Source organism: Episyrphus balteatus, chromosome 1 (genome assembly GCF_945859705.1).
Source record: "Episyrphus balteatus chromosome 1, idEpiBalt1.1, whole genome shotgun sequence".
NCBI lineage: Eukaryota > Metazoa > Arthropoda > Insecta > Diptera > Syrphidae > Episyrphus > Episyrphus balteatus.
In genome coordinates, this window is record NC_079134.1 from 104,779,504 (window position 1) to 105,754,503 (window position 975,000).

The 975,000-nt window shown below is 32.1% G+C and overlaps 9 protein-coding genes, 6 long non-coding RNA genes and 1 pseudogene across 26 annotated transcripts in view; 6 read left to right on the top strand and 10 right to left on the bottom strand.

Annotated features, from left to right (window-relative positions):
• The first annotated feature begins 6 nt into the window (after nucleotides 1–6).
• LOC129907423 (5'-nucleotidase-like) lies at nucleotides 7–896 on the top strand. Its single transcript, XM_055983632.1, has 2 exons — nucleotides 7–223; nucleotides 281–896. The coding sequence occupies exons 1-2, from the start codon at nucleotides 145–147 to the stop codon at nucleotides 832–834; spliced, it is 633 nt and encodes a 210-aa protein (XP_055839607.1). The 5' UTR covers nucleotides 7–144; the 3' UTR covers nucleotides 835–896.
• An 11,459-nt stretch (nucleotides 897–12,355) lies between these two features.
• Nucleotides 12,356–14,956, bottom strand: LOC129907421 (uncharacterized). The gene is made up of 3 exons (XM_055983626.1): nucleotides 14,829–14,956; nucleotides 13,095–13,242; nucleotides 12,356–13,039 (listed from the first exon to the last, which is right to left on the bottom strand). Exons 2-3 carry the CDS (start codon nucleotides 13,216–13,218, stop codon nucleotides 12,438–12,440), a joined length of 726 nt encoding a protein of 241 aa, XP_055839601.1. The 5' UTR covers nucleotides 13,219–13,242; nucleotides 14,829–14,956; the 3' UTR covers nucleotides 12,356–12,437.
• Nucleotides 14,957–70,915: 55,959 nt separating this feature from the next.
• On the bottom strand, nucleotides 70,916–73,576 carry LOC129909444 (ubiquitin carboxyl-terminal hydrolase 35-like; annotated as a pseudogene).
• Nucleotides 73,577–78,481: 4,905 nt separating this feature from the next.
• Nucleotides 78,482–79,081, top strand: LOC129907128 (uncharacterized). Its single transcript, XR_008770970.1, has 2 exons — nucleotides 78,482–78,772; nucleotides 78,832–79,081. It is a non-coding gene; the product is annotated as an uncharacterized LOC129907128 (long non-coding RNA).
• An 11,483-nt stretch (nucleotides 79,082–90,564) lies between these two features.
• LOC129907125 (uncharacterized) lies at nucleotides 90,565–92,634 on the bottom strand. The gene is made up of 3 exons (XR_008770967.1): nucleotides 91,599–92,634; nucleotides 91,468–91,541; nucleotides 90,565–91,392 (listed from the first exon to the last, which is right to left on the bottom strand). It is a non-coding gene; the product is annotated as an uncharacterized LOC129907125 (long non-coding RNA).
• Nucleotides 92,635–107,008: 14,374 nt separating this feature from the next.
• Nucleotides 107,009–600,740, top strand: LOC129907124 (ecdysone receptor). Of its 6 annotated transcripts, none has more exons than XM_055983195.1 (8): nucleotides 107,009–107,651; nucleotides 193,650–193,787; nucleotides 340,259–340,909; nucleotides 340,978–341,150; nucleotides 589,976–590,457; nucleotides 590,527–590,673; nucleotides 590,730–590,882; nucleotides 599,418–600,740. In XM_055983195.1, exons 3-8 carry the CDS (start codon nucleotides 340,410–340,412, stop codon nucleotides 600,102–600,104), a joined length of 2,142 nt encoding a protein of 713 aa, XP_055839170.1. In that variant the 5' UTR covers nucleotides 107,009–107,651; nucleotides 193,650–193,787; nucleotides 340,259–340,409; the 3' UTR covers nucleotides 600,105–600,740. The 6 variants fall into 6 exon arrangements, with proteins under 6 accessions (XP_055839170.1, XP_055839172.1, XP_055839173.1 ...); XM_055983197.1 differs by lacking the exon at nucleotides 107,009–107,651 and adding an exon at nucleotides 187,498–187,635; XM_055983198.1 differs by lacking the exon at nucleotides 107,009–107,651 and adding an exon at nucleotides 188,117–188,137.
• LOC129907127 (uncharacterized) lies at nucleotides 109,662–111,685 on the bottom strand. Its single transcript, XR_008770969.1, has 3 exons — nucleotides 111,584–111,685; nucleotides 111,111–111,506; nucleotides 109,662–109,753 (listed from the first exon to the last, which is right to left on the bottom strand). It is a non-coding gene; the product is annotated as an uncharacterized LOC129907127 (long non-coding RNA).
• On the bottom strand, nucleotides 491,690–610,586 carry LOC129907129 (uncharacterized). The gene is made up of 2 exons (XR_008770971.1): nucleotides 608,812–610,586; nucleotides 491,690–491,822 (listed from the first exon to the last, which is right to left on the bottom strand). It is a non-coding gene; the product is annotated as an uncharacterized LOC129907129 (long non-coding RNA).
• On the bottom strand, nucleotides 535,508–536,073 carry LOC129907126 (uncharacterized). The gene is made up of 2 exons (XR_008770968.1): nucleotides 535,807–536,073; nucleotides 535,508–535,734 (listed from the first exon to the last, which is right to left on the bottom strand). It is a non-coding gene; the product is annotated as an uncharacterized LOC129907126 (long non-coding RNA).
• A 6,862-nt stretch (nucleotides 610,587–617,448) lies between the features above and the next one.
• Nucleotides 617,449–760,719, bottom strand: LOC129906452 (pleckstrin homology domain-containing family M member 1). Its single transcript, XM_055982241.1, has 8 exons — nucleotides 759,924–760,719; nucleotides 759,664–759,851; nucleotides 676,498–676,809; nucleotides 675,776–676,441; nucleotides 675,530–675,705; nucleotides 618,093–618,261; nucleotides 617,687–618,040; nucleotides 617,449–617,636 (listed from the first exon to the last, which is right to left on the bottom strand). The coding sequence occupies exons 1-8, from the start codon at nucleotides 760,045–760,047 to the stop codon at nucleotides 617,511–617,513; spliced, it is 2,115 nt and encodes a 704-aa protein (XP_055838216.1). The 5' UTR covers nucleotides 760,048–760,719; the 3' UTR covers nucleotides 617,449–617,510.
• LOC129906454 (uncharacterized) lies at nucleotides 632,899–635,004 on the top strand. The gene is made up of 3 exons (XM_055982243.1): nucleotides 632,899–634,685; nucleotides 634,783–634,852; nucleotides 634,911–635,004. Exon 1 carries the CDS (start codon nucleotides 633,527–633,529, stop codon nucleotides 634,661–634,663), a length of 1,137 nt encoding a protein of 378 aa, XP_055838218.1. The 5' UTR covers nucleotides 632,899–633,526; the 3' UTR covers nucleotides 634,664–634,685; nucleotides 634,783–634,852; nucleotides 634,911–635,004.
• On the top strand, nucleotides 658,828–661,308 carry LOC129906453 (uncharacterized). The gene is made up of 2 exons (XM_055982242.1): nucleotides 658,828–659,788; nucleotides 660,020–661,308. The coding sequence occupies exons 1-2, from the start codon at nucleotides 659,080–659,082 to the stop codon at nucleotides 661,183–661,185; spliced, it is 1,875 nt and encodes a 624-aa protein (XP_055838217.1). The 5' UTR covers nucleotides 658,828–659,079; the 3' UTR covers nucleotides 661,186–661,308.
• Nucleotides 672,304–673,788, top strand: LOC129906456 (uncharacterized). Its single transcript, XR_008770789.1, has 2 exons — nucleotides 672,304–672,371; nucleotides 672,440–673,788. It is a non-coding gene; the product is annotated as an uncharacterized LOC129906456 (long non-coding RNA).
• Nucleotides 760,720–770,287: 9,568 nt separating the features above from the next.
• On the bottom strand, nucleotides 770,288–778,495 carry LOC129909458 (uncharacterized). Its single transcript, XM_055986541.1, has 6 exons — nucleotides 778,076–778,495; nucleotides 777,895–778,004; nucleotides 774,040–774,270; nucleotides 773,834–773,981; nucleotides 773,692–773,767; nucleotides 770,288–770,291 (listed from the first exon to the last, which is right to left on the bottom strand). Exons 1-6 carry the CDS (start codon nucleotides 778,329–778,331, stop codon nucleotides 770,288–770,290), a joined length of 825 nt encoding a protein of 274 aa, XP_055842516.1. The 5' UTR covers nucleotides 778,332–778,495.
• Nucleotides 778,496–799,667: 21,172 nt separating this feature from the next.
• Nucleotides 799,668–800,174, bottom strand: LOC129909464 (uncharacterized protein K02A2.6-like). Its single transcript, XM_055986547.1, has one exon. The coding sequence runs from the start codon at nucleotides 800,172–800,174 to the stop codon at nucleotides 799,668–799,670; it is 507 nt and encodes a 168-aa protein (XP_055842522.1).
• A 26,316-nt stretch (nucleotides 800,175–826,490) lies between these two features.
• The window catches only part of LOC129906451 (probable phospholipid-transporting ATPase IA), a 371,220-nt gene continuing 222,710 nt past the window's right edge, over nucleotides 826,491–975,000 (bottom strand). For 6 of the 7 annotated variants that reach the window (XM_055982238.1, XM_055982234.1, XM_055982236.1 and 3 more), the window contains 4 exons: nucleotides 958,673–958,926; nucleotides 958,515–958,613; nucleotides 827,098–827,180; nucleotides 826,491–826,914 (listed from right to left, as the gene is read on the bottom strand). In XM_055982238.1, the coding sequence (XP_055838213.1) occupies nucleotides 826,817–826,914; nucleotides 827,098–827,180; nucleotides 958,515–958,613; nucleotides 958,673–958,926 (534 nt within the window). In that variant the 3' untranslated portion in view covers nucleotides 826,491–826,816. Of the gene's footprint in view, nucleotides 826,915–827,097; nucleotides 827,181–906,381; nucleotides 906,581–958,514; nucleotides 958,614–958,672; nucleotides 958,927–975,000 lie in introns of those variants that run through there. The other variant, XM_055982237.1, reaches the window with a different exon arrangement.

The window sequence follows — 975,000 nt, forward strand, 5'->3', positions numbered from 1 at the left end:
ATCCTGGATTTGCTGAATTTATATCGCCCTAACATAACAGCACTTGAAAACGATATTATTGGATATACAAAAGTGAGACTTGAAGGAAGTGCTTCAGTATGTCGTGTAGCCGAATGTAATCTTGGAAATGTTATTGCTGATAGCATGGTGTTTGCAAGAACAGCTCAAGACGAAGGTGGAAAGTTTTGGACTGATGCCGCGATAGGTTTTGTCCAGGGTGGTGGTAATTTTGTTGTTTTACTTCTAATTACTTTCAAGATTATTTTAATTTTTTTTTAAGGTATACGCACCTCAATTGAAAAGCGGTCTGATGGAGCAATAACCGAGAACGATGTCCTCACGGTACTACCTTTTAAAAATGATATTTACATGACCAAAGTTTCCGGTAAAACAATTCGTAACGCCCTCGAGCATTCAGCTGAAATATTCGACAAAGATTCAAATGGAGGTTTCCTGCAAGTGTCTGGTATCCGAGTCGTGTATAATTTAACAAATCCAGTAGGGAAACGTGTACAGAGCGTAGAAGCTCTTTGTGCAGAATGTGAAGTTCCTATGTATTCGAAATTAGATGATGTGAAAATGTATAATATTATAATAAGTAAATTTCTTCTGGACGGCGGTGACGGGCACAAGCTTAATGAGAATAATGGATCCAACCAAAGGCTGCCATATGTTGATAGTAAGACTTTATCTGAATATATCAAAGCCCGTCAGATAATCTACCAAGGAATAGATGGAAGAATTACATGGGTTGAGCAGAACTCTGGCATAAACTTAAGTAGTTCTCTTTTAACTATATTAGTTGCGTTTGTGATAAAACGGTTACTTAATTAACTCGTACTTCAATGTTTTTAGTATATTAACTAATAAAATTATGCATTAGGAAAGCACATAAACCCATTTGAATTTTTTTTTTTATAGCAAATTACACTGGTCAACAAAATTAAACTTTTTTTTTGTTACAGAAACCAAGGTATACTTTTCTATAGGTTTTTGTGTCAAAATTTGAAAGCGATTGGCAAAGAACTTTTCGAGATTTTCTATTAAAAGCAAATAAACATGAGATATATGTACCGCATACACGTTGATTTCAACTTAAGATTTCTCGAAGAAGAGAAGAGATTTAAACGGATTTAGAAAGACAAAATTTAGTTCTTTTAGAAACCGTTACAATAACCTCGAAAACCGATAAAAAGCGGTATTTTCGTTTTTCTAACGGGGGATTATCTCAAAAACGTGATGTGATAGAATTGTTCTGACTTCGGATTCGATCTCAACGCTCAAAAAACCTATAGAAAAGTATATCGTGGTGTCTGTAACAAAAACCTTGTTGACCAGTGTTATTATTCACCCCTAAACCCCTATTATTGAATTCGACGAATGGGAAAAAGTGACAGCTTCAATCATTTGCGAATATTTTGCTATTACTAAATTCGACAAAAGAAAGGTGAACGAATGTCATGTCAAGTCATGTGCTGTAGACGCGAGTAGTCGCTTATTTTGTTGCTCCGGCTAAAACCAGTAAAATCCTAATTTTCCTTGTCTATTTTTTAAGAAACGCGAGTTTTTTTTACTCATAGTGTCGTTTATTATTGGTAATTCATACTAAAAAATTCTGCAGCCTAAGTCATAATAATTAAAAGTGAAAAATTAATTATAAATGCACACGTTTCTCTAAAACTCTGCCCTGCTCCCTGCATAATCGTCAAGATCTGCTCTCTCTTTAGTGAGCCTGGTGCAAGCAACTCTTAATAAAAAAGGAACTCTTAATAAAAAAAAAAAAAAAAAAAGACTAATAACTCTTAAATTAAATCATCTTCGTAAGTGTTTCTCCCACCATCTGTTATCATGAGCCCCACTGGTGCTGTGACACGGTCACAAGATAAAAGTTCATCTTCATCTGCTCATGTAACCAATGACACTACACCGAAAAGTTCGAAAAATGACATCACATTGCATTCGCTCGATTCTTTTAAAAATCAATTGACAAAACAAATTCTTCTTCTTCAACGCAAACTAACTGATGATCTAGAAAAAACCCGTTCTGAATTAATCACCAAGATTGAAGAGATTAAAGTAAGCCTGGAACAAAGATTTTCTTTAATTGAAGGTACCATCTCTACATTAAGCTCTCGGGTCGATACCATTGAGAGCCAGCTGAATAGTAAGTTGTATGAACAAAACACTCACATACTTGCTCTTGAGAATCAGCTTACTTTTATGGCGAAGAAAGAGATAGCGTCTGATATGGTTTTGGTTGGTGTCCCAAAATTGCCAAATGAGAATCTAAAATCTATTTTTGAAGATTTCTGCAAAACAATTAGCTGCAAGCCACCTCTCATAAACCAAGTTTTCCGCGCTGTCAAAAAAGAGTCAATCAACTTGAGTAATCCACACAACAAAACCATTAAAGAATCTCCTTCACCTATTATCATTAAACTCTCGAGCTGTTTAGAAAGAGATGTCGTCATGATATCATCATCTAATTACCGCAAGATGAAAAACAGAGAACTACGCTTGAGTGACTTTGGAATATCATCTACTCAACGAGACACTAGCTGCTATTTAAACGAAAGCTTGATTAAAAAATCTCGTCTTCTTCTCCAAAGTGCAATTGGACTCAAGCGAAAACAACAACTTTCCTCCGCTTACACAAATTGTGGTAATGTTTACATTAAGAAGTTCCCCACCAGCGCTAGTCACTTAATAACATGCTTAGACGATCTACATACTGCTGCAGCTGCGACATCATAAATTAAGCTTTATCTACTCTTATGATTTTTCATTTGTTTTACGTTTCTTTTTACTTGCGATATAGGTAGGTACTATAGGGCAAGTTTAGGATTCGTAAAAAAAAATCGAACTCGAGATAACAATTTTACATGACATTACGATGATGGAGAATGCCAAAAGAGTGGGTCCGGCAATTCTGTCTGTCTGTCTGTCTGTCTGTCTGTCTGTCTGTCTGTCTGTCTGTCTGTCCGTCTGTCTCTATCTGGAGCTGCAGCCTAAACGAGTGAAGTGATTTTCTTCAAACTTGGTAGTTAGCAGTTTTTGGTGATTCCCTAGAGGGGAAATTGAAATTTTTTTTTATGACCAAAACTAACGGTACCTGCCGTATAATGGAAATACAAAAGTTAATTTTTTTCAAAAACGGCTCTAACGATTTTTATTAAAATTTTTGTGTGTAGTACTACACATAAGAGCCAACTTTTTAAATAAAAACAATATTTTTTGTACCGTTATTAACGGTACCTGTCATAGAACGGTTTTTTTCGTTTCTGAATATCTCGTACAACATTAACCCGATTTAAATGAAAATTTTTATACAAAAGTGTGTAAGTAAAGATAATATTAAAATTTTAGAAAATTTTCAAAAAACGCATTTTTGGTTTTTTAAAAAATATTTCAAAATTTTTTTTTGAAAAATCAATTTTTTGAAAACGGATCAATGAAAAATTTTGAAATTTAGTTTTTATGTGTAAATATATTATTTCTTCAAAATGGCATACCAACTTTTTTTTTGAAAAATGTTAAAAAAATTTTATATATAAAAAATTATTTTTTTAAAAAACGGCTCCTACAATTTTCGAAAAAATTTTTCTAAAAATACCTTTTTATACAAGAAATAAAATGGCATATTTGTTTTTCTTTTTAAGATAATTTAAAACGGAGTTTAATTAATTATAAAAACAGATTTAATTTTTGTATACTATGAAATTTCTTCAAAATATCAAATTTTAAATTTCTTGAATAAAAAGCTTTAACATTATAGTTACTTTAAGCATAAGAGCAAGTACGTGCGACCCCAGTCGTGCAATTTATTTCTATTCCTTTGATTTTTGCATATAATTAAACATTTCTTTTAATTTTTTTTATTCTTGTGCACTATATGTTACTTACTCTTTCAATCTATTACTTTTATTTGATTTTTTATTTTTATTAAATAATTATTTCATAAATATATCAATATACTACTTTTTCATCTCTTTAAAAATAATTTTTCTTTTTTATATCCTATAATTTGTTTCGTAATGATAGGGTTACCAATACCATTGGTGGTGGTATTGTTATATACTGTAAAGCTTCACTTAAAGCAAAGGTAAAAGGTCGTTGGTAAGTCTTTAAATACGAACGTTGAATATCTGATACTTGAAATTTTTGATTGTAACATCAAATGTCTGGTTGCGTGTGGTTACAATCCGCAAAGAGTTTGCTCACCTGAACCGTTTATTTCTTATTTATCTGAAATTTCACCTCAATATAACAACGTTATTGTTTGCGGAGATTTTAATCGTAACCTTCTGGTTGTTGATTCATACTCTCACCAAATCAAAGATCTCATATGCTCAAATGGCCTGTATTCGTAATCGTATGTATTCGTTACTAAAATGCGGGTGTTTGCTTCAGTAACGAGTAACGAAACGTTACTTTCTAAACAGTATCGTTACTCGCATGTTTCGTTACTGGGTACTGAAGTAACGAAACCTACGAGATACGAAACATACGAGTAACGACCCCATTCCAATTTCAATACTAAATCATCCGATATATGAGATACGAAACGAAGTGATACACTCAATTTGGCGCATTTAGCATCTCGTATCGATATCGTTACCGTAGTCGGAATGCTAACTCCAGATAATTATCTGGAGATTACTTTTGTCTCGATAAAAACAGTAGTTCCAAGGTATAGTTGAGTTATCGATAATAATTTATACAGAAATATCAAAAGACCCGTTTTAGTATTTTCTCTGTGTGGCCGAAATACATATACCCATGCGCCATGCCGCAACCAATGTGTTTATGACCTTTTTGTTAATGGTCTTGAAATGTAGCTTAAGAATGTACAAAAGTGTTTTGGTTTTTGAAAAAATTTGTTAATTTTCAGTGCAAAATTTTCAACTGAAAAAAAAAGCCGAGAAAACGAGGTTTGAAAATCACTGTCAATAGAAAAAAAAATTTAAAATTGTTCGACATGGTTGTATTGAAGTGTTAATATTCCGGGATCTGCGCGGTGTTCTTTTGAAATAAAGGTCTCTAAAGAATTGTGATAAGATTACTGAACGGATATAAAAAAAAAATAAATTTCCACGTTTGATTAAAAAAAAATCGAAAAAAATCAGTATAGCTACCTTCAAACTCTTATAACATGAGAACGCCGCATCTTAAATTAATGCTTATGGCTTTAAAATGTAGCTTAGATTATACAAAATGTTTTTGTTTTTTTTTCAAACAAATTTTTTTTTCACTCTTATACCAACGTACGAAAGATAGTTAAAATACCAAACATACGAAACGTATCAAATACATGAAATATACGAAAAGTACGAAACGTACGAAGCATGCGAAAGTAACGAAAGTAACGAAACATACGAAACATGCGAAACATACGAAACATACGAAATATACGAAAAATACGAAGCATACGAAAGTAACGAGTAACGATATTATTGATGCGGGTACTAGTATCAAAAGTAACGTATACATGCGGGTACTCATTTTGTCGTTACTTTTACAGCCCTAGTCGATTGTAAATACATCTGTACCAACATGCTTTAGGCCGAACTCACGGCCAAGTCTGCTCGATCTTTTCATTGTTTCCGACCGTCTCTATTTTACTTTACGATCAAATTTCTTTGGATGTAGTTTCCGAACATGGTCTGCTTTTTTGTACCTTTAACATAGATTTCTCCCATTCTAACAATCCAACAGCTTTTTAATATAAAGATTTATCTTCGGTGGATCTCATTGCTCTCCAAGACAAATCTAATCAAACTTCGTGGCAACTTTGTAGATCGTTTGCTGACCCAAATGAAAAGTTAGAATGCTTGCAGATGCTTATTGGATATCTCTATAATGAAACTGTGCCCACGAAGACTGTATTGATACGCAATACGTGCCCATGGTAAACTGTGGAGGTAATTAATGTTATTAAAACAAGAAATCACTTGTATTCAAAATGGAAACGCAATCCTTCTGCTAACAATTGGGATAGATACAAACAAGCCCGGAATCTGGCAACTCGTACTGTTCGTCTTTCTAAGCAAAGATTTTACTCCTAAAAACTAAGTACTTCTTTACCTTCAAAAATTCTTTGGCGTAATCTTCGCGAATTAAGTTTGGCTGATAAATCTAACATAGGGTTGGGGTCGAAATTCTGTATGGGCCAAAATTCGGATTCCAAAATTCTGTATTCCCAAATTCTGTATTTTAAAATTCTTTAAATTTAAAATTCTGTGTTTTAAAATTCTGTAAATACAAAATTTTGTATTCTAAAATTCTGTAAACACAAAATTCTGGATTTCAAAATTCTGTATTCCAAAATTCTGTACTCCAAAATTCTGTGATATAAAATTTTTGAGAAAAATGAAATTCAAGCCAGCAGAACATGAACATTTCGGAAAACTTATCGGAAAATGGAGCGCTTAATTCAAATTAGTCGAACATTTAATTATCTATGTCCAATTTTTTCGAAAAAGTGGAATTTTTTGAAAAAAAAAAACAAATTCAAGTTAGTAGAATATGAATTTGTATGGAAAATGAAAATATTTTTTTTTTTTAATGGAAAATCTCGGAAATTTTTTTCGAAAATTGGGTACTTAACTCAAAGCACTTAATTATTCAAGATAATTTCAAAAAAAAAAAAAATTTTCGAAGATCACAGAAATATTGGAATTTTTGTTTGGCACCTAAATATTAAACCAAACCCGAATTTTTTGCAAACAGTTTAAGGCATTTTCTGGTAATTGCTCTGCTTACTTTAAATCGAGTTAGCAGAACATTAAGTTTTTCCAAAAGTAGGGGAGCACTTGATATAATTTTGGGGTACTTGCTCTGCTTACTTGAGGGACATGTTTTAATATATACAGAATTTTGGTCATACAGAATTTTTGAATACAGAATAACGACCCGTTCCCGTTTTAATATGTAGAGATTTAGAATTACAGAATTTTTAAAAGCAGAATAATGGATTTGCAGAATTTTGAAAAACAGAATTTTGGATTTACAGAATTTTGAAATACAGAATAATAGAAAAGTAGAATAATGGAATACAGAATTATGTTCATACAGAATTTTTTCTTCAGATACAGAATTTTGGTCATACAGAATTTTTGAATACAGAATAACGACCCGTTCCCTCTAACATAACCTGTGATATTGACTTAAATGAACTTAACAATTCATTTCTGTCTAGTGAAATCTCAACAAACACTTTTGATTTTGAAACGATGCCCCCATCTACTTTCGAATTCCAAGCCGAGTTTGAAACAGTTTCAGAGGTTGAAATTTTCAATACTACTATGGCGCTTCGATCAAATGCTATTGGTGAAGATGGAGAACCTCTGAAATTCATAAAAATGATATTGCCTCACGTAATTAGTCATGTATAATGACTTCAACTTTCCCGTTGTCATGGAAACTTGCAAGGGTTATTCCCATAGCCAAAAAATCCTCTGCAAACACAGCCAATGATTTCGTCCGATCAGTATTCTTCCCTATCTATCAAAAGTTTTTGAGAAGGTTTTAGCAAGGCAAATACAAAATTATCTGTCTTCAAATTCCCTTTTAAGTCCACTACAATCGGGATTCAGAGCTGGCCATAGTTGTTCCACCGCTATGGTACACATTCTGGACGAAATTAGACGAGAATTTGACCAAAAATGTATAAACTTACTTTGCCTTCTTGACTTCTCAAAAGCCTTTGATAGAGTTAATCATTCCGTTCTTTGTTGGACATTACTTTGGCTTAAGTGAAAGGGCTGTACAACTTATTGCCAGTTTTCTGATGGATAGGTTTCAAAGAGTTGTGGTAGGGGACAATTGCTCTAATGTTAGGGCACTGGTTCAAGGTGTTCCTCAAGGCTCAATCCTTGGCCCCATTCTTTTCTGCCTGTATATTAATGACCTACCATCAGTTTGCAACTATGCATCTATCCACCTCTATGCTGACGATGTCCAACTGTACTATTCGAAACCCTTTTCTGAATTAGATGAGCTTGTTGCCAATCTGAATAAAGACTTATCATCTATTAACAAATGGGCTTTAATCAATGGGCTTAAATTAAACCCTACTAAATGCCAGGCAATCCCTATTTCCAACCGAACTTTTGAACTTTCTTCTGTACCTAACATTATTCTGTCAGATTCAAGGATAGAGCTGGTTGAAACTGTAAAAAGTCTTGGCTTTGTCATAAATCGTAATTTATCTTGTTACAACCATATTAACACGGTGGTTGGGAGAATTTATACTTGTCTTCGGAGATTATGGATTTCCGCTAGTTTCACAACTACCTTAATTCATCTCGGCTATTTTTCATAAATGCGGTCAAAATTTGGAATTCCTTGCCTCAAAACATTAAGCGGATATCAAACTCTGGAAAATTTAAAAATGAGCTGTTGAATTTTTATGCATCTCAATGAAAAAAAAAAAACCCTTCGATTTATCTTTCATTCTCCTGATTCTTCTCCTATCTTCTTTTTTCCCCCTTCACTTTCTTTTTCTTTTTTTATATAATTGTAATTGATTGAGTAAGATTATTATTAATTAATATTTTTTTCGTTTTCTATGATTTATAAATTTATTTCTTTTTAATAATACTGTACTATAAAAGACTTTGTCTTAATGTATACCACTTCAAATTTAATAAACTTAAACTTAAACTATGTCGATAACAGGCCATGCACGACCGACATTCTGTTCAACTTATTTGATATTACTGAATTCGCAGATCATTCGCACTCAATATCTACAATTTGTTTCATTTCACATTCGCGCCAGTTTTGCCACGAATCGGCAGTTGTTTTTAAACAAAACAAAGAAAACAACGCCAGTTTTGCTACGAATGGGCAGAATTTTTTTTCAATAAACACAAAACAAAAAAAAAAACAAAACATGAAAAGTGGAAAAACGTAATTTTAAATTTATCATTACAATAATTAAGTGATTATTTAACATTTTTTTAAGAAAACGTACAGGAAATTGGGAGCAATTAATCCTTTCGAACCCAAGCTATGAAAATCAATATTAAAAAATGTTTTTTTCAGTATTATGATGTCAAAGGCATCACAACTAAGAAATATGAATAGCAAAAAGTTATTTTCGAAAATAAAAAATAGCATAACTAATGTCTTACTCTCATGTTACGTGTACAATGTATTTAATGGAATATTTTTTACGAATTTTGAAATTATACAGTCCGTAACATCATCTGTTTTTTGTACTTTTTAGATTCGAACATCTTGTAATTTTATCTGAGCAGCAAGTATACACTACTGTGTCAGGGATAAAGATTTCTTGAAGTTTACGGTTATTTTTTAGAACTATTTTTTGAATGTCAAAAACTAGACGTTTTTTTTTGTAACATCAAAATAGCCTCACCCCATTTATTTTAGCGAAACCGTAAGTTATTTGATATTTTTTTTAAGAAAAAAAATTTTTTATTATTTTACGAAGTTAAACAACTAATTTCAAAGCTTCTATCGCCCCTTTTTTGTCAGAAAAACGACTATTCAAAGAATAATCAAGAAATTTCAACAGATCTGATGAAACGTTATCCTATGGGGCTTGGCTGCCATCTTTTGACGTCTTTTTCTTTAGATATAGCTTTCTTAATTCATAAACGGTCCATTTTAGTTGATTTCACACATTTACCGTTACATTTGAAGCTATAGGAACAAGATTGCCAACTTAGTTTTTTAAACTTTGTCTTTCTTTCCACGTTTTTATCCATAATTTGTAAGAAACGGGGCGGTATCCTTCTAAAAAATGATTTGAAGGACTACGTAAAAAAGTAAAAAGACTTGTGGCATTCGAGGACTGCCGCGGTTAAGCTATTGCATTGCATTTTTGATCAACTTATGCAATTATAATTTGTTTACCTACACTACACAAAACCAATTATATTTTGTATTTACCTATCAATTCTTATAAAACAACAAGGTCACATTTGAAAACATGCATACACTACACACAATCTCATAAACTTCTCCAGACAAAAAAAATAAGAATAAGAAAACACAAGAATACTTTTTCTCTTCTGATTTTATATCGCAATCGCAATGTCAGCTATTACATGAAGCCTCAAGAGGCGCGACTCTTTTTAAATATAATGAGTGCAAAAGAGAAAAAAGATGAAAGAAAAAATTATCCGACCAGAGAGTCGTGGGTCGTGAATCCGAGACTCTTTTTTGACGTTTCTTTTTCCACTTTTTCTTTTATCAATATTCCCTCCCATTTTTTTTTTTGTTTTGGTGCAATATTTTTAAAGATATTTTTTTTTATAATTTCAATTCAATTAAATAGTGTGGAATTTTAGCAGGTAAGTCCACATTTTGTTTTTTATTTATTAATTTCAATTAATTTTTGTTTTTTAGAGAATTTTAGAAAAGATAAAAACATGTCCAAGGATATTGCATGGAGCAAATCCTTAACATTAGACCTGATAAGCCAATATGAGATGCGACAAAATTTATATGTTACAACCCACCCCGACTACATAAACAGAATAAAAAAAGCAGATGGGTTTGAAGAGATCCTAAACTCATTAAAAAAAAGTGAACCAAAAATGACACTTGCAGCTGTGAAAAGAAAGCTGCACACCCTCCGCAATCAATTTTTAAGAGATTTGCGGAGGGTGGAGGGCAGCAAAAAGAGCGGTGCAGGTGTGGAAGACGTGGAGGAACCGAAGCTGTGGTGCTATGACCAGCTGTCGTTTTTAAAATCGCACTGCTCCATAAGACAATCTACATCTAATATAGAAGAGGTAAGAGAATTTGTGTACATATCTGTTATATCCTAATATTATTTTATTTTAGACTCCTACTGAGGACACAAACCAAAACCCTCAAGATAGGGAGGAAGTTTCAAATTCTAAAAGAAAGGTAATAATCGTATTATTTGTTATTTGCTTTTAACCCTCTCTCTAGGTCAAGTGGTTCAGTCGGGTGAGTCAACAATATTTTGTAATAGTTCCTGTTTCCCTACTAGTAGCAACAAATTGAACACTTTTTTGACTTCCACGACTAAACTACTTGACCTAGAGATATGGTCTATACGTTTCTATATTCTATTTCAATCTTGAAGAGAAAACACCAATATATTATTTTCTTCAAATCAGACTCACCTCTTACGGTTGTCAATTACACAGCCACACAAAAAAAAGTTCTGATCTAAGAGTGCGACTACGTTAATTACACTGGTGTAACAAAACTTTTTTTTGTTGCAGAAACGAAGGTATACTTTTCTAGAGGTTTTTTGTGCGTTGGTCTCGAATCTGAAGTCAAAAAAACTCTCACATCACGTTTTTGAGATAATCCTTTTTCTCACAAGTAATTATTTAGTATAGACACGGTCACGCTTTGCTGTATCTTACCGCGATTCACTACCTTCGTCAATATAAAAACTTACTGAGAAAAATATACCTTTTTTTTTTGAAAAAAAAAAAAACAATATAAAAACTTACAGGAATGAAACGTTTTGTCAAAATTTGAAACCGATTGGTAAAGAACTTTTCGAAATTTGTTATTAAAATCAAATAAACATGCTATAATACCAAACACGTTGATTTCAACCTAAGATTTCTCGAAGAAGAAAAGAGATATTTAAGAGATTTAAACGGATTTAGAAAGATAAAATTTAATTCTTTTAGAAACCCTTACAAATTTATTAAAAAAAAATAACCAAACGCTAAGAAATAACCTCGAAACCCCGATTTTCTTACAGAATTATCTCAAAAACGTGATGTGAGAGTTTTTTTTACTTCGGATTCGAGCTCAACACACGAGAAACCTTTAGAAAAATATATCTTTGTGTCTGTAAGAAAAACCTTGTTGACCAGTGTTATATGAGTCATTATATTTAAAAAGTGGTCCACGTAAAAAAAACATTAAGCTAACATTCAGTAACCGAAATTGAAGGAATTATCTTTTCTAAACAAAATATGCAGCCAATAGATGTTTTAGTAACTCCATTTTTATATTTGACAAAAATGTGACTTACACCATTTCCAAATATAACGACTCATATGGTTTTCGGGTCGCTGAAACCAAGTTCGAAGTCTATTTTGATAGTCTCACCCCAAGGTCAGAACATTTTTTTCTGCGTGCCCTGTGACAGCCAAAAATAGTGCTGACATGGGGATGCCACTATGTAAATAATATAATCATTAAGAATGATTATATGCGAATTGCTAAATAAATTAAGATTGTAATGGCAAAATTGTAATACTTACCAATTATCAAGGTTGATAAATAAATAAATTTGATGTTTAGAACTATATTTTTAAGTAATGGTTTTCTTATTAAATAAAAACTAAAAAAAGTAAAGCTTCTTTCATTATGTGTTTATTTTATTAACAAAAAAAATTAAAGCTACTTACATTATGTGTTTATTTTATAAATAAAAAAATTAAAGCTTCTTACATTATGTGTTTGTTTTATTGAATTGATTGCCAAGGCACTTGTCCTTCTTCGACAAAATAATCGGCAAATTTTTGTCGAATTTCTTCGGCCGCTCCTTTGCGAGGATTTTCGGGCATATCTGCATTTTGTGATGATGATTTTGTGCTGGTTTCTGTAACGTGAACATCCAAGCAGTTGCGGCTTATTAAAAAGTTGTGTAAAACACAACAAGCTTTGGTCACTGCTTCTACATTCTCTACTCTAAGATCAATTTTCGTCTGAAATATCCTAAAACGACTCGCAAGTAAACCAAATGCATGTTCTACCACATGTCTTGCCCTTGAAAGGCGTACATTAAAAATTCTTTTTTTTTGACATTTGGTTGCAAATGGATAAGGCTTCATTAAATGCTTTTGCAAAGGAAAAGCGTCATCTCCTACGATGACATACGGAAGTATCCTTCCATTTCCAACTGTTTTATCATCTGGGAAACGGTTACTTGCGTCGTCGATAACATTCTTTAAACTGCTTTGTAGCAAAACACCTGCATCGTTCGCTCTTCCGTTGCATCCTATGTCAACAAAAGTAAATCTGCAGTTTGCATCAACCAAAGCAAGTAAGATGATGCTGTTGGAACCTGTATTTACAAAAAATAAAGATAAATGTATTTACTTTAGAGTTTTTAGTATTACCTTTATAATTGTGATAGTATGCACCATCTTTGCGGAGGCTCTTAAAAACTATATGTTTGCCATCGAGGGCACCTAGGCAGTTTGGGAATTGCCAGCGAATGGCAAAATCGTCGGCTATTTTCATCCAATCGGTTTTGGTTGACGGAAACTTAAAGAAAGAAAAGAAATTTAATTAATGGTTAAAAATAATAATTTCTTTATTCCAGAAAAACTCCCCCATTAAAACAACAAAGAGAATAGAAAAGTTAGACTCCCTTTTGAAGTCCAAATTTGAATCCAAATCTCCCTACGCCTGGCTTGGAAAACAAGTCTGTTTCGAAATTGACAGAATGAGGCACGAAGACCTTCAGAGAAAGGCTGCGTGGGAGATTCAAAAGGTTTTACGAGAATGCTCTGAAGAAGATTGCAAAAGAGAGCACCCTAGCACGTCTGGAGGAAAAACAACCTCACCTCCAGCAAATGAAAAAAATCTTGAATCCTCGGAGAATTTAACTGTAGGATCTCCATGTCCATCAGTTCAATCTGATAGCAGTTTATACATTCAAGATTTGTTGGAAGAGTCAGAGGTTCTGTTAGAACAATCAATGGAGTTTTATGAACCCGAAGATATATCTGCAAGCAATCCATGTGCAAAAAGTTTTTAGGCAACCGGTTTAGGTCGCTCATCATTTTTACTTAAATGTACATATATATTCTTTATATTTAAAAGCTTTGTGTGCATGTAGTATGATTAAAATTATGTGTAAAAGCTTTTTGTAACTTTTTTTATTCTTTCGTGTTTTTTCTTATCTGATTTGAATTGTTTAATTGTTTGTTTATATTAAAGTCATGAATTGAGTTATGTTCTGGTATGTAATTGTGAGTCATGAATTGAGTTATGTTCTGGTATGTAATTGTGTCTAGTGTTTTCGTTTCTTCTCATTTATATTTAAGTTATGTTTTTACTTAAAACAAAAAATATATACCTATTTTATTCTCTGTATGGCATTGAATGATGAAATAAGTAGTGTTGTTTTTATTTTGTTTCTGTTTTAATTTTGTTTTTGTTTTTGTTTTTATTATGTTTTATGTATTTCAAATGTGAATTGAATTATGTTGGAATGTTTTGTTATGTTAAATGTTATGTTCTTACTCAAAAACAAAAAATATATATTTTATTCTTTGTATGGCATTGAATGATGAAATAAGTAGTATTGTTTTTATTTTGTTTCTGCTCAGAGTGTCCATCTTAATAATATGAAGAAAAACAAAAAAAACAGAAAATCGATTTAACTGTTTGGGCTTATATTATGTCGTTTGCTATTTGCTTTTGAGGTTTTTATGTAAAAATCTCAGATTTTCTACTGCAAATAGAATATGTATGTAATTGTGTACGAAATCTGTGCGTATAAGAAACCTTTTTAAAATAAAACAACAACAAATGTTCAGAAAAATATCAAACAGAAGAGTGTGTGTGAAAGTGCGTGCGCTTGTATGCGTGAATCTTGATAAAAATCTAGATTCAGATTTTTGAATCTCAGATTCATTTTTTTGAATCTCAAGCCGCAAATAGATCATGAAATCTGAGATTTTCCACTTTTTCCCCTCTTCACCCCCTCTTTCAGCTGTCAGATTCACAAATCTGATTCTGAATCTCGTCAATAGAAAACGACATTAGCTTAAATATAGTTAAAATAACTAATGAAATACAAAATAGTATTTAGTTGCATTCAATAAATAAATTAAAAGATTTACTTTTAAATACTGGCTTTTTAAGTTTTTCCATATGGCTCTGCACACTTCTGGGACACAATACGTCAAAAAAGATTGTGACAATCTTGTCTGGTAATCAGTGCTTTTGTAGCTCTCGCCAGTTGCTAGATACCTCAAAGTTGCCGCTAACTTTTCAGCCGGTGGAATCGCGTCTCGCATGACAGTATTTTGTTTAACTATGTCGTTTTCCACCATTGACAAAAGAATTTTGAATGTTGCCTCATCCATCCTTAAGTAATTTACAAAAGACGCCCTGTCATTAAGAAGCAATTCCTTGGTTAGAAAATTAAATGAGCCTAGCTCCCCAGTCCTTAATTTTCTCCATGGCTTAATCCACATTTTTTTCGTCTTTTTTTTTTTTTGTTTCTTCTGATGCATCCTTGCACAAGCTAACGATTGTTTGTACAATTGCTTCGTCTCCACTGCTATCTGTGTCCATCAAATTCAAAGCCATTTCTGCACAATCGACCAACATGTTAAGTTCATTTAGATTCATTTTTGTTGATTTCTTTGCGCTAAAAAAAATATTAAACCAAAAAAATCAGAAAAACCAACAAATATCACCTTCTATCAAAGGAGAATGGGCAAATTTGTATGGAACGTGGTCGTTACGCGGCCAAAAATGAATTTGTTATTTTTTGATGTATTTAAGTCTTACAAATATTGTGCAGTTATTGCAAGTTTTATCATTGTGACGTACTTCACAAACGCATAAAATGCATTTTTGCGTTTAACACTTTATATAGATTGTCGCAGTGTTGAAATTTTAATTTGCTTTTTCAGTGCAAAATATGGTGCACTGTCATTTTCCCTGAGTCTGAAGACCTTAATCTTGAATATCCAACCAATAAAACCTAAAATAAAAGCTTTTTAAAACAACAATTTCCAGTCCATTTGAGAATTTTTTTAGTTTCAATCTTAAAAACTCTCGAACGAAAACTTGTAGTATTGCTGCCTTCAAAAGCATATATTTTGATTTTTATTGGTCGGATGTTGAATATTAATGTCTTCAGACTGAAGGAAAATGACACATTAACATATTTTATATTTGTTCAAACATTATGAACATAACAAATCTATAGATAACCCAATGTGTATGTGAAATAAAGATAAGACAGATTACCCTAAGCATACACTGACGGTTATCTACAGATAAATTACATAAGTAAGAATAGATAGATAAGAACATAGACATTAAGAATAGAAGATAAGACTAGAAAATTGTATATATATAGTAGGAACGTAGTGAAATAAATTTAGTATTCATTCGACTTACAACCGAGTTTTACTCAATCATTTGGTCCTTCGAGCTATATTAAAAATTTTCCCCCACCAGTGGTAAGAGATTTTTTATAAAACGAACGAGTGAAGTTTAGCGTTATCAGAGCTACAAATACTGATAAAGTAAAATTAGCGTTGTCAGAGCTACAAATACTGACAAGTACCAAAAAAAAAAAAAATATATAAAGTGAAAATTAGCGTTGTCAGAGCTACAAATACTGACAAGTAAAAAAAAAAAAATCATAAAAAGTAAAAAAAAAACAAATTCAACAATGTCATCAGAGCATTTAAAAGTAATTGAAAAACAGGTTGAAATATTAAAAAACCTTGAAAAGTTATTAAAAGATGGAGAAAGTGTAACAACACGCAGCAAAAACCAAGAAATTCTTGTCTATACTGAAAAGAATCTTCAAGCATTCAAGGAAAATGACAAGCTACTTCATAAGCTTGGTATTATTGATGTTCCCTATTTTAAGGAACAATGGATGAAAGGAGCAGAGAACTACTTTCAGAAAATTCAAAATTTGCTGAAAAACAAAGATCTGGACAGTGTAGAACAAGGCACAAGCGAAGCAATGTTAGCTAGCAAAATAGCAGAAATAAAAACTGTTAATCAGCAGCTAGCCACTGGACTAGACTTGCAGCAAAAACAAATGAATGAGATCATGATGAAAACAATAACAAATCATGAAACTCAAATAGATTTAACGAAATTACGTACAATAATGGAAAGTTTAAAAAAAACAATAGACGAGGCGAAACTTGAGGCAATTTCCCATCCTCATACAAAAAACATATGGATTGGAAAATTGAAACGGTGGAATGACCGACTGCAAGTTGAGCTGTCTAAGATGAATCCAATACAAGAAGAGGAATTCAGAGAAGAAAATTATATAATCGAGTTGGAAGAAGATCTGAAATTACTTCTTTTCAAGTTGGAAGAAAATCATGAGAGCATAAAATCTGATCCATATGCAAATGTATTAACACAAAGTCCAAAAATTGAACTGCCTAAATTCGATGGAAAAATTGAAGAGTGGAAGATATTTTCCGACCTCTTCATAGATTTGGTTCACAATAAGAATAATGTGCCAGATTCTGTGAAATTAAATCACTTGCGATCGTGTATAACCGGTGATGCTCGAACTTCTATTGCTAGCCTAATACAAGGATCTTCGGCAAACTATAATGAAGCATGGAAGACTCTCGTCAGAAGGTACGAAAATAAAAGAATCAACTTCTCCACGCAATTGAATTACTTGCTGGACATGCCAATGATGAACGCTACATCACCTTCTAATGTTAAAAAGCTTCACGATGCAGCAAAGGAATGTATTTACATCATCACATCGACAATAGGCAAACATAACAATGAAAACGATGAAATATTTGCTCACCTACTCCTTCGCAAATTTGACAAGGAGGGCTTACAATTATATGAGCAACACATCAAAAAACCAAGCCAAATACAAAAACTGGAGGATGTTATGGACTTCCTTGAGCAATTATTTCAAACCCTTGAATCTCAACATCAAACAATGACTCGAAACAAAGAATACAAAAAACAAAGTGGAAATTCTCAATCAGACAGAAGAGAGTGGAACTGTGATTTCTGCATGCAGAGTGGTCATCGAATTTATTATTGTGAGAAATTTTTAAACGCCGAGATTCCCAATCGTTTAGCATATGTACGCAATAAGCAAATATGCAGTATATGTCTTAAACACAGTGTAGAAACCAAATGCTTCTCTCAAATAAAATGTAAGAAGTGTAATAAATCACATAACACTCTACTACACAACGAAAACTACCAAACGAAGAAAAGGGTCGAGGGAAATCAATACAAAAAATTGAGCCCCTCAGACAACAACAATAAAAAAGAAAAATCATTATCATCCCTGATGGTAAAGAAGATAGAGAGTCCAATGGTAATATTAGCTACAGCACAGATATCAGCCACATCGTCAAATGGTGAAACATGTCTATTTCGGGCATTGATTGATCAAGGTTCTCAGATATCAATGATATCTGAGGAAGCAGCGCAGATCCTCTCCTTGCCAAGGAAAAGAATAAGTACAGAATTAACTGGACTCTCAGATGCAGCAGTGGGTACATCAAAATCAAGAGTGTATTTAGAGATAAGACCAAGATTTATGAGCAACAACAAAATGCAAGCAGAGTTTTTGGTATTACCAACCCTTATAAAACCACTACCTGACGAATCATTTGAATTTAATAAAAATGAGTGGGAAAATTATATTCTGGCAGATCCAAACCTGAATACAAAAGATCGTATTGACATTATCATCGGAAGTGACTTATATCCAAAGTTAATTGAAGAAGGAGTAAGGAAGCACAATGGCATCGTGGCACAAAATACGATTTTCGGGTGGGTAGTTTCCGGCTCACTACACGAGAAACGACAATGTGGCAAAATCATGTCAGCGGTTACTTCATCGATGGAGAGGTTCTGGGAGATAGAAGAAATAGAAAAAGATAATGAAATATCAGAAAACGACATCTGCATGCAAGCATTTGCAGAAACAACAAAAAGAGATACGGATGGCAGATATGTAGTTATGTTGCCACTAAGAACAGATATAGAGCTTGGAGAATCTAGAAAACAAGCTTTAGCTAGATTCTTACAGTTTGAGAAAAAGATTAATAACAAAATAAAAATCGACTACATACAGTTTATGCGAGAATACGAAAACCTGGGCCACATGGTCAAGGTAGACAAACAACACGAAAATATGGGTAAATACTATCTACCGCACCATGCAGTTGTGAAAGATACAAGCCTAACAACAAAAACAAGAGTTGTATTCGATGCCTCAGCGAAGACGTCCAACGGATACAGCCTTAATGACGCAATGATGATTGGCCCTAGACTGCAAAACAATATCTTTGACATCATCATCAAATGGAGGCAATGGAAATTTGTAGTTACGGCAGATATCGAGAAAATGTACAGACAGATAAACATAGCTGAAGAACATCAAGATTATCATCGAATATTTTGGAGAGAACAACCAAAAGACAAGATAAGAGAATATAAACTGACAACAGTTACGTATGGAACAGCAGCAGCTCCATTCTTAGCTGTCCGAACATTGCAAGAAGTCGCAAACCAATGCAAAGACAAAGACAAAAGAATAAAAGAAATCATAAGAGAAGAATTTTACGTTGACGACTTAATGACAGGTGCCAACAACGAAGACGAATGCAGATACATAATAAGAGCAGTAAGTGAAAATCTTTCAAATGCTGGTTTTCAATTACGAAAATGGTCTTCAAACAATCAAAATTTGCTGACTGGCATAATGTCGAATGATGAGCAAAAAATAATTAATGTCAAAGAAGGCGACACTATGAAAACATTGGGACTTCACTGGGATCCAGATCAAGATGAGTTCCGATTTGTTATAGATTCATCTAAATTGAGCATTTCAAAAACCAAAAGAAATGTGTTATCAAATATTGCAAAAATATTCGATCCTATTGGATGGCTTGCTCCAGTTACGATAAGAGCGAAAATATTCATACAAAGATTGTGGCAATCAAACTATGACTGGGATGATGAACTTGATGAAATCATGAAGGCAGAATGGATGACCTTTCAACAAAACTTACAAGAAATCAAATTAATTAAAATCCCACGATGGATATTTAATGACGAAGCAGGTCCAATAGAAATACATGGATTTGCGGATGCTTCAGAAAAAGCATATGCAGCTGTCATATATGTTAAAACAAATATGACAATTAAAATACTAACAGCCAAAACCAAGGTGGCACCCATCAAAAATAAAAAAACTCTTCCCAAATTAGAGTTATGTGCAGCTCAACTACTTGCAAGGTTACTCAATAAGATAAAAAAGTATTTCTCAAATGATACAAAATACTATGGGTGGAGTGATTCCACTATTACTCTGTGGTGGATAAAAAACAACAAGAGCAAAGAAAAGTTTATACGAAGCAGAGTAGCTGACATCAAGAGTCTAATGGATAAAATCGAATGGCTGCATTTAAATTCGAAAGACAACCCAGCCGATGTTGCATCACGTGGCATATGCCCTTCAAAAATTGCTGCACACGAACTATGGTGGACAGGTCCGCAGTGGCTGAAACAATCAAAACATCATTGGCCGCAACAGCAACACTTGGCACCATCAACAGATTTAAGAACGATGTCAACATTACAATGCAAGAAACATTTTGTATCGAATTTAATCGAACGATTATCGAACATCAACAAAATTGAGAAAAGTGTTGCATATGTGCTTCGTTTTATTCGGTGGTTTCGATACAAACAAATAACGCCAGGATCAATAACTGTATCCGAACTGTCACAGGCGAGAATTTTAATCATCAAACAACAGCAAAAAATTCAATTTTGCAATGAATTACAAAAAATTGAAAACAAAAAGGATATTCCTTTGAGCAGCAAAATAATTCAAATGAAACCTTACCTAGATGATGAAGGAATCTTAAGAGTGGGTGGAAGGCTTAAGTATGCAAGGTTACCTTTGAACCAGAAACACCCAATAATACTGGATAAATGTAAACTAGCCAGTTTAATTGTCAAAGAAGCACATGCAGCTACACTACATGGTGGAAATTCGGTGATGGAAGCATATATTAAAAGAAGATACTACATAATTGGTATCAAAACACTAATAAGAAGATGTTGTCGTAGTTGTCCGATTTGTATTCGATACAACAGTAGCGGTGCGAACCAAATAATGGGAGATCTACCAAAGCAAAGAACTACAGTTTCTCCACCATTTCTACATGTTGGGGTCGACTATGCTGGACCAATATTGATGCGAACATCAAGAGGTCGAGGACAGAAAGCGTACAAGGGCTACATAGCAGTTTTTGTATGCATGGCTACTAAGGCCATTCATTTAGAACCAGTGAGTGACCTTACAACAGAAGCATTCAGGGCAGCTCTAAGAAGATTTTTTGCAAGACGTGGCAAAAGTGCTCATATATATTCAGACAATGGGTCTAATTTCATTGGAGCGAATCGATGTTTAGACCAAGAATTCAAGAACGCCATCAAAAACAACGCGTCACTCGCTTCAAGGTTAGCTGAAGACAAGGTGGAATGGCATTTCATCCCACCCGCAAGTCCTCACTTTGGAGGGCTTTGGGAAGCAGCCGTCAAATCAATGAAACACCATTTAAAACGAATAATGGGAGAATCTAAATTAACATTTGAAGAGATGACAACATTGCTATGTCAGATAGAAGCAATATTAAACTCACGTCCCTTATGTGCGATGGGTAATGACATAGACAGCATTGATGTATTATCACCTGGACATTTTTTGGTGGGACGTCCTTTATTGGATTCCCCTGAATCAGGAGAACTTGAAAAAATTGGGTCCCTAGATCGCTGGAAACTGGTGCAAAAATTAAAACGAGACTTTTGGCAAAAATGGAAGGACGAATACTTGGTGTCTCTTCAAAAACGTACCAAGTGGAAGTCTGAAAAGAAGAATCTGGAGGAAGGTGCAATCGTTATTATAAAAAACGAAAATACCCAACCATCGAGGTGGCCCATGGGACGCGTTGTTGAAGTCCACAAAGGGTCAGACGGCAATGTACGAGTCGTTACACTAAGAACAAAGGACGGACTCTACAAAAGACCAATACATAAATTATGTCCACTCGAGACTTCTGAAGAAGAATCGGAGAGTAAAATTTCACAGCAAACATGCCAGCTCACCCGTTTAAAAGAATATAATGGATCAAAAAACACACAAGTTAATGGAATTAAATTTTTGATGTTGATGTTATTAGTATTAATTGCATTTGGACGAGCAAAGAGTTCAACAACCAATATGAGCACAACACCTGATATGACAATTAAAAATTTAGACGAAAATGTGGGAATTTACTTAGACCCAATCGGAAAAATGGATGTGGTGGCATCAAAATGGAGACTTGTAGTTTACTACGATTTAGATTCATATATTGAAGAAACCAATAATATTTCAAGCTACATAACTAAACTACAAGACAAGTGTTCAAAAATGTTCTACTTCAGCGAGCAGTGCAGTTTAATAACAGCAAACTTAAAGAGAAGATATGAAGTACTGTCTGAAAATAACAAACTATTAATAATAACCAACAGGGTAAAAAGAGCTCCACTTGAATTTGTTGGTTCACTCTACCACATTTTATTCGGTATTATGGACAGTGATGACAGAGAATCCTTAGAAGAAAACATGAAAAATCTTTTGGACAACCAGCATGAACTGGATGGCTTAAACAAGAGGCAAACATCACTGGTAAATGCTACAGTAAATGTTTTAAAGAAAACGACAGACGAAGTAAACGATCAATTTGTAAGAATCAATGGTCAAATTAATGAAATACGCAATACGACACTTCAAGCTCATAATGCATACAAAGCAGGAATGATATTTCAGTTAGCAGCAATGCAACTTGATGCAATGTTAAGTGAATGCAATGATGTGCAAATGGCAGTTATAAGCATCCTCATTGATGTTAATAATCACCATATAAATCCGTTGTTATTAAAACCATCCCAACTACAAGAAGAGATTCACAAGATTCGGAATAAAATCTTAGGGAAGTTTCGTTTACCTGGTGATGGTACAAAAAATGGATTAAAGGAAACATTTCGCCAAATGAAAGCGAGGGGATTCATACTTGGCCGGCGTTTAGTAATAGACGCGGAGATTCCACTACTTCACTCAGAAGCATCGGATGTTTTTCGGGTAATTGACGTGCCAATACGTCAGGGAGATATTATTGTGACACCAAAAATATACACCGAAATACTTGTCTTCAACTTCCAATTAGACGCATACAATCTAATGAGTCAGGCACAACTAAATCTCTGTCTAAAAAACGAAGAAACGCACTATATTTGCCATGGTAATTGGCCATGGAAAACTGCAGCAGATGGATCATGTGAGATATCACCAATAAAGAAAGCAAAAACAGCAAGCTGTCATTTTGAACGAGTTGGTCAGCAAGACAAATGGATTCAGTTGACTAAACCAAATACATGGTTGTTTAAACAATTTACGACCACGGCTATTCATATAAGCTGTGGAAATTCTGAGCACAAATTGGTTAAGCTTCCAGCACAAGGGCTTCTAACATTAAGGCCACAATGCACGGTTAGATACAACGGAGGTTTCCTTACTTCACCGCAACAAGTTAAGTCTGAAACCATCAGCCATTTCGAGGAACAGACGATATGGACGAAGGCACTGGACGAAGTTGCAGAGGAAAGAATTAAACCTATACAGGCAACTATAATAAACAACAAGAATGAACTACTCAAAATTCAACGAGACTTGGAAAGGTTCAAGAGGGAAAACATTCACCTTAAGGGCTTGGACCTTCACCACATAAGCGGTCACAGCGGATTTATATTAAGTTGCATTTTGGTTATTATTTTAGTAATCTATATAGTACGAGGCATAATATTCAGGAAAAGAATTTTAGCCCTTTCTGTTGGCCCGCAGAATGTTCAAACATTATGAACATAACAAATCTATAGATAACCCAATGTGTATGTGAAATAAAGATAAGACAGATTACCCTAAGCATACACTGACGGTTATCTACAGATAAATTACATAAGTAAGAATAGATAGATAAGAACATAGACATTAAGAATAGAAGATAAGACTAGAAAATTGTATATATATAGTAGGAACGTAGTGAAATAAATTTAGTATTCATTCGACTTACAACCGAGTTTTACTCATTCAATATTTAAAACAAAAATATAATTAAATTTATTCTTCACATATCATTTGATACCAATTTCATTATGGCCGCCGAACGTTCAAAATGCCCATTCTCTTTCTTTCCAACTATCATAGTCCTGAAGAAGAACGTAAACACGTTCGAAACGTGGACGAAGATTGTAGAATCAATAAAGACCTAAATGATGTAATATTTTAAGAAAAAGGTCACGAAGATAGAAATTATCATTCTCTTTTTAAATACCTATTTAAACTCTCAATAAATTGTATTCATTTTCTTTATGACTAGCTGAATTCAATGGTGAAGCTGTAGCTGTGGTTTGTAGCGCAGGTTGACGAATTTTAAACTCCGCTGCAGCCGCTTTTGTCGGGTTTTCCCTCAAAAAAAAATGTTGATAGTACTACAAGGTACAGCTGCATTTGCACCATAGTGTTCAGCCAGTCAAACTATATTTAATATATATAATATACATATATATGGGTTTCATGGGTCTCCCTTTGGTGTAAGATTAATTTTATACAAAATAATTTTGTCCAGCATTACACCAAACTCAATGACATATCACTGGTTGTGTTGGAATTTGTACGTAGATAGAGGTCTGTTCATCACAGTGCCAAGAACTATGCCGAGATAGTCAAACTTGGTGGTTTGAAAATAATTTTTTGGCACAATCCGATGAATAGATCTGTGCACTAAGTGCCCAGCTACGCCCTAAGCCATACCGATTGATGTATAATATGGTCATATGTTTGATCACAAGAAATGGGTGAAGCCCCATCCACATGACCAAGATAGCAGCAGGAACCTATAGATCGGTCAATGCGCATTACCCTGTCATATGGTTTAGCATGTTTAATTTGTCCAACCAACGACTTTTGACCTTCGGGTGGGTTTTTTGATGTCATAAGCAACTTGTTTCTAAATTATTGCTCACAGAACGTATATTAGTTAATACTTAATCATTTCTCAGTCGAAAAGGGTGTTGCTGACTTTAAGCACTTGATAGACTTTTCGACATCCTTAGAATAACAATCAATTCTAGAACTTGAAAGATTAAAATAATAGGTTCAGAAAAATGTAATTGGATGATTTTTAAATGAATTTAGGTAGTCATTATGCATTCCTTCAAGAAATCGAAGAGCCCAGCTGATCTGACTGCTTCCAAGAGCAACTCAATCTTTTGAGGAAAACAACATCCAATGGCAATGGTATAAGCAATAAGCACCTTTATTTTATGAATTGATGTTCAATTTACCTTTTTAATTTATTTTTACAATTTTTAATAATGATTTTAATTTAGTTTTATCTGAATTTTGGATTTAACACGAGTATACTTTTATAAATTTTCTAGAAATAATTTTGTTTGACGTTTATTTTCTCGCGGAGAAACTTTGAAATAAAAAATCACAGCGAATTTTAAATCAAAGAGAAATGTCAAATTTGAGTCCATGACTCAAGAGGCATCGTGTAATAGTACGCGCCTCACAGAATGATAATCAAAAGAAAATTCAAAAAAAGAGTCGCGCCTCTTGAGGCTTCATGTAATAGCCGACAATGCAATGCTTTACTCGTTCACAAATCACAAAAAGTTGAAAAAGAAACAGAAGAATGGGAAGAGAAAAGAAAATACAGAATTTTTTTTGCTCCTGATTTATGGTCTTCTTCCTTACTCCTCTCTTTGTTGTCTAACACAATTAATATAACCCTCTCTGCCTGAAACAAAATCATTCACACAAACAGCTGCTTGCTTGCTCTCGTTCGTCTCCATCCATGCAAGCTTCGTACAATCGTACCATATACATATACATACACATACCATACACGTTTAGCGAATAACCTAAGTGTGTGGTGTAGTAATTTTTCGTTACGAAATTTCTTGGTTCGCTCCTCATGCCAGGCCTGCGTTAAAATCTATGCAATAGCTTACAAAAAAATTTTAATTGCAATGCCCTAACCAGGACTTCAACTTGGTACTCTCGCCCGCTGACCAAGTACCTTTCCACCAGACCATTGTCTGTGACCATTGTGAAATCAGATGTAAAATTATATAAGTCCGCTATTACACGAAGCCTCAAGATGCTTGAATCGTTTTTCGAATTTTCTTTTGATAATCATTCTGAGTGTATTTCTTTATTTTTTCGGGATAAGGAATAGAAAAGACCTCCCGCGGCGAGACAAATAGTTTATCCAGAATATCCAGAACGCAAAAATAAAGAAACAGAAATAGCATAAAAAGAATGTCAGTCAGCTGTTCAACCATATTTTTTAATTAAAACACAAACACATATAAGATCATTTTGTATTATTTCTTATATTTCCACGAATAAGGCCGTGTGTGAATTGCGTTAAGTAGTAAAATTAAGTAAAATTTTTGACACTATTGGGGTGAATAAAAAATTTCAAATTGTTTAATATTTTTCTCTGCCTCTTGTCTGCCTCTTTTCTGCCATGAAACAAGTTTTTAATAAAAAAAAAAAAACAAAACAAAACCATCTACAAAAAAAATTTAACTCAAATTTAACCAGGTCCCAGACCCCAATAAATTTTTAACAGCTGAAAATTTTTTATTCACCTCAATAGTGTCAAAAATTTACACGATGTTAATTATTTAACGCAATTCACACACGGCCTAAGATGGAGAAATAAAAACAATTAGAATCAAAATTTTTGTATTAATAAATTATATTTTCCTACAATTTTAATTTATTTATGTGCAAGAATTGTTTCAAAGCGCATTTTAATTTTGTTTTTGTTGAAAAACTGACAGCTTCTCACTACCTACACACAACAATAGGTGTGTTTTTTATTACAACCGGTCTTAACTAGACAAAAAAAACGCAGTCTGGGCTAAGCAATTTACATGTTAAATACAACAACACCTTAGCCCCTTGGGCTTAGTTGTTTAGCCCGGAGATTTCTCTGGGCTTAACTTTTTGAAGAGTTTTAAATCCGTGCTACCAAACAAATTTTTCATAAATTGTTTAGAATTTTTTTAAAAACGTGAAAACTCACGTTTGGAAGGACAAAATGTATTAAAACAGTTTTGCTAGCATACATTTTTGTATCTCTTTGTAAAACATACATGAAAAATACAAGAAAATGACGAAAGCAAAAAATATGACAACTCTAAATTTTTGTTGTGTCTGCTGTTTTCGGAACATTCAATATACAGTGCTGCCAAGATTTCAGGTTAAGCCCCGAGGCGTTTTTTTTGTCCAGTTAAGACCGGTGGTAATAAAAAACACACCTAATGAGTTATTATTTTCTTTGCAAAATCACAAAATATATTATGTGCATATTCCTTATTATTACATTATGAATACAAAACTCCCATTTTTATACTTTTATTAAGTAAATAAATTTTGTTTACAGCAACAAGACTTGCTGTATGAAATGTATAAAAAGTTCACACAAAATGTATTAAAATGATGTATGATAAATTTCTATGAAACAGTATCATACAACATTGGAATACTTCCAGTCGCATGGTATAAAAAGAGAAGGTATGATCATTAGAAAAAACTCAGTATCGAGAACTGTCAAAACTTAAAAAATGGCTACTTAAGGTTTTGACAGTTCCCATTGAAATTGTTGTTGTAAACAAATTTGTCTTGGAAATTGTTGTTGCTTTTGACTTTGCCAAATATTAAACGTCAAAACCATATTACCCCATTTTGTAAGATGGCGGCTCTAATGATCATACCTTGTCTTTTTATACCATGTTCCAGTCGATTCTCCGTTCATACACTGATGTATGACAGTTCTTCATACAACATTTCTATAAAACAGATGTTTGTAATGTATTATCTATGAAATAGGCCCCAGGTCTGATTTGGTACAAAAAGAATGCATTCCAAATATTCCGGAATACATAAAGAAACAATCAAAAGTTTATCCGAAAAATTCCGAGGAATAAAGAAACGAAATAGGCGTGTTCCACGTTTTTGGAATATTCGGAAAAAATAAAATAACACACTCTCTGTGAGGCGCGTACTATTACACGATGCCTCTTGAGCCAAGGACTCAAATTTGACATTTCTCTTTTGATTTAAAATTTGTTGTTGTTGTATAACGCCAAGAAGCAAAAAGAAATAAAAGGAAATAAAAGGAAATGTTTAAAAAAGAAAAAGTGGAAAAAGAAACGTCAAAAAAGGGTCTCAGAATTTCTACCCACGACTCTCCGGTCGGATAATTTTTTGCTTTATATTTTTATTCTCTTTTGCACTCATTAGTTTTGAAAAGAGGGGCGCCTCTTGAGGAACTATCAACATTTAAACCATTGTTTTTGAAAGTACAGGGTTTTCCAATAAGAGGTGTTATTTTGAATAGCCCGCTATTTCGGTAGCTGTCACTTTTGAAGCTGTCATTTTTTGACATTTGACAAGTAGAAACTACGCCATTAATAAAAATGAAACAATGTACGCTTCAACAACGCATTAAAATTATTAAAATTCACTATAAAAATTTCATCGAAAAATCATCTTGACTGATGAGGCCCATTTCCACCTCGGTGGCTACGTCACCAAGCAAAACTGTCGCATCTGGGGCTCGGAAAACCCAAGAGTTATTGTTGAAAAGCGTCTCCATCCTCAACGCGTGACTGTTTGGTGCGGTTTATGGTCCGGCGGTGTCATTGGACCTTACTTTTTCGAAAATGAGGCTGGAGCAACAGTTACGGTCAATGGATTGCGCTATCGAGAGATGATTAATGATTTTTTATGGCCGGAATTGGATGGTATTGATCTGGACAACGTTTACTTTCAACAAGACGGCGCTACGTGCCACACAAGCAATGAAACCATTGATCTTTTACGGGAAAAGTTTCCGAACCGTGTTATCTCTCGAAGAGGTGATCACAATTGGCCACCGAGATCTTGTGGTTTAACAGCTTGCGACTTCTTCCTTTGGGGCCACGTGAAAGATAAGGTCTACGCCGACAGCCCAGCGTCGATTCAAGACCTCAAAGATGGAATTCGTGAGGCTATCGAGGACATAGGGCAACCACTTTGCGATTTGGTTATGGAAAATTTCATGAAAAGGATATATGGCCCTGTAAGCGTGGTCGTGGCGGCCATTTGTGTTCCATTATTCACGGCATACCTTTCTCTTTATAATGAAATAAACATCCGATCATTTATCTTAAAAAATGCCATTTTTCTTTGAATATCAAAATAACACCTCTTATTGGAAAACCCTTAAGTATAAGACCATGTAAATTAGGGGTATTTATGAAAACAAAAACTAAAAAGTCCGATTTAAAGATCGGCTGGCATCTGAATCGTAATTTCAATCCAGCTCTAGATGGAGGAATCGAATTGAAATAGAATCGAAAACACAGTTTTCTCCTAAATATTTTGACAGTAAAATAGAAAAATCGTGGAGAGTACGATAACTAAGGCGGCAAGAATTGATAACGGTATTTTGTAGAGGAGTTCAATACAATCATTTTTTATCTTCCCCCGTTTAGGCGGTAGGGGCAATTTTCTAAAATATGACGAAAAATAAAAAAAAAATTTTAAAAATTACGGCAACACTTACAGTTATAAATGATACCTTTTTCAAAAGCCAGAAAAGGTAATTTTCTTATTTTTAATTTTCTCAAAAACTAGAAGGCATAGAAGCATATGGTTTTCAGTACTTGATTAGAAATTAATAAAGGCAGCTTATTTCATCTTTTAATTTCATATTTAATGTCACAGTGGTGGTAAAAATGGTATTCAATGTGTTTTTTCAAACTTTTTTCACAAATTTTGACTTTGAAATTTGTAACATGAGTAAAGTCATACCAAAAAAATCGTTTTCTAAAATCAAAAATTTTTTTCTTAGATTATACCTACCCAAGAATCATCTCTCAAAATATTCTTATCTCATCCCGGAACACCCTGTATATGTATGTTTTCGATTCTATTCAGCTCCCCGATTCGGATTTGAGCGTGAAACCCGGATTCTATTTGGATTCAAATCGCCTTATAAACGAGGTAACTGAAAACAAAAAATATTCGTGCGAATATCAACTCGAAAAGCCGAACATGAAGGAACTATACAAATTAATCCAGTAATTTTAGGTTTTATCTGCGGAAAAATTCCTACTGGGCTGAATTTTTGTATAGACCTTCGTTACGGCGTCGTTATGAAGATGTGAAAAACCGATATTGATATCGCGCCGGCGTTAGAAGTTATAGAGGTCAAAAGGTCACGAAAATCAGTTTTCGGATATATCTCGCGGCTTGTTGGAGGTCAATAAAGGTCTGTAGAAAAATTGTTTGTCATTAAATTATCTACAAATATTTCCTTACGCATTTTTCTGTAAAACCAACCGTTTTCGGATTAGAGCGATTTCAAGCGTAGACAAAATACTTGATACATAATAATAGGTTTGTTTTATTTAAGAGTGAATAATTTTGTATTTCAATACTGAAAAATACATATGTAATCTCTTTTGCTTTTTATTAATACGTTTTTATAAGTTTCACTTGTGATCGATTTTCAAACTTACTTACTAACAAAATACATATCAAACTAACTGATAAAATCTATGTGATAAAATCTTAGCAGTAAATTTTGACCCTCAGGTCAAAATTACCTTCTCTGAGACATTTGGTCTCAGGGTAAAGGCATTTGAAGAGCAAAACACCCCCAATCAATCTTAGACGACTTCTAAGAGTCATATCGAAACTATGAACAAATTTATGTGGTTTGAATGACGACGTTATAATATAGTCTCTTTCTCAGCGCTCTACTCCGAAAACTGTTGATGTTACAGAAAAATGCATAAGGCAATATTTGTAGATAATTTTATGGCGAACAATTTTTCCATAGACCTTTATTGACCTCCGAACAAAAAGTCGCGTGATATATCCGAAAAACTGATTTTCGTGACCTTTTGACCTCTATAACTTCTATCGCCGCCGCACAGTGTGGCCAATCACGAATCTAGCTGGACAAAATTAATAACTCGCGTTAAATCGACTTTTTTTCTAAACAATTTTAAACAAATGAATGTGAATAGATAAAATTCTATAAAAAAGAAATATTTTTTAAAAAGAAATCTATAATTTCTGCAAAAAGTGGGTGTGATGTAGAAAATGTACTTTTATAGTATTTGAACTTATGTTTCCATAAACATATTCTACGATTGGATATACTTAATTATTTAAAAAAACGCTTGAAAAATCTCAATAAATAAAAACCCTATTGCTATTCACGAAAAAAGAGAGGCAGAATAATTAGTTTTTATTAAGAAATAGAACTTTTACACACGTTTTTGACAGGTGACATACATGATTTATTTTCTCAATATCATGCTTTAAATTAAAATTTTAGCAATGATTTTAATTAGATATGTTTCACAATCATACAAAATGGCATCACCTTTAAAAATATCTGCAGATAATTTAAAAGAGTAACTCCTTTTTGTGCAATGCAAACTTGAAACATAAGGGCCAATTAAAAACAGCTGTGTTTATATTACCTTCGATGTTTTTCAAGCTAATAATTCTCTAAATTTCTTCGTGACCCTATTTCTGGCCTTTTACACTTGCTTGCTTTTTGCATTGAACTTGTTTAAGATGTTCCAACAGAAAAGCATCATTCATCAATGATAATGCCTCATAAGTTGAAAATTCCAGTGGTTTAGTGGTTCCAGAGGATCAGAACTTAATCTTTTATACATTTTGATCCTTCACTCAAAGAAAATTTCGATAAATCCTTTACGGTTTTATTGGAATATGCTTTTTCATTTTTGCGGAGAGCGATTCTACTGATTTTAACTTTATCCTAATGCATAGGTGCACTTGGAAGACTTTTAACCTTCCGTTTCTTATATTTTTCCCGTTTTTTAATTTTTAAAAATTCTTTTCTACTTTTGTTTCACTATCTACTGTTTTTGTTTATTTAGTTACCACATAATATTGGTCAAGTAAAATGAAATTCATGTTTAAAGAACGGTCCAATGTGTTTTCCACCTTTTTTGTCTTTTTTTTCGCTTAACTTGAAACACAAAACTTTTATATATGTTTTTAATTTTTGTTTATCGTCAAAAATGTTCCAAAGATGATACCTATTCATTAAAAGATAACAAAAAACTGTCTTTTCGATCTTATTTGGCAGTTTTGACACATTTTTCGAAAATTTGTTTTTTTTTTGAAAATCTTGACTTCATTTTGAAAAGTGAAAAAAGTTGTATGGCGGTCGAGAAAACGCGAGACATGTAACTAGCTAATCTTAATGACAACACTCCACAAAACATTAATTAATTAATTTCAGACCGGAAAAATGCGAAAAAACTTCCTAGCCTTCTTACAGAATTTATTTTTTTTAAATAGTTGCAATGGTAATTATTAAATAAAAATTATAATACTTTACCTCCAAATGTAGATTAACAATAAAAAAAAAACAATTACAACAAAAAAAGTACCACAGCGTTTTTAATCGGCAACCAAACTCAAGCGAAAAATAGAATACTTTGTATTATCTCCATCCAACTGTTGACAAGAACCAACTTTCAAGTTTAGCTTACGCTAATACGAGATGAAAACAAAAAAACAAAACATGAATTACAGTTACCCATTGTATTGAGAAGCTCAACTCATGATTTAAAATCATGTGGCTAAACTTTTTTTTTCTATTTTGTCCAGTCAGATTGGCGAATTACCACACTGTGCGCCGCACTGTTGTCCAAAATGACTTATCTCGTTGCAAAAATCATAACTTTTGAACGGATTGAGGTAGCGGTACAGTTTTTTTGAAGGAAATTTCCAGGGCTGTTACACCAATGAATTTCAAGAAAATTGTTTTACAGGGTGTTTAGGAATCATCGGCCGAAAACCGATTTTCTTAAAAAAAAAATATTTAAATTAAAATTGGTATGCCATTTTGTAGAAATCACTAATTCACATCTAAAAAAAGTTCAGATTACACTTTTCCATGATATTACGATTATAGAGAATGCCAAAAAAGTTGGTCCCGGAAGTCCGTCTGTCTGTCTGTCTGTATAAGGATCTACAGCCTAAACGGATGGACCGATTGACTTCAAATTTGGTATGTAGCATTTTTTGGAGACCCTCCAGAGGGGTTTTTGGAATTAATTTTTTTGGGCCAAAAATAACGGTACTTGTCATACACCAATTTCAGTAAAGCTGTAATTGCTCAAAAACGGCTCCAACGATTTTGTTTAAAAAATTCAAATGTAAGTTTGAAAACAAGGTCTATCTTCTAATGAAAAATATTTTTTTGGAAAATCATTATTAACGGTACCTGCCATAGAACGGTTTTTTTTTAAATCCGATATTCTCCGAAACGGCTTATTCGATTTCAACGAAACTTTTTTTGAAGAAGCACTTATATAACTCAAATATAGGCCAAAAATAAAATTTAAAAAAAAATAATTTTTGGATTTTTAAAAAAATTTTGAAATTTTTTTTTGAAAAATAAAATTTTCGAAAACGGGACATTGTATTTTTTTGAAATTTTGTTTTTAGATGTGGATTAGTGATTTCTACAAAATGGCATACCAATTTTAATTTAAACATTTTTTTTAAAGAAAATCTGTTCCTTCTGCCTTCATTTTTTTTTCAAAGTACAAAATCTCGGCAGTGCGCAAGCATGCGCAGCTAAATATTTTTATTTTGGATCAACAATTGATTGGTACACATACCCTATTCGGCTTAATGCATGGAACCGAATGGATTTTTTACGGTACCTGCCATAAAACCGTTTTTTTTCAAATCCGATATTCTCCGAAACGGCTTATTCGATTTCAACGAAACTTTTTGTGAAGAAGCACTAATATAACTCAAATATAAGCCAAAAATAAAATTTAAAAAAAAATAAATTTTGGATTTTTAAAAAAATTTTGAAATTTTTGTTTGAAAAATAAAATTTTCGAAAACGGGACATTGTATTTTTGAAATTTTGTTTTTAAATGTGGATTAGTGATTTCTACAAAATGGCATACCAATTTTAATTTAAACTTTTTTTTTAAAGAAAATCTGTTTTTGGCCGATGATTCCGAAACACCCTGTGAAATAATTTTATTGAAATTCATTGGTATAACAGCCCTAGAAATGTCCTTCAAATAAAAAAAAAATTGTACCGCTAACTCAATCCGTTCAAAAGTTATGATTTTTGCAACGAGATAAGTCATTTTGGACAACCGTGCGCCGGTGCGATATCAATGTCAATTTTATAGATCTTCATATCAACGCCGTAACGAAGGTCTATACCAAAATCGAGTCCTATAGGAATTTTTCCGCAGATTAGGGTAAAAAATGCCTAAAATTACTGGGCTAAATATACTATACTCATACTCCCTAAAAAAATACAATATCAACAAAAGACATTAAACTACATTAAGGGAGAGAGATATGTTCCCTCTCGTTTTGTTTCTCGTTCCTCTTGTTTTGTGTCTGTGGCTACATAGTCGGAACGAGGGACATGTTTAAATTCATTTTGTGAAACTAGTGGAATTGTGTCCAAGTGCGGAACTAGTTCCAGGAACTATTTGGCTCTGGAACTACCCATCTCTATTATGTAGTTCATTCCCTTAAGGCTAGACCACACCGGAGGGTACATGCGGTAGCGGTACGGGTACTTGTATGAAAAAAATTCCAAACTGACACATCAACGTTCAGATGTGTGTCGTTACCGCTACCCGTACCGCTACCGCATACCTTCCGGTGTGGACAAGCCGTTAGCGGTACGGGTAATTGTATGAAACGATTTCCACAGCTGAATATTGTTGTTCCAGTTTGGAATTTTTTTCATACGATTACCCGTACCGCTACCGCATATACCCTTCGGTGTGGCCAAACCTTTTAAGGCTTGGCCACATATTGTATACATATTTGTATTACAACAATTCCACATCTTAACGTTGAAGTGTCAGTTTGGAATTTTTCACACAGGTACCCGTACCGCTATCGCATATGCCCTCCGGTGTGGTCTAGCCTTAAGTCTTGACCACACCGGGTATGCGATAGCAGTTCGGGTAATTGTACGAACAAAATTACAAGCTGGAACATCAATATTCAGATGTGCAATTTTTAACATACAAGTGTACCGCTACCTAATACCTTCCGATGTGGTCAAGTCTTTAAGGATATAAAAAATTGTATGTGGGAATTTGTTCATGGCTTCTGTTTTAGGTTTGTTAAATGTGGGGTTAGTTTTGTTTGGATTTTCCAACTGGCCCTAAAACGATCGAAATGCAAACAAACGCGATTCACATCAACAATTTGTGGATTTATTTTGTTTTTTTTTTTTTATATTTCACAATGACAGATGATAAAAGTTTTAGTTCTGTTTGCTTTGTTTTTCGTTTCGAAGTTTCATAACTGAATTTTATAAAAGATCGAACTTCTGAATACCATATAATTATTATAAAAGTACTTTTATGTGTATGTCTTTTATAACAGAAAATTCATAAAACAATTAACGTATTGCAAGGTTTTATTAAGGCTCGCAATAAAACTTAATTCGTTTATTTAATTTCCACTTTTTCTTTCCGTACAAATAAAAACACACTTACCCTGTGCAGGGACGGGTTAGAATATTCCCGCAGCGTCTCCCCGCTTGTCGTAAAAGGGGACTAAAGGAGTAAATTCACCTAGGTCACAAACAACCGACACTTAACACCTTTAAACTTTCCCAAAAGTGTGCATGCCATTCCCAGGGCTGGCACGACTGGAGATCACCGGTGCTGTTAAAAAGAGATCGAATACAAAACTGGAGCACGCGTCGAAACAAAACAACACAACAACAACAACAAACACGTTTCGCAAGATTTTGTGAGCTGGAGCATTATGGAAGAACTCGTCCAAGGAAATGACCCTACCCCGCCAGGCACTACCATTATTACACATGGTACTGATCCTGGACCGAGCAGCAATGGTCGGTCAGAGCTAGACGGATTCCAGGGGCTAGCAAAGTAATGCCGTAGATTTATCAAAATCTGAGAGTTGCGAGTTGGAACGTTGGGAGTATGACAGGTCGAAGTTTCGAGCTGGAAGAGATAAAGATTAGAAGGCGAGTAGACATCTTGTGTGTCCAAGAAACGAAATAGCGTAACACGGGAAATAGAGCTCGTTTCTTGGATACAAGGACACAAAATTACAAGATGTTCTACTATGGAACGGAAAAGGGTAAGAACGGAATCGGAATCATCCTTACAAAAGACCTCTTAGGCAGCATATTGTCCATTTCGAAATCCAGTGTCCGTTTGATGTCCCTTAAATTGGTGATTTAAGGAAAGTTGTGGAATATTGTCACTGCATATGCTCCCCAAATTGGATGTGAGCAGGTGGAAAAAGATGCATTTTGGCTAGATTTTCACAACCTACTTAAGGACATCCCAAAGGAAGAGTTTTTGTTCGTGGGCGGAGATTTAAACGGAAATGTCGGGAAGACAAACGAAGACTACGAAGATTGCTATGGAGGCCTCGGATACGGCATCAGGAACTCTCCTAGTGAAGACATCCTGAGCTCGTGCAAAACATACGGTCTTATCGTATTAAATACCATGTTCATAAACAAAGCCGACACCTGGTCACTTACAGCAGTTGTTGAAATGAGACCCAGATTGATTACCATTTGGTATCTAGTTTCATGAAACCTTGGGTCAAGGATTGTAAAGTGATACTGGGAGAAGCGATCGCCAACCAACACCGTCTCCTACTGACAGAATTTTTTTATGGAGACAGTGAACGACAACAAACCGACAAAGACTTTTGGGAAGATCAAATGGTATTATCTGGATAAGGAAAAAGGCGAAGCTTATATTTCGAATATGCAAAACTATCTGTATAACAACACCAATATATTTCGAAATGAAGAGAGTACAGCACAAAGTATGTGGGATCTCCTACAGCGAACTTGCCTAGAAAAAGCCAAAACACTTAAGGGTTTCAAAAGGACAAAACAAACAAGGCAAAGAAACATGGTGGTGGAATGATGGAGCTAAAGCGGTTATAAGTAAAAAGAAAATGGCTTTCAAAGCTTGGTCGAAGTGCCCCTCTAATAATACAGAGCAAAAGTCACGCCTCGAAGTGGAATATAGAAACTGCAAGAAAGAAACGAAGAAGAAATGTGCTCAAATTCAAGCTAAGAATACGAAAGAACTATATCAGGAGCTAGATGAAATTTCTACCTCGACTGCTGTTTAGTTAGGCCTAAAAACCCCTGGTACAAGCAAATGCAAAAACACCAGCATTCAGTTGCCCTCAGAAATGGAACAATACAAAACCGGGAGGCATGCCGCCGATTTCTGAGGTCAACCCGACGAACCCCACAGGTGGATCACTAGTGTGAAGCAGATATGTGGGATAGTTATGATCCCCTCGACATCGAGATCATAACAGCGCCGAGCAAAGGAAAAAGAAGACAAATAAAAACATACATACTTTACTTCAAATCAATTTACCTTTATTATTCGCTCAAATAAACTATTTAAATCAGTTTATTTACTACTAACAATAGTACGATGTTTTTAAGTTGGAAGTATAAAATGAACTGATTTATTTATTTAAATTTTAAAATATAAACATTTGACAATATCAATTATATATACAAAGTTAACCAAGTTAATATTAATAACAAGTAATAAGGCTAAATCACAACTCCCATCCTAAGATGCTACATACAATATACAAAACAATATAATATATACATCGATAAGATTGCTGTCCAACACGTTCTTCGACTGATGCTTTTTGCCATTATGCTTAGTTTGGATCCGAAAAATCACGAACAAACACTTGTTCACCAATTGAAATCAAATTTTCAATACATTTATCTAATTAAGGCCACCACACGTAAGAACATGCTGAAGTTTTAGTTTTAACAATGCCTAAATGAGAACGATGTAACTCTAACAAAACTTTGTTACGCAGTTTCTGAGGAATAACTACTCTGTAACCCCATAAAATACATCCATACTCAACTGAAAGCTCATTTTTCCTATTCCGAAATGAAATAAAATTTTGCCCTTCCAGTGATTCAACACAGCCACATTGAATAGCTTCACAGAGCTTGGATAAAATGGGATCACGTCGAGTTTCCTTTGCAATTAACTTAAAATTTAAGTTTAAATCGTTATTTGCATTTATATAATTAACGTAAGAAAATTCATATACACCTTCAGAAGATACACTTTGTTGCGGCAATCTAGAAAGGTGATCGGCGGGATTCAAAGAACCTTTAATGTGGCGCAAAGTGCAATGAAAGCCGGATAGAATAAACGCCCATCTTTGCATTTTTGCGGCCGCCATAACAGGTAACCCTTTTTTTCTCTAAAGATAGCAAGAAGTGGCTTATGATCTGTTTCTAGAATAAAGTGGTTTCCCAATAAAAATTGCCGTAGTTTTGTTATGCAAAAAACAATAGCCAGCGCTTCCTTATGAATAGTACTGTAGCCTTTTTCAGTCATACTCAAAGCGCGTGAAACAAACGCAATAGATCTTCGAGAACCATCCCCATAATGGGATAAAATAACTCCCAAAGCAACATTCGAAGCATCGGTTGATAAAATAATTGGGAACCCGTCAAAAGTGTGAAAACAAAAAGTATTCACGACTTTTAGTATTAGGTAGGAAAGTATGAAACAATAAATGTATTCAAGGAAAAAAGTATGCGCGACAAAAGTTCGAAAAATGGAAAACTATTATTTTGACCGGGTTTTGAGCTGGCAACAATTACAAAGAGAAAAGAGAATTTGCGAAAACAAAATTGGCGGTGGACAATTCTGATTGGTCAAGAAGGAAGAAATAGACGAATTTATTGTTAGATAGGGCTGGGGTCTCAGAAAAAAAGAGAGTATACAGAAATATTTATTCATAAGGATAGGAGGTCTAAATTTAATTTTCAGTCTCGCAGGTCGCAGCTGCGATGAGCAAGGCAAGAACAAAAGTGTGAATAAATAGACGAATTTATTGTTAGATAGGGCTGGGGTCTCAGAAAAAAAGAGAGTATACCTACAGAAATATTTATTCATAAGGATAGGAGGTCTAAATTTAATTTTCAGTCTCGCAGGTCGCAGCTGCGATGAGCGAGGCAAGAACAAAAGTGTGAATAAATAGATGAATTTATTGTTAGATAGGGCTGGGGTCTCAGAAAAAAAGAGAGTATACCTACAGAAATATTTATTCATAAGGATAGGAGGTCTAAATTTAATTTTCAGTCTCGCAGCTGCGATGAGCGAGGCAAGAACCAAAGTGTGAATAAATAGATGAATTTATTGTTAGATAGGGCTGGGGTCTCAGAAAAAAAGAGAGTATACCTACAGAAATATTTATTCATAAGGATAGGAGGTCTAAATTTAATTTTCAGTCTCGCAGCTGCGATGAGCGAGGCAAGAACCAAAGTGTGAATAAATAGATGAATTTATTGTTAGATAGGGCTGGGGTCTCAGAAAAAAAGAGAGTATACAAAAATATTTATTCATTTAATTTTCAGTCCCGCAGCTGCGATGAGGGAGGCAAGATTAAGAGTGCGCTCGATTATTTTTTTTTAATTAGGGAGAGTGGTGTTTTTGTATGGAAGGTGGACGTCCCGCGGCCAATATATTGTTATAGGCCAGTCATTATGTCGTAAAAAACGGCTTAGAAATGCAAAATGACCGAGAAAGCTAAATTTTGGATATGTTGTAGTGGATGCTTAAAAAAGCTTAACTTGAAGTTTTCGACCAAGATTTCCTATGAGCTTTTTCCGCCACTTTGAAAAAAAGGATAAAATTGGTTTTTTGACAATAACTCGGCTATCCGACGAGATACGAAAATTTTACAATAAGTTTTTTTGTAGCTTTTACCATGTTCTACAATTCATGGATACATATTTTTTGCGTATCATGAACCGTTTTCGAGATATCGATTAAAAAAGTCAAAAATTTGGGACATGCCATTTGTTTTTTGACATTATCTATTTTTGTGTGATGAATATCGAAAAAATTATTAACATAAAATTTGTAGACCATACTCAGACCTACAATTTTGTATTTTTAGTTTTTTTTTTGGACAAAAATTACGACTTCCAGCTGGCCGCAAGGTCGTTAAGTTCGCGCCCACCGCCAAGAAAGCCGCTCGTTCGGTTGTAAAAAAAACAATCATTCATGTTTTTTTTAATGTTTATATTATTATATCATTAACACATGCATACATATGTATGTATTTATTTAATAAATAATGAGAAGAAAATAGTAATGGTTTCTTTTAACCCCAATTTTATTAACCCAAATTTTGTAAGTACATATACCGGCTTTTTGTGTTGAGTGTGCATTTTGTAATTTGTTTCAATCTCTATATTATTTAGTTTATCAAAATTGCAATTAGATCAGTGTCAATAACTTTTGAAAATAAAAAAATTATTAGCAGCATATGGCTGGTTGGAAAATTTAGGATAAATGGATAAATGAAAGGGAAAAAATAAATTGCCCACAAACTAGTTGGTAGAAAGGGGTATCTTCGTATCTCGTCAGATAGCCGAGTTACTGTCAAAAAACCAATTTTATCCTTTTTTTCAAAGTGGCGGAAAAAGCTCATAGGAAATCTTGGTCGAAAACTTCAAGTTAAGCTTTTTTAAGCATCCCCTACAACATATCCAAAATTTAGCTTTCTCGGTCATTTTGCATTTATAAGCCGTTTTTTACGACATAATGACTGGCCTATAACAATATATTGGCCGCGGGACGTCCACCTTCCATACAAATACTCCACTCTCCCTAATTAAAAAAAAATAATCGAGCGCACTCTTAATCTTGCCTCCCTCATCGCAGCTGCGGGACTGAAAATTAAATGAATAAATATTTTTGTATACTCTCTTTTTTTCTGAGACCCCAGCCCTATTTAACAATAAATTCGTCTATTTATTCTTTCTTGACCAATCAGAATTGTCCATCGCCACATTTGTTTTCGCAAATTCTCATTTCTCTTTGTAACTTTTGCCAGTCAAAATAATAATTTTCAATTTTCGAACTTTTGTCGCGCATACTTTTTTCCTTGAATACTTTTATGTGTTCATACTTTCCTACCTTATAAAAGTCCAGAATACTTTTTGTTTTCACACTTTTGTTCTTGCCTCGCTCATCGCAGCTGCGACCTGCGAGACTGAAAATTAAATTTAGACCTCCTATCCTTATGAATAAATATTTCTGTAGGTATACTCTCTTTTTTTCTGAGACCCCAGCCCTATCTAACAATAAATTCGTCTATTTATTCACACTTTTGTTCTTGCCTTGCTCATCGCAGCTGCGACCTGCGAGACTGAAAATTAAATTTAGACCTCCTATCCTTATGAATAAATATTTCTGTATACTCTCTTTTTTTCTGAGACCCCAGCCCTATCTAACAATAAATTCGTCTATTGTCCACCGCCAATTTTGTTTTCGCAAATTCTCTTTTCTCTTTGTAATTGTTGCCAGCTCAAAACCCGGTCAAAATAATAGTTTTCCATTTTTCGAACTTTTGTCGCGCATACTTTTTTCCTTGAATACATTTATTGTTTCATACTTTCCTACCTAATACTAAAAGTCGTGAATACTTTTTGTTTTCACACTTTTGTTACGGATTCAAAATAATTTGTTGTTTAGCATCAAAATGTGCTAATGTCTGATCAGACGTTACTTCTTGCTTAAGATTTTCGTAAGCATCTTGACATGAATTTGTCCATTTAAATTTTACATTTTTTCTAAGTAATTCATTGAAAGGAGTCATTTTGTGTGCGAAATTATTAATGAATTTGAAATAATAATTCAACATTCCCACAAAAGTCTTAATTCTGACAAATTTTGTGGCACAGGAGCATCTAAAATAGCTGAAACTTTTTTGTTATTTTTCTTTAATCCATTTCGGTCTATTACAAAACCTAAATATGAAATCTCTTTTTGAAAGAAAACACATTTCCATGCATTTAGACGCAACCCTAAAAATTTTAACTTTGTCAAAACTAGTTCTAATGTTTTTGCATGTTTATGAAAATCTTTTCCTGTAATTATAATTTCATCAATATAATTAACTACTTTGGGAATAGCTCGCAAAACTTTTTCTAAAGTCTTTTGAAATATAGCTGCCGCAGGTTTTATGCCCATATGAGTAATCCATGCACATTGAAAGAAAACACATTTACATGCATTTAGACGCAACCCTAAAAATTTTAACTTTGTCAAAACTAGTTCTAATGTTTTTGCATGTTTATGAAATTCTTTTCCTGTAATTATAATTTCATCAATATAATTAACTACTTTGGGAATAGCTCGCAAAACGTTTTCTAAAGTCTTTTGAAATATAGCTGCCGCAGGTTTTATGCCCATATGAGTAATCCATGCACATGACAACTGCGAAGATTCATCTAAAACTAGTTGATTGTACGCATTTGACAAGTCTAATTTTGAAAATAATTCACCCTGTAGACAAGAAAATAACTCGTCAATCCGAGGAGAAAGAGACCGATACCGAATAAAGACATAAAATCACGACCCAAAATTGGTGGGCCACTAGTATTAGTAATTACTAACCTTATACTATGTTTCCACCTACGCTAAATCCGAGATTTAGCTAAGTAGATTTAGAATAAATCTCGAGATTTATTTTAAATCTACTTCGCTTTATCTTAGATTTGGGTTTAGCTACCCTAAATATAATATTTTCAGCTACTTTCAATCCGAGATTTACAATAAAACTCGAGATTTATGCTAAATCTACTTAGCTAAATCTCGGATTTAGCGTAGGTGGAAACATAGTATTAGTTTACATGACTTGTTCCGGAATCCTATCGATGCAATAAACTCTCCAATTACTTCAATGCAATCACCATTGTAAGCACAGAAAGCATCAAGGCATGGCTTTAAAGTTGAATGATCAAAGTACTTGTAAAACATTGTTTTAGGAATTAGTGAACCAGCAGCGCCTGTGTCCAAAACGAAATCGAGCATCTGGTTTTGACCATTCATTCTTATTTTTGTTCCTTTGTTGTTTCTTATTAAGATAGTTAAGGCTTAACTACATACACCACTTATTGGAAAAGTACAAAAGTGAAAATATTTTTTTTCTGGCTAGCGCAATTGTTTTGTGAAAATTGTTTTTTAGACCAAAAAATAAGCTTTCTGCATCATTTGTTTTAATTGTTCATCCCAAAAAACTATACAAAAATGCATTTGAAAATTTTCACTTTTGTACTTTTTCACTTTTTGAGCCAATGTAGTTAAGCCTTTAATCTCATTTTCTTGGTGTACATTAACCAGCGCCAAAACTTTAGCTTCAACAGTCAATGCCTTTTTTAAAGCTGAAGCGAGTGTAATTTTCTCATCTTCTTCCCACAGACGTTCAAAAATGTTACCATCGAATCCGGTAATGAATTTATTTAAGACAAAATCATCTAACTGTGATCCAAATTTGCAATCCATTGCTAACTTTGTTAAGCGAGCATACCAATTGCTTCACCATCCGCTTTCCTTGCATCGAAAAATTTTCTTCGCTCTCGGAAAATAATGATTGGAGAAGAATAATGTTGATCCAATAGCTCACAAAGATCATCATATTTCTTTGCCACCGGATCGCATAATTCTCTCAACAATCCATATGCTTCTAAACCAACAGTACCTAGTTCTAAGCAATACAGAAGTTTTAATGCGATCTTCTTCACATGAAGATTCTACAAAATGTGAATCCAAAACTTCTCGCCAATTACGCCAGTTATCCAACCCAGGCCTATATTCTCTTATTCCAGAAGCCATAGAAATAGTGGTGGTTGTATTTTTTGGTACTTTTGGAGGCATTATATATTATATAATAAGGCTAAGCAATTTACATGTTAAATGCAACAAAACTTTAGCCCCTTGGGCTTAATTGTTAAGCACGGAGATTTCTCTGGGTTTAACTTTTTGAACAGTCTTAAATCTGTGCTACCAAATTTATTTTTTCATAAATTTGTTTACAAACGTGAAAACTAACGTTTGGAATGATAAAATGTATTAAACTATTTCTGCTAGCATAGGGGAAAGGTGCTAACAGTGAGACAATTCATTTTTCTCTTTTCTGAAAGCAAGCACAGTAACGCTAGTTTGGGCCAAAACGTTTATTTCCTCATCTGCGTCTTTTAATTTTGTTCCGATTAAATTAAAGTTGTCCATTTTCCTACACCAGAAAATATCACACAAAATCAGGTGGAAGTAGTTTTTGGAGTGTTATGAAAAGAGTGTATAACACAAAAAAATCAGGTTAATGGACATAACTTTTTTTTACAGATGTACTATATTTATATGTTCTTTCATAAAAAAATATCATGTACTTAGAATTCCCTCTCGTTTTTGTACTTTTTTATTTTTCCGAAATATGACAAAAAGTAAACAGTGAGACATTTTTAAAAAGCAAACAGTGAGACACAGATTTTAAAAAAATCTATGATTTTAACTTGATTTCAATATGATTTGGTGGTGTTTTTTCTTTCGGCTTTTTTGTATATTTTTTTTTTTTCAAGAAATGGGTTAAAGTAACATAAATTAATTAATTATAGGTGTGTTTTTTTGTTTATCTGTATAGATTTTGTGCAAAAAAACGACATCGGGATTTTTGAAATCCGTCCAAATGTTTGGCACCACTGTACATCATACACTTGGGCAGCTGTCAGTCAAAAAAGTGCCGTGCTCATGTTTTTTTTTTATTCCGTAGTGGTATGGCCATTACACATTGGATTCAAAAAATTATTATTTTTAACAAAAAACCAAAAATGATTTTTATATTCTTAACTACATTGGCTCAAAAAGTGAAAAAGTACAAAAGTGAAAATTTTCAAACTTATTTTTGTATAGTTCTTCGGGCTGGGAAATTAAAACAAATGATGCAGAAAGCCTATTTTTGGTTTAAAAACAATCTGTATACTCTTTTTCACAAAAAAATTGCGCTAGCCAGAAAAAAAATATTTTCACCTTTGTACTTTTTCAAAAAGTGGTGTATGTAGTTACCCAGCAAACGCAGAACTACAGAAAAAAACCGGTGAAATATGTACGTAAAAGAAGTACTTCTTTTCCACTGAAAAAAGATAGGAGCTCGGGAAAAAACTCAGTTATATACTTTCTGTATATAAGAATACGTGAAGCAGCTATCTCTTTCTTGCATGCAAGATGAAATAAATTTCCCCTCCAGACAAATGTACTTCAAAAGTGCATCAGCGAAGCACTTCTGGAAGTTGTTCTGATGTACATTTTCCAGTACTTTTTTACCTACAGAAAATGCACTGAAACTTGTACTTTTTGATTGCACTATCATATTTCATATTTATTTATTTAGCTACAAAATATATTCTTAGCCTATTTACAGTTTTTCATTCAATTACATTTTTTAACAATATTTTTAGATTGTTTGAATTATTATTAAAATTTATATAATCGCTATAATTATTTAAATCGACACATGCTGCAAAGAGGGGTTCATGCTGACCATATACAGTTCTGTTAAATCTTAAATTTAAAAGCTCATAATTTCGAAAAGATCTACTTGGGACATTTATGTTGATTTTACACAATAATTCACTTGAGTTAACTTTATTTGTCAATAAATTAAACACAAATAGGACATTTATAATGGTTCTTCTTTTACTTAAAGTATCAAGATCTATTAATTTTAAACGATGTGTATAAGGAGGTAGGTTAACATCTCTGTTCCAAGGTAGATTTCGAAGCGCAAACAGTAAAAACTTTTTCTGAATAGATTCGATCCGATTTACATTTGAAGTGTAACGTGGACACCATACACTGCTGCAATATTCAAGTCCAGATCTCACAAGAGCACAGTATAAAGTTTTAAGTATTTGTGGGTCGTTAAAATCTATTGCCCACCGTCGTATGCAACCAAGTTTACGATTTTCATTGTTTATTAAATAGTCACAATGGTTTTTGAAAGTTTATTTAGCATCCAAAATAACGCCAAGATCACAAAAATAACTGACACGTTCTAATGATTTATCAGCAATGGTATAATTCATTATCAAAGGAGAAAGCTTACGAGTAAAGGTCATAACTTTACATTTTGATAAATTTAAAGACATATCATTTATATTGCACCAATTAAAAAGTTTATTTAAGTCACTTTGGAGAAAATGTGCATCTTCATGGCTCTTGAAAGAATGGAATAATTTTGTATCATCGGCAGACATAAGAATCTTTGAACGAGTTATTACATTACACATGTCGTTTATAAATAACACAAATAATGGAGGACCAATGTGACTGCCTTGAGGGACACCAGAATAGACATTTATAATTTTAGACATTTTATTCTTAAACAGTACATATTGAGTTCTTTCTGAAAGATACGCTTTCAGCCACACGAGGAACCAGTTGGGAAAGCCTATACGGGCTAATTTCTTCAGTAATATCGAATGGTTAACACGATCAAACGCTTTGGAGAAATCTAAGTATATAACATCAGTTTGAAAACCATCCTGATTTTTATCACAGTTTCCGAGCAGAAATACATTAAGTTTGTGGTTGTAGATTTTCCTTCTGTGAAGCCATGCTGATAAGGAGAAATTAATTGATTGCAGTTACTTTTTAAGAGGTCACACATGATGTTTTCAAACATTTTTGGGATACAAGACAGTTTAGCAATACCTCTGTAATTTTCAATATTGAATTTATTTCCTTTTTTGTGCAAGGGTAAAATAAATGAAGATTTCCAGATAAACCGGAAAAACTGATTTTTGTATAGATAAATTAAATAAATAACACAATGGGCGTACAAGAACAGACATAAATTTTTTCACTATACAGGAAGGAATTTCGTCAGGACCGTAGAACATTGAGTTTTTCATTTTTAAAATATAATCTTTTATCACAGTTTCACTTATTATAGGGACGGAAAAATTCAGTTGAGGGTAATATTGCACATTGTTATTTAAGGTATCACAGTTCTTATTATCACAAGAATCAGGTAATTTGTAAACGTGTTGAAAGAAGTCAGCAAACATATCCCAGATTGTATCAGTCTCACTAGAAGTGTTATCACAGAAGTTCATTGTAGCTGGAAATTTGGATTCTTTCCTCTCAGTTTTTACAAAATTCCAAAATGACTTGGGATTTTCCGAAATCTGATGTTGAATTCTACTCACATAATTCATGTATGCAGATTTTATTTTTAATTGGAGATCCCATTTTTTTAAGTTTACATAAAAGGCAGCACAACAAGCATTTACATCAGGGTTCACAAACATATTTTCCCAATCATATGATTGAAAAAGATTTAAAAACAGAGGCTCGTTTACATTTTTGAAGTCAAGCTTACAGGATTTTTCCAAAGAAGTTATTTCAGGTGAATCAGTAAACACTAGATCCAAAGATTTCTCATTATTATTTGTTATAAAATTAATTTGAACAATACCGTTAACACAACATTCATCGACAAAGGAATAACAATCTTCATTCAGAGTTTCAGGTAAAACAGGAATAAGAAAAGAGCCGGCTTCGGGGTCAGGAATCCAGTTAACTTTTGGCATATTAAAATCACCTAAAATAAATAATACCGCGTCGGAAGATTGTTTGATAGCATGTGAAATCGATTCCGCGTGCTTTTTATATATTTCAGAAGATGATTTGGGTGGGATATAAGAACAAGTAAACAAAAACGGTTTTCCATGGATGGTGGTTTTTACACTGATGAACTCTATATCTGTATACAAAGCAGTTATTTCAATAGATTGAAGGGAAGATTTAAGGGCAATGAGAACACCCCCGCCTTCGCTCTTATCACTCGTTTGAGCACTTCGATCTTTGCGAAACACAGTATAGTCACTACACAAGATATTATTATCACCAACAGTATCATTCAGCCATGTTTCGGTTAAAACTAAGGCATCATATTCAATATTAAAGGATTTAAGATACAATTCGTTCAGTTTAGATTTCATTCCACTTGTATTATGGTAGTAAATAGACAGAGTTTTGAGGTTTTTTGAATTATTAACTGTGATACAAAGTTTTTCAGGATCAACAGTGTTTCGCGGGCCGCGTGGACGAACTCGCGAACAACTGTATTTTCAGGCCACATTTTAGGATTTACAACTAAATCAAACAGATTACGAGGCGTTTTAACTTTAAATGAAGCAATTTCCCTTTCATATTTAAATTTAAACTTCGTACATGTTATTTCATTTAAATTTTCGATTTTTGTAAAAGCTTTTATGTAATTTACAATATCATCTTCAGTCGTCGATGCATCAAATCGCGAAAGGAAAATAGTTTTAGGTTTGGGAATAAGCTTTAAAATACGTCCATTTCCCCAGCCCGGACCTATCGCAAATTTAAAAAAAAAAAGTATGCCAAAGTTTTGTACAGTTTTGTACAACCAAAGCCGAGTTTTGTACAAGCTTACAACGAAAGTTATAGCCAATTGAAAGTACCGGGCTGGGGAAACGTTTCCTCAGCCCGGACATTTTTTAAAATTGTATCAAAATTAAAAAAAAAAAAAAATTCTAAAATTATCTACGAGTTTTGTACAGTTTTGTACAACAAAAATCGAGTTTTGTACAAATAATTAGAGCTAATTTAAGTTTACACTGGGTACATACGTACCAAGCCAGCGTTATCCAAAACTTACAAAACTTAAATGCAAATTCCATCAAAGAGTTATGTACAGTATTGTACAGATAAAATGGTACATCTAATTTAATTGCTGATATCAATATTAATTAAATTGAATCGTTCTTAATTAATAACAAAAATCTACATTGTGTGTCCTTGAAACCTAATTAGAATATTACATACAGATTTCCGAAAAGTATACTACTATTTTTCACTTATGAACTTATGATTAAATCACCCAAAGGTATGCAACGCACTATTTCAAAAAGTCTCCCAAAATTTGTAAGAATTTCTAAGGCGGAAAAATGTAACTTCCAAAGGTATGCAAGTTATTTAAAATCAATGAAGTAGGAATTTCATCATTTCTTAAAAAAAAACACCCTTTCACTCAAGATAATTTTGTACCTACACTTTTTAGATTCTTAATTCTTATACCAACCAAAACATTTACACAAAGTTTTAAAAATTAATAAAATTTAAGTCAGCTGTTATGATACCTTCCTCACACACAACTTAACCCATCAAAAAAACACCCTTTCACCAAAAATAATTTTAAGAACTTTATGAATCCTTTGTCCCTGCTTTATCTTAAACCTTCATCCCGAATTTCATCAGTGTAGCATGTTCTTCCAATGGGTTTCGGTTATATTTTACCTGTTGAAGTAAAAAAACAGTCACCCTTGTTTTCAATCGGCTATAACTTTATTTTATGTCATTAGAATCAGCATCAAAAAATACCTTGAAAACATGTGTCATATGATGATATTCCACAAAAATTTTTTTTCAGTATATTTTTGACCTTCACCCCCTCCCTCTTGTCCGCGAAAAAACACCCTTTCACCCAACTTTTTTTATAGACTTTTTTTGTACTTGGTTCTTATCCTAAAAGCAAACTTTTTGCCAAGTTTCATGAGTGTAACAGTTTTTTTTTATTTCTTGATTTAATGTACTATTTTACCTGTACCATTTATCTGTACAATACTGTACATAACTTTTTGATGGAATTTGCATTTAAGTTTTGTAAGTTTTGGATAACGCTGGCTTGGTACGTATGTACCCAGTGTAAACTTAAATTAGCTCTAATTATTTGTACAAAACTCGATTTTTGTTGTACAAAACTGTACAAAACTCGTAGATAATTTTAGAATTTTTTTTTTTTTAATTTTGATACAATTTTAAAAAATGTCCGGGCTGAGGAAACGTTTCCCCAGCCCGGTACTTTCAATTGGCTATAACTTTCGTTGTAAGCTTGTACAAAACTCGGCTTTGGTTGTACAAAACTGTACAAAACTTGTACAAAAGTTTGGCATACTTTTTTTTTAAATTTGCGATAGGTCCGGGCTGGGGAAATGGACGTCTTTAAAATAGGTGGTATAACGTTTGACACGTTTGTTTCAGTTTCCATCGGGGTAGTGGCAACAGTTTCAGAAACTGCTTCAGGCAAATCGGGAAGCGGGGTAACCGGTCCGTTTGTTGAACCTTCCAGACTGTCAGCTTCTATGTTCTGCTTCTTGCTTGAAGGCCCTGATTGCATAACTGCTTTCCTTTTGGCACCTCGAGTAAGAGGCGGCGTAGGTTTCAGCAAACTTTCCACTGTAGTCTTTACCTCATTTATAAGATTTTTAAGTTCCAAAAGTTGGGATGAGTTATTGTCAACCTTGGAATAAAGAGATACAGACTTACCAAAATTACAACGATCACAAAAATAATGCAAATTTGTATGAGCGCTAAATATTTCGAAGATTGAGACTTCCATTTTAGCACATGTTAGATGATATGAGGCACCGCACACCCCACTACATGCAATGGATTGTTCGTTCTTCAAAATAACTTCCGAGCACATTAAACAATTTGCCATTTTATTGTTTTAAGGTTTTATAAAAAATAGACAAAATATTGATTTTATTTTTTATATTTTCAGTTTCAATTTTACCGACTGTACTGTATTGTGATTTAAACAATTTTGCGCACCTTAAAGTATGCAATATAATTTGTTCTTGGTAAGATGTAGTTTCACGAATAGCACCAAAATGTATATTATAATAAATGCACCAAACTGTTGCTGAATTTAGAGAAGTTGCAAAATGTCATACTCTAATAAAATATTAATTCACTTCGAATTCTTGGCACAAAAATGTTTTTATTAATTTAGAACTATTCACTGAATAACAAATTCAAAACACTTTAACTAGGTTAGGTTAGGTAGTAGTGGCTGTCAGGCAATTTACCCGACACACTTAGACCCTTATGGATCCATTGTGATACCACAAAAGACTAGCAAGTTGGGACTCACTAGCCGAACCACTCGGTGCTTCTTATGAATGAAGATAGACTTTTAACGTCCGTTTTCACTAGATCGCTAGTGTATTCGTAGAAGAATTCTCCTAGATGGAGTTTTCTTCTATTAGAGAGAGCAGGGCAGGTGCACAGAAGATGTTGAACTGTTTCCTCTTCTTCTTCATCCATGCAACTTCTGCAGAAATCGTTAGAGAACACGCCCATTCTTTTTGCGTGTCTACCTATTAGACAGTGTCCTAAGGACACCTATGGTGGAGCTAATATGCATTCTGTTTAAATTTAACAAACCCTTTGAACGTTTCAAGTCTATACAAGGACATATTTGTTTAGTTGCTAGGCAAGTATTACTCTGAGTCCATCTGAGGTTGGTTTTCTTTAAAGCGTCCTGCTTTAGCATAAGTTTGCATGTAGCGATAGGTGTTCCTATATTGTTCCTTTCTGGTTGGAGAGGAGTAATTGTTCCTAGTTTGGCAAGTTCGTCTGCCCTGCAGTTGCCTGGGATGTCTCTATGTCCCGGCACCCATACGAGGTGAATGTTAAACTGCTCACCCAAGTAACAATTTAGCTTTCATAAGGGTCAATGCAAGCTATTTTTTGACTTGTTTAAGAAGAAGGACAAGTCTTATGTAAATCATTTTGGAGCACATTACCGAATTTTCCCAAGACCTTCGTCCACAGGCAATCCACAAGCTAATAGCTTGTGACGAACAGCGTAAAACTACCTTATGCAGGCCTTTTTACAAAACAATGAAACATTTAAGGGAAGCTATAGCTTCGCTAAGGAAACTATCATTTGCATTGGATGTTATAATAAGGCCTTATGGAGGTTGTTATAAGTTGTTAGATTTATGAATAAAAAAAAAACATTTTATTGAATTTTTTTCTATTTTGTTTTTTCTTCTTTTTTTGCCATGTCAATGCTTTTCCTGTCGTTCTGAAATGGGAAGAATTTTATTTTAATTGAAAAAGAACACATTTTTTTTTAATTTCACAAATGGCCCTGCCATGAATCGATCCCACGTACCTCTGCATACCAAGCCAGCACCTTACCAGTAGACCATACTCGAATATTAAAGATGAGTGGCAAAAAGGGAGCTAATTGAAACCTCACATAAAAATGCAATGTTTTTTTCTAAAGTGTTACAAACATTGCATATCTGCAGGATAAAAGCTTTGCATACTTATTGGTGAAAAACATTGCATACTTGAGAGATGAAAACATTGCATACTTACAAGAACCTCTTGGAACAGGTCTTATGAAAGCCTTCTGTCACTTGAAAATAGAAGGCTTCTTTAGAACGGTTCAAACAGCTCTTATAAAGGTCTTCTTTAATTTATATTTACAAGGCTTCTTCTAAACATTTCCAGATAACCTTAAAAAGACCTCCTATTTTTCCAAAATGGTTGATTTGCGTAAGTAAGCCTTAAACTAAACTTATACAAACTATAGCTTGCCGAATCGAAGAAAATGGACCTTATGCAAGTAAAATTGTTACTTGGGCAGACATCTCCCTTAGAGATGTTTGACAGTCGAGGACCGTGATTGAGTTTGTAGAGACAGAGGCAAGAGATTTAATGGCTGCTTGACTGTCCGAGAAGATCCGAATATCCGTGTTGGATATTACGTTTTCTCTGAGCCAAGAGAGAACATCCTTAATCGCCAGAATTTCTGCTTGGAACACGCTACATTGGTCAGGTAAGCGGAAGAAGAGACTGAGATTCAGTTTTTCCGAAAATATGCCACTTCCTACACCTTCGTTGGTTTTTGAACCATCAGTATAGAAGTGTAAAGAGTCATTATCCAGAGTACTAAGGTTCTCCCATTCAGTTCTGGAGGGAATGGAGTTCTGGAAATTATTATCGAACACCAGTTGAGGTAAGGTATAGTCTAGACGATCCGGAAGGAATCCGAAGTTGTTTAAAATGTTTGTGTGGCCAATATGATTACTGGTCCACTGAGAGGTTGCTTTTAGACGAGTAGCTGAGCTAGCTGCTACTTGTTTGCTGAAGATGTCTAGGGGTGTGAGATTTAGAAGTATGTCTAGGGCGTCAGAAGGAGTTGACCTCAGCGCACCGCTTATGCACATACTTGCTGACCTTTGGACTTTGATAAGCTTGTTTAAGTTTATCGTTTTGTCCAGTGCGGTCCACCAAACTACCATCCCATATGTAATGATTGGTCTTATGACCGATGTGTACAGCCAGTGTGCAATGTTAGGAGAAAATCCCCATTTGCCACCAATGGCTTTTTTGCATGAAAAGAGTGCCACATTGGCTTTTTTAACTCTTTCTTCAATATTGAGCTTCTAGGTCAGTCCTAGATATTTAGCTTGATCGGATAGAGTAAGTGTTACCTCTTTAATTGTAGGGAGTTTGAAGTCTGGAATCTTGTATTTCCTCGTGAAGAGGACAAGATCCGTTTTGTGGGGATTAATATCCAATCCACATCCTCTAGCCCAGTGAATTAGCTTGTTTAAAGCTGTTTGTAGAAGTTCTGCAAGTGTCTGTGGGTATTTGCCCAGCAGTTCGTTGACTACTAAGTTCCATAGGAGAGGCGATAAGACCCCTCCTTGAGGGGTCCCTCTGTTGGCTGCTCTACGGGTTTTGAAGTTTCCCAACTCTGAACTGATAATCCTGCTACTAAGCATGATTTCTATCATGTTCTTAAGCGGGTCTACTATTTTGAGATTGTCAAGAGCATTCATGATTGCTGAGTTCCTGACATTATTGAAAGCACCCTCTATGTCTAAAAAGGCGACAAGAGTGTACTCTTTGTAGTGTAGAGAGTATTCAATGGTGCTTACCAGAGAATGGAGAGCAGTTTCCACCGATTTCCCTTTACTGTAGGCATGTTGTGCCTTAGAGATCAGACATGGTTCAATTTCCTGTCTTAGATGGATATCTATCATTCTTTCTAGAGTTTTAAGCAGAAAGGATGATAGACTAATAGGTCTTAAATCTTTTGGAGTGACATGAGAGCATTTTCCCGCCTTTGGTATAAAAACCACCTTTGCATCTTTCCAGGCCTTTGGAATATACGAGAAGCTTATGAGCTTATCATTATAATTTCCAACTTTCGTAGTATGATATCTGAGACGTGTTGTAATTAAGAGGGTATGATACCATCTGGCCCAGGTGATTTGTATGGATGGAAGCTATTTATTGCCCATATTAGTCTATCCTTGGAAATAAGATCTTTGCTAATTTGATAAAATTGGTTGGGTCGGTGACCAATGTCACTTATTGAGTTCGAGCTACCAGGGAAATGAGTGTCTAGTAGCAAGTTTAGCGATTCCTCATAGGAGCTAGTCCAATCGCCATTTGAGTCTTTTAGGGAGCTCGGCATGGTTGGATTAGTTGAAAGGATTTTTCTAAGTCTAGATGCCTCAGAGGAATCTTCAATTTTACTACAGAAGTTCCTCCAGGAGGATCTTTTACTTTTCCGTAGTTGTTTCTTGTATCTTTTTAGAGAAACTTTATACAGGTCCCAGTCTAATGGGTTCCTTGTTTGTTTAGCCCTATTGAAAGCCTTTCTACAGTCTTTCCTGAGCGGTTCTAGCTCTTTGTTCCACCAGTGCGGTTTTTTCTTTCCTCTTATTATGGTAAGGGGACAAGAGTTAGCCATGGAATTGTTTAGAGCTTTGGTGAGATCGTTGACTTTGAAGTCAAGATCATCTGTATTAGAAGGGAAAATATTGTCCTGATTATCGTAGCAGGTAGTAAAAACACTTTAACTAGGAACGAAAAAATGTTTAACAAAAACAAAAGTCAATAATTTTACAAATTACGTGTTATACAATTATAGGAAAAAATTAATCAAAATAGACACGATTTTTTCAATGCTAACACTCACAACAGAATTGCCAACAGTTTTAAAGTCCTTATTTGGAGCACTTTCATGGGTTTATATCCGTATTGCTAAAATCCATATTTTAATTTCATCTGAAAATAAAAAAATCTTCAAAACAAACAAACGATTCTTTTAAACAACTATTATTTAATATTTTATTGGAAAAACACAAAATAGTTTTTTTTTGAAAACAAAATACAAAAATACAAAAAATATAAGCCTTAAGACCATGACCATTAACATTGATTTTCTCCGCTTTTTTTGTTGTTGTTGATATTTTTAGATATTTCTGTATAAAATACCCATAACACATCAAATAAAGTACCTTGGCACTACTGTTTTTATCGAGAGAAAGTAAAATCTGGATAATTATCTGGATTTTTCAAAAATCTATACGGATAAGGTTTTTATTTTTTTTAACACGTAAATTGTTTTGATTTCAAATATCTCGATCACCTTAGCACCTCACTGGACGAGTCACGACCAGGGATGGGACTTTTTGAAAAAAATGTCGAAGTAGATTTGAACAAAAATAACGCAGTAGATTCATTTTTATCGCAGTAGATTTTTATATTTGTATAAAATTTCATAAAAATTAACACAAACTCAACATTTATTTCTTTTTAAGAAAATATAACAAAAACAGAAGAAAAGACAAATGTAAGCATTAACTGCAATCAGAAATACGATCAAACAAAAATAATATGTTCATAACATTTAAACATGAGATTCACGTGAACCCGAAACATTTTTGTTCGCATAGAAATTAAAAATATATTGTAATTTTCCCCCGAATGGAGTTAATATTTTCGGCAAAACTAGTTCCTTGTGCGTCACTAAAATTTTAGTAAGAAAAGACCTGTCAAAAAAAAAAGTTCAAACTACGGGGAGTTTTCTGAACGTGAACAACTTTCCGCACGGGTAAAAGTAAAATTGAAAAATTGAATTTTTTCGGGTGAAATCTTGTTCACATGAAAATCGCTGATTTATTTTAAAACAAAAAGTGCAGAAGATTTTATTTAAAGGCTGTAGATTTGTTTCTTGAAAAAAATGCAGTAGATCTACTGCAATTGCAGCAAAAATTCAATTTTTCAATTTAACTTTTACCCGTGCGGAAAGTTGTTCACGTTCAGAAAACTCCCCGTAGTTTGAACTTTTTTTTTCAGGTAATGAGTGAGGCAGTCGACAGGTCTTTTCTAACTAAAATTTTAGTGACGCACAAGGAACTAGTTTTGCCGAAAATATAAATTCCATTCGGGGGAAAATTACAATATATTTTTAATTTCTGTGCGAACAAAAATGTTTCGGGTTCACGTGAATCTCATGTTTAAATGTTATGAACATATTATTTTTGTTTGATCGTATTTCTGATTGCAGTCAATGCTTACATTTGTCTTTTCTTCTGTTTTTGTTATATTTTCTTAAAAAGAAATCAATGTTGAGTTTTTGTTAATTTTTATGAATTTTTATACAAATATAAAAATCTACTGCGATAAAAATGAATCTACTGCGTTATTTTTGTTCAAATCTACTTCGACATTTTTTTCAAAAAGTCCCATCCCTGTGTGTGAGTAAAACGGTGTGTCCAAATGGAGAAAGCGCCATTGTTATTTGTTGCAGTTTTTCGCTTGTCGTGAATCGTCATAAATATTAAAACCCTGTTAATAAATTGGAATATTTTAACATTTTGTGTTTTTCGTAGGAACTCTTCTTCTCCGGCAAACCAACGCGTAAAACCACCACCAGCATTAAACAGCAACAATTGCTTTCATCAATTTGTCGTACAAAAATTGTGAAAATAGATATTTCTGTTTGTTTGTGAAAATAAAGTGAAACATTTTTGTAGTGAAAATCGAAAAAAAAACAAATAAATCGCGTTCTGTTTTTGGGTTGCAAATGGCTTCAAATAACCCTCAAAGCAAGAAAACCGAGCTCAGAAAAGACATTCCGACCTGAAAACGCGAAATACGAGGAAAAACGAGGTTGCACTCACACACTTGCAGCTTTTCGTGTATTGACAAATAAAAAGTAATTTTTTACATAAAGTATTTTATTTTCAAAGGAATTACAACAATAAATTTAAAATTTCTTTGGACAAAGTCGCTTTTTGATTTTTTAAAAATTTCTTTCGTTAGAAAGCAATGCCCAAGTAACAATTTTACTTGCATAAGGTTCATTTTGTTCGATTCGACAAGCTTTAGTTTGTATACGGTTAGTTTAAGGCTTACTTACGCAAGTCATCCATTTTGGAAAGAAAGGAGGTCTCCTTAAGGCTATCTAGAAGTGTTAAGAAGAAGCCTTGTAAATATCAGTTAAAGAAGACTTTTATAAGACCTGTTTGAACCGTTCTAAAGAAGCCTTGTATTTTCAAGTGACAGAAGGCTTTCACAAGACCTGTTCCAAGAGGTTCTTGTAAGTATGTAATGTTTTCACCTCTCAAGCATGCAATGTTTTTCACCAATAAGTATACAAAGCTTTTATCCTGCAGATATGCAATGTTTGTAACACTTTAGAAAAAAAAACATTGCATTTTTATGTGAGGTTTCAATTAGCTCCCTTTTTGCCACTCATCTTTAATATACGAGTATGGTCTACTGGCAAGGTGCTGGTTTGGTATGCGGAGGTACGTGGGATCGATTCCTGGCGGGCCATTTGTGAAATAAAAAAAAATGTGTTCTTTTTCAATTAAAATAAAATTCTTCCCATTTCAGAACGACAGGAAAAGCATTGTCATGGCCAAAAAAGAAGAATAATCATTTTCAGCAAAAAAACAAAACCGACTTCCATGGTTTTATGGTTTTTAAAATAGTTCCTATGGCTAAAAGTGAACGAAATTGAAATTGACCACACTGCAGCCACTAGCTTTCCAATACAAAAAGAATTATCAAAATTGGTTCAATCAGTCCAAAGTTATGCGGTAACAAACATAAAAAAAAAAAAAACAAAAAAAAAAAAAAATACAGACGAATTGAATACCTCCTCCTTTTTGGAAGTGGGTAAAAAACAAAATAGAAAAAAATTCAATAAAATCTTTTTTTTATTCATAAATTCAACATCTTATACCTAACAGCTTCCATAAGGCCTTATTATAACATCCAATGCAAATGATAGTTTCCTTAGCGAAGCTATAGCTTCCCTAAAATGTTTCATTGTTTTGTAAAAAGGCCTGCATAAGGTCGTTTTACGCTGTTCGTCACAAGCTATTAGCTTGTGGATTGCCTGTGGAGGAAGGTCTTGCGGAAATTTGGTAATGTGTGCCAAAATGATTTGCATAAGACTTGTCCTTCTTCTTAAACAAGTAAAAGAATAGCTTGCATTGACCCTTATGAAAGCTTAATTGTTACTTGGGTGGGTCTGAAGCAGGGCCGGTTTTAGGGGGGGGGGGGCAGCCTGGGCCGTCGCTCAGAGGCGCAAGCACTGAGGGGCGCCGTAGGCGCCCCGAACTTTTACAAAAGTTTTATAAATAACGAAGTCTATCCAATCGATGTTTTATTTATTTTTACTTTCACAAAGGCGCCCCAATTTTTTTCTATTTTACTTTTTCAACGGCGCTCGTATTGTTTGTTTTAAACTTTTTGAAGAATGAAGGCGCCCCCAGTTTTGAGTTAATTTGTTTGGCTTCCGGAAGGACAATGGTGTCCAAAATCTTCGTTCATCTTTGAAAAACAAGGCGCCCCAATTTCTTTTGAAAGACTAAAGCAATCTTAATATTCCTCCAACCAATTTAATTTTTGCAAAGGCGCCCCTACACGGAGAGAAAATAAGGCATGTACCACCTTATTTCTGGTACCTTTAACTATAATGTAAAGTTAATATAGGGATGACTCCCCAATAAGATCAAATTTACCTTACTGTTCTAGTAAATTCGTAGCTTCTGATTTACTTTACAGTAAAGCTTTTTTTATTATGAATTTCAAACAAAAATTACTAGAAGTAAGGTACATATTTTACCTTACTTTAAGGCTGAAAATACTTCTTTTTAAAGTAAGTTGAACTCGTGTGGAAGGTAAATAATGAATGAGGAAATAAAGTCAATTTCATACTTTTAATGTTAGTTTCCTAAAGAAGTTATTGTAATGCATGAATCTACCAATATTATAATAAAATAAAAGTACTAATAATAACAATTATTGAAAAACATAACTTAGGTAACACGTATTTCCCCCTCTAAACCATTTAGTACGAAGTAAGTGAGCGTGAGCTAGTTATCTTTTTCAATAGTTATTATCACTTTTATTTTATTACAATATTGGTAGATTCTTGCATTACAATTTTCTTCAGGAAACTATTATTAATAATATGAAATTACCTTAATTTGTTAAGAATATCCCAGCCGCAATTACGGAGAAAACGATGCAAAAGATAAGACAGAAAATAGGTACTGAAAGAAAAAATTATATTTTCCAAAAGAAAAAAAAAAAACACATGATGATGTAAAATTCTGGTGTAAGACTTCGTTCCAGAAATCGAAGATTAAATCCTCTTTTATTGAATCCTTGAAACAGTGCTCCTCCATTAGGCATTTCATGTTAAAACTCGTCGACATGAAAAGAATCATTTCCATTGGAAGCTTAAAGAAAACAATTATTGTTTGTTTTTGTTAATGGTTTAATTTATTAAAAAATTTTCACATAACTACAAATTATAAAAACAAATGGAAAATACACTTACTTTTTCTAGAATTATTCCGCACTCAACTATGTTAAACAAAAAAACACACAAAGGGAAAACGAAATGGCGCACTTTTAAATGTCACCAAGAGTCTTTTTTTTTGTATCTAGGACACTGTTCTGTAAGATAAAACTTGCAAAATCCACCCAGAAACACTTAAATAGTTTTAACTAGAATTTTAAAGTAAAAAAAGTGATACAATGTTTTAGTTGAAAATATATTTTACCTTACATAAAGAAAATATTACTACAGGTAAAGTTTGTACTACTTTATTCTGTTCACCATAGTTTTCTTGTCAAAATAACTTTACGGAGCCAAGAAATGTTCAAAACGTAAGGTAAATTTTACTTAAAATCTAGGGCTTTTTACTTTAATTTCCTTACTAGTCATATGGAGTATAAAATACTAGATTCATTTTTCTCCGTGTATATATAAAACACTAAATCATAGCTGGTAATATCCAGGCTGTAATAATGAATAAAGAAACAGAAGGAAAACAGACAGAAACCCGAAATTAAAAGTCCAGGAAGCCCAAAATCCAGAACACCCTAAATTCCGAAAACCAAAAAACCCGAAACTCCAAAATCCCGAAAACCCAAAATCCAGAAAGGCCAAAAATTGACAGCTTCTCCATTTCTCATAAAAAACTACGTTTGTGTGTGAGAATAAAAGAATAGATCTGTTCGTTGTTCCCTCCTCCAGGGCACTCAAGTCATGTCAATTAACTGTCAAAAAAATCAGAGTTTCTCGGGTTTTCACTTTACATCGAACGCCTTTAGTTTCATCAGCGAACATCGAACACAGAGGAAATAACTCTGGTTGAAAAAGGAGCTACAAAAAACGCTTGACAACGAATTCGGAGCGACCCAGAGTGCCCTAGAGCTCACAACGAACAAACCTAATACTTATAAAGGTATGTCGTTTTCGATTGGCCGTCCGGAAGCGTCCGGAATCATTCAGAAGCCTGCTACAAGTTTTTTATTCTCCTACTGAAAAAAAAAACAAAAAAAATTATTTGATTTTTCACCAATACAGATATTAAGATTCAGAATTGGGTCGAAGTGATTCAAACTTTTTTATTGGATTTCAGAATGAGTGAATCATTGAGTGATTCCAATCGAAAACGACATTAATGTACCTAGTTGAAAAAGTTTTTGAAAAAATATTGTACCTACTCTTTAAATGTGTTTAAACAAAAAAGTCAGAAATAAAGGTAAACTTGTCAATTGAGCTTAAATGACATGAATATTTAATTTTTTTTAAAGTTAACCTTATGTACTTTAATAAACTGCACATTGTCAATAAATGCATTAACAAGTATATGAGTGGTAAGACATAATCTGCTATTGCTTTTTTCGTGATTTTAAAAATTGTTTTTAAATGAATTTTTTTTTTAGAGGTGCCACTTGAAATCTTGCCCAGGGGCGCCGGTAGTGCTTTAACCGGCACTGGTCTGAAGCACAGTACACATAATAAGGTAATATATTCCGAACGTTGTCAAAATTTGTTTGTCAAAAATGGGCACCAATCTGTCAGGTCGGCCTTTAATTTTTATATTTCAATGGCAGTAAACAGGAAATTTGTTTTTGTTTTAATTTATAAAATGTCATTTAAAAATATTATAAATTGAAAAATAACATATTTTCTTCGTGTTTCATCGCGGAAAATGGTAAATAATTGTTTAAAAATTAGTGGTGTGCGTGGTTTATCGGTTTTTGTGCGTTTTTCGTCGGTATTTTAAACAATTAAGAATTCGGTAGCTGACATTGGTCGCCAAAGTGTCATGTTTTGACAATCTGGCGACCAATGTCAGTTCGGAATATATTACCTTTTTATGTGAACTGTGGGTCTGAAGCTATAGTAATTAGGCTATTGATTATGTAGTTTAGAAAGGAACTAAGACGTTCACGGGTTTTTATTGCAGGAATCGTTCAATGGGTTATAAGAGAAGATAAAACCGCGGAGTGCTATTAAATGAGAGGGTGGAAACTGAAGATAGGGGTGCAAAAGCCCCTTTTTTGGTTTTTTCAATATACCTCGTAAACCAAGCAAAATTTTGATATATTGCACATAAAACTTTTTGTAGAGAATTAAATTTCCTATTGGAATAATGTTTTTTAAAAATTGAAAAAAAAAATTTCCATACCAAAATAGTCGAAACAGTCATAAAAAATATATCAAAAAAATCAATTTTTTGAGTTTTTTTGCTTGTTTACTTGTACATTTTTTTGGGTTGAGATAGACATAAACGTTGCTCCAAACAAAAAAAGAAGATTAAATTTCCTTCAAAATGCTGTACTCACTATATTTTTTCATTGAAAATTAACCGAAGTATGGCTATTTTAATCTATCTTTTTTTCGCATTTTTAGTTTTACTCAAGTAAAATAGAAACATTTGAGGGGAAAGTACGATAACTTAAGCACCAAGAACTGATAATAAGATTTTGTAGAGGGGTTAAATACAATTATTGTTTACTATGGGAGGGGGGGTCAATGTCCCCCCGTTTTGGCGGGAGGGGCAATTTTCTAAAAAAAAAACTTAAAATAAAAAAAAAAAATATTAAAAAACAACGGCAACACTTACAGTTTTGATTGATACTTTTTTCAAAAGCTAGAACTATAAACTTAATATTAATTTTAAAATGAAGTGATTTTAATGAATTGTTTTTGAAATACCCGATTTTAAAGTCAAAACTTGTGAAAAAAAAGTTTACAAACACATTGAGTACAATTTTCACAAAGACTGTGGACCTCAATACGAAATTGATCGACAAAGTAAACTGACTTAATTGATTTCTTATCAAATCATGAAAATCATAATGTTCCTATGCCTTCTACTTTTTGAGAAAATTGAAAAATAGACAAAATACTTTTTTTATCGAAATCACTCGTTTATTTCAAAAACAATTGATTAAAATAACTTCATTTTAAAATTAATATTAAGTTTATAATTCTAGCTTTTGAAAAAAGTATCAATCAAAACTGTAAGTGTTGCCGTTGTTTTTTAATAATTTTGTTTTAGAAAATTGCCCCTCCCGCCAAAAGGGGGGGACATTGACCCCCCTCCCATAGTAAACAATAATTGTATTTAACCCCTCTACAAAATCTTATTATCAGTTCTTGGTGCTTAAGTTATCGTACTTTCCCCTCAAATGTTTCTATTTTACTTGAGTAAAACTAAAAATGCGAAAAAAAGATAGATTAAAATAGCCATACTTCGGTTAATTTTCAATGAAAAAATATAGTGAGTACAGCATTTTGAAGGAAATTTAATCTTCTTTTTTTGTTTGGAGCAACGTTTATGTCTATCTCAACCCAAAAAAAATGTACAAGTAAACAAGCAAAAAAACTCAAAAAATTGATTTTTTTGATATATTTTTTATGACTGTTTCGACTATTTTGGTATGGAAATTTTTTTTTCAATTTTTAAAAAACATTATTCCAATAGGAAATTTAATTCTCTACAAAAAGTTTTATGTGCAATATATCAAAATTTTGCTTGGTTTACGAGGTATATTGAAAAAACCAAAAAAGGGGCTTTTGCACCCCTATCTTCAGTTTCCACCCTCTCATTTAATAGCACTCCGCGGTTTTATCTTCTCTTATAACCCATTGAACGATTCCTGCAATAAAAACCCGTGAACGTCTTAGTTCCTTATTACCCTGTTTTTTTCGACATAATCAATAGCCTAAATAGTCTATTTAACAAATCGAAAAAAAAAATATTCAAAAAACTATTTAAATTCAACAACTAATTATTAATGAAAAATCTTAATGACACCTAATTGTCCCGTTACCATAGATAAATACTGCATTAAAAATAAACAATTTGATTAACCTTGAAATTTGGACTTATGATCTATGGGAGGAACCACTGTGCTCTGACCTGTATGCTGTATCTCCAGAAAATAATTGTAAATATTTGTGTTTGTGAAAGTTAAATAAAATAAAACAATTTCAGTGAAAAAAAAATAAATCTTGTTCTTTTTTTGGTCGCAAATGCGAAACGTCATTTCTTTTTTTGTTCCTTTTTCTGGTAGGTTTTCGCTGTTCCGACTCAGGTACGACTTCGGTGATTATAATTTCCATACTAATTTGAGCCGCCGCACAGTGGTGCCATTGGTCGTTTTTGGCGTCAAAATTCATTTGCACTGCCATTTCTGGACGAAAAGTTATGAAATTTGGTACAATCAATGATAATAGTATGGAGAATCAGAAAAAGGTGCCAAATTTTTTTTATTCAAAATCGCGGCTCCAAAATGGCGGTAAGAATGGGCGTTAAAATAGAATTTTTATTTTCAAAACAGTATATAAGCTAGAAATTGGGCTAAATTCATAACAAAAAGGTGTCAGATCTTAGATTTAGGATTCATAGATTCATATTCTTTAAGAAAAATTCAAAAATTTTAAAAACAAAGTCCAAAAAATGCAAAATTAGTAAAACACACTTTAAGACCCCTTATTACGCTATTTCATGGATTATTTTTTTTTAAATTAGCACAATTTTGAGATCTCTTCTATTGAGAAAATATAACTGAGAATTTATTTTTTCTGTGAACAAAAATATACTTTTCTAATAGATTTTAATGTTCTAAATTCAAATCGGAAGTCGAAAAAAATCTATGACGTCACGTTTTTGAGATATAAGTAGTTCAAATTTAATTTTTATCTAAGAAACGTGACGTCATACATTTTTTTTTACTTCAGATTTGAATTTAGAACATTAAAATCTATTAGAAAAGTATATTTTTGTTCACAGAAAAAAATAAATTCTCAGTTTTATTGAACATTGAAACTTTTCATTATATCATGATTTCTAATATTTACTTAAAAACATAGTTGGCAACCATATAACCGCAATATTTTCAATTTTCTTATGAAACATAAATAGAAGAGATCTCAAAATTGTGCTAATTTAAAAAAACAATCCATGAAATAGCGTAATAAGGGGTCTTAAAGTGTGTTTTACTAATTTTGCATTTTTTGGACTTTGTTTTTAAAATTTTTTAATTTTTCTTAAATTTCTATGAATCCTAAATCTAAGATCTGACACCTTTTTGTTATGAATTTAGCCCAATTTCTAGCTTATATACTGTTTTGAAAATAAAAATTCTATTTTAATGCCCATTCTTTCCGCCATTTTGGAGCCGCCATTTTGAATAAAAAAAAGTTGGCAGATTTTTCTGATTCTCCATACTATTACACTGGTTTACAAGGGTTTTGTTGCCGACACAAAAATATACTTTTCTGAAAGTTTTTGGTGTGCTGAACTCGAATCCGAAGTCAGAAATCACTAGTCAGCTCCCGTTTTTGAGACATTACCGTTAGAAAATGCGAAAAACCGTTTTTTTGAGTTCTTCGGACCTTTATCTTTTGTATAATTGTAATATTGTTTGAGCATATTAAGTAACGGTTTATATAAGAAATGTTTTCCATCTTTCGATACCTGTTTAAATCTTGTCAATATCTTTTGTATTGCCCGAGATATCTTAAATTGAAGTAAGTGGGTTTGGCTTCACATAAATCATAAAGAATGACGTTATAAAATTTTTAAAAATACCAAACAACTGAGGATATCTCGGGCAGTAAAAAAGATATCGGAAAGATTTAGACAGATTAAAAAAGGTGGAAAATAGTTCATATAAAAACCGTTACTAAATATGCTCCAACAATTTTCCTTATATAAAAGAATAAGGTCCGAAGTACTACATTTTCTAACGGTAATATTTCAAAAACGAGAGCTGATTAATTTTTTTGGACTTCAGATTCGAGTTCAGTACACGGAAAACCTTCAGAAAAGTATATTTTTGTTTCGGCAACAAAAAAAAAGTTTAATTTTGTTAACCAGTGTTATCATTGAGTGTACCAAATTTCATAACTTTTCGTCCAGAAATGGCCTTGCAAATGAATTTTTACGCCAAAAACGACCAATGGCACCACTGTGCGCCGTGGGACCCGTTTCGTAGTTGAGGTCGGACTCACTTCGGAGCCGATTCGGACCGAGGTCGGACTCGTTCGCTTGAAGCGAACATACGTCATTCCTTTTTTTCGATTCATTTTGTGATCCGACTCAGCTACGAGCTCGACTCAGTTTTCTCGGAATGAAAAATTCACCACACAAATAGGTACATACTAATTTGAGCCGCCGAGGAGCCCGATGCGAGGTGCCGATTCGAACCCAGTTCGGACTCGTTTCCTTGTAGGGCTAATCTTAGATTAGGAGTTTCCAAAATCTGCTTCTACACGAAGACGCAAAGTTCAAGATGCACATAAGAGCAAGGGAAAAAGAAAGTTCGAAAAAAAGGGAAGGAAGGTTTTCTACTCTGTGAGTGTTCGGTCGAAAACTTTGAGACTCATTTTGACGTTTCCTTTTGATCTTGTTCTTTTTTTCTGTTTTGCTTTATTTGATTTCGTCGATCACGCAGAGTTCGCTTCGTCGGATGTATATTAGCCGTTTTTTATTATCCCACTTAATCCATAGTACACATAAAGGTATAACTACATTGGCTCAAAAAGTGAAAAAGTACAAAAGTGAAAATTTTTAAATGCATTTTCGTGTTGTTTTTCGGGCTGGAAAATTAAAACTAATGATGCAGAAACCTTATTTTTTGGTCTAAAAAACAATTTGTATATTCTTTTTCACAAAGCAATTGCGCTAGCCAGAAAAAAAATATTTTCACTTTTGTACTTTTTCAAAAAGTGGTGTATGTAGTTAAGCCTTAATAAGGTAATTTCTTACGAACGTTGTCAAATTTTGTTTGTCAAAAATGGGCACCAATCTGTCAGGTCGGCCTTTAATTTTTATATTTCAATCGCAGTTTACAGGAAATTTGTTTTTGTTTTAATGTATAAACTGTCATTTGAATAAATTTATAAATTAAAAAATAACAAATTTTCTTCGCGGAAAATGGTGACTAACGGCCATATTATTTACTCTGGGCCTTACCAATAATGAATCGCTAAACACACGTTTAAGTATCGTCGGGTTTAATTTTACCGTCGCGTTAAATTGGGTGTATACTAATAATCAAAATAAACACGCGTTTGTGCCTGGCTACACGGTGATTTTTCAATCGCCTAAGCAGTGAGTTTGTAGGCAAAGAGGGATGAAGAGTGAAGGGGGAAAATGCTCACGAAGGGAACTGAATTTTCTGAGGGCAGTACAGTTCCATTGCTAAAATTTTCCTCTTTTTGACGTTTGTTCCTAGAAAATGTAAATGTGGAACGTGATTGGGCACAACAGTGTGTAGCCACCGTATGTGATTTTTCAATCGATTAAAAAATCACTGTGTAGCCAGGCACTTTAACTAATTGTGCTTCTATTACCAAATCTATTACATTTGTTGTCAAAATGACATAATTGAAGTGACATTTTTTGCACGTAATGTAATAATGAACAAAAATATAACTACAAAATACCTACATACCTTCATATATTTTTATTTTGGTTGTAAAAGTTAAAAAATGGAGCCCAAGCAAGGAGGCCAAAAGTGCATAAAAAAAATGTTCATCTATCGTGAAGTACGACGATAGACTGACTCAATACAATGGTGTAGTTGAGGCTGTAGCTTGTAGTACTGCCAAAATTTTACTGAGGGAAAGAACAACAAAAGTTGGCAGCAGCTGATCAAAAAGTTGAGAATGGGTGCGTTCACGTACGCACAGATACCCTATCCAAGATACCTAAGTATCCGATACGTTTGTGAACACGAATCAGCTGTTCATCAAATCTCCCATAAGATACACGAGAATCCAGAAATTTTTAGGATACCTTTGGATTTTTTTGCTTGTCAACACAGCTGATCGATCAGCTGAGATTTTATATGGGATTACAACAACACAAAGGTATCCGGATACCCTTGGATCGGTACGTGAACGCACCCAATTATTCAACTTGCGCTACAAGCTACAGCCACAGCTACACCATTGTATTCAGGGGGTTAGTTTTCTTTTTCAGCCTTTTCTGAAAGTAATGAATATTATTAATAAAAAAGATAAATATTTATAAACAAATAAATTTTTCCATTTACTTATTTAATAAATTGCCGCCAATATTATAAATTTTTCTCAACAGCTTGACTTGACAAATGTTTTTTTTTTCTTGCTGACAAATGACAGTACAAACCGTGCGTTTACATTTAACCGCGCGTTTATAGTTCAGTTTCCCAACTATAAAATTAACGTGGCGTTAACCCTTAACCTGACTATTAAATTGGTTATTGGTATGGAGAAATATTTAACGCTCAGTTAAATATTTAACTGAGCTTTAAATTTGATTATTGGTAAGGCCCTCTGGATTTTGTTTGGATTAAAGTTAATTTTAATACTATGTTTCCACCTACGCTAAATCCGAGATTTAGCTAAGTAGATTTAGAATAAATCTCGAGATTTATTTTAAATTCACTTCGCTAAATCTCAGATTTGGGTTCAGCTACCCTAAATCTAAGATTTTCAACTACTTTCAATCCGAGATAATAGTATAATACTAGGGGTATTCACGATCTGGTGCAACAGGCCTAGTAAAAGTGTAAAATTTTATTTTTTTACAATAGATCGTGAACGCACCTCTTCATATCTATAGTAAATATTCAATGGAATCCATGATATGATTTATATCAGCTTTACTCTTTTTTTTTTACGGAGTTGTCTTTCCACCGATGCTTCTTCTTTTTTTCAATTTTTTTATAATTTCATTCTTTTTTGTGTTCGGGTTAATTTATTTTCACAAATTACATCAAAAGAAACAAAATAAAAAAGAATAAGAATAAAAAAGATAAACTGTTCATCATGGGCGACACGCGACGGCGAGCTTCCATCTGCCAAAAAAATTTTACACCATTGTATTTTTATTTTGCAATAGGGTTAGGGTATAGCAAAAGTGCAAGACCATTGTAAAATTTCAATCCATATATTTTGTTGTTGTAGTGTTGTAAGATTTTACACTTTTGCACTTTTGCAATGATACTAGACCAGTTGCATCGGATCGTGAATACCCCTACTATGTTTCCACCTACGCTAACAGGGCTATTCTGAAGTTGTGATGCTCACAAGTCACAATTTTTTGTGAGGTTTCTTATGAGGTTGTCACAATTTGGTATTCTGCGGAAAACCTCATAAGAAACAACAAATTCACCACTATAGAGGTGAGTTTCTTTTTTGACAGCCAGCTGATTTGTCAAACAAATTAAAAATTTTAATTGAAAACAGTTTATTTTATCTTGTCGTGTATGTGATTTTTCAATTGTTAATTTTAAATAAAATCGTCAGTAAAGTTAATATTGGCTTCTTAAAAAGCATTCTAGTAGCACGTACGTCCAATTTCATAGAAGAAAAATCCTAAGATTCCAGCTCCCAATCATATGATGTAAGTGGTAGCAAAATGGAAGGATTTCTGCGAAGTGAGAACCAACATATAGAATGATACTACCTGAAACAAACCACGTTCATTTCGATCTTCAAGAGTTATGAAAAGGTAAGTCAGAGAGATCAAAAACAAAAAAATAAAAAATATTCGCAGCCCGATGACATCGTCAAAGAAGGACAACCAGGACGTGGTCAGAAAGGACAAGCGTGTAAAGAAACAGTTTATAGGTACATATACATTCTTTTAAATGAGACTGGCATACTAAAATCCTCAACATTTCCCTATTAGGTTCCACAGACGGTGGAGTTGTGGCTGCAGATCCAAGGAATAAAAACAAATGGCAATAAGACAGTTTATTTGAGTGCCTCCGATACAAAATGACGAATTCGAAAAACATAATGACAATGGGAATCATCGATGATCGTCGATTGCCAACACTTTATACTTATTTTTTGTTTTTTTTTTTTAAGAACTGTGCCTACGTTCTGTAACTCTCGCATCGAGAAATTTCTCGCATGAAACACGCAAATCGGAACAAAAATAATGTGAATCGACACAAAAATCATTTTCTCACATTCGTTTGTTTCTATAAACAAAATTTTCTCGCCTTGAAACATTTCTGAATGAAAATGCTTGACAGACTGGAAAAATGTGAATAAAACTGTGTCTGTAAGAAAATAATCGAGAAAATTTCTCGATTGAACTGCCAAAATTTCTCACAAGCAAAAAGGATGCGAGAATTGAAAAAAAATTGATAATCTTGCATTAAATGTGAGATGTTACTACTGAAAATGTGTTCACGTTAATTTATTTTTGTGTCCCTTAAATTTTCAAAATAAAAAAAAAGAATATTAAAGAAAATAAAATGCACGACTGGGGCCGCACGTACTTGCTCTTGCAGTTCAAAGCACTTTTATGTTAGCTTACTTGTAGATTATAAGAGCTGCCTCTATATACATTTTTAAGAAATTTGGTTGGGGAAAAAATAAAATTTAGTTTTTATTTGACTTGACTTTTTTGAGAATAACTAAAACGGCAGTTTTACTGCAATTACTTCGAATATTACGTATGCAAAATTTTATCAAAATCATTAGAGCCATTTTTGAGAAAATTGCAATAACTCCATAATGATGTACGGGAAGAGCCGACATCCGCGATTTAAAAAATCGTAAAGACCATATTTCCACTATCCGCATTTTTTGAGAAAAACTAAAAACGCAGTTATGTTAGAACTATATACAGCATTACGTGTGTTAAATTTAATCAAAATCGTTAGAGCCGTTTTCGAGAAAATTGCAATAACTCGAAAATTTTGTATGGGAGGTATACGTTCTAAGCGAGATATTAAAAAACAAAAAAAAACCAACCTTGGAAATTACGAAAAAAACATCCATACCAAATTTCAAAAAAATCCGTCCACCCGTTTAGGCTGTAGCCACTTGTACAGATGGACGCACCGACGCACAGACGCACAGACGCACAGACCGACGGACGTCATGACGAAACCCACTTTTTTGGACTTCTCCATCATCGTAATGTTAGTTTTGATTAAAACCTCGATTTTTTTTTTTGACACGAAACCAATACTTGCCCTATAGAGCAAGTAAAAATGAAAAATTTTCATGACCTAACCGTGACTTGAACTCGGTACCCTCCACTCGCCGACCGAATGCTCTTCCTTCGGACTACCGAGCCTTGGGATATTTAATGTAAAGGCTTGGCCACACCGGAGGGTACGCGGTAGAGGTACGGGTAACGGTACGGGTACTTGTATGAAAAAAATTCCAAACTGACACATCAACGTTCGGGTGTGGAATTTTTTTAATACAAATATCGTTGCCGCTACCCGTACCGCTACCGCGTACCCTCCGGTGTGGCCAAGCCTTAAAACAATGTCCATATGACCTTTTATGGCCAAAGGTAAAAATATTTTCCCTTTTTTTGACAGTTTCCAATATATTCCAATGGAATAAAAAACTTACAGGGTTGCTTCTCACATCGAGATACAGACACAGGTTATTTTTCCAAATAGAGAAACGTTTGGAATTTTTGTTTCAAAATTTTTCGATGCGAGAAGTTCTCGACTGAGTTATAGAACGTAGGCACAGGTTGATCTATTTTTTTTTTTTTTTGTTTAATTTACTTTCTTGTTTGTTTTCTAAGCAACTACTATATAATTATAGTATGGTGTATATTATAAATTCCATTTTTTGTTTTTCTGTTGATATATTTGAATAAAACTGAAAAAAAAAACGAACAAAAAACAATGAAAATATTAGAGCAAAAAATTTAAAAAAAAAAAACAAAAAAAAAATACATCATAATCAATTAGGAAGGGGATTCTAGGGTGTATTCGGAGGTATTAGATTGTTAAGCTCGGCAATTTTGTATTGATTGACAACATCGTCGTTGAACTTGTACCACTTGTTGTTGCCATCTGATGCATAAGTGTAATAATGTCCCGCTTCCATGCTGCATCCGGAATGAACAACTCCAGCATAGAGATCATAGTGGACCGAAGCAATTTCGGTTAAGGTTTCAGCTGAGCACACCTTGACGGATACATTCTCATTGTGGAAGACCTTGTGCATGAGTTTGCCCGCCATATTATGATTGCTTTGATCATATTTGAAGTGCTTTAGTGTTAATATCAAGTTCTTTGGTGCACTTAATGACGTTAATTAAGCGTTCGGCATCGGAGAGTTTCTTGCAGCGTTCACAAAAGTACTGATTGTCACCGTGAAGTTTTTCCGACGAACAATAATAATCAATCAGATCCCGGACGGTTTAATTCGATGCACAATCATTTTTGACTTCGGGAAATAATAATTGTAGGTCGCGGAAGCTGTCAATGTTTGTGCTTTGCCAGCTGCAAGTCAAGCATTTATAGGTTGTTGGCAATTTGCCAATGAATGTCTTCTCGATTGTGGTCGAGGATCGTTCAATTTGTTGCTGCTGCTGCGACTATGTCTGTTGCAGTTGCTTCTGTGTTGTTGTTAATGATGACGATGATGATGGAGCATCATCAGGCTCTTGTTCGTGCAAAATGTCGAGCAAATAGCCAAGGAACTCTGAGCTATCTTGTTGCAGTCCTGGAGTGAATCCTGGTGGACGCGTTGCATCCAATACTCTTGATGGAGTTAATTCAAATCGAGATGAATGTAACATTAGGCGTGTTTTTTCTACAACTCAGTAGCTACTCATTTTTTTATTTTAATCGAAAAACAATAAAAACAAATACTTACTTGTGTAATTGTTATTATTGTTTTGCGAATAAAATGAAAAATGAGTAGCTACTGAGTAATAGAAAAAACACGCCTATTAATGCAATTAGCTTTTGAATCTTCATAAACAGTGGTGATTTGCTGCTCGACAGCAATATTCTGAATTCTTTGGTCATAGCTAGTGCTTGGACAACGCTGTTCATATAACAAGTGTTACCAAGATTAACTAAACCCACTTTTGCATTGGAATTCATCATAGAACGATGGTTGTCGACTATTTGCTCTATGAGCATTTAGATAGTCGTAAGATGGGGTAAATTCGGCCAAAGCTTCCACCACAGGCTTATAAAGGTCATCGTATCCCGGGAAAGTTGCCATCAATGCTGTCGTCAAATCCACCAGCATTTGCAAACACTTTCTAGTATCATCAGAGTATTTTTCTGCTTGCTTCTTAAGCTGACTAACAACTGCAGGAATCCATGGAACAACCTTATGGAAAACATCTGGTTTATTTTTGGTGTGTTCCAAAATAAGAAACACAATTTCCATGATCATTGGGCGTAGAACTGGCATCATCAGAGTTCTGAAAAGTTTTTCAATATTCTCCAAAGCTACATCATTCAGCAAATCAAATTTTCCTGATCTTTGAGACCACTCCAAATGGCCAGAATCCAGAGATTCAAATTCTGACAGAAATTCAACATCTTCCATTCACAAAGAAGCTTCATAGTCTTGCGAATTGTGGTATCAGACAAGTTATTCGTGAGCAGTTTCTACACTGCCTCATGGACCATATCCTCGGTAAAAAGCTGAAAGACTATGGCAATCGCACACGGCTGCAATCAGTTTATAGACAATGTAAAAGTAATGATGCGTAATGGCTTGATGTTCGTCATTGAATTTGGCAAAGTACTCTCCGACCTTGACGATGTCTTCCTTGAATCGTTTCAGATCTTCTTGATTGGGATTTGGTACTTGGGCAAGCAATCGGATTAGTTCCCGATTGATGCGGGAAATATCAAAATTGCAGTTTCCTCTGCTCTGCTCTGCCGTGATTATGTTAATGTTATTGAGGATGCTCGTAAGATCTGGGGTCTCATTAGAAATCTTTCTAGAGCCAGAGTTGAGGGAACTGCTGCAACCGGTGGCAGTATTGCTGCCACTAGTACCACCGGGATTTATACCTTTTTGTGTGGTTGTCGAGGATGATGATTGGGATGTTGATTTACTTGTGCCAGATGCTCCTGGCGTTCCATTACCATGTGTTATTTTGCTAACAGCCATTGCTTGCAGGGATGTTCGGTTTGATTGGGAGGAGGTTGCAATAACTTCTTCCGAAGGAGAGATACAGGCACTTGAGCGGCGAGCTGCAGTTCGCTTTCGAGCAGTGACAGCGTCGTCGCTGACGGCCGCACTAGGTTTTCTTTTCCGCGAAAGCTGGCCAATGATTACATACAACAGACAGAAGGCAATTGCTAATTTATTTTTGAAGCAACGAAGCAACAAACAAAGAAAATTTTATTGTGAAGATTTGTTGTTGTCTGTCCGACGAGAGCACCTTTGTCTTTTTAGATTTTCGAAATAAATGAAAATTGCGTTGCAACAACGACAACGACGACAAAGACAAGCTAATTGGGAGAGTTCCATGAGAAATTTCAAGTATTTGATTTTTATTTTTTTTTTGCTCAATTTTTTTTCTATAGGTAGACACAAGAGACGCACACTTCAATACATAGAGCATAGAGGAAGGAATACCTAGAGAGCCGACTCGTACCCCCCTTGCCTAAAACACCCGCAAATTTAATTTCAGATAATCTCTCTTATTTTTCTCTTTTTTTCGTATCTGTGAATACGTGTGAAAGGTACAATTCGTTTAATACCTTCCTTTCACCAGTAGATGTCCTCACAAATTTTGAATTTAAACATGATTTTGGTTTGTACATGAACTTGAATAGCTCAAATAGCTCACTCCAGACACATAAATATGTACAGAAATAAAAAAAAAGGTTCGTGTTTTGAATTTATTATATTATTTTTTTATGAATTTATTTCCTACTGAGCACTTAAATTGTTTTTAAGTGTTTTGAGCTCAACTCCACAGTTGAATGTGTTGGTGCCATTTAAAATGCACGGGAAAACTACCACATATAAGCACTGTGGAGTTTTTCCTCTCATTGCAGCTTGTAGGGTGGAAGAGAAAAACCAACCGAAGTCGCGTCTCTAGGTATTCCTTCCTCTATGACATAGAGGAAGGAATACCTAGAGACGCGACTTCGGTTGGTTTTTCTCTTCCACCCTACAAGCTGCAATGCATAGAGCATAGAGGAAGGAATACCTAGAGACGCGACTTCGGTTGGTTTTTCTCTTCCACCCTACAAGCTGCAATGAGAGGAAAAACTCCACAGTGCTTATATGTGGTAGTTTTCCCGTGCATTTTAAATGGCACCAACACATTCAACTGTGGAGTTGAGCTCAAAACACTTAAAAACAATTTAAGTGCTCAGTAGGAAATAAATTCATAAAAAAATAATATAATAAATTCAAAACACGAACCTTTTTTTTTATTTCTGTATACATATGTATTGAAAGGTGGGTGTCTGGAGTGAGCTATTTGAGCTATTTGAGCTATTCAAGTTCATGTACAAACCAAAATCATGTTTAAATTCAAAATTTGTGAGGACATCTACTGGTGAAAGGAAGGTATTAAACGAATTGTACTCATTGTATATATATTTCTATAGTATTATCAATCCATGAAAATACTTTAGCGACATCTTTTGGTAGATCTGCACTTCAATTTTCTGCATAAGGTTCAAACATAAAATAACCTAGCGATCCCAGCGGTGGTGACGCAAAACAGAAAATTCTACTTCATGAGAGTACTATAAGAATATATATACAATGTTGTACTTTTCACACGTATTCACAGATAGGAAAACAAGAGAAAAATAAGAGAGATTATCTGAAATGAAATTTGCGGGTGTTTTAGGTAAGGGGGGTACGAGTCGGCTCTCTAGGTATTCCTTCCTCTATGGCATAGAGGAAGGAATACCTAGAGACGCGACTTCGGTTGGTTTTTCTCTTCCACCCTACAAGCTGCAATGAGAGGAAAAACTCCACAGTGCTTATATGTGGTAGTTTTCCCGTGCATTTTAAATGGCACCAACACATTCAACTGTGGAGTTGAGCTCAAAACACTTAAAAACAATTTAAGTGCTCAGTAGGAAATAAATTCATAAAAAAATAATATAATAAATTCAAAACACGAACCTTTTTTTTTATTTCAGTACATATTTATGTGTCTGAAGTGAGCTATTTGAGCTATTCAAGTTCATGTACAAACCAAAATCATGTTTAAATTCAAAATTTGTGAGGACATCTACTGGTGAAAGGAAGGTATTAAACGAATTGTACCTTTCACACGTATTCACAGATACGAAAAAAAGAGAAAAATAAGAGAGATTATCTGAAATTAAATTTGCGGGTGTTTTAGGCAAGGGGGGTACGAGTCGGCTCTCTAGGTATTCCTTCCTCTATGCTTCAATATGAGAAGAACGAAGAAGAAGAAGCTTGTCTGCTGACAATTGGAATTTTTTTTTCTTTTGCTTTTATTTTGATTGATGATGTGTTTTCGAATGCTGAGGTGCGTTCTTTTTCTAACAATAGTTAACTATTCGGAATTTCGCTCATCTGTCAGTACCAAAAGAACAAAAGAAAATAGAAAAAAATATCTCCTAAACTGGGTGAAGATCAAAACAAACCAAATTTTTCAAGGATGCGCGCAATTTTAAAGAACTGTTGTTTGTAAAAAAAACTCATACAAATCGATTTCAAGTGTTTTTTTTGGTAGTAACGTTCTACTACAACTTAATTAAGTGTCTAAAAATCGAAAAAATTACGGAATTTAAAATATATTTCTATGCTGTATTTTTTGCTTTTTTGTTTTGTTGGTTTGTTTTTGCTGGTTTGTTTTGATTTTCGCCGAGTTTAAAACGTCAAAATGGTAACTGTAAATAGAAAGAGAAGACAAGGACAAATGTTCGAACTTCCCTATTGTTAACTATCGTTAACTTTTGTCGTTCCTAAACTACAAAAAAATTACGATTTGTAACTATTTGACAGATGAACATCGTTCCTAAACTCGTTTTGAAGTGTCAAATAGTTGCAAATCGTAACTATTTCCAACTCACCTCCATGATGGGAGTTGAACCCTCATGAGATTGTTGATGTGTCAAAGTATATGTTTTGTTTACAAAACAAACTCAAAGATTTTTTTCTTTTGGAAATAAGCGGAAAAAATGAAAATAAAAAGAAAGTTTTGTAATTTTTTGATGAAAGATAATTTATTTTGAATAAAAAACAAAATTTTTTTTATAATAATGGAAATAAATGTATTCTCAAAAGAAATGTAGCTGGTGGTTTGACAGTCTAACAATCTCTAACAATAAATCGTTCCTAAATGATTTGTAAAAAATCCAACGATTTCTAACAATGACACTTCAACAATAATTTTTGACATAACAACGATCGTTGACTATAAGTCTGTTCAGCGAGGATTTTTCTAGATCAGAACAGGACAGAGGTGCGTTCTTTTTCTAACAATAGTTAACTATTGTTAACTATCGTTAACTTTTGTCGTTCCTAAACTACAAAATAGTTACGATTTGTAACTATTTGACAGATGAACATCGTTCCTTAACTCGTTTTGAAGTGTCAAATAGTTACAAATCGTAACTATTTCCAACTCACCTCCATGATATGAGTTGAACACTCATGAGCGTTGTTGATGTGTCAAAGTGGATGTTTTGTTTACAAAACCAACTCAAAGATTTTTTTCGTTGCAAATAAGCGGAAAAAAATGAAAATAAAAACAGAGTTTTGTAATTTTATGATAATAGAAAATTTATTTTGACTAAAAAAATATGATTTTGTTATAATTATGCAAATAAAAATATTCTCAAACCAATTTTTTTTTTGTGGTTTGACAGTTTAACAATAACTAAAAATAAATCGTTCCTAAACGATTTGTAAAAAACCCAACAATTTCTAACAATGACACATCAACAATATTTTTTGACATAACAACCATAGTTGAGTATTGTTAGAAAAAGAACGCACCTCAGCACAGCACAGTTTCGTGAGAAACGTCAGATCAAGTTAGAACAGTCATTTAAACGTCAGTTGTCAAAATAAAAAAAAAAATACAAATTGTAAATTATATGAATTTTTTGCTTATCGGTTCTCGTTAGTTTTATATATTTTTTGAGTTTTTACTGCGGAAAATATAATTAAAAAATGTTTTTAGTTAGAAAAACCACGAGCACCCGAGAAATATTCGCACAATTAAATCAAAACAAAAACAAAAAATGACAGCTTTGCTTTTGACACTTCTCACGCATCTGTTCTAACCTGATCTGACTCAAAACCAAGAACAGAAAATCCTGTTCTAAACTGTTCTAGTTTTGTCAATGAACAGGAAACTAGAACAGTTCAGCACAGAAAAAATCTCAATGAACAGCAAAAAGCTGTACTTTTCTGCCTAGAACAGTCCAGCACAACGTCAGTGAACAGACTTTATTGTTAGAAAAAGAACGCACCTCTGGAGTTTTTAAAGGCTTGGCCACACCGGAGGGTACGCGGTAGCGGTACGGGTAGCGGCAACGATATTTGTATTAAAAAAATTCCACACCCGAACGTTGATGTGTCAGTTTGGAATTTTTTCCATACAAATACCCGTACCGTATATCCAGCTTTGATATAGGATCTTGCATAACTTCGACATTACCTTCACTGAATCGATGACCAAATGCTTTGAAATTAAAAAGAAAAAGAATAAATTACTGAATCGAAGTGATTTTTACTGGCTTACTTTTGATAATTCTACAGCGATGTGGGATCCTACATCCATACCAACTTTATCAGCTAATAGCCTGTTTTCACTACACCCCAAATGAGGTAATTTAGCAAATTACCAAAAAAGTGTTTTCACTACAAATTATCTCATTTGGACTGACAAGAAGTGTCAACACTGAAGTATGAATTTAGATTTGACAGTTTTTTGTCGACACTCAATGGATAAAAAATTTTTTTTATTTACCGACGCGAAGTACACAATTGAAATTTAATTTTACCGCTATGATTTTTTTTTTAGGTTGACGTTTCGTAAAATGTCATAATTGTGACCTATTCACAATGAAGGTTTATGAGCGTTCAGGCGATTTGACTTAATTTCCATGCTAATTTCGTTGAAATGAGATGATAATTATCTCATTTCAAATTTGAAATTTGTATGGGAAATTATCTCATTTCGAACCTCATTTCGCAAATTTGATCGAAATCATCTCATTTGCTCTAGTGAAAACAGGCTATAAGGTTGCAGCTCCGACAGGAAATCCAAATGTTTTGCTTGATCCTCTTGAAGAAACCTACGATTTTTAATTAATGATATGGTCATTTCTTGAGCTCCTCCAGCTCTCTTTCGGTCTCAAGCATAAATCATTAGGCGGTGATTAAAAATATCGCTGTCCAAAGTAATAGCCTGTTTTCACTACACCCCAAATGAGGTAATTTAGCAAATTACCAAAAAAGTGTTTTCACTACAAATTATCTCATTTGAACTGACAAGAAGTGTCAACCCTGAAATGTGACATTTGTTGAAATTAGTGAATAAAAAAAATAAAAATAAAAAAAAACAAATTGAAAATTTTTCAAAAGCAAAACAAATATGAAAAATGGAAAATAATATTATTATAATATGCTCAGCCCCTAAGATTAATAATTTTACAAGCGCAAAAACCATAGAAAGCTAAGGAAGAGGGTTAGACGAAAAGGCCGACGGAAATGGAAGTGACTTAAAATGGATATTTTTCGACTATTTGGTCAGGGACCCAAATGATCAATCCAAAGCAGTTCTGGATAAAGGTTAGTATTTCTTTTCTCAAACTTACCACATTTAAACAATACATATTAAATTCTTCCAGCTTTTTACGATCTCGAGGCCAACATTGTGGTTTTTTTTACCCTACAGTTTGAAACAAGAGAAAACATTTCACAGTGCACCAGTGGCTGCAAAGTGTAGTTTTGACATGCATTTTAAATGGTAGCATCGTAACATATCTAACTATTCGCTGGAACGAACACAAATTGTGTTTCCCTTCGTGTGGTGTCCAAATAGTGGCCAAAATGTATCAAAGAAATCTCTTAATAAACACAATAGAGTATTAATTTTTATTCAAATGTTCACTTTTATAAAGCATCATTGGGGGTGGACACATTTGCATCATCATAACCGGCAGCAGAGGATTGAATTAGGTTGCATATTCGACTGTAAATGGAGGTCCAGATTTTCTTTTCAGCTGAGAATTGATAAAGCTTTGATGCACATTTGATTGCTGAGGAGGAGCCAATACTATAGACTAGTTAGCCGCTGGTTTAAGTCCAATTTTCTCCTTTTCCTTGCCGGGAAGGACGCCTTTTACCTGAAAACGCACGTCAATAAAACCCTTTTTCAATTAAATCAAACTCCTTACCTTATGCATTTGATTTTTAAATGTTATATTGTTCTTGGTAGAATACGGATTGTGGGACTTCATGTGGGACAGCTTGCAAGTGGGAACAGTCTCATGGGCTTGGGGCATCATCGTAGTCGGATTCAATTTTCATTAATTTTAGAATTAATAAAGACGCGACGTATCTTTGGCACGATATCGGATAGGTTCGACTTCTATTTAATGTGCTCGGCCACGTCTAGCTTTTTTGGCAAAATTTAATGAAGTATTAGTTTTTTTCAATGTTTTCTTTTTGTAATTTTATTTTTATTTGCCGAACCGACGCCAAATAAACAAATTGAAATTATTTTACCGTAATGTTTTTTTTTTTTTGACTGACGTTTCATGATTGTGACCTATTCACAATGAAGTTTTATGTGCGTTCAGGCGATTTGACTTAATTTCCTAGCTAATTTCGTCGAAATGAGATGATAATTATCTCATTTCAAATTTGAAATTTGTATGGGAAATTATCTCATTTCGAACCTCATTTCGCAAATTTGATCGAAATCATCTCATTTGCTCTAGTGAAAACAGGCTATAACACCGACGCCGACGAAAGCCATGTCGCAAATATTCATCGTGACTTCTGAGAAACTATCTTCAGATCCAACCAACATCCAATATGGCAGACGTTTGGGGCACATTCATTGGGATAAGTCTTCTTGAAATTGCTTATGGATTGCAATAAGATGCAACAAAACATGGTCTAATTGCATTTTTGTTGAATCACAAATAAAAAAAAAATTTATTTGTTCTCAAGATGTTTTATGGAAATGAAAAATTTCGAAACTCTAGTAAATTGTGAGTTGTGACCCGCTCTGAAGGAGATCACAATTTTAACAATTTTTATGAGGCTCACAAGTTGTGAGGAAATGCCAGAATACGAAAAACCTCACAAAATCAAACTCACCACACCTTATGAGGTTTTTGTGACTGTGAGGTTTTCGCCAGAATACGAAAAAGTCACAAAATCGAGTTCATCTCGAGTTATGAGGTTATTGTGACTTGTGAGGCATCAGTGAGGTTACCCAGAATAGGGCTGTAAATCTCGGATTATTCTAGCGAAAACCTCACAGTCACAAGAACCTCATAAGGTGAGGTGAGTTTCTTTTTGTGAGGTTTTTCGAATTCTGGCGTACCCTCACAAATTGTGAGCATCATAAAAATTATCAAAATTGTGATCTCCTTCAGAGGAGGTCACAACTCACAAATTTCTGGAGTTTAAAGGGCCCGACCCATAGAATCCGTTGCGTCCGTTGCGTCAATCAATCCGTTGAAGTTGACGGATGGGACGGAAAGGGGTGACCTTGCTTTTTGACAGTTCACTTCAAATTTCTTGGTTTGTTCGATTTTTTTTCGCTGAATGTGCACTAAGGAAGTTCTAATGCAAGAAATTTTTAACTATTATTGTGTTTCTTTTTTTTAATTAAATAAAATGCACGACTAGATTTCCTGTAGGTACTTGCTCTTCAGTTAAAAAGAATTTTTTATAACAAATTATGAGTTGTAGGTATGACTTTGGCATAGTAAAATTGAACTCTACAACAGAATTTGAGTATTTAATTGATATAATTTATTAGATATATCATTAAATGTTAATTTTATTACATTTTCTTCACAAAGAAACAATTATAGTTCACAATTCATAAAATCGGAGAATGAAAGAACACAGTTCTTAGTTCTGAAATTCCCCGGCGTGCACTCAGAAACAGAAAATCGAACTGGTCTATTGTTGAAAACCAATGTCAAAGCATGGTATAAAAAGACAAGGTATGATCATTAGAGCCGCCATCTTACAAAATGGGGTAATAATGTTTTGACGTTTGGCATTTGGCAATGTCAAAAGCAACAACAATTTCCAAGACAAATTTGTTTGCAACAACAATTTCAATGGGCTGGGCTGTCAAAACCTTAAGTAGCCATAAGTTTTGACAGTTCTCGATACTGAGTTTTTTCTAATGATCATACCTTCTCTTCTTATACCATGATGTCAAAGGATACGACGGATGAAAAAGTAGAAAGTTGGGCTACTTCTTCCGTCGAATCTGTCCGTCTCCGTCCGATCCGTCGCTTATGGGTCGCTTCCCATAAGAACGTGTGTATTTTATCGAGCTGTCAGTCAAAAACTTCGACGCAACGGATTCTATGGGTCGGGCCCTTAACATGATACAGTTGCATTCTTTCAGCTTAGTCATTGCAATCAACAGCACAAACCTAAAAATCTATTAGCAATTCCAAGAAGTCTAACTCAGGGAAAAAAAATGTTTTTGAAATTAAAAAAAATATTTATTGCAAATAAAAAAAAAAATGCATTTGAAATTAAAAAAAATATTTATTGCAACTAAAAATATTTTGCAAAAAAATTTATTGCAAATGAAAAAAAATTGCATTTAAAATATAATTTTTATTGCAAATATAAAATAAAAAAAAATATTTTGCATTGAAAAAAAAATCAATGCAAAACGTGTGCATTTAATATTTGTTTTTAATACCTACTCGTCGAATTTCTTACAAATTTGGTTATTTGACCAAGAAGTCAAATTTGTAAGAAAGTCTACGAGTATTAAAAAAAAAGTATTACATATTATTTGTTAAAAAAAAAAACAAATTTAACCGTTGTTCTTCTGGTAAATTTCCTAAATAATAAGATACCACAAATTGTAAGTGAAAATAGCCATTTCTTAGTCATAATGTCTAAAATACAGCAGAACTAATTCGAAACCTTTATGTGAAGTTTCAACTTTGAAGACCATCAGCAGTAGGGCTGTAAAGGTAACGACAAAATGAGTACCCGCATGTATACGTTACTTTTGATACTTTCGTATGCTTCGTATATTTCGTATGCTTCGTGTGTTTCGTATGTTTCGCATGTTTCGTATGTTTCGTTACTTTCGCATGCTTCGTACTTTTCGTATATTTCATGTATTTTATACGTTTCGTATGTTTGGTATTTTAAGTATTGTAACGATGAATTACCGAACTACTTTTAAGATAAAAGTCTGAACACACTACCTGCTACAGTAAAGGTAGAAATGTGAACGGACCTTTAGTAATTAAGAAACTACCCTCTGAACGCATCCAAAGAAATTCCCTCGACTGCTGAATATCCCAAAATATCCCACTGGACTGGAAGTATGAAGCGCCCCCTCTTGGAAAGGAAGCTTCGAGAAGCAAAGACGAGAACCTTCGAAGACATTCTCGAATTCCGAATTTCAGGTATAAAAGGGCAGCGTGGACACCGACCGGAGACAGTTTAATCTTGAATGTGAAAGAGTACAGTACAAAGTGTTGGAAATTGTTAGTAGTAAATAAAGTGATTGAAAAGTGTGTTTGTTTGAGCGAATAATAAAAGTAAATTGATTTGAAATAAAGTGTGTTCTTATTTGAACGGAAAGATAAGTGGAAGTTAAAATAAACGAAATAAGTTTTATTGTGAACCCGGAATAAAACGTTACATTGGTGTCAGAAAAGTGGAATAAAACTTATTTATTTGTGCGAATCAGATAATTTCGCGAATAAAATAAAAAGTGCGCGTGTGTTTTAACAATAAAAAAAAAAAAAAAAAAAAAAAAAAAAAAAAAAAAAAAAAAAAAAAGTTTAAAACATTTTGAAATAAGTAAAAGTGCTCGCGTTAAAAAAAAAAAAAAAAAAAAAAAAAAAAAGTTAAAATGGGTAAGACATTAAATCAGTTAAGTTTGACTGAGCTGAAGGCGGAATTAACTAAGCGAGGTCTTCCTACTGCTGGATCGAAAAATGACCTCATTATTCGTCTGCAGGATCATTTAACCCAGATAAACGAAAATTTGGACACATTTCAATTCGAAATTGAAATGACAGAAGAACAAGTAAGTAATACTTCCGATATGTCGTCCATGGTGGCTGTTCTCCTTGCCAAATTGGAAGAGCAACGTAATGAACAGAAGGATGAACAGAAAAATCTTCTTGAACAAATTGAGACACAACGCAAGGAACAGAGAGAACAATTAGAAAAACAACAGAGTAGTGTTCTCGAGAAAATTGAGGCACAACGTACCGAGCAAAAGAACCTTCTAGATGAACAGAAAACCCTCATCGAAGGTAAGCTTGATACGATCGAGAACAAGTTTGTTGCTCTTGATGCTTCCATAAAAGACGTTGCAAAACAATCTCAAGAAAAAATTGAGAAAGTTGAAGAAAAACTCGAGCAAGTAGATGGAAAATTCGAGAAAGTGGATGAAAAATTTGAAAGAATAGAAGTTAAAATCCAAAGTTTTACCGAAGAACTTGACAAAGTTCGGAAAATTAAGATTCGAGAAAGTTCTGCTGAGTATCCAAAGAAGAAGGAGATGCATCCACCAACCTTTGATGGACAAAGTTCTTGGTCAATCTACAAGAAACAGTTTGAGGCAGCTGCCACAACCAATGGCTGGGATGACGAAGACAAATGCATAGCGCTGACTCTTGCTCTTAGAGGTCCTGCTGCTGAGTTATTACAAACTTTACCACCAGAGAAGAATGGTAACTTTAACGCTCTTGTTCAGGTAATTGAAAAACGCTTTGGAGATGGCCATATGCAAGAAGTCTTCCGCGTCCAACTGAATACAAGAGTCCAGAAAAGAGGAGAAACTCTGCAACAACTCCAAGCTGATATTGAAAGGTTGGCTCATCTGGCATATCCGAAAGCAGGAGACGATATTATCAGTCAGTTTGCGACAGAAGCCTTTATTCGTGCTGTATCTGATACAAATCTCCAGCGAGCGATTCGGACAGCCGGAAAACATTCCCTTCCTGAAGCATTAGCGTTCGCACTAACTATGGAAGCAGCAGAACAGGCTTCTCAAGGCGTTCATCGGGTAAGAGAAGTTGCAGTGGAGGAATGCTCTTGTCAAAAACTCGCATTCCAAAGAAACCAGCGAGACGGAGCTGCTCGATGCTGGAACTGTAACAAGACCGGACATCTCCAGCGGCAGTGCAGATTGCCACCAAGAAGAACTGCTTGCCAACACTGTGGAAACAGGAATATTGCCCAACAACAGGTAAGCGATACAACCAACACTCATCCTCAACTTGATTCCCATTCGGGAAACGAGTAAGAACCAACTTCGAGGGGCAGAAGCTGGTTTCTGGTATCGATGGCCCCAGAACCACAATTCAAGTCTCACAGACTAAACGAGACAACAAAAGTCTGACAGTAGAGGCAACCATAAATAACAACCAACACGTGGCTACAATTGACACCGGTGCCACTGCCTCTATTGTACGAAGAGACTTGGTGAAGATGACGTGGCTACATAACACCAACAGCTACCGTCTGAAGACCGCCACAGGAGAAGCAGCAAGGGTGTACGGTGAAGTTCGTCTTACGATCCGTATGGCAGAACTAGAGTTTTCGCATGTGTTTTTGGTGGCAGATATATGTGACGAGTGCATCATTGGAATCGACTTTATGAAGGAGCATGGAATCATTTTGGATATCGGTAATCAAGTCCTGAAATACAGAAATGTGGAGATCCCAATGGTCTATGGCAACGAAAATTCAACAACAATTAGAACTGTCATCAAAGAAGATATGTGCTTGCCTCCTTCTTCAGAAGTTTTTGTGTGGACGAAGTTAAAGGGGAACTGTGGAAGCCATCGATACCTCATGGTCGAACCAGAAGTTGAGCAAAGTTCCGAAAACATCTTCATCGGGAAGACTCTTGTGGCACCAAAGAACAACATGGTACCTGTACGGATACTTAACATCAAACCGTACCCAATCAAGCTTAAGAAAGGAGAAGTTGTTGGGCAATGTGAATCTGTGTCCGCAATAACTAAGATCAATGAGATGGACATACAGATGACTATGAACTCTGAGAAACTAAAGACTCAAATTCTCAAATCAGACAACTTGAGTCAACATCAGCTTAATGTTGCTGGAAGGCTTCTTCATGAATATGCTGATATCTTCTCTTCACCCAGCGGGCAATACGGCCGAACACAACTGGTGCAGCACCGAATCGATACAGGAGACGCTAGGCCGATTCGTCAACCAGCAAGACGTCTCCCCTTGGCCAAACAAGGTGAAGTTGAAGAAATGATATCGATAATGAAGAAAGACGGGCTGATCGAAAATTCCAAAAGCCCTTGGGCATCACCGGTAGTTCTCGTCAAAAAGAAGGATGGAAGCACTCGATTTTGTGTCGACTACCGCAGACTGAATGATGTGACGAAGAAAGACAGCTACCCACTGCCAAGAATCAGCGATACTCTAGATGCAATGGAAGGAGCACAATGGTTTTCGACTTTGGACTTGAAGAGTGGCTACTGGCAGGTAGAAATCCATCCAGAAGATCGAGAAAAGACGGCTTTCTCCACAGGAAATGGTCTGTGGCAGTTCAAAGTCATGCCGTTTGGGCTATGTAATGCCCCAGCTACTTTTGAGCGCTTAATGGAGTGCGTTTTAAATGGATTAACCTGGAAATCTTGCCTAGTCTATTTGGATGATGTCATCGTTTACGGGAAAACATTTGATGACCATTGTGAAAACCTAAGGGCTGTATTCCAGAGGCTACGAGAAGCACATCTTAAGTTAAATCCAAAGAAATGTGCACTTTTCAAGACCGAGGTTAAATATTTGGGGCATATCATCTCATCCCAAGGAGTAATGACTGATCCAGAAAAAGTTGACACTGTGAAGAATTGGCCAACCCCTCAGGACAAGCATCAACTTCGGAGTTTCCTCGGTCTGGCAACGTACTATCGACGGTTCGTGAAGGATTTTGCGAGAATCGCCAAAAGCTTGCACCAGCTTACGGAGAAGGGTAAACCCTTTAAATGGTCAGGTGAGTGTGAGAAAAGCTTTCAGGAACTGAAGCTACGGTTATGTGAAGCTCCTGTGTTGGCCTATCCGACTCCAGGCAAACAATTCATCATTGACGCAGATGCAAGTAATGTTGGAGTTGGTGCTGTTTTATCGCAAGTTCATGACGGAGAAGAAAAGGTCGTTGCCTATTTCAGCAAGGTACTCTCGAAACAAGAAAGAAACTATTGCGTGACCAGAAGGGAACTTCTAGCTCTGGTATTGGCAACAAAGCACTTCCATAAGTACATCTATGGACAGAAGTTCCTTCTTCGCACAGATCATGGTGCACTAAATTGGCTTTTGAACTTCAAAAATCCAGAGGGTCAAGTAGCAAGATGGATCGAGATACTCCAGACGTATCAATGTCAGATTCAACATCGAAGAGGAAAGCTACATTCAAATGCAGACGCATTATCTCGGCGCCCGTGCAAGCAAGACTGCAAGCATTGCACACGGCTAGAGGAAAAGGAAGTTGTCGCTGTAAGAAGAACGAGAGCTGATCCCATTTGCGGCTGGAGTAATGAAGAACTCAGGATGGCCCAACAGGAAGATTCGGACATCGAACCCATCCTTGCATGGAAGGAACATGAAGAGAAACCAGAATGGGCCGACATCTCCGACCGAAGCCCCAATCTCAAAGCATATTGGGCACAATGGGACTCACTTCATGTGCAAGAAGGGTTACTCAGGCGTAAGTGGGAATCCGCAGATGGTAAATCTTATGTAATGCAACTAATCGTACCTCAGTCAAAGGTTAATGATGTTCTCCGAGAGATGCACGAGGGAACTTCTGGAGGCCATTTAGGCATCAACAAGACGCTGGAAAAGGTACGCCAGCAATTCTACTGGTTACGTATGAGAGAAGACGTTGAAAAGTGGTGCCGAAAATGTGATACTTGTGCCGCTAGCAAAGGACCAGCTAGAAAAATGCAAAGCAAGATGCATCAGTACAATGTGGGCACACCTTTTGAGAGGATTGCAATAGACGTGGCAGGTCCTTTTCCCGAAACCAACAAAGGAAACCGGTATATCCTCGTAGTGATGGATTACTTCAGCAAGTGGCCTGAGGCATTTGCCATCCCAAACCAGGAAACCAAAACAGTTGTGGATAAGATTGTCTTTCATTGGGTGAGCAGGTTCGGAGTACCCATGGAACTTCATTCCGACCAAGGAAGGAACTTCGAATCTAAGATTTTTCAAGAGGTTTGCTCACTCCTTGGCATCAAGAAGACGCGAACAACACCGCTTCATCCACAATCTGATGGGATGGTTGAGCGATTTAACAGGACACTTAAAGAACACCTGTCAAAAGTAGTCAACGATAATCAACGAGACTGGGATCGACATATTCCATTATTCTTGATGGCTTATAGAAGTGCAACACATAGTTCCACTGGACATACACCATCGGAAGTCCTTTTTGGTTCTACAATACGGCTGCCAAGTGAGATAAAATTCGGATGTGTTCCAAATGAGCCACAGGAAATAGATGAGTATGTTGATAACCTGAAAGAAACACTGGCTGACATTCACCAACGGACAAGGACAAATATAAAAGCGTCTAGTGACAGGATGAAAACAAGATATGACGCGCGAGCGACAGCAACAGGGTTTCAAGAAGGAGAACTTGTGTGGTTTTACAATCCCCACCGACAAAAGGGACTATCACCGAAGCTACAACAAAACTGGGAAGGCCCTTACACAGTAATAACCAGAATCAACGACGTGGTTTACCGTATACAGAGAGGGGTAAGAGGCAAATTAAAGGTAGTTCATTGTGACCGTTTACATCGTTATAATGGTGAAAGAAGCAATGGAGTTGTTCGGGACGAACAATCCTAAGAGGGGGGCAATGTAACGATGAATTACCGAACTACTTTTAAGATAAAAGTCTGAACACACTACCTGCTACAGTAAAGGTAGAAATGTGAACGGACCTTTAGTAATTAAGAAACTACCCTCTGAACGCATCCAAAGAAATTCCCTCGACTGCTGAATATCCCAAAATATCCCACTGGACTGGAAGTATGAAGCGCCCCCTCTTGGAAAGGAAGCTTCGAGAAGCAAAGACGAGAACCTTCGAAGACATTCTCGAATTCCGAATTTCAGGTATAAAAGGGCAGCGTGGACACCGACCGGAGACAGTTTAATCTTGAATGTGAAAGAGTACAGTACAAAGTGTTGGAAATTGTTAGTAGTAAATAAAGTGATTGAAAAGTGTGTTTGTTTGAGCGAATAATAAAAGTAAATTGATTTGAAATAAAGTGTGTTCTTATTTGAACGGAAAGATAAGTGGAAGTTAAAATAAACGAAATAAGTTTTATTGTGAACCCGGAATAAAACGTTACAGTATGTTTCGTACGTTGGTATAAGAGTGAAAAAAATTTTTTTTGAAAAAAACCAAAAACAATTTGTATAACCTAAGCTACATTTTAAAGCCATAAACATTAATTTAAGTTGCGGCGTTCTCATGTTATAAGAGTTTGAAGGTAGCTATACTGATTTTTTTTTCGATTTTTTTTAATCAAACGTGGAAACTTTTTTTTATTTTTTTCTATTTTTTCGACAAAACTTTGGTAATTTTTTGTTTATATCCGTTCTGTAATCTTATCACAATTCTTTAGAGACCTTTATTTCAAAAGAACATGGCGCAGATCTCGGAATATTAGCACTTCAATACAACCATGTCCAACAATTTTTCATTTTTTTTCTATTGACAGTGATTTTCAAACCTCGTTTTCTCGGTTTTTTTTTTAGTTGAAAACTTTGCTCTGAATATTAACAAATTTTTTCAAAAACCAAAACACTTTTGTACATTCTTAAGCTACATTTCAAGACCATTAACAAAAAGGTCATAAACACATTGGTTTCGGCATGGGTATATTTCGGCCACATAGAGAAAATACTAAAACGTCTCTTTTAATACTTCTGTATTATTATCGATAACTCAACTATACCTTAACACTACTGTTTTTATCGAGACAAAAGTAAACTCCAGATAATTATCTGGAGTTAGCATTCCGACTACGGTAATGATATCAATACGAGATGCTAAATGCGCCAAATTGAGTGGATCACTTCGTTTCGTATCTCATATATCGGATGATTTAGTATTGAAATTGGAATGGGGTCGTTACTCGTACGTTTCGTATCTCGTATGTTTCGTTACTTCAGTACCCAGTAACGAAACATGCGAGTAACGATACTGTCTAGAAAGTAACGTTTCGTTACTCGTTACTGAAGCAAATACCCGCATTTTAGTAACGAATACATACGATTTGCTACAGCTCTAATCAGCAGTAAAAATGACCTTAAATATGCGACAATAGTTCATGAAAGCTGGACAAAACTATCGAGTCTGATCTCCTCACACCTAACAACACGAACATCAAAATTGTTTCTAACATAAACATTCGTATCATGAATGTAGACCAGAATAGTCTAATGTGGCCTAAGAGATTTGCCTGGGCAGTGAAAAATAATCCCACAAGAAATTGGACACAGCACATGGTGCTCTCTGTATCTATACTATATCATTCCATCAAGAAATGTAAGATGGTTGTTCTATCTTTGGTTTGTTTTAGAGCTCTTGAAACCCGGGTACCCGAAGACCCACCCGGGTACTCGGGTACTCGAATACCCGGGTATTACCCGGGTAGCACCCGAGTACCCGAAATACCCGAGTACCCGGGTCCTTAAAATACTCGGGTACCCGGGTACCCGAGTACCCGAGTGTTTTCAACAGCTCGTGTAACCAAGTAAATTCGCGTAAAACAAGACTTTTTTTTTATGTTTTTTTTTATTTTACTATAATTTATTAACCTGGTTGACACTTTTTGGGAATTTGTTTGGCATTTAAAGCGATTCCTGGTTAAACCAAAGTACAAAGATATGACCAATTTGGTCATGTACCAATTTTACCTATGATATAAAATTGCTTCATAAAAGTTCCCATTTTAAAAGTGCCAGTCCTATATTTTTCATTATAGTTATCAACTTACAAAGCCAAACAATCTCCTAAAAAGTGTCAACTAGGTTAATAAATTATAGCTAAATAAGAAAAAACAAAAAAAACTAAATTTTTTATTTGCGTATCTACTTGGTTACACGAGCTGTTGAATATACTCGGGTACTCGGGTACCCGGGTACCCGAGTATTTTTAGGACCCGGGTACTCGGGTATTACGGGTACCCGGGTACCCGGGTACTACCCGGGTAATACCCGGGTATTTGGGTACCCGGGTACCCGGGTAGCATTGGACCCGGGTATTACCCGGGTAGAATCAAGAGCCCTAGTTTGTTTTATTTTATAACGTTATCTTTTTTTAATCAAAACCCGAAAAAACCTTAAATCATTTATATGTTCTTCCATTTCCTCAACCAACTCTAGTTCAAATGACTGGCAACAAATTCAAAAAAATATTCTTGACGAGGTAATGAAGAACGCATCTAGTGACTTCCAACCTACATCCTTGTGTACGAGTAATTTGTTTGATTAGATGCACTTCCTAAAAAAAATAAAGCTGAAAGCTTTCACTTAATGAAATCTGTGGGGTGCAGACAACAATTAATAATTATTTTGGATCTAGTTTTTGTGTATTTGCCATTCAGTTTATAATAAATTTAATTAGTCGATATAATTAATATGTAATAATAAAATATATTCACAATTGTCAACATGAGAAAGTATTGCTCTTCTAAAGACAAACCAGCTGCTTGCCAGGTAGAGCAAGCGGCTAAAACTGTTTGTAAAAAAAAATGTTGAAACAATTTTAAACACTTCATACACCTGTTAACTATCGATAAAGCTGCATCTCTACTTGGCCAGCCGATCTGACATCTTCCGATGCAGACGCTGTGCAGGCCTCCTCAATAACTAAAACTTTGGAGCAATTTGAACAGACCTCACTAATCACTGTGAGTAAACTGATTTCAAGAAGCTCTTTCGCTGGCAAGAATTGAAAACGAGGACTTCAGTGCTTTCTGCGACACGAGCAAGTTGGTGGCAATCGGCGATCATCGATGACTCCCATTGTCATTACGTTTTTCAAATTCGTCGGTTTTCATCGAAGACACTCGAATAAACCGAGAAGAAATCAAATGAGTTGTCTTATTGCCAATTGTTTTCATTCCGTTGATCTGCAGCCATAACTCCACCGTCTGTGAAACCTAATAGGGAAATGCTGGGGATTTTAGTATGGCCAGTCTCATTTAGAACAAAAGAATGTACATATACATATGTACCTGTTAACTGTTTTTTTACACGCTCGCCCTTTCTTCTCACGTCCTGGTCCTCCTTCTTTGACGATGTCATCGGGCTGCGAATAAGTGAATTGTATTAGGTATATTCTTTGTTTTTGATAACTCTGACTTACCTTTTCATTACTTGAAGGTCAATATGAACGTGGTTCTTGATTTTTTCGGCTAGTTTCATTCCGTATGTTGGTTCTCAATTCGCAGAAATCCTTCCACTTTGCTACCACTTACATCATAACATTGGGAGATGGAATCTTAGCATTTTCCTTCTGTAAAATTGGACGTACGCGTTGCTAGGATGCTTTTTAAGAAGTCAATGTTCACTTCAGTGACAATTTTATTAAAAATTAACAATAAAAAAATCAAGTACACGACAAGATAAAACAAACTTTTTTCAATTAAAATTTTTAATTTGTTTGAAAAATCAGCTGGCTGTCAAAAAAGAAACTCACCTCTATAGTGGTGAATTTGCTGTGAGGTTTCTTATGAGGTTTTCCGCAGAATACCAAATTGTGACAACCTCATAAGAAACCTGACAAAAATAACCTCACAAAAAATTGTGACTTGTGAGCATCACTACACCAGAATAGCCCTGTTAGCTCAGTAGATTTAGAATAAATCTCGAGATACTTCGCTTAATCTCAGATTTGGGTTCAGCTACCCTAACGGCCATATTATTCACTCTGGATTTAGTTTGGATTTAAGATAATTTTAAATCCAACCCATTAAATCTGAATTTCATAAATCCAAGGATTTAATTTTTTGTTCATATTATTCACTCAAAAATAATTATGTGATTATTCAATAAATTTTGTATAATTTGCATTTATCTTTATTTTTCCTTCACAAAATACTTGACAAAACAACTGAAGACTGTGAAAATGAATTTTACATCTGGATTTATAAAGTTAAACAGACCTCCAGAGACCAGTTTAAATTTGTTTGGATTTAACGAGATTGGATTTAAAAAATTGGATTTAAGATTGGATTTAAGTAGTGAATATTATGGATTAGGATTTATTTTTGACATTTGACATTGTTTAAATCCAGATGTATTTTTTAAACTAGTGAATAATATGGCCGTAAATCTATAGGGGTATTCACGATCTGGTGCAACAGGTCTAGTAAAAGTGTAAAATTTTATTTTCTTACAATAGATCGTGAACGCACCTCTTCTTATCTATAGTAAAATGAACAAAACCATAGCGGGGATATACGCTAAACGGTCGGTAGAAGTCACGGCTACCGGCTTCGGCTTTGCCTCAAGGTCTCAATATCGTGAGGAGAAGTCGCCAGTGACAAAATTGTCCCATATTTACTTTTTATTTATTATTTTCCTGCTTATGTATCTAAATCATTTTCTTTATTCTTTTTCTTTTTTCCTTTTTTGTTTTCTTTTCTTTTTATTTTTTTCCAAGATACATCAAAAACAAGCAGCGCGAAGAATTTAAAATGAACAACAAAGCAAACATAAGCAATCACGAGCTAACCGAAGAGGAAGAGTACAATCTCCTCCATCCTTTCGAGAAACTCGACATGGAAGATGGAGCTAGCGCGATTGACGTCGACGATGACGTCAGTGAGTTCTCCTCAATCGCGAGCTCCAATTTTTCGAATTCGTCCAGACGGAGCAGAATCTCAAACTGCAAAAGGACGATCCAAAGGCTGGGCACACTGGACTGGAGCCAGATGTCCGATAAAGAAAGGATCAGGCTACACAACGCTCGGGCCTTTATGGACAGGGAGGGATTGGGGAAAGCTAGTCTTACCAAACCCCCCCTCTTCTAAAAGTCCGAGCAAGAAGACCGAGATGGGACCTCCTACTCCCCATGTTTCAAAACAAGGGAAGGGGAAAATCCCATCGACGTCTAGTGCCAAGACTCCGTTATTGGCAGACGGGCTATCGTCCAAAGAGGGTCTGATAGTGCGGACACACGTCGTTGTGCCGAGCGTCTCATCAGCCAAAACAATCGTAACACCTAGTGGTACGATTGACCAAGCGGGTGAGAAAGACTCAACTGACTAGGGTAAGGATAAGAGGGGGTGCAAGGATAACTTGGTAGGCCAATGCCCACAGGATATCCAAAACACTTCCTCGGAATCTAAACCCGCAAACCGCACTCTCAACACCAAGGGTAAGGACAATATGGGGTGCAAGGATAATTTGGTAGGCCATAGCCCACAGGTTATCCAAGACACTTCCATGGAATCCAAACCCGAAAACTGTACGTTCAGCACTACGGTTAAGGATAAAGGGGGGTGCGAAGACAACTTGGTAGGCCAATGCCCACAGGTTGTCCAAAACACCTCCACTGAATCTGAACCCGTAGACCTGACGAACAACACGGTAAACAGCCTAGCTACGGTCATCAACAAAAGGACCAGACAGCGAAAGGCTAAAGCGATCAGCGAAATGGAGTTACGCCGCCGTCAGAATCGCAACGCTGAAAAGATTGTCCGTCGCTTTGCCAAAAGGACTCCAGAGTCCCTTACGGCAAAAGAGCGAATCGCACTGGACAAATCTCAACAGCGTTTTGCGTGCAGCGGCAGAGCAAGGAATCGAAGACGCAACTAGCTCCTCTTAAAGAACCAGGAATGAGACTGATTCACCAACCAACTCTTCGCCTAACAAGACGAAGAAGAAGTTCAAGACCTCCCGGGCTAGCGCCAAAGGCCACCAAGTCGCTATAGCTGACTATGGTAAGCCCACACGCAAGCTGACTGAGGATGAATGACATCTCCTTGAACTAAGAATCCTGGAAGAAGTCAATGAGGCTATCGTCAAGAGCTGGACAGTTCCACTCTTCGGTAACCTTAAGACTGTCCACGGTTTCAAGGTGATGGTCTGTGAGAACGACGTGACTCTCGAATGGCTCCGGGAGTTCATACGAAAAACGTCAGCTCCATGGCAAGGCGCCGAATTACGTCTCATTGACGTAAAGGAGATAAAGGATCTCAACAGACCTCTTGGTAAGCTGTTGGTCAAAGGCCCGACCCTTCCCAGCGAACGGCTTGAGAGATACATCCTATCTTTGAATAGTGATCTCTTGAGCAAAGAGTGGGAAGTGGTCAAGAATGAAAGAACAAATGATGGCACCGAAGTGGTGGTAAGATTGAGCCACAAATCTTTACCACTCCTGAGGAAGGCTGACTTCAAGGTACGCGTTGGAATCACTAGGTGCAAACTTAGGTTGATTCGCAACGATAGAAAACAGGTTAGTAAAGCGATGAACTTAAACTTTATTATATAAATGGAATTGAAAATCTTACAAATCAATCTTCACCATAGTAAAGCCGCAACCGCTAACCTTGTCTACCTCATGGAGAGTAGACAATACGACGTAGCCCTGATACAGGAACCCTGGGTTGTAAGAGGGAATATCAAGGGTCTACAATCTAAAGAACTACAGCTGTACAAGTCAAATCTTGACAGTCAAAATAGTAACCCTAGAACATGCATAGTAGCTAAGAAACAGTTTAATCTTTTTCTTCTAACTACTTACAGCAACACTGACCAGACCACGGTAAGATTGGAGCGAGATGGGCTCCCAATGCTCATCCTCTCGTCTACTTCTATGCCGTATGACGGTACAGTAGGACCACCAGCAGATATCACTGAAACGTTGGTATCTTTTGCAAGTAAGAATAAATTTGATATTATTTTAGGTTGTGATTCTAACTCACACCATATGCAATGGGGTAGCACTGATACTAATACCAGGGGCGAGTCCCTTTTTGAATTTATTATCGAGAAAAACTTGCTCGTAGCTAATAGAGGCAACACCCCAACTTTTCGTCGCCTCAATAAAATAATGTCGTATGTTACATTCGGCTACTTTTGGGAAAACGCAATCAAAGTTCAGAATTTTTTTTCTCGAAAACTGTACGGTGAACTTTTTTAAAAATATCATGGTATATACAGAAAACATTTGCCTATTGAATTGCGTTAGAATTATTTCAATATTCCAATCCAGAAACAAATAATAGTCAATTTTGTCCAATATGCCGTTGTCGTATGTAACGTTTTCACAGAAAAAATTTGATAGTCAAACACATACGACAAATTCATGACACATACGACAAAAAATAAACAAAGTTTAATCCTACACTTGTTTACGACATACGACATTTTCGATGCGAAAAAAAAGCACATAGAACAAGGTTTTTTCTTTTTAAACGGTTTACGTTAATTTATTATTTTAAAGTAGAGCAACTTAACTCTTAATTCTTAAAATATATTTTTTTTTTGTTTAAACAAAAGAAAAAAACTTAAAATAAAATTTAATTCACAGAAAAAGTATTATTTTTATGCCATTCCATTCGCATTTTTAGGACATTTTCACGCTTATTATCCAGTCTATCTCGTTGAAGAAGCAATCTTTTTTCTTGAAACTTGGTAGGTCTTAAGGGCACATTATAAAGTTGAAGTTCTAGAAGTTTCAAGAAAAACGAAATCAAAATAGCTAAATTATTAACAGACAAAGACGGTAACGGAGAAGATTTGTACGCGTCTTCTCCGTTACCGCTTTATCTGTGAATAATTTGGCTACTTTAAATTAGTTTTTCGTGAAACTTCTAGAACATCAACTTTATCATGAGCCTTTAACACCTACCAAGTTTCAAGAAAAAAGGTTGCTTCTTCAACGAGATAGACTGAAAACAAAGTCAATGTTTGTGTCTTCTCCGTGTGGAATGGCCGTTCTTAAAATACCTATACTTTTTTTGTCCAAACAGAAAAAAACTTAAATCACATTTAGTTCATAGAAAAAATAAAACATTTTTATGTTATTTTTGAACAATTTTTAGAATTAGAATGGTAGATTCCGATCGTTGGGTTGATTATTTTTAGATGTGGATGGAGTATGGACATAAGAATATCATGTGCAGCTTCATAAAAATTTCGGAGGGCCGAGTTTTCATTTTGATTTTCTAACTTTTTTTTTTTTTTTTTTTTTGTCCGTGGGTAGGTGTTGAAATCTTCAAAAGATTCTATGAGGCCCGGAAAACGCGTGCTCATAGATATGTGGGACTTTTAACCACTAAAACCACCTCCTCCTCCCGATTGCAACTAAGTTCAGATGGAACTTATCTAGCAATTTATCTTTCTCGAAGTTAAGTTACGTGTTGTAGGTAACTTTCCGATGAAAGTTCCTACTGATGATATTTAAAAATAAATAAATAACATTCGTTTTAAATTAAATCATTTAAGTAATGGTTTAAATTTTGTTATCAAAAAAATACTTTAAAGGAAGTTAAACAAATAAAATCTCTAAAACATTTAAATTAATATTAATCAATGCCGATATTTTGAAATAAAGGAATTAAATTGAAAAATTTCACTGTACCAAATCGGAAGGTTTAGTCCTTCGCAAACGTCGTACTAAGTTTGTCTCGTCGAGTATTTCTAGTATTGTTCTATTAGTATGTTCGACTAACCGTTTTCGATGTTTTTGGGCAAACGTTTTTATTTCTTCGCGAACCGTGGGGATTCCAAGATCCCTGTGAAGATCTTCGTTTCTTATATACCACTTTTCTAACTGGTACGTGGGATCGCCGTTATCTTCATCGTCTGCTGAAAAGTCCTTGTCACTGGATTCAGAGCACTCATTGGCAGAACCTAATGGATCGACATCGAGGAATTCATCATCCAATATTTCGTTGCTCATGCTAAATAAAATAAAATCATAAAACCACTTTTTAAGCATTTAGTATGCATTATCATATTACGCATAAAGCACCTCCGATAAACTTGGCGCAGGTGACTCGTCAGCCCTGTTCGACATCTTGATTGCGACTGAAATTACACTCGTCTGTGTATTTCCTTATGGGACATACGACAAACGTTTACCGAAATTCCAGTAAAATATTGTCGTATGTGTAGCAAAAATAGCACATACTACAATTATTTACCGAACGAAGAAAACACATATTTTGTATGAAAAAATTGTAGTATGTGATAATTTTTGTCGTATGTGCACGTTTTCAGTGCACTTACGACAAATAGATACTGAAAATGTTTGTAAACCTACACATACGACAAAATGCATACTGATTATCTCGGAAACGAAGACAGATATCGAAAAACGGATTTCACAGAATGAAAGAGAAAAAATCAATTAGCAAAACTGCATTCAAATCTCAAAACCTCAATTTTGCACATACGACAATATTTTATTGAGGCGACGTTTTGTTACAAAAACACGGGAAGAAGTTCTTGATATCACCTTGACGAGTAATTCAGATACTTGCCAATTAGAACAATGGAAGGTTTTAGATGAAATCTCTTTTTCCGACCATCGCTTAATAGAATTCTACGTCCCTGATGCTGCCCGGCACATTAAACCTTTTAGGAATAATAGGCGTACCGATTGGCATGTCTTCAATAGGGAATTAGTAAAAAACATTAGTCACTTAAACAATGACAATAACCTAGACACAAATAGTCTTGATAAACTGACAGAGGAATTCACAGGAATTCTACGCGATGCATTGGACAAAAGCTGTCCTCTCATTGCCGCTGCGAAGAAAAACAACAAACCACCCTGGTGGACTGTTGAGCTCACTAGCACAAGAAAAGAAACAAGAAAACTGTTCAACCTTGCTAAACGCACTAGAACAGAAAGTGACTGGGAATCTTATAAAACCAGTCAGAGAAAGTTCAAGACAGAAACTCAACGAGCCAAACGTAGCTCTTGGAGAAACTTCTGTAGTACTATCGAATGTACTAACCATTCGGCGAGACTAAGGAGAATTCTCTCCAAGACGAATACTTCTATAGGGTCCCTAAAGGGGCCTGATAATCGATGGACAGAATCCTGTCAAGACAGTCTAAAACTCCTGGTGGAAGCCCACTTCCCAGGTTGTAACTCTGAATTGGACAATGATTCCACAAACTCTTTGCACTCAATATGTGAAATTCCTAGAGAAATTATTACGAAAGAAAAGTTGATCTGGGCTATCAACTCTTTCTCTCCTTATAAATCTCCAGGCCTAGACGGCGTCTTCCCCTTGATGCTGCAAAAAAGTAGTGAATTCATTGTTCCATACTTGATCACAATATTCCAAAATAGCCTACAATTGGGGTATGTACCTAAAATATGGCGTGAAGTCAAAGTTGTCTTTATACCAAAAGCTGGCAAATCCAGTTACACAGAACCCAAAGATTTCAGACCTATCAATCTAACTTCTTTTACACTCAAAACACTTGAAAGGTTAATCGATATACATATCCGCAGTTATTTAATACCGGATACTATATCACCCTTTCAGCATGCATACACAAAAGGTAGAAGTGTAGAGACAGCTTTACACTGTGCAGTCAGAACGATAGAAAAGAAGGAGCATTCAATAATGTTCACAATAGTGCAATTGAAAAAGCACTCACTGATCTTAAAATAGAAGGCACGGTCATAAAATGGATCGTGTGCATGTTAAAAAACAGACAAATAAATAGTGAATTAGGTGGGTCACATATAAAAATGTACGCATCTAGAGGAACCCCACAAGGGGGTATTCTATCACCTCTTCTCTGGATTTTGGTGATGAATGAGATCCTCATCAAATTGAAAAACAGCGGCGTCAAGGTTATAGCCTACGCAGATGATCTAGCTCTTCTAGCGACAGGTAAATACCTAACCACTGTAAGCGAACAATTAGAAAGCGCATTATCCCAGGTCAGTAACTGGACCAGGAGATGCGGTCTTAAAGTAAACCCCCTTAAAACAGAACTGGTACTTTTCACAAACAGAAGGAAAATTCCTCCTTTTGCAGTGCCAAAAATTGATGGCACCCCACTTAAGATTTCGGATAAAGCGAAATATCTCGGAGTGATCTTGGATAAGAAACCTAACTGGGGTCCTAAACATTCAAGAAAGATATAAGAAAGCCACGTTTGCACTCTACTCATGTAATAGAATTCTTGGCAGAAACTGGGGACCAAATCCTAAAATAATCATGTGGATGTATACCGCCATTGTCAGACCCATTCTGACTTATGGCAGTTTAGTCTGGTGGCAAGCTCTAGAGAAATCCACGAACTTGAAGACCCTAACCAAAGTACAAAGAGCAGCTTGCATTAGTACTACGGGGGTGATGAGGTCCACTCCAACCGCGGGTCTGGAAGCAATCCTTAATCTCACTCCCTTAGATCTATTTGTACAAGAATTGGCAGCGAACAGCGCCCTACGACTCAGTCAAACCAACATTTGGAATACTAGTCAAAACGGCCATACTACGATCCTTTCTAACTACGTTGGCTACAACGTTAGTACAGATTACATGACCCCCTACTTAGACTTTAACAAGTCCTTTAATGTCAGTTTCCCTAACAGACAAGATTGGGAAAACAGTATACCTTTCTCAAATGAGTCGACTATCGCCATCTTTACCGATGGTTCGAAAATGAACACTGGGGTTGGTGCAGGTTTTTACTCAGAAAACCTCAACCTTGCCAGTTCTTTCAGGCTCCCCGATCACAGCAGTGTCTTCCAAGCCGAGATATTGGCAGTGAAAAATGCTGCTAAACAAATATCCATGATGGCGATATCACCTGCTGACATCACCTTTTTCATTGATAGCCAAGCGGCAATAAAAGCGATTTCTGCCACCTTAATCAAGTCTAAGCTTGTTTCTTGCTGTCGCGAAGAGCTTAGGGTTCTTGGTATGCAGCATAATGTAAGACTCTGCTGGGTTCCCGGCCACAGTGATCATGGGCGTAGCTATAGATTTTATCTAGGGTGGGCCATATGTTATCATCGACCTGAAGCCATAACCATGATTGTGCAATTTTTTTTTTACTAGGTCTATATAAGGCAAGTATTGGTTTCGTGTCGAAAAAAAAATTTGAGGTGTTAATCAAAACCAACATTACGATGGTGGAGAATTAAGAAAAAGTGGATCTAGAAATTCTGTCCTTGCGTCTGTACTTCCATCTGTACACATTTCCACCATAAACCAGTGCACTGATTTCCTTCAAATTTGGTACAGATGATTTTTATAGAATTCTTAAAGTTGTTTTTTTTTTTTTTTGTTCTTTTTCTACCTTTATTAGAAAGTGTACCCCCATACAAATTCTTCAAGTTATATACCAAATAACTGAAAAACGGCTCTAACGATTTTGATTAAACTTTGCAGGCGTAAAACTGCATTTTTAGTTTTTCTCAAAAAAGTCTAATAACAAAAAAAATTATTTAACAAAACTGAATGTCCGCTCTTCCCCAACATCAACAAAATTCCTTTATATAAAGGAAGCCCTTAAAATCTGTAAACTAACATAAGTGTTAGTTTACAGCAACTACGTGACACAGTCGTGCATTTTATTTACTTTGCTCCTTTATATTGGCAAATAATTCGCCACTCTCTGTTGTTTTTAATAACTTAAAACTTGCCAAAAGTTTATTTTTAATAATATATTCGATCGGTAAATGTGTTGTTTTAAATAATAGTGGTATAACTCATTTTTTTTTTTTTTTGAAAAATGTGTGTTTTTTGCTCAATGGTATCGTATTTTGTTAATATCTTTTAATATAGAAAGGAATCAACTCCAAATACGCAATATATTTTTGATAGTTAGGTACTGGTTTTTCTTTTTATATTTTGTAGTGTAATATGGTATTCCGTTTTTTAAAAGCTTGTTATATGGAAATGCAATTGGATGGAGTTACATCACTTTTATTTTGAGCGACACAAAAGTTGCGATTGGCTTTAAAAACTGACCTTACCAAGTTTTCAATGTTATTTGCTTTATTTTTTGTTTAGGGTTCTCTTGAAACTTAAGTCATAAGTGTAAGTACATATCGCACCCACAGTGCAAAAGAGCGATAAGTCAAAAAATGACATTTTTGAGATAATGATGAGGAAATGTTGCTTTTTAAATTACCTTTCTTTTGAAGGGCTTGTTGTTAACGTAAACGAAAAGATTATGACTGTTTTTATTATTAGTTATTGAAAAAAATACTCAGAAAATTCTGCAAAAAATTTATTCTCTGAAAATAAAAATTTAACGGGCTCCTAGAGCAGGATAAATTTTTGACAACTGAAATTATCCTTTCACCTCAAAAGTGTCAAAAATATATTCTCGGCTTAGTATTTAACCCGATTCACAAACGGTCTAAGGCCGTGTGTGAATTGCGTTAAATATTTTTGACACTATTGAGGTTAATAAAAAAAATTTCAGCTGTATGGATTATTATTGTTTAGAATTTTGTCTGCCTTTTTCTGCCATGATACTCCTTTTTAAAAAAAAAAAAAAAACAAAACAAAAGCATCTGCAAAAAAAATTTAACTCAAATTTAACCAGGTGCCAGAGCCCAATAAATTTTTTAACAGTTGAAAATTTTTTAGTAACCTAGTGTCAAAAATTTTACATGCTGTTAACTATTTAACGCAATTCACACACGGCCTTAATTGAAAAAGCTAATTATTGAATACGACCTTTTAGACTGCTCATATAAACGGGGTATTTATACATATCGCTGACTAAGAAAATTATACATAAACACAAGGCTGGTTCAAAAAAATCGATTTTTTTTTTTTTTATTTTATACTCCTATAGATTGCCAGACATCTCTAGAATATACTCACCAAATATGAAATCATTGTATTAATGGAAAGGTCCTTCGTTTCGCAATTTTCCATTTTTTATATTAACCTTCTACTAAAAAAAATCATGTTTTTTAAATCGGCTTTTTAGCAGGTTTCTTTACATATTCTTGTAGGAAATTGAACGCTCTACAAAAAAGGCCTTGGACACCATTTTCGTTTATCTAACCGTTTAAAAGATATTTGACGTCCAAAAATCTTAATTTTGTAAAAAATAAAATTTAATTAAAAATTAATTTTAATTAAAAAATTAATTAAATTATTAAACATACATACAGCCCTATAATTCTCAGCAAGCGATATTAAAAAAAATGTTAGTTGGAGCTAATACCAGACTAAAAGTTCCGTAGAACTGTCGGTTTTTCTAGGGTGGGCCAATGATTTTCTAGGGTGGGCCTGGCCCACCCAGGACCCCCCCTTCCTACGCGCATGACAGTGATGTGTTCGGAAACGAAAAAGCGGATGAGCTTGCAAGGGAGGGCTCAATGCTTGATCCCTCTCTCATAGACCTTAACATTAGAATCCCACAATGTGAAATAAGGCGAAATATCGTCAACAAGATTTCACAAAAAACCAACGATAGATGGAACCTCCTAGAAACCTGCGGTCACACCAGGAAAATATGGCCGAACTTCGACGAGAAAAAATCAAATAAGATCTTACTACTTAGTAAGCCTTCTTTAAGATCCCTAATAGGCGTCTTAACGGGTCATAACCTACTGGGATACCACAAAAAGAAAATGGGGCTTTGTACGGATGATCTATGCAGAGGCTGCGGTAATGAGGACGAACAGGAAAACACTGTTCACTTCCTCTGTCACTGCCCAGCACTCTGTCGCACTAGGAAAAAATTCTTAGGGCCAGTTGTACAAATTGAGGGTTCACCCACGGATCAGCTGAACTCGAGTTAACTCTTGAACCAGGTTCAACTTTGAGTGGGTTGTACAGTTGTGGATCAAGTGAGAGTCAGCTGAACCCCAGTTCAGGTTTATATACAAGAAAATTTTACTATATATATACCTAATGTCACTGTCAATTGTCCTTATTTTATAAAGCACAAAGTTCGTGAAAATGTTTCGTCCATCTATCAATTGTGATTTTTAATAAAATTCACAAAAATAAAGCATTATTTTGTTGAAAATAATCTTTTGCCGCTCCAAATGGCGGCCGGACCTTTATCAAGTGGACTAATCAGGACGAGGAGGATTCTTGGGTGGTTGTTGTATTTGTGTTTTGTTATGTTTTGTTTTATTTTATTTGAGAAAATTGTATAATCATTTATAAACATAAATTAAGTATTAAAAAATACAAATAAAAGTGGTAAAAGCTTTGTTATTATTTTATTTATTATTTACCATCACAAACTCATCCTAAACAAATAAAAAAATAAAACACTCCAATCATTTTGGAAAACCATATTAATTTCCACCACCTATTATCTGAACTGTCAAAAAATTCAGATTAAAGTGAGAAAGCAATACTTTTTCCACTAAAAATCACCTGATCCATGGTTGAACCACTGCTAACCCACCAATATCGGTGGGTAACTTCTGATCTTGGTTCAGCAGTGGGTTAAGACCTGAACCTCGATTGTACAACACTGCAAATGAGTTGAACCGAGTTCAAACGTTGATCCGAGGATGAACCATGTTTGTACAACTGGCCCTTAGGAAACTACTTCTTTAATGAATTAGAAGAACTAGCGGAACTCTCAGGCAATAGCCTATTGAACTTTGTCAAGTCCTCCAAATGGCTCGAACAACCATAGCATTCATAGGTTAACACTTTTTTCATGAAGTTACAATACTTCAGGGTATCACAAGGGATCTACATTGATCTAAGTGTGACGGTAACAATATCAACTGTCAGCCCACATAACATAACCTAACCTAACCTATAGTAAATATTGAATGGAATCCATGATATGATTTATATCAGCTTCACTCTTTTTTTTACGGAGTTGTCTTTCCACCGATGCTTCTTCTTTTTTTTCAATTTTTTTATAATTTCATTCTTTGTTGTGTTCGGGTTAATTTATTTTCACAAATTACATAAAAAAAAAACAAAATAAAAAAGAATAGGAATAAAAAAGATAAACTGTTCATCATGGGCGACACGCGACGGCGAGCTGCCATCTGTCAAAAAAATTTTACACCATTGTATTTTTATTTTGCAATAGGGTTAGGGTATAGCAAAAGTGCAAGACCATTGTAAAATTTCAATCCATATATTTTGTTGTTGTAGTGTTGCAAGATTTTACACTTTTGCACTTTTGCAATGATACAAGACCAGTTGCATCGGATCGTGAATACCCCTTATGATTTTCACCTACTTTCAATCCGAGATTTATACTACGTTTCCACCTACGCTAAATCCGAGATTTAGCTAAGTAGATTTAGAATAAATCTCGAGATTTATTCTAAATCTACTTCGCTTAATCACGGATTTGGGTTCACCTACCCTAAATCCATGATGTTCAACCACTTTCAGCCCGAGATTTAGAATAAATCTCGAGTTTTTTGCTAAATCTACTTAGCTAAATCTCGGATTTAGCGTAGGTGGAAACATAGTATTAGAATAAAACTCGAGATTTATGCTAATACTTCGTTTCCACCTACCCTAAATCTGAGATTAGCTAAGTAGATTTAGAATAAATCTCGAGATTTATTCTAAATCTCGGATTTAAAGTAGGTGAATATCTTGGATTTAGGGTAGGTGAGCCCAAATCCGTGAATAAACGAAGTAGATTTAAAATAAATCCCGAGATTTATTCTAAATCTACTTAGCTAACTCTCGGATTTAGGGTAGGTGGAAACGTAGTATAAATCTGCTTAGCTAAATCCCGTATTTTGGTTAGGTGCAAACGTAGTATAAAGTTAAACAGACCTCCAGAGAGCAGTTTAAATTTGTTTGGATTTAACGAGATTTGATTTAAAAATTGGATTTAAGATTGGATTTAAGTAGTGAATATTATGGAATTGGATTTATTTTGACATTTGACATTGTTTACATCCAGATGTATTTTTTAAATAATATGGCCGTGATTGTTAAAAAATTAGTGGTGTGCGTGGTTTTTCGGTTTTTGTGCGTTTTTCTTCGATAAATAAAAAAAATAAGAATTACGGTAACTGACATTGGTCGCCAAATTGTCATGTTTTTACAATTTGGCGACCAATGTAAGTTTGAAGATATTACCTTTTTATGTGTACTCTGACTTGATCCATATAGATCATCAATTAACACGTATTACAACACCTACATGAGATCTTGAATTTCATCATGATCACGATTAAGTCAGCTATTACACGAAGCCTCAAGAGGCTTGACTCTTTTTTCGAATTTTCTTTTGATAATCATTCTGTGAGGCCCGTACTATTACACGATACCTCTTGAGTCAAAGACTCAAATTTGACATTTCTCTTTTGATTTAAGTATTGTTGTTGTTGTATTCCACCAAGAAGCAAAAATAAATGAAAGGGAATGTTGAAAAAAGAAAGAGTGGAAAAAGAACAGTCAAAAAAGAGTCTCAGAAATTTGGCCGACGACTCTCCGATCGGATAATTTTTTGTTTTATCTTCTTTCTGTTTGAAAAGAGGCGCGCCTCTTGAGGCTTCATGTAATAGCTGACTAAGATAATTTCTGCGCCTTGCATCTTCGTGTAGAAGCAGACAAATGGAGCAATAGCTGCGTTCCTTTGGAATAATTTATCTACTTTTTAGTACTTAAAACTACTTTGAACTACTTTGCTATATTGAAAAAGTAGTTCAAAGTAGATTTAAGTACTAAAAAGTAAATAAATATTTCCAAAGGAACGCAGCTTATAATAACTGAACTCCGTTTTCTTGCTTGAAGAACTCTTATCTGCTTCTACTTCGCACCATTTTGACTTTTTCTAGTTGTCAATGGTTTCAAAATTCCTCTTAATGCGACAACTGCCCTTCAAGCAAGAAAACGGAGTCCAGAAAAGACAGTCCGACCTCCGACGGAGAAAAGCGGGGTTGCACTCACACACTTGCAACTTTTTGTGTATGAACACAAAGTGGAAGGAGAAATCGTGGTGAAAAGTGAGAAATGGAAAAAAAAGTGAAACAGACATAGCCAACAAGAGCAAAAGCGTCATTTTGTTATGTTTCGTTGAAGTGTATAGTCGCGTCGTGTCTCGTGTCGTTGTTATTATAATATTAGTATAATTATAAACAATTATATCAAATTATAAACAATATGGAAACAAAAAAAGGTATGTTGTATATATCGCTCAAAGTGTTTGGATTAAATTGATGTGTTTCTGTTTGTGTTGTAGATGTAATCTCTAATGATGAAGAATAAGGCAGAAGGTGAAGCATGCGATTGGACATCTAAAGAAACACCCACGCAACAACAAATAAAATAAAATGAAAAAAATGTATTGTATTTTATATTGTATATATTGTGAAAATTTCGTTTGCCAAAATTAAATAAAAAAAAACAGTTTCAGTGAAAAAAAAAATAAATCTTGTTCTTTTTTGGTCGCAAATGCGAAACGTCATCCTTTTTTTGTTCCTCTTTCTAGTAGGTTTTCGCTGCTCCGACTCAGGTCCGCCTTCGGCTCCATTTTCTCGGAATGGAGATTTTCACCACACCAATACATATGCAATCGACTTCGCGGTGATTATAATTTCCATACTAATTTGAGCCGCCTTCGGACCAGTTTCTGATCCGAAGTCGGACTCAGCTCCGCCTCAGGCGGAGCGGATTCGGACCGAGGTCGGACCTGTTTGCTTGAAGGGATTGATATACAAATAGTTTAAGCTTCAGGAAAATTCCACTAGATATCACTTATTTATTTTTGTTTCTACAAAACGAAAGCAGTAAAACAAAATACTGGATAAAATTTCGACCAAAAGCAAAACGTCAATTTTTGTATTTAAAAAGCTACGAATGCCGTGTATACAAGCTTGTATTTTTGTTATTCTCAATTGAAGAAAAAACAACTCAATATTTTTTTGTGTTCTAATAAAAAAAATAAATCTGATTTCAATATATTCATTTGCAATGAAATTTGTAATAGTTTTATGTAATGGCTTAATGATTTCGAACCAATAATTCAATGAAAAAAAAAAAGATATTTTCTACGTAAAACGAATAAAATAAATGGTAGAAGAATTTAATTAATATTTTTGGTGAAAAAATGTCGAATTATAAGGCGTAGTCGTAGCGTAGTCCAATCTTCGATGAGCGAAGGCATCAAAATACATGATAGTAAAAATAAAAATGCATCTTCGGTTACGTGATTAAATAATTTCTAATTGGAAGCAACTAATCCGAATTTTCTACCATACAACTATCATTTCGTCACATCGCGTTTCGTCACCCTTATAATCAATCCTCTTTGTCGATAATTTGCCATCTTGTTCTAGGCTAGCGTTTTTGAAACGCTTTATTCGGAATTTGTATACTGACCTAACACAATCCCTGCGAATAAATCCAGTAAAGTAGACGACCATTTAACTTGATAAGCGGTCAATGAACTGGTGATGCATGTAAATCATAATTGCATATTGTAAAGTAACTGTTTTCTTTTGCCACTGAAATAGGTAAGTTTGTTTTACATTTCTATGTGATCAATAAATCAATAATCTCTCCAACTAGCTTTAGATTTCATGATTATTATTTGAATGGTAAATATTTATTTGAGGGAAATGTAAAAAAAAATGTCAAAGTAGATGAGACAAATAATCTTTCTTCAAACTGAATTGAGACAGTTTTAGTCGAAGCTGTTAGGTGCGCAAGTAAGGCCGTGTGCGAATTGCGTTAAAATGTTGGTTTAAATATGACGTTTGGTTAAAATTTGACACTAGCATGGTGAATAAAATAGGTTAAAATTTACCCAGCTGCGGAGACGGGTAAAATTTGACACTAGTGGTTAAAATTTGACGTTTCTCAAGATAGAAAGATCAAGATTGATTTGAAATTATTTCTATTATAATGCGTTGATATTTTAAGAAATGTTAAAAGTATTAATACAAAGTAGTTCCTCAAATTAATATTCATCTTGAAAAATTGAAAATCTACTAATTGTTGTTTGTTTTTTATTTTTTATATTTCTATTTTGTTGGCAGCTGGTGAACTACGAATTAGTGTTAGAAGACTGAATTAATAAATTTCTTTTTGATCATAATGAAATAGGAATTTATCGATAAAATAAAAAAAAAGTATGTGAAATTGAGAATTTCTTACATTTTCATACTAGAATATTTAACTTGATATATTTTCAACTGGGTTTTGTTAAAAAAATAGTTAATTGAATATAAGAAAAACCATTTTTGAGGGTAATTTTGTTTTATCTTGAGGGAATTTTATTCAAAGTAGTACCAAGAAAAAAGTCCCATTTAATACATTTTAACCCAATTCGCACAGCAAAAAAATAAATTTGATCCCTTTTTTAACCAAACGTCAAATTTTAATCGTGATAGAAATTTTAACCAACATTTTAACGCAATTCGCACACGGCCTAAGTTTTCAATTTTTTTTTGGTATTGTCACTAATAAACAAATTAAAAAAAAGTAGTGCTAAGTGCTCTAAATTATTATTAATCCTACATTCAGCGAACCAAAACTGAGAAAATACTTTCTTTTACTTTAAATATTTATGCAATTGATTTTCAAAGCAAAAATAGATTTGAAAAAATTAATGCATCCTGGTTTTATACTGTAACTTTTTGGGGCGCGATAACTGCAGGGTTAAAAGAGTCTAGCAACATAAGACCGAGATTTTGTATGCTATAGGTTCACCAATTTTGGCTTATGAATCATTCCCATTGCATGTAATCGCCAGGAAATAACTTGTGGGTAAATTCAAATGCGATTATAAGATATCTTAGAAGTACAAAATAATCAATCAAAAATTTTCCGACGTTTCGACATGGATAATTTATGACCACGAGAAGTTTATGTAAATTAAGAACAATATTGGACCAAGTACTGAGCCTTGTGGCACTCCTATATTTAGAAATTTGAAGTCACTTCTAGTATTATTAATTTTAACTCGTAGAGCTCTATTTTCGAGGTAGGATATAAACCAATCACTCATAAAGCTCCTTATACCAACATTTTCCAGTTTAGATAACATAATTTCATGGTTTACCATGTCAAAAGCTTTAGTGATATCGACAAAAAAAACCAGCTGTAAACTTTTTTTTATCTTAGTTAATAAGAGTATCGGAGCAAAATTTCAGAAGAGCGTCTTCCGTAGATTACCCTTTCTGAAATTCAAATTGAAGGGAGCTAAAAAAGTTGTTTCGATTTAAGAAATGTATAAGTCTTTTTTTAATACATTTTTCAAAAATTTTACTTATTGAAGATAGGATTGAAATTGGTCTATAATTGCTTACTTCTTTCGCTGATTTTTTTTTAAAATAGGAACAATATCGGCAATCTTTTAAGCATCCGGAAATTTTCCTGAGAAGATGCTCCGGTTAAATTAATAAGCCAAAACATCAACTAAGAAACACGCAACTTCTTTCAATATGTTATTTGAAATACCATCAGCTCCACAGGTCTTTGAACTTTTCAGAGAACCAATACTTTTTAAAAGTTCAAATGCAGTTATTTTTTCATAAAAAAATGTGCTTTGGTTCAAGGGATCTCCACGAATACAAATCGAACTGCAAGAGGCACAGGAGGAACGAAAAGAAAACTGCAAGGAATCAGAAACATTAGCAAAGTAATCAATAAATTTATTCACAATAGTATTATTATTAGACACCAAATCTTCACCAATTTTTATATTAATATCCTTATTGTTAGAAATGGGTTTATTAAGAAGACTTAACTAATTTCCATTCATTTTTAATGTTCCCCTTAGCCCGCTCAAATTGGTTACCATAAAATTTGTCTCTACACAATGGAATTTCTTTTCTGAGTTGAGAACACATATCTTTATATTGTTTAGTTAAATTAAGATTTAGCGGATGTTTTGCAGATTTAATTCTTAGTTTGTTTTTTAGATTAATTTTGTTCAAAATATAGTTGTTGACCCATGGCTTTATTTTTTTCCGTTTATTTCTGTATATGACAACATTACTGCATTGGACAATGTGATTTTTTAAAGTATCAGAAAAAATATCAAAAGCCTTGGAGATATTACTCTCCAAGTAAACCGACTGCCACTCTTCAAACGAAAGTTTTCTTTTCAATTTATGAAAATCGATTTTTGTTACATCAAAACTTGTAACCGGAGTTAGGGTTTCAAAATTACTGGGGGAACTCATCAAAACCCCCGTCATGGCGTGGTCAGTTATACCTAAATTAAACACGCATTTTTCAATTGTGTCCAAAGAATAGTTAGAAAAACGGCCATATATGTGATCTAAGCATTTACCTGAAACCGGTCTTGTTGGTTCGTTTATAAAAGAAGCTAAGCCATGGGATGCGAGTAAAGACAAATATGCAGAAACAGCATCAGAATCTTCAAAAAATATCTATGTTTAAAACTCCCACAACAACAAAATCTCTTTTATCTACTTTAAAAGTAAGCTTTAATATGTCGGCGCTCAAAAAATCTATCTCAGTTGACACACATTCATAATTTTCCTTAACAAAACAACCTACACCTCCAGCACAGTAGTCATCATTCGTTTTAGCAAAAAAGTTAAAACCAGGCAAAGAATAATCATTTTTCTCAAACTCATATATCCAAATCTCAGAAACACACAAAAAATCAGGGAAACACGCAAATGAATTTAGGTGGGAAACAAGGTAGGCGAAATTCTCACGCAAAATTCTAATATTCTGGTGAATTAAAAGAAATTTGTTTGAGCAATACGATTTAGAAGTAAAAACTTGTTCACAATTATTATTAGAAATTATAAGATTAAAGGTAGGAACATCATCATTATTTAATTCAAAAGTTGGATTCATTATAAAAAGTGTTACAAAATATTATCAAGGTCTTCAAAAGACCTTATTGGGATGGGATCACTACCTTCAATCTTTTTCATAAAAATTCTATTTTTTTTAATCCATATATATTTATATGATTTCTCCTTCTTTACCGCCTTCGCTTTCATCAACAATGCATGAGTAAACTTAGTGAGTGCATCGTTAATGTAGATTTCCCTCCTTCCACTGCTGGTGGTGCTGCTGCTATCTACCCCCAAGAGTATAGCCTTTGTTTGCGTATCGATTTCTCCTTCATAATTCGATGTTTAAGAGATAGATCCAATAGCTGAATGAAGATAATGGGTTTGCTCTCTTTATTTCGATCGGTCATTTCTCTGCCTCTCTTTTGCTTGACATAACATTTGCTTACATCACTCTGTTTTACTTCAACTCCCAACGCATCTTGGAAGAAATTTAATGCAACGCTCTTAGAGTTGTTATCGTTGATGTTGCTTAATCCCGTGATTTCCATACAGTTAGCTAATTGACTTTGTTGTTGCCAATGCAATCTGTTTTCCAAATTTTAGATTTTAAACTATTATATTCGCGATTACACATATTTATTTTATTAAATTAACGGACTTACCGCGATTTTATTTTTATTCAAATTAATTGAAAATTTATTCCCGACGTTTCGACTAGATTCCACTTGTCGTGGTCACGGGTGGAATCTAGTCGAAACGTCGGGAATAAATTTTCAATTAATTTGAATAAAAATAAAATCGCGGTAAGTCCGTTAATTTAATAAAATAAATATGTTTTCCAAATGTTGAACTTTTGATTTTAATATTTCATTCTCTTTTGTCAAAGCTGTTAGAGAAGTAAGAAACTCTTTGTTTACCGCTTCAAGGTTATAAATTTTTTTATAAATCATCTGCAGCGTATACACATTTTCTTCTGAATCATGATTTTGGTTGACATTATCAGATTCTGTCACATTAGCCGACTGTGTAAGATCTTTTGTAGGAGACACATTCACATCACTCATCGAGCTTCCATAGTCATATTTTGCTCAACGTCGCCGTCGGGCTGATGAACAGAGAGTCGTCTTTTTGCAAGGCACCTCTTACATCGAAATGATTTATTGTAAGATTTCATGAATTCAATTTCTTCTTGCATAACACCAACACAAGCACCATGATATGTCCACTTGCAATCACTGCACAAGACTCGCAAGTTATCATTCTTTAATATTTTCTTAGAACACTCAGTGCAATTCATAATTCAAAGAAAAAAATTATCAAAATTAGCTCCACGAGATGTGCACCCCACGACACTCAGAGAGGTCTATTGTGCCGCCAAGTAAAACTGGAAGTTATTTATAACAGTACGGTCTCCAGGTTGATACCTTTTATGTATTTAATTATTTAGTGTATTTCAAGAGAGGTAGATCTTTTACTGCTTCCTGGTGCTGGCCAGGTATCTCTGTCGTTGGTTGGTGCTTCGCAGTTGCCCAGTATGTTTCTGGTGCCTATGCTGCCGTGCTAAGCTAAAAGGGCGCATATCCATTTTTGTAGTTTTGAGATAAATGAATTTTAGTGTTTCTAGATTTCGCACCCTTAAATTAATTTTTTTCCAAAATTTTAAAAAATGATATATTCTTTTAAAAAAATGTATTATTTTATGGCATTCATGATTTTATTCTATGTTGTGTATTTTAAGAGAAAATGGACATACGCTTTTTTGGTAAAACACATTTTGCTTAGTAAAACACATAAGATGTGCAATGCCGTGCTAAGTAAAAAGGGCGCATATCCACTTTTGTAGTTTTTAGTAAATTGAATTTTATTGTTGTATTTATTGATCATGCAATCTCTTGGGATGTCAAGTAGGTCTCTCTCTGAGACTTATACTTTTGCCCGTAATAGTTTTCTCCTTGGCAGTACTACCTTTTGCTTCATGTAAAGATTTTTTTTTGTATCCGTGGGTAGGTGTTGAAATCTTCAAAAGATTCTATGAGCCCGGAAAACGCGTGCTCATAGATATGTGGGACTCTTACCACACTAAAACCACCTCCTCCTCCCGATTGCAACTAAGTTCAGATGAAATTTATCTAGCAATTTATATTTTAGCCCAGGGAAATTAGTAAATTAAATCGCATTTTTTGAGGGACAAAATTTTTTTCATGGAATGGGTTCGGGTGGTTGTCCTTATCATAAAATTCAATTTGTTGGGATAATTGGAGGTTGGGAACAGCCGCCATCTTGGAAAAGAGATTGGTATCGTTTTTATTGAATAGCTCCATTGTTATTCATTTTAACAAAAAAATGACAAAGGTAAGACTTATTAACAATAAAATTATCTAAAAAATGATATAAAAAACAATTCCGTGAGTTGATTAAATAAAATTTTATAGTTGGTCAAAGTGCGGGTTTGTATCGCAAGGTTGGGACAAAATGACATTTGTTCATATATCTGACGAACTTTTGATTTGTCTGGATAATTCTTCAAGAATGAATTATAGTACTTATAATTACCTATAAAATGAGCCCACAATCGTTATTCTAACCATCGTATTGTAGAAGTAATCTAACTCCGAAACTCTCCATGTATTAGTCAAAAGTGAGAAAAAAGCTAGTTTTTTGCTAGTAGGCCGAGAAAATTTTGGGAGTAGAGGTATAACCAAAATATAAGTACGTAGTTTTGCAGCCATATGCGTGTAAGTGTCGATTTCAAAGGTCTGACAACTCTAATTTTGTGCTTTATACGGTTTTTGGGGGGTTAAATAACGTACCTAAGTTTTCCAGTTAATGTGAATGGGCTAAATTTATACTAATTGTAATTATAAATATACAAGCTGATGCTCTATTATTTTTCCTAAATCTGGACACTTCAATCTCGGCGATCGGGTTAATAGTCTATTTAATAGACCCGAGCTCCAGAGCAAAAATAGAACAAATTCGTTCAAGACTTTTTATTGGCGATTATGATTCCTTGGCATACAAGAATACTCCAGCCAAAAGTGCTACTAAATCCGTTGGTGCATTTCTGAGAAAACGGCAACACTGGTCGGTTTTCAGTTTTTTTGATTTAACTCGAAAACCAAGCCTGACTTTGAAATGGTTCAAAGACACTTTTCATAGCAAATTAAATTTTCTGTCAAGTTAAGATGGTTAAAAAATTTTAAAAATTATTTTTGACTAAAATTCTAACCTAAAATCAAAGAAAAAAAAGTTAAAAAATTGACAATTTTATTTTTTTTTACTAAATCAAGGGGCATTTTGTGTATGTAGCCGGGACGTCCAAACTTTGTACTAATGAAATAAAGTAGAGGTAAAATCCTTTGATAATATGCAATTTTTAATTTTTTTTGTCAAGAAACAACTTAAATGTACCTATTCAAAAATTAGCACTTTTTCTAAATTTTTGACTTTTTTAGTTAAAAGCAAGTTTTTAAAACTTGATAAAATCGTATTAATTGGTAACTTTTAGACTTTTAAAGTAAACATACTTCGAGGGATTGATTTAATATAAACTAAATATGACAAACAAAAAAATTTATTTGCATCCTTATGGCCTTTTGTGCAATTTTGTGTATGTGCATTTTTATAAATTCGGGTCGAATGGATGGACGGGGAGCCATTAGCTTTGGTCTATTGCATAGAAGAACATTTAATACCAACTCTTTTACTGTTTTCAATGGCCTGAAAAACAATTCTGGTAAAATCCGCGACCAACGAAAAGTTTCTCTTGAAAAACGAAAAAAAAACTCTAATGAGTTTGAAACAAAATAGTTCAGGCATAGTAGTAAATCAAATTGCACTTTTCGCGGGACAAATTTTTTTCATGGAACGTGTTTAGGTGAATGTCCTTATCGTAAAAGTGACTTTTTTGGGATGATAAGATATCGGGAACAGCCGCCATCTTGGAAAAGAGGTCGGTGCCGTTTTTATTTTATAACTCCATTTTTACTCATTTTAACCAAAAATGTCCGAGGATAAACTTTTTATCAATTAGATTATCTAAAAAATGATATACAAATGAATTCCGTGAGTTAGTTAAATTCAATTTTATAGTCGGTCAAAGTCCGGGTTCTTCTCGCAAGGTTAAGACAATATGACATTTTTTCAAATATCTGAAGAACTTTTGATTTGTTTGGGATTTTCTTAAAGAATGAATTATAGCACTTTTAATTACCTATGGAAATGAGCCCTTTATCGTTGCTGTAACCAACATAATGTATAAGCCATCTTACGTCGAAGTCCACATGCTACTATCCAAAAGTGAGAAAATAACAAGTTTTCTTCTATTAGACCGAGCAAATTTTTGAAGTGGAGGTATAACCAAAATATAAGTAAACAGTTTTTTAAATATATTCGTCTAAATATTGAATTCAAAGTTTGAAATCCTTAATGTTAACCTTTATATGGTTTTCGAGGTTTTAAATGAAGTGAATTTTCCAATTAATGTGAATAAGCTAAAGTGACACTATTTCTAAATATATGAACTGATGCCCTGTCATTTTTACATAACATGAACACCTCAATCTCAGCATTACGATAAGTATAACTCAAGATATGAGGTGTGTAAGCCGTTATGTTTTCGAGACTATTGTGTTTAATTTTTGATTGTTTATTTGAACTATTGAAATCCCAAATATGTTCAGTTAAGAAATCGTATATCATGACTTCGACGTTTGGTTGCTTCTACAATGTGATGGTTACAAAAACAATAAAGGGTTCATTTCATAGATAATTAAAAGTGCTATAATTCATTCTTTAAGAAAATCCCAAACAAATCAAAAGTTCTTCAGATATTTGAAAAAATGTCATATTGTCTTAACCTTGCGAGAAGAACCCGGACTTTGACCGACTATAAAATTGAATTTAACTAACTCACGGAATTCATTTGTATATCATTTTTTAGATAATCTAATTGATAAAAAGTTTATCCTCGGACATTTTTGGTTAAAATGAGTAAAAATGGAGTTATAAAATAAAAACGGCACCGACCTCTTTTCCAAGATGGCGGCTGTTCCCGATATCTTATCATCCCAAAAAAGTCACTTTTACGATAAGGACATTCACCTAAACACGTTCCATGAAAAAAATTTGTCCCGCGAAAAGTGCAATTTGATTTACTACTATGCCTGAACTATTTTGTTTCAAACTCATTAGAGTTTTTTTTTCGTTTTTCAAGAGAAACTTTTCGTTGGTCGCGGATTTTACCAGAATTGTTTTTCAGGCCATTGAAAACAGTAAAAGAGTTGGTATTAAATGTTCTTCTATGCAATAGACCAAAGCTAATGGCTCCCGTCCATCCATTCGACCCGAATTTATAAAAATGCACATACACAAAATTGCACAAAAGGCCATAAGGATGCAAATAAATTTTTTTGTTTGTCATATTTAGTTTATATTAAATCAATCCCTCGAAGTATGTTTACTTTAAAAGTCTAAAAGTTACCAATTAATACGATTTTATCAAGTTTTAAAAACTTGCTTTTAACTAAAAAAGTCAAAAATTTAGAAAAAGTGCTAATTTTTGAATAGGTACATTTAAGTTGTTTCTTGACAAAAAAAATTAAAAATTGCATATTATCAAAGGATTTTACCTCTACTTTATTTCATTAGTACAAAGTTTGGACGTCCCGGCTACATACACAAAATGCCCCTTGATTTAGTAAAAAAAAATAAAATTGTCAATTTTTTAACTTTTTTTTCTTTGATTTTAGGTTAGAATTTTAGTCAAAAATAATTTTTAAAATTTTTTAACCATCTTAACTTGACAGAAAATTTAATTTGCTATGAAAAGTGTCTTTGAACCATTTCAAAGTCAGGCTTGGTTTTCGAGTTAAATCAAAAAAACTGAAAACCGACCAGTGTTGCCGTTTTCTCAGAAATGCACCAACGGATTTAGTAGCACTTTTGGCTGGAGTATTCTTGTATGCCAAGGAATCATAATCGCCAATAAAAAGTCTTGAACGAATTTGTTCCATCCAAAAGGGTCTATTCAATAGACTATAATAGAACTCACGAAAGTTCTTACTGATGATTATTTTAAAAAGGTAAATAACATTTTTTTTAAAATTAAATCATTGAAGTAATGGTTCAAATTTTGTTATAAAAAAAATATTTTATAGGAAATTAAACAAATAAAATCTCTAAAATATTGAAAATTTATATTAATCAATGCAGATATTTTCAAATAAAGGAATTAAATTGAAAAATTTCAATGTACCAAATCGGAAGGTTTAGTCCTTCGCAAACGTCGTACTAAGTTTGTCTCGTCCAGAATTTCTAGTATTGTTTTATGCTTTTGAGCAAACGTTTTTATTTCTTCGTGAACCGTTGGGATTCCTAGATCCCTGTGAAGATCTTCGTTTCTTATAAACCACGGTGCACTAACAAATGATCTTAATAATTTATTTTCAAAAGTTTTATTATCTGTTTAAATTTGTGTCGCGGGTACAACCCCAGACAGGCTTAAGTATCTGCTTGTAAACTAATAATTTGTTTTCGATACTAATAGTCCGGTCAAATTAGACTAAAATAAGGGGGTGAGGTTACATTAATTCCCAGCAAGCTGAAATTTGGTAGGATTGTTGGAAACACCATCATAAATTAAATCTAAAAAGTTCTCATCGATTCGAGACCTGGAAAAAAATTTACTTGGGGTCAAAGGTCACAAAAACTGGTTTTTCACGATTTTCAACAAAATGTCCCCTTAGATGAGAATATTTTTAAGAAAGTTGGCCACCTAGGTTTCCATAGATTTATTTATACCACAGGAGTTTAAAAATTTTCATAAAATACTTTTTTTACATTTTGCATCGAAAAACAGAATTCAAATTTTTTTTTAAGCAAAGTGTGCAACAGCTACGAAATTTTTAAAGTGTTTATGTACTCATCCAATTATTGTAGAAAATTATAAAAAAATAAAAAAAAAAAAATTCATTCATTCGTGGTTGTAGTGAACGAAAACATAAGATGATAAAATTTAAAATACACTGAACGAAAAAAAGCCAATATTTTATGAACTGGTTGTGATAGAACTTTTTTCTATCTGGTTTTAGAACAGTCTTAAGTGTAGCTATCAGCCGTTTTAGGGTTGTCCATTCTCTATCGAACACCCTGTATATATTCAGACCTATTTTAAACAAAAATTCCCAGGGAAATGGTTTCGGGAGGAGGGCCCCAATCGGATAAATGGTGAAAATTTTCATTTTTTTTTGCTTTTCCCATATTCTTAACCATCGAAGAAAGAAATTCAAGCTTAAAAAATAATGAAATTTCAAGAACTTTTCAGTTGGGAGTTCTTTTTTCAGAATAGGCCTGATTATGACAACTCCAACTCAACTTCAACTTTTTGAACCGTTATACCTAAGAAACGGTAAGTCTTAGCAAATAAAGTGTCATGACACTTTTTATATACAGGGTGTCCCAAAAGTAATGGATCAAACGAAATATGCTGATAGGCCAACTTAAGGGCTCTCAGAATTTGGTAACTTGTTCATCCCAAATCCTTACGGTTTTCGATTTAATGCAGTTATTGTGAAATAGCGAAAAATCCCGACTTTGCATCAGTATTTTGCTTCCTCCGCCCATAATTGATTTTTGTTTTTTACAATTCTTCCACTAAAACATTGCCTAATAATAGGAAATAATTAATTAATCAAAATATTTTTTATTTCATACGCCATTTTGCTGCAAATTAATTAACAGTTTCATGTTTTATAAAAACTCAATTTCTTACTTTTTTTTCAGAGCAGCATCCCGAAAAAAATTTGTATGGTTTGATACTGGTTTATTATTTTAAAAACTTGCCGTGTTATTGCAGTTTTCAAAAATGTATAAAAATTTCCAAAGTTGGAATTAGAACGAAAGATATTACAATTTAAATGCAACAAAACAGGGCTTTTCAGAAAAAAATAACAAAGAAAAATAAACACATTTTCTCGACTGTTGTTTGTTTATTTCTTTTTGAATTAAAGTCTCGACTTTTGTTTGTTATTTTTCTCTGAAAAGCCCTGTTTTGTTGCATTTAAATTGTAATATCTTTCGTTCTAATTCCAACTTTGGAAATTTTTATACATTTTTGAAAACTGCAATAACACGGCAAGTTTTTAAAATAATAAACCAGTATCAAACCATACAAATTTTTTTCGGGATGCTGCTCTGAAAAAAAAGTAAGAAATTGAGTTTTTATAAAACATGAAACTGTTAATTAATTTGCAGCAAAATGGCGTATGAAATAAAAAATATTTTGATTAATTAATTATTTCCTATTATTAGGCAATGTTTTAGTGGAAGAATTGTAAAAAACAAAAATCAATTATGGGCGGAGGAAGCAAAATACTGATGCAAAGTCGGGATTTTTCGCTATTTCACAATAACTGCATTAAATCGAAAACCGTAAGGATTTGGGATGAACAAGTTACCAAATTCTGAGAGCCCTTAAGTTGGCCTATCAGCATATTTCGTTTGATCCATTACTTTTGGGACACCCTGTATAATGATCTGGTCTACAATTCTTGCATGGAAAATTTTTTGATAAGTCTTACCATTTTGCTGAAAATCGTGAAAAACCAGTTTTTGTGACCTTTGACCCCAAGTAAATTTTTTTCCAGGTCTCGGATCGATGAGGACTTTTTAGATTTAATTTATGATAGTGTTTCCAACAGTCCTGCCAAATTTCAGCTTGCTGGTAATTAATGTAACCTCGGATGTCTAAATTGACCGGACTATAAGGGTCATATGCATAAAAAATAGTAAATGCTTTTACTTGAAAAATTGAAAAGTATGAACGATTTTTAACCACATTTTGTGCATATCAAACCTAGTTTATATTTATTTATTTCATACTGCTAGTATTTACTATTTTTTATGCAAACGGGCCTAAGTCTAGAATGTTGTCCGAGCAACCAGTACATTTCTCTTAATTTCATATTTAACTGAACACATTTATAGGTGATAATGGGTCGCACCATCATGGAATACATCTGTCTAAGGATATTAAGTTGCACCCCCAAGATTTATGAGAGTACCCTCTTAGTACTTATTTTTACACTTTTTCTGATATTGTGTTCCCTCACTCCTCAGAGTGGATTGAGGGAGAACGACCAAGTGTTTATTCCAGAGAAGTTCAGTTTACTGTCTACCGTTATACCTAAATATTTGACCTCTAACTTTAATTCTATGACCTTGTCAGTAAACTGAACAGGCTTAATATGAAGCAAAAGACTTTCTTGTAAAAGACCACTCACTTGTAGTCCTCTTTGGATGATATCGCAAAGGATCTCGTTGAACTTCTCGAAGGCTGTTGTAACAATGTCATCTGCAAGTAGAAGAAAACGAATACCCTGGGATGTTAGATTTTCCAGTAATTCATATACTACAAGACTCCACAGTAGAGGCCTCATGTTTTAATGATTTTTTATGGAAGGTACTTTAGATATCGGTTGAGAAATGAAAAGAAAAGTTTATATGTATTTCATTAGAAATCAGAATTATGAATGAACATTTAATTTTGTGAAATCTATGTATAACAACTAAATTTCAACACTCCCACTAAAATTAATGCCTGCTGATCTGAAGCTTTTAAAATTTGTTTCTTGTCTTTAGAGACTGCTTTTGTGAGAGCATCAACTTTTCGATGGAATATGAAGTTCTTATAAAGTAAAAAGTTATAATATGAGAAAGCCTTTTTCTTCAAGTTCTTCCTTCAGTTGTTTGAACCACAGTGCTTGTTGAGTTGCATTATTTAGCGAAATATATTGGCTTCTGTTGAGAGCAACGGTAAATTGTCTTCTTGTTGCTCACGATATAGCATCCCTTTGGTATAAAAAAAATTTCGGCTTACTGAACGTCTATCATTCGCATCTGAAGCCCAAACCTTGAATAGTTGATTTTAATTTTTTTTTTTAAATCAGCTAACAATATAAAGTCTCAAAAATTGCGTATCGAAGAGAAGACTCTGAGCGTATGCTTACTATTTAATTTCGAGATAACTTTTGAGCCTCTACCATCGATTATATAAATACCCTATTTTTATCCTTTAAAGACTTTTAAAGCCCAAAAAGTTATGTTCAAATTAAAAAATAAGATCATATTAAAAGGTACTTGTTAATACGCAACTTTTGATACCGCTTTCGATGAAATAGGAGCAAAAACAAAAATCATCATAAAATGACGGGACATCCTAATGTATAGGGCCCATTGTTTAGGTGGAAGGCAAAATAGATAAATTTTCATAGCTTAAAATACTTAAGAATACCATACAACCATATTTCTCGTTAGAAGATTGTATATTCACGCACAACAATGACCTCAAAAATAATACAAGATTGGTTTTCTACGAAAAAATCGATGTTTGTATCTGGTCAGCATATAGTCACGTGGATTTATATTCACAGAACATTTATGGAATTCAAAAATTTAGAAGATCTTTGGGACGGAATCAAAGAAGCCGGGTACTCTACTTCACAAAATAGTCAACTAATAAAGAACTAACTTGGAAATACATATTAATTTTTTTGGAAATTGTTAGAATTTTGGCTTAGAAGTGATTATAATTTAAAAAAAAATTTAATTGAAATAGTTTGTCCTGTGACCACCCTACGTTTAGGAGATACATATTCAAAAAACAATTTTTTTACTGAAAAATTCAAAGTCCCGTAAAATTAAATTTTTTTTAAATTCTAATTTCTGTCGTTTGTCCACTTCGAGTTCTTTGCTTATACAAAAATTCGTCGTTTGTCCACTCTACGTTTAGGAGATATTTAAAAAAACAAAATGTTGTATACATTGTTGAAAAGGTCTAAGTATCTTTTATCCAAAACTTTTTTTTTTTAATATTATTATATATTATTATATATTAAAGGTCCAAAAACACGTTATTTGCCCTTAACTCGGAAGTAGGGAATTTTTAAATACCGTTTCGTAATCAGTGCAACTAGCTCTACAAAACGTGATAGGCATCCGCCTTTGAGTGCACCACAGTGTAATTTTATTCAGCACTTGGTATTACTTCCTCTAAATCATATAACAACTTGGGGTCGTCTGTTCTGTTTTGAGGGTCATGTTGTAAAATATTTTCCCACTCTTCCTTAACGGCAGTTATCAGCTGATAGGATTTCTTGGAGATGCATTTCGTCCCAAACTCGTCTTATATTCTATTGAGTTTGAATCCGGATTTGTGGTTGGTCAGTCGAAAGTTGGTATAACAATATCTTGAAGTCATTGCGAATCCGCGCTAGCACTATAAGCTCATGCCTTGCTTACAATGCATCAGAATAAACTACTGATGTTCGATATCAGATACGGCCTTAACTTAGGTTTAGAAAAGCTCACTTACTCCGAAAGTAAGTGTGAAAAAATTATAACCCACCTCTTAAAGGTTCGCGGGTTGAAAGACAAATTCATCAAGTCTCTCCCCAAATCTTCTCCATAAACATTTCAATACATCCCTTGAATTTAATATGACTCTTGGTCATTTGGGAAAAGAACCATTATACTGAGGTATAAAGTAATAATAAGTTTTTCTGTAGAGTAAATAGGGTGTGTGTTAAACTTGGACATGAGTGTATTTCCAAAACTTAATTTATATTGTAAATACAGACCTGCAGCAGAACTCTCCATTTAATTTTTTTAGTTACGGTATCACATATTGAATTACACTTACCATGGTGGAAAAGGTGCTGCACTTTGATCCATGTGTATTTTGTACAGATGCCGCGAATATAGTAGCCTTTTCGGTATTCGGCTTATTTTTTGATATTCGGCAGAATATCGAATATCAAATCGAGTATAAAAGAAACTTATTTACTACTAAAACATATTTTCTTTTTATTCCAAAATTGTTATTTAAGTATTTAAGTTTTACTTAATGCATGTTTTGGTGAATAAAAACTAACTTTTCAGCTTTCATTGGTGGCAAATGAATACTTTTATTTTTTTAAACAATTCCAGCTCCTGGAAATATTCTCACACTCGTAAATAAAAAAAAAATATGATACTGACCTGTTGTAAGACAATTAATAAGAACAATCGACTCGTTTTAAAGCTTACAATCAACTGACTTTATTTCAGTGTGTTCTGTTCAACCGTTATACAGCGGTGCAATATTATATATATAGCAAAATAAAATTCAATGGTATATAGAGAAATAAAAATACAATTGTATAATAGTTGACAATAAGGCAAGTCATAACGCGGCAAAAGCCTCGAAGTTGTTGAAATCACTATTCGTGGCATCTCTAGTATAAAGGAGTTTTACCCTACAAAAGGTCCGGTAGTTCTAAATTTTTGATATGTTGTTAGGTATGGTTAGTAGATAAAAAAACCAAATTTCCACAACCACGCCCCCTCCGCCCCCTTCAGCATCACCGAAAAACCATAGAAATGTTTTTGGATTTTGCAATATTTTCAGTTTCTTGTCACTTAACAGTGCTATAACTCTTTAACAATTGACTTTTACGCAAAAGTCTTCATAATCAATCTTATAGACAATTTAATTACCTAAAATAAAATGTAAACCACTTTGATTTGTGAATCAAATAACCGAGTTAGGGCTAAAATAGTAAAAAATTATTTTTGATAGTTTTCGACACTTTTTGAATTAAGGCCCCAACCCATAGAATCCGTTGCGTCCGTTCCGTCGATCCATCCGTTGAAGTTGAAGGATGGGACAGAAAGGGGTGACCCATAGAATACGTCGTATGACGGATTGCTTTTTGACTGCTCACTTCAAATTCCAAGGTGTGTTCGATATTTTATCGCTGAATGTGCACTTAGGAAGTTTTGATTCAAGAAATCTCTAACTATTATTGTTGTTCTTTTTTTTTAATAAAATAAAATGCACGGCTAGATTTCCTGTAGGTACTTGCTCTTCAGTTAAAAATAATTTTTATAACAAATTATGAGTTATAGGTATGACTTTGGCATAGTAAAATTGAACTCTACAATCGAATTTTATTATTTAATTGATACAATGGTCGGAAAAAGTATTTTGACAAAATGAACATTTTTCTAACTGATGAGAATAATCTGTAACGGTTAAACATTAAATAAGGAAGTTGACGGTTATTTATTAAGTATATTATGGTGAATCTCATGATGGTCAATGTCAGCCATGTAGTTGGTATTATGCTTCGAGGCTGCATTTTTTGTATAAAAAGTACTAATTTTTGAGGGAAAAAAGTATTTTGTCAAACGTTCTTTTTCAACGTTGGTATGGTAAGGTAATGCATTTTACGAGTTTCAAGCACGTATTAAACTGACAGACTTATTAAGGCTCCGATTTGTAAAAAATTGAGCAAAACTTCGGAACTTAACATTGAAATTAGTGCATCTTCTTCTTGCAAGTCATAATTTCGGTGTGTCTGTTAAAAAATCTGTGGAGAACTGAATTTATCGCGGGAAACTAAAAATTACCAAATATGAAGACACAAAAGTATAATTATACAATTATACTATTAAAAATTTACCATAAATGGACAAAAAATTAAAAAAAATGCACTAAAAAAAATAGACGCATTTTGAAGAATTCACTTTAAATCGGGGATTGACTCCAAAAAGTCTGAATTCGGAAATGCCATTCTTTCATCAAAAACTTTGTTAGCAAAAGTACCCTTTGAATTGAGCTCGAAGAAGAAAATTTTACCATGTTTATGGGAAAATAATACAGCATTTAGCTCATAAAACCGAAATTGAAAAAAACTGAAAAAATGTTGAAAAAATTTGTTTTTAAACTACTAAAATAAATATCATCACTGAATACCATAACAAAGAAAAAAAAAGTCGATCAGATTCCTGCGCCTACGAACACTTGCAAAAGTTATATAGAATACCAAGTGATGTAGGTAGGTACATAGATGCGCAGAAAGATAGAAAGATTCAACACTGAATATCATACCATTTTTTTCTTCATAAATAATTTAATTTTCGAAAAAGAGTAAAATAAGGACCACCCTAATATACAACTATCAATCGATAGTTGATACAAATTTAATTTTAATATCTTATTACTTACGGGTGATTAGAAAATTGATAATAGAACAGTCAAATCCTGTTTGCCTAAGAAGTATGGAGAAGGTTAAAAGGTTGAGAGTAGTCAAAGCAGCTGCAGGCACAGTTTTGAAAGTCATTCGGTCTAAAGTTTACAATACAGATGAGTACCCATCCTTTTTTTTTGAAACTGTAATACTGAAGAATAAGAGTGGATAGATGGAAAAGGAAATGTTTGGCCTTATCCCATGCTGTTATAGCTGCTGCTCGTCCCCGATCCTTCCTTTCCCTCTTCTAACAAGTGTATGTACGCACATGTACTCGGAAGGTCCTAAGCTTCTCATTGATATGATTACACCCCTTGGCTTTTCATTAAGTCGCCACGAGGCGCAGCTACTTGAAGTCATGCAACCACAACCACCCCTGATTCAACTCCAACGTACGGATGCTTATCAAAAGATAAAAGTTGTATTCATGAAAATGAATTCCCTATAAAAAGGTTTTTGTCTAAAAATTAAAAATTAGGAAGTTATAGCGCTGTAAACAGGTAAGAAACTGAAAATAAAGAAAATCGGAAATTGTAACTTTTTTGAAAAATTCTTAGTTTGGTGGATATTGGATGTGCAAGTTGTAGAAAATTTTGTGTTCTTACGATTTTGCACATTAATTTTTCACATTTAAATGACCAGAAGGAAGCTATGGGCATAAAACTGAAAAAATGCAGAATTGGTTTTTGGAGTATGGTTAAGGGCGGAGGGGCGTGGCTATGAATTTTTTTTTCAATCTACCATTAAAACCTGATTTAAAAGAACCACCTGACCTTTTGTGGGAATACTTTTTTACTATTTTAGCCCTAACTCGGTTATTTGATTCACAAAATCAAAGTGGTTTACATTTTATTTTAGGTAATTAAATTGTCTATAAGATTGATTATGAAGACTTTTGCGTAAAAGTCAATTGTTAAAGAGTTATAGCACTGTTCAGTGACAAGAAACTGAAAATATTACAAAATCCAAAATTTTATGTTTTTGGAAGCTTCATTTCATAACTTCGTTGTTTTTGGTTGTATAAAAATACCACCAAGGTCATTTTCGTAGAAAATTATGTTTTCTACAAGTCTACCTTTAACTTCTTTTGAATAAAATGCACCAGAAGAAAGTAATGGGCATAAAAGTGAAAAAAGTGCCAGATTTCTATGGTTTTTCGGTGATGCTGAAGGGGGCGGAGGGGGTGTGGTTGTGGAAATTTAGTTTTTTTTATCTACTAACGATACCTAACAACATATCAAAAATTTAGAACTACCGGACCTTTTGTAGGGTAACACCCTTTTTTTTAGATTCATTTATTGGACTATAATTTCAAACTGCAACTATCAATCCAAACTTAAAGAAACAATGAGGAAGGTTAGGTTAGGTTAGTTAAATAGGGTAGTGCACAGCTAAGCTGCAGCATACACGAGGGCCTATTGGTCCATTGTGATTCCCTTTTATTTAAAAAATCGCATTGATGTTTCTAACTGTTCATCGGTTTACAAAAACTGGCTCATTTACGAACCATCCTGTACTCTCAATGAATTTTCGCATGTTAGCCATTGACACTTGCGCTAGATCGTCTAGTTCTCCTACGAACCTTTTTCCGAAGTAATTGAGTCGGTTTGTTTGGAGGTTTGGACAATCGCAGAGCAGGTGTTTAATGGACTCTATTTCCTCTTCATCTTGACAGCTTCTGCTGAAATCAGGTGCAAACACACCCATTCTAATAACCATTGTACCAATGGCACAATGACCCGTTAGTACACCTATCAAGATTCTAATGTTCTTTTTACTCAGGGATAAAATATACCGAGTTCCTTTTTCGTTGATTTTAGGCCATAAACTTCTAGAGATAATACAATCGTCCCTAGTTTTCCAGGTGTTATTGATTTTTTCTTTAGTCATTAGGTCTATTTTCCTTTTGAGCACACCGATAGGGATATCTGGTCCCCTTACTAATTGGGTGCTGTTATCTTCTTTTGACGCTGACCCTAACCTAGCTAGTTCATCCACTATTTCATTCCCTTCTATATTGCTATGCCCAGGAACCCAGCAGAGTTTTACTTGGTTAGTGTAGCAAATGCTATTGATTTTCTTTCTGCAGTTTTAAACCGCTTTGGATCTTATCGTCTCACTGGCTAAAGCTTTGATAGCAGCCTGGCTGTCCACGAAGAATGTTATCTCCGAGGAGATTAGTTTTTCTTTGTGAACCAATTCTGCCGCTTTTTCTATAGCAAAAATTTCAGCTTGAAACACACTGCAATCGTCTGGGAGTCTATATGATTCTCTAATATTGAGAGGTTTACAGAACACCCCAGCTCCTGTTCCTGATTCCATTTTTGAACCGTCAGTGTAGAAGGGGAATCCTTCTTCGCTGATAAGCGAATTGGAATCCCACCCCTCTCTTTCTGGTATAAAAATGGAGAAATTTTTATTGAAATCTACTAAAGGTAGAATGTAATCTGTAGTCTCATTCAAACCCGGATCTGTGTCGCATCTTTGCATCCCTATACACGCTAATCTCTGTACTTTGTTAAGGTTCTTGAGATAGCTTGATTTTTCAGCAGCTTCCCACCATACGATAGAACCATAGGTAAGTATGGGGCGAATAATCGCCGTATATACATCCATTGGATGACTTGAGGTCGCATATCCCATCGTGCACCAAAGGTTTTTTTGCATGTGTAGAAAGCGCATAGTGCTTTTTTCATTCATTCCTCAGTGTTACGTTTCCATGTTAGCTTGGAATCAAGGATTACTCCAAGATATTTAGCTTCTTTGGAAAGAGTCAGAGGAATATCATCAAGTTTAAGAGGATTAAAATCCCCTAGATTCCTTTTCTTCTAGTTCCGATTTTGTGGGGTTAACCACAAGACCATTTCGGGCTGCCCATGAAGATATTTCTTTGAGTACGTGTTCCATAATATCTCCGACGGTGGTAAGAAACTTACCTGTTATCAGAACTACTATGTCATCAGCGTAAGCTACTATTTTAATACCTTGGTTTTTGAGTTTTGTGAGAATTTTGTTAACCACAAGGATCCAAAAGAGAGGCGAAAGAACCCCTCCTTGTGGCGTACCTCTTGTAACTGTTTTCTCTACCGTACTATTTCCCATTTGTGAGTTAATGATTCTGCCATTTAACATAGTATGAATCCAATCTACTATGACAGAATCTACTCCAATATCGACTGGACAGTATTTAATTGATTCTGTGTTAACGTTGTTAAACGCTCCTTCGATATCTAAAAATGCTGCTAGTGTATGTTCTTTGTTTTCAAGACTTTTCTCAATATGCGAAACTACCTCATGCAGTGCAGTTTCCACTGACCTGCCTTTAAGGTAAGCGTGTTGGTAGTTGCATAAGTTGTTAGAATTGAGAAGTTCCCTACTTAGGCTATTGATTATGTCGAAAAAAACAGGGTAATAAGGAACTAAGACGTTCACGGGTTTTTATTGCAGGAATCGTTCAATGGGTTATAAAAGAAGATAAAACCGCGGAGTGCTATTAAATGAGAGGGTGGAAACTGAAGATAGGATTGCAAAAGCCCCCTTTTTGGTTTTTTCAATATACCTCGTAAACCAAGCAAAATTTTGATATATTGCACATAAAACTTTTTTGTGGAGAATTAAATTTCCTATTGGAATAATGTTTTTTAAAAATTTAAAAACAAAATTTCCATACCAAAATAGTCGAAACAATCATAAAAAAAATATCAAAAAAATCGATTTTTTGAGTTTTTTTACTTTTTTACTTGCACGTTTTTTTTTGGGTTGAGATAGACATAAACGCTGCCCCAAAGAAAAAAAAGAAGATTAGATTTCCTTCAAAATGCTGTACTCACTAGATTTTTTCATTGAAAATTAACCGAAGTATGGCCATTTTAATCTATCTTTTTTTCGCATTTTTAGTTTTACTCAAGTAAAACAGAAACATTTGAGGGGAAAGTACGATAACTTAAGCACCAAGAACTGATAACGAGATTTTGTAGAGGGGTTAAATACAATCATTGTTTAATATGGGAGGGAGGGTCAATGTCCCCCCTCCTGAGTACAGAATTTTGAAGGAAATTTAATCTTCTTTTTTTCTTTGGAGCAACGCTTATGTCTATCTCAACCCAAAAAAAAATGTACAAGTAAAAAAGCAAAAAAACTCAAAAAATCGATTTTTTTGATATTTTTTTTTATGATTGTTTCGACTATTTTGGTATGGAAATTTTTAAAAAACATTGTTCCAATAGTAAATTTAATTCTCTACAAAAAGTTTTATGTGCAATATATCAACATTTTGCTTGGTTTACGAGGTATATTGAAAAAACCAAAAAGGGGGCTTTTGCACCCCTATCTTCAGTTTCCACCCTCTCATTTAATAGCACTCCGCGGTTTTATCTTCTTTTATAACCCATTGAACGATTCCTGCAATAAAAACCCGTGAACGTCTTAGTTCCTTTCTAAACTACATAATCAATAGCCTAAATATGCAGCTCAATGATTCTCTCCAGTGTTTTAAGGAGGGACGAGGAGAGACTTATTGGTCTATAATCTTTTGCGGTTGAGTGTGTCGGTTTTCCTGCTTTTGGAATAAAGACCAATTTAACCTTTCTGCAACTCATAGGGACGTATCTAAGTTTAATACAACTAATGAAGATAACCCTAAGCCATGGTGTTATTACATTTAAAGCGTGTTGAAGAAGAGCTGGGATTATCTCATCTGGTCCCGCAGATTTGTAGGGTTTAAACGAGTTGATTGCCCAGATAATCTTCTGCTCTGTAATAATCTGTTCTATGTTTGATTCTTGGTTTGTGGATTCAAGCAAGTTTGATTGCGTGAATCCAGATTTATCAGGATTTTAACAGCCAGGAAAGTGTGTTTCCATAAAGAGTTCAAGTGTTTCTTGGCTCGAGTTCGACCATGATCCGTCAGAATGCTTAATGTAACCCGGTGCCGTGGGGTTAAGAGCAAGGACTTTACGAAGCCTAGCCGCCTCACTTGTGTTCTCAATGGATTCGCAGTGCCTAGCCCATGAATCTTTTTTAGCCTTCCTCAGTTCCTTGGTGTAAAGTTTAAGTTCGGCTCTATATGAATTCATGTCTTTCTCTAATTTGCTCATTTTTGCTCTATTGAAAAGTTTTCTGACCTCTGTTCTACGTTTCTTTAGCTCACTATTCCACAATAGTGGGTTAGTGGGTTTTGTGCAACGGGATAGGGGACAGTGTTTTTCAAAAGAAGTTTTCATTTTACTAGTAAGGTTTTGGACAGTAGTATCGATGGCTGCTGTATTTGAGAGCGTATTTTCTCTTGGTGGGTCGATACGCTCCATCAGCCAATTTGTGTACTTTATCCAATTTGTTCTAGTTGGGTTTCTGTAAGGTTTGATATCTATTAAATTCCTGTCTAGGGTGAAGAGTATCCTAAAGTGATCCGAGAAGGATTCCTCTGGTGATACTCTCCAATCTCCTATTGAAATTTGCTCATTTATGCTCATTAGAGTCAGATCTAGAATTTCTTCTCTGTTTTTGTTTCGAAATGTTGGGTGATTACCCCTATTGCATATCGTCATATTGGAACAAAGAATGTATTCAAAAATTGACTCACCTCTTTTATTGATATCATTACCACCCCATTGTGTATGATGGGCGTTGGCATCACATCCCATCACCAAAGGTGTTCTATTTACCGTGGAATAGTCCACAAGCTCCCGGACTGTTTTTGATGGTGGGTTCTCCTCTTCGTATGGCATGTACGTTGACGTTAAGATGAAGTTGCCTTCCTTGGATTCAACGCTGATTGCCGCATTATCGTTGTTGCTTTACCTAGATAAAAAGAAAGCATTAATCGACTTTTTCGCTAAAATACAACTTCTTACTTTACCTACTTCAGACGTGGAATGAAAAAGGTTGTAGTATTTTGACCTCAATCCATTTACCTGGTTCTAACAGATCCATGGTTCTTGGATCAAGGCCACATCCACGTTCTTTTCAGACATGAAGAGCATTAGGTCGTGAGTCGCTGCTTTAGCGTGATGCAAGTTGATTTGCACCACCAGCAGCTTTTGGCTCCCCTTTGCTATCATGCCTTCTTACCTTTACGGTGCCAATATCGTACTTCAACACGTCTCCTTTCGTTTTTAGTAGGAGGTCAGATTTCTCGTCCACCGCGAACGAGAGGTCTTTCCCTACCCAGCTATGGCCCACCTTAGATTTGATGAGCTTGCACTCCCCTACGGGTATTTCCGTGTTTTGTCCTTTTAGCAGTCTGATTATGTCCGCGTCCTCTTGAGTTGCAGGAGGTGGGATCCATACATTGATCTGCTGGCGAAGTGGTAGAGCTGTCACGGGAATGATTTCAAGAAACGCCCCTTCCCACAGTACGCCACATTTGGCGATTATGCTGGAAAGGAAATCTTTTGATTTCTGATCAACGCAGCAGACCACTTTAACTCCTTTTCGCCATCCAGCGCCATCGAAGGTATAGTTCGCAGGACCATCGTTTTCGGGTAACGCCATCTTCGCTTTAAGGATCTCGTTTTCCATAAGTAGCCAATGTTCCGTCGAGATTTTCCCATCAGGGTTGTCCCGACTTATTATGGCCACTTCTAGATCGATCGGGGTGGTGTCAAAGCTGCTGGTTTTCAATTTCTTGACACCTTCAGTTTCAGTTCCTTCCTCCGACCTGTCTCTTTTTGATGCTATTGGCTTCGTCCTTGTAGGGTTGCCTCCTTGTGCTTTGCTTTTCGTAGCAGTAGAGGGCAATATCTTACTGGCCGTCGCCAGTAAGATGCGCTATTTTGAGCATCAGAGTTAGTACCAGCCTGTTCACAGTCTACCTTTTTGGGGTTCGACCTAGATGTTGCAGCATTAACTCCTTTGCTCTCAGACTTTTTGGTTTCCTTTTCCTGAGAGGGGTCTACGGGTGTAGTGGCAATCTCTGCCTTACGTTCATAGGCCCTTATCTGCTTTTTGTGCTTTTTGAGGAAAGCCTTATCTCTTGCACTAAGAGTAGAAGGATCCTTGCTTTGTGTGGCTCTTACGAATCTCTTCGAACATCTGTAGCTCCTGCGGTTACTCGATTCCTTGAGGTGTTCAGCAGACTTTAGCTTGATGTCTCGGATCTACCAGTAGCTCATCCTCGGTTTGACTACCTATAGAAGGAGGTCCGTCCGAGTTATCCAGACCTGCGATCGTTAGCTGATCAAGGTCAGGAAGGAGGTCCACTGATAAAATGACAGCCTTTTGTCTTTTAAGCTCTTGCTTTTCGTTGTTTACATTTGTCACTGGCGACTTATCTTTTTGCGAAGCCAAGCCCTCGCCGACGGCCGTGACTTCTGCCGACACTTGAGTGTATATCCCCACTCGATTTTTATTATCCTGTAAACTTTTATTATCCATGATTATTATTAGATAAACATCCCTGCGTTTTTTTGGTTTTCTTGGTTGTAAGCCTCTGCAACTGGATTGCTGGAGAGTCAAACGTAAGCCCACCCGCCGCGACAAAACCTCGGGGGGAACAATGAGGAAGGAAATCTATGTTCTCAATAACACCCGCCCTATTTTGATTAAAGAGTTATTATATTCTCGATACCAACATATCTTATCGACTGTCATAGTTGAAACCAGTTGAAGTTTGTTCTAACCTATAACATGTGTGTTTAGTTCGTTGTGAATAGTTCCATCGATAAAGTGACATTGGAACATCTGAAGGTCGTTTTTTTTTCAAACGAACAGTAAAACTTCTAAAGCAAACATCCCCTCTTTAAAAATGGTTTCCTCAATCTTTTGAAGAGAGTCCTGATGAATATAAAATGCATTGAAGTCCTTCATATCGTTCATAATCAATTCGACCTTTGATAGAGGGTAGTCTTTTCTTTGTGCTCTTTTACTCGTTTATGTTATTGAGCATAAATGTGAATAAAAATAAGATCTATAATACATTTATTCAAAATAAGTATTTTCTGTAACCACTCCCCCTATAAAAGAACAGAAAAGAAAAGAAATGAAAGTCATTTGTACAACTACAAAACATCTCAATATTGCGTTCAAATATAATACGATGGTATGCAATTCAATTTATGCTAGCACATTCATTGGGCAGTGGATTTATACTGCATAAACCACCGATTCGTGTATAAGAATTTCATAATATTGAGTCCAGAGCAAATATGTACAAATATATTAAAACAATATTCTTCGAATCGATCTAAATGAAATGAAATACTAAAAGTATTGACTGAAAGAAACATACATAAGTGCATTGTTCTTTTAATAATTTTGCATAGTCTAGTCACATTTGAAAATAAATAATATGTATAATAACTTGATTTGTTCGTATGTTCGTATTATTAAAACATATTTGAAGTTCAATTCCAAAGAAGAGATGAAGGTTCCTTTACAAAGACTACGAGTATAAGTGATGAAAATCCTGAATTTCCATTGATATTAATTATGTTTGATATGCAATTGATTTTGACTTTTTCTAGCCTACATAAGTAGCAGAAATAATTATAGTAGTTAGCTCAGTAAAATTTTGAAGGTAAACAAAAGCAAGTGACTGCTAAGGATAAACAATTTTTTTTTATACAAATATAATAAAAACCGCTTTTAAAGCAGAATTATAAAGAGTCCAAGCTTAAATTTGCTAGAAATCACATGCCATGGACCAGTGGATAAAATCTCGACGGTCCTGAATTTTAACTTTTGCTGGCGTGATTAAACCATTAAGAAGTACAATGAGACTCTTATGAAAACTCATTTTTCTATACGAGGATAAGCTTAAGGGGTAATAACACTTTGTAGCCACGAAATCGTTTCACCATTTTCATCAGTGTATAATACAAAGGAGAAACATTATTTTCTTTTGGAGTTTGTTTAGTTTTTTTAAGTATATCAATAGGTAACAGAATAGGCTAATGTTAAAATTTGTAATGATGTGAAATTTTGTAAATAGCGGTTTGTAAATAGGATGATGGCAAAATCCTGTGCTCCCATCGGGCGACCAACTAACTCCCACAGTTTTTAACCAATTAGTGCACTTGTCATACTCCTACTTCCAAGTCCATTTTCTCCAAATTCTCATGAAAAATACTTAATTTTTTGTCACTTTTGGCTCTCTCCTCGACCAAAGGCTTCCTTCCTGATCGTTTAAGGTAACCATACTTGTCACCTTTGTAAATTAAATTATCAGTTACGCAATCGGATCTTTCCAATCCTCTAGATATTTCCCAGTTGGACTGCCGCACGGTTGTCCAAAATGACTTATCTCGTTGCAAAAATCATAACTTTTGAACGCATTGAGTTAGCGGTACACTTTTTTTTTTATTTGAAGGACATTTCTAGGGCCAATTAATTTCAATAAAATTATTTCTCAGGGTGTTTCGGAATCATCGGCCAAAAACAGATTTTCTTTAAAAAAAAAGTTTAAATTAAAATTGGTATGCCATTTTGTAGAAATCACTAATCCACATCTAAAAACAAAATTTCAAAAAAAATACAATGTCCCGTTTTCGAAAATTTTATTTTTCAAAAAAAAATTTCAAAATTTTTTTAAAAATCCAAAAATTATTTTTTTTTTAAATTTTATTTTTGGCCTATATTTGAGTTATATAAGTGCTTCTTCACAAAAAGTTTCGTTGAAATCGAATAAGCCGTTTCGGAGAATATCGGATTTGAAAAAAACGGTTTTATGGCAGGTACCGTAAAAAATCCATTCGGTTCCATGCATTAAGCCGAATAGGGTATGTGTACCAATCAATTGTTGATCCAAAATAAAAAATATTTAGCTGCGCATGCTTGCGCACTGCCGAGATTTTGTACTTTGAAAAAAAATGAAGGCAGAAGGAACAGATTTTCTTTAAACAAAATGTTTAAAGTAAAATCGGTATGCCATTTTGTAGAAATCACTAATCCACATCTAAAAACAAAATTTCAAAAAAATACAATGTCCGGTTTTCGAAAATTTTATTTTTCAAAATTTTTTTAAAAATCCAAAAATTATTTTTTTTGAAATTTTATTTTTGGCCTATATTTGAGTTATATAAGTGCTTCTTCAAAAAAAGTTTCGTTAAAATCGAATAAGCCGTTTCGGAGAATATCGGATTTAAAAAAAACCGTTCTATGGCAGGTACCGTTAATAATGATTTTCCAAAAAAATTTTTTCATTAGAAGATAGACCTTGTTTTCAAACTTACATTTGAATTTTTTAAACAAAATCGTTGGAGCCGTTTTTGAGCAATTACAGCTTTACTGAAATTGGTGTATGACAAGTACCGTTATTTTTGGCCCAAAAAAATTAATTCCAAAAACCCCTCTGGAGGATCTCCAAAAAATGCTACATACCAAATTTGAAGTCAATCGGTCCATCCGTTTAGGCTGTAGATCCTTATACAGACAGACAGACAGACGGACTTCCGGGACCAACTTTTTTGGCATTCTCTATAATCGTAATATCATGGAAAAGTGTAATCTGAACTTTTTTTAGATGTGAATTAGTGATTTCTACAAAATGGCATACCAATTTTAATTTAAATATTTTTTTTTTAAGAAAATCGGTTTTCGGCCGATGATTCCTAAACACCCTGTAAAACAATTTTCTTGAAATTCATTGGTGTAACAGCCCTGGAAATTTCCTTCAAATTAAAAAAAAAACTGTACCGCTACCTCAATCCGTTCAAAAGTTATGATATTTGCAACGAGATAAGTCATTTTGGACAACAGTGTGCCGCTCTTCATGGTAAGCCTTGAGTTTGCCGGGTCTGCAGACCCGGAAAAAATAACTGTTATATTTTATTCTAATGAATTAAATAAAAATTTATGGTTGGAATTAATCTCTTTTATATTTGTCTCCTTATTCATAAAAGAAATAAAAAATAATATTCTTTACATATCTTAAAAAGAATCAAATAAAGTTGTAAAGTTTCGCGGAGTGAGACCATAATCCTGTTGCAAACAATGTAAGGTACAGTTTAGCAAGAACTCTTATAATAGATTTTCCATTCTTTATATGCAACTTTAAAATTTTTAACCAAACAGGTATAATTGTAATGGGCCAAACCAAAAAAATCAATTAAGGGCGAATGTTTCAATAGTCAGTTAAACAGTCAGTTAGTACTTATTCCCCAGATAGAGAAAAAAAATTTTCAACAGTCATATATAGCCTATTCCTTCAATAAAACATTTAATAGAGGAATAAAACTATCTGCTTCTTTCAGAGACGAATAATCCCAATAAAAATATTGTGTCAATTGTCAAAGCTGTTTTGAAGAAAAAATCGGTACAAAATACAGCGGAACACAAGAAAACAAAAACAATTATGAATAAGAATGACGTTTAATTCGTTTCGTTAACTTTCGGTGCGCTCTGAACCGCACGGCATGAGTAAAATTCTCAGAATAAAATGAAAACAACATGGATGCAAGGGGGATGGAACAATTAAATCAATTTTCACTAAATAAAAATGTGTTAAACAAATTGTGGATTAAATAAAAATAGTAAAATAAATTTTACTATTTCTTGGGCTATAGGTCCTTTTTGTATTTCCTAATGCTTAGTTCGTACCAGTCGACGTTTCAAGTGTGAATATACCCTTCTTCAGGACTCAATAAATATCATATAACTTTAAACGAGCTAAAATTGTTTATATATACATATGTATAAAATTGGTATCTCGGAAACGGCTCTAACGATTTCGATGAAATTTTCAGGGTTTGTTCTTCTAAGCAAGGGAACAACTTTTATAAAAATCCGCTCACTGCCACGCCTACTTTTCTCATATACAAGTTTTTTAGGTAGCTTCTTTAAAGATTTAGATGAAATTTTCAGGATTTGTTTCTTTAGGCGAGTAAAATGTTTTGGAAGAACTTTTAAAAAAATTCGCTCACTGCCACGCCCACTTTTCTCATACATAAGTTTTTTCGGAAACTACTTCAAAGTACTTACTTAGGTCTTATTGAAAACTGTGTATACCATATTAACGAAGATTTGAATGCAATTCTGGAATGGTCCAATAGGTGCGGTCTTGTCCTTAACCCCTCGAAAACGAAGTGCCTTGTCATCTCTAAGAAGATGCTTGATTTAACATACTTTCCTACAGTGCTTTTAAATAATATTCCCGTGGAGTTTGTTCATAAGGCGAAAAACTTAGGAGTTTGTTTTAATCGGACTTTAACTTGGAATGACCATATAAATGCTGCAGTAGGGAAGGCGTATGGTGCCTTAAGAACATTATTCGTCACAATAAAGTTTACGCCCATATAAACCAGAAAGATGCTAGCCAAAACATTAGTAGTTCCAATCCTAACTTATGGATGTAAAGTTTATTGCAGTTTGGACTCCGTGTCTCTAAGTAAACTCAACGTTGTGTTCTATGTACAATATTGCTCGTTACGTCTTTGGACTGCAAAGATATGACCATGTTTCCAACTACAGTAAAAGTTTGTATGGCATGAATTTCACCGATCTGTTGAAATTTAAAACACTGACCATGTTGTTTAAAATAATTCATTACAAGCAATTACCTGGGCTCTTCGACAATATTCAGTATTTGTCATCAAATAGAACCAACCTTATCTCTATTCCTCGATTTACTTGTCTTACATCTGAGCGACAGTTCTTTATTGGCGCGGCTCGCGTTTGGAATTTGCTTCCACGCGAATTAAGAAGAACTGAAAATATTTCAGACAAAGTTAAATAAGTACTTAACAACTTATTAAGTTGAACCAGTTTATGTTGCAAATCATTAAAATTGTACCTTTTTATGTTCTCAAATCATTAAAAATTGATATGTGTAGTTAAAATTGCTTTTCTCTTCTTCTCTTCTCTCTTTTCTATTTTTTCTCTCTCTCTCTTTCTATTTTCTCTTTTTATTATTGCTTTTTTTTCTAAGTTTTGATTTTTTTTTTTAATAATAATGTTAATTTAATTGTAAAATTTTCCAATTCACAAGGCTTAATTAACTAAAAGATGTATAATCTTAATATTAAGTTATATTTTAATTCAATAAATACAAAAACAAAAGAATACTTTAAGGATTTCGATGAAATTTTGAGGTTTTGTTTCTCTATTGTTTTATGGTAGGTAGGTATATTAGTTTTTTCGACGGAAACGCATTTAACGACTTCAATAACCTTTTAAGGGTTTGTTCTTCTAAGGTCTAAGCGATTCAAAAATGGAAGTAATTTTTAAAAATCTGCGAATTTTTTTTTACACATTGTGAAGTGAAAATTTATTCAATTAAAATACGTTAGTACGCTTTGCATAAGCCTAAATTTAGTAAAAAATGAGAAATATCAATTAGAAACCAAAAACGAAAAAACACATTTTTTTATAAATAAATTTGTTAAAAACAATATTTATTGTAAAAATTATATTAAACTTTTAGGTTAATGCAATGGTCAACGAGTTGACGCGTAGTTTCCACTTAATATGTCAAGTCGATAGGTGTATTACTCTTTTTAAACAAAAAAAAAAAAAAATAAACATAATAATACAAAATTCCACAGGGATTTCCCCCTTTATTTGTTCTTCTTCGTAAATCAAGAAAGGAGATCACATTATTTTTCTTAAATGTGTTTGATTTTTCTACTCAAAAATTAATTCTCTAATGAATAAAAATAGTTAATGATGGTAGCTTATATATTGAGTTTTACCAAAGATTATAGAATACAAAGATGTCGCATCCCATACAAGTTATCGAAACCAAAAATTAGAAGTGTCGTATGCGATCAACATGTTGCTAGCTGCAAAATGTTGCGAGAGCGACGGAATTCCTTAAAAAAATAGAATCTCTTTCGTTGTATTTCTTCTGTTTTTTTATTTTGTTTTGCTTCTTACGGCAACGGTGCCGATGACGATCACTGTGGTGGAGTTTTTTTTTTCTTACTTTTTGCCAGTTCTTCTACCCAGATCTTCCCTCTTGTGAGAGGATTTTTTGCATTCCCGTTTTTTCCTTTTTTTAGATTATTTTTTTTTAATATGAAGACTTTAAGAATTATATATTTTGTAGAATATTTTTGAGCCGAGGGTGGTTTCGGCTTTTTATTTTTTTGTTCTCTTTTTTATAAGATGACAACGCACAGGTGCATTGGTTTCAGGTGTGTCTGTGTATGTATCTTTTTTTTTCATTTGCTACGGCAATCGTCCTTGAAATTGTTTTTTTTTGTGTGGTGGAGGATAATTATATAAATTTTTGTTCTTGTTTGATTGCGTCTGGCAAAATCTTTTCTTTTGTAAGGATTTTCTTCATTCCAGTTTTTTTTTTCCTTTTTTAGATATTTGTATATTTTCGTGTTGAAGATTTTGTGGAATATCTTTTTGCCAAGGGTAGGTTTTGTTTTTATTTTTTGAGCTCTTTTAGTGCTATTGCACAGATGCATTGCTTTCAGGTGTACACACATAGACTAGCTCAAAAAATTAAAGGAACAACAAAAAAAAACTGTGATTTTTTAGTGATTTTCGATAGGCTGTACTATCGTAGGTATTATGACAAAACAAAAACATGTGAAAGCTATATTCTTCTTATTTAGTGATTTTAGTACCTACCAAATGTTTTATTTCAAAAGGTAAAATAGCTAAATCATACCTAGGAACTGTGTAAAAACCAAAATTTTTCAATTTTTTTTGTTTTTGTTTTTTTTTTTCTAAGAAAGTGGGAAAATTTTTATTTATAAAATGATTTATTACTATTACAGGTAAAATAAGCTTTAAAAAAAAATTGTTACACTCATGAAACTTTGCAAAAAGTTTGCTTTTGGGATAAGGACCAAGGACAAAAAAGTCTATAAAAAAAAGTTGGGTGGAAGGGTGTTTTTTCGCGAACAAAAGGAAGGTCAAAAATATACTGAAAAAAGTTTATAAGGCCTTTTTTGTAGAGCGTTCAATTTCCTACAAGAATATGAAATGAAATTTGCTAAAAAGTCAATTAATAAAAAAATTATTTTTTTTTAGTAGAAGCTTGATGTAAAAATGGAAAATTGCAAAGCGGAGGACCTTCCCATTAATATAAAGAGCTCATATTTGGTGTGTATATTCTAGAGGGGTCTAGCAATCGATTTTTCGGAGTACCAAATCAAAAAAAAAAATTTCGACTTTTTTGACCCACCCTAATCATCATATTTATTAAATATTTAAAATTAAAATAGATTTACTGTTTTATATTGTATTTTTATTTTTATTTTTAAAAATATGTCTTGCATTAAATTTTAGGTTAAAATTTATGATAAAAAAGTAGCGGAAAGGTGCGAACAGTCAGACACTTTTTTTTAAATTGTTATGTTTCAGAAAGCTTCTAAGCTATCTTAACCAAACTTTGAAGACATTTTAAGGCATATTTTATCATTATATTGCAACGAAAGTTATAATTATAGAATGAATGAGAGCATCACATTAAACTAAAATGTAGAAAAGGTCAAAACGTCTCACTGTTTGCAAAAGGTGTGATCAGTGAGATAGGCTAAGAACAGTGAGACGGACGAATAAAACAGAAACAAATCTCCCAAAAGGTCAAATAAGTAAGTAAACTTATATAACTATGTTGTTTTAACCCATTTCTTCAAAAAAGTTACAAGAAAACAGAAAAAATTAACAAAAGGAAAAACACTACAAAATCAAACTGAAACCTTTTTCATTTCATAGATTTCTGTAAATGTACATATGTCTCACATAGCTTAATCATTTTAACTGTTCAAAAACAAAATTTTACATTTTTTTAATTTTATTTTTCTCTTAAAAATTGGGGATTTGTTTTCTGATAAAATGATGATTAATTTTACAAAGACTATTTATTTAGCATTGTTTCAAACTTTTAAGATATTTTTTAGACTGCAAAATCAGTCATCAAACCAAAAGCCAACTCTTGACTTTTACTATCAATACCTCAGCAACGGATCACTTTACAGAAAATTCAAATATACATTTAAAAACTTTATTCAATTTTCTACTTTATTTTTTATTTAAAATTATTACTAGTCCAGGGAAATTAGTAAATTAAATCGCATTTTTCGCGGGACAAAATTTTTTTCATGGAATGTGTTCGGGTGGTTGTCCTTATCATAAAAGTCAATTTGTTGGGATAATTGGAGGTTGGGAACAGCCGCCATCTTGGAAAAGAGATTGGTATCGTTTTTATTGAATAGCTCCATTGTTATTCATTTTAACAAAAAACTGACAAAGGTAAGACTTATTAACAATAAAATTATCTAAAAAATCATATACAAAACAATTCCGTCAGTTGATTAAATAAAATTTTATAGTTGGTCAAAGTGCGTGTTTGTATCGCAAGGTTGGGGCAAAATGACATTTGTTCATATAGCTGACGAACTTTTGATTTGTTTGGATAATTCTTCAAAAATGAATTATAGTATTTATAATTATCTATAAAATGAGACCACAATCGGTATTGTAACCGATTGTGGTCTCGGTATTGTAACTCCGAAACTCTCCATGTACTAGTCAAAAGTGAGAAAAAAGCTAGTTTTTTGCTAGTAGGCCGAACAAATTTTGGGAGTAGAGGTACAACCAAAATATAAGTACGCAGTTTTGCAGCCATACGCGTCTTAATATCGATTTCAAATGTCTGACAACTCTAATTTTGTGCTTTATACGGTTTTCGGGGGGTTAAATAACTTAAGTTTTCCACTTAATGTGAATGGGCTAAATTTATACTATTTCCAATTATAAATATAAAAGCTTATGCTCTATCATTTTTCCTAAATCTGGACACCTCAATCTCTGCGATCGGGTTAATAGAACTCACGATATAAGGTTTTTTAACTAACCATATCACGATTTTCAATTCAAATAGGTAAACAAACAAAATATAAACAAAAAAACCTCTAAAACATAATCGCATCAACGGCTTATATCTTGAGTTCTATTGGTCACATCCTCAAGATTGGGGTGTCTAGATTTAGGAAAAATAATAATACACCAGCTTGTATATTTTTAATTTCAAAAAGTATAAATTTAGCCCATTCACGTTAAGTGGAAAACTTAAGTTATTTAACCCCCCGAAAACCGTATAAAGCACAAAATTAGAGTTGTCAGACATTTGAAATCGATATTAAGACACGTATGGCTGCAAAACTGCGTACTTATATTTTGGTTGTACCTCTACTCCCAAAATTTGTTCGGCCTACTAGCAAATAACTAGCTTTTTTCTCACTTTTGACTAGTACATGGAGAGTTTCGGAGTTAGATTACTTCTACAATATGATGGTTACAATAACGATTGTGGTCTCATTTTATAGATAATTATAAATACTATAATTCATTTTTGAAGAATTATCCAAACAAATCAAAAGTTCGTCAGATATATGAACAAATGTCATTTTGCCCCAACCTTGCGATACAAACACGCACTTTGACCAACTATAAAATTTTATTTAATCAATTGACGAAATTGTTTTGTATATGATTTTTCAGATAATTTTATTGTTAATAAGTCTTACCTTTGTCAGTTTTTGTTAAAATGAATAACAATAAAAACGATACCAACCTCTTTTCCAAGATGGCGGTTGTTCCCAACCTCCAGTTATCCCAACAAATTGACTTTTATGATAAGGAAAACCACCCGCACACATTCCATGAAAAAAATTTGTCCCGCAAAAAATGCGATTTCATGCCCATATTTTGACTAATTTCCCTGAGCTATACTATTTTTGGATAGTTTTCCTTATTTTGAAAATTATTGATTTATTATTGCTTTTTTTTCTAAGTTTTGATTTTTTTTTTTAATAATAATGTTAATTTAATTGTAAAATTTTCCAATTCACAAGGCTTAATTAACTAAAAGATGTATAATCTTAATATTAAGTTATATTTTAATTCAATAAATACAAAAACAAAAGAATACTTTAAGGATTTCGATGAAATTTTGAGGTTTTGTTTCTCTATTGTTTTATGGTAGGTAGGTATATTAGTTTTTTCGACGGAAACGCATTTAACGACTTCAATAACCTTTTAAGGGTTTGTTCTTCTAAGGTCTAAGCGATTCAAAAATGGAAGTAATTTTTAAAAATCTGCGAATTTTTTTTTACACATTGTGAAGTGAAAATTTATTCAATTAAAATACGTTAGTACGCTTTGCATAAGCCTAAATTTAGTAAAAAATGAGAAATATCAATTAGAAACCAAAAACGAAAAAACACATTTTTTTATAAATAAATTTGTTAAAAACAATATTTATTGTAAAAATTATATTAAACTTTTAGGTTAATGCAATGGTCAACGAGTTGACGCGTAGTTTCCACTTAATATGTCAAGTCGATAGGTGTATTACTCTTTTTAAACAAAAAAAAAAAAAAATAAACATAATAATACAAAATTCCACAGGGATTTCCCCCTTTATTTGTTCTTCTTCGTAAATCAAGAAAGGAGATCACATTATTTTTCTTAAATGTGTTTGATTTTTCTACTCAAAAATTAATTCTCTAATGAATAAAAATAGTTAATGATGGTAGCTTATATATTGAGTTTTACCAAAGATTATAGAATACAAAGATGTCGCATCCCATACAAGTTATCGAAACCAAAAATTAGAAGTGTCGTATGCGATCAACATGTTGCTAGCTGCAAAATGTTGCGAGAGCGACGGAATTCCTTAAAAAAATAGAATCTCTTTCGTTGTATTTCTTCTGTTTTTTTATTTTGTTTTGCTTCTTACGGCAACGGTGCCGATGACGATCACTGTGGTGGAGTTTTTTTTTTCTTACTTTTTGCCAGTTCTTCTACCCAGATCTTCCCTCTTGTGAGAGGATTTTTTGCATTCCCGTTTTTTCCTTTTTTTAGATTATTTTTTTTTAATATGAAGACTTTAAGAATTATATATTTTGTAGAATATTTTTGAGCCGAGGGTGGTTTCTGCTTTTTATTTTTTTGTTCTCTTTTTTATAAGATGACAACGCACAGGTGCATTGGTTTCAGGTGTGTCTGTGTATGTATCTTTTTTTTTCATTTGCTACGGCAATCGTCCTTGAAATTGTTTTTTTTTGTGTGGTGGAGGATAATTATATAAATTTTTGTTCTTGTTTGATTGCGTCTGGCAAAATCTTTTCTTTTGTAAGGATTTTCTTCATTCCAGTTTTTTTTTTCCTTTTTTAGATATTTGTATATTTTCGTGTTGAAGATTTTGTGGAATATCTTTTTGCCAAGGGTAGGTTTTGTTTTTATTTTTTGAGCTCTTTTAGTGCTATTGCACAGATGCATTGCTTTCAGGTGTACACACATAGACTAGCTCAAAAAATTAAAGGAACAACAAAAAAAAACTGTGATTTTTTAGTGATTTTCGATAGGCTGTACTATCGTAGGTATTATGACAAAACAAAAACATGTGAAAGCTATATTCTTCTTATTTAGTGATTTTAGTACCTACCAAATGTTTTATTTCAAAAGGTAAAATAGCTAAATCATACCTAGGAACTGTGTAAAAACCAAAATTTTTCAATTTTTTTTGTTTTTGTTTTTTTTTTTCTAAGAAAGTGGGAAAATTTTTATTTATAAAATGATTTATTACTATTACAGGTAAAATAAGCTTTAAAAAAAAATTGCTTTTGGGATAAGGACCAAGGACAAAAAAGTCTATAAAAAAAAGTTGGGTGGAAGGGTGTTTTTTCGCGAACAAAAGGAAGGTCAAAAATATACTGAAAAAAGTTTATAAGGCCTTTTTTGTAGAGCGTTCAATTTCCTACAAGAATATGAAATGAAATTTGCTAAAAAGTCAATTAATAAAAAAATTATTTTTTTTTAGTAGAAGCTTGATGTAAAAATGGAAAATTGCAAAGCGGAGGACCTTCCCATTAATATAAAGAGCTCATATTTGGTGTGTATATTCTAGAGGGGTCTAGCAATCGATTTTTCGGAGTACCAAATCAAAAAAAAAAATTTCGACTTTTTTGACCCACCCTAATCATCATATTTATTAAATATTTAAAATTAAAATAGATTTACTGTTTTATATTGTATTTTTATTTTTATTTTTAAAAATATGTCTTGCATTAAATTTTAGGTTAAAATTTATGATAAAAAAGTAGCGGAAAGGTGCGAACAGTCAGACACTTTTTTTTAAATTGTTATGTTTCAGAAAGCTTCTAAGCTATCTTAACCAAACTTTGAAGACATTTTAAGGCATATTTTATCATTATATTGCAACGAAAGTTATAATTATAGAATGAATGAGAGCATCACATTAAACTAAAATGTAGAAAAGGTCAAAACGTCTCACTGTTTGCAAAAGGTGTGATCAGTGAGATAGGCTAAGAACAGTGAGACGGACGAATAAAACAGAAACAAATCTCCCAAAAGGTCAAATAAGTAAGTAAACTTATATAACTATGTTGTTTTAACCCATTTCTTCAAAAAAGTTACAAGAAAACAGAAAAAATTAACAAAAGGAAAAACACTACAAAATCAAACTGAAACCTTTTTCATTTCATAGATTTCTGTAAATGTACATATGTCTCACATAGCTTAATCATTTTAACTGTTCAAAAACAAAATTTTACATTTTTTTAATTTTATTTTTCTCTTAAAAATTGGGGATTTGTTTTCTGATAAAATGATGATTAATTTTACAAAGACTATTTATTTAGCATTGTTTCAAACTTTTAAGATATTTTTTAGACTGCAAAATCAGTCATCAAACCAAAAGCCAACTCTTGACTTTTACTATCAATACCTCAGCAACGGATCACTTTACAGAAAATTCAAATATACATTTAAAAACTTTATTCAATTTTCTACTTTATTTTTTATTTAAAATTATTACTAGTCCAGGGAAATTAGTAAATTAAATCGCATTTTTCGCGGGACAAAATTTTTTTCATGGAATGTGTTCGGGTGGTTGTCCTTATCATAAAAGTCAATTTGTTGGGATAATTGGAGGTTGGGAACAGCCGCCATCTTGGAAAAGAGATTGGTATCGTTTTTATTGAATAGCTCCATTGTTATTCATTTTAACAAAAAACTGACAAAGGTAAGACTTATTAACAATAAAATTATCTAAAAAATCATATACAAAACAATTCCGTCAGTTGATTAAATAAAATTTTATAGTTGGTCAAAGTGCGTGTTTGTATCGCAAGGTTGGGGCAAAATGACATTTGTTCATATAGCTGACGAACTTTTGATTTGTTTGGATAATTCTTCAAAAATGAATTATAGTATTTATAATTATCTATAAAATGAGACCACAATCGGTATTGTAACCGATTGTGGTCTCGGTATTGTAACTCCGAAACTCTCCATGTACTAGTCAAAAGTGAGAAAAAAGCTAGTTTTTTGCTAGTAGGCCGAACAAATTTTGGGAGTAGAGGTACAACCAAAATATAAGTACGCAGTTTTGCAGCCATACGCGTCTTAATATCGATTTCAAATGTCTGACAACTCTAATTTTGTGCTTTATACGGTTTTCGGGGGGTTAAATAACTTAAGTTTTCCACTTAATGTGAATGGGCTAAATTTATACTATTTCCAATTATAAATATAAAAGCTTATGCTCTATCATTTTTCCTAAATCTGGACACCTCAATCTCTGCGATCGGGTTAATAGAACTCACGATATAAGGTTTTTTAACTAACCATATCACGATTTTCAATTCAAATAGGTAAACAAACAAAATATAAACAAAAAAACCTCTAAAACATAATCGCATCAACGGCTTATATCTTGAGTTCTATTGGTCACATCCTCAAGATTGGGGTGTCTAGATTTAGGAAAAATAATAATACACCAGCTTGTATATTTTTAATTTCAAAAAGTATAAATTTAGCCCATTCACGTTAAGTGGAAAACTTAAGTTATTTAACCCCCCGAAAACCGTATAAAGCACAAAATTAGAGTTGTCAGACATTTGAAATCGATATTAAGACACGTATGGCTGCAAAACTGCGTACTTATATTTTGGTTGTACCTCTACTCCCAAAATTTGTTCGGCCTACTAGCAAATAACTAGCTTTTTTCTCACTTTTGACTAGTACATGGAGAGTTTCGGAGTTAGATTACTTCTACAATATGATGGTTACAATAACGATTGTGGTCTCATTTTATAGATAATTATAAATACTATAATTCATTTTTGAAGAATTATCCAAACAAATCAAAAGTTCGTCAGATATATGAACAAATGTCATTTTGCCCCAACCTTGCGATACAAACACGCACTTTGACCAACTATAAAATTTTATTTAATCAATTGACGAAATTGTTTTGTATATGATTTTTCAGATAATTTTATTGTTAATAAGTCTTACCTTTGTCAGTTTTTGTTAAAATGAATAACAATAAAAACGATACCAACCTCTTTTCCAAGATGGCGGTTGTTCCCAACCTCCAGTTATCCCAACAAATTGACTTTTATGATAAGGAAAACCACCCGCACACATTCCATGAAAAAAATTTGTCCCGCAAAAAATGCGATTTCATGCCCATATTTTGACTAATTTCCCTGAGCTATACTATTTTTGGATAGTTTTCCTTATTTTGAAAATTATTGATTTCTCATTGGTTTATGTAGAGTTTAAACCTTAAACGATATTTATTAATACAAAAAAAAAAAAACAATATGTAAATAATTAGTTTTTCCATTATCGTCATTTAATTTTATTGCAATAATTGGCAAATATGTACATTATTTTATTACTTTTTATTTATTGACGTGATAACGTCTTATAAATCGATGAACCAGGGTAGCCATTTTCTTCGGTTCCACTTGAAATTTTTAGCAGTGCGGCAAAAATTTCAATTAAAAATTAAAAATCAATTGACCTAATTTGGAAAAAAAGATTAAAAATCAAAGTAACACCAAAGTTAAATAAAAATCTTTCGAATTCTGATAGTTTTAATTTTTGTATTATTGTAACAAGATAATTTTATTCAAAATCTATGGATGAGTTATAAGGGCATGACCATTTTTGTAACGATCAATATTTTCGACTGTTTTTGTTACTTTTTTTGTTCTTGCCTAAAACTTGAAAAGCAAATCGAATTTGAAAATTTTTACTGAGTAGTTTTTTTGTAGATAGTTAAATTTCTATCGATATGCATCCTTTTAAAAACTTTTACAATTAAAACATTGTAAAATACTAAAGAAAAACTATTCAAAGAAGAGATAAAAACGACATTTTTGACGTTTTTACTGAATAGTCTATTTTTATACTTTGAGCATTTAAAGAGATTGAACATGTAAAGGACAAAAGAAGGTACTTTATTTTTCGACACAATGGTCACAAAAATTTAATACAGCTAAAATTTAATACTTCCAAAATCTAGTGTTTTTGGTCTTTTGACTATTAATTGAACAAGGCAATCGAATTTTTCTGCCTTGTTCGATTTCACTAGTCAAAAATTTTTTGTTATAGAAATCAATGTAGGTATATTTTTCTAATGTTTTTTTGTGCGCTGGGCTCGAATCCGAAGTCAGAAAAACTCTATAACATCATATTATAGAGATATTACCATTACAAAACATCACAAAAATAGTGTTTTGGGCGTTCAAAATTCAATATCTCAAAAACTTTGCACGTAGAGCTATTTTAATGCTAGATTCAAATTAAGAGTGTCAAAGGCCATTAGAAGAATATAGTTTGGTTTCTATGGAATTTTATTTTACGCCAATATTACTGTCATTTACGGAATAATCGATCTTAAAAATGTTTTTTTTTTCAACTTATCTCAATATTTTCTAAAACAAAAGTTTAATTTTTCCACACAATCTTAAATAAAAGGTTTTTATCTAAATGACTGCATTCCAAACTTTTATAAGGTAGGTATAGAATTTTATTCAATATTTTTGAGGCTATAGGTATACAATCTACCTACAACTTTTGCATTTAACTTTTTTCGATAGGAGGTCTACTTTTGACAGAAATTGTAAAAAAAACACGATTTTCGACACCCACCGCACTTTTTGGCCCATCCACCCTCTTTCCCCAAATTTGTTTGGGGGCAGTTTATTTTTCCCCTTTTATACATATACCATTTATCCTAAATTTTCCAACCACCCATGTGCTGCTAATAATTTTTTTATTTTCAAAATTTACTACTACTTTCACAAAAAAATCAAAGAAAAATTTCCATTTTGGTACCTACCTACGTACATTAAATAATTTTTGATACCTTTCCTACCCTTACCACCCGCACTTAAAAACTTTTTAATACCTTTCCTACCCATACCATCCGCACTAACTACTTTTTTAAACCTTTCCTACCCTTACGATCCGCACTAAATAACTCCTTCAATACCTTTTCTTCCCTTCCAAAGTAAAAATACCAAAGCTCACAACAAACCAAGAAAATATGTATACCTATTTCAACAAAAAAAATTCAAATTGCAATTCCAAGGAAGATTGCCGTAGCAAACGAAAAAAAATATCTACGCATTATGTGTGTACACCTGAAAGCGATGCGCCTGTGCATCACGATCATACAGAAAGAGAAAACAAAATTGTAAATAAAAATCAAAACAGAAAACTACCCTCGATTTTTGTAAAAAGTCTTCAACGCAAAGTTTACAAAAAAAAATCAAAACAAGGGAAAAAACTACAAAATAAATAAAATCCCTGGAATAGGAAATACTTCAGCAGAAGAACAAAGACAAAAAGACAAAAAAATACCATCACCTCTGCCACAAGGAGCATTCGCTTCTTCATAAAACAACACATAAGAACAAAAAAAGAAATAAACCGAAGAAGGTCAAACGTCAAAGTAATTTTTTTAAGAGATTCCAATTTTTTAAGGAATTCACGTACCACCCGAAAAATTTGGGGTTCCGATAATTTGTATGGGATGCGACATCTTTGTATTCTATAATCTTTGGTTTTACTAATCGGATGGTCAGCGTTGATGTTTTCAGACTTAGGAATATTAACAGATATATTTTGTATTCGAAACGTAAAAAAAAACTGGATAGTAAATTTAAAATGTCGCTTTTTGTAACCCACGTTAACTTAGAATGCCGCGAAAAAAAACTTGTCAGGCATTCGAATCTGGAAACAGTAAGCATACTTATAAAATTGAAAACTCAAATCCACTCCAAGTATACTTAGGCGCATTTCATATTTAAAGTCCCCATTAAAAATTAGTAATCTGTCAAATTGCATACAAATTTTAAAATTTCCTTTTTTAAATGGTGACCTTAAATTTATGGAGTGTGAGTAAATTGGGCCTTAAAGTTATAAAATTTAAAGATTCCGAGCAAAGCTCGGTCACCCAAGTACTTTCTTTAAAATAACAACCAAATACTAAATATTAATACTTACTATATTTAAAAAACTTTACAACCTCTTAAGGTTTCTCAACAATTGTTATATAGTCCAGTAATTTTAGGTTTTATCTGCGGAAAAATTCCTACTGGGCTCGATTTTGGTATAGACCTTCGTTACGGCGTTGTTATGAAGATGTGAAAAATCGACATTGATATCGCGTCCGCGTTAGAAGTTATAGAGGTCAAAAGGTCACGAAAATCAGTTTTTCGCATATATCTCGTGACCTGTTGCTCGGAGGTCAATAGGGGCCTATAGAAAATCTGTTCGTCATAAAATTATGTACAAATATTGGCTTATGCATTTTTCGGTAAATCCAACCGATTTCGGACTATATTATAATAATCCAGTCAAATAAGGGTTTAACCTCGGAATGAATGTTAGTAGACATTTTTTTTGCTCAATATCTTCCTTTTGCCATTCTATAACATATCTCAAAAGTCTAGAAAAATCTCATGTCCGCTTGTCGCGATTTCAAGGTCAAATCGCGAAATGGAGATTTTCAAAATTAGCAAAAATAGGCTATGGTATTATATACACATATGATACATGATTTCAAGGTATTTTTTAATGCTGATTCCAAAAAATCTAAAATTAAGACAATCTGACGTCTCTGGAAAAAGTTATACCTGTTTTTCATCTGTCAACTCAGATTATTATAACAGTTGCAAACTTACTGCCGAAAAACCCTTAAAAGTTATGGTAGACGAACCAAATTTTGCATGAAGATTTAAGAATCCATCATTATTTAAAATCAAAACAATCCCTTACAAAAAATATATATACCTACGAAATAATGGTATTTTTTGATGGAGGGGCAAATTTTAGGATATGCACTAAAGAAGATTCTTGTTCATCTTAGGAATAAGTGCAAATAGGCTAATTTTTTCATTTTAATCTGGTTGGAAAACATTTACTTTAAATGATCACATTCAAAATTTCTCGTTAAAAATTTTTTTAATATTTTATTTCGGTTTTTGAAATTATTAGCTGTTTTCGTAGTTTTTGCTTTCACCTATCACACAATTTTAAATGCAGTTTTATTGGTTTTTAATTCTTTTCAAATATAGCATTCAAAAATTTGTGAATAAGTCAAAAATTTCAATTTTTGAAATTTTTTTTTGAAATTTTTGCCTTTTTTATAATAAATAAATATTGTTAAATACTTTACCCTTTCTTGTTTGTAATTTTTTTGATGTAATTTTTTAGGTGAATAATTTTTAAACAAAATTCAATAAAAATATTGTAAACATATCTTTTGTAGTTCGAGAAAAATAAATTTAAACGTATAAAAACGGCAAAAATTTCAAAAAAAAATTTCAAAAATTGAAATTTTTGATTTATTCACAAATTTTTGAATGCAACATTTGAAAAGAATTAAAAACCAATAAAACTGCATTTAAAATTGTGTGATAGGTGAAAGCAAAAACTACGAAAACAGCTAATAATTTCAAAAACCGAAATAAAATATTAAAAAAAATTTTAACGAGAAATTTTGAATGTGATCTTTTAAAGTAAATGTTTTCCAACCAGAATTATCAAACATTAAAAAAAAATATGATTTAATTTGAGAGAAAAAAAATTTTATGTATGAGTTAAAAATTTCCCATACAAATTTGTATGGGGAAAGTATGACCCTAGAGGCACGGGTTAATGACCTCCAAAAAATTTTTTTTTGCTAAATTCCCCTTATTTAGGCCCTAAGCTTTCGATCTAGGGGGTGTCTCCCCCGAAAACATCACTTTGGGAAATAACGGACACCCTAGTATACATATAAAAATGTAAACTTTTCTTATTAATTTTTTAAAATCTGCACCTTATTTTCAAACCAAGAAAATTAGGTCTTGCGGACATGAGATTTTTTTAGATTTTTAAGGGTAATTAAAGAATATCCAAACAAAGATTAAAATGAAAAAATTATCCTATTTGCACTTATTCCTAAGATGAACAAGAATCTTCTTTAGTGCATATCCTAAAATTTGCCCCTCCATCAAAAAATACCATTATTTCGTAGGTATATATATTTTTTGTAAGGGATTGTTTTGATTTTAAATAATGATGGATTCTTAAATCTTCATGCAAAATTTGGTTCGTCTACCATAACTTTTAAGGGTTTTTCGGCAGTAAGTTTGCAACTGTTATAATAATATGAGTTGACAGATGAAAAACAGGTATAACTTTTTCCAGAGACGTCAGATTGTCTTAATTTTAGATTTTTTGGAATCAGCATTAAAAAAATACCTTGAAATCATGTATCATATGTGTATATAAAACCATAGCCTATTTTTGCTAATTTTGAAAATCTCCATTTCGCGATTTGACCTTGAAATCGCGACAAGCGGACATGAGATTTTTCTAGACTTTTGAGATATGTTATAGAATGGCAAAAGGAAGATATTGAGCAAAAAAAATTTCTACTAACATTCATTCCGAGATTTACCCCTTTTTTCTCCTTATTTGACTGTATTATAACGTAGTCATTCAAACTACATAAATTTGTTCAAAGTTTCGATATGACTCTTAGAAGTAGTCTCAGATTGATTTGGGGTGTTTTGACCCTCAAATGTTTTTACCCTGAGACGTTTTGGTAATTTTGACCTGAGGGTCAAAATTAATTGCTAAGATTTTATTAAATAGTTAGTTAGTAGCTAAGTAACTTAGTTAGTTAGTTAGTTAGTTAGTAAGTTAGTTAGTAAGTTAGTTAGTAAGTTAGTAAGTTAGTTAGTAAGTTAGTTAGTAAGTTAGTTTGAATATCGATTACAAGTGAAACTTATAAAAACGTATTAATAAAGAGGAAAAGAGATTACACATGTATTTTTCAGTATTCAAATACTGAATTATTCACTCTTAAATAAAACAAACCTATTATTACGTATCATGTATTATGCCCACGCTTGAAACAGCTCTATTCCGAAAACGGTTGGATTAACAGAAAAATGCATAAGGCAATACTTGTAGATAATTTTATGACGAACAGATTTTCCATAGGCCCCTATTGACCTCCGAGCAACAGGTCACGAGATATGTATATGCGAAAAACTGATTTTCGTGACCTTTTGACCTCTATAACTTCTAACGCGGACGCGATATTAATGTCGATTTTTCACAACAACGCCGTAACGAAGGTCTATACCAAAATCGAGCCCAGTAGGAATTTTTCCGCAGATTGGGGTAAAAAATGCCTAAAATTACTGGGCTAATATTCAACTTCTTGTCTTTTTTTATATGGTATATTATTTTAAAATTCAATAACAGAAGTCTTGAAAAAGTCGTTTCGTATCATTCAAATTCAAAAATTTTTTGTTTGAATTACATAAACAAATCTTATCTAAAAATTCAAGTTAAAAAAGAGACAAAACTTAATCTAAATATATCTTTGCACAAACTGACTATAAATACTGCTGAGTCCGTCACAATATGACCTTCTATTTACAGTATTATCTGTATCTAAAATATGTAACATTTCTAGTAACATCGTTTTACTATAATGTTTCTCTGTCTGTAAAATGTCTTCGGGAAGGTATTGATGGATCTTCTGGCAGCAGTCTGATATGTAGGTTTAATGATGTTAAAAGTGTTTTAGGACAGTTACCATAAATGAATAAATCATAGTCAATTTTACTTAAAACTAACATTTTTGTGATAGAAGATTAAATGTTAATATGTACACTACTTTTTTTTACTACTTAAGTACTTAAATATATAAGTCCTAAGTTACTTGGCACATGACCAGCAGTCACCGGATGAGGTACGCAGACTGAAGCCAATACATCAAAGTCTAGCCTACTCATTAGGTGTGACGCAAAAGCACGTCATACACTATAGGACTTTGCACATGAGCTACGAACTACGAACTGCGAACTGTGGATGGTCGCATATTTTGACATATCTTTCACATATTTCAATTCGCAGACAGCGACGAATTGTCAATTGGGTTCAAGAGTAATTTTGAGGTTAAGTCGGTACAAGTTGGTACAAGAGTAATTTTGAGGTTAAGTCGCGCGCGAACAATTTATTCGTTGTAGTGTGGATGGTATGTGGAACGCGAATAGAGTTTGACAATTCGTAGCAACCAAACTGCAATTCGTAACTACCAAATTGTTTTTACAAATTTTTCTTATTTTAGCAAACAAAATGCAAATTTTAGTATTCTAACATTAGTATCAATTGGTTTCTTATAATTTGAATCATTTTTTGTTTGAAATTGAGTCGTAGAAATGTGTTGAATCTCGTTTGTTCGTCCATTCGTTCATTCGTTGGTCGCTCTCATGTGCAAAGTCCTTATGGGGTAATTCAGAGATCAACGAACGAGGTGAGTCTTTGTTTGATTATATGTTCTTGGATGACACTATTGAAGTTCATGATTATTTATTGGTCCTAGGTGATTTTAATCTTCCTAATCTGTCGTGGTCAAAGTCCGAGGATGATTCACATTTTATTGCAACTAACGCAACAACCGAAAAAGAAACTTTATTCACTGATAAATCTGTCTGATTGCGGTTTACTTCAGATTAGCGATATAAAAAATAACTTGAATAGACAACTGGATCTTATCTTCTCCAATGATGCTCATAACTGCATCGTAAAGGAAAGAAGCCTTATTCTCTCAACTATTGACCTGTATCGTCCACCACTATGCTTAAGCTTTGCCTATGAACATTGTAACTCGGAAGTAGAGTCTGGAAAACAATATTATTTTATTCCGGAAGGCTAACTTTAACAAACTGAATGAGCTTCTAAGTAACATAAATTTTGATCTTATTTTAAATAGAGTCAACGATAGTATCGATAGTTTAACCACCAATTTTTACGTAGCCATTTTTGAATGTTTTTACCAGTCAGTACCGTATTCACAAAAGAAAAATATGTCTTCATCACCCCATGGTATTCAAAGGAGCTTCGTTCTCTACGCAACTCCCGAAACGCTCTATGGAAAAAATATATAAGATCTAGATCATACATGAATTTTCGAGCCTTTCAAAACTTCTCTACGATGACTACATCAAACAAATGCAATTTGATATAAATTCAAACCCTAAGCGTTTTTGGCAATTTATTAATCTAAAAAGAAAGTCAGATGGTTATCCTAATACCTTAAATTATTTAAATCACTCTTCTAGTGATTCTAAAGTTATAACTAATTTATTTGCCAATTTTTTCAGCCTTGCGTTTTCTGATAGTAGCTTTGTGCCTGATAGTAACTAATTCGCCTACATGAATAATTGTAATTAATATTAATGTTCAAGACGTGATCCAAAAAATTAATAAACTTAAGGATGATTTCTCATCGGGTCGTTATGGCTTACCCTCGATTGTACTAAAAAACTGTGTAGCCCATTTAGCCTCACTTATTGCCACTCTGTTTCAAAAATCCATATCTCTATGGTTTTTTCCATTAATCTGGAAGGATTCATTCATCATCCCTATTCACAAAAAGGGGTGCAAAGGTGATATTGCTAATTATAGACCAATTACCAAATTATCGTGCATCCCAAAACTTTTTGAAAGTATTATCTCCGACACACTAGGTATATTTTAATTGTAAATTATTATTTTCAGCCAGACAACACGGGTTTCTGAAAGTCAAGTCTACGACCACTAATTTAAGAGGTAATAACACTTTGTAAGCACGAAATCGAGTGCCATTTTCATCAGCGTATAAAAAAAGGAGAGATATTATTTTCTTTTGGATTTTGTTTAGTTTGTTTAAGTATATCCATAGGACCATAGGTAACAGAATAGGCTACGGTGAACATTTTTAATGATGTGAAGTTTTGTTAATGGCGGCGGCGTAGTTCAGGATGGTCGCAACACTCTGTGCTCCAATCCAAACATCCTGAACACGCCGCCATTTACAAAATTTCACATCATTAAAAATTTTCACCTTAGCCTATTCTGTTACCTATGGATATACTTAAACAAACTAAACAGACTCCAAAAGAAAATTATGTTTCTCCTTTGTATTATACACTGATGAAAATGGTAAAACGATTTCGTGTCTATAAAGTGTTATTACCCCTTAACCGAGTTTGTATCGTACACTTTGAAATCATTAGAAAATAAAAACGAAGTTGATGTCATTGCTACAGACTTAAGCAAGGCGTTTGATAGAATATCACATAAAATTATATCGTCTAAACTTAAAGCTCTAGGATTTCCTCCCGGTTTTATTTAATGGATGAATTCATACCTATATAATCATAAATATCAATTCCTTTTTAGATTTTTAATCTCAGATCTATTCATTGCAAAGTCGGGCGTCCCACATAGAAGTCGTTTAGGCCCTATATTATTTTTATTTTGACAATCAATGACGTAGAATCAGTCACTACGTACGTAGATGATATGAAAATCTTTAGGACAATTTCATCGTCAAACGACCCTTTGCTTTTGCAAATTGATTTAGACAATTTCTTTGTTTGGTGTCAGAAAAATAACTTAGATCTTAATGTTGAAAAATGCCAAACAATCACATATTCCCGTAAACGATTCCGCCCTCCACCACGTGACTATTTTATCAATGAATGTATTGTTTCAAGAGTAACAACCATTAAGGATTTGGGTGCAATTTGTGATAATGAACTTAACTTTAGATCCCACTATGACAATATAGTATCCAGGGCTAATTCTGCTTTAGGTTTCGTCAAGCGCTGGTCTAAAGTTTTTTCTGATCCTTACGTTACGAAATCACTTTAAACCACATTTGTGAGGCCTTTACTTGAATATGCTAGCCAAGTCTGGTCCCCTTATCACCAAGTCCACATCAAGAGAATTGAAGCAGTACAGCGTAGATTCCTCCGTTTTGCCTTAAGAGGACTTCCGTGGGTTGACAATTTAAACTTGCCCCCGTATCAAGAACTTTTGCGACTCATTAACTTACAATCTTTAGAAAAACGTCGCGATGTTATTTTCATACACCAAATTTTATGTACATCCAAAAGATAAATCGATGAGAAGAAATACTCCAGTCAAAGCGTCGGAAAAAAGGGCCTACACTGAGGGAAAAAATAAATTGAAGTTGAAACGTCGTTGTTTCAAAGTTGAACTACTTTGATTTATGTGACTTTAAGATACGGAACCATCAAAAATTAACCTAATTTCCACGTTGATTTTAAAATGTCCATCTTCAACGCAAAATCATTCCGAATAATAGTTAAATCAATGTGGTGTTCATTGATTTCACGTTGTTTTATGGTGGCTTTTCCTTCAGTGTAACCTTGCGCACAGAGGCACTATCAGTTTTTATTTCATGGATCGATAGGGGTATATTAAAAAGGCTTAACCCCAATTTCTCACCACCTGACTAAACTAACAATTTTACTTCCACAAGGGTCTAACGAAGCTGTTACGATTTTTGAAATATTGCTTGTATACGACCATAGAGAAGCCCATTTGGCCCACCCGAGAAGCTTGATAAGTTTTAGAAGAGTCATATGCAAGTTAATTGGAGAGACTCAAAACATGTGTTTAATGCCTTATAGAAACAAGCAACATTCAAGATTTGAAAAGTGTATTACTGCTACAGGCTTTTAATTTTATTTAGAAGCTCTGAGCAGACTTGTCGAAGGCTTGTGAAAGTCTAAGCGAGGTATATTCCAAATAGAATAAAGAAAAAAATATTTTTTTTTTCATTTTAATTTTTTATATTTTAATTTTTTTATTTTTTTTTTCATTTTCTTGTTTGTTTTTCCATCCAGGCAAAGTTTTCTTCTGAAATTAAATGTCCAAACACAATTATATTCAGAAAAAAACTTCTTTACTTACTTGACGCATTTAACGGGATTTGAACCTCGTACGTCCTGATTGATAGTCCGGTACCGTACCCATCAAGCTACCTAGGTATATACTAAAAGAGTTTCAAATTTAAACTAGTTGAAACCAGAGCTTCCTTAGGGCTTCGATTTAATTTCCTGATAAGATGCACTTTAAGAATATGGTGACCATTTGTGGTTTTTTTCATAGGTATTACTTTTGGTTATTTTTTTTTTAATGTCTTGTAAAAAAATATTTAGTAAAACTTAATAATATTATACTGATTGCCATCACCCGGATGCCGTCAAACCGTATTTTTCTTAAAAATTAGAGAATTAGCTTTGTTTTGACCTTAGATTAAACATCTAAAATGTCCATTTTATATTCGAATAAGTAGAGAAGATTAAAATCTTGTTTTTCTTTCATAAATCATCTTTAATATCACTATTTTAAACCAATTACCGATATAAAAAGATTCACTTTTTCATTTATTTATGTATAACAATGAATAAGAAAACCAAAAATGGTCACAATAATCGCGCTTATCCAAATATTTCTTATTCTCACGTGTTTGTTTGACAGTTTAAAAAATTTAGCTTGTACTCACTTTCACAGGGCTTCTAAAAATAAAATTAGCGAACCTAACTTCGCTTAGGCAAAATCATAAAACTAAATGCTTTTTCAATGTTTTGCTTGTGATTAAAGGGCTTCTACAAATATAAATAGATAACCCTTAACTTCTCTAAGGCAAACATATAAAACTAAAAGCTTTTCGCGCATGCTACTCCAGTCAAAGCGTCATTTGACCTTGCGCTGAGAGGCACTGTCATTATTTATTTCATGGATTGATAGGGGTATATTTAAAAGGCTTAAACCCAATTTATCACCACCTGATCATTCTTTTTAGCGGAGTTATTCACAAAAATGCATTTTTTGGGATAATTTACTTCTAAGCTAATATCTTTGCTCCAGATTGTCGTAGAAAAAATAAACATACATTCTCTTCCTTATAATATTTTCTATCGTTATATGTAATTTCATTGTATTTGAGTGAGTAAATATAAAATGGCAGCCATTTAAAGTCAAATTCTTGTTGTTAAAAAACACATTTTTGTCATTATTTCGAAAAAAGCTTATATCACGATTGACATTTTTCTAACCATGTTCATGTCCTGCATTTTAAAGAAAAAATGAGCTCTTTATCACCAAAGATGGCCTTGCAATTGATAAATGAACGCATGCAAAACCGGTGCGAAAACACCCAAAAATATCGTTTTTTGGGAATAACTCGACTTCAGAATGTCCTAAAGCAATGAATTGTTTGTTACAACATTTTCTATCAATTTAGTGCACATTCTTTTTGTTGAAACAAATAAAAAATAAGTAATATTAAGTCAAAGTCGTTTTTTGTTTAGCAAACTCTTGCCTTATTATTTTGCAAACGGTGCAAGTATTGGCTATTAAAATAAAATATTATTGTAGTCCTTTAAATTATCTACAATTTAAAAAAAAAATTAGCACTCTACGACCCACAGGAGCCGAGAAATTAATTTTTTAAAAAAGGTCCAAATGACCAACGAAAAAACATAAGACAAATTCTCTTATAACAAGAAACAATGAAAACAACCCCTCTCACTGAGAACTAGTATTCGAATCATAAACAAGGGACATTTTTTGAATTTTCTTACGTATTAATACTCCAGTCAAAGCGTCGGAAAAAAGGGCCTCACCTTGCGCAGAGAGGCACTGTCAGTTTTTATTTAATGGATCGATAGGGGTATATTTAAAAGGCTTAAACCCAATTTCTCACCACCTGATCATTCTTTTTAGCGGAGTTATTCACAAAAATGCATTTTTTGGGATATTTTACTTCTAAGCTAATATCTTTGCTCCAGATTGTCGTAGACCAAAAAATAAACATACATTCTCTTCCTTATAATATTTTCAATCGTTGTATGTAATTTCATTGTATTTGAGTGAGTAAATACAAAATGGCAGCCATTTAAAGTCAAATTCTTGCTGTTAAAAAACACATTTTTTTCATTATTTCGAAAAAAGCTTATATCATGATTGACATTTTTCTAATTTATTTTGTAGCCCTATTCATGTCCTGCATTTTACAGAAAAAATCAGCTCTTTATCACCAAAGATGGCCGAGCAATTGATAAATGAACGCATGCAAAACCGGTGCGAAAACACCCAAAAATATCGTTTTTTGGGAATAACTCGGATTCAGAGTGTCCTGCGACAAAAAATAAAACTATTAATTGTTCGTTACAACATTTTCTATCGATTTGGTGCACATTATTTTTGTTGAAACAAATATAAAATAAGTTATATTAAGTCAAAGACGTTTTTTGTTTAGCAAACTTTTGCCTTATTATTTTATAAACAGTGCAAGTATTTGCTAACAAAATAAAATACTGTTGTAGCCCTTTAAATTATCTACAATTTAAAAAAAAAATTAGCTCTCTACGACCCACACGAGCCGAGAAATTAATTTTTTAAAAAAGTTCCAAATGCCCAACGAAAAACATGAGACAAATCCTCTTATAACAAGAAACAATGAAAACAACCCCTCTCACTGAGAACTAGTATTCGACTTATAAACAAGGGAAATTTTTTTAAATTTTCTTACGGAATGATGCTTTCTTAAAATTATAATAACTCGGCTCGTGTGGGTCGTAGAGAGCTAATTTTTTTTAAATTGTAGATAATTTAAAGGGCTACAACAGTATTTTATTTTGTTAGCAAATACTTGCACTGTTTATAAAATAATAAGGCAAAAGTTTGCTAAACAAAAAAACGTCTTTGACTTAATATAACTTATTTTATATTTGTTTCAACAAAAATAATGTGCACCAAATCGATAGAAAATGTTGTAACGAACAATTATTAATAGTTTTATTTTTTGTCGTAGGACACTCTGAAGCCGAGTTATTCCCAAAAAACGATATTTTTGGGTGTTTTCGCAGCGGTTTTGCATGCGTTCATTTATCAATTGCTCGGCCATCTTTGGTGATAAAGAGCTGATTTTTTCTGTAAAATGCAGGACATGAATAGGGCTACAAAATAAATTAGAAAAATGTTAATCATGATATAAGCTTTTTTCGAAATAATGAAAAAAATGTGTTTTTTAACAGCAAGAATTTGACTTTAAATGGCTGCCATTTTGTATTTACTCACTCAAATACAATGAAATTACATACAACGATTGAAAATATTATAAGGAAGAGAATGTATGTTTATTTTTTGGTCTACGACCTCTCTGCGCAAGGTGAGGCCTTTTTTTCCGACGCTTTGACTGGAGTATGCGCCTGAAATTGAATTTCTAAGTTAGAAAAATGTCAATCATGATGTAAGCTTTTTTCCAACTTTTGGGTCTTTTGGGTCTAACAGTCCGATTAATCAGTTGATTAATATTTTCAATAAACATTATAACTTAATTGACTCTGTTAACGTAAATTTGAAATCAAAACAGTTTAAAATTAGATTTTTCGTTAATTTTGTAAATTAGAAATTTAATTGTGTTATCTTTTTTTTTTTTTTTATACATACATTCATTTTTTATTATTATTGTTATTTATATTTATTTATATTTGAGGCTATGAGAACAATAGTGGCGTAAGCCACAAAGAGGAAGTTTTGAGCTACGAGTGATTTAAGATACAAGATTTTTCAAAACAACACTTTTTTGAGTGCCATCTAGTTCTGAGTGTATCTAGCTCCATAAATCTATTTTTGTAATAAAGTAGATATATTAAGAGACCAAGTTTTTATGAAAAACTCATTTTTAAAAAAACCGGTTACGCCACTATTGCTCTCATAGCCTCATTTATAATTACCTGTAACGTTAGGATTTTAACGTGCTCAATAAATCAATAAATCAAATGATAAAAATGTGTTTTAACACCAAGAATTTGACTTTAAATGGCTGCCATTTTGTATTTACTCACTCAAATACAATGAAATTACATACAACGATAGAAAATATTATAATATTTTTCGTCATTTGCCCAACTTCGACATCATTTTAAAGCAAATGTTTTCAGAACAACATCCTGTTTTAAAAATATATTCTTAAATAATATTTATTTCCAAATAAAACGAGGTATTTTTTATGAAAATCAGTTCTAAATTGGCTTAGAAAAAAATTTTACGATTTCAAACCAGATACAGAAATTCGAACGTTTAGGCACCGAACAAAAAAATGTTTTGTTTTGGCACGTAGCACAGTGTGCAATTTTACATATCTAGTGGAACTTTATTAAATGGAAGAAATAAAAGGCAGACCACACCATCGCGTTTCTCCAACTTGCTTAACTGCCTTAATGGTGTACTTTAGAGCGTTGAATCCAAGTTCTGTCGAGTTGAATCGGGCGGTAAAATACATTTGTAGCGTCCACAAAACAAGAAACATGATCTAAAGTACATACACCATTAAGGGGTAATATCACCTTGTAAACCATGAAATCGAGCGGCATATTCATCACCGTATAAAACAAAGAAGAAATATTATTTTCTTTTGGTGTTTGTTTAGTTTAATTAAGTATATTAATAGGTAACAGAATAGGCTAATGTTAAATTTTTTAATGATGTGAAATTTTTTAAATGGCGGTGTAGTCCAGGATGATAGTAAAATCCTGTGCTCCCATCGGGCGACCAACTAACTCCTACAATTTTTAACCGATTGGGCTGAAATTTTGTGTGGAGCTTAAAAATACTATTCTCTAGTGAAGTACGTAGGATTTTTTGAAATATTGAAATTTAACGATTTTATGGTCTTTTTTCAACGAATTTTGTTTTTTGGAATGAAATAATTTTTTTCAAACTAATGCCATTTCTTTAAAAATTAATATTTCAAAAAAATCCTACGTACTTCACTAGAGAATAGTATTTTTAAGCTCCACACAAAATTTCAGCCCAATCGGTTAAAAATTGTAGGAGTTAGTTGGTCGCCCGATGGGAGCACAGGATTTTACTATCATCCTGGACTACACCGCCATTTAAAAAATTTCACATCATTAAAAAATTTAACATTAGCCTATTCTGTTACCTATTAATATACTTTATTAAACTAAACAAACACCAAAAGAAAATAATATTTCTTCTTTGTTTTATACGCTAATGAAAATGACGCTCGATTTCGTGGTTTACAAGGTGATATTACCCCTTAAGGCAGTTAAGCAAGTTGGTGAAAACGCGATGGTGTGGTCTGCCTTTTTTTGCCACGGTGTTGGTCCAATACTGAAGATTAAACCCCAAAATGGACCAGAATTTGTACAAAGATATTATCCTGAACCATTTCACGTTAGCGTTACATATGCCGAAGAAAATTCGCCCCTTTTATGGCGCTTTATGCACGAAAATGACCCTGAGCACACTTCAAAATTAGCGAAAAGTGCCTTAGAGGTCAATATAGTAAATGTTTTAAAGTCGCCTGCTCAATCAGCCGATCTAAAACCGATAGAAAATGTATGGAATGACGTGAAGGAACGCATTGAAAAACAAAAACCGAAAATTTTAACAGATTTGAGGCAAGAGATACACAATGCTTGCTATTCAATACCTGAGCAACACTGTGAGGCCTAAGTAGAGAGCTTGCCAAGAAAACTCAATTCGGTTTTAAAGAATAAAGGATTTCCAACAAATTATTTAAAAAAATATAGTTCTAGTAACGCTAAGTATCATAAACAAGCAATTTTATTGAAATGTGCTAATTGCATGGCCACACAAAAATGGATGCTTTTAGAATTTTTTTCATATATTTCTTTCAGATATTAAAATTATAAGATTTTTTTTTGGGGAAAATATACTTATATGTGTAAGTAATGTTATTAACAGAAAAATGAACACATGGAAATAGAAACAAGTTTTCTAAATATAATTTAATTTTTTCTTCTATGAGTGTGCTAATTCTTTGTCCAACACTGTATATCTGAAAATCAATAAGGCACTTGTAGAAATACATATTTAATATAATTAAACTGGTTTTCATAGCAAAAATTAAGTGTACTTGGAAAATTAAAAGAGAAAAACGAAAGTAATCAAATAAGCGTGATTTTTCGTAAAAGTACATTTAAGTAAAAAAAATCGCACAGGGGCATAAGTCCCGATTTTATTTTCGGAATTTATGTCCCACTTTACTAGAATCCAATTCGTGACTTAGGTATGTCCCTCACTACTGAGACATAAGTCCCAAAAAAACAATTTCGGCACTCATTTCCCACATGAATTTTTTTTTTATTTTTGCGTATAAGTACCTTCAGAGACAAGTTAATATGTACATGTACACTGCTGATGAACCGAAATAGTAGAACCGGTCTTGATTTATTTTTGTCGGTAGTACGAAGTCCAATGCAAAGCACAATTACAAGATGTTGAAAAAAAAAAAGAAGTTGGCAAACTTAATGGTTAGTCGAAATAGCATCGTGATTCGTGACAAAATAAGATCATGGAAATTGAAAGTCTTTTCGAAAATATTTTTGATATGTATTCTTTTTGATTTGATAACAGGGTGAAGTGGAAAAACTTTTGCTAACATGAGAATCTATTTAATTTGTACAACCCAAACGCGGTTGTACAAATTAAATAGATTCCGTTTTTCCGCTTCGCGTTTGCCAAATTATAACACTTCACTAACATACAAACATTTGCGTATGCCTGGCGATCTAACATTACCTAAGCAGAGGAACGAACTTGCGTGAGCGGTCCACTAAGGATATTTAAAGTCGCCAATGTCGGCGTCTTTTTAACTAACCGAAACCTTGCCTGCCTCGCTTCGCGGGTTCTCAGTATTTTAAATTCCTTTTAGGGTTCTCTGTCCCGCTCACATAACTTCGTTGCTCCGCTAAGGGTATGTAAAGTCACCAGGAAGGCGCCAATAACAACACTTTTTTACCTAAACTGTGCCTTGTCCCGTGGATGTTAATTCCAAATTAAATGGAACTAACATCCAATTGGGTTAGTTCCGCGCGTGTTACACTCTTTTCAGTTTCTTGAAAACCGGATTTCGAAATGAACTGCTGATTTTCCAGATTCTGTAAAAAGTCGAATTAAAAACTCGCGACTCTTTTTATTCTTATTTAACTTCTTCTTGGTGAAATGGGAATTAAGTTAACATTCAGAGCGAACGAAAACCACACGTTTTTTTAGGAATTAGATTCCCACCTAGCATGGGAACTTACTCCACTTTACTAAAATGGGTTTCGTTCCCACTGAGTGGGAACTAACTACATCAGTGGACTTAGTTCCCGTAGACTTAGTTCCTTGCACCTAACATTGTTCATATTCCAGGAACTTGTATTTTCTCAATTTGTTTTTTTTTTGTTTGCAATTTTCGCGGATGTTTCCCAATTTTATATATAGACATGAATTTAAAAAAAAGAATTTCGACTTTTAATAAAATTTTCAACACACCAAACTAACTTGCTCTTATGGTGAAACTTGATTAGAATGCCATACTTTTGTATTTAAAAATTTTAATTTAGGTAATGATATCAATAAAAGAGGTGAGTCAATTTTTGAATACATTCTTTGTTCTAACATGACGATATGCAATAGGGGTAATCACCCAACATTTCGAAACAAAAACAGAGAAGAAATTCTAGATCTGACGCTTTCAAATACATCAGCCATCGATACTACTGTTCCAAACCTTACTAAAATGAAAACTGCTTTTGAAAAACACTGTCCTCTATCCCGTTGCACAAAGCCCACTAACCCACCATGGTGGAATAGTGAGTAAAAGAAATGTGGAACAGAGGTCAGAAAACTTTTCAATAGAGCAAAAATGAGCAAATTAGAGAAAGACATGAATTCATATAGAGCCGAACTTAACCTTTACACCAAAGAACTGAGGAAGGCTAAAAAAGATTCATGGGCTAGGCACTGTGAATCCATTGAGAACACAATATAAATATTGAAATTTAACGATTTTATGGTCTTTTTTCAACGAATTTTGTTTTTTGGAATGAAATAATTTTTTTCAAACTAATGCCATTTCTTTAAAAATTAATATTTCAAAAAAATCCTACGTACTTCACTAGAGAATAGTATTTTTAAGCTCCACACAAAATTTCAGCCCAATCGGTTAAAAATTGTAGGAGTTAGTTGGTCGCCCGATGGGAGCACAGGATTTTACTATCATCCTGGACTACACCGCCATTTAAAAAATTTCACATCATTAAAAAATTTAACATTAGCCTATTCTGTTACCTATTAATATACTTTATTAAACTAAACAAACACCAAAAGAAAATAATATTTCTTCTTTGTTTTATACGCTAATGAAAATGACGCTCGATTTCGTGGTTTACAAGGTGATATTACCCCTTAAGGCAGTTAAGCAAGTTGGTGAAAACGCGATGGTGTGGTCTGCCTTTTTTTGCCACGGTGTTGGTCCAATACTGAAGATTAAACCCCAAAATGGACCAGAATTTGTACAAAGATATTATCCTGAACCATTTCACGTTAGCGTTACATATGCCGAAGAAAATTCGCCCCTTTTATGGCGCTTTATGCACGAAAATGACCCTGAGCACACTTCAAAATTAGCGAAAAGTGCCTTAGAGGTCAATATAGTAAATGTTTTAAAGTCGCCTGCTCAATCAGCCGATCTAAAACCGATAGAAAATGTATGGAATGACGTGAAGGAACGCATTGAAAAACAAAAACCGAAAATTTTAACAGATTTGAGGCAAGAGATACACAATGCTTGCTATTCAATACCTGAGCAACACTGTGAGGCCTAAGTAGAGAGCTTGCCAAGAAAACTCAATTCGGTTTTAAAGAATAAAGGATTTCCAACAAATTATTTAAAAAAATATAGTTCTAGTAACGCTAAGTATCATAAACAAGCAATTTTATTGAAATGTGCTAATTGCATGGCCACACAAAAATGGATGCTTTTAGAATTTTTTTCATATATTTCTTTCAGATATTAAAATTATAAGATTTTTTTTTGGGGAAAATATACTTATATGTGTAAGTAATGTTATTAACAGAAAAATGAACACATGGAAATAGAAACAAGTTTTCTAAATATAATTTAATTTTTTCTTCTATGAGTGTGCTAATTCTTTGTCCAACACTGTATATCTGAAAATCAATAAGGCACTTGTAGAAATACATATTTAATATAATTAAACTGGTTTTCATAGCAAAAATTAAGTGTACTTGGAAAATTAAAAGAGAAAAACGAAAGTAATCAAATAAGCGTGATTTTTCGTAAAAGTACATTTAAGTAAAAAAAATCGCACAGGGGCATAAGTCCCGATTTTATTTTCGGAATTTATGTCCCACTTTACTAGAATCCAATTCGTGACTTAGGTATGTCCCTCACTACTGAGACATAAGTCCCAAAAAAACAATTTCGGCACTCATTTCCCACATGAATTTTTTTTTTATTTTTGCGTATAAGTACCTTCAGAGACAAGTTAATATGTACATGTACACTGCTGATGAACCGAAATAGTAGAACCGGTCTTGATTTATTTTTGTCGGTAGTACGAAGTCCAATGCAAAGCACAATTACAAGATGTTGAAAAAAAAAAGAAGTTGGCAAACTTAATGGTTAGTCGAAATAGCATCGTGATTCGTGACAAAATAAGATCATGGAAATTGAAAGTCTTTTCGAAAATATTTTTGATATGTATTCTTTTTGATTTGATAACAGGGTGAAGTGGAAAAACTTTTGCTAACATGAGAATCTATTTAATTTGTACAACCCAAACGCGGTTGTACAAATTAAATAGATTCCGTTTTTCCGCTTCGCGTTTGCCAAATTATAACACTTCACTAACATACAAACATTTGCGTATGCCTGGCGATCTAACATTACCTAAGCAGAGGAACGAACTTGCGTGAGCGGTCCACTAAGGATATTTAAAGTCGCCAATGTCGGCGTCTTTTTAACTAACCGAAACCTTGCCTGCCTCGCTTCGCGGGTTCTCAGTATTTTAAATTCCTTTTAGGGTTCTCTGTCCCGCTCACATAACTTCGTTGCTCCGCTAAGGGTATGTAAAGTCACCAGGAAGGCGCCAATAACAACACTTTTTTACCTAAACTGTGCCTTGTCCCGTGGATGTTAATTCCAAATTAAATGGAACTAACATCCAATTGGGTTAGTTCCGCGCGTGTTACACTCTTTTCAGTTTCTTGAAAACCGGATTTCGAAATGAACTGCTGATTTTCCAGATTCTGTAAAAAGTCGAATTAAAAACTCGCGACTCTTTTTATTCTTATTTAACTTCTTCTTGGTGAAATGGGAATTAAGTTAACATTCAGAGCGAACGAAAACCACACGTTTTTTTAGGAATTAGATTCCCACCTAGCATGGGAACTTACTCCACTTTACTAAAATGGGTTTCGTTCCCACTGAGTGGGAACTAACTACATCAGTGGACTTAGTTCCCGTAGACTTAGTTCCTTGCACCTAACATTGTTCATATTCCAGGAACTTGTATTTTCTCAATTTGTTTTTTTTTTTTTTTGCAATTTTCGCGGATGTTTCCCAATTTTATATATAGACATGAATTTAAAAAAAAGAATTTCGACTTTTAATAAAATTTTCAACACACCAAACTAACTTGCTCTTATGGTGAAACTTGATTAGAATGCCATACTTTTGTATTTAAAAATTTTAATTTAGGTAATGATATCAATAAAAGAGGTGAGTCAATTTTTGAATACATTCTTTGTTCTAACATGACGATATGCAATAGGGGTAATCACCCAACATTTCGAAACAAAAACAGAGAAGAAATTCTAGATCTGACGCTTTCAAATACATCAGCCATCGATACTACTGTTCCAAACCTTACTAAAATGAAAACTGCTTTTGAAAAACACTGTCCTCTATCCCGTTGCACAAAGCCCACTAACCCACCATGGTGGAATAGTGAGTAAAAGAAATGTGGAACAGAGGTCAGAAAACTTTTCAATAGAGCAAAAATGAGCAAATTAGAGAAAGACATGAATTCATATAGAGCCGAACTTAACCTTTACACCAAAGAACTGAGGAAGGCTAAAAAAGATTCATGGGCTAGGCACTGTGAATCCATTGAGAACACAAGGCTTCGTAAAGTCCTTGCTCCTTGAGTTGGAGAAAGGTTTAAGTGTTCTTTATTCCAAAAGCAGGAAAACCGACACAATCTACCGCAAAAGATTAAGACCAATAAGTCTCTCCTCGTTCCTCCTTAAAACACTTGAGAAAATCATTGATCTGCATATTAGGGAACTTCTCAATTCTAACAACTTATGCAACTACCAACACGCTTACCTTAAAGGCAGGTCAGTGGAAACTGCACTGCATGAGGTAGTTTCGCATATTGAGAAAAGTCTTGAAAACAAAGAACATACACTAGCAGCATTTTTAGATATCGAAGGAGCGTTTAACAACGTTAACAAGAATCAATTAATTACTGTCCAGTCGATATTGGAGTAGATTCTGTCATAGTAGATTGATTCATACGATGTTAAATGGCAGAATCATTAACTCACAAATGGGAAATAGCACGGTAGAGAAAACAGTTACCTACAAGAGGTACGCCACAAGGAGGGGTTCCTTTTAGGGTTCTCTGTCCCGCTCACATAACTTCGTTGCTCCGCTAAGGGTATGTAAAGTCACCAGGAAGGCGCCAATAACAACACTTTTTTAACTAAACTGTGCCTTGTCCCGTGGATGTTAATTCCAAATTAAATGGAACTAACATCCAATTGGGTTAGTTCCGTGCGTGTTACACTCTTTTCAGTTTCTTGAAAACCGGATTTCGAAATGAACTGCTGATTTTCCAGATTCTGTAAAAAGTCGAATTAAAAACTCGCGACTCTTTTTATTCTTATTTAACTTCTTCTTGGTGAAATGGGAATTAAGTTAACATTCAGAGCGAACGAAAACCACACGTTTTTTTAGGAATTAGATTCCCACCTAGCATGGGAACTTACTCCACTTTACTAAAATGGGTTTCGTTCCCACTGAGTGGGAACTAACTACATCAGTGGACTTAGTTCCCGTAGACTTAGTTCCCTGCACCTAACATTGTTCATATTCCAGGAACTTGTATTTTCTCAATTTGTTTTTTTTTTTTTTTGCAATTTTCGCGGATGTTTCCCAATTTTATATATAGACATGAATTTAAAAAAAAGAATTTCGACTTTTAATAAAATTTTCAACACACCAAACTAACTTGCTCTTATGGTGAAACTTGATTAGAATGCCATACTTTTGTATTTAAAAATTTTAATTTAGGTAATGATATCAATAAAAGAGGTGAGTCAATTTTTGAATACATTCTTTGTTCTAACATGACGATATGCAATAGGGGTAATCACCCAACATTTCGAAACAAAAACAGAGAAGAAATTCTAGATCTGACGCTTTCAAATACATCAGCCATCGATACTACTGTTCAAAACCTTACTAAAATGAAAACTGCTTTTGAAAAACACTGTCCTCTATTCCGTTGCACAAAGCTCACTAACCCACCATGGTGGAATAGTGAGTAAAAGAAATGTGGAACAGAGGTCAGAAAACTTTTCAATGGAGCAAAAATGAGCAAATTAGAGAAAGACATGAATTCATATAGAGCCGAACTTAACCTTTACACCAAAGAACTGAGGAAGGCTAAAAAAGATTCATGGGCTAGGCACTGCGAATCCATTGAGAACACAAGTGAGGCGGAAAGGCTTCGTAAAGTCCTTGCTCCTTGAGTTGGAGAAAGGTTTAAGTGTTCTTTATTCCAAAAGCAAGAAAACCGACAACCGCAAAAGATTATAGACCAATAAGTCTCTCCTCGTTCCTCCTTAAAACACTTGAGAAAATCATTGATCTGCATATTAGGGAACTTCTCAATTCTAACAACTTATGCAACTACCAACACGCTTACCTTAAAGGCAGGTCAGTGGAAACTGCACTGCATGAGGTAGTTTCGCATATTGAGAAAAGTCTTGAAAACAAAGGACATACACTAGCAGTATTTTTAGATATCGAAGGAGCGTTTAACAACGTTAACAAGAATCAATAAATACTGTCCAGTCGATATTGGAGTAGATTCTGTCATAGTAGATTGGATTCATACGATGTTAAATGGCAGAATCATTAACTCACAAATGGGAAATAGCACGGTAGAGAAAACAGTTACCTTCAAGAGGTACGCCACAAGGAGGGGTTCTTTCGCCTCTCCTTTAGATCCTTGTGGTTAACAAAATTCTCACAAAACTCAAAAACCAAGGTATTAAAATAGTAGAATACGCTGATGACATTGTAGTTCTGATAACAGGTAAGTTTCTTACCACCGTCGGAGATATTATGGAACACGTACTCAAAGAAATATCTTCATGGGCAGCCCGGAAGATTTTAATCCTCTTAAACTTGATGATATTCCTCTGACTCTTTCCAAAGAAGCTAAATATCTTGGAGTAATCCTTGATTCCAAGCTAACATGGAAACGTAACACTGAGGAATGAATGAAAAAAGCACTATGCGCTTTCTACACATGCAAAAAAACCTTTGGTGCCCGATGGGATATGCGACCTCAAGTCATCCAATGAAAGTATATACGGCGATTATTCGCCCCATACTTACCTATGGTTCTATCGTATGGTGGGAAGCTGCTGAAAAATCAAGCTATCTCAAGAACCTTAACAAAGTACAGAGATTAGCGTGTATAGGGATTACAGGGGCACAAAGGTCTACGCCACAAGCAGGGTTGGAAATAATTTTAGACATCCCGGTGTTAGACGAGTTCATAAGATGCACGGCAGCTAAAAGAGCACTTCAATTAAAAGAATTGGGCTATTGGAGGCAAAACACTTATGGTCATGGGTCTATCATGCAAAGATGCGTTTGAATGAGACTACAGATTACATTTTACCTTTAGTAGATTTCAATAAAAATTTCTCCATTTTTATACCAGAAAGAGAGGGGTGGGATTCCAATTCGCTTATCAGCGAAGAAGGATTCCCCTTCTACACTGACGGTTCAAAAATGGAATCAGGAACAGGAGTTGGGGTGTTCTGTAAACCTCTCAATATTAGAGAATCATATAGACTCCCAGACGATTGCAGTGTGTTTCAAGCTGAAATTTTTGCTATAGAAAAAGCGGCAGAATTGGTTCACAAAGAAAAACTAATCTCCTCGGAGATAACATTCTTTGTGGACAGCCAGGCTGCTATCAAAGCTTTAGCCAGTGAGACGATAAGATCCAAAGCGGTTTTAAACTGCAGAAAGAAAATCAATAGCATTTGCTACACTAACCAAGTAAAACTCTGCTGGGTTCCTGGGCATAGCAATATAGAAGGGAATGAAATAGTGGATGAACTAGCTAGGTTAGGGTCAGCATCAAAAGAGGATAGCAGCACCTAATTAGTAAGGGAACAAATATTCCTATCGGTGTGCTCAAAAGGAAAATAGACCTAATGACGAAGGAAAAAATCAATAACACCTGGAAAACTAGGGACGATTGTATTATCTCTAGAAGTTTATGGCCTAAAATCAACGAAAAAGGAACTCGGTATATTTTATCCCTGGGTTAAAGTAATATTGGAATCTTGAAAGGTGTACTAACGGGTCATTGTGCCATTGGTACAATGGCTATTAGAATGGGTGTATTTGCACTTGATTTCTGCAGAAGCTGTCAAGATGTAGAGGAAATAGAGTGCATTAAACACCTGCTCTGCGATTGCCCAAACCTCCAATCAAAGCGACTCCGTTACTTCGGAAAAAGGTTCGTAGGAGAACTGGACGATCTATCGCAGGTGCCAATGGATAACATGAGAAAATTCATTGAAAGTACAGGATGGTTCGTAAATGAGCCAGTTTTTGTAAACCGATGAACAGTTTAGGAACATCAATGCGATTTTTTAAATAAAAGGGGATCACAATGGACCAATAGGCCCCCGTGTATGCTGCAGTTTAGCTGTGCACTACCATATTTACCTAACCTATATGTTTCTATGCCTCCTAGGTTTTGAGAAAATCAGAATTTATTTTTTGTTATTTTTCAATTTTCTCAAAACCTAGAAAGCATAGAAACATATAGTTACATATTTATTCAACACGTTAAATACTAACGCAGTAATTTCTTATATTATTTATAACATTATGTACCTACATTAAATATACTTATAAATACTTGAATCTATTTTATAAATTTAATTGTAATGGATGAAGAACATATTCTTAAAATGATGCACATATTTTATTATTTTTTGTTCTATGGTATATGAAACATCCACACAAAATTTTATCAGTCTACCACTTTTTTTCAAGGAGTACCTACTTGCTAATATTCTGACTCTTTTTCTTTAAATAAAAGACAATTCTTAAAGAGTCCAATAACTTTTTACATGATGGACGAGACATTTTGGAACTGATTTCATTCGACCGGGCGTTAGAAAATACACCGAAATCATGTATCATAATAATACAAATGTTTCATTGCCTATACTATGATATGCAATAATTCGAGTGCAATACAGAACTTTGATATCTACCCTTCCGAATGGAACACAAGGTGGCCCAAAATCTCAAAATATCTCTTATATTGAGTACTTCCAATGATGTTAATTTCATGCTTTTATCACAAAGTGCACGATTTTGCCGCTTAGCCGCCCAACTAAAAATAAAAAAAACATTAATGAAAGTGAATATTCGTTATAAATATAATAATGGTGATATTATTTTCTCTATTATAGGTGATTAAATTGTTTTATTAATTTTTTCCTAAACTATGTGAAGTAAAATCTTATTTGCGATCAAATTTTCTCAGTAATTCATACACTTTCCTTCTAAACAACACAAAGTGCCTTTAAATTAGTACAAATTAAGAGGTTTTTTATGATATTTTTTAATAATTTGGAATGAGAAACAGATAAAAAATAGATATGATAAATTGATATAATCCCGAGTAAAAATAGAAATTAAATTTTTAAAGAAAAAAATCTTGAGCGCCGCACCACCGCTGCACCACCGCCGTTTGCAGGAATTTTCGCCGCATCCACCGCTGCACCACGACTTTAGCACGTCCGCACTATTTCATTTTGAATGAAAAATTTGGTGGACGACCGCCGCACCACGACTGCAGCACGTCCGCACTATTTCATTTTGTATGAAAAATTCGCCGCACCATGATACATAATTTTGGAATTTTGAAAAAAAAAAAAAACTACCGACGGAGAAGGAGATTCGACCCGAGCACTTTCAATTAGAAGTCCAACGCTTTAACCACTCGACCACCAAGTCATGTTTGCATCCCGAGTAAAAATAGAAATTGAATTTTTAAAGAAAAAATCTTGAATTTTCGCTGCACCCACCGCCGCACCACGACTGCAGCACGTCCGCACTATTTCATTTTGTATGAAAAATTCGCCGCACCATGATACATAATTTTGGAATTTTGAAAAATAAAAAAAAAAAACTACCGACGAGAAGGAGATTCAAACCCGAGCACTTTCAATTAGAAGACCAACGCTTTAACCACTCGACCACCAAGTCATGTTTGCATGAACTGGCAATTTGTTACTTAAGGCAAAATAACATTGAAGACGACCTAAACATTTTTATAAGTAACAGAATAGAATTTTTTTCATACAAAATTAAATAGTAAGGACGTGCTGCAGTCGTGGTCCGGGGGTCGTGCACCGAATTTTTCATTCAAAATGAAATAGTGCGGACGTGCTGCAGTCGTGGTGCGGCGGCGTTGGTACAGCGATTTTTTTTTCATTTTTTCAAAATGAAACGGTGCGGACGTGCTGCAGCGGTGGTGCGGCGGTTTAGAAATTTTTGATCATAGTGCGGACGTGCTGCAGCGTAGGTGTGGCGGTTAAAAAGTTTCATCAAAATTTTTTTATGAAAACTCTTTATTCTTGCTTTCTATCCCAAAATCAATGTTTTTACCAAATTTCATTAGGGTGACCCATCATTTTTGTTTTCACTCAAAAAAACACCCTGTTAACCATAATATTTTTATAGACACTTTAGATTCTTGTTTCTTATCTTAAAAGTAACATAATTGCTAAATTTCAATAGGGTACCACTAATATTACTCTAGTATTACACACTTTTTCAAATATACCCATATTTTCTTTACTTCTAAAAAAAAAACACCCTTTCACATAATACAAATTTATAGACTTACATTATTCGTAATTCCCATTGGAAAGAGAACATATTTAATGAATTTCGTAAGGGTAACATTCATACCATTGATTTTATCGGACTTATCGCGCATTTTTCCCTATTTCCCAAAAAACACCCTTTAACCTAAAATATTTGTATAGACTGTTCGGGTTCTTGGTTTCTGTTATAAATGAAACATTTTTACCAAATTTCATTGGTGTAACAATTTTTTCCTAGATTTTGTGGTATTAATTCCGAATTTCATCATTTCTTAAAAAAAACACCCTTTCACTCAAAATAATTTTGTACACTTTATAGATTCTTAATTCTTATACCAACTAAAACATTTACACCAAGTTTTAAAAATTAATAAAATTTAAGTCAGCTGTTATGATACCTTCCTCACACACAACTTTACCCATCAAAAAAACACCCTTTCACCAAAAATAATTTTAAGAACTTTGTGAATCCCTTGTCCCTGCTTTATCTAAATTTATGTTAAACCTTCATCCCGAATTTCATCAGTGTAGCATGCTTTTCCCATGGGTTTCGGTTATATTTTACCTGTTGAAGTAAAAAAACAAGCACCCTTGTTTTCAATCGGCTATAACTTCTCTTAGAGCAATCGTGTTGACTTTATTTTTATGTCATTAGATTCAGCATCAAAAAATATCTTGAAAACATGTGTCATATGATGATATTCGACAAACAATTTTTTTCAGTATATTTTTGACCTTCGCCCCCTCCCTCTTGTCCGCGAAAAAACACCCTTCCACCCAACTTTTTTTATAGACTTTTTTTGTACTTGGTTCTTATCCCAAAAGCAAACTTTTTGCCAAGTTTCATGAGTGTAACAATTTTTTTTTTATTTCTTGATTTTATGTACTATTTTACCTGTACTATATGCAAACACATTGTTTGTCTACGAGTAACGAGTATACTCAGCGGAAGCTTTAATTGTCCATAAAAATGTGTATAAATTTCTAACTTAATTGCATTTTCTTATCAAAACAGAAGAATCCTTGTTATTGTCATGCTTCGTGTTTAATTAAAAATTTTAACATTACAATTTATGACCAACCTTGAAGAAATTAAGGTGATCTAACTTTGCGTTTCCTCCTTTAAGAAATAAATATCAACCGAACTATAATAAATTTCTGTGCTCGATTTCAATTTTGAGTGATTTATTTGGATTGTCTGTCAAACTAAAATGAAAAAGCTTCATTTTTCCTCTGTCTTACTGCCTTTCATTAGAGATCAATACTTATGAACATCTACATCTACATCTGCTTTTATAAATTTTTCAACGTATAAAGGAATGTTTATCGTTCTATTTCTTTTTTAAACAAAATGGTTTAATTATCAAGATTCCTTATTATCCTTCATTTCTTCGCTATATTAGGTTAATTGAGGACAAGCACGCTCTGTTTCACTTTGGGATGCAATAAATAAATACAATAAATACATATACAAAGAGCTCTTTTAGCAAGTTATACTTTTGTTGACAAATAGTTCGCAACTGCAATTCGGACTCAAAATACTAAAGTACACCATTATAGAAACTAAACCCATCATTTTCCACAAAAATATCGGTACGACTTTGGCCCCCATTTTGTTTTGAACAGTTTTGCGACTATCGCTTGTAGTTCGGATAGTTTTGGTGTTAGAGAAAAATTTTATGAGACAAAGTTGTGGTAAATTTTATTTGCCACAAAATATGTAATAGCTTTTTACTTTACACGAAATAAAAAGAAAGGTTGGCCTAAAAACTCCTGGTACAAGCAAATGCAAAAACACCAGCATTTAGCTGGCCTCAGAAATGGAACAATACAAAACCGGGAGGCTTGCCGCCGATCTCTGAGGTCAACCTGGCGAACCCCACAGGTGGATCACTAGTGTGAAGCAGATATGTGGGATAGTTATGATCCCCTCGACATCGAGATCATAACAGCGCCGAGCAAAGGAAGAAGAAGAAGAACTGTTTACTTTAAAACTTACCATTTAGGAATTATAATAAATGTCGTAAAATGCTATGCTCACTTTTTTTTATTCACCAATAAATTTTTTTTAACTTTTATGAAACAATTTTTTCAGTTATAAAATTTGAAGAACACAAAAAGAAAAAAAAATTCTGACCTGGGGATGCGACTATGTTAATCATATGTTTTTATGGCAGTACTTGAATGAAAAATCACTGAAAATTCTTCCAAAAATGGGGTACTTAACTCAAATCAGCCAAGCACTTAATTTCTCCATTCGAATGAAATCGAAAAAAGTGTAATTTTTTGAAAAAAAAAAACTAAATTCAATTTAGCAAAACACGAATTTGTATGGAAAATGACAATTTTTTTTTAATGGAAAATCTCGGAAAATGGGGTACTTACGAGTAATTCATTTCTTTTCAAAATCGGAAATTTTTTGGAAATCTGTTTTTGGTTTCGTAAAGCACTTAATGAGCACCTAAATTTTATACCAAATCTAATTTTTCTACGAACAGTTTAAGTCATTTTTTGGTTATTGCTCTACTTTAAATCAAGTTACCAGAACATTATTTTTTTCCAAAAGTAGTGGAGCACTTAATTTAATTTTGGGGCACTTAATTAGCACTAAAAGATCTAATAACAAAACTTATGTTCTGCTGACCTTGCTCTGCTAACTTGAGGGACATCATACTTTCCCCATACAAATTTGTAGGTATGGGAAATTTGTAACTTTTGCATACCTACATTTTTTTTCTGTCGAGGTGAATCATATACATATTTTTAAAATGTTTGTTGATTGTGGTAGGAAAGTGGTTCCTTTAAAAGATCACATTCAAAATTTACGGTTATAAAATGTTTTTATATTTTATTTCGATTTTTGAAATTATTAGCTGTTTTTGTAGTTTTGTGCTTTCTGAATTGGGCTTAATTTTTGACGTCCTCGTCGTCATCACCGCACACAGGAATGTTTGGAGTAAAAACCTGGAGAAAAGTCGATTTTCTGAAATTCAAAATTAACAGCTAAAAGTTTGGCAAAGCGAGTGCTTAATACACAATATGCTGAACTTTTTTATTTGTTTTGAGACCGTGTCTTGTTATAAAATGAATTCAAAGTTAACTGTTGCATCTACTCCATTTTTATTAAAATGCGTACTACTTTGGTGTTTTTCAATATGTGATATGGAAATGCTGTGACAGAAATCTAAAAAAAAATACCTAAATGGAGAATTTATTTAGAATGCTTCACTTATGTATTTACGATTTTAATTAAGTTTTCTTGTTTTCTATTTCAATTCGGCCTTAGAAACTTCTTATTTTTGTAAAGTCATTTATTTAACTTAAATGAATTTGTTTTAGTACACCCGTTATTCTGCAATGCTTTGAGTTTTATTTATTAGTTTATACATACAGGGTGTCACAAAAGTAATGGATCAACAGAAAAACCATGTTTTGTTGAATTCAAATTGTAATATTTTTCGATCTTCAACTTTGAAAACTCGAAAGAATTTGATTTTGCTGATACCAAAGTGATTAAAAGTAAGTCATTTACATTTGCAAAAATTTGGTGCTGAATTTCATCTCAAAAGTTCAATCGCTCAGAACAGAAAAACTGTTCGATGAATAAAATTGTAACTTTGGAACTTTGCAGATTTATTAGAGGTAAATTCTTTGGCGCCGGGTACAAAGGTGTTAAGTCAGAAAATGTTGTTTTGAGGAAAATGAAATTGAAGTTTCAATTTTTGTTTGTAAATCTGAATATTATTATTTTTAAAAGTAATGATGCAGAAACATCATTTATAAGATCTATTTTAATATCCATATGCTGTTGACCAGAAAATGATCGTTTTTAAAAAAAATTTGTGTTGACTTAACACTTTAGAGCCATTTAGTCTTCAAAAATAAACTTGGTCCAAAGGTGTTAAGTCAAGAAAAATCTTTGTTAACATTGATAACAAGGTTTAATTTATAAAAGAAAGTTGGAAATATTAATGTGATTAATTACCAAATGTGAAAATTCTTTTTGAATTAATATAATACAGTAGAAAAATCGCTTTTCGTTTTTTTTTTTCTTCCTCTTGGCTTAACGCTTTAGGATCAATTTTTTTATTTAAAAATTAAAAATGAAAGCAAAAACAAAGGAGTTAAGCCAACTTACGCCCTTGGTACCGTACAATTTAAAGAATTTTTGACTTAAACCCTTTGTACCGAATCATTTCTAACGGAAGGAGATACTCTAGAGCTATGGCGATAGGACCAAACGCAAGAGAAAAAAAAAACTGACTGAAGTCCAATAAAAATCTGAAAATCGATTTTTTTGACTCAACCCCTTTGTACCCGGCATCAAAAAATTAAGCTTCAATAATAAGGCTCAGTTAAATCTTATCACCCATATCAATATCGGTAAATTTTCTAGAAAAAAAAACCGTAAAAAGGCCTTTGTGTGTATGATAGTTTTCTTAATTAAGCAATTGTTTTTGAAATAATCGATTTCAAAGTAAAAAATAGGCGAAAAAAATGTTTAAAAACTCATTAATTACTATTTTTGTCCAGACTGTGAATTTTAGTAAAAAATTGGCTCATGCTGAAAACTGCCTTAATTGATTCCTTATCAAACAGTGAAAACTATATATTTCTATGCCTTCTAGGTTTTGAGAAAATTGAAAAATAATTTTATCAGATTTTATTTTTATTTTTTGTTATTTTTCAATTTTCTCAAAACGTAAAAAGCATAGAAACATACAGTTATACCACTATGTAGAACTTAGGGCTTTACGTTTCACTTATATATTTAAGTTTCGTTTCAGCAAATGGGCCTTATTGTATTTGGTCGTAGGTAGGTATATATATATTAGGGTGGGTCAAAATACAATTTTTTGGATTTTCAAAAAGGCTCAGCGATTAAAAGGTGCTTAATGGTTCGGTTAGCTTATAAGTAAAATTTCATTTCATTATTTTAAGCCTAAGTGCCTCCGGATTGTGGTTTCATTTTTGAAAAAAGCTGATTTTTGCCTAAAAACCACATACGCTTTGCTTAATTTATTATTATCTCATTTCTTATACAAGCTTATTCAAGGGGATGTGCCAAAAAGCTTAAGCGTGTAGGTTGGGTCGGGACAAGAAAAAAAATCGTTTTGGAGGGGGTTAATATTCGCCCCCGTTTAGCCAACAGGGGCAATTTTCTAAAAAAATGATTTAATTAGGAAAAAATATTATTAAAAATCAACCGTTATACCTACAACAACATGTTATACCTTTTTGTTGAGCCCAAAATCTCTTTTTTATTTTGCTTTCAAATAAAGCTGTTTTATAAAACAATTTTTGAAAAATTAATTTTCAAAATCAAAATTATGAAAAAAAAAATTTTTTAATTTGCGAACTATTTTTTTTTCAAAATTTTATGTGATTAAGTACTATTTAAGTTTTCAAAATTCAATGCTCTTATTTATTTTCAAGCAAAAACAGAAAACCAGATGCAAAAATGTTTTGTCGTTTTTGAGAAATTAAAAAAAAAAACCAAAACTACATTTTTCAAAGACTTGTTAATTAATTTATGAAACATTATATACTTCATTTATTATTTTTAAGGCAATACTACGCCTCCAAGGCAGAAAATCTGAAGTTTGAATATGTTTCCTTTGCATTAACTACAATTCTACCAAGTTTCAAGATTTTAGGGTATTCAGAAGTATACTTTTTAATAATTGATATTAATTCTACCAAAATGAATGCAAAATCTCAATTTTTCGATTTTTTTTCTTTGTATGTACTTCAAGATCCATGACCATAACAAGTTTCTATGAAAACTAGAAGTTTGCCATAATTTTTATCATTTGTTAGTTAGTATGTTATCAGCTACTCTTTTTGCAATTTTTAAAGGCCTTTTTCTCAGAAACTACTAATCCTACGTAGCTGAAAGTTTTTGAGGATCTTGATTTGGACTATGTTAACAAATAAAACGAGTTTGAAATGTTTGACATTATTGAAACAAAAGTTAGAATGGTTCGAAAACGGCCTGAGTTGTTTCCTAAGGGTGTAGGACCAAAGTTCATAGAGAACTTGGCTGGGCAACCGGAGACAGAAGATAAAGTCTGATTATAACCAAACTTTATATTACTGTTCTATTTACAGTTTAGCACCTTTTCATTATTGTGTCCGTAAAAAAATCAGCAAAAAAAATGTCTCCATACATTTGTGACCCAGCCTAATATATATGTACATCGCACTAGTATTACAAGACTGTTGTAACTCAAAAACAAATTTCTCGCTGAGTTACCGAAAAAATCTTTATATACAAACTGTTCCAAATTATAAAAAAATAATTTTTTTATCAAGTTCCTTTATAAAAATAGTGCAATTAACTATTCAGCAATTACATATTTAAACAAAAGCAATTTTAAAGTTCAAGTGACCTAAACTCCAAAGCGTTTCGACCAGGTAAAATAAAAATAATTTTAATTATATTTTTCTTCGTTATAGCCTAATATACAGTTCTTTTTGATAAAAAAAGTTTTGAAAAAAAATTTCTTCTCTTGAAAAAAGTCTGTGGTGAACAGATGACAATTGTAAGTTTTTTCCGCAAAGACAATGGGATGCACATTGTTTTGCGAGAAAAAAAAATCGTGGTGAGAATACATTTTTTTTCTATTTTGGTTTACAAAAAATATTGTGTTTTTACAAAAAAATATTGTGTTCTTACAAAAATATTTTTTTTTTTTGAAAAAATCTAAAAAAAAATCTCTCCCATAAGAAATGCATTTTTTTTTTTTAGAAGAAGAACTGTATGCTTTGCTTATAACAACAAAACCTACGAACAATTATTTTGGCCAGGTTTCTAATAAAAATACTTCTATGTGTGGCGCCAAATAGTTTTTTAAGCTGCAAAACAAAAAAGTTATTAGTTTTAAATACATTTATAAAGTCTTGCAATTACATACATACTTCCAACATGCGTTGTCTTTTCAATTTTATTTTTGGTTAATGAACCATTACCGATTTTAATGAACTAACGTGAAATAAGTTAAAAAATATTCGTTTTCCCAAAATATTTTCTTATTATGTTGTATTGCTTTCTCTTATTTCTTTGTTTATTCCCAGTTTTTGTCCATTTATTAAAAAAATCACAAAATCAACTTATCAGTGTGTCCTCTGAAGATACAAATGTCATTTGCCCCAACCTTGTGAGACAAACCCTCACACTGAGGGAAAAATCTACTTAAAATCAACGAAAACCACGTTGATTCAACTATTTTTCGGAATGATTTTGCGTTGATGACGAAAATTTTAAAATCAAAGTAGAACATCGTTAGTTTAAAGTGGTTTACCGTCTTAAAACATCTTCAAATCAAAGTTGTTTCAACTTTACAAAAAGCATCAATTTATAAAAAAAAAAAAAAGAAAAAATGGGCTGCTGGGGATCGAACCTACAACTCTTGGGTTACTAGGCGAATGCTTTACCAACGTGCTATCTCACTGTTGAAAATTAGAGTGATTAAATGCAACAAAAGCTGAAGTCCGACAAAAATAAAAAAATTTCTTACGTTGTTTCAATTTTATTTTGAAGAAGTTTCATGTTAATTTTTTCAACATTAAATCAACTTTGAACATTTTACATTTTACGTTGCGTTTTTTCTCTCAGTGCACTTTGACCACCTATAAAATTTTATTTAATCAACACACGGAGTCTTGTATATCATTTTTTAGATAATTTTATTGTTATAAGTCTTGCGTTTGTCATTTTTTGTTAAAATGAATAACAATGGAACTATTCAATATGAACGATACCAATAACCAATCACTTTTTCAAAATGGAGGCTGCTCCCGACCTCCAATCATCCCAACAAATTGACTTTTATGATAAGGACAAACACCCGAACACGTTGCACGAGAAAATCCGATTTCATGCCCATGTTTTGACTTATTTGCCTGAGCTATAGCTATAGCAAAAGTCCCGTGACGTGCCAATGAAATTTTAGATTCGGAATCAGAACATACAAATCTTTAAGGGTTCAAACTCTTTATTTTCGTTGCCGACCAGTGATAGTTAACTCAATTCAAAGTTCAAAAACGAACTTAAGTCTATTTTTTTAATGTATTTATTCCAAGCAATGAAAAAAATAATTTCAAAGCCAAAATTAGAAAAAATAGAATAATATAATAATAAATAAAAAAAAAAAAAAAAACCTTTTTCAAGTACAAAAGAAGAAATAGTAAAATTAATTGCCCCTATTGATTTCTTTAAAAAACCCAAGGAAGCAATTTCATGCGACACGGTCTTGCACTTTATTACAGTAGTCATCTGTGCTTGACCATGATGATGTTGTTCTTGTTAAAACCTTCCTTGTCTCGACACCCTAACCGCCACAATCGTCTCAACTTCACAGGTTGCAATAAAAAAAAAACTGACTCGACGCATCGTAGTAATACTGAACAATAATTTGAACTGCAAATCGTGTGTGGACTTACGCTCGCGCTTCTTTTGGCATTCTGCTACAACTCATTTTACTGCTGATGTTGGTAAGCTGCAAACTGCAATAAATCAAGAATGCAGCAAGTGCATATACGAAAAAAAAACATTGTCATTTTTCTCCCTGCGACCGACATGGTTTCATGAAACTGAAGGCGAAACCATTTACACCTACTTCATTATTTTCATCATTTCGTTGTTGTTTCTTTTGTCGGAGTTATCATAGCTTTATTGTAGGGGTACAAAAAGACATCCTCAAAATAGAAACACTGGCGAAAAACATTGAAAGCAGAAATTAACTATTCCAAATAGTTCAGTCAATGAGGAAGAATCTGAATTTTGACGTTAGCTACAACGAAAAAAAAAACCAATATCAATTTAACATTTTTTAAATATCAAATTAACATTTTTTAAATATCAGCAAAAAATGCTCTATAAAATGCGTTTTATGATAATTAAAATATCAAAACAATATTTTTATTGTCAGGATGATATTTAAATATCACATTTTTGAAAATTTTTTGATAGTTTATTTTAATTTTTTCATATCAATTTCTCATTCCAAATAATTGAAAAATATTAAATAAAAAAACTCTTATTGTGTACTAGTTTAAAGGCGCTTTGTGTTTTTTCGAAGGAAAATGTATGATTTACTGACAAAATTTGATCGGCAATAAGATTTTACTTTTTTTTTTTTTTTATAATAAGCGCGCACTAAAGGGATTAATGTACCCTTAATATGGTGAACACAGTACGAGCATTAGGAAAATAGGGAGGGGTTTGAAAGGAGATACCGATGAACATTAGTTTTGAAGTTCTGAGTTTTCAAATGGGATGGGAAAACAGAGGCGGGTAACGCGTTCCACATTCGTGAAGTGCGGCTGAAGAAAGAATCTCTGTATTTGACGGTACGTCCGAAGTTGGACTCTAGGGTAAACTGATGAGCATTCCTTGAAGCGCGAGTATTACGGTTGAATTGTTTCAGGGGAGGAATGCAACTAGCTATTTCATCGGAGCACTGCTTATAAAAATAACTATAGAACAACGTGAGACATGAGACGTTACGACGGTGCTCGAGAGACGTAATTGTATCAGTTATTGATCTATCACCTATCATTTTTATAGCTCTATTTTGTATTCTATCCAAGAAACTCAAAGAGGTTATTGGAGCACCTGCCCAGATGTGGGAGTTATATTCAAGCTTTGGACGAATGTACGCCTTATAAATAATTGCTAGATCAGACGGGGAGAAAAACTTCTTGCATCTTCGGAGGAAACCTAAACATTTCACAGCGGATTTAGCGGTGTCAAATATGTGTTCATTCCACAGGAGGTGGTTTGTAATGCACATACCGAGGATGGAAAGCTTTTCGGTTTCTTCGATGCAAGTACCACTCATGGATAGTGGCATGGGAGACATGTTCCGCTTTAATGATAATAAGCAGCATTGAGTTTTGGAAGCATTAAATTCTACGCGATTTCTTATTCCCCATTGGACAATGCTATTAAGATCAAAATTTAATGAGATTATCATATTTAGCCGTTCAAGATCCACTTCCGAAGAACTTGGGCGAGAATCAGGAAACGAATATGAAAAACTGAGGGTACTATCATCTGCAAAACAGTTGAGTGGATTAGAAGTTTCAGACAGGAGATCATTTATAAAAATGAGAAAGAGAGTCGGAGACAGAACGGAGCCCTGTGGCACACCAGCATTTATTTTGTGGGTTTCAGACTTGAATCCATCCAATACGACTTGTATTGAACGGTTCGAAAGGTAATTTCTAATCCAACGAAGAAGAGATTCATCGACGCCAAAAGCACGCATTTTCGAAAGAAGAGCTTGATGCCAAACTCTATCAAATGCCTTTGAAATATCAAGTGCAACAATCTTACTTTCTCCAAAACGATGTAAAGATTTGTTCCACTGCTCGGTGAGATAAACTATCAGATCACCAGTGAACCTGTTGCTACGAAATCCGTACTGTCATTAAGAAGCTTCCGTTCCTCAAGAAATTTCTTAAGTTGAAAGTTAATCAACGTTTCCATGACCTTGGAAAGAAGGGACGTAAGTGCGATCGGTCGGTAGTTTGAGGGTGAGGAAGATTCGCCTTTTTTAGGGATAGGCTGGACAAATGCTGTTCTCCATCCACTCGGAAAGAGACCTGTAGAGTAGGACAGATGGAAAAGCTTACGCAGTGGTTTTGCCAGCGTGGAAGAACACCTCTTCAGAACGATGGGGGGGATACTATCCGGGCCAGCGGATTTGTGTATGTCAAGATCTTTAAGAACTCTTGCTACTGTACGAGTGCGAAAGAAGATTTGTCCCATGAATCCGTTTACGCGCTCAAGTACTGGCGGCGTCATGACACTATCAGGCAGTGTTGAGTTGGCAGCGAACTGCCTCGCAAGTAGGTTAGCTTTGTCAACAGAGCTAACAAATGGAAGGAGTGTCATTGAAGACGAGCGTTGGAACCGACGACGAGGTAGTGTTGCGAATATTTTTTACAAATGACCAAAAATTTTTACTACCTTTGGGACATTGTAGTATTTTTTGCCTTAATTCTTGATCATGCAAAAATTTGGTTCGTCGAATATGGGCGTTGCTGGCCTTTCTAGCTTGTTTGAACTTTTTTCGGTTTTCCTCAGTGGGATTGGCTTTATAACATCGAAAGCTTGCCTCTTTAACCCTGATAACCTCTTTGCAGCTCGAATCAAACCATGCATTCTCTTCCGGTTTGATTGTTTTAACCCTATTCGGGATAAAATTTCTCATTCCGGAGAGAATTAAATTTGTCATCATATCAGCACTGGAATCAACGTCACTATCGAGGAAGCATAGCGACCAGTTAAAGTTTTTGAAGAATTCGTTGAGTCCCTCCCAGTTGGCTTTCTCGTATTGCCAGACGGTTCTTCTTGGTGCTTTAACTTTTACTTCACATAGTTTGGGAGAAAATAACAAAACAATTACCTATATCACCTATAATAGAAAAAATAATATCACCACTATTTTATAAAGAATATTCACTTTCAGCAATGTTTTGTTTGATTTTAAAATAATTAAAATAATAAAAAAGAAAAAGAAATAAATATCATTAAAATAAACTGAAACGTAAAATCTAGTCAATATTGACATTTTAATTGTCAAAGTGAAATTTTCACCATCCACCTAAAATTAAAAAATGTCAAAATGATATGATAATCATATCAAAATTGATATTTTAATTGTTGGACGACTTTTGTCACTCAAAAATGTTAATTTGTTAGCTGTTGTTATCAAATTTTTATTTTTTCGGTGTAAGTTTGGATCCAGAATTGAAGAGCATTTCTGCGTTAATTGGTCTTGTGGGGCTTCTGCCATTTTGAAAAACGCGTACGTCTCAATATCTGGAGAACGACTTGTCACATAGGACTTTTCTGATTGGAAGTACACAGAACTATTTATATTTCTCTGATACATAATTTTCCTTTAAGAGTTATACTTTCAGCGTTAGAGCACCGCAAAGTATCTCAAAAAACATAAAAAACCTCACCACTTACGGTGCTGAAGCTCTGAAAAAATTAATTTCATAAAAAAATGACGTGCTAATGAAAAAGAGATAATTATGTTTCCAATCGGAAAAGTCCTTACTTATTTTCTGTGCTACAAGTCGTTCTCGAGATATTGAGACATACGCGTTTTTCAAAACGGTGAAAGCTCCACAAGACCAATTAATACCATAAGTGAGATTAATGCCCCTCTTCAATGCTGCTTGCAAATTTTGCTGACTTCAAACTTTTTTCATATCCCCTGCATTTGCCTCCTCATTGACTGAACTAATAAAAAGCATCATGGGTGAGGTGGACGTGGAGGTATCTCTTTGGAAGAGGGTATAGCTAGCGTTAATTCACAAACTCTAGCAGAAGTCCAAGCAAGAAATTGCTAGTCTTAGTCTCTCTTTGTCGGTCGACGAGCGAGCTTGGTTGAGTGCGTCTTTAAGGATTTAACGGAGTTATGTTTACAACAAATGTTTACTGACCATGTTCGTTATGTCTTTGCACTATTCGCCGGTTCTCACAGATAGAAGGAGCTTTCGTTTTCTTGTGAAATAAATAAAAAGTAAATATATAACATAGGAATCTCCCTTCCGACGCAGTTTCTATGAAAACGTTCACTGCACTCATTAAATTTGTGCATACATAAACATAAGCACAAACTCAGAAGTGTGTTTTTTTATTTCGGGGTTTCCTTCGTCTTAATACATTAAAAGTTGCAGTGTGGTTTTCTCATTGAGTTTTCTTCTTATTCTTTATTTTCTTCCTATTCATGATACCAGCCAAAAATCAATCCAAACGTGTCGGTCGTTGAGAGAATTTATTTGAACTTGGGGTATTTAGTTGTTAAAAAGTTACAAAAACAATGAATACATATTAAATGAATAAAGAAAGGTTAAATAAAATAGAAGTAGAAATAATAAAAAACATGAATTCAAAGTAAAATTAGCTCCAAATTGTTCTTTTTGTTTGGCCTATTTACGTCTCTTTAGGATGTACTCATGTATTACTTAGAAACAATTATGCGATGGATAATGTGCGTGCTAATTTAGACGTTTAATACACCGGTAAGTGTTTATAAGGAACTTTTAGCCTTAACACTTTGTCCAACCATAGGTTATTATTGTACTTCAAGATACATAAATCTTATAAATAAGTATAAATGATAGTACCAAGGTTTTAGGCTAATACGCTAGATTTTTAATAACAAAAATAATATTTTAATTTACAAATATCGAATATTGTTTATAGTGGAGCAACTTAAGGTAAAAAGATGGAAATATTAGGGAACCCGGCAGAACAGCTCCGATTTTGATGATCTTTTTTTTCAATCATCAGTAATCAAAAATACTTGAAAATACTTTGACCTCTATAGGTTAAAAATTGCCGGTATGTATTGATTTTTTAAATTTAATTGAAGATTTTTGGGATCAAAAAATTTTTGTTTTGCTTAAATTGTCTATAAAAAAGTAAAGAAAAAAAAAATACATTGGAGTGAGGGACAGTCTTTCATCGTTGAAGCGGATAAATGCAATTTTCTCACAAATTGACCTCAAACACAAAAAAAAATTATTTGACCACAACGGCAACACAATATTTAAACTACAACATTTAAACATACATTTTTAAAAAGCTATTACTATTTGTAAAATTAAAATTAAGTTAATTGAATGCAGCGTTTTTGAAAAACTATCACAGAGAAAAAAACCCAAGGAAAAATCAAAGTAAAAAATTGATGTTTTTTAAAATAATGATTCTCAACCTTATACTTTTTTTCAATTTGATTTGTACTGGTTTCGTTTTAAAATGACATGAATTATACTTTTTTAGATCTGAACAAGGGAAGAATAAGTTGTTTTAGTTTTGATTCAACATGAAACACGGTATTTACACTTAAAACAAAACAAAAAGATTTCCCTTTGAATTGAAAATCAATTTTACTACTCCAGTAAAAGCGTCAAAATAAAGGGCCTAACCTTGCGCACAGGGGCACTGTCAGTTTTTATTTCATGGATCGATAGGGGTATATTTAAAAAGTTTAAACCCAATTTCTCACCACCTGATCATTCTTTTTAGCGGAGTTATTCACAAAAATGCATTTTTTGGGATATTTTACTTCTAAGCTAATATCTTTGCTCCAGTTTGTCGTAGACCAAAAAATAAACATACATTCTCTTCCTTATAATATTTTCTATCGTTGTATGTAATTTTATTGTATTAAAGTGAGTTACTACAAAATGGCAGCCAGTTTAAGGCAAATTCTAGTTGTTAAAAAACACATTTTGGTTTTTATTCCGGAAAAAGCTTATATTATGGTTAACATTTTTATTTTTAGCCTCTTTTGTAGCCCTCTTTATTACCTGCATTTTAAAGAAAAAATGAAATCTTTATCACTAAAGTTGGTCGAGCAATCGATAAATGAACGCAAGTAAGACCGGTGCGAAAACACCCAAAAATATCGTTTTTTGATAACAACTCGGCTTCAGGATGTCCTACGGCAAAAAATAAAGTTACAACGTTACAACATTTTCTATCCATTTAGTGCATATTCTTTTTGTTTAAACAAATAAAAAATAAATAATATTAAGTCGAAATCGTTTTTTAGTTTAGCAAACTCTTGCCTTATTATTTTGCAAACGGTGCAAGTATTGGCTAACAAAATGAAATACTATTGTAGTCCTTTAAATTATGTATTGAAAAAAAATTAGCTCTCTACGACCCACACCAGCCGAGAAATTAATTTTTTAAAAAAGTTCTAAATGACCAACGAAAAACATAAGACAAATTCTCTTATAGCAAGAAACAATGAAAACAACCCCTTTCACTGAGAACTAGTATTCGACTTATAAAAAAGGGAAATTTTTTTGAATTTTCTTATGGATTAATGCCTTCTTAAATATATGTGCCCTTGATTATGAAAGTGGATTAAGTCACTTTTTGCATTGTTTAAAGAAAAACTTAAGTAATAATTTTCTTATAACGATTTAATTATATTTCTTTTATGAAATCACTAGAGGAGCAATAAAGAAGTTTATTTACTGCAATTTCGGGTTCAAATAAACTTTACCCCTTAAATAATAATTATTTTTAGGCTAGATTTGATGCCATTTTTAGGAGTGACTTAGTCCACTTTCATAATTAAGGGCACATATATGTATAATAATGTATTTACCCAAGTTAAATTTAGGGGCGCTCATGAAACATTGATGCAAAACTTTTCCATTTTGCGATGTGGTATACTTTACGCTGTTCCATGAATACCCTAGTATTTATTAATTACACTTATAGTTCAAAAAACCGACAGAAGGCTCTCATATCCAGTGGCGGATTTAGGAGAAGGCTGAGTAGGCTCAAGCCCAGGGCGGCAAATTTGGAGACCGATTTTTTTTTTATCTCATAGAAATCAAAAAGATGTTCTCCAGCAGGTGGCCGGCACTGGCATAGAGGAATAGGTAGTTGACTTCAGAGCCGGCATCGTGGGTTTGAGCCCAAAGGTCGGCTCAGAAATTTTTTTCTAAATCGCCAGCTGTGAAGCCACCTGTTTTATAACATGATACAATTTTGAACTATTTTCAAAGTCAAAAATTGTGAAAAAATTTGACTGGCCTTCTTCGAGAGTTCTCAGGATTTAAACTATACTTTTTGGGTCCTCTGTCCCGCTCACGCAACTTCGTTGCTCCGCTTAGGGTATTTAAAGTCGCCAGGCAGACGCCAATGTCAAAAGCGTTTTAATTAAAAGTCAGCTTCCCCTTAGGGTATGTAAAGTCGTCTGGCAGGCCCCAATGTCAGCAGTTTTTTCGGTAAACAGTACCTTGCCTGGCACGCTTCGAGGTTTCTCAGGCAGGCAGGCCCCAATGTCAGCAGTTTTTTCGGTAAACAGTACCTTGCCTGGCACGCTTCGAGGTTTCTCAGGATTTAAACTTTACTTTTTGGGTCCTCTGTCCCGCTAACGCAACTTCGTTGCTCCGCTTAGGGTATTTAAAGTCGCCAGGCAGACGCCAATGTCAAAAGCGTTTTAATTAAAAGTCAGCTTCGTGAAGCCAGAACTGCGACCTCAAAATTTTTGAACCAAATTTGTCTAATTCGTTTGTCCACCCAAAATTTTCGTTTGTCCACCCTTCAAAAAAATTTTAGAGCAAATTCTTTTTTTTTATAGGAAGTCTGAAAAATGAAAAATTGTCTAGAACTCTCAAATTTTGAGATAGAAGAACCAACTGCAATCGTTTGTCCACCTCGAGTTCTATATACATACCAAATATTATCGTTTTTCCATCCTCCGTTTAGGAGCAATTCCATAAACAAATTTTGCACTGAAAAATTGAAATTTACCTAAAATCCCCAAAGATCAATTTTTATCAAAAATTCAAACTGCTGTCGTTTGTCCACCTCGAGTTCTTTACGTATACCGAAAATCATCGTTTGTCCACCCTCTGTTTAGGAGATATTCCAAAAAGAATTTTTTTATAGCAACTCTCAAAAAAGTACGCATACATCACAGTGTACCTCTACTGAAAATTAAAAAGTCCTCAAAAATTATTATTTTTCAAAAATTCAAACGGCAATCGTTTGTCCACCTCGAGAAATGTATACAAACAAAAAATCATCGTTTGTCCACCCTACGTTTAGGAGATATTCAAAAAACAAAATTTGCACTGAAAATTTCAAGGTCCCAAAAAATCTCCAAAACTTGACTTTTTTCAAAATTTCAAATTTCTGTCGTTTGTCCACTACGAGTTCTTCACGTATACCAAAAATCGTCGTTTGTCCACCCTACGTTTAAAAGATATTCAAAAAACAAAATTTGTACTGAAAATTTCAAAGTCACATAAAATCTCCAAAAATTGACTTTTTTCAAAATTTCAAATTTCTGTCGTTTGTTCACCTCGAGTTCTATACGTATACCAAAAATCGTCGTTTATCCACGCTACGTTTAAAAGATATTCAAAAAACAAAATTTGTACTGAAAATTTCAAAGTAGGGCGGACAAACGACGATTTTTGGTATACGTATAGAACTCGAGGTGGACAAACGACAAAAATTTGAAATTTTGATAAAAGTCAATTTTTGGAGATTTTTTAGGACTTCGAAATTTTCAGTACAAATTTTGTTTTTTGAATACCCTATAAACGTAGGGTGGACAAACGACGATTTTTGGTATACGTATAGAACTTGAGGTGGACAAACGACAGAAATTTGAAGTTTTGAAAAAAGTCAATTTTTTGAGATTTTTTGGGACTTTGAAATTTTCAGTACAAATTTTGTTTTTTGAATATCTTTTAAACGTAGGGTGGACAAACGACGATTTTTGGTATACGTGAAGAATTCGTAGTGGACAAACGACAGAAATTTGAAATTTTGAAAAAAGTCAATTTTTGGATATTTTTTGGGACTTAGAAATTTTCAGTACAAATTTTGTTTATTTTGAATATCTTTTAAACGTAGGGCGGACAAACGATGATTTCTGGTATATGTATAGAACTCGAGGTGGACAAACGACAGAAATTTAAACAAACGACGATTTTTGGTATACGTGAAGAACTCAAGGTGGAAAAACGACAGAAATTTGAAATTTTGAAAAAAGTCAATTTTTGGAGATTTTTTGGGACTTTGAAATTTTCAGTACAAATTTTGTTGTTTGAATATCTTTTAAACGTAGAGTGGAAAAACGATGATTTTTTGTTTTGCCGTTTGAATTTTTGAAAAATAATAATAATTTTTGAGGACTTTTTAATTTTCAGTAGAGGTACACTGTGGTGTATGCGTACTGTTTTGAGAGTTGCTATAAAAAAAGTCTTTTTGGAATATCTCCTAAACAGAGGGTGGACAAATGATGATTTTTGGTATACGTAAAGAACTCGAGGTGGACAAACGACAGCAGTTTGAATTTTTGATAAAAATTGATTTTTGGGGATTTTAGGTAAATTTCAATTTTTCAGTGCAAAATTTGTTTTTGGAATTGCTCCTAAACGGAAGGTGGAAAAACGATAATATTTGGTATGTATATAGAACTCGAGGTGGACAAACGATTGCAGTTGGTTCTTCTATCTCAAAATTTGAGCGTTCTAGACAATTTTTCATTTTTCAGACTTCCTATAAAAAAAAAGAATTTGCTCTAAAATTTTTTTGAAGGGTGGACAAACGAAAATTTTGGGTGGACAAACATGGGCAAACGGTGGACAAACGAATTAGACAAATTTGGTTCAAAAATTTTGAGGTCGCAGTTCTGGCTTCACGGAGCCTTAAAAGTCCCCTTCGCAAGAAAAGGAACTAAACCCCCCATTGACAATAACATCATTAAAACATCATCAATTTTCTCAAAAAACTAGACGGCATAGGAACATATGGTTTTCAGGATTAGAAATCATTTTAGGCAGTTTATTTTATAAGAAAATTTTGTATTGAAATTCACAGTCCTTGCAAAAATTGTATCAAAGGTGATTTTTCAACTTTTTTTCCCCAAATTTTGACTTTGAAATCGATTATTTCAAAAACTATACACTACTTCAAAATTCTCTTGGTTTAGCTTTTATTTCTTTTGAGAAATTTTTAAACTTAATTACACTTTTCTTTTGATTTCAGAAATACATTAAGCGGTTCCGTCAGATATGTAGACATTTCAAAGGGAGCTAATACAGCATAATGTATAGTACGGAATCTACAGCACCAGCTCAAAACTTTTAAATCAACATTAATAGGAGCACTATTTAAAATAAACTGGTGAGTGAAAATACAAATATATCTATCAGCAAAGGTGTTTATATTTTTTAAAATTTAGGATTTGGTTGTTTCGCATAAAGATAACAGTCGAATGTGGTATATGGCCAAAGCTAGTATTTTAGTTTTGAAATAATTTCGCAAAGTATGTACTGTAAAGATTAGGTTGGTCCACGCTTACACGGCAAAAACAAAATTTTTAAAACGTGGTCCGTACCATTCGTTTGGTTTCAAATCATATTCCATAGTATTATACTGTTGAATTTTCAGCTTCCTATCTTAGGGTAAGGTGGTATAAGAGTGCGCATTTTAGACAGAACACCAAATAAACCAATAACAAAAAGATTTAACTACTTTTTTATATATAGTTTTTAGTTTATAATCAAACGAAAAAAACTTAAAACTGGTAACAAAAATGTATTTATTCAATAGTAAAAAACAAAATACGACATTAGGTCATTTGCGCACTCTTATACATACTATTGTGTAAGAGTGCGCGGCTTAGTTTGTAAGAGTTCGCAGCTGCGTACAGGTTAAAGTTCGCACAAAAGTCGCAAATAAAACTGCCTATCATTAAATAAACAGAGTATTTTTCAACCCATCACTCCTTGCATGAGGAACAATCAATTTAGTTTTCGATTAATGGTTCCGCGAAAATTTCAATATTTCGTAGTTACTTTCATTCGCTTGTTTTTTGTAAAACTTGTACTTGGTTTCTTTTTGGTTGGAATTGCTTTTTCTAGCTGCTGTTTGCTGGTATATGGACAAATGCATGTTATTTTGAAGCCTTGGATAGCATTTATTGCTCTTATAACCCGCGCACTCTTATACATCATCATGGTGCGCACTCTTACACGTTCAGACATGTAATCGAAGAATATATATGTATTTCACAATGCACTTTATGGCCTATCTTACGTGTTCCTCAAATGTTTCTTTTTGTCGACTTTTCAATTTCCCATACTTTGTTTATTGTTATTTTTTGTTGTTAAGCGGAAAATTTAATTTGTTTGGCAAGAAAAATTGGAAAAAAAGTGCTAAAAAACTTAAACTTAATTAGCACCTCTGTTTACAAACAAATTTGCATGAAATTTTGACAGCAGATCAAACTCATTTAGATCTTTCCAAAATAACTGCATTCAGTCTTATATTCCCTTTCAAACCGTAGAAAATCGCTTTGCGCACTCTTACCAACCGCGCACTCTTATACCATCCTACCCTATATAGAAGAGGGTGCTGATCAATATTAAAAAATATTGCTGCCTATGTAATCAATTTATATTGAAGGTTTTGAATAAACAACAGCAACTTGTGTATGTTGTGTTACCACCTGTTTGTAACAGTAGTCAAAATCAAGAATCTAAGTGGACAAAATTATTTTTTGTTTTTAATTGAGAACTTTTATTGTTTTTATTAAAATTTAACTATTTGTTTAAACATTTTTCGAAAATATAATATTATTAAGGAAATTTTTTTTGAAATATCATATATTTAACCTTTGAATAAGAAAAGCCGCATTTCTTGTCCGATTTACAATTCATACAAGATCAAGCATCTGACTTTGCCTTTTAACGTGCTTAAATTTCTTCCACAGTTGAAAAAAATTCATTTTCGACACACGGGGTTGGTCTGGGAAAATATGTCATAACTTTATAATAGGCAAAGAAAGGCACATAAAACTTGGTACACGGACTGATTACTACACAATTTACAATACGACATAAATTTTACCACGCCACAAACTCTCGACAGCTCCAAAAGCTTAGACAAAAACCGATCAAATTTAAAATTTCATACAATTGCAAGTGTATTACAAATAAAATCACTAAAAATATATTAACACATTTTATATATAGTTAAACTATTTTATTTTACTGTACTTATGCTCAACATCAAATTCCATTTTTTATTATTACATAATTTGTTTTAAATTCACATAAGAGCCAACTTTTGAAATAAAAATAATATTTTTTGTACCGTTATTAACGGTACCTGCCATAGAACGGTTTTTTTTGGTTTCTGAATATCTCGTACAAGATTAACCCAATTTCAAAGAAAATTTTTACACAAAAGCGTTTAGATAAAGGTAATATTAAAATTTTAGAAAATTTTCAAAAAAAAAATAATTTTTGGATTTTTAAAAAATATTTCGATTATTTTTTTCGTTTTTATGTGTAAAAATTGTTTCTTCGAAATAGCATACCAACTTTTTTTTTTGAAAAATATTAGAAATTTTGTATCAATACAAAAATATTTTTTAAAAAACGGCTCTAACGATTTTTGAAATTTTTTTTCTAAAAATACCTGTTTATATTAGTAATATAATGGCATACTTGGTTTTTTGTAAAAAATAACTTAAAACGGTGTTCAATTAATACTCCAGTCAAAACGTCGGAAAAAAGGGCCTCACCCTTTTAGTATAAAATAATAAGACAAGAGTTTGTTAAACAAAAAAACGTCTTTGACTTAATATTACTTATTTTGTATTTGTTTCAACAAAAATAATGTGCACCAAATGGGTAGAAAATGTTATAGCAAACAATTAATAGCTTTATTTTTTGTCGTAGGACGTAGGACATTCTGAAGCCGAGTTATTCCCAAAAAACGATAGTTTTGGGTGGTTTCGCACCGGTTTTTCGTGCGTTTATTTATCAATTGCTCGGTCATCTTTGATGATAAAGAGTTAATTTTTTCTGTAAAATGTAAAATTAACAGGGCTACAAAATAGGTCAGAAAAATGTTAACCATAAAATAAACTTTTTTCGAAATAAAAACGAAAATGTGTTTTTTAACAACTAGAATTTGATTTTAACTGGCTGCCATTTTTTAGTAACTCACTTTAATACAATGAAATTACATACAACGATAGAAAATATTATAAGGAAGAGAATGTATTTTCATTTTTTGGTCTACGACATAGCAAAGATATTAGCTTGGAAGTAAAATATCGCAAAAAATGCATTTTTGTAAATAACTCCGCTAAAAAGAATGATCAGGTGGTGAGAAATTGGGTTTAAGCCTTTTAAATATACCCCTACCGATCCATTAAATAAAAACTAACAGTGCCTCTGCGCGCAAGGTCGAATGATGATTTGACTGGAGTATAATTATAAAAACAGATTTTATTTTTTTACACTCCTTATGAAATTTCTTAAAAATATCAAATTTTAAAATTTCTTAATTTTCTTGAATAAAAAGCTTTAACATAAGAGTTACTTTTAACATAAGAGCAAGTACGTGCGACCACAGTCGTGCATTTTATTTTTTTACGAATGCATAACTTGATATACAGGGTGTCCCGGGATGAGATAAGAAGACTTTGAGGGATGATTCTTGGGTATATTCTAACTAACAATTCTAAAATTGTTCTACAGTAACTCTCTATCTGCAAAGTTGATACCCTTTAGCGATGATTTAAGAAAACGCTTACTTTGGTATGCCTTTACTCCGTTAATACTTATGATAAAAACTTCATTAATGCCTTGATTTTTAGAAGAAATGCTATTCTTTGTACATGATTTTAAAAAATGTTAAAATTTTTTTTAGTTGATATTAATTTTTAAATGGAATTATTTTTTTCTTACCCATGATAATTTTTGAATTTGCGGCCGATTTTCTTCGATAAATGGTTTATAAACATAGTGTTTTATAAGTTTATTCTTATGAAGGAAACAATAATGAACAAAAATGTTGTTTACAAGTTTGCCAGAAAACTCATAGATTTTATGATATTTAGAAAAACCAGGTAAAATCTCTAAAAAATGTGTTTTTTGCTATAGTCAAAAATTACGAATTAAAAATTTATTTTTGTAGTTTAAGTTTAAAATTTTAGAAAACGGGACATTGTATTTATTTGAAATTTTGTTTTTAGATGTTGATTATAGGCCAGTCATTATGTCGGAAAAAACGGCTTAGAAATGCAAAATGACCGAGAAAGCTAAATTTTGGATATGTTGTAGAGGATGCTTAAGAAAGCTTAACTTGAAGTTTTCGACCAAGATTTCCTATGAGCTTTTTCCGCCATTTTGAAAAAAAGGATAAAATTGGTTTTTTGACAATAACTCGGCTATCTGACGAGATGCGAAAATTTTACAAGGAGCTTTTTTGTAGCTTTTAACGAGTTCTACAATTCATGCATACACATTTTTTGTGTATCATGAAAAAATTTAGGACATGCCATTTGTTTTTTGACATAATCTATTTTTGGGTGATGAATATCGAAAAAATTATTAAAATAAAATTTGTAGACCACATTCAGACCTACAATGTCGTATTTTTATATTTTTTTTTTGGACAAAAATTACGACTTCCAGCCGGCCGCAAAGTCGTTTAGTCCGCACCCACCGCCAAGCAAGCCGCCCGTTCGGTTGTAAAAAAAAACAATCATTCATGTTTTTTTTAATGCTTATATTATTATATCAGTAACACATACATAAAAATGTATGTACTTATTTAATAAATAATGAGAAGAAGATGGTAATGGTTTTTTTGTAACCCCAATTTTGTAAATACAGTATACCGGCTTTTTGTGTTGATTGTGCATTTTGTAATTTGCTTCAATCTCTATATTATTTAGGTAGTTCATCAAAATTGCAATTATATCAGTGCCAATAATTTTTAAAAATAAAAAAAATTATTAGCAGCATATGGGTGGTTGGAAAATTAAGGATAAATGGTTTATGAAAGAGGAAAAATAAATTACCCACAAACTAATTGGTGGAAAAGGGTGGATGGGCGAAAAAGTGGGGTTGGTGCCAAAAATCGTGTTTTTTTACGATTTGTGTCGTAGAGTAGACCTCCTATCGAAAAAAGTTAAATGCAAAAGTTGTGTATAATAAAAGTGTCATAACTTTTACTCAAACCATTTTTTTTATATAATCTCAAAAATATTGATAAAATGAAAAAAATACGATATTTTTATTTTTTATTTTTATCTTTTACCAAAATGGTTTGATTTTAACAAATCTTGGTTAAAAATTACTTTGTTATGTTTTATATCTATGTTTTTTGAGCAAAAAGTTAATGTTTGGATTTTTGACGAATTTAATTTGAAAAAATAGCTTATTTTTCAATCCAAAAAGTTTTTGATTTTTGAAAAGCTTGGAATGCAGTTACTTAGATTAAAACCTTTTATTTAAGATTGTATGGAAGAACTATACTTTTGATTTAGAAAATATTGAGAAAAATTGAAAAAAAAAAAAAAAAACATTTTTAAGATCGATTTTTCCGTAAATGACAGTAATAATGGCGAGAAATAAATTTCCATAGAAACCAAATTATACTTTTCTAATGGCCTTTGACCTTCTTAATTTCAATCGAGCATTAGAATAGCATATTGAATTTTGAACGTTCAAAACACAATTTTTGTGATGTATTGGCATGGTAATATCTCAACGTGATGTGATAGAATTTTTCTGACTAAAGATTCGAGCTCAGCATACAAAAAATCATTAGAAAAATATACTTTGATTTCTAAAAAAAAAACTTTTTGACTAGTGAAATCGAACAAGGCATTCACCCACCCCCTTTCCCCCAATTAGTTTGTGGGTAATTTATTTTTCCTCTTTCATATACCATTTATCCTTAATTTTCCAACCACCCATATGCTGCTAATAATTTTTTTTATTTTTAAAAATTATTGGCACTGATCTAATTGCAATTTTGATGAACTACCTAAATAATATAGAGATTGAAGCAAATTACAAAATGCACAATCAACACAAAAAGCCGGTATACTGTATTTACAAAATTGGGGTTACAAAAAAACCATTACCATCTTCTTCTCATTATTTATTAAATAAGTAGGTACATACATTTTTATGTATGTGTTACTGATATAATAATATAAACATTAAAAATAAATTGCACGACTGGGGTCGCACGTACTTGCTCTTATGCTTAAAGTAACTATAATGTTAAAGCTTTTTATTCAAGAAATTTAAAATTTGATATTTTGAAGAAATTTCATAAGTAGTATAAAAAAATTAAATCTGTTTTTATAATTAATAAAACTCCGTTTTAAAATATCTTAAAAAAAAAAAAACAAATATGCCATTTTATTTCTCGTATAAAAAGGTATTTAAAAAAAAAAAATTGAAAATTGTAGGAGCCGTTTTTTAAAAAAATAATTTTTTATATATAAAATTTTTTTAACATTTTTCAAAAAAAAGTTGGTATGCCATTTTGAAGAAATAATTAATTTACACATAAAAACTAAATTTCAAAATTTTTCATTGATCCGTTTTCAAAAAATTGATTTTTCAAAAAAAAATTTTGAAATATTTTTTAAAAAACCAAAAATGCGTTTTTTGAAAATTTTCTAAAATTTTAATATTATCTTTACTTACACACTTTTGTATAAAAATTTTCATTTAAATCGGGTTAATTTTGTACGAGATATTCAGAAACGAAAAAAACCGTTCTATGGCAGGTACCGTTAATAACGGTACAAAAAATATTTTTTTTATTTAAAAAGTTGGCCCTTATGTGTAGTACTACACACAAACATTTTAATCAAAATCGTTAGAGCTGTTTTTGAAAAAAAATTACTTTTCTATTTCCGTTATATGGCAGGTACCGTTAGTTTTGGTCATAAAAAAAATTTCAATTTCCCCTCTAGGGAATCACCAAAAACTGCTAACTACCAAGTTTGAAGAAAATCACTTCACTGGTTTAGGCTGCAGCTCCAGATAGAGACAGACAGACAGAACTGCCGGACCCACTTTTTTGGCATTCTCCATCATCGTAATGTCATGTAAAATTGTTATCTCGAGTTCGATTTTTTTTACGAATCCTAAACTTTCCCTATAGTACCTATATCGCAAGTAAAAAACATGAATGATTGTTTTTTTTTTACAACCGAACGGGCGGCTTGCTTGGCGGTGGGTGCGGACTAAACGACTTTGCGGCCGGCTGGAAGTCGTAATTTTTGTCCAAAAAAAAATATAAAAATACGACATTGTAGGTCTGAATGTGGTCTACAAATTTTATTTTAATAATTTTTTCGATATTCATCACATAAAAATAGATTATGTCAAAAAACAAATGGCATGTCCTAAATTTTTCACTTTTTTAATCGATATCTCGAAAACGGTTCATGATACACAAAAAATGTGTATACATGAATTGTAGAACTCGTTAAAAGCTACAAAAAAGCTCTCGCATCTCGTCAGATAGCCGAGTTATTGTCAAAAAACCAATTTTATCCTTTTTTTCAAAATGGCGGAAAAAGCTCATAGGAAATCTTGGTCGAAAACTTCAAGTTAAGCTTTTTTAAGCATCCTCTACAACATATCCAAAATTTAGCTTTCTCGGTCATTTTGCATTTCCAAATGTATATAATGACTGGCCTATTAGTGATTCCTCCAAAATGGCATTCCAATTTTATTTTAAAACTTTTTTTCCAAACAATTATTTTTAAAAAATTAATTTTTTTAAAAAACGGCTCTAACGATTTTTAATTTTTTTTTCTTAAAATGCATCTTAATACATATATCAATCAAAACTGCACTTGTTTTGGAGGGCAATTTGTTTTATTTTTTTTTTAAACCAGCTGTTATCTACGATCAGATGCACAATATAAAACAAAATATTACGAAAAAATTTACAAATTATACAAAAAATCAAAAAAGAAAATAATTTATTTAAAGCATTGATTAACAATTATGACTGTGGAGCGATATAATGTTATGAGAATGGCTTAAAAACTTGCTGAGATATTCATAGATTACCGCGTAAAGTCTGTAAAAACGGTTTTTTGTAAATAAAAAAAGGAGGGTACAAAAAATATAACAAAATAACAATCAGACATGACATAACAATGATGGAGAATGCCAAAAAGGTGGGTCTAGCTACAGTGTGTAGTATAACACATAAGAGCCAACTTTTGAAATAAAAAAATGTTTGTAACGTTATTAACGGTACCTGACATATAACGTTCTTTCACACATATTTTGAGATTTAAAAAGTATTTTAATTTTTTTTTTTGAAAAATCAATGTTTTGAAAACGGGTTGATGAATTTTTTGGAAATTTCGTTTTTATGTGTTGAATAACATTTTTTTTAAATAGCATACGAACTTTTTTTTGAAAAATTTTTGAAAATGTTTATATATAAAAAATTATAAAAAAAAACGGCTTTAATGATTTTCAAATTTTTTTTCTAAAAATTCCTTTTTATACAAGAAATCAAATGGCATATTTGGTTTAATGTAAAAAGTCATTCAGAACGGTGCACATAGGAGTATTTGCTGTAAAAACCTGGTCATAAGTCGATTTTCTGAAAATCAAAATTGACACCAAAAAGTTTGGCAAAGTGGGTGCAAAATAAACCTGTGTCAATATGCTGCACTCATTTTTTTGTTTTTCGATCGTGTCTTGTTAAAAAATGAGTTCAAAGTTAACTGTTACATCTACCTCATTTTTATTTGAATTCGAAGTATTTTGGTAAGTGTTATTCTATATGCGATATCGGAGTGTTGTGATAGAAATCTAAAAAAATTTAAATGGAGAATTCTTCTTCAGTTATTTATTAACGATATTAATAAAGTTTTGAAAATGTTAGATGGTTTTTTCTATTTTAATTCGGGCTTAGAACTAGTATCTAAAAACTTGATATTTTTGATAAGTTATTATTTGAACTTTAATGATTTTGTTTTAGTATACCCCGTTATTCTGCGATGAATTGAAACTTATGAGTTAGTTTATATATTCTTTAACACAATGCAACAAAAATTGGGTGCTCTTAGGTGCTCTTTAGAGAATCGAGGGTCAATTAGTTTTTCACTTTCTGATAGAAAATACTCCTTACTTTATGCAACGTTTTTTATTTTTAAATTAAATTTACTGATGTTATTAGTGTATTTTATTTTGGGTGATCTTAATTAAGGTTGGGGAAGAGAGAAAAGAAACTGAGAATTGTGTATTAGGGATGAGGAAAAAAATTTGGGAAAAATAATGTCGACAGGCGGAGTACAGGCCATTAATCAATTTTTTTAGTTTTTGGTAAAAAAATAAAAATAACAAAAACTAGGTTTATATTGTATTTTCTTGTAGGAATACTCATTTTAAACAGAAATAATAACAAAAACCACGAAAAATAATTATGGCCAGGTTTTTGATGACAATACTCCTATGTGCGGTGCTTAATTACATTATTAAAAAAACAGATTTTACTTTTCTTTACATTATTTATGGAATTCTTTAACGAATCAAATTTTAAATTTCCCTAATTTTCCTCAGTAAAAAGCTTTAACATTAGAGTTACTTTTTATTTTATTTTATTTTTCTTTGCATCCAGTGAGACGTTTTCTGGGTTATAAGAAGTCTTCTCTTCGGGTAAGGCTAGTTGGTACTAATCGGTGAATTTTGATTGCAAATTGTGTAACTTCGTTACAAAGAAAAGAGTGAAATAGAAATATATTTCTATTTCTTTCGAAATTTTAAAGTACATAATATATGTAGGTGCCTATGTTTTAATTTTGACCACTCTCAGGGAACGATATTAAAAGGAAAATCGGCATCAATGCCTAGGTGCGCTTTATGTCTCTATTTTGGTTCAATTAATAGCTTTTGTTTTTTATTTGATTCCATTGCAAAAAAGTACACACAAATGAAATTGTGTGTACACCGTAAAGACCTTGCATCAAAAATGTGTTGATATTCTACCCTAACAAAATGTATTCCAACAAAATGTTTTCAAGGTTTCACTTCATAGCTGGAATGTGACGAGCATAGAGGAATAATATGTATATTCAAACAAAAAACCACAAAATCTATCATTTAAAAACAAAGGTGTGAGCATTGTCATTGTAAAATATATTTTTTCTTTATTTTTAACATAACTTTATGTCTGTAAAACCGCATTTGTTTTTTTTTTTTGTCATCGTCAAATAAACTTTTTACTAGTATGATTTCATACTCATACGAATGTGGTAAGAACTTTTAAATAAGTAATTTTCATTCGACCAAAGACAGTCTAAAGCACCGAACATATTAAGATTCACGATGTCGGATGCTGATTCATCCGCCGGTACCTGTTTCTAAAAAAATAAGTTTGGCAGCTAGCACCTAACCGTTGTTTTCCATTAAAAGTTGAACCTGTCAAAGAAAAAAAAAAATTAAACCATTTTAAACAATGTTACAAAGTGGCAATATTCCACAAGGTTAAAAGTATATTCGAACACGAGTTTTTAAAAACAGCGATACCAAAACTAACAACCAAAAAATACTCGAGCAGAGTTTATTATACTTTATATCTGATTGCAAAGTACGAAAAGGACTTTATTTAAATTTTGCAATTTGACTTCAAAATTAAAAGCACATGTAGGTATGTTTCTTTCATACGTATTGGACCGTTGTATGACATTTAATTTTTGACGGGGTTCTTAGATCTCTCCTTTGAACATGGAAATAAGAACTGTGTGAATCATGTTCTAGTTTTTGAGAGATTATGTTTTTAACATACCTATATGCTTCCTAGGGTCTTCGTACTTCTAATTCGATCAAACTTTGTAACTCCTGCTATCATACGAAGCATCTTCATCAGCTACCGTTAATTTACTCTCGTACTTTCTGTACATTGTCCATTTTTGCTGAACCCAAAACTATCGTAGAGCCGTGCATTCAGATAAAATGTATTTTTCGCCATTTCATCCATTTGATACGTCATCACAAATATCTTCACTATTATCATGCTTGGGCCTGTGTGAATAAGCCTGTGTGGATCAGAAAATGGAAAGCTAGGTTAGGTAGTATTGGTTGTCGGGCAAAGTACCCGACACACTTAGACCCTTATGGATCCATTGTGATACCACTAAAGACTAGCAAGTTAGAAACTCATTAGCCGAACCAATCTGAGCTTCTTATGATTAAGGATAGACTTTTTACGTCCGTTTTTACTAGGTCGCTAGTGTCCTCGTAGATGAATTTCCTAGATGGAGTTTTCTTCTATTAGAGCAGGGCAGGTGGTTAGAAGATGTTGAACAGTTTCCTCTTCTTCTTCATCCATGCAACTTCTGCAGAAATCATTAGAGAACACGCCCATTCTTTGTGCGTGTCTACCTATTAGACAGTGTCATGTAAGAACACCTATGGTGAAGCTAATATGCATTCTGTTTAAATTCAACAATCCCTTTGAACGTTTCAAGTCTATACAATAGTCTATTGAATAAACCCTTTTGAATGGAACAAATTCGTTTAAGAGTTTTTATTGCTGATTATGATTCCTTGGCATAAAAGAATACTCCAGCCAAAAGTGCTACTAAATCCATTGGTGGATTTCTGAGAAAACGGCAACACTGGTCGGTTTTCAGTTTTTTTTTTTTATTTAACTCGAAAACCAAGCCTAGCTTTGAAATGGTTCAAGGACACTTTTCATAGCAAATTAAATTTTCTGTCAAGTTAAGATGGTTAAAAAATTTTTAAAATTATTTTTGACTTAAATTCTAACCTAAAATCAAAGAAAAAAAAGTAAAAAAATTGACGATTTAATTTTTTTTTACTAAATCAAAGGGCATTTTGTGTATGTAGGGTACGTCCAAACTTTGTACTAATGAAATAAAGTAGAGGTAAAATCCTTTGATAAAATGCAATTTTTTTTGTCACGAAACAACTTGAATGTACCTATTCAAAAGTTAGCACTTTTTCTAAATTTTGGACTTTTTTAGTTTAAAGCAAGTTTTTAAAACTCGATAAAATTGTATTAATTGGTAACTTTTAGACTTTTAAAGTAAACAGACTTCGATGGATTGATTTAATATAAACTAAATATGACAAACAAAAAAAATTATTATTTGTTATTTATTTATTTGTATGTCTTTATCGTAAAAGTCAATTTGTTGGGATGATAGGACATCGGGAACAGCCGCCATCTTGGAAAAGAGGTCGGTGCCGTTTTTATGTCAAAGCTCCATTTTTACTCATAAAAATCAAAAATGTCCAAGTACAGACTTATTCACACTAAGATAATCTAAAAAATGATATACAAATGTCTCGCATATACGGCAAAATAACATTTTTTCAAATATCTGAAGAACTTTTGATTTGTTTGGATTTTCTTCAAGATTGAATTATAGCACTTTTAATTATAATTAAAAGATAATTATCTATAAAATGAGCCCTTAATTGCTTTATTGCTTGTGATACTTAGCTTATATTTCTTCAATCCCTCGCGGTCTGTTTACTTTAAAAGTCTAGAACTCACCAATTATTACCTTTTTATCGAATTTCAAAATTTGGCTTTCAACACAGAAAGTCAAAAATATAGAAAAAGTGCAAATTTTTGAAAAAGTACAATCCTGTCGTTTCTTGACAAAAAAAAATTATTATTATCAAAGGATTTTACCTCTACTTTATTTGACTAATACAATGTTTGGACCTACCGGCTTCATACACGAAATGCCCCTTTTTTTCATTGATTTAGGTTAGAATTTTGGTTAAAAATAATTTTTAACCATCTTAACTTGATAGAAAATTTAATTTCGTATGAAAGGGTCTCAGAATCTTTTCAAAGTAAGGCTTGGTTTTCGAGTTAAATAAAAAAAACTGAAAACCGTCCAGTGTAGCGTTTTCTCAGAAATGCACCAAGTAGCACTTTTGGATGGAGTACTGAAAAATTCAAAGTCCTCTAAAATCCCCAAAAATTACTCTTCTTCAAAATTTCAAATTTCTGCCGTTTGTCCACTTCGAGTTCTTCACGTAGGTACCTATATCAAAAGTCGTTGTTTGTCTATCCTAAGTTTCAAAGATATTTAAAAATCAAAATTTGTACTGAAAAATTCAAAGTCCCCTAAAATCCCCTCTTTTTCAAAATTTCAAATTTCTGTCGTTTGTCCTCCTCGAGTTCTTCACGTATACCAAAAATCGTCGTTTGTCCACCCTACGTTTAAAAGATATTAAAAAAACAAAATTTGTACTGAAAAATTCAAAGTCCCATAAATCCCTAAACATTTTTTTCCAAAAATGTTAGCACTTATTCTTATTCAAAAAATTTATAACTCTTACACACATTTAATGCAGTACCGAAAAAAATTATAGAAACAAACAAAATTCGTGATTTTCTTTTAGTGATTTTCGATAAGCTGTGTTTCTGAGTAAAAAATAATCGCATGAAGACAGAACAAAAAGCATGCGAAAGCTTTATTTTTTTTTGTTTTACAGTTTAAGAGTTTAATAATTTATTTTAAATGGTGTAATAGAATAATCATTAAAGTATCCCAAAACCAAAATTTTTCAATATTTTGTTCTTGTTTTTCTCTATGGGAAGTGGGAAGTGGTAAAATTTTTTTTTGATAAAATTATTATTTTTTGAAAGGCTATTATATTAATTTAGGTTGAAGTTTTTATTTATTTGACTGTTCTACATTTTTTTAAAGACTGCATTATCAGTCACCAAACAATAAACCAAACTCTTGATTTTAACTATCCGTACCTAAACAACGGATCTTTTTTTTTTTTAAAAATAAGTCTTCATTAAAAAAATGTTGTTACAGAAAAATTTTAAATTTTCAAACAAATTTTTGGCTTTTCGTGGACAAACGATTGACGTTTGAATTATTGAAAAAAAAGTAATTTTTGAGGATTTTGAAATTTTCGTCTCGTAATTTCGTATGCGTAATTTTTTTTAGATATTTCAGTACAAATTTTGTTTTTTGAATATCTCTTAAACGTAGGGTGGACAAACGACGATTTTTGAAAACGTATAGAACTGAGGTGGACAAACGACAGAAATTTGAAATTTTGAAAAGGTGTAAATTTTTGGGGTTTTATGGGACTTTGAATTTTTCAGTAAAAATTTTGTTTTTTAAATATCTCCTGAACGTAGAGTGGACAAACGATTTCCGTTTGAATTTTTGAAAAAAAAGTAATTTTTGGGGACTTTTTAATATTCAGTAGAGGTACACTGTGGTGTATGCGTCCTTTTTTGAGAGTTGCTATAGGTACAAAATTTTTTTTATATTAAAAAAAAAAACTGTATATTTTTATATGCTTGCCTTTATGAAAAATCTAATTTAAAAATTACTGAGTGGTTCGACTTGAATAAAATGAAATCAGCTTAAATCGTTCGGAATGACGGAATGGTGTGTTCAAGAAGTGATATACATAACTTGTTTTCACAGATCACAGAAAACACGTTACTAAAATTCAATTCTAAATAGAAGTTCCTACATTTTTTAATAAAACTAAAAGGAGTAGATAAGAGGCATATTTTTACAACAAATTACATTTCTAGTTTTTTTTTGTTGAGTCTTAAAATAAAAACGTAAAATTTTTTATTTTACATCCTGAGCAGCCGCCCCCAAAAAAAGCGAATATCATAACGTTCCAATTCGACCGCGAAGTAAGAAGAAAGGTAGGTTCCAAAAATTTGTTGGTATAAACAAAAGAAAAATAGCACCATTTTAATTAATTTTGCCGCCGCCCGCCGCCGCGCCGGTCCGGTAGCGCTGCTTTCCGAGTTAAATCCGACGAACCCTAAAGGCGGATCACTCATTTGAAACAGATAGGTGGAATAGCTATGATCCCCTCGTCATCGAGGTCACAAGAAAAAAAATATAATTATATACATAATTACAACACATAGCATGCATGCTTGCTCCCGGCATGCTATTTTACAACTTCATAGAAAGGTTCTTTTGAAAAAAATAAAAAGCTCGTTTAAAGTTACAGCATAAGTGACATACCTAAAGCGACAAGAAATATCTTTCAACATAGAATACAAATTACCTTCGTCGCGGTATTGCTTTTACACTTCCATGTATTCTGGAATTTAATCTCTAACCACGTGAAATTGAAAACACAACATTTGGTATATCTCGAGACTATGTGGAAAAGAAATACCCCAGAAAATGACTAGCTATGATTAATGATTAATTTTGTTTGATAACTGAATTTCAATTTCCTTACTTCATTTCAATAACATCTATTTGTGTTTTTACGCACCAATAGTATCATCACCAAAGAAAGCAAAAACCAGTAACATCAGATCATGGGCGGGGTCAGTCATTTGCAACGACAGCAAACTGAAGTGCATAGACGACCGACGTTACGAGCATTAGATACAAAGTAAAGCACGCACACTTTTATATTTTTCATGGTTAACGGGCTTAAATTCTTTTTATAATTATTTTTTTTTTTATCAAGAAAAAATATTCTTGTGGTGCATGTGATAAAAAAATACACAAATTTATATTTTACAATTATAATTGGAAAAACGACCGTGGATCGATTTATAGAAGGAGGTGTATCGATGAGAAAACAACAAATTGAAAAACAACACTTCAGATATTTGTGTTTTCAGGGAGGGTCAGATTGACTTGTTTTTAGCCTATTAGCACTTATTCCAAAATTGTACCAAGATGTTTTTTAGTGCATATCCCAAAATTTACCGTTTTCTCAAAAAATACCATTTTTTATTGATTTTTAAAACTGAAAGGTTAGTTGTTTGGTTAATAATTCGTTCAGAAAGCTGCATCACGGGAAGCATTTCAGACACCATGCTCTCTTTCGAACCTGCTATAAAAGGCCGTGATTGCCAACACTCGATCTCTTTGGTGTTCTAAGTTTTGTAAGGAAGACTTGGCTCGGTGGGGGTTCATATCAACCCAATAAAAAAAAAGAAATCCTTTTTACTTTTTTTTTTTAAATAATTGCTTCATAAAACGTTATATTGTTCACTTAAAAGTACCTTAGTCTAAAAAGAATAAAAAAGTAACAAGAAAATAAAAACCGTAGCCCAAGACCACCGACGCGCAACCTCATTAAAGAAAATAAAAATCCTACAAAAGTAAAAACATCACCAGAGCACCTCTTAATTTAACCCCCACACCATGATACAGAGAAATTTAATCAAAATTAAAAGTTGACTCATAAAAATCAAAAATTACATGCACCAAAAATCTCGTTTGGTCTTAAAATTGCATGCTCCAAAATACCTCTCTGGCCCTCAAAATTGCATGCGCCAAATATCATCCTGTTCTTAAAAAAAGTTGCATGCTTGAAATCTGCAAACAAGTCCTATTCCGAGAATGTATTGACCTCCAATTCTCCTCATCGATACTAATACTGAGACATCCCATCACCATCCTGCATCCAGATCATCATCATAGTTTATCTACACCAATTGTGTCAAAAGTATGTATTAAATTCCATTTTTTTATATGCTAATAGTGTATTATCTATACATATTCTTATTTTTGTTATGGTAACTCAAATTATTCAATGTAAAAGTGTACATAGATTTTGCAATATCTTACTTTGCTTCTCATTATTTAATTTTGTTAAACTCACCTCTATAAAAATAAAAGAAAAAAATAAATACAAACCTAAATTACAAGAGTAAATAGAAAAAAAAATATCCTTACCCAAGTGAATCTGTTTAAATTGTGTGAACGTTCATGTTTTATTTTAATTTAAAGCTAAAGAGAATACCCATCAATCTCTGGGGCGGTGCACCACCTCTGGCAAGTTTTTTTTATATACACTCCTTTTCATCAGAATACGTACACAACTTTTTAAATGTTCATTAATCGTTTGTCCCCAATAATGGTGCGTGACCTAACAAGGCTTTATTGTTTTTTGATAGTTTAAGATGTTAGGAAAAGCAAAGGCTAAAATTATTTTAAAATGGACCATAACTTTCCCACTTTTTTTCTTGTAAAGTATTTTTTGAGGAAAAATTAACTTATTTTTTTCTTCATCAGAATAGGTACACCCTTGTTATCTTTAATGTTTCTGTGGATTTCGGGCAAATTTACCATTAAAACAAATAACTGGACTGTCCTTATTGTAATTTAATAATCATACTACCATTTTGAACACGGGTGGATTAAAATCGCTAAATTTTGGCGAAAACACCTTAAGAAATAAAACAAACAATGAAGGATCCACCAGTACTGTTATGGTAAAAAAAAATTACGAATTGTGAATATGTTCTATCCAGACTTCAGATGCAAACATTCTGGGGGTAAAAAAATGAATGGTGGAAAAAAAGGCAAAAAAAAATACTCTTAACGAGTAAATTTTTACATGTGCTACCAGTTTTGTTGGACTAACAACAAGAATAAAAGTGAAAAACAGTTGTTATTTGTAACTTTAGTATAGTAAATAGAATGGTCATTAGTCCCAATCTTCTAAAATGGCTGAATTTTGAAAAGACACCATCACTAAACCAAGAACAGATTTGTATGCGTTTAAGGTTTTTGAAATCCCTTACCACAGGAACAGCTGAGTGGTATTTCTTGTTATTTTTGGATCAACGTACATTTAATTTTGTTTAACATTCTGCGAAAGGAGAATCCATTTTGAGACCAACTTCATTGTAAAAAAAGAAGTTTCCAGGCATGGAAGAAAGTAATCTACTACGATAGTACAAATAATAAATTTCAAACGTGAAATTATTTGTAAATGAATATTCAAGAAGCTTTTCCTCAATTCTCTAGTATTTGTGAACCAGTATACTGAATTTTTCAACAGGACCGCGCCTCCTACCACAAAAGATGCCCTGTTAAATATTGGGAGGAAGTGCAAATTTAGGAAGTACTTCAGTATCTGCCATAGAATTATACCCTGAACCTTGTTGAAAATGTTTGGAAATAGCTAGCCCGTACTGATAATATTTGTGATGGTCGATTTTAAGACAAAAATATTTCCTAACCCACCATTTAACAATTTAGGGAAGAGATTGAGATAGATTTTGCTGATTCTGCTAACATCTTAAACAATGACTTCACATCAAAAAATTATTGTTTTTCCTACACTGTAAGGAAAAAACGAATACTGAACATTTGAAAAGTTCAGTACCTATTCTGATGAAAAGGAGGGTATATTGATTGAATATCGTAATAAAATAATTGAACGCCGCACAGAGGAGTATTCGACTCCAAAATCCGGTCATAAGTGAAAAAGAAATCGCTTTCGACCCGTTATTTTTTGGTTTTCGCATTCCTCAATACCCATGATAACTAAAACCGGTTTCAAATAATAACTGTTAACCCCCTAATCTCCAAGATCGTAGTCCAAAACTAGTCGATTTTATAAGATCTCGCCACAAAAGCTTATTTTGTTTTCTAATCATTAACACTGCAGTCTGTTTTTTATTGTGATTTGTGGTAATATTGTGAAAAATTTTTGATGCATGTCCAAGGTCAAGGTTTGTTCTTTATGTTAATACAGAAATGTCCATATATTTTATTGAAAATATATTAAAAATTGAGATGACAAGAGTGCATAGAAAAACGTGAAAATTTATGTAATTTTCTTTAGAAAAAAAAAGTGTTTTTGGTATGATCGGGCAAAATTTTTCTTTATTTAACTGTACATCTTTGTCAAATCATGCACATTAAAAAAATTTCCACATGTTTCCATGTTTTTTTTTTAATGGTGGTTTTTAGTCTTGAGGTATTTTTAGTCAAATTGCCTTTTGTTGCTTAAAAAAACTACTTATTTTCAAATTTTTGTTTTCTTTAACCTGAAGTATTAACAATATTTAAAATATGTAAAAATTAGTGTATTAAATAAAATTGAAAAAAAATTACTTAATTAATTTTTTTTTTAACTAACTCGAAAATTTTTTCAGTGTAACTTTTTAATGCAAAGAAAAAAAGAAAAATATTAAAAATACTTTTGACCGGATTTTGAGGTCGAATACTCTCTGCGCCGCACGGTTGTCCAAAATGAATTATCGCGTTGCAAAAATCATAACTTTTGAACGGATTGAGGTAGCGGTACAATTTTTTTTTTTTTTTGATTTGAAGGAAATTTCCAGGGCTGTTACACCAATGAATTTCAAGAAAACTGTTTCACAGGGTGTTTAGGAATCATCGGTCAAAAACAGATTTTCTTAAAAAAAAATGTTTAAATTAAAATTGGTAGGGGAAAGCGGGGCATATCGGGCCTCCGGGGTATAATGGGCCCCCCTCTTATTTCTTGTTTGAATAAAGTTGCAACTCCGATTTTGCATCAGTCCTTTTCAAATTATCTGTGGTGATACGGGGGAATCTCTTTATTGAGTGAAAATGTAGTGAATAAAAATAGTTTTTCAACTGAGTTGATGATTCTGAATCAAAGTAAAATGCGTGGTTTTAGGCTATGAGTGCATTTTAAGTTTAATTTTTCTCATTTAACAATAAAGTAAGTTTATTTGTTTTATCTTTATCTATAGTCGAGTCAAATTAGACATAAAATTTGTAAAATCTCGGAATCCAGGGAAAGTCGATGCATCTGAAAAACGAGTATTGGGCTGCATTATAAAAGGGTCAAATAAGAAAGTTAAAAAAAAAAATTTCACCGCTCTCGATTACAACAGTTTTTATGGACCGTTAACTGTCATTCCGTATGCAAGCGTCAATCGGAATTGCTGTCTCATTTTAGATTTTGATCAAACTTTGTAGGGATGTTCTCTAGGACTGTAAGGAAGCAAATCCATGATGATTTAATTTTAAGTTGCGTGGTTTCCCCGCTACCCGCATTCGAACTTTTTCAGAAGGTCATTTTTATGTTATTATAGCTTTGCGTCTACTAAAGATATCTTTTTGTTTGAAACGCCATTTTAAAGCTTAAGAGTAGTAATTTTTGAATATATATTAAAAAATTACGTAATAATTATCCCTGAATTAAAAATAATTTTGCTGATTTTTCATGGTTTTTGACTGGCTACAGAACCTTGGATATGTAGGAAGCTTATACTTACCAAATATTAAATATAGATATTTTTCAACAAAATAAATCTAAAATGAACTCGATGGCTGTACTCCTTTAAGTTTAAGGTTTTGAGTTTTTTGAAAAAATATTTTTTTATACTATGATTTTCTACGATTTGACTAAAGATAGAAACATGAAACTAACAGTGTGTTAAGTTGAAACTTTTAACTTTAAGTCCTCTAAATTTTTTTTTTTTTTTTTTTTTTGTCCGTGGGTAGGTGTTGAAATCTTCAAAAGATTCTATGAGGACCGGAAAACGCGTGCTCATAGATATGTGGGACTCTTAACCACTAAAACCACCTCCTCCTCCCGATTGCAACTAAGTTCAGATGGAACTTATCTAGCAATTTATCTTTCTCGAAGTTAAGTTACGTGTTGTAGGTAACTTTCCGATGAAAGTTCCTACTGATGATATTTAAAAATAAATAAATAACTTTTGTTTTAAATTAAATCTTTAAGTAATGGTTTAAATTTTTGTTATCAAAAAAATATTTTAAAGGAAGTTAAATAAATAAAATCTCTAAAACATTTAAATTTATATTAATCAATGCCGATATTTCGAAATAAAGGAATTAAATTGAAAAATTTCACTGAACCAAATCGGAAGGTTTAGTCCTTCGCAAACGTCGTACTAAGTTTGTCTCGTCGAGAATTTCTAGTATTGTTCTATTAGTATGTTCGACTAACCGTTTTCGATGTTTTTGGGCAAACGTTTTTATTTCTTCGCGAACCGTGGGGATTCCAAGATCCCTGTGAAGATCTTCGTTTCTTATATACCACGGCGCATTTACAAATGATCTTAATAATTTATTTTCAAAAGTTTGTAATCTATTTAAATTTGTATCGCGTGTACAACCCCAGAGTTGAATACCGTATGTCCAGACAGGCTTTAGTACCTGCTTGTAAACTAATAATTTGTTTTCGATACTTAAGCTATGATTACACGGTCAACGAAATCGGTCAACGCGTTGACTCTCTGACGTAAAAATGACGTCACAATCTGTCCCAAGAGTGTCACGCCGTGTGATCGTCAACGAAAACTGCTGTCATTGCGTTGACGGGTACGATGACAATCGCGTTGACACACATTTTTGGGTCAACGCATTGACTATTTTCGATGACAGTGTAATCTCTCTGTCAATGCCATTGGGACGCGTTGACAGGGTTTTAGGACTGGGTGTCATCGCAATGACCCTGTCCCAGCGTTGACGCGGCAGAATTTAATACCGTGTCATTGTTTCAGATTGACATTGTTTTTTGTATAGAAATGTGATGAAAGTTGGATGGGGAAAATATTTTGTGGGGCGATTTTTTGAATGGAGTACCGTTTTGGGGGAAGAAGGGTTCCATTTCACCTTTTTGTTATTTTTTTTTACAAAAAAAAAACCAAAAACTATATGTATATTCCAAACTACATTTGAAGGTGGCCAAATCGTTTTTTTCGATTTTTTTTTAAATCAAATGTCGAAACTTTTTAAATTTTTTTTTCTAATTTTTCGACAAAACTTTGGTAATTTTACATTTAGCAATCATTTAAGACTTTCATCTTAAGAGAGCTTTTTTCAAATCTCATTTTCTTTGATTCTTTTTTTTTAAATATTTTTGGAAGATTAAAATTTTTGTTTTGTGTCAAACAGTGTGATCAACAAAGTCTTGCGAGTCAATGCATTGACACTGCTAAGTAAACGTCACGTTGACACACCTGCCCGTCAACGTAATTTAGGACAACATTGACGCAATAGTGTCAATCGTGTGATAGTCAATATTTTATGCATTGACACTGTGAACGTTGACGGTGAGATGACAGAGAGAATATGGATTTTTTCTTGACGTCAGAGAGTCAACGCGTTGACCGTGTAATCATAGCTTTAGTCTAGAATGTTGTCCTAGCAACCAGTACATTTCTCTCAATTTCATATTTAATTGATCACATTTATTTTTAACATGCGCTTTCCATTTTAATTTCGCGTCGAGAGTCATCCCGAGATATTTTGCCTCATTTGCAAATGGGACTTGAGTAGTATTAATAAAAACAGGTAGTCTATTTATTTTCTTATATGTAAAGTCCACGTGGACTGACTTAAATTCGTTAAGCGCTATTCGCCACGTTTTTGTCCATTCATTGACATTGTTAATGTACTCATCCAATTATTGTAGAAAATTATAAAAAAAAGAAATAAATAAAATTCATTCATTCGTGGTTGTAGTGAACGAAAACATAAGATGATAAAATTTAAAATACACTGAACGAAAAAAAGTCCATATTTTATGAACTGGTTGCGATAGAACTTTTTTCTATCTGTTTTTAGAACAATCATAAGTGTAGCTATAAGCCGTTTTAGGGTTGTCCATTCTCTATTGCACACACTGTATATTTTCAGACATATTCTAAACAAAAATTCCCAGGGAAATGGTTTCGGGAGAAGGGCCCCAATCGGAAAAACGGCGAAAATTTCCATTTTTTTTGGTTTCCCCATATTCTTAACAGTTGAGGAACGAAATTCAAGCTAAAAATAATGAAATTTCAGGAACTTTTCAGTTAGGAGTTTTTTTTTCAGGAATAGGATTATGACGATTACAACTAAACTTCAACTTTTTGAATCGTTATACCTAAGAAACGGTGGGTCTTAGGAAAAAAAGTGTCATGACACTTTTTATATATAATAATCTGGTCTACAATTCTTGCATTGAATATTTTTTGATAAAATCGTGAAAAACCAGTTTTTGTGACCTTTTGACCCCTATAACTCTTAACGCGGACACGATATCAATGTCGATTTTTCACATCTTCATAACAAAGCCGTCATTAAGCTGTACACCAAGATTCAGTCCAGTAGGAATTTTTCCGCAGATTGGGCTTAAAAATGACTAAAATGACTGGGCTAATACTTTTCTAGAGGTTTTTCATGGCCTCCGTTTTTTTGAAATATTACCGTTATAAAATGCTAAAAAACGTCATTTTGGCTGTTTTCGAGGTTCTGTTTTTATGTGGAGTAATTCATTATAAACAAATTTGTAACAGTGATTATAAGAACAGATATTCTTCTTTCAAAAACTGTTTAAATTTTCTCGATATTCCTTTTGTTGTTCGAGATATCTTAAGTTTCAGTTAATAAGCCAAAGAGCAACTAAACTTAATCTAAAGTTTGTCACTGGTCACAGAATTTTTGCCACACCAAAGGGAGCGAGTCAAAATTCTGACTTCAAAATTCTGGTTTACAAAATTCTGTTTTTTTTCTTCAAGAAAATTCTATTTTTCAAAATTCTGCTATTTTTCTATTCTGTCTTTCAAAATTCTGCTAGCATTTTTTTTAGCAAAAAAAAAATCTGCTTTTTTTATAGCATTATGTTTACTATATAAAAATACACCTCATTAATGTTCTTTTAGTTTGATACCTTCCTAATTGTTTGCTGTTTAACCAACACACATAATTTTCAAACTGCCTAGAGTACTGGGGCCAAAACGTCGCATCCGTTGACGAAACCTCAAGCGTACGAAAGATAATTTCGTGATACATTAAACGAGCACAGCGATTGGGATGACGGCATAGGTTAGAAAACAGAACGAAATTTTTGGTAGAATGTACAACTGCATAGGCCAAAACATAATTGGTGACAAATTTGACTTTGTCGACCCCTATGCGAGGATGGCCGAGTGGTCTGAGGCGCCTGACTCAAAAAAAAATGTTGCCTTCTAAAGATATGGGAGCGTAAATGACATGGGTTCGAATCCCACTTTTGACAAGAATTTTTTTTTTTTAAGAGTTTTATTATTTTTTTGGCTAATCACGTCGTTTTAGTTATAAAATCAAATTTTTTTTCCATATAATTCTAATTTGAGGAATTATTTTTTTCTTAAATCATTGGGGGTTGGTGCTGGTGAACTCTTTTGGTGAAATTTTATTTTGTTAATATATGCCCTAATGTATGTTTTCGTGATTTCAAACAGTTTGATTATTTTTAAAATAAGATATTTTTATATTTTCATTACTTTTTTAACCCATTAACAATTTGTTCGAAAGCTCGTTAACGTATGCGACGATTCTCTTAATTCTAATGCCTTTCGGCCTTATAACTATTTTAATACTAATATTTGAATGGTTTTTATTTTTCACCAAGAAATAATTTTAAAAAAAACTTGGTATCATATCATTTTTTTTTTAATTTTAAAACTTACAAACTAATTAAAACTACTTAAAACTACTTAAAACTACTTAAAACTACTTAAAACTACTTAAAACTACTTAAAACTACTTAAAACTACTTAAACTACTTAAAACTACTTAAAAAACTAGAACAGCCACAGCAAGCAATTTTTGATTTTTTTGTATTTTTTTTGCCACCCCGACTGTCCCTACTTAAAACTAAACACCTTAAACTATGTAAGCCGGCCAAGGCATAAAAAACGAAGACCACTTTTACCTATACATGAAAACTATTACTAAGCCACCAAAACTGGTTCTCCTGCTTTACCCTATCTCTTCGGTCCCGATCGGACACAGTCCTACTGAACCGAAGACGCCCTTCTCCGCCTAATGCGAGGATGTCCCTGTCACACAGCAGTCGCCTGTCCACGGTTCTTCGCCCGACGTGGTAGATTAGTGGAACTGCCAATCTATCCTGTACAAGCCCCCGACTATCTTAATAGAGGAATGCCTCAGGCGGAATATAGCCGCTTAAAAACACTCTTGAAGTATTCGTCGTTAGGGTAGTAAGCCCCAAAAATGTAGCTATTTGAAGAGGCCATCGCTCTTGAAACGTGGCCACGAACAAGCTTCAGCATAAAGTTATCAATTCTATTTATGTTGGCCCTATTGTATAAAACCTCATTGGAATAGTAATGCGTGTAATCAGATTCGGGTGTTCTGTGCAGACCAAGGCAACGTCTAAGGCACTGCCTCTCAAACACCCGTAACTTTTCCATTTGAGATGGAGCAACGTTGAACCACACAGGGCATCCATAGACAATCATCGGCCCTATGAGGGCCATGTAGCAAATCACCTTAACCCTGGTGTCAAGCCGACTGCTATAAAACAGCCGTTTCGTCAGGGCAAAAGCACTTCCAGTCATCACAATATCGCTGAATTTTGTCAAAGTCACGTTGCAAGAGAATTCTGATGACTTCAACTTTTGGAGCTGTTCTGTACGCAATTAGATCGTCGGCATACGCAATTGCCTGAGTTAGACTTCCTATCAGATCGCTGGTGTAAATACTAAAGAGAATCGGTGAGTTCACCGCTCCCTGTTGAAGACCATTTTTAATATTAAAAACTCCAGTAGAAGTTACATTTTCACTTTTGACAACAAACGTTCTACCATTGAGCATGTCATAAAGCATATATAAAAGTGGTTTACTTATACCAAGTCTTGTTAATTAAAAAAATAATGCAGGTGGCCATGGCACAGAGGAATAAGTAGATGACTTCAGAGCCAGACATCGTGGGTTCGAGCCCAACGGTCGGCTCAGAAGTTTTTTCTAAATCGCCAGCTTAACTGAAGCCACCTGTGCGATAATATGAGACAATTTTCAACTATGTCTCCTCCTCTGTGCCACGTAGTTCTATGTTATATGTTCTTTCTTAGTGTCTATCTGTCTCTTTCTTGTGTCATTGTCTTGTGTTGTCTCAGCCAAATGGTCTCAGTTGCCCGTGCTGTTAAATGTCTGTACTTCGTACATTTATGTGCGTTGTACATTGTATATAGTAATAGTAATAGTAAATTTGTATCGCGTGTACAACCCCAGAGTTGAATACCGTATGTCCAGACAGGCTTTAGTACCTGCTTGTAAACTAATAATTTGTTTTCGATACTTAGTCTAGAATGTTGTCCTAGCAACCAGTACATTTCTCTCAATTTCATATTTAATTGATCACATTTATTTTTAACATGCGCTTTCCATTTTAATTTCGCGTCGAGAGTCATCCCGAGATATTTTGCCTCATTTGCAAATGGGACTTGAGTAGTATTAATAAAAACAGGTAGTCTATTTATTTTCTTATATGTAAAGTCCACGTGGACTGACTTAAATTCGTTAAGCGCTATTCGCCACGTTTTTGTCCATTCATTGACATTGTTAAGAGCATTTTGCAATTTACTTGTCGACTCGTTGATTGTTTTGCCTACTGCAAGTATTGCGGTATCATCAGCAAAAGTAGCTACAATTGTGTTTTCTGTTTGAGGTATATCGCGTGTGAATAGAAGGTACAAAATAGGACCTAAAACACTACCTTGTGGTACCCCAGCCACTATTTCCCTAAAGTCTGAGTAATCATTTCCGTGTCTGACGCGGAAAATTCTGTTCTCTAGATATTCTCTAAGAATTGTAAGGAGTCCTTCAGGTAGGACTTGTCTTAACTTGAGTTTGAGGCCCTCGTGCCATACTTTGTCAAAAGCTTGAGATACATCTAAAAAGACCGCTGAACAAATTTTCTTTTCTTCGAGAGCTCTCTCAATGACATCGGTGATTCTATGCACTTGATCTATCGTCGAGTAGTCTATTTAATAGACCCGAGCTCCAGAGCAAAAATAGAACAAATTCGTTCAAGACTTTTTATTGGCGATTATGATTCCTTGGCATACAAGAATACTCCAGCCAAAAGTGCTACTAAATCCGTTGGTGCATTTCTGAGAAAACGGCAACACTGGTCGGTTTTCAGTTTTTTTGATTTAACTCGAAAACCAAGCCTGACTTTGAAATGGTTCAAAGACACTTTTCATAGCAAATTAAATTTTCTGTCAAGTTAAGATGGTTAATAAATTTTAAAAATTATTTTTGACTTAAATTCTAACCTAAAATCAATGAAAAAAAAGTTAAAAAATTGACAATTTTATTTTTTCTTACTAAATCAAGGGGCATTTTGTGTATGTAGCCGGGACGTCCAAACTTTGTACTAATGAAATAAAGTAGAGGTAAAATCCTTTGATAATATGCAATTTTAATTTTTTTTTGTCAAGAAACAACTTAAATGTACCTATTCAAAAACTAGCACTTTTTCTAAATTTCTGACTTTTTTAGTTAAAAGCAAGTTTTTAAAACTCGATAAAATCGTATTAATTGGTAACTTTTTGACTTTTAAAGTAAACATACTTCGAAGGATTGATTTAATATAAACTAAATATGGCAAACAAAAAAATTTATTTGCATCCTTATGGCCTTTTGTGCAATTTTGTGTATGTGCATTTTTATAAATACGGGTTGAATGGATGGACGGAGAGTCATTAGCTTTGGTCTATTGCATAGAAGAACATTTAATACCAACTCTTTTACTGTTTTCAATGGCCTGAAAAACAATTCTTGAAAAATCTGCGACCAACGAAAAGTTTCTCTTGAAAAACGAAAACAATACTCTAATGAGTTTGAAACAAAATAGCTCAGGCAAATTAGTAAATCCAATTGCACTTTTCGCGGGATAAATTTTTTTCATGGAACGTGTTTAGGTGAATGTCCTTATAGTAAAAGTGAATTTTTTGGGATGATAAGATATCGGGAACAGCCGCCATCTTGGAAAAGAGGTCGGTGCCGTTTTTATTTTATAACTCCATTTTTACTCATTTAAACCAAAAATGTCCAAGGATAGACTTATTATAAATTAAATTATCTAAAAAATGATATACAAATGAATTCCGTGAACTAGTTAAATTCAATTTTATAGTCGGTCAAAGTCCAGGTTCTTCTCGCAAGGTTAAGACAATATGACATTTTTTCAAATATCCGAAGAACTTTTTATTTGTTTGGGATTTTCTTAAAGAATGAATTATAGCACTTTTAAATATCTATAAAATGAGCCCTTTCTCGTAACTGTAACCAACATAATGTATGAGCCACCTAACGTCGAAGTTCACATTCTACTAGTCAAAAGTGAGAAAATAACAAGTTTTCTTCTATTAGATCGAGCAAATTTTTGAAATGGAGGCATAACCAAAATATAAGTAGTTTTTTAACTATATTCGTCTAAATATTGAATTCAAAGTTTGAAATCTTTAATGTTAACCTTTATATGGTTTTCGAGGTTTTAAATGAAGTGAATTTTCCAATTAATGTGAATAAGCTAAAGTGACATTATTTATAATTCTAAATATAAGAACTGATGCCCTGTCATTTTTCCTAAACATGAACACCTCAATCTCAGCATTACGATAAGTATAACTCAAGATATGAGGCGTGTAAGCCGTTATGTTTTCGAGACTATTGTGTTTAATTTTTGATTGTTTATTTGAACTATTGAAATGTTCAGTTAAAAAATCGTATATCATGACTTCGACGTTTGGTTGCTTCTGCAATGTGATGGTTACAAAAACAATAAAGGGTTCATTTCATCGATAATTAAAAGTGCTATAATTCATTCTTTAAGAAAATCCCAAACAAATAAAAAGTTCTTCAGATATTTGGAAAAATGTCCTATTGTCTTAACCTTGCGAGAAGAACCTGGACTTTGACCGACTATAAAATTGAATTTAACTAGTTCACGGAATTCATTTGTATATCATTTTTTAGATAATTTAATTTATAATAAGTCTATCCTTGGACATTTTTGGTTTAAATGAGTAAAAATGGAGTTATAAAATAAAAACGGCACCGACCTCTTTTCCAAGATGGCGGCTGTTCCCGATATCTTATCATCCCAAAAAATTCACTTTTACTATAAGGACATTCACCTAAACACGTTCCATGAAAAAAATTTATCCCGCGAAAAGTGCAATTGGATTTACTAATTTGCCTGAGCTATTTTGTTTCAAACTCATTAGAGTATTGTTTTCGTTTTTCAAGAGAAACTTTTCGTTGGTCGCAGATTTTTCAAGAATTGTTTTTCAGGCCATTGAAAACAGTAAAAGAGTTGGTATTAAATGTTCTTCTATGCAATAGACCAAAGCTAATGACTCTCCGTCCATCCATTCAACCCGTATTTATAAAAATGCACATACACAAAATTGCACAAAAGGCCATAAGGATGCAAATAAATTTTTTTGTTTGCCATATTTAGTTTATATTAAATCAATCCTTCGAAGTATGTTTACTTTAAAAGTCAAAAAGTTACCAATTAATACGATTTTATCGAGTTTTAAAAACTTGCTTTTAACTAAAAAAGTCAGAAATTTAGAAAAAGTGCTAATTTTTGAATAGGTACATTTAAGTTGTTTCTTGACAAAAAAAAAATTAAAATTGCATATTATCAAAGGATTTTACCTCTACTTTATTTCATTAGTACAAAGTTTGGACGTCCCGGCTACATACACAAAATGCCCCTTGATTTAGTAAGAAAAAATAAAATTGTCAATTTTTTAACTTTTTTTTCATTGATTTTAGGTTAGAATTTAAGTCAAAAATAATTTTTTAAATTTATTAACCATCTTAACTTGACAGAAAATTTAATTTGCTATGAAAAGTGTCTTTGAACCATTTCAAAGTCAGGCTTGGTTTTCGAGTTAAATCAAAAAAACTGAAAACCGACCAGTGTTGCCGTTTTCTCAGAAATGCACCAACGGATTTAGTAGCACTTTTGGCTGGAGTATTCTTGTATGGCAAGGAATCATAATCAGCAATAAAAACTCTTGAACGAATTTGTTCCATCCAAAAGGGTCTATTCAATAGACTAGAGTGCTTGTTTCTAAAACCGAACTGGTGTTCAGGTATAAGACCTTTTTCTTCTATTATTGGCTGAAGTCGCTGCAAAAATATTCTCTCGAAAACCTTCGATACTACAGGAAGCAGTGAAATGGGTCTGTATGATTTCTTTTCGTGTGATGGTTTGCCAGGTTTCAAGATCATTATTACTTCTGCGACTTTCCATTGATTTGGAATGTATTCTAACCTTAAAGTGGCATTCATTATATAGAGGAGATTTATTAAACCTTTCCGTGGGAGCATTTTAAGAATTTCCGCTGTAATTAAGTCGTATCCGGGTGCTTTTTTTGGCTTTAGCTTCTTAATTTCTTTGTTTAATTCGGCGAGTGTAACATTTCTTGTGATAAAGCTTTCACTTGACGTTAAATTCATATTTATACTATCATTCAATGCTTGCCCATTGAATGGTTTGAATGTGTCCTCTAGGTAATCAGCGAAAACGTTTGCTTTCTCTTTGTCGCTTCTTGCCCATGCATTTTGGTCTTTCATAATCGAAGGTGCTGGAAGCTTAGGTTTTTTCGTGGCTTTTATAGCTTTCCATAGAGAGTAGTTAGATTCTTTACCTGCCGTCAAATTTTCAAGGTAATTTTTAGCTTCGCGGTTCTTGAAATCTGATTTCATTTTTTTAAGCAAATTACTTAAGCGATTTGAATTAGATTTGTGTTGAGGAGCACGAGTTTGTTGCCATTTTTTACGCGCTTTTCGCTTTTCTTTAAGTACGTCTTTTATCTCTTGGGGATATTTAGCATATTTGTACCCTGAAATTTCTCTTTGGCAAGGGGTATTGTTCCATGCGGCTTTTTGAACAACATGCACAAAATTATCTACCGCTTTCTCAAGCTCAAGAGGTGTCTGTAGTGATACCCTTAATTCAACATTATCCTCAATATCTTTCTTAAAGCCTTCCCAGTTAGTTTTTTGCCGTTTGTTAGTCTAGGTGGCATTTCAACTTTAACAAGACTTTCGCTGATTGTGAGTATAACGGGAGAGTGGTCTGAAAAAAGATCAAAGCATTCCGTTATTTTAATTCGATTTGACGGTATTCCCCTGACTATAAAGTAATCAATCAGGTCAGGTATTTTCGAGGTATCTGCCGGCCAATAAGTTGGTTTCCCAGTAGAATGAAAGTCACAATTGTTCTCCATACCGGCTTCGTATAAATCTCGGCCTTTTTCAGATATACATCTAGAACCCCAAAACGTATGCTTTACATTAAAGTCGCCGCCGATAATTAAAGTTGGTCTAAGTAATTTTAGCAAGTTTGAAAATTCATTTTTATCAATTTTGTACCGCGGAGGGCAGTATATAGATGAGATATTAAGTACATTATGCTTAGTTTCAACTTGCACACTTATAAGTTGCATCGATTCAAGCTCAAGCTTAAGACCTGTCGAGTGTTTAACAAAATCTTTTATGTATAATGATGCTCCGCCTCTTGCTTTGTTCGACGGATGAATTGCGTGGTAATCTAGAAAACCATTTATATTGAAATTTGATTCTTTTTTAACATGGGTTTCTGATATCAGACAAATGTCAATATCTTTTTCCCGCATAACCATTTCTAATTCTCCAAGTCTTTGCCATAATCCGTTGGCGTTCCATGTTATAATTTTAAGCTTTTCCATCATTTATATTTTGAATAGTGTTGGATAAAATAAAATCTTCGAGTTTAGAAAGCCTTTCAGACATAAATTTGTTAAGTTTTAACTGATCCTCAAATTTTGACAAAATTATAGCCAAGCATTGAGAGAATGCGACAGGTTCGGAATTATTTTTGATTACGGGTGAAGCCGCCATTTCAGCGTATGAGTTTCCATTACGTTTCTTTGGAGACGTGTTTGATGTTGTTGGCGTTTGATTTTCTTTACCAGTGGCGGGTTTTGTTGTATTTACCCTTTTAGGGGTCTTAGAAGTTTCGTTCTTTGTGGGTTTTCTTTGGGCATGAATTTTTTCTCGGCGTTTTTGTAGCTCTTTAGCTACTTCACAGCCTCTATAACTTGCCGGGTGACTTCCGTTGCAATTTATGCACTTCGCTGGACTCTTGCTATTTCCGGTGCAATCTGCGGTTAAGTGTTTTCCCGCGCATTTAACACACCTAGGTTCTTTTTTACAATAAGTTTGTGTGTGGTTGAACCCTTGACAGCGTCTACACTGAGGAACTTGTTTTGTATGTTTTTTTAGAGGTTCGATCTTAACTACGAGGCTAAGTATTCTTTTGATTTTGTAGATTTCATCTAGTTTTTCTGTTTTATCGAACGTGAGTATAAATAGTGGAAGACCACGTTGTACCACGACTGTTTCTTTATCTTTTTGTTGTCTTTCTTTCTTTACTATGTTTTCCGCATCTAAGATCTTGTAATTCTTTTCTTTAAGATCATTAATTATGTCGGTTTTTTGACATGAAGAGTGTAAGCCCCTCACCACGACGCGTAGAGGTCTTTCCGACTTGTTTTCATATGTGTACCTCTAAATAAAATTGTGTTATTTTCATATCTTCTTAGTGTACCGCTTGTTTGAAAATTCGCAAAAATGCTAAAAAGCCAAAAAAAAACCCTACTTAAGGCTATGATTGCACTATGTTTGGCATAAGATAGAAGCATGAAATCAATAGTATATTTAGTTCGTACTCTTAGCTTAACACACTGTAAGTTTCACATTTCTTCGTTTAGTCAAATCGTAGAAAATGACAGTTTAAAAATTAGCTTTTTTAAAATACTCAATACTTTGAACTTAAAATTTTTACATAAGGAGTACAGCCATCGAGTTCATTTTAGATTTATTTTGTTGAAAAATATCTATATTTAATATTTGGTAAGTAAAAGCTTCCTACATATAATAGCCAAGGTTCTGTAGCCAGTCAAAAACCATGAAAAATCAGCAAAATTACCAGTTTTTCAAAAATTATTTTTAATTCAGGGATAATTATTACGTAATTTTTTAATATATATTCAAAAATGACTACTCTTAAGCTTTAAAATGGCGTTTCAAACAAAAAGATATCTTTAGTAGACGCAAAGCTATAATTACATAAAAATGACCTTCTGAAAAAGTTCGAATGCGGGTAGCGGGGAAACCACGCAACTTAAAATTAAATCATCATGGATTTGCTTCCTTACAGTCCTAGAGAACATCCCTACAAAGTTTGATCAAAATCTAAAATGAGACAGCAATTCCGATTGACGCTTGCATACGGAATGACAGTTAACGGTCCATAAAAACTGTTGTAATCGAGAGCGGTGAAATTTTTTTTTTTAACTTTCTTATTTGACCCTTTTATAATGCAGCCCTATACTCGTTTTTCAGATGCATCGACTTTCCCTGGATTCCGAGGTATAAAGCTAATTTGACTCCACTCCTAGTTATTTCATTTAATTAAGTTACTTGACACAAAATATAGAAAACTTTTTAAAGAAATAAGAGATGTGGCATAATGGGCATGGGTTCCCATTGAGACTGAAACTCCAAACTTCGCTCGTCGCAAAAATAAAAAAGATAAGGAAAATAGAATTTTCGGAAGGCTTAGAAGATGAAAAATGTCTTTATTGTGGACATTTGTATTTCGAATCAAGAGAAGGGTGGGTGTCATGCAGAGCCTACGGAAAGTGGGCCCATTGCTCTTGTGTGCCGTCGAGGAGGATAAAGATGATGGATCGAGTCATATTTGCAGACGTTTCAGTTACATCATTAACCTAATTCCCACCGAAGAGCGCTTATAGCCAGCACCGTCTTGCGACCATTTGCCAACACAAAACTGTTTTATCCGGCTCATCACTTAGTGCAGTGTTAGTAGTTAGTAAGCAAATAATAACTACAAAAAACGTACACTAAGAAAAAAACATTGAATTCAACATTAGATAAAACAAACATTAAAGAAATACAAACAAAATAATTACTTGAGCAACAAAAAAGACATAAAAATAAACACAAACATTTATGAGCGTGGTACACTGGTTTTTAAGACAGTTTTTAATCTATTTTTATTAAAGTTTAAATCAAAAAGGTTCTAATTTAAGTTTAGAAGTTTACACATGCGTGTTAAAGGTTCATGCAAGCCACATGCGCGTTAAAGGTTCATGCAAGCCATAATTTGTTCGGTGTGGTGGAATATTCATTAAATCCAAGCATCGGAGGCTATAAGCACCCCCTCGATAGTTAAAACCAAGAGAATTAAGTGAATTTGGTGCATCAATTACGCCTGTGATTAACTGGTGAATGAAGATTATGTCATTGTTAACCCTCCTTTGAGCCAAAGTTTGAATCTGAAGGAGATTAATCCGATATTCATAAGGAGGAAGATTATAAGAATCAGACCATGGCAGTCCTTTTAAGGCGAAACGAATGAAATTACGTTGTACTGATTCCAGTCTTACATTATGGGTCTCGTAAAAAGGAGTCCAGACTTGCGATGCGTACTCAAGGTGGGGGCGTACTAAACAATTGTAGAGGGAAAGAGTCACATAAGGATCTTGAAATTTTTTTGACCAACGCTTCACAAAACCTAGCATAGAGAAGGCCTTATTCACGATGACGTTGATATGGCCGGAAAAATCAAGATTATAACTAAAATTAACCCCTAGGTCCTTAAAGCTCTGAACACGCTGTAATTTGTATTGGGATATTTTATATTCATACAAACTAGGAGCACGTTTTTTGGAAAAATTCATTGTCTGACATTTTATTAGATTCAAAACTAAGCTATTCTTACTACAACATATAGAAAAATGATTAATGTCCTCTTGCAGAAGCCTCCGATCATTAACCGATTTGATACTTTTATAAATTTTCATGTCATCTGCAAAAATGAGAATTTCGCTATGGTGAATACAAAATGGGGCATCATTTATAGCTAGAATAAAAAAAGAGGTCCTAAATGACTTCCTTGTGCCCATTATGCCCCATGCAAGGGGCATAATGGGTTATTCAAGAAATTTTTTTATTTTAATACAAATTGAACAGTTTTTAATTTATTTATTTTATATCTCCTTAATTTATGAAGTACCTAAATGTTCATTTAATGAACTAAATTCTTTGGAACAAAATTATAATTTTTTTTATATTTTTTTATGTTTTAACTAAGCGTTTACGTGGGTGAAGTTATTCCAAAGTAAGCGTTTTCTCAAGGCTTTATTTTTTTCAAAGTACAAAATCTCGGCAGTGCGCAAGCATGCGCAGCTAAATATTTTTATTTTGGCTCAACAATTGGTTGGTACACATACCCTATTCGTCTTAATGCATGGACTCGAATGGATTATTAACGGTACCGCACATAGAACCTTTTTTTTTTTAATCCGATATTCTCCAACAAAATTATAATTTTTTTTGTATGTTTTTTGTTGTGTTAACTAAGCGTTTACGTGGGTCAAGGTATGCCAAAGTAAGCGTTTTCTCAAGCCTTTATTTTTTTCAAAGTACAAAATCTCGGCAGTGCGCAAGCATGCGCAGCTAAATATTTTTATTTTGACTCAACAATTGGTTGTTACACATACCCTATTCGGCTTAATGCATGGACTCAAATGGATTATTAACGGTACCTGCAATAGAACGGTTTTTTTTTTTTAAATATTCGATTTCAACAAAACTTTTTGTGAAGAAGCACTTATATAACCCAAATATAAGCCAAAAATAAAATTAAAAAAAAAATTTTTTTTTGAAAAATAAAATTTTCGAAAACGGGACATTGTATTTTTTTGAAATTTTGTTTTTAGATGTGGATTAGTGATTTCTACAAAATGGCATACCAGTTTTAATTTAAACATTTTTTTTTAGGACGATCTTTTTTCGGCCGATGATTCCTAAACACCCTGTGAAACAATTTTCTTGAAATTCATTGGTGTAACAGCCTTGGAAGATTCCTTTAAATTAGAAAAAAAAATTGTACCGCTACCTCAATCCGTTCAAAAGTTATGATTTTTGCAACGAGATAAGTCATTTTGGACAACCGTGCGCCGCGTCAATAGCACTAATATAAAAAAATACAATACAATTCACATTTAAATAGTAATCGAAACGGTTGATATATTCGCTAAACTACACTTAAGCTAATCTCCTACCTAGATTTGTAGTGCTGATTAAGTCTAGTTCATTGAATTTGGTTTAAAAATAAAAAAAAACATAATCTATGTTGCGCTCGGGATTTGAACCACCGACTATTTTTGATAGTTATGAATAAATTAATATTGAATTTTTCGTAACTAACACTGTGTTACAAAATAAAAATCATGTCAATTACTTTGGAAATGACCTAGCAGAGGTTGTAGGTATTACTGAGTATTATCGTCAAAAAACCGTTTTACAATGTTTTCAAATTTCAACGATTTTTTACTCAGCCATTTTTTTACAGTTCTAAACAGATGAGTACTTGTTCTTTTTGAAAATATTTTTTTTATTATGCTCAAACTCCTAATTGGGTGTAAATTCTACGGACTGAATATAAAAGTACAACATTTTTTCACACAACGGAGACCATTTTAAGCTTCATTTTGTGTTTTGGAAAACAGTTAGAGTTTGTGGATGTTATGGTATTTTTAACTCGAAAAAGAAATTTCAATTTTTTGCAAAAAATTTTCATGATTTTTTGAAATCTTATCAAAATTTTGAGGGTGTTTGGGGAAAATTGACTTCAGATTCGGATTCAGCACGTCAAAATACATAAAGAAAGGCAGGTCCGGTCAAAAATTATTGACACTTTTTTTTTGGCTTGTGTTGTCATGGGCAAGAAAATATGAACAGTATTTAAAATACGTATATATCTGAGCAACCAAAATCGATATCAAAATTTTTTAAACGTAGTTACAAAGAATAACATTTTTTCTAAAAATTAAGACCATTTGAGATTCAGCACATAAAATCTACACCCAATTTGGTGTTTGAGCATAATAAAAAAATATTTTCAAAAAGAACAAGTAGGTACTCCTCTGTTTAGGTTAGGTTAGGTAGTAGTGGTTGTCAGGCAAATTACCCGACAAACTTATAGTCGGAGAGGCGACCGTCGAGTTACTTAGCTCATAAGGTTAGAGGTTAAAATTAGTGTCAAATGAAAGATAAGTTGATACTGAAAATAAAAAAATAGGGTTGCCACTTTTAAAATGTGAACTTCCATATAGCAACCCTATTTTAAAGGAAAAATTGTCACAAATGTGGCAACCGCATCCAAATGAAAACAACACTGACAAAAATCTTCTTTGAACAAAACAGTATAACTTTTTATGCACTAGAAAGCTAAACTATACATCATATTTTAGATAATACTCTCTTCTATCTAAAAAATGTCGGGTGCCACCTCGCAAATGCACACAAGTACTCGGCAACCCTACTCAAATGCTGAAAAAGGCAAAAATCACTTGTTTTTTGGCCAAAGTGTATAATATACACTAAAATACATCATGTATTTAACAGCCTTTAACTCTATCAAATATTATACACTTTGGGCAAAAAAAAGTGATTTTTGCGTTTTTAAGCATTTGAGTAGGGTTACCGAGTACTTCTGTGCATTTGCGGGGTGGCACCCGACATTTTTTAGATAGAAGAGAGTCTAAGCTAAACATGATGCATTTTATACCCTTTAACTCTATCAAATATTATACACTTTGGCCAAAAAATAAGTGATTTTTGCTTTTTTTTAGCATTTATAGGAATACCCGAATAGCACAGATGGGTTTTAATTTAGCAGATGTAACTCCAGTTAAACAATCTAATTGTTTTCCATTAATTTCAGAAACATATTCTTATACAATATTGTAACCCGAACAGCCGCATTTCCCCTCTTGATTTGCAACAAATTTGTGGCAATTTTGTTATTTCTTGGTCTTATTTGTGTTTTCTGAACTAAAAACTGTTTCATGAAAGTTAACCTAATAAGTGTGCAACTAAGAATGAAGTCGAACATCAGCTTTACTTATGTTGTAGATATGTTAAAGAAAGTAGTGACTTTTATTATCTTTGTTAGGATTTGTTATAATTAAATGAAGTGTTTGTTTTCGAAAACATCTAAAAAGTTTCCCAAAAGTTATTATTCTAATTCTCATAAAATGTCTATGTCTTTTGATGTTATAAAAAAGATAAAAGTCTAAAGTACTAAATCAATATAATACGTATAATAATTATGATTGAAAATGAAAGTTTTAGTCGTTTATGAACGGAAATTGTAATGCGATTACTATTTTTATCATAAAGATTAATGTTTTGCCTCTATAAAATTCACGCGCCACATAAATTATTGAAATTAGAGAAATAAATTGAAAATTAACAAATAATAATTTTTTGTATTTAGGGATAAAAGTTGGAAAAACACTGGGTAATGTTAGAAAATGGAATAAACATCCCTTTCCACTGAAATTTAATATGAAACAGCAACAAGAATATGAAAAATCATTTTAAAATTCATCACGTTAAATCATTTCGAATTTTGATGGAAGTCAAAATGGCGCAACAAGCGAGAAGAAACCAATCTAAAACAAGAGAATTTCAAATTAAAACTTTCATGTTATTAAACATATAACTTGAACAAAATAGAAACTTAATGTTGTAAAACAATCCCTTTCAACCATTTAACAATTTTGGTGAAACAGAGAAATATGCTAGTTTATAGTTTATACTTTGTCAGGCTTGCCATGGGTATTTTTTGTTTACATTTTTCCTATTTTCCACTTTAAGTGTGTTTTTATTTTAAGTCACATTAAACCTTCAAATGCTAATTGCCATCTTTTTTAAAAACACAATAAATATGAAATTAATAAAAAACAAAATGGCTGCAATCACTTTCGATTAAAAAAACATCTGACTTTCTAGGCATCTATTGAAATATGGAACGAATTGTTAAAAAAATATCAAAATTAGATATGACTTTTATATGTGAAAATTTAATTTTTAATTATGTTGGTATTTGTAATAATATTAAAATATTTTTGTTTTTCCATCCAGAAATCTACAATTTTTGTTTTCTGGCCTGTAAATTTGTTTTATTGTCTTAGGCAACTCTGGCATATAATAACATTTCGTTTTGCTTCCATGGATTTACAACTAAGTACTACAACTAGCATCATCTGTCAAAATGGAATTAACAAAAACTATAATTCGGAGCTCCAGAAACATAACTATAATATCATTTGGAACTCGTTGTTGTTTCAACTTCAATACATAAAAAAATGTTGTAATTCTAGTTCTATATTTGTTAAACCAAACTTTCAAAAACTTAAGTGTAATAAATCTCTTGAACGAAAAACAAAACAGTTGAGCTACAGTCAGTGTCGGTAAAAAGTTAACAGTTTACATTTAAAATTCTTTTTTGCCTAGATTTGTCCATTAATTTTATTTTAATAGTTTGGAAGTTTTATTCATGTGTTCCTACTTAATGATTTTTTTAACATTAAACCGGTTAAATATTTGTATGAAAACGTGCTAAATGATTTCGCATGATAATAATTATTATTATAATAGTCTTAGATTTGAGAGGAATTGCTCTGCAATATGTTTTTTTTAATGTTTTGAACAAATATGATAAAATAAATTCATATAATATAATAATATATTATGTGAAACTTTCATTAGACGCTGACTGTATATCTTATGTCGTTTTCTTTCACTCTATTAAGGAGTACTCTAAATTTTTACTCCTTTTTCTGGAGTGAAAGAACATAATGAGAGTAATTTTGTTTTATGTAATTGTGTGTGTGACAAGGCAAAAATGGATAATTTCCTTGAAAAAAATAGTGATAACCGGCCTAGGGAAAAATTTGTAAAAACTAAAAAAAAATTCGCAGTAGTTAATATTTTTTCTACTTCCAAGGGGGCTATTACCTCATGCAAATGCTTTATGGTATATTTTGATTTCGAATATTAGGGTTTTTCATGAAACTCCTCCCATACTCGCCCATACAAAACTATCTGAAAAGTAAAGTATTTTTTAGAAGACGCCAATTTGACAGCTATTTTCTTTAGTTTTATTTTGTTCTTGTTTTCGTATGTATCTTTATTAAAAAAAAGCACCAAAATATACAAAGAAACAACTCCAGTGGCTATGCGCAACGAAAACATTTGAATAAATTAAAAAAGTTACTATACACGCAAATAATACACAACCGACGAAGCAGACTCTGCGACTGACGAAATCAAATAAAGCAAAACAGCAAAAAAAAAAAAGAACAAGATCAAAGAGAAACGTCAAAAAGAGTCACAAAATTTTTTACCGGAGACTCACGATAGAAATTCTTCCTTCCCTTTTTTTGGAATTTTCTTTCTCCCTTGCTGTTACATATATGCGTCTCGCGCTTTGCGTCTTCGTGTAGAAGCAAACTTAGTTTTACTTTTGGTATATTTTTCATTATTCTTCTGATCGGTTTTTTCAGCCTAATTGACACACATGGTATAAAAAGACAAGGTATGATCATTAGAGCCGCCATCTTAGAAAATGGGGTAATAAGGTTTTGACGTTTGGCATTTGGCAAAGTCAAAAGCAACAACAATTTCCAAGACAAATTTGTTTACAACAACAATTTCAATGGGCTGGGCTGTCAAAACCTTAAGTAGCCATAAGTTTTGACAGTTCTCGATACTGAGTTTTTTCTAATGATCATACCTTCTCTTTTTATACCATGATTGACACACACCCTTAGTTTGATTTTATAATTGTAAAATAAAAATATCCCATCAACGCAGAAAAAAAATGGGATTTTTTTTGTTATATGGCACAGGATTTTTTTTTTATTGATGAAGAACACTGGCTGAAATTTTTTTTTTATTCGGTTTTCAATTTCATTTTGGAAAAAGTGAAGAATTAACGAAAAAATGGAAGAAATATATATGGCGGAATATAATAAAGTAGAAAATATATTCATAATGGTTGTTTCTGTTAATAACAAAAGAGTTTGAAAGAAAAATTTTTCGCATTTTTCATTTTTCAAACAAAATTTTAAAATGTCAAACTTCAAATTCATAAGTGTGTGTGCAAATCGGTGTAAATCTGACTAAAAATGTGGAGTAAATCCGGGGTACTCCGTAGTACTAAAATTACTCCGGAGTAATTTTTTTTTTACACTTTTGTGGCTTCAAAGAACACAAAACCTTCAAAAGTGCAAAAATAAGTACTAAAAGGGTACTCTCATTGGAGTGAAAGAAAACGACATTAATGTTGTAGATGAAAAAAAAATGGTTCCTTGACAGTTTGGTTTCACCAAACTGTTAATAAACCAGAATAAAACAAAAAACACTGGGTAAAGAAGAAGACAACAAAACATAGAATCGACTGAGTTACATTGATGTTTGATTCTTGTATCTGAAAACTTTTCTTAGTTTGACATTTGCTAAGCAAAACTATTGAAAAACCAGCATAAAACAGAAACATCCCTGAATGACAAAGATACAAAATCATATTTACTATTAAGTTACATTGATGTTTGAATGTTATATTTGAATCAGTTCTTGATTTGGCATATGTTTAATCAAACTATTGGTAAACAAAAACAAAATAAATACCTACATTTAAACATGAAATTGTATACACTACATATTATGTTATAACAACGATTAAGTGCTTAATTCTATGACCGTTTATTTGTTGTATGTTGGTTGTTTTGTTTCATTAAACTGTGGAACAATAACTAAAATAAAACAAAAACACCACTTAAGAAGGGATATGCCTGTATACTAGGGTGGATCGATTTTGTTTTTAATATTTTGATATAAACCATTGATAGAATGTTATCAAAAAGGTATGTCTAACTGAGTGAAAAATAAAAAAAAAAAAAACAATCAACTTTTAAATACTTTTTTGTTAACAAATACCTTAACTAATTATGGAAATGGAGAGCTAAACAATTCATGTTTTTCAATTCATAACGCATTTGTTCAGATTTTTCCTAGAGTGAGAATTAAAAGTCAAATATAAATTTTTTTTCATATTTTACACTCAGTGACAACTTTTTATAAATGACCGAAGTCCAAAAAAAAAAAAACTTAAGTTAAATCGACCCACCCTAACGCTCAATAAGGAAGTTCAAGTATATTTGTTTAATATAGACATCGAATAAAATGTAGATTGTAAAGGAAAATAAAAAAGTTAGTGCTTTCTTAAAAATTGTATTGTTGGTACAAAAAATGATTTTAATTTGTCTTTTACCAACTACTTGAACCATTCCAATGTTATTTAAATATTTTGTTCCATCCTTAAATATTCTAATTAGTATCATAGTTTGAGTGATGTTGTTAAATCGTTTTTTATGTATTTAAAATTATTCAAAACTAAAGATTTTAATTGAGTTACTCACTTGTTATAAGAGAATGCTGCATAAAGGTTTTATCAACATTTTAGTTGAAAGAAACCAAAATCGAAATTGAATAAGAGTAATTATAACTTTTTACCAACTTTTAACTTGGAGACTTGTTTATAATATCTAAACAACATCTGATTTTTTAAAGAAACAAGTTTGAACTTAATTAAAACCTATAAACAGCATTTCGAATAAAAAAGTTTCAAACAATTTTTTGGGTACAAAAATAAAACTGAGTTACAACGGCATTCGTTTCAGATAACCTCAGTATGATACAAATGCAACAAAAATCTTGTTGCAAATCGTATTTTGTGCTATTCGGGTAGGGTTGCCGAGTACTTGTGTGCATTTGCCAGGTGGCAACCGACATTTTTTAGATAGAAGAGAGTCTAAGCTAAACATGATGTATTTTATAGCCTTTAACTCTATCAAATATTATACACTTTGGCCAAAAAACAAGTGATTTTTGCGTTTTTTAGCATTTGAGTGGGGTTGCCGAGTACTTGTGTGCATTTGCGAGGTGGCACCCGACATTTTTAAGATAGAAGAGAGTATTATCTAAAATATGGTGTATAGTTTAGCTTTCTAGTGCATAAAAAGTTATACTGTTTCGTTCAAAGAAGATTTTTGTCAGTGTTATTTTCATTTGGATGCGGTTGCCACATTTGTAGGGTTACGTTCTTTATATTATTTTATTATTTTTTTTTTTACTAGTTTGACTTTCGTTTGACATTTCAAAAATTTGTTTGTCTGGCCAAACAACAAAGATATGAATGTATTATTTATATGAAAATTTTTCCTTTAAAATAGGGTTGCCACATGGAAGTTCCCATTTTAGAAGTAGCAGCCCTATTTTTTTATTTTCAGTATCAACTTATCTTTCATTTGACACTAATTTTAACCTCTAACTCGACGGTCGCTTGGACTATTAGACCCTTATGGATCCATTATGATACCACAAAAGACTAGCAAGTTGGAACTCACTAGCCGAACAACAAAGAGCTTCCACTCGGATCTTCTTATGACGTCCGTTTTCACTAGATCGCTAGTGTATTCGTAGAAGAATTCATCAGGGGGCTCAAGCTCAAATAATTTGTTTGGTATTTTGACGTCGAATTACATCACCGTTAAATTTTGCAAAACTTCTTATGCAATCACGTCGTATTTTATTGTCTTGAGTATATTATTTTTTTCAAAAATAATATTTTTCTCATAGATATTGGAAATACAAATTTTTTATATCTCAATATCTTAGTGGTCAACATAACTAATAATTTATTTGTTAATGCTTTTGATTTGTATTAAAAAAGGAAAAAGGAAAAAAATATATATTTCGGATTAAACATCAAAAGAATTTCATTAAAAATTAGTTCTTGAGACTTTTACCTTCTGCATTTCACTTTTTGAGCATTCACTTGCGTTGCCGATAGTGAAATTTGGTTTTCTACATTTTTTCGCTCATTTAGATTTTCTGATCGAATTCAATTCGCTTTGTTTCTGCTCTTGAACTTGGTATCTTTTTCAATGAATCTCCAATTTTTGGACAAAATATTATCAAAATTAATACAAAATACATAAAACACATGAGGCATGAAATATCATAATTCATCCCTTTTTTTGGATAGATAGGTACACTGGGAATGGCGTACTGAATCTGTGTTTACAGGCTAATTCGCTTTACACTTTACCTAACTCATTATTCTTTTAAAATTTGCAATAATATCACCCAAGTTCTGCATTTCATTTATTTAATTTGTCTTGCAAAATGTATCATCTTATTTTTTCTTTTAAATTCTGCTACTTTTTTCATTAAAATTGTCAGTTAAATTGCATCCATTGCAGCAGTAATTTCACTTAAGAAACAATATAAAAATGGATGATCCTTCAGTTTTGAAAGTTCGAAGTTTTCGAAATCGATCGAAATGTAGAACATTATATTTCATGCCACGTGAAATTGAAAATTGATTTTAATTCAGTTTTGGTCGAGTTGCGGAACATGGGCGTTTAAATCGAAAATTGTGGTGAGTAAAAAAACTAGACGTGATAGGAATAAATCTGTTTTAATTCAGCACAAATGACAAAGTCCTCAATTCCAAAACGAAATAAAGTGTTTTTTTAAGTATGACTCAAAACCTTGCTGTTTGTGTAAAATGTTTGGGATGCAAAAACTTGGAAAAATAGCTACTTTGAATGTGAAAGGAGGAGACAGTAGTACGAAGTTGTCGGGAGCAGTAAAATGCTACTATACCACTTTCAGTACCGCAGCACAGCGCTTTTCTTTCGATCAAAGATGAATAAAAAAAGAGACAAATTTGACGTACATTTACCTTATCAAAAATTTTTGAAAAATTTTCCAGCCTCCCCCCCCCCCCCCGGGCTTTGGCTTTGATGTTATTCAGGTGAAGTTTCGGATAAATTTCGTTTGTTCGTTGTCGGTGTTTCGGGGCTAGGATTCATGCATGTGCGATATCTATAAAAATCTCGTACTTATGACTAACGCTTACGTAGTTTTGATAATAAGAATGTAAATGCTGGTTTTCTTGTTCTTTTGTGAGTAGGTATTTACAAATTTTTTTGGAAATTATTTACTATGTAAACTTAAAACTTTTGCACAGCACTTAAAATAATCAACTTGTTTGACAGATCGTCAACCATCACCTCCACCTACCATGGGCGTAGCTAGAGATTTTGTCTAAGGTGGGCCAGCAGATGATATCGTCCACCTGAAGCCATAACCATGAATGTGCAATTTTTACTTGCTATATATGGCAAGTATTGGTTTCGTGTCGAAAAAAAAATTCTCACAATTCTGTTCGTGCGTCCCCACCCATGAACTTAATTTTCTTATCAATTTTTCGTTTCTTATTCGGAGCAGTTACATAATTGTGGTATTCTCTTACTTTCTGGGTCATATACTTTGTTCCGGCTAACTTAGAAATATATTGTAGAATTGTTTGTACTGCTGAATGTGTTTCAAAGTCAACTAGGTAATTCTTCTTATCACCTCTTCGAATTCTTAAAATTCTTACATTTTCAAAGCTTTCGTGAATTCAGGGATACTTCTACAAAGCCTCTATATATCATTTTTATCCATTGACTCGTATCGAATATTAGGTAGATCCACATCAGGATGTTTCCTTTTCATCAATCGTCTGGATACCACGTGAATACCCATGTTTTATTATATACTACATACATGCAGCTTTTTTCTTAGAGTACATACATATGTACCTATTTGGTTGGGTTTTTGGGACCGTTACCAAAAATCAACTAAGATGAGAATATTGCGTGTTATGAATACTGTCTGCAAACACGCAGACTACTAGGAGAACGTAACAAAGAAAAATCGATTGAACCAGACAGACCTTCCTCAACCCAAATTTTATTTTCCATTTTTCCAACCACCCAACGCCCACGTGCCTCGAGTTCACGGTTTATGGCCGATAGTCGTCTGTTCTTTGATGGTGACTCATTAATATCTCAAAGAGAGCAAACAAAGTGAGAGCGGCAAAAAAAAATAAACCGAAGGTACAACAACTATAAAACTTAGTAATGAGGCAGACATTTCTTGCTGTTGTCGTCGTAACTTGACAAGAAAAACAGAATTATTGCTAGTGTATGGACCAGGTTCTATCTGTATTGTGAAAGTTTGGATATAAAGTTTGGAAAATTCCCTAAATATTGCATCCCTAACTGATCTAAAACAATATTTTGTTCGAGGAACTTTGTGAGACGAAAAGGTATCAAGCAAATAAAGCAAGAACAACGTTTCCTCTTAGTTAGGGATTTTTTTGTTGGTTGATGAATGAACATTTTGTACGCCTATTGAGTTGTTTAGTATGTCAATTTTATGTATACTCAAAACTCAACAAACCCCTGTCTCTATATCTAAATGTCCGCGCAGTGCAAATTGCGTAGGTATAATACAGAAAAAAATATAATCTACACGTCGCGTCGATAAAGTATGTATATAGGCCAGACATTGGTTGATAGGAACAAGGTCTTTCACCTGGAATATTTAAATTAGCTTTTAGCTGCTCAGAACATTTTCGTTAACTCCGATAAAAAAGAGCAAGGGCAAGGACAATGTCGAATTGGCGAGTAGGGAGAACAATTCCAATAAGAATGTTCTGAACACAAGCAGCTATGTAATAATGTGACTCCCCATTTGTCATGCGATATAAATACATATTTACACGTATTTTGCGTTTATTGTGTCTATATTGCTCTGTATGTTAAAATAAAAAAACATATATTAAATACAAGAACATAAACGAAACTTATCGTCTGATTGTAGAAGAATTAATGTAGGGGAGAGTGGGGCTAAAAGTAACAGGGGTAAGAATTTACAGCTAAAAGAAAACGATGCTCCTTTCAATATTAAGAAAAGCGTAAAGGAGAAAAATGCTCAACTTTTCCATATCTACCTTTTTTTTTTTTTTTTTTTTTGACGGGAGGAAATCTTCAAAAGACACTTGGCAGTATTCGACACCAAGTAGTGTGGGACTTTTAACCACTAAAACCACCTCTTTATCAGGACCAATCTTGAGAGATCGACATCAGATTTTTCTTTCTTAACTTTGTAAAATCACTTTGGGGGAAGTTTAAACTTTTAATACTTTCCCATGTTTTTTTAGACCATAAGCTCATGAGGCTTGGTTCTTCTTAATCTCCGAACATGGTTTCTTGTATTCAAGACGAACACCATTTCAGAATTGGTATGACATTGCAGTCTCTGATTATGGGATACAGCGTATTTTTTAACAACTTCTGAAACCGTTTCTATTTGTAAGTCACGATGTAGATCGCTATTTCTTATGTACCAGGGTGCATTAACTATTCCACGAAGGACTTTGTTTTGGAATTTTTGGATGATTTCGGTATTTGTTTTCTTTGTACAGCCCCATAATTGGATACCATAGGTCCAAACAGGCTTTAGTACTTGATTATACAGCATTATTTTGTTTTGGGTTGATAAATCAGAGTTGTTACCAAGTAACCAGTACATTTTTCTATATTTCAAGTTTAGTTCTTCTCTTTTCTTTTTGATGTGCTCTTTCCACTTTAGCTTTGCATCCAAAGTCATTCCAAGGTATTTGGCCGTATTGGCGTAAGGTACAGCTTGATTATTAATGAATATTGGAATATTGTTTATCTTTTTATTTGTAAAGTTTATATGTGAAGATTTTGTTTCATTGAGTTTGATACGCCATTTTTCGGTCCAATCTCTGACTGTGTCGACGGCATATTGCAGCTTTACTGCTCCCCTAGAGACACATTTGTCGGGTACCAAAATTGCGGTATCATCTGCAAAAGTAGCCATTATGGTGTGATTCCCAACTGGGATATCCCTTGTGTATAGTAAATACAGGGTAGGACCTAGGACACTTCCTTGTGGTACACCGGCTTCTATTTTCTTCAATTCCGAATATTCTTGATCGTACCTTACTCTAAACAATCGGTCTGAGATGTACGATTTTAATATTTCATAGTACTGTCTGGGAAGATCCCTTTGCAGTTTGTACTCAAGTCCCTCATGCCAAACCTTGTCAAAGGCTTGAGCAACATCTAAGAAAATAGCTGAACAGACTTGTTTTTCTTCTAATGCTTTTTCTATTACATCCGTTATTCTATGAACTTGGTCTATCGTGGAATGTTTATTTCTAAAGCCAAACTGATGATTTGGGATTAACCTTCTTTATTCTATAATTTTGCTAAGTCTCTTCAGAAGCAGTTTTTTAAGCGATATTGGTCTGTAAGACGTCACTTCTGTAGGTGGCTTACCTTGCTTGGGTATGACAATAACTTCAGCAATTTTCCAATGGTGTGGGACATACCGTTGCTTAAGGCATGCATTTATTATATATTGGAGTTTTATGAAGGCTTTCAAAGGCATTTCTTTCATAACCTGAGCAGTAATAAGATCGTAACCTGGTGATTTTTTATTTGATAGTTGATGTAAACACATACTTTTTACTTCTTTTAATCTTACAATTGGTATTTCACTTTCATCTATCTTATCAACAAGCTGTAAGCTATTTTCAGCCGCGTTTGTTGGGTATGGCTTAAAAACATTCGCAAGATGCTCCGCGAAAAGGTTAGCTTTTTCTTTTGGGTTACCGATCCATTTCCCATCTTGAGATTTCAAGGGAGAGTTTAGTAACTGCGGTCTTTTCAGGCGCTTGGCTGCTTTCCATAGCGAAAAATCGGTTGAAGCATCAGTCGTTAAATTCTTTAGGAATGTACTGAGTGAATCATTTTTGAATTTATAAATTTGTTTTTTAAGATTGTTGCTTATACGGTTAAACGTTGTTTTATCATCTGGAAATCTAGTATTTTGCCATTTTCTTCGAGCTCTTCTTTTCTCTATTATCAACTCTCTTATCTCTAAAGGATATTTTATTCCACTTTGTCTTCTATTAGAAAATGTTGGAGTACTTTCTTCAGCGGCCTGTTGCACATCAGCAATAAATTGTTCCACTTCATGGTCAATTTGCTCGATTGTATCCATGGGAGATCTTAAATTTATAAAACTTAAAAGCCTTTCTCTAAAATCACTCCAGTTTTGTTTTCTTATTTACAAGCTTTGGATTACTTTTTTCTATTACTTCCGATTCACTTAGTGATAGAATCACTGGAGTATGATCTGATGACAAGTCATAATTACCTTCGACACTAATGTGATTTCGTTTGATTCCTTTAGCTACGAAAAAGTCAATAAGGTCTGGTATTTTGTTAGTATCGGAAGGCCAGTAAGTAGGCGACCTGGAGGAATAGAATTCGCAATTGTATTTACGGCCTGCTTGGAAAAGTCTTTTGCCTTTAGTTGATATAAGTCTTGAACCCCAATGGGTGTGTTTCGCATTGAAGTCTCCACCAACAAGAAAGTTATGCCCCAGAAGATTTAATAGATCTGTATAGTCATCTTCTGTCGGGGAGCGCCTTGGTGGGCAGTATATAGCTGCTATCTTAAACTCTTTCTTTTTCATACCAATACTAATAGTTGTTACTTGCATATTTTCATTAGTAAGCTTGGTTTCTTCATAATGTTTTAAGCTTTCTTTTATAAGAATCGCCGATCCACCTCTTGCCTTGTCAGCTGGATGTGGAGCGTGGTAACATGAATAGTTTTCTATTACATTATCTAGACTTTGTCCATTGGAGAAGTGAGTTTCGGACACCAGGCAAATATCTATATGTTCTAGATCTAAAAAGATTTTTTATTCGGATAAGTGTTGTAAAAGACCGTTTGCATTCCATGTAGCGATTTTAAGTGTTCTGTCCATCATTGTTTTTTAAGAGCGACTTTTTCGCTTAACTGTTTGATATTCAAATCCTGTTTATCAATTCTTTGAAGAATGAGGTGTAGCATTTCTTTTATGGAAGTCTCTTCATTCTTCCGCACATTTTTTAGAATCTGAGAATAGGCTTTATTTTCATCGCTTTTACTTTGAACAGCTTTTTTAGGCGGTTCATTCTTAGTATTGTTTTCAGCAGTTAAATCGGTATTTACTACGTTTCTGGGTTTGTCTCTAGCAGATGTATTTTTGCTTCTGAACTCTTGGAATTTTTTGGCAACTGGGCAGCCTCTATAGCTTGCCGGGTGATTACCCTGGCAGTTCACACATTTTGCTTTCTGATCTTTGCTCATCGGACAATTTTTAGTTGCATGTTTTCCTTCGCACTTTACACAAGCAAACTCACGGTTGCAGTATTTTTGGGTATGACCAAAAGCTTGGCAACGTTTGCACTGCGGAACAACTTTAGATTTTCGGAGCGGTTCAATTTTAACAGCTATGCCCAAGATTGATCTTACTTTATAAATCTCCTCGATACTTTGTTTACTGTCAAAAGTTAGCATGAATAAAGGTAGTAACCTCTTACTTGTCGTCGATTCTCCAGAGGAGTTTTTAATTGTCTCGTTCTTAAATAGATTGACTGCATCAAGGGCTTGAAAGCCTTTTTCTACAAGATCATCCACTACTTCCTCGGGAGAGCACGATGAATGAAGACCTCTGGCTACTACTTTTGTTGGCCTTGTAGCTTTGTTCTCGTATGAGTGCCATTGAATTTTGTGTTTGCTCAGTTCTTCAGTGACAGATCTATACTCGTCGGCTTCTTCGACTATGACTTTCCAGTTGTCTTTGTTGTACGATGTGTATCTGCAAATCCTGGAAATCCTGAGATCATAATTGGTGGTGGTGTAATTTTTTTGCTGCCTTTAGCGTGAGATTTTGATTTAGCATCAGCTACCGCATTATTCACTTTTTTAGTTTCTGTAATCAACTCTTTATTATTTACAGCTTCAGAGCTTTTCTGATTTCTTAAACAAATCTCGGGACTACCTGTTGCTTTACGTTTCTTTGTGATACGCTTATTTTTCTTTTTCTCAGTTTCGAACAAGAGTTCTTCTTCATCAGTTTGATATTCAGGTTCCATATATCTTGGACTTAACTGAAGCGTGGACTCTGCATCTTTCTTGCTAATCAAGGAAACTTTCTCTTCGAGTTTTTTCACTTGCAGCTGAAGACTTTGAACTAGAACTTCAAGTTGTTTTCTTGCTGCTATTTCAATTTGCCATTCTTCAAAGTAGTTCTTTGATTTTGATTGGTCTATCTCTTTGTCTTCGATGGAACTCTGTTGATCTGTAATGTCGATCTCTTCATTTTTCTTGGTCCCTTTTTCTCTGATGTGTTTAACATCGATAGTATTGTTTGGAGTTGTCGGTGATGTAACCCCTAAAGTAAATTTGTTTGGGGGAGTTCTTTGCATCTTTGAACTCCGTCTCTCAATATTTATAAGCAATAATTGGTCCTCCCCAGAATCCATAGGACCGACCTCTAAAGAGAGTGGATTTACCAGTTTAACTGGATTGTCACCTGGGGTATTTAATCTATTCGTTTTGTTCATTGCCATAATTTTTTTTTTAACTTTGTTTTCGTACCATAAATAGGTCAGTTACTTCTATCCATAGTTTATATTCAGCCGCCCCACAGGGTACAGACGCTGACCAGTGTGCCGCACAATATGTGTCAGACGCTCTTGGATTTAATTGTGAGCTGGTGCATTCAGAGCGATATTTCTGTTCTTTTGCTCCTAGTTCCTGAAAAGATAACTCAGGTGACTCAGCTCGTGGATCGAAAGGATCCAACGCTCGTCGTTAGTTGGATATCCAGCGGGCACCGCGAGGAGGTGACGATGCGATTTTGCCACGCCATGCGATTTTGCCACGCCATATCTACCGGCACATTTTCTTCAGTTGAGATAAGATGACAGGGTGAGAAGTTATACTAGCGGTGCCCAAAAAAAGCATGTTTTTAGCTTTTTAAGCTATTGCATAGATTTTAACGCAGGCCTGGCATGGGGAGCTAACCAAGAAAAAACGTAACGAAAAATTAGTACATTTATGATGGTATGTGTGTATATGCATATGATACGATTGTACGAAGCTTGCATGGATGTGTGAATGGTTTTGGTTCAGCCAGAGAGGGTTATATAAATTGTGTTAGACAACAAAAAGAGGAGTAAGGAAGAAGACCATACATTGTTCTGTATTTTCTTTTCTTTTGTTTTCTCTTCCCATTCTTCTCTTTCTTGATCAACTTTTTGTGATTTGTGAAGGAGTAAAGCGTTGGATTGCGCTTGCGATATTAAATCAGAAGAGGAGAGAAAAAGTATTCTTGTGTTTTCTTATTTTTTTATCTGGAGAAGTTTATGACATGAGATTGTGTGTATGCATGTTGTTTTCAAATGTGACCTTGTTGTTGTATATGAATTGATAGGTAGATACAAAATATAATCATTTGTTTTGTGTAGTGTAGGTAAACAAATTATAATTGCATAAGTTGATAAAAAATGCAATGCAATAGCTTTACCGCGGCAGTCCTCGAGTGCCACAAGTCTTTTTTTTTTAATTTTATTTTTGGACTACCTTTTAACCCGAAAAAGATAGAGTACTAAGTGTTTTTTTGTTATATGCATTTGTGTTTTGGCTCTCATTGCGTGTATATGTTATGTCTATATTAGTTTCGCTTTTTATTCAAATTGATTTTGTGTGAAAAATTTCATGCTGGGGCTAGTTGTAACGTTTTTTCGGGGCAAGTTGTAACATGCAAAAACCTACCTATAGATCTGTTCACTTAGGTATTTATGTTTGCATAAACTGTGACTCAGATTAATATTAATTTTAATTCGTATTCATTCGACTTTATTTTACTTTTTACACGTGAATTGTGATTTTTCGTTTATCTTATTATTATTTATTTTGCATTACAACGAATGCTGCTTGTTATCAACTAATGCAAACTAATTTTTTGAATAAGTACCAGAGTTAAACCTTGCTCGGTTTGGAGCATATTTATTCAACTTTCAGGGAAGAAAAATTTACTTTAACGTTCAACGTAACGATTTTTTTCGACTTACCCCACTTTTTTTTAACTACATAAAATTTTTTTACCTACTATAACCAACAACCCTGGATATGAATGCTTGTAAATGAATTTGTATTTTTTTTTGGAATTGCAAACACATTTTGAACCAACACCTGAATTTATAAAGCTTATAAATCAATTTATGAATTCAATTAATTTTAATTTAAGACTTTACTCAAATCTTCTCCGAAATCTTGGATTTAATCCTTTTTTTTCAAATCTGCACCAACATTTCATGACTGAGGTTTGTTTTTATTATTACTAATTAAAATAAATAAATATAAACAAATAAAGGTATTTTTTTTCTTATTTTACGTTCTTGATACAACCTACGCCGGTATGTGTTACACTTTGTCCCGTATGTGGGGTAGGTTGAAACAACCGTTAGGTTTTGAAAAAAAATTGTGATTGATCTTGCAGCTAAAATGTGGTTCTTTTATTTAAAAAAGGTTGGGTTTTCTTATTTTCAAATTTGTAGGAGTACCATCAGTTTTAGTAAAAAGTGTTACATTTGGCCCCCCTCTCCCGTACAACGATTGAATAGTTACAAATATAAGTAGACACCCTGCAAAACGGCCGCTATGTATTCCCTAAGCGTTAGTATCGTGTCCCATTAAAAATTTTTAATCTGTAAGATCGCATACCTTTAAATTTTTAAATTTCCCTCTTTAAATGGCGACTTGAAATTTAATGAAGTGTTGAAAAAATGGGCCTAAATGGCCCATTAAAAAGAAATTTTTAAAGAAGGTTAAAAAAATGATTAGTTGGGGCGCAACCCTATAGTATAGTTCATGGTAAAACTTTTTAAAGTTCTCAGCTAACAGAAAATTACCGATTTGGCTAAATTTTGATTCTTGCGTGGTCTATAAAATAGATTCAAATTGATCCAGCAATAAAACAGTCTTGGATTTTAGCCAAAGTAGATAGCAATTGACACACGCCCTTAGATTGAAGCGCCTGAAGGACCTAAATGTACCTATAGACACTGTTGCAACTAAGCAAATAAAAATTCCAAAATAAAGACAGTTCAATGTTTGTTTTATAAGAATTTGAATACCTACACCGAAAAAAAAATTGATAATAACAGCTATCAAATTAACATTTTTGAGTGAAAAAGTCATCCAACAATTAAAATATTAATTTTGATATGATTATCATATTATAATGTCATTTTTTAATTTTAGGTTGATAATGAAAGTTTCACTTTGGCAATTGAAATATCAATATTTACTAGATTTTACGTTTCAGTTTATCATAATGATATTTCTATCTTTTTTATCAATTTAAGCACTTTCCTTCTTCTTTCTTTAAAATGCTGTTTCTTTCTTCTTTTTTTTATTAATTTAAGTATTTCCTTGCTTTTTTATTTAAAATGAAACAAAAAATTATAGCCGGGACCAATCGGTTTTTATGTCCTGAACACCTAGGTGATTCTTATGTTTACAGAATGTTTCTACATGAAATTAAGGTTCCGAAAAGTCCACGGTGCCTGGTCATATCCTGCCGAAAGACCATGGAACCGTAGCGTGGCACAGAGGAGTATTCGATCCCAAAATCCGGTCATAAGTGAAAAAAAAATCGCATTCGATACCCATGCTAACTAAAACCTGTTTCAAATAATAACTGTTGACCCTCTAATCCCCAAGATCTTAGTCTAAATCTAGTCGGTTAAATAAGCTCACGCCACAAAAGCTTATTTTGTTTTCTAATCATTAAGACTGCAGTCTGTTTTTCATTGTGATTTGTGATAATTGTGAAAAATTTTTGATGCTTGTCCAAGGTCAAGGTATGTACTTTATGTTAATACAGAAATTTGCATATATTTTGTTGAAAATATATTAAAAATTGAGATAACAAGAGTACATAGAAAACCGTGAAAATTTATGTAATTTTCGGTAGAAAAAAAGTGTTTTTGTTATAGTCTCGGGTACGATCGGGCAAACATTTTTCTTTTATATTTAACTGTACATCTTTGTCATCTCATGCACATACAAAAAATTTCCCCATGTTTCCACCTTTTTTTCAATAGGGGTTTTTAGTCTTGAGGTATTTTTAATCAAATTGCCTTTTGTTGCTTAAAAAAACTACTTACAGTAGCGTGCAAAAAAAATGCAAACAATAAAAACATTTGCATTTTTTTGCTCGTCTAAAAACGCATGTTTAGGTAGACTTTTGACCAAATAATGGTTTCGGAGTAAAATATTCCACAAATTGACTCTGTTTAATGAAAATAAAACAGTTTTAATATGCCAAATTTGGTAACTTAGTTCTTGTTCAAAACTCTTTAAACCTTTTTCGTTTGCATTTTTTTTGCTCGCTACTGTATTTTCAAATTTTTGTTTTCTTTGACCAGAAATACATATTAACAATATCTAAAAATTTCATGTGAAATTTTTTTTCAGTGTAACTTTTTAATGCATTATGAGTTATAAAATAATATTTTAGACCAATTCCAATAAAAAAAAACATTAAAAATATTTTTGACCGGATTTTGAGGTCCTCTGTGTGTCGATCAAAGTGGCGGAGTGCACCGTTTTTCAAGCTGATAAAAGATAATAAAAAAGTATAATCACAATAAATTTCCACCCACTGACACGCCTACTTTTGAAATTATTTATGTACAAATATAAAAATCACGTTTTCAAACCTAAAAAGTTTAATTTTTATAGAATATTTTGTATAAACGGTTTAATGTAATTGTTTACCAAATAATTTGTCACCAAAATATGTTTCATATGTGTTGTCAAAACAAAATCTTGCCGGAAGACCATCGAATCTTCGATGAAAGCATAAAAGCGCACATTTGTTGATACTTTTTGGGAAGTCGTATTGAACCTTTAAAAACTAAAGTATTGAACCTAATTCGATAAATTTTAACTAATAAATGACAGTATAGAGCATCGTCACAAAAAATTTCAACCCACTGACACACTTTTTGAAATAAACCTCATCTTATAAAAATTCTTACTTAAAAATAGTTTCAATAGTGGGTCATAATAAGAATAAAAATATTAATATCAATTTTTACTTTACAGGACCAAAAACTTTAAGCTGTTTTGACGTAAATCTTTTTGTGCCACCATTTTTTTAAGAAATCTTCAATAGAGTGTGTTTGAGTCACTCGCTTTTTGAGGTTGTGGTGGTCATAGTCATTTCAAAATGCACTTCTAATATGCGGCACGAATGAGTTGAAAACCATAATAAGCTTAAAATAATAGTTTAACTGTCGCAGGTCAACGCAAATTCGATTATTGTAAATTCAGTTTTGGTCTATTTTATTTGATTTTCTTTTGTTTTGTTATAAACAAAACATATAGTCTAAGATCCTGCCTAGGACGACCTACCCTCATCGTTATACCAGTTGAGAGTTATATTTTCTTAACGGTAGTGTCTAAAGAAACAGTTTGCACATGGGTTGCCTGGCGAAACACAGTGGGGCAGAAATACCTTATGAACGGCAATAATTATAAATGTTTTTGTGAATTAAAATAAAATATATACTTTTCGAAAGGTTTTTGATGTGTTGAGTTCAAATTCAAGACTACATAATTTTTTAGTCAATTAGTCACTTGAAAATGCAACTTTTTTTTACCGACAGATGGCGCTCCTATCTACTAAAGATAATTCGAGTATGCTGACCACGATGGCGTCCTTAGTTTTCCAAAGTTGGCTCAGTTAAGAAAGATTTTGGCCTTTGAAATTTTATGTTTTAAGCCCGAAATCATGGAAAAGACCCATGTATATTTGGCATTTATTGATTTTTTATCGACGCAGAGTGGCCCGTTTTGACTTTTTTGATTGAAAAATTAATATCTTCTAAGCAAATATTGAAGGAAATTTCCAAGGCTATGAAAATTGTGAGTTTCCAAAAAAAAAACTTTACAGGGTGTTTCAGAATTTGGTGTTAAAGTAAGAAGTTTTAGATAAGGTGATAAACACTATGGTATATTGATATACAATCGTCAAAAATCAATTTCTGAAGTAATCTGAGTTAGGTGACACAGTGGGGAAAAAGGAAAGGAACCAATTCGAGTGAAACAGTGGGGAGAAAAGTATTTTTTTTGTTTTTTATTTTTATGCAATTTTTTTATTTTTCTTTATAGAAGAGTACATTTATAATGTATTTCAGTGATATATTACAAGTCAAATAGTGGAAAAAGATAAAAGTAACAAATTAAACATAAAAAACACTAGATTTCTTTAAAACTATCATCAAGTCCGGGGTAATTTGTAATAAACTCATCATTTCTGGAGCGTATTGTTCTTGCAGATCTTTTTGGGTTCTTACATGCCTTAAGGAAGAAATAGGTGTATCCGATGAGGTTGCAAGCATGTTAAATAGGTCTTCATTCTGCCGAATCCTTGAAACTTTGCACGTGTTTTGATATCTGTACTTCTTGTGGTCTTTAACTTTGCACTCCTGGGCTTCTTCTGACAGTTCTCCAAGTGGAAGTGATTGATATTCGATGATATTTTGACTATGGACCCTTATTTTGTGAAGAGTAGGCGTGAGTAGTTTTTCAGGATACTTTTTTTAGAAGCTCTGCTGTTCTCTTAGTATACTCTCCAAATTTAACTGCATGCACTACTTCCCTGCAATTCAAAACATTAAGTAGGTATTATTTTCAGCATCATAATAACTTCTCCATTGACTCCAGTTATTCGAGCGGTTGCATCTGATTGTTCTCCTTGAAGTGTTTCCATTATTAGTATTTCCATAGCCTTTCTTTGGTTCATCCCCATCAAGTCCAAGCTCTTCTCGAAAACGCGTTTGGATCGCTTGTTTTCTTCTCTTTTCCATCTCCTTGGTCCCAATATATTCATAAAAAATCATGTTATTGAAATCCACCACTTACAAAACAAAGAACTCTAATTTTCCAAGATTTTATTTTCACACATGAAAAAAAATGTCGAAAAAATGACTGACCTTATCAAATTAAATCGCTCTAGCTCAGTTGGATGCAAAATGACGCAGCTGAGCTTTTGGATTTTTATTAAGAAATATATAAGGATTTTGAATCAGCTGAGCTTGGTAGGAATCTTTTTTTTCTATGCAATTTGAAGTCGAAAAAGTGTGCAAAAAACAGTGTTTCAAAAAACATTAAATTAAACAATTAAAAAATAAATTTTTAATTTTTTTTTAATTTTTGGTTTAAATATTTACACAGCATTTGAAAAAAAAAATAAAAATCAAAACGTTTTAGAAGCCCTCTTCCTAGTTTTAACACTCAAAGCTAAGAAAAAAAATAAAAAAACAGATTTTTTTTTTCATAGTAAAAAATTATTAACTTTGACTTGCTCTATAAGGCACGCCAATAACCCAAATAAAAATTTTTTTTTGAATACTCGAGCTCCAACCATTAGTGAATCCAGTGATCTAAAAGTTTTTCATTATCGACCCACCCGAAAAATGAATATTGCAAGCACTTTTGTCTAAATGGGCCACTGTGCGACGTTTATAGATCAAATATATGGTCTTTTAGTAGAATTACAGTTTGCAGAAGTTATTTTATCAGTAAAATGACTATTTTGAAATTTTTAAACATACATGTTTGAAAAAAAAATCTTTTCTCTCTGTAAAAAAAAACTTCATATTCTTTTCTTCAAAGTTTATTATTTCACTTTTATATATTATGGCCAGTAAAATGACACTATTTTAATGTTATTTCCTACAAAAAATTAATATCAATCATAAGAGGTTAGGACACTAAAAGTGCTGAAAAAAAAAGGTTTTTATTTTTTTTAATCAAACGAAATGTGGTAGCGAAAAAGTGCTGAGGTACATGATATATTGTTAGGCAGGTAATGATTAAAGAATCATAAGAAAACAAAATAGCGTCCTTACAGTGATTCCGAGTAAGCGCCTTTGTAAAAGAAAACTATCTAGCTCAACGGCACACAGCGCAGCTCAAGCAGTTTTGAACATTTTGACTTAAAATTTAGTACAAATATTTAAAACATTACTTCGCATTGAAATACGTACCTACGGGATTTTTCAAATATTCAAATTTCAGAATTTGGAACGTATTTGAATTCGCAAGTAGGTTTTTTTTTACTCAAAAAAGCAACCTTCAATTGCTTATCAAGTTTGATCTATTAAATGAATCAAAAAATTCGTACCTACATTTTTCCCCGCGGAATATCTATAGTGTTTTTTTAAGATTTGTCATAAATTTTAAGTGAACATATTAAAAAATTACAGAGATTCTCTTTAGAGACACTATTTTGTGATGTTTGTTTATATAGTTTTTGTAGTTACACTCAAATACCTGGCCTGACAGCATTAAGGGAATTTTTTCAACACCTTGATTGGCCTAACCCCATTAAATAAAATTTAAAAAAAATTGCACTTAAATCTATATAGATTGTATGAAATTTTGATGATTTTTTGTATAGGAAATAACATTAAAATAGTGTCATTTTATTGGCCATAAGATATAAAAGTGAAATAATAAAATTTGAAGAAAAACTTGGGTCGAATTACGGCACACGATTACGATCATACGACAACGTTTTGTTTATTGCTCTCTCTTTTTAATCAGTAGAAAAAAATAAGGACGCATAGCAACCATGCGGTAACGAACGTATGCCGTAGTTTAACCCCTGAGTAGAATATGAAGTTTTTTTCACAAAAAGAAAAGAGTTTTTTGTCAAACATGTACGTTTAAAAGTTTCAAAATAGTCATTTTACTGATAAAATATAATCTGCAAACTTTAATTCTACTAAAAGACCATATATTTGATCTATAAACGTCGATACAAAATCAATAAATGCCAAATATATATGGGTCTTTTCGATAATTTCGGGCTTAAAACAGAAAATTTCAATGGCCAAAATCTTTCTTAACTGAGCCAACTTTGAAAAACTAAGGAGCCATCGTGTTCAGCATACTCGAATTATATTTAGTAGATGGGAGCGCCATCTGTCAGTTTTTTGAACTAGCACAGTATTATTCATAAAGAGTTGAAGTTTTTCAAGGATTTGAACAGCATCATTTTGATTGAAGATAAAGCAGATTTAATAATTTAAACAAAAAAGTTAAGAAAAATGTTTTGCATGTACATATCGCACCCTCAGTGCAAAAGAGCGATAAGTCAAAAAATGACAGTTTTGAGATAATGATGAAGAAATGTTGCTTTTTAAATTACCTACCTTTCTTTTGAAGGGCTTGTTGTTAACGTAAACGAAAAATTCGAAAGATTATGACTGATTTTATCCAATTCCTACTATATTAAAAGTCAAACTCTTTCCTAATTTAAACAATTTTAAAAAATAAATTTATTAAAACTACAAAATAAACATAATGGTTCTTGTAATAGAGCTTTGACATTATGGAAATTGCTGTCCCATGGAAAGATATAGGGAAAAGTTTAGAGTCAGTATGTATTTTGCAGAAGCGTTTTCTCGAAATGAACTTTTTTGAGTCCTCGCTCTTTTGCACTGAGGGTGCGATATATACATATGTTATTGTATACGCAGGGTGTCCCAAAAGTTAACGTCGAAACGAAAACGGTAGATAGGGTAGGTGGTGACAGTTATCAGGAAAATAATAAAAAAAATCGCAGCCATATATTTTGTAAGTTATGGGCATTTGAATAAAAGTCGAAAAAATGGTCACCCTGTGACGGTTTTTTATGTGCCGTGACTACAAATCTTAATTTTTCTCATTTTTTTTCTTTTGTTACGGAACCTTGAATAACCCTGCTACCAAATGCATTCAAAAATTTTTACTCAGCTGCATCAGTTTTAAAGAAAATTTCACTTTTTTGACCAACTAAGTACTAAAAAATTGTGTATGGCTCTAATTCAATGAACCGTAGGGTAAAAAAAATGCACTACAATGTTTCGGCAAGTCACCTTAAAAGTTGGTGTGTTCAATTCTCTCAATAATATTTATTTTCTTAAGAAATCCGACTTTTTTATTAAGTATTTTTTCCATATTATTTTAGTTTTGTACCCTTTCAGAACCTTCCAGAATACAAAAAATAACCTAATAAAAAAGTTGGATTTCTTAAGAAAATAAGTTATTTAAGGATTATTTTCTAAAACTTTGGGCCTCGAATATCTTTTAAACGGTTAGATAAACAAATAGTGTGTAAGTCCGTTTTGGTAGAGCGTTCAATTTCCTACAAGAATATGTAAAGAAATTTTGTAAATGTCGATTGAAAAAAATTGGAAAATTGCGAGGCGGAGGATATTTTAGAGATGTCTAGCAATCGATTTTTCGAAATATTTCTATTAAAAATGTCTCAACATCTTCATTTTTGCCAATACTTTTAAATTTACTATTGAAAACGATTTCGCAGAGTTCCTGCCTTTTGCAGGAGCAGGAGAAATTCCAATGTGAGACCTTAAATATGATGAAACTAAGTAAATCGAACCATACTTAGGAACACAAAAAAATTAAAAAAAAAATATTTTAGGCAAACATTCCGTATTTTTTACTCAGTTTCGAGAAAAGAAGATATTAAACTAAGATTTTTATTTTAAATTCTGTCGGAATGTTTGCCTAAAAAAGTACCGAAATTTAAAAAAAATTTGACTTTCTATCGTTGAATTATTTTTGTTTTTTTTTAATTTTACTTAACAATCGAGTGAAAACTAATGATATCACTGTGCAAGTCGAAATTCTTGACAGGCGCGCGAATAACTGTTTCGCTCTATTTCGGACCCTAGAAATCCATTGGCATCATTAGTTTTTCGATTTATCGGTACGACTTCGAACAAAATTTTTTTTGAAAGTTTTTTTTTCAATTATTTTGAGAGTTTCCCACTGTTTTTAGTCATTTTTCCAAAACCAAAAACAATATTAATTGCTAATAATTCTGGTCAAACGTTATTTGCAACCAGACATTATAAACAATTTTGAACAATTTATTTGAAAATTTAGTGATTTTTTTTTAAATTAAAAAAAACGCAATTTTTTACATTGTTTATCGTTTTTTCGCTGTTTTTGTTCTCTTTTGCACAGATACATTGCATGTTTTCCATTAAAAATTAATTTAACTGTTGATTTAGTGTTGGTCAAACTTCGATAGTCTATCGATAGCATCGATAACAAAAAAATATCGAATATATCAATACTTCACAAAACTATCGATAGTTTCAATACTTCCAAACAAGGCTACCGATATTATCGATACTTTTTTTCTCAAAACTATCGATACAATTGATAATGGAAACTATCGATATCTACCAAACACTATGTTAATTCGTTGTTTATATCCAATGTCAGACGAAAACTTAACTTGTAGTTCAAATTGTGTTTAATTAATTTCAAAGCTATCGATAATATCGGTAGCCTTGTGGTAAAATAATTTGGAAGTATTGAAACTATCGATAGTTTTGTGAAGTATCGATATACTCGATATTTTTTTGTTATCGATGCTATCGATAGACTGTAGAAGTTTAACCAACACTAAATCAACAGTTAAATTAATTTTTAATGTAAAACATGCAATGTTTTTGTGCAAAAGAGAACAAAAACAGCGAAAAAACGATAAACAATGTAAAAAATGTCGATTTTTATTAATTAAAAAAAAAAACTTAATTTTCAAATAAATTGTTCAAAATTGTTTATAATGTCTTTCTACTGGTAGCAAATAACGTTTGACCAGAATTATTAGCAATATAAATATTGTTTTTGGTTGAAAAATAACTAAAAAAAGTGGAATATTCTCAAAATAATTGAAAATCTTTCAAAAAAAATTTTGTTCGAAGTCGTACCGATAAATCGAAAAACCAATGACGCCAATCGATTTGTCGGGTCCGAAATAGGGCGAAACAGTTAATCGCGCACCTGTCTCAAAAATTTTTTTCAAAAAACTTGCACAGTGTATTTAAAAAATATACCTGGATTAACAAAATCTGTGCAAAAAAAATGTATTCTAAATTGATTTTCACTATAATAATGGACGAAACTTACCTATATGATTGAATTTCGCACAGGCCACAATTTTAGCTAAACTTTCAACTTTGATGCCGAACTGTAAAGTGATAGAAACAATATTAAAAAAAAGCTACTGAATCATGTGAAGCATATTATCAGCTAATCAGCAGAACAGTTATTTTTATTGAAATTTGTTACATATAAAAAAAATGACTTTTCGCCGCTCTTGCCTATAGAGCTGCCTCACAGTGCGACATCCTGTCAAGGCATAGGGTTGCCACGCTTCAAAGTTCATTTGTTAGGCATATGGTTGCCACGCTTCAAAGTTCATTTGTTGAGTTTTTTCGACAACGCACGCTGGGGAAATTTGTATGGGAGTGCGGAAAAAACTCAATAAAAACTGAACCACTGAATCGATTTGGATGAAATTTTCAGAAATGACAGCTTAAGTCGTAAGAAATCATTATTATTCATTTACACCCACTGCCACGCCCTTTTAAAAATTTTGTAAGAGTAATAAAGGATCCAGATATTGTTCCTAGAAAATTTAAAAACTGCTATTTACAATTTACTTGTACGCAAAGCATTTTTTTATTTGTTTATGTTATTGGAACCACCTTACCTTAAATACATTAAATGGAAACGAATAACTCGAATTATACTGTTATCTATTATACTGTTGTCTAGGTCCACGTCCACGCAAAATGAAAAACCCGAATTTAGTTTAAAAATACTCAAAAAACCACTTCTCTCATATTTATACAATTTAAAATATATTGGCATCACAAATTTTTCAAGAGTTTATTCTGTTAAGAGAGCCATTACTCACCTAAATGACTCTGATTCTTCTTAGTAAAGGCGGGGCGAAGGATTCAGATGATCTGTATTTTTCAATAATAATGTCAATTTAAATCTATTCTGTGACATTCCATGAGCTTTCTGCTTAGATCTTCGTATGAAATGCTAAAAACTGCCATTATTATAAAACATTCAAGCTACATACCTATGTATAACGAAAATTCATTTTTCTGAAGCAAGGTCAGAAAATCAAATGTAGGTAATTTCATTGAAGTAGATTTATAAAAAAAAAGTGTTGCGAATTAATTTCACTTTCTCCATTTGACTTTTCGGATAAGGATCTCTAGCAGTTAAAAAAATAAAAATTTGACAAAAAGGAGATTTTCAATTTTCACGAAAACTGGAAGACATAGAAACATATGGTTTTCAGTGTTTGGTAAGGAATCAATTAAGGCAGTTTTCTTCATCATTCAATTTCGTTTTCAAATCCCCAGTCTTGACAAAAATAGTATTGGATGTGTTTTTTTTAACTTTTTTTTTTCAAAAGAACTTAATTTAAAAGCTCGAATTAAGCGTAATATTCTGGCTTTTAAAAAAGGTACTATTTATAACTGTAAGTTCTACCATTGATTTTTAATATATTCTTTTTGTTATTTTATGTAATTTTTAAGAAAATCATTTTTGCGACCAAATGAAGTTTTCAATTGCCAATAAAAAACGCAGTGGCACCTGGTGGCACCCAAATTTGGCTTCTATCGAAAGGTAATTTTATAAGGAAAATGTTTTTAATAGTCTCTAACTGTAGGCAAGTGTAGGTAAAATTATATATACAAAACAACAACAACTTGTCCCTTTATAAAGCTCTAAAAAGTAAACTACAAGTCCGATTTTAGTAATTCTTTCTGATTTTGATTCAGATTTTATTCTAGAATTTAGAAATACTATAGAAAATGTTCTCCGAGGTACTTAAAATTTTAATTCTAATTCCAAGTACAGTTAATTTTTTTGATGCAAACCAGCTTAATTATATTAATTATGTATGTAAGAATCTAAAAAAGTCATTTTCAATTTGTAAAAAATGTGATTTACGATTTTTAAAAAGATCAAAAAATTGGTTTTTGCCCTATGAACCTGAACAAAAAAAAAAAAAATTAATGGTTTCGCACACCAAAAAAAGTAAACGAATTCTGACACAAAATACATCAACGGAGATTTTAAGCCAAAAACACGATGGATACACCAGGATACATTTTTAAAACGCTGAAGAATCCAACACCATTTCAATACAATGAAAACGACTGCTCTGTGTCGTGTCTAAAACTGAACTGTTTTATTTAAGTAAAACTAAACTACATTACAGCTATTTCTTATATCTAATACAAATATTTCTTAACCTATCTTATCTCTATTTGAATAGGGATATCGACTGTATGACGCGCTGCATCCCTTGTAGACACAACATGCTGCTTCCAGATGTGAGTCATAAACCCAATCTATGCATTCTTTTATTGTGGTATACAAAGGATCAGCACGGCACACATAGTCTATCTATCCCTACTCAATGAAAGCTACCTGCGCATATGTATAATCTTAACTAGATAATTCAACATACTCCCGCCATTGACATCATTGCAAATGTGTCAATTTAAGTGATGAGTGCAGGCCTGTAGCAATACCGTTGTGGGAACTCGGCAGTGGTGTTTTGGTAGGATTCGAATTATTTTGATGATGTTGGATGTTGCTTCATTACTTTCTCAAAGGTATCTCAACGTGTGAAATTCGAAGCAAATAAATCTCCAAACAATCTTGTTCTGCCAAGCGTCTACCAGTATCTTCAAAGCTGCACATGAGACGTTCTGCCATTCTATTATAATTTAATTTCAAGGGGGCATTTTGATGTCTTCAGATGCTGTCTTACGAGAAATTTAGACTCCGTGAGTCCCAGCAGTTTCTCCTTCTGACTTCATTAAACTAGTGAACAGCTAACAAGTGAACTCCAGGTTGCTTGCTTCATGTTGAAGATTTTGTTGCAGGATTTAAACAGTCGACAAGAGCTTGTCCCTTATCTATATCTGTGATTTTTCATCCTTTCGTCAAAACCTTGATATATACCGAATATGGTTGTTCAAGAATGGTTTTATTGAAGTAAATAGGTGCAATATCGAAGGTCATGAATTACTTGAATGGTTATTCTTCCTTTCCTTGTAATCGCAGGTATCTTCCAGTTTCCAATCATGCACAAAATAATCGAATCGACCACGAACCATTTTTTTAGATTTTCCAAGTCCTTTGTTCTTGTAGATGCTTTCTGAATACGTCACTGCTTTTGGTTTTGAATATGCTTATGAGGTAGGTACTCGAAAAACTTACAATTATGTATATACAAGAATACATTTTTATATTGGCATAATAATGGTTAAAGAAATAAAAACAAAACTAATACGAATTATTTGAAATTTAAGTATAATTATTTAACCAATCTATTTTCTTTTTTAAATATTTAGAAACAATTTATTGAAGGTTAAAGTGAATTAATTTGAATTCTTACATTAATTTTTGTTACGACATACATATTGAAATATTAATAGATTTTAATTTAAAATGTATTTGTATTAGGGATGGGAAAAACCGGCCGGTTTAAACCGGTTTCGGTTTTTTTGCTTCGGTCAACCGGTTTTTTTCGGTTTTTTTGTCCTCACGGTTTAAACCGGTTTTTACAAAAAAACCGAAAAACCGAAAAAAAACCGACTGAAAAAAAACGTCCAACAAAAAAAAGATCCGACGAGACAAAAAAGTGATAACCCTCAAAACATTCATTCCATCTCTCAACTTACCATATAATTATAAATTTTCATTCATATTCGGTTTAACAAATTTGGAAATTTATCGTTTTAGTTAAAAGCTTTGTTAATCTATTGACGGCTTTAAGTTTCCACCATTAAAAATTCATTAAATTCACTCTGCTTTAGTTAAAGTCTTTCTTTTAATGGAAACTTTAAATTTAAAACTCCATTAGAAATATGGCAGGGTTATTTTTTGAAAAATTAAACTGTCAAAAGCTACATTTTTGTCAAATAAAATATATTTAAATTTGAAGATTTGAAGGATAAACAATATAAAAACACAAAAATGATGACCCGTAACAGAAGGTGTTACAATTAGGATTACGCAGCATCTCAACCCTGATTAGTTTCACTAGTCGTGAAGATATTCTCTGCGCTATGTGAAGTGGATAAGAAATGAATTAATTTCTTTGAATTTTGTGTCTATTAAAAATCTCAAATAAAGTGTTGTCCATTAACCCTCATACCCATAAATTTAAAAGTTTATATACCATACTGGCGAGAGAAAAATGCCAGTAGTGACCAAAACCTGAAGCAATTCATTCCTATAACGTACATGTCGTTGAACTAAAAAAACACAAAAACGACTTTTTTTGTAAACCAAAATTACCAATTACCAAACGTTGGTCTTATGAAATTGATTGAACACATTTTTACCATCCCATTTTTCCATATTCATGCATGTTTTATTCATTTGTAATTGTTAACTTACACTGAAACTTTGTTTAATAAAATAATAAATGAAATGACATTTGACGCTAATGGAGAGTGAATAAATAGAAATCCTGTTTAAAACCTTCGTTTGCTCTAAAAATCCCTCTTAAAAGGTCGTATTTGGTGTTTTAACTAAAACGACTTTTAAATTTAATGCTCAATTAGTTAATGATGCCAAACTTCAAAAAAATCCTTAAAAGAGACTGAATTAAACGAATTTGGTTTTAAATTTTGAAATTCCCTTTTTTAATGGTGATTTAAGTTTAATGGAGAGTCAATAAATTGGCCCTTATAACAAAATCAAACTAAAAAAAGCTTTGCTCAGGGATTTTCTTCGAAAAGTTTTTTTTTTTGGTTGACAATTTAGGTTTAATTTTGTCTTTTTATAAATCAAGCAAAAAAACCGGAAACCGGTTTTTCCAAAAACCGGTTTATTGGCCCGGTTTAAAACCGGTCGGTTTAAATGAAAGGAAAAAAACCGGAAAAACCGAAAACCGGTTTTTGTACTAACAACCGCCATCCCTAATTTGTATTTTAGACTCAATAAATGAACATTGCAATGTGAGAATGTACTTATGTTATAAAAAGTTTGATTACTCTTGTCATTAATATGCTTTTCTTTATAAACTTACAAAAAAGTAGATTTTGCATAGTTAATTTGTTCAATGTTTACAAAATATTTTAACTAACGATTTCTACAATTGATACAAGGTATTCCCTAGGAAAAGGACGAGCAACGTAAATCGAATTTGTCGAAATCCCATTGCTTGTCCTTGCGTCTAGTTCTTGATAACGGCCAATTTTGCCAAAGATCTTTTTTGATACCCTGCCACTTTCCCAGCGCATAGGTATATATTTTCCTTTTTGGAATTTGAGAATTTTTATAAAAAATAAACAACAAAGTGCAGTTTATTGTGTATGAAATGCTCTTTTTAAGACAATTCAATTTTGTTCTTTTAAATTTTAAATAAATTTGAAAATATTTGTTTCTTTTAAATTTCGAAACAAATTCAAAATGTCTGGTTTGATTCATTTGATTCATAGGACCTGGAAAGAGAAATTTATTAGAATATCTTTTTAAATAGAGATTAATTTTCGCTAAATTTAATTTCTCCAATTGTTGCGATTCCTGAACGGTTCCTTTCTTATTGTAAAATACCTTGCAGCTTCGAACATATTCAGAGAATTCTGAACCACTCAAGATCTTTCTTTGTTCTAATTTAGAACTTGTCAAATTTAAATGTAATGCCGTTTCAGAATCACTACGAATTGATTTTAGTCCTTCATTTGAACTAGTATCGAAGCTTGGTTCATCTTCTACTAAGGCAGAATTAACAGGTATTTCATTGAATTCTCTGCTTCTTATGTCAGGTTCAACAATTACTGGACCACTTACTATCCTATCATTTTCTAAATTCGAATGTATAGGAATCGTGTCATTTAAAAATATATCCAGTTCTGTTTTACCAGAACTTAATTCATTGCGAAATGGTAAGTTTTGTACCCTTTGATCACTCAGGATCATATCGCGTTTCTCTTCATGAGAATCTATTTCGTTATACATTATTGAGTTTTCTATAACTCTGGAGCTGTTGAAAATCCCACTTCCATTTTTTTCTTTGAAAATTATATTGTCATCCACCATTGAACCAGCATGGATCACATCATGTACCTTTTTGTCAGATAATTTGTTGTGAGTTGGATTTTTTGTTACTGCTAGTCCACTCACGTCAAGTTCTTCTTCATAAGAACTTACCTCATCCAAATATAAGGCCTTTTCTTTCACCGTATGATCACTCAGAATCACATCAACTTTAGTGTTTTCAGAAATCAGCTTATTTTTATGGAGTAAGGTGCTGTGATTGCCGAGACAAATTGCACAGCCACGCTCGTGACAATCCTTACGTGAATGTTTACCTTTTAAACATTTTAAGCACAATTTGTTCGTCAGAATTTTTCTCCATTTTTCCCTCATACTCAAATTATTAAATTTATGGCATTGATGTGTGGAATGAAAGGATTTACATCCCATAATGCAATTAAAAACTGAATTTACAGATGCCTTTATAATAGGCTTCTTAACATTATGACCTGTTATAACTGGCCTTGTAATTGGAGTTTCCTCTAAGGGAATCCGTTTTGTGTGCTCTTCTACAATATGTAGATTATTAGCACATGGAGTTTCGAATGAAAATCTCCTGTTTTCTGCTTCATTTTGAAGCTTATTACATCTTCTCAGGTTAAAGTCATTATCACTGATAGAATTCGTTATGGTAGATTCCTCTCGAACTTCTTCCGATAGGCTAACTTTTGGATTACCAAACGTAAAGTTTACATACGACGAATCTTTAGTAGAACTAATGTCAATGGAAGAGTTTTTTATTAAAGGAGTCTTTTCCTTTTCAAATTTAAATTTACGATTCCCCAAGTCATAGTCAGAAGCATATGAACTTTGAGTGAAACGTTTTTCAGTCCGTTTCCAAGAGGAGCCTTCCTCTCGAACATTCGAAAGGTTCACCTCTGGTGTACCAAAACAAAATTTAGGCGGAGAAGTGACGGAAGGTTTTTCAAATGAAAATTTCTCATCAATTCTTCCAATTCTAAAATTTTTAAATGAACAGTCTCCATTTGAAGTGTTGTTCATTAAATTGCTATGTTCTATACATAAAGATACATAGACTTTTGTGAGTTCGCCCTCATCGCCAAAATTTTTGTAGTAAGCTACAAACGATTGTTGGGCCAAGGTTTTAGACACCTTGAGTGAGTCGGGTGTCTTGACTTCAGCTTTGAAGTCCTCTAAGGCAGCTTTGAATGACTGAAGTCTTGATTGTAAACTTCTAATTTCATCCATCTCTGCCTCAGTTGGATTTCAAATGAAGGGTAAGTAAATAATTTTAAATTTTTAACTGTCTGGAACTTACCAATTGAATATTCCTTATGAATATCCTCCCATATAAATTCCACAGTACAGCAACTAAAAAGAATTTACCTTAGCACGATACACGTATTCAAATTAATCACTTTGGGGTCACCATGAAGAATCCAACACCATTTCAATACAATGAAAACGACTGCTCTGTGTCGTGTCTAAAACTGAACTGTTTTATTTAAGTAAAACTAAACTACATTACAGCTATTTCTTATATCTAATACAAATATTTCTTAACCTATCTTATCTCTATTTGAATAGGGATATCGACTGTATGACGCGCTGCATCCCTTGTAGACACAACATGCTGCTTCCAGATGTGAGTCATAAACCCAATCTATGCATTCTTTTATTGTGGTATACAAAGGATCAGCACGGCACACATAGTCTATCTATCCCTACTCAATGAAAGCTACCTGCGCATATGTATAATCTTAACTAGATAATTCAACAAACGCTTTACAAAGTTAAACAACAAAAAAAAACGGGTTGGGTTCGATATCCCGCTTTTTATATTCCCGTTTTTTAAAATCCCGCTTTTAAAATCCCGTTTTTCATTATCCTGCTTTTTATAATCCCGTTTTTTATTATCCCGATTTTGCAAGCAAAGCTAGTTGTTTCATTTTAAAAAATCGCGCGATTTTTTAAAATAAAACAACTAGTTTTGCTTGCAAAATCGGGATACTAAAACAAATTAAAAAATTAGACATTGTTTTCAACGCATTTAATTAAAACCTTTAACAAAAAATATAATATATAAAAAAAATAAGAAAAAGTAAGGAATGTGATAGTAAAAAGAAATCAATTAACAAACTAATATTTACTTTAAAGTTTCAGAAGAACAATTAAATCGTGATAATCCCATAGATTAATAATAACATAAAATGATCACAACACCTTAAATTGAGTTCACAAGTAAAAGAAATTTCATTTAAATATATTTCAACTTATATTTGGATGCATTTCAACAATTTTGATATTTAAATAAATGAAATTTCTTTTACTTGTGAACTCAATTTAAGGCTTTAATCATTTTATGTTTTTATAAAAGAAATACCGTTTTCATAATGTGTTGAAGGTACACTAATTGAAGGATTACACTAGTTGAAGGATTACTAATTTTTTGTTTATTTCTCATGATTTTTTTATTTGTGAATTAAGCAAGTATTTTGTAAAAAAATCGGGATTTTCGGGATTTGACGGGATTTTAAAATGCGGGATTTCAGAAAACGGGATTTAAAAAAGCGGTATTTTAGTAAACGGGATTTTGAAACTTTTTTTTCTGGATTTTCGAAAAACGGGATTTTAAAAAGCGGGATTCCGATACGCTCCCAAAAAAAACAACACTCTTTAGGTCTTCACACAAATTATTTTTATTTTTTTTAGTTTTTAGTGCACACAAAAATTTACTTACCTTAAATATTTCTTAAATGTTACTTAAAATAAAAAAAAAATTAATTTAAACAACTATTATTTTACTTAACCACGCTGTTATCAAAGTGACACAAGAAGAGCAAGGAGCTTTAAATTTTTTTTCTCTTGAACCAAGCTAATGTTTGTGAATCTGTGGAACGGTAAATACAATTGTTTTCTTGTTGTTTTTTTGCTATTCTATTGTCTGAGGTTTTACCTTTCATATGATACCAATTTTGTTGGATTTGGGAGACATATATTTTTCATTAAAGTACAGCTAGATTGCGAAAATTGAACACTGTGCGCCAAAAAGAACAAATTTCTATCGCAACTAGTTTATAAAATATTAGCTTTTTTCGTTCAGTGTATTTTAAATTTCATCATTTTACGTTTTCGTTCACCACAACCACGAATGAAATTTGTTTTTTTTTTATAATTTTCTACAATAATTGACTAAAATCATGAGCATTTAAAAATGTTCATAGCTGTTGCACTTTTTCTTTGAAAAAATATTGAAATTCGTTTTTCGATGCAAAATGTAAAAAAAATATTTTATGAAAAATTTCGTAGCACAGTGGCCCCTTTTGACTTTTTTGCTTGCAAAATTAATATCTTCTAAACAAATAAAGATATCGCCACATTTTTTTTTTTTATTGAAGGAAATTTCCAAGGCTATGAAAATTGTGAGTTTCAAAAAAACTTTACAGGGTGTTTCAGAATTTGGTGTTAAAGTAAGAAGTTTTAGATAAGGTGATAAACACTATGGCATATTGATATACAATCGTCAAAATCAATTTCTGAAGTAATCTGAGTGAAGTGACTCAGTGGGGAAAAAGGAAAAGAACCAATTCGAGTGAAACAGTGCGGAAAAAAGTATTTTTTTTTTTTTTTAACTTATATGCATTTTTTTATTTTTCTTTATACAAGAGTACATTTATAGTGTATTTCAGTGATATTTTACAAGTCAAATAGTGGAAAAGGGTAAAAGTAACAAATTAACATATAAACAACACTAGATTTCTTGAAAACTATCATCTAAGTCCGGGGAAATTTGTAATAAACTCATCATTTCTGGAGAGTATTGTTCTTTCAGATCTTTTTGGGTTCTTACATGCCTTAAGGAAGAAATAAGTGGATCCGATGAGGTTGCAAGCATGTTAAATAGGTCTTCATTCCGCCGAATCCTTGAAACTTTGCACGTGTTTTGATATCTGTACTTCTTGTAGTCTTTATTTTTGCACTCTTGGGCTTCTTCTGACAGTTCTCCAAGTGGTAGTGATTGATATTCGATGATATTTTGACTATGCACCAATATTTTGTGAAGAGTAGGTGTGAGTAGTTTTTCAGGATAATTTTGTTTTAGAAGCTCTGCTGTTCTCTTAGTATACTCTCCAAATTTAACTGCAGTTACTACTTCCCTGCAATTCAAAACATTCAGTATTATTTTCAGCCTCATAATAACTTCTTCATTGACAGTTATTCGAGCGGTTGCATCTGATTGTTCACTGCTCTTTTATACTTTAAATGATAATTTCATCTTAGTATTTCATCTTTTTATACCTTAAAAATAAATACCAGCACCAAAAAATATTCTAATCGTTTTATTACTTATAATTTTATGACGTCCCATGAAAACTACCTGTCTGTAGAAATTACCGGATTAACGAATTAGAAAATTCGTTAATCCGGTAAAAAGCTCTAATCAAATTAAAGTACCGGAATGGAATTTAATGATGTTAATTAAAAGTTTTTATTAGAGGTTTAAAAGAAATAAGCTATAAAACCCTTTCATACAAATTAGGTAGTAAATATACATAGAATATGTTTTTCCTTTTAAATAAAAGTCATGTTATTGAAATCCATCACATACAAAACAAAGAACTCTAATTTTCCAAAATTTTATTTTAACACATGAGAAAAAAAAGTCGAAAAAATGACTGACTTTATCAATTCAAATCGCTCTAGCTCAGTTGGATGCAAAATGACGCAGCTGAGCTTTTGGATTTTTATTAAGAAATATATGTATAAGGATTTTGAATCAGCTGAGCTTGGTTTGATTACGTAGGAATCTTTTTTTTCTATGCAATTTAAGTCGAAAAAGTGTGCAAAAAACGGTGTTTAAAAAACATTAAATTAAACAACTAAAAAATAAATTTTTTATTTTTTTTTTTTCAATTGTTGGTTTAAATAATTACACAGCATATGAAAAAAAATAAAAATCAAACGTTTTAGAAGTCCTCTTCCTAGTTTAAACACTCAAAGTTAAGAAAAAAAATAAAAAAACACATTTTTTTTTCATAATAAAAAATTATTAACTTTGACCTGCTCTATAAGGCACACCAATAACCCAAATTGAAATTTTTTTCGAATACTCGAGCTCCAAACATTTGTGAATGCACTGATCTAAAAAGTTTTTCATTATAGACCCACCCGAAAAATGAATATTGCAAGCACTTTTGCCTAAATGGGCCACTGTTAAAAATGGGCGTCCAAAAGGAATTGCAGAATGGTTAAAGTTTTTATCAAATCTAGAGTTACTAGGAAGTTATTTGTTCCAGAGTGCAAAAAAAGCCTATTAATTTAATACATTATTTTAAGTGTAGGGTCTTAAGTTTTTCACATTGCTGCCACAAATGCATGGATTCCATCAGTTTTTTTAATCAGTCATATTTTACATTTTAATTCTTTTAATACATAACCATTAAAAAAATGTAATAACTTTTGAATAGTGGCTATAGAGGCTCCGTGAAGAACCAGAACTGCGACCTCAAAATTTTTGAACCAAATTTGTCTAATTCGTTTGTCCACCGTTTGTCCATGTTTGTCCACCCAAAATTTTCGTTTGTCCACCCTTCAAAAAAATTTTAGAGCAAATTCTTTTTTTTTTATAGGAAGTCTGAAAAATGAAAAATCGTCTAAAACGCTCAAAATATAAAACCAACTGCAATCGTTTGTCCACCTCGAGTTCTATATTCATACCAAATATTATCGTTTTTCCACCCCCCGTTTAGCAGCATTTTAAAAAACAAATTTTGCACTGAAAAATTAAAACTCCCCTAAAATCCCCAAAAATCAATTTTTATCAAAAATTCGAACTGCTGTCCACCTCGAGAAATGGATACAAACAAAAAATCGTCGTTTGTCAAAATCGTCGTTTGTCCACCCTACGTTTAGGAGATATTCAAAAAACAAAATTTGTACTGAAAATTTCAAAGTCCCATAAAATCTCCAAAAATTGATTTTTTTCAAAATTTCAAATTTCAGTCGTTTGTCCACCTCGAGTTCTACACGCATAATAAAAATCGTTGTTTGTCCACCCTACGTTTAAAAGATATTCAAAAAACAAAATTTGTACTGAAAATTTCAAAGTCCCATAAAATCTCCAAAAATTGACTTTTTTCAAAATTTCAAATTTCTGTCGTTTGTCCACCTCGAGTTCTTCACGTATGCCAAAAGCCGTCGTTTGTCCATCCTACGTTTAAAAGATATTCAAAAAACAAAATTTGTTCTGAAAATTTCAAAGTCCCAAAAAATCTCAAAAAATTGACTTTTTTCAATATTTCAAATTTCTGTCGTTTGTCCACCTCTCATTTTATTCGATCGGGCGTTAGACAATACCTCGAAATCATGTATCATATTAATACAAATGTTTCATTGCCTATACTGTGAAATGCAACAAATCGAGTGCAACACAGAAAAAGTCTTATATCTACCCTTCCGGATGGAATACAAGGTGGCCCAATATCTCCAAATAACTCTTATATTGAGTACTACCAATGATATAAATTTCATGCTTTTATCACAAAGTGCACAATACGCTTTTATAATGCAAAGCCGCCTCACTTATAAGATAAAGGATAAAATTTCACAAAGACAAAATTATTTTATTAATGCTCTATATTCTATGAGATTGTTAACATTCTGAGTAACTTTTACCATAACAGCAAAAACGTACATATGTTATTTTTAAGTACAGTAGCGAACAAAAAAAAAAAATACAAACAATAAAAACATTTGCATTTTTTTGCTCGTCTAAAAACGCATATTTAGATAGACTTTTGACCAAATAATGGCTTTGGAGTAAAATATTCCACAAATTGCCTCTGTTAAATGAAAATAAAACAGTTTCAATATGCCTACTTAGTTCTTGTTGAAAACTCTTTAAACCTCTTTCATTTGCATTTTTTTGCTCGCTACTGTATTTCAGCCAATTTTATATTTTCATTCCAACACACCAGTTAGATAAGGAAGTAAGTGAATTTTATTAGTTCGTTTACATATACATTATTTTAGCTTATGGAAACAGTTACCTAAAAACTAAATCGCTGCAATGTTTATTAAGGTACTTTTAAACTCAAACATTTTTGTAAAAATATATACCTACTACCTACCTATAAAAATTAAAAAAATTCAATACGTTAGATAGTGAACAAATAAAATGTTTTACATTGTTAGAAATATGAAATGTGGTTTGTTTTGAAAAATAAGGCCAAATAAACTTATAATTTGATAACCTTTCCACATTAAACGATGTCCCCTTTTTTCTGCATTTCATTTTCATTCCACAAATCTTAGGAGACAATTTTAGTTGTGTTTTGCACTTCAATAAGCAATAACAGGTAGGCAGGAAGGTTAGAAAATCTAAGTAAAACATTTTTCTAACCCCATCTCCAAACTAATATCATTAAATTGCACGTTTTTCTCTTGAATTAAATTTTCTGTACTATGAAGGTAGGAACCTACCTGAAATTTCAGAAAAACCCACGCAAAAGCCTGAACATAAAATAGCAACAATAATTCACCCGCTAGGAGAACTTTGTTAGACAACAGAACATTATGTTCTACGGTGCAGCCTGACAGTATACCTACAAACGAATACAACAAAAGTTTCCGTCAAAACAAAATATTCCACCTAACCATTTCTCTCTGCGTTTGGGCTTACGTCCCGCTAAATCGAAGATATTTTCACATAAGAGTCCTACTCTAATACAAGCAAATGATCATTGGCACATCACATTCGTTTCGTGTTTTTCGCCATTTCGTTTAAAACAGCGCCAGCCTCATCGTCATCCTTTACTTCACCATCCGGCGGCCGATATCCCATCCGACCCCATCACACTTCCCGCACTGTCTAAGGCAAGTTGAATGACATAAAACATCGACTGACCTTCAACTCCAAGACTGAACTTAGAAAATGAATAATTTTTATTTTACATGCGCACATACATACACCCAAATATTGTTGTTGTGTAAGTGCGCGCATCCGCCTGTCATTGAAGTACATATGAAACGACCACACCGTTGCCACACACAAACTTAAAAATCAGCCAGGCACAACGACAACCACTTGCCCTGGCTCTTACCTATCGTCCCCAACGACCATTAGTCGTCAAAAACAAGTTTAATGATAAAAAAAACGTCTGTGCTCAGTTTATATGCACAAAGCGCCGACGTCGTTGTCGTTTGCTGTTTCATCACGTCACATTCATTGGCATCGAAAATAAAGCTTTAAAAGCAACCACCTCTATGCCACCCCAACACAACACCCAATATTGACTGGTTGAGTTTCCTACTACAAATGTCTATGTCTCCAATATCTAACGAAAGTATCCCCTTTTCTATCAGAGTATAGATATGTTGATGTTCTCATGTCATGAAAAGGGAAAAGCTCTGGCTAGAGTGACTCGATTGAGTTTCGTAAATTGAAAAACAAGCTATTGAAAAGGAAAGCTTGTCCGTTCAAATGTCCCTGCTGGGAGAGTAAAAGTGAGACAAATATTTATATCATTTTTTTTGGGAGATAGATGACTACTTAATCTTAACGATATATCGAGAAGTAAAGAAAGAGATCAATGCAATCTTTGATTTTTTAATGCCTCGCATTGAAAACTCATACCTACCTTCCCCTGCACTCAAAAACATAACATAAACAAGATGAGTGTACGCGTACGTTAACGCGCATTAGAACTCATAATTATTTTCGTGTAAGATTAAAATAAATTCATACTTTCAAAAATTTAATTTCTATTGCTATTCTGCACCCATTTTATAAAGATTTTCCATAGTTCAGTCAATGTTTTGACGCAGTATTGCAAGTAGATCTAAGTATAAAAATATCAGCTTTCGTAAACATTACGCTGTCGTTTTTTTTCGAACAACGCGTAACTCTTAATAATAATCAGCCCTATCGAGGTATCCGTTCGGAGAAAGTTTTTTTCGATTTGTTCGAAATCGGAGAATTTTCTATCGAGGTATCCGTTCCGATTGACATATCGGAGAATCTTCCGATGAAACATGGCGCCTATCAACGCATTGCGATGAAGTGTGTTCAACAAACATTTTTTGATAACAAAATTTCAAAAAAATTCAATGTCCCGTTTTCGAAAATTTGATTTTTCAAACAAATTTTTTTTTTAATCCAAAAATTATTTTTTTCAAAATTTTATTTTTGGCATATATTTAAAATATATAAATGTTTTTGTATAAAAAATTTCGTTGAAATACAATAGGCCGTTTTGCAGATAATCCGATTTGAAAAAAGCGGTCCTATGGCAGGTACCGTTAATAATGATTTTCAAAGAATTTTTTTTTCTTCAAAAGATCGTTGGAGCCGTTTTCGTGAAATTAAACTTTTCCGAAATTTTTGTATGACCGTACCGTTATTTTTGGTCCAAAAAAATTAATTCCAAAAACCCCTCTGGAGAGTCTCCAAAAACTGCTACATAGCAAGTTTGGAGTCAATCGATCCATCCATTTAGGCTCTAGTTCCTTATACAGACAGACAGACTGACAGACAGACAGACGGACTTCCGGGACCCACTTTTTTGGCATTCTCTATCATCGTAATGTCATGGAAAAATTTTATCTCAACTTTTTTTTTGTACGAATGCATAACTTGATATAGTACCTATATCGCAAGTAAAAAATAGTGATAATTAAGAAGACTTGAGCATCACAAGGGTTTTTATTTATTGAATAAATCGCACTGACACATGTGTCAAATGAATGCGATTGTATACTTTATTTTTTTGTTTAGAAGTGGATACCTTGAAAGATATGAAAGTTCCGATCGGAACGTGGTTATCGTTTCGGAACTTTCTCCGAACGGATACCTCGATAGGGCTGAATAACTCGAGAACGACTTATCGCATACACAAATTTCCGAGGACCTTTCTGATTGGAAATGTAATTATCTTTCTCTCTTCAATATATAATTTTCTTATTGGATTTATTCTTGCATAGCAACAGTGAGGCAAATTGTTTGCTTTTTTAACACTATCAGATCATAGCCAAAGAGCGCTTATAGCAAGCACCGTCTTGCGACCATTTTCTAACACAAAACTGTGTTATCCGGCTCATCATTTACTGCAACGCTAGTAGTTAGTAAGCAAATAATAACTACAAAACGTACTTTTTAATGTTTTGTATTGTTGTGTGCTAGGTTATTGTGGTGCTCTTACTTTGAATGTATAATGCTTATAAGGGATCCATAAAAACAAAATGTGCTATCGTTGTTAAAAATTTTAATTAAAAATCGTCTTCAATACCTCCTACAAACATTGTTGACCTCACATTTTTTTTTATCTTATGTACTTGACTCCTCATTGTCTGAGCCAGGGATGTTATGAATATTCGCATCCGCATATGCGGAGCATCCGCATTTATTTGAGCATCTGCAAAAATCAATGCGTTTTTAATGCGGATGCAAACAAGTTACGATGAAAAAGAAATCGCCTGAAGTAGGCGAATGGCGCGTGTCAATTAGACTCACACCGGAGACTGAGGAAAAGATTAAATAAGACATTATGATGATAACAGACTCTGAGAATGACCTTTTCAGTATGTTTTATAGCCAATCCCAAAGGTGCTAAGACGATGAGAATGATAAATTCCCAGGAAAAGTATGAGGAACAACCAGAACTAGGGACATCAAGTTTCATAAGAATGACCTGCCTGAAGAACGACCTCACTATTTTGTTATATTTGGCAAGTGTGGAGAGTCAGAAAATGCTATAAAATGGTAGCACGGACACTGTCCTCAAAAAGTGTTCATCGAGAAGGCTTTAAAAATTTATAACCGATATCACGACGATTTGACACTCTATTACTTATACTTATACTTATACTTATACTTATACTTATACTTATACTTATACTTATACTTATACTTATACTTATACTTATACTTATACTTATACTTATACTTATACTTATACTTATACTTATACTTATACTTATACTTATACTTATACTTATACTTATACTTATACTTATACTTATACTTATACTTATACTTATACTTATACTTATACTTATACTTATACTTATACTTATACTTATACTTATACTTATACTTATACTTATACTTATACTTATACTTATACTTATACTTATACTTATACTTATACTTATACTTATACTTATACTTATACTTATACTTATACTTATACTTATACTTATACTTATACTTATACTTATACTTATACTTATACTTATACTTATACTTATACTTATACTTATACTTATACTTATACTTATACTTATACTTATACTTATACTTATACTTATACTTATACTTATACTTATACTTATACTTATACTTATACTTATACTTATACTTATACTTATACTTATACTTATACTTATACTTATACTTATACTTATACTTATACTTATACTTATACTTATACTTATACTTATACTTATACTTATACTTATACTTATACTTATACTTATACTTATACTTATACTTATACTTATACTTATACTTATACTTATACTTATACTTATACTTATACTTATACTTATACTTATACTTATACTTATACTTATACTTATACTTATACTTATACTTATACTTATACTTATACTTATACTTATACTTATACTTATACTTATACTTATACTTATACTTATACTTATACTTATACTTATACTTATACTTATACTTATACTTATACTTATACTTATACTTATACTTATACTTATACTTATACTTATACTTATACTTATACTTATACTTATACTTATACTTATACTTATACTTATACTTATACTTATACTTATACTTATACTTATACTTATACTTATACTTATACTTATACTTATACTTATACTTATACTTATACTTATACTTATACTTATACTTATACTTATACTTATACTTATACTTATACTTATACTTATACTTATACTTATACTTATACTTATACTTATACTTATACTTATACTTATACTTATACTTATACTTATACTTATACTTATACTTATACTTATACTTATACTTATACTTATACTTATACTTATACTTATACTTATACTTATACTTATACTTATACTTATACTTATACTTATACTTATACTTATACTTATACTTATACTTATACTTATACTTGTGTAGATCAGAATCAAAACCCATTATATCCACTTTTCAAAAAAAATGACTTAGGTATGAGGTTTTGTTTCTATTATTCAAATACATACGTTGCGCCCAAGTTTGAGTCTCTAATTACATTTTTTGGAACAGAAATCAGACCACAAAGTTAGAGGTTAATTTCAAAACCCATTTTATCCACTTGAGTTTTTGTTTCAAAACCCATTATATCCAAACAATTTTATTCGCATCAAAATCCATTATATCCATTCAAAATATTATTTCTAAAATAAATTTGAAATTCAAAAACCATTTTATCCTTGGGATGAGATTAGATGGGAATATCCGAATATTTATACGGATTTTTGAAAAAAAAAATGTTCGGCATTTAGGATTGAATTTATTTGTTCAAGAAAGTAGGCGTAGTTAAAAAAAAGGAAATAAAGTTTTCTCGTTTTTAATTGAGTTTTTTTAATGCCATATTTTCATATTTTGGTCTGAAATTCAGAGGTGATTCTCAAAATCCATTCTATCCATATTTGTTTTGGGTATAACTCTAAAACTAAAACCCTCAGATCACGATTTCTGGACTTAAACTGTAGGGAATCCTAATTGAATCAATCCTGCATTTAAAAAAGTACTAAAAAATGTTTCGTTTACGAGATACAAGTTTTTCTCGATTTACTCGAAATCAAAAAAAGTGGATAAAATGGGTTTTGATTCTGATCCACACACTTATACTTATACTTATACTTATACTTATACTTATACTTATACTTATACTTATACTTATACTTATACTTATACTTATACTTATACTTATACTTATACTTATACTTATACTTATACTTATACTTATACTTATACTTATACTTATACTTATACTTATACTTATACTTATACTTATACTTATACTTATACTTATACTTATACTTATACTTATACTTATACTTATACTTATACTTATACTTATACTTATACTTATACTTATACTTATACTTATACTTATACTTATACTTATACTTATACTTATACTTATACTTATACTTATACTTATACTTATACTTATACTTATACTTATACTTATACTTATACTTATACTTATACTTATACTTATACTTATACTTATACTTATACTTATACTTATACTTATACTTATACTTATACTTATACTTATACTTATACTTATACTTATACTTATACTTATACTTATACTTATACTTATACTTATACTTATACTTATACTTATACTTATACTTATACTTATACTTATACTTATACTTATACTTATACTTATACTTATACTTATACTTATACTTATACTTATACTTATACTTATACTTATACTTATACTTATACTTATACTTATACTTATACTTATACTTATACTTATACTTATACTTATACTTATACTTATACTTATACTTATACTTATACTTATACTTATACTTATACTTATACTTATACTTATACTTATACTTATACTTATACTTATACTTATACTTATACTTATACTTATACTTATACTTATACTTATACTTATACTTATACTTATACTTATACTTATACTTATACTTATACTTATACTTATACTTATACTTATACTTATACTTATACTTATACTTATACTTATACTTATACTTATACTTATACTTATACTTATACTTATACTTATACTTATACTTATACTTATACTTATACTTATACTTATACTTATACTTATACTTATACTTATACTTATACTTATACTTATACTTATACTTATACTTATACTTATACTTATACTTATACTTATACTTATACTTATACTTATACTTATACTTATACTTATACTTATACTTATACTTATACTTATACTTATACTTATACTTATACTTATACTTATACTTATACTTATACTTATACTTATACTTATACTTATACTTATACTTATACTTATACTTATACTTATACTTATACTTATACTTATACTTATACTTATACTTATACTTATACTTATACTTATACTTATACTTATACTTATACTTATACTTATACTTATACTTATACTTATACTTATACTTATACTTATACTTATACTTATACTTATACTTATACTTATACTTATACTTATACTTATACTTATACTTATACTTATACTTATACTTATACTTATACTTATACTTATACTTATACTTATACTTATACTTATACTTATACTTATACTTATACTTATACTTATACTTATACTTATACTTATACTTATACTTATACTTATACTTATACTTATACTTATACTTATACTTATACTTATACTTATACTTATACTTATACTTATACTTATACTTATACTTATACTTATACTTATACTTATACTTATACTTATACTTATACTTATACTTATACTTATACTTATACTTATACTTATACTTATACTTATACTTATACTTATACTTATACTTATACTTATACTTATACTTATAAATATCAGAACATGCAGTAACAACATCAATAAGGTTAGGTTAGGTAGCAGTGGTTGTCAGGCAAGTTACCCGACACACTTAGACCCTTATGGATCCATTGTGATACCACAAAAGACTAGCAAGTTGGAACTCACTAGCCGAACCACTCGGAGCTTCTTATGAATGAAGATAGACTTTTAACATCCGTTTTCACTAGATCGCTAGTGTATTCATAGAAGAATTCTCCTAGATGGAGTTTTCTTCTACTAGAGAGAGCAGGGCAGGTGCACAGAAGATGTTGAACAGTTTCCTCTTCTTCTTCATCCATGCAACTTCTGCAGAAATCGTTAGAGAACATGCCCATTCTTTTTGCGTGTCTACCTATTAAACAGTGTCCTGTAAGAACACCTATGGTAGAGCTTATATGCATTCTGTTTAAATTCAACAAACACTTTGAACGTTTCAAGTCTATACAAGGCCATATTTGTTTAGTAGCTATACTCTGTCCGATAAAAATTGGCAGTACAGGGAAGATAGTGCATTTGCATCTCACTCTGCTTCACGCCTTCTGGATATGTCTATCACATAAAAAAGCTCACACAGCGATGCCGTATTATCCGAAACAAATGTTTCGAAAAGGTACCAGCGTTACCATTTTATCGGTAAAATTTCACAAAAACGAAAAAAAAATTAATTTTTCGTTTAACACCAAAATAACAAAACAAAAAATTCACTCATTTAAAACACAGCCCGACCCCAAGCAAGGGTAAACTATTTTTCCTGTTGAAATGTTAAAATGCATGTCAAAATGTTGACATTAACTGTTTTCCTTCATACACAAAATAAAAAACAAACAGCCACCAACACCACGACAACACATAATGCTTTTTTTCATTTTAAAAGCTTGAAAAATCATTAATCCTGAAAGCTCTTTCAGAAAAATAATAGAAAAAGGAGTAGTTTATGAAGGAAGTTTACCAATGGTAACTCTTATGTATTGTAAATACTTTTAATAAAAAAGTTTTATCATTGAGTTTCATTCTGCCACAGATCGTGTGGCAGATCGGTCATAGGGGGGTGTACTTCGCTTAGTAAGGAAATTACAACAACAATGCCATGGCGCGTCTGTGGTTTTCTTGTGTGTTTCAGGGGCATATTTTTCGTGAATTGCTTTTTGGCAGTCGTTAGGTCCCACTGATTTTGAAAAAGCTCTCCCATAAGGCCTGTACTGCCAATTTTTATCGGACAGAGTATAGGCAAGTATTACTCTGAGTCCATCTGAGGTTGGTTTTCTTTAAAGCGTCCTGCCTTAGCATAAGTTTACATGTAGCGATAGGTGTTCCTTTATTGTTCCTTTCTGGTTTTAGAGGAGTGATTGTTCCTTGGTTGGCAAGTTCGTCTGCCTGCAATTGCCTGGAATATCACTATGTCCCGGCACCCATACGAGGTGAATGTTAAACTGCTCAGACATCTCCCTTAGAGATACAGTCGAGGACCGTGATTGAATTTGTACTGACAGAGGCAAGAGATTTAATAGCTGCTTGGCTGTCCGAGAAGATCCGAATATCCGTGTTGTATGTTACGTTTTCTCTGAGCCAAGAAAGAACCTCCTCAATCGCCAGAATTTCTGCTTGGAACACGCTACATTGGTTTGGTAGGCGGAAGAAAAGACTGAGATCAGTTTTTCCGAGAATATACCACTTCCTACACCTTCGTTGGTTTTTGAACCGTCAGTGTAGAAGTGTAAAGAGTCATTGTCCAGAGTGCTAAGGTCCTCCCATTCAGTTCTGGAGGGAATAGAGTTCTGGAAATTATTATGGAACACCAATTGAGGCGTGGTATAGTCTAAACGATCCGGAATGAATCCGAAGTTGTTTAGAATGTTAGTGTGGCCAATATGATTACTGGTCCACTGAAGAGTCGCTTTTAGACGAGTAGCTGAGCTTGCTGCTACTTGTTTGCTGAAAATGTCTAGGGGTGTGAGATTTAGTAGTATGTCGCGTCGAGGGCATCAGAAGGGGTTGACCTTAGCGCACCGCTTATGCACATACTAGCTGACCTTTGGACTTTGATGAGCTTGTTTAAGTTTATCGCTTTGTCCAGTGCAGTCCACCAAACTACCATCCCGGCCTATATGTATAGCCAGTGTGCAATGTTAGGAGAAAAGCCCCATTTGCCACCAATGGCTTTTTTACATGAAAAGAGTGTTTTCTTCACCCTTTCTTCAATATTGAGCTTCCAGGTAAGTTTTTTATCAAAAATGTATAAGTGTTACATCGTTAATTATAGGAAGTTTGAAGTCTGGAATCTTGTATTTCCTCGTGAAGAGGACAAGTTCCGTTTTGTGGGCATTAATATCCAATCCACATCCTCTAGCCCAGTGAATTAGCTTGTTTAAAGCTGTTTGTAGCAGTTCTGCAAGTGTCATCCGCGTAGGCTATAACCTTAAAATCTTCTCCTTCTAGGTCTAGCAGCAGTTCGTTGACTACCAAGTTCCATAGGAGATGTGATAAGACCCCTCCCTGAAAAGGGGTCTTATCACCACACTGTGTGATGAGCATTAGCATCACTACAAATTAGGAGATCTACTTTTTAGCTCGCTGCTGCTGCGATCATTCGCCCAAGTGTCTCTCCCGGAGGCGGCCCACAATCATGGCCTAGATAAGCGGACGTAATCCAATACCTTCCATTGGCGGTCTGTTAGCGGTTGTGACAGGCATGGAAAAGTCGATACAATTGTATCGAATTCGATACAAATGAGTTTGCTCGAGTACAAAAATATAATTCGTTTAAATTCGATACAATTATTTTGCATCAATCTAAGATTTAAAAAAAGAGGAAACCGAAAGTTTAAAAAAAACGAGAGATCTATTTGTTTAAGTTTTAATTGAATTCCAGATTTTTTGAATTAAAATAAATGTTGCAATTTGAGTGTAGTGATTTGTTTTTTTGAAAATATTTATAAAACTGATCAAGTTGTTCTATTTTTCGACATTCATCAGCAAATATTGAAAATGTTGTTTGAATCTGAGACTTATCAAGTCGAAATGCAAAAACTGAATTCACTATCTTATAAATTCAGAAAAAAAAACGAAAACAATTTTCAAAGTATGTAAAGCATTAAGCCCGGAGTCCTGCAGACTTTTAAATGGAATAGTCATGTTAGTGTAGATTAAAGTTCGTGAACTTCAAAGAAAACACGTTTGTCTTTATGCTGGAAATGTGTTCACATTATATCTTTTTAAAAAGTTGTGGTAATTACCGAGTATTTCAAGTCTGTAAAACTAATTTTAAGTTCAAAAGTGAGTCATTACATAAAAACAACAATTATTGCACTTTTAATTTAGGTCTCCACGATTTTTGCATTTTTTTTTTTTTCAATTTTTTTAATACATAGTGTTTTGTGAATAAGTACTTTTCCCCATATTTATCTATACCGCAATTAAATAAAAATTTCAATTTTACGCAGAAAATGTATCTTAATGGAAAATTTAAGAGTTTTTGCAAATGAAACATTTTGATTAAATTTTATTTTATTAATTACTCGCGTGAAAAATATATTTCAATACAATTATACCCATTTTAGTACAATACAAATGAAATTTTCGGTACAATTGAAAAATTTCATTTTCCATCCCTGGGTTGTGATATCACGATCGCTGTAATTAGGTAGTAAAAATATTGTTAGTGTTTTCTTTGCTAGTATGCAGGATCTAGGCTCACCTTTATCCGTCACATACAGCAGAGAATAATCTTTCGTCCCGAGGCCTCTCACCAAGGATTTTACAATCAATATCAATAAAGAAGCAGCAAATTTTCACAAAGTAAAAAGAACCTGTGCATCGTGATGACAACGTTTCGTATCTAAACAGTCTTATCTCGAAAGAATTATCAATCAAAAGAAATAATGACTGGATAAAAACGCAAAACCATTCTGGAACATTGTGATAATTATAAAAAACAAACACAGACAGGTTTCTAAAAACAGATACAAACGTTTATTATTCGGATGTGGAAAAGACAAATGCCCTTGCTCTAAGTTTTTCGCAAAACCATACTGTCTCACAAAACCTTGGTGATGTGGCGACAAATAATTTAGTAGATGCTTCAATTGATAATTTTAATTAAATAGTTGTTACATCGCCCAACAATTTTCCCGCAACACAAGGTGAAGTTTCATCAATTGTTCGCGAATTAAAAATTAGAAAAACTGGTAGTCTTGACCAAATAAAATATCTTTATTTAAAAAAGTTTATTTAAAGAAGTTACCAAGAGTAGGAATAGCGTTTCCTACTTTCGTGTTAAATGCCTCCCTTAAATTGCTTGGAAGGTAGATAAAGTTATTCCAATTTTAAAAGCAGGAAAGCCAGCTGTGAGGGCTGAAAATTACAGGCCGATAAGTTTACTCAGTAATATTAGCAAAATATACGAAAGACTTTTAAAAGAAAAAATGCTCAAAATCATATCAGATAATAGATTATATCTTGACGAGCAATTCGGGTTTGGGCTATGTCATAGCACCTCCCATCAAGTGCTCCGAATTTGCACACTTGTTAAAAGTAATCGCGTGGAAGGAAGGTTTACTGGAAAGCTTTCGATTCTGTTTCGTACAATGCCATGGTTTATAAAATGTTTTTATTAAATTTTCCGATTTATTTATGTAAAATTGTAGAAAGTTTTCTGTTAAGTAGATGTTTTAAAGTGCATGTCAATATGGTGTATTTAAAAAAGAAAAAGAAAAGCTTGTTATCTTCCAAGCAACCAACTTCATATCTTAGCGAAAACTGTTCCTTGGGAGGACCAAGTAAAATATCTAGGTATCCATTTGGATTCCAAATTTACATTTAATCAGCACATAACTCAAACAATACAAAAAAGTCAAAATTGCCACTAAAATGTTCAAAAAACCGGTTTTTACCCTAACTCCAGATTTTGGGGGTATACAAATTTAACAAAGCTAGAATTTTTTCAATGGGTGAAGGTTCAAAAAACCGTTTTTAGCCCCTAACTCCAGATTTTGGGGGTGTTATAGACTTTTTAAATACCGTTTCGTTATCTCTACAAAATGTGATAGGTCTCCGCTCGCGTAAATTTTTTTTTAATCTAACCATTTGAAAGATATTTGAGGTCAAAGTTAAACAAAAATATAAAAACTTTTTTTACTTTTCAAAATTTTCTACTTCACTGAAAAGTCATTATTATTAAATTAGTAAGATGGATTATTGTAAGGGCTTAAATGTTCTACAAAAAAGTCCTTAGCATCAAATTGGTTGCTTTAACCGTTTAGAAGATATTCGCATCCAAACCAATGTCCACTGATTTCAATAGTTTTCTTATGGTCCCTATGCATTGCGACTTGGATGCGAATATAAATATAAATCGCAAATTCCGTACCAAAGTAATGAGTATTCAACACTTTGGCTGCTTGATAATGGAATCGCTCAAAGATCTCCAATTTCGGTTAAACTGTTCATAACAGCAGTTAACACAGTCAGTACGATAACATTAACTTGACAAAAGAAGCTTTAATAAAATTTTTTTACAAAATAACAGAATGGGCTGAGACATCGGGTGCAAAAATCTCAACGCAAAAAAGCCACCAACTCCATCAGCAGGGTTCATTCCAAGTGAACTTGAAATGAGGTACATACGTGCGATCACTTTAGCAATACTCGATGGTCTTCCAATTTTCGGGAACTGCCGAAAAACTAAGCTATGTAAACTTAAAGCCCCATATTCTTCAGCACTCAGAACTGCACTACACTGAGGGAAAAAACGCAACTTAAAATGTAATATGTTCAACGTTGATTGAATGTTGAAAAAATTAACATGAAACATTTTTTAATTAAAACCGAATTTTTTTTATTTTTGTGGGACTTCAGCTTTTGTTGCATTTAATCACCCTTATTTCCAACAGTGAGATAGCACGTTGCTAAAGCATTCGCCTACTTCAGCGATATTTTGATGACTGGAAGTTGAAAATCAACTTTCAGAAATCAGAAACGATTCTATTTAGGACTTCCTTAGCTAAGGCCTCAAGGGATACGCGAAGGAACTGACGGAAGCTGACGATTGCTGCTGAGTAAAAGTGTAGTAAAGTACCTTGGCATCTGACTCTATCAATATCTATATTCAAAAGACATACCTATGGATGATGCTCTAGCCGGGGCGAGGGGAGCCTTTCCCCTGACGAAACGGCTGTTTTATAGCATTCGTTATGACACCAGGGTTAAGGTGATTTGCTACATGATGATTGTCTATAGATGCCCTGTGTGGTTCAACGTTGCTCCATCTCAAATGGGAAAGATTCGGGTCTTTGAAAGGCAGTGTCTTAGACGTTGCCTTGGTCTGCACAGAACACCAGAATCTGATTACACGCATTGCTATCCCAACGAGGTTCTATACAATGGGCCAGCATAAATAGAATTGATGTTTTGAAGCTTGTTCGTAGCCACCTTGCAAGAGCGATGGCCTCTTCAAATAGCTAAATTTTTGGGGCTCACTACCCTAACGAAGAATACTTCAAGAGTGTGTGCTTAAGCGGTTTTGTCTTTGTTGCCTTGGCCGTCTTACATTGTTTTAGGTGTTTAGTAGGGACAGTCGAGGTGGCACAAAAAAAATAAAAATACAAAACATTAAAAAAATATAAAATGGCTTGTTGTGGCATTCCTAGTTTTTAAGTAGTTTTAAGAAGTTTCAAGTAGTTTAAGTACTTTAAGTAGTTTTTATTAGTTTGCAAGTATTAAAATAAACAAAAAATTATCAAAATCCAAGATTTTTTATGAATTATTTCTTGGAAAAAATAAAAACTTGTAATACTATTTGAATTAAATTAGCTTTAAGGTCGAAAGGCATTAGTATTAAGAAAAATGAAGTATAACTTAGGCTGCCCATATAGGGCCAGTAAGTTAGTTGTGAGTAATTGATAAGTTTGTTTTTATGAATTTTTGAATCCAAGATTTTTTATGAATTATTTCTTGGAAAAAATAAAAACTTGTAATATTATTTGAATTAAATCAGCTTTAAGGTCGAAAGGCATTAGTATAGGGCCCGTAAGTTAGTTGTGAGTAATTGATAAGTGGGTTTTTATGAATTTTTGTCTAGCTTAATGATAGTTTTAAGATGATGAAAAATAACCTAGTAATTCAAGAGTTGTAGGTTCGATCCCCTGCGGCTGCCAATTTTTTCTTTTTTTTTTTTGTATAAATGCAAAAGCGTCTTTCACTCACAGTGAAACGTTAAACCAAACCCAAATTTGAACACGTTATCCAAATTTCAAACGATCTGGAACTTGAACCTAATTAAAATAAAACCAGGGACCAAATCATCGCTTCCCTTCACGAAACCTCAAGTGTCCGAAAGACAATTACGTGATAAGTTAAACAAGCACAGCCATTGGGATGACGGCATACGTTAGCAAAAAGAACGTAATTTTTGGTATCTGCATAAGTTATATTGTGTGGCAAATTTGACCTCCTCCACTCTTATGTGAGGATGGCCGAGTGGTTTAAAGCGCCTGACGCAAGAAGCAATGTTCCCTTCAGAAAAGATATGGGAGCGTAAAATCGCGTGGGTTCGAGTCCCACTTTTTTTTTTATTTTTTATATACTACATTTTACGTTTTATTAAATTTTTTGCTGAGCAGCTCTAATCACGTCTTTTTGATTTTAAAATCTAACTTTTTACTTTCCATATTATTCTAATTCGAGGAATTCTTTTTCGTTAAATCAATGGTCTGCAATGGGGGTGCTAGTGTTTTAAGATACCCAGAAGGAGATGGGAAACTTCTGACGCCATACTGGTTTGCTTACAAGCTCTGATTGATACTTTTGGCTTAGTATGCGTGAAAAGTTTCGTGTCGAAAAAAAAATTGGGGTTTTAATGAAAACCAACATTACGATGATGGAGAATTCCAAAAAAGTGGGTCTCGCAATTCCGTCCGTGCGTCTGTGCGTCTGTACGTCCATCTGTACACATTTCCACAGCCTAAACGGGTGGACGGATTTTCTACAAATTTGGTACAGATGGTTTTTATGGAATTTGCAGACGTAATATTTCAAGCATTTGCATTTTTAGTTTTTCTCAAAAAAGTCAAAAAAGTGTACCTCCCATACAAATTTTTCAAAATTTTGCCCTAAATGTCGGCTCTTCCCCAACATCAACAAAATTTCTTTAAATTTATGTAGAGGCAGCTTTAAAATCTACAAGTAAACTAACATAATAGTGTTTTAAACTGCAAGAGCAAGTACGTGCGACCCCAGTCGTGCATTTTATTTTCTTTACTATTTTACCCACTTTTTGCAAAAAATTATATATCTCTTTTTAAAAACCTTTCGTTTTTAGTCAAAACAGTAAAAAAGTCGATTTATCGCGAAATATTATTTTTGTTCCGCAAGATTCGTGATCTACCACAGCGTGCGACACGGTTGATACTGGTCTAGTTAATACCGATACAGGATAGCTAAAAAGATGATTTTTCGATTTGTTTTACACACCACACTATTGCGTACTGCTGTCGCACTTAAATACGGTAATATTTGATGTGTGCGCACAGATTTTGTGCCAGGTGCAGGGACTGTAAAGTAAATTCAAAACTTTTGAATTTTGTGTGTCGGTGCTTCGAACTTCGATCGTTGCGTTTCTTCATAAAGCTTCTTATTCATTATGCGTGTCATCCGCGCGCATCATGTTTATGCGCGGCAAATTTGACAGTTCGAAACGTGTAACCAATAGTTGTCTACTGCGGCAGCCGCCCGCGGCAGTCGACAGTTAGCAGTTTGGCACATTGATTTTAAGTTTCGCGAAAGAACCAGTTTCGCGAAAGAACATCGAGCAGCAGCTACCTTTACCAAATAATCAAGAAAAATAAAACATCCAAAAAGGTAAAACATACCATTTTCAAAAACTGCTTAACAGTTTGACATTTTTCCGCGCATTAAAAATCCATTTCGAATGGATCATCGCGCGGCATGTTCGAGATGCCGCACGGTTGTCCAAAATGACTTATCTCGTTGCAAAAATCATAACTTTTGAACGGATTGAGTTAGCGGTACAATTTTTTTTTTTATTTGAAGGACATTTCTAGGGCTGTTATACCAATGAATTTCAATAAAATTATTTCACAGGGTGTTTCGGAATCATCGGCCAAAAACAGATTTTCTTTAAAAAAAAAGTTTAAATTAAAATTGGTATGCCATTTTGTAGAAATCACTAATCCACATTTAAAAACAAAATTTCAAAAAAATACAATGTCCCGTTTTCGAAAATTTTATTTTTCAAAAAAAAATTTCAAAATTTTTTTAAAAATCCAAAAATTATTTTTTTTGAAATTTTATTTTTGGCTTATATTTGAGTTATATAAGTGCTTCTTCACAAAAAGTTTCGTTGAAATCGAATAAGCCGTTTTGGAGAATATCGGATTTGAAAAAAAAACGGTTTTATGGCAGGTACCGTAAAAAATCCATTCGGTTCCATTCATTAAGCCGAATAGGGTATGTGTACCAATCAATTGTTGATTCAAAATAAAAATATTTAGCTGCGCATGCTTGCGCACTGCCGAGATTTTGTACTTTGAAAAAAAATGAAGGCAGAAGGAACAGATTTTCTTTAAAAAAAATGTTTAAATTAAAATTGGTATATCATTTTGTAGAAATCACTAATCCACATCTAAAAACAAAATTTCAAAAAAATACAATGTCCCGTTTTCGAAAATTTTATTTTTCAAAAAAAAATTTCAAAATTTTTTTAAAAATCCAAAAATTATTTTTTTTGAAATTTTATTTTTGGCTTATATTTGAGTTATATAAGTGCTTCTTCAAAAACAGTTTCGTTGAAATCGAATAAGCCGTTTCGGAGAATATCGGATTTAAAAAAAACCGTTCTATGGCAGGTACCGTTAATAATGATTTTCCAAAAAAATTTTTTTCATTAGAAGATAGACCTTGTTTTCAAACTTACATTTGAATTTTTTAAACAAAATCGTTGGAGCCGTTTTTGAGCAATTACAGCTTTACTGAAATTGGTGTATGACAAGTACCGTTATTTTTGGCCCAAAAAAATTAATTCCAAAAACACCTCTGGAGGGTCTCCAAAAAATGCTACATACCAAATTTGAAGTCAATCGGTCCATCCGTTTAGGATGTAGATCCTTATACAGACAGACAGACAGACGGACTTCCGGGACCAACTTTTTTGGCATTCTCTATAATCGTAATATCATGGAAAAGTGTAATCTGAACTTTTTTTAGATGTGAATTAGTGATTTCTACAAAATGGCATACCAATTTTAATTTAAATATTTTTTTTTTTAAGAAAATCGGTTTTCGGCCGATGATTCCTAAACACCCTGTAAAACAATTTTCTTGAAATTCATTGGTGTAACAGCCCTGGAAATTTCCTTCAAATTAAAAAAAAAACTGTACCGCTACCTCAATCCGTTCAAAAGTTATGATTTTTGCAACGAGATAAGTCATTTTGGACAACAGTGTGCCGCTCATGGCAACCAGGTATTCATACTGCGTGGCTGCCGCGCAGCACAATGTTCGTTGGCTTGCCGCGCATAAAGCGGCCCATAGACACAACACTTGTGTGCACACCGGTGTACTGAAAACGGTGTTGCATCTCGCCACACCAAATTGTACACACAAGAAATCTCAAAGAGGAAAAATCAGCAGTATTCGCAATCACGAATCGACATTTTACAGAAAAAACTTCCGACGCTCCGCACTCAACAACATAGTAATTGTGTGCGCGCCCCATAAACATCACACCGATTGAGACATCGACACAAAAAAATCAAAATCTTTTGATTTTACTCGCTCCGTGTCTGACACCGAAAATTGGTGTTCAATCCAGCCCACACACAGCACACATTTCCGCACACCGACACAAGTGTGCACACAAGTGTGGTGTCTATGGGCCGCTTAATGAATACACGGCTTATGTTGTGAATGGGAAATTTTTAAAATTAAAATTGAAAAAAGGATAGCAAACGGAAAAAAGAAAAAGGGTTGGTTACCTAATGTATTTTCATTGCTTGCAGTTTTTCACTAAGAAAACTTTTTGTCAGATTTTTCTTTCTTTGGAAGAATTTTCTTTTCGACGTTGCAAGAACTCTTGCAACAGCATTGAGGTAGGCACCTTCGCCGCTATCGAAGACGTTATCGCTAATGGTTGGTATAGCTTACCATCAGTTTATAAGTGTGCACTTAGCTACTACTTTCGATTTCATGATCTATTTTTACTTTTTAAAATTAGATTTACTGTTGAACAAACATGATTTCTGTTTGCTTTGTTAGTAGGTATGCACCTACCTACTCGTATCTATTTCTCGTTTTTATTCTTTGCACACCCCTATTTATCTCTTGTCAAGGAGGGAGCTACAAATGTATATAATTATATTCATTTAGAATGGTCTCTTCTCTGCATGCTTGCATATTACTAAAGTGAACTATTCTTTGGCATATTAGACAAGAAAAAAAATCTGAAGCTTTTCCAGTGTACCCTACCTTTCTTATTGACCTTTTGATGATGCGCCCTAAAATCTGAAAAAAAAAACAGAATTCCCTAGAATATCGATGCAAACAAAATGCTGAACAGTACACTTCCCCTCAAATTGCATGGTAACCAAACAGAGTCAAACATAAAAAAATAGAAACATATGTACTTATTGCTAAATATACATAGGTAGGTAGGTACCTATAAGTTCTTTCGAAGTTAAATTGAGACAAAAAAAATAAACCCAAGTAGAAATTCAAATAAAAGTTTCGTTTTTTAACATTCAGTTGTGTATTCTACTATTTTTATATCTTTTTGTTCTCAAGTGAGATGCGAGCTACGACTTCCCCGAACTCCACTTCTTTGCATATCTAAAGTTTGTCTGTCGTTGCGCATATACCTACAGAGCAGGCCAGCAATGCTTTTTTCGCTTGTTCTCTGCTCATGTCTGCGGCCGTATGCCATATCATATCGAAACAGAAACGAAACAGAAACACCATTGGAGAATGCACCGCAGAGTACAATACCAAAGAAAAAGCTTTTCAGTACCACTTGCGAATTGGTCGACGAGTAAACAATTTCGCGCCCGCTGTTAAAAAGAATAAACCTACCTAACCTTATATGAACGAGACAAGTTTTGATTAAAAAAACTCATAAATCTCATTAAATAAAATCGGCTAGAATCGAAGAATGTAATAAATGCATTTCACAGATACAAATATTAAACCGGTCAAACTTGCAATATTTACAAACAAAAAATAATACAAAATCTTTAGAAAGAGAATATAAATATAAATAAAAAAAATTATTCCCACTCTCCTATGTACTGCTGCTCATTAGAATTCGGATTCAGTTGCATTCACCGCGAATTTTGAGAAACTGTAAGAGAGAAGAGCTCTATTCTGTATTCTGAACAGGAATGGATTTTTGTATTCTTTCTTTTTTATTTGCTTTGTACTTCTTGTGACCGACGTTGCGGACGAAACCGCATAGGCTTATACATAGTTTGTATAGATATTTGTATTTCGTAGATATATTTTATTTTTTGCTATTGCAAAATTTACATCTCTCTCTCTATGGTAAGCTTTGGATGATTATGGGGCAGAAACTCGCTCTCTCGCCTGCAATGTCTTTTTTCTTTTTTCGGTTCAAGAATAAAACGGATTTTTCCTTGGTTATTATCGCCGCGTTTAATAGGACACACGAGGAGCAGACAAAATTTCCAGCTATTGAAAGTGTATTTTGACAGATCGGTCGTCTGTCCATAATAAAACTAAAACTAAAACATTATAATTCAGTAAAAATAGCACAATTAACATTTCTTTTGCCCTGTAAAATATTATAATTGCGTTTATTTGAAGAATCTGGTTGATACCTATGTACACTGCTATGTATCGTATATAAATGTGCGTTTTGTTGCACTGAGGCAGACGCTGCACTGATGCAGACGCAGATTTGTGCCCCAATTTAGAAAATACTGCAATTTTCAACAAAAAAAATAAAAAAAATAAATAAATAACATAATGTACGGAATTAAGTGCATCTGAATAAACTCAGTTCGGTTTGATCTTTTGTTTAGTTTCAAAACGTTCTCGAACACTAACCATCGACCTATTATATTGTGAAATGATGATTTAGTTTTAATAAAACAAAAAAAAGTAAACCATCTTTATTTTCCTCTACTAAAACAGAAACATTGAATGAGTACTGTGCTACTATGTGTGAACGGGTTTTTTATATTATGACACAGGTCAGTGTCGCGTAGTCTATGTATGCATATTTTTCCTCAAACCACCACCAACACATCTATATGAATATTTTTTCTTCAGTCATTTTGATTGTGTGAAGTGAATTCAGGCCTTCATTTGAAAAAAAGATTTTAAAAATATTGTAATGATCACTAGGGAGAGAAAAGCAAAGTAACCTATCTCTAGCCCGAACTTCAAGCTAAGCTATAACCAAACAACAGCAGCAACAATAAAAATACTTGCAGAGTTTGAGATATTATTATGTCTGCACACTATTCACACTAATGCAGTGCGATGAAAAGACATATGCGCTTTGGAATGTATTAGTGGAAGCAGCGTGAATGATGTTCATGTTCAGTGAAAAGTGAGTCTATATTCCTCTGTCTATCACATAGATATTTATATGTGCAATTGTAACTGGTGCATGCAGATTTTCAAATGCAAGTAAAAGTATTATTTGTGTGTGATGTTTAACTTTGGCAATATAGACAGAATTAATACACGTGCAAAAGATAAAATGATATAGGTACACTATTTATGTAAAGTGTGAGAAACGAACTTATTTAACAACTTTTTTTTTGCAAAAAAAAAAGAGCACCGACTGACCGTTTTTCTGTGGTCTAGGTACCTATCTTTACCTACCTAATTCTGTTGACTCGGTTGCGGTTATTGTAGACAGTACAAAGAGTGGAAGCAATTGAGAAGAAAGAACAAAATCTTAACATCACATAAGACGAGTAGGTACATACAGATTGAAAGAAGAATCTTGCACCAACCCATAGTCATTGCCAACTGTTTGATGTTGTGGAATATAATATGTAGGTACGAAAGCAACCATCTTGCAAAAACAAAAATGAAGTAAAGTAAATTGAACCAACACTCGTATTCAACTTGACCCAGTCAATTTTACATGGATTCACACACATAAAACAATACTAAGATGTAAATAACATATAAAGGCCAGCGCGACATTTTTGTTAGGTGTAAGTGAACATACCTACTATAAGGGCAAGGTACGGATTCGTAATAAATTTTCGATTTTTAATCCGACAGCAATTGCTGGTTGCTGCTTTGGATGACATATCGCCTCACATCAGTCATACGAGAGAGTATGAGCCTCACCAACAATCAAATTTAAAGCTCACTTAAATATTTAACTAAATTCCACATATTTAACCATACCAGTTATCAATTTAGGCCGTGTGTGAATTGGGTTAAATATTTAACCTCTGTTAAATTTTTGACACTATTGAGGTGAATAAAACAATTTTCAGCCGTATGGCTTATTTTTTAATATTTTTCTCTGCCTAACCTAACATTAACCTAAATTTAACCGGGTTCAAGAGCCCATTAAATTTTTAACAGGTGAAAATTTTGTATTCACCTCAATAGTGTCAAAAATTACACAGAGGTTAAATATTTAATCCAATTCACGTACGGCCTCAGTAGTCAAATTAAAGGCTATTTTTAGTTGGGAAACTCAACTTTAAAATTTAACCGAGCGTTAGTCGACTATTAAATTTGCTATGTGTATGTAGAATTTAGTTAAATATTTAAGAGGGTCTTAAATTTGATTATTGGTAAGGCCCCATGTGTAATGCTATCCACATATCGTCCCCTTTCTGCGTTAACCGAGTGACTGCGTTAACTTTCTGCTTTGACCACTTAACTATACACAAATAACACCGGCACACAAAAAAAAAAGTGTCATGAACCAGAAACCAGACCTATCTTTCTATATGTTTTGGGCACGCTGAATCCGAATTTGAAGTCCGTTTGGCACCATCACCCTCCAGTTTTGAGCTGTGAGTGCATTTTGTTTGAATTTTTATGACTTTTTTGGAGTTTTTTGCATTTTTCTCAAAACTGAAGGGTGACCGGGCAAAACGGACTTGAAAATCGGATTCAGCGGTCCCAAAAACATATAGAAAGATAGGTCTGCTTCCTGGTACATGAAACTTTTTTTTTTGTGTGCCGGGTATGACAGCGACATGTCGCGACAGTGCTAGCACACAAAAAAAAAAGTTGTATGAACCAGAAACCAGACCTATCTTTCTATATGTTTTTGGGACCGCTGAATCCGAATTTCAAGTCCGTTTTGCCCGGTCACCCTCCAGTTTTGAGAAAAGTGTAAAAAAGACCCCAAAAACTACCTTTTTTTTTTAGTTTTTTGCATATTACTCAAAACTGGAGGGTGACAGGGCCAAACGGACTTGAAATTCGGATTCAGCGGGTCCAAAAACATATAGAAAGATAGGTCTGGTTTCTGGTTCATGATTTTTTTTTTTTTGTGTGCCGGTGTAATCATCTGCTACTTTTTGCCAATTTGAGTTTTATAGAGATTTTTATAAAAAGTTTTATTTAAAATGCTGGTTGGTTCTCAAATGTTATTTGAATTGATTCTAAAAGTACAGATGAAACGAATAATTTATCAATTACCTACATATATCAAGTAATTCTAGAGAAAGGTCAAGAAAAAATAAACAAAAAATGTCTTAAGCTGCGGAGGACACAAGCACAGTTTATCTTTCAACAGCTTTGGTTTGTGAAATACTTAGAGACGATATCATCAAAGCAGTAACAGACGCTATTCCTGTAAGAATTAAAAGGATCCAATCATATTAGAGAAGCAAACGCATAAGTCCTTTTGGATCTCTTCTTATTTAGCCTTCTTGTTAAGCTATTAACCTTGCAAAAAAAAACAGTTCCATACCAAGCTGAAATCATTGAAACATCTGCAAAAGCCGCGTCTTTCTACTTAAATCATACTTATATAATATATATCATATACAGGGTGGCTGACGAATATCGCTTCGCTACATTGAAAAACTCAAATAACTTTTTTTTCAGTGTATGGATTTCATTTTTTCTTTTATTCATGTTAAAGCTCATTAAATTGTATTTAATATAGCCTAATAAGTTTAAAAAAAAAAGGGATTTTAAATGCCTCCCCTTCTCATTGATACATGTGAGGCGCCTTAAAAAAAGTTGTTCATGGGAGATATGGGACAGGAATAACCGCAAATGTTTCTCGAATATATTGTTTTAGTTCATTCAAGTTTGTTGTTTTTGCTTTAAGGCCTTCCTGTTTACAATAACCTCACAAGAAAAAGTCGGATGCAGTAAGGTCAAGCGATTTTGGGGCCAACGGAATGGTATGATCCTGGATATGAGCTTATCGGGAAATTTTCATAGCAATTCTGCCAAAACATTATCCCTTATCTATAAGGCATTTTTGGTAAATCTAAAAACCAATCTGTAAAATAAAAAAAAATTAACCAGTAGAAAAAAACTTATTAAACTTATTATCATTTTTAAGGAATTGGCTTTCATCAGCCACCCATAAGCGTTCAAATTTCGTCAAGTAAAAATTGATAGTTGAAGTTAGTTTGTTGTCGTGATATTTTTAATTTATCAATTATTAAAAGGCAATGGGTGATACGGTTATACTTAAAAAAGTAATAGGTACAAAAAGAAGATTTTCAATTCTCATTTCGTGCACATCAGAAACAGTGATGCCAGATTTTATCAGCTCCCACGACTTTGATGGAAAATGCCCTTTTCGCCCACAAATTTCCTGAAAAAAGCCCAAAATGATGCTTACAAAATTATTTATTAGAAAATAAAACCTAAAAAGTGTACATTTTGCAAAATAAAACAAAACGTAGGTACTTGCTCTTATGCTAAAAGTTACTCTAATGTTAAAGCGTTTTATTCAAGAAAATTAGGGACAATTTAAAATTTGATATTTTCAAGAAATTTCATAAGTAGTGTAGTGTCTGTTTTTATAATAGAATAACGTTTTAAATGATCTTTTACAACAAACCAAGTATGCCATTTTATTTATTATATAAAAAGTTATTTTTAGAAAAAAAAATTAAAAATCGTTAGAGCCGTTTTTAACCCTGGATGGTTATGCATATTTAACGCACACTAAAGTTATCCTTCGTCGAATCGACGAAGCCCATCTTAACACCTACGCTCTACTCAAACTATAGTGAATTTGATTCTGAAATTTCGCATTAAAACCTTTCAACATATTTTCTAATCAAAAAATCAGATTTTGTGCAGATATCATAATGTTTTATTCACTAAAAGTTAATATTATTTTGGGATGTTTTTAGGGAAATTTCAAAATTTGAAAAATGTGTTCGTCGATTCGACGAAGCATAACCATCCAGGGTTAAAAAAATAATTTTTATATATAAAAATTTCCTAAAATTTTTCAACAAAAAATGGATATGTCATTTTGAATAAAGAATTAATTTACACATAAAAACGAAATTTCAAAATTTTTCACCCACCTGTTTTCAAAAAATTGATTTTTCGAAAAAAAAATTTGAAATATTTTTTTAAAAATCAAAAATGTGTTTTTTTTTTTTAATTTTCTTAAATTTTAATATTACTTTTACTTAAACACTTTTGCATAAAAATTTTCGTTGAAATCGGGTAAGTCTTGTGCGAGACATTGAGAAACCAAAAAAAAAACGTTCTATGGTAGATAGCGGTAATAACGGTACAAAAAATATTTTTTTTATTTAAAAAGTTGCCTTTTATGTGTAATACTACACACAAAAATGTAATCGTTAGAGCCGTTTTCGAAAAAAATTAGCTTTTCTATTTCCGTTATATGACAGGTACCGTTAGTTTTTGTCCTCTAGGGAATCACCCAAAACTGTTAACTACCAAGTTTGAAGAAAATAATTAAGGCGGTTGCTCGAATTACACACAGACAGACAGACAGAATTGCCGGACCCACTTTTTTGGCATTCTCCATCATCGTAATGTCATGTAAAATTGTTATCTCGAGTTCGATTTTTTTTCCGAATCCTTAACTTGTCCTATAGTACCTATATAACAAGTAAAAATTAAAATTAGTGTTTTAGTTTTATTTAATTCATTTTTCTTTAAATTTAAATTATGTTTGTGTGTTTTAATCTGGGCCATTCCATTTTCACTTTTAGATCATTTTGACGTTTGTTATCCAGTTTATCCAGTTTATTTGGTGGGTTTTAAAGGCTCATGATAAAGTTGAGATTCTAGAAGTTTCACGACCAACTGACAAAATGCTCGACTGGGTCGCACGAACTTGCTCTGAGAGTTCTAGTTGCTTAAATTTTTAAGACTTTTTATAGAAACTTGGGAAATTTTTAAAATAAAATTTGTATACCATTTTGAAGAAATCACTAATCAACATCTAAAACCAAAATTTAAAAGAATTCAATATCTCGTTTTCGAAAATTCGATTTTTCAAGTCCAAAAATTAATATTTTCTAAATTTAATTTTTTACCTATGTACATTAAAATTGTATAAATGCTTGTTTACAAAAAAACTTCATTGAAATCGAATTAGAAGTTTCGCAGAAAGCGGATTTAAAAAAAATGGTAGGTATCGTTAATAATGATTTTCCAAAAAAATATTTTTCAATTAGAGATAGACCTTGTCTTGAATCTTACATTTGAATTTTTATTTTATTAAAATCGTTGGACCCGTTTTCGAGAATAACTTCAATAAAATCGGTATATGACAAGTAACGTTATTTTTGGTGCAGACTGAAAGACTGACAGACCTACAGACTGACAGATTAACAGACTGAAAAGCTGACAGTACCTAGATATAAAGTACCTATATCGCAAGTAAAAAGGAACATAATGTAGATATAATACATTACCTTGCAATACTATTAGGCCCAAATGAAAAAATACATCTTATTGGTGCATACTGCTCAATTTTTTAATGTTTTTGTTGAAGTATCCTACATTTTTTTTCTAATTTACTTATAATTGTCATGTAGATATGGATTAACTTAAAAAATTTACAAAAAATCATGCATTTTGATAAAAAATAACGTACAAAAGGGGATAAGGTCTAAAAGACATTTTCTTTGAAATTCATGCCTGGAAGATTACCAAACCGGTCTAAAACTTCGAGGAAAAACGTGAAATAACATAAAATTATTACCTTTCTGGCAAGAATCCCATCCAGCATAAATATTGAAGCTTCGAACCGCGATCCTATTCCGAATTAGTAGAATCAAAACATTCCCAACTTCCTTTTGTATTGGCCCTTCGTTATTGTGTTTTCCACAATTCCGATGGAACCTAATCTTTTTCCTAAGTTAGCTGAATAGCCCATAAAGATAGGAGATGAGATACTCGTCTGTTCTCTTAGGAAAGAAAAAATGACCACAAATCTAAGAACATAATATGCTGACCAGACGAACAGAGATTCTATATTTATGCAACATGGGGTTCTTGCCAGAAAGGTAAGAATGTCACATTATTCCCCGATGAAAAAATTTAAGTAGGTATTATAGGCTAGTGATTATGTCTTTCAGAAAGTAACTAAGACGTTCACGGGTTTTTAGTGCAGGAATCGTTCAATAGGTTATAAATGAAAATAAAACCGTGGAGTGCTATTAAATAAGAGGGTGGAAATTGAAGATAGGGGTGCAAAAGCCCCCTTTTTGGTTTTTTTTCAATATATCTCGTAAACAAAGCAACATTTTGGTATATGTATTTGTTTCTTAAATTTTTTCGGCTCTTCCCGTATATCCTCTTAATGGTTTCCAATTTTGCTGAAAATGTATTTAAAAATAATCCCTAAACTATTAAAAGATAAATATTATTCGATTCATATTTTCCTCAATATTTTTAATTTTGAATCTCAACCAAAAGTCACAAATTTATATTTTATTCCAAAAGCTGCTCAAAACACAAAAACTTTCCAAAATGTGTTAATCATTTCTTACTGAACTGATTCCGAATACGATAGGCGTTTTTTTTTGGCAACACTATCAGATCAGCAGTAGGATTTCCCAAATATCAAAACAGAACGAAAATGTATATGCAAGCAAGACAGAGGGAAGTGTAAACTTATACACTACATCAATATTCAGTCCGCAGTTTGATTAGCTTCTACTCCTATAGGCAACTGCGTGTTGTTTTTTGTAATGCATGTAAACGCTAACTGCAGGTGCGGATAGCATTGCCAAAAAAACACAGCTAATGTTATAATAAATAAATTTACTGCTTGAATGTCAAATACGTGATAAATAACTGCTCGATATATTAAGAAATAAAATGATTGATCTAGTTCCCGGCCACCTTTCGGAAAATCGTTATAACTAAGGATTTCGTAGGGTTTATTCCAAAATTTTGCTCTTATGCTGTTCTCTTATATGTTAGAACAGCATACGAGTGAAAATTTGTAATAAAAAACTTTGAAATCAATAGTTACAACGATTTTCCGAAAGGTGGCCGGTTACTGGAGACGGCCGCAAATAGGCAACTCTACCTTTCTTGGCTGCGTTACTAACTAGGATACATATTACATACGTACATGGTAACAAGGGGCAAACTCATGCAATTTGTTTGTCTACCTGGATGTATGTACATACTCGTACCAGCTGCAACCCCATCAGACAGACAAATTGGTTAATTCAAAAATCAAAAGGAAATCTTTCACGCTCTCTCTCTCTCTCTCCATTTTTTTTTTAAATAATTATTACTCTTTTGAATTTTATCTTTGTCGCTCTTTAATATCTCTCTCTCCTATATTATATTATATGGACGTGACCTGACCTATTCAATATTGTTGGAAGTAAACAAGGACAATGTGTCGTCTGTAGACATCATCAAACCATCGCATTTGTGGCATAACCACTCTTCGCCCAAGTACGCATATCACAGACAGGCTTATGTATACAACTTTTTGAATTGATTTTTTTTTTTTTTTCATTTCAAAAAAAAAAAAACTTGCGAAGAGAGAAAGATACGAATTGTAGGAGTTCTCTCACTATCGTGCTTTTTCAAGTTTAAACTTGCTGCATATGTATGTGCATCCCTTATGTACATACATATGTATACAGGGTATCTTAGAAGTAATGATCTAAACGAATTGTGTTCAACTTGATTCTAGGCCTGATTTGATAAAAAATGTTGAGTTCCTTATTAAATAAATATGAAATTTCGATTATTTAACGTATTTTTAAGACTTTGAATTTTCGCCTATTAGTGGAGTCAAATTAGATTTATACCTCGGAGTCCAGGGAAAGTCGATGAATCTGTAAAACAAGTATAGGGCTGCATTATTAAAAGGTCAAATAAGAAAGTTAAAAAAAAAAATTTCACCGCTCTCGATTACAACAATTTTTATGGACCGTTTACTGTTTGAAAGCGTTCAATCGGAATTGCTGTACCATTTTAGATTTTGCTCAAACTTTGTAGGGATGTTCTTTAGGACTGTAAGGAAGCAAATCCATGATAATTTAATTTTAAGTTGCGTGGTTTCCCCGCTACCCGCATTTGAACTTTTGGAAAACGTGATTTTCATGTTACCATAAGTTTGCGTCTATTGAAGATATCTTTTTGTTTGAAACGGCATTTTAAAGCTTAAGAATAGTAATTTTTGAATAAATATTAAAAAATTACGTTTTAAATATCTCCGAATTAAAAACAATTTTTGAAAAATTGAGAATTTTACTGATTTGTCATGGTTTTTGACTGGCTCCAGAACCTTGGCTACTATATGTAGGAGGCTTTAACTTACCAAATATTAAATATAGATATTTTTCAACAAAATAAATCTTAAATCAACTCGATATCTTCAATAGACGCAAAACTATAGTAACATGAAAATGACGTTTTGCAAAAGTTCAAACAGGGGTAGCGGAGGAACCACGCAACTTAAAATTAAATCATCATTGATTTGCTTCCTTACAGTCCTTAAGAACATCCCTACAAAGTTTGAGCAAAATCTAAAATGAGGCAGCAGTTCCAATTAAACGCTTTCATACGGAATGACAGTAAACGTTCCTTAAAAATTGTTGTAATCGAGAGCGGTGAAATTTTTTTTAACTTTCTTATTTGACCTTTTAATAATGCAGCCCTATACTAGTTTTACAGATTCATTGACTTTCCCAGGATTCCGAGATTTTACCAATTTTATGTTTAATTTGACTCGACTATATAAAGTTTTTCAATTATTTTTGTTTCCTTTTTATTTTTTTAGTACGAAACATTTTCTTCTCTTTCTTATTCGTCTGGGATCTAGAATAAAACGTAGTGCTGCGGTGCTGTGGAAGGTAATATAGTAGCATTTTAATGTTCTCGACAGCTTCGTGCTACTGTCTGCTAACATTTAAACTACTATTTTTTCAAAATTCTTGTATCCCATGAGTGTGAACTTAGCGAAGCACTTTTCGCAAATCGGATTGGGAGTAGTTTATGATTTTGTTTTTATTTTTTAATTTAATTAATTAGTTACGGCAAATTTGATTTTGGTGCTCCGGTAGTTTTTGTTTTATAGGGTGCTTCACTAAGTTCATATGAACTTAGCGAAGCCCCCCTGAATAGAATCAAATCTAGGTCCATATTTTGTTGCTAATTATTTACGGAAATTTAAATTTTTCGCTCAGTTCGTATAAACTTTGAAAAGCCCCCCCTGGATTGAATCCAAACTAGATCCATATTTTGTTGTTAATTAGTTACGTAAATTTTACTGTTTTGCTCCGTTAGTTTTGGAAATATTGAAATTTTTCGCTCAGTTCGTCTGAACTTAGCGAAGCAACCGCCCTGGATCGAATCCAGGTCCTTATTTTGTTGGTAATTTGTTGCTAATTAGTTACGGCAATTTTTTTTTTGTTCCGTTAGTTTTGGAGATATTGAAATTTTTCGCTCATTTCGTATGAACTTACCGAAGCACCCTCCTGGATCGAATCCGTCGCTCTGTCTAGAGTTTTGTGTTCTGTCTTGAAAGCCTGGTACGCTGCTCGCGCTAAGTTTTAGCTCCCATACAAATTACCGAAAAATTTTATATGAGCTAAAATGGATCCCAAACAAATTATCGATAACTTGTATGGGAATTTTATCTCGGCTAAAATTTAGCGCGAACAGCGTACCAGGCTTAATAGTTCGTTAAAATATGGTGTATTTTTGCCAGAATGGAAAACGTCCTTCGTTACTCCTATTCACTAATGTGGTCCAAAACAGGAAATAACAAACAACCGACCCATAAGTAAATTGTCCTCAATACCTACCTAAATTATTTGAAAAAATTGTTTGCGATAAATTGAATTTTTTATTAAAAGAAACCATATCCCCGTACCAGCACGGTTTTATATCCGGTAGATCAACTTCCACTAACCTATCCATTTTCTCCATTCATGATGCCAAGACCATTCTGTGGCATACCAGCAAGTACTGCAAAGTATTACATAAATAAATGGCTAAGAGATATGGCTAATCATTACTGGGCACATACGGAAGGTAACAGACAAGCCAAAAAAAGTATACCAAACATCTCCCACGCCAGAACGAAACAACTGCTCACACTCACCAGACCAGGAGTCAGATTAGCATAACCACAGGCTACCTTACTGGACACTGCTCAGTAAAAAAACACCTCAAGACCATGGGCATTACACAAGACGATGATGCCTGCAAAATGTGTAACTGTAACGAAGACGAAGAAACAGCAGAACACATACTGTGTCACTGTAATTGCTGAATCAATACATGTCGACGTCACCTCGGAGGGTATTATCTCGTAGTGGAAAACATCGCCGCTAGTACACCCAAAAACATACTAAGTTTTCTCAGCTCAGGATTTCTACGTGAACTTTAAAAAAGAGGAAATTAATCCCACCTCGAATTAATCCCACCTCTCAATCTTAATCTTAAGTAAAAGATCAAAAGTGTTTGAAAATTAACAGCCTTTTATGTTTTTGTACTTAGATCTAAAAAGGTAGGGCCGATTTTGTTGCACCTGCGATCGCACTTTGAACCCTTCCTAGTGACGATTTACTTATTAAATTTAAATTTTATAGCTAAATAAAAAAAAAGAGTGCCTGTACGGATGTACACGCAACTGAAGTTATACTTCTCATTTGATATTTTTATTATTTTTGTTTTATATTATTATTAATAATCAAAGAGCGTATTTTTCTAACAATCTCAGCTTATGGTATTCTTAGGAAATTTTTTTGATGCTATCTCCGTACCTTAACCCAAGACAATCTGACTTCCCTGAATATAGTTATGCATGAAAAAATCTTTATAATTGGAAATTACCAATTTCCGGGGCTAAATTTTTGAGAAAAAAATTTAATTTTATCTACGATTGATGGCTTTTATATCAATAAAAGTTTAGTTTTAGTCTATGTTGTTTTCTTTTCCTTTTATTTATGAGTATTTACGTTTTTGTTTTTGTTTTTTTTTTGTGGCAACTTGGCACATGCAACTTACCACATGCAACTTGTCACATGCAACTTGTAACATGCAACTTGCCACATGCAACTTGCCACTTGCAACTTGCAACAAGCAGGAAAACCGACAAACTCAACAGCAAAAGATTATAAACCAATAAGTCTCTCTCCTCATTCCTCCTTAAGAAACTGGAGAGAATCATTGACCTGCATATTAGGGAACTTCTCAATTCTAACAACTTATGCAATTACCAACACGCTTACCTAAAAGGCAGGTCAGTGGAAACTGCAATGCATGAGGTAGTTTCGCATATTGAGAAAAGGCTTGAAAACAAATATTTATAGATATCGAAGGAGCGTTTAACAACGTTAACAAAGAATCAATTTTGTCAATATTGGAGTTGATTCTGTCATACATAGTAGATTTAATTCATACTATATTAAATGGCAGAATCATTAACTCACAAATGGGAAATAGTACTGTAGAGAAAACAGTTACAAGAGGTACAAGGCCACAAGGAGGGGTTCTTTCGCCTCTCCTTTGGATCCTTGTGGCTAACAAAATTCTCACAAAACTCAAAAACCAAGGTATTAAAATAGTAGCTTACGCTGATGACATAGTAGTTCTGATAACAGGTAAGTTTCTTACCACCCTCGGAGATATTATGGAACACGTACTCAAGGAAATATCTTCATGGGCAGCCCAAAATGGTCTTGGGGTTAACCCCACTAAAACGAAACTAGTTCTGTTCACGAAAAAAGGAAGCTAGGGGATTTTAATCCTCCTAACTTGATGATATTCTCTGACTCTTTCCAAAGAAGCTAAATATCTTGAGTAATCCTAGATTCCAAGCTATCATGGAAGCGAAACACCGAGGAAATAATGAAAAAGTACTATGAGCTTTCTACACATGCAAAAAAACCTTTGGTGCACGATGCACATATGCTTTTCTTCATCGACAAGGTAATTAATGCTGGAATTAAGTATTTTAACTGTTAATTTCAATGAAAACATTTTTTTTCCGAAACTTATTTTTGATCAAACAAAAAGTCTCAAGCATGGACCCAAATGGTTTGATAAAACGCTTATAAATGGAGTTTTACTAATGGATTCGCCAACAAAAAGGTCTTAAAATGTAGGTTTTTCTAATTCAAGAAGTTAAATTAAAAAAAAAAAACCTAAAATATGGATGCATGAAACAAAGTAAGCATTTTAAAACCTAAAACGTTTAAAAGGGGCAAAAGTGTCGAAGTTGCACTTAGTTCCAATTTTTTTTTACAGATTCAATTTGATACGAATTTAACCTTTAGAATTAAATTTTATCACGCAATAATGTGAAATAGTATAACTTTTCTTCTTACCAACACAGAAATACAATATTTTTATGTTTAATTTATAAAATTCAACATATCACTATTTTATTTTTATAGTAATATACCATTTAGATACAGCATCTAGTAGACAGCTTCATATCTTTTTATCAATATTGCATAAAAACTTTTTTCTATAGCCACATAAAAAAAGTACTTAACTAAGCACTGTCGCTGCATTATAATGACATTTTATTTTATTTTTGGGTTGAAAACTCTGAACTCTAGAGTGCTGCTGTTAGTCACCTGGAGTGGTAATCAATTTTAAAACTATAAGACAATGCTAAGTAAGTTATCTAATTTTAGTAGAAAGTTGAATTTTTACTTTTGGATCAGTTTAAAATTTCGTGTTTTGTCCGCCTAAACTCACTAAATACCCCTATGTGCGATGAGGTATGCGACCTCAAGTCATCCAATGGATGTATACGGCGATTATTCGCCCCATACTTACCTATGGTTCTATCGTATGGTGGGAAGCTGTTGAAAAATCAAGCTTTCTCAAGAACCTTAACAAAGTACAGAGATTAGCGTGTATAGGGATTACAGGGGCACAAAGGTCTACGCCACAAGCAGGATTGGAAATAATTTTAGACATTTCGGTCCTAGACAAGTTCATAAGATGCACGGCAGCTAAAAGCGCACTTCGATTAAAAGAATTGGGCTACTGGAGGCAAAACACTTATGGTCATGGGTCTATCATGCAAAGATACGACAAAGATCCGGGTTTGAATGAGACTACAGATTACATTCCACCTTTAGTAGATTTCAATAAAAATTTCTCCATTTTAATACCTGAAAGAAAGGGGTGGGATTCCAATTCGCTTATCAGCGAACAAGGATTCCCCTTCTACACTGACGGTTCAAAAATGGAATCAGGAACAGGAGCTAGGTTGTTTTGTAAACCTCTCAATATTACAGAATCATATAAACTCCCAGACGATTGCAGTGTGTTTCAAGCTGAAATTTTTGCTATAGAAAAAGCGGCAGAATTCGTACACAAAGAAAAACTAATCTCCTCGGAGATAACATTCTTTGTGGACAGCCAGGCTGCTATCAAAGCTTTAGCCAGTGAGACGATAAGATCCAAATAGGTTTTAAACTGCAGAAAGAAAATCAATAGCATTTGCTACACTAACCAAGTAAAACTCTGCTGGGTTCCTGGGCATAGCAATATAGAAGAGAATGAAATAGTGGATGAACTAGCTAGGTTAGGGTCAGCATCAAAAGAGGATAGCAGCACCCAATTAGTAAAGGGACCAGACATCCCAATCGGTGTGCTCAAAAGGAAAATAGACCAAATGACTAAAGAACAAATCAATAACACCTGGAAAACTACACTGAGGGAAAAAACGCAACGTAAAATGTAAAATTTTCAACGTTGATTTAATGTTGAAAAAATTAACATGAAACTTCTTCAAAATAAAACAACGTAAAGAAACGTAACGTAAGAAATTTTTTTATTTCTGTCGAACTTCAGCTTTTCTTGCATTTTATCACTCTAGTTTTCAACAGTGAGATAGCACGTTGGTAAAGCATTCACCTAGTAACCCAAGAGTTTTAGGTTCGATCCCCAGCGGCTGCTCATTTTTTTTTTTTTTTAATAAATTGATGCTTTTTTTTAAGTTGAAACAACTTTGATTTAAAAATGTTTTATAGCGGTAAACCGCTTTAAACTAACGATATTCTACTTTGATTTTAAAATTTTCGTCTTCAACGCAAAATCATTCCGAAAAATAGTTGAATCAACGTGGTTTTTGTTGATTTTAAGTTGTTTTTTCCTTCAGTGTAGGGACGATTGTATTATCTCTAAAAGTGTATGGCCTAAAATCAACGAAAAAGGAACTCGTTATATTTTATCCCCGAGTAAAAAGAATATTAGGGTCTTGATTGGTGTACTAACGGGTCATTGTGCCTTGATTGTTGTTTATTCAATACGTTAAATACTAACGTTAAAAATTACAAAAAAAATACTTAAAAACTAAATTTAAATACAACAAAATTTTTTGCCATTGGTACAATGGCTATTAAAATGGGTGTATTTGCACCTGATTTCTGCAAAAGCTGTCAAGATGAAGAGGAAATAGAGTCCATTAAACACCTGTTCTGCGAATGTCCAAACCTCCAAACAAACCGACTCCGTTACTTCGGAATTAGGTTCGTAGGAGAACTAGACGATCTAGCGCAGGTGCCAATTGTTAACATGAGAAAATTCATTGAAAGTACAAAATGGTTCGTAACTGAGCCAGTTTTTGTAAACCGATGAACAGTTTAGGAACATCAATGCGATTTTTAAATAAAAGGGGATCACAATGAACCAATAGGCCCCCGTGTATGCTGCAGCTTAGCTGTACACTACCCTATTTACCTAACCTAACCTAACTTAACACACGCTACTTGCCATATGCAACTTCCCACATGCAACTTGCCACATGCAACTTGCCAATTCCAGCTTGCCACATGCAACTTGCCACATGCAACTTGCCACATGCTACTTGCCACACGCAACTTGCCAAATTTTGCATACTGAATGCCACATGCCTCGTGCTACTTGCCACATGCCACATGCACTTGCACCATGATTCATGCCACATGGTAATTGCACCATGAAATATGCAACTTGGGACCTGAAACATGCAACTTGCCACGTGTTGTGTGTTTTTTTACCGTACTGCGGCGTACCGCATTTTTCCACTGAGCTAAAATGCGGTTTTCGCAAAAAAACTTCCAAAACCACCACCAAAACTCACGTTTTACCTACTACCTTTACATTTTTGCCCTAGCAGATTTGTTCGCAAAACACAAGTTTTATATAAAACCACTTAAAACCTGAAAAGTGAAACAATTCAGGGGCCTATTTCATAGATAATACATTACATACATTGTATGATATTGACAGTTCTGATGTATTATTTCTGTTTCATATAAATGTTGTATGAAGAACTGTCATACATCAGTGTATGAACGGAGAATCGACTGGAAGTATTCCAATGTTGTATGATACTGTTTCATAGAAATTTATCATACATCATTTTAATACATTTTGTGTGAACTTTTCATACATTTCATACAGCAAGTCTTTTTGCTATAAACAAAATTTATTTACTTAATAAAAGTATTGAAATGCTATTTTTTTGTTCATAATTTAATCATAAAGAATATCCACATATTATATTTTGTGTTTTTGCAAAGAAAACAATAATTCATTGTCTTTTCTTGTTTTATTTTTAAATATTATGACACGCAAGTTTCTGCTACTTTTCGTTTTGGTTAGTCAGTAAAAAAAATTCCTACACTTCAACGAAACCTAACCTCACAATTCATTCAAACGAAATGTCAAAATAAATACATCAACTACAACAGAATAGATATTATACATTACTTCCAATGAAATCTGTGAAACAAAAAATTGTATGTAATGTAAAATGTATTAAAAAAATTTTAATGAATGATGTATGTAATGTATGTGATGTATTATCTATGAAATAGGGCCCAGCTCTCAATAACGGTGTACTAAGAATGAATTTGGGTGAACTAAAACTATCTCTGTGCTTGTCTTTCTAAAAAGAGCACACGAAACAAGAATAAGATGTTGTCTGATGACTTGAACTATGACGTTTGGAAGAAAAGGTCATGAAATTAACTAAGTTTATTTATTGTACTAGAGTTTATTTATTGTTTATGTTCTATTAAATGTTCTCTTTATACAATGGTTGGAAAAAGTATTTTGACAAAATGAACATTTTTCTTACTGATGAGAATAATCTGTAACGGTTAAACATAAAATAAGGAAGTTGACGGTTATTTAATGAGTATATTATGGTGAATCTCATGATGGTCAATGTCAGTCAAATAGTTGGTATTATGCTTCGAAGCTGCATTTTTTGTTTAAAAACTGCTAATTTTTGAGGGAAAAAAGTATTTTGACAAACGCTCTTTTTCAATGTTGGTGAGGTAAGGTAATGCATTTTACAAGTTTCAAGAACGTAAAAAACTGACAAACTTGTTAAGGCTCCGATTTGTAAAAAAGTGGGAAAACGGCGGAACTAAACATTGAATTTAGTGCATCTTCTGCTGCAAGTTATAATTTCGTTGTGTCTGTTAAAAAAAAAAACCTGTGGAGAACTGAATTTATCGCGGGAATCTATAAACTACCAAATATTAAAACACAAAAATATAATTATACTATGCAAAATTTACCACGAATGGACAAAAAATGAAAAAATGTACTAAAAAAAAAGACGCATTTTGAGGAATTCACTTTAAATCGCGGACTGAGTCCTAAATCCCTGAATTTGGAAATGCCATTCTTTCATCAAAAACTTTGTTAGCAAAAGTTCCCTTTGCAGGAAGCTCGAAGAAGATAATTTTGCCATATTTATGGAAAGATAAAACAGCATTTACGTCATAATACAAAAATTAAAAAAAAAATTGGATTCTCAAAGGGATATGTTGTTGTGCTTTTCGCTTCTGGAACAAACTTGACCAAATTTTTACGGAGCTTTAACAGTTCCTTTGCTTTTAATGGATCATTGAGATAGAAATTTGTGGGAATGTGGTCCATAAAACTTTGTTTTTGAACGAAAGAAGCATACCAATATGTTTCTTTGAGAACTCAGTTTTTTTCAATTTTTGTTTAATGAGATAAATACTGTACTATCTTCCCATAAATAATGCAAAACTGTCTTCCTCGAGCTTCCTGCAAAGGGAACTTTTGCTAACAAAGTTTTTGATGAAAGAATGGCATTTCCAAATTCAGGGATTTTGGACTCAGTCCGCGATTTAAAGTGAATTCCTCAAAATGCGTCTGTTTTTTTTAGTGCATTTTTTCATTTTTTGTCCATTCGTGGTAAATTTTGCATAGTATAATTATATTTTAGTATTATTATATTGTATTATTATTATTTGCTTCCTGCAAAGGGAACTTTTGCTAACAAAGTTTTTGATGAAAGAATTGCATTTCCAAATTCAGGGATTTTGGACTCAGTCCGCGATTTAAAGTGAATTCCTCAAAATGCGTCTTTTTTTTAGTGCATTTTTTCATTTTTTGTCCATTCGTGGTAAATTTTGCATAGTATAATTATATTTTTGTTTTTTAATATTTGGTAGTTTATAGATTCCCGCGATAAATTCAGTTCTCCACAGGTTTTTTTTAACAGACACACCGAAATTATGACTTGCAGCAGAAGATGCACTAAATTCAATGTTAAGTTCCGCCGTTTTCCCACTTTTTTACAAATCGGAGCCTTAACAAGTCTGTCAGTTTTTTACGTTCTTGAAACTTGTAAAATGCATTACCTCACCTCACCAACATTGAAAAAGAACGCTTGTCAAAATACTTTTTTCCCTCAAAAATTAGCACTTTTTATACAAAAAATGCAGCTTCGAAGCATAATACCAACTATTTGACTGACATTGACCATCATGAGATTCACCATAATATACTCATTAAATAACCGTAAACCGTCAACTTCCTTATTTTATGTTTAACCGTTACAGATTATTCTCATTAGTAAGAAAAATGTTCATTTTGTCAAAATACTTTTTCCGGATGTTGTATCTACTATTTAATAGGAAACAATAGACATCGTTTAAAAAAGTATGTTTTTTACTTTGTTTGCGATTAATTTGGAGGACAATGAGGTGTTGCAGAATTAATTATAACTAAAAACGTCAAACGAAAACCCGAAAATTTCCGGTGGGAACGCATTTCAAATTTTCAAAATTTTTATGTTGAAAACCGCGTTTTGAGTTTGTTGGAAAAGGCTATAAAGTACTCACAACTCTTACGTTGAAACGACAGCCCTGCTGCCCAATTGTCTCGGAGATGGCGATCGCGTCATAATTCCTTTGACACTCTTGTCAAAAACAAATTTTTAATACCCACCGTCCCATAAGAAGAATAACTTCAATAAACAGGTTTATGTATAAATATGTATCCCCTAGCATAATTAAAATATCTTAGTACTTGTTTGTAATTTGTAAATAAGCTTCAATTACCTAAGTATCAGTGGCGAGGCGTGAATGATTTCAAATGGTAAGTCGAATAAAAATTAGTCACCAAGAAATTCAATTCCAAATTTTTAATATATTTCTGCGTTTCAAGCCATGAAATTAAGCAATTCAAACCAATTGTCAAAAACATAAGATATATGTATACATACCTATTTTTTTTTTTTTTTAATAAAGTTTCCATTAAAAAGTGTGCAAAGTTCTACGTTTTTCTTTCATAAAACTCTGCAAGAACTTTTTCTTAAAAGTCAAGTCTACTTTTAGTAATTAGAATTTAGAAGAAGTTTTTTTCTACCTATAAATATAAGTGCTAGATCAATGCTAGATCTTCTATGCATGAAATCGCCTTAGAATTATAAAGATCTCTCGACGCCGCCGACAGAAGCAACAATTATCTAGGTGTATACAAAACTTTAAGTAAGAGCGTCCTTTAACTACAATTTTGTTATCTTCATAAAACTAAACTGATTAAAATTATTTGAATCCTCTAAGAAAAAATAATACCTATAAAGTTACAAAATAGAGCTTGAACAAAACCATACTTTTCTAAAGAATTTTCCCGAAGTGAAAATTGCATTGGACCGTCACGTTTTTGAAATACTTGAATATTAACTGGTAGAAAACGTTATTTTTCGGTACTTATTTAGAAAACTAATTCTTGAATGTCAAAAAGTCATACTCGTATTTTATTGTATAAAATATATTTATATCTTTTCAAAGATTATTGCAAATAAAAATTTATATTTAAAAATCTTAGAAGTTAGCAAATGACAATTTGTGACTTCTGAATTCAGAACACTAAATTAAAATAAATCGCATAGCAAAGTTCTTGCTCTCGACTTTTTTGTTAGTCGAACAATCATATTAAATTCATAATCAAAACAACAATTCTTACTATCTAAAAACTTTTCACAATTTTTGCATCATCTAAATTTTTATTATTTTCAAAATTTCACTGCGTTCTGCTTGGGACTTGCTGAATTCAATTGGGGCAGTTGTGCCACTTTATGGAAATTGCATTTATTTTATGCACTTTCTGCCAACAAAAATGCCTTATGACATTAAATATAACATCCACGCATATTTCTGATCATAGTGGAAACCTTTGACACAGCAGCCCAGTGCGTGGAGAGATACATAAAAATTCAGATAATAAGTCGAAAAGGAGCGTGTTATTTTCTTGTTCTATACCTTTTATATTTTCCTAACTGATTTTCTTCAAATAAAACTTACCTCACCCACAACCTGCGCAACATAATTTGGCTCATCAGCTCAGCGATTGCAAGATACACACATATTCCCCAAATAAGTCGGAGGAAACCGTCTTATTCTACCTTTTTTTCTTCCTATGAAAAATGAAACCTACCTCAAGCAGACACTGACATGCGCACTGAGCATTCATTAACCCAGAGCGAAAATTATGAGAGATACATAAAAATTCACCAAAAAGTAAGACGAAGAATATCGTCTTATTTTCTTCCATAAGAAAGCGTGTATTAAACAGAGAGGTCACAAGGGCAGTAATAAGTAAATGAAAAAAGAGGAAAAAAAAACAAATTTGTTCTATTGTTTATAAGACGGCATTTTTCGGGTTACCTTTTTTTTGCTCTAGTTTTGTGTTTGTTTATGGAGTGAGTTGAAAAGCAGATAGGTGTGTAGAGTAGAACTGAAAGAAGAGTATTTGAAATAATGTTGACAGTGTGTGCAGATGTTGATTGAAATTATATTCATGTTGCCAGAAGTTAATGTTGTTGAATTTGAGAATTTCAAAAGGTAAGACGGAAATAATCGAGTTATATGAACCCTTCGCCACTGCTAAGTATAAATGTTGCACCCGCGATAAAAAAGTACCCACAGGTAAAAAAGTACCTACATAAAATAAACAAACAACAAAATTCGATATGAAGCTTTTAGTAGAGTAACTAAAGCAAATTATTAGGGAACCCGGCCGAACAGCTCTGATTTTGACGATTTTTTTTTCAAACGTAGGTAATTAAAAATACTTTAAAGTCTATAGATTAAAATTGTCGATGTTGCCGTATTGATTTTAAAATTAACATAAAAATTTTCTTGAACAAAACCATTTTTTTTTGGTTTAATTTCAAAAAACAAATGATAGCAAAAGATTCTCTAGGTAATTTAAGGAAAAAAATATAAGAATCTTTCATCGTTTAAGCGATAAATGCAATTTTCTTACAATCTGACTTCAAACACAAAAAAAATATTTTGAAAACAACGGCAACACCTACAATATTTTAAAATACATTTTTAAAAAGCCAGAAGCTCATACTTATCTCTTAAATTTAAATCCACTAAATTTAATAAAGAGTTTTTGAAAAAATGGTCCTCAAACTCAGAATTAAAAACAAAAATGTTATTAAAAAAATTTTTAAATGACTTTTTTCCAAACTTTTTCTAATAAAATATGAATTTATTTTACAAACAATTTTGGCCATAAATATTATCAGTTGAATTCCGAAGCAGAAAAGGTAATATATATCACACTTTTGAAAAAAAAAAAAATTAAAAATTACTTCAATTTCAATGGTTTTTTTTTGATAAAACTAAATTTTTGCATCGAATTAATTAATTTTCTCAAAGACTTTGGTAAATAAGAACTCTAAATTTTTGCTATTTAACTTTCAACATTAAGGGTTATTAAATGAATAAAAAATAATTTTATGTTAAGATTTTAAACTGTGAAAAAAAATAAGATCAATTTTTTTTCAAAACTTTTATTAAAAAAAATTCTTCGAAAATGAGTTAAAATACCATTCTTTCAAAAGCCCTTAATTCAATTAACTTAATTTTAATTTTACAAATATGACTAGGCTTCTAGCTTTTTAAAAATGTATATTTAAATATTGTAGGTGTTGCCGTTGTGTTCAAATATTTTTTTTTGTGTTTGAAGTCAATTAATAAAAAAAATTACATCTATCGCTTGAACGATGGAAGATTGTCCCTCACTCCTATATATTTTTTTTCCTTGAATTTCCTAGACAATCTTTAGGCATCAAATTAATATGAAATTTAAGAAAAATTTTTGAAAAAAAAAATTATTTTCTTCACAAAAATCTTTAATTAAATTTAAAAATTCAAAACGGCAACATCGGCAATTTTTAATCTATAGACTTTAAAGTATTTTTAATTACCGATGTTAGAAAAAAAAAGATCATCACAATCTAAGCTGTTCGGGCGGGTTCCCTAATGTTGCCAATTTTTGAGCTTTAGTTACTCCATTTTTTTCGAGATAAAGCAGGGACAAGGGATCATAAATTTTATAAAAATATATTTGGTGAAAAGGTGATTTTTTGATGGGTTAAGTTATGTGTGAGAAAGGTATCGTAACAGCTGACATACATTTTATTAATTTTTTAAACTTGGTGATAAGTACAGGTTAAATAGGCATTTAAAAGAAAAAAAATTGTTACACTCATGAAACTAGGCAAAAAGTTTGCTTTTGGGATAAGAACCAAGTACAAAAAAGGTCTATAAAAAAAAGTTGGGTGGAAGGGTGTTTTTTCGGGGACAAGAGGGAGGGGTTGAAGGTCAAAAATATACTGAACAAAATTGTTTGTCGAATATCATCATATGACACATGGCTTTTTGTGACCAGTTGCAGATTTTACTGTCTCTTCGAAAAAAAACACCCTTTCACCAAATTTTTTTTATAAAAACTCTTTATTCTTGCTTTCTATCCCAAAATCAATGTTTTAACCAAATTTCATTAGGGTGACCCATCATTTTTGTTTCCACTCAAAAAAACACCCTTTTAACCATGATATTTTCATAGACACTTTAGATTCTTGTTTCTTATCTTAAAAGTAACATAATTGCTAAATTTCAAAAGGGTACCACTAATATTACTCTAGTATTACACACTTTTTCAAATATACACATATTTTCTTTACTTTTAAAAAAACACCCTTTCACATAAAAAAAATGTATAGACTTACATTATTCGTAATTTCCATTGGAAATAGAACATATTTAATGAATTTCGTAAGGGTACCATTTATACCATTGATTTTATCGGACTTATCGCGGATTTTTCTCTATTTTCCAAAAAAAACACCCTTTAACCTTAAATATTTGTATAGACTTTTTGGGTTCTTGGTTTCTGTTATAAATGAAACATTTTTACCAAATTTCATTGGTGTAACAATTTCATTGGTGTAACAATTTTTTCCTAGTTTTTGTAGTACTAATTTCGAATTCCATCATTTCTTAAAAAAAAAACACCCTTTCACTGAAGATAATTTTGTACATTTTTTAGATTCTTAATTCTTATACCAACCAAAACATTTACATCAAGTTTTAAAAATTAATAAAATTTAAGTCAACTGTTATGATACCTTCCTCACACACAACTTAACCCATTAAAAAAACACCCTTTCACCAAAAATAATTTTAAGAACTTTATGAATCCTTTGTCCCTGCTTTATCTAAAACCTTCATCCCGAATTTCATCAGTGTAGTATGTTTTTTCCATGGGTTTCGGTTAAATTTTACCTGTTGAAGTCAAACAAAACAAGCACCCACGTGCATTTCCCCAGCCCGGACCTATCGCACAATTAAAAATAAAGTATGCAGAAGTTGTACAAGTTTTGTACAGTTTTGTACAACCAAAGCCGAGTTTTGTACAAGCTTACAACGAAAGTTATAGGCAAGTGAAAGTACCGGGCTGGGGAAACGTTTCCCCAGCCCGGACATTTTTCAAAATTGAAAACAAAATAAAAAAAAAGTATGCAGAAGTTTTGTACAAGTTTTGTACAGGTTTGTACAACCAAATTCAAGTTTTGTACAAGCTTACAACGAAAGTTATAGCCAAGTGAAAGTACCGGGCTGGGGAAACGTTTCCCCAGCTCGGAAATTTCTCAAAATTAAACAAAAAAAAATTTTTTTTAATTCTACAATTATCTACGAGTTTTGTACAGTTTTGTACAACAAAAATCGAGTTTTGTACAAGCTTTGTTAAATAATTAGAGCTTATTTTAGTTTACACTAAGTACACTACGTACCTAGCCAGCTATACAGTGTGATGCAGGAGTAATGTGCCAAAAAGGTAGAGCGTGTAGGTAAGATTGAGACATGAAAAAAACTGTATGGGAGGGGGGTCTATTCCCCCTCGTTTAGCCGGGAGGGGCAATTTAAAAAAAAAATTGATTTATTTTGGAAAAAAAATTATTAAAAATCAACGGTTTTACTTACAATAACGTGCTATGCCTTTTTGTAAAGTCTTTTAAAAAAAATTTAAAGAAAGCCATTTTATGGAACAGTTTTTGAAAAATTAATTTTCAAAATCAAAATTTTGAAAAAAAAAATTCGAAAAAAAATTTCAAACTAATTTTTTTCAAAATTTTATAAAATTAAGTACTAATTTAGTTTTTAAAATTCAATGCTCTTATTTATTTTTAAACAAAAACAGAAAACCGAATTCAAAAATATCTTGTCATTTTCGAGAAATTAACAAAAAACCAAAACTACTTTTTCATAAAAAACCTTTTTATTTTCTGTTTTTACGTGGCTGGACTTGTTGATAAATTAATTTATGAAACATTAACCATTCGCCAACTATTTTTTAAACATTCAGACTTAAATAAGGATACCATAAAGTGATACAGTATTGGATTAACCCTGAATTGATCAAATTTTTTCATTGATAACACCTGAAAACTTACCTGAGAATTTTTCTTACTATGTCTGGAGTGCTCGCCGCCCATGGATTCTAGCTTTAAGGGTTTTTAGGCAATAAAATTGTTTTATTTGAATGAAAAACAATGAAATAATACTTGCGCAAGCAGTTCAAAATAAAAAAAAGGACCTTTAAAATCATATTCTTTGATTTTTAAAGGTTTCAAGAGAATCATTTTTTCCTAGATAACATTGGAATTCTTTTCCTTCGTATTTGCCTTTTCTTATCATCGATTTATCTTTTGGATTTACATTAGTATTTGTTATTCAAGTTTTACTAAGAAATTGCGATTTTATTGCCTTAAAGCTTTTAAGGCGGGCACCCCAGACATAAAGCTTTTAGGGCGGCGAGCACCCCAGACATAGTAAGAAAAATTCTCAGGTAAGTTTTCAGGTGTTATCAATGAAAAAATTTGATCAATTCAGGGTTAATCCAATACTGTATCACTTTATTGTATCCTTCCTTATTTAAGTCTGAATGTTTAAAAAATAATTGGCGAATGGTTAATGTTTCATAAATTAATTTATCAACAAGTCCAGCCACGTAAAAACAGAAAATAAAGAGGTTTTTTATGAAAAAGTAGTTTTGGTTTTTTGTTAATTTCTCGAAAATGACAAGATATTTTTGAATTCGGCTTTCTATTTTTGTTTCAAAATAAATAAGAGCATTGAATTTTAAAAACTAAATTAGTACTTAATTTTATAAAATTTTGAAAAAAATTAGTTTGAAATTTTTTTTCGAATTTTTTTTTTTTCAAAATTTTGATTTTGAAAATTAATTTTTCAAAAACTGTTCCATAAAATGGCTTTCTTTAAATTTTTTTTAAAAAACTAGGGTTTTGACTTTACAAAAAGGCATAGCACGTTATTGTAAGTAAAACCGTTGATTTTTAATAATTTTTTTTGCCAAAATAAATCAATTTTTTTTTTTTAATTGCCCCTCCCGGCTAAACGAGGGGGAATAGACCCCCCCTCCCATACAGTTTTTTTTCTTGTCTCAATCTTACCTACACGCTCTACCTTTTTGGCACATTACTCCTGCATCACACTGTATAGCTGGCTAGGTACGTAGTGTACTTAGTGTAAACTAAAATAAGCTCTAATTATTTAACAAAGCTTGTACAAAACTCAATTTTTGTTGTACAAAACTGTACAAAACTCGTAGATAATTGTAGAATTAAAAAAAATTTTTTTTGTTTAATTTTGAGAAATGTCCGGGCTGGGGAAACGTTTCCCCAGCCCGGTACTTTCACTTGGCTATAACTTTCGTTGTAAGCTTGTACAAAACTTGAATTTGGTTGTACAAAACTATACAAAACTTGTACAAAACTTCTGCATACTTTTTTTTATTTTGTTTTCAATTTTGAAACATGTCCGGGCTGGGGAAACGTTTCCCCAGCCCGGTACTTTCACTTGCCTATAACTTTCGTTGTAAGCTTGTACAAAACTCGGCTTTGGTTGTACAAAACTGTACAAAACTTGTACAAAACTTCTGCATACTTTATTTTTAATTGTGCGATAGGTCCGGGCTGGGAAAATGCACGTCAAGCACCCTTGTTTTCAATCGGCTATAACTTTTAGAGCAATCGTATTGAGTTTATTTTTATGGCATTAGAATCAGCATCAAAAAATACTTTGAAAACATGTGTCATATGATGATATTCGACAAACAATTTTGTTCAGTATATATTTGACCTCACCCCCTCCTCCTCCCTCTTGTCCGCGAAAAAACACCCTTCCACCCAACTTTTTTTATAGACTTTTTTTGGGTGCCTATTATTTAGCCTTTTTTAATTCGATATCTGTTATTGGCACAATTTTTTCTGATTAGTTCGCCATCCTTTATTTGGATTTTCGTTTACTTCGTATTTCGATCACTTCGCCTTGTGTCTTCTTGATTTTTATTTATTTCGCATTTTCATAACAAGTGCAATGAGTTGTTTCGTCAAGGTTCATTTCGCTGTTAGTTTATTTTGGCATCTGGTTATTCCGTCTTCAGTTTTGTGGATTGTTTTGGGGTTTGAAGACTTTTGGATTAAAGATAAGCAAATCCTTATAATATAAGAGATCTGTTACCTTAAATTGTAACGAATTCGTTGTTTTTTTTTCTTTTTTGGGAATTTTTAAATTTAACAGGCACTCAAAATGACGCGAATTATTCGCTAGCATTTGTTTCGCCATTTTTTTTGTGGATGTTGTTGTAGCCTTATGGCGTTAAAATTCGCCCTAAGGCTATTAACATCCACAAAAAAATGGGCGAAACAAATGGTGGCGAAATAATTAAAGTCCAAGTGAACTAAAGGCAACTTAATTCCAAAACGAAATATTGAAAAAACGAAGTAATCAATAAAAAAATAAACTAAAAACGAAGTCATAAGAAAACGGAGTTTAAGTTTGTCGAAATAAGGAAAAACGAAATAAATAAAAAACTAAACAACAAAAATACGAAACAATAAACTAGCGAATCGACTTAGACGAAACAACCAAAAACCGAAATAAGAAAAGCTAAACAAACCATACCCACTTTTTTTGTACTTGGTTCTTATCCCAAAAGCTATTTTACCTGTACTAGATAATGTTTCAATTCTATTAAGAGCTAAGAATCTAAAAAGTCTACAAAACTATCTTGAGTAAAAGGGTGTTTTTTTAAAAGAAATGATGAAATTCGGAATAAGTACCACATAAACTGGAACAAAAATGTTATACCAACGAAAATTGGTACATATCGATACCTTCCTGTAAGATTGTATTAAGTGACATTTTTTTCCAAAAAGACTTTTTGATGTGGAAATATACTATGAGTTCAGCGCAACGTTTTGGTACCATTTTGGTTGTTCTATCATGTATTGTATACAAATGAAACTAGAGAGAAAATAAAACTGTGCAACCCATACATTTCCTCACAAAAAAATTTAGTTTTTTGCGTTTCCTGAACAATTTTAGACATGTCGCTTAATACATTCTTACGGGAAGGTATCGATATGTTTTATTTATTACAGAAACCGAGAATCTAAGTATTCTATACAAAATATAATTCCTATGGGAATTACAAATAAATTATGTGTATAAATTTTTTTTTTTCATCGAAAGGGTGTTTTTTTAAGGTGTAGAGAAAATATGGGAATAATGGAAAAAGTGAGTAATAATATAGGTACAGTATTGAAATTTAGCAATTATGTTCCTTTTGAGATAAGAATCAAGAACCTAAATCTGTAATTTGCAATTGGGTTTACGAAAGGTATAGCTTTATTTCCAAATTATGTAAATTTTTTTAAAATGGCCCTCCCTTCTATACGAGGGGGAAAATACCCCCCTCCCATACGATTTTTTCTTGTCTCGATCCAACCGACACGCTCTAGCGTTTTGGGACGTTCCTCCTGAATCACCCTGTAAACACAACACCCACCCTAAATTTCAAAATTTGATGTGCAAGATTAATTTGAAAATGACATCTCTAAACATTGGAAACATTTCTTGTAGGCTGTTACTGATACAGACTCTCTTAAAGCGTAGTCTGTCATACATATATTCGCTTCCAATAAACTTGAGTGATATTTAACCATGTGCATGTGCAACTGCCTCTTTGAAAAAGTCATATGTATCTGTTGTTCAAATGTTTAGTACATCGACAAACTATACCAAGACTGGAAACTTTCGTACGTCTCATCTCTCAAAACCGATTTGTTTACAGTGTTGTCTGTTAATGGGGGACAGGGTGGCAAGATGGGGTGGTGGGGTAGATGGGGTACCTAGCAAAATTCACAGTTCAAATTGATCAGTCACGGTCGTTCATTCATAATTCGATGCGCCGCCGTTATACTTGTTAGTCGCCCGGTGGTTAGTGATTCACAAGTGCGTGTGCGTAAGCTCGAAATAAATTAAAAAAAGTGTTTTGCAGCAAATTGCTTATTAAATTTTCTTAGGGTTTGACGCGTGACTGTTTGTTGTTTAATAACGTTAACTGGTGAGATGTTGCTGTGATTTACGCTAAAACTAACCTATAAGGCATTGTGTTTCCTTAAGATAGTAGGCTGTTTAAAAAAAAAAAAATTGTTGTTATAAAATGGATCTGCAGCCAAGATGGGGCACCCATACCCCATCTTGCCCCAATGAGAATAATTTAGTTCTTATTTGTTTTCCTTAAAAATGAGTATTCAAAGAAGAATAGCCGATGAACGAAAATAGCAAAACGACGAAGAGTCTCATCATTTAGAGATGAAAGTGAAGAAGATGAGGAGAAATTATATTCCGTTCCCATTAAAGGATACCCTGCTCATGATGTGCAAGATGGGTTCATAATAGTTGTGCGGGAATAGATGATGATTGTGACGAGGGCACCCATATCTGCGAATTCTGTCAGCTCAAATAATCATCATAGATAGATAGATATTTTTTATTATAACACAATTTTTGTTTACATATTGTGGTTTTAGCACAGCTTGTACAGAGATATGATAATTTTTTGATCTTACTACTGGAAAATTTTATTGAAAGTGAATTGGCAATAGTGTAAAAATTTAATTACATTGAAGAAAAACTAGTGAGGCGGCTTAGCAACAAAATCGTGCACTTTGTGATAAAAGAATGAAATTTATATCATTGGTAGTACTCAATATAAGAGTTATTTTGAGATATTGGGCCACCTTGTATTACATCCAGGAGGGTAGATACAAAAGCTTTTCTGTGCTACACCCGCATTGTTGCATATCATAGTATAGTTAATGAAACCTTTTTATTAAGGGGTTATATCTAGTTGTAAGTGCAAAAAAACCTTCTTTTTTATGGATTTTTTTGTGAAGTGGCATTTAATTATATAAACAAAAAGAATACATATCCATATAGAAAATTTAATGTATTAAAAGAATTCGCTGTGTATTTAAAAAAATATTGGGTTCCGTTTTTTTTTGTAGTAGGTAGATCTCCTAGACGACTTCCAAAAAAAAGGTGTCTGACTGTGAGCAAAATTTCTCAAATAAATAAACTGCACAATTATTTTTCATTATACTTTTACCTATGCACCTCACTCCTTCAAAACATTAATTTGTATGAAAATTCAATGAAAAATAAAAGCAAGCTCTTTGAGTTTGTCATTAAAATTAAATATGCGATGGTAAATATAATAAGTTTGTTTTTTATTTTTGATCTTCATAGTATTTATAACATTTGTATGCAGTTCAAAATAAATTTCCCATGTGGTGCAATAATACCATTTCAAAAGTGTTCTTTCTCACTAAAAAAAAACACCCTTTAACCCGAAATATTTTGGTGGACATAATTTATTATTTTTTTTCTATGGTATATGAAACGTCTTTACAAAATTTTATTAGCCTACCACTTTTTTTCAAAGAGCAATTGGTAATATTCTGATTCTTGCTCTTTAAGTAAAAGACTATTCATAAAGAGTCCAATAACTTTTTACATGATGGTCGAGACATTTTAGTATTAATTTTAATCGATCGGGCGTTAAGAAATACCTCGAAATCATGTATCATATTAATAAAATTGTTTTATTATTTATACTATGATATGCAATAAATCAAGTTCAACACAGAAAAACTCTTGCATCTACCCTTTCAGGTGGAATATAAGGTGGCCCAATATCTCAAAATAACTCTTATATTGAGTAAATATAAATTTCATTCTTTTATCACAAAGTGCACAATGGAGCTCTTTTTTAATGCTAAGCCGCCTCACTAATAGGCAAAAACCTTCATGTAAGAATGAATAAATATCATCATTATCTGTGATTATTCTAATCAGCACATCTTACCTAAGGGGGTACCCCATCTTACCGGCACCATGGGGCAAGACGGGACGAAAAACTTTTTTTCGTATTTTAATTTTTTGTGTTTTACCAAAAGTTCCTAATGACACCAGATATTAGAATAATAGTAACAGTAACAGTTAATAAAAAAAATAAATTTGATTAAGTACCCCATCTTGCCCCGACTTCCCCTATACAGTGCGCTGCAAAACTCTCTACTTTTTATGAAAAAAAATAATTCTTCAATGGGTTTTATAAATAAAATTACAAAAAATCATAAAATTTTTCTGTGCAAAACCTATGCAACTTTGTATGTACGTTAAGTTATTAAAACTCAATAAGGATACAACCACAATTTGAAATCATGCATTAAACAGTCATCTAAAATTACAGGCCATACAACGTCTCCTTCCATACAAAAACAGTTGAAACAGTTGCATATGTTTTGCACAGCACTGAATGTGAAAGCCACCCTGTGATAAATGACGTTAACACGCACTCATAGATAGATTCACTACACCTCGCAGTATGTAGGCAAAAATGTTCCCGACGCGAGGACTGAGGTTTGTCATAGTTTTCAATGAATCGGATATCTCTACTTTTGAAAACACTTCTCTTGATTGGTACCGACATCCTGAACGCTTTCGAATTTTTTGCGTAACCAACAAGAATACCCTCATCAGATTAGCAGCCAAACTTGCCGAGATTCATGTTCTTCTTCAAAACGTAGGCTTTGGATTGGTTCGTCTCTTTCAGAAAAGCCACATTAGGTTTACTCTTACTCCATAGCTCTTGGTAAAGGGTAGTTGAGTTGGGAGTCGTACGAAATCCCCAAAAAAAAAATATCACCATGGGACCAAATCTATAATCCAACTTGCATATATCTCCAAGAGAAAATCTCCATGGACAAAATCTCCATAGAAACATTTTTTTTTTTGCCAAAATCTCCAAATCTCCAATGTCCAGTTTCTACTACTAACGCCGCACTGTTGTCCAAAAAGGAAGTTGTCGAATTAGGGGAAGTACGTCCAAATGACATACACGGACAATATGACATACCACCCTAACTTGAAATGTGAGCTCCGTGAAGCCAGAACTGCGACCTCAAAAATTTTGAACGAAATTTATCTAATTCGCTTGTCCACCCAAAATTTTCGTTTGTCCACCCTTCAAAAAAATTTTAGAGCAAATTCTTTTTTTTTTTATTAGAAGTCTGAAAAATGAAAAATAAAGCTCAAATTTTGAGATAGACGTATAAAACCAACTGCAATCGTTTGTCCACCTCGAGTTTCATATGCATACCAAATATTATCGTTCCCCCCCCCCCCCCCCCCCGTTTAGGAGCAATTCAAAAAACAAATTTTGACCTGAAAAATTGAAATTCTCCTAAAATCCCCAAAAATAAAATTTTATCAAAAATTCAAACTGCTGTCGTTTGTCAACCTCGTTTGTTCTTTACGTACAGTAGCGAGCAAAAAAAATGCAAACGAAAAAGGTTTAAAGAGTTTTGAACAAGAACTAAGTTACCAAATTTGGCATATTAAAACTGTTTTATTTTCATTAAACAGAGTCAATTTGTGGAATATTTTACTCCGAAACCATTATTTGGTCAAAAGTCTACCTAAACATGCGTTTTTAGACGAGCAAAAAAATGCAAATGTTTTTATTGTTTGCATTTTTTTTGCACGCTACTGTATACCAAAAATCATCGTTTGCCCACCCTACGTTTGTGAGATATTCCAAAAAGAATTTTTTTATAGCAACTCTCAAAAAAGTACGCATACACCACAGTGTACCTCTACTAAAAATTAAAAAGTCCTCAAAAATTCAAATGGCAATCGTTTGTCCACTTCGAGAAATGTATACAAACAAAAAATCATCGTTTGTCCACCCTACGTTTAGGAGCTACTCAAAAAACAAAATTTGTACTGAAAAATTCAAAGTCCCCTAAAATCCCCAAAAATTACTTTTTTTCAAAAATTCAAATTTCTGTCGTTTGTCCACCTCGAGTTCATTGCGTATACCAAAAAGTCGTTTGTCCACCCTACGTTTAGAAGATATTCAAAAAACAAAATTTGTACTGAAAAATTCAGTCCCATAAAATCCCCAAAAATAATTTTACAAAAATTGTAGCACTTGTTCTTATTCAAACAACTAAGCACTCTACTTGGTCAGTAGGTTAACTTTAACTAATTATATGAGAAAAAAGCATCCAAAAATGTATGAAAAGCCAAAAATTTGTTTGACAATTTTTAATTTTTCTTATTTTTTTTTTTTTAAGAAAATTAAATGATTGTTTCAAATTTATCTTTGCATTTTTTATAAAGTGATCCTTTGTTGAGGAATGAAAAGTTTAATTCAAGAGTATGAATTTTTGTTTGATGACTGATATTGCAGTCTTAAAAAACAAATAAGCTGAATGATAATCAAATAATAATCTTTTTATAAAAAAATTTCCCACTTCCTTAAGAGAAAAATAAGATAAAGAAAAATTTGGAAAATTTTGATATTGGAATAGTTCTATTTCTATTTCACCATTCGAAATTTTTGAAAAGATTATTTTTCATTGAGAAACAGCTTATCAAAAATCACTAAAAAACGAATCAATTTTGTTTGTTCCTTAATTTTTTTGGGCTACTGTATTTAGTTAATATAAATAGTTTAAATTAGTCTGGTAAATTTGTTATTTGAATAATAATTAGTGCTAAAATTTATGTAAACAAATTTTTTGGGTTTTTTGTAATTTTTAGTAGGTATACTGTGGTGGGGACTTTGAAATTTTCAGTACAAATTTTGTTTTTTGAATATCTCCAAAACGTAGGGTGGACAAACGATGATTTTTTGTTTGTATCCAGTTTTCGATTGCCGTTTGAATTTTTGAAAAAAAAATAATTTTTGAGGATTTTGAAATTTTCACTGTGGTGTATGCGTAATATTTTTTTTCGATTTTTCAGTACAAAATTTGTTTTTTGAATATCTTCTAAACGTAGGGTGGACAAACGACGATTTTTGGCATACGTGAAGAACTCAAGGTGAAAAAACGACAGAAATTTGAATTTTTGAAAAAAAAAAATAAATTTTTGGAGATTTTATGGGACTTTGAATTTTTCAGTGCAAATTTTGTTTTTTAAATATCTTTTAAACGTAGGTTGGACAAACAACGATTTTTGGTATACGTCAAGAACTCGAGGTGGACAAACGACAGAAATTTGAAATTTTGAAAAAATCAATTTTTGGAGATTTTATGGGACTTTGAATTTTTCAGTACAAATTTTGTTTTTTGAATATCTCCTGAACGTAGGGTGGACAAATGGTGATTTTTTGTTTGTATCCATTTCTCGAGGTGGACAAACGATTGCCGTTTGAATTTTTGAAAAAAAAATATAATTATAATATAAATATAATTTTTTTTCGATTTTTCAGTACAATTTTTTTTTTAATATCTTCTGAACGTAGAGTGGACAAACGACGATTTTTGGCATACGTGAAGAACTCAAAGTGGAAAAATGACAGAAATTTGAATTTTTGAAAAAAATAAATTTTTGGAGATTTTATGGGACTTTGAATTTTTCAGTGCAAATTTTGTTTTTTAAATATCTTTTAAACGTAGGTTGGACAAACGACGATTTTTGGTATACGTCAAGAACTCGAGGTGGACAAACGACAGAAATTTGAAATTTTGAAAAAAATCAATTTTTGGAGATTCTATGGGACTTTGAATTTTTCAGTACAAATTTTGTTTTTTGAATATCACCAAAACGAGACAATTGGGCAGCAGGGCTGTCGTTTCATCTTAAGAGTTGATAGTACTTTAGTATTTAAAAATGCAGTACGCCGCAGTACGGTAAAAAAACACACACGGGGTAAGTTGCATGTGCAAGTGCATGTGGCTAAAATTTAGCCCCGGAAATTAGTATGAAGATTCTTAATTTAAAATTATAAAGATTTTTTAATGAATAACTATATTCAAGGAAGTCAGATTGTCTTGGGTTAAGGTACGGAGATAGCATCAACAAATTTGCTAAGAATACCATAACTTGAGATTGTTAAAAAAAACGCTGTTTGATGATTTTAATAATGATATAAAAAAAATAATAAAAATATCAAATGAAATTCATTAAATATACTGAGTGCGAAGTATAACTTCAGTCGCGTGTACATATGTACACACACTCTTTTTTTTATATACGTCAAGAACTTGAGGTGGACAAACGACGAAGTCACCCAAATTAGCCAACCCAAAAATATTTTTTGAGGATTTTGAAATTTTCACTGTGGTGTATGCGTAATATTTTTTTTCGATTTTTCAGTACAAAATTTGTTTTTTGAATATCTTCTAAACGTAGGGTGGACACACGACGATTTTTAGAATACGTGAAGAACTCAAGGTGGAAAAACGACAGAAATTTGAATTTTTGAAAAAAATAAATTTTTGGAGATTTTATGGGACTTTGAATTTTTCAGTGCAAATTTTTTTTAAAATATCTTTTAAACGTAGGTTGGACAAACGATGATTTTTGGTATACGTCAAGAACTCGAGGTGGACAAACGACAGAAATTTGAAATTTTGAAAAAAATCAATTTTTGGAGATTTTATGAGACTTTGAAATTTTCAGTACAAATTTTGTTTTTTTGAATATCTCCAAAACGTAGGGTGGACAAACGATGATTTTTTGTTTGTATTCATTTTTCGATTGCCGTTTGAATTTTTGGAAAAAAAATAATTTTTGAGGATTTTGAAATTTTCACTGTGGTGTGCGTAATATTTTTTTTCGATTTTTCAGTACAAAATTTATTTTTTGAATATCTTCTAAATGTAGGGTGGACAAACGACGATTTTTGGCATATGTGAAGAACTCAAGGTGGAAAAACGACAGAAATTTGAATTTTTGAAAAAAAAAATAAATTTTTGGAGATTTTATGGGAATTTGAATTTTTCAGTGCAAATTTTGTTTTTTAAATATCTTTTAAACGTAGGTTGGACAAACAACGATTTTTGGTATACGTCAAGAACTCGAGGTGGACAAACGACAGAAATTTGAAATTTTGAAAAAATCAATTTTTGGAGATTTTATGGGACTTTGAATTTTTCAGTACAAATTTTGTTTTTTGAATATCTCCTGAACGTAGGGTGGACAAAGGGTGATTTATATTTGGTATGTATATAGAACTCGAGGTGGACAAACGATTGGAGTTGTTTTTATACGTCTTTCTCAAAATTTGAGCGTTCATTTTTCAGACTTCCTATAAAAAAAAAAAAAGAATTTGCTCTAAAATTTTTTTGAAAGGTGGACAAACAAAAATTTTGGGTGGACAAACATGAACAACGGTGGACAAACGGTGAACAAACGAATTAGACAAATTTGGTGCAACAATTTTGAGGTCGCAGTTCTGGCTTCACGGAGCTTGAAATGTGTACCACATGTAGCCCTACCTCCTATCAAAAATTTAGGACATGCCATTTGGTTTTTGACATTATCTATTTTTGGGTGATGAATATCGAAAAAATTATTAAAATAAAATTTGTAGAGCATATTCAGACCTACAATTTCGTATTCTTTTTTTTTTTTTTGACAAAAATTACGATCTCCAGCTGGCCGCAAAGTTTTTTAGTCCGCGCCTACTGCCAAGCTCGTTCGGTTGTAAAAAAAAACAATCATTCATGTTTTTTTTAATGTTTATATTATTATATGTTTTTAAACCAAATTTTGTAAATACAGTATACAAATACCGGCTTTTTGTGTTGAATGTGCATTTTGTAGTTTGCTTCAATCTTTATGCTATTTAGTTTATCAAAATTGCAATTAGATCAGTGCCAATAATTTTTGAAAAAAAAAATTATAAGCAGCATATGGGTGGTTGGAAAATTCTAAATTGCTCACAAACTAATTGTGAAACTGGGGTGGGTGGCTGAAAAAAAGGGGTTGGTATCAAAAATCTTGTTTTTTTTACGATTTCTGTCAAAAGTAGACCTCCTATCGAAAAAATATGGTCTGAATATGGTCTACAATTTTTATTTTAATAATTTTTTCGATATTCATCACCCAAAAATAGATTATGTCAAAAAACAAATGGCATGTCTTAAACTTTTTACTTTTTTAATCGATATCTCGAAAACGGTTCCTGATACTCAAAAAATATGTATGCATGAATTATAGAACACGGTAAAAGCTATAAAAAAGCTCCTTGTAAAATTTTCGTATCTCGTCGGATAGCCGAGTTATTGTCAAAAAACCAATTTTATCCTTTTTTTTCAAAATGGTTAAAAAAGGGCATAGGAAATCTTTTTCGAAAACTTCAAGCTAAGCTTTTTTAAGCATCCCCTACAACATATCCAAAATTTAGCTTTCTCGGTCTTTTGCATTTCTAAGTCGTTTTTTCCGACGAAATGACTGGCCTACTGGTTGTATTATTTATAAGTTAATTTAAACAAAAATATTTTTAAAGTTTTAATAAATGAAACAAAAAAACACCATTTTCTTTCAGTTTATGGAGTTTGAATAGACCTAAAAAAAAACCATACCAGTCCATGCATTAAGTCGAATAGGGTATTTGCACCAAACAATTGTTGCGTCAAGTACGAAAAATTTAGTTGTGCATGTTTGCGCACTACTGAGATTTTGTACTTTGAAAAAAAAAAAAAAAAAAACGAAAACGCTTGAGAAGACGCTTATTTTTTATACCTTGACCCACGTAAACGCTAATATCTCCGATAATACTTATACCAGAAACTTTGTTATGGTCTTAAATCTTAGGGAAAATATCATTCTTTCTAACTAATATTTATATTTAATAGTAATATTTTATATATTTTTTATTGGTCAGATACCATATTTTCAAGGCCAGTTCAAATTTTCTTGTCCATGATAATTTTTGACTTTGAGGTCAGTTTTCTTCGAAAAATGCGTCTAAAACATAACGTTTCTTACTTTATTCTAATGCAGATAATAAATTTTTAATACAAAAATCACGCATAAGGTTGCCGCAAAACCCATAGGGTAAGTCAGGGGAATATGCCACACTTAACAGTAAAACAATCATATTAAATAGTAAAAGCAAGTTTAGTTCAAGATTTTTTGTATTAGATTGTCATTTTATTTAATAAAAAAACCAATGAAAACGTAACTTTAATTCGTTTAATTCATTTTAAATAAAGTTTAAAAAAAACCTTAAAAAGTGGCATTTTAGATACATGTGAGGAGAATATGACACTTCTGACGGGTGGATATGCCGGCAGTATATCCTTTTTTAATCGCGTGTAACACGGGTCCTTGTGATCGATCTCTGTCATTTAGAGCATTAAATACAGTCACATCTTGATCCGAATTCGTCGGAGAAGCACAGGTCACAAATTGGACAAAAGTTGTCTGTATCCTATTCACCACTTGAGGAATCATTTAATGCTGGTAGTGCTTCCTCGGAATAGTCATTTTCACTTTCGTTTTCCTTTTTGTTCTGTTAATTCTGCTTTGTTTTGTTGGTGTGCAACATATGTGGCATTTTACCCCAAAACGTCCAAAAATATGGAAACATCCCTGAACAAAAATAAACGGCAAATCTCATGTCCAGACAGGAACACACGTTAGGTTTACATATCGAATCTTACCTTCTTTGAAGTAACTTTCATATAATGAATTGAAAAATCCAAAAAAATAACGTTTTTAAGCAAACTAAGATTAATAAAAAACACAATTGGATTTATATTTTCCCAAATATTTTCAAAAATAAATAAACAAATGACTTGAGCATCCGTGTTTCAGATGAACTAAGCATTACTGAACGAACCGCATTGTCAGAATTGCCAATATGAGCTTTGCAGTGTAAAATATTGAAATGTGGCATATTACCCAAACTGGCATATTCGCCCGACTTACCTTACATCTTATGATCATTTTTAAACCTGCAACGGGTAAAATCTTAAAAGAATATGTGCTTTTGCTTTAGACTTAAGAAGCTAAGAAAACCTTATTTATTTTGTTCTTAAAGATATTTTGTATTCAAAGTACAGATATAGCAATAGCAAGTGTTCAAGTTTTCTCTTTTTTTTTATACCAAAGTCCATTTTTGGATTTCATTAGGAATATTAATTGATGGAGGTTTTGCAAAATATTAAACCAGATCTTTGGGAGGATATTCCACTAGATACATCATATGGCTGAAGAGTTCGGTAATCTTTGAGTAGGAAAAAATGGACCAGTTCATTGGCCTTCAACATCTCCCAAGTCCCAACTGTACAAACTTTTTTTTCAATGGAGAAATAAATGGGATAAATAAAAATGTTTGTAGAGCAATAAGAGAGTATTCGTAAAAAAACAGCAGTTAGCATCAATTAATAATCCTATTGAAATTCAAAAAAGGGCTCTAGCCCGCGTTCAAAATCAAGGAGGTACGTTTGAATTTTTCAATGAATCGTCAATTTTTTCTCAGAATATACCCCATTAATTTCCCTTTTATTACCGACTTCTAAAAAGGAAGAGTTATTCAATTCGTATGTTTTTTTTTTTTTTTTTTTTTTTTTTTTTTTTTTTTTTTTTGTTACTATGTGGTAACACTTTGGACTGAGTGAACCAATATTTTGATAATTCTTTTTATATATTTGCAAAGCAATCAATTTGATTTCAAGGAATTATTTGTAAAACGTTTAAGCCTCTACAAGAATATATCTTGCTAATTTGAAAAAAATTAATTTTCAGTGAACTGGAAAATTTTTAAAAGTAAAAAATGTGTTTATATTTTTTTTAACTTTGACTTCGATTTATCTTTAGAATGGTTAGATTAATGAAAAAAGTTAACAAGACCTTTTTTGTGGAGCAATCTGTTTCCTGTAAGAATATGTCTTGCGCGTTTGGTTATTATAATTTTTCAATTTGTTACAAAATTAAGAACAAAAAACGAAATTTTAAAGATTTTCTCGATTTTTGGGCCTCAAATATCTATTAAACGGTAAGATAAACGAAAAAAGTGTAGAAGGCCTTTTTTGTAGAGCGTTCAATTTCCTACAAGAATATGTAAAGAAATTTGCTAAAAAGTCAATTAATAAAAAAATGATTTGTTTTAGTTCTACTAAAACAAATCATTTTTTTATTAATTGACTTTTTAGCAAATTTATATTCAATTAATAAAAAAATGATTTGTTTTAGTTCTACTAAAACAAATCATTTTTTTATTAATTGACTTTTTAGCAAATTTCTTTACATATTCTTGATGTAAAAATGAAAAATTGCGAAGCGGAGGACCTTCCCATTAATATAAAGAGTTCATATTTGGTGTATATATTCTAGAGGTGTCTAGCAATCGATTTTTTGGAGTACCAAACCAAAAAAATGAATTTCGATTTTTTTTTGACCCACCCTAATGTATATGCTATATGAACTATTAGAAAAACCATAAAGCCCAGTTTTAGCCATGGAAGTCGGTTTTGTTTTTTGATAAAAATGATTATTTAGGATAACCTTTATACTGGTAAACAAACTATTTGTTGATTTATTAAACATCAATGTTTAAAAAAGTTTTTTTTTTTAATTTGTTGGTCCTATAGGCCCATCGCCAAATTATCGTGCATCCCTAAACTTTTCGAAAGTATTATCTTCGACACTATGTACTTTCATTGTAAATCTTTGTTTGTCTTTCAGCCAGGCAACACGGTTTTCTGAAAGGAAAATCTACGACCACCAATTTAACCGAATTTGTTTCGTATACTTTGAATTCAATAGAAAATAAGAATGAAGTTGATGTTATTGCTACGGACTTTAGTAAGGCCTTCGACAGAATTTCGCATGAAATTATATGGTTCAAACTTAAAGCCCTTGGATTTTCCACTGGTTTCATTCAATGGATGGAATCATACCTACGCGATCGTAAATATCAAGTCCTATTCAGATCTTCAATCTCAGACCCATTCATTGCAAAGTCGGGCGTTCCACAAGGAAGTCATTTAGGCCCTATCATTTTTATTATGACAATCAATGACGAAGAATCAGTTATTCAGCACTCCAAAATTTTAACTTACGCGGATGATATGAAAATTTTTAGAACAATTTCTTCGTCTAACGACGCACTACTTCTGCAAGCCGATTTAAACAATTTTTTCGTTTGGTGTCAGAAAAATAATCTTGATGTTAATGTTGATAAATGCCAAGCAATTACATATTCCCGTAAACGTTTCCGTCCGCCACCGCGGGACTATTATATCAATGACTGTATTGTTTTAGGAGTAACAACTATTAAGGATCTAGGTGTTATTTGTGATAGTGAACTTTACTTTAGGTCCCATTATGACAATATAGTATCCAGGGCTAATTCTGCTTTAGGTTTCGTCAAGCGCTGGTCTAAAGAGTTTTCTGACCCTTACGTTACGAAATCTCTTTATACAACTTTTGTTAGGCCCTTACTTGAATATGCTAGCCAAGTCTGGTCGCCGTATCACCAAGTCCACATAAAAAGAATTCATTCAATACAGCGCAGATTCCTTCGTTTTGCCTTAAGAGGTCTCCCGTGGATTGACAATTTCAACTTGCCCCCATATCAAGAACGGTTGCGACTCATTAATTTACAATCTCTAGAAAAACGTCGCGAAGTTGCCGATGTTATTTTCATACACCAAATTTTGTCTAATGTAATTGAAAGCTCCACCCTCCTTGAGCAAATTAGTTTTAATGTAAGTTCCTACTCTCTCAGAACGACCCCGCAATTTCATCAAGCTCTTCATAGAACTGATTATGGCAAAAATCAACCTATTTAGAGAATGTTAAGGAATGTTAATAAAAATTGTAATATTTTTGATTGCACTTACAGCAAGATCACACAAAAAAACCTCCTATATGGTATTTTATAGCTCTCTTGGACCTTAATATTAGTAAATAGTAAAAGAGAAACTGAAACTGGACTTTTTTTTAACTTATTAACAAGTGCTTAAGCATGCTTTTTCATTTAATTTTTGTTTTTTTTCTACACTTTTTTTAATTTTTTTAATTTTTTTTCTTATTTAATTCTTCATTTTTATTTTTTTCTTTATAGTGGAATGCTTTCGCATGCATGGGTTTCCGCCATTTTTCATAGCGTGGGTAGAATCATAACTTATTAATAGGTCCTATCAGGTATAATTTAGAAACTGTCTTTCAGATTCTTTCATTGCTCACTCAGGTGTTCCTCAAGGAAGCCACCTAAGCCCTTTTTTATTCATTCTCGCTATAAATGATGTAACATCATGCATGCGTTCGAGTGAAATTTTAATATTTGCTGATCACGTTCTTTTACAGAACGATATTAATAGTTTTAGTGTTTGGTGTGAAAAAAATGGTCTAACACTTAACCCAGTTAAATGCCAGACAATTACTTTTTCTAGGAAACGATTTCCGAGTGTTTTTGATTATTGCATTTTGCAACAGCAACTTTGTCGAGTTGACCGTTTCAGGTTCACTTTAGCTCAAATTTAGAATTCACTGAACACATCAATTACAATATAAATAAAGCTAACTCTATGCTCGGTTTTATTAAACGTTGGGCAAAGGAATTTAATGACCCCTATGTTACACTTTCCTTATATAATTGTTACGTTCGACCCCATCTTGAATATGCTTCGCAAGTTTGGACTCCATTTTATGAAATTCACAAAAGCCGTATTGAATCAATTCAACATAATTTCATAAGATTTGCTCTAAAGGGACTTCCTTGGTCTGATCCTTATAACCTGCCTCCATATGAACAAAGGATCCAACTTCTTCAGATTCAAACTCTATATCAAAGACGAGTTAATAATGACCTAATATTTCTCCATTAACTTATTAATGGATACATTGATGGGGGGGGGGGGGGGGGGGGGAAGAGGCGTGGGATAATTTAATTTAATTTTCTCTACATAAAATATGTCACTGAAAAAATGTATAAAAAATAACACTGTGCAAGTTTTTGGAAAAAAATTTTTGAGACAGGTGCGCGATTAACTGTTTAGCCCTATTTTGGACCCGAGAAATTGATTGGCGTCATTAGTTTTTCGATTTATCGGTACGACTTCGAACAACATTTTTTTTGAAAGTTTTTTTCAATTATTTTGAGAGTTTCCCACTGTTTTTAGTCATTTTTCAACCAAAAACAATATTTATATTGCTAATAATTCTACTCAAACGTTATTTGTAGGGCTCTTGATTCTACCCGGGTAATACCCGGGTCCAATGCTACCCGGGTACCAAAATACCCGGGTATTACCCGGGTAGCAACCGGGTACCCGGGTACTCGAAATAGACGGGTACCCGGGTCCTCAAAATACCCGGGTACCCGGGTTCCCGAGTACCCGAGTACATTCAACAGCTCGTGTAACCAAGTAGATACGCAAATAAAAAAATTAGTTTTTTGTTTTTTCTTATTTTTTCATATTTTGCTATAATTTATTAACCTAGTTGACACTTTTAAGGAGATTGTTTGGCATTGTTAGTTGATAACTATAATGAAAAATATAGGACTGCCACTTTTAAAATTGGAACTTTTATAAAGCAACCTTATTTCATAGGTAAAATTGGACCATGACCAAATTGGTCATATCTTTGTACTTTGGTTCAACCAGGAAACTCTTTAAATGCCAAACAAATTCCCAAAAAGTGTCAACCAGGTTAATAAATTATAGCAAAATAAAAAAAAAACACAAAAAAAAGTTTTGTTTTAAGCGAATTTACTTGGTTACACGAGCTGTTGAAAACACTCGGGTACTCGGGTACCCGGGTACCCGAGTATTTTAAAGACCCGGGTACTCGGGTATTTCGGGTACCCGGGTACCCGGGTGCTACCCGGGTAATACCTGGGTATTCGAGTACCCGGGTACCCGGGCGGGTCTTCGGGTACCCGGGTTTCAAGAGCTCTAGTTATTTGCTACCAGTAGAAAGACATTATAAACAATTTTGAGCAATTTATTTGAAAATTTAGTGATTTTTTTTGAAAAAATAAAAAAAATCGAAATTTTTTTCATTGTTTATCGTTTTTTCGCTGGTTTGTTCTCTTTTGTGGAAATACATTGCATGTTTTTCATTATAAATTAATTTAACTGTTAATTTAGTGTTGGTTAAACTTCGACAGTCTATCGATAGCATCGATAACAAAAAAATATCGATTATATCGATACTTCACAAAACTATCGATAGTTTCAATACTCCCAAATTATTTTACCACAAAGCTACCGATATTGTCGATAGCTTTGAAATTAATTAAACATAATTTGAACTAGAAGTTAAGTTTTCGTTTGACATTGGATATAAAAAACGAATTAACTTAGTGTTTGGTAGATATCGATAGTTTCCATTATGAATTGTATCGATAGTTTTGAGAAAAAAACTATCGATAATATCGGTAGCCATGTGGTAAAATTATTTGGAAGTATTTAAACTATCGATAGTTTTGTGAAGTGTCGATATAATCGATATTTTTTTGTTAGCGATGCTATCGATAGACTGTCGAAGTTTAACCAACACTAAATTAACAGTTTAATTAATTTATAATGAAAAACATGCAATGTATTTGTGCAAAACAGAGCAAACCAGCGAAAAAACGATAAACAATGTAAAAAATTTCGATTTTTAAATTTTTTTCAAAAAAAATCACTAAATTTTCAAATAAAATGTTCAAAATTGTTTATAATGTCTTTCTACTGGTAGCAAATAACGTTTAAGCAGAATTATTAGCAATATAAATATTGTTTTTCGTTGAAAAATGACTAAAAACAGTGGGAAACTCTCAAAATAATTGAAAAAACTTTCAAAAAAAATTTTGTTCGAAGTCGTACCGATAAATCGAAAAACTAATGATGCCAATGGATTTCTCGGGTCCGAAATAGGGCGAAACAGTTATTCGCGAGCCTGTCAAGAATTTCGACTTGCACAGTGTAATTATGGACCGCTTAAGGCAAAAAAAAATATAATTTTTATACTTAATACAAAATTTAAGAAATGGGTTTGTTAACCTTAAGTATTTACTGTTGTGATCAATTCTATTTTATTTTATTTTATTTTATTTTATTTAAGTGGTCATAGTTTTTTTTTTTAACAAAATTTGCAAAGCTACGAAAATCTTTCTTCGGCCAATTATAACAAAACACCCTGTGAAACAATTTTCTTGAAATTCATTGCTTTAAAAGAACTGGGAGTTTTCTTCAAATCAAAAAAAAAAAATTGTACCGTTATCTTAATCCGTTCAAAAGTTATGATTTTTGAGTAAAGTCATTTTGGACAACAGTGCGCCGTTGCTCTTGCGGCATGGACATGACATTCTTTTAAATTATGACATGATAACTATTTGAAGAACAAATTATGAATGCACTTGAAGTTTGTTTTGGTATAAATTGCAATGGCACATCTTTTTTATATATGTAATGAAAGAACATCTTTGTGCTCTTAGTTAAGGAGAACAAAAAATTGTCTTAGGGCTTACCGTTGTTCTCACACTGTTGCGAGTTTTTGTGAATTTTTTTTCTTCTCAAATGCTTACCATTTTTGACAACCCGTTTTACCGTCTTCAAACTGCATTATGTACCGGTTTTTACCTTTATTTGTAGCGCGAAATCATGCTGTTCTGATCATTGCTCATCTATAGGCCCATGTTGTGGCTAAGTAACTTCGTAAATTTTGAGTCCAACAATTCATCGTTTATTAACATTTTGATTTTTGCTTTTGAACCTATTCAGATGTGCCAAAAAATATGGTTATTTTTATAAATAGATTTGGGTAAGAACAACAGTAGGCCCTAAAAAAATTTATTTTCTTCTAAACTAAGCGCATAAAGATGTAATAACTTTTCTTAAGGCAATCGTATTGACCCCCCCCTCCCCCTTCTTGTCAGCAAAAAAAAAACACCCTTCCAGCCAATTTTTTTATAGACCTTTTTGATCACAAACTCAAACTTTTTGCCAAGTTTCATGAGTTTAACAATTTTTTGGTTTTTAAATGCTTTTTAAAATGATTGCATATTTTATATTTTTTTCTCCATTACAATAGGCTTGCCATGTTTGAAGATTATATTCCTTATTTAAATAATATTTTTCTTTAACTATTTAAAGCTTTTGTTTGGCATTTTTAAATTTTCTAATTTGATGAAACTACAAAAATATGATTTAACAAGTTACATTTTAAAAGAAAAAAAACCATTTTTGTATTTTCAACTTATTTTTCATTTCACAACAAATTTATCAACTTACTTCATGAACTAAGAACTCAACGTTCACCTTTCCGACTATAAGAACCGTCCCTGACTTCATGAAATAAAAATCAACCAAGCTTTTTGAATAAATGGTGCTCTCAAAGATACAATACCGAAAGAATTATTTGTTATATATTTAAGCCCTACAATGCATGGTGTATCAAAAAACCAATGGGGAAAAATCTAAAAAAAAGTTGTGAAGTAAGCTAAGCTTGGATGCAGTATTGAAGAATGGTTTATCCTGAGTATAAATCTCAGTTTGCGTTTTGTTTGGTCTTGTGGGGCGTCCGCCATTTTGAAAAACGCATTTGTCTCAATATCTCGAGAACGACTGATCGTACAGAAAATTTGCAAGGACTGTTTAGATTGGATTTTGTAGGAGTTATACTTTCAGAGTTAAAGTGCCTTAAACATGCATTTTTTGATATTTTAAATATTTTAAACAACTGAATGAAATGAAATACTTTGAGGTTCTCTTAACCTGAAAGTATAACTCCTAAAAAAGATAATTATGTTTCCAATTTAAAAAGTCCCTGCAAATTTTTTGTCCCACCAGTAGTTCTCGAGATATTGAGACTATTACGTTTTTCAAAATGGCGGACGCCCCACAAGACCCAACAATACACAAACTATGACTTATGCTCGGGATAAAACCCTCTTCAATACTGCATCCAAACTTAGCTGACGTCACAACTTTTTTCAGATCCCCTACATTTCACTCCTCATTGGCTCAACTAAACATTTTGCGTTTGGACGATCGATAGTTGGTGAAACAGGATAGACAGGCATATGTATGTACGTAGAAATGTAGATCTTAAGAATTTTACAAGCGTAGTTAAGGTGTTTCACAATATTCTTTGGCATTGCATTGAAAAGACATTGCATTCCAATGACTGCGCCACTGGAGGTGGTTTCAGACTGTTTTTCCGGATTACGCCTTCCTCCATTTCTCTCCCAAGGAAAGCTACCATAACGGGATTATAGAAGACTATAAAGTTAAAAAAAAGCAACTATGTTTTGAAAGTAGTTCGACGGCCGCATCCCTTGTTTCATTGACTTGGAAAACTGCACATGTTGTCATCGTCAGTGAGTGTTGTTTTCTTGAAAAATTATTGTATAATTCTGAAGAGGTGGTGGACATAGTCAAAGCGCCTCACATTCTTGTGTTTTGAATTTAAAAATAGGTATTAACTATAACTGTTATGTGTCAGTAACCAATATATAGAAGCTTTGCACATGTGAGTGTTTGAGTGAATTTTTACACTATATCTAGTAAAACTTGTGGTAGGCGATGTCGCTCCGGGCGGATTTTCATACGAGTAACCACCCCATGAAATTAAAAGCCAAATTCCATTGCCCTTCCTCTCTTATTCCTGCTGCTTAGGAGCTTAGAATGAAATTCAAGGATATGTCGAAGTTGTTGTTTTTTAAGAGCTTTTTGACAAGGCGACAGCGAATACGTTGCACTTTAGTACATTAAACTGCTGCAATGACCTAGTTTAACACTGGGGGTCGCATTCAAAACCGATAAGTGTTTGTTTTTCTGATGTGTGTTCGGTTTGCTGATGTAGGAATACTGAGGAACAAACAAAAAAAGCAAAAGTAAAAATTAATGAAAATGAATTGCTGTTTTGATAATAGTACAAATTTATCTACTAAAATATCTTAACTAGCTATGTTGGTTGCTTAAGTCTTATTTTTATTTATTTTTTTTTTTTGACGTTTCACGTGTGCTTACACGATTCTTCAGGACTCTAAGAAAAATAATTCTTAAATACTTATCTTAATGAAACAAAAAGTGATAGAGACAGGATAAATATCGCAATCTATAGATATTATAAATATAAGAAAGTCACACATAGGTACAAATAAAAAATGTCAAAAATCGAAAACTCGAGGTACTGAATTTTTAAAATTCTAAATATACAAATTTGACGTTTGAGAAATAATTCAGCAAAAATCAGAATGAAAGAATTTTTAAATAATTTGTATGTCATTAGAAAGCATAAATAGGATTACCATAGGATTACTTATCCTCATCGTTATACCAGTAGAAAGTTATATTTTCTTAAAGCTGTATGCACATGGGTTGCCTTGTGACATTTTGTCAAGGCATAGGGTTGTCACGCTTTAAAGTTCATTTTCTGAGTTTTTTCGACGACGCAACGCCACCCTGCTTATATGGTAAGTCTTAGAGCTGTAAAAAAAATATTATATCAGAGAAAATAATATTTAAAAATACTAATATCCAGGATTTTTAAAAATTTGACATTTTAGTGACGTAACCACAGGTGAATATAAAAAGGTCAAAAAGCTGTTTCCTTAACAAAAAGTGGTAGAAAAAAGATTGATACTGGAATCGATAGACATAGTTAATACATAAAAGTCATACATACAAATAAAAAATATTAAAAGTCTGCAACTCGAGATATGGACTTTTATAAGTCAAAACCGTGAAATTCGATGTTTGAGAAATAATCCACCAAAATTCAGCACGAAAGGTATTTGAAATAATGTTTATGACATAAGAAAGTATAAATAAAATAACTTGGCACGTACCTATCTACCAAATTTCTGATTTAACTTACTTTTTTGGCTTCTTTGTTTTTTCAATACATTGTTAAACAAAAAAAATAAATTTAAAAATATTTGTCTCCTGACCTAAAACGTTTTGTAGGGCATATTGCATATATTAAAAACAGCATACCTTGTTTTTGAAAATACCAAAATCTGGATTTGGGGACAAAAAACGTTTTTTAGGCCTTCAAATTGCAAATTCTCTTACTTCGTTAATTTTTCATCGATTTTCATAAAAAAATAAATCATTTAATTAAAACTTAATATTGGTTTAAGAAATTATCAAAATTAATATTTTTTAGGTCTTAAAAAATATTTCTTTATGCTTAAAATCGACGTTCAATTGAAGAAAATGTCGAAAAATTTTTTTTTTTAATTCTCGAACTTATGAAGTCTAGGTTTTAAAATAAAATCATATATTTTATATATTGGAAAGGTTGAAAGAACAAGTTCAAAAATTAAAATCAGGTGAAAATTGACGAAGCTAGAGTAATTGCAATGTTTGAAGGCCTAATAAATTGAAATACGTGAATAAGTACTTTTTCAAAAAATCACTGCAAAGTTGATAAGTTAAATGGACAATTTGGCAGATACCTATCATGTTTTTTTATTTATGCTTTCTAATTACATACAAATTATTTCAAAATTCTTCCATTCTGATTTTTGGTGAATTATTTCTCAAACGTCAAATTTTTATATATTGACTTTGAAAAGTTCATATCTCGAGTTTTAGATTTTTGAGATTTTTTATTTGTATATGTGACTTTTTTATATTTATAATATATTATATAGATTGCGATATTAATCTTGTCGTTGTCTATCACTAACCTGATTTTTAAATTGTATTTTCTATGACACACATTTTGGCTTAAGACTCTCAGGCTTGTCTTTAAGCAGGGTGGCGTAGTCAAAAAAAACTCAAAAATGAACTTTCAAGCTTGGCAACCATATTCCCTATGCTTTGACAGGATATCGTAGGGCAACCCATGTCCAAACTTTTTCCATAGACACTACCTTTCGGAAAATATCGGCCGTATTCTGCTATTCGATTCACGTGGAAGTCTAAAATAAGAAGCGTTTATATGGACGTTTAAATAAAACTTAAACTATTTTTTTTTTTCTTTAAAATTTATAAAATAGACGGGAACAACGTTTTGCTTTCGAAATTAAGCGTTTTTTTTAAAGCCATGTTGATGTGGTAAAGGAAGGAAATCTTTCGATTCACGTGAATCGAATAGCAGAATACGGGTGTATAACTCTCAACTGATATAACGATGAGGGTAGGTCGTCCTATGCGGGATCTTAGACTATAACGTTTTTCTCTAACACCAATATAAGCCGAATTATAAGTGAAAGTCGAAAACGGTTCAAAACAAAATGGCGGCCAAAGTTGTACCGTTATTTTTGTGAAAAATGAGGGGGGTTTAGTTTCGATACTATTTTAAGTCCCAATTGCAGTTGTGAATTATTATTTCCCATACATCCATACAACCAAATCTTACTTGACGGGACTAAATGCCATGTAAAGTTGTTATCACGAGTTCTTAACTTGCCTTATAGTACCTACTTATGTACCTATATGCAAGTAAAAAAGATACGACCAAAAATGCAAAAGAATTGAATTTTTAATTTTTTATTTAATTTTGTATGTTGATACGACTGTTTTGGTAGGGAAATTCTTTTTTTTTCAATTAAAAAAACATTATTCTGATAGTAAATTTGAGTCTCATAAAGTTTTAAATGCAATTTATAAAATTTTTGCTTTGTTAACGAGATATACACTCCGCGAAATAATTATACGGACAAATTTATTTGATTCGTCTTAAGATATGTAAGGGATATTATTTTGTATTTCTTTAATGAATAAGGAGACATGTTTATGGAGGATTATTTCTCACCATTTGTTTTAATTTAATTCATTAGAATACAATAATACAGTTATTTTTTCCGGGTTTGGAGCGAAATAATTATAAGGACACATCTGATTTTCGCACTAATAGTGAGGTTTAGCGGGATAATATGCAACTAAAAGTAAGTGAATTAGTTGGAAATTTTTATTTAATTTTAATTTTAAGCCATAATATCAATTTCCTAAGTAAAAGTTTTTAGTAATTTCAAAATTAGACCTGGAAAATCTATGACATAGATTGAATTTGGCAAACTTAAGACTTACCATGAAGAGAGGCTGTCTACCCGGGAAATATCTACAGAATTGGAAAGGTCAGATTGTGTAATTGATAATTAAATTTACAAAGGTGACAAGTATGGTTACTTGAACGATCAGGAAGGAAGCCTTTAGTCGAGGAGATAGCCAAAAGCGACAAAAAATTAAGTATTTTTCATTAGAATTTGACAGAAAGAGAAGTTTTCGAGAAAATGGACTTGGAAGTGGGAGTATGACAAGTGGTGGAATAAGCCCATTCCTACGAAGGTAAATGCTGAAAAACGGATCTCTTGCCAAGGCATAAACTTGCCCGCCTTCCCTTTAGTGAAAAGCATAGATTATGGGATGAAAAATGGAGAAACCGATGTGTAAACGGTCTAGGTAATGCAAATTATACTTTTTCTCAACGGTGAACGTGAAGTTTTTTCCATTCTTTATCCCCAAATCTATGCTTTTCACTAAAGGGAAGGCGGGCAAGTTTATGCCTTGGCAAGAAATGAAAGGTAATATCACCAGGATCAATAACGTTAAATCAAATTTGTCTAGATCAAAAGATATAACTTGTTGAAAAATAGAACTTTATTTTACCATTATCTCAAGTCGGAAAAGGTCAACTGCTTTAGAAGAAATATTTCTGAAATTCTGTGGCACGTGCAGTGTATACCAACCTACACTTTATTGTGAAAAAACGTAAATGGGGTCAGCGAAACCTTAATTTGGATCTTTTTTTCCATAATCGTTGAACTGAAATTTTCGTTGAATGACCTCATTCTGAATTTCTCATTTTTATGCTAATGTAAAAAGAGTATGTACATTATTAAAGAGACTATATTTTTTGTATGTTTACTTGCAGGTTTTAAGGTGATCGACCTGGCACTTCATAATGTGACTGTTTGATGTAGCCAAAGCTATAAAATTGAATTAATTTTTTTAACACAAGCAAACAGATCTATTCGAAAATAGGCTCTTGAAAAAAATCAAAGTTAATAATAAATAAGATTTAAATGAACCTATCATCCATGATGTACCGACTAAATGTCCAGCATCCGCAACAATCACAGCAGCAATCTCAAGAGCATCCTCATTCGCATTCTTCCCAACAGCTCTCAACTCCCAATAACCAACATTTGATTATTCAGACAGGTGGAGGGCATCAACTTTTTAGTGCAGACAATGGAGGCAGTGGTGATTGCGGAAGTGGTGGACTAAATGGAAACGTTGGACTAAATGTTAGCGGTGACGATTTGAAAATTTTAACTGCCATCAAATCTGAACCAATTCACGATTTGGTCCTGCCAACTGTGTCTGCTGGAGCACCCGGAATAAGTGTTGTCAGTATCATAGGAGGCAGTGCAGGAACAGGGAATGTCGCTGGAAATAGTAACGTCGTTTTAAGCGCTATTAATAATAGTTCAACGAGTAGCGCAGCGTCAGTTTCCACAAGTGCAAATTCAACAAACGGCCACCTGGTGTTTGTGCCAACAAAGAGGGTGCGACTCGAAGGGTAATCTTAAAGAAAATAAAATTACATAACAAGTGAACTGATATTATTTTTTTTTCTCGGAATTTCAGTCCTGAAGATTGGATATCTTCGCCCAGTCCAACAAATGTACCTGGTTCAGCACCTCCTTTGAGTCCATCACCAGGTTCACAGAGTCATAATTATAACACAAATATGTCCAATGGATATGCATCACCAATGTCTACTGGAAGCTATGATCCTTACAGTCCAAATGGAAAAATTGGTGAGTTAAATTTTGTCAAAGATAAAATTTTCGAAAACAGTTTATTATCTATATTCATACGGCCATACTATTCATCCTGAATTTAGTTTTTATTAAAGTTATTTTTTAATCTAATCACTTAAATCTGAATTTCATAAATCCAAGGATTTAATTTTTTGTTCGTATAATTCATTCAAAAAAAAAATTATGTGATTATTCAATAAATGTTTTATAATTTGCATTTATCTTCATTTTTCCTTCACTAAATACTTGACAAAACCACTGAACACTGGAAAATTAATTTTACATCTGGCTTTATAAAGTTAAACAGACCTTCAGAGATTGGATTTAAAAACTTGGATTTAAGATTGGATTTAAGTAGAGAATATTATTGATTTGAATTTATTTTTGACATTTGACATTCTTTAGATCCAGATGTATTTTTTAAACTATTGAATAATATGGCCGTTAGAGTAAGCGATGAATAATCCATCATGATACAGCGCTATAGAGTACAAACCTAGATTGCAATAAAAAAACAAGATTAGGTACTCATTGTACTGAAAATTGTTAGGTACCATAATAGCTTAAACATTAAAAAGCGACGAATAGTAAAAGCGTAGCTAGGATTCTCAGAAGTCATATAAAAAAGTTAATAAAAAAATGAGTAGTAATCATTGATTATATGCATGTCTAAAAAATTCAGACATTTTTGTGTAAAATTGAATGTTCTTTAATTTTGTAAGACATGATTTTTATTTGCTTAGTTTTTAAAATATTAACAAATACCCTCTCCTGGGTAAAGGTCGACGTCCTGGTCGCTAAGTATGGGTTGCCAGGAGCTTGAGCCTACTCTTACCAGAAAATAATAACCCAGAATACACGATTTTTTGCATTTACATTGGGGCGGTCAAAATTAGGTTCTAAAAGGCACATTTATGGCTAAAAAAGATGTGCAGCACATCTGCACGCATCGCCGCATGCAGCACTGCACCCAAAATATATGCCTACTACTTTTCCAATAACTTATTGATGCCAATTTCAGTAAAAAAAAATTGACAACCTTTGATAATATATATAATTTTTTTTTTGTAAGGAAATAGACCAGTGCCGATGCCTTCAAAAACATTAAAAAGTATACAAAAAAATCATAGTAGGATGAAACCCATTGGAAAAGGAGGGGAATATGATAAGAATGAGAGGAAAAATAAATTACGGGCGAACCGAGTTCGGGAAGTGGGTGGGTTGAGTTTTTAATGGTAAAAAATGGTATATCTCGATTTCCGACAAAACTACAAATCCTATAGAAAAAAGTTGTATGGCAATGTTGTGGGTAATAAAAAGATCTACAACTTTTGTATCAACAATTTTTTCACATAACCTCAAAATTTATGTGAAAAATTCAAAAACCCGAGTTTTTGGTTTTTTATTTTTATCTTTTTCAAAAACATGTTTTTTTCTACGAAATTTGGTGAAAACTTGCCTTATTATGTCCCAAATACACTGTAATTTATTTGATTTAAAATATTAATTTGTTCACCTTATTTTGACTTAATACCAAAAAAACACCCTAATTTTCAATCGAAAATTCACGTGTCAAAATATCAGCTTTTTTCAAAAAGTCGGTGGGCATTTCGTTCGTTAAAATGTCTTTTTTCTGATGGTGTAAAAAAAATTTTACATTAGTATACTATAGAACATGTTCTAGTAAAATTCAAAAAATGAAAAAAGCTTGAATTCGAAAAAAAATTTTTATCATTGTTTACAATTTTGGCCTATTTATTCAAATTCACACTTTAATTACTCAAAAAACGTAAGATTAATCAATGTTACATGAAATCTTACGTTTTTTGAGTAATTAAAGTGTAAATTTGAATAAATAGGCCAAAATTGTAAACAATGATAAAAATTTTTTTTCGAATTCAAGCTTTTTTCATTTTTTGAATTTTATTAGAGCATGTTCTATAGTACACTAATGTAAAATTTTTTTTACACCATCAGAAAATAGACATTTTAACGAACGTAATGCCCACCGACTTTTTGAAAAAAGCTGATATTTTGACACGTGAATTTTCGATTGAAAATTAGGGTGTTTTTTTGGTATTAAGTCAAAATAAGGTAGAAAAATAAAAATTAAATAAATTACAGTATATTCACCAAATTTCGTGGGAATTTTTTTTTTGAAAAATCGGTTATTTGAATTTTTCACATACATTTTGAGGTTATGTGAAAAAATTTTTCATAAAAAAGTTGTATGTAGATCTTTTTATAACCTACAATTTTGCTATACAACATTTTTCCATAAAACCGGTTATCGATATATACCGTTTTTTACCATTAAACACTCAACTCACCCACTTCCCGAACTCGACTCAGCCGTAATTTATTTTTTCTTTCATTTTTATGATATTCACCCCCTTTTCCAATGGGTTTTATTCTACTGTTATCTTCTTTTACTTTTTAATGTTTGTGAAGGTTTCGGCTCTGGTCTATAATAAATGAGTATTACAAAAAAAAGATCAAAATCTCCCAAAAAATACTCGAAACTGATGTTTTTAGTTGCTTATTTGTACCTTGACTCCAATTGGTTGAATATTTAATACTAAGGTTCCAAACTTAAAAAAAAAGGCAGAGCATCTTATTCTGCAGTTAAAACACACTTCAAAGTTATATATTGACAAAATCTATATAGAGTGCTAGATGCAAAAATGCATTTCATCCGTTTTTGAAGTACGTAACAAGAATAAAACTTCTGCACAATACATGTAAAACTTATATCGTTTTCTTTCACTCTATTAAGGAGTACTCTAAATTTTTACTCCTTTTTCTGGAGTGAAAGAACATAATGAGAGTAATTTTTTTTTTTGTAATTGTGTGTGTGACAAGGCTAAAATGGATAATTTCCTTGAAAAAAATAGTGATAACAGGCCTAGGGAAAACATTTTATGAATCGAAAAAAAAATAATATTCAAAAAAATATGATAATAATAATAATAATATCGTTGATAAGTCTGCTTCTACACGAAGACGCAAGGCGCAGAAATCATCTTCAAATTTTCTTTTGATTTTCGTTTCGGTGCGTCACGCGCTTCTACACGTATTATTTTTTTGAAGACGCAAATTTGACAGTTAGGTTAGGTTAGGTTAGGTAGAAATGGCTGTCAGGAAAACAACTGACACACTTAGACCATTTATTGGTCCGTTGTGATACCATGATTTTGTGAGGAAATTCCTCACTAATTAAACCAGTTGGAGCTTTTAATAAAGCGGTGAAGGTTGAAGATGTCAGTATTGATTAGTTCACTGGTATCTTCTAAGAAATATTTTTCCAGGTATTTTTTACGTCTACTGGAAAGGGCAGGACATGAGCAGAGAAGATGTTGGATTGTTTCTTCTTCTTCCTCATCAAGGCAACTTCTACAGAAGTCGTTAGAGATTACGCCAAGTCTTATGGCGTGTCTACCTATGAGACAGTGTCCTGTTAAGACACCTATTACAGAGCTGATATGCAATCTGCTTAGAGACAACAAATTTTTTGAACGTTTTGGATCTAGCCTAGGCCAGATCTGCTTGGTCGTTTGGCAAGTTATAATGTTTGACCATCGTATGTTTGTTGCCTCTATGGCTTCTTGCTTCAGCATGAGTTTGCACGTTGCGATTTGACAGTTATTTTCTTTGGTTTTATTTTGTTCTTGTTTTCGTATGACAACTTCTACAGGAAGACGTAGACGTACGAGATGCACATAAGAACAAGGGAGAGAGAATGATCGATTTCTCCTTTGCTCTGAATGAATTAAAAACGTAACTATACACGCAAATAATACCCGACCGACGAAGAAGATTCCACAATCGACGAAATAAAATAAAGCAGAACAACAAAAAAAAGAACAAGATCAAAGGGAAACGTCAAAAAGAGTCACAAAATTTTTTACCGGAGACCCACGGTAAAAAATCTTCCTTCCCTTTTTTCGAACTTTGTTCCTCCCTTGCTCTTATGCGCGTCGCTCTTTGCGTCTTCGTGTAGAAGCGGGCTTAGTTTTACTTTTGGTATATTTTTCATTATGCTTCTGATCGGTTTTTCACCCTAATTGACACACACCCTTAAGTTCGATTTTATAAATTGTAAAATAAAAATATCCCATCAACGCAGAAAAAAATGGGATTTTTTTGTTATATGGCACAGGATTTTTTTTATTGATGAAGAACACTGGCTGAAAATTTTTTTTATTCGGTTTTCAATTTCATTTTGGAAAAAGCAAAGAATTAACGAAAAAATGGAAGAAATATATATGGCGGAATATAATACAGTAGAAAATATATTCATAAGGGTTGTTTTTGTTAATAACAAAAGAGTTTGAAAGAAAAACTTTTCCCATTTTTCAATTTTCAAACAAAATTTAAAAATGTCAAACTTCAAATTCATAAGTGTGTGTGCAAGTCCGTGTGCAAATCGGTGTAAATCTGACTAAAAATGTGGAGTAAATCCGGGGTACTCCGTAGTACTAAAATTACTCCGGAGTAATTTTTTTTTTACACTTTTGTGGCGTCAAAGAACACAAAACCTTCAAAAGTGCAAAAATAAGTACTAAAAGGGTACTCTCATTGGAGTGAAAGAAAACGACATTAATTACACGAAAAAAACGGAACTTCGTCCACGTTTCTTACAAAATCGCCTATTCTCTTTTGTATACATATAACATATATATGTATATATATTAAAAAAAAACATTTGGTAGTACTATTTCAAAAGTTCAGTCTCAAAAAACTAAATATGATCTAAATGGTTGAAATGAAAGACGAAACCAAACTTCTTGAAATCAGTGGGAGTTTGGATACGAATATCTTCTAAACGGTTAAAGCAATCAATTTGATGCCAAGTACTTTTTTGTTGAACGTTTAAGTATGAAAAAATCAATGAACCTGATAATAATATTTGCTAAATAATTTTCTTTGAAAATAAAAACATAAGCATGTCAATTTAATACATTAGATAGTTGTAACAAAAATGAAATGTTCAATGCGTTTCACGCGGTTTGAAAGAAACAATTTCTTTATTCTAATAAGCTTACCGAAAAACTTGTTATACGCACACAATATAATGACATGCCACACTATTTGTGTATCTCGAGTCACAGCAACGATATTGACCCCTATTTTTATGATCAGCTTAGTAAAGGGGTTCAAGATCAGTGTTTTTCAAAGATCAGTGTTTCTCAAAGTGTGAGTCGCGACCACCTAGGGAGTCGCCAAGAGTTCCTTAGGAGGTTGCGGCCGCAAACCAAGGATTAATAAAAAATGAATAAGCTAAAATAAAACACAAATTGCTGAATACATACATAATTTGATTTTTATTTTATTAATAAACATTAAAATCTTGGATTGATCTTATTAATAGCTGTGTTTTATTTTCCTCGTGATCCAGAACAGATAATTGTATTTTTTTGCGAAACAATAATAAAACATAATCCTGCTTTTGTTGTAACGCTAATAAAAACAATGATCTGATCTGGATCACGAGGAAAATAAAACACACCTATTATTATTATGGCTTGAACTTAAATTCAAAGAGTATAAATAATCTAAAAGCATTTTTAAAGCATAAGCTTGCCAACTACAGAAGAATTTCACATGAATGTGACGGAAAAAAGAGCCAAAAAAAACAAGATGAATCTAATAGTTACAATGACAATACCCCTTTTTTGGTTTCATCACTAATTTTAAAAGCTGGTAATTTTGTGGGTATGGAATCTTCATTGAAAACAAATTAAGATTCTAAATTTCACAGAAAAACTTCAAACTGTGACTCTTAAAACTCGTGTCCGATTTTTGTAACGTGAGTTACCAAAAGACTTTTATTTTTCCCAAGCAAATGCTTAAAAAAAGACAAATGTTTTACTTAATTATGAGAGTAATAGTTATGCTAAATTCATGGACAGTATTTTCGTATCAATTTATTTGAAAGTTGACAAAAAAAAAATCTATTTATGTATTGAAAATTTTTGTGAATGTAACATGAGTTACCATGAAGTTGCCCTGATGCATTTTTTTGGTCTTCGCCACATCAAATACAAATATTGTTCTCAGTAATTATAAACGCATGCGATCCTTAAAATCCACTCGAACTTTGGCATAATTATTGAAATAACATTACTCAGGATAGCATATTAGTCCGGTCAAATTAGACTAAAATAAGGGGGTGAGGTTACATTAATTCCCAGCAAGCTGAAAATTGGTAGGACTTTTGGAAACACCATCATAAATTAAATTTAAAAAGTCCTCATCGATCCGAGGTCTGGAAAAAAATTTACGGGGGGTCAAAGGTCACAAAAACTGGTTTTTCACGATTTTCAGCAAAACGGTAAGTCTCATCAAAAAATTTTCAATGCAAGAATTGTAGACCAGATTATTATATATAAAAACTGTCATGACACTTTTTTTCCTAAGACTCACCGTTTCTTAGGTATAACGATTCAAAAAGTTGAAGTTGAGTTGTAATCCTCATAATCAGGCCTATTTTGAAAAAAAACTCCTAACTGAAAAGTTCCTGAAATTTCATAATTTTTTGAGCTTGATTTTCGTTCTTCAATGGTTAAGAATATGGGGAAAGCAAAAAAAAATGAAAACTTTCGCCATTTTTTTCGATTGGGGCCCTTCTCCCGAAACCATTTCCCTGAGAATTTTTGTTTAGAATATGTCTGAATATATACAGGGTGTGCAATAGAGAATGGACAACCCTAAAAGGGCTGATAGCTACACTTATGACTGTTCTAAAAACAGATAGAAAAAAGTTCTATCGCAACCAGTTCATAAAATATTGGCTTTTTTTCGTTCAGTGTATTTTAAATTTTAACATCTTGTGTTTTCGTTCACTAAAACCGCGAATGAATGAATTTTATTTATTTCTTTTTTTTATAATTTTCTACAATGATTGTATGAGTACATAAATGCTTAAAAAACTGCATAGCTATTGCACATTTTTGTAAAAAAAAATTTGAAATCTGTTTTTTGATGCAAAATGTAAAAAAAGTATTTTATGAAAAATTTTAAACACCTGTGGTATAAAATAAATCTATAGAAACCTAGGTGGCCAACTTTCTTAAAAATATTCCCCTTAAACGAGAATATTTTTAAGAAAGTTGGCCACCTAGGTTTCTATAGATTTATTTTATACCACAGGTGTTTAAAATTTTTCATAAAATACTTTTTTTACATTTTGCATCAAAAAACAGATTTCAAAATTTTTTTTTACGAAAATGTGCAATAGCAATGCAGTTTTTAAAGCATTTATGTACTCATACAATTATTGTAGAAAATTATAAAAAAAAGAAATAAATAAAATTCATTCATTCGGGGTTGTAGTGAACGAAGACACAAGATGATAAAATTTAAAATACACTGAACGAAAAAAAGCCAATATTTTATGAACTGGTTGCGATAGAACTTTTTTCTATCTGTTTTTAGAACAGTCATAAGTGTAGCTATCAGCCCTTTTAGGGTTGTCCATTCTCTATTGCACACCCTGTATATATTCAGACATATTCTAAACAAAAATTCTCAGGGAAATGGTTTCGGGAGAAGGGCCCCAAACGAAAAAAATGGCTAAAGTTTTCATTTTTTTTTGCTTTCCCCATATTCTTAACCATTGAAGAACGAAAATCAAGCTCAAAAAATTATGAAATTTCAGGAACTTTTCAGTTAGGAGTTTTTTTTCAAAATAGGCCTGATTATGAGGATTACAACTCAACTTCAACTTTTTGAATCGTTATACCTAAGAAACGGTGAGTCTTAGGAAAAAAAGTGTCATGACAGTTTTTATATATAATAATCTGGTCTACAATTCTTGCATTGAAAATTTTTTGATGAGACTTACCGTTTTGCTGAAAATCGTGAAAAACCAGTTTTTGTGACCTTTGACCCCCCGTAAATTTTTTTCCAGACCTCGGATCGATGAGGACTTTTTAAATTTAATTTATGATGGTGTTTCCAACAATCCTACCAATTTTCAGCTTGCTGGGAATTAATGTAACCTCGGATGTCTAAATTGACCGGACTATATCGAAAGCGTCATGTGACATTTAATCCACATTTCGAATACACACAGGAAATGTACAGTCGTCGGCATAATTATTTTGACTGATTTACAATTCTCGATCTGATAAGAATAATTTCTAACATTATATAGGTAAAGTTGATGGTTATTTATTATGTTATGGTGCATCTCATGGTGGTCAAAGTAAGTCATATAAGTGAAATTTGGCTTTCAGGTAGCTTTTTTTGTATTAGAAGTGCTATTTTTTGAGTGGCAAAAGTATTTTGACCAGCATTCTTTTTCAATTTTGGTAAGGCAAAGTAATACGTTTTGCTCATTTTAAGCATGTGTCCAATTGTTGAACATGTTTAGGCTCAGATTCATAAAAAAAATTGGAAAAAATTCGCAAATAAACATTAAAATTAGGGCATTTATTTTTACAAGTTAAAATTCCCGTAACCTGTTAAACAAATTAATGGAGAACTGATTTGTTTGCGTCGAATTATTTCCTAACGAATAAACAAACACAAAAGTACGAGGACTGAGTAGAATCCATGGATGTGTACAAAACAAAATTACACAAAAGAAAGCTTTATTTTTGCGGAATTCACTTTGAATCCCAGATTGAACCCTAATATCATGGAGCTGGAAGTGAAGTCCCAAGAGACTTAGGAAACACAATTTTGGGACTTATTCAGCAACAAAAGCACTAGTTAACCTCTTGAAAGCATGTTAAAAACTATGAAATTTGCAAAAAAGCACGTTGGGTAGCCTCTTTCTTTCTGGAATCAAAACAAACTATGAGAAAAACCAATCCAAATCAAGCAGAGAAATATTTTCTTGATTAATACGATTGTATTGAATTAAAAATGTTTGTGTAAACTAATGCGCCGAAGTTTAATGGCGAACAAAAGTATAATTAAACAAGGTGTTTAAGAGTTTGTGTTTTTTATATGCAACTATCATTGATTTTAACACCTAACGCTCTGTAAATAAAAAACTAAAGTTCACTATGCTCTGAAGTTGCCTTTGAAAGACTTACTCCTACATATAATAAATATATCAGTACAATGGCGCACTTACAACCACTTGAAGCCTTAGATTTCAACTTGATGGAGTCGCGAGAAAGTCAAAAAGTATTTGGCAGTGCCATATAGATACCAGGGTCCACTGCTGCAGAAGAAATCAATGTCTTTTTAAAATCTTAAATTTTGACGCGATATGTCATAAAATTCACATTGGCCAAAAATGTTCGTGTTTGAATAAAAAACTATATACCTGCGGCAGAATTTTTTAAGTACACACAGAGAAAAAAATAGTCATTTTAAATTTTTTTTCAACTATTTTCGGGATAACTATTTTAAATAGTTAAAAATAGTTATTTTAATAGTTAATCGAAGTATTTTCCAAATTAATTATTAAATAGTCAATTTTAACTATTGAAATAGTTATTTGTAGATTTAATTAATCAGATGGAGGGAGTAGCTATGCGGCTATATACAGGGTGTCCCAAAAGTAATGGATCAAATGAAATATGCTGATTGGGGAACTTAAAGGCCCCAGCCCATAGAATCCGTTGCGTCCGTTCCGTCGAAGTTTTTGACTGACAGCTCGATAAAATACACACGTTCTTATGGGAAGCGACCCATAAGCGACGGATCGGAGGGAGACGGACGGTTTCGACGGAAGAAGTTGCCCAACTTTCTACTTTTTCATCCGTCGTATGGTTTGACATTGGTTGTCAACAATAGATCTGTTCATTTTTCTGTTTGAGAGTGCACACCGGGGAATTTCAGAACTAAATGAACTGCGTTCTTTTCTTCTCCGATTTTATGAGTTGTGAAATTTCAGTATTCATTAGTGAATTAATTGTAAAAAAAGTAACATTTAACTCCCTATTTTATTTCTGAATTTAATTAGATATGTGAATTCACCATGAATACCCTTAAAATGTTAAAACAAAAATATTTAAACCTTTTGTTTTAAGGAATATATTATATGAAGAGCTTGTGCAAATTTAAACGTAAAGCCTATACACCTGAAGTGAAAAAAAAAATTTTGAAGAGTCAACAGCGAACATTTTAACGAAAAAATAACATCGGATATTAAAGCAAAGTAAAAATTGCAATTTGCAAAAAATGACCATTGTGGTTATAACTTAACTCTTAAAAGTTGTTTACATCAGAAAATATCAGAAATTCCCTTTTATTTTACAAAAAAAGAGCACCGATAATTCTTAAAAATTGTTTCAGAACTTCGTTAGAGCACATTCAGCGAAAAAAAATCGAACACACCTAGGAATTTGAAGTGAGCTGTCAAAAAGCAATCCGTCGTACGACGTATTCTATGGGTCACCCCTTTCTGTCCCAAACTTCAACTTCAACGGATGGATTGACGGAACGGACGCAACGGATTCTATGGGCTGGGGCCTTTAGGGCTCTCAGAATCCTTACAGTTTTGAATTTAATGCAATTCTTTGAAATTTCGAAAAATCCCTACTTTGCAAACAGTATTTTGCTTCCTGTGCCCATTGTTGACATTTGTTTTTTTTTTTTTTTCAATTCTTTATAAAAAACTAACTTTTATTTGAGAGCAACACCGCAATATCATGGATTGTAATACAGGCTCAAAATTTCCATTACCGACAGCTTGAGGTTAAACTTACATTTAAGACATGTGGTGACTTGTGACATATGTTAGGTATTTATTTGTATACAAGAAAATAATATTTTGTTGGTGTATTCCTTACCGTTACCTTCTTACGCGATGTTGCACCCGCGATAGCTTCGAATTTAAATTCCTCTTTGTAAATTTTCATAATGTTCGTTTTCTTATTTATTTTTTATGTTTTAAGATTATTGATTTAACGTCATTAGATATATATGTAAGTAAAAGATCAAAAGTGTTTGAAAATTAACAGACTTATCTTTTTGTACGGAGATCTAAAAAGGTAGGGCCGATTTTGTTTCACCATCGCACTTTGAACTCTTCCTAGTGACGATTTACTCATTTAATTTATATTATTTTTATAGCTTAATCAAAAATAAAAAGGTTTAAATGTACCCTTTTAAGTTATAGTTTAATTAAAATATCTTTGTATTTGTTTGTAAATAAGCTTCGAATGAGTATAAATGTTGCACCCGCGATAATGGAATTGCCCAGTTACGTAATTACTACGGCATAGTCAATTTTAACTATTTAAATAGTTATTTAATATGTAATAGCCTTTTTTAACTATTTTGTAACTATTTGCTGTCAAAAAATAGTTATTCCCCAAATTTCGTTGAATTCTATAAAGTTACAAAATAACTATTTCTTTTCCCTGAGTGTATTTATTGGACATTGGTAATGGAATAATGCCACTTGATTCTGAAGGCCAAACTACACTACGAACCAATATTTGTTTTAATAAAAATTCCTCAAACTTACATTACAAGTTTGAGGAATTTTTATTAAAACAAACTGTGTTTCCAAGCATAAAGGAAAATTACAAAAATGACGATTGGTAAAATGAATATGCAATAATAGGTGTTTTTAAAAATCATAGTAACACTTTTGAGCGATATAAAAAATGCACAATTTTTAGTCTTCACAAATCAGTTGTTACAAAATTACACGTACGATGTAGTTAATTAGATTATATTATTTGGTGCAGAAAGTAGGAGCGCCAATTATATTGCTTCGGAATATCAATCAACCTTAACTTTGTAATGGTACCAGACTTCCCGTAAAGAAGTTAATGGCAACTGTGATTGAAGTTACCATTTTGTGTGGAAAATTCAAAGACGAAGTTTTTTTGATCATCAAAGCGTTGCCATCTCAGTCCCTTTGCATTTACTCCACAAAAATGAGAAATAAAAAACACTTTCGCGAAAAACATGATGTATTGTATTGGAAAAACTTGAAGTTATCTCATCAAATGTTCTCAATTATATATACCGCCAGAAAAAACGTGTTGCCATAAATTGTTTTTTTTTTTTTAATTGTATCTCTGTGTTCATTTTTCTTTTTTTTGCAGCTGAAATTAATTGTGTAAAGGAGAGTGGGCATTTTGGCCCATCGGTGTAACACATTGAGACATACATCAAATGAAAGGTCTCGATGAGTGTATTATTTTTTTGTATGGGCACAAGTCTGTATCTCGTGCAGGGAAAGTGCATTGGTGCATTTTATTTTCAAAAATGTATGTAATAAAATTCATAAAAGTATACATTTTGACTAGACGTTCGACAAAATTGTTTCAAAAACATTACAAAACTGTGTTGGAAGTTCAATTGGGATATTCCATCACCAGCTTTCACCCATGACGCAATGCATTTTTCGTTTTTTAGAACACTTTTGTATGGGACGTGGCTCATTTGTTTAGATGCTCGATTGACTAGATTCAAAAACATAATAATAACGGTGTTCTGTTGGACTAATCCATCAACTGCTTTAATTTAAAAAAAAATGCATTTATCGTTTTTTATAGATTGAAATGCAATAACAAAAAATGTTTGAGTAAGTATATGATCTTCTGTACTTTGAAGTCGTGTGCGAAACTACCTTGTTGGTTTTAAAATAATTTAAATATACAAAGGTTGTGACTAATTTTTCAAAAATGCAACTCAAACTACAAGTTACATATATTACTCATAAAATGTTGGTAGGTATTATGAATTTAAACCACAAACCATAGGACATGGATTTAGTCGTTTCTCCACCTTTTTTTGTTCTAAAAACATAAAATGCACCACTGCACCTTCCACGAGATAGAGTTTATTGTCTATTCAAAGAAATATCAGTAACTTTCATTTGATGTATGTAATTTTCAATGTGTTAGATTTATCTTTGAACATAAAATGCACCAATGCACTTTTTCGGCACGAAGTATAGACTTTTGTCCATAAAAAGAAAAAATGCGCTCATTGAGATCTTTCATCTGATGTTTGTCTCAATGTGTTACACCAATGAGCCACGTCCCATACAAAAGTGCTCTAGAAACCGAAAAATGCATTGCGTCATGGGTGAAAACTGGTGATGGATTAGCCCAATTGAACTTCTAACACAGTTATGTTATGTTTTTGAATCAATTTAATCGAGCATCAAGTCAAAATGTATACTTTTCTGAATTTTATTACATACATTTTTGAGCATAAAATGCATCACTGCACTTTCCCTGCACGAGATACAGACTTTTGCCCATGTAAACAAATAATACACTCATCGAGACCTTTCATTTGACGTATGTATGTCACAATGTGTTACACCGATGGGCCACGTCCCATAGAAAAGTGCCCAGTCTCCTTTGAATAAATAGGCCAAAATTGTAAACAATGATAAAAATTTTTTTTCGAATTCAAGCTTTTTTCATTTTTTGAATTTTACTAGAACATGTTCTATAGTATACTAATGTAAAATTTTTTTTACACCATCAGAAAAAAGACATTTTAACGAACGAAATGCCCACCGACTTTTTGAAAAAAGCTGATATTTTGACACGTGAATTATCGATGTGTTTTTTGGTATTAAGTCAAAATAAGGTGAACAAATTAATATTTTAAATCAAATAAATTACAGTGTATTTGGGACATAATAAGGCAAGTTTTCACCAAATTTCGTAGAAAAAAACATTTTTTTTGAAAAAGATAAAAATAAAAAACCAAAAACTCGGTTTTTTGAATTTTTTATTATGTTATGTGAAAAAATTGTTGACGCAAAAGTTGTAGATCTTTTTATTACCCACAACATTGCCATACAACTTTTTTCTATAGGATTTGTAGTTTTGCCGCAAATCGAGATATACCATTTTTAACCATTAAAAACTCAACCCACCCACTTCCCGAACTCGGTTCGCCCGTAATTTATTTTTCCTTTAATTTTCATCATGTTCACCTCCTTTTCCAATGGGTTTCATCCTACTATGATGTTTTTTGGTTTCAAAAATTATCGACCCTGGTCTAAAACGATTATATGATATATGTATGCGTCAAAAATTGATTATGTTATTGGAAGTAATGCAAGGTAACAATTATTTTGTATTCTTGTTGTTTCTTGTTGTAGCTGCAGGAGCTTTTAGATCGATTTGAACACTTAGAAATAATTTTATATTATCCCTTCTATGTAATGAAAACTTGATGAAAAGTTTTGCTAGGTGTATATCGATTTAAGAGTTACGTTCGCAAACACTTGTTAACTCTTGATAAAGAGTTTTCTGCCTCTAAAGAAGTTTTGCATTGCAATAAATCCCATCTATTACTCTTTTTCCTAATTATAAAATGTTACCATTTTGAATGGAATGCCCCTGCAATGAAACTTGGCAGAGAATTTACAAAAAGAGACATCTTACAGCTCTGCGTCTGCGCTGCATGCAGATTTTTATCCCAAAAGAGCCCACGTTATTTTATTTTTTTGCAGGAAACTGCACGTCTGTTTTGGCCATTAAATAATTTGATTATCGAATCGTAACTATTCGGCCATTCCAATGTAATAAAGGAGATATGTTCGTTATCCAATTTTGTCCTTCTTTTTTATTTAACTACGGTGGAAAATTTTGTATCAAAAGTCTTCCTAACTTTAGGCAAATGAATCACAAAGTTTTGTAAAAAGAATTGCATTAGAAAATACATTTTTTTTAAATTTTGCTTTAACAGGTTGAGGATAAATACTAATTATGGCTATTTTGTTTTGCCTCCAATGTTATAAAATAAAATTAAAAAGATAAGATGACAATAGTGTATCACGAATTTACTTTTCACAATTTATTTTAACTATTGAACGCCAACGAACGCTAGGGTTGCCAGAACATCTCTTTTAAAGAGAACATGTTCTCTTTTTTAACTCTGATCTTTTTTACACTCTCTTTTTTCATAAAATTCTTTTTCATAAAATCCCTTCCATAGTTTTTACAAAGTGTTACGATTACCTGTCTTCCACCTTAAAATTAGTTTGAACTCTGCTCACTCACCGTTAAGGTGATTTAAATTTTAAAGAGATCATGTTCTGTTTTCCATTTTTGATTTATTGATTTCCCTCGTCTTTTTTACATAGAAAATTTAAATTTTTTTAATGTACTATGGTAATTTTTTGTTTACTCTTTCTTTCTTTCTCTTCATTCCTTTTATGAAAACACAATTTGATTTCATTAATGAATTATACTTACACCCAACCGCCAAAAGTTTGGAACCGAATTAAAAAAAAAAATTTGATGAAAATCGATTTATTTAATTTATTTCTAAATTAAGTTATTGATTCTATCTCTATAAGAATATACAGGGCGATTCAAGAGTAATGTGCCAAAAAGCTAGATCGTGTTGGAAAAATCGTTTCGAAAAAAAATTATTAAAAATTTACGGCTACACCTACAGTAAGTGTTATACCTTTTTGTAAAGCCAAAAACTTCGTCTTTTCCAAAAATTTTATGACAGGTTTTGAAAAATTAATTTTCAAAATCAAAATTTTGAAAAAAAAAATTTGAAAAAAAATTTCAAACAATTTTTTTTAATTTTATGTAATTAAGTACTAATTTAGTTTCTTAAATTCGATGCTCTTATTTGTTTTTAAACAAAAACAGAAAACCGAATCCAAAAATATCTTCTCATTTTCGAAATTAACAAAAAACCAAAACTACTTTTTTCTAAGAAACCTCTTTATTTTTTGTTTTTACGTGGCTGGCCTTGTTGAAAAATTTATTTATAAAACATTTACCATTCGTCTATTATTTTAAGTTTAATTAAATTTTACGAAACTCACCGCGTAATTATAAGAAATATTAAATTTTATTTCTTCGTCCCGACGTTTCGAAGAACTTTCAAACTTCGTGGTCACGGGATTACAATGGGTTTGATGGATATTGTTAAATGTTGTTGTTTGTTCTCGATCGCGCACGCAAGTTGTACCTGTGCGTAGTTGTTGGTGCATTTTCTATTGCAGTGGGTGATGACGGGTTTGGTTCTTCTTGAATAGAACTTGTGTGGTCTTGTGTACACACAACGCTCACGACGTCAGCTGCTTCTATGTTCATTTTTGTTGGTTTAAGCTTGCTTATCAGTGGGTCCCATGTTGTCGATAGTTTGAAGCTAGAATCGCGGTTGAAATTCTTGTGCTTTTTTATTTCTATAGCTTCTCTTACTATCCTGGGTACATAAAACCTTTCTGCGGCAATCGATTTGGCTTTATCAAACCTAATAAAATGTTCATCGTTATAAGCAATGTGTTCACATATTGCAGATTTTGTGACTGCATTGTTTTGAATAGCTTTTACGTGTTGTATCATTAAGGAAAATTATGTAGACAGTTTCCTAAATCACCTTAACTCGATACACGAAAAAGTCAAATTCACAATAGAAAAAGAAAAAGAAAATTGTTTGGCCTTTTTGGATGTAAAGTTGATAAAAAGATATGATGGTTCAATCGGACATACAGTATTTAGAAAAAACACTCATACAGACAGATATCTCCATGCTACGTCTCATCACCATCCTTCTAATTTCACATCTGTAGTATCGGCACTAGTAAACCGTGCACACAAAATATGTGATCCTGATCACCTACAAGAGGAATTAGAGTATGTAGACATTACTTTAAAAAAGAATGGTTACAGTTCAAGACAAAGAGCATGGAAGCCGAAACCGAGTGCAACACAAAACACACCTTTCCAATTGGAAAAGCGAGCTTTTCTTCCCTACATTAAGGAGATTTCGGGTGGAATTGCAAGAATTTTAGGCAAATTTGGTATAAAAACCATATTTAAACCACCAGCCAAAGTTCGACAGTTCTTAAGAACACCAAAGGACACAATTCCCCTCCAAAATCCAGGAGTTTATTTGGTTCCTTGCAGCTGTGGTTCATCATACGTCGGAGAAACAAAAAGAGCGATCAAAACAAGATTAAATGAACACGTAAAAGCTATTCAAAACAATGCAGTCACAAAATCTGCAATATGTGAACACATTGCTTATAACGATGAACATTTTATTAGGTTTGATAAAGCCAAATCGATTGCCGCAGAAAGGTTTTATGTACCCAGGATAGTAAGAGAAGCTATAGAAATAAAAAAGCACAAGAATTTCAACCGCGATTCTAGCTTCAAACTATCGACAACATGGGACCCACTGATAAGCAAGCTTAAACCAACAAAAATGAACATAGAAGCAGCTGACGTCGTGAGCGTTGTGTGTACACAAGACCACACAAGTTCTATTCAAGAAGAACCAAACCCGTCATCACCCACTGCAATAGAAAATGCACCAACAACTACGCACAGGTACAACTTGCGTGCGCGATCGAGAACAAACAACAACATTTAACAATATCCATCAAACCCATTGTAATCCCGTGACCACGAAGTTTGAAAGTTCTTCGAAACGTCGGGACGAAGAAATAAAATTTAATATTTCTTATAATTACGCGGTGAGTTTCGTAAAATTTAATTAAACTTAAAATGATTGATACCCGCGAAAAACATAACTTAAAATCGTCTATTATTATTCAAACATTCTTTTTAAATCATATTCTTGGATTTTAAAAGGTTTCCAGAGAATTACTTTTTCCTAGATACCATTTGAATTCTTTGATGGAACACATAGACAACTAGACATATTAACAAAATATATCAATAACATAAATACAAAAATAAAAGTAACAGCTGAAATAGAAAACAATAATAATATAAACTTTTCAGACCTAAACATAACAAACAACAACAATAAATTCAAATACAAAATATACAGAAAACCAACAACAACAGACATTACAATACATAAAGACTCTCACCACCCACACTCGCAAAAAATGGCTGCTTTCAACGCTTTCATCGAAAGACTTATCAACATACCAATGGACCAAAATGACTACAAAAACGAACTCAACATCATAAAACACATCGCATACGTAAATGGATATAACCCAACAATAATAGACAAATTACATACAAAAAAGCTTAAAAAGAAAAACAACAACACCAAAAATGTTACACCAACAGAAAATAAATACACATCAATAACATACACTAACATTCTACCACAAACCATACAATACGAATTTAAAAAACACAACATTAACATTTCTTTCAAAACAAATAACAACATAAAAAACATTTTAAAAACAAAATCATCAACAGATACTAAAATATGTTCCGGAGTCTACAAATTAGGTTGTAACGATTGCGAAAAATTCTACATCGGACAAACTGGACGAACATTCTATGAAAGATTTCAAGAACATAAACCAAAGCCGAATACTAAATCCACATACCCACAACATTTAATAGACAACAACCATAATTATACAAACTTCGATAGAAATTTAACACCATTACCCATAATTAATAAAAAAGGGAAAGCATTGGATGCAACCGAAGAGTTTGAGATCTTCAAAGCATACCAATTAGAACGGGACAACATATTGAACGACAAACTAACCATCAAAAACAATATACTTTTTAACACGGCAATAATTCAAATACACAAAGAAGGAAGAAGACAGACATAATAACAAATACCAAACATTACAACAACACAACAAGAGACACAACTTGGCCCCAACTCCCCAACAACATCAAGCGTCACGAGCCCGATGATGGAGTGAGACACTCCGAAACGCGTCGCCTTAAAAATAAAATAAATTAAAGTTGTGAAAATTATTTAATAATTTTTAATAAAATAAAATAAATTAATATAAATTGTGTTTTTAAACTTTTCATTTAATTTATCTTTTTTCTTATATTAAACTTCAGAAAATAGTTAGTTTAAAGTCGTTTGCCGTTATGAAAAATCTTTAAATCAAAGTTGTTTCAACTTTGAAAAAAAGCATCAATTTATTAAAAAAAAAAGAAAAATTGGCAGCCGCTGGGGATTGAACCTACAACTCTTGGGTCTCTAGGCGAATGCTTTACCAACGTGCTATCTCACTGTTGGAAATAAGGGTGATAAAATGCAAAAAAGGCTGAAGTCCGACAAAAATAAAAAAATTTCTTACGTTGTTTCAATTTTATTTTAAAAGTATTTCATGTTATTTTTTCAACATTAAATCAACGTTGGACATATTACATTTTACGTTGCGGTTTTTCCCTCAGAGTAGAATTACGGACAATTTTGTGATTTTTTATCAAAATGTTTTCGTTCATATTAAAAGCCTTCTTCTTCTTCTTTTTTATGATAAAAAGTGAATATTCAAAAGTATTTTCTGCGAAAGAAGGAGTCAGAAGATGGTTGTTGTTTTTTCTTTTTTCTATTTTCTCTATTGTTGTCTTGTGTGGAGATTGTACCGGTGCGTAGCTTGTGCATAGATTTGAGTTGGAGCTTGTTGTTGCAATTGTTGTTGTTGTTGTAAATTCACGTAATCTTGTGAACAAGCAAAACTAATATGTGTTTAGAAGTGGATCCCAAGCAGAAGAGAGATTAAAACTTTGGTCGCGGTTGAAATTAGAATGCATTTTAATTTCGATTGCTTCTCTTACTAATCTGGGTACATAGTATCGTTCGGTGGAGATGGATTTAGCTTTATCAAATCTGATAAAGTGATCATCATTATAAGCTAAATGCTCACAAACAGCTGATTTTGTCACTTCGTTCTTTTGTATTGATTTTATATGTTCCTTCAACCTTGTAGAAATCGCTCGTTTAGTTTCACCAATGTATGAGGAGCCACAGCTACACGGAACAGAGTACACTCCAGGATTTTGAAACTGAATTTTATCTTTAGGGGATCTTAAAAGTTGGCGAATTTTCGCTGATGGTTTGAAAATAGCTTTTATGTCGTGCTTTGATAAAATTCTTCCTATTCCTTCCGAAACTCCTTTTCTATACGGAAGAAAGGCTCGTTTTTCACTCAGTTGTGTTGAATTTTCTTTCTTTCGGTTTCCAGGAGCGTTGTTTGGAATTGTAACCATTTTTGAAAAGAGCGGCGTCTACGTATTTTAATTCCTCTTTAAGATGTTCACCGTCACAGATTGAATATGCTCTATTTACAAGAGCAGATACCACAGAAGTAAAATTTGATGGGGGTGATGAGAAGCGGCATGTAGATATCGATCGGTATGGGTACTTTTTCTATATAGTAAAAAGCAAGATGGAACCATATGGCATACGGTATATAGAAAAAGTACCCATACCGATCGATATCTATATGCCTTTGGCTTTGGTTTTACAAAACTGTACAAAACTTGTACAAAACTTTGGCATACTTTTTTTTTTTTAAATTTGCGATAGGTCCGGGCTGGGGAAATGAATGTATACAAATTAACTTCAATAGTCTTTATTTCTTTATTATTTACATTTTAATTAACTATTCCGCAACAAAAAGTTGTCGGAGGGCTTCGGAGAAAATTTTATTTGTATCTGTCAAAAATACAAGCATTTGAAGTATTTCATCGCATGCAAATGGCATGCGTTGAATGTTTTCGGAGAGAATCTCCGATCAGCTGATTACCTCGAAGCAAAAAGTCTCCGATTCGTAGAAAATCGGAAAAAATCCGCTCCGACGGATTACCTCGCTAGGGCCGATTTTCTCTCGATCAATTTCTATTATTTGGTTGAGAGAGAGGTTATCTGTAAGGAGTGGGATGAATGTGAGGGAGAAGTATTTAGGGTTACTTTTTGTGATACCTATTGTTTTAATTGTTTTTGTTTTGTTTTTGATATAATTTGTTATTGATGAGATCAGTTATAATTTTGTTTGGAAAGTTGTTCATTTGCAGAATTTCTCTAATTATTTTTATGTTTTCTTCATGAAAATTAGTGTCAATGATATCAATGACTTTATCTATAAGATTTTTTGCTGTGTTTACTTTATACATATTTCATTGGTTGTTTAGACATAAAATTTATTATTCTACTCGATGACATCGGTTTGGTGTACCAATCAAAAATAATTCTGTTATTGTGACGGATTATTTTAACATCTAGAAATGGAATCTTATTTTCATTTTCCATTTCAAGGGTTAAATTTAACTTGTTGTCGTACTCATTCAGAGTTTTGAGTATGATGTTGGTTTCTGCGTTTTTGACTACTGCAATCTACGTATTAGCTATGAACTTTATTTTTGTGTTGCATTTTAGTAGTTTGTCTATTGAATAGTTTAATAAATGGTCCATTACGATATCTGCGGTGGTTGGAGAAAGTGGGTTGCCCATAGGCATACCAAATGTCTTATTTTCGTATCTGAAATAATTATTGTCTGTTAGACAAAACTGTAGTATTTTTAAAAACTCTTTTTTGGGTATTTTGGTGTGTTCTTTCAGAATTTCCCATTTTTGCATTATGATTTTAATGGCTGTGTACGTAGGGATATTGATAAAAAGTGAAACTACGTTAAAAGAAACAAGTACTTCATCTTCTTCTAATGATATCTTTTTCATTCTGTCAAAACTTCAGACTATGAACCAAAAATTAGTCAATGATCTATATAAACAACAATACATTAACGTAAGCATATTTTTTGTACTATTTTAATTCATAAACCTATGCTAAAACGTAGTCTACCTTTAGAGTATTATTTAAACTTGTTTATCTTTTAAAAAATCAGCACTTTACTACTTTAAAAAAATCAAATTCAGTTCTGAAAGGGTACAAAAATTAAATAATATGGAAAAATTACCTAACAATAATCATTTTTATCAAAAAAACAAAACCGACTTCCATGGATCAAAACTGGATTTTATGGTTTTTCTAATAGTTCCTGTGGCTTAAACTGAACGAAATTGAAATGACCACATTGCAGCCACCAGCTTTCCAATACAAAAAGAATTATCAAAATTGGTTCACTCAGTCCAAAGTTATGAGGTAGCAAACATAAAAAAGTACAGATGAATTGAATACCTCCTCATTTTTGGAAGTCGGTAAAAAAAGTCGGATTTCTTAAGAAAAATATTTTTATTTCTCATTTTAAAAAGAGAATTGAACTCACCAACTTTTGCGATAACTTGCCGAAATGTCGTACTGCATTTTTTTTACACTACGGTTCATTTAATTAGGGTGATGTAAAATTTGTGTTTACTTAGGCTAAAAAAAAATATTCAACATTTTTTCAAAAATCCAAAAATGCATTTATTCAAAATTTTATTTTTGACTATATAAATGCTTTTGTACAAAAAATTTTAATAAAATTTAATAAGTCGTCTGAGACAAGTTCAGAGTTAAAAAAAACGGTTATATGCCACGTACCGTTAAAAATGACTTTCGAAAAAATCTTTTTTTGTTAAAAGATAGGCCTTGTTCAAAAATCCATACTTAATTTTATTTTTTTAATCGTTAAAAGAGTTTTTGAGAAAATTATACTTTTCTAGGATTGGTGCATCACAGGTATGTTTAGATAAGGTTCTAAAAAAATTAATTCCATAGAATCATCTGCAAAATCTCCAAAAACTGGTACATACCACATTTGAAGAGAATTGATCCATCCGTTTAGGCTAAAGCTTCTTAAACAGACAAAGATTCGGTTCCTGTCGGGGCCTATTTATTTTTTTTTTTATTTTAACGAAAAAAAAATAATATTTTTTAATATTTTTCTTTACAAGAAACCATAATTTTCACCATTTACTACAGTGTTCATTAGACTGGGTCAAAAAAATAAAATATTTTTTTTTTTTGAAAGTTACTTCGAAAATCTTGTTCAGGATGATGAAAAAAAAATTTGGTGAAAATTTGAGCCGTTAAAAAAAATTTTAAGAGGTCTATCATCGGTGTTTTTATTTTTATACATGATATGATGTTTTACAACAGAACTGCTAGACGATCAAAGTAAAAAAAATTCTGTTCATTTTTTCTTATATAAAATTAAATTTCCTACAAAAAAGATCTAATTGAAAATTTTCGTCAGACGAGCCGTATTCGAGTAATTAAGCTTTTTAAATCGAAGTGTTTTTTCAATTTGACTGTTTCACTTTGGAATTTTGTGATGAGCAAATAAGTGAATAGAAAAATAAAACCACGACAGATTCTTATAGGAAATTTAATTCTCTACAAAAAAGGTCTTGTAGTAATTTTCCCTAAATTGAGTTCTGAAGAAGTTATTCACGATTTAAATCGAGAAAAAATTAAAAAATCAATTTTCAATTTCAAAATTTTCTAATTCACTGAAAATCCAATATTTTCAAATTAGCAAGATGTTTTCTTGTAGGGACTTAAACGTTCTATAAAAAGTTCCCTAACAGCAAATTAATTGCTTGAACCGTTAAGAAGATATTCGTATCAAAACCAATGCCCACTGATTTCAATAGTTTTCTTATGACAAGTGTGCATTGCGATTTGAGTACGATTATCTTCTAAACGGTTAAAGCAATTAATTTGCTGCCAAGGAACTTTTTATAGAACGTTTAAGTCCCTACAAGAAAACATCTTGCTAATTTGAAAATATTGAATTTTCAGTGAATTAGAAAATTTTGAAATTGAAAATTGATTTTTTAATTTTTTCTCGATTTAAATCGTGAATAACTTCTTCAGAACTCAATTTAGGGAAAATTACTACAAGACCTTTTTTGTAGAGAATTTAATTTCCTATAAGAATCTGTCGTGGTTTTATTTTTCTATTCACTTATTTGCTCATCACAAAATTCCAAAGTGAAACAGTCAAATTGGAAAAACACTTCGATTTAAAAAGCTTAATTACTCGAATACGGCTCGTCTGACGAAAATTTTCAATTAGATCTTTTTTGTAGGAAATTTAATTTTATATAAGAAAAAATGAACAGATTTTTTTTTTACTTTGATCGTCTAGCAGTTCTGTTGTAAAACATCATATCATGTATAAAAATAAAAAACACCGATGATAGACCTCTTAAAATTTTTTTTAACGGCTCAAATTTTCACCAAATTTTTTTTTCATCATCCTGAACAAGATTTTCGAAGTAACTTTCAAAAACAAAAATATTTTATTTTTTTGGCCCAGTCTAGTGTTCATGTTAATTTAGAATATAAAGTAGTTCGCCGCTCAGGATTAAAAAAAAAAAAAAAAAATAGAACAGAGCTCAGGGACTGAGCGACGTCGCTCAGCCGCTCAGGATTGACGCTCAGCCGCTCATGGTGTATGTGGCCACCCCCATACATTCATACATTTTCATACGTTCTAATTTAGTTTTGCCGCTCAGGGCGTGGCCGTACCCTTAGTTGGGCAAAAAAGTGACATTTGCTTTAAAACTGATGCAGTTGAGTTAAAATTTTTGAATGCACTTGTTAGCAGGGTTATTCAAGGTTCCATATCAAAAGAAAAAATTGAGAAAACTTAAAATTTGTACTCACGGCACAACCAAATATGTGTCTGCCATGAAAATATAACCTTTCTTGTTAAAAAAAAATGATAAAAATTACTTGGCAACTGAATTTTCCGAACTTTTTAACCTATGCCTGATTCATAATATTGCAATTCGACACGAGACGAGAGCGTTTGCGAGAGTTCCGTAAACGATTTTAAAAATTTCCAAACAATGAAGTTGTATGAAACAATACACAATTTTACGACTCTCGTTGCGATGAAATTTCGAAATTTTTGAAACAGGATGCACGAGACAACGATTTTTCGAAAACTATTATTATAATATTCTAAGCAGCTTATATGGATAAAAGTTTTCTCAATTTAAAAAGTCGTGCTAGCTTAGGTGACAAGGTGATTGCCTCGGGATCATGACGTTATCTAAACCTATTTAAAGAGTTTAAACTCAATATTATAAACCAAATATCAAAACCAAACAAAAAATGCAAGTCATAACTTAAGAAACGAATCTACAAACAGGAAAAAAACGTACCTAACGTTTCTGAACATGCCCATTGTAAAAGTGTGCTACCCGTGCACCTCGCGTCACTCCCGCCGAATGCACACACTCAGTATCATAACACTAAATTTTTAAATTAATTAATTAACAAATTTGTACGTTTTTCTACATTATTTAAAGTTGGAAATTAAATTAATATGTTCCTATGTTTATTTTTTCATTCTGTGAAATTCATGATTGGTTGAATTATATTTTTTTTTTGTTGGAAATAAAATAGAATAGCTGATGGTAATAAAAACGAAAATATCTTTTTCTTTTTTAGGAAATAAATTCAAACACCAAAATTCGGATTTAAATTGTCAAAATGGGGACGGGTCGTTATTCTGTATTCCTAAATTCTGTATGACCAAAATTCTGTAGCTCAATAAAAAATTCTGTATGAACATTATTCCGCTTTTCTATTATTCTGTATTTCAAAATTCTGTAAATCCAAAATTCTGTTTTCAAAATTCTGGAAATCCATTATTCTGCTTTTTGGAATTCTGTATATTCCAAACCTATACCTTTTTGTCTTTCCTGTTAAGTAATTTTTATTCAGTTAACAAATTAAGTATAAAAGTGTATAAGAGCCGTTTGGTTAAACGAAACTTGAGGAAAAATTAGAGAATAAGAGATTATGTTCTACATAAATATTTAAGTTTCGTTTCAGACCTTGCAAAAAAAGACAAAAACAAATAAAAAATAAAAAAAAACAACAAAATTGTGAAATATGTAAATTTTAAATTAAACTTCTTTAAAATATTTTTTAAAAAAGAAATAAATTTATTAGTTTGAATCTCAAAGGTTTTCTAAAGATACGAAGTATCTTGTTCGATGGTCGACTTAAGATTTCATGTATCTCGTCCGAAAGTACACTTAAGATTTGATGTATCTTGCCCGAAAGCCAACTTAAGATTAAATTATAATTTTGATATTTGGAATGATCCAACTGGGGATCGTTACAATGTTCTTTGTTTAAAAATGATGACACAGCATCTTACAGTTGCTCTAGCGGATGCTTGGGTGTCGAAGTTTATTACTACTTAAAATGATGACACAGCATCTAACAGTGGATGCTTGGATGTCGCAGTTTATTATTACAAGATAAATATTAGAATACACCAGAAGGGTATATGCTATGATCCAACATTGTAGATCGATACAATGTTGTATTGTTTATTTGTTTAGGTCTCGCTATTTTGTTTTAATTTATTGTGGAGGCGCACAAGTGATATCGGATAAAACTCCTCCCCCTTTAGAGTCTTCTAATGGTTGAAATGAGACCGTTGGAAGATTTACATTATTTATTATCTTCCTTTTGTTATTTTTTAATTTCGAATAAGCATAAATGATTAATGTAATTAAAATAGTTAAAATGATAAAATATACTGTCAAGTTTGACTTTTTATGATTATGCTTAAGTTCTATAATTTCCTTTAAATTATTAATATTTTGATAATGTAATTTCTCAAATGTGAGTTTTTCAAATCTTGTATAATTAATATCTAACATTGTATTAGGTATTATTATTTCATGTTTATAATTTTGTCTTTCATAGATTTCATTGTTTATTTCTATTTGACAGTTTTGAAATTTAATAAGATAGGTTCCTTTAACATAAATCTTTTGTTTATTACAAGTTTGATTAAGTATTTGCTGTTTAACATTTATAAGTAAAAGGTTATTGTTTCCTATTTCTAAAATCTCTTCATTTAGGTTTTTTATAAAGTTACAATGCATTTGTGCGTTAAAAAGGTTTTCAATACAATTATCTTTTATAAGTTTCAAGTTTTTAATATATTTTGTATCTTCATATACAATTTCATTATTAGTTAGATATAAATGTTTATTTATGTATAATTGCAAATTATTTTCTTTATTAGGAATAGGTTGTATATATAATTTTTTATATTTTTCATTTGTGTATTCTGGTAGTTGAATTATAAAAACTATATTGTCTTTATACAATGCAAGGCTTAATTCGATGTCTTCTAAATTATTTATTTCAATATTGTATTTTTCTATTTCTTCTGTAGTAAGTATATCCCTACTAAGTATTCCTAATCTTGAAGTCATTATTACTTCCTTAATTTTTTCAATATCTTCGTGTAAGTAGTCAAGATTTTCTCTTAGTTTTATTTCATATTGGATCTTAGCTATGTCTTTTTCATAATCATAAGTTCCTATAAAGTTATCTATTTTTTGTATTATATCTTTTGTTTCATTGTTTAAGGTATCAGTAAGTATTTTAATTTGCTTATTAAATTTATCGTTAATTATTATCTGATCGTTAAGGTTTGTTATTTCATTATGTTCGTTAATTTCGATTAATTTTAGATGTTTTTCGATGTTTTGTCTATCGTTATCGTCCATTGTTCCGTATAAAAATTTTAGTCCTGTACCTACTATATTTATTAGTCCACGTTTCGGCCTATTTTCCTTAGGGTGTGGTAAAAGGATTTTGAATTCATTTTTTATTTTTATCATTTTCTTTAACAAATTGTTGTTTTCTTCTGGTAATCTATTAATGTTTCTTTCCATTATGTCTATATTTCTCTCGTATTCAGTTAAATTAATGATATGAAGGATTGTATTAAATCTTTTTATGATTGGATATTCTCCTAATTGTATAGTTGTAAACCCGTTTCCTTGATTCAAGTCAATTATTTCTAACTCCGCTTGTACTAGGTTGAGAGTTGTCAATATCGTCAATATTGTCAATATTGTCGGAATTTTCTCCGAAAGTAGCATTATTCGATATGCTTTCACTGAAGGATCTAGAATGGAATGATATGTCATCTTGAAACTTTTTATTTTTTCTAAATTGGTCTTTGTGAAGAGTGCGTTTAGCTTCTTTTATTATATATTTCTTATTATTTTTACTTATTACCTTTGCTTTCTTATGTCTTGGTATAATTTTATTCTTAATGCGTTCTTGTGTTGTCGTTTTTATGAATTGTTCATTAATGTCAACGTCTTTTCTTTTTTCATTTAATTTGTTTAATATCTTTTCTTTTTTTTTCTTCTATATTTTTATAAATTATTTCATTGTTTACTTTATTTAAGTGAACATTAATAGGTTTCTCTTTGGTAGTTAAATGTATAGTGTTATTATAAATAGAAAGAATGTTAATAACTTGATCTATTAAAGGGAATGGATCATCTGTTTTTTCTATTTGAGATAGGATTCTAAGTTGTTCGTTTAAAGTACTATGAAATCTTTCAATGTCGGAATTGCCCGTATGTCTGTTTGCTGTACAGTAATGTACCTCTATATCGTTATTCGATAAAAAGTTTTTTAATGTTTCTGCCATAAAAGCATTTTCGTTATCTAAAGTTATAAGTTTGGGTTTAGTCATGTACGAAAATATTTTTGTCATAGCGTTCATAACGTCTATGTATGTTTTATTTTTTATTTGTTCTACGGCTACGTATTTTGAAAATTTATCAATACAAGTTAGGTATTTTCTGTTTTTATCCCTGAACCAGATATCTAAATGATAATGTTCATGTGGTCCTTTGGGTGTAATTGTTTTTTCATAGGGTAATTTTATCGGTTTTCTATCTATTTTTGTCATACAAAAATGGCATTTGTTCAAAATTTTATTAATTAATTCTTTAAAATTCGGAATATAATATTCTCTTGTAAGTTCTAAGTAAAGTTTATCGATACCTATATGATTAAAATCTTTATGGGTTTTAAGTATCAATTCATGTGCATCTTTTATATTCAAGTCTTTAAGTATTTTCTTACTTCGCAATAGTATATTCTTTTTTATTTTTTTATTTTCTTTAATCCATATGCTTTGAAAATCGTTAAAATGTTCATCATTTTCAATATAAATTGCATTTGTGATATTTAAATCGATTTGATTTATTATTTTTAAATATAATTCTTCATTTGGACTAGTGCTTCTAAATATAATTCTCCTTCTGCCAACATGCGGGAATAAAATTGTATGATCACCATTTGCGTTGGCATCCAGAACAATTTGTCTCTTAAAATAATTTAGAGGTTTTTCGCTAATAGGTATAAAAGAAGAACTGTCTGATTCTGCACTGTGTTGAGTATGTAACTCATTATCTTTGTTTATCATTATCATATTTATATTATTGTTTTCTATTTTAATACGAGAAAGTGCGTCTGCTACTTTATTTTCTTTTCCCTGAATGTACTGTATTTCGAAGTCGTATTCTTCTAGTTTTATTTTCCATCTTTGGAGTTTACTATTTGGTTCTTTAAGATTATGTAACCATACTAATGGTCTATGATCAGTTTTTATAAGAAATCTTCTACCGTAAAGGTAATGCCTAAATTGAGCTGTAGCCCAAACTATAGCCAGTAGTTCTTTTTCTATAGTGCTATATTTGCACTCATGTTTATTTAAGGTGCGTGAAGCAAATGAGAGAGGTCCATGTGTTTGACTTAACATGGCTCCAACTGCAAAGTTACTTGCATCAGTAGTTAATATAAATTCTTTTGAGAAATCAGGATGTCTATTTATTAGATCAGTAGTCATCAAAGTTTTTAATTTATTAAAAGACTCCTTGTATTTTTCATCATTTATATTTATGATGCTATCTTTTTTAAGACATAACGTCATTGGCTTTATAATAGCTGCATAATCATGGATAAATTTGCGGTAATATCCAGTTAATCCTAAGAAAGATTGGATTTCTTTCACTGTTTTTGGTATTGGAAATTTTTTTTATAGTTTCAATTTTTTTCGGGTTTGGTTTAACACCATTGGGAGTTACTACATGCCCTAAGAACTCTGTTTCTTTACGAAGAAATTCAGATTTATTTAATGACACTTTAAGATTTGCGTTCTTAAGCGTATTTAAAATTTTATGGAGTGAATCCATATGCTCTTGTAGGCTGGAAGAAAATATTATAATGTCATCTAAATAGACATAACATATTTTTCCTATGTAGTCTTTCAAAACCTCATTCATAAGTCTCTGAAAGGTTGCGGGTGCATTCTTTAAACCGAATGGCATCCTAATAAACTCGTAGTGTCCCGATAAAGTACTAAATGCTGTTTTTTCTCTGTCTTTAGGTTCTACTTCTATTTGATAGAAACCTTTTGTTAGATCTAGTGTAGTGAAATATACTGCATGTCCTAATTTATCTAATATTGAGTCCATGTTTGGAATGGGATATTTATCTTCTTTTGTTTTATTATTTAATTTTCTATAGTCAATGACTATACGCCACTCCTTATTTCCAGCGTGGTCTTCTTTTTTAGGTACGACCCAGATTGGGGCGTTATAAGGCGAAGTTGAATGCCGAATTATTTTTGATTCGAGCATTTCTTTTATTTGCCTATCCACTTCCTTTTTGTGGATTTCAGGATATCTGTATATCCTTGTGTAAATTGGAGAGTTATCCTCCGTAGGGATGTTATGTTTTACATGATTAGTAAATGTCAAATCATCACCTTTTTTATAGAATGCTCCATCACATTCTTTTATTGCTTTGAATAATTTTTGTTTTTCCTCTTTATTTAAATGATCTATTCGCAGATCTTTAATTATTGTATTATTTAATATGGAATCTACAGGTTTAATATCATTAAAAGAATTGATTGAGCTTTCATATTCTTTCTCTTCATTTTCGCTGAAGAAAAATGGAATGAATATGCCGTTCAATTTTAATGTCCTATTCCTGTAATTAATCTCCCCATCGTTTGGGATCATGATATTATTTCCTATTATTCCGTTGTACTCTTCATTGAAGGTATGTACTTGGAATTCACAATCAGTTCTCACTGATAGTGCAAATTTATTTTTTGGTATTATTACGTCTTTATTTACAGTTATTGAATTTCCTGCGGTTCGTATTGTCATAGGCTTAGTACGCCATTTTGTATATTCCTTTGGTGAATCTTGTTCACGCAAAAGACTATTAGTTGCTCCTGTATCAATAAGGAGTCTTAAAATAGTGTTCCCTTTTTCTAACTTAATATAGGGAAGTGAATTTCCGAGGCTGAATCCCGAAAATTTGCTTCTGTATGTTCAGTGTTTTTATTAATATAATTCGTTTTGTTAATTCTTCTTACTTGTGATGAACTTGGATCTATATCCATTGGTTCAACTTGTTGAGGATATTGTTTATTTTCGTAAGTTCTTTGATAATTGTTATTTTGTCTTTGGTTATTTTTATTATTGTAATTATGGTTATTATTTCTGTTATTAGAATTTTTCCTAAAATTACTATCATTTTTAGGACTTTCATTTTTGGATTGGGGTTTTGAATCAGAATTATGAGTTACAAAACCTGCTTCTGATAATTCGTGGAGTGCTGCTTCCATACTGGAAGGCTTTAGGGAATATAAAATTGTTCTCATATGAACAGGAAGTTTTTCTTTAAAAATTTTTAAGGCTGTTTCGTTATTTCTAGGAACGTCTAACTGGTTATTTTCCTGTAAACATTTTTGATTTAACAAAGATAAAGTTCTTTGTATATAATTATAATACTTAAGCACATCACCTTTGAACTGTGCTGCTCTGAGGTCATCATACAGTTGATAACTGTTTTTGAATCCCCCGAAATTTTGAATTAGGATAGCCTTTATATCGGCCCATTGAGTGAGGTGAGAATGAATCTCAATAGTTTGCCTAGCTCGACCAATGAATTTGGACTTTAATAAATAAATACACATTCTTTGTCCTTGATCGTTGTATGTCAGTAATGTTGGAATTATGTCATCTACGTTACTTATAAAAATAGGTAAGTCCTGTGTCTTACCGTCAAAAGTAGATAATCTTTCTATATACTTTAAAGGATTGAGTTCTAAGACTCTTGGAATTAAAACATTGTTATTAATATTAATATTGTTACCATTGTTGTTTTGTGCTGCTGCTACTGCTGCTGCTGCTGCTGCTGCTGCTTGTTGATCCATGGTGTGATTTTCTAGATTCCTTTGTTGGTTGAATTGTAGGCTTCTTTTTTCTTTTGAATTTCTGTTCAATTTATTGATGATCTTCTTCATCTATTTTTCGAACTCGTTGGGGCTTTCGATCATGCCACTTGCCGTTGGATTCAAAAAGTTTTTACTTTATAATATGAACCATAAATTTTAATTTTTTAATGTGGGTTTTTTTTTCTTCACACAAAAGTTTTAAACAAATAATTTTTATTTTGTTTTGTTATATTTTTGAATTTAATTTTCTTTAAACAATTTTTTATTTTATTTTACTTTGTTTTATTTTGAGTGTACACTTTTTAATTTTATTTTGATCAATTTGTTAATTTTCTGAAAATACCTTCCTCTACGGAAATTTCAGCATAGGCCATATGCACTGGCTTGAGCTGGGATATTTTCTGTAAAACACTTTTATTGTTCTTTTATACAATAAAGCACTTTAATTTGGTTTTGGTTTGGTTATTTTCACTAATCGATTTATTGTGTTGAGTATTTTCGTTACTCGATACAATCAATAGTTTGGTTGTGAATTAGTAAAATTTAAACACTTATTTTTCCTTAAATGGATTGGTTTAATTCACTTATTCACTTATGTAATCAATGATTTAATTATGAGTTTGTAAATTTAAAACACTTATTGTTCCTTACATGGATTGGTTTAATTCACTTATTCACTTTATTAAATTTGATTTTCTTTTTGATTCGTATCACTGAATCTCATTTTATTTTAATGAGATCCTACCGACTGCGCCAATTTTAAATTAAACTTCTTTAAAATATTTTTTAAAAAAGAAATAAATTTATTAGTTTGAATCTCAAAGGTTTTCTAAAGATACGAAGTATCTTGTTCGATGGTCGACTTAAGATTTCATGTATCTCGTCCGAAAGTACACTTAAGATTTGATGTATCTTGCCCGAAAGCCAACTTAAGATTAAATTATAATTTTGATATTTGGAATGATCCAACTGGGGATCGTTACAATGTTCTTTGTTTAAAAATGATGACACAGCATCTTACAGTTGCTCTAGCGGATGCTTGGGTGTCGAAGTTTATTACTACTTAAAATGATGACACAGCATCTAACAGTGGATGCTTGGATGTCGCAGTTTATTATTACAAGATAAATATTAGAATACACCAGAAGGGTATATGCTATGATCCAACATTGTAGATCGATACAATGTTGTATTGTTTATTTGTTTAGGTCTCGCTATTTTGTTTTAATTTATTGTGGAGGCGCACAAGTGATATCGGATAAAACTTGTATTTGAAGATTCTTGGCTAAATATTACTAGTATTTTGGTATTCAAGGTATGTCATTCAAATTCAATCCAATAGCTGTTAGTCATATGCAAATTAATCGGGGAGGTACTTTACTTCAACATTTTCTTGAAAGAAAATACCAAAAATCTGTACTCCAAAATTTTGTAAATCATAAAAGAAAAATTGTTTTGATAATGAAAAAAAGTGCGCACTTTGGAATACAGAATTTTGAAATCCAGAATTTTGTATTTACAGAATTTTGGAATACAGAATTTTGAATTTACAGAATTTTAAAATACAGAATTTTGAATTTACAGCATTTTAAAATACAGAATTTTGGAATACAGAACTTTGGAATCCGAATTTTGGCACATACAGAATTTCGACCCTAACCCGTCAAAATGGTAATCCACATTATCACCATTTTTCTTTTTATTTATTAAAGTACCACGCCATTAAATTATTTTATAGTTTTAAGTTCTTGATAAAAGCGTATTTTTAGTTGTTTAAACTATATATTTTAATTTTTACTTTTTAATTTTATTATGATTGAAAGTACATCTAGTACCTACAAAGTTTAATTTCGATACGATAATTGGAAGTAGGCTTAAATTGATTTGGGGTGTTTCGACCTACCAAATCCCCTCCTCAGTGTCCGGACCACCAAAAAATTGTGTTGTTATCTGAATTACATACACCGAGCCAAGAAAACAACGCAAAACCAATGGAAACCACTTTGAATCAATGAAAAATCACTACATTTTCAGCCTTAAGTCTAAGTTGTTCACACATTAAAAAAAATAAAAAAAAAAAAACTGGCATCCGCTGATGGTCGAACCTGCTATGTACCTTGGTTGACAGGCTTGTGCTTTGCCACTGTGCCATCTCAATTATTATAAAAATTAATGTGACAAACTGCAACTTAAGCATACGGCGCGGCGATTTGAAGAAAATAAATAAATATGTTTTTCACCATTAATTCAATGTAGAACGCATTAAATTTTACTATGCGTTTTTTCTCTGGGTGTAGGTATACAAGTTATGCCACCCATATTTCATATAAATCCAATTGCAATCTATGCAATAAGTAATCCATGAATTACTTTTTGGATTATTTTCGTATCTTTCAGATATAATATCCTACACCCCCACAAATAATGCATTATACTTCGTTGCAAAAGCAACACAGCATTATTCTTTATTCGTTGCAACTGCAACATGAAACCTTTTGCAATTCAGCAAAAGAACAAACAAAGAACATTCATTCACTTGGGCATCAATCGCTTCGCCCACACAATTTGGTTATGCTTCCCTAGCGGGTTGGGGTCAAAATTCTGCCGGGGTCAAAATTCTTTTGTCAAAATTCTGCTTTCAAAATTCTGCTTTACAAAATTCTGCTTTCAAAATTCTGCTTTTCAAAATTCTGTTTTTCAAAATTCTGTTTTTCAAAATTCTGCTTTTCATAATTCTGCTTTTCAAAATTCTGCAAAAAATTAAAAAAGGGTTTGGAAAATGTTAAAAAGCGCGCGCTTTTTAACATTTTCCAAACCCTTTTTTAATTTTTTGCAGAATTCTGTAAAATCATCTTTTTGAAAAATTATCTACTTATTTGATTACTTACCTACATAATTTGTCATTTTTTAAATGCGAATTAATTTTTGTTTTATAAATGAATAAATTTGAAATTATTAAGAAAAGGTTTTTAATATTAAACATTTCCGAAAATAACTAAAAATTTATTAATTTATCAAATAAAGATGAATATTCAAAAATTTGAATAAGAAAAGGAATATACAACATCGGTTCCAATTAGTATACATATTTTATTTGAAAGAAAGTCAGTATGTGCATTTCAAAAAATATTTGCGACACTTAAATAAAAAAATTTAGGAAAGTACCAATGTTGAATTACATTAATGAGGTGTATTTTTCTTTAGCCAGCGCATATGCTATAAAAAAAAAAAAAAACAGAATTAGCAGAATTTTTTTGTTCAAATATAATGCTGGCAGAATTTTGAAAAGCAGAATTTTAAAAAGCAGAATTTTGAAAAACAGAATAGAAAAAAAGCAGAATTTTGAAAAACAGAATTTTCGCTGAAAAAGCAGAATTTTGAAAAGCAGAATTTTGAAGCCAGAATTTTGACCCGATCCCTTCCCTAGCTTTAATAGATTATGCTAGGAATTGTATAGTTTAGTTTTTAAGAATAGTTCTAAGACTCCGGTCGTATGACCGTCAACGTTTATTATAAATAATAAAGGCTTTTAAGCCCAAAAAATATATTTTTTTATTCAAACGTGTGTGTAATTACTTAATTGGCGCCCAACTTAGTGGTAATCAACTAAATAAAAGTAACCTACGAGAATTTCAAAAGCCCAACATAGTGGTAATCAATTAAATAAAAGTAACCTACGATAATTTCAAAAGCCCAACATAGTGGTAATCAATTAAATAAAAGTAACCTACGATAATTTCAAAAGCCCAACATAGTGGTAATGAATTAAATAAAAAAACCCTTGATAATTTAAAAAGAAAGTGCAACTTAGTGGTAATTAAATAAAAAACCCACGATAATTTAAAAAAAAAAAGTGCAACTTAGTGGTAATTAAATAAAAAAACCACGATAATTTAAAAAGAAAGTGCAACTTAGTGGTAATTAAATAAAAAACCCACGATAATTTAAAAAAAAAAAAGTGCAACTTAGTGGTAATTAAATAAAAAACCCACGATAATTTACAAAAAAATGCAACTTAGTGGTAATTAAATAAAAAATCCACGATAATTTACAAAAAAATGCAACTTAGTGGTAATTAAATAAAAACCCACGATAATTATAAAAAAAAACAAAAGAAAAAAAGGTGCAACTTAGTGACAATTAAATAAAAATAACACGATAATTTTAAAAAAGGACATAAAAGTGACAGAATTCCAATAAAAACTTTTCCACCTCTTCGATATCGATGGTCAAGGCTTCCTAGTGCAGGATCAATGGATAGAACACCTCAAAGGTCGATAAACTGAAGATCAACAAATATTTAGTAAGATATCATTTAGAGATAAATATAAAAAATATGAATATATTGTAAACATATATATATATATAAAAATATTCTGTAAATTTATCCACTCTTAAAACAAAAAAACCTGGAGAATTTAATAGATAGATTCGCAAAACTAAAAGTATCTAAACCCATTAAAATTAAAAAACTCACAATGCCAGACTTAACTGTTGAGTTAATAACTCAACTCATAGCGACTTCGACTGCACCACTTTTAGACGAAATAAACAGACTCAAACAAGAACTAGAGAGCAAAAAGGACCAAGTCCTTGAATATGAAACTCAAAAAATTGACGAGCTGATTAAATGTGAAGAAACTTTAGACGTTATAAAGTCTCTTCCAGAGTTTTCGGGTAAACATACAACATACGTAAGCTGGCGAGAAGCCGCTTACAATTGTATGTCGTTGTATAAAATAGGGAGTAGAAAATTTTTCGCAGCGTTAACCATTCTGCGAAACAAGATCACAGCACAGGCCAATGATGTATTGACGAATCATGGCACGGTGCTAAACTTTGAAGCGATTATAGCTAGACTAGACTTCGCATACTCGGATAGAAGGCCTATCCACATTGTAGAGGAAGAACTTAGCGTTCTTCGACAAAACAATTTATCTGTAGTAGATTTCTACAACTCTGTCAACAAAAAACTGACTTTACTGATTAACAAAACGATAATGACACACGGAACTGACAGCTCTGTGACAAAAGAACTAAATGCAAAAAATAGAGCATATGCTCTTAGGGTATTCATAACGGGGTTAAATCCCCCATTGTCAAACATCATACATTCGATGTCACCGGTAGATCTCCCTAATGCCTTGGCAGCAGCCCAAGAAATAGAGTCTAATGAGCAAAGAGCTCTTTTTACGAGTATATATTACTCCCATAAAAATAAAAATAATAACAACAATAATTATAACAATAAAAATTATTCCCAAAATTATAAGACTCACCAAAATTTTAACACACTGAGATACCCTAAAAGGGAAACTAGTTCAAGGCCAAATAATTTTGCCTTAAGTAAACCTGAACCAATGGAAGTTGATCCTTCCACACAAATCTATCGACAGGCAACAAATTACCCTAATCATCAAAATCAACAGAATAACCCTAATGGTTATCAACAGCCGACGAACTATCCTCATCCTCAAAATCAGAGGAATAATCCTAATAGTTCAAAATTTTATCCAAATCAGTCTCAACCGAGAGGAACTTTCCAAAAAAGAGTTTGGGAGTCAACCCAAACGAATCAACCAAAACCAAAAAATCAAAGAATAAATAATATCACTGAAAATCATTTTTTAGGCGACTGGGGGCAGTCGGACTGCCATTCCTCTATAAAGTCGACCGAGACACGAACAAAGAATTAAAAATTTTAATTGACTCTGGGGCTACAGCCTGTTATATAAAAACAGGAACTTTTCCCAATAAAAAAGAACTTAACGTTTACAAGAGAGTCCAAACTGTTAATGGATTTTCCATTATTAAATACTATCATCATTGCGAAATTTTTGGGATTGATCAAATATTTTATGAAATAGATAATTTAGAATCCGATCTCTTAATAGGATTCAATTTACTTAAAAAAATTAATGCTATTATAAACCTTAAAGAAGGATATTTAGAATACGGAGATAAAAAAGAAAAAATATTTGATAATAATAATTATCAAAATAAAACTACCGCCTTGGAAAGGAATATTAATAAAAATAATTTAAATAAAAATAAAACTACCGCCTTGGAAAGGAATATTAACAAAAATAATTTAAATAATAAAAAAACTACCGCCTTGGAAAGGAATATTAATAAAAATAATGAAATTACCGAATCCGAAAAGGATTCAAAAATTAAAAAATATTTAGCATCTGTTGCAAATGCAACAAATAATGATGTTTCAGAAACTTTAAGTGTAAACCCCACGATTCATGAGAATAATTGTATACAAAATCATGAATCAATTGATACAAAAATAATTCAGTTAAAATATTTTATTAAAAATAATATAAAGAAAAATCACTCAAAAATAAACATTAGTTTGCCTTTTCGAACTGATATTCGCGCTAGTATTCGCATGGAAACTGATACACCCATATGGAGTAGACAATACCCATATCCACACTCGTGTAATGATTTTGTAAATTCAGAAATAAATAGATTACTCAATGAAGGTATTATACGGAAAAGTAAAGGACCATACAATTCTCCGATTTGGATTGTGAATAAAAAAGGTTTCAATCCTGACGGAACGCGTAAAATGCGAATGGTCATAGATTATAAAAAAATAAATGAATTTACTATAGAGGACACATATCCTATCCCAGATACGAATATAATATTATCTAATTTAGGGAAGTCGAAATATTTTTCGACTATTGATCTCGAGTCAGGATTCCACCAAATCTTGATGGAAGAAAATGATATTGAAAAAACAGCTTTTTCAATTAATAACGGCAAATATGAATTTTTGCGTTTACCTTTCGGTCTCAAAAACGCGCCTCGAATCTTTCAAAGAGCAATGGATGATATATTACGAGACTTTATAGGCAAAATATGTCACGTCTATATGGATGACATAATTGTATTTTCAGAAGATTTAGACACTCATATCAAACACTTAGAAACCATTATCAACGTACTTAAAAACGCTCATATGAAAATCTCAATCGAAAAATCGAAATTTTTCGAAAAAGAAATCGAATTTTTAGGCTACATTGTAGCACACAAAGTCATTAAAACAGACCCAAAAAAGGTAGAAGTTATTGAAAACTATCCCATTCCCAAAACACTTTTTGAACTAAGAAGTTTCTTAGGAATCACGGGATACTACAGAAAATTCGTTGAAAATTATGCTTTTCTAGCAAAACCACTCACTAAAGTCTTATCAGGTGAAAATAGTAAAATATCAAAGCACATGTCAAAAAAAGTGAAAATAAATCTTAACGAGTCTGAAGTAGACTCCTTTAACAATCTCAGAAAAGCTTTATCAAATCATATTCAATTGGTCCAACCAGACTATACAAAACAATTCGTTCTAACCACAGATGCATCAAACGTAGCAATTGGTGCTGTACTATCCCAAGAAAACAATCCGATAACCTTTATTTCTAAAACACTAAACTCAACAGAGCGCAATTATGCGACTAACGAAAAAGAGCTTTATGCTATCGTTTGGGCACTAAAAACACTGAGAAACTACCTTTACGGGGTTTCAAACTTGTTGATATATACCGATCATCAACCTTTGTCATTTGCAATATCACCCAATAACCCAAATGCCAAAATGAAAAGGTGGCATTCATTTATTGAAGAATTCTCACCTAAAATTCAATATAAACCTGGCACAGCTAATAAGGTAGCCGATGCGCTATCACGAATAATCCTTTATAATATATCAGATGCTGACCCATCAGATACAGACATTGATTCAGACGATACCGATGAAGAAAATGAAATAGATGCTCAAAGCACCATTCATTCCGCTGCAAGTCTCGATAATATAACTATACCAGAAACTAGGAAACCACTGAATCAATTTAAGCAACAATTACTTATCGCCCATAATGGCTTCACTACAATCCATGAATCCATTAAAATGTTTGGAAACACAAGACATTTAATTGAATTTGATACAGTAGAAAATCTACTTACAATTTTAAAAGAATTCTTACAACCCAAAGTTGTAACAGGAATTCACTGTACAATCGAAGATCTTTACCAAATCAAAAGATCACTCTTAGAAACTTTTAACATTAAATTTTTCTACACCAAGCACTTTGCTACAGATATAACAAATAAAGAAGATCAATTTATGATCATCGAACAAACACACAATCGAGCACATAGGAATTTTAAAGAAAATTTAAAACAAATTAACAAATTTTATTACTGGCCAAATATGGTTAAACAGTTCAAAGAATTCTCTAGAAATTGCGAAATTTGTTATAAACACAAATACAACAGACAACCCAAAAAGATACCTATTGGTCAAGCACCAATCCCTAGTAGTGAAGGCGAACACCTACACATAGATATTTTTTACGCACAAAAACTTAAATTTTTAACTTGTATCGACGCTTACTCAAAATACTTAACTATCAAATTTATTGATGATAAATCTGAAATTGAAGGAAAAATCTTAGAACTCCTTCAAATATTCCCATTTGCAAAACACATTACATTAGATAATGAGCCTAGTTTTGCCTCTGCTCAATTTAAATCATTTATGATGAGACAAAATATAGAAATATTTTATTCCGATCCTCACCATAGCACAACTAATGGTCAAGTGGAGCGTGTTCACTCCACAATCATAGAAATTGCAAGATGCATTAAAGAAGAATTTAACCTAATTAACGATTTAGAAATAATTCTCAGAGCCACTAAAGAATATAATAATTCAATACATTCTTCAACAGATCATAAACCCTCTGAAGTATTGTTCAATAAAATTGATCATAAAGGTTTACATAATAAATTATTTGCTATACAAACCAATATGCTTAAGACGCATAATAAAAATAGAGTAAAGAAAACTTATCAAACTGGTGATAAAATATTTGAAAAAAATTATGGAGAGAGAAATAAACTTAAACATAGATACAAAAAACAAATTGTCCATCAAGACAATAAAAGAAACGTTGTTATTAATAGCAGAAAAAGAATTGTTCACAAGGACAATATTAGATAAATAATTATTTTTACTTTTTATACCTTTAGCAAGTAGGGAAAATATTAAACATAAATAATCCTATAATTACAGCAAAATGCTCATTCATATCATAATTACACAACTTTATATCATATCTGCACAAATCATTGAGTATACTAACGATGATTATATACTCCTGGAAAATGATGACGCACTGATATACCAAGACTACGGTGAATTATTTCATGTTTTTAATATTACATATTACGAAAATATTTTAACTGAGGAAAAAGAAAAATTTCTTACAAATAAGAAAAAAGTGTATTACACACATGAAGAGCACTTAGAGCTCGAATCAGAGCTTAATTTAATAGAATCATTTTTAACTCAATTAAAAATAAATAAGGTCAAAAGGGGTATAAACGAATTAGGAACTCTTTGGAAATGGATAGCAGGTACCCCTGACCATGATGATTTCCTCACAATATCCAATAAAGTTAATGATCTAATAGAAAACAATAATATCCAATTAACAACAAATACTGAAATTTTCAAAGAAGTAAAAAGACTTTCTGGACTTATAAACGACATAATTGGTGCAAAGTCATCAGTCGAAAAAATAATTAGAAAACAAAGACTACGGCTTACAGCCAGAGACTTACAAAATACACTACAAACAATAATTCTTGCAAAAGCAAACATCCTAAATACAAACTTTTTACATCTTCAGGAACTTAAAGACATAATAAAACATGAACACGAATCAATGACTTTAACGGACCTCTTAGACATTTCACAATTCAAAATTTTACAAAAAAATGAGTTAATAATTTTATATATTAATTATCCTATTATTTTAAAAAACTGTTCCTTATATGAAACTAGAGCCATCGCACATGACGATGGAAAATTACTAATAGATAACAATATTCTTAAATGTAATAACACGTATTTTAATTCACACTATTGTAAAAACGAATTAAACAATAATTTTTGTAAAATTAACTTGAATAAAACCTGTTTTACAAATATCTTAAATAAAATTAAAACTAATTGCATTAAAATTAATGAAAAAAACAAAAAAATTGAAGTGATTAAAGATGGAGCGATAATTATTTCGGGAACAAATATTGTAAACGACAAAATTTTAAATGGAACCTTTTTAATAATTTTTGAAATTAATGTTACTATCAATAATAATTTTTATTATAATCCTACGGGAAAAATAATTGAATTTTTGAAAAATTATCATTTTAAAGATTACATAATTACGGAATACATTGTATCGAATAATGAAGAATTAAAATTCAGAAATATCAATTTTGTTAACAAAATCTTTGAACAGTTTTCAAATAGTTCCGTCACTTCTAAAATAATCATATCTTGTACTTTTATTTTATTAATAATTTTTATATATAAATTATTTAAAATGTACAAGCGAAGGAAGCAAGAAGAAATTTTAATAAAACAAGAAAAAATTCTTTCGGAAATGTCCGATAAAATTCGAATTTTGCAAATTCGGCTGAATCGGGACGATTCAGTTTAAACAAGGGGGGAAGTTATGCCACCCATATTTCATATAAATCCAATTGCAATCTATGCAATAAGTAATCCATGAATTACTTTTTGGATTATTTTCGTATCTTTCAGATATAATATCCTACACCCCCACAAATAATGCATTATACTTCGTTGCAAAAGCAACACAGCATTATTCTTTATTCGTTGCAACTGCAACATGAAACCTTTTGCAATTCAGCAAAAGAACAAACAAAGAACATTCATTCACTTGGGCATCAATCGCTTCGCCCACACAATTTGGTTATGCTTCCCTAGCTTTAATAGATTATGCTAGGAATTGTATAGTTTAGTTTTTAAGAATAGTTCTAAGACTCCGGTCGTATGACCGTCAACGTTTATTATAAATAATAAAGGCTTTTAAGCCCAAAAAATATATTTTTTTATTCAAACGTGTGTGTAATTACTTAATTTACATACATATGTACAAAGTTTCAGTTCGATACGATAATTGGAGGTAGGACAACGATAATTGGAGGAAGGACAACCAAAATATTATGTTGTCGTACGAACTACATACATACATATACACTATACAGGGTGTCCCAAAAGTAATGGATCAAACAAAATATGCTGATAGGTCAACTTTAGGGCACTCAAAATTTGGTAACTTGTTCATCCCAAATCCTTACGGTTTTCGATTTAATGCAGTTTTTCTGAAATTTCGAAAAATCAAGACTTTGCAACAGTATTTTGCTTCCTCCGCTCATAATTGATTTTTGTTTTTTACAATTCTTTCACTAAAACATTGCCTAGTTATAAGAAATAATTAATTAATCAAAATATTTTTTATTTCATACGCCATTTTGCTGCAAATTAATTAACAGTTCCATTTTTTAGAAAAACTCAATTTCTTACTTTTATTTCAGAGCAACAGCCTGAAAAAATTTGTATGGTGTGGTACAGGTTTATTATTTTAAAAACTTGCCGTGTTATTGCAGTTTTCAAAAATGTATAAAAGTTTCCAAATTGAAGTTAAAACTAAAGATATTACAATTTAAAAGCAACAAAACAGGGCTTTTAAGAGAAAAATAATAAGTTACCAAACCGTTACAAAAAGTTACGAAAACCGTAAGGATTTGGAATGAACAAGTTACCAAATTCTGAGAGCCCTAAGGTTGGCCTATCAGCATAATTCGTTTGATCCATTACTTTTGGGACACCCTGTATGTACAAAGTTTCAGTTCGTTAAAATTGATTTGGGGTGTTTTGACCTCCAAAGGGTCCGGGATGTCAAAATATTGTGTTGTCACCCGAACTACATTATCGTATAAAGTTTCAGATCGATACGATATGACTACTTCTGCTAAAGTGCCGCGACATCACATTTTACACATTCCTGTAAAAAATTATGAAAATCTAAAGTAAAAAAAAAATAAACATTTTTATCAAAAAACAAAACTGACTTCCATGAATCAAAACTGGGTTTCATCTCTTTTCTCATAGTTTCTATAGCCAAAACCGATCGAAATTGAAATGGGACCACACTGCAGGCACCAGCTCTCCAATTCAAAAAGAACTATCAAAATTGGTTCCCTCAGTTTTGATAGAGGAGGAGGTATTCAATTCAGACGAATTGAATACCTCCTGCTTTTTGGAAGTCGGTATAAAACATGAAATTGTTTACAATTACCCACATGATAGAGGGAATGTGGACACTATTATTACATTATTTGCATAGAACTTTATTTCGACTTTATTTCCCAGATTTTCTAAACTGTTACCAATTGCATTTTGATGTATGAAAAAAGCTAAAATTCGACTTTATTTCCAATATAAAATGGAAATAAATTCCATTCTAGCTTATTTCTCACTATCTTAATTCACGGTACTGAAACAGTTTACATTCATATTTTTTTATTAATCGATTCGATTAAAAAAAAACAGTAGGTAAGTATGTGTAATTTTCGGAATTCGATACTTTATAGTCGACTGAAAGCTTTATTTTTGCATTTGGCCTTGAACAAAGGCAATGACCCATTATTTTTCTGGTGTGAACCTTAATCGTTCGTCACTCTAATAAAAACAAGGTGAAATGTCAATCCACTCACGTTTCTAGTGCTTTTTGATTCTATCTCCATTTTTGACTGTTCTGAAAATGTTTATCAGCAGTGGTCGATTTATACAGTGCTTTTGATTTATACAGGGTATCCCAAAAGTAATGGATCAAACGAAATATGCTTATAGGTAAACTTAAGGGCTCTCAGAATTTGGTAACTTGTTCATACCAAATACGGTTTTCGATCAAATGCAGTTTTTGTGAAATTTCAAAAATTCCCGACTTTGCAACAGTATTTTGCTTCCTCCGCCCATAATTGATTTTTGACATTTACAATTCTTTCACTAAAACATTGCCTAATAATAAGAAATAATTATTTAATCAAAATATTTTTTATTTCATACGCCATTTTGCTGCAAATTAATTTACAGTTCCAAGTTTTATTAGAACTCAATTTCTTTTCTTTCGGAAAACATGTTAATAGTTCGTGATTTCAATATTCCTTCGGGCAAATTTTAATTGAAGTAGATGTACCTTAGGGTAATATTTGGAACAAAAAAACACTATTTATCCCAAAATTAGTCACATGAATACAATATACATACATGGTTTTCAGTCGTTAACACCACTCACTCCGCCTACCATGTACCTCTGCCGAGCGTTCCCTTAACGTGTATGAATAGACGTTAAGACGAGCTGCTCCGAAATCGGACGATTTGAGGAAGCATATAGGTGTATTATAGGTACACTCCGCTTCAACTGAATAAGCACACAAAATTTCAAAGGTATTTTGTGTATTTTTTCCTAAGATTGAGCTTTAATGTGTCATTTGATGATGTTTACCGTTAGCTTGTGATGTTGTGAAAACAAATCGGAAAGAATAATTCACAAAGTACCGCTATTTTTTTTCGTGTTCTCTTACAAAGCGTCCCATATGAAAAAATGCAGTTTTTTTTTGCGTCAACTGAATAGACACACGGTCTTTCAAGGTCAATATCTTCGTTGTTTATGAGAGTTTTGAGGTGATTGGCATACCAAATCAAAGGTTGAAATGTTCTCAATAAGATTTTGTCATTTAATTGAAATTTAAAAAAAGTACTAGATTAAAAGCTTTGAATACTGTCGACAGAGCTAAAATTAATTTGTTAACGGAACAAGTACTGACCGGGTCTACTATAGCTACCAAAATTGATCGGAGTTTTAGTGTGTTGCCTATTCGTACCTCCGAAATAAAAGTTTGTACAGGAAAAATATGAATTGAGGTAAAAAACGGCAAAAATAGCAGCTAATCGACGAGAAATTTTTAGATCTGCCTCGAATTCATTTGATTCTGGGGCAAAAATCAAACAAAAAGCTGGTGTTTCTGCAAGTGTTTCAACACTCCGCAGAGTAATTAACAGCACAGATCATTTTAACCATTAAAAGTACAAAAGAAACCACCTTTAAACAAGAAACAAAAAGGTATTCGTTTAGAATTTTCTAGACTCCATATGAGCTGGAAAAATGAGTGACGCAAAGTGGTTTTTCTCATTTGAAAAAGTTCAATTTTGATGGGCCCGATGACTTCAATTATGAATACATGAAAATTGAACTTTTTTAGTTCAAAATACATGAAAGTATGAATTTTATTTCGTATATTTCCTAATAATAAATAAATAAATAAATTTGTTTGCTAACAAAAGCTTATACCTATGGTTGGAAATAAATACAAATAAATATTCCCAAAGTTTGAAGTCTGTTACATAATTCTAATCCGTGCCTCCAAGCGGTTGAAGTTTCTTATTTGAATAACATGGAATTTCGGACCTTATCCGATCAATTTTGAATTCCAGCCAAACGATTTGTTCCAAAAACTTGAAACCTTACAGACTCAAACCTTATAGTTGTAGCCATTAAAATTTAAAAAGGACATACTGTCTAAGGGTCTGCCGGCATATTTACCCATTGCCATTCTGAAGGTTTTGTTTAAAACTTAATTTAAAATAAATTATAAGAATTAAAGCTATGTGTTTATTGGTTCTTTATTAAATTAAATAACACTCTAGTAAATTAAAAAATAAATCTTGAAATAAAGTTGTTATTTTTTTTTCACTTCAGATTCTTTGATGTAGTAAGCTTAGAACAAGCTTTTATCTACGATCAGAGGCTCATCATAAGTGCATGTTAGTGGTTAGTAAACAAAAAATACAAACTCCCACATGCACAATATAAAACAAAATAGTTACGAACAAATTTACAAGCTATAAAATTATAAGTACAAAAATCCAACATATCGTCGCCCTAGTATTGAAGTGCCGTATACGCCATTTTTACATTTTTGGGAAATCGCATTTAAATGTTCGGAAGATAATTGAGAAAGAACTAACCGCTGGTATTTTTTGATATTTTAGTATGATATATAATTAAAATGTGTCTTTTATATACATGCTATTGGACATCTGCAATTCGTTTAGTTTTCAAAATATTTAAATTTTTGTCCAAAATGAGTTTGCCGTATACGCCATGAAAATCAGAAGTTTCTTTTATTCATATACACGTACGTCAAAACAATTCTCAAAATTTTCTTGCATTGCATGAAAAATTTGACATAATTGCCAAAATTTCTTGTTTTTGTCAAAACAATAGTGAATATCTCGGCAACGAAAAAAGATAGAAAAAAACGGATAGCAGATTTGAAAAGAGCAACTTCGAAAACATACGACGGCATACCTAGTTCAAAAAATGCAATTTGGCGTATACGGCACTCCAATACTAGGGCGACGATATTGTAATGTTTTATTCCGGGTTCACAATAAAACTTATTTAATTTCCACTTATATTTCCGTTCAAATAAGAACACACTTTATTTCAACTCAATTTACTTTTATTATTCGCTCAAACAAACACACTTTTAAATCACTTTATTTACTACTAACAATTCGCAACACTTTATTTCACTTTGTACTGTACTCTTTCACTTTCAAGATTAAACTGTCTCCGGTCGGTGTCTACGCTGCCCTTTTATACCGGAATTTCGAGATGCGAGAATATCTTCGAAGGTTCTCGTCTTTGCTTCTCGAAACTTCCTTTCCAGGAGGGGGGCTTCATACTTCCAGTCTAGTGGGATATTTTGAGATGTGTTCAGAGGGTAGTTTCTTAATTACTAAAGGTCCGTTCACATTTCTACCTTTGCAGTAGTAGGTAGTGTGTTCAGACTTTTATCTTAAAAGTTGTTCAGTAATTCATCGTTACATTGCCCCCCTCTTAGGATTGTTCGTCCCGAACAACTCCATTGCTTCTTTCACCATTATAACGATGTAAACGGTCACAATGACCTATCTTTAGTTTGCCTCTTACCCCTCTTTGTATACGGTAAACCACGTTGTTAATTCTAGTTATTACTGTGTAAGGGCCTTCCCAGTTTTGTTGTAGCTTCGGTGATAGTCCCTTTTGTCGGTGGGGATTGTAAAACCACACAAGTTCTCCTTCTTGAAAGCCTGTTGCTGTCGCTCGTGCGTCATATCTTGTTTTCATCCTGTCACTAGACGCTTTTATATTTGTCCTTGTCCGTTGGTGAATGTCAGCCAGTGTTCCTTTCAGGTTATCTACGTACTCATCCATTTCATGTGGCTCGTTTGGAACTCTTCCAAATTTTATCTCACTTGGCAAGCGTATTGTTGAGCCAAAAAGGACTTCCGGTGGTGTATGTCCAGTAGAACTATGTGTTGCATTTCTATAAGCCATCAAGAATAATGGAATATGTCGGTCCCAGTCTCGTTGGTTATCATTGACTACTTTTGACAGTGTCCTTAAGTGTCCTGTTAAATCGCTCAACCATCCCATCAGATTGTGGATGAAGCTTTGGATTTTTCTAGCTGGTCCGTTGCTAGCGGCACAAGTATCACATTTTCGGCACCACTTTTCAACGTCTTCCCTCATACGTAACCAGTAGAATTGCTGTCGTAGCTTTTCCAGCGTTTTGTTGATGCCTAAATGGCCTCCAGAAGTTCCACCGTGCATTTCTCGGAGAACATCATCTACCTTTGACTGAGGTTCGACTAGCTGCATTACATAGGATTTACCATCTGCGGATTCCCACTTACGCCTGAGTAGCCCTTCTTGCACATGAAGTGAGTCCCATTGTGCCCAATATGCTTTTAGAGTGGGGCTTCGGTCGGAGATGTCGGCGCATTCTGGTTTCTCTTGATGTTCCTTCCATGCAAGGATGGCTCCGATGTCCGAATCTTCCTGTTGGGCCATTCTGAGTTCTTCATTACTCCAGCCGCAAATGGGATCAGCTCTCGTTCTTCTAACAGCGACAACTTCCTTTTCTTCTAGTCGTGTGCAATGCTTGCAGTCTTGCTTGCACGGGCGCCGAGATGATGCGTCTGCATTTGAATGCAGCTTTCCTCTTCGATGTTGAATCTGACATTGATACGTCTGAAGTATCTCGACCCATCTTGCTACTTGACCCTCTGGGTTTTTGAAGTTCAAAAGCCAATTTAGTGCACCATGATCTGTGCGAAGAAGGAACTTCTGTCCATAGATGTACTTATGGAAGTGCTTTGTTGCCAATACTCGAGCTAGAAGTTCCCTTCTGGTCACGCAATAATTTCTTTCTTGTTTCGAGAGTACCTTGCTGAAATAGGCAACGACCTTTTCTTCTCCGTCATGAACTTGCGATAAAACAGCACCAATTCCAACATTACTTGCATCTGCGTCAATGATGAATTGTTTGCCTGGAGTCGGATAGGCCAGCACAGGAGCTTCACATAACCGCAGCTTCAGTTCCTGAAAGCTTTTCTCACACTCACCTGACCATTTAAAGGGTTTACCCTTCTCCGTAAGTTGGTGCAAGCTTTTGGCGATTCTTGCAAAATCCTTCACAAATCGTCGATAGTACGTGGCCAGACCGAGGAAACTCCGAAGTTGATGCTTGTCCTGAGGGGTTGGCCAGTTTTTCACAGTGTCAACTTTTTCAGGATCAGTCTTCACTCCTTAGGATGAGATGATATGCCCTAAATATTTAACTTCGGTCTTGAAAAGTGCACATTTCTTTGGATTCAACTTAATATGTGCTTCTCGTAGCCTCTGGATTACAGCCTTTAGGTTTTCGCAATGGTCATCAAATGTTTTTCCGTAAATGATGACATCATCCAAATAAACTAGGCAAGATTTCCAGGTTAATCCATTCAAAACGCACTCCATCAAGCGCTCAAAAGTAGCTGGGGCATTACATAGCCCAAACGGCATGACATTAAACTGCCACAGACCATTTCCTGTGTAAAAAGCCGTCTTTTCCCGATCTTCTGGATGGATTTCTACCTGCCAGTAGCCACTCTTCAAGTCCAAAGTCGAAAACCATTGTGCTCCTTCCATTGCATCCAGAGTATCGCTGATTCTTGGCAGTGGGTAGCTGTCTTTCTTCGTCACATCATTCAGCCTGCGGTAGTCGACACAAAATCGAGTGCTTCCATCTTTCTTTTTGACGAGAACTACCGGTGATGCCCAAGGGCTTTTAGAATTTTCGATCAGCCCATCTTTCTTCATTGTCGATATCATTTCTTCAACTTCACCTTGTTTGGCCAAGGGTAGACGTCTTGCTGGTTGACGGCCTAGCATCTCCTGTATCGATTCGATGCTGCACTAGTTGTGTTCGGCCGTATTGCCCGCTGGGTGAAGAGAAAATATCAGAATATTCATGAAGAAGACTTCCCGCAACATTAAGCTGATGTTGACTCAAGTTGTCTGATTTGAGAATTTGTTTCTTTAGTTTCTCCGAGTTCATAGTCATCTGTGTATCCACTTCGTTGATCTTAGTTATTGCGGCCACAGATTCACATTGCCCAACAACTTCTCCTTTCTTAAGCTTGATTGGGTACGGTTTCATATTAAGTATCCGTACAGGTACCATGTTGTTCTTTGGTGCCACAAGAGTCTTCCCGATGATGATGTTTTCGGAACTTTGCTCAAATTCTGGTTCAACCATGAGGTATCGATGGCTTCCAAAGTTCCCCTTTAACTTGGTCCACACAAAAACTTCTGAAGAAGGAGGCAGGCACATGTCTTCTTTGATGACAGTTCTAATTGTTGTCGAGTTTTCGCTGCCATAGACCATTGGAATCTCTACATTTCTGTATTTCAGGACTTGATTACCGATATCCAAAATGATTCCATGCTCCTTCATAAAGTCGATTCCAATGATGCACTCGTCACATATATCTGCCACCAAAAACACATGTGAAAACTTAAGTTCTGCTATACGGACCTCAAGACGAATTTCTCCGTATACTCTTTTTGCTTCTCCTGTGGCGGTCTTCAGATGGTAGGTGTTGGTGTTATGGAGCCATGTCATCTTTACCAAGTCTCTTCGTACAATAGAGGCGGTGGCACCGGTGTCAATTGTAGCCACGTGTTGTTTGTTGTTTATGGTCGCCTCCACTGTCAGACTTTTGTTGTCTCGTTTAGTCTGTGAGACTTGAATTGTGGTTCTGGGGCCATCGATACCAGAAACCAGCTTCTGCCCCTCGAAGTTGGTTCTTACTCGTTTCCCCGAGTGGGAATCAAGCTGAGCATGAGTGTTGGTTGTATCGCTTACCTGTTGTTGGGCAATATTCCTGTTTCTACAGTGTTCGCAAGCAGTTCTTCTTGGTGGCAATCTGCATTGCCACTGGAGATGTCCTGTCTTGTTACAGTTCCAGCATCGAGCAGCTCCGTCTCGCTGGTTTCTTTGGAATGCGAGTTTTTGACAAGAGCATTCCTCCACTGCAACTTCTCTTATCCGATGAACGCCTTGAGAAGCCTGTTCTGCTGCTTCCATAGTGAGTGCGAACGCTAATGCTTCAGGCAGGGAACGTTTTCCAGCTGTTCGTATCGCTCGCTGAAGATTTATGTCAGAAACAGCACGAACAAAGGCTTCTGTCGCAAACTGATTGATAATGTCGTCTCCTGCTGTCGGATATGCCAGATGAGCTAACCTTTCAATATCAGCTTGGAGTTGTTGCAGAGTTTCTCCTCTTTTCTGGACTCTTGTATTGAGTTGGACGCGGAAGACCTCCTGCATATGGCCATCTCCAAAGCGTTTTCAATAACCTGGACAAGAGCGTTAAAGTTACCATTCTTTTCTGGTGGTAAAGTTTGTAACAACTCAGCAGCAGGACCTCTAAGAGCAAGAGTCAGCGCTATACATTTGTCTTCGTCATCCCAGCCATTTGTTGTGGCAGCTGCCTCAAACTGTTTCTTGTAGATCGACCAAGAACTTTGTCCATCAAAGGTTGGTGGATGCATTTCTTTCTTCTTTAAATACTCCCCAGAACTTTCTCGCACCTTAATTTTTCGAACCTTGTCCAACTCTTTAGTAATGTCTTGGAATTTCTCTTCGAACTTTGTGTCCATTGCCAACAGCTTTTCTTTGTTTTCTTCGACACGCTCGTCAAGAGCATCAGAAAAAATTGAATGCGATGTTCATAAGGTAGCAAGTTGAAAGAATCGGTCCAAGGAAGACCTTTTAGAGCGAAGCGTACAAAATTGTGTTGAATAGATTCAATTCGGTTTTTATGAACTTCATAAAAAGAACTCCATACTTGGGAAGCGTACTCAACATGGGGTCGAACGTAGCAGTTGTATAAAGATAGAGTAACAAATGGATCATCAATTTCTTTGCCCAACGTTTAATAAAACCAAGCATTGAGCTCGCTTTATTTACTTTAAAATTGATGTGTTCAGTAAATTTGAACTGAATTGGACACCCAAGTCTTTGAAGCTAAGTACTCGACATAGCTTATGTTGCAAGATGCAGTAATCAAAAATATTAATGACTCGTTTTCTCGAGAATGTAATTGTTTGGCATTTAGCTGGGTTAAGTGAAAGGCCATTTTTGCCACACCAAACATTAAAACTGTTAATATCGCTTTGTAGAAGGATACGGTCATTATCAGACTTAATTTCTTTAAAAATCTTCATATCATCAGCAAATATTAGAATATCACTTGAGTTGAAGTTATGCACGAGATTACGTCGTTTATAGCTAAAATGAATAAAAATGGGCCTAGGTGACTTCCCTGAGGGACGCCAGAGTTGGGTATGAAAAGATCTGAAAGACAGTTTCTAAATTTGACCTGATAGGATCTTTGGTTAAGATAAGATTCAACCCAGGCAATAAAAATACGTGGAAAACCAAAAGTTTTCAATTAGAAGATTATTATTTTATGACTAAGTTGATCAAATGCCTTTGGAAAGTCACTGTAAACGCAGTCAACTTCATTACCCTTTTCTAATGCATTTGAACATTTATTTAAGAAGATTAGTTGTAGTAGATCTTTTTCTTATAAAGCCATGTTGCTTTTCACTTATCAGATTTTTACTATAAAATGCTAGACTATCACAAAAAACTTGCTCAAAAACCTATGGAATGCAGGATAGTTTCGAAATAGGCCTATAATTCTTTATATCTGTCTTATCCACCCTTCTTGAAAACAGGAGTGAGGAATGACTTTTTCCAGATGGAGGGAAATTTTCCTGACTTGATTTAAAGTTTGAATAAAAATGTTAGTGGCTGAACTAGGGAGTTTCTACAGTTTTTTAATACTATTGGTGGCACACTATCTGGGCCCATGGTATAAAAAGACAAGGTATGATCATTAGAGCCGCCATCTTACAAAATGGGGTAATAAGGTTTTGACGTTTGGCATTTGGCAAAGTCAAAAGCAACAACAATTTCCAAGACAAATTTGTTTACAAAAACAATTTCAATGGGCTGGGCTGTCAAAACCTTAAGTAGCCATAAGTTTTGACAGTTCTCGATACTGAGTTTTTTCTAATGATCATACCTTCTCTTTTTATACCATGATCTGGGCCAGCAGAACAATCATCATTTTAGGATGACACAGTACTTTGCAGTACAGGGATGTTCGTACAGCTCGTTTCGGAATATGAATGTAAATTTTTGAAATAGACTTCGTCAACATCAACAGTCTCAAAACAAAATAACGAAAGTTACTGGCGAAAGCATTGCAAATGTCAAATGTCAAATGTTTGATGTAATGTAATATCTTCATGAGTGAAATTTGCCGGATATCCATCTGAGTTTTTCTTTGAGTTAACAAGGTTCCAAAATGACTTTGGATCTTTTCTTAGGCAATTTCCTTTCTCAATCATGTAGTCGGTGAACAAATTTTTTGAATGAGTTTTGAATTCTTCAAATAGTTCAACGTAAGAAGCGTGATCAACTGGTGAAAGGGTTCTTGCTTGTGGTCCCATTTCAATTTCGTTCGGTTCTGGTTCATGGAAGTCAGTTTTGTTTTTTTTTTGATAAAATGATTATTTTATTTTTGAATTACTTATTCTTTTAAAGTTATGTGTGTTTTTAAAAATAATTTCACAAAATATTAAAAAGAAAAATGCTTTCATTAATTTGATTAACGAGTACTGATTAATTTAACCAGTCATCGATTAGCGATTACACAAGTAGATAGTAATCATTAATTAAAGCGCTTCTAGGATGATTTCTCAAATTAAAAAAAAAAAAGTGATTTAACACCTTCATCCTCTAAGCGCTTCTATTGTTAATCAGATGACTTTTTTTGCTAACACTACATCGTAATTCTTCATAGAACTTAAAGATAGTGTTTCAGAGAATCAACACATAAGGGATATGCCATTTTCGGTGAACTTTTCTCTACACTGTTTGAAATACACATTGGGCCATATTCATAGTCATTATTTTAAAAGCAATTTTAACTTAGACTCTTGTCTAAAGTTACTTACCCAGGTTAGAAGCAGCTCTTTTCCATAGAAAAATGATTAAGAAGTGGATCTGGGTCAAAATCATGTATTTCATTTTTATTTATTTGAAAAGCCGTGAGATGAAATCTCATTTATGACTTAAAATAACGTATATAATACAAATTCAGTTCTTATGTTAAAAAAAAACTATATAAACAAAATTCTATTCATATTTACATATTTACAACAATTTTTGAAAATGTTTAAAGAAAAAATAATAAACTTAAAATAAACTTAATACCCCTTCGGGTAAATACCCCTTCGGGTAGGGGAAAAGAAAGAATATACCCGAGGTAGGCATGCCTGTCGTAAGAGGCGACTAAAATCCACCCTCCGTATACTGAGAATGACGTATACAAAATATGGAATGAATAAAACAGAAAGATATAATACCCCAGGTGGCAATTCAGATTTTCTGGAAAATCCACCCTCTTCGGAGGTCGGCTCTAAGGATTCTGGGGAGAGCCAATTATTCCAATTCGAACGCTTGATAAATCCGTTTTCAAGAAAACCCATGATAACTCGATCACCACCACCAACATCGAGTGTATCCGGGCAAAAGAGTCCGCCCAAAACGACAGAGCGTGCAAAAGAAGACTCAGAGAAAGTAGAAAGTCTTGTAAAAGACAATAAAGACCTTCGTCAAAGGCTCGACGAAACATTGCAACTCTATCAAGAGTTGAAAGAAGAAATAAAATTTCTAAGAAATGAAAATGAGGCCTTAAAGAAAGCACAGCAAGAAATCGATATTCTTCGCAAAGAAAATGTTATGTTGAAAAAAACTAAAACAGAAATAGAATCAAAAGAAACTCCACAGCAAGTGGATATTGTTGAATATAAAACAGACGAAGAAGAACTAGAACGTGAAACGAAAAGATCCTCAAAAAGACGTACCAAAAAACGTAAAGCTTCGTCCCCACCAGAGGGTGCATCCTCTTCCGAAACGGAAGAAGCGAATGTAGAAGTAAATAAAGAAAACGATAAAAATAACAAAGAAAAACCTGTTAAAATAAGGCCACCGCCACCGATTAATGTTGTCGGGGTTGCGGAGTTCAATAAATTACAAACTATTTTAAAGGCGTTACCGCCGCCGAATTTTAAAGTTATCTCGCTTAATAACAACAAGTGGAAAGTTTGTGTAAAAGACTCCGATAACTACCGTCTCCTTTCGCGAAGACTAAACGAAGAACAAGTAGAGTGGTACACATACGAAAACAAATCGGAAAGACCTCTACGCGTCGTGGCGAGGGGCTTACACTCCTCATGCCAAAAAAATGATGTCATCAGTGATCTTAAAGAACAAAATTACAAGATTTTAAATGCTGAAAACATCGTCAAGAAGGAAAAACAACAAAAAGATAAAGAAACAGTCGTGGTACAACGTGGCCTCCCACTATTCATACTCACGTTTGATAAAACAGAAAAACTAGAGGAAATCTACAAAATTAAAACAATACTTAACCTCGTTGTAAAGATCGAACCTCTAAGAAACCGTACAAAGCAAGTACCTCAGTGTAAACGCTGTCAAGGCTTCAACCACACGCAAACCTATTGCAAAAAAGAACCTAGGTGTGTGAAATGCGCGGGAAAGCATTTAACTGCAGACTGTACCGGAAATAGCAAAACTCCAGCGAAGTGCATTAATTGCAATGGAAGTCACCCGGCAAGCTATAGAGGCTGTGAAGTAGCCAAAGAGCTACAAAAACGCCGAGAAAAAACTCACACACAAAGAAAACCATTGAAGCAAACAGAAAACCCAATTTCTAAGACACCTAAAAGGGCAAATACAGTAAGACCCAATACCGGCAAAGAAAATCAAACGCCATCAACATCAAAGACGTCTCCAGAAAAAAGTAGTGCAAACTCATACGCCAAAGCGGCAGCTACACCCGTAATAAATCATCCTGAACCTGACGCATTTTCTCAATGTTTGGCTTTAATCTTGTCAAAATTTGAGGATCAGGTCAAACTTAATAATAAAATATGTGATAGGCTAGCTAAAATTGAAGAATTTATTCGACCCCAACGGTATACAAGAAAACATGATGGAAAACCTTAAAATTATTACGTGGAATGCCAATGGATTATGGCAGAGACTTGGAGAACTAGAAATGGTTATACGGGAACAAGATATTGACATTTGTTTGATATCAGAAACCCATGTTAAAAGAGAATCAAATTTCAATATAAACGGTTTTTTAGATTACCACGCAATTCATCCGTCGAACAAAGCAAGGGGCGGAGCATCATTATATATAAAAGAATGTATCAAACACTCGATTGGCTTAAAGCTTGAACTTGAATCGATGCAGCTTATAAGTGTGCAGGTTAAAACTAAACATGATGCATTGAATATATCATCAATATACTGCCCTCCGCGGTACAAAATCGATAGAAATGAATTTTCAAACTTACTAAAATCACTTAGACCAACGTTAATCATTGGTGGCGATTTTAACGCTAAACACACGTTTTGGGGCTCTAGATGCATATCTCAAAAGGGCCGAGCATTATACGAAGCCGGTATGGAGAATAATTGTGACTTTCATTCTACTGGAAAACCAACTTATTGGCCGGCAGATTCCTCCAAAATACCTGACCTGATTGATTTCTTTATAGTCAGGGGAATACCGTCAAATCGAATTAAAGTAACGGAATGCTTTGATCTTTTCTCTGACCACTCTCCCGTTATTCTCACAATGAGCGAAAGTCTTGTTAAAATTGAAATACCACCTAGGCTAACAAACGGTAAAACTAACTGGGAAGGCTTTAAGAAAGATATTGAGGATAATGTTGAATTAAGGGTATCACTACAAACACCTCTTGAGCTTGAAGCAGCGGTAGATAATTTTGTGAATATTATCCAAAAAGCCGCATGGAACAATACCCCTTGCCAAAGAGAAATTGCAGGGTACAAAGATGCTAAATATCCCCAAGAGATAAAAGACGTTCTTAAAGAAAAGCGAAAAGCGCGCAAAAAATGGCAACAAACTCGTGCTCCTCAACACAAATCTAATTTAAATCACTTAAGTAATTTACTTAAAAAGATGATATCAGATTTCAAGAACCGCGAAGCTAAAAATTACCTTGAAAATTTGACGGCAGGTAAAGAATCTAACTACTCTCTATGGAAAGCTATAAAAGCCACGAAAAAACCTAAGATTCCAGCACCTCCGATTATGAAAGACCAAAATGAATGGGCAAGAAGCGACAAGGAGAAAGCAAACGTTTTCGCTGATTACCTAGAGGAAACATTCAAACCATTCAATGGGCAAGCATTGAATGATAGTATAAATATGAATATAACGTTAAGTGAAAGCTTCATCACAAGAAATGTTACGCTTGCCGAATTAAACAAAGAAATTAAGAAGCTAAAGTCAAAAAAAGCTCCAGGATACGACTTAATTACTGCGGAAATTCTTAAAATGCTCCCACGGAAAGGTTTAATAAACCTCCTATACATAATGAATGCCACTCTTAGGTTAGAATATATTCCAAACCAATGGAAAGTCGCAGAAGTAATAATGGTCTTGAAACCTGGCAAACCATCACATGAAAAGAAATCATACAGACCCATTTCACTGCTTCCAGTAGTATCAAAGGTTTTTGAGAGAATATTTTTACAGCGCCTCCAGCCAATAATAGAAGAAAAAGGTCTTATACCTGAACACCAGTTCGGTTTTAGAAGCAAGCACTCGACGATTGATCAAGTACATAGAATCACCGATGTCATTGAGAAAGCTCTTGAAGAAAAGAAAATTTGTTCAGCGGTCTTTTTAGATGTGTCTCAAGCTTTTGATAAAGTATGGCACGAGGGTCTCAAATTCAAGTTAAGACAAGTCCTACCTGAAGGACTCTTTATCATTCTTAGAGAATATCTAGAGAACAGAATTTTTCGCGTTAGGCACGGAAATGATTACTCAGACTTTAGGGAAATAGTGGCTGGGGTACCACAAGGTAGTGTTTTAGGTCCCATTCTGTACCTTCTATTCACACGCGATATACCTCAAACAGAAAACACAATTGTAGCTACTTTTGCTGACGACACCGCAATACTTGCAGTAGGCAAAACAATTAACGAATCGACAAGTAAATTGCAAATTGCTCTTAACAATGTCAATGAATGGACACAAACATGGCGAATAGCGCTTAACGAATTTAAGTCAGTCCACGTGGACTTTACATATAAGAAAATAAATAGACTACCTGTTTTTATTAATACTACTCAAGTCCCATTTGCAAATGAGGCAAAATATCTCGGGATGACTCTCGACGCGAAATTAAAATGGAAACCGCACAATGAGCGAAAGTCTTGTTAAAATTGAAATACCACCTAGGCTAACAAACGGTAAAACTAACTGGGAAGGCTTTAAGAAAGATATTGAGGATAATGTTGAATTAAGGGTATCACTACAAACACCTCTTGAGCTTGAAGCAGCGGTAGATAATTTTGTGAATATTATCCAAAAAGCCGCATGGAACAATACCCCTTGCCAAAGAGAAATTGCAGGGTACAAAGATGCTAAATATCCCCAAGAGATAAAAGACGTTCTTAAAGAAAAGCGAAAAGCGCGCAAAAAATGGCAACAAACTCGTGCTCCTCAACACAAATCTAATTTAAATCACTTAAGTAATTTACTTAAAAAGATGATATCAGATTTCAAGAACCGCGAAGCTAAAAATTACCTTGAAAATTTGACGGCAGGTAAAGAATCTAACTACTCTCTATGGAAAGCTATAAAAGCCACGAAAAAACCTAAGATTCCAGCACCTCCGATTATGAAAGACCAAAATGAATGGGCAAGAAGCGACAAGGAGAAAGCAAACGTTTTCGCTGATTACCTAGAGGAAACATTCAAACCATTCAATGGGCAAGCATTGAATGATAGTATAAATATGAATATAACGTTAAGTGAAAGCTTCATCACAAGAAATGTTACGCTTGCCGAATTAAACAAAGAAATTAAGAAGCTAAAGTCAAAAAAAGCTCCAGGATACGACTTAATTACTGCGGAAATTCTTAAAATGCTCCCACGGAAAGGTTTAATAAACCTCCTATACATAATGAATGCCACTCTTAGGTTAGAATATATTCCAAACCAATGGAAAGTCGCAGAAGTAATAATGGTCTTGAAACCTGGCAAACCATCACATGAAAAGAAATCATACAGACCCATTTCACTGCTTCCAGTAGTATCAAAGGTTTTTGAGAGAATATTTTTACAGCGCCTCCAGCCAATAATAGAAGAAAAAGGTCTTATACCTGAACACCAGTTCGGTTTTAGAAGCAAGCACTCGACGATTGATCAAGTACATAGAATCACCGATGTCATTGAGAAAGCTCTTGAAGAAAAGAAAATTTGTTCAGCGGTCTTTTTAGATGTGTCTCAAGCTTTTGATAAAGTATGGCACGAGGGTCTCAAATTCAAGTTAAGACAAGTCCTACCTGAAGGACTCTTTATCATTCTTAGAGAATATCTAGAGAACAGAATTTTTCGCGTTAGGCACGGAAATGATTACTCAGACTTTAGGGAAATAGTGGCTGGGGTACCACAAGGTAGTGTTTTAGGTCCCATTCTGTACCTTCTATTCACACGCGATATACCTCAAACAGAAAACACAATTGTAGCTACTTTTGCTGACGACACCGCAATACTTGCAGTAGGCAAAACAATTAACGAATCGACAAGTAAATTGCAAATTGCTCTTAACAATGTCAATGAATGGACACAAACATGGCGAATAGCGCTTAACGAATTTAAGTCAGTCCACGTGGACTTTACATATAAGAAAATAAATAGACTACCTGTTTTTATTAATACTACTCAAGTCCCATTTGCAAATGAGGCAAAATATCTCGGGATGACTCTCGACGCGAAATTAAAATGGAAACCGCATGTTAAAAATAAATGTGATCAATTAAATATTAAGTTAAGAGAAATGTACTGGTTGCTCGGACAACATTCTAGACTTAGTATTGAAAACAAATTATTAGTTTACAAGCAAGTACTTAAGCCTGTCTGGACATATGGTATTCAACTCTGGGGTTGTACCCGCGATACAAATTTAAATAGATTACAAACCTTTGAAAATAAATTATTAAGATCAATTGTAAATGCGCCGTGGTATATAAGAAACGAAGATCTTCACAGGGATCTTGGAATCCCCACGGTTCGCGAAGAAATAAAAACGTTTGCCCAAAAACATCGAAAACGGTTAGTCGAACATACTAATAGAACAATACTAGAAATACTCGACGAGACAAACTTAGTACGACGTTTGCGAAGGACTAAACCTTCCGATTTGGTACAGTGAAATTTTTCAATTTAATTCCTTTATTTCAAAATATCGACATTGATTAATATAAATTTAAATGTTTTAGAGATTTTATTTGTTTAACTTCCTTTAAAGTATTTTTTTGATAACAAAATTTAAACCATTACTTAAATGATTTAATTTAAAACGAATGTTATTTATTTATATTTAAATATCATCAGTAGGAACTTTCATCGGAAAGTTACCTACAACACGTAACTTAACTTCGAGAAAGATAAATTGCTAGATAAGTTCCATCTGAACTTAGTTGCAATCGGGAGGAGGAGGTGGTTTTAGTGGTTAAGAGTCCCACATATCTATGAGCACGCGTTTTCCGGGCCTCATAGAATCTTTTGAAGATTTCAACACCTACCCACGGACAAAAAAAAAAAAAAAAAAAAAAAAAAAAATAAGAAAAGAAAACAAGTATCTTTGAATAATTATTTAATATACGAATAAAGCGTGAAAACGCAAAACCGTGTCTGGCTTTTGTATATGTTTAAGTAAAGAGCGGGTAAAATTATTGAAACTAATCATACTTTTTATTTGAACTGGCAAACTGTTCCAAATTCTGGCACCAATTACAAAGAAAGATCTTCGAGTCTGTAAAGTTGCACTTCGTGGAATGTTTAAATTATTCGTGCGCATAGAAAATGAAAATTTAAGCTTGTCATACAAATATCCGGGCGTTCTAAAGTGTATTAATTTGAATGTTTTTGCAAATCTCAACTACAAAATGTGACATCATAGATACACCAAAAACACAATGTGATAGAGTGGCACATGATCGAATCTTCTTAAAGAATGCACGAACCGAATGCAAGAATTAAATGCTAAATTTAATTTTTGTTTACTTACTGAATCCATTCCACTATATAAGGGGAACCATAAGTGTTGCCTGTGGAATATATATTGAAAATCGCCACAAGCGTCTGAGACCTCCGTAAATGCCACAAATTAAATTATACTTATAATACTTATCAAAATAACATTTAATTTATAAGGTTTTTTCTCATTTACCAATTAAAATTATAAACATGCATATAGAAATATCTATGTTTCGGTTAAAAAAGATTCCATTTCTTCATCTAATAGTAAAAAAAAGCGTTCCCGGACATGTCCATAACTCCAAAACTGAAAAAAATTTAAGTGCATTATTTTTTATACATTAATAAAAGTTGTCCCAAGAAAAATTACGCATCGTACCAAAACTGTCAATATTTTAATCATCTTACGTACAAATGGTGCTGCAAGCAGTTTTAAAATTTGATATTATATAGATTTATCATTCAGCACCTATTTTTATCGATATAAATATATTGAATGTTTGTTATGAATTAGTCTTAGTTTGATTTATAAGTAGCGTACATCAATAATTAACCTCCATTCCGGGAACGCTTGTTTTTGGGAATATTTATATACAAAATTTGTTTGTTTGGTGATATAATGATCAAAAATCGAGGCCACTACAATATATAATCTCAAAATCTGAATAAATAATGTGGTCTTACACGCATAATTCTGCAGTTTTTGGGTATTTTTAATCTGAATCCTATCTAGGTATGGTTGTAATATAGGTCCATTTTTTCAAAAAAAGTTAACAAATCGTTTTTTTTTTTTTTTTTGTAGATATTGGTCTCAACAAAGAAATAAAGTAATATTGCATTTATTTAAGACCTAGAATCTTAATATCGATACCTTCCCGTAAGGGAAGGTATTAAGCGGCATTTTTTTCGAAAATGACTTTTTGATGTGGAAATATACTATGAGTTGAGCGCCACGTTTGGTACTATTTTGGTTGTTCTATCATGTATGCAAATGAAACTAGAGAGAAAATAAAATTGTGCAGCCCATACATTTCCTCACAGAATAATCTTGTTTTTTGCGTTTCCTGAACAATTTTAAAAATGTCGCTTAATACATTCTTACGGGAAGGTATCGATATAATGATACATCATTCCCATTGATACTATTTCTAGACCCCTAAAGTCGTTTTGAAGAGATAGCCAACATATCGAGAACCGTTTTTCTAGAACTAATTTTTGGGGTTTTGCTGTAAATTGAAAAATAAACTTTTCATATGAACGACATCTAACAATTTGATGAAAAAAATTTACCGTGTTTCTTTGGCGTCTCAACTTGACTTGCTTTAACTTACATAAGTGATCGATCATGCCATAAGGCACCTATTTTATATTGCAAAGGTTGCCAATTTCACTTTTTTCATACTCGTAGTACAAAAACCGTCTTGCCCCCATAGGCGGTCTTGCCCCCACTTCCCCTACATATATTAAATTAATGAGAAAGTCTGGTTTATTTGCCTTTACTCTCTAATCCTCCCATTAATGGAACTCTCATTGATTAATTTTTTAAATAGTTAGTATCTTTATTCAACAAAGTTTTTTTAGTTTACGGCTAAAACACAGAAAAAAATAATCATTTTTAACTATTTTTGTAGTTAAAATCGGGATAACTATTTGAAATAGTTAAAAATAGTTATTTGTGACTATTTTAATAGACCGAGAGCCCCCAGCAAATTTTGGGAGTGGAGGTATAACCAAAATTTGAGTATGCAGTTTTATAGCCTTATGCCTTCTAATGACGTATTCGAAAGTCTGGCAGCTTTAAATCACGGCTTTATATGGTTTTCGGGGGGTTAAACAACGCGAGTTTTCCAATTAATGTGAGTAGGCTAAGTAAGCAAAAATTCACATTCTGAATATAAGGAATGATCCTCTGTCATTTACCCTAAGCTTCAATACCTCAATCTTGGTGATACGACAAAAAATAGAAATCAAGATATCAGCTTTTCTAACTAACCATATCAACTCTATTCTTGGAGAGTTTTGAGTTCAAAATAACAAACAAAAATTAAACGGAAAGGTCTCCAAAACAAAGCCGCTTAAAAAGCTAATATCTTGAGTTCTATTAATCGTATTGTCAAGATTGGTGTCTTCAGGCTTAGGGAAAATGACAGAGCAGCAGTTGCTGCATAAAGAATATGAAACAATGTGAATTTAGCCTACTTATATGAATTGGAAAACTCACATTTTTCAACCCCTTGAAAACAATACAAAGCCGCGATTTAAAGCTGCCAGACTTACGAATTCGTTATAAGAACGCATGAAGCTATAAAACTGCATACTCACATTTTGGTTATCTTCTGCGGGCTCATAGACTATAATAGTCAATCGAAGTATTTTCCAAATTAACTATTAAATAGTCAATTTTAACCATTAAAATAGTTTTTTGTGACTATTTAAATAGTCAGATAGGGGGGAGGGGCTATGGAGCTATACAATGAATCTTTTTTTTTACAGGAAGAGAGGGGGTATGATATATCTCCCACCGCTTACGGGAGGGGAAATTATATAAAAAGAACACTAAAAATGAAAAAATTGATATTAAACATTTTTTATTTATTAAGAATCGTTTTTTTATACAATGTGCCAAAAGTAAAAGCTAGCGGAATTTGGCAGCTTGGATGAACTCCTTGTTCATATAGGATTTTTGTTTCACTGAAAAATAAGTTAATACATTTGAACAATTATTAAATATTTAATTATTTAATTTTTTACTTTTATTTGGATCAATACTTTGAAAAAAAAATGTATGGTTTGACACTGATTTTCCTAGAAAGTAGAAACATTTGTTTAAAAGGAATTAAACGCACAATATGTTAAATTCTTTTTAAACAAAAGTCCCCCACACGACTTGAAACTTGTACTCACACTGACACGCTTTGACATCTTGTCATCTGTAACTATACGACATCTTGTTTTCTGTAACTATACAAAATAGTTACTTTTAACTATGTTGCTTTTAACTATGTTGCTTTGGCATGTTAAAAATTACTATTTTAATAGTTACGAATTAACTACGGTAAGTAGTCCAGTCATTTTAGATCTGGTTGTATGGAGGTCTGAGAAATAATTCGCAACTGCAATTCGGGCTCAAAATATGAAAGTACACTAGTACAGTAGCTAAAACCTCCATTTTCCACAAAAATATCTATACGACTTTGGCCGCCATTTTGTTTTGAACATTTTTGCTAGTATCGCTTGTAGTTCCGCTAGTTTTGGTGTTAGAGAAAAATGTTATGAGACAAAGTTGTAGTAAATTTTATTTCCTATAAAATATGTTAAGTAACTTTTTACTCTAAATAATACAGTCAAATAAGGAGAAAAAAGGGGTAAATCTCGGAATGAATGTTAGTAGAAATTTATTTTGCTCAATATCTTCCTTTTGCCATTCTATAACATATCTCAAAAGTCTAGAAAAATCTCATGTCCGCTTGTCGCGATTTCAAGGTCAAATCGCGAAATGGAGATTTTCAAAATTAGCAAAAATAGGCTATGGTATTATTATACACATATGATACATGATTTCAAGGTATTTTTTAATGCTGATTCCAAAAAATCTAAAATCAAGACAATCTGACGTCTCTGGAAAAAGTTATAGCTGTTTTTCATCTGTCAACTCATATTATTATAACAGTTGCAAACTTACTGCCGAAAAACCCTTAAAAGTTATGGTAGATGAACCAAATTTTGCATGAAGATTTTAGAATCCATCATTATTAAAAATCAAAACAATCCATTACAAAAAATATATATACCTACAAAATAATGGTATTTTTTGATGGAGGGGCAAATTTTAGGATATGCACTAAAGAAGATTCTTGTTCATCTTAGGAATAAGTGCTAATAGGCTAATTTTTTCATTTTAATCTTTGTTTGGATATTCTTTAACTACCCTCAAAAATCTAAAAAAATCTCATGTCCGCAAGTCCTAATTTTCTTGGTTTGAAAATAAGGTGCGGATTTTAAAAAATTGAAAAACTACACTTCAGATATTTGTGTCAGATCAACATGAATAAGGTGCATTACTTTTCAGGGATGGTCAAGTTGACTTGTTTGTGAGTTTTGTTGGAATAAGTGTTAAAAAATACCTTTAAATCATGTCGCTTATGTTGGTATACATATAAAAATTTAAACTTTTCTTATTAATTTTTTAAAATCTGCACCTTATTTTCAAACCAAGAAAATTAGGATTGTGGCTTCTGAAAAAGGTATCATCCATAGCTGTAAGTGTTGCCGTTGTTTTTTAATATTTTTTTTTATTTTAGGTTATTTTTTTTAGAAAATTGCCCCTCCCTCCTAAACGGGGGAGATAGACCCCCCTTTCCATATTAAAAAATACTTGTATTGAAGCCTTCTTCAAAATACCGTTATCAAATCTCGTCGCCACAGTTATCGTACTGTTACCTCATCCTGTTTTTACTAATTTTTTTTATTGATTTTTCGTTTTAGTGAGGTAACGGTAACTCGGACAAAAAAACTTTATATGAGAAAAACATAGGTAATTAATAGTTCTTCAAATTTTTTGTTAAAGTTTTTAAAACAAAAGTTATGGTGAATATAAAAAATAAGTGAGCATAGTATTTTACAAAATTCATTATAATTCCTAAATGGTAGGTTTTAGAGTAAAAAGTTGCTTAACATATTTTGTAGGAAATAAAATTTACTACATCTTTGTCTCATAACATTTTTCTCTAACACCAAAAATAGCGGAACTACAAGCGATACTAGCAAAAATGTTCAAAACAAAATGGCGGCCAAAGTCGTCCAGATATTTTTGTGGAAAATGTGGGGTTTAGCTACTGTACTAGTGTACTTTCATATTTTGAGTCCGAATTGCAGTTGCGAATTATTTCTCAGCAAAAGTATAACTTGACTGGACTATAGTCAATTTTAACTATTTTAATAGTCATTTTTAACCATTTTGTAACTATTTTCTGTCAAAAAATAGTTATTCTCCAAATTTCATTGAATTCTTTAATGTGACTATGCAAATAGTTACAAAAATGACTATTTCTTTTCCCTGAGTGCAGGTTATATTCTTCATGGCAGTTTGGTCAGTTAGTGTAATGTCGTTTAAGGAGTTGCAAAGAAAAAGTGAAGAAATTAGGTGATTTCTAATTCATTTAATTCGACACATTTGAATATAGTCATATTATGTTCGTTTACCTTATGAGAAATTATCTTACTAGGTAAGATGTGTTTTCTTTCATCAGTAGCATTGTGTCCGACCAGTACAAAACTCATTTATAAAAAATTCGCACATTCACAAGCGCATGTACTTACCGAGTTTATTATGTACAAAATATGGCAAACAAAAATTGAGGGCACAAGTGCAAAAATATGAATTGGCATAAGTCATACCATATTTATATGAGTTAAAATTGTGTGCGCGCGTTGATGAATATATTTATTCATTATATTTTTTGTAAAGAAAAGTTTTTGCTTATTCATTGACCTAGTTATGTATAGGCTGAAATGTAGCATGTAGGCGTACGATTCTTTCGCCTTTTACTTTTATATTAATATTAAGGGAATGAATTGGTTTCATGTAAAACTAAAATTTACATTTGGTATATACAAAGGTACATACCAAGTAACCGAAATTGTTTTTAAATTTTTAAAGTAACCTCTTCATACCATATATGTAGGTACAAGTTGTATTTTGTAGTTTCCTTATGTAGTTATGCATTCATTAAAAAAAAAATTCGATTTAAAAGGTCATCAACCTCTACTGCCCCGTTTATGTGAACCTACTATATTTTTTTATGTATTTGTATTTATTAGGTCGTTTTAAATCAAAAGTTCCATGGAAAATTGAAAAAAATAAAAAATCTCATTCGCTCATTGGAAGGAAGCATTTATGACGCAGCTGAACTTTTTCTAAAGTAACGATAAAATTAGAAAGAACAGTTCTTGATATCGCTTTTTTAATTAATTGATCCGTCTGTCAGATTCGCTGGGTTAACCTCAGAAAGCGAGGCAAGTCTCCCGGGCTTGCACTGCTCCATATCCGCGAGCAATACATATAAAATGCAAGACTATGGTCGCATGTACTTGCTCTTATGGTCAAAGTTACTCTTATGTTAAATGTTTTTACTGAAAATAATTAGAGAAAATTTAAAATTTGTTATTTTAAAGGAATTTCATAAATAATGTAGGTAGGTACCTGTTTTTATAATTAATTGAACACCAATTAAATGATCTTTTACACATAACCAAGTATGCCATTTGATTTCTTTTATAGAAAGGAATTTTTAGAAAAAAAAATTCGAAACTCGTTAGAGAGGTTTTTTAAAAAAAATAATTTTGTATACATATATGTATGTAGGTATATTAATTTTCTAACATTTTTCAAAAAAAAAAAAAAAAATGGTACCTATGCCATTTTTAAGAACAAATTTTCGATAAAATTTTCATCAATTCGTTTTCAAAAAATCTACTTTTCAAAAAAAAAAATTGAAATATTTTTAAAAGTCAAAAAATAACGTTTCTGTAAAAAAATTTTGATTGAAATGGGTTAAGTCGTTTACGAGAAATTCATAAATGAAAAAAAAAACAGGTATCTTTAATAACGGTAAAAAAATGTTTTTTATTTCAAAGTTGGCTCTTATGCACAACAATTTTAATCAAAATGGTTACAGCCGTTTTGGAAAAAAATTAACTTTTCAATTTCCGTTATATGTATGACAGGTTACACTGAGGGAAAAAACGCAACGTAAAATGTAAAATGTTCAACGTTGATTTAATGTTGAAAAAATTAACATGAAAATTCTTCAAAATAAAATTGAAACAACGTAAGAATTTTTTTTATTTTGTCGGACTTCCGCTTTTGTTGCATTTTATCACTCTAATTTTCAACAGTGAGATAGCACGTTGGTAAAGCATGTGGTCTAAAACCCGCTTGAATGGGTGAGAGTAGCTTGCTCAGAGATAAATATGTAGACATTTGATGATACATGATTTTTTAAAAGGTCTTCGAAATAAAAGGTAAAATTGAAATGGGGCGGTATTCGACAACATAAGAAGAGGAGTTCTTGGGGATAGGGATAATCTTAGAGGATTTCCACATTTTAGGGAAGGTAGAGGTGGTTAAGATGGAGTTGAAAATATGGGCAAGGAAAGGAATTATGTGTGGTAAAATAATTTAAAAAAATTTTGGATGCTTGTTACCTAATCCTATAGCTTCTGATTTGGTTGCCGGAACCGCTTTGACTACCTCAATTTCATTTACCCTGCAGAAACGAAAATCAATTGAATGATCAAATGCAGATCTATTAAGGTGAGTATCACCATATCCTTCGTCATTCATATATAAGAGATGGGACCAACAAATTACTTGTTGAGCTCATTCACGTCACAATCCACACCCAGATTGCTTGGTTTTTTGGCTATGCCTAAAGATTTAATATTTCTCCAAAGCTGTCTTGATGAAAGATTACACTGGTTTACAAGGGTTTTGTTGCCGAAACAAAAATATACTTTTCTGAAGGTTTTCGGTGTGCTGAACTCGAATCCGAAGTCAAAAATAACTAATCAGCTCCCGTTTTTGAGATATTACCGTTGACAGTTTGACAGTTATTTTATTTTTTCTAACTTATCAAATAAAAATTATTTAAAAAATCTTTCATTCTGATTTTTGGTGAATTATTTCTCAAATATCGAATTTGAGTGTCATGACTTTCAAAAGACTATATCTCAAGTTTTAGATTTTTACATTTTTATTTGTATGTGTGGCTTTCATATATATTTATAATTTCTATCGATTCCAATTTCAATTTTATTTCTATCACGTTTTGCTTAGAAAATAGATTTTTGCCCTTTTTCTAAATTCACCTTTGTTTACCCTACTCAAATTTCAAATTTTAAAAAATCCTGAAAATTAAAATTTTTCCTTTGACATATTATTTTTTTAGAACTCTTAGGCTTGCCATATAAGCAGAGACGCGTATTCAAAAATACGCAAAAATAAACTTTAAGGCTTGGCAACCCTATGCCTTGACAGGATATCACTAGGCAACCCATGTGCAATTTATTTCCCTAGACACTACCTTTTAGAAAATATAACTCTCAACTGGTATAACGATGAGAGTAGGTCGTCCTATGGCGGGATCTCCTACTCATGTAGTTGAAAAAGTTTTTTAAAAAATATTGTTCAAATAAAACCAACTGTACCTACTGAATCTACATCTCTTTTAATGTGTTTAAACAAAAAAGTCAGAGATAAAGGTAAACTTGTCAATTGAACCTAGGTAGGTAGAGATGGCGGTCATAAGCAGCCTAGCTTGATGACCCAATTAGCTCAAAACGCGCCGTTTTGATACCAAAACATGTGAAACCTATGAGTTACAAATGGATTAATTGGAATAATGTGAACCTAAGTAACATGGATATTTAATTTTTTTTTAAGTTAAACTAATGTACTTTATTAAACTGCACTTTGTTACATAAATGCATTAACATGTATGAGAGGTAGGTAAGACAATTTGCTATTGCTGCTTATTTTTCGTGATTTTAAAAAATTGTTTTAAAATGAATTTTTTTTTGAGAGGTGGCACGTGCAATCTTGCCCTGGGGCGCCGGTAGTTCTTAAAACAGCACTGCCAAAACCCCCCCTGCGATCGCCCTTGCCCAGCTACAACGATAAAATGATAAAAAGGGGTACTTTCTTCAAGAATGTTTCTAATAATTCCCGAATCATAAATTTCGGGAGGTTTATACACCACACTTATCAAACACTTCTCAGCATCATTGACAATTTCGATAAATATAAACTCCAAACCAGTACCATCGCATTTTTTAACAATTCTGATTCTGGAGTTGAATTTATCCTTAATAAAAACAAAAAAAAAATAATCCCCAAGTTTCAAGTCTCTAACTTTATTCTAACCCGTGTCGCCAAGGATTGAAGTTTCTTATGGGAATAACATGTCGTTTCTTGGACCTTGTTTGATCAATTTTAAATTCCAGTCAAACCATTTGTTCAAAAAACTTAAAGCTTTACAGACTCAATTTTTATAAGTGTAGCTATCATGTGAAAATTTTTCAGATTTTTAATTGTTATAATTTTAGAGATTTAGCTTGGTAAAGAAAATCATTTTTTCAGACTTTTTCAAAAAATCGCTTTTTACAAAAAATTAAAAAAAAAATATTTTTTTTCACAAATACGCGTAGTATATATAATTAAAACTTAGATTTAATTCACATCTATATAATAAATTAGCTGTGAATTTATACTTCAACTTACATCGATATCAAAAAACGTGTCTCCGATTTAAGAAAAAGTAATGTAGTAAATATATAAAAAACTAGTTAATTAAATAACTTTGAATTAAACATACATTTTATTTTACAAACTACGCTTATTTGTGAATAAAAATGTTTGTTTTTAATTTTTCGGCATTAAACGTGTAAAAAGCGATTTTTGAAAAAGTATGAAAAAATTGATTTTCTTTACCAAGCTCAATCTTTAGAATTACAGTAATTAAAAAATCTGAAAAATATTCACATGATATCTACATTTATAAAATTTGAGTATGTAAAGTTTTAAAATTTTTGAACAAATGGTTGGGCTGAAATTTTGAATTGATCGAACAAGGTCTAAGAAACCTCATGTTATTTCCATAAGAAACTTCAACCGCTTGGCGGCTCAGGTTAGAATTAAGTAAGAGACATTAAACTTGGGGAATATTTTATATATAATATTTTAGTTTATTATTAACCATATAAGATCATAGCAGCATACAAATTTTAATTATTTTAAAATAACGCGCACCCTCTTGTGCACCTTGCAATTCACATCATGATATGCCATATTTTCTAGTTACGAAAAAGTAGAATAGATTCCGCAGTTTTGGTCAAATTCAATAAAACAATACACCAATAAAATATATTCTTTCAGAATATAATCTTACTTTATTTTGTTTTTGTTTTGTTTTATTGTGCAGTAAAAAAATTGAGGAATAAATCACTTTTTCAAGATTTATGGGATAAAAACCTACACTTAATTTGTTTAAACAATAGACTTACATACATCATTCAAAAGGTCTGAAAGCCCTCATTCCAAAAACATACAACATATTGAGAATTGTTAAAAAAAATGACTGAGATATTGATAGATTACCTCATAAAGTCTGTAAAAATGGTTTTTTGTAAATAAAAAAAAAATGGAAAGTTCTAAAAATATAACAAAAATACACACTATGTTATTTGTCGGGTGTATTTTCAGTGTCGCACCGTGTAATTGTAATAGACCAAGAGCCCACAGCAAATTTCGGGAGTGGAGGTATAACCAAAATGTGAGTATGCAGATTTATAGCCTTATGCATTCTAATAACGAATTCAAAGCCTGGCAAGCTTAAATCGCGGCCATATGAAAATTTCAGCCATATCAGATAAATAATACAAAATCTTCCTTTTACGCTGTTCTTTGGCAATTTAAAATATTTCATTTAAGTAGTTCATACTCCACAAACATTTTCTAGACAGTGTAATATTCCTACCCCAACAAAAGCAGGCATATTCAATATAAACAATCATTTTACGCAACTCAATGTCTACCCTCTCAATTTTTGTTCATAAAAAATTAAACAAAAACAACAACTAAAAGATAAATAACACTACTTTTCGTTTTCATTCAGAATTTCTCAATTACTTGCAAGAGCTAGTAGAAGTGTGTACACTCATAAACCCAAAAAAGATTATTATAAATGTACATGTGCTATGTGCATTGTAGCTATATAGGATCCACATACATACTATCAGTTGACTTTTAAGTTTAAAAAAAAATCGGCGTAGAACAAACAAAAACAAGTGAAACGATAGTAATTGAGTTCTGACCTTAATTCCTTGGGGTTACCCTGACCTCGATTCAGCTTTGTCTCGCTATGGGTCTGTCTGTTGCGAGAGTATTTTTACTTATTATAATGGTAACATAGTACATTTAAAATTAAAGCGGGTACAATGCGCGATAAAAGTGTTGCTTATAATACTGTCTGTCTATCTAGGTGTATGGGCTGCGTGTTTTTTACTCTTTGCTTTTCTTTTGTATAACATGCAAGCTCGTGCGACCCATTGATTAAGTTTAGTTTTCGTCTACTACTAATTGCCATGACTGTATGTGTGATTGTGGTCCTATACTTCAAGTAGGTACCTACAATGCTGTTCGAAGAATGTTGGCCAAACTTATTTTTTCGAATTTTGTAATATGTTTTGCAATAGGTAAGTATATATTTTTTATAAGGATTTGTTGTTTTATGTAGTTTTAATCGTTCCATGATACATTCAAATTACACGCTGTCACTGGAGTTAAAAGCAATTGTACTGAAAAATAGGTCTCATTTTTAACGATCAAAGCAAAATGCTTCGATTTTTTTTTACTGTTTCTTAGAAACATTCTTTATCTAAATTATACTTTATTATTATTTATTTATTTATTTATTTATCTACGGAGCATTAACTCTAACAGATACAAAATTCCTTAAATCTAAGTTCTATTTATTTATTAATGATATAGTATATAATAACATAATAATAATTTAATCTGGAGCAAATAAATCAATTAATTTAAGTTTAAGTTTTAGATGAACACATTTTGTAATGGGTTCATTTTGCCCATATCTAAAAACATGAAAAGGAACATGCAAAAGATACCTCTGGCGAATAACCCTTTCTGGAGCATATATTTTAAATTGTTCCAAAAGATTAGGACATTTAATAAGATAAGAAAAGACATCATGGACAAGTACAACTAACATTTCTTCTAGTCTCTAAAGAATCTAAACCAATCAAGGCACACCTCGTCGAATACACTGGCATTTCATTCAACCTCCAATTAAGTTGTTTAACAACAAATCTTGTGAAAGATTTTTGAACACGTTCTAATCTCATCTGAGAAGAGACATATGTAGGACACCACACAATAGAACAATACTCTAATAACGGACGTACCAGAGACACATAAACAGATTTAATGGCGTAGGGATTAGAAAATTCTTTACAATTTCGCTTAAGAAATCCAAGCATTGAACTTGCTTTGGCAACTATATAATCAATATGGTTTGAGAATGTCAATTTGGTATCAAACACCATAGTCCAGTGCATTTATGATGTTCATATATGGACGACCCGGCAGTTTGTACCACCCCCAAATATTTTTTGCTCATTCGATAGACCATTGGCTGAATATCATTAACCTAATTTTTCGCACTCGCGAAATTCACCTTTCGGTCGCCATCTTGGATTTTAGTTTTTGTTGAATATCTATTTCTATTTATCCTACATAAAAGTTGTGTACACAAGAAACGTAGGCAATTAAATTTCGCGTCTTTTATGTTAAGAACACTTTTTCGATATTCTGAATATTAAAAAAGTTACAAGCCAAAAAAGTAAAAAAAAATGACAATTTTAAAGTTTTGAGGACTTTTTATCAAAATTATGAAAAAACGTTACGAGAAAAGATTCTCCTTAAAATTCTCTACAACTCTGATATACAACTTTTTTTTCTATCTCTATAAATACAAAAGTTATTAATACTTTTTTTGTTAAAAATGCTCTTTTTTGTTTGTGTTTTTTATCCTTATTTTTTTCTTAATTTTTTTTTACCAAATCTTGAATTTTAAATGATTAGTGAGTATTTTATAGCTTTATGTAACAAGAGAAAATTCAGGACCTGCAATTTTTTTATATTTAAGTCTCTTCATTTCGTAAAAAAGGGGTATTTTTTAACAAAAAAGTATTAATAACTTTTGTATTTATAGAGATAGAAAAAAAAGTTGTATATCAGAGTTGTAGAAAATTTTAAGGAGAGTAATCTTTTCTCGGAACGTTTTTTCATAATTTTGATAAAAACTCAAAACTTTAAAATTGTCATTTTTTTCGTTTTTTTTTTTACTTTTTTGGCTTGTAACTTTTTTAATATTCAGAATATCGAAAAAGTGTTCTTAACATAAAAGACGAAATTTAATTGCCTATGTTTCTTGTATACACAACTTTTATGTAGGATAAATAGAAATCGAGATATTCAACAAAAATTAACATCCAAGATGGCGGCCGAAAGGTGAATTTCGCGAGTGCGAAAAATCAGGGTAATGATATTCAGCCAATGCTCTATCGAATGAGAAAAAAAAAATTTGGGGGTGGTACAAACTGCTGGGTCAAATTATAAATGCACTGGACTACCACCCCAAGATCTTTGACCATGCAAGAAAGACCTAAGACATTATTTAAAATTTTATATTCATATTTAAGAGGAGTTCTGCGATAACAGAGAAAGACTGACATTTATTAATATTTAAAGCAATACAATTACGATCACACCAATCAACTATAACATTTATGTCATTTTGAAGCAAAAAGCAATCATGAACATTTTTAACACGTAAGAATATCTTCAAATCATCAGCGTACATTAAACAGGATGCATATTTCAACATTGATGGAATTTCATTTATGAAGATATTGAACAACAATGGACCCAAATGACTTCCCTGGGGAACGCCAGATGACACACCAATAGTTCTTGAATAAGCATTTTCTAATTTAACTTTTGGTTTTCTATTCATTAAATAATTAGAAATCCATTTCAAGAAAGTTGAATGGATTCCAAAAGAATATAATCTACTTTTTAAAATGTCATGTGAAACGGTGTCAAATGCTTTGGCAAAATCGGTGAACACCACATCTACTTGGCCACCAACTTCCAAAGTATCAGATAGATATTTAGTACATAAGATCAAATTCGTGGTTGTAGAACGCCCAGATTCGAAACCATGCTGAAAAGGAGATATATATTCTTTAAGATTAAAGTAAAACTTATTAGTAACAGTTTGCTCAAATAATTTTGGAATGGCTGAAATCTTAGATATTCCTCTAAAATTTTCAATTTTTTGTCTAGGTCCAGCTTTATGTATTGGTGTTATAAAAGTAAGCTTCCACTCATCTAAAAATATACCCGCAGACAGAGATAAATTAAAAATAACTTTTAAAGGAATAACCAAAATATGACAGCATTTTTTCAATATTATTGAGGGAATTTTATCAGGCCCAGAACTATTATCAGAACTTAATGAATTTAAACCTTCAAGAATATCTTCATTTGGCAAATACATGGATCCCATATCAGCGCTAGAAGTAACAAAACGGTCAACAGTAGGGTAAATACTATTATGGTTTACGTATACGCTTTCGAAAAAATTTGCAAACAATTCACACGTAGTTTGAATGTCAGTAGACAAAATGCCATTATATTCCATGTTTCTTTGAAAGCCATAAGTCTTCTTCTTACCCTTCATAAATGTCCAGAAACTTTTAGGATTATTAGTTATTTCAGATTCAACATTCATTACATACTGTTTATAAAGAAATTTATTTAAAAATTAAAATTCGCGGCGTAATTGACAAAAACGGCGTAATTGTTAGATCTTTTGGTCAACTTATGAGCTTTGTTTTTTGCATTTTTTAAATTCATAAGCCTTTTATTTTGCCATGGAAGCTTGAACAAACGAGATTTTCTTTTACGCGGGACAAATTTATCAAATCCATCAAATAAAATATTGATAATATATATGTTTAAAAGATTTGAACCTGAAAGAACATTTATCCAATCTATGGATTCGAATAAAATATTCAAACCATCAAAATCAGCTTTAAAGAAATTGTAATCGCACTCAACAACTTGCATGCTCTAAGACTGATTTAAAGATGTTTTCAATTCCAAATACACAGTCAAAGCTACATGATGAACTGAATTATTTAATAATGGACAAAGAGCTTGATTAACTTTACAATTAATTATTTCATTATTTGTGAAAATAAGATCAAGTATTCTATTTAAGGTATTTGGACAGTCATTTTGTTGACATAAATTATTAGAAAATTTGTTTGGTATTAAAACATGTTCGAACTGCACTCCCCCGCCCCTTGTCGTTGTTGATGTAAACAGTTAAGAGTTATCAAAAATCTCGGCTGTATGAATATGAGAATGTAACCATGTCTCTGTGATTACAATAAGATCATACTCATGTAGTGTTGTTGCAGTTGATTTGTTTTCGTTCTTATACCTCCCGCATTTTGATAGTAGATGGTAATATCATTTTTGGAGCGACAAAGCGATGGATAAAGCGATGGAGAGAGATGCGGAGAAGAGACGTTATTATTGTGGACTATGTACTGGACCTCATCTTGCTTTAATTAATGCTGCACATCGCGTCATCGAGTTAGAGAGGTTTTTCTACGTGGATGCAGAATGCAAATACACGGAGAAAAAAATTTCACCTTAAAATAAAAGTGATTCCACTTAAACTCATTTAAATTTAATGTGAACTTCATGTTATTTGAATGTGAATGTTCATCTTAAAAATACCGACAAAAAATAAAGTTTTAAAATTATAGTCACACTTTAGCTTTACTTGCAGTTTATCATATACTTATTTACAACAGTGAGAAAGCACGATGGTAAGGCACCCACCAAAGCGTTGGAAAATAGCGGTGGTACAACCTCTACCGAGAAAGGGAAAGGATAACTCAAATCCGGCAAATCTCCGGTCGATAAGTCTCCTTGCAAATATCAGCAAAGTATTTGAAAAAGTTATCAATAGGGCTCCGTCTCAGTTGGTTGAGGACAATAATACCATACCGTATAATCAATTCGGGCTTAAGGCAGGACATGACACTATTCATGCCGCGTCTAAACTTGTCTCTTATATCCAGTGGAACAAATCTAAAAATCAGTGCACGGGTGCCTGTCTTGTTGATTTGGAAAAAGCTTTCGACACTGTTTGGTTAGAAGGTCTCTATCTAAAATTAACAAGACTTGCTATAAGTAAACCACTTTTATAGAATGCTTGATGAAATGCCCAATGGGAGAACGTTTGTTTTCAAAAGTGGCAATGTAACTTCTACTGGAGTTTTTAATATTAAAAATGGTCTTAAACAGGGAGCGGTGAACTCACCGATTTTCTTTAGTGTTTACACCAGCGATCTGATAGGAAGTCTTACCCAGGCAATTGCGTATGCCGACGATCTAATCAACTTTCGGAAATCAGAAACGATTCTATTTAGGACTCCCTTGGCTAGGGCCTCAGGGGATACGCGAAGGAACTGGCGGAAGCTGGCGATCGCTGGACCACACGGACATCCACTGAGTAAAAGTGTAGTAAAGAACCTTGGCATTTGGCCAGATCAATATCTATATTTCAATAAACATATGGATTCTGCGCTGGCCAAGGCTAGAGGAGCATTTGCGCTGGCGAAACGGCTGTTTTATAGCAGTCGGCTTGACACCAGGGTTAAGGGATTTGCTACATGGCCCTCATCCGGCCGATGATTGTCTATAGATGACCTGTGTGGTTCAACGTTGCTCTATCTGAAATGGAAAAGTTTCGTGTGTTTGAGAGGCAGTGTCTTAGACATTGCCTTGGTCTGCACAGAACATCCGAATCTGATTACACGCATTACTATTCCAATGAGGTTTTATACAATACAATAGCACAATTTTTGGGACTTACTACCCTAACGACAAATACTTCAAGAGGCATTCCTCTATTTAGATACTTGACTGATATCCTCGAACAGCATGCGGTTGCAATTATAGCCCTAGATTTGGTCCACAGTTTAGTCTGATGCACGATAATGCATGCTAGAGTGGTTTGTTTGTGAATATCTTCAATATTTTAATATGCAAGCTTTAGATTGACCACACAGAAATCCGGATTTAAGTTCAATGTAACATGTCTAGGAAATGTTGAAGAGATGCATTCGCAACCGATATCCACCTCCAAGCAGTCTTGACTAACTGAAAACTTAATTCGTGAAATAAGAAAAAAAGTGTGTTTTAATTTTGAGCAGGAGTGTATAACGTTTTCACTAAATTTAAACTGAAACTATTGAGTCAGCATGAAATAGTTTGATAGAGGTATGAAATGTAAATAAACTATATTTTTTTTTTCCTTTTCTGGCGTCTCTGAGCCTTTTTTTCTGCTGGTAGTTCCGGTCTCACGATAGAATTATTTTGTAGAAAATTCACTCGTTGTTACTTTGCACTCAGAACTGATTTTTCCTATTTTTTTTCTCACTAAATTACTTCGGTTCGTTTTGGACTGCTATCACGGGCCAAGCGCAACTTATATTCATAACAAAATTTACTTGTATGCAGTATTTGAACCATGTTTTGCTACCTAGAGCAAAAACAACCCGTAGCTCATATCAATTCCATGATTTTTGTCAGAAAAGGGTAGTAAAATGTTTGGCCAAAATTATTCGAACAGTTCTGTACACCTCAGTAAGAGAAAGTGTTATCTAAGAAATGAACTTAAAATATGGGACATGATGCCGCTTGAATGTGGGTCCCACGTAATTTTATTTTGGAAATCTAATCTGAGGTTACTTGTGTGTATGACTGTTGAGGGGTAAAATTGGCTTAGTCAACTATAAGTATATGTATATAGTTGATTGTAGACTACACAGGTAAATAATTTTATGTATGTATATCAAAAGAGCGGTAGACGGCTATGGCCATGCTTAAATGTACCAAATATTAAACTTAAACAATGTAAAAAATGTATTAATAAGTAAATAAAGTCACAAAATAATAATAAAATAAATAATAATATCAAAAGAGGAATAGATTAGTCTTTGTTTCTAACGCCGTTTGCGAATTGGTTTAAATATTTAGCCGAGGTTAAATTTCTGGCTTTATTGAGGTCTGATGTGAAAAGATAACTTTTCAGCTGCCAAAAATTTAGCCTGATCTTTAGCTGTGTGAAATGGGATAAATTTTAGACATGGCTAAATATTTTGTTTAAGCTGCAAAACAAAAGAATGAATGGTGTTAAAAACTTTTATAAATCTTTGAAATATATAGGTATGCTTCCAACACGCGTTGTCCTATGAATTATATTTTTAATTGTTGTGCACAACCAATTTTTTTCATCATCAATAAAGTGAAATATACATATATCAAAGAATATTATTGTTCCCTTAAAATACACTCATAATAGAAGAGTTTTTTTTTTTTTTTGATAACTCAGTACATAGCTCAGTAAAATTTTGCACGGGAAATGATTGCTAAGGATAAACAAAAGTTTTTTATTTGTTGGTTTACAGAGAAATTTTTTTTTCTAAACTTACCTATACATTTCTAACCCTTCAACTATAAGAATTATTAATAAATAAATAAAAGTAATCAATTGTTCTTGTTTACAGCATAAAATGTTTACTCAGTAAATGTAATGTTTCTTTCTCAATTTCCATTATTTATTTTCAGTTTTTGATTATTTATTAAAAAAATTGATAAATCCTTCTGCGAAAAATGTATCATCTGAAGATAAAAATTTAACCGGGTCCCAGAGAAGGGTAATATTTTGGCAGCTGAAATTTTTTTTTTATTCAGCTCAATAGTGTCAAAAATTTAGCCACGGATAAATATTTAACAAATTCACACACGGCCTAAGTTTAAAAGATAGTAGTATTTGAGGCGTTCAGAATAATAACACTGGCTTACAGCCAAAATGGACACTCAATCCCTCTATTTTTTTCTAACGTACTTTGACCTCAGGAACTCGGAAAAAACTTTTAAAAAAATTACCATGGATATGTTTTCGAGATATGATTTTTCAAAGTTTTTTCCAGCCTACTTAGTATTTGGCATTTGGCCTGTATCTTGAGTAAAAACGACTAATCTGAACAGAAAAGCCGGCGCACTATGGAAAATATCGGCCATTTGCTGATCAAAAATCGATAACTTTTATGATTTTAGAGGCACAGACTTGAAATTTTGCACGAATTTAGTTAAATATACAACAATTCATTGTGCAGAATATCAAACATAAAAATGTATCAATCGCAGTTCTGTGCTACTTTCGAAAAACGATTTTGTGAAAAATCGACTTTAATATTTTAGTATTTGAGTAAATTTGGCATTTTCAATACCAAAATATACTTTTCTAGTAGTTTTGGATGTGCTGAACTCGAATCTGAAGTCAGAAATTTTTGATTGGCCTCCGTTTTTGAAATAATTACCGTTATAAAATGCAAAAAAAAGGTTTTTTTTAGAACGGTTATATTTCAAGAACGGAGGCTAATAGAATTTTTTTGATTGCGGATTCAAGTTCAGCAACCCAAAAACTTCTAGAAAAGTATATTTTGGTTCTTGTGGCAAAAATTCTGTGACCAGTGACTTAAACTTTTGATTAAATTTTGTTTCTCTTTGGCTTATTAACTGAAATTTAAGATATCTCGAGCAATAAAAGAGATATCAGGAAAATTTAAACAGTTTTTGAAAGAAGAATGTTCTTACAATCACCGTTTTAAATTTGTTTATAATGAATTACCCCATATAAAAAAAAGAACTTCGAAAACAGCCAAAATGACATTTTCTATCATTTTATAACGGTTATATTTCAAAAACGAAGGTCAGAATTTTTCTGACTTCAGTTTCGGATTCAGCACCGCAGTTTGCAGTTTATCTTTGACGAAATTATTCACATGCTTTAGTAATTTTTAACCACACCAAGACCTACAATGTATATAAAACTGATAAAATTTGCAACACAAAAAATAATTACACTGGTCAACAAAATTGAACTTTTTGTCTGCCACAAGAACCTAGATATACATTTCTAGAGGTTTTTGATGTGCTGAACTCGAATCTGAAGTCAGAAAAATTTTACTGGCCTTCGTTTTTGAAATATTACCGTTATAAAATGCTAAAAAAAACGCTATTTTGGCTGTTTTCGAAGTTCTTTTTTTATGTGGGGTAATTCATTATAAACAAATTTAAAACGGTGATTGTAAGAACAGATATTCTTCTTTCAAAAACTGTTTAAATTTTCCTGATATCTCTTTTATTGCTCGAGATATCTTAAATTTCAGTTAATAAGCCAAAGAGAAACTAAATTTAATCAAAAGTTTAAGTCACTGGTCACAGAATTTTTGCCACAAGAACCAAAATATACTTTTCTAGAGGTTTTTGGGTTGATGAACTCGAATCCGCAATCAAAAAAATTTTATTTGCCTCCGTTCTTGAAATACAACCGTTCTAAAAAAAACTTTTTTTGCATTTTATAACGGTAATATTTAAAAAATGGAGCCCCATACAAAATTTATGACTTCAGATTCGAGTTCAGCATACCAAAAACCCATAGAAAAGTATATTTTGGTTCTTGTGGGAAAAACCTTGTTGACCAGTGTTATTATCAATGTAATTTCTACAATAATGCCTTTGCCATTACTTCAAGAATCGCAAAAACTAGCAGCTGAATTTTACAAATAATATAGATAAATACCTAGCATATGAACTGAAATGAATTTTAGAACAATAAAGCAAACTTTAAAAGTCTCGTTGAACTTTAAAAATGAGTTTTTTTTAATATTTCGTCGTTTGAAATTATTCCATCAATAAAAAATCTTGAAATAGAATAACAATACCTGATTTGAAACCTATAACTAATAAGCTTTCTAAAAAAAAATCACAATTTAGGACTTTCCTTGGCACTAGTACTCGTAATCTAACTTTGAAAACATGCATAAAATGACAAAAAATCGATCTGATTCCCGATATGTCGTTTTCGAACTCAATTTTCAAGCTTTAAATATATTCTAGGTAAAAAAAAACTACTGAATAATGAAGAATAACTTATTAGGTATAAAAAAAAGCCAAAATATCATTATATATCCAACATTGCTAAAAATGATTTTTAATCAGCTCTTGTATGAGCATTTTCCATAGTGCGGCGCCTGAAAGCTGAGTAAATAAGCAACAAACACTAGAACAACTTTTCTGGGTCACGATTTTTTAAAGGTAATTTTTGCAAAAAAAAACTTTACCTATTACTGAAAGAGGAAATCAAAATCTTTCGAATCCTCATAGTTTTAAATTTTTTATGTATAGTGCACTTTCTGGCAAAGATTAAAAATAATTTTCTTCAAAATCTATGAATAAAGATATGAAAATTTTTGTAACGATCAATATTTTCGACTTTTTCTGTTACTATTTGAGTTTTTGTCTATAACTTGAAAAGCAAGCCGAATCTAAAAATTTGTATTAGAAAATTAATTTTTTTGTAGATATTAGAAGGTTCAAAAAGACCAAAAATACTAGATTTTCGAAGTCCATATATTTTATCCAATTTTAGACGTATTCAAGTTTTGTGACCACATGTTGAAAGATAAAGTATCTTCTTTTCTCCTTTACATGTTCAATATCTATAAATGCTCAAATGATAAAAACTATGAGGATTCGAAAGATTTTGATTTTTTTCTATCTAATAAAGATTTTTTTTGCAAGAATTTCCTTTAAAAAATCCTTTAAATGTTTATGTACATTGCACTTAAACATCTGGAGTGACCCACAAAAGTTGTTCTTGTGCTTGTTGCTTATTTACTCAGCTTTCAGGCGCCGGCTTTTCTGTTCAGATTAGTCGTTTATTACTCAAGATATAGCCCGAATACTAAGTAGTCTCGAAAAAAACAACGACAAAAAACTTTGAAAAATCATATCTCGAAAACCTATCCATAAATATTTTTGTAGATAAGATTTTCGAGTTTTCTGGGCTCAAATCTATACGAATAATTACAAATAGAAGTGACACCGCAGATTACTCATGCGACCATAATGTACCGGAAGATAGAAGAACTACATGTTTGCGCCTCAACTATTATCTATTTTCGAGTTGAGTCTAAACTAATAATTTTTTTAAACCTTCATAAAAAAATTAATAATTATTATTATATATTTCAAGGAGCTTATATAGATATGAGTTTTCGTATATTGAAAAGTCATATTAGTCTAGCGAACAAGGTCGATGCCTTTTACTCCTACTGGCTTAGGTTCGAATACCGGTAAAAATTGAAATTGATTTTTTTTTGCGGAGATTTTTTTTGACAAATTAAATTAATTTTTATTCTAGTAATGTAAAAAAAAAAAACAATCTCAATTTTCCTTCAGATCCGAACCTAGCCAGGTAAACTTAACAGAGATTTACCTTTTATCCTCTAGGCTTTTCTACTTTTTGAAGTAGGAAAACATTTATCTATATAAGCTGTTTACGATTTGATTTTGGTTTGCTGGATCTGCTTTTGGATTGTTGGATTTGCTTTTCTTAATTTTTTTAATTCAACGCACGATACTAGAGACAATGATAAAACAGCGGAAGTTTCCCTGGGTGTCCACTTCTATTTGTGATTATTCAATAGTATAACGGCACTTGGTGTCAAAAAATTTTGTATTTTTTTTTGTAAACTAGTGTAATGGGTCGATTTCATTTGAAATTTGCGCAGTATATAGAACTTTGAGAAGCTCTTGTTCGGGAGCTAAAGGAGCTTTTGAAAAAAAAATTCACAGAGCAATTGCTCTATTTCTTTAGAACTTCTTTCTTTCATTCTATTTAAAATAAAAAGAAACACTTAAATATCAAAACCTTGTAACAAACACCTTGTACAGAAGTGGACTTCACCCAAGGATGAGTCCGAAAGATAATATTAAATAAAAAAAAAAATTGTTCGATTTTTAATCAAAAAGTCAGCCTTTTAAAGATTCTCTACGAAGCATCTTAAATGAGCTGAAACGCCACTCTACTTCAGCAGGAACGAGTGCAGCCAATATAAGACTGTCGATGTTATTCACTTCAATCTTTTCGGAAAGTCTGGAGGTAATGTCACCATTAATAACAGAATTAAAACGGTTTGGGGTCAAAATTCTGCCGGGGTCAAAATTCTTTTGTAAAAATTCTGCTTTCAAATTAATTAAATTAAAAATTTATTAATTGATGAATGTTCAAAATATTGAATAAGAAAGGGAATATGTTGTATTGAACAACATCGGATCCAATTAGTATGTTATTTGAAAGAAAGTCAGTGTATGCATTTTAAAAAATATTTGCGAAACTGAAACAAAAAAATTTAGGATGGTACCAATGTTGAACTGAGGTGTATTTTTCTTAAGTCAGCAGAATTTTGTAAAACAGAAAAGAAAAAAAGCAGAATTTTGAAAAACAGAATTTTCGTTGAAAAAGCAGAATTTTGAAAACCAGAATTTTGAAGTCAGAATTTTGACCCGATCACAATTAAAACTATTTTTTGTCCCTGATATAAGTTGAAAATAGTAGTGAACTTTTTCAATACTTCATTTTTGTTGATATTTTAAATATTTTTTTAATAGGGGAGCAATTGCCCAATCGAATAAAAATATAAGATAAAAGTAAGAAATAAAATGCACGACTGGGTCGCAAGAACTTTCTCTTAGGGTTCAAGTTGCAAAAATTTTTAAGTGTATTTACATGAAAACTTAGAAAATTTATTTGTAAAAAAAGCAACTTCTGAAATCAAATTGAGTTCCAAAACAAGTATGCAATTTTTTTTCTTTAATTAAGAAGCATTTTTAGAGAAAAAAATTCAAAATCGTTAGAGCCCTTTTATAAAAAAACTATTTTTTATAAACCATTTTTTGAAAAAAAAAAAAAATAAATTTGGATGCCATTTTGAAGAATTTACCAATAAAAATCTAAAACCAAAATTTCAAAAAAAATTCAATGCCCGGTTTTCGAAAATTTGATTTTTCAAATCCAAAAATTAATTTTTTCTAAATTTAATTTTTGACTTATATTAAAATTGTATAAAAAAAATTTTGTTGAAATCGAATAAGAAGTTTCGCAGAAAATCGGATTTAAAAAAATGGTTCTATGGCAGGTATCGTCAATAATGATTTTCCAAAAAAATATTTTTCAATTAGAGATAGACCTTGTCTTAAAACTTACATTTCAATTTTTGTTTATTAAAATCGTTGGAGCCGTTTTCGAGAATAACTTCACTAAAATCGGTATATGACAAGTACCGTTATTTTTGGTCCAGACTGACAGACTAACAGACTGATAGACTGGGAACTGGGACCCACTTTTTTGGCATTTTCTATCATCGTAATGTCATGTCTGATTGTTATCTCAACTTTTTTTTACGAATGCATAACTTTATATGCAGGGTATCCCAAAGGTAATGAATCAAACGAAATATGTTGATAGGCAAACTTAAGGTCTCTCAGAATTTAGTGACTTGTTCATTCCAAATTCTTACGGTTTTCGATTAAGTGCAGTTCTTGTGAAATTTCGAAATATCTCTATTTTGCAACAGCATTTCGCTTCCTCCGAACACAATTGATTTTTGTGTTTTACTATTCTTTCAATTAAATATAGCCTAATTATAAGAAACAATTAATTGATTAAAATATTTTTTATTTCATACGCCGTTTTGTTGCAAATTAATTAACAGTTCCAAGAATTATAAAAACAGGGACGATTCCTCTCAGGTAGCTAGTTTAGTGCCGATAAACCAAGAATTTTTATGAATAAAATCTATCAAATACATTTTGTAAACCAAACGCAACGAATTAAAACGTTAAAGTTATTACTAATTACCTATAAAGATAAATTACAAAAATATCAAATATACTCAATATCAAGAGGAGGCGAGTGGACATCTTGTGCGTCCAAGAAACCAAGTGGTGAAACACAGAGCCCGTTTCTTAGACGTCAAGACAAAACAATACAAAATGTTCTACTACGGAACAGACCAAGGAATCGGTGTCATCCTTGCGGAAAAGCTTCTTGGAAACGTTTTGGCTATTTCGAAGTCCAGTGACCGATTGTTGTCTCTTAAACTGGTGATGGAAGGAAAAGTGTGGAATATAGTCAGTGCATATACTCCTCAAATCGGATGTGAGCAGGTAGAAAAAGATGCATTCTGGCTAGACTTCCACAACCTCATTAAAAACATCCCAAAGGAAGAGCTTTTGGTTGTGGGTTGAGATTTAAATGGACATGTAGGGAACGGCAACGAAGACTATGAGGACTGCCATGGTGGCCTTGGATACGGAACTAGGAACCCTCCTGGTGAAGAAATTCTAAGCATGTGTTCATTAAACTAAACCGACATTTTATCACTTATAGCAGCGGTGGAAATGAAACAAAGATCGACTACCATCTTGTATCTAGTTTTATGAAGCCGCTAGTGAAAGACTGCAAAGTGATATTTGAAGAAGCGATCGCCCACCAACACCGTCTCCTACTGACAGAATTTTTCATGGAGACGAAGCATAGTGGTGCCATTGGTCGTTTTTGGCGTCAATATTCATTTGCACGGCCATTTTAAGAAAATATTAGAAAACATGATATAATGAAAAGTTTCAATGTTCAATAAAACTGAGAATTTATTTTTTCTGTGAACAAAAATATACTTTTCTAATAGATTTTAATGTTCTAAATTCAAATCTCAAGTCGAAAAAAATCTATGACGTCACGTTTCGTAGATGAAAACTAATTTTGAACTACTTATATCTCAAAAACGTGACGTCGTAGATTTTTTTCGACTTCAGATTTGAATTTAGAACATAAAAATCTATTAGAAAAGTATAATTTGGTTTACGGAAAAAATACCGGCACCACTGTGCGAAGGCTGCAAACAAACAAAGAGAGGCTATTGGAAAAATCAAGTGGTACAACCTGGATAAAGAAAAAGGCAATGCATTCATCTCAAAATACAAAGTACAAAATATGTGGGACTCTCTACAAAGAACTTGCTTGGTGAAGGCGAGGTCACTGCTAGGAACATCTAAAGGAAACTACCAACGGGAAAAAGAAACATGGTGGTGGAGCGATGAAGTCAAAGCAGTGATATCAAGGAAAAAGACCGCTTTCCAAGCTTGGTCCAAATGCCCACTTCATAATAGAGATGAAAAATCACGACTCGAAGTGGATTACAAGCGCTACAAGAAGGAAGCAAAGAAGAAATGCGCCCAGCATAAAGCAGAGAGTACGGGAAGCATGTATCGCGAGCTTGTGGAAATATCTGATCCAGCTGCTGATGCAAACCAGGCTCTCCAGGAACTGCGACATGCTAAGCTGAACAAGGGTGCAGCCATCTTCAAAATTTCCGCACAAAGGAGAAGGAATGCCCAGGAAACTCGCTCACCAAAGTTCATTAACGATGCTCAAGGCCTACTACTTGTGAATGACGACAAAATTCTTCACAGGTGGCGACAGTATTGTGACGAACTCCTAAATGAGCAATTTCCCAGGATATACTTTCCAACAGCCGAACCTAATTTAGAAGAAGTACCCGACCTTACAGTCGATGAAGTTAGCGTGGCGGTGACTCCAAGAAAGGAAAAGCGATTGGTTCAGACGAAATACCCTCTGATTTCCGGAAGAAGATGGGAGACATTGGGTGTAAATGGCTCACGATTCTCATCTCCAAACTCATCAGCGGTGACCAAATGCCAAATCAGTGGAGAGAAAGTTATCTTCTCCCAATCTACAAAGCAAAGGGGGACACACGAAACTGTTATAACTACCGATCGATAAAGCTGATGTCACAAACCATGAAGATCGTTGAGCGGATTTTGGACGGCCGACTGCGGGTTTGTCTCGGGTAAATTAGCCACAGATGCCATACAGAGTTTAAGAATCCGAATGGAAAAACACCGTGATTCCTCAAGGGATTTGCATATTGTGCTATTTGATTTCAAAAAGGCATTCGATAGACAACCACGAGATCTGATATGGGTGTCCTTGAGACAGCGAGAGGTTCAAGGATGATCAAGGACATGTACGAGGAAGTAAAAACGAAGGTAAAATGCCCCGCAGGAGTCACCGAAGAGTTCCCAATTAAAGTCGGTGTGCACCAGGGAAGCGTCCTGAGTCCTTTGCTCTTTATCACAGTCCTTGACTTTCTACTTGAAGGAAAAGTGACGGATCCGAAAATGAATCAGTTATTCTTTGCTGATGATGGAGCCAGCATAAGTGAAGATCCAACATCCTTGCAACGAGCACTTGACCTATGGGTGGATGTTCTGGAGGAAAGTGGGTACCGGATAAGCGCGAAAAAGACAAAATATCTATGCTGTCCATTTTCTGACCCAGACGGCCCCATTCCGGAAATCTATTTGAATGGAACAATTATTCCCAAGTGTGAAAAGTTCAAATATCTTGGATCTATGATCAACAACAAGGCATCTTGTGATGACCACATCAACCATCGCATAAGTGTAGGGTGGATGAAGTGGCGAGAAAACTCTGCCATCTTTTGTGATAAAAAAATGCCCCCTAAACTGAAAGGAAAGCTCTATACTGCAGTTGTTCGTCCAGCACTTACATACAAAACGTATGAAAGTAAATTGACAGCAGCTGATATGAAGATGCTTCGCATGACAGCAGGAGTAACAAAGCTTGATCGAATAAGAAGCAAGAAAATCCGAGGAAGCCTTCACGTCAAAAATACCGCCTTGGATAAAATACAGCATGACCGTTTGAGCTGGTTTGTCACAAAGAAGAAACCCTGAGAACCCAGTTCAAAAGGCGATCGCATACGACGTTCCAACGCAATCGCGAAGAAGAGGCAGGCCTAAGAACTCATGGAGAAGTCAAATGCAACGACAACTGCATTCAGTTGGCCTTAGACATGGATCAATTCAAAATCGATAAGTCTGCCGACGCACAATGGGGCAAAATGGCAAAAAGGTGGCATTAAATCAACCAATAGAGCTAGACACTTGAAATTTGGAACAAGTATTACTGATACAAATGTTAGTTCATAGCCAAAATATCGAATGGCCACGCCCATTTTTAGGGTTACCACCCATACACTTTTTTCAAGATTTTCGAAATTTCTCGGAAAATCCTCAATCAGTTTCAATTAAACTTTGAATGCCATTTATAAAATAGTAATGCAATTGCAATTATATATATAAAAAAAAAATTAAAATTAGGGTTGCCACTTGAAATTTTTTATTTTTTATTTTTTTATTATTTTATTTTTATTTTGTTTAAATAAATTTATTCAATTAATTTTTCTTAAATATTTTATTATACATAAGTACACATTTAATAAATGAACCAATTTAATAATTTAAATGTCTTTATCACTCTCAATTTCCACTAAAAAATGAGCATTTATGGAAAATGACGTCACCAACTAAAAATGAACAATTCTCACAGGGTAGCAAAAAGTAGCAAGAAAACTTTTCATATCTAAAACTAGATAAAACCCAGAACAAAATGACATCTAAAACTTATTGGCGTTTTACGGCGATCACAACTAAAAGACTAAGGTTTTCAGAAGAGTGCAGGAAACACATTATTTTTAGGTTATTTTTCATTTTTGACTAGGAATTAAAATATTTTGAATACATATTTTTCATAAAAAGAAAATTTATTAGAACGTACTAGACCTTACTGATTCAATTTCAAAAAGATTCAACTTTGTACAAGTAATAAATAATTAACAGTACACAATTTATTGAAACAACCCAAAATGATAGAAAGTCGTAAAAATTCTACCGAGAAGTGATATTTCTCTTCCTTTGAGACAATCTCCTGAATTACACGTGGTTTAAATTAATTTTTTCTCTCTCATTTCTGATTCTCTATTATTTTTCAAAGAGAAATAGTTGGGTTATTCAAAACAAAGCTAAACTTTATGATTCGATTAAATGCCAGCTTTTTTGAATTTTGCCCCATTGTGCGACGTTTCCTGAGGTCAACCCGGCGAACCCCACATGCGGAGCCGTAGTGTGAAGCAGTAAACTGGGAAAGCTGTGATCACATTCGAGATCATGACTGTCATCGACAATGGAGAAGAAGAAGAAGAAGAAAATAACAAATCTACTCTTACCCACGTATTATAAAATCATATCTTCCTATTCACAACACAAAACTATAATGTAAAAACTCTCCCTTGAAACATTGTTTATCGTTCCAAGTTGCGATATTTAATTCCTTTCAATCTGTATGCAAATTTTTGACTGTTATGTGTGCATCGTTAAAAAAAAAGCCCAGCTATTAAAGGGGGAGAAATAGCGCAAAGAGATGCGATATGACACGAGACATAACGTTGAGGAATGGAGCGTAGTGTAAGCAAGCAGGTGTGTGTGGTGTTTGCTATTTTTTATTACGCTCTCTTTTGTTTTACTTTCGTGATTTTTTAGGAGAATGCAGTTGCAATATATATGTAGATCAGAGTTACCACTTGCAGAAAAAAAGTCGAAGTAGATTTGAAGAAAAAATGGAAGTAGATTGAAAAAAATCGAAATAGATTTCAAAATATCTTTTTTTTATAAAAATCTATATTAAAAAAAAATAATTCTATTAAATTTATATAAGTTAAATAATTATTAAAAACAACTAAAACCAAAAATTCGAATTCTTTCAAACTCCATATTTTCGGTTTAGATATATTTATACAGTCGTCGGCATAATTATTTTGACTAATTTACAATTCTCGATCTAATAAGAATAATTTCTAACGGTTAAACTTTATATAGGTAAAGATAAAGGTTATTTATTAAGTATGTTATGGTGAATCTTATGGTGGTCAAAGTAAGTCATATGAGTGAAATTTGGCTTTCAGGCAGCTTTTTTTGTATTAGAAGTGCTGTTTTTTGAGCGAAAAAGTATTTTGACCAGCATTCTTTTTCAATTTTGGTAAGGTAAAGTAATACATTTTGCTTATTTGAAGCATGTATCCAACTGTTGAACATGTTAAGGCTCAGATTCATGAAAAAAAATGGAAACATTTCGCAAATAAATATTGAAATTAGGGCATTTATTGTTACAAGTTAAAATTCCCGTTACCTGTTAAACAAATCAATGGAGAACTGATTTGTTTGCGTCAAATTATGTCTTAGCTAATAAAGAAACACAAGAGTACAAGTACTGAGTAGAATCAGCCATGAATCTATACAAAACAAAAAATACACAAAAAAAGACAATTTTTTTTTGCGTAGTTCACTTTGAGTCCCAGATTGAACCCTTATATCATGGAGCTGGAAATGAAATCCCTAGGGAAGAATTCCTCCTCAGAAAGCAAAGATTCCCAGAAGACTTAGGAAACACAATTTTGGGACTTATTCAGCAGGAAAAGCACTAGTTTACCTCTTGAAAGCATGTTGAAAACTATAAAATTCGCAGAAAAGCACGCTTATATTTTGATAATTTGAAGTAAATTGGAACAGAGATTTTAAAATGAAGTAGCTTTCGATATTTTTGTGATGGTGCGAAGTAGGAAGTAGATTTTAATTTTTTTTTTTTTGAAAAAAGAAGTATTTCCACTTCAATTGAAATTTCAAACTTTACAAGTGTAGCTAAACCATTGCTCAAGACCAGGAATCGCCACTGTATAAAAACTCAATTTCTTACTTTTATTTCAGAGCATCACTACGAAAAAAATGTATTTCTATGGCGTGACACTGGTTTAATATTTTAAAAACTTTCCCCGGTATTCAAGTTTTCAAAAAAGTATAAAAGTCTCCAAAGTTGTAATTAGATCGAAAAATATCACAATTTGAATTCTACAAAGCACGCTTTTTTAGAGCAGAAAAAAATTTTTTTAGGGTATTTGGGAAAAACTGACTTCAGAGTCGGATTCAGCACGTCAAAATACATAAAGATGAGCAGGTCCGTAAAAAGTATTGGCACTTTTTTTTGTGGGCCTGTGTTGTCATGGGCAAGAATAAATGAACGGTATTCAAAAATGTATATCTGAGCATCCAAAAAAGATATCCACATTTTTGAAACGTAGTTACAAAGGATAACATTTTATCTAAAAATTCACACCATAACAAATTTTCTACCATTAATAACAACAGAGAAATTAGTTTTTCATTTCTTCGATTGCCCCAATAAATTGAAATTTCTTCATCGCGTAAAAAAAACAGCTGCTACAATTTCTAACTGATTTTAATTAGTAAAAGCTAATTCGTTTCAGCATAAATAGGACACCAAAAGACCAAAACTGTTTATCAAAAAAATTACAAAACTTAGAATGTAACATTCTCCAAATCTTAAAAAAAACATGGAAGAAATGCTTAACTTTGAGATCAATCTAACAACTTAACTGTCCAATGAATCACATATGACTCAAAATATATGTATGTCCTAAGTCTACAGAGTCCCATGTACCATATATGATTCATATACCACATATTTTACTAAAAACAACTTCACTGTCCACATACAATCTGATTGAAAAACCTGTCTACGTTTTATGATTTGTTTCAACAAAAAAAAACATTAATTTAAAAGAAAAAATTGGCCGCCACGAACGTACAACTCTTTGGTCTCTATACTCGTCCGGTAAAAATTGGCAGCACAGGGCAGAAAGGACGTTTACATCTGACTTTGCCTCACGGCTTCTACATATGTGTATCATATCAAAAAGCTCACACAGCGATGCCGCATTGGCCAAAAAAATGTTTCAATTTTGTGTCGAAAAAGTACCATGTCGGTAATTTCACAATAACAAATATTTTAAACTAAAAAAAAATAAATTTATCTTTTTCGCATCAAAATAACAAAACAAAATACTCACTCTTTAAAAAAACAGACCGTCCCACAGTGGTGCCATTGGTCGTTTTTGGTGTCAAAACTCATTTGCACGGCCATTTCTGGACGAAAAGTTATGAAATTTGGTACACTGAATGATAATAGTATGGAGAGTAAGCAAAAGCTGCCAACTTTTTTTATTTAAAATGGCGGCTCCAAAATGGCGGAAAGAATGGGCGTTAAAATAGAATTCTCTTTTTCAAAACAGTATATAAGTTAGAAATTGGACTAAATTCATGACAAAAAGGTGTCAGATCTTAGATTTGGAATTCATAGATTCATATTCTTTAAAAAAAATTAGTAAAACACATTTCATGGATTTTTTTTTAAATTAGCACAATTTTGAGATATCTGCTATTTATTTTTCATAAGAAAATTGAAAATATTGTGGGTATATGGTTGCCAACTATGTTTTTAAGTTAATATTTAAAAACATGATATAATGAAAAGTTTCAATGTTCAATAAAACTGAGAATTTATTTTTTTCCGTAAACCAAACTTTATACTTCTCAAATAAATTTTTTTTTTGACTTCAGATTTGGATTAAGAACATTAAAATCTATTTGAAAAGTATAATTTGGTTTACGGAAAAAATAAATTCTCAGTTTTATTGACTTTTTTTTCGACTTCAGATTTGGATTAAGAACATTAAAATATATTTGAAAAGTATAATTTGGTTTACGGAAAAAATAAATTCTCAGTTTTATTGAACATTGAAACTTTTCATTATATCATTCTTATTTTCCATACTATTATCATTCAGTGTACCAAATTGCATGACTTTTCGTCTAGAAATGGCCGTGCAAATGAATTTTGACTCCAAAAACGAACAATGGCACCACTGTGCGTCCGCGCAAAAGTTTTTCCTGAAAGTCCTTCGCTTAGCATGTTAAAATGTTGACATTAACTGTTTTCCCAAATACACAAAAAACCAAACAGCTACGACAATACTTATGCTTTTTTTCGTTCCAAAAGCATGAAAAAAGCACTAATACTGAAAGCTCTTTCATTAATGCAATAGAAAAAGGAGTAGTTTGTTGAGGAAGTTTACCAATGGTAACTCTTTATACATTGTGAATACTTTCAGTAAACAGACACAGAGATACACAGAAGGAGATGGGAAACTTCTGACGTCATACTGGTTTGCCTACAAGCTGTGTCGTAGGCTTTTGGCTAAGTATGCGCAAAAAATTGTACATTTTTGGCTAAAAATGCGAAAAACACCGTGGCTACACTGTGTGTGTTTTTCACATTTATTCACGAATACAAAAGAGATTACAATATCACGAAATAAACAAATGGGTTTTGGGGGCTAAAACGTACGAAAGTTTGGCGCAGGGACATAAGTCCCCGGGACACAAGTCCCGATTTTTTTTTCGGATCTAATGTCCCACTCTACTGGGTCATAAGTTCCGAATCGAATTCGAGAATTATGTCCCACCTTACTGAGACATTAGTCCCGAATAAATTTTTCGGGACTCATGTCCCACGTATATTTTTTTTTGCATAAATATATCTATAGAGACAATTTAAAGAGACCACAGCTGACGAAATAATAGAACAGATATTGTTCCCTCGATATTTTTGTCCGCAGTACCAACTCAAAAAATACCATCGTGGCAAAATATAAAAAAATGTATAAAGTGAAAGTTTAATAATTGAAATTTGTGATAACCGATATGAGTTCTTACCAGGGTGAAGCGAAAAAAAAAATTCTCACATGCGAATCTCTTTAAAAAATAAAACAAATTTTAAATAAAACTTATTCTTTGAAAATTTGGAATGATATAAAAATTATATTGAAATTATTCCGCTTTAATAAACCGAAACAAGGCACATTTGTTTTTGTTTTTCTGAAAATAAATTGATGAAAGAGAAATAAAACCAAATGTTGAAAATTGGCTTTATTTCTCTTTTGAAAATTAAAATTATGCCAATTTTCGAAAGGCTGCCTTGGGCGTATTTCATGGCACCAAAAAATAATCTTTTGGATTACTTGGTACCTATATGAACATTTATAGTAAAAATATGTATCTATAAATGACCTTCCATCTTTGTTAAAAAACTCTTTTTCATTAATGTACGCTGACGATGTAAAAATATTTCGGAAAATAAATTCATTGACTGATTGTAATCTTCTCCAAAATGACCTCCTATGTTTTTGGAAATGGTGCAATAACAATAGTTTATTTTTAAATGTTGACAAATGCAAGACAATGCGTTTCACACGCAAACATGATTTCATTGTTTTTGATATGTTAGACTCCTCTAGTTTACTCGTCCAATCCAGCTTTTCTGATCTTGGTATAATCCTAGATTCAAAGGTATCATTTACTGATACTACGATTCAGTAATCAAAAAAGCTTAGATCGAATTTTGAATCCTAAGAGGTATCAAAAGTTGCGTACTGACGAGTAGATTAAGAATAAGTACTTACCTTTTTATTTGGATATAACTTTTGGGCCTCTACCGTTGGTTTTATATGTTAAAAGAAATAACCCTGATTTGATCGCTTGGCACGTTTCCCATAACAGGTGAAAATTAAGAAAAACTGGCATATTCACAATCAGCTAGTGCCTTACCGATTGCTTATTTTTCAAAATTAAAGGCTCACTAAGGAGCATTTGGCGTCAAAAACCGTACAAAATTATTTAAGACTTTTTTGCTGGAAACTTATAAAAACACATGTTTAAACATAAAAAAGTATATTTATGGAATAAATTGTAAAAAGTACAGAGGTATCATAACAATTAAATTCAATGTTTGATATTGGGCTTAGTTTGATTGATCAGAATAACTAATGTGTTTATTTTTCCTAAACGGCTTTAACAATTTCAAAGAATTTTTTCACAAAAAATCTATGTAGATACCTTTATAGTCTATTGAATAGACCCTTTTGGATGGAACAAATTCGTTCAAGAGTTTTTATTGCTGATTATGATTCCTTGGCATACAAGAATACTCCAGCCAAAAGTGCTACTAAATCCGTTGGTGCATTTCTGAGAAAACGGCAACACTGGTCGGTTTTCAGTTTTTTTGATTTAACTCGAAAACCAAGCCTGACTTTGAAATGGTTCAAAGACACTTTTCATAGCAAATTAAATTTTCTGTCAAGTTAAGATGGTTAAAAAATTTTAAAAATTATTTTTGACAAAAATTCTAACCTAAAATCAAAGAAAAAAAAGTTAAAAAATTGACAATTTTATTTTTTTTTACTAAATCAAGGGGCATTTTGTGTATGTAGCCGGGACGTCCAAACTTTGTACTAATGAAATAAAGTAGAGGTAAAATCCTTTGATAATTGCAATTTTTAATTTTTTTTGTCAAGAAACAACTTAAATGTACCTTTCAAAAATTAGCACTTTTTCTAAATTTTTGACTTTTTTAGTTAAAAGCAAGTTTTTAAAACTCGATAAAATCGTATTAATTGGTAACTTTTAGACTTTTAAAGTAAACATACTTCGAGGGATTGATTTAATATAAACTAAATATGACAAACAAAAAAATTTATTTGCATCCTTATGGCCTTTTGTGCAATTTTGTGTATGTGCATTTTTATAAATTCGGGTCGAATGGATGGACGGAGAGCCATTAGCTTTGGTCTATTGCATAGAAGAACATTTAATACCAACTCTTTTACTGTTTTCAATGGCCTGAAAAACAATTCTTGTAAAATTCGCGACCAACGAAAAGTTTCTCTTGAAAAACGAAAAAAATACTCTAATGAGTTTGAAACAAAATAGCTTAGGCAAATTAGTAAATCAAATTGCATTTTTTGCGGGACAAATTTTTTTCATGGAACGTGTTTAGGTGAATGTCCTTATCGTAAAAGTGAATTTTTTGGGATGATAAGATATCGGGAATAGCCGCCATCTTGGAAAAGAGGTCGGTGCCGTTTTTATTTTATAACTCCATTTTTACTCATCTAAACCAAAAATGTCCCAGGATAGACTTATTATCAATTAAATTATCTAAAAAATGGTATACAAATGAATTCCGTGAGTTAGTTAAATTCAATTTTATAGTCGGTCAAAATCCGGGTTCTTCTCGCAAGGTTTAGACAATATGACATTTTTTCAAATATCTGAAGAACTTTTTATTTGTTTGGGATTTTCTTAAAGAATGAATTATAGCACTTTTAATTATCTATGAAATGAACCCTTTATTGTTTTTGTAACCATCACATTGTAGAAGCAACCAAACGTCGAAGTCATGATATACGATTTTTAAACTGAACATATTTGGGATTTCAATAGTTCAAATAAACAATCAAAAATTAAACACAATAGTCTCAAAAACATAACATATACTTATCGTAATGCTGAGATTGAGGTGTTCATGTTTAGGAAAAATGACAGGGCATCAGTTCTTATATTTAGAATTTTAAATAGTGTCACTTTAGCTTATTCGCATTAATTGGAAAATTCACTTCATTTAAAACCTCGAAAACCATATAAAGGTTAACATTAAAGATTTCAAACTTTGAATTCAATATTTAGACGAATATAATTAAAAAACTGTTTACTTATATTTTGGTTATACCTCCACTTCAAAAATTTGCTCGGTCTAATAGAAGAAAATTTGTTATTTTCTCACTTTTGACTAGTAGAATGTGAACTTCGACGTTAGATGGCTTATACATTATGTTGGTTACAGTTACGATAAAGGGCTCATTTTATAGATAATTAAAAGTGCTATAATTCATTCTATAAGAAAATCCCAAACAAATAAAAAGTTCTTCAGATATTTGAAAAAATGTCATATTGTCTTAACCTTGCGAGAAGAACCCGGACTTTGACCGACTATAAAATTGAATTTAACTAACTCACGGAATTCATTTGTATATCATTTTTTAGATAATTTAATTGATAATAAGTCTATCCTGGGACATTTTTGGTTTAGATGAGTAAAAATGGAGTTATAAAATAAAAACGGCACCGACCTCTTTTCCAAGATGGCGGCTATTCCCGATATCTTATCATCCCAAAAAATTCACTTTTACGATAAGGACATTCACCTAAACACGTTCCATGAAAAAAATTTGTCCCGCAAAAAATGCAATTTGATTCACTAATTTGCCTAAGCTATTTTGTTTCAAACTCATTAGAGTATTTTTTTAGTTTTTCAAGAGAAACTTTTCGTTGGTCGCGAATTTTACAAGAATTGTTTTTCAGGCCATTGAAAACAGTAAAAGAGTTGGTATTAAATGTTCTTCTATGCAATAGACCAAAGCTAATGGCTCTCCGTCCATCCATTCGACCCGAATTTATAAAAATGCACATACACAAAATTGCACAAAAGGCCATAAGGATGCAAATAAATTTTTTTGTTTGTCATATTTAGTTTATATTAAATCAATCCCTCGAAGTATGTTTACTTTAAAAGTCTAAAAGTTACCAATTAATACGATTTTATCGAGTTTTAAAAACTTGCTTTTAACTAAAAAAGTCAAAAATTTAGAAAAAGTGCTAATTTTTGAAAGGTACATTTAAGTTGTTTCTTGACAAAAAAAATTAAAAATTGCATATTATCAAAGGATTTTACCTCTACTTTATTTCATTAGTACAAAGTTTGGACGTCCCGGCTACATACACAAAATGCCCCTTGATTTAGTAAAAAAAAAATAAAATTGTCAATTTTTTAACTTTTTTTTCTTTGATTTTAGGTTAGAATTTTTGTCAAAAATAATTTTTAAAATTTTTTAACCATCTTAACTTGACAGAAAATTTAATTTGCTATGAAAAGTGTCTTTGAACCATTTCAAAGTCAGGCTTGGTTTTCGAGTTAAATCAAAAAAACTGAAAACCGACCAGTGTTGCCGTTTTCTCAGAAATGCACCAACGGATTTAGTAGCGCTTTTGGCTGGAGTATTCTTGTATGCCTAGGAATCATAATCAGCAATAAAAACTCTTGAACGAATTTGTTCTATTTTTTCTCTGGAGCTCGGGTCTATTAAATAGACTATTTATATAATTTAGTTTTAAAAATTTCCAAAAACTTCTTTTGGGATTAAAAAAAGTTGTAAGTATAATAAATTAACTAAATTAAAGAAAATAAGTGAAAACTTAGAAAAATTTTTTTAAGCTTCAGAATATGTATAAACCCTAGTTGACTAGCACATAAAATAATCAGTCCTACCTTGCCCGGAACTAAAAAAAAAAACAACAATGATAAAATGTACACACACTATCAAATAAAGTCTAACTTTCAGCAAAAGAAGTTTATGATAGCTTAATTGAATCATTTATTTTATTTATTTATTTATTTATTTATTTATTTATTTATTTAAGCTTAGTACAAGCTATGACTTAAAACTAATTAAAGACTAACTTAAACTACCTTAGATTAATTTAACATTTTTTTCTGTTTTGGTTCTTGTTTTGTGTTGTTTTTATTGTATTAAGACCGGGCCCTAAGGCCCACCTTAATGTTGTTTTAGGGAAACAAGAAAAACGAAAAAAAAATCAAAAATTTAAACATTAAACACCAAGCTTAAAAAATAAGGGGGTTTGGATCATTGAATAATTACAAATAGAAGTGACACCGCAGATTACTCTGCAACTATAAGAGTACCGGAAGATAGATGAACTACATGTTTGCGCCTCAACTATTTTGTATTTTCGAGTTAAGTCTTAACTAATAATTTTTTTAAACCTTCATAAAAAAATTAATAATTTATTATTATATATTTCAAAGAGCTTATATTGATATAAGTTTTCGTATTTTGAAAAGTCATATTAGTCTAGACAACAAGGACGATGCCTTTTGCTCCTACTGGCCTAGGTTCGAATACCGGTAAAATTTGAAATTGTTTTTTTTTTGTTTTTGCGGAGATTTTTTTTTGAGAAATTCAATTAATTTTTATTCTAGTAATGTAAACAAAAAAAAAAAACAATCTCAATTTCCTGTCAGATTCGAACCTAGGCAGGTAAACTTAACACACATTCACCTTATCCTCTAGGCTATCTCCACTTTTTGAAATAGGAAAACTTTTATCTATATGTATAAGCTGTTTAGGATTTGATTTTGGGTTGCTGGATTTGCTTTTGGATTGTTGGCTTTGCTTTTGGATTGTTGGATTTGCTTTTTTAATTCAATGCACGATACAAGCGACAATTACTTTACAGCGGAAGTTTCCCTGGGTGTCCACTTCTATTTGTAATTATTCATTGGTTTGGATGGAGGTGTTCATATCGGGGCATAAAATGGGAATGATTAGTGCAGCAGGAGATTTTTTCTAAGTGACGATTTACTTATATGTAAGTCAAAGGAGGGCATTGCTTCGTTCGAGTGCCTTAGCATTCTGGACATAGGTTCAAAGTGGCCATAATTGGTTCGATGACGGGAAAGGTAAAATAAGGGTGGAGAGCCGAGACTTCGGGGATTTGCGTTTAGGTTGATTTCACGTAGGAGAGAAGATGAGTCAATGTTTCCTGTAAGCAATTGATGGGCAAAGAGTATGTCGGCTATTTGGCGACCATTTACTGTTAATTCATATAATTCTCATTTAAATGTTCAATATAGTGATCGTGGGTGCCGTGGTTGATTTAAAACAATGTATTTATTTGCTTTACTTAAAATGATATTTTATTATTTCAATTTGTAATAAATATTGTAACTTCAACTTCTGACGATCAAAACACAACTGGTGTCAATAGGTATCTTAAAAGAGAAGCAAGCAGCAAGTTGTGGGCGAGAATGCATTGCAGCTAAAAGTGCTGCATTGCATTCTGCGAATTCAAAGATAGATAAGATTCTTATTAAAAGCATTCTTATGAGAAGCATAAGAATTAAGAATGTGCTGACTCTATTTAAAGGGTCCGGATGTGACTCCTCCCCCCATAGATTCAACAGTCTCCGTTGAACAAGGATTAATTTTTAATTCAATAGTATTGCTTGCTTTTCCTTTAGATTTACATTTAAAATATAATAAAATTGTAATTATAATTAACGTAATTAATACAAAAGTTAAACTTGAAGTTACCTTGTGGTTATTTTCAACATATTTTATATATTTTCTGTTTTCAATATTCCTTAAATTTAAATCAGATAATGTAAAGTTACTAAATATTTTACTTGTATTGGTTATAAAATGCGGTATTACAAAAGTTTCATAATAAGTTTTCTGTTTTACACTTATTTCGAATTCTTTTAATTTTACTGTACAGTTTTCAATACTAATAATATTGTGATTTTTAATGACAATTTTTTGATCAATGCAGTCTTGATCAATTTCAATGACTTCCAGATTTTTAGTTACAATGGTGTGTTCGTTAATTTTTGTTATTGAAGTTTCTTTGTTACTTTTATAGTTACAAACATTATTTTCATTTAAAAGATTTCTTATACATTTGTTCGGAAATGGAATTAAATTATTTTTTAAAAGATTTTCTGTATTTGAGAGGTAAATTTTCATCTCATTTATGATTACAAATGTTATATCAAATTCAATTTCCATTGAATCTAGGTTTGGAATAGGTATAATGGCTGAATTATAAAATTTTTCTTTGCAAAATATCGGAATTGATACAACGAATATTATAAGATTGTTTTTTAATAGCACAGCAGTTTTTATAAGTGGTAACATTTCAATAGTTATGTTATAATCTCTCATTTCATCAATATTAAACATATCGTGTTCTAGTAAATTTATTTTTGATAACAAAATATTGTCTTTAATTTTAGAGATTTCATTTTTTAAATTACATGAGTACATGTAAAGCTGTAGGATCAAAGAGTTTTTGTCCGTCTTAAAAAGAATGTCTTCTGTCAAAGTCGAAATGTTTTTATAAAATTGATTCATTTTCACATCGTTTTCTATGATGTGCTTTCTGATGGTTTCAAAATTCTGAATCATATTATTATTTATTTCAACTTGTTTGTTCGTTTCGTCAGTTAATTGTTTCATATTCTTTTCTACATTTTCCATAAACGAATATATTTGCTTAGAGTCTTCACTGTCCATAGTTCCTGCTAACAATTTCATACCGTTACCCCAAATATTTATTAAACCTCGCTTTTGGCGTGTAGTTTTCATGTAGTTTCTAAAGCAATACAGTTCTTGTTTTATTGAAATTATTTCTTTTTCAATAATTGTCATTCCGATTTCCATTACTGAATTACTTGTTTTAAGGGATTGAAAGCTTGCTTCAATTGCTTCTGTCGCTTCTAAATATTTTGATATGTTTACAATGTGTAAAAACTTATTGTAATGATCAATTATTTTAGTTTCTTCGAATCTGACAATGGTATACCCATTGTCATTATGAATTGGGGTAATGTCAATTCGTTGTCCGCTGATTAGAGGAACTAACAGCATTAGAATTGCCAACGTCATCATTTTGTCTGTAATGATAATTTTGGAATTTAGTTTTACGTTTGACTTGGTTCTTATAAGATTTTTTTGGATGTTTGTCAGATATCAAATGATTGCCTGCTTGTTTATAGTTTTTTATATTTATATACTTTGGATTTGACTTCCCTATTCTATTATTTCTAACGAATTCATTTTCAAAATTAGTAACAGTTTCTCTGTTTTCGTTCAACTTATTTATTTTATTTGTTTTATTTGCATGTAATAACTTAGACAATGAGGTAATTTCTTCCTCTGAAATAATATTGTTTATAAAGTCTATTGGCCTCATTTTTGTACTTGTATGAATTGTATTGTTGTATAAAACAACCGCTTTAAAAACTTTTTCATCAAGACTATCTTCGTTGCAAGGATCAGCATTAAACAGTCTTATGTGTTCATTAAATGTTGAATGCAAGCGTTCTATGTCAGCATTGCCAGTTTTCAAATAAGGAGTTGTGACATGAAGTTGAATGTCATTGGAAGTTAAAAATTGTCTTATTGAAACTGTGTCTAGTTCATTATCAGTAACGATAAGTTTTGGCTTTCCCAAATATTGCATTCGGGTTTTAAGTGCTTTAGTAATTGAAATCCATGTTCTGTCCTCTAAAAGGTGAGCCGTAGCATATTTGGTGAGTTTATCAATTGTTGTTAAATACATGACATTTCGCATAGGAAACCATATATCTACGTGAACAATATCGTTATGTCTTGCAGGGGTATCTGTTATATTAAATTTATGTTTTATAGGCATCCTGTCAAATTTAGCTGAGTTACATATGTTACAATTATTTATGAATTTTTGAATTTCTTTTTGAAGGTTTGGATAATAGTAGTTAGCTTTCATTTCTAGGAATATTTCGTTAATCCCTCTATGATTATTTTTCAAATGTTCATATTCAATGATTTTCAACAATTTTTCTTTATCGGTTAAATCTTCCAATACTTTACTAGTTTTCATTATTTTGAGATTTTTATTTTTTGAAAAATATTTTACGTAATTGTTTTGAAAAGTCAAAAACAATTCATTATCCTCACAAAATACAACTATTAAACCTTTTTCGGGTAATTGATTTCTCATCAATTCTAATAAATTGCTTTCAGAATTTATATACAACGTGGTTCGTATTTTCTTTTTAAAAATAATTTTTTTTGTCGTGGATTCCCTTATTGATTTTTTTAATACGAATTGGTATTTAAAAATATTCAGTGGTTTTTCAGTAATAGATATAAAATCGGCACTGTCAGTGTCTGCACTGTGCACGGTGTCAATTTCGTCATCAAAGATCTCGTTGAGATTTATTAAAACTTCATCTGCATTGTCGATCTTTTCATAGTTTATTCTGCTTAGCCCGTCGGCTACTACATTTTCTTTGCCTTTAATATACTCTATTATGAAGTCAAACTCATTTAATTTTATTTTCCAACGTTGTAATTTCATGTTGGGCTCTTTTAAGGAATTTAACCAATCTAATGGTTTGTGATCAGTTTTGACCACAAAACTTCTTCCATATAAGTAAGGCCTGAAATGTTTGGTTGCCCAAACAATGGCCAAAAGCTCTTTCTCTATTGTACTATATTTTTTTTCGTGATCATTCAGAGATCGACTTGCGAAACTTATAGCCTTATTATCTTGGGTTAAGACTGCCCCTAACGCATAGTTGCTGGCGTCTGTTACTAATGTGAACTTCTTTTTGAAGTCAGGGTGTACTAAAATTGGATCATTTTTAATTAGTTCTTTAAGCTTATGAAACGCAGCTATGAATTTTTTGTCTTTTTTATTGACTTTGGTATTCTTTTTCAAGTACTTAACAAGGTGATGAGCAACTTTAGAGTAATCTTTAATAAACCGTCTGTAATAACCTGTGATGCCAAGAAAACTTTTAATTTCTTTCTGATTACTCGGGAGTGGTATTTTGTCTATAGCTTCAACTTTTTTAGGATTAGTTTTAATGCCGTCAGGTGTAACCACGTGACCTAAAAATGCGGTTTCTTTTTTCATAAACTGACATTTATTCAATTGAATTTTTAGATTAGCCTCTCTTAATCGTTTCAAAATTTTGGATAGTGATTCCATGTGTTCTTCAATACTAGTTGAAAAAATCAAAATGTCATCCAGGTAAACAAGACAAATTTTGCCAATATATTCTTTTAATACATTGTTAATCAGTCTTTGAAATGTGGCAGGTGCATTACGCAATCCAAATGGCATACGAAGAAATTCGTAGTGACCATTGGATGTGGAAAACGCGGTCTTATGAATGTCGCTATGATGCATTTCAATTTGATGAAATCCCTTAGCGAGATCCAGCGTTGTAAAGTACTGACATCGACCTAATTTATCAAATATCTCTTCGATATTTGGCATAGGCTGTCGGTCTTCTATTGTTATCTCATTAAGTTTTCGGTAATCGATAACTATGCGCCACTGTTTTTTACCTGAAAGGTCTTCTTTTTTGGGAACTACCCATATTGGACTATTGAAAGGACTATTAGATTCCCTAATTATACCCTGCCTAAGCATTTCTTCAATTTGTCTATCGACCTCATTCCTATGTACTTCCGGATAACGGTATAATTTTGAATAAACTGGTAGTTCATGTTTTGTATGTATGTGATGCTTTACTTCATTTGTAAACGATAAATCATCATTTTCATTGTAAAATGTTCTTTTAAATTTCTTCAAAACACTGTAAAGTAAACCTTTCTCATGTTCACTTAAATGCTCGCTTTCAATAAATTCACCTATATTGTTATTGATTCCCACCTCATTATTAAAATTAATTTCTACTACATTTTCATTATTATATGCAAGATTGTCATAAATTTCTTCTTGTTTATCGAAATACAACTTAAGCACTGCTTTATTCAATATTAACTGCTGTTTAGGGTAATCTACAATTGCATTAAATCTTTTAAGAATATTATTACCTATTATGCCATCGTAGTTATTTTTGAGATCGTGTTCTAGAAACTCGCAAAAAACATCTTCGTTTTCATTGAATTCCTTGAAAACTGGAATTGAACACATTGTATTTAAAACAAAACTATCTCCGATCGATCTCACTGGTATGTGAACTTGTTTTTTCCATTTTGGGTGACATATCTGAGGTTTAATGACACTGACTTCTGCGCCTGTATCAACAATAAAGTAAAGTTTTCTAATTTCAGTATTAATTATTATATAGGGAAGGTGTTTGGGCTCTCCATTAAAAAATTTCCCAATTCCATTGGTTCTGTGGATCGTGCACCACTGTTTTGTTGATTTCTACTTCTATTAGCAGATCTTTGATATTGGTTAGAATTGGAATTATTTCTGAAGGGGTTTCCATTTTGCTGGTTGACGTTAAAATTCTGATAATTTCTACTAGTACGCGTATTTCCTGACCCATAATTATCAAAAGGGTTTTGATGATTTCTATTTATATTTCTGTAAGTATTTCCTGATTCTTGGTTTTCGTTTAAGTTTTGATTATTCCTATTAATATTTCTATATGTGTTACTTGATTCCTGATTCTCATTAAAGTTTTGATTATTTCTGTTTCTAAACGTATTAGTACCTCTTTGGAATTCGAAGGAATTTTGATTGCTCCTACCTCTGTATGGATTTCCTGTTGATTGATTTTTATTCGAATTTAAATTATTTTTGATATGGTTTGATTGATATGCCGTATAACTTTGGTGACGCGCTTCTAAAATTATTTTATAAGCGGCTTCTAATTTACTTGGGTTTCTACTAAAAATTAATGTTTTAGTAGGCTCTGGAAGATTCTCTCTAAAAACATTCAGAGCTATCCTGTTTACCTCATCAGTTGTGTAGTTTGTGTCACCGTGTGATAGAATACGAATATGTATTCTACTGGTAATTTTGTTTATTTCATAAAAATACTTTTCAATAGTAGAGTCTACTCTACACATTTTCAATTTGTCTATTAAGGTGAAACTATTTTCTTTTTCACCGAAATTCTCAAGCAAAATTTCTTTGATTCTTTTCCAGCTTTCTATTAAGCCGTGTCTTTGGAGAACTGGACGTGTGCGTCCAACGCATTTATTTTTAAGGAAACCTATTAGAACTTTTTTGTTGTTGTCGTCAAAGCTATCAATCGTAGGAACTAAATAGTCAACCTGCTGTAGAAAGTCCACTAAATGGTTTTTGTCGGTTCCGTCAAAGTCTTGTATGTTCTTAATACAATTAAGAATTAAATTCATATTTTCTACTGAATTAGCCATTTTTTTTTTTTTTTTTTTTTTTTTTTTTTTTTTTTTTTTTAACAAATGTTATAATAATGTGGAGAAAAAAAAAATGTATGATTTTATTTTGAATAATGAATAATTTTTGTTTATATGTATTAACAAAAACATACACTAAAAGACAATTAAAAAATTCACTGGAGTCATTTGATTCAAAACAGCTTAGCTAGCTATATTATTTTTTTTTTCTTCTTGCACTATGTATCTCTGTCAATATTTAGATAGGGTTTTGCTTTTTGTCTTACAATTTTGAATTGGAAACTTTGTCGCCTTCTTTTTCAAATAGACCATTTATTTTATGATCAGGTATTTATGAAATTCACTTATATTTCGTTATAAAATACTAAAATAAGAATTGTAACAAAAAAAATTATAGTTTTGTTTTTTTTTTTTTTCACTTCATTTTGGGAAAACACATTAATGAATTGCTCATCAAATATTATACACTAGGTAGATGGCATAGATCTTTTTTTTAATTTTATTTATTTCTCTTTCTCTTCAATTCTTTTTGGCACAGCTATGTTTAGTTAAAATATAATATTTAATAATAATAATCACCATTTCCTGCATTTTCAATGCTATTTCGTGTTGAATTACATCTTTTGTGCTCATCCATCGCTTTGCAATAATTCTTTGTCACTTCTTCAAATAGGGATTTCGATTTTGGGCACAAATTTTTTTGTTGTTGTTTGAGTGTGGTTTTGTTGTTCTTCTTTATATATTTTTATTTTTAATCCTCGTCGCCAGTGATCGTGGGTGCCGTGGTTGATTTAAAACAATGTATTTATTTGCTTTACTTAAAATGATATTTTATTATTTCAATTTGTAATAAATATTGTAACTTCAACTTCTGACGATCAAAACACAACTGGTGTCAATAGGTATCTTAAAAGAGAAGCAAGCAGCAAGTTGTGGGCGAGAATGCATTGCAGCTAAAAGTGCTGCATTGCATTCTGCGAATTCAAAGATAGATAAGATTCTTATTAAAAGCATTCTTATGAGAAGCATAAGAATTAAGAATGTGCTGACTCTATTTAAAGGGTCCGGATGTGACTATATTCTAAATTAATACTTCATGTTTAATCACTTTAAAATAATTTATGTTTGTAATCATATATTTCATTGATTTAAAATTATTTCAAAAATCATATAAAAGGCAGAGCTTGATTCAAAACAAATCACTCTTGTTTGATATTTCGTTGAGCAAAGGTTGCCTAGCGCTAACGTTTTCAAAAAAGTATCACACCAGGGGGAGGGGCTTTAATTATGAGCCAACCTTAAATCGTTTAATTATTTTTTATTATTTACGACGTTTTCTTCAAAGCGCCTTAATATTTTACAAAAAGTAGTTCAACGCAGTTTATTGATGCCAACTATTTTCATTTAACGTAATTTAAATTTCTCAATTATTTTATTAATAAAATTGTTTATATTCATATTTGAAAATACAACAAAACATCTTTTCATTCATCTTTGTTGGTGAATCAATTTTTTTTTTGTTTAATACCTTTGTTCGTTTATCTGTTCAACGTTTACTGCGGTCTTCGGCCAGTATAAGCGCCTCAGAATAAATAAACAAAGCCGCGATTTCTAGATTTGTGACAGATAATTTGAGAACTGATACTACACAATAGTGTGTAGTCACACCCACAAACATCAAGGACGAAAACCTGGTCCTACAATTAGATTCAGACGGTCATGGTATGGGGGTAAGTTGAATCTATCTTCCCACGGAAGGGCACGTAAAGCGAAACGAATAAATCTTCTTTGAATGATTTCAATTCTATGTGAATTTTCAAAACATGATAGGTCCATTTGCTAAATATTTTATTTATTTAACAAGTTTGAGCTTTACTTTAAATTCAAATATTCATTCCTATTAGTGAATTTGCTCCCGGGGAGTTGACTGGATTTGCGAAAGATTCGCATTCGCGATATTTTGTTATTAGTGAATTCGACGAATAAACTATATAATCGACTCATGTGTCTACGTTTTGTAACATAGTCGAGAACTTCTCACATCGAAAAATTGTGAAACAAAAATTCCAATAGTTTGTGTACTTATAATTTCACGTCCGTTTTGCCAATGCTCGGTGGTCTGACGGAAGAGTACTCGGTTTAGTTGTAAGTAATTGGTAAGTAGTTTTAAGATAATACAAAATAAAAATGAATTTAAAATTAAAAAAAAAAGAGTACTCGGTCAGCGGGCGAGAGTACCCAGTTCAAGTCCCGGTTGGGGCATTGCCGAATGTCTGAATTATCCTATCCTCTTTTTGTTCTTTTCAATGTATCTATTTAATTCTCAACATTTCCTATATTGTGGAAAAGTGCATTTATAACACCAGTTCACAAGAGGGTCTAAGAATGAAATTACCAATTATCGTCCTATTGCAAAACTTTCTGTCATCCCAAAAATGTTCGAGTCCATTATATGTGAAATCTTGTCTTTTAAATGTAGATCCATTATCTGTGACAATCAATATGGTTTTATTCAAAATAAATCAACAGTTACTAATTTGTTCCACTTTACCACGTTTCGCCTCAATGCTTTTGAGGATCATAAACAAGTTGATGTTGTGTTCACCTATTTTGGCAAAGCATTCGATAAGCTTTGTCACAAAACACTTATATTTAAACTAAGAACTCTGGGTTTTACCGAATCGTTTTTATTATGGATTTCATCTTATTTAGGAAATAGATCTTATAGTAGTCCAGTAATTTTAGGTTTTATCTGCGGAAAAATTCCTACTGGGCTCGATTTTGGTGTAGACCTTCATTACGGCGTTGTTATGAAGATGTCAAAAATCGACATTGATATCGCGTCCGCTTAGAAGTTATAGAGGTCAAAAGGTCACGAAAATCAGTTTTTCGCATATATCTCGTGACCTGTTGCTCGGAGGTCAATAGGGGTCTATGGAAAATCTGTTCGTCATAAAATTATCTACAAAAATTGCCTTATGCATTTTTCTGTAAATCCAACCGTTTTCTGAATAGAGTTGTTTCAAGCGTAGGCATAATACATGATACGTAATGATAGCATAGCCGTAGCTAGGATTTCATTTCGGGGGGGGGGGGGGGGTTAGCTCAGACCAAACAAATTTTTTTTTTTAGAAATCACAATACTTTGTATCAACTATATGAAACTGCAATCGATACTAAATCCCCCTAAATCAAATAGTCATTTGAACTGTGTAGAAGCGAAAAATTTGCCAATATCCTTTTTAAGTATTTTTTAGGAGAGGAATTCGTAGTTAAAAGTTTAAAAAAGCCCTGCTTACGGTAAACGAATTTAAAAATGGCCGAATATTCAGCGGCATCTCTAGTTTTGTAGGTACAAAGAGTGATAAGTTGGTTGATATAAATTGCGAGCGTTAGCGAGCAAGAAAATTTTTTTTAAGAAACAAATTTTTACCATTCTAAGGCTTTATAAAAAAAAATTATTTCGTACAATTTAATATATAAAACATTGAAAAATGGACTTTTTCTTGCACAGAAATTTTGTAGCAGAAAATTGACAGGTACATTCTATCTATTGAGTTCTAAATGAAATTAGCAATACTTAAAAACCAAAATTTTAAATAATCCAAGTTGTTTGACATGAGCTAATTACACTGGTCAACAAGGTTTTAGTAACAGAAACCAGGGTATAATTTTCTATAGGCTGAGCTCGAATCCGAAGTCAGAAAAATTCTATCACATCACGTTTTGGAGATATTCCCGTTAGAAAATCGAAAATGCCGATTTTTACCAGTTTTCAAAGTTATTTTTTAGCGTTTACTTATTTTTTTTTGAAATTAAATTTGTAACAGTTTCTAAAAGAATTATGCCAAAATTTGAAAGCGATATTTGCTATTAAAAGCAAATAAATATGAGATGCCCCAAACACTTTGATTTCAAGTTATGATTTCTCGAGGAAGAAAATAGACATTTAAAAGATTTAAACGGATTTAGAGAGACAAAACTTAATTCTTTTAAAAACTGTTACAAATTCAATTTAAAAAAAAAATAAGTAAACGCTAAAAAATAACCCTGAAAACTGGTAAAAAGCGGCATTTTCGATTTTCTAACGGGAATATCTCAAAAACGTGATGTGATCGAATTTTTCTGACTTCGGTTTCGAGCTCAGCACACAAAAAACCTATAGAAGAGTATACCCTGGTTTCTTTAACAAAAAAGAAGTTTAATTTTGTTGACCAGTGTTATACTTCACTTTGAAATTTAACAATAAACTGAAATTGTTTAATTTTATAATTTGAAACAAAAGAATAACGAAATGTTGTAAATACAGTGCTTTGCAAAAGTATAATCGCACCATATATATAAAACCGAGTATTGCAGCGACACCCTACTATTTTTTTATTAAAGGGGATCAAAAAACAAGAATATTGAGAAGAACAAAATGTAACGTTATTTTCTCTTATAATTTTTAGAAATAAAAACAAGTTTTTCTTCCATTGTAAAAGTATAATCGCATTTTTTTATATTTTGAGTATGGCCAACAAGGTTTTTGTTACACAAACCAAGATATACTTTTCTAAAGGTTTTTTATGTGCTGAGCTCGAATCCGAACTCAGAAAAATTCTATCACATCGCGTTTTTGAGATATTCCCGTTAGAAAATCGAAGATCCCGCTTTTTGCCAGTTTTCGAGGTTATTTCTTAGCGTTGGTAGGTACTACAGTCTCTGAATAAATCGATACATTTATTTTCGCTCACATACTGGATTTAAGGTTAACATAGAACAAAAGTGGGTTATAAGCAACTGAAGATATCTCGGACAGTAGAAAAGATGTCTGAAAGATTTAAATAGATTTAAGGGTAATATTTCAAAAACGAGATGTGATCGAATAATTCCGTCTTTGGATTCGATTTCTAGCCCCGAAACCCTTTAAAAAAGCATAGTTTAGTCTCGGCACCAAAAACCCTGCATAAGTACTTGTGGTATTTAAAGGGTTTTAAAAGAGCATTTTAAGGTGTTAACATAGTGCTTAAGGAAATGGTCAAAGAGATAAAAACTCTTTGTAATGGACCAAACAATTTTTGTTTTCCTTTATACAAACTTTATCGACAGCTTCTGCAACGATGCAAAATTGGTAGTGATTTTAAGGGAGATTTTCATATAGGTAATCAAATCACTAAAATACAAAAACAAATCATTTAGTGCTGCACATATTAGACTTGTATATGTTTATAATATAGGTATCTTTTGATTTTCTGAAAAAAAATTTCGGGGGGGGGGGGGGGGGGGGGTAAACACCCAAACCCCCCCCCCCCCCCTAAATACGGCTATGAATGATTGGTATGTTTTATTTAAGAGTGAATAATTCAGTATTTGAATACTGAAAAATACATGTGTAATCTCTTTTGCTTTTTATTAATACGTTTTTATAAGTTTCACTTGTAATCGATAATCAAACTAACTTACTAACTAACGTACTATCTAACTAACTAACTAAGTTACTTAGCTACTAACTAACTATTTAATAAAATCTTAGCAATTAATTTTGACCCTCAGGTCAAAATTACCTTCCCTGAGACGTTTTGGTCTCAGGGTAAAAACATTTGAGGGTCAAAACACCCCAAATCAATCTTAGACTACTTCTAAGAGTCATATCGAAACTTTGAACAAATTTATGTAGTTTGAATGACTACGTTATAATATAGTCCTTAATCGGTTGGATTTACAGAAAAATCCAAAAGGCAATATTTGTAGATAATTTCATGACGAACAGATTTTCCATAGACCTCTATTGACCTCCGAGCAACAGGTCACGAGATATATGCGATAAACTGATTTTCGTGACCTTTTGACCTCTATAACTTCTAACGCGGACGCGATATCATTGTCGATTTTTGACATCTTCATAACAACGCCGTAACGAAGGTCTATACCAAACTCGAGCCCAGTAGGAATTTTTCCGCAGATTGGGCTAAAAAATGCCTAAAATTACTGGGCTATAGTGTGAATTTCAGAAATGAACTTTCTGATCAATTCTTTATTAACTCTGGTGTTCCCCAAGGCAGCCACCTCGTTATCGTCCATTGTTATTTATATTATATATTAATGACTTGCCTTCAATTTTGAAAAACTCATCTATACTTATCTATGCTGACGATGTAAAAATTTTTAAGAAAATAACATCAACAAAAGATTGTTTAGATCTTCAAAGTGATCTGTATTCATTCAGAGAATGGTGTATGTAATGAAAATAGTCTTTTACTAAATTTAGGCAAATGTAAAACATTGATCACTACTAGTCTATTTAATAGACCCGAGCTCCAGAGCAAAAATAGAACAAATTCGTTCAAGACTTTTTATTGGCGATTATGATTCCTTGGCATACAAGAATACTCCAGCCAAAAGTGCTACTAAATCCGTTGGTGCATTTCTGAGAAAACGGCAACACTGGTCGGTTTTCAGTTTTTTTTTGATTTAACTCGAAAACCAAGCCTGACTTTGAAATGGTTCAAAGACACTTTTCATAGCAAATTTAATTTTCTGTCAAGATGGTTAAAAAATTTTAAAAATTATTTTTGACTACAATTCTAACCTAAAATCAAAGAAAAAAAAGTTAAAAAATTGACAATTTTATTTTTTTTTACTAAATCAAGGGGCATTTTGTGTATGTAGCCGGGACGTTCAAATTTTGTACTAATGAAATAAAGTAGAGGTAAAATCCTTTGATAATATGCAATTATATATATGCGGCTATTCCCGATATCTTATCATCCCAAAAAATTCACTTTTACGATAAGGACATTCACCTAAACACGTTCCATGAAAAAAATTTGTCCCGCGAAAAGTGCAATTTGATTTACTAATTTGAATGAGCTTTTTTGTTTCAAACTCATTAGAGTATTTTTTTCGTTTTTCAAGAGAAACTTTTCGTTGGTCGCGGATTTTTCAAGAATTGTTTTTCAGGTCATTGAAAACAGTAAAAGAGTTGGTATTAAATGTTCTTCTATGCAATAGACCAAAGCTAATGGCTCTCCGTCCATCCATTCGACCCGAATTTATAAAAATGCACATACACAAAATTGCACAAAAGGCCATAAGGATGCAAATAAATTTTTTTGTTTGTCATATTTAGTTTATATTAAATCAATCCCTCGAAGTATGTTTACTTTAAAAGTCTAAAAGTTACCAATTAATACGATTTAATCGAGTTTTAAAAACTTGCTTTTAACTAAAAAAGTCAAAAATTTAGAAAAAGTGCTAATTTTTGAATAGGTACATTTAAGTTGTTTCTTCACAAAAAAAATTAAAAATTGCATATTATCAAAGGATTTTACCTCTACTTTATTTCATAAGTACAAAATTTGGACGTCCCGGCTACATACACAAAATGCCCCCTGATTTAGTAAAAAAAAATAAAATTGTCAATTTTTTAACTTTTTTTTCTTTGATTTTAGGTTAGAATTTTTGTCAAAAATAATTTTTAAAATTTTTTAACCATCTTAACTTGACAGAAAATTAAATTTGCTATGAAAAGTGTCTTTGAACCATTTCAAAGTCAGGCTTGGTTTTCGAGTTAAATCAAAAAAACTGAAAACCGACCAGTGCTGCCGTTTTCTCAGAAATGCACCAACGGATTTAGTAGCACTTTTGGCTGGAGTATTCTTGTATGCCAAGGAATCATAATCGCCAATAAAAACTCTTGAACGAATTTGTTCCATTCAAAAGGGTCTATTAAATAGACTATACAATTTTATCGTAAAAAAAGGAAATAGAATTTAAGGATTTATTAAACGATTTGCTCGTGAGTTCCAGGATCCTTACGTCGTAAAAGCCGTATTGAATCAATTCAACATAATTTCATAAGATTCGCTCTAAACGGACTTCCTTGGTCTGATCCTTATAACCTGCCTCCATATGAACAAAGGATCCAACTTCTTCAGATTCAAACTCTATATCAAAGACGAGTTAATAATGACCTAATATTTCTCCATCAACTTCTTAATGGATACATTGATGCTCCAACCTTGTTAGCCTGTATCGGGATTAATTATCGCGGAGGGTCTCACCACCTTCGAAGATTTGAACTTTTACACGTTGACTTTCATAGAACAAACCATGGCATACATGAACCTCTTAATCGTATGTTTAAACTTTTTAACTTAAACACATCTTATATCGACTTTAATATAAGTAAGGTGGTATTGAAAACAAGTTTTCGGACCAGTGCACCACTATCGTAATTGTTTTTCAATGTCTGTATTAATTTTATAATGTAATATATGTTAATTGTTAGTTTTGTATCGTAGTATATATTTTTGTGCATGTGTTATTTACTAACCACTAACACATGCACTTATGATGAGCCTCTGATTGTAGATCGTAGCTTGCTCTAAGCTCACTACATCGGAAATTTCTGAAGTTTAAAAAAAAAAAAATGCCTTATGTGTCTTTTGTGAACTGGTCTCACACAATACGGCTGTGTAATATGGGCACCATACTACTCAGTTCACATAGACCGCCTTGAGAGCATCCAAACAAAGTTCATGCGTTTTTCCTTGCTCTAAAGGGCAAGTATTGGTTTCGTGTCAAAAAAAAATTTCGAGGTTTTAATCAAAACTAACATTACGATAATCGAGAAGTCAAAAAAAGTGGGTTTCGGCACTACGTCCGTCGATCTGTGCGTCGGTGCGTCCGTGCGTCCGTGCGTCCATCTGTACAAGTAGCTGCAGCCTAAACTGCTCGGCAGATTTTCATTTTTTTTTTTTTTTTTTTTACGGGAGGAAATCTTTAAAAGACACTTGGCAGTATTCGACACCAAGGAGTGTGGGACTCTTAACCACTAAAACCACCCCTTTATCAGGACCAATCTTGAGAGATCGACATCAGATTTTTCTTTCTTAACTTTGTAAAATCACTTTGGGGGAAGTTTAAACTTTTAATACTTTCCCATGTTTTTTTAGACCATAAGCTCATGAGGCTTGGGTCTTCTTAATCTCCGAACATGGTTTCTTGTATTCAAGACAGACACCATTTCAGAATTGGTATGACTTTGCAGTCTCTGATTATGCGATACAGCGTATTTTTTAACAACTTCTGTAACCGTTTCTATTTGTAAGTCACGATGTAGATCGCTATTTCTTATGTACCAAGGTGCATTAACTATTCCACGAAGGACTTTGTTTTGGAATTTTTGGATGATTTCGGTATATTTGTTTTCTTTGTACAGCCCCATAATTGGATACCATACGTCCAAACAGGCTTTAGTACTTGATTATACAGCATTATTTTGTTTTGGGTTGATAAATCAGAGTTGTTACCAAGTAACCAGTACATTTTTCTATATTTCAAGTTTAGTTCTTCTCTTTTCTTTTTGATGTGCTCTTTCCACTTTAGCTTTGCATCCAAAGTCATTCCAAGGTATTTGGCCGTATTGTTGTAAGGTACAGCTTGATTATTAATGAATATTGGAATATTGTTTATCTTTTTATTTGTAAAGTTTATGTGAAGATTTTGTTTCATTGAGTTTGATACGCCATTTTTCGGTCCAATCTCTGACTGTGTCGACGGCATTTTGTAGTTTTACTGCTGCCTTAGAGACACATTTGTCGGGTACCAAAATTGCGGTATCATCTGCAAAAGTAGCCATTATGGTGTGATTACCAACTGGGATATCCCTTGTGTATAGTAAATACAGGGTAGGACCTAGGACACTTCCTTGTGGTACACCGGCTTCTATTTTCTTCAATTCCGAATATTCTTGATCGTACCTTACTCTAAACAATCGGTCTGAGATGTACTTTGCTTCTTTAAACAAAAAATTAGTATTGGCATAAAGTTTTATACAACCGTACATTATGCCAATACTAATTTTTTGTTTAAAGAAGCAAAATCAAAAAAATTGATGACGATAGAGGAGACCATCATTTTTTTAATATTTCGTGTGCTTTCCTTTTGTTGCAAAACTGCCTGTATTCTTTCGGGAACTCTATTTTTCCCTGAATGAGTTGTTGTTCCGTGCATGAATGATTCAGCCACTCACCTCTAAGCTTTTCCACCAGTTGGTATGAGGTTTTCTGCAGCATTTCGCTAAGAACCCCCAAAGAGCGTTATTTGTGGAATTCCTCCCTGGAAAATTACCAAGCCTGTTTTTTCTTTAATTTTTCTTACTTAGGAAGTACGTGACACTCTAGCGTTATAGTAGAAAGCCGTAATAATAAATTTCTGCACAGAAAAAATTAAATAAAATTAGTTTTTAGCGTAAAATATTTGTGAAAATTTTCATCGGTCATAATCATGTGGCCACCTACTGTATTGGAGTTTTATGAAGGCTTTCAAAGGCATTTCTTTCATAACCTGGGCAGTAATTAGATCGTAACCTGGTGATTTTTTATTTGATAGTTGATGTAAACACATACTTTTTATTTCTTTTAATCTTACAATTGGTATTTCACTTTCATCTATCTTATCAACTAACTTTAAGCTATTTTCAGCCGCGTTTGTTGGGTATGGCTTAAAAACATTCGCAAGATGCTCCGCGAAAAGGTTAGCTTTTTCTTTTGGGTTACCGATCCATTTCCCATCTTGAGATTTTCAGGCGGAAATATGACAATTTCTTTTTTTTTATCGCTTATGTCGGCTCTTCCCGTGTATCGTTAATGATTTATTGCAATTTTCTCGAAAACTACTCTAACGATTTCGATTAAATTTGATGTTCGTTATAGTCTTAATGATTCTAACAAAACAGCGTTTTTAGTTTCTCAGAAAAATTTCGGAGAACGGTATGGCGTTGCTGTTTTCTGCCAAATTGATGTACTTTTTAATTAATGTCTTATATTTCATCAAAGGATGAGCCATTTTATTCAAAATTTGCAGACAGATATTTCTTGTTTTTGAAAAAAAATTAAATGGATTTTTTTTTCAAAATTTAACGAGAATCTTTAATTTCCAGTAGTTATTTAAGATATAGATACTTTGAACTACAAGAGCAAGTACGTGTGGCCCCAGTCGTGCATTTTATTTTCTACGCTTTCTCCCGTAGTCTCCAGGAAATACACTTCCCCCCTAAGCAAATAGATTAAGGTTAATCAATCTTCCGTTATTAACATGCCATAGGCAATATTTACAGTTATGTTTTATTTTAAAATTAATAAATGGGTCAATAACATCTCCATCAGCTCTGGATCGTCTAAATTTCAGCTACAGTCAAGCAAATTTACGTAGAGAAATTATCTTGTGTCCAATAGGTATTTAGCAGAACAAATTATGGTTTAAATAGTCCCTTAAATCAACTGATTTCAGTCTTCAACAGATACTATTTTATAATTTTTTCATTTAATGTTAATTTTAAGAGTAAGAATTTCAAACAAAGTTTCTTTAATGCACAATTTTAATGTACATACATTAGGGTGTCCCTTATTTTGCAAATGGCTGAATTTAAATACGCATACGGGCTCAAAAGTTTCGCAATAAATAAAAAAAAATATTCCCAAAGTTTCAAGTCCCTATCTCAATGCTAAGTGGACGCGACTTAATTTTTAATATTTCCATACAAAATATCGATAAATTACAGGTAGTTTTGAAGTGGTTTACTCAAAAATTCGGTAAAACTGTAAAAGTTAATAGAAAATTTTGAAAATTTGCAAATATCTTCAGCACTATAAGGAGTGTACGAAAAAAATATTTAAAAATATTTTTCTTTTGTAAACAATGCTTAGTAAGTAAAACATAACCGCAAATATCATATGAACAGTGATATTAACGGTTACCTACTTTTTACTGACTCAGCAATTTTTTCGTACACTCCTTATAGTGCTGATAGTCCAGTGCATTTAGGATGTTCATATATGGACGACCCAGCAGTTTGTACCACCCCCAAATTTTTTTTGCTCATTCGATAGAGCATTGGCTGAATATCATTACCCTGATTTTTCGCACTCGTGAAATTCACCTTTCGGCCGCCATCTTGGATTTTAGTTTTTGTTGAATATTTCGATTTCTATTTATCCTACATAAAAGTTGTGTATACAAAAAACGTAGGCAATTAAATTTCGCGTCTTTTATATTAAGAACAATTTTTCGATATTCTGAATATTAAAAAAGTTACAAGCAAAAAAAGTAAAAAAAAATTAACAAAATGACAATTTTAAAGTTTTGAGCACTTTTTATCAAAATTATGAAAAAACGTTTCGAGAAAGGATTATTCACCTTAAAATTCTCTATATCTCTGCTTTACAACTTTTTTTTCTATCTCTATAAATACAAAAGTTATTAATACTTTTTTTTTGTTAAAAATGCTCTTTTTTGTTTGTGTTTTTTATCTTTACTTTTTTCTTAAATTTTTTTCTTACCAAATCTTGAATTTTAAATGATTAGTTAGTATTTTATAGCTTTATCTTACAAGAGAAAATTCGGGATCTGCAATTTTTTTATATTTAAGTCTCTTTATTTCGTAAAAAAGGGGTATTTTTTTAACAAAAAAGTATTAATAACTTTTGTATTTATAGAGATAGAAAAAAAAGTTGTAGAGCAGAATTATAGAGAATTTTAAGGTGAATAATCTTTTCTCGGAACGTTTTTTCATAATTTTGATAAAAAGTGCTCAAAACTTTAAAATTGTCATTTTGTTAATTTTTTTTTTACTTTTTTTGCTTGTAACTTTTTTAATATTCAGAATATCGAAAAATTGTTCTTATATAAAAGACGCGAAATTTAATTGCCTACGTTTCTTGTATAAACAAGTTTTATGTAGGATAAATAGATATCGAGATATTCATCAAAAACTAAAATCCAAGATGGTGGCCGAAAGGTGAATTTTACGAGTGCGAAAAATCAGGGTAATGATATTCAGCCAATGCTCTATCGAATGAGCAAAAAAAATTTGGGGGTGGTACAAACTGCTGGGTCAAAATATAAATGCACTGGACTATGAAGATATTTGCAAATTTTCAAAATTTTCTATCAACTTTTACAGTTTTACCGAATTTTTTGAGTAAACCACTTCAAAACTACCTGTAATTTATCGATATTTTGTATGGAAATATTAAAAATTAAGTCGCGTCCACTTAGCATTGAGATAGGGACTTGAAACTTTGGGAATATTTTTTTTTATTTATTGCGAAACTTTTGAGCCCGTATGCGTATTTAAATTCAGCCATTTGCAATATAAGGGACACCCTAACATACATATATCATATATGTAATATTGTATTTAATGTTTTTTTTTTAATGTTTTTTTTTTTTATAGTCTATTGAATAGACCCTTTTGAATGGAACAAATTCATTCAAGAGTTTTTATTGCTTATTACGATTCCTTGGCATAAAAATATACTCCAGCCAAAAGTGCTACTAAATCCTTTGGTGCATTTCTGAGAAAACGGCAACACTGGTCGGTTTTCAGTTTTTTTGATTCAACTCGAAAACCAAGCCTAACTTTGAAATGGTTCAAAGACACTTTTCACAGCAAATTAAATTTTCTGTCAAGTTAAGATGGTTAAAAAATTTTTAAAATTATTTTTGAGTAAAATTCTAACCTAAAATCAAAGAAAAAAAAGTTAAAAAATTAACGATTTTATTTTTTTTTTCTAAGTCGAGGGGCATTTTGTATATGTAGTTGGTGCGTCCAAACTTTGTACTAATGAAATAAAGTAGAGGTAAAATCCTTTGATAATATGCATTTTTCAAACTCGATAAAATCGTATTAATTGGTAACTTTTAGACTTTTAAAGTAAACAGCCTTCAAGGGATTGATTTAATATGAACTAAATATGACAAAACAAATTTATTTGCATCCTTATGGCCTTGTGTGCAATTTTGTGTATGTGCATTTTTATAAATACGGATCGAATGGATGGACGGAGAGCCATTAGCTTTGGTATATTGCATAGAAGAACATTTAATACCATCGCTTTTACTGTTTTCAATGGCCTGAAAAACAATTCTTGTAAAATCAGCGACCAACGAAAAGTTTCTCTTGAAAAACGAAAAAAATACTCAAATGAGTTTTAAACAAAATAGCCCAGGCAAATTAGTAAATCAAATTGCATTTTTCGCGGGACAAATTTTTTTCATGGAACGTTTTTGGGTGTATGTCCTTATCGTAAAAGTGAATGATGATAAGACATTGGGAACAGCCGCCATCTTGGAAAAGAGGTTGGTGCCGTTTTTATTTCATAACTCCATTTGTACTCATTTAAAAATGTCCAAGGACAGACTTATTCACAATGAGTTTATCTAAAAAGGATATACAAATGAATTCCGTGAGTTAGTTAAATTCAATTTTATAGTCGGTCAAAGTCCGGGTTCTTCTCGCAAGATGCAGAGAAGGAAACTGTTAGCATAAATTGAGTTACGAAGTAACCAGGGAGACAAATTATGTCATTCAGTGTAATGTATAATGCATTGGAAGCCACACAATATATGTATATTGATTTTTAAAAAAGGTTACCCCAGGGGCCCAACAAAAAAGTAAACTGCTTTTTTAAAAGAAAAACTATAATTTTATCTTAGGGCCCCGAAAAATATTACTTGAAAAATCTTTGCCACCACAAATATACATTAGGGGCCCCAAAAAAAACAAAAAAATATTATTTGAGGATCCTCAAAAGTGGTTCAAAACAATCAAATGGAAAATTAAATATAAATTCAGGGGCCCCAACATAAATACATCAGGGGCCAAAATAAGAACATTACATTATTGGTGGCATTCCGAATATTACTTCAGACCAGAGGCCCCAATACCTATTAATTCTTGGGTCCAAAAAATTACATTATATTTTAGGAGCCTCTAAGAACTTAATTTTGAGGCTCTAAAAATAATTTTTCAGAGGCCCCAAAATCCCGAGTAAAAATAGAAATTGAATTTTTAAAGAAAAAAATCTTGAGCGCCGCACTACCGCCGTTTGCAGGAATTTTCGCCGCACCCACCGCCGCACCACGACTGCAACACGTCCGCATTATTTCATTTTGTATGAAAAATTCGCCGCACCATGATTCATAATTTTGGAATTTGGAAAAATAAAAAAAAAAACTACCGACGAGAAGGAAATTCGAACCCGAGCACTTTCAATTAGAAGTCCAACACTTTAACCACTCGACCACCAAGTCATGTTTGCATGAACTGGCAAGTTGTTACTTAAGCCAAAATAACATTGAAGACGACTTAAACATTTTTATAAGTACCAGAATAGAATTTTTTTCATACAAAATAAAATAGTGCGGACGTGCTGCAGTCGTGGTGCGGCGGTCGTGCACCGAATTTTTCATTCAAAATGAAATAGTGCGGACGTGCTGCAGTCGTGGTGCGGCGGCGTTGGTACAGCGAATTTTTTTCATATTTTTCATTTTTTCAAAATGAAATGGTGCGGACGTGCTGCAGCGGTGGTGCGGCGGTTTAGAAATTTTTGATCATAGAAGTTTAGAAATTTTTGAATATAGTGCGGACGTGCTGCAGCGTAGGTGTGGCGGTCAAAAAGTGCTGCGGACGTGGTGCAGTGGTGGTTCGGCGGAATTCCATTTTTACTCGGGATAAAAAAAATTATGTCTGATGATGGAAAATAAAATATGTATTTATTACTTCAGAACAGAGGCCCCAAGAATTCTTAGCTAAAAAAAATTTATTTTAGGGGTCTCTGAATATTTAATTTTGGGGGCCCCTAGTACAAGTGTTTACTACTTTTATGAGAGACATTTTGAGTAAGTATAGCAAAGTGCATTACGAACATATTAAAACATTAAGATAAACCTAAAAATAAATAAGCCGTACATAAGCCCCAAATATCAAAGGGGCCCCAAGATCTATAGTCCTATTCTGCTATTCGATTCACGTGAAAGTCTAAAATAAGAAGTGTTTAAAAGGTGGTTAAAATTAAATCTAGACATTTTTTTTTTCTTTAGCATTTCTAAAACAGACGGGAACAACAGTTTGTAATCGAATGTTAGAAGTTTTTCAAAACAGATTTGACATGATTATGAAAGGGAATCCTTCGATTCACGTGAATCGAATAGCAGAATAGGGCTGTTAGTCAACGTACGCCACTGTGTATAAGCAATCTTGCGTCGGAGTTCACATTGTACTAGTCAAAAGTGAGAAAATAGCAAGTTTTTTCTATTAAACCGAGGAAATTTTGGAAGTGGAGGTATAACCAAAATATAAGTAAACAGTTTTTTTAAATACATACGTCTAAATATCGAATTCAAAGTTTGGTATCTTTAATGTTAAGCTTTATATGGTTTTCGAGGGGTTAAATAAAGTGAGTTTTCCAATTAATGTGAGTTGGCTAAATTGACACTGTTTTAAATTCTAAATATATGAACTGATGCTCTGTCATTTTTCATAAACTTGAACACCTCAATCTCAGCGATGTGGTAAGTATAAATCAAGATATGAGCTGTGTTACTCGTTATGTTTTCGAGACATTCCATGAAAGAAAACTTGTCCCGCGAAAAATGCAATTTGATTTACTAATTTGTTTAAAACTCATTTGAGAAACTTTTCGTTGGTCGCTGATTTTACAAGAATTGTTTTTCAGGCCATTGAAAACAGTAAAAGCGTTGGTATTAAATGTTCTTCTATGCAATAGACCAAAGCTAATGGCTCTCCGTCCATCCATACACATAATTGCACACAAGGCCATAAGGATGCAAATAATTTTTTTTTTGTCATATTTAGTTTATATTAAATCAATCCCTTGAAGGCTGTTTACTTTAAAAGTCTAAAAGTTACCAATTAATACGATTTTATCGAGTTTTAAAAACTTGCTTTTAACTAAAAAAGTCAAAAATTTAGAAAAAATGCTAATTTTTGAATAGGTACATTTAAGTTGTTTCTTGACAAAAAAAATTAAAAATTGCATATTATCAAAGGATTTTACCTCTACTTTATTTCATTAGTACAAAATTTGAACGTCCCGGCTACATACACAAAATGCCCCTTGATTAAGTAAAAAAAAATAAAATTGTCAATTTTTTAACTTTTTTTTCTTTGATTTTAGGTTAGAATTGTAGTCAAAAATAATTTTTAAAATTTTTTAACCATCTTAACTTGACAGAAAATTAAATTTGCTATGAAAAGTGTCTTGAAAACATTTCAAAGTTAGACTTGCTTCTCGATTTAATTCATAAAAACTGAAAACCGACCAGTGTTGCCGTTTTCTCAGAAATGCACCAATGGATTTAGTAGCACTTTTGGCTGGAGTATTTCTTTTATGTAAAGGAATCATAATCAGCAATAAAAACTCTTGAACGAGTTTGTTCTGTTTTTGCTCTGGAGCTCCAGTCTATTAAAAAGACTATTAGTATATAAATCTAATATTAAGATGTAACGTAACGTTAGTATTTAGTTTAGTGTTTATTTCATCAAACAAAGTTACAATGCTTTAGTGATTACTCGATAGCAAAATAATAACACGGTGTTACAAAAATGAGGTTTCAAAATATACGCGGGCGGAGACCTATCAGGTTTTGTAGAGCTAGCCGCACTGATTACGAAACGGTATTTGAAAATCCCCTAACACCCCCAAAATCTGGAGTTACGGGCAAAAAACGGTTTTTTGGACCTTCACCCATTGAAAAAATTCTAGCTTCGACAAATTTTTACCCATTTTTTTACAGTTTCTGATAGAAGATAAATATACCTTTTCAACAATGTATAAAACATGTAATTCGGTTAAACCACTTAGAATTTATAAGCTGTCAAAGTTCAAAAATTCCATTTTTTTCGTCATTTGCCCAACTTCGGCATCAATTTAAAGTATATGTTTTCAAAACAACATGCTAGTTAAAAAATATATTCATAAACTATATCTATTTCCCAATCAATCGAGGTATTTTTTATGAAAATCACTCCAAAATTGGCTTAGAAAAAAAAATTCGATTTCAACCCAGATACAGAAATTCGAACTTTTAGGTATAGAACAAAAATGTTGTTTCGGCACGTAGTAGGATAACCTGGGCGCCAAGATTTGATAACGGGTTTTTGTAGAGGAGCTCAATACAAACATTTTTTTCCTTAGGAGGGGGGTCTATCTCCCCCCGTTTAGGTGGGAGGGGCAGTTTTCTAAAAAAAAAAACTATCAAAATAAAAAAAAAATATTAAAAAACAACGGCAACACTTACAGTAATAAATGATACCATTTCCGAAAGGCAAAATTGTACACATTTATTTCTAATTTTTAAAGCAATATATTATAACCAATAGTTTTTGAAATAATCGATTTCAAAGTTAGAAAATAGGCGAACAAATTTTTTTAAAACTCATTTTATGCTATTTTTGTCCAGATTGTGAATTTTAATAAAAAAATTACTCATACAGAAAACTCCTCAATTGATTGCTTATCTTTATCTTTCTATATCTTTCTTTTTTTAGTACATCATTTTTCTCTAGAAGTTATACTTTCAGAGTAAGAAAACCGCAAAGTATCTCATTTGCAGTTATTTCCCACCTATCTCCAAGGGTTGCTTAAAATATTAAAAATATCAAAAAATTCACTATTACTGGTATTGTAACTCTGAAAGTATGACTCCTTGAGAAAAATTATGTATTAGAAAAAGAAAGACAATTATATTTCCAATCTAAAAAATTCTTGCAAATTTTCTGCCCGAGCAGTCGTTCTCGATATATTGAGACAAATGCGTTTTTCAAAATGGTGAATGCCCCACAAGACCGATCAATACGCAAGCTGAGATTTATACTCAGGGCTAACCCCTCTTCACCCTGCATTTGACTCCTCATTGACTGAACTAAGTGTTCTGTTGCTTGTTCAAGTATTTTGAGAAGGAAAAATAGAGATAAATGTAAAATTCATTGAATAATCACATAATTCTTTTTTTGTGAATAATATGAAAATACAATCAAATCCTTGGATTTGTGAAATTTGGATTTGAGCGATTGGATTTAAAATCAAGTTCAATCCAAACCAAATCCAGAATGAATAATATGACCGTAAGATTTCAATTTCATACAACCAATTACAAATTTTAAAACTCAAACTCGAACGGAATTTGAATTATTTGGCATCAGTAAGCAATTAGATAGGAATAACCGATTAATAATCATCACCTCCCTTCTCTGTTCTCACAACAAACCGCACACATATGTACTCCTACCTTATTGCTGTTTTTTTTTTTTATTTGCTCTGCAGCAGTGCGATAACCTTGACGGGCTGTCTGATTAGAAAATTGCCCGATAACTGCCAGTGACCTCTATTTGAGTAAATAATGCATCAGTCATCATAAATATCTAATGTGAACTACCAATACCATCATGCTTTCATTCATACATCATTCCCCAAGCCCATCAGTACCCGCTCCCATTCTCTACCCAACCCGACATGTGATGTTTACAAAGAAAAAAGTAGAGATACCTACCTACCATTTATAATCTACAATTTTTTTTTGTAATATTTAAAGCAAAGCTTTGCTCTTCGCTCCTGCGCGTTGCAAGTCCGGAGACCGTGCCTATGTGTGTTTTTCAGCAAATTCAAGTGTGTTAAATTAAGATTCACCCTACCCGTTTAATATGTACTATTTTGTCATAAAAGTTTGTTTGAGATATTGTCCCCCACCCCCAAAGAACGAAAAACCTATAAAAAAGGTAGGTATTTCTTTGCTGAAAATTTATTTTTGTAAGTATCTTTCAGCTGACTGTTGATGAACATTTTTGTGTTCAGGGAAACAAATAAAATTGTATATGTGTATGTTATGTATACTAAAGCCAAATGCAGTTTTTGTTCATATCTATGCAGATAGCAAGCTTTGGTTTGAAAGTGAGAATGTCACTGAAATTTTGTTTTGTTTAGGTATTGATGGTAATAATCTGTGGAGACTGGACTTGTTTTAACATTTTTGTATTTATTAATTTTTGTTTCAGTTATATGTATGAGCGTTCTATAGAAATTATTTATTTATTTATTTATACAGGGTGATTCAGGAGGAATGTGCCAAAAAGCTGGAAACAAAAATTTCAAACTACCTATTTTTTTCAAAATTTTATGTAATAAAGTACTAATTTTGTATTTAAAATTCGATGCTCTTATTTGTTTAAAAAAAAAACAGAAAACCGAATCCATAAATATTTTGTCATTTTCGAGTAAAGCCTGGTACGCAGTCGAGCTAAATTTTATCGGAGATAAAATTCCCATACAAGTTATCGATAATTTGTATGGCATTCAATTTAGTTCGGCTAAAATTTTTCGATAATTTGTATGGGAGCTAAAATTTAGCGCGAGCTAATTACATTGATTAATGTTACATTGATTAATGTTACGGTTTTTGAGTAATTAAAGTGTAAATTTTAATAAATAGTCCAAAATTTTAAATAATGATAAAAAAAATTTCTAATTCAGGCTTTTTGCATTTACCGAGAACATGTACTGTGGTATACTAATGTAAATTTTTGTTTACACTAATGGAAAGTAGAGATTTTAACGAACAAAATGCCCACCGATTTTTTGAAAAAAGCTGATATTTTGACACGTGAATTTTCCATTGAAAATTAGGGTGTTTTTTTGGTATTAAGTCAAAAAAAGGTTAAAAAATAAATATTTCAAATCAAATAAATTACTGTGTATTTGGGACATAATAAGGTAAGTTTTCACCAAATTTCGTTGAAAAAAAAAAAACATTTTTTTTGAAAAAGATAAAAATAAACAACCAAAAACTCGGTTTTCTTAATTTTTCACATAAATTTTGAGGTTATGTCAAAAAATTGTTACATAAGTTGTAGATCTTTTTATTACCTACAACCTTGCCATACAATTTTTTTCCATAGGACTTGTAGTTTTGCCGGAAATCAAGATATACCATTTTTTACCATTAAAAACTCAACCCTACCACTTCCCGACCTCGGCTCGCCCGTAATTTATTTTTCCTTTCATTTTTATATTATTCACCTCCTTTTCCAATGGGTTTCATCCAACTATGATTTTTTCTTACTTTTTAATGTTTTTGAAGGCTTCGGCACTGGTCTAAAATGTAAACTTTAAAATATAAAAGAGCTTAATGAAAAACTCTTTCTCATAAAATCGAATGATTTTTAACCTGCTTTAATGTAAATCATTTTTTGTGCATAGATCTTACTGTTCGAATAACGTTCATGTGAAAGCTTTTCTCTTATTTTAAGCAAATGAAATTATGTTCTATGTTTTAAGTCACACTCCGAATAAAGAAGTCGAATGGATAAGTTTAATGTTGCTTATTATTTAATTTGCTTGCTTTATTTTTTGCTTAAGTTTTAATACGTTTTACTTTTGCATGTTTTAATAAGTTTTATTTTGCTCGCATGGTTTCGCTTTTATTATTTTTTATTAAATTGAAATGAAATTTGCATGAAAGACGCTTACAAACATTTATATGAAAGATTCATATTTAACTATATATCCTACTAAAAAATAAAAAAATGCCAGCGGTTAGTTCTTTCGCAATAATATTTCGAATATTTAAATACGATTTCCCAAAAATGTAAAAAAGCGTATATGGCACTTCAATACTAGGGCGAGAATATATTGATTTAAAAATAAACTTTAAATGTTCAAATCTGCCGTTCGGAAATGGTATCATTTATAACTGTAAGTGTTGCCGTTGTTTTTAAATATTTTTTTTTTTTATTTTAATTATTTTTTTAGAAAATTGCCCCTTCCGTCTATAGGTTGGAGATAGACTCCTCTCGCATAGTAAAAAATGATTGCATTGAACTCCTCTAAAAAAACCGTTATCAAACCCTAAGTTATCCCACTATATACCTACCAAAATAACATTTTTGTTCGGTGCCTAAACGATCGAGTTTCTGTGTCTGGGTTTAAATCCTAAATTTTTTTTCTAAGCCAATTTTGAACTGATTTCCATATTAAATATCTCGTTTGATTTGGAAATAAATATTATTTTAGAATATATTTTTAAAATAGCTTGTTGTTTTGAAAAAATATACTTTTAATTGATGTCGAAGTTGGGTGAATGACTAAAAAAATGGAATTTTTTAACTTTGTCAGTTTATAAATTCTAGGTGGTTTAATCAAACCACATGTTTTATACATCGTTCGAAAGGCTTAATAATGTCTTTTATACATTTTTAATATTTTTGGATTAAGGGCCAGTTTGTTCACACTCGATCATCAATAAATTAAGGGTTTTACTTACAATCCTTGATTAAAAGATAATCCAGTGTGAACAAACTGGCCCTTACTCACAAAATAAAAAATCTCGAAAAATTAGAAACAGTACAGGTAAAACAGGCATTAAAAAAAAACTGTTACACTCTTGAACATTGAATAAGAAGTACAGGAAGGGGTGTATATTAGGGTGGGTCGTTTTTGGGTTTTTTTCGAATTTCAAATAGTAATAGCGCGGAAAAGTTGTGAATGGTGAAGACTAAGAAGGGGTTAAAAAATAATCAAAATCGGTTAATATCTTCAATCCGCGGATCGGCTCTAAAACTTGAAAAAATATTAAAAAATTTAATTTAAAAAAAAAAATTAAAAACCCTAACATCTTTTTTTTTTAATAAAATAGCTTTGGAAAACCTTTGTATTAGCTAAATATTAAGTAGAAAAAAAAATTGTTGAAATTGGGTAAGGACTTCCGGTCGCACATGCGTTTTGAAATTTGTCGAAATAAGGCAAAATTCCTATTTTACCGAATTTTTTTAATGGTTTAGACTATTTGGTAAATTATTATTTTTACCAAATTTGAAGTAAAAATGAAGTTGGCACAATCAGTGAATGCTATGAACTCGTTAAAGATTTGAAAATCTGTCGGTCAAGAGGGATTTGACTATGTATCATTCTCCTCGTCGCACAGTGGTGCTCTATGGCGTCAAAAATCATTTACACGGCCATTTCTTCACGAAAGGTCATGAAATTTGGGACACTTAAGCATATTTGTATGAGAAATACGAAAAATCTTCCAACTTTTATTTTTTCAAAATGGTGGTTCCAAAATGGCGGACAGAATAAGCGTTTATAGAATTTTCTTTTACAAAACTGAATATAAGCTAGAAATTTAGCTTAATTGATGTCAAAAAGATGTTCGCTCTTGGATTTGTTTAGAACTGTTCATATTCAATGAATAACAAAATTAAAAAAATTTAAAACAAAGACCAAAACGTACCAAAGTAGTAAAAAACACTTGTATACCCTTTTTGTGCTATTTCTTGGATTTTTTGATTAAATTAGCACATTTTTTAGATCTTTCATATTTATTTTCACATAAAGTTGATTATTTTGGCGTTATATATTTGGCAGCTATGTTTTCATGAAAATAAATAGGAAAGATGTAAAAAATGTGCTAATTTAATCAAAAAATCCAAGAAATAGCACAAAAAGGGTATACAAGTGTTTTTTACTACTTTGGTACGTTTTGGTCTTTGTTTTAAATTTTTTTAATTTTGTAATTCATTGAATATGAACAGTTCTAAACAAATCCAAGAGCGAACATCTTTTTGACATCAATTAAGCTAAATTTTTAGCTTATATTCAGTTTTGTAAAAGAAAATTCTATAAACGCTTATTCTGTCCGCCATTTTGGAACCACCATTTTGAAAAAATAAAAGTTGGAAGATTTTTCGTATTTCTCATACAAATATGCTTAAGTGTCCCAAATTTCATGACCTTTCGTGAAGAAATGGCCGTGTAAATGATTTTTGACGCCATAGAGCACCACTGTGCGACGAGGAGAATGATACATAGTCAAATCCCTCTTGACCGACAGATTTTCAAATCTTTAACGAGTTCATAGCATTCACTGATTGTGCCAACTTCATTTTTACTTCAAATTTGGTAAAAATAATAATTTACCAAATAGTCTAAACCATTAAAAAAATTCGGTAAAATAGGAATTTTGCCTTATTTCGACAAATTTCAAAACGCATGTGCGACCGGAAGTCCTTACCCAATTTCAACAATTTTTTTTTCTACTTAATATTTAGCTAATACAAAGGTTTTCCAAAGCTATTTTATTAAAAAAAAGATGTTAGGGTTTTTAATTTTTTTTTTTGTAAAAATAAAATTTTTTTAATATTTTTTCAAGTTTTAGAGCCGATGCGCGGATTGAAGATATTAACCGATTTTGATTATTTTTTAACCCCTTCTTAGTCTTCACCATTCACAACTTTTCCGCGCTATTACGATTTGAAATTCGAAAAAAACCCAAAAACGACCCACCTTAGTGTATATCACACCTATAGAGTTGGCGAGTGAAGCCACAAAAAAAATAAAAAAAAAAAAAATTTATATAAACTGTCAACAATTTTATATAATCTGTCAAATTTCGAGCTCGTTTTCCATGGGCGAACTTACTCTTATTGGTGATGACAAGGCGATGCAATCATTGACCGAAAATGTTTCAGCTAATCTTGATGATTTTAAAACAATTTTCAGTCTGTTTTTAGTTGAGAAAAAAACAGTTTAAAATTCGTATATAATTATGATAAAAAATAGCACTTATAGGGAAATCTCTCACGAGACCAGTTACTTTTCTGTTGGCGCCCCTTGGGTGAACAATATATCTGCACTCCGACCCTTTACCAATACATGTGCATCTGTACAACTCACACTAATAAAAAGCGGCTTCACTTATTTGGATAAACACCCCTTCCTGTACTTCTTATTCAATACTCATGAAACTTGGCGAAAGGTTTGCTTTTTGGATAAGAACCAAGGAGCAAAAAAGTCTATAAGAAAATTGGGGTGTTTTTTCGTGGAAAAGGGGGAGGGAGTAAAGGTAAAAAATGTTGTAAAAAAATTGTTTGTAGAATAAAATGATATGACACATGTTTTTAAGGTATTTTTTGAATCTAATGACTTATAGAAAAATTATTCCCGATTAAAAACAAGGGTGCTTGTCTTTTGACTTTAACAGGTAAAATATAACCGAAACCTATGTGAAAAACATGATACACTGATAAAATTTGGGATAAAGGTTTCAGTTAAAGCAGGGGCAAAGGATACATAAAAGTTCTTAAAAATATGTTTGGTGAAAGGGTGTTTATTCAAGGTTTTGAGTTATGTGTGAGAAAGCTATCATATCAGCTGACATATCGTCGGCGTAAAGCAAAATTGTTTTAAATCCACTTTTTACCGAAAATGAGGGTTCTCTTTCCGAATTTGAAAAGAGTTTTTGTCTAAAAAATTTCTTTTCAGCAGATAATATAATTTAATGGGACATAGAACAATAAACACAGATAAGTAGCCTTCTGATAGAGACCCGAGTATTCTTGATAGTTTTAAGTCCCATCATATTTTGTTCTAAGTCCACTTTTTATTTAAGGAAAGTGTGTACTTGTATAGGAATTGTTCTATGTCCAATTTTGGGTTTTTAGTTTTAAAAAAATATTTATTAATAGTATGCACCTACTAATGAGGTAAACTTGTATGGTTTATTCAAGAGAAAAGAACAAACTTTATAAAAAACATAACTTGAAGTCGAACGAGCAGAACAATGAACGAGCACAAAACTTTTTCACCAAGTTTAAAAAATGAACAAACTGTACATATCGTCGGCACAACGCACAGTGCGGCCTTTTGAAGAAAATTTGGACAAAAATCATTTTCTTCAATTTATAGGTACATTTCACTATTTATTTGTACAAAATTAGCTTAACATAGAATTTCTTAAGATAAAACACAAATTTTGATTTCATAAATATTTTTAAAATACGGAAATTCTTCTCTGATGAGGGATAATCTAAGTTATTATTTTCCTTTTGTTTGGCTTATGCAGTTGCAGTTGATTTTGTGCCAGTACCGTTTGGTTCATTGCTAAAAAGTTTTTTTTTTTTTTCTTTTTTGGTTTGATTGCTAGGGCAAAAAGGTCGCTACTTTTGTACAAGGGATGCCGCAAAAAAATCATGTTCCTTGCTTTATTGAATATCTTTAAAAATGTATACTGACTCAAGTTTTTGCAATATAGAATAACATAATGCTGCATATTTACCGCAAAACTCATGTGGTTATATAGTCTATGCTTTTACCCTGAAGTATTATGTTCAAAGAGTAGTTATAAATAAGGCTCTCAGAATTTGAAAACTCTCATGGAAACTTATAAATGCAATGCTTTGACCTAACTTTTACCAAATCAAGGAAGGGACTTTAAATATTTTTTGTAACTGCACTTTAAATAAAAATTATCTCAAAAAAAAAAAACATTTTTTTCTTAACATTTTAAGACTTAATAAAAAAATAAGATTTTTCCTGGTGCAGGTTTTCCTAAGTATCATAAAATGTACATATAAGTTTTTTGGTAAACTTGTGTATAACATTTTGTTTATTATTGCTTAAAGGCTACCAAGCCCTTGATGCAGTCAATCTATTTAAGAATGAGACAATTAAAAACTCCTCTGGAGAATCGAAGACGAGTAAGAGGTTACTACCTTTATTCATGCTAACTTTTGACAGTAAACAAAGTGTCGAGGAGATTTATAAAGTAAGATCAATCTTGGGCATAGCTGTTAAAATTGAACCACTCCGAAAATCTAAAGTTGTTCCGCAGTGCAAACGTTGCCAAGCTTTTGGTCATACCCAAAAATACTGCAACCGCGAGTTTGCTTGTGTAAAGTGCGAAGGAAAACATGCAACTAAAAATTGTCCGATGAGCAAAGATCAGAAAGCAAAATGTGTGAACTGCCAGGGTAATCACCCGGCAAGCTATAGAGGCTGCCCAGTTGCCAAAAAATTCCAAGAGTTCAGAAGCAAAAATACATCTGCTAGAGACAAACCCAGAATCACAGTAAATACCGATTTAACTGCTGAAAACAATACTAAGAATGAACCGCCTAAAAAAGCTGTTCAAAGTAAAAGCGATGGAAATAAAGCCTATTCTCAGATTCTAAAAAATGTGCGGAAGAATGAAGAGACTTCCATAAAAGAAATGCTACACCTCATTCTTCAAAGAATTGATAAACAGGATTTGAATATCAAACAGTTAAGCGAAAAAGTCGCTCTTAAAAAACAATGATGGACAGAACACTTAAAATCGCTACATGGAATGCAAACGGTCTTTTACAACACTTATCCGAATTACAAATCTTTTTAGATCTAGAACATATAGATATTTGCTTGGTGTCCGAAACTCACTTCTCCAATGGGCAAAGTCTAGATAATGTAATAGAAAACTATTCATGTTACCACGCTCCACATCCAGCTGACAAGGCAAGAGGTGGATCGGCGATTCTTATAAAAGAAAGCTTAAAACATTATGAAGAAACCAAGCTTACTAATGAAAATATGCAAGTAACAACTATTAGTATCGGTATGAAAAAGAAAGAGTTTAAGATAGCAGCTATATACTGCCCACCAAGGCGCTCCCCGACAGAAGATGACTATACAGATCTATTAAATCTTCTTGGGCATAACTTTCTTGTTGGTGGAGACTTCAATGCGAAACACACTCATTGGGGTTCAAGACTTATATCAACAAAAGGCAAAAGACTTTTCCAAGCAGGCCGTAAATACAATTGCGAATTCTATTCCTCCAGGTCGCCTACTTACTGGCCTTCCGATACTAACAAAATACCAGACCTTATTGACTTTTTCGTAGCTAAAGGAATCAAACGAAATCACATTAGTGTCGAAGGTAATTATGACTTGTCATCAGATCATACTCCAGTGATTCTAACACTAAGTGAATCGGAAGTAATAGAAAAAAGTAATCCAAAGCTTGTAAATAAGAAAACAAACTGGAGTGATTTTAGAGAAAGGCTTTTAAGTTTTATAAATTTAAGATCTCCCATGGATACAATCGAGCAAATTGACCATGAAGTGGAACAATTTATTGCTGATGTGCAACAGGCCGCTGAAGAAAGTACTCCAACATTTTCTAATAGAAGACAAAATGAAATAAAATATCCTTTAGAGATAAGAGAGTTGATAATAGAGAAAAGAAGAGCTCGAAGAAAATGGCAAAATACTAGATTTCCAGATGATAAAACAACGTTTAACCGTATAAGCAACAATCTTAAAAAACAAATTTATAAATTCAAAAACGATTCACTCAGTACATTCCTAAAGAATTTAACGACTGATGCTTCAACCGATTTTTCGCTATGGAAAGCAGCCAAGCGCCTGAAAAGACCGCAGTTACTAAACTCTCCCTTGAAATCTCAAGATGGGAAATGGATCGGTAACCCAAAAGAAAAAGCTAACCTTTTCGCGGAGCATCTTGCGAATGTTTTTAAGCCATACCCAGCAAACGCGGCTGAAAATAGCTTACAGCTTGTTGATAAGATAGATGAAAGTGAAATACCAATTGTAAGATTAAAAGAAATAAAAAGTATGTGTTTACATCAACTATCAAATAAAAAATCACCAGGTTACGATCTTATTACTGCTCAGGTTATGAAAGAAATGCCTTTGAAAGCCTTCATAAAACTCCAATATATAATAAATGCATGCCTTAAGAAACGGTATGTCCCACACCATTGGAAAATTGCTGAAGTTATTGTCATACCCAAGCAAGGTAAGCCACCTACAGAAGTGACGTCTTACAGACCAATATCGCTTATACCAATTACCTATGGCAAAAGTTTTTGAAAAACTGCTTCTGAAGAGACTTAGCAAAATTATAGAAGAAAGAAGGTTAATCCCAAATCATCAGTTTGGCTTTAGAAATAAACATTCCACGATAGACCAAGTTTATAGGATAACGGATGTAATAGAAAAAGCATTAGAAGAAAAACAAGTCTGTTCAGCTATTTTCTTAGATGTTGCTCAAGCCTTTGACAAGGTTTGGCATGAGGGACTTGAGTACAAACTGCAAAGGGATCTTCCCAGACAGTACTATGAAATATTAAAATCGTACATCTCAGACCGATTGTTTAGAGTAAGGTACGATCAAGAATATTCGGAATTGAAGAAAATAGAAGCCGGTGTACCACAAGGAAGTGTCCTAGGTCCTACCCTGTATTTACTATACACAAGGGATATCCCAGTTGGGAATCACACCATAATGGCTACTTTTGCAGATGATACCGCAATTTTGGTACCCGACAAATGTGTCTCTAGGGGAGCAGTAAAGCTGCAATATGCCGTCGACACAGTCAGAGATTGGACCGAAAAATGGCGTATCAAGCTCAATGAAACAAAATCTTCACATATAAACTTTACAAATAAAAAGATAAACAATATTCCAATATTCATTAATAATCAAGCTGTACCTTACGCCAATACGGCCAAATACCTTGGAATGACTTTGGATGCAAAGCTAAAGTGGAAAGAGCACATCAAAAAGAAAAGAGAAGAACTAAACTTGAAATATAGAAAAATGTACTGGTTACTTGGTAACAACTCTGATTTATCAACCCAAAACAAAATAATGCTGTATAATCAAGTACTAAAGCCTGTTTGGACCTATGGTATCCAATTATGGGGCTGTACAAAGAAAACAAATATCGAAATCATCCAAAAATTCCAAAACAAAGTCCTTCGTGGAATAGTTAATGCACCTTGGTACATAAGAAATAGCGATCTACATCGTGACTTACAAATAGAAACGGTTACAGAAGTTGTTAAAAAATACGCTGTATCGCATAATCAGAGACTGCAAAGTCATACCAATTCTGAAATGGTGTCCGTCTTGAATACAAGAAACCATGTTCGAAGATTAAGAAGAACCAAGCCTCATGAGCTTATGGTCTAAAAAGACATGGGAAAGTATTAAAAGTTTAAACTTCCCCCAAAGTGATTTTACAAAGTTAAGAAAGAAAAATCTGATGTCGATCTCTCAAGATTGGTCCTGATAAAGAGGTGGTTTTAGTGGTTAAGAGTCCCACACTACTTGGTGTCGAATACTGCCAAGTGTCTTTTGAAGATTTCCTCCCGTCAAAAAAAAAAAAAAAAAAAAAAAAAAAAAAAAAAAATTATTGCTTCCTACATAAAAATAAATAAATCAAACGCTTTGTTAAAAAACACATTTCTCGAAGAATATTGGCCTCAGTCAAAAATTATCATGGGCAAGAAAAAATGAACAGACTTTAAAAATTAATATCCGAGCAATCAAAAAAGATATCAAAATTTCTTAAACGCAGTTAAAATAAATAACATATTTTCTAAAAATCTTAACTTTGCTTATACCAATTGTTTTAACAGATAAATCATCATTAATATGAGTAAAGGTATATAAAAGTAATCGTTTTCTTTAATCATCGTAACGTGGTAGCAACTTTGCGTTTTTGAGCGTTACTGTAAAACAATTTTTTTCTTAGAATAAACCCAAGAATCACTCCTTAAATTGTTCTTATCTTATACGGGACAGATGTCCAAAAATTAAAATAAAACAAAAATTTAAAAAACTTTTATTTACACAAAAATGTTTTTTTATGGTTTGATCTACGCTTTTAAAGAATTATTAAAAATAGTGTAGCAGTTTGTAGCAGTAAATTTATACAGTAGCTCATAGTCAAACATATAGTGTATGCGTTTCTGTACAAATTACAGGATATTTTGAGCCGCTAATTTTTTACGTCTATTCAAAGTTTCTGAACTTTTCCAAAAAAAGGAAATTAAATGATTATTTTCAAAATAAAAAAAAAAAAATTAAAACCTCCAATTGATTTCCAAAATGTTTTATATAATAAAACATTATACCTTCTTGATAACTCAAAAAAATTTTTTTGTTTAACTGTTAACCGTACTTATTAAGAAAAATAATCGTTCGGACTTACCAAACCAGACTGACTAAAATACATTTTTCTTGTTGCCAATGCATAGTTGCAACAGACTTTGCCGAAAAACTATTCTGCCTAATGAGAAAAAAGTTTTGTTTTACAATGGTTTGGTTATTAGACTATATGATGTAACCGTTACTTTTGTAAAAATCGCACATATTTTTTTTTTTTTGTCCAAGGAGTGCCGCACTGTGCAACGCCAAAACCGCGAATCTGCATTTTTGTACATTTTGACTTTAATGTGTCATTTTACTTGTTATCGGTCCCTCTATTCACTGCGTCAATCCCAACCCTCCATCTGTTGCCTAGAAGCCTAAAACATCATTTTTTGTTGCACGAGTTTCCATATGATTGCATGTGTTTCCAAAACTTTGAAGCCGTTTTTCTCAAAACTACAATTTTGCAGATTCGTGGTTTTGGCTTTGTGCCCACGATATCGTGGGCGTAAAGCAAAACTGTTCTAAGTCACAAAAAGCAAATTTTACAGGGGACGATTTTTAAGTTTCAAATTGGTATAAACCAATTTGTTAGTTTTTTAAACTTGGTGAAAAAGTTTTGTTTGTTAAAAGAACTAAGAATCTAAATGAGTAAAATGGTATTTTTTTTAATGATGAAATTCAGAATTAGTACCACAAATACTAGGAGAAAAATGTTACCCCAATGAAAATTGGTACAAATACTTCATTTATTAAAGAAACCAAGAATATAAGCAGTCTATAAGAATATTTTAGGTGAAGGCTGTTTTTTAGGGAAATAAGTAAAATCTGCGAAGTATTCGTATTCTCCAAATTATCAATTAACTATAAAATAGTCAGTGACTATTTAAATAGTCACTAACTATTAAAATACGACTATTTAAAATAGTTATCCTGGTTTTAACTATTTAAATAGTTATTTTTTCTCTGGGTAACGTTACGAAATTTATTAAAAACGTTGTCTTTCACATGGGAATTACGAGTAAATTATGCCTATACATTTTTTTTTTCATGTGAAAGGGTGTTTGTTTTAGGTGTAGAGAAAATGTGGGTAGGTAGGTAGGTACATTGGAAAATAAGTAATAATGGTGGTACCCTATTGAAATTCAGCAAATTATTTTACTTTCCAGATTGGAAACAAGAATCTTAATGTGTCTATAAGAATATCATGGTTAAAAGGCGGGCCCGTAGCCAGAGTTGGTTTTATCAGGTAGGACATTGGTAATCGTTTAAAAAGTGTAAAGTTGCTAAACTTTATTTTTCTACTACTACAACTACAAATAGGGCAATTCCATGGTAACTCACGTTACATTCACAAAAATTTCCAACACATAAACATTTTTTTTTTTCAATTTTAATGTAAATTAATACGAAATTACTATCCATGAATGGAGCATAACTATTACTTTCATAATTAACTAAAAAAATTATCTTTATTGCTTGGGAAAAATAAAAGTTTGATGGTAACTCACGTTACTAAAATCGAACACGAATTTTTAGAGTCCGACAGTATAAAGTTTTTATGTGAAATTAAGAATCTCAATTTGTTTTCAATGAAGATTCCATACATACAAAATAACAAGCTTTTAATATGAGCGACAAAACCAAACATTTTTTCAATATTTCGTGGAAAAATTTTAAAATATTTAGGTAACTCACGTTACATTATTTTCGTAACTCATGTTACCTGCGATTTGTGGTTCCAAAAGTAAAGAAAAGATGCATTCTCATTCAAGTTTTTTTTTAAATCGTATAGTGTGTAATGAAGCTTGCTTAAATGTTAACTTATTTTAGCACTCACGAGGGGATATTGTCATCGTAACTATTAGACTCATCATATTTTCAGTTTGCTTGTTTTTCCGTCATTTTCATGTGAAATTCTTCTGTTGTTGGCAAGCTTATGCTATAAAAATGCTTTAAGATTATTAAACTTCCTGAATTTTATGTCTATCCATAAGGGAATACAACAAAGAATCTTTTCTTGCAACTTGCATAAAGAGTTGCCGTTTGTAAATAGTAATTTGCTAATAAAAAAAGTAAAAAAGACTGCATAATTTGTTCAAAGTTCGTATCCACTTTTTCATGGAATTACCCAATAGACAAATTTTGCACCATTGTATTTTTTTATACATATAGCAAAAGTACAAAAGTGTAAAAAACTGTATATTTGGTTGTTTTAATGTATGAATTTGTTACACTTTTGCACCGATACAAAACCATTTGCATTGAATCGGGAATACCCTATTGTTTTTGTTTGCCATAAATCCAGATTTATATAATATATACCCCATATTGTAGAAAGAAAGTAGGCCTCTTTACTATGTTCGACAAAAAGTACTAAGTAAGTACACTTTAAATGTTATTTTTTGTCACAAAGCGTAATCTTTGACAAATATGTAGTTAAATCTAATTTATTTCATTGTTTTTTTCTTGAAATCCCAAAAGAGCAAGCACAATATACAACCAATTGGATTGTTTTTTTTTTTTGTCAAAAATCTGCAAATAATTTTTGAACATAGAAGTAGTAAACTCTTCCATTGTTGGAATTTTTAGACCTTAAGCATCAATTAGCATTTTTATGCAAATGCGTTTAATTTGAACACATAGCTATTTAAAAAATTAACAACATTTAACTTTGTTGTGGCTCCGCAAAATTAGGCACCAAGAAATAAGGCCCCAAAAGAAAAAATGAAATAAGGCTCATATTGGGGTATTTTTCATAATGAAATCATGCCCCACTGAAATATGGCCATAACGAAATGAAAAAATGCCTCAAAAATAAATGAAATAAGGCAATAACTTCTTTGATCTTTTTTGAAAATTGAAATAAATCTCCAAGTTTTCTTTTTCATCATTATATAAATCTTGCGAATTTGTTAGCTATTCTGTTACTTACTAATGCTTTTCAATATATAAATCTTGCTGCCAACTATCAGCGAGTCCACAATAAGCGGTACCTTGACAATTCTGGGTCCTTGATAAGCGGAATTTCACAAAGGTTTTTTGAAAGACAATTCAGTTTAGCATTTTCATCTAAATTATGAAAATGAAATAAGGCCCCAAATTATGTTTAAAATAAAATGAGATTAAGTCCCAAAATCAGTGTTGGGGTCTGATTTCATTGGGGCCTTATTTCATAATGAAATTACCTATGCCTCAAAAACAAAATGAAATAAGGCCCAAAAAATGAAACAACACCCCAAAATTTGAGAAATTTCGTTCTTGTTGTTTTGTGTGTATTTTTGGGGCCTTATTTCTTGGGGCTGCAGAACTCGAAGTCAAAATATTTAGATTCTTTTTTCGTTTTTGAAATATTAGTGCTGTGCTGTAAAATGCAAAAAAAAGCGTTTTTTACTGTTTTTGAAGTTATGCTCTAATGTACCGGTTATGCTATAAGTACGATATTTTTAAAAAAAAGGGCATTTTCATAAGTAGGGCATTTTTGAAGGTCGAACATTTTCATAAATAGGGCATTCTTGAAGGTAGTGCATTTTTGAGGCAAAGAATTTTTAAAGCTGGAGCAATTTTGAGGCTACGGCATCTTTATAAGCTACAGCATTTTTAAAGCTACAGCCTTTTTGAAGGTAGGGATTTTTATAAGGATAGTTTTTTTTTAAGTTAGGGCATTTTAAAAGCTAGAGCACAAGGGTTCCATTTCGGATAGAAAGCAAGAATAAAGAGTTTTCTTAAAAAAAGTTTTGGTGAATGGATGTTTTATTTGGACGTTTTGTTTTTTCGAAAAGACAGTAAAATCTGTTGTTGGTCGCAAAAAGCCAATAGGGATATTCATGCAAACGCGAAAAATCCATAGTAACAATATTGACAAAATTTGTATGGGAAATAAACTCTGCCAAACAGAATTTTATCTCACAAATTTGAGTTCAATCGCCTATGGGATAGGCTAGTGAAAAGAGAATATTATTTTATTTGAGCAAGTTACATTTTTTTATTGTTGCAAAATCGACTTGACTGTTAATTGAAAATTTTAATTGACTTTTAATTGAACAAATTTTATATTTTATTTTATATATATTTGAAGTTTTACAAACAGCTGTCTGTTTTCCACGTTTACGCAAATATTTCTTGTGGGGTCAAGAACGGATCCGGGGGGGGGGGGGGGGGTGAGGGATTCCTGTGGGCATGATTAAGTTTAATGATTTTATGTTATGTTGTATCTTTGTGTCAATATGTGTAAGAAATCCTTTTTTTGTGTTGTTTTGTGTGTTGTAAGTGAAAAGTTAAGGTAAGGTCCTGTAAGATGCCGTGATGAAATGTATCTCCAAATTATCTATCAAGGCAGGTTTTCTAGATCACCTAAAACGAACCATGAAACGAACATATTAAAGTGTTTTGAGATTATCTCAAAAACGTGCCGTGATGAGACTTCGGATTCAGTTTCAGCGACCCGAAAAACATCTATTTAACATAAACAAAAACAACCGACTTTTCACGCATACTTAGCCAAAAGCGTCCGGTGGGCGTAGTTTGTAGGCAAACCAGTATTACGTCAGAAGTTTCCCATCTCCTTCTGGGTATCTCTGATCTCTGGTAAACACCTTACCGCCATTTTGAAAAGTGATGAATGTAAAACTAGGAGATGGCGATTGCATCGAGTTTGTTGTTGGAATTTCGATTGGCCGTCAAGAAGCATCCGGAATCATTCAAAGGTCTTCTGAAAGTGTTTTATTCGCACGTTACTGACATATAGAACACTTCTCAGAAGAGAAATTCACTTATTGATTTTCAATAAGAATTCATATAAAATCACTAATTTTAAATATTTAAACGTCAAACTAATTTCGTTTTCGATTGATTTCAATTAATGTCGTTTTCGATTGGTTTCACTCAAGGATTCACTCATTCTGAAATCCAATAAAACACTTTGAACCGGTTCCACTCAATTCTGAAAATGTATGTCTGTGTTAGTGAATAATCAAATACATTTTTTTTGCTTTTCGACTAGGAAATTTAGTTTGACGTTTAATTATTTAAATATAAGTGATTTTGAGTGAATTCTGTTTTGAAATCAAGAAGAGAATTTCTCTTCTGAGAAGCGTTCTGCCTGTCATATTCGTGCGAATAAAACACTTTCAGAAGGCTTCTGAATGATTTCTGTAGAACTATAAAAAAAGGAAGTTTGCAAATTGTCCATGTTGTACTTCTTCGCTTTTTAAGCTGATGTAGTTGAGTCTTAATTCTGGGGCGAGAAGGCGATGACGTCACGCTAGAAAAAAGAGGCTTCATAAGAAAAAAGACGGTCCAGAATAGAAGATTTCTTCTATTTGGATAGTTCAATTATTTCGGCAATCTCTTCTGAGGTGAGTACCCCAAGCCATCTCTGAATTTTGCTTTATCCGAGTTAATCAGTAGAGTCTTTTGACTTCCTCCTGTAATGTTGCTGCTTTTCAGTACATGGTGTAAACGACTTCCGACACTGGTGATTTCTGTCCAACAATTCGGTTGATATTAGTTCACTGGACTTAACTCCACACTGGCGTTTGATGTATCAAAGTCCTGCATGTTATTCCGTTGTCTTAATGCGTAGAGGTTGTGAACGAGTTCTGAAAAATGTTGGTAGTGGTCCTTTGTTGTCCTTGGCTGTTTTTGGTTGTACACTACACTTGTGCACTTGGAGCTGGGAACTCTAACACAGGTGATGTTGCTGAAGTCTGATTGGATATAGATAAGATTTGATGTTGCGAGTAAGAATTCCAACGTTTATGGTGTTCTCGGATTGGGAAAGTAGAACTAGCGAGTTGAAATCCAGCGAGTCGGCTACAGTCCATACTTCAAGTTAAAGTTGAGCCGGTTCTTTTTTAGGTATGCTTGCAAAGTCTAATTGCCGCCCGACTCGGCGTAATTACAAAATTGTGTGTTAATTATGAGAAAGGTCCTACCTTTCTGTTTTTTTACCGAAGTAGGTACGCAGATCGAGCTAAATTTTATGGGGTTTTCGTTTGGTAAATTTATATTTTGATCTTTGAATTGATTTTTTCGTTACGAAACGAAGACGTTTTCAGATTTATTTTTATTTACTTTAGTATTGGTGTGTTCTTGCGTCTGTGAGCCAGGAAGCGATCGCAGATGTCAAATATTGATTTGACCGTTATTTTTTTTATCCAAAGATGAGCTAGACCATGCATGTCAAATTCGCGACCCGCGGGCCGCATGCGTCCCACAATGAATAACTGTTCGGCCCACATCATTTTTAATAATTTTGAGCTTAAGGTTTCAATTTATATTTTCTGTTAAATATGGAATGTACATAAAAACAAAATCATAAATTTATAACATCTCGAGGCTTAAATCAGAGTAATTTCTTAAACTGAACTTAACTTAAACTTAGGAAGCGAATGTTCTGATTTAACCCAACGGTAGGATAAATTATACAGACCCTAGTTATAGCATTCAAATGCAACTTCGCTTTTTCGGGACATGAGAAGAGAAACAAGGATTTAACACACTTTCCTACGTGCAATATTTGCAATATTAGGTAAATCTAATTAAGTATGCAGTTTTGATTGATATATTAAGATTCATTATTAGAAAAAAAATTTTCAAAATCGTTAGAGCCGTTTTTTAAAAAAACTAATTTTTTATAAATAATTTTTTGGAAAAAAAGTTTTAAAATAAAATTGGTATGCCATTTTGTAGAAATCATTAATCAACATCTAAAAACAAAATTTCAAAAAAACTCAACGTCCCGTTTTCGAAAATTTGATTTTTCGAAAAAAAATTTAAAAATTTTTTTAAAAACCCAAAAATTATTTTTTTTTGAAATTTTGTTTTTGGCTTATATTAAAATAATATAAATGCTTCTTCATAAAAAGTTTCGTTGGAATCGAATAAGCGCTTTCGGAAATAATCGGATTTGAAAAAACGATTTTATGGAAAGTACCTACCGTTAATAATGATTTTCAAAAAAAAAAAAATTATTAGAAGATAGACCTTGTCTTAAAACTTGCATTTGAATTTTTTAAACAAAATCGTTGGAGCCGTTTTTGAGCAATTTCAATTTTACTAAAATCGGTATATGCACTGAAAATAATAAATTTCGTAAAATTACGAAAATCGTTTCATACACTACATTTTCGTTGGCCCAACGAAACTTTCGTTGGCCCAACGAAACTTTCGTTGGCTCAACGAAAATATGTAATTTTTCGTAATATGAAAAGTTTCATCAATTAATGAAAACGTTTCATACACTTTTTTTCCCTTTTTAGTGCCAAAAAATCCAATTCAATGAAAAGATTCATCAATTAACGAAAAATTTCATACTCATTTTAAAGAATAAAAATAAGAATTTTTGCCTTACTTTATTAAAGTTTTAATTAAGTAACGAAAAAATTCATTAACTTATGAAATTCAACATTAACTAACGAAAATCTTCATAAGCTTATGAAAATTCTTCATATACTAATGAAATATTACATTGGCTTATGAAAAAATACATCAGTTAACGAAAAAAATCGTTGCCTTACAAAAAAAACGTAAACTTGGGTGCATTTCTGTTTTAATGATTAAAAATTGAATCTTGCTTTATATAGTTCACATTAGGTTTTTGTTTAAAAATCTATGTAAGTTGAGCTGAATATAAAAGATATTTGCGTATTGACAAGGTGTCTCACGATAAGTCGGACCCATCAGTTGACTTAAGTGAGCTTCACCTGGTCGAAACGCCAATTTTTGGTTTTGGACTATATTAAATTAATAATTTAACAAGTCCAATAAAAAAATACAATTAATACAACGAAAAGTTTCGTTAGCTAACAACCCACTTTTTTTGCATTCTCTATCATCGTAATGTCATGGAAAAATGCTGTCTAATTTTTTTTTGTACGAATGCATAACCAGCAATGCCAACTGAGGCATAATTATGCCTTTTAGGCATAATTTTATTAGCCGAGGCATTGAGGCTTATTTTTTGCATAGGCATAGTTTTTTTCATTCCACTCTTTATTTATATTTTAAAAGTTTCTTACAATTTATTAAATATTTTAATAAATAAAGTCTAAAAATAAATATATTATACAGGGTGTCCCAAAAGTAATGGATCAAACAAAATATGCTGATTGGGGAACTTAAGGGCTCTCAGAATTTGGTAACTTGTTCATCCCAAACCCTGACGGTTTTCGATTTAGTGCAATTTTTATGAAATTTCGAAAAATTTTAACTTGTCAGCAGTTTTTTGCTTCCTGCACCCATTATTGATTCTTGTTTTTTTTAATTCTCTTACAAAAACATTGCCAAATAATTAGGAATAATTAATTAATCAAAATATGTTTTATTTCATACGATACATATTTCGCTGCAAATTAAGTAACAGTTTCAAGTCTTATAAAAAATCTATTTCTAACTTTTATTTGAGAGCAAATTTGTACGGTCTGAGAATGGTTTCTTATTTTAAAAAGTTGCCCTGTTATTGTAGTTTTCAAAATGGTATATAAGTTTCCAAAGTTGCAGTTAGATTGCAAAATGAGAAAATGAGAGCTCGTTTGATCCATTACTTTTGGGACACCCTGTATAAATCTTTTGAATAAAGGTTGCTCAAAATTTTTATTTACAGAATTGATTTTTACCATTTAACTGTTGGTAGTGTTTTTCGAAGAATTTTGTCTACATTAATCGATTTTACTAGAAAACAATCAAAAAGCAATTTTGTTGCTATAAAAAGGTCTAAAACGCTTGTAAATAGGCGATTATTTCTTATTGGTGAAACAAATTGGTCGCTAATTTCTTCCAATTATGTAAAGCAATATATTAGTTCCCTTGAAAACTTAATTTCGAAGAAAATAAGCTGCCGTTTCGTGACAAATAAGTTGCCCTAATGTATAAATTAATTAATTAAACATTTCGTTGTGTGTACTTGCACTATTTGTATATAACTTTTTAAACATAAACTAAGAAATCTAAATTGAGGCATAATTTATTTGAAAAGGCATCATTTTTTTCCAGTGAGGCATAATTTTGACTAAATGGGTTGGCAACGCTGCACACTGGTCGATTCAGTACATCGTAGCTGGTCAAAAGTCGAAAAAAAATGTTGTTGTCAACAGTAGTTTGAATCATTACCTTTAATTCGATGCTAAAATTAAGTGCCGAAAACCGCCGCAAACTATTTTTTCATCTCTTTCAGGTACCAATCCGCTCTTTTTAAGGTGAACAATTTTTTTACGGAAGGACATTGTTCAAGATTGTCTAGCTTGTAGAGAATGAACTGTTATGTGTGATATATGAAATGAAAGGTTATGTTATCTCTTTTCAAAATAAAAATAAATCAAATTTATGAATGCTCTATGTAAAAAGATATTACGTATCAAAAAAAAAACCATATTTTAACCGTTATCTCAAAAATGTGATTATGAAAATGATTGAAATTTTGCACAATATAGTCCTGGCTTTTATTAATATTTCCTGTTAATTTGATTAATATATCGATCGAAACGAAAAAGATATAAATAAAAAACGGTCAAAAGGGCTCGAAAACGGTCAAAAATTTGGGAAAAAGAAATATTTTTTCCCATTAAAGATATCTTGGGCAATAAAAAAGACATCAGAAAGATTTAAACAGGCATTGAAAGATGGAAAACAGTTCTTATAGAAACCGTTACTAAATATGTTCAAACAATTTTCCTTATATTAAAGAATAAGGTCCGAAGTACCCAAAAAAACGTTTTTTTGCATCTTCTAACGGTAATATTTCAAAAACGGGAGCTGATAAATTTTTTTTAACTTTGGATTCGAGTTCAGGACACCGAAAACCTTCAGAAAAGTATATTTTTGTTTCGGCAATAAAACTCTTATAAACCAGTGTAATAGTTTAAGCTGTACATTAAAAATGGTGAAAGGTGGCTAAGGTGAAAAAACTGCTAACAGGCACGGGAAGAACGGGAGACCAGGGTTCATCGATTTGTAAGACGTTATCACATTAAAAATAATATTCAAAGCCAGTAAGACATACAAAAGAATTAAGTCCACCTAGTGACTCAAAATCGACCACTGTGCGCTGTGCATAACTTGATATATAGTACCTACCTATATCGCAAGTAAAAATGGTAGTAGAGAAAGGGTTCATCAGAAGACTAAGAGAGGCATCAGGGAAAAATATTAATGATGAAGCCGGAAAAAACCGGAGAAACGTTGGGAAAAAGAATGAATTAGTTTTTTAATTGATTGCATTTTTTCATATCGATCATTAAGCCCAATTTGAAATTATCAAAAAGTATTAATGTTAACATTCTTATTTTTTTAAATCTGGTTTAAAAAAAAGAACTCTAGTTTTACATTTTACTTTTTTTGCGGCCCATAGAAATATATGTACATCTCGCTTTTTTGGCCGCTAGTAACCATTGAGTTTGACATGCAATAAATTAATTCACTTAAAATTACTTCCATTTATCAAACAAAAAATTGTCAAACAGATGTATATGCCAATAATGATGCTAAATGCCCGTCGTACACCTATGTTCAACGCATTCAACGCAAATTTAAAACCTTAAATTCTAATTGATGGTGCTTTCAATTATATTCAAACAAAGAGTTTTAGACAGTTGGAGATCGCTACTTAACGAATTAATTAAAAAGTATTCGTATAGTGGCGTCGTTTTTTTATAATTAATTTGTTAAATTCGCGTTGAGTGCGTTGAACGCTAAGTGTACGACGGGCATAAGTGTTGGTTAATCTGTCGAAAAATCCAGACCTGACAAATTGATCAAATAATAAATAAATTTTTTTTGGCCAAAATCAGTTTTTTCACTGATCTAAATTAAAAAATTTATTGATTTTTGTACCAAATGAAAACCTCTTCAGTTCCATACAAAATTCCATCCGAAATTTAGCCTACTTAAAATTTGGGGAGAATGTCGTAGATATGTATATAGAAATTAAAATTTAGCCCAATCTGCATTCTAGTTCTTCCTTTATGGCAACTACCTACTTTGTGAGTAGATGCTCATATGTATATAATTACTACTGACCTGATGATTGCATTTATTTTTGTATTTGAGTCTTCCGATATTTTTTTTGTACATCACCCTTTTTATTTATAAATTTGCCGACCAAGACCAACCCAACCCACGATGAAGAACAAAACACATCAAACGACAATACAAAACAACACTTCACGAACACTACAATGCTCTTACACCAACACAACAATCACCAATACACTTGAACTTGCCTGCGGCTGATAATTACCAACTCACGGAAAGTTACCCTACAAAAACATTAAATATTGTAATAAACAAAACAAAAATACAACAAATATTTATAAACGAGTGACCTATGTCTGGTTTGCATGTGTTTATATCTTTGACTCCGTAACTGCTTGGTTCTGAATTAGTCAGACAAAACATCACCCTGTATTTCGTCTTCCAATCTTTTGGATTTTAGGTATGTACCTAACTTTGTACATATAGGTATAATAAAAAATAAAAGGAATACAAATTTGCCAAAAGCCGATTATCTTGTTCTAAGCATAGTAATTGCATTGTATTGGACTCTTGATTTTTTAGTATTCTTTTCACATTATCTTTATACCCCATACACACAAACGATGCTTTTATTCAGTGCGCATAACCACAATGGACTATAGAACAGAGGTATATGGTATAGTAGTAGTCAAATACTCCTATACATTGGAGAGAGAGTGAAAAGTGAATTAGTGTGTCGGCATTTTATGGATGTTTTCTACATTTCATCTTCATCATAAAATTTTTCTCACATAACATTCGCTTCGTTGATTTAGTATTTGTTTGTCCATTGTTAGCGGTGGTTGTCCAATATATATTTGGTCTAAAGTTTCCCCTTTTAATTTTGTTCTCATTCGTGTATTGGTTGTGTGAGAGTGCCTGCAAAAAATATAATAAATGCATTTTCCGGTTAAATGTTTTTTTTAGGATTTTATTAATCTATACGCACATATTGTTATTTATGTTTAAAAATTACATTTTTTTAAAAAGCTTTTAAAATAAAGATCCCTAGTGACGGTTAAACTAAATTAATAGAAAAAGTGCAGGAAAATATCGTAAAATTAAAAAAAAAAGTTCGTCGATACGCATGGTTACTGCCTACTTAATCCAAGGAAACTATGTCCTCCAATTTTATGTTTTGTGTTATTTCACAGTTGACATAGTCGCCATGTCGGGCAGCTACCTACATTAAAATATTAATTTTATATTAATGCTGTAATTTTACTTCTATTGAAAGTTAAATCTTTCGGTTACATATCAAATCAAAGCAAAAACCAGGTTCGGTTGGGTTCTGTAAATGATGTGTTTGCTATTATATTTTACTCCCTAAGGTGCTCGTCTGGACTTCAAAACAAAAAGAAAAAAAAATGTTCATGTGTGGGTTACAGCCACCAACGACAATGTAGTGTAGAATGCTGGTTTAAATGATGTATTTCTCTACTTGGGGTCCGGCAGCACCGGCCTAGCTAGACAAAGGTAGCGAGAACAAAATAAAAAGGAAAAAAAAGTCAAGCCTAAAACAAAACAAAAAAGATACAACATACAATACGAATATGTATTAAAAGAAAAACAAAAAAATATAAGAAAAGCACCTATCTATTTGAAATTGTGTTAGAGGGGTGCACAAGTTATGTGTATATATGTTATTTAAGTAAATGTAAGAAATCTGCTTCTGCTACACCTGCATCTATTTATCCGTGTTATGTATCTGTTCCGTCGTCTGTGGCAGTTTTGTGAGTTGTTTGTTTCCATCGTCATATGCCTATCCAATCATGGTTGTGTTGTGCATTGACTTAACTTAGTGATGTAGTGCATTCAACTGTCGAAAAAGTTGTTGGAGTATGGAATTTTATTTTTAAAAACAGAGTGTTATAGATTGCACCAATTTTTTTTTTTAACACTGAAAAATAAAAATAATTGCTTTTATATTTGAACTGTTATATCAAATTAACTTTGTTAAATGGATTTTGATTTTGTTAAACGGATTTAACATATGTACCTTCCAAGGATGTTTATTATTTAACATAGAACAATGAATGTTAAATGGATTTTGATGTAAATAAATCAAATAAATATTTTTTGGATATCAAATGGAATTCTACGAAGAACAATCCTGCTATTCGGACTTTTTTACAAGTGGATTAGAACGAGATTTTCAAGGTAAATAAGTGATTTTAACATTTCTATGTAGTGTATGTATGTATGGCAATATCGTTTTTTACATAGGTATGTATGTATGTATAAAGTTGGCAAGCGCTGCGGAGATATCTTTTTGTTTTTTGTAGTATAGTTTTTGTTTGAGTTTTTCTTAAAGCCTACTCATACAATTTCTAAAATAAAAGAAGATAGGTACGTAATTAAACGTATCTAAGTAGGTACTACCTATGTATTTTACGGATTTTCTTGCTTTTTATATTTTGAATTGGTCATCATAATAATGTAATGACCTTCAAAAGTCTACTTACATTTATGTTCTTTTTTTTAATACCTACCTATACCTACTGACCGAGGTCTCTAACATTGCTGGTTAAAAAAAATAAAGCACGGTACAATTATCGATATCGTTAACAATATAGAAAGGAAGCACATACACCATGCGATTCATTTACGAATTCATTGACAACTGTCAAACAAATTTTCTCATTTTTATCCATTATTTGGCAGTTGGTCAAAGCTAAAAAAAAAAAAAAAAAAAAAAACCTTGAGACAAAGACTCATATCCAAAAAGAATGAGCTAAAGCTGTATTTCACTTTTCAGATCTCAAGAAAATGTACTGAAAAGTGAGCTTAATCTCATTTTTATTGCATACGACCCAAAAGCTCCGTGAAGCCAGAACTGCGACCTCAAAATTTTTGAACCAACTTTGTCTAATTCGTTCTACCCTTCAAAAAATTTTAGAGCAAATTCTTTTTTTTTTTTTTTTATAAGAAGTCTGAAAAATGAAAACTCTTCTAAAACGCTCAAATTTTGAGATAGACGTATAAAACCAACTGCAATCGTTTGTCCACCTCGAGTTCTATATAGTACATACTAAATATTATCGTTTTTAACCCCCGTTTAGGAGCAAATCAAAAAACAAATTTTGCACTGAAAAATTGAAATTCGCCTAAAATCCCCAAAAATCAATTTTTATCAAAAATTCAAACTGCTGTCGTTTGTCCACCTCGAAAATTTCAAAAAGAATATTTTTATAGCAACTCTCAAAAAAGTATGCATACACCACAGTGTACCTCTACTGAAAATTAAAAATTAATTTTTTTCAAAAATTCAAACGGCAATCGTTTGTTCACCTCGAGAAATGGATACAAACAAAAAATCATCGTTTGTCCACCCTACGTTTAAGAGATGTTTAAAAAACAAAATTTGTAGTTACTGAAAACTTCAAAGTCCCATAAAATCTCCAAAAATTACTTTTTTCAAAAATTCAAATTTCTGTCGTTTGTCCACCCTACGTTCAGGAGATATAAAAAAAAACAAAATTTATACTGAAAAATTCAAAGTCCCCTAAAATCCCCAAAAATTACTTTTTTTCAAAAATTAAATTTTCTGTTGTTTTTCCACCTTGAGTTGTTTACACTTACCCTACGTTTAGGAGGTATTCAAAAAACAAAATTATTTGTACTGAAAAATTCAAAGTCCCCTAAAATCCCCAAAAATTATTTTTCTCAAAAATTCAAATTTTTGTCGTTTGTCGTTTGTTTTTTGGGACTTTTTAATTTTCAGTAGAGGTACGCTGTGGTGTATGTGTACTTTTTTGAGAGTTGCTATTAAAAAATTCTTTTTGGAATATTTTTTAAACAGAGGGTGGACAAACGATGATTTTTGGTAAACGTAAAGAACTCGAGGTAGACAAACGACAGCAGTTTGAATTTTTGATATTTTTGGTGATTTTTTCAATTTTTCAGTGCAAAATTAGTTTTTTGAATTGCTCCTAAACGGAGGGTGGAAAAACGATAATATTTGGTATGTATATAGAACTCGAGGTGGACAAACGATTGCAGTTTTATACGTCTATCGCAAAATATGAGCGTTTTAGAAGATTTTTCATTTTTCAGACTTCCTATAAAAAAAGAATTTGGTCTAAAAAAAAACCAAAATTTTGGGTGGACAAACATAAACGGTGATCAAACGAATTAGACAAGTTTGGTTAAAAAATTTTGAGGTCGCAGTTCTGGATTCACGGAGCTAATGGGGCTATATCCCGTGATCACCTCCCACTGTTATGTCACAAAGAAAAACCAAATATTTTCGAGATTATAAGTGGCCTCGATTTTTGATCATAATATCACCAAAAAATTAAAATCTTAATCTTAATATACTGCCCATAATCTCGTTAAGACCCTAACTACAAAATTTTCGATTTTGATTTTTTTGCAAATTTGAAGTTAGGGCGTTGTCTCTGATTTATTCTCTTTTTTTTGAGCCTAGGTCTTCAAATAAGTCAGAAAATTAAAAGTGTAATTATGATTTTTTTCATTTTTATATGCAAATTGCGATATTAGATTTAGTGTTTTCCTCTATAACTCAGAAGTAAGAAAAATGTAGTTAAGGCCTTTACGAGATTATGGGCAGTATACCCCTTAGGGGTTTCCGGAATTACTGTTGATGTACGCTGCTTAATAAAACTAACTTATTACATATATTTAAAGATTGAAGGGATCTTTGGAATGATAAATCTACATAAATATAATATCATCTTTAAAAACTGCTTGCAGCACCGTTTGTACGTTAGATTATTAAAATATTGACACTTTAAGAAATTTTTGTATACGATGCGTCATTTTTCTTGTTACAACTTTTATTAACGTATACAAAATAACAAACACAATTTAATTTTTTTGTAAGAGATGTACAAATTTATAAAAAGTATTGTGTATAAGTGGTGTTAAGAAAAGAAATATATATTTTAATTGGTAAATGAGAAAAAACCTTTAATTAAATGTTATTTAAAAAAAAATGGCTGGAAATCAAATTTTCCACCTCCATGATTTTGACCCATGACACGAAGTACAAATATTTTTTTTGGGGGGTTTTAAAACTTTATATCAACAGGTAATAGAAAGTTACGTATAATGTGGTCAACGTTAGTTCAATATTGAAAAAAACTTTTTTGAATTATCTTTGAATCAAAGTTGAAATAACTTAAACAAAAATTTAGATTAAAAATTTATCAGTCTTAGTTGCAGTTTGTCTCACAACGGTGAGATAGCCTGATGGTTAAGCATTCGCATAGACACCTTAGTGTTGTAGGATCGATCCCCAGAGGGATCTTTTTTTTTTGTGCTTTTTATCAAAGTTTGAAAAACTTTGATTTAAGGATATTTTATGGTTAAAACCCACTTTAAACTAACGTGGTTTTACTTTGGTATTAACATTATCGTCTTCAATGAAAAATCATTCCAAAAAAAAATTAAATCAAAGTTGTATTCGTTGATTTAAGATTTTTTTTTTCCTCAGTGTACGTGCTTCACTGGAGAATAGTATTGTTAAGCTACACAAAAAATTTCAGTCCGATCGGCTAAAAATATCGATTTGACTTCTCGTTCGTTTGTCATAACTTGTAAGCGTACAAACGATCATTTGAATTTTATATATCGAGCGCTTCCCGCCAAATTATCGTAAGCGCCAAATTTAATTATGAATTATGGACAACATATAATTGTGTTGTTAAAACACTAAGAACGAATAAGCAAACACTTTTTTTGTGTTAATCTTATCAACAATTGTTAAGGAAAACTTTTACATCAAAATTGTTATTATTAGCTACTCATTTTTGTATTTTATTAGGAAAATATAAAAAAAAAATACTTACTTGTGTAGATTGTTTTTGTTTTGCGAATAAAACAAAAAATGAGTAGCTACTGAGTATTAGAAAAAAAAAACTGCTGTAAATAGGTATATTATTACGCCCAAGTGAAAAATTACATCTTTTTGGTTTATGTTGCTCAATTTTTAAAGTTTTGTCGAAGTATCTTAGATTTTTTTTAAATCTCAATTAGTTATACTTATCATGTAGATTTGCATTGATTTAAAAAAGTAAAAAATCTTACGCTTTAATAAAAAATAGCGTACAAAAGGGGAGAAGCTCCAAAAGGTGTTTTCTGCGGAGTTCATGCCCGGAAAATTACCAGACCGGTCTAATACTTAAATTTTGTCGTGGAGGAATAACGGGGCATTCTTTACTTAACGGCAAGGTCTTATGAAAAAAAAAATGTTTGAATAGTTTTTTTTGTTCATAGAACACCGGGAGCGAATTGTTTTCATAGGACATTATTCCAATAATAAAACATCCTCTAATCATTATGGGTAATTCTTTTATCTCAGGAAAAGAATAATGTTCCTTTTATATTGTGGAAAACATCATAACGCATGACCAAACCATAAAGGAGCTTGGGAACGTTTCGATTCCTTGAATTCGGAATAAGCTTGAGACTCGAGCCTATTCCGGAGTTTCCCGGTGACCACGCTCATTGTGATGAAAATACTTAAGTATTGGACCGGTCTGGAAATTCTCATGAATTTTATAGAAAACATATAATTTTTTTAACTTTTGTTCGACATTCCGAATCGACATTATAAGTATAACCAAATGAGATAAAAAGAAATTTAAGAAACTTCGAAAAAAACATTATAAAATTGAGCAGAAGAATTGAGAATTGAGCAAAAAAATTTATTTTTTTCACTTGGGCCTAATAATATGGAAAGGTATACTAAATATATATCACAGAAAATAATTTACGTTAACCTTGCGTCGAACATTTCTATAATTGAAAAATTAGGCACAGCCAACACATGCACCCAACAATTTATTCTGATCTCCTTGCATATGATTAATAGCTTTAAAGCAATACCAAACTATAAATGAAATTATCTATGTATAATAAACATAAAAGAAAAAGATATCTCGATTTTGTATTCAATGTTTCCATATTCGTTAAGTTTGGCACATTCTCTATCTTAAAAAGATAGCTCCCTTGAATCAACATCATTCCAATGGAATCTATAGTTAAACTTTCCATCTTGTTTATTCTTTTTAGTTTGACTGGAATAGCCTTTTTAAGTGGCATTAAACTAAAAAGTGTCTCAGTACGATTTAAGCCAACAAACAACTAAAGAAAGACGACAAGTTAAACTTGTTTATCCCGATTAAGGTCTTAAGTGCATAGAACTCCACCAGCACATACATCACACATACCAGTGAAATACTTGTTCGCAGTTGACTTTGTTTGGCCTAAAGCTTGTTTATTGTTAAAAAAAATTTAAAAAGAGAAATCAAGTTTTATTTTTATTGTAACATGTACATAAGAACACAGGGGGTTCTGTCTTAACTAATAGTTCGGTCAAGAAAAGTCAAGAGTGCTTGAGCAAATCTTGCCGAGTTACATCAAATTTGTATCGCTGTTCCAGTTATATGACCAAATAAGAAGTATCAAATAACTTGAACTTGATTAAATTTTACTTCTTTTTTCAAAAAAAAAAGGTAAAACAAATGGAAATAATTACCTATTACCTATTTTATGGAAAAGTTAAATAAGTTATTCGAAGATATTAAAATCGAAAATACCCTATTTACTAATACACAGAGTAAAAGAAAAGACTTGGGTCAGTGTGTTAGTAAAACAACTTTCTGTATGAGCCGGCTTCTCAGCTATTCACCATGTTTGGATAAGTGAGACTTCTTGAAATTTAAAGTTAGTATATTTTGAAGCTTTATTGATATGATTCACGTGTCAGATTTCTTGAACTTGTCCGTGTGAAAATATTTAATTAGTTTATTTTTCGTTTGCCTTTGTTAGTAAGTACATGTTTTGCATGAGTTGAATGACCAACGTTCTTAAATTAAAATTTATAATATACCTGTGGTTATTAAAGGGCACATGTTTTTCGAAATATATTTTGTGATTTTGTTGGTGATTCTATGTATGTACATGTACACACACAACCACAAACTTTTGAAAATTAGCTTTAAATTATTTTCTTTGTTAAATTATTCCTACAACGTAATACTTATAAAGATAACGAGCGATATAGTAGAACAGTATTAAAAAGGAGAATCCAAATTTTGGACGTTTGGCGGCCATTAATGAAATCGGTACCTGATGAAAGAACTATGACTAAGAAAAAACTTTTATCATGGATGTTTGCTGTACCGCATCAAGAATATATGATATTGCAATACATGTATTGTTTATGCATCGTGCAATGTATGAGAGGCAAATTTAATTATATTTTTATTTTAAATCTGTCATTTTTTTTTAGTATGAAGACCTTAATTTATAATATCTAGCCAATAAAACAAAAATATAAGCTTTTTAAACCAACAACTTTTAGGTTCTGTTTGAGAGTTTTCGCATAATTCTGACTAATAATAAAATATGTATATAGTTTAAAAAACTAAAAATACGCTTTATTACGACAATTGGAAGTAGTCTAAAATTGATTTGGGGTGTTTCGACCTTCAATGCCCCTCTCCAGGGTCCGGATCACAAAAATATTGTGTTGTCATCAGAATTACATATAAGTACAAAAGTTTCAGTTCGATACGATAATTAGAAGTGGGCTAAAATTGATTTGGGGTGTTTCAATGACGCCCCAATGCCCCTCCCCAGGATCCGGATCACCAAAATTTGTGTTGCCATCAGAACTACATATATGTACAAAGTTTCAGTTCAAGACGATAATAAGAAGTGGGTTAAAATTTAGTTCCAAAATTTTATTACACTATTGTTAGTTACATTATTTCTTTCTTCGTGACCTTTTTTATAAATAATTTTAACTCCTACGTGGGCTTGAGGTCAATTTTGTTCTTTATGCTAATTTTTCGTCGAAGTTTCGGTTGTGGTTACAACCGACTTAAGGATTCTAAATAAATATTCTTAATCTTATTAATCTTAATATTTGATGGTAGCTGGAAATCTCTTTTTTATTTTTCTAATATTTTAAAATTAAATTAAAAAAGTCTTGAAAAAGACGTTTCAATCAATCGAAATTTTAAAATAATGAAATCTAAATTTCACATTTGATAAGAAATTATAAATTTTGAACTTCAAAATCAAAAATTACCTTCAAAATTCAAGTCAAATATAAAAAATTAAGCCTAAAATATTTCTCTGCACAAACTGACTATAAATATTGCTCAACCCTTCGCAATCAGATATCCTATTTAAAATATGTAACATTTCTAGAAACATACATACGTTTGCTATAGTATTTTTAATTTTGTATAATATCAACATTTTTAAAATCTGGTCTGTGTCCTTTATCTATGCAATGTAAAGCTTATGCTGTTTTTGTGAATTCCCGCTATTTATACCTGATTTATGACCAGCTAAACGATTAATTGTTTGTTTTACCTTCTGCCGAGGAACACAATAATAGAATTAATACTGTTGTGTCTTGCAGTCCCATCTCAAGTAGCAGACCTCTTCAAGACCCTATAAGTGCTCAAATCCCCAGCGCTAGTGCAGCTGTGTCTTATAGCTCCACTTCCGCTGGAAAGGAAAGCGTACCGTAAAATTAAGTCATTTTTTTAGAAAATCCCCCCCTCCGGCTTAACGGATCGGAATAGACACCCGCGTACATACAATATTTTTCTTGCCTTGACTCAACCTATAAGCTCTAGCTTATTGGTACGTTCCTCCGGTATATTGTTCATCTCAATGGTTGCCAACCCAAAAACATCGTTTCATAGCTTTGGTGTTCATAACTCTGGTTTTTCATAACTTCGGTTTTTCGGTCTTGCATAACTTCGGTCTTTCATAACTTCGGTTTTGCGTAACTTTGACGCGCGTAACTCTGTCGCGCATAACTCTGGTATTCATAACTTTGTCGGTTTCCCGTCCTTTAGTGACGTACTTAAGGACAAGTGTATCCTCGCAGTCATCGATGGAAGCAATTTCGATGGCATTATCTCTTTTGACCGAAGCTCGATGGTCTCAAACAAACTGCAGATCTCCTACTGGACTCTCATGATGATAAGATTTATTAATGTACCATGAAATCGAAGGGTTTTTGAGTAATTAAAGTGTAAATTTTAATAAAAAGTCCAAAATTGTAAATAATGATTTAAAAAAATTTCGAATTTAAGCTTTTTTCATTTTTTGCATTTTCCGAGAACATTTGCCATAGTATGGTAATGTAATTTTTTTTACACCATCAGAAAGTAGAGATTTAAATGAACAAAATGCCCACCAAATTAAAAAAAAAAAATGATATTTTGACACGTGAATTTTCGATTGAAAATAAGGATGATATTTTGATATTTAGTCAAAATAAGGTAAAAAAATAAAAATTAAATAAATTACATAGCTCAGGGAAATTAGTCAAAATATGGGCATGAAATCGCATTTTTCGCGGGACAAAATTTTTTTCATGGAATGTGTTCGGGTGGTTGTCCTTATCATAAAAGTCAATTTGTTGGGATAATTGGAGGTTGGGAACAGCCGCCATCTTGGAAAAGAGATTGGTATCGTTTTTATTGAATAGCTCCATTGTTATTCATTTTAACAAAAAATGACAAAGGTAAGACTTATTAACAATAAAATTATCTAAAAAATCATTTACAAAACATTTCCGTGAGTTGATTAAATAAAATTTTATAGTTGGTCAAAGTGCGTGTTTGTATCGCAAGGTTGGGGCAAAATGACATTTGTTCATATATCTGACGAACTTTTGATTTGTTTGGATAATTCTTCAAAAATGAATTCTAGTATTTATAATTATCTATAAAATGAGACCATAATCGTTATTGTAACCATCATATTGTAGAAGTAATCTAACTCCGAAACTCTAATGTCAAGAGCCAACAAAAACAAGATGAATCTTATACAATGATAATACCCCTTTTTTGGTTTCATCACTAATTTTAAAAGCTGGTAATTTTGTGTGTATGGAATCTTCATTGAAAACAAATTAAGATTCTAAATTTCACAGAAAAACTTGAAACTGTGACTCTTAAAACTCGTGTCCGATTTTTGTAACGTGAGTTACCAAAAGACTTTTATTTTTCCCAAGCAAATGCTTAAAAAAAAAGAAAAATGTTTTACTTAATTATGAGAGTAATAGTTATACTAAATTCATGGACAGTATTTTCGTATCAATTTATTTGAAAGTTGACAAACAAAAAATCTATTTATGTATTGAAAATTTTTGTGAATGTAACCAACGGCGTATACAAATGGGGGGGGGGGGGGGGGGCACGGGGTCATGACGCTATGCTGGACTAGGATTATTTTGTTTCGTTCGATAATATTAGTTGAGCTGTAGAGTTTTGTATGGAAACAAAATCCGGATAAGTATTATATTCAAAGCTTTTTAAAAGAAATTGAATCTAGTAGGTACACAAAAATAATATCTTAAGGGCAAGACACTGCTTACCAGCAAATTAAAGAAGCAGCCATATCTTCTATTTTTTTATATGATGAAGTGAATAAAATATGTTTTAAATAGGAAAGCTTTCTGTGGCCTTGCTGTGTGGAGGTCAATTCTCTTGATAAAATTCGTCATCGGCAAAATGTTAAAGAAGGATATCATTTCTCAAATCTTTTTAGTTTTTTGCAATGTTCCAGTTCAATACATTCGTCTGATAAAATTTGGTGAATTTTGTTTGCTTACAGAATATAACAGTATTTTGTACATACTAAATTAGCTAGATCTGTTGCATTTTTTGAAACAACTATCGATTTGTTAATCATCAATGGCCAGCCAATTATAGAAGCAATGTAAGCAACCTTATCTAAGGCAATTTAAATATTATTATTAAATATCACTTAGGGCTAATTTTTTGAATAGTTAGATAAACCTAAGTTAGAGCTTATTCCTACGAATAAAAGTTTTTTTTATAGTGACATTTATTCTTCTGATAGTCTATCTGACGATTGAAAAAGCAGGGCTTAATCTAATAAATACAACTGAATGTTTTTTATATTGTAAACCGCTGATTAATACCTGAAAACGGACGAATTTCAAAATATCGCCAAAATTATTTTTTTTTGTCTTTACTATTTTAATAGAGGTATTTTAAATTGCCATACAATTTTAAAACAAAATTTAAAAAAATTATATTTTCAATGCAATTTTTTACAAAACTTTGCGATTCGTTTGCCTGAGGTTAGGAAGACTTTTAATTCATAAGTTAAAACTGTTATTAAGTAAAAACGATTTTTATTTTAACTTTCTGGGCTAGCGGAAAACAATGAACAGTTGTTTTAAGGCAAATTATTCAATCGAAGCACTCGTACAGTACATTTTATTTTTAGGAGAGGATAGCCTCAATTGGTCAAAATTAAAGCCTAGTACGCTGCTGATAAGAAACGAAAAATCCCATAAAAAAATGAAACAACGAAATGGTGAACCAAAAATTTCGTTCAACTTTTCGTTCTGTAGTACGCAGTTCGGCACAACGAAATTGAAAGTCTAAACTTCTTTTTCGCACACAAACAATTGCCGGGGATATTCATTGTGTGTGCAAAATGACATTTTGATTTTTTTTGTTTTTTTTTTTGTTGTTCATTTTGTCATTGCATGTCTTTCTGCGATGCGTGTTTGCTTTTTTTTTCATTTATGTTTTGCATTTTTTGAGTATTTTTCGGTCCAGATTTCGCAAGCATTTCGTTGTCCTCGTGGAGACCCTGAATGTAACATGAGTTGCCATGAAGTTGCCCTTATGCATTTTTTTGGTCTTCGCCACATCAAATACAAATATTTATCTCAGTTATTATAAACGCATGCGATCCTTCAAATCCACTCGAACTTTTGCATAATTATTGAAATAACATTACTCAGGATAGCATACTGAAAGCGTCATGTGACATTTAATCAACATTTCGAATACACACAGGAAATGTACAGTCGTCGGCATAATTATTTTGACTGATTTACAATTCTCGATCTGATAAGAATAATTTCTAACTAAACAAAGTGAAAAAAATAATGAAAATTATTTTTATTTTTAAGCGGAGTGATTGAATATAATTCAATTAGAAAGTTAATAACTTTTTATTATTAAAAAGTTAAAATAATGAAAATATAATGAAAAAACTTATTAGCCTGACCACGGGCAATTGTTTTTAGGTGCAAGAATGTAACCATGTTCCTCTAAAATATTAAAATTCACAGTCTATTCAGGTTGTGATTTTTATAAGTGTCTGTATTCATGGACCAAAATTTTGCGTCTTAGTAAGGGTATGACAGCATCTAACTGATGAACCCACTGTCATACCTGGGCGAAATGCATATGGAGTTGAGGTCATTTTAACTTTTTAATAATAAAAAGTTGAATTGAATTATATTCAATCACTCCGCTTAAAAATAAAAATAATTTTCATTATTTTTTTTCACTTTGTTTACTTATTAGCCTGACCACGGGCAATTGTTTTTAGGTGCAAGAATGTAACCATGTTCCCCTAAAATATTAAAATTCACAGTCTATTCAGGTTGTGATTTTTATAAGTGTCTGTATTCATGGACCAAAATTTTGCGTCTTAGTAAGGGTATGACAGCATCTAACTGATGAGCCCACTGTCATACCTGGGCGAAACGCATATGGAGTTGAGGTCATTTTAACTTTTTAATAATAAAAAGTTATTAACTTTCTAATTGAATAATTTCTAACATTATATAGGTAAAGTTGATGGTTATTAATTATGTTATGGTGCATCTCATGGTGGTCAAAGTAAGTCATATAAGTGAAATTTGGCTTTCAGGTAGCTTTTTTTGTATTAGAAGTGCTATTTTTTGAGTGGCAAAAGTATTTTGACCAGCATTCTTTTTCAATTTTGGTAAGGCAAAGTAATACGTTTTGCTCATTTTAATTATGTGTCCAATTGTTGAACATGTTTAGGCTCAGATTCATAAAAAAAATTGGAAAAAATTCGCAAATAAACATTAAAATTAGGGCATTTATTTTTACAAGTTAAAATTTCCGTTACCTGTTAAACAAATCAATGGAGAACTGATTTGTTTGCGTCGAATTATTTCCTAACGAATAAACAAACACAAAAGTACGAGGACTGAGTAGAATCCATGGATGTGTACAAAACAAAATTACACAAAAGAAAGCTTTATTTTTGCGGAATTCACTTTGAATCCCAGATTGAACCCTAATATCATGGAGCTGGAAATGAAATCCCAGGAGACTTAGGAAACACAATTTTGGGACTTATTCAGCAACAAAAGCACTAGTTAACCTCTTGAAAGCATGTTAAAAACTATGAAATTTGCAAAAAAGCACGTTGGGTAGCCTCTTTCTTTCTGGAATCAAAACAAACTATGAGAAAAACCAATCCAAATCGAGCAAAACAAACAATGAGAAAAACCAATCCAAATCGAGCAGAAAAATATTTTCTTGATTAATACGATTGTATTGAATTAAAAATGTTTGTGTAAACTTATGCGCCGAAGTTTAATGGCCAACAAAAGTATAATTAAACAAGGTGTTTAAGAGTTTGTGTTTTTTATATGCAACTATCATTGATTTTAACACCTAACGCTCTGTAAATAAAAAACTAAAGTTCACTATGCTCTGAAGTTGCCTTTGAAAGACTTACTCCTACATATAATAAATATATCAGTACAATGGCGCACTTACAACCACTTGAAGCCTTAGATTCCAACTTGATGGAGTCGCGAGAAAGTCAAAAAGTATTTGGCAGTGCCATATAGATACCAGGGTCCACTGCTGCAGAAGAAATCAATGTCTTTTTAAAATCTTAAATTTTGACGCGATATGTCATAAAATTCACATTGGCCAAAAATGTTCGTGTTTGAATAAAAAACTATATACCTGCGGCAGAATTTTTTAAGTACACACAGAGAAAAAAATAGTCATTTTAAATTTTTTTTCAACTATTTTCGGGATAACTATTTTAAATAGTTAAAAATAGTTATTTTAATAGTTAATCGAAGTATTTTCCAAATTAATTATTAAATAGTCAATTTTAACTATTGAAATAGTTATTTGTAGATTTAATTAATCAGATGGAGGGATAAGCTATGCGGCTATATACAGGGTGTCCCAAAAGTAATGGATCAAATGAAATATGCTGATTGGGGAACTTAAAGGCCCCAGCCCATAGAATCCGTTGCGTCCGTTCCGTCGAAGTTTTTGACTGACAGCTCGATAAAATACACACGTTCTTATGGGAAGCGACCCATAAGCGACGGATCGGAGGGAGACGGACGGTTTCGACGGAAGAAGTTGCCCAACTTTCTACTTTTTCATCCGTCGTATGGTTTGACATTGGTTGTCAACAATAGATCTGTTCATTTTTCTGTTTGAGAGTGCACACCGGGGAATTTCAGAACTAAATGAACTGCGTTCTTTTCTTCTCCGATTTTATGAGTTGTGAAATTTCAGTATTCATTAGTGAATTAATTGTAAAAAAAAGTAACATTTAACTCCCTATTTTATTTCTGAATTTAATTAGATATGTGAATTCACCATGAATACCCTTAAAATGTTAAAACAAAAATATTTAAACCTTTTGTTTTAAGGAATATATTATATGAAGAGCTTGTGCAAATTTAAACGTAAAGCCTATAGTACTCACCTGAAGTGAAAAAAAAAAATTTTGAAGAGTCAACAGCGAACATTTTAACGAAAAAATAACATCGGATATTAAAGCAAAGTAAAAATTGCAATTTGCAAAAAATGACCATTGTGGTTATAACTTAACTCTTAAAAGTTGTTTACATCAGAAATTCCCTTTTATTTTACAAAAAAAGAGCACCGATAATTCTTAAAAATTGTTTCAGAACTTCGTTAGAGCACATTCAGCGAAAAAAAATCGAACACACCTAGGAATTTGAAGTGAGCTGTCAAAAAGCAATCCGTCGTACGACGTATTCTATGGGTCACCCCTTTCTGTCCTAAACTTCAACTTCAACGGATGGATTGACGGAACGGACGCAACGGATTCTATGGGCTGGGGCCTTAAGGGCTCTCAGAATCCTTACAGTTTTGAATTTAATGCAATTCTTTGAAATTTCGAAAAATCCCTACTTTGCAAACAGTATTTTGCTTCCTGTGCCCATTGTTGACATTTGTTTTTTTTTTTTCAATTCTTTATAAAAAACTAACTTTTATTTGAGAGCAACACCGCAATATCATGGATTGTAATACAGGCTCAAAATTTCCATTACCGACAGCTTGAGGTTAAACTTACATTTAAGACATGTGGTGACTTGTGACATATGTTAGGTATTTATTTGTATACAAGAAAATAATATTTTGTTGGTGTATTCCTTACCGTTACCTTCTTACGCGATGTTGCACCCGCGATAGCTTCGAATTTAAATTCCTCTTTGTAAATTTTCATAATGTTCGTTTTCTTATTTATTTTTTATGTTTTAAGATTATTGATTTAACGTCATTAGATATATATGTAAGTAAAAGATCAAAAGTGTTTGAAAATTAACAGACTTATCTTTTTGTACGGAGATCTAAAAAGGTAGGGCCGATTTTGTTTCACCATCGCACTTTGAACTCTTCCTAGTGACGATTTACTCATTTAATTTATATTATTTTTATAGCTTAATCAAAAATAAAAAGTTTTAAATGTATCCTTTTAAGTTATAGTTTAATTAAAATATCTTTGTATTTGTTTGTAAAAAAGCTTCGAATGAGTATAAATGTTGCACCCGCGATAATGGAATTGCCCAGTTACGTAATTACTACGGCATAGTCAATTTTAACTATTTAAATAGTTATTAAATATGTAATAGCCTTTTTTAACTATTTTGTAACTATTTGCTGTCAAAAAATAGTTATTCCCCAAATTTCGTTGAATTCTATAAAGTTACAAAATAACTATTTCTTTTCCCTGAGTGTATTTATTGGACATTGGTAATGGAATAATGCCACTTGATTCTGAAGGCCAAACTACACTACGGACCAATTTTTATTATAATGTAAGTTTGAGGAATTTTTATTAAAACAAACTGTGTTTCCAAGCATAAAGGAAAATTACAAAAATGACGGTTGGTAAAATGAATATGCAATAATAGGTGTTTTTAAAAATCATAGTAACACTTTTGAGCGATATAAAAAATGCACAATTTTTAGTCTACACAAATCAGTTGTTACAAAATTACACGTACTACATTGTACGTTATTTAGATTATATTATTTGGTGCAGAAAGTAGGAGCGCCAATTATATTGCTTCGGAATATCAATCAACCTAAACTTTGTAATTGTACCAGACTTCCTGTAAAGAAGTTAATGGCAACTGTGATTGAAGTTACCATTTTGTGTGGAAAGTTCAAAGACGAAGTTTTTTGATCATCTAAATTGCAACGATTCCGCAAGACTTGCTATTTGATTTGCTGCTCATCTGGAATTCGCTTGGACTATAAATAAAGCGCAGACAGCTGTTCTTTCTCATGGTCAACTTTATATAAATGTACGTTGGCTGTTTGCGAGTAGCAAAATCTTCTGTTCTTTTTAAAATTTTGTGTTCACTGCAATAAACGTTAATTCTATTTTTCAGTTTATAATTATTTCCACACAGGTTCAATAGTTTTCCTAAATGCACTCAGCGAAGCGGATGGGGGTTAGCTAGTTTAATATATTTTTTGGGTAAACATATATGCTTAAGTGACCCGCGCCTTAAAGTTGGTCCATAAATCCATTGTGTATTATCAACAGTCAGCCAGCTCTATCCTCATACAGCTGCTTCCAGCTTCGCACGCTTAGTTAATTGAAGTCCTCTTCCAATTGCATGGGCAAACTAAAACAAGGTCTTCCTTAAGTGCGCCGTCCCTCTGGGTTGGAGTCGAACACTTTCGGGCCTGGAGCATTATTGTCAAAGCGTTGCCATCTCAGTCCCTTTGCATTTACTCCACAAAAATGAGAAATAAAAAACACTTTCGCGGAAAACATGATGTATTGTATTGGAAAAACTTGAAGTTATCTCATCAAATGTTCTCAATTACATATATATACCGCCAGAAAAAACGTGTTGCCATAAATTGTTTTTTTTTTTTTTTTTAATTGTATCTCTATGTTCATTTTTCTTTTTTTTTTTGCAGCTGAAATTAATAGCAACGGTTTTACATTTTCCATCATTTGGCAAGGGATGTAAACAGCATTTCCTCTCGGTTTTTTTATTCGGTTAAATATTTTTATTTTCTCGTATTTTAAGTTTTTTACTTAATCTCCGCACAAAGCTTATTTAATTCATTTATAAAACTAAAAAGGAGTCCTTTGTAGCAGTGACTGATGAAATCCCAAAGCGAGAAAATATAGTCAAAAAGAATTAAGATAGAAGTATATTAATTCTCATTTTTACCACCTTACTGCCTTCTTCGTCGCGAAGTTGACATAACTGTTAACTACCTTTGCAGAACATCAGAACGATCAAACAACGTACACGTAATTGAAAGATTCGTACATCCAAATAAGATATTTTCTCGTCACATATCCAAAAATTCTGTCAAGTGTTATTTACAAAAAAGAAAAGCAAAAGCGTGTATAGTGAATCTTTATTTTTCGTTTTTGAATCAAAGCATAATCCTGCAATGATGAAACGACGTTGGTCAAATAACGGAGGATTTAGTTTACGAATGTTGGAAGATTCTTCCTCGGAAGTAACATCTTCGTCAAACGGCTTAGTTATGCCTTCTGGAATGATTATGTCACCCACATCATTGGATTCTCCAGATTATGGAGATCAGGATTTATGGCTTTATAACGAAATGCCTTACAATCCACACCAGCATAGTGTAATAACATCAGTGCATGGGTGCACATCATTACCAACACAAACAGCTATAATACCATTACCATCAATGCAGCATAATGCTAATAACCATACGCCACGAAGTGACTCGGCGAATTCGATTTCATCAGGTGAGTTAAAATGCCTGAAATAAAAAAAAACAGGGTTGGTGGTTAATATTTGGTGGTGTTGACAAGGATTGTAATTTTTTTTATAAATACGAGATGATCCGGCAAATATCGTTTATATTAATAAACTTTGTTTCAACTACTCAAAAAAGAACTGGTTACACTATTGAAAGTATAGTATAGTATACACACACATAGGAGGAAACGAAAAAAAATTATTTAAATTAAAAACTTTGAATGCATTAAACTTCTTCTAAATCCAATACAAATTTAATATTTTTGTATTTAAAAACAAAGATGTTCTGTTAAATATTAAGTTTTAGTTTATAATAATGATATCTTTTCTTTTTATAATTTTAGGTATTTTCTTTCTAACGTTTTAAAATCAAACAAACAAAATATTTTGGAGAGCGATTATTCATCACAAATATAATAATGGTGACATTATTATCTCTGGTCACGGGAATTTGGTCACAATGAATTTATTGTTTGTTGTCAAATTCTGCTCATAATTGTACAAAATTTACATAATACCAACATTTAAATTTGTTAATTTGTTATGCTGTGCAAAGCAAAAAATAAAAAAAAAAGCGTGTGTGTAGTTATAATGTACTTTTCAGCCATAGAAATTTTGTTTAATAACACTGGTCGGCAAAAATAAAAAAAAAGTCGGGAGCAAGAACTTTGTAAGTTGATTTTAATTGACTTTAGTGTGCTGAATTCAAAACTGTTTACAGTTTTGTTCTATCACGTCTAGTTTTTGAGCTATACTCATCGTACCAACAAAAATTCTTTCCTATCTTTCTATTCCTTCTAACTAGTGCCGTGCAGTTGCATTTGAAAGACCTTAGGTCTTACAGGCATATAGTTAAATTAAAAAAAAAAAAAAAAAAAAAAAAAAAAAAATTCACTATTAAGTCTCAAAAACTAATTTTCAATGAAGTTCTTTTTGATGCTTAATCAAAAAAATGCATTTTTCCTCAATATGTTGCTTTTTAAAATCCAAATCAGAAGTCGCAAACTGGAATTTGGATTAAAAAAAACCATTCATTATGATAATATCATATCATATTATATTATTATATTATATTATACAGGGTGTCTCAAAAGTAATGGATCAAACGAAACATGCTGATTGGGAGACTTAAGGGCTCTCAGAATTTGGTAACAGGTTCATCCCAAATCCCTACGGTTTTCAATTTAATGCAATTCTTGTCAAATTTCGAAAAATCCCTACTTTGCAAAAGTATTTTGCTTCCTGCGCCCATTGTTGATTTTTTTTTTTTATTCTTTTACAAATACATTGCCAAATAATAAGGAACAATTAATTAATCAAAATATTTTTTATTCCATACGCCATTTTGCTGCAAATTAACTAACATTTTCAAGTTTTATAAAAAATCAATTTCTAACTTTTATTTGAGAAAGACACCGCAAAAAAAATTTGTTCGGTGTGAGGATGGTTTATTATTTAAAAAAGTTGCCCTGTTATTGTAGTTTTCAAAAAAGTATAAAAGTTTCCAAAGTTGCAGTTAGATCGCAAAATATTACAATTTGAATTCAACAATACAGGTTTTTTCAAAGTAAAAATACAAACAAAAATAGAGCTTTTTGTTCAAGTTCGAGAAAATGTGTTTATTTTTGGTTGTTTTTTGTTCTGAAAAACACTGTTTTGTTGAATTCAAATTGTAAAATTTTGCGGTCTAACTGCAACTTTGGAAACTTTTATACTTTTTTGAAAACTGCAATAACAGGGCAACTTTTTAAAATTATAAACCATTATCACACTGTACAATTTTTTTGCGGTGTTGCTCTCAAATAAAAGTTAGAAATTGATTTTTTATAAAACTTTAAATTGTTAGTTAATTTGCAGCGAAATGGCGAATGGAATAAAAAATATTTTGATTAATTTATTGTTCCTTATTATTTGGCAATGTTTTTGTAAAAGAATCTTAAAAAACAAAAATCAACAATGGGCGCAGCAAGCAAAATACTGTTGCAAAGTAGGGATTTTTCGATATTTCACAAGAATTGAATTAAATCGAAAACCGTAGGGATTTGGGATGAACAAGTTACCAAATTCTGAGAGCCCTTAAGTTTCCCAATCAGCATATTTCGTTTGATCCATTACTTTTGGGACACCCTGTATATATTATTATATTATATTATATTATATTATATTATATTATATTATATTATATTATATTATATTATATTATATTATATTATATTATATTATATTATATTATATTATATTATATTATATTATATTATATTATATTATATTATATTATATTATATTATATTATATTATATTATATTATATTATATTATATTATATTATATTATATTATATTATATTATATTATATTATATTATATTATATTATATTATATTATATTATATTATATTATATTATATTATATTATATTATATTATATTATATTATATTATATTATATTATATTATATTATATTATATTATATTATATTATATTATATTATATTATATTATATTATATTATATTATATTATATAATATAATATAATATAATATTATATTATATTATATTATATTATATTATATTATATTATATTATATTATATTATATTATATTATATTATATTATATTATATTATATTATATTATATTATATTATATTATATTATATTATATTATATTATATTATATTATATTATATTATATTATATTATATTATATTATATTATATTATATTATATTATATTATATTATATTATATTATATTATATAATATTATATTATATTATATTATATTATATTATATAATATAATATTATATTATATTATATTATATTATATTATATTATATTATATTATATTATATTATATTATATTATATTATATTATATTATATTATATTATATTATATTATATTATATAATATAATATAATATAATATAATATAATATTATATTATATTATATTATATTATATTATATTATATTATATTATATTATATTATATTATATTATATTATATTATATTATATTATATTATATTATATTATATTATATTATATTATATTATATTATATTATATTATATTATATTATATTATATTATATTATATTATATTATATTATATTATATTATATTATATTATATTATATTATATTATATTATATTATATTATATTATATTATATTATATTATATTATATTATATTATATTATATTATATTATATTATATTATATTATATTATATTATATTATATTATATTATATTATATTATATTATATTATATTATATTATATTATATTATATTATATTATATTATATTATATTATATTATATTATATTATATTATATTATATTATATTATATTATATTATATTATATTATATTATATTATATTATATTATATTATATTATATTATATTATATTATATTATATTATATTATATTATATTATATTATATTATATTATATTATATTATATTATATTATATTATATTATATTATATTATATTATATTATATTATATTATATTATATTATATTATATTATATTATATTATATTATATTATATTATATTATATTATATTATATTATATTATATTATATTATATTATATTATATTATATTATATTATATTATATTATATTATATTATATTATATTATATTATATTATATTATATTATATTATATTATATTATATTATATTATATTATATTATATTATATTATATTATATTATATTATATTATATTATATTATATTATATTATATTATATTATATTATATTATATTATATTATATTATATTATATTATATTATATTATATTATATTATATTATATTATATTATATTATATTATATTATATTATATTATATTATATTATATTATATTATATTATATTATATTATATTATATTATATTATATTATATTATATTATATTATATTATATTATATTATATTATATTATATTATATTATATTATATTATATTATATTATATTATATTATATTATATTATATTATATTATATTATATTATATTATATTATATTATATTATATTATATTATATTATATTATATTATATTATATTATATTATATTATATTATATTATATTATATTATATTATATTATATTATATTATATTATATTATATTATATTATATTATATTATATTATATTATATTATATTATATTATATTATATTATATTATATTATATTATATTATATTATATTATATTATATATATTATTATAATATAATAATATATATAATATAATATTATATACATATTATGTACTATTTTTTTGAGATATCATAAATTTCTTTTTCCAATATCTTTGAGAAAAAAATAATTTTGCAAAAAATGTAAATATATTTAGGACGATATAATATTGCGTTTTGAGATTGCATAAGAAAATTTCCACAAAAAAATATTTTACTGGGGTGTAATTCAACGTCAAATGTACCCAAAAAACGCGTTTTTGACCTGTTAATATTCGAGTATTTCAGAAACGTGAGGTGCCAGTGAAATTTTGACTTCGGATTCGGACTCAGCACACAAAAATCCTTAAGAAAAGTATGGTTTGGTTCTAGCTCTATTTTCATTGCCGACGAGTGTAATCAATTCACTTTTACGTTAAACAACAGGCGTGTTTTTTGGCAAAGTTATTTGCAGTATAGAATTTCCCAAATATCAACACTGAAGAAAAATTTATATGCACGCACCAAGAAAAAGGAAAATGTAAACTTATAAACTTCCTCGAAATTCTATCCGCATCTTGGCTTAGCTTCTATTCCTATCGGCAGCTGCTTGTTGTTTTTGTAATGATAACAATGATAACAATGCCAAATAAACATAACTAATGGCCTGTATGCATAAAAAATAGTAAACACTAGCAATATGAAATTAATAAGTATAAACTAGGTTTAACATGCACAAAATGTCGACAAAAAACGTTCATACTTTACAATTTTTCAAGTAAAAGCATTTACTATTTTTTATGCATATAACCCTATATCAATTAATGATTTTTCTGGTTGGCATTCTTGAAATAATCTTATCGTAAGTAGGTATATGTTCTTCAGTTAAATTACAATACCAATGGAATGAAACTATTAGGTGTTACCTTTAACATAATATGCTTTACAACAAGAAAGAACCAAAAGAATTATTAATATTGAGTCTTCCTAAACCAATCATTTATTTTGTATCTTCTACTCTGCATTAATATGCCACGCTTGGATATCAGTAGGTACCTACCATTTTTGTTTTTTGCTCTATTTTCATTGAACTGAACATTACCTCTTTAGTTTAACCAGCCGCTAGTTCCATCCGCTTCTGCATTAACAATTTTTAAATAGTGAGCTGAAATAGAAAGGCATGACAAGCGACACAATACACTGTTGAAAAAAAACGAGCTAACAAAAAAAAAACAACTTTCTCTTGTCAAAAAAAAATTACTGCACCTAGAAGAAAGTTGAAAGCAAAATTGAAGAAAGAAAGTTTACTAATACAATTTTCGTTATCATCACATTTTGTTTTTAATATTTATTCGTTCACAGAAAAAAAGCAGTTAAAGAAGTTAGTAGATACATACATATACATACACTACAAATACATTTAACGCATGCATGCACTCATGTGTCATTATGAGCTCATAGAGTAACAATGAATTAAAGACTGCAATTGGACAAAAAACCGCAAGTATTATTTTCATTCCCAGTTCACAGGATCCATTCAACGGAACATTACATAGGTACCTACATAAGTTTTTTCATTACAGTACCTAATTGTATCGAATAAAAACTCTAACCCACACAAATAAATTAAAACATAAACTTAATTTAAGTAGCTTTCAAGGAATAATTTTTTGTAATGAGTTAAATTATTTTTGATTGAACTTGATTTGGGACTCAATTATTGTGGAATTTCAGGGCTCTTTTTTTTTAATATAAATCATGATTATATCCTCTTTTTCCTTCTATTGAATTGGACCTATCCGTGAAAAAAATTTGTACGATGTGAGAATGGTTTATTATTTTAAAAAGCGGCCCTGTTATTGTAGTTTTTAAAAAAGTTTAAAAGTTTCCAAAATTGCAGTTAAATCGCAAAATATTACAATTTGAATTCAACAAAACAGGGTCGGTCTCTGCATAACTCTAAATATAAAAAGAAGATTAAATTTCCTTCAAAATATTGGGCTCAAAAAGTTTTTTCATTGAAAATTAACCGAAGAGTCAACATTCGAACATATTTTTATTTTTCCATTTTTTGCTTTACTTTTTTCGTATGTGATCTAACCTATGTATAACACTTTTTTGTTTTGATAACTCAAACTCTTCCGATAGTTAATGTATTGTTATCATTGAAACTTTTTTTTAAAATAAATTATATGTTTATTTCATTCAAAATTTGGCTTTGAGGTGAAATTTTCAACGGTAAGTTTTCAGAACGGAATATGCCAAAAAAAAAAAATATTTTTTTTTTTTTGAAAGTTACTTCGAAAATCTTGTTCAGGATGATGAAAAAAAAATTTGGTGAAAATTTGAGCCGTTAAAAAAAATTTTAAGAGGTCTATCATCGGTGTTTTTTATTTTTATACATGATATGATGTGTTACAACAGAACTCCTAGACGATCAAAATAAAAAAAATGTCTGTTTATTTTTTCTTATATAAAATTAAATTTCCTACAAAAAAGATCTTATTGAAAATTTTCGTCAGACGTATCTTCTTCACGGTTAAAGCAATTAATTTGCTGCCAGGGAACTTTTTATAGAACGTTTAAGTCCCTACAAGAAAACATCTTGCTAATTTGAAAATATTGGATTTTCAGTGAATAAGAAAATTTTGAAATTGAAAATTGATTTTTTAATTTTTTTCTCGATTTAAATCGTGAATAACTTCTTTAGAACTCAATTTAGGGAAAATTACTAGGAGACCTTTTTTGTAGACCATTAAATTTCCTATAAGAATCTGTCGTGGTTTTATTTTTCTATTCACTTATTTGCTCATCACAAAATTCCAAAGTGAAACAGTCAAATTGAAAAAACACTTCGATTTAAAAAGCTTAATTACTCGAATACGGCTCGTCTGACGAAAATTTTCAATAAGATCTTTTTTGTAGGAAATTTAATTTTATATAAGAAAAAATAAACAGAAATTTTTTTTACTTTGATCGTCTAGCAGTTCTGTTGTAAAACATCATATCATGTATAAAAATAAAAAAACACCGATGATAGACCTCTTAAAATTTTTTTTAACGGCTCAAATTTTCACCAAATTTTTTTTTCATCATCCTGAACAAGATTTTCGAAGTAACTTTCAAAAAAAAAAATATTTTTTTTTTTTGGCCCAGTCTAGTACAACGTTTTTAAACCATTATACCTGTCTACCAGAAACCATTAGAAATACAATTTTTATCTCATTCGACTCAACCACATAATCATTTTTTTATCTGAAGGTCAAACATCTAAAAATAGTAACATATAGAAGTTTATTCAGTTGTTTGCATTTTCCCAACAATTTTGCAAAATGGACTTATTCCGTTCTTAAAACTTACGATTCATATAGAGTAGAGTTGCTAGTTGCCGGCCCCTTAAGGATTTTGTCTCATAAAATAAAGCACAGAAACGTCAAATATCAACATTTTCGATTTTCGAATAATTTTTGAAGTAAAGTAGATTATTTATTTCTTTTAAGGTACAATTAAAAACAAACAAACAAATAATTGTTCGCAAAAATAATTTACTGAAGTTTTTGTTAAGTGTTTGTTTCCTAAATCCGGCCTTTGTTTCCTATTTTTTTCCCATTTAGTGTCCCATCTCCGGCCCCTGACTTTAGGTGAATAAATAAATAAATTGAATGTTTTTTATTTAAATTTTTGGTTTTTTAAGAATTAAGAAATAATTTTGAATATTAATAAGTTATAACATCAAATGAATTTGAATTTGAATTTCAAAGCTTTTTTGTGTTCTAATCTCCGGCCCCCTCAAAATTAACTTAATTCAAATCTTTTTTTTATTTAAAAACTATTTTAATTGAGAATAATATTATATTTAAGGGGTTATATCTAGTTGTAAGTGCAAAAAAAACCTTCTTTTTTGTTTATTTTTTGTGAAGAGGCATTTAATTATATAAACATAAAGAATACATATCCATATAGCAAATTTAATGAATAAAAATAATTCGCTGTGTATTTAAAAAAATATTGGTTTCCGTTATTTTTGTAGTAGATCTCCTAGACGACCTTCAAAAATAAGGTGTCTGGCAGTGAGCAAGATATCTCTGATCCAGGTCACTTAAAATAAAAAAAAACAAAAGATTCATTTTCAGGATAGATGAATGCAGGTAATGAACGAAGGAATAGTCAAAATTTTGATTTTTGACAAAATGGCGGCTTCCCAAAGAGAAAAATCGTATTTTTTCACGAAAATTTACACTTTAAATTGGCTTTAAAAATCGAATTATTGTCAAAAACCTTTTTCCTTCGTTCATTACTTGGCAAAAGTATCTAAGAAAATTGTGTCAAAATTTCAAGTCGATTACTCCAGCCATTTCGGAGAAATTTTGCTCACCGCCAGACAACTTTTTTTTGGAGGTCGTCTAGGAGATCTACTACAAAAATAACGAAACTTAATAATTTTTTTAAATATACAGCGAATTATTTTTATTCATTAAATTTGCTATATGGATATGTATTCTTTATGTTTGTATTATTAAATGCCTCTTCACAAAAAGCCACAAAAAAGGAAGGTTTTTTTTGCACTTACAACTAGATATAACCCCTCAATAAGAAAATCAACATTCCAAAGCATTAACTCGGAAACTGTTTACACAAAACACTATGAGAATGTGGAATGCATTACCCGGCTCAGTTTTTCCCTCCCATTTTAATGTCCAGAGCTTTAAAACTAATGTGCATCGGTTTCTCCTTATAAACCCTTCCCTCTTTTCCTTACGCTCGCACTGTGTTGATACATATTAAGGGTACCCAAAACCCCTTTAGTTCGCGCAGATTATAAAAAGAAAAAAATTACGAAAGTAAGTTTTGGCAGTAAAATTATAAAAAAACCTTACCTGATGGGATCACGGCACAAAATGTTATTTTTTTGAAGAACACTGACGTTAGTCAGTCAGAATAATAAGAATATTATAACTTTGGAGAGACATTTAAAAGAACAGCATAAAAAAAAATTTGGAATAAATCCTACGAAATAACTTGTTATAACAATTTTTGTGAAAGGTGGCCAACTACTGGAGACGGCCGGAATTAGGCAACTCTACCCCATGTGCCTATAAAAATAATAAATAAATGTACCAACATCTAACAGTAGCTATTTATGTAAATTATTTATTGTTTAATATAGGTTGCTTCTTAAGCCTCAACTGTTTGCCTTAAATGCTTCAAATAGATACGAGAATGAAAACAATATAGGTACCTCACCTACTATGTACTTGTACTGTACATATAAGCAAGGCAAGTGTATATTTTTAGCTTGTACGAAACAATTTAAACAAATAAAATTAGCTACTGCACATGAACCCCTCGTTCAAGGTCTTGTATTTTCTCTTTCAGCTAATTTCTTTCGAATAAGTTAAATATATTTCGAGATCGTGCACTGTGCATTGACTTATTGCACACACTTGTACAATTTAGCAAAGACCATTAAACTCATTATCATCGTGATCTATAGCGAAAAAAATAACATTTTTTTTAAATGAAATAATATTACTTTTTGCTGAAACATTTGAGTATTTATATTTCTCTACTCTGTCTCTTATTTACTTACACAAACGTAAATTTATATGGAATTTATGTCGTATTAATATAGAATCAAATAAACGTTCACATTGCTGTCATTGGAAAATTCTTTAGCACTTTATTTTTGAGAGAGCGGTAAACGATTAAACTATGTCAGTAGTGTGAAGTATAAATGCAGTCTCTTTATTGTCCTCATTTTTATTTCGATGAATTTCGACATACTACATACATGACAAGGTTCGAAATATTATCTCTCCTGGTATTTTTGTCCCGTATTTTTAAAAACGAATAAGTGGAATAAGAAGTAAGTAAATAAAATAACGCATGTGTTTTTATAGAACCAATGAATTGTTGTTGATACGTCTTTAATTTGAGTTTATGATTAGATAAAAGAAAATCGTCATTTAAATAAATAAACTAGAAAATGTACCATTAACCCTAAATAATAATATTAACAGAAATTTAAAATGTGTTTTGTTGTGTGGGTAATTTACTTTATTAACTTGTTATAATTAAATACAAACACATACATACATTGAAGAAATAAAAAAAAGAACGTGATGGTGGTCATGGTTGGCATCAGCGCAGCGCAGCGACGGGTTCAGTATACTTTACGACATTTTAAGGTTAAAAAGAAATAATATGTTTATTGTTCTTATGGCCCTTTTAAATATTTATCAGGTTTTTACATCCTAAATTGACGTTTGTCCCATACAAAAAACGTCATTTAAAATTTTAAAGAGCCTTTTAAATGTTTATGAAATCGGTCATTAGTTTTATAACTAAGAAGTGCGTTGGTTTTTTATTTTTACTGAGTAAATTTTTTTTTGTTGATGTGGAGTAAATTGTTCCACTGTGAGCCAAGTCTCACAATGAACCTTTCCAATGTTCTCCTTCTAATTGCAAAAGAGAATAAAATGCACGACTGGGTCGCACGTACTTGGTCTTACGTGAAATTTGCCTAGAGTGTTAAAGCTCTTTGCTTTATAATAACAAAGTAATCATTAAAAAGGAAGTCTAATAAATAATAAGGTAGGTATGCCATTACTTTTCTTGTATAAGAAAGAATTTTTGGATTTTTTTATTTTTAATTTATAGGAGCCGTTTTTGAACAAAATAATTTTTTTATACCTACAAAAAAAAAGTGGTAGTCTGTAAAGTCGATTTGCGGACTTTAATTTTATTTGATAACGTCATAAGAAAACAGGTTGATTTAAATGATTTAAAAAATATTTTTTTATATCATATCATACAATAAATAGCTTAATATAAAATGTAGGTATTTATTTATTTACAGTGAATACATGGAAACTATTAATTTTTATGAATCCAAACATTTTTGTAGAATAAAGCAACAAAAAAACTACTTTTTATTTTGTTTAATTTTTCGACTATTTTTTTGTATACAAATTTATAAAACAATGATAGATACTATTTCATAGCAAATTTAAAATTGATACTTTTTTTTAAGGCCAATTGTATTTTACACAAAAAAAGCGAAAAAAATAACTTTTTTCTTTTCTCATTTATTTTTACTTGCGTATAGGTAATATACATTAGACTGGGCCAAAAAAATAAAATATTTTTTTTTTTGAAAGTTACTTTGAAAATCTTGTTCAGGATGATGAAAAAAAAATTTGGTGAAAATTTGAGCCGTTAAAAATAATTTTAAGAGGTCTATCATCGGTGTTTTTTATTTTTATACATGATATGATGTGTTACAACAGAACTGCTAGACGATCAAAGTAAAAAAAATTTCTGTTCATTTTTTCTTATATAAAATTAAATTTCCTACAAAAAAGATCTTATTGAAAATTTTCGTCAGACGAGCCGTATTCGAGTAATTAAGCTTTTTAAATCGAAGTGTTTTTTCAATTTGACTGTTTCACTTTGGAATTTTGTGATGAGCAAATAAGTGAATAGAAAAATAAACCAAGACAGATTCTTATAATAAATTTAATTCTCTACAAAAAAGGTCTCCTAGTAATTTTCCCTAAATTGAGTTCTGAAGAAGTTATTCACGATTTAAATCGAGAAAAAAATTAAAAAATCAATTTTTAAATCGTGAATAACTTCTTCAGAACTCAATTTAGGGAAAATTACTATGAGACCTTTTTTGTAGAGGATTAAATTTCCTATAAGAATCTGTCATGGTTTTATTTTTCTATAGGTAATATACATTAGACTGGGCCAAAAAAATAAAATATTTTTTTTTTTGAAAGTTACTTCGAAAATCTTGTTCAGTATGATGAAAAAAAAAATTGGTGAAAATTTGAGCCGTTAAAAATAATTTTAAGAGGTCTATCATCGGTGTTTTTTTTATACATTAAAGAAAACATTTTTCCATGGCATTACGATGATAGAGATTGCCAAAAAGGGGGTCCCAGAAGTCCGTCTGTCAGTCTATCAGCCTGTCAGTCTGTCAGTATGTCAGTCTGTCTGTCTGTAAACGAAGCTACAGCCTAAACGGATGAACCGATTGATGTCAAACTTGGTAGAGCGGTTTTTGGAATTCATTTTTTTCTGACCAAAAATAACGGTACTTGTCATATACCGGTTTTAGTAAAATTGAAATTTATCGAAAACGGCTCCAACGATTTTGTTAAAAAATTTAAAATGTAAGTTTTAATAACAAAAATTTGTTTTGAAAATCATTATTAACGGTACCTGCCATGGAACCGTTTTTTAAAATCCGATTTACTCCGAAACTACTTATTCGATTTCAACGAAACTTTTTGCAAAAAAGCAGTTATCTAATTTTAATATACCCAAGAAAAATAAAATTTTTAAAAAAATAATTTTTGGATTTTTAAAAAATAAATCAATCAATAAAGGTAAAAATCAAATTTTCGAAAACGGGACATTGAATTTTTTTGAAATTTTGTTTTTAGATGTTGATCAGTGATTTCTACAAAATGGCGTGCCAATTTTATTTTGAAACTTTTTTTCCAAAAATTATTTATAAAAAATTAGTTTTTTAAAAAACGGCTCTAACGATTTGGAATTTTTTTTCTAAAAATGCACCTTAATATACAAAAATAAAACTGCATAGGTACTTGTTTTGGAGAGCAATTTGATTTCAGATTTTGTTTTATTCTTTTAAAAAACAAATTTTATGTTTTTTTTTAATTTTTTTGTTTTTATACAGATACCTAACATTTCCCAATTTTCTATATAAAAAGTATTTAAAATTTAAGCAACTTAAACTCTAAGAGCAAGTTCGTGCGACCCAGTTGTGCATTTTATTTTTATATAAAAAGCATTCAAGCATCAAAAAGCCTACACTTCTCTTCTAAAGAAGAATTCATATTCCAATCTTAAAGTTTTGTGAAAACTATAAAAATGATTTTTTGAAATCACACATTTTTCATGAACAACATGCAGTCAATGTTTTTATATAAAAACCTACTATACATTTTATACCATTTGAATGCTTATTACTTCAAAATAGTCAACTCAATCTTTTCTGTTCAACATATATAAAAAGAGTTAGAATTTTTTTTATTTTATACTACGAAAAATCGATTTCTAGACACCTCTAGAATATACTCACCAAAATGAGTTCTTTATATTAATGGGAAAGTCCTCCGCTTCGCAATTTTCTATTTTTAAATCAATATTCTACAAAAAATAAATCATTTTTTTATAAATCCACTTTTAAGCAAATTTCTTTACATATTCCTGTAGGAAATTAAACGCTCCACAAAAAAGTTTTTTTTTTGTTTATCTAATAGTTTAAGAGTGGGTGTCCCCGAATGACGAACTCAGACTTCATGTAAATGAGTTTGTGTGTATTAGTGACCTTTCTTCGCCATACATCTCTCACGTTCAACGTCATCTCAACTCAGTTCTCTCTCGGTATCTTTATTTGCATTCTCTTTCCCTTTCTAGAGAACCAAAGTCATAAAATTAAAGTCTATTTAGGTAGAAAAAACAAATCAGCATCAAGGAAATAGCAAAAAAAAGGGTTGCAAGCCTTGCAAGTGTATATTGCGGTTTTGCTTTGCGCAACAGAATGCCTGTCTTTCCAAATTTTGTTTTCATAGAAAAAAATATATCCATACAGTTGCTCAGAAGAATACCTAACATGCAACATCATAAATTTATGAAAGAGATAAATAAACCAGTTTAAAAAAAAAAAAAACAAGAATACAAAAAAAAACTCGTTTATCCTATTCCATATACCTACCACGCAACACCAGATACCATACATTGCAAACGTGCGAGAGATCCATTTCCTGTATCCTCTCATTTTCGCGAAAAAAATACAACAACACTTTGCATGCACTTAGCCTGGCGCCAATCCTTTTTTATGGAAAAACCTATGTACAAACAATATGTAGAATGCAGATACCTAAGTTCATCTTATTCTTTATACCACCAAACAACCACTCGACAGAGCGAGTGCGAGAGATCATGTAGAAACAAAATAGAAGATAATAAAGAGAGAGATACAACTAGCGCCAGCGGAATTTGTTTGAACTACAAATTCCAATACATACGCATTCCATGAATTTCTGAGGAAAAAATGGAAAGTAGGCTCTTTTTCAAAAATTAATTGTAAGAAAACTATTATAGCAATTCTTATTTTCTAACTTGATATTGATAGAAAAAATAATGAAAAAAAATAAAAAAAATATAACAAAAAATCTAAAAATTCTGGTTTCATAGTACAGTTTATTGTTTTTGGGACTACTTAAAAAGCGATTGGAGGGTTACAAAATAATATTTTCCAACAAAATATAGTTTTACTCCATAGTCCATAAACTAAGCTTTTAAATAAAATAAAAATCAAAATCATACTTTGAAAAACAAAGAAATTAAACCACTTTTTTTCTTTAAAGTTAAGAAAAAATGACTTTTTAGTATTTTTTTGTTGTTTAAGACCTTAAAACTTAATATAAATTTCTTAAACTAATCAATGTGTTAGTATTTGAGTTGAAGTACTTATTTCTTTTTATTTCGATGAATTTTATCAATAATTCCAGAAGTTATACATGTTCAAACATTGTAACATAAGGAAAAATAGCTTCAGTTTCGATTAATTTTTTTCTATGAAAAATACATTTTTAGTTTTTCAAAATAGTTTTACTCCGTAGTTTGATTCAACCTCAATCCAAAATAGAAATAAAAAAAATAAAAATTTTAGTCTAACTAAGAAACAAACCAATGTCTTTCAGGTCGTTCTAAAAGAACGAAAATTTTATCATGTTTTGTTCTCTCTTAATTACAAGTGCACAAATTTGGAAATTGTGGGGATGAAGATATTTAGCTTTGTTTATTATCTAAATAATAAAATTTATTTCATTCAATTATCTTTAAAAATGTAAAAGTTATTCACCGATTTGTAAACGATAACCCGATTTTTACGTGGTCCACTCAGCCTTAAAAGATATCTTAGATCCAAATATAGAGACATTTTTTAAAAATTCGTTTTTTGTTCTTAATCTTGTAACAAATTGAAAAATTATAATAATCAAACGGACATGACATATTCTTGTAGGAAACAGAGTGCTCCACAAAAAAGGTCTTGTATGCTTTTTTCATTAATCTAACCATTTGAAAGAGATATTCGAGGTCAAAGTTAAATTTCCCTGTCCTCTGGCATTGAAGTCTCCGGCCAATAGGATATCTCCCTCGGCTTGTTTTAGAAAATCTTCTAAATATTCCAGTTTTGTTCGCAACTCTTCGATTCTTTCGTTAGGAGTGAGGTACATGCTAACTACTCAGCCTTGCACTTTTCATCCATGCGAAGCCTCTTTCTTCCCCTTTTCTCTCAATGAGGAATTTTTTCGTGTCAGGGATTCAAACTGCAGCAGTTCTGAGCAGATCCGGTATACAGTTTGGTCCATCTTTATCACTTGCTTTCCTAAGGTAGTTTCCTGTGCCCGGCACGTGGTTCCGGGGTGGTGCTTTTTCCAGGTCGGCACAGAGGCGACGGATTTTTGCAGTCCTTCATTTTGTGTTCCTTCTCTCCACAGTTGATGCAGAGTACTTGGCACTTTCTGTCCAAGTTGGAGCAGGACGATTGTTTATGGCCATATCCAAAGTATTAGCGCCTTTAAAATTCAATTCGTCTTTGGATTCGACATTGAACCCATCCAATTTCTATCAGCATATCTGCTCTTACACTTATTTGGATAATGGCCATCTTAAGCTACCTTCTATTTTTGTCGGTGATCGCTACCTTGATATTTTTCCGAGTTTCTTTTCAACAGCTTCCTCGACTTCTTCCACAGTTGTCAACTCGTCCAGGTCCCTTATTTTGATAGCCACTTTCGGTTTGAGGTTTTGAACACTGCCTAATGTGGACTTAAGGGATTCACCGGAGGCTTTTTTGTCTCCATTTTTTTGCTCCGATTTCTAGAAGCATATGTCCAGATTTTGTTTGAATGGGTGATGGCAACTGTCTAAGATAGTAACTTTATAAGATTTTAAGTTATTTTTTTCCGGGTAAAAATCATGTGATTTTAATTAAACTAAACCACTAAGAAAGTTTTCGGATGTTTTAATTTGAGTTTTTTTAAGAGATTGATTTTCAGATAATTCTTACTCAGTTTAGAAAAGGAGTTTAAATTAACAACCATATAACCACAAAATATTATTTTTTTTTGTATGAAATAGCGTGAAAATAGGTCTTAAAGTGTGTTTTACTTATTTGGCACTTTTTGGACTTTGTTTCCAAAATTTTTGATTTTTTTTTAAAGAATATGAAGTATGAATCCTTAATCTAAGATCAAACACCTTTTTGACATGAATTAAGTTAAATTTTTAGCTTATATTTTTAGTTCTAAAATTTTTTTACATTGTTAGTTAGTTAGTTAGTTAAATAGTTACTTAGTTAAATAGTTACTTAGTTAAATAGTTAGCTAGTTAGTTAGTTAGTTAGCTAGCTAGTTAGTTAGTTAGTTAGTTTAGTTAGTTAGTTAGTTAGCTAGCAAGTTAGTTAGTTAGTTAGTTAGTTAGTTAGTTAGTTAGTTAGTTAGTTAGTTAGTTAGTTAGTTAGTTAGTTAGTTAGTTAGTTTGTTAGTTAGTTAGTTAGTTAATTAGTTAGCTAGTTAGTTAGTTAGTTAGTTAGTTAGTTAGTTAGTTAGTTAGTTAGTTAGCTAGTAAGTTAGTTAGTTAGTTAGTTAGTTAGTTAGTTAGTTAGTTAGTTAGTTAGTTAGTTAGTTAGTTAGTTAGTTAGTTAGATAGTTAGTTAGTTAGTTAGTTAGTTAGTTAGTTAGTTAGTTAGTTAGTTAGTTAGTTAGTTAGTTAGTTAGTTAGTTAGTTAGTTAGTTAGTTAGTTAGTTAGTTAGTTAGTTAGTTAGTTAGTTAGTTAGTTAGTTAGTTAGTTAGTTAGTTAGTTAGTTAGTTAGCTAGTAAGTTAGTTAGTTAGTTAGTTAGTTAGTTAGTTAGTTAGTTAGTTAGTTAGTTAGTTAGTTAGTTAGTTAGTTAGTTAGTTAGTTAGTTAGTTAGTTAGTTAGTTAGTTAGTTAGTTAGTTAGTTAGTTAGTTAGTTAGTTAGTTAGTTAGTTAGTTAGTTAGTTAGTTAGTTAGTTAGTTAGTTAGTTAGTTAGTTAGCTAGTTAGTAAGTTAGTTAGTTAGTTAGTTAGTTAGTTAGTTAGTTAGTTAGTTAGTTAGTTAGTTAGTTAGTTAGTTAGTTAGTTAGTTAGTTAGTTAGTTAGTTAGTTAGTTAGTTAGTTAGTTGGTTAGTTGGTTAGTTGGTTAGTAAGTTACAAGCAAAGCCAATAAAAGCGTATTAAAAAGAAACAAAATAGTTAAAGAAATATTTAATTAAATTTCAATATCTACACTAATACTGACCAAGAAGCAAATATTTAAGGTCAAATAATAAACAGCTCCTTTCTATTTGGGGATAGGTTTTTCTCAAAGAAATCATTATTGATCTTATTTTGAAAAGAAAAAAATACTCTTTTAACAATTTTGTTTTATATCTTTGCAGGTAAGAAATTTGAATCATCATTTAACTTAAAGTATGTACAGGTACACAAGTAAGTAGTTTATTTGTAATCATCCAATCCAATAACAGCTGAAACTAAAAATTAAAAAAAATGTATTTACCTGCTGCGATGTTACACAACCCTGTTTAAAATCAATTTTTGACCTAACTTAAAAATGCAAAAACGAAAACAGATCTATGATTTTAATGACAAACTTCATATTCCTAGCCCGTATTTAGCTGGTATGATCTCATATTTTATAAGTGTTGTGTGGCAATGGCATCTCCCCCGCATATACTTTATGTCTCACTCATACTAGTTGTGAAGAGAACAAATAATAAAAATTATTCAGAGGTTTGAATACTGAGAACTTCCAAAACTAGGTCAATTTTTGTGGTATTATTTATTTTCTCTTTTCACTGAGCATAAACTTCCCCCCAAAAAAGAACGCACGATCAGACACGTGACCTAAAAAACATCATACATACTACTGAAAACGAAAGCTTAAAAAAAAAGTGGATGGGAGAGTTTCCCATTCTGTCTTAACTTCTCTACTCTTTGTATATATCTCGATTGTGCGTAGAATTGAATTGAATTGAATGAGAAACAAACCTAAAAAAAACAGAACTTATTGAAGGAGAAAGGAAAGTAGCTATGTTTTGTTTGGCATTTTTTACTTGCGATATATGTAGGTACTATAGGGCAAGTTTAGGATTCGTAAAAAAAATCAAAATCGAGATAACAATTTTACACGACATTACGATGATGGAGAATGCCAAAATAGTGGGTCCGGCAATTCTGTCTGTATATACCTCGAGCTACAGCCCTAACGAGTGAAGTGATTTTCTTCAAACTTGGTAGTTCTATTTTGGGTTATTACCTAGAGGGGAAATTGAAATTTTTGTATGACCAAAATTAACGGTACCTGCCATATAACGGAAATAGGAAATTTAATTTTTTTTCAAAAACGGCTCTAGCGATTTGGATTAAAATTTTTTGTGTGTCAACTTTTGAAATAAAAAAAATATTTTTTGTACTGTATTAACGTTACCTGCCATAGAATTTTTTTTTTTGTTTCTGAATATCATCTCGTACAAGATTAACAAGATTTCAACGACAATTTTTGTACAAAAGCGTAATACATAGTAAAATTTTTCAAAAAAACACATTTTTGGATTAAATATTTATTTCAAAATTTGTTTTTTGAAAAATAAATTTTTTAAAAACGGTTTGGTGAAAAATTTTAAAATTTCGTTTTTTGTGTAAACTAATTATTTCTTCAAAATGGCAAAAATATTAGAAACTTTTTATGTAAATTTTTTTGGACTAAAGGCCATAAAAAGCTATATTGAATCAATAAATTTAACAAGTCCAATTAAATATAGTGCTTATTTTTCTATTTTACTGTAGTATATAGAATTTGTATTATAACTCCAATCTTCTTCTATACAAAAAATAATTTTTTTAAAAAGCGGCTCTAACGATTTTCGAAATTTTTTTTTCTTAAAAGTCTTTGTTAGATTTTTTTACTATTTATAAAATTCCTCAAAAATATCAAATTTTCCTTAATTTGTTCAGTAAAAAGCTTTAGCATTAGAGTAGCTTTTACGATAAGAGCAAGTACGTGCGACCCCAGGTGAGCATTTTATTTATTTTCAATACATAAATCTTTTAGCATTAATATAATATTATCTATTAAAAATGCAGAATTAACTAATAACAAATTACTTTTAACCTGTTAGTACCCTCAATTTGTACCATGGTACTCTAATTTAGTTTTGACTCTTCATCATCAAGGCCATTTAAACGTTTTTCCAATTTTCACTAACAAATACAGTCCTTCAGTGTTGTTAAAATAACTGCCATCACCGTATTCTAACAATGACGAAAATACCGTAAACACTTATTAATTTCTCGAATAAAATCAGTATAGATGTATAGAACATTCGGGGTTTTCCTAAATTGTGTGACATTTTATACCTAAATTTTCTTTTGAAATACCTTCTTTATACCTTCCTACATGAATTTCAAGGTCAGTTTTTGCATTATTTTTTGTTTCCAATTAAAAAAATATTGACTAAAAAAAAAATAATAAAAAAATGTAATTTAAAAAAATAAACTATCTGAGTGAATTTAAAAAAAAAATAATTTTTAATTACAAAATTAATTCAAATGAATTAAAAACTTTTTCTGACCTATTGCGGTTAAGAAAAGAGCAAATAGATAAAGCTCAGGAAAAGTTTTTAATTCGTTTTAATTAATTTTGTAAAATTATTTTTTTTTTAAATTCACTCAGATTGTTTAGTTTTTTAAATTACTTTCAGTAGTCTTTTTTTATGAAAACCTTATTTTCTTTAAGAAAATAAATTTGGCTTTAATAATAAGCCAACAAAATTAATACTCATTTACGTGTTTTTCGAATTAAATGATATGAAAGTGAAAAAAGAAAAAAAAAAACAACTTACAAAACGAAAAAAAATCGAGTTTGATGCGCAATGGCGGATAAACGGTTGTCCGCAGAAAAAAAAGTTTTGAGACAAACTAAAACTGTAATAAATTCTTGAAAAATGTTTCGAATCAGACGTAGTTTGGCAAAGATAAAGCCAGTTAAGGGTACAAAATTAGAGCAAAAATCATAAAAACCGTCATAACTCGAAAACGGTATGAAAACGAGAAAACTACCTCTTAAGTTTTTCGACTTTAAATGACCACAGGAATCCATGGTTTACGTTTTGGGCGTTGACTGTGGGACACCCTGTATATCATTTTAGAAATTCAATTGTACACGCATGCGCATTAGTAATACATACCTAAAGTTTTGTAAGTTCGAGTTTTTTATTTTAAAAAATGCTTAAAAATAATAAACCACCCAAAAAAGTGTTAAAAAAGGTTGTTATTTATTTAAAAAAAAAATCATATTTCGAAATATGGGGTTTTAAAAAAAAATCCGCCAAATTTTTTTTTCGTTGTTTCCAGTGACATTTTAAAAGTACCTATATATCGCACCCTCAGTACAAAAGAGCAATAAATCAAACAATGACGTTTTTGAGATAATGATGAGGAAATGTTGCTTTTTAAATTATCTTTCTTTTGAAGGACTTGTTGTTAACGTAAACGAAAAATTCGAAAGATTATGACTGTTTCTATCCAATTCCTACGATATTAAAAGTCAAACTCTTTCCTAATTCAAACAATTTTAAGAAATAAATTTATTAAAACTACAAAATAAACATAATGGTTCTTATAATATAGCTTTGACATTATGGAAATTGCTGTCCCATGGAAAGTTATAGGGGAAAGTTTAGAGTCAGTATGTATTTTGCAGAAGCGTTTTCTCGAAATGAACTTTTTTGAGTTCTCGCTCTTTTGCACTGAGGGTGCGATATGTAGCAGATTCTTGTATCTCTAATATTTTATTTTTAAATTTGAACTGCAATCTATACCACACTGCTTCAGGCGTAACGGGAGAAGATGGCGTCACTTTTTGATGGATGCAGCCGGGGTTCACCGATTTTTGTCAAAAAACCTTTCATCTTATTGGTACGTGAAAAACTATTGAACTTTCACGAGAATGTTTGGATGGCTGAGTTTCAATTTGGGAGTTAAGTTCGCAAACACTTGTTAAGTCTTGACAAACAATTTATTTATCTACCTCAAAAGAAGTTTTACAAATAAAAAATTGTGCCACTTCAAAATACAGCGAAAGACTTTTTTTAAAGTCAGCGAACAATTTTTTTTTCTTGAAAAAAAAATTGACAATTACACTGCTTCTGCCTTCTTAATTTTGTACTAAAATTAAACAGAGATATCTTCATATAAATACATACTCAAAATGTACGTATGTAATCCAACAATTTAAATTGCTTTTTTTTAACTACAATCTTTTCTTAACCCTCTTTGACATTGTATTTGTAGGAATTCAACTGAAGCATTACCTTTTCAGAAAAAAAAAACGCTTTATAATAAAACATAAAATAAGCACACATACTCGTATGTAATGATACTTCGAACAGTGTTGCCAGCTCTATCGGCGATTATAGACTAAACGAACTTTTCAATCGCTTTTTAAAATTGCGATTTGAATAAATCCAAATTAGATAATTATAATAATAATACTTATAATCTTAACTATATGCCGGTAAGACCTAAGGTCTTTTTTAAAAGCATACTGCACGGCACTAGTTAGAAGGAATAGAAAGATAGGAAAGAATTTTTTGTTGGTACAGTGAATTGAGAATAAGGTGATTATTATCTCATATGATCCCACGGGTGGCTTCCAAGCTGGGGGACAAAGAAAAGAATGCTGCCCGATGTGGGGCTCGAACCCACACCTCCAGGTTAGCAGTCAAGCACTACATCCACTGCATCATTGCCACCCCCGGTTGCGGTTGAAGATAAATTTTCTGAAAACTTCATTGTGAATAAGCCAAGTTTTACTCTCTTCTCACTCTTAAAATCAACTCCAAGCACAACAAGTCTAAGCACATATTCCTTTGTAATAAAATGTTGCAAGAGCACATTGGGAAATGGAAACTAAGCTTCTTAGGCTTTTATTGTGAACAGTGAACTCTGTTCCAAGACGCATACTGATGGAACTGAATTTATCAATAAATAAGCAATTTTTTTTTTTAATTTTGTTCTAGGTAAAGTCTTAAAAAAAGTATGGACATCGAAAATTCATCTTGATTTTCAATTTAATTATTGTAACCGTATGTGAGTAATGGACGCCACATGCGGTGTAGAGCCTTCCTTTCGACACAAGACATATGACTAAAAATATAATTCAATACTATTTTTTCGTAGCGGGACACATTATATATTATAATTTAAATTTATATAGCTATTTTGGTTTCTTTTTGCTATATTTGAATAATGCAAAACTTTTGATATGGAAAGACGTTTATTAAATTACGTTCTCAAAAATCATCAATCCCATACCAGATGAAATCCAATACTTACTTTCATTAGGTCCTAAGTACGCACTCCCTACTACTGTTCTCAAAAATCCCTCAGGTTATTAAGGGTTTCCGTAAGTAGAGATTACACTGTATTTGGTTTGTGTACTGTTAAGTAAGGGTTTTAAATTTAAAAAAAAACGTATGTTTAGTATTGAACATTGACCGCTTGAAAGAAAGACAGTTGGTAAAATCTTTATGAATTTAAAAGTAGATAATTAACTTACAGAATAGACAAGTGCGCATCCCTTCATTTATCACATTTTTATTATTTTTTCTTAGCTTCACTTTTTCCTCTTAGTCTTATAAAAATATTGGCAACACTGAGTTCCAAATTAACCCTCATACCTACCTAGAGATATTCAAATTAAAAAAATAAAAATTTAAATTTAAATTTAACCTTGCATATCTAAAAATATAGATACAAACATGACAACATGTGGGATTGTGGGTTCAATAAAACCTGACAAAAAATGTTTAGTTTATATTCTTGTCACTGGTGCTGGTCTGTAGTGCTGCTACCAACCAGCACCAAGTTTGATACAATAAACATCTAAATATGTAGCTATAATTTCTCAGTTGGTCCCTCCAATAATAAGCAAGGGGAAATGGCTCACAATTTTAGAAAACAAAGATAAACACATGGTTGGTAACTTTAATTAAGTTCTGGAGAAGTTAATTTTTTTTTAACTTCATTTAACTAAGGTAAAGCTTTTATATACATAATTAATGGAAGTTTGAATACACAAATCACAAACAAGTCATTGTATTATGTTATACGCCGTGTTTTTGTTTTGTGCTCGTCATTCGTGATCAAGGCCACCAAATTAGTCAAAATAACTTGAAAAACCAGAAAATTTTGTTTATAATTATTCTTAATGGACTCATCTTCCACAAATACATATGTTTCTTTTTTTGTTGTATCTAGATGATTGAAACATTTAATCCTTGTTGATAATTTCTTATGTAGTCTTATTTTAATAAAACCAAAGTTCATACATATGAGTATCGAGGATCAATATAAAAAGGTAGCTTCATTTTATCAAATAAAATAGAGCTTCAATCTCCGATTGATTTATAATATCATTTTTTCTGGTTTGTCGGATAAGTGATGGTGAGTTGTTCAGGATTAACTTTTTTGTAAGGATGGTGATAAAGGTTCCAGTTGTATATAACATTAGCTTGCAAATCTAATTTATTTTTATTATTTATTTAATATTTGAAATCTACTATAATGTATCCTCAGATTTTGCTTCGATTTAATATAAAATTATACATATACACTCCGCTTCAACTGAATAAGCACACGAATTTTCAAAGAAATGTTTTCCATTGAGCCTTAATGTATCATTTAATGATGCTTACTGTTTGCTTCAGAAAGAACAATTAAAAAATACCGCTATTTTTTTCGTGCTCTCTTACAAAGCGCCCCATTAGAAAAAATGCATTTTTTTGCGTCAACTGAATAGACACACGGTCATTCAAGGTCATTATCTTCATTGTTTATGAGAGCCTTGAGTTGATTGGCATACTAAATCAATGGTTGAAGTGTTCTTAGTGAAATTTGGTCTTTAAATTGAAATTAAAATTCATTTGTCAAAAGAAGAAGGATTGAACGGGCGTACTATAGCTACCAAAATTAACCGGAGTTTTAGTGTTGCCTGAGAAATTTTAAAAATATTTCTTTTGCATCAGATTTTGCCAAGCTATAAAAGTTTCTATGAGAAGTGCTCTAAAATATTTGATGAAAATTTAGTGAAAATGAGCGGTTACTACGCTAAAATTCTCAAATTTTAAATTTTTTCCTTTGTATAAACTACCAGCTCTACCATTCTACCAAGTTTAAAAATTCTACCATAATCAGAAGTGCTCTTAAATATTTGATGAAAATTGAGTGAAAATGAGCGTTTACCACGCCCCCTGGCTAAAATTCTCAAATTTTAATTTTTTTCCTTTGTTAAAACTACCAGCTCTACCATTCTATCAAGTTTCAAGATTCTACGACAGTCAAAAGTGCTCTAAAATGCGGGTGGCAATGGTGCAGTGGATGTAGTACTTGACTGCTAACCTGAAGGTTGTGGGTTCGAGCCCTACCTCAGGCAGCATTCTTTTCTTAATCCCCCAGCTTGGAAGCCACCCGTGGGACTTTATGAGATAATAATCATCTTATTCTCAATTCACTGTACCAACAAAAATTCTTTCCTATCTTTCTATTCCTTCTAATTAGTGCCGTGCAGTTGCATTTGTTTAATTAAATAGTTAAATTAAAAAAAAAAAAATATATATATATTTGATGAAAATTCAGCGAAAATGGACGGTTACCATGCACAGTGTGCAATTTTGTCAATCTAAAACAGTTTTTTCTAATTCCAAGCACACTTAATTTTTTTGATGCAAACCAGCTTAATATGTTAAATATGTATTTCTACAAGGGTTTTTTTGATGTTCAAAATTATATATCTAACTATATGTCCAATACACGTATTGATATGGTTTTTATTGTTAGAAATCTCGGGATTATGTTTAACAACAGATTGTCTTGGGACGACGACATAAACAGTGTTGTTTCAAAAATCTATGGCTCATTAAGGAGACTTTCGGTAACCAGAAACGTCCTTCCCTTGGAAGTAAAACTTAAACTTGTGAAATCTCTTATTGTCCCTATTATCAGATATGGCTGTGAACTTTTCTGTGATCCTAACACAAACACCTTTAGTAAACTCAAAGTTGTTGTTAACTCCTGTGCAAGATATGTTTTCAACCTTGGTCGTTACGACCATGTCTCTGAATATTCAAATCGCATGCTTGGATGTTTTTTAATTGTTCGTTACAACATTTTCTATCGATTTGGTGCACATTATTTTTGTTGAAACAAATAAAAAATAAGTAATATTAAGTCGAAGACGTTTTTTTGTTTAGCAATCTCTTACCTTATTATTTTATAAAGGGTGCTAGTATTGGCTAACAAAACTGTTGTAGTCCTTTAAGTTATACAATTTAAAAGAAAAATTAGCTTTCTACGACTTACGGGAGCCGAGTTATTATAATTTTAAGAAAGCATCATTCCGTAAGAAAATTTAAAAAAAATTTCCTTGTTTATAAGTCGAATAATAGTTTTCAGTGAGAGGGGTTGTTTTCATTGTTTCTTGTTATAAGAGGATTTGTCTCATGTTTTTCGTTGGTCATTTGGAACCTTTTTAAAAAATTAATTTCTCGGCTCTAGTGGGTCGTAGAGAGCTAATTTTTTTTTAAATTGTAGATCATTTAAAGGAGTATTTAATTTTGTTAACCAATACTTGCACCGTTTACAAAATAATAAGGAAAGAGTTTGCTAAACAAAAGAACGTCTTTGACTTAATATTACTTATTACTTGCTCTATAGGGCAAGTATTGGTTTCGTGTAGAAAAAAAAATTCGAGGTTTTCATCAAAACCAAGATTACGATGATGGAGAAGATCAAAAAAGTGGTTTTCGTCATGCCGTCCGTCGGTCTGTGCGTCTGTGTGTCAATCTGTACATCAAGCTAGGGCCTAAACGGATGGATGGATTTACTTGAAACTTGGTACAGATGATTTTTGCGTAATACCCTAGGTCCGTTTTTTTTTTAGTTTTTCAATATCTCTTTTTTAACGCATACCTCCCAAATACCGTTTTCGAGGTATTGCAATTTTTTCGAAAACGGCTCTAACGATTTTGATTAAATTTGGTGTACGTTATACTCTTATTGATTCTAACAAAACTGCGTTTTTGGTTTTCCTCAAAAAATTCGGAGAACGGAAATATGGCGTTGCCGTTTTTCAAAAATTGACATTTTTTAAGTTCATATATTTGATCAAAGCAAGTCAATTTTATTCAAAATTTAAAAGACATCACTTTGAAGTGTAAAATGTACAAAAAAAATTTAAAAAAAAGTTTTTGAAATTTTTTTTTTTTAATTTTGGATTTTTTTTCAACTTTCGATTTTTTTTAAATTTTTTTTTTCTCGACACTAAACAAAATCTTTAATTTCCAATAGATATTTAAGATAAAGATACTTTGAACTACAAGAGCAAGTACGTGCGACCCATTCGTGCATTTTATTTTGTATTTGTTTCAACAAAATAATGTGCACCAAATCGATAGAAAATGTTGTAAAGTTCGTTCATTTATCAACTGCTCGGTCATCTTTGGTGATAAAGAGTTGATTTTTTCTGTAAAATGCGGGAAATTAAAAGGGCTAAGGTTAGAAAAAAACCATAATATAAGCTTTTTTCGAAATAAAAACTAAAATGTGTTTTTTAACAACTAAAATTTGACTTTAACTTTTGTAGTAACTCACTTTAATACAAGGAAATTACATACAAAGATAGAAAATATTATAAGGAAGATAATGTATGTTTATTTTTTGGTCTACGACATACTGGAGCAAAGATATTAGCTTGGAAGTAAAATATCCAAAAAAATGCATTTTTTGTGAATAATTCCGCTAAAAAAAATGATCAGGTGGTGAGAAGTTGGGTTTAAGTCTTTTAAATATACCCCTATCGATCCATGGAATAAAAACTGACAGTGCCTCTGTGCGCCAGGTCAAATTACACTTTGACTGGAGTATATTTTGCCAACAAAAATTTTAAAAAGTCATTTTCAATTTGTAAAAATGTGATATACGATTTTTCAAAACATCAAAAAGTTAGTTTTTGCCCTATGAACCTGAACAAATAAAAAAAAATTATGGTTTCGCAGAATATACCAACGGAGATTTCAGGCCCAATAACACGATGGATACATATTTATAACGCTTCACAAAGTCAAAAATATGGGTCTAAGGTCTTAAAAAAGTAACAACACATTTTTTCTTATCCTTAGGGCCAGTTTGTTGACACTTGATTATCTTTAATCAGTGATTATTCCAGTTGATTATCGTAGAATCTGTTTGTTCACTAAAATTATAACCAAGGAATCTATGATTTGAGTAGTTAATTTGAGATTTCTTTAATCAGCCAATTTTCCTCGATTAGCACCATTTAATCAAGGATTTACTGAAATTCAGTTTGTTCATACTTGATTAGGTTCAGACAAAGAGGCATTACTAATACAATAAAAAAAATTGCGTTGTTGTTGTTTTTAAACAACAATGAACGAAAACTGACATTAGAATGAAGTTGCCCATAAAAAAAAAAAACAATTTTTTTGACTGTCACATAAATTAATAATAAAATATTTATTGAAATTGTAGAATATATTTTGTGATTGGATCGTTTCCTTATTGCAATTCACAAAAACAAAATAAAAATATGTAATTGAAATTGTCTTCAGCTATGTACAAAAATGCCTCTCAAGCTGCATCCTTTCTCGAAAATGTATTTTTTATGCAACAGTTTTTTTTCTTAAGCCTTGGAGAAATTCTTTTGGGCTTGACATTATAACATATTTCTGAAAACATATTCATAAATAAAAAAAAAGTTTTAAAATACTATAAATGGCTTTTAATAAGAATTTATTTACCTTCCTAACTGCAAACGCTCTTTTTAAATTAAAATAAACAAACAAAATGTCACAAACGTCAGCAAAATAAAAAAAAAAACTTAATTCTTGATTAAGTTTTGACAACAAAACTGGAAAATGGAACGATTTGAAGAAAATCCATGATTTGTTAATCAAGGTGAAAAAAAAGTGAACAAACGTTCTTTGATTATCACGGATCCTTAATTATGAATTAAGGGGAATCGGTGGTTATCAAATTGAGGATTTAACCCACTCTGAACAAACCGGCCCTTACACTATGATTGAATACCAAAAAAACACAAAAATATGAATTGTCAGCTAACTTCTATAGTAACGATATATGCAACGATTAGTTTCACGCGAAAAATTAAACTCGATTTATGTTCAAGACGCTGTAGAACGGCAAGTACAATTTTATTTTTTTTCTTTGTTAACATTTTATTGTATGAAGTTTTAGCTTTGATTCTAAATCAAAATATTTTTGTTGGGACGACTTCGAATTTTGAATAAAGTACCGCTTGATGTGCAAAATTGCACACTGTGCCACGCCTCAATTCTAAATCTCAAATTTTCGATTTTTTCGCTTGCATGCACCACAAGAACCATCGCTGTGCCAAATTACAAGTTTCTACGATAACGAGAAGTTCTCCATAATTTTGATGATCTGCCAGTGAGTGCGTCAGTCAGTTAGGGTTTTACAATTTTCGAATCACTATAAATATCTCAAAAACTACTGATTCTAAGTAGCTGAAATTTGATGAGGAGTTTGTTTTTTTCTGGTCCAACAAATGAAGCGAGTTTGAAGTTTCTCGACTCATGTAGAAAATTTTCACAAATAAATAGAAACTTGTAATTTATTTTTTGTTCACAAATTTGTTACTTGTAAACTACAAGTTTCGGTGAAACAGATAATGGATTTTTCACAAATTTAAAATTGTAGATGACAAGTACAATTTTGTGATCACAAGAAACTGGTGAAACAAAATTTATCGATTTTTTTACAAATATGTATTGTGAAAATTACTTGTAATTACAAATTCGTAAGTTGGTGATATAGGACCCAGGTATATATGAGGCGCTCAGCTTCAAAACGGCCTACCCCACATATTCAAAGAAATTAAACTGTGTACACAGATCCAACCGCAATAAAACAATTTATAATATAAAAATACATTTCCATTAAATTATACTAATTAGAGTTACAATTAGAGCCAAAAACTCTTGTCACTCTATTGGGAGCCATTTTGGCTTCACAGACAAAATTTAGTTTCGGAATAAAAAAAATATGAGACCTTAGTCCAAAAGTATAGAAAACAGTCCTAACTAAAAAAAAATACAAACTAAGGATTAAAAAATATTTTTTTATAACTATACTCTGTCCATTAAAAATTGTCAGAACAGGCCTTATGGGAAAGCTTTTATTCGAATCAGTGGGACCAAACTATTTCACAAAAGTACACACTAACACATATGCCCCTGAAATACATAAGAAAACCACAGACGTGGCATGGCATTGTTATTGTAATTTCTTTATCAATCGACCCACATCCTCCTATGACCTATCTGCCACACGATCGGTGACAGCTGACACATTGTATATTTATTCCTATAGTACTCTCATGAAGTAGAATTTTCTGTTTTGCGTGGCCACCGCACCGGTGGGATCGCTAGTTTATTTTATATTTGAACCTTATGCAGGAAATTGAAATGCAGATCTACCAAAAGATGTCGCTTAAGTATTTTCTTCGATTGATAATACTATAGAAATATATAAACAATGGCTGACAGACTGAAACTCAATCATCAAGGGTGTGTAATTTGTATTAAAAATATTCGCAATACATAAAAGTTACCATTGGTAAACTTCCTTTATAAAGTACTCCTTTTTACTTGCTCTATAGGGCAAGTATTGGTTTCAAAACCAACATTACGATGATGGAGAAGATCAAAAAATATGATTTAAATATTTTTTTGGATATTCATCACCAAAAAATAGATAGTTTCAAAAAAAAATCGCATATCGTAAATTTTTGACTTTTTTGATCGATATCTCGAAAATGGTTCATGATACGCAAAAAATGTGTATGCATGAATTGTAGAACATGGTAAAAGCTACAAAAAATCTCCTTGTAAAATTTTCGTATTTCGAAGGATAGCCGAGTTATTGTCAAAAAAGTTATTGCGGAAAAAGCTCATAGGAAATCTTGGTCGAAAACTTCAAGTTTAGCTTTTTTAAGCATCCCCTACAACATATCCAAAATTTAGCTTTCTCGGTTATTTTGCATTTCCAAATGTATATATTTTTTTTTTTTTGAAACTTAACAAAATCATAAATTTCCAACAGATATTAATTTAAGATATCAATACTTTGAACTACAAGAGCAAGTACGTGCGACCCAGTCGTGCATTTTATTTCTATTGTTTTTGTGAAAGAGCTTTTAGGATTAATGCTTTTTTAAGCTTTTACAACGTGATGTTGGTGGCTATCTGTTTTTCTTTTTTTTGGAAAACAAATAATGTTTACATTTTAACATGGGCCGCAATGGACTTTCAGAGAAAATCATTTGTCGGGCGTGTGACGTCGGGATGTTTCTTGAATAAGTAAATAGCAAAAAGTTACTTGATTATATCTTGGTGGTGTGTTAAAAGATAAATCAATTTTTCTTTCTTTTAAAAATTTGTTATTGTAAAATTCTACCAACAAGGGGGTAACGCTGATACTTTTTCGATCAAACTTGAAACATTTGTATGCATAATGCGGCATCACTGTGTGAGCTTTTTGTTGTGATAAACTTATGCGTTAAACATGATGCAGAGTGAGATGCAAACGTCCTATCTTACCTCTACTGACAATTTTTGTTGGACAGAGTATAGGTATTACAAGTCATTAAAAAAAAACCCTGAAAATATGATTTTTTTAAACCCGTTTTTCTGAAAACGAAATTTTTGGGGTTAGGCTGTTTAAGGGCTTAGTTGTAAAATACAATAATCGGGTGGGTAACAATAGTAACTTATAAGAAAAAAGAAAAAAGAATATAAACACAGTTAGACAAATTTTAATTTTTAAATTATCACAGACAGAAGGAAACCAAATGAAGCAAAAGTAATTTTCAATAGGCTTTTTAAACAGAACACAGTTTTTGATTCTCCTCAAGTCGGCAGGTAGGGAGTTCCACAAGGTTTATAATTTTAAATGGAAGACAGCCACCTGTGGTATTGAGCGCACCGTAGGTTTTACAGATTGCACACGACAGATGATCCTCCCAGGTTAGGGTTTCATTGAACTTGATGCCTATTTTCTTAGTTGTTACGTAAGGAACCTTTGAACAACCTAATTCTATGCAAGGGAAGCAAGAAGTATTTTTACTTAGGTATAACGATGGCTTGACATTTTTTTGGATTAAGTTTAAGCTGATTACTTTTAGCCCACCAGGTCTAAATTAAATCGCTGCGTGGCATAAAAGTCACAATCCAAAAAAGTAAAAAAAAAAAGCAAAAAAAACGATAGTTTCTATGTTTTGAGCACTTTTTATCAAAATTATGAAAAAACCTTCCGAGAAAAGATTGATCACCTTAAAATTCTCTACAACTGTGTTATACAACTTTTTAATACTTTTTGTTAAAAAACACCCCTTTTTTACCAAATGAAGAGACTTAAAAGTAAAAAATTGCACGTTTTGAATTTTCTCTTGTAGGGTTAGGTAAATAGGGTAGTGCACAGCTTAGCTGCTGCATACACGGGGGCCTATTGGTCGATTGTGATTCTCTTTTATTCAAAACTCGCATTGGTGTTACTAAACTATTTTATCGCTTAACAAAGACTGGCTCATTCACGAACCATCCTGTACTTTCAATGAATTATCTCATGTTAGCCATTGGGACCTGTGCTAGACCATCTAGACCTCCCACGAACCTATTTCCGAAGTAACGGAGTCGGTTTGTTTGGAGGTTTGGACATTCGCAGAGCAGGTGCTTAATGAATTCTATTTCCTCTTCATCTTGAAAGCTCCTGCAGAAATCAGGTGCAAATACGCCCATTGTAATAGCCATTGTACCAATGGCACAATGACCCTTTAGTACCCCTATCAAGACTCTAATATTCTTTTTGCTCAGGGATAAAATATACCGAGTTTCTTTTTCATTGATTTTGGGCCATAAACTTCTAGAGATAATACAATCGTCCCTAGTTTTCCAGGTCTTATTGATTAGTTCTTTAGTCATAAGGTCTATTTTCATTTTGAGCACGCCGATAGGGATATCTGGTCCCTTAACTAATTGGGTGCTTCTATCCTCTTTTGATGCTGACCCTAACCTAGCTAGTTCATACACTATTTCATTCCCTTCTATATTGCTATGCCCAGGAACCCAGCAGAGTCTTACTTGGTTAGTGTAGCAAAGACTATTGATTTTCTTTCTGCAGTTTAAAACCGCCTTGGATATTATAGTCTCACTACCTAAAGCTTTGATAGCAGCCTGTTTTTCCTTGTGTACCAATTCTGCCGCTTTTTCTATAACAAAAATATAATATAATAATAATATTGAGAGGTTTGCAGAACACCCCAACTCCTGTTCCTGTTTCCATTTTTGAACCGTCAGTTCGCCGATGAGCGAATTGGGATTTCATCCCTTTCTTTCAGGTATTAAAATGGATAAATTTTTATTGAAATCTACTAAGCGTGGAATGTAATCTGTAGTCGCTTCCAATCCAGGAACTGTGTTTTGCTTTTGTTTTTTTTGCATGTGTAGAAAGCGCATTGTGCTTTTTTCATTCATTCCTCTTTGTTACCTTTCCATGTTAGCTTGGAATCTAGGATAACTCCAAGATATTTAGCTTCTTTGGAAAGTATCAGAGGAATATCTTCAAGTTTAGGAGGATTAAAGTCCCCTAGCTTCCTTTTCTTCGTGGACAGAACTAGTTCCGTTTTAGTGGGGTTAATCCCAAACCATTTCGGGCTGCCCAAGAAGATATTTCTTTGAGTAAGTGTTACAATGTCTCCGACGGTGGTAAGAATCTTACCTGTTATCAGAACTACTATGTCATCTGCGTAAGCTACTACTTTTATACCTTGATTTTTGAGTTTTGTAAGAATTTTGTTAACCACAAGGATTCAAGAATCTTGTAAGGCAAGGCTATAAATTTAATTTAATTTTTTTTTACTTTTTTGGCTTGTTACTTTTTTAATATTCAAAATATCGAAAAAATGTTCTTAACATAAAAGACGAAATTTATTTCTACATCATCAACTTTTACCTAGGACGAATACAAGTCCAGATATTTAATAAAAACTAAAATCCAAGATCGCAGCCAAACGGTGAATTGCACGAGTGCGAAAAATAAGGGTTATGATATTCACCAACTTCTCTATCGAATGAGCAAAAATTTGGGGGTGGTACAAAACTGCATGGACCATTATGTACGTATTCGATGGAAGCTGAAAAACGTCTTCTTGAGTTAACTCGACTGAAATGTATTTGTAGGAATAACTTACTCTGATTCAACCTGGTACTGAAAAACAGACCAGTATAGTCTTTCACTAAAGAGCCTCAGAATCAGAATACACCCACCGAAATAATTATAAAGGCAGTCGATTTTATTCGTGTTTAAACCATATAAAGGATATTTAATTTTTACTCCTTGCACGAATAAGATGAAAAGTATATACTGGATATTTTGCCACCCTTTATTTTTATTTAATTCGTTAAACTTAATTTTAAAAATTATTTTTTGAATTTCTGGTGCGAAATAATTATAAAAGCACAGCTGATTTTCACATTAAAAGTGTGGTTTAGCGAAATCAAATGTAACCAAAAGTAAGCAAAACAGTTGGAAAATGAATTTAACCCATTATGAACATTTTATAAGGAAGCCTTTGTTCGAAGAGAGAGCTTAAAGTGACAAAAAATGAAGTAATTTTCGTGATTATTATTTGCTGCACTTTTCGTACTTCCACTACCAAATTTATTTTCTCGAAAACTTCTCTTGCTGTCAAATTCTCACGACAATTACTTCATTTTTTGTCACTTTTGGCTCTCTCTTCGACCAAAGGCTTCCTTCCTGATCGTTTTAGGTAACCATACTTGTCATCTTTGTAAATTAAATTATCAATTACACAATCGGATCTTTCTTCTCCTCCAGATTTTTCGCGGGCGCAGGGCGCAGTCAATTTTCATGGTAAGCCTTGATTTTGCCCATTTCTGTCTGCGTCAAGGGTTTTTCACGCCTTATTTAAAAATAACCGAAAAATTTTACTTATAAAATGTTCATAATGGGTTAAATTCATTTTCCAACTGTTTTGCTTACTTTTGGTTACATTTGATCTCGCTAAACCATACTTTTAATGTGAAAATCAGCTGTGCCTTTATAATTATTTCGCACCAGAAATTCAAAAAATAATTTTTAAAATTAAGTTTAACGAATTAAATAAAAATAAAGGGTGGCAAAATATCCAGTATATACTTGTCATCTTATTCGTGCAAGGAGTAAAATTTAAATATCCTTTATATGGTTTAAACACGAATAAAATCGACTGCCTTTATAATTATTTCGGTGGGTGTATTATAAATTGATTACAGTAATATAAAATAAAAAATAGGAAGGAAGATCAGCCTTCTCACCATAGTAATATATTAAAATTTTTATATTTTCAAAACCTTTTTTTTTAAAAAAAAAAACCTATCTACAAATATTATATTTTGCCAAACATTGATAAAAAAAAGTTCCATTTTATTTCACAGAACATATTGGATTATTGTTATTTTCCTCTGTAAAATTTCTCTTTACTTGTATTCACTCCCCATTTTTGAATCAGATGCTGCGTTCCGTTAAGCACAGAAGGCAGAACTTCTTGTTTTTTATATTAGTGAAAAAATAAAAGTAAAAATAATAATATGAGCGAAGACAGAATATTGATGGCGGTCGTTTGATAACGCTCCAAAGAGTTTTCTAGCGAAACTGTACAATTAGTCATGAAACCAACAAAAACAAACGTCTGAGGTAGAAGGATAGCAAACGTCAAAACCAAACCAGATTACAGAAAGTAGAATTACATATAAGCTATTGAAAAAAAAAACAGAAAAAGCAGAAGGATAGAAAGATAGAGAGAGAAACAAATGCGTTGTTATTATAAGAGTTGGTAAGATGATATACGAAACTTGATTTGAAATTCAAGGCCAAGAGAACGAGGTAAGATGTTTTTTGTCAGCCTCTTGGTTTCGATTAAAGAATGAATTACTACTTAGCTCTACAGTCGGCCTGGTAATGAAACTCCGTACTTTGTGTGTTTCAATATGTTGTTCCAAGTCGCATGTAGATCATCCAGTCAAGACAATCATTAAAACAATTTTGTGGTAGCAATGGGGTCGCATGTACTTGCTTAGAATATTTACATTATTTGAATTTATAAACTCATTATGTGTTTAAATTTGTTCTTGGTTTAAACATTTGTTACTTCTAGAATTTCTCCTTTATGTTAAAAAATAACTTTAACATAAAAATAATTAAAAAAATCGTAGTTTATTAAGTACCTACCTGTTTTGGGTAGTACGCGGTGTTTTACTATCGCCATTTTTGGCTACTTAAAAAAGGCCGGAGTTCTTAAAAAAACATGTTTGTTTACGTTATTTATGGAATATTTATTCTCAAAAATAACATACCATTTTGAAATAAGAATTGAATACGCCAATGTTTGAAGTAGTACATTTTTACTTGCGATATAGGTAGGTAGGTGCTATAGGTACGGTGACCATATTCTTGGGAGCAAAACAAAATCAAGCTGGATCTAAATAATTATCGTAAATTTTTAAAACTAATGCTTTTATTCAAAAAAATAGAAAAACTTTGGTTTTCTAACCACTGGCACTGTTTTTACAAAATACGGGACACTTATACATCCCGGGTTTCTTAAATAAAAACCCGGGACAAGCTAAAGAAATACGGGACAGTCCCGGGTAAACCGGGACGGATGGTCATCGTTACTATAGAGCAAGTTAAGGATTCGTAAAAAAAATTGAACTCGAGATAACAATCAAACATGACATTACGATGATGGAGAATGCCAAAAAAGTGGGTCCAGCAAATCTGTCTGTCTGTCCGTCTGTTAGTTCCTCGAGCTACAGCCTGAACTACTGGAGCGATTTTCTTCAAACTTCATAGTTAAAAGTTTTCGATGATTCCCTTGATATGAAATTTTTTTTAGGACCAAAACTAACGGTACTAGACAAAATGTGAGTATGCAGTTTTATAGCTTTATGCCTTCTAATAAAGTATTAGTTTTTAGTTTTTATTTCGATTAAATGCTTACACATTAAGACTTAAATTATCTTATAGCAAGTGAAGCCTAAAAATTTGATTGAGTTGAGCTACAGAACATATATGCGTTTATGACAATATAACAGTAGGTATACAAATATAATAAATTAAAAATTACAAAAAATATTCGAAAGTCTGCCAGCTTTAAATTACGGCTTTATATGGTTTTCGGGGGGTTAAACAACGCGAGTTTTCCAATCAATGTGAGAAGGCTAAGAAAGCAAAAATTCACATTCTGAATGAAAGGAATAATGCTCTGTCATTTCCCCTAAGCCTCAATACCTCAATCTCGGTGATACGACAAATAGAAATCAAGATTTAAGCTTGACACCGAAAAATTAAACAGAAAAGTCTCCAAAACAAAGCCGCTTAAAAAGCTTATATCTTGAATTCTATTAATCGCACCGTCAAGATTGGTGTCTTCAGGCTTAGGGAAAATGACAGAGCATCAGTTGCTCTATTAAAGAATATGAAATAGTGTGAATTTAGCCTACTTATATGAATTGGAAAACTCGCATTTTTCAACCACCTGAAAACAATACAAAGCCGCGATTTAAAGCTGCCAGACTTTTGAATTCGTTATAAGAAGGCATAAGGCTATATTACTGCATACTGACGTTTTGGTTATATGGTTAAAAATTTGCTGTGGGCTCTTAGACTATACCTGTTATATAACGAAAATAGAAAACATATTTTTATTCAAAAGCGTAAAAGTCAACTTTTGAAATAATAAAAAAAAAAATTGTACTGTTATTAGCAGTACCTTCCATACCTACAAGATTTTTTTTTTATTTTTGAATTTCAACCAAAAGTTTTATACAGAAACGTTAAAGTAATCGTCTTAAAAAAATTTTCCAACAAAATTAAAAAACACATTTTTGGATTTTTAAAAATTATTTCATAATTCTTTTTGAAAAATCAACTTGAAGATTTTCATTGAAACTTTGTTGAACAATATTTTATTAAAAATGGCATACCAACTTTTATTTTAATGTAAGAAAATTTGTTTGTATAAAAACTTATTAAAAAAAAAAATAATGATTATCAAATTTTTTTTTCTTCAAATTCCTTTTTATACAAGAAATCATATGGCATACTTGATCTTGTGTAAAAGATCAATTAAATAGGTGTTTAATTAATTATAAAATCAAATTTTATTTTTTTTTTTACATTACTTATGAAATTTCTTAAAAAAATCAAATGTTTCCAAAAAAAAGGACACCTTAAAATAAGATGATGCCCACCTTAAAACAAAACAATTACCAGAAGAGGTTTGTGTATAGCTTTCAATACGTGCAGGGCAGCTGCTTGTGTAATCAATTTATATTGAAGGTTTTGAATGAACAACAACAACTTTGTAATAATGTAATGTATAATTATAATTTTAGTTTTTAAGGAAAAATGTAACTATACATATATCGTTAGTTTTCAACGGAATAAACTGAAAGTATATTGTGTGTGTTACCACCAAGTTCATAGGCTGGAGTTATAGCTATTACAATTACCGCTTAAAATAAATGGACTCCACTTTAATTTAAGGTGAACTTCATTTTATTTTAATGTGAATGTTCATCTTAAAAAAAAAAAACTGAAAAAAAGGCGCCGGTTCACGGTGGGCAGGAAGCATCGATAGGTATCACAAAAATGTCGACAAAAACTGCAAGTTGGGTTGTATTTGTTGATGATTATACGTCCAAAATCCGTTGGAATTGAAATCCTAGCTGCTCCTTTTCAAAAGTTATTCATATTTTTGTATTTCTAATCGGGACAATTTGGAATAAAAATCTTGGGGAGAGTACGATGACTTAGGCGACAAGAATTGATAACAGTATTTTGTAGAGGAGTTTAATACAATAATTTTTTACTATGGGAGGGGGGGTCCATCTCCCCCCGTTTAGGCGGGCGGTGCAATTTTCTAATAATAACGTTAAATACAAAAAAAACTATTTAAAAACAACGGCAACATTTACAGTTATGAACGATACCTTTTCAAAAGCCAGAATTGTACACTTGATTCAAATTTTTAAATCAAATTATTGCAATTAATTGTTCTCGAAATAATCAACTTCAAAGTCAAAATTTGGGAAAAAAGTTAAAAAAAAAAACACATTAAATACAATTTTTACCAAGATTGTAAATTTAAATATGAAATAAATCAATGAAATAAACTGCCTCAATCAATTTCTTATCAAATACTAAAAACCATATGCTTCTATGCCTTATAATTTCCGAGAAAATTGAAAATAAGAAAATTACCTTTTTATCAGATTTTCATTTTCTTAACTATTTTCGCCAATATGAACAGCTTTTTAACTTAAAAGTAGATATCATGTCTGGCTCACTTCGCGGATTCTCAGGATTCAAATTTTTGTTTGGGTCCTCTGTCCCGCTAAGACAACTTCGTTGCTTCGCTTAGGCCATTTGAAATTGGTCCAAAGAATCTCGCGATTTTTTTATAAAAATGGTAAATAAAAATGGTTAAGATATGAAGTTCAAGGCGTATCAAAGTGAGATGGCTAAGAGGGGGGGGGGGGCATGCTGCCCCCCTGCAACCCCCCAGCTTGGGCACATTATAGGATTGATTTGGGGTGGGGTCAAGGTTGGGTATGTACAAAGTTTCTTTTGAATTCGAAAAAACTTTTAAATTCTGCCTTCACCCAAACTCGCACCCACCCCAAATCCTATAAAAGTGAGCTCAACCAGGGGGGTTGCAAGGGGGCATACTTCTTGCAAGCATTATGTTTATGTAAACACGAAAACAGTTAAAAAATAGAAATCTGATAGAAAGGAAGTTTTTTAATTTTCAATTTTCTCAAAAACTAGAAAGCATAGAAGCATATAATTTTCAGAATTTGACTATAAATTAATTGAGGCAGTTTATTTCATTGATTTATTTCGTATTTAAATTCACATTCTTGGTAAAAATAGTATTTAAAGTGTTTTTTTTTTTAATTTTTTCCCAAATTTTGACTTTGAAGTTGATTATTTCGAGAACAATTAATTGCAATAATTTGATTTAAAAATTAGAATTAGTGTACAATTCTGGCTTTTGAAAAAGGTATCGTTCATAACTGTAAGTGTTGCCGTTGTTTTTAAATATTTTTTTTTTGCATTTAACGTTATTATTAGAAAATTGCACCTCCCGCCTCAACGGGGGGAGATGGACCCCCCTCCCATAGTAAAAAATTATTGTATTAAACTCCTCTACAAAATACTGTTTTCAATTCTTGTCGCCTAAGTCATCGTTCTCTCCCCAAGATTTTTATTCCAAATTGTCCCGATTAGAAATACAAAAATATGAATAACTTTTGAAAAGGAGCAGCTAGGATTTCAATTCCAACGGATTTTGGACGTATAATCATCAACAAATACAACCCAACTTGCAGTTTTTGTCGACATTTTTGTGATACCTATCGATGCTTCCTGCCCACCGTGGGTTAAAGCGATCAGGAAAACGCATCAGCAAAAAACAAACAGTATGGAATTGAATGTTTTTTCCTGATGCTCGCTTATAGCGATCAGGAAAATTAACGTCAGTTGACACAAGCAAAATCTACCTACTCTCTTCTTTTCCTGATTGAAATACACTCGAAAAAATTTTTCGTATGCAGTGGAACAGGAAAAAATTGAAACACTTCAGGGAAACGATTTGTTTCATTTTGTTTCAAATGTCAATCAGCTGGCACGAAAAATTAATTTGCATCAGGAAAACAAATGAATACAATTTTAACAAAAACTAATAGTTTCATTTCATCAGGAAAACAAATGAATACAATTTTAACAAAAAAATAATAGTTTCATTGCAAATTTTAATTTCAATAAAAATTCTTCAAGTCATTTATAATCAATTAAATCGAATAGAAACATCACAAAATATTTGTTTGAAATTTTTCCTGATCCTGAAATTAAAATTTTAAAATTATAGTCACATTTTAGCTTTAGTTTCATACTTATTTCCAACACGGTTAAAAATTCTGAAGTATTTTTTAATACAGCTCTTGTATTAAAGCAATTTTCAATACAAAAAAATATTACATTTTAATACTTCCAAAATATTAAAATTATTTTTAATCTTTTTTGTATTAAATTTCAATATTTAGATACTAAGTTTAGTTTTTGTAATACAAAAATTATTAGAAAATAACCTCCGTGGGTTAAATTCTAATCTTGTATTGAATTTTAATACCACTGTATTAGATTTTAACATTTTTGTATTACATTTTAATATAATTGTATTAAAATGTAATACAAATTTATTAAAAACTAATATAAAAAGTATTAAATTGTAATTCAAGAATATTAAATTTTAATCAAACGACGCCAGCCACAGTAGGTACACGTGTCAGGTCTGCATTTAATTTTTATATTTCAATCGCATTTAACAGGAAATTTTTTTTTGTTTTAATTTATAAAATGTCATTTGAAAAAATTATAAATTAAAAATTAACTTTTCTTCGTGGAAAATGGTGAATAATTTTTTAAAAATTAGTGGTGTGCGTGGTTTTTTGGTTTTTGTGCTTTTTTCGTCGGTAATTAAAATAATTACGGTAGCTGACATTGGTCGCCAAATTGATTTTTTCCATGTTTTGACAATTTGGCTACCAATTTCATTTCGGAATATATTACCTTTTTATGTGTACTGTGGACGCCAGCAGCCATTTAAAAAAAAAAAAGAAAAAATCCATTGTTTGAGGCACCCTTTTCTAAAAAAAAAAATTAAATCAAAAACTTAAAATTTGTACTAATTTGAAGGCGCTTTGTGTTTTTTCGAAGCAAATACATTGCAGATGAATTTTGATCGGCAGTAAGATTTTACATGCCACAGTTTGTGAAACAGATAAAATAATATCATCATTAATATATTATTTAATATATTATTTATGATATTTATTTTCAGTAATGAATTATAGAAAAGAATATTATTAACTTTAAGTACATTTGGTATTGAATTGAAATATTTTTTTATTGACTTTTAATAAAATTCTTATTAGAAATTAATATGAAAAGATTAAATTTTAATATGCAATACTTGAAATTTAATACATTTTGTATTAAATTCTAATATAAATTGTATTATGTTTTAATACAGCTATACCTATTAAATATTAATACATTTTGTATTAACTAAGTCATGTATAAAATTTTAATACATTTCTGGTGTAGAGTGTAGACCTACACTGCCGCTCATCTGAATAGGTTCACATTTTAGTTCATCTTACTCTTAGCCTGTCTTGGTATTTAATGCAATGGCACATCTTTTTTATATATGTAAAGAGAGAACATCTTTATGCGCTTAGTTTAGGAGAAAAAAAATTGTCTTGGGGCCTACCGCTCTTCTCACACGGTAGCTAGACCAAATCTAGTCAAAAAATCAAGCATATTTTTGGCTCATCTGAATAGGTTCAAAAGCAAAAAATGTTAATAAATGATGAGTTGCATGGGTCTGTTGGACTCAAAATTGTGTCTGTAAATAAATCTGATTGTGTATAACCTGTAAGGATGAAAACGGGTCGTGAAAAAATCTTTAGGCGCGGAAAAAATGGGGAAAATAAAAGAAGTCTTTGAATCAGCCCGAAACCAACGATGCATTGGGACAAAAACAAACGCAAGTTAAAATTTAGTAAGCAGTTATTTGCGCAATATCCAAGGGTATAAAAACAACATTAAAAGTCGATGCAACTTAGTCACAACATGGCCCGATAGATGTGCAATGATCACAACAGCATGACTTTGCGCTAAAAATTAAGCCGAAAACCGGTATAAAATGCAGTTTAACGACGGCAAAACGGGTTGTCAGAAGTGGGAAACATTTAAGAAGAACAATACTTCGCAAAAATTACCACTTTACAAACCACGAAAAGAAACTCGCCTACAATAAAAAAAAAAAAAATATGTCGTGAAAGTCGAATTTGCAACCGGTGATTTTTCAAAGGAAAAAAAAAAATGAATTTAGTGTGCGCTGAGGGCTAAATTCCTATTTTTATGACCTTCGTAGAGAGAAGCATTATTTTAATGTGTTTAGATAACTGTGAAGGCAGTGTCATTAAGTGCAAAGCTATTTCCTTCTACAAAACTTTCGATCTGCAATTTGTAACACAGTTTTTTTTTTACTATTGTCGGCGAGTTTCTTTTCGTGGTTTATAAAGTGGTAATTTTTGCGAGGATTTGTTCTTCTCAAATGTTTACCACTTCTAACAACCCGTTTTGTTGTCGTTAAACTGCATTTTATACCGGTTTTCATCTTAGTTTTTAGACCGAAGTCATGCTGTTGTGATCATTGCACATCTATCGGCCCATGTTGTGACTGAGTTGCATCGACTTTTAATGTTGTTTCTATACCCTTGGATATTGCGCAAATAACTGCTTACTAAATTTTAACTTGCGTTTGTTTTTGTCCCAATGCATCGTTGGTTTCGGGCTGATTCAAAGACTTCTTTTATTTTCCCGATTTTTTCCGCGCCTTAAGATTTTTTCACGACCCGTTTTCATCCTTACAGGTTATACACAATCAGATTTATTTACAGACACAATTTTGAGTCCAACAGATCCATGCAACTCATCATTTATTAACATTTTTTGCTTTTGAACCTATTCAGATGAGCCAAAAAATATGCTTGATTTTTTGACTAGATTTGGTCTAGTTACCGTGTGAGAAGAACGGTAGGCCCCAAGACAATTTTTTTTCTCCTAAACTAAGCGCATAAAGATGTTCTCTCGTTACATATATAAAAAAGATGTGCCATTGCATTAAATACCAAGACAGGCTAAAAGTAAGATGAACTAAAATGTGAACCTATTCAGATGAGCGGCAGTGTATATGTAACCCAAAAAATATTAAAAAAAACTCCAGAATTTTTAACCGTTGTAGGCACTCGCCTAGTATGACTTAACAGTTGCAGGTTCGATATCCAGTGGCTGCCAGTTCTTTTTTTTATGTTTAAATGTTAAACAACTGAAATATTATTTAAGGAAAAGAAACAAAAAAAATTATATAATTAAGGGAGGAAAATACGAAAAAAACATTATTCAAAAGTAATAAAAAGAACAAAAAAAAATTAAACTAAAGTCCTTTAAATGTAGGAGTTATATTTTCAGAGTAAGAGTACCGCAAAGTATCTTTTTTGAGTAATTTCTCACTTAACTCTAAGGGTTGTTTAAAATGTAATAAAATGCACTATTTGCGGTACTGTTACTCTTAAAGTATAACTCCAAGAAAAAAATGATGAACTTGAGAAAGAAAGATAATAACCTTTTAAATCTAAGAAGGCTAAAATTTTCTGTACAACGAGTCGTTCTCGAGATTTTGAGACTAATACGTTTTTCAAAATGGCGCACGCCTCACAAGACGAAACAGTACGCAAACTGAGATTTATAGGCACTCAAGATCAGTGTTTTTCAAATTTTTTGAGCTCGTGACCCCCTTGAGAGGAAAAATATTTTGGCGACCCCCTCACACTACAATATTTCAGCATTTTTAAAAAGCAGTAGGTATACACTATACCCGTTAACAAAAAAGGACTAATTACAAAGTTGAAACTCATAATGCCGAACTCTTCATGAACACACTGCTTTCTTGATCGACAAATGTCTAAGGATATGATCAACAAATCTAATTTGTTTCCCTGCGTTCAAAAGATTCTTAAAGAAAATTCATCGGAATTATTAATTTTTGTTAGCTCCCTTATTCCTCTCATAGTACAGAGTTTATTATTTGGAGATGAAACTATTGAGTTATTGAAAGTGAAAATGGAACTAAGAGGGAATTCAAATCCTTTTTTGAATAATTCGGTTGAACATGCTAATCCACCGGCTCTAAAACTGAAAGAAAACCTTATAGATCAAGCTGTAGGTGGCATCCTAAGAATGGATAGTATTCTGATCTGGGAAACGAAGATTTGCGGTTGTTAATGCTTTTCGCCACTTCATTCCTGTGTCTATCTCTATGTGAAGTCACATTCTCTTCAAAGTTGGACATCAAAACTATGAAGAAAAGTAGACTTAACTTGGAAAACGATTGAATGGTTAAATCATTAAACAATCATGCAACAATTATTTAAAAACGTACAAACACATTTGTCGCACTGAGAATTTTTTTTGTCTTTTGTTTTGATTCAGCACTAGCGGACCCGGCGAACGTTGTCCCACCTTGGAGCAAATAAGGAGAAAATTAGGATAATGAATATACTAAAGTCGGAATAAGAGTTTTGACAAAATAAACATTCTCGATCTGATGAGAATAATCTATAACGGTTAAAGTTAAAAGATCCAAGTAAACGGTCATTTATATGGGTGGTATTATGCGTCGGTGTTGCCATTTTTGTGTTAGCAGTGGAAATTTCTGAGTGGAAAAAGTATTTTGACAAACGTTCTTTTTCAATGTTGGCAAGGTAAGGTAAATTCTGTAAAAAACTGAATTTATAGTGCCAAACTATTGATTACCAAATAAGAAGCACACAAAAAACCTATGCTATCCAAAATTTTCTAAGAATGGACAAATAAACGAAAAAGTGCACTAAAAGAAAATAGGCACATTTTGAGAAGTTCACTTAAAATCCCAGATTGACCCATAAAAGACTGCATTTGAAAATGCCCATCTGTCACCAAAAACTTCATTAGCCAAAGAACAATTCGCAGAAAGTTCGGGGAAGAAAGTTTTAATAACTTTACCGGGAGATAACAATGTTTTTACCTCATAGAAACAAATTTAAAAAAAAATCAGGGGAAGTCAGATTGTTTTGGTTTTAGTGTCATAAGGTCAAAAAATACCCTAAGTTCATGTGCCATAAGTTCAAAACATTTTTAAATAATGCTTTTTCCTTATTTTTAGACCAAACGCACATGACGGACATGGTGAATTTGGGTGATAACATAAAATGTTTTATTTGGATGCATAAGATGCGAAATTTTTGTAGTGCCTATTGGGCTTATTCCAAAACAAAATGCATTAAAAATGCAGTTTTGTAAGTATCCTTTATCCTTCTCCTGGTGCTAACCTACCTCTACACCAATTTTAAACTAAATCGGTTCAGCCGTTCTTCAGTTATAAAAAAACCTAAAATTTAATAAAAATCATTCCAAAAAATAATAATAACAATTTGTTTAGAGTATTGAAAACAGATTTATGCCGAACCTTAGACCTACCTGATATGCACACAAAATTTCATAAAAAAAATTGTTGGCCCACCCTAATGGCTTTGTAGTTTAGGCTGTAGCTTAAGATAGATACAGATGGACTGATAGACAGATTTAAGTAAAATGCAAATGCATTTATAATAAACTTAGCTTTTTTAAATTTATTTGCCCTTTTTTTATTTATATATTTTTTTCAATGATTTTTGTTTCAATTTATTGAGTTATTAATCATTCGGAAATTAAAAAAATTATGTGAAGTTTTATTTGAATTGAATTATTTAATTTAATTGAAGTATTTAATTTGATAATCTCACAATTTTCAAAGCTGAATCATAAAAAAAAGAAAAAAATATTGCACCACCCTAACCATTGTGTTTGAAAAATAGATTTTGGCCGAATCTTAGACCTAGCTGATGTTCATATGCACACAAAATTTAAAAGAATCGTTAAAAAAAATATGTTTGTTGGACCAACGTAACTATTAAAGCTAAGCGTATGGTATTACCTTTTAAACCTTGCCTGGACTTCCACAAATAATTCAACACCAAAATTAGGAAAATCTGTCTCGAGTTTTAGCGAGAATAACGAACAGCATTTATTTTTTATATTATATAGATTATTTATTTTTTGTATCAATATTTGGCTTGCGGCCGCGACCCCCTTAGGAACTCTTGGCGACCCACACTTTGAAAAACACTGCTCAAGATGAACCCCTCTTCAATACTGCATCCAAACTTTGCTGACGTCACAACTTTTGTCAGATTTTTTCCCGTTGACTGAGCATCATTTTAAAGATTTTATTTTGAGATATTTCCATATGGCATAAAGTTGCTTTGCCCCATATTGGACATCCATAAAGTAAAATTGCTTGAAAAACAACTTTGTGAATGATTACACGGTGCGACACTGAAAATACACCCGAGAAATAACATAGTGTAGGCTATTCGTATGGTCGAATAATGCATAAAAATATTTTTGTTATATTTTTGGAACCCTCCATTTTTTTTTTATTTACAAAAAACCATTTTTACAGACCTTACGATGTAATCTATCAATATTTCAGTCATTTTTCTAACAACTCTCAATATGTTATATGTTTTTAGAAAGAGGATTTCCAGACCTTTTGAATAATGTATATAAGTCTATTGTTTAAACAAATTAAGTGTAGGTTTTTATCCCACAAATCTTGAAAAAGTGATTTTTTTCCCAATTTTTTCAACTTTACCCAATTTTTTTTGCAAAATAAAACAAACAAAAAAATAAAATAAGGTTATATTCTGAAAGAATATACATTTAGGCACAAATTGGCGTATTTTTTTTATTGAAACTGCGGAATCTATGCTATTTTTTCGTAAATAGAAAATGTGGCTTTTCATGATGTGAATTGCAAGGTGTAAAGATGAACACCAAGATACTGTACGGATTGTTCCCACTTTATCACGTTACCATTAATTTGAAGCTGACTGTTGGGGAGAAAGCAAGCTTTTCTTTTTCGTGTAAAAAAGAGGGCTTGCATTTTCCCAACATTCAGCTAATTTTCCATCTGTTGTAATATTTTTTCAATTTTTTAAATCGCAATGTCGAGAGCGAATTCATGCGACGCAAAAACTGCAGTGGCATCAGCAAAAATGGCTGCTTCACATTGCGGTAGATAAGGGGCCGGTTATAGCGATCGATTTGAAACACAATTGCTATACCAATCGTTTATAAATGACTAAAAGAATTTTTTTTTCGAAAAGAAAATTTACAATGGCACAATAATTATTATTTTTTGCTTAAATAGACCAGTGCCAATCCGGTTTTCAGAGGGCAAAAGTTGAAAAAATTATTAGCAGCATAAGGGTGGTTGAAAAGTTTTGGATAAATGGTGTTTGAAAGGTGAAAAATAAAGTGCCCAAAACAAAATGGTGGGTGGGTGTCAACAATCGTGGTTTTTTACAAACTAAATTCGTCAATAATCCAAAAATTAACTTTTTGCTCAAAAAACATTTTAAATAAATAGAAAATATAACAAAAGTTTTGTTAAAATCCAAGCATTTTTGTAAAAGATAAAAATAAAAAAATCGTATTTTTGCATATTTTTTTTTTTTTTTTTTAATATTTTGAGGTTATATAAAAAAATGGTTTCAGTAAAAGTTGTAGACACTTTTAGAGCGGGCGGCCACTGCAGAAACGCTCAACTCATCGAGCTAAAAAAAAATTCAAATGGGAAATGAAAGAGGGCTATTATTAGTTACGAAAACCACAGGTCTTCCCGTTCGCATCCTGGCACGATTAGCGTGGTAAAGTGCATTGTGCATCTCATAGAGTTAAAAGACGATATTGGTGCCAAATTAAAGGTGATATTGTCAGCTATCAAAATTCAGAGGTCTTCCGGGTGAAAGTCTAGCAGTTTTGTCTCTTATTTTTTTTCGATAGGAGGTCTACTTTTGACAGAAATCGTAAAAAACCAAGATTTTTGACACCCACCCCACTTTTTCGCCCACCCACCCCCTTTCCCCCAATTTGTTTGTGGGCAATTTATTTTTCCCCTTTCATACACCATTTATACTAAATTTTACCACCACCTGTTATGCTGTTAATAATTTTTTTATTTTCAAAAATTATTGGTAGTGGTCTAAAATTGTATTTATTTGTTTTCCTGATGCAAATTCATTTTCCGTCCCAGCTTATTGACATTTGAAACAAAATGAAACAAATCGTTCCCCAGAAGTGTCAAATTTATATAAATATAGGTTGTAAAGGATTTCCTTATCTAAAGCAATTTTTAGAACTTGTTCTTTAACTACTTTTTCGTAAACTTTACTAATGCTTCTTAACAAACTTATAACTTTCACTTGTATCTGGAGTTTTTCCAGCTTTAAGCGCAGGAACAACCATTGCTTTTCTCCAAAACTGAGAAATTATTGATGTTTTAAACATGCGTTTATCAAAAATGTTAAAAACTTGATTCCAACACTAGGTAATTTTTTTAAATAGGTAAGCATTTTTAATTTTGTCTAAACCACCTGTTTTTCGGGTTTTAAGGATGTTTAACACATTTTCATGTTTTCTTCCACGTTAAGGGGTCTCAATTCGTTTGAGGTTCGAATTCTTCAATCGAATCTCTTACAACAGGCATGTCAAACTTGCGGCCCACAACGAATAACTTTGCGGCCCGGCCCTGTCCACATTTTTATAAATTTTGAGTTTTAGATTATAATTTAGATTTTATGTTCACAGCTTTTGACGCACATGCACCTCCTTTTTTTCCTAATCAACAAATAAATATGGGACAAAACCAAACAAAATAGTGAATTTTATAAGATCTCGTGGCTTAAATCAGAGTAAGTTATGTGATTTCTTAAAGTGAACTAGGAAGCGAATATTCTGAGTCCCAAACGATTTTGAGTTTTAGATTATAATTTAGATTTTATGTTCACAGCTTTTGACGCACATGCACCTCCTTTTTTTCCTAATCAACAAATAAATATGGGACAAAACCAAACAAAATAGTAAATTTTATAAGATCTCGTGGCTTAAATCAGAGTAAGTTATGTGATTTCTTAAAGTGAACTAGGAAGCGAATATTCTGAGCCTCAAACGATTTTGGGGCTTTGGAATTTTTTTAGTTTTTAATGATAAAAGTCTTTAAACCAGCATGTCTTGCTATCTAAAATGGTTGCAGAGTTTATAATTCATGATACCTACCTACCTAGATGTAGCAAAACATTAATTGAGTTGAACTCAAAACTGCGAGTAAAATTCATAATAATAACGAATATGTGAACAAATGCAACATTCAAATGCAAATGTGCATTCAAATGCAACCTAGCTCCTTTGGAACATCAGAAGATAAACCAGGATTTGACGTATCAAAAATACTACGCAAAAAATCTAAACTATAAAATTGAATACGAAAAAGACTTGCAGAATATTTCTTGAAAGACAAGTTCTCTAAATTTTTTTCGATTCGTTCCATAAACATAGAATTATTGCCGAATTTGACTCCGGAATAAATTCCAAATTCGTTGAAATGCCCGATTTTATAAGTATTTTTGTGCACTTGAAAACTGCCATATAAAATCGTTTGCAAACTTCACAGTAGGTACCTGTCGATGCGAGCAGTTATATCAGTCATTAAGAGGAATGAGTTACCTATAAAATCCTGAATAACTAACTTTGGTCTGAGAAAAAAAAAGGTAAATCAAAAAAAAAAAAAAAAATAGTTTCCTCTTTTTTTTTTTTACAAAATTGTTTTACATATAAAAATTGTAGCTTAACATGTTCTGTAACCCACACAAATTTTTATCTCGCTGTTTTGGCCCCTTGTAACTATTGAGTCTGACATGTCTGTCTTACAAGTTCATTTGTTTCGAGATCACCCAAATGAAGAGAAACAAGATAATTTAAAAAAAAATTTCCAAATAAATTAGCCTTCTCTAAATCGGACCATTTCCATGCACAAGGCATTAAGCTCTTCAATAGTGAAGATGAATTGTTGTGGGTTACATTGCTGCCGTTTTTGAGTTAGATGTAGAATTTCGATTTTTTAATCGGCCCTAATAAGGCCTTTTTTGTTGAGCGTTCAATTTCCTACAAGAATATGTTAAGAAGTTTTACTAAAAAGTCGATTCATACAAAAATTTTTTTTTATTATGCGATTGATGTAAAAATAAAAAAACTGCAAAGCAATCGTTTTTTTTTTTGAGTATAAAATAAAAAAAATCGATTTTTTTTACCACATTAATTTGCATGCATACCTGTATATATTTTTAGACAGTGTACAAAAGCACTTAAAGTAAAAATTAACTAAAAACTAGTAGCATTGCTTAAAGTTCACCGAAATTTAAATGATGGCTATTAACTTTGAAGAAATTTTTCCAGATGTATGTAAGTATTGATCAAAGCTTTTTGTTTCTTTTGTGTTAACATCTCAAACTTAAAATTACTTGAAATAACTCTTTCCTTCGACTGCTCCCTACAGAATAAGAAATAAGTGTGTGCTTTCAGAATAAACCTAGAGAAATTATTGTTCTATTGTATTTTTTTATAAATCTTCTCCCTGTTTGGTTTTTATTTGTTTTACATTTTAATGTAAATCCATACAAACATAAATAAATGTATTCAAATATACATTTATTTATGTTTGGATGGATGTATGTATTAAAATGTACATATATGTATAAATACACATAAAAAGAGAATTATAAAACAGAAACAATCGGGAATAAAGAAAGGAGAGATAGTGGAGCAACTAAAGCTAAAAAATGGCATTATTAGGGAACCCGGCTGAACAGCTCTGATTTTGATGACCTTTTTTTAAACATAGGTAATTAAAAATACTTTAAAGTCTATAGATTAAAAATTGCCGGTGTTGCCGTTTTGATTTTTTAAATTTAATTGTGAACAAAAAAAATGTTTTTCAAAAATTTTGCTTAAATTTCATAAATTTACTTATGCCAAAACATTGTCTAGGCAATTAAAGGAAAACAACTATATGGGAGTGAAGAACAATCTTCCATCGTTTAGGCGATAAATGCAATTTTCTCACAAATTGACTGGGCAATTCCATGGTAACTCACGTTACATTCACATTTTTTGTTAATTTTAATATAAATTGAAACGAAATTACTATCCATGAACGGAGCATAACTATTACTTTCATAATTAACATAAAAATTTTCTTTAATTTTAGTATTTGCTTGGAATAAATAAAAGTATGATGGTAACTCACGTTACAAAAATCGGACACGAAATTTAAGAGTCCCACGGTATGAAGTTTTTCTGCGAAATTAAGAATCTTAATTTGTTTTAAATCAAGATTCCATACATAAAAAATTACAAACTTTTAATATTAGTGACAAAACCAAACATTTATTCGATATTTCGAGGAAAATTTTTAAAATGTTTAGGTAACTCACGCTACATTATCTTGTAACTCATGTTACCTGCGATTTGTGGTTCCAAAAGTAAAGAAAAGATGCATTTTCAATCAAGTTTTTTTTAAATCGAATATTGTGTAACGAAGCTTGCTTAAATGTTAATTTATTTTAGCAATCACGAAGGTATATTGTCATGGTCACTATTAGATTCATCCAATTTTCTGTGGGCTTGTTTTTCTGTCATTTTCATGTGAAATTCTTCTGTAGTTGGCAGCTTATGCTTTAAAAATGCTTTTAGATTATTATTTATTCTCCTTGAATTTAATTTCTATCCATAAGGGAATACAACAAAGAATCTTTTCTTGCAACTTGCATAAAGTGTTACCGTTTGTAAATAGTAATTTGCTATTACAAAAAGTAAAAAAAACTGCATAATTTGTTCAAAATTCGTGTACACTTTTTCATTGAATTACCCGACTTCAAACACAAAAAAAATATTTGAACACAACGGCAACACCTACAATATTTTAATATACATTTTTAAAAAGCTAGAAGCTTATTCATATTTGTAAAATTAGAATTAAGTTAATTAAGGAAAGTGTTTTTGAAAATTAAACTCAGATTTTGAAAAAAAATGATTGAACAAATTTTAACATGTCCTTTTTAAAACTTTTTCTTAATATACAATGTATTTATTTTTCAATTTTCTTTTTTTGCCACATTTATTATGAATTGAAATTATAAAATTAAATGTCAATAAACAGGGTGTCCCAAAAGTAATGGATCAAACGAAATATGCTGATAGGCCAACTTTAGGGCTCTCAGAATTTGGTAACTTGTTCATCCCAAATCCTTACGGTTTTCGATTTAATACAGTTTTTGTGAATTTTTGAAAAATGCCGACTTTGCAACAGTATTTTGCTTCCTCCGCTCATAAATGATTTTTGTTTTTTTACAATTATTTCACTAAAACATTGCCTTATAATTGAGAACCATTTATTAATCAAAATATTTTACATTTCATATGCCATTTCGCTACAAATTAATTAACAGTTCCATGTTTTATAAAAACTCAATTTCTTACTTTTATTTCAGAGCAACACCCTGAAAAAAATTTGTATGGTGTGACACTGGTTTATTATCTTGAAAACTTGCCGTGTTATTACAGTTTTCAAAAATGTATAAAAAATTCCAAAGTGTAAATTAGAACGATAGATATTACAATTTGAATGCAAAAAAAACAGAGGTTAAAAAATTTTCATTTTCGAAGAACTTTTTTTAACAGAAGTTTTGAAAAAAAATAAACTTATTTTTTTTTAAGTTCAACATTTAAATATAAAGTTGTTTTTTCTTCAATAGATCTTATTGTTGAAAGTTAAATAGCAAAAGTTTAAAGTTCTTATTTGCCAAAGTCCAAAGTTAAATAGCAAAAGTTTAAAGTTCTTATTTGCCAAAGTCTTTGAGTAAATCAATTATTTCAATGCAAAAATTCAGTTCTTATCAAAAAAAATCCTATGAAAGTAATTTTTAATTTTTTTTTTGAACTGTAATATTATATTACCTTTTCCTCTTCGGAATTCAACTGATAAAAAAATTTTTTAAACAAATTCATTTAAAATTGTTAAAATTTTGAGTTGACCATTCTTTCAAAATCTCTTAATTAAATTTAGTGGATTTAAATTTAACAGATATGAATGAGATTCTCCCTTTTTTAAAAACGTGAATGAAAAATAATTTTAATTTAAAAAAACAATACGCCAACATCGGAAATTATTAACCTATAGACTTTAAAGTATTTTTAATTACCGACGCGACGTTTGAAAAAAAAGATCATCAAAATCAGAGCTGTTCGGCCGGGTTCCCTAATAATTTGCTTTACTTGCTCCACTAAGAATTAAAAGCCTTATGTAGTTAAAGTATTCTTTAAACAATACACACATAAATAAGGAATAACACAGAAAAAATCCTTTGCTTGAATAATGATTGTAGAATGATTCTTCTTCACGCATACAAATATAAAACAACCACCATCGTTACGCCTTAATTTTTTTTATATACCTACATATGTACCTACTTGCTATTTGCAATTTGACTTCATCCTAATTCTACCTCCATGGCTGCTTTGCCGAAAATTGAAAATTAAAGTCATTTCACACATAAATTTCATGACCAATACAAGGTGATTTATCTTAAATGCTATGAAAATGAAAAACCTAGGGCATTTAGGTCGAAAAAGAAAAATCCTTCGCTTGAATAATGATTGCAGAAAGCTTCTTCTTCACGCATACAAATATAATACAACCACCATCGTTATGCTTTAATTTTTTTTATATACCTACATATTTACCTACTTGCTACTTGCAATTTGCGCTTCATCTTGAAAATTAAAGCCATTTCACACATAAATTTCATGACCAATACAAGGTGATTTATCTTAACCCTTTCGAACCCAAGCTATGAAAATCACTATAAAAAAATGTTTTTTCGGTATTATCGGGTCAAAAACATCACAACTAAGAAATATGAATAGCAAAAAGTTATTTTCCAAAACAATAAATAGCAAAACTAATGTGTTATTCTCATGTTGCATGTAAGTAACACGCACTGCCTATGACCACCAAAAAAAGTCGGAGAACTGCGAAAATAACTTTTTATGAAACTATAATGTATGCTACTTCTTCTTAGAAAAAAAACAAAACACTTTCTGCATTACCATTTTTTATATCTTTTTTTTTTTAAATTGTTACCATATAAAAAAAAATTTTTTTTTTTGGCAAAAAAAAAAAATGTGAATTTTAGTCCCTTTTTCGATTAAAAAACATTAAAGGTATGATATTTGACTAACTTTTTGTAATAATCCAGTAACTAGGCATTATTATCTTTCAATTAAGCCATTGAAACCTAAAAAATTGTTTAATTTAATATTTTTTACGAATTTTTAAAAAAATGTTACATGAGAGTAACGCTGGGTCCGAAAGGGTTAAATACTGCGAAAATGAAAAACCTAGAGCGTTTAGGTCGAGTTGAGACAAGAAAAGTTTCTCATGGCTATAGGGCAATTTTCTAAACGTTTAAAACTGTTTATTTTATATTTTACTTGTACTGAAAAAAATTTCCTCATCCAATAAAAAAGATCATACATTTTATGAGATTTTCATATTAGCGGTATTCACGTAAACGCGGAAAACCCGTAGAAACTGTAGAATTTTCTATCGGTAGAAATGAGCTGTCAAAATTTGTATGGGAAAAATATTCCGCAAATCATAGAATTTTATCTCACAAATTTGAAGCATAAACCGTAGAAAAAAAAATCAGATAAACTTTGGGTGTGTTCAATCACCTATCGGATAGGCTATCTGGGATCCCCGTATCTGGAATATCCTTTTGAACGCGATTTATGTCTTATTATTCGAAAACCACAAATAAAATATGTTAATATTGTTAATGTCGAGCTTAAATCAGTTCCCTTTTCCGACCATCTTCCACTAATCGTCACTCTTCAAACGGAGAATCAACATAATGAGGTCACTATAACAATGAGTTTACCTCTTAGAATGAAATGGAAAACTGATAATGCTGAGGCGTATAGACGAGTTCTTGACGCAAATCTTCACGTGTACTCTGACTTGAACTTTGTTGCACTTGAACAGGCGATAAAAACTTCGTATCCGGAATTACCAAATCTGAGAAGAGTTAATAAGCAACTAAAAGAACCATGGTTTGATGAGGATTGTCAAAGAGCACGCAAAATATCTTTTACCTGGCTGAGATTATTCAGGTCCTCTCAGCAAAACTTGTTTATAAGTAACTACGTCAAGGCGAATAAAACTAACAAGTTGCTATGTAAAATGAAGAAGAAAGCTTACGGTGAACAGCAATCATCGAGGCTGGCGTTATGTAAAAATGCATCTGAGTTTTAGAAATTAGCGTGGGAACTAAATGCTGGTAACCGAAAAATTAACACCAAGCTCAGAATAAATACACTTCGTGATCACTTTAATGAACTACTTAACCCGACTACTACGGCAGCAATATGGCAATATGCAGCTCCTGGATTTACCAACGAGATCCTTGATGAAATCAATACCAAACTGGAAATAGAACTGGCCTTGAAAACTCTCAATGATGGCAAAACAGCGGGTTCAAATGCTATTCCTTTGGAATTTTATAAATATGCGACAGAAAACTTCAAGGAAAGACTAGCTTTAGTTTTTAACAGAGTAATGGATGGTGAGCTCTTCCCTGATGAATTCCGCGATTCGATTATTTGTCCAATTCATAAAAAAGGATCATTATTGGATCCGGAAAATTATCGGGAATTTCGTTCCTGAACGCTTCGTATAAAATTTTTACGACGGTTCTTCATAAGCGTCTTACAGCCTGGATCGCTTCGAATAAGTTGTTAAAAGAGTTTCAAGCAGGTTTTCGAAATGGCTACTCACCGATAGACATCGTCCTGAGAAGTATAGCAGAAAACTTTTTGTCACAAGGTAAAAAACTGTATGTGTTTTTTATTGATTTTAAGGCTGCCTTTGATTCCATTGAACGTGGTGCCTTGTTTTACAAATTGTATAGTATTGAAATGTCACTGAAATTCGGAAGCGTACTTGAAAAGGCTTATAGAAAAACACGGGCTGCAGTTTGGAATGGAACTGAGCTATCTGAATGGTTTGCTACCACTTCAGGAGTAAAGCAGGGTTGTACTCTGAGTCCTACCTTATTTGCACTCTTCTTGGATGATCTGATTGATTACCTTCCTGGTGGAGTTCTCTTTGCGGGTGTGCAAATAAAAGCATTAGATACTCTTCGCTGATGATGTTGTTATGTTCGCCTACTCGCCAGAAGCACTGCAACTTATGATCAATAAGGTGTTTGAATACTGCCAGCTATGGAATCTTTTTGTTAATATTCAAAAATCTAAAGTTATGATTTTCAGAAGAGGAGGTGGAAGACAAGCTGCCAATGAAAGATGGTTCTTTGTTAGAGAATCTATTGAAATAGTGAAAATACCTTGGTTTAACGTTTACAAACAGCCTGAACATGGAGAAGAATTTCAATGATAAGCTACAAAAGGCTAAGACAGCAATAAATATCTCTTGGAAGAGTTGCTTTAAAAACGTCAACATATCGCACAGCCAGCGATGCCAACTGAGGCATAATTATGCCTTTAAGGCATAATTTTATTAGCCAAGGCATTGAGGCTTATTTTTTACCAAAAAGGCATAATGTTTTTCTTTCTACTCTTGATTTATATTTTAAAACTTTCTTATAATTTTTTAAATATTTTGATAAAAAGACTAAACTTATATTTTCTATGTCTGTTAAATAAAGGTTGTTCGAAATTTTATATACAGAATTTGTTTTTACCATCTCTTGGTAGTGTTTAATTTTTCGAAGAATTTTGTTCACACTAATCACTTTTACTAGAAAAGAATCTAATTTTGTTGCTGTAAAAAGGTCTTAAACGCTTACAAATAGGCTTATATTTTTTATTGGTGAAAAAAATTGGCCGCTAATTTCTTCGAATTCTATGAAGCAACGTCTTGAAATATTCCTTTCGAAGAAAAAAAGTTTTCGTTCCGACAAATAGGTTGCCTTTTCAATCGTCAGTTAGACTATCAGAAGAATAAATTTCAATATAAAAAATTTTATTCCTAGGAATAATCTCTATCTGAGGTTTATCTGACTATTGAAAAATTGGCCCTTAATGTATAAATTGATTAAATAAACATTTCGTTTTGTGTACTTGTGTACTTTTTGTACATAATTTTTAAACATAAACTAAGAAATTTAAATTGAGGCATAATTTATTTGAAAAGGCATAATTTTTTTTCAAGTGAGGCATAATTTTGACTGAACGGGTTGGCAACGCTGCGCACAGCAGTAAATACAAATTTTTTGAGTCAGTATCGGAGACGATACTTCTGTATGGTGCCCAGGCGAGGCGTGGGGATGTAAAAGGTTAGACTCCGTCGAAAAACTCCTTATATATTTTACTAAAAGAGTGTTTCAACTTCCTTTAAGCACTCCAAACTACGTTGTCATGCTGGAAACAGGAATCTCTCCTCTGTTTATAAAAACGCTTAAGCTTCAAGCGGATTATTTGCTTAAAGTTCTGAGAATGCCTGATTTTCGTTTGGTAAAAAAAGTAGTCCTCAAATCTATCCACGACCGTAGTAGTTAGTATGGGGAGTGGTTGAGATTGGCGGAAAGATGCAACATGACACTGGAGTTGAATGGTGATGACTTACCGGCAAGTAGAAATAATTTGTATGAAATTATTTCGAAATATGATGAACAGTGTAGAGCGGAGTATGAATTGGAAGCGGCCGAGTCATTGTTTCGGTCAACTTATAGCAGACTTTCTCATAATCACCCAGTTAATAACTACTTCTGTGATTCGAACAGCATACAAAAGATATCTATGATGGTCAAGCTAAGAGGTGAAATGCTCGATTTAAATTATATTCCACATAGATCGGATCTGCCACTTGAATGTAGTCTATGTAACTTGAAAGAACGTGAAGATGTCATCCATTTTGTCGAAAAGTGCCCAGTACTAAGTGAAACCAGAAGATCTGTGTTTGGAAGTAATTTCCTATCAGACGAGGCAGTTTTGAGGGAATTAAATGAGACGGATGTCAACAAACGAGTACTGCAAAATTGCCTTAATATATAGACAAAGAATAGTCAACGAAGATCTGTGAATCTTTTTTTTTTTCTTTTTATTTCTTCTCTTTTTGTATACAAAATACTTTAAAAAAATAAAAAAAATACAATATGATATATCAAGAAAGCTTATGATGAACTATGTTAAAAATGTTATTTATAATGTATATAATTTTTTTGTTGTCATTCTGGCAGACGGCTCAAGCCATGCTAATAAGATTTTTGTTTAAATAATTGTTATACATGTTTGTTAATTTTTTAATAAAAATCATCTATCTATCTTGCAAAGAGAATACCATTTTATTTGAGCAAATTAATTTTTTTTTATTGTTGCATAGTATTTGCAAAATTAGCTTGACATATTTTTTTTTAATTAAACAAGTTCAATTTCACGTTTAACAAACAGCTGTTTGTTTCCCTTGTTTACGCAATTATTTTCTGCTGGGGCGTTCATTTAAACCTTTTGCGGAATTTTCTATATTTCTGCAAAGTAGAAAATTATCTCGTTACGTGAATACCCTTATTAAAAATTAATTATATGTACGTAAAAACTAAACGCTGGAACTATACGATTCTTAATAAAATTAATTAAAAGGTAAACTTCTTATACCTACTCATACAAAATTATTATTTATTAATAATGAAAGTTTTCGGGAATAACAATTCCCATCTTCAGATTATTATCAAAATCTAAAATTATTTAATTTTTCCTAAAATAATTTAAAAAGAAATAAACTAAAAATGTGATAAAGTAAAAGTGAATAAATGCAGCTAGCATTTTTTCTCAAATGTTTCTTTGATCGAAAGTGGTTCTAAAAATTTGTGTAATAAAGATCGGTCGAATGTTTTATTTTTGTTCATATTTTTTGTTCTATTAATGTAAATTTCCTAATATGCATCTAATAATTTAGGTTTATTAATTTGTTTTAACAAACGAAACCCAGCTATAACATTGTTATTATTTATCATATGGCCAACAGGAGTTGAATCGTTTAGTGTTTTATAGTAAATTGACTTGTAGTGCTCTGACCATCTGGTCCTTACAGTTCTTCTTGTTTGACCAATGTACACTTCATCACAATTTAAACAAATAACCAAACCATATTCCTGATTTTTCAATAGTTTCTGTTTTGTCTTTAACTCTTCCAATAAGATTTTTTACTTTAATCCTTGATGTTTTTGGAGCCAATTTAATAAAATACTTTTTGAATATTTTTCCCAAAGAATAAGTTAATCCCTCAATGAATGAGGGTTATCCATGGAGTTAATGATGTTACTTTTTTTAAATCTTTTTTAATTTTATGTTTTTTTTAATAAATAAATAAATTTAATAAAGAATATTGTAGGCATTAACTTCAGCTATTCGATAAATGTTTTTAACTTCTTTATTATAATTTTGTTCACTTAGGCGAATTTGAATAGCACGATAGCAAAACGAATTTAAAGCTGCAAATTTAGTTTGCTTAGGATGATAAGAATTTGATGTAATGCATCTATCAGTACTTGAGATTTTCGATAAAATCGAATTCAACATAACCTTGATTTTTCCGACCATATCAACGTCATCGTAAATAAGGCCTTCTCTATGCTAGGTTTTGTGAAGCGTTGGTCAAAAGAATTTCAAGATCCTTATGTGACTCTTTCCCTCTACAATTGTTTAGTACGCCCCCACCTTGAGTACGCATCGCAAGTCTGGACTCCTTTTTACGAGACCCATAATGTAAGACTGGAATCAGTACAACGTAATTTCATTCGTTTCGCCTTAAAAGGACTGCCATGGTCTGATCCTTATAATCTTCCTCCTTATGAACATCGGATTAATCTCCTTCAGATTCAAACTTTGGCTCAAAGAAGGGTTAACAATGACATAATCTTCATTCACCAGTTAATCACAGGCGTAATTGATGCACCAAATTTACTTAATTCTGTTGGTTTTAACTTTCGAGGGGGTGCTTATAGCCTCCGATGCTTGGATTTAATGAATATTCCACCACACCGAACAAATTATGGCTTGCACGAACCTTTAACACGCATGTGTAAACTTATAAATTTAAATTCAAACCTTTTTGATTTAAACTTTAATAAAAAAAAATTAAAAACTGTCTTAAAAACCAGTGTACTACGCTCATAAATGTTTGTGTTTATTTTTATGTCTTTTTTGTAATTATTTTGTTTGTATTTCTAATATTGTTTTATCTAATGTTGAATTCAATGTTTTTTTCTTAGTGTACGTTTTTTGTAGTTATTATTTGCTTAATAACTAGTAACACTGCACTAAGTGATGAGCCGGATAACACACTTTTGTGTTGGCAAATGGTCGCAAGACGGTGCTTGCTATAAGCGCTCTTCGGCTATAAACTGATAGTGTAATAAAAAAAAAAAACATGATTTTCATTTCTTTTTACCATAATATCTAAAAATGGTCAGTAATTTCTTTTTCAAATGTAAATTTTATACGTTATTTAAGAAATTTAGAAGTAGGTATGTGTAGTTTGTCTTTATGAATTATTATTTAAGTGTCATCTACATATCTTATCCATAATATTGGAAAGTCTGAAAAATTCTTTTTTCATTTGTTTCAAAATAAGCCATGAAACAATTACCAGCAAAAGCGGCAAAAGGGTTATTCATTGCTAAACCACTTATTTGTTCATAGAAATTATTATTATTAAATTCTTTGAGAAATATAGATGTACTAGATGAATGTACTCACTTACCTTTAAATCATTAAGCGTATTTAAACTTTTCAGCCAATACGTAAAATACGTTTTTTAAAAGAATAAAACAAAATCTGAAATCAAATTGCCGTCCAAAACAAGCATGCGTTTTTATTTGATATCTTAAGGTGCATTTTTAGAAAAAAAAAAAAATTCAAAATCGTTACAGCCGTTTTTTAAAAAAAATAGGTTATTTTTTTATAAATTGATATGCCATTTTGTAGAAATCACTGATCAACATCTTAAAACAAAATTTCAAAAAAAAATCCAATGTCCCGTTTTCGAAAATTTGATTTTTTTTTTTTTATAATGAGCGCGCACTAAAGGGGTCTTGGGTACCCTTAATATGTATGTGTACACAGTACGAGCTTTAGGAAAAGAGGAAGGGATGTAAAAGGAGATACCGATGCACATTGGTTTTAAAGTTCTGAACATTAAAATGGGAGGGAAAAACTGAGGCGGGTAATGCATTCCACATTCTAGTAGTGCGACTAAAGAAAGAATCTCTGTATTTGGCGGTACGTCCGAAATTGGGCTCAAGTGTAAACTAATGGGCATTCCTTGAAGTACGAGTATTACGGTTGAATTGTTTAAGGGGAGGAATGCAGCTAGCTATTTCATTAAAACATTTTTTTTTAAAAGTACCTATAAAATAAGGACAGGCATGATACATTCCGGCGGTGCTCAAGAGGTGGGATTGTATCAATAATGGACCTATCACCTATCATTTTAAAAGCTCTATTTTGAATTCTATCCAAATATCTCAAGTGGGTCTTGGGAGCACCTGCCCAGATATGGGAATTATACTCGAGCTTTGGACGAATATATGCTTTATAGATTATAGCCAGATCAGAAGGGGTGAAATATTTCTTACATCTTCGAAACCTAAGCATTTCGCAGAGTTTTTGGCTACATCGAATATGTGCTCATTCCACAAAAGGTGGTTTGTAATGGACATACCTAGAATCGAAAGCTGATCAGTTTCCTCGATGCAAGTACCACTCATGGATAGTGGCAAAAGGGGAAGGTTTCGTTTTAATGATAGTAACCAGCATTGTGTTTTAGAAGCACTAAATTCTACGCGGTTTTTTATTCCCCATTGGACAATGCATTCGAGATCAGATTTTAATGAGCTTATCATATTTTGCCGTTGGAGTTCCACATCCAAAGGACATGGGTGTGAATCTTCAAACGAATATGAAAAGCTGAGGGTAATATCATCTGCGAAACAATTTAATGGATTAGAAGTTTCAGAGAGCAAATCATTAATGAAAATGAGAAAGAGAGTCGGAGATAAACGGAGCCCTGGGGCACACCAGCGTTTATATTATGGGTTTCAGACTTGAATCCATCCTAAACGGCTTGAATTGAACGGTTTGAAAGGTACACGGAGAAAAATGAATCTAGTATTTTATACTCCATATGACTAGTAAGGTAAATAAAGTAAAAAGCCCTAGATTTTAAGTAAAATTTACCTTACGTATTGAACATTTCTTGGATCCGTAAAGTAATTTTTACAAGAAAATTATGGTGAACAAATTAAAGTAGTATATACCTTACGTGTAGCAATATTTTCTTTACGTAGAGTCAAATATACCTTCAACCAAAAAAGTGTATGAATTTTATCACTTTAAGATTCTAGTAAAACATATTTTACAAATTTAACTATTCTATGAATAAGTTTTACCTTACACTAAGGTAATAATAATACTGAATTCTAGGAATTTTCCCCAATAGAGATCAGTGCCCTCGATACATAGAAAAACTCTTAAAGCTGTCATTGAAAAGTGCGCCATTTATTCTCCATTTGTGTTGGATGTTTTTTTTTTTTTTTTTTTTTGTCAAAGCTTTTAGGTGGCGAGTGCGGAATAATTACATTAATTCATAAAGAATTCGCAAACAATTGGATCAAATAATGTCAATTTCATTTTTATTGATGATATTTCGTCGCCCTAGTATTGAAGTGCCGTATACGCCATTTTTACATTTTTGGGAAATCGCATTTAAATGTTCGGAAGATAATTGCGAAAGAACTAACCGCTAGTATTTTTTGATTTTTTAGTATGATATATAATTAAAATGTGTCTTTTATATACATGTTATTGGACATCTGCAATTCGTTTGGTTTTCAAAATATTTAAATTTTTGTCCAAAATGAGTTTGCCGTATACGCCATGAAAATCAGAAGTTTCTTTTATTCATATACACGTACGTAAAAAAAAAACATAACGTACGTCTAAACAATTCTCAAAATTTTCTTGCATTGCATGAAAAATTTGACGTAAATGCCAAAATTTCTTGTTTTTGTCAAAACAATAGTGAATATCTCGGCAACGAAAAAAGATAGAAAAAAAACGGATAGCAGATTTGAAAAGAGCAACTTCGAAAACGTACGACTGCATACCTAGTTCAAAAAATGCAATTTGGCGTATACGGCACTCCAATACTAGGGCGACGATTTGCCTAAATAAAATTGTATGCATTTATCTTTTTTTTTTTTTTTTTTTGACGGGAGGAAATCTTCAAAAGACACTTGGCAGTATTCGACACCAAGTAGTGTGGGACTCTTAACCACTAAAACCACCTCTTTATCAGGACCAATCTTGAGAGATCGACATCAGATTTTTCTTTCTTAACTTTGTAAAATCACTTTGGGGGAAGTTTAAACTTTTAATACTTTACCATGTTTTTTTAGACCATAAGCTCATGAGGCTTGGTTCTTCTTAATCTCCGAACATGGTTTCTGGTATTCAAGACGGACACCATTTCAGAATTGGTATGACATTGCAGTCTCTGATTATGGGATACAGCGTATTTTTTAACAACTTCTGTAACCGTTTATATTTGTAAGTCACGATGTAGATCGCTATTTCTTATGTACCAAGGTGCATTAACTATTCCACGAAGGACTTTGTTTTGGAATTTTTGGATGATTTCGGTATTTGTTTTCTTTGTACAGCCCCATAATTGGATACCACAGGTCCAAACAGGCTTTAGTACTTGATTATAAAGCATTATTTTGTTTTGGGTTGATAAATCAGAGTTGTTACCAAGTAACCAGTACATTTTTCTATATTTCAAGTTTAGTTCTTCTCTTTTCTTTTTGATGTGCTCTTTCCACTTTAGCTTTGCATCCAAAGTCATTCCAAGGTATTTGGCCGTATTGGCGTAAGGTACAGCTTGATTATTAATGAATATTGGAATATTGTTTATCTTTTTATTTGTAAAGTTTATATGTGAGGATTTTGTTTCATTGAGTTTGATACGCCATTTTTCGGTCCAATCTCTGACTGTGTCGACGGCATATTGCAGCTTTACTGCTCCCCTAGAGACACATTTGTCGGGTACCAAAATAATTGCGGTTACATCTGCAAAAGTAGCCATTATGGTGTGATTCCCAACTGGGATATCCCTTGTGTATAGTAAATACAGGGTAGGACCTAGGACACTTCCTTGTGGTACACCGGCTTCTATTTTCTTCAATTCCGAATATTCTTGATCGTACCTTACTCTAAACAATCGGTCTGAGATGTACGATTTTAATATTTCATAGTACTGTCTGGGAAGATCCCTTTGCAGTTTGTACTCAAGTTCCTCATGCCAAACCTTGTCAAAGGCTTGAGCAACATCTAAGAAAATAGCTGAACATACTTGTTTTTCTTCTAATGCTTTTTCTATTACATCCGTTATTCTATGAACTTGGTCTATCGTGGAATGTTTATTTCTAAAGCCAAACTGATGATTTGGGATTAACCTTCTTTCTTCTATAATTTTGCTAAGTCTCTTCAGAAGCAGTTTTTCAAAAACTTTTGCCATAATTGGTATAAGCGATATTGGTCTGTAAGACGTCACTTCTGTAGGTGGCTTACCTTGCTTGGGTATGACAATAACTTCAGCAATTTTCCAATGGTGTGGGACATACCGTTGCTTAAGGCATGCATTTATTATATATTGGAGTTTTATGAAGGCTTTCAAAGGCATTTCTTTCATAACCTGAGCAGCAATAAGATCGTAACCTGGTGATTTTTTATTTGATAGTTGATGTAAACACATACTTTTTATTTCTTTTAATCTTACAATTGGTATTTCACTTTCATCTATCTTATCAACAGACTGTAAGCTATTTTCAGCCGCGTTTGTTGGGTATGGCTTAAAAACATTCGCAAGATGCTCCGCGAAAAGGTTAGCTTTTTCTTTTGGGTTACCGATCCATTTCCCATCTTGAGATTTCAATTGAGAGTTTAGTAACTGCGGTCTTTTCAGGCGCTTGGCTGCTTTCCATAGTGAAAAATCGGTTGAAGCATCAGTCGTTAAATTCTTTAGGAATGTACTGAGTGAATCATTTTTGAATTTATAAATTTGTTTTTTAAGATTGTTTGCTTATACGGTTAAACCTTGTTTTATCGTCTGGAAATCTAGTATTTTGTCATTTTCTTCGAGCTCTTCTTTTCTCTATTATCAACTCTCTTATCTCTAAAGGATATTTTATTTCATTTTGTCTTCTATTAGAATATGTTGGAGTACTTTCTTCAGCGGCCTGTTGCACATCAGCAATAAATTGTTCCACTTCATGGTCAATTTGCTCGATTGTATCCATGGGAGATCTTAAATTTATAAAACTTAAAAGCCTTTCTCTAAAATCACTCCAGTTTGTTTTCTTATTTATAAGCTTTGGATTACTTTTTTCTATTACTTCCGATTCACTTAGTGACAGAATCACTGGAGTATGATCTGATGACAAGTCATAATTACCTTCGACACTAATGTGATTTCGTTTGATTCCTTTAGCTACGAAAAAGTCAATAAGGTCTCGTATTTTGTTAGTATCGGAAGGCCAGTAAGTAGGCGACCTGGAGAAATAGAATTCGCAATTGTATTTACGGCCTGCTTGGAAAAGTCTTTTGCCTTTAGTTGATATAAGTCTTGAACCCCAATGGGTGTGTTTCGCATTGAAGTCTCCACCAACAAGAAAGTTATACCCAAAAAGATTTAATAGATCTGTATAGTCATCTTCTGTCGGGGAGCGCCTTGGTGGGCAGTATATAGCTGCTATCTTAAACTCTTTCTTTTTCATACCATTTCTTTTATGGAAGTCTCTTCATTCTTCCGCACATTTTTTAGAATCTGAGAATAGGCTTTATTTTCATCGCTTTTACTTTGAACAGCTTTTTTAGGCGGTTCATTCTTAGTATTGTTTTCAGCAGTTAAATCGGTATTTACTGTGTTTCTGGGTTTGTCTCTAGCAGATGTATTTTTGCTTCTGAACTCTTGGAATTTTTTGGCAACTGGGCAGCCTCTATAGCTTGCCGGGTGATTACCCTGGCAGTTCACACATTTTGCTTTCTGATCTTTGCTCATCGGACAGTTTTTAGTTGCATGTTTTCCTTCGCACTTTACACAAGCAAACTCGCGGTTGCAGTATTTTTGGGTATGACCAAAAGCTTGGCAACGTTTGCACTGCGGAACAACTTTAGATTTTCGGAGTGGTTCAATTTTAACAGCTATGCCCAAGATTGATCTTACTTTATAAATCTCCTCGACACTTTGTTTACTGTCAAAAGTTAGCATGAATAAAGGTAGTAACCTCTTACTTGTCGTCGATTCTCCAGAGGAGTTTTTAATTGTCTCATTCTTAAATAGATTGACTGCATCAAGGGCTTGGTAGCCTTTTTGTACAAGATCTTCCACTTCTTCCAGAGAGAGAGTGGTGGTGTAATTTTTTTGCTGCATCTAGCGTGAGAATTTGATTTAACAACAGCTACCACATTATTCGGTTCTTTAGTTTCTGTAAACAATTCTTTATTATTTTCGTTTTTCTGATTTCTTGAACAAATCTCAGGACTCCCGTTTGGTTTATTACGTTTCTTTGTGATACGCTTATTTTTCTTTTTCTCAGTTTCAAACAAGAGCTCTTCTTCATCAGTTTGATATTTATCTTAAAAAAATTAATTAAAATAAAAAAAGGTGATTTTAGTAATTGTTGAAAAACATAACAGGGTCATACGTACTTACTCCTAAAAAGCTTTGAGGATTAAGTGCGTGTTACACAGTTATGTTTTTCAATAATTACAAACTTTTTTTTATTTTAATTAATTTTTGTAAGATAGATGCATACAATTTTATTAAGAAAAATGTCATCAATATATATATATATATTTTTTTTCTTATAGCGGGAAAGGTACTGAGGTGTTGTTATTGTTTGTTATTGCACTTTTTATGAACTTATTTTATATGCACGCCGCGAGGTTATTTTTTTGGTTTAATTTGTGGGTTTTATACATATATTTTATGTTTTTGATTTAAATGGGCTATTGTTTCTTTTTTTTGTAATAATTATTTGTTGTAAGCAAAAATAAAAACACTAATGACAGGAACTATGTAAAAAATAATTAAAAACACAACGAGAACAATCTTTTCCGACGGGATGAGACTTTCACAAGTGCGTTGCCGATGGGAGTCAAATCGGCAATCAATTTCAAAAAAAATTTTCAAAATTTTTTAAAAAATGCAAACATTTTTTTTTCAAAATTTTATTTTTGACTTATATTAAAATTATATTAGTAATTTTCAAAACGTTAATCGAAAACGTGATCGTCCACAATTTGCTTCACGTAACTCAGCGAAATTCGTTTATCGTTTCGTCTACGTTTATTCCTTCATGCAGTTTGAGAGGTTTCAGAAATTCTCAAACTGGTTTAAAATGTCATACTGACTCTGTCTCTCATTAAGAAAAAGAAGATGCGTTGATGTTTTTTTTTTTTTTTTGTTTCTGTCATGTCGTGTGTTTTTTTTTTTGTATGAACTGAAAAAAAATGCAAAATAAACATTGTTATTTTTTGTTTCTTGTGCGCCTTGATCTTGTAAAAAAAAAATTGTTTTATATGCATGCACTGCATTACGACGACAACAGCTACAGTTATGAATGATACCTTTTTCAAAAATTGAATACGACTTTGGTAAGGAATGTGGATTTTATTACAAAATTTTCAAATAAAACTGAACACCATTATGTTTCTGTGCCTTCTGGTTTTTGAGAAAATTAAAAAATAGGAAAACTCTTTTATTAGATTTTTATGGTCAACTATGGTTCTTATGTCAAAAAATATTGTTGTTTTCGATTGGTCGTCCGGAATGCTTCTTCTGAAAGTGCTTTATTGGCGTCGGATGATAGTTCTTCTTCTGAAAGGAAGAGAAATTCTCTTCTGATTTTGAAATCAGAATCCAGAATCAGAAGCACTCAACACATTCATACTTTTTAAACGTCAAATTTGACAAGCTCCATTTTTTGTTTGCTTTGATGCGATTGTTTTGCCAAACATGAAATTTGAAAAGTTCCACAAAATAAATATAAATATGATTATGAATATACCTAATATCATAAGCGGTCTGATATTATTTTCTTTATCATCTTCATAATCAAGTGATGTAGCAGTTAATTTTTTATAAAGGGAGATTGTGAAAAAAACAGACATATACCCCGTTTGCATGACCGATTTAAAGATCGAATTGAATCTGAATTGAAATTTCGATCCAGTTATATGACTATACCAGATCGAGGAATCGAATTGAAATAGAATCGAAAACACAATTTTTCTTTTAAATATATTTGCAGTAAAATAGAAAAATCTAACCAAAAACAAAGTGCAAGTAAAACTAGATATCATAACACATACATACAGTGAATTTGCAAATAAGAAGACAATCGCACACAATTTTCACCATAAATTATATCTCGAGTATTCAATTCGTTAGGTATATATGCATATTTTCGATTCGATTCAGCTCCCCGAGTCGGATCGAAAAATCCGGATTCAATTCGATCCAGGAATATATAGAGCTTAATCCTGATTCAATTCGGATTCAAATCGCCATACAAACGGGATAATAGACATGAAACTTAACTGAAAAGAACTGTGTTTGGGTTTTTTTTGGCATTCGGGATCGGAGAGCTCTTCCGAATTACCAATTGAAAACGACATTATAAATCATTAAGGAACGATTTATTGTTAGATATTAGGTGTGTTTTTTATTACCACCGGTCTTAACTGGACAAAAAAAACGCCTCGGGGCTTAGCGAGAAAAATTGGCAGCTCTGCATATTAAATGTTCCGAAATCAGCTGACACAAAAAAAAATATAAAGTTGTTATATTTTTCGCTTTTAGGTTTTCTTGCGTGTTTTTGAGAAAAAAGTTTAGCTAACTATTAAATAAATATTTAAAACAATAATTGTCATTCCAAACATTAGTTTTGGTATTTTTAAACAAGTTCTAAACAATTTAAGAACAAGTTGATTTGGTAGCAGATTTAAATCTGTTGAAAAAGTTAAGCCCAGAGAATTCTCTGGGCTAAACAACTAAGCCCAAGGGGCTAAAGTGTTGTTGTATTTAACAAGTAAATTGCTTAGCCCTGTCTGTGGTTTTTTTTTTGTCCAGTTAAGACCGGTGGTAATAAAAACACACCTATTAGCCGTTTTTTATTATCACTTGATCCATATAGATCATTACTTAAAATGTATTACAACAACTACATGAGATCTTGCAAGATTTCGATTCGTGATCCTGATGAAAAGCAAGATCACGATTCGTGATCCTGATGAAAAGCAAGATCTCATGTAGTTGTTGTAATACATTTTAAGTAATGATCTATATGGATCAAGTGATAATAAAAAACGGCTATTGTCAAACTGTCAAACCACAAAAAAATTTGAGAATACTTTCATTTGCATTATTAGCTGTGTTTTGTTTTTCTCGTGATCCAGATCATTGTTTTTATTAGCTTTACAACAAAAGAAGGATTTTGTTTTGTTACAGGTCGCCTCCACTGGAGATATTTTTCTCTAACTCAATGTCTAATATCTTTAACATCCCTTCAAGCAAACAGGTCCGACCTCGGTCCGAATCCGCTCCGCCAGAGGCTGAGTCCGACTTCGGATCAGAAACTGGTCCGAAGGCGGCTCAAATTAGTATGGAAATTATAATCACCGCGAAGTCGATTGCATATGTATTGATGGTGTGGTGAAAATCTCCATTCCGAGAAAACGGAGCCGAAGGCGGACCTGAGCCGGAGCAGCGAAAACCTACCAGAAAGAGGAATAAGAAAGGGATGACATTTCGCATTTGCGACCAAAAAAAGAACAAGATTTATTTTTTTTTTTCACTGAAACTGTTTTATTTTTTATTTTATTTTGGCAAACGAAATTTTCACAATAAATACAATATAAAATACAATACATTTTTTTTCATTTTATTTCATTTGATGCGGCTTTTGTTGGTGTTTTTTTAGATACCCAATCGCATGTTTCACCTTCTAGATTTTTCTTCATCATTAGAGATTACATCTACAACACAAGAAGAAACAACATTTTAACCCAAACACTTTGAGCGATATATAAAACATACCTTTTTTTTTCATATAGTAACGATTAAGATGCAAACACAATATTTTTGGGTTTAAATAGTTTATTTAATTGTAATTCTTAAGGTTTAAACATAATTATTCTTAGGTTTTAATAGTTGCAATAGTTTTAAGTTTTAACAATAGTTATAAGTACAATAATACAAATTTAAGACGAGATGTAGACAAGTAGCGAGATGAAGCTAGAGTGACAAAAATACAAAGTTAAGTGAACAACAAGACAGTAAAACAACTGTAGAGAAAGCTTCTCTCTAATCTTTAGGCGTCACTTGGTTGCTATGCTGTTAATGATCATTGCTCTCCAACTTTATCTTCACAGAAGATGAAGTTGGAGCAAAAACGTATTTTTATTAAAAAGGCCACACTGGAGCATTTGTGATCAAACCACAAGTGTGGTAAAAAGCTATTTTTAGGTGGGTGCATTGGGGAGAGCGTAGAAGCACATTTCATTATATAACACCTCCCCACCAACATTTTTTTTGGTCCCCAAAAAATTGTTATCTACATGTTCGAAAAAAAAAAAAAAAAAAAATGTTTTTCTTATAATTACTCGCTTAAACCTTGAAATATAACAGCTAAACAACCTCAAATTAACTATTACTTGTGCTTTTACAAATTTATTCCAATATTTTCCTTATTAAGTTAATTTATTTGACAGTATAACAGTTTTGTTTAATATTTTTTTTCTCAAAAATTCGTTGTTTCAACGATACTCGTTACCTTTTTTCACATTTTTAATTACAAAAAAACATATTTTCCAGCATTCTTTCAAAAAAAAATTTACAAATATAATCCATTTTTAAGTCACTCGTTTCTTTTATATGGCAGTATAACAGTTTTTTTTTTTAAATATTTATGATAATATAATTTTTTTTAATTTTTTTTTTTTTTTTTTTTTTTTACATAATTTTTGATTTTACATACATTTTGATCCATCGCTACATTATCTAACTGTATTTTTACTCAAAACAAGGTATTTCAAATTTATTAGTCTTATATCTCGTTTTTTTTTTTTCAAAATCAATCATAAGATACTTAATAAACATATATTTTCCTCAGCATTTGATTTCCAACAAATTCCCTGGACAGAGAAGAGTATCTTTACCGATTTAGTAACGTAAATGTTGTTAAAATTAAACTCAAAACTAATTCCCAAACGAAAATAATTGATCTATTTCAACGAGTTACTAATCTAAACGCTTATTTTATTTCCTCTGAAAGAACAACGACATCTATCGGTTACTAGATCGTTTTATCTTCCTTCCAAAAGAAATGGAACGCATTCATTTTTAAACCGATTAGCAACATATAGGCTGAACGAATTCATTTTTCCGATTGAGGTAGGTCGTTTTCATTGAAATGACAGATGAAAAGGAAGGAAATGTTTCGGTCTCCCTTTTGATTTTATAAATTTACCGTTTCAATTTTAAAGTGAGTTTCGAAGTTTTTTGGGAGCAATAAATAATTATGTTTTTCTTTTTTTTTCGCACAACAAAACCCAAACAAAAATTAAAGAATCAATACTTTATTAAACAAGAAAACAAGTGATTATAATATTTGTGTAAAAAGTGAAAAGTCGGTCACAAAAATGGAATTAAAGCGGATTAAATTTCAAGAATCTGTAAATGTATGGATGTATGTTAATTGAATCTTAAATTGAAATCTAACTGTGCATTGAAAATTTATAAAATTCAAGTGTTTTGGTACTTATACCTTCTTTTTAATTGTTTTTTATAGTATCTTGTGTTTCGTTTTGTGGATTTGTCGATTACATAATTGCCGGCGGCTGTAAATTTATTCAGTTTTCTATATTTTGGTCTACTCTTGACTACGGTTCTATTCTGAACCACATCTGGGCATTGGTCAAAGTTCCTACTGTAAGTTTTTTTATTTTTATTTTCTATTGCTTTTTCTTTTTGGTTTTTTAAAGATTTGGAATAATTTTCAATATCTTCTCTAGAAAAATTATTACAAAGAAAATCAATGGGTCTTTGTTTTGTCGTGGCATGAATTGTGTCATTATAGATAGTAATAATGTTGAAGATTTTGTCATTCAATTCCGAGTTATCCTTGGAAACATTTAAAATTCGTAGATGTTCGTTTAAAGTTCCGTGTAATCTCTCGATGTCGGCATTGCCAGTTTTTAAAGATGCTGTCGTTTTGTGAAAACTAATGTCTTTTTCTTTTAAAAACAGCTCGACCGCAGAATGCAGGATGCAAGTTTCATTATCAGATATAATTTTATTTGGTTTTCCTAGAACTGAATGCGTTGTTTTATTGCATTTAAAATTGCAATCCAGTTACGATCTTCTAAGGGATGAACTGTTGCATACTTTGAAAATTTGTCGATGGTTGTAAGGAACATTTTACCTCGTTCTGGAAACCAGATATCGACATGAATAATATCATTAAAGCATTTAGGTGTTTCGGTTACTTGCATTGGTATCTGCAGTGGTTGGCGATCGTGTTTGGCTATATTGCAGATATCACAATTGTTAATAAATTTTTGTATCTCTGTTTGCATTTTTGGAAAATAATATTTTTTCTTTAGCTCTGAAAATATTTCATTAATTCCCCTATGGTTCTTACTTAAATGCTCTTTTTTGATAATAGTAAGGAGTTCATTTTTATCACTTATGTCTTGAAGTCGCACTGTTGATCGTAATACTTTTAAGTTTGCATTTAAAGCGAAATATTTAACAAATAAAGTCTGAAACTCAAGGAATAATGGCAAGTCGTTGCAATAAATGCAAATTAAACCTTTGTTTAATAAAAATCTTTTCATGATATTCAAAAGAATGGATTTACCCTTTTCGACCTGAATGTAGTTTTGTATCTTTTTGTGAATTATTTTTAATGTGTTTTTTTCTTTTGTGCCATACGACAAGTACACCTGATTTTTGAACAAATTAATTGGCTTTTCGGTTATGAATATGTGAAGAGATTCATCTTCCATTGCGCTATGGATGGTTGCATCCGTAGAGATAACTTCATTGTTATCATTTGACGCAATGGGACTTGTGATTGTGGTATTTTCGTTACCAATGTTCACTTCATTGTTAAAAATTACAGCAGAATTAACTTCTTTGTTAGATTCTGAAGAATCTTTAGCAAAACCAATCCTATTATCAAAATTATTTCTTGAATCAACTTCTCTGTTGATTTTCGAATAAGAATCTTGAATTTGTTCAATATATCGACGCTACGCAATTTTCTTTCCCTTTAAGGTACTCGATTTTTGGGTCATATTCATTTAACATGACCTTCCAGCGCTGAAGCTTCATGTTAGGTTCTTTTATCCCACTTAACCAAACGAGGGGCTTGTGGTCTGTTCTGACCGTAAATCTTCTCCCGTATAAGTACGTTCGAAAGTACTTTACCGACCACACAATGGCAAGCAATTCTTTTTCGATGGTCGAATAATTACATTCATGCTCATTTAGGGTACGAGAAGCATAGCAAATTGGATGATTACCTTGGCTAAGCACTGCTCCTAAGGCATAGTTTGATGCGTCGGTGGTCAGAACAAAGTCTTTTTGGAAATCGGGACTTCGAAGAATAGGCTCAGATGTGAGTAAAGTTTTTAAGTTATTGAATGACTTAACATACTGAGGGTCAGATAAATTTATTTTTTGATTATTTTTGAGACATTTTATCATAGGGTGGGCTACCTTGGCATAATCTTTTATGAACTTCCGGTAGTACCCAGTTATCCCTAAAAATTGTTTTATACCTTTTTTATTGGTTGGTATTTGCATGTCTAAAATTGCCTTGACTTTATTTGGGTCTGGTTTAATACCATTGCTCACAATAATGTGGCCCAAATATGGTGTTGATAATTCGGCAAAGTGGCATTTGTTTAATTGAATTTTAAGATTTGATTGTTTTAGAACTTCTAAAATTTTTTTAAGTGACTGAAGATGTTCTTCAAAACTTGTCGAATAAATGAGGATGTCGTCCAAATAAACAACACAAATGACATTTATGAAGCCTCTAAGGACGTAATTCATTAGCCTTTGAAAAGTTTTTGGCGCATTTTTCAGGCCAAAAGGCATCCTTAAAAACTCATAATGACCCTTTTTAGTTGAAAACGCCGTTTTCGCTCGGTCACGTGGGTCAACTTCTATTTGGTGAAATCCCTTGACTAAATCAATGACTGAAAAATAATTGCATTTACCTAGCTTATCAAACATTTCATCAGTGCCATTCATAGGAAAGCCATCATCGATAGTAACTTCATTAAGCTTCCTATAATCTATTACAATTCGCCATTGTTTTCTTCCACTTGGATCGTCTTTCTTTGGAACAACCCAGAGTGGCGAATTGTACGGACTGTAGCTTGGTGCAATTATGTTCTGTCGCAGCATTTCATCAATTTGTCTATCAACTTCTTCTGTATGTATTTCGGGGTATCTATACATTTTTGAATAAATTGGGATTTCGTTTTTAGTTAAAATTTGATGTTGGATTTGACTCGTAAATGACAAGTCATCCCCTTCCTTATAAAAAACTGATTTGTAACCTCGAAGAAGTGATTTGAGTTTGGAAGTGTCTTTGGGGCAAAGATGCTTTGCAAAAATTTTATCTTCAATTTCATTTTGAAAAAATTCATTACAAAAAATTTTGTAAGAATCGTCTTCGACACATTGTGAGGCATATATTTCTTCTTCTCGATTGAAAAATATTTGAATTCTCGCGGTGTCTGTTTTCAGATAACGGTTTTTTAAATCTATCACTGAATTGAGGTCTACAAGAATATTGTTCCCTATCAGCCCGTCGAAATTTTCATGAAACTGGAATTCGATAAAATTAATAAAATAGTCTGGTTTGTTGAATTCTTTAAAAATGGGTATTCGGTATTCAGTATTTGCTTCTATATTGCGGTCCAGAACTTTAAGCGTATGTTTTTTTGAAGTAATTTTCCATTTTGGATGGCATACATTTTTATTTACTATGCTATATTCTGCACCACAATCTATAACAAATCTGAGAGTCTTTAAGGGAGTTTGGATAGTTATATAGGGTAGGTGTTTCTTTGATCCATTTGAAAATTTTGCTGATTTTCAGAAGATTGGCTTTGTCTCTGTTCATTCAACGAAATATCCATAGGCTCGCTATTTGATTGCCTAGTCGGATTTCGTGTTTGACTACTGTTTGAATTGTTGTTGTTTTGACGTGATTGAACGCTTGAGTTATTGTAGGTTCGACGAGATTGACCCATGTTATTGTTATAATTTTGTCGAGATTGACCACTATTGGAACTGTAATTATTTTGTTGAGGTTGGACATAAGAATTGTTGTAATAATTTTGACGAGACTGGCCCGTGGAATTACTATTATAATTTTGACGTCCAGTGTGGTTATTGTTTTGATTTTGACCTACTATTGAACTGTTAAGTTGCCTGTTATACCCACGGGAAAAATTGTTGTTTCTTGTAAAAGAATTGGTATTGAAATTGTTATTGTTATTACTATGCTGACTGCTATTTTGACCCCTAAAAGGATTTGTAGTATTTCTAGAATAAGAATCATTTAAATTTTGGCATGAATCACTTTGAGCAAAACGAGTGTTTGGCCCATATCTTTGGTGATTAATTTCAACAATTATTTTAAAAGCTGCAGTAAGTGATGACGGGTTTCGACTTAATATAATAGATTTAGTAGGTTCGGGTAAATTATTTTTAAAGGCTTGAAAAGCAATCCTATTGTTTGACTCAATCATTTCATTTATTCCATCTTGGTTATTACCTAGTAAATAAGTGTTGTTAATACGACAAAGAAAATTATTTATTTTATTGTAATAATCTTCAATTGTTGTCTGGACTCGTGCTGTTCGAATACTATCAATCAATTTATCAATAGATAATCTTTCCCCAAAATTATTTTTTAAAACATTTTTCATTTCACTCCAAGTATTTAATCTACCATGTTTTTGAATTTCGGACTTAGCCCTACCTACAATTTTGTCCTTAACGTAACCCATTAAAATGACTTTAGCTGATTCTTCAAAGGAATCAATAGTTACAGAAATAGCATCTACCCTGTCCAGGAAATCTAATAGATATTTGCTGTTACCATCAAACTCTGGAATCTTAGTAATTAAGTCTAATATAATCTTAAATCTATCCACAGGATTAACGAACTCCATGATTATAGGCAACTTTTTTTCAGGAATATATTGTTTGATACTCACGGGATACTGGAACTAATATTTGCTGCTGACTAGTTGGACCACAGATTTATATTCGCTTCCTTCAAAGGTTTTTATAGATTACTAGGTATAGTCAAATAGGTACAGTTTCTTTTTTTGTGTGCACTTAATCAAATTTTTTTTTTTTTCGCAAGCGTGGGAGCGTTTTTATAACGGTGCTTTGGTGGAGTTTCATAAACTAGGTATTTTCAATTTTCAGAAGAATTTTCACAAATGTTTGGTGCAATTTCCAGAATTATGAATTTTGAGAAGGTTTCAAGCATTAGACTTTTTCGTAAAATAGTTTTTTGTTTGCTTAAGTTCTCTTTTTTTTTTAACTATTTAAGCCAGGTTTTTATGATTTTCACAGGCCACGTTTCTTTAATTTATAGTTTTAAGAAATTATTATCTTAACTAGCAAATTCAAGTTTTAACTCCACGCACCAAGTTTTTTCGACTGCGCCAGTAACGATTAAGATGCAAACACAATATTTTTGGGTTTAAATAGTTTATTTAATTGTAATTCTTAAGGTTTAAACATAATTATTCTTAGGTTTTAATAGTTGCAATAGTTTTAAGTTTTAACAATAGTTATAAGTACAATAATACAAATTTAAGACGAGATGTAGACAAGTAGCGAGATGAAGCTAGAGTGACAAAAATACAAAGTTAAGTGAACAACAAGACAGTAAAACAACTGTAGAGAAAGCTTCTCTCTAATCTTTAGGCGTCACTTGGTTGCTATGCTGTTAATGATCATTGCTCTCCAACTTTATCTTCACAGAAGATGAAGTTGGAGCAAAAACGTATTTTTATTAAAAAGGCCACACTGGAGCATTTGTGATCAAACCCCAAGTGTGGTAAAAAGCTATTTTTAGGTGGGTGCATTGGGGAGAGCGTAGAAGCACATTTCATTATATAACAATATTGTTTATAATTTAATAAAATTGTTTATAATTAATAAACTAACATTATACAAACAACGACACGAGACACGACGCGACCAAACACTTCAACAAAAAATAACAAAATGACGCTTTGGCTCTTGTTGGCCTTGTCTTTCTTTTCCTTTTCTCATTTTTCACCACGATTCTCGTTCGACTTTGTGTTCATACACAAAAAGTTGCAAGTGTGTGAGTGCAAGCCCGATTTTCGCGGTCTGAGGTCGGAGTTTCTTTGTTGAACTCAGTTTTCTTGCTTGAAGGGATAACAATTTTCATTTTCTTGGCTGGGCAAATTATGTTCGGACATTTAATTTCATATGTCCTGTTTGACAGAGGATGATGTATGATTTTTTGCGGACAAACTTGATTTTATATGCCGTCAACTTTGTATGAATACTTCTTTTTGTTAAATTGTTTCAATTTATACATGTACCAATGGCTTGGTTTGTTTTTTTTTTTTTTTTTTTCTTAAAAATAAACAACAATTATAATACCTGTTAAATAAATTAACAATAGAATAAATTAACAATAAATTGAATTAAATCTAATTAAATTCAACATAAAACATGCAAAAATACGCAAAACAAGCAAATATATTTTGTCGTCCGCTACTACGGAGACAACATTGCTCATGAGAGGACAAAAAATAATAAAAAACTACACTTCCAAATGAAAAAAAACACATCTGTCAAATTCGTTGTTAAGGGACCAACCCATACAATCCGTCGCATCCGTTACGTCGACGGATTTAACTGACAGCTTTATAAAATATACACGTTCTCGTGAGAACCGACCGATTCTCATAAGAACGTGTGTATTTTATCGGGCTGTCAGTTGAAAACTTCGACGTAACGCAAGCGACGGATTCTATGGGTTGGGCCCTTTAAGGCCCCATCCCATAGAATCCGTTGCGTCCGTTCCGTCAATTCATCCGTTGAAGATGAAGTTTGGGACAGAAAGGGGTGACCCATAGAATACGGCGTACGACGGATTGCTTTTTGACAGCTCACTTCAAATTCCGAAAAATGGCGTATCAAACTCAATGAAACAAAATCTTCACATATAAACTTTACAAATAAAAAGATAAACAATATTCCAATATTCATTAATAATCAAGCTGTACCTTACGCCAATACGGCCAAATACCTTGGAATGACTTTGGATGCAAAGCTAAAGTGGAAAGAGCACATCAAAAAGAAAAGAGAAGAACTAAACTTGAAATATAGAAAAATGTACTGGTTACTTGGTAACAACTCTGATTTATCAACCCAAAACAAAATAATGCTGTATAATCAAGTACTAAAGCCTGTTTGGACCTATGGTATCCAATTATGGGGCTGTACAAAGAAAACAAATACCGAAATCATCCAAAAATTCCAAAACAAAGTCCTTCGTGGAATAGTTAATGCACCTTGGTACATAAGAAATAGCGATCTACATCGTGACCTACAAATAGAAACGGTTACAGAAGTTGTTAAAAAATACGCTGTATCCCATAATCAGAGACTGCAAAGTCATACCAATTCTGAAATGGTGTCCGTCTTGAATACAAGAAATCATGTTCGGAGATTAAGAAGAACCAAGCCTCATGAGCTTATGGTCTAAAAAAGCATGGGAAAGTATTAAAAGTTTAAACTTCCCCCAAAGTGATTTTACAAAGTTAAGAAAGAAAAATCTGATGTCGATCTCTCAAGATTGGTCCTGATAAAGAGGTGGTTTTAGTGGTTAAGAGTCCCACACTACTTGGTGTCGAATACTGCCAAGTGTCTTTTGAAGATTTCCTCCCGTCAAAAAAAAAAAAAAAAAACTTCAAATTCCAAGGTGTGTTCGATATTTTATCGCTGAATGTGCACTATGGAAGTTCTGATGCAAGAAATTTTCAACTATTATTGTTGTTCTTTTTTTAATAAAATTAAATGCACGACTAGATTTCCTCTAGGTACTTGCTCTTCAGTTAAAAACAATTTTTTATAACAAATTATGAGTTGTAGGTATGACTTTGGCATAGTAAAATTGAACTCTACAACAGAATTTGAGTATTTAATTGATATAATTTATTAGATATATCATTAAATGTAACTTTTATTACATTTTCTTCACAAATATACAATTTAAGTTCAAAATTCATAAAATCGGAGAAGGAAAGAACACAGTTCTTAGTTCTGAAATTCCCCGGTGTGCACTCTTAAACAGAAAATTGAACAGATCTATTGTTGACAACCAATGTCAAAGCATACGACGGATGAAAAAGTAGAAAGTTGGGCAACTTCTTCCGTCGAATCCGTCCGTCTCCGTCCGATCCGTCGCTTATGGGTCGCTTCCCGTAAGAACGTGTGTATTTTATCGAGCTGTCAGTTGAAAACTTCGACGGAACGGACGCAACGGATTCTATGGGTTGGGGCCTTTAGACATCCGTGTTCAAACAAAATCGAAGACACGATTGTCTAACATTGAATCATAACAAGAAATGGCGAACCCTCACTTGACATTTCTTGTTAGGACCCGTCAACATGTTATTCTTTCGCAAATAAATACAATGATCTGATCTGGATAACGAGGAAAATAAAACACAGCTATCATAACAAAAAATCATGTTTTTTTTATTCAAAATAAATTCTCTCGCATCATAAAATTACAAAACTGTCTTTTTAATTTCCTTTTTTCCGCTTATTTCCAAAAGAAAAAAATGTTTTGTATACAAAACATCCACTTTGACACATCAATAATCTCATGAGGGTTCAACTCACATCATGGAGGTGATTTGGAAATAGTTACGAATCGTAACTATTTGACTGTTTACCTGTAAGATATTGTAACTATTTTGTACAAACAACAACAAAAGTTAACGATATGATAGGTCTCCGCCCGCGTATATTTTAAAACCTTATTTTTGTCACACAGTGTACTATTACACTGTGCAAGTCGAAATCTTTCACATGTGCGCTGTTGACTGTTCCCGCCTATTTCGGACCTGAGAAATCGAGTGGCATCATTAGCTTTTCGATTTATCGGCACGACTTCGAACAAAATTCGTTTCGGAAGTTTTTTTTTCAATAATTTTAAGTATTTTGCCCGGTTTAAAGTAATTTTTCTTGTTTATATTGGTATTTTTCTGCTAAAACGTTATTTACTACCAGCATTCTAAAATAATTTTTATTTCCAAATCAAACGAGGTAATTTTTATGAAAATCAGTTCAAAATTGGCTTAGAAACAAAAATTTACGATTTAAACCCAGATACAGAAATTCGAACGTTTAGACACCGAACAAAAATGTTATATCGGCTCGTAGTTAATAGGATAACTTCATTTTTTACTATGGGAGGGGGTCTATCTCACCCTCCCCCCTCTAGGCGGGAGGGGCAATTTTCTAAAAAATTAATTAAAATTAAAAAAAAATATTAAAAAACAACGGCAGCACTTCCAGTTATACCACTTACATTTTACCATGTCCGAAGGGCAGAATTGTACATTTAATTTTAATTTTTAAATCAATTTATTTCAACCAATTTTTTGTTTTGAAAAAATTGTATATTTTGAGTGTAACACAGTGCTACTGTTAGAAAAAGAGCGCACCTCATAGGGGGAAGTACGTAGTAGCAAAAAAATTACAACAACAATGCCATGGCTTGTCTGTGTTTTTTAATGTATTTCAGGGGCATATTTTTAGGTGTGTACTTTTGTGAAATCGTTTGGTCTCACTGATTTGAAAAAAGCTTTGAAATAAAGCATGTACTGACAATTTTTGTTGGACAGAGTATCCTTTTTTTTTCATTTCTCTGTTTATACTGACACAATTGCAGTACTTGATTACAAGCATTTTTTTTTTTAAATTGTTTAAAGGAATGTCTCTTATGACTATGGTGACCATATTTCTAGAAGCGAATCACGGGACAGATACAAAATTCGTTGGATCATTTTGAAAATATTAATTTTCAAAAAAAATATACATAAAATTAAATTTTAAAATGAATTTGTATAATCTTTAATTAAACTTTTAACATGTCCTTAAAAGTTTTTAAATTTAACTAAAGCCTAGCCTAGAGGCGATCCGAAAATTTTCATATAAAATCAGCACAACGAAGTCGTTGCACCATTAAGCCTAGTACGCAGCTGAAGCGAAACGAAATTTTCCATAGAAAATTTCGTTAACGAAATCTTGAACGAAAAATTTCGATTTGCTTTTCAATTTTCAGTACGAAACTCTAGCAAAAAATTCCAGAGTTTTCACTCATTTGTCACTTACTTTTTACTGTCCTGTGCATTTTTCTTAACTCCAAGAGCAGTGTTGACGGTTTTTTAACTTTTAATTTATTTATTTTTGCTTGCGTTAGCATTTTCGCTATCGACTTTGGAGACTTAAAATTTTTTGTTTCGCATCAGCAGCGTACTTGGCTTTACCAACGAAATTCTTACCTGTGCTAGAATATTTGGAGAGTTTTTAAACATTTGTCCTCACATTGAACTGTAATTTTTCTTGATCCAAATGAATTGTTTGACTTTGGAGACTTAGAAAAATTTTTGATTTGGTTCAGCAGCGTACTAGACTTAGTGCTTTTATCCGCAAAATTAGAAAAACTTTTAAGTTCCAACCACTGTTTTTATTGTTTGTCGTACAAAGTTTTTAAAATTTTGAGTAAAAAAATCAGAGAATGTGCAAACACGGGACAATCACGGGACGAATTACAAAATACGGGACACTTATACCTCCCGGGTGTCTTAAATAAAAACGTGACGTGCTATAAAACTACGGGACAGTCCCGGGTAAACCGGGACGAATGGTCACCCTACTTATGACATAACATTTTATCTACTTTTTTATAAGTAATATGAATTATTTTTTTTATTTTATTTTTTTAAATGTTTGTATTATTTATAACTAAAGATAATAAAAAAGAAAATACACTCCCTTGTTTTTTTTTTTGCTTGCAGGTCGGGAAGATCTATCACCATCAAGCAGTCTTAACGGCTACTCTACAAATGACGGCTGTGATGCAAAAAAAGGTAAAAAAGGACCCGCCCCAAGACTGCAAGAAGAATTGTGTCTGGTGTGCGGCGATAGAGCTTCAGGCTATCATTACAACGCTCTTACCTGCGAGGGATGTAAAGGTTTTTTTCGACGTAGTGTTACCAAAAATGCCGTTTATTGTTGTAAGTTCGGTCATGCCTGCGAAATGGACATGTATATGCGACGTAAGTGTCAAGAGTGTAGACTGAAAAAATGCCTAGCTGTAGGGATGCGGCCGGAATGTGTTGTTCCGGAAAATCAATGTGCTTTAAAGCGACGCGAGAAAAAAGCACAAAAAGAAAAGGACAAACAGCAAGTATCGCCAGCAGTCAGTACGACGGAAATCATTAAAAAAGAAGTACTTGAGCTGATGCAATGTGAAGCGCCTTCGCATGCGACATGTCCAGTAAGCGTTTTTATTAATTTTCATCTGACTTTATATCATTGCAACAATTTGTTTACTTATTTAAAATAGCTACTGCCTGACAGCTTATTGGCTGAGAATCAAGCAAAAAATATACCTCAATTAACATTAAATCAATTAGCAGTCATATACAAACTAATTTGGTACCAGGACGGTTATGAACAACCTTCCGAAGAAGATCTCAAACGGATAATGATTGTAAGTTTTTGTAATTGTAACAATTGTAACAGAGTTTAAAATTTGTTGCTTAACAGAGTTCCCCTGATGAGAATGAAAGCCAACATGATGTAAGCTTTAGACACATCACCGAAATTACAATCCTAACAGTACAATTAATAGTCGAATTCGCCAAGGGACTGCCGGCTTTTACCAAAATTCCACAAGAGGACCAAATAACACTGTTGAAGGTAAATTGAAGATGAGAACATACTTTCAATTTAACATAAATTGACATTTATATGAAAAAATTACTGTTATTCACCTCTATTATTGAATTCGACGAATGGGAAAAAGTGACACTTTCAATCATTTTTGAATATTTTGCTATAAGTGAATTCGACGATAGAAAGATGAACGAATGTCTATAACAGACCCTGCACGACCGACATTCTGTTCAGCTTATTTGCTATTACTGAATTCGCAGATCCTTCGCAATCCATACAATTTGTTTTACTTCACATCCACGGCATTTTGCTACGAATCGGCATGAAAAGTGTCCGTATTTATATATTTTTATTTCACTACAGTTATAAATTTTTTTTTTAATTTAAAACAAAATTAAAAATTAAAATGCCCCCCCAACCATGACTTTAACTTGGTACCCTCTTGGTCGCTGTCCGAGTACTATTCCTTCAGACCACCGAGCATTTGAATTCAAACGTAAAATTATAAGTACACAAACGATTGGAATTTTTGTTTCACAATTTTTCGATGCGAGAAGCTCTCGACTATGTTACAGAACGTAGACACAGGAGTCGATTATACAGTTCATTCGTCGAATTCACTAATAACAAAATATCACGAATGCGAATCTACCGCGGATCCAGTCAATTCCCCGGGAGCGAATTCACTAATAGGCATGATTATATCAGAAATCGTGTGTTTCAGTTATAAAAAAAAATTTTATATTTTTATTTTCATAAAGTCTATCCATATTAAAAAAAAAAAACAAGATTTTCATGTTCGCATAACATATAATTTAGTAATCAAATGCTTTGATGGAATTTCAAATGCTTTGGAAGAATTTCTAATTCATGGCTTAGACAATGTGTTGCTTTCTGAAGATAGAATAAATTTATTTATGACAACCATAAGACCACTTTGTTAAAGATGCTAAAATCGGTCGAAACTGTGAAAGCTTGAAATTGACATACTTTTCCGGCTCATAGAGAGTAGAAATAGGGTGTTTTCATAAACGTCGGAAATCTGCGTTAGTCCAATCGTCTTTCTGCTTTGCTGCATTAACACTGGGTTCCCTTTTTCAGCGAAATCAGATCTCATGTAAAAGCATTTGTGTGTATTAGTGAACAGTCTCTCGCCATCGAATTCTCTGGTTTTTTACTCTCAGGATGTTGGTTATGGTTTTCATTCATTACTCTTTGTGAGATTACCATCGCACTCACGCGTGCGGGGTGACATGCAAATGGACGTAGGTATACATACATAGATCTTTATATGGATATGGTGTTTGTGGACGAAAACTGGTTTGAAATTCAATATTTTCATGAAAAATTTCTGGAGTGTATACGTATTTATTTTTGAAATGAAAAAAAAACTTGTTTCCATGTTGCTGTTGTGGATGGCATTTGAGTTTTGTGTGTAGGTATCAGAAAAATTTTTTCCATTATAATAATAATTTAATTATAGTTGTTCAGCGGAGAAGTAGGTAGAGGATGTGTTATGTGGGTGCTTTGATATAATATACTTGACAGTATCCTGTGTGTACCCTTCAAGCAAGAAAACTGAGTTCTACAAAGAAACTCCGACCTCAGACCGCGAAAATCGGGGTTGCACTCACACACTTGCAACTTTTTGTGTATGCCCTTCAAGCAAGAAAACTGAGTTCAACAAAGACACTCCGACCTCAGAACGCGAAAATCGGGGTTGCACTCACACACTAGCAACTTTTTGTGTATGAACACAAAGTCGAACGAGAATCGTGGTGAAAAGTGAGAAAAGAAAAAAAAAATAAAGACAGACATAGCCAACAAGAGCAAAAGCGTCATTTTGTTATTTTTTGTTGAAGTGTATAGTCGCGTCGTGTCTCGTGTCGTTGTTAGCATAATACATATTAGTATAATTATAAACAATTATATCAAATTATAAACAATTATATCAAATTATAAACAATATGGAAACAAAAAAAGGTATGTTGTATATATCGCTCAAAATGTTTGGATTAAAGTGATGTGTTTCTGCTTGTGTTGTAGATGTAATCTCTAATGATGAAGGAAAAGGCAGAAGGTGAAACATAAAGAAACACCAACAACAGCAGCAGCAACAAATAAAATAAAATGAAAAAAATGTAGTGTATCTTATATTGTATTTATTGTGAAAATTTCGTTTGTCAAAATAAAATAAAAAATAAAACAGTTTCAGTGAAAAAAAAATAAATCTTGTTTTTTTTTTGTCGCAAATGCGAAACGTCATCCTTTTTTATTCCTCTTTCTGGTAGGTTTTCGCTGCTCCGCCTCGGGTCCGACTTTGGCTCCGTTTTCTCGGAATGGAGATTTTCACCACACCAATACATATGCAATCGACTTCGCGGTGATTATAATTTCCATACTAATTTGAGCCGCCTTCGGACCTGTTTCTGAGCCGAAGTCGGACTCAGCTCCGCCTGAGGCGGAGCGGATTCGGACCGAGGTCGGACTTGTTTGCTTGAAGGGTAGTGTGTATTAAAATATGAGTAGATGCGCAAAAAGATTGATTTTCAGGTTCTTGCTCACTTTTGAGCTGCTCTTCGTTGAGAAATTTTTTGTCTAGCACTCGCGCGTGACGGCTGACATGAAAATGTATTTACATACATGTATTTAGGTTCTTATGTGTATGTTGTTTGAGGACGGACTAGAGATAAATCTTGTATGACATTAGCCGTTTTTTATTATAACTTGATCCATATAGATCATTACTTAAAATGTATTACAACAACTACATGAGATTTTGCAAGATTTCGATTCGTGATCCTGATGAAAAGCAAGATCACGATTCGTGATCCTGATGAAAAGCAAGATCTCATGTAGTTGTTGTAATACATTTTAAGTAATGATCTATATGGATCAAGTGATAATAAAAAACGGCTTATTATAACTAGATCCATATAGATCATTACTTAAAATGTATTACAACAACTACATGAGATCTTGCAAGATTTCGATTCGTTATCCTGATGAAAAGCAAGATCACGATTCGTGATCCTGATGAAAAGCAAGATCTCATGTAGTTGTTGTAATACATTTTAAGTAATGATCTATATGGATCAAGTGATAATAAAAAACGACTATTATGATCATGGAGAATGCCGCAAAAAGTGTCTCCTGAACTTATTTTTTGAAACTTAGGCCGCATGCGGATTAGACTAAATATTTAGCCGAGAAAAAATTTTGATAGTTATGACTGTGTATAAAATTTGGCCTTGAATAAATATAACTGTGTGAATTTGGATAGACCAAACAAAACAAGATTATTACCTACCTAATTATTTTTATGCAAATATGTAGGTATAGCAATCCAATTTACTTTCAACACCTTTTTAATAATGATTTTTTAGAGCAACCAATGCAATAAACTCAGTTCGTAACTGAATCGATTTTGTTTTTTATTTACCTATATATGTACCTATATTATTAGGAAACAAAAATAAGGCAGCATCTATAACTTATAAGTTAGTTTTTTTTAAACCTTGAAATTAATTTTTCAATTATGTAATCAAAGTTTAGGGAAGTTTTCAAAAATAATTTTCGAGCTCAAAACTTTGGAAAAATGATCTGTTTTATATGAATTCAGATAGGCATCAACATGCTCCTTTTTTCGTTTCAATTGGAGTTTTTACTTCAGAAAACTAGATCAAAACATAAAAAGCTTCTTCTTCATTCAAAAACAAAGAACAAAGACACTGAATTGAAAATCCATTCCAAAACTATTTCTATAAATACCATCAAGTGCATTCTAAGCACAAATACAGTTATATAACCCTTTACCCATTCCCCCGCGAAAATAAAACTATTATACCTAAAATGGCAAAAATTCTCTGTGGTAACCTACAAAAAAAACCGAATCCGCAACATATAAACAAATGTCGTTTTCTATTGACGAATCTCAGAATGAGATTTGTGAATTTGACAGCTGAAAGGGGGGGTGAAGAGGGGAAATAGTGGACAAATCTCAGATTTCATGATCTATTTGCGTCCTGAGATTAAAAAAAATGACAAAAAAATGAAACTGAGAATCAAGAATCTGATTCTGGATTTTTATCAAGATTCACGCACACAAACACACGCACTTTCACACACACTCCTCTGTTTGACATTTGTCTGAACATTTGTTGTTGTTTTATTTTTTTTATACGCACAGATTTCGCACACAATTACAAAACTAGATTTCATATTCTATTTGCAGTGGAAAATCTGAGAATTTTACACAAAAATCTCAAAAGTCAATAGAAAACGACAAAAGACAATGAAAAACAAAAGGACTATTTATATTATGTAACCCCGCACGCACGCGCGAGTGTAGTATAATAAACAATACAACCCGGTCCGCCTCAGGCGGAGCTGAGTCCGACTTCGAGGCAGAAACTGGTCCGAAGGCGGCTCAAATTAGTATGGAAATTAGAATCACCGCGGAGCCGATTTTATATGTTTGGTTTTTTCACCACGATTTATCCTTCGACTTTGTGTTCATATACAAAAAGTTGCAAGTGTGTGAGTGCAACCCCGTCTTTCGCGGTCGGAGGTCGGAGTGTCTTTTCTGAACTCCGTTTTCTTGCTTGAAGGGTAAATATGCAAATCAATCATTGTGTACATGTCAAATGTCACACAAACAAGTGCATATTTACCAATGTACCCACATATCTAATCCTTTACCTATATCCCCGCACGAGCGATGTGAATATCACACAATGCCAAGAATTTCGCTGACACAAAAAAAAACCCAAAAATGTCAACTCGCACGCAAGTGCGATATTATAAACACGAAATGAATTTTTAGGAAAAACCCAAGAGCCAACAAGAACAAAACAACCCTTTTTGAAAACCAAAGATAATGATCTTGCAAAAAATATCTACTATCTACCTACTCTCTGCAGCATCTTCATAATTTCATGAATGATTTCTGCCTGCCTGAGTGAGAAAATAGGAAACAAAAAAAAAGTATTATGTAAACACAAAAAAAAAATATAACGAGAAAACGAGAGCAAGTTTTTTTTTTCAATAAATAGAAAAGAACAGAAAGAAAGAGTTCATCAGCGCCAGCTTACGCAGGGGCATTCTTTTGAACTAGGTTTGTATGTGTGCGTGATTAATGGAATTTTCAAAGTAAAAAAAGCTAAAATAGACACTTTTTCAACAATTTATATTAAAAATACTGTGAGCAAATATATATATATTTTTTTTGAAACTGATTTGAAATATAATGAAAAAAAATAATAAAAATAAATTGTGGACGCTTTAACTGCCCCTTCCTCAAAAAAAAAATATTGGTTTATTAAAATCAAATTTTTAGTGTGTAAATAAAAAAAAATTATTTTTTTTGGCAAACTGGCTGCATCAAAAACTTTATTAACTTCCCATTAAAAAATTCAAAAATATTTTAAAAAATAATTACGCTTTGCCCCACGACTAAAATGCTAAAAAAGTGCATTCTGACACTTTTCCTTCAAATTAACTATTCAAACTAACGTCAAATTAAATTTTAGTAATTGTTTTGGATTCTCCTAATTCCACTTTATTATTTTCTTATTGTTTCATCTAAAAACACTAATAAATGGTAAAGCTATTTTAAGAAGAGTGAGTAAAAAAACATGAAATCACAACAAATTGACGAAGCTTTTTTTTCTAATAAAAAAAAAAATCTGTTACACCTACTGCATGAAAACACATTTGATCATTATAAAACAAAAACAAAAAAAATAAAAAGTTTATAAACAACGGTGCCCCAACCAAAATTCTGATTCAATCTAAATTTGTAGGAAAAAAAATCAATTTCGACTCTTATAAAAATCGCAAAAGAAATTTTCTAAAATTTAAGTGATGAAAAAATGTGTGTTAATTAACTTTTCAAAAAAGTACGTTTCATAAGAGTATCTTATAAACTGCAAAAGTTATACAACAATTAGTCAACCATCTTCCATTAAAATGCTATGGAAACCCCCCCCTTAATGAACACACCAATTCTGCAGAATGTTTGCAGGCCTGCGTTGGTACAATCTCAGCAGTCACTGATTGTTCATAAACGTCAGAAAAAAAATTACCACAGAATGAGTTTTGTTTAATAAGCAAAAAAATATTTTCTTTTCAGTTCCCAAATATATTGTTTTTAATAACACGAAAAAATTGTAAACCGTGTTACATTAGGGTGGCTAAAAAAAATACTACTTTATTCTAAAAAAAATAATAAAAACAACGAGTAGTTCACATTTAAAACAAATTATCTATGGAAAAAATATTTGGGTGTTCAAGAAATTTTTTTTTTTGCGTTTGAAAAAAAAAATTATTTTTAGTGCACAGAAAGTTTGTTAAGTGCGTTTTTTGCTATAGTTATATTAAATTCATGCCAAATTAATTAAATTGAATTTGGTTAAATTCCCAGCGTAAATGTTAAATATACCATTTTTCTGAGCCCCCTAATGCGAAAATGCCTGCTCAATTTTACATTATATTTCATAAACCATGTCTTACAAACTTTCTCTGTATTGAAAATTATTTTTTTTTTCATAATTAAAAAAAGTGTAAATTTTTTTCTTCGATAATTTGGCCAAAATAATATCCACGTTTAATTTTTTCGAGTTCCACAGGAAGCTGTAGAAGTTAACATTTTTTAGAGCCACCCTAGTACAAAAAAAAAATCAATTTAAACTCGTTGTATCAAAAAACACGATTTTAAAATTTTCTGCATCATTAAAATATAAATTTTTCGAAAAATGAAAAAAAAAACATTTTTTGCATCACCCTAATTAATATGTTTGCTTTTCAGTTTATTTTTTACAATATTTACAATGATTAAAAATAAAAACTTCGAATCAAAAGCCAAATAAACTTCTTCGCGAGACCTGCAGTCATAAAATTTTGGCTGTGCAATCTGCCCAACGTTGACGAAGTTTATGAACAGCAGTACTGCAGTTGGACCAAGTTAGTCCGATCGCAGATCTGACTTTATGAACACGACTAACGCAGGCCTAAGTTAATGAAAACACCCAATATTCACATTTATTAAAAAAAAATCGAATCGAGAGTCAAATTAATTTCTTGTTGAGTTTTGCAGCAAAAAAATTTTGGCTGCGCAATCTACCCGATGTTGACGACATAATGACGTTTATGAACAGCAGAACTTGCAGTTAGTCCGATCGCAGATCTGACTTTATGAACACGAAAGGCAGGCCTAATTTAGGCAGACGTTTATGAAAACACCCATCCTGTAAATAGTCTAAGATGAAATAACTTTTTCATAATTATGATAACAGACCATTATAAAGATAAAACAAAAAAGAATTTGACAAAAAAGATTTAAAGTCCAAATTTTCGAGTTTACTTTTATGTAGTTTAGAACTCCGTTCATCAAAAAATTAGATAAAAATATAATTATAGTTATAAATACATATCACAAACAAAAATGATTTTTTTCTGATTGAAATTAATTTCTTAAAAAGTTCCAAAACCAAAGTTCCAAAAACATGTACTTTCAGAGCTCTGTAAATTAAAAATGTGTGTAAATATGTTGTTAATCGATCGTACCTACATCTATTCATAATTGAACTTATTTATTTTTAATATTATAAATTAAAAAACAATAAAAGCTTTTTTTGTGATTGTACAATTCATTTTAAAATGAGTCCACCGAATGGCAAAAAACTTGTACTTTGAGAGCAAAAAAAAAAAAGAATTATCAAAAAGTTAAACTTGTAAGCGCTATTACATAATTTAATTCTGCTATGTAGATGAGCAAATTCCCTCTGTGCGACGGACCGAGGCCTACTTTTTCGGATTTCTCTATTGTTGGTTTTTGACACGAAACCAATACTTGCCCTGTTTAGAACAAGTAAAAAAACAATATTTAAATAATTATTTGATTTCGGCAATTTTTTTTTGATAATTGAAAACGATATTTTTGGAACCATATAGAGACGGTTATTGACTCAAATTATAGAAAATTTAACTAACTTAAAGGCTGTGGTGTACGTAGTTCTTATCAACAATATTTTATGCATTTTTGACAATCGTTCGACAATCGAAAATTTGGGATGTTGATTGGGCCATAAATTAACCCGTTGTGTACACCATCGACATCTTAAAATGTACCTAATGAGACGAAACGCAATATAATTAAATTAATTTAAAAATCAGTCTGCTTTTTGGTTAAGTAGCTTACTAAAATGACTTTTGTATCTTACTAAATCGTTTAAAATTTTGCCAACTCAAGATTTAATTCATTTTCAACATAGAAACTATTTAAATGTTGGTGTTAAGTAGCTTAGGATTTAAATGAAACAACAACTTGTGTGTATTACCACCAAGGCAGCATTTAATGCTTTTTATCTTATTTCAGTTAAACGTATGAAGTAATACATTTTCGACAGAGTCCCTTTTTTTTGTTTTTTAGCATTAAAAAAACTTAAAACTGTAAAGCAATTATTAATAGTTCTGCTAATACAAAATATTTTATTATTATTTTTTTTTGTATGTTCTTTTCTTGACATAAAATAATTACTAAATGTTCTATGTTTTCAGGCCTGTTCAAGTGAAGTTATGATGTTGCGAATGGCACGGCGCTATGATGCTGCGTCAAATTCCATTTTCTTCGCGAATAATCGTTCATACACCCGTGATTCATATAAGATGGCCGGTATGGCCGATAATATTGAAGATTTATTGCATTTCTGTCGGCAAATGTACTCGATGACGGTCGATAATGTCGAGTATGCATTGCTCACTGCCATTGTGATCTTTTCCGATCGTCCTGGTCTCGAAGAAGCCGAACTAGTCGAACAGATACAAAGTTACTACATCGATACGTTACGAATCTATATCCTCAATCGGCATAGAGGCGATCCGAAGTGTTTGGTATTTTTTGCCAAACTTTTATCCATTCTCACTGAACTGCGAACACTCGGCAATCAGAATGCTGAAATGTGTTTCTCTTTGAAGCTGAAAAATCGGAAGCTTCCCAAATTCCTTGAAGAAATCTGGGACGTCAATACGATACCACCATCCGTTCAGTCTCACATACAAGCCACACAAGCAATGCAAGCTGCACAAGCAGCAAACGGACGTAGTGGTATAGACGGTAGTAGTAGTACAAGTGGTGATGACCTAATGATGGAAGTGACGGGCATAGGAAGTGAACTGAGTGGAATCAGTGGTGTTGTGGCTGGAGGGGGAATTAGTGGTATTGCTGAACATAATACTGTTGCATAGCAGGATTAGTTATAGTAGTTCTTGTTAAAGTCGGCATTGTCCATCTCCATCTCGTTACCTCCTCCTTTTTAACCCCTCGAACAGAACGCATACTACTCATACTGAGATACACATTGATTAAGTTTGCAGGGCAATATGTATGTATGTACAAAGGAAACTTTTAACAGTAATATTATTGTGTTTTTCTAGTTACCTTGGCTTAAGCTAAATAACAATTCATAAACAAAAACACTCACTACTTCAAATTTTCTCTAGTTTTATTTTTTGTTAAGTTTTCTATTCAAATCACATTTTATACTGACACATACCATATATAGGAACATTTTTTTTAACTTAATATTTTATGCAAATAATTGACATACATTTATTTAAAAAAATATATTTCCTAGTTTCATTTACCAATTTTTTTATATGCTCTGAATTGTAAATATTATACATTTATAAAAATGGGATTAACAAAATTATTAAAAAAAATAATGAAAGAAAATAATATTTTTTTGTTTATTAAAGTTTTGAGAGACAGATAATGAAAGAGTGAGAGGGCGTTAGAATGTGAGCATTATTATGTCTACATAAAATATTATTAAAACTTTGTAAGATACAACAAAATGAAACAAAAAAAAAAAAAAAAAACAATTTGAAAGTTTGAGTGAAAGCTAGAAAGAAAGAAAAATTATATATATATATATTCATTTACATTTAAGAGAATGAGAGAAAAGATTGTTTTTTTTTTATAAATAAAATATTAAATTATATATATATATATATATTATTAAACAAAATATAAAGAAAACTGCATTATCATCTACGTTATACAAAAAAAATAATAAAGAAACAGTTTATAAGAAAATATAGACATACAAAACATAGAAAGAAAATGATATGATATTTAAGCAAAAATGGTAAGCAAAAATAATTTAAACATAATTAAAACTGTTTTCCGTTAAAAGAAACACGTATGATTTTAGTCTACAAAAAAGTAAAAACAAAAAATCGAAAGGAGATATGTAGACGGTAGTGATTTTTTTTTTATTGATTTATTCCTAAATAAAGGTTAATTAAAAGTTATTTTTACCATATGTGTTAAATAGCGGACTGTGGACTATAAATACTGATGTTCATAAAGTCAAAATTCTTCACCCGTTTAATATATTTATTTTGTTTTCCATAAAATCATAACGAAATAATAATAGGCCAGTTCAGATTAATTGAAGTCCCAAGGTGTTTCCTTCGTCTTTTACACGAAAACTGTCAAAGTATAACGTTCTATTTCTTTTCGTACAATTAACTTTGAGCAATGGAATATAATTGAGAAACATGTTCCAATTTACATGCAAATACTTTTGTTACAATAAATTGTAATGATTATGTTGATTATGTTAAGAATTCGTTGTCATATAATTGACATCTCGGACCCTAAATATTTAACTGCTTAATAAAGTTGAATTTACCAGTTAATAACAATGGCATAATATTATGTACATATATAAGCTTCCATGATAGTTTTATAATGTTTAAGTAACTCTATTTCTTCTCAAAAAACGTTTTACTGGAGAAACAGCAAGGGCACCAGATACACTAAAAGTTTTCAATAATTTTTTTTGTGTCGAAACAACTGCTCATGGATCAAAACTTATTTATACTGAAAATTTAATGAAAAACAATAATTTCAAGTACCTATTTTTTTAATTCATTGAATTTTTGTTCAAAAATCTATTAATTATATAAATTGTTGGGTTTTGTGCACACCAAGTACTTTTTTGGTGTGTTTCTTAAAAAATTGTATTGGTGTTATTATATTAAATTGATTTTGTTCTATTTCGGATAGCAAAAAATCCAAATATTACTTTATTTCAATAGTTTGATTTTTTTTTTAGTGGGAATGTAAACCTTATTTAGATAAAATTTTTCCGTATCTTCACACTTAGGTAAAACCTTCTACAAAATTATTTTTCTTAACTTATTTTCTCTATACAAAAATTAAAAAAAAAAAAGCTCAAAGAATATTGCATAAATACGTGTTATTATATTTTCACTAAAACCACACCTTAATCTAAAGACTTTTTAAAATTTAATTTTGTATAATATTTACTTAAACACTTTCATGCAATTATTTTTATTTAAAAATATTTCTTTTAAGGATTCATTTTTTACTGTTAAGAAATTAAAACATTTACGAACACAAAATGGGCCTTATGTATTTCATTTTTACCTTTTTAATATACATATACAGAAGTAAAGTTTAGTTAATTTGTAGACAAAAATATATATAAAAAAAAGATAAACCAATTCTTGAAAAGAAAACTTTATACATTATATATATAATTTAAAAACGCTAGTTTTAATTAAAAAAAAATCGTTTCATTTCAAAAGAAACGATGTTTTTGATCTGTGCAATCAAAATAAATTATTTTTATCATTCATTTTAATTTTTTTTATGTACATAAAAAACATTTTTTTGTGGAAACCAGTTTCTTATTATCGTTTTCTTTATACTATTTTTTTTTTATAATAACAAAAAACACATTTATAACATTAATATAAATAATTATTAAGGTGAAGAGACAAGAAAACTTATATTAATTAAGAATTATTTGTTCTTGTAATGAAGAAAATTTATTTAGTAAATAAAGAATATTTTTTCTTAAAAAATGAATATTAAAAATAAAATTATGAACCTTTTGTGTTTTTCTTTTTTTTTATTCGATTATTACTAGTTGTTTTCCACTGGTCCTCTGGGGTTTACCCTTATGTGCGTGATGAGATAGGTGGGTATCTTTTGAATTTTCAGTGCGTCTTCTGCGAATTTTCAGTGCGTGTAATCTCCACAACTTCAGTCCCTGGCCATATTTTATTAAACGCACATAAATTCATAAATAAATTGTAGTGGGTTAAATGCAGAATCAAAATGCAAATTTAAACCTTATGGATAGTAACTCTCATTTAAGAAACATATTATGTTGATCTTTTTTTAAATTTTCTTTTGACATTCCAATTTCATAATGGGCACGTTCAGGAAATATTAGGGACTAGATATTTAGGCAACATCATTTTCTGAACGGAAATTTGAGAAAATTGACTAAATTAGTTTGGATACGCCATTATTGTCAAGTTTTGAAATTTACTTGAGAGTTTTACAGATCATGTGGGGCAGACAATAAATTTCACTTTACTTTAATTAATAAATATTATTAATTATAACCGATAATGCACTTTTTACACGTTTATGACACAAATAGATTAAATTCTGTTGTAATTAAAAACAATCATCTGTCATGTTGACAAAAAAAACTTTCCTAAATTTTTAGGGAAAATTTTCTTGCCTAACTTTCCAGTAAAATTACCTAAATTGGAAGGATTTTTTTTTGACAGTTGACCAATCAGAGGCCGATAAATTACCTAAATATTTAGTCCCTAACGTTTCTGAACCTGCCCAATATTATTTGTGCAGCATGAAAGCGTTTGTATCGTATTCTCCTGTGCTGCATCACGGGGAGTTATTTCGTGGCTAAACAAGCTTTAAACGTCTATTGAAGGGCAATAGCCCAGTCAAATTAGATCGAAAATAGGGAGTCCTCGTAAATAATTCAGACAAAGCTGGAAATGACTTTAATTTACTTTGGACATCGCATACTGGGTACCGCCATAGGTCAAAAATAAAAAAAGTAAATGTCAGTTTTTTTAAATCCAATGATTAAACAACGTTCTACAATCTCCCATTGAACCAAAACCAAAAAAAGTTTGACGGTTACCCCTTTTTTCTTAATAGCCATTCAAAGTCGGTATATAAAAAAAGGTACAGTTTTCTTATCGCTGCAGTTATAAGGTGTGAACTTGCGATAGTGATAGCAAGTTTTAAACATGGGAACGAAAATTATCATAAAAAGTTTCCCTCGGAATTTATTGGTATCGCCAATCAATATTCTAGGGGAACTTAGACGTCATTTGACACAATTTTTTGTTCCCTGGAAACAAATTCCGAGGGAGATTCACGATAGCACAAAAAATTCCTTGGGAATAAAATATTCCGTGGGAAACGAAATTCCCCGGGAGATTCACGATAGGGCCCTATATTGTTAAATAACATTAAGGCTAATTGTAATGGGGCTCGTTAGCGAAGCAATTTTAATGATTTTTATTTAGCTTAGTTTTCATTAAATTGGAGATTTCGTTGGTGTGCCTTCGAGGGCCCTCTACAACTTTAGTTCTCAAATGAAGAATACTGTCCTACCTTTCGAAATAATAGCGCCGTTTTTTCCCCTTTTCGAGTAATACAAGTTTAAATGACGTTACACGGAGAAAAAAAAATTACAACGTAAAACTAAAAAAATTCCTTTTGCACTATTATTTTTATAAAAGACTGAACTAGACGGTAGGGGTAAGGTGCTCGACTGACAGTCAGGTTCCATTTCCGGCATTAACAATTTTTTTTTTAAATTAAAAAAAAAAAATTTTTTTTTAACTTTTTTTATTTTTCTTCAAAATAACGAAAAATTTTAAAAACTGATTTGATGCATTTTTTTGCAATAATAAATCATATAAAATGATAATACAGGCGTTTCATTAAAAAAAAAATGGTCATTATATTTTTGACCGCACTTTGTATGGGAGGGTACCCACATCGATTAAAGTCCAAAAACATCAATCTTGGTCAAGCGGTTTGGTCAGAATGAACAGTCAAAAGTAGTAAAATGTTTCAAACGCCTAGTTTTTGTAAACGGTTATTCCAAATATGCTGAAATGTATATATATTTATATATATTCATATGTTAACATATTTTTCACTTATTTATTAAATTAAAAGTAAAAATTTTAAAATATAAAATTAATTGAAAAAAGTAATCAATTTTTATTAAAATTTTATATTAAATATTTTAATTCTTGGAGGAATTCCTTTTTAATTTATCAATTTTTAAGCTGCGGCTTTCCTTTTTAAAATCCAATTATATTATTCACAGCTTTGTGAAAAAACTTGATGTTATTCTCTTTATGAATCCATTCCATACAGGAATATTGGTCTGATCTCTCCATTTCCCAAACATGCATAACAAGTCAGTAAACTTTGGTAACACTTTTCTAAAAACTTGCCCTATGTATTGAAGAGGGGTTAATCCATAGTATAAATCTCAGTTTGCTTTAGTCTCAATATCTCGAGAACGACTGGTCGGACAGAAAATTTGCAAAGATTTTTTAGATTGGAAATAAAATTAACTTTCTTTTTCTAATACATAATTTTTCTCTAGAGTTACAATACCGCAAATAGTGTATTTTTTGATATTTATTTAAACAACCCTTAGAGGTAAGTGGGAAATAACTGAAAATGAAATATTTTGCGGTTCTCTTATGTCGTTTTCTTTCACTCTATTAAGGAGTACTCTAAATTTTTACTCCTTTTTCTGGAGTGATAGAACATAATGAGAGTAATTTTTTTTTGTAATTGTGTGTGTGACAAGGCAAAAATGGATAATTTTCTTAAAAAAAATAATGATAACAGGCCTAGGGAAAAAAAAATAATTATGAATTGAAAGAAAAAATTAGTAGGGGAAGTGGGGGCAAGACGGTTTTCGTACTATGTTGTATGAAAAAAAGTATAATTGGCAACACTTGCAATATAAAATAGGTGCCCTTTGGTAAGGTCGATCACGTCTGTAAGTTTTAGCAATTTCGGTTAAGACCCCGAAGAGTTACGGTAAATTTTGTGATTTTTCATCAAATTGTTATTGTTCATGTGAAAAGTCAGTTGTATTTTTGACACTGAAATAATTAAAATTTTTAACTTTTCCTTTTTTTATAATAGAAAGTGAATATTAAAAAGTATTTTCTGCGAAAGAAGGAGTCATAAAGATAAATTAAAAAAAAAATAATATAGAACATCAAATATGATATGACTGGGGTAAGACCGCCCATGGGTGAAATTGGAAGCTCTAGTAGCTTAAACAAAGTGAAAAAAAAAGTTCACCGTTAAATCTTCCAAAAAGCTAAGCAATAGGCGCCAAACAATACTGTAATTGATGATTCTGATGAAGAGGACTTTGCAGATTGTATTTGTAGCTTCTTTCTGCAACTATTTTCTTGATCCATTCCAAAGTATTGTTTGATTAAATGCAAAATGTGTACCAAATGGTACCAAAAAGCTTGTGCTGGAGTGAGAACTAATGAAAATATAGCATTTTATTATTACAAAAAGACTGCATTTAAAACAATAGAAACGGTCGTTCTACCAACAAAATTCGATAGGGCGGTCTTACCCCCATGTGGGGCAAGACGGTTTTTTGTTTGATGTTTTTTCAAAACGTATTATCTTTTGTTCAGTATTTTTTAATTTTTTTATAATAATGAGAGTTTCTGCAAAAAACATTAAACCGAATGAATAAAAATTCTATTTAAAAGATGTTTTTTATTTGTTTTTAGGACAGTCAAACACTAAGTAGTCGTTTGGCCAAACTAAACCAAAAAGAATATTTTTTTGAGGCTCACATGAATTCTACCAGCAAACGGAATAATATTATGACAGCTAAACGAAAGTTAAACGATAGATAAATGGCAGTCCTAAGGATTAACGAGTATCGTTGAAGTTAAACGATTATCGTAATACGTAGTCGCATTTCAACAAAAACGAAGTAGTTTCAACGATAATCGTTTTACAAAATAGGGCCCCTGCTTCAACACGAAGACGAAAGGCGCAGAAATGATCTTCGAATTTCCTTTCGATTTTCGTTTCGGTGCGTCGGTCGCACTGTGGGCTAGAACGCTATTTTAGCTGGAATTAATTATAAAAATTCCCTCAATGGTCTAAAATTGCAGTTAAAGGCATTAATATGATGTCGAATTTATTTATTTATTTATTTATTTAATATCAATAAGAGTTTACAATCTCAAATAGACTAACGAAATTTTTAAAATTATACATAGAATCATTATAAAATTAAAGCTACACAAAAAAATAAAATTATATATTTACATTATTTAATTAGTTAAAAAATACAAATTTAACATGATGTAATAATGATAACACTGTGCAAGTCGAAATTCTTGACAGGTGCGCAAATAACTGTTTCGCCTTATTTCGGACTCGAGAAATCGAATGGCATCATTTGCTTTTCGATTTATCGGTACGACTTCGAACAAAATTTTTTTTGAAAGTGTTTTCAATTATTTTGAGAGTTTTCCACTGTTTTTAGTAATTTTTCAACCAAAAACAATATTTATATTGCTAATAATTCTGCTCAAACGTAATTTGCTACCAGTAGAAAGACATTATAAACAATTTTGAACAATTTATTTGAAAGTTTAGTGAATTTTCTTGATAAAATTTAAAAAAAATTTTTTACATTGTTTATCATTTTTCCGCTGTTTTTGTTCTCTTTTGAACAAATACATTGCATGTTTTCCATTAAAAATTAATTTAACTGATAATTTAGTGTTGGTTAAACTTCGACAGTCTATCGATAGCATCGATAACAAAAAAATATCGAGTTTTTCGATACTTCACAAAACTATTGATAGTTTCAATACTTCCAAATTATTTTACAACAAGGCTACCGATATTATCGATAGTTTTTCTTAAAACCATCGATACAATCGATAATGGAAACTATCGATATCTACCAAACACTATGTTAATTCGTTGTTTACATCCAATGTCAAAAGAAAACTAAACTTGTAGTTCAAATTTTGTTTAATTAATTTCAAAACTATTTTTTTTAATGAGAAATTGTACGAGTGGTTTTAATACTTTTTGCTACGTGTGTTGCAAAACTATTTACAAAAGTGTTTTGCAAAGAGTTAATCTAGCGAATTTATTTACACATGCCTATCAGTTATCTTCACTGTGATCTTTTGGATCTGACCATATCATTGGGCCCCAAAATCCAAACTTGCACATATTCGTTTTGACCATTTGATAAGCTTATTATAACAATTTTTTTTAATGGTGCCCATTCGACGTCTCTTATAACTTTTAAATTGAAATATTTTTCATATATATAATCAATTTCAGGAGATATTTTCTTTCTACTTGGCATGTGTGCAAATTTGACACACACGTAGCAAAAAGTATTAAAACCACTCTACAATTTCTCATTAAAAAAAAAAAAAATAGCTTCGAAATTAATCAAACACAACTTCAAATACAAGTTTAACTTTCGTTTGACATTGGATGTAAACAACGAATTAATTTATAGTGTTTGGTAGATATCAATAGTTTCCATTATCGATTCTATCGATAGTTTCCATTATCGATTATATCGATAGTTTCCATTATCGATTATATCGATAGTTTCCATTATCGATTTTATCGATAGTTTCCATTATCGATTATATCGAAAGTTTCCATTATTGATAGTTTCCATTATCGATTATATCGATAGTTTCCTTTATCGATTGTATCGATAGTTTCCATTATCGATTCTATCGATAATATCGGTAGCCTTTTGGTAAAATAATTTGGAAGTTTTGTGAAGTATCGATATACTCCATATTTTTTTGAAGCCAGAACTGCGACCTCAAAATTTTTGAACGAAATTTGTCTAATTCGTTTGTCCACCGTTTGTCCATGTTTATCCACCCAAAATTTTCGTTTGTCTACCCTTCAAAAAAATTTTAGAGCAAATTCCTTTTTTTTTATAGGAAGTCTGAAAAATGAAAAATCGTCTAAAACGCTCAAATTGAGATAGACGTATAAAACTAACTGCAATCGCTTGTCCACCTCGAGTTCTATATACATACCAAATATTATCGTTTTTCCACCCCCCGTTTAGGAGCAATTTAAAAAACAAATTTTGCACTGAAAAACTAAAACTCCCCTAAAATCCCCAAAAATCAATTTTTATCAAAAATTCAAACTGCTGTCGTTTGTCCACCTTTACATATACCAAAAATCATCGTTTGTCCACCCTCTGTTTATGAGATATTCCAAAAAGAATTTTTTTATAGCAACTCTCAAAAAAGTACGCATACACCACGGTGTACCACTACTGAAAATTAAAAAGTCCTCAAAAATTATTATTTTTCAAAAATTCAAACGGCAATCGTTTGTTCACCTCGAGAAATGTATACAAACAAAAAAATCATCGTTTGTCCATCCTACGTTTAGGAGATATTCAAAAAACAAAATTTGTACTGAAAAATTCAAAGTCCCATAAAATCTCCAAGAATTGACTTTTTTCAAAATTTCTGTCGTTTGTCCACCTCGAGTTCTACACGTATACTAAAAATCGTCGTTTGTCCACCCTACGTTTAAAAGATATTCAAAAAACAAAATTTGTACTGAAAATTTCAAAGTCCCAAAAAATCTCCAAAAATTGACTTTTTTCAAAATTTCGAATCTCTGTCGTTTGTACTGAAAAATTCAAAGTCCCATTAAATCTCCAAGAATTGACTTTTTTCAAAAATTCAAATTTCTGTCGTTTGTCCATCTCGAGTTCTATACGCATACCAAAAATCGTCGTTTGTCCACCCTACGTTTAGAAGATATTTAAAAAACAAAATTTGTACTGAAAAATTCAAAGTCCCATAAAACTCCAAAAATTAATTTTTTTCAAAATTTCAAATTTCTTTTGTTTGTCCACCTCGAGTTCTACACGTAAAAACAAAATTTGTTCTGAAAATTTCAAAGTCCCAAAAAATCTCCAAAAATTGACTTTTTTCAAAATTTCGAATTTCTGTCGTTTGTCCACCTCGAGTTCTTCACGTATGCCAAAAATCGTCGTTTGTCCACCCTACGTTTAAGAGATATTGAAAAAACAAAATTTGTACTGAAAAATCGAAAAAAATATCACGCATACACCACAGTGAAAATTTCAAAATCCTCAAAAATTATTATTTTTCAAAAATTCAAACGGCAATCGTTTGTCCACCTCGAGAAATGTATACAAACAAAAAATCATCGTTTGTCCACCCTCTGTTTAGGAGATATTCTAAAAAGAATTTTTTATATAACAACTCTCAAAATAAAACGCATACACCACAGTGTACCTACTAAAAATTACAAGAACTCGAAAAAATTTGTTTACAAAAATTTTAGCACTTACTCTCATTCAAATAACTAAACACTTTAATTTGCTACTAAATACAGTAACCCAAAATATTTTAGGAACATACAAAATTCGTGTTTCTTTTTTTAGTGATTTTTGATAAGCTGTTTCTCAATGAAGAATAATCGTATCATGACAAAACAAAAAGCATGTGAACGCTTCATTTTTCTTGTTTTACGAAAGATTTTATTTCAAATGGTGAAATAGAAATAGAACTATCCCAACATCAAAATTTTCCAAATTATTTTGTTTTTTCTCTTAAGGAAGTGGGAATTTTTTTTTTTGATAAAATGATTATTATTTTTTGAAAGGCTATTCATTTAGTTATTTGTTTTTTAAGACTGCATTTTCAGTCATCAAACAAAAATTCATACTCTTGAATTAAACTATTCATACCTCAACAACGGATCACTTAATAAAAAATGCAAGGATGCATTTGAAATAGTCATTTAATTTTCTAAAAAAAAAAATAAGTCAATAAAAAACAATTTTCTTACAAAAAATTAAAAAGTGTCAAACTAATTTTCGGCTTTTCATACCATTTTTGGATACTTTTTTTCAAATAATTAGTTTAAGTCAAATTAGTAATGAAAGGGTGCTTAGTTTTTTGAATAAGAATAAGTGCTAAAATTTTTGTAAATATTTTTTTTGGGGATTTTATGGGACCTTTAATTTTTCAGTACAACTTTTGTTTTCTAAATATCTTTTAAACGTAGGGTGGACAAACGACGATTTTTAGTATGCGTGTAGAACTCGAGGTGGACAAACGACAAAATTTTGAAATTTTGAAAAAAATTAATTTTTGGAGATTTTATGGGACTTTGAAATTTTCAGTACAAATTTTTTTTTTTCAATATCTCTTAAACGTAGGGTGGATAAACGACGATTTTTGGCATACGTGAAGAACTGGAGGTGGACAAACGACAGAAATTCGAAATTTTGAAAAAAGTCAATTTTTGGAGATTTTTTGGGACTTTGAAATTTTCAGTACAAATTTTGTTTTTTTCAATATCTCTTAAACGTAGGGTGGATAAACGACGATTTTTGGCACACGTGAAGAACTGGAGTTGGACAAACGACAGAAATTCGAAATTTTGAAAAAAATCAATTTTTGGAGATTTTTTGGGACTTTGAAATTTTCAGTACAAATTTTGTTTTTTAAATATCTTCTAAACGTAGGGTGGACAAACGACGATTTTTGGTATGCGTATAGAACTCGAGGTGGACAAACGACAGAAATTTGAAATTTTGAAAAAAGTCAATTTTTGGAGATTTTTTGGGACTTTGAAATTTTCAGTACAAATTTTGTTTTTTGAATATCTTTTAAACGTAGGATGGACAAACGACGATTTTTGGCATACGTGAAGAACTCGAGGTGGGCAAACGATAGAAATTCGAAATTTTGAAAAAAGTCAATTTTTGGAGATTTTTTGGGACTTTGAAATTTTCGATACAAATTTTGTTTTTTGAATATCTTTTAAACGTAGAGTGGACAAACGACGATTTTTAGTATACGTGTAGAACTCGAGGTGGACAAACGACAGACATTTGAAATTTTGAAAAAAAATAATTTTTGGAGATTTTATGGGACTTTGAATTTTTCAGTACAAATTTTGTTTTTTGAATATCTTTTAAACGTAGGGTGGACAAACGACTATTTTTGGCATACGTGAAGAACTCGAGGTGGACAAACGACAGAAATTTGAAATTTTGAAAAAAGTCAATTCTTGGAGATTTTATGGGACTTTGAATTTTTCAGTACAAATTTTGTTTTTTGAATATCTCCTAAGCGTATGGTGGACAAACGATGATTTTTTGTTTGTATACATTTCTCGAGGTGGACAAACGATTGCCGTTTGAATTTTTGAAATATAATAATTTTTGAGGACTTTTTGATTTTCAGTAGTGGTACACCGTGGTGTATGCGTACTTTTTTGAGAGTTGCTATAAAAAAATTCTTTTTGGAATATCTCATAAATAGAGGGTGGACAAACGATGATTTTTGGTATACGTAAAGAACTCGAGGTGGACAAACGACAGCAGTTTGAATTTTTGATAAAAATTGATTTTTGGGGATTTTAGGGGAGTTTTAGTTTTTCATGGCAAAATTTGTTTTTTAAATTGCTCCTAAACGGGGGGTGGAAAAACGATAATATTTGGTATGTATATAGAACTCGAGGTGGACAAACGATTGCAGTTAGTTTTATACGTCTATCTCAAAATTTTAGCGTTTTAGACGATTTTTCATTTTTCAGACTTCCTATAAAAAAAAAGAATTTGCTCTAAAATTTTTTTGAAGGGTGGACAAACGAAAATTTTGGGTGGACAAACATGGACAAACGAATTAGACAAATTTGGTTCAAAAATTTTGAGGTCGCAGTTCTGGCTTCACGGAGCCACTTTGTTTCTCAACCCATATTCTTCAAAGGCCTGTCGGGTTAAAAGGGCGCTGTCGGCGTTTAAGACAAGGAGACAAGGACCAAATTTGAAAATTCCCTATACATATGGGAGTTCCTTTCACCCAAAATATATATAAATAAAAAATGATAATGTAGAGTGAGCGCAAGCTGTTTTGTAATATCTTATATTACGACTGCTCTAGGTTGCTGTTTAGTTTGTTGAAAAAAATCTTTTTCGCTTACACGAACTAAATTGAATTAAGTAAGTGAACTAAGTTCACTAGTTCACCAAGATGAACTAGTTCATTGAACTAGTTCGTTCGCGAACTACACAAGCCTACACAGCAATACATTACACAAAATTTAATTTTTTTTTGGTGCGGGCACTTAAATATACTTTTCTATAGGTTTTTGATGTGCTGAACTCGAATCTATATTTCTGAGTCAGAAATATCCTATCAGCTCCCGTTATTGAAATATTACTGTTTGAAAGTTAAAAAAAAATCGTGTTTTGACTTATTTTGAAGTTAACAATATTTTCCCCACATGAACCAAAATATACTTTTCTGAAGGTTTTCGGTGTGCTGAACTCGAATCCGAACACAAAAATATCTTAGCAGTTCACGTTTTTGAAATATTTTTGTTAAAAAATGCAAAAAAACGTTTTTTTACTACTTTTGGTGCTATGCCTTATTTTGAAGAAAATTGTTTTTAAATATAAATCATAACGGTTTCTATAAGAACTATTTTCGTTCTTTAAATCTTTGCAGTATCTTTTTTACTGCGCGAGATATCTTAAAATGAAATAAGAATGTTTGGCTTAATTTATCAAAAAAGGAGATGAAAACGTGATACATTACAATAAGCCATAAAACTGACGAAATCTCGAACAATAAAAAAGATATCGAAAAGATTTAAAAAATTCTTGAAAGAAGGAAAACAATTCTTACAGAAAAACGTAATAAATTGTATTTAAAAAAAAATTCTTTACATAAAAGCATAACCTCAAAAGTAGTTATGTTTGCATATTCTAACGGTAATATTTCAAAAACGGGAGCTGATAGGATGTTTTTGACTTCAGATTCGAGTTCAGCACAACAAAAACCTTTAGAAAAGAATATCTTAGTCTCGGCACGAAAAACGTTGTTGACTTGTGTTATTGTTTTATTTGTTTTTTATTAACTAAGACTTATTTTCTCACTAGAGGTATTCACGTACATAAACGCGGAAAACCCATAGAAACCGTAGAATTTTCTATCGGTAGAAATGAGCTGTCAAAATTTGTATGGGAAAAATATTCTGCAAATCATAGAATTTTATCTCACAAATTTGAAGCAGAAACCGTAGAAAAAAATTCTGATAAACTTTGGGTGTGTTCAATCACCTATCGGATAGGCTATCTGGGATGCCCGTATCTGGAATATCTTTTTGAACGCGATTTATGTCTTATTGTTCAGATAACCACCAATCAGATTCCTGCGCCTACGAATACTTGCAAAAGTTATATAGAATACCAAGTGATGTAGGTACATAGATGCGCAGAAAGATAGAAAAATTCAACACTGAATATCATACCATTTTTTTCTTCATAAATATACCTACCATAACTCTTGCACATAGAGTAAAACCAACGGAAAACGAAAACACAAGTGAATTCGGTTGCGCAAAGCAAAACCGCAATATACACTTGCAAGGCTTGCCGCTTGCAACCCTTTTTTTTGCTATTTCCTTGATGCTGATTTGTTTTTTCTACCTAAATAGACTTTTTATGACTTTGGTTCTCTAGAAAGGGAAAGAGAATGCAAATAAAGATACCGATAGAGAACTGAGTTGAGATGACGTTGAACGTGAGAGATGTATAGCGAAGAAAGGTCACTAATACACGCAAACTCATTTACATGAAGTCTGAGTTCGTCATTCGGGGACACCCACTCTTAATATTGAAAAGAGAATATTATTTTATTTGAGGAAATTACATTTTTGTTATTGTTGCATATCTAGTATTTGCAAAATTAGCTTGACTTTATTTTTGTAATTGAACAAATTTTGTAAGTTCAATTTGACGTTTAACAACCAGCTGTTTGTTTCCCCTGTTTACGCAATTATTTTCTGCTGGGGTGTTCATTTAAACGTTTTGCGGAATTTTCTATTTTTCTGCAAAGAAGAAAATTATCTCGTTACGTGAGTACCCTTATTATTGTTTTTATTGTTTTATTTGTTTTTTTATTAACTAAGACTTATTTTCTCACTATTTTATTAATTAATTAATTATGTAGTGGAAATATTTTCATTCAAATTTCTTAAATTTCTAAAAATTGGTTTTCTAAAAAATTGTTTTTCTTAAATAGTCCGGTCAAATTTGACTAAAATAAGGGGGTCAGGTTACATTAATTCCCAGCAAGCTGAAAATTGGTAGGATTGTTGGAAACACCATCATAAATTAAATCTAAAAAGTCCTCATCGATCCGGGGTCTGGAAAAAAATTTACGGGGGGTCAAAGGTCACAAAAATTGGTTTTTCACGATTTTCAGCAAAACGGTAAGTCTTATAAAAAAATTTTCAATTCAAATTTTCAAGAATTGTAGACCAGATTATTATATATAAAAAGTGTCATGACACTTTTTTTCCTAAGACCTACCGTTTCTTAGGTATAACCATTCAAAAAGTTGAAGTTGAGTTGTAATCGTCATAATCGGGCCTATTCTGAAAAAAAAAACTCCTAACTGGAAAGTTCCTGAAATTTCATTATTTTTTTAGCTTGAATTTCGTTCTTCAATGGTTAAGAATATGGGGAATAGTCCGGTCAAATTAGACTAAAATAAGGGGGTGAGGTTACATTAATTCCCAGCAAGCTGAAAATTGGTAGGATTGTTGGAAACACCATCATAAATTAAATTTAAGAAGTCCTCATCGATCCGAGGTCTGGAAAAAAATTTACGGGAGGTCAAAGGTCACAAAAACTGGCTTTTCACGATTTTCAGCAAAACGGTAGTCTCATCAAAAAATTTTCAATGCAAGAATTGTAGACCAGATTATTATATATAAAAAGTGTCATGACACTTTTTTTCCTAAGACTCACCGTTTCTTAGGTATAACGATGATGAAGTTGAGTTGTAATCGTCATAATCAGGCCTATTTTGAAAAAAAACTCCTAACTGAAAAGTTCCTGAAATTTCATTATTTTTTAAGCTTGAATTTCGTTCTTCAACTGTTAAGAATATGGGAAAGCAAAAAAAAATGGAATTTTTCGCCATTTTTCCGATTGGGGCCCTTCTCCCGAAACCATTTCCCTGGGAATTTTTGTTTATAATATGTCTGAATATATACAGGGTGTGCAATAGAGAATGGACAACCCTAAAACGGCTGATAGCTACGCTTATGACTGTTCTTAAAAACAGATAGAAAAAAGTTCTATCGCAACCAGTTCATAAAATATTGGCTTTTTTTCGTTCAGTGTATTTTAAATTTTATCATCTTGTGTTTTCGTTCACTACAACCACGAATGAATGAATTTTATTTATTTCTTTTTTTTATAATTTTCTTCAATAATTGTATGAGTACATAAATGCTTAAAAAACTGCACATCTATTGCACATTTTTGTAAAAAAAATTTTGAAATCTGTTTTTTGATGCAAAATGTAAAAAAAGTATTTTATGAAAAATTTTAAACACCTGTGGTATAAAATAAATCTATAGAAACCTAGGTGGCCAACTTTCTTAAAAATATTCCCCTTAAACGAGAATATTTCTAAGAAAGTTGGCCACCTAGGCCAATTAGTCTCAATATATCGAGAACGACTGGTCGGACAGAAAACTTGCAAGGACTTTTTAGATGGAAATATATTAATCTTTTTTTTAGTACATCATTTTTCTCTAGGAGTTATAATTTCAGAGCTACAGTACCGTAAATTGTGCGTTTTTTGATATGTTAAATATTTTAAACAACCCTTAGAGTTAAGTGCGAAATTACTGAAAATGAGATACTTTGCGGTTCTCTTACTCTGAAAGTATAGCTCCTAGAGAAAAATTACATGCTAGAGAAAGAAAGATAATTTTATTTCAATCTAAAAAGTTCTTGCGAGTTCTCTGTCCGACCAGTCGTTCTCGAGATATTGATACAAATGCGTTTTTCAAAATGGCGGAAGCCCCACAAGACCAAACAATACGCAAACCTCTCCAATACTTCAAACTTAGCTGACGTCATTACTTTTTTCGGATTTTTCTCCATTGACTGCACTATAGTTTCTATTTTTATTATTTAATAGGCATATTTCAGCGCGTTTTTGTGTATTTTGCTTATTATAAGGTTTTTGTATGATTTATAGAACTGTTTTATATATAGAATTAAAGGTAGCATATTAAGCTATGTAAAAATTGCAAAAAAAGTACATGTCACCACTGAATATTTTGATATTTCGATGTGCCAAAGGCCCCGCTTAAAAATCACTTTTTGAGAAGTAACCACCTAATATGCACTATTTTTTTAACAAAGAAAAAGATTTTTGATGCAGAGGAATACCTTTCATTTGATACCAATATTATTTCTGTACATCCATTATTACGCATTCTACGATTAATTGTTCGAAAAAATAGCTGAAATCTTGATTGTGAAATCCGAAACTTCAAACTCAAATATCTCCAAAACCCCACTAACGAATTTGAAAATATTTTACCTATGCAATGTGCTTATCGTCACCTTTCATTTGACACCGATTTCGTTAGTGCACACACTGGGCCCAAGCTCCATAGAAAAATGTGCCATCTCCTTTATTATTTTTGACTCACTTTCTTTATTTAAATTTAACAATAATAATATTTTGCGGAACATCCCACGCTGTTTAAAGGTCGCCAATTGGGCGCCAATTATACATTGATTAATTAATTTTCATTAAAAAAATATTTTTTATTTCTTTTTTTTATTAATTTTATTATTTCTTGATTTTAAATTATCATAATTTACTTAATCGTACAACTTAAGCCATATTCTGAATAGCTTCGAATAAAGGTAAATCTTGGCGTTTTCGTCTTCGTTCACATTTTGGACAAGGTTCTAGTTCGTTTAAGCACCCGGCATGAAATACTGCTCCACAAGGTTGACACTATACGAAGAAAAATTAGATATTTCTATGTTAAGAACATGAAAACCTACCCGATATGTGGTGTTAATATGAAATGGATATAAGACCTTAGGACTGCTGCAAATTTCACAGATAAATCCCTTAACGCTGCATAAACCACATTTAAGAATATGTTGTTCTCCACAATTGACTGCTTTTTGTAGCTGACTCGAAAGTGTTCCTTGTTGAATTAAATTCAAATCCCCAATTGAGTACTGATGTATGTGCTCAAAGAGATAATCCTTCATAAACACTAATCGTTTTAATTCATCAATGCTTGAAGGACAGCAGGTGTAAAGATAAGCTCGGATAAAATTAAGACGTATTCGAAGGGACTGTAACTCTGCCATTTCTTCGGATGCTTTATAGATGTCAGGATTAAGAACCTGAAATTAAGCCCAAATTATTAGAATGAAATAATTATGAACATAGATTTACCTTAAAATCAATAAAGGGCTGGTATTGAAATTCCGCGAGGAATGTTGCTGCTCTTTTTGATACTGGATATCGGTGAAAATCCCAATTATACATGATTCTGGCAGGAATAGAAACAAATTCTGCGTCCATGCACGTTTCACAATAGTAGTTTCCACTAAACGTGCAGACTCTTTAAACAAATAAAATTGTGAAAAAGAATAAAAGAATAAGAATATGTAATTTGCATTTAAAAATCCTTAGGTCTTATAGACATATAGTTAATATATTATTATTATTATTATTTTCCATTGTTTAAAAGATAAATACAATTTTCTCACAAACGCTTTTAAAAAGCCAGAATCTCATTTCTATCACTAATGTCGTTTTCTATTGACTTTTGAGATTTTTGTGTAAAAATCTCAGATTTTCTACTGCAAATAAAATATGAAATCTAGTTTTGTAATTGTGTACGAAATCTGTGCGTATAAAAAAAATAAAACGACAACAAATGTTCAGATAAATGTCAAACAGAGGAGTATGTGTGAAAGTGCGTTTGCTTGTATGCGTGAATCTTGATAAAAATCCAGATTCAGATTCTTGAATCTCAGATTCATTTGTTTGAATCTCAAGACGCAAATAGATCATGCAATCTAAGATTTTTCCACTATTTCCCCTCTTCACCCCCCCTCCCCTTTCAGCTGTCAGATTCACGAATCTAACGAAAGGAATCAAACGAAATCACATTAGTGTCGAAGGTAATTATGACCTGTGATTCTATCACTAATGTCGTTTTCTTTCACTCCAATGAGAGTACCCTTTTAGTACTTATTTTTGGTTTTGTGTTCTTTGACACCACAAAAGTGTAAAAAAAATTACTCCGGAGTAATTTTAGTACTACGGAGTACCCCGGATTTACTCCACATTTTTAGTCAGATTTACACCGATTTGAACACGCACTTGCACACACACTTATGAATTTGAAGTTTGACATTTTAAAATTTTGTTTGAAAATTGAAAAATGCGAAAACTCTTTTACTCCAGTCAAAGCGTCATTTGACCTTGCGATGAGAGGCACTGTCTGTTTTTATTTCATGGATCGATGGGGGTATATTTAAAAGGCTTAAACCCAATTTCTCACCACCTGATCATTCTTTTTAGCGGAGTTATTCACAAAAATGCATTTTTTGGGATATTTTACTTCTAAGCTAATATCTTTGCTCCAGATTATCGTAGACCAAAAAATAAACATACATTCTCTTCCTTATAATATTTTCTATCGTTGTATGTAATTTCATTGTAATTGAGTGAGTAAATATAAAATGGCAACCATTTTAAGTCAAATTCTTGTTGTTAAAAAACACATTTTTGTCATTATTTCGAAAAAAGCTTATATCATGATTGACATTTTTCTAACCTATTTTGTAGCCCTGTTCATGTCCTCCATTTTACAGAAAAAATGAGCTCTTTATCACCAAAGATGGCCGAGCTATTGATAAATGAACGCATGCAAAACCGGTGCGAAAACACCCAAAAATATCGTTTTTTGGGAATAACTCGACTTCAGAATGTCCTACGGCAAAAAATAAAGCAATGAATTGTTCGTTACAACATTTTCTATCAATTTAGTGCACAATCTTTTTGTTGAAACAAATAACAAATAAGTAATATTAAGTCAAAGTCGTTTTTTTTGTTTAGCAAACTCTTGCCTTATTATTTTGCAAACGGTGCGAGTATTGGCTAAGAAAATAAAATATTATTGTAGTCCTTTAAATTATCTACAATTCAAAAAAAAATTTAGCTTTCTACGACCCACGGGAGCCGAGCTATTATAATTTTAAGAAAGCATTAATCCGTACGAAAATTCAAAAAAATTTCCCTTGTTTATGATTCGAATACTAGTTCTCAGTGAGAGGGGTTGTTTTCATTGTTTCTTGTTATAAGAGAATTTGTCTTATGTTTTTTCGTTGGTCATTTGGACCTTTTTTAAAAAATTAATTACTCGGCTCTCGTGGGTCGTAGAGAGCTAATTTTTTTTTTAAATTGTAGATAATTTAAAGGACTACAATAATATTTTATTTTCTTAGCCAATACTCGCACCGTTTGCAAAATAATAAGGCAAGAGTTTGCTAAACAAAAAAAACGACTTTGACTTAATATTACTTATTTGTTATTTGTTTCAACAAAAAGATTGTGCACTAAATTGATAGAAAATGTTGTAACGAACAATTCATTGCTTTATTTTTTGCCGTAGGACATTCTGAAGTCGAGTTATTCCCAAAAAACGATATTTTTGGGTGTTTTCGCACCGGTTTGCATGCGTTCATTTATCAATAGCTCGGCCATCTTTGGTGATAAAGAGCTCATTTTTTCTGTAAAATGGAGGACATGAACAGGGCTACAAAATAGGTTAGAAAAATGTCAATCATGATATAAGCTTTTTTCGAAATAATGACAAAAATGTGTTTTTTAACAACAAGAATTTGACTTAAAATGGTTGCCATTTTATATTTACTCACTCAATTACAATGAAATTACATACAACGATAGAAAATATTATAAGGAAGAGAATGTATGTTTATTTTTTGGTCTACGATAATCTGGAGCAAAGATATTAGCTTAGAAGTAAAATATCCCAAAAAATGCATTTTTGTGAATAACTCCGCTAAAAAGAATGATCAGGTGGTGAGAAATTGGGTTTAAGCCTTTTAAATATACCCCTATCGATCCATGAAATAAAAACTGACAGTGCCTCTCATCGCAAGGTGAGGCCCTTTTTTCCGACGCTTTGACTGGAGTATTTTGTTATTAACAGAAAACAACCATTATGAATATATTTTCTTCTGTATTATATTCCGCCAGATATATTTATTCCATTCATTTTTCCAAAATGAAATTAAAAACCGAATAAAAAAATTTTCCGCCAGTGTTCTTCATCAATAAAAAAAAAATCCTGTGCCATATAACAAAAAAATCCCATTTTTTCTGCGTTGATGAGATATTTTTATTTTACAATTATAAAATCAAACTAAGGGTGTGTGTCAATTAGGTTGAAAAAACCAATCAGAAGCATAATGAAAAATATACCAAAAGTAAAACTAAGTCCGCATCTACACGAAGACGCAAAGCGCGAGACGCACATAAGAGCAAAGGAGAAATAAAGTTCGAAGTTCGAAAATTGTGACTCTTTTTGACGTTTCTCTTTTATCTTGTTCTTTTTTTTAGCTGTTCTGCTTTATTTTATTTCGTCGGTTGCGGAATCTGTTTCGCCGGTTGTGTATTATTTGCGTGTATAGTAACGTTTTTAATTTATTCAAATGTTTTCGTTGCACATCGACCCGGCAAGGGAGTTGTTTTTTTTTTTGTATATTTTGGTGTTTTTTTTTGGAATTAAAATACATAGTCTGCTTCTACAGGAAGACGTAGACGCACAAGATGTACATAAGAGCAAAGGAGAAATCGATCTTTCTCTCTCTCTTGTTCTTATGTGCATCTCGTGCGTCTACGTCTTCCTGTAGAAGTCGTCATACGAAACCAAGAACAAAATAAAACCAAAGAAAATAACTGTCAAATTTGCGTCTTGAAAAAAGTAATACGTGTAAAAGCGCGTGACGCACCGAAACGAAAATCAAAAGGAAATTGGAAGATGATTTCTGCGCCTTCCGTCTTCGTGTATTATGCTTCATATGTTATTAATATTAATTTTTCTTTTCAATTCATAAAATGTTTTCCCAAGGCCTGTTATCACTATTTTTTTCAAGGAAATTATCCATTTTTGCCTTGTTACACACACAATTACATAAAAAAAAAATTACTCTCATTATGTTTTTTCACTCTAGAAAAAGGAGTAAAAATTTAGAGTACTCCATAATAGATTGAAAGAAAACGACATAAGTGAATCGGAAGTAATAGAAAAAAGTAAGTAAAAGTAAAAGCTTGTAAATAAGAAAACAAACTGGAGTGATTTTAGAGAAAGGCTTTTAAGTTTTATAAATTTAAGATCTCCCATAGATACAACCGAACAAATTGAACATGAAGTGGAACAATTTATTGCTGATGTGCAAACAACGTTTAACCGTATAAGCAACAATCTTAAAAAACAAATTTATAAATTCAAAAATGATTCACTCAGTACATTCCTAAAGAATTTAACGACTGATGCTTCAACCGATTTTTCGCTATGGAAAGCAGCCAAGCGCCTGAAAAGACCGCAGTTACAAAACTCGCCCTTGAAATCTCAAGATGGGAAATGGATCGGTAACCCAAAAGAAAAAGCTAACCTTTTCGCGGAGCATCTTGCGAATGTTTTTAGGCCATAGGGGGAAGTGGTCACCCTTCGTACACGGTCACCCTTCGTACAGTGAGCTTAAAACATAAACTAAACGGTATTCAAACACGTGCTTACTAGTGTGCATAGACATAGTAGGCGCCGAGCTGCTAGATAAATTTTGAATCCTAAGTGCAACGGATTCGGTCTCCACAAGACTTTTAGTGTTTTTTAGTGCTCTGAGTAATTTTTTTATGTACATTTGATGTCATGTTGTGTTTAAGTTAAGTATGTTTTTGGCTAAACAGTAATGAAGAATTGTTGTTTAAAGTGTTAAAATTGTGTTTTAATTATAAATATTGCAAAATCTCAGTACATTTTTTCAAAAATCGATTTTTCTGCATTATGAACAACTTGGGGAGCATTCGTACAGTCAAACATGGGGCACGTTCGTACGCGTACGTATGCCCGCCAGTAAATTTTCTTGAGCAGATAACAATCAAAACACGGAGTTACAGTTTTATTGAAATGAAATTTAAACCTGTATAATAAGTTTTTCGCATTCTAAAGTAAATTAAGGTTGGTATTTTTATATGTGTAAATAATAATTTGTTTCAGAATCGTCGAATCGCGAAAAATTGAGTTTTTTATTTGTTTTTGTTTTTTTCTGAGTCAAGTTCAATTAATTAATAAATTAATAAGCAATTAAATGTTTTAAAACTCAAATTTGGCATTTGACAAATCAAAAGTTAGTCAAATTAACGTTTTAAATATCCTGTACGAATGTACCCCACGGGTGGGGAGGATTCGTACAAAAATCTAATCCCAGTAAAATGGCTATAACTATTTAAGCCTTTGACTTAGAAGTGTCAAATTTTTTTGTAAAGTGTAATAATATACATATTACAAATAAAGTCCATTTTCTCGAAGCTGGACTGAGTAAATAAATAACTAAAAATAAATAAGTAAAAACTGTACGAAGGGTGACCACTTCCCCCTACCCAACAAACGCGGCTGAAAATAGCTTACAGTTTGTTGTGAAATACCAATTGTAAGGATAAAAGAAATAAAAAGGATAAAAAAAGGATGTAAGGATAAAAGAAATAAAAAGGATCTAATTACTGCTCAGGTTATGAAAGAAATGCCATTGAAAGCCTTTATAAAACTCCAATATATAATAAATGCATGCCTTAAGCAACGGTATGTCCCACACCATTGGAAAATTGCTGAAGTAATTGTCATACCAAAGCAAGGTAAACCTACAGAAGTGACGTCTTACAGACCAATATCGCTTATACCACAAATAATTATATACAGATGTCTCATCTTCATAGAAAAAAGTGACATATGAAACTGAAAATCACCACTTTGAAGAGCTTTTAAAAAAGCTCTTTTCAATGAAAAATTTGAGAATTTTGATTCTTTATTCTCTGATTCTCTTTTACGTGGTCTTTGAGATTGAGTATCATGTGTTTTCACGTTTTCACGGCTCTCGCTCAGACAGAGCAAGAAGATCTTTTTGTATGGATAGAAAAGACAAAAAATCATGGGCATAACGGTCATAAACAAAAAAAACCAAGACTGGAAACTCGGGCGGTAAACTGACGTTTGCCTACAAGCAGAGTTGGGTAATCAAATCGTTAATTACATTACATGTAATTACAGGGTAATTGCATTGTAATCAAATTACTTTCCCATTACAATGGAAATGTAATTCGAAATGCAATTACAATTAAATTACCGTGTAATTTTATTGTAATTACATTAGGGGTATTCACGATCTGGTGCAACAGGCCTAGTAAAAATGTAAAATGTTATTTTTTTACAATAAATCGTGAACGCCCCTCTTCTTATCTATAGTAAATATTGAAGCATATATGATGTTTTTTTCCTCCACCGTTGCTTCTTCTTTTTTTATAATTTAATTCTTTGTTTTGTTCGGGTTAATTAATTTTCACTAATTATTTTACATCAAAAAAAAAAACTAAATTAAGGGACATGAGTAGCGACAACCATTATAAACAGAATAAAAAAAAAACTATTTATCATGGAAGACGCGACGTTGAGCTGCCATCTGTCAAAATTAATTTTACTCCATTGTATTTTTATTTTGCAATGGGGTTAGGGTATAGCAAAAGTGCAAGACCATTGTAAAATTTCAATCCATATATTTTGTTGCTGTAGTGTTGTAAGATTTTACACTTTTGCACTTTTGCAATGGTACTAGACCAGTTGCATCGGATCGTGAATACCCCTATTATGAAATTACAAAAGTAATTGCATTGTAATTAAATATTTTGGAATTTGAAAGTAATTATATTGTAATTGAAACTCTGAAATTAATTTCTAAATTAAATTCAACATTTTATTTTATTCAAACGAAACAAAATCATTAAATAAATCAATTAATATTAGCTGTGTTTTATTATTCCCGTCATCCTGATCAGATCATTTTATTTGTTAGCTTTACAATAACAAAGCAAAATCCTGCTTTTTTTGTAAGGGAAATGAAAACAATATGATTTGATCTGGATCACAAGAATAATAAAACAGCTATTATCATATTACACGAAAAGTTACAATAAAATTACTGATGGTAATTTATTATTGCTTTAAGCAAAAGAAACTTTTCAAAGTTTGTGTCCGATAACTTATTTCACCGCGGTGCATTTATCATGACCGCAAATGAAAAAAGCCTTTCAATGGGAGCGACGATTGAAGTATTGTGTTGTACTTCAGGAACAGTGGCTTTGCAACTTGCTACATGCCACTTGCTACATGAAACTCGCCACATGTAACTTGCCACATGCAACTTGCCACATGAAACTTGCCACATGCAACTTGCCACATGCAACTTGCCACATGAAACTTGCCACATCCAACTAGCCACATGCAACTTGCCACATGCAACTTGCCACATGCAACTTGCCACATGCAACTTGCCACAAGCAACTTGCCACATGAAAGTTGCCACATGCAACTTTCCACATGCAACTTGCCACATGCAACTTGCCACATGCAACTTGCCACATGCAACTTGCCACATGCAACTTGCCACATGCAACTTGCAACATGCAACTTGCCACATACGGCATTTTGAAAAAAATACCCAAAGGTAGCGGGGGCTCTAACCTACATTTGGGTACAACTCACATCCCTGTAGGTCCACGCGTTCTCAAACCGGGAGAACTTAAAAGTAAAAAAAAAAAAATAAGCCCGATTCTAAAAAAATAGGCATGATGTGGCGGTTAAACATGGAAGATGATTTTTTAAAAATCTGACAATGTGCAAAGCGTAGGCCCATGACACAAGCTATCATTTGGCATCACTCCCAAAAATTGCTCTCAAGCGGTTCTAGCTTCGAGGAGCGTTCAAAGGTTCAGGGATTTTTCGAAAAAAAATTTTACCCCAACTTTCAAACGCAATTTTCTCGGAATTTTGAAAAAAATCCAAAAACTGAATTATACCACTATCGGGTAGCTGAGAATATAACCTTTCATATGGCACTACCCCCATGTCTCTAGGTCAAAGCGATCAGCTCCCAGAAGCTTTTTCACGCCCCCAACTTCCAACGGCTATATCTCGGAATTTTGAAAAAAATGAATAAAAAATTTTTGATGCCCAAAGGTAGCGGGGACTCTAACCTACATTTGGGCACAACTCCCATCCCTGTAGGTCCACCCTTTACATGTGGCATGTGGCATAGTTTTTCTTTGAAGTGTTGAAGGTTTAGATTTTGTTTTTAAAATATAATTACTTTAAAATTACAATTTTAATTACAATGTAATTACAATGTAATTACCTTTGTAATTTCATCTTTTTAATTACAATAAAATTACACGGTAATTTAATTGTAATTGCATTTCGAATTACATTTCCTTTGTAATGGGAAAGTAATTCGATTACAATGCAATTACTAGTGGAGTAATTGCATTGTAATTAATTAGTAATTAATTACAAATGTAATGATTACTCCCCAACTCTGCCTACAAGCTGCAAGGTGTGGTGAGTGTCGTGAACCTATCGTTGTGTTCGTGTCCGATGTGTGGTGAATGTCGTGAATCTATAAATGTGTGCGTGTTAACGTCATTTACCAACGTGGTGGCTTTCACATATCGCTGCCTCAAAACTATAATGTTCTATGTCGAAGAAATGGAAAAAAATTACTTTTTTATATCAAAATTTTCGTCTTTTCAATGGCTACAAGACTGTGTCCACAAAAATTTTAGTTTTGGCTTAATACAATATTTATGGCTAAAACAAATATTCAATTTTCGGATATAATGGCTTATACTCAGTACTATAAAGTTCTTAGTTGACATAGAACAATTTGCCTCATTTCAACCCCATACAAAAATGACTACTTTTAAGTTACATAGAACATTTTACATTTAAAAATTAGCTGCCGGACTCCAAAATAAAATCCTTTAAAGCAATATTGAAAGGTCATGCGGCAAGTCGATTATGGCTTTTTTGAAAAAGTTACTGACAGTAATCATCAAAAGTTTGTAAGTAAGGTTCACTTGAATGTTTATTTAAATAATTGCTGTGTAATTATTTTTTGCTAATTTCTTGGTAAATACTAATTTGAAATCTTTGAACTTGCTTGGGCATGATGCACTTCATTAAATTTATGGTTTTTAATAAAAAAAAAACAACAAAAAGCTTAAAAAGCAATATAATTACTCCAAAAATATTGTTTGTCTTGACTGTAAGTTGGTTATTTTCATATACCATACTCATTACTATAATGTTGTATGTCGAACATAGAACAAAAAAATCAACTCGAAATGCAACTAAATGAAATAAATGTTCTATGTCAAAACAGAAAAACGTTAATTAAACAGATTTCCAGCATCAAAAAAGAAATTTTAGCATTTGAATTGATAGATTATCCAGCTACGTTAGTTAATTTTCTATTTTCATGCAAAAATACATACATAAAGGGTGAAATTCTGATACTCCAAACTTTGTAGTCGATTTTCTCGAAACATTTTTTTGAAACATAGAACATTATAGTTTTGAGGCAGCGATATATTCACAGACAACACTGTACACAAAAGGGTTTTGGGGGGAAAGACGTACGAAAGTTTCCAGTCTTGGTATTTTTTGTTTATGATAACGGTCTTGAGTTGGAATCGTTATTTTTCTGTATCTTTGATTTTTTTCTTGTATTCTTGTTGTGTTGTTCCATAGCAAAATCCCGTTTTAACTGTTTCTTTTATAAGGCGGGATTTTTGAAGCAAAATAGAGCTGTGTGTGTGCAGATGGATTGTGGACGTATTTAAAAAAACAACCTGAACAATAAATGCATTTTTTTTTCTAATATTTTTTTCATAAGGTAGGTTGGGATGAGGAATAAAAATATGAGCATGAGGTGATCTGTGGTGTTGCAATATTGTTTGTCAATTAAAAAAAATGGAAAGGCAAACAGAAAATCGTCGTTTTGAAGTAAAAGAGCACCAAAGAAAATATAACTCAGATACGATTACCACTCAAGACCGTTGTGCACATATTTTTTTTCTTTCTGTCCATAGAAATAGACCTTGTGGCTCGAGTATCGAGTCTTCCTGACGCACGTTTTTTGTTTCTTTCTATCAAAAGAAAATACGGTTGATGCTGGTCAGTCTGGCTCAACGAGAACGGTTCATGAAAAAAAACAACAAAAAAACTTACTCAAGTACCTAACCTACTCACAAAAGATCTATTAGAAGAGAAAGAAAGAATAAGGAATATGTACCTACTTGTACATATTTGGGTTGGTTTTTTGTTTTTGTTTGTTTTTTTTTTGCAATTTAGTTTTGTTTTTGTTTCCTTGGATGGCGGGATTGAGTAATTGTGTGTAGGTATGCAAAAGGATTGTGAATGCATTTTAAGAAAGTGGTAGGTACCTGATCAATGAATGAAATGTTGTTCTTTCATATTTTTTCATAGGATAGGTTAGGGTTAGGAATAAACAAATCGTCGCCCGAGAGTTGTTTTGTCGTAAACGCCAAAATGCACTTTTTCAAACTGGGTATGTAGTAATAGGTTTTAGAACGTTCTCTTTTCATTTCTGTTATCAGAATTTTCCTATCGTTTACCGTTACTGAGATAATTAGTATGCATTTTGTCGTATATCCACAAAATAAGCATCGGATTAGCTTTGGTTTGTCGTAAGCGCCAACTTTTTGCGTTTACGACAAAAATTCTATGTATTTTTCAGCATTTTTTTCTTCAGTATTGGTTTGTCGTACGTCATACAAAACAGGTATGGTAAAAAATTTCGAACTTAATTTTAAAATTGTTTTGTCTTTTTGTATACGTCCCAAATATAATATAAATAAATATATAAGTAGGTACTATAAAAGTATTTATTAAAAATAAGGACTCTATTATGCTCTATGAGGACAACGAATTTAAAAACTTTTTGCTGCATTAAGCTCTGCGCTCCTAGCGGTTTTACTCTATTCTTAGAGGTGCATTATATAAAGAAAGGAAGAAAAAAGCGCATTTCAGAGACATCTTAACATTATAAATGACAGGAACCTAAGTTCCTGATCGTAGTATCAAGGAATTTTCGACTAATCCCGGGGGGAATTTAATTAAAGTTTTAACTTTTCGTTTTATAACTCAAAAAAGGATCAGTACGACGGCTGTTTGATTTTGAAGGCAACCACAAACCCAAATATTGCTCAAATGAGTGATTTCACCAAATACAAAATTGGAAAGGCAACTATGTATGCAGAAAGAGATCATGATCGGCATGTCATTGGACCTTTGCTCTGCCAAAAGCAACGGCGTATACAAGTGGGGGGGGGGGGGGGGGGGCCCGGGGTCTTAACCCCCCCCCCCCCCCCCCAAAAAAAAAACTCAGAACTTAAAAAAGAATTTGTTATGTGATACTGAAATCTCTTGAGTAAGATTATTTTCAAAATGTTGAAGTTTTAGAACATGAACGAAAATTAAAAGTAAACAAAATTTTTGGTATTCAAACAAACTATTTTACCATATTTTGGGGATGTGGTCATATTTTTAGCGAACGCTATGCTGGATTAGGATTATTTTGATTCGTTCGATAATATTAGTGGAGCTGTACTGTAGAGTTTTGTATGGAAACAAAATCCGGATAAGAATTATATTCAAAGCTTTTTAAAGAAATTGAATCTGGTAGGTACACAAAAATAATATCTTAAGGGCAAGACACTGCTTACCAGCAAATTAAAGAAGCAGCCATATCTTCTATTTTTTTATATGATGAAGTGAATAAAATATGTTTTAAATAGGAAAGCTTTCTGTGGCCTTGCTGTGTGGAGGTCAATTCTCTTGATAAAATTCGTCATCGGCAAAATGTTAAAGAAGGATATCATTTCTCAAATCTTTTTAGTTTTTTGCAATGTTCCAGTTCAATACATTCGTCTGATAAAATTTGGTGAATTTTGTTTGCTTACAGAATATAACAGTATTTTGTACATACTAAATTAGCTAGATCTGTTGCATTTTTTGAAACAACTATCGATTTGTTAATCATCAATGGCCAGCCAATTATAGAAGCAATGTAAGCAACCTTATCTAAGGCAATTTAAATATTATTATTAAATATCACTTAGGGCTAATTTTTTGAATAGTTAGATAAACCTAAGTTTAGCTCTAGCTAGGAATAAAAGTATTTTTTTTAGTGACATTTATTCTTCTGATAGTCTATCTGACAATTGAAAAAGCAGGGCTTAATCTAATAAATACAACTGAATGTTTTTTATATTGTAAACCACTGATTAATACCTGAAAACGGACGAATTCCAAAATATCGCCAAAATTATTTTTTTTTTGTCTTTACTATTTTAATAGAGGTATTTTAAATTGCCATACAATTTAAAACAAAATTTTAAAAAAATTATATTTTCAAATGCAATTTTTTTTACAAAACTTGCGATACGTTTGCCTGAGGTTAGGAAGACTTTTAATTCAAAAGTTAAAACTGTTATTAAGTAAAAACGATTTTTATTTTAACTTTCTAGGCTAGCGGAAAACAATGAACAGTTGTTTTAAGGCAAATTATTCAATCGAAGTACTCGTACAGTACATTTTATTTTTAGGAGAGGATAGCCTCAATTGGTCAAAATTAAAGCCTAGTACCAAAGATCATATAACTAGTTATATGATCTTTGATTGCAGTCTTTGCAATCTTTCCATTCCTTGGCAGTCTTTTGAATTCTTTTGCATCCTTTTGCATTCTTTTGCATTCTTTTGAAATCTTTTGCATTTTTGGATTTCACGTATGGATTTCTCAAAATTTTGAACATTTTTTTTATTTCAATAATGAATTTGATAGTTGTTTTAAGAATTAGTATCATTGTATGTGCAGAAGTAAGGAGTTTAAATAAAACAAAGTTTTGAGTCTAGGTAAACAATTTTATTTATTATTTAACCCAAAAAAACTTAATATATTTTTTTACTCAAAAACCACAACTAAAAAACCCTCATACATTATAGTCATAGGAAAAACAAACAAAACAAATTCATTATATTAAATTAGCTGTGCTGAACAACAACAAAAAAAAACATCGTGAAAAGTATATTTTGGTTCTTGTGGCAAAAACCTTGTTGACCAGTGTAATTAAAATATTAGAAATTTTTGGTTTTTTTTTTTCAACATAAACTATTAATTTTTAAAGATCAGAATGACACACGCTCGTTAGTGCAGTGTTTTTCTTCAAAACAATTAACTGTGATTTTGATACTTTTTTATTGAATAACTTTATATTTTGACTAATATATTCGGTTAATTTAATGGGGTTGTGGCAAAAGATTGCAAAAAGAATGCAAAAGAATTCAAAAGAATGCAAAAGAATGCAAAAGAATTCAAAAGAATGCAAAAGAATGCAAAAGAATTCAAAAGAATGCAAATGAATGCAAAAGACTGCCAAGAAATGGAAAGATTGCAAAAAGAATGCAAAGACTGCATGCAGTCCCAAAAGACTGCAATCATTTGAATGCAGTCAATTGATTGGGTAAAAAAAAAGATTGCAATCATTTCATGGAAAATGATTGGTGATTGCAAAATTTGAAGTCTTAAGTCTTAAGTGTAAGTCAATGAATGCAATCTTTTGATTGAAGTCATTAAAGACTGCATTCAAAAAAGATTGCAATCTTTTACAACTCTGGTACATTATAATAGGCAGGTTTTTGAAATTAAACTAGTTTTTTTCTACTTTAGATTTTGATCTCCTACCTACGATTTTTATTCACAAAACAGAACATAAAAATTTATTTTACAAAAGAAATTATAAATTGTATGTACAAAATAACAACACAGGGATTTTTCGGGTTCCGTAGCCAGAATCATGTAGAGACAAATAATATTTGAAAAAAAGTAGGTAGGTTAGTATGTACTTACGAATTTTCAAAAACATAAAAATGTTTAAATTGAAATACCTACCTAGCTGCATTAAAAATACCTAATAAGTATAAATATGCTAACAAATTTAAGGAGTATCTAGGTACCTATATTAATTTTGTTTAGCCTTTCATAGTCCGGTCAATTTAGACATCCGAGGTTACATTAATTCCCAGCAAGCTGAAAATTGGTAGGATTGTTGGAAACACCATCATAAATTAAATTTAAAAAGTCCTCATCGATCCGAGGTGTGGAAAAAAACTTACGGGGGGTCAAGGGTCACAAAAACTGGTTTTTCACGATTTTCAGCAAAACGGTAAGTCTCATCAAAAAATTTTCAATGCAAGAATTGTAGACCAGATTATTATATATAAAAAGTGTCATAACACTTTTTTTCCTAAGACCCACCGTTTCTTAGGTATAACGATTCAAAAAGTTGAAGTTGAGTTGTAATCGTCATAATCAGGCCTATTTTGAAAAAAAACTCCTAACTGAAAAGTTCCTGAAATTTCATTATTTTTTAAGCTTGAATTTCGTTCTTCAACTGTTAAGAATATGGGAAAGCAAAAAAAAATGGAATTTTTCGCCATTTTTCCGATTGGGGCCCTTCTCCCGAAACCATTTCCCTGGGAATTTTTGTTTATAATATGTCTGAATATATACAGGGTGTGCAATAGAGAATGGACAACCCTAAAACGGCTGATAGCTACACTTATGACTGTTCTTAAAAACAGATAGAAAAAAGTTCTATCGCAACCAGTTCATAAAATATTGGCTTTTTTTCGTTCAGTGTATTTTAAATTTTATCATCTTGTGTTTTCGTTCACTACAACCACGAATGAATGAATTTTATTTATTTTTTTTTTTATAATTTTCTTCAATAATTGTATGAGTACATAAATGCTTAAAAAACTGCACATCTTTTGCACATTTTTGTAAAAAAAATTTTGAAATCTGTTTTTTGATGCAAAATGTAAAAAAAGTATTTTATGAAAAATTTTAAACACCTGTGGTATAAAATAAATCTATAGAAACCTAGGTGGCCAACTTTCTTAAAAATATTCCCCTTAAACGAGAATATTTTTAAGAAAGTTGGCCACCTAGGCCAATTAGTCTCAATATCTCGAGAACGACTGTCACAATCAGCGCGTTCTAATTTCACACAAATATTACAAAATCACTTGCGTTCATACAAAACACCACCTTTTGATAAATTTATAAATAAAATTTCCCGTGATGCAGCGAAATTTCTGAAGAGTCATAAAGAAGTTTGCATTGTTAATGCAGATAAAGGTAATGTCACAGTTGTTATTTATAAATCAGATTACTTTGGAAAAATGAGAGAATTAATGGCAGATAGGGGAACGTATAGAATCCTAAGAAGCAATCCTACATTATCGCTTCAAAACACCAACAATGGGTTTGTAAAAACTTTATTCAATAAAGGAATAATTAACGAATATGATAAAAAACGCATGATAACGTACACTGCCAACAGTCCACGAATTTACGGTTTACCCAAGATTCACAAAGAAAATATGCCTTTAAGACCGATATGTGCATCTACTTCTGCTCCTGGTTATGAATTGTCAAAATTTATGGCCAGTATTCTTAAAAAACTGACGGATAATTCTCGTTTTAACGTCTGCAACGCTAAACACTTCATTGAGGTAATTTCACCTTTTAATATACAAGATGATGAAGTTCTTGTATCATTCGATGTTGTCTCCTTGTTCACGAATGTTCCAATCAATATGATATTGGAGATAGTTGAGAGAAATTGGAACAATATTACACACTAAAATAAGAAAGTCCATGTTCATGGAAATGCTACGATTCTGTATAATCGACAACAATTACTTAGAATTTGAAAACAAAATATACCAACAGAAGCAAGGGGTACCTATGGGTAGCCCCATTTCACCTATATTGGCGGATATAGTAATGGAGGCATTGCTGGAAGACGTAATTGAGAAATTAGTATCGAAACCAAAAATAATAACAAAATATGTCGATGATCTGTTTGCAATAGTTAAATCTGATTGTGTTTCTATAACGGTAGAAGCTTTGAATTCATTTCATAGAAAGATTCAATTTACGGTGGAGGCAGAGAAAGAAGGACGTCTAGCCTATCTCGATGTCCAAGCAGTAAGGGACAATGGCAAAATTATCTTCGATTGGTTCAAAAAACCTACTTCATCTGGACGTCTAATAAATTTTCATTCAAAACAACCAAAACAGGTTATATTCAATACTGCACAAAATTTCATTAATAAAGTGCTTGATTATAGTCATATTAATTTTCGAAATAAAAATATTAAAATTATTGAGAACACCCTGTGTTCCAACGCATTCCCCGCTCATGTTATCAACAAATTAATACAAAATAGTAAAAATAAATGTACACCCACCCCCCCTAATGATCAACTTCCCATAAGCTACCGTAGTGCTTTGTATATACCATCTCTTTCAAACCGCATAAAAACAGCACCACTTAGAAACAAAGAGAAAACGAGAATAGCGTTTAAGTCTGCACTTACTCTAAGAACATTTCTTTTCACCAACACCAAAGGAAAAAAAAAGAAAATGGATAAGTCAGACGTGGTTTACAAAATTAAATGTGCAGGTGGGAGTGAGACGGATTGTTCTTCCGTATATGTAGGAACATCGAAACAAAAGCTCCGCAATCGTCTCTCAGGCCATCGATCTGATATAAACAACGGTGGCTCTCAAAAAACTGCACTTGCATTGCATTGCATAGAAAAGAACCACAAACCTAACTTTGATGACGTCACAATCTTGGAGGTGGAGAGGCATCATAACAAAAGAATGTTGCTAGAGATGCTGCATATCAACAACACCGATAATGCAGTTAATAGACGGTCTGATTGTGACAGTCTCAGCATTATATACAACCAGCTGATAACAAATAAGAAGAAACAGTCGTCGTGAACAGTGGTGTGAAAAAATTCTTGTAGGTTTTGCAAAGTATAATTTTTACTGTTTAATAGTTTCATGTTTTATTTATAAAATGTTTAAATTTTAATTTTAATTTATATTTAATCTTATAGTTCTTTTAATGCTGTTAAATAAATTGAAATGTGTGTTTGTGCTGTAAATACAAATCAACTAATTGTTGTTGTAAGTTTTGTTGACTTATGTATAATAATGTACATTAATTTATAATTTTTCAATAAAGGCCTGATGAAGAGTGTATTCATGCTCGAAACGTTGTAACCATATAAAAATCTTTTATTGACCTGGAGCCTGCATCAAAGTTTTTCATATATATCCTATTTGAAATATTTCACAGCAGCTGATTGCTTAGAATTGAAATCACTTCTATCTACCCACATACACTCCTTTTTTTATTTTCGCGGGAGAGTGAGTAAGGTCATGGTCGTAAGAGATCCTTTCTTATTGTTCTCTTTTTAAAATAAAAAAAAAAAGCTTTTTTGTCGGCTGAAAAATTCTCTTCTCCTTTTTGATTCCAATTTAAAAAGCTCTTGTCGGCTGAAACGTGTCGGCTGGAAAAAATTTTGATGACATTTTTTTTTCTATGGGATGCGATATCTGTATATAATTGTCTGTGCTTATACCAAATATGGCAAAAGTTTTTGAAAAACTGCTTCTGAAGAGACTTAGCAAAATCATAGAAGAAAGAAGGTTATTCCAAACCATCAGTTTGGCTTTAGAATTAAACATTCCACGATAGACCAAGTTTATAGAATAACGGATGTAATAGAAAAAGCATTAGAAGAAAAACAAGTATGTTCAGCTATTTTCTTTGATGTTGCTCAAGCCTTTGACAAGGTTTGGCATGAGGGACATGAGTACAAACTGCAAAGGGATCTTCCCAGACAGTACTATGAAATATTATTATATCGTACATCTCAGACCGATTGTTTAGAGTAAGGTACGATCAAGAATATTCGGAGTTGAAGAAAATAGAAGCCGGTGTACCACAAGGAAGTAACCAAGGTCCTACCCTGTATTTACTAAACAAAGTCCTTCATGGAATAGTTAATGCACTTTGGTACATAAGAAATTGCGATCTACATCGTGACTTAAAATTAGAAACGGTTACAGAAGTTGTTAAAAAATACGCTGTATCGCATAATCAGAGACTGCAAAGTCATACAAATTCTGAAATGGTGTCCGTCTTGAATACAAGAAGCCATGTTGGGAGATTAAGAAGAACCAAGCCTCATGAGCTTATGGTCTAAAAAAACATGGGAAAGTATTAAAAGTTTAAACTTCCCTAAAATGGTTTTACAAAGTTAAGAAAGAAAAATCTGATGTCGATCTCTCAAGATTGGTCCTGATAAAGAGGTGGTTTTAGTGGTTAAGAGTCCCACACTACTTGGTGTCGAATACTGCCAAGTGTCTTTTGAAGATTTCCTCCTGTCAAAAAAAAAACTTCTATTAAAAAAAGTTCTTCAAAAGTGAAATACTTTTTAATTTTTTCATAAACTGTAATACATATTGACATTTCCTTTCATAATTTAAAATCATAATAAATGTGACAAAAAAAAAAAAAATTGAAAAGAATAAAAAAATAAATGCATTTTATGATAAAAAAAGTTTTAAAAAGGACATGTTAAAATTTTTCAATAGTTTTTTTTTTTTAAATCTGAGTTAAATTACCATTTTTTCAAAAAACCTTTCTTCAATTTACTTAATTTTAATTTAACAAATATGAATAAGCTTCTAGCTTTTTAAAAATGTATATTTAAATATTATAGGTGTGGCCGTTGCCTTCAAATAATTTTTTTTGTGTTTGAAGTCAATTTGTGAGAAAATTGCATTTATCGCCTTAACGATGGAAGTTTGTCCTTCACTCAAATACAGGGTGTCCCAAAAGTCAACATCGAAACGGAAACGGTAGATAGGGAAGGTGGTGACTGTTATCAGAAAAATAATAAAAAAAATCGCAGCCATATAATTTGTGAGTTATGGGCATTCGAAAAAAAAATCGAAAAAATGGTCACCCTGTGACGGTTTTTCATGTATCATGACTACAAATCTTAAGTTTTCTCATTTTTTTTCTTTTGTTACCGAAACTTGATAAATCCTGCTACCAAATGCATTCAAAAATTTTAACTGAACTGCATAAGTTTTAAAGCAAATATTACTTTTTTGCCCAACTAAGTACTAAAAAATTTTACATGACTCTAATTCAATGAACCGTAATTTTTCCATATTATTTAAGTTTTTGTATTCTGAAAGGTTCTGAAACACGAAACCGTTTTCGTTTCCACGTTGACTTTTGGGACACCCTGTATAGTTGTTTTGCTTTAATTGCCGAGAGAATCTTTTGGCATAATAGTCTAAGATCCGGCCATAGGACGACCTACCCTCATCGTTATACCAGTTGAGAGTTATATTTTCTGAAAGCTAGTGTCTTAGGAAATAAATTGCACATGGGTTGCCAAGCGATATCCTGTCAAGGCATAGGGTTGCCAGGCCTTAAAGTTCATTTTTGCAAATTTTTGAAAATGCGACCCTGCCTAAATGGCAAGCCTAAGAGTTATAAAAAAAATATAATGTCATAGGAAATTTAATTTAAAAATTTTAATTTTCAGAATTTTTTAAAATTTGAAGTTTGAGTAGGGTAAACAAAGGTAAATTTAGAAAAAAGGCAAAAATCTATTTTCTAAACAAAACGTGATAGAAATAAAATTGAAATTGGAATCGATAGATATTATAAAAATATAAAAGCCACACATACAACAAAAAAATGTAAAAAATCTACAACGCGAGATATGGTCTTTTTAGAGTCATGATACTCCAATTCGATATTTGAGAAATAATTCACCAAAAATCAGAATGAAAGATTTTTTAAATAATTTTTATGTGATAAGTTAGGAAAAATAAAATAACTTGACACGTGTCTGTCAAATTTTTAATTTAACTTTCCGTTTTTGCGAGGGGATTTTTTGAAAAGGAGCTTATTTTCGTATTTCAACATATTAAAGGAAAAAATCCCGTCATGGGACGACCTATCCACCTCATTATACCAGTTGAAAGCTATATTTTCCTAAGGGTAGTGTCTAAAGAAACAGTTTGCACATGGGTTGCCTAGCGATATCCTGTCAAGGCATAGGGTTGCCAGGCCTTAAAGTTTATTTTTGCAAATTTTTCAAAATGCGACCCTGCTTATATGGCAAGCCTAAGAGTTATGAAAAAAATATAATGTCATAGGAAATTTAATTTAAAAATTTTAATTTTCAGGATTTTTAGAAATTTGACATTTTAGAAGGGGAAACTGAGGTAAATTTAAAAAAAGGTCAAAAAGCTATATCCTTAACAAAGAGTGGTAGAAAAAAGATTGATACTGGAATCGATAGATATTGTTAAATTATATAAGTCACACATACAAACCAAAAATGTAAAAAATCTGCTACTCGAGATATGGACGTTTAAAACTCAAAACCGTGAAATTCGATGTTTGAGAAATAATTCACCAAAAATCAGCGCGAAAGGTATTTGAAATAATGTTTATGTTATTAGAGAGCATAAAAAAAATAACTTGACACGTATCTGCCAAATTTTTGATTTGACTTAGTTTTTGGTTCCTGTGTATTTTTGAAGAATTACAGATTTTTAAAATTCAATTCACTGTTTCGGTGTTATTCTTCAAAAATACACAGGAACCAAAAACTAAGTCAAATCAAAAATTTGGCAGATACGTGTCAAGTTATTTTATTTATGCTCTCTAATAACATAAACATTATTTCAAATACCTTTCGCGCTGATTTTTGGTGAATTATTTCTCAAACATCGAATTTCACGGTTTTGACTTTTAAACGTCCATATCTCGAGTAGCAGATTTTTTACATTTTTGGTTTGTATGTGTGACTTATATAATTTAACAATATCTATCGATTCCAGTATCAATCTTTTTTCTACCACTCTTTGTTAAGGATATAGCTTTTTGACCTTTTTTTAAATTTACCTCAGTTTCCCCTTCTAAAATGTCAAATTTCTAAAAATCCTGAAAATTAAAATTTTTAAATTAAATTTCCTATGACATTATATTTTTTTCATAACTCTTAGGCTTGCCATATAAGCAGGGTCGCATTTTGAAAAATTTGCAAAAATAAACTTTAAGGCCTGGCAACCCTATGCCTTGACAGGATATCGCTAGGCAACCCATGTGCAAACTGTTTCTTTAGACACTACCCTTCGGAAAATATAGCTTTCAACTGGTATAATGAGGTGGATAGGTCGTCCCATGACGGGATTTTTCCCTTTAATATGTTGAAATATGAAAATAAGCACCTTTTCAAAAAATCCCCTCGCAAAAACGGTAAGTTAAATTAAAAATTTGACAGACACGTGTCAAGTTATTTTATTTTTCCTAACTTATCACATAAAAATTATTTAAAAAATCGTTCATTCTGATTTTTGGTGAATTTTTTCTCAAATATCGAATTGGAGTATCATGACTTTAAAAAGACTATATCTCGAGTTGTAGATTTTTTACATTTTTTTGTTGTATGTGTGGCTTTTATATTTTTATAATATCTATCGATTCCAATTTCAATTTTATTTCTATCACGTTTTGTTTAGAAAATAGATTTTTGCCTTTTTTCTAAATTTACCTTTGTTTACCCTACTCAAACTTCAAATTTTAAAAAATCCTGAAAATTAAAATTTTTAAATTAAATTGCCTATGACATTATATTTTTTTTATAACTCTTAGGCTTGCCATTTAAGCAGGGTCGCATTTTCAAAAATTTGCAAAAATGAACTTTAAGGCCTGGCAACCCTATGCCTTGACAGGATATCGCTTGGCAACCCATGTGCAATTTATTTCCTTAGACACTAGCTTTCAGAAAATATAACTCTCAACTGGTATAACGATGAGGGTAGGTCGGCCTATGGCGGGATCTCCTACTATAAGTAAATTTATGAAATTAAAGCAAAATTTTTGAAAAAAAATTTTTTTGTTCACAAAAATCTTCAATTAAATTTCAAAAATCAAATTGCAACAAATTGCAACACGCACGCAGAGCCAAAGACATACAAGCACTCGACGACAAGGAAGCCGCTAAAGCAGCCGAACAAAAACAACAGTAACTGCAGCAACAAGAAGTCCCTCAACCACAGCGACAACAACAACAGCAGCAACAGCGGCAACAACAACAATTGCCTGCACAAGTTGCACAAAAACAACAACAGCTGCCAGCACAAGTGCCAGAGCAGCAGCAAGTACAGCCATAGCAGCAACAATAACAACAACTGCCAGAACAGCAAAGTACACAGGCGACACAAAAGCCACCAAAGGTTGTCCAACAGGCCTCCGTGCCTAAAGCACCGGCGGCAGAATCAGAGGTTTTGACCTTGTTACTGAGCATTCAAGCACACTTAACAGGGCTTCAAAGCCAGATAAGGGAGCAGGCAGTGAGGGTAGATCATATCTACACTCAACTGCCTAGCTTAACGCAACCTAGGTCGTAATGGGCGCGCTGTCAGACAGGCCCCTTAGGATCCTAGCTGTGAATGTAAATTCACTGATTAGGGTCGAACGCAGAGCTAACCTTTTCCAATTGTTGAAAGATCTATGTCCTGATGTGTTTATGGCTTAACCAGAAACATAAACTGACAAATATTAATTACAATATCGTAAGAAGAGACCGGCCCGACTCCACTCAAGGGGGCGGTGTTGCAATCTTCATACGTAAAGGCATTAGTTACAAGGTAATTTACAATAGTGAAGTGCGAAAATTTCGATCGCTGGAGGTGTGCATTGTATGCATCCCTCTTCAACATGGAAAGCGGGTGTATGCAGTAGCAGCTTATGCGCCAGAAGCACCTCAACCAGCTGACTTTACGGCAGAACTCGAAAAACTTTTTCAAGTCCTACGACTGAATTTGGAGGAAAACTATATCCTCATGGCCGGTGATCTGAACGCCAAACACAAAGATTGGGGAAATCAAATACAGAATCAGCGAGGTAATCATCTGTATAATTGGATGAGTCAAAACAATATTGATCTGCTGGCTACTGTTGATCTGCTGGCTACTGAAAGGTCATCGTTTCCAAGAAGCGGTTCTTTTCTGGATTTATTGCTTCTAGACTCGAGACTGACAATAACAGACTCTGTGGGCCAACACCCAAGAAACTGCCTTCGTACAATTGAGTACGACAGGGACCACTGCGGACTCACCGCCGCAATACAGCTTCCGAACGAACTTGTGGAATTGGAGGAGTATGTACCGGAGCATTCTTACAACTACGGTAAGATGCGCTGGCCACGCTTCACCAACGCCTTAGCAAGAGAACTGCGTTCGAACAACATAGCCCCTCCAAACGACAGAAATCTGTCGAACAGTGAGATTGATGGTTATCTCCAACAAATGGACGATGCCATCCTACAAACGATGAACAGAACGATACCTAAATACAAAGAACGTGACCAAAATAACGTTTACCGAAACGCGACTATTGACGCACTCCACAGACAAAAAAGCGGACTATTGACAAGACTTAAACGTTTATACCGGCGATTTACCGACCCACACGATCTGGAGATTAGAACACTGAAGTCGTTGTTTAAATTCAAATTCATATTAACGTAACTTCATTATCAATTTTTAATTATTCATAGCATAAATTCATACAACTGACTGCGATGCCTTCTGCACAGTCAGCAAAAGCATAAATTCATACAACTGACTGCTATGCCTTCTGCACAGTCAGCAAAAGGGTTGTTAACCCAAATTAAATTCTAAATACTTTTTTGTAATATAATTCCTCACACGCGCGCTTCTTGTTATTTTCATTTATTTTCTTTTTTTTGTTATTTTTGAATATTTGTTATTGATTGAAAATATGTAGACTAAGCTTTTTTTTTAACTATAAATATGAATGATTGAATAAAATTTATTGGTCAGTCACTTAACTGAACTCTGATCTTTTACTTGAATTTTCAAGCGAATAAATCACAAAATTACAAGATCTTGGTGTTTCACCTGGACCTTGACATTAATCAAACAACTTATACTCATAGTGCTACACTGCGAGTATACATCAGTCACAGTGCTACACTGTGATCTGATCATCCTATACAATTTCGAAAGAAGCTTCGAATTAACATTTGGTGACCCCGACGTGATTGCTTCCCCCCACCAGAGGTAAGGGGCAATCTCGTAATACTACAGTCATATCAGCGATTGTCTCCCCCCACAAGCGGTAAGGGGCAATTTGGAAAAAAAATAAACTACAATCACATCAGCGATTGCTTCCCCCCGTCAGAGGTAAAAGGTAATCCTTTTATTTAAACGTCGAATCATATTCTACCATGGAAGAAAAGGCGATTATGCAAAAAGATGTTGGAGACTCTATCCAAAGGGTCATCTCCAACTACAAAAAAGATGGTCAGGTACGGAAAACAATTCCGTACTATTAAAAGTTGATAGCTACCATAGACGAGCTATGGAGCAAATTTGAATCAACAGATTCAATAATACGTGATGAGTTTCCAACAGAATTAGCTCATCCGTATTATACAAAGAATTACTATCACTCTGTAAAGGAAATCTATGAAAAATACAGAGAAGAGTTTAATTCTAATTTAAAAACTCTTGAGACAACTAAGACGGACGTCCACAAACCTTCCAAAGCAGAGGACATCCATAACTCAATTTGGGAATGCTCAGAAGACCCAAAGAGCATCGGCTACGACTCAGCCAGATACATAAGTTTGGAGCGGGAAAGCGCCTTTGAGACGCAAAACTATGATACGCGCGACTATGATACGTGTAACGATGTTACGAATTCAAATAATACGAACTTTTTTTTTGTGTTGTTTTTGATCTGGCAACAGTAAGAGGAACGTTGTGAAATAATGACAATAATGAAACACAAGATGTCGTCGGTTCAAAGGAAAAACTCACTAAGTGCTACTGAAATCCTATGTAGTTAGTGAGTTTTTCCTTTGGACCGACGATGTGTAATCAGATTGGTCAAACATTAATAAATAAATCAAGGAGAAGATGGGATTGGTTGAAATTTTTTTGATGAGGTTTCAGAGAATATGTATGAATACGAAAAAGAGGTCTCAGGTCAGATGTATATGTACATGGGTTTGACAACTCATGTTTGTAGGAATAATTTTAGAGAAGAAAAGAAATAAAACTGGAGGGATATGCTTCCCTTTGAGGCAACTAAACTGGTACAAAATAATGTACATTTGGGCTTTTGTGGACCTTGTAGGTTCTGATATTATGTGGAAATTTTTTTTCCAGATTTAGGTAGGTACTGTCCGTGCATCTGTGGGGTTGAAATTTTTGAAGGAGTTTTATGTGAGTTTACATTTTTTTAATGTAAGTACCCCGCATCAGTAGGTGTACTTCAAACTTGAAACTTTGCTTTATGAGACGTTGTATGGGTTTTTTTTAACAAAAAAATATGTAGAATTCTTTTTTCCCGTAAAATAATCTACATGCCGGTAAAATAATTATTGGTATATAAATGAAGCTAATTGCAATATTGCTGTGATTGAATGGACTCTCGGTCTAACAATAAAAGCACGCATTCGCCCGAGTGTATCTTCTAGGTGCCTACTATGAAATTATGTAGGTACCTACAAAAAACGTTTTATAACATCATAACATGATTTCTTAGCGCAATAAGTTCGAGATGTTAAAGGACAACGGCAAATTGAAGGTGCTACCACCAGGCCTTATATGTGGAGCTAAAGGTATTCCATGGGTCGCAACGCAACCCGCTACCGCTCTGACAACCCACCTTTTTTGTTTAAAAAAATTTTTAAAACTTCTCATGTAAGTTTTTAAACTATCAAGCAAGATTTTAAGTCAAAAGTAATTCTACCAATCTAATAACTTGACATATTACAGTACCTACTTAAGAAAAAAAGACGCAGCACCACCCTTTGCTAAAGAGGTCAGAGACATACTAAAAATTATTTAAAAAAAATAAACAAATTTGTATTTCAGTTTCAGTTGTTTCAATTTGGTGGGGGAGTTTCATTTTTGTTATTTATTTATCGAAGCAATCACCAATAAGAAATTTGAATTTTTTTTTGTAGGTCCGAACATTTTTAAATATGTATTTGAAAAGTAATTTCTATTGGCTGGTTATTTTTATTTATTTAAATTTAAAGAAAACCCCCACCTTGCGGAATCTACCGAGATGTGAACATTTTGTTTCTTTAGTTTGTTTTTTTTTTTAGTGAGGAACTAACCTCCTTACGGAAAGGGTCTGCATATTTTTTCGTTATAAATAAAATCCGCGAATGGGTCGCATGTATTTGCTCCCAAAGCAAATGTATCCTATATTTTATTCAGGACATTGTAAAATTATTTTTTTTTAAGAAGTAAGTAGGTACTTTATATAAGAAATACTTATTATCATTTTAAATGGTCTGAGGATAAGAATTAGTTGCTTTGAGAAAAATCACAAGAAAAAGTTTTAGGAGCCTTAGAGCCACTTCTTAATTTGTTTAAGAAGTAAATATGTAGAAGGTAGATATGTACATATGTATATTATACAAGGTGATTCAGGAGGAATCGAGGAATGTGCCAAAAATCTAGAGCGTGTGGATAAGGTCGGAGCGTGTGGATAAGGTCGAGACAAGAAAAATATCGAACGGAAGGGGAGGGTTTATTTCGTCTCGTTTAGCGGGGAGGAGCAAATTAAAAAAAAATTACTTAATTTGAAAAATAAATTATTAGAAATCAACGCTTAGACCAACAAAAATGTGCTTTACTGTTTTGTAAAGCCAAAACCCTAGTTAAAAAAAAAAAATTTAAATAAAGCCATTTTATGGTATTGTTTTTTAAAAATAATTCTCAAAATCAAAATTTTCAAAAAAAAATTCGAAAAAAAGTTTTAATTAATTTTTTTTCAAATTTTAGTTAATTAAGTACTAATTTAGTTTTTCAAATTTAATGGTCTTACTTGTTTTAAGACAAAAATAGAAAACTGAGAAATTAACAAAAAAAAACAAAACTACTTTAAAGAAAAACCTCTTTACTTTTGGTTTTTAAGTGGCTGGACTTGTTGAAAAATTAATTTACTAAGCATATACGATACCTTTCGTCTATTATTTTTTTAAACATTCAGACTTGGATAAGCCCTGAATTGATCATCATTTTTCATTGGATAACACCTGAAAACTTACCTAAGAATTTTTCTTACTACTTGGGGGGCTACCACCGCTCATGGATTCTTGCTGTAAGGGCCTTAAGTGAATAAAACCGCAATTTTTTAATGAAAAACGAACAACAAATAATAATGTATGTACATCCCAAAAATAAATTAGTGACAAGAAAATACAAATACGAAAGAAGAGAATTCAAATATGTACTATCTAATGGTATAATTCTCTTGAAACCTTTAAAAATCACAGAATACCTATGATTTAAAAACCCCTTTTTTATTATAACCTGCTTGCTTTATTGTTTTTGCATTAAAATAAAATAATTTTATTGCCTTAATGCCCTTACAGCACGTTATTAACAAATTAAGTCATTTTTTTTTAATTTGCTCCTCCCCGCTAAACGAGACGAAATAAACGATATTTTTCTTGTCTCGACCTAATCCACACGCTCTAGATTTTTGGCACATTCCTCGATTCCTCCTGAATCACCTTGTATAATATACATATGTACATACCTACCTTTTACATATTTACTTCTTAAACAAATTAAGAAGTGGCTCTAAGGCTCCTAAAACTTTTTCTTGTGATTTTTCTCAAAGCAACTAATTCTTATCCTCAGACCATTTAAAATGATAATAAGTATTTCTTATATAAAGTACCTACTTACTTCTTAAAAAAAAATAATTTTACAATGTCCTGAATAAAATATAGGATACATTTGCTTTGGGAGCAAATACATGCGACCCATTCGCGGATTTTATTTATAACGAAAAAATATGCAGACCCTTTCCGTAAGGAGGTTAGTTCCTCACTAAAAAAAAAAAACAAACTAAAGAAACAAAATGTTCACATTTCGGTAGATTCCGCAAGGTGGGGGTTTTCTTTAAATTTAAATAAATAAAAATAACCAGCCAATAGAAATTACTTTTCAAATACATATTTAAAAATTTGCGGACCTACAAAAAAAAATTCAAATTTCTTATTGGTGATTGCTTCGATAAATAAATAACAAAAATGAAACTCCCCCACCAAATTGAAACAACTGAAACTGAAATACAAATTTGTTTATTTTTTTTTAAATAATTTTTAGTATGTCTCTGACCTCTTTAGCAAAGGGTGGTGCTGCGTCTTTTTTTCTTAAGTAGGTACTGTAATATGTCAAGTTATTAGATTGGTAGAATTACTTTTGACTTAAAATCTTGCTTGATAGTTTAAAAACTTACATGAGAATTTTTAAAATTTTTTTAAACAAAAAAGGTGGGTTGTGAGAGCGGTAGCGGGTTGCGTTGCGACCCGTGGAATACCTTTAGCTCCACATATAAGGCTTGGTGGTAGCACCTTCAATTTGCCGTTGTCCTTTAACATCTCGAACTTATTGCGCTAAGAAATCATGTTATGATGTTATAAAACGTTTTTTGTAGGTACCTACATAATTTCATAGTAGGCACCTAGAAGATACACTCGGGCGAATGCGTGCTTTTATTGTTAGACCGAGAGTCCATTCAATCACAGCAATATTGCAATTAGCTTCATTTATATACCAATAATTATTTTACCGGCATGTAGAATATTTTACGGGAAAAAAGAATTCTACATATTTTTTTGTTAAAAAAAACCCATACAACGTCTCATAAAGCAAAGTTTCAAGTTTGAAGTACATCTACTGATGCGGGGTACTTACATTAAAAAAATGTAAACTCACATAAAACTCCTTCAAAAATTTCAACCCCACAGATGCACGGACAGTACCTACCTAAATCTGGAAAAAAAATTTCCACATAATATCAGAACCTACAAGGTCCACAAAAGCCCAAATGTACATTATTTTGTACCAGTTTAGTTGCCTCAAAGGGAAGCATATCCCTCCAGTTTTATTTCTTTTCTTCTCTAAAATTATTCCTACAAACATGAGTTGTCAAACCCATGTACATATACATCTGACCTGAGACCTCTTTTTCGTATTCATACATATTCTCTGAAACCTCATCAAAAAAATTTCAACCAATCCCATCTTCTCCTTGGTTTATTTATTAATGTTTGACCAATCTGATTACACATCGTCGGTCCAAAGGAAAAACTCACTAACTACATAGGATTTCAGTAGCACTTAGTGAGTTTTTCCTTTGAACCGACGACATCTTGTGTTTCATTATTGTCATTATTTCACAACGTTCCTCTTACTGTTGCCAGATCAAAAACAACACAAAAAAAAAGTTCGTATTATTTGAATTCGTAACATCGTTACACGTATCATAGTCGTGCGTATCATAGTTTTGCGTTTCATCGTTACTAATTCGTTTGGAGCAAGAGGTACAGAGTGCCTTAATCAAGCTTGCACAACAGGAAGACACTTTGGTAGATCAAAGAACAACAAATAATACGGTTACAAAAATGAGTCTGCCAAAAATTGTTCTACCTAAATTCGATGGGGATTATTTAAAATTGTCTCAATTTCATGACCTTTTCAATGAAATGGTAGACAAGCGATCAATGTCTAATTGTGAAAAAATGTTCTATCTTAAAACAAATTTAACTGGAGAAGCTGAACGCGTAATCAGACATGTGGGTCTCTCTGATGACAACTACATGTCAGCATTGAAGTTACTCCAAGAACGGTACAACAACCCCAGACTGCAGGTGTCCGCTCTCCTCAACCGACTACTATCACAATCAAGTCACTCCTCAGAATCGGCGTCGGCTTCAGCAGTAAAAGGTCTACATGACACAATTCAAGAGTGTATGCATGGCCTTCGCAATCTTGGGATAGAAGTTGATACTTGGGACCCAATGCTTCTTCACATACTTACGAAGAAGCTAGACAGATCAACTCTTACACTATATGAGCATTCTTTGAGCAATCCTAAAGATGTACAAACAATGAAAAATTTTCTGAGATTCGTAGAAACCCGTTTTCAGTCATTAGAAGCAATTGGGGTTAAAGGCCTTAAGAGAGAAGATACCGAAAGAAGACGAAATATGAGTTACAACAAAGCAACAAAAGTTGCTCAATGTGTAAAGCTCAACATCCGTTATTCGCGTGCCGCACTTTTTTAAACCTTACACCTTCAGACAGGCTAAGTCACGTAAGAAAAAACAATCTATGTGTCAAATGACTCCAATCTGGACACATCTCTTACAACTGCCAGCTACGAGGTTGTGTAAAGTGTTCAAAAAAACACAACTCGTTGGTCCACTTGTCAACAGTAGCTCAACCAAAATTGGGTCCCTCAACATCAAATTCTGACAATCAGCAATTTCTCTTGACGTCAAAACCAGAAACAGATAATATATCTGGGAGTGAAAACTCGGTTTTAGCAGCCTTAAGCAAAAACAAGAAGAATGGCTACGTGTTTCTGAGTACAGTCATCATCAAGTTAGCTGGCCAAGACGGTTCTTCTATTCAGTCATCATCATACAGTCATCATCAAGTTAGCTGGCCAAGACGGTTCTTCTATTAACTGCAGTGCAATTTTGGATTCTGGTTCACAAATCAACATTATATCAGAACGAATGATTCGGAAACTAAATATTCCGTTATCTTTTCGCCCCATGATCATTCAAGGGGTCGGAAAATCCACAAAAGATTCAGCAAATATAAGTTTGCATTCTACTACTACTAACTTCACCACCAGACTGGAAGCAGTCGTGTTGCATCAAATAGTCGCTCCTCAGCCAACAAAAGCATTTGAGATAACTGCGTGGAACATTCCCGGCAACATAAAACTAGCCGACCCCCATTTCCATCAGCCAGGTCACATTGACCTGCTTATAGGAGCTGAGTTTTTCCACCAACTGCTCTGTGTTGGGCAAATTAAGTTAGGAAGAAATCTTCCACTATTACAAAATACGTTATTAGGGTGGATTGTCACTGGCAAGGTTAATGAAGAGTCGCCAACAACCAGCATATGCGGAATATACACGGCCGAAGAAGCATCTCTTGAACAATCCATTAGCAAATTTTGGAAGTTAGAAGAATTACCTTACTCCACATCAAAACGTACCATTGCAGAAAAAAGATGTGAAGAATATTTTAACCGATCAACTTCAAGAGATACAGCTGGAAGGTTCGTTGTCAACTTACCATTTGCAGACACCACAGAGAAACTAGGAGCGTCTAGTGATATAGCATTGAGCCGATTCCATGAATTGGAGCATAAGTTAAAACGAAACCAAGTATTATACGATCAATACATTGAATTCATGAACGAGTACATCCAATTAGGGCATATGGTTGAGATTGATCCAAAAACTATTCAAACGCCACATTATATTCTGCCTCATTTTTGCGTCCTGAAACCAGACAGCAGTAGCACAAAACTAAGAGTCGTTTTTGACGCCTCGGCGAAGACATCATCAAATCTGTCCCTTAATGACATTCTGTATGCGGGACCAACTATTCAAGATACGTTGTTCACCATATTACTGCGATTTCGATTGCCAAAATTCGTCATTAAGGCCGACATTCAAAAAATGTATCGACAAATACGCGTAAGAGAAGAAGATCAAAACTTCCAGTTAATATGGTGGCGACCCAAGCCAACCCAAGTCTTAAAATGCTATAAGCTCTGCACTGTTACATATGGAACTACTTCAGCTCCTTATCTCGCCACAAGATGCCTCCAAGCCTTAGCTGAAGACCACTCTTCAAAGTATCCTTTAGGCTCTCAAGTTTTGCTTAAAGATTTTTACGTCGATGATGTTATGTCAGGCGCAGACAGCTAACTCGAAGCCAAAGACATTCAAGCCCAACTATTAGCATTGTTGCGGGAGGGAGGGTTCCAATTAAAAAAATGGTGCTCCAACAATCAGCAATTACTTGCAAACGTTCCATTAGAAGATCAAGAAATTCCTTTTTCCGATGACAATAATGAAGGGGCAATCAAAACCCTTGGTCTAGTATGGCGGCCTAAGTCTGATGTCTTTGTATAAAAACTAATTGCAGACCCACAAAAAGGTTCACAAAGCGTACTGTGGCCTCAGCAAAAGCACGAATTTTTGATCCACTTGAAATAGTCGCTTCAGTCGTGATTATCGCAAAGCTCTTTCTGCAAGAAATATGGGAACTCAAATATGACTGGGATGCCTCTCTTCCAGAAGAAATGTTTACCAGGTGGAGCAAATATTACCAATGTCTCCACGAATTAAGTAAATTTCAAGTTCCTCGACATGTCTTCGGACACAGGGCTGCCAGAAATCATGATTTAGCATGATTTTCATGTTTTTTGAACTAAAATCATGTTTTAATGTTTTCGTGTCCAAAAATCATGTTTTTTTTTCAATCCAAGAGAAGAATCTTTATCATCCAACAATTTATTAACCAGCAATATTCACTAGGTGAACTGTTATTTTTAATAAGTTATTCAATACCTACATGAAGTATGTATATGTATATGAAATTAACCCTAACGGCCATATTATTCACTAGTTTAAAAAATACATCTGAATGTAAAATTGTCAAATCTCAAAAATAAATCCAAATCCAAAAAAGTTATCATGATTTTAACTATGAAAATAGTTAAAAATAGTTAAAAATGTTTTTTTCTCTGTAAGATAGTATTATGGATTTGGATTTATTTTTGACATTTGAATTTCCTTACATCCAGATGTATTTTTTAAACTAGTGAATAATATGGCCGTAAATGAGTACAAATTATAAACTGATGTATCTATGTTTTCAAGTTTTATTCCTGCCATTTTTGTAATTTAAGTAATAACTGCAATGGCCACCTTTTGAAAAAAGTGGGAAAATTACAAAACCAAATAATTTATTTTTTCCTACAAAAGGCAATTTTTTCAGAAAAAAAAAAAACTATAAACTAAATTTTTGAAGCCAATATCTATGATTTCTGCATCATAAAATGAGTTTGAAAATTTTCACATTGAGACTTTTTGCAAGAAGTACCCTGTGTAGGTATACCTTTGACACTTTATTAATAATATTTTCTAAAGTGAACTCGAAAAAATTTGTTTTATTCCCCCGTAGTCACGATGTGGATGTTCATTTTCTATCAGTTTTTGCTTTTTTTTTAAATCCATCCAAGCTTTCGTTGCAAATCGAGTTTCCAGCATCCAAGGTCTAACCAGCACCAATCAGTGGCGATATGTGCAGTCAGGCGAAAATCCAGCAGATGTTCTATCCAGAGGTATATCCCCCCCCAGCAAAACTACAAGATCATACATTATGGAAATATGGTCCCAGATTCCTACATGGTTCAGAATCGATTTGGCCACCTCCATACAAAAGCAGCAACTCATGGTCAGATGAGAAGAAAAAGATTGCCTTAGTAACCATGAATAATGACAATACAGAAGACATATTTGAAGGGATTAAGCATTCTAATTCATTCAACAAACTTAAGAGGATAGTAACCTACTGCCTTCGATATGCCAAATTAATGAAGTCGGGAAAATTTATACCCACAATAAAATCCATCAGAGAAAACCAAAATGAGGTTATACGTTTCCTTAAAGCACATAAGGAACTAGAAAAAGAAAGTCCTTTGAAGGGACTCGCAGTGTTTTTAGATGAAAATGCTGTTCTTCGAGTTGGAGGCAGACTTCAAGAATCAAATTTACCCTATGACAGCAAACATCCGATGCTGTTGCCATATTCACATCCATTTGTTAAAATGCTAATGACAGAGCTACCTCAACAACAACCATATTGGTCCACAAGGCTGTCTTGTGATTGACATCACAAGACAGCGATTTTGGCCAATAAAGGGCAAAAACATTGCCCGAGCTATAATCCAGCATTGCACAACCTGTATAAAAGCAAAACCACAAATGTATTCTCAGATGATGGGTAACCTACCAGCAGCAAGAGTGCAACCAGCACGTCCCTTCATCAAAACAGGAGTGGATTTTTGCGGCCAACTATGGGTACATAACCGAACAAGAGGAAGTCGACCGCAAAAATGTTACTTATCCATATCCTTATATGTTTCGCCACAAAAGCTGTTCACATTGAAGTTGTGAGTGACTTAACCACAGATGCTTTTCTTGGAGCTTTGCGAAGATTTATGAGTCGCCGTGGCCACGTCACAAACTTGTTCTGCGACAATGCCACTAATTCAATTACAAGAACTCAAAACAACCATCTATGCAGAACAAGCACAAAACAAAATAACAACATTCTGCAGTGCCAAGGGAATTGATTTTCATTTAATTCCGCCACGAGCTCCACATTTTGGAGGATTATGGGAGCAGCTGTCAAATCTGCAAAACACTTGCTACAGTGCAAAATTGCGACAGCTTCATTAACATACGAAGAGATTTGCACCGTAACTACAGAAGTAGAAGCAATTTCAAATTCAAGACCTCTTACACCGATGTCCAACGATCCAAATGATCTGGCAGTATTAACACCTGGTCACTTCTTAATTCGGGACTCATTGAAGGCAGTTGTCGATAGTAAAGCAGAACCTTTTAAAGGAAGTCTATGTACAAGATGGAAGTTAGTATCCCACATAAAAAGAGAATTCTGGAATCGATGGTCTCAAGAATACTTAAACCAACTGCAACATCGTTCAAAATGGAAGGCAAAATCTGAAAACATCAAATTGGGCACCGTGGTCATCATGAAGGAAGACAATACTCCCATCATGAAATGGCCTTTAGGTAGAATTGAAAGGCTACATCACGGAAATGACGGTTTGGTGCGTGTTGCAGACGTACGAACAAAATCTGGCGTTCTACGGCGTCCAATACACAAACTTGCACCACATGTAGAAGACAGTGAAACCCCATCCGAATCCCAGACAGACACTCTTTCATCCGAACGAAAACGTAGACATGACGATGCTGACTCTAATGAACCCTCTTCATCAAAATCTTCAAAAACAACACCAACTCAAAGAAAGGCGCGGTCGACAAACCCGAACTTATTTACAACCTTATTGTTAATCGGTCTCCTTCTTCCAACTATATTCGCCAGTGACGTTGAGGTCCTAAGATTCAACAACTCCGCCCCTGGAATTCATTTCCAGCGACACGGAAAGATAAGTCTGGTGCACAACACATGGAACCTTGTAGTTTACTTTAACCTTGAACCATATCATAAAGAATTCCAAGCATTAGACAACAGCACTATTATACTAGAACATCTCTGCAAGCAACTCCGATTAATTAAACACGAATTAGAAGAAGACAATCTAGTTCCATCAACCAAATCCTCAACAAGAAGAACCAAGCGAGGTGCCATTGACATTGTTGGAAATATAGCGAACACCCTCTTTGGCATTCTTGACTCAAAATACGCTGATGAAATGTCTCAGCAACTGCAAGGAATCCATTCGAACGAAGAACATTTAATGAAACTCCTTAAAAATCACACTTCGATCTTAGATTCAACAATCAACATTATGAAATTAAGTCAAGAAGATATGGCTGAAAGGCAACATGCACTTGATATCCAACTAGGTCAAATAGTTAACTGCATAAATAATGTTACTGAAGAATTATATCAAGATAAGGTAAAAGAACTATTTCTATCATGGTGCACCCACGCTACACTTATAATTATCAACATACCAAGAACGCAGACATCTATTGCGGACGTTTTATCAGACACAATCAAGGACGAGTCAACCATCTGCTAATCACAAATCAGCAACTTAAGACTGAAATGGGTAAAATAAGAAATCATCTGACATCAGGTCTCCGGTTTCCAGTTGAAACAGACGAATTAGTGCAGATCTACAAGCTGATGACTGTCAAGGGACACATCAATTCAAATCACATAATCTTTCAGATTGAGCTACCATTACTTGGATTAGAAGAATTCATAGCATTTGAGGTGATTCCCATTCCGGCAGTTACAAATAAAACTCTTGTAACCATAGAACCCTCAATCCAACTCTTAGCTGCAAGTGCTCATCACGATCATTACTATCCTATAACTAACAGAACTTTCTGCATGTAGCACAACTAATGGGGACCACTTTTTATGCAGGCAAACTCATCCCGTATACCAATCGGGAGCAAATTTTAGCATGTGCGAGATCAATTTACTCAACAATAACTCAAATCTATCAGCATGTGAGTTAGTCATAATCAAGACCAGCTCAGTGTGGACAAAAATTCCCGAACTAAATCAATGGATATTTGCAGTCAAAGAAGAAACTAAGCTTAATGTGGTTTGCAACCACCAAACTTCATTTATAGCATTAAAAGGAAATGGAATATTGAAGCTTCAACCTAATTGTGTGGCTAAAAACATCCACGTAACTCTTCAAGGTCAACAAATTCATTCTTACAATGTTCAATCTTCATACACCAGATTAACTGATGAGGTACAATTCCAAGATGCTTTTCGCCTAGCAGCAATCCAATACAACCCATCAGCCACCAACTCATTCAATCAAGAGCTTAACGAGATCCGAGAACAAATCAAGCTGCAACAACTTACCCTGCCAAACCAAATCCATACCCATAACCTACCCCACATAGTAATGAGTGCATTTGGATTACTAATCACACTCGCAGTAATTGGATTCCTCATTTGCAAATGCTTCATCGAAATTCATCATGCCGTAGACAATCGTCACCACCTTTACCAGCCCCACGTTCATCAAGTTACACAATATCAGTGTAGGATTCAAATTTTTTTTTTTTTTTTTCATTCTCTAAATAAATTTTTTTTTCTCTTTCTGATGAACCCATGGATCATCAGCTCGGGGCAGGATGTTTATCATCATTATTAATTTTTAATTATTCATAGCATAACTTCATACAACTGACTGCGATGCCTTCTGCACAGTCAGCAAAAGCATAAATTCATACAACTGACTGCTATGCCTTCTGCACAGTCAGCAAAAGGGTTGTTAACCCAAATTAAATTCTAAATACTTTTTTGTAATATAATTCCTCACACGCGCGCTTCTTGTTATTTTCTTTTTTTTGTTATTTTTGAATATTTGTTATTGATTGAAAATATGTAAACTAAGCTTTTTTTTAACTATAAATATGAATGGTTGAATAAAATTTATTGGTCAGTCACTTAACTGAACTCTGGTCTTTTACTTGAATTTTCAAGCGAATAAATCACAAAATTACAAGATCTTGGTGTTTCACCTGGACCTTGACATTAATCAAACAACTTATACTCATAGTGCTACACTGTGAGTATACATCAGTCACAGTGCTACACTGTGATCTGATCATTTTATACAATTTCGAAAGAAGCTTCGAATTACCAGTCGTCGCACAGTGGGGCAAAAGTAGTGGTTTTGTGCGATTAATTATTTTGAAGAGTCTAAATAGACTTTTTGTGTTTAATAGTTATGTAAAATAGTAAAACTGAGCTCAAATTTAATTTTCACTAAGAAAAGACAAAGTTGCTTGAACATAAACTTGCGTGTTTACACAGGAAAAAAAGGCACGAGGACGATTACTTAGGGGAAAAGAATTGATAACAGTATTTTGTAGAAGAGTTCAATACAATAATTTTTTACTATGGGAGGGGGGGTCTATCTCCCCCCGTTTAGGCGGGAGGGGCAATTTTCTAAATTATGACGAAAAATAAAAAAAAAACTATTAAAAAACAACGGCAACACTTACAGGTATAAATGATACTTTTTTCAAAAGCAGAAACTGTACACTTAATTTGAGTTTTAAAATCAAGTTATTTCAATCAATTGTTTTTGAAATAATCGATTTCAAAGTCAAAATTTGTGAAAAAAAATTTGAAAAAACAAATTGAATACTATTTTAATCAAGACTGTGACTTTAAATATGAAATTAATCGATGAAGTAAACTGCCTCAACTAATTTTTTATCAAAAACTGAAAACCATTTGCTTCAATGCCTTCTAGTTTCCGAGAAAATTGAAAATAAGAGTATTATCTTTGTATAAGATTTTCATTTTCTTGGCTATTTTCGCTAATATTAACACCTTTTTAACTTAACTCCCTTTTTGGGACCCTCTTTGTCCCGCATGCTATCCCCCTGCAACCCCCCTGCTTGGGCACAATAAAAGATTTGGGGTGGGGGCAAGGTTGGGTATGTACAAAGTTTCTTTTGGATTCGAAAAACTTAAATTTTAAATAAAATTTGGCTAAACCCAAAATCGCACCCACCCGAAATATTATAATAGTAAGCCTAAGTAGGGGGGTTGCTAGGGGGCATACTGCTTGCAAGCATTATGTTTGTGTAAAAACGAAAACAGCTAAAAAATACAAATGTGATAAAAAGGTAGTTTTTTAATTTTCAATTTTCTCAAAAACTAGGAGTCATAGAAGCATATGGTTTTCAGAATTTGATAAGAAATTAATTGAGGCAGTTTATTTCATCGATTAATTTCATATTTAAATTCACAGTCTTGGTAAAAATAGTATTGAATGTGTTTTTTTTTTTATTTTTTTTTCCCAAATTTTGACTTTTTAGTTGATTATTTAGAGAACAATTAATTTAAATAATTTGATTTAAAAATTAGAATCAAGTATATAATTCTGGCTTTTGAAAAAAGTATCGTTCATAACTGTAAGTGTTGCCGTTGTTTTTTAATAATTTTTTTTATTTTTCGTCATATTTTGGAAAATTGCCCCTCCCGCCTAAACGGGGGGAGATAGACCCCCCCCTTCCATAGTAAAAAATGATTGTATTGAACTCTTCTACAAAATACCGTTATCAATTCTTGTCGCCTAAATTATCGTATTTTCCCCATCGCGAACACTATTTTTCAAAAATGAAAAAAAAATATAGGCGGCAGAAGTTTAGCACTTCTGCTTTCACATTCATACTAAGGAAGTATGTCTTAGTCTTCGCCAATTATTAGGTTTGCTAAACTTTTGCCGCCACGGAAGATATTGTACTAAAACTAAAACAACGTCAAAAAAATAACACTCGCACTTCATATCCCTTAATTAATTACAAGAATTCTTTTTTTCATTTTTAAAATAAAAAAATTAATCTTCACATCTTTACCTTCCATGGACATATTTTATATTTTAAATGCCACAATAAATAACAAAGTTATTAAAAAAACAAAAGGAACTTATTTATGTACTATTTCCCAATTGCAAATTTCACAACGAACTTATCAATTTTGATCGCGTGTCTAACATAGTGCAAGGCATGAAAATAAAAAAAAAATGGATTTTTCATATCATAAATACTGTATACTTTCAGAAAAGAAAAAGTTTTTTCTTCTTTCGACAACATTTAAAAGTGACCTTTTGCGCACTGATCTCTATGGAGCTGCCCCAGTGTGCGTCGATCAAAAACATCAACCAGTTGATCAAAGAAAATTATAGGTTGTCTATTAATCTGTATTGGGACAACAAAATTCGGGCCATTAATTCTAGCGATCCGAGTATGTTTCCGCAGATTAATAAAATTTTTAGACGGAATGATCAAAACGAGCTTCCGTGTCTTAAGCTCCAGAGAACTGTGGAAAACAGAGACGTACTTCTGACCGCAGCACAGTGGTTCCTCCCATAGGTCATAAGTCAAAATTTTAAGGTTTATCAAATTGTTTATTTTTGATGCAGTAATTATCTATGATAACGGGACAACTAAGTGACAGTAAGATTTCTCATTAATAACACTGTGCAAGTTTTTTGAAAAATTTTTTTGAGACAGGTGCGCGATTAACTGTTTCGCCCTATTTCGGACCCGAGAAATCGATTGGCGTCATTAGTTTTTCGATTTATCGGTACGACTTCGAACAAAATTTTTTTTGAAAGATTTTCAATTATTTTGAGAATTTTTCACTTTTTTTAGTCATTTTTCATCCAAAAACAATATTTATATTGTTAATAATTCTGCTCAAACGTTATTTGCTACCAGTAGAAAGACATTATAAACAATTTTGAATAATTTATTTGAAAATTTAGTGTTTTTTTTGAAAAAATTTTAAAAAATCGAAATTTTTTACTTGTTAATCGTTTTTTCGCTGTTTTTGTTCTCTTTTGCACAAATACATTGCATGTTTTCCATTAAAAATTAATTTAACTGTTAATTTAGTGTTGGTTAAACTTCGACAGTCTATCGATAGCATCGATAACCAAAAAATATCGAGTATATCGATACTTCACAAAACTATCGATAGTTTCAATACTTCCAAATTACTTTACCACAAGATTACCGATATTATCGATAGTTTTTTCTCAAAACTATCGATACAATCGATAATGGAAACTATCGATATCTACCAAACACTATGTTAATTCGTTGTTTTTATCCAATGTCAAACGAAAACTCAACTTGTAGTTCAAATTGTGTTTAATTAATTTCAAAGCTATCGATAATATCGGTAGCCTTGTGGTAAAATAATTTGGAAGTATTGAAACTATCGATAGTTTTGTGAAGTATCGATATACTCGATATTTTTTTGTTATCGATGCTATCGATAGACTGTCGAAGTTTAACCAACGCTAAATTAACAGTTAAATTAATTTTTAATGGAAAACATGCAATGTATTTGTGCAAAAGAGAACAAAAACAGCGAAAAAACGATTAACAATGTAAAATATTTCGATTTTTTTAAATTTTTTCAAAAAAAATCACTAAATTTTCAAATAAATTGTTCAAAATTGTTTATAATGTCTTTCTACTGGCAGCTAATAACGTTTGAGCAGAATTATTAGCAATATAAATATTGTTTTTGGTTGAAAAATGACTAAAAACAGTGGGAAACTCTCAAAATAATTGAAAAAACTTTCATAAAAAATTTTGTTCGAAGTCGTACCGATAAATCGAAAAACTAATGATGCCAATGGATTTCTCGGGTCCGAAATAGGGCGAAACAGTTATTCGCGCGCCTGTCAAGGATTTCGACTTGCACAGTGTAATTAGTTGTTGGTTCTCAGTCGCGTCACGAAGTTGAGAGTTTTTCGCAGTTTAGAAAAAAAATTATATCTGAAAATACGAGTTCGCATTAATCAATTTTTTAGAGTGTTTAAAGTAAATTTTGGAAAAAAGGTGATTGGAATATTAAAAAAATATATCATGAAGGCATTTTGATAGTTTTTTTTTTATTTTGTTTTTTTTTTTTTTTTTGTACATGCATTAGAACTTATCCATTTTTTGTGTTTTTCTCATTTTTCGTGTTTTTCTGAGGAAAAAAAACAGCATATGCCGCTAAATGCCGGTTATCTCTTACACATCAAAATTTAGTGCTATTTTTCTTCTTTCAGAATATATATGACTTATTGAGCGCAGATTGGCGCACGTCTAAAAATTTTGACCCGTTATAAAACACTGATTTCCACTTTTTTTTTAGATTCAATCAATATGACCAAGCGAATCGATATTTTTAATATTTGGTACTCGGCTAAAAAAGTTGGCAGTGCTGCAAAAGCCAACGAAACTTGGACGGTTTTTAAGCAAACTCATAAAATTGAAGATTTGCAAGCTAAGAAAAAGATACTTAATCTTTGTAAATGCTTTCAAAGAAGGTGGGAGGCCTGCTCAAAGAAGAAAAACGTACTTTTATCTAAAAACAGTGCTTGGCTTGATGTCGAGGAAGATTTTAGTGCTGTACAAGAACAACAAGATGAGAATATCTCACAAAAACCTCATGGCAGACCAAAAAAGCCATTTTTGGAAAGCTCATCTAGGACAAAAAGGAGACGTATTGCAGAGATCGTTGACATCGTAGATGAAGATATCGCTTGTGCTTTGAAAAAATGTCAGTCCAAAGAAAATATTCAAATTAAACAACTTGACACGAATGATGCTTTGAAGCTTTTGGTTGAGGCAAAATTGTCAAAACATCAGTACCAAGTCATCAGGAACTTGGTAAACCAAAAAACTGAAGTCGATGTTTTTCCAAGCTACGTTAAAGTTCTTAAAGCCAAACAAGATTGTTACCCAGAACTTCAAACAATTAAAATAACGGATTCATTGGCTGAAGTTTCGCTTCAAGGGCTTCTTAATCATACAGCTGAACGCATCGTAGAATCTCAACAAGAAATTTTTGAAAATTTGGAGAATGATTTCGGTAATAAAAAAATTTAAAAAACAAAGTTTTGTGTTATGTTGTAAAACTTGTCCCTTCATTTTTTAGCTGTGTTAATAGAAAAAGTGTTTCGTGATGTTTGTTGCAACCGATAACTTTAGTTGCCAATATATAGTGTCGCTCGTCTGAATAAAACCACATGAGGTAGAAAAAAATTGTGTTCGTCTTTTTAAAAATATAATTTCATTGTGGCTTAATGAATTCTTGATATAGGTCATCTTACTCTAATCGGCAAATGGGGCTTTGATGGAAGCAGTGGACAGTCTGAGTACAAGCAAAGAATATCCGGCGAATTCAGCGATTCGGACATGTTTATAACTTCATATGTTCCAATACAACTTTATTCGCAAATGGGTTCTGAAAAGAAAATTGTATGGCATAATCCTCGGCCAGGATCAACTCGATACTGTCGACCAATACGTTTTCAATTGAAAAAAGAAACGGCAGACTTGAGCCGAACTGAGCAAGAGTATATACAGACCCAAATAAATGAACTGAATGAAACAGTTATAAAGATATCCGACCGTTTTATCAGAGTAAAGCATATACTTAAACTGACAATGGTTGACGGTAAGGTATGCAACGCTTTGTCTCATACGGCTTCACAACAAGTTTGTTATATTTGTGGAGCAAAACCTTCCAATATGAACGACATTGAAAGCTCGTTAGAAAGAACGATAAATGAAGATTTCTTAGATTTCGGCATATCTCCACTCCATGCATGGATAAGGTTTTTTGAGTTCTTCATTCATTTAGCCTATAGGTTGGACTTTAAAAAATGGCGTACGGGAAGTGTTGAAAAGCCTCTTATGGACGCACAAAAAAAACGTATCCAAGGAGAATTCAGGCAAATTGGGTTGATAGTCGACAAGCCAAAACAAGGTGGAGGCAATTCCAATGATGGAAATACTGCCCGCAGATTTTTCGCGAACCCATCTGTATCTTCCCAAATAACTGGAGTAAAACAGTCAGTAATAGAAAGATGTGCTGTAATTTTGAAAACTTTGGCAAGCTGTTTTGCAATAAATGCTGAGATATTCCAGGAATACACTCAAGAAACAGCCAGAGAAATTGTTGCGGAGTATCCTTGGTACCCATTGCCAGCTTCAGTGCACAAGGTTTTAATACATGGCGGCCAAATAGTAAAACATTCAATATTGCCTATAGGGCAATTTACGGAGGAGGCAGCTGAAGCCAAAAACAAAGATGTGAAGTTTTTCCGTTCGAAAAACACCCGAAAAACATCAAGGACGTCAACAAACACGGATTTGTTAAATAGGCTATTATTAACTTCGGACCCATTGCTTTCTAACGAAAGAAATTTAAAAAAAAATCAAAAATCGACTCTATCCAAGGAGATTTTAAATTTATTGTTGTAATTCTATTAAAAATAAAATAATTTATGTAAAAAATTAGTTTTTTAATAATTTAATTTAGTTTCCATCAGTTTTAGTTAAATTTAGAGTTTTGACCGCACTTCCCATACAAATGGAACCACTGTGCGCAGGCATAAGTCCAGGGGAAGCCATCTTGGACGATGACCTTTTTATAATGGAAGATCCGCAAGAGAAAGTAGAGGCGGTGGGTGCTGCCTTCCAGCAAGTGTGCAAGGTTAATGCTAGCATTAACCCGAACCATGACCTTCATCACTTTTATCTACGTAATGATATTACGCAATGGCGATCTGAGAATCGCGGTTTTACCGGGTTTAATGAAGAGCACTTGGCAAACGCCATCATCGCCGAGCATGCTGGGGCTAACACCCTGTTAGTTACGAAGGTAGAGCTCAAGCTCATCTTCGATTCATTAAAGAAAAAGAAGTCAGCAGGAGTCGATGGTATATCCAATATTGTACTACGACATTTACCGCAAGAAGCTATTGACATTTTTGCCACTCTGTTCAACAACGCTCTGAATAATGCATATTATCCAAAGCGTTGGGAAACAGCAGTGGTACATCCTCTACCGAAAAAGGGAAAGGACAACTCCAATCCGGCACATCTCCGGTCGATAAGTCTCCTTCCAAGTATCAGCAAGGTATTTGAAAAAGTTATCAATAGGGCTCTGTCTCAGTGGGCTGAGGACAACAATATCATACCGGATAATCAATTCGGGTTTAAGGCAGGACATGATACTATTCATGCCGCGTCTAAACTTGTATCTGATATTCAGTGGAACAAATCTAAAAAACAGTGCACGGGTGCCTGTCTTGTTGATTTGGAAAAAGCTTTCGACACCGTTTGGTAAAAAGGTCTCTATTTTTAATTATTATTATTATTATATACATATTACATAGTACTTCGTACATGAATGTACGAACTACTGACACTTATCAGCACGGCAACTGAGGCCATTTGGCTGAGACAACACCAGACAATGACAAAGAGAAGGACAGATAGACACAAAGAAAGAACATATAACATAGAACTACGTGGCACAGAGGAGGAGACATAGTTGAAAATTGTCTCATATTATCGCACAGGTGGCTTCAGTTAAGCTGGCGATTTAGAAAAAACTTCTGAGCCGACCGTTGGGCTCGAACCCACGATGTCTGGCTCTGAAGTCATCTACTTATTCCTCTGTGCCATGGCCACCTGCATTATTTTTTTAATTAACAAGACTTGGTATAAGTAAACCACTTTTATATATGCTTTATGACATGCTCAATGGTAGAACGTTTGTTGTCAAAAGTGAAAATGTAACTTCTACTGGAGTTTTTAATATTAAAAATGGTCTTCAACAGGGAGCGGTGAACTCACCGATTCTCTTTAGTATTTACACCAGCGATCTGATAGGAAGTCTAACTCAGGCAATTGCGTATGCCGACGATCTAATTGCGTACAGAACAGCTCCAAAAGTTGAAGTCATCAGAATTCTCTTGCAACGTGACTTTGACAAAATTCAGCGATATTGTGATGACTGGAAGTGCTTTTGCCCTGACGAAACGGCTGTTTTATAGCAGTCGGCTTGACACCAGGGTTAAGGTGATTTGCTACATGGCCCTCATAGGGCCGATGATTGTCTATGGATGCATTGTGTGGTTCAACGTTGCTCCATCTCAAATGGAAAAGTTACGGGTGTTTGAGAGGCAGTGCCTTAGACGTTGCCTTGGTCTGCACAGAACACCCGAATCTGATTACACGCATTACTATTCCAATGAGGTTTTATACAATAGGGCCAACATAAATAGAATTGATAACTTTATGCTGAAGCTTGTTCGTGGCCACGTTTCAAGAGCGATGGCCTCTTTAAATAGCTACATTTTTGGGGCTTACTACCCTAACGACGAATACTTCAAGAGTGTGTTTAAGCGGCTATATTCCGCCTGAGGCATTCCTCTATTTAGATAGTCGGGGGCTTGTACAGGATAGATTGGCAGTTCCGCTAATCTACCACGTCGGGCGAAGAACCGTGGACAGGCGACTGCTGTGTGACAGGGACATCCTCGCATTAGGCGGAGAAGGGCGTCTTCGGTTCAGTAGGACTGTGTCCGATCGGGACCGAAGAGATAGGGTAAAGCAGGAGAACCAGTTTTGGTGGCTTAGTAATAGTTTTCATGTATAGGTAAAAGTGGTCTTCGTTTTTTATGCCTTGGCCGGCTTACATAGTTTAAGGTGTTTAGTTTTAAGTAGGGACAGTCGGGGTGGCAAAAAAAATACAAAAAAATCAAAAATTGCTTGCTGTGGCTGTTCTAGTTTTTTAAGTAGTTTTAAGTAGTTTAAGTAGTTTTAAGTAGTTTTAATTAGTTTGTAAGTTTTAAAATTAAAAAAAAAAATGCTATGATACCAAGTTTTTTTTAAAATTATTTCTTGGTGAAAAATAAAAACCATTCAAATATTAGTATTAAAATAGTTATAAGGCCGAAAGGCATTAGAATTAAGAGAATCGTCGCATACGTTAACGAGTAACTCGTTAACGAAATCTGTTCATTTGGCATGATGTCATACGTACAGCAAACGACTTCGTATTCAACTGAACGGAATGTCATTCGTTTGGTTTGAAGCTTTCGAACAAATTGTTAATGGGTTAAAAAAGTAATGAAAATATAAGAATATCTTATTTTAAAAATAATCTAACTGTTTGAAATCACGAAAACATACATTAGGGCATATATTAACAAAATAAAATTTCACCAAAAGAGTTCACCAGCACCAACCCCCAATGATTTAAGAAAAAAATAATTCCTCAAATTAGAATTATATGGAAAAAAAAATTTGATTTTATAACTAAAACGACGTGATTAGCCAAAAAAATAATAAAACTCTTAAAAAAAAAAAAAATTCTTGTCAAAAGTGGGATTCGAACCCATGTCATTTACGCTCCCATATCTTTAGAAGGCAACATTTTTTTTTGAGTCAGGCGCCTCAGACCACTCGGCCATCCTCGCATAGGGGTCGACAAAGTCAAATTTGTCACCAATTATGTTTTGGCCTATGCAGTTGTACATTCTACCAAAAATTTCGTTCTGTTTTCTAACCTTTGTCGTCATCCCAATCGCTGTGCTCGTTTAATGTATCACGAAATTATCTTTCGTACGCTTGAGGTTTCGTCAACGGATGCGACGATTTGGCCCCAGTACTCTAGGCAGTTTGAAAATTATGTGTGTTGGTTAAACAGCAATCAATTAGGAAGGTATCAAACTAAAATAACATTAATGAGGTGTATTTTTATAAAGTAAACATAATGCTATAAAAAAAGCAGATTTTTTTTTTGCTAAAAAAAATGCTAGCAGAATTTTGAAAGACAGAATAGAAAAATAGCAGAATTTTGAAAAATAGAATTTTCTTGAAGAAAAAAAAACAGAATTTTGTAAACCAGAATTTTGAAGTCAGAATTTTGACTCGCTCCCTTTGGTGTGGCAAAAATTCTGTGACCAGTGACAAACTTTAGATTAAGTTTAGTTGCTCTTTGGCTTATTAACTGAAACTTAAGATATCTCGAACAACAAAAGGAATATCGAGAAAATTTAAACAGTTTTTGAAAGAAGAATATCTGTTCTTATAATCACTGTTACAAATTTGTTTATAATGAATTACTCCACATAAAAACAGAACCTCGAAAACAGCCAAAATGACGTTTTTTAGCATTTTATAACGGTAATATTTCAAAAAAACGGAGGCCATGAAAAACCTCTAGAAAAGTATTAGCCCAGTCATTTTAGTCATTTTTAAGCCCAATCTGCGGAAAAATTCCTACTGGGCTGAATTTTGGTGCACAGCTTAATGACGGCTTTGTTATGAAGTTGTGAAAAATCGACATTGATATCGTGTCCGCGTTAAGAGTTATAGGGGTCAAAAGGTCACAAAAACTGGTTTTTCACGATTTTATCAAAAAATATTCAATGCAAGAATTGTAGACCAGATTATTATATATAAAAAGTGTCATGACACTTTTTTTCCTAAGACCCGTCGTTTCTTAGGTATAACGATTCAAAAAGTTGAAGTTTAGTTGTAATCGTCATAATCCTATTCCTGAAAAAAAAAACTCCTAACTGAAAAGTTCCTGAAATTTCATTATTTTTACTTGCGATATAGGTACTATAGGGCAAGTTTAGGATTCGTAAAAAAAATCGAACTCGAGATAACAATTTTACATGACATTACGATGATGGAGAATGCCAAAAAAGTGGGTCCGGCAATTCTGTCTGTCTGTGTGTCTGTCTCTATCTGGAGCTGCAGCCTAAACGAGTGAAGTGATTTTCTTCAAACTTGGTAGTTAGCAGTTTTTGGTGATTCCCTAGAGGGGAAATTGAAATTTTTTTTTTATGACCAAAACTAACGGTACCTGCCTTATAACGGAAATAGAAAAGTTAATTTTTTTCAAAAACGGCTCTAACGATTTTGATTAAAATTTTTGTGTGTAGTACTACACATAAGAGCTAACTTTTTAAATAAAAAAAATATTTTTTGTAATGTTATTAACGGTACCTGTCATAGAACGTTTTTTTTCGTGTATAGTGAAGGATAATATTAAAATTTTAGAAAATTTTCAACAAACGCATTTTTGGATTTTTAAAAAATATTTCAAAATTTTTTTTTGAAAAATCAATTTTTTGAAAACGGATCAATGAAAAATTTTGAAATTTAGTTTTTATGTGTAAATTAATTATTTCTTCAAAATGGCATACCAACTTTTTTTTTGAAAAATGTTAAAAAATTTGTATACATAAAAAATTATTTTTTTAAAAAACGGCTCCTACAATTTTCGAAAATTTTTTTCTAAAAATACCTTTTTATACAAGAAATAAAATGGCATATTTGTTTTTTTTTTAAGATAATTTAAAACGGATATTAATTAATTATAAAAACAGAGGAAATTTTTTATACTACTTATGAAATTTCTTCAAAATATCAAATTTTAAATTTCTTGAATAAAAAGCTTTAACATTATAGTTACTTTAAGCATAAGAGCAAGTACGTGCGACCCCAGTCGTGCAATTTATTTTAGCTTGAATTTCGTTCCTCAACTGTTAAGAATATGGGGAAACCAAAAAAAATGGAAATTTTCGCCATTTTTCCGATTGGGGCCCTTCTCCCGAAACCATTTCCCTGGGAATTTTTGTTTAGAATATGTCTGAAAATATATAGGGTGTGCAATAGAGAATGGACAACCCTAAAACGGCTTATAGCTACACTTATGATTGTTCTAAAAACAGATAGAAAAAAGTTCTATCGCAACCAGTTCCTAAAATATGGACTTTTTTTCGTTCAGTGTATTTTAAATTTCACTACAACCACGAATGAATGAATTTTATTTATTTCTTTTTTTTATAATTTTCTACAATAATTGGATGAGTACATAAACACTTTAAAAATTTCATAGCTATTGCACATTTTCGTAAAAAAAATTTTGAAATCTGTTTTTTGATGCAAAATGTAAAAAAAGTATTTTATGAAAAATTTTAAACACCTTTGGTATAAAATAAATCTATAGAAACCTAGGTGGCCAACTTTCTTAAAAATATTCTGGTATAAGGAGAATATTTTTAAGAAAGATGGCCACCTAGGTTTCTATAGATTTATTTTATACCACAGGTGTTTAAAATTGTTCATAAAATACTTTTTTTACATTTTGCATCAAAAAACAGATTTCAAAATTTGTTTTACGAAAATGTGCAATAGCTATAAAATTTTTAAAGTGTTTATGTACTCATCTAATTATTGTAGAAAATTATAAAAAAAAGAAATAAATAAAATTCATTCATTCGTGGTTGTAGTGAACGAAAACATAAGATGATAAAATTTAAAATACACTGAACGAAAAAAAGTCCATATTTTATGAACTGGTTGCGATAGAACTTTTTTCTATCATAAGTGTAGCTATAAGCCGTTTTAGGGTTGTCCATTCTCTATTGCACACCCTGTATATTTTCAGACATATTCTAAACAAAAACTCCCAGGGAAATGGTTTCGGGAGAAGGGCCCCAATCGGAAAAATGGCGAAAATTTCCATTTTTTTTTGCTTTCCCCATATTCTTAACAGTTGAGGAACGAAATTCAAGCTAAATAAATAATGAAATTTCAGGAACTTTTCAGTTAGGAGTTTTTTTTTCAGGAATAGGATTATGACGATTACAACTAAACTTCAACTTTTTGAATCGTTATACCTAAGAAACGGTGGGTCTTAGGAAAAAAAGTGTCATGACACTTTTTATATATAATAATCTGGTCTACAATTCTTGCATTGAATATTTTTTGATAAGACTTACCGTTTTACTGAAAATCGTGAAAAACCAGTTTTTGTGACCTTTTGACCCTTATAACTCTTAACGCGGACACGATATCAATGTCGATTTTTCACATCTTCATAACAAAGCCGTCATTAAGCTGTATACCAAAATTCAGCCCAGTAGGAATTTTTCCGCAGATAAAACCTAAAATTACTGGACTATATATCTTGGTTCTTGTGGCAAAAAAAAGGTCAATTTTGTTGACCAGTGTTCTGATAGGATTCAAACAGTTATTTCCGTTTTTCTACAAAAAATACAGATATAAACATGTAAGGTCTTAATCTTTAGCTTAAGCACTTTACAATAATATTTATTATCATGTGATGAGTTATTTGACCAAGTGATTACTTAATTAAAGATGTTTGAGAAAAGAAATGGAATTTTCTCAAACATCTTTAACATTTATTATCTTATACATATTTTACAAGAAAGTTGACAAATAAATAATTTTTGGATAATTTTTTTTTAACAAAAGCACACAACCTGTTTTTTTATGCCGTTATCACGTAAAATCATCGTCCGTAAACCGTTACAGACAACCACTTTTTTTTTAAAGCGACCAAAGTATGGAACCTTTTAATATTGTGCGATCTTCTTGAAATTTTAAATATATACATATCGTCGGTCTCATAAGGAAACCTGGTAACTTTTCAAAAATTACTTTTGAATGCCATTCTCTAGAAAATATGTCAGCGGAGCAACCTATAAAATTTGGGGGGGGGGGGGGGGGGGTATCGGAATCCCGCTTTTTAAAATCCCGTTTTTCGAAAATCGCGAAAAAAAAAGTTTCAAAATCCCGTTTACTAAAGTACCGCTTTTTTAAATCCCATTTTCTGAAATCCTTCATTTTAAAATCCCGTCAAATTCCGAAAATCCCGATTTTTTTACAAAATACTTGCTTAATTCACAAATAAAAAAATCATGAGAAATAGACAAAAAATTAGTAAAACTGATTTTTTGTCCACACAATATGTACCTTCAACACATTATGAAAACGGTATTTCTTTTATATAATCATTTTTAGCAAAAAAACAAAACCGACTTCCATGGATTGGATCAAAACAGGGTTTTATGGTTTTTAAAATAGTTCCTATGGCTAAAAGTGAACGAAATTGAAATGGGACCACACTGCAGCCACTAGCTTTCCAATACAAAAAGAATTATCAAAATTGGTTCAATCAGTCCAAAGTTATGCGGTAACAAACATAAAAAAAAAAAAAAAATACAGACGAATTGAATACCTCCTCCTTTTTGAAAGTCGGTAAAAAACATAAAATGATTAAAGCCTTAAATTGAGTTCACAAGTAAAAGAAATTTCATTTATTTAAATATCAAAATTGTTGAAATGCATCCAAATATAAGTTGAAATATATTCAAATGAAATTTCTTTTGATTATGTAGTGTGTACTTAATTTAAGGTGTTGTGATCATTTTATGATTTTTAAATCTATGGGATTATCACGATTTGATTTTTTAAAATAAAACAACTAGTTTTGCTTGCAAAATCGGGATAGTAAAAAACGGGATTTTAAAAGCGGGATTTTAAAAAATGGGAATATAAAAAGCGGGATATCGAACCCAACCCAATTTGGGGTCATTCCGAAAACTCTAAATAGACTTTAATTCAAATCTTGCACAGCGCGCGTTTCTTCCTAACTTCTCTGTTGTTTGTTTACTCTTTCGTCTCTCCTGTAAAATTTTAATTTTGGGAGTTACGAGCTTTCCTTATGAGGCCGACGATATGTTGTATATCACTTAGGGCCATTTTGTTCACTATTGCTCACCTTCAAGCAAACTCTCAAGTTAACAAACTTGGGAATTGACTATAACTCGAGAGTTGAAACAAAAGTTAAGAATTGATTTTGTTCACTATTTTTTTCTCAACTCTCGAGTTTATAAAACAAAAGTTAGCCAACTTTCAGTTTATAAAATATCCCAAGCATAAACAAATATTGCCAGTTCAATGTCATTTAAATCGAAATTTTTTGTAATTTTTGCATTTATTGTGTTCAAAATGTAAAATTTGTGAAAAATTATCGGTAGGGGAGAGTGGGTACGAAAGTAACAATTTGTATACTTTGTGCCATATCTTGAAACACAAAATACATAAGTAAATGAAATAACACGCATATTGACAAGTGGACATTTGGCTACCGTTAAACATTCATTCACTTTCCAACTTTCTCCGCTGTATCCTGTGAAAAAGAGATGAAAGTCAAATGTTACAATCGTCCTTTCCCCTGTATCAATTGTAACACAATGAAAGGACGATTGTAACACCATATAAATGTAATAGAAAAAAAGATAAGAACTGGTTTCACATCAGATTAATTTTCAAAATTCATTTGAAATTTATAAGTATTGTAAGTAACTAAGTTAATTATTAAAAAAAAATCGATGGTAACACTGTTCGACAAAATTTAACTTTTTTTTTTGCCACAAGAACCAAAATATACTTTTCTAGTAGTTTTTGGGGTCCTGAATCCGAATCTGAAGCCTCCGTTTTTGAAATATTACCGTTAGAAATTGTCAAAAACGTCATTTTGGCTGTTTTCGAGGTTCTGTTTTTATGTGGGGTAATTCATTACAAACAAATTTATTTGCTCTCTTTTATTGCTCGAGATATCTTAAGTTCGGTTAACAAAGAGAAACTAAACTTAATCTAAAGTTTAAGTCACTGGTCACAGAATTTATGCCACAAGAACCAAAATATACTTTTCTGAAGGTTTTTGGGTTGCTGAACTCGAATCCGCAATCAGAAAAATTCTATTAGCCTCCGTTATTACCGTTATAAAAAAACCTTTTTCTGCATTTTATAACGGTAATATTTCAAGAACGAAGGCTAATAGAATTTTTCTGATTGCGAATTCGAGTTCAGCAACCCAAAAACCTTCGGAAAAGTATATTTTGGTTCTTGTGGCAAAAAAAGTTTAATTTGGTTTAACATGTGTTTAAACAACACATGTTTCTGATTCAAAGACCGCTACTTAAATTTTAAATATCTCGGGCTGTAAAAGAGATATCGGTTCTTATAGGCACCGTTACAAATTAATTCATAATGAACTACCCATATAAAAACGTAGCCTCGAAAACAGCCAAAATGACGTTTTTTGACATTTTCTAACGGTAATATTTCAAAAAACGGAGGCCAATAACAATTTTTTGACTTCAGATTCAAGTTCAGCACATCAAAAACTACTAGAAAAGAATATTTTGGTTGTTGTGGCAAAAACCTTGTTGACCAGTGTAATTTAAACAGCCTTGAGATACATATATTACACTAATAAGTCACTTCAATCACAATCAGCCTTATTTTGACATTCGCTTTCGTGCGAAAGTTGTTCGATTTCGAAAGATTCGAATTTTCAGTTTCGAACGATTCGAAAGTTCATTTATCTTTTGAAAATCAAGCAAATTTTGACTTTCTAATCATTCGAATCAAATGTCATTTATTTGACGTTAAAATTTTTGTGTCGAATAAAAACGAAAACACATGTAAGTTCAGATATTTTTGATGAAAAATAACGAAAATAAATTTACTTTTATTTGTTGGCGTATTAATTTAAGGTTTGCTTCCAAAACAGATGTCACTTTTTGTATGCAGCTTTACACAGATGATTGGGACAGTTTAATTGCGATCTTTGCCTACCCCAAATTGATATCCACCTTCTGCAACAAACCGCAAAGTTGTCGCTAGAATTATGATGGGAGGAATAGACAAAGATGTGCGTCTTTGAACTTCAGTGGTTAGCTCGTCCAACACGTACTTAAAGACACTTTTATCTTCAAAGAAAAAAGATATATATATGGGTTAGGCGCTTGGAAGGACTCAGTTTTTACTTTGAACTTTCCAGCTCGAATTGATTTGGTGCATCCATTATCCTTCTCCTTCATATCTGCTCTTCGCCGCACTCTTCACTTCCCATTAAAATAAACAATTGCCATTTACTGAAAATTAAAACTTAAAATTCTAACAAAAGAACAAAATACCGGCAATTGATTTTAATTGTTTTTTTTTTTTGTTAAGAACTGAAAAGTGTGACCAGAGGTCGAATCACGGCACAAGATTACGATCATACGTTAACGTTTTGACTATTTCTGTCTCTATTTAAATAGTAGAAAAAGATAGGGACACATAGCAACCATACGTTAACGAACGTATGTCGTAATTCGACCCCAGGTGTGTAATAAGTAAAGCGAAACTTTGAAGTTACATTCTTTTTTTTTTTTTTGATCACACTAAAATTGACATGAATGTTCAAAAAAACTAGTACTCATCTATTCAAAACTTTTGAATTTATTTTGTTACTTTTTCATGTCATTAACTTGTCCATCCGCTTTCTAAATTTAATTTTTTTTTAAATTATTTAAGTTATTTTTGTCTTCAAATAATTAAATTTACAAGCACTTTAACACAATATTATTTATATTATTATCTTTTTTTCTAATAAAGTATTTATTTTCCAACCCACCTTTTAACAAAAATAAAATTCTTTGAAAAAATTAGTTTTGTCACACTAACCCTAGTATAAATGTCAAAAACAGCTGATTTCGAAAATGAAATTCATTAAGGTTCATTTTATGAAACATTCGAAAATGAACATTATTCGTTCGAATGTCCAAATATACTAATTTCATTCGAATGAATAGATCCATTCTATCGAATTAGCTATTCGTTCGAGTCTCAAAATAAGGCTGAATATATTATTTCATAGAAGGCAACAAAATAAATAAACAAAAAAAAAATCGTAGTAGGCAACAAAATAAACAAAACAAAACATAAATAAGAAAAACAAGATTCAATTCATTTAAAAATAAAAAAACATAAAACTATAGGTACATACATTATATTGTATTCATAAAACAAATATAAAATCTCTACCTAATCGGTATCGGACTCACAGTTTCTGCATTGGAAGAAAAGCTGTTTTGACTTGTCTCCCAAACACCTAGTGTGAACCCACATTTTGCAGGACGTACATTGGGCCCACTGTTCCTTCGGAAGGGATTGAAAGAATTTTCCCAGGCAATTTTTTCCTTACTTCATCTTCTAATGCTATTTTATCAGGAGTATCCGTCAGGATAGTTGTTCGCCCCCTTTTTTTTCCACCTCTTGCAGGAAATGCTGCGAGTTTTGATTTTGGATACGGCATAACAATTTCTGGAGAAAAAGCAATTCCTGTTGCAGTAAGAGGTATAGCAGGGGATAAATTTAAGTTCGTGATGGCTTCTGGCATCAGCGCAGCTTGAGATGAAGTTGAAGCTAAGGACTGAAGGACTGGGTTGGAACTTCAAGTGGATTCGGTCTATCAGTGACATCGCTAGGGGAAAACTCATCATCCCCGGAAATATCTAGATTAACTGGCCAAATTCCGGATACCCTGAAGCCTGACAAGATATTTGTGGGTGTAGCTGCTTTTTCCAGTGCAATCTTTGAAAGCTCGGGTATATCGTAGATTTTTATACGATTTCCTGAAAAATGATAAAACTTTTTAAGTCGGACAATGAAGTTAATTAATTTTTTGATTACCTGCATTAAACCTCATCCAATTTCCACAATCCACATGTCTGATTGAAATAGGTTTTCATTTGGCCAAAAACAGCCCGGTCTAATGGCTAAAGTTTATGTGAGCAGTGAGGAGGGAAAGTTGGTAGCACGATACCATTTTCTTTACAGAAATTAACTACTGACAGAGAAAGGTGTGATTGGTGATTGTCAAGGAGGATCAATTTGCGATTGGTTTCGGAGGCATTGGTATGTTTAACCAGGTGTTCCATAAAGTTTAAAAACTCCGATTGCATCCATCCCGACTTATTTGATGCTCTAATACTGCCGATGGACGCATTTAGTGGTAAGTCCATAATATAAATCGGCACAGTGATTTATGTAAGCTTCCAACTTATCCTTCAATACAAAACACAAAACAATGAATGTTTACCTAATTTTTTTTTATTAAAAAAAAAAACACTTCGTATTCATCATTAAATACCCTGTTGTGGGTCTTATATCCAATCTCTGGGTAAACGGCGTCCTCAGGGGAGTCTTCAGCAAAGGTTTTTTTTTACAAACCGACTTAAAGTTACATGGCAGATGTTAAATGCTTTTGCTACACTTCAAATGGATTTTCCATTTTTGAGAACTTCATCGGCTTTATTTGCCATGATCTGTCTTGAAACCATGCCAAGCGAGATTGTTCTGATTCTTTGTCGTGGCATTCTCGTTGTAAACTGCTTATTATTAATTTTAAGTAACTGCGATGCGAATTGGAAATCAAAACAAGAACTTTCACAGACAGTTTTTGTGTGGACGATTGTAACATGTTACTAATGTCCACACAAAAAATGTTACAACCGTCCACATCTCTTTTTTTTACATTAATAACACAATAAAAAAGAAACTATTGTGTCTATTAAAAAAACATAAACTCCATTGGATTAAGAATACAATGAACTTTATCACTTAAAAAAAAATAATAATTTAAAAAAATATATTGAAAAACTCACCACAAAAAAATATCGTTTTTTAAACAAATTTTCCGTTTTTAACTTTGAATGGCACAGTTCAGCACTTTGACATTTGAATTTTTGTGAGTGCATTCAGAACTTAATTGCACAGAATTCTGCATTTAAAAATACAGTTCCAGTTTTTTTATAAAATCCAGTGTTACAATCGGGATATGTTACTATCGTACCCACTCTCACCTATTATAATTCATTTTGTTTTTTTTTCGAATTTCAAACAAATAATTTTCTTTTTTGCAAAAGAGTGTGTGTGACATTTGACAACAAAAACTCTAAAGCTATTTAAATACAAAACGGCGGGAAATGTGAATTATTATTTTGATGTATTCAGCCCTATCGAGGTATCCGTTCTGAGAAAGTTCCGAAACGATAGCCCGTTCCGATCGGAACTAACATATCTTTCAAGGTATCCACTTCTGAACAAAAAAATAAATTATACAATCGCATTCATTTGACACATGTGTCAGCGCGATTTATTCAATATATAAAAATCCTTGTGATGCTCAAGTCTTTTTAATTTCAACCAACCACTCTTGCTGAGACTTTATCTCTATTCTTTATTAATCTACACTAAAAAATCAAAATTATATTTCCATTTTTTTATTTCTTCCTGTGAAATTCCACATTTCTTAAAATATTCCGCAACTATTTTATGTCGGAGAATTTCCAATGAAATTCAAAGCACAACTGTCAAAAAATCTTTGTTGAACACACTTCATCGCAATGCGTTGATAGGCACCATGTTTCATCGGAAGATTCTCCGATATGTCAATCGGAACGGATAGCTCGATAGAAAATTCTCCGATTTCGAAAAAATCGGACAAAAATTTTCTCCGAACGGATACCTCGATAAGGCTGATTATAATTGTCTGCGGTTGAATGATAAAAGTTCATGACATGAACGATGTTCACCTGGGTATTTTGCTTGTGATAAAATGTAATAAATCTTATCACTTCTATGAGCCATTTTAGTTTATTTAAAATCCTTTTTTGTCCATAAACAGTAAACGATTACTTTTTCTTTAGTTGTTTCCACGATAAAATGTTTTTTTTTAATAAATAAAATAAAAAAATATAATAAAACCGAACTTCTACTTTTTCCGGAAGTTGAGAAAACTGGAAGTTAATAAACTCTCGAGTTGAAAACCGAAAATTGAAAACGTCAACTTTTAGTGAAAAAAAGCAAATTCGGAAGTTGAAAATAAAAATCTTCAAGTTATGTTCAACTTCTAGTGAACAAAATGACCCTTAGGGCGATTTTATTCACTATAAGTGGGTATTTTTAGTTTCAACTTCGGAATTTGTTATTCACTGATAGTTGACTGGACAATCTTTTGGCATTAGTAAATTTATGAAATTCATAAATCATCTCATTTTAGAGCTATGTAGAAAATTTTAAGTCTCTTGATTTAAGTTGGTTAAATAAATTAATTTGATATTTAAGAAACATTTATGCATTTTCTTCAACTTACTGGGCTGGCGAAAATCCAATTCCAAGAGGATGATTGCAAGACTTACACAGGAATCCTTGTGCATCCAGACCAGCCTCTCGAGCTAATTTACATAAAGTTTCTACCATTTCCTGTAATTCATCAATACTAAATTTTTCGGAGACTGAACGTGCAACAACTTCAAAGTCAGCAACCGTCTTAAAATAATTAAAATAAAAAAAAACTATTAAAATTCTTCTTGTTATTTAAGTACTAAGCGGGGCCTACAATGCATTCGCCATCTAGGGAACTGCTACTTCCAGCTTCTCTACTTTCATTTCCCTGCAAACCAACGAACTTTGCCCAAACATTAGTCCAGTCTATTTGTCTGTTGTCTTCATGTTTTTTAAGCAAGGTTTTATAGCTACACCGATCGATAGGTGAACGCAATGAACTTACCAAACTAACACTGCTTATCGAATAAGCAAGATTAGCTTTTTCTGATATTGGTGTACTATTATTATTTGTTAAATTTTCATCGGCAAGCTCAGATGACCAAGATGTATGCATAAGGTTTGTTAATGAGTTTCCATGGGAAGAATTCTCAACCAGGTCTTGTTCTTTTTCAGTTTCTTGTAAAATTTCACTAGAACTTTGAGTGGTTTTACACCTAGTCCTTTTTTTTGATATTATAGCTTTATAACTTGATTCACTAGCGTCGGCTTTAGGCTTTGGATCTCCTTCTTCAGCAATTTTGTCCATTTCATCGACTTTTTGAAGAAAAATGTCTAAATTTTCTTTATGAGTTAAATCTCCTTCTGCATAATTAGATGTTCGACAGAAAGGCGAGTTTGAAATTGATTCAGAGAAGAGTTCATTAGTTTGAAGTGGTTTTGGAGTCGGTATATTGATGACTTCGGAGATAGAACTAGCCACGTCCACTCCGCTGCTAATCTGTTAAAAATTGTTGGTTAATACTTAATTTTTAAGTTAAAAATAAAAGCGCATACTGGGCATGATTTTAAAGGCAATGCCCACACTCCAGCCAATTGTAGCGAGTAGTTTGGCCATTGATTGAGAAGACTTGAGTTTATTGGTAGATTAATTTGAACACATGATTCAATGCCTTCGATAATTTTTGAAGCAATTTCAACTAAATCCAAATCTTTAAGAAAAGCACTACTTTTATAGTAAGGATTAAGGGCAGAGTTATTTTTACGAATGTTATTTAAATACGATGATATAATGGATTCATTAATACTAGAACGCACCCACGAGCGACAGTATCCAATTTCCGAAATTATTTGTGTGTGCGCTTGAACCTGAAAATATAAAAATATGGAACTTCAAAAAAGTGTTTTTTTATATTAGTAGGTAATATTTAAGTAAAGGAGGGCTATACCTATTTGCAGGTCATTCATAAGGAAATATTGATAGCGAAACCTCTGATTAAAATTTTTCACAAAGAATCCATTTTGCAAGTGCCGGTTGTGTACCCAAAATGTGCTAGATTATAAGTAAAACTGGGCTATTAAAATTTATATGACCCGAAGATTGATTGATTTTCATTCTGAATCAATAAATCGATATCACTTTTTGTTATTGGGTTAATACCCTCGAACACTTACATAATAATTTTAAAAAATTAACATAAAATAAAAAAAATATAAATTTGTTAACGAATGAAATTTTGAAAAAATAATTCGAATAATTCGAAATACTTAATTAAAAATGATACAAAGCCGCGAATATGAAAGTTTAAAATTGATACATACTTTGTTCTTTGTTGTGATATCACATAATCATTATTTTTATACATATTTCTGTAAAAATGTTTGTTGTCATGCTCCGTTACCTCACCACCTAACCTACTGTACCTACTGCAGAATGGCAATTTGGGGTTTCACATAATGTGACACAATGGTTAGGTGGTTCAAACCGACTTGGAGAATGCAACTCAGTAGCTCAAAGCTGAGTAATGCATTTTGGAAGTTCATAAAGAATTTCCAGGTTGGTCTCTAGAAATCAAGGGTGTCTAATTTTAAACTTGAAATAGTAGTGTTCAACATTTAATCAATGCGAATAAGTTCAAAAAAATGCATAAATTTTCCATGTGGTGCAATGGTACTATTTCAAAAGTATTCTTTCCCACTAAAAAAAACCATACTTTAAACCGAAAGTTTTTTATGGACATATTTTATTAATTTTTTCTATGTTATATGAAACGTCCTTACAAATCCAGTATAAAGTTTTGGGGACCTTCTGCTGCTATGGACTTGGCCTTATAAATTGGATCAAAACTTTAATTAACCAGCTCTGGCACCTGAATAGTTTGCAAAACATTATGCTGCTATTATTTTGACACCAAATGAAGCTTAAATGGGTCTTCCAAGAGGATAATAACCCAAAACACATCAGCAGAGCAGCCAAGCAATGGTTTCAAGATACTAAAATTGAGGTCATAAAGTGACCTGCTCAGTCTTTCAAACCTCAATCCCTTCTAGAAACTTTGGGGCGACATAAAAGGAGATGTGTCTAAAGCAAAACTTAAAATAACGGGAGTTATTAACCGTTGCTGAGTAGGTTTGGTGATCTATAACACCTCAAGGATCTCAGGGGCTTTACGACTTCATGAAAGGTCGTTGCGAAGCGGTTATTAAAAATAACGACCATGGGTGCAAATACTACCTTTTCTCTAATAAAATACCGTTTAATTGAACTTTTTTCGCCCTTGTTTTAAAAAAGAAAATTACTATTATAATCTTTGAACAACAACAACATCTTGAAGGTGCTACCACCAAGTGTTTTTATGGCTAGAGTTACAGTACTGTTTCACGGATGCCAATCCGATCATCAGACTCCTTTAATTCCATTTTGTGTGTGGTGCTTGGTCTAGTAATTTTTTTCATTTAATTTGAAAAACTTCTTCCGTCACACTTGAGTATTGAACCTAGACCAAGCGAGTTCAGAAGCCAGTACACTACGCACTGCGCTACCTCGCCCACGTGATTAGCTTCACCCAATTGCAGGTTTTCTTAGTTTATCAACATGCAAATGAATAGACTTAGCATTTTTACTAGCTCCTTCAAGTATGATTACACTGGTCTACAAAATTAAACTTTTTTTTTGTTGCCGGAACAAAAATATACTTTTCTGAAGGTTTTCGGTGTGCTGAACTTGAATCCGAAGTCGAAAAAATTCTAGCAGCTCCCGTTTTTGAGATATTACCGTTAGAAAATGCAGCACTTCGGACCTTATTCTTTTATATAAGGAAAATTGTTTGAGCATATTTAGTAACGGTTTTTATAAGAACTATTTACCACCTTTTTAAATCTGTTTAAATCTCTCGGATATCTTTTTTACTTCCCGAGATATCCTAAGTTGTTTGGTATTTTTATAAATTTTATAACGTCATTATCTTCTTTATGATATATGAAGCCAAACCCACTGACTTCAGTTTAAGATATCTCGGGCAATACATAAGATATTGAAAAGATTTAAACAGGTATCGAAAGATGGGAAATAGTTCTTATAGAAACCGTTACTAAATATGCTCAAACAATTTTCCTTATACAATAGAATAAGGTCCAAAAAACTCAAAAAAACGTTTTTTTGTATTTTCTAACGGTAATATCTCAAAAACGGGAGCTGCTAGAATTTTTTTGACTTCGGATTCGGAAAAATGGGAAATAGTTCTTATAGAAACCGTTACTAAATATGCTCAAACAATTTTCCTTATACAATAGAATAAGGTCCGAAAAACTCAAAAAAACGTTTTTTTTGCATTTTCTAACGGTAATATCTCAAAAACGGGAGCTGCTAGAATTTTTTTGACTTCGGATTCAAGTTCAGCACACCAAAAACCTTCAGAAAAATATATTTTTGTTCCGGCAACAGAACCCTTGTTAACCAGTGTTATTGTTTGTTCGGCTCTTTCATGTTTTTCTCCATAGTCTTAAGCATAGCAACAATTCGTTTGCATATACGAAAGTAGGAAAGTGATTAGAAAGATGTTAGGCGCGGGCCCTGATTATTTTTCAACATCTTGAAGGTAGCACCTTCAAGATGTTGTTGTTGTTCAAAGATTATAATGGAATTGACGGAACAAAAAAAAAAAAAAAAAAGCAGTCACTGCAAAGTATGGAAACATACGAAAAAACTGTAAACATAATATGATGAAAAATAATCAGGGCCCGCGCCTAACATCTTTCTAATCACTTTCCTACTTTCGTATATGCAAACGAATTGTTGCTATGCTTAAGACTATGGAGAAAAACATGAAAGAGCCGAACAAACAATAATCATACTTGAAGGAGCTAGTAAAAATGCTAAGTCTATTCATTTGCATGTTGATAAACTAAGAAAACCTGCAATTGGGTGAAGCTAATCACGTGGGCGAGGTAGCGCAGTGCGTAGTGTACTGGCTTCTGAACTCGCTTGGTCTAGGTTCAATACTCAAGTGTGACGGAAGAAGTTTTTCAAATTAAATGAAAAAAAATTACTAGACCAAGCACCACACACAAAATGGAATTAAAGGAGTCTGATGATCGGATTGGCATCCGTGAAACAGTACTGTAACTCTAGCCATAAAAACACTTGGTGGTAGCACCTTCAAGATGTTGTTGTTGTTCAAAGATTATAATGGAATTGACGGAAAAAAAAAAAAAAAAAAAAAAAAAAAAAAAAAAAGCAGTCACTGCAAAGTATGGAAACATACGAATAAACTGTAAAAATTACTATTATTCTGCTCGCTTTAATTTGAGGCTTATTTTGTCTTTGGATTATTTTTAAGCTTAATAGAAATAAATTAAATTCCATTTTTACTAAATTAAATTTTAATGAAACTTAAGGAGTTTTACTTAAAAAAAAATCCAAAATCAAAGCTCTTTAAGGTTTAATGCTTTATTTAAAACATTTTTCAAATCCAATTTTAAAGTTCAAGTGACCTCAACTCCAAATTTATAAAGCGTTTCGCCCAGGTACGCGAAACGCTTTATAAATTTGGAGTTGAGGTCACTTGAACTTTAAAATTGAATTATATTCAATCGCTCCACTTAAAATAGAAATAATTTAAATAATTTTTATTATTTTTGTTATTTTTTTCTTCGTTATCATTTTTCAAATCGCTGCTATTTTTTTGCTCGCAGCTGTAGCTTAATTTTTTTTTCTATTTCTTATAAGTTAAGTTTATTATTTTTGTTTTTTCTTTGAAAATAAGGCTTGCTGTTCCCTTTTTTATATACACCATTATTTTCCCAAATGGTCTTTTAATATAAAACCTTTGCCTTTGTATGGCAACATCGTACAATGGATGCTTTTTCATGTTTATCCCTTTGCAGGGATCCTCAGGGCTGTTTTCGTGATTTGATTGTTTTTCTCCTTCTTCCGTATCCATTTCCTCGTCGGACTCGATGATCAGCACATTCTGGTCTACCATTGACTGATCCGTTGACTCCACTAGCAGTGGGGGACTTGCATATTCTTGCCGATGATTTGTTTTATCTGGTGTCGTGTTCGTGTCTAGTGTCGGATGTGGTGTTGTTTCATGGGTCGTAGTCCATTTCTCGGCTGCCAGCTCTCTCATCCTTCTAATCTGTTCCATTTTTATTTCAATGGGAATCGGGGGCGTAATTTCTTGGATTGCTAGAATTTCAATGTTTTCCTTTGCCGGTGGTCTAATCTTTGCTGGTGCCGTACGCTGTCGTACCCATGGCGACGCACACTGGGGCAGCTCCATAGAGATCAGTGCGCAAAATGTCACTTTGAAATGTTGTCGAAAGAAGAAAAAACTTTTTCTTATCTGAAAGTATACGGTATTTATGATATTTTATTTTCATGCCTTGTTAGGCACGCGATCAAAGTTGACCAGTTTGTTGTGAAATTTGCAATTGGGAAATAGTACAGAAATAAGTTCCTTTTGTTTTTTTAATAACTTTGTTATTTATTGTGCCATTTAGGCGGGAGGGGCAATTTTCTAAAATATGACGAAAAATAAAAAAATATTAAAAAAACAACGGCAACACTTACATTTATGAACGATACCTTTTTCGAAAGCCAGAATTATACACTTGATTCTAATTTTTAAATCAAATTATTTAAATTAATTGTTCTCTAAATAATCAACTTCAAAGTCAAAATTTGGGAAAAAAAATTTAAAAAAACACATTCAATACTATTTTTACCAAGACTGTGAATTTAAATATGAAATTAATCGATGAAATAAACTGCATCAATTAATTTCTTATCAAATTCTGAAAACCATATGCTTCTATGACTTCTAGTTTTTGAGAAAATTGAAAATTAAAAAACTACCTTTTTATCAGATTTGTTCCTGCTTTTGAAAAAAGGTATCATTTATACCAAGTGTTGTTTAATTAACAACGGCAAGTGTTGCCGTTGTTTTTTAATATTTTTTTTTAATTTTTCGTCATATTTTAGAAAATCGCCCCTCCCGCCTGAACGGGGGGAGATAGACCCCCCCATCCTATAGTAAAAAATAATTATATTGAACTCTTCTACAAAATACTGTTATCAATTCTTTTCCCCTAAGTTATCGTATTCGTGCTTTTTTTTCCTGTGTAAACACGGAAGTTTATGTTTAAGCAACTTTGTCTTTTTTTAGTAAAAATTAAATTTGAGCTCATTTTTTTACTATTTTACATAACTATTAAAGACAAAAGTCACTTTAGACTCTTCAAAATAATTTATCGCACAAAACCACTACTTTTAGCCCACTGTGCGACGGCTTGACTTCAATATTATTTTTTTTTTTGTTACACGATTTTTTGCACGACCGCTCGCATTCATTGTTGACGACTGACTGGTTTTACGACCGTTCGCATTCATGATTGATGATTGAATGAAGTTTACGTCGTCATTTTCAAACGATTTCAGATCTTGTATGTGTGGTGTGTGCTCGGTATTCCGTTATTTTTTCTCTTCTCTTTTGTTCGCTCTCTTTATGTAGTATCAGTGTTGCCATGAAAATGTTTTGAAAAATCTGTAGAAACGACGAAAAAAAATCTGCAATGCAGATTTTTTAAAATTTAGGATACTCATACTCAATTTGAAAAAGTTTGCCAACAGGTGTCAGCAAAATTAATTATGGGAGTATTTTTTCTCGCTTAAATCGTTAAACTTTCTAAATAATTGTATTGTACTGAGTTTTTGTTAAAATTTGCATTTGAGAAAATGAAATCTAGATTTCAAGAAGGAAAATTATAGATTGTTATGAACAAACTCCAGCTGATTCGAAAACTAAAGTTATAAATAATAGGAAAAATTGATAGTTTTGGCAAAATAAATGGTGTCTTAATTCGTCCTTGGCCTTAATTAATTTACATTTTACAAGATATTTTTAATGAAATCCATTTCTGTTTTGAAACGTTAAGTTTCAGTTGCAGATTAAATCTGTACTGCAGATTTATGGTTCTTAAAAGTCTGGGAATGGGTTAAAAATCTGCAAAATGCAGATAAATCTGCACTAATGGCAACACTGTGTAGTATAACGATGACGGGCGACACAAACTTTACTACCTTATATGGGCCATCGTATGTTGGTGCTAGTTTCTCCGCAAAATAATTTACCCCTGAGGAAAGCAATCTGTTTTTTTTTTATAAACTCTTTCGCCAATGCTGGGTCGCCATTTCCTTCGACGTAAATTATAATATTTCCCCTGATTTTCGGATGCTCTTTTTGCATTTTGTTGTACCATTTGGTATAATGTTTTCATTCGTTCGTTTCTGATAGAGAGGGGTTCCGCAGGTGTGATGGTGTTGAGAGGGTTGTCTGGTTGGTTTGGTATTGGTAATTCTCTTCCAAAATTGAGTAGGGCAGGGGAAAAACCGGTTGTGGTGTGTTGGCTTGTGTTGATGGCGAAAGTGAGTTCGGGTATATGTTCATCCCAGCTGCGATGATTTTCTTGCACATATGGTGCCGTTAGTCGTTGCTTAATACCCACCTCATTAAAAAAATTGAGAAATTGATGACTGGTGAATTGTGTACCATGTAACGAGTTATTTAGCTTTGAGGTTCTGCTGGCACAAAAATCATCCCTAGCTAGCTCAGCTGTGGGTTCTTTTACATCCTCGTTATCAAAAAAAAAAAAATGCCAGGCTCTATACAGCTTGGTGTTATGATGCGCGAGATGTTAGATCGAATCCCACCCTACCTGGTTGTTTTCTCGCCAAACAACCCCTTTGCACACTTTCCTTTTCCTCGACCCCCTTTACCCGTTCATCACTTCCTCCTCATCTTCCCCTTTTCAAATAACTTAGAAAGTCATATTATTTTGTTAGCATAAGTTTTAATCAAAATTCAATTTCTTAACAGAGTAGTTATGCATATTATTTTTCACATTAGGATTCAATTTTAAGAAAATTTTATTTAAAAGTATCTTTATCTTTTTATATCTTGAAAATCAAAATTATAGCAAATACTTCTTTGGTATTTATGGATAAATGTTATTAATTTTGATTTATTTTATATTAAAAAGGGGCAATGCTTATTAAATTATATAAATGTTCTTTTTGACAAACACAACATGAAATAACTTACCCCCAAAATTTTTCGTCGCAGTGGCCACTCTTCCGATGAATATTGGAGTATTTTTTTGTTGTTGATGCTTTCCTTTCAACACTTTTTGTTTTTATTTCGAATTAATTTTTGTAAATTTAATAAATATTACCACACTTTCTTTTTATTCTCTTAAATGAGATTTGCTGAATGTATATATATATATATATATGTATATAGGTGCTTATATATGTATATATATATATTAGGGCGTTCGTTATTTGACTTTTTTTCGAGAATCAAGTTCCTAAGTGGGAAAACTGTTTCTAAATACAAAAAAAAAGACCCATAAATTTTTTCAGATTTTTATTTTGACGCTAGATGGCGCCCCAAGAGGGTTAAAGTTTTTTAGCACTTGAAATAGGTATGGTATAGGTATTTTTTTAGATATAGACTTTTATCAAAATTTTTTGATGAGGTCCTTGTCTACGTTAAACAACGTTTTCAAAAAGGTATAGATCATTTTTCTAGGACCAGGGGTTTAGTCAGGGCATGCATGGCTTTGTTGGATTTTATTTTATTTTTCATGCTACTCATATGCTTGTTTAAATAAAACATAAAACATACAATGCATGCCCTGACTAAAGCCCTGGTCCTAGAAAAATGATCTATACCTTTTTGAAAACGTTGTTAACGTGGACAAGGACCTCATCAAAAAATTTTGATAAAAGTCTATATCTAAAAAAATATCTATACCATACCTATTTCAAGTGCTAAAAAACTTTAATCCTCTTGGGGCGCCATCTAGCGTCAAAATAAAAATCTGAAAAAATGTATGGGTCTTTTTTTTTGTATTTAGAAACAGTTTTCCCACTTAGGAACTTGATTCAAAAATAACGAACGCCCTAATATATATATATGTATTCTTTAATATTGCAAAAATTCAAAAAAAACTTTTAAATTATTTTGATTTTCAAAAAAAATTATAGATATAAAAATTAACAATTATGTATATAAAAAAAAAACAAAAAAAAATTAATTAAAAAAAATTTTGATTTGAAATTTTTTTGTTTGCTTTGTATGCAAATGCAAATGAAGCGAAAACTGTCTTGATGATGCCGCCGCAAACGACGACGTTTTTGCGCCCCCTTGGCGATTCTTCTTTTCCCTTTTTGACTCGACAACCAACTTTCGAAAACTTGGATTTTAGATTCCTAGTTAATTCTGATGACAGTAGTTCTTTTTAGATTTGGTTTAACTTCTTGGCTCTTGGAAAAAAATAACGTTAGAATCGCTATTCTTTTGTTCAGGTCGCCAAATATCTTGACGACCTATGTAGCTACACATAAAAAAAAAACATTTTTAGTTTACTTTTTAAACTTCTAAAATTCAATCTTTCGCTCATAGAAGCTTACCCTTTTTTTTGTTATAGGAATTCTTTTCCGCAATTTTTACTTTCACTAATGTGTATACATATGTCGTATATACGTATATATATATATATTCGGTTCGTCCAAATTCAAGAAATCGTTCTTAACTCTGGCGTTCAGAACTAGATATTTCTTGTTTTCGCTGGTAAATTAAATTTACAATCAGGATTTAAAATGCACAGATATTTGAAATTATTATTACTCACATATAAAATTATAGATTAACTTAAATCCAAATTGGTATTAAGTAATTCGTTCTTTCTTCTATAATATAATTATTCTTTCCTCTATATATAGACTCTATGGCTCCTTGCTGCTCGGGTTGTTCTTTTTGGAAAGAAAGTACCTACCGTCGGCTTTGCTATAGAACCCTCAAATCTAAGAACTACACTAATACTTACTTATCTAAATTTTCCAGCATTTGTTTATTCAATTATACGCATATAATTGAACGTTATACGCATTTTTATACAACTTGAATGTGGGTGAAAGTGCAATTGTATTTTCATGCACTTGTCTTGATTAAATTCAATTCAATTCAAATTCATGTTTCAGCAACAAGGGTGCGCTTCCCCAAAACATTTAACATTTTATAGCGCTGAATATTTCTCATTTTATAGCAAAAGGTTGACAAATTATAATATGAGAAACAAAACATTCTCCTCCTAGCGAAGGGGAAAGCCCTATACCCTTTTTTTTTAGTAATCCCTACAGGTATGAATGAGATGACATAATTTGTTGCTTAAGGGCAGGTCTACCCATAAACAAAAAATACCAAGACTGGAAACTCGGCGGTCAACTGACGTTTGCCTACAAGCTGCGAGGCGTGGTGAATGTCGTGAACCTATCGTTGTGTTCGTGTCCGATATGTGGTGAATGTCGTGAATCTTTAAATGTGTGCGTGTTAACGTCATTTACCAACGTGGTGGCTTTCACATATATTCACAGACAGCACTGTACACAAAAGGGTTTTGGGGGGAAAGACGTACGAAAGTTTCCAGTTTTGGTATTTTTTGTTTATGGGTCTACCCAAGCAGCCAACTTAAATCTCATGTAAATGAATTTGAATGTATTAGTGCACCTCTCTTTGCCATGAATAACATTTTTGCTCTTCGACTCTTTTTTCCCTCAAAGTGAAGCAAAAAAAAAAAACAAAAACAAAATGGAAAGCCACACAAGAAGATAGAGAAAAGAAATACCTCTATGCACAAGAATACGACGCAAAAAACCAGACGGCAAAGGAGATACATTTTTGTTGTTTCATTCATGGGATGTGTGAAAAAAAATGCTAGGCAGGCAGACGCAGAACAGTGATTTTTTTTGAATATTATCCTTTACTTATGAACATAAATAATATGTATTACGCATGAATAACAAGTTTTTTTTTTGTTTGCTGGATCTAATTATGTCATGTGTTTTATTATCTTTTGTTTTTTAATGATATTTGTATAGGTTTTTAGAAAAATATATGTATAAAAAAAAACGGCAGGCGAAATCAGACATTTCAAAAATATTATAGTACCTATGTAGGTACATAATTATGTAGGTATATCTAGCTATGCAGGATTCGCAACCCTTTCACTTTTTCAATTTAGGTAATTCTTTTTTTCGCAGTAGTTTTACAAAGTAATATGTAGGCTGGTAGGTAGGTACCTACCTACATATTGAAAAATATTTGTTAGTGCATTCTATCAGTGCGCTGCGTCATGCGGTGGCAAAGTAATAAATGTTTTTTGTTGTCTCTTGCAGAATTTCGCTCACCATTTGATTTTATGATTTAGTAAATTCTAATTGTCCTTTAAAATACCTACTCTTCAACCCAACCAATGTTCAAGATAGGTACCTAGACCAACTAGTAATTAATATACTATACAGATTTTATTTAAAAGTATCTTGACTCTGAAAGAAATAAAAGTAGATAGATTGTATCCTACCCAAAAGTGTTTACAAATTTTTAACAACAATATCTACGTAGGTATGCTAATGGCCGGCGCACGCCGACGCGCCGCCGCCGACCGACGACACCATGTCTGTCGGTTACGAGGACAAGGACGCTGGTAGTGGCCATAAACAAAAAATACCAAGACTGGAAACTTTCGTACGTCTTTCCCCCCAAAACCCTTTTGTGTACAGTGTTGTCTGTGAATATATGTGAAAGCCACCACGTTGGTAAATGACGTTAACACGCACACATTTATAGATTCAGGACATTCACCACACATCCAACACGAACACAACGATAGGTTCACGACATTCACCACACCTCGCAGCTTGTAGGCAAACGTCAGTTGACCGCCGAGTTTCCAGTCTTGGTATTTTTTGTTTATGGTAGTGGCACACGACCAGGATGATGTCTCGAAAATGTATTTTATTTGTGTTTTATGACCTTTCATTATAGAACAGACCAATAAAGAAAAAAAAATTATGTCGAAACTAATTCTACCTACTTTACTATGTATGCAAGCTATGTTCCTATACATTATATGTACCGAAAAGTAATATGCGTTCATCAACTATAAAAAAAATATTGCAATCATGACCATGCACAAAAAAAAAAAATTACATACCTAACTTACTTCTCTGAAAACAAAAACGAAAAATATACAATTACTGTCACCCACACCCATAAACAAAAATCAAGCAAATATCTTGCAACAAAAAAAATCTGACCTTCCACAAAGTCTAGGATTGAAAAAAAAAATGAGACAAATAAAAAATAAGACAAAAAAAAAAACAGACGTGACGAGAGTCAAACAAAAAAGTGAAGGCCCCAGCCCATAGAATCCGTTGCGTCCGTTCCGTCGAAGTTTTTGACTGACAGCTCGATAAAATACACACGTTCTTATGGGAAGCGACCCATAAGCGACGGATCGGACGGAGACGGACGGTTTCGACGGAAGAAGTTGCCCAACTTTCTACTTTTTCATCCGTCGTATGGTTTGACATTGGTTGTCAACAATAGATCTGTTCAATTTTCTGTTTTAGAGTGCACACCGGGGAATTTCAGAACTAAACGAACTGCGCTCTTTTCTTCTCCGATTTTATGAGTTGTGAACTTTCAGTATTCATTAGTGAATTAATTGTAATAAAAGTTACATTTAATGATATATCTAATAAATTATATCGATTAAATACTAAAATTCCGTTGTAGAGCTCAATTTTACTATGCCAAAGTCATATCTACAAATGATAATCTGTTATTAAAAATTGTTTTTAACTGAAGAGCAAGTACCTACATGAAATCTAGTCGCGCATTTTATTTTATTAAAAAAAAGAACAACAATAATAGTTAAAAATTTCTTGCATCAGAACTTCCTTAGTGCACATTCAGCAATAAAATATCGAACACACCTCGGAGTTTGAAGTGAGCTGTCAAAAAGCAATCCGTCGTACGACGTATTCTATGGGTCACCCCTTTCTGTCCCAAACTTCAACTTCAACGGATGGATTGACGGAACGGACGCAACGGATTCTATGGGCTGGGGCCTTGAGAAAAAAATGAGAGCGGATTTATTAAAAAAAAAAGAGAATGCAGCGAAAAGAGAATGTTTTAGCGCTGATTTAGCAGTGGAATTTTGTTGAACTAAAGTTATTTGTGTGCGTGAGCAAAGAACTTTTTTTAGGTGAAAAACGCAAAATAGACACAATTTTAAAAATTAAAATTAAATATACCATGCATGAAAAAAATTTTTTTTTTTATTGGAACTTATAGTCGAGTCAAATTAGACATACAATTTGTAAAATCTCGGAATCCAGGGAAAGTCGATGCATCTGAAAAACGAGTATAGGGCTGCATTATAAAAGGGTCAAATAAGAAAGTTAAAAAAAAAAATTTCACCGCTCTCGATTACAACAGTTTTTATGGACCGTTAACTGTCATTCGGTATGCAAAGCGTCAATCGGAATTGCTGTCTCATTTTAGATTTTGATCAAATTTTGTAGGGATGTTCTCTGGGACTGTAAGGAAGCAAATCCATGATGATTTAATTTTAAGTTGCGTGGTTTCCCCGCTACCCGCATTCGAACTTTTTCAAAAGGTCATTTTTATGTTATTATAGCTTTGCGTCTACTAAAGATATCTTTTTGTTTGAAACGCCATTAAAAGCTTAAGAGTAGTAATTTTTGAATATATATTAAAAAATTACGTAATAATTATCCCTGAATTAAAAATAATTTTTGAAAAACTGGTAATTTTGCTGATTTTTCATGGTTTTTGACTGGCTCCAGAACCTTGGCTATTGTATGTAAGAAGCTTATACTTACCAAATATTATATATAGATATTTTTCAACAAAATAAATCTAAAATGAACTCGATGGCTGTACTCCTTATGCAAAAATTTTAAGTTCAAAGTATTGAGTATTTTAAAAAAGCTAATTTTTATACTGTCATTTTCTACGATTTGACAAAACGAAGAAATGTGAAACTTACAGTGTGTAAAGCTTAGAGTACGAACTAAATATACTATTAATTTCATGCTTCTATCTTATGTCAAACATAGTGCAATCATAGCCTTAAGTAGGGGTTTTTTTTTTGGCTTTTTAGCATTTTTGCGAATTTTCAAACAAGCGGTACACTAAGAAGATATGAAAATAACACAATTTTATTTAGAGGACTTAAAGTTAAAAGTTTCAACTTAACACACTGTTAGTTTCATGTTTCTATCTTTAGTCAAATCGTAAAAAATCATGGTATAAAAAAATATTTTTTCAAAAAACTCAAAACTTTGAACTTAAAATTTTTGCATAAGGAGTACAGCCATCGAGTTCATTTTAGATTTATTTTGTTGAAAAATATCTATATTTAATATTTGGTAAGTATAAGCTTCTTACATACAATAGCCAAGGTTCTGGAGCCAGTCAAAAACCATGAGAAATCAGCAAAATTACCAGTTTTTCAAAAATTATTTTTAATTCAGGGATAATTATTACGTAATTTTTTAATATATATTCAAAAATTACTACTCTTAAGCTTTTAAATGGCGTTTCAAACAAAAAGATATCTTTAGTAGACGCAAAGCTATAATAACATAAAAATGACCTTTTGAAAAAGTTCGAATGCGGGTAGCGGGGAAACCACGCAACTTAAAATTAAATCATCATGGATTTGCTTCCTTACAGTCCTAGAGAATATCCCTACAAAGTTTGATCAAAATCTAAAATGAGACAGCAATTCCGATTGACGCTTTGCATACGGAATGACAGTTAACGGTCCATAAAAACTGTTGTAATTGAGAGCGGTGAAATTTTTTTTTTTAACTTTCTTATTTGACCCTTTTATAATGCAGCCCTATACTCGTTTTTCAGATGCATCGACTTTCCCTGGATTCCGAGGTATAAAGCTAATTTGACTCCACTATTATTGACAAAATAACAAAAAAAAAATAAAAAAAATAAATTGATATTGTCAAGGTTTCCCTTCTTTCACAACGACATTATACATATTGACATATTCAACTCCGTTTATAAGTATGTAAGGGCCAAAAAATTTAAAAAAAAAAATCAACAGATCCCAGCTCTGAAATATACATATTTTATCATATTAAAATAATAAAAAAAATTAAAAAAAATTATTTATGGATTACCCGCCAGGCAAAACAAAAAAAAAAACACCAAACCTATAATTTTTTCAGATTCAGATTTTTTGTTCCAAAAATTCATATTTTTTTTATAAAAAAAAAAAAATACAGTAATGTTAATGAATTTTCAGGCTTTAAAAAAACAGTTTATTTTGTTTCTATAACTTTTGAACTTTAAAACTTATGCGAAATCTAGCATTGATGTTTTTTGGGAATTTGCCCTTTTTTCGGGGTTTGGCAATATTTTTTTTCTGACAAATTATACCAAATTTCAAAAAAACGATTCAGTGAAGACCTGAAGGTATTTGTTGTTATGTAAAAAAAAAATATTCACAAATAAAAAAATAACATTTGATGAATTTCCCAGCGATTCTTAACAACACACATCTAAATTTGATGATTTTTCATAGTTTTTACTGATTTTGACAACTACAAAATTTTTATTTTTTTTTTAAGCCACTAATATATGTCACCAAATATATTCTTAATCCAAAATCGTTTATTTCAATAAAATCTTCTCAAAAATGTGGATTCTACAGAGCTTCGCGCAAAGTCTTAATCATTTTTTGGCCCTGAAACATACCCTTAATGTGCGGTGCGGGTAAACAAAAAAACATAAAGTTGAAGAAGTCGTCGTCGTCGGTCGCGTTGCTTCTTCTAAGTTTTTTTTCTTTTTTTTATTTTTTTTTTTTCTTTAAATATTCATAATAAAAAGCCAATTCGGTTACAGGGCTTCGCGTTTTCCAGATAAACATATGCCGAATATGCGAAATGAACCCACTTTCTTCGTATAGCCGGGTAGTGTAAGTGCATGTGTTTCTAAGATAAACAAACAGGTAAAAGTGCAATTCCAAGGGTCAAAGGATTTCGGCTTTTGATCCTTTACATTAAAGTGCTATTGTGGTAATAAATATATTTCATTGTTTCTAAGATAAACAAACAGGTAAAAGTGCAATTCCAAGGGTCAAAGGATTTCGGCTTATGATCCTTTAAATTAAAGCGCTATTGTGGTAATAAATATATTTCATTGAAAGATTGAGTAATGAAATAAATATGTTGGTTAATTATGATCAGGGCAAGGATTATTATGCACTTAAAAACACAAAATATGTGCATAAAATATGCTCTATAAATCTGAAAATATGCACTAAAAATATGCGCTTTAAAAAGTATGTAAATATAATTAAAACCAAAGAAAAATTAACAGAATTCAGTCTTTTATTAAAATTAAATAAACAAAGTAACAATACATAAAGAAAACATAAAACCTTTCAGGATTAAAAAAAAACATTAGATTTAAGTTAGGTACATAATACAAATATCTACAAACTCGGATCATTAGTACAATTTTTGTTGGCATACACCATAAAATATTTTTTGAAATTTTCAAAAGTAAAATTTTGCCTATTTGGCCTAAAAAAACTTTTAAACATAGAAAAAGATCGTTCAACTTCAGACGATGTTATTGGAGCATTTTTAAAAGCAAGTGTTTCACTACTCGATAAGTTTTCTAAAACAACTTCATGTTCGGGGTTCGACAAGATGTTTGAAATATTTTTAAGTTCAGAGTAACCTTCATTTTTATTTAAAACATTTTCAGTTTTTTTTTTAAATGGCTTTTCCAATTGAACCCTCAACTGCACTTATTTTTTTAAAAGCATCTTCAATTAAATCTATTTGGGTTTTTAATGAATTCCAACCCTGAAGCTTAGTTAAGAGTTCATTGAAAAAGCCATAGTTAGAATTTAAAAATATTAATTGATTTTTTAGCATTGTTTTGTTCAATACCTCTTTAGTTTTTCTTATAGAAACTGCGTCTGTCGTCCAATTCCTTCACAACTTCTTCAAAATTTTCAATATTATTCGCATAATATTCGACTGCAGTAAGCCACGTTCCCCATCGTGTGACAACAGGTTGTGGAGGAAGAGGAATCCCAGGATTTTTTTCTTTAAACAAATCCACGCGTGTTGGTGCTTTAAGAAATATTTTTTTTCCGTTTGATATCAAAGTATCAATGTCTTTAAAATTATTTCGTATTTCTTCAGCGCCCCGATGAAATGGATGTGCTAGACATGTAACATGAACCATTTTAGGATAAAATAGCTTTAAGCCACTTCCAGCTTTTACCATGTAGGGGGCACCGTCAGTTACAAATAAAAGAATTTTATTTTTGTTTATATCTCCGAGTAAATTTATCGAATCGTCAAACGCACGAGCAATTGAAATATGGTTTGTCATTTCCATTTCAATTACGTTAATTAAATACTTTTTCTTACTTAAATCTTCATTTTGATGCAAAATACCAACAATAACATTTGAAATAAAAAGTCCTTGAATATCAGTAGTTTCGTCTATCGAAACCCATACAAAATTATTTCTCAAGTTCGTTTTGATTTCATTTAAAGTCGAATTATAAATTTTATCCACATAATTTTTTCTTACTGTGGATTCACATGGAACATTTTGACTTGTGTATTTATTAAACAAATTTTTTAATGCAGGGTTATTTAATTTATAGAACGGGATATCGGCAGCTAGAAAAGCTTCACACAAGTCTTCGAAAAATTTGTTTTCAGTGTTGGCCAACGAAATCATCTGTTGAGATAAAGAAGTATTTCTTCTTTCATTTAGTTCTTTATGTTTTTGGCTCCTTAAATGCTGGTCAACTTGGAACTTTCTTTCAAAAAGAACACCTTTGCTGCACACTTTACAAAAGAGAACCTTTCCATCATGTTTAAATACATCCGGATTTTCTGATGTGTATTTATTCAGGGTAGCAGCTACAGACCTTCTTACTTTTGGCATATTATATTTCTGAAATGAATTCAGTTTTGTTTGAAAAAAACTCAACAATTATTCTAAACTAAAGAGTCGACCCACCGCACTTCGTTTGTCTCAAACTTTCGATGATTTATCCAGTTGTTTAAATTTTTTAGAAATTTATAAAATTTTGTCTACCAATTCAATCAAAATATTCTTGAGTTTTGACTTTGACTCCTACTTCGTTTCATTTTACCGTTTCTATATCCGCATTTGAAACAAATTTAAAAAAAATAACTTAAACAAAAATTAAACTGTTCCGTTTTTTAAAAATATGTGGCAAAAATATGCGTTTATTACGAAAATATGCACTAAAAACCGAAATATGCATGTATATGAATTTATAGCAAAATATGCAAAAATATGCACTAACAAATAAATGCCATTTTAAAGGAAATTTTTTGATTCGAAAAACTGTCATATTCGATTGCTTCTATTTATGCGGAAAAAAAAATATGTATTTGCAAAAGAATCCTTGCCCTGATTATGATAAATTTAATAAAAAAAATAAAAATTTTGCCATTCAATGTTATTTTGACCGTGTGTAACAAGGATGGTTATGTGTAGTTTCGGTATGTGAGTGCGAGTGAGATACACGACAAAAATCCGCTACTTGAAGAAATGTAAATAGATTGCATTTACTTAAGTATGAAAGTTAGCCATTAACATAAACCGAGGTCGTTCACCTCATTTATATGTTGCATTCAAAAAAACGTATTTGTTGATAATCGTTATGAGTTGTGTTTTGCCGACGGGAATTCAATTTGTTTTGCGAATTTTGTTATGATGACGGTGGAAGTGTTTATAATTTCGAAATCAAATGTCGTACGTTAATTACACGGTGTTACAAAAATGAGGTTTTAAAATATACGTGGGCGGAGACCTATCAGGTTTTGTAGAGCTAGTCGCACTGAATACGAAACGGTATTTGAAAATCCCCTAACACCCCCAAAATCTGGAGTTACGGGCAAAAAACGGTTTTTTGGACCTTCACCCATTGAAAAAATTCTAGCTTCGACAATTTTTTACCCATTTTCGATTTTTTTACAGTTTCTGATAGAAGATAAATATACCTTTTTAACAATATACAAAACATGTAACTCGGTTAAACCACTTTGAATTTATAAGATGTCAAAGTTCAAAAATTCAACTTTTTTTGTCATTTGCCCAACTTCGGCATCAATTTAAAGTATATGTTTTCAAAACAACATGCTATTTAAAAAATATATTCTAAAACTATTTCTATTTCCCAATTGATCGAGGTATTTTTTATGAAAATCACTCCAAAATTGGCTTAGAAAAAAATTTTTTTCGATTTCAACCCAGATACAGAAAATGGAACTTTTAGGTATAGAACAAAAATGTTGTTTCGGCACGTAGTAGGATAAGTTGGGCGCCAGGATTTGATGAAGGGTTTTTGTAGAGGAGCTCAATACAAACATTTTTTTTCTTTGGGAGGGGGGTCTATCTCCCCCCGTTTAGGTGGGAGGGGCATTTTTCTAAAAAAAAATTATCAAAATAAAAAAAAATTATTAAAAAACAACGGCAACACTTACAGTAATAAATGATACCATTTCCAAAAGGCAAAATTGTGCATTTGATTCTAATTTTTAAATCAATATATTACAATCAATAGTTTTTGAAATAATCGATTTCAAAGTTAAAAATAGGTGAAAAAAAATTAAAAAAATTCATTTTATACTTTTTTTGTCCAGACCGTGAATTTAAATAAAAAAATTACTCACATAGAAAACTGCCTCAATTGATTCCTTATCGAACCGTGAAAACTATATGTTTCTATGTCTTCTAGTTTTTGGAAAAATTGAAAAATTATTTTATCAGATTTTTCTTTTTTCAAAATATTTTTTTGTTTTTATTTGTTTTTATTTTTCAATTTTCTCAAAAACTAGAAGATATAGAAACATATAGTTTTCACTGTTCGATAAGGAATTAATTGAGGCAGTTTTCTGTCTAAGTAATTTATTTACTAAAATTCACAGTCTGGACAAAAATAGTATAAAATGAGTTTTAAAAAATTTTTTTTTCCCCTATTTTTCACTTTGAAATCGATTATTTCAAAAACTATTGGTAATATTATATTGATTTAAAAATTAAAATCAAATGCACAATTTTGCCTTTTGGAAATGGTATCATTTATTACTGTAAGTGTTGCCGTTGTTTTTTAATAATTTTTTTTTATTTTGATAATTTTTTTTAGAAAAATGCCCCTCCCACCTAAACGGGGGGAGATAGACCCCCCTGACAAAGAAAAAAAATGTTTGTATTGAGCTCCTCTACAAAAACCCTTCATCAAATCCTGGCGCCCAACTTATCCTACTACGTGCCGAAACAACATTTTTGTTCTATACCTAAAAGTTCCAATTTCTGTATCTGGGTTGAAATCGAAAAAATTTTTTTTCTAAGCCAATTTTGGAGTGATTGTCATAAAAAATACCTCGATCAATTGGGAAATAGATATAGTTTTAGAATATATTTTTTAAATAGCATGTTGTTTTGAAAACATATACTTTAAATTGATGCCGAAGTTGGGCAAATGACAAAAAAAGTTGAATTTTTGAACTTTGACATCTTATAAATTCAAAGTGGTTTAACCGAGTTACATGTTTTGTATATTGTTAAAAAGGTATATTTATCTTCTATCAGAAACTGTAAAAAAATCGAAAATGGGTAAAAAATTGTCGAAGCTAGAATTTTTTCAATGGGTGAAGGTCCAAAAAACCGTTTTTTGCCCGTTACTCCAGATTTTGGGGGTGTTAGGGGATTTTCAAATACCGTTTCGTATTCAGTGCGACTAGCTCTACAAAACCTGATAGGTCTCCGCCCGCGTATATTTTGAGTGTTACACCGTGTTATTTTTACAATTTCAAATTCAAATAAAAAAAATAAAAATAATTTTTAAATATCTTGTAAAAAAAATCAATGTTTACATCGTTCGGGTTGGATTAATTTTTGTGCCAGCGTAAGGCTAGACGTGGGATGCGAACCCACTTACATGAACGGATTAAAAGGAATCATTGTGTCAGATAAGTGATAAAAATATATTTATTGATTGACACGATACTTTGTGGATAATTTCTTTTCTTTGCAGTTGATGTATTATTGTCGTATGTCCTTAGCATGGAATATGCCAAGAGGTTTACCGGCCCTAGATTCCAGCTCATACATGCAGTTTCCTACTACTCTTTTTACGCGGGATTTAAGGAATTTCGGAAGCAGCTTGACATTGATGCCGTGCGCAAAATTGCTTTGAGCAAAATTTCTGTGGAACACTTCCTGACCTTCCCGGTAAGTGACATTTTTCGATCGTTTATTGTAGGTATTTTAAGACTTAACGTATGCCCTGTCCAAATTCTCCGACAACTTCTGTCTTTCCAAAGTCAATTTAAGTGCTCGAGGTGTAACCAACATTTCGGAGTCGTGTAGCGCGTTTAAATTTCGTAGTATATCATTTGTTGAACCGTGATTTATCATATTTTGTCCAAACAAAGCAAAATAGGGTTGGCAATTTAAAGAGTCATGCATGTCGGAACGCAAGGCACATGCTATACAAGAAAGATGAAGATCCCAATCATTTTGCTGTTTGGAAATTAAAACTCTCAGTTTACTAAGAAAACTCCTATTTACCCGCTCCGAAATGTTGGCTTGAGGCGAATACACCGCCGTTCGCGTATGCTTAACACCGTAATTATCCAAAAAGGTTTTGAAATCTTTGGACACGAATTGACGACCGTTGTCGGAGTAGATTTGTTCAGGGGTCCCGAAAGTATGGAAAATTTCTGATTCAAGATATTGAATCACACGGTTTGACGTAGCTTTTGGCAAAGCTTTAAGAAACATGAATTTTGTGAAGTGGTCAACCACAATAAAAACGTAAATGTTTCCTCGCTTTGTACGCGGATATGGGCCTAAAAAATCGACAAAGAGTCTTTGCATGGGCCTCTCAGTTTTTGTTTGGTTTACTTTCGGTGGGCGAAGAACTTTATTAGGAGCCTTGATCAATTTGCATATTTCGCAATTTTTTACAAAAAGCTTAATGTCTTTTACCATTTTCGGTCAATAATATTTGGATTTTATGCGATCATAAGTTTTATCAAAGCCACTATGGCAACTTAGTTTAGTGTTGTGGCACATTTCGATACTTTTTTGCGGAAGACTATCCGGAAGCCATAAACGCCAAAGTGAATCTTCTTCGTCTACATTTCCGGTTCTAAAACCTACTGTTCGGTAAACATACTTTCCGGAGACAACGAGATCTGGAAGGGTGGATTGGTTTTTGACAATGTTCTCTTCCAAGTGGGTATATTGTTCCGAATCAAACTCATTCGAATCTAAATCGATATCACCACATGTCAATATCGAAGAATCTTCACAAATCCCATTATCAACCACAGTTCCGCTTGCTGTGACTTCTTCCATATTCATTCTAGATAGACAATCCGGCACTAAATTCAGAGACCCTTTCCGATGTTCAATGGGGAATTTATACCTTTGGAGTTCTAAGCTCCATCTAGCCAGTCTACCTGATAACTCCTTCATGGACATAAGCCATTTAAGACTGGAATGGTCTGTTATGACTTTAAAGGGCAATCCGTCAACGTAAGGTCGGAACTTTCGCACGCTTAGCAACGCTGCGAGACATTCTTGTTCGGTGACTGTATAATTTTTTTGGGATTTGTTAAGCTTCTCATTACCGTTCTCATTCACTTGAAAGAGAACACCGCCTACTCCATCAGACGAAGCATCGCATTGAATTACAAAAGGTTTTGAAAAATCAGGTTCCGCTAAAACTGGGGCTGTTGACAGGGCTGTTTTTAATTTTTCGAAAGCTTTGAGTGCTTCAGGCGTAAATTCAAATTTAGACCTCGTTGAAAGACAATTGGATAAAGGAGCAGCTACATCGGCATAATTCCGGATGAATCTCCTGTACCATCCGGTCATGCCCAAAAATCTCCTTACTTGTCTAACCGTAGTCGGAACTGGAAAATTAACCATGGCTTCTATCTTGTCTGGGTTGGTTTTCAGGGTTTCCTGACCTACGATAAACCCTAAAAATTTTATTTCTTTCATGCAAAATCTACTCTTTTCGAGATTGATTGTTAGATTTGCTCGACGAAGACAAGCTGCGACCTCTTTAAGGCTAGGCGCACACATGCGATTTTGATCGCGCGATTATTCAGTCGCAAATTAGATGACAAGAATTTCAATGATTGTAGACACAATTTTCAAATTTTTAATCGCGAGAAGCATGTGTGTTCACAGTCATTGAAATCCTTGTGATCCATTTTTGCGACTGAATAATCGCGTGACTGAAATCGCATGTGTGCGCCTAGCCTAAGGATGCGTAAATGCGATTCAAAATCTGTAGTACAAATCAGTAAGTCGTCTAAATAGACAAACACATTATCATGGAGATGACCAGGGATTACTTGATCCATCACTCTACACAACGTTTGTCCAGCATTACTCAAACCGAAGGGCATTACTTTAAACTGGTAGAGTGGTCTACCAGGTACGGCAAAAGCTGTTTTCTCCCGGGATTTTTCGTGCAAGGGAATTTGCCAATAAGCGTCTTTTAGGTCTATCCCCGAGATAAAGTGCGTGTCTTTTATCCGACTTAACAAACCTTCAACATGAGGTAGCGGATACGCATCCTTAACGGTAACAGCGTTGACTTTTCGAAAATCTAAACAAAGACGATTTTTACCGGGTTTTCTCACCAACACGACAGGGCAACTCCAAGGAGAGTTACTAACTTCTATGAATCCTAATTCCAACATGCGATCTAACTCCTTATAGACATCGCTTTGAAGGACTGGAGACAAGGGATAGTGTTTGGACTTTATAGGGGCAGCGTTTCCTGTGTCAACGATGTGACACCAGAGATCAGTTTTCCCTAATCCAAGGACAACAAAATTTGGAAATTGCTTCTTGATGTTTTCTAATTGAAAAGACTCTTCAACTGAAAGTGTCATTAACTCGGCTTCATCTTTAAAATTTTCTTCCTTATTTTCTAAAGTGAAATCTACTTCTAACTCATTTATTTGAGGTAACAAATGAAAACTATGCCAGAAATTCATGCCGAGATATACTTTTTGTGTCAAATTTGGTATAAGATAAAATGTTAGATTCTTTGAAATGCCATTGTATTTTGTTTCTAGTTCACAATGTCCCACAATGTCGTGAGATTTGCCATCAGCCGTACGTACTACGTTTTTGTAAGGCAATATTTTAACTCCCAGTTTCTGAACTAACTTCCAGCACCCCTCACCTAACACCGAGATAGATGCCCCACTGTCCAGAAGTCAAAAAACTGACTCATTATTCAAAAAGACGTTAGCATACATACGTCCATCTGTATCAGAAGATATTATCGTTTCGATTATTTGTTTTCGAAACTTTTTCCTATTTCGAAAACGACGACGACATTTTTGAATTTTTAAACTAATTTGTTTATTTTTAGTTCCAAAGATTCTCGATCGAACCTTTTCATAATTAAGTTTTCGCTCGTGAAGAGACTTAAGATTATGAAATTCCACCGGATGAAACTGATCCCTTTCGACGTTGGACTTTTCCTTTTTAAGGATTTTAATCGGAATTTCTTTTTCAGCTTCATCAATGGAATTCATATCGTTGTTTTTATTTAATTTTGAGAGTGGTTCTGAGGATTCCTCTGGGAATGAAACTCTCCAATCCTCGTTTCGTCCCTCGGAATGTTTCCCGTTTGGTGTTTACCGCATTGAATAGCTGTTACACCTTTCGCCCCACACAGAAAACAATGAAGTATTCTCGTTTCTGATGGAGAATAAAGGTATGCGTGACCTTTTTGATCGCAATTCCAACAAATGTAGTTGGCATATGAAATCGGTTTTCGTTTTGCAGATATAGCCGCGATTTCTTCAACTTCTTGGTCGGATTCATACTGATCCACAACTGCGATTTCGTTAACCGACCTAATGACCGCCGTTTCTTTTGTTCAAAAACCTTTCAGCGTCGGATTCATACTGATCCACAACTGCGATTTCGTTAACCGACCTATGACCGCCGTTTCTTTTGTTCAAAAACCTTTCAGCGTCGCGGGCTTTTTGTCGAAGTTGATCTAAGTTCTTAACATCCGCTGACAACAAAATTTCGCCTATTTTTTCTTTGACATTACTCTTGATGATTTCTACCAATTTCTTATCATTAAACGATTCTTTTAGACGGTCGTTAAGACTGCAGATTGAAACATAAAAATCATCGAAGGATTCCTTCGGACCCTGTTTGCGACACATAAGCTTCATGTAAATGTCGATTTCTGATTCCATCTTACCAAATTCTTTTTTCATTGCTTCGTAGATAAACTCGCATCTGGATATTTCTTGACAAATCACCAAAACCATTTCTTTGCTTTGCCTTCAAGCAAAACGTGAAACCTTGCAGCAATTTGTGCCTCGCAATAGGTAGATGAGGATTGCATTCTTCCTACCATCGAAAGGAAATCCGATACATTGTCAGAACCATCGTATTTGATTTGCCAATGGTCTAATCTACATGGACCTGAAGCGCTAAAGGTTGTAGAACCACTTGAGTTCGTAGGGAGAGGTACTTGGTTCGTCGTTGAACTTTGCGTCTCAGTTGGAGGAGGGTTGGCTGGTTGTTGCGGCTTTAAACTCTAACTTTCTAATTTTCGTAGCACGTTATGCATAAAAACGTCCATTTGTTGGAAAACCCTAATTTGGTTCTGAACAAAACCTCTTTCTATCCTACAAAGCAACTCTTCATTTGGACTAAGATCGTTTTCAACCTGATCCACTGGTTCCCTACCGGGATCGTCAACCACGACTCCTGGTAGTTGACCTTGGTCGATTCCCAAGTCCTGATTTTCTTGATCTGCCATGTTTGATGTTGAATTAGAAATAACTGACTTTAACTCCTCTGAGAAACTAAAAGACTGGTCTAAATTTAATATATCCACTGTATTTCTAAATCTTTGAAAAAATGCTTCAAATGTTGCGGCGTTATGAGCGTTTATAACCTCTATATCGTCAAAAATCGAAACACGACGACTATTGCTCATACTTGGTTCGAACGAACCTTACCTTAGTTTTTTCTTACTATCGACTTCTGTTTTATGTAATGTGAGCTTCAAATAAAAGTTTTGAAAATCAGATAAATAATCCAAGAACACTTGTTTTCGAGAACTGTGTACTTTCGGTTTTTATGTTTTATTCGAAATCGTTGGGATATCTTTAACGTTGGCGTTTTCAATTTCAAATACGCTTAGCCAAATTTTTGTAAACCAAAAAAATCAAATCAATAATTATAAAAAAAATGTGTGACTGAAACTGTGTTTCAATATTAATTAAAAAGGTAAATGTATATAAATGTTTTAAAATTCCAAAAAAAATAATTTGTTGTACTGTAATATATCATAAAATAAAAAGGGAAGATGAGGTATCGAATCCGAAAAAGGTTACTGCCGAGGATTGAAAAGGAAAGTTATTGCGAGTCAAAAAAAGTATCAACAAAATAAAATAAACTACTGGTTTGTTTGTTAATTATTGTTTTTGTAATGGTTTTATCTTAAATTTTTTAATTTTCCAGGACAATATCGACAATCATCATCATCATATGAAGACTCTGGAAAATTCCAAAACTTAAACTGAAATTATGAGAAAATAAACATTTAAAGGACCATCCAAGACACCTTTCGCATCAAGAAGTCTCTTCAAATTGTATTAGTAATTAAAAATATACCCTATCCACCTGCATTTTGGGTATCTCTGACAGGATGCCCAAAGACTAAGTTTTTATGGTAATTTTGTTAAAATAAAAAAATTGATCTCAACTTCTTTGTTGCAACGCGGTACCAGTTAATCAACAAAGTAACCGGGACTCACAAAAAAATCGAAATTAATGTTAAATTAAAAAAAAATGCAAAAATTGATCTCAACTTCTTTGTTGCAACGCGGTACCAGTTAATCAACAAAGTAACCGGGACTCACAAAAAAATCGAAATTAATGTTAAATTAAAAAAAATGCAAAAATAAAAGTTAAAATTTTGAAAAGAAAAAAAAATGTGAACTGTTTAAAAAAGTTGTGACTCATAAAAATAAAAATCTGCCTCAATATCTATCGCCTGATAGTAAGACACCAAGTTCTGGGCGCCATTTTTGTAACGAGTTATTTAGCTTTGAGGTTCTGCTTACACAAAAATCATCCCTAGCTAGCTCAGCTGTGGGTTCTTTTACCTCCTCGTTATCAAAAAAAAAATGCCAGGCTCTATACATCTTGGTGTTATGATGCGTGAGATGTTAGATCGAATCCCACCCTACCTGGTTGTTTTCTCGCCAAACAACCCCTTTGCACACTTTCCTTTTCCTCGACCCCCTTTACCCGTTCATCACTTCCTCCTCATCTTCCCCTTTTCAAATAACTTAGAAAGTCATATTATTTTGTTAGCATAAGTTTTAATCAAAATTCAATTTCTTAACAGAGTAGTTATGCATATTATTTTTCACATTAGGATTCAATTTTAAGAAAATTTTATTTAAAAGTATCTTTATCTTTTTATATCTTGAAAATCAAAATTATAGCAAATACTTCTTTGGTATTTATGGATAAATGTTGTTAATTTTGATTTATTTTATATTAAAAAGGGGCAATGCTTATTAAATTATATAAATGTCCTTTTTGACAAACACAACATGAAATAACTTACCCCCAAAATTTTTCGTCGCAGTGGCCACTCTTCCGATGAATATTATAGTATTTTTTTTTTGTTGATGCTTTCCTTTCAACACTTTTTGTTTTTATTTCGAATTAATTTTTTTAAATTTAATAAATATTACCACACTTTCTTTTTATTCTCTTAAATGAGGTTTGCTGAATGTATATATATATATATATGTATATAGGTGCTTATATATGTATATATATATATGTATTCTTTAAAATTGCAAAAATTCAAAAAAAACTTTTAAATTATTTTGATTTTCAAAAAAAATTATAGATATAAAAATTTACAATTATATAAAAAAAAACCAAAAAAAAATTAATTAAAAAAAATTTTGATTTGAAATTTTTTTGTTTGCTTTGTATGCAAATGCAAATGAAGCGAAAACTGTCTTGATGATGCCGCACAGTGTGTCGTCCCTTTATGATAAATCACTTTTTTTTTGTTAAAAATTAATATTTTTGCTATTAAAATATAATTTAAAAGTGTCAACTCATATGAAAACATATTTATCTTAGAAAATAACCCAGGTTATGTATTCAAAATAAGCTCCGAAACATGAGTACCTCGGAAATCGAAAATATTTTGAGGAATTTATGGGAATCTTTGAGAGTGTATATTTCACGTTTGGTAATTGTTTGAAAAATTTTGTTAATGTTATTTTGTTTATTTGAGTGTTGTTGTAAAACGTATAATAAAAAAAATTAAATTTATAAAATTATATATGAGTTATTAAAATTTCTTTGATAAATGGCCACAAAAAAAAAAAATTTAATTTTTAAACTTAATTAAAAAAAAAAATATATAAAATCATATCGATAATTTTTTTATATTATTTTGCCTTAGGCCTATACTTAATATTGGCAAAGTTTGGTCTGCTTCTGTTTGCGATTACCAGAGATATTCACATTTATGTGCTACGAGTCAAGTACTCAAAATAATTTTTTTGAGAAACATCTTAAAGGGGATCACAAAAATGAAAAAAATCGATGTTTTTAATAATTTTTAGCCATACACAAGTAACAAATAGCTGTTTATGTAATTAAAAATATTTTAAATATTGTTTTCAACAAGAAAAAAATTATATTTTTCTGCATACTAAATTTTTAATATAATTACTTGACCCGGCCACGCTCTACTGTGTATTATAGCGTATTTACCAACCTCGCCGATATAAGAATTTACGAAAATGCAAATAAAACGTTATTTCAAAATTTGAAAGCGATTGACAAAAAAACTATTCGAGATTTGCTATGAAACGCAAATAAACATACGATTTTTTTGTATAGAGAAGATAAACAAAACAAGTTGACTTCAACTTAAGATTTCTCAAAGTAGAAAAAAGATATTGAAAAGATTTAAACGGGCTTTAAAAGAAAACATTTAGTTGTTTTAGAAACTGTCACAAATTTATTTAAAATAAATCACCACGTTCAAGAACATAACCTTAAAAACTGTTAAAAAACGACATTTCAGATTTTCTAACGGGAATATTTCAAAAACGTGATATGATAGAATTTTTCTGACTTCGGATTCGAGTTCAGCACACCAAAAACCTTACGAAAAGTATATTTTTGTTTATATATAAAAAAAAAATTAATTTTGCTCACAAGTGGCTTCTTCAATAAAAATGTTAATTTCATAAATTATACTAAAAAAAAAAGTAATAGGTTGTTTAATTTGTAATTTTTTTTTCTATTCCTGCCATAAAAACACAAAAAAAGATATTAAAACTCCAAAAACTTAGCTGCAAGTATTTATGATAAACTTTTGTATGGGCTCGACACACTGTGTGCCGCCGCAAACGACGACGTTTTTGCGCCCATTTGGCGATTCTTCTTTTCCCTTTTTGACTCGACAACCAACTTTCGAAAACTTGGATTTTAGATTCCTAGTTAATTCTGATGACGGTAGTTCTTTTTAGATTTGGTTTAACTTCTTGGCTCTTGGAAAAAAATAACGTTAGAATCGCTATTCTTTTGTTCAGGTCGCCAAATACCTTGACGACCTATGTAGCTACACATAAAAAAAAACATTTTTAGTTTACTTTTTAAACTTCTAAAATTCAATCTTTCGCTCATAGAAGCTTACCCTTTTTTTTTGTTATAGGAATTCTTTTCCGCAATTTTTACTTTCACTAATGTGTATATGTCGTATATACGTATATATATTAGGCTGGGCCAAAAAAATAAAATATTTTTTTTTTTGAAAGTTACTTCGAAAATCTTGTTCAGGATGATGAAAATAAAATTTGGTGAAAATTTGAGCCTTTAAAAATTGGTTTTGATACGAATATCTTCTTAACGGTTAAAGCAATTAATTTGCTGCCAAGGAACTTTTTATAGAACGTTTAATTCCCTACAAGAAAACATCTTGCTAATTTGAAAATATTGAATTTTCAGTGAATTAGAAAATTTTAAAATTGAAAATTGATTTTTTAATTTTTTTCTCGATTTAAATCGTGAATAACTTCTTCAAAACTCAATTTAGTTAAAATTACTAGAAGACCTTTTTTGTAGAGAATTAAATTTCCTATAAGAATCTGTCGAGGTTTTATTTTTCTATTCACTTATTTGCTCATCACAAAATTCCAAAGTGAAACAGGCAAATTGAAAAAACACTTCGATTTAAAAAGCTTAATTACTCGAATACGGCTCGTCTGACGAAAATTTTCAATTTGATCTTTTTTGTAGGAAATTTAATTTTATATAAGAAAAAATGAACAGAAATTTTTTTTACTTTGATCGTCTAGCAGTTCTGTTGTAACATCATATCATGTATAAAAATAAAAAACACCGATGATAGACCTCTTAAAATTTTTTTTAACGGCTCAAATTTTCACCATATTTTTTTTTCATCATCCTGAACAAGATTTTCGAAGTAACTTTCAAAAAAAAAAAATATTTTATTTTTTTGGCCCAGTCTAATATATATATATATATATTCGGTTCGCCCAAATTCAAGAAATCGTTCTTAACTCTGGCGTTCAGAACTAGATATTTCTTGTTTTCGCTGGTAAATTAAATTTACAATCAGGATTTAAAATGCACAGATATTTGAAATTATTATTACTCACATATAAAATTATAGATTAACTTAAATCCAAATTGGTATTAAGTAATTCGTTCTTTCCTCTATATACAGGGTGTCCCACAGTCACCGCCCCAAATGAAAACCATGGATTCCTGAAGTCATTTTAAGTCGAAAAACTTAAGAGGTAATTTTCTCGTTTTCGTCCCGTTTTCGAGTTACAACGGTTTTTATGATTTTTGCTCTCTTGTCCTTTAACTAGCCTTATCTTTGCCAAACTAAGTTTGATTTGAACGATTTTTTTTACAACCAATCAAGAATTTATTACAGTTTAAGTTTGTCTCAAAACTTTTTTTTCTGCGGACAACCTTTTTTCCACAATTTTGCATCAAACACAATTTTCTTCGTTTTTTAAGTTGGTTTTTACACTTTCATATCATTTAAGTCGAAAAAAATACGTTAATGAGTATTATTTTTTTGGGCTTTTTATTAAAGTCCAGTTTATTTTCATAAAAAAAAATAAGTTTTATTTCAAAAAAAGGTTACTGAAAGTAATTAAAAAAAATAAACAAACTGAGTGAATTAAAAAAAATAAATAATTTTTTAAAAAAAATTAATTTAAATGAATTAAAAACTTTTTCTGAGCTATTGTGGTTCAGAAAAGAACAAATAGATAAAGCTCAGAAAAAGTTTTAATTCATTTAAATTAATTTTGTATTTAAAATTTTTTTTTAATTCACTCAGTTTGTTTATTTTTTTTAATTACTTTCAGTAGCCTTTTTTATGAAAAAAAACTTATTTTTTTTTTATGAAAATAAACTGGGCTTTAATAAAAAGCCCAAAAAAATAATACTCATTAACGTGTTTTTTCGACTTAAATGATATGAAAGTGTAAAAACCAACTTAAAAAACGAAGAAAATTGTGTTTAATGCAAAATTGTGGAAAAACGGTTGTCCGCAGAAAAAAAAGTTTTGAGACAAACTTAAACTGTAATAAATTCTTGATTGGTTGTAAAAAAAATCTTTTAAGTCAAACTATGTTTGGCAAAGATAAGGCCATTTAAAGGACAAGAGAGCAAAAATCATAAAAACCGTGGTAACTCGAAAACGGGACGAAAACGAGAAAATTACCTCTTAGTATTTCGACTTAAAATGACCTCAGGAATCCATGGTTTTCATTTGGGGCGGTGACTGTGGGACACCCTGTATAGACTCTATGGCTCCTTGCTGCTCGGGTTGTTCTTTTTGAAAAGAAAGTACCTACCGTCAGCTTTGCTATAGAACCCTAAAATCTAAGAACTACACTAATACTTACTTATCTAAATTTTCCAGCCTTTGTTTATTCAATTATACGCATATAATTGAACGTTATACGCATTTTTATACAACTTGAATGTGGGTGAAAGTGCAATTGTATTTTCATGCACTTGTCTTGATTAAATTCAAGATCGAAACCTGGATGCATTTATCTCATGAAACATAAATCTTATAAACATGTTTCAGCAACAAGGGTGCGCTTCCCCAAAACATTTAACATTTTATAGCGCTGAATATATCTCATTTTATAGCAAAAGGTTGACAAATTATAATATGAGAAACAAAACATTCTCCTCCTAGCGAAGAGGAAAGCCCTATAGCTACCCTTTTTTTTTTTTGTTAATCCCTGCAGGTATGAATGAGATGACATAATTTGTTGCTTAATGTGCGGTGCGGGTAAACAAAAAAACATAAAGTTGAAGAAGTCGTCGTCGTCGGTCGCGTTGCTTCTTCAAAGTTTTTTTTATTTTTTTTATTTTTTTTCTTTAAATAAATATTCATAAATAAAAAGCCAATTTGGTTACAACCATTGTCTGATATTAATGTTTTGTGACACCAAATCGGTAGAGAATTCTTTCTCTTAATGACTGTATTACACTTTTGGTCGTTGCAGCTCGAAGGGGTACGGCTTCTACCCATTTTGTAAATTTGTCGGTCATTACCAACATCGTCGTATTGCCTTTCACAGATCTAGGCAATGGGCCAACGAAGTCAATGCAGACCACCTCCCAAAGTTCTGCCACTTTCATGGTATGCATTTCACCACTGGGTTTCTGTTGAGAACATTTGTATTGATTACAAATTTTGCATCGACGCACGTACTTTTTTATGTCTCGTGACATGCCTGGCCAGTAGTATAGTCTTGATATTCTCGTTAGGGTTTTTGGGGTTCCAAAATGTCCTGCTGTGACAACGTCATGGTTTTCTTTTAAAATCTCGGGCTGCATTTGTCTTGTTACACATAATTTCCACTCATATTCTTGATTTACTACCGGATTTTTGTTTGGGAAACGTTTATACAATTTATCTCTTTCAAGTTTATATTCTGGGAATTAACTTGGGTTTTTTACAATAAGTTGCTGTTGTCGTAGTACCCAGTCGGGTGTTACATCTATGCTGGCGGCTAAAAAAATTTGCTGTTTGTATTGGGAGTGGATCTCTGGACAGGGCATCGGCTACAACATTCATTGATCCCTTTCGGTATTGGATCGTGAAGTCGTATTGTTGAAGTTGGATCGCCCAGAGTGCCAGTCTTCCAGATGGGTTCTCCAATGAATGTAGCCATTTGAGTGCCTGATGATCAGTGATCACAGTAAAGTGATAACCTTCCAAGTAGGGCCTTATCTTCTGAATACCCCAAAGGATAGCTAGGCATTTTTGTTCGGTCACAGCATATTTTTCTCAAGCTCGGTTAAGGTTCTGCTTGCATAGGCGATAACTTTTTCATATTCACCTTCTTTTTGAGATAGTACTACACCCAAGCCATCTTGGCTGGCATCTGTTTGAAGGATGAACGGTTGGTCGAAGTTGGGACAAGTTAGTACAGGTGCCTCGGTTAATTTTCTTTTAAGATGATTGAAAGCCATTTCTTGTTTTTTGTTCCAACTCAAGGATCTATTCTTTTTCAAAAGTTTGGTCATGGGTGCGGTTATTGTGGAAAAATCTTGTATGAATCTGCGATACCAGGACGTTATGCCCAGGACTCTACGTAATTCCTTAACGTTGGAGGGTATCTTAAGCTCTCTTACTGCTGAGATTTTGTCCGGATCTGTATGTATTCATTCTTGACTGACAACATGACCACGATATTTCAATTCCTTTTTACCGAATTCACATTTGTCGGGATTAATTTTCAAATTTGCTCCTCTTAACCTTCGAAACACTTCTTGTAAGTGCTGGATATGTTCATCGAATGTTTTACTGATGATGATAATATCATCCAAGCATGCAAAAGCATAATTTTCCATACCTGCTCGGATGATCTGATCGAGGGTTCTCTGAAAAGTAGCAGGGGCGGAATGTAATCCAAATGGCATGACTTTCCATTGGAATCATCCACGACCTGGAACTGTGAATGCGGTATAGGACGGGATTCTTTTGCTAAAGGAATTTGTCAATATCCTTGTTTTAAGTCAATAGTTGATATGTATTTAGCTTCTCTAAGCTTATCGAGTATAGCATGTATCAATGGGAGTGGGTAAGCATCTTTGACTGAGATCTCGTTGAGTTGTCTAAAGTCCACGCAGAGCCTCCAAGACGCGTCATTTTTCTTAACCAAAACAATTGGGGAACTGAACGGACTGTTGGATGGCTCAATTTTGTTATCTCTTAGCAGCTGGTCAATTTCTTCATTGATGACTTTTTGCATTGCTGGATTCCGAGGATAATACCTTTGCTTGAAAGGCTGGTCCGTGGTCAATCGGATACGATGCTCGGTGGTATTTGATGGTCCATGAATCGCTTCAAATTTCGGAAGCTCACTGTCCAGAAAATTCTGCAGTACACGTGTTTCATTGTGAGACAAACGATCACTGTTTCCTAAGCTGCAAATCTGGGGTTCCGTTTCAGGATTAGTGAGCGATCTTCCTGCCATTGTTATGGAAAAGTTTGCTTGTTCCAAAAAGTCAACACCTATGATGGCGTCTTGGGCTAGATCTTTTAGGAACATAACCTCACCACAAACCGGTGTTGTTCCCATTCGGCATGAGATTCTATAGTGCTCCCTAGTCACTACGGGATTTTCATTGGCCAATTTTATGTCAATACGCTCATACCTGACTGGAGTATTAAGGCTCTTAAGTTTCTCTCGGATGGCTGATCCAACGAAAGTCCTGGTAGAGCCAGTGTCATTACCTGGGATCGTTCCAAGATTGTATGGATGATAGATTAGGCGGTTCGGAACAATGGTTCGGGTTTGAGATCTTGTATGTCTTCTTTTTATGATACCGGGACCACCAACGATTGTGTTGGTTGGCTAATGAACACTGTTGCTTGATTCATTTGTGTTTCATGCTCGAAGATTTAAGACTTTGATTTTCTGAACTTGACTCACTCGCACTCATGGCGGCGTTGTTCCAATTCTGTGGATTGCTTCTTTGTCGATGTCACGAACAGTCTTTAGTCAATCGGCCATCCTTTCCACAGAAACTACAAAAGAGTCTGAATGGTCGATTGCAATTTCTGTAATTTCTGTAGTCTATACTCTGTCCTTAGACTATCTTAGATTCGGTCCACATTTTCTGCTATTTTCATTTTGGGGTATTGTCGGATAAGGTATTCCATACTTCGTATGAACTCCTTGACAGTTTCCCGTGGCCCTTGCTTCTTTCGCATTATTTCATCCTGTAGTTTATGGACAAAACGGGTGGGCAGAAAATAGCGGAGAAATGATTGTCTGAACTCTTCCCCAGGATCACTGGGAAAGGTTCGATGGTTGAGCGCTTGTAGGTCCTCTTGAACACCGGCGTCGGCAGGCTTGGAGTATTCGGTGGAGGTGTCTCGTCATCCTCTTGGCTTTTCTGTGATAATTCTTCACAAAGATTCTGAGATAGACGGCTGGTACGAAAACTCCTAATAAAAGCACTGATTCGCTGCCTTAGAATGGCTACGGTACCATTGGTGTCTAAGTTGTTGGCAGCCATCTTCTCGATTAGATCTGGTTTTCTCAACATATAAATTCCTCTAATGCATTTATCCATTTGTTCATCGGTTTTCTCCATGACGGAATGATCTTGGTCGGAGTCTCTTTGGTCTTGGTCGTTTCCGTTTGTTATTTTCGGCGGCATGTTTTCGGTTAGATAAACTAAATTTTCGGCTGGACAGATTATTATTGACGGAAGGCTTAGCCTTACTGGTATACAGGAGCGTTTGGAATGTTCAATGAACTTGTTTCTGCTGGTCGGGTTTCTGGACTGGTTTCGGGTCTGATTGCTGGATTCGATAGAAAACGGTGAGTAGTTATAGTCACTGGAAATTGTTATTAACGGAAGGCTTCGCCTTATTGATAAACTGGAACGTCTGGAACGTTTTGTCAGGTTGGACATCAATTGAGCGATGGTTCTTCTGGAACGGTCGGTACAGGTACGGGTGAATCAACCTCAATAAAGCCCCTGTATAACTGGAATTGGCTTAACCTTACTTGGTTAACTCGAACGTTTGGTACGTTTATATGAGGTTGGAGCTCAATGAGCGATGATTCTTCAAGAACGGTCGGTGCCGGTACAGGTAAATCAACCTCAATGAAGTCCCTGTATAACTGGAACTGGCTTAACCTTTTTTGGTTAACTGGAACGTTTGGTACGTTTATTTCAGGTTGGGGCTCAATGAGCGATGATTCTTCAAGAACGGTCGGTCGGTCGGTGAAGGAACAGGTGAATCAACCTCAATGAAGTCCCTGCTCGGGCGCCATTTTGTGAGGAGCTTTTTGTCATAGGCTGGGGTATACTCGTCGGATCCAGGGTTTACCTAAGAAGCAACAAACTTTAGCTTTTCAGGTTCACTTTATTTATTTCCTTTCTTCACCAGGTTTTTTTTACAATATTTATTGTTGAAAATATTGTTGGAAATAACGAAAAAAAAAATACTTTAAAAGTTTCAGCCCTTAATGTTAACATTTAGTACCGCCGCATCGCAGATTTCTATTTCCCGTACGATTTGTATGGGAAAGATTGTGTATTTGTGCTTGGAATTTTTTATCTTTTGAATGGTTCATCCAAAAGGATGAACCATTCAAAAAAGCTCTTATTAATTTTTTTGATTTTCTCCCGCGTTTCGAAGTTATTCAACTTTAAAATATAAAAAGTAATTTTTTTTTTAGGCTTTTTCAAAAAATTTGGCAAAATGTTCGAATATTTGTATTCAACGTTGTGTTTTGGTTTCATAGATCCTTTTATATAACACTCAAACCCCTAATTCTATCATATTAGATTTCTTCAATAAATTCGAACTATTCATTTTTTCAACTAAAAATTATTTAAATTAATTTTTCGCGTCCGTTTTTTTTAAATTTAATAAATGCAATTTTGTAGAGCGTTCAATTTTATACAAGAAATGAATTAAATCTAGCCTTTTTGATGAACCATTAAAAAGATAAGTATTTTTTTTCGTCATTTCCAACAATATTTTCAACAGTGCTTTGAACAAAAAAAAAATTTTTTTTTGAAAGAGTCTAATATTTATGTTTTATTTTTTACAATATTTATGTTTTAAAATATTTAATTTCATAAAGTTTATCAATTTATACATTATATAATTCAAATCCATAAACTCAATTCTAGTTTTGACTGAGGTAGCAGTGTCCACTATAAATTACAGTCTGAGATAGCAGACGTCACTATAGACTACAATCGGAGATAGTAGACGTCACTATAAACTACAGTCTGAGATCACTATTAACGTCACTATAAACTACAGTCTGAGATAGCAGACGTCACTATAAATTACAGTCTGAGATAGCAGACGTCACTATAAACTACAGTCTGCGATAGCAGACGTCACTATAAATTACAGTCTGAGATAGCAGACGTCACTATAAATTACAGTCTGAGATAGCAGACGTCACTATAAATTACAGTCTGACATAGCGGACGTCACTAGTTTCAGGACCTGGTAATCCAATTCTGGAACCTAGTTCTTTCACAAAAAGTGCAGAAGCACTCCGTACACCAGATTGGTACTTTCCTAACTCAAGCACGGCTCGATTTGTACTGGATTTTATCCGGTGTCTTATGTTTATTTTTGTAGTAACTGGATGTGAACTGTAAGACACAGAAAAAATCTAGCACAATGTTTTGCTTCACTTTGAGTTTCTCTTATGATGTTGGTCTTTAGTTATTTGTATACTGTTGTTGTACTGCGATCGTCCACGTCACATAAGCTTATCAGCATTGTTATACTATAACTCACATGATGTATGGAGTGAGTGGTGTAGGCTTATGTAATGTATCATTACAACATATATATATATATACCTTACGATATACCTAGGTATCGAGACACTAATTTCCTTAAACAAGAACCAACAAAAAGTCAACAACAACATTCAATCCTTCACATATGTGCCCTTAATTATGAAAGTGTACTCCTAAAAATGGCATCAAATCCAGCTAAAAACAATTATTATTTAAGGGTTAAAGTTCATTTGAAAGCGAAATTGCAGTAAATAAACTTCTTTATTGCTCCTCGAGTGATTTCATAAAAGAAATATAATTAAATCGTGATAAGAAAATTATTATTCAAGTTTTTCTTCAAACGATGCAAAAAGTAACCTAGTCCACTTTCATAATCATGGACACGTATGTAGGATACTGTCAAGTACAGTCACTCACGAAATTATTGTGCCAAATCTTTGTCTTGTGTTAAACGTCGAAAAAAAAATTAAAAAAGAATAAATAAAATATTTTGAAAATTGCATAGATGCTTGTATATTCTTCAAACCGTTAAATCGACAAGCAAAATCAAAGAAACATGTAATTGTAAAACGCAGTCACAGTCACCACAAAATCATTGGGCCAAGTCCAAAATCGATTTTGGGCACTGTAATTTAAGTTTAACTTTTGTTTCAGTATCTTATTGAATAACTCTTTTATATTATACCGGTTTAAGTCCTCTTCATATAAACCAGGTTTTGGGAGCTAAACTATTTATTTTATCCGATTATCCTTTTTATTACAAAATTCAGTGTGATTATAAAAATAACGGTTAATTTCTGAATCTTAAACCTAAATGTATGCCACAATTAAACTACAAAACTGATTTCATCGAAAAAAAAAAATTGCTTTATAGTTCACATCTATTAGCTTTCAGTATATTATTTTTGTTTTTTTTTTTTTTATTTTTGTATTTGGCCCAATATTTATGTGAGATACTGTACATTACAGTGACCGCAAGAAATCGATTTTCGAAATTTGGTCGGGAGAACCCCATAAAATGTTCAGCCTTTGCAGATTTTTAGATAGCCTAAATTTCAGCTCGATTGGATAAGTCTAAATGATGCCGACACTCGCTCAAAGTATCAAAAATCTCTGTTTTTTTCACTGTTTTGCGAAGAAAATTAGCTCTAGCTCCCAAAAAGATGGGGTCATTTTCACTTTTTATACAGGGTGTCCCAAAAGTTAACGTCGAAACGAAAACGGTAGATAGGGTAGGTGGTGACTGTTATCAGAAAAATAATTAAAAAAAATCGCAGCCATATATTTTGGGAGTTATGGGCATTTGAAAAAAAGTCGAAAAAATGGTCACCCTGTGACGGTTTTTCATGTGCCGTGACTTCAAATCATAATTTTTCTCATTTTTTTCTTTTGTTACGGAACCTTGAATAACCCTGCTATCAAATGCATTCAAAAATTTTAACTCAGCTGCATCAGTTTTAAAGAAAATATTACTTTTTTACCCAACTTAGTACTAAAAAATTTTACATGACTCTAATTCAATGAGACGTAGTGTGAAAAAAATGCACTACGATGTTTCGGCAAGTTGCCTTAAAAGTTGGTGTGTTCAATTCTCTTTTCAAAATGGTACAACATTGTTGGGAATATTCCATAAATAACCGAGATAAATTTTTTTTTCTTAAGAAATCCGACTTTTTTATGAGGTAATTTTTCCATATTATTCAAGTTTTGTTCCCTTTCAGAATACAAAAACTTAAATAATAGCGAAATATTACCTAAAAAAAAGTTGGATTTCTTAAGAAAAAAAATTTTATCTCGGTTACCTATTTATGAAATATTCCCAACAATGTTGTACCATTTTGAAAAGAGAATTGAACACACCAACTTTTAAGGCAACTTGCCGAAACATCGTAGTGCATTTTTTTCACACTACGGCTCATTGAATTAGAGTCATGTAAAATTTTTTAGTACTAAGTTGGGTAAAAAAGTAATATCACAGACAATTATATACAGATATCGCATCCCATAGAAAAAAATTGTCATCAAAATTTTTTCCAGCCGACACGTTTCAGCCGACAAGAGCTTTTTAAATTGGAATCAAAAAGGAGAAGAGAATTTTTCAGCCGACAAAAAAGCTTTTTTTTTAATTTAAAAAGAGAACAATAAGAAAGGATCTCTTAACAACCATGAACTTACTCACTCTCCCGCGAAAATAAAAAAAAAGGAGTGCTTGTGGGTAGACAGAGATAGAAGTGATTTCAATTCGTCTTTGACTTTCTAAGCTGCTGTGAAATATTTCAAATAGGTATATATCGTCGGCGTAAAGCAAAATTGTTCTAAGCTGGTTTTGAGATCTCATGGGCACTGGGCACCCATCAGATTGTTCAATTGTGTGTAGACATCTAGGCATACATATGAGGTGCAGAGTGTTGGTGAAATATAAACATGAGCATAGTATGGGTATCTGCGTATACATAAAGCCGATGTCGTTGGGCGTCCGTCATGACGTCGGTCGTTGCGTGCATAAGGCGGCCCATAGACAAGATACTTGTGTGTTCGCTACGTTGTGCACACAAGTGTGGTGTCTGGTGTGTATGGGTCTGTGAAAATTTAGGTAGATGGATAGGTAGGTAAGCAGATTCTTAGATGGAGTAGAGTGAATGAATTGGCGAATTCTATTCATGTTTTTGCATTCATCCAGGTGAACTTTATTTTTTTTGATGGAAGCAAGAAATAAAAAAAATAAAGCAGGGTTGTAAAAAATCTTTTTTAAAACAAATATTTACTGCAACTTGATAATGTTTTGCATTAAAAAAATACTATTGCACCATCTTTATTGACAAAAACAATATTTTGCCTTAAAAAAAACTGTACCTATTGCAAATTAAAAAAATTCTCCATAGAAAAAAAAAATCAATGCAAAGCTAGGGGGTGTGGGCAATAAATAGTTCATTTTTAATATTCGTCGAACCTCGAACTTCTTACAATTTTAGTTGCAATAATAATTTATTTTTAATGCAAATATTTTTCTGTTGTACCTACCTAATACAATTTTTTTTTATTGATGCATTTTTTTCAGTTGTTATTTTTTTTTTTCAATTAAATTTTTTTTTCCAAAAAATATTCTTTTAAATTTCAAATTCATTTTTTTACTTGCGGTTTACAATTTACGGACAAGTTAAAAAATCGTAAAAAAATCGAACTCGAGATGGGCAATTCCATGGTAACTCACGTTACTCACAAAAATTTCCAACACATAAATAATTTTTTTTTTCAATTTTAATGTTACCTGCGATTTCTGATTCCAATAGTAAAGAAAAGATGCATTTTCACTCAAGTTTTTTTTAATCGAATAGTGTGTAACGAAGCTTGTTTAAATGTTAACTTATTTTAGCACTCACGAGGGGATATTGTCATCGTCACTATTAGACTCATCATATTTTCAGTTTGCTTGTTTTTCCGTCATTTTCATGTGAAATTCTTCTGTTGTTGGCAAGCTTATGCTATAAAAATGCATTAAGATTATTAAACTTCCTCAATTTTATGTCTATCCATAAGGGAATACAACAAAGAATCCTTTATTGCAACTTGCATAAAGAGTTGCCGTTTGTAAATAGTAATTCGCTAATAAAAAAAAGTAAAAAAGACTGCATAATTTGTTCAAAATTCGTGTCCACTTTTTCATGGAATTACTCAGATAACAAAAAGCGAAAAATTGGGTCTCGTAATAATTTTGTCTGTCTGTCTCTATCTCGATCTGTAGCGATTTTCCTACTTGAAAATTGGTAACTAAGAGTTTTTTGTGATTCCGTAGAGGGAAAATCAATTTGTTTTAGGACCAAAATAAACCTTTTATAGAAAAGGTTGGGTTTCTCAAAAATGTTTGATTTTTTTTTGAAAAATTTGTTTTATTCATACTTAACTATACAATATACATATAAATCACTCTTGTATGCATATACTATAAGAATATTGCGCGAAATAAATACTGTTGATTAATGTACTTCGAAGCTGATGCAGAATCAATAAATGTTGTATTAAATTATCATCTGAATTAAATTGATAAGTGAAGTAACTAAATCATTTTTTATGGTTTTATAGGTCATAATTTTATAGGTTTAAATTTCACTGTAATTGCTCACTACGTGACCGTTCTGTTATACCTACTAAATATTAAATGAAATGAAAGATTAGTTCAAAATCCTGAGTTTGGGGACCAGTTTCTCAAATACACTGCTTTCAATTACCGTACTTGATTTTCAAATTTGTCAATTTGTTAGAAAATTGCTTCTGTCGCTTAAACAATGTCTTCAAATAACCCAGGCAATCTTTTCATATCATTTAGGATTTTTTTTTTTAAACCAAGAAAACACAAATTAAAGTCTTAAGTAATTTAAATTTTAAAAGCAAAACGGAAGCAGTGCAATTTTTCATAGAGATAAGAATATTTTTAAATTACCGACGTTTGTAAGAAAAGATCATGAATATCGGATCTGTTTCCGCCCTTTACAACATTTTTGAGCTTCAGTTACTCCACTAAATAATTTTATTATTAAATTAGTAATTTCCTTAACTCTACACAAACGAAATAACAAAATTGGAATGTGTAATTCTCTTCGTTTATCTACAAGACATGAAAAATAACAGAACTAAAGAAAGGAGGAATTTATTTCCTTTTTTTTCAATTTAGTAGGTATTTAGTTATTTTAATATTTTGTTTCTGCAATAGGGATCAAAGACAAACCAGACATTTGAATGTTCTCCGTTTCCGCTGTTCTTGATTCATAGATAATCTTACTAGCACGATTTTTTTAAAAATATGTTTTAAAGATATCGATTTGTTTCCAAGTTAAAATACTGAAAAGCTAAACAAAATTAATATAGGTAGATACTCCTTAAATTTGTTAGCATATTTATACATATTAGGTATTTTTAATGCAGCTAGGTATGTATTTCAATTTAAAGATTTTTATGTTTTTGAAAATTCGTAAGTACATACCTACCTACCTACCTACTTATTTTCAAATATTTTTTGCCTCTACATTATTCTGGCTACGGACCCCGAAAAATCTCTGTGTTGTTATTTTGTACCTAGAATTTATAATTTCTTTTGTAAAATAAATTTTTATGTTCTGTTTTGTGAATTAAAATCGTAGGTAGTTGATCAAAACCTAAAGTTGATAAAAACAAGTTTAAGTTCATAAACCTGCCTATTATAATGTACCTACAACAATGAGATACGTACTATCAGCTACATACATAGCCGTAGCTAGGATTTCATTTTGGGAGGGGTTAGCTCAGACCGAGCAAATTTTTTTCGTATACTAATTTTAAAGTTATGCTTATTTTAACTGTTTGTTAACATTTTCAAACAAATTTTTTTATCGAAGCTAATGCATTTGGGTTCACTAAGCCTAGAAATCACACTGATTGCTTTCTAGGAACTCTATTTTTTTAAATATTTTAATTTTTCACATTTTTGAACAACATTTAATTTCATAAAGTTTATCAATTTATACATTATATAATTCAAATCCATAAACTCAATTCTAGTTTTGACTGAGGTAGCAGTGTCCACTATAAATTACAGTCTGAGATAGCAGACGTCACTATAGACTACAATCGGAGATAGTAGACGTCACTATAAACTACAGTCTGAGATCACTATTAACGTCACTATAAACTACAGTCTGAGATAGCAGACGTCACTATAAATTACAGTCTGAGATAGCAGACGTCACTATAAACTACAGTCTGCGATAGCAGACGTCACTATAAATTACAGTCTGAGATAGCAGACGTCACTATAAATTACAGTCTGAGATAGCAGACGTCACTATAAATTACAGTCTGACATAGCGGACGTCACTAGTTTCAGAACCTGGTAATCCAATTCTGGAACCTAGTTCTTTCACAAAAAGTGCAGAAGCACTCCGTACACCAGATTGGTACTTTCCTAACTCAAGCACGGCTCGATTTGTACTGGATTTTATCCGGTGTCTTATGTTTATTTTTGTAGTAACTGGATGTGAACTGTAAGACACAGAAAAAATCTAGCACAATGTTTTGCTTCACTTTGAGTTTCTCTTATGATGTTGGTCTTTAGTTATTTGTATACTGTTGTTGTACTGCGATCGTCCACGTCACATAAGCTTATCAGCATTGTTATACTATAACTCACATGATGTATGGAGTGAGTGGTGTAGGCTTATGTAATGTATCATTACAACATATATATATATATACCTTACGATATACCTAGGTATCGAGACACTAATTTCCTTAAACAAGAACCAACAAAAAGTCAACAACAACATTCAATCCTTCACATATGTGCCCTTAATTATGAAAGTGTACTCCTAAAAATGGCATCAAATCCAGCTAAAAACAATTATTATTTAAGGGTTAAAGTTCATTTGAAAGCGAAATTGCAGTAAATAAACTTCTTTATTGCTCCTCGAGTGATTTCATAAAAGAAATATAATTAAATCGTGATAAGAAAATTATTATTCAAGTTTTTCTTCAAACGATGCAAAAAGTAACCTAGTCCACTTTCATAATCATGGACACGTATGTAGGATACTGTCAAGTACAGTCACTCACGAAATTATTGTGCCAAATCTTTGTCTTGTGTTAAACGTCGAAAAAAAAATTAAAAAAGAATAAATAAAATATTTTGAAAATTGCATAGATGCTTGTATATTCTTCAAACCGTTAAATCGACAAGCAAAATCAAAGAAACATGTAATTGTAAAACGCAGTCACAGTCACCACAAAATCATTGGGCCAAGTCCAAAATCGATTTTGGGCACTGTAATTTAAGTTTAACTTTTGTTTCAGTATCTTATTGAATAACTCTTTTATATTATACCGGTTTAAGTCCTCTTCATATAAACCAGGTTTTGGGAGCTAAACTATTTATTTTATCCGATTATCCTTTTTATTACAAAATTCAGTGTGATTATAAAAATAACGGTTAATTTCTGAATCTTAAACCTAAATGTATGCCACAATTAAACTACAAAACTGATTTCATCGAAAAAAAAAAATTGCTTTATAGTTCACATCTATTAGCTTTCAGTATATTATTTTTGTTTTTTTTTTTTTTTATTTTTGTATTTGGCCCAATATTTATGTGAGATACTGTACATTACAGTGACCGCAAGAAATCGATTTTCGAAATTTGGTCGGGAGAACCCCATAAAATGTTCAGCCTTTGCAGATTTTTAGATAGCCTAAATTTCAGCTCGATTGGATAAGTCTAAATGATGCCGACACTCGCTCAAAGTATCAAAAATCTCTGTTTTTTTCACTGTTTTGCGAAGAAAATTAGCTCTAGCTCCCAAAAAGATGGGGTCATTTTCACTTTTTATACAGGGTGTCCCAAAAGTTAACGTCGAAACGAAAACGGTAGATAGGGTAGGTGGTGACTGTTATCAGAAAAATAATTAAAAAAAATCGCAGCCATATATTTTGGGAGTTATGGGCATTTGAAAAAAAGTCGAAAAAATGGTCACCCTGTGACGGTTTTTCATGTGCCGTGACTTCAAATCATAATTTTTCTCATTTTTTTCTTTTGTTACGGAACCTTGAATAACCCTGCTATCAAATGCATTCAAAAATTTTAACTCAGCTGCATCAGTTTTAAAGAAAATATTACTTTTTTACCCAACTTAGTACTAAAAAATTTTACATGACTCTAATTCAATGAGACGTAGTGTGAAAAAAATGCACTACGATGTTTCGGCAAGTTGCCTTAAAAGTTGGTGTGTTCAATTCTCTTTTCAAAATGGTACAACATTGTTGGGAATATTCCATAAATAACCGAGATAAATTTTTTTTTCTTAAGAAATCCGACTTTTTTATGAGGTAATTTTTCCATATTATTCAAGTTTTGTTCCCTTTCAGAATACAAAAACTTAAATAATAGCGAAATATTACCTAAAAAAAAGTTGGATTTCTTAAGAAAAAAAATTTTATCTCGGTTACCTATTTATGAAATATTCCCAACAATGTTGTACCATTTTGAAAAGAGAATTGAACACACCAACTTTTAAGGCAACTTGCCGAAACATCGTAGTGCATTTTTTTCACACTACGGCTCATTGAATTAGAGTCATGTAAAATTTTTTAGTACTAAGTTGGGTAAAAAAGTAATATCACAGACAATTATATACAGATATCGCATCCCATAGAAAAAAATTGTCATCAAAATTTTTTCCAGCCGACACGTTTCAGCCGACAAGAGCTTTTTAAATTGGAATCAAAAAGGAGAAGAGAATTTTTCAGCCGACAAAAAAGCTTTTTTTTTAATTTAAAAAGAGAACAATAAGAAAGGATCTCTTAACAACCATGAACTTACTCACTCTCCCGCGAAAATAAAAAAAAAGGAGTGCTTGTGGGTAGACAGAGATAGAAGTGATTTCAATTCGTCTTTGACTTTCTAAGCTGCTGTGAAATATTTCAAATAGGTATATATCGTCGGCGTAAAGCAAAATTGTTCTAAGCTGGTTTTGAGATCTCATGGGCACTGGGCACCCATCAGATTGTTCAATTGTGTGTAGACATCTAGGCATACATATGAGGTGCAGAGTGTTGGTGAAATATAAACATGAGCATAGTATGGGTATCTGCGTATACATAAAGCCGATGTCGTTGGGCGTCCGTCATGACGTCGGTCGTTGCGTGCATAAGGCGGCCCATAGACAAGATACTTGTGTGTTCGCTACGTTGTGCACACAAGTGTGGTGTCTGGTGTGTATGGGTCTGTGAAAATTTAGGTAGATGGATAGGTAGGTAAGCAGATTCTTAGATGGAGTAGAGTGAATGAATTGGCGAATTCTATTCATGTTTTTGCATTCATCCAGGTGAACTTTATTTTTTTTGATGGAAGCAAGAAATAAAAAAAATAAAGCAGGGTTGTAAAAAATCTTTTTTAAAACAAATATTTACTGCAACTTGATAATGTTTTGCATTAAAAAAATACTATTGCACCATCTTTATTGACAAAAACAATATTTTGCCTTAAAAAAAACTGTACCTATTGCAAATTAAAAAAATTCTCCATAGAAAAAAAAAATCAATGCAAAGCTAGGGGGTGTGGGCAATAAATAGTTCATTTTTAATATTCGTCGAACCTCGAACTTCTTACAATTTTAGTTGCAATAATAATTTATTTTTAATGCAAATATTTTTCTGTTGTACCTACCTAATACAATTTTTTTTTATTGATGCATTTTTTTCAGTTGTTATTTTTTTTTTTCAATTAAATTTTTTTTTCCAAAAAATATTCTTTTAAATTTCAAATTCATTTTTTTACTTGCGGTTTACAATTTACGGACAAGTTAAAAAATCGTAAAAAAATCGAACTCGAGATGGGCAATTCCATGGTAACTCACGTTACTCACAAAAATTTCCAACACATAAATAATTTTTTTTTTCAATTTTAATGTTACCTGCGATTTCTGATTCCAATAGTAAAGAAAAGATGCATTTTCACTCAAGTTTTTTTTAATCGAATAGTGTGTAACGAAGCTTGTTTAAATGTTAACTTATTTTAGCACTCACGAGGGGATATTGTCATCGTCACTATTAGACTCATCATATTTTCAGTTTGCTTGTTTTTCCGTCATTTTCATGTGAAATTCTTCTGTTGTTGGCAAGCTTATGCTATAAAAATGCATTAAGATTATTAAACTTCCTCAATTTTATGTCTATCCATAAGGGAATACAACAAAGAATCCTTTATTGCAACTTGCATAAAGAGTTGCCGTTTGTAAATAGTAATTCGCTAATAAAAAAAAGTAAAAAAGACTGCATAATTTGTTCAAAATTCGTGTCCACTTTTTCATGGAATTACTCAGATAACAAAAAGCGAAAAATTGGGTCTCGTAATAATTTTGTCTGTCTGTCTCTATCTCGATCTGTAGCGATTTTCCTACTTGAAAATTGGTAACTAAGAGTTTTTTGTGATTCCGTAGAGGGAAAATCAATTTGTTTTAGGACCAAAATAAACCTTTTATAGAAAAGGTTGGGTTTCTCAAAAATGTTTGATTTTTTTTTGAAAAATTTGTTTTATTCATACTTAACTATACAATATACATATAAATCACTCTTGTATGCATATACTATAAGAATATTGCGCGAAATAAATACTGTTGATTAATGTACTTCGAAGCTGATGCAGAATCAATAAATGTTGTATTAAATTATCATCTGAATTAAATTGATAAGTGAAGTAACTAAATCATTTTTTATGGTTTTATAGGTCATAATTTTATAGGTTTAAATTTCACTGTAATTGCTCACTACGTGACCGTTCTGTTATACCTACTAAATATTAAATGAAATGAAAGATTAGTTCAAAATCCTGAGTTTGGGGACCAGTTTCTCAAATACACTGCTTTCAATTACCGTACTTGATTTTCAAATTTGTCAATTTGTTAGAAAATTGCTTCTGTCGCTTAAACAATGTCTTCAAATAACCCAGGCAATCTTTTCATATCATTTAGGATTTTTTTTTTTAAACCAAGAAAACACAAATTAAAGTCTTAAGTAATTTAAATTTTAAAAGCAAAACGGAAGCAGTGCAATTTTTCATAGAGATAAGAATATTTTTAAATTACCGACGTTTGTAAGAAAAGATCATGAATATCGGATCTGTTTCCGCCCTTTACAACATTTTTGAGCTTCAGTTACTCCACTAAATAATTTTATTATTAAATTAGTAATTTCCTTAACTCTACACAAACGAAATAACAAAATTGGAATGTGTAATTCTCTTCGTTTATCTACAAGACATGAAAAATAACAGAACTAAAGAAAGGAGGAATTTATTTCCTTTTTTTTCAATTTAGTAGGTATTTAGTTATTTTAATATTTTGTTTCTGCAATAGGGATCAAAGACAAACCAGACATTTGAATGTTCTCCGTTTCCGCTGTTCTTGATTCATAGATAATCTTACTAGCACGATTTTTTTAAAAATATGTTTTAAAGATATCGATTTGTTTCCAAGTTAAAATACTGAAAAGCTAAACAAAATTAATATAGGTAGATACTCCTTAAATTTGTTAGCATATTTATACATATTAGGTATTTTTAATGCAGCTAGGTATGTATTTCAATTTAAAGATTTTTATGTTTTTGAAAATTCGTAAGTACATACCTACCTACCTACCTACTTATTTTCAAATATTTTTTGCCTCTACATTATTCTGGCTACGGACCCCGAAAAATCTCTGTGTTGTTATTTTGTACCTAGAATTTATAATTTCTTTTGTAAAATAAATTTTTATGTTCTGTTTTGTGAATTAAAATCGTAGGTAGTTGATCAAAACCTAAAGTTGATAAAAACAAGTTTAAGTTCATAAACCTGCCTATTATAATGTACCTACAACAATGAGATACGTACTATCAGCTACATACATAGCCGTAGCTAGGATTTCATTTTGGGAGGGGTTAGCTCAGACCGAGCAAATTTTTTTCGTATACTAATTTTAAAGTTATGCTTATTTTAACTGTTTGTTAACATTTTCAAACAAATTTTTTTATCGAAGCTAATGCATTTGGGTTCACTAAGCCTAGAAATCACACTGATTGCTTTCTAGGAACTCTATTTTTTTAAATATTTTAATTTTTCACATTTTTGGGGTAATTTCATACTACCTATTTTTTTAGATTTTATTATTACAAGCGTTCTTAAAGTTTTGTTGGAAAAATTTGTTTCTAATGTAATGTATTTCGATTCAGTTAGTTAAATAAAAATACAAAAAAAATTTTTAAATAAAAAAAATGTAACAAAAAAAATTGAATAAATTTCTATGCCTTTTCATGTATGAATAATTTAAAAACTAGAGCTGCTAGAAAAAAAATAATGTTGTTCTTGGAATCAGCACCCTAAATTTAGTAAGAATTGATAAACAACGGTCTGGAAAATTTTTGTGTGTTGGGGAGTGTTATCAATGGTTTTAACAGCCAGCAGATAAATCATAAATTTACTTTGATGAGATTTATGTAAATTATAAATTATTTATTATTAAATGTCAATGTAAAAAAATAATATATCAAGTCTGAATTTGAAAAATCGAGTTGTAACCTCTACTTCCTAAGTTCAGCAAAATATTTCAAAAATGCTTTAACTTTTACGCTAGTTAAGATTCAAATAGATAGGTATAGAAAGTGACTACGGTTTAAATGAGTTTATTTGAGTAAGTATACCTGTGTTCTACCTACGTTAAGTAACGTTTGTACATAGTTACTATTTGATCGACATAGGTATGTACGATGTACCTACCTACTAACTTAACTTGATCAAAATTAAAAACAAAGTGTAGCAAATATGTTACTATATGTACAACCTACTTGTTTCACCTACCTACTTAGATACTCATGATTTAATACCCCAGTTCAAGACAAAACAAAAATAAACACAAAACAAATCAATGCGCAAACAAATAAAACTGTGCATGCATTATTTTTTCCTTGATTTACAAAAAATATCCCAAAACCAGATCTCATGTGTTTATTCCTAACCCTAACCTATCCTATGAAAAAATATTAAAGAACAAAATTTCATTCATTGGTCAGGTAGGTACCTACTACTTTCTAAAAATGCATTCACAATCCTTTTGCATACCTACACACAAAAACCAAACTAAATTGCAAAAAAAAAACCAACCCAAATATGTAGATACAAGTACATATTCCTTATTCTTTCTTTCTCTTCTAGTAGATATTTTGTGAGTAGGTAGTACCTACTCACAAAATATCTACAAAATATCAGTAGTATAGTACCTACTAGGTACTATACTACTGAGTAAGTTTTTTGTGTTGTTTTTTAATGAACCGTTCTCGTTGAGCCAGACTGACCAGCGTCAACCGTATATTCTTTTGATAGAAAGAAACAAAAAACGTGCGCCAGGACGACTCGATACTCGAGCCACAAAGTCTATTTCTATGGACAAATATGTGCACAACGGTCTTGAGTTGCAATCGTATCTGAGTACTATTTTCTTTTGTGCTCTTATCCTTCAAATACGACGATTTTCTGTTTGCCTTTCCATTTTTTTAATTGACAAACAATATTGCAATACCACAGATCACTTCATGCTCATATTTGTATTCCTCATCCCAACCTACCTTATGAAAAAAATATTAGAGAAAAAAATGCATTTATTGTTCAGGTTGTTTTTTTAAATACGTCCACAATCCATGTGCACTAGAGTGACCGCAAGAAATCGATTTTCGAAATTTGGTCGGGGGAACCCCATAAAATGTTCCGCCTTTGCAGATTTTTAGATAGCCAAAATTTCAGCTCGATTGGATAACTGTAAATGGTGCCGACACTCGCTCAAAGTATCAAAAATCTCTGTTTTTTCACTGTTTTTCGAAGAAAATTAGCTCTAGCCCCCAAACAGATCGGGTTATTTTCACTTTTTATATATTTAATTAAAGGTAGTGTTGCTACACATAATTCAGATGCTAAATTTGTTTAGTTTTACCAAAAAAGAAAAATTTTGTCATCAATTTAAATTTTCAGTACTTACCTCAAAAAGAGCTGAAGTGCAAACTCGATTTAAAATGAAACTTTTTTTTTAAACTGTTTTATTTAAAAAAAACGAAACATTTAACAGAATTCTAAGGCTGTGTGTGAATTGCGTTAAATAGTTAACACTGTGTAAAATTTTTGACACTATTGAGGTGAACAAAAAAATTTCAGCTGTATTGCTTATTGTTTAATATTTTTCTCTGCCTCTTTTCTGCTATGAAACTCCTTTTTAATAAAAAAAAAAAAAAACAAAACAAAACCATCTGCAAAAAAAATTTAACTCAAATTTAACCAGGTCCCAGAGCCCAGAGCTCAATAAATTTTTAACAGCTGAAAATTTTTTATTCACCTCAACAGTGTCAAATATTTTACACTATGTGAACTATTTTACGATTCACACACGGCCTAAAAAACAAAAAAAAATAACATCGTGTTACATTTCTTATACATAATTAATGAAGTAAATACTAAAAAAATTTAATCAACAGATTTACAAAGTAGTTTTGGAAGCATCAGGATACATTTTTCGGCACTCACTGACTACTTGAAGTACATATTGTTTTTGTTCCTCATCTTTAGTTAAAAGGTTATTAAAATCCGTTATTAATTTGACTCCTCTATCTGTCATGTCATTTACGACTTTAAGTGATTGCACTTTTTTAAAGCCTTCTTTAAAATGCGGGTTTTCGGGCCAAAGATTTGGAGGTTCTTTGAGAAAACTTGTGTCTATTTTCAATCGGCTGAAAAAGTTCAATGTTTCTTTGTTCACAATATTTTTTAACCCTGCTGTGACAAATTGTTCATCTTCATGTGTCTGTAGCTTTGGATTTACTATTCTGTTGGTTTCCGTTTCACTGGTTTTCAAAATTATGTTGGCCGTTTCTAATTTTGTTCGCCATCTGGTAAAGTAAGGTCAAAGAACGCCAGACCTGCCTGCTCTGAACTCAAATACCATAAATGTTTTGAGAATTTAGCAAGAGCCTTCTCTGAAATATCTTTGTCTATCTTGCGTTATTCAATGCAATTACGCAAAAGATCAAGATCTTGTTTAGGAGCCAGATAAGCTCTTGGGGCATTAAACCAAGCAAAAGTTTTTTCTTGTTGAATGTAAGTTTGATTTTGAAACTACAAAGTCAATTGGATTTTGCCCTAGTGCTTCTATTGTAGCTATAATTATGCGAGAAGCATTTCTATCAGATGCCTTACATCGATCCAATAACAAAGAAAGTTTCATTGTTAATAGCTCTTTCACCCCACGACTATACCTCATACTTTTGCTACCCGAGGGCCCAGAGATAGAGAAACATCCATTCTATCCCTATCCGCAGAATAAAACAGTTAAAAAAAAGTTTAATTTTAAATCGAGTTTGCACTTCAGCTCTTTTTGTGGTAAGTACTGAAAATTTAAATTGATGACAATATTTTTCTTTTTTAGTAAAACTAAACAAATTAAGCATCTGAATTATGTGTAACAACACTACCTTTAATTAAATATATAAAAAGTGAAAATAACCCGATCTGTTTGGGAGCTAGAGCTAATTTTCTTCGAAAAACAGTGAAAAAACAGAGATTTTTGATACTTTGAGCGAGTGTCGGCACCATTTAGAGTTATCCAATCGAGCTGAAATTTTGGCTATCTAAAAATCTGCAAAGGCGGAACATTTTATGGGGTTCCCCCGAAAAAAATTCGACAAAAAATTTTTTCTATGGGAGTTGCGGTCACTCTAATGTGCACACACACAGCTCTATTTTTCTTCCAAAAATCCCACCTTAAAAAAGAAACAGTTAAAACGGGATTTTGCAATGCAAAAACACAACAAGAATACAAGAAAAAAAATCAAAGATACAGAAAAATAACGATTCCAACTCAAGACCGTTATGCCCATGATTTTTTTCTTTTCTATCATCCATACAAAAAGATCTTCTCGCTCTGTCTGAGCGAGAGCCGTGAAAACACATGATGACATGATACTCAATCTCAAAGACCACGTAAAAGAGAATCCGAGAATAAAGAATCAAAATTCCAAAGAGAAAAAAAGCATTTTAAATTTTCTCAAATTTTTCATTGAAAACAGCTTTTTTAAAAGCTCTTCAAAGTGGTGATTTTCAGTTTCATATGTCACTTTTTTCTATGAAGATGAGACATCTGTATATAATTATTTGTGGTAATATTTTCTTTAAAACTGATGCAGCTGAGTTAAAATTTTTGAATACATTTGATGGCAGGGTTATTCAAGGTTCCGTAACAAAAGAAAAAAATGAGAAAAATTATGATTTGAAGTCACGGCACATGAAAAACCGTCACAGGGTGACCATTTTTTCGACTTTTTTTCAAATGCCCATAACTCCCAAAATATATGGCTGCGATTTTTTTTATTATTTTTCTGATAACTGTCACCACCTACACTATCTACCGTTTTCGTTTCGACGTTAACTTTTGGGACACCCTGTATATTAAATTAAAGGTAGTGTTTTTAGACATTATGTTATAGATTGACATTGATGTAAGGTATTTGATCGAAATGCTTCTCTTATAATTTTTTATTTATTTACTTAATTCGTTAAATACTAACGTTACATATCTTAACATTAAATTTATAAACTAAAATAAAAAATAAACATTAAATACCATATTACATATACATATGTACATTAAAACTGTGCATTAAAAAAACTTTGTTTGAAATTCTTACTCTTAAAATTGACATCAAATGAAGAAATTATAAAATAGTATCTGTTGAAGACTGAAATCAGTTGATTTAAGGGACTATTTACACCATAGTTTGTTCTGCTTAAAATTGGATTTAAAATAATTTGTCTACGTAAATTAGCTTGACTGTAGCTGAAATTTAGACGATCCAGAGCTGATGGAGATGTTATTGACTCATTTATTAATTTTAAGATAAAACATAACTGTAAATATCGTCTATGGCACGATAATAATGGAAGATTGATTAACCTTAATCTATTTGCGTATGGGGGAAGTGTATATCCTGGAGACCACGGGAGAAAACGTAGACAAAAACGCATGGACCTTCTTTGGATGCTCTCAAGGCGGTCTATGTGAACTGAGTAGTATGGTGCCCATATTAGACAGCCGTATTCTAAAACTTGCCTGACAAAAGATACATATAGTAGTTTAACGACGTAAGAATCCTGGAACTCACGAGAAAATCGTTTAATAAATCCTAAAAACCTATTTGCTTTTTTTACAATAAAATTCTAGTGATCAATGAAATTCAGTTTTTGGTCAAGAATAATTCCGAGGTCGGAAAAACTTATAATTTATGCAGTGGAGATGTGTCCAACATATAGTCATTACACCATTGTGTATATATTTCTATAGTACTATTAATCCATGAAAATACTTTAGCGACATCTTTTGGTAGATCTGCCCTTTAATTTTCTGCATAAGGTTCAAACATCCCAGCGGTGGCGACGCAAATATATATATATATACAATGGAATACAGATCACTTTGAAGATCTAGACAATTTTTTGTTGATGCTATTTTCTTAAAAATTTTTACATCGTCAGCGTAGATAAGTATAGATGAGTTTTTCAAAATTGAAGGCAAGTCATTAATATATAATATAAATAACAATGGACCGAGGTGGCTGCCTTGGGGAACACCAGAGTTAATAAAGAATTGATCAGAAAGTTCATTTCTGAAATTCACACTATCAGCCCTATCGAGGTATCCGTTCGGAGAAAGTTCCGAAACGATAGCCCGTTCCGATCGGAACTTACATTTCTTTCAAGGTATCCACTTCCGACCAAAAAAAATAAAGTTTACAATCGCATTCATTTGACACATGTGTCAGCGTGATTTATTCAATAAACAAAAATCCTTGTGATGCTCCTCAATTCTTCTTAATTTCAACCAACCTCTCTTGCTGAGGCTTTGTCGCTGTTTTTTATTAATTTACACTAAAAAATCAAAATTATATTTACATTTTTATATTTTTTTTCTGTGAAATTCGACTTTTCTGAAAATATTCCGCAACTATTTTGTGTCGGAGAATCTCCGATGAAATTCAAAGCACAACTGTCAAAAAGTCTTTGCTGAACACACTTCATCGCAATGCGTTGATGTGCGCCATGTTTCATCGGAAGATTCTCCGATATGTCAATCGGAACGGATACCTCGATAGAAAACTCTCCGATTTCGAACAAATCGGAAAAAAAAATTTCCGAACGGATACCTCGATAGGGCTGTATAACTTCTATTTCCTAAATAAGATGAAATCCATAATAAAAACGATTCGTTAAAACCCAGAGCTCTTAGCTTAAATATAAGTGTTTTGTGACAAAGCTTATCGAACGCTTTGCTAAAATCGGTGAACACACAATCAACTTGCTTATGATCTTCAAAGGCATCGAGGCAAAACGTGGTAAAGTGGAACAAATTAGTCACTGTTGATTTCTTTTGAATGAATCCATGCTGATTGTCCCAGAAAATGGATCTACAGTTAAAAGACAAGACTTCACAGATAATAGACTCTAATATTTTTGGTATGACAGAAAGTTTTGCAATAGGACGATAATTGGTAATTTCATTCTTAGACCCTTTTTTGTGAACTGGTGTTATGAATGCACTTTTCCACAATATAGGAAATGTTGAGAATTTAATAGATACATTAAAAAGAACACAAAGAGGATAGGATATTTCAGACACACACTTATTTAAAATACAAGATGGAACACCATCAGGGCCCGGGCTGAAACAGTTCTCAAGTTCATAAATTTTTGAACTATTGAATTTTCTTGAATGCCAAAATTTATCGAGCTAAGGTGTGAAAAACTTAAGTTTGGAGAAAATGAAAACGAGGGTTCTTGAGAACCAGTTAATAAAAATGCGTCTTTAAAAAGTTAGCAAACATATTTGAAATTTCTCGCGAATCATGACTTGAAGCTCATAGAGTTAGGGTATCCGTCAACATTCCGTTTACTACTCACAAAAGACCAAAAGTTTTTAGGGTCACGTTTTAACTCATTTTGAATTTTAAATATATAATTTGTATACAATTCTTTGGAATAGTCAATAAACATAGTTTTCAGTTCAGAATATGCCATAAAATCACCGTAAGCTCGGGATGCGCTATAATTTGCCCAAGCTTTATTTCTTTTATTTTTTAAATTCTTAAGTTCAGGGGTCGAATTACAGCACACGATTACGATCATACGTTAACGTTTTGATTATTTCTCTCTCTATTTATTTAGTAGAAAAAGATAGGGACACATAGCAACGATACGATAACGAACGTATGCCGTAATTCGACCCCAGTATTAATAGACCAGGGTCGATAATTTTTGAAACCAAAAAAAAATCATAGTAGAATGAAACCCATTGGAAAAGGAGGTGAATATGATGAAAATTAAAGGAAAAATAAATTACGGGCGAGCCGAGTTCGGGAAGTGGGTGGGTTGAGTTTTTAATGGTAAAAAATGGTATATCTCGATTTCCGGCAAAACTACAAATCCTATAGAAAAAAGTTGTATGGCAAAGTTGTAGGTAATAAAAAGATCTACAACTTTTGTGTCAACAATTTTTTCACATAACTTCAAAATTTATGTGAAAAATTCAAAAAACCGAGTTTTTGGTTTTTTATTTTTATCTTTTTCAAAAACAAAAATTTTTCTACGAAATTTGGTGAAAACTTACCTTACTATGTTCCAAATACACTGTAATTTATTTGATTTAAAATATTAATTTGTTCACCTTATTTTGACTTAATACCAAAAAAACACCCTAATTTTCAATCGAAAATTCACGTGTCAAAATATCAGCTTTTTTCAAAAAGTCGGTGGGCATTTCGTTCGTTAAAATGTCTATTTTCTGATGGTGTAAAAAAAATTTACATTAGTATACTACACCCAAAGAAAAACCGCATAGTAATTTTTAATCCGTTCTACATTGAATCAATGGTGAAAAATATATTCATTAATTTTCTAAAAAGTCGTCCTATGCTTAACTTACAGTTTGTCACATCAATTTTTATAAGTGAGATGGCACAGTGGTAAGGCACAAGCTTGTCAACCCAGGTATAGCAGGTTCGATCCCCAGCGGATGCCAGTTTTACTTTTTTTATTTTTTTAATGTGTGACCAACTTTGATTTAATGTGTGAACAACTTTGATTTAAAGTGTGCTACTTTGATTCAATCATTTTCCACTTTAGGCTAAAAATGTAGTGATTTTCCATTGAATCAAAGTGGTTTAGATTGATTTTACGTTGTTTTTTGGCTCAGTGTATAGAACGTGTTCTAGTAAAATTCAAAAAATGAAAAAAGCTTGAATTCGAAAAATTTTTTTTATCATTGTTTACAATTTTGGCCTAATTATTCAAATTTACACTTTAATTACTCAAAAAACTTAAGATTTCATGTAACATTGATTAATCTTACGCTTTTTGAGTAATTACTTTGCCATACAACTTTTTTCTATAGGATTTGTAGTTTTGCCGGAAATCGAGATATACCATTTTTTACCATTAAAAACTCAACCCACCCACTTCCCGAACTCGGCTCGCCCGTAATTTATTTTTCCTTTTATTCTTATCATATTCCCCTCCTTTTCCAATGGGTTTCATCCTACTATGATTTTGTTGTACTTTTTAATGTTTTTGAAGGCATCGGCACTGGTCTATAAACCATGGTGGAGTTTTAAGACTATCAAATGATTTTCGAATCGGAATGGTTTGATAAAAGCAATCAAAAAGAATGCTATAAAATTTAAAGCACATCTCGTTAACGTTACAATTTAAAAAGGCTTGATTCCAGTCCACATTACATAATAAGTTTTTTAATTGATCGAAATTGCATTTTTTGTAATCAAATTTAAGTTTGTTATTTGAATTAACTAACGCTGCGTGATGTCGGTCTTCTTCCAAAAGCTTAGTATGAGCGGGAATTACAACCATGTCTGTGTATATTGTATTGGAGAAAAAAACTAAGTCCAGAATTTAGTCAAAGCGATTTGTTATTCCATTGAATTGGCTGAGTCCGCATGAGGCTAAACCATCGATAATCAGAAATTCACTTGCGGATGAAAGGTTGGAAGGAGAGAAATAGTTGCAGTCAGTAGAATTTGTCCATGTCAAGTTTGGAAGATTGAAGTCACCCAAAATTAAGAGCTCGCCACTTGGTTCCATTTGGTCATATATGTTATCAATGCAGTTTACATAGTTTTCGTAGGTATTACTTTTGGATCTCGGAGGTATATACAAAGATATAATGAAAAGATATCCAAATTCCATTTTAATGCATATTAATTCATTGTCAGAGGAATAGTGATTATTGACTAATGTGCATATAAAGAAGTTTTTAATTGCTATGAGGAGTCCACCTTCAACTGTTTGCAAATCGTTCGAGTGTCTGTCACGCCTGAAGACTTGATAAGATGAATCAAAAAGCTCAGTGTCAAGAAATGTATTATTTAACCAAGTTTCAGTCAGAATAATTATATCATGTGGAAGATTATTGATATTTTTGTAGACCGTGTTTATCTTTGTCCTTAGACCATTAACGTTTTGGTAATAGATTAATACCTGTTGAAGCTGCTTTTTTGTTGCATTGTCCTGGTCTGCCGAAAAGGGTTCTGAATGGTAGGTGGCTTGGTTAATTTATTCTGAAACTCGTGTACTATAGTTCCAATTGGCCAAAACGATGAAGAATTTAGTAAGTGAAGCAAAGAATCTGATACTCTTATTTTAAAAGATGCGTATTTAGAGTGATTTCGATGTATCATTTTCTCCACGATCGTACCTGAATATGATCCTAATTTACTCGTGATAAAGTTTTTTATATCGAGGGCATTTGTTGAGGGATGGAGCTTGGAAATAAATAGGGTTTTTTTCCCCTCCACAACTCTTAGACCCGATATAATTGGAGATACGTTCTAATTTATTTCGTTGGTAACAATTTGATTTAAACTTTTAGTTCTTGGTAATGATGTTGAAGCTTGCGTCTGTTGTGAAAATAGAGATGATGAAGCTGAATGAGATGATGATGTATTGTCTGTCGGTGTTATTGATATTGATGAGGAGTGCGAAGAAAGTAAGCTAGATGCGGACGTAGGTGCCGAGTTACATTTTGGTATAGTAGTACTGTCGTCTGTTGGTGTTGGAGTGGGCAATGTTGGTAGAAGAGATGTAGGAATTAGTGCATCATAATTAAAGTTGAAAGTTGGATTCGGACTAGGAATTGCGAAAGGGGTAAACATACAAGTTGCAGGCTTCTTCGTTATCGGTTTTTCACAAGATTTTTCATCATCAAGGTCATTATTTTTTCGCTTAGTGAGTGTGACAGTATTTGACTGTGTAACTAAATTATTACTTTTAGCTTTGCTTCTGGTTTGTCTATTCAGTAATTTTGGGAGAGAAGTGATATTTTCAACCTTGTCGGATAGAACCTTTAGTTGATTTTGTAAATTTTCCAATTGCTTTGTGTTATGCAGAACATCGCTAACAATGTGTGTTTATGCGAATGGATCGCACTCGTCGCAGAAATAGTAAAACGATTTCCTTTTATCAAAAAGTTTTATGGTGCTATATGGGATATGGCACATCAGCATCAATACATTTAACATGAAAATTCTTCCGACAATTCCCACTACACATAATGGAGTCAATCATGTAGTCGGTAATGTTATCACAAGATGCGCATTTAGTCATATTAACGATTTAACTTTTGTGTTATTTTTTTTTTTTTTTTACCAATTTAATATTTTTGGGTAGTATTTTATGGATTTTGATTTTTGGCCAAATTAAAAAATGTTGTTTGCTACCGTATACTATGGTGATAATTGTATTTGAGGGTTTGTGTATTTACTCGAATTATTCAATCCCCAAACCAAATGATGTCAATGTTGATGTGGTGAGTAAATATATTCTCTTAGTTGTTGGAATGGCCGTAAGATGTCAGTAAATACGAGTAATGTTGTTAAGGTGAATATTTATATACCCCTTGGTAGTGGTGAATAAAATATGTAAATAAAGAATAAACACCAAAAGAATTTAGGTGAAGTACCAAAAAGGGATTGCTTGGCAGAACACTACTAAAAATGACTCACCCAGAAGGTAAGACTGAAAGCAAGTTGTTTTTATATACGTGATATGTTGTTGCTTGCTGTTCAGTCGGTAGATTGACAGGTTGAATGCTGATGGTATAGCTAAGTTGTAGCTAAGTTTCACAAGCACTCGATTTTTGCAACATGTATAGAAAATGAGTGTTTTTAGTTCGCTCCGCTTTATTTATTTATTAAATCGAATTTTAACCCAGACTCTTAATTCAAGTTGTGGTCTTTTGTTTGCCATTCAATTTTGTAAATTTTTTTTCACTTTAACCTGGCAATTCATTTTTGTTTAGTGTTAAATACTAAAAATTTATCAAAATTAAACAGCAAATTCATGCTAAAATTGACCCATAGTTAAATCTGTACATATAACTGATTTATTTTCTTGTGTGAAAAGAGAATATACTTTGCCGCTCTCAACATTTTTTGCTCCCGTTGATGATTTTTTGTTTCTTTCTCCCGGTGAGTGAAATTTTTAGCATATGTTCTGCCTATTGAAGCATTATTGAGACTACATTGTATCCGAACTTCTTGCCTACATTTTCATGTTGCTGCTTGCTACCAACTGAGCTTTGAACATAACCTGCTGCTGGCTCCATCCTGCTTCGCATTTTGCATACCAGCCTACCTGCTGCAATTAATTGTTTTCATCGTTCAACTCATCAGCAACAATAACAATTTAACAATATACTCTACTCATCAGCTGTTATCAGTCATCAGTCATCACTCATATGTCGTTTTCCAAAATTATGGGAGTGAATCACTCCTTTTTCGTGCAATTTTGGAATTTGTTCACGAAGAATTTGACAAGTGGAGTGATTTGACGTTTGCTTTGCATGTGTTTCTAATACGAAATAATGAATAAAATAATAACATAATCTTTTAAATTCACTTTTAGTGATTTTTTACAATACTTTATTGAATTTTTTTTGTAAATAAATATAATTTCCTTCACAAAAAAAGTTAAAACAACCACCCAACAATTTGACAAGCAGTCCATGAAGTCAAATGTAGAAGTATTGGTAATCACTCCGTCACTCCTTTAAAATTTTGGGAGTGAAGAATTCACTCCAAAAATTCACTCCTTTTTCAATTTTGGAATTTGAAATCCTTTTGGAGTGATTATATAGCTAGGAGTGTCACTCCTTGAATTTTGGAAAACGACAATAATATCTGCCATCTGTTTCATACCATAACCAACATTTCAACCTCAAATTCATGGTTCGTGCATGAACTAAGTACAGGGTGCATCAAAACTTTTTTTTGGCAAGTAAAATTTAAAAATATTGATTTTTTTTCATAAATCCAAAATTTAAAAACTAAACCAAAATCAAAAATATGTCTGCGTGTGCTGTATGTGATGATATTGCGGATTACCTTATTGACGCAATTATTTGTCATGGTAACTGTCGTAATTTATTACATATTAGATGTATTAATGCTCCGTTCAGCAGCATCAAACTTTTTAAAGAAAGGAAATCTTTTTATTTCTTTTGTGACGATTGCGATCCATTTGCATACAACAATATTGTTCGTGATGTACTACAAAATAAGCTGCATATCAAAAATCTTAATAACCAATTGCTCCAACTTAATAAGCAAGTTACAAATAATATCGCTTCTAGCCGCTCGCATATGTCAAATAAAAATAATCCCTCATCATGTGATACTGCACCCAATACCGACAAACGTCAAACGAGAAGTAAGACAAAAGTTAAAAATATTATCTCTAGACCTAAAAGCTCATCTAAACGCAAAAGCAATGAACTTGACGCAGATAACTCTCTTCAAAATCCATTAGTTAAAAAAACAGCAACATCAATATTTGATTCTGTTACACCTTCTCGTCCACTACAAAACTTCAACTTCAATTATGATGTACCAAACCCCCCGACCCTTCTTCCGTCGTCATCTATACCATTGCACAGTGGGTCACCTCCCATACAAAGTGCGGTCAAAAATATAATGACCATTTTTTTTTTAATGAAACACCTTTATTATCATTTTATATGATTTATTATTGCAAAAAAATGCAGTCAGTTTTTTAAAATTTTGGTTATTTTCAAGAAAAATAAAAAAAGGTAAAAAATTTTTTTTTTTTTGAAAATATAAAAAAAATGGTTAATGCCGGAAATGGACCTGCCTGTCAGTCGAGCACTTTACCCTTACCCTCTAGTTCAGTCTTTTATAAAAATAATAGTGCCAAAAAGGAATTTTTTTAGTTTTACGTTGTAATTTTTTTTTCTCCGTGTATCGTCATTTAAACTCGTATTACTCGAAAAGGGGAAAAAAGGGGAAAAAACGGCGCTATTATTTCGAAAGGTAGGACGGTATTCTTCATTTGAGAACTTAAATTGAAGAGGGCTCTCGAAGGCAAACCAACTAAATCTCTAATTTAATGAAAATTGAGCTAAATAAAAATGGTTAAAATTGCTTCGCTAACGAGCCCCATTACAATTAGCCTTAATGTTATTTAACAATATAATTTATGTTTTTAGAAAGTATTAACCTTCTCGTTTAATATCAATAACAATTTAATACTGTTCACAATTTTTAACACCCGCTATCACTATCGCAAGTTCACACCTTATAACTGCAGCGATTAAAAAATTGTACCTTTTTTTATATACCGACTTTGAATGGCTATTAAGAAATGAAAAAAAGGGTAACCGTCAAATTTTTTTTGGTTTTGGTTCGAAGGGAGATTGTAGAACGTTGTTTAATCATTGGATTTTAAAAAATTGACATTTACTTTTTTTATTTTTGACCTATGGCGGGACCCACTGTGCATTGCCTAAAACTCCAACTGAAAAATCACCTACATCTGCTCACACCTCACCCAAAGTTACTGAACCAACAACAATAATAAAACCAACAACTCCAACACTGATAACCGGAACTGATGAATGCCAAATGTCCTCTAAACCAAAAATTTTATTAGTTGCGACGTTACCAAACTTTCACTCAATGGGCGTAAATAATATTGATACAAGTAACTTTCCACTCCAAGCTTGTCATGTTCAAGAGCAGAACAACTCAAAAATGCCTTTTGAATCACGTTTAAAAATTGTTGAAGGACAAAAAATTCTTTTCATTTCTAAGCTTGACCCATCTACTAATGCCTTAGACATAAAAAATTTCATAAAAAACAAGATTGGTACGCTACAAAGCATTATTGTAGAAAAAATGCTTCAACGGAATTATGCTAAGTACTCATCTTTCAAAATAAGGTGCTCAGATTCAGTTTTTTATCTTTTAAATAATGAATCTTTTTGGCCTTCTGGAATTGTTATGCACGAGTTTGTAAATAGAACATTGAAAAAGCAGCCAAACCATTTTCACAAACACCTGACAATGCAAACATCCAACTGCAGCAACTTCAACAAGTACTAATATACTATCAAAATGTGAATGGATTACGGACAAAGACCAATAAGGTCTACAAAAATGCAAATAACGTCTCACACGAAGTTATTGTCTTAACTGAAACCTGGTTAAACTCATCTATCGCTGATACCGAGCTATTGGACACAAGTTTTCAAATTTATCGCCGTGATCGTCATTCTCTTAATGAATCTGCTAAAGTTGGTGGAGGATTGCTGATAGCTGTCAAAAACTCTCTCGTTAGCACTCTAGTCGATGATTTCCTAGAGTCTACAATTGAAATTCTGTGCATTAAATTAAAGATGTCATCTGGTTACTTATATGTAGTGGCTATCTATGTACCACCTAATTCCAAATCCGAGATATACGAAGGACTATGCAATTGCTTGGATAGCATTTCAGAGAAAACTGAATCAAATGATGAAATTATAGTAATTGGAGACTTTAACTTAGGAAGTTTACATTGGTCTTGGATAGATGAATTCCAAGAGCTACTTCCTGTCAATGCTTCGACTGCAAACGAATTCAGCATAATGGATAATATGGCATCATTAGGTTTAAAACAATTGAATGGAGTCAGCAATCAATTTAATAAAATTCTGGACCTTGTTTACTTTTCTGGATGTTTAACATCGGACAGCTATGTTGAACTTTGTGGCTCAAAACTTATTGAAGAGGACCGACACCACCCCGCATTATCAATTTCCCTGAGCTTCAGTGTTTATAATCTACCTAGTAATTGTAATGATAAATTAGAATTTAACTTTAAAGAATGTAATTTCAATCAACTTTTTAACTTACTTGATAGTATAAATTGGAATACCATATTTTTAAACTGAAACTTAGACGACATGACTATAAAATTTTATAATGTTTTATTTGATTGTTTTATCGAAGCTATTCCTATACGAAAAATAAGAGAAAAACAAACTAATCCGCCATGGTTCGATAAGCATGTAAAAACTTTAAAAAACAAGAGAAACAAAGCCTGGGTAAAGTTTAGTAAGTCTAGGACTGATGAAGATTACAATGTATATTTGGAGCATAAAAATGAATTTGAAAATTTGAAAACTACACTAATTTTATCTATTCAGAATTTATTGCAAAAACTCAAAGTGAACTTAAATCAAGTCCAAAAAATTTCTGGAAATATGTTGATACTAAAAGAAAATTCGAAGGTTATCCATTAAATATGAGCTATGAAAATGCAAACAGTCATATTCCAGATGTTTGCCAACAGTCATATTCTAAAATGTTTGCCAACTATTTTAAAAGTGCCTTCGTCGATACTTTGTCGTCTGATGCAACAGATAATTATTCTTCAACGGAAGAGTATTCTCATCTGGCGTTTATTAATTTTTCAATCTCTGAAGACTCAATCATAAATAAAATATTAAAACTAGAAGATAATATAAGTCCTGGTGCAGATGGCTTACCTGCTTTTATGTTAAAAAAATGTTCATCTTATTTGTCTTACCCATTATATCTCTTGTTCAATGAATCCTTAAAGTGTTCAAAATTTCCTACTCTATGGAAATATGCTTACCTCAGACCGGTTCATAAAAAGGGCGCTAAGAATTTGGTCACTAATTATCGTCCCATAGCCAAACTGTCCGTTATTCCAAAACTTTTTGAATCCTTAGTATGTGACACTCTTTCCTTTAATTGTTCCTCTGTTTTATGTGAAAATCAACATGGATTTGTGAAGAAAAAATCGACGATAACAAACTTACTAGAGTTTACAACATTTTGCATAGATGCTTTTGAGAAAAAGCAACAAGTTGATTGCATATTTACTGATTTCAGTAAGGCATTCGACAAACTAAGCCATGAAGTACTTTTGAAAAAGCTAACAAGAATTGGACTAAATGAGAACTTTCTTTCATGGATATCTTCATACCTTGTAGACAGGTATTACTGCGTACTGTTTAAAAATGACTGTTCTGAGAACTTTAGAGTAAATTCTGGTGTACCTCAAGGAAGTCACCTAGGCCCATTGCTCTTTGTGTTATTTATAAATGACCTTCCTTCTGTTTTCCAAAACTCAAAAACTTTATTTTATGCTGACGACGTGAAAATATTTCGAACAATAAATTCCTTATCCGATTGTAAGCTCTTGCAAGAAGATTTAAAAAGATTTTGGGAATGGTGTTGCACAAATCGCCTTATATTAAATATTGACAAGTGTAAATCAATGAGCTTTACCCGAGAGCAAAATTTTATTGCTTATAACTATGAGATAAATTCGTCGCAATTATGTAAATTATCAAATTTTTCTGACCTAGGAATCAATTTAGATCCGAAACTAACTTTTACTGATCATTATAACCACATTATTAAAAGAGCCAATGTAACACTTGGCTTCATCAAAAGATTTGCGCGGGAGTTCGAGGATCCATATGTTTTGAAGGTTCTATATATTTCATTTGTAAGGCCAATTCTTGAATACGGATGTATAGTGTGTTACTATATGATTCATATAAACAGAATTGAAAGTGTTCAGAGAAGGTTCATGAGATTTTCGTTGCGTTTTCTTTCATGGTTCGATAGAATTGTCCTACCTCCATACTCGGATAGACTTAAACTTATTAATTTACCATCACTTTCAGTTCACAGAGAGTATTTGCAATTATGTTTTATAATTGGGATAATAAGAGGCTCAATATCTTCTTCAGTGTTGGATCGACTGAATTTTAATGTTGGGCGTGCTGGTTTAAGAAATAGGTTACCAATTTGTGTAGTTTTTAGTAGATCTAACTATGGCGTCAATAGCTCTATGAATCAACTAATTAATATTTTTAACAAAAACTTTCATATACGATTCTATTAATGATAATGTTAAATCCCATAAATTCAAAAAAAACTTCTTTAATCAATTTAATTAATTTACCAGAATGTTGTTTTTTCTGTTGTTATTTATATTAGTTTATTTAGTTTCAATGTTAATATATGTATATTTTATTGTGATTAATTGACAATTATTACTCATATATTGAGTTTAAGTTTAATGATTCCATTGTTAGTATTTAAGCTTATTTCTAATGTTAGCATTTAACATATTAAATAAATAAAAAAAAATAAAATGAAAGCAATGTTTTGGATTCAATGTATAGCATCAACTAGCTTCGTTAGCAGAACATATACAAAAATGTTTCACTCACCGGGAAAGAAGAAAACAAAAAAAAATAAAATTTAACGGGAGCAAATTACTCTGAGAGAAATCGAAGCAAAATGTAAAAAATAGTTTATATTCACTAAGAGGGATTTTATTATATTTTTAATGTCACAAGTTTTATTTATTTTATTAACTTTATCACACTAAGATAGAGTGTACCATGAATTAAATTTAAACAGTATGTAGCAAAAAAGTTCAATATTTAATAAATGAATTTTTAAATTAAATGGAACTGAAACAAATGGTAATTTACGGGAGCGAATTTGAACAGACGTCTGATTAGGTTAAAGCTTACTCGAAGAGTGATAACAAAAGAAGCACTTGGGCAGAATCCAACTGACTTTATAGTTTTAAAATCAGTTTTATATACAACAAGAACAGTTTTTATTTGAAATGCTAAAACAATGAGGAGGAGTGTAAAAGAAATGGGCCAGTTCATAGTTCTTTCATAAACTGTGATTTTGTTGTTTCTAAGACATTAGCTTTGTTTTTTTTGGCATCGATATCCGTATCCGCAGTTGGATAGTAATTATAATAATAAAAATAATATAATGATATAATGACCCGTAATCTGGGTTATGACACCAAGTGTTTTGTGCTTATTAGCATTTTTTTACTGATATCCTCGCTTTATTTTTTAGAATCTGTTTTGGACCATAATTTTGAAACCTCTTTTACTACCTTGCAAAAGGATAAGGTTCTCAATTTTTCTTGAATGTAAGGCTGATTTTGAAATTTCAAAGTTAATTTTACTGTGCCCTGATGCTTGTATTGCAGTTAAAACTATAAGAGAAACATTTCGATCAATTCGATCATCAACTTATAACATAGAAAGTTTCATGGTTAACAGAGTTTGCACGTCAGCTCTTTTTTGAGGTCAGTACTGAAAATTTAAATTGAACACAGTATAGTTTTTTTAAGTAAAACTAAAAAAATTTAGCATCTGATTTATGTGTAAAAACAATACCTTTAATTTAATATATAACCCCATCTGTTTGGGAGCTAGAGCTAATTTTCTTCGCAAAACAGTGAAAAACAGAGATTTTTGATACTTTGAGCGAGTGTCGGCACCATTTAGACTTATCCAATCGAGCTGAAATTTAGGCTATCTAAAAATCTGCAAAGGCTTAATATTTTATGGGGTTCCCCCGAAAAAAAATCGACAAAAATTTTTCTATGGGAATTGCGGTCACTCTACTGTACATTATATTTTTCTGCTGAGCAACTGTAATTACACGATGTAACACTCAAAATATACGCGAGCGGAGACCTATCACGCTTTGTAGAGCTAGTCGCACTGATTACGAAACGGTATTTAAAAAGTCCCTAACACCCCCAAAATCTGGAGTTAGGGCCAAAAAACGGTTTTTTTGACCTTCACCCATTGAAAAAAATCTAGCTTCGTCAAATTTTTACCCATTTCCGATTTTTTTACAGTGTATAAAACATGTAACTCGGTTAAACCACCTAGAATTTAAAAGCTGTCAAAGTTCAAAAATTCCATTTTTTTCGTCATTTACCCAACTTCGACATCAAATTAAAGTATACATTTTTACAACAACATGCTGTTTTAAAAATATATTCTTAAATAATATTTATTTCCAAATCAAACGAGGTATTTTTTATGAAAATCTGTTTAAAATCGGCTTAGAAAAAAAAATTTACGATTTCAACCCAGAAATTCGAACTTTTAGGTATAGAACAAAAATGTTGTTTTGGAACGTAGTAAGATAACTTGGGCGCCAGGATTTGATAACGGGTTTTTGTAGAGGAGTTCAATACAAACGTAAATTGTAAGAGGAAATCCGACGGTTACCCAAGTAATATGAGCTATCTTGACTCTACAAGTCAATACCCTGAGGAAATATCCAATATGTTTAGTGAATACTTTAAATGCGCTTTTGAAAATAATTCTTCTTGTGATACAAATAATATTTTCACTATTGATGAGTTTTCACACCTTAACTCTATTGATTTTTCAATTTCTGAGACAACTATCCTTCAGTACATATCAAAGTTAGATGAATGTTTTAGTCCTGGTCCTGATGGCTTGCCTTCATTTATGTTAAAACAATGTGCAATATATTTGTCGTATCCTTTGTCTCTACTCTTTAATCAATCATTAAATAGTGCAATATTTCCAGCTCTTTGGAAAAACTCATTTCTAATCCCAGTTCACAAGAAAGGTAACAAAAATTTAGTAACTAACTATAGACCTATAGCTAAACTATCTGTCATTCCTAAGTTGTTTGAATCAATTGTTTGTGATGTTTTGTCTTTTCATTGTACTTCTGTTCTATGTGATAATCAACATGGTTTTGTTAAGAAAAAGTCTACAACAACGAATTTATTAGAATTTACGACGTTCTGCATTGATGCATTTGAGAAGAATCAACAAGTTGACTGCATTTTTACAGACTTTAGCAAAGCCTTTGATAAGCTTAATCATCAAATACTTCTCAATAAATTAAAAAGAATTTTTCTTAACGATCAATTTCTTAAGTGGTTGGATTCATATCTCAAAAATAGATTAAATAGTGTTATTTTTAAAGGTGAACGTTCTAAATGTTTTATTGTCAACTCTGGTGTACCACAAGGTAGCCATCTTGGTCCTTTACTGTTTGTTTTATTTATTAATGATCTTCCGTCTGTCTTAAAAAACTCTATGTCTCTTATTTATGCTGATGACGTGAAAATTTTTCGAAAAATTAACTCAATATTAGACTGTGAACTTTTACAAGATGACTTGAAAAGATTTTGGGAATGGTGCAATAATAATCGTCTTTTTTTAAATGTTGAGAAGTGCAAGTCAATGTGTTTTACGCGTAAGAATAACTGGTTTGTCCATAAATATAACTTTAATTCCTCTGATTTATGTATTTTGTCTAGCTTTACCGATCTTGGAGTAGTATTAGACTCAAAGCTTTCATTTATCGATCATTTTAATTATATAATAAAAAGGGCTAATAAGGCACTTGGCTTTATTAAACGTTTTACTCGTGAATTTCATGACCCTTATGTCCTTAAAACCCTCTATGTTTCGTTTGTGAGATCAATTCTTGAATATGCGTGTGTTGTATGGGCACCTTATTACGCGACTCATATCAACAGATTAGAATCCGTTCAAAGAAGGTTTATGAGATTTTGTCTACGTTTCCTTCCCTGGTCAGATAGAATTGTAATACCACCTTACTCTCATAGATTACAACTTATAAATCTGCCATCTCTTTTTGCTCATAGAGAGTATTTACAGTTCTGTTTTATCATAGGAATAATTAATGGTTCGATTTCAACACCATCGGTCCTTTCCCGATTGAATTTTACAGTAAGTCGTTATAGTGTAAGAAGACAAATGTCACTTTGTAACATCTTTAGTAGATCAAACTATGGCGCTTATAGTCCTCTCAATCTGTTAATTAATGTATTTAATAAAAACTATGTTCTTATTAATTCCTGTAATGATATTGTTAAATCACAGAGTATAAGGAATATGTTTTTCAATCAATATCGTTAAAAATTAATTTTGTATCCAATGTTAAATGTTAATCTTAAATCTGTATAATCTGTACCGTTAGTATTTAACGAAATAAATAAATAAATAAATAAATAAATTGTTTCTTTTTGGGAGGGGTCTATCTCCACCCGTTTAGGTGGGAGGGGCAGTTTTCTAAAAAAAATTATCAAAATAAAAAAAAATTATTAAAAAACAACGGCAACACTTACAGTAATAAATGATACCATTTCCGAAAAGCAATATTGTACATTAAATTTTAATTTGTAAATCAATATATTATAACCAATAGTTTTTGAAATAATCAATTTCAAAGTTAAAAAAAGGTGAAGAAAAAATTTTAAAAACTCATATTATACTATTTTTGTCCAGACTGAATTTTAATAAAAAAAATTACTCACACAGAAGACTGCCTCAATTGATTCCTTATCAAAAATGGGTAAACTTTGACGAAGCTAGAATTTTTTCAACGGGTGAAGGTCAAATAAACCTAACTCCAGATTTTGGGGGTGTTAGGGACTTTTTAAATACCGTTTCGTAATCAGTGTGACTAGCTCTACAAAACGTGATAGGTCTTCGCCCGCGTATATTTTAAAACCTCATTTTTGTAACACCGTGTTATTATTGAAGTTATTACATTATAACTTTAATTTATATAATTTAAAACGAATTTTTGACTTCTGAATATAAGTTGTATTAAAGTAGTAAACTTCTTAAGTTAGCGTTGAAACATTACCTAACACAATGTCAATTTATAAAAACTCAAAAAATGAAAAACAAATCAATAATTAAGCAGAAACTGGGGTTAAAAACTAATTTTTTGAACGAGAATGAATGCAAATTCTCATTCAAAAAATTAACTTTTCAAGAATAGTCATTAAATGATGATTTAACAAATTTGGTTTCAATCTTCCGCAATTATTGAAAACCATCCTGCTTTAAGAAAACAAAAACTTAAGAAACAAAAAACATTTGAAGGCACACTTGATTGCCACATTGGTGAAATTAAAGAATTTGTAGACTATTAAAAACGCGTATTTTGTATACATTTAAATACAACAATCAATGTATGTCGCATTGAATTTAAGTTGACGAAATGTTTCGATGTAGCATTTTAAATTTGATGTTTATTATTTTGTATGTATTTAGTTTACAACGCAATTAATACACTCTGTCCGATAAAAATTGGCAGTACAGGCCTTATAGGAGAGCTTTTTTAAAATCAGTGGTGCGCTATTTTTTACACCATACCCAATTGAAGGAAACTCCTTAAAAAAGTTTTATAAAACACGAATGAATTTTCGTTGGCATCCGACGTAGATCCCCATCCCACAACGAACTGCCTGGCACACACTTGAACATGAGCATGCACTGATCGTTCTCTGTTGCTTTTCAACCCTCATTAAACCACACATATTCAGAGCTGCCTTTTTCAATTTCGTAACTCACATAGAATTTTTTTCTTACTTTTTCAATGCGTTTCTGTTGAGGAGCTTTTGCTTTGAGAGCTTTTTTAAAAGTTAAATTAACAATGAATGTGATCGTGTTGTGTTTTGATTTTTGCATTCTTTTAAAGTTTGGCAAATCAGTTAAAATGCAGTTATAAAAATCAAAGCCATTTTATTTGAGGTTTGAGGAAGAAGATTATTTGCGTAGATTCTAGTAAGTAAATACTAGCAATAGGAAATTAATAAAAATAAACTATTTTTGATATGCACAAAATGTGGATAAAAAAGTTCATACTTTACAATTTTTCAAGTAAAGGTATTTCCTATTTTTTATGCTATCACTCGTTATGTAATTTTCGTTGTCAAGAAAAAAAGAAATCTGAATTTAATTAAAATAAAATGCACGACTGGGGCCGCACGTACTTGCTCTTGCAGTTCAAAGCACTTTTATGTTAGCTTACTTGTAGATTATAAGAGCTGCCTCTATATACATTTTTAAGAAATTTGATTGATGTAGGGGAAGAGCCGGCATGGAGGTTAAATAAATGTTAGTTTGTTAAATAATTTTTTTTTTATTTGACTTGACTTTTTTGAGAAAAACTAAGAATGCAATTTTACTGGAATTACTTTGAATATTACGTATACAAAATTTTATCAAAATCATTACAGTCATTTTTGAGAAAATTGCAATAACTCCATAATGATGTACGGTAAGAGCCGACATCCGCGATTTAAAAAAATATAAAAACCATATTTCCACTATCCGTATTTTTTGAGAAAAACTAAAAACGCAGTTATGTTAGAACTATATACAGCATTTCGTGTGTTAAATTTAATCAAAATCGTTAGAGCCGTTTTCGAGAAATTTTCAATAACTCGAAAATTTTGTATGGGAGGTATACGTTCTAAGCGAGATATTAAAAAACAAAAAAAAAACAACCTTGGAAATTACGAAATAAACATCCATACCAAATTTCAAGAAAATCCGTCCACCCGTTTAGGCTGTAGCTACTTGTACAGATGGACGCACCGACGCACCGACGCACAGACCGACGGACGTCATGACGAAACCAACTTTTTTGGACTTCTCCATCATCGTAATGTTAGTTTTGATTAAAACCTCGAATTTTTTTTTTTGACACGAAACCAATACTTGCCCTATTGAGCAAGTAAAAATATTAAATGTTTATTCCGATGGGAGAATTTTATAACTTTTTTATATTTTCCTTGTTTTTTTTTTTTTAATGTATACATACTTAATTCCACAATTTTTAATTTATTTTCAAACAAAATAAGTTCTTAGACGTCTGAATCGTTAAACTAAAAAAAAATTATTTTTACTCATGGGTAACCGTGGTTGTACGTTTTTGTTTTTTTAATTTTTAATAAACGACTTTCATTTCTGCTTATCCATCCTCCTATCCAGTGCCGGTTTAAGCACTACCGGCGCCATGACGCCTCTCAAAAAAAAATTAATTTTAAAATAATTTTTTTTTAAAATAACGAAAAAAAGCAACAGCAGAAGTGCAGTTTATTAAAGTATAGTTTAACGTACAAAAATTAAATATTCATGTTAATTAAGCTCAATTGACAATTTCACCTTTATCTCTGACTTTTTTGTTTAAACACATTTAAAGAGATGTAGATCCATTAAGTACAGTTGGTTTTATTTGAACAATACTTTTTCAAAAACTTTGTCAACTACATTAATGTCGTTTTCGATTCAATGATTCACTCATTCTGAAATCCAATAAAAAAAGCTCGAATCGCTTCCACTCAATTCTGAAATTTAATACCTACCTGTATTGGTGAAAAATCAAATACAAATTTTGTTTTTCCACTAGGAGAATTTGTTTGACGATTGGCTCTCCGAAAGAGACCGGAATCATTCAGAAGTCTTCTGAAAGTGTTTAATTCGCACAAACATGACAGACAGACGCTTCTCAGAATAAAAGTTCTCTTCTTGATTTCAGAACAGAATTCACTCAAAATTAATAATATTTAAAGAATTAAACGTCAAACCGAATTTCCTTGTAGAAAAGCACAACAAATTTATTTGATTGTGGAAGCTATTGACTGTTTTATTGGATATCAGAATGAGTGGAACCAATCGAAAACGACATAAATATCGGTGATTTTGAGTGAATTCTGTTTTGAAATCAAGAAGAGAATTTCTCTTCTGAAAAGCGAAGCATTTACGTGCGAATAAATTCACGCTTTCAGCAGGCTTCTGATTGATTTCGTACATTTCCGGAAGGCGAATAGATCCATCTCCATATTACCAGCTATGATTTAGTGATTTAAATATAGGGGCGCCTTTAAAAAAATTAAATTGGTTGGAGGAATATTATGATTGCTTTAATCTTTGAAAAGAAATTGGGGTGCCTAGTTCATCAAAGATGAACGAAGATTTTGGACACAATTGTCCTTCCGAAAGCCAAAAAAATTAACCCAAAATTGGGCCCTTTGCTATCTTCAAATTCCTGCGTACTTAAATTTTCAAATTTTCAAATTACGCTGGGTATTGGGGTAGCAAATTAGCAACAAATTCCTGCATACTCAGATTTTGGATTTTCGGTTGTGGCGTACCCAGCTTGACGGACCTAAATTTTTTGCGTTTTATTGGACCTTTTTTGAAAGCGGCTATTTTTGGCTTCAAGATTTTTCAAAATCGCCTGCTTGCCTCTAAAATATTCTGGCAACACTGCCTATCACTTGTCGCATTCTACATCTTTCAATTGTCACACTTCTTTTTTGTATCATCTTACTTCCAACTTGTTTATGTTCCAACCTAAGAATAAGAAGTACAGGAATGGGTGTTTGAAGAAACCAGTGCAGCATTTTTTTTATTTTTACAAAGTAGTGTTAGTTACACAAACACATATGCATTGAACCAGGGACGGAGTGCAGTAAGAGGGTTGTTCGCAAGGCGCAACGTTTTATCTACGTGAAAATTTATATTTTTTATGAAACGCGTTATTTATATTATAAGAAATTTAAAGAGTTAAATTTAAAATTAAACTTGATTCGTTATTTGAAATGTACCTACCAATTTTTTACAACAATAAATTTAAATAAATAAACAAAAAAATAAATAAGAAGCTACGCATTTCGGATGTTATTCCATCATCGGGCTTTTAATGTTAATTTAAGCTAATTTTCGTTGTTGTTGTTGCCAGTGTTGCTGTGTCATTTGATGTGTTTGTTGGTCCTTTTCTATCTTATGTGTTTGTTGATGAAGTTGATGGCAGTGTCGAATAAAGCGTTGGATTTGATTGTTAATTTATCATTCATTATTTTGTCTTGTTCTATTTTGCATGCCTTATATATTTCTAACTCTTCTAGTGCATCTAGGGTTGAACCAAAGATCATATAACTAGTAAAGATGTCGCACGTAGAACAAAGTCCTGTGCTTGAAATTTTCTACCATCAGATGATGTTTTCGTTATACCTATGTAGGTATAACGAAAACATCATCCTATGTAGGTATAACGAAAACATCATCCATACCAATTATCAACAAAATCCTTGCATCCGTTTAGGATGCAGCATAGAACAACGATTAAGCAACGAAGAAATACATATGTATAGTTAACTTAATGTCTGTACAAAAATTATCTCACCAAAAATATCGCACTCAAACGCAAACAATGTTTCCCCCGTCCCTTATTTTATCCTATTATTTAAACCTATGTAAGTACGTACCTAACCTACCTACCAACAAATAAACACACAAATAAACTTACCACTTATAATCCAATAAAAGTTATTTTTGTCCTTTTGTATACTCTTTTTATCTAGCCATTTTGGCACCTGTTACCTATGTGATGCAATCCAAATAAAAAAAAAGCTATCCGTATGCACACAGCAAAACGATTCTTTTTTCATGATCACTAAAAAGTGAAAAAATGCATAAATTCTAATAGATCCTCGTACCTATGCCTTTTAACAGAAAAGGAAAACAAATTACCTAAATCGTACACCTACGTATTTACACACATTAAAATAAATTTCTATTTACCTACCCTCGAAAGTTTTATAAGAAAAAATACACCTACTCGAAATAAACTTATCAACCTGCTTAAAAATACATATACCTACTCACCATTCACTTACAAAACTCCTTTTTCGTCTTTTTTTACATCCCTTTTTTAAAACAGCTCTCTCGTCGGCCTACTTGTGTGAAACAATCCAATTGTGAAAATAGTTTTCCCACTCGTGATAAGATTTTTTTTAATGTTGCGAAGGATTTCTGCTTTATTATGATTTGGACCTATTGAAATTCATTTTCACATGCAAAATATTTTTGGTTGCAATCATTTTTTCAAATGCATTTCTGCAAATGCATTTTTTAATAGAAATTTTTACAGTCCTGATCCACACCAAATAAATCTTTTTCAATATCTATAGATACATTACCTACCTCACTAAAGAAAATAACAAAACACCAAGAATGATCATTTTTATCACTACCTACCTACCTACCTCTTGTTTGAATTTCTAAAATAAAATGAACTACATTTTTCAAGTACGATTGCTGTCACAAAGGAAAAAAAACCTACCTACATATTACATGTGTACCTACACCTAAAAGCAATGCGCCTGTGCCTTGCGATTAATCAAAAAGGAAACAAAAATATAGAAATAGAAAACCACCCTCCACTTAAAAAAATAACTAAATATCTAACTACCGTCGAAAAAAAATTTAAAACAAAAAAAAACTTATCAACCTTCTTCTGCTTACACGTATACCTAAAGCACACCAGTCACTTGCTAAAGTTGTTTTTCTTCTTTTTTTCATCAATCTTTAAAACTAGCCATCTCGTCTTCGCCCTGCTTGTGCGAAGCAATCCAGTTGTGAAAAAAAATATATACCCGCACGGCAAAACGATCCTTTTTGTTTTCATTTGTTCCTATTCAACTTACATCTCGGTCCTTCGCATTTAAGAAATGTATTAAAAGTAACTCTCTCTTTCCCACTCATGATAAGAACTTTTTTTTAATGTTGCGAAGGATTTCTGCTTTATTATGATTTGGACCTATTGACAAGTATGTTCAGCTATTTTCTTAGATGTTGCTCAAGCCTTTGACAAGGTTTGGCATGAGGGACTTGAGTACAAACTGCAAAGGGATCTTCCCAGACAGTACTATGAAATATTAAAATCGTACATCTCCGACCGATTGTTTAGAGTAAGGTACGATCAAGAATATTCGGAATTGAAGAAAATAGAAGAAGTGTCCTAGGTCCTACCCTGTATTTACTATACACAAGGGATATCCCAGTTGGGAATCACACCATAATGGCTACTTTTGCAGATGATACCGCAATTTTGGTACCCGACAAATGTGTCTCTAGGGGAGCAGTAAAGCTGCAATATGCCGTCGACACAGTCAGAGATTGGACCGAAAAATGGCGTATCAAACTCAATGAAACAAAATCTTCACATATAAACTTTACAAATAAAAAGATAAACAATGTTCCAATATTCATTAATAATCAAGCTGTACCTTACGCCAATACGGCCAAATACCTTGGAATGACTTTGGATGCAAAGCTAAAGTGGAAAGAGCACATCAAAAAGAAAAGAGAAGAACTAAACTTGAAATATAGAAAAATGTACTGGTTACTTGGTAACAACTCTGATTTATCAACCCAAAACAAAATAATGCTGTATAATCAAGTACTAAAGCCTGTTTGGACCTATGGTATCCAATTATGGGGCTGTACAAAGAAATCAAATACCGAAATCATCCAAAAATTCCAAAACAAAGTCCTTCGTGGAATAGTTAATGCACCTTGGTACATAAGAAATAGCGATCTACATCGTGACCTACAAATAGAAACGGTTACAGAAGTTGTTAAAAAATACGCTGTATCGCATAATCAGAGACTGCAAGTCATACCAATTCTGAAATGGTGTCCGTCTTGAATACAAGAAACCATGTTCGGAGATTAAGAAGAACCAAGCCTCATGAGCTTATGGTCTAAAAAAACATGGGAAAGTATTAAAAGTTTAAACTTCCCCCAAAGTGATTTTACAAAGTTAAGAAAGAAAAATCTGATGTCGATCTCTCAAGATTGGTCCTGATAAAGAGGTGGTTTTAGTGGTTAAGAGTCCCACACTACTTGGTGTCGAATACTGCCAAGTGTCTTTTGAAGATTTCCTCCCGTCAAAAAAAAAAAAAAAAAAAAAAAAAATGTTTTGTTATCAGTTTCCTGAATAATTTAAGAAAAAAAAAATAATTCATAGGTACATTCTCGCAGAAATGTATTTTTTTATTCTTTTCCTTATTTGTATCAACATTTAACTACTATCTCGCTTCCTCCCATTAAATAAATTCATCTATAAAAATCAACCGTCTCTTTTCTACGCAGTCATCGAAAAATTTAAAAATGTTTCTCAACAATTTAATTCTTGGATACATGTTTTGGACCTATGGGTAAAATCTGATGGTAGAAAATTTCAAGCACAGGACTTTGTTCTACGTGCGACATCTTTACTAGTTATATGATCTTTGATCAAACTTTTATTTTTCCCAAGCAAATGTTAAAAATAAAGACAATTTTTTTAGTTAATTATGAAAGTAATAGTTATGCTCCATTCATGGATAGTAATTTCGTATCAATTTACATTAAAATTGAAAAAAAAAATTATTTATGTGCTGGAAATTTTTGTGAATGTAACGTGAGTCACCATCTACCATGGAATTGCCCATATCGAGACAAGCTAAGCAAAGTCCAACGTTCAGCCTGTATGTGTATAAGCGGAGCTCTCCGTTCGAAACCTTCCGTTGCTCTAGATATGTGCCCTTGATTATGAAAGTGGACTAAGTCACTTTTTGCATTGTTTAAAGAAAAACTTACATAATAATTTTCTTATAACGATTTAATTTAATTTTTTTTTATGAAATCACTAGATGTTTATTTACTGAAATTTTGCTTTCAAATAAACTACCCCTTAAATAATAATTATTTTTAGGATAGATTTGATGCCATTTTTAGAAGTGACTTAGTCCACTTTCATAATTAAGGGCACATATCGTCGGCACAAAGATTTGCTTTTGGGTTGTTGGATTTGTTTTGGATTGTTGGATTTGCTTTTCTTAATATTTTTAATTCACAAACCTTAACAGTAAACACGCACGATACTAACGACAATTAGAAAACAGCGGAAGTTTCCCTGTGTGTCTACTAGGGCGGAGTGAAACTGCACTTTTTTTTCTTTTTTTTTTTTTCTTCTTCTACATACCAGGGACGGGTGCCATTAGTCATCTAAAAAGAGCATACCAAATCTCAGCCCGATCAAAAAATATCTTGAGGGTTCACAACGCCCTTGAAAATTTACATGCATACAATTTTCAAAAGAGATGGAGCAATGTGCCAAAAAGTTAGAGCGTATAGGTTCGGTCGAGACAAGAAAAAAATCGTATGGGAGGAGGGTCTATTCCCCTTCGTTTAGCGGGGAGGGGCAATTTAAAAAAGAAATTATTTAATTTGAAACAAAAAAAAATTAAAAATCAACGGTTATACTTACAATAACGTGCTATACCTTTTCGTAAAGCCTAAGACCTCATCTTTTACAAAAATGTTTAATATGGCCTTTTTCTGGCACAGTTTTTGAAAAATTAATTTTCGAAATCAAAATTTTGAAAAAAAGAATTTCAAACTAATTTTTTTCAAAATTTTATGTATATAAGTATATAAGTATATAAGGTTGGGAGTGCTCGCCGCCCATGGATTCTTGCAGTAAGGGCCTTAAGTCAATAAAATCGCAATTTTTTAATGAAAAATGAACAATAAATAATAATGTACATGTTTTTCGAATCAAAAAAATTGAGTAAAACAGAAAAAACTCAAAAAACTCCATAAATTAACCTCTATGGTGTTTTCATTTTTTTCAAGTGACTTGTGAACCCTCTAAAACTTCTTTGATCGATCTGAAACTTTTTTGCCGTTATTTAAGTTCCAAATGGCACCCATCCTGGCTATGTAGAACACAAAATAAGACAACTTTTTTTTCACTCCACCCTAGTGTCTTCTTCTATTTGTATTATTATTATAGCTATTCGTCTCGAAGCCATCTCTCAAAGTAGTTACTTTGACTACACCACCCCACATTGGTTTTTGGCAATAACTATGAAGTCAACATTCCAAATAGATCAGAATGGGCCAATGCCGAGATTCTGAGAGATTAATCAATTCACTTCTACCATTGAATAATAAAGTGACACCGATAGTTTCTAGCGCCACACAATTTTATTTTATTCGGCAATCAGGTGTACTTAAAAATCTCCAGAGAGAATAGAGCTTGTGCTAGAAAATTTTGTTTCCACAAATTTGTTTTTAAAAACGGAAATTTCACTAATACAAACATAAGGACACAAATATCAAATAAAAATAAATCGTATAGGCACGTCGACATCCTATATAATAGTAAATGTCCCAAAAATATATGGAAAAAAAAACACAGCATCGATACGAATGAGACCTATATGGTTTGAAAGGGCATCAATAGTAGATCACAAATATAAACTATAGTACTATCATGAACCTGAATTTATTAGGTCCGCTTCCTTTAACTAGGGTGCGCTGCGGTAGCTTTATTCCAGCTTTGGGAAGTAGAATGAAGGAATAAAATACGTGTGCTTTCATCTTTTTAAAAGGATAAAGAGAAAAAACTGAAATCACATGTTTGAATATCGACTGCCTGGAAATAGGGAAGCAGAAATGTAAACAAAATATTTTTTGTTTACAACGCTTTGTTTATTTCTTGTTTCTCAGGTGATAGTAATTTGAGTATTTTTGAATCAAAGAATTTATTTTTGCGAATTTGAATAGATTTTTGTTTTGGGACTTTTATTTGATATATTTAAAGGCAATGTTGCAACATTTAACTTATCTTGTATCGCTTATTATTTATTAGGTATAGTTTTTACTTTATAATTAAAATTGATAATATAAAAATAAGTTTTAAACTGCATCATTTTGAGTTATAAAGTAAATAAAGTTAAAAACTAAATAATAAAGGGGAGCGTCATCGAGGCGGATGAAATTCAAAGGAAGGTTATTAGTTTTTGACATAAGAAAATGTTCAATGTTTTCTAAAGTTTTATGATTTTTGTCAAGTTTTAAACCTTTTGTATTAATTATTAATAAAAAGCTCAAACATTGAACATAAATCTTAAAATTAAAAAAGTTTTCAAAACTACATTGTATGTGTACAGTAATCAGTTGTAGAGCGCCCCGTATTAAGAAACCAAAAGCTTTTGTTTTTAAGTACCTATTAAAGTATGTATTGTACATTATATAATAATATGGCATTACTCGCTTTATTATTTCATTAATAAAATAAATGTTAAATGTTGCAACATTGCGTTAGAAAATATCAAACAAAAATTCCAAAACAAAAATGTAATCAAGTTTTCAAAACAAAATATTCTATTCGACAGCAATCACCTAGGAAACAAGAAAAAAATATTTAAAAAAGAAGAATAAAAAAAAAATGATGTGCATATACTAGGAACGAACTAGTTCAATGAACTAGTTCATCTTGGTGAACTAGTGAACTTAGTTCACTTACTTAGTTCAAATTAGTTCGCGAATAGCGAAGAAGATTTTGACATTACAAAACAGCTTGCGCTCACTTTACATTATCATTTTTTTAAATATATTTTTTGTGTGAATGTCAGTCCCATCTGTCTTTTTGTCTTATACGCCGACAGCGTCCTTTTAACCTGACAGACGTTTAAAGAATAGGGGTTCAGAAACCAAAGTACATATGAAATTGCATCCAATTCTTTGTGGAGCGAAATCAGTTCTTTTGCTCTACCTCAAGATTTAGATGTAAAAGGCACAAGGTCGCTTGTGCCAGTATCAGTGTTTCTTCAAACACCACTTACTCTTATTTTTGAGCAAGAACAAAAACAAGTAGCATATTGGTCCTTGCATTACTTTGATTTCGATTGTATGAGAGCAAAACGAACTTCTTCTAGACTTTCGTCAGGAATCAGAAAGCTCGACAAGTACATATATGAATGAACGAAATTAAGAATTTTTATAAAAAATAAAAACATGTACATATCTGTTATTTTTAGGTTGAGTTTGTTTTATTATGTAGAATGCGTTAATTTTACATAAATTTGGATATAGTTTGAACAAACTAATTTTGTTTTTTAATTCTAACAAAAACGGACTGATTAAAATAAATTGAACTAAAATGAACTAGTTCAGAACTAGTTCAGTAGCGTGATTTGAACTAAAGTGATCGATCACTCAAATGAACTAAGGTGCCCAACTCTAGCATATACAATACATGGACGAAACGTTGTGACAAAAAGAAAATATTTGTTTCATTTGACCTGAAGCCCATTCACCAAAAAACTTATAGAATTACAAAAATGTCACCAACATCGCTTATTTACATATAATTTTAAACAAAATTAGTTCAAATTTCTGTTCGAACTTTTGATTTTGAAAATTAATTTTTGAAAAACTGTATACCATAAATCAGCTTTATTCAAAAACAAATTTAAAGACGAAGTTTTTGGCTTTACAAAAAGGTATAGCAAGTTATTTATAATAATTTTTTTTTTTTCAAATTAGGTCACAATTGAATCATTTATTTGCAAAACATGATAAGTCCATGATTTTAAATTTTTCAGGAGAAGAAAAAAACGTTCTATTTTCTTTTGATATGCGTAGAAGAATTTATAAAAAATATATTCTCTAGAACTCTTGCCTAGCTACAAAATACCGTTTCGTTTTTAATTTTTGGAGCGATAGCTCAAAAGATAAAAAATAAAAACGCTTTTGGACTTATCATACTTTGGAAATAAACGAATGTGAAATTAGTTTTTAAATGGATAATTTTTAATTCGCTTTTAGCCCCAGTCTATCAAACAATTGTATTTGAGAATAAAATACAATGTCCGGACTGCTTATTTAACTTTAAAGTAGCTTTAAACTTAAGATTTTCAGCCATTACCATTACTAATATACCATTTACACAAAAAGAAGCTGTTGTTTATTTTCAAAAGATGATAAGTCCGGGACTTATTCTGTTTTTGATACTAAAAAAATATTTCGCGTAGCTGTAAAATCGGATATAGATAGAGTAGATACTTCATATTTTAAAGACAGACGTGGTTATCCCTGGAGTACAAATTTAGTCAAAAAAACGAATTTTGAAAAAAAGTGGACTTATCATGTTTTGCAAATAAATGATTCAATTATGCGGGACGACGAGACGAGAGCGATACGTTTTTCTCAACGATTTTGAATTTTAAAATCGGTAAGCAATTCCCAATGCTGCGATTTTTGGTGATATATTTAATTAATTTTTATTTAAGTTAAAAAATTAATTTAATTTAAAGACAGCCACCGTATCATCTAGGCTATGTCGACTTTTTGAATTAGAAAAACTTCCATCCGTATAAGTTGCTTATGCCATTTTCCAAAATTCAAAAAGTGTCACTCCTAGCTCCCAAAAGGAGTGATTTCAAATTTCATTTCCTTTTGGATTGTTGGATTTGCTTTTCTTAATTTTTTAATTCGCAAACCTAAGCACACAAAATACTAACGACAATGAGAAAACAGCGGAAAACACCTCGGTGTGGGTGTCTACTTTTATTTGTAGTTATTCAATGATACTAGGCTTAAGCATACAAATTTCAAATAAAAAAAATAAAAACCACCTTAAAGAATATGTATTCCGTCCACTCACCTGTTCTATGACTTCTTTGTGCAAAAAAATTAGAATGGGAGGCCAGAAACTGGGTTCAGGTCGATGATCTACGTCTCCAGATAATGCATTAAATGTTTGCCAAACAAATGAATCTTTTAGACCGTGTAAAAACATTGCTTCCAGAGTAGTGCACAACGAGTTAGTAGCTTCAACCAGCTCCAAATATTCTTCATATTAACATATTAAAATAATATTTCATTATCTATAGAACATATTCATTATAAAGCAAATATATTAACCCTTTCCACTCTCCTTAACTTCAAACTGAATTTCCCTTGCATTCTCACTCAATGTATTGATTAAAGTCTCTTTAATAAAATGTTCCCGTTTTGAAGTAAATTCAGACCGGAATAGAGAACTCATTCTGATTCAATTAATTTTGTTCTTAATGAATTACAAATACAAAGGTCAGTTGGATTCACGCTTAGTTGTTATTTTACCCACAAATCTGTGACCTTTGTTGACAACACTTCTTTATTTCTGTTTTTGTTCATAATCTGTAGAGTATTCGGAATTTCGCACAACTGTGGCCCGTTCTTTGTATGTCTGCTTTTACATGAAGACGCAAGAGTCAAGATTCAATGAAGAGTAAGGGAGAAAGAAAGTTCGAAAAAGAGGGATGGAAGATTTTTTACCCTGTGAGTCTCCGGTCGAAAATTTTGAGACTCATTTTGACGTCTCTCTTTGATCTTGTTCTTTTTTTTTGCTGTTTTGCTTTAATTGATTTCGTCGGTGGCAGAGTTCGCTTCGTCGAATGTATATTATTTGGGTGTATACTAACTTTTATTAATTTATTTAAATGTTTTTGTTGCACATAGAGCCCCCTGATGTTGTTTTTTGTATATTTTGGTGCTTTTTTTTAAATAAAAATAGATACGAAAACAAGAACAAGATAAAATAAAAAAAATAGCTGTCAAATTTGCGTCTTATAAAAATTACTACGTGTAGAAGCGCGCGACTTACCGAAGGGAAAATCAAAAGGAAATTCGAAGATAATTTCTGCGCCTTGCGTCTTCATGTAAAAGCAGACTATGTCTGCTTTTACATGAAGACGCAAGAGTCAAGATTCAATGAAGAGTAAGGGAGAAAGAAAGTTCGAAAAAGAGGGATGGAAGATTTTTTACCCTGTGACCTGTGAGTCCCCGGTCGAAAATTTTGAGACTCATTTTGACGTCTCTCTTTGATCTTGTTCTTTTTTTTGCTGTTTTGCTTTAATTGATTTCGTCAGTGGCAGAGTTCGCTTTGTCGGATGTGTATTATTTGGGTGTATACTAACTTTTGTTAATATATTTAAATGTTTTCGTTGCACATAGAGCCCCCTGATGTTGTTTTTTGTATATTTTGGTGCTTTTTTTTAAATAAAAATAGATACGAAAACAAGAACAAGATAAAATAAAAAAAAATAGCTGTCAAATTTGCGTCTTATAAAAATTACTACGTGTAGAAGCGCGCGACGCACCGAAGGGAAAATCAAAAGGAAATTCGAAGATAATTTCTGCGCCTTGCGTCTTCATGTAAAAGCAGACTATATAAAATCTATTTATATACAAAGGGCCCGTTCTTTTATTAATAAAGTTAAACTTTGGTTGTTGTGTCAAAAAAAATCGTTGTATTTGTTTTTAGGGGGGTTCACATTAGGAGGGTTCACATTGATCAACTTACCGGACAGACCAGCCGCCATTTGGTCTGATCTGATGCTGTTTTGATAATGTGAACACCCATCCGACAGCCTGTCCGGTTTGCCGGATGGTTTTCAACAAATTTTGATTTTCTGGTGGTCGGACGACATGTTAGTCAATTGAGCGACATGTCTGTCCGGCAGACAGTGATAATCCATTCGGAATTTCGCTCATCTGTCAGTACCAAAAGAACAAAAGAAAATAGAAAAAAATATCTCCTAAACTGGGTGAAGATCAAAACAAACCAAATTTTTCAAGGACGCGCGCAATTTTAACCCTTCAAGCAAACAGGTCCGACCTCGGTCCGAATCCGCTCCTCCTGAGGCGGAGCTGAGTCCGACTTCGGATCAGAAACTGGTCCGAAGGCGGCTCAAATTAGTATGGAAATTATAATCACCGCGAAGTCGATTGCATATGTATTGGTGTGGTGAAAATCTCCATTCCGAGAAAATGGAGCCGAAGGCGGACCTGAGTCGGAGCAGCGAAAACCTACCAGAAAGAGGAATAAAAAAGGGATGACGTTTCGCATTTGCGACCAAAAAAAGAACAAGATTTATTTTTTTTTTCACTGAAACTGTTTTATTTTATTTTGGCAAACGAAATTTTCACAATATATACAATATAAAATACAATACATTTTGTTCCTTTTATTTATTTGTTGTTGCTGCTGTTGTTGGTGTTTCTTTAGATGTCCAATCGCATGTTTCACCTTCTTCTGCCTTTTTCTTCATCATTAGAGATTACATCTACAACACAAACAGAAACACATCACTTTAATCCAAACACTTTGAACGATATATACAACATACCTTTTTTTGTTTCCATATTGTTAATAGTTTGATATAATTGTTTATAATTATACTTATATTTTATTAACAACGACACGAGACACGACGCGACTAAACACTTCAACAAAAAATAACAAAATGACGCTTTTGCTCTTGTTGGCTATGTCTGTCTACTTTTTTTTCCTTTTCTCAGTTTTCACCACGATTCTCTTAGACTTTGTGTTCATACACAAAAAGTTGCAAGTGTGTGAGTGCAACCCCGCTTTTCGCGGTCGGAGGTCGGACTGTCTTTTCTGGACTCCGTTTTCTTGCTTGAAGGGAAAGAACAGTTGTTTGTAAAAAAAAACTCATACAAATAGATTTCAAGTGTTTTTGTGGTAGTAACGTTCTACTATAACTTAATTTAGTATCTAAAAATCGAAAAAATTACGGAATTTAAAATATATTTCTATGCTGTATTTTTTGCTTTTTTGTTTTGTTGGTTTGTTTTTGCTGGTTTGTTTTGATTTTCGCCGAGTTTAAAACGTCAAAATGGTAACTGTAAATAGAAAGAGAAGACAAGGACAAATGTTCGAACTTCCCTATTCTCTTTAATTTGAGAGCAGAATAGACAAAAGATACATTAAGGGCCAGTTGTACAAACGTGGTTCAGCCTCGGATGAGGAATTTAACCCGCCGATTTCGGCAGATTAGCTGCAGGTCAACTTCGGTTCAAGCATGGATGTGGCTATTTTTACACATGTGGACCTTGCACCACCCTTCAAGCAAACAGGTCCGACCTCGGTCCGAATCCGCTCCGCCTGAGGCGGAGCTGAGTCCGACTTCGGATCAGAAACTGGTCCGAAGGCGGCTCAAATTAGTATGGAAATTATAATCACCGCGAAGTCGATTGCATATGTATTGGTGTGGTGAAAATCTCCATTCCGAGAAAACGGAGCCGAAGGCGGACCTGAGCCGGAGCAGCGAAAACCTGCCAGAAAGAGGAATAAGAAAGGGATGACATTTCGCATTTGCGACCAAAAAAAGAACAAGATTTATTTTTTTTTTTTCACTGAAACTGTTTTATTTTTTATTTTATTTTGGCAAACGAAATTTTCACAATAAATACAATATAAAATACAATACATTTTTTTTCATTTTATTTCATTTGATGCTGCTGCTGTTGTTGGTGTTTTTTTAGATACCCAATCGCATGTTTCACCTTCTAGATTTTTCTTCATCATTAGAGATTACATCTACAACACAAGAAGAAACAACATTTTAACCCAAACACTTTGAGCGATATATAAAACATACCTTTTTTGTTTTCCATATTGTTTATAATTTAATAAAATTGTTTATAATTAATAAACTAACATTATACAAACAACGACACGAGACACGACGCGACCAAACACTTCAACAAAAAATAACAAAATGACGCTTTGGCTCTTGTTGGCCTTGTCTTTCTTTTCCTTTTCTCATTTTTCACCACGATTCTCGTTCGACTTTGTGTTCATACACAAAAAGTTGCAAGTGTGTGAGTGCAAGCCCGATTTTCGCGGTCTGAGGTCGGAGTTTCTTTGTTGAACTCAGTTTTCTTGCTTGAAGGGCAGTGCTAAACCGGAACCTTACCACCGATTTCAGAAGATAAAAGTTGCTGAACCACGGATTAAATATTTGTACAACTGGCCCATTTTGAAAAATGGGTTTTGATGAAAATTGTCTGATGACTGTGAAAGCTGAAACACAAGGTGTGTTTTTTATTACCACCGGTCTTAAGGCTTGGCCACACCGGAGGGTATGCGGTAGAGGTACGGGTAGCGGTAACGATATTTGTATGAAATGTTATAACAATCGAAAGATGTTATATTATGGGAATTCGCAGGGATTAATATTTAAATAACTCTACTGGTTTACGTATTGAATGAGACTCACCTTGTCTTGTCATTCCGATCGTCGCGAGCCCAACTTCCTCAGTGGATAATCGTCGGCACGTTTAAAGAGTCAGCACAATTCAATTATTGTCTTATTGCACTTTGATTGACCCAAAACAATAGAGTTGTCAAATTTTTCGCTGTCGTCTTTTTCTTGTATTTTTCATGTATGTTTTACAAACAGATATAAAAATGTATGCTAGCAAAACTAGTTTAATACATTTTGTCCTTCCAAACGTCAGTTTTCACGTTTATAAACAATTCTAAACAATTTATAAAAAAATTAGTTTGGTAGCACAGATTTAAAACTGTTCAAAAAATTAAGCCCAGAGAAATCTCCGGGCTAAACAACTAAGCCCAAGGGGCTAAGGTGTTGTTGTATTTAACATGTAAATTGCTTCCCAACTAACATTTTTGCTTACGGGTTTCGAGCTCAAAGGGCTATTCGCACCTATAAAACTGGTATACTACTCACAGTAAAAAAATATCAGTAAACGCTGATATTTATACCTCTAAGAAACTTTTTAGGAGTATCTTATAGTGGGATTATAGGTGCGATGAAAAATGTTTTTAAGCCATACCCAACAAACGCGGCTGAAAATAGCTTACAGTTTGTTGTGAAATACCAATTGTAAGACTAAAAGAAATAAAAAGTATGTGTTTACATCAACTATCAAATAAAAAATCACCAGGTTACGATCTAATTACTGCTCAGGTTATGAAAAAAATGCCATTGAAAGCCTTCATAAAACTCCAATATATAATAAATGCATGCCTTAAGCAACGGTATGTCCCACACCATTTGAAAATTGCTGAAGTTATTGTCATACCAAAGCAAGGTAAACCACCTACAAAAGTGACGTCTTACAGACCAATATCGCTTATACCAAATATGGCAAAAGTTTTTGAAAAACTGCTTCTGAAGAGACTTAGCAAAATCATAGAAGAAAGAAGGTTAATTCCATCCATCAGTTTGGCATTAGAAATAAACATTCCACGATAGACCAAGTTCATACTATAACGGTTGAAATAGAAAAAGCATCAGAAGAAAAACAAGCATGTTCAGCTATTTTCTTAGATGTTGCTCAAGCTTTTGACAAGGTTGGACATGAGCGACTTGAGTACAAACTGCAAAGGGATCTTCCCAGGCAGTACTATGAAAAATATTATAATATCGTACATCTCAGACCGATTGTTTAGAGTAAGGTACGATCAAGAATATTCGGAATTGAAGAAAATAGAAGCCGGTGTACCACAAGGAAGTATACTAGGTCCTACCCTGTATTTACTATACACAAGGGATATCCCAGTTGGTAATCACACCATAATGGCTACTTTTGCAGATGATACCGCAATTTTGGTACCCGACAAATGTGTCTCAAAGGCAGCAGTAAAACTACAAAATGTCGTCGACACAGTCAGAGATTGGACCGAAAAATCAAACTCAATGAAACAAAATCTTCATATATAAACTTTACAAATAAAAAGATAAACGATATTCCAATATTCATTAATAATCAAGCTGTACCTTACGCCAATACGGCCAAATACCTTGGAATGACTTTGGATGCAAAGCTAAAGTGGAAAGAGCACATCAAAAAGAAAAGAGAAGAACTAAACTTGAAATATAGAAAAATGTACTGGTTACTTGGTAACAACTCTGATTTATCAACCCAAAACAAAATAATGCTGTATAATCAAGTACTAAAGCCTGTTTGGACCTATGGAATCCAATTATGGGGTTGTACAAAGAAAAATACCGAAATCATCCAAAAATTAAAAAAACAAAGTCCTTCGTGGAATATAGTTAATGCACCTTGGTACATAAGAAATAGCGATCTACATCGTGACTTACAAATAGAAATGGTTACAGAAGTTGTTAAAAAATACGCTTTATCAGAGACTGCAAAGTCATACTTATTCTGAAATGGACTCCGTCTTGAATATAAGAAACCATGTTCGGAGATTAAAAAGAACCAAGCCTCATGAGCTTAAGGTCTAAAAAGCATTGGAAAGTATTAAACGTTTAAACTTCCCCCAAAGTGATTTTACAAAGTTAAGAAAGAAAAATCTGATATCGATCTTTCAAGATTGGTCCTGATTAAGAGGTGGTTTTAGTGGTTAAGAGTCCCACACTACTTGGTGTCGAATACTGCCAAGTTTCTTTTTAAGATTTCCTCCTGTCAAAAAAAAAAACCTATCTAGCTGTAAGATAATAAAACAAAAACAAGAAAACCGAATTTTATTCAAGATTATTTTTGAGTAGTTTTTACGCATAATTCATTTATTTTTGAAACGTTAGTAAAACAAACTAAATGAAATTTCTAAAAATTTCCATTTATGTATCCATTTGCATTTTTTGTTCAAAAATTGATTTTTTATTTTGGTTTTGTTTTTGGATAAAATTTTGATGTATTGAGTGTGTTTCTTTACTTTTTCCAGATAAGGAAACAAAGAAAGAGAAATAGCTTAAAAAGAATGTCAATCAGCTGTTCCACCACAGTTTTTCGTTAAAACACAAACACATAAAATCATTTTGTATTATTTCTTATATTTCTATTTTCATGAATAAGATGGAGAAATAAAAACAATTAGAATCAACATTTTTATTTATTGATGTGCGAGAATTGCTTCAGAGTGCATTTTAATTTTTTTTTTTGTTGAAAAACTGACAGCTTCTCACTACCGCCTACACACAACTGAGCATGTGCGAAAGAATATTTCATAAATTCCAGGTCTGATTTGGAATAAAAAGAATGCATTCCAAATATTCCGGAATGGATAAAGAAACAATCAAAAAGTTTTGTAACGAAGCGTTACATATTCTCCCCATAACCCCCACTCCCGGACTATACACACCAGTCAACCATACCGCCCGGACTATGTACCTGTCCTATTACCACTATTACCTCTTGCAACTGTACGCCCAGGCTATAAAATCCAAGAAACCGTACCGCCCGGACTATAAAGCGTACCAACCATCACCACACCATCAACAGCAACAACAACAACAACATCTTATATTTAAGAGTTAAAATAATGTGTAATTTTGTACCAGAATTATTGTTTAGTTTTTACAATACACATTTAGTCTAAGCAAAAATAGATGTAAGTAGAGGTGAAATTTTCAAAGAAAATCGAGTATCGTCAACCTTCAATACCAGAACCCAGAAGTAGTTCTCCCGCCGCTACTAAAGTTGAATAACAACTTGGTTATGGTGCCAGGTTCAATTTTAAAAGCTGAAACACAATCACGCTTTGCCGTCGATTTTGACAACTGCGAAAAGTTCAACTATAGTAAATCTGTGTATCCTCACACAATGACGCTTTTCTTACGTACGCTTTTTTTGACAAACGTAAGGAAACGTAAGAAAGCGAGCAAAAGTTCAACCAGACTGAACTTTTGCTCGCTTTCTGACATTTAACAGACATAGTTACAGTCACCCACATTATTATTCCGCCAAATGTGAATAAAAAAAAATAAATTATTGCAAAACTATGTGTGTTTTTTAATTTCTCTATATAGATTTTGTACAAAAAAACGACATTGAGATATTTTAAATCAAAACAATTTACGTATTAAAAACAAAAAAAATTCAATGATGTTTTAGACTGAGTTTTATTGTTAAAAACAATATATTTTGATTGGTTTTGTTTTTATAACTATAGGATTAAAGAATAAACAAATTTCTATGCATTTTTTAAACACATTAATATCCTTTTTCATTTTTCCACAATTAAATCAAGATAAAGACTTGGCCCAATAATTTTGTGAGTGACTGTGTTTTTTTTATTTGACAGCAGATTTTAGGTTGCAATCAGCTGTTCAAAGTCAAAGTGACAGAAGCGCGCTTTGAGTATTTCTCAACGTAACGCAACGAAGCGACGCCCTAAAGCGTGATTGTGTTTCAGCTTTAATTAATTAATCCGATTTTTTGCAGCAAAAGTTTATTTAGTTTTTTATATAACTCATTCACCCTCGTTAGGAGGCTGTGCATTAGGGACTTAATTGGTTCCCACCAGGGTTCGAACCGCGGTCATGAAATTTTGGAGCAAATTTGAAAAAAAAGTGGAGCAAATGCAAGATTTCCGGAGTGGATTTGAAACAAAAACAAATCTTTACCACTTAGGAACTTTTTTTTAATGAAAAATAATTAAGTCTTAAATTAAAGTCAATTCAATTCATAAAGAACTATTTTGTGATAAATTCACCTTGGACAAATTTATATTGTTTTATTAGCCTCATTAATGCAAGTGGTGGTTCAAAAATGTGCTTGCAATTCTAAAATAAATACAATTTCGATTTAAAACATTCCAATCTGGTTCAGGAAACAAATTTTCTGTGTGGAAAAAGTGGAGTAAATACTGAAAAATCGGAGTGTTGGAGTAGATTATTTTTTTTCCCTCAAAAGTGGAGCAAATTTGCTCCGATCGGAGCAAGGTTTTAACCCTGGTTCCCACTCACTTTGAGGCTGGGCTTTCTCCGAAAGTTATTAGGTAGCGCTCTATTCACCCTCGCTAGGAGGTGTGCACCAGAATATTCCCTCTTATCTTGAGCCTGGGCTAATTCCCACTCAACCTGAGACCGGGCTTTTCTAATCAGAGCATGTTAGGGTATAATATTGTATAATACATAAAGAAATAAATAATTTAATAATTATAAAAGAAAGTAGTTAGTCTATTGAATAAATAAAGAACATTAATAATTGGAAAGAATTCGGTGTTTTTATTCTAACTGAGTTTTAAGATTGCTTTTCTCAGGACGAACCTTGGATTCTGGCGAGCTTACCTCAGCCTTTGAAAACTAAGCATCACAGATTATCCGGAATGTTCCGAGGAATAAAGAAACGAAATAGGCGTGTTGCACGATTTTGGAATATTCGGAAAAAATAAAGAAACACACTCTTTGGGGTATGTTCGTAGATTTGGTCAGTCGTTCATATAAACGGTGGCCCGTTTATATGCTGGGTCGAAAGATCGAACTGAAATTTTTGATATTTTTGTGTAAAAATCTCAGATTTTTCCAGTAGATGAAATCTAGTTTTCTAATTATTCACTCTTTTTTAGAGTACGGTTGGCAACCCTACACACCTACCTGCATAAATTAATTTTATTTATTTATTTAAGCTTAGTAAAAGCTATGACTTAAAACTAATTAAAAACTAACTTAAACTACCTTAGACTAATTTAACATTTTTTTTTTTTTTTTTTTTTTGGTTCTTGTTTTGTGTTGTTTTTATTGTATTAAGACCGGGCCCTAAGGCCCACCTTAATGTTGTTTTATGGGAAACAACAAAAACGAAACAAAAACCAAAGACTTAAACATTAAACACCAGGCTTAAAAAATAAGGGGATTTGGACGGAGGTGTTCATATCGGGGGCATAAGATGGGAATGATTAGTGCAGCAGGATATTCCGGAGATTTTTTCTAAGTGACGATTTACTTAAATGGAAGTCAAAGGAGGGCATTGCTTCGTTCGAGTGCCTTAACATTCTGGACATAGGTTCAAAGTGGCCATAATTGGTTCGATGACGGGAAAGGTAAAATAAGGGTGGAGAGCGGAGACTTCGGGGATTTGTGTTTAGGTTGATTTCACATAGAAGAGAAGATGAGTCAATGTTTCCTGTAAGCAATTGATGGACAAAGAGTATGTCGGCTATTTGGCGACGCTGGACTAAGGGTTGCAATTCAATTAGATTCAGACGGTCATGGTATGGGGGTAAGTTGAATCTATCTTCCCATGGAAGGGCACGTAAAGCGAAACGAATAAATCTTCTTTGAACGTTTTCAATTCTATTTGAATGATATTCGAAAAAAAGTGACCAAACTTGGGAAGCATATTCAAGAGTGGGTCTTACGAATGTCATGTAAAGGGATTTTGTAACATACGGATTATTGAACTCCTTAGACCAACGTTTAATAAAACCAAGGGACCGGTTGGCTTTGTTAATTATCTGATCAATGTGAGAGTTAAAATTTAACATTCTATCACATAAGACGCCCAGATCACACATGGATTCTGCTATTTGGATGGGTTCATTTAAAAAGTAGTAAATTCTTGAGGAATTTAATGTACGTCTTCGGGAGTATGTAACTTTAAGGCATTTAAAGATGTTCAAATCTAAAAAATTATGTTTGCACCAATTGAAAAAGCGATTAAGGTCGTTTTGGAGAAGATTAGAGTCAGATGGAGTTGAAATTTCCTTGAAAATTTTCATATCATCTGCAAACATTAAAAGGGAAGAGTCTTTTAAGATAGCGGTCACATCATTCACTGTAAGAACAAAAAGAAGAGGTCCAAGGTGACTACCTTGAGGAACTCCAGATGTAGCGAAAATTGGTTTAGATATTGTGCAACGAAACAAAACTCTATATACGCGGTTCTCCAAGTATGAGGTTACCCAAGAAATAAAGTTTGGTGGAAATCCTAATGCTTCAAGTTTAAGACAAATGATTTTATGTGACACTTTATCAAAGGCTTTCGCAAAGTCCGTGTAGACTGTGTCAACTTCGTTTCCATTTTCAAGAACATTTAGTGTTTTAGAGACAAATTCAACGAGGTTTGTTGTTGTTGATCTTCCTTTAAGAAAACCGTGTTGGACGGGTGAGAATACAGACTTACAGTGGAAATAGACTGAGTCATACACTAAGCTTTCAAAGAGCTTGGGAATACACGATAGTTTAGCTATTGGTCTGTAGTTTATGACCGCGTTTTTGGGACCTTTTTTATGAATTGGGAAAATAAAGGCGTCTTTCCAAACATCAGGAAAAACACACTGCGTGAGGGATAAATGGAAAAGGTCTTTAAGTGGTTTTGATATAATACGCACACATTTTTTTAGGAGAATGGAAGGTACGCCATCGGGACCGGGACTATAATTATCAGTTAGCTTATTTATTTTATCAATAACTAAATCTCTAGTTATTTTGACAGATACAAACGATGTTTGCGGACAATCTTTTAAATAGCTAAAATAGGTGTTGTTAGGTTCAGACGGGTTTTTGCTATATGATTGTGAGAAAAATGAAGCTAAATAGTTTGATATTGTTGTGGGGTCGGAAGAAGAGGAATCGCAGAAAGCAAAGCTCGAAGGGAGTCCATCAGATTTTCTTTTTGTGTTTATGAAATTAAAGAAGCATTTAGGGTCAGACACCAGATTATTTTCTGTGTTGATGAGGTAGCGATTATAAAGGAGTTCATTTAATTGCGAGAAACGATCATACGCAACAATGTAATTGGAGTGATTTGTAACTGATTTGTCACTTAAGTAGATTTTCCAAAGTTTATTACGTTTATTACGTATTTGGCACAATTCTTTATTATACCAAGGTGGAGACGAAGTAAAGTTTTTCTTGCGAGACAGGGGAACGGATTCAGCAATACACCAAGAAACAAGGGAATAAAACATTTTTGTGGCTAAATCGATTTTAAGTCCCATCGAAATGAAATCAAAATCAATTTGGCTTAAAAGATCGTTTAGTTTGACAAAATTTGCTTTACGAAAGTTGTAATAGGACCCTAATGCTTCTTCATAGGTGTTAATATTTTCATAAGAAAAACAAACAGTTATTGGAGGGTGAAAACGATCTAAGGTTGAGAGAAGGTGGGAGCTTTCAGAAACAACACAATTATTGGGATCAGAAGAATAAATAAGATCAAGAAATCTTCCCATGTAATTTGGAACTCCATTTATTTGAAAAAGACCACAATCAAGCATGCAGTCCGATAACAGTTCTTCAATGTCTGAGGATACATTTTGAGGCACGAAGTATAACTCATCTTCCGATGAAGTCCAGGTTAAGTTTGGAAGATTAAAATCACCCAAAACTAATATTAAATCATTAGGAAGGGCAGATTCAAAAAGAAAATCAATGGCACTAACTGCAAGTTCGTAGGAGGATATTTTTTGAGCGGGGCGAATATAACAGCAGAGGATGAAAACATTTTTCTTGGATAGGTTGATCTTAATTGAGACAAATTCAAAATCAGTTAAATTTGGTATTTCTACGCGAGTAGTTTCAAGGGTATTACGAACAGCAATAAGAACACCACGGCCTGGTGTTCCTGGGTTAACATCTTTTCTAAACACTGTGAACTCAGCTGTAAAGAGTTCAGAGTTGAGAACGTCAGAAGTGAGATTAGTTTCAGTCAGGGCGAAGATATCGTAAGGCAAGTTTTGAGAGTTTTGAAACACGGTTGTGGTTTTGGATCTTAGTCCCCTTACGTTTTGGTAATATAGACTAAGAGAGATAGGCACCGAGTTACACGAAACGGGGTTAGGAACGATAATAGTTCTTAAAATCAGACCGCGATTTTTGTTAGTGAGAAACTCTTTTCGAGGCAATAAATGACGCAAATGACGATAAATCATTTGCCACTTGAGACGGTGAAATTGAAAGACCTTCGTGGAATTGAACGTAAATGTGCATTAATTCATTTCGTTCTATGGGGAGACCTTCTTGAGAAATCAAGACTTTTAAATTGTTGTTGGTTTTGCCTTCAAACAGAATCCGGTTTATCATGGAGATAGGCTAGAAAGAGACGCACATTATTATATATCCTTTGATCCCTAAGACGAGACATAACATAGCGTCCTTCTATACTACCCAGCAAACGCAGAACTACAGAAAAAACCGGTGAAATATGTACGTAAAAGAAGTACTTCTTTTCCACTGAAAAAAGATAGGAGCTCGGGAAAAAACTCAGTTATATACTTTCTGTATATAAGAATACGTGAAGCAGCTATCTCTTTCTTGCATGCAAGATGAAATAAATTTCCCCTCCATTAATAGTACAGACAAATGTACTTCAAAAGTGCATCAGCGAAGCACATCTGGAAGTGCTTCTGATGTATATTTGCCAGTACTTTTTTAGGTACAGAAAAACCACTGAAAATTGTTCTTTAAAAGTACTTATTTCACCGGTTATATCCGTACTGCTACAACCCATGGCTTCTCGAATCTAGAAGTACGTAATTAAGTGGTGAAATTTGTACGTAAAAGAAGTAGTTTGTTCCTAGTGAAATTAAACCTTTTGAAATTACACATGAAACAAATTTATATGATAAATTGAATTTTATAAATAGTTTTAATCACTATTCTTAAAGCCTGTTTCGACTAAAGCCCAAATGAGATCATTTCGCAGAATATCTTATTTAGAATGTTAAATTGATCGAAATCATCTCATATGTTTTCTCAAAACTGGGCTATTAAGACTGATACGCAAACCACGCTAAATTTAAGATTTCATACAAAATTCACTCCAAATTTTAACCGTGCTGAAACCTTGATGAGGATTTTTGCCAAGATGTAATCAGCTCTAACTTTTCAGCCTAGATCCCCGGTTAAATCTTAGCTCGGCTAAATTTGGGAGAGAATTTTGGATGAAAGTTAGAATTTAGGTCGAAGCGTACTAGGTTTTAGTGAAAAACTATTTATAAATTTCAATTTAACATATAAATTTGTTTTAAATGTAATTTGGAAAAAAAAATTTAACTCAAAATAAATAAAAACCAATTCAAATTAACGAAGAATCAAAAGTTTATAACTTTTTATTTTTAATTAAAGGTATAATAATGTAATATATATTATATAACAATGGATTTGGTTTTTTTTTATAAAACCGGTTGTGAGTATTAAGTACACATTTCCGTACTTCTTTTTCGAATTGGTCTTTCCCCAATTTAGTACCGCAAGCATCTGTAAATAGAATATTATTTTGGATTGATTAATTTATTTTCGATTATTTTAAAAGAATGAATTTACCAAAAAATATTTTTTTGTATAAATTAAAATCATACAGAGATTTTTTTCCGGCGCGCCCTTCCAAATTAAAATGCTTGTACAAACTGTCTTCACCCAAAAATCTGAAAACTTTTTCTAGTTTCGTGCTGTACCTTCTCAAATATAATTCCTAAATAATTTTTTATTACTTTTTTAATATTTTCAATTTTTTTTTATTTGCATATTACCAATTTTCCAGCAAACTCCGCATCTTTAAGACGCAGCTCCATGTCGTTCATTTGTGCCATTGTACTCATTGGGAAAATTGCTTCTATTTCATTGTTATTCTCATTACTTTCATCGCCAGTGAAACTTGACACCATTTTTTGGACGTGGCGATTAATAATGAGGTTTTCTCTTAGAATTTTATTTTCAGCATACTGTTTTGCCTCGCTTTCAGCTACATTTTGCGAGTATTGCTGTTAGTAAAAAAAGAAAAAAAAATTAATAAGAAAATTTTGTATTGTTCACATTAAACAACAGTTTTCACATCTGTAAAATCGCAAAGGGTAATGCAAAAAATTTGGAGGCTGTTGAAAATCGAAAAAATCTTCTTAAATCGGTGGTAAAGTTGCGATTTAGCACGAATTAAATTCCTGTCCCGAGGCTGGACCACGTTTGTACAACTGATGGCCCTAAGTACCAGTAAATAATACATCTGGATGTAAAGAAATTTAAATGTCAAAAATAAATCCAAATCCATAATATTCAGTACTTTTAAATCCAATTTTAAAAATTCAAACTCGTTAAATCCAAATAAATTTAAACTGCTCCCTGGAGGTCTGCTTAATTTTATAAATCCAGATGTAAAATTAATTTTCACAGTTTTCTGTTGTTTTGTCAAGTATTTTGAAAAGGAAAAATAGAGATGAATGCAAATGAGTGAATAATATGAGCAAAAAATTAAGTCCTTTAATAATTCACCTTAATCCAAACTAAATCCAGAGTGAATAATATGGCCGTAAGAGATAAAAGAGGCTGATCTTCAACATATTGAATGGATTAAATTTTTGTAAAATATTTGTACAAATGTGTCGGCTGTCCTGCTGATAGCCAAGAAAAAACACTTGTGTATATAGGTAGCAACTCATGTATAGCTGCGTTTCTTTGGGTAAATGCATCTACTGCTAAGTACTTAAAACTAATTTGAAATGCTTTTACTCTGTTGAAAAAGTAATTCAAAGCTGTTTTAAGAACTAAGCAGTAGATGCATTTACCCAAAGGAACGCAGCTTATGTTAATAATTTGTCAATGTTTTCAGATTTGTCTTTGAATACATTCATTGAATTCATTCAACCGTGTAAACCCATTAATTGTTTGACAGTTCAATTCTATAAAACTTCTAGCTTTTTCCAAGAAAATATTCTAGGTTCAAAAAACAAATCAAAAACTGATTAATTTTAAAACCTTCATCATCTCAAAACATAGAAAGCATGCATCCTAAACTTCAGCGCAAATGCAATGTGAAAAAAACTGAAACTCCAATGTGGCGCAACAGGCATAACGACCAATTGTGTAAAGATTGCCATGGACAGAATTCTTACCAAATCAAAACCGAATTGGCCGAAAGCGATGAACAATAGCAGCTCCTCCAGTTGAAAAAAAACTTCGCAAAAGCAGAGCCGGCCAAGCAGCTAAGACTTTTCTCAAAGGATGGAACATCTTCAAAAAAAAAAAAACACCGAAATCTTCAAAAAAAAAAAACTCGACCGATTATTCAGTCTTCAACCCACACGGTTGAGTTTTATTTAAGATTTCCCTTTATGGCTCAAGTTTCCTTTAAGGGTCGCACGAATTTTAATACGCGAATACTTTTATTTGAAAGATTAATGACTAAAAGTAATAAAAATAACAATTTTAATGTTAGGAAACGTGTATTTATATTTTTAATAAATTTTTTAAAGTTCATTTTTCATACAAAATGCATGGAAATGACTACCGCGAAGAACAATTTTTTTTTTGAACAGTTCTTTTTGCATGCCAAAACTTGTCTCCATCTCAAATCCTATAGTGAACCGAAGCAGGCGGGTTGCAGGGGGGCAGCATGCCCCCCCCATACCCATCTCACTCTTATACGCCTCAAACTTCAAATTCTTCCTGGTCGTTTGCATACATTTTGTATGAACAATTTATTTATTTATATTTTAATCGTACTTAGGGGTGTTTCCTAATCTTAATATTTTAAAGGTATTCTATCGAGAGCCTAAGCTCACTGTAAAAAAAAATCAGAACTCTAGGTGTGCGCCTTTAATGGAAAGTCGGCCCGAGGGAAGATATAGATCCCGTATAATCCTCAATAGAGTAGAGAAAAACGACATAAATACAAAAATTGAAATTTGAAACACTAATAAATCATCAAAATAATGAAACCATTCCGGTCACTCATTGTAAAATATCATTTAATATTTTGCTAAGCAACAAAAAGAGCAAGAGTCGACAGCCAATTTCGAGAATGGAGGTTTAAGCAAAATGTGACGTAAACTTAGTATAAGCGTCCTAACTCCTAATAATAAGTCTGTTTGGGTACTACCTAAAAAAAAAATTTTTCTACTTTTTTCAACATTTTCAGCCCAATTCTTGTTTGGGTACTCTTGAATGGTGTTTTGTTTGTTTGTTTTTGACAAAAATAGAAATATGTATTTATTTTTGACAAAGTTTTATTTTATATTTACAAATTTAGTTCAAATAAAACTATACGAAGAATTAAGCCTAGTACGCAGCTGAAGCGAAACAAAATATTCCATACAAAAATAGCACAATGAGATCTTAAGATCTTTGTTTTTATTTTAAAACTTATTTTCTTATGTTTTTTCTTAGATTTTTTTATTTTTTGTATTTTTCTTATTTTAATTTTGATATGGTATTAAATGGTATTTTTTCGTTAACTGTTGCCATTGGAGACTTAAAATTTTTTCGTTTCGCTTCAGCTGCGTACTAGGGATTAGGGCGATTTTATTCACTTAAAGTTGATCATAACTTGAGGCTTTTTGTGTTCAAGTCATGAATTTGAAATGACATTATTTGCAAAATTATCTCATTTCATCTCATTGTTTCGAAAAAAAACACGCAAATATAAAAATTTCAATATTTCTTGCATTGAAATGGAAGCTTTTTACTTCAGCCAGTTAAAGTTTCGTGTCAGAATCATTCCGACGAATTCAAATTTCTTTCTGTTCTATATTTAAGTTCATTCTTACGAACTTCAAGTTTTCCAAAGCTGCGGAGAATTCAAATATAAATCAATCTTTTTTAGTTTTCGCCAGATTTTTGGAATACTTCGAATCACAAATAGGTAAATGAATTTGTTTTATAAGGCGTTTTTTTCTGATATTCAGTAGCTACTCATTTTTTTATTTTAAACAAAAAGAAAAACAAATTACACAATAGTGGAGTTAAACTAGCTTTATACCTCGGAATCCAGGAAAAGTCGATGACTCTGTAAAATGAGTATAGGGCTGCATTACTAAAAAGTCAAATAAGAAAGTTAAAAAAAAATAACGTTCTGCAAAAGTTCGAATGCGGGTAGCGGGGAAACCACAAAACATAAAACTAAATCATCATAGATTTGCTTCCTTACAGCCCTAGAGAATATCCCTACAAAGTTTGAGCAAAGTCTAAAATGAGATAGCAATTCCGATTGAACGCTTTCATACGGAAAAAACGTTCCTTAAAAATTGTTGTAATCGAGAGCGGTTTTTTTTTAAACTTTCTTATTTGAACTTTTTAGTAATGTAGCCCTATACTCATTTTACAAAGTCATCGACTTTCCCTGGGTTCCGAGATTTTGTAATTTTTATGCTTAATTTTAATCGACTACAAGTAATTGTTTTGTTTTTATTTCTCAAATAAGCCTAGTGCACATTTGTGAAGCAATTCGTGAAGCGAACTCATACAATTTTGTTTTTTTTTTTTAAGTTAACTCCAAAGTTTGTCAATTGAAGATTTTGCGTCAAGTTAGTCAATAGTGAATTAAATGGCCCTTAATCTGTTATACTTGATACTTACATAACGCAAGATTATGAAAATAATGAAATGGTTTTTACCTCGCAATGAACAGAAATTTGCCCCTCAATTTTGTCCATCCTCATGCTGAGCGTATGCAAGTTCGCAATGATAAGATCTAGTTTTTCAGAAATATTCGATGTATTATTATCTGATCAAGAAAAAATAAAAATAAAGATTTATTAAAACTGTTATTATTAAAAAAAAAAAAGATATACATACCTGGTTTGAAACTTGAATTTGAAGTGCTTTGTTGAGATGATCTTTTTTGAGGCGTATTTTCATCCTTGAATAATTTTCGTTTTTTTATATTTGAAGAAGTTGAAATTTGAGATTCTTCATCACTCAAATCTATCATTTGACTATCCAAATACTCAATTTGGGTAGATGAAATAAACCCGTGGGGAATATTTTGACTGTTTAACAAGTTTTCGGATCCCAAAATGGGTGAAAAAGGAGAAACTAAAAAAGGGAACATTAGATAAATCGATTAATTTTTAGATTTTAATACTTACTAGGACGATTTTCCTCGGTCATTTTCAAAAGAAGTGGCTTTCTAATATTTCGAATCTATAGAATTTGAAAAAAACTACGTTAGTGTGAAAACTGTGAAAAGCAGTAATGTAAAATGGGAACCAAAATGATTTGCATGCTGTAAAATTTATAAGTTATATCAGACTTAAAATATGTAACAATTTCATTTGACACTTCTTTGCAACATAGTATTCCTAAGACTGAGGATTTCACCGGTTCATCAAAATAATTCGATGTTTTTCTTAAAATATAGCCGAAAATAGTGTCCTTGTTGTCTCTTTTTCCAAATCCAGCAACCTTCAATGCATTTCCTCCCACGCAGCAATAAGAATTAATGTCATTTTCAATACTTATGTTGAAACTGTTGAATTTTGAATGAAAAGGTATATGTTCTGCTGTTTTAACTTCGTTCAATCTTCGGTGTAGCTGTTGCAAAATTTGGTTGGGCTTTTTTATCAAACTTTTCATATATTGCATATAATTTTCAAATTTATAGGCTGAAAAGTTATCCAAAGGACCAAATTTTATAACACTGGCAGGCAAGTGGAGAAGGCAGTGTACATTAAAACTGATTTTGTCTTCCCCATAAAGAACAGGAAATATTCGTACAAATTCTTGTAATATTTGGGCAACTACATCAGCATTTTGCTGACTAAAATTCTTGCAGCTAAGTACTCTTATTGCGGTATGGAGTAACAAAAAATGGTAATAGATATCATCATGAACACAATCTTTCAAAACCACTATACCGATGTACAGCAAAAACTGTCTGAACTCAGTTGCTTTCCAAACTGCTATGTCTTCGAATGTTCTAACTGTTCTGCCAAACTCGAATGGGACAAATTTCGACAATAATTGTAATTTCGTGTTTATCAGTTGAATATTTCCTGAGGGTCGCAGAGTTTTGTTCCGTGCTATTGCTGTTAGCATTTTTTTGACCACCCCTAAGTCAACCAGGTGCATTGGATCCAAGGGGAATTGTGAGACCATCCCAATTCCAATTCTTTCCAATTCATTCTGCTCCAGTTTAGGATCCATTCTGTGATGAATTAAATCTTGTCTGTCTTTGAATGTTTGGTCATTTCTTTCTTCAGCTATTACTTGGCTGAAAACTATTCTTTTATTTAAATATGTCCCTTGCTGATTACATTTAGGGCAACTATTTTTCCCGGTATGGTACTGAACGCCAGTAATGAAGGCTCTAGCCGGACTGTCACACGAGAATAATCTGACCTTAAATTTTTTTGCGATTGGATTATCTCCTATGTGAATACCATTGGTTTGTAGCTCATTAACCTCTTGCGAAAACAGTTTTAAAAAATCATTCACAGAGTTGGGTTTTTTGAACCCTGAGTAACACCCTATTAGAAATGGAACTTCTGTGGGAAAGTTAACGAAGGCTCCAAGTATTGGCCAAAGTACACGTCGAGAGCTTTTAAATACTTGTAATCCATCTATTCCGACATCTATTTTAATTTCTTCTTCTTTGGCTAGGAAACTGAGATTGCTTGATTTAAAAAAGTTTTGTATTCCAAAATGATAATATTCGCCAGGTTCAAGTTTTATTGGTACGATTACTTGAGTATCAGTTGCCAAAAGCTTTCGAGCCGTTCGCGGCAAGTTTCTTACTCCCGAAGAACTCAAAGTATTGAGGAGATCATCAACTTGGTTGTGAGGTACTTTGTTTCTCAAAACCCACTGTCCCAGTTTATGCCTGAGTGTTGGTTTTTCATCATCTGATGGGCAAATGTCTTTCTTTTCTAAAAAAGAGCTGTTCCACTCTGTCTCCGCCTCGGCTTCTGAAACTGGATTCTCCATCCCATCATCGCTGCACACTGGCTCTTCCTGGTCGCATTTTTTCACCTCTGTCTTAAGTTTTTTGTAGTGTGCAACATTTTTATTAAACGATTTCAGTTCTTCGGTCATCCGATTTGAAAATGTTTTTTTGTTCATTATCGATTTTGTTCAATGTTGTAATAATAGGATATCTCTAGGAAAAAAAAAAATTTCTTTTAATTTTACAGTTAAAAGAACTGTAGGGTCTCATATTTCTATGGCCGAAAGCCATAACCACCTAATAGACCAGTGCCAATAATTTTTGAAAATAAAAAAAATATTAGCAGCATAAAAGTGGTTGGAAAATTTAGGATAAATGGTATATGAAAGAGGAAAAATAAATTGCCCACAAACGAATTGGGGTAAAGGGGTGGTTGGGCGAAAAAGTGGGATGGGTGTAAAAAATCGTAGTTTCTTACGATTTCTGTCAAAAATAGACCCCCTATTGAAAAAAGTTAAATCCAAAAGTTGTAGATAGTATAAATATCTACAACTTTTACTCAGACCATTTTTTTATATAACCTCAACATTATTAAAAAAATGCAAAAATGGGATTTTTTTATTTTTATCTTTTACAAAAACGATTGGATTTTAGCAAAGCTTGGTTAAAAATAAGTTTGTTATGTTTTCTATCTATTTAATATGTTTTTGGATTTTTAACGAATTTAATTTGAAAAAATAGCCTATTTTTCAATCAAAAAAGTTAACGAAAATGACAGTAATATTGGCGAGAAATAATTTTCCATAGAAACCAAATTTTTGCCTTTGACCTTCTTAATTTGAATCTAGCATTTGAATCCTTGCCCCCTGAAAACCGGATTGGCACTAGTCTATAAGTCGAGATAGTCGAGAAAGTTTCACCGAAACGGTTGCCAATTATGCGAATGCAAGGTTTAACTTAATGTTGTGAAAAAAAAAAACTGCAAGCTGGGTTGTATTTGTTGATGGTTATACAGTCGTCGGCATAAGTATTTTGACTATTTTACAATTCTCGATCTGATAAGAATAATTTCTTACGGTTAAACTTTATATAAGTAAAGTTAATGGTTATTTATTTAGTATGTTATGGTGAATCTCATGGTGGTCAAAGTAAGTCATATGAGTGAAATTTGGCTTTCAGGCAGCTTTTTTTGTATTAGAAGTGCTATTTTTTGAACGGCATAAGTATTTTGACCAGCATTCTTTTTCAATTTTGGTAAGGTAAAGTAATACATTTTGCTTATTTTAAGCATGTATCCAACTGTTGAACATGTTAAGGCTCAGATTCATGAAAAAAATTGAAAACATTTCGCAAATAAATATTGAAATTAGGGCATTTATTGTTACAAGTTAAAATTCCCGTTACCTGTTAAACAAATCAATGGAGAACTGATTTTTTTGCGTCAAATTATGTCTTAGCTAATAAAGAAACACAAGAGTAGAAGTACTGAGTAGAATCAGCCATGAATCTGTACAAAACAAAAAAATACACAAAAAAAAGACAATTTTTTTTTGCGTAGTTCACTTTGAGTCCCAGATTGAACCCTTATATCATGGAGCTGGAAATGAAATCCCTAGGGAAGAATTCCTCCTCAGAAAGCAAAGATTCCCAGGAGACTTAGGAAACATAATTTTGGGACTTATTCAGCAAGAAAAGCACTAGTTAACTTCTTGAAAGCATGTTGAAAACTATAAAATTCGCAAAAAAGCACGTTGGTAAGCCTAATTTTTTCTGGATCAAGGTTTAATGGACCAATGAAAGTTTTTATGCACTCCATAAATCACCAAGAGTGAATTTTATTCGGATGCGGTCTAGAAAACTTTGTTCAAGAAAAAAAAAATCTTACCAACGTGTTTTTTTGCGAATTTCATAGTTTTCAACATGCTTTCAAGAAGTTAACTAGTGCTTTTCTTGCTGAATAAGTCCCAAAATTATGTTTCCTAAGTCTCCTGGGAATCTTTGCTTTCTGAGGAGGAATTCTTCCCTAGGGATTTCATTTCCAGCTCCATGATATAAGGGTTCAATCTGGGACTCAAAGTGAACTACGCAAAAAAAAATTGTCTTTTTTTTGTGTATTTTTTTGTTTTGTACAGATTCATGGCTGATTCTACTCAGTACTTCTACTCTTGTGTTTCTTTATTAGCTAAGACATAATTTGACGCAAACAAATCAGTTCTCCATTGATTTGTTTAACAGGTAACGGGAATTTTAACTTGTAACAATAAATGCCCTAATTTCAATATTTATTTGCGAAATGTTTTCAATTTTTTTCATGAATCTAAGCCTTAACATGTTCAACAGTTGGATACATGCTTAAAATAAGCAAAATGTATTACTTTACCTTACCAAAATTGAAAAAGAATGCTGGTCAAAATACTTATGCCGTTCAAAAAATAGCACTTCTAATACAAAAAAAGCTGCCTGAAAGCCAAATTTCACTCATATGACTTACTTTGACCACCATAAGATTCACCATAACATACTTAATAAATAACCTTTATCTCTTTACCTATATAAAGTTTAACCGTTGGAAATTATTCTTATTAGATCGAGAATTGTAAATTAGTCAAAATAATTATGCCGACGACTGTAGGTTTAATCAAATCTTAACTGCTCCTTTTCAAAAGTTATTCAAATTCTTAATTTTCAGATCGGGACAGTTTCGAATAAATATCAAAAGTTATCTTATAAAGAGACATTTAAATGTAAAATTTAAACTTGTGTACATTAGAAAATGAAAACCAATTACTCCGCAAATAAAAACATGTTCTAAATTTGTATTTACGATTTACGAGGGATTAATTTTCTTTTTTTTTGTTTAATGTACACAAGTTTTTGCAAAGAAAATGTCTTAACCCTTTCGGTCCCAGCGTTACTCTCATGTAACATGTGTTTAAAAATTCGTAAAAAATATTCCATTATAATAATTTTTTAGGTTTCGATGGTTTAATTGAAAGATAATAATGTCTAGTTACTGGATCAGTACAAAAAATTAGTCAAATGTCATACTTTTAATTTTTATTTCTATGGAAAAAGTGACTAAAATTCACATTTTTTTTTTTGCAAAATTTTTTTTTATGGTCATAATTTTTAAAAAAAGGATATAAAAAATGTTAATCCAGAAAGTGTTTTGTTTTTTGCCTTAGAAGAAGTAGCATGTTGACATGCATGTTTTTTGGACTTCAAGATGTGAGAGATTCATACAAAATGACTAAAAGGCGAAGTAGCCAATTAATTACCCTTTTCAGGTAAGTTATGTATGTAAAAGAAAAAAAAAACAAAACAAATTTCCTTCTCGTTTTCCAGGTAATCCAGACAAAAAAAATATTGAGCCACTTTGTGTAAATAGAATTCGAGGACTTCAAATCAAACTCTGTGAAGAACTGTGATTTGGGCTCGCTTCTTTGGATAAAAATACAGTAGAGAACTTGAACGAGATGTTGACTGAGAAGACTCGTCCCGTTTCAGTGGACTTCAAACAGATTTACTTTGTCTGCATACCAGAATATTGGCATCGAGTAGGTACGCTTGTACCAAAATGAACGCCATTGGTCAGTCAGATGAAGACTGGGTGCCAATTAGCCAGTTAGGTACAACAACTTGTAAAAAAAAAGTTGTTCCTTTGCCAGACGACAGTTTTACGCAATGCTCGCATTCTGGAAACGCAGAGGATTGTTTTCTACGACACATCTTCTGATATTCAGAGTTCGAATATGTTAAATTAAAGGAGTGTTAAATTAAATAATTCTAACATGTGCCAAATGTGGCTGAACTTATGGATGTTTTAATTATAAACTGTTTTTTGGCGTATAAAACAAAACTACAAAAGATTAAATAATTTATTACTTACATATTTTTGTTCTTTTTTGTTCTTTTTTTTCAATTTGTTCTTTTTTTTCAGTTGTTCTTTTTTTTCAGTTGTTCTTTTTTTTTCAGTTGTTCTTTTTTTTCAGTTTGTTTTTTTTTTTTTTTGTTTTCTTATTTTAATTTCATTCTTCAATTATTCTCACTACGAGTTGAATAGATTTTATTGAAACTTTAATTTTATTATTTATTTTATCGAGACTAAAAAATATGCGGCTATCAAGGTTTCGCTACAGAAATAAAATGCAGCAAAAACACGAGCCGCCAACGCAGACGAAAAATAACTGTAAACTCTAATGGTGTACATTAAAAAGAGACAAAACTTTGTGCATTACACACATCGAACTCTTTTCCTCCCATTTACCAAAGAGTTTATTTTTTTCAGGAGAAACAAAACTACAATATTTTGAGGGGAGAGATTTTGGTAAATAAGGAAACACATACATCCACAAAGTATAGACTTTGTTGGTGGTTGTAATTTCCCCTAAACTACTGAGGTTTGGTTTGCAGGGTATGTTATGTCTCGTCTTAGGGATCAAAGGATATATAATAATGTGCGCCTCTTTCTAGCCTATCTCCATGATAAACCGGATTCTGTTTGAAGGCAAAACCAACAACAATTTAAAAGTCTTGATTTCCCAAGAAGGTCGCCCCATAGAACGAAATGAATTAATGCACATTTACGTTCAATTCCACGAAGGTCTTTCAATTTCACCGTCTCAAGTGGCAAATGATTTATCGTCATTTGCGTCATTTATTGCCTCGAAAAGAGTTTCTCACTAACAAAAATCGCGGTCTGATTTTAAGAACTATTATCGTTCCTAACCCCGTTTCGTGTAACTCGGTGCCTATATCTCTTAGTCTATATTACCAAAACGTAAGGGGACTAAGATCCAAAACCACAACCGTGTTTCAAAACTCTCAAAACTTGCCTTACGATATCTTCGCCCTGACTGAAACTAATCTCACTTCTGACGTTCTCAACTCTGAACTCTTTACAGCTGAGTTCACAGTGTTTAGAAAAGATGTTAACCCAGGAACACCAGGCCGTGGTGTTCTTATTGCTGTTCGTAATACCCTTGAAACTACTCGCGTAGAAATACCAAATTTAACTGATTTTGAATTTGTCTCAATTAAGATCAACCTATCCAAGAAAAATGTTTTCATCCTCTGCTGTTATATTCGCCCCGCTCAAAAAATATCCTCCTACGAACTTGCAGTTAGTGCCATTGATTTTCTTTTTGAATCTGCCCTTCCTAATGATTTAATATTAGTTTTGGGTGATTTTAATCTTCCAAACTTAACCTGGACTTCATCGGAAGATGAGTTATACTTCGTGCCTCAAAATGTATCCTCAGACATTGAAGAACTGTTATCGGACTGCATGCTTGATTGTGGTCTTTTTCAAATAAATGGAGTTCCAAATTACATGGGAAGATTTCTTGATCTTATTTATTCTTCTGATCCCAATAATTGTGTTGTTTCTGAAAGCTCCCACCTTCTCTCAACCTTAGATCATTTTCACCCTCCAATAACTGTTTGTTTTTCTTATGAAAATATTAACACCTATGAAGAAGCATTAGGGTCCTATTACAACTTTCGTAAAGCAAATTTTGTCAAACTAAACGATCTTTTAAGCCAAATTGATTTTGATTTCATTTCGATGGGACTTAAAATCGATTTAGCCACAAAAATGTTTTATTCCCTTGTTTCTTGGTGTATTGCTGAATCCGTTCCCCTGTCTCGCAAGAAAAACTTTACTTCGTCTCCACCTTGGTATAATAAAGAATTGTGCCAAATACGTAATAAACGTAATAAACTTTGGAAAATCTACTTAAGTGACAAATCAGTTACAAATCACTCCAATTACATTGTTGCGTATGATCGTTTCTCGCAATTAAATGAACTCCTTTATAATCGCTACCTCATCAACACAGAAAATAATCTGGTGTCTGACCCTAAATGCTTCTTTAATTTCATAAACACAAAAAGAAAATCTGATGGACTCCCTTCGAGCTTTGCTTTCTGCGATTCCTCTTCTTCCGACCCCACAACAATATCAAACTATTTAGCTTCATTTTTCTCACAATCATATAGCAAAAACCCGTCTGAACCTAACAACACCTATTTTAGCTATTTAAAAGATTGTCCGCAAACATCGTTTGTATCTGTCAAAATAACTAGAGATTTAGTTATTGATAAAATAAATAAGCTAACTGATAATTATAGTCCCGGTCCCGATGGCGTACCTTCCATTCTCCTAAAAAAATGTGTGCGTATTATATCAAAACCACTTAAAGACCTTTTCCATTTATCCCTCACGCAGTGTGTTTTTCCTGATGTTTGGAAAGACTCCTTTATTTTCCCAATTCATAAAAAAGGTCCCAAAAACGCGGTCATAAACTACAGACCAATAGCTAAACTATCGTGTATTCCCAAGCTCTTTGAAAGCTTAGTGTATGACTCAGTCTATTTCCACTGTAAGTCTGTATTCTCACCCGTCCAACACGGTTTTCTTAAAGGAAGATCAACAACAACAAACCTCGTTGAATTTGTCTCTAAAACACTAAATGTTCTTGAAAATGGAAACGAAGTTGACACAGTCTACACGGACTTTGCGAAAGCCTTTGATAAAGTGTCACATAAAATCATTTGTCTTAAACTTGAAGCATTAGGATTTCCACCAAACTTTATTTCTTGGGTAACCTCATACTTGGAGAACCGCGTATATAGAGTTTTGTTTCGTTGCACAATATCTAAACCAATTTTCGCTACATCTGGAGTTCCTCAAGGTAGTCACCTTGGACCTCTTCTTTTTCTTCTTACAGTGAATGATTTGACCGCTATCTTAAAAGACTCTTCCCTTTTAATGTTTGCAGATGATATGAAAATTTTCAAGGAAATTTCAACTCCATCTGACTCTAATCTTCTCCAAAACGACCTTAATCGCTTTTTCAATTGGTGCAAACATAATTTTTTAGATTTGAACATCTTTAAATGCCTTAAAGTTACATACTCCCGAAGACGTACATTAAATTCCTCAAGAATTTACTACTTTTTAAATGAACCCATCCAAATAGCAGAATCCATGTGTGATCTGGGCGTCTTATGTGATAGAATGTTAAATTTTAACTCTCACATTGATCAGATAATTAACAAAGCCAACCGGTCCCTTGGTTTTATTAAACCTTGGTCTAAGGAGTTCAATAATCCGTATGTTACAAAATCCCTTTACATGACATTCGTAAGACCCACTCTTGAATATGCTTCCCAAGTTTGGTCACTTTTTTTCGAATATCATTCAAATAGAATTGAAAACGTTCAAAGAAGATTTATTCGTTTCGCTTTACGTGCCCTTCCATGGGAAGATAGATTCAACTTACCCCCATACCATGACCGTCTGAATCTAATTGAATTGCAACCCTTAGTCCAGCGTCGCCAAATAGCCGACATACTCTTTGTCCATCAATTGCTTACAGGAAACATTGACTCATCTTCTCTTCTATGTGAAATCAACCTAAACACAAATCCCCGAAGTCTCCGCTCTCCACCCTTATTTTACCTTTCCCGTCATCGAACCAATTATGGCCACTTTGAACCTATGTCCAGAATGTTAAGGCACTCGAACGAAGCAATGCCCTCCTTTGACTTCCATTTAAGTAAATCGTCACTTAGAAAAAATCTCCGGAATATCCTGCTGCACTAATCATTCCCATCTTATGCCCCCGATATGAACACCTCCGTCCAAATCCCCTTATTTTTTAAGCCTGGTGTTTAATGTTTAAGTCTTTGGTTTTTGTTTCGTTTTTGTTGTTTCCCATAAAACAACATTAAGGTGGGCCTTAGGGCCCGGTCTTAATACAATAAAAACAACACAAAACAAGAACCAAAAAAAAAAAAAAAAAAAAAATGTTAAATTAGTCTAAGGTAGTTTAAGTTAGTTTTTAATTAGTTTTAAGTCATAGCTTGTACTAAGCTTAAATAAATAAATAAAATTAATTTATGCAGGTAGGTGTGTAGGGTTGCCAACCGTACTCTAAAAAAGAGTGAATAATTAGAAAACTAGATTTCATCTACTGGAAAAATCTGAGATTTTTACACAAAAATATCAAAAATTTCAGTTCGATCTTTCGACCCAGCATATAAACGGGCCACCGTTTATATGAACGACTGACCAAATCTACGAACATACCCCAAAGAGTGTGTTTCTTTATTTTTTCCGAATATTCCAAAATCGTGCAACACGCCTATTTCGTTTCTTTATTCCTCGGAACATTCCGGATAATCTGTGATGCTTAGTTTTCAAAGGCTGAGGTAAGCTCGCCAGAATCCAAGGTTCGTCCTGAGAAAAGCAATCTTAAAACTCAGTTAGAATAAAAACACCGAATTCTTTCCAATTATTAATGTTCTTTATTTATTCAATAGACTAACTACTTTCTTTTATAATTATTAAATTATTTATTTCTTTATGTATTATACAATATTATACCCTAACATGCTCTGATTAGAAAAGCCCGGTCTCAGGTTGAGTGGGAATTAGCCCAGGCTCAAGATAAGAGGGAATATTCTGGTGCACACCTCCTAGCGAGGGTGAATAGAGCGCTACCTAATAACTTTCGGAGAAAGCCCAGCCTCAAAGTGAGTGGGAACCAGGGTTAAAACCTTGCTCCGATCGGAGCAAATTTGCTCCACTTTTGAGGGAAAAAAAATAATCTACTCCAACGCTCCGATTTTTCAGTATTTACTCCACTTTTTCCACACAGAAAATTTGTTTCCTGAACCAGATTGGAATGTTTTAAATCGAAATTGTATTTATTTTAGAATTGCAAGCACATTTTTGAACCACCACTTGCATTAATGAGGCTAATAAAACAATATAAATTTGTCCAAGGTGAATTTATCACAAAATAGTTCTTTATGAATTGAATTGACTTTAATTTAAGACTTAATTATTTTTCATTAAAAAAAAGTTCCTAAGTGGTAAAGATTTGTTTTTGTTTCAAATCCACTCCGGAAATCTTGCATTTGCTCCACTTTTTTTTCAAATTTGCTCCAAAATTTCATGACCGCGGTTCGAACCCTGGTGGGAACCAATTAAGTCCCTAATGCACAGCCTCCTAACGAGGGTGAATGAGTTATATAAAAAACTAAATAAACTTTTGCTGCAAAAAATCGGATTAATTAATTAAAGCTGAAACACAATCACGCTTTAGGGCGTCGCTTCGTTGCGTTACGTTGAGAAATACTCAAAGCGCGCTTCTGTCACTTTGACTTTGAACAGCTGATTGCAACCTAAAATCTGCTGTCAAATAAAAAAAACACAGTCACTCACAAAATTATTGGGCCAAGTCTTTATCTTGATTTAATTGTGGAAAAATGAAAAAGGATATTAATGTGTTTAAAAAATGCATAGAAATTTGTTTATTTTTTAATCCTATAGTTATAAAAACAAAACCAATCAAAATATATTGTTTTTAACAATAAAACTCAGTCTAAAACATCATTGAATTTTTTTTGTTTTTAATACGTAAATTGTTTTGATTTAAAATATCTCAATGTCGTTTTTTTGTACAAAATCTATATAGAGAAATTAAAAAACACACATAGTTTTGCAATAATTTATTTTTTTTTATTCACATTTGGCGGAATATTAATGTGGGTGACTGTAACTATGTCTGTTAAATGTCAGAAAGCGAGCAAAAGTTCAGTCTGGTTGAACTTTTGCTCGCTTTCTTACGTTTCCTTACGTTTGTCAAAAAAAGCGTACGTAAGAAAAGCGTCATTGTGTGAGGATACACAGATTTATTATAGTTGAACTTTTCGCAGTTGTCAAAATCGACGGCAAAGCGTGATTGTGTTTCAGCTTTTAAAATTGAACCTGGCACCATAACCAAGTTGTTATTCAACTTTAGTAGCGGCGGGAGAACTACTTCTGGGTTCTGGTATTGAAGGTTGACGATACTCGATTTTCTTTGAAAATTTCACCTCTACTTACTATAGTAATGTTTTGTTAGTTTCACTACCGGTGGAATGAGGGGATTGAGAAAACCATTCGATTGGGGGATCTTGCAGTTTAGAGTATTGGGATGGGATGTGATGTCAGAAGTTTGTTTACTTGGAACAGAGGTGGGAGAAGAGGGATTCAATGTGTGAGAGTGGACGAAGTGAGGTAGATATTCAGAAGAGGAAGCTGGATTGGAGGTAGAGCGTAGAGGTAATCACAGTATGTCTGACGTCAGGGCCAGAAGGAGAAAGATTAAAAGAAACTCTTTTTGAAGGAGGTTTTAATGGGGACGGAGGGGACTTCCGTTTAAGAGCAATAGGGCGTTTGATTAAAGAGTTCATAATAGGTCTTGAAAAATTAGGGAAAATTCCTGTTTTGAATGACCAGTTGGGATCTGTATTATTTTTAGGTGTTTGAGATTTAGTAGATTTAGGCGTTTTGGAATCAGGATTATTGTTGGATATATGAGGTTTTTCAGGTTGGATTAAATTAGATTCTGTGAATGTTGAGAGCTGCATGCGGCCAAGTTGAAGACCTCCGGATCGTTGAAATAGCCAAATGTATTTAGATGGTATACATTTTGTAATGTCGATAGCGTATTTTTTCATGAAGAAAGATCGCACCCAACTGACTTTTGCTGATCAGATCACTAGGCTCTTAAGTTGCCTTTGAAAGACTTACTCCTACATATAATAAATATATCAGTACAATGGCGCACTTACAACCACTTGAAGCCTTAGATTCCAACTTGATGGAGTCGCGAGAAAGTCAAAAAGTATTTGGCAGTGCCATATAGATACCAGGGTCCACTGCTGCAGAAGAAATCAATGTCTTTTTAAAATCTTAAATTTTGACGCGATATGTCATAAAATTCACATTGGCCAAAAATGTTCGTGTTTGAATAAAACAGTTGTTTTAAGGCAAATTATTCAATCGAAGTACTCGTACAGTACATTTTGTTTTTAGGAGAAAATAGCCTCAATTGGTCAAAATTAAAGCCTAGTGCGCTGTTGATAAGAAACGAAAAATCCCATACAAAAATGAAACAACGAAATGGTAAACCAAAAATTTCGTTCAACTTTTCGTTCTGTAGTACGCTGTTCGGCACAACGAAATTGAAAGTCTAAACTTCTTTTTCGCACACAAACAATTGCCGGGGACATTCATTGTGTGTGGAAAAATGACATTTTGAGTTTTTACTTGCTCTATAGGGCAAGTATTGGTTTCGTGTCGAAAAAAAAATTTGAGGTTTTAATCAAAACCAACATAACGGGTGTAATTGATGGCCCTGATCTGCTTAATTCTATTAATTTTAACTACCGGAGAGGAGGTTATAACTTTCGTAGCTTAGATTTAATAAAATTACCCCAACACCGTACTAATTATGGTATGCATGTGCCCTTAACTCGCATGTGTAAGCTTGTAAATTTGAATACTTATCTGTTTGATTTTAATATTAATAAAACTAGTCTGAAAAAAATACTAAAAACCAGTGTACCACGCTCATAAACTTTTTTTTGTATTTATGTTTAATGTTTACTGATTCTTTTCTCATTTAATATCTACCTAATTTTATGTACATATGTATATTGAATTATTTTTTCTCAACACTCTTGACTATTAAAACATTTTTGTTTTAAAATTTTGACTTTCTGAAAATTAAACATGAAATATTAAATTTATTTTTTTTGTTCATTTTAAATTTTTTTTTATTTTGCATAGATATAATAAATGCTTGTACTAAGCAGTCCCAATCTTTGACCTTCCTTTGATATTCGTATCACCATTCTCTATACTTATTTAGTTCTTTTTAATTTGTTTTTACCTTCAAAAAACACTAAAAAGTGCCGATACGATAATCATCCGCAAATGACTTCGTACTCGGTGAAAATGGACCCCAGCGCGTGCGGTATCTGGGGGGGAAAGAGGCGTGGGAATATTAAAAAAAATTACGATGATGGAGAATTCCAAAACAGTGGGTCTCGCAATTCCGTCCGTGCTTCTGTACGTCTGTGGGTCCGTGCGGTTGTGCGTCCATCTGTACACATTTCCACAGCCTAAACGGGTGGACGGTTTTTTTTTTCAAATTTGGTACAGATGATTTTTATGGAATTCTGAAAGTTGGTTTTTTATTGTTTTTGTTGTATCTCCCTTAGAAAGTGTACCTACAAATTTTTCAATTCAAACCAAATAACTCGAAAACGGCTCTAACGATTTTGACTTAACTTTGCAGACGTAATATTCGAAGCAATTGCAACAAAACTGCATTTTTAGTTTTTCTCAAAAAAGTCAAAAAATTGTACCTCCCATACAAATTTTTCAATTCAAACCAAATAACTCGAAAACGGCTCTAACGATTTTGATTAAACTTTGCAGACGTAATATTCAAAGCAATTGCAATAAAACTGCATTTTTAGTTTTTCTCAAAAAAGTCAAAAAAGTTTACATCCCATACAAATTTTTCAAATTGTACCAAATAACTCGAAAACGGCTCTAACGATTTTGATTAAACTTTGCAAACGTAATATTCAAAGCAATTGCAATAGAACTGCATCTCTATTTTTTTTTTTTCAAAAAAGTCAAATAAAAAAAAAACATTTTTTTTTTCATTTAACAAAATTTTGCCCTAAATGTCGGCTCTTCCCCAACATCAACAAAATTTCTTTAATTCTATATAGAGGCAGCTTTTAAAATCTACAAGTAAACCAACATAAAAGTGTTTTAAACTGCAAGAGCAAGTACGTGCGACCCCAGTCGTGCATTTTATTTTGTTTGTTTTTGTTGTTCATTTTGTCATTGCATGTCTTTCTGCGATGCGTGTTTGCTTTTTTTTCATTTATGTTTTGCAATTTTTGAGTATTTTTCGGTCCAGATCTCGCAAGCATTTCGTTGTCCTCGTGGAGACCGACGAAAAATTTCGTTTCACATCAGCAGCGTTCTAGGCTTTAAGGTTTAACGCTAAACTTAAACGAATCTCATACCGTTTTTGTTTGGTTATTTTTAGAACTATACATTCGGAACTTTTCGATTCGAAATGCAAAACGCACAAATTTTAATGTTTAATAATTCAAAAAGCCCATTTTCAGGTTTATGTCTGCTATCAAAACTTTTGAAAAAAAAAATTGGCATGACCCCCCCCCAAGAAGCAAACCTGTATACGCCCCTGAATGTAATGTAAATTTAAAATGTATTAGTTTTAAGATATATAATAAGTGTTTAACGTTAGTCCTTAACGCATTAAATAAATAAATAAAAGGTACAACTTTAAATTTCCTACAACTTTTTTTTGCACAAAAACAAAAATATACGTTTCTGAAGGTTTTTGGGGTGCTTAATTTTAATCCGAGGTCAGAAAAAATTTATTTGACATATGTGTCAGCGTGATTTATTCAATAAATAAACATCCTTGTGATGCTCAAGTCAAGTATTCTGAATTTCAACCAACCTCTCTTGCTGAGGCTTTGTCGCTGTTTTTTATTAATCTACACTTAAAATCAAAATTATATTTACTTTTTTATATTTTTTTTTTCTGTGAAATTCAACTTTTCTGAAAATATTCCGCAACTATTTTGTGTCGGAGAATTTCCGATGAAATTCAAAGCACAACTGTCAAAAAGTCTTTGCTGAACACACTTCATCGCAATGCGTTGATGGGCGCCATGTTTCATCGGAAAATTTTCCGATATGTCAATCGGAACCAGTGGCGAGGCGTGGTTGATTTCAAATGGTAAGTCACCAAGAAATTCAATTCCAAATTTTTAATGCACTTCTGCGTTATACATATATTATAATTTTTTTTAATAAAGTTTCCATTAAATATTGTGCAAAATTCTACGTCTTTCTTTCATAAAACTCTGCAAGAACTTTTTCTTAAAAGTCAAGTCTACTTTTAGTAATAAGAATTTAAAAGAAGTTTTTTTCTACCTATAGATTAAAGTGCTAGATCAGAAAGTCTATCTTCTCCTTGAGAATGTCTTAAACATGTATGCATGAAATCGCCTTAGAACTAAAAAGATCTCTCGACGCCGACATAAGCAACAGTTATCTAGGTGTTTACAAAACTATAAGTAAGAGCGTTCTTTTGTTTTCTTCATAAAACTAAACTGATTAAAATTGGGTATTTGAATCCTCTAATCCTAAAATAATACCTATAAAGTTACAAAATAGAGCTTGAACAAAACGATACTTTTCTAAAGGATTTTCCCGAAGTGAAAATTGCATTGGACCGTCACGTTTTTGAAATACTTGAATATTAACTGGTAGAAAACGTTATTTTTCGGTACTTTTGAAGTGGAATTCTACCAACGTGTATTTTTTTAGAAAACTAATTTTTGAATGTCAAAAAGTCATACTCGTATTTATTGTATAAAATATATTTATTTCTTTTCAAAATTATTTGTTTTCAAAGATTATTGCAAATAGAAAATTATATATCAAAATCTTAGAGGTTAGCAAATGACAATTTGTGACTTCTGAATTCAGAACACTAAATTAAAAAAAAAAATCACAAGCAAAGTTCTTGCTCTCGACTTTTTTTTTGTCGAACAATGATATTTAAGTCATAATCAAAACATTAAATCTTACTATCTAAAAAAAATTCACAATTTTTGCATCATCTAAATTTTTATTACTTTCAAAATTGCACTGCGTTCTGCTTGGGAGTTGGGAATTGCTGAAGTTAATTGGGGCAGTTGTGCCACTTTATGGAAATTGCAGTTACTTTATGCACTTTCTGCCAACAAAAATGCCTTATGACATTAAATATAACATCTACGCATATTTCTTATCATAGTGGAAACCTTTGACACAGCAGCCCAGTGGTGAGATACATACAAACTCAGATAATAAGTCGGAAAGGAGCGTTTTATTTTCTTGTTCTATACCTTTTATTATTTTCCTAACTGATTTTCTTCAAATAAAACTTACCTCACCCACAACCTGCGCAACATACATAATTTGGCTCATCAGCTCAGCGATTGCGCGATACACACAAATTCCCCAAATAAGTCGGAAGAAACCGTCTTATCAAAGATCATATAACTAGTAAAGATGTCGCACGTAGAACAAAGTCCTGTGCTTGAAATTTTCTACCATCAGATTTTACCCATAGGTCCAAAACATGTATCCAAGAATTAAATTGTTGAGAAACATTTTTAAATTTTTCGATGACTGCGTAGAAAAGAGAGGGTTGATTTTTATAGATGAATTTATTTATGTATAGGATGATGTTTTCGTTATACCTACATAGGTATAACGAAAACATCATCCATACCAATTATCAACAAAATCCTTGCATCCGTTTAGGATGCAGCATAGAACAACGATTAAGCAACGAAGAAATACATATGCATAGTTAACTTAATGTCTGTACAAAAATTATCTCACCAAAAATATCGCACTCAAACGCAAACAATGATTCCCCCGTCCCTTATTTTATCCTATTATTTAAACCTATGTAAGTACGTACCTAACCTACCTACCAACAAATAAACACACAAATAAACTTACCACTTATAATCCAATAAAAGTTATTTTTGTCCTTTTGTATACTCTTTTTATCTAGCCATTTTGGCACCTGTTGCCTATGTGATGCAATCCAAATAAAAAAAAAGCTATCCGTATGCACACAGCAAAACGATTCTTTTTTCATGATCACTAAAAAGTGAAAAAATGCATAAATTCTAATAGATCCTCGTACCTATGCCTTTTAACAGAAAAGGAAAACAAATTGCCTAAATCGTACACCTACGTATTTACACACATTAAAATAAATTTCTATTTACCTACCCTCGAAAGTTTTATAAGAAAAAATACACCTACTCGAAATAAACTTATCAAACTGCTTAAAAATAAATATACCTACCCACCATTCACTTACAAAACACCTTTTTCGTCTTTTTTTACATCCCTTTTTAGGCCAGTCATTATATACATTTGGAAATGCAAAATGACCGAGAAAGCTAAATTTTGGATATGTTGTAGAGGATGCTTAAAAAAGCTTAACTTGAAGTTTTCGACCAAGATTTCCTATGAGCTTTTTCCGCCATTTTGAAAAAAAGGATAAAATTGGTTTTTTGACAATAACTCGGCTATCTGACGAGATGCGAAAATTTTACAAGAAGCTTTTTTGTAGCTTTTAACGAGTTCTAAAATTCATGCATACACATTTTTTGTGTATCATGCACCGTTTTCGAGATATCGATTAAAAAAGTCAAAAATTTAGGACATTACATTTGTTTTTTGACATAATCTATTTTTGGGTGATGAATATCGAAAAAATTATTAACATAAAATTTATAGACCATATTCAGTCCTACAATGTCGTATTTTTATATTTTTTTTTGGACAAAAATTACGACTTCCAGCCGGCCGCAAAGTCGTTTAGTCCGCTCCCACCGCCAAGCAAGCCGCCTGTTCGGTTGTAAAAAAAAACAATCATTCATGTTTTTTTTAATGTTTATATCATTAAATCAGTAACACATACATACAAATGTATGTATTTATTTAATAAATAATGAGAAGTAGATGGTAATGGTTTTTTTGTTACCCCAATTTTATTAACCCAAATTTTGTAAATACAGTATACCGGCTTTTAGTGTTGATTGTGCATTTTGTAATTTGCTTCAATCTCTATATTATTTAGTTCATCAAAATTGCAATTAGATCAGTGCCAATAATTTTTGAAAATAAAAAAATTATGGGTGGTTGGAAAATTTAGGATAAATGGTATATGAAAGCGGAAAAATAAATTGCCCACAAACTAATTGGTGGAAAAGGGTGGGTGGGCGAAAAAGTGTTGGTGTCGAAAATCTTGGTTTTTTACGATTTCTGTCAAAAGTAGACCTCCTATCAAAAAAAGTTAAATGCAAAAGTTGTGGGTAATAAAAGTGTCATAACTTTTATTAAAACCATTTTATTTCCGTAAATGACATAATATTGGCGAGAAATAATTTTCCATAGAAACCAAATTATACTTTTCTAATGGCCTTTGACCTTCTTAAATTCTGCTAGAATGAATGAATGAATAGAATAGCTCTAACGTGCAAAGTTTTTGAGATATTGAATTTTTAACGTTCAAAACACTATTTTTGTGATGTATTGGCATGGTTATATCTCAACGTGATAGAATTTTTCTGACTAAAGATTCGACCTCAGCATACAAAAAATCATTACAAAAAATATACTTTGGTTTCTATAAAAAAAACTTTTTGACTAGTGAAATCGAACAAGGCATTCACCCGCCTCCTTTCCACCAATTAGTTTGTGGGCAATTTATTTTTCCGCTTTCGTATACCATTTATCCTAAATTTTCCAACCACCCATAATTTTTTTATTTTCAAAAATTATTGGCACTGATCTAATTGCAATTTTGATGAACTAAATAATATAGAGATTGAAGCAAATTACAAAATGCACAATCAACACTAAAAGCCGGTATACTGTATTTACAAAATTTGGGTTAATAAAATTGGGGTAACAAAAAAACCATTACCATCTACTTCTCATTATTTATTAAATAAATACATACATTTGTATGTATGTGTTACTGATTTAATGATATAAACATTAAAAAAAACATGAATGATTGTTTTTTTTTACAACCGAACAGGCGGCTTGCTTGGCGGTGGGAGCGGACTAAACGACTTTGCGGCCGGCTGGAAGTCGTAATTTTTGTCCAAAAAAAAATATAAAAATACGACATTGTAGGACTAAATATGGTCTATAAATTTTATGTTAATAATTTTTTCGATATTCATCACCCAAAAATAGATTATGTCAAAAAACAAATGGAATGTCCTAAATTTTTGACTTTTTTAATCGATATCTCGAAAACGGTGCATGATACACAAAAAATGTGTATGCATGAATTTTAGAACTCGTTAAAAGCTACAAAAAAGCTTCTTGTAAAATTTTCGCATCTCGTCAGATAGCCGAGTTATTGTCAAAAAACCAATTTTATCCTTTTTTTCAAAATGGCGGAAAAAGCTCATAGGAAATCTTGGTCGAAAACTTCAAGTTAAGCTTTTTTAAGCATCCTCTACAACATATCCAAAATTTAGCTTTCTCGGTCATTTTGCATTTCTAAGCCGTTTTTTCCGACATAATGACTGGCCTATTTTTAAAACAGCCCTCTCGTCGGCCTACTTGTGTGAAGCAATCCAATTGTGAAAAAAAAAATATCTATAGGTACCTGCTTGCATCACAAAACGATCTTTTTTTGTTTTCCCACTCATGATAAGATTTTTTTTTAATGTTGCGAAGGATTTCTGCTTTATTATGATTTGGACCTATTGAAATTCATTTTCACATGCAAAATATTTGCAATCATTTTTTTTTATGCATTTCTGCAAATGCATTTTTTAATAGAAATGTTTACAGTCCTGATCCACACCAAATAAATCTTTTTCAATATCAATAGATACATTACCTACCTCACTAAAGAAAATAATGTCTTAGGGATCAAAGGATATATAATAATGTGCGTCTCTTTCTAGCCTATCTCCATGATAAACCGGATTCTGTTGTCTTTGAAGGCAAAACCAACACCAATTTAAAAGTCTTGATTTCCCAAAAAGGTCTCCCCATAGAACGAAATCTTCCTAACCTCAGGCAAACGAATCGCAAAGTTTTGTAAAAAAAATTGCATTGAAAATATAATTTTTTTTAAAATTTTGTTTTAAAATTGTATGGGAATTTAAAATACCTCTATTAAAATAGTAAAGACAAAAAAAAATAATGTTGGCGATATTTTGAAATTCAACCGTTTTCAGGTATTAATCAGCGGTTTACAATATAAAAAACATTCAGTTGTATTTATTTGATTAAGCCCTGCTTTTTCAATCGTCAGATAGACTATCAGAAAGAATAAAGGTCACTATAAAAAAAAAACTTTTATTCGTAGGAATAAGCTCTAACTTAGGTTTATCTAACTATTCAAAAAATTAGCCCTAAGTGATATTTAATAATAATATTTAAATTGCCTTAGATAAGTATTGTATCTTATTGAAATAATACGACCAAATTAAATATTATAAACAAAAATGAAAAATGTGTTTATTCAATAATCGATAAAATATTAATGATATTAAATGAAAAACAAACTTATACAAAGATTAGAAAATGAACAGTAGTTTTGATAATGAAAAACACCACAGTCTCCCCCACTTATTTAAAAACTACGATATCCCAAATCGTACTGCGGGACGTCTATCTCTATTCGATCTTCTGAGTTCTTGTGGAACTGGTAAAATGTTTCCATTAATAACAGGAACAATTGGATTTTGAATAGAATAATTTTGTCTTGGAATATCGAAACTTTGTGTAGGTCCAAACGATACGGATTTCTTTTTGATGAGTGTTGATTGTAGTTGATTTATGTGTCTCTTGATAATACGGCCAGAATCAAAGAAATGAGATAGTGACGTTGACCAAGTTTCGTTTTTACTTCGCCGAATTCCCATTTGTTATGAATTTTTGCCTGAACTCTCTATCCCACTTGTAATGAACGTGAAGGTTTTGCTATCAGTTTTGAAGGTTGTGGATGGTATGGAAAAATTGCATCAATTCGAAGTCTAAGTTTTCTACTCAGATAAAGTTCAGAAGGTGATTTTCCACATGAGAGAGGTGTTGCACGATATCGAAGAAGTATTTTCTGGATCTTGATGCGAATTGGAGTTTGTGGAAGGGTGTTCAGGAGCAATGAACTTTTGAAAAATACCATGGTTTGAACAAAAAAGTTTGAATTCTTCGCTACGAAAAATTGAAGCATTGTCGGATACCATTACTTGTGGATATCCATGTTGTGAAAATATATTTTCTAAAAGAATAATTGTGTTTGAAGTTGTTGGAATGTCTTTTATTACTTTGATTTCGGCCCATTTTGATTTAGCATCGATACAGGCAAGAAAATAATGATTTTGGAAAGGTCCGGCATAGTCAATATGTACTCGCTCCCAGTTGTCTTGAGGTAAATCCCACGGATGTACTGGAGCTTTTGGTGGCTTTGACCGATTAATAGCACATTCTTCGCAACTTCTCACTAGACGTTCTATATCTTTGTCTATATTGTGCCAATATACGTACTGTCGGGCAAGTTGTTTCATTTTAGTTATGCCCAAGTGTGTTTCGTGTAGCTCGGATAGAATTGTAGAACGTAGAGAATGTGGAATTAAAACTCTATCTTTTCGAAAAAGAATTCCATCTGTAAGTGTAAATTCGGAATTTGTTGAGTTTAATTGTAAGTCATTGATGATTTTTCGAAGTTCTTGGTCTTTTTCAGTTTCTTGTTTAATAATTTGGGCAGTTATTTCTTCGCTAGAAATTAGAAGTATTGTTTCATAACACAGATTGTTTACCTCTTCCCCAATAAATTGATCATTAGAAATTTGAATAGGTTGAATTGGTGAAGTTACAAGTCCCAAAAAGATATTTGTAGAAATGAATGACACCAAAAATGATAGCTAGAGCTTCACGATCCAGTTGACTGTAATTTTGTTCGGATTTTGTAAGGGAACGGGAAGCATAAGCTATAGGTTTTTCGATTCCGTTAATAGTGTGACTCAAAACAGCTGCTATACCGTAAGGACTACCATCGGTAGATAAAACGACTGGACAGGTTGGGTTGAATGGCGTGAGAATTCTATCACTGCATAATTCGGATTTAAGTTTAAGAAATGACGATTGAAATTTTGAAGACCAGAACCATTTTCGTTTTTTCTTGAGAAGACATCGAATAGTATATGTCTTTGTTGAAAAATCTGGAATGAATCGAGAGTAGTAGGTTACAAGTCCCAAAAACTGTTTGACTTGTTCGACATTTGTAGGAGCTGACATGTCACGTATTGCACGTACTTTTTCTGGAGATTTGCTTATTTTGTTCAGTTCGACTACATGTCCCAAATATTCAATCTTCTCTGATAAAAATGAACATTTCTTTTTATTTATATGTAAATCATATTCATTAAGTTTCTTAAGACAAGAATCAAGATTTTGAAGGCATTCACTTTGTGAAGGTCCGTGTATGATAATGTCATCAAAATAAGCTTCTACACCTTTGAGACCTTGTAGAATTTGACATAAAATGCGATTGAAATCTGATGGAGCTGTTTTGATACCGAAACTAAGACGATTCATTTTGTATGTACCTCGATGGGTTGAAAATGTTTGAATATTACTGCTTTCTTCATCAACTTTTAAATGTACACTAAGGTGCAAAACTGTCCCAAGCAATAGGTATTTTGCTTTGACATTTTATATTATTTTTGTGTAAGCGTTTTGGGAATTAAGACTTTTATAATCTTAAAGGTCACCAAAAAGACAATTACTAATAACAAACAGCTAACCGTTATCTGCAAAGTTCGATGAAAAAAGACAGGATTTCATTGGGACAGTTTTGCAACGACTGAGAAAAGACGAATGTTTTGGTTTACTACTGCTTACTACTTCACTAAAACTGGTTGCTCACCATCAGATTTAGTTTATATTTACTCTATGTAAACTAAACTTCCATTTTCAGCTGATTTATTAAATTAAATTTAAATAATTGTATAAATGAAACCATTTACAAAATCGTAAACAAAACCATACTATATAAATTAAAAGAAAGAGATTCCGCTAGAAAAATTGCACGAATATTATAGTCGGAGAGGCGACCGTCGAGTTACTTAGCTCATAAGGTTAGAGGTTAAAATTGGTGTCAAATGAAAGATAAGTTGATACTGAAAATAAAAAAATAGGGTTGCCACTTCTAAAATGGGAACTTCCATGTGGCAACCCTATTTGAAAGGAAAAATTGTCACATAACTAATACATTCATATCTTTGTTATTTGGCCAGATAAAAGTTTTTTTTTAAATGTCAAACGAAAGTCAAAATATTAAAAAAAAATAATAAAATAATATAAAGAACGTAACCCTACAAATGTGGCAACCCCATTCAAATGAATACAACACTGACAAAAATCTTCTTTGAACAAAACAGTATAACTTTTTATGCACTAGAAAGTTAAACTATACGCCATATTTTAGATAATACTCTCTTCTATCTAAAAAATGTCGGGTGCCACCTCGCAAGTGCAGACAAGTACTCGGCAACCCTACTCAAATGCTAAAAAACCCAAAAATCACTTGTTTTTTGGCCAAAGTGTATAATATTTGATAGAGTTAAAGGCTGTAAAATACATCATGTTTAGCTTAGACTCTCTTCTATCTAAAAAATGTCGGGTGCCACCCCGCAAATGCAGACAAGTACTCGGCAACCCTACTCAAATGCTAAAAAACCCAAAAATCACTTGTTTTTTGGCCAAAGTGTATAATATTTGATAGAGTTAAAGGCTATAAAATACATCATGTTTAGCTAAGACTCTCTTCTATCTAAAAAATGTCAGGTGCCACCCCGCAAATGTAGACTAGTACTCGGCAACCCTACTCAAATGCTAAAAAACCCAAAAATCACTTGTTTTTTGGCCAAAGTGTATAATATTTGATAGAGTTAAAGGCTATAAAATACATCATGTATAGCTTAGACTCTCTTCTATCTAAAAAATGTCGGGTGCCACCCCGCAAATGCAGACAAGTGCTCGGCAACCCTACTCAAATGCTAAAAAACCCAAAAATCACTTGTTTTTTGGCCAAAGTGTATAATATTTGATAGAGTTAAAGGCTGTAAAATACATTCTGTATAGCTTAGACTCTCTTCTATCTAAAACATGTCGGGTGCCACCTCGCAAATGCAGACAAGTACTCGGCAACCCTATCCAAATGCTAAAAAACGCAAAAATCACTTGTTTTTTGGCCAACGTGTATAATATTGGATAGAGTTAAAGGCTGTAAAATACATCATGTTTAGCTTAGACTCTCTTCTATTTAAAAAATGTCGGGTGCCACCCCGCAAATGCAGACAAGTACTCGGCAACCCTACTCAAATGCTAAAAAACCCAAAAATCACTTGTTTTTTGGCCAAAGTGTATAATATTTGATAGAGTTAAAGGCTATAAAATACATCATGTTTAGCTAAGACTCTCTTCTATCTAAAAAATGTCAGGTGCCACCCCGCAAATGTAGACAAGTACTCGGCAACCCTACTCAAATGCTAAAAAACCCAAAAATCACTTGTTTTTTGGCCAAAGTGTATAATATTTGATAGAGTTAAAGGCTGTAAAATACATCCTGTTTAGCTTAGACTCTCTTCTATCTAAAAAATGTCGGGTGTCACCTCGCAAATGCAGACAAGTACTCGGCAACCCTACTCAAATGCTAAAAAACCCAAAAATCACTTGTTTTTTGGCCAAAGTGTATAATATTTGATAGAGTTAAAGGCTATAAAATACATCATGTTTAGCTAAGACTCTCTTCTATCTAAAAAATGTCAGGTGCCACCCCGCAAATGTAGACAAGTACTCGGCAACCCTACTCAAATGCTAAAAAACCCAAAAATCACTTGTTTTTTGGCCAAAGTGTATAATATTTGATAGAGTTAAAGGCTGTAAAATACATCATGTTTAGCTAAGACTCTCTTCTATCTAAAAAATGTCAGGTGCCACCCCGCAAATGTAGACAAGTACTCGGCAACCCTACTCAAATGCTAAAAAACCCAAAAATCACTTGTTTTTTGGCCAAAGTGTATAATATTTGATAGAGTTAAAGGCTGTAAAATACATCATGTATAGCTTAGACTCTCTTCTATCTAAAAAATTTCGGTTGTATTCTCTTTGATCCGCTAAATGTTCGGTAGATTGATTTAATTTTAAAAAAAGTTACTTTGCTTTTAAAATGCAGTCACTTAATAAAATAAAAAAAAAAAAAACTAAGCAACTAATCAAGTTGTTTATTGTATTAAAAATTATAAGTGTGCATTTTGTTTTAAATAAATTTTAAGAATTCACATATAGACCAGGGTCGATAATTTTTGAAACCAAAAAAAATCATAGTAGAATGAAACCCATTGGAAAAGGAGGTGAATATAATGAAAATTAAAGGAAAAATAAATTACGGGTGAGCCGAGTTCGGGAAGCGGGTGGGTTGAGTTTTTAATGGTAAAAAATGGTATATCTCGATTTCCGGAAAAACTACAAATCCTATAGAAAAAAGTTGTATGGCAAAGTTGTAGGTAATAAAAAGATCTACAACTTTTGTATCAACAATTTTTTCACATAACCTCAAAATTTATGTGAAAAATTCAAAAAACCGAGTTTTTGGTTTTTTATTTTTATCTTTTTCAAAAACAAAAAATTTTCTACGAAATTTGGTGAAAACTTACCTTGTTATGTCTCGAATACACTGTAATTTATTTGATTTAAAATATTAATTTGTTCACCTTATTTTGACTTAATACCAAAAAAACACCCTAATTTTCAATCGAAAATTCACGTGTCAAAATATCAGCTTTTTTCAAAAAGTCGGTGGGCATTTCGTTCGTTAAAATGTCTATTTTCTGATGGTGTAAAAAAAATTTACATTAGTATACTATAGAACATGTTCTAGTAAAATTGAAAAAATGAAAAAAGCTTGAATTCAAAAAAAATTTTTATCATTCTTTACAATTTTGGCCTATTTATTCAAATTTACACTTTAATTACTCAAAAAACATAAGATTTCATGTAACATTGATTAATCTTACGTTTTTTGAGTAATTAAAGTGTAAATTTGAATAAATAGGCCAAAATTGTAAACAATGATAAAATTTTTTTTTCGAATTCAAGCTTTTTTCATTTTTTGAATTTTACTAAAACATGTTCTATAGTATACTAATGTAAAATTTTTTTTACACCATCAGAAAAAAAACATTTTAACGAACGAAATGCCCACCGACTTTTTGAAAAAAAGCTGATATTTTGACACGTGATTTTTCGATTGAAAATTAGGGTGTTTTTTTGGTATTAAGTCAAAATAAGGTGAACAAATTAATATTTTAAATCAAATAAATTACTGTGTATTTGGAACATAATAAGGTAAGTTTTCACCAAATTTCGTAGAAAAATTTTTGTTTTTGAAAAAGATAAAAATAAAAAACCAAAAACTCGGTTTTTTTAATTTTTCACATAAATTTTGAGGTTATGTGAAAAAAATGTTGATACAAAAGTTGTAGATCTTTTTATTACCTACAACTTTGCCATACAACTTTATTCTATAAGATTTGTAGTTTTGCCGGAAATCAAGATATACCATTTTTTACCATTAAAAATTCAACCCACCCACTTCCCGAACTCGGCTCGCCCGTAATTTATTTTTCCTTTCATTCTTATCATATTCCCCTCCTTTTCCAATGGGTTTCATCCTACTATGATTTTTTTGTACTTTTTAATGTTTTTGAAGGCATCGGCACTGGTCTAATAGTATTAATATATCCGTGATTATTTTTCGTTATTATTCAAAAAATCAATTTGAAAATGTTTCCATGTTTCTTGTGTGGTGAAAAAAATAATGCACGCGATTTTGATAAGATTAAATTTGAGAAATGTGTTTTAATATTAAAAATTCGAAAATCAAAAAACTTTAAATATTCGGATATTAGCCTTCCAAAAGAGTTCTCAGAACTTGGATATCACAGAAAGTGCTTTAAAAAATTTACAGTGATTCACCAACATGTAAGGTTTATTTTTTAATCAAAATTTTTGGATTTCTGGTTAATCTAATTGTGTTAAATAATATTTTACCGACTAGGATTTGAAAAGCTCTTGCAGTTCACGGAATCTGGGGTCACATGATGACGAAATAAATTTCAGCACTTCCTGTCATAGTACGCTTCCAACGAATGAGGTATGTTATATTGTTTTATATAAGACTCCACATAAAATATTTAAAATTTCTCCAAATATTCAATTGTATAATATGAATTTCGTTTACAGGTCGAAGGAGCGTCTTCCCCATCTTCATTAGCCTTGGATGTGAGAAATGTGTGCAATGATGAAAATACAAAATGTTCAGTACTGAAATCACAGGTAAAATCCAGAAAGCCATGTACTTTTTGTGGTAAAACATATAAAAAAAATAGCTATTACTCTGCGACATCAATATGCTCATCAAAAGACGTTATTGAAGCTACAAAACAGTATGCGGAATTAGTTGGTGATTCCGATTTAATAGATAGATTGAGAAACTGTGACAGTTTCTTGTATCACCACTCTTGTAAGGCTTTGTTAAAAAACAAATATAACAAAAAAATAGAAAAAAAAAATATCATCAACCAAGTGGCATGCATTACGTCTCATCCATAAAGAGGCATTTGATTCACTCACATATTTTATTGAACAAAATATTTTTATTGAGAACAAAATATTCTATTTACAAGATCTGTACTTAAAATACAAATCTTCACTTCTTGAAATCGATTCTTCCTTCACAAAAAGTGATTTTAATTATTACTTAGCTACCAACTTACAGTACAAATTGTTTAAAAAATATGGTGATAATATTGTTATATGTTCTTCAAGTGATCAAAATAAGAAAAAAATAGTTTATAAGCAGGGATTAGATTTGCATTCCTTTATCAATATTATACAATATTATACACTTTGGCCAAAAAACAAGTGATTTTTGGGTTTTTTAGCATTTGAGTAGGGTTGCCGAGTACTTGTCTGCATTTGCGGGGTAGCACCCGACATTTTTTAGATAGAAGAGAGTCTAAGCTAAACATGATGTATTTTACAGCCTTTAACTCTATCAAATATTATACACTTTGGCCAAAAAACAAGTGATTTTTGGGTTTTTTAGCATTTGAGTAGGGTTGCCGAGTACTTGTCTACATTTGCGGGGTGGCACCCGACATTTTTTAGATAGAAGAGAGTCTAAGCTATACAGGATGTATTTTATAGCCTTTAACTCTGTCAAATATTATACACTTTGGCCAAAAAACAAGTGATTTTTGGGTTTTTTAGCATTTGAGTAGGGTTGCCGAGCACTTGTCTGCATTTGCGGGGTGGCACCCGACATTTTTAGATAGAAGAGAGTCTAAGCTATACATGATGTATTTTATAGCCTTTAACTCTATCAAATATTATACACTTTGGCCAAAAAACAAGTGATTTTTGGGTTTTTTAGCATTTGAGTAGGGTTGCCGAGTACTTGTCTGCATTTGCGAGGTGGCACCCGACATTTTTTAGATAGAAGAGAGTCTAAGCTATACAGGATGTATTTTGTAGCCTTTAACTCTATCAAATATTATACACTTTGGCCAAAAAACAAGTGATTTTTGGGTTTTTTAGCATTTGAGTAGGGTTGCCGAGCACTTGTCTGCATTTGCGGGGTGGCACCCGACATTTTTAGATAGAAGAGAGTCTAAGCTATACATGATGTATTTTATAGCCTTTAACTCTATCAAATATTATACACTTTGGCCAAAAAACAAGTGATTTTTGGGTTTTTTAGCATTTGAGTAGGGTTGCCGAGTACTTGTCTGCATTTGCGGGGTGGCACCCGACATTTTTTAGATAGAAGAGAGTCTAAGCTATACAGGATGTATTTTGTAGCCTTTAACTCTATCAAATATTATACACTTTGGCCAAAAAACAAGTGATTTTTGGGTTTTTTAGCATTTGAGTAGGGTTGCCGAGTACTTGTCTGCATTTGCGGGGTGGCACCCAACATTTTTAGATAGAAGAGAGTCTAAGCTATACATGATGTATTTTATAGCCTTTAACTCTATCAAATATTATACACTTTGGCCAAAAAACAAGTGATTTTTGGGTTTTTTAGCATTTGAGTAGGGTTGCCGAGTACTTGTCTGCATTTGCGAGGTGGCACCCGACATTTTTTAGATAGAAGAGAGTCTAAGCTAAACAGGATGTATTTTACAGCCTTTAACTCTATCAAATATTATACACTTTGGCCAAAAAACAAGTGATTTTTGGGTTTTTTAGCATTTGAGTAGGGTTGCCGAGTACTTGTCTGCATTTGCGAGGTGGCACCCGACATTTTTTAGATAGAAGAGAGTCTAAGCTATACAGGATGTATTTTGTAGCCTTTAACTCTATCAAATATTATACATGTTGGCCAAAAAACAAGTGATTTTTGGGTTTTTTAGCATTTGAGTAGAGTTGCCGAGTACTTGTCTACATTTGCGGGGTGGCATCCGACATATTTTAGATAGAAGAGAGTCTAAGCTATACAGGATGTATTTTGTAGCCTTTAACTCTATCAAATATTATACACGTTGGCCAAAAAACAAGTGATTTTTGGGTTTTTTAGCATTTGAGTAGGGTTGCCGAGCACTTGTCTGCATTTGCGGGGTGGCACCCGACATTTTTAGATAGAAGAGAGTCTAAGCTATACAGGATGTATTTTGTAGCCTTTAACTCTATCAAATATTATACACGTTGGCCAAAAAACAAGTGATTTTTGGGTTTTTTAGCATTTGAGTAGGGTTGCCGAGCACTTGTCTGCATTTGCGGGGTGGCACCCGACATTTTTAGATAGAAGAGAGTCTAAGCTATACATGATGTATTTTATAGCCTTTAACTCTATCAAATATTATACACTTTGGCCAAAAAACAAGTGATTTTTGGGTTTTTTAGCATTTGAGTAGGGTTGCCGAGTACTTGTCTGCATTTGCGAGGTGGCACCCGACATTTTTTAGATAGAAGAGAGTCTAAGCTATACAGGATGTATTTTGTAGCCTTTAACTCTATCAAATATTATACACTTTGGCCAAAAAACAAGTGATTTTTGGGTTTTTTAGCATTTGAGTAGGGTTGCCGAGTACTTGTCTGCATTTGCGGGGTGGCACCCGACATTTTTTAGATAGAAGAGAGTCTAAGCTATACAGGATGTATTTTATAGCCTTTAACTCTGTCAAATATTATACACTTTGGCCAAAAAACAAGTGATTTTTGGGTTTTTTAGCATTTGAGTAGGGTTGCCGAGCACTTGTCTGCATTTGCGGGGTGGCACCCGACATTTTTAGATAGAAGAGAGTCTAAGCTATACATGATGTATTTTATAGCCTTTAACTCTATCAAATATTATACACTTTGGCCAAAAAACAAGTGATTTTTGGGTTTTTTAGCATTTGAGTAGGGTTGCCGAGTACTTGTCTGCATTTGCGGGGTAGCACCCGACATTTTTTAGATAGAAGAGAGTCTAAGCTAAACATGATGTATTTTACAGCCTTTAACTCTATCAAATATTATACACTTTGGCCAAAAAACAAGTGATTTTTGGGTTTTTTAGCATTTGAGTAGGGTTGCCGAGTACTTGTCTACATTTGCGGGGTGGCACCCGACATTTTTTAGATAGAAGAGAGTCTAAGCTATACAGGATGTATTTTATAGCCTTTAACTCTGTCAAATATTATACACTTTGGCCAAAAAACAAGTGATTTTTGGGTTTTTTAGCATTTGAGTAGGGTTGCCGAGCACTTGTCTGCATTTGCGGGGTGGCACCCGACATTTTTAGATAGAAGAGAGTCTAAGCTATACATGATGTATTTTATAGCCTTTAACTCTATCAAATATTATACACTTTGGCCAAAAAACAAGTGATTTTTGGGTTTTTTAGCATTTGAGTAGGGTTGCCGAGTACTTGTCTGCATTTGCGGGGTAGCACCCGACATTTTTTAGATAGAAGAGAGTCTAAGCTATACAGGATGTATTTTGTAGCCTTTAACTCTATCAAATATTATACACTTTGGCCAAAAAACAAGTGATTTTTGGGTTTTTTAGCATTTGAGTAGGGTTGCCGAGCACTTGTCTGCATTTGCGGGGTGGCACCCGACATTTTTAGATAGAAGAGAGTCTAAGCTATACATGATGTATTTTATAGCCTTTAACTCTATCAAATATTATACACTTTGGCCAAAAAACAAGTGATTTTTGGGTTTTTTAGCATTTGAGTAGGGTTGCCGAGTACTTGTCTGCATTTGCGAGGTGGCACCCGACATTTTTTAGATAGAAGAGAGTCTAAGCTATACAGGATGTATTTTGTAGCCTTTAACTCTATCAAATATTATACACTTTGGCCAAAAAACAAGTGATTTTTGGGTTTTTTAGCATTTGAGTAGGGTTGCCGAGTACTTGTCTGCATTTGCGGGGTGGCACCCGACATTTTTAGATAGAAGAGAGTCTAAGCTATACATGATGTATTTTATAGCCTTTAACTCTATCAAATATTATACACTTTGGCCAAAAAACAAGTGATTTTTGGGTTTTTTAGCATTTGAGTAGGGTTGCCGAGTACTTGTCTGCATTTGCGAGGTGGCACCCGACATTTTTTAGATAGAAGAGAGTCTAAGCTAAACAGGATGTATTTTACAGCCTTTAACTCTATCAAATATTATACACTTTGGCCAAAAAACAAGTGATTTTTGGGTTTTTTAGCATTTGAGTAGGGTTGCCGAGTACTTGTCTGCATTTGCGAGGTGGCACCCGACATTTTTTAGATAGAAGAGAGTCTAAGCTATACAGGATGTATTTTGTAGCCTTTAACTCTATCAAATATTATACATGTTGGCCAAAAAACAAGTGATTTTTGGGTTTTTTAGCATTTGAGTAGAGTTGCCGAGTACTTGTCTACATTTGCGGGGTGGCATCCGACATATTTTAGATAGAAGAGAGTCTAAGCTATACAGGATGTATTTTGTAGCCTTTAACTCTATCAAATATTATACACGTTGGCCAAAAAACAAGTGATTTTTGGGTTTTTTAGCATTTGAGTAGGGTTGCCGAGCACTTGTCTGCATTTGCGGGGTGGCACCCGACATTTTTAGATAGAAGAGAGTCTAAGCTATACAGGATGTATTTTGTAGCCTTTAACTCTATCAAATATTATACACGTTGGCCAAAAAACAAGTGATTTTTGGGTTTTTTAGCATTTGAGTAGGGTTGCCGAGTACTTGTCTGCATTTGCGAGGTGGCACCCGACATTTTTTAGATAGAAGAGAGTCTAAGCTATACAGGATGTATTTTGTAGCCTTTAACTCTATCAAATATTATACACGTTGGCCAAAAAACAAGTGATTTTTGGGTTTTTTAGCATTTGAGTAGGGTTGCCGAGTACTTGTCTACATTTGCGGGGTGGCACCCGACATTTTTTAGATAGAAGAGAGCCTTAGCTAAACATGATGTATTTTATAGCCTTTAACTCTATCAAATATTATACACTTTGGCCAAAAAACAAGTGATTTTTGGGTTTTTTAGCATTTGAGTAGGGTTGCCGAGCACTTGTCTGCATTTGCGGGGTGGCACCCGACATTTTTAGATAGAAGAGAGTCTAAGCTATACATGATGTATTTTATAGCCTTTAACTCTATCAAATATTATACACTTTGGCCAAAAAACAAGTGGTTTCTGCGTTTTTTAGCATTTGAGTAGGGTTGCCGAGTACTTGTCTACATTTGCGGGGTGGCACCCGACATTTTTTAGATAAAAGAGAGTACTATCTAAAATATGGTGTTTAGTTTAGCTTTCTAGTGCATAAAAAGTTATACTGTTTTGTTCAAAGAAGATTTTTGTCAGTGTTGTTTTCATTTGGATGGGGTTGCCACATTTGTAGGGTCACATCCTTTATATTATTTTATTATTTTTTTTGTACTATTTTGGCTTTCGTTTGGCTTTTCAAATTTGTTTTTATCTGGCCAAACAACAAAGATATGAATGTATTAGTTATGTGACAATTTTTCCTTTCAAATAGGGTTGCCACATGGAAGTTCCCATTTTAGAAGTGGCAACCCTATTTTTTTATTTTCAGTATCAATTTATCTTTCATTTGACACTAATTTTAACCTCTAACCTTATGAGCTAAGTAACTCGACGGTCGCCGCTTGGACTATTACAGTAAAGCAAGAGCTCTGTGCTGAGAATAAGATAGACATTTTAAAATGAGCTGAAAAAGAATATTGGAGGGAGACTTAGGGTATTGAGCTCTGCAGATACTCGACGATTTATCAGATAACTTGGTACAGAGTATGCAACTTTGGTTTCAAATGCATCAGGACTAGTTCGCAGAGACACTGGTGAGACATTAAGCAAGTAGACAGTTCAACGAGCCCAAGCAAAGGCCTTTTCTTTTCTCCAAGACTCTAAAATCAGCAGAATGTGGGCTCGTTGAACTGTCTACTTGCTAGTTAGCTAGTTCTTTATCAACACGTTCTTGTAATGCATAGGGAACGTTTCTTTCTCTCGTAAAAATAGGTTTGACACCATTTCTAAGTTGAAGCGAAACTTGAAAATTTTTAACACAACCAATTTTTTCTTCAAATATTAAAGAATATTTGTTCAGAATATCGTTTATCGCTTTGTTTTGATTAATTTGTAAAATTGGTGAGACATTTGAATTCTTTGAATTTGAATCGATTTTATTGAGTTCAATATTAAGACCCCTTATCCGTTGTCTACCAAGTAGAGCGTCATGGCCATTAGGAACGATATGTAATTCACCAAGGATTTGTTTTCCTCCGTAAGCTACACTGACGTTTAACTTTCCTAAAGGTTTTATAATGTCACCAGAATAAGATCGAAATGCAATATTAGAATTTTGAAGAGGCACGTTAAGATTGAGGCGTTCGAAATCATTCTGAGCTAAGAGAGAGTATTTTGCACCACAGTCTACTTCAAATTGTTGAGTCTTTTCGTTGAGTGTGACATCTATAAGATACTTGTCGAAATTATTTATTTCGAATAAATCTACAATTTGTGATTCGATAGGTTCTAATTTGTGAAGACCATATTCTAGAGATAATTGGTCAGAAAAATTATCTTCGACATCGATGGCATTTGTCGAATGTTCAGAATTTTTGTTATGAGCTAAAAGAGTTGAGAGACATACCTTTGAAACGTGACCTTGTTTCTTACAAAGTGTACATCTGAGTTTAGATTTTTCTGTTCGGCAAGAAGTAACTTTGTGGTTAGCTCGTCCACATCTTAGGCAACAGTTTTCTATACCAAGGGCTTTGAAATTTATGTGTTGAGGTTTTGAATTGTAATTCTTGAATGACTTGTGACTTGAATTTGAAGAATGTCTCGATCTTGATTGATTATTTGAATGTTGCTTGAATCTTGAATTGGAAATCTTATTGACATCGATATGTGAAGTTGAAGCAGTGGAGTTTGGTCGTAATTCTTTTGATTCTATTTTTGAAGCTTCGAGAGCAATGGCCTTTGTTAGAATGTCGTTGTAGTTTTTTGTATCAGACTGTAAAATCTGTTCACGTAGCCAATCATCTCGAAGACCACGAATGAACTGAGCGCGGAGAAAAATCTCCGACACGGACACAGTTTTAGAACATTCGCATTTAACACTGAATTAGCAATCTTCAATATCTTTTTGAAGTGAGGAAACAAACTCAGCTATATTTTGGTTGTCCTTTTGAATAACGTTAAGAAAATAGTGTTGAGAAACCACTACATTCTTCTTGGGAATAAGCATCTTTTTGAAGTTTGAAATAAGATCCGAAAGTTTTAAATTTTTTACGGGATTCTCTGGACCAAGAAATGCAGCGAGATTGTTATAATGTAAGGAACCAATTGATACACAAAGTAGTTGTGCTTTTTTGGTTTCATCGGTTAGATTCTTCATTATACAATAGTTTTCAAATCGTTCCAGGTAATTTGAGAACTTTTCGTTTTCTGCATGAAAATTTTCAAACGGACTTATGTTGGGTGAAGGTGTTGACGGAATTTGCAATTGTGAAACAAGCCGTGTTATAACATCCTGTTGATTTTGGAATGCTTGTAATATTTGTTGTAATTGTTCAGCATTCATTTTGAGAAAATTTGAAAAAATTTTATTGAAAATGCAAATATTTTTGTTAAATTCTGGATTAAAAGTTGAATCTTGATTAAATGTTGATTCTCTTTACTCGTCGCCAAAAATATTGTATCTTATTGAAATAATACGACCAAATTAAATATTATAAACAAAAAATGAAAAATGTGTTTATTCAATAATCGATAAAATATTAATGATATTAAGAGCCAATTTTTCTATCTTCTAATAAACAGTCAGTTAACTGTTCGATGAATAATGTTATTAGGCTCATAAACAATCAGATAAAAACATTGAATTTTTCAATCAAGAATAATTTATTCTACAGAATAACAAAAAAAATTTGTCAAATTCAAAAATATTTAAAATTAAACGTCATTTTTATTCATGATTGTTTTTGTTTTCTTGTTTTCCACTGTATTTTTTTGAAAATTCTTTTAAAACAGCTTTGACAACTGACACAATATTTTTGTTGAGATTATTCCTTAGAATAATTTTTATTCGTCTCTGAAAGAAGCAGATAGTTTTATTCTTAAGAATAAGCTGTACCTGCCTGTTGAAAAATTGATTTTTTCTTTATCCTTAGGAATAAGTACTAACTGACTGTTTAACTGACTATTGAAAAATTGGCCCTAAATGAAAAACAAACTTATACAAAGATAAGAAAATGAACAGTAGTTTTGATAATGAAAAACACCACAATAAGGTTGCTTACATTGCTTCTATAATTGGCTGGTCATTGATGATTAACAAATCGATAGTTGTTTGAAAAAATGCAACAGATCTAGCAAATTAAGTATGTACAAAATACTGTTATATTCTGTAAGCAAACAAAATTCACCAAATTTTATCAGACGAATGTATTGAACTGGAACATTGCAAAAAACTAAAAAGATTTGAGAAATGATATCCTTCTTTAACATTTTGCCGATGACGAATTTTATCAACAGAATTGACCTCCACACAGCAAGTCCACAGAAAGCTTCCCTATTTAAAACATATTTTATTCACTTCATCATATAAAAAAATTGAAGATATGGCTGCTTCTTTTATTTGCTGGTAAGCAGTGTCTTGCCCTTAAGATATTATTTTTGTGTACCTACTAGATTCAATTTCTTTTCAAAAGCTTTGAATATAATACTTATCCGGATTTTGTTTCCATACAAAACTCTACAGCACAGCTCAACTAATATTATCGAACGAATCAAAATAATCCTAATCCAGCATAGCGTTCGCTAAAAATATGACCACATCCCCAAAATATGGTAAAATAGTTTGTTTGAATACCAAAAATTTTTTTTACCTTTAATTTTCGTTCATGTTCTAAAACTAACATTTTAAAAATAATATTACTCAAGAGATTTCAGTATCACATAACAAATTCTTTTTTAAGTTCTGAGTTCTTGGGGGGGGGGGGGGGGGGTCATGACCCCGTGACCCCCCCCCCCCCCTTGTATACGCCGTTGATTACATTCTCGTATTAAAAAAGATTTGTTTGAATTTTATACTTTTAAAATTATCATTAACAGAAGAGATCATAAAGTAGTATTTATTGAATACTGAAATCAACTGATTAAGAGGACTATATAATCCATAATTTACTCTAAAGAAAGATGGACATAAAGGTATTTGTCTTCTAACAAAGCTGTAAGTATTCTCTATGCTTTGAGAGTAGAGGGAGATTTAGTAGCATAACTCTTTGATTGTAGGGAGGTAGTGAGATTTCGGGGGACCATGGTAGAAACCGGAGAGGAAATCAAATAAATCTTCTCTGAATACCTTCTATTCTGTCAATATGTATTGAATAGTATGGTGACCAGACCATACAACGAATCCATATTCGAGTGTAGGCCGAACAAATGACACATATAATAGTTTTAAAACGTATGGATCATGAAAATCACGAGAGAACCGTTAGACGAATCCTAGAATTCGATTAGCCTTATTAATAATATAATCATAGTGATAAGTGAATGTTAGTTTTGGGTCAAGTATAATCCCCAAGTCAGAAAAAACGGACGGTCTAGTTAATGGGCAAGAGTCAAACATGTAATTATACAAGACTAAATTCATTTTGCGTGTATAACTCATTGTTTTACACTTGTCAACATTTAAAAATAAGCGGTTTGTAATGCACCATTCCCTGAAGTTTTGTAGATCTTCTTGAAGTTGTAGACAGTCACTAACTGAAGATATTTCTTTAAATATTTTTATATCGTCTGCATATATAAGAAGAGAAGAGTTTTTAATAATTGTGGTCACGTCGTTTATATATAAAGTGAACAATAAGGGACCTAAGTGGCTTCCTTGTGAAACACCAGAATTAACATAAAATTGTTTGGAACATTCACTACGGAAAATAACGGCATAACTTCTATTTTCTAAATAAGATGCAACCAACATTAAAAAATTTTCGTTGAAACCTAAGGCTCTTAGTTTTATTAATAAAGTTTTATGACATAGTTTGTCAAAAGCCTTACTGAAATCAGTAAAGACACAGTCTACCTGCTTCCGTTTTTTAAATGAATCAATGCAAAAAGAAGTGAAATAAAACAAGTTTGTAACGATAGACTTATTTTGGACGAAACCATGTTGACTGTCACTAATAACACGGTGTCACAAAAATGAGGTTTCAAAATATACGCGAGCGGAGACCTATCAGGTTTTGTAGAGCTAGTCGCACTGATTACGAAACTGTGTAGTATTCATGTATTTGAAAAATCCCTAACACCCCCAAAATCTAGAGTTACGGGCAAAAAACGGATTTTTGGACCTTCACCCATTGAAAAAATTCTAGCTTCGACAATTTTTTACCCATTTTCGATTTTTTTACAGTTTCTGATAGGAAATAAATATACCTTTTTAACAATGTATAATACATGTAACTCGGTTAAACCACCTAGAATTTCTAAGCTGTCAAAGTTCAAAAATTACATTTTTTTCGTCATTTACCCAACTTCGACTTCAAATTAAAGTATATGTTTTCAAAACAACATGCTATTTAAAAAATATATTCTAATATTATGAGAAAATTGAAAAATAAAAACAAAAAATATTTTGAAAAAAGAAAAATCTGATAAAATAATTTTTCAATTTTCTCAAAAATTAAAAGACATAGAAACATATAGTTTTCACTGTTCGATAAGAAATCAATTGAGGCAGTTTTCTGTGTGAGTAATTTTCTTACTAAAATTCACAGTCTGGACAAAAATAGTATAAAATGAGTTATAAAAAATTTTTTTTCGCCTATTTTTAACTTTTAAATCGAATATTTCAAAAACTATTGGTTATATTATATTGATTTAAAAATTAGAATCAAATGTACAATTTTTCCTTTCGGAAATGGTATCATTTATTACTGTTAGTGTTGCCGTTGTTTTTTAATAATTTTTTTTTATTTTGATAATTTTTTTTTAAGAAAAATGCTCCTCCCATCTAAACGGGGGGATATACCCCCTTTCCAAAGAAAAAAATGTTTGTATTGAGCTCCTCTACAAAAACCTGTTATCAAATCCTGGCGCCCAAGTTAATTTCTGTATCTGGGTTGAAATCGAAAAATTTTTTTTTCTAAGCCAATTTTGAAGTGATTTTCATAAAAAATACCTCGATTGATTAAGAAATAGATATAGTCTTAGAATATATTTTTTAAATAGCATGTTGTTTTGAAAACATATACTTTAATTTGAAGTCGAAGTTGGGTAAATGACGAAAAAAATGTAATTTTTGAACTTTGACAGCTTATAAATTCTAGGTGGTTTAACCGAGTTACATGTATTATACATTGTTAAAAAGGTATATTTATTTCCTATCAGAAACTGTAAAAAAATAAAATGGGTAAAAAATTGTCGAAGCTAGAATTTTTTTTGGGTGAAGGTCCAAAAATCCGTTTTTTGCCCGTAACTCCAGATTTTGGGGGTGTTAGGGGATTTTCAAATACCGTTTCGTAATCAGTGCGACTAGCTCTACAAAACCTGATAGGTCTCCGCCCGCGTATATTTTGAGTGTTACACCGTGTAATGGATTTACAGTTAAACGATAAGAGATTACATATAAGAGACTCAAACAATTTTGGGATAACAGATAGTTTAGCGATGGGGCGGTAGTTGCTAACATCATTTTTTAGTCCTTTTTTATAAATTGGTCTAATGTAAGCACTTTTCCACAATATGGGAAAAACTGAAAATTTTAGAGATGTATTAAATAACAAACATAAGGGATAAGATAGTGGGACGCACATTTTTTTAAAACACATGACGGTTATTATAAGAACCTTTTCGCTCAGGTGATCCTAAATCGATAAAAATGAAAGAATATGTTTTTCTACAAAGAAAAATCAGAAAACGCATTTTTCACGCCCGAGTGTAATACAGGGTATCCCGGGATGAGATAAGAAGACTTTGAGGGATGATTCTTGGGTATATTCTAAGAAAAAAATTGTTCTACAGTAACTCTCTATCTGCAAAGTTGATACCCTTTAGCGATGATTTAAAAAAGCGCTTACTTACTCATGTTAATGTTAATCACTCCGTTAATACTTATGATAAAAACTTCATTAATATCTTGATTTTTAGAAGAAATGCTATTCTTTGTACAGTCATTTAAAAAATGTTAAAATCTTTTATAGTTGCTCAGATATTAATTTTTAAATGGAATTATTTTTTTCTTACCCATGATAATTTTTGACATTGGGGCCGAATTTCTTCGATAAATGTGTTATAAACATACAGCCCTATTTAAAAACTCATCATAGAGAGTACATAGCATTATGTACTCTTTATAATGTATTTAAACAAAAAATTGTGATTTATAATATTTATGCAACGTTTAATAAAGGTTGTATAAGCTAAACGGGTTTTTAGGTTGTTTAGAGCCTGAATAAGAATTTATTTTGCTTAAATGTCATTTGAACTTCACATAATTTTCAGAAAGAGAAAAAAATGTCAATATTTGTATATATTTTTGTTTTTTCATTGAAAAATTTATTTTTTTGATTACATTTTCAATTAAATGAACAACTTGAAGTCAACTATAGTATATAGATGTATACATCAAAAAATAAGAAATTTGCAGATTTGTTCCTGATATAATTTTCGAGAAATTTTGGCCGCAGTGCTTATAAATTCATGTGTCTGTATATTCATATTTTTCTTATGTGTCTACATTTTCATACATGTGAACAATTTGTTATCAAATGAAATGTGTTTTTTTTAGAGATTTTCTTCTACATACATATATGACATTGAGAACTTTCGTTCAGGTTTTTGTTTATTTTTTTTTTTGTTTATTTTTGAATTAGATGGAGTTATTTTATCGACAGATGGAGTTGTTTGTCGTACTAATTTTCCATTTTTAGTACTTATTTGGACACAAACCTAGCATAACAATAATGGCTAGGGAAATGTTTAATAAATTGAAATTTATGTAACGTTGCATAAAGGCTACATAAAACTTTATGTATTGTATAACTAACTATGCAGCCGTTTAGAGCTGTTTAGTGAAATCTAATAAATAAGGCTGATAGTGTTTTATAAATTTATTTTTATGAACAAAACAATAATGAAAAAAATGTTTTTCACAAGTTTGCCAGAAAACTCAAAGATTTTATGATATTTAGGAAAATCTGCACCAGGTAAAATCTCTAAAAAATGTGTTTTTTTGCTTTAGTCAAAATGGGTATGAATTAAAAATTTATTTTTGAAGTTTATGTTTATTTCTTTTTACAACAATATTATTTAAAGTGTGCTCCTTGATTTTGTGTGCTTAATAGAGCCCTTTTTTTTGGATTTTATTGGGAATATTAATTTAAATTTATTCTATCTATTGTATTTTTAATGATGGTTCAGAGAATACATTCTTCTTGTGCCACAATAAAAAGCCAATATTTTGCAGTTTGAAGAACTTTCAAATCATTGAACAGGTCTATTTCTTCCCATCCAATGATAACCGTAATTTTCATCAGCCAAGGAACTTGAAAACTCACAAATTTGTTACTTGTTAAATACAAGTTTCGGTGAAATAGAAAATGAATTTTTTTCACAAATTTTAAATTGTAGATAACAAGTACAATTTTGTGATCACAAGAAACAGGTGAAACAAAATTAATCGGTTTTTCACAAATATTGTGAAAATTACTTGTAATTACAAATTTGTAAGTTGGTGAAATAGGGCCCTGTTGGGACACCTATTACAGAGCTGATATGCAATCTGCTTAGAAACAATACATTTTTTGAACGTTTTGGATCTAGCCTAGCCAGATCTGCTTGGTCGTTAGGCATGTCATAATGTTTGACCATCTTGTGTTTGTTGGCTCTATAGCTTCTTGCTTCAGCATGAGTTTACACGTTCCGATTGGTATAGGTACCAATAGACTGATTTGTTCAAAGTAATACCGAAATAACGAAAAAAAAACTGTAAACGTTTCAGCCCTAAATATTAACATTAAGTACCGCCGCATCGCAAATTTCTATTTCCCATATGATTTACATATGAAAGATTGGGTTTTTGAGTTTTGGAATTGGGTTTTGGAATTTTATAACTTTTTAACGGTTCATCAAAAAGTGTAGATTTGATCATTTTCTTGTATAAAATTGAACGCTCTACAAAATTGCATTTATAAAATTTAAATAAACCGACGCGAAAAATTAATTAAAATAATTTTTAGTTGAAAAAATGAATAATTCGAATTTATTGAAGAAATCTAATATGATAGTATTAGGGGTTTGAGAGTTATATAAAAGGATCTATGAAACCAAAACACAACATAGAATACAAATATTCGAAAATTTTGCCAAATTTTTTGAAAAAACCTAAAATTTTTTTTTTTTTTGACAGGAGGAAAACTTCAAAAGACACTTGGCAGTATTCGACACCAAGTAGTGTGAGACTCTTAACCACTAAAACCACCTCTTAATCAGGACCAATCTTAAAGGATCAACATCAGATTTTTCTTTCTTAACTTTGTACAATCACTTTGGGGGAAGTTTAAACTTTTAATACTTTCCCATGTTTTTTTAGACCATAAGGTCATGAGGCTTGGTTCTTCTTAATCTCCGAACATGGTTTCTTATATTCAAGACGGACTCCATTTCAGAATTAGTATGGCTTTGCATTCTCTGGTTGTGCGATACAGCGTATTTTTTAATAACTTCTGTAACCATTTCTATTTGTAAGTCACGACGTAGATCGGTATTTCTTATGTAACAAGGTACATTAACAATTCCACGAAGGATTCTTGATCGAACCTTAGGTACTCTAAACAATCGGTCTGAGATGTACGATTTTAATATTTCAAAGTACTGCCTGGGAAGATCTCTTTGCAGGTTGTCCCTCATGTCAAACCTTGTCAAAAGCTTGAGCAACATCTAAGAAAATAGCTAAACATACTTGTTTTTCTTTTGCTGTTTTTCTATTACATCCGTTATTCTATGAACTTGGTTTATCGTGGAATGTTTAATTCTAAAGCCAAACTGATGGTTTGGAATTAACCTTCTTTCTTCTATGATTTTGCTAAGTCTCTTCAGAAGCAGTTTTTCAAAAACTTTTGCCATATTTGGTATAAGCGATATTGGTCTGTAAGACGTCACTTCTGTAGGTGGTTTACCTTGCTTTGGTATGACAATAACTTCAGCAATTTTCCAATGGTGTGGGACATACTGTTGCTTAAGGCATGCATTTATTATATATTGGAGTTTTATGAAGGCTTTCAATGGCATTTCTATCATAACCTGAGCAGTAATTTGATCGTAACCTGGTGATTTTTTATTTGATAGTTGATGTAAACACATACTTTTTATTTCTTTTAGTCTTACAATTGGTATTTCACAACAAACTGTAAGCTATTTTCAGCCGCGTTTGTTGGGTATGGCTTAAAAACATTCGCAAGATGTTCAGCGAAAAGGTTAGCTTTTTCTTTCGGGTTACCGATCCATTTCCCATCTTGAGATTTCAAGGGCGAGTTTTGTAACTGCGGTCTTTTCAGGCGCTTGGCTGCTTTCCATAGCGAAAAATCGGTTGAAGCATCAGTCGTTAAATACTTTAGGAATGTACTGAGTGAATCATTTTTGAATTTGTAAGTTTGTTTTTTTAAGATTGTTGCTTATACGGTTAAACGTTGTTTTATCGTCTGGAAATCTAGTATTTTGCCATTTTCTTCGAGCTCTTCTTTTCTCTATTATCAACTCTCTTATATCTAAAGGATATTCTATTTCATTTTGTCTTCTATTAGAAAATGTTGGAGTACTTTCTTCAGCGGCCTCTTGCACATCAGCAATAAATTGTTCCACTTCATGGTCAATTTGCTCGATTGTATCCATGGGAGATCTTAAATTTATAAAACTTAAAAGCCTTTCTCTAAAATCACTCCAGTTTGTTTTCTTATTTACAAGCTTTGGATTACTTTTTTCTATTACTTCCGATTCACTTAGTGATAGAATCACTGGAGTATGATTTAATGACAGGTCATAATTACCTTCGACACTAATGTGATTTCGTTTGATTCCTTTAGCTTCGTCAAAAATTTTTAAAAAAATGAAGAAAAATTACATTTTATATATAGTTGAATTACTTCGAAACGGGGCAGTTTATCAAAAAAATTATTAAGAATTTTCTGTAGGACTTTTAATTTTATACAAGAAAATTAAATCAGCCTTTTTGATGAACCGTTAAAAAGTCATAAAATTCCAAACTCAAAAACCCAATTTTTTATATGTAAATCATATGGGAAATAGAAATTTGCTATGCGGCGGTACTTAATGTTAATATTAAGGGCTGAAACTTTTACAGTATTTTTTTTGTCGTTTCCAACAATATTTTCGGTATAACCTTGAACAAAAAAAAAACATTTTTTTGAATCAGTCTAGTATACCACTATTTGCTTTGTTGGGTGAAATTGGTATCAGAGTTCCATTTCTGGCGAGTTCATCCGCTTCACAGTTTCCCAGAATATCTATGTGACCCGGTACCCAAAAGAGGTGAATGTAAAACTGTTCTGACATCCCCATGAGTTCCAGTTTAATTTACTATCCAAAATAAGACCCAGGTACTTGGCCTCGCTTGAGAAAGTAAGTGGAACACCATTAATAGAAGGGTCTAGTTGTAGAATTTTATATTTCTTTGTGAAGAGGACAAGTTCTGTTTTTTGTCAAGTTCAGTTTGTTGCCCATTTTAGTAGCTTATTGAGAGCAGTTTGCAAAGTTCTATTATAGTATGGAGATGTTTTCTGATACAGTAATGACGATGTATTTCGTCAGAGTATGTAATCACTTTGAATCCTGATGCTTCTAGATTGACTAGTAGTTCGTTAACCACCAAGTTCAGCAGGAGTGGGGAGAGTACCTCCCCTTGTGGTGTACCTCTACTAACAGATCTTCTTGCTGAGAAGAGTTAAGTTTATGATTCTGCTTTTCAGCATAAGGTCTATTAGCTCGCTCAGTGAGCTATCTACTTTAAGGTTTTTCAATGCATTTGTGATTGCTATAAATGCAACTTAGATGAACTCTGTGATGAAGGGAATATTCAACAGTGCGTACTAAAGTAGTTAGTGCTGTTTCAACCGATTTCCCTTTACAATAAACGTGCTGTGCTGTAGATATTAGCTTGGGATCTATGACATTACCCAAGTGGATATCAATCATTCGTTCTAGAGTTTTAACCCCTTGTAGCCCCATGTGACATTTCTGAAACAAATTGAAAGAGATCGCACAAAAGCTGTACAAACTATATTTTTTTTTCTTTTGAAGCTTCTAACACAATCTTTAAGTATTGGTTTATCGAAATAGTACGGCATATTTCTAATAATTTTCACCAATAGTTTTTAATTGGCAGTTAATGTTGAATGTTTCGCTTTTTTTGAAAATAGGCAAATTTTTGTAAAAACTACAAAATTCAGAAAAAATAGTTTTGCTGGATAAACCAACGGGGTTTTATTTTAGGATTTTAGGAAATTGACTAAAAATAATAAAATAAAATAACTCAGTAAATAATGAATTTATCGATTTTTTTTTTTTAAATACGTGTTTTATTATAGGTAAAGGCCAATCGATTGACATTATTATTTTAAAATTTACGATCTTGGGTTACAAGGGGTTAAGAGGGAATGATGATAAACTGATAGGTCGGAGGTCTTTCGGATTGACATGAGAGAAATGCAAATTCTCTCATTTGGGTATGAATACAATTTTAACTTCTCTCCATAGGGCAGGGATATGTTTCAAGTCTACACATCCATTCAGAATTACCTCTAAGATGGGAATTAGAATTAGAAAGTTCGGCTGGTATTATGTCATCTGGTCCAGCGGATTTGTATGGTTTGAAGGCGTTGACGGCCTGATGGGTCAACTCTGTTTATAATGTTTGAGCTACTTGGAAAATGAGTATCTAGTAGCAGATTGAGTGATTCTTCTCAGGGGTTGGTCCAGGCCCCGTAATTTGTTTTCAAGGCACTGGGCTTTAAATGTTTGTTGAGAGAATTTTTCTTAATCTAGATCTAGAGGCTTCTGAAGAGTCTTCTATTTTGTCACAGAAATTTCTCCAAGATGTTTTACATTTTCTTAGATGTTTTTTTAGACTTCCAGGGATTCTTTGTATAAGTCCCGGTCTGAAACATCTCTAGTGAATTTTTGCCAGTTAGTTTTGCGATAGTTTTGGAATGCTAACTGTTTAGTAGTTGTTACATCATTTAGACTAGATGTATCTGTGATCAGAGAACGAAAGTTCTTCAGATACTTTCCAATTTAAGATTCTTTGATGAATCGAATTGGAGACAAGAGTAATGTCAAGTACTTCTTGTCGGTTTCTGGTAACGAGTGTTGGTTCATTGCCAGTATTACTTATTATCAGATTAGTACTCAAAATAAAATCAAAAAGTGACTCACCTCTATCATTTATGTCGTTACTTCCCCAGACCGTGTGATGGGCGTTCGCATCACAAACAATTATGAGGCAGATCTTTTGCCGTTCAGAATCGGCTATTTTTTTTTTTTTTTTTGTTTTATTGAACATACTATATACAATTGACTTAAGCTTAACTTATTTCTAATAAGATACATTGATTGATATAAAAATAAAATTTGTTGGCACATATGGGGCCTAACCTTATACAATGGATAAAAGATAAAATATATATAAATATAGTACATGAATAGGCTTAATTTTACAAGTCTGCTGACTAGGTTATCCTCGGGGTGTTCCGTCCCGGATGTCCAGTTGTGGTATTGATTATGGTGGGTTGGGTGGTATGGCATTTAGCCGCGGTAGTAGGCCGGTTGCGTTTCGGCGTAAAAGTAAACTACTTCCTCGTTGTCGGTTGGGATTATGTGCTCATCCAGAATATCCAAAGCACTAAGGTATCTGATTTCGGGATGTCGTTGTTGGGTTCTCATGCTTCTCATCAGCTTCAGAATCGGCTATTAGTCTCCGTATATTGTCGCCAGCTGGAGGGCCGAGGTGGTCATGGCCGAGATATGCCGACGCAAGCCAGATTGTTTCTTTGCTCGTTTGCTATCTTACGGCGCGGTTACATCTCGATCTCTATAATTAGGGAGTAAATATAATCATTACGCAAGTATTACGTCTTGCTCATATGCATGATCTGGGGTCACTTTTGTCCGATGTACTCAGGATACCTGAGTCCCTGAACCATGGATTTGCAGATCCATGGTTCTTGGACCAGCACCTCATCTTCCCCATTCTTTTGGATTCGGAGAAGAAGGTAGGTCGAAGCCTGTTTGAAGTGGTGAAGGTTTATCTGAACTAACTGGAGCATGAAGGCTACTGTTAGCAGCTAGATCAGCCTCCACCACATTGAGGTCCAGATCGTTTTCGGATTCTGATTCAAAAGGTGAACGTAGGAGTTCATCCTCACTGAGCAGAATCTTGTTGAGACATTCGTCTGATATTTAAGGCAATATCTGAGGAGGATTGCCATAGTTTCAATATTTTCTTAATCAAAATCTTGAGATTCGTTTTTGAGAATAACAACCTTTTTCATATTGGTTATATCGTCGGCGTAAAGCCTATGTACTTAGAGCAATTTTGATTTACACCTACGAAATGGCAAGAACCGTTAATTTCGGTCCCAAATAATATAAAACTTCAATTTCTCCTCTAGGGAATTTCACTAAAACTCATAATTATCAGGCAAATTGCTTCAGTAGTTTAGGCTATAGGTCAAGATTAATACAGACAAACGATAGACAGGCTGACAGACATAACTTTACATTATGTCTTATAGTTATTTCGAGTTCGAATCCTATTCCCTATAGTACGAATCCTATTCCCTATAGTACCTATAGTAGCAAGAAAAAAAGCTAAATATCATAATACTTAAATCATTACTAACCATCTGTAGCCACACCCTACGTGAAAGGGGCACCCGTGTGCGACCTTGGTTTGTACTTTTTCATGTCGTTATAACTTTTTTGGGTTTCAATATTTTATGGGGAATATGGATATGAAATTGGCGTAGAATTATCCGTAGAGTTAGAATATTGTATTCAAAATTCCTAAAAAAATATATTGTCAGTTGTCACCATTATAACGATAATGTTAGTTTTGTCCAGCCAAATTCGCATCCGTGTGCTGACAGAGGGTTAAGGTAATTTTTTTCAATTGATCAACAATTTCTGCCCCCCGTTGCGTACGTCCTTGGCTTTGTGTAAATATTTTAATACTTACATAAATGGATAAAGGTTACTGCTTCATTCATCTATGCATAAATAGAAAAAAAAAATATATTTAAGTTTTTAATTTACAATATTATTTGTACAAATCACAAAAATATTCACCCCACACTTTATATTTATGTTTTTGTTATTATAGAAAATAAGATTATGTATTGTACATTATAGAAACATAAAAACAAAATAAAAGTCTTTTAATAATTATGACAGCAAATATAAATAAGAAATTGATTGAATGATTAACAACAACTTTTAAAGATTTTATTACTAGTATTTATAGATTATTTTATGTAAATATCTGTATCTTAATTTATTTTAAATTCCCTATATTATTTAGTTTTGATTCCTCATACTTAATTGATACCGTCTCTTTTAATTAGTTTCCTTCAGGCTTACGAAGATTTGTATCATAAGCACGTATTACCACAGACTGAGGTACAGCTCCACCTTCTTCTTGAGAGAATGCATAGCCATCTAATGAAAAATATTAAAATGAAAATGTTTAAGAACATTAGACAATCATTTTTTGAAATTATTTTAATTTTTAGTCTTGAAAAAAGCGTGTAAACACATACGAAACGTCGACAAAAAATATAAATATTTCTAACCTAGAGCCAAGGAAGAAGATAACTTATTTATTAAGATAATTGTACTCACGCGACAGCTCTAGTTCCGTATCAATTCTGGTATTAGCTCGGCGTGTAAACACACTTCGAAGAAGTCTGGCTGTTTCAGTAAATCTGTAAATCAATTTTATTTGAATATGTAATGAAACAGTTAAAACAAACATTTATAAAAAGCCCTTATTATGGCTTCTGAATCGCTAGAATTATTTGACGAATCTTATAAATAGGATATGTTAATAACGGTTCACCGTCCTAAAAATAACATTGGCAATTTTTTTTTTTTTTTCAATTTTGCATAGGTACATTGCGAACGTCATAGTAATGTAATCGCAATATGAGGATTGCAAATCGTTTGAGTCGCAAGTCATAATAGGGGCTTACAATAATAAGAGTAATAATTACCGCCTAAGTGATAAGCCTTGAAGTGGCTAGGTGGCTTAGCGTTTTATTTTTGCAAAATCTGTTATCTAATTGATACGGGGTAGAAACAAAATGTGACTAATTATCCCAACCCATAAATTAAAACGGAGACACACAATGAATGAAACTTAAGCATGGAATACACTATACAATTATCGTACACGAGTTGAGATGTACCGATATCGTTAACAATATCGAAAGAAAGCACTTACGATTTCATTATCTGTCAAATTAATTTTCGCATTTGTATCCATTATTTGGATGTTAGTTAAAAAAATTGTATGTAATCTCAAAAACTAAATCATAAGTGAATTAAAAGCCCACACACGGTACAACCCTCTTCTAATCAATCGCATACTTCCTCTTGTTTTCCATCATCAGCATTCCACCGTACGATATGGGTACAGCGGATACTTTGATACACACATACGATACAATTATCGAATGCGATTCAAATTCTGTACGATAATTGCACCGTGTATTCCATGCTTTAGATAGATTGTCGCTGCCCGAAGTAGTCGGTCGGGGCACCAACTGGAGGCAACGCTGGGGGTGACAGAAGCGAACAGTTGTTGGTCAGATTCCAGTGAGAAATCTGATCGGGCAACTCACAACAACCATAGTTCTACGTGCTTTGTCGAGAAATGCCACGACAACAGGTCTACCAGGTCAATTAATTATTTAATTTATTAAATAGACACTTCCCCTTTATTGTTTTGTGGATCCAAATTTAAAAAAAAACAACAACAACAAATGCCCTTTTTCGGCAAGAGTACGATAACTGAGGCGGTGAAAAATAGTAACGGAATTTTGTATAACAGTCAAATACAAGTATTTTTTTTATTATGGGAGGGGGGTTCTATCTCCCGTTTAGGAGGGAGGGGCAATTTTCTAAAGAACTAAACATGTTAAAAAAAATATTTAAAACAATGGAAACACTTACAACTATAAAAGATACTTTTTTCAAAAGCCAGAATTTTACACTTAATTTAAATTTTCAAATCAAGTTATTTCAATCATTAGTTTTTGAAATAATCGAATACAAAGTCAAAAATTGTGAGAAAAAGCTTAAAAAACGCACTAAATACTATTTTTCTTAAGACTGTGAACTTCAATACGAAATTGGTTGATAAAGTAAACTGCTGCAATTGATTCCTGATCAAAAATTGAAAACCGTATGTTTTTATGCCTTATAGTTCTTAAGAAAATTGAAAAACACGAAAACTACTTTTTTTATCAGGTTTTTAATTTTTCGATTGTTTTCGGTATATGTATTTGGCATCACATTGCCGAAGGTCTTTGATATTTTATACATACAGTAAGTTGAGAGCTTTGGGTACCCCCTAGAAAAACATTAGATACCTCGCTAGGCAGGCGCCAAGGTCAATAGCTTTTAAGCTATTGCATAGATTTTAACGCAGGCCTGGGATGGGGAGCTAACCAAGAAAAAACGTAACGAAAAGTTATTACATTTATGATGGTATGTGTGTATGCATATTGTACCATTGAATAAGAAGTACAGGAAGGGGTGTTTATCCAAATAAGTGAAGCCGCTTTTTATTAGTGTGAGTTGTTCAGATGCATATGTATTGGTAAAGGGTCGGAGTGCAGATATATTGTTCACTCAAGGGGCGCCAACAGAAATGTAACTGGTCTCGTGAGAGACTTCCGTATAAATGCTATTTTTCATCATAATTATATACGAATTTTTAACTGTTTTTTTTCCTAAACTAAAAACAGGCTGAAAATTGTTTTAAAATCATCAAGAGTAGCTGAAACATTGGCGGTCAATGATTACATCGCCTTGTCATCACCAATAAGAGTGAGTTCGCCCCTGGAAAACGAGCTCGAAATTTGACAGATTATATAAAATTTTTGACAGTTTATATAAATTTGTTTTTTTTTTTTAATTTTTTTGTGGCTTCACTCGCCAACTCTATAGGTGTGATATACACCCCTTCCTGTACTTCTTATTCAATGTATTGTACGAAGCTTGCATGGATGTGTGAATGGTTTTGGTTCAGACAGAGAGGGTTATATAAATTGTGTTAGAAAACAAAGAGAGGAGTAAGGAAGAAGACCGTAAATCAGAGATACCCAAAAGAGATGAGAAACTTCTGACGTCATACGGGTTTGCCTACAAGCTGCTTTAGACATTTTTGGATAAGTATGCGTGAAAAAATATACATTTTTGGCTAAGTATGCGTGAAAAATCGTACATTTTTGCTTAGGTGTGCGTAAAAACACCGTGGCTACACTATGTGTGTTTTTCACATTTATTCACGAATACAAAAGAGATTACAACAACACGAAATAAACAAATGGGTTTTGGGGGGTAAAACGTACGAAAGTTTCCCATCTCCTTTGGGTATCTCTGCCGTAAATGCTGTGTCTGCAGGATAAATCAGGAGCAATAAAAATTATCTGTATTTTCTTTTCTTTTGTTTTGTCTTCCCATTCTTCTGTTTCTTGTTCAACTTTTTGTGATTTGTGAACGAGTAAAGCGTTGCATTGCGCTTGCGATATTAAATCAGAAGAGAAAAAGTATTCTTTTGTTTTCATATTTTTTTATCTGTAGAAGTTTATGGCATGAGATTGTGTGTATGCATGTTTTCAAATGTGACCTTGTTGTTGTATATGAATTGATAGGTATAGGTACTCGTAGATACAAAATATAATCATTGGTTTTGTGTAGTGTAGGTAAACAAATTATAATTGCATAAGTTGATAAAAAATGCAATGCAATAGCTTAACCGCGGCAGTCCTCGAGTGGCACAAGTCTTTTTTATTATCTAAAAAGTACTTTGCCTGACCCGCTTCGCAGGTTATCAGGATTTAAACTTTACTTTTTGCGTCCTCTGTCCCACTCACGCAACTTCGTTGCTCCGCTTAGGGTATGTAAAGTCGCCTGGCAGGTGCCAATGTCAACAGTTTTTTCGGCAAACAGTACATTGCCTGGCCGGCTTCACGGGTTCTCAGGATTCAAACTTAACTCTTTGGGTCCTCTGTCCCACTCACGCAACTTCGTTGCTCCGCTTAGGGTATGTAAAGTCCTCTGGAAGGTGCCAATGTCAAGAGTTTTTTCGGCAAACAGTACATTGCCTGGCCCGCTTCGCGGGTTCTCAGGATTTAGACTTAACTTTTTGGGTTCTCTGTCCCGCTTACGCAACTTCGTTGCTCCGCTTAGGGTATGTAAGGTCGATGCTGATGTCAAAAGCATTTTAATTAAAAGTCCCCTTCGCAAGAAAAGGAAGGAAATAAACCCCCCATTGGCAATAACATCATTAAAACACGTGCAATAATTATTCTTTTTAAAAAAAAGTAGTTTTCCTATTTTTCAATTTACTCAAAATATAGACGGCATAGGAACATATGGTTTTCAGCGTTTGATTATAAATCATTTAAGATAGTCTAAAAAAAAGTAAAGTAGATCCAAAATTTCGGAAGTAGGTTTCAAAATTAAACTTTCAGAACATTTATTTACAAAAATTTATTCTAAAAAAAAATAATTTTTCAATAAAATTAATTTTCTTAACTTTTTGCATTATGTTCTTTTCCAAAAAACCTTTCTCATCTATTGGTTGCAACGGTGTTGTGGGGTAAAACGGTTAGTTGAGCATAATCTAACAAATTTTTGATCAGGAATTCTTCAAAATCAGTCAAAATTAATTTGATAGGTACATTTTATTTATATCTTGAATTCGAATAATAACTGACCTCCATTCATCTTTTGATATTTCAGTGGAGCTTTATTTCTCAATGCCTCGACTAGATTCAAAATTTAAGTTAAATCCCTTTCTCTAATTTCTCTAAATTTATTGTTTGAAAAATATTTTTCAATCAAGAAATAGAAGTAGTTCCTGAAAAAAAAAATTAGGGAAGAAGATTTAATTTGTTTTCCCAAATCGAACTAAATCTGCTTCGATCGAAGAAAAGTCCGAACCCTGTGTCCACCACCTCATAAGCCTCTTGATGGCCGCAAGGTCAATCCATTTAAATGCTATTCTGTCATCCTGTGGCGAAGAAATGATTTTAATCGACGTAAGGTAGAGAAAGATCGCTCAGCATTGCTGGGTTATTATAACCCACCAACTTGTTTATATTGATCGAGAAACTCGGTCATAATTTGATATTTTTGAGATTGTTTAATTTTACTGATTAGCTTGGTTAAATCAAAGAAATGTATTTATTTAATTTTACACATCACTTATTTCATATTAAACAACCTTGTCGTTTAAATTCAGAAGTTTTGGAACTTGATTAAATTTACCCAGTATTAAAGGTTAAAATAATGAAACAGATTTATGTTATTTAACTGAATAAAAAAACTAAAATTTTGAATATTTAATAATTTTATCGCTTGTTTTACAGGAGTAGTGATGGTCTAAATAAAAGCGTTAATTTTACCGAGTGGTGTTTGTTACATTTACATACTTGCTCTGTAAAATTGGAGTGAAAAGAACTTATTTTTTTAAAACATAGTTTGTGAGAGCTTCAAAGACTTGGAAAAGTCGCCATATTTGTTTTTTTTTTTTAGGAACATATACATACAGGCGCGGATCTAGAAAATTGGTTTGGGGGGTTCACAGGATTAAAAAAACTTACTTCCAAAATAATTTTTAAAAAATGGTCAAGTGCTCAAAATATATGCTAAATTTTAGGTAACATAAAAAATTCTATCCAAAATCTTATATCAAATGCATTTTCGAGAGGATTTTGTTTCGGAGCTTAAATTAAGCAAATTTTTTTTTTTTTGACAATACATTTTTTTAGAAAAAAGTTTTCAGCTGTCAAACATTTACCTTGCGCTGGGACCCGGTTAAACTTTTATCTTCAGAGTCAAAATTGTTTGCAGAAGGATTGATGTATTTTTTTAATAAGTAATCAAAAACTGAAAATAAAGAAAGAAAATTGGGAAAGTAATGCCGACTTTTCACGAGTCGATTTAAACCTCACCATAGATTACAATAAAAGCAGGATTTTGTTTTGTTATTGTTTCGCAAATAAATACAATGATCTGATCTGGATCACGAGAAAAATAAAACACAGCTTTTATTGATGATGAAAAAAAATTTTAAGTGAATGTAAACGCAAAAATAAAATTCACAGGTCAACGCTTGTTTGTAAATTTTTAATATTTATAAATGTTTCATACACCATTAATTCTTTTGTTTCGCAACTAAGAAAGTATTTAGCCACTTCAAAAATGTATCCCAATTCTCACAACTAAATAAAGCTAAGATAAAGTCTTTATTCAACAGACATAGATACAAATGTCAAAAACTTATCCTCGGCTAAAAATTTAACCAAATTCACACACGACCTAAAACTAAGACTTGAAATATATGTCCCGTTTTCGAAAATTTGATGTTTAAAAAATATATGTTTATAATTTTCTTAATCCAAAAATTTAATTTTTCTATATTTAATTTTTAATTAGTACAATCAAAGCTTTTGTTTAAGTTAATGAGGTTGTCATTTTTAACAAATTTAGAAGTTAATAACCGTTCTACACTGTGTGAATCTTGAACATAGTTAAAATAAACAGAAACCACTTTGATTAAACTTATTTTTCGGAATGATTTTTCGTTTTTTCAAAATTGAATCAACGTTGACTATACTATATTTTACATCGCGATTGCAGTTGAATGTTTTTATCCAAATCGCAGGGACCGGTTTGGAGAAAATTACCTATATTTTTACAAAATTCTTACGTGGAAGGTACCTTAATTTATGGTTCAACTATACTAAAAGTACGAAAATAATTCAGAAATGTTTTTCTTCCACATTCGTGTTTTTGGTAGAACTCGCCTGGTACGCTTCACTTAAAAAAAAAAAAAAACTGAAGTTTCGATTACATCGATGTTTCCAAGAGCGATGTTTTCAGCACCATTATTTTTTTGCGGAAACATTAAACCATAAATATTTTTTTCTATAAAAAAGTACCGAGTAAAAATAGTCTAATCATAATTATGCTTAATACGCATTTTAAGAAATGTGATCTCTGAAAGCAAAAGTTAGAAGTTAGAAGAAAAAAAATTTACAAATTAAAAAAATACATAGGTATGTTTAGGATGAAATAAATTTCCTCCACACAGATTTGTTACAAAGAAAAGCGTATATCTTCTTAAACCAAAATATCAAATTAAGTTAGTGCGATTAGTTATGATTTGGGCGCGGATTTGTATGCCCTAAAACACGAAATATGCGCTTTAAATTACTAAATATGCCATCAAAAATCTAAAATATGCCTTAATAAATCCAAAATATGCTGCAAAAATACTCAGTACAATACAAAAGTAAACAAAAAAAAAATTAAATAAAATAAAAATTAATTCAGTCTTTTATTAATGGAAGTTTTGACAGCAAATAGTAAATACAATTAACATAAAATTCAGGTAGGTTTAGTAAAAAATATATCATTTATATAATATCTTAGTACATTAGTTTCGTAAAAAGGTTTTGTTAGCATGAATCATGATATGCTTCCTGAAGTTTTCAAAACTAAACCGTTGGGATTTGGTTTTAATAAACTTTTATACATGGATAATGACCTCTCCAAGTGCACAGACGTTAGTGGAGCATTTATTAAAGAGCTAATCTGATTTATAGAATATTGACTATCCAGACACTCTTCATTTTCATCTTGGGATAACATGGTGGAGAAATTCTTCATTTTTATGTATCCTTTTTAAGAACATTCTCTATTTTTTTTACAAATAGACTGACCCATTGAAGACTCTACTGCATTTATTTTTGAAATTGCTTCCTTCATCAAACTTACTTGTTTACTAAGCGAGTTTCAACGCGTTGTTATGAAGATGTGAAAAATCGATATTGATAACGCGTCCGCGTTAGAAGTTATAGTTTCAGATTTGAATTCAGCACATCAAAAACCTCTAGAAAAGTAGGTAGGTATATTAGACTGGGCCAAAAAAATAAAATATTTTTTTTTTTGAAAGTTACTTCGAAAATCTTGTTCAGGATGATGAAAAAAAAATTTGGTGAAAATTTGAGCCGTTAAAAAAAATTTTAAGAGGTCTATCATCGGTGTTTTTTATTTTTATACATGATATGATGTTTTACAACAGAACTGCTAGACGATCAAAGTAAAAAAAAATTCTGTTCATTTTTTCTTATATAAAATTAAATTTCCTACAAAAAAGATCAAATTGAAAATTTTCGTCAGACGAACCGTATTCGAGTAATTAAGCTTTTTAAATCGAAGTGTTTTTTTCAATTTGACGAAGTGTTTTTTTCAATAAACGCAAAAATAAAATTCACAGGTCAACGCTTGTTTGTAAATTTTTAATATTTATAAATGTTTCATACACCATTAATTCTTTTGTTTCGCAACTAAGAAAGTATTTAGCCACTTCAAAAATGTATCCCAATTCTCACAACTAAATAAAGCTAAGATAAAGTCTTTATTCAACAGACATAGATACAAATGTCAAAAACTTATCCTCGGCTAAAAATTTAACCAAATTCACACACGACCTAAAACTAAGACTTGAAATATATGTCCCGTTTTCGAAAATTTGATGTTTAAAAAATATATGTTTATAATTTTCTTAATCCAAAAATTTAATTTTTCTATATTTAATTTTTAATTAGTACAATCAAAGCTTTTGTTTAAGTTAATGAGGTTGTCATTTTTAACAAATTTAGAAGTTAATAACCGTTCTACACTGTGTGAATCTTGAACATAGTTAAAATAAACAGAAACCACTTTGATTAAACTTATTTTTCGGAATGATTTTTCGTTTTTTCAAAATTGAATCAACGTTGACTATACTATATTTTACATCGCGATTGCAGTTGAATGTTTTTATCCAAATCGCAGGGACCGGTTTGGAGAAAATTACCTATATTTTTACAAAATTCTTACGTGGAAGGTACCTTAATTTATGGTTCAACTATACTAAAAGTACGAAAATAATTCAGAAATGTTTTTCTTCCACATTCGTGTTTTTGGTAGAACTCGCCTGGTACGCTTCACTTAAAAAAAAAAAAAAACTGAAGTTTCGATTACATCGATGTTTCCAAGAGCGATGTTTTCAGCACCATTATTTTTTTGCGGAAACATTAAACCATAAATATGTTTTTCTATAAAAAAGTACCGAGTAAAAATAGTCTAATCATAATTATGCTTAAGGGGTAATATCACCTTGTAAACCATGAAATCGAGCGTCATTTTCATCAGCCTATAAAACAGAGAAGAAATATTATTTTCTTTTGGTGTTTGTTTAGTTTAATTAGGTATATTAATAGGTAACAGAATAGGCTAATGTTAAATTTTTTAATGATGTGAAATTTTTTAAATGGCGGTGTAGTCCAGGATGATAGTAAAATTCTGTGCTCCCATCGGGCGACCAACTAACTCCTACAGTTTTTAACCGATTAGGCTGAAATTTTGTGTGGAGCTCAAAAATGCTATTCTCTAGTGAAGTACGTAGGATTTTTTTGAAATATTAATTTTTAAGGAAATGGCATTAGTTTGAAAAAATTATTTCATTTCAAAAACAAAATTCGTTGAAAAAAAGACCATAAAATCCTTAAAAATTAATATTTCAAAAAAATCCTACGTACTTCACTAGAGAATAGCATTTTTGAGCTCCACACAAAATTTCAGCCTAATCGGTTAAAAACTGTAGGAGTTAGTTGGTCGCCCGATGGGAGCACAGAATTTTACTATCATCCTGGACTACACCGCCATTTAAAAAATTTCACATCATTAAAAAATTTAACATTAGCCTATTCTGTTACCTATTAATATACCTAATTAAACTAAACAAACACCAAAAGAAAATAATATTTCTTCTCTGTTTTATAGGCTGATGAAAATGACGCTCGATTTCATGGTTTACAAGGTGATATTACCCCTTAATACGCATTTTAAGAAATGTGATCTCTGAAAGCAAAAGTTAGAAGTTAGAAGAAAAAAAATTTACAAATTAAAAAAATACATAGGTATGTTTAGGATGAAATAAATTTCCTCCACACAGATTTGTTACAAAGAAAAGCGTATATCTTCTTAAACCAAAATATCAAATTAAGTTAGTGCGATTAGTTATGATTTGGGCGCGGATTTGTATGCCCTAAAACACGAAATATGCGCTTTAAATTACTAAATATGCCATCAAAAATCTAAAATATGCCTTAATAAATCCAAAATATGCTGCAAAAATACTCAGTACAATACAAAAGTAAACAAAAAAAAAATTAAATAAAATAAAAATTAATTCAGTCTTTTATTAATGGAAGTTTTGACAGCAAATAGTAAATACAATTAACATAAAATTCAGGTAGGTTTAGTAAAAAATATATCATTTATATAATATCTTAGTACATTAGTTTCGTAAAAAGGTTTTGTTAGCATGAATCATGATATGCTTCCTGAAGTTTTCAAAACTAAACCGTTGGGATTTGGTTTTAATAAACTTTTATACATGGATAATGACCTCTCCAAGTGCACAGACGTTAGTGGAGCATTTATTAAAGAGCTAATCTGATTTATAGAATATTGACTATCCAGACACTCTTCATTTTCATCTTGGGATAACATGGTGGAGAAATTCTTCATTTTTATGTATCCTTTTTAAGAACATTCTCTATTTTTTTTACAAATAGACTGACCCATTGAAGACTCTACTGCATTTATTTTTGAAATTGCTTCCTTCATCAAACTTACTTGTTTACTAAGCGAGTTTCAACGCGTTGTTATGAAGATGTGAAAAATCGATATTGATAACGCGTCCGCGTTAGAAGTTATAGTTTCAGATTTGAATTCAGCACATCAAAAACCTCTAGAAAAGTAGGTAGGTATATTAGACTGGGCCAAAAAAATAAAATATTTTTTTTTTTGAAAGTTACTTCGAAAATCTTGTTCAGGATGATGAAAAAAAAAATTTGGTGAAAATTTGAGCCGTTAAAAAAAATTTTAAGAGGTCTATCATCGGTGTTTTTTATTTTTATACATGATATGATGTTTTACAACAGAACTGCTAGACGATCAAAGTAAAAAAAAATTCTGTTCATTTTTTCTTATATAAAATTAAATTTCCTACAAAAAAGATCAAATTGAAAATTTTCGTCAGACGAACCGTATTCGAGTAATTAAGCTTTTTAAATCGAAGTGTTTTTTTCAATTTGACTGTTTCACTTTTGTGATGAGCAAATAAGTGAATAGAAAAATAAAACCACGACAGATTCTTATAGGAAATTTAATTCTCTACAAAAAAGGTTTTATAGTAATTTTCCCTAAATTGAGTTCTGAGGAAGTTATTCACGATTTAAATCAGAAAAAAATTAAAAAATCAATTTTCAATTTCAAAATTTTCTAATTCACTGAAAATTCAATATTTTCAAATTAGCAAGATGTTTTCTTGTAGGGACTTAAACGTTCTATTAAAAGTTCCTTGGCAGCAAATTAATTGCTTTAACCGTTAAAAAGATATTCGTATCAAAACCAATGCCCACTGATTTCAATAGTTTTCTTATGACAAGTATGCATTGCGATTTGAATACGATTATCTTCTAAACGGTTAAAGCAATTAATTTGCTGCCAAGGAACTTTTTATAGAACGTTTAAGTCCCTACAAGAAAACATCTTGCTAATTTGAAAATATTGAATTTTCAGTGAATTAGAAAATTTTGAAATTGAAAATTGATTTTTTAATTTTTTTCTGATTTAAATCGTGAATAACTTCCTCAGAACTCAATTTAGGGAAAATTACTATAAGACATTATTTGTAGAGAATTAAATTTCCTATATGAATCTGTCGTGGTTTTATTTTTCTATTCACTTATTTGCTCATCACAAAATTCCAAAGTAAAACAGTCTAATTGAAAAAACACTTCGATTTAAAAAGCTTAATTACTCGAATACGGTTCGTCTGACGAAAATTTTCAATTAGATCTTTTTTGTAGGAAATTTAATTTTATATAAGAAAAAATGAACAGAAATTTTTTTACTTTGATCGTCTAGCAGTTCTGTTGTAAAACATCATATCATGTATAAAAATAAAAAACACCGATGATAGACCTCTTAAAATTTTTTTTAACGGCTCAAATTTTCACCAAATTTTTTTTTCATCATCCTGAACAAGATTTTCGAAGTAACTTTCAAAAAAAAAAATATTTTATTTTTTTGGCCCAGTCTAAGGTATATATTGGTTCTTGTGGCAAAAAAAAGTTCAATTTTGTTGACCAGTGTAATTGGTGTGAGGATTGTGTGAGATATGTATTGGGAAAATCTTGGAGGAGAAAGTGAAAAAAGCTAAGTATTTGCAATATTGTCGTTTTAGTGTTTTAGTTTAGTTTTTGTTCTTCTCTAGGAATTTTTCATTTTCTTTGTTCTTCGAGAAAAAGTTAATCTCGAGAACCGTTTATATCTTTTACTGCACGAATCGTTTTATTCCGAAAATTTACGGAACATGCGTCCCATTCATTTACTGTTCTTGTCAACTCTTCAGGAACCAAGCCTTAACGGTCCATCTTCGTTTGTACATTATTCTTTTGTTCATTTTTATTGGTCGAAAAGATACTGAGTTTTAGTCCAGGTGACCGTGACCCACGGGGTCTCAGCCAATAAAAAGAAAAATTCATTTTAACACATTTTTAAATCTTTTACTTATCATTGGTTTTCATTTTCTTTCATCATCGTTCAAAAAAAGGGTTTGCAATTTCCTTTTACTTTTCAGCGAAAAAAAAAATTGCTGGTGCCCTTTTTCGTACTAAAAGTAAGTACATCCTTGGATTTTAAGCAAAATATCATATTTGATTAATTTCTATATCAATTTGGTTAGCCTAGATAAATTTAATTAGTGACCCCCTTACTGACCTAGCCCGGTGGCAGCACTTTTATTGTTGCCTGTGACACTTTTTTTTTAATTCGCCTCTGTCGTTTTGACAGTTTGACTTAAATACATCGATCGTGGTTTTTGGTTTCGTCAATCTTTCGCCTTTAATTTGTTGAAAAAAAAGTGTTACAAACTCACACTAATAAAAAATTGCTTCACTGATTTGGATAAACACCCATTTCTGTACTTTTTATACAATGTCTGCTACATCCTACTTGTCAAGCTCTTTTTTCCCACAATTTTTTTCTGTGTGGAATGTGGAGTGTGGGACAGATTTTTTCTTTTTTATACCACAAACAAAAAACGTCATATAAATTTCTCTGGGTGCCGGCCGGTGTGTTCGGATTTTTGTTTTCTATATATAATTTATAATTGGTGATTCAGGGCCCGGATTTTTATGCAAATGCATATTTTTTTGGACGGCCGGCCTTAGAAACAAATGAATCAGATAGTTTTTCGAATCAAGAGATTTGCTTTAAAGTGGAATTCAATCGTTAGCGCATATTTTTGCATATTTTGATATAAATGCATATAGTCTAAGAGCCAGCGACCTAAAGTTTGCAGGTAATTGCTTAGTATTCACCCCTATGAAATATGTTTAAGGACATCCCCAGGCATGTTACTGCAAAAAAAAAAGTCTCGTGAGACGTGGCAAAAACGGTCTGCCAAGCACTTGAATGTGAAAAAAATTTTAAATTAAGAACTCGACCTTAAATCAAAAAAAAAATATTTAAAGAGAACGGCAACACTTACAAAACTAAACGATACCTTTTTTTAAAGGTAAAAAGTTATACTACTTTTTGGTTTTCATATAAATGTTTTTTGATGAATAGTTTTTGAAACAAAAAATTTCAAACACAAAATTTTGAAAAAAAATTCAAAAAAAGTTCAAACAGTTTTTTTTTTCATAAAATTTACCCAATAAAGTATTATTTTTTTTTTGTTTTAATTTCTCTTATATATTTTGAGTCAAACACCGAAAACTAAAAGTCAAAATCTCTTTTACTTTTCGAGAAAACTGAAAATTACCAAACCTTCTATTTTTTCACCAACGCCAAAATTACGGCTATTAATTATGTCTTTCAGAAAGGAAGTAAGATGTTCACGGGTTTTATTGCAGGAATCGTTCAATGGGTTATAAAAAAGATAAAACCGTGGAGTGCTATTAAATGAGAGGGTGGGAACTGGAGATAGGGGTGCAAAAGCCCCCTTTTTGGTTTTTTTCAATATATCTCGTAAACAAAGCATAATTTTGAGATATTGTTCTTAATAAATTTTGTAGAGAATAAAATTTCCTATAATAATAATGTTTTTTAAAAATTTATAAAAAAAATTTCCTTTACAAAACAGTCAAAACAAACAAAAAAAAAATCAAACAAAATCAATTTTTTTAGTTTTTTTACTTTATTGGTTGTGTCTCTTATTTGGGCTGAGATAGACATTAACATTGCTCTAATAAAACATAGAAGATTAAATTTTCTTTGAAATGCTGGTCTCATCAAATTTTTTCATTGAAAATTAACCAAAATATGGCCATTTGAACCTATCTTTTTTTCGCAGATTCAGTTTTTCTCAAGTAAAAAAGAAAAATTTGAGGGGAAAGTACTATAACTTAGCAACCAAGAATTGATAGCGGTTTTTTGTAGAAGGATTAAATACAATCATTTTTTACTATGGGAGGGGGTGTCTATCTTCCCCCGTTTAGGCGGAAGGGGTTATTAAAAAAAAGAAAAATACTTAAAATCAAAAAAATTTATTAAAAAACAACGGTAACACTTACAGTTATGAACGATACTTTTTTCAAAAGCTAAAATTATAAACTTAATAATTCAAAATAAATGAATGAGCCTGGTAAAGAAAGTAGTTTTTGCATTTTTTAATTTTTTAAGGAAAACAAGAAGGCATAGGAACATAATGATTTTCAGTTTTTGATAAGAAATCAATTGAAGCTGTTTACTTTATGGATAAACTTCGTATTGAAATCCAAAGTCATTCTTAAAATAGTAATCAACGTGTTTTTTAAACTTTTTTTTCTAAAATTTTGACTTTGAAATCGTTTATTTCGAAATAGTCGGTTTAAATAACTTAACTTAAAAATTTAAATTTAGTGTATAATTTTAGCATTCGAAAAAAGTATCGTTCATAACTGTAAGTGTTACCGTTGTTTTTTAATAAATTTTTTTGATTTTAAGTATTTTTCTTTTTTTTAATAACCCCTTCCGCCTAAACGGGGGAAGATAGACACCCCCTCCCATAGTAAAAAATGATTGTATTTAACCCTTCTACAAAAAACCGCTATCAATTCTTGGTTGCTAAGTTATAGTACTTTCCCCTCAAATTTTTCTTTTTTACTTGAGAAAAACTGAATCTGCGAAAAAAAGATAGGTTCAAATGGCCATATTTTGGTTAATTTTCAATGAAAAAATTTGATGAGAAAAGCATTTCAAAGAAAATTTAATCTTCTATGTTTTATTAGAGCAATGTTAATGTCTATCTCAGCCCAAATAAGAGACACAACCAAAAAAGTAAAAAAACTAAAAAAATTGATTTTGTTTGATTTTTTTTTTGTTTGTTTTGACTGTTTTGTTAAGGAAATTTTTTTTATAAATTTTTAAAAAACATTATTATTATAGGAAATTTTATTCTCTACAAAGTTTATTAAGAACAATATCTCAAAATTATGCTTTGTTTACGAGATATATTGAAAAAACCAAAAAGGGGGCTTTTGCACCCCTATCTCCAGTTCCCACCCTCTCATTTAATAGCACTCCACGGTTTTATCTTTTTTATAACCCATTGAACGATTCCTGCAATAAAACCCGTGAATATCTTACTTCCTTTCTGAAAGACATAATTAATAGCCGTAATTTTGGCGTTGGTGAAAAAATAGAAGGTTTGGTAATTTTCAGTTTTCTCGAAAAGTAAAAGAGATTTTAACTTTTAGTTTTCGGTGTTTGACTCAAAATATATAAGAGAAATTAAAACAAAAAAAAAAATAATACTTTATTGGGTAAATTTTATGAAAAAAAAAACTGTTTGAACTTTTTTTGAATTTTTTTTCAAAATTTTGTGTTTGAAATTTTTTGTTTCAAAAACTATTCATCAAAAAACATTAATATAAAAACCAAAAAGTATTATAACTTTTTACCTTTAAAAAAAGGTATCGTTTAGTTTTGTAAGTGTTGCCGTTCTCTTTAAATATTTTTTTTTTTGATTTAAGGTCGAGTTCTTAATTTAAAATTTTTTTCACATTCAAGTGCTTGGCAGACCGTTTTTGCCACGTCTCACGAGACTTTTTTTTTTGCAGTAACATGCCTGGGGATGTCCTTAAACATATTTCATAGGGGTGAATACTAAGCAATTACCTGCAAACTTTAGGTCGCTGGCTCTCGGTCTAATACTGGCCTAGTGACCATATTTACACAATAAATGCATATTTTTCGAGCATATTTTAAGAAAAAAAAAAACTTTAAGGACCTAAAAGTAATTTCTCCGACCAAACATTTCTATCTTCATCTGGAAAAGAATACTGTTGAGAACTTGGCAGCACTTAACACAATTCCAGCTGACTTTCATAAGTTCAAACTAGGGGTTTCTCAGTAAGACTATAGTAAAACTAGAGTTGGAACTCGCTTAATAAACAAGTAAGTTTGATGGAGGAAGCAATTTCGAAAATAAATGCAGTAGAGTCTTCTATTTGTAAAAAATAGAAAATGTTCTTAAAAAAAACGAAGGAAGAAGTATTTCTCCACCATGTTATCCCTAAATGAAAATGAAGAGTCAATATAATATTTGATGGAATATTTAGTAACTTTAAGGGCATATTTTAGGCGCATATTTCGTGTTTTTAAGGGTATACAAATCGAGGCCCTAGTGATTACTGATTACTTTGAAAAAAAGTATTGATTTATTAGTTTGAGGATTCAATTGATTTCTTTTTTCATTCTCTTTTTTATTATTGCAAGATCGTTTATTTACTTTGAGGCGGTGCTTTTCATGGGAAAGGGATGCAAGAACAATAAAATTCACGTTTACAGCCAGAAACAGACAAGTTCAAGTTCTTTCTGTTATTTTATTCATATCATATCTAAAATCCACCCTCCGTATAATGAGAATGACGTATACAAAAATATGGAATGAATAAAACAGATACATATAATACCCTCTTCGGAGGTCGGCTCTAAGGATTCTGGGGAGAGCCAATTATTCCTATTCGAACACTTGATAAATCCGTTTTCAAGATAACGCGTTTCAAGATGATAACGCGATCACCACCACCAACATCGAGTGCAACCGGGCAAAAGAGTCTGCCCAAACTGCAAGAGCGTGCAAAAGAAGACTCAGAGAAAAAAGATAGTCTTGAAAAAGACAATAACGATCTTCGTCAAAGACTCGAAGAAACATTGAAACTCTATCAAGAGTTGAAAGAAGAAATCAATTTTCTAAGAATTGAAAATGAGGCCTTAAAGAAAGCACATCAAGAAATCGATCTTCTCCGCAAGGAAAATGATATGTTAAAAAAAGCTCAAACACTTAAAGAAATAAAAACAACTCCGCAGCAAGTGGTTATTCACGAATATAAAACAGACGAAGAAGAGCTTGAACGTGAAACGGAAAGATCCTCCAAAAATCCAAAAAGACGTACCAAAAAACGTAAAGTTTTCTCCTCACCAGAGGGTGCTTCTTCTTCCGAGACAGAAGTAGTAAATGCACCAAAAGATACAAGTAACAAAGAAAAACCGGTTAAAATAAGGCCACCGCCACCGATTAATGTTGCCGGAGTTGCGGAGTTCAATAAATTACAAACGATTTTAAAGGCGTTACCGCCAACGAATTTCAAAGTTATCTCGCTTAATAACAACAAGTGGAAAGTTTGTGTAAAAGACTCCGATAATTATCGTCCCCTTTCGCGAAGACTGAACGAAGATAAAGTAGAGTGGTACACATACGAAAACAAGTCAGAAAGACCCCTACGCGTCGTGGTGAGGGGCCTACACTCTTCATGTCAAAAAAACGACATCATTAATGATCTTAAAGAAAAGAATTACAAGATCTTAGATGCGGAAAACATAATACTTTCTTAAATAAAAATTCGCGCGAATTTTTATTTTCACACCTCAAAATTGATTCTCCCGTGGGCAAAATTTTTTCCGCTTCGCGTTTGGGTTCCGAAAATTAAATAGATTCTCATGTAAGCAAATTTTTTTCCGCTTTGCCTTCCACCAATTAAAACAGGTGGGATTTATTCGTTTCTTATCTTTGTATTGTGGTGACCGCCCTATTTGCGATATAATTTTCCAAATGACCCGCGCTTATCATGCGAGGTTGGTTGTATTCAAAGTTTCTTTTTCATTTAAAGAATCTGAAACAAAACGCGAATAAAATAGAACAAAAGTTATTCTACATTATTATTTTATATTTCGAAAAGTGTGGGGCTTATGTCCCAGTTAAATAAAAAATATGTTGGGCTGATGTCTCACTCAAATGGGATATAATTCTTAAATTAAATGTCGTCCCACTCAAGTGGAACATAACTCCCAAAAATAAAGAGTGGGCGTTATGTCCTTGGGTCTTATGTCCCTGCGCCACATTTTTATCACCTCTTGAAACTTATCTAGGTTAATGAATAATTAAGAGGCATATAAGAGCCAAAACTTTTTTTTGAACCTATACCTCGATGGGATGGACATAAGTCCCAAATTAGTATGGGAGCCATTGTGCCCAAATAAATTTGGGCCTTATATGCCTTTGAAAATAAGAAAAAGGGTAACATACCGGTTAACTTGCGTCTGCTCTTATGCTCACTTTTCTAACATTCGGCCTTATTTCTCAGTTGGAACTCGGCGTTATTTCACTTTGACAAAGTGCAATAAGGCCGAATGTTGAAATTCGGCGTTATTTCGCTTTTATAAAGTGAAATAACGCCGAATTTTGGAATTCGGCGTTATTTCGCTCGGCGTTATTTCACGGCACCCTTTCTAAACTCGAAGATTTTATTTTATCCAACACTATACAAAATATAAATGATGGAAAAGCTTAAAATTATAACATGGAACGCCAACGGGTTATGGCAAAGACTTGGAGAGCTAGAAATGGTTATGCGGGAAAAAGATATTGACATTTGTTTGATATCAGAAACCCATGTTAAAAAAGAATCAAATTTCAATATAAATGGTTTTCGAGATTACCACGCAATTCATCCGTCGAACAACGCAAGAGGCGGAGCATCATTATATATTAAAGATTGTATTAAACACTCGATAGGTCTTAAGCTTGAGCTTGAATCGATGCAACTTATAAGTGTGCAAGTTGAAACTAAGCATAATATCTCATCTACATACTGCCCTCCGCGGTACAAAATTGATAAAAATGAATTTTCAAACTTGCTAAAACTACTAAGACCAACTTTTATTATCGGCGGCGACTTAAATGCAAAGCATACGTTTTGGGGTTCTAGATGCATATCTCAAAAAGGCCGAGCGTTATACGAAGCCGGTATGGAGAATAATTGCGACTTCCATTCTACTGGAAAACCAACTTATTGGCCGGCAGATACCTCGAAAATACCTGACCTGATTGATTTCTCTATAGTCAGGGGAATACCGTCAAATCGAATTAAAATAACGGAATGCTTTGATCTTTTCTCTGACCACTCTCCTGTTATTCTCACTATGAGCGAAAGTCTTGTTAAAGTTGAAATGCCACCTAGACTAACAAACGGCAAAAAACTAACTGGGAAGGCTTTAAGAAAGATATTGAGGATAATGTTGAATTAAGGGTATCACTACAGACACCTCTTGAGCTTGAGAAAGCGGTAGATAATTTTGTGAATATTATCCAAAAAGCCGCATGGAACAATACCCCTTGCCAAAGAGAAATTTCAGGGTACAAAGATGCTAAATATCCCCAAGAGATAAAAGACGTTCTTAAAGAAAAGCGAAAAGCGCGCAAAAAATGGCAACAAACTCGTGCTCCTCAACACAAATCTAATTTAAATCACTTAAGTAATTTACTCAAAAAGATGATATCAGATTTCAAGAACCGCGAAGCTAAAAATTACCTTGAAAATTTGACGGCAGGTAAAGAATCTAACTACTCTCTATGGAAAGCTATAAAAGCCACGAAAAAACCTATGATTCCAGCACCTCCGATTATGGAAGACCAAAATGAATGGGCAAGAAGCGACAAAGAGAAAGCAAACGTTTTCGCTGATTACCTAGAGGACACATTCAAACCATTCAATGGGCAAGCATTGAATGATAGTATAAATATGAATTTAACGTCAAGTGAAAGCTTAATCACAAGAAATGTTACACTCGCCGAATTAAACAGAGAAATCAAGAAGCTAAAGTCAAAAAAAGCACCCGGATACGACTTAATTACTGCGGAAATTCTCAAAATGCTCCCACGGAAAGGTTTAATAAACCTCCTCTATATAATGAATGCCACTTTAAGGTTAGAATATATTCCAAATCAATGGAAAGTCGCAGAAGTAATAATGGTCTTGAAACTTGGCAAACCATCACACGAAAAGAAATCATACCGATTCATTTCACTGCTTCCTGTAGTATCGAAGGTTTTTGAGAGAATATTTTTGCAGCGACTTCAGCCAATAATAGAAGAAAAAAGGCTTATACCTGAACACCAGTTCGGTTTTAGAAACAAGCACTCGACGATAGATCAAGTGCATAGAATCACCGATGTCATTGAGAGAGCTCTCGAAGAAAAGAAAATTTGTTCAGCGGTCAAGCTTTTGACAAAGTATGGCACGAGGGCCTCAAATTCAAGTTAAGACAAGTCCTACCTGAAGGGCTCTTTACCATTCTTAGAGAATATCTAGAGAACAGAATTTTCCGCGTTAGACACGGAAATGATTACTCAGACTTTAGGGAAATAGTGGCTGGGGTTTTAGGTCCCATTTGTACCTACTATTCACACGCGATATACCTCAAACAGAAAACACAATTGTAGCTACTTTTGCTGATGATACCGCAATACTTGCAGTAGGCAAAACAATCAACGAGTCGACAAGTAACTTGCAAAATGCCCTTAATAATGTCAATGAATGGACAAAAACGTGGCGAATAGCGCTTAACGAATTTTAGTCAGTCCACGTGGACTTTACATATAAGAAAATAAATAGACTACCTGTTTTTATTAATACTACTCAAGTACCATTTGCAAATGAGGCAAAATATCTATGGATGACTCTCGACGCGAAATTAAAATGGAAACCGCATGTTAAAAATAAATGTGATCAATTAAATATAAAATTGAGAGAATTGTACTGGTTGCTAGGACAACATTCAAGACTTAGTATCGAAAACAAATGATTAGTTTACAAGCAGGTACTTAAGCCTGTCTGGACATATGGTATTCAACTCTGGGGTTGTACCCGCGATACAAATTTAAATAGATTACAAACTTTTGAGAATAAATTATTAAGATCATTTTGTAAATGCGCCGTGGTAATTAAGAAACGAAGATCTTCACAGGGATCTTGGAATCCCCACGGTTCGCGAAGAAATAAAAACGTTTGCCCAAAAACATCGAAAACGGTTAGTCGAACATACTAATAGAACAATACTAGAAATTCTCGACGAGACAAACTTAGTACGACGTTTGCGAAGGACTAAACCTTCCGATTTGGTACAGTGAAATTTTTTAATTTAATTCCTTTATCTCAAAATATCGGCATTGATTAATATAAATTTAAATGTCTTAAAGATTTTATTTGTTTAACTTCCTATAAAATGTTTTTTTGATACCAAAATTTAAACCATTACTTAAATGATTTAATTTAAAACAAATGTTATTTATTTACTTTTAAATATCATCAGTAGGAACTTTCATCGGTAAGTTACCTACAACACGTAACTTAACTTCGAGAAAGATAAATTGCTAGATAAGTTCCATCTGAACTTAGTTGCAATCGGGAGGAGGAGGTGGTTTTAGTGGTTAAGAGTCCCACATATCTATGAGCACGCGTTTTCCGGTCCTCATAGAATCTTTTGAAGATTTCAACACCTACCCACGGACAAAAAAAAAAAAAAAAAAAAAAAAAATTTTATTCATATATTTTATCAACTCTTATAATTTGATTTGCTTTAAGTATGTACCAGTTCTGGGGATGGGGAGGGTGTGAGTGAGTGAGTGAGTGAGTGAGTGAGTGAGTGAGCGAGTGAGTGAGTGAGTGAGTGAGTGAGTGAGTGAGTGAGTGAGTGAGTGAGTGAGTGAGTGAGTGAGTGAGTGAGTGAGTGAGTGAGTGAGTGAGTGAGTGAGTGAGTGAGTGAGTGAGTGAGTGAGTGAGTGAGTGAGTGAGTGAGTGAGTGAGTGAGTGAGTGAGTGAGTGAGTGAGTGAGTGAGTGAGTGAGTGAGTGAGTGAGTGAGTGAGTGAGTGAGTGAGTGAGTGAGTGAGTGAGTGAGTGAGTGAGTGAGTGAGTGAGTGAGTGAGTGAGTGAGTGAGTGAGTGAGTGAGTGAGTGAGTGAGTGAGTGAGTGAGTGAGTGAGTGAGTGAGTGAGTGAGTGAGTGAGTGAGTGAGTGAGTGAGTGAGTGAGTGAGTGAGTGAGTGAGTGAGTGAGTGAGTGAGTGAGTGAGTGAGTGAGTGAGTGAGTGAGTGAGTGAGTGAGTGAGTGAGTGAGTGAGTGAGTGAGTGAGTGAGTGAGTGAGTGAGTGAGTGAGTGAGTGAGTCAGTCAGTCAGTCAGTCAGTCAGTCAGTCAGTCAGTTACGGGTTTTGCGATTTTTGAAGCCCTATATCTCAGAAACTAATCATCGTAAGATGCTGAAATTTTGTGAGGATTTTGGTTTTGACCAGCTCAACAAATGAAGCGAGTTTTAAATTTCTAGCATCTTTGGTGTAGAAGTTAGAGGGGGGTCGAAAATGGCCTGAGTTGTTTCCTGTAAATAAGGGTGTAGTGCCAAAGTTGCTAGAGAACTTGGCTGGGCACTACCGTGCCCCTTGATATCTGTTTTTATAATCACCGTTACAAATTTGTTTTTAATGGATTACCCTACATAAAAATAGAACCTCGAAAACAGCTAAAATGACCTTTTTCAGCATTTAATAACGGTAATATTTCAAAACCGGACGCCAATCAAATTTTTCTGACTTCAGATTTGAGTTCAGCACACAGTGGTCGATTTTGAGTCACTAGGTGGACTTAATTCATTTATATGTCTTACTGGCTTGGAATATTATTTTTAAAGTGATAACGTCTTACAAATCGATGAAACCTAATCTCCCGTTCTTCCCGTGCCTGTTAGCAGTTTTTTCACCTTAGCTGCTATATTCGTTATCAATGTACAGCAGGCATGTGAAACTTGCGGCCCGCGGGCCGCATGCGGCCCACAACGAATAACTTTGCGGCCCTCGACATTTTTAATAATTTTGAGTTTAAGGTTATGATTTATATCTTCTTTTCAACGCACATTCAAATATTTTTTTAGTGAATAAATACATATTAATATGAAAATAATAAATATAAAATATAAAATCTTGTGGCCTAAATCATGGTAGGAAGTTCTGTGATTTCTTAAAGTGATTGAGGAAGTGAATGTTCTGATTTATCCCAACGATAGGTTGAATCATAAATGCCCTAGTTATGGCATTCAAATGCAACTTTTTGGGACACCAGAAGAGTAACAAGGATTTGACGCGTTTTCCTAAGTGCAATATGTCAAATTTAGATAAATCTTCATCGTTGTATCAAAAATACTGCGCGGAAAAAAATCTAAACTTTAAAACTGAATATGAAAAAGTTTGCAGAATTATGCCCTTGAAAGGCAAGTGCCCTTCATTTTCTTTAATTTTTTCTATTAAAATAGAATAATGGCGAATAATATGGAAATGGAGGAATGCGATTTCTAGTGTGACTCCGAAGTAAGTTCAAAATTTCTGTGAAGTGGATATGATCGAATTTTATAAGTATTTTTCAGTCAGATTTGGAACAATTTAAAACTGCCATATAAAATCGTTTGCAAATTTCACAGAACCTGTCGATGCGAGCACATGTTTTTACTTATGTATAAAGAAGAATAAGTCACTTAGATCCAGCCTAACTTACCCTTTGGTTTTAAGAAAAATGGTAGTAGAGAAGTGATTCCAGGTATCAGGAAGAAAACATTAATGTTACCATTCTTCTTATTTTTATAAATCTGTTTAAACTTTTTTTTGCGGCCCTTAAAAATTTACATCTCCCTGTTTTGGCCACTAGTAACCATTGAGTTTGACATGCCTGATGTACAGCTTAAACTATTACACTGGTTTACAAGGGTTTTGTTGCCGAAACAAAAATACACTTTTCTGAAGGTTTTCGGTGTCCTGAACTCGAATCCGAAGTTAAAAAAAAAAATTAATCAGCTCCCGTTTTTGAAATATTACCGTTAGAAGATGCAAAAAAACGTTTTTTTGGGTACTTTGGACCTTATTCTTTTATATAAGGAAAATTGTTTGAACATATTTAGTAACGGTTTCTATAAGAACTGTTTTCCATCTTTCAATGCCTGTTTAAATCTTTCTGATGTCTTTTTTATTGCCCGAGATATCTTTAATGGGAAAAAATATTTCTTTTTCCCAAATTTTTGACCGTTTTCGAGCCCTTTTGACCGTTTTTTATTTATATCTTTTTCGTTTTGATAGATATATTATTCAAATTAACAGGAAATATAAATAAAAGCCAGGACTATATTTGTGCAAAATTTCAATCTTTTTCATAGTCACATTTTTGAGATAACGGTAAAAAGATGATCTTTTTTTTGACACGTAATATCTTTTTACATAGAGCATTTGTAAATTTGATTTATTTTAATTTTGAAAAGAGATAATATAACCTTTCATTTCATATATCACACATAACAGTTCATGCTCTACAAGCTAGACAATCTTGAACAATGTCCTTCCGTAATAAAAATGGTCACCTTAAAAAGAGCGAATTGGTACCTGAAAAAGACGAACAAAATTGTTTGCGGCGGTTTTCGGCACTTAATTTTAGCATCAATTTAAAGGTAATGATTCAAACTACAAAATATAAAAAATTCACGATGGCACTCTTCGGCACTTTTTTTTAATCGTCCAAGAAGTAAAAAACAAACATCTGAAAACTATCAAAAAAATGCCTTACAACATTCAGTTAATAGAAATAGAATTCGACTTTTTTTTATCAAAAACAAATTGAATTTAAAAATGCATACCACTAGCATTTTCTGACATTTTTTTGTTCAACTCAATTACTCACTTTTATCATAAACTATCACTTTGTAAACACTTGTTAACTCGTGGACGTTAAAATAGAGAGTGAGCAAATCATGAATGATTATGATTACATTGAGATGCTTCCCATGAATAAAATAACGGCATCAAAAAATTATTTTTGTTGTTTTTTGTTGTTTAAGAATATTTACTTTCGGCCTAACGGTATTTTTTATGTTGACAACAACTTTTTTTTCGACTTTTGACCAGCTACGATGTACTGAATCGACCAGTGCAGTGTGCAGCACATCAAAAACCTCTAGAAAAGTATATATTGGTTCTTTTGGCAAAAAAAATTTTTGCTGCTACGAAACCGATTTTTTCGTATTTAAAAGCAGAAGGCAAGGTTCCATACTGGGGTCACTTCTATTTTCCATGCATGTTATGGTCAAAACAGACGTGCAGTTTTTTTCCCTGTATGCAGCGCAGAGCTGTATCATGTCTCTTTTTCTAAATTCGATGCCAAGTTTCATTGCAGCCACAGCAAGAAGCTACAAAAATACAAAATAATTGTTATTTGGCATTATTGATATTGGCAGTTGACACAATCTATCATTAAAAAATTCAAATGACGTTTGTTTTGATTTTGTTAAAATGAAAAAACTAATTAAATTTATAAAACGAAACATAACCATCTCGTTTTCTTTTATAAATTCAATTATTTCTTCGATTTTAACCGCACATAATCCATTTTTACCTCATATAATCGTTTCCTTACAAACAAAAAATAATAATAAATATCAAGGTTATACATTTTTTTTTACAGAAATCGGCATCAATAATTTGAAAAGTTATGCACATGTATTTTGGTTCCAGCGCTGCATGCAGCGATGCGTGCAGATATGCCGCACATCTGTTTTAGCCATTAACGAACTTCCATCTGTAATTAAGAATGGCTCATCCCATTTGTATGCAGCCGACGAAGTACAAACAAGAAACAAGTGTCAGGGATGGGACTTTTTGAAAAAAAAAGTCGAAGTAGATTTGAACAAATAACGCAGTAGATTCATTTCTATCGCAGCGATTTTTATATTTGTATACAATTTCATAAAAAATAACAAGAACTAAATATTCATTTCTTTCTAAGAAAAAATAACAAAAACGGAACAAAACAAAAATGTATACATTAATGTATATTCAATATTCAGACATAGCTACGTTACGTATTAGAATGAGATTGCCTGCATTCAGAAATACGAAACAAATAATAAGTTGATAACATTTTTACATGAGATTCACGTGGAAATTTTCCCTCCGAAAAATTTTTGTTCGCATGGAATTTTCAAAAATTATTGTAAGTTTTCCTCGAATGGAATTGACATTTTCAGCAAAACTAGTCCCATGTTCACCACTAAAAAAACCCTGTCGACTACCTGTAAATATGGGGAGTTTTCTGAACGTTAACAACTTTCTGCACGAAACTCAGAGAAAAATATGACTACTTAAAAACTAACGTCCCTTACTTTAGCGGACACATTGTGGCGGAATAAAAAAAATTTAATCTCATTAATTGTAGCTAATTAAATGCTAATTAGTTGCGAAAACCAAACATTTTTGGCTCGCATAGTTTTTGAGTTATTGAATTGTTATTGAATTGTTAGCGGACAAAATCTAAAATGATTAAAATTATTAAGTTAAGGTGAGCCCCAAATTTGTAGCTTTTTAAATGCTTTTCAATTAAATAAACTTGGTTTTTGTAACCTCAACAAGATTTTTGATATGCAAAACTCCGTTAAAATAAGATTGAAGTAAGCGGACGAAAGTAGGAAAATTAATAATTTTTTGATGCAAAAAATTGAAGCTAATTAAATGCTAATTTGTTGCACAAAAATTTATTTTGTAGCTCAACCTAGTCATTTTTTGTTTCAACTTAAAGTTTCAGAAGTGCACTTCCGGTTTGACCAGGCCATTTAAAAAAAAAATCACGTTTTAAAGTATTTCTTTTGTCATTAATTGTAGCTTTTGATTACATTATTTTTGATATAAACCCCAATTTTGTAACTCAAACCGTTTTTGAAATATTCAAGATTTTGTTTCAAAAAGATAGCTCAATAGTAACCTTTCAAAATCCAAAAAAATGCGAAATTCAAAAATTTTTTTATTGCAGAAATTTGAAGTAAACTAGACTAAGACGAAATCTAATCTAATAAATAATTAAAGACTAAACTTCACTTTGAAGTGTATTTTGCTCATTTTATTTTTTTTTTATTTTTGCTTTTTAATGTAGATTACAATTTTTGTTATATTTTTATGTAACTTCCCCTGAAGAAGACAGCAACCCCTGTCGAAACGTCGGGGAAAGCTAATGCTTACTTAATTGTTTCATTACTACAACCACTGCGACCAAAAAAGCCAAAGGAATACAAGATTTTAATCTTCTTTCTTCCACTTCTTTCGATTATAAACTCTAAATTGGTCAATAAATCATATGTTTAGTGTTTATGTCACGTGACCCACCGGTGGGTCATAACTTCTCTTCGTTTAAGACATGTACTGACTATGACCCACCGGTGGTTCACATGGCCTCCTGGGAAACTTTTGCGTGACCCATGCCTTCGGATGGTCACATGGCAGCCAACGTGTTCATTAGTTTATATAATGAAAGAATAGAATACGTTGAAACAGTTAAGAATCTGATGATAACATTTAATCAGTATTTAACTTGGGATAGTCACATTAATCCTTATGTTGGCAAAGCTTATACCATTCTGGACCGAGAGCCTACAGCAAATTTTGGAAGTGGAGGTACATATAATCAAAATGTGAGTATTCAGTTTTATAGCCTTATGCGTTCTTATAACGAATTCAGAAGCCTGGCAGCTTTAAATCGCGGCATTATATGGAGGGTTAAACAACGCGGGTTTACCAATTAATGTAAGTAGCCTAAATTAACACATATTCACATTTTAAATATAAGACCGGATGTCATTTTTCCTAAGCCTGAATATCTCAATCTCGGAAATGCGACAAAAAGGAGTCAAGATATAATCTTTTTTAACTAACCATATTGGCTTTATTTTTGGAGAGTTTTGATCTTGAGATCTAATGATCGCACCGTCAAGATTGATAGCTTCAGGCTTAGGGAAAATGATAGAGCATCAGTTCCTGTATAAAGAATATTAAATAGCTTACTTGTATGAATTGGAAAACTCGCGTTTTTAAACCCCCTGAAATCAATATAAAGCCGCGATTTAAAGTCATAAGAACGCATAAGGCTTAAAACTGCACACTCGCATTTTGGTTATATCTCAGCTCCCAAAATTTGTTGTGGGCTCTTAGACTTAGGTTTTACCAACATTTATTTATGGATGTGAATTTTTTTCAAATGCAACTCGGTAAGCAAAAGAAAACTGAATGTCGCGTTTAACAGTATTATACGGTATGTTTATGAACTGAAAAAATATGACAGATTGTCAAGTTAAGTTACACGGTCACTTAACATGGCATTCGAGAACTACCTTTTATACTACGTATGTTATCTTTACTCGCCGATTTTTTGCTAACCCGTCAACCAAGATATTGTTTTGAAAGAATTAGATTTGCGTCCTCGCACAGATTTCAGATAAATGTTTGACTTCCGAACGACAGCTATTTGCTTTCGCTATTCGTTGGTAGAATTCCTTACCACGTCAAATAAAGGACATAGCAAGCATTAAAAAACTATTAAAGCAAAATTTTGTAAATTAATTTCTAAATTTTCGATTAAGAATTAAAATCAAGTAATATTTAACTTTTTGCTCGGCCTAATAGAAGAAAACTTGCCTTTTTCTCACTTTTGACTAGTACATAGCGAATTTCGGCGTTAGATTGCTTCTACAATATGATGGCAACAATATCGATTCAGCGCTCATTTTATAGATAAATTATATCTAATAGATAAATTATAAGTACTACAATTCATTCTTCATGTTCAAATTACCCAAACAAATCACGTGCATTTCCCCAGCCCGGACCTATCGCAAAATTTAAAAAAAAGTATGCCAAAGTTTTGTACAATATCATACAATATCAAAGTTTTAAATACAATATCACCATACCATAGTTTGGCCAAAAATCAAAATCCAAAAATATTTTTAAATTGTTCAAAGCACAAAAAAAAGCCACTTAGATTTATAATTTATTTTTTGAATCGTTTACAACATGGCAAATTGTTCTTTATGTAACGAAATTGCTGATTATGGAATTGATTCTATTATATGCAATGGAATATGTCGGAAAATTTTTCACGTGAAATGCATTGATGCTCCACACAGCTCTATAAAATTATTTGCCAAAAATAGATCTTTTTATTATTTCTGTGACGAGTGCGATCCTTTCGCATACACTAATATTGCTCGAAATGTCATTGAAAACACCAACCGTTTAGAAAACATGCACAAACAACTACTGTACCTTTTAGTCAAAATTGAAAACCTAGCATCACAACCTCCACATCAAGGCCGACTTAGAAGAAGTAAGTTAAAAAATTCGAATGCTAACTCTGAGCAAAGTATTTCATCATCTACAAAACGGAAAAGAGACGAAGTGGACAAGGACACTGAATCCTTTCACAAAGAAACAAAGTTTATCTGTATTTGAATCATATGTTCAAACTAATCCAGTCTCCATAACAACAATAGAGCGACCTGCAGTAGAGCAACCTGCAATCGAAGATAATAGATACGAATCTCCTATTGTACATGGACTTAAAGTTGGTGAAACAAAAAAACAAATTTTTATTTCTAAACTTGCACCATCTACAAATGCTTTAGATATTAAAACGTATTTAATTCAGAAAATTGGTAAACTAGAATTAATCACAGTGGAGAAAATGCTTCAAAGGAACTATTCCAAGTATGCATCATTTAAAATAAGACGTCCGGACTCGATTTTCCATTTACTGAATTCTCCATCATTTTGGCCTAAAACAACCTCACCATTTTCGACAGTATCTGACAACGCTAAAACCCAGCAGCATGTATTAATTTACTATCAAAACGTTAACGGCTTACGGACCAAAACCAATATAGTCTACACGAACTTAACCAACCTCCCTCACGACGTAATTGTTTTAACAGAAACGTGGCTATGTTCATCAATAGCGAATTCTGAACTTTTTGATAGCAACTACCAAATTTACCGAAGTGATCGACATTCTAACTACGATTCAACCGTGGTTGACGGAGGAATTATTAAAGCCGTACATAATTCGTTAATGTGCTCTCTCGTCGATGACTTCCGACAATCCTTGCTTGAAATATTGTGCATAAAGATAAAAATGCCTAATGGTTTCCTCTACGTAGTGGCTACTTACATTCCGCCTTTCTCCAACATTGATGTATATGATCAACTTTACGACTGCCTGGATGGCGTAACTGAAAATATTGACCCTAACAATGAAATAATCATAGTTGGCGATTTCAATCTAAGTGATCTAAACTGGATTTATTCTAATGATAGCGGCGAATTTTTGCCTATTAATCTGCCGTCGTCCAAAGAAATCTCCCTCATGGCTGCCCTTTGTTTAAATCAAGTTAATGGAGTTCCAGACAATAACAATAAAATACTGGACCTTGTATACTCCGAGTCCTTAAACACGGACGCTGCTGTAAAACTTGTCATCGAATATCGTCATCATCCTGCTTTATCGATATTTTTGAACTTGAATGTTTGTACCTTCTCGAATGCTTGTAATCTTTTTGAATTCAATTTTAGAAAATGTAACTTTGATGAATTGTTTAATCTATTAAGTCTCATTGATTGGGATACTTTGCTTAGTGGTTCAAACCTAGATAATAAGTTATTTAAGTTTTATAAAATAAAATTTGACTGCTTTTTAGAAACCATCCTTTTACGTCATGTTAAAACTAAAGATAACTATCCCCCATGGTTCGATCGGCATTTGAAATCCTTGAAAAACAAAAGAAATAAAGCGTGGATAAGTTTCAATCAAACTAAAACTGATAGCGACCTACTAAATTATATTGAATTTAAAAATGAATTTAACAACTATTCAAACTATTGTTACATCGAATTCCTAACCAAAACTGGAAATGATTTTAAAATAAACCCAAAAAAATTCTGGAATTTTGTTGATATTAAAAGAAATACTGATGGCTACCCAATATCTATGGAGTTTGATACGTTTTCTGGCCAAGATCCTAAAGTTATATCCAACATGTTTGCGGAGTTTTTTATGAAGTCCTTTGAGGAAACTCTCCCATCTGACCCTCGATCCCCTCTGACATCTCAACAATACGCCCACTTAGGACTAATAAATTTTTCAATTACTGAATCTACAATTCGTAAACAAATTTTAAAACTTGACGACAGTCTAAGTTCTGGCCCTGACGGTTTGCCGTCATTCATGTTAAAAAAATGTGCAAATCATTTATCTTACCCACTATTTATTCTTTTTAACCACTCAATTAAGTACTCTACATTGCCTGATCTATGGAAATTTGCTTTTCTTAAACCTATTCATAAAAAAGGACCTAGTCACTTAGTTACTAACTACCGCCCCATAGCCAAACTCTCTGTTATACCTAAAGTGTTCGAATTGTTAGTTTGTGATGTCTTATCTTTTAATTGTTCTTCTATCATTAGTGAAAATCAGCACGGGTTTGTTAAAAAGAAATCTACTGTCACTAATTTGTTAGAATTCACAACGTTCTGTTTTGACGCATTTGAAAAAATCTGCGAGTTGATTGCATTTTTAACGATTTTAGCAAGGCATTTGACAAGCTTAATCATAGTATTCTTCTTAATAAACTGTCAAGAATTGGACTAAATGATTCGTTTAACAATTGGTTGTCTTCTTACCTCAGTGATAGACATCATAGTATAATATTCAGACATAATCACTCAAATAATTTTGTCATTAACTCCGGTGTACCTCAAGGCAGTCATTTGGGACCACTATTATTTGTTTTATTTATAAATGACCTTCCATCTTTTTTAAAAACTCTTCTTTATTAATGTACGCTGACGATGTAAACATATTTCGGAAAATAAATTCATTGTCTGATTGGAATCTTCTTCAAGATGACCTACTATATTTTTGGGAATGGTGCAAATATAATCCTTTATTTTTAAATGTTGACAAATGCAAGCCAATGCGTTTCTTACGCAAGCATGATTTCATTGCTTTTGATTATATGTTAAACTCCTCTAGTTTACTCGTCCAATCCAGTTTTTCTGATCTTGGTATAATCCTAGATTCAAAGTTGTCATTTACTGATCACTACGATTCAATAATCAAAAAAGCTAAAAGATCACTCGGTTTTATTAAACGTTTTGAAAGTGAGTTCCGTGATCCGTTCGTAATTAAATGTCTATATTTTTTTCGTTCTGTATCAGAATATCTGTATTAGAATATGGCTGTGTTATATGGGCCCCTTATTACAATGTTCACACAATTAGAATTGAAAGTGTGCAAAAGAAACTCATAAAGTTTTACCTTCGATTTCTTCCTCGGTCAAACTTAATTGGCCTTCCTTCCCTCAGAACCTAATTCTCTTGAATATCCCATAAATAAATAACTTGCATACCTTTGGATGTTACATATTTCCGCCTTGAAATAGTGTGTTGCATACCTTTGGGAGATTTATTCATAAGTTCTGAATTAGTAGTATACTTTTGGGAAATCTGCTTGTAATATTCTAATTAGGTTTCAAGGACACACACAATGTAGATTTTTGTTATTATTTAAGAAAGAATCAATTTAATTAATATTAATCAGCAATTAAATTAGATTTACCATTTTATCTGTACAATACTGTAAATAACTCTTTGATGGAATTTGCATTTAAGTTTTGTAAGTTGTGAATATAGCTGGCTAGGTACGTATATAGCCAGTGTAAACTTAAATTAGCTCTAATTACACTGTGCAAGTCGAAATTCTTGACAGGCGCGCGAATAACTGTTTCGCCATATTTCGGACCCGAGAAATCCATTGGCATCATTAGTTTTTCGATTTATCGGTACGACTTCGAACAAAATTTTTTTTGAAAGTTTTTTCAATTATTTTGAGAATTTTCCACTGTTTTTAGTCATTTTTCAATCAAAAACAATGTTTATATTGCTAATAATTCTGCTCAGACGTTATTTGCTACCAGTAGAAAGACATTGTAAACAATTTTGAACAATTTATTTGAAAGTTTAGTGATTTTTTTTGAAGTTTTTTTAAAAAAATCGAAATTTTTTACATTGTTATCGTTTTTTCGCTGTTTTTGTTCTCTTTTGCACAAACACATAGCATGTTTTCCATTAAAAATTAATTTAACTGTTAATTTAGTGTTGGTTAAACTTTGACATACTATCGATAGCATCGATAACAAAAAAATATCGAGTATATCGATACTTCACAAAACTATCGATAGTTTCAATACTTCCAAATTATTATACCACAAGGCTACCGATATTTTTTCTTAAAACTATCGATACAATCGACAATGGAAACTATCGATATCTACCAAACACTATGTTAATTCGTTGTTTACATCCAATGTCAAACGAAAACTTAACTTGTAGTTCAAATTGTGTTTAATTAATTTCAAAGCTATCGATAATATCGGTAGCCTTGTGGTTAAATAATTTGGAAGTATTGAAACTATCGATAGTTTTGTGAAGTATCGATATACTCGATATTTTTTTGTTATCGATGCTATCGATATTATGTCAAGGTTTAACCAACACTAAATTAACACTTAAATTAATTTTTAATGGAAAACATGCTATGTATTTGTGCAAAAGAGAACATGTTTTTGTTTTTGTGCGAAAAAAACGATAACAATGTAAAAAATTCCGATTTTTTTAAAAAAATTTCAAAAAAAATCACTAAACTTTCAAATAAATTGTTCAAAATTGTTTACAATTTAGCAAATAACGTTTGAGCAGAATTATTAGCAATATAAACATTGTTTTTGATTGAAAAATGACTAAAAACAGTGGAAAATTCTCAAAATAATTGAAAAAACTTTCAAAAAAAATTTTGTTCGAAGTCGTACCGATAAATCGAAAAACTAATGATGCCAATGGATTTCTCGGGTCCGAAATGGGGCGAAACAGTTAATCGCGCGCCTGCCTCAAAAATTTTTTTCAAAAAACTTGCACAGTGTTATTTAACTAAGCCTGTACAAAACTCGATTTTTGTTGTACGAAACTGTACAAAACTCGTAGATAATTTTAGATTTTTTTTTTTAATTTTGATATAATTTTAAAAGATGTCCGGGCTGAGGAAACTTTTCCCCAGCCCGGTACTGTCAATTGACTATAACTTTCGTTGAAAGCTTGTACAAAACTCGAATTTGGTTGTACAAAACTGTACAAAACTTGTACAAAACTTGTGTATACTTTTTTTTAATTTTTTTTTTATTATTTTTTTAAATTTTGCGATAGGTCCGGGCTGGGGAAATGCACGTAAACAAATCAAAAGTTCGTCAGATATATGAAAAAATTGCATTTTGCCCCTACCTTGCGAGGGGAAACCTACACTATCTCCAAAAAAAAAATCTCAATCGGATAAAATCTCCAGAAAATTTTTGACCCCATGCACAAAATCTCCATGGGGAAAGGGATCCAATGGACAAAATCTCCAATAAATAATTTTTTCTCCCATTTTCTCCAAATCCCCAAAAATCTCCAAATAGCAAAAACAAAAACGTAATAGAATGATAAAAAAACACTGTAAGGCAAAGTAAAATCAGGTCTAAACACGACAATTTTAAAATCATAAAGGTTCCTCTTTTAAAACGGAACACAAAAAATAAATTATGTAAACAACCGTCACTTGAACCTTCGTTGTTGGAACTACCATTCGTGTGCCTTAACAATGATTCTAAAATACTGGAAGGATACAGCAAGTTGAACTAAGCATAATCTTTTGAGGCAAGTTATCACAGCTTACAATTAAATATGAGTAAAAATAGGTCTTTCCAAAATGAAGATGCGCAAGTTGTGTATCAAGCAATCAAATCGCGCGCGCGATTTGATTGCTTGATACACAACTTGCGCATCTGAAATTTTGGGATTTTCGCTGGGAGATTTTTTTTTTGGAGATTTTTTCCTGGAGATTTTGTCTATACCCAAGTCTGTCTTGGGGATTTTGGCTTTGGGGATTTTCTATTTGGAATTATGGGTTTTGGTCATTCATCACCAACCCCCTTGCGAGACAAACCTGCAATTCGACCAATTATAAAATTTAATGTAATCAACTCTCGGAACTAATTTGTATATCACGTTTTAGATAATTTTATTGATAACAGAGTGCTAATAATTAAATAAACCCGACAAGTTACATAATTTTAGCTGTTTATATGGTCGAATAATGCATACAAATATTTTTGTTATAATTTTTGTACCCTCCATTTTTGTTTTTTTTACAAGAAACCGTTTTTTAAGACTTTACGCAGTAATCCTTGAATATCTCAGTCAGTTGTTTAACGATATGCTATATGTTTTGGAAAGAGCATTTCCAGACCTTTCGAATGATGAATGTTAATCTATTGTTTAAACTATTGTAAAAAAAGTATAAGTTTTTATCCCATAAAGCTTGAAAAAGTGATTTTTTCCTCAATTTTTTGAACTTTAACCATTTTTATTGCACACAAACCACAAAAAAAAAAAATAAAGATTGTATTGAAAATCTATGAAATTGTAAATGCAAATTAAACTAATACTAAACTATATCGTAAAACCTACTTAAATGTAAAACACTCAATGGCAATACTTAACTCTTATACTATATAACTTTACTTTGTTATGTATCTATAAATACTTAACTATGTATTCCTGAATTATACGCTGAACTATAAACTCGTGTCTTTAATTTCTCTACACTAGAAAATTTCCAACAGTTAGTTAATATTCTGAAAGAACATTTTGATGTATTGCTTCGTTGAATTGAACCAAAACTGCGGAATCTAAGCAATTTTTTCCTAACTAGAAAATATGGCCTATTATGATGTGTATTGCAATAGGGTGCTCGTTATTTTAAAAAAATTAGAATTTGTAAGTTCCCAAGGGTTTATATGGTTGGAAAAATATTTCCTGAGTTTCAAGTACCTTACTTAATTCTAACCCGTGCATCTAACCAGTTAAAGTTTCTTATGGGAATAACATGGTTTTTTTTGACCTTGTTCGATCAATTTTAAATTCCAGCCAAACAATTTTTTCAAAAAAAAAAATAATTAAAACCTTACAGACCTAGGGCGGAATTCATAGGCGTCACTCAAGTTGAGAAATATCTTAAGCATTCGCTCATAGAATCACTGGAGTCGAAATTTTTCTCAAAGAACGTCTGAGGAAGCTTTTTTACTTGAGGAAACGCTTAATTTTTTCAGTCAGTTGACATTAAAACGGAGTTATCATTGCGAAGGATATTTTAATTTTTTTGAATTCATTTATGTTTAAATATTGTTTGATCGCGACAAATCAAACCGATGGCGATGACAGTTAACTCAAATCAGTCAAATTTTCCTCAAGGCAAGCGATTCCTTGAAATTATTCTCAACTTACTGAAGTTGAGAAAAATCTTAACTCGAGTAACAACTATGCATTAGAGTGGGCCGAAAAACACTTTTTTCGAATTTCAAATCGCAATAGCGCGGAAAAGCTGCGAATGGTGATGACTAATAAGGGTTTAAAAAATAATCAAAACCAGTTCATATCTTCCGGTTGCGCATCGGATTTTTAAAATAGTATTTTTATTAAAAAAAATTTAGGTACCACCTTTACATATTATTTTTTTAACATAATAGCTTTTAAAAAACTTTCATATGAGCTGAATATTAAGTAGAAAAAAAAAATGTTTCAAATTGTTTTTTTTTGTGTTTACATAATACTTTTTTTTTGTTTCCTATTTTCTCACTCAAGCAGGCAGAAATCATTCATGAAATTATTTTTTTTCTCACATACTCCTCTTGGGATCCAAGGGTCGTCGAGAGTATGTGAGAAGACCAGAAAATGCATCAAACGATCCACGATACACCGCGAAAACGATGAAGCATGGCGGAGCGAAACTGATGCTTTTCATACAACAGGGTTGAGCCTATTTATCCCATCAAGGTCCATCAGGGGCATAATAGAGTACGTAAAAGTTCTCGAGGAGGTTATGTTACCCTATGCTAAAGAGGAAATGTCTTTGGTTTGGGTATACCGACAAGATTATGACCCAAAGAATACTTCGAAAGGGGCAAAATGCTGGTTCCAGGAGAAAAAGGTATGCGATATGGAGTTGCCCGCATAATGCCCCGACCCTAACCCCTTTGAAAACTTGTGGGGGAATGTAAAGAATGAGGTCCATGAGGTGAAACCGAAGAATTCGACAGAATTCAGGGAGGTAGTTCGAGATTCGTGGATTTCAATACCAGTCGAGAAGTGTCAAAACTAAACGAAGTCTATGCAACGAAAATGCATTCCAGTCATTAAAATAACGGTTATTCCACAAAGTATTAATGGTACTTTTAAATAATTAATACACTTTCATACAACTTTCTTACTTTTTGGCTTATAGATGCAGTACAATGCTATGCACTCCTATTTTTGTGAACAACCACATATTTTTAAAATTGATGCATCTATGACAAAAGCAACGGTAAAAAATCAATCTTAATTTTTTCTGGTAATATTAATAAAATACTTTAATTTGTTATTGAAAGTTTTGTGAAATATATTATAACGTTAATAATATTAGCCTTTTTGTTTTATTTGGGGAGCACTGCTATTTTTATGAACACAACTGTAGCTTTCAACTGGTATATGGACGTGGATAGGTCGTCCTATGACGGGATTTTCTCCTTTAATATATTGAAATACGAAAATAAGTCCTTTTTCAAAAAATTCCTCCGCGAAAACGGTAAGTTAAATTAAAAATGTGACAGATACGTGTCAAGTTATTTTATTTTTTCTAACTTATTAACTAAAAATTACACGGTGTAACACTCAAAATATACGCGGGCGGAGACCTATCAGGTTTTGTAGAGCTAGTCGCACTGAATACGAAACGGTATTTGAAAATCCCCTAACACCCCCAAAATCTGGAGTTACGGGCAAAAAACGGTTTTTTGGACCTTCACCCATTGAAAAAATTCTAGCTTCGACAATTTTTTACCCATTTTCGATTTTTTACAGTTTCTGATTTTACAGTTTCAATTTTCTCAAAAACTAGAAGACATAGAAACATATAGTTTTCACTGTTCGATAAGGAATTAATTGAGGCAGTTTTCTGTTTAAGTAATTTATTTACTAAAATTCACAGTCTAGACAAAAATAGTATAAAATGAGTTTTAAAAAAATTTGTTTCCCCTATTTTTAACTTTGAAATCGATTATTTCAAAAACTATTGGGAATATTATATTGATTTAAAAATTAAAATCAAATGCACAATTTTGCCTTTTATAAATGGTATCATTTATTACTGTAAATGTTGCCGTTGTTTTTTAATAATTTTTTTTTATTTTGATAATATTTTTTTAGAAAAATGCCCGTCCCACCTAAACGGGAGGAGATAGAACCCCCTCCCAAAGAAAAAAAATGTTTGTATTGAGCTCCTCTACAAAAACCTTTCATCAAATCCTGGCGCCCAACTTATCCTACTACGTGCCGAAACAACATTTTTGTTCTATACTTAAAAGTTCCAATTTCTGTATATGGGTTGAAATCGAAAAATTTTTTGTTCTAAGCCAATTTTGAAGTGATTTTCATAAAAAATACCTCGATCAATTGGGAAATAGATATAGTTTTAGAATATATTTTTTAAATGGCATGTTGTTTTGAAAACATATACTTTAAATTGATGCCGAAGTTGGGCAAATGACAAAAAAAATTGAATTTTTGAACTTTGACATCCTATAAATTCTAAGTGGTTTAACCGAGTTACATGTTTTATACATTGTTAAAAAGGTATATTTATCTTCTATCAGAAACTGTAAAAAAATCGAAAATGGGTAAAAAATTGTCGAAGCTAGAATTTTTTCAATGGGTGAAGGTCCAAAAAACCGTTTTTTGCCCGTAACTCCAGATTTTGGGGGTGTTAGGGGGTTTTCAAATACCGTTTCGTATTCAGTGCGACTAGCTCTACAAAACCTGATAGGTCTCCGCCCGCGTATATTTTAAAACCTCATTTTTGTAACACCGTGTTATTTGAAAAAATATTTCATTCTGATTGTTGGTGAATTATTTCTCAAATATCGAATTTGACTGTCATGACTTTAAAAAGACTCTATCTCAAGTTGTAGATTTTTTACTTTTATGTCTGGGTTTCAAATATTAATTATATCTATCGATTCCAATTTCAATTTTATTTTTATCACGTTTTGCTCAGAAAATAGATGTTTGCCCTTTTTCTAAATTCGCCTTTGTTTACCCTACTCAAACTTCAAATATTAAAAAATCCTGAAAATTAAAATTTTAAAATTAAATTTCGTACATTTTATTTTTTTTAGAACTCTTAGTGTTGCCATATAAGCAGGGACGCGTATTCAAAAATACGCAAAAATAAACTTTAAAGCTTGGCAACCATCAAGAAGAATTTCATTCAAAATTAGTTTTTGAGACTTTCACATTCTGCATTTCACTTTTTGCGTATTCACTTGCCGAAAATGAAATAGGTGTTCTGCATTTTTTAACTCATTTAGATTTTCTAATCGAATTCAATTCACTTTGTTTCTGTTCGTGAATTTGGTGGCCTATTTTAATGAATCTGCAATTGCAGTAATTTCACTAAAAACAAAACAAAAATGGAAGATCCTTCAGTTTTGACAATTAGAAGCAATTTCGAAGTTTTCAAAACCGATCGAAATGAAGAATATATATTTCATTTCACGTGAAATTGAAAAGTGATTTGAGTTCACTTTCGTTCGAATTGCGGAACATGGCCGCATATAACGAAAATATTGGTGAGTTTAGCCCAAAAACTCTTGACGTGATAGGAATAAATCTGTAAACAGTTTTGGATTCAGCACATGACAAAGTTCGAACGAAAAAAAGAGTTTTTTTTTGAGGATGACGCAACTCCTTGCTGTTTAAACTGTTTGGGACACAAGAACTTTGAAAAAACACTAGGTACCTACTCTGAATGTGAAAGGAGAAGACAGTAGTACGAATCTGTTTAGAGCAGTATAATGCTACTTTACCACTTTCAGTACCGCAGCACAGCGTTTAACTCTCGATGAAAGATTAATAAAAAGAAATGAAATTTTTTTTCGCACATTTACCCTCTAAAAAATGTTTGAAAAATTTTACAGCCCCCTCCAACATTTTTTCTGGATACGCCACTGCTCCTACTACTATATTTTCATACATGTGAACAATTTGTTATCAAGTAAAACAAATGAAATGTGTTTTTTTAGAGATTTTCTTCTACATATGACATCGAAAACTTCTGCTCACGTTTTTTTTTTTTTATTTTCGAATCAGATGGAGTTATTTTATCGACAGATAGAGTTGTTTGTCGTGATTAACCCTCTGTAGACACACCTTTTTTTTGTGAATTTGCTTTATACTTTTTCATGTCGCTAGAACTTTTTTCGGTCTCAATATTTTATAAAGAATCACATATGAAATTGATGTAGAATTTTCCAAGGAATTCGAATATTGTATTCATAATTCCAAAAAGTGTATTTTTACCATTATAAAGACACTTTTTTGGGACCACTTTTTATTTTTTGCCAAAATCGCACCCGTGTGCCGGCAGAGGGTTAAAAGTGCTAATTTTCCATTTTTAGTACTTATTTGGACACAAACCTAGCATAATTATAGTGACTGAGAAAATGTTTTATAAATACAAATTTATGTAACGTTGCTTAAAGGCATAATAAGAAAGAAAACTTAAATAATGAAATCAAATTCATTGTTTATGTTTTGTGGACTTGATGAATAATATTCAATTTAATAAAGTTTTTATGACCTGTAGTCCAAAATGCGTTTCACCCATGTACTACAGTCTTAGAAAGGGTAGAACAGCATCTAACTGATGAGCCCAACTGATGAACCTTACCTGGGCGAAACGCATTTTGGACTACAGGTCATAAAAACTTTATTAAATTGAATAATGTTGCTTAAACCTTAAAGGCTACATAAAACTTTATCCATTGTATATATATTATATATTGTTTAGTGAAATCTAATAAATAAGACTGTATATGTTTTGAAAAGCACATTTCTAGACCTCTAGAATGATATATGTAAATCTATTGTTTCAACAAATAAAGTGTACGTTTTTATCTTAGGGGTTCAGGTCAATTTCCACTGTCTGACCAAAAATGAATTTCTTTTCTTTTAATTGATTTTCATACAATTTATTTGTTTTATTTCTTATTTAATTTATTATTTTTTATTATTGTTTTTTATTTTTTATATTTTTAAATATCATTTTTACTTAATTTTTTTTTTTTTTTATTTCAAATAAATACCATGGTTTGCTCGACTAAAAATTGTTCTGATGGGTCGATTTCTACTCCCTTACATGTACATTATTATTTGCTTGCTTCGGACCGTGTGGTAATCTCTACCATGCAAAATGCATTGGTTCCACTAATGAAAAGGTTTCTAACTCAAAGTTTGCCTATTGTTATTGCCGTGATTGCCGCGAATTATCTATATTTACATAAGCTTTCAAAATGTCTTCTTTTAAAGCAGACATTTTAAAACTCTCAAAAGGTTTCGAAGAACTTCTCAATGTTTTTAATACTGCGGTCTCAAATTTAAATTCTTTTTCCATAACTAACAGTATGGTAAATAACTCCACTTCAACTGATGATTTACTAGTTCCTGACCTTCCTCCAAATTTAATTTCTTCTCACGATGATGATATTCTTGCTCAGTCTGGTTCCGGTATAAACAAAGCTCATGTACGTACCCAAAAAGTTAACAAAAAAAAAGGAGAGACAATTCATCGAATGTGAAAAATTCTGGTCCATCTCCAAAACGCACAAATCTCAACACAAATCCTCATCCTATTGCCGTATTACCTGATCCTACTCAACCAGTAGCCTCGACAACCACCGTTGCTAGTACTAATATAATCAAGGCTGTTTCGAAACCAAGATCGATTTTCGTTTCACGGTTAGACCCTAATACATCTCCTGATGATATAATTTCCCATTTAATTTCTTGTAAAAGCATACATTCAGCAACATCTATTAAGTGCACAAAAATTAGTAAGCCCAATAGTTTTATTTCATCATTTAAAATTGGGTGTTTTCATAAACGTCTGCCTAGCTTAGGCCTGCGTTAGTCGTGTTCATAAAGTCAGATCTGCGATCAGACTAACTTAGTCCAACTGCAGTTCTGCTGTTCATAAACGTCAGTATGCCGTCAACATCGGGCAGATTGCACAACCAAAATTTTATTGCTGCAGAACTCAAGAAGAAATTTATTTGACTCTTGATTCGTTTATTTTTTTGTTAATAAATAGTCCAGTAATTTTAGGTTTTATCTGCGGAAAAATTCCTACTGGGTACAGACCTTCGTTACGGCGTTGTAATGAAGATGTGAAAAATCGACATTGATATCGCGTCCGCGTTTAAAGTTATAGAGGTCAAAAGGTCACGAAAATCATTTTTTCGCATATATCTCGTGACCTGTTGCTCGGAGGTCAATAGAGGTCTATAGAAAAACTGTTCGTCATAAAATTATCTACAAATACTGCCTTATGCATTTTTCTGTAAGGTGCATTACTTTTCAGGGATGGTCATGTTGACTTGTTTGTTAGTTTTGTTCGAATAAGTGTTAAAAAATACCTTTAAATCATGTCGCTTATGTTGGTATACATATAAAAATTTAAACTTTTCTTATTAATTTTTTAAAATCTGCACCTTTTTTTCAAACCAAGAAAATTAGGACTTGCGGACATGAGATTTTTTTTAGATTTTTGAGGGTAGTTAAAGAATATCCAAACAAAGATTAAAATGAAAAAATTAGCCTATTAGCACTTATTCCTAAGATGAACAAGAATCTTCTTTAGTGCATATCCTAAAATTTGCCCCTCCATCAAAAAATACCATTATTTCGTAGGTATATATATTTTTTGTAATGGATTGTTTTGATTTTTAATAAAGATGGATTCTAAAATCTTCATGCAAAATTTGGTTCATCTACCATAACTTTTAAGGGTTTTTCGGCAGTAAGTTTGCAACTGTTATAATAATATGAGTTGACAGATGAAAAACGGTTATAACTTCCAGAGACGTCAGATTGTCTTTATTTTAGATTTTTTGGAATCAGCATTAAAAAATACCTTGAAATCATGTATCATATGTGTATATAATACCATAGCCTATTTTTGCTAATTTTTAAAATCTCCATTTCGCGATTTGACCTTGAAATCGCGACAAGCGGACATGAGATTTTTCTAGACTTTTGAGATATGTTATAGAATGGCAAAAGGAAGTTATTGAGCAAAAAAAATGTCTACTAACATTCATTCCGAGATTTACCCCTTTTTTCTCCTTATTTGACTGTATTATACAGACTTTACCTTTATAAGTGTTGCTATCATGTGGAATGTGGATATTTTTCAGTTTTTTAATTTTTTATTTACAAAAAACCGTTTTTACAGAGTCTACGCGGTAATCTATGAATATCTCAGTCAGTTTATATGTGACATATTGGGCGCATTCACGAACGAGTCGAGAGTCGACTCGTTCTGATTGGCTGGAAACAACTAAAAAATTAGTTAAAATTTCCCCTGCGACGTAGTGTAAAAATTTCGACTTCAAAGTTAGTTGACATTTCTTAGTCAGCTGTTTGATGGAAACAATTCTATTTGAATTTTAATTGTTTGGTGGAATTAATGAAAAAAGCATATAAAATAAAATTAGTATTGCAGTATATAAATATAAATTATGAAATTGAGGAAATACAAGAAAAAAAGATATTAAAACCACTCAAAACACAATTTTTACTTGCTCTATAGGGCAAGTATTGGTTTCGTGTCAAAAAAAAAATTCGAGGTTTTAATCAAAACTAACATTACGATGATGGAGAAGTCCAAAAAAGTGGGTTTCGTCATGACGTCCGTCGGTCTGTGCGTCGGTGCGTCGGTGCGGCGGTGCGTCGGTGCGTCCGTGCGTCCATCTGTACAAGTAGCTACAGCCTAAACGGGTTGACGGATTTTCTTGAAATATGGTATGGATGTTTTTTTCGTAATTTCCAAGGTTGGTTTTTTTTTGTTTTTTAATATCGCGCTTAGAACGTATACCTCCCATACAAAATTTTTGAGTTATTGCAATTTTCTCGAAAACGGCTCTAACGATTTTGATTAAATTTAACACACGTAATGCTGTACATAGATCTAACATAACTGCGTTTTTAGTTTTTCTCAAAAAATACGGATAGTGGAAATATGGTCTTTACATTTTTTTAAATCGCGGATGTCGGCTCTTCCCGTACATTATTATGGAGTTATTGCAATTTTCTCAAAAATGGCTGTAATGATTTTGATAAAATTTTGCATACGTAATATTCAAAGTAATTGCAGTAAAACTGCATTTTTAGTTTTTCTCAATAAAGTCAAGTCAAATAAAAAAAAATTTATTTAACTAACATTTGGCCTCCGCCGTCTCTTCCACTACATCAACCAAATTTCTTAAAAATTTATATAGAGGCAGCTCTTATAATCTACAAGTAAGCTAACATAAAAGTGCTTTGAACTGCAAGAGCAAGTACGTGCGGCCCCAGTCGTGCATTTTATTTTTATTACATCTGTCAATTAGCTTTGTAGTGCAAATTCGCATTCCAAAAGCTAGTTGAAATTCTACTTAGTCCATTGAAATGTTGCAAAATTTTGACCGAACCTTGCATTTTGGGTAGGACAAGATTTTTTTGTTTTGATGTGTAGAGGAGGTTAATGTGAGTATACAATCTAGTTTTCGGGGTTGAAAACCCCCCCATTACATTGTTATACTTTTGAAAAAAAAAAATGTAAATCAACGGTTACACCTACTTTAACGCGTTATACTTTTTTGTAGACCAACAAAAATTCTTTTACTCCATTATTAATTGAACCTGTTTTATAAAATATTTTTTGAAAAAAAAATTTTCAAAATTAAGACTTTGACAAAAAACTACGAAAAAAATATTTCGAACTAATTTTGTTCTAAGTTTGTTATGTAATTGGGAAGGGTATAGCCCGACTCAGGACAACACGACTCACATTAACCTCCCCTACACTGTCTATACATCAAAACAAAAAAATCTTGTCATACCCAAAATGCAAGGTTAATGTAACATGTCAATGGACTATACGTAGTGACTACATTTGTGAATGTGCCCATTGAGTATGTAACTGACTGAGATATTCACAGATATTCACGTGAAGTCTGTAAAAACAGTTTTTTGTAAATAAAAAAAAAATGGAGGGTACAAAATATCAGGAGCGTACATACTAGGGTATGTCAAAATGCAAAACTGTGGAATTTTCGAGGTCAAGCTGGGTACGCCACAACCAAAAATCCAAAACCTGAGTATGCAGGAATTTGTTGCTAATTTGTTACCCAATCTCGAATTTGTTGCTCCCGCCCTTACTCCTTAAATCTGTGGCGTACCCAGGTTGACGTCAAGCTGGGTACGCCACAAATTAAAATTCAAAATTTCAAAAATGTATAAGTATGCAGGAATTTGATGCTATTTTGTTGCAAATTTGTTACCCTAATCTCGAATTTGTTGCTCCACGTTTTACCCTTCAAATGCTAATTAACAGATTACGCAAAAAAGCTAAATCGCCCATAAATTATCGCACAGTCAAAAAAGTGGTATCAATAGAAAGAGGACCTTGAAACCTTTTCAAAAAGGTCCATATCAAGTTCTTATTCCAATCCCTTCATGTCCAGAATGCCTTTTGGAGCTTGAATGTATTTGTGGAACATATGTGGATGAAACGAGAAAACGCAAAAACACGTAATACTCAAAATTTCCAAAAAATAAGCTTGACGACAAGCTGGGTACACCACAACGCAAATTTGAAAATCTAAGTATGCAGGAATTTGGGGCTATTTTGTTGCTAATTTGTTACCCTAATCTTGAATTTGTTGCTCTACGATTTAACCCTCTACCGCATACTAACCCATATATGGTTTATCGATTTCATATCGATTTATTCTTGTTATATTGCACCAAATGTCAAAAAGAAAAAAACTTTAATAAAACTATGTCTTTTTTTTATAATTAACCGGTTTTTATTATCAGTAAGAGAGTCGTGATTCTGAAATAAACTCATTGTTTCAAGAGCATGTCTAAAGTGCAAATCAGTGAATAAAAGTGTGAACTTTTCAAGTGTTTTTTTATAAGAAATAAGTAAGTTGCATCCAATTAAAAATAAGTTTCGTATGAATTTATTATACTTTTATATGTTTAAGAAGTTTGTTTTTTGTTTTTTTTAATAATTTTTGTCTTTTTTTTTGCGTTTTTTCCAAAACACCATATGTGGGTTATCATGCGTTGGCGACTTACATTACTGATTTTTCTGGGAATTTTTTTTTTTGTAAAATGAATTGGAAGACTTTCCATGTACATGTATATGGGTTATTAATTGTTTGCTGGAAATTGACTTGCTGCATACTAACCCATATATGGTTTATGTTTCTAAAAATGTATATATATGTACAAAAATAAAAAATTTATGTAATACCTTTTTTTAAACCCCTAATAAAGCTAAAAAATTGTTAAAAAAAATTTTATTTCATTTCGTTCATAATTCATGCAGTAAAGGGAACCTTCAAATCGACTGCAACAGATGCAATATTTTGCAGACTTTTTATCTATACGCTTTTTCAACTAAAAACGCCAAATTTTCAATTCCATCTTACAGGAGGAAAACAAATTTTGCGATGACGTCATCCAACGTTGAATTAAATTAATTTTTGAAATTGGGGTAGGTAGGGGAGAGTGGGGCCAAATGTAACACTTTTTTCTAAAATCGATGGTTCTCCTACAAATTTGAAAGTGGGTCAACCAGACCTTTTTTAAATTAAAGACCCATGTTTTAGCTCCAAGATCCATCATACAAATTTAGCAAAACATAACGGTAATGTTGAAAAATAAAGGTTCAAAAAAAAAAATCGTGTTGTTTCAACTTTCCCCACATACGGGGCAAAGTGTAACACATACCGGGGTAGGTTGTACCAAGAACTAAAAATAAGAGAAAAATACCTTTATTTGTTTATATTTATTTATTTTTAATTAATAACAATAAAAACAAACCTCAGTCATGAAATTTTGGTGCAAATTTGTTAAAAGTGGAGCAAATCCAAGATTTCCAGAGAAAATTTGACAGTAGTCTTAAATAAAAGTTATTCGAATTCATAAATTCTTTTATAAGCTTTATGAATTCAAGTGGTGGTTCAAAAATGTGTTTCCAATTTCAAAATAAATACAAATTCAATTACAAGCATTCATATTCAGGGTTGTTAATTATATTAGGTAAACAGTTTTTCAGTATAGGTAGGTTTTTACATGGTACAACTTGCCCCCGAAAAATGTTACAACTAGCCCCAGCATGAAATTTGGCACATAAAATCAATTTAAAAAAAAAGCGAAACTGATATAGACATAACATATACACGCAATTTGAGCCAAAACACAGTTGCATATAACAAAAAAACACTTAGCACTCTATCTTTTTCGGGTAAAGAGGTAGACCAAAAATAAAATTTTAAAAAAAAGTTACAAACATGCATTTTTTGGGCACCACTAGTGTAACTTCTCACCCTGTAGTCTAATCTTCATCTGAAGAAAATGTGCCGGTAGATATGCAAAAATTGAGCATTTTTCTCCTTTACGCGTTTCTTAATATTGAAAGGAACATCGCTTTTTTTAGCTGTTAATTCTTACCCCTGTTACATTTAGCCCCACTCTCCCCTACCTTATGGTAAAATAGGAACGGAAAAGCTGTCTATATAATATAGAGAAATTAAATGGGGAGTAGTAGGTACCTTTGTAAACTTTGTTTTTGCTGTTGAGTTTTACTTAACGTCTCCTGTACCTATAGGTAGGTACTTGTTTTAAGGCCTTTTAAAGATAAAAGGGTAAGAATACTTGAGTAGCTTTTTAAAAAACATTCATTTTTGGAAAATCTACCTATATAAAGCTATATGTATATATGTATTGCAACTGTTGCAGCCGAATTAAAGGAGCAACAAATTCTAGATTAGGGTAATAAATTAACAACAAAATATCTTCAAATTCCTGCGTACTTAAATTTTCAAATTTTCGTTGTGGCGTACCTAACTTGATGGAAGACGTCACCGAAAAATTAGTTTTTCTCCTGTAAGGGGATTGATTAATGATAGAATAGTGATAGAAAATTTAAAAATAGCTTTTTGCAGAGCAACAAATTCTGTCTATAATTTGGCGTTTTTAGTTTTTTGAATAGATAAAAAGTGTCTAAAATATTGCATCTGTTCCAGTTGATTTGAAGATCAAATCGTGGAGCAACAAATTCAAGATTGGGGTAACAAATTAGCAACAAAATAGCCTTAAATTTCTGCATACTTAGATTTTCAAATTTGCGTTGTGGCGTACCCAGCTTGACGTCAAGCTGGGTACGCCACAGATTTAAGGGGTAAGGGGGGAGCAACAAATTCGAGATTAGGGTAACAAACTAACAACAAATTCCTGCATACTCAGATTTTGGATTTTCGGTTTTGGCGTACCCAGCTTGACGGACCTGAATTTTCAAATGTAATAGCTTTTAAAAGTTGCCCATCCATGGGGGTAAGCCTTGTCGTGGCGGATGGGCTTACGGTGACTACTACTATGAAGCTAAGAGCAATGCGATCGCGAAACTTGCTTTCGCAGAAGGGCCTCCCATGGTCAACAGGTCGAAGCGGAGTACGCTGTTGCTACTAATTACCCCCCCAACGAAGGAGTGTTCCCACCAAGGCACTCCCAACAATTGACGGTAGCGGAAGAATTCATTTATAGAATCAACGATAGCGTCACCAGTTCCAGTTAGGCCGAACTACTTGGTGACCCCTTATACGAGCTACTTCGACATATTCAGAGCACAGGTCTATAAGGAGCAAATCACATCTAGGCAAAATAACATCAAGGTGAGCCTAGCGACACACACCAACATCTAAGAGCTTTCCATTAAGCGTGCATGCAATTCCTTGGGTTAGGCGACTGGAGATCAACGGCGTAGTAAAAGACGATCACATTACAAAATCAGGAACATGCCAGTGTCGAAAATTGGCGAAAAACGTTTCGCGAAATTTTCCGAAGAATTTCGAGCATTATGGAAGTACTTGCTAACACGAACAGCACTACCCCGCCAGGCAGTACCGCTGCTACACACGGTACTGATCCTGGACCGATTAGAAATAATCGGGTCAGAGCTATACGGATACCGGGGGCTAGCAAAGTAATGCACGAGGTTAGAAGAAAATTTAGAGTCGCGAGTTGGAACGTGGGTAGTATGAACGGCCGAAGCTGTGAATTAGAAGAAATGATGAAGAGGAGGCGAGTGGACATCTTGTGCGTCCAAGAAACCAAGTGGCGAAACACTGGAAACAGGGCCCGTTTCTTAGACTTCAAGACAAAACAATACAAGATGTTCTACTACAGAACAGAGCAAGGTAGAAACGGAATCGGTGTCATCCTTGCGGAAAAGCTTCTTGGAAACGTTTTGGCTATTTCGAAGTCCAGTGACCGATTGATGTCTCTTAAACTGGTGATGGAAGGAAAGGTGTGGAATATATTCAGTGCATATGCTCCCCAAATTGGATGTGAGCAGGTGGAAAAAGATGCATTCTGGCTAGACTTTCACAACCTCATTAAAGACATCCCAAAGGAAGAGCTTTTGTTTGTGGGTGGAGATTTAAATGGACATGTAGGGAACGGCAACGAAGACTATGAGGACTGCCATGGTGGCCTTGGATTCGGAGCTAGAAACCCTCCTGGTGAAGAAATTCTAAGCATGTGCAGGTCACATGGTCTTATAGTGTTGAATACCATGTTCATTAAACAAAGCCGACACCTTATCACTTATAGCAGCGGTGGAAATGAAACACAGATCGACTACCATCTTGTATCTAGTTTTATGAAGCCGCTAGTGAAAGACTGCAAAGTGATATTAGGAGAAGTAATCGCCCAGCAACACCGTCTCCCACTGACAGAATTTTTTATGGAGACGAAGGCGGCAAACAAACAAAGAGAGGCTATCGGGGGAATCAAGTGGTACAACCTGGACAAAGAAAAAGGCGATGCATTCATCTCTGTTATGAGAAACTATCTGTGCGAGACCATCAGCAGATAACAAAACGAAGAGTGCAGAGTACAGCATATGTGGGACTCTCTGCAAAGAACTTGCTTGGTGAAGGCGAGGTCACTGCTAGGAACATCTAAAGGAAACTACCAACGGGAAAAAGAAACATGGTGGTGGAGAGATGAAGTTAAAGCAGTGATATCAAGGAAAAAGACCGCTTTCCAAGCTTGGTCCAAATGCCCCTCTCATAATAGATATGAAAAAGCGCGACTCGAAGTGGACTACAAGCGCTACAAGAAGGAAGCAAAGAAGAAATGCGCCCAGCATAAGGCAGAGAGTACGGAAAGCATGTATCGCGAGCTTGTTGAAATATCTGATCCAGCTGCTGATGCAAGCCAGGCTCTCCAGGAACTGCGACATGCTAAGCTGAACAAGGGTGCAGCCATCTTCAAAATTGCCGCTCAAAGGAGAAGGAATGCTCAGGAAATTCGCTCACCAAAGTTCATCAACGATGCTCAAGGCCTACTACTTGTGAATGACGCCAAAATTCTTCACAGGTGGCGACAGTATTGTGACGAACTCCTAAATGAGCAATTTCCCAGGATATACTTTCCAACAGCCGAACCTAATTTAGAAGAAGTACCCAACCTTACAGTCGAAGAAGTTAGCGTGGCGGTGAAAAACTCCAAGAAAGGAAAGGCGATTGGTCCAGACGAAATACCCTCTGAGTTCTGGAAAAAGATGGGAGACATTGGGTGTAAATGGCCCACGATTCTCATCTCCAAACTCATTAGCGGTGACCAAATGCCAAATCAGTGGAGAGAAAGTTTCCTTCTCCCAATCTACAAAGGAAAGGGGGACACACGAAACTCTGATAGCTACCGATCGATTAAGCTGATGTCACAAACCATGAAGATCGTTGAGCGGATTTTGGACGGCCGACTGCGGAAAATAATACGGCTGTCTGATGACCAGTGCGGGTTTGTCTCGGGTAAATCAACCACAGATGCCATACAGAGTTTAAGAATCCGAATGGAAAAACACCGTGATTCCTCAAGGGATCTGCATATTGTGCTGGTTGATTTCGAAAAGGCAATAGATAGACAACCACGAGATCTGATATGGGTGTCCCTGAGACAGCGAGGGGTCCCGGAAGTCGACGTGCGGATGATCAAGGACATGTACGAGGAAGTTAAAACGAAGGTAAAATGCCCCGCAGGAGTCACCGAAGAGTTCCCAATCAAAGTCGGTGTGCACCAGGGAAGCGTCCTGAGTCCTTTGCTCTTTATTACAGTCCTTGACTTTCTGCTTGAAGGAAAAGTGACGGATCCGAAAGTGAATCAGTTATTCTTTGCTGATGATGGAGCCATCATAAGTGAAGATCCAACATCCTTGCAACGAGCACTTGATGTGTGGGTGGATGTTCTGGAAGGAAGTGGGTACCGGATAAGAGCGAAAAAGACAGAATATCTCTGCTGTCCATTTTCTGACCCAGACGGCCCTATTCTGGACATTAACCTGAATGGAACAATACTTCCCAAGTGCGAAAAGTTCAAATATCTTGGATCTATGATCAACAACCAAGCTTCTTGTGATGACGACATCAACCACCGAATAAGTGTAGGGTGGATGAAGTGGCGCGAAAACTCTGCCATCTTCTGTGACCGAAAAGTGCCTCCTAAACTGAAAGGAAAGCTCTATACTGCAGTTGTTCGCCCAGCACTTACATACGGTTCACAATGTTGGACAATGTACAGAACGTATGAGGGTAAACTGAAAGCAGCTGAGATGAAGATGCTTCGTATGACAGCAGGAGTAACAAAGCTTGATCGAATCAGAAGCAAGAAAATCCGAGGAAGCCTTCACGTCAAAAACACCATCTTGGATAAAATACAGCATGACCGTTTAAGCTGGTACTGTCATGTACAAAGACGAAACCCTGAGAATCCAGTTCAAAAGGCGATCGCTTACGACGTTCCAACGCAATCGCGAAGAAGAGGCAGGCCTAAGAACTCATGGAGAAGACAAATGCAACGACAACTGCATTCAGTTGGCCTTAGACATGGAACAATTCAAAATCGAGAAGCCTGCCGACGTTTCCTGAGGTCAACCCGGCGAACCCCACATAGGTTAGGTTAGGTTGAACGGGGTGATAATCCGACAAGTCGAGTTATCCTACTCGGATCTCGATGGATCCATTGTGATCCCCAGGGTTAGGGTGGGCAGGAGTGAGGATGGGTAAGGGAAGGGTTTGGGGAATTAGGTGTTGGAATTAGTGTTGCGGGCCTCCCTGAACCATCCTGAAATTTGGATGAATTTCATTATGTTTTTCAGTGGCAAGGACGAGACGTCATCTAACTCATCGAAGAAGTAATCTCCGAGAGTTGTTTTCCTACTTTTTGCTAAGCTGGGGCATTCACATAGGAAGTGGTATGAGCCCTCCTCCGCCCCTTCGTCTTGACACCCTCTACATAAGTCTGATGAGACAATACCCATTCTACTCATGTGGGTTCCCATTGAGTTGTGACCTGTAAGGATACCAATCAATAGGGACAACTGAGGCCTGCTTAGCTTAAGTATGGTTTCAGTTTTGTTCTTAGAAATGGTCGGCCACAGATTTCTTGAAACACGACAGGTTTCAAGAGCTGACCATCTATCGTTTGCATAGTTCAAGAAGCTTTGCTTTATTCTGCTTTTTTCGTGTTCCATTGGCATAAGCACCCATGAAGCGGTTTGGCACGGATCAAGTGTTGATCCTGTTTTGGCCAATTCATCTGCCTTTTCATTCCCCTTTATATCACGATGTCCTGGGACCCATCGAAGGGTAACTATGTTCGTTATGTTTAGGGACCTTAGTGCCTTACGACACTGGTCAACTAGTTTGGACTTCGTGACAATGGAGGAAATGGCTTTAATTGCGAACCCCATATGCGGAGCCGTAGTGTGAAGCAGTAGAGTGGGAGAGTTGTGACCCCATCCGAGATCATGACTATCGTCGATAATGGAGAAGAAGAATAGCTTTTAAAAGTTGCATTGCGTATCAATATTAAATCCTGCGTTTACAATATAATATCTTTGGCTCGCTCAAAATATAGGAAGAAATCGAAGAAATTTGGATTTTTAGAGATTTTTGAAACATATGTTTTTTTTTTTTAAACAGCGCCGTTTGGATACAAAAAAAATATATGAAATATTTTTAGGCTTTCACGTGAAAGATAATTCCAAGAAAAAACTTTTAAGCTTATATTTGTCGGAATTGAACACTTAGAAAAGAAGCTGCGAAATAATAAGTGAAGGAAAAAAATTATTTTTTCATATAAAATAGTTTTTTTCTTAACAACTTCAACCGGTTTGAAGACGAACGATATTATAATTTTTTTTTACATATCATTAAATCTCAGACCCTAATACTTCTTTTGACCACTATTGCATTTGAAAATTAGAGTACTTTTTTTCCTATACAAAAGTGACACACCCTAATGGTTAAATCGAGAAAAAAAAATTAAAAAATCAATTTTTAAATCGTGAATAACTTCTTCAGAACTCAATTTAGGGAAAATTAATATGAGACCTTTTTTGTAGAGAATTAAATTTCCTATAAGAATCTGTCGTGGTTTTATTTTTCTATTCACTTATTTGCTCATCACAAAATTCCAAAGTGAAACAGTCAAATTGAAAAAACACTTCGATTTAAAAAGCTTAATTACTCGAATACGGCTCGTCTGACGAAAATTTTCAATTGGATCTTTTTTGTATAAAATTTAATTTTATATAAGAAAAAATGAACAGAAATTTTTTTTACTTTGATCGTCTAGCAGTTCTGTTGTAAAACATCATATCATGTATAAAAATAAAAAACACCGATGATAGACCTCTTAAAATTATTTTTGACGGCTCAAATTTTCACCAAATTTTTTTTTCATCATCCATAACAAGAAACAAGATTTTCGAAGTAACTTTTTTGGCACAGTCTAATGTAGACTTATTAGGCCATTTTTTTAGATATAGACTAAATGTAAAAACTTTTGATGAGGTTCTATTTTATATTAAACACCCTTTTTAAAAAGGTATAAACCATTTTTCTAGGACTAGGGGTGTAGTGAGGACATGCATGTCTCTTTTGGGATTATTAAACGAAGCATGTTTTATTAAAACAAGCATATGAGTAGCATGAAAAATAAAACCCAAAAAAGACTTGCATGTTCTGACCACACCCCTAGACCTGGAAAAATGGTTTATAACTTTTTGAAAAGGGTAATATAGAATAGAACCTCATCAAAAATTTAAAAAATTATCTTACCATTTTTTATATTATTAATAAGCCCTGTTGTGAGTTTGAATTTTTCGCCCGAAATATTTTTGTTCGGCTGGAATTTAAAAAGCTATATTGCTAGTTTCATGGGAAGGAAATTAGCGTTTTCCACTAATTTTTTTTTCCACCAATAAGTGAGTTTTCGGGATGCGAACAACTTGTCGCCCTCAACTGACAATAGAGGAAAATTGAAATAAATTATTTCCGGGTGGAATCTTCACTGAAACTCACAATAAGGCTGAATGTTTTTCGGGGAACATATCGTCGCTTGAAAAGCAAAGTGACTGTTGTCAACCTAATTTGGAACTAGTGCGAGCGGGGCCTTAAGGTTGTGTGGGTTGACATGGGACTCAACCACCACAACGAATCAACGAACAAAATCCAAGCTTTGTCAATTTTTAAACTGAAACTGAATAAATGGTCCAAAAACAGAACATAGACCGAGACCGACCGACGAAAATACTTTGTTTTGCGATAATGTGTGTAATTAATAACATTTGCAATTCCATCTTATTAGCAATTTCCATACTGCAGCAAATATGCTTTCAAATCATTCTTCAGTCAATGCGGGAAATAATATGAAAAAAGTCGTGACGTCAGCTTAGTTTGGTTGCAGCTTGCAGCATTGGAGAGGGCTTCTCAGTACCACTTGTCGCACATAAATTTCGTCAAAAGCTAAGATCGCATTTTTTTGTAAAAAATCTCAACCCTTATAAAGCAAAAAATTGGCTGATAACTGTTGGTGAAATAATAAACATACATTTGTATTTTGTTAGTAAAAAATGGCTTGAACAAAAAATTTTTTTTTTCAAAAATTTTTTCTTAAATTTCATAAATTAATTGATGTTAAAAGACTGTCTAGGAAATTCAAGGAAAAAAAAAATATATGGGAGTAAGGGACAGTCTTCCATCGTTCAAGCGATAGATGTCATTTTCTTATTAATTGACTTCAAACACAAAAAAAAATATTTGAACACAACGGCAACACCTACAATATTTAAATATACGTTTTTAAAAAGCTAGAAGCATAGTTATATTTGTAAAATTAAAATTAAGTTAATTGAATTAAGGGCTTTTGAAAGAATGGTAACTGAACTCAAATTTTTGAAAAAAAAAAAATTATTGAAAAAATTTTAACATGTCGTTTTTTGAACTTTTTCGTAATATAAAATGCATTTATTTTCAAAATTTTTTGGCCGCATTTATTATGATTTGAAATTATAAAAGGAAATGTCAATATGTACTACGGTTTATGAAAAAAATTTAAAAGCAGTGGAATCTCGTTATCTTGAACATACTATAACTTGAACAATCCAATAACTTGAACAACCTATATTTTGAACTTTTTTATTGCTGACTTTATAAGTTGAATTATTAAAATATTTGAAGCTCTGTAACTTGAACAAATAAATTGTATTTCAACAGAAGTTTGAATTTCCTCAATGTAGGTTACTACGTTCATAATCGTGTTCTGCGTCATTTACATTAATTTATATTAACAAATTGAATTCATACAAAAACCAAGACTTTTTTATATGTTCCCGTAACTTAAACATTCCAATAACTTGAACAGGCCTGGTTTTGTATGTGTTCAAGTTAGCGAGATTCCACTGTATTTCATTTTCGAAGAACTTTTTTTAATAAAAGTTTTGAAAAAAAATTGTACTTATTTTCTTTTAAAGTTCAACATCTAAACATAATATTATTTTTTATTCATTTAATAACCCTTACTTTTGAAAATTAAATAGCAAAAATCTAAAGTTCTTATTAACCAAAGTCTTTGAGAAAATTAATTATTTCAATTCAAAAATTCAGTTTTTATAAAAAAAACCATTGTAATTTTTAATATTTTTTCAAAAGTGTGATATATATTAACCTTTCTGCTTCGGAATTTAACTGATAATATTTATGGTCAAAAATTTAAAAAAAAAAATTCATATTTTATTAGAAAAAGTTTGGAAAAAAGTCATTTTAAATTTTTTTAATAACATTTTTTTTTTTAATTCTGCGTTTGAGGACCATTTTTTCAGAAATTCTTAATTAAATTTAGTGGATTCAAATTTAAGAGAATAGAATGAGCTTCTGGCTTTTTAAAAATGTATTTTAAAATATTGTTTGTGTTTGAGGTCAGAATGTTAGAAAATTGCATTTATCGCTCAAACGATGGAAGATAGTCCCTTACTCCTTTATATTTTTTTTCCTTAAGTTACCTAGAGAATCTTTTGATATCATTTGTTTTATGAAATTTAAGCAAAAAAAATGGTTTTGTTAAAAAAAAATTTAATTTTAATTTTTAAAAACAATACAACATCGGCAATTTTTAATCTATAGACTTTAAAGTATTTTTAATTACCTACGTTTGAAAAAAAATCGTCAAATCAGAGCTGTTCGGCCGGGTTCCCTAATAATTTGCTTTAGTTCCTCTATTATAATAGTAATAATTAATAAACAAAAAAATTGAATAACAAATTTTTTTTTACGTTTTTCAAAAAAATTACAATTTTTCAATACCGATCAAGACACCCTTCTATATAATATAGGAGGCTGAAATTCAGCAGTATAATACCAATACTAAAAGGATGTGGAACCAAAGTAGTGGGTGGCCCGACGACTTTTTGAAAATTTTATTTTTTCCATACAAGAGTGGACCACACAATTATATACTTATATACATAGCCCGACCGCCACATCAAGAATTTCCCTCAAAAGTAAAGGTAAAGTTTAAATTAGTAGAGGAGTAAGGCAAGGTGACCCATTGTCTCCAGCATTTTTTTTCGCTCTCTCCGTTTTATGGACAATGGGACTTTTTTAAACGCTTTTATCTTCCGATCTAATAAGCCGATTTTGATAATTTAAACGGTAATGGAACCATGATATAATATTGTTTATAGTGATTAAAAAAAAATATTTTTGGTATTTATTAATGTATAACACTGGTTTACAAGGGCTTTGTTGCCGAAACAAAAATATACTTTTCTGAAAGTTTTCGGTGTTCTGAACTCGAATCCGAAGTAAAAAAAAATTTATCAGCTCCCGTTTTTGAGATATTACCGTTAGAAAATGCAAAAAAACGTTTTTTTGAGTTCTTCGGATATTATTCTTTTGTATAAGGAAAATTGTTTGCGCATAGTAACGGTTTCTATAAGAACTGTTTTACATCTTTCGATACCTGTTTAAATCTTTTCAATATCTTTTGTATTGCCCGAGATATCTTAAACTGAAGTAAGTGGGTTTGGCTTCATATATCATTAAAAATATAGGCGTTATAAAATTTATAAAAAATACCAAACAACTGAGGATATCTCGGGCAGTAAAAAAGATATCGGAAAGATTTAAACAGATTTAAAAAGGTGGTAAATAGTTCTTATAAAAACCGTTACTAAATATGCTCAAACAATTTTCCTTTTATAAAAGAAAAAGGTCCGAAGTGCTGCATTTTTTAACTGTAATATTTCAAACACGGGAGCTGATTAATTTTTTTTGACTTCGTATTCGAGTTCAGCACACCGAAAACCTTCAGATAAGTATATTTTTGTTTCGGCAACAAAAAAAGTTTAATTTTGTTAACCAGTGTAATTGTTAATAACAACATAGGGGTACTAGTGATGGGAACTATCGAATAAAAACTATCAAACTATCGATTGTTGTAAAATATTCATTCATTTGATAGTTTTAAATCATTCATTCATTCATTCATTTAGTTACTATTTTCGTTCGATAACACGGTGTAACACTCAAAATATACGCGGGCGGACCCCTATCAGGTTTTGTTGAGCTAGTCGCACTGAATACGAAACGGTATTTGAAAATCCCCTAACACCCCCAAAATCTGGAGTTACGGGCAAAAAACGGTTTTTTGGGCCTTCACCCATTGAAAAAATTCTAGCTTCGACAATTTTTTACCCATTTTCGATTTTTTTATAGTTTCTGATAGAAGATAAATATACCTTTTTAACAATGTATAAAACATGTAACTCGGTTAAACCACTTAGAATTTATAAGATGTCAAAGTTCAAAAGTTCAATTTTTTTTGTCATTTGCCCAACTTCGGCATCAATTTAAAGTATATGTTTTCAAAACAACATGCTATTTAAAAAATATATTCTAAAACTATATCTATTTCCCAATTGATCGAGGTATTTTTTATGAAAATCACTTCAAAATTGGCTTAGAAAAAAAAATTTTTCGATTTCAACCCAGATACAGAAATTCGAACTTTTAGGTATAGAACAAAAATGTTGTTTCGGCACGTAGTATAAGTTGGACGCCAGGATTTGATGAAGGGTTTTTGTAGAGGAGCTCAATACAAACATTTTTTTTCTTTGGGAGGGGGGTCTATCTCCCCCCGTTTAGGTGGTAGTCGAGTTTTTTCATTCGAATCGTTTTTTTGTTCGATAATTTTTTCATTCGAATCGTTTTTTATACGATAGTTTTTTCGGATTTGATGAAGGGTTTTTGTAGAGGAGCTCAATACAAACATTTTTTTTCTTTGGGAAAACGACTACCCCCGTTTAGGTGGTAGTCGAGTTTTTTCATTCGAATCGTTTTTTTGTTCGATAATTTTTTCATTCGAATAGTTTTTTATACGATAGTTTTTTCATACGATAGTTTTTTCATCCGAATAGTTTTTTTATATGATAGTTTTTTCAATCGAATAGTTTTTTATACGGTAGTTTTTTCATTCGAATATTTTTTTTGTACTATTGTTTTTTTCATTCAAATTTTGCTATTTTCATGAAAATTATTTTTTTCAATAATTTATTTCTATACCTTTAGGTTTAATTCTTTAGAAGAAATATTAACCTTTTAATGGTATACATACTTTGTTTGCATTTAGGTGTATAATAAAAAAAGAACAAAAACTATTTTATCGCTTTTTTTTGTAAAATATTCACGAAGCACCTTTCATTTAACAGGCTTTTAAACCCTAAAATGGGAATTTTTGGTTTCACCAAGGACTTTTAAATTTAAGAAGCTTTAAAATACCCTTATTAACTAAATACCATTTTTGGTTCAATAAATTTTAAAAGTGTCATTGAAATGTCATCACATGATCAGATGCAGTGAAGATGTGAATATATAATAGCTGATATTTTTATTTCGTAACATTTTAATTTTTAAGTTTTGGAAATACAAAATGAAAGAAACAAATTTCGATTTTACATCGGATGTTTTTAATAGCATTATCTGCGGTAGTGTATTCCGGGTTACAGGAATCCATTTTCCGATTTTGCGATGTTGATGAAAAAAATAACGTTCCGATTTTTTAAAAGCATATGCGTGGTTTAGTTTGTTTGGCTAACATTTCTCTTATTTTTGTTTTTAGTATTCACTTCTAAAAAAAAAAAAAGAAATAAAAGCCCACATTGCCAAAAATATTTGTTCTTTTTTTTGCATTTTTTTTTCATTTTTTCGACACATAATGCATCTCATTTCTTCTCACATATTTCGCTTCTTAAAAAAATATTTTTCCAGGGATGTGAAGAGAACTCAATTTTAACAAAAATTTTCCTAAAATTTCCTTTTACAGATTGGTGAAACCAAAATAGACCGAGACCCGGCAGCTTATTTTGGCAGTTTTGATATAACCGAAATTCGAGTGTGCACATATCAAGATATGCACCACAGTATGTCAACGGAAAAAGTCTGGCAGTGATCTTTTTCAGCTTTTCCTTGCCAGACGCATCCAAAGTGCAGCAAAAAATCAACTTTTGGCGTTTTGGTATAACCGAATAAATGATACACCAAAAAATCATAAAAAATCCCCTGATTTCGAAACTGTGGGTACCGCAAGTTTCTTTTTCAGCTTTCCCCCTGCCAGGAATTAGTAACGATGAAACGCAAAACTATGATACGCACGACTATGATACGTGTAACGATGTTACGAATTCAAATAATACGAACTTTTTTTTTGTGTTGTTTTTGATCTGGCAACAGTAAGAGGAACGTTGTGAAATAATGACAATAATGAAACACAAGATGTCGTCGGTTCAAAGGAAAAACTCACTAAGTGCTACTGAAATCCTATGTAGTTAGTGAGTTTTTCCTTTGGACCGACGATGTGTAATCAGATTGGTCAAACATTAATAAATAAACCAAGGAGAAGATGGGATTGGTTGAAATTTTTTTGATGAGGTTTCAGAGAATATGTATGAATACGAAAAAGAGGTCTCAGGTCAGATGTATATGTACATGGGTTTGACAACTCATGTTTGTAGGAATAATTTTAGAGAAGAAAAGAAATAAAACTGGAGGGATATGCTTCCCTTTGAGGCAACTAAACTGGTACAAAATAATGTACATTTGGGCTTTTGTGGACCTTGTAGGTTCTGATATTATGTGGAAATTTTTTTTCGAGTTTAGGTAGGTACTGTCCGTGCATCTGTGGGGTTGAAATTTTTGAAGGAGTTTTATGTGAGTTTACATTTTTTTAATGTAAGTACCCCGCATCAGTAGATGTACTTCAAACTTGAAACTTTGCTTTATGAGACGTTGTATGGGTTTTTTTTAACAAAAAAATATGTAGAATTCTTTTTTCCCGTAAAATAATCTACATGCCGGTAAAATAATTATTGGTATATAAATGAAGCTAATTGCAATATTGCTGTGATTGAATGGACTCTCGGTCTAACAATAAAAGCACGCATTCGCCCGAGTGTATCTTCTAGGTGCCTACTATGAAATTATGTAGGTACCTACAAAAAACGTTTTATAACATCATAACATGATTTCTTAGCGCAATAAGTTCGAGATGTTAAAGGACAACGGCAAATTGAAGGTGCTACCACCAAGCCTTATATGTGGAGCTAAAGGTATTCCACGGGTCGCAACGCAACCCGCTACCGCTCTGACAACCCACCTTTTTTGTTTAAAAAAATTTTTAAAACTTCTCATTTAAGTTTTTAAACTATCAAGCAAGATTTTAAGTCAAAAGTAATTCTACCAATCTAATAACTTCACATATTACAGTACCTACTTAAGAAAAAAAGACGCAGCACCACACTTTGCTAAAGAGGTCAGAGACATACTAAAAATTATTTAAAAAAAATAAACAAATTTGTATTTCAGTTTCAGTTGTTTCAATTTGGTGGGGGAGTTTCATTTTTGTTATTTATTTATCGAAGCAATCACCAATAAGAAATTTGAATTTTTTTTTTGTAGGTCCGAACATTTTTAAATATGTATTTGAAAAGTAATTTCTATTGGCTGGTTATTTTTATTTATTTAAATTTAAAGAAAACCCCCACCTTGCGGAATCTACCGAAATGTGAACATTTTGTTTCTTTAGTTTGTTTTTTTTTTTAGTGAGGAACTAACCTCCTTACGGAAAGGGTCTGCATATTTTGTCGTTATAAATAAAATCCGCGAATGGGTCGCATGTATTTGCTCCCAAAGCAAATGTATCCTATATTTTATTCAGGACATTGTAAAATTATTTTTTTTAAGAAGTAAGTAGGTACTTCTATAAGAAATACTTATTATCATTTTAAATGGTCTGAGGATAAGAATTAGTTGCTTTGAGAAAAATCACAAGAAAAAGTTTTAGGAGCCTTAGAGCCACTTCTTAATTTGTTTAAGAAGTAAATATGTTAAAGGTAGATACATATATTATACAAGGTGATTCAGGAGGAATCGAGGAATGTGCCAAAAATCTAGAGCGTGTGGATTAGGTCGAGACAAGAAAAATATCGTACGGAAGGGGAGGGTTTATTTCGTCTCGTTTAGCGGGGAGGAGCAAATTAAAAAAAATGATTTAATTTGTTAATAACGTGCTGTAAGGGCATTAAGGCAATAAAATTATTTTATTTTAATGCAAAAACAATAAAGCAAGCAGGTTATAATAAAAAAGGGGTTTTTAAATCATAGGTATTCTGTGATTTTTAAAGGTTTCAAGAAACCCTCCCCTTCCGTACGATATTTTTCTTGTCTCGACCTAATCCACACGCTCTAGATTTTTGGCACATTCCTCGATTCCTCCTGAATCACCTTGTATAATATATGTATCTACCTTTAACATATTTACTTCTTAAACAAATTAAGAAGTGGCTCTAAGGCTCCTAAAACTTTTTCTTGTGATTTTTCTCAAAGCAACTAATTCTTATCCTCAGACCATTTAAAATGATAATAAGTATTTCTTATATAAGTACCTACTTACTTCTTAAAAAAAATAATTTTACAATGTCCTGAATAAAATATAGGATACATTTGCTTTGGGAGCAAATACATGCGACCCATTCGCGGATTTTATTTATAACGAAAAAATATGCAGACCCTTTCCGTAAGGAGGTTAGTTCCTCACTAAAAAAAAAAACAAACTAAAGAAACAAAATGTTCACATTTCGGTAGATTCCGCAAGGTGGGGGTTTTCTTTAAATTTAAATAAATAAAAATAACCAGCCAATAGAAATTACTTTTCAAATACATATTTAAAAATGTTCGGACCTACAAAAAAAAAATTCAAATTTCTTATTGGTGATTGCTTCGATAAATAAATAACAAAAATGAAACTCCCCCACCAAATTGAAACAACTGAAACTGAAATACAAATTTGTTTATTTTTTTTAAATAATTTTTAGTATGTCTCTGACCTCTTTAGCAAAGGGTGGTGCTGCGTCTTTTTTTCTTAAGTAGGTACTGTAATATGTCAAGTTATTAGATTGGTAGAATTACTTTTGACTTAAAATCTTGCTTGATAGTTTAAAAACTTACATGAGAAGTTTTAAAAATTTTTTTAAACAAAAAAGGTGGGTTGTCAGAGCGGTAGCGGGTTGCGTTGCGACCCATGGAATACCTTTAGCTCCACATATAAGGCCTGGTGGTAGCACCTTCAATTTGCCGTTGTCCTTTAACATCTCGAACTTATTGCGCTAAGAAATCATGTTATGATGTTATAAAACGTTTTTTGTAGGTACCTACATAATTTCATAGTAGGCACCTAGAAGATACACTCGGGCGAATGCGTGCTTTTATTGTTAGACCGAGAGTCCATTCAATCACAGCAATATTGCAATTAGCTTCATTTATATACCAATAATTATTTTACCGGCATGTAGATTATTTTACGGGAAAAAAGAATTCTACATATTTTTTTGTTAAAAAAAACCCATACAACGTCTCATAAAGCAAAGTTTCAAGTTTGAAGTACACCTACTGATGCGGGGTACTTACATTAAAAAAATGTAAACTCACATAAAACTCCTTCAAAAATTTCAACCCCACAGATGCACGGACAGTACCTACCTAAATCTGGAAAAAAAATTTCCACATAATATCAGAACCTACAAGGTCCACAAAAGCCCAAATGTACATTATTTTGTACCAGTTTAGTTGCCTCAAAGGGAAGCATATCCCTCCAGTTTTATTTCTTTTCTTCTCTAAAATTATTCCTACAAACATGAGTTGTCAAACCCATGTACATATACATCTGACCTGAGACCTCTTTTTCGTATTCATACATATTCTCTGAAACCTCATCAAAAAAATTTCAACCAATCCCATCTTCTCCTTGGTTTATTTATTAATGTTTGACCAATCTGATTACACATCGTCGGTCCAAAGGAAAAACTCACTAACTACATAGGATTTCAGTAGCACTTAGTGAGTTTTTCCTTTGAACCGACGACATCTTGTGTTTCATTATTGTCATTATTTCACAACGTTCCTCTTACTGTTGCCAGATCAAAAACAACACAAAAAAAAAGTTCGTATTATTTGAATTCGTAACATCGTTACACGTATCATAGTCGCGCGTATCATAGTTTTGCGTCTCAAAGGCGCTTTCCCATACCCGTATGATGGTAACAAATTAATATTCTATGTCTATTCCAGGTCTAGAAAATATAATTTTTAGCCAGCTATTTTTCAGCCTTCCCTCTGCCAGACGCATCCAAAGAGCAGTCAAAAATCAACTTTTGGCGTTTTGCTAGGTATTAACCGAATAAATGATACACTAAAAAATCATAAAAAATCCCCTCATTTCAAAAATGTGGGTACCAGAAGTTTTTTTTTCAGCTTTCGGCCCGCCAGAATGCATGCATTTTTCTAATAAAAAACTTAATAGCTTATTTTTTGTTGGGTATAACCGTATGATGGTAACAAATTAAAATTCTATGTCTATTCTTGGTTTAGAAAATATAAGTTTAAGCCAGATATTTTTCAGCCTTCCCTCTGCCAGACGCCCTTAAAGGTTTCCCAAACAGGTTTTTCCATACAAAAAACACCTAGTTTCTGTTTTATTCTTATAAAATTGAAATTATATTTTTTTGTTTAGAGTAACCATATGATGGCCAAATATTAACTTTCTCTGCCTTTTCCTGATTTAGAAAATGTAAGTTTAAGCTAGTTTTGTTTCAGCCTACCCTTTGCCAGACGCCCTAAAAGGTATCTCAATAGTACGGGAAAGTTAGATTTTGCTATATGGGGGTCTGGGAAAAAATCCGAAATGCATTTTGACTTCAGGGATCGAAAGAGCATAAACCCAGGGATCGAAAGAGTCTAAAACCACATTTTGTACAACCGCACCAAGAGTCATTTTGTTTGTCCCTATACAAAAATTGCAATTTTTTTGAAGTTTTTTGCCTACAGATCGAAAACGGTCTGTCAAATCGAAAAACCAATCTTGTAACAAATGAAGGTAATAAAAAGATCTACAACATTTACTACGAACGAATTTTTTAAAAAACGCTTAAGTAAAAGAGATAAATAAGAAAATCACTTTTTGACGTGTTTAAAAAAAAAAAACACCTTAACTTTTAAACCAAAGGGATAATCGAAAAATGTTATTTAACATATATTGTAGAAAATTAAATTATTTCAAGTTAGTCATACATTGTTTTTCTGTAGGTTCAAAAATACGCGAGTTATGTGAAAAACTAAAATTTTTATAAAAAAAAAAAATGGCGACCAAATGACTCTTGGTGCGATTGTAAAAAATGTGGTTTAAGACTCGTGTCTTTATGCCTTTCGAGCCCTGAAGTCAAAATGCATTTCGGATTTTTTCCCAGACCCCTATATAGCAAAATCTAACTTTCCCGTACTATTGAGATACCTTTTAGGGCGTCTGGCAAAGGGTAGGCTGAAACAAAACTGGCTTAAACTTACATTTTCTAAATAAGGAAAAGGCAGAGAAAGTTAATATTTGGCCATCATATGGTTACTCTAAACAAAAAAATATTATTTCAATTTTATTAGAAAAAAACAGAAACTAGGTGTTTTTTGTATGGAAAAACCTGTTTGGGAAACCTTTAAGGGCGTCTGGCAGAGGGAAGGCTGAAAAATATCTGGCTTAAACTTATATTTTCTAAACCAGGAATAGACATAGAATTTTAATTTGTTACCATCATGCATTTCAAAATGCTTCAAAGCGGTCTGGCGGGCCGAAAGCTGAAAAAAAACTTCTGGTACCCATACACTGAGCCAAAAAACAACGTAAAATCAATCTAAACCACTTTGAATCAATGGAAAATCACTACATTTTTAGCCTAAAGTGGAAAATGATTGAATCAAAGTAGCACACTTAAAATCAAAGTTGTTCACACATTAAATCAAAGTTGTTCACACATTAAATCAAAGTTGTTCACACATTAAAAAAATAAAAAAAGTAAAACTGGCATCCGCTGGGGATCGAACCTGCTATACCTGGGTTGACAAGCTTGTGCTTTACCACTGTGCCATCTCACTTATAAAAATTGATGTGACAAACTGTAAGTTAAGCATAGGACGACTTTTTAGAAAATTAATGAATATATTTTTCACCATTGATTCAATGTAGAACGGATTAAAAATTACTATGCGTTTTTTCTCTGGGTGTATTTTTGAAATAAGGGGATTTTTTATGATTTTTTTGTGTATCATTTATTCGGTTAATACCTAGCAAAACGCCAAAAGTTGATTTTTGACTGCTCTTTGGATGCGTCTGGCAGAGGGAAGGCTGAAAAATAGCTGGCTAAAAATTATATTTTCTAGACCTGGAACAGACATAGAATATTAATTTGTTACCATCATACGGGTATAACTAACAGAAAATAAGTAATTAGGTTTTTTATTAGAAAAATGCACTTAAAAATGCTTTAAAGCGGTCTGGCAGGGGGAAAGCTGAAAAAGAAACTTGCGGTACCCACAGTTTCGAAATCAGGGGATTTTTTATGATTTTTTGGTGTATCATTTATTCGGTTATACCAAAACGCCAAAAGTTGATTTTTTGCTGCACTTTGGATGCGTCTGGAAAGGGAAAGCTGAAAAAGATCACTGCCAGACTTTTTCCGTTGACATACTGTGGTGCATGTCTAGATATGTGCACACTAGAATTTCGGTTATATCAAAACTGCCAAAATATGCTGCCGGCTCTTAGACTAAGAGCCAATTTTTCAATCTACTAATAAACAATCAGTTAACTGTTCGACGAATAAAGTTATTAGGCTCATAAACAATCAGATGAAAACATTGAATTTTTCAATCAAGAATAATTTATTCTACAGAATTACAAAAAAAAATTGTCAAATTCAAAAATATTAAAAATTAAACGTCATTTTTATTCATAATTGTTTTTGTTTTCTTGTGTTCCAATGTATTTTTTTCAAAATTCTTTCAAAACAGCTTTGACAACTGACACAATATTTTTGTTGAGATTATTCTTTAGAATAATTTTTATTCATCTCTGAAAGAAGCAGATACTTTTATTCTTAGGAATAAGCTATATCTGCCTGTTGAAAAATTGATTTTTTCTCTATCCTTAGGAATAAGTACTAACTGACTGTTTAACTGACTATTGAAAAATTGGCCCTAAAAAGATTTAAGGGTCTTATAAAATTTAAAAAGATTTTTGATAAAAGTTTTTAGTGTTTGTTTATGAAATTGGACATTAATTTTTAGTTAAAATATAAAGCTATGTAATGATTTTTTATTTATATATTCTTATACAAAAAAGTGGTAAAATCAATACCTACGTTACGTATGGATTAAAAAAATTAATACTTTTATTTTAATCACTGTAAAAAAATAATTTAAGTTTTATTTGCTGCTTGAAATATTAAACTATCAGGCAGTGTAATTTTTTTGTAATTTAATATTTGGGCATATAATTTATTGCTTTAGGAAGCACGAGCGTGACAATATTTTAATCAAATAATATACAGTCAAAATTCAAATTTTCTTGAATTAATACATAAAAAAGGTAAAAAATATTGCAATCCTCCTGCACATGATTTGTCACAGTTTCTTTGATACTTGATGGGTTTTTATGATCGAGGTATTAATAGAAAGGTAAAATGACGTATAAAAAAATAAAATCTTTTAAAATTCTTTTAAAACCAAAGCAAGAAAGGCTCAAACAAACATAAAACATTATAAACCTCACTCAAACATAGCAGCAAAGCGCTATACAACGGGCAGGTCGGCTAGTATTAAGGGGTCTGGCCACCCTGAAATTTTTTTTATCCCCTTAATTGTAATGAACAAATTAAGACCTATTGCGTATAAAAACATTCAAAATTGGTCAAGTAACGGGCATTTTTCGAAAGGAAGATTGTCGGTTGACTTACTTTCTTTTGCGATTATCTCAAAACTACATTTTTTGACCTGGTACCTTCGAGATCTCGGAAACTACTCATCCAATTCAAATTTTTACTGAATATTCTTGAATATAATATCTACAATATATATGTATACAGGATGTCCCGGAATGAGATAATAAGAGTATTTTGGTGTATGATTCTTGAAGTCGGAGAGGCGACCGTCGGGGTACGTAGCTCATAAAGTTAGAGGTTAAAATTAGTGTCAAATGAATGATAAGTTGATACTGAAAATAAAAAAATAGGGTTGCCACTTCTCAAATGGGAACTTCCATGTGGCAACCCTATTTTAAAGGAAAAATTGTCACATAACTAATACATTCATATCTTTGTTGTTTGGACAGGCAAAAAAATTTTTGAAATGTCAAACGAAATTCAAAATAGTAAAAAAATAATAAACTAATGTAAAGAACGTAACCCTACAAATGTGGCAACCCCATCCAAATGAAAACAACACTGACAAAAATCTTCTTTGAACGAAACAGTATAACTTTTTATGCACTAGAAAGCTAAACTATACACCATATTTTAGTTAATACTCTCTTCTATGTAAAAAATGTCGGGTGCCACCTCGCAAATGCACACAAGTAATCGGCAACCCTACTCAAATGCTAAAAAACGCAAAAATCACTTGTTTTTTGGCCAAAGTGTATAATATTTGATAGAGTTAAAGGCTATAAAATACATCATGTTTAGCTTAGACTCTCTTCTATCTAAAAAATGTCGGGTGCCACCTCGCAAATGCACACAAGCACTCGGCAACCCTACTCAAATGCTAAAAAACGCAAAAATCCCTTGTTTTTGGCCAAAGTGTATACTATTTGATAGAGTTAAAGGCTATAAAATACATCATGTTTAGCTTAGACTCTCTTCTATCTCAAAAATGTCGGGTGCCACCTCGCAAATGCACACAAGTACTCGGCAACCCTACTCAAATGCTAAAAAACGCAAAAATCACTTGTTTTTGGAAAAAGTATATCAAATATTATACACTTTGGCCAAAAACAAGTTATTTTTGCATTTTTTAGCATTTTAGTAGGGTTGCCGAGTACTTGACCGCATTTGCGAGGTGGCACCCAACATTTTTTAGAAAGAAGAGAGTCTAAGCTAAACATGATGCATTTTATAGCCTTTAACTCTATCAAATAATATACACTTTGGCCAAAAACAAGTGATTTTTGCGTTTTTTAGCATTTGAGTAGGGTTGCCGAGTACTTGTGTGCATTTGCGAGGTGGCACCCGACATTTTTTAGAAAGAAGAGAGTCTAAGCTAAACATGATGTATTTTAAAGCCTTTAACTCTATCAAATATTATACACTTTGGCCAAAAAACAAGTGATTTTTGCGTTTTTTAGCATTTGAGTAGGGTTGCCGAGTACTTGTGTGCATTTGCGAGGTGGCTACCGACATTTTTTAGATAGAAGAGAGTCTAAGCTAAACATGATGTATTTTAAAGCCTTTAACTCTATCAAATATTATACACTTTGGCCAAAAACAAGTGATTTTTGCGTTTTTTAGCATTTGAGTAGGGTTGCCGAGTACTTGTGTGCATTTGCGAGGTGGCACCCGACATTTTTTAGATAGAAGAGAGTCTAAGCTAAACATGATGTATTTTACAGCCTTTAACTCTATCAAATAATATACACTTTGGCCAAAAACAAGTGATTTTTGCGTTTTTTAGCATTTGAGTAGGGTTGCCGAGTACTTGTCTGCATTTGCGAGGTGGCACCCGACATTTTTTAGATAGAAGAGAGTCTAAACTAAACATGATGTATTTAATAGCCTTTAACTCTATCAAATATAATACACTTTGGCCAAAAAACAAGTGTTTTTTGCGTTTTTTAGCATTTGAGTAAGGTTGCCGAGAACTTGTCTTCATTTGCGAGGTGGCAGATGACATTTTTTAGATAGAAGAGAGTCTAAGCTAAACATGATGTATTTTACAGCCTTTAACTCTATCAAATATTATACACTTTGGCCAAAAAACAAGTGATTTTTGGGTTTTTTAGCATTTGAGTAGGGTTGCCGAGTACTTGTCCGCATTTGCGAGGTGGCAGATGACATTTTTTAGATAGAAGAGAGTCTAAGCTAAACATGATGTATTTTATAGCCTTTAACTCTATCAAATATTATACACTTTGGCCAAAAACAAGTGATTTTTGCGTTTTTTAGCATTTGAGTAGGGTTGCCGAGTACTTGTGTACATTTGCGAGGTGGCACCCGACATTTTTTAGATAGAAGAGAGTCTAAACTAAACATGATGATGCAAAAAACAAGTGTTTTTTGCGTTTTTTAGCATTTGAGTAGGGCTGCCGAGTACTTGTCTTCATTTGCGAGGTGGCAGGCGACATTTTTTAGATAGAAGAGAGTCTAAGCTAAACATGATGTATTTTACAGCCTTTAACTCTATCAAATATTATACACTTTGGCCAAAAACAAGTGATTTTTGCGTTTTTTAACATTTGAATAGGGTTGCAGAGCCGAGTACTTAGTACTTGTTCAAAGAACATTTTTGTCAGTGTTGTTTTCATTTGGATGGGGTTGCCACATTTGTAGGGTTACGTTCTTTATATTATTTTACCTATTATTTTTTTTTTACTATTTTGACTTTTGTTTGCCATTTCAAATTTTTTTTTGTCTGGCCAAACAACAAAGATATGAATGTATTAGTTATTGTATTAGTTATGTGACAATTTTTCCTTTAAAATAGGGTTGCCACATGGAAGTTCCCATTTTAGAAGTGGCAACCCTATTTTTTTATTTTCAGTATCAACTTATCTTTCATTTGACACTAATTTTAACCTCTAACCTTATGAGCTAAGTAACTCGACGATCGCCGCTTGGACTATTGGATATAATCTAAGAAAAAACAGGGTTTTTCAGAGCAAAATACAAGCAAAAATAAACACATTTTCTCGAACTGTTGTTTGTTTATTTCTCTTTGAATAAAATCCTATATTTTTGTTTGTGTTTTTGCTCTAAGAAAACCTGTTTTGTTGAATTCAAATTGTAATATTTTTCGATCTAAATTCAACTTTGGAAACTTTTTAACTGTTTTGAAAACTGCAATACCGGGATAAGTTTTTAAAATAATAAACCAGTGTCACAATATACACATTTTTTTCGGCGTGTTAATCTGAAGTAAAGGTAAGAAATTGAATTTTTTTTTAATTTTGAACTGTTAATTTGCAGCAAAATGGGATAGGAAATGAAATATGTTTAGATCAATTAATTGTTTGCACAGTGTCTTAGTGAAAGAATAATACAGAAAACAATTGGTTGAGGATTTGGTATAAACAAGTTTCCAAATTCTGAGAGCCCTTAAGTTGGCTTATTAGCATATTTTGTTTGATCCATTTCTTTTGGGATACTCAGTATATGTATTTGATAGCTGGATTAGTTTTGTTTTTATTAATGTTTTTGCTTGATAAATGTTGGTATAAAATGAAAAAAAAATGTTTGACGGCTCACCATTTCCGCTTCATTGTAGTCACACTACTTAAAAATAACTTGATTTCGTTTTTTTTTTTTTCTTAAGATGTACCATAACCGAGTACCAGATAGGACAAGGACCGCGCGTTTCGTTTGTAGGCCCTCGGTGGCGACCATTTTAACGGCGCCATTTACCAATATTTTTAAACAAAATTTTACCATGTTATTCTTGAAATCCTTTTTAATATTGAGTTAAAAAATAAAAATATTTTTTTAACTTAAAACAAAAAAGTGCATTTCCGGTATTCCAGGGTGGCCAGACCCCTTAATATAAATCGGTTACCTCTCGCGCAAAAAATATGCTGCCGGCTCTCATAATATTCCTTGAGCTATTTACTCATTTAATTTTTTTTTTCAGAATAAAGGGAACATAAATTATAGAAAACATCAAATACTTTATCATAGATACTTTAAAAATAATCTAGAACTATAAGGGGGTTACCAATAACCAAATTTAAAGCTAACTTAGATATTTAGCTGAAATCTATAACAAAAACCATAACAAAAACAAATTTAATAGTCAGGTTAAAGGCTAACGCTTGGTTAAATTTTATAGTTTAATTTCCCAACTATAAAATTTAACCGGGCGTTAGCCCTTAACCTGACTATAAAATTGGTTTTCAGTTGGGTGAAATATGTAGAATTCAGCTAAATATTTAAGTGAGCTTTAAATTTGATTACACTGTGTGAAAAAAAAAAAAGTTCGAAAAAGATACGCGGGCGGAGACGTATAACATATTGTAGAGCTAGTAACACTGATTAATCGGTATTTAAAAACTTCCTAACACCCACAAAATATGGAGTTAGGGGCAAAAAAAAGTTTTTTGGACCTTCGCCTATTGAAAAAATTTCTACCCATTTGAGATTTTTTTAACAATTTTATAACATTTAGACCAACAACAACATATAAAACATACTTTTTGGGTAAACATAGGTCTACATCAGAAATGTATTAAAATTTAATGCATAACAAATATTAAAATTTTTTAGTTGATACAAAATGTATTAAAATTTAATATATTTGAAGAATATCGGTGTCGGTGCCGAAGCTGCCTTAAGGCAAAACAGGCAGTTGCCTGAGGCGGCAATCAGCTAGGACGGCTAAATTTGTGGAACAAATTTAAAACTGAAAAAAAAAAAACGGTAACACAAATACGTCTCTTTACGTAGTTGCAGTTATCAGTCGGAACAATCTCAATCAATTGATCCAAAATTTAAATTTAAAGTTGATTTCTTCTACCACGTAATCGAAGTGACGTTATCTTCTCTCGACGAGTGTTTTGAAAAGTTTCAATATCTGAACGAAAACTTCGGGTTTTCCTTCCTATATTTCAAAGAATGTTGAAGGATTGCGAGAAATTTTAAGCAATTTTAACGGTAAGAATTGACGACGATGCTCAAAGGATGTTATAGCTAGGGATCTCTTTATTAAAATTAATATATTGAATCAAAAGTCAAACCTCTTCTATCTAAAAAATGTCAAACTGATCTCAAACCGCTTTCAATTTTAAATTATTTAGCTTCAAACCATTTGCTTGAATTGTATCCAAATTTAACAACTGCGTTTAAAATTCTCCTAGCGTTTCCTGTAGGAAAACTTGCTACAGGGGAAGCAAGTTTTCCAAAACATAAAATAATAAAATCATATTTACGCTCCCAACTATGACTGAAGAGCGATTAACAGCCTTGGCAATAATTTCCATTGAAAAAAACATGCTGAATCCTATTAAAAAAGAAGATATTATTATAATCCAGTCAAATAAGGGTTTAACCTCGGAATGAATGTTAGTAGAAATTTTTTTTGCTCAATATCTTCCTTTTGCCATTCTATAACATATCTCAAAAGTCTAGAAAAATCTCATGTCCGCTTGTCGCCATTTTAAGGTCAAATCGCGAAATGGAGATTTTCAAAACTAGCAAAAATAGGCTATGGTATTATATACCCTATGATAGATGATTTCAAGGTATTTTTTAATGCTTATTCCAAAAAATCTAAAATCAAGACAATCTGACGTCTCTGGAAAAAGTTATACCTGTTTTTCATCTGTCAACTCATATTATTATAACAGTTGCAAACTTACTGCCGAAAAACCCTTAAAAGTTATGGTAGATGAACCAAATTTAGCATGAAGATTTTAGAATCCATCATTATTAAAAATCAAAACAATCCATTACAAAAAATATATATACCTACGAAATAATGGTATTTTTTGATGGAGCGGCAAATTTTAGGATAGGCACTAAAGAAGATTCTTGTTCATCTTAGGAAAAAGTGCTAATAGGCTAATTTTTTCATTTTAATCTTTGTTTGGATATTCTTTAACTACCCTCAAAAATCTAAAAAAATCTCATGTCCGCAAGTTCTAATTTTCTTGGTTTGAAAATAAGGTGCAGATTTTAAGCGACATGATTTAAAGGTATTTTTTAACACTTATTCCAACAAAACTCACAAACAAGTCAACCTGACCAATGACCATCCCTGAAAAGTAATGCAAATGCACCTTATTCATGTTGATCTGACACAAATATCTGAAGTGTAGTTTTTCAATTTTTTCAAATCTGCAACTTATCTTCAAACCAAGAAAATTAGGACTTGCGGACATGAGATTTTTTTAGATTTTTGAGGGTAGTTAAAGAATATCCAAACAAAGATTAAAATGAAAAAATTAGCCTATTAGCACTTATTCCTAAGATGAACAAGAATCTTCTTTAGTGCATATCCTAAAATTTGCCCCTCCATCAAAAAATACCATTATTTCGTAGGTATATATATTTTTCGTAATGGATTGTTTTGATTTTTAATAATGATGGATTCTTAAATCTTCATGCAAAATTTGGTTCATCTATCATAACTTTTAAGGGTTTTTCGGCAGTAAGTTTGCAACTGTTATAATAATATGAGTTGACAGATGAAAAACAGGTATAACTTTTTCCAGAGACGTCAGATTGTCTTGATTTTAGATTTTTTGGAATAAGCATTAAAAAATACCTTGAAATCATCTATCATAGGGTATATAATACCATAGCCTATTTTTGCTAGTTTTGAAAATCTCCATTTCGCGATTTGACCTTAAAATGGCGACAAGCGGACATGAGATTTTTCTAGACTTTTGAGATATGTTATATAATGGCAAAAGGAAGATATTGAGCAAAAAAAATTTCTACTAACATTCATTCCGAGATTTACCCCTTTTTTCTCCTTATTTTACTGTATTATTATTAATTTGTACGAATTTCTTTTTTTTAAGTTTGGGGCGCCAAAATTGAATTTAACTTGGGCGGCAAAAGTCCCAGGTTCGGCACCGAGAATATTTTATAATACAATTGTATTAATATTAATAAATACCTTTAAATCATGTCGCTTATGTTGGTATACATATAAAAATTTAAACTTTTCTTATTAATTTTTTAAAATCTGCACCTTTTTTTCAAACCAAGAAAATTAGGACTTGCGGACATGAGATTTTTTTTAGATTTTTGAGGGTAGTTAAAGAATATCCAAACAAAGATTAAAATGAAAAAATTAGCCTATTAGCACTTATTCCTAAGATGAACAAGAATCTTCTTTAGTGCATATCCTAAAATTTGCCCCTCCATCAAAAAATACCATTATTTCGTAGGTATATATATTTTTTGTAATGGATTGTTTTGATTTTTAATAAAGATGGATTCTAAAATCTTCATGCAAAATTTGGTTCATCTACCATAACTTTTAAGGGTTTTTCGGCAGTAAGTTTGCAACTGTTATAATAATATGAGTTGACAGATGAAAAACGGTTATAACTTCCAGAGACGTCAGATTGTCTTTATTTTATATTTTTTGGAATCAGCATTAAAAAATGCCTTGAAATCATGTATCATATGTGTATATAATACCATAGCCTATTTTTGCTAATTTTGAAAATCTCCATTTCGCGATTTGACCTTGCAATCGCGACAAGCGGACATGAGATTTTTCTAGACTTTTGAGATATGTTATAGAATGGCAAAAGGAAGATATTGAGCAAAAAAAATTTCTACTAACATTCATTCCGAGATTTACCCCTTTTTTCTCCTTATTTTACTGTATTATTATTAATTTGTACGAATTTCTTTTTTTTAAGTTTGGGGCGCCAAAATTGAATTTAACTTGGGCGGCAAAAGTCCCAGGTTCGGCACCGAGAATATTTTATAATACAATTGTATTACTTTTCAATAAAAGTTTTATTAAAAAATAATACAGTTTACGGTTGTGTTCAACGAGAATTTTTTTAGATCAGAACAGGACAGCACAGCACAGTTTCGTTAGACATTAAACGTCAGTTGTCAAAATAAATTTTCATATTTTTTTTTTTATTTTTTTTTTTGTAATATGACTAAAAAACATATAGCAAAAAGCTGTTCTTTTCTGTCCGGAACAGTCCCGAACAGCGTCGTTGAACACACATTATATTAGAATTTAATACCAAATGTATTGAATTTGAAGTAGATATTGCATACATATACCTAAAGAGACTACATTTTAATATTATTAAAATTTAGTCTCTTTAGGTATATGTATTAAAATTCGCATAGGAAGTATTAATTTATAATAAAAAAATTATTGAAAGATAATACAAAAAAATTTCAATTCAATTCCAATATAGCCTAGACAAATTAGTAAAATAAATTGCATTTTTCGCGGAACACATGGAATGTGTTCGGGTGGATGTCCTTATTATAAAAGACAATTTGTTGGGATGATAGGAGGTCGGAAGCAACTCACTATAATCAATACCACAACTGGACAACTGGGACGGAACACCCCGAGGATAACTAGTCAGTAGACTTGTAAAATTAAGCCGTTTAATGTACCTACTATATTTATTTATTTTTTAATCTTTTATCCAAATTTTATATAATTCAATGTATCTAATTAGAAATAAGTAAAACTTAAGTCAATTGTAAAAAGTACGTTCAATAAAACAAAATTGAATTGAAAAAGGAGGTCGGGAGCAGCCGCCATCTTGGAAAAGAGATTGGTATCGTTTTTATTGAATAGCTCCATTGTTATTCATTTTAACAAAAAATGACAAAGGTAAGACTTATTAACAATAAATTTATCTAAAAAATGATACACAAACCAATTCCGTAAGTTGGTCAAAGTGCGGGTCTGTCTCGCAAGGTTGGGGCGAAATGATATTTTCATATATCTGACGAACTTTTGATTTGTTTGGCTAGTACTTATAATTATATATATAATATAAAATGACACAATCGTTATTGTAACCATCATATTGTAGAAGTAATCTAACTCCGAAATTCTCTATGTACTAGTCAAAAGTGAGGAAAAAGCAAGTTTTGCTTTAATTCAATAAAAACGATTCCAATCTCTTTTTCAAGATGGTGGCTGCTCCCGACCTCCTGTCATCCCAACAAATTGCGAAAAATGCGATTTCATGCCCATACAATAATAATAGGGAGAGTGGGACACATTTGAACACTTTTTGCTTTCGCCACTGCTTGAACGAAATATGTTCGTTTTCTTGATCTGTAAAGTTTACTAACATTGAACAGTAACATTGAACTTCGATTTCAAAGAACATTTAGTTAGTTAAACAAAATATTTATATTGAATTTTTATGTTTTAAAAATGTTAGCTCTTATGTTCAAAAGTGCCCCATGTATGGGGCATATAGATATATTTCTAGATATTAAATCCAAATGTTAACAAAGCGGATGTTCTTCATGTACCAGGAGCATTAATTGGTGTAGGTAGCTTGACTTTAATTTCTATAACGCTTAAGCGGTATATAATCGAGTTCTCATCGAGAACAGTCTAGCAGAACTTGAAGAATTCAGGCATTTTTTTAAATCTTCAATTATGTTGTACATATTCCCATTTTTTATTTAATTTTGCCCACAAATGCTAGTTTCATTATTTTTTTTATAAGAACATTACGATTTATTAAATAAAACACATTCATGTGTCCTTAAAATGTCTGATACAAACTGCTCGGGGCGGTTTTGAACATGTTCAAAAGTGCCCCACCATACTTGTTCAAAACGGCCCCAACTGTGTCAACGACATAAAATGTTGAATAAATATTTAACATTAATATATTCATTCAAAAATTCACCGTCAATTAGCTTAAAGTTCATTAACCATTAACAAAAATTGTATTGCGTTTTGAAATCACGTACCAATTTTTTTTTAAACTCTTACAACGAAAAAACTGAAATAATGCAAAACCACTATAAAAACCACCTTCCACCTATTAATCTGAAAGTCAGCCGAGATAACGATGGAAAGTCATTGACATTTATGGATATCATGTTGACGGGTTCAAATATCGAAATACTTCTAAAAAAGATTGATATACTAAAATTTTATATGCAGTGTTCAAATGTGCCCCGTGTTCAAAACTGCCCCACTCTCCCCTACATAATTCTTTTTCCAAAATTCACTCAAAATAATTATATTCATCATTAATAATATAATAATAGTGATATTATGTCTCTATTTTATCTTTTTCGCAAACTGTGGCATGTGAAATATTTTTGCTTCGAAAAAACACAGTTTTTAATTTAATATTTTTTTTCATTTTTAAAATGCTGCTGTCTTTTAGGTTTTTACTTCAATTTGATTAAAATTTATTATTCTTGTAATAAAATTTAATAATTTTTATATTATTTTTTAAAATAAAAATATTAAAATGTAATACAGTGGTATTAAAATCTAATACAGTGGTATTAAAATTCAATACAGTTATATTAATACTTAATATTCTTTTTGTTTTGTATGAAAGGATTGAACTGTAATACTGTTTTTTATAAATTTATATTATATTTTAATGCAATGATATTAAAATTTAATACAAAAATATTAAAATCTAATACAGCGGTATTAAAGTTCAATATACAAGATTATTATTCAATACCAGCTAGTTAATTTTTAACCCACGGAGGTTATTTTCTAATCATTTTTGTATTACTGAAATATTTAAATTTAATACAAAAAAGATTAAAAATAACTTTAATTTTTGGAAGTATTAAAATGTAATATGTTTTGAATTGCAAATTGCTTTAAAACAAGAGCTGTACTAATCCAGAATTTTTAACCGTGCACCTAGAATTTATAATTCTTAATAATTAAAATCGTAAAATTTATTTTCAAAAATTTTCAATCGATTTTTATAAAAAGTACTTCGTTTAGTTTAAAAATTAATACTCGTATATTTTTAGAATATACACTAGCCCAAAAAATTAAGGGAACAAAAAAAATCGTGATTTTCGATAGGCTGTATCTCAGTAAAAAATGATCGCATCATGACAAAATAAAAAGCATGTGAAAACTCTATTCTGCTTGTTTTAGAATTAAATGTTAAAATTTCTTTCTAACGGTAAAATAGCTAAATCGTTGGAACTGTTCTAAAACCAAAACTTTCCAACTTTTTTTTGTTTACCTATACATTTCTCTTAAGAAAGTGGGAACATTTTTTCTGATAAAATGATTATTACTTTTAGAAAGGCTATTTATTTGGCTTTAGGATTCATTTTGTTTCAAATTTCTACGATTATTTTTAGACTGCAATATCAGCCATCAAACCAAAAACCATACGATTGAATATCAATATCTCAACAACGGATCACTGTACAGAATATTCAAGGACACATTTAAAAACATCATTCAATTCTTTACCAAGTAATTAAGTTTGCTTTGTCAAAAAAAATGTTTTCTTGTTTTTGAGATTAATTTAGAAAAGCTATCAAAATAGGCATTTTTACGGTTTTTTAGAACATTTAGCGCTATGTTATTTCAATGGGTGATACGATTAAACTGAGGCTTAATTATTGTTCCCTTAATTTTTTGGGCTAGTGTATTTTCGAAACATAATATTGTTTTGAAAACACATACTTTAAATTGATGTAGAAGTTGGGTTAACGACGATAAAAGGAATTTTTGAACTTTATCAGCTTACAGATGTTTTATAATTATATTGTTGAAAATGTCTAAATGGGTTCTATTATCCAAAACATAAAAAAAAAATTAAAATGGGTAAAAAGCTAGATTATTTTCAAAAAGTGAAGGTCCATAGGTGAACGTTTTTTTGCCCCTAACTCCAGGGAGTTTTTTTTAAATAGGTACATACCGTTTCGTAATCCGTGCAACTAGCTCCACAGAATTTTGTAACATTGTTTTATTGGTAACCCCCTAAGTTGTTTTTCCTGAGGGTTTTTCTTTTATAATATATGTGCAATGCATAAGTAATATGTATATAGCAATTATTTAATTTTATTATGTATTTGGATTGGTTTAGATATGTAGAGTTGTCATTGTTGTTGATGTTGAAGTTGTTTTCCATTTCTTGTCTTCCGGGTTGTCAATGTTTTCAACTGTTATATTCGAATTTTTTGGTTCAACCGTGTTAAGCTTCTTCCATGAGAGCGCGACTGGGTTACCTTTTCTAAATAAATTAAAAAAAAGAACAAAATGTTTTGTTTTTTTGCTAAATAAATGTAGCTTAACGATTTTAATTTTTATTTTTAGCCAGAGCAATGTTTGTTTTTGTTTAAAATTTGTAACACACTGTGAAGTAGAATTTAATTTATGAGTAAATTCTAAGAAGAAGCCGGCTTTTTCTTCCATAACTTTTAAAATAAATCAAAGTGAGTTGAGTAAAATGTTGGAGATTTTATACCCGCAGAATTTTATAGATCTAGATTGAATTAAAAAACGTTGTGTTATGCCAAATTCATTTACCACCGAAATCTTTTTATCACGAGATTTTAATATTTTTATAAAAAAAAACTTAAGTATTTCATCGATTATTTAGCGTAAGGACGGACCTTATAACTGCGTTCGTAGAAAACTTTCAAAGTTACCAAAGAAAAAAAAGCTAGCTCTTCGATTGATTCCTTGTGAAGTTGAATTTTTTGAAATTTTTTAATTGTATTTACAAAGAGAAAAAACAAAAGGATCCCGCACATTTTGTATGGGAAGTCGCCCTTGGTGAAATTTTCTACAATTCTAGTTTTGCACTATTTTTTAGTGGAATTTATAGGTTTTTGGGCTCGCTGATTCCGACTTGGATATCTAAAATGAACATTGACAAACAAAAACTGCCAATTATTGCCCTATTGGGCGATAACAACCACAAAACAAAACTTTTAACCTGTTTATCATATGTTTTTTTGGTTGCTGAAACCGAAGTCTATTTTTCCCCATCACGTCAGGTTTTCAAGATAACCGAATCTGGTTTAAGCGACGCGTAAAACATAAAATTAACATAGTCGCACTCCCAGATAAAAAATCTGGGAACCTGGCGTGATGAGGCAAAAAAGAATTACTGATTCGGTTTCAGCAACCCAAAAAACATATGATTAATATAGTTGCACCCCTAGGTCAGAAAATTTGTTTTGTGGTTGTGTTATCGCCGCCATGGGGTAATAATTGGTAGCTTTTGTCCGCCAATGCTCATTTTTGATATCCAATTCGGAATCTGCGAACCCAAAAACCTATAAATTCCACTAAAAAATATTCATTATAAAAGGTTTGAGATAGTCATCAGAAAAAAACCGTAGGTACCTTAAAATATATTCATTTTTCGGCTTTCTGCCCACATCGATTTTTGATCAGGAGCAACATACTAAAATTTCAGAAAATTTCACCGAGAGCCACTACCCATTCAAAATGTGAAGGGTCCTTTTCTCCAAATCTGGTGTAGAAAAATATACAACATACAAAAAAGATATGGGTGAGAGAAGCTATTAACTTAAAACTTAATTCGATAAATTTGCCACAAAAAATAACAATTATTTACGACACTATTTAGAAACTTTTTTTAATTATTTTAATTTTTAATTATTAATTTTTATATATTTATAGTTTTTTTTATCAATTAAGGAATTATCTGGGTATTAAAATTTTTGTTTTTTTTTTTCAAATGAAATTATGAACTTCCCATGAAATTGATAAATGATAATGTTCAACACTCATTAGTCAGCTCGTGACCACGATAAGTTGGAACCGGATGGAAATGTGGTAAACATTCATAATTTGTTTATGAAAAAAAGGAATACAAAAAGTTTTAATATTACTTCATTCAAAGTCTGTTTTTATTTCATTGATCGATAGGGGGATATTTAAAAAGTTTAAGGTCAATGGACACGTTCAAACACCTATCGGATAGGCTATCTGGGATACCCTTATCTGGAATATCTCTTTGAACGAAAAGCTATCTATATAGCTTGCCAAAGCAGCTACAAAAAATATGTAAATATTGGATAGAGGAAATTGTTTCTTTTGAGCAAATTTCTTTTTTTTACTGTTGGATATTAAGTACTTGCACAATTGATTTAACTTTAATTCTTGCAAATTTATTTTCTTTTCAAGCTGAATAATCGCGCGAATAGAAATCAAAATACAAAATAGCCAAATGTTTATCAGCTGTACACTCGGATACCTGAGGTATACCAAAAATTCTCGGATACCTTCAGATTATTTTTTGACAGAAAATGGTTCGTTTCTTTTCAAATTTTTAACATTGATGACAACAACAAAAAGCTAACCGATAGCTTTATGTTAACTGTTTGAACGTGCCTAATTTCTCACCACTCTTTTTAACGAAACTATGCACCAAAATGCATTTTTAGTTTTTTTTTGCTGGTATCTTTTCTCCTGTATGTCGTATTATTTAAATTGAAACGCAGGTGGCCATGGCACAGAGGAATAGGTAAATGACGTTCGACTCAGAAGTTTTGTCTTAATCGCCAGCTTAACTGTGGTAATAAGTTCTATGTTATGTGTTCTTTCTTCGTTTCTACCTGTTTCTCTCTTGTGTTGTCAAATTGTTGTAAATTGAAACGCACATTTATATGTTATATGACAGGCTATCATTAAAATCTATTTTGATATTATTATTTTAAGTAGGTATTTAAAAAAAAATGTGGGTCGTTAAATTATATAATTTTTTTTTGTTTTTCTGATACAGTTTTTCGCAATTATGTAAAAAAAAAATCATGTGTGCAGTTCACACGTGGTAGAAGTGAAACCTTAAACAAAAATAATTTTTCTTCAAAAAAAAAAAAAAAAATCTACCTTTTTTTATTTCATCAACTGTAAATCCATATTTAAATGACAACCTATAATCAATTTTATATCATCTGAAAGATTTTTATTTTAACTTTTATATGAAGCTTCTATCATATTTCTGCCATGCCAACAAAAAAAAATAAGAATTTCTTATGCCAAATTGCCAACCATGTCGAAATTTCAAACTGAGATTACGGTACTTCCTGGTGGCTGGTCATCGGCAACAGATCTCCACAGGTATTTTGAGGTATTTTTCAATTTTTTTAATTTAAGATTGTGTAACTTTTAGAGCACGTACCGTTATGTGTGATATATTTAATAATTATATTATCAGCATGCGTATTAAAGTTAAATAAGATTTTTATGGGCTCTAGATCAAAATATATAACGTGTTTAGAAAAAAAGCATATTTTTACCGTTATCTCAGAATTTTGAAAATTAAATTGATTGAAATTTTGTCCAATTATAGTTTATTTAATAACCAATCTACAGTATAAATTTCATTCATCTATCTATTAAAACAAAAAAGTTATAACCAATTGATTTGTCGTGTCGCTTTTTCGTTTCATCTTGTTTCAAATCACTACGATACTAAAGAAGTTTTCACTTCAAAAGTTTTCATGAAAGTTGGTTAATTATTTTTTTTTATTTTGAAGTCATATTTATTCCCTACAACTTAAAAAAAATTAGCTCTCTACGACCTACTAGAGTGAAGATATTCATATCAGGACATATGCACTAGGGTGGGTCAAAAAAATCGAAATTTGTTTTTTCGATTTTGTACTTCGAAAAATCGATTGCTATACACTTCTAGAAAATACACACCAAATATGAGCTCTTTATATTAAAGGGAAGGTCTTCCGCTTCGCAATTTTCCATTTTTACATCAAGCTTCTAAAAATGCTTTTAACTTCACCATCTAAGTTTTCGTTTGGCATTTAAAAAATGTTCTTATTTGATCATACTACAAAGATACAAAGATATGTAATATACCATTATTTCTTTTAAAATAGGATTGCCACATAGAAGTTACCATTTTAAAAGCGGTAACCCTATTTTTTTCATTTTCTCTATCAACTTATCTTCCATTTGACACCAATTTTATCCCTTATCCGTATGATCTCAGTAATTCGGCGGTCGTCTCTCCGTCTATTACCTATTTTTACTACGTTCTACATTTATGGCTATAACTTTTTCCCCACAGCGAATTGAGTCTTGGCGCCATATAAACAATTGATCTACGCAAAAATACCTTTCCAATGGCATATGACTCATCGTTATTGGTCTCCGGGCCAGCTCCCATCCAAAAATTACCATTGTCTATTTGTTTTTTCGATTTTGTACTCCGAAAAATCGATTGCTAGTCACTTCTAGAATATACACACCAAATATGAGCTCTTTATATTAAAGGGAAGGTCTTCCGCTTCGCAATTTTCCATTTTTACATCAAGCTTCTACTAAAAAAAAATAATTTTTTTTTTAATTGACTTTTTAGCAAATTTCTTTACATATTCTTGTAGAAAATTGAACGCTCTACAAAAAAGGCCGTATACACTTTTTTCAATTATCTAACCGTTTAGTTTTGAGTTCCAAATCTTTTAAAATTCGTTTTTTGTTTTTAATTTAGTAACAAATTGAAAAATTATAATAATCAAACGCGCAGGAAATATTCTTGTAGGAAACAGATCGCGCCACAAAAAAGGTCTTTTTTAACTTTTTTCATTAATGTAACCATTCTAAAGATATTCGAGGTTAAAGTTAAAAAAAATTATAAAAATAATTTTAACTTTTAAAAATTTTCCAATTCACTGAAACTTAAATTGATGAACCATTTAAAAGTTATAAAATTCTAAACTCAAAAACACAATCTTTCCCATGTAAATCATATGGGAAATTTGCGATGCGGCGGTACTTAATGTTAATATTAAGGGCTGAAACTTTTACAGTATTTTTTTTTCGTCATTTCCAACAATATTTTCGGTATTACTTTGAACACAAAAAAATATTTTTTTTTGAATCAGTCTACTGTACATGAATGTAGCATAACTACTGTAATTTAATTTTCCCAGTAAAGTAAAACATTTTTCTTTATTTTAAGCGTTTGCTTGGAAAAAATTAAAATCTGTTGGCACAGTAGTGCCCAGCCAAGTTCTCTAGCAACTTTGGCACTAGACCCTTAGTTAATTCTATACCAAATATGTCAGAAATTTCAAACTCGTTACATTTGTTGAAACAGTTCAAAAATCGCAAAAACCCTAACTGGCTGACTCACTGACAGATCATCAAAATTATGGAGAACTTCCCGCTGTCGAAGAAACAGTGATGGGTCTTGTGGTGCATACAAGGACAAAAAAAGAATGTTTGAGATTTTCAATTCAGGGGGCGTGATAACCGCCCATTTTCACTGAATTTTCATCAAATATTTTATAGCACTTCTGATTATTGTAGAATCTTGAAACTTGGTAGAATGGTAGAGCTGGTAGCTCATACAAAAAAAAAAATTAGTTTGAGAATTTTAGCCAGGGATCATGGAAACCTCCCTTTTTCACTGAATTTTCATGAAATATTATAGAGCACATTTTAAAAACAGACATTTTCTAGTCAGAGGGTGTGATTCCCACACACACAATGAGGAAATAAAGATTTTTAATTGTACAGATCAGCACCTTGCAAAAAGTAGTGAAATCACAACAAAAACATAAATGTTAAAAAAGAACCAAGTTCTCGTATGTTAAAATTATGCTTACACAAAAAGTACTGGTATGTAAAAGTGTACCAAGTCAACGGAGGATCCAGGGGGGGGGGGGGGGGGGCACGGGATGCCCTTTTCCTCACAAATAAATAAACGACTATTTGTTGGGTAAACACAAATTTTTTTTTTCAATTTAAAAAAAAGGTGAATTTTCTAAGTGTTTTTTTTTTTAACTTCAAAGTGATTTTGGTGAACAATTTTGATATGGCCATCGACAATCAAGGTATGAATGGTACCTATTCTAAAAAAAATTTAATTGTATACGAAGGGGTTGAAGTAGGTAGTAGGTACACAGTTAAAAAATGTGCACTTTTTTTGTTGTTTTTTTTTTTAACATTAGTGTTTTTAAAATAGCGCAACACGCCACAACATTACATAACCTATAAGAGTTTGCCGTAGCTCGCACCCCCGAAAACAAAGACCCCTTGAAACAAAAACTCCTCAAAAGCGACCCTCCCTACAAACAATTTTGGTCATATAATGCTTTAAAGAAGCAACAGTAGCATCTGTAAAGCTTTATAGAAGCAAAATTGTTTATCGGGCTTACAGTACCTTGCCATATTATTAGGCCCAAGCGAAAAAAATACAATTTTTCGGTTCAGTTTTTAAAGTTTTTGTCGAAATATCTTGAATTTTTTTGTCCCATTTACTTGCACATATCATGTAGATACGGATTGACTTGAAAAAAGTTTAAAAATTCATACTTTTTGATAAAAATAACGTACAAAGGGGGATAAGCTCCAAAAAAACGTACCCTATGGAATTCACGCCCGGATAATTACCAGACTGGTCCAATACTTAATTTCTTGTACCGAGGAATAACGTGACATTCTTAACTTTATGGCTAGGACCCAATCTTGCATAAATATAGAAGCTTCGAGCCTCGAGCCTATTCCGAAATCGTAGACTCAAAACGTTCCCAAGCTCCTTTTTGTGTTGGTCTGGAGTTATGGCGTTTTCCACATTATAAAAAGAACCTCATCTTTTCCCTGACATAGTACAACAGCCAATAATGACCAGAGGATGTTTTTTTATTGGAATAATGTACTTTGAACAGCTGTGCACGTCTGGTCTTATAAAAAAGAAAAAAACTACCCCAAATCTAAGAACATTTTTTACTTTCCAGACGATCAGAACTTTTATATTTATGCAAGTTGCGATCCTTACCATAAAGTTAAGAATGTCACGTTATTCCTCGGTACATAAAATTAAGTATTGGCCCGGTCTGGTAATTATCCGGGCGTACGTTATTTTTATCAAAAAGGGTATCAAAATGGTACTGTACTTATAGATTTTTATAAATATTATATTTTTGAGAAAATTTCTCCAGGGATACCTTTAAAAATATGGAAAGAAACAGTGTTCCAAATTTCTTACTTGTGGGGAGAACGATTTAAAGTTTTGAACTCTGGACTAAAACGTTTGTAAGCGAAATATTAAAATACTCATAACTTGGTCAATTTGGCGCCAATAGACCTACAATTTAAACACAATATTTTTGAGATATAAAAAAATTTTAATGCAAATAAAAAACAAAAACCCGAGTTTCCTGGGAAAAAAGCTTCATTTTTTTTTATTCTTAGGAACTTTAATATTTATTAGAATGTAGTCTTTAGTATTTGACTAAAAACAACAAGGTCATTAAATAATGGTATAAATATGTCCATAATATTGCAAAATTTTATACATAATCGATTAAAAAGCAAAAACATTTTTTTTTCTAAATTTCATCTTTAAAACTTAATTTCTCAAAAACTATTTAATGAAACAACTTGAGTCAAAAAATAAAATAAAGAATAAATTTCTAGCTTTAAGAAAAGTTATAGCACATGATTGTACGTTCATTTTATGATTTTTAATATTTTCTTTTTTTTTTCTCCCAGGTAATCGGGGGGTAAGTGGGTAAGAACTTAAGTGGCTTTTACTGTACCAAGAAAATAAAAATTTTTCCTTCCGAATAACTTTTTTGTCATTTGGTACCTATTTGATAAGGAAAATGTGCCCAAATATTTTTGGCCAGGTTTTACACCAAAATATCGCATTGTGCATCGTTCGTTAAAATTCGCTGCTTGTCAGTCAGTCGTATGATACTTCACTTTATTTCTAACTATTATTGCTGATTTTTTTGGCAATCCGTCCCTTGTGCCCCCCCCCAGAAAAAAATCCTGGATCCGCCCTTGTACCAAGTTCTAAAATTTGGTTTTAAATTTTAACAATTAGATTTTGATTGCTTACTTGGCAATTTTTCAAATAACCTTAAAAATCGATAAATTAAAAGAAAATTGTCAAGTAAACAATCAAAATTTAATTGGTACAAATTTAAAACCCCGACAAGATTAATCGCCAACGATTAATGTTGTCAGGGTTGCGGAGTTCAATAAATTACAAACTATTTTAAAGGCGTTACCGCCGACGAATTTCAAAGTTACCTCGCTTGATAACAAGTGGAAAGTTTGTGTAAAAGTCTCCGAATAACTATCGTTTCCTTTCTCGAAAACAAATTCGGAAAGCCCTCTACGCGTAGTGGCGAGGGGCTTACACTCCTCATGCCAAAAAAAATGACGTCATCAGTGATCTTAAAGTAAAAAATTACAAGATTTTAAATGCTGAAAACATCGTCAAGAAGGAAAAACAACAAAAAGACAAGGAAACAGTCGTGGTACAACGTGGCCTCCCACTATTTATACTCACGTTTGATAAAACAGAAAAACTAGAGGAAATCTACAAAATTAAAACAATACTTAACCTCGTTTTTAAGATCGAACCTTTAAGAAACCGTACTAAGCAAATACCTCAGTGTAAACGCTGTCAAGGTTTCAACCATACGCAAACCTATTTTCTCACTGGCTTTAATTTTGTCAAAATTTTAGGATCAGGTCAGACTTAATAATACAACATGCTAAAATTGAAGATTTTATTCGACCAACGCTATACAAGAATACATGATGGAAAACCTTAAATTTATAACGTGGAATGCTAATGGATTATGGCAGAGACTTGAGAACTAGAAATGGTTATACGGGAACAAGATATTTACATTTGTCTGATATCAGAAACCCATGTTAAAAAAGAATCAAATTTCAATATAAACGGTTTTCTAGATTACCACGCAATTCATGCGTCGAACAAAGCAAGAGGCCGAGCATCATCTTATATATAAATTAAAGTTTGGTTTTGTGTACGTTCGCTAACCGGCCGAACCGGCTGACGGATTTTCTTAATTTTTGATGTGATAACGTCTTATAAATCGATGAACCATGGCAGCCACCACAAAAAAGTAAAACAAAATTGCAAAAATTGGATATTTTCTAAACGCGACAATGTAAAGAGTTGATTTTTTTTTAATCAATAGATAAATTTATTACAAGACTGACAAAAGTATTGAAAAAAATTCTAAAAATTTCAAAACCAAGTAATAAATGATTTTCTAAAACTAAAACATGAAGTAGACCTTTGACGAAGTAGTGATCATAGGTAGGGGAAATTTTTTTCGACAATTTGAAAAACGTCATTCGAAAGATAATACAAAAAAAGTTAAGGGTCTCATACGGATTTTTTTTAAGCCTCTGCGTTTCGAAATATGAATTTTTGAAAAACACCTACTTATTTTGGGGTATTTTTACTTACTTATTTTTGGGTTTTTAATTTTTTTAAATTTTTTGTAGCGTTCAAAAAATCTCAAACTTATAGAACATGTAGTCTATGACTGTGCGCATGCATGTGACCGAATAACGGGAAAGACAAGTTTTTTTTACCGTTTTTAACCGTTTTTTTATTTTTATCTTTTTTTCTTCAACAGATAAATGAATGAAATTTACGGTGTTAATAGATAATAAGCAAGAATTTATTTGTACAAAGTTTAAATCACAATTTTGAAATAATGGTAAAATAAAGTTCTATTTTTCAACTCATTATATCTTTTGATGTAGAGCTTATACAAATTTGATTAAACTTTACTGAGCATCCTGATGATATTAGCTTTCATATGGTACAAAAAAACGGTACATTCACTACAAGCTACACAATGTTAAATTAAAAAAACTTCAGAAATACCTCAAAACACCTGTGTCATCTGTTGATCATGACCAGCCATTTTTGAGACAAATATACGCTTAATTTGACATATCAATTATAATTGTACGTCAACTACAAGCTTCAAGAAAAATAATTGAACTATGCTTACCTATACACAATTTTAAGCGAAATTCAAGGCATTTGGTTTCATATTCCAGGAATTATTTTTTTTTTTGGCAAATCTATTGAAAAATTGAAATATTGCAATCCACCTGTAGATTATCGCTCACAGATTCTGTAATTTGCTTGATTTTAATGAATGAGGTATTAACAGAAAGGTACCTAATGTAACATTTAAAATTCTTAAAAAAAAATAAAGCAAGAAAGGCATAAACAGCACAAACACATTAAATATTACAAAAATAAAGGGATACATAGCAAACATACATTAACGAACGTATTCCGTGATTCGGCCACCAGGGACCAGACCTTACTTCGATCGAAGTAGATTTACTTCAGTTTTGGGAAAAAATTAATTAAGTATGCTTTCCTGCTTCTCTTTTTAAGGATCTACTTCTATTTTTTTATTGAAAAATATTTTTTAAGCAATACATTTAGAGAAGGGAATCAGGGGATTTACCTTATTTTTACCGACTTTCAAAAAAGAGGAGGTATTCAATTCGTCTGTATTTTTAGTTTGTTACCTCATAACTTTGGACTGAGTGAACCAATTTTTATAATAAATTATAATAAATGGCTATAGAAACTATGAGAAAAACAATAAAACCCAGTTTTGATCCATGGAAGTCGGTTTTGTTTTTTTATAAAAATGACTATCATTAAATTTAATATTCGGAGTGTTCATAAATATTTTGCAATTGAATTACACTCACATATATGTAAATATATCTAAAATAGTTTTTCTTTAATCCATCACAATTCGTTTATTAATATTTTTATTAAGAGATAGCTAATTAAATTAATTTTCTCCATTGCACCCATGTTGCTTACAATCAATTCTAAGAAATTCACATAATGCCGTGCTTTTCAGAGCGTAGGAATAGCTTACCGAAAGTTGAGCGAACCACGCACGTGCACATTATGGTGTAGCGTGTTTTCGCTCACTCGCATATGCTTTACGAAAAAATTTAACTATAGGTACCAAAAAGAGAGATCAAAAAGAGAGAAGGCTAAATAGAGTAAGAAAGAGCAGGCTAAATACATATCGTCGGTCGCCCGAGAGTTGTTTTGTCGTAAACGCCAAAATGGACTTTTTTAAACTGGATATGTAGTAATAGGTTTTAGAACGTTCTCTTTTCATTTCTGTTATCAGATTTGTCCTATCGTTTACCGTTACTGAGATAATTAGTGTGCATTTTGTCGTATATCCACAAAATAAGCATTGGATTAGCGTTGGTTTGTCGTAAGCGCCAACTTTTGGCGTTTACGACAAAAATTCTATGTATTTTTCAGCTTTTTTTTCTTCAGTATTGGTTTGTCGTACGTCGTACAAAACCGATACGGTAGAAAATTTCGAAAGAAATTTTAAAATTGTTTTATCTTACATGTTTGTATATATCCGAAATAGAATATAAACGGATATAATATACCTACTAGAAAAGTATTTATTGAAAATAAGGACTTCATGTGCTATAGGGACAACGACTTTAAAAACTATGGGCTGCATTAAGCTCTGCGCTTCTTGAGGTTTTGCTTTATTCCTAGAGGTGCAAGGAAGAAAAAAGTGCATTTCAGAGACATCTCAAATGTTGTGTTTAATTAATGGTTCTTGTCGTTTGTTCCTGCCGCAAGTATCTTGACCTCATCCTCGGTCGCAAGAACCGATCTGACACAATATGGAAGTGGGTGTGGCTCATAAATATGTACACTTGTTGATCTTCTATCAAAAACACAAGCAGCGTTGCCAACCCGTTCAGTCAAAATTATGCCTCACTTGAAAAAAAATTATGCCTTTTCAAATAAATTATGCCTCAATTTAAATTTCTTAGTTTATGCTTCAAAATTATATACAAAAAGTACACAAGTACACAAAACGAAATGTTTATTTAATCAATTTATACATTAAGGGCCAATTTTTCAATAGTCAGATAAACCTCAGATAGAGATTATTCCTAGGAATAAAATTTTTTATATTGAAATTTATTCTTCTGATTGTCTAACTGACGATTGAAAAAGCAACTTATTTGTCATGTAACAGAAACTTTTTTTCTTCGAAAGGAATATTTCAAGACGTGGCTTCATATAATTCGAAGAAATTAGCGGCCAATTTTTTTAACCAATAAAAAATATAAGCCTATTTGCAAGCATTTAAGACCTTTTTACAGCAACAAAATTAGATTCTTTTCTAGTAAAAGTGATTAGTGTGAACAAAATTCTTCGAAAAATTAAACATTACCAAGAGTTAAATGGTAAAAACAAATTCTGTATATAAAATTTCGAACAACCTTTATTTAAAAGATATAGAAAATATAAGTTTTTAGTCTTTTTATCAAAATATTTAAAAAATTATAAGAAAGTTTTAAAATATAAATCAAGAGTAGAAAGAAAAAAAATTATGAAAAAAGGTCGCTGTTTTATTGTTTTATTGCTCTTGTATCGATCACATAAGATCAACAAGTCGACTGTAGTCATGGGCGACTCGCCGTGGCGCCTCTTTGTTCACGCGCGCTGTCGTGAACGAAGCGAAAAAGGGTTGCTGTGAGTTTTGTTATTGCACCCGCTCGCAAAAACACCTGCTGGTCGAAAATTATTTTTTTAAGGAGCCATTGTTCTTCGCGAAAAAAAGGTCGCTGTTTTATTGTTTTATTGCTGTACACTTACCTATTGATCTTGTATCGAGCACAAAAGAACAACAAGTCGACCGTCGGTCGCGGGCGGCGCTTCGTTCTAGCGCGCTGTCTTGAAGTGAAAAAAGGTCGCGGTTTTATTGTTTTATTTGTTGTTTCTTTCATGTTTCATAGTCATAGAATGGCTTTTAGTTTTTGTTAAAAAAATTTGTTTAAATTTTTTTTTTCCATGTTTATGGTCATATTTATTGTTTTATTCTTTGTTTTTAATCTATTTATTTTACTACTATGTAATAAGAAACTATTTTTTAAATGTTTAATTAATAAATAAAAACGAACTGTGAAATTTGAAAATTTACTTTTTTATTTGTCTTGGTATTGGAATGTCGTACGTGCGCCTACTTTGTCGTACGTGTATGGGATGGAAAAAAAGTTGATTTTGGTGGCGTTTACGACAAACTGATTTTGGGTAAAAACCCCGATAATTTGAAAGCCAAACTAGATGTGACAATTTTGACAACATAAATATAAAGAAGATATCGCACAAAATATTCTATTAAAAATTGAAAAAAATCTATCGGCCAGTTTTTTTTTTATAGAAGCTCAAACCTTAAAATGCGATTTCCCAAAATTCCAAAATTGGCGTATACGACAAAACAATTCTCAGGCGACGATTGTAGAATAATTGTAGATACCACCTATACATGAGTCGAAAGTTAAAACGAAAGCCGAAAAAAAATAAACAAAACTCATTTTGACTGCGCATTTCATCAGTTATATTAAAAAGTAAACATACAAATTGTTCAAATTTATAAATTGCCATATTGGTACAATGCTGTATTTGTAAAATGCTGAATTTTTAAAGTGCCGTAAAAAGCCGTATTGAAATATTTATGGAATAAACGTTTGAAAGAGTTAATAACATTGTGAAATTTTGTGTGGTGCAGCATTTAAGTGCGCATTTTACATATTTTACATATTTAAAGCCACTTTTTGCTAAAAGCTTATTTTTTTAAACTCATTTTACGAACTTTTGAAGTTTTGATCCCTATTGTTATTAGAAAATGATAACTCATTACAGAGTCGAAAACTTGAAATGGCGGAACGAAGTCCACCGGGTCAGCTAGTTGTATATAAAAGAATGTATCAAACAATCGACAGGCTTTAAGCTTGAACTTGAATCGATGCAGCTTATATAGGTGTGCAGGTTAAAACTAAACATGATGTATTGAATATCTCATCAATATACTGCCCCTCGCGGTACAAAATCGAAACAAATGAATTTTCAAACTTAGTAAAATCACTTAGATTAACGTTAATCATTGGAGGCGATTATTACGTTTAACACACGTTTTGGGGCTCTAGATGCATATCTCAAATGGGCCGAGCGTTATACGAAGCCGGAATGGAGAATAATTGTGACAGTAAAACAAACTGCGAACAAATAACGGAATGCTTTGATCTTTTCGCTGACCACTCTCCCGTTATTCTCAAAACGAGCGAAAGTCTTGTGAAAATTGAAATACCACCTAGATTAACGGCCATATTATTCACTCTGGATTAAGTTTGGATTTAAGTTAATTTTAAATCCAATCCATTAAATTTGATTTTCATAAATCCAAGGATTTAATTTTTTGGTCATATTATTCACTCAAAAAAAATGATGTGTTTATTCCATAATTTTTGTTTAATTTGCATTTATCTTTATTTTTCCTTCACAAAATACGTGAAAAAACAAACGAACACTGTGAAAATTAATTTTACATCTGGATTTATAAAGTTAAACAGACCTCCAGAGAGCAGTTTAAATTAGTTTGGATTTAACGAGATTGGATTTAAAAAATTGGATTTAAGATTGGATTTAAGTAGTGAATATTATGGAATTGGATTTATTTTTGACATTTGACATTGTTTACATCCAGATGTATTTTTTAAACTAGTGAATAATATGGCCGTAATAAACAGTAAAACAAACTGCGAAGGCTTCAAGAAAGATATCGAGGATAATGTTGAATCAAGGGTGCCACTATAAACGCCTCTTCAACTTGAGGAAGCCGTAGAAAATTTCGTGCACATTGTTCAAAAAGCCGCATGGAACAATAACCCTTATCAAAGAAATATCAGGCTTTAAAGATGCTGCATATTCGCAAGAATTAAAAGAAGTACATACTTACAGAAATGAGAAAAGCTCGCAAAAAATGGCAGCAAACTCATGCTCCTCAACACAAAGCTAATTTAAATCACCTCAGTAATTTGCTTAAAAGGATAATACAGATTTTAAGAACCGCGAAGCTAGAAATTACCTTGAAAATTTGACGGCAGGTAAAGAATCTAACTACTCTCTATGGAAAGCTATAAAAGCCACGAAAATACCTAAGCTTCCAGCACCTCCGATTATGAAAGACCAAAATGAATGGGCAAGAAGCGACAAAGAGAAAGCAAACGTTTTCGCTGATTACCTAGAGGAAACATTAAAACCATTCAATGGACAAGCATTGAATGATAGTATAAATATGAATGTTCGGTCATCCACCGATGACCTGGAATTTGCCAGTCAGCATACCCACACAACTCATCATCCACCACCAGGCATCGTATATCGCATACCTGCTTCATACGATGTGCCTTCATATGAGCCATCGAATTGCGACACATTTCTGTGCCATCCACTGGCTGCTGCTACCCTTCGGTCGGATACATCACACTCGTAGTACCGAGTCGTCGATCGTCACCTAAGACGTAGTAGGTACCGACATACCACATACCAGGGGTATGGTGATCGCAGTTCATCGTGTCGCCCACTCATCGACTGTATGGTGACATTCGATATTGGTCGTCGCCAATCTATCATCGCTGCCCTATATTTATGTTAGATAAATACAGCGGTGGATGTATTTGGATTGGGATAACATAAACAATCATTGATACGATGGCAACTACTTGGACGTCGTTCCCACGACTTGTGGCTATTGTTGCTGGTGTCGGCACATTCTTCTTGGTGGTGCGATGGATATCCAAGGCATGGGCTTGGTATCAAGTGCTGGACTCACTACACTTGTGGGCGTTGTGGTGACGCTGCATTTTGGTTCATCGACGGGAGGCTTCTTGGCTGCCATCCTGAGAACCACTCATGGAGTCTTTCGCTGTACTTCAAACCGACTTGGTCGTATCTTATAGTTTATCGCTGTACTTAAAACCGACTTGGTCATCGAGCACAACAATTAAATAAAACATTAATAAGAAAATATAAACTTGTTTTTTCCTTGAATTATTCCCGGAAGACTAATTTCCCGAACATTTGGTGCCTCCTGTGAGGAATTGTGCTTCAAAGTTTGTTAAAATTTATGTGCGTATATTGCTATATTATAGCCATCTTAATTCTGTGTACGTGGTGTTGCCTTCTCACTGCAATTCTAATACTTCTTGTTGATCCGCATAGATCATTGTAGCAAGTGCGTGTGTTCTGCTCCCTACAAGACATTTCCAATCAGTGTTTTTGCAAATCTTTCCCCCCGAGTTACTGAGTGAATAATAAGAATGTCTCACATTGCAAAACGTTCAGCTGCGTGCACCGCCATCAAACGGATGCACGGTATCATCCTGTCGGAGGAGTCCTGTGATTGGGATGAGGTTCGAATTAAGTTGGAGCAGCGGACTCTGGACTTTCAGTACGAAAGATTCCAGGCAGCCCACGAAGCCGCTCTCTGCGAGATAGTGGAATTCAAGGACGCAGATAAAAAGGCCCACGATGCGCTACAAACGTCGATCGATAGGCAATACATCGAAGCTACTGCGGGACTGGAGCGGATGCTGGCCAAGCTGCACGAGGCAGACGCACCCCCCACTCTCCCAAATGAAGATTGGCTTCACGAACAAAAGTCTTGGCTTGCGCAACGGCAAGCTGCGCTAACGGCAATTAAGAGATTGCACACTGAGATTGTGACTGCTGATCTCAATGCGTGGGACCTCGTTCGTATTGATCTGGAGCGGAAGACTCTGGATAATTATTTAGAGCGGTTCCAATCGGCCAACGCAAGATCACTTCGGGAGCCGAATGATGACGAGATGGCGGAGCATGATGAGTTAGAACGGGAAGTGGTGACCCAATATAACGAGGCTACCGGCTATTTGAGACGAAGGATGATAGTTCTTGATAACTCAAGAGACGATGCTCAACCCGCAGAAGCTGCTGCTGCATCGACACCAGCGAAACTTGAGATGAAGTTGGAGTCCATCCACATCCCCAAATTCACCGGCGAACTGCATACTTGGTTAGAGTTCAAAGACGCATTCGAGACGTTGATTCACAATGCCCAGTTACCAGAGGCGTATAAATTACAAAAGTTACGCAACTCGGTTAAGGTGTCAGATGTCGGCTTGGTCGGCAGTGTGTATTCCGGAGGATACGAAGAACTCTGGGCAACACTCAAGAAGAGATTCGATAATCCTCGACTCCTCACTGAAGCTCATGTGTCACGGTTCTTAGGCATTCCGGCAGCAACTGAAGATTCTCCTCGGGAGTTGATGCGGGTACGTGATGCTGTTGATGAAACTCTCCGTTCATTGCGAGTTATGGGAGAACCTGTGGATTACTGGGACACCCTGACCATCCAAATTGTGATTGCAAAGCTGCCAATGAAGACGCTGCTGGCATGGAACATGATCTGCCCACCGAGAGACAAACCAGCACTGGAAGACCTCATCACTTTCATGGAAACGCGAGCACATGGTTTAGAAGCTGAAATCGTCAGACGACCGTTTACTCAGCGGTCAGGACTCCAGGGTCCATCAACCTCGCGTGCAGTCGCACGAAACCAACCTGTTACCCGAGTTCATACTGTATCGGCAGCAGGTAGCCAACGTGAGCGTTGCCGATGTTGTAATGGTACACATCGCATGATGGGATGTAAGGAGTTCTTGAAATGGGACGTAACGACACGTCTTAACTATCTCCGGGCAGAAGGACTCTGCTTCAACTGTCTGAAGGATGGCCACCGATCTGAAAAGTGCCCGTCCAAAGTGAATTGTAAACACTGTAATCAACGTCACAATTCACTCTTATGCAAGAATCAGCTGCAAATGGTGAGGCAGCCACAGCCAGAACCGACTTCACTGCAAGTACGTGCTTCAGAGCCTCGAGCCATCCTTCCAGAACCATCGAACTGGGTTTCATTTCAAGACCGACCACATGGACCACCCGAGCTCTTCGATGTGGATATGAGTTGACTCCTTAGCCCCCATTCAACTGTACTACTTGCAACGGCGCTCGCCTATACGTACAGTTCCACAAAAGAAAGGCACTTGGTGCGCGTTCTTTGCGATCCTGGATCGCAGGTAAGTTTCGCTAATACTTCTTTAGCCGACAGGTTACAACTCCCTAGATCCCCCTTGGAAATGGCCGTGCAAGGCATTGGTGCGGCGAAACACTTGAAGGTCAAGGAACAAGTGACGTTGTCACTTCGGTCGACCCGTTCCTCCTTCACGATCAAGATAAAGGCTCTTGTGATCCCGACGATCACTGCAATCATACCCGACTCCTACGTCGATACTTCTCAGTGGACACACCTAGCTGAGCTTCCACTCGCTGACAAGCACTTCGGTACCCCAGGTGCTATAGATATTCTCCTCGGTGCAGATGTGTGGGGATTCTTGGCGCAAGGTGAGATGATCCATGGCCAGCCATACGAACCACATGCGCAGCTAACTCGACTTGGATGGGTTGTCTTCGGTCCTGCTGCTCTCCTACCACCTCAACCAGTTGCGAGAGTGCATAATGCTCGCACCACAGAAGAATCCTGCTCAGACCTCATCTTAGAAGACTTGGTGAGGAACTTCTGGAAGCTAGAAGAAGCTTCGATAGACGAATCCAGAGAAGATGAGTGCAGTCGTCACTTCGATTCAACGCACTCCCGGATGCCCGATGGTCGATACATGGTAAAGATACCATTTAAATCAGATGCCCCGAAGCTAGGTGCATCCTACAGATCAGCTCTCCGCCAGTTTTACTGCCTTGAGCGTCGCCTGTTCAACAATCCAGAGCTCAAGGCGAAATATATCGCATTCATGCGAGAGTATGAGGAGATGGGACACATGGAACGTGTTAGTCAACATGGCGACTTACCGAACTCATACTACATTCCACACCACGCGGTTATCAGCAAATTCCGTGTGGTATTTAACGCATCAGCCAAAACTACGACTGGTGTCTCCCTCAATGATGTCCAACTGGTCGGCCCGACGATCCAAGACTCACTCGTCAATGTGATCTTGAGGTTCCGAAGATATGCCATCGCTCTGACAGCCGATGTGGAGAAGATGTTTCGTCAAGTACTAGTGGCACCTGAACATCGCGACTACCAACGGATTCTCTGGAGAGAGTCACCGACAGACGAGCTCAAAGTCTTTCGGTTAACTACAGTGACTTATGGTATGGCGTCAAGTCCATACACATCAGTGCGTTCAATGATCCAATGTGCGCACGACAACCAACAACGGATCGCTGATCCCGACCGTGCCCGAGCGGCTACCGAGACGATTGAGAAGTCGTTCTATGTAGATGACCTCCTAACAAGCTGCAACAGCATCCCAGAGGCAATCCGCCTCGCGAAGGACGTAAACCAAGTCCTTTTGGGTGGACATTTCAACCTTCGGAAATGGAATTCGAATAGTATACAGGTAATGTCTCGTCTGACTAACCAAGTTCCCTTTTCTTCTTTTTCCACAGAGCTTGTCATTGAATGCCCAACGGCAACAGTACTTGGCCTCCGTTGGGATGCAGCAGCTGACGAGCTCTTCTTTCTCGTGGAACTTGAACCGAAGCCACTCTCCCCAACCAAAAGGCGAGTTCTGAGCGAAGTAGCTCAACTATTTGACCCTACTGGCCTACTAGCTCCGGTGGTCGTGGTTGGAAAGGTCTTTATCCAGACACTCTGGTCTGCAGGCCTCACCTGGGATGCTTCTCTTCCTGATGAACTACACCGTAACTGGCAGGCATTCCGAAACGGTCTGCCTAATCTCAACAAATTGCGTGTCCCTCGTTGGTTAGGGATGAATAGTCAGTATCCTACTACAATCCATGGTTTCTGCGATGCCAGCTCCAGAGCTTATGCGGCTGTAATATACTTGAGGACCGTATATCCAAACAATCGTGTACATATCTCCTTGCTGACCGCCCGTACCAGAGTAGCCCCGATGAAAGGTGCTACTATACCACGGTTAGAACTATGTGCCGCTTACCTATTGGCGGTTACTTTCGAAAATGTCCGTACAGCCCTTGGACTAGCAGCTGCCCCATACTACCTATGGTCCGATTCCAGCATCGTCCTGTGTTGGATGCGCAAGGAACCATCTCAACTCAAGCCATATGCAGCCAATCGAGTCCGGCAGATACAAGAACTGACGTCACCAGAACGATGGCACCACGTGCGTTCCGCACAGAATCCTGCTGATTGCGCGAGTCGAGGTATTAGCGCTACAGAGCTTCTCAATCACCGACTTTGGTGGGGTGGTCCTGAATGGTTGCGATCCGGAACCCTCCCGCTTGGCTCAGCCGGGCAGCTAGATGATGCAGACAGAGTCGTTATTGCTTCAGAATTCAAGCCGTCAGTTATCACTGGGTTGACCAGGACACTTCCACAGCTGGTGACGCAATACAGAAAGGTCACTAAGAATTCTGTAGAGGTAATCACCATACCGTTGGTAGAACGGTACAGCAAGTTGACAAAGCTATTGAAAACTGTCGCCTACATGGTAAGGTGGCTGAAGCCCAACAAACACTTGAGAGAATCACCCATAATCGGAGCGGACGAGCTCGATGACGCTATTCGACGGCTGATCTTACTCGAACAAGACGCCTGTTTCTACCAAGAGATCTACCAAGTGCGAAACAAGATCCCTCTGACGAGTGGCAGCCCGCTTTTTTCGCTGAACCCGTATTTAGATGACCAGGGCCTTCTTCGAGTCGGAGGTCGACTCACTCATTCGTCTCTGCCACATGAACAGAAATTTCCAATTGTTCTGCCCAAGACAGGGCATCTCGTCGAGCTGTTGATTGGACAAGCCCACGAAATTACGATGCACGGAGGAGCTCAATTAATGTTACAGAGCCTCCGTCAGAAATATTGGATACTACAGGGTAGACAAGCGGTCCGCTCTGCTGTACATAAATGCGTCATTTGTCGACGCCATCGTGGGACACTCATTAAACAACAAATGGCCCCTTTGCCCAGCCCACGGGTAAACGTAGCAAGGCCTTTTCTATCCTCTGGGGTAGATTATTGTGGACCATTTAATCTTCGAGTGGGAAATAAGCGGTCACGCGCCACGGTAAAGGGTTACTTGGCGATCTTCGTCTGCATGGCAACAAAGGCCGTGCACATCGAGGTGATTGAAGACCTTACTGCTCACGCATTCATGGATGCCTTTACGCGGTTCACTAGCAGACGGGGTGTCTGTCCTGATCTCTACAGCGACAATGGTACCGCTTTCGTGGGAGCCAACCGGCTCATGAAAGAAGACTTAGCACAGTTTCAGTCCCAAACCAACCAACAAGCCTTGGCCTATGCTGGAACGAGATGGCACTTCATCACCCCTGGGGCGCCTCATCAAGGAGGACTATGGGAAGCTGCTGTGAAGTCCGCCAAACATCATTTAACTCGACTAGTTGGGTCGCAGTCATTGTGGTATCACCAATTGCAGACATTAGCCACTCGCATCGAGGCGTGTCTTAATTCCCGTCCTTTGATTCCGCTAAACGATGACCCTGAAGACAAATTGGCCCTAACCCCCGGTGATTTCCTCATCGGATCCCCACTCATAGCAGTACCAGAGCCAGCCATCGATGACGTCCCACTCAACCGATTGAAGCAGTACCAATGGCTTCGTAAGGTACATCAAGACTTTTGGCACCGATGGTGTGAAGAATATTTGAACACGCTACAAACGCGTAACAAATGGGAGAAGCGAGAACCGAATCTCCAAATCAATGATGTTGTACTGGTCCGTCATGAGAACCTGCCCCCAACCCATTGGCGACTCGGCCGAGTCATAGCGGTACACTTGGGCCAAGATGATTTGGTCCGCAACGCTACAATCAGGACTGCAGCCGGCGAGTGTCGCCGCCCAGTTCAAAAACTCTGTCGGCTGATAGACGCATAAAAAATCTTACCCGAATATTTGTTCTTCTACAGAATCTCGAATGCGAAGTAGTTCTCGAGGAGATTCATTTGCTGCTGGTGGAATACCGAAGAAACGAGACACGTGAGCTTCTATAAGGAGGTTTGGGTTGTCATAGCGTTTCTTGAGAGCTGTCCAAATTTCTTCATAGTCTGCCAAAAACGTATTCCTAAGAAATCCTTTATACCTACTTCAACATTATTCCTAAGAAATCCTTTATACCTACCTCAACATGACATCACTTTTCGAACCCAAGGTTCGACCGGGCAGGATGTTCGGTCATCCACCGATGACCTGGAATTTGCCAGTCAGCATACCCACACAACTCATCATCCACCACCAGGCATCGTATATCGCATACCTGCTTCATACGATGTGCCTTCATATGAGCCATCGAATTGCGACACATTTCTGTGCCATCCACTGGCTGCTGCTACCCTTCGGTCGGATACATCACACTCGTAGTACCGAGTCGTCGATCGTCACCTAAGACGTAGTAGGTACCGACATACCACATACCAGGGGTATGGTGATCGCAGTTCATCGTGTCGCCCACTCATCGACTGTATGGTGACATTCGATATTGGTCGTCGCCAATCTATCATCGCTGCCCTATATTTATGTTAGATAAATACAGCGGTGGATGTATTTGGATTGGGATAACATAAACAATCATTGATACGATGGCAACTACTTGGACGTCGTTCCCACGACTTGTGGCTATTGTTGCTGGTGTCGGCACATTCTTCTTGGTGGTGCGATGGATATCCAAGGCATGGGCTTGGTATCAAGTGCTGGACTCACTACACTTGTGGGCGTTGTGGTGACGCTGCATTTTGGTTCATCGACGGGAGGCTTCTTGGCTGCCATCCTGAGAACCACTCATGGAGTCTTTCGCTGTACTTCAAACCGACTTGGTCGTATCTTATAGTTTATCGCTGTACTTAAAACCGACTTGGTCATCGAGCACAACAATTAAATAAAACATTAATAAGAAAATATAAACTTGTTTTTTCCTTGAATTATTCCCGGAAGACTAATTTCCCGAACAATGAACATAACGTCAAGTGAAAGCTTCATCACAAGAAATGTTACACTCGCCGAATTAAACAGAGAAATCAAGAAGCTAAAGTCAAAAAAAGCGCCAGGATACGACATAATTACTGCGGCAATTCTTAAAATTCTTCCACGGAAAGGTTTAATAAACCTACTTTATATGTATTAAGAATGCCACTCTTAGGTTAGAATATATTCCAAACCAATTGAAAGTCGTAGAAGTAATAATGGTATTGAAACCTGGAAAACCATCTCACGAAAAGAAATCTTATAGGTCCATTTCACTTCTTCCTGTAGTGTCGAAGGTCTTTGAGAGAATATTTCTTCAGCGTCTTCAGCCAATAACAGAAGAAAAAGGTCTTATATCTGAACACCAGTTCGGTTTTAGAAGCAAGCACTTGAGGATTGATCAAGTGCATAGAATCACCTATGTCATTGAGAAAGCTCTTGAAAAAAAGAAAATTTGTTCAGCGGTCTTTTTAGATGTGTCTCAAGCTTTTGACAAAGTATGACACGGGGTCTCAAATTCAAGTTAAGATACCAAAGTCCTACCTGAAGCACTCTTTACCATTCTTAGAGAATATCTAGAAAATAGAATTTTCCGCGTTAGGCACGGAAATGACTACTCAGGATTTAGGGTAATAGTGGCTGGGGTACCACTAGTAGTGTTTTGGGTCCCATTCTATACCTTCTATCCTACTCTATTCACACGCGATGTATCTCAAACAGAAAACACAATTGTAGCTACTTTTGCTCACGATACCGCAATACTTGTGGTAGGCAAAATAATTAACGAATCGACAAGTAAGTTGCGAAATGCTCTTAATAATGTCAATGAATGGACACAAACATGGCGAATAGCGTTTTACGAATTTAAGTCAGTTCACGTGGACTTTACGTATAAGAAAATAAATAGATTGCCTGTTTTTATTAAAACCACTCAGGTCCCATTTGCATCTCGGGATGAATCTCGACGCGAAATTAAAATGGAAACCGCATGTTAAAAATAAATGTGATCAGTTAAATTTGAAATTAAGAGAAATGTACTGGCTGCTCGGACAACATTCTAGACTTAGGTATTCAACTCTGGGGTTGTACCCGCGATACAAATTGAAATAGATTATAATCTTTTGAAAATAAACTATTAAGATCATGTGTAAATGCACCGTGGTATATAAGAAAAGAAGATCTTCACAGGGATCTTTAAATCCCCACGGTTCGCGAAGAAATAAAAACTTTTGCCCAAAAGCATAGAAAACGGTAAGTCGAACATACTAAAAAAAAAAAAAACAATACTAAAAATTCTGGACGAGACAAACTTAGAACGACGTTTGCGAAGGAGTAAACCTTCCGATTTGGTACAGTGAAATTTTTCAATTTAATTCCTTTATTTCAAAATATCGGCGTTGATTAACATAAATTTAAATGTAGATTTTATTTTTTTAATTTCCTATAAAATATTTTTTTTTGATAACGAAATTTGAACCATTATTTTAATGATTTAATTTTAAAAAAATATTATAGTATTCGCACTTTTATTTAAACTAAACACAAATTAGTTTCACCTTTTCACAAATATATTTCACCTTTTAGCAAATATAATAAAACTAAACACAAATCAATTAAACCTAAAATCAATTATAATTAAACTAAAGCAAACTATTTAAACTTTTAACAAATCTATTTAACCAAAACACCAATTTATTTCACCTTCTTAATCCTTATCCCTTCTTAATAGCATGATACCAAAAGCCTTTTCTAGAAAAAAAGTTTAAATAGTTTGCTTTTAGTTTAATTATATTTGCTTTTAGATTTAATTGATTTGTGTATAGTTTAATCATATTTACTAAAAGGTGAAATATATTTGTGAAAAGGTGAAACTAATTTGTGTTTAGTTTAAGTAAAAGTGCGAATGCTATATTTAGCTATTTTTAAATATCACTAGTAGGAACTTTCACCGGAAAGTTACCTCCAACACTTAACTTAACTTCGAGAAATATGAATTGCTAGATAAGTTCCATCTGAACTTAGTTGCAATCGGGAGGAGGAGGTGGTTTTAGTGCGGCAAAAGTCCCACATATCTATGAGCACGCGTTTTCCGGTCCTCATAGAATCTTTTCAAAATTTCAACAGCTACCCACGAACAAAAAAAAAATCCACTTTAGTAATAAGGTTTTCATTCCCATGGATTGAACTCCACTCTCTAACGGGAACCTAGACCTAGTACACTGTCAAAAAAATTAATAGGGAGATTTTTCTTAATAGTACTTTTTATAAAAGAAAAGCGCAGGGACATAAAAAAGTACAAAATTCCTTCCTTCAAAAACCTTCACCCCCTCCCTCTTGTCCGCGAAAAAACAACCTTCCACCCAACTTTTTTAAAGGCTTTTTTTGTCTTTGGTTCTTAAAATATTTTTGATATGTACCTACTCCTTTTGAGTTTGAAAACATTGGTCAACAAAATTAAATTTTTTTGTAAAAGAAACCAAGGTATACTTTTCTATAGGTTTTTGGTGTGCTCAGCTCGAATCCGAAGTCAAACAAATTCTATCACATCACGTTTTTGAGATAATCCCGTTAGAAAATCGAAAATGCCGCTTTTTACCAGTTTTCGAGGTTATTTATTATCTGTGATACAAGCATTGGCGTCCGCCTGGCGATGTAACATATCCTATGCAGAGCAACGAACTTTCGTGAGCGGTCCACTTAGGATGTGCAAAGTCGCCAATGTCGGCAGTCTTTTTAACTCCCCAGTTTTGCGGGTTCTCATAGTGTTTTAAATTCCTTTTAGTTAGTTCTCGTGTACTTAGTTCACTGCACCCTTGTTTTTCCGTCACGTTCATGCGAAATTTATCTGCAGTTGGCAAGCTTTTGCTTTAAAAATGCTTTAATATTATTTATACTCCTTGAATTTAACTTCTAGCCATAAGGGAATACAATCTTTTCTTGCAACTTACATAAAGAGTTGCCGTTTGTAAATATTAATTTGCTATTGCAAAAATTGTTGAAAATTCATGTCCACTTTTTCATGGAATTAACTATGTAGATTAACTAAGAAGCCATACATTGTAAACATATTCCAGACAATAAATACAAGTGTAGCAGTATTGAAAAAAATTTATGAAAGTTAATTGAGCCTAATTGTATTGGAATGTTTTTTTTTCAAATTCTCCTTTTACTGAAAACACGATTTCTTATTTAGGATCTTCTTCATATCTCTTATTTGTTCTTCACTTATTTCTTTAATTTAAACATCAAAACAAATTTTACTCCACTGGCGTTACATTGGAAAATATTTAGAATGGTGAATGAACATGATTATTTATGTAGTGTAAATAACTAGCTTATTTATTATACATTGTTAATAAAGAACAACAATAAGATTAGCCAACCATAAAAATGAATTTTGTAATGTAATACAATCATTTATACACAATTAAGATTTCTCTTAACCCTCCACCTCATTTAAATTAGTAATAAATAAAGAATTATGTCTTTCTACAATAGTAGGTACTAGCTTTCTGTATACAATGAAAATACGCTATTAATATTTTAATGGGACGTATTTAAATTCAATTAAAGTATAACCAGTTTGACTGCATGCGACAGGTATAAAACCACCAAAACCAAATTAAAAAGAGAGAGCAATAAACAAAACGTTAACGTATGATAGTAATCGTGTGCCGTAATTCGACCTTAGATTGAAGAGAATAAAAAAGCAAAAAATAGAAAACATAGCAATACAAATCACGATACAAAAATATTTGGAAATGTTAGTTTAAACAATTAAATTAGCCCTGTTCCTTTGGGAGGTGGCAAAGTGGGGAGACTGGGTACGGTTGAAACAAAGGACTGTTGAAACAACGTAAATATCTCGACAACCGTTAGTGATACAATAATGGCTCCATGGGGGTGAACGAAGCGGTGACAGGTTCCAATGCGATCCTCAGTCTTGCTTCTATCATAGCGCTCTTCAGTTGTTTAAGGGAGGTTCTATTATATTTTGACAGCCAAAAGTAAATATATTTGTTTGGATATCTTTCTTCGAACTGCGCATATTATTAGGTCCGTCAAGATAGCGCCCACACCCTCAAATTTCCAAAATCGGAGTATGCAGTAATTTGGTGATAATTAGTTGCTCTAATCTTGAATTTGTTGCTCCACCCCTTCCCCCTCAAAATTGATAGAAAGGGTGTGGGTGCTATCTTGACGTCTAGATAGCATCCACACCCATTAAAAACCCAACATTTAAAAAAACTGACTTCGCAGTAATTAGTTGCTCCAATCTTGAACATTTTGGTCCAAGATTTGACCTCAAAATGCACTTCAACAGTTTGCTCAAAAAAGCTTAATTGCCTAAAAATTAACGCAAAGTAACAAAAATGGTACAGAACATAACGCTTATAAGAAACTAAAAAATTGCACAATATTTGTTTCTTATAACCGAGTCTAATATTCTTAGAACGGATATGAGAAACAAGTTTCTTATACGGATATAAGAAACAAGTTTCTTATACAAATATCCCTACCCAGTAGTACCAAAAACTTATCCTTGCCTAAATATTAAATTATGTAAAAAATGAACACACGGCCTTAAAGGCCATCAGGTAATCAGTAATCTTTTCTATTTTTTCCCGATTTAATTTCTTCAAGGATTATCAATTTAGTTTTAAGTGAAATATTACTTCGCAACATTTTTAGCAAAGGCAAACACAGCAGAGACAGAAAGAACACAAATCCAACAAATAACAAATTGAACACTGAACTGAAATTCTCTTCAAATGTCAAACTCAAACGACATTTCCATAGTTTGCTTTGAATTTTTCTAAGGATCAGTGTAACGTGTTTCTTATACGCGGTGATTTTGTTCGAGTTTTTTTTAAGCGAGGTTTTCTTATAAGCGTGTTTCTTATAAACGATAAATACTGTATCAAATTAAGGCCTCTCAACAACTTCATTCAACTTTTAAATCCATTCTCCTTCATGTCCAAAATGCATTGTGGAACATATCAAAACGTCAAGATAGCACCACACTAAGAAAAACTTAAAGAATTAAAAAAATAAGTATGCAATAATTTGTTGCTAATTAGTTGCTCCATGATTTGACCATAAAATCGGCTGCAACAGATGCAGTTTTTTTGGAGACTTTGAATCTTAAATCTTTTTAAAAAAATTAAAAATGCCAAATAATAAATATGATGTGAGACTCTGCAAAAAGTTGCATTAAAACTTTAAATCGCAATCCATTCCGGTCTCATAGGCCAAAAATTAGTCTTTGATGACGTCACTTCGACACAAAAAAAAATAGCACCTCAACAAATTAGATTCCAATATCTGACAATGAAGGTATTTGATGCTCATGATGATATAATAATGATCTAATTAAGATACTAAATTTTTCCACTACGTACACAGAGTTGGGTAATCGAATCGTTAATTACATTACATGTAATTACACGGTAATTGCATTGTAATCGAACTACTTTCCCATTACAATGGAAATGTAATTCGAAATGCAATTACAATTAAATTACCGTGTAATTTTATTGTAATTACAATTTGAAATTACAAAAGTAATTGCATTGTAATTAAATATTTTGGAATTTGAAAGTAATTATATTGTAATTGAAACTCTGAAATTAATTTCTAAATTAAATTAAACATATTATTTTAGTCAAATGAAACAAAATCATTCAATAAATTAATTAATATTAGCTGTGTTTTATTATTCCCGTGATCTAGATCAGATCATTTTATTTGTTAGCTATACAATAACAAAGCAAGATCCTGCTTTTTTTTGTAAGAGAAATGAAAACAATATGATTTGATCTGGATCACGAGAATAATAAGACACAGCAATTATCATATTACGCGAAAAGTTACAGTAAAATTACTGGTAATTTATTATTGCTTTAAGCAAAACAAACTTTTCAAAGTTTGTGTCCGATAACTTATTTCACCGCAGCGCATTTATTATGCCCGCAAATGAAGAAAATCTTTCAATGGGAGCGACGACGATTGAAGTATTGTGTTGTACATCAGGAACAATGGCTTTGCAACTTGCTACATGCAACTTCCCACATGCAACTTGGCACATGCAACACATGAAACTTGCCACATGCAACTTGCCACATGCAACTTGCCACATGCAACTTGCCACATGCAACTTGCCACGTGCAACTTGCCACATGAAACTTGCCACATGCAACTTGCTACATGGAACTTGCAACTACATGGAACTTGCAACTTGCCACATACGGCTATATCTCGGAATTTTGAAAAAAATGAAAATTTTTTTTTTTGATGCCCAAATGCGGGGACTCCAACCTACATTTGGGTACAACTCCTATCCCTGTAGGTGCACGCGTTCTCAAACCGGGAGAACTTAAAGGTCAAACAAAAGTTAAGCCCGATTCTGAAAAAATAGGCATGATGCGGTGGTTTAAAATGGAAGATGATTTTTTAAAAATCTGACAATGTGCAAAGCGTAGCCCCATGACACAAGCTATCATTTGGCATCACTCCCAAATTGCTTTTAAGCGGTTAAGCTTCGCGGAGCGTTGAAAGGTTCGGGGATTTTTCGAAAAAAAATTTTACCCCAACTTTCAAACGCAATTATCTCGGAATTTTGAACAAAATCCAAAAACCGGATTATACCACTATTGGGTAGCTAAGAATATAACCTTTCATATGGCACCACCCCCATGTCTCTAGGTCAAAGCGTTCAGCTCCCAGAAGCTTTTTCGCGCTCCCAACTTCCAACGGCTATATATCGGAATTTTGAAGAAAAAAAATGAATACAAAATTTTTGATGCCCAAAGGTAGCGGGGACTCTAACCTACATTTGGGTACAACTCCCATCCCTGTAGGTCCACCCTTTACATGTGGCATAGTTTTTCTTTGAAATGTTGAAGGTTTAGATTTTGGTTTTATTTTGTTTTTAAAATATAATTACTTTAAAATTACAATTTTAATTACAATGCAATTACTTTTGTAATTTCATCGTTTTAATTACAATAAAATTACACGGTAATTTAATTGTAATTGCATTTCGAATTACATTTCCATTGTAATGGGAAAGTAATTCGATTAATTAGTAATTAATTACAAATGTAATGATTACTCCCCAACTCTGTACGTACATAACTAACAAAAATATATTACATCCACAACATAAATTTCAAAATCTGCGTACCTTCTGCACGACTGGGTCGCACGAACTTGCTCTTAGAGTTCAAGTGGCTTTAATTTTTAAGACTTTTTGTATAGAAATTTGGGAAATGTAGGTACTATAGATATAGATACAAACAAAAGAAAATTAAAAAAAAAACATAAAATTCGTAAAAAAAAAATAAATTAAAATCTGAAATAAAACTGTCCTCCAAAACAAGTATGCAGTTTTGTTTGATGTATTAAGATGCATTTTTAGGAAAAAAAAAATTCAAAATCCATAGAGTCGTTTTTTAAAAAAACTAGTTTTTTTTATAAAAAAAAACAAGTTTTAAGATAAAATTGGTATGGCATTTTGTAGAAATCACTTATCAACAACTAATACAAAATTTCAAATAAAATCAGTGTCCCATTTTCGAAAATTTGATTTTTCAAACAAAAATCTAAAAATGATTTTTTTCGAAATTTTATTTTTGTCTTATATTAAAATTATACAGGGTGTCCCAAAAGTTAACGTCGAAACGAAAACGGTAGATAGGGTAGGTGGTGACAGTTATCAGAAAAATAATAAAAAAAATCGCAGCCATATATTTTGGGAGTTATGGGCATTTGAAAAAAAGTCGAAAAAATGGTCACCCTGTGACGGTTTTTCATGTGCCGTGACTACAAATCTTAATTTTTCTCATTTTTTTCTTTTTTTACGGAACCTTGAATAACCCTGCTATCAAATGCATTCAAAAATTTTAACTCAGCTGCATCAGTTTTAAAGAAAATATTACTTTTTTACACAACTTAGTACTAAAAAATTTTACATGACTCTAATTCAATGAGCCGTAGTGTAAAAAAAATGCACTACGATGTTTCGGCAAGTTGCCTTAAAAGTTGGTGTGTTCAATTCTCTTTTCAAAATGGTACAACATTGTTGGGAAAATTCCATAAATAACCGAGATAAATTTTTTTTTCTTAAGAAATCCGACTTTTTTATGAGGTAATTTTTCCATATTATTCAAGTTTTGTACCCTTTCAGAACCTTTCAGAATACAAAAACTTAAATAATATGGAAAAATTACCTAAAAAAAAGTCGGATTTCTTAAAAAAAAATTTTATCTCGGTTATTTATGAAATATTCCCAACAATGTTATACCATTTTGAATAAATGCTTCTTCACAAAAAGTTTCGTTGAAATCGAATAAGCAGTTTTTGAGCAAATCGGATTAAAAAAAACGGTTCTATGGCAAGTACCGTTCAGATTTAAGGCGGGGCAACCGGGGCTAAAGCCCCGGGCCCCCAAAAAGAAAAGGGGCCCCTTTAAAAACAAAAAAAAAAAACAACCTGCATCATTAGCTGCATTCCTTTGGGAGCATTTATCTACTGCTTAGTATTTAAAACTACTTTGAACTACTTTTGCTATATTGAAAAAGTAATTCAAAGCAGCTTTAAGTACCAAGCAGTAGATAAATATTCCCAAAAGAACGCAGCTATTGTCGTCATAAAAAATAAAATGTATGACTGGGTTGATCAAAGTTTTAATTTTTTTTCATAAAAATTTGTTTAATGTAAAACTATGAGTAAAAATGTAAAATTCGTTCTTCAAAGGCTAAAAACAACAACTTTAGGAGTGTGTGAAGCTACCCCCCCTTTTTTTGAAATCGTTATTTTTGAAAGTTGTTCCAGGTTGTTCCCGATTTGTTCCGGATTGTTCCAAATTTTTTTTGAAAAATTTTCAAAAATGGAGGTTTTAGAGCCAAAAAACCGTTTTTGACCTAGCCCCCCTTTTTTCGAAAATTGAAATTTTGAAAGTTGTTCCGGGTTTAAAAAGTTGTTCCGAATATTGTTCCAAATTTTTGGACCTCTAAGTTCAATATTTCGAAAGTTAGGGGCCAAAAACCAAAAAATTCTAGCCCCCCTTTTTTCGATTTTTTAGGTTTTTATATTTTTTTTAAGCTTTAAAAAAGTGTTCTAAACACTGTTCCAAGAAATTGAGGTCCTTAAGTTTGTATTTTTAAAGATATCGCTTTGGAAACTTTTTTTCAAAAAACTAAAAAAACAACTTTTCCAATTATTATTTTCCAAATTTTTTTCCTGAAATCGAATATTTAACCATATATACATACATATTGGGAGTGAGTTTCAGTGTTCTACAGTAAGAGTATCAACTCGAAAATGCACTTTCAAAATAAATCTTGATGTTTTCACATTTTCAAAAATTTCCATAGGCCAAAAGTTGTTCCAAGTTGAACATTAATATTTCTTAAGCCAAACCAAAAATCGTTAAGAAAAACAAACAACTAGGCATTTAAACTAAAAAAAAAACGGTTTAAGTAAACTCTTGCCCCAATTTTGCTCCCCTTTTGAAAATTTTAAGATCCAAAAATTAAAACAAATTAGTCTTCTGATTTTCTTTAACCTGTTAAAATAAAATATGTTTCAAAGATATATCAACCCCCAAAAACTATAAAAAACTCCCCACCACTCCCCAAATTCGAAAACCGAAAATCCAAAAACGCAATCACATGTATTATTATGAAAACCAAAATGTTCCCAACTTTTATCAAAAAATAACGAAAAATATAGATTTTAGAGCAAAAAAACTATTTTTACGATATTAGACAAAAGTTCTTATTTAACACCAAAAATTTTCAAAAATTAAAATTTAAAAAACAATATTGTGATAATATAGTCCTTTCAAATTAATTCCAGTTAAAACATAAGAAAAAAAAAAGTATATAAGTTTCTTTCGAAAACGTGCTCCCCAGACCCCCTTTTGACCAAAACTGATAATATCAAATTAAAAACTTATAAAAAACCCCACGTTAAAAAACATTATACGAGTTTCATACCATAAAACTTAAAATAAGATACTTAAAAAAATTAAAGAAAATTTTTACGATATAACAAAAAAAAAAAAATTCTGGCTCCCCTTTTTCGAATTTCAAAAATCCAAAACTTGTTCCAGGTTGTTCTAGGGCTCTTCTAAATTGTTCCAGACTTTCGCTTCTTAATATTGATTTTTAGTATGAAAAATTTCAAAAAAATGCTCCCCCATCCCCCCTTTCGACAAATCCAAAATCTAAAAGTTGTTCCAAGTGCACAATCACTCAAATCCAATTGTTCCAAAGTTTCATTCAAAAATATTCAAAACTGAGCATTTTAAGCCAAAATTTCATTTAATATGGGAAAATCATGTTAAACTTGTTCTGGCTCCCGTTTTTCGAATTTCAAAAATCCAAAACTTGTTCCAGGTTGTTCTAGGGCTCTTCTAAATTGTTCCAGACTTTCGCTTCTTAATATTGATTTATAGTATGAAAAATTTCAAAAAAATGCTCCCCCATCCCCCCTTTTGACAGATCCAAAATCTAAAAGTTGTTCCAAGTGCACAATCACTCAAATCCAAATGTTCCAAAGTTTCATTCAAAAATATTCAAAACTGAGCATTTTAAGCCAAAATTTCATTTAATATGGGAAAATCATGTTAAACTTGTTCTGGCTCCCCTTTTTCGAATTTCAAAAATCCAAAACTTGTGCCAGGTTGTTCTAGGGCTCTTCTAAATTGTTCCAGACTTTCGCTTCTTAATATTGATTTTTAGTATGAAAAATTTCTAAAAAATGCTCCCCACTCCCCCCTTTAGACAAATCCAAAATCTAAAAGTTGTTCCAAGTGCACAATCACTCAAATCCAATTGTTCCAAAGTTTCATTCAAAAATATTCAAAACTGAGCATTTTAAGCCAAAATTTCATTTAATATGGGAAAATCATGTTAAACTTGTTCTGGCTCCCCTTTTTCGAATTTCAAAAATCCAAAACTTGTTCCAGGTTGTTCTAGGGCTCTTCTAAATTGTTCCAGACTTTCGCTTCTTAATATTGATTTTTAGTATGAAAAATTTCAAAAAAAATGCTCCCCCATCCCCCCTTTTGACAAATCCAAAATCTAAAAGTTGTTCCAAGTGCACAATCACTCAAATCCAATTGTTCCAAGGTTTCATTCAAAAATATTCAAAACTGAGCATTTTAAGCCAAAATTTCATTTAATATGGGAAAATCATGTTAAACTTGTTCTGGCTCCCCTTTTTCGAATTTCAAAAATCCAAAACTTGTTCCAGGTTGTTCTAGGGCTCTTCTAAATTGTTCCAGACTTTCGCTTCTTAATATTGATTTTTAGTATGAAAAGTTTCAAAAAAGAATGCTCCCCCATCCCCCCTTTTGACAAATCCAAAATCTAAAAGTTGTTCCAAGTGCACAATCACTCAAATCCAATTGTTCCAAAGTTTCATTCAAAAATATTCAAAACTGAGCATTTTAAGCCAAAATTTCATTTAATATGGGAAAAACATGTTAAACTTGTTCTGGCTCCCGTTTTTCGAATTTCAAAAATCCAAAACTTGTTCCAGGTTGTTCTAGGGCTCTTCTAAATTGTTCCAGACTTTCGCTTCTTAATATTGATTTTTAGTATGAAAAATTTCAAAAAAATGCTCCCCCAACCCCCCTTTTGACAAATCCAAAATCTAAAAGTTGTTCCAAGTGCACAATCACTCAAATCCAATTGTTCCAAAGTTTCATTCAAAAATATTCAAAACTGAGCATTTTAAGCCAAAATTTCATTTAATACGGGAAAATCATGTTAAACTTGTTCTGGCTCCCGTTTTTCGAATTTCAAAAATCCAAAACTTGTTCCAGGTTGTTCAAGGGCTCTTCTAAATTGTTCCAGACTTAACTTAGTGAATTAAAAAATAAATAGTTTTTAAAAACAAAGTTAATTTAAATGAACTAAAACTTTTTCTGAGCTTTATCTATTTGTTCTTTTGTTAACCACAATAGCTCAGAGAAAGTTTTTAATTCATTTAAATTAATTTTTTATTTAAAAATTATTATTTTTTTTAATTCACTCAGTTTGTTTATTTTTTTTAATTACTTTAAGTAGCCTTTTTTATGAAATAAAACTTATTTTTTTATGAAAACAAACGGGGAATAAAAAGCACAACAAATTTATACTCATTAACGTGTTTTTTTTTACTTAAATGATATGAAAGTGTAAAAAACAACTTAAAAACGAAGAAAATTGTGTTTGATGCAAAATTGTGTAGAAACCGTTGTCCGCAGGAAAAAAAGTTTTGAGACAAACTAAAACTGTAATAAATTCTTGATTGGTTGTAAAAAAAAATCTTTCAAATCAAACGTAGTTTGGCAGAGATAAGGCCAGTTAAAGGACAAGAGAGCAAAAATCATAAAAACCTTGGTAACTCGAAAACGGACCGAAAACGAGAAAATTACCTCTTAAGTTTTCATTAATTTTTTATTTAAAAATTATTATTTTTTTTAATTCACTTTATTTTTTTTTAATTACTTTCAGTAGCCTTTTTTATGAAATAAAACTTATTTTTTTTATGAAAATAAACGGGGCTTTAATAAAAAGCACAAAAAATTAATACTCATTAACGTGTTTTTTTGACTAAAATGATATGAAAGTGTAAAAAACAACTTAAAAAACGAAGAAAATTGTGTTTGATGCAAAATTGTGTAGAAACGGTTGTCCGCAGGAAAAAAGTTTTGAGACAAACTAAAACTGTAATAAATTCTTGAATGGTTGTAAAAAAATCTTTCAAATCAAACTTTGGCAAAGATAAGGCCAGTTAAAGGACAAGAGAGCAAAAATCATAAAAACCTTGGTATAACTCGAAAACGGGACGAAAACGAGAAAATTACCTCTTAAGTTTTTCGACTTAAAATGACCTCAGGAATCCATGGTTTTTATTTGGGGCGGTGACTGTGGGACACCCTGTATATTTAATATATTAATTTTTTACATTTTAGAAAAGACTTAGCTAAAATTATAATTTGTATTGTTAATACAGAATTAAAAGGACAAGCTGATGAAATTGATATGTATTTTAATTTCTAAAATGACAAACTAATTTAGCACTTTTAAAACTTTGAAACATAAGATATTTTTTTTTCATTAGTTGAAGTGTTTTTGCGTTTGGAACAACTTTTGGATTGGTAAAAAAGGGGGAGGGGATCAATGGCGCTCGTTAGTTGCTGGGTCTCTGGGCAAGACTGAATTTTGCGGCCCTTTTGATATTTGGCGGCCTCTTTGATATAAAAAAAGTACGTATACGCCATACTTTTTTTTGAGCATTTTTTTTTGAAATTGTTGATACTAAAAATCAATATTAAGAAGCGAAACTGGAACAATTTAGAAGAGCCCTAGAACAACCTGGAACAAGTTTTGGATTTTTGAAATTCGAAAAAGGGGAGCCAGCACAAGTTTAACATGATGTTCCCATATTAAATGAAATTTTGGCTTAAAATGCTCAGTTTTGAATATTTTTGATTGAAACTTTGGAACAATTGGATTTTAACAATTTAGATTTTGGATTTGTCAAAAGGGGGGATGGGGGAGCATTTTTTTGAAATTTTTCATACTAAAAATCAATATTAAGAAGCGAAAGTCTGGAACAATTTAGAAGAGCCCTAGGTTAGGTTAGGTAGAGTGAGTGATTGTGCACTTGGAACAACTTTTAGATTTTGGATCTGTCAAAAGGGGGGATGGGGGAGCATTTTTTTGAAATTTTTCATACTATAAATCAATATTAAGAAGCGAAAGTCTGGAACAATTTAGAAGAGCCCTAGAACAACCTGGAACAAGTTTTGGATTTTTGAAATTCGAAAAAGGGGAGCCAGAACAAGTTTAACATGATTTTCCCATATTAAATGAAATTTTGGCTTAAAATGCTCAGTTTTGAATATTTTTGAATGAAACTTTGGAACAATTGGATTTGAGTGATTGTGCACTTGGAACAACTTTTAGATTTTGGATTTGTCAAAAGGGGGGATGGGGGAGCATTTTTTTGAAATTTTTCATACTAAAAATCAATATTAAGAAGCGAAAGTCTGGAACAATTTAGAAGAGCCCTAGAACAACCTGGAACAAGTTTTGGATTTTTGAAATTCAAAAAAGGGGAGCCAGAATTTTTTTTTTTTTTGTTTTATCGTAAAAATTTTCTTTAATTTTTTTAAGTATTTAATTTTAAGTTTTATGTTATGAAACTCGTATAATGTTTTTTAACGTGGGGTTTTTTATAAGTATTTCATTTGATATTCTCAGTTTTGGTCAAAAGGGGGTCTGGGGAGCACGTTTTCGAAAAAAACTTATATACATTTTTTTTTCTTATGTTTTAACTGGAATTAATTTGAAAGGACTATATTATCACAATATTGTTTTTTAAATTTTAATTTTTGAAAATCTTGGGGTTAAATAAGAACTTTTTTCTAATATCGTAAAAATAGTTTTTTTGCTCTAAGATCTATATTTTTCATTATTTTTTGATAAAAGTTGGGAACATTTTGGTTTTCATAATAATACAGGTGTTGGATTTTCGGTTTTCGAATTTGGGGAGTGGTGGGGGGTTTTTTATAATTTTGGGGGGTTGATATATCTTTGAAACATATTTTATTTTAACAGGTTAAAGAAAATCAGAAGACTAATTTGTTTTAATTTTTGGATCTTAAAATTTTCAAAAGGGGAGCAAAATTGGGGCAAGAGTTTACTTAAACCGTTTTTTTTTTCAGTTTAAATGCCTAGTTGTTTGTTTTTCTTAACGAATTTTGGTTTGGCTTAAGAAATATTAATGTTCAACTTGGAACAACTTTTGGAATTTTATTTTTCGAAAAAGAGGGGCCTATGGAAATTTTTGAAAATGTGAAAACATCAAGATTTATTTTGAAAGTGTATTTTCGAGTTGATACTCTTACTGTAGAACACTGAAACTCACTCCAAATATGTATACATATATGGTTAAATATTCGATTTCAGAAAAAAAATTTGGAAAATAATAATTGGAAAAGTTGTTTTTTTAGTTTTTTGAAAAAAAGTTTCCAAAGCGATATCTTTAAAAATATAAACTTAAGGACCTCAATTTCTTGGAACAATGTTAAGAACACTAAAAAAAAAATATAAAAACCTAAAAAATCAAAAAAAGGGGGGCTAGATTTTTTTGGTTTTTGGCCCCTAACTTTCAAAATATTGAACTTGTCCAAAAATTTGGAACAATGTTCGGAACAACTTTTTAAACCCGGAACAACTTTCAAAATTTCAATTTTCGAAAAAAGGGGGGCTTGGTCAAAGACGGTTTTTTGACTCTAAAACCTCCATTTTTGAAAATTTTTCAAAAAAAATTTGGAACAATCCGGAACAAATCGGGAACAACCTGGAACAACTTTCAAAAATAACAATTTCAAAAAAAGGGGGGCTAACTTCACACACTCCAACTTTAGTGATTTTACCACCAAAAAAGAATGATGCAAAAAAATAGTTTTTTGATTTGTTGACAGTTTGAAATAAATTCAATTTTATTGGTTTGTACTTCAAAATAATGCGTTTAACAGTTGGGCTCATAAGTCCGATGATGTGGTACACTTTTATAATACGCAAAATTTTAGTTAACAGTCCACGAATGAAAACAAATTTTCTTTACAATGTTTTAATTTTCAATTAATATCGAAAACCAAGATTTAAAAAAAAAACAAATAGTATAAATTTCAGAAAAAATATATGTATTTTAATTATATGAAATTCCTGTTTTTAACTGGAAGCTCGAAATATGTAAGATATCCACTCAAAATGAGATTTGTAATTAATCTCTCCTAAAAGGTAAAGCATATAATATCCAAAGTTTTCAAGTGCATACATTTTATTTTTTTAAACTAAAAAGAAACACATATAAGAATGAAGAGAATAGTATTTTTTTATTACTACGTTATTTCTAAGCCTCTGATAGACTTTTTTTGCAACAAGTTTCTTACTGAGTCGATACAATTTACATTTGAAGAGTTAAATATTACGAAAAAACTTGTCTCCTTCAATATTAAATGGATATAAATATTTTGGTGAGATACTGTGTGAAATAAATTAGCAATTGAATTTGCCCAAAGTACCTAACCCCATGAATTTGCGGCTTTCTAAAAATAAGCTCATAAAAAGTAAAGGAAAAAAGTTTTTTTTTTATCTAATCGCTTAATATAAACTATTTTGAATTTCGTCATTTTATATTAATTCTGTTCCCAAAGAAATGATTGAAAAAGCATAGACCTTCTCTAAAAACTTACATTTGAGTATTTTTTTTTTCAACCAGACAGACAGACAGACAGACAGACAGACGGACAGACAGACAGAAAGACAGACATTCTCTATCATCGTAATGTCATGGAAAAATGTTATCTCAACTTTTTTTTTTGTACGAATGCATAACTTGATATATATGTACATTAGAGTGACCGCAACTCCCATAGAAAAAAAATTTTGTCGAATTTTTTTCGGGGAAACCCCATAAAATATTCCGCCTTTGCAGATTTTTAGATAGCCAAAATTTCAGCTCGATTGGATCAGACTAAATGGTGCCGACACTCGCTCAAAGTATCAAAAATCTCTGTCTTTTCACTGTTTTTCGCAGAAAATTAGCCCTAGTTTCCAAACAGACCCCCTCTGTTTTTTTCAATTTTTATATATTATATTTTTATATATTAAATTAAAGGTAGTGTTCTTACACATAACTCAGATGCTAAACTTGTTTAGTTTTAGTAATAAAAAAAAATATTGTCATCAATTTAAATTTTCAGTACTTACCTCAAAAAGAGCTGAAGTGCAAACTCGATTTAAAATGAAACTTTCTATGTTATAGAAATGCTTCTCGTATAATATATAATAATTTTATCAACAATAGAGGCACAGAGTAAAATTGACTGCAAAAAAAACAAAAAGGGCACCCATTGGGGGTTGAACCTGCTATGTTTTTTTTTATAGAAAAAAAAAATAAAATGCAGTTGTAAAATACATATTTGTTGTTTTTTTGTTTTTTTTTATGATGTTTAAGCTTCACGAGTCGTTTCGTTGTTAGTTCAATAATTTTATTAAAATAAACCTTTTTGCTAATTTTACTTTGTAAATAAAATAAATTAACTTAAAATAAAATGTGAGTATTAATTCTGTTGCTTTTTTGTTTTAATATAAAAAAAGAAGTTTTAAAAATTTTAAGAGCTTCCACATATATTTTGTGTTCGTTGATATGACATTGGCATCACCGAGAAAAACATTTTTCTTGTAGGCTATCCGTCTCATCAAATAACACTATTTTTCAATTTGCAAATTGGAAAAATAAATTTAAAGGATGAAAAATATTGTGAACAAGGAAACATTGATCTTTTTCAGCCGATTGAAAATAGACACAAGTTTTCTCAAAGCACCTCCAAATCTTTTGCCCGGAAACCAGCATTTTAAAGAAGGCTTTAAAAAAGTGCAATCACTTAAAGTCGTAAATGACATGGCAGAAGGAGGAGTTAAATTAATAACCAATTTTAATAACCTTTTAACTAAAGATGAGGAACAAAAACAATATGTACTTCAAGTAGTCAGTGAGTGCCGAAAATTGTATCCTGATGCTTCCAAAACTACTTTAATTAAATCTCTTGACACTTTTTTTTTAGTAATTACTTCATTAATTAGGTATAAGAAATGTATGACTTTTCACGAGTCGATTTTTGCCGTGCGGCGAAGCTTTTCGACTCGTGTGAACGTAATTCGCAGGCGACTAAAGTGACAATTCCTATAGAAAAATCCTAGTCGAACGACATATCGTTTCGTTTTTTTGTTAAAACAGTTAAAAAAAAGTTTCATTTTAAATCGAGTTTGCACTTCAGCTCTTTTTGAGGTAAGTACTGAAAATTTAAATTGATGACAATATTTTTTTTATTAGTAAAACTAAACAAGTTTAGCATCTGAGTTATGTGTAACAACACTACCTTTAATTAAATATATAAAAAGTGAAAATAACCCCCTCTGTTTGGAAGCTAGAGCTAATTTTCTGCGAAAAACAGTGAAAAAACAGAGATTTTTGATACTTTGAGCGAGTGTCGGCACCATTTAGACTTATCTAATCGAGCTGAAATTTTGGCTATCTAAAAATCTGCAAAGGCGGAACATTTTATGGGGTTCCCCCGACCAAATTTCGAAAATCGATTTCTTGCGGTCACTCTATAGACATAGAATCTATATCGCAAGTAAAAATCACACATATTGATTTTCTTGAGAATAATCGCGTGTGTATGCGTTGATTTTAATTTTGACTCCGCCCTCGCTCGAAGTCTACTTTGATGAAAATACACTATCCAAATCAGCAATACCAACAAGCTACAACCCAAGATATACAGAACAATCTGTATATCTTGCCTACAACCTGAAATGTTTCTTTCTTTAAGCGGCCCATAGACACCACACATGTGTGCACACTGGTGAAAATGGTGTGACATTTCGCCTCACACGCCACTCCAAATTGTACAAACAAGAGTTCTCAAAGAGGGAAAAGCTAAGAATAAGAAGTACAGGAATGGGTGTATATCACTTTTATAGTTGGGCTAAGAATAAGAAGTACAGGAATGGGTGTATATCACTTTTATAGTGTACGATAGCGTGGAAAAAAAAAACTGTCAAAAATAAATCCAACGCTGTCATTCGAGCCATTCCCGTGTGTGATAGAATTAAAACCAAAGTGTAATTCAAATTCAAAAACCCATAAAAATCATTCTTTAACACAATTGCAAAAACTTTTATAGAATTAAATAGTGAGAAGATAAGTGTTAGTTATTAAAAAACAAATAAAACAATAAAAACAATAATGTATTGCTGTGTAATATTGTGCAAAAGATATTTTTATAACCATTCAGAGACCCTTTCCTTTCACATGTGTCTTTATTTGCAACATAAATGTATGTAAAGTGAATTATTCATATAAATCGATTATCGTAGAATAATTTATAATTGTTTTCTGGTAGAATTAAGTAATAAAAATAATAAAATTTGCTAAAATAAAAGTGCCCTTTTTTCTTGGATTTTTTCAATCCACAGCTGTCAAATTGAAAATCTCACAAACAGGGGTGTATTTATTTTTGTTTGGTGATGGTAAGGCGCTGCAACCGCCGGGCGCCCTTTTGTGAAATTATTCTTTCCATTTGTTATTTTTTTCTCGCTAGCGCAAGTTTAATGTGAAAAAGAGTATATAAATTGTTTTTAAGATCAAAAAATTAAGCTTTTTTTAAGTTTTCCATCCAGAAATATGTTTGAAAATTTTCACCTAAGTACTTTTACACTTTTAAGCTAATGTAGTTAATGCTTAAATGCCAATATTCTATTTTTTTTTTATTTAAAAAAAAAAACATAAATAACGTGTTTCATAAAAAATATAAATTCTCACGTAGATAAAACGTTGCGCCTTGTGAACAACCATCTTACTGCACTCCGTCCCTGGTTCAATACAGTGTAACTTACACTACTTTGTCAAAATGAAAAAAAAAATGCCGCAAATACCCATTTCTGTACTTCTTATTCTTAGAGCGTAGGATAGCGTGGAAAAAAAACTGTCAAAAATACATCCCACGCTGTCATTCGAGCCATTCTGGTGTGTGATAGAATTAAAACCAAAGTGTAATTCAAATTGGGTTGGGTACGAATGACCGCATTTTAAAATCTTGTTTTTAAAACCTAGCATCTTAAAATCTCGCATTATGAAATCTTTTTTATCGAAATCTCGCAATTTCAAAATCTCGTTTAAAAAAATCTCGCAACATTAAAATCTCGGAAACTAAAATCTCGAAATTATAAACCTACATGATATTGCTAGCTTAGGAAAGCCCAGAACCTGGCTCTTCTGTTTTTTCGTTTTGTTTTGAAGAGATAAATAAAAAAGGAAAAGGTTTGTAAACTGCCAGGCGCCTATGCCAGTTTTTTATAGTATTCAGGGTTAGCTGTTGAATGTTGGAGTCAAAAAGACTTAACGCATGTGAATTTGTTGTATTCGACCTTCTCTTTTCATTTAATCTGTCGCTTATACATTTTGCTGCCAAAAAAGCAATTTAAAGGACCCCGCACATTTTGTATGGGAAGTGGCCCTCGGTGAAATTGTCTGAAATCTTAAGCTATGATTACACGGTCAACGAAATCGGTCAACGCGTTGACTCTCTGACGTCAAGAAAAAATCCATATTCTCCCTGTCATCTCACCGTCAACGTTCACAGTGTCAATGCATAAAACATTGACCATCACACGATTGACACTATTGCGTCAATGTTGTCCTAAATTACGTTGACCCTCAGGTGTGTCAACGTGACGTTTACTTAGCAGTGTCAACGCGTTGACTCACAAAACTTTGTTGATCACACGGTTTGACACAAAGCAAAAATTTAAATTTTCCAAAAATATTTTGTAAACAAAAAAAGCGGAGAAAATGAGATTTGAAAAAAAGCTCTCATAGAAAATTTAAACGAAAATTTGTTTGACATGGTTGCATTCAAATGTAAATATTTCGAGATATACGCAGTGCACTTTTGAGATAAAAGTCTTAAATGAATTCTGATAGGATTTTTGAACGAATATAAATGTAAAATTACTAAAGTTTTGTCGAAAAATTAGAAAAAAAAATAAAAAAGTTTCGTCATTTGATTTTTAAAAAATCGAAAAAAAATCAATATGGCCACCTTCAAACGCTTATAGCATAAGAACGCGGCACCCAATGTTAATGGTTATGGTCTTAAAATTTAGCTTAGAATATACAAATGGTTTTTGGTTTTTTGTAAAAAAAATATTTTTTGCATCCAACATGGACGCCATGGCCATACTGAAAAGTTTTTTTTGTAAAAAAAAACAAAAAGGTGAAATGATGAAATGAGAACCCCCTCCCTCTAAAACGGTACATCATTCAAAAAATCGCCCTACAAAAAATGTTCCCAATTAAACTTTCATCACATTTCTATACAAAAAACAATGTCATTCTGAAACGATGACACGGTATTAAAATCTGCCCCGTCAACGCTGGGACAGGGTCATTGCGATGACACCCAGTCCTAAAACCCTGTCAACGCGTCCCAAGGGCATTGACAGAGAGATTACACGGACATCGAAAATAGTCAATGCGATGACCCAAAAATGTGTGTCAACGCGAGAGTCATCGTACCCGTCAACGCAATGACAGCAGTTTTCGTTGACGATCACACGACGTGACACTATTGGGACAGATTGTGACGTCATTTTTACGTCAGAGAGTCAACGCGTTGACCGATTTCGTTGACCGTGTAATCATAGCTTTAGTCTTAGTATGTTGTTCTCTTGGAATCTGTAACAAAAGTGTGAAAACAGAAAGTATTCACGACTTTTAGTATTAGGTAGGAAAGTATGAACAGATAAAATTATTCAAAGAAAAAGTATGCGCGACAAAAGTTCGAAAAATGGAAAACTATTATTTTGACTGGGTTTTGATCTGGCAATAGTTACAAAGAGAAATGAGAATTTGCGAAAACAAATGTGGCGGTGGACAATTCTGATTGGTCAAAAAAGAATAAATAGACGAATTTATTGTTAGATAGGGCTGGGGTCTCAGAAAAAAAGAGAGTATATAGATATTCATAAGGATAGGAGGTCTAAATTTAATTTTCAGTCTCGCAGCTGCGATGAGCGAGGCAAGGTTAAGAGTGCGCTCGATTATTTTTTTAATTAGGGAGAGTGGAGTATTTGTATTGAAGGTGGACGTCCCGCGGCCAATATATTGTTATTTATTTAGGTAGTTAGTTTATTATTTACAAGAAGTGATAGCACGTCGTTGTGAGTATAACCGTTGATTTTTAATAATGTTTTTTCCAAGCTAAGCCACGCCTAAACGAAGGGGTATAGAACTCTCCATCTCCTCTACGCAGCTGCGAGACTGAAAATTAAATTTAGACCTCCTATCCTTATGAATATCTATATACTCTCTTTTTTCTGAGACCCCAGCCCTATCTAACAATAAATTCGTCTATTTATTCTTTTTTGACCAATCAGAATTGTCCATCGCCACATTTGTTTTCGCAAATTCTCATTTCTCTTTATAACTATTGCCAGATCAAAACCCAGTCAAAATAATAGTTTTCCATTTTTCGAACTTTTGTCGCGCATACTTTTTTCCTTGAGTACTTTTATCTGTTCATATTTTCCTACCTAATACTAAAAGTCGTGAACACTTTTTGTTTTCACACTTTTGACGGGTTCCCGTTCTCTTGAAGACCTTGATCAAAAGTCGATATGGGCAGAAAGTCGAAAAATGGACAGTTTTTAAAATAACGGGTTTTTTTCCGATGACTATCTCAAACCTTTTAAAAGGGATAGTAACTCTCTATATTGTGTTTTGCGCTGTTTTTTAGTGGAGTTCAAAGGTTTTTAGGGTTGCTGAAACCGAATCCGAAGTCTATTTTGCCCCATCACGTCAGGTTTTCAAGATAACATCAAAAAATGTCACAGCCCCAAAAAAATTTTTTGTTTGAACTGGGAGTGCGACAGTGCTAAATATATGTGTTTCGGGTCGCTAAAACGAAGTCTATTTTGCCCTATCACGTCAGGTTTTCGAGATAACATCAAAAAAGAAACGAACATCTTTTTTGAGGTTGTATCGAACACCTGACGTGATAGGGCCAAATAGACTTCGAATCTGGTTTTAGCGACCCGAAACATATATAATAAACATAGTCGCACTCCAAGATCAAACAATTTTTTTTTTTTTTTGAGGCTGTAATATTTTTTGAGGTTGTCTTGAAAACCTGACGTGATGGGGCAAAAAGGACTTCGGATTTAGTTTCATCGACCCTAAAAACTTATGAATTCCACTAAAAAATAGTGCAAAACACATTATAGAGAGTTACTATCTCTTTTAAAAGGTTTGAGATAGTCATTGGAAAAAACCCGTTATTTTAAAAACTGTCCATTTATCGACTTTCTGCCCATATCGACTTTTGATCAAGGGCTTCAAGAGAACAACATACTAAAATTTCAGACAATTTCACCGAGGGCCACTTCCCATACAAAATGTGTGGGTCCTTTAAGATACTTTACGCTCTAAACGGGTTGGGTACGATTGACCGCATTTTAAAATCTTGTTCTTAAAACCTCGCATCTTAAAATCTCGCATTATGAAATCTTTTTTATCGAAATCTCGCAATTTCAAAATCTCGTTTACCAAAATCTCGCAACATTAAAATCTCGCAAACTAAAATCTCGAAATTTATAATCTCGCATTGAAATAAAATATATATTAATTCGCGCGCGCGAATTAATAAATATTTTATTTCAATGCGAGATTATAAACCTACATGATATTGCTAGCTTAGGAAAGCCCACAACCTCCCTCTTATCTTTTTTCGTTTTGTTTTGAAGAGATAAATAGAAAAGGAAAAGGTTTGTTAACTGTTAGGCGCCTATGCCTATGTTTTTTATAGTGTTCAGTGTCAACCGTTGAATGTTGGAGTCAAAAGGACTTAATGCATGTGAATTTGTTGTATTCGACCTTCCCTTTTCATTTAATCTGTTGCTTATACATTTTGCTGCCAAAAAAGCAATTTAAATTTAAGATACTTTACGCTCTAAACTAATTCTTCTAATGCGAGATTTTGATATAGCAAGAATTTAATGAACTTGCGAGATTTTTTCTAAAATGCGAGATTTTAATATGCAGAATTTTGAAAGTGCGAGATTTTGTTATGTGAGATGTTAAAAATGCGAAATTTTGCTTTGAGTGATTTTTGCAAAAATGCGAGATTTTGTTATAAGAGATTTTAGTTTGCGATCAATCGTACCGCTCCCCTCTAAACTAATTCTTCTGATGCGAGATTTTGATATAGCAAGAATTTAATGAACTTGCGAGATTTTTTCTAAAATGCGAGATTTTAATATGCAGAATTTTGAAAGTGCGAGATTTTGTTATGTGAGATGTTAGAAATGCTTTGCGTGATTTTTGCAAAAACGCGAGATTTTGTTATAAGAGATTTTAGTTTGCGATCAATCCTACCGCTCCCTTCAAAAACCCTTTAAAATCATTCTTAAACACAATTGCAAAAACTTTTATAGAATTAAATAGTGAGAAAATAAGTCTTAGTTAATAAAAAACAAATAAAAACAATAATGTACTGCTGTGTAAAATTGTGCAAAAGATATTTTTATAACCATTCAGAGACCCTTTCCTTTCACATGTGAATACGCTTTATTTGCACCATAAATGTATGTAAAGTGAATTATTCATATAAATAGATTATCGTAGAATAATTTATAACTGTTTTATGTTTTTTGTATAAAGCCTATGGATGGTTAAAATTTGTTTCTTCACAAAAATTCTCTTGCTCGCTAACGCTAGCAATTTATATCAACCAACTTATTCGCTCTTTGTACCAATTTAAACTAGACATGCCGCTGAATATTCGGCCATTTTTCAATTCGTTTACGGTAAGCAGAACTATTTTAAACTTTTAACTACGAATACTTGAAAAGGATATTGACAAGTTTTTCGCTTTGACACAGTTCTAATGACCATTTGCTTTAGCACTATTAAGAATCGACTGCAGTTACATTTAGTTGATACAAAGTATTGTGATTCTTAAAAAAATTTTGTTTGGTCTGAGCTAACCCCCCCCCCCGAAATGAAATATTAGCTACGGCTATGCGCATCCCTATAGACATCACACCGATTGAGACACCGACACAAAATATCTAAATCTTTTGATTTTACTAGCTCCGTGACTGACACCGAAAATCGGTGTCCAATCCAGCGAGCGCACATAGGAGTATTTGCAGTAAACACCTGGTCATAAGTCGATTTTCTGAAAATCAAAAATGAAATCAAAAATGTTGGCAAAGTGGGTGCAAAATAAACATGTGTCAATTTTTTGTTTTTCGATCGTGTCTTGTTAAAAATGAGTTCAAAGTTAACTGTTACATTTACCTCCTTTTTAATTGAATGCGAAGTATTTTGGTAAGGTTATTGCGGTATATGCGATATCGAAGTGTTGTGATAGAAATCTAAAAAAATTTTAATGGAGAATTCTTCTTCAGTTATTTATTAACGATATAAATAAAGTTTTGGAAATGTTAGATGGTGTTTTCTATTTTAATTTTGGCTTAGAACTAGTGTCTTAAAACTTGATATTTTTGTTAAGTTATTATTTGAACTTTAATGATTTTGTTTTAGTATACCCCGTTATTCAGTGTGCAATTTGTTGTGTTTGTGTTCTGTCTATATCTACTGTGTTTACCTTTGCGAAATAATAGGTCTGTTTGGGTACTGCCTAAAACAGAAATATTTTTACTTTTTTCAACTTTTTTAACCCAATTCCTGTTTGGGTACTCTTAAATTGAGCATTTTTTCACAAAAAAGATGGCCGCGAGAGAGAAAATAATTTCCCCTTCTTGTGATTTTCTGCCCAAAAAATTTCGTCGGACAAAAATCTGAAATCTGTCAAAAGGTATTGCTTTCTCTGTTTTACATATTCGGTCTTGTCGCACAACATAAACAAAACAAGCTATAAACATGGCGGTGTGGTTTTTTCTTGTTTTTTAATTTTAATTTATTGCGTTTTAGTGGCTTTGTGATCAAAATATATTATAATATTCGAAGTAAAAATTATAAAAAAAGTGTTTTGATGTTTTTTGTTTCTTTATTATTTTTTTTTTCAATTGGTGTTGTTTAGATTTTTTGATGAAAAAAAAAGAAACAAACTAAAAACAGCGGTGTGGATTTGTTTGTGTTTTTATTTTAATTTATTAAGTTTTAGTGGTTAAATGCTTAAAATATATTAATATTTGAAGAAAAAATTATAAAAAATTGTTTGAAAAAAAAATGTTTTGATACTTTTCGTTTGTTTATTTTTTTTTTCTTTGTTTACTTTTTTGGAAGCAGAAAAGTTTGAACAAAAAGCGTTTGGGTACTTTTGGACAATTTTTCTTTCTCTGAGAGGATTTCATCCCCACTCCTCAAAATTTGACAGGTTTCATATTTTTGTACAAAAAGAACCCAAACAGACCTAATATTTCACTTAAAATTAAATCGGGAAAAAATACAAAAGAAATCTGTGAAAAATATAAAGTAGCTACATAATAGTTACATAATTGGATTAAATATTTAAGCGAGGATAAGTTTTTGTTAGTACTGGGTAGGTATATTTGTATAAGAAACTTTTTTCTTATATCCGTATAAGAAACACTCGGTTATAAGAAACAAATATTGTGCAAGTTTTTAGTTTCTTAAAAGCTATGGAATTGATATACAATGGCCCGACGCAACAAAATCTCGTGTAAACTGGCTCAGAAAAATATGGTTCTCAGTATTCTTCAATGGAATATAAAAGGTTTGCAAAACAACTATGACGATCGTAAAAGCAGAAACACAATCATGCTTTGAGGTCGATTTTGACAACTGCCAAAAGTTCAACCATACGAAATCTGTATAACCTCCCACAATGACGCTTTTTCTACGTACGCTTTTTTGACAAACGTAAGGAAACGTAAGAAAGCGAGCAAAAGTTCAACCAGACTGAACTTTTGCTTGCTTTCTGACATTTATCAGACATAGTTACAGTCACCCACATAATTATTGCGCCAAATGTGAATAAAAAAAATAAATTACCTATTGCAAAACTAGGTGTTTTTTTAATTTCCCTATATAGATTTTGCACAAAAAAACGACATCGAGATATTTGAAATCAAAACAATTTAAGTATTAAAAACAAAAATTATTTAATGATGTTGTAGACTGAGTTTTATTGTTAAATACAATTTATTTTGATTGGTTTTGTTTTTATAACTATAGGATTAAAGAATAAACAAATTTCTATGCATTTTGTAAACACATTAATATCCTTCTTCATTTTTCCACATTTAAATCAAGATAAAGACTTGGCCCAAAAATTTTGTGAGTGACTGTGTTTTTTTTTTATTTATATATATTTATATATATTTATATACAGTAGATTTTATATTTCAATCAGCTGTTCGAAGTCAAAGTGACAGAAGGGCTCTTTGAGGATTTCTCAACGTAACGTGATGACGCGTCTGGCAAAGCGTGATTGTGTTTCTGCTTTAATATTTTTATTTAAGAGCAGAACCCTAAAATAATTTCACTAAGTATGTTCAACGAGGATTTTGCTAGATCAGAACAGGACAGCACAACACAGTTTCGTGAAAACAGTCATTTAAACGTCAGTTTGTCAAAATAAACAAAAAAACAAACAAATTGTAAATTATATGAATTTTTCTTTATCGTTTCTCGTTTATTTTTTCTTTTTTTTTTTTGTAATTTTACTGTGAAAAATATAATTAAAAATTATTTATTAGTTATAAAAACCACGAACACCCGAGAAATATTCGCACAATTAAATCAAAACAAAAACAAAAAATGACAGCTCACGAATCTGTTCTAACCTGATCTGACTCAAAAGCAAGAACAGAAAATCCTGTTCTAAACTGTTCTAGATTTGTCAATGAACAGCAAACTAGTACAGTTCAGCACAGAAAAAAACTCAATGAACAACAAAAAAATGTACTTTTTTGCCTAGAACAGTCCAGCACTGCGTCGGTGAATACAACTACTACAAGAAACCCATTGTCTATTCGGTTCCAACCCAATTGTCCCAATAAACTATTTATTAGTTTATTTATATTATATTATTTTATATTAGGTTATTTTAAAAACTTAGCCATAAAAAGAACGATGAATAATTTAACGCACTGTCATCGAATACACATATTTCAAGTTTTTTATATTAACGTTGCGTTGTCATTAAACATGTAATTTGTTGTTTACACATTTGCAGAAATATATTTTTCAACAAATTACCTAGAATTTTTTAAGGTGAGTAGCATTTTATTAAACTTTTTATAAATTAAAACAAATATTTTTTATTCAAATGTTTGAAGAAGCATTGATTGAAGCCATCAAAGACCATCCATGTATTATACATATTAGGGCGTTCGTTATTTAGGTTTTTTTTCGAGAATCAAGTTCGTAAGTGGAAAAACTGTTTCTTAATAATAAAAAGAAATCCACCAATTTTTTCAGATTTTTATTTTGACGCTAGATGGCACCCCAAGTTAAAGTTTCTTCTCATTTGAAATAGGTGTTTGTTGAGGTATAGCCAAAATGTAAAAATGTTTGATGAGGTTCTATTCTATATTAAACACCCTTTTCAAAAAGGTATAAACCATTTTTCTAGGACTAGGGGTTTAGTCAGGACAAGTATGTCTTTTTGTTTTGAAAAATAAAATAATACCCAAAAAAGACATGCATGTCCTGACTAAACCCCTAGTCCTAGAAAAATTGTTTATACCATTATAAAGGTAGTTTAATATAGAATAGTCCCTCATCAAAAATTTTTACAATAATTATTAAGCTATATCTACAAAAATGGCCTAATAAGACAACATTGGTATACCTATTTCAAATGAGAAAAAACTTTAACCCTCTAGCGTCAAAATAAAAATCTGAAAAAATTAGGGGATTTTTTTTATTATTTAAAAATAGTTTTTCCACTTAGGAACTTGATTCCAAAATAACGCATGGATTGCAGTGGCGGCTGCTGTTGACATCGAAGCCGAAGGTAAGGCCGTGTGTGAATTGGGTTAAATATTTAACCTCTGATAAATTTTTGACACTATTGAGGCGAATAAACAAATTTTCCGCTGTCAAAACTTTTATGGACTCGGGCTCTTTAAAGGTTAAATTTTTCATAGAAGGATAAGCTATTTTTTTTAATAAATAATCAAAAACTGAAAATAAAGAATGGAAATTGAGAACGAAATAAAACATTATGAGTGTATATCAAGGGAAAAATAATATTCTTTGATATATTTCACTTAAATGATAATGAAAAAAATGCATGAGAATCAAAAATAAAATTCACAGAACAACTTGTGTTGGAAATTTGTGTATTGTAAAGATTTATAAAAGTTTTTAGCACCATTGATTCTTTTGTTTTGTAGCTTACAAATTATTTAGTCAAGTCTAAAATTTATCCCAATTCAGACAATTTACAGCTGAAATTTTTTTTATTTACCTCAATAGTATAAAAAATTTAACAGATGTTAAATATTAAACCTAGTTCATACACGGCCTAAATATAAGATTTTTAACGAAATTCACAAAATAAGAATTTAAATATATACATAAATTTTCAAATCAAAAATCAGCTGATGAAACTTAAGCTCTAAGGTGTTCGATGTAAAATGAAAACCCGAGTAACTCTGATTTTTTTGACAGTTGATTGACATGACTCAGAGTGCCCTGGAGCAGGCAACAACGACCAGACCTAATGTTTACAATAAATGACAAACACCATATTTTAGAAAATTTGAAGTTATTCAAATAAAATTTCAACTTGCAACTTTCAACAACGATACAAAAATGAATGTATGAAAATGATAGGTTAAATAACAACTTGGACCACAATTTAGTATAATTAAACACAAAAACCTTCACTCAAAATAATAATAATTAGGTTTACTCACGATGATCTTGATTCTCGCATAACATGTCCAGGGTCACGTTGTTTGATTTCTGATTCTCTAACCGCTTCTGTTAGTGACTTAAAAACTGTGTTATGAACTCTGAAAAATATAATGAAATAGTCATTAATCTCATATGTTTTGGGATTAACGAAACATACAGTTTGAAAACAACATCGACCAGCAATGTTGCAACTGGTATCATGAATAATCCCATCCAAAAGACTGGTGAAGAAAGCAATATTCTATCCATTCCACGGAAAACAGCAGCAAACGGCACAGTAGGCCAAATATTACTATAGGCAACAATGAAAATAAACCACAAAATAATTGATCCCCAAATAGAACAGTGTGTTAGCCATGTCCAAGAATTCGTCGATAGTCCAGCTTTAAGGCACACAGTTGTCACAACGTACTAAATTAAAATTTATTGATATTAATATGATAATAAAGATGTATGCAATATTAATAAAAAGTTTAAAAAGATGATTGATTTCTCTGCAATTTTCATTAAGGTACTTTTTCTTTTAAAATTGAAAATAAAAAAGTTATATCTGAAATTATAGTCCAGTAATTTTAAGTTTTATCTGCGGAAAAATTCCTACTGGGCTGAATTTTGGTATACAGCTTAATGACGGCTTTGTTATAAAGATGTGAAAAATCAACATTGATGTCGTGTCCGCGTTAAGAGTTATAGGGGTCAAAAGGTCACGAAAAGTTTTTCGCAAATATCTCGCGACCTATTGATCGGAGGTCATCAGAGGTTATATAAAAATTGATGGTCGTGAAATTATCTACAACATATGCCCAGCACATTTTTCTGAAAGATGAACCGTTTCGCGAGTAGAGCGCTAAGAAGGTGACTAGATTGCACTCACATACGAAAAAATACATATTTTTGGTTTATTTTGCTCGATTTTTGAGGTTTTTATCGAAGTAGCTTAAATTTTTTTAGTTTTATTAACTTATCTTATTTCGTAAATACGGATTAACTAAAAAAAATAAAAATGTACACATTGGGATAAAAAATATTATGCAAAAGGGGAACCACGTTTTTTGGAAATGTTGTATATTTTCCTTTTTTGTACAATAAGTGCCTTCATTATTAAGAACACACTTTTTAAACATGGTTCAACTTTAGTTTTGAGCTTGTTATCAAATTTTCCAAACATGAATTCCATAGAAAATGTCGTTTGGAGCTTCTCAAGAGAAAAGTTGCAGAATACCTTATAACAGTACAAAATTAGCTGCTGAAATAGCTTAATGGTAATTTAAGGTTTATACCAAGCTCAAAACTAAAATTGAACCATGTTTAAAAAGTGTGTTCTTAATAATGAAGGCACTTATTGTACAAAAAAGGGAAATATACAACATTTCCAAAAAACGTGGTTCCCCTTTTGCATAATATTTTTTATCCCAATGTGTACATTTTTATTTTTTTTAGTTAATCCGTATTTACGAAATAAGATAAGTTAATAAAACTAAAAAAATTTAAGCTACTTCGATAAAAACCTCAAAAATCGAGCAAAATAAACCAAAAATATGTATTTTTTCGTATGTGAGTGCAATCTAGTCACCTTCTTAGCGCTCTACTCGCGAAACGGTTCATCTTACAGAAAAATGTGCTGGGCATATGTTGTTTCACGACCATCAATTTTTATATAACCTCTGATGACCTCCGATCAATAGGTCGCGAGATATTTGCGAAAAACTTTTCGTGACCTTTTGACCCCTATAACTCTTAACGCGGACACGATATTAATGTCGATTTTTCACACCTTCATAACAAAGCCGTCATTAAGCTGTATACCAAAATTCAGCCCAGTAGGAATTTTTCCGCAGATTGGGCTTAAAAATGACTAAAATTACTGGGCTACTAGACGAACATAAACATATGCTTATTTTCCAAATTCTACTTATACAGGGTGATTCAGGAGAAATGTGCCAAAAACCTAGAGAGTGTATTATTTTTTGTTTTTAAGATCCTTGTTGACCGCAAAATAGAAATAAAATTAAAACAATAATAAAATATACAGTTTTAGATAACTAGCTTTGAGCGAATTGTCAGCACACAGTAGCAAATTATTAGGGAACCCGGCCGAACAGCTCTGATTTTGACCATTTTTTTTTTTTCAAGGTAATTAAAAATACTTTAAGTCTATAGATTAAAAATTGCCGATGTTGCCGTATTGTTTTTTTTTTAAATTTAAATTAATTTTTTTAAGAACAAAACCATTCTTTTGCTTAAATTTCATGAAACAAATGATAGCAAAAGAGTCTCTAGGTAATTTAAGGAAAAAAGTATAAGGGAGTAAGGGACAATCTTCCATCGTTTAAGAGATAAATTCAATTTTCTCACAATCTGACTTCAAACACAAAAAAAAATATTTTGAAAACAACGGCAACACCCACAACCACAATATTTTAAAATACATTTTTAAAAAGCCAGAAGCTCATTCTTATTTCTTAAATTTAAATCCACTAAATTTAAATAAGAGTTTTTGAAAAAATGGTCCTCAAACTCTGAATTTACAAAAAAAAATGTTATTAAAAAAATTTAAATGACTTTTTTCCAAATTTTTTTTAATAAAATATGAATTTATTTAAAAAAAATTTTGGCCATAAATATTATCAGTTGAATTCCGAAGAGGAAAAGGTAATATATATTACAGTTTTGAAAAAAAAAAATTAAAAATTATTTCAATTTCAATTTTTGCATTGAAATAATTGATTTTCGCGGAGACTTTGGTAAATGAGAACTTTAAATTTTTGCTATTTAACTTTCAACAGTAAGAGTTATTAAATGAATAAAAAATAATTTTATATTTAGATGTTGAACTTTAATAAAAAAATAAGTTAAATTTTTTTTCAAAACTTCTATTAAAAAAAGTTCTTCGAAAATGAAATACTTTTAAATTTTTTTCATAAACCGTAATACATATTGACAATTCCTTTTATAATTTCAAATCATAATAAATGTGACCAAAAATATTTGAAAAAAAATGTATTTTATATTACGAAAAAGTTTTAAAAACGACATGTTAAAATTTTGTTTAATAATTCTTTTTTTTTTTTTTTTTCAAAATCTCAGTTTAGTTACCATTCTTTCAAAAGCCATGATAACTCGATACCCATGATAACTCGATCACCACCACCAAAATCGAGTGCATCCGGGCAAAAGAGTCCGCCCAAACCGCCAGAGTGTGCAAAAGAAGACTCAGAGAAAGTAGAAAGTCTTGTAAAAGACAATAAAGATCTTCGTCAAAGGCTCGACGAAACATTGCAACTCTATCAAGAGTTGAAAGAAGAAATAAAATTTCTAAGAAATGAAAATGAAGCCCTAAAGAAAGCACAGCAAGAAATCGATCTTCTTCGCAAAGAAAATGATATGTTGAAAAAAAAACTAAAACAGATATAGAATCAAAAGAAACTCCACAGCAAGTGGATTTTCAAGAGTATAAAACATAGGAAGAAGAGCTAGAACGTGAAACGAAAAGATTCTCAAAAAGACGTACTAAAAAACGCAAAGCTTTGTCCTTACCAGAGGATGCATCCTCTTCCGAAACGGAAGAAGCGAATGTAGAAGTAAATAAACAAAATGATAAAAATAACAAAGAAAAACCTGTTAAAATAAGGCCACCGCCACCGATTAATGTTGTCGGAGTTGCGGAGTTCAATAAATTACAAACTATTTTAAAGGCGTTACCACCGACGAATTTTAAAGTTATCTCGCTTAATAAAAACAAGTGGCAAGTTTGTGTAAAAGACTCCGATAACTATCGTCTCCTTTCGCAAAGACTAAACGAAGAAAAAGTAGAGTGGTACACATACGAAAACAAATCGGAAAGACCTCTACGCGTCGCACAGTGGCCCATTTTGACTTTTTTGCTTGCAAAATTAATATCTTCTAAACAAATAATGATATCGCCACAATTTTTTTTTATCTTGATGGAAATTTCCAAGGCTATGAAACACACTTTACAGAGTGTTTCAGAATTTGGTGTTAAAGTAAGAAGTTTTAGATAAGGTTGTAAACATAATGGTATTTTGATATACAATCGTCAAAAATCAATTTCTGAAGTAATCTGAGTTAAGTGACAAAGTGGGGAAAAAGGAAAGTACCAATTCGAGTGAAACAGTGGGGAGAAAAGTATTTTTGTTTGTTTTTGATTTTTATGCAATTTTTTTATTTTTCTTTATAGAAGAGTACATTAATAATGTACTTCAGTGATATATTACAAGTCAAACAGTGGAAAAAGATAAGAGTAACAAATTAACATATAAAAAACACTAGATTTCTTTAAAACTATCATCTAAGTCCGGGGTAATTTGTAATAAACTCATCATTTCTGGAGAGTATTGTTCTTTCAGATCTTTTTGGTTTCTTACATGTCTTAAGGAAGAAATAAGTGTATCCGATGAGGTTGCAAGCATGTTAAAAAGGTCTTCATTCTGCCGAATCCTTGAAACTTTGCACGTATTTTGATATCTGTACAATTATTTACCATTTTCCGCGATGAAACACGAAGAAAATTTGTTATTTTTCAATTTATAATATTTTTAAATGACATTTTATAAATTAAAACAAAAACAAATTTCCTGTTTACTGCGATTGAAATATAAAAATTAAAGGCCGACCTGACAGATTGGTGCCCATTTTTGACAAACAAATTTTGACAACGTTCGGAATATATTACCTTATTATGTGTACTGTAGACTGGGCCAAAAAAAAAAATATTTTTTTTTTGAAAGTTACTTCGAAAATCTTGTTCAGGATGATGAAAAAAAAAATTTGGTGAAAATTTGAGCCGTTAAAAAAAATTTTAAGAGGTCTATCATCGGTGTTTTTTATTTTTATACATGATATGATGTTTTACAACAGAACTGCTAGACGATCAAAGTAAAAAAAATTTCTGTTCATTTTTTCTTATATATAATTAAATTTTATACAAAAAAGATCTAATTGAAAATTTTCGTCAGACGAGCCGTATTCGAGTAATTAAGCTTTTTAAATCGAAGTGTTTTTTCAATTTGACTGTTTCACTTTGGAATTTTGTGATGAGCAAATAAGTGAATAGAAAAATAAAACCACGACAGATTCTTATAGGAAATTTAGGTCCATTTTCTTCACTCGGAGTTGAACATAACTTGAGAATTTTTAATATAAAAATTCTCAAGTTTTGTTCAACTCCGAGTGAAGAAAATGGACCTTAATTCTCTACAAAAAAGGTCTCCTAGTAATTTTCCCTAAATTGAGTTATAAAGAAGTTATTCACGATTTAAATCGAGAAAAAAACTAAAAAATCAATTTTCAATTTCAAAATTTTCTAATTCACTGAAAATCCAATATTTTCAAATTAGCAAGATGTTTTCTTGTAGGGACTTAAACGTTCTATAAAAAGTTCCCTGGCAGCAAATTAATTGCTTTAACCGTTAAGAAGATATTTGTATCAAAACCAATGCCCACTGATTTCAATAGTTTTCTTATGACAAGTATGCATTGCGATTTGAATACGATTATCTTCTAAACGGTTAAAGCAATTAAGCTGCCAGGGAACTTTTTATAGAACGTTTAAGTCCCTACAAGAAAACTTCTTGCTAATTTGAAAATATTGGATTTTCAGTGAATTAGAAAATTTTGAAATTGAAAATTGATTTTTTAATTTTTTTCTCGATTTAAATCGTGAATAACTTCTTTAGAACTCAATTTAGGGAAAATTACTAGGAGACCTTTTTTGTAGAGAATTAAATTTCCTATAAGAATCTGTCGTGGCTTTATTTTTCTATTCACTTATTTGCTCATCACAAAATTCCAAAGTGAAACAGTCAAATTGAAAAAACACTTCGATTTAAAAAGCTTAATTACTCGAATACTGCTCGTCTGACGAAAATTTTCAATTGGATCTTTTTTGTAGGAAATTTAATTTTATATAAGAAAAAATAAACAGAAATTTTTTTTATTTTGATCGGCTAGCAGTTCTGTTGTAACACATCATATCATGTATAAAAATAAAAAACACCGATGATAGACCTCTTAAAATTATTTTTAACGGCTCAAATTTTCACCAATTTTTTTTTTCATCATCCTGAACAAGATTTTCGAAGTAACTTTCAAAAAACAAATATTTTTTTTTTGGCCCAGTCTAGTGTACTGTGTATTAAAATATTAGAAAATTCTTAAATCCTGTAAAAAGCACTTATCAAATAAAGTACCTGAATGGAATATAATGATATCTACCCAAAAACAAATGCATAATTAATAAAAAGTTTTTTATAAGAGGTTTAAGAGAAATTAGCTATAAAACCCTTTCAAAAAAATTAGGTAGTAAATATACATAAAAAATGTTTTTTCCTTTTAAATAAAAAAATCATGTTATTGAAATCCACCACACACAAAACAAAGAACTCTAATTTTCCAAGATTTTATTTTCACACATGAAAAAAAATGTCGAAAAAATGACTGACCTTATCAAATCAAATCGCTCTAGCTCAGTTGTATGCAAAATGACGCAGCTGAGCTTTTGGATTTTTACTAAGAAATATATAAGGATTTTGAATCAGCTGAGCTTGGTTTGATTACGTAGGAATTTTTTTTTCTATGCAATTTGAAGTCGAAAAAGTGTGCAAAAAATAGTGTTTCAAAAAACATTAAATTAAACAATTAAAAAATAATTTTTTTATTTTTTTGACGTGATAACGTCTTATAAATCGATGAACCATGGCAGCCACCACAAAAAAGTGACGTCATTTTCTAACGTTACACTCTCGCACTTTCGCAGTGCGGCAAAAAATTTCAATTCAAAATTAAAAATAAACTATTAGAGATACAAAAATCTTCTATAGCTTATTTGAAAGATAATAACCTAAAACTTAATCCAAATGAAGGATTTTTAAAAATTCCGTCATTTAATAGGGTAAACAGGGGTAAAACGGAAAGATGAAATTTGGGCTAAAATCTAAACGCGAAGTCATAGAGAATTGATTTTTTTCTTTAGATAGCTGCATTTAATAAAAAATTCTAAAAAATTTTGAAACTAAGCTATAACGTTTTGTTTGAACGTTGTACACGTGCTAGGGATATGACAAAATGATGATTTTGGGTAAAGGAAATTTTTTTTTGACAATTCTAAAGATGCCAGGTAAAAGATGAGCAAAAAAAATTAGGCGTCTGATACGGATTTTTTTCCAACACTCTGCGTTTCGAAATATGAATTTTTGAAAAACACCTTGTTTTTTAGGGGTATTTTTGGGTAATTTTTGATTTTTAGCTTTTTTTTGGAGCGTTCAAAAAATCTCAAACTTATAGGACATGTAGGTTTATGCATACTTGTGCAAAAACTTGGAATCGTTTAGTGAGTTTTGACTGAATAACGGAAGAAACAAGTTGTTAAAAATCATATATTCATATTTTTTTTTTTACTTTTTTTGATGAAAATGATTGTTTCCATAAATTATTTTTAAACTTTTTGAGCATTGTAAAAATTTAAAAATGGTTTTATTCTTAAGAAGAAATACTTGGCTTTTAAATCGCATAATTTTTTTGTAAGCTTTTAAAATAAAAAAATTAATACATAGGTATAATGAGAAAATAAAAAAGGTATTTTTTTTTAGCTTTTTCTTGTAAATTATGATTGTTTGAAATAAGTAAACGCTTCAATTGACTCATTTCAAACAAAAGCACACAACCTGTTTTCTGACGATGTTATCACGTAAAATCATCGTCCAGTGATCGAAAAAGTTTTTCATTATAGACCCACCTGAAAAATGAATATTGCAAGCACTTTTGCCTAAATGGGCCACTGTGCGTCGGTCGTGGCGAGGGGCTTACACTCCTCATGCCAAAAAAATGATGTCATCAGTGATCTTAAAGAACAAAATTATAAGATTTTAAATGCTGAAAACATCGTCAAGAAGGAAAAACAACAAAAAGACAAAGAAACAGTCGTGGTACAACGTGGCCTCTCACTATTTATACTCACGTTTGATAAAACAGAAAAACTAGAGGAAATCTACAAAATTAAAACAATACTTAACCTCGTTGTTAAGATCGAACCTCTAAGAAACCGTACTAAGCAAGTACCTCAGTGTAAACGCTGTCAAGGTTTCAACCATACGCAAACCTATTGCAAAAAAGAACTTAGGTGCGCGGGAAAACATTTAACTGCAGACTGTAAGAAGTCCAGCGAAGTGCATTAATTGCAATGGAAGTCACCCGGCAAGCTATAGAGGCTGTAAAGTAGCCAAAGAGCTACAGAAACGCCGAGAAAAAACTCACGCACAAAGAAAACCAACGAAGCAAACAGAAAAACCAATTTCGAAGACACCTAAAAGGGCAAATACATTAGACCCAGTACCGGCAAAGAGAATGCAACGCCATCAACATCAAAGATGTCTTCAGAAAAAAGTAGTGTAAACTCATACGCCGAAGCGGCAGCTACATCCTGAACCTGACGCAATTTCTCACTGCCTGGCTTTAATTTTGTCAAAATTTGAGGATCAGGTCAAGTTTAACCCTTTTTCGGCACAAGGGTGCGAATTTGGCAAGACAAAAATAAAAAATAAGGATTTTTCAAAAAAGTGGTCACAAAAAAGTCCCTTTATAACGGTAAAAATAGTTTTTTTGGAATTGTAAATACAATATTCAAATTCCTCGGAAAATTCTACATCAATTCCATGCATGATTCTCTTTAAAATATTGAGACCGAAAAAAGTTCTATCGACATGAAAAAGTACAAACCAAATTCGCACCCGTGTGCATATCACGTCACAAAAAAGAGGTGTGTCTACAGAGGGTTAATAATAGAATATGTGATAGGCTAGCTAAAATTGAAGATTTTAAAACATGATGGAAAACCTTAAAATTATTACGTGGAATGCCAATGGATTATGGCAGAGACTTGGAGAACTAGAAATGGTTATACGGGAACAAGATATTGACATTTGTTTGATATCAGAAACCCATGTTAAAAAGGAATCAAATTTCAATATAAGGTTTTCTAGATTACCACGCAATTCATCCGTCAAACAAAGCAAGAGGCGGAGCATCATTATATATAAAAGATTGTATTGTATTAAACACTCGATAGGTCTTAAGCTTGAGCTTGAATCGATACAACTTATAAGTGTGCAAGTTGAAACTAAGCATAATATCTCATCTACATACTGCCTCCGCGGTACAAAATTGATAAAAATGAATTTTCAAACTTGCTAAAACTACTTAGTCCAACTTTTATTATCGGCGGCGACTTAAATGCAAAGCATACGTTTTGGGGTTCTAGATGCATATCTCAAAAAGGCCGAGCGTTATACGAAGCCGGTATGGAAAATAATTGCGACTTCCATTCTACTGGAAAACCAACTTATTGGCCGGCAGATACCTCGAAAATACCTGGTCCGATTGATTTCTTTATAGTCAGAGGAATACCGTCAAATCGAATTAAAATAACGGAATGCTTTGATCTTTTCTCTGACCACTCTCCCGTTATTCTCACTATGAGCGAAAGTCTTGTTAAAGTTGAAATACCACCTACTAGGCCAGGAATGGCGAACCTTTGGCGTGCCATACAGTTTCGATCTAGCTTTTTAGTGATTACTAGAAACAAAAATAAATAATTTGAAACTACGCAGCATTTTATTTGTAAACGTAAAAATTCATTTATTTGAAATGCAAGCTGAACTGGATTAATTTGAAAACATGTTTCTAAGAGTATCCTTAATGTTATTAATTTCGAAAAATAAGACCTCACACGCTCACACTGTAGGAAAAAAAATTATTGTCAAGATAGCAAACGCCAACACTTTCTTTCAAGCAGCTATATGTATCGGGAATTGATCCATTAATTTAGATGTGATTGCATTCTTCGTCGTTTTGAAGAATTTTTTAGTCCATATCGAGCTAGATTGAAATTCGTTCAGCTGCATTTCAATGTCTTCAATTTTCACCAATCAAATTTTTACAAGCTAAATTTATCAAAGGATTATCAGACGTGCGGTTAACTATGGTAGTTCCTTCTATACAAAAAAATTACAATTTGTAACTATTTGAGAGCTGAACATCGTTCCAAAAAAAAAGTCATGGAATGTCGTTGGTGGCGTGTCGGAAATATTTCATGGCGTGCCATTGGTTCGCTATCCCTGACCTAGGCTAACAAACGGTAAAACTAATTGGGAAGGCTTTAAGAAAGATATTGAGGATAATGTTGAATTAAGGGTATTACTACAGACACTTCTTGAGCTTGAGAAAGCGGTAGATAATTTTGTGCATGTTGTTCAAAAAGCCGCATGGAACAATACCCCTTACTAAAGAGAAATTTCAGGGTACAAAGACGCTAAATATCCCTAAAAGATAAAAGACATACTCAAAAAATTTGACGGCAGGTAAAGAATCTAACTACTCTCTATGGAAAGCGAAAAAAACCAAAGCTTCCAGCACCTCCGATAATGAAAGACCAAAATGAATGGGCAAGAAGCGACAAAGAGAAAGCAAACGTTTTTGCTGATTATCTAGAGGAAACATTCAAACCATTCAATGGCCAAGCATTGAATGACAGTATAAATATGAATATAAAAAAGCACCAGGATACGACTTAATTACTGCGGAAATTCTTAAAATTCTTCCACGGAAAGGTTTAATAAACCTACTTTATATGTATTAAGAATGCCACTCTTAGGTTAGAATATATTCCAAACCAATTGAAAGTCGTAGAAGTAATAATGTTATTGAAACCTGGAAAACCACATTTTTGGGGATAGTACGACAACTAAGGCGGTGAAATTAGTAACAAATTCTTGTAGAGGAGTCAAATACAAGAAGACCGCCCCGAGTGTCACCCATTTGGGGGTGAAACCCGAAAGCTACCAAGGAGTAATGCGCTTTATATATCGGCGAATAATAGAACGCATTTCAGTTTTGGGCAGCTCCAGTTAAAAAATAACATTATCGTTTCGAACTGCACGTTTTGTATCGGTCATAATTGAATCGTCAGTTGTAAGAACAAGAACGGAATAAGTCCAACGTTTTTAAACCGTTATACCTGTCTAACAGAAACCGATAGAAATAAAATTTTTACCTCATTCGACTCAAACCCATGTAGGTATGCGTACTAGGCTTTATGTTATACTCGTATTTTCACTTTATTTTTAAAAGTGCAAAAACATTTTTAGACTGGTTTTAAACTTCAAACCAAGTATTCAATTTAATAACAAAAAATTGGTCAAAAAAAAAAATTTTCAAAATTTTTGGTGTTTTTTTTTATTATAAATACAAATTAAAAAAAAAATAATATATTTTTAGGTCCAAAAATTATTTTTTTGGCAATTTTTCTTAATTTAAAAAAAAAAAAAAATTAAATCTTTTGTATGGCAGTTCGAATTTTTTGCGATTCCAAAATTCGCCTATGGTAAAGAGCAAGTAAAAACTCATAGTTATATAGAATAATGGAATTTCATTTATTTTACTGTTTTACATTTAAAAAAAATTCTCCGCAGCTGTTTTATTTAGAGAACTTCGTAAAAATGTAAAGTATGGAACTGAAGGCAAACCACTGAGAGGAAGTTCAGTTGGGGTGATGCGTTATATTTTATCGGAAGATAAATTTCTTCAAATTTCAAAATGTTATTTAAAACCACCCCCAAAATCTGGAGTTAGAGGCAAAAAACGGTTTCCGGACCTTCATCCATTGAAAAAATCTAGCTTTGTCAAATTTGTACCCATTTAAATTTCTTTAAAGTTTACAGATAGACCTTTTTAACAATGTATAAGGGTCAAAATCATGGAGGTGGAAAATTTGATGTCCAGGCATTTTTTTTTATCAAAATAACTTTTATTTAAAGCTTTTTTCTCATTTACCAATTAAAATAGTAGACACGCATCTAAGAATATATTTGTTTCGGTTAGAAAAGTTTCCATTTCTTTTTTATGGAATCTAATAAACCCAAAAAAAGCGTTCCCGGACATGTCCATAACTCAAAAACTGAAAATCAAATGGCTTAAAAACACATAAAAGTCAATTATTTTTGAGTATTTCTTTTCTTAACACTACGTAGACACAATACTCTTTATAAATTAGTACATCTCTTACAAAACAATTAAATTTTGTTATTTTTTAAACATTAATAAAAGTTGTCCCAAGAAAAATGACACATCATACCAACATTTCTTAAAGTGTCAATATTTTAATCATCTAACGTACAAATGGTGCTGCAAGCAGTTTTTAAAGTTGATATTATATGGATTTATCATTCCACAACTATTTTTATGGATAAATATATAAAGTGTATGTTAGCAGCTAGTTTAAGTTTCATTTTTAAGTAGCGTACATCAATTAACCATCATTTCGTGAAAGCTTGTTTTGGGATATAGTTAGATTGAAATTTTAATTTTTTGGTGATATTAGGATCAAAAATCGGGTTTTGAGGTAAATTGAAAAATATACATTTTTGTGCTCTGTCCGTTCATAAACCGACAAATTATGGCTAAAGCGAACATTTAAGCATGAAATTTTTATCATAAAACAAAATTGATTTTTTAAGAATTCGGTCATCGAAATTTCCCACCTCCTTGATTTTGACCCATAAGAAATGTGGTTTGGTTAAACTACCTAGAATTTAAAAGCTGACAAAGTTCAAAAATTAATTTTTTTTCGTCAATTACCCAACTTCTACATAAATTTTAAGTATATGTTTTCAAAACGACATGTTGTTTTAAAAATATATTCTAAAATAATAAATAGGAAGGTATTTTTTATGAAAATCGATTTAAAATTGGTTAAGAAAAAAAAATTAACGATTTCAACCCAGATACAGAAATTCGAACGCTTAGGCACCGAACAAAAATGTTATTTTGGCACGTAGAAGGATTACTTGCAAGGCTGCCGAAATCACTACTAAGGGAGTATTTGTATACTCCCCACTCTTCAATTGTACTCCGCTCAAAAATATTACAAGATTTATTGGATTTATATTATTTAAATTTTAATTTTTGTATCTTATTCTACGCTTCCGTTAATTATTCTTAATTATCTGCATGTTTTCATTAAAAATGCTATAAATACATCCATTTCTTTTATACTGATCTATGCCATTGTCGGTGTGGTTGGTATCTGTATACTTGCAGCAAGCTAAATTAAGATGCAATAAGAAATATATTGTAAAATAAGTTTTTACTGTATGAGATAATCATCTTATTCTCAATTCACTGTACCAACAAAAATTCTTTCCTATCTTTCTATTCCTTCTAACTAGTGCCGTGCAGTTGCATTTAAAAGACCTATTATTATTATTATTATTATTATTATTATTATTATTATTATTATTATTATTATTATTATTATTATTATTATTATTATTATTATTATTATTATTATTATTATTATTATTATTATTATTATTATTATTATTATTATTATTATTATTATTATTATTATTATTATTATTATTATTATTATTATTATTATTATTATTATTATTATTATTATTATTATTATTATTATTATTATTATTATTATTATTATTATTATTATTATTATTATTATTATTATTATTATTATTATTATTATTATTATTATTATTATTATTATTATTATTATTATTATTATTATTATTATTATTATTATTATTATTATTATTATTATTATTATTATTATTATTATTATTATTATTATTATTATTATTATTATTATTATTATTATTATTATTATTATTATTATTATTATTATTATTATTATTATTATTATTATTATTATTATTATTATTATTATTATTATTATTATTATTATTATTATTATTATTATTATTATTATTATTATTATTATTATTATTATTATTATTATTATTATTATTATTATTATTATTATTATTATTATTATTATTATTATTATTATTATTATTATTATTATTATTATTATTATTATTATTATTATTATTATTATTATTATTATTATTATTATTATTATTATTATTATTATTATTATTATTATTATTATTATTATTATTATTATTATTATTATTATTATTATTATTATTATTATTATTATTATTATTATTATTATTATTATTATTATTATTATTATTATTATTATTATTATTATTATTATTATTATTATTATTATTATTATTATTATTATTATTATTATTATTATTATTATTATTATTATTATTATTATTATTATTATTATTATTATTATTATTATTATTATTATTATTATTATTATTATTATTATTATTATTATTATTATTATTATTATTATTATTATTATTATTATTATTATTATTATTATTATTATTATTATTATTATTATTATTATTATTATTATTATTATTATTATTATTATTATTATTATTATTATTATTATTATTATTATTATTATTATTATTATTATTATTATTATTATTATTATTATTATTATTATTATTATTATTATTATTATTATTATTATTATTATTATTATTATTATTATTATTATTATTATTATTATTATTATTATTATTATTATTATTATTATTATTATTATTATTATTATTATTATTATTTATTATTATTATTATTATTATATTATTATTATTATTATTATTATTATTATTATTATTATTATTATTATTATTATTATTATTATTATTATTATTATTATTATTATTATTATTATTATTATTATTATTATTATTATTATTATTATTATTATTATTATTATTATTATTATTATTATTATTATTATTATTATTATTATTATTATTATTATTATTATTATTATTATTATTATTATTATTATTATTATTATTATTATTATTATTATTATTATTATTATTATTATTATTATTATTATTATTATTATTATTATTATTATTATATTATTATTATTATTATTATTATTATTATTATTATTATTATTATTATTATTATTATTATTATTATTATTATTATTATTATTATTATTATTATTATTATTATTATTATTATTATTATTATTATTATTATTATTATTATTATTATTATTATTATTATTATTATTATTATTATTATTATTATTATTATTATTATTATTATTATTATTATTATTATTATTATTATTATTATTATTATTATTATTATTATTATTATTATTATTATTATTATTATTATTATTATTATTATTATTATTATTATTATTATTATTATTATTATTATTATTATTATTATTATTATTATTATTATTATTATTATTATTATTATTATTATTATTATTATTATTATTATTATTATTATTATTATTATTATTATTATTATTATTATTATTATTATTATTATTATTATTATTATTATTATTATTATTATTATTATTATTATTATTATTATTATTATTATTATTATTATTATTATTATTATTATTATTATTATTATTATTATTATTATTATTATTATTATTATTATTATTATTATTATTATTATTATTATTATTATTATTATTATTATTATTATTATTATTATTATTATTATTATTATTATTATTATTATTATTATTATTATTATTATTATTATTATTATTATTATTATTATTATTATTATTATTATTATTATTATTATTATTATTATTATTATTATTATTATTATTATTATTATTATTATTATTATTATTATTATTATTATTATTATTATTATTATTATTATTATTATTATTATTATTATTATTATTATTATTATTATTATTATTATTATTATTATTATTATTATTATTATTATTATTATTATTATTATTATTATTATTATTATTATTATTATTATTATTATTATTATTATTATTATTATTATTATTATTATTATTATTATTATTATTATTATTATTATTATTATTATTATTATTATTATTATTATTATTATTATTATTATTATTATTATTATTATTATTATTATTATTATTATTATTATTATTATTATTATTATTATTATTATTATTATTATTATTATTATTATTATTATTATTATTATTATTATTATTATTATTATTATTATTATTATTATTATTATTATTATTATTATTATTATTATTATTATTATTATTATTATTATTATTATTATTATTATTATTATTATTATTATTATTATTATTATTATTATTATTATTATTATTATTATTATTATTATTATTATTATTATTATTATTATTATTATTATTATTATTATTATTATTATTATTATTATTATTATTATTATTATTATTATTATTATTATTATTATTATTATTATTATTATTATTATTATTATTATTATTATTATTATTATTATTATTATTATTATTATTATTATTATTATTATTATTATTATTATTATTATTATTATTATTATTATTATTATTATTATTATTATTATTATTATTATTATTATTATTATTATTATTATTATTATTATTATTATTATTATTATTATTATTATTATTATTATTATTATTATTATTATTATTATTATTATTATTATTATTATTATTATTATTATTATTATTATTATTATTATTATTATTAT

What these genes read in the sequence shown, in the direction of transcription:
- LOC129907421 (XM_055983626.1), bottom strand. Translation starts at nt 13,218, where the DNA reads ATGAAAATAGCCGACGATTTTGCCATTCGCTGGCAATTCCCAAACTGC. An exon ending in ATACTATCACAATTATAAAG is followed by an intron (nt 13,040 to 13,094) that starts GTAATACTAAAA and finishes TTGTAAATACAG; the next exon opens with GTTCCAACAGCATCATCTTA.
- LOC129909458 (XM_055986541.1), bottom strand. Translation starts at nt 778,331, where the DNA reads ATGTTCCCTTTTTTAGTTTCTCCTTTTTCACCCATTTTGGGATCCGAA. An exon ending in CGGAGTTTGCTGGAAAATTG is followed by an intron (nt 773,982 to 774,039) that starts GTAATATGCAAA and finishes AAAATTATTTAG; the next exon opens with GAATTATATTTGAGAAGGTA. An exon ending in ATACAAAAAAATATTTTTTG is followed by an intron (nt 773,768 to 773,833) that starts GTAAATTCATTC and finishes TTCTATTTACAG; the next exon opens with ATGCTTGCGGTACTAAATTG.
- LOC129909464 (XM_055986547.1), bottom strand. Translation starts at nt 800,174, where the DNA reads ATGAAACAACTTGCCCGACAGTACGTATATTGGCACAATATAGACAAA.
- LOC129907423 (XM_055983632.1), top strand. Translation starts at nt 145, where the DNA reads ATGGTGTTTGCAAGAACAGCTCAAGACGAAGGTGGAAAGTTTTGGACT. An exon ending in AGGTTTTGTCCAGGGTGGTG is followed by an intron (nt 224 to 280) that starts GTAATTTTGTTG and finishes TTTTTTTTTAAG; the next exon opens with GTATACGCACCTCAATTGAA.
- LOC129907124 (XM_055983195.1), top strand. Translation starts at nt 340,410, where the DNA reads ATGAACCTATCATCCATGATGTACCGACTAAATGTCCAGCATCCGCAA. An exon ending in CTTCGCATGCGACATGTCCA is followed by an intron (nt 590,458 to 590,526) that starts GTAAGCGTTTTT and finishes TATTTAAAATAG; the next exon opens with CTACTGCCTGACAGCTTATT. An exon ending in ATCTCAAACGGATAATGATT is followed by an intron (nt 590,674 to 590,729) that starts GTAAGTTTTTGT and finishes GTTGCTTAACAG; the next exon opens with AGTTCCCCTGATGAGAATGA.
- LOC129906453 (XM_055982242.1), top strand. Translation starts at nt 659,080, where the DNA reads ATGACCAAGCGAATCGATATTTTTAATATTTGGTACTCGGCTAAAAAA. An exon ending in AAATTTGGAGAATGATTTCG is followed by an intron (nt 659,789 to 660,019) that starts GTAATAAAAAAA and finishes TTCTTGATATAG; the next exon opens with GTCATCTTACTCTAATCGGC.
- LOC129906454 (XM_055982243.1), top strand. Translation starts at nt 633,527, where the DNA reads ATGTTCATGGAAATGCTACGATTCTGTATAATCGACAACAATTACTTA.
- LOC129906452 (XM_055982241.1), bottom strand. Translation starts at nt 760,047, where the DNA reads ATGAGTTCTCTATTCCGGTCTGAATTTACTTCAAAACGGGAACATTTT. An exon ending in AGTTAAGGAGAGTGGAAAGG is followed by an intron (nt 759,852 to 759,923) that starts GTTAATATATTT and finishes GTTAATATGAAG; the next exon opens with AATATTTGGAGCTGGTTGAA. An exon ending in TGCCTTTAAAATCATGCCCA is followed by an intron (nt 676,442 to 676,497) that starts GTATGCGCTTTT and finishes AATTTTTAACAG; the next exon opens with ATTAGCAGCGGAGTGGACGT.